This window comes from Lasioglossum baleicum, chromosome 3 (assembly GCF_051020765.1).
Source record: "Lasioglossum baleicum chromosome 3, iyLasBale1, whole genome shotgun sequence".
NCBI classification, from domain to species: domain Eukaryota; kingdom Metazoa; phylum Arthropoda; class Insecta; order Hymenoptera; family Halictidae; genus Lasioglossum; species Lasioglossum baleicum.
The window spans coordinates 6,585,659-7,500,709 of NC_134931.1; the positions used below are offsets into that span (position 1 = coordinate 6,585,659).

The window sequence follows — 915,051 nt, forward strand, 5'->3', positions numbered from 1 at the left end:
AGGCGGATGCCGCTGGAGAAAAAGGTCCCGCCCCGGGCGTGGGTGGAAAGTGTCGCAATATCGCGCGCGCAATTTCCTTGTTTAGGTGACAATCTTGTTTATCAGCGCGGTATTAACGGTTATTATTTAAGGGCCGCATTGGATTCGCTGACACACGGGCCGTGTCGGAAGAACTTTCGGGAAAAAATTGTCTTTGGAGATTGAGGAATTTAAGCAGAGCCGATTTCACCATGAATAGCGATTCCCTTTTTATCCGCCTCGGCGCGGCGCCAAAGAAAGCCATGGAAGTTTGTTGAGTTACTCGTTACTCCACTCGCAAGAATCCGAAAAGTTACGGGGAAAATAACTTGAAATTCTTTACGCTGATTATACGAAGGCCATTTATATTACAGGTGGGATCGACATCGTGGTAGCATCAATTTTTAACCGCAGCTAAAAACAGTTACCAGCATTTCGGATTTCTGTAATTATATTATTTGCTCGCTATTCCGTTGGCTAAAAAGTGTCAGTGCATTTATTTATTCATGGATCTTAGAACGGCCACCTAGAAATGGTAATGCAGATCGATGTCGGGTCATTTATTGACCCATTTCACTATTTTTACTGTAATTACATTGAATGTAACTGTACGAGAAAAATATATTATTTAACGGCACTGGTATAATTATGTTGCAAATATGTGTGCTTTCATAATATTCCCCGATGTAAAAATTACAATAAGGGAAGGACCTTTTTAAAGTTGTGGAAAAATTTTGGAAAAATCGGATGCTTGTTACTAAATAGTGTTTGTCGATGCGGAAAGAAAATTATTTATTTTCTGTTTGATGTTCCAAATAAATCAGATGTATGTAGTCTTACATATGTGACCGCCTGTACAGGGTGTATAAAATGTAATGGTCATCCGTCCTAGAGGTGAATTCACCCGTAGGCGGATGACCATTACTTTTTATACATGCTGTACAGTATCAGTATACCTCATTCGCTGGAGAAATTACGTCTCCTATAATCATATTTCCTCGAGGGTAGGAAACATCGTGCAAGAGTCAGTCGGAAGCACATGACCGTTCTCTACAGTCGACATTGCTCTCAACGCAGATCCTTCTGTTATGCGAAGTATATTACCGAATCATTTATCCGGTACACAGAGAAAAATGCTCCGGGCGTGCGGGCGCTCACATTCGCCACATCATTATTCCTTCCGGTTGTTATTCCGGCTCGGCAGCCGCGTTTATTGCGCATCGATCCCGCATTGTTTCCGCACACGAAGCGGGAGACAGCATTGTGGAACGCGCGTGATCCTCTTCCCAAAATCCGTCTCACACACGTTAGTCAAATCACAAGAGAAGTACCTGTTGAAGATCGGTCCGCCATTCAATGGGCCCCGTAAAACGTGCGCGGCGTTCCATTGTTCGATCGCTTATGTCACCGGGTAAATGGTACGCGAGTAATCGGGATTGGGAAGCCGAAACGCTAAAGAAGAGCCGATTGCAAAAGATCGAAACGATTCCCTCGAAAGAGACAATACGCCCGCAAAAATAGAATGAACCACGGGTTCACGGTCTTCGCCTCAAACTATTGTTTCTCGTGCATTCGTCTTCTTAGCTCCCAGGCTGGTAAAAATGGTAACGGGACGACAGAATAACGGAACCAGGTCCTGGGACAGATCGATCGACCCTCTCTACCCTGTTCCAGGCGTCCTCGATCACGAACGAGAGACCGAAAGCGATAGCTGCGGAGGTGTCGGATCTCGAGGACGCTACCTACAAAACCGGAAGTACTTCGGACCGATCACCGAATGCCTCCAGGCGGGCACCGATCACTAGGATCTCGCGTTTCGCGCGCGATCTCGATCGCTCTTCCACAGTTGATTGTACCCGTGAGATATAGCTTGATAGTCGACTATCGCTTCCGATTCAGAAGCTTCGCAGCCGCGGAAGTCGCTGCGAGATTCCAAAGAATCCAGCAGACAGATTTCTTATCGGTAAGATTTAGGAAATTTCGTCCTATTTGGAAAAAGTTTTACCTCGCATGATTTTTTCTGAAAACTACCACCGGTTTCAGATTTGTTAGTACACAATTATTGAAAGTATAAACATGCTTTCGTCGGTATGGCTGAGAATTGTTTAATAATCCCTTCAACGCCAATAGCAATTTGGATCGCGAACCAACAACTTACCTTCAATTACATAAACCAGTAATTTCGTTTCGGATTGTTATATGAACAATGCGGTACGGTAAAACATTGTTTATCTGTAGTTTATGTATCTAAAGAACAATGTGTTCGCGCGCGCGTGATTTCATATATGTATATTATGAATTTAACGAAAGTGGCAAGTATTGGTCGACAACAGAATGAAAATGCGCCTATTATATTATTTACCCAGTTATCGGAAGCACTTCCACATAAACAGGGTCCTACTTCAACTCAGAATGAACTCGCTTGAACAGCATAGTAAATATTTTAGCTCAGAATGAGGGATTTTATAGTGGCACGGATTAAAAACCATTGTTTATATTTATTCTGTTGCTTTCCTTTCCGACTGACAGTAGTGGGATTTATTTACGATGCGTTACTGCAGGTTTATCTGTTGGCTTTACTATAAATTCTCTTCGAAATTTAATCTTCTAATTTATATTCGTAGAACAAATGAATAACGACTGAGCCTTTTAATCATACTTATCACAATCCCAGATAAAAGAATAGTACATATGTGTACACTATTTTCAATTTTTCAAAGATGACTTAGTATCTTTAATTACAACAAACAACACATAGGCATTCTGACACAGAAATAAGGAAAATTTGCTATTCTGTGTATATACTCCAAGATCAAAAATACCCTAGTAATTTTTAAACATATTTAAATCGATAGTCTGTTCTTCGGAAGAATTTATTTCATTCCTATATTGCAAGTCTGATGTAACCCGAGTGGTATGAACAGTTATTATGTGAATAGAAGTATCATATTTCAAGCATTTTCTTTTAAAAACGAGAACGTAGAGAGTATGCACGGTGTGGCAGAACGGTTGATATACCACGTACGTTCTATTGCAAAGTTTATTTAATTTTAGTTCAATGAACCGTAGAACCACCGTGTCGTGAATGAATTTAATCTGCCTCTGGTTATATGCTCTGGATATTTATAATTTGTTCTTCTGCTAAATACAAGCAACTTTTGTTATTCATTTCCCGATAAATGAACATCCATATGCACATCCATTTTATATTTGTTCCAGCTAAAATCATTAAGCGACGACCGTCCATCTGCCATTGGGTTTTTACGTTCTTGCTTCACGGAAATCATGATGGTAGTAAGGAAAACCATCATAGCTATCTCAATTAAATCTCTTTTCATTGTTACACATAACCTTTTTACGAGTATTTTTAAAATGTATCTGTTGCTTAGCAAATTATGAACGTTATTCTGTATGTTGTTTTATTACCGGAAATCTGTGCTACTTGCGGTAATTTTGTATTATTTCGAAATTTTAAAAATAGTTCAATATTATTGCAATTTTTGAACTTAATAATTTTTTCAATCTTCGTTAGAGTAAGTAGTTTGATGAAGAAAAATAATTTTCTGTATTATAGTGTTTAATCATCGAGCTAAAATGCTTCGATTCCAAGAAATAAAAAAATTAATTTTTGAAAAACTTTTTTAGTACAATTTACAGCCAAGTTTAATTAATATATGTCCCAAACAATTATTGTGAGACTCTTGGCTACAGAAATGGTAGGCGCACTTTGTTTGTACATTCTGCGCATAAATGTTCCAAAACGGAGAGTCGAGAGAAATCGTATCACTTTATGGATTAAAATCGACCAAAACAACTAAAAATTATGTTTGCGATCTCTATCATCCATTAATTTGGACAGGTTTCCACAAATCTAATACTGATCGCGTTAAAACTGAAAATCTGGGTTATTATTTCCATAGCCAAAGGAAGCAAGTTTACTATTAATCGAGTAAGCAATCTGGTGACGTTCTGAAATATCATAATGTCAATAAACAAAACTAGTTAGTAGCGGTTGCTGTTGGTTTTTTAAATCGTAAGGCGTTGGTATGAATGAGTTTGATTGGAGCGAACAGTGTGAGGTGTGTTATGTTCGCATGGTGTTAAATTTATACTTAAATAAGTATTATATAAATAGTGCGTTTCACAATTAAATGGGTATCTGAAAGAAGGGCGTATGTCAGACTTTTTAAATTTCATTATTTTGCTTTAACATTGATAAAATAAACTGACAAAAAAGTCTTTCAGTGTTCAGTCTTTTTCTAATGGAAGATGGGCCTATGTCATTACCAGCTGATTTTTGTTATTGTAATTCTATAAAATCAAAAAAGAGAAAGAAACCTGACATAGGCCCTTCTTCCAGACACCCATTCAATAATTGAACTCATCTCCTACAGTTGTTCCTAAATTTTCGCAACTGTGTCGAAGTCGGAGATCGCAATCGAGTGATATTAACGCGTTGTTGTTCGGCGAACGGTTCTTTCGAGCAAAAAATTAATCCACGTCGGGTGCAAAGATCGCTGGTTTGTTCTTCCAAGGAGTCGAAGAAAGTTGCGTGAACGGAACGGATAAGCAAATGATTTCACCGCGTAGCGGCCGGTGCCCGTGGAGTTAGCAGTTTACAAGAATCAGCCAGGGCCGGTGGATTTCCAAGGGTAGTTACTCGTAACAGGGGGTCTATTAACGAGGGAAAAAATGGTCTCCATGGTTCGCGGCGTGGAAACGAGGGTACTCGGTGGACGACGGTGTCCCGATGCCTCGTAAAACGCGATTTTATTCGAGGTTGAACAAATTGAAACATAAGCCGCTCGTAAGTCTGTCCCTATCTACAACAGCGGCGGAAACCGGGGCTGCTCTCTGCTGGAGCCGTTCGCGTCGCTATACGCGCGCCTATTCGTCTTTCTCCGTGAATTCCGTCGGATCTTTTATTACGGGCCGCGAACACGGACAAGGACAAGGTTGTGGCATTTACGTCGGGTTATCCGTATCGCGTACATCCTAGCCCGGTGATACCGATGCCGTCGAGCTGAATTTATCTCCCGCGGGTCGAGCTATCTTGTTGCATAAAAATTTTACTCTCCCCTACCCCGAGGGAATATAATATCACTGAAAATTGTATTCCGTGACACGCACCGTACCCCAGTTTATTGTTCGGGGCTGGTCGCCCTCCGTCGCGGAACGTATCGAACCGTTCTATCAACCGGAATTAAAAACGCAAACGGAAGAGACTGTCGCACGCGCGCGTGGCCGTTTGTCGACCGGCAACCGAAAATGCGAGAAAAACAGAAGAAACCGGAGCAGCTACGGAATGAAAACGCAAAGGGCGCGCGGAGTGTGAGAGAGAAAGAGAGAGAGAGAGAGAGGAACGGAACCGTAGAAAATTCCCAGGGTCCGGGTAAAATAGAAAATTTTCAGATGAAAAACTACGGAAGCAGCTGCCGCCGGGAAGAAAGAAACTTCAAAACATAGAATTAGAGGAGCCGGCGGAGGCGCGGCGCGGCTGCGATGGCGGTGGCGGCGGCGGTGGCGGTAGCGGTGGCTCACAATTAAGAAGAGACAGACCTGTCCTTGTGAATTAAAAGCGTCAGCCCGCTAAAAGATCAAGAATTCCCTTGAGTTTCCTAGCCCGTTGTTATTTCTATCTGTTCCCCTCCTTTGCTCTCCGCACCCTTCCCTCCCGTCTCTCTTTCTTTTGCGTTCGACCTTCGTGCGGTTTCTTCGAGTAATGCCATAACCTGTGCCACCCCCGTAACCGAGGCGAAAGCTTGAGTTGGTAAAAGAGGAGAAAAGAATCGGTAGACACGAAGGGGTGAGCGAGAAAGAGAAAGTAACACGAAGGAAAGAGGAAGAAAGTGCGACCCGGTTAGAATGTGGAAAGACGAAGGGAAGAAATCGGTGACTCGTGAAAAGGGGATAGAAGGACGAAGGGAATTCTCATTCCGATTCTCCCTTTCCTCCTCTCGTCCTGGATTGAAGAGGCCTTTATGATGGGATACCGCTTTATGGCGCAGCTTCGCTGCTATTATGCGTGCATCGGCCGGCCGAGACGTCGATACGCGATGAGGAAAGAGGAAAGAGGAGAGAAGAGAGAGTAGAAGAGGGTAGAAGATGCCGGAGATACGCGGTGGTGGCTGTATGGTTTTCGGTGCTCGAGGGGCGAGAGCCGAGAGGTAGTGGCAGCACAGACGGGAAAAGGGGGCAGGAAAGCTACTGGTACGAGTCGGAAAGAGGCTACGGAGAGTTGCGCTTTGGACCGCGGCCTCGACCATTGTCAGGATAATGAAGCCAAGGCGAGATTTCTCCCCTTTCAGCGCCGTGGCCAAACGATATCTCGAATGACTGATTGTGAGACTCCTTTGGGGCTGAAAGCACGTACGAGGCTAGCAGCGAGCGAGCGCGAGCCCCGTTTACATAGGTAGAACCCGTACCATGAAAACGCGCGAAATCCTTTCGAAACGATCGACCCAGATAGTCGTGATATTGAATCACCGGCAATTGTAATTAATATTAAACGGCAATAACGTATGATCACGAGGATCGAATATTAATTCGGAAAATACAGCCCGGACAGGGACACGCCGAGCGAAACACCCTGTGAACACACGCGCTCCGTTAACCTGTTGATCGTTTATAAAATTTGAAAATGCGCGTTTCGAGTGTCGTGCCTACGTACTACAGGATCGCAGCGGTGCACAGACTTCCGTGACCGGAACGTTTCATACTGATTAACCAGTCGATCTTAATTATCGGCGCGCTGGCAGCCCGATCGTCGATCAACTAAAAACTATCGACAACGTTCTGCGCGATCGTTCTGCAGATATTGTCGGACGTAATCGGACAGGACATAGTGATTATTCTCTGAATGTCAATTTTGGCTATTAAACTACAGCAATAAATGTTGGTCGAAGGTTTGCTACAAAATACTCAGAGCCATCGTTCATTTGTGAACAGGGTAGGGCTGATTTTTAAATAGCATAGTTCCAATAACTTGATGATGCAACCAAGTTTGTTTTTCATTCTTTTAAACTTTTATTATGTATGAATTGTAACAAGCCTGTATATTCAATTGAATAAAAAGGCGTATAGTTCAAAGTAAAATCAAATGCGCCCAATCGAGTTTTAATCGTGGAACCGCTTGAAACGCCCTCTTTCTTTGTAGTTCTGAATTTATTAAATTTTTCCGTCTCACGCGAGGTTGTCACGTTTTCAATCTAACCGGGGAAAAATATTGCAAAATATTCCCGTAGTTGCAGAATTCAGCGTTTAATTTATTAATCGTTTGTTCTGAACTGTCAGTGAACTCGTGGCGAGAGAACATTCGTTGGCACGACGAAGAAAAAGACCGGCTGAAACACCGACCGACTTATTATGCCTGTTGCGAGCTAGAGTTTCACCTATCGCCAGCCGTACACTCTCGCATATTTTAAGCCGGCCATTTTTCAGCATTTACGCTATACGTCTACGTCGAATTTGCATGAACCACCGATTTCAGTCTTGTTCCCAGAAACTTTTGCTGTTTCTATGTGGCGTCGCGCAAAAGTCACTCGAGTGCTCGCCGTCTCTGTATCTCCGTTCCGCAACTCTATCTTCATGATTGACCGTCTCGTGGCTGGATCATAATCTCTATAATACCACGCCCTGTCCATACTGACTGCGCAAACTACGGAAACTAACTCGGACCGTTGACTTAAAGTGATCAAATATGAAATGAGAGGATATTGACGTATTTAGTCAATTCGAACTACCGAAGCAAACAGCACAAAAATGAAGATATTGACGTTTGTAATCTATTCGGACACTGTCAACCCGAAGTTTCAGATGATTCATAGAAGAGGAATTTGAACGTTTTGGTTGAGCCAGACTATTACATACATGGTACAGAATGATAATTAAATGCATGATCGAACATGATGCAGCCGAAACTCTAGAACAGACATGAACGCAAATTGTCCCATGGGACACTACTCAGACTCCATTGAAATCGATAGCAACGAAACCATACCTACTTAGGCCACTCCACACGGAGAAACCAAGATAGATTGTCGGCTGTCGCTATCAATGTTGATCTCGCAAGATCGAGGACCACTTTCCATTGTGACGACATTTGCTCCGAAACATTGCCCCCTGGGCAATGTAGAACATACCCAAAGCGCAAGATGTTTGGTGCCCGTGTCTACTTCAGGAGGAGGAGAGCTTCTAATATGATAAAGGTAGACCAATCCCATCAAAAACCGGGAGTTTGAACTTAAGAAGAGACAGTACAAGCTACTCTTGCAAAATCAACTGAAATTCTCCTTCAAGCATTCAATTAACTACACCCTGCGTAGAATTACTGTTAAGCTCTCGTTTTTCTTCCGCTATTAAAACATTTGTTCCACTTAAGGGGATATTCTGGTTTTCATTTTGAAAAATTGATTGTTTGTTTTTTGTATTTTGTTTAAGTATAAGTGTTATAGAACACTTTTAACATGCAAGACCCATTTCTCGGTGCACATGCAGAAAGAGATTAGCCGCGAAGAGATATTAGATTGTTGTCAAAGTGCGATAATAATAGATCACAGCAAGCCAAACTTCAGAAGAGGAAATTAAATTTGCGCCAAATGTTAGGCTACGGAAGTTCCTGTATCGAAGTTTGATGGCGTGCTCGCAAATTCTGGGAATCGGAATGTAACCGATCGGGCGATGAGAGACACTGGTCTAATCCTAATACGTGTCGTCTTATTTATGCAGCAGCCCCATTTCGCGGCGCAACGCTGAAGACCTTAACGGCTTTCAATTTCCGTTGGCCATCAATATTATTTAGTTTAGTTTGGGCCACCTTCTCGCGCTCAACCCATCCCTTCGGCATGCTTCTCACGCCTCCGCCAAGGAAATTACTTGTCCTCTCCTGCCCTCCTACCAATCCAACGCTTACTGCTCCCTTCGCGCTTCTACACCCCTCCAGTTACGAAGATACTTCCTTTAAGGGCGTTTGTCTCCCTGCGATTTTTTCCTACTCCAACACCCCTCTGGCAATGCACGATCAAAGATTTCCAACGAGCTATCTGTACCTTTCAGTAGTAAAAACTTTCTCACTTAAAGCTTCTTGACATTGTGTAACGGTAGACAGCAGACTATTAACCAGGGCTTCGGAGTTGGTAGAAAAAATTCTTAACTCCAACTCCGACTCCAACTCCTCTTCTTTTTTACCTACGACTCCGAATCCGACTCCGACTCCGACTTTCCAAATTGAAAAAATATGTATACTCAAAATAATTAAGAGTTGTAATAAAACTGAATAAATAGTTGAAATATTGTAATAAATTCTAAGAATATGGAACAGATAACTCTGATTCAACACAACACGACTGCTACTTTCTCACTTTGAGACAATAGTTAGAAAATACTACTACCATAACTTTAACTGTTTCTCCTCTACATAGTGCCGAGGTATATGTATACATATACAATACGTCTATACTGTAGATCGAATATTAGCAATTTATCTATGTATACATAAATCTATTAATGATTTATAAACAAAAGAGCCAGAGTTGGAGTCGGAGTCGATATATTCTTTTTCGACTCTGACTCCGACTCCGGGAGTCGATGTATAGCTTTTTCTTACTCTGGCTCCGACTCCAGTGATCAGCAATTACTCCCAAACTCCGACTCCGACTCCGAAGCCCTGCTATTAACACTATGAGTATATTTGTAATCTTTCACGTTCTGGCTATCGGTTCGGTGTTCTTCTTCTACCGAACGTGTTCGTAATTTTCCTTATGAATTATGTGTATCACTGTAGTCCTTATTTTTCTTGAAACGTCGATATTTATGAAATTTTCAGTTTTTTATACATAAAATTCTTGCATTACTGTGTCATTCCATGCCAAATCGATTACTTTTTGACGTCATCATCGTCGATTTTGTTCTAAATGAAATATGCTGCAGCCTGCAGCCCATGTGAAATCAAAAGGGGAGGGGGTTAAGTCATCATTTCGCCGGTTTAGAATTTGTTTAGAAATTACAGGCCTTCGGAGTTCGCAATTTTTGCTCATTTTGGCGTAAACGAGCTGCATTGCGAATTTTTATCTCAGGAACTGTTTGCCGATTGAGCTACATTTTTTTTGTTCTATTCAGAAAGGATTGAGCTTTTATGAAATAATTTTTTCAATCTCGATAATTAACTTCATAATGTCAAAAAATGTAAACAAAGTCTTCTTTGCGTTTTCTTTTATAATTTCACATGGACTACTGCATATTCCATTTAGAATAAAATCGTCGATGGTGATGTCAAAAAGTGATCGATTTGGCATGCAATGACGCTACTACAATAACTAAAATGTGGATCTTTGTGCAAAATTTTTCAACTTTGTACTTTCTTATATCATTATAAGCATATCACTTTACTTTGAATTTGACAGAATATTCGGAAAGACTTCTCGGCCAATTTAATACTCAACCACGAGCCGAACAACGCCGCGTACGCAAACGATACCGTTGCCGAAGAAGCCAGGCGCCGGTCTGTAAGTGGAAATCCTCTAAACAGAAATAGAGCTTCGAATTTCCTATAGAGATAGGATTTACTACCAACCATGTTCGCATTCCCATTAACCAAGGAAGAACAGTATCCGTGTACGCTTTAGTTAATCTCACGCGAACTCGGAACAACAGAATGAAGTAAATGGGAACGGTCGAACGATCGTTTGGAGTTCAACAGTTTCCGTTATTATATCGCGGAGCCTCTCAATTCTTGAACAAACTCCAACAATGAATATCACTCGATCGTCCCATTTCAATTCTAATAAAACTCTGCAGAATTTCAAAAGGGAAAAACAAGGAACGCATTTTCGTATCAGCGGAAATTCTATAAACAGCCTTTGCGTGCGAGCAAAACGGTATCGTTGCATACTATCCTGCTCACAATATATTACATGTGCATTAATGATTACATTTTTAACGAAAACTTTTTATCAACATATTTCTAACATTTTTCAGACTAAAATGAGACCTAACACATCCTGCACGAATCATACAATAATTTAAATAATGAATATCCTCCTTAGGTATACTCCTTCCATTTCTAACCTTGTACGACCTTGGAGGTCATTGCGTCATACGCGAATGAATATGTATTGACATATGCTTTCATATAATATAAATATAGCATTTCATTAAAGAAATTGAAGGTCACCTTCACTTCTAAAAAAGTCATGCAAACATAAAAAAAAATTATGTACGCCACTACGTTACTTGCTAAAAACAGTGTTGCTTTCCCTCTCTTCCATTTTTCCTAATATTTATCATTAGAAGAGAACGCTGGCTAGAAATAGCATGAACACCCCGTATGGGTGTGATGATGCGTGTAAATTTTCAGAGTGTAGTTTTACCCTTTCAAATTAAATCTCCCTCAATAAGATGATATTGGCAACGTGTCTCTTACGTTTGGCTTTTGTACATAAATTTCCACCAAAATCGGAGAAGACTTGCTTACCGTTCCTCGTTAAGTCTAAAATCCTGAACAGCTCCTAACAGCAGACATCGCCGGCTGGCCGGAGCATTCTCGCGACCGCATGAATCGTTCTACTACCGCGAACGAAATGAAATTACAAACCGATTCGCCGAGCCTGTGTCCACACCGGAGCCGAGCGTTTCACAAGTTTCCCCAGGTAGCAGCGATCGTTCGCCGCTCCCGTCGCTCCCGACAGTGCCCGTTTCCCTCTGTCCCGTCCACCTTTTATCCACGTTTACGTTTTACGTCACGTATGTTCCTCTATTTGCTGTACGATTTACGTTCTCGATTTTGCGTCCGTTGATTTTACACGCGAAACTCGAGCGGCCAGAAGGGTGGGGAAGAGGGGTGGGGGTGGGGGTGGTCGCGTTGGGAATCGGCATTCATGACACGCGCTCGATCGAAAAACGGACACGGCCGGTCGTTGTCGTCGCCGATCCCGTGGACGAGGACGAGGCTGCGGGCGCGGAACGCGGACGAGAGTCGTTCCATGTCGAAACGAGGAAATTTAATGAAACGACCGTGAGAACAACGATTCCCCCCAACCCCCGTTTATGTTTGATCTAGCCGGATTACTGGTGGTAACCGCCGCAGCCGCCGCAACCGCAAGGAAACAGGTGCATCCTCGGCGATGAGCCAACCGGTTTCCCAGACGGATTTTTCTACAATCTGCTCGAACCGGACCAGCGCATAGAGAGATGCCTGCGCCCGCCCGTTCCTGAGATACTTTCTCAGACCGATACTAGGAAGACAATGGCGTACTTTGTGGCGCCGTGATTAAAACAAGAGGCCGAGCCGAACGGGAGAACGAGAGGCTGCTGCTGGAGAGCCAGGCACTGCCGCTTCTCTTCTCCTACCCCTTGGCTAGCCTCAGGATAATGGGCGAGCAAGAGGATACGAAACGGCGGGATAGAGAAAGCGAGAGGCTACTAGTTACGGAAACATTGGTAGGGAGGAATCGGAGGCGGTGTAGGGGATGGGAGAGCCGAGAACGAGAAAGGGTGAAGCACACAGAGACAGAGTTTGGAGTTCTTTTCATTACCAGCGAGCTCACCTCAACAACAATGCGAACCCCCGTTCCTGTATACCGCTATTTTAGCCTCTCTCGGTGTTTAATACGCGCGCGCGTACGTGCAGTCTAGGGACGCACGGATATACGCGTGTACCCCGAAACCCGGTTTCCACCCTGTGTACATATTTCTCCGAAAAGTTTCGGTCTGACACGGGAAGCGCAACTGATCAGAACTTCGGGAATCGTGACCACGCTCGCGATTCCGGGCGAAATCAAAGTTGACCCTCCGAAGTCGAATCGAAACCCTCTCGTCTCGTCATAGGAAATGTTGTGCTGGCCCCGGTCACCGAAGAAATGAACGCGATCCACGCCCGTATAAAGGGCTTCTTTGAAAGAACGGCGGCGATGATCAAAGTTACGCTAATTCGGAGCAACAAGGAAACAACGAATGAACAGCCGGATCGTTAAGTGATTAACACCGGCGACCCTCGCCCCTTCCAGCGGAGTCTATCCTCTTTATTACATCGTCGGGTCTGTTGATACTGTACGAAATGCAGCACGATCAAATCGGTGATCGACGCGGTCACGATAACGCAGTGAATGGCCTGAATAATGATCAAATGGTGATTATGCACTATCCATTAACTCGGTTCAGGCTGAATCCATCAGAACGTGCGCGACGAATGACGCTCGTCGTTCGTTACGTTCGCACATGAAACACACGCGCTGGCATTTGTAACGTGCCAATTCGATTCCGCATAAAAGTTTATCGCGTCAGGAGTCTGCGCAATCATGCGCGAACTTCGTCATTCTTGTTTGCAGATTTATAAAGTTTATCGAAACGAGAAATATCTGGACATTTATAAAGTATGATGTTGCCCGAGAAGTACCTACCGAAGAATTTCGCGAACTTTTCAGGAGTACGAACGTTCCGAAAAGTTCTGGACTCGAAGAGTTTTAGGAGTTCTCCATGCTGGTTTTGAGAATGCCTAGAGGTTCCGAGGATTTCAGGGCTGTTCGAAGACCCTGGCAGTACGATGGTGCACGAAGGTCTCCCGAGGATCTGTGGTCTCCATGGAACCCAAAAATCTTAGTGCCTCTGCAACTCCCAAGATCTTCGCAACCCGGTGAGACCTCCGAACCCTCTGAAACTCTCGAAGACTTCCAGACCCTTTGGAACATTGATCACCCACAACTTTCATGCCATCCACTAGATCCACGGAGTATCTTGGTATCTACTGAATTCACTGGAACCCTTGAGATCCTCAAAAACGCCCTGGACTATTGGGGTCCTTGATTTCACCTGTTTCCGAAACTCTTTTTTATTATAAAAATAACAAGATTAAATTTGTTTAAATTTTGTGCAACTTTTATTATAACATATACTGGAATAAAAAAATGAAAACGCTTTTATAATTTCAATAATTGCAAAATAATATAGTGTTAAACTTCATAACATGGTGCGAGGATTACTATCGAAAAATAAATTGACTACATTATATATTATTATAATTAAATAACAATTATATTATAATTAAATTCTTATTAAGAATATATAGATTATAATTAGATTATAGTATATTATATTGGCTGACACTAATAGCACACTGTATTTGTTGCTGCAAATTAGTAGTGTACTTTTACATGCATTTTTGCAAACTTCTACAAATACAAGGACATTATGTTATATTTTCATTTATTATATTATGACCTATCTTTACGCATAGTCAGCCAGCCATTTTATTTCGGGTATTACGATAACGTTGTTTGGAAACGTGCGAGCGAGACGACCAAACATTAATCCTAATAACTTGAACAAACGCAGAAAACATTTTCAGGCTCAAGAGAGCACGCGAAGGGATACTGTTTGTAAAAAAGAAATCAGCGGTAGTTGGTCGCCGGTCCATAGCAGTTCCCTACGGCGAGGGTGCAAGTTGTCCCGCGAAAGTAGCGGAAGAGAGGTTTAAGTCCGACTTACACGATATCTACTCCGCACACTCACCGGGCACTCTATTTCGCGACGTGATACTGTCCCCGTGGTTCAGAGTCTGTATTAAAATTGCCACAACGGCGGACTGTCTCTCGCAGCATGTCGGCGAAACGGGCACAAAAAGGCATTCACACGGCCGCGATTAGATTATATTGCGCATTCTGGGGATTCGTGTAAGAAGCTTGTAGGACGGAGATGTAATCGGCGGGAAAATATCGATGGTGCTTCCAGCGCGAGAAAACTGTTCGCATCGGGTGTACCGAAATTGCGTTACAACAACGCGTTACAGTAAATTTTCGATAGACGCGAAAATATTTTCACGATAGATGCGAAAAAAATATCCCCTCGAACTTAATACACTGATCTCGGCTCGGTATATCGGTGTGAACCACTACTAACGCGACGCGGAGAGTCGCAGTCGTCGGCACAGTTCAAATGCCCGTGAGTCATCATAACGTTACACCAACAGTCTATCTTCTTCATTTTCCATGATTCTGTTATGGGACTTTCACTACCTTATTTTTGGCATTTTTTTGATTAAAATGATACCAAACACGATATAATTTAAACAGAATTTAGTGGTTTAATTGACGATGAAAGTTTCAGGCGCAAAGAAGGACAGCATATAGAAAAGAAAGAGACGCGGAGTGTCGCAGTCGCCGGCACAGTTCAAAGGCCCGCGCGTGGTCTCGCTTTACACGCGTTGTCCTTCTCTACGTTCGGCTCGGTCTTTGAAGCATTGAAGCTCGAAAAAAGTAGGACCACGATCGTAAGATGCGAAGAAATCCCCCCGATGCGTTCGCATCTATAGAAAGTTTACTGTATCTCGAAAAGTTTCCAAATGAAAACGGAGGCGAAAAATTAGCAATAGAAAAATAATGGAAAATATACTACCAACCGGCGAAAAGTGTTACTCTCGTAGAAAAATGATTCTCTTCGTTCCTCTACGAAGCAAATCATATTATTTTTTACATTAACAACCGGTTTTTTTATCTTCCCGTTCTCCGCGGCCATCTCTCAAACAGCGTTCGTTAGCCGCGCGTTGTGTTTCACGTATAGGGCGATAAAACCGCATTAAAACATTTCGAGGCATCGTCTTTCGCATCGAAGTAAATTCATTCTGCGGTAACAAATGTACGATGGACTGCGTGTGCGGACGGCTACATGCGTCAAATTAGCTCGGCCGCCTCGTCCATTAGCCGGTCGTAGTATTATGTAGTTCGTTGGTGGATTTATCGCAAATCCATCGTGAATTACGCGTTCCCATCGGTTTTTCAATGTCCGTGGACCTGGCTCCACCGGCTCCCCTATCCCCAAGAGCTACGTCAACTTCCAAATTTCCGGACGGCGGTGTATGCAGCGCAGACTATTTGTGATCTACGAGGAATTGGACCTTTCTGGCTCAGGGCTATGTTCACGCTGGACAGCTATTTCCGATGTTGATAAACGCCCAAGACAGACGCACTCTAACTACGTCGTTTAATACGACCAAGCGGTTCGACGCGGGTTCGCGTTGCGTTATCCGACGTCCCACCGGATGACAGTTTTTCCATCGACATTTCCATTCTTTCGAACAAATGGAAAAATTATTTTCACACATCGAGCGCTATGTTTGCGCGACAGGTGACCGGCAAAATTAGAGACAGGAAACAAGGAGACCGCCGCGCCGCGTCGGGAAGAAGAAGGAATCGATGTTTCATTCCGTCGGCGCGGTATTAAAACCGAGCGTTTCTCGTGTTTCGACGCGCGCTATTATTAATTCTTTGCTGCTCCCGTTCCAGAAGCAAGCGCGAACGTCCAGGTCACGTCCCTTTTGCGTCGTAAGTAAACGAAAAAAAACCAGAGAAAGAGAGAGAGAGAGGTGGGTAGAGAGAGAGAGAGAGAGCGAGAGAGAGAAAAGAGGAAGAACGAGCGGAATCCATTGTGGGGAGGAATTCCATCGGTGTCGCGATCGAATCGTCCCCGCAAACGGAGTCGCCGTAATATTTGGTCCCCCCAGATCGACTCCCGTCCCTTCGCTGTTCCGGGAATCGATTTACGCGAGAAACCGACATGCATCTTGCACCTTCGACGCAGTGACAATCAATTTAGAGCATACGCGGGCCATCCGAGTCGCAGGCCAGACGCAGCGGTTCTCATTTCTACGGATGCCGTACGGCCACCACTGTTAAGACACACCTGGATACCCAGGTCCCGGAAATTGAAAGTCGGTGACGTGACATCCGGCGGAGCCTCGGTCGCTTCCTTCCAGAAATTTCGCGTTAACGAGTCGAGCAAAAAGTCCTGAGGGCATCGCAACGCCCCCATAGACACCGCCAGTTTTTCTCGCCCGGTCGCTTCCCCATTTTCTTCCCTATACCGTCGCATCGCGTCGGTCCTGCCTCCTCCCCCGGCCGCCTAACTCGACCGTTTTTCCCATCGAGCCCTCGGCTCTTATCGCAGGAACGCGACTTCGCGAACTATCAACGATAAACGAAGCCACCACCATCGTCGACGACGTCGCCGCCGCGCTGTCATCGCGACGCGACGTTGCGCGGAGCGACGAGTTTTCCATTAAATTCCCCTTGTCGATTCGTGCTATCTCCAGCCGACGATCCGACCGTTATAATCGATTCGGCCTGATTTCGGTTAACTGCCGTCATCCAAAGTTTACCGGCGCATTCCCGGACGGCGAGCAAGCCGTACCCTATTTGCGTCAAACATCAACTCGTTTCGGGCCAGCAAAACAGCATAAATCGTCGCCCGGCGGAACGTTCCGCTCAGCCAGACTCGCACCGAAAATTCTCCCCGAACACAAAGGCTCCGCGTACTGTCAAACGAAATTTCATTGCCTGACGCTGCTGTCCCACTCTTCACCGAAATCAACGATACCTACTCCCTTTGAAACGGACACGTTCCAACTTCTTTCGTCGCAGCCGGGGCGCTGACGCGGACACCCCCGAGTTGCGATCCCCACGTCTCGAGCGCGGATTTCCACGTAACACGATTTTCTTAGTTTCCAGTTAAACGAAGCCCCGAACCATCATCTGGAGAAAAAGTGCGAACGAAGGCAATGGGAAAATTTCGTGAAAAATCGACCCGCCGATTGCACCGAGAGCTGTTTCTAGCGCTCTCTCTCTCTCTCTCTCTCTCTCTCTCTCTCTCTCTCTCTCTCTATCTATCTATCTATCTATCTCTTTCTATCTCTGCAGCGAAAATCTTTTGCGGTTTTGCTGACCGTACTTTAATTATTTGATCGGGAACTGCTAATTAAACATTTTAATGGACAGGAATGCCCGTCAACTGTGTCCTTTGCACGCAGTCGACGCGGTGACGAAGCTGCTTATTCGATCTGTATGTATGGAATACTATTTACTATACTATATTACTTTTTTGTTGTTATCGTATATTCATTGTTATAATATTTTAAGAATTAATTTAATATAAACGTATAGTAAATGAGTCGGTAATTATTTAGAAAGTGATTCGGTTTTCCGATTTTGCTCAAATTTAAACACGTTATAGATCTCGACATTTTAAGTCACTATTTCCTATACATATAATGGACCGTCTCCGTAATTTTTAAAAGAATTGATTTGTCTGACGATTGACGAATGACCTCGAATTACCTTCGAAGACCAACATATCGTAGGTCAATGAATTCGTCACGGAACGGGCTACGCACTTATCCGAATAAACACATGTAATTCCATATAAAAAATAAAGGTCGTCTCAAAATCTTTGAAGCACGTCCACCTAAGGAAGACTTGTGACCACTGTAAGACGTTGGGAATCAATGGAAAGTAATTGTGTGGGAAAATTGAAACGGGACACCCAGTACAGTGTTAAAGGCAAAAGAGGTTTCTGGCCAGGTGACTCTTTTCGCGTTGGTCCCAGCATATAACGGGTGTCCCGTGGCGGGCAACTAAGATACGTCGAGAACGGAACATGAGAGTAGCTTGTGGAAGCACTGCGGAACGTGTGTTGGAGGCTGATTGCGTCCGGCCGAGATGATTGCTTTTCCCGTGACTATGGCAGCGTACGCTCACACAGAGGCGCCGGGAACGTTGACGCGCTCGGCTACACGGCCGTTTGCGCACGTGCACGTTTATCCACCGACGATTACCGCACCCGTACAGAGGACCGATGTTTCAATATTCCGATAGTTTATTCGTCTGGATCGGTGGACGCCCCCTACCGGCGCAAAATCACTTCGATTTTAGTTAACGCGGCCGTTGCACGCGTTTCGTACCAAATGACAAACAACATGCCCTTCTGCCATTGCTGCGCAGAAGCGATTTCTTCTGGCCACGGATTTTTCATTCAAACGGTGTATCGAACTGGCCGGGGAAAAAACCAGCCTCGCACCGACTTCTACCTACTGCACCATTGAAAAATTAATCGTTTAACGGTCTGACGGATAGTTAACCGTGAACGTCGCGTGTTGCCAACGACACCCATTAAAACGCGTCCTTCAGAGTCTGCGCGATCATTACCGAAGAAACATACAAACCGAGGATATAGAATACAATCAATTAAACGATTTACGATCCTACGTTTCGTACTATATCACCGAATTCAAAGACGTTTTCTATGTGCAACGTGTTTTAAATTCAATTCTACATTCGAATCTTGTTTTCCACGTAAATACTGTAGGGTTTCTGGAAAGTGTTGTCGGGACCGTAACTCCAGATTGACTATGTATTCTGTATTCTATGTAAAGCTGAACCGTGTCTAACCCTCTCGGTTGCTTAAATATTAAAGCAGATGGGATTTCTGCTTCCCTTAATACAGAGCATGATTTCACACTTCTACACGGGAACGCGGCATTTCGAATTCTCCGCGCCACCTTGCCTCAGTCTGTAAACCGATCTATTTTGACCATTACAAACAAGGAGATTAAATCAACAATGGACTCTCAGGTTTACCTGCATTCATTTAAGCAATTCTAACAGAAACGTGAGATGAATATTCATCGTCTGTAAATCATGAAAATTTCTCGGAACATCAAGAGAACATCTCGGAGATCAAACCATTGTGGATTATATTACAGGTACCAAGTGATTCCATCTCAACCGTGGTTTTCTTTCGTCTTAGACCAATCCGAACGATTTAAGACTGTAGTAGTGTTTGTCGCATGGAGCGTGGCTGCGTTTAAAACGAAAGCGGCGCGTGAGAATGAATTCGGCGTCATCCAGGGGTAGGGGGGTAGTGCATATCCCTGAACTACTCGAAATTGATCCTAATCCGTAATCCGGCTTGTTCAGCCTCCTCCGTCTGTTCTCTCCCAAGGTACTTAGCACCCGGGACGACGAGTCGGTAGAAACAGAGGAGGAAACACCGGGTTCCAGGACGACTGGAAAGCTTGCGTTTCAAACGGGAGCCACTTATATTCGGAAGGCCAGCCGGCGCGCGATGTTCCGTGCATTATGCATGATACGATGGTGCTTAACGTTCGTCCAAGTTGTAGCCTGTCGATCTAAAATTTCGTCGTGGCACGGACACGTTGCGGCGCCCCGCCGTGGAAATGCTAATCGGGACGTTAATTAACGCGCGATACTTTACGGTACGCCGCGATTTACCTTTCTTAACGAGCAACTCTTCGCTCCAACACTCGGTTACTGCCGAGTTACAGTAATGCCACGATGTATATGAAAGAGACGTGCATGATATTTGTGACAGATTTATCCCCACTACCGAATGATGTACTCCTCCAGGACCCAAAAGATCGATAAAACAAATTAATGATTAATAGTTTTCCGCCAAAATAGCTACGTTAATGCGGAACTAAAATATATAATATAAAGTATATAAAATATTTTGTACTTCAGATTCTTTGGATTAAACAATGTGTGTGAGCCTTTGTAAAAAGTTCTTACAAAATATAATATTTTGAAAATATTACAAAATTGCTTTTATTAATTTATGTTAGATCAAAGTAAACTGCAAAGTCGCAATTTTATGGAAAGGTGATCACTAGACTGCCGATTTTTACGTAAAATAAAAAATGTTTGCATTGATTGCAAGGCACAGGAGCGAAATAAAAATTTCTAATTGTTGGTGTCTTTAACTCTTTTGAATATCACTACTGCTTTAAATTGTACTTGCCCATTTTTGTAATAAATGCATAAAATCCGCAATCTAGTGATCACGCACTTTTGAATTATGAGATTTACTTAATATGGCGTAATAAACTCGAATAGAATTCATATTTGAGTGAGACTTTTTAATATAAAATCACATACACGCATTCACACAACAAAAGGTATCTCATTTTATATAAGATTTTCGATATTTGATTATAGAAATGTATGTTCTCATACATGTCGATATTCTACTCGTTCCATTTTCTTGATCTGCAGCTGGTGCCCCGAATGGTACTGCATATATTCAGATTGGTTTGATCAGTTCGACCATAAATTTCTTTCTTAAGTTGAATTTTAAGTTGGAATCTCTTCTTTCGATAGTCCGTAAAACTGATTTTATGTAAGTTGTATCATCTTCCTTACCTCCTATGAATTTTCTGCTCGGTGGACTTTTATGTTCCAAAAAGTCCATGTTCCAAATGTGAACGTTTTTCTCTCATTTATTAACGTATTATCTGCCACGACAGTATCCACAAAAATCACATAAAGTCAGAAAACCTTATTTCATAATATAAGAATAGAAAATATCAAATTCCTTGTAATAATTACCTTTGTAATCTTTTTACATCTCAAGAATCCTAAACAAATTTACCTTACTCAATCGATTCAAATAAGAATCGATTTTCAATTTTCATAGAAAGATTGTGTCACGCACATATGATAACTTGTTCGATAAATGAACGTTGAACAGGTCACCGTATATAGTTAGGGGCTATTTTATGTAACGATTAGAACACTACGTCAACGATTCGAATCGAGAAGTCTGTAATCCAGACATTAACGACTCGGTCAACGAAAGTATAAAAACTTTAATCTGGATTTGTTCGTGGTTTCCTAGCGTTTTTTATGACGCTGGTAGACCGGTCGCTTTTATCTTCCCAGCGAATTGCCGTTTATCACCGGGACCATATTGGATTCTCCGATCGGCGCGTCGCGTCGCCGTGTCCGATGGAACAAGAGAAACAAGGGACCCCGTCAAGTAGGGATAATTAATCGCGCAATTCGCCGCGAAGACGCGTCGGAATTATTCGTCGATTAATCGCGATCGTTAGCGAGCCGGTTTACAACACCAATACGTTCACGAAGGTGTGTGGAGATGGGTGCGGGTGGAAGGGTGAACGGGGGGTTGCGGGTGGGTGGGGCCGTTGGAACTTTCGGAAAGTCCTTGCAAAATTCCATCCGCGTTTTCGCCGGCGAGCAACTCGGGGAGCCAACAGACGAACGGCCTTAATTAATCCAGACTTCCCAATTGCTCCTCGCGCAACGTTTAACCGCTCGAATCTATCGTTCGCTCGACAAATTATTTGCCGGAAAGTCGAACGTAACTCTTGCCTTCCCGCTCTCCCGAGTCATCGGCACTCGGCAAGTTACGTCCCGGTGCGGCCCGGCCCGGCCAGGGCCACAGCCCGGCGCGGCGCGTTCTCCACCGATGAACAAGTTGTTTGGGATCAGCTACTAAACAGAACGAGAAACAAATTAATTATTCATGGCGTCTGACGTCCGACGGCAAACACAGGGTCCGCCGTCACTTTGTGACGCCCCCGCGCACAGGCGGAACGTGTTGTTTAGCATGACTGTAGGTGGTGGCCACGGACTTCGTTACCATGCGTAAATAAGGGTCGATCCAATTGTATCTCTCTGGATACACATTCTCTGTACGCCTCTTTGCTACACGTACCTAACAGACATAATTATCGTCCTGCAAGGAGCTATCGAGGAGCTTCGTGTTTGGTCTAGGCTGTGTCTCCTTCCGCCTTTACCGTGTACTCGAGCTTGCAGCAGTTCCAACATTAAGGATTTGCCTTCGCAGATAGAATGGAAATTCTGTTATCGCTCACAGATTGTGGTTGAAAGAGACCGTTACGGATCTATTGCTAATATTTACATATAGCTGTATTTACTATTTACATGCAGCAATCACATTGTCCGCCTTGCATATTTCCGTTACTTGTAATAATATGAAAAAATTATATATGCAAAAGTTCCATGTCATACAGGTGGGAATATTGTGATGTAAACATTTTTTATGTGCGTAACCGCGTTTCGAAGATTTCAAGATTACCCTGATTTCTTTAAATAGAAAAACCTACCTTTTTTATCATGAATCGATAGAGTATCAAAGTCTGCGTAAAAATGTATTGGTCTTTGCGATATTATGAGCTTTGTGTGTGTGAGAACTCGCGTATGTGTGTGAAGTTGGTTGTGGTTGAGCGGCGTAACGACACGTATTAAAAGCTAACGTACGTTACTTACACGTGTAAGTGGTTAAATAAATTGAAACACTTTCTTTTATCGATGAAATCGGCATGAACTTTTTAGGTCGCCTAATAGAACGGACCCGATGACAAACAATTAATGGAAAATGCATACGAACTAAAAATGTTTCAATACACTCGTGTGATACAAAAAGACGGGCGAGGAAACATATATTTGGTAGCAATACCTGTGGAACAGCGTTAAATGAACCTTCATCAAGCTGAGGTTAACTTACGGCGTGGATTTAGTTGAAAGCAACAATTTGTCGGGAAGTTTGCAGCTAGAAAGGCGGAAAGTTAAGCGATAAACGGTGAGGGAGGCTGGGAATCGTTTAGTAATCTCGCGGTATATTCTTCTTAAGCGCCGCCCACAGGGAATCGAGGCAACAATGAAATTAGTTTTATCTGTTTTATACTAAGTTCTACGTTGCATAACGTATTTACAAGTTCGTTTGGCGAGTTGGTTTCGCCGGGTTCATTCGCTTTGTCAATATTTTGGGAAGCAAGGGACACATCTGTAATAAACTGTTCGGATCTCTCTTATCTCATCTGTACAAGCCTATCGATCATCCCAGGCGACCCCAATTACCTCGAGCTACAAATCGCATTAGCTAGATTTATTTCAACTACGGGATCGAGTCGAATCCTCTGTCCTTCGTAATTATAGAAGACATTCAGGCGATCGAGTCCCCCTCTTAATTGCGAGTGATCTTCATCGCGGTTAATGTCGGCGGACTTTAATCGTGAATCATGAATTGGAGGAAGCTCGTCGAAAGATTTCCATGCCTCCGTATTCAGAACCGAACAAGAATAGCATTCCATTGACAGTAGAAGACACACGAGCACCATTCCACACACGTTCACGCGCATTCAAAAATCAAATTAAACGATCGCATGAATGCCGCCGCGTTCTTTGTCAACGATAAATGAACTCCACGCCGTAATAAAACGTGCTCTACGAGACACTGAATATTGAAATCGAAAAAATAATTTCCCCGCGAAGCTCCCTCGATGTTAGTCCACGCTCGGACATTCTTCTTATCCTCTAAATACTTCACTGTTCATATGTACGCGCACAGTAGCCGATACCTTTCGTGGTGCTGCAATTTTGTCCACGTAATGGGAAAAAGTTCAGGATATCAAGTATGTGATTTTATTATTTACTGTTTAGTGTTTCCGTTTTGTGTATCCTTTCTCATAATTATTTTAGCGTTACCCTAAAGAGATTAAAAACATTTTTAAAATATGTAACCTGAGTTGTGATCATCGCATATATATGTGCAAGGCTGGAAACGAACGTGTTAGAACAAGTGTAATAAGCAGTGACACCTTTTCATGCTGAAAAAAGGGATTCGTCTTAATTTCAAGCAGAGTATGCAATCCACCGGCCTAGCCGAACCAGGCTGCTGATACAATTTCGATATTCCGTAAATAACGGTAGCCTGATAACAGACCGGTAGCTAGGAGTTCCACGGAGCTATGTAGTATTATTCGCAGGAGCACGGAAGGAACGGAGGATTGCGATCGAGTTGAAATACGGACGAAAGCAGCAGCAGGAGGAAAAGCAGAAGGAGGTGTTAGAGGATCCTTATCCCTCTTATCCGTGCGCTCGCACTGTTTCCATTCCGAATCCACGAGCAGGGATTACTTAACTGGAGAGATTCATCCGAGCGAAAAGAGACTGCTGTCCTTCTTCGGCGTCGGCGCTGGTTCTATGAACCGATCGACGCCGCGCCGCACCGCGCCACGCCTGGCCGCGGAACGAAAGTCTGCCGGCACTTGAAAAACGGAAGAATCATTATTTTCCGAAGAAACGAGGAATTCGCGACGTGCACCGGCTCCATGAGCCAACAGTTTCTTTTCCGTCATTATACTCCTCTTCTAGTTTCCCCTTGAACTCTCTCCTTTCTATTCTTCCGCGGAACAGAATCGTCCCAAGATTCAACTCCTCGGGTGCTGCACGCATCTAGCGAGTTAGCCCCCCAGGAACGTTTTCTGGTTGCAGTGTCTGCATTTATCTTGTCCACGTGGGAGACAGAGGGTCAGTTCGATTTCGCGAACAATTCTGACGAATTCTCGTATAACAAGTCATGCGCGACCGTAGAGAGATAGCTGACGGCATAGCAGAGCAAGCGGAGGCGGACGCGGAGCAGGAACAAAAGAAGGAGGGCAACGAAAATGTTTCGAGTGGGAAAAGAAACGTAGACGGAGCATGTCAAAGAGTTATTGGTAATTGCGTCGGCCTTTTCGGACCATTGGTTTTGATAGCTTCATACTTTACGGAATCGAATGGGAGACCGCATTCGTGTCTAGCCCCTCTTATATACTGCCCCACTAAAATCTTGGCCCGGACAATAGATAATAGAAGGAATACCGTACCGGCCGGCTCCAGAGAAGGATCGTCTGTCGTGATATTTAGGCGGTGGCCACGCTTCCACGGACCTTCACTTCCAAACCTGCCCTCCATAAATCACTGGGAAACGGCCGGCAGATCACGTTCCGAGACAATCTTGTTCGTCCAGGAGAAACTGACGATCTCGCGGTAACCGCTCTGATGTTTTCAAGTCAATACCATCGGTGAAGAAAATGTTACTTGTTTTAGACCCGGCTGTCAGTTCTGTGCTGCCGAAACAGCCGTTGAAGCGCCGGTTCCCCGAGGAACATCGAACAAGATGAACCGAATCGATAAACAAGCGTCGATCGGGACAATTCATTCAGCACAAGATTTAAATGAAGCTGAAGTTATTGGTGTATATGAGCGGTTGTTTCATGCGAAGTGTCCCATTTTTAACAGTAATGCCAAAAAGGCATAACTTCGAATAAAGAAAATTTATTGATTCAGATAAGCACCGTTCAAATCAACATATTTTGTCCAAGAATTTGTAGTTTTTTAATTATATTGCGGTAGAAAGTAGAAAGTGAACTTTTAGATTAGCGGACAACTAAAAGTGACTATGTTACAATATTTTATAAGAATAACAAGAATGTATTTATTCAGATATTTAGCAAGTTGCATTGTATATTTAAAGAAATTAATTTATTGAATAAATCCTCACAAAGTCATCTTTATGATTTCAATAATCGTGAATTAAAAAACTTGGAACTCGTCATATTGTCGACTCCCCTGGTATTAATAACTGTACACACAAGTATTATCAAATAGTTCAGAAAGGCATTAATACGAAATCCGCAGCACATTGATTTGAATATCGAAATGATCGTTCGCTTTGCACTCTGACGACGTATAGCATGCTAAAGCAAGCAGACACATTTTTGCAGAAGCATATGGCGTTTGCAATATATTCAGCACGCAGTTTGCCAGACGCACAATTTTGCGGAGCCGGGCTATAAACTTTCCTTAATCCGTCCTTTTTTCTTCAAGATAGAGGCGAGCAGCCAGCGAGATACTAAATAATTAGTGAACGGTGCAGGTTTCGAGGCGGCAGTTAAGCAGGTCGGTAGGTTACACAGTAGCTAAGCAGAGGGTTGATGGAAGCAGGGAGCACTAAGCGCATCGCTATGTAAGAACCGCCTTGCCTCTCTCCACTAAGTAGATGCTTGTCAGCGGAAACTTAATTAAATATCCAAAGTGGATGCCGGGAATTACTACAATTAGTATGACGGCTCTCCTAGCCCAGCCTTATTACCCGGCTAGTCCCGTCCGACCCATTCGCGGGTATTACTACTTAATGTCTAATAAATGTCACACCGGCCTGAATGTCGTACGTTATTTCTTTCCTCCTTTTCTCTCTCTCTTTCTCTCTTTCTCTCTCCCTCTCCTCCTCTTTGCCGTTCTCTCTCGTCAGCTATGCGAAGGAATTTCGTGACCCTAACGGATGGAGATCGTGCACAGGGGGATGAGTAACGAACAACGAATGCAAAAGTTAGCCTACAGTTGTCGACACCCTTACTCTCGAATTTTTCGACCCTCCGAACTCATTCCCTCTCTCGCACGCTCTCTCTCTCTCTCTCTCTCTCTCTCTCTCTCTCTCTCTCTCTCTCTCTCTCTCTCTCGTCGTGCTCAAAAGGTGAAGGGGCGCGAAGGAAAATTAGCTGAAACGTTTGGAACTTTCCACGGAAGTTACTGCAGCGATAGCATCTTTGAATGAAATTTTAATTAATTATCCGGGTAACCGGAAGTTGTCGAATTGTTTGATTAATCTACAGACTGGCCGGGCTCGCCGGTTACGGCTCGCCCGGTTGAAAAAATCGAAGTTGCCCATCGGTCGAACGAAGATCCATTGTAGATGGATTCGCTGGTGTACTCGAGATGACTCAGAGACATTTGATCGGTCGATGGTGTTACAAGCGCGAGCGAGGTACTTTGCTGAACTGGCACGTAAATACGAGCCCGGAGGACTTTCTTTCTCGTTCCCAAGTGGTCCTCCATCATCCGCTCGGCGATAGAGAAGGGACCGACGAGGAGAGCAAATTACAAAGAAGGAATGTAGAAGCCGGACGCCTTTTGTCTCGCCCGAGATTTTTCCTGCGATTTAATTGCGGGGAAAGAATCGACGGCGAAGGGGCGCGATGCGGAATGGCCGAGGAAGAGAAGAGCGCAGAGGGATGGATAGTTGAACGAACAACGAAGAGAGATGTCCAGCCGTTTATTGCAAATCGAAGGAGAATCGTCGTACCGATGAATGGTCCTCGAGACACTCGGAACGATCTTGACAAACGGATGAAATTACGACCGAACAATTTATAATCGAGTGTCTGCCCAACGAGGACGAAAACAGAAAATGAAACGCGCAGTAAATCGATCTCGAAAAATTTTTGCGCGTTTCAACGAACGATACCCGTCTCCCTCGATCCTCGAGTTCTTGTCATCTTACCGTTTGTAATCCGGGCAAATTGCGCGGCGGTTTCAGTGTGCAATCTAATTCACGGTTTCTTTAACGACGCTTTGTTTCACGCGAATTGGATCCCGGAACTGGAACAACAGAGACGAAGACCGAAGAGAAAATGGAGAGAGGAAGGACGTGCGTGCTGTTCTCGCTATAGGTATAACGATATCTATTGGCGCCGGAAAAGAACGGTTTACAACAGAATATTGTCCCGTCTAAGCCGTTCTCCAATATTTCATCAACTTTCTTATTCCTTCTTTTCGGCCGCCTTACGCCGGTCCACGTTGCCTTTTCCCGGGCCCGATTCTTCTTGCTACATTGTTGCTCCTCCAGGAAGACAGTCTATATAGGTACCGGGGTGACGAGGGCGAAAACGAAGCGTGCCAAGCGTATCTAAAGTATTTTATCAAAAATTTAACAGCGTGGCCGCTGCTGCACCCTTCACCCTCGAATCTATGGAAATTACTCTTTCGTATTACACTACCGAGATTAATGGAGTGTAATAAAGGAAAATATTCGATAAAACGGTGAAAACATTCGAAGCTACTCAACAAAGTCGATACGTTGATATACAAATTGGATATGCCACAAACGCGCGCATATATAATTATTTAAACTTTTAGGGCGTAAAAGGAAAAAGAACACTGAGCTTAGAAAAATTCTTAACGTTACCACAAATTTTGAAATACATCAAGATGAAATAATCGTAACAGTCAGTTACAAAATTGATTAATTTAGGCAGGAATTAATTTAAGCATTCAAATCATTCTTTTAAATGGAAGGTAAAGAAGTTTCAGTTAATTTCAGCTGTGACGAAAATCGTACGGCAAGGGGTTAACACATTTTTCTGTGACTGTTCCAAATGGAATATGTATAAACACTGTGCACATTCGTGCGGACACAGAGTGGAGATTACACCGCGCATCCCCTAAACAAATGAACAAAAGTAATCGTGTGAAATATTGTAAACCACCGCGCCAATCCCATTGACGCTGAACTAAAATTTCAGCGCGCTGTAGGTAAACCAATTTCGATATTGCAACATTTTCCAGCGCCCAAGGAAAGCTGGGGAATTAAAAAGGCTTGATGAAACAAATGAAATGACATTTTCACACGGCACCATAGAACCATTTAGCTTCTTCGAAACGAATTCGATAATAAAATATTATATTAGTAAGGGATCTCGAGCACGTCTCCCTTGTTTTCCGATTGTTCCGCAACCCCTCGTACGTGGCGAAAGCTATTTGTAATGCGGGAAAGGAGCAAAGGAATCCGGGCAACAACCAAATCGTCGGGAAATTAAATGTTGTCGTCTGTTCGTCGGAGAATTTCGCGTGTCTCCCACAAACAGAGCACGTCGATTCGTTACCAGGCATTCGCAAGACAAATGTTTCGAGTGAATGCGCTCGGAGATGGTCATGTTACGGGATAGAATGGAAAAACCGTTCTGTTACTCCTCTCTTGCGCTCTTACCCTTGTCGGTACTCGTTCCGCGTAACTTCGTCGGGAACAATAAAATTTTTAGTGCAGCTGGCCGGGTTATTGTATGGACAGCGAACGGTCTACTTGCCGACGAAACAGCTGTGTTACGAAAGTGCGGACGGGAAAAAAATTTCCCCGGTGTAATTTCGGTGGTGCGGTGCGCGCGTAAATATACATCATCTCGTCGCGGCTGAAGTAACAACGCACGCGCGTACACGCTCGTGTTCTCTCTTTCTCATTTCCTCTCGCTGCGTGCTCAAAATATTCCGTAACAAATCCCTCGTGGTATCGCGTAAGTTCCGCGCGAAATCGCTCGATACACAAGCTCTTTCGCGAGGAGATAGTGCAAAGAGAACGGGACATGAAGAGCGAGCAAGACACCCGTTGGATTACGCGGCACGAGAGCGGTTAGCGCGAGCGCGGAGTAAAAAACCTTCAGCGCCACAGGGCCGATATTAAAGGCCGCTTTTAGCGGGAGTAATGAATTTTAACGGTGGATGAGCCCCCATAGCTGTTCAGGCAACGGTGTGCCGCATACCCGACGTAAGAAATTGCCCACGCGAAATTATTTCCTTTATAAATCAGCGGTCATACGTTTCGAGGTCGTATCACCTCTTCAGCCGCATACCGCGCTCCCCCTTGGTGAACGCGACGTCGCCATCCGCCGAACCTGGCCGTAGAGAGAAATGGTCAGGGTTTATTAACAATACGTTATCGGTTGAAAAATTCGCGGTCGCTCCGCGAGAAATTGCGTCGGATACTGGAGAGCGGCAAACCGGTGGTAATCTGCAACGACCAAGAAAAAGACAAGGAGAAGGATTACAACTGCTCCATTGTTGCTGGGAATCCTGTTTTTCCGTCTCGTTGAGACCAGCCGGGATAGCCGCTTTGTTCGGCAACCGAGCTGGAGCAACGGAACTGTGCCTGCTGGAAACGGTTCGCGATGTACATACATATTAGCAACAAGCGAACCTTGGTATCGCGTCGAGCGGAAAATAAGAAAATTGCCCCATTCCCCTCCCCTCCTTTAGCGGCGCGAGAGGCTTACCGCCGTTAGTAAAATCGCTCGGCGGTATAAAAAGTGCTTTGAGCGAATGAGCCACGATTGTTTGACATCTTCGTCGCCTCTCGTCAGCGAGATAGGTACCAACACCTCAAAGGGCGAATCTTTCGCTGGAGTGCAGAGGACACCAAGAGACATAATGTCCAGTATAGAGCTTGGTAGCACCAACTTGTTTTAACCAACGGGTTACTTTTCTTTAAATGTTGTTTTTCTCGTAGTGTTCAAGGCCATCGAGTCGATGTATTTTTTACGTGTTAAATGCGTTTGTAAGGTGAGAAGGCTTTGCAAACACGAAGAATAAATTGAGATGGATCGATCATGAAATTTTCAATGACTTATGTACTTTTATCTACTGTATCTTTGTGTTCATTCCTTTTAGTGCTCCGTGAATCTAATGTTACGCGTCGAGTGACTTACGCAGTATAATGAAAGGGAAGTGTCCGTGTAGCGCTAGCGCAGGGATGATGCAGACGTAGCTGGCAGTGTATGTGTCTGTTGGTCTTTGTTTGCTGAATCGAACGCCACGGAAACTTGCTCAGGCAAAGTTCAGTCGATTCCAGAAAGAGTAGCAAGTTGCGATTACGAAGTTCCTCGTAACTCGAACCTCTTGCCGTGCAGAGATCGCGAGTTACCGTACACCTACAAACTGTATGAATGTATTATTGTAAACAGTCAAATAGGTGATGACATAAACTGTACTGTTATAAACAATCTAGTTGGTAAGGCTCCTTGAAGGGGATTAGGTAGAGATACCAGCCTAGTCGTCTCGTCCCTATGTGCTGTTCAGTATGTAGATGCTCGGTGACTTATGATCTCAGTGTCCATCTCTGTGATCTCAATCTCATCTCCATTTTCGTGTGTTCGATGAAAGGCACCGTGAAGGTACAACGTTCCGTAACGCATGCCCTTTTGTATTGTCATTGTTATTTGGCTCACCTCGATACAGTTTAATATACGAACAACTAGGATGGAAACGATCGGCGGCGGAATAAGCTGCGATTGTGTGACATCTTCGTCGCCTCTTGGCTGCTCTTCGCGCGCAAGAGTATCGGAGGAGTGAATCTTTTGCTTGCCGGAGAGCAGAGGACACGAAGAGACATGGGCGTCCGGTATGGAGCTTGATTTGGTACCAGGACGCCGGTGGTGGGGATGTAGTAATTTGTCGGCTTGGGAAGGCGGCTGGCTCGAAGCTGATAACAGGGGGTGGTCCATTCTCCTCTGATTCTGCCACCCCGTTTCTCCTCGTCCTCCGGTTCAAACCCACCCTCTTCTCACCCCCTCTCGGTCCTGTCTGTTCCACTTGCGAGTATGCCAACCCATGGATCCGCGTAAGACGTCCGGTCTCTCGCTATGTCTCGGATGTGTACGAGGACAGGCGGATGAGAAGCTTGGCTAGAAGGGAGAGGGGAATGTCGAGAGGGGGTGTCGGAGGAGGTGGAGGAGAATGGCATGGGGGTGAGGCGGTAAAGACGACAATATCAGAGGCGAGGAACGAGACACCAGGGGATTTTCCATAATCGAGCGACGTACTCTTCCTCGTTTATGACTCGCGCCAACTTCCAACCGAGATCTTGCCTAGCTTTCGTACGGACGGCGGGCACGATAAAAGTAATTTCTGCCGGGATCCTATAATAACGTCGTGGTTCGTCGATACGATAGTTCCTTCGTCGGACATTCGCTGAGGAAACGTGAAAACCGAGAAAAGCTGCACCGCTCCGCGCCGCATCTCGCTTCGCGCTGGGTACGGTGGAAAGAGGAAGAAAGCGGCTGAGTAATTCCGCGGAGCCCGGAGCGGAATCGTAATTCGGTAAAACGGTTTAAGGGTGGCGTCAGGCATAACGAACGCTGTGTAAACAGGCCGAAACAAATCGAAGCGGCCGGGCCGCCCCTCCTCGCTCATTCGATTCACCTTCGCGGCGAATTATTTCGATCGAGATAAACGGAGCGTGTAACAAGAGCTGCCTGAATTCGGCAGGAATCCACTTCAACGGAGTTGAAATTCTTGAACCAGCTGATTGGCGAACAAAGTTACCTTTCTAATCTCGTTCCGCCGCGCCGGTGCGGTGCGATGCGGTGCGGTGCGATGCTGCGCAGCTTGTTCCCAAATTTATTCCGCGACGCTGTGCACCTCGCCGCACACGGACCACCTGGCCCAATCGGTTCGGCATTAGCGCGGAAAAGTTCTAATTACCGGATGTGCCGCGAATAATTATTGGATCAACGCGTTTAACCACTCTCCCACGTACATTCTCGAACGCGATAGAACCGGATTACAGGCGCGGCGGTAGGAACGCCGTGGAAACGCTCGCTCGCTCGCACGCTCGTGAGAACACCTCTTTCGAGGTGGCGCGGTGGAATTTTATTCGATTGTCAGTCACCGTGTCAGATGTAAACGATCCTCCGCAACGAATGGACGAGATTTCCTACTTCGTGCAGCCCGGCGTTACGCAGCAGAGACTGCTCTTTATTTCTCTAATGGACTGACACAATTGCGTCTTCCTCTTTTAAAATTCTGCGGCGTCCGACAAGGGGATGTTCTCAGGTGAAATGGTGGCCAATGTAAAATTTCATAAGGCGCCTCGAGGAGCCAGTTTCAAGGAGCTACGGACCGGTTAGCACGGATGAGGCGCCGCGAGTGTGAGAGTTAGTATCTTTAATATGTCTGACGTATGCAGCAGTTAAATTAAAGCTTCCACGGAGTCCCGAAAGCACTCGGCTTGTTTCAGCGCCGCACGTTAACTTGGCGCCCATGGTAATATCGCATACCAAAGTCTCGGCTTGCTTCACTTTTCCCGTTGTTTTATTCGGACTAACTACTTCAGCCGAGTTTCCGAACGCAACAAAATAGTCGTTCTCCTTTTTTTCGTCGGCTTCTCCTTTTCTTTTCAACGACGATCACCTGTCCGCAATAAATTATGCGCGGTAAGTCGCGTAACTACCACCGTAAATTACTCGTAAACCGTTCATTATACGGGAAAATGTTTCAAATATAAGTCAGACGATATCGGAAGGAGCTCAGAGTGGAATGATTAGCTTTTTATTAATCTGTTTCTTTATTGAATTATAAAAGCCACCTTGACCTTCTTAAATGTAATGTGTAGTGTCACGTCCGGTGGTTCAGCCATCATTAATAATTGATATAATCAATGATGTATAACATATACCCTTTTTAAATTTCTTACTATGCTTAAACTAATAATGTTGTACGAGAAACTAAATATTAAACACTATCGTTAATAATCAATGTCAAACTATCATATATTATACCACATTGCGTGCGATAGAATTAGGAAAACTCATTCTTCATTTGAATCTTTATTAAACGAAAGAACTGCGTAGCGAAACCATTTCACTAAATGATCAAATCGCTTTCAAATATAAATCGTGACCTAATATTCACTGAAGACTGTCCATCAAGAATCGATGAGCAATAAATTGTTCATCACCCCACGTGTGACGTAGATGTAATACGATCTAGCTACGAGAGTGACAGAGAGGAAAGCAGCTAAGAAGAAATTGATCTAGGACAGTGGTCCCCAAACCCCGAACCAGTACCGGTCCGTGGGACCGGTCCGCGGCGATAAAAAGGTTGGGGAGCACTGATCTAGGAGATGCGCAGGTAATATGATCTAGCTAAAAGGAGGATGGGGAATTCAATGGAAGAAAGTGACACAATAATCACCTGACGAAATTAATAACAAAGGATTGATGAATCTATTAAATGACTCCTCATTAGGAGCTCATTACCAGTTTGTCTCTCAGGCTTAGTCTACTTAATCTGGTCACGATTTATATTTGAAAGTGATTTGATCATTTAGTGAAATGGTTTCGCTACGCTGTTCTTTCGTTTAATAAAGATTCAAATGAAGAATGAGTTTTCCTAATTCTATCGCACGCAATGTGGTATAATATATGATAGTTTGACATTGATTATTAACGATAGTGTTTAATATTTAGTTTCTCGTACAAAATTATTAGTTTAAGCATAGTAAGAAATTCAAAAAGGGTATATGTTGTACATCATTGATTATATCAATTATTAATGATGGCTGAACCACCGGACGTGACAGTAGTAGCATTTAGTCCTATCATTCAAAATATTGTTGACAAATGTTAAATAATGCTTTAAATGTTGTTTACTGCAATCAGTAGTACCACGCAATCCAACAATACGCCCAAGTATTTTTAGATTTATCATCTTACGCGCTGTAACGATCTCTCGTAATGCTGATATGTAATTTTATTTTTCGAACAGTATTTCGAGTAACAAGTTGCGGTTACAAAGTTCTCCTCGTAACTCGAACCTTTTACTTCGTTACGTCTGATAGCGATAGGTGCCGTGAAGAGATGTCGTTCTATCACACGTGCTCTTTCGTATTGTCATTGTCATCTGGCTCACCGATCTGCATCAGCGCGATATTATTCGAGGTTCGAATAACTCGGATCTAATATCGGTCATGATACTCGACGCTGCTTAGACATTCATTGTTCAAATATTCCTGAGGCCACGATTGCTGTTTCCGCTGCGCTCGAGAGCTCACAGATGAGGCGGAGTGCAAGCTTATATGTGTGCTTACAGTATTAATTCACTTGTAATAGTTTTCCTCGAAAGCGAACGGCTCTTTTAAGGATGTTCTGGAGGTACAATGAGAGACAAAAGTACAACAAAGTCGAAATCCATCAATATATTGGTAATGAAAGCCATTCGTGAGTATATTTTTGTTTTCGAGTGTATTTTTTTTTGCAGTTTCTAGTTGCGTTTTTTCAAGGTTTACATAGGGTTTGAAGTGAAAATTTATGAATTCTCCATAAAAAGACGTGTTAAAATGTGCAAACTTTAAGTTGCAATTTAGTTACAGTTACAATCAATGTATCTAAGTTGTTTCCGTTTCGAAAGTGAATTGTAATCGATGCATCCCCAATAGACGATCTTCCTGTGCCACAAGCGTTATTCTGTAATTAATAATACGCTGATTTCGATGAGGTGCGAGTGCATTAGTTTAATCATCGTTTGATTATTCCATACCGAATATATCTGTTAATTAATTACATAGGTCGAGCAATTACGTTAACCACGTTACACGAAATTACATTGAGTAGGGGCATTAATTGCCACGAAGTTTTTGTACATGCGTGAACAGCATCTCTTAAATGGAAATGTTCGGTTCATTAATAAACCAGTATTTCGAGTTCAGAGAGACGGGAAACTTCTTCAATTCATCTGTACATCCCTGATATCCTCGATACACGAAATTTGTCTACTGTAAGTAATTAATTTCTCAAATTTTGAATAAATTATGGCGGAAGGAATTGGAACTTTTTTGTGATCAATTTACCTAATTTTAAATTCACCTTTGACAGATATACGTTATTCATTACGATCCGTTACTTCGGAAGCGTAAGGAGTGATGCATAATTAAAAACTAAGTAGTGCAAAATACAAACAAAAGTACGACTGACAGTTTCATGTTAAGCTAGGCTGTCGAAACGAATATGTACCTATGGAGCTCGAACTCTAGTTTCTCAAACAAAAACAGTTCCAAGATAGGGTAGAGGGAGATTACGTGAAGCGGACGAGTTACCGCTTGTGGCAATAGTTATTCAAGAAATTAACTTTGAACACATTAAGTATTTTCTACCCGTGTGCGATTTCTTTGATTTACCTTTCATTCGTTTCTACTTCGATATGTTTATCCTCGTAATGCACACCTTCGATGCATATGCCTGTCGTTAAACTTCCTTTCCCTCTTCGGTGGTAAACAGTACGATAAGTTAAAATAGTTAGACGATTAATTGCAAGAGAAATTAAAAACATAAGCGAAGATCAATGACTACAACCTTGGTTGTACTTTTTAAAAGTATTTGCAGGTACATAAAAAAATGTGCATAGTATGCATCTTTTAGAGTTAAAAATTCTCTGTCAACTTGAAGAGAATGTTTCTTCTTCGAATGTACTCCAGGGATGTTAAAATTGCAACTATTGGTTTCTTACGGTTTCCACTTCGTCAACATACATCGAATAGCCAGAGTGAACTAATCGGTTAGCTGAACAATGAAAAGTCTGTGTTTTGATTGGCAAGCAAAGAACCGAAACATGAGCTAGCTCTACTATATTAGTGGAGCACCACAAAGGACGCACGCCGATATCAATGCATCTTCTGACCCCTGATGAAGCTAGCTGCAATCCTTGCAAAACGTTGGAAATACAATTCCAGCAGTACACGGCCTGATTCCGGACTGTGAAAGCCTCAAATCCCTGACTAACCATAAATTATTACTCAGTTTACGTACCTCTTGTATCTGAAACTCCAAGCCCACCAAGAGTACACTAGAGCAGACTAAAAATGTATCGAAGCAATTATCAAGCTGCCGATTGCGAACGAATCGAATGAAAGCGTTGAAAGTAAAGTAACTAGGAATCGTTGGATTTCGCGCATTAATGGGCTCCTTGTGGTCGACGCTCGCGATCTATGTGAACACAGCATTAGATGGGGGTTGCTGGAATCGGACGCCGCACAGAAAGCACACGGACACGACATGGCGCACCGATACACCGGCATAACGCATTCTCCTGACTGCCAACCACCTCCTGCGGGCACAGAGAGCTTTTTAGCGAACTGTCAAACTCCGCTGAACCACGAATTACTCATTCCAGTACGTATCCCGATGCAGTCCCGCAGTGCGCACCGATGTGGATCAAAGACCCACCCGGACGAGGATATACCGCGGACGAGAATTTGGAAATATCGATCTTGGTCAGCGACACGTTCGAGAATTGCCGAACCACGTGAATGAACGAGTGAATGGAGAAGATTGATTGACCGATAGATGAGGCCGCGTTAGAATACCGATCTCGGGCAAATTCGCGACCCGCCCGCAGGAATATGTTTTGTCGGATAGGTTTCGCGACTGTGTTGGGATTTGTTTGCGGTCTCTATCAACCATTTCCCTTCTTCTGCTATTAAAAAAGTAACCACAACGATGACACGGGACAAATGAATATACGAGCACAATTGTAATCAGATCCTTTGATTGTTCAATGAGAAGTCCTTAGTTAGAAATGACTAAAAGACTCATAATGTATCGCATAATTCCGAGTAGTTCCAGAAACTCCTAATGTAGTGTTTATCTAAGCTATTAAATTAACAAACGTAACTCCATTTCCATCAATTCACAGAGAGATTCCTAGCTTTCTGCCGGCAGTATAATATATATGTATGTATCTAAATAATGAATCAATTTCTCGGCCATAATAGATAAACATAACATTGACGGAACATAAATAAACGATGAGACAAGTCACCGCTATTATTCACGTACCATCTATGTACAAGATATTTTTACCGTGATAAATTACTATGCTCTAAAGATTCTATTCCTTCAATGGAAACGTTTGAAAGACCTACAAACGCATACATACGTATGTATACATATGCATCATTCGATGCGAAAATTTCAAACAAAATCTACTGGACATGAATGTTATGCCTTTCTTTCACGACAGGATAAAATTCTACTCTTTTGTAATCAATATTTTAATATTATAGGGTTAAAGTACGAATGATGTATGTGTGTATTGTATGTATGTACGTGTGTGTATTAACAGACAACCCTATGTATAGGTAAATTTATAAAATAGAGAATCGCAAAGAACAGAAGAATTGTAAAATTACAATTGCCAACGAATTGTAAAAAGAAGGCAGATCCAAACGAGCGCCCGCGACGAACACGTCTGTCAACGATTGGTTATCCGTGCGTCTTACGGTTTTACAAATAAATACGGCTTATTCCTTACAATATTAATGTAAATAAATATAAATGTATAATAAATATAAGTGTTCTTTTTCCTCTTCTGTAAGATTATTAAGAATTAAGAAGTTCTAATTATTGTAAGCCTGATGAAAATCGTACGGCAACGTATTAATTTTGATTTAATGTTTGCTGTGAAATACTACGTTCCACACCGCAAGAAGTCGACTCGGCCGGACATGGTAGCAGCTGAGACGCCGGAAGCAAGATAGTAACAATGCCACCTTGCTTCCATGTGACCCACCATTGGCTAGTGTCCGACTGGGGTAGCACGTTGCTTACCGAAATTTCTGTATCGTTTCGAAGTATTTATACGTGTCACGCATCGTGTAGTGTACATACCTTTACTGTCACGTGTCCCGTGTCCCAGGATGGGCAGGCGTCCAAAATGTTGGAATTCTACGGAGTCCGAAACAACGACGACCGCAACTACGACGTTTCCATTTACACGGAATGGCGAACAGTACGTGACACATGGTCCGTGTAAAATACACCGTAATTTTCGAGTCGGTTCACGTTTCAACGTGTCCTTGATAAATTATGAAAATACGTATTACACTTTCACTGTATCGCGTCCCCGTTAAATATGCACGTTGAAAGACACATACCTCGCGCACGAGCGGCCGTTAGAAATTTCAAATATGGAGGGATAACTCCCCATGCTATCGCGGTTAATTTCCTAGAAATGTCCACGGAATGAAACGCCACCGTGCACAGTAATGCACACGTGAAACATTAACTGTATAATAGAGAGTAATCATCACGGAGTCACAACACGTGTCACAAACTCATTACTAGACTATGAATTTTCCGCATTTATATTATATGTATAAGAGTTTATAAAATTCATGGTGACTCACCTGTTATCCGATTGATTGTTACCCAATAAAAACTGACGTGCAGCCGATCGAAAAAGATTTCCGTAAACTATAATAGATCTATGTATTTACACACAAATATTTATGCTTACATTAACATAACTAATATAAATATTGTATAATAAATGAACGAAATTATAAAGAATGATACTACATTCTAAAATTCTCTCTCTCTCTCTCTCTCTCTCTCTCTCCCTTTCGCACGGACGCACACACGTGTTACATAGTCACACAATGATGGAAATCATTTATTATGCACTGATGAACGAGTGTCACATTAATTACTATTCCGTAATATCGCATATTTATAGTCTCATGAAGAGATCTGAAATACACCATAATTCTTGTTTAAACATTAATTTTACTTGGAAACCGTCCAGTTAGCACTTTGATTTCTACAAATACACACTCTAATAAGTTGATAGCTACACTATTATATTTTACTTATGAGATTTCGCAAGTAATATTTATGGAAGATAGATTTGAGACAACGAAAATAGTAGTACATATACAGTGTGATTCATTAAATAAATGTCAAATGACCGGATCAGTACAAACATTGAATGCAATGCATTTTTCTTATTATGAAATGAAACGATCAGCTAGTGAACTACATGAGGTACCAACACAAAAGGTGTGTGGCTGAGGGAGCTGGATTTTACAGCGTTGTCAGTGTCTCTGAGACAGTCAACGTTCTTGTTATAAATGTTTAGAATGTAAGTTATATACATGTACAATTCAAACATTTATTGAGCCACCGATTATTCCCGAACGTCCGACTCGTCGTAGAGTTATACTACTGCATTCTGCAAAAACACACGCCCGTCTAACTTGTCATTGAGTTATTGTACTGGTATGGAATTGCAAAAACAGCGAAACTTTGAAAAACAAAGTTTTGGATGTCTGACTTGCCCTTGCGTTGGACCACTCAATTTTTGTGCCACATCTTTCGCTTTCATATTCTTCGGCAGCTCTTTACTTTACCAGACTCAAAATTTGTGCCTTTCTTCTATAAATTATGATGTATTTGGTATGTAATCCAATAGATTTGCACCCAGGGCGGCTGCAGATCGAAGTTTCGATCCTGCAGGATCAATGGTTCAGGAGTTATGCTTGCTTAAAGTTGAGCAATCTGTAGTGTTTTTGACAGGTAAGGGCGTCGCCATATTGGTTTGTAGTGACGGTCGCGCGACTTTTTTTGAGTCCGGTATTAATTTTCATATGTATAAAAATGGATATAAGGTATTCTTTCAGTAGTAGGCTTTTGTCTATACGTATAATTCCACACAATCAAATTTTGCAAGAACTTAAACAGCTTATATCTCAATAACTAGTTGTTTTCAACATGTGGTTCTTTTCAAACTTTTTCTCTTCTCGATAAGTAAAAGGTATTGATGTAAAAACAATCTTTAACAACAATTTTCTTTGTTATAAAGAATTTTGCGGCAAGATTCTCTTACAAATGTCGACCGATCCCGAGGTGTAGATTCACCCCTAGAACGGATGACCATTACTTTTTATACAGCCTGCACAGGATGGAGAAAAAAGTATACATTAACTGTTGTAACTAATATTCTATATTTTTCACCCAAGAGATTACAATATTAAATGTGTTTCGTAGTCAGATGAGAAGAAAATCCCTGGCGCAGCCGATCAGATCTTCTCATGTTACCACGAAACATATACTATATATAATAATAGTATTCAGTTTTTACTAATACCATCGGGGGTCTTTTCCAGCAGACGACGCTCGCGCGTGAACACTCACACACCGCTAGGGTACACTCACACACCGCTAGACCACGCATACGTATGCAAGAATTGCAAGCGTCCAGGATTCCACTTCTGATTTCTTGATAATTTAAAGACGGAGTTTTTAGTAGTCAAAATCGCCAGATGAAAGATCAATCTAGGGCGCTGTTTGCCTCAAAAGTCCTTCTTTTACGTTTCCGAGAAATGGTTTTGCAATATTTGGCTGCATGTTGTCCGTCGGAGAGACAAGTACGCCGGCGTACATGCAGCCAAATATTGCAAAACCATTTCTCGGAAACGTAAAAGAAGGACTTTTGAGGCAAACAGCGCCCTAGATTGATCTTTCATCTAGCGATTTTGACTACTAAAAATTCCGTCTTTGAATTATCGAGAAATCAGAAGTGGAATCCTGGACCCTTGCAATCCTCGCATACGTATGCGTGGTCTAGCGGTGTGTGAGTGTACCACATAAGGGGCCCTTATGGGAGTTCGTGTCAACCGAATATTTCGGTGTTCTCTTACGCCCTCTAGGATATATTCTGGCTCCATCGAGAGAAACAGAAGGCCACCGACGGCATTTCGTCGGTGAAGAAAACCACTGAGGAGATTCTAGTCCCGACACATCGGTGAGAAGGCGAATTATCACGGAACCATATCGATTATTATTAAATGTTACATTCTCCGCCATATTTCAGACGACGTTTTGGCACTATTTTGGCACTATTTAGAACTTTTAGCGATTTGGTATTTCAGATCACTGTAAGTTCCACGGTCGCGCCCGCATATTGGCACCGACGAGATATAGGAATAGACCTGACACCCAATGCATTTTGGTGTCCGTCGGTATTGGGTCGCCAGCACCCCATTTCCGTCGGTATCGGTGTGCTAACGCCCCGTTACCATTCAGTGTCAACACCCAATGTTACCGATAAAACACAATTTTGGAGCATTTATTAGCACGAATAAAACATTTTATACTCCATTCGCATTACGTGAATTTAATATGATTCTTAAACTGAAAAATTTAATTTTTTACGCCTTCCTAATGTGTTCGTTTTTATAGTTTTCTTATTACATTTCGATATACAGTAGTGAACAAAAATTTAAAGACACTCTAAAAAAGACGATAACTGTTTCAATATTGTACTATACGATTTGAAAATTTTTGTGAAAGCTAGAACAATTGGTTTACTATAGGTTGTGAAAAGAAATTTTTCAGAAATTGCAATGGAGCGGAATTGTTGAAAATAATAAATGTTGCATTTTCAACTTTTTTATGTGGACCTATATTGAAAATTTAAAAAACACGTTCTGTAGATCTGCGTGTCTTTTTTTTTCTACGGGCCCCGCGCTGGATTAATCCGGCACTGGCTGTAGAAGTTTTACCAGTCGAACCCGATTCGTATTGGTTCTAGTTTTCGAATTCACCGTTCTCAAAGTGCTTATGGGAATTCGTGTCGCTCGAATATGTCGGTATTTCTTACGTTCTCTAGGATATATTCTGGCTCCATCAGTGAAGAAGACCACTGAGGAGATTCTTGTCGCGATGCATCGGTGAGAATGCGAATTATCACGAAACCATATCGATTATTATTAAATGTTACATTTTCCGCCATATATCAGACGATGTTTTGGCATTATTGTGGCACTATTTAGAACTTTTAGCGATGTGGTATATCAGATCACTGTAACTTTCACGTTATCCCCGCGCCCGTCGCGCCCGGTTACTGTCCTGCTGAATAACACAAGGGCTGGCAGTCTTTAATAGTATCTCGTCGGTGCTGGCAGTCTTTAATAGTATCTCGTCGGTGTCGTCGGTGACACCAACTCCCGTAAGGCTGGCAGTCTCGTCGGTGGCACAGACTTAAATCTTAAGTCTGTGTCGGTGGCTACCGACGACCGACCGTTATTCGCTCGATATTATCCACTACAATGTATCCACTACAACGAATGCAACATTCCTTCTGGCTCGTTTTCTTACAACGACGGACTTATACCACCGACGAGATACAACGTAGCAAATGTTATGTCGGTTAGGGAGAAAATGACACTAAAATGATAAGAAATTTTTTTTTGAGTCGCTAAAAATCTCTTTGGGAAACATGTTTTTAATTCAAAATGAACCTATGTGGAAAATTTTAGCTCAATCCGATGTGGCCAATTTTCGGAAGTTTACCCTTTTCTGTAGTGAGTAACATAGAACATGACTTTTCTAATCGTTCTAACAATCATACGATGATAATGCGTCGCACACAATATGCGATATTTGTTGTAACGCCAGATGGCAGACTCAAGTCGTGTTAAATAGTAAATAAACGTTTGACGGCAAAATACACACGAGCAAAGATCGTGGAAACGAAAATCTATCGAGTGGAGAAGTGTATTGAATTAAATCTGTTACATGTAGAATAAATTACATTTCTCTGACACGTTATAATCGTAGTGGATTAATATCGCGATTGATTTCAAATGGATCGGGGCTAATACGTAATAAATATACGAACGATTTCAACTATTACGCATTATGACAGCGACAAGTAATACGTTCGACGCACGAGCTACGCGTACAATAAATCTTATGTCGTTGTTTGTTTTTATACAAGTTCGGCGCAGAGATACCGGTTGATTGACTTTCTCTGATCGATGGTCATCGCAGATTTATTGCATACCAGTAGGGAACTCGTTAAAATTCCCCCTATGTGATAAATGCTCTCCGCGTATGAATTCTGCAGAAAAGCGACGGACGTTACTGACGGACGCATCTGAAAATTTCGATCGGAAATATAATTTATTGGAATCTATTACGCGGCGCAATCGTCGCTGTTTGACAAAGAAATTATGTCTTCATGCTCCTCTCGGCAATATTAATAAATACATTTCAATATATAGGGTGTGCCGGACGGGTGGTACAACCGAGCTAGCAACTTTTTAACCGACTTCGAAAAAGGAGGAGGTTACTCAATTCGATCTGTATGTGCCTTTTTTTCGCTTTTTTTTCTATGTATGTTCACCGATAACGCCGAGATGGACCGACCAATCGGAACGAAACCTTTTGCATCTTGCAGAGTATGTCCCCGAGGTGGTCCCATGAAAAAATTTGCATTTTTTATTCCTTACAACTTTATTTGCGAAAAATGAATTATTTCATGTATGTTCACCGATTACTCCGAGATGGATGGACCAATCAAGGCGAAACCTTAGTTCTGCATTTTGTAGGGTATGTTTCCCGATTATTACCTTGAAAATAAATTTTACATGTTTTCATTATTTGCGGTTTTTATTGCAAATAACCAATAAGACCAAAAAAACATCCAACAAATTCTGCTCGTTCCACTAAAAAGTGTGAAACAAAAAAATTTTATAAAAAAAAATGAACCGACTTCGAAAAAACGCACTAACAAGTATAAAATAATTTCCATTTAATTTATGTGAATACACACGAACTGAAATACAATACAATCTTTTTGTGAGGCGGTGCAAAATTGAAAATTTTCCAAATGACAGATGTTGCTGATTATGATTTCATTGGAATATGGTGGACTGGGAAATCTTTAGGCCGGAAGAGAAGATACATTAATATGTGGAAGCATGTAGAAGAATTTAAGGATTTTCGTAATTTCCAGTGTCGAAAATTTTCAATTTTGCGCCGCCTCCGAAAAGATTGTATTGTATTTAAGTTCGTGTGTATTCACATAAATTAAATGGAAATTATTTCATACTTTTTAGTGCATTTTTTTAATCGTTTTAATTTATTTTTATAAAATTTTTTAACTCGTTTAAAATGTCTTGAACGATGCAAAGACCAATGAAAAAATGTATAGTATACAGGGTGTGGCCGGACTGGAGGTACAACCGAGCAGTGGGTGATACTACATGTAAGAATAAGTCGAAAAAAAGGAATAACATTTTTTTGTTTGACGCTTCGTTTTCGAGAAAATCGAGTTTGAAATGCAGCGAGTAAACGTGCTATTACATAGGACTCGTCTGACGCGTCTGACCATGATCAACCAATTCTACTTTGTGCATATACTAAGCACGCGAACCTGCCGGAACTTCAAACTCTTATTCCTTTTTTCCGACTTATTTTTACATGTACTATCATCCCCTGCTCGGTTGTACCACCTGTTCGACCACACCCTGTATACTATACATTTTTTCATTGGTCTTTGGAACGTTCAAGACATTTTGAACGAGTTAAAAGTTGCTAGCTGATACTCTACTTTTGACGCGAAAGTTAAACTTCGACTTATTAGGTTGTTATCTACGAAATGTACGATTTTTAACAGTAACCTTCAACGAGTATCCTAAATTATCTTATTGTACTGCTATCTGTACTAGCAGGGTTTATGTTTCACAAAATAATGCTGCAATTCGCACTATCAAAAAAGTTGAAAATCACTTTTCACCTCTTAATATTTCACTTCTCAATTGATCAATATGGTCTTTGGGATTTAGATATTATTGAGAAGAATATACACAATTCCAAAATATCAGTGAAATAAAAAATTCGTTAAAGAAGAATGAGGTAACTTATTCATTGTTATTATTAATAATCTACTATTATTAACAGCAATACAATTTAACTTTTTCTATTTAACAAGAAGAATACTTTATCCTATGAAAGGGCAGGGTAAACCAAATGAAAAGGTTATACTTGGTGTGCGTATTGAAGTTATTATTTATTAATCATCATTTACCAATTTTACGAGAAGTTACTTACTCACGGGGGGTTAATAGACAAATCAACAATAAACTTCAACTTCAAGAAGTCAATTTCGGACAATTTTGAATCTACCTCTATGAATCTAGTGATTAGACTACGGATTTTAATACAAAATAAAAGGTGTCTGCATTAATCTCAAGATACAGAAACTACATATATAAACATTCACTTCTTTTCTCAATAATTTTAATAAATTGGGGATAATACACACAACAATATTTTTAAATCCTTTAAATGTTGTTTAAATGTACTGTCTTCCATATGACAAACTCGTTCTTGTCATAAATCGATAAAATCTAGAGTCTACTAATACTAGAACACTAGGTTGATCACACGATAAAGTTTTTGATCAATGGACGAAAATGACATAGTATTGCACCAATCACGAAAAAAGGCGAACTGCTCCAGGTGTAACATTTCGATCACCAAAATCCTGGGCAGACGTTCGAACACCGGTGGACACGAGCGAAATACGAATTACACAGTCTCGGACTGTCGAGATTCGACCATAAACTATTCCAGACAAATTGGTAGCTCGAGGAGTCCGCGATTCACCTGCGACGTAGGTAGCAATAAGCCTCGTGTCAAACGGGACGAATTATTGACTTTATCTGTCCCTGTTGTGACCCCTTTGATAGCGAGTGGAAGCAAATTCGTGACAGCTTTTTCCCATTTTTCTGTTTCCTTTTCTGTTTTCTATCAAGTATGGCAAACTTAGCTGGACAATAAATCGCCTTAACCTGACCCACGTGATTCCTTTATTGTCGGCCCTTCAGAACGAAGGGAGCTAGCACACGGCTCACTCTTTCGTGCTTCTCCGTGCAAATAAATTTGCACGATCGTTCCGCCCTGCACGCGGCGAATTCTGCCAGGGGCGAACGTAATTTATTTTCGCCCGTCCGCACCGAAGGCAATTGCATCATTTATATACAAGCGCGACCGGTTACCCCGAGGTGCCCCGAGGATGGAAATTTCGAAATTAAAACTTGCGTTCCTCCGCTGAAAAAATCCGTTACACGCCGCTCTCTCTCTCTCTCTCTCTCTCTCTGCTCTCCCTTCCGATCTCAAATTACTCTGTTGTATCCGTGGTATATGCGAGTAATTGTCGACGAACGATTAGGTCAGTAGGGATAATAAAGCTATTTGGTCACGAGTCGATCGATCAGTGTGGTTCCGTGGCTGGATGAAATCGATTAGTTTCATTGTTCTACGAGTTAGGCACGATTCGATTAGGTTGGCGAAATTGTCCTCTTGCTGTTCTTTCCGATTGCATCGTGACGCATAAATAAATATTGTGCGTGGATATTTATCTTGAAAATAGTAGAACTTATTTTTGGTTCATTTTAAAGAAATTCTCTAATTATATTAGAATGATTAAAATGGTATTGATGATAGTAGTTTTATGGTTTATTTATGAGATACTTAACTGTGGTGAGAGGGAGAGAGAGATTACTATTTTCTTGTTCTATTTATATTTTAACCCTTAGCAGTCGAGGGGTGACTCACACAGAGAGAGTCACCACTAAAAATTGCTGTATCAATATTTAAATATGTTGGTATCTAACCAATTACTACACATTTAAGTATTGTGTGAGGTATTGTACTAAAATAAAATCTGAATTAGGGTTGTGTGTGCAAATTGCTATTTCTGTGGTCAGTTGTTTCGAAATTTTGGTCAAGGGGATTTATATTGAAAGATTTGATTTCAAAATGAAATTAGAATTGGTTAACATACACCTAATACTACTGACTCGTGTCACAAAGTTCATCAAAACTACGGAACCATTGACAGGAAGATTGAAAGTCTATTCACGGATAAAAGCGATATATCGTAAGGTTCAAGAGTATGGTGCCTATAAAAATCTTTTCGTCTGCCGTGTACTTTTCCGTCGATGCATAAAGATCGTAATACCTCCGGCAGGTTCTGCAAGAGCAGTTCCATTGAACGCAACAACAACACCTTTCCGTTTTCCTTTCATGAATAAATATGTCTCGTCCCTGCGGGGTTACGTCTGCTACTGTCGCGTTTATTAATTCAATTCGACAGTAAAGAAAACGAGCTCGGCGTTCGGTCGCGAGACGGCAAAACGGGAGAAGCATGAATGAAAAACACGTAAATTCCGTGCGTACATCGCGCGACGATAATGCGGACCGTACGGAAATTCATGTTTTATCCCGCGGATTTTTCGAAACTGATATTTGCCGGACAGTCACGCCACGCGTAGTATTTACCCGTTCGAAAAATTATTATTTTGGCGTGTAATGTTAACGAGTCAAACCACGCGGATTCAGCAGCGCGCAGAAAAACGATAAATTTTAGAACTACATACGTCGGAACGAGAGCGTGAGAGAGGGGGAGAGAGAGAGAGCCTTGCGTGTACTCAGTTAACATTTCATTTGCCGGGAGGCGAAAATTATTATTTTCGAGCGAGATTGGAATTATTTACAAAACAATCTGCCGCCGCCCTGGTATTGTATCGCGACTTTGTTTCCCGGTTCTCGTTTAAATATCAGGCGATTAAATAAAACATGGATTACACGGGAACGATGGAACACTGACAGCAAACAAATGTTTAACGAAACCGTTCATCGTACTTTTGTTTCGCTTCCCCGAAAATATGCCGGATAAAGGATTAGCGAAGCGTTGGGGGAGACAAGCAAGCGAAAGTGATTTACTTTTTGCAAATATCCACCGTGCGCGTATCGATTTCAGATCCGATTCGCTTCACCGTCTTTGTATTACAATAAAAAAACGCACTAAAAAGTATAAAATAATTTCCATTTAATTCATGTGAATACACACGAACTTAAATACAATACAATCTTTTCGGAGGCGGCGCAAAAATTAAAAATTTTCCAAATGACAGATGTTGCGGATTTCGTAATTTCCAGTGTCGAAAATTTTCAATTTTGCGCCGCCTCCGAAAAGATTGTATTGTATTTAAGTTTGTGTGTATTCACATAAATTAAATGGAAATTATTTTATACTTTTTAGTGCGTTTTTTCGAAGTTGGTTTAATTTTTTTTATAAAATTTTTTTATTCCACACTTTTTTCACACTTTTTATCTCTGTCAGCCGTCACATTCCAAATCGTAATTTATAAATATCTGAAAGCCGCAATCCTAATATCTAACATTCAGCGGAGTTCACAACGGTATCACCACCGTACATTTTCGGAAATAAAATCGTAATTAATAAAAAAATGTAAAATTTTTTTGCACGGGACCATCCCAGGAACATACTCTACAAGATGCAAAAGGTTTCGTTCCGATTGGTCCATCCATCTCGGCGTAATCGGTGAACATACATAGAAAAAAAGCGAAAAAAAGGCACATACAGATCGAATTGAGTAACCTCCTCCTTTTTTGAAGTCGGTTAAAAATTTCTGTGAGCTCTTGTTCTCGTCATGCAAATGTTCGTTATTTTCGTTAATGGTAACGCATTATCTACCGTCAACTGTCTCATAATTTTTGAAAGTCTATGATCCATGGTTACGGATTTTTTAACCATCTAGGCACCATTAGTAACGTAGTCTGATCATTTTATTTCTTAAGTACCATAATTTCTATTTCAATTTTGACAATAGCAGATTATCAAGAAAGATATGTTCGTAATGCATATTAATATTGTTCAAATACGCTTGGAATTTTTTAATTAGATCTTCATTAAATACTGTTATGTGTCTGATAACGCAAAAAATATTACTGGATTGTGATATCTTGTATAGTAGTTGTGTTGAGTACGAATGTCTACATATAGTACTTAAGGATTAAACTTCCGTCTGGTACCGCCCAATTATTCTAAATCCTATTAATAGGTTTCAGCTAGACACAGTGTTAATTTTCGAAATGAGTTGATCGCACAGTGTTTATGCCAATACGAATTCGTACTCGAGGTTCGCACTTTGAAACGATTCGACCCGCAATTTTTTCTTACACGTATTTCACCGGCATATTCTCCGAAGATGAAAAGAGTTTCTCAGAACGTTTTTTCCTCTGTCCAAAGGAAATGAGAAACAATACTTTTCGTCGCCTTTGAGGTTTTACGCGACGATCCTTGGTAACTGTTTTTATCTTTCTGCAATGCTTTGAGCAAAGATAGACTGCCTCCATTGTTTTAAGGGGCTTGGTAACTTATTTACTTTTCATCGATCCGTTTGGCTATCTATGTACTTCTGTGGGAGCGACAAATATTTAACCCATTTTATATCGTTTATTTCATTAACTATATTTTTCAACGAAACACTAAGAGTCGGCAATTTATAATTACAAGTTCTAGTCAACGATTGGTGATCTAAAATTGATATCTAAAACTAATAATTGACGCCTTCTTTTCGAGAAAATCAAGTACATATCTGTTCATGACTTACCTCTATTCTACTTCATGTAACTAGTAACTACATATGTATGTACGCATGCAAGCCAGACGAACATCAAAACTCGATTTTTCTAAAATCCAGGCCTGAAACAAAAAAATATTATTCCCTTTTTTCTACCTATTGTTTAATGTAGAATCACTCGTCCGGTCACGCTCTGTATATTCAACACAATAATATCAATTATTTATGTTCCACAAACCCAACGATTATTACTTATTCGATATAATTTCCAACTGCAGCGATATTATAAATACTCTCGATAATGTACTGTGTAATGTAGTGATTTAAAGAAATCACTGTAATTACAATTTTTATATTATTATTATGTTAATGATTTCCATGAAATTTTCCATAATACAATCATGTAAAATACTACATGAGACTAATTCATGGTCAAGGTCATACAAGGTTATTTCCGGGACTTCATTGACTCCCGTACTCCAGGTTTCAACAGTAACATGATAGACAAGAACAGGCGTGGGCTTAGCTCGTACGTCAAACGGCCCGGCCGGGAGAAATGCGAACAGTGAGGCCCCGGTCGCTCCACATAGGAGCCTACAGGTATGGGAGGAAAGGGCACAAGTCCTGGGTGACGGTTTTTTTAGCGGGTAGTGGGGGATCCATCCGATCCCCTGAGCCCCACACTACCCCCTTCAGGGGTGTGCGCAAATGCACTTTTTCCATCACCCTTAACAAAAGATAAAAAAAAGGTTTCAACAGTAACAGCGTAGACAAATTACCGTTAAAATGAGAAAAGTGTATAGATAATATGGATGTATACTTCGATAAAAAATGAATAATTTTTATTTGCTAGAAATATAAGTTTGTCTGTCATTTTGTCAAGTTTTATACTTAACAATCTGATATTGGGCAGTCTCCTTCTTGAAGACACCCAACGGCAAGCTGGATTTGATTATTCTGCCATACGCATCGGGCAAGGTTCGATGATATCAGGGCCGACCGCTGCCGAGCGCCGGTAGTCACCGCAGCACCAACAACATAAGTTTCTCGTTAAAAAACGTCTTCGGAACAGTTCGACAGATGCGGAGCTTTGCTCGTAGCCGCAACTCGAATCAAATGCGTCCAATCCGGGGAGGAACTTCGTACCCAGCGGAATAATGTTACTGTCATTTCGTTGTGGCGCAAATGAGGTGACAACCAACTTTGTCGGGCAACTGGAGGAAACAGAGACTCGGCTGGGCTAGGTTTGCAGCCTGTTAACTAGAGGACGAAGTTAATCTCGGGCTCGTCAACCGCATGAGATTAGCATATAAATTTGTCAAAATGTTGTGTCTGTGTGTGAACACACGCCTGGGTTTCGGCCTATATCGCGACCGTTTTATTATGTCGTTGCACCCGGTGCCCGATTATTTTCTCTTTGTTGATTCGTTACGTTTGCCAGTTCGCTCTGTAGAAATTCGTTTCCGTTAGAATTGCCTGGTGCATCGGTCCTCTTCACCCAGACCAGACACATACAAAGAAACTTTGCGCATGCATAGAAACAAGCATGCTGATGACTAATACGCCGAGTCCTCTGTTCCGATAAAATGCGGACGAGCGGATAGCATCGCGGCCTGTGCCGTAATAACAGGAAGTTACATGTCGTTCGAATGTATTCCGCGAATTCCCCGTGAGTCGAGTATGTTTCCGGCAAATGAAATGCTAATCACCTCGCCTGTGTTCGCTGACTGGCATAAGGTTCTTCCGAAAAACAAGAGCTGTAGTACACGGTAGAGTCCACACATGAAATTGTGATGAAACTTGGAGGAGTTCTAGGGGATGGGTAGAGAACCCCGAATATAAAATTGCTACTCAGTGTATAGATTATTCGACTATGAACTCGTCCTCATCTCTCCGATAACTTACAGATCGTTGTCATCGATAGAGGAATTGTTGATGTTGTATAAGCTACTTAATACCTCGTTACCAACTTGCTGAGAATTTCGTTACAGCAGGTGGCAGACATACTGGAATCCTTAGTTTACACGTAGACGCGCCGGATTGAATTATTTAACCACGGCTCCCGCGACCAGCCGCAAGCCTAATTACGAATAGAGGCGAGTTTAGAAACTGCGAGACGGCTGTAAGTGCAATTAAATTGTTATTCGTCTCTCTCGGTCTCGGAACACTCCCGATGCGACGTCACCTTTCAAGATTTCCAACCGGGACGGGCATCGATTCCAACCCTATCGGTGCGTGGGTTGCGCAGCCGAATGATTAATCAACGGGCAGAATGCTCTGATTAACTATTAAAGTCGATTCAAGTTTCTAAACGTTGTTTCAGGATGATAGATATTCAATGTGATTTCCACTCCTTCCGCCCAGAATGACGCGTACTTCACGCTGCGATCATAGTGGCCGTGTTCTCTGACAGATACATCAGGGCAATCAAATAAATTAACTCGTATGCGAATTGCATAAGTTTCGAGAAACGTATGAATTATACAATATGTTGGAGCTTTATATACGGCTATACTTAGTGAACAGGTGGACACCATTAAATAGATACAGTGCGTGCTCTGTATGTAACGGCATTATCGAGAATATTGCTTGAATACTTTTATACATAGATAGATAGATAGACTAGGCTGCGTGTCAACAGTAAACACGGGAGGTTAGACAAAGCGGGATTGCTCGTGTTTACTCGGGTTCGCTCGGGTTCGCTCGTGTTCGCTTGTTTTGATGCACACTCGTTCCAGCACGATAAATAATACAACGAAAATTGAACTAAAAACAGAACTCCCAAATATTTATATTTCTAAAATTTCTAGTCCTGTTGTTTTCACTGGCGTTACAGGGCGATAGCAAATGCTATTTCACGGTCGCAGCCGGTGTTGGAAAGGAGTGGAAATTAATGGAAAAAACATTGCTCTCACGAGGCAAAGAAATACAGGGGATTAAGGCTCGGCGCCAAGACGGGTGCGGCTCGGGTATGGTAGATAGAATCAGTTTCCTCGCTGGGTCTGTTTAGTTTTGCGAAGGATCTCTAAATCGCCGGTGTTTGTTCCGCAAGCGGAGAGGCGCCGACATGCATCGCAAAATACTTGATAGGGTGGTACGAGGGGCGGTGGACGATGTCTAATATACCGAGGAATCCTTTTTCGAGTTGATCGTGACCCGTCGGAGTCGATGTTGATCCATTGCGTTTCCCGGCTAAAAGCTTCCCGACGAATCGTCGACGGAGCGAAACAGAACAAGGAAGGGCAGTAGGGGGAATCGAACGAGCCCGAAAGATACTTCAAACCCTGCGAACGGGGGTCGTAGAAATTGTTTGCTTGGGCCGCGGTAAATTTTCACAGAAAGTACAAGAACTTCGCCGGCGAAAAAGATGAGTGTCTGAGCGTTTTAAAAATTTCGTGATGCACAGCCTCGTAAATAATTGCACGGGCTAAACCGATGGTTCTCAGGTGTTGTCACCGTAATCGTCGCGAGCACGATGCATGGAACTGCGTTTCTCAGGATCCACGGTACCTTTTACATCGGCTTATACCAACGTGCACTGTCGCTCAAAAATACCTGGACACTTTCGTAACTGCGATCGCTTGAAAATCTCTGAAGCAAGTTTTTAACTATTCTTATTGTAATTAGATTACTGATTTTATCCATCTGTGGAACAAATAGGGAGGTGCATTTAAAACACTCAAGAGTGTTTTATAAAATTTTCAAATAAAAGAATAAATTAGTATTTGGCGCTTCTCTGATTTACAATTAACGAATAACATTTTTATTTTACATAAAGATCCGCAGTCTAGTTATGTATAATTCACAAAACGCTAGTTCCAAGAGAAATAATGTGTTTCTACCACGTTGTTATCGAAGGTAGATATAGTCATGGTTCATAGTGATAATTTTATACTTTCAAGTATATGCATTTAAATTTATTTAATGGCGTTGTATGGAAGATTACCGAACATTTTTCGCGGCGGATTGGTTTATGCTTAACGTATCGGTCTAAGTTCGTTAAAACGGACTATTTCTTGTACAAACCATGTTTAATCGTCTATTTATCTTTGATTGCAGAACGTATACAAATTTAGAACGCGTAAAACATCCAGGTTTTTTCATAAGAATTTATGAGGCATTCTTGAGACCGTAGGGGTGAAAATGGAGCGGAGGAAATCAATTTTCTGGGTCATCACGACCGGAAAATCTCCTTAACGCTCGTTGAGATATTTTTGGGATCGAAGAAAGAGGGTCGGTCGAGGGATTTACGTAAGCGGCGTCGAATTTTAATTGATGAAGTTTCATTTCGAAATCGGCGCACGGAACAGAAATGGACGAGAAAAAGGAATAATCCAGGCGGATTTCGAAAGTTCAATTTTCCAGTGGGAACGCCACGTGTAACGGCGAATCCGCTCTTTTTGTTTCGATGCGCCGCGGGAACTTCAATTCCCCCGTCGCTGAATATTCATGTGATTTTATAAACCACGTTTCGAACATCCCTACCACCCCCGCCCACGCGATGTTCTTTATTTCCTTAGACTTATGATTTCGATTCCAACGGCGACCGCAAACGGAGCAAATTAAATTTCGAAAATTTTGCCTTCGTTTTTCGACCAGGATCGTTCTCGTTACAAAGCAATGGACGGTGTTCGTTAGCGGTGTTACATGAGATTGATGGGGGTGGCTTACCAATGCGTGCATATTGGAACACGAGGGTTTCGATGGTGCATCTACAGTTACAGAACTAGGAGCGCCGAATCTCCTGCCGTCATTGACATCGACCTAGATCGGATGAAATTTAATTGTTCTCAGATTTCGCAAGACTCCACGTAATTATTCCGTCGGATATCTGCTAATGTGTGATTCAATCACACAACGCTCGTCAGGTTAAAAATTATACGCGGTGTCGACGCCGCGCAAATTACTATAGAAGCGTTTATTTCCAAATTGCAGCTGAAATCAGCTTTCGACCTACTACTGTCACGGTATATTTTCGCTTTAAGTTGGCGGTCAATTACGAACGTTTAAATTTTAAAGTAAATGGATTCGTCACCTAGTAATTTCGATAGTAATTTTATTAACATATGTAATATGCATGCCTTGGTTAGGACATGAAGTCTAAGTACGTGAAAATTTTTAAATCGGATGGGAATGTGGAACGTGGATTTTATGACAAAAATGGAATTTGTGGAAAATATTAAAGAATTTTGAGATTAATGTTTCCACTGTTTGAAATTATTACAGAAGAAAAACGATTTTCATTTAACTTCTGTTCCTTCAGCTGAGGAAACCAGAAATTTGTAACATTTTTTTATATAATCCTGTAGGTGTTAGCGAGAAAATACCGAAAATCCAAGATTTAATCTTAGGAATCTACTGGTTTAATAATGATGTGCATTTAAAGTTCTGCGATTTTCACCGTTTTTGAAAGGTCAAGGCGCCGTAACCGTATTGGTTCACTATCTATGCAATTCCTAAAATCAAAACAATAAACTAGTTGAAACAAATTTACTACTTCAAATAGTTTTATTTAATTCCAAAAATATGTGTTTGAGCCCACCCTTTTGTATGTAATAAACAATACTGTTTTCACCAGCAGATGATAATAACAGTACCTACAAATAATAGAAATTATTATCAAGTAAATTACAAGATGAAAGTGAATTTGTTACAATGTTGAGATGAAGTTATGATGAAAATAGCTTTTCGGTAACAATGCGCGCGAATAACACTGGAAAACATGTATTATGGTAATTGTTTGAAAGGAATGCAAATATGTAACAACAAATACAAAACATTTTGATATTTTTCAGTAGATTATTTATTACAAATATAATTGTTCAATATTGTAATGAGTCGATAGACTTTAGCTTAGACAGAAATAGGTTACAGGCCCCCACTTATCATTCGAAGATATAAACTGAGATACAATTTTTATCATGAAGCTAATTAGCTCGACGATAATTAGTCGCTGTTATATAAATCATGTCTGGTACGCGCTGGCTGGCCGAGCTATTTACGGACTTAATAATTCACAATGCGAAGTTCACGTACACGGTGTTTGTACAATTTCCCTGCTGGGCCGGCTATATATTTTTTAAACATTGACTATATGCCTCTACTTGCTAACCGGGTAAAATAAAACGGAAGATAAGGTTATATAATACACGATATTATTGCTTGTTCCATGTATGCATTGTTTCAGTGTGAATATAATAGAACTGAATGCAATGAGAAGTCATAAAAAGCTGTTTTGGTAAAAGCACTCAATGTCAGATTTTTTGACGTTAATTATTATGTGTTTGAGAAACGAAAATGTAGATATTATACGTCTTAAACCATAATTCATAATTCAAAGCAGAAACATTTTATTCTTATATAAACTAATAATACGAACAAAGAAATTAGTTAAGGGTATTAAAAAAGTTCAGATTCTTTTCAAACAATATTTTCTTAATAAATACTTGCAACATGTTGAAGAAATATGAAATGAATGTCTAATACGTAATTACTTGTTACATGCTTTCCATTTATACAGAAAGAAAAATTCACCACGTTTACAATTAGATATGTACGTGCGTTAAGACTGTCGTTTATTACTTTTTCAATGAAACGGTGAAATTTTTCAGTTGCTGTCGAGTCCTTAAATTCGATGGAAATCTCTGGGATTCGCAAGGGCCCAGAATCTTCAAAGCTAAAGATTCGATAGAACTCACTTGACTAACCTCGACCTCTTTTTTCTCATAGGAGTAGAGCATCTCGTAAGAAGATTTTCCAAGCTCTAGGTTCTTTGAAGAGATCTATCCAAGGGCCTGTGGTGTTCCTTGAGACAATTCTTCTACTGACGTTTCTAGGGTCCTTTGAGTAGAAACCGACAAGTGCGTCTGAGGTTTTTGGAATAGTCCTCTCAAGATTCTATGGATTTTCTTGGGACGCTCCCTATGGTGACTTTTAAGGTCCTTTACGAAAGTTCTTCGAGGACTTCCGAGGCTTTTTGGAGAAGTCTCCCTCAGGCTTCCTAGGGTATATTAGAATGGTTATTCCATTCAATAATCCTTCTGATATCCTTAGGACGCATAAAAAATCACTAACCTAATCTAGGTATAACGTCCTTGTTTTAGCAACAGTTGCATCGTTTTACTCTATCCATTATAAACTGGGTAAAAAATTTTGTTGAAAAATTCATGTTTTTCGAGATGCTCCTTTCCGCAGTTTAGTAGACGCAATAGAAATATTTCACGGTAAAGAAATTTCGGAATTTTTCAAGGAGTAATTCCAGTACTTAAAAGCGAATTATGGCAGCAACAAAAAGTTGGGTTATATTATGGGCGACACGCTTTACTCGAACGCACAGTTTCAAAACTTTTTGAATTTCCGGGTTGTCCAACTTTCCTTGTCAGTGAAGCAGTCTACAAATATGAGGAGCAATATGAAAGCGTTCAAGAATTAAAAAAGCTTTCGAATAAGTCAAGAAACAAGTAAACTATAAAAATGATAGAGATGATTGAAAACAAAGGAGGATCTACTCGTTATTGAATAAGTGTTACTTTATGAGTGTGCTAACATTAGACTGCGGAAAAATAAGTGGGTGCACTTTAAAACTGTAGAAAGGTTACAATGATTTGAGAGTGCTAGTCTATTTTTTCAGCTGGTTAAAATGATTAAAGTAAGAATTAACTGTTTATGTAGCTCCAGTCACTCGCAATTGGTACAAGAAACTTTTATTTTATCTTGCACGTGGATACATCAGTTTGCTTCTGTTCTACAGAAAACCTAGAAATATCGCAATTATTTTCCAGTGATTTACGAATTCTGAGCTGGCAGTATTATTTATTATAAACGCAAAATTGTTCGCGTATCGCTGCGAAATTAAAGTTAGCAGATCTGAATTAGATTTTCAGTTCTGAGTGTATATTACCGTCGTTGTTTCTTCAATTCCAATGCGATTCGTTCCGCTTGATCTATTCCATTGACACCTTTCCCACACCGAATGGAAAAGTTTTCCTCGAGTCAGTTGCGAATGCGTATTAGGACGCATTTATCATTTGGAATAGCTGTAGCCTCCGACCTGAGAACAATTTATCAGTCCATGAAGCGGAGTGCCTTCGCGAGGTTCTGGTTACTTATTTGCACGTTTTCGCAGTTTACATCGCTTTGGAACCTTCCGATGGCTGGATCCACGCCTTTCCATGGCCAGTTCCCCGCGATTCACGGGAATGAATTGGCAATACAGGCCGGAACACTTTTACTTTGTTCGGAGCTCGCACCTCTGCAATAACGGTTGTATTAGTTTCGAATGAGAATAGACTCGAAACCGAGGGGTTAGAAAAGCAAAAGAGGAAATATATCGTATCCTCCGTTGCTCTCTTTGCAAACTTGCCGAGCCTGGTATTAAACATTGGAGCTGTATATCGAACCTCAGGGACCGCTTATTTTCGAAGGAATACATTAGTACACGTATAGAAGGATTAATGCTTCGCACATTTATTTTCTGGTTTGCACGGGACCATAAGTCCTTGTAGCGTCTCTGAGATAGATGGTTATTAATAGACTGCGGATCTTCGTATACTAAATAAGCATTTTCTGCATTAATTAGGAGATACAGAAGCCATGTAGAGATTCTTTCTTCATTTAATCATTTCAGTAAGAACGTTAAAAACAATATATTGATTTCTTTACGTTCCTTTAATCTTTCTACCATTGTAAATTGGACTTACATGCAATAATGCATAAAATGATTTTTTTAATTGAAATCTCATCAGAAGACTGCGGATCTTTATGAGTTCTGAAAATTTTCGAGAAATACAGTGTAAAATTTGGCTGAATCTAATACGATTTTTACTTGTTTCAGACCTGCAAAGGCTACACTGAGAAAAAAATCCTGTCGAAACAAAAAAATATATATATTGATTCAATAAGATGTACTATTGAATAGTGCCAATATCATATGAACTTATTTTAATATTTAATACTATTGAATTTCAATAGCAAAACTCATTTCCGCCAATCATATAAGCGAATAGCTTGACATCAATGTTTTCAAAAAAATAAGATATGGCCTCAAACCAATTCCAGTATAAATCAATACCTTTCTCAAATTTTTTTAACAACATATCTGATTGAAGTAAAAAGAGAAATATTACGAATAATAATGTACGGTATTGAATCGAATAATATTTTCAATCATTTCATGATAGACAATTCAAATACATCACGATTTGCTTCTAAATTTCATATTATTGAAAAGAATACATTGATATTCATCGAAGTAAAAAAATTACATTAACACGCGTGTTATTGAAGTAACTACTTTTTTTCTTAGTGTACTACCTCTGGAAATCAGATTTTATTTGATTCCACTCTCTCTTAAAATTCGTCTATAAAAATTTAAAATTGCATAAACATCCGCAGTCTACTCATCAGTTAACAGATGCAGGAACGATTACACATATAAAGATTCTTCATTTATTTTCTAACTAGTGTAGTTATTTTGTGAGAACGATACTCATTCAGAAGAGACTATTTAAAATATTCTGAAGGCTGTACTTATTCTTTTCTCTCAACTCCCATTGTTATACATGCATTGTTATACTGCTTTCGCTGTTGGCTTCCATATCCTCGGCGAAATTAACATTAAGGTAGAGAATTTCTGATTGTAGTTAAATATCGTGCGCCAGGTACATGCTCGACTAAATTAATGTTTGTATCCCCTTAATAAACAAGACAGTGTAATCAACAGATTCGCGTGCGGTGTATCTTACATATGTGCAATTAACAGAGCTGCGGAGAAGATCGCGAATTTCTGGAAGCGGAGGGTTTTCTCTACGCTCGCAAATGGAAACGGCAATATGAATTAAAAATTCTATAGACGGCGTTGAAATGTTCAATAATATCAGACGCAAACCGAACCGGAAGCGCGTAAATGGGACACGGTTCATTTACCCGATTTTTGAACAATAGGAGCATTGGCAAATATATCAAATATTTATGTGCGCGACAGTTCCAATACGTTTAATCAATGTCGATACCACAAAAGAGAAAAATTTTTTGAATTGTCTGGCGTAATTTTTTTTTTTTGTTTTCGAACACGTGCATATGTGTCTGTAACGAAGACTTGAATTGTCACTGAAAATTTCGTTCGATTTAATCATTCAGGACCATTTTTTTAAAACTTTTGATCCCGTCACGTGAAAAATTAACTCGACAGTGACAAGTTCCCCATTTAATCTACACCGAAGCATACGTTTTATCTGTGCTCACCTTCATTTTGTACAACCACCGTTCGTTCGGTGATATATGTATTTGTTTGTGTATAGATTCGCCCATCCTTTCACTAGTAGTCAAACAACACGAACAAACTCCGCATGCTCATATATTAATTATACTCGGTCATCAATAGCTCATTAACAATCGGTTTCACCTGGCACGCGAAAAACTCCTGGTTTGTCTAACTGAATTTTTAATTAAATTACTCCTGCCATATTCTCCCCTCGGAAAGCCTGATATACAATATATATTAATTCCACTGGAAATTCATTAATGATAGAACTAAATTAATAAATACTATATGTAGAACAAATTCCAAATATACAGTGTCCCGGATTAATGTTCGGACGCTCTAAAAGAGACGATAACTTTTTTAATATTCTACTATACGATTTGAACTTCTTTGGGAAGCTAGAGCAATTAGTTTGCTACAGGATGTGAAACAAAATTTTTTCAAAAATTGCAATTGATCGGAATTGTAGAAGAAATACTAAAAGCGGCATTGTACAATTTTTATGTGGGCCTATATTGAAAATTAAAAAAGTAGGTTTTGTATATTTGTCACATATTTGTCAATTTGCACTGTGACAGTTTCATCGAAATTGGTTGATGCGGAAAAGAACGACAGGCATTGAAAGATGTAAGAATTAAGAATCCTTAGATTTACACTGCAGTTATAGGCCGAAAATCTGTAGGCCTGAAACTGTAATGTTTACCATTTTTGAACGTTTGTAGCACATTGCAACGTCGATCGATTTTGACGAAATTTTCAGAATCTGTTTAATCGATGCAAATATACAAAATGTATTTTTTAAATTTTCAATATAGGCCCACACAAAAAGGTTGTAAAATGCAACTTTTAGTATTTTTTCTACAATTCCGATCAATTGCAATTTTTGAAAAAATTTCTTTTCACGTCCTGTAGTAAACTAATTGCTCTAGCTTCCGAAAAAAGTTCAAATCGTACAGTACAATATTAAAAAAGCTATTGTCTTTTTCAGAGCGTCCGAATGTTTATTCGAGTCACTGTACGTATTATTGCTACAGTGGAAATAATTATTGGTATTACTGATAAGCTCAAGAATAAGCACGTCATTTTTGTTAACAGCATAAAACTTTAATAATTTCGCCTTTTTACTTTCGTATATAAATTACGAAAACAATTCGTTAACAATTTATTACAATTCTATTCCAAGCTTTAATAATTGCGATTTCTGGTGTTTGTAAATTTCTATTAGTAAAAGTCCGTCAAACTAACATTTCCGATAATTTGTCTATGAATTCAAATTAGTAAAGCTTTTTAAAATCCAGAATAAACTGTGGATTGCTTTATGAACAGTATTGTCTTGTATTAAGAATTACAATTAGAATTTTTTCTATACGCTAAGAAACACTTTTCAATCATAACCGATCTGCTATAAAAATTACATTTACCTTCTCCCAGTTTCAATTCAGTCATTTTTATTATTGTTGCTCTCACAATGCGGCGCGATATTAAAACACACCGATTGTACTTTTTAATATATTTACCTGACATTCCTTTGTTATTTCAATTAATTGTTAGAAGAACTAAAAGTAGCGCGAAGTGTTTTGTTCATTTCTTTCAGTCTTTGTTACATTTCAAACAGCTCGTCCATCGATCTGAATGTTTCTTTTCAGCGTGATTCCGTCTTTTGGCAACGTAGCCTGCAATTGCGCTTTTCAAACGAACCATTTTTTCGCAGTGTAGGTGTAGTCTCTACCTTGAACACGAAAGGCATCTATCATTGCCCCTCCTCTGTAGAAAAGTTCTTTCCCTCGTGGTAGTTTTCTTGATAGCTTTCCTGAAAGACACAAGAAAATAACGGATACATAAAAGAGTAAAAAATTATATTGTTGATAATATGTTAAAATGAAGTTTCTTTTCTTCAAGAAATTCTTAAAAAGACAAAGAAGCTCTAAGAAACTCTAATCATTATATCGACGAACAAAATTGTACAGTAAGGGGTTGAGTAAATTGCGAGATTGTAGACGTTACATATCTGTTATAATGCTAGCAAACATGTTAAACAATATTTAAGTGAATATGAACAATGAACGTTCTAACATGAAGACTCAATTTTAAAGGTAATACATATAAAACATTCTAATGATGGAAATTACTAAACATTATAAAATAACTCATTTCTATATTATTTTTGTGGTATACAGATTTCAAAATATCTTCCACAAGAACGCTTTCAGAAGAAGTTCTTGAAAGCAACACTTTCCTTATTTCTACAGGAACATCATAAAACGAAGAGTAGAAGTTCGAGCAGAATTTTGAAAAACCGAAAGATAAATGTTTATGCTTGTCCTCGCTTTCGACACTTATCGACCGACTCCGGTATGATAGTGGTAGTTTGAGAGAATAACTTTTTTAGTTGTTTGACCCGAATAGAGTCGGAGTTACCTATCCACGATCGAAGAGACTCGAAACGTTTTCATTGGTCGAGCGTTTACTCGCCACCGATTCTGAAGTGTATGAGATAGGTAGGGTAGGGGGGTGGGGGCGAAGGACAATGAGATCGTGGAAGTTGGGGTAAGTAGTTTTTCCGTCTGGCCGGTTTCGCAATCTAGAGTTTTTGAGCGATGAGTTAACTGCTGGTTGTCCCCGGCGATGCTTAACCCGCTGGGGTATTGTAGAATGAACCGAATTCCATGTCGACGCCGATTCTTCTCTTTTTATCTCATAACACGGTGGCGGCCGCAGGAATGCGGCTCCGACACCAAGAAAATTCCGTACTTTCCAATATTTCTAATGAACGTTCGACAGGAACTCCTTGGATCGTGGCCGCCGCCGCCGCGCCGGGCGCGGAGAGAGGGTGGGGGGAGTGATAGGGAGAGAGTGAAAAGAGGGGCAACAGTATTTCACGAGAAGAAGAAGAGGAAATAGGAAAGAAACGACCGGGTCGGAATTTCGCAAGGTTGTCTCAAAAATGATATCGTTCGTTTTACTTAGGCAAGGTCGGGGAAACGGGGCAACCGAGAAGAGATCGGAAAGTTCGCGAAAGTAGATATTCCGTTTTCGTCGTTCGCGAAGCGAAGCTTTGAGCGCGCCGCGCCGGGTTAAACTGGCCTGGCCGAGTTCCGGAACGACGATGTCCGCTGTGCACGCGGTACTTAACCCTCGGGGCATTGTAGTCAAAGCGGAATTTCGTGCAGACACCAATTTCTCCGTTTCCACAGTGCCAAGCCTGATCCCTCGGAATCCAACGAGACTCCGTTTCCAATAGCGCCTGATAACTGTGCAAACTTGTTCCCGATGAATCATACTTGCTGGAGTGACTCGGCCTAAACCCTTTTTTTATTTCTCATTTTTCAGTTTTTCGGGAACGATCGATTCGTCGACTCTACTAGGAACATATCAACAATTTCAGTGTCACGTTCCTCATACAGAGTGGACCACGAAGCGTGATCAGCTTAGATTATTCTGCTGTTAGTGGTTCGATCGGAAGTTTTATTAGCTCAGATAACATGATTCAAGTAGAGCTTTAACACTTAACCTATCACGGTCAAATGACCGGTTTTATGTTTTCCAATTATCGAAATTATAAAAATCCATTTATGGAAAATAATGGAATAAATCTCCTTGTCCAAGCATCTATTATATTGCAAAATCACAGACGATCTTAATAAATTTAGCGTCTCCATTTTTATAAGGCAATATTTACCAGATACTTTTAATCTTGGTAGGTTTAGTTTTAAAATGATTGTTCCAAATTTTTTCTCAATCCTTTTTCCCCAGAGTTATCAAGGTCACCTTCAGTTTTTTTATACATAAACCTACAATTTGTATGCATTCATTTTTAATAGTTCTTTTAATTTTTGTTACTAGATAGGGATTGAATCCAATCATTAAATTTATACTAAATGTAAATAGGAAGCATTTATAGAGTGTGTTGGCAGTCTTCAATTCTTTCAATCTTTCTGACGTTTCAAGTTGATTTTTATGGGCGTGGTTGGTTACTCAACATATTAATTATACAGTTAGGAACGTTGGCATTTTCATTTTAAATCGCACCGCGCCGCGCTGGGCCCACGAGCATATTGTAGTACAACAAATCTTCATGAATGAAGCTAATGTTCGGCCAATTCAGTAGACATTTTATGTTTCTTTGGAATCATATTTCCGGAAGAAAAATGTTACATAAAATGAAAAGGAATTATTTATATTTCCTGTGGATTTTACTTGCTTTATTTCATTTTTATTTTAATCTTTTATGTGTTATCATTATATTTTATAATTCTATAAAGATTAAATAACCTGAATAATTGTACGCATTTTAGTTTTGTTACCTTATTCACTTTTATACAGAGTATATTTTATTTTGTTACATTTAATAGTTGCGTAAAGAATAGATAACCCGGAAAATAGAGCATACATTTCGGTTCTTTTAATTTAACCATTTTTGTGAACAGTACATCTGATTCTGTTCGTATTTTTGTAGTTTCATATATTGTAGAATATACACAAACTAAAAATTTGTGAAATTTTGTAGCTGCTTCAATTATATTTTTGGAAACACTGAAATTCGAGAACCGCTTTTGTTCGAAATCCAGTTTTTGTATAAATCCTAGCGTAAAGCTAACATACGTTGACGTATTTTTTATTTCGATTATATGAATTTTTAATTTCGCAAAAAAAGTACTTTCCGTACAATTTTACCCAGGAATTGAGATGCATTTAACGATATGATTATCGATAGAATATCGATAAACTATATTTATCAATATCGTATACAATTGTTATCGCCAATATCTATACATATATCAATAATATCAATAACAGTTTGTTTAGAATTCTGTCGGGCAAGCTACGTGCTCGGTATAAATGTTAGTAGAGACTGCTCTTTCAGCTCTCATTTGTGTTTATAAACATGAATAACGTCGGTATTTCTCTGTCCCATTAGTCTCCTTGGATCCAGCATAACAACAACACTCAAATACTCTCATAAAATATTTGTCAATTCCTGGGACATCTGTTCCAAGTGAACGAATATTTTCAGATACAGGAGAGGTACTGTCAGATCGCAGAACTAGATTGCATCCGAATCATGTAAATGCGTTAACTGTAATCTGTATGAATAATAACAAATAAAGACGTTTATAGCCGAAAATGTATTCTACAATTTATTAATTGGCAACGTATCATTAATTTAAAAAATTTTTGTTTCCGATATTTTATCAATATATCGATAAATGCTTTGTTGGTAAACAAAATTAGCAATAACATATCCATAATCGATATGCTCATCACTACCAAGGATTGGAAGGATTCACGTTGTAGCACAATTCCTTTAATATTTACTTCCGGTCTCCTTTACCCCTATATCTTCGCTTTATTACGGCCCAGATAAAAAGCTCATCGTCGCAAAATCTACCGTTCCCGCGACGAGATTGTTAAAACGACAATCTCGGGATAGATAACCGGCAATTATTTAAAGCGAATGGTTATTACAGTTTTCCGGTGGTTGTGTTTGAAAACGAAGGAAGCTGCGAGTCCGAGATTCCACGATCCACGATGTGTATCTTGAGGAACGTTTCTCCCCCGATTTCCATACGAAGGACAGAGCCAGGCTCTGGACGAGGTAAAAACCGTAAACGAGAAAGCGATGGTTTAGGGGGATAGGGGGAGGGGTCGCGGGGGTGGACGCGGCCGAATATGGGTTAATGAGGGAACCGATATACGGACGGTTGCAACCGTTTATGGATTATCGATCGAAGTTTCGGGTCCCAGCCCGGCACGAGGGAAATTTTTCTCTTATACGCTCCGGCTATGGCCGAGTCGTTGTCGCGAAGACGATATAAATAATCCCCGGTGTGTCGCGACGAAATTTCATCGTGCCGTCGACGCTCGTATGGGCAAAATTTTTCCGATCTGCACGACAATTCGATTTCAGAAGCGACAGAGAAGCGGATGCACTTGACTGTTCGGCAAAGTTTTCGAATGTACGAGTTCCGAATCGGCCACCGCGAATATATTCCGTGACGTTTCGCCGGAATATCGTGTTTGTCCGAAGTTGTAAATCTTCCGGGCCAACCAAATATTGTTCTTTTACCGGCATACTTTCCGCTGCGTTCCCCACGGCACCCCGCGACGCAGCAGAACCTACCCGCTAAATGAATACATCTTCGAGCATGTTTCACTTCAATGAGATACTTATGTGTAGCTTGATTGACTTCACGTTTTCACCGTCGCGCGCTTTTCCTCGCGTTTCACCTGTTTCATAAAATCCACAGTCTACTGATATTCAGTAGCATTCTTTTTATGACAATCAGTTTGAAGTAATTCTATAGAGCCACGCTTATTTCGATAGTACAGAATATTAAGATCGAAATGCGTACTTTCAATTTATATCATCCTCTTTACTAAATAATCTGATTAATGTGAAGTACGCTGCCACACGTTATTATTCGGTCATCTTAAAACATTTAGGGATAAAATGTTGTACTCTAGCAGTACAACCACTTCAGATAGCTAACTCAGAATTCACACGTCTTCGACAGTCTTCTTGAGCGTTAGTATAATACCATTTTGTTCAAAACATATTTACCAATTTTCATCTAAATGATGTTTATCAGTTAATTGACGGCGTGTCTGTTTCAAAAAATTCGTAAAATAAAACCGTATGTTTCGAGCATTGTTCTGTCCAAGATTGCCGCAGGTTCAGGGGCAATTGCCGCTCTAGTTCTTAAACAGTAGTTCGTGTAATTTACATTCGTAAAACACACTTATTGTTCATAATGGTATAACTTTCAGTGCACATTAACGATTCGAAGTTCAAGTTCACACAAGTTCCAAATTCAAATTCAAAGTTCAAGTTCAATTACAAAGTTTGATTTCAAAGTTCAAGTTCATTCTCCACACAATTTTAGACATCGTATTTCACAAGTTCATAGACATAATTAACATATACCCACTACATATTTTTGCATGTGCAATCAAAACAATATATGCAAAACATGAAGTATGCAAAATATGCAAAACACAAAATTATATTTGGAATCGTCCAATGACAAATAAAAAATTCTATCCATGACCCATTTCAGCACACCCAAAAATGGTGCAAAAAATATGTTACCTCTATGGAAAAATGAAGAATTGGTTCCAGATCTAAAAGATCAGCAAAAATAATAGAATGAACCACATGCAAGTTCACGTTAGAATCTTATTATTTTTACGTGCTTGCAAATGTAATAAAAGTGTATTACATCCGAAACAAATTTTATTTTCATAATGTTTGAAAAGTTCTAAAATTCAATATAATTTACTGTTTCTTGACACACACACACTTTCGATAAAATTAATAAATTCGTACTGCGATAATCATCAAACATCAAATAAATACTTTTCACTTTCAACACCAAACTCAAAATACTTAATTATTAATGATTCTGGAATCGACACAAAGAGGAATGGCAAATGTAACGACCACAGATAGATAAAATTCGGATCAACTGTGAAATTTTTAGAATATGTATAATTGACACAGATTTACTGTATAGATTTTCAATATAGGCCCACATAAAGAAATTGTAAAATACAACTTTTAGTATTTTCTTCAACATTTTTTCATATAACATAGTAAACGATTAAAAATAGTTATCGTCCTTTGAAAAGTGTCCGAATATTACTGTGATTCACTGTGATACTTCGAAAGAAAATATGCATTTACATAAAGATTTACAGATAATCAGTATTTGATGCGGCAGAACGAACGCGAACACAGAAATACAGCCGTTTTGGTGCAAGTGTGCATAGTGACGGGCACCAATGATGCTACGTAAACGTTTATTACGTTTCAGTCGATCGGCGCGCTGTCACATGGGACACGGAAAAATTCAGGGAAAGCAGAATCCTTTTTGGATGCGCGGTTTCAGTGGCAGCCGGGAAAATTGGTTATTGATCGAGCCGGTGGTCAAGGCAGTTCGCCGACGAAACATCCGGGGAATTAATAGAACGGACAGTAATGTTAATGAAACCGTTTAACAAAATTTCATTTATTTCGGTGGCCCGGACTTGTTTCGCCGTGTCCGTCGCGGCTTCCGACGCGGCAGGACGCGATGACAATTTCGCGAGGGGGGCTACTTCATCGGTCAAAAGCTGAAGGCGGAAGCGTTCTATCACAGCCCTCGACTTGTTGATGGCTATGTAAACTTAGGGATTACGATACGTCAAACCGTAAATTCATTTACGATCCTTGTAACCGCGGATATTGAAAACGAACCAGGCGACTGCATTATCCGGTCGGTTTTATGACGGAACAAGCACGGCGACGCAGAGGCTTTTGTTGCGTGATTAAAACGCACTCGCAGTCATCAGCCGCGAGAATTTTATTAAGACTCGTCCTTTTTTCACTTGCCTTGTCACCTCTTGCTCCGTCTCACAGACCCACACTGTTACTTTATTGTACGAGATCATGTCGTCGGGCACCCGTATCGACGCACTCAAGACGAACATCGCGGAATCGTCGCTGTAACGAGCCTGTCGAGTGAATCGGCCGACTGATTTCAACACATTAACGCGATTACAAGTATCTCACTTTTTCACGGATGTGTAAGCATTCATAGTGAATTTATATTTTTCATCCTTTTTCACGTTTCCGACCTTGAATGACGTTGAATCACTATATAGTGACTCACCCTGTATTGTGCACGTAGCTGTAAATATCTGTACGGAAAGATTGAACCAACCGCGTTAATATCTCTTGAAACCTTGGAGGCTTACTTGACTATGTACAGGGTGTTCATTTGAAATGACCTTGATCTTCGAAAACTAAAGTTTTACCTTCAGATCAAGGTCCAGGTCATGTTATTATACATATCTGAATGTATTTTTCAATCAATTATATCCTTGATCGATTTCGATGAAACTTTGTACAAGTATACATATTACTATAACTTACTTAGACCTACCAAAGGCGCCTTCTAAATTTTCATTACAGGTACAGATAAAAAATTTAAAAATCGTGACCTTTACTATTTCCTTCACAATTGCGACCAATAACAATTCTTTTTAAATTATTTACACATTAGCTGATAAACTAATCCTTCTAACGTCTGAAAAGAAACTCAAGCTGTTGGGTCCAATTTTGAAAAGGTAATTAGTTTTTTTAATGTGTACGTATACTTTGTACACCGATTGTACGTCTCCAACGTATCTCGCGACGTGCGAGAAGAAAGCAAAGGAATGCTCGACGGTGTTTCTAGTTAATTGAAGACCTCGGTAATAAATACGAACATGGGTACAGCAATTCGCGCCTCCATCGGACACGGAATCACAAGTACCACGTTACAGAATAAACCCGCAACAACTCCGGGAAACGGTAAACAGGGAAGCTTGACGCTTGGCATGCTCGCGAATGGTAAATGGCAGGTTGTAAGAAAATTTCTTTCATTCCCGCGGCGTATACCGCTTGTTTACGGGATTGCTAACGTGAAACTTACGTATTCGCGGCGCAGGCAGAATTAAGGGAGACAGGGATTCCGAGGGGGGTTGAGATGAACCCACCAGGGACCCCGAACACCCCATCGCGTTACCCTCGAAAAAAACGCGAAAATACGTAGCCAACGAATTGCTGCGTTCCCCGAGAATCGCACAAATTACCTTTGGATTGCGGATTTCACACTCCTGGATAAACTGATAGTATATGCGTGCTGTCTGTGATTTCTTGAAAACTACATAGAATTATTGAATGAAAGTTGAGTTGTCATGCAATCAACAATTACAACAGTCTGAATATTATCGTAAACTGATGAAAATGATTAAAGGAAGGGGAACACGTTTTTATTTGGTTTTTATTACCTTTCAGTTACTGCAGAAAATTTTTAGTTCGCATGAAAATACGCACTCTAATTATGTTATACCTACGCAGCCGAATGCGGAGGCGAAGCGTGTTTGCAAATTCTTCGGTAAAATTTCATGGACAGGATCGTTATTTCATCCGTAAATACGGGGAATTCATCAGTCGAACAAATACAAAGGTTTCAGGTATGCGTGATGAGTTGCCGCGCTTTTAAGGAAAAAATTGAAGTTCATTTATATTCTGCAGATAAATGGAGAAATATTGTGCTTTTTAAATAGTATTACCATTTTTTATGATTGCATAAATCAATAATGTAACTGTCATGCATTATTTTAATTGCTTGATTAGAAAACGCACATTTCATTTACATGTCTGATGTGCAATAGTACAATTCTCGAGTTGGTCGCTTATAGATAACGCCAACACATTGTGATCAACGGTGCAGGCAAACAAATGGGTTTTTTTACCACTATCTCTTATTATATCGGTGAGCAACTTAGAAGGTCACATCTCAGATTACCTTGGCTTATTTTATAAATTGCCGTACAATTTACTTTCGTATGCTGCTCATGAAATGAGATCTAACCTGCCTAATATCAGACGAATGCATTTCTCATTAACAGTGTCACGGCGCGGCGTATGAAGGTATTAGGTCAATATAAGAAGAATTGCGTCTTTCGTCGGTTTAACCTTTAGCGCCTATTTTAAGATAGGTAACTTGTTATACATATGTTGTGCGTTATACCATCGTACAGTGCACGGTTCATTTTATTGATTTGTGCAAATAGTTTCTGCTTTCATTGTTTCGCGATGTCCATTTGGCACTGACGAAATAGAGATCTAAGAATCGAGTGATTTAAGCATTAAACATTAAACAAAGATGAAAGAATATATCTTAATATAAACAATTTTCAACGAAACACCGTGAATTATCCTGTTATCAGAGTCTTTCCGAGCCGATCAGTGTATTGTCGACAAAATCCTTTACCGATCAGTATTGAAAATGGATTCGAGTATCCGTGGACCGTCCGTGTCCATCTCATAATCACAAAAGGGTACGTAAATCTTTAAAGAAAATATGGTAGGTGACCCTCGCGGCGCAAGCTTAGGCGGTTCCTCTGTACGCATACTTGTCGTGCGCGTATCTGGATGATATCCTTAGCAGCAGATAGAATTCACGAGATGTTAAACATTATTGGTTCCGAGCGATGCGACAGAGCGCTCCAGCGAGACTGAACTTCATTTCACATTCAGGGGGGAAGGTAAGCCGGTTCTGAAGCGTGGGTGACAATCGTCTCAGTACACGGGACGTTCTGCTTCAAACCCGAATCTCCGGCTCCCTGGCCGGTTCTCAGAGCCTTTGATGCGCGTGGCGGCTGGGGATCTTCGTTCGAAATTGTCGCACCAACTCGGCTCGCACATATGTATTTTCACTGGAGAAGTTAGGGGGACCGTAACACTTTATTTTATATCTGCAGTAACGCGGAACTTTATGAAATATTTCCAGCGATAATCGCGATGAACTACGCCGCTAGTCAAAATCGGATCGTCTTTTATACCGGCCATTTCCGAATCGAGCAATCGTACTTATTGTTAGCACACACGAAATCACTAATTCTAATAAATTTGCATGAGCTTGTGGAACACGATCACAAAGCGACTTTTCATTCCTTGGTATTGCTCCAACTTTCTTAATCACAAAGGCCGAAAGTTTAGTGTTAACTATTATTTCGGAGAATGATAATTACAACTTTATATCGAAAGAGTTATGGACGTGTTTTGTTAAAATATAAAAAAACAGTGGGAACCACTGAACTTTAAACACGCCTAACTTCTGAACCAGTGGATTCCTAAGACTAAAACTTGGATTTTCGGAATTTTCTCGTCAAAATCTACAGGATAATATAAAAAAAAGTTTGAAATTTTTGGTTTCCTCAGGTGAAGTTCAGTCGCAGTGTTCTCAAAAATATGTTTGCAAACTGAATGATTGACAGAACAAGGCAATTTCTACTGGCACTTCTTTCTTAAAATTGATTTATATATAATTTTTATTTTGTATAGAGATCTCTGCAGTCTACTCGTAACTCAGATTATTTAAGCAATATCCAGGAATTAAATAGCGCTTTGCAATCGATGCATGGAGATTTACAAGCTTAAGCAATTTGACGAAAATCAGTGATTTCGAGCGCACAAAGAGCGATTACTTTGCACAGAGCGGCCCTTATGCAAAGAGTCGTCGCTCGAAGGGACCCTGTTCATTAACCTTGTGTTTATATGAAACTGATCCTCCATTTTCCGTGTACCTCGGACAAAATGACATTTTTAATACGGCTTCATTTACCTCGTTTGCAGGGTCGAGAATAATCCGCACGCTCCTTTATACATATTATATAATGTCCGATTCAGTTACGCCGCGTTTACGCCCGGGCAATATTTCAGCGATCGTCGGAGCTAAAGATACGAATCCAAATTAACCGATCCGGAATGTCGAGATTATACAAGTAGAAGTCAATGCCCTATTGATCGAAGGGTTTAATTACGCTGAAAATACATCTTACAATCAAATGGTTATGGAAATGCGAATCCAATAAAGAATGACCAAAAAATTCGCCTCTTTTGGGTTTCTTGATTTTGGAACTTCGTTTTGTTCCTCATTAATCGTCAAAGTTCAGTATTATCACTGTTCTGCACCATGTTCGCAACACTGAATATCAAGATCAATGAATATGCCAGTCATGGTGAAAGCGAGGGAAACGAATCGAAATTAGCCAGTCGGGATTGTAGGTCCGAGAGAGGACGTTCCCCTTGATAGAAGGTTGCACTGGAAGTGGAATAACGTCACGCGATTAAATATATCATGGATAAGGATCTAGAAAGCGTCGTGAGAAAAAAGGAAATCCCTGAAAGACGGCGACTCATGGGTCTAACCAGGGTGGCAATGCGAATAAATCAAGGGGGAAACCTGTGTAAACATCACAGATGCGGTTCTTAATGTACATACAAGGACTAGAATTCGTCCGGAAAATTATGACTTCCTTGACAAAGGGTTTCGTAAAAAATGTCTCTGTATGCGGAGCCAAAAATGTTGCGCAGGAAAGTTCTGCTATACTTCCGCGGGCAACGTTATTTTCGTTTAACTCGCGCAATAGCGGCGGCATTACGAGCTGTTAAACCACTATTACGGCATTTAACACGATGCATCCGTGGACGAGGCCTGCATTATGATCTAATTTGCACACTCTACTAGCATGTATCTTGATGTCTACGTTCTCGGGAACGCAACACGGTTTCGTCATTCTGGAATGATTCAACACGCGAACGTCACAAAACGTAAACGGACAGGCCTCGTAATTGCGTCTATAGAGGCTGCTACAATAAAGGTTTACAACAATTTCCAAGCTTATAGTACATATTCAGACGGTAAGTACTTAATTTGATTCTTGGATTCAGTTTTTAGTGATTTTCTGGGGTTTGTGATAGTACGAAAGGAAATTAAAACGCTACGAACTGCATAATTCCATGATTATAGTAAAAATATTTTTAAAACTTGACAATCTCAAGTACAGTGTTGTCTACATAACAGGTTGATAATATGGGACACCTCGTTTCAAAAGTTTACCATAAGTAAAGGAATTGGTTAAACTGTAACTTGGTTAACCAGAAATTTCTGCCTTTTTCCTATGTAATCCAGTGGATTTGTGCGAGAAAATCAATGGTTCAAAAGATACCAGTGTTCAAAGTTGAACGATTTTCAAGCATTTTCTCATCCAAATCTACTGGATTACATAGGAACAAGGCAACAATTTCTGGTTAGCCAAGTCACAGAGCAGTCGAGGAATTAATTTTTTTTACATGACTGTGGGTTTTTATGCTAAATAAGAAGTGTGTGCATTCATTTCAAGTCATAGGTTATATATAGACATTTACTTGTCTGATCACGACCTGGATGTTCTACTTCCTGTAGGCTAATGCTTCGAAATAGATAAATTGTTCTGCAAATGGCAGAGAAATATCATCCTTTACTTGAAAAATGTGTGAAATTGAGAGAAGGCACGGGTGAAGGTTAAACAATAAGCATGGAGAACATCGTACATAGCGTGTTAGGATGCATGCAATCCACGCAGCTGTTCCACGAACTAGAGAAAATGTGAGAATGGTCTGGCGAGGTCTGGCATTGTAACTGGCCTTGATTAGAAGCGGCGTTACTGTCGAAACCGGATTAAAAATAAGATAAAAATAAGAAAATTACCATTTGTCTTCATCAACTTACAACTATGTTCTTGTCCGTCGCAGTGGCAAGAGCCCCTTAATCGATCGCAGGGACATCCGTCGAGCGAGTCCTTCCATCCAACCATCCATCTATCCATCCGTCTGTCCGTCCGGCCATGAAACTAACGCACCGTGGAACGGGATGCAAGAACCGTCCATTATCACTGTACAGTTTTTTGTGGCTTACGCGACAGCCGGACTTTTTCAATACCTTTAATTCGTTGAAATGAAATTCCGCCATCTGCTCGTTGCTAAGCATTCAAGGCACGCCCCCACCTCGAATTCTGCGAGGGCCCTGAGCGTTCTCGCACGCTTAACGATCCCCCGACGATGAATTAATCGAGACCGACTGAATGGAAAAAGGAGACTGAACCTGTTTAAATAGAAATTAGGGACAGGTGACTGGCTACTCGCCGTACATCCGACACTACACAGCTCCCCGAACGAAAAAAGCTTGAATTTTAATCTCCTGCTGTGAACCAAGTAATAGCTTTCGTTCCTCGACCGGTCGAAATCCGCGCATTACGGTCAACGATTATCTACAAATCAGTAGTCTCTTCTGTTCTTGAAACAAAGCCCGCATTCGTCGTGGCTGTTGTTACCAGGATCTCATGCGACTATGAAAAAGTTAACAATAGGCAGACTTCGTAGTAGATCGGTGACGATGAACGCGATTGCCGGTATCAATGGCCCGTGTTAACTCATTCGACGATACTAACAATTTCAGCGCTTGGGAACATTTCCAAAAGCGATAACACCTGTTTCTTTTATCGTTAGTCTTAGTATGATCTTGGTCTACTTTGACCCTGACTCGGCTTCCGGATATTAATTTATCTATAGCGTAGAACGATTAGAATTGGTCAAATGAGGGGATTGATTTTTAGAGTATAAGCTATGGTCGCGCAAGAAAGCTGTATTTCAAAAGTCAAAAACTAACGTTACAGGTACAGCAAACGCGTATAATTCGAGAGTAAGTTCGATTAATCAGCTTCATTTAAGTATTTAAGGCAGCAGCGCGGGGTGTAGATAATGCGGAACATATACAATGGCGGCTAGATAGATTTAAAGGCCTGTTTTCATTGCTATTCCGAATAGTGTGGGCTTCCGCACGGCTTCTGTCGTCCTGTACGAAGGCATCGGACTGATTGGTAAATCTACGGCTGCTCAATGATGCGTTTATTTGCCGGAGAATTAGGGTAGGAAGCGAGACAGAACGACGAAGATGGCTACAGACAGAGCTTGGGGAACGGTTAGAATGGGGAACGGTGAAAGGTAGAGAGAGGAAGGAATGGAATGGGAGTTAGGAAATGGAAGAGAGCGGCCACTAGAGAGGGGACCTAGAAAGGTAGGTCCACCCTTCTCTAGAGGACCGACGCGACGTACTCCACCGCAATCAGTAAACCTGTAAAACATTGGATTAGGTGGCCCAACTCGACCTTACCCCGGCTCCAGCTCTACCGAGAGCGAACTTCCAATTTCCAGTTACGGCTCGCCTATACAGTCTTTGTTTCAGCGCGACGCGATACGTTATCCAATTGTGTCCGAATTATTCGGCTTTTATTTCCTCGATTGGCACCGCGTTCCCTAGAAACCTTCCCCAACATTACCGGAGTCGTCGCTACCACACTGGCGGTATTCGTTTATTCATTCGGTTCGGCTACACGGTAAAAGACTAGTTTTCCCCTGATTAAATATACAGAGTGTCCCGTAGCTTCCGGGGAGCAGCCACGCCGGTGGATTCCGTACACGGAAACAATACAAAAAGTTTCTATAAACGTATGCCCTATTTGACCCTGTTCTCGAGTTTCAGCGAGCTTCGTGTGAAACAGGGGCAACTCACCGTAACACACACACATTCTTTACATTTTTTTTACTAATCACTTCTGGTACAGTTCCAAAAAAATTTTTATTCTTTAACAGGATGATCCTAATGATATATTCCGGTTTTTTTGTCATTTGTATGCCGCGGCTGCTCTGTGACTGTATGCTTTGTTTCGCGGTGGAAGCAGCGTCATAAACAGAAAAATATTTTAGTTTTTAATAAATGCGACATCAAAATACAGCGAAAATGTTATACGTACTTTGCACAGAATTAATAGGGAAATATCTTCTCAACATTGGAGATGCTCGTTTGTCATTATTTTATTATTCAGCCAACATTATAATGATCGGTATTTCTTCAGAATAAAACTAATGAGTCTATAAGTCGCAAAATTTCAACGTTACAAACATTTATTAAGTTATTCCAAATCTCCTGTATGCAAAATGCTAACGATGGACACCGATAGAATGATTTATTCTATCCCTACTCTAAATGGTAGCTTCACCGCATCGACTGAATTGTACAATATTAATGGAGAATGTCAAATTAATCGGTCATTACAATATGTTATTTTATCTCTCGGCCAAATTGAACTGAATTGTACAAATATAACGAAAATGGCACAGAACGGTTGAAATTTATTAAATTAGGTGATTGAATTTTAGCGAACACTTTAAACTATGAATATCAGAACGTTCTATTTTAAGAATCCAGAGGGAAGATGTGAAGCTTAATTGACACCACGGGCGTAATAAAATGTAGTACTCTAGAGCAAACTCAATCAACCTTTATTCAAGAATTCACCCAAAATGAATTATTCTTCAAAGCAGGACTTCAGTCCTCTGAAAATCAGGCAGGAACTTTTGCAATCATCCAATAGAAGTTAAATTTGTAGAAATCATGAACTGAACAGATGCAACTCCAAACTCAGGAGAAAAAAAGTTGTCTAGATTTCGACAATGTCCGTAACAAATTTTACCGGATTTATCATGAGGCGAGCGTATAGAAATTAACCGATCCTCGCGGCTGTCAGTTACTGTTATTTTGTTTTATTACACACGGTTATTCACTGTTTGCCCAGCCTTTGTTTGACGATGTTCCGGAAGTCAATGCCTCCCATATTTGTTGCCGAAGCTGTGCTGGGTCTGCGTTTTGCATGCTGTTTGTATTTAATATTTCCGAACGTAGCTTGATATTTTCAGAGAAAATAACGCGTTATCGCTAAACACCCAAACGGATAATAGCCGTACGCAAAAGTCAGAAGGTTTACATTTCGCGACTAGTTAGACGAGAGGACCTAACCCAGATTTACTCGCGTCGACGCGACAAAAATTTTTTACGTTCCAAATAATACGGCTATGCGTTTGATATAATTACTTTTGATCAACTGCTGTGAAAATTTAACGATCTTCAACAATGAAAAATCCGTTCCGTGACGGCGCGCGCTCTTTGCCCACGAAAAATTCGCCTTTGTATACTATACCATGCACCGGCGTGTTCGCTCCACGTGTAACCCGTGTACCTTTCAAAGGATCGTCTGGTAATTTTTTAACGTCAGAACATGGGCTCCCCGTAGTCCGGCCCGAACAATTCTCGTCGTTAAAACGTGCCGAAAAGCAAAAAGAACGCGGAAGTCGGGAGGCTACGCCCGAAGAATAGGTGCAATAGTACTCTTAAATTTCGCAATTAACACTAAAACAACTATTTTTAACTTTTCATGAAGGTACTTCAATTACTGCAATTATAAAGGTGCTTTTATGTGAAATTATCAAATAAATCTATACATATGTATTGCAATAAATGCTGCGTCGGATATCAACAAATAGATCTCAGTAATTTTTATGGAAAGTTAAGAACCTGTCTCTTTCACTTCTTTTGTAAAATTGTGTTGTAGAAATTTTCTTCGTACGAAAGATTATGTACGTATAACAGAAAGCAACATTTGCATTAAACAAAAACGGTTCCAATCCCATTTGTATCAGATTTGCGAATCTTTTTGGTCCTCCTCCTCAACAATCATAAGAAATGTTAATTCAAATCTAAATTGTATTTTCGGTAACACGTTTTATATTTTTTAAAAATGTTTACAATCGCCAATAGTAACTCTCTCTTTCATCAATTTTCATTGTCAAGAAATATATTAAATGCTTTTTGCAATATAAAATTAGATTTGATATTTTAGATTGTCGAAAGAAACTTTTTATTTGCCAAGTTCCACTTCTAATTTAAAACACCATTTCATATATTGTAAAAAATATTTTTCCTAAAATTTTCACTGCATTTAGTCAATTGTGCGAGCCACTATACACACCAGCGCACAGTAGTGGTAGTAGAAAAAGCGAAATTCAAATAATTCATATTGTTTTTGTGTTTCTGTCACTCATTTCATTTATAGAATGTGCAGAAAAATGGGCCACGGTGCGTACCAACCATAAAGCAAAAAACAATTGTCGCGTGCATATGATGCAACTTCTTTTATTTTCTTCTAAATATGTCGCCTCTATTGTCATCATCAGAATGCGGATTTTATGCAAAACAATAAAATTATTATAAGAATTTCAAAATACTGTTGCATTCATTTGAGCTCCCTAAAATGATTAAAAAGAGAAATCAACGTTTACGCAGATCCCAGTCTCTTGCAACTGAAGCAGACAATTTTTATTTTGCAGTGATCATGTCCTTTATGTATGATAAAAATTGTCTGCATTTCTTATAAACAAACTGCGGATCTTTATGCATTTAAGATTTATGAATATTTTCAAAAGATTTTAGTACAATTTTTATTTATTTTGGATCGATACAAAGGCATTAAAAATAGGATTTTATCTGATGCCACTTTCTTGAAAGAACTCCGCACTAGACCATGTGAAATGGGTCCTCGGCGAAAATGGCTGAATTTGAAATATGTTGTACCTTTTGGGTCACTAAACAAATGTACGTCAGGCAAAATGTCAAAAAATGGACAGTTTCGTTGTTTCAACCCTTCAAATGCCTGAGGTCAGACCAGCAAAGATATCACTTTCGGATCAATGCGGTTACCATTATAAGGAAACAATATGAATTTTTAGTGAACAAAATAGCTAAAGAATAATTGTTTATGATTAAAACAATTATTATTATTATTGTTTATTTTTTTTTGCTATCCGTTATGATTTTTCCCACTTTGAATCATGAATCAGTTCTTGCAAATAATGACATTTTCAAATTGTTTAAACAATATTGTCATAAACAATTATTCTTTAACTATTTTGTTCACTAAAAATTCATATTGTTCCCTTATAATGGTAACCGCATTGATCCGAAAGTGATATCTTTGCTGGTCTGACCTCAGGCTTTTGAAGGGTTGAAACAACGAAACTGTCCATTTTTTGACATTTTGCCTGACGTACATTTGTTCAGTGACCCAAAAGGTACAACATATTTCAAATTCAGCCATTTTCGCCGAGAACCCATTTCACGTGGTTTAGTGCGGGTCCTTTGTCTATAAAAATGGAAAATTGCATAAACATCCGTTGTCTAGCTGTAAGATATAGGAGCAACTTAAGAAATATCCATTTCTGATATAAATGCATAAAATCCGCAGTGCAATAATCAAGTACTAAAAATGGTTTAGTCCATGGTGGCGTTTTGAAATACCGAGAGGATTTGAAAGGTTAACGAATTGTTTATTTCTATATCGGCGGCGGTGCTATCGAACTGAATATGTCGTCGTTGAAAGAGGATCCGACAAGTGCATTCGTAACGGCATCGTGTTGGCACACGCGGAATGATTCGCAATCCCTCCGTATAAATCGAGAATGTAATGTGTATTTGGAAACTTACGATTCCAATTTCGGTCTACAAACACTTCGGCGCTCGCAGACCATTCTCTTCGAATCGATTTGAAATTTTTATCACGGGAAGGTACGCAAAGGTACGTGATTCTTATCTCGCGTTCGAAATGGGACTGTTGCCGCTTAATAATCGCAACAATGCGTAATTGAAAAACAGTTTGGGAAACGTTCCGATTCGCAAATACGCGTTGTTTAACACGGACGGGCAAATCGACGATCGAGAGAAAGCTCGCTGGAGGCTACAATACGCGGGATTACTTAAGAATTAGTTAAGACGGTGAAGTCCGAGAAAGTTCGTGACGGGGAGCTGAAAAACTGCACGGCGACGTAATTTAATCGTGTGTTTCAGACCCGTTTGAATTTGTTTAAGTTGTAGGGGTAACGTTTAAGAGGGACACGGTGGCGAACAATTGCGCGGAAAGAATTAAAAGGAAACAACGCTCGTTAAGAATTATGTCAATCGTATTGATTGCGAACAACGTGTTTGGATGGAATTTTATCGTTTAAACGACGTCCTCTACTTTTTACGCTTGACAATCCCTCCGAGCAAACACTTCGTCCAATTAAGACGAATTAAAACCAAATTACGCGAACGAGTATTCGAATCTGTTATTATTTCAGCAGCTAGAAAAGAAGAGGTTTTTTTTAAAAAAAGTCGCAGTTGTCTTGAAGAAACTTTTGAACTGCCACGCGTGTAGTGAGATCGGGTCAGCCATTAAAGCAGTCGTTCGACAAATTAAGCGAAAGAAGCAAACGAAGAAAGACTGAAAATTTACCAAGTAAAGAAGATACACATCTAATTTTTGTCACAAAAATGAAATTGCGAGCTGAGGGGATGCGAGAAAAGTAACTCGTTCTCCGAAGCGAGCAATTAAATATAAACGAGCATATACATATATGTATGTATGTATACAATATTATATCGCTGCTCCGGAAGTATATAATTGAAGATTCGGTTTAATTTTTCTATGAGAGTAGTTTATAGACATTGTGGGTTATTATTGCAACTTTTAAGTTATTTCAATTTATAAAATAATAAATACCAGCCTCGATTTACATTATGTCGATTTACAAACATCTAGTAAATGCATTTTTGAGCCCGCCAACACAATAAAGTCAATTTCACAAAATTTTGCAGTTGCGTCATTATACTTCCGGAGCAGCGATATTATGTATTACCTATACATCATACATTATATTATATTATTTATATTATAGTAATTCAAAAATAATACTTTCAATAAAAAATTTTAGTTTTTATTTGTTTATAACTATTTTTTTAAAGATAAAATACTATAAATAAGTTATTAGGTACATTTTAAACGCGTTAAGCAAAAATAATCATTTTGGTCAGCTAGTTTGATCAAATACCGCACTGTTCGACGGTTGCGTGGTACACTCTGTATGTATTACTGAATGGTTCGAGTAACCGTATTCCAACAAATGTGATTGCAGAATATTTTTTTCGTGAAAAATCATTTTAATTTTTAACAATAAAAGAGACGTTGATTAATAATTGCTGTAATATTGAAGTACTGCAATGGACATCGCAGTGATTGTTTGTACGAGTTGTTGAAATTAATTTGTTGATATTCTGTTGGAACAATTAACAATTAACTGTTTATAAAATCAGAGAGAGTGTAAACTTAGTTATACCCTCTCGAAATTTTATCTCGTATGTATTCTTCTCATATTTCAATTAGCAGGTCGGGGGTTGATTCTGCGTGGAACAATAAGTCGTAAAGAAAGAATAACGTTCTTTTAGTTTGAGACCTCGTTTTCGAGAAAATTACTTTGCCCACCAACCACCGGTGCTACTTCTCCTGAATACAAATGCATGCGACTCTGACGAATTTTCAATCCTGGTTTTCTGTAAAACCGAGGCATCATAGAAAACTTTGTACTGTTTCTTTTCAACTTATTTTTACGTATAGAATCGTCCCTTGGCCGGTTATATCACGATTTGCAAAACAATCTATCTTTCCCATTTAGATTTCGAGTTCGATACATTGTCGCAAAATGTGAATAGAGAGACAAGTAAATAAATCTTAAGGGCTAGATAAGAGTCAAACAACAGTCATTAATAAGGGTCTAAGCAGCCTGTTCAATATTTGTGCAAATCTAATGAGAAGTAACCTCACCAGAGTATTCAGTTTCACACCATAAATCAACACCGGATCTCACCCAATAATTAAATATTCGGTTTCACCCCAAATTGGGGGATTTACTGAACAGTAAATGTTTCCAGTTTAAGATGTGATACAAAATTTGTTAGAACGTCAAAATACTTTCAGTACTTAACTGTGGCCACTTAATAGCACATATAAAATAACAACTGTGTATGAGAAAAGAAGTTACAAGGCAAATCTAAGAATCGTTATTTGTTTAATTATACCAGAAGGAAATAAGTTATAAATAATTGTCACATGTTATTATTTTTAACTGGTTACTTACTAGTACCTTATTTTAAACAGTCACCGAATTCATTTCGGCCCAGATCGCTCAGGTTGATCATCCTCGAAAGAAAATCCAATGTTTCCGAGCAACTCGTTCGAAACGGCGCGGCGCGGCGGTCTCCTCGACTGTCGGCCGAGATAACCGCATTTCCTGCTCCACGCGTGGCTTCATTCGCTTTTGCACGCTAGGATCGCAGGGATTTGTGAAGGGCGCACGCGGTCTTCTTCGGAACACTCTCCGGATCCTCGAGACTCGGATCTCCAGCAACCACTCGACAATGTTTTCGTCCGAAATCGTCATGCAGCGTGGTTGTAATCCGGTATGTGCGCGAGCGCAGGAGAGGGTTGCTTCTAGCTGTGGGGTGTCTAAGAGGGCGAAGGGAAAGAAGCAGGTTCGAAAGTAAAAAGGAAGAGGAGGAAGGGTGAAAGGAAGAGGGCCCGAAGAAAAACCGTGGAAGGGCGGTAGAGGGAGATGAAAGGGAAGGGAAGGGAAGAAGGGGGATAAAATCGAGAAACTGGTGGTGGGCCACGGAGGCTGAAGAGAGAGTGAGAAAGTGAGAGAAAGAGATAGAACGCGGAGAGGGGGTTGCGAGCGGTACCTGGTGCGCTCGCGCATACCGGCGACGTGGAGGCAGATAGTAGCGTGCGCGCAAAGTTCGCCGCTGGAGAACCGAAGGGTGGTTCTGGTGTGGGTGCCAGGCGTCCTGCACACATTCTGACGCGTTCATAGTCCGTCGGAGGTGAACCGGTGGTGGTAGCGACGAAGGTGGTGGTGATGTGGTGGTGGTAGCGGTGCTGCTGGAGGTGGTGGATACGAAGGTGGGGGTAGGATGTTGGAGGGTTGCTGAAGTTTCTCTAACGCTCGATGGCGTACCAGTGCGGATCGTGATTCTGTGGGACGTGCAGCGTCGCGACGTTCAGAGGACCGATCGTCGAGGCGCTCACGAGACGGGACGGGACGGGACGGCACGAGACGGCATGGGGACGGGATCAGGATATTAGGCTCGCGACGTAACACCCGACTCTGGGAGTAGGATTTCGTTGGGATAGAGAGGATCGTGATCGATCACCGTGACGATCGCAACGGGTCATCGACGACGACCGTCGTCGGCGTGTCGCGTGATACTACATCGGCTCCGCGCACGTAGAAAGAGACCGAGGAAGAAAGCTCCGAGAATCCCCCGCGCCTGGCAGCCACAGCGCGCGTGTTTAGCGATCGTCAAACTTTGTCTGTTCGTTACCCTGTACTTGTCAGTCTTCGCGCCGGAAAACGGACGGGGAAGGGAAGGTATGAGACCGTAGACACCATCGGGGAAAAACAATTTTTCCGGGGGATGGGCAGAAAGTTTCTCCGGCTGGATCGTTCGCGAGATCGTCCTCGTGCTTTCCGCCCGGAGATCTTCGCTCCCTCAACTCATAGATGTAATATATACACGAGTATATGTCGCAAGAGGGCATTGCTTAATAGCAAGTAGAACGAGCCCTTTGACTTCTGTGCCATCCTTGGTTCTACCCCCAACTCCTCCTTGATAAATGTATATCGTAGAAATCAATCGTATTCTCACAGTATAAAAGTGTAAATGCTCGACTCGCGTCATTCGACCTGGCACTTGCTAAATAAATCATTTGACTGTCCCATCGCACGATCCGTCACCATTTAAGCTTTCGGAACTGTTGCACGAAACGCTGGCAGCCGATCGGTCGTTGCTTTCAATCGGCGAATCGAATTCCACGAGTTTCGCTTAGGACGACAAACGTTTACTGAATCGAACCGAGCCACTTGTCGCGGTTTCGGGACAAGGTGTGTCCCGGCGAACAATAGAATTGAGAAAATAAAATATTCCTCGTCGGTAGCGCGCGTTTTTCAAAGATCTCCCATCGGGGCGGAAGCGGAGGCGGGTTATTAATCGCGCGGCGGGACACGTTTATTAATCAGTCGGCGATAGTTGCTAGCGGAACATCAATAATGCTCGCATTGCTTACGCGGCGACTGTTAATTGAGGTCGGACTGCAATATTTCGCGACGAGTGCAGCCACCGAAACGAACCGGAATCGAAAAAAAAAGAAATGGAAAATTTATGCGTCCACAGTGCCATTTTGAATCGAAAATTGCACTGCGAACGTTCTCCGCGCCGAACAGTTTCGATTGTTCGTCCCGCGGCAAGTCCTCCCGGGAAAAATGTAAACGGGGAACTGGTACTTGTTCAGTTAGCCTTGTAAAAAATGTATCCGTCGTAGCCGATCGATCATAGCGAGCCTCTACCAGGAATCGAATCTAGTCGCGATCCCTTCGCCGATTTGCCTTCGGTTCACGGTGTCGCGCAATCGTCTGCCGACTAAAAGGTTGGTCCCCGTGACCTCGTAAAATTTTTAAAACTCCCGGGAACGATCGTTCTTGACAGGCGTTACTGGCTCGCGCGGCATCCCAGGTATCGTCTGTGATCTTCGACCTTAGCCAGCCAGCCACCCACGCTCTCTCTCTCTCTCTCTCTTACGCCTTTATCAATTTTCATCGGGACGCTGTTCGAGCGTTATCTTTATCGTTCGACTCGCGTGGGCCAACGACACTCGCCGGTGTGCACCGGGTCGAGGAGGCAGGAGAGGTATCTTCTCCTCTCGTTCGTGACCTTGAGCACTAAGGAGGAACGATTACGTGTCGTGGTGGTCATTCCTCTGCAGCGAGACCGATAAAATGCTCGATCGGCTGGTCGGCAACGGTGTAACTGGTTCCGCGGTCTTGGTCTTATCCGGATCTAGACCCGGCAAGAGCAGACTCTCAATCGTCAGGTTAGCGCCGGGAAGATCGTAAAGAGGCCGACGGTGGACTCATTGTCAGTGGTATTTCCAATTGGCCTGTTGCGATCTCTTGCGTGGAAACCGGTTCGACGACCGGCTCGCTCGCTGACTTTCGCTACCTCTCTTTCCCTCTCTCTCCCACTCTTCCTTTCTCCCTTTCTCTTTCTGCTCTCTCGGTCCCTTGCCCACGATGATTCCAGTCGCGAGCTGCCTCGCAGTGTCCCTTCCTCCTCGGATTGGCGTCGCGGGCTCGTTCTCCCTTATCCTCCCCTCTTTTGGCGAACCTCTCCGCGGCGGCCCGCCTCCTTCGCGCCGGCTACTAGTCTCTACCTTGGGTTTCAGTGGATACGTGCGGGACGTGGATACGTGGCTGCTCCGACCGAAGAAAGACCATCTCAGCTCCGTTCGGGACACGAGGGCTCGTCCAGGGTAGCACCAGGTGCGATAGAGGACCTTTGATTCCGCACGGACCGCGACGAGCTCGAAGATCGTCCGAGCTACGTCGCAAGAAACATCCGGCCAGATCTCGCGCTCAAGTTCGGACAGTCCTCTTCACGTGGAGAAGGTACGAGCGACAGCGTTGAGGTGTGCCAGCCGGGGCTCTCCGTCCGTGGGGTCTCCTAGGATGTCCTCCAGTTGAAACGAACCGGAACGAAACGGAGCGTGTCGGTCCGCGAAAAACCACTCCGTGGAAAACTTCTTCAGCTTGCGGCCGGCGTGGCGTGCAAACTTTTCCTCGGAGAGGGAAGAGGGCGCATCTGTTTCTTCCTTTGTTTCGCGTTTCTTCCCGCACCGTCTGCGAAATTGGAGAACCACCACCGTTCAGAGAATAACTACGTTCTCCACGACCCACGCCAAAACTACATAATAGGAATGCTACTCTCGTGTGAACTATACTCGTCCAAATAGTTTAATCCAAGTTATCAATGTTCGTGTTATGTGTGATTGCATGTGATCGTTATAAGCTAATTATCTTCGGTGTCGCTGTTTAAAACAAAGTCTAAGTGTGTAACCTATTCGCAGAGGAAACCTATCAGAACTGAAAACAGACTAACCGTTTGGTTATCTATAAAACATTCGGAGAACCTCGTCGAAGTCGAAGGAAGCTACCCAGGAATCGGCTCAATTCCGTGGATCGTGGCGGATGGGCCAGGTCGCAAGAAACCGCTTAAAAGCTTGATTAATTGGCCACGAAGGCGGCCCGTTGACCGAAGGCGCACGCCAGCCATGCATCGCTCGGCTCGCTCCAGAAATAGCCCGACGGACGTAGTTTCCTGTAAAGGAGCCGGTTTTCATCTACAGGAGCAGGTCGCGCCGATAAGCCATCGGGGACGCAGGCATTAGAGCATTAGAATCCCGATTATCCAGTGAAACGAAAACGCGGGAGTCACAGAGCACGCGGGATCGTCCGACCGAGGGTGCTCGGCGGAGAGAAAAACACAGGGTGGTGGTTCGGTGCGTGGGTGGAGGAACCGACAGAGGGAGGGTAGAATGGCTGAGAAAGCTGGCGCGTCGTCAGTGTTTGAGCTGTCGTGATTCGGACAACACGTACGTACGCGAGTGCCGCGACCGGCAAGTGTCGAGGCTAGAGGATCCGGTCTTTTCTTCGGAAGACTTTTCGGCTCGGGACCTCTACTCTCGCTCTACTCCAAGGAAAGATTTTTTTTGGAGGGAAGGGTCAGGTTGCGTGGGTGATCTCGTGCGTGAATCCGTGCTTCGTTTACGTCGTTGTCGCAGCACGTTTCGCCGTACAGTGTGACAAAACTCTCGCTGTGGTGAATCGACGTGATCGTGCGTAACACGCGTGGAAAAACGCTCCGCGATCGCATTGATCTTGTTCATCTGGTTCATCTCGTTGAGTTAGTTCATCTCATTTGTTTCGCTTTACGTGGATCCCAATGGACGATCTCACGAGTGAACCGTATAAGGGTATGACCGTCAGTGCATCGAGATAAATCGTCGCGATCTCGATGATCCTGAACGGACCTTCTAGCTGTGGTGAACAGAGAGACGCGTCCATCTTCCCGCCGATCGACGCCGAAAGGACCGACAAGTGAACCGCTTCGATTTATCGCATGACCTGCGTCAAGGCTGATCGAGTTTGATTAGGGTCGAGTAGAAGGCCGCCCGCATAGGGCGGATGAAGCTTATGCACACCATGGATTGGTGGACGCAGGTGCGGATTATCTACACCTATCTGTTGTGGGGCGTCTTCAAAGTGGCGGCTGCCGGTGGATTTCTCGAACCTGGTGAGTGCAACAATACTTTCTAGATTCGTGGAAAAATTCCGTGTGAATCCCAAGTGCGAAATTCTGTATGTTCTTCGGACACGATCGTTACACTGCGGATTTTGTGCGTTCGGTGCGTAAACGTAAACCAGTGTCGTACACCGTTTAAAGCATAACTTTTTAAAAGTTGGTTCAAATGAGTTTCTTTAAATGTTAGAAGGATTATTTTCAAAACAATTGCATTCAGTCGGAACTGCGAAGAAACAGGTTGCTTCTTACAGGTTTTCTTATCTGTGTCTTACCGACATTTACAATCGGTATATTTTCAATTCCCATAAGAGGCTCGGATAAAAAAAGCGGTGGAAAGCAATTATTACTTCGCGATTCGCACCAACTTCAATTTTCTCAAAATCTTTTACACGTCATGTAATAAACTAATCCTTCCACGGAAGTTCTTGAAAAACTCGAGTCGTTTGGTCGACTTTAAAAAAAAGGTTACCGCATTTCAAAGGGTGCTCGGAGAAAGAGAGATTTACGTGTTAACGTTTATATTTTCTCACATCATTTATTCGAAGTTTATTCATCATTTTATTTTTCACAAACATTTACTGTACATTTCGTTCTAATTCCTATCTGTAATACCGTAATCTCCTCTGTTGTGACGTCAGAATCTTCCAAAGGCTGATTATCAATCAATTCTGTTCTAACAAACGTGTGTGCAAATAATCCTGCTAGCGTTCGAGCACTTACTAATCAGTGAAGCTGGTCGTTGTTGTCCAGAAGAAACCTTCCTGTTAACAACTACAGTAACAACATTTTCTGAAAACCCATCGAGAAAAAGTCGCTTTCTTGCATTGAATACCTCCATCAAATCTGCATATTTTCCGGACGAGTTACAATCCGTATGCTCGCACAATTCCTCGTCTTTAATTAAATAGACGTATTGAATATGATTCGTCTTCCACCAATTCATTGCTTCACTTAATTCGATCAGGAAAGGGTTCCTGGCAAATGCGCTTTACTGGATGTTGAACTCTCAACTTTAAATTTATCGAGAAGGAAACGTTGCACAGATGACAGCAGCGAGATCTGGCTCAAAAGCGCATACCAAGTCAATATGTACATTAAACTGGCATTAAATTTGCGGACTGCAACAAGAAATTTGGATTTAAATTTATCTTCAAAGGGGAAAGGATCCAACTTTTTCATGCACCTAATCCTCACAGCAGAATCGTACTTTATTCTGGTTACCTGTATTTCACAGGTTTTGCTCAGCGTTAATACCTCATTATCTGATACACCCTTGTCGGGTAGGAGATTGCATTATGTTTGAGATACTTTGTGCCGGCTATTCTCGGCACGGTGCACCGTAAATACCGCGTTTTCCCGTTCTCACGGAAAGATCGCGGTGTTTACAGTTCAACTAACACAGTCTCTGTTTTCTCACCGGCCCCTAGATCGTCGAGAACGTTTAATTGCATTTTGCTGAATTTTTACTCTTTCGCGGGCGGGCTCTTTTTTGCGACCAGTGTAAACAAAGAGAGGAAGAAAAAAGTAGAACGCGAGTGCGAGATAAAATAAGAGAGAACTGAACACGGGGTAACGTTAAAATTAATCTTAACGCCGGTGCGCGCGCGCGTGTGTTTTGTATTTTATTTATCCGTTGGATCGTTGCTGGCGCGAGGCAGCGGAGAAATAAATTTGCAACAATGGAATCGTGATTTGGAGCGCGGAGAACGCCGGAAATTAGTGTTTTCGAAACGATCATACTAGTATTACGCGTCCGATTGGCAGGAACTTGAGCCGCGGTGCACGGAAGCTTTCCCGATAATTGAAAAGCGCACGCTGCAAACTAGAGGAAAATGCTCGTCGGCATTTTTTCGCAGTGATAAACAAGAGGCTAGCGAAACGCGATACGGAATTGCCTTAACCTTTTCATTGCTGCGAACGAGAGATCACAAAAGATCGTACTGGGTCAACGACTTCGGTAATGCGTGCGCCCACGGTTACGGTTAAATGGAACGGCTAGCATTTTTTCATCGATTACTTCCGGCACATTCTTCAGCCCCCGAAACCAGGAGCATCGTGACCGAGCCCGTATAACTCCACGTTAACCGGTCCCGACGCCGCGCCGTCGAAAATAAGCCAGTTTTACTGTAAATAAAAGCGTACGCAGATATTCCTGAAATCGGTCAAGGGAAACGTCAACGCCCGCGAAATTTAGAGTGACTCATCGCGAGATTTTATTCACGTTCGGAAAACAACGGATGAAAAGGATTGCCCCGGTAGTTGTTCAACTTCCGTTCTCATTGCGCGTAAATCTATTTCTAATTACGTCGTAGATTTTACAAACTTTGAATTAGAAAAACTTGTTTGCTTACACACCGTGCCCGAGATTAAAGGATTCTTTGGAACATTTTTACTTGAACTTGTCCGCATCCTGGGAACAGTTTGAAACATTCGTTAGTCTGGTTTTGTTGTACGTAGTGTAGCTCCCGTTATTCTATAAAACATAGCTTTTTAAAAACTTTCTGCAAACATTTATGTACAGAATTTTCGTAGATTATTTTGAATAATAAAGGCTTTCAAATCCATAATCTAATAATACGAGACCATTGAATGCACGGTGCAAACAGGATCGAGATAACATTAAGCGACGCAAGTTAGTCGCTATCAAAGCCAAATTAATCGGCGGCTTAATCTTAAGTTTCTCACTATAAATAGACAATGAACATTGACTATTCAATTGCTAGGCTGCCATGTACTATGCAGCACAGAGTGGCCGTAGATATGTATGTATGTACAACGTAAATTGAGCCGAGATAGACGGTTTCAAAGATTGAACAAAGATCGCCCGCTTTTCAGTTGTAATTTAGTGCTCTCTTAATTTTGCACGCAAATTAATTAGGTGCTCGTTTGAATATATAAAAACAAAGAATATTTTATTGAAAGTACTTTCATAATTTGAAATAAATCAATTTTATACTATTGCACATAAAATGCATTCACTGTACATTTACAGGCCGTTCTCCTGCATGCATTCCCGTAAGCCGGAGAACAAAACAGGTCGATGCGATGTGTAGTTCTTCGAATGACGGTCGTATCGATTGCCGGATTTAAACGTGCATCCTGGTCGTCCCTCGTGCTCATTTTCTATTCGGGACCGTGATCTCCTAAAGACATAGACGTATGCACAGCACGCGATGCCGTATTTTTTTTTCTTCTCCGGTTATACGGAAACAGTGTGTCACGGAAACACGCATTTCGTCCTCGCGATGCGATACTATTGAAAATCATTTATCCGGCATCTGTGATCGATCACGGCATCGAATTTCCACGTCATCGGAGTACCTCGGGGGTTGCTCGCCGGTTGGGAGATGGGGTTTAACCACCACCATAAAATCGGAGGCTTGTCGATAGAGAAGTTCATTTACTCAATGAAATAATATTTCCATTGATCTCGCGTGCAAGCGCTGATAGAATTTAATTTATGAAAATTCGGTCGATGGAACAGAGAAAGCGAACTTCAGATGGCGAGCAATCCCCATCGATCGAATTGGGAAATTTTCGAAATTTAATAACAGCGGTAATAAACGCGACCCGGTCAATTTGTTCCCGCTCGGCGATATATCACTGCGGATTCCTTCGATTAAATCATTATGCACTCTTCGCGGGTTTGTCGCCGAAAGCGGGCAATTGGTCGCTGTCAATAATATTGTAGAAATTTCGAAGCTATTATTTCATTGACTACAGTCGACGCGCGATTCCACTTACGTCAAAAAAAAAAGATAACACACGTGTACTGTCATTTTTCGATGACAATGCTTCTCATACTCTCCTACTCGCTGTAAGCATATAATAAATGTCGATGATTTATCGTATTACACTGTTGTCGACTTATTAACCCTTAGCAGTCGAGGGGTGACTCAGAGTCACCAGTAAAAATTAGCTGCACCATTATTCAAAATATTGTTTGCATTATTAAAGAGAGTGGGTGTACAAAGTATTCGTACACCGTTTAGAAATGAATAACTTTTTCGAAATTGGACCCAACAGCTTCAGTTTTTGTGAGACGTTGGAAGATTAGTTTTCTAGCTAACAACAATAACAATAACCAATAAGTCAATAACAATTTTTTAAAAAATGAATTACACATTAGTTAGTGAACTAATTGTTCTAACGTCTCAAAAAAACTCCAGCTACTGGGTGTAATTTTGAAAAAGTGATTCGTTTTTACAAGTATCGTATTACACTATTGTCGATTTATTAAAATCATCAAAAGAAGAAATACATTTCCATTGAACTTGTGTTTTCTGCAATCGATGTTGCAGGGGTGGGCAAGTAGGTTGTTCATAAAGACATGAAAAATTGATTTTGCATAAAGATCCGCAGTCTCGCAATACCTGCCGCAATGGGAATGAGACGCGGTGCTTTCCCCGTCAATATCGTTTTGCAATAAGTCGTAATTCGCATCGCGAAGCCACGCGTAAATGCCGGGCCGTTCCCCTCGTCTGCGGAGAGGTGAAATTTGAAGACACATTTCGATTAAAGCACAATTAAGCCGGGATTCAAAGAGCGGAAAATTAAATTAACATAAATTAGCATCGAGAGCGCGCGCGTGCGCATCTCGCGCCGTTTATGCGTATTAAATTTTATTTAAGCGCGAGATGCGGAAATAATGTATACGGAGGTTACAATTAATGCACGTAATATAGCGTTGGCCCGATTGTTCCCCAGTGCGCTCATATCCGGCTTGTACGGTGTTCAGTATTTTTATCGGTGCGCGCGCGCGCACGTTCGAGCTCAATAATCGCGTTTCCCAAAGACAGGTCCCACGGATTGTCAGTCATGATTTAACTCGGTGAAAAACCAAAATCAATATTAACTTGAAAATACACGCTCGGATTTCACGGCTCCGCCGCGGAATAATATTGAAACATACTCGGAAGAGTAACGCCGACAATGCCCATCGAATTACACTTCCGGAATCGATAAAGTACACCTTGCGCTAATCTACATGAGCCGATATCTATATATTTCTGTTTCTCTGTTTCGCGCGGACTCGGCTCTTTCGCAGTTTAAACGGTACCAGGAATTTCCATATTATCCGTTTCATTCCTCCGCGGTATCTATTACGGACACAGACAGATTGATTTTCCCTTTCGAGCGAGGATGACAACGTCGTGCGACCGCGACGTGCTGTTAATTGTTTTAGCGTCCCTACATCGACAGTCCCTAGTTTGATGTTAAAAGATACCGGGTGCCAGCAGCACCGCACCGCTCCGCCACGAGTTCTCTCTCTTCCTTTTTTCCTCCTATGAATAAAGAATTTTCAATTTGTGCGCGCGAGAAGGGAATTGCTGAACTTAGGCGGCGGTCGAATATTTTACACGATAATAAAAGCATGAATAGCACGGGGGAAGAGAGGGTACCTACCCGGCGAAAGTGAAATTGGATGAAGAAGTCGCGGGGCACCCGAATCGATAATCGGGGCTACCCGTTCTTCATCCCGGCGCATTAATCTTCGTGGAACAGCTCGAATCGAGCAGGTGAACCGGGTTATTAAAATGCAGTAACTTTTTGCCGATGTCGGGTCACCGGGTGAAATCGTCTACACAGATAAGCCGTGACCAATCGACGACTGAAACTGTCGATGTGCTTTAATATTCGCAAATCTGCAGAATGATTATTGCGTCCCCGCGGCGCGGCGCGGCGCGGCGCACGCCTCTTGCATCGCTGGTTACGAACAAAGCGGAACACGCAACATGAAAACGGTCCTTCCGTCGTATTTGATTTGCTCGCATTATGCGGGCCGGTTGCATATCGCCGAGCGTCTACTCTCCATGTATGTACATATTTTAACTTGCAGGCACACGCCACGCCGGCGGAACGGAAAATTATGAACAAGGTATCCTTCGCTTCCTCGTAATGACGGATGCCAGAAAAAACCATAAAGCGAGTCCGTTTGACGGATATACGCGATTCTACATTATTCAACAGCGATGGCAACTTTTTGTCATTAACGGAAACCAATGATCCACCCTTTGGAACATAATCATAATCTTTTTTCCGGGATTATTTTCTGAACGAACATTTTCGAATCCTTTCTATACAGGGTATTTCACCTAACTGGACTCATTCCATTTAAAAAAAAAATGAAGGTGACCTTCATATCTCTAAAAAAAGTTACATAAAAACATAAATTTGTTTGGTATCGTATGAGCCCCATTTTACCATTCAACTTTGTCCTTCAGACATTTAACGTATCTTTAAAAACAACAAAGATATTCAAGGTGGTCAAGTTAGGTGAAATACCCTAAATAAGTGTATCGCCGTCATAGGGAATCATACTAACAGGTTTGGGGTTAGCTTGTTAAATTTCGAAGAAGTTCATGTCCGGCCCACCGAAGCCTGAAAGATCTCCTAATGGTTGTTGATACGCAGTATTGCGTTTGATAGTGACATTTAATGAGCATGATGGACGAAATAGCGGATTTTCGAGTAGGGCACCACACCGTTTAGTGTTTATCATGGGTCAGTGATACACGGACAAAGTCCGCGCAGTGTGTTGCGGTAGATCGGCCGTCGGAACTGGCAATAGGCATTTAGAAGCATACGAAACGCGGTGTACCACGGTTACTAATTAATTTCGGGCGGTAAGCTGGCGATTAACTCAGCGGTAATATGATCTCGTGGGTTGCACACCGCGAACACCTACGGATTGACAAATATGCGCAATCAGGTGAACGTGACGGGGGTCTGGGTTAGGCGAAAAGTTAAGCGGCAGTATGCTGCCCTCTCGGCTGGACCCAGGCATGCACCGAAGCTACGCGATAATAGATTATCGTGCCAGAGATTCGACGAGAGCTTCACGCTGCCCTTCCCTACTTCGGTAACAATTTCAATAGTTTCGTCGCGGTGCGAGGCGGTGCAAACTCCATTACCGTCGGCTAATTCGGGAAACCTCTTATTCAGGATGAAAATACGGACATGTGATTAGTATAATTGAGGATCGCCGAATCAAGACCTAACCCAGACTCTGCGGTAATACTTTTAAACAAGCGCAAGCACGGTGCTTACTACTAGATTCTGGAATTTCCTGCATTTCCGTGCATACGGAAATCCAGGATTCACTTCCGTTTTAACATATTATCATTGTTTAAACCGTGCGTGGAGGACATTTTACCCCATGCTAGGTTCTTTAACCCATTCGCTACAATGGACGAGATATCTCGTTTCCACGATGTCGAAGAAACGATGTTATGGACGACATATCTCGTTACCATGATTTCGTCGTACAATGCTATATGGCCGAAACATCTCGTGAGTCTTTATTACTGATATGAAGTGTTTTATTTGAAAATTTGACACACGTAATCGATTTTTAAGACATGTCACCGTCGGTGGAAGGTGCTTAAAGATGATATATATATAAAATACTCCATATTTTACACAATTAGAGTTTTATTGCTTATTCTGTATGGAATGCAGAGGGATAATTGTAATCGATGTAGGAGATCTAATATACAAAAATACAACCCACAGAAAAAGATCTCGTCCAACAATGGAACGTGTAGTTCGAAAAAAATGGCCAACGGAAGGAAACAATTGTGTCAAAAATATAAATAGAGTATTTTATATTTATCATCTTCAAGCACTTTCCACCAACGATGCGATTCCTTCGAAATTGAAATTGTGTCAAATTTACAAAGAAAACACTTCATATCAATAATAGAGATACGCGAGATATCTCTTCCGTAGCATCGTTTCTTCGACATTGTGGAACGAGATATCTTGTCCACGTTAGCGAAAGGATTAAACATCTCCACATAATGCTAAAATCTACAACCTATTTTAACTCTAAATAGTCAATAGTCCGTAAAACAACGATCGTTTCGAATAACCTTCAACAATTTTATCAAGTGGCTGCTATCAGCAATCAGATGACTGTTCACCTTGTCGCCAACGAGCTATTCTTCCGTATAAGATGCGGTTCATCTGGAATTTCAAAGTGTGTACACAGACGTATCCTGTGATTTACCGTAGATTAATGAGTAATTCATAGATCTGAATACAGCTGGTTGTATTCTATCCGCATTAGGCCATTGCCATTTGGGAGTAGAAACTAATCGTTATTGATTGCGTCGACGGGAGATGTTGTCGACCCGCTCGCGTCGAGACTACGCGATTTGGTGTAGTTTTGTCAAACAATGCCATCCCTCTCAACTTTTTACCTAATCGTTCCTGCATTTCCGCGACTACAAGGGCAAACAGTTTTTGCTTGGTTACGATTAATGTTCTACGTTGAGCGCTTTGCGTGATTACCTGTGAATATTCATAAGACAAGCTCGAATATCGATAGTAGAATTATCATATTTACCGTTAAATATTTATTAGCGATTGCACGGTTTAATTAACAATTTACCGGTGTGACTTTTCGCTATGCAATGGCTAGAATAACTATAGCGTTAAGATATGCATTGGTCGTTGCGATACTTGAAACGTCAACACACAGGTTTCAAGAATTTTTACGTAGGAGGAAATCTCCTGTCGGTTTCATTGATTCTACGTAGGAAGGACGAAAATTAATTCGCCGATCAGGTTCCTAGTTTCCTGTTTTTTGCACCACTTGTCTTTCATAACAACTTGTCGGATACCGGATATTATCCTGTAATAAAATGATGTAATCTGTCGCGCGGTTATTTCATCGAAACTAAATTCGAGACTATCTCTCTCTATTGCAAACTGTCTGTCCTTATTTTCTCGTATCATTAAGAACAACGGAGATATTTTAAGTTGAAATGTTATAGGTGACTTACACTGTGTATAATTAACCACAACCATTTCATCATCGATATCTGTTTGATGAAATAACCAGGCTCTCTCTCCTTTGTGTTCAGTGATAATATGATCTTCCTCGTTCTCGAAGAGGAACTTGCCAGTTTTCTTTCGCACACCCTCCAGGCATGGTTGCCTTGGAAATTGGCGAACCCTGCGACGGCATTTATTTACGTTTGCTATTATATTTGTGTTTCGACGGGGACAGTCTTCCTTGCTGCCGGAAGGCTCGCGTAGCCTATTAACCCTTTGACTGCGAAAAGCGTACACGTATGTATACCCCTTTAGAAAGTTTCGTCGACCTCGTCTGACGAAAGGCGCAAATACATTAATGTACACGGTGCGGTGTCTCAAAATGTTTACTTACTTCAGTATTGCTTCAGCATTACCGCGTAGTGGTTGTTTCATTGATGAAAAGTAAAGTTTTTCCTATGAATCTTTATTAGTTCTAAGCTAAGTTGATAAATTATTTAATACTTTCAATCAGGCTCAAGCAACTTCTTCCCCGCTGTCGCCTCACGACTCCCACTACTCATGTATTAATTCCCCTACTATCAACCATTTTGTATCTCCCATATCGTGACGGAAATGCTCACTTTGATTTTCCATATTTGATGTGATGAAAAAAATTGCTTGAAAGGTTGTGAAGCATGAAATTACGTCCGAAATGTCAGCTGTCAAGATATGTAATGATTTTGAGACTTAGGATAAGGTTAAGTAATAACTAGACTGCGGACTTGATGCATTTCTAATAACATTGGGTATGTGCAATTTAAAGTAGAAAATCGATTAACAGAATTTAGGAATATCAATATACAGGGTGTTCGGTAACTGATGGTACAAGCGAAAAGGGGGTGATACTACATGAAAAAATAAGTCGAAAAAAGGAAGAACATTTTTTCGTTTGGCAACTCGTTTTCGAGAAAATTGGATTTCAAAATGCAGCGAATACACGTGCTATTGCATAGGAATCGTCTGACGCGTTTGACCATGATCAACCAATTCTAGTCTCTGCATATACTGAAGCACGTACCCGGCGAAAATTCGAAGTCGATTTTCTCGAAAACAAAGCCTCACATGAAAAAATTTTGTTCTATATTTTCGACTTATTTTTTCATGTAGAATCACCCCCTCTTCGCTTGTACCACCAGTTACCAAACACCCTGTATTATTTTTAACTTAGAATGTGTGATTAAAAAAAGAAATACCCTTATATTTGGCTCCTGCGTCTTGCAATTGATACAGATAATAACAAAAAAACGGAAGCAATGCCATCTCTACACTAAAACGAAATTACTTTCCGGATATCCTATTTAAACATTCATGAAACGTACGGTCTCTGTCATCTATTGATGGGAGTCTAATGCTTTTCTCGTTCAAATAAAAAAAAACTGAAAGATCTTTAAAAATCTGTTCGAAATATTTAAATTCTGACAACACGGCATTTTTGCTATGAAAAATCAGTGAAGTTCATACCTACGTTTATCCAAAGCGGATATACGAATATCCGTCGAACTCTAGAACAGGTTCGGCGGCTATGGTCGCCGTCGGTTCCCGTATTAATTATCGGCGAGATTCGTGCGGCTAGTGTAACCAGTACTCCTCGAACAGATATCTCATTAACCCTCCTAATGTCATTTTAATTATTCGTCGCCTACCTCCTTTCTGTGGCACGTTCGGTCGATTGCTGGGTCGCTCGTTCAATACCCGTGCCAAGTGAGAATATGAGAGAGAGAGAGAGAGAGAGACTTAAGTACAACGCGTGATGGATAACTCAATTAAGCTACCTGGCCGAGCTCATAAAACGTAGAGATCTGGAACAATGTCGATCTCGTGAGATTCTAGAGCGAGAGCTCTATATGTTGGCGGAATTTTGTGCGCGTTACAAATTCGACTCAAGTGGCTTGGTTCTAACGACGCTGGATACCGATCAATTGTCGAACGTCGTGGACCCGTGAAACGTACTTTATCCGCGGCCCCGAACCCGAAAACCGCCTCGGAAATATGTCCCCTGAAAAATGGCACACCGGCAGGTGGACGGTCGACCTCCTTGCTCTCTCTCTCTCTCTCTCTCTCTCTCTCTCTCTGCCTCTTCTCTCTCTGCCTCTTCTCTCTCTGTCTCTTCTCTCTTCGAACAACCCCCGCATATATAAGTCTATCCCTATTATTAACACTCGCACCAGAACGCCCGGGTTTAATGAACACTTACCAGTGAATATCGCGTTGAATGTAACGCCCTCGCGATTCGGTACCTACGAATGGGGTAAATGAACCGTAGGGGAAGAAAGGTCGCGTTCCGGAGATAGCGGTACGCGCCCTCTGAATTAGACTTAAGGTATGCGCGTATAAACGCGTGCAGATGTACTTCTCGGCTATCTATGTGCAAACCTGTACAGAGCGTAGCTCGAATTAACCGAGCAACTTTCGCAGCGTGCTTGGGTATTTTCAATCTAACAATTAGCAGTCGTATTCTCTGCGGACTTGATTCATTATTGGGGTTGATCTAGTTATCTACAAGCTCCGATAAATGTTTCGTGATTTCACCATTTTCTCGTCAGCCCTAGACAGTTCTTAACCTACAATAGAGGATCAGTATAGAGTATAATCACTCAGCTGCGCTTGAGTGATCGTGGAAGACAAAAGTGTTATAGGTCAGTGAATTCGTCCTAAGAACGTTGTTTTCAATCTAAGAATTGGAAGTCGTACAGGTACACTATGGACTTTGCTCAGACTGTTCATTTTTGTTGTTTTATTTTGTTTCTGTAAGTTTCGCAAAAATATCTTGTAGTCGCTTCTCGTAAAGGCATATTCTATGGAATATCTGATTCCAAAAGAAGAAAAATTGGTTTTCTCAAAAGTTTTGTCACGTTTTATAAATCTTTTTAAGTAAATAGAAAAATTGTATTATAATTCTGCCTGATCAACAACAATTCGTTGAAACTAACAACATATTTGTGCCATGAATGGGTCAAAGTATTTATGCTCTTCGGTGGTAATTATGCACTTCATCGTTCAGTGCAAATGTACGTCCTGTGCAGAAGTAACAAGTTGACTAATAGTAATCTGGTTTATAGATGTGGCCATTTCGTCCAATAACGAAAATGTATGCGACAGGAGGCAGGACTATTAGACTCTACATAGTAGAGGGGTCATTAAACGTCAATCAGACTCGCATTCCTTTGCCTAGGCAACACGTCATCACCGCATAGTATGTACAATGTACATCATCCGAAGTTCATGTCGAATAATGTCGATTGTATTGATTAATACCGATCCAGTTCAATGAAACTCCGTGTCGGTGGTATCAGCACGGTCCATCAAGGAGAACCCTTTGTAATGATAAGAAGCAATTTTATAATCCTAAGATACTGTGCCATTCTTATACAGGGTATCTCAAAATTCCTTCAACATCCGGAAATGGGAGGTTCCTGAGATCATTCGAAGCAACATTCTATTTTGTAAAAATGGCGTCCGCAGCTTTGTAAAGGAGTTATTAACGAAAAACACGGACCAATCAGAGCGCGACCCAGACGCGTGTTGGCACAGTCGGCCAATTGACAGTTGGCGCGACGCCGACGGGCCGACTGTGCCAACACGCGTCTAGGTCGCGCTCTGATTGGTCCGTGGTTTTTCGTTAATAACTCCTGAACAAAGCCGCGGACGCCATTTTTGCAAAGGAAAATATTGCTTCAAATGATCTCGGGAATCTCTCATTTCCAAATGTTGAAGGAACTTTGAGACACACTGTAGACACTTTATTGTCGATTACAGGAGACATTAGTCGAAGACGATGGGTATAAGAGTAATTTTGCCTTATTCTTCGTTACAAATACAGCATCGTACACATATCACTGAGAAAGTGTTGTATATATAACAGTTTAATAATGTAATTACATATAGAGAGTACATAAAATAAATAGAAATATGATACTTGATTGAGACACGTCTTACTATGTTAATGATTACGGAGCGACTGACGAAATCGTGACGGGTGACGACACCGCTTTCGCCACTCTGCTCTCTATGGAAGTTTCACACACTACCATTACATTTATACTTATATGTGTAATTGTCTACAGAAATGAAAAATAGCATATGCCTAGGGGTGTAACCTATTTTTCTTTTTCGCCTGCTATCTCCCATCCCTCTCCCCCATACTTTCTCTTTCTCTTCCTCATAGTTTCACTTTTGCAACAATGGCGAAGGTGTCAGGAATCACAGGTAGATAACCGCGGTCGTTCTTGAAACGAGTCTAACCTAATCGAGCAGCGGAGGTGTAATTACGTACGTGCTTGCCTGATACTCGCGTTAATACCCACTCCGCACCGGCATGCACACGCGCTAAGCCTGACACGAACCAAACAGATCTTGGCAAGTGCCTAACACTGGTAAGTACTTATCGAGCCAAAGGGGGCGGTCGAAAACGGATAGAAACGGAAATGCAGCGACGTATGTATCGCGGACCCAGAAAAGATTCGCACGTTGCGTCTCGTGTGTGTTCCAACATAGATCGAAACGATCAGTTCTCGCTCGAGTTCCCGTCAAACGTAATTATCGGCAGATTCCGCATCGGAATGCCGCCGTTGTGTAATCTTGTCTGCTCGGAACGGATTCGATTCCACGCAGGTGGAAGTAGTGGTGGAGGAGGCGCCCCGCCGCCCCGAATCCAGGCCAAATATCGCGAAACTAATTATTATTCTAATTACGCCGCTACTTCTTACCAGCCGACCTACAAACTGGCTTTAAGTTCGCCGGCTGGAGTTGGACAGTCGAGGAGCAAACTTGTCGACCGAGATTTCCTGGCATTCCTTCGCAGGCTAACGAGTTCAGTGTCGCGAGACCAACTGTCGAGAAAATTTTGATCAATTTTTCCGGAACCTGTCGAGCACGCTCCAATTGGAAAGCGTAGCCAGAAGGGAAATGACGTTAGTGACATCGAGCAGATGCTTCCTTTTGGTCGTTCACGTCGCACTCTTCGCGATGCTTCTACTAGATGTGTGCAAAAGTTTTAGCGACATTTTGGTACAAAAAATTGTTACTGCGATATTTGATTAACAATTTTGTTTTTTTTAATGATATAATTAAACAAATTTCGACAGCGTTTTGTTACACGAATACATCGGCTCTATCTGTAGGTTTTAGCAAGAAAGTGGAATGATGTAAGTAAAGCTGTGAGTTAAGTATGAACTTTGAAATTTCGAACTTCGAACTGTAAATATATTTAAACAATTTATTTACTGTCTCGAAGGCACAGTCTTTGCATGACGAACGTCATAAATATTAACAATTTTAGATTCTATAAAACGTATTGCATAGTACCCTTCAGATAAAATAAAAAAGATTACATACATTAACGAAATGAACTGTACTGCTTTTGTGAGAATTTTACGGTTGCTAATTCGTTACTTAACGAAGTAGAAGCACGTCATGTAAAATTGAAAATTCGAACTGTGCAACTCGATCGGTTTGAACATTAAGGTTCTTATTTCTCTAGCTCGAGAAATGGAAATGAGAATTAGCTACATTCTCCTCGATCGGATGCTGGTGCGTTTGTGGGAAGAGAACGAAGGAGAGGGAGAGAGAAGGAGAGTTAGGCTAGACATCGGCATCGTCGAAATTGAATTTCTTAGCGGTGATTAGACGCGGTCGAGTATGCGCAGTATAATGTTAGTGGATAGGTCAAAGAGGATACACGAGGAAAGAGTGGGATAACGGAGCAAAACCAACCGTATCTATATTTTAACTTCCTTTCGCGGAATTACTGGATTTGCAGCAATTGCGGCGAGAATAACGATTCTAGGTTTGTCAGATTGTAAAATAGTTTTAATTGCATTCGAAAGTTCGTCAAGCAAGCGTAAGATTTGTCTCGCGCTTGTTCGCGCTGCATCGTGTGTCGGTGCCGACGCTGTCGCAAACCCTATTAGTAGACGAAAGCTCTTTCAGCCCTCGTGTAACCGAGACACAGGTAAAATGTAACAAGGGTTAAACATGAGCACACCACTCCAGAAATTCTGACACTAAGATCGTAGCAGGATATCCTGACGACGCTTCTTAACGAGACAACGAAAGAGTACGTCATAGTGTTGAGAAAGTTCGTAGAATTATTTTTTCACTGACATCGCAGCAATGCTATGCTCAGAAAAGCATAGTGCGTTTATAGAGATTTCGTCCAGTGTACATTCAGAAGGGGATTCTGACTCGCCGACTCGAGAGAAAATTGAAACACCGTCTTCGACAGTGTGGTGCACGTAAAAGTATGCGTACAGAAGAAGAAACATCCGTGTACACGAACGTGTACAAACAGGTGCGCTCGGGGACGGATAAAGAGCTAATCGACATCACCGAGGATACAGGCGAGAGCGGGTCGTGCAACGGTCGAAACATGTAGCTTCGTGACAGCGAGGTATCGATTTGCGGTCATCTCGCATCGACGTCGGGTATATTGATCCGCAGTCGCGCCGCGAGAACGGTCAGCTTTTTAGTGGATGCGCGCGTGGGGCTCGGTATCACGTGCCCCCTCTGATATGTTCGCGTTTACATGAACACGCGGCTAGGGCACGGGGGGGGGGGGCGCACCTTTAGGAGCTTCCCAGCCCCAGCATTTACACACAGGAAAATCGAGCCGGTGCAACGCGTTGCATCCGCGACGTCCATGTTCCCATTGTGATCCTATTGTGATCATTTGATCAATAGATGCCAGCTCCGTTGCGTCGTTTTACAAGGCGTCGCTGCTATCGACAGAACGGGATATCGTTCCTGATCCCACAATGTATGGGACAGGTATTTTTTCTGGATAAATGGACGGAACATTGTCCAGACCCGCAGACCGTTAAACTACTAATAAAAAACACTTCATGCTGCAGGGGCTATCACTCGAACCAGACGGAACGACAGACAGAGAACATTATGTTTTCGGGCACAATATCCTTTCGTTTGCATCTAAACGTTAGAGACGGATCTTTTGGTAGCGTGCACAGTTTTATGCCAGCTAACTCGAGAAGAACGCGAAAAAAACTCGAATAATAATCGAAGCAGACACTTTCTTCGAAAATCTGAAACTACTCATATCATTTGACAGACTCGGCAAATTGAAACGTGCTCGGTTTACTGAGGTTGTGCCGCCTGATACTCCTTCAGTGTCGCTTTTTCTAACCCACTAACCTCCCACAACAGTTTTATTGAAATTGACTTGTAGAACTTGATTATGTTCTCTTCGAGTCCATTAACGGTTTATAGAGTTTATAGAGTCACGCAAACAGAGCTCCGTAAATAATAATTTTCGAAATGGAATCGAAGAAAAAGGAGACTGGTGGTCTTTTTATTTCAGCAAACGAAGCTTTCACACCCGCGAATGAATCCAGTTGAGCGGATTAGCCGCATCAATCGTCGGTTTCCCCGTAAATTCGGCGTATTTGTACTCGTTCCCATATCATTACCCGTCGAACCTGGCGTTACTTTTCGCCGGTCGTATTTGTCAAGAAGAAGTTTCTTGGCGCCCTTCTCCGCCGATGATTTCCACAGTTTACAAACGTCTGCGGCCGACCCGGGCTAATTTACATTCACAACGGCTCCGTACTTGTCGAATCCCTATTAACACCGACGGGGTTTTCACGCGGTTACGCGCCCCTGCGAAAACGTGTATTCCCTGTGCGAGCGGCTGGCAATTTATGCGCGGTCGGTAACTAATACCGTCGATTAGGTCGCGATACTCGCAGGATTCGCGCCTCCCCCCCCCCCTCCCCTGAACCCCTGGTTAATGGAATAAGTTTAATCGACGCTTTTCCGAAACTCATCACGGCCGACGGACACTTCGCGAATATTAAAGTTGGACGGAATGCTCGGCTGATGAAACTTATTTTCGCGATCCTATGCGAGACGAGATATCCGGATTCCAATCTCGGTCCCAGCAATCTAATTCTTTCTCCTCTTCCCGATACAATTTACTTTCTTAATCTTGTTTACTTGTTCATTTATTCTTAATCACATTCACAATAAACCGTTATCACGTCACACCTTTCAATCATTTAATAAGACATAGCGGAATCGTGTTTGGAAACATACTGTTACATAGTAAACAAATTGCAACGTAATCGGCTATAGGCTAGAGATAAACGATTTTGATGATAAACGTATTTTGCTTTCATATTTTAAGCCGTATACGTTTACCCCATCTGTGATCTTGAATGACCTTGAATAATTATAGTCACTGAATTCGTAATGTCGTAATGATGTTCGTAATGATTAACATTGTAGATGTTTAAAAAGGGTGGTTCTATTTAAACAAATGAAAGTAACCTTGATATCTAAACAAAATGACATAAAAACAAAAATTTTCTTTAGTATCCTGGAAACACACCCCATTTTTTTACCATTCAACTTTGTCCTCAAGACATTTAATGTATATCTTTGAAAACAACAAGGACGTTCGAGGTACAAACATTAAGTGATTCACCCTGTATACAGACTATGAGTCTTACCCAGTCAACGGTCGTTTCAATAAATAAATTACTTTCATTTCGTAGAGTTCGCACGACTGCTGTTTCAGCAATTAGCGTGTTAACGAAGGAACGGGTCTGGCCCGGAATTCCTCCGGCACTCAGGAAGTCCACTCTTCATTAGCTTCGTTCGTTAATCGGTTACACGTTTCCCGCGCCGATTTACACGCGATTCGAAGCAGTGGATGGGGGAGAAAGAACAAAGCGGGAAATGGATGTACATTCCGTAGCTGACAGTCGTTTCGGCAACATTCGACTCGCAGCGACGAGCACCGTTCGTACAAATCATCGCTCCACAGCGTGGAATTTGGGACGCGCCTTTCTGATTTACAGGTACGCCGTGTTCTCGCCGCCCCTTTTCTCCCGTTTCGCTGCGGACGTGATCGTCGATTATTGGAAGTTTATTGAAACGTGCAGTTCGCTTGTTAGGCGACCGATTTTTCGAGGAAAATCGGGGATCTTTCAAAATCGGCATTGTTGCCCTCCGCAGTGGCTCCCAAGAACATGACCAAAAACAAAGGTACTTGAATAACTTTGGGACAAAAAGATAGCACGCCATCAAATTTACATAATTTTAATCTGTTTTCACGTTCCAACTGGAATTTGTTTCTATACACTTTGTCAGGATACTTCGAATAACATATAAGTAGCATCACATTGGATTTCATTTGACAAAAACAACATTTTTGCCAAAACTAATTATAGGACACTAAATGATAGCACACGTGTAGATAAACTTAAAATATTCACTTTTTGAATGATATTTTGAATTTAATATTTAAAACTCGTTTTTCCATAATTTTTCTGAATCTTTCAATAAATCCAGTGTAACTTTTCCAGAAATGGTGACTACATATAGAGCCGCATTGGAACCTCTCCGTGATGGGCTCTGGAAACTCTTAGATACTGTAAGAAAACTATAGGCGTGTATAATAGAAAATTTTATAGAAATCTTAGTGAATATGTGATTCTGAAATTTTATTGTTCAAAAATGAATTCAATAAAATATTGAATTTTGGCCAGTTTTTGGGAGCTCCTGGCCCTCCGTGTATTCGCCGTTATTTCCTCTGAACGATGGCAGCTCGTAACTCTGTAATTAACACACAGTGGCTATTGTAGGTTACACGGTGGAATGTGCTGCTCCTGATGAGGAACAGCGATAGCGGCCCCGTATTATTTATAGCGTGAAAGACCGTGTTTCATCGTGTTTCCCTTTAAAAGCTATAATTCAGTTGACCACGGCTACGCGGTCTCGCTGTTAGCTTATCAACGTTCATCGTTCCTTTCACGACGTTGCCCACTGGTCAGACGGCTGGGGAACGCGAATCAACCGCGCTAATTTTTCCGAACGCTCTACAAACGAGAATATGAGAAACGCGAATTCCATGTGGCTTGAATTCGCAGATCGATCGGACGCTAAAAAGTTAATTCAAACTCTGGTCTGTCAACTCTGCTGCGGGTGATCGTTATTTTTTACCCGTCCACCACTTTTTTCCTATCGGTATCGGTCGTCCAGCGAAAAAGAATTACCAAATCCCCGGGAACCGTACCGTTGAATTTGCGGAAAAGTATTGCGTTTCTGGAACTCGAATAGTAACACTCAATTGGTATCTGCAGATTGCGAGACTTGAAATCATAGTGGATGGGAAGCTTGGTTCTGTGAGATCAATAGGTCATGGTTTCCGTGATGTAATTACTACACAGCGGATTTTATGCACTTACGACAAAAATGAGTAGGTGTAATTTAAAACAGTAATAACAATAAGAGAATTTAGAAATACTGTTATATTATTTTCAACCTAATACGTATGTATATTAAAAAATGAAATAAATATCTATTTCACTGCAGTTTGTTGCAATTCGGTTAGAATATTTCTAGTAAAATTCTAGTAATTAACACAAAGCACAACAAAATGAATTTTTTATTGTTGAACGGTATCCATATATACTATCATGAACACAGTAACCTCTCTAGTATACATATATGTATATACAAAAATATACATAGCCACATAAAACTGTTCGTATAGCCTAATGAAATGTATTCGATTTTATATCATTGACATTTCTACATGTCGATGCAAAGTTACTATGTGATAGTGAAGTTTTCAATCAACGAAATTCGATGATGTAGAAGTTTATAAAAAACCGAATAATTTTAATTGTGTATAAACATTTTCGTGAATTTTTATCTATGAAATTTTACTTTTCCGTTTTTAATAAATTGATATTCGATATTTTGAAGTGAAGGCAACATTCAATATCATAACGACTCCACTACAATTGATACATACAGGATGTTTCCGAAATCGTGAACCTATTAAATGGTACGTATAATAAACGCGTAATAGTACATATGTATCACCAGCCGGCTACTTGTACCACGATTTCGGGAACACCCTGTATAATAGGTTACAATATTGTGATGAAATAATGAAATTAATATAAAGTGTACGTACTTAAATAATTCCATTTATTTATAGAAGCTTATTACCCTTCCTATGTGATTTGTCGTTCATACAAAACATTCTTGTAAAAAGTGTTCCATCAGTATGTCATTAATGCGTCCTACATTTCAAGATCAATCCGTTTTAATTATCACATACTGATGAGTAAACTGCGAATATGTATAATATTAAGATATTGTTACGAATATATTGGTACAAGGTATCGATATACATATGTATATTAGTACCGAGGATAGTATCGAGGGAAGGTATCGAAGAATATCGATACATCGAGTGGCCCTGTTTGCAGCGTCGTTTTGAAAACAACGATGTAACAAGGACGGGAGAGAGTCGGTTGACAGGCGTCGCAGAGAACGAGCGAAAAAGATAAGTCCTCATCCTCTGTTAATAAAGCCACTCCGTTTTCTATAACAAAGCCTTCTTCCACGTTACGATATGGTGAAATATACAAGCAGTGTTGCCAGATGAGGGGAGTCACGGTGAGATGATGTACCCCCTCTCTGGTCACCAGAGAGGGGGTACTTGTATTCCCCTCGAGTGCTGGTATAATTAATATATATCGTATTATTTAATCGAAATTTTTCATATGAAATATACAATGTAATTATAGTAAATACAGTGAACCACCGTAATATTCTGACACTTTTAAACGGACGATAACTTTTCAAATATCGGACAATACGACTTGGATTTGTTTGAGAAGTTAGAACAATTAATTTACTACGTGACGTGAAAAAGAAATTCTGTAAAAATTGGAATTGGTCGAAATTACAAAGAAAATATTAAAAGTTGTTGTTTGTAACTTTTTTATTGTAAATCTGTGTCAATTATACATGTTACGAAAATTTGCAAAAATTTGTGAAAAACTGCAATTTTCACCATCTTTAAATGTTCGTAGCTTATTGCAACGTTGGCCGATTTTGATGAAATTGTCAGAATATGAATAGTTGACACAGATTTATAAAATGTATATTTTAAATTTTCAATATAGGACCCCGTAAAAAGGTTGTAAACAACTTCTAGCATGTTCTCTGTAATTCTGACCAATTGGGATTGTTTCAAAAATTTTTTCACGTCTAATCTCTGTATAAATGCTCTAACTTCTCAAAAAATATTCAAGTCGTATGATCTGATATTGTTCCGTCGCGCAGGAACAGTATTCGTAGGTTTCCTTCGGACAGGATTTATGGTACGTTCGTGTCTAAATCTTATGTTATAGGATTAAACAAACTAGGGTCATTCGGCGACCAGTCAAGGCATCTGTTTAACGTTCAGTTTTTATACACCCTCGAAATTACAAGTCCCTCCGAAGGACCATCCGCGACCGTTACGCAGGGTGTCGAATTTACCTGGACCCGTCGCGTCGTCGACCGAGTAAGATCTCGCCCCACTCCTCCTTCCCAGGGCCTCATTCAGAGCTACGGGAAGGAGGTCCTAGAAGTCAAAAGTATACTGATTGGGAAATGCAACTATCTGCAGGAACCAATCAGTGCATCTTATTTCTTATTCGAGAATCCAACGAGCATCGCGTTAGGACTGGAAGACGAAGTCGCTCAGTTGAGTTTTACGCTCTAACGTCGTGACATTCTCCAGTCCTCGGGTAGACAAGTACAACGCACGAGCCGTTGCGTTGTCTTGTCAATCATAGGTGTGAGGTTAGCATCACGGTAGTTCGTTGTCTAGTGGTCAGGACACCCGACAAACCGGGATCGCGTCGGTCGAAATCTCTCGCGATCCAGATCACATCAATCGAGATTCCTCGCGTGCGTTCGAATCATCAACGCGAAACATTATCATCATCTGCGCGCGTATAAGGCAGGACCTGCTAGATCAGCCTTACTGACGAGTCCACTAGCAGGTCCGGGACGAAACGCTTCCATTAACGTATTCATGCGTATTTCAATTCATGCGAATTAATTATTGTCTTTTGCGATCATTCTATCATTGAACTAGCTGCCCAAGATTAACTTGGCGGGCAATGATCCGAAACATACGCGAACCTACAGTTCCGCGACAAAACAGATATTAAACAATTTATCGTCCTATTAAAAGTATCCGAATATTACAGTGGTTAGATGTATGTACATAGCACAAAAGGGTTACTCCCGCTTCATACCGGTCCAGTAAAAAATCTGAAGTAACGAAATTAATCAAACGATTATTTTAGTCCGTTTTCAGCGAACTTGAACGGCCGAAGCCCATTAATCATAGCAAATTAAAATAGGTGGCCGACGTGAATTTGAAAGTACAGAGTCTTTGCATTAGGTATGCTGTTGAGGAAGTTTCTGTACAAGCAACGCCTCCTCGGTGAAACGCATTCCGCACCCTCTCGTTGTCTAATCTCTCATGAAAAGTACAACGGGCGGCGCACCCTCGCAAGCTTTTCGCAATCATAGTGGCATGGAGTGGTCTTGTAACGCAGGCTGGCGAATCCGCGACACCGAACAAGCTTGCGGTCACAATAGGAACTTTGCCTATCCGTGGACACGGTATCGGAACGCGTACGTGAGAACACCGGAGTCGTACGAGCCTTTCTGGAAAATTGAGGGCCGCGCCCAGTCGTTGAAACTGTTCTTCGGCAAATCTCTGCCATTTCAGCCACGGAATACCAAGTATTTTCATTTCGATATGCTACGTGCTGGAACTAACAGTTCGGTCTCCCGATATCGAGCTCCCCTGTTTGCAATTAACGCGAATTTGCGCAAAGATTTAATGTTAACGAACTTGCCTGGCCTGGTTTCGAAATCGCCGCGAAAGAACTTTTTGCGTTTATAATGAGTCTATACAGGGTTGCATCGATTCTGGTCATATTGGAATTCGAGCCAGATATTTCATGTTTTAGTATTCGAAGATTTACGTTAAATAATTGTACGGCGTAGATTTAGAATGTATTGATTATCAGAAAATGATTATTTCGAATATCATTCGTGGCAATATATAATACATATATAAAATGTTCTAGTAGTCGAAGTACCTATGTAAGTACAATCAGTTCTACATTCATGGAATTTGCAATTCGACGTTTTGTCTTTTGTAAATTAGTTTTAGATGCTCGTCGTGTATAGACACACGAAAATTACAAACTCATTATTCTGGAGGACGAAATCTCATACTATAACTGGAATCATTCACTGATCACAACTGATTGCAAATTGTTCAATTAATTTTATGAATAATGCACGAGAACGGTCATCGAACAGTATAACTATCATTAATTTATCACGATTTTTATCGGATCGGTGAACATCAATGTTTTTGCTCGGGACATCAAGAAACGGCCTGTCATTAATTTTTTCCACGAAAAATCATTAAACTCGGTCTTCGCCGTTAACGAACGTTAAGCTTTCCTCGCGTCTGTGACCATAATTATCGGGAAACTGTCGTGAAGGTGCTATTAGTTACCTTTTATCAAGCAATTTCCACGTAAGCTAAATCTTCCCGATAAATCAGATGCTACTTCGTGATCTTTAAAACGATCTTGCCAGGTCGATCGACGAGCGAGCACTGATCACGTTTTTTCTAGTTCTACGTTTTACTATAGTACGTGGATGAACACGTTCATTTAGGCAGCGACAGCGATCACAATGAATGCGACCAATGTCGTCAGAAACCGGCACCAGAGGGGGTACATCATCTCACCGTGATTCCCCTCATCAGGCGGCACTGAATGTGACTTCGTCCAACGTCCGACTTCGGAAAACACGCACGAGCATTTCGAGCACCTCGGGAGGCATGTCTTGGTGTCGGCATGGCCGAATTCGTCGGGCAGTGTGCTCACAGTGGCCCGATATCGGACGAATTGAATTATCATAGCACCAGAAAATTGAAAAATTAAAAAAAATTATTATTATTATTATTATTATTATTATTTATTATTATGAACGGACCGAGGTCCATTTACACAAATGTTTACAATAGAACAAAGACTTAACTACTAAGAAATTATTAACTACTTAAATTACTAAGAAAGGACATGCATAAAAAAAAACTGTTGGTATAAAGGTACTGATATTATAAGTTAATCCTGCGTAATTTTTTTTTTAAAGTGTGTAACGACCCATTAAAATAATCAATACTATTATAGTATAGAGTGTTGGAGAGAGTTCGCAATAATTCGATTTATAGGATTTATTAATCCATATGTGGGTTTGCATTTAAGTGTTTGAAAACCTGCTCAAGATCTCAAAGCACGTTCAGGTGCGTAAAAATTGATTTGCATAAGGAGAGAGGGACAATCTATATGGTTATTAATTAAATTAAAAATAAAGCTCTGGTCGGATACTCTTCTGCGAGCAGACAATGTTTCCAGGTTGACTATGTTTAATATCGTGGAGTAATCGTGATCAAAGATTGACATAGGATTATTAATCTTATAAGAACAAAACCTAAGAAATGCTGCACTCTCTCTAGCATGATTTCGTAATTTAAGCTATTCGGAGACCATATAACTGAAGCAAATTCCAACTGGGGACGGACAAGGGTAATATACAAGCAATCTAATTGTGTGTATTGAGAGTGTTCTTGAGGCGGAATTAACAATGTTATGAATATGTTTGGGAAAGTTCAAGGTTGAGGAGAAATAAATACCTAAGTTCTTTACCTCACTTATTCAGGAGAGAATACAGTCATTGAGACGGTAAGGATATGTGAATGGTACAGAGCGACGGGAAGACCGCATAACATGGCATTTTTCAATATTGAGTTCTATACCATTCCATACCAAAAATGTAGCTCCATAAAAACAGTTATGATATCGGTTTCGGTCTTTGAAACAGTTATGAAGGACCGAAATTTTGGTTGATATCGGTTTCGATTACTAGTCCTAGGATAACGGTCTATGTAGGACCGTTATTTTTTCGGTCCTATACCGGTCCTCATATCGGTTTTAAGTTCTAAGTTTCAAGTTATAGCAATCAGGGCTTGGAACGGTCCGAAAATAACTACTAAAATTGAAAACTGCTATATTTTGGTCATAATTGAAAGTTGTTTTATTATAACAATAGATATGTGAGTACACACATTATTGACTATATTACATTTACTTTTTTATTGCAATTTTAATTTTTATTATGTAGCTTAGGCATGTTTAAACAAATTAATAATATATCACTTATAATATTTGATGACATACTCGATCAATGTGCAGATAAATTGAATTTTAGTACGAATCTTTCCAAAATTACACAGCTCACCTTATATATAATAATTTAGGTAGATTATTTTTCTTTCCTTCCCAATACTGGATAATACATATACATCGTACTCTGTACTCGAGGTTCTTGACAATACTCATTAATTTCATTTTCGATTGTTAAACATTGCAAATGTTTAAATTTTTTTTAATAGGACCGAAAAAATAACGGTCTCTGTATATAATAATTTAATAATAACTGATATCCATGTACGAAGGACTGTAATCGAAACCGATATCAACCAAAATTTCGGTCGTTGACAACAGTTATTTACAATATCGGCCCTTCAAAACTGTTTCAATCAAGCCCGACATGAAACAGTTTGAAACAGTTATTTCCGGGCCCGTTTCAAGCCCTGGCTCCAAGTGTCCTCTTTACGGACGTTTTTTAAAATACGGGTACTTTAAAAAGTTGGGGACATGAAAATTATTTGAACTGAACGTTGCGCCGAAATACAAACATATACAAGTATTGTGCGTCGGCCGACACTAGGAAGGTCTCACACACAGGCCTATCCACACATTTAAAATGTCGGACCGACGCTACGCGACGCGTCGGCTGAATCGTCCGACATCGGATCTATTACGATCGCAGCCTATTCTTCTCTGTTGGATCTCAGAATAAAAGTAACGATCGAGAGCACCGTTGATACTGCCTGAGATAGAAATGACAGTTATCACAAAGGACACCTCAATGGAGAAGAGCCCTAACGTCGTGTAACGTCGCTTCCGCGGATTCAGTATGGTAAGACAGATCAGCTTATACATAGAATTCGAATACTTACAGACAACGAGAGAAATAAACGTGAAATTAGATACTGTGTTGGCGTTATATTGTGTCATTTACATAGTAGGAAAAATATAGAGCCGTTTTAAATACTAACAAAACGGTCAAAAGGAATTTAATTATTTCTATCGATGCAAATGGTTTTTAATTAGTGCCGGCCGAACAGCTGACCGGTGAATTTTTACGTCGGATAAGAGAATATTTGAAGAATCGCAATTAATCGCGATAGGTCACGTTTCATTTAGTTGGCTCGAACGGCGCGGCAGTGTCGTGTCACGCCCGCGCCCTCCCCCGGGTAAAAAGGGTTGATGCCTAGACCTCCAATGAAACGATCGCGCAATATATTGCAATTGTTGCCGTTATTTAAATTCCAAATGCGCCATCCTCTCGTGAACTCTACCTGCACGTAATACTTTATTGTGTGCCACCGACAGCCTATTTGCTCGGGACGGGGGTGAATTCAATATTTTTCACCGAGCTCAAGCTACGGCTTATTGAATTGTTATTTCGATCGCTCTGATTGACAATATTTACCCAATCTACGCGCGCAAGGATTCGTAATTAAGCTCACTCGCGCTAATTAATGTTGAACCGGCGCGGCGGGGCAGTGCTCGATAATTAATCGGTCGGTGCGATGTAACTTGTTACTCTCGCGATCTTCGCTGCAAAATGATTTGTCACGTGCCAATTGGAACGCTGATCCAGAAATAAATTTAAAAAATAAATGCTTTCCCCCGGTGGATTGTTTTCACCATCGGTGTTCGCTGCCGTTCGCCAATAATTTAATTGCGAATTCGATTTTTGTTGATCAACAACGCGATCGTGTATGAAATGTTACGAATGATTAACCTTTTAACTTCTGCCGTGTACTCGTAATACTTGTCCCCCGACTCTGGAAAAGAAAATATAGTCAACATCTGGTAAAAGGCTTTCATCGCCGATTTCAACATTCGTAAAATACATTTCTTATCGTCATTATGAGAAGAAATTAATGTCTACGTAGCTTCTGTATCTTGCAATCAATACATAGAATTTTTAATCTGCATTATAATGCAGAAAGACAGAAAGCAATTAAGTACACATGTAGACAATATAAAATTATCGCTATTCACTATGTCCATCATAAATATTAATTCTACGCCGATACAGTCGGCTTCCCGAAAATTTACGTTTCGTCATCCACCGACGTCAACCATAATTAAAAGGTTTGTCTGTATATTTCGAATATCAATCAGTTATTTAATTTTCAGAAATATTGTCGCCGCCATTCGTACTTGGCAGGGACGCAAAGATATTTAAATACATCCGATTCCATTTATATTTACCAGTCTCCGAACTGTAAATTGATATTATATGTGTTATGTTTTTCATTCGAATTATTAAATCGTAGCGTCCCCGTGTATAATCAACGTTCGTGTTCCAGAGCATAAACAAATACTTTCGCACGAGGCGCGAATCGAATTAACATGGGACGTTTAAATATTGATCGTGATCTGTCAGTTCGCTCAATATTGCGGGACCTTTAAAGAAATTAATAATGAAATGTTTCCTGTCCGCCGCACAGTGCGCTGTCCAATGCACAAAAATTAAAAATCAACATTACTCCCAGCATGCATAACTAACCTACCAGTGCCGGTCAAATGGCCGGTTTTATATTTTTCATCTTACTATTATTGAAATTATGAAGTTGCTGACATGGAAATTGATTCAATAAATTTCTTTATCCAAACACATATTGTAATAAAAATTGCACAAAATCTAAATAATTAGAGCCTTGTAATTTTTGTAAGCCAAAACATTTTAATCGCTTTTAGTGCTCGGTAGGTTTACTGTTAAGTAATAAGAAATGATAAAATTTTTCGTTTTAGTCAGTTAGATCCGATGTTTGGCCGAGTATGCACCGTGCCGTCGCGCTCTGCCCCTCGCGACACTTAACGTTTCACAATTGATTTATAAAATCTCATTATGGACCGGTAGTGAAAGCCCGGTTATCAATCCGAGCCCGTTCTACCCGGTGAACGGGTCCAGACCAACCCTTAACCCAGATCTGGACACGTTCCCGTTTTCCAGCACGGCAACGATGTATTGCGATGTTTATTTTAATCTCTCAATTTCCTCGGAACCTTTCGCCTCATTCGCTTCAGGACATGATATCGCGATAACGGCGCTCCGCTCCGCGCCGTTACCCTTTGTCGAGACATTCGAGAGAAGGCGAGAAAACCGTGCGAAAAAAGGACCGGCGGAACCGATAGCTCTAGACAGGTAGAAAGAGCGTACGCCGCTAATTGGTTTCGAGTCTCGTAATAACGCGAACCGCATTCTCGGCACAGAGCCACTTTCCGTTCCCGTGGGAAATACTTGGGCACATTATAACTCGACCGGTTCGAGGTCTCATTTAGCCACTCTTAATTTGCCACTATCAGAATGTTAATTCAACGCTACCCACGTGATTGTTTCGCGTAGTTACGCGCCTGTTACGCGATTTTCCGACGCGCAACAACGGAACATTTTCTTCGCTTGAAACGTTGATACGGGCTTTGGAACGGTCCTGAAAATAATTGTAAAATGAAACTGTGACAGAACAGTATTTCAAATCGTATCGAATTAAATACAATTAAATTATAATAAATATTAATGAGATATTAACACTAAACCTACCGACCATCAAAAGTGACTGATGTGTATAGTATTATAAAAACAACATGATTAAATTTATTTATATTTTGTGCGATTTTTACTATAATATATACTGAATTCAAAAAATATGTTCAATAAATTCCCATGAAAACACCTTTACAATTTCAATAATTGTCAAATAAAAAATCTAAAATGGGTCATTTGACCCTTCGTGGTAGGTTCATTGTTAATTATTGTTATCATGACTGTGTTAAAAAACTCCAAATATTCAGTAATCTGCATCAGAGATAATTAGTGATTCCATTACCGATAAGTCGATACAACAACATTTTGATGCCCATATGGAATCGAAATATAGTTATCAGAAAGTAAGTCAGATAGTAATCAGAAAGTAATTCGACATTTCGATTCTTCATCAGAGCTGTTCTGAGTGGAAGTTCTTTAAAACTGTTTCATGAACCGAAATCGATATTATAACGGTTTTAAAGTTCTAATTTGTCTTCTCAAATTCTAAAACTATCTCCAAAGATTACCACGCTTCGACTTTCGACAACTGTACTTTGAACCAGCCGTTCGCAGCCAAAATACGGGGTAGTAGTAATATAAGTATTATAATAAATAAAATTTAACAAACCATCAAAATAATGGAACTTCCAGCTATACATTTCTCTACACAATAGAAAACACAAGAACTAACAAGCCGTTATTCATTCACCCTCCACTTGCCAAGGCATCGAGCGCAATACAGTTGAAACTGAACTCAATTCAATTTCGAGGAATGTTTTCGCCCGGCAATCGAACCGAATACCGATAAAAACTTGCGTGCCAAATATATTCGTGCGAGCCATCTTCAACTGCAAGCTTTATTAAAATCGTCAATGCGCGTGGCGTTCGGTATGTATCCTCGTTACAAAATTTAGGCATTCGTCAAACATTAAATGTCAATATTCAATTTGAATATCAGCTCGCTACGAGTACATATTCGCCGGCAATTAATTTCACGTGTGAATCGATCATAGTCGGAGCGTTAGTTTACAAAGTTACAATGGAATGGCACGTTTAAAGCAGGGGTCTTAACCAGAGTTGGGGAAAAAATTTATCTGGATAAAAATTTCTACAAAAGTGGGTTTTTTCCAAGTGGGTTTTAAACCCACTTCATTCGAAATTTTTAAACAAATAAAATTTTTGCCCAACTCTGATTTCAACCAACGCCTAACCCGAACCGTAACTTGGGTTACCAAGCACAGTTACTGTAACCCGCAGTAGCCCTAGAGGAACGGTTCCCAAGTAAAAAACCTGTTACAAGAAGTGGGTTACTACGTGACCAAATTAAATATTGTTGAAATGTTATAAAGTACTTACTGTTAATTTTATGTTGCATCCGTTAATAAGGCACGTGAACTTGTTTCCGTCTAGGTTAAATAAAAAGTACTCACGGGTTACACGAACCGAACCTGGTTATGGTTACGATTAGAATTTCCTGGCTTATAGACTGCTCGCGCGTAAATAACAGTCGAGGAGCGGAAGCGGAACGAGAGGGACAGTGGACGTTGTGGATAATAAAATTTTGCGGAGGGGTACCGAGCGGGGACGTATCTATTATGCGAGGGGGCACGCGATGTGACGTGACCCGGCGGATGGACAAGAGTTTTCTTGCCTTGTATCGCTTCCCAGCGGCTTATCTTGCGAACGTATCGCGTCCCCGTGCACACCGTCGTCGTTCGGGATCATCGTGACCGAGGATCGAAGCACCGAGGAACGCGGAGGTGCTCGAAACAAGGGAAAACATCGTGTAAATAAATGCCGCATGTTCCTATCGTGTCGATGTAATCGCCGGTACGCCGCGCCGCGCCGGCTCTTAACGTGAACAGCCTGATCGTTAATCGCGTCGAGCAATTCGCTGACCGCGTGCTTACACCAAGCTTGTAACTGGAATGTAGAAAACTGTACAAGCTGTTCCTGAACAGCTAACATCTCGAACCTGCTAATAGAAAACGGTTCTCTTCATTTTGCAGCTACAGTGGCCAAAGTTATTACGTTATCTAGTGTCGGGGATAAACTGATAGTATTACTTTCTGATACACGCAATATAAAGGGTGGGGCGTTATAAAAAGGTCACCTGAATAACTCGCTTGCTTTTGGAGATAGGAGAAAATGCATCAGACCAAACTTATACTGCGTATAATATAATATAAAATATTAAAAAATTAGTAACACCAGATTATGAGCGCCTCGATACCAAGTAAATTCTTCCAGCTTCAAAAGCAAGCAAGTTATTCAGGTAATCTGTTTATAACGCCCCACCTTGTATATAAATACATATATGTATATTTAGGTTAGTATTAATTATTTATTTATATGTACAACCAACTCTGGCTTACAAAACCAAAGCACATCATAATACACATGTATGGGCGCATCGAGCGGGGACTAGCGCAAACCCTTTAATCTAGTACTGCAGAGTACCCCACATAATTTAACTACTACATCGTCGGACGACCTTTTCTTCTTCATAAAAATTCATTTTGAAAGGCACTTGAAATTAATAGAAAACATAGAAAGCAATTTGGTTTTTGTAAATCTTTAAATTTTGTGATACTAAAATAATATTATGTTTCAAAATTACCGTGTAAGATAATGAGGTCATGGCGATATAATGAGATTCGTGTTTTAACAGCGTTCCTATTAATCCTGTGGTGGTTGCGTTTCTAAAAATTTAATAAGAGGTACAATAAATTTATATCTGTGTTGCAGTACCAATTATCTTTAAACGATTGCAGAAGGGCAGAAGCATAGGTAAAACAAAAATTGTATAATAATAAATATAATAATTTAATTGCTTCGCTGAAATCACTGCGTAATTACTTTCTGAATATTATTTTTTTTACCGTAACAGCGCCTGAGGTAATGGTGTAGTTAGTAATTTTTTAATAACATAGTTTTTCCATTCGTATGCTTAACGATTAATAAAGTTTCAAAATAGATTTATGCGTTTATGACAGGAATAAAAAAAGTAGGTGTAATATATTATTATCAAAATAATGTATTTAGCACCGACATACATGTCATAAAATTCGGCCCTACATCATAACATATACTTATGCTTTTCATCAGAACACTTGCCTAAATTCGATTCATTTCGAAGCTGGGCAGTGTCGGGAAGCGGTCGCAACAAAGACTATACATACGCGTTCCGATATACATTATCACCGTTCCCGCGGCTCCACTTGTCGTTGAAACTTGCGTTGACAACGACAATTAATAACAGTCGACCGCGGACGAGTGAAAGCGAAACAAATTTTTACCGCGGAGGTTTCCAGCTGTTCTTCGGCGAGGACGGAACGACTGTTCCGCGACAGTTGTTGAATGCACGACTCGACTGGGCACCGGCCAGGTCACTCGTAAATAGATCGCGAACAGTTTACGAACTCGCAGCGGTGGTGGTTCGCGACCGTAAAATTTACTTATACACGTGCATAACATGATGCCGCGGCAGCCGGACCGCGTAACGCAGCACGTTGCCTTGCGTTGCCTCGGTCTCGAGGTTCCCGCGAGGCGAGCGCGCAAACGAGCGAGGTCGAGTTTTACGAGACTGTTAAATTTTCAAGAGCAGCGATATGCCGTCTCTGCACGGAATCGGAATGTGTTTCGGTCGTATCGGTGGCAGGAATGGAACGGCCGAGATTGAGGCTAGCTGCGTCCGTCGGTTAGGGGGTGGCTGATACACGCGAAAGAGTGAGAGAAAGGTAGGAGGGAGGAGAGATGGAGCGCGTCACAGCCGGTCCGCCAATTGCAATACGGCTGGGCTCGTTCAATAAAAGTGCGGGAAAAAAGCGTTTTGACAGACGTGTTTGCCAAGTTCTCGCGCCGCATATGACTGTAATCCTGACGAATACGAGGTGCACAAAGCCGCGTGTTCGACGACTCACTGCGACGAATCTCTTTTTAATCAAACGGTCGTTGTACCCTGAACAATGCCGCAACAAAGCTCTCACGCAGACAAGCCGCGCGGTTGAGCGATTTTCGTATCGCTTAAGAAAAAACCATATATCGTTCGACCGCACGCGCGGTTATGTATCGCGAGCCAGAAAACAGCCGATAACACCGCGCCTGCGGTAGTCCCTGTCGCCCTGTAGCACCTGTCCTCCACCTCTCACAATCGGCATGTGTCCCGTTCACGTCTGACTCGAGCGTTTTTTCCGCTTGTTTAACCCTTTCCGACCCTGATGGGACGATGGGACCTATACGTCCAGTCCATTCGATGTTTCTGATCCTCTGTGGGACAATATCTGTCACGCATACATATATGCGTTATTTTGGTACTCTGTTTATTTGTTCGACTAGCTCCTACTATGTTTCATTAATAACTATGACCATAAACAACTGGTAAGGTTGTAAGAATCTTTATTTAAACCGTGCGACTTTTACAAATGCCGTTTGCACGAACTTATAGACATACCCAATATGTTATATTTTACTATTTATTCTGGAATATTCCAGTATTCTAAATTATATTTTAATATATTCCTGTATTCTCTAAAGTATATTCTAGTATATTCCTAAATTCTAAACTACATACATGTATAATCTAATATATTCCTGTATTCTAAACTACATGTATAATCTATATGCAGGGTGAGGCACCTAACGTTGCCACCTCAAATATCTTTGTTGTTTTTAAAGATACATCAAATGTCTGAACAGAAAGTTGAATGGTTCAGTGGGGCTCACATGACACCAAAAATATTTTTGATTTTATATGATTTTTTTTAGAGATATCAAGGTCACCTTCATTTTTTTTAAATGGAATGAAGTATTTTTTATTTTAATACATCAATCGATGCAACTGGACATTCGTTATAAAAAAGTACTGACCTATGTATGTCGAAAAGTTAATAGTTCAGGAGATATTTCAATTTAAATAACTTTATAATACCATTACTGTCGTACTAAGACGTTAGTGTTTACTTACTAGTGTAACGTCTTAGTACGACAGTAATGGTGTTTTAGAATTATTTAAATTGAAATATCTCCTGAACTACTAACTTTTCGAAATACGTAGGTTAGTACTTTTTTATTATTATTTATATTTTTAGTACATTTAAAAAAATCACATAGAAACAAAAATATTTTTGACATTTGACGTATCTTTAAAAACAACAAAGATATTTGAGGTGGCAACGTTAGGTGACTCACCCTGTATATTGAATTAAATAACCTAAATTATATTCTAGTATATTGTACCGTATTCCAATATTGTATGTATTACGATATATATTAACGTACTATATTACATTCTAATTCTAGTATATTGCGCCGATTTCTAGTATGTTATTTAATATTAACCGAACTTATATATTGGCGTCACGACCCACCAGATCTAATAAATGTATCAATGTATCACACTTCATGGAAAAAATGTCGAAAATTGAGATTTCTAGATACCTGAGACAGAAAAATTCATAAATTACGATCCGAGTGGATGAAAGCACTATCGTCAACGAAATCATCGGAAACCGTCTTCAAAGTTAATAATGATTCTGTATTCCATCTGATGGTCTCCGTTCGCCCGGGAATTTGCATAAACGACAAAAGAAAAATGTCTCGCGTAGTCAAGACGAGAACCGCGTTCGGGTTTTGCGTCTCGTGGAGGGTTCTCCGAAGAAAGAAATCCCGGTGGCTAAATTGCTTCTTGAGGCCGCGGGATTCACCGCGATTGCCTTGCAATTTTCGGAGTTGCCGTAGAGAGCGCTACTTAATGATGTAGAAACCGGCCGACCGGCAAACTCGAGTGTTTCTATTCATCGGTCATGTTGCAGCGCGCGGATTGTCGGTGCATTGATGGGCGCCGCTGTTCAGCCCCGAATCGCGTAAATGTAAATTCGCGGTCGAACTGAACACCGTCGGTTGCTCGTAAAACGCAACGGTCAATCATCCGCGACAGCTCTTTTCACGGGGAAAAGATACCATGGCGCCGATTGACAGGAACGATTAAACCGATTCGTAAGCGTGAACATATTTACGATGCGCCAGCGATTGCAATTCTCTCTCTCTCTCTCTCTCTCTCTGTCTCGCGCGCGCGCGCGCGCGCTCTCTGTAATTCGATTATCACGAACGACTTATTTCGACGGACCAATCGGACCGAGAAAAAATTGGTACCCGATGGAATAGTTAATTTATGCATGCATGCGACGCGGACCGACGACCACCGCTCGGGCCATTACATTGGCCGTTTAATCATTTACCGACGCATGGTCTCCTGTTTTTGATTTTACGCGGACACAACGCGAGTTTAACGGACGAAGAAGCGTCGCCAGAAAAAGCACGATACGCTGGAATATTTTTTTGCGGCACATGTCGCGGGGAAATATTAGGTGGACCGTGATGTTTTTGAAATTTTCATGGAGCGAACGCCGCGTCGGACCAACGCAAACACGGACCAACGATGTAGCCAGAAACGTTTCTTGGTGTATCGTGCCCGACTCTCCATAGGAGCGACGTTTTTTCCCCCGAGCACTTTTGTCGTTACCATAGATTTTTTATGATTACTCGCGACTTGCCAATTGAATCGCGACCGAATTTTTTTTTGATAATCTAGCACGCAATGTTTTAATGGGCGGACCGTGCGGTCTTGAAATTCCGCCGGAATTGCTCGGGAGTTCCGTTGTAACGGCTTTGAATAGGACAGTACATTGGCTGATCCAAATATTAGATGCGTAAGCTCACGATTTTATATTAAAACAATCCATTTTTATATAAAATTCTAGCCACACTGAACTGTTATCGTTTTTGTATGGATTGGTGTGTGCTAATCACAAATACATTACAAAGAGGCGCGTTATGTGTAATGACCGATTCCTTTCCGTTGAATGATCGAACGCGAACTGGAAAGACAATTAAGAGTATGGGAGTCATCGGGGCGTTGGATCTCACGATTTTGATTGCTATTCGTACGGTTACCGATCGCCGTCCGGGATTCCCGGTTACAATGAACCCGGTAATCGTTGCCCCGTCTGGGCAATTAACGATCTAATTTCGGATAAACGGCCGGGGCGACGGCTGCTTCTTAATCGCATCGCGTGCGGACGTCGCTTCCCGGAAGTCCTTTAGATGTTCGCGCTTTCTTCAACGAACTAGATCGGCGCACTTAGGAAATTATCAACGATGATCAATCAGCTTTCTACGATTTGTCCAAAGCGTCCCTCCGGTACGAGTATCGAGCAGAAAAGGCTCCTGTAATTCGAATTTTTAGAGGACTCGGTACGTTTTTCAGTTTCCTTCGGGAGTTTCGTTACGCGATTGATCGGGACCCATTCAGTATGAGATAATAAAAGGGAGAAGAAAACCGAGAAAGGGAGAAAAAGGAATAACAGGCAAGAATAATCGGAGTCCCCTTTCGCTGACGCATGACGATGTGTCGCATAATCCTGTTAGATCAGCCTGTCTCCCTTGCCCTCGTCGCTTAACGCTGTCATTAATATTCACACGATTTCGAATGCATTTGATATGACCGGTGGCGAACGATATAGGCCAATAATTTAATATCCCGTAACAATAACTCGACAGGGTCGAGTCAGCGAGTCGACGCGTTTTGGGGTTGAAGAAGGGCGAGCACAAGGGGAGCTGTATCTACGCGCCGCGATTGAACCCGCAGGCATTAAGAGATTAGTCGCGTCCACTGGTACAATAACTCCGGACAAACGGCTCCAAAGGTTCCGTATAAATTTCCTCTTTGATCTTCGCGGTCGACTTCCTTTAGCATTTGCATTTACCACTTTATTTTCTGTTATCTGTAAAACTGTAGCAAGTTAAGTACTACATTTTGTATAGACATAGAAGATAAAATTGTTTTCATCACTACAAGACCCCCTACAATAGCGTTGCTCTCTCTCGGAGAGTTTTTTCGTGCAACCATGAATAACGAAAATGTCTTTGTTTTACTGGGGTTATTGAGCCCGTACATCCCACTGGGATAGATTGGTTTGAAAATGGAGAATTTCAAGTTGCTGATGGTTTCAGTTACCGTAGCGATTCGCGCCGACATTGAGGAATCAGTACAACGTGCTGCGTTCGCAGTCGCAGCAACGATATTGATAAAATCGACGCCATTATTCTCTCTTTATGCCGCGTGTAAAACCACGTACCGTTCGTCTGCGTACATTTCCCTTTTCATTCGCGCGAAACATCGTCAAAGTGTTTTCTGGGGGCAAATTACATTCTAGCGGCGACAAAAGAACGCTGTAACAAAACAATGAAACGCCCGGCTGACGAATCGGATTCGCGTGTATCGTCGCAAAACCGGGACGCGAATCGTCGATGCGACGATAAAAACATGAAGATACGACGCCGGCCAAGCAGGTGTACGTTATACGAAACGCGACACGCTATAGTCATGGCAAATACGCGAGCATCCATCTTGGGGACACGTTGAAGCGCGAAACGTCGGGGTGCATAACTTATTTCGTTTATACATCGTGCCCGGTACAGATAGCACCCGGTTTTGCCACGTCAAACGTGGTCCAGCGCCATATTTATTCAGAAAGTCCGTGTGCCACCGACCGGCCCCGGAAAATGATCGGGAAGTCGGCAATTGATTTTCCATAGTGTACACTGCCGATGATCTTCCGCGCTATTTCCGATACGACCCGCACCGCCGATAGAATCGATTTGTTACAGATACTGGCCGATGCTTGCGAAATTGACTTACGACGCGACAGGATGCCTCCAAGGCGTCCGTCTTTTCCATTCCGATGATCGGACGCAACTTCCTGCCCCAACATTCTAACATATCCCCTGCTAACATGCACGGCTAAAGGTATTTCCGACGTTTTGGCGCGAGCCACAAACTGATCATACCGGGTGGTCCGTTTAATACTTGGCGCGCGATTGTTTGCCGAAGTGATCGCTCTAAAATTGTTTCAAACAAAGCTTAATCGCTGATGTCCTCCACACGTTTGCACATTCTTCGTCAACAGTCTACGGTAGTGCATCCAGGACATTATCAACGATGATCAATAAACTATTAATTTTACGTATTACCATATAAACTTATTACCATTATCACTAGACGAAATATCAAACTGTGAAAAGATTACAAACATTTAACAGTCGATTAAAACAAAAACGAATTTCAGAGTACGGTTACATTCTCTAAATACGTTTAAATAGAATTTCCATTTGTTACATTTGAAAATTTTTATCTTGTATAAAAAATAAAACTCCACAGCCCAATAATCAACTAGCTGTTTTGTATTCTTCGCACGAATTGATTTCCACTGGTTTCTGCATTTAAGTACAATATTATTTCCTTTAATAAATTAAGCAACGCGAAAAGAAAAACATCGCGTAACTAAATGTTATAGTACACTTTTGTACTTCCAGTTTAACGCAAAAACATTCGTACAATTTCATTTCATTTTGTAACTTTATATGTTTGATATCAACCGCGCATATTGCCTGTGACGAGCAGATTTCATATTTGCGTAACGAATGTCAGATTAATTTCACGGACGCTGTTACACCAAGTCTTAACTACTCTTTGTGAATTTGATGTATGTGCTGAATTTATCAATGTGGAAAACACAATGGAATGAATAATTTTAGTTTTATGGTTTGTTACCGTGATAACGAAATTTCAAAATGAAAAAGCTGACTTAAAGTAATTTTTAATTTTTGTAAATTAGTTTGGAAATGTAATATTCGCAATGCATATAATATTTCACGGGGGCCAATTTCATTATAAAATACCTACTACTGTTGCGAATGTTGGCATTCTCAAAATACCCTTTTGTAACTACCAGAATCGTTTCTTTCGACAAATAAACCATATAATACGTGATTCTACTCTAACAGTATCCTATAAAATATACCATCGCAAGTTCCTAGCGTTTACTTCGAAATAAAATTTTTTACGATTCCATTGCGTTCATGATACACGTTACGTCATACATTGTAAAGCGGGTAGGTGTACAGATCGTTTCGTTTACCGTCCTCTTAAAAATCTATTATTTGTAAAATATTAAAAAGAACATTGCAAATCCATCACATAACAGAATCCACGATTCTATCAAAGCAAAGTTAGCGGTAGAGCACCAAACGTCATACATCCATTTCATATTTCGGGACATATCCTTTCCGGATCAAAGGTGATCACGATGCACCGTCAATCTTTAAAGCATGAAGTCGCAAAACCCACTGCAAGCTTCAGCATACATTCGCACTGGGCGCCATGGTACCATCCATCGACCGTGACACGAGTGGATATCGAACATCGATCGAGGCTCATTTCCTCGTCGCGGGGCGCAATTTCGCGACGCTAATCGATATCTTATTTCCGATAGCCGGTGCTGGTATTACATCGCATGGAATTCCCGCACTGCCGAACACCTCAATTCCACGGGGAAACGAAGAAATCGGCTTCTGCAGTTTCGTGATGGTTCCTCGTAACTGATCATGACGTTGTCATCAGCGCATTTGCAATAACTCACTGACGTATTTGTTTGCACACCCTTTAAATCAGAATAATCTATTGAAAATTTTGAAGACATTGTATTGTGCATTTCATACGCATTGTAATGTTGTATTGCATCATTAATTACCTTCTGTTAGATTATTGTAAAAGTTCATTATTCCATATACAGAGTGGAGCGTTACAAACAGGTCACCTGAATATCTTGTTTGCTTTTGAAGCTAGAAGAAACTGCACCAGAGATATCATGATATCATACTCATGATCTGATGTTACCAATTTTTTTATAAATGTAGACGTCAACGAGATATGAAGATCAACTCTGTTTTTTTATTTTATTTGCATTCTGGTACAGTGTTTCAAGACCAATACAACGTTCTATTATTGAGGCCATTCAAGGTCATTCAAGGTCAACTGCAATAGAAAATAAATTGCATCATTGTATTCGTCTTGAAACACTATACCAGAAGATAATTTAAAAAACCCATACTGTTCCATTTAAAAGAACAGAGTTGGCTTTCATGTCTCCTTCACGTCTGCACCTATAAGGACATTAGTAAAATCAAATTATCGATACCAATATTCGATACCAACCAAGTTCGGTCAGATGCATTTTATTCTAGCTTCAAAAGCAAGCGAGTTATCCAGATGATCTGTTTACAACGCCCCACCCTGTATTTGTGGATTACGATATACAGGGTGTCTCATAAATATAACTCGTTGTGAAAAATATTCAAAATAAAACTTAGCCTGAATCTAGGGTGTCATCTTATGCTGGTCACAAATCTTTTATAGGTGGAGGCGTTTCAATCTAGATTAGCTAAATTTTGAACGACATTAAAAGACTTTGAATGACCTTGGAAGGTGAAGGTGTTACAGGTCAGTGGTCTCGGAAGGGTTAACTCAAAAATGGTAAAAATGCATGTAAATTGATTTCGCCAAACCAATCGTGGTTTGGAGATTCGCAAAGTGGGGGGGTGAGGGTCCGTTTTCACGAGAACTAGGACGACTGAGACTCCGATCGTTCTCTCTCGTAAAATCTACAGAAATCGTGGGGTTTGGAGGCTGCCTGTGTACGGCGATTCGGCGTTTATGGGCCGGCGGAGCCCTAGGGAAGCGGTGCATATCCGCGAACCGATGCGAAATTGAAGAGGGAACCACCGTGTATATCTGCTGTGTGCCGTTGCGCGCGTAACTCCGTGCCGGAGTGTTTACATTCGTATTACAGAACATTCTGTTAATTGCTGGCCGCAACCTCGCTCCTCGAAATAAACAACCGGTCTCGGCAGCGGCCGACAAATCCGCTTTAACCGGAAGATACGACTCGAACAATACTCTCTCCGCGATTCCTGCCCATTCACGATTTTCACTCTGTTCTGTCGAGGCGCAGGGGTTAGAGAGTGTGCGATTTTTGCAAGACCGATCTTCACCCGTGCCAGTTCCTCTCCGATTACATATTGGTTCCGCAACAGTGCAGAGGAACTGTGCCGGAATCTTCGCGATCGTTGTTAAATCATCGATAGAATAGGGAATCGGAATCCGAACCTTTCAGTTCTGAAAGACTATTTATTCGGAAACGCCGCGTTTTTGAAATCCCCCGGTTTCGATTGGAAACGCGAGATCTGTACTGCGGATAGTTTGGAACATTTGATGTTCAAATAGCATAGGGTATTGGTTTGGACATGAACGGATTTATCGTATTTATTAAATGCCCGGTAACCGACGGAATTGTATCATCCGATTGAAACTTTTGCAGCAGTCAGTCGTTTCCAGGTGTATGTGAATTAGTTATACATAGACAGATATTAAAGTTAATGATATCAACCAAACTACATTATTCAAGCACATATTATAACGAAAACAATCGACTCTGACGTCATAAAAGTGATTATTTTACGTTACTTTATACAAGAGAAGAAGCACGTGTTTATTCAGACATTTAGTGATATCTACGAAAAAAATATATGTTCAGATTTTATTGAATCGTTCACTTGTGTAGAATATTTGGAAATTTGACGTTCTTGGGAATATTAAAAATACCTTGCGAAACGCAAGAATATGCATCAGCTAAGAAAAAAAAAGACAGTTACCGCGCGCATATGAGAAATTTCCGCGTTTTACACCTACACATGATATCTCTTCGTGTTGGCAACATTTCGTAGCATCTGGGAAGGCTCCAAAGTAGTAGCAGTTGTAAGTGCTAGTGAGATCTACTTTCTGGTCCATGATAGCGTGGTACTACAAAAAGGTGAATGAAAAACAATTTAGCAAATGAATAGGCGAATACAACATACTGGCATACTTGAGATTGACAATGTTTACATTAACGGGCACGTAAACACTTTAACACGGTAACTAACAGATGACAGACACAGCAATTAGTTTCTAGTTAATAATTTTGATTAACTACTAACAGGTAGCGATCAAATTAATATACCTACGAGCAATTATCGCTGTATCGATTCTCCTATTACAGAATTCAAATAATTCGGAAGTAAGTGTCAATCACTGATATGTAAATACTATTTCACGTGCATTAAGTATGCGCTATTCAAATTTAGAATGATCTCGAGAGCAGCTTATTCCTGAATCTTATCCATTCCCTACGATGATTGATTATCCAGAGATTTGTGCACGTATATTTGTTGAGAAGATGAAACCTGTCGATTTATTAATTAATTGGATGTGAGGAAAAATTAATAGGAGGAGAAATTGATAGGATACTAATTCTAAATACCGTATATAGCATATATAATAATATTTAATTCAAAAATACTTTGTCCAGCACTTGGAGAAATTCTCGTACTTCTAATAACAAGAAAAAAGTCAGAGACAGAAAGGGCGGGACATTCCCTGAGAGCAACACGAAACAAGGTTGGCGTGACGCCTTTAATCAGACCGATCTGGCTGATTCTTAATTAGTTGCAGTCCGGCGTTACCGTTGGTTCTGCCAATAAAAGTGTTGGAAGTTCCCTTTAAGTATAACGCAAAATTTACTTCGGAAGTTGCTCTCCGTGTCGCGGAGCAGCACAACCGGAGATGCGCTGCCGTTCCCGAACTTCGACGGTTCAAAGTTGAGGTAAACGAGCAGAGATAGCTATAAGACGTACGAGGGGCGGATGAGAATATACTTCGGATTAAACGATTTCAATTTCCCTGGCCCGATCCCCGCCCTACGCCGCCCCTGCCCTCTTCCAAGCCACCGACTCAAATTCGTCTCCCGACTAGAGCTGGTAAGGTAAATTGATCATTAGTGACGGAGATATGGTACGGCAAGATTGCCGCGCGCCTGTACGTTTTATCGATATAAAGCGACGATCGACCAGACTGTTTCAATCTAAACTCGTTGAACAGCCGTGTGCGCGCACATAGGAGATTGAACAACCAGTTTCCCAGATACCCCGAGCCGATTGTGTGCCTCCTTTCCAACGAACACGAGCAATCTTCTTTGAAACGCAGTCACGTGAAGTTCGTTCGAATATTCATAATTGTAATGCAGCCGTCGTTCCTCGAAGTTTCACCGGTCCCACGAACAAGCTGAATATTGATCCCCGTATCGATAACGCGACGATCAATTGGCGCAAGAGTAAAAAGAAAAAAAATAGCACGAAGTAGCTACTTTGCTTGCGACAGCGCCTGGAAGAGCGCTAAACGCTGGACCGCGCGAGTTTAACGAGAGTTTCGCGGCTTAACGGCGACTTGGTGCTTGGAATTATCGATCGTCGCAAGTTCAGCTTGCAAAAACTTACAAGGAAACAGAAAATTTACGTTGAAAAAAGTACCTGCGAGAGTCTAGGCCACCAATCACATGCTTGAAGCGTATCAGAACCTTCCCTCTTGAAACTTCTTACCCCTATCTCGCTCCAATTCCAGTTCCACCGGGTAGCCCAACGGTTTACCTCTCGTGAAAGTATGCTGGCCAGAGGGAAGGCTATAATATTAGTTTCGACCAACTGGAAGGTGGAATAGGAAGCAGACAGAAAGAGAGAGAGAGAGGGAGAGAGAGAGAGAGAGAGAATGGCAGTAAGAGAAAAGAAATAGACCGAGGGTTAGAATTGTCGGCTAGAACGGGAGCTAGGAAAACGAGGTACGAGCCTGGTCGAGGAAAGATGGTCGTAAGTGAGAAAGAAGGAAGGGTTGAAGGGGTGGTTGGAAGGAAAAGAGGCGGCAAGAAAGGGTGGTTGAACGGAAAAGGGTGGGCGGACGGGGAGAGAGGCTAGAAGGAAGCAAAAGAGGAGGTTCCGTACGTGACGGCGTAGCTCGCAGTAAGGTGTCTCAGAAGTCGCAGATGTCTCTTGATTTATTGGTGCGACAGCTTCCGGAGACGAGAGGCATTCCGAAAATGGCGTCGGTACGACAAGCACACCCCCACACCCTCTTCCGTGGCAAACTTCCGCGTTACCTGCACGAGGAGCCCGGGCTCGGTCCGAGAACTGTGCCGGTAATTTTCATTTCTGATCGTCCTTCCCCGGTCTAGAGGGGCGGAGTCACGCCACGAATTAAGTCCAGGATAATTGACGAAGGGAACGACTCGTTAGTTACGGCACGTCAGCTTCGCCTCTCGAATTGTATCCGCCAAACACGCTAATTAGAGTGATTCACGAGGCCTGCAACCCTCCCCCCCTCTCTCTCTCTCCCTCTCGCTCTCTCGCACGCGCGAGCGCACGAGCGCCGCGGCGAATAAATAGACGTCTTTAACGAAAGGCGGCCCCGGATTATCTCAAATCTGATGGTATCCGTCATGACAGCGCCGAGACAACAAAGATTTGCTCGGGGAATTTGACCCTTTCTTTAGCCGTCGACGCCATCAAAGTGACGCAGCGCGGAATCCTTGATGATAGACGTCCTCGGAAATTCGAATTAGGCGAACAATCGTTTTAATCGAGTAATAGTAATCACTCTCTGACATCCTCGTCTGACTAATAGAGCAAAAAATTCTGTGGCGTTTACCCGAGATCAGGGAACTTTCTAAATGAACGATGTAATTTCAATTGACGTTGATGTCGTACCTTAACTTTCTGTAAGAAGAAAAAATGTAATTTCCGGTTGTAGAATCTTTAATTTTTCTATAATTTTCATATTCTGAATAAAGTACCGCAAAGGAATATTTAAAGTTCATTAGAAGTTTATACAAGTGGTGCGCATTGAGTTATTTTGACACACAGAAAGGCAAAAGACAATCTAGTTCTCGGAACATTGACTCTCTCTCTCTCTCTGAAGACTCGTTCAGGGTTTCGACAATTCCCTCATTCGCGGCGATCGCGCGCGTTGCATTTCTTGCCACGATCCTGGTGTCTTAATCTCGGTCAGAGGCGTCGGCAGCGTCGGCCAGTGTTACCGCTGTTCATTTCCCTGCAATTTCGATTTCACGACCGAGTCAATTGCGTCATTCATTCCTCCCGGACTGGCCCTCTGTTCCTCATGGCATTACCTCCCCGGTTTGTTTCGTAGAACGAAAGGACGTATAAATACGTGTACGCGTTCTTTGTGTTTGTTCATCTCCGTGTACCGATGCGTTCAATCGAAAGGGAAGGCCGCGCGAAGGGAGGCCGAGTGAACGAGTGAACTCGTTTCACGGTCGCGCGAACATTATTGAGAGAGCGGTTAAGAGACTAGCTCCCGAACCCACACGATACTCCCTCGCCCACTCACGTCTATTTCCTCGTTTCCTTTTTTTTTTGTTTTTGGTTCAGCCGACTTTTCTTTTTCACTTTTTGCCCTTTTCGGTACGCCGCGCCACTAAAACGTGAGCGGAATGTTCGCTTTTTCACTTACGAAGGGATTGATTCGCCCGACTTTCACGTCCGTTCACCGTGAAAACATCGCGCTCTGCGTTTGTCAGCCGCGTGACACGCGTAATCCTTTTTCTCTCGCGACGAGCAAGATCTGTTCGCTCTGCCGCCCAGTGTTTACAGGCTTGTCAACCCCTCTTCACGGAAAACCGACAACAAGCGAGCATCAGCTAATCAGCTGCAAACTTTGAATAATTTCGCGACGTGAGGGTGTGGGCGCGATGCGGAAAGGTCTCGGAGGGAAAACATTTATACTGGGTGTTTGCGATCTGGTGATGCAGCTAACAGGGGCATGATTCTACAAGAAGTGAATCAATATTATACAGGGCGTCCCGAAAGTGTTGTACTTCCTTGAAAGGTTGACTGTGAAAATATCCAAAATAACTTTTTCTTTTGCGAAAATGTTCTCCGCTGCTTTATTAAGGGGTTATTAACGAAATATCAGTGCGCGGCTGCAGTGAACGGATTCCGGCTGTGAAACTTGTCCAATATTGGGAAACTTTCTTAAAATTAGTTGACCAGATATTTATAGCACGCAGGGAAAAGTCCTCGATTTTTAATTTTCGTTGGTTTACTCAAATTACCCGAGAGTAGATCGGCCTCATTGCAGCAGCCATTTCAATTCTAATCTAGCAACGCGCGACGTTTAATTTATTAAGCTCGCTGCGAGGTGTCCCCTTACTTCGGATCAATTTGAATAATTGATTCCTAAGAATAACGCGATCTCGAGAGTTGGGCCCTTCCCAGCTCACGCCTGCGACCAAGTTCACCGTCGAGTTCCCGCTGTGATTTCCACAAACATTCGATAGCGCGGAAGAACCGCGCACACACCGCGGAATTTTCGACTACTCGGATGTGCAGCTGGTTGGGTTCACGACAGTAGTTGCAGTTTCCGAGAATCCGATGTTCCTCTACTTTCCAGTTAAGATCCGAGCCGTTGAAGAGTTCTGTAAGGCAAAGACGGTAGACACGGTAAGCCAAAGCACGGTAATCGGTCGTATTATGAAAATTGACAGAAAATTAATAACTTCTAAACTAAACTAAAATCCGTTTTCGACCTAAGACCCCTAATATTTTTTTAAAGCGGTGCATCGATTAATGAAAATAACACTGGTAATTGTACAGAAAAGGGTAGGCCTCACCGATTTTGATGGAACTAGATATGTTGTAGAATTAATTCTAAGCAACCTTTTCCTGTGCGTGTTGCCGCCGCTCGATCTTTGTTTTCCAGATATTTGTTAAAATAGTTTCCGTGCTCTTTCATTTGATTTGAGTTAGGTTTAGGTTAGGTTTGGGTTTATTTTCGTCCTATTTATCATGGTATAATGCCTATACATAGATGTCTCACGTTTCAGTGTGTAAACACGGAGAGACAAAAACAAATACAACTTACAATTACCTTAGCTATTCCAGAACTTATATTTCAGTAAACGACAAATCTCTGTTCTGTCCATTTAGCGAAAAGACTATAAGGTAGAGTGGGGTAAGTGCGTCAATGGGGCAAGTGCGTTAATTCGTTATTTTCATTATATAATAACATGAACGAAATTTCTGTAGCTCGTATTTAGTAATGTAGTATAAGTTAGTATGAACTGTTCGACATACATGTTGCCCAAGAATAAAGGTGTTTTTCTCGCTTAAATCAAACAATGCCAAACAGTCACGTGCGAGGTATTTACACGTACAACTTTGAGGTTACCCTGAACGTGCAATAGTTTACAAGTTATTAATAGATTCTGTGTTGTTATTTTAGGTAAGTACAACAAATATTGATGTAGGTTTACATTAAATAAACCGTTTTTATTGTATTTTTTTAAATTTATTGAGAAAAACACTAAGATGATCTTGCCCCGTAAATATTACTACACGGGGCAAGTTCGTACTATCACGGTGCTGTAACTCCGTACTGTATGGATAACCATAAAACTAAACAATATATTTAATGCAATAAAAAATTCTTGTCCTGTAGCACTTGAAACAAGATTTGAAAGCATTTTTAACTCTCAGAGACGCTCTTGCCCCATTTTCGGGGCAAGTGCGTAGTAGTCGACATTTTGTACAATGTCCTATCAAACTGATAATTTTCAAACAAAATTAGCATCCTACATAATACTAATTCGTCAGTAATAACTGTGGCAAGAGTTTGATACCAAGAGCGTTAAGTTTTTACATACCAGACTGAAAATACATCAGTTTAAATTCTAACTTTGCAAAAGATTTTTAAAATATGTGCAATAATTACAACGAACTTATCGATTTCCTAAGTAATCAAAAAGTGATTCATGGTAATAACCCTTTTTTTTAAGGTGTGGGAAATGCTAAATGTGTCTGGGTTTTAAACGGAAAAGTCCGGGTTTCTATGCCGTTCATCCTGGGTTCGCGATTTTATAGATGGCAACCCTAGTCAGGAAAACAGAAACGCCTCTTTCTCCATAACAAGATGTACGGACCAGAGGTATCTGCGGTGACGAATGTCATCGTATCAAGGCATTGCCGTTCTTGATTCGAAGGCTAGTCAGACCGCGGAGTTCGAGAAAACATCGTCGCGCGTCGCAGGGAAACTGACAGAATCACGTTTCTTTTGCACACAGCTCGAATCTGCCTTCGATTTCCCTGACAAAATAAGCTGTCGCTAACGTGTATATTACGCGGAGGCGAGGGTACGAATGCGGCGAACGAGCTCGGACTGTAGCTAACAAGGCCTAGGTCTTCGGGAAGATCGATTCGAAGAGTTCAGTTAGAGTCGTTACAGTCCGGGGGAATTACAGTTTATATCGGGAGCTATGGGCCAGGTCTGGGTTCAACCTTGAAGCAGCGAGTGGCCGTTCGTCGAAAGGAACGGAGCTTCCAGACGATAGATTGGCGTGGAATTGCGAGCGATCCGGGGCCGAGCGTAGGTGGCGGGATGGATGTTCGGGGGAAAAACGGGACGGAGAAAGCGCAGGAAGCCGAGGTAGCTTATCAAACGAGTTTTCAAATTACAGAAGTGATCCTCTTCGTAATAGACTCTCCTATTGCGACTTATAGGATCTCGCTTGGCTCGAGTTGAGGGAAGAAAATTATAAAAGAGAGAAGGGGTCTCGAAGAGGAGGCGGAAGAAATGAGAATGGAGTACGCCCCGGGATCGAGCAGTGCCGACCAACAGAAAGAAGGGAGGCAACCTGCGCCCGGGTAAACGGGATGAAGGTAGATGAACGATTAGACGGGTCACAGTAAAGTGAAAGGTTCATCTTCCTATCGTTAAACGATCGCCATCCGATCCTCCGCATTGGATAGTTAAATGGATAGCTTGTTATTGCGTAAGTCGAATCACGAAACACGAACGTATCGCAGTCTGCATACAATCATTTAATAAGGATATAAATAGATCACTGAGTATTGAATTACATGTTCCATTTTTTTTTTAAATACACTTTCATAGACCTCATTTGAGGACGTATATATTGGAAAACGCAGAAATGAAATTGAATTTTGGGACAGTTTTAGGTTGAGGATGTATATGTCATTTTCGGGATGAATTGATCTCGAAGTACACGAGTGGCTTTTAATTACCCATGAAAGCTCGCAATTCAACCACGAGAACGCAACGGTGTTCACGAATCTGGAAACAGATTTGCTTGCTGATTCATTTGCAACAATATCCCGTCGAGGACGCATTAAAACGTCATTAACGCTTGGACTATGGATGGATGGTGAATATACAAATATGTATAATTATAAGTACTATACAAATATTTTGTAAGAACAACATGTGAAAAGCATGCATTGTGAATAAGACGAATTGAATCATTATATACAGCGCGTTCAAATTAATATTATTATTTTTTCTTTATACCGATATTCCTGAAAGCACTTGAAAGCATCATAATTTGCAATCCAGTGGAAAATATAATTTGTTAAATAACAACAATTGTTATATTGTAATTTATTGGAGCGTTGGTAAAGATTCCTATAAAAGTAGCCTCCTCTTAATGATATTGAAAATGCAGAAATATAAAACCGTAAAAACATTTGAAGACTTTTTCAATGTCTATATTATTTTCAACTAGTTGAGATTCAAAACTCCGCTGTCTAGTGGTCACTTCGGAGAGTGTTATTGAATAGACCGCGGATCTTTATGAATTCGTGGCGCGTGCAAGTTTGGAAAATGCAATTAATACAAACTAATTGTGTTATTTATTTTCGGTAGCTTGCAAACACTTCCAATTCACGATCGTATTCAGCAAAGCTCATTCCGAAAAAGGAGTGGGATTCTCGTATCAAAATGTTTGTCTCCGCAGACAAATTGTATTCAGCTTGTGCATTTGTCCCTCTGTTCGACCGATAACAGTCTCAATTTTCCACGAAGCGGAAAAGTAAGCCGCCGTTGTAGCGAGGGCAACGCGTGGAAGGTAATTTTTCGGAGCAATAGAACGCCCGACTGCGTGCTCGTGAGAGCAGCGCCCCGAGTATTTGTGAATTCTAAGGAGCTCGGGTGGAGGAAATTACTCGGGTTTAATATTGCGAAAGAAAGAAATTCAAGTGGACGGTTGGAGCACGTAGAAACTAGAATTAATATCGTACACAAGTAGTATAATTAATAAAGTTTGAGCAACTCGTAGAGAATCTAGCGTACTCGTCAGTCGTTGTGTTCGCGAAAGTATAATACTTTGCAAGGACGCGCATTTTAAACGCTGTTTCCATATTATACAAATTAAACCGATTAAATTTGTGTAATATTAATATTTTACACACATTACTGCTTTTTTCCAAATAAAATATGTGCATACAATACGCTTCTGTTCCTACGTATTATACGGGCCATCCTTTAAGAGATGTTAGGATCATTGACTATTAGTAACATCATTTCTATTTTTCTACGATGGATCCACGTGGACTATACATATTTCTGTCGGTAGATCTTCATTTACCAGGTTGCTTCGTTAAATCAATTAAAAACAATCCACGATTCTTCGATCGCTCGAATTAATTCACGTTCACGAATTAATTCAGTTCAGTGTATTCTGCTGATGATATTCCGGAGATATGTTTGCGATAACTTCGTCGGGGTACTTTTCGCGTACCTCGATACCCAACGTTTGACGAGGAACGAACGCGTTGTTCGGTTCGAGTTGATTAAGTTGACAATAACACACAGTAAAATATGTGTCCTTTATAATACGCTATATCGAAAAATATTTGCATTCAAGCTTTATAAGTACATTATATTTATTATCGAAAGGCAAACGCAGCCCTTTGATTACGAACTCGATTAAAAGGTTTGCGTATCGAAACAATTGCAATCAGCCTGTCGAACCGAATTCCGAATAATCGAGAGGTCGGTATTATTTCGGATTTTCGACTCGGTTGTAAAAGTTGTTTAACGCCAAAGTGTGACTGAGAGACGCAGCACTGATTGCTTCGAAACCTGACGAACTTATTCCTGGAACATGCAAATTAATTTTTGATTCATTTAATGTTGAATGAAACCAGTTTTTCCGTGCTATTTGTTGCGGTAGGCAAGGAAAGTCATTCACAAAAAAATATGTAATCTTACTAACTTCTATTATTCTTATAATTGAAAGTATAATTCAATTTTTCACTTTTTCGACATTTTTGTACATTTTCTATTTGTTTAAAACATATTAAACAGATTATTTGGCTCATGAGACAATCTTAGTGTTAGTATACATCAAGAGTTGTAAAAAAGTAAATATAAAATTAAAAGCATCATGATATCAAATTTAAAATATTCTAAGTAGAAATAAGATAAAATAAAAAGAGTAAAGTAAAAAGGCAAAAGTCGATGTTCGGCTAATTAACAACTACACTCATGAAATCCAGCCATTATAGAATGTAGATTAAGTCGTAACAGGAATAAGGTAATTGAAGTAAGAACAGTAGTTCTAAACAAACATGCACAGCCCCGATGATCAATTACCCTGTATTTTACAGGAGCTCTGAAGTTTTTCTGTTCCTATCTAGCATTGTATCAGCCAAAAGACGTAGTGTTTCATTAATAATACGGAACAGACCTTAATACACCATTAAAGAACACAAATAAACTCGCCGTTGTTAGACTTTAGGTATAATTACTTACTATTTAGTTAACCGCGACACAGCAACCATTAATCACTTAAGGATCTAGTCGACTCCAAAGTCATAGTATACAGCGATATTAATGGTCGCCGAATTAGAGAAAGCTTCAAAAGAAATCCTCCGATGATAAATTGCAACAGGAAAATACACGTATACAAAAATTCGCTCGTAGTTGCAACTAATTGAAGAGCACGTTACAAAACCATCCGGAGCTTGCAAAAAACCGTTGCATTTGCAAAGCAAACGCAGTGTTCGTAATTTACTTCATTTATCAGAGAAATTGTCCTGTGCAGTATCATTCCGCGTAAATAAAAATTGTTACAGAAATTCTGGCAGCCATCTAAATGATGACGCGCATGACTCGATCGCTTGGGTTCGCATTGCGTTCGTGGAGGAATTTCAAGAATGCTGCACTTTCTTGAAAGGACTAATTTCAAGTAACTTTTTTCTTCGAGAAAGTGTTCTCCGTGGTTTTGTTAAGAAGTTATTGAGGAAAAACGTGGATCAATCAAAGCGCGGCTACAGCGGACGGACTCCGCCTCAGCGACAGGTCCCACTGAGCGTTGCGTTGGCATTGGATGAGGAGAAGTGTGTCCGAGGTCGTCACGTTCTGATTGGTCCGTGTTTTTCCTTAATAACTTCCTAACGAAGTCGCGGAGAACGTTTTCGCAACGGTAAAAGTTACTTGGAGTGACCTCGGGAATCTGTCCTTTCAAGAAAGTACAACATTTTTGGGATACCCTGTAAAATGCAAAATAACCAATGCGGTAATAAAATTGCGGGAAATAGTGCACGCAGCGGCCGATAAAGCCTAATCATTACCCTTTAGTCGCGTCGAATAGCACGCGCCGGTTTATTTATTCATTTTTCCGAGCAGTTCTGATGTTCCTTCTGGGCGCTGCGGCGTTCTTCTTGTGCATAATTAATTGTACGTTAAAACAACGGCATAGAATTATATTCCGGGAGAAATTTACGGTGCTCTTTCGGTTCATTAATGATTCATCGGGTTTCCAGGATAAGAGAGTGGGAGAGCGAGAGGAAAGAAGAAGTGTGAGAGAAAGGAAGTTCGCCCGTCTTTTCTGCGGAAAAAAAGAACGTGTTGTCGGGCTTTTTAATATTCCGCTTTCCATGCGAGCGTTCGTATAATTCGTCGATGGTAAACGAACGCGAACAAGAAGCCACCGCGGTGCTGCTCCGGGGAAAGTAGCTGCTCTGACAAATTGATCTTTTAAGTAGTTGGATATTCAAGACGCGAGGAGTTAGTTGGTATCGCCGACTTCTTGCCGCAAGAAATTCTGGCCAAGTTATGGCTTGTTACGGTGTCTTGTGAATTTGTTGCTTACAGTCGACAAATAGCTTCCAGCGGTCCACACTGCTTCCTAAATATTGCGCGAAACTACGCGCAATCATGTTTTCGCAATTGCTTTTACTCGATCAACTTTCCTACGTACAAATGTTTTCATCTATTCGACACGTGTACGCCTTTTTCTTTTAACTAAACTCTCTACACATTTATAAGGAAGCTTGATATTTTTTAGCTCACATTCTTCTTCTTTCAACAAAAAAAGATAATGTTTACACCATTATATCCTTTATTTTTGTTCACAATATTTTTATAAAATCACTTCAGCATCGGATTGTCAATTTCTTAAGCTGTTAATTTTTTGTTGTTCATCGTGGTTTCTGCTATTTCAATAGCTACTTTTTTTATTTTGCTTTCTGCAATTTTATGTTTACAAATGAATATTAGAATTTCCGTATTCAATTCTTGTTTCCTCCACTAGGGATCATTGTTAATGAGGACTTAAAAAATTAATTTAGCTTGACAGTAAAAAAGATAAAAATTTAATTTGTGTACATCTACTTTAGTCTGCGAATGTGAAGACTGCAATTTTGTGTAAGACTGAAATAAAGTAATATAATAATAATAATAATAATAATAATAATAATAATAATAATAATAATAATAATTCCTACAATAGACCTTAGAATGTCAGTTTCGTTGAATTAAATGAATTACTTTTTGTTAACAGAGTTTACTTACCGAACGATGCGCGAGGATTCAGATTTTTGTCATAAATTTCATATTCTACCTTTGTTATATGGTTCCATTTAACGTTGATGCGTTTTAACAATTACAAACGCCACGCCACGCCCAAAGTATTCAGAGTGATGATCATTCAGGATATTCGGGAGCTCGGACCGAAACCAATTTACTTCGTGCGGAAAATTTTACATTGAAATTTACAATTGGACACTGATACAAAACATGTGAATGCAAACAATAATATTCCAACTACGTAGATTGAATAGTTATTCCAATATCTATTTAATACATACAAAATAACGATCAGTATGTAAAACGTGCGCGCGCATGATTCTATATTGAATCCTCCATGGATGTTATTGTAAACAAACATTGTTTACGGTTGCCTGCATTCATTTGAGCACGAGCAAAAATTTGCATTTCCTCGATACAAAAAAATCGATGCGGAACCACCATTCTTGGATATCCAAATACGGTAAAGTCGCGATCTAAGCCAATTCCCAGTTCTCTGCTGTGACATAGATAGTGAGGGGATACTATTTTTTGTCGAAGCATCGACCGCGCCGAACGCAGAAAAGGACCGTCTGAAAACTGGCTGTATACCGTCAATTAAATCACTAAATACAGTTGAAATTATTATATTTTAAGTTGGTGAAAGCTCCATAAAAAAAAATGAAACATAAAGAAGTTTTGTTATTTGACTAGTACTTAGTAGTTCACTGGCCCCTCGCGGGGTATGCCTCCCAGTGGAAGACCACCTCCGCTTAGATCGCGACTGTACTGCATTTTGTCGGTCTGCCCATTTTTATATAGTTCTATCACAAATAGAATCAGGGAATAGTGTTAAATCATTGATTAAAAAATTAGTCTCTCTGTCTCTTTCGAAACATCAGACGAGCTCGCGTCGCATAATTACTATAAGTACACCGGAGTTCGCGATTAGGGCACCGGTTGGATCGATCATGGTTGCCTCGGATGAGTCAATCGCATCGTAAGTCATGTAGATCAATCTCGTGGCGGATGCTGGGCCTCTATCTGGCTTTTTGGGGGCGGAGGGATGGGCGCGTGTCTCCGTACGTCGTGATCACGTTATCGCAAGTTTTTCAATTCTCGGATAAAATATCGTCCTGGCGGCAATATCGGAAGTAAATCACGGGGACCGTGGAGGTTCCGGGCGATGAGAAAAAGAGGGGAAAAACCGCTTGCCTCGCGGTTTAATCGAGTTAAGTGAAATTGTGCGACTCATGCAGCATCGGGAAAGGAGGCGAGACGGCATGAGACGAAACGATTGCCGTTCGAGGGATATCTCGTTTCCCTGCGCGATCGCAACCCGCACTCCGCACAAATTGCACCCAATTTCACGCGATACCGATGAGACGCGGACCCGGAAAACCTAACTGGAAAGGGAACGCGGCGCCCTTTCACGTTCTTCTTCTTCTTTCGTCAGCGTATTCCTCTTCCTCGTGAATATTTCTTCAAATCCGGTCACCCCACAATGCGTTCAAAAGCTAGTTTTCTGGACAATAAAATGTTGTACATAGATCAAAGGTGTAGGATTAGAGTGGGTGTTATTTTCGACTTCTGGATTTTTTTTACGACACATTACGACATAATTGTCAGCATAATTCATTGGAGAACGCGAAGAGAATATCGACGAAGTTGTCACTGAAGGAGGTTCACGAGGTTGTTCTTTCCATTCTCCGGCTAGTTAAATTCGATTAGCATTAGCAGGCTGAAAGGAGTTCTCGATTAAATCAGAGTTTGATAAATTGCTCAACGCCGCGGAGAACCGTTGGAAAATATTATTTGCATAATATCGGCGAGAATAACACGACAAACGCGAAAACTGGTCGGGGCGACGCGGAGGCGGGGGACAATCTAGAATAAATTTCTCGCTTGAAATGCGACGCGATATCGCGTTATCGTCAGCGTTCCGTGATTCTCAGCCGCGGAACAACTTATCTATTTCATCGCTGTTGTGACGGTCTACGGGCCCATAATTTATATAAACTCGCCAATTTGATATTTCTGGAAAACCTTGATCATCTTAACATCGTTGGGAGGTGTTTGTGCTATCAAGGAGGATAACGAAATTAAAAATGCGGTGATTCTACATTCTATAATACATGCGTAAACATATGTAAAAATAAGTGAATAACATTCTTTTCTGTTGACGTTTGAAATATGACTAATGAAATTGGTGAAACCTTGACATTAAATTATAAGGAAAATGATTAAGATGGTAAAGTATTGAGGTCGAAACGTAGTTATTCTAACACCACGAATTTACTAAAATCCAGATAGAAGCTAGTCAGTCTTATTGCTGGTCACGCGCGATACAGTCCCTTTGGCTCGGTTTTGCGGTGTGTCCGACCGATAATCGTCACTCGGCGACAACGCGTCGACTGACCGACAGCGTAACGTAGCGGACAACGCACGGTAGGTACATATTTCGGATCTGACAGAAATAATAACCACGCTGGCTTTTAGCCAAATAGAAGACGGCCGAGGTTGGAGATGGGACCAGGACGAGAGGGGTCGCAGGACAGGATAGCTGTACGTCGTTCTCCGGTTCTGACTGATGGATTTGTTTGTCCCGTCGATTCAGCGACGCAAGTTTACCAGCAAGGTGAGGGGCAAAGCCGGGGCTCCTCGTTAGTAACATCGTTGGTGTACACGCGCGAAAGCATGTTCGGTACGTGTGCTCGCGTATGACAGGCCGAAATACAGTGTCAATAACCACAGAGCTAAATGCACGGGACGGGCTGCGGCGATACCCATCGAGGAGGGGCGCCGATGCGGTTTCAGCCCTATTATGTCTACAATAATTCAACGTTAGGTATAGGAAGCAGCGGGGAAGCTCGTAAGCTCGAGGACGACAACGCCGACCCGATGTCGACGCGGATCCCACGCCGGTCATCATCGTGGGCGGTATCTTTCCTTTCTGCTCCTCTACTTTCCCCTTTGCCACGACCTTCGAACCCTTTTTCACCCTCTTCCGGGTGCAATCGCTCGCGGTCGACAGCCCCGGCGTTTTGTCCCTGTATCACTGACCGCAATCTACATCAATCTCTGCGCCGACGGAACCGGGGAGTTCCCTTAATTGGATAACCGTCCCGTTTTTCAATTTTATCGTGGCCAAAAGCGAGATCCTTTTGACAAGGGTCCACCCCCGGCGATCGTTCGACACGATTCCAATCAAACGGGAGATAAAAGCAACACCCACACCGCGTTGTGTCTTTTGTCTTGCTACTTCTCGCTCGCCGCTGCTGCTATTTCCCCGTGCAAGCACACCGGTCGGGCCGGGCCGCAGCCAGATGAGCAGCCCGCTGGCGCGTGACTGTTTCCTTTTGTGGACCAGCCAGTCGCCACACAACGCATCAAATATGCAACACGAGTGACCACGCCGCGGCACAACACTCGTTGCATTTTTTAAAGTGTTAATTGAAGCGCCGGCTAAAAGGATCAGCGACTGCTGCTGCTATTCCTACGCTAACGAGTTACACGCTTCTAAAACTTTCACGGAAATCTCTTTTTAATTAAGACAAGTTTCGCCCTTTTGATAGTTCATTTAGGAAGCTCTTTGATAGGTATGTTCTTTTTTTTATTATACGCAATTTTGTGCATATTAGAGTGCAGCTTTGTTTGACATCAGATTTGTCAGATACATATCGAATACAATTAGATTTTTAGTTTAGTCGAGTATTGGCAAAACAGTCTTAATAGATGAAATAATTTGTACTTGATTGCAATTTCTGAAACGCAATTTCCGAATGTTTATACATATTCGCACAAATATCCGCAAAGGATTTTAATTAAATAATCAATTGAAATATTTGAAACGTTGTGTGCAAATCGTTATTAATAACCATCGAATTAAAATTAAATTTTATGCGTATCACGGCTTGGTGTCAGAGAAGTTAAGGGGCATTATTCACTTTCATCTACTGTAATAGCGAAAATGGGAGAATGCATTACAGTATATCAGTTTTATACTATTCTTGATTCTGTTATATTAAAAGACGGTTTGATAAATGAATGATAGGTTACGAAAGTAGAGGCTTCATCTTTAAATCGAGCTCAGGTTTACCATGCACATATTTATCAACTTATTGCAGTTTAAATGTCGACAATTTTTCGAGAATTGGAAATTTTGTGTTGAAGTACACTTTGGATCCCCTTAACGTTCAAGTGTGTTACGTTCCTGAGCTTAAACACGTGGAAGCACGACGTTACATCACTACTCTGCAACAGTATACGTGTACGCGTTCTCCCAGAAGAGGGTGAAACGTGAAACGACAACACCCCTTGTCCAAGGTCAGGCACGCTTGGTACGAGACGGAGTCAGCACTCTTTTCCCCTGTTTACTACCAGCGTGTTACGCGCCGCATTTCGCTTCCACGAAACTCAGCATTACAGTTCCATTCATAAATACGGCGCTTTTACCGTGTAACTTGTTAATTGCTTCCGTCTTCTATATGTATACATTAGTTAGACATTTCGTCTCGACAGCGATTGACCTCGAAACATTCGAATTCATATTTACGCTGATTCCCAATTAAACGGTTATAGGAGAAGGGCAATTTACAAATTCGACGAAGTAACAGAACAGGCTGCCTTTCAGCGCAGAGTAGCAGCAATTAACCTACTATTACCGCGTTGAAATGAAACTTCACAAAAAATATGATAAGTTTGTGCTTTTTCCTGGTTGGACGCAGCAAATATTTTACTTTCCGAGCAGTTGCACGAATTCATCTTTATAAAAATTATATAATAAAAGCAAATAAATGAAAAACATTCTAAAATTCGTGCTATTTCAGAAAGTTCTATAGCAACAGATATTTTGATAAACGAAACATGAATTCAAACAGAATTTTTTGGAAAATAAAACGGAGGGTAATTGCTTATTTCGAGCTCTGATAAGCAATTACGAGGGAAATGACGAAGCAGGGGAAAAAGATATAATATCTGACTGCCATTTCATATTGACAAAGGGGTAGCGACGCGTTCCTAGAGTTAAACATCTCCCACGCAAACACTCCCCCGATTCGATTCGACCTTTCATCCATTCAATATGTGTCGACACGGCCGTCGATTTCCATTCAACTTTTCCAGGTGTCATTTTTCTCACCCATCAAATATTTCGTATGCGTAGCCGCGCGAATTCACTGGCCGAGCCGTCACGTACGAGCTCCGATGTTTCCGAGCTGATTCCGAGCCCTCGAAAATCGGGCAGCGTCGTTCCCACGGATACGTCATTGAAATAAAGGCAACATTCGCGCGTTATTAACGTTATCGTTCGCATCGGTGGCGGAATTATGGCCAACCGAATGCGTCAGGTCGCTTCGCATCGCGTCGTATTAATCCGGAATATGATGCGCATTAACGGCGGGCCATACTGCTGCGGCGCGTCGGTTAATTTTAAGCAGCACTAATGGCCAACGCATCGTACAGCCATCCAAAATCGCCAAAAATCACCAAAATCTCAATTATTATATCAATAATAATCAAAATATATAATATTGTTGACGACACCAAAACAAAATTGCGAGTTACATCGCATAAAGCATGGGAATAATTAAGAATAGTGAATAAAGTCATTCAGAATTAGGATTACAGTGAGCAAATTCACTTTAGATTAAGAAATCACAATCACAGCTTGATTAAAGTTACAATAACGATCGAGATCGTGACCGTGATTCTGTGGTCACTGAGATAAATCACTAGTTAAAATGTTTTAATGAAAGATAGGAGCTGACTGGAATCTTCTGTTGCGTTCAGTCAAAAAACAGCTTTTCTCTCGAGCTTTTGAGAATCGACCGATCCTGGAACGGACCTGGAACTACCCCCTCGATCCGTCACGCGTTAGAAACAACCCCCTAGGCAGGGGTGCGTTTACCCAGGAAGGGTGGATCCGCGGTGACGCCCCCGTCGCCGCTATTTCAAACTATGCGCGAGTGTGTCCTCACATCAGCTTCCAGGACTTCTGCCCTGCCCGCTCGAAATATCCGCCCCGGATCGCACGCGACACTGTCACGGAGATTTGTCGCAGTCCGATGTGTCTGCCCGTGGCTCTGCCCAATCGATTCGTTTCACAACGAACGAGAGAATAAGGGAAAGGATAGAGAGGGAGCCGAGGCGAGTCCTCGTGTGACGGACACGCGTGTTCCACGCGAACTCTCGATCTCGATCGCGATGTTTTAACGAGATGAATGTTGCCCTACTACGATAGAATCGCCGTGATCGATTTTAGGATCCGTTTATGTCGCGCGCCCGGCGATAAACGAGCCGAAGCGACGCTGAGAGCGACGCGTAGAAATGCATTCTATTGTTTTATACTGGAGGTGTTTACAGCGGAGCACCGAGCAAGCTGCGCTCGGGCTTTGTGCCGTTATGGGGAAAATGAGTAGGTGAAATGTAAAACGGTAGAAGGATTTCACGAATTTTACATTTATGTCAATATGTAAGAGTAGCTGTATATCACCTACGGATTTGTTTATAAAATTGTGCGAACATTCTTGTTGGCAAACACGCACACACAGCAATATTTTTATATTTAACTTTGTTAGATAATTATTAGACTGCGGATTTTATGCATTTATGATAAAACTGAATAGGTTACGGACAAGTCCGACGTAACATCAGAAGAATTTAATAGTACCGGTATTTTATTTACTACCTACTAAAATGAATAAGGGAAGAAATCAATTTCTATGTAACTCCCAGTTCTTGCAACTGATGCAGACAATTTTTATTTCGCATAAAGATCCGCAATCTAGTAATTATAAATAAATTTACATTTCAGGCACAAAAAGCTCGAGATAATAAAATTGTGTCAGCCATACATCACCAACGCAGCACTCTAAAAGTAAAATGCTGCATACGAGAAAGAACGTACTCCTATATTTAAATATAGGAAATCTGTTTACATAGATTTCTCTAACTTTAGTCATGATTCTAAATAAAAGATTTTGGGATTTCCACTCCAATTTCGGTATGTCTGGCGTGTTAATAGATTTCGGGCGATTATGGTCACAGAGATAGACGTATCACCTCTTCCTTTCCCAATCTCAATAATCCGGTAACGTAACATGAAATCTGCCTTCGGTATTAGCCGGATTTCAACGTGGTCCGTTTTCCGTTCCGATTTTTCGGCTGGATGAAAAATTCGTCGGTGCCGTTTCGTGAGCTCCCGTTCATCGTTATTGTCACTTAATTCGCCTGGGAACCTTCCTCTCTCGGCCTTCCGTACCAACCAAAATCGTCGTGATTCCCGAAACGCACGGCACAGATAAATAGCACGATTTTTTTCTCCGGCCGTTTTGTTTATAACCGACCCCGTTTCTGCCCGAGGAGCCAGCATTTATAAATGGAGATTTTATGCGCATAAATTTACCGAACAGAACAGAAGGGCCTGTGTATTCCGAGAGAGAACCTGCCGAGTGGCGATACTATACTTTTCGTTCAACTATGGATAACTATTCTCTCGATATTGTTTAAACTGCGCGCTCAATAATCTCGAATCGTCCTCAATATCACGCCGAAAATCTGTCTTGGCTTTCACAGATTATTCTATACTCACGACCACAGGCAAATTTTTACAGTCGATTTTAAAACGTCTCGCTTAATTTTTATAATAGGAAAAATGACAAATGCCTGTTGTTATATTTTCCTTCATGTATGTAAATAGAATTGTAGGTATAACATTTCTAAATTAAATGAATTGAAAAAGAATGTATGTGCTGTATAGGCTGCATACGCACCTGATGGAAATGATTTTTTATTTGGGCCCATCACATCTAAAATTTTATATCCACGCCATGCAGTAGACTAATTGTTCCAACTTCCTGAAAAATCTAAATGATGTAGTTCAGTATTAAAAAATACAAAAGAAAAATTTTTAAAACCACGCTTGTATTAAAATACACTAAAAAGGAGAAAATAATTTTTTTAGGCATTAGTGACAATAAAAGCGTGGCAATAAATACGTGTGGAGCGCTAAACTATATTAACGTAATCTTCGTGGGCGCTCGACGCTTTTATTTATAGTCACTAATGCCTAAAAAAATTATTTTGTTCTTTTTAGTGCATTTTAATATAAGCGTGGTTTAAAAAAATTTCTTTTTATATATATTCGTATTTCTTACTTGTTAGTCTTTTTAAATGGAATGCAAGATATAGTAACTGGTACGAAATAATTAGATACACAGAAACGCAAGATATGGAAATACGCGGATAGAATGAGGGGATGACTCCATGAGACGACGTCTCTTGATGGAGTCCGAAATTGTCCGAAATGGAACTGAATGAACGGAACACCACACTGACTGAGCTCCTTCGGTGCGAAGTGGGAACACGTAGTGGAGTAGGGAGCGCTGGCGGGCGGAGTGGGGATCGCTGAACGTGATGACGTACTACCGAGCGTCGCACGGCGAGGTGTAACGGTTAACATTTAAATATTTCTTTTCTCCTAGACACAGTTTTTTTAAAAATTTGTTTTTTAATATTGCATTGTCATCCAGCTCTGAGCTATGTTTGAAGTTTCAAGTCTCTACCTCTCATCGGGAAGAGATTTAAAATTCGATTACAAGATTTTACGCATACAACGACAACGACAACATCGACAACTCGGCAAGCTAATATAAGCGTGGTAAAAAAAGGTCGTCTTTTTAAAAATGTCCGAAAATTATTGAGAATGAGGGCAAGTGACTTCGGTCCTGCACTGTTCTCATACATATCGCTATCACCGTTCACTACAAATTTGAAAATGAAGCTTTTCTGAAGCATATAAGCCACGACACAACATTTCTTCGCATTCCGTACGCTTCCAACGGATTTTTCAGAAAGCTTTGTGGGCTTCATTCAGCAACGGAGGTCCCGATCGGATCTCTGGACGATTAATATATGTCGAAGTTCGACGAAGGGTTGAAAGGTTCTAGTCACGACGCGCGCACGACCCTAAATGATCCGGGCTGCGGCGGATCGGCGAACGCGATTCCCGTAAACGACTTCATTGCGTGTTCCACGCAGAAAACGGCTGTATCTTTGAAAGCGTTCGAGGTACAGGGACCCCGCGAACGGTCGAACTTTCTTTTCCGTCATCAGCGAACGATACGTAATTACTGTATCGCGTGATCGATCGATCAGTCACGAAAAGTATAATTGCCGGCGAGAATAAAGGGAGCCTCTCTCTCTCTCGGCGGGACGACGCTCGTTTATGACGCGATAAATGACGGAGTTATCGATCATCGAGCGACATGGCCGCGCGCCGATAACCGTCGCACCGCGTTAACGCGAAACAATCGAAGAGCAGTGCACTGTATGTTGTCGTGTTTTTTATTTTTTTTTTTTCGTATCCTCTTTTTGCCGCGATCTACGGCTATCGGGAAATGAGTTAAACAGGCTTTCGATAGAGCAACGCGCCGACCTTTCGGCATTGTTAACAGTGAGTAATGCCGCTTTGGAGGAGGGGCACGCGGAAAGAAAGTTTGGACGTGTTTGACTCGCCTCGAGCAAAATATCGTAAGCATTCAAGCCGACTTCGCAACTGCAGTTAATTCCGCATCAATCAAACGTTCGGCAGCAAAGAAGCAGTTCGTGCTGGATATTCTGCAAATTCTGAAGGGATCGCGGTGGGAAATGCTGTGGCACTCTTGTCAGATCGCGAAGGTTCATAAAATCGATGATAGTTGGAAACATTAAGGGTAGGAATTAATTCGGTGCCTTCTCGTTATTATGTTGAGTCCCACGTGGACCACCGATGACACTCGCGTACGAAACATTTTATGGTACGTTTAACACTGATCGTGTCACACATCTCTGATAGCCATGATTTTGATGAGATATAAACGACTAAAACTGGTGAAAATTACAGTTTTCCACGATTTCTCTCCTATAACTGTGATTATCAGCAGTTTTAATCGTTTATAGCCTATAAGAGAGTTGTGTGTGGTCAGTGATGCAAGTCACTCGATCGGCGTAAAAATTTTGTACGATTTTATCGTCGATCGAATAGCGTTCCGTGCTGGTGAAAATTTATGTGTAAGGTTACGTACTGTGAAATCGGTGTTTGCTGCGAGTGATTTTAATAACCTGTAACGTAAACGAGTTCACACTCGTTAGCCAGGCGCGCGTTCTAGGTTCGCGCGGTCCCACGGATCGGATGGCCAGGTGTAGAAAATTTACAGCGAACGCATAATTGCGTGCGCACAAACCCAGCGGATACGTTCGTGGTATCCTAGCCCGTTACCGCCACGAACTTGATGGTCTAATTCGATTTGTCTAATTCGGCTAGTTGGCCCAACTGTTCCCTGCCGACTTTCGAGACAGTCGCTGTCCAATTTAAGCCAATTATCCGGGGAACGACAACTGGACTCGGCCAATCAGGAATTTGTATTTCCTTTGGGGCCGGGGTAGTCGGCGGAGACGGACCGTAATCTTGAAAAGAAAGTTGGACGTTCACCGAAGCTGCTGGTGGATGCGGAGAGCCCGGCGAAGGACGCGGGAAAAGTTACATCGTCCTTTGCCGATGTCTCGGCGACCTCCGAGCTAATCTCTTGGATCTGAGGAGAAACTAACGAGCGGTACCAAAGAGCTCGTTAACGATTCGTGAATTATGGATCGATGCGATAGTACCTAGCGTTGAACTTTCACTCGAACCGGCTGGATAGACGGTAATTCACGCGTGTACCCCCTAAGCGGGATAGTGTTGTAGTACCAACTTCTCGCGCGGAAACGTGTCCAGAGGAACGCTGCTATTGGATTCCGTAACGCACAGATTCCACGGGAAACGAAAGCGCCAGGGTTTTGCGTTCACTATGCAAAATATTATATAAATTGTTCAGATCGACTACAATGAACAGGAGCCAAACAGAAATGTATTACTTTTACATTCACAATTAATAGGATTTTATTAATTTTTAACAATTCTGAGAATTTCAATAATTATAAATTTTTCGTGAAAGTTGATATCTAAATAAACAAATATAATTCGGACAAGCTGACACTGACACATCGATTTTTTAAATCTATCTCCTGTGTGCTTTAAATTACACCTACTAATTATTACTATAAATGCATAAAGTCCGGTAAATTTAGTAATCACTCTGCCCTGCGGATTTTTCTGTAAAATAATAATTTCATTTTATTCTCAACGTAACGCAGCAAATCGTTATTTAAAAATTTTTGTTTTTCAGGTAAGTCTTGTGAACGAAGGAGCTGTAAAGCATTGGAACAACTATCGGCTTTTAGCCACCTATTGTTTGAGGTAACGTACGTGCTAGTTCAATCAGTTCAAGGATGTTAATTGGCTTAAGAATTTGTTTTTAAGCCTACCCTAAGTATTCTAGGTATTCTATTACACTCATTCCTCGATTTACGAGGTACTTTCCGCAGGCGGTTTTCCTTTTACGCGTATTTTTTATGGGCAGTCTCATTTTACGCGGTCAGAGAATACAGCGTTACACCGTATCCGAGTTAATAAAGAAAGAAGAATGTTCGGATACTGGAACAATTATTTTTCCGGTATTAAATTTCATTTAGTTGAGCCGAAATTGGAAAGCCTTACGGATTGTTCGTATATTTATGGATTCAATAAGAATTGATTTCTGAATTTCATGAATTTCTTTCATAATTTATTCGTTTTGTGGGCTTTCACATTTCAACTTAATTGTTACGATGGAAATTTATTTGATTCACTTGTTCAAAGCTTAAGGAATATTTTATTCGAATATTTTACTTATTCTGAACGCCTCAAATCTCTGAACTTTTTTTATACAAATTGTAATTTGCGTAAATATCCATATTTCCCTCAACATTGAAAAACCCGATAATTGAACTGAATTCACTTCCTGTTTATACAACTAGAATGCGGTGGTTATGCAGGTATAATATGCCGCAAATATGCAAAATATGTGTAAATTAAATGCACACCAAATACAGAAAATACACACTTCAAAAAGGGCGAAAACACGCCGAATCATGCATACTATAAATCACAGAAGATAAAATATAAATTTCGAGTTATAAAATTGCAATCTATATAAAATTATAAAATAGTTTTTTTAATTTTTATAATTTCTACATATTATATTGAATCTATCAAAAATCGTGTAGCAATCAGAAAGAAGCGGCCCTTGAATTAAAAAACAACTCGCTCTAGGGATTAAAGGATTTTTCGGAAACTGAGGGGTTTAATAATGAAATTATATCTCTCCTGTAATCTCTTGTCACTTGATGCTCGAAGTTTCCTTCACTTGATCCGGCTTGACAGCTTCTTCGGCGCTGGTGAACAGAATCCCCCAAATAATTTCTGCTCCCAATAACCCGTGGCCCACACTCGAGTACTCAACTCTGAAAACCGTCTGAATTCTTCATGAAACGATCCAAGTTCAGTTCGAGTTATCTTAACGAAGACCAGCCACCGTGTTGTTCCCTAACACGAGAGGACGAACAAGAACAGCATATTGCATTAAAGAACAATTGCAATTTTTGTTACTCTTACACTCTTGTTAGTGTCTGCTTCTGAACAATTTGCTGATAAAGTAAATCCACGTAGTATACTATTTTAAAGCTCAAAATTAAGGCGAGAAAAAACAAATTCAAAAGTAAATAATCATTGTATTTAAAACATATCTGTGTATGTCTATTGGATTCTCAAAAATGTGTCAAATACGAAGCATACTACATTTCCTCGAGGACCAAAGGTGGTACAATATAATTTTCCTCTAGAAGTACCTTCAGACGAGGTTGTGTAATCAAATTCGGGACGCAATGCATCGACAACACACACACACACCAAACTGTGATTATTTTCGCAGAAATCTAAATAATATTCTCCGGAACGAAACGACTCCGTGAAAATCATACAGAGCCAGTTCCATGATTTATTAGGTCGACGCGGCGCGGGAATGTAACGCGAACCGATTGAAAAAGGGATCGTGTGCGCGAGCAAATATCGCGAGGGACGCGACGGTGTAGGAGCGTTGAACACGGTGCTGGGGAAATTCCAATCTCGAATTATCCGCGGACATATTGCGTTCCATCAAGGCGCAAGAAAGTTGAAGGCTGCTTCAGGAATATTTTCAATCGCTGTGTGTGAAACCGGACGCTCCGCGGCGCAGCGCGTCGCGCGATGCGGGCCATCTCGAAGCGGAGCGTGTGAAATTCCGCGAAAGAATTTGAATTAAATCGGCAAATCGGATTCCTGATACCTAACTGCGACTGTGCGTCAGTGTGCGGATGTCATCGCCGACTCATCTTCTCTTTGTTTCGGAAGGAAATGGAAAATCGAGGAGCGCGATCTGAGCCCAGCTCTTCGGACTTCCTCTTCGCAGTCGTTCACGCAGTTGTCACGATTACTTAGATTCATCTGAAAGAAATGCATAAAATTCAACGTTTGTCTACCTCTTTTCTCTCTCTTTTACTCATCTCCTGCAATCCTTTTTTGTAGCCATCATCCGTCCCTCGTGTTGATTTGACTCGTTTCTCGCTGATTCTGAACAGGGTCATTTCAAGGCAGATGCACCATATTTCGTTTTCTGTGTATAAAAATTTTATTGGATATAAAATTGAAAGTATAGGCGGGCGTACTTCAATTCTTTATTTCAATCTCTTTAATAAAATGTAATGTTAAATGAGTAAAACTAATAAATAAGTAGTGACATTTCTGGTACTTACTAACTTCTAAAAATACTTCATCAGGAGTTCGGGGCACTGAGAAATTTTTATACTTCTGTTACACGTAAATAACTTAATACACGTTTTCTTCGAAATGAGGTTATTTGGATAGGTTAAAATACGGAGCTCCAATATGTGGCTCGTGAACCATACGCGGTTTCGTCTCCGCTTAGGTACAGTGCAGAGCACGAGAGAAAACTTGCGGGAAGGGAACGGGGAAAGAAGCCTGACCATTCAGGCTGCCTTTGCGTTCCTCTTGCCCCATTCCCCTCCCGCTAGTTTTCTCTCGTGCTCCACACTGTACTTCCCCTACTTTTAGGTTTAATCGTTGCCGTAGAACTCGTCCCTATTCCTGTGCCGCTACTGCCGATCCACTAATTCTATGGTTGTACATAAATACGTAGTAGTGTAAGTACGTACTAATGGTGGGGACTTTGCAGTTCGGAGGGGAACAAGTTGGAACTCCCTGGGTTAAAACGTTGTAAATGACAACCGAAAAACAGTTGAGAATCTTCTAGTATTGCCACAATAAAAACTGGCGCATCTCACCCAATGGTGCTTTAGTCCCAAAATTATCCTAAATAAGAGAGACTGGGGCTAGTTGACAAACTTTTAATGTATTAAAGTTTTTACCGAACTATTAGTATCTCTCTCAAGGAATCTGTAAATAATCGACAGAAAAATAATTGGTATTCTAGTCGATAATTGGCTAAACGTTATAACTTACCGCAATTAAACTTCAGATTGTTTAAACACGGAACTTAAGGTGTACAGCATCAGAAACGGCGGCGCGGCATCGCGTTATTTAAGACTGTATCGGGTGCAGGAACTCGATAATACTAGTTTGCCGGTAATTAACCGAGTTTCGTTGTAGTTGTCGAACAAAGAATGCTGAAACTCTGGCAACGAAATCCGGAACAAAAGGAAGTCGTCATCGATAAAAAGAACCAAGTAATTGCTGCCCGAATACGTAAGCAAGTTTCGGTCATTATATTTCGAAAACACTTCGCGAACTCGCTTGAACACGCCGGAATATTACATGGCGAAATTTGAAATGCAGATCCGTGCCACGCTCGTTACTTTATAAATGTATTGTAATCAATTACACGGATATTTGCGGAAACGACCGGAGGAAGTATCAGAACTCATTTTCCATATTCATATGCCGTTCAAGCGTGACACGATGCTGAGTTTTCAGATTCTGCAATATATATATATATACGGGGCGACGGTATTTTTTTAGAGAATCGCAGAAACTACAAATAATTTCAAGACTTTCAGGGTCTTAAGGATTTCTCGAGGACTTCGATTACGACTTCTAAGTGTTCCACTTTTACTTTCTCCGATACTTTCTTGATCGATTTTAGTAGAGATACTTTACTTACTTATATTCGTCTAACCAATGTTTCAAACATACTGTCGTGCTACAATCTTTGTAAAACTGTTAACATCATTTTCCTAATTTACGATTATGCGGTTTTAAAGACAGGAAATTGTTCAATGCTTCTTTGGATATAATTTATTAGTTTAACAATCGTGCAAGATAGGAGTTGCCAGATTAGGACTTGTGTACCCACTTCACCTTCCCCTTCTACGACGCTATTCTCCCATACTTCCGCCATGGCCCGGTCACATGACTCATCCGGTACTGGCAGAGAGAGAGGGTAACTTTTTCCCCTCAATACGAGTAAATACTGAGTTGGCACAAATTTTGCTAGTGGGGTGCAGGGGGATCTGTGGGACCCCGCTCCTGACGTTCGGCTGCGGACCCCACTCTTGCGCTTAGGTTCTGGCGGGAACTGTCGTCGTAGGAGCTCGGCGTCACCGTCGCCACATTGTTCTATTGCAGTCGCGCTCAAGACGCTCGTTTGCTGTCTTCGTCGAGCGATTCGGCCAATCGCGGACGATGTGTAGCGCAGTGTAGTGATACCACGTGGTACGTACGAGTTTCTCTGTGCCAACTCTCGTTGGACGGACAGTACTAGACATCGCGAGCCACACGAACTCATTTAAAACTATTTAGAAGGATCTTGTACGAAAATACGAGATGTGGACTTGCTTGTTATATTCGCAACTCTATGGCTATTTCATCGAGTGATATTTATAAAGAATAGTCTAATCCATCATCAAATAAACTTTCTTGACCGTACTATCCACAGCTCATATGCAGTGACAATTTTAGAATCTCCGTGTGCTGAATGTATCACGATTTACTGAAAAGACAATGAAATCACATCAAGTTTCTCGCGTAACTCGGAAAAAACGGTGCAGAAATGGTTGAAATCTTGAAAATGAGACTTTCTTCTTTCTATAATACAAGTTCATAGCGGTACAAAAAGATGATGCAACAAGAAATAATAGGATCGCTGAATAGCACTTCAAACAAGAAAGTGCAGCACTGTTTTACACAATAGAAACGAAGTTGGATTAAATCTGTAGGGACTATAGAGAATTATGTCACCTTTGCAGTCACCTTTGGCAATGCAGATTTTGTGTCACGAATTAAATTGCACGAATTACAGGTGACCCACGTAGCAGTCAATGTGTGAATTATTTCGACGAGCTTTTTGCTCATGCTTGTAACTAAGAAAATGGAAAACAAATATTCAAGAGCGAGAAATATAAAAGAGCTTTCCCGTTATGCGAACGAAAGGCTCGCATCGTCTACAGTCTACAGGAATTGCCGTAAAGGCGGTAGACGACTTTTGTTCCGGCCCATGAAACGAAAAGCACCGCAAAAACGTTAATTAACCGGACCGTTCGGATACACGCGCGAAAGACGCTCAGGCTGGCAGATTACAAGAAACCGCAGAAAAGCGTTTCGCGATCAGAGTATCGTTTCGGAAGGGAAATCTTTTCGCCCTCGCGTTCTCTCTCCCTCTCTCTCCCTCTTTCGTTCGGCGGTTCTGCATCGGAAATGATTTTACGGTAAATGGACCTTTAAGCGACTATCGCTTCACTAGCGATTATCCGGTTTCGCGTTATGGAAGTTCATGGAAAATTTCCACTCGGAATGGCTGCACTCTCGACTACGGATCTCGGTCGTCGAATAAGCACTCGATGTGGATGCACGAGCGGAACTTTTCTCTTTTTTCCTGTAAACGGGCTTTATGCCGTAAACAGATGAGAGGGGAAACGGAAGGAGAACGAGTGGGGGTGGTGACCAGCCACCCACTACATTTCGAATATATAATTTGAAACGTGCAGACCCCCTCTCATTCGCGGTGTTTTCTCATTTGGTCGCACTCCGGCCAATTGAAAGAGCCGCCCGAGGAAATCGATCGTAACGCGTGCTCCGTCGAACGAAAATAAATGGAAAAGTTTTATCGAAACTTTCATTCCCGAAGGAAGATTAACAACCTTGTATATTGCTAGTGAGAGAGATATTTGGCTGGCGAGGGTACACGCGGCGATTTCCAAGTGTGGGCTGCGAGCCGGGCTGATCAATTTACATTTTCAACTCTTACAATTCATGAAAATACGGCGTATTTTACTTACCTCAGATTAATTCAGCTTTTTTGAAACATTATAGCGGACAGAAACCAATAATTTTTCAAAAATGAGACATTTAATGTGCCGGTACTTTTTGGTGTTGTATACCCGATAACTTATGTAAAAAGTTGACTATTTTCAAAATGAATTTACGACCATTGTGAACTTTATTTTTTATTATTATTGTTTTCTTATTCGTATTATTATTGTTTTCGTTGTAAATTTCATTTCTGAAAATTATACTTCTGTAAAAAAAGAATTTTACACAAGTTTCTCTTCCCACTCGTTGTAAATTAAAACTGGTATTCTAAATTGAAATAGGTTGCTTTATCTCTGCGCTATTTCAAACAAAACAAAATATTTCAATAAACTTACGGAACTCTATTAGCTTTCTTTATATTTACTTAATGTGTATAGAGTATAGAATACATGTAACACAGAATTATCGATTATAATTATTAGTAGCGTTTAAAATTTTACACTCCTAAATCGGCCATTTCCCCACTGTGCGTCGCTGAAAGATTTATCGGCGCTAAAAACTTTATCGAACTAAATGCAGGTGCTGCAGAAATTTTTCGCCGAACCAATTTCTGGGGAATCAGTGCTTTCCTCGTAGCCGGTGTCTCCCGCGCTGGAATTAATGGAGTCCGGTGACCTTAAATTGCAATTACCTTTCGTTTACTGTATCTGTCGGGAGGCAATCAGCCGGTTTCCTTCCCGGTGTCCGTGAAACACCGTGGATCAAAGTAACGACCTGCTCTTAGTCACTGGAAATGCACTGTTAAGGAACATAATCTACGATCCCGGACAGCTATGCGGTACTGAGAATTCGACGACGGGGCTCGGTCAACGGAGGAATTCAAGTTGAACACAATATCAATATAAATGGTTCATACCCGAGGAATTCTGAACGGAATGTCAGTGTCCCATTTCACCGTCAGTCGAATAGCAAAGGTGGAAAGTTCTCGGATCCGGTCTACCGCCTGTATCGTTCGAAGAGTATAATTATTTTCTTGCGGCCCGTGTGCCGTCGATAACGCCGATTTCACACGCTTTCCAAGATCGTACACCCCAGCGAATTATTAATGGCGTGTGCTGTTCGCGTTTTAACGCACGATTTGCTAGAAATTAGAACCGGATCCGACCAGCACCGATCCAATTTAACACAACAGAGTTCATCGAATAGATCCCCCTTCCTGTGAAAAATGAAAAATTCACTTCACGAGACTGGTGTTGGATTGTCAGTAACAATGCGTCAGAGCCAAAAGGCAAAAATGAATTTAGTTACGTGTGAGAATTACTGGTTTTGACAATAAACCAGATGTCAGCGGACCCATGGGCCTGTGAGTGTTTCGTATACCTAACAGCCGGGGTAAGAAACAGAACGCAGCCCTGGTCCTTTATCTCAGTCTCAAGTGGAGAACGGACTTTTCCACGTTGCCTTTTCGTTTTCTCTTCACTTCGAGTATAGCCTTCAACGCGACACGACGTCCTTCCAAGGTCAGTCAAATAAACTAGAGTTTATAAAGAATATACTGTTTGCAGATTGCTGTACTTGTAACCTATTTCTAGTGGAATATCTGAATCATTTTTAATCGAAGTCACTCGGCGCATTAAAAATACTGCAAGAATTAGACAGATTGTGGGAATCGTTTCTTCTTATTCCATTATTATAAGGCAGAATTTGATACTATGTCCGATAGATTGATGTAAATGTGCCCCAGTCCCTCCGTTTTCATTGGCCGAAACAAAGTATGGCCGCCAGACAGGGTCGTTAAGGGGCTGCGAGATGTCAATTAGGTAACCATGCAACGACAAGTTCTCGAAAGATCGTTTCAACCGTTTCGCGAGTAACGACATCCCTTTCTGGGAACGAAGTTGCATTTCAACTGTGAATGCAAGACAAACATCGTTGTCGCAAAGCACCAGTGCTTGGCGATGGTTACCATTATGTGTTGCCGTTTAAACGCGACACGTCCTTAACGATATTCAAAAAGTAATTCGATCATGACACAACTTCCATTCGAGTCTCACTAAAACTGTAGGCTGTTGCCCCGTTCATGTCAACACGTAGAACATTTATCCACCAAATTCCTATACCCACTGCTAAGTTCGCTTTAAGAAGTTTCTAATGGCTTGGCTCGCGATTAGGATGTCCGGTGAGGTTTGTCCTTTACTGGCGATGGCCAAACGTTCGTTAATGACTTAACACATTTGTTACCAGCGTCACAGGTGCGTAACGTCTACTACTTTGTATTTATCGTGAAAATTCATATGATTTTAGTGTGCTTTGTTACTTCAATTTATAATGCATAATTATTTACATTGCTAACTTTCTTATACAATATTTTTTTGTTTCTTACTTGACGATAAGTTCCATTTAGTAAAATCTTATGAATATAAAGTTTCATGATGTGTGAACGCGTTAATCTACTACAAAATGAAAAATCATCAATGGAATACTAATCAATGTGTGTGAAGTAATTTACAATTTTTTCCCTCCAATGCTTCAATGCTTACAATAGATAAAATACATAATTCCATAATCCATTCTATGACGACCTTTCTGTGCTATAAATGTATAAAATTCCGTAGTCTGGCTATAAATGACGAGAGAGACATTAATTTATTGAGGAATCTGTTGTATTTTAATTTCGATATCCAACCGGATTCGGAGATCATTCGGAGATCTTATCGAACCAATAAATGTTTTAAAAATGTGCCGTAAATGAATATTAGTTGGAAAATGCTATCAATATAAGAGCGACCCTTAAAGGAAATTATTATTATCATTCTTATTTACAAACCGGATGAGTTAGTACATAATACAATCTCGTATAGGAAGTGTTCTTGTTCGTCCAAGGATAAGTGGCCATTGTACGCTCGTCGTTTTCAACGGACGTACGAGACGGCAAAAAATTTGATCAAACGACGATTCGGATCCGCGGATCTATGATAATTTCTTAACTAATAGAATTAGCAATATTGATTAGCAAACAGCTTTCTACACAGACAGATAACCGCGGGAGCCGCAGACGCCGCAAATGCATCAAACAAGCGCGCGTATTAATCGCGTTGATAGACGCACCGAGTGTGTACAACAGACTGGAATATTTCCATCAAAGCGACGGCTTCCGTGGCGAGAGCGGACTAATAACGCATCTACACAGTGAACTCTAATTTCCATCGGCAATCAAGTCTAGTACCAATCGCTTCTCAACACAGCTTCATCAGCAATCAATGACCGTATCAATTACTTTCAATCAATTTTTGCGTGACCTAACCTCGTAAAACAATCATTTTGATGGTGCAGTCGACACTAATCTTCGGACGTTTGCTCTACTCAATGATCTCCATTCAATAATCTTGGTGTATCTTGTCGAACTCATTATTATCAATAACTTCTTCTCATTCAAGGGAAAATATATGTATATTTAATGCTATACAGGGTGTCCCAAAATTCCTTCAACAGCCGGAAATGGGAGGTTCCTGAGATCATTTGAAGCAACATTTTCCTTTGCAAAAATGTTATCCGCGGCTTTGTTTAGGAGTTATTAACGAAAAACACTGACCAATCAGAGCGCGACCTAGACGCGAGTTGGCACAGTCGGCCCGGCGCGCCAACTGTCTATTGGCCGACTGTGCCAACTCGCGTCTAGGTCGCGCTCTGATTGGTCAGTGTTTTTCGTTAATAACTCCTAAACAAAGCCGCGAATAACATTTTTGCAAAGGAAAATGTTGCTTCAAATGATCTCAGGAACCTTCCATTTCCGGCTGTTGAAGGAATTTTGGGACACCCTATATACAGGGAGTATACGAATTATACGTTACGACCATCACGAGATCTGTTAAGAAAATAGATTGCAAACTTGACATGAATAAACAGCTCTCTTTGTTTGCACATTACTACTACTAACTACTACTATACGCTTTTCATTAATCAGTACCCATTAGTAACTAAATCATTCTTTTTCCAATCACTTCGTCCGTTTAATATGCATATGTTTCACAAGCGGAACTGATCGAATAATCTGTCGAGCCGTTATTTTCGAGTATTTACCGTTTAATTTATTATTCATCGTCGGATGAGTGACAGTTCACGCTGCGTTAAACACTATGATCGATCCGGTTTTATAAAATGTCCCGCGTCCATTGTTGAAACCTTTCATTAAATTATCGGTGAATTTCAATCCTGTCGGCGGTCGGGAGGTTATATCGTGAATTTTCAACTATTTCTACGGTCGGGGAACTCGGCCGGCTATGTCGTTCATTCCATTCCGACGAAACACTTTCCCTTCAACATTTTTTCACTTTTTGTTTACGGAGCAAAAACTGCGAAACTCGCACGGTTCATCCTCGATAACGACGGATTTTTCCGTTCGTTATGAGGACGCAACGGTGTCTCGAAGTTTTCCGCGGGGGTGAGCCCCCTAATTTAATTCGGCGTGGCACGCACAACGGATGATCCTTCTTCAGTTATTTTAGCACCTAATCGATCTTATCTTGCCAGGGACACCTGCACCAACGAACTTTCCGACGTAGTTATTGTACACTGAACTCATAAGCCACGTTAACGAACCACCGGGATGCGTCACGTCGCGACGTTTCAAAGCCGCGCCCGCGCGTCGTAAACTAGCCAATTAGTCACCCCCACCTGCCAAGATTATCGGCGCGATGCATAAACGTCTCATATCTAGTTATACAGGGTGTCCCAAAATTCCTTCAACAGCCGGAAATGGGAGGTTCCTGAGATCATTTGAAGCAATATTTTCCGTCGGCCCAGCGCGCCAACTGTCTATTGACTCCTGTTTACAGGATGTTTTTGTTGGGATCTAAATATCGCTACACCGAATGATTTGTCGAAACGTGTTCGCAAACCTTGAGAAAGTATTCTGGTTTTGAGTCTTCAAACATTTAATCATTTTGCGTTTTTTTTAGGGGAATGACGATGGAGAGAGATAGAAGCTAACCAAAAATGCACAAAAATTGATGATTATAAAATATAAGTTAATATTTCATTCATATGCAATCGAACTGAATTTTTTATTATTATTATTATGTGGATGCGCATCCTCCAGGAACTCGGGTAACGGGCTCGCTTAAGAATCGATACAAGCAGAGGCAGCACGTACGTTTCGTATTTCACTGGGAAGAATTTTTATTAAACTCGGAGATTGAGCTACTTTTCTATCCTGCGGATTCCATAGTGTGGCGATTGAATATGGTTGGCCGCGATGCTTATCCCCGTCGCTTAAATTAGAGCGAAGTATGCTTGAAGAACGTAGATCGCGCCTTAACTCTCTAGAGATATGTATCCTGGGCTCGCTGATACGCGGATAGCTTTGAAATCGTTCTCAGTGCTTTTTCCATGGCAGATTTACGAGCCTCTCTTTGCGCTAAATCGTTGGCTCTTTGCGGCTTGAAAAAATAAATTTATCAAATGATTAAGACTACGTTTATCTTCGTATGGAGCTCCGAATTAGTAATCATACAACATTTTTTATCTGCTTCGCGAGTTTATTTGATGATTTCCACGGTCAGTTGTTCTACCAACACTCTGAACCTTCGACAACAATATCTTTAACTTTTTTAGGAACCTGAACTTTCTTTGTACCTTTTGCCTAGGATTTGGCATTGAAGCTTGTACGTTCTTATTTTTATTAAATCTACTATTTTTAAAGCGTTTCATTAAAAACCAGTAGCATTATCCAACGCTCGAAACATAAAGCGTACCTGTCATTTAGAAATATTACAATATTATACGATAATTATAATAGACTATATTATAAAAATAACACCATAAAAGTGCTTTAGTACTAACGATTTACCGGGTCGTTATCTATTATTACAATATTTTTTAGCATAACATGGTTCATGAATCTTTCCGAGCCTCTAATCAGTAATGTGTAATCAAACAAGATGTTGTTCACGTCCCAGGAAATTGTATAGTTGCATGACCAGCTCCGAGGGTAACGAAGGGTTGAATTTCGTGGGAAGTGACTGTATCGCAGCCTGCATACATAGATGTTGCTTAAAATAAGCAGCTAGTCAATGAACACCACGCCGCGGCAGTGCCGGTTCGGACTATTATGGATGACCAATGATCAAGCCGTAAAATCAGCTTTATATTGTACGTGTTGCCGGAAACAATTTTAGTAACGAGGAGGTGTATTTCCATCGGATATCGAGCCTGGTACGAATCGATAGGGCATCGTATTCGCAACATAGGCGCATTTTGCTCGGGAAAAGAACCTCGTCCTATGTGAGGTTCAATGTCTCTGCACATTGACATAGAGGAACAGCGGTATCCATGTGGTATCGGTTATACACATAGTCTCCTCGTATCCATCTATACATAGATAAACATAAAGTGCACATGTACACTACATAGAGTGGACCTTATTTAGCTCTTAGCGAAAAAAATTTTCGAATTTTTTTCAGGTCTCCCCCTAGGATTGTGATGGCGACTAAAAAAATAATCTATGCAAAGTTTATTTAGATCGATCAAACAACGGGAAAACGTGCATCGATCTTGAAAATTGTTTATTTTTGAAACTTGTTTTCCCGTTGTTCGATCGACCTAAAATTTTGCACAGATTATTTTTTTAACCAGTGCCTATAGGGGGTGTCCCCTATATGTAAGGTCCACCCTAATGTACACTGCCGCTCAAAAGTCTGCGTTTGTTAGGAAAAACGCCGGATGTCACAATTTCAAAATATTTGGGTTTATGTATTAATTGAGCTTTAGAGACTGCTCTCTGCTAAAAATATAATATAATATGATATAATTCTTAAATACATAATATGCTAATGTAATTATTAAATACACATACCAGAATTTAAAAATAAACATCGTCGAATAAAATAAATTTATATCATCGATTCTCAAGAAATCACGATTCTCAAGAAATCACGATTCTCCATGTACTGTCCAGAGCACGAGAGAAAACTAGCGGGACGGGAACGGGGCAAGAGGGGAATTCCGCATTCTCCGCCCGATCCCCACTTTTCGACTCACGCGTAGCTCCCGTGTTCATAGAAGTAGGTACAGATATTGCTACTATGTATTTCTACGCCGACTACGCCACTGGATTGCCGTTCACCCCGTCGCTCGCTGTGTCTCGTTTGTTTGTATACATCTGACTCGCTTTCCGCGTCACGCGACCGATTATGTAGTGTGTGTGTCAGTTTCAGCAAATAGTGTGTTGGGGCCAAGAATGCGTGTGAGAATAGGCGTCTACGTTATAGTCTGACCACTCAGGTGTTCTTTGCGTCCCTCTTGCCCCGTTCCCGTCCCGCTAGTTTTCTCTCGTGCTCTGGACAGTACTTATTAGCGACAGTGTACATGCATATACACGCGAGACATAATGTATTACCTCTGTCGTTGGGCTGTCGATGTTGCTCCGTTTGACAGGTTATACTCCCGCGTGGCGAGTGTTTGCGTATTCTTTGCCAGCCGTTACGCAAATGTTGTTTATTATGTTCATAGTTTGAGTCTTCGTGTAAGCAAATTCTTTGCTAATCTGGAATGCACGAATTCGCGACTGTTCCCCATGCTAATAGATACCTGCAATAATGATACACGTAACTTAATCGTGTTTGAACAGGGAACACTCTGCCAATGAATTACACGGAAGCACATGGAAATGCCACGGACTTAATCGTTCGTTCAATCGTGATATGATTCCCAGATTTCCGCTTCCTCCTCGAGCAGATTATTCCTAAGGATCTGGAAGAATGTAGTACGGTTGCAAAAACTATCGGGACATGGTTCGTTCCACACATTATTAAGTGAACAGGGAACTTCAATCTTGAACTCGGAAGAGCTCTAGAATTTTTTAACAGGTTCTATTTCAAGCATGAAACGTGGAAAATTTTTGTAAAAGCATTCTAGGATCAGACATGTTGAGCAGATTTGATAAAGATTTTTTTTAGATACAGAAAATGATTTTTTTACATCTATCTCTGGTTTTGGCCGATCTTTTATCATTTCTACTCACGTTATGTTGAGTATCGGTTCAGATTAAGGCTTGTCTCCTCCACTCTAACTTCCCCTTCCACGACGCTACTCCCCACGCTTCCGCCACGGCCCTGTCACGTGACGCGTTTCGTCTCTGTCTTACATGTGTCACAATCTCGCGTAACTAATCCGGTATGGCGCAGAGAGCGTAACTTTTTCGCCTCGATTCGAGTCATCTCCCCTGATTTGGCGACTCTGGTTCTGACCATTTCTTTTGTTATGGACACCAATATGAGAGGGCGCCAATACACGTCTTATGTTTTATTTGTTCAAATCCTCGAATAAGTTTGTAAGCACATAAGTAAAGTTGAACAAAAGTACTTTCCGACCAATCTAATAATTTTATACGACTTTAGCAACTCGTGCTACGAAGTTTTGTTAAAGGCTCTTGTCTTTTGTCGATTTCAGTCCTGATCAAAGTTCACGAGTTTTCGATACAACGGAAAGTATTTTAAGTAAAGGATAAAGACAGGAAAGGGAAATATATAGATGTTTTATCTTCGAAACTATAATAACTTTTCACCAGTACTATTACAGACACCTTGAATCTTTCTCGGAAGACAAGATATCGTGTAGGAATCGGTGGACATTTTATTTAAAATTAGACAGGCTCTTGAAAATGCCGATGTTTTTACTACATTTATTTACCAGAATATTTGAAGCAACTAATTGTAAGAATATAAAGATACGGAATTCCTGAAGAAACGAGGACATATCACCACTTGAAAAATTAAACATTAAAATACCACGTCGAAAATACTCTTTGCATAAAGTATTGAAATTCGGAAAGTGTATGCAAACTTCGGTGACTGACTATGTAGGTACCCACTTCCAGTTCCTCGCTGTTCAGTACTCCATCCCATGATTGCCGCGAGCTCAAACATATCGTTCGGCCAAGGAGGAAAGACTCAATTTCGGGCGAACTTTCGAATTCCTTTCGTTTGCGAAACCATTGCGGCGACCAATCCCCCGGTTCCTTGATTCAATTTCATAGGACAGGTCCGGAGCACGAGTCGGACTCTGTCTCTTGTTCCCGTGCGAGTCCGGGTTGCTAGCATTCCGTGATGAAGGACAACACTCGGCATCGGAATAGCCTTCTGAACGACGAACGTTGAAAGAAAGAGGAAACTCCTAGTATAGGTTGGCCAAAAAGTTCGTGCTATTGAAAGGAATTAATTTTATTCTATAACATATTGTCCCATTGTTAACCCTTTGCGGATAGATGCCGCCATTTTGTCGGCTGCAGGCCGATATATCTGAATTCTGAAGCTGCTAACAAATCAATAAATAAGAAAGAACCAGTGTCTTGTTCCCGTTTTTCATCAGTCTGTTAGACTTTAGTTTTTTGGGGGTTAAAATAAGGGTTACAATAAAAATGCTCCATTGACATGTCCATCTGTAATGTCGCGTAAAATGTACCAATCAAAATAATTTTTCGCGAAATTTGCCTGAAATGTAAGGTTAATCGTTAACCGAATGGATGTCTGGAAGAAACGTCTATGTCAGGTTTTTTTTCAAATTTAATAGGAGCGCAATTTTGAACTCGAACGTGAATTGCAATAATAAAAATCAGCTGAAAATGATATAGGTCCTTCTTCCATTGGAAAAATACTGAAAACCAAAAAACATTTTTTAGGATTTGTTTTATTAAATGGTAAAGCAAAACAAGTTCCCAAATGCGCTTCTATAAAATTTATAAAACCTGACATAGGCCCCTCATCCGAACACCCATTCAACTATCTAGCCATCTTTTGCTTTGAACAGTCGGTTTGAAGTTAGCTGCATTTAAAAGTGCAGAAGTGACGCAGATTGTTGAGAACGTCATGAATATTTTGGCCAACCTAATAGGAACGGGAAGAATTCGTGGCAGATGAACCGAAGAACTGAGAACGAATGCGAGAGGATGCCAAAAAGGAGGAGCTTAATAATTTCTACGGGTCAATTCGCAATAGAAATGGTTCCCCAGGGACAGACCGGGAGACATACGTATGTATTGAGCGGACGCGAATCGCCTCGCCGCGCCCTTGCCTTGTTCTCCGAAAAATCCTGCGAGCGAATTCTGTTTTAGGGAATAGTTTGCGTGACTCGCTGCATAGGTACGTCGCCCGCGAACAGAGTTATGCCCGTCGTCAGCACGTAAACCACTCGAGAAAGTCCGAGTTGATAATTTCGCGTTTCTATTTGCAGCAAAGCGTAATTACTCCGCGAACAGCGTGAAACGGCGTGCGTTACACTCGCGACAAGAAGGAACGTCGAAACGAATTTTTTTTCATTTTTTTTTTCATTTCCCTATTTTTCTCTCTGGCATCGACTTTTAGTCAGCGCTGCTTCACTCATGTTAGAAAATCATTTAAATAATCGGTACAACGTGTATATCATGTGAGACTTATTTATCTAAAATGTGATGTCATAAATGAAACATAATTTGTTGACATAAAGTGTAGAACAAAATCCTAGTCACTTTTATGCAACTATTTTGGAGGGGAGTATGAGTGTAAATAATGTTAGGAAGTTGAAACAAGTGTATTGATACTCGTTTTTTTTTTTAAATCTTTTGACTGTTCTATATTTTATATACATGCTGACATCTCTTACAAACACATAACATTCGTAGTCTAATTATGATGTGTGCTCTATGAACTATGTCCTGTATGTCTCGTTTTGTGATCGGAAACAATGTGGAAACGTCTGTCGTTTTGTGTATTGATTTCATGTCATCGCTGTTAATCTTTGTTCTATTAACTCTCCAGTGCACGGATTGAGTTTGTGAGATCCGTGAATTGAATTTGAAATATTTTAATCTATTGTTGCTTGCAGTACGTAAAGAAAGCTCTGAGTTTTTCGAAAGAATGTTAACGAAAAAATGGAAACCTTTGACCGAAGCACTGGAGGGTTAAAATTAATTTATAAACTTTACTGTTCAATCGAAATCCTTATCAACTTCGATGTATGAAAATTACCATCTAATAGCTTCACCCCGTTTCTTCGAGAACGACGAAATAAAGTTCACCGACAGTTGACGTTTTGGCAACGAACCATGGCGTTCTCGTTTCTTTTTTCTGCCTTAATCATGTTCCCGTCAACTGTCGATCAAAAGTGTTTGATTGCTTGCACCAGTTCCGAAAGGGAAATGAAAAACGCTGCAAAGAGTGCATTTATATTTGCTTATTATTTTTCTATATAATCGCAGAGCGTTGAGAAACGCTTCTCGTAACCGGAAATCAATTTACGGATTGCGGTTGCAAGATATTTAATAACTAAATAAACTTTTGAAATGGAATTTGGAGAAGGAAAGGGTTACTTATTTATTGATGAACTGCCAATTTGTTTGAATCTTTCAGATTCAGAACACTACGTATAGATTGGATTTTATGCATTTATAGCGTGTGTAGCTTGTGCAAGATTTAATGGAAATGGCAGGCTCCAATTAAGTCTTAAAACTTCGTTCGAAAGAAATACCAGTGCACATAAATATTTAGAAGAACATATTCATTAAGAGATAACAACAAACGAAATTAATGAATGTACAGAAAAAATGGAACTAAACCGCTATGATTAAAATAAACTGATATGAGAAAATTGGACTAATTGGTTTAGTAATCAAACAACTAATCAAGGATTTTTAAACGATATTATGTGCGAGTAAAGTAGATTTTTAATGATTTTGGAGAACATTGTGTTTTTCGTTCCTTGGTATGTCCAGCATGTACCATATCTATTCCCCTTTAATGATCGGGTTTGACAGAAGCAACCGAGAGATTGACTATTTGCATTCCTTTTATGAAAGATGAATGCATCAAGAGGCTGCAAAAGCATCAATCGTGTCCTCGACAATACGACGACCCTATTATATGCAATTCCATCGTAAATTTTTCATAAAAGGAAACACTTAATTTATTTATACCTACTTTGTATTTAAAAATCGAAATCTAATAATTGTGGAACTATCTAGAACGTACTCCCAGTTTGATTTCTTCATATTTTTCAGTCGTTGAATATCTTTAAATTCACACACACGCACTCACAAAAATAGTTTTCATGCGTTAAGAATTATGTCCAACAAACTTTGTAATATGAAGGTTTGAAGATTCGTAGAGCTCTCAGTATTTGGAATTTTCTGTATATTCTGAAAAAGCATATGTGGTCCAACCAGAGTAATTACCCTCGAAATAAAGGATCCGTGCTGAGGCATGAATGTGCGACCAGCGAAATATTTTCATTCAAATACCTACAGCCCGAATGGTTTATTAACACGGATTCCCGGGAAACTATTAATGGCAAAAGAATTCAACAAACTAAATTTTCGTTTTGAAAGATTCGCATTAATTAATACAAAGTATCCCGTGTTTACACCGTTCGTTTGGTATTGGCGCAGCGAGGTGGATGGTCAGAAATTTTTCCTCTGCCTCCAGGTATTACGAAAATCTCGCTCGCGTATCGGTTTTAACGAGTGGAACACACTAACAAACGAACGTCTGCTGATTTTTTACGAGACAGCGAAGCATGTTCGATCGCCGCGAAAGGCGAAAAACTTGCTGTTTTGAATCGGACGAGCGCAGAGCATTTGTCCTTTTTTCGAAGTGGCCAAGTGTGCGCAATAACACAACAAATAAGTTGACTAGCACGGCGGCGCGGCGTCCGGCTATGATTTCCCGACAAAACATCGTTCCTTCTACTCTGATTTCCCGAGTTATATGACTTCTTGCGGGTATCGATATATTTTTAAATGGAATGAGGTATTTTTTAATACATCAATCGATGCAGCTGGACATTCGTTATAAAGGGTACTAACCTGTGTATGTTGAAAAGTTAGTAGTTCACGAGATATTTCGATTTAAATAACTCTAAAACACCATCGGATACCCCAAGTCTATAAACTTTCGGGATCCCGACCCGACCCGATCCCAAAATTTTGGGTACCCGCACACCCATAGCGATTAACGTTACAACTAAAAGTTGACCCAGTTGAATTTTTTGTTTCGCAATTATTAAAATAGTAAGTCGTTGTTGTAAGAAATTATTAAGTAAAAGCAGTTATTTGTGAGATTATTGTATCGAGTACACTACAGATCATAATCGAAAATGAACATTCTCTGTAGCATTTGCAGGGACGAGAGCCAACTAGATAACTGAATAATTTAAACAATTTCTTACCATTTCGTATTTTAACTAATCATTTTAGGCAGAATTAGTAAACTGAGGCTTTTCATACCTACTCATTTTTATCATACATACATAAAATTCGCAGTCTGGTAATCAGTATTTTGGATAATTTATTAAAACGTTCGTATTTTACAAAGCTTCCTTTATCGTATCTTAGTATCGCAGTAATTTTTCTGGTTAACGATTTTCAATTTTATCATTGTTGTTATTTTCGGCATTCCTCATTATTCAAAAGGTGCGTCTGCATAAAAATGTAATCTGGTTCTACAGTTTCATAAAAACCCGTGGTTTCGTGTGTGTAGAGTATAATTAATCACTTGGCACATGGAATAGCCCGTAGTATTGTATATTATATATACATATACATATACGTACATGGTAGTGTTATCGATAAACTAGTATAGGTTTCTGACTTTTTGCTACCTTTATATAATATCCGACAGTTTCAAGGGCCTAATAAAAATTAATATCAATTTTTTTTAATTTGCATCAGCCTCACAAGGGTCATTAACAACTACAGGTTTATACACGAGTGGCCGTTTTCACAATTTCATTGATTAATTTTGTATGTTTCAATAAATTATAATGTTTCAAGAATAATATCAATATTGTTCGTATATATCAATTGAGTTTGCTGCAGCCGAGAAATATTCGTATCAATCGACGAGAGGTTCAAGATACACCAATTCCGGATTGTATTTCTCCCTCTGTTTTTCCGGACAATTTCGACAGTGGCCAAACCTATTTTTCTATCGTTCGATTCGCTCGTTTGTTTGCCTGACCGTCGAGCACCGATAAATTTCGATAGCCAGCTAATGGAAATCAAGCTTATGGTAAACACGTTTGAAAGCCGGACACCATCGACGTTCAGACAGCCCAAAGGTAAATCAATCACATAAATTGCTGGTAGACAGACGAATGTAAGTTCACGTACCATTGCGATACCGTAGCTTTCAATGTTACGCTGATCGATAACTAAAAATATATTACCGAGAGCGTTAGCCGGACAAAGGTACATCGTCGTATCGTGCGGCTGAAACTTTCAACGCGAATCGTTGACATTCTATTACACTTTGATACACGGAAACATGCTACGCTCTGTTGAGTAAACTGTAACTTCCAATGCACTTATCTACTGAAATATATGAATAGTATTGCTGTTTTATGTTTATCGCAAGACACTCCCAATAAATAAGACATATTTTCCCCTTGCTTCATCTTTATTTTTATAAGAATAAAAATCTTATTTTATATCATATTATATGTATACTCGTCGTCGTAATAATATTTTTTTAAAATAGCCTTGCGGAAAAGGGAAATTTAGTTAATTTTTAATAGACTTTAAGATTTACAAACTTCAGGGATGTACAAATTCTAGAATATTAATCCTTGAGTTTAACTATTATACACTGCTCAAAAATATAGTTGCATAAAAGATACTTCGTTGATATTCATCAAGTTCTATTTTACACTTTGATTCGACCAGTTATGTTTTATTCGTAGTTTCATACTTTAAATAAATACATTACATGACTCATAATTTCATATTTTAAATAAATGCATCTATTGCGAAGGCACTATACGGATTGCTTGACGCGCGAATTCCTTTTCACACAAACTGCATGATCGCATTTTTTAAATAAAACATTATAACAAAAAATACGTGGAGAGAGAAGCTGTAATTCCTGCTTGTTGTTGCAAACTCATCAATTCCATGGAACGATTTTGTTTCAATGCCGGTCAAAGGTTCAAGTTTCGTGTGTTACGCCGATACTGCGCGAATTATGTAGAAAGCAGGACAATTAGTGATATTCCCCGTACAATCAGTTGGTTTAATGCTATCTAAAGCTTGGTTATGTTCATGTATACAACGGCGGAAGTGTTGATCGAAACCGACGATGGCTGTACATGGTGCATTAATCCCTGTGTGATTTGCAGTTCGAGATACCATCTTTCCGAAGGATAGGTTAAGCACACCCTTCAAACTGTTCGAAAAATTTATCGGAAAGAAACAATATACGCAGAACGGAAGTGCGGGAATGTATTGTATAAAGAAATAGAAATGAAGACTGAAAGGTTTTAATAAGATACGACAATATGTTTGAAGAGCTATTAACTTGCTTTCTGAAAGCGTTCGTACGCGTCATCGTTGCATTCTATCAAATAGAGTAATGGCTTACGATCGCAGAGGGGATAAATAATTTTTGTGCCTAAAAGTATACTCTTAGTACTTCTTTCTAACGTCGAATTCTGTCGGCGTTCATTTTCTCCGTTTTCCTTCTTCTGAAAAATACAATCTAGTCTTCGTGGAGTGACAGAGACGAAAATGGCACTCTACTTCGGAACAGTAGCAGGAGTTGGTCTAATGCTGAACACATAATCTTTTATTTATTTCATTCCGCATTGATTGCGAGCCATCAATAATAGCAATCATAGTAAAGATGCAATATGACCGATATGTTCCAAATATTCCAATTAAATCAGTAATATACAACAGAGTATTCAGAAATATCGGCATATGGTTCACGAGTGATTTTATTCGAACTGAGGTTTGTTATGAACTAATTAAATCTGTTTCTAGTATGGTTTCTACAAACTGTATCCATACTAACAGCAGATTTATATGGTCCACTAATGATTATTGTATGCAGTGAATAAATCGACGTGAGACTACATCAGTTATTAGAGGTCGGATAGCGCGTAGCCGTTTAAGGGACGAAAATAAAGTTAACCAGAACGTATTCGCATGGTAACGGAGAATATTGCTTATCAGGTTTCCACGAATATACTGTTTCACGCGCTCTGTTTCGTGAATATTCAGCCGATTGATCATTGCTCGCAATGAAACGCGTAATGGCCTTCGATACGAGTCGACGTTAATCTTCGTGTAGCGATCCGTGCGATGGACCGACGCGCCCATAAAATTGTTAATCGTCTCACTTAATGAAATTTGCGGCGAACGAGAAGTTGCGTGATAATAGCTCTCACGGAGCTTTTTAACAAATTAACTCTCGAAATCGGAAGTATTTCAGGTCAGTGACGCGTCATACCAGAATCAAATAATCCTCTCGCGCTGACCTCGACGACGCAACGACGAACCAAGCGCTCATGTTCTGATGTTACTAACGTTTTTATAGGTGAAGACGTCAAGGAGATATGAAGGTCAACTCTGTTTTTTTTTTTAATGGAACGGTATGGTTTTCTATTTATTTACGTTCTGATAGTGTGTTTAAAGATGAATACAATGACCCATTATGGAGGTCGTTCAAGGTCACTCAGGATCAACTGCAACAGAAAATAAACTGTCTTAATATTAAAAAAAATTTGCAGAGATGACCTTACTTTAAAACATCTGAATCGCTTTCCCTTAAGTGCGATCTCCGTTGTTGAACACGAAATGAAATGGTGGAATGTAACTTTTTGGTCGCGTAGAACTCGTTACAGCAATTTCAACGGGATAACGAGACGCACGCAACCGGCAGCTGCGTGTCCACCGACCGGGTGACCGTGATTTTTAATTAAATCACAGGAGAGAGAGAGAGAGAGAGAGAGAGAGAGAGAGAGAGAGAGAGAGAGAGAGAGAGAGAGAGAGAGAGAGAGAGAGAGAGAGAGAGCGAGAGAGCCGGGTTCTACAGCAAGTAGAAGTCTCGCTGCTACGGAAATTTACGCAAACAGACAATGGTTGGGTTGCAGAGGGAGCGAGGCGGACAGAGAGGCGTCAGGGGGATCGTGAGAAAGGGTTGATAGGAGAGAGAGAGGGGGGAAAGAGGTGAACGTCGAATATAATTGCGAGCAAATATCGCTGGTATTTCCGGCCGATGATCGATTTCCGATCTTTGATTTAGGTCTCGACTGAGAGTTGCTGCCGGAGGAGATTACTCTACAGCAAATATTCGACGCTCGATCGGGCGACGCGTACACATATCGGAGACGCGATGATATTACCGGCGACTGATCGATTAGGAGAATCATCCGTACAATTCATCGGGAAGCGCGCGTTCACGCGAGTGCTTTCGTCCGGTATCGTCGCCGATTATCGCGTTAAGGATGCGCGTCTGGCCACGTGGAAACCCAAGCTTCGATTTTTTCGGTCGTTGTCTGGTCCCTCGTCCTCGTTCGTGGACACAGTTCCCGTCTTATTATGGCATAACCCTTTCAATGAAAGATATTATAATGATGAGACAAATGATCCTGATGGTGAGTTGACTCGGCTTCGTATATTGAGCTGCTTATTTGATAAAAATAGTGAACATTCATTTTTAAAGTTTCTTTCAATGTGTCGATACAAAGAGTTAAAAAGTTAACAAACCTAGGTACAATTGAATTTACTACTGTTTGCGCTACATAGCATTTTAATTAATTTTAATTAATTTCCGTGTTCGTTAATTACATTTATGAAATTTTATTTTTACACTAACCTATTCATTACTTCGCGATTATTTGAGCTTGAACTTGGAATCCAACATCGCACATGAAGATCTCATTATCCACAGTTCCCATAGATAGATAGGGCGAGCAATAGCTGCAGATGAAATGATAATTCTCATGAAAAAGAGAACAGTATACGTTTCTGTGGCGATTTGCATCAGCTGAAGTGGGAAATGCGAGTGGTACTTGATTTCTGACGAAGTAGCGGAGTGAGTGTTCATTCTATGAGTGGTTGAACGAGGATCACGAGTCGCGAAAGAACAATTTTAATCAATTTCGAAGTAGAAAGCCGAGTCGAGAGGAACAATATTTATAACTGGAATTGAGCGACTGGATATTAAATCCTTCTTCCCCCTGGAAATTCCTTTGGTTCGCATTCTTGCGCATTATTCGTTTACAGAGTCGTTCTATGTTCATCCAATTCGCAGATGAGTCGGTTGCCGTACCCGCAGGTTTCCAACTTTATTTTAACTTTACATACAAGATCATTCAACGTATTCTTGTTTAAATATTCGCGTGGTATCCATATCGATACTACTACGTGCTCAACCAAATTTTCTTTTTATTCAGCTCAGTTTTTTCCGGGAACGAGGCCTTATATACGAAACAATTTAATTTTTGTTGCAGATTTTTATACAAAATACAGATTGTTTGTATTAATTCCAAGATACAGGACCTACATATATACATAAAAATTTTTCTCCTCAACAAGCTGAATTTGTTGGAAACAGTATTTATCAATCCTCTAAATGTTTGCAATGTTCTGCATTTAATCTGCGCAGTTTTGTCGCAAATACAAATGTAGTCTAATTATTACTTGTTCTGATATAGAGTATTTTTGTGTGGCGATGGCTCGTCACGGAACAGAAAAACAACAAATTATCAAATGAGTCACGGTAAAGTAGAGGAGACTATAGAAGAAAGAAGATAACTCGTAGGCTGAGAGAGCGCGAGTAGAGGAAACCGTCGGCGTGTTCTACAAAATATCGATTAGTGTGTTCAAGATGTTACACGGTACACCGGGCTTAACTTGCAGCATGTAAAGTCTCTTTGAGCACACGCATAAACGTATCGGCATCTGGAGCGGAAAAATTCTGGCGGATATTTGAATAACCCGATTATAAGTAGGTGTGTACCGTGACCTTATTTCGGCGGCGGGTGTTGTCGATGCTTCGCTATCGACAGTTTCTATTCGGCAGACGTGACTACCTCGTTCATTGTTCTTTCATAAATCGTCCGCTCCGACCTGGTGTCTTTCCAGGTCTGAAATTACTCGTACTAACGCGTTCCGCGAATTCACGTGCACAATGCACGCCCCGCTCGCATTATAAGAGCTATACATATAATACGCATTATACTCACCATTATAGTCACCACTAAAAATTGCTATACCATTATTCACAGTACTGTTTACATTATTAAATATGTTGGTATTTAATCAATTACTATACATTTATTTATTAAATAAAATGAAAAAATCATATATAATGGAATTATTCTAGGTCGGAACAATGTTTAATTTTCAAGTTAAAATAGCTTCGACTGCAGAAGGTTAAGACTTGTCTCCCCACATTACCTTCCCCTCCTACACAATGTCACTTGACTAATCCGGTACTGGCAGAGAGAGGGTAACTTTTTCCCTTTAATATGCAAAATAAGCATTTATGACGAAAATGAGTTAATACAATGCAAAAAAGTAAATACATTCACAGAAATTAAAAATACAGTTGTGTCATTTTCAACTGACCAAAATTATACAGAAATGAATGTATATGTAGCTTCTTCACTTTTATTTTATGCAAAATAGAAGTCCGTTTACTTATGAATCGGCTGAAATTTTGGCGTTCGTTCAGCTATCAAAAAGTTGTTCTTAGCCCAGAACAGACGTTCCGAAGTAATTCAGATAAGAAGATCGATATCGCATAATTATAAAATTGACGTTACGAGGCGAAGAAATGGTTACTTAGTTTTAAGCGAGGAGAAATGAACTACTTTGCGAATAGAGTGTTTCCCGAAAAATTGTATATTATCGGCAGACCGGTCGATTACGAGATGGATGAAGTAATCTGCAGCTAATTGAATAGCCATAACCACAGGCTACAGTAGTCTAGGCGGCACAGTCTGTCGATAGAGTGATGTAGTTCCAGCTAACTATACCGTGCGGTCGATCTTTTTCCTTGTTGCGCGTTCTACGAGGGAACGTTGCTTCGTCGAAACTTATTACTTCTCGGTGTGCATTATTCAGTAGATCGGGGGCCGCATCAGAGCTACTTTAATATCGGCAGGCATGCTTGCATATTATTTCCGGGGGATGGATTGCGCAAGCCAGAGCCGTAGGTCTGTGACTGGTCGGTTGTACGCGCGGCAAATTGCGAAGTCGATTTTTCCAAGTCGGCGACGCCGCCCAATTGAATTCCACGAGACCCGGTCGCCGCGCCGGTCGGCGCAATATCCAGAGCCAATATCTGTGTTCGATTAAGACGTTCTGTGGTGTCGTTGATGATGGCACAACCGTGAAACAAATCGTTGCGAAACGAACGGAGGAATAAGAGGAAAACACAGAAAACAATAGTATCCGATCTCACCGGGCACGACGGAGACCATTGTACAATTCAAGGCTCACTTTTATTTAATCTTTCGATAATATTTGTGTCGTTGATTTATTAAATGTTTCTCGAATCGGCACCGAAAATAACCATTTCCAGTACAATAACGAGTCAGACTCGTGACGAAGATTTCAAACAGAATCTACCTACTACATATGGATGTTATTCCTTTCGTTTAATTCGAAATATAATTCTATCCTTTCGTAGTCCATATTCAAGCATTCAAGTAAATGTAAATTTTCCGTTTTTCAGCAAATTATGAACAGCTAAGAAGTTCTGATTATTGTAGCTGCGGTGATACTAGTAGAGCAAGGTCTCAATGAAATGAAAATTGAGAAATTAAGATTTATTTAGACTTGCTCGTTTCGGACCATAGCTAATGTTATTACTGCCAGTACATCGGGACAGTTAAAGACTAAACTGAATCTCGTCGTCGTTGGAGCAGAGGCGTACTAAGAAAATAGTTTCCATTGATGCATAAAATTAGACACTTTGATTAATAAAAAATATTGGCGTTGCATTATGCGGTTTGAAAGAATACTTTTGGTGTGTAATGCTTTCCTTTTCACTTTTTAGACGAAGGATGTTAGTTGATGTGTTAAAAATAGATCATTTCATTGATCAATCATTCAATTAAGGAGGTTTAGTGAAAAAAGGGACGTACGTTGTTATAAAAAGACGTGGAACGAAAAACGAAAAACCTGTCCAAGAATCCATAAACTTTTCAAAAGGTACAGAAGATGGTCTTCGTGTCTCCGAGGAGATTTTCTAATGAAAATGGTTTGCACACCGAACCCCTCGATTACTCGGTACGTAAATAATGAAAGAAGGATTGTTGTCGTCTGGGGCACGGCGAATAAAAGGAGAAATGGTGGATGGGCTCCGGGCAAGGGGTCGAAGCAACGGAAGGAGTGGCGAGCACGCCACCCTTGTGCCTCGAGGCAAAAATGAAAATTGACTTTGAATGCGATGCATGGGATCGGAGCGGGGCCTGGCAGACCCGCGGAAGGAGCAATTAATTTCCCTCGTGCTCGATGATACTCTATAAAATCGTAGCCTAACGGCGAGTGCGCTTTCGTCGAATCGGACTTTCGGAAAATCCAATAACGCGGCCGACGAAAGTTCGAGTTCGCGTTTGAGTCGTTTTCGATCTCGTAAATTTCCGATTTCGAGCGACTTTTTCGCCGCAAGTGAAAATCACTCCGATTGCGAATAGCGTCGTGTATCGATCGATCAATCGGCGAATAAATTGATATCTCCGGTATGGGCTGCAGCATGCCGTGCCGAAACCGTCGGGCATTTTTGCCCGCAACTAAATATATCGCTCGATAATTTAAATTTACTTTCGTGCTTGCTTTCAGTCCGCTTCTTATAATCATGGCTCTTTTTCCACTACCCACTGTGCTTTTAAATGGCTCATAGATCTTCAGACCCGCTTATCGATCATACTTGATTTTCCAAGAGTAATTGTTGTCCTTCAGAGAAATTCCAAGATAAATATAAAGATAAAGAGCATGGTTAAAAAATGAAAGAAAAAGAATAAAATAGAAAGTTTCATCATTTCAAGCTAAATTTTCTGAAGTATCAAGTTTGAAAATTCATTAAAATGTGTATGCACAATTTACCATTTCTTCTTGTGCTATATGTTGTAGAAAATTAAGAAAATTTAGCATCCGACAAAAGTTTTGTTCTGTACTTTTTATTTAATTTCCTTAAAGCTGCGTGTTCGAAATGCTCTCAGATCTCAGTCATTTCTCGCAGGATGAACACAATATTCGTTAAAGTCTCATCCTCTTCCTAAGCCTCAGCTATGCATTTTAACTCTCTTCTCGCTCATATTTGCAATTTCCATCCGTTTTACCGCTTCAAACGTGCCGTGAAATAATTTTTTTTTCAACTAGACTAACTTAACTAATTTAACCTAACTTTAATTCAGTACCTGATTCAGAAACAGCCTCTGGCTGCATAGCGTTCTTATTCAGTTTGCACGTTAACGAAATTACATAAAAGCTATTTTAAAATTTATGTGTTATAAGTAGGATAGGTGTAACCAAAACGATATGTGAATGTAATGCTAAATAAATAAGAGCATTTTATTATTAAAATTATGTTTCTACGGGTTTGTAATGAATACTTGTCAAAACTAAAATTACCTGTTCCAAAGTGAATCCGCTGTGACTCAATAACAATGTAAGGGTGGATTTATAGTGGAGCAGCGAGGTGAGCTGTGCGGTGAAAAGAAAAGAAAAACAAAGAAAATACATATGTACTTTTTCATTAGTATGTGTCGAAATGTTGTCACGAATGTTGGTTTGTTCTCACCGCGCCGTTATCATCGATGCTCGCAGCTCCACTATAAATCCACACTTAGATTTTGATACGCAACTTGTTAATTTTCACCCTGATCTCCCAAGGTATTCCTATTTCGTATTTCTGTATCTGATATCGGAACGATTTGCAAAAGACTCCCTTTTTTAGTGACAGGTATATATCTATTACATTCTTTGAGATAGTTCCCGCAGGCTATGGAAATGGGACACCCGGTGCACTGTTAATATACACATATAAAGTATTACGCTAGCTGCGTCGTTCGACCCCACTCGACTACGGATCGTATTGTCAGCAATTGCCAGTTTTGTCTGCACAGTTTTCGGTTCACCCTCGAGAACATATGTAGTTGTAATTCGTAACGCTCGATAGTCTACATGTTACACCTACATGTCAGACCAATCCATCCACTGGTGTTCGCATCACTGAATAACAATTAGACAAACAAATTCGTTGACAACGTTTTGCTTTTACATGGTAGCACATATATTATCGAGTAAATCACGGACATTTACTCGGATACAGATGTTAGTAGACAGATTTCGAGTACATGTAGTTAACGCAAATATCAGTTTCCTGTTAAACACTATACTGTTATTAAATATTCTAAGGAGATAAATATTCTGAAAAGAGTGGAGAATCGTGAATATTCCAAATTCATAAAATTCGCAGTTCGATTATTAATTTGGAGCGCGTTCATCAACTTTCCAATATCGAAAATGATGAAAATTTTGTGCGGAAAGAGAAGAGAATTTCAAGAGAAATGAAAATATGTACATGATTAAAATTGATTTGTTATACAAAAATAGGATACAATTGATACTAACATACATTTGCAGGATATAGCACAGTGCTACCACAGATGAGGTATAGGAGTAGACCAAGCACTCAGTGTATTTTTTTGTCTCACGTCCGCGGGGTTCTAGAGCTCCTTTACCATTTCTGTATCACATTTTACCGTATCAGTCGGAACTAGTGTCACAGACGAGTTATTGGATTAGACCAGACACCTTATACTGTTTCGTGTCGCATCTGAAATGCCGACTCCATCCAAATAGAATATCCAACTCTTTAGAACGGTGGTCGGAAAGTTTTGCACTTTTCAGCAGTTTTTCGAGGGCTACGCCCCCTTTTACCGGCCGCGCGTTTCGCTCCCGTGACGGCCCTAGTTCTCGAGCCAGCTCAGGCGCGTACCGTATGAACTGCGTGTGGCACATTAGGGCGACACCCGTATCAATAGGTTTCCACATTACCGAGGAGGTACTACTGTCAATGCGCTTTTTTTGTCAGTGAAATCCTATTGATACGGACCTCGCGCTAATGCGCCACGCGCAGTTCATACGGTACGCGCCTGAGCTGGCTCGAGAACTGGGGCCGTCACAGGGAGCGATACGCGCGGATAGAAAAGGGGGCGCAGCCCTCAAGAAACGGCCGAAAATTGGAAAACTTGCCGGCAACTGGTTTAGAATATAAGTTCTGTACATGTAAAATACAAAAATTTTATGTATGAATCTTCAACGAATAAGTAAATAATGTATCTGCGTATATATTTATTAACCCTTTGCGGTCCGCGCGGAATTCGCAATTTCGTACCAGCCGGTCCGCACAGATTTCGCCCCAGTCGCTTATTCACTTGGTACCGTTTTCTTTGAAAAACATTTATAATGATAATATTAGACGAAAATGAAAAATAAAAAAAAAATAAAAAAAAATTTTCCGCGTCGAGTGACACTCGACATAGGACGCGCCAGAACGAAAACCGATGTCGAGTCACACTCGACATAGGACGTGCCAGAACGAAATGCGATGTCGAGTCACACTCGACATAGGACCGCAAAGGGTTAAACTACCAATTTTTACCAAACATCTGACTTGTCGTACAGTTATACTACTGTTTTTTCGCACAGGTGTACGTGCGGCTAATTTTGCATTGAATTGCACTACTGATTTGGAATTGCAAAAATAGTGAAACCTTGAAGGACAAAAATTTTCGGATGTCTGACTTGTTGTTGACATCTACTATTGAATTCCCGTGCCATTTTTTCCGCTATTATGTTCTGCTAATATGTACAAAAGTCGATTTTGGAGGTATACGAAAAATTTTCGGTCGCCTGACTTGTCGTTGAGTTGTACTACTGAATTTTCGTGCCATCTCTTCCACTGTCATATTCTTCTAATACAAAAGTCGATTTTCAAGGTTTTCGAAAAAATTTCGGTTGCCTGGCTTGTCGTTGACTTGTACCACGTAATTTTAGTGCCACCTCCATCGCTATCATATTCGCCTAATACAAAATTCGATTTGCGAAATTTTCGAAATATGTCTGTTTCAATTACTCTACCTCCGAGAGTTTATAATTTTTGGCTAAAACCGCTGGACGACAGTAAATGACTAGATTTGCATGTTGTATTTCGTCAGGGCCGATCGACGAACAATGTCGCGGAAGATACTGAGAACGAAAGCTATTAAACGGCCACGGCAATTATGGTAATTCCTGCTTATTTCGTGGCGCTGGTAGCTCCCGGCGACCGAAGCGGTACGTTTCATTGAAATATTAACAGATCAAGTACACGCGACCAAAAATTTACCGACTTTGGCGTGTTTCGCGCCGTGTTCCAGTGATCCGCCGTTTCTGTGTTTACGATGGATATATCCAGGATGGTGCGGCAGCATGCGTAACCACCGTCGCCCGACCGACTTTCTCGAAATTATTCCGGCAGCGTCGTTGTGAACGCGTATCGCGAAGCGTTACCGTCGCTCTTTGATTAAAATACGAGATCGTCTCGTCGGCAAACTTCCATGCTCGACGAATTTCGGTGTGACTCGCTGCAACCGTGTCGCATCCATCCCCGCGTCGTTCCGAGTCTATAAACACGTTTTCGATCGAATCGTTCCCCGTTTAATTCCACGATCTTGAATATTTCACTGCGACGAGAGTGCATGTAAACGTCCGCGGAGCCATTATCAGTCGCCTGACAATTCTTTCGATGTCGCCGCCGAACCTCGCTGCTGTCTACAACAGTTACACACACCTCGGGTCGAGCAGACACTTTTTGCTGCAGTTCTCTCACTCAACGCTCAAATGGAACCCGTCGATCCAACAGATTTTAGGTTTCGTGTTCATACAGTTACACGCATGTTACTATTTTAGATATTTCCAGCAGAATACGATCGGTCCTGTACTCTCTTTAAAGCCAAATAATTAGTTTATATGGAATTTATTTTAAAGCGTCTTGTAAGAATCTACGAATCTTTGAAATCTTTTATTATAGATTATCGCGAGTCCTCCTATTTTTGGCACACCCTGTAAGACTCTCTTGTATTAATAACAAATTCTAGAATTTATTCAACAGAATTGTGAATTAGATAAGGAGGCATTAGTTTATTGAACGAGGAGTGTTGCTATACATATTTACATATATGTATACAGACATATACTGTACACATCGTCCAGTAGTATTTGTCTGTCGAAAATCCGACGCAGTGGAATCGGCAGCGACTGGTCAGACAGCGCACACTGGGGAAAAGTGACCTAACTCGATTCAAAAAGAAATAATTTTCGATAGAAATGAGGTAGAGCGATGAAGTGATACCTTATTCTTATTTTTATCACCAGAAGTTAAAGAATTTGTTGATGAGAAGTAAGTTAAAAAGATTAAATACTTACCTTACTTACTGTGTACATGAAAATATAATCATGGAAAATAGATATCTAATTTAAATTACATTACACTCATACATAGCCTACAAGGAGTGCCAGCGGCAATCGCAGCGATACGGAGAAACCACATTTTCTTGAAATTGTGAAAGTTTAACAAATTTTCTCAAGGTTAAAAACCATTCGTACCGTAATCTCCCAATTTTTCCCATATTCTGCAAAGTTTCAGCTTTAATTTAAAAAAAAATTCATCGGTCTACCTCATTTCTATCGAAAGTTATTTATTTTTTAATCGAGTTAGGTCACTTTTCCCCACTGTGCGGCGCTTTGATATATCAGTTTGATGGCAGGGACAGGTGTTAATTGATTTTTCGAATGCTCCAGGCAAACTAATGTGAACTGCGAGCTTGTTTTATCTTTTTTACTGGGAACCAATACAGACATATTGGATACTTTTTTTTATGTAACAAATTTTCACAGCTCAAATACCTGAAATAGACAAGAGCACGTATCAGTTCCGGCCAAATTTTTACGAAAATATTTGATAGGTATGTTTTTTATTAGCAATTGTTAATGTCGAAATGGTGAATAAAATCCTCAAAATACATCGAAACATCACTGAATTTCGTGTTCACCTGGAATGCACAAGAATCTACCGACTGCTTTCAGATAATAGCGTACGCCAAACTGCCTGGTTTATCTTCGAGCATTTCGGTCGACGATCGTGCATTCCAATTTTGGGCGGGCGTGTGCCGGTGCTTGACAAGCGTTTTAAGCAGGAAGACGATCATTCCGCGTGTATACATATTCCTCGTCATAATTACATGGCCATGCAAACACGGAATTCCTCGAAACCCGGCTTGGCCACGGTCGAACGAATGTAATAACAGTAAGCCCGAGCGAATACGTCAGCAACGGCGGTCGCGATAACGCGAGCCGCGCATAACCCATTAATCTCGATTTTATTCCGCGAATAACACAGAGTTGCGTATCAAACGGGTCTCAACGGGTCAACTGTTCACGCGACGGGACGCGACGCGTTTCGGTTTTGATCGTATCCGGGATTCGAGGCGAATCCATCTGTGCCCGGCGTTAATAACTCTTCCGCGATGACGGCGCAGCTGCGCTCGGCCCTGTGGCCTATTCTTGCATCGGGTCTGCGAACAAAAGCAAGTCCGGCGAACTTGAACAAAAGCGCAACGCTCTCTCTCTCACGCGAGCTGCCGAGGCTCCCGCGAAAACAATGCGAGCCCGCTTTTAGATGCTCCGGGTAATTTGTAATGATTTTTGAGCGGGCTCGACCGACGCGGTTACACGCCGCAAAGAAGAGGGACGGTTTGCCGCTGACACTCGGTTAAGACGTACGACTCGCTCGTCGGGTAATGCACCCTGGCGCGGTGTCTATCTAATTTAAATTGCATCCGGCCGGCCGCAGTGCAGGCCGAAAGCGTGCACGCGCGCGCCCACGCACGCGAACTCCGTCGATTTTCGCGTGTGCAACAGCCACTACGCCATACAGTCCGGTATTTGGCCCGAAAACCCGAGAAGAGGCAATTTTATACTGGGTGAGTCACCTAAGACAAGCCATCTGAATAACTTCTACATTTTTGGAGATAGGAAGAAATGTTTCAGACACGAGATTTGAAGATCGAACTAGTTTGTATAAAAATGGAACCACATTTTAGTTCTTCAGTAGTTCTTCTACAAACTAAAAAACTAGCTTGACCTCCAAATCCCCTAAGCACCTTTCGCTTAAAAAAGGCTATATGTATATAGGGTAAGGTTGCTCAAGTCGTACTCCTTAAGAAAAAAACCGTATAAAACTTAGTATTTATCAAATAAATAGAAATTAAATGTGTTATTCAAAACTTGTGTTAATATTTTTTAAAAAATTTATTTATTTAATGTGTTGAATTGTTGTTATTTATTATAATGGGTAAAATAAACTAAATCTTTAAAAACTTACATCGGTATGTACGACTAAAGGAACCGGTTTCCTAAGTCGTACCACCTATAGCCTAAGTCGTACCTAAGAATTCAATTAAGCAATAATAATAATTAAAACGTATTTTAAATTAATCTGTTTACATGACACATAGGTATACAGTCAGTACAAACATCACATACAAATTTTTTTGTTTTTTTGTCAAGTCCAGCGCATACATCGTGCATGATTCAAGTATTGAATCATGTTTTCCTCCCGATCTTCTCCGCAAATAAAACAAAACCAATCGCTTTTCTTCTTCTTAATTGTTAATGCCAATTCCTTTTTATTAATTACTGCGTTTCTTTTATTTGCCGCGTTTTTTATGTTTTCTTTATTTTGCGTTGACGTTATTTCCACTGACGAGGTAGTACGACTTAGGAATCTCATATGGGTACGACTTAAGACACGGCACAAGTTAAATTTAAAAAGTAAACATAACCTAACTGAATAAAATTAATACGATTTCGTTTCGACCAAACGATTATGGAAATTCTACTGAATTTATATTTAATACGGAACATAATTTTATCAATAATTTACTTGCAAGATTCAGTACCAAACATATGCAGAAAACTATAAGAAAATTGAAATAAACTTACTTGATGACAGGATTTATAATGAGGCTGGTTTATGGCAGATGTATATTTGGTTGCCGTTGTATGTGCTCTTGTCGCCGTAGTTCGTTCTCTCAAAATTCAAATGGTACGACTTAAGCACTGGTACGACTTGAGCAACCTTACCCTACCACATACTGGGCTCCTCGAAACCAAACAACTTTTGTTTCAAACATTTCTTCCTATCTGAAAAAATTTATAGGATATTCAGGTGGCTTGTCTTAGGTAACTCACCCTGTATACATAAGACGAATTCGGTTGTTGTACACGAAATGTCCGTTTTTAAAATGCAAATGTTAGTACGAGCTTACGAAAGGACCTTATTTTGACCAGTTTCATGATATGAATACTTTTTAATTAATTTAACCCATTTGATAGAAACAGCCCATCGCGTCGATGTTCGACGGACTGCGTCCATCTGGCTTGGTCAATAGTCAATCCCTCCCGTATCCCGTTGTGCGCCGTTAAAACCACCCTTTTGCAAACTTCCGGTGCTGCATGTAATACGTAAACCGTGCCGCGTTCCAATCCGCGTTTTCAGTTCCGCATCGAAGGTCATGATATGCACGACCGGCTACGGAATGCAACGGCCTTCGACGATTTTCAGGGTAACAGTCCGCCGAGAAATTCCAAACAGCTCGATTAAATAGTTTCTACCGATTAGCCGGGACGCTTTGTGTGCGCGGCCCGACGAGCGTGTGTTTTACAGCAGCAGCCGGAAATGTAAATCGGGGTTTAGGAATCGAAGCTCGTTGCTCTTTGCGCCACTCCACGGTGCACTTAACTCTCTGCAGTCGGAGTACAGTGGATCTCTGACCTGTGAAAGTGATTGGAATGAAATTGAATATCTTTCGTAGGTACGCTGTAACAGTACAGGAAAAACTAGATCGATGAAATATGAATTGCACTGACAATGAGATTCATTATACTGTTTGTCATTCGGTCACAGTTGTAAATATCGAATGCAACACTTGAATACTATCCTTATGTATGTGATCGCGTACACACTAGGAATAAAATTTCAGACGTGTTTAACATTTATGAGATCTCATGCAACGAGTAACGCACTTGAAAATGATATACAGCAAAGAACAACGTAATTTATGGCAACATAGATGAATATAAAAATAAATGTGGCCGAAGAAAAGACTATTTATGGAGAACCGGATAAAGTCAGCTCGGTTAAGAGAATTTCAAGCAGCTAAACGTGATAAAACTAAACCAATGATTGAGAAAGACATGGTAAAATGTCAAGAGTGAAGTATGCAAAGCTAAGGAATATAAAACACAGTAGTAAACATAAGTACAATAAGAATGGAAGTTGGAGAATTTAGAGATGGAAGAAAAAAGTAGCGATCACGGATTAATCGCGAAGGAAAGCTGGAATGACGTTCAGGAGGGAAATCGATACTGCGAAAAAAGCTAGGAGAAGAGAAAGAGAACTGCATGCCTACTATGTAACACAGAAAAAGTGTCACTAAAACATGCAATGCAAGAATGTGATAAAATAAATGCTAACGACTGAAGAGGGAATGAAATATAGAAAGGAAGTATTAAATATCTTTTTCGTAATGCACAATGTACGAAAATCGTAAGGTATTTAACTCACTGAATGATGTTTTACAAGCGAAGAAGTAAACGAGTGCTTCGTCTCGATTTCCAACCGAAGTCATGGCACTCGGATCGCCATATGAATGACACTTGAAAAAAAGGAGAGGGGAACGCAACGCGGTGTAATTACAATTTAAGGCGACGCTCTCTATAAGTCGATCGATATTTCAAGCTCCCTCTCGTTTTGTATCGTACATTACGAGGACCGAACGAGGCAACCTCGTATCTCGAGTAGTTTATCAACAGCACGTAATTAACGTTCACCGTGTTCCCGGAGTTACTTACGTGCCGGAGAAAAGTTTCTCCTTATTGTTGCTCGTCGTTCGGCTAGTCGAAATTAATCCGATCACAGGGAATTGTTGCTCCGTGTATCGGGTGTTTTTGTCTCCCTTTTTTCTTGGGTACGGCGACTTCGTTGGTACGTTCAATGTAATTTGTAACCGTGCCCCGAAGCCCGTGAATTCGTTACCTATGATGCAAAATTTTTATTAAAAAATCGCAAACTACATACTTTTATTTTCGTGTTTCATCGTTATTTCCTTTTTCGAAATTTGCTTCAACATTTACCCTCTTTGCCCTTCTATTTTCTGGTATATTCTGTGAAATTTCGATGTTAGACTAATTAATTATAAATATAAAAATACTTTCTGTCTTTTCCGACGATATCCAACATTCCATTAGAAATATTTTTAATTGAAGTCTTTAAAATCGGCGAGGAGGAACGAGAGCTGGATGAGTCCCCTTCTCCAGATATTTACCAAATATTGGATCGTTAGAATCACCATGGCGGAATGTTCTATAATCGCAACGGAAACTAAATGATGGCGGAAACCTTCAAAAAAAAATAAACAAGAACAAGGAGATAAAAACAATTCTGCATTACTATGAGCAGACGGGGGATGTTATATGCTATTTCCAACAAACTCGAATAAAATTTCAAACCGTAGAGAGACTAATAGAATTACATTTGTCTTTTCTCCGTGGTAACCGAAGCACGGAATGATTATTTTGCATAATGTTCCGGTCTACTCATGCAGAAGTAATATGTCCGGTGCAAATGACCGCTTTAAAACCTTACGTCCCCGATTGAGAATGCATTTCCTGCTCGGGGGGAGACGTGTATTCACAATTCCGCTGGCGAGCGCTCGTTAATATTATTCAGACGGATAATTAATAATTTATACGGCACGTTATGCATGTTTCATGAAGCTGGTGGTGCATAAACCGCGAAACGCGACAGCTGGAAATATTAAAGATCGCGTTTAAAAACCACGTGGCTGGACTGTCATTTGATCGGCGCGACAGTGGCTCGTGGCTCGTCATGGCGAACCAATCGTCGAGAGTAAACGATATTATTTGACTGATCAAGAATTAGACGGAACATTTGTGATCGCGACGAAATGTTTGCGCACCCGAATCGGCTGAAATTAACAGCAAACGTAGGCAGGATAAACACGATTAATAGTGTATTCTAGTTGATTTCCATCGCTGAAATTTGGTCGGACAGGTTGTTCGTAATCAGCCGCGTGTATTCTGGGCACGAGGGGACCACGAAGAAGAAGCTCACGTGCGCACACCGGCCAACGAACCTGCAACGGGACACGTACGCGCCATCTTGATCTTGTCCCTGCAAAGGCTTCTGCGAGACACGCTCGAAAATCCGCTCCGTTTTCCTGGTAATCGCTTCTCGCTTCGTTCGCGGCGTAAAAACCGCTGAAAAATTCAGGGTTCATGATTTGACGAGTGAAATGCATCGAATCGGGTAACGGAAGCAGCCCTACTAGACTCACTATGGCTCCGTAAAGCTTCCTTCCAAACTTTATATTCCATTCCACTATTCTGAAATTTGCTAATCAACAGTCTTTGAGGTTGCTAATAACTAGACTGCGGATTTTATGCATTTATCGCTCGACTGCAGATTGTTGTGCGAAAAGACAATTTTGGTGTGTCAAATATAAGAAATTATATACTCTAAAGAGTTATTATTAGACTGAAGATTTTTATATGCATAATAAAAATGATGTACGCCGATTATAAGAAATAGGAGCCACGAAAAAAATACTTTCTTCCTTGAATAATTTTAGTAAGTTGAAGATAATACATTCGTGTTTCTAACTGGCTAACCCATTTCTGTTATAAATGTATAAAATCCGTAGTCTAGTTATTATTTTACATTACAGAAAATTGAAAATTGGAAAGTTATCCACAAAAATTAGCTCTTTTCAAACAACTGCGCCTAAGAAGTTCTAAGCCATCAAATGAGATTCGTTCTCAGCGCTACAAAATTAATAATGCCGGAATATTATCGTCGCTTTGTTTCACGAGTTTATTGTGTAACATAAATCGAATTCACTCGAGCAGTTTTCACGAATGCAGTCCGATTCTACGCGCCTCGAAATTGTTCCATTAATTCCGTTTGATGATCGATCAATTTGCAAGTAATTGCGAATTATAAATCATAATGAAACCGGTTGGAAACGCTGCCGTTCGAGAAACACACGCTTTCCATCGACGCGTTCTTGATAGTTTCAGCTGGAATGGAAAAGCAGTAATTACTTCAGCAAATAAAGTGTCACGGCACACGTGACACGCGTATCGCGACACGCAAGGAGGTGTAAGTAATACAAAATGTCGGAACACAATGTTGACTGCAGTTGTTGATTCGTGACTTATTCCGCGGTATCAGTCAACTAGACTACGAACCGTGGCAAAAAGTTTCCGATCGGAGGCATTGATATGGATTTTACAGAAAACATTCATGGTTTAGAAGAATAAATTTTGCTTTATGGAGTTAAAAATTATTGGAAATTAAAAGGGGCTTATTAAAGAATGACAAACAACAAAATAATATAAGCTTTCATTTACTATGCCAAAGAAACGAGAAAATGAACAAAATGTTGCACGGAAAAAAGTTCCCGATTAATAGAACTGCTGGAAGAATGTTTCCGATTCGACTTACGCTGACCAACACCAAATTTGTTCAACAATTACTGTTGGATGATTCTCATAGAGTTTTATGCCCTAGTTCTGAATCTGCCTTTAATTTTTCCCCTAGACGTACAGTTTTTGAGAAACATGATTTTGAAAGAAAAACACATTTTTCAACTTTAAACAAATATTGTGATGTTATGATAAAAGATATTGAATTTCTTTACAACATAAGATTCTGTAGACTTTCTCAAATACAGTGATATCCAGTGTTAATACTAATATTGATAATATTAAAGACGGAGAGACACCACTTTCGCACCAATTTCTGTGGATATTTTTGAATTTATCTCAAAAAATAAGAGTTTAGCGAAAAATCGAACTATAGCACGCAATAGAGCAGACTTTTATCTTGAGAAACCACCCTTTCAAGTTTGCAACGTCGACGTTTTCTTCGAACCAGAAAGCAAAATATCTCATTAAATTAAAATATAAATTAAATTAAATTTCAAGAAAATTTCGGTTTTTCCAATACCACGCGCGGGAAAGTTTTTTTAACATGCTATACATCATTTCCAGTAGATTTTCTTCACCTTGATTGGTCTGACAAATATAACAATTCGTTTTCAACCGGGATCGCTACGGTAATTCCGTTGTTAAAAATTGGGCGTACTCGGCGCGGCGCGGCGGCGGTCGGGAAAAATTGGCGGTGACATTCATTGTTGAACGGTGAAATATACTTATACACTTCCTTTTTTTTTTGTTCCTCGTTTAGTTTAATGGAATCGTTTGTATCTGTGCAAAAGTAACAACTTAAACAACGAGGTTTAGCGTCGAAACTTCCGCTAAAATGACGGGCTTCCTGCTTTCAAACGCTTCATAATTTCATCAAGTCGTCGTTCGATAGAGTTTAGACTTAAAGGAGTTAGTTCGACGAAAAAGAGTTCGAAGAGGGAAAACAATTCAATTAACCTGTGCAGATTGAGTTTGGCATGAGCCATCACCGAGGTCGGACGTCGGACGTATTTATAATTTCGTGCTCGCGTGTATGGGAAATCTTCCCCTGCGTGCGTCCATCTACGCGAACTACTGAAAAACTGTCACGCTTCGCAACATCGCCGTGTTTCGAACCCTGTGTCCGCCTGGAGAAAATAGTCTTTCCTCATTGGACTGTGGATCTTCATGCAAAATAAAAATGTGTTGAATTTATTATAAGGGGTAAAGATTGAATCAAAATGTAAATGTTCTGTTAATAATTCTAATAAATTGAATATATGTAGTATCACAACATTCTAGAATTTTTCTAATATCGATAGTGCTTTGTGTATTCCATTTTCCACACACAGAAATAATTTTGTATAGATTCACAACTATTGCTTGGAGCTCGTTTGCAATGAAACAATTTATTTGTCTATTCTCTGGCAAGCAGAAGGAATAACGGCGAGCAATGGAGGCCGCATAGCTCAGCGATCCAGCCGTAAATTATTAACCGAGTGAATAACGGGGCAAAGCAGCAGCTGATACCTATTTACTTAGTCCGCGGTGCTTTATCAACAAAATGAAAACTATGTGGAAAGTTAACGGAAGTTTACGTCTACGAGCTAAACTAGAATGTAAATTCTCTGGTTCCGGATGGTGCGCGGGTAATTCAGATTTGATTCACTAGCTGTAGCGAGTTGAACAGCTTACGCCCGGATGAATTTCGCGGTGGCGACAGTCATTAACACTCTCGGGAATCAATTACAAAGATTCGTTTACACCAGGAACACCTGTTTCGTTCTTAGATCGCGCGATAAGAACCGGCTGTAACAAGTAATGTCTGGCACGCGAAGCTTTCGAACCGTCCTCAACGACAACGAAGACGACGAGGTTCGGCTCGTTAGAAGCAGCATAGCGTTGTTCCCTTTTCAAGATCGGTTCTCGAAGAACCAGCCGGTGTTGCATTTCAATGAGAGCCCCAACGGACCGGCTTGCAACAATGCATCGCCCCCACTCTCAAACGCAGCTCCCTATTACCTTTCTCGCGATTCCCAACACGAACAGGGTCACATACCTACCTGTACAGGCGAGCACGCGACCAATAAACCCGCGCAAAACATGTACGCACCGGGGTAGAAGGAACCCCGTGAACCTAGGGGAACAGCTAAGCGTTGGCGGAGCAGAGGAGAAACAGGAGGTGTGGGTGGAAAAGGTGGGCGATGAGGCGACGCTTCCAGTGAAAGAGGGAGACGTTTGTTCGAGGAAGGAGGTGTCTCACGCGTTAGTGGAATACGTACGTGCATTGCACGTGGGAGCACTGGGAGCACCGCCACATTGAATATAAATAAGCTGAATTTGTTGGATTACAAAGACAGGAACGGCGTTCTCGTCCTCCTCGCAGTGTTCGGCGCGCGAAAGGTGGCTACAGACGAGGAAGAATACGCCAGAAAAGGAAGCGTGGAGGGCGGAAGAAAGGAGAACAGCCCCTCTCCCCAACCGCCCCCGAACCGTCGACGCCTCGAGCCTTCAAGGCTTTGTATACTTTCGACGCTTTGTACGTGTCGCGAAGTGGGTGGGACTGATCGCTTTAAACTGAGAAGGGTTCCTCCGCTACGATGCGAAGTGTGACGCGTCCCTCCGTAGCGTCTCTCCCGCGTCGCTTCTCTCTGTAGGTGCATAGGATATTGCGGGCAGAGCCGGTTTTCACCCTTCCTTTCTATCCCCTGGCGACCTCTCCTTCGTCGCACCCTCTCCTCAGTCCCGACATCCATGTCCCGTGCGTATGAGAGGCAGCTGACGGGACGCCACGGAACGCCACGCGACGCGGATCACTTTCTTCATCGGATCGTTGAAATCGGGAGTTCACGGATCCGTTGAAGGGATTCAAAGAAGCTGCTACTTTAGAAAGCTTTCAGGGAAACATAGGAGGATATTCCGGAGCTCTCCCCCGGGGACACTGTGATCGTACACAAGTACCGCGGGCGGATCGCACGATCGACGATGTTGACTAATCTGCGCGCTCGTGTCTGGCGATCTGGATAGTGATTCCGGTAGAATGCTATGACAGGATTGTTTTCTGTTACTGCACCGTGTTCGTCGCTATTTAGATCGTTGGTTCCTGTTCGTGGGATGATTGTTTAATTTATTTAGGCATCAATAGACCGAGGGCCATTATGCAAACTACAAATTGGCTGTATCAATGACAACATGAAAATGGCACGTCGATGTTACGGTTGTTACAGTTTTATCACAGACACGTTTCATTGTTGTCATTGTACATTAACGTATGTCAGCTGAAAGAAGATGTAAGTTATGGACATCAACTACCCACGCTCTGTAACTTTATACATGAAAAGTTCCGGTACATTAGAGACTGTCAGAAGTTTCCAGTGAACCTGATACATCATGGATCTTAAAAAATTAAAAGGGTCACACTAGACATTTTTCACAAAGAGAAACGCGTTGCTCGCATGACTGAAAACATTAACATGTTAGTTACCAGCTTCATACATACGTGATGACCATGCTGTCGCATATATAACCTAAAGAAAATCAAATTTAATTCACCCACGTTATTAGTTTGAACCGTGACACGCGGCACAACGTTGACGCGATCTATTGATTCATGAATATTCATCAATCAATTTTCTTCCTCTCTCTTAAACAATTTACGTTCAAGTTATTGCATACAATGACTGTCCACGAAACAAATCAACAATTATTTAATGTCACAACGATAAGAATCATGTCACAACTCCTGCCTCTTTTTTTGTTTTGTACCACATGAAATTACACAAAATATCATTTATATATTTGAAAAGAAACGTCACAACTGTTACTTTTTTAGAATTTTTGAATATAATTATTAGGCTTTATTTTCGTTTTTTTTTTTACAGCAACAGCTAATTAAACTATCAAAGGACTTTGAAACGCTCTTCTGTAAAATTTGTATTTATTTTATTTGTACGTTTTTCTTATGCATGAGCGATGTATATTAAAATATAAATCTACTTGTCGAATGCCTTCCTGATATCTATATTTAAGGATATATTATAATCAATAAATTCAGTATTGCCATTTTTACACATACCAGTCACTGCTAGTGTTTAGTATATTAAGTTTACGACTTTGTTTAGTGGATTTTGTTTAAAATCACGAGATTCGAAAGCGACGAAGCCTTGTGAACCGACCTATCATAATACACGCCCGGAAAGATTGTCACGCGGTTGTCTTCGGATGGACGGAGCGAGTCGAGGCATTGCTGGTATACTGTATGAAAGTATTTACCGACCCGCGGCCCGATGTTTTGATAGAGAAGCTTACGGGGTAGGTCTTAAACGTCGCCGGCGCTATTTCTCGAACGGAACCGTTGTTCCCGTGATAGACCGGGCCGAGGGGAGTTTGAACTCGGTGAACAAATAAATCCCAACAATCGGCTGGGCAGGCGGAAACACGAGCAACGAGTCTAAGAGCACTTGGTTGTGGCGGAGAGCTAAGAGAAATCATATAATATCGGGGTCTCTCGAGTATCCGATGATATAAAAGGAGACAAAACACACACGGGCCACGGCGTGTATAAGGATACGGGTCCCGCGGAAGAATGAGAAGAGTTTCCTCAACACCGGGGAATCGCTTCACCTTCTCCTCCTATTTTTCCTCTGAATGTCTCAGCTTTCTTTCGCGGTCGCACCCCCGGCCCCCGGTGGCCGAGGAATGTCCGTCTTCCGGCTAATCGTGGTCTCTCGATGTCGAACACGCTCCAAATAATATGAACAATGTCCCCCCTTCAGTCTTTTGCCCTTATTAACGCCGGTAAAGAAGAACGGTGAAAAATGTCGAAGGGAGGAGCGAGAGAGAGTGAGGAGCACACACACGGATCACAGACTCTTCGAAATCACTCGAGAGATTCTACGGTACATTTCCGGACTTGGTCATATCATTATAGGTGCATATTTCATTCGGTGGATAATTGAATTCATTCAGTTTAACCTGAAACGTTGTCCAACGTATGCAAAATTAATGACGACGTTAAGCACCGGCGCTTTTGTCGAACCCGGCTACCCCCCCCCCCCCCACGTCTCGCGGTATCGTTTATCTAACCTGTTCAACCCCTTTACAGGACGGAAATGGATCTTTCGTAAACACTCCGATGTCGTGTCCCCTAATAATTTATGTTCGGAAATTTGGCGGACAAGCGACAATACATCGCCTCGCCATTCCCATGAAAAATGCAGCCGGGCTGTTTGCGATACGCTTAGGTGCGGACGTCGCACAGTGGGGTATTTGGCCTGTTTAGCGCGCCAATACTATTGCGACGTTATTAATAGTGTGAAGGTCATACTATTATATATCGTTGAATTCGTCTTAACACCAGCTACAACACTATCAAATCAAAAATACAACTTAATGTTTAAAAAATCGAAGCGACCTTGTTTTTTTGTTTTAAACAAAATTTTTTCGAAGTTTTATATATTGAAGTTTATATTGAGGTTAATACTGTTAAACTTTTGTTTCAAACATTTTTTCGTCAGATTAAGAGAAATTGCTATTGCAACGTTACTAATAGTGTAAAAACTATTGCAACGTTGTTAACAACGTTATTAATAGTGTGAAGGTCATACTATTATATATCGTTGAATTCGTCTTAACATCAGCTACAACACTATCAAATCAAAAATACAACTTAATGTTTAAAAAATCGAAGCGACCTTGTTTTTTTATTTTAAACAAAATTTTTTCGAAGTTTTATATATTGAAGTTTATATTGAGGTTAATACTGTTAAACTTTTGTTTCAAACATTTTTTCGTAAAAAAAAAAAATATATTATAAATATTAATTAATTTTTATTAATTTTTTTTTATAATATAAATTAATATTCTAGCAATAATGACTTTCATTTTCCTTCATTTACTTCCAAGTATCTATCACCTACAGCTCAGTTATTTCATCATTATCAGTCATATGATATACGGTCGGTTCATGCCATACTGATCTAAATCGCATAAAAAGGTATGTTATAGCAAGAGACCGCATATAAACTTTTCAGGATTGTATAAAGCAATGTCTAATGATTAACCCCTAAAAAGATTAAAGAGGTGTTATGCGGAGAAAAAAAGTTATTACATGATACATATTAATTTTCTGAAAAATAATTATATCACTTTTAATTGTTTATTCTATCAAAACCACCGAAGAGTATAAAACAAAAAGCAGTAAAATTACTCTATAAACCTTCCTTTACATCCTAGGTATGCTTTTATCTCGATTTGATACACTAAACTTGTGAGAAAGATCATTTCTTTAACACAAGTTTTTCCATGCTTCTCTCGGTCACGAGAATATGTTACTTTCAAGTATCTATAGGTTACTAAATAGTACCGTTTATGGAAAAATATTATTGTAGATTACTTGCATATATATTCAGGTACATGGGTAAAAAGTTTTAGTCATTTTGAACAAAGTAAAAATTTCGACTTTTGGCGCGCTAAACAGGCCAAATACCCCACTGTGCGTCGTTTGCTGGAATTGTTGTTTCAATGTCCGAGTAGGACGTTGCTGAAGAATTTTCGGTTACTATTACCGCGTTCTCTTGCGATATGCTGTGCATTGTGTTGTTCATGACTGTCGCGATTATGGGTTGTGGGTAACGTATATGTTGACAATTAATGTTGAAGTGATGAGAATATTGGAGCCGCGTCTAAATCGGAAGTTTCAAAAATACGAAACTACATTTACGAAATAAATCACGCATATAACAAAATCTTTAAAAACCGGATTTGCGAGAGCGTTTGTAGGAGAAGTATAAACACGTATGATGTTCGACAGCATACATACATGGTAATGTAACATTAACAACTTAACAGCGAAAGTAAATATAATTCGATTCGCTTGAGTATTTGGTTAAACACGGATTAAAGATCCGACCTTGATAAAAGGGAGAATCAAACGGGTTGCACGTTTACCGTAAGCCACAAAACCGTATCCAATCTGCTTTTGAAAGCCGTACTCAATCTGCATTCCATTTTTACAACCCGCGGCGGATAACAACGTGTGCGGGAAAAGGATTCTCAGGGGCTTTTGTTCTATTTCTAACAAGTGTACCGCTGTACTAATTTTTTTTACAGGGTCAGTCCGGCATAAAATTTCCAGCGAAACCCTTCGCCCTCATCCCGTTGCGTGTAACGTTGAAACAAAGGTACGACAGCCGCGCGCGAGTTAACCGGACCAACTACGCGCGGAAACTTTCTCGATAAAAATTCCATCGAGGGGTTTACTGGCAGCGTCCGCTTTTAAGGGTTAATTTTACAATGCCCCGCGGAACTGTGCAAATCAAGGATAGCATACGTTGTAACAGTTTTACGATGGTTTCATGGCTGGCGTGCAATAGCCGGCAGCCTGTAACTGGCTATAGTTATCACGATTGAAAACTCTGACTCGCGGAGTCCTGAGTTTTGAGCGTGTACTCCGTATGCTGTTTAACAGTATTCAGTCAAGACTCTGGTTGTGGGATTGAAATACGTCATTGGGGAATACTCGGTCTCTTATGGCGTAGCTCACCGTCGGGATATCTGTCGCGTTTTGTCCCCTACTCGACAGTGAAATGCTCGTCGATAACTTAAGGGGGGCATTCAGGTTTGGAACTTCGTAAAAGTATATCTGTTATTCCACTTTCTTATGGCATATGCCTTCGGATATATGTCTACGAAGGGATTTATTTCAATTCGTAAAAATAACGAAGTCGTAGATGTCTCATGTACCTATGCATATTTCCGTACGACTGGCAGGAAATACTTGGAACCCGTTTTTCTCGAAACCTTATTTCCTGGTATGACTGATATGATGTCTCTACATCTCACTGTAAAATGTTGAATTCTCAATTATAAGTTAATGAGAATTTAATTCTGAATTTGTAAATGTTTTAATTAACTATGTGCCACTTTTTTATTTATGACAAAAATGGGCACGAACTATTTGAAGCAGTAGACATGTTAAAAATATGTAAGGACATCAATGTATTAGTTTCAGCTTAATAGGATAATTAAAAGAAGAATGCTAATTGTTCATGGCTTCTTCGCGCTTTAGTTAAATAAATGAAGCAGAACTTGCTGTCTTATTTCTTGAAACTCTAATTTGGATGACAATCATGGAAAGTTAACGTGTAAGAAGAAAGATCTATTTCTCGTTCTCGAATTGGACGGACAGCATTTTCAAACTTCAATTACACGCCATAGCTTCCACTAGAATAACTGCTTCATTACAGTTGCTAAACTTGCACACACATTGAAAGTTTGAAACTTTCCATATCAATTGTACTTCATAGTCGATATAACGAGTAATCAGAATCGTTTCAGAGCAAATGAGTTGTTTACATGGATATCAAAGATTCATTAAGAAAATTTCGTTATTTGTACACATGGATATTTTAAGTAGATTTGACCGGAATTGTCTGATTATTCGAGGAATTCCAGCTCTCGAGAGATCGTTGCACCGAGAACTACGTCTACCGGTCTCCTTACTAACGTGGAGAATTCGTATCGATGAAATCGTTACGTAATCAATCGATAAGAAACGCAGAAGTGTCCAATCTCTCGGAACTGTGCCCGTTTTCAGACTGGATTCGATAATAAGTGCATCGATATCCAATGCGACTGATTACGCAGTTCACTGGGCACCGTGACTGACGTCGTCGAGATAATCGAATGCACAGGAGCTCGGCGCAAGGAATCGGGACAAAGGACGTCTCCGTGAAACAATCCTCTCACCGCGCCGCGCCGTGGATACCAACATTTTCCGAACCGAGACATTACTTTCGACGAACATTGCGAGTGACCCCTCGAGTTTCTCGGTTATCCTGACTGCCTGATTAATTGTCGAAAAATTTAATTAATCTGCACGGTTGATCGATCATTCAATAGTGTGTCGTACAATCCTTGTTAGCAAATACATGGCGTAATACTGACAGGATATTTCGCTGAACAAGGATTTTTCAAGATACTTCATGCACGAATGAAAAGATAAGTGTGTTCAAAGCTAAGTGAGTCTAAAAACTTGGGGACCGAAAAATAACGTGTACACAGACACTATTCCTTAATCTATCGCTGTTAGCGTTGATATTCATTTAATTATAACACATTTAACCCTTAGCAGTGGAGGGGTGACTCAGAGAGTCACCACTAAAAATTGCTGTACCATTATTCATAATATTGTTTACATTATTAAATATGTTGGTATCTAATTGATTACTATACATTTAACTAGTGTATGAGGTATTATGTCAATTTCATATCCATAAAATGAAAAAAATTATTTAAAATGAAATTATTCTAGGTCGGAAGAAATGTTTAATTTCCAAATTAAAATAGTTTCGACTGCACAAGGGGCTAATTTTTAAAATTTCCTTGCAAAATAATGAAAATCAAAATAGTTTTAAATTGTTTGATTCGATGAGAGACATAACACGAATAATTTCTTCTCCTGGTCATGTTTTTTAAGTTCTAGATGTTTTCGTAGTTTCTTAAAGTGATATATATTACAATTTACATATTTATAGAATTCGAAAAACAACTGGCTATTTGTAGTTTGTATACAGGGTGTCCCAAAATTCCTGAACTTCCCGGAAATGGGAGGTTCCTGAGACCATTTGAAGCGATATTTTCCTTTGCAAAAATGTTATCCGCGGCTTTGTTTAGGAGTTATTATTATCGGCGCGCAGCGCCGGGCCGACTGTGCCAACTCGCGTCTAGGTCGCGCTCTGATTGGTCCGCGTTTTTTGTTAATAACTCCTAAACAAAGCCGCGGATAACATTTTTGCAAAGGAAAATATCGCTTCAAATGGTCTCGGGAACCTCCCATTTCCGGGAAGTTCAGGAATTTTGGGACACCCTGTATACATATTTTGTATGTATATGCCGGAGCTGTGTGCATAAATTGTCGTATATTAAAGAGAGATTGCCTGAAGCGAGAGATGAATACCAGTCGACGACTGTGTCATCATAAGCATGTGTGCATTTATTAAAATATTAAGTAGAGAAGTTAACGAGTCTGTGCTGCTGTAAACTTAACAACTTAAATAATAATTTAAGTTAATAACTGTTTAGAACTATGCACAAATTATGTCACGTATTTAGTAACGTAGATGTAACTCGCAATTAATATACATTTATCGTACAATTTATATATTTCTAATAAAAAACCGACACTGGAGCAGTTAATGTTTAACAAATTCGCAATAAACTATTCCTCGTCAATGATATCAATAACGATAAAAATATGATCGATTTATATAAAATACATAAATGATGAAGGATTGTACAGGTTGTAAGTGCATAAAATTGCACATTCAAGCTACGAAAGTACTTTCCGACAGGCAATAGATACCTGATAGACTCTCTTGTTTTCTATCTGCATCGGATTCATTGCAACCACATCAATTAATAGTCAATCATAATTCAATCGTAAATTACGTAGTAAAAGCATCTGGCGGGGCTTCTGCGAGAACATTGCCCCCGAAACTTCATTCAGAACCGCATTAGAAGTTAACACCCCGCAGTGGCAGCTGCAATACGACCGTTCAAACTTCCCCGTCCCATGATTTCTCTTCAACTCGATTTCCTCCCCGAGAATCTGCACGGCAAAAAGAACCCGCTCGAAATCTTGCGTGAAAACTCGTCGATGCTCTCGAAGTTGTCGAGTGCGAGGCGAAAGAGAGGAGGACCGAGTTCATCTTCACCTTGCAAATAAATTCTCCTTGCCCCCTTGCCTCGGTCGGGGGCTTTAAAAAGAAGGACCGAAGACACGAGCATAGAGGCACACAGACATACTCACAGTGACACAGGAAAGTGGCAGGGAAGGAAGCGTAGGTGAAAAAGATCGAGGGATGTGACGATTGAAAGAGACGGAGCTTTTCAGCTTCGGCTACTCGAGCCAATGAGTTCAGTATACCTCATTGAGATGCGCCGTGTAGTGTATCGATGACACAGTATGACGTCGTTGGCCGTGTACTATACGTGGATCTACGCGCGGACGCAACCTTCGTACACACTCGACGTGTCCCGGACAGGTTCGATCCGTGCGTACCATGCAGGTGCAGTACGTATAGAGATGCAACCGGAAGCCTCTAGACTCGCAGCCGGCCGAGTATATATCGTTTAGGACGTGTCTGGATTAACGAATGAGTAATAACTGGAATGGTTGCTCCGCTAGCATTCCCATCCACCTGGCTAGATAGACCACGGGAAAGAGAAAGAGAACCTGAGGTTCGGCTACGAACAACCAGGAAGACGGGGGAAGCCTACTAGACACCCTACTGGAAACTTTACCAGTGGCAACTCCCGGCACGCAGATATCGTCGTTGCAGGAACCACCGTGGTCATGTCCCTGCAATTAATATGCGGATTATGAGCTATCCTTTAAATGGGCCCGGCAGAGTTCGCGTAAACGACCAACCTCTGATCTATCTCTTGGTATTCTTGGTTCTATGGTGGTGTACGACGGCTACGGGAACTCGAGATACGAACGCTCGTATCCGCCGCGTCTGACCATGCACAGTCCTACTCTACTTGGTACCTGTCTTCCGGCGCGGAGAAGTGTTCACAACAGGCCGGGGCGGTGTTAAACCACTTTGATGAGCTATTAGGTTGTTGTACATGAAATATTAGCACCACTGTAACCAGCGTACTCTGTTGATGGGTTTCAAATTTTGTTTAGTCGCGCACTTGTCCAATTGGCACTTTCGACACTGAAGCTAACAGAGTCGATGAAACAAGATGTATACAACTTGATTGCTTGAGCGTAGATACTTGACTAACTCTTCTAGCTAGACTCCGTTTGCAGCTAAACTCGCTGTGGATGAGGTGCAAGAATCTCTGTCTCCTAATTGGTTGACTTAGGCTTGTCTTCACCAGCGAACTCACCTCCTTGGGTATGGGCAAGATTCCGAGATGACCGCGTAATCCCTCATTCGGTAGCCCCGTTGAGGCGTTGTAGACCTGGGCTAGGTAAGGTGTTATAAACCTTGGACTGTGTGGGTCGCTACCTTCATTGCTAGAGCAATTAAAAAAGTGGGAGACTCAGGGTAGACAAAAGTCTGCCATCCAAATGTTTGCATACACTATAGTGAAACATCTGTTTCGTCTTGAAACGGAACAAGTTTCCTGATTGTAATACGGTGTTCTTCAGTTTCAAGATGTCATCTCCATTTCGCAGTTTCCTTTACCATCAACGAATGGTACGTCGATTAATCGCCACATTTTAACTAAAATTCGCATGTTGTTTTCCCACGCATATAAGAAGAATGCGGGACAATCTCATTGATTGAAAGGCCAGAAATAGGGGGGGGGGGAGGGAGATGAATAACGTGGGCCGAGAGATTTGTGTTCCCGTTCTAGCTCGCGGTGGTCTTTCAACAATCGCGGCCGCATGTCTAGCTCTTTGGATCCGGTGTTGGTCGATTCGTTTTCGTCCCCGAAAACAGATTCTTTCTCGGGGACAGGGCCTGTTAGCGTCACCGATCCGGGTGTCAGGAAGCCGGGTCCTCAGTAATGGTAACAACGGATGCAGGTATAATGCTGTGACCCCGCGGAGACCTAAATCTGGACCAGGCTAGGGCACGACCGGAACTGTCTCGCGAACTCTCGAGGCGGTTAAATCCCAGGGCGCAAGAACGAACCGGGCCGTGAAGTTCGATAAGCGTGCACAGACACTAACCGGGCTGCCGGCGGGGATGGGAAAAACTCTAGAAACTTGGCTCTGCCAGAGATCAAAAGAACACAAAGTTCTGGTCCGCTTAATAGTTTCCGGACGAGAGGCTCGATACCAGATAATAATAAATAGCGCCTAAAGGGAGGGGGGGTGGCTGTGTGGGGGCGGTGCGAGGCGAACGCGCGAGGACAATGGGCGGCCACAAATAATTTCCAAACTCGAGAAGAGCAGCGGTAGGGTTCGGTTAAGTTCTCTCTGTCGTGCGCTCCCGGATGAAAGGAAAGGGAAGCGACGGGAGAAGATAGCGAAGCGGAATCGGGCGAAGAAGGGAGCTCGGATATCTGGCCTGGTGGGGGACGGACATAAATTCAAGCATTTTTCGCGAAGTTTTGGCCCCCGGGACACAGTAATGGCGTGCAGCGAGCCGAGCACCACCGTTTCTGTCGGGATATGAGGGAGGGCCGTGAGAAACAGGTGGGGAGTCTCGAATGGGGCACAGTCGGAAAGATGGCCAGAAACGAGCGAACGTCTATCTAGGCCGTGGTAAGGTTAGTTCTTTGTCCCTAGCGGTATTACGGAAATCCCTCGCGGCATCGGAATCCAGTTTCATCCAGCCTGGATCGCGTGACAAGGATTTATTTGATCGGTTACATGGTCTCATCGTTTTTATGATCGACAGCGACGAATCTGGGGGATGCACCGATGACGTCGTTGACATTGCACCCTTGATTGCCCCTTAGTTACTGACTCCATACCGAAGATCGAAGTTGTTACGTTCGTTCAGCAGCTATGTTTCATAAAACTTACGTTCCATGTATGTCTGATAAGGTGGAGTGGGGTAAGTGCGCCCTAGTTTTTGGCTAGTTTTTTTTAAATTGGACTTTAAACTGATGTATTTTCAGTCTGGTATGTAAAAACTTAACGCTCTTGGTATCAAACTCTTGCCACAGTTATTACTGATGAATTAGTATTATGTAGGATTCTAATTTTGCTTGAAAATTATCATTTTGATAGGATATTGTACAAAGTGTCAACTACTACGCACTTGCCCCGTTGACACACTTACCCCACTCCACCTTGTAAATAGAATTTATTTCGATCATTTTCGTGATGTTGTATAACTTTGTTCACTACTTTTAGCAGTGGTCACCATACATCGGAGAAAACACAATTATGAAAAATAATACGTCCGTCCGGGAACAGCATCTTGGATGCAAGTAATCCGCGAGCTAAACACGGGGATACAAGTTGCAATGAGATCAAGTCACTGATCTCTCCGGAAACTAATGGAAAAATAAGAGGTTATTACGGAAGTTTACGAGCGATACGAAAATCTGCAGCCTCGCGGAATGTACTCGCGACGACTCGTAGCTCTGGATAGCATCGGGAGGATGAAAATGGTCGGAAACGAGCTGGGAATAACACACGTACTTCCACAATCACCTATTAAACCCGAATTTGATTAGGTGAAGCTCGAATGACGAGCGCCCATGTTTGAAAATGTCAGCTCTTATCGGGTAATTGTCCGCATTGGACACTGTTCTTAAGAACTTTTTAATTTTACCTATGGCTGAATTTCACCTCCGGAAACCAAAAATTTTTCACTTTTTTATGTAATCCTATAGACTATAGCGAGGAAATGCCGAGACTCCAAGTTTTAATGTTAGGAATTCACTAACAAACGTTATGCGTTTAACCATTTTTAAAATATTTTTTTTTGTATTTCTCTACCATTGAAATATCTGAATTATTCTGTTGTTATTGTTGTACTATTGTTGTATATGGTTCATTATTTGTGCAGTTTCTAACATCCAGTCGCTTAAGGAATTGTCAAGAGCGTACAGCCGGAGGCAGCTTCGAAACCAGAGCCGGAATTAAACTAAGACTGTTTACTTGGAAAGTTCTTAATTCAATTTAAAAGACTCACAAGTCTCGAACGCGGAATTATCCATGGTGAAAAAATTGTATAGATTACATTTGGCGAATAGTTCGCATGCCCATACCGTAAATGAGAATTCAACTCCTGAAGTTCGTCGAAGACCATCGAGATTTAATTTCGAAATAGCAAGCAGTCTCGTTCGGAAAAGTTGCAGGCGAGTCGTTCGCAAAGCAAAAGAGAGTCAATCTTTAAGTCACTCACGAAGTAAGAGTGAACCTCCTTATCGCAACGCCGGTGTCCTGAAACTTCCACGATGCGAGTCTAGCACAACAAAGTGGTGGCGGCGGGCGTCTCTCCCACGAAACCGTGATGCATCGTTTCCTCGGATTCCCCCGATGAAAATGTACGAGGCCTCGGAAGTCGCTTTCACGCGTACTATTCGCGTAGACCCATTGATTTCCTCGCAGGCCACGATACCGTCCGTTAATGTTCCCCTGGCTCGGCCCCCGTACAGCTTTACGATTTTCACCGAGCCGATAAATACTTCGCGCGAAATAAACCTGGCGCCAGCTGTTCGCGCCCAGTGATTACAAAAAATCGCGGAGCTGCTCATACATCGACCTGCGGAGTGGAAATTACGCGTGGCTGGAACCACCTTCGCCTTTACCCGGCTCATAATTAATCCTCATTTACTTAGCCCGCCGTGCAATTTACGGTGCCCTAATTTCTTTCGTTAAACAGCAACATGTTCACACGATCAGCCAAAATGTCTTCGTATCTTCGTACACACTTTAGAACGCAATAACTTTTATAAATGAGCTTAAACCAGATGTTTAATCGCACAGTTACTTTTCAAATGCTTTTGAAAAAAGTCATTCAGTGAAAATTAATATAATAAAATTTTCGAAAAAGTAGAATGATTAAAAAATATTAATTTTTAATATTTTGATTACGAACAACGAGATTACGAGTAACTAATATGTGTCACTGAAATTTTTAATGGTTACTGGTAGCCAAAATAATTTTTGTTAGCGGATTTTCAAGCAATTTGTTTCCAGTAAGTATTGCCCCTGGGCAGAGGCCAAAGTAAGGCGCATTTACGCGATCGCTAAAATTTATCAGAACTGCACCTCGTTTCACTATTGCTTGTAAACCGGAAGATAAATATTGAGCGAATCCAGGGCGTGAGTGTTGCAGTGAGCAACAGTATTTTATGAAATAACAAAGACTGCGTTTACGGAAGGGATGAAATATCGGCGGTCTGCACCGAGATACATACTAAGCGCGGATCGTACAATGCCGTAGATCGAAAGTTTAGGAATGCATCGGCGTTGATCGAAGCCGTTTGCCTAAACAGCGTTCCCGAAGGGAGCCGGTTGTTTGAGCGAGCATCGGCCACACCGGCATCAGTCAGGTTCTTTCTGTAAGAACTCCGCTGGCGATGCGGAATTCTCGTCACGGAGCTGGATGTCGAAGGAATCAGTGCACCGTTGAACGAAAACGAAGGCCGGATACGACGCAGACAACGACGAGACACGCCGCGCGCGGTCTCCCTTTTACAAACCAACCCTCCAATTTTGTCCTGTTCTCTCCCTCTTCGAGGCTCGCTGCTCTGCACCACATTCTTTTCACTCAGCAACCGTGTTTCTTTCTTTTTAAACCGGTCCTCTCGCGCACCGAAACAAGAAACAGGGATTCATGCCGGCGCGGTGCGGCGCGGCGCGGCTCGCCTACGGAACGATCGTACATCCCCGCCGCCATTCTACGGGCACTAATTCTTGCTCGCTTAATATTAAATTAACATCCCGGATAGAGGAGACGGTGTTTCTCCTTTTTTGCCGGCGGCTTCCAAGTACCTTGGCCAAGGGAAATTTTCGTGGCCCGGTCGACAGGGTACTTTATGGACGTCGTTATTTAAAATAATAGATGTACGTATATAACGGAAAACTGGCCCGCCTCGAGGCTCCCGACATTTTTCAATGGGGGGTACTTTGCGCCCCCCATTGTTTCCAGTTCTTCCGGGCGCGGGTGCGCGCGCGCTCGATGAACGCTGCGTTTCTTTGGTGGATCGCGAGCAATTTTCCGGACGGTTTTAAGCTTTATAGGCGGTAATGAAACGTACGTTTTATTATGCCATTAAGCGCAGGTGACGTTATGAAGAGGAACGATGCTTGAAGATGAAAAACGTATTAACGAGGACGCTGACAACCGGACCTTTCGACGCGTATCGACGAATCTGTGATTTCCTTTATTACTTTTTAGTTGTTATCGTTTAACTCTTATCAATCCTATTAATCCATCTTGCATAAGGGATTGTCATAAAGGGTGGGGTACCGTATAGGTTGGGACAGTGCCGTTTTCTACATTATCGCACTGCAAACACCAATGTCATGGTTGTCAACTTTATTTCTGTTTATAAACAAACTTTTCATGAGATATATAAGTTTGGGGACACAGATTTTCCTCGTCTGGCATGTAGACGTCATTTCTATGAATGAAAACCATCTTCCAAGTGTTTTCGTGTAAAATACTCAAATTTTTAAGCCAAGGACTGTATCGAGAAGGCCAAAAAGTCCAAGCGTGGACGACAGCCGATGAAAACCGCTATTTTGACTTTGTTAGATAATCTCTCGATATTAAGAGAGAAACAAGCAAAAAGCGCAGCTACGAAGGATATAGTCGCCGCTAAAGAGAAAAATAGCGACACCGGAAAAAAACACCATCCAGAAAATCAATACCGTCAGCAGCAAAACGAGCGAAGCGGGAATTGTCATTTGCATCAGATTCTTCGGGTCATCTACTCCAGAAGGTATACATTTTTGTATTGTCTATTGCATTGAATAGAATGCGTTTGGACTTCATCTCAACGCTAACTTCTCAGATTTTTTGGGGTGTCCCAACTTATACGGCAACATTTTTTTTACCAAAAATATTGTCTTCAGAAAATTAGCTACAACTTTTTATCCGTCGACGCTGTTATTATACTTTCTACAGCAAAAATGTAACTGGCAACTATATGTTTACAACGCTATACATTCTTTTGCGTATTTCTCATCCCATGAAATTTTATAGGTAAAGAACGGAACGTGTCCCAACCTTTACGACAGTCCCTTATTTGTTTATTTTAAAAGTAGAATTCCAGGAATTAAATATCAACAAAGGGTTGACACGTAATCGCATGCAATCGCATTGCAATCGTTTAGTAACTTACGTTGGGCACAGTACTCTCTGATGTATGATTGTTCAATTTCGTCTCGAGGAAGAAAAGTCGCCTCGTAGCTTTGTATTCTAAAGAGCAAGCGCGAGGTATCTGATTGTCGAAAATAAGAATCTAGAGACGGAGGAAATGTGTAACGATTGTACGTTTGATAGCGAGACGCTGGTAGCCAGGCGGTGGCCGGGTTTCTAACGGCACGGCTCGGATTGGAATTCTGTGAAGTGAGTTACCGGTTATTGGAATTTTCCAGCTTTTAAAGCGACACAATAAAAAGAAATCGTGACCAATACCTCGCCGGTCCCGACTGTGTATCTGCTATTTTATGTGGACAAGAAAATGGATATCGTGAAGTGACTGTTTGCGTTAATAACGTTCGTATCGAGTTGTGATCTGTGCGTCGTCTCACTGAACCCCGAGCATCGTTTATAGATTGATGAATCTTACATAGCCGGGAAAATATCGTAGACGATATTACGAATTTGCTCGATTCAACTGCGCGTGTTTATTAAACAGTTAATACAACAACGGGGCTTGTAAACAGGAGCGGCTATGAAAATCAATAAGTCTTTATTTCATGCCCGTCATTGTAATGTTGACGTTAAAAGAATTTTTGACGAGCCAAAGCCAAAGGGGATTATTAAATTCGTGTTGATTATTAAATTCGCGTTTAATCATGTTTCATCGACACTTTGTTTGCATTTTTATTCTCCTCCGATACGAACGGTATGAATACGAAACGTTCAGAAACAATCGATTTATGAAACGCTTAAAAATACGTCACTTTTCTTGTTGCTGTTTTTATTATAAATTAAGCTTGTCGAATGGGGTTTGCATATGTGCCTTTACTATCATTGGAAATGAACACTGATTTGCGAGCAGGTTATAAATCTGGAATGTAATGTATAATGAGAAATACTTGATGATAATTTTTACACACAGAAAACTCCATCTTCGATTGTTTAATTTCAGATGTATAAAAATGAACTTTGAAAAACCTTTGTTTTACTCTTATTATGCACGCGCAGTCTTTCGCTGTTCAATCACGACTCGACTACTTTTTCATTCCGTTTCTAACAATAGTTATGATTTTGTTCATTCATAAGTATTAGATTGTACTCGTTCGGATGCGTGATACAAATTCATTCTTCTCACGCCAATGTTATACTCATTCATACTCGTGCTATTTTTATGCGCATGCATGTTACACACTTTATTTCCTTCAATGCGGGCTTTTAAAATCATATGATAATTTTTATTGACATTCCCTACAAATATTACGATAAAAATTTCATTAATAAGGGAAGATGCAATCGTAAGTACCTAACCGATATCAAGTAAGAATGAATCCAGTATTCAAACGATTCACCTTCTTTCTGTGTACTGCTATTCTAATGTCTTCTGTGTATAGGAGTGTAATTAGACTCCGTACATTTTCGTAAGGAAAAATTTGACTCTAAAAGTATTTGTGAAATTTTATTGAGTTTTAAAAGATAAATATACAATTGTTTAAAAATTTGAAACATACTTTGGAAATACTTTACAAATTTTTGGAAATTTTCCATACGTCAATTTTTCATTTCCGTGTTTATCAGCCTGGGGTGCATTTGCTCCCCATATACAAAGAGCAGAGTTGTACAGAATTACAATTGAATTACTCCAGGAATTATAATTACCAAGTAATTGAATTAATTGAAAGATTTGAATTATGTAATTCAGTTACGACGTAATTTAATAACTATATATAATTGAAATACAATGTAATTCAATGGCGTAATTGAATTACAATGTAATTGAATTGCGTAATTGAATTACAATGTAATTGAATTGCGTAATTGAATTACAATGTAATTGATTTAGCACAACTCTGACAAAGAGAAGGTTAGGAATGGAGACTGGTCTAGGATTGAAACCGGCAGGGTAAGATTAAAATGATCCCATCAAAAATGAAGACTACAACGTTCTACACAGCATGGCCCTCCGTGCACGCGTACGAACTTTAATTGCAACGGTTCGACGGAACAAAGCGTCGATCCTTACCGGGTCGTTCCTCGCAGCGTAACGACGCAAATCAAACGCAGCTTTTCATCTGAATCGGATGTACGTGAGGCCGCGGTTACAGCAACAGACGACTTGATGAAAACCGATTTTCACTATGCTGAGGTACAGCTCGGTGGTCGGGTACGAGGCGAGGTTTTGGTTTCTCGGGATATTTCCCGCTCGGCGGGACCCATTGCTCCAGAAAGTAACTAAAGCCGTGTTTAGACCAATTGTATCGCTCGTTTGCTCCTTCACTTTGACAGAATTCAAGCCGAACTGACATTTGTCCATGCTTCAACGACTCCTCAAAGATCACATGATTTCAGAACCAAACGCCGAATGTGTGACTCTACACTGGCTTCGAAAAGTATTAGTACGCAACAGTGAGTGATCAAATTTATTAAACGTGGTATACATTTATGTCTTTACATTGTAACAATCAATTTTTCAGTAAACCCCCAGCTACTCTATCTCTTTTTTTGTGGAATACTCGCGTTTAAAAATTGAAAATATATTTACATTTGAAAACGTTGTAGACACACAGTATTGGCACATTAGAGTGGGTGATCAAATTACTAGAGACACTCGTGTAAATTGGCGTTTAAACAATAAATTTTCAAATGAAACGCAAGCCATATTGAACATTTTCATTTTCTATGAAACATTCGTGTTTGCAAAGTGAAAATATACATTTTGGAACACTATAGACACACAGTACTAGGACACTAGAATGGATGATGAAATTACTATTTTCAAATAAATCCTTGCGCTATCGAATGTTTTTTATCTAATATATAAACCATTCACGTGTGGAAATGGAATACATATATTTGGGAACTCTATCATCCTGAGGATAAATATATTTTTCACATTGTGATAAATGATGAGATTGTTGCACTTCTATTTTCTTCTAAAAATATTCATTCCTCGTTGGACGCACTTTCTTTATCACACTATTATGAAAATATATATTTTTATGACGTATGCCGCAATTACTATTACACTGCAAATTTATATACATTTATAGCAGATAACAAGAAATAAAGTACAGCAAAATAAAAGTTTAACGAGACTGATCCAAGGTTTAATATTCTTCTTTATCTTGAAAAACCGTTTATTGAGGCACTAACTTTCTATATAATACTTGATTTTATCGATCAGACCTTAAAAATGCAAATTTGCTTGAAGGTCTATGTTTATATTGTATAATATTTCAAGTAACGAGGATGATAACTTCGTACCGTTTAACGTAAAAGGTATAAACTACGTCCTGGAATCTTCGTTAATACTGTTTTTGAGTAGACATGTAAAATAATTACTTTTACACAATGCATATATTATTATATACCTTTCCTCTGATGTATTTTGCGGAGAAATTTTGAAATAATTCTTCGCAAGTATATACGCAAATTTATCTGTCCAAACTATTGATTTTATTGATCAAACATTCCTAGATTAACGATACCTCACGCTTAAAACTGTTACCCTCTCCTGTGAACGCGTTTTACAAATTGATATTTTATATTAGAATGGATTTTCGACCCCACTGTACAATTTTATTATGGAATACTAAAGTTCTGCAGCGATATTTTCGAAATTCATTCCGGTTTGCTTCCCGGGACGATTCCTGGGATATTATACTGGATATTCTCTGTTGGAAGCTTAGCCATGAACTGGTCGGACCATACTGGAGATAATCCATGCGTGAGTAGAATGCAAAGAGACCAAAGAGATGCGGTACACTGGATGAGAAACTAGCCGGAATGTCGATAGAGAACCCGGAATTTTGCGTACAAAGTGTGGTCAGATGTGAAGGGTTGGAGAAGTTGGGGTTCACATGCTACGGGGATACTAACTAAGAATTACTTATTAACCTTGTTTCCCTTCGGGCGTGAATAACGAGAAATTGTTCAAGTCGTCTCTGTGCCGTGTTAAAAGTTCTTCACAGCTGTCTGAACTGTGCCAGTAGGTGCAAGACTGGCAATTAATTTCGAATTTGGAACATTCTAATAGATGATCTTGTTTAAAGTTAGCGCTGAGTCGCAATTAATTGTGGGCTTCCATTAAAAGCAAGTGATATCACAACAAAACTAAATAAATAATTTCTAGTACAATTAAATGAGAATGAACGTTTAGCGATTATTAGTCACACGATCGCGTGAATATATCCAAGAGATTCCAGATGTGAACCTTCTCGAAACCGCGCAACGTTTCACAGTACATTTAAACTAGAACATATTCCCCAGGATTCTTTGAAACATCACGCCGCGCTGCGGCAAACGAAGACATTTTTCACTGGAACGAATGAAAAGCAGCATTGTGGAACCTGGTTCTGGGGGGTTAGAAGAAAAACGGGAGGCCGTGAAGGGTCTGTCGCGAGATCAAGTTTTAAAATAGAAGGATGTCGCTGTCAGAGGAATTTCCGGAAACGCATAAGCAAATTACTGAACCGAATGCACCGTGCCCGACCTTAAGCTCGCTTGTCACGGTAAGCTGCATCCCTGACACCGATTTCCTGGCCGTTCTTCCCGTCCGAGAAGCTTCTTGCCGCGCCGGAACGCGGACTCACAAAGGACGTCTTCCTCGTCCCGAACTTTTTTCGACTGCCTTCCTCCTCCTCTTCGAAGTCATCTTTACGAGCCCGTTGGCCTCTGGCTCGTGGACCGATTTTAATTAATTCGGCAGGAAAAAGGAGTTTCACAAGAAGCTCTTCTTCCCAGGGCTCGCAAAATTGTTCCCTCGCGTCAAGCGTTTCGTTTAGATCTTTTTTTTCGTCGACGTAGCGCGTGCGCGCTATCTCTTCTTTTCTTTTCTTTCCGGTTTTATTCGTCCCGCCGTCAGCTTCTTCCTGTGTGCCCTCCTCTGCCATTTCCTGTTTCCTCCTTGTCGTCTCCGTCCTTTTTTTTGGCACGGTCGTTACGCTTCGGCGTGACTGTAATTGTAATTAGACATATCGTCCAATCAACAAACCCCTAGCTTCCCCTTTGATCGCGTTCCTCGAGAACATTTCCTAGCTCATCGACGGGGGCAACATTGAGTTACACCCGGTGTATTGATTGGTCCCACAATAACGCTGTTCAACCGAAAAGTGTCTCGTTTCTTTGTCGCGTCGCAAGATCGGTAATTATTTCACCCGCTCTTGAGTCGAAGAGAATCTCGTAAACGTCACCGGGAAACGTCTGAATAATTTCTTTTCTCGCTTTTCGAGGGCCACCTCCTGTTTAGTTGCTTCGTTGGATCCACCGTTCACGCGAAGAGAAAAACTTCCATCGAACCTAATCACAACCGCTAAGTCGCGCGAATATATTAGCTATCATCTAGTGTGCACATTAATATGTTATACTTCCCCCGGGTCTCCGAGTTGTGCAAGTTATAACACCGACAAGTTACTAATTCCTAGCGACACCCCTGCCGCGGGTGTCACGATAATTGATTTTCATACCGCGTTGAAACTTATCAATTTTAGCAATCGCGAGAGTATTACCCGCCTTAAGTAGTTGCACACGTTCCCCGGCCCGGCTCTATTTCGGCGCGACGTCGGCGAAATGATAACGAAGACGGGCGCGACGAATACCGTCGACGAACACTGTGTTATTACCGTAATTTGGCGAGGAACTTTGAGCCGCGCAGGAAAATAAAGTAACTCGTGGCTGCTTTGAGGAGTTTGCACTACCGCGGCGAGGTGTTCCGTGCATTTTTCGAAACAACAGCTTCTCCAGAATATTTTCTTAGAAGTAACACAGATGCACATAGAAAGTTAATACACCGTTTTGTTTTCAAAAATTGAGGAATGCAAGTTCAGACATATAGTAGTTGTAATTATAATTATATTGTACAATCTAATAATTTTCCAACCCACCTTAGTGCTTCAGACAAAAAAGACAGAGTGTATAAACATTAATTTCATATATGAAAATTGAGGTGACTTTGGAAACTTTGAAACACTTTTGGGAAAAAATACAGCATCAGCATGATAATAGAAAAATTGTCTGAGGAAAACATGACGAGACTTGAAAGTGCAAAAAAAGTTCACAAGGTCTCGAGATTTCTAGCTTATTGATGTTTCTTCAATGGTCTGGTATTCATATAAATTCAACGAGCTATCATGACCTTCACGTGACCTTGAGTTGGAAAAATTTTTATCACAAAAATCAATGTTCACTAACTTTGGCATTTTAGGTCACACGAAGGTCACAATATTGTAATTATCGATGAGCTTAAAATCGTGAAAAATGATGTGTTACCACACATTCACTTCCTCGAACCTAATCATATTTGCTCCGATGTGTTTGCTATCATCAATAATAAATGAGATATTTGAGGTGCTCAAATTAGGTATATACATTTTCGGCGTACAGCTGGTGAGAATGTACTTATACCATATACGAACCTAGGAGAAATACATTATACGTGAACCGAGCAAGTTACTCAGCGGCTAGCGAAGGTTCTCAGGATAAACCGGAGTATCAACGTCGAAACACGAGCATTCCGAGCGTTTATGAATAGCATTGGGGCGTACTCTCCTCTCCGAGCAACTTTGATGAATTACGGTCAGGGTCCCGTGGCACGGCGATGAGCTTACGGCGACGGTGCTTTGAGCAAATTAAAACGCGCTTGCTTGAAACACCTGACCCATGATTCGGTTAGAACAATATCCTTCGCCGGCGCTTTCATCGGTCCTATCCTTGTGAATCCTATCGCTTGTTCTCTCTCTTCGGCATCGATCTGTTCATAGGATCGAGCATAGGATAGAGAACGAAATGGACACCCGGCAGAAAATGAAAGAGAAAGAAAGCGAGAGGACGGAAGAAAAGAAGACAATAACCGAGTAAAAATGACAGATTGAATAATAGAAGAGGAGCCTATAGAAAGAGCGAAGTGGTGTGGCAGCAAATGCGAGAGAATGAGAGTAAGAGTGTGACAAAAAGAAAATAGACAGGGAAGAGGGAACGGCCGAGAGAGCAAAAGAAACAGCGGGTCAAAGAAGCTGCAAGAGCGAAAATAAGAGAGGAAAAGCGACAAAGAGGGAAAGAGTGGGAAAAGAAACGAAATAGAAGGACGCGGGGAAATGGTGCGAAAGCGTCTGTGACTGTATACACGCTTGCACACATATATGCACATCCTAAACGGTGCTAAAAAGAATTTAGTGTCGCACGTGAACCGGTAAATGACATATTTTGTGGCAGCGTGTACCCTTTTTTCAGCTTTCTTCGTCCATTACCCCACTGTCTTTCCCCGTGGAAATTTACTGGACTGCACTGTCCCCGAAAACACTGTCCGCTAACGGACGGAGAAGTTGAAATGCTGTGAATGACAGTACCCATCACGCGCTTCTGTTATCCGTAGGTGATTCGAGTTTACGTATCGGCGGCGCGGCTAGTATATCGAGAAGACACTCGTAGTGAACAAAGGACTGCGTCGATCGTGTTGAAGTTGAAACCCGATGTTCACCTACCGTCCATGACCATCAAACGCGACACGGTATTTTTGAAAGCGTACTCCAACGGTTCTTCGCGAGTTTCTCCTAGTGCGTTTCGTTTGGCATTCATGGTGTTAGTATGCCGCTTGAAAAATTCCTATGAACTAGCGTTTCATTGTAAGTGGTGGAGTGTGTGAAAAATTTAGACGACCAGATAGTTCCAGAGTATTTTTTTTTTATAGTGGATTCGTTTTTAGGAAACGATATATTCATATTTTTTTACTTTTTTCATATGAAACGTTACGAGATATACAGGGTGTCCCACGTAACACTTTTCACGATTTTTCAATTCCGTGCTTGCTATAATCTGGCAAAAAATATTTTAAACAAAAGTCGATCAGTTTTCGATTGACTATACATTGCAATAAAAAAAGTTCGAAAATTTTCTTTTTAATTATTGCCAAGACCACCTTCATTTTTTAAAATGGTACTTCAAGGTCATCCGAAGGTCATGGTCGTTGAACTATGGTCGTTGAATTCGTCTTTATACGGGCTATAACACTGTTAACCCTCATCCGTCCCTCGTGTCAATTTGACACAGTTTTCCCGAAATAAGTTAAACTTGGTGACTTTTACTTTTTTTAATGCGAAACATATATCCGCAAAAACCTAAGATGTAAATGTTAACTCATCAATTTGAATGAAAAAAACATCGTAAAGTAACTGTTTACATACCTTGTTATTTTATCGATTTTTTATCACTGTGTCAATTTGACACCGAGGGACCGATTCAGTTCTTGAAATGAGGGACGGATGAGGGTTAAATAAAAAATACAAAGTGCCATTTTAAGAAATGAAGGTGGCTTTGACAATACAAAAAAAAAATTCGAACTTCTTTTTATTGAAATGTATAGCCAATCGAAAACTGATCAACTTTTGTTAAAAATATTTTTTTGTCAGATTATCACAAGTACGTGAAAAATCGTGAAAAGTGTTACGTGAGATACCCAGCATAATGCAGCACAATGTTTTCTGCGTAACGTAATTATCGCCGATGTTAAATAATATTAACAGGTAGTATGGATTGCTTGCGCAACCATCCCGGCTAACCATTTGTATTATTCCGCTGTTAATTAGTATGCTTTAGTCGAGGATCAGGTAAGAATAGAACCCCGTTACCCAACAAATTCCAAACACCCGCTGTTGCGTTGGCAGCAGATGTTGCAAATTCAATCTACGTTCGTGCGTGGTTCAAGTATGCAGTACTTTTTGTTCTGTATTTCTTCGCGACTGGAAAGCATCAGCTAACTTTTTTGGGAGTGCTGATCATGCTGTTTTTATTGTAGGTGACCCTTTTCGTTATACGTCGTGAAGAAAGAGCACACTACAATTTCTTATATGTAAAGGACCCATTTATTTAGTGACCTAGTTATTATGTAGTTGTGATTTTCTGTTAAAAATATTTTTGTTTACCAAAACGTAAATAATGAGGTACTTTATTATAGTTCTAATTATTAAGGGATCTTATATATACAAAGGTTACAACTTTTAATTGTGAGAAATGTAACAATAAATCATTTAATAAATAAGAGTATATATTATTTACCAGTAATTTTACACGTTTTTTCAAAATGTGAACTTTACGCTCCGTTCTCCCTTATGCGGAGAATTTCTAACTTTTCCGTGATAATATTTTGTTACACTATACGAAAACGTGTTAAACATATTCAGAAGTAGTTTCTCGCATCTCCAGGAAAGTATGCTTTTTCAAATTATGTCGTTGTCGTTGTATGTGTGCGATCCAAGTTGCGTAGAAGCAGCGATAATAAGCTCCGCGACACGAGCCCTCGAAAACTTTGGTAGAAAAGTGGAGAGTCTACTGATCAGCTTCTGGATATTTCTCCGGCCCCTATCTTGGCACCACGAATGGTTTTCGCCCTATTTCCGCAACCGTCAGAAGTTCAATATCCTTCGGTGAGTTGTTCCTGACAAAGACGGAATTGACGCGTATATGGTAGGGCGGCAGGTCCCATGACACGCGGACATGAACGTTCGGAACAGTCAACAACGTGTCTGTGAGGTGCACCGAACGATCTATCCTGGATCCTTTGTAGTCAAAGCGATCGCTCCATTATCTGTCCAGAAATACCGTCGCGAAGCGGAAGTAATTACAGCTCGACAATTCGTTCTGCTGTAGGTAAGGTGAAATGCCCTAAACTTGGACAGCATTTTTTGCTACCTTTAACTTTATCAGTTTAGATAGGCAAACATAATTTTTTAAAGAGTTTTAACATAAAATTCAGATTTTGTAAAGTAATTTAAAATCCCAAAATCATTGTTTAGATTAATATTTTAATTGTATTAACAAGAAAAATTCTAACCTATAGTTGGACATATTAAATCCAATCTAAGATAGTACCTGGACAGAGAAGTAAGGCCTATACCGGGACAAATTGAATTTACATATAATTATACCTATAACATCGAACTTTATTAAATTAATGATTTACATATTAAAATATTATTATTTATATTAAATTTTATCCTGTTTGATTTTCAGTTTTTGTTGTAAAACAAGCATTTCAAGAGACAATACTTCTTTCTTCACATTTTCTAATTGAGTGCATCATTTCGCTTTCTCTACTTTAATTTCATTTTTATTTTCAGTAGTCGCTTCAGACCTTATTTTTTTACATTTATCATTGATCTTTAACGCAATATCTTTAATTTGTTGTGTAATTATCTTTTGTTCCGTGTAAATTTTTATTGATTCCTTGATCTTTTTCTTTTTAAATTTTGTTTCTCTCTTTTTCCTGCTTGTTTGACAAATGTTCTTATACGAGCTAATAGAAGTACGTACATTTAGTTAAATAATTTGCCATTTAGGTGTAAAAGCAGCGAGTTGATTTAAGGCATATGTACATCGAGTATAAGCTTATTATGTAGGTGGACAGCTACTGCCATCGCATCCCAATAGGAGTACTTACATATATTTCAAAACAGTTCTAAACTTGAACAACCTAATATTTGAATTAATAATTATTATTTATGTTACGTCTGATTGCCAATTTGTTTTGAAATATCAATATTATTATGCGGGATAATTATTTTTTGCCTAATTGGGGCTTAAATTATATCTTTTTTATAATAAAAGTTCAAACTAGAAATGCACATGATTTGCATGAAAATAGACTATTGTGTATACTGTTTTCAGATAAACTTTGAATTTATTTTTAAACTTCAATCGATGTCTTAATCAAATAATCTCTTAATTATTGGGGGGTTTTACTATAAAAACTCGATTGTCCAGATTTAGACATCACTTTTGACTTGTCCACACTTAGGGCATTTCACCTTACTCTTATTTTGTCCTCTTTGTTCTCGAACATCAACCTCCTCTCACCAACCAATAACCAGTGAAATTTCGAAGAATTACTTCAGACTTTGCTTAGACTTTGACGTCTCGTTCCTCTTTCAGCGATAATTATGTTCATCACGATAAGTTTGTAAGCTAGACTTGTTGTTAGATTTTTCGATATTTAGGCAAAACAGACATTGTCTGCGTCAGCTACGAGAAACAGAGGCGCAGAAATTGTAAAATGCGAGCATTCGTGGAATTTGTTGCAGCGTTATTTCATATTCAATTTAATAAAAGCTTTCGTAAAAGGAAGGAGATTTCTTTTATTTTAATTTCGATTTTTTTAAATTTACGTATGTATGTAACATAAAAATTATGAAATGACATACAATTGGAATGTGGAGTAATTCAATATGAGGTTGCAGTGAAATATTTTTTCGTTATTAATAATTATTGTTTTATCAGTTTTTTATATCAAATTATTGATGACAAAGTGTCTCTGATGATCAAAATTGCGATAGAAATTAAAAGCGACGGGGTTAATAGAACGGGCGCGCTATATGGAATACACCCTTCGTAAATGAGCAACCCCTTTTGAAGGGTGTATAGAATACATCCTTCATAAACGAGGATCCACTTGTTCGTAATATATGTATAGGTATGAATACATGTACACATATATACACCATTTATAAATGATTATACCTTTTATAGTAGAAACCAGTCGTTCTTAAAAGCCTCCTTTATAATTGAAGAAGTACTTGAAGTACTTCAAATGATAGTATGAACATTCGTAATATTCCAAGCTATAGTACGAATATTGTTCAACAATATGAGTGTGATTTGAATATGCTGTTATCGGACTGTGTAAATATCAAATAAATGTATGAGGAATAGAAAAGAAAATGTAAAATATAAACACATTGTTCTTACTCTAATATTAGAGGATGGACAAACATTGTTCATGAATATACTATATTCAATTACCATATTATGTAAGGACCACGTTGTAGAAACAAAACGGTATTCCATATTTAGCAATGTTCTACGGAGTTCTAGAGGTTCTAGGAGTTCTAAACGAGAACATTCAGGATAAAGAAATTGTAATCATTGTGTCTGTTAGAAAAATAATACGACAAGGGATTAAGATTGATTTTGCAAGGAGCATATTCGAAAAAGAAAATGGTGTTTCATGTTCAGCCACTTCGCTCGAGTTACATGAATCCTATCAACACGATCATTCGGAAAATCCCACGTCAGTCGAACATTACTCATCCACTCTTTGCACAGGTCACGATGATGTTAGGACGACGTCCCCTTGGCACAGCTACCGTAGGAAGCCAGATGTTCGGTCGTAATTTTTACGATAAAGCTGCGCGTTTATTTAACTGATCTGAGAGCTGGGAACCAGTTCTCGAGCCCCGTTGAAGAGGAGGTGGTGCCCGATGGTCCGATTCGGTTCTCATTCTAGCTCTAGTCGTTACCCTGGTCGTTGCCGGTGTCGGCTGTTGGTAGACGACAGCGTTGAACGGCGAATCAAGGGAATAAAAGCATTTTGGCCGGTAAGTGACTCTCTCGCGAAACAGTTAGGCGCGAATGGACCATTCGGCCTGACGAAGAACGAGAGCTAGATAGGATATATCGGGACTCCGGCCAGGGTCGTCGAAAAACCCGAGTCGTTCGCACTTCCGGTGTTAGAGTTTCTATATCTCATCCTCTCCCTGTCACCTTATGTCCGCTTCCGGCTCGCGCTCTTCCGCTCACTCTGCCTCTATGTCGAACATCAGCAAACGAGAGGCCAGCTTCGGCTCGATTTACGGTACGGTAGTGCTCATTTAAAGGGATAAGGATTGCAAGGGCGCGAGATGCGCCTTCTCATTTCTCGATAATGCAAAGGTGGTTTCAGTAGTCATAAGTGCTTGATATAATAGCAACTATTTTTCTACGTAATTAGTTCAACAATCATTTAAAAACTTAAATTTTGAGGGATTATCTTTCAGCCTAAAAGCATTGTTTTGCACATGATGTCAATACAAATTGTCGTGGGGGCCGCAGAACCACGCTTATCCTGCTATGTAACAACTATTTCTTAAATCTAATAGCTAGGAACTAAAATAAAAAATAGACTTCAGTTTCTATATCTCGCCAACTTCTTGTCACCTTATATCGCGATCCTGTTAGCTTCCCGCTCGATGTCGAGTGCGAAACAGCTTCGGATCGATGCGTCTTCGTCGACGTAATCGGAGAACGCACCATTTCCGAGTACGTGACCCTGGACCATGATAGAAACTAATCGAGTTAGTCGTTACTCATACTTTACGAGCTCTTCCGGCAAATTGAAAACGGAGGACTGTCACCCCGCGTCAACGATCAACCAACTGTCTCAGCGTGCTCGTCGATTCCATCCCCTACTACCGACACATTTGGCAGCAACTTCGCTCCACCGTCCTCGAGATTTGTGAGTTTGGAGGTTGCTGATTAGACCCTCGTGGCAAATTAGCTTTCCCGAAGATCACTCAAACTGCAAGGAAGTGTACCGTGTGTTCAAATGGTACGACAATTGTGCTTGACGAATGAATTTATGATGTCCTAGACTCTAGACACACGGAATAAATAAGTATGAAATTGAAAAGACTAGTAATTGTATGAACTTCAGTACATAGTTTGCAAAATGTACACACATGAATTACCTATTGATTAGATTTCTTGATATCTCTCAGAACATTTTAAAAAATCAATACTACGTAAAAAATGTGTAAAATGAAATAAATTACTGTAATACAAATATTGTAACAAAAAATTGATCACTTTTTTCCAACCACTTTTCATATATGGGTCCGTTGGACCCTACCGGTTTTTTACGTTGCTTTTTTGTGGTTGGTTGAGGGTTAATTTGTCGCGAAGCGTGAATACAAAGCGGCCATACATGGCCAATATGTTCCCATCGGTGGCCGTAGCCTGGAGCGTGTGATCGCCGGGGCCGGCCTCGAAATTTCGAGCCGAATCGAATTTCGTGATGGTAATCGGTAATCGCGGTTCGTCGATTCGCGAGGAGCCAGATTGGCGAACACGACGCGATGCGAAGCCCGCAACACGCACACCTGTAGCTTTTAATCACCGTCAGAAAAGGAGTTCGGAAAGTCACCGGTCGTCTGCCGGCTTGATCAAACTTCCGTGCGTAATTGCTTAATTTCCGTCACAGCGAAAGGGTTGCGTCGGAGCCGAGCATATTAGTTTTCCGTTTTGTCCGACGAGCCTCGTTTGTTTGCCGGTTGTCCAAGCAGGATTAGACGACCCTGTCAGACAATAACCGGCTCCTTGCGACACAGTAACGTGGTTATCGATAGTTATTGGCGTGCAATTTCGAATTGCATGGCCGCCACCGCTCGCTGAGCCCGAGGTATTCTCGTGGAATAAATCGACCATTTGTCAAAGCTCTTCCGAGGGAGCTTTCGGCAGCAAGTAAGCTCGCTTGATTGAGTAAATCACAGCCATTTCCACCATCTCTCGCGGCGCTTCTCCATCCTCTTTCGTCCCTATCCTCTCTTTCTTATATCTTGCTCGGATATTTCTCCCTCCCTTTCTCTCTTCTTCCTTTTCTGCTTTTCTGTCTTCCTCTTGGCAGAGAGTGGCACACACGTCTCTATCAGAAGAATCTCTCCACCCCTTGTCTCGCCGTTGCATCGGACCCGACTCACCCCCTTTTCCACAGCTGTCCAACCCCGTCGGCGCTGATTGAAATTCAGCATACGTTTTCGCAGGTAGCCGGCCCGTCAATGTGAATCCACGCGCCACGGATTCTCGCGGAACTGACCAAATCGCCGGCGCCACATTTATTCGACCGCCCTCACGATCCGCACACGAACACCGACTGGAAATAGGCTCTAACGATTCCTTCCAGTACCTCTTTTCGACCAGCACGTGATCAAGTCAGACGTGTACTTTTTCCGAATGATCTTCGACGGGATTCCTGTCCCGATTCACCGTCTTCCTCAGCTAGGATAGACTAATTCCTCGGCAATTGATTGGCGCTTTAGCTTGAAAGACGACGTGATGATTAGCATTATATACGGGATAAGTTTTCAGTTATTCTGCTTTCACTACGGTCAAGTTTTACACGTATTATCTAGACGGAAAATCTTTGTGGTAACTTGAAAAGGAATCTCTCTTTCAGTAGCCGCAACTTCCGAACTTATATCGTTTTCGAAGGAGCTAGTTTGGGTGCAAATGTACCAAGAAATTTCATAATCTTCCGTCTCTATTATGAGGTTGAAAGAAATCTGCATCTTGGCTCTTGCATCGGTAAACGAATTTTAAACACCGAAGACTATCTTGATTATATCATTCTACACATTATACAAAATTTTTTGTTTAATATTGGCAGCCAATATTACCAGCAATGTCTATTGTCATCCCAGAAATATAAGTCTTTTGAATTTGTACGAGACTTCATTGTTAAGTTTCAACGAATAATACATTCAATGATAAATTACATCTTTGGCCATGCCGAATTTTCTTTAATTCGTATGTCCAGGGATTTAGTAAATTATGCGAGAAATTCCGCATAATAATTACCATTATCAACAATTCCGCACGTACAGCACTGTGTACCGTTGAAAGAATGAAAGATTAATGGTTCTAAATAGTTTTGAACGATGGAACAATGGATACAAAGAGAGAACCGATCGAAATTAATGCGAAAAGTTATTCAGGTTTCCGGCACTCTCAACAAGTACCTACCGTGTTTGGAGAACGGCCAAGCTTTGATGGAACAAACGACGCCAGAAAACTCGATAAATGAAGCAACAACGCGAAACTGAGAATCCTCTGGTCGAGATTGATTTACACGGCTAAAGTAACAGCTGCCAATGTATCCGCTGTGACAACTATTGCGGTATGATTAATTCCTGCGTCGTTGAATGCCGATACGCATGTCGGTTCGATCAAACGGAACATACATAAGTTGAATAACCCCATTACCGACCACATTAGAATGCAATTGTGTTGTACTATACGTCGTTCACTTCGAAATGAAATATTTTTATCCTTTAACGATTACGAATATCGTTCTTCACTTTCTTAGTTCAGCCAGTTTTTACAGTAAACGATATTTTTAAGCTGAATTAAAAAAAAATACAAATACGATGAGAATGGTGAGCAAATTGTAACATCGTAATGTTATATAAAAGAATGTTGCTATACACATGTTACTTTAATATTTATATACATTAAACAAACTATGGTTAAATCACTCTAATAAATAGCTTATCTCTAACTTTATAATGATACCCTCACACGTGGTTATTCTTAAATATTTCTATGTTCTCTACACGTCGACCACACCGGCACACGATTCAAACCAGAAGAGACCGAGTCACACGCTCTACCCGCCTCTTTCACACACCACACATTCATACCAACCTTCTCCCATACCGCACACTCGCACCAACTGCCTCACAATAATTATTATCAACAAAGAATAACAATTCTCTGTTTGAATGATAACAGAACATTCCCTAGTTTCATCATCATCTTGTTGGTGTACAATAAATACACACAGAGCATAGATCTGACGTTAAGGACATTGAGCTAATGTAACATTTTATTGGTAGCAACGATGGTGCCGCGAGGTTGCAGAAGATATGGCAGAAATATATGAGGCCGCGGCTCGAATAAATAATTTATCGTGGGGACTTCGCAGAACTGCAGAGGTCGGAGGATGCTTTTGGTTCGCGAGATTCGCGATTGAATTGGCGTGAGGGACGAACCCGCCGTTGGAAAACGCTTCCATGGATTTCTTCGAGGTTTCTTTCCGCGCCGGATGGAAGAAGTTGTGGCTATACCGCGGGGAATCCGATCCCAAATGACTTTTTACAAATGTAAATTCCTTATCAAACTCCAAGTCGGATTACAAATTCGGAACGGGACGAAGTTTTCCCGCCGCGGTGTCGTTTCCCCTCTTAAGAGGACTGCTTTACGAGTGCTGGAAGAAGAACGACGATTTCGGGGGGCGGGGGGGTTATGGAGACGGAATGAAAGGGTCGATTGGGAAGAAGAGATGAGGAGAGAGAGAGAGAGAGAGAGGGAGAGAGAGAGAGAGAGCTAAAGAGAGGGAAAGAGAGAGAGAGGGTTGGTGGGTGGGCCGAAGACGAGCCATCCAGGGGGTAACCGAAGAACTTATGAGAGGAGAATTACGACCGCAGTGCTACCTAATATGCATAATAACGTCTGATTCGGAATTTGCATTCATACCTGGGCTCCGGCGAATCGCGATGCTCGACGCGGAGTCAAGTTGATTGCACGCCGTCGCGTATAAAACCGCGACTGGCATCGCGCAACTTCGTTTTTGTCGAGTTACGCACCGTGCCGCTCTAACGAGTTCCGAAAATTCTAAAGCTGGAAACATTGCGCGGCAGCACCGGGAACAAATTGACCGTGTAAACGCGCTGGTTGAGTGAAAAATTAAATTTCTGAATTAGAAGTGCCCGGACCTTACTACTCGTTCGCCGACGTAAATCCTTGCCCCCGTTTGAAAAACAGACGGGAACATTTCGTTTGAATGCGCGGCTATCTCCGGTAACGGTCCAAGAAAGCGACAGCTCCAAGGAACAGCAATTACAAGTCTTTTAAAAGAAAAATTGAAAGAGCACTATTTTATTATGTTTTTTACTATGTTACTATGTTTTTATTAGCTCGGTTTCTTGTCTGTCTGTCTGTCTGTTCGGTACAAAATTTGCAATTGATTTTAAACTAACTTCCCGATGAGCTAGAGACTTGACATTTTAAACGTAGCTCAGAACTGGGTGACAATGCAATATTTTAAAAAAAATTTTGAAAAAGCCTATGCGTTTAGAAGATGTAAACTATTAAATTTAACCCTTACACCTCCGCGCGCAAGTAGTCTGTAATCTAGTGCAAGTATCGTTTCGTTGAGCTAGACAACGAGATCTAATTGCGCGAGTAGGGCTGCTTGGTCTAAATTCAATTTAATAAGGAACACGCGCACGTACGATTTAGCCGTGGGATTCGAGGACGATCCACGCGGCTGGTCATTTTGGCAACTTTCCGTGGTGGTCACACTTTCCACCTTCGCAGGCGCATGGACGGGTTCCGCGTCGCAATTATGCAGCGGCTGAATAAAGGGATGCACTCATATCCAGTTATAGAACGAAATGGCGGGCGGGTCCGACGGCGGAGTTTCTGTCGCGAGTTCTGGCGTCGTTGCCCTTCTTCCGTCTCTGCTTTTCGATTCTGCTCCCCGTATACAGAGTGATACGAGCGAAACGACCGGCGTAAATGTTCTGCGGAATTGTGGGTACCGCGAGCATAACCTCCATCCGGTGATGAGCTTTCTGTAGGGGAAGGAGTTAATGCTTCGTACGCGCGGTCTTAGAATTTAGAGTACGGAACTTACGTTATTAGATAACGCGATTAAGGATACGGTCACACACACACACACAAACACGCGCGCACACACAGTTGCATACGCTCGCTGCTCGAAGTCAGGCGAGGATAGGAAATGAAACGAGTTCCGGGTTCCGATTCGAGAGATTTCAGATCGTGTACGAACTGCGGCGAACGATAACGCATTTGAAAAATGCAGGTTGCACTTTAACTATGCAGAATGAAGTCAGATATCCGTACTAAGAAGTGGACTCCAGATATTAGTACATTTATAATATACATTTTACTTGACAAATAAAATAAGCGTTGTGATTGTTGACAGGCGGGGTAAGTCACGGAACGTGATCAGCTTTTGTTAAATCCAGTATAACATGCGTCAAAGAGAGATCTTTAAAATGATTTTCTTCACTGGTTTTTTCGGATCACCTTCATTTTTTTTTGTAGATGATGCTACAATTTCTTTACAGCTATCTTTCAGTGTATGTTGAGCGTATTCGATAAGTGTTCGAAAAAACAAATTACAAAATTTACTTTACTCACCTTCGAATGAGGATGTGACGGATGAGACTTAAAGCAATCGCAAATTCGAATAAACAAATCGAATAAAATCACGACAAAATGGCATTGTGTTGTTTCACTCTCAAGTCGCCCAGGCGAATCTGATTTGCAAAACGGTGAATGTGGATTGGAAAACCTGCATCGACAATTTCAGTTGGAGCACCCGGTAGATAGTTATCTGGCACGGCTCTTCCGACTTCCCTTTTGCCTCGTACACGCCAGCAGCCCTCTACCTTGAACGTTCGAGTTGGGTGGTTGTGGTCTTGGGCGCTCGCACGCCTCGACTAAAATTGACAACAAGCAGTCGGTCGCCGACAGTTAAGCCACTCCGTCTGATAACGAAGCGGGACCGCCCGTCTCGTTATTTATTGAAATTCATGCGTGCGAGTAAAGTGGCGCAATTGCATTCCCGCACAGAGATATAGAGAGGGAGAGAGAGCGCCGAGCCGCATGGAAGCCGCACGACGCGTAGTATACTGGCGGAACGATTTATTTGAGAGTACCGCCTAATGGCAGCCCGTCGTTTGATTTTGATTGCGCTTTAAGCGCGCCACCGGTAATTAAGATACGCGGACGCTTCGCATATTGAATAAATAAACAAACAAGCGACCTGCTTGTCGCGATGCGGCGTCGCGGCGCGTCGTACAGCTTCATGGCCACCGCCGACAGTGACGTTGACGTTCACAGTCGACGGGGTTTCTGTGAAACGTCAAATCGATGCTCGGCAATCCCTTCTTTTTTTCATAGACGCGTCACGTTGTTACCCTTTGTGATAGTGAAACAAAGGACCGGGCACCCGATACCGAAATAAAGCGAGGGTCCGTTTATAGAAATTACCACGTATCGAATATAATGTATGCCGTTGACACGTGTCACGTGTGCTGCAATGAAATTCCATTACGAGCTGCTCGCAGCTTTCAGTTCTACAACATAGCATGGGCGACGTGAAATGAGTCCAGACCCGCTGCGCCATGAAAGACAAAGGATTAGCCTCGAATTCGCGAAATCGTGGCTACGATGCGATGCCCAGAAATGAGTGAAAATTCTAGATTACTTTTGCAGGCGGCGTCGACGTTTGGCCGCGCCGCGCCGCGTGGCCAGTCCCGACATTTCCTTTATTCGTCCCCGGCTGTGTACGCCCACGTTCAATTAACTCCTGTCAAAACTGCAGACGGCTGTAATAACAGCGGACACGGGGTAAGGTATCCCGCCGCAATCGGGAAGACCAATGGAAATTGACTAGTGTCTTCCGTGGAACCGGCCCGGTCATTACGTGGCTATTGTTCCCGGGAATAATGCCTCATATTGAAACCAAGCCGTGTTCCACATGTCCTCGGAACACCAGTCGATAACTCGCGACGGCGACGCCGACCCGGTAATTTCTCGTGTCATTTCTCGCGGGTCAGTAGCGTTTCCGGGAATCGATGTATCGGCCTCGAATACGAGCACGCGCCTCACTCGCGAAAACAACCGCGTGTAAGTGGCATTAGGTACGTGTGTGCAAGTTTAATGAGCTATAGCTTGTCGTCCAGACAGCTATACAGACGCCGCTGGATATACGCGCACGCACGGAACAATGAATTATGAACGCGTTGAAGGTTAATCACAGAAACAACCTGCCGTACCGAGAAATTGCTCGGGTTCGATAATAGCTTTGTTTTCATCTGTTACAGCATTTCTGCAGTTGTACTGGTTTTCGACTGTGATAAAAATTACTCGATTATGTTAGTCGGCTATGCACTAATCGCAGATTACACGCGCACGCAGGGAACGATGAATTATGAACGTGTTGAAGTAATCACAGAAACGTGCTGACGTACTGAGATATTACTAGACTGCGGATCGTTATGCAAGATAAAAATTGTTCGTATCGATTGTATGAAACACAAATCAAATAAAATGATCATTCTTCCTTTAATAATCTCACGAAGGTAACAATAATACATAAACATTCTTATATTCATTTAATTCTTTTATCGGTTTAAATTGCATCTACCCATTTTTGTAATAAATGCATAAAACGTGCAGTCTAGATATTACTTTGGCTCGATAAAAGCTTCGTTTTTTCATTGATGCAGCATTTGTGAAGTTGCATTGGCAAAAATTATTCGATTAAGTTACTCGGCTACGCAGTAATCGCGAATTACACGCGCACGCAGGGAACAATGAATTATGAACACGTTGAAGGTTAATCACAGATACGCGCTAGCGTACCGAGAATATACGTAGGTTCGGAAAAAGCTTCATTTTAAATTTTTACGGCATTTGTGCAGTTGGGCTGTTGTTGCACTGACAAAATATACTCGATCAAATACTTATACACTTATCTGCTGTTTGGTTTTGACGCAGAAAACCAAATGAAGCTTCATTTTCTTCGCTGGTGGGCAACGGTTAGGCAACACACACACGCACACAGATTACCCTATTCTCCCCTAATTACTTAATATTAGTGGTCGAGGAGTGCCTCAGAGGCACCACTAAAAATTGCTGTACCATTATTCACAATATTGTTTACATTATTAAATAAGTCTAATCAATTACTACACATTTAAGTATTGTGTTAGGTATTACATCGATTTCATATCCATGAAATGAACAAATCATGTACAATGGAATTATTCTAGGTCGGAAATATAATTAAAATAGCTCCGACTGCAAAGGGTTAAACCTCTCTGAACATAGCAGAGCAAAGCTGCGTTTATAAGTATTTCGATTCAGTAGGATGTTTCGACCAGTGGTCAGCCGCTATACATATCATCCGAACGTGCGGTTGGCTCTCTTCTATCGTTCAAATCTGCCGGCACGTGCACAGTCGTCGAAATGGTGACACGTGTCGGCGAGATGAACAGTATAAAAGAAGAATATTAAAATAAAATTTTTTACTGTCCCCGTAGAACCAGTTCGCGTACCCTTTATTAGTTGAAGAAACTACTGATTAACGTTGAACACGGCGTAAGGACGCGCGGCTGCGGCAATATAGTTGTCCGGGATTACTTAGGAACCTTTTAAATATCGTGTGCCGTCCTTTTATGTACCGTAAAACTGAGTCGTAAAGAATGTACTGTGTTTTTGTTGCAGGTAAGCGGCCCATAAACGAGTCCCATCTTAGAGCGATGATTCAATTACTCCTCGGCGTCCGGTAATGCGTAAGTTTTAAAAGTGCACGATTATCGCGCGGAGCCTCTGCTCGGCTGGAATTGCAAGTCAGCCTGCGGAAGAACAGTTCCATCATAAAGCCTGCTGCCCGGAACGATGAATCGTTAAAAGCCGAGCTGCATTTACCGAATTGAACATCGTACTACGTTCACTGCCTCTACAGAGGCGGATCGAGTTGTGGAATAAGTCGTTCCGAAAAGCATAGGGGGTGCAAGGCTCCTACGATCGGGTAAACTTTCGTCGCGATTCCGAAAACAAAAATTCGGAAATAAATAAAGGGAACATTGGTCGACACAATGTTTCTGGGAATTTTGCAAGCAAACTTTCGATCGGCGACACTCGTAAACAAAAATCTCGTCGATGCGGAAGAGAGGATATTGGTGACGTGTGATCCGATCCGAAACCGGAAGTTTTTAGTCCATGTTCACAGAGAGAGGGTGGAGGAGAGCTGTGGAGGCGTAGCCGACCAATAACTCGGCGAACATTCGCAACTGATTCTGCATTTTGATGAAGTTGCTTGTGACGGCGAATACTGCATTCGAAGTCGCCGGACTGTCGGAAGAAAGGGGAAAGAGAGACGAGGAAAGGGGAACACAGGAACAAGGATTCGTTTGGGCGCCATGGGGGATGGGTATCCGGGCCGAAGGGGTTGAAAGGGGCCTATGTACTTCAGGGACGACCACTGGTTGAGTTTCCCCAGACGGCTCAAACGAAACTTACTTGGCAAGTTTCCACGACGCGGCCCGCGGAATAACAATCAATTAAATTTCCGGAAATTCGCTCGACGCGGCCGCATCCTGACGCGACGCGACGTGTCTGCGCCGCCTCGCCTATCGGTCGGCTCTGATTCAACCGCGGATCTAGAAACGAGGCTGTCGCGTTTCTGTCGATGCTCGTTTGGTTTCGCGACACGCGATTCTTCTCCGCCGCGTCGCGCCGCTAGTCTGAGTACCTTTCTCTCCTCAGCACATTGTCACTGTATTTTCCGTTCTCGTCGAACAGAGTTGCGGACGGGACGCTCTGTTCGCTCTTTTTCTCTGGCGCTGCAGCCGCTATTTAAGTCAAATGATCTGGTACGAGTTTGTTACTCCTTAGTGATAGGAATTAATAAGGGACGACCGGAACCAATCTGTATTCATCTAAAATGTAATGGAAAAGTTTAACAACGCGTAAAACGCAGTGCCAGTTATTGGGACCTACGGTATTGAATTTGCAAATTAATATACAGGGTGTTCTCGCTATTACTAGCTAGAGTCTTTCTTGCAAATAATAGATCTTGGGAAAAGTAACATTGCTTTTTGCAAGCAACATGATGGCGTATGTAATTATTTGTATTTGCATTCCTAATCCTATTAAACACTGTCTTCCATGAATCCGAATTTCGCGCTGAAGGTACTGAACCGACAGCAATTTTCCGTCCAGTGGGTAGGTTAATGTTTAGTCAGACACCGCCGCGTCACCATACCGGAAGAAACGACAAAAGCAGGCAGGGCAGGTGGTCGCAAGAAAACCGTGGCTGCTTGCAGCTATTGATAACGCGCTGTGGATGGATAACGAGCGGCTGACAAGCTTGCCAAGAAATCGTGTAATTCACGAGGAAAGTGGAACGGGACGAGAAAAGAACAGACTTCGCTCGGTAAACGACATCGACTTGCCTCGCCGCTGTTGTCCTTTTCGATTGTGTCTCCGGCTTGGCACGTTCCACTTTTTTGTTCTGTAAACTCGAATTGATCGTGTCGCGCTCAGGTGGAGTACTGTCATGCTGCCCGGTAGAAATAATATAAAATTAAATGGCTAGTAATCGAACGGTACGCGGGCGCGTTGAAACTTCGCTGGAAGTCGTTTTATTGTCACCGAGAGTATCGAAGTTCGCCGTGCGCAGACTTCTTTGGAGGCTGCTAGCGTGAAGCACCATAACACACGACTACCGGAAGACAGATGACGAAGGAAAGCTCTCTGGAGAGAAGGAAAGATACAAGACGCGATAGTGTACAAGTTTTCGCAAGATCGTATAAAAGGAACTAGCGAGGTAGAAAGGAACCTACGAGATTTGGTCCGCAAAGATGGCCGGGAGAGAGCGGTGCCAGAGAAGCGAGAAGTGCGGAGCAGAAAATTGAGCGAAGAAAAGACAGAGTCACCGTGTAGCAAATTCCGAGGACCGACTATCATACGAGCGTGTGTGCGATATGGTTAATACGTACATACACTCCTGAAAAGAGTGATAGCACATGCGTGCGTTCTTTAATTCCTGAAAAACTACATTGTAGAATTTCTGAATGAAACACACAATATCACAATTGAAATTCTTTCTCACCACACATATCCACGCATATACAGGATGGGCCGGAAATCGTTGCACAACCGGGCACAGGGGGTGATTCTATATACAAAAATAAGTCGAAAAAAAGTTTGAAAATGCAGCGAATACGCGTGCTATTGCATTGGAATCGTCTGACGCATCTGACCATGATCAACCAATTCTACTTTCTGCATATACTAAAGCACGCGAACCTGGCGGAACTTTAAACTTGATTTTCTCGAAAACGAGCTGCCAAACGAAAAAATGTTATTCCTTTTTTCCGACTTATTTTTGCACGTAGAATCACCCCCTGCCCAGTTGTACTCCGATTTCCGGCCCACCCTGTATAACAGGAGAAATAATAAACAAACGAAATCACAGTACTTGTGTATACGATCTTTTCAGTTTGTTTTGATGTGCTGATGTACGTCTCACGTGTAGGTTTGTCATGGTTCTTGGTTTTCTGGAAGATTAATTGTCTGCGAGTGGAACTAATAAGCAAATGCGTGGGATCTATAGAGCCAAGGATTTCGGATAGCCTTGGTAGACGCTGTTTATACCTGGAAATTACTGCGCGTCACGCGTAAACAATATCGGTGTCGTCTAAGAGGGATTAGGCTGTCTAGTCGAGCGACGGAGTTTCTTGTCTCGCAACCAGCTCACGCGAGTAATTACCTTGACAAAGTTCCCTTCGTCTCGAGGCTACTTACAATTAGTTTCGTAAACGACACATTTGTAGAACAATATTTAATGATCCGAATACGACGGCGATCGATCCAGTATTCAGAACGCAATGAGGAACGTGTTGTCGACCCTGCCGCGGAAGTGTTCCGGCATTGATATTGATTTCATTGGCCGTCCTATTGATATAGTCTAATTAACCAGTTATGGAGGCAGCTCGCGAGCCGTATGCGTGCCAGTAGTTGTCGCTGGTAGCTAGGGTTTGCGAAGAAGAGATTGCCCGACATTATCTCTGTGTATCACGTGGCGAATAATTCCATGAAATCAGTATGTGCGTCTGAGCATGAAATTAACTTCGTGTACCTGAACTACATCATTCACGACTCGCCGTAATCAGAGACCCACACCAATATCGATTCCCAGTTGCGAAATTCACCTCGTTCACTATTCACTCATTGACAGTGTGTACAGTCAGTTCATTGATTTCCAACCCTTCATTGATTTTCAAATTATCCCATCCCGATCTGAGATTTCGAACGTTTCCGTTATGTGTGCGATCCAAAACAGAACAGCGGACGTATCAATAATTCATTGCTTTCTTAATCAGACGCCAGTGTGATTTTCTTTTTATAGGTTTCGCGGTTGCCGCGCTTGGTCGATATGATCATCGAAATTATAACGGAGAATAAATTCAATTGATAGATGTTGATTAATATTAGTATCCATTAGTAATTATGTATGAGTATGACGATTTAATGGAAAACTGTTGTCACACTGATCCAATTTTTGACATTATAAAAAATCGTTCACACTTATCCGGGTGTATCTCATATTGAAACCGACCTGCGCGGCTAATTAAAGTTTCGTTAAATACTTAATCTATTTATGGTGACGAAACAAAGTGCGATGACAAGACCGCGCATTTTATACATTAATGACAAACATAGAATGATTAAATACATTTTCTATTTATTGAAATTATTAAAAGAGAATGTTTCTCTAACATGCTTGTTTATTTACTTACACCCTCCGAATAAAAACAATACAATAATTTGATTTCGTTTATCATATTTATTTGTCTATACATCACCAATCCTTAAGTTACTTTCCTGCTCGACTGTATGAAGAATTGAACAAAAATGATGGTCACCCTATCTTCTTGTTTGAGACAGTACTACAGTTAGAAAAGTGAAATTTCCGCATGCGATGCTAATTCATCGTTCAGCATTTACTCGAGTAGTGTTTTCCTTTGTGAACGAACGATTCGCTGAAATATGCATGGCATAGAGAGGTAATAGCAGTGAGCGGGTCCTATGATAAAGCAGATGGATGGGTGCTGGGATCGAAGTATAATCCGCATGTCCTTAATGCGAGTCAATAATTCGAATCCTCGCGAGTGGGCTTATCTGCTGCGGCTGGCTCGATCGACGAGTAGGAACGCGCAATTCACGGCGAAAATACAGAGAGGGAAAGCAGAAAAAATAATGCGGAGTCACGCGAATAAATAGTCGGAACCGGCTGAGCGAACGCGTGTTCACTGATAAGCGGAATGACGGTCGATGGTCGATTGCCGGCCGATATGCATTTTTAATTTATCCCGTACAGGGCTAGGAGGAAAATAACCCTAGAAACGCCCGCTGCAAACGAGCCGGTGAAAAACACCGAGACGTTAGCAGGGCCTCGGATACATAAGCCGGAAAGTTAGGGAGGCCAGCTCGTTCGTTTCCCGTTATCCGGCGAGTCTGTTTCGCGTAATTGTTTCGAAAAGTTGCGTGTTAATCATCGCTCCCTCCTCCCTTCGCCTCCCCCTAGCATCCCTCCAGCATCGACTAATATTACACGTAGGTATAAGATTCCGCATAATTCTTCGCGGAGCACGGCGTATCCGCTCGGAAAGCTCCCTAACCCACGGGCTGCATTTGCATGCTCGTAACTTCGGCCGCGTGGCCACGATAACGTACTTAGACGCTGATGCCGGGAACACGCGTCCAACCCGATGATAATAGTTATAAACGTTACCCAGCCGACGGAAAATAAACCGTGCCACGTCGCCGCGCCGCGGTACTTCCACGATCCGATCGTTTGAATTCCAAAGCGGAAGATCGGCCGGTCGACCAGCGGCACCAGTCCGATAACTGGTCCGGGAATCACACACGCTTCAAAAATGATTGTCGATATCGGATAATTCCTCGTCAGACCATACCGCAAATACTTTCTGTAAATTCCCCTCTCAAATAGAACGGCGTAATTTCTCACGCCTTCCCGCGACAACGAATCGGGTCAATGGTTTTCAAGGTTACCCGGATATCCGATTCTACGATTGTCGAAGACGCAACTATGCTTCTGTGGAGATTTATCTCGCGGGTTCATTCGTTTCATAAAAGTTCATTCAAATTTAAATGAATTCGTTTTTCGAAACTATCCAGTCAGATTTTCGATATTTCTCATTTCTTTTTTACTATGACTTGTGTGTGTGTGTGTGTGTGGTATTCATACTATTATACATTTTAGTACTACAATATGTGGAATTAAAAACTAATATTTACCAAAATTTGTGAATATATGTATTAAGCAGAAATAAGAGCTAATACTAGGTTCCTCATGAATTATTTTTTATCGGTACTACATAGTAAAATTGAGTAAATACTCTATCGTTTATCCATCCAAAACTAAATATGTGTTACTTAAAAGATCACTACTAAAACCTTCTACTTTCTTCCATGCACACAGCCTAATATCCTAATGATTCGATTCGATAATGTTTGGTTTTAGTCGGCACGATTAGTCGGCGAAGTCGATTGTTGATCCAAGCCGAAGACTGGTCAGGGTAAAATGAAACTCCCCGGGCTAACTCCGGCCAACAGATAATTTCAGCTAAAACCAGCTCGTTAACGACAAGAAAGGCGGATGGCCACTGAAATAATGGGAAACTTTGGGGAGGCGGAGGGTTCCGGGTCTTCTTACTTCGTCCCTGTTAAATCGAGTTCCCCGGGAAGCTTCGGAAAAATATTGAATGCCCCAGCCGTCCACTCTGCACGAGTTTTAATGGATCGAGGGCCCGGCCAGGGAAAACGTTCCGAGAGAAACGCGCGCGAGTCTAAGTCTCGGGGAAGGACATTGGGCGTGGGTGGAGAGAAGACGAGCCGAAACTCACTGAGGAATTGAGCAAAGACGGCCAGTCGGATCGTAAAAGGGAGGCCGCGCGAGAATAAAAGTTCCATCGTCCTGGATTCCGGCGTTAGTCGCGAACATTTTTCTCATTAAATCGTCCCGGGTGACACGCGTGCCACACTCTCCTCGGCCTGCCTGACTCTTTCGATCTTATATCACTGCCCCTTTGCTCCTCGCTCGTCGTCTTCCATCCGTCCCGAGCCACTTGATTTTGCACCGGCGACTTTCAACCTTTCGAATAAATCGATGGAAATATGAATTGAAAGAAGTCGAGCTGGTTTGTTCCTTGATTTAATCGCAATCGTCTCAGTTTACCGACACGTTTGTTACCACTGTTCGCGAGCAAAACAAACTTCGAAATTACAATACTTTATTAAATACTGTCCGACATCAATTTCTGTGAACTGGGAAAAAGACGTTATTGTAATAAGACGGGACCGTTTTATCATTTCCTTGTTCAGTTAACGGTTGACCTAATCTACTTAATTCGGTGTCTATTTTACCACGTTTTTTGTAATCCGTAGGCAACATCAATTTCTAGTCCCATTTTTCTATAAAGTGGTTCACGAAAGTACTCCAACGCCCTTAAAACAGTGTAACTTTTTAAAATCAAACCAGATGAGCTGGCCTTTTTTATCAGTTCGCTAAATGACGTGCAAAACGGAATTCGGAACAAATTACAGGTTACATGGAGAAGTAAAAACGGCACTTTTTAAAACTTTTCTTTTGAGCCCATAATGAAAATTTAATTCAGCACATGCTGAAAATTTCATGAGTCAATATATTAGAAAGTATGACAGTACGTACATATCTAATAATAAATGTTGTTTCCACATTCGAAAAATAATAAAAAAATGTTATGGACTGAAATAAATCATCGTAGGCCTGATAGGGTCAAAAGACCGCCCATAAAGATTGCATAAACTGAGTGAGCGAATAAAACCGAAAGTTTCCAAGTTCGAAGACACATCTTAGCAGCTCGCCTATTGAATCAATTCCATAAGGTCTCCTTTGAGTTTCCTTGGAGCTTCTTGGACAAAAATATTTGTCAGTTCCGGGTCGCGATACCTTCATCCATCATCCGATAGCCAGAGTCCGGTAGAATGAAGTCGGTTTCTTCCTTCGAGCCTCCTGCAATTTACGTAATCCGTCGTGGCACAACGCAGTCCCTCGATCGTCTTCCTTCCCGTTTTCCGCTGTTCATCCTCTTTTCCGGTTGATCGAGCCACTCCCACCTCGTCCACGAGGATGGATGAAAAACTTTTTCCCGTCCTGGTGTTGGACGCCCTTCGGAATCCCTTCGAACGATCGCCGTGGCCATCGTAAAACCATTTCGTCGGCGTCGTTTCGGCGAGATACGCACGTTTCGCAGTCCCGGGGATGAAAAAAGGAAACCCAAAATCTACTTTCTTTGTTCGCGAATACCTTGGCGCTAATGAATCTCATTGTCAGACGGCTGTGTTGGCGACTAATTAAGAATTATTCGCTGCAATCCGACCCGTCACTGATACTCTTTTGTCTACGCCGCGCCGATGGGAAAAGGTTTGCGCGCCGGTTCAGAGTAATGAAATTATTGGCGGGTCCCGATCCGTGGAATGTTCAGTGCGAATCGTGTAAATAGTTTCGACGATTCGAGGGTTATTGGACGACCAACCTTTACGTACATCTCTGTGGTCGAAATCCGACAAGATAATCGACTCTTTTTTGCGAAGTCACGCGTGAATCCATTCGTCTAAACCTAAGTGAATGCGTTTACGCCATTTCCTCTATAACGAAATCAAATTAGCTGTCGAGCGATAAATTTTCATAAAGCTTTCGCAAAAATGATATCGCCTAAATCGACCGTAACGTAACCGAGACTCAAATTAGTTTTAGCAACGCAACAGGTTATTTGCAGTGTATAGCATACTCGACTAAAAATTAAATAAACAGTGTGCGTGCGAGAAAAGTGTCAGACTCATGCACAATTTCTATTTGATTTCAGATCTTTTTCATTAGACGCATCACTGTATTCAGCTGAATATTCGCAGTGTAATAATAGCACATCAAAAAGCTCTATAATCTATTGAATAAATTATAGTCTTTTTTTCAGGTAAATGTACTTATTATAATAAAAATGGATTCTTTGCTTTTATTAATTTTATCCAATGCTTTTCGTTTAATTCGTGTGTCATAATGTTTCAATTATTTAATAAAATGCTAGTATCGGGCGTTAGGCGACTTACCCGAAATATTACCGTATGTTTAGCAAAATTCAATGATCATAAGATCGATTGTTGCCGTGGATTTACTATCGATACAGTTAGAACGCGCAGCAAATAATAATGGGTCGGAATTCGGCGAACCCGGTCCCAGTTGATGCTTTCGATCGTTCCCATGGCGGTGGATATATCGAGGCTGGGATGTTACGTAAAAAGAAGAAGTCCGGATCGATGCGAGCCGTGTATCCCAACGCGATTAAGAACAGGTGTGTTCAATTAGAGCAAATGCGCGTAACTGGATCGCGAATAACGCCAATATCGTTACAGGGCTCGCGATCACTGTAAAATCGGAACGAATTGATTCGATTCGTTTACCGGTATAAAGGGTCCCGTTTCCATTGCTCCGGTAATCGAACCATAACGATCGCCTGTGTTTTAGAGACTTCGAGCTCCACTCGCGTTTAAATCATGAATATCATTACTTAAGAGAAAAACATCGTGCACACTCGGATCCGATTTCGTGTACAGGAAGAAGCTTTGCTAGTGGCTCGAAGCGGTTTCGAATGATTTTTCAAAAGGAATCGAGGAGAAAGCCGGGGTCGAAAGATTTCAATTTTCTTGGGGACAGTCGGAAATGCCTTAGGCATATTCGCTCGAGCGGAGGAAGCTCAAGCGAATGGAACACTCGCTTGCTGGGAAACGAGACGATTCCGAGAAAGACCGGACGATTCGGGTCACGGGTTTTCGATAGCGGTTAATGTTATATTACCGAAAGACTTACCATTCTCCCGTTCGGAAACTGGAAAGGGGCAAACGGAAGGTGGCCGCGGGAGGACTTCGGGCGGACTGTAATTCGTTTCACCCTTTTCCCTCTCGCGTGGTTCTTATTTACTCTTACTTCTTCGCTGTCCTCGTTCATTCAAGTAGAAACCACTCCCATAGAAGCGGCTTGAATGGCCCGCTTATGTTCTTATAGTCTTCAAGGAAATAGGTGAGCTCGCTCATTCTTACCCAGCGTCGACGTGACAGTTAGTTAACTCCCTCAATACCGAAGGAAAATACGTTTCAATTTCGTTTTCCCATCTTTATTTCCCACGATGTACGTCGTGCTCGGTTATCTGATTAATACTATAAGGTAAACGTAATTCTAAATGAAATATGTAACGCTGAAATGTGTAAAGAATTTGGAGACTTTGGTGTACAAGCCAGGTTTTAAAAATGATTTAATTTTCACTTCCAACAATCAGTTTCTTACTTCAAAAATATGTAGAACTTCGAGAAGTATAATTTTACAGTAAAATCGACTTACCCGATTTTTATACCAAAGACTTTATTTGATTAAAAGAAGTTTATTCGTACAAATATTTTTATCTTTGAGTATGAAGCCTTCCAATACTTATTAATCACCCATCTTACTCATTATTTACTTAAACAATAATTAATTATTTTACGTTTACGTTGATGTAGGCACAGGGTATTTTCATCATCCGATTTTCATAATCTGATTTTAATTAAATATGACAGTTCAATGGCATTACATTATTACGTGACTGATTCGTAAACGGAATACGTTTAATAACATTTCATAAATTCAGACCACGTAATGAACGGATTTCATATTAGTGGAATTCTCTCAAAAAAGTCCTTCAAATGACACTTGAAACAATTATAAAATCTCAAAGTAGTACGTAAATACTTTCGCTTATTTTTCAGACATTGATTCATTTCTTACCATATTATTGACCAGAAAAGTAGTTTCTCAACAAATCGATAGTGAACAGACACATTTCTAACTACGACATTTTCGTACTCCCTCTATTATTCGCGAACTGTAGATTACTAACGTTGCTAATTAAGAATATCCTATCTCTGTTCGAATAAATAGTATAATAATAGTATAATCGAATAATAATAATAGTATAATAAAACCAATGTTGATCCAAAGATACTTGTTGGATCCATTTTCGGATGTCTGTCGAAATAAAATATACATGGAAATAAATGTTTCGGTCGCAACAGTCGCTTCGTCAACGATTCACACGCCTTCAGTTGGACTTCCTTTATAATCTCAGTGGACATTCGCGGGCCGTAGAAACCGGGCGAATCCAGCACTTCCGTTTCACCGAAGAATTAAATTCTAATTGAATTAGCGTCGCTCCCCGTATTAACGGAAGCGAACTTATTACCAAGTTCGAAAGGAGGACACTCTGTCTAACCGGCGAGCGGCGGCGGCGTACCGGATAAGCCCTATGAATTTCATCGGCAGACGTAGCACGCGTTCGTTATCGAAGCTGAGCGGTTATTTAAATGAATGAAAGAAATCGCGATTACATACGGCGGCATACGGCAATACGCAGCAGCAGCAGCGTGAACCGGAGAAAATCGAATATTTTTCGAGTGCTTACGGGCTCCGACAATCTAGCGGAATATTACATAAAACCGTGGGCCGCCGAGGATGGACATAGTGTCGACGTCGTCCTGCGGGAATAAATCTTCCCTCGTTTTATTTTCATTCCTCGATATGCAAATATACCGGGACGGTCGAGAACGGTCCCTTTCATCGCGTCCGGGATGACTATCATTTCAATATACCACCGGCGGTGTTATATTCTCTTTTCGGCTGGAAAGAGAGAGGCGAATCCGGAGTCAACGAAAATGGAAAATCAACCTGCTGTGGAGTAATCGGATAACGCCTTTCCGGCGGGCTTTCGAAGCGCGCGTGACATCGCAATAATGACACATTTCGCTGCATTACAATTGTTAAAAGGTGCTCGCGTCAAAGCAACGGCAAAAACGGAAACACGGCAACGACGGCAGGAAATTGTTTTATCTATTTTCGCCAAGATGACATTAATAAAACACCACGTCCGGTTTGCACAGACATTGTCGTCGCTTTCCTGTGAGCGCGAAATTAGAATTCATAACAGTCGAAACAGCGGCACCCGGAGAAAATATGTCTTATTTTCGCGCAGACCCGACGTCGCAACAGTGCGCGCGTTTCCTCCCAATTCGAGAAGGACTGCAAAAGTACAAAAGATCCATCCCCGAACTCGCGAAATTGAATCAAAAATATAATTTTCGCCTCTGTTCGGCCCGGCGCGGCGCGGCAGCGCGCACGTCGACACGATTCTCCTGTGTTTGTTTTTCGCAAATATTTTCCACCAACCGGATTTCCTAGTGACCTAAACAAATAGACCCTCCTCATACCAGCGTAGACAACACGTTCTGCCGCCGGTCCATCAAGGGAACTCGCGCTTTGTTTCGTCCGTACCGCGCACAAGAGGATAAAATTACAACAAAAAGGGAGCGCAGTTATGCACGAGCCCTGATAGAAAATGTGCATAGTCGGAGCAAAAGTTTTCTATGCGTTCACGATGAAATTCGTGGCTTGATTGCGTTGTCACACTCGCACATAGGAAAATGTACTATTGAAAACACAGTTTCAGAAAGAACGACATTATTAATACGTCTCTGTTATGTATTATGTAGTACAGAATTATGTTCAATCATTTGTGTGATTTCCGACTGAAATTGGCTTCTTTCGAAAATGCGTACAACTGCGAAAGTGCAACTTCGTAGAAGAAAAAGAAAATTTCGTAATTATACAGAAAAGGGTATCTCACCGATTTTTATGAAACTCAAGTATGTTGTAGAATTCATCATTCTAGGCAACTTTTTCCTGTACGTGTTACCGCCGCGCTTTTCCTCCGCTCTACTTCTACCGCTCGGTCTTTGCTTCCGAGATATTTATAAAAATAGTTCTCGTGCTTTTTCGTTTGGTTTGAGTTAGAGTTGTGCTAATTCAATTACATTGTAATTCAATTACACAATTGAATTACAGTGCATTTCAATTACATATATAGTAATTCAACTACGTCGTAACTGAATTACATAATTCAAACCTTTCAATGAATTCAAGTACTAAGTACTTTAGTCAGATGTGTAATTGAACTGCAATATAATTAAAATACAGCTCTCCAAATTATAGCCCAGAACTTTGAAGAAGTGCGATATATTTTTATGTTTTTCTTTCATATACTTGTTTGTTGTCTATGCGCCGTGATTTCTATTCCTCGACCTCGTTCATAATACGTAACGCTACTTTATAATTGTACTCAAATTGCAATTACGAATTACATTGTAATTTGATTGAATCAAGATCTGAATTATAAATGACAATATGACTGAATTACATTGTAATTTAATTGAATGAAGATCTGAATTATAAATTACAATATGACACTGAATTACAATGTAATTCAATTACTTTGAAATAGTAATATTTTTCGCGGCGCTACGGTTCGATCAATTTCTACAATGAATATAGCTATGGTTGTAAGACATTTGAACCAATAACGTTTGATGTCTTACAACCATAGATATTCATTGTAGAAATTGATCAAACCGTAGCGCCGCGAAAAATATTACTATTTCAAATTGAAAAAAGTACGATTGATAAAAATCCCTCCTTTAATTCAATTACATTGTAATTATAATTCCTGGAGTAATTCAATTGTAATTCTGCACAACTCTGGTCCGAGTTAGATGTGGGATTCGTCTGGGATTATTTTCGCCGTATCATGGTAGAATGCCCTTAGCAATAGGTTAAGATATGCAAGAAGTTAAACGCACCAATCAATTTGATGAAAGCGTTCTTTGACAGTGAACGTAGCCGAAAAAGGTTTCTATTACATTTGCATAAAAGTGTTCGGCGAACGAGTTTGCGTTTCGAATGTCGGCGTTTGAGCGATGCGAGACATTGATACGGCGAATCGAGGAGAGAACGATGATCGGCGAGATACTGAATCGCGCCAGTTGCGAAACGGGCGAGCAGGGGCGGGAATCATCTTGCGATGTCTCAAAGATCACGGAATAAAATAGAGATACACTTTGTCAGAATCTGACACGAATAGCTGCGAGTGTTTTCCATCGGAATGCAAGGGGGCGGCTTTATCCGACCGATATCCGTCGCACGCGTGTCTACGTGCGCGTACACAAACGTTCATCCCTCCTATCTCGAACCCGAAGTAAAACACTTTTAAGTCCGACCACTTTTCGAACATAAATTCTGGTAATGTAGAAATAATGTGCCCGAACGAAACGTTCCTATTCGCGAAACAGCGATACATTAAAGGTCGAGCGACGCCTGGAAAACCCAACCACGAACGTGTTTTTTAGATTACGATTTGTACGGGCAACGCCGTATCTCTGAGTCTGACGGTTCGTCAATAATTGCGGATACGGTTCAAATGAATCCATCGCTCGATAGCTCTCCTCCGTTATTCGCTTAAATATTCTTGTAATCTGTGGATGCTTCTTTTATCTTCATCGATTTTCAAGCTGCGGAGATTTTCAACCAGTTTCTCAATTCGGAATTTGTAATGCAATTATTTGTACGTCTAATGATTACATATCGTTCGGCTTGTAAAAATTCGGTAACCGAAATTTTTGGAGATGCTGCATGTGAGCACGGTTTTTCTGCGAATTTAAACTTAAATAATAGCGATACGGTTTTCGGTGGGTCGAGTTGAGAAAAAGGAGGAGAATTAACGAATCTCCGTGCGAATCACAGCGCGAGTTCGCCCTAAGGGCGACATTTACCAGAGACTCGCCGGCACTGGTAGGAACAACGGCCGGCGCGCCGAGCCGCCGGGGATGGTAACACGGAATAAATTGAAAGTTCACCGGGAATATCAGGCACGATGGGCGAAAATGTCGGCGATAACTTTTCTCCGCAATTTTCCCCGAGCAGTTCGTCCTTTGTTCCGCGGCCACCTTCCGGTGTCATTAGTTTCGCAGTTGCGAAAATTCGGCCGATTCGTTCGCTCGCAGCGAGCGAACGCAACTTTAACGATCGTTGTAGTAGCCCGTTCCAGCACAGCGCAACGCCATCGACGCCGAAGATGCATTAAAATATTTTTCCATCCGTTCCCCACGTTTCCGTCGAGCTCTGCCCGTTGCGATTCCGCGTCTCTATCGTCGCCGACGACGGTTCTTGCAATTTTTTCTCCGTGTTTTTTTCGCCGGCACTGTCGCGACAGATGCATCGACACGCATCCGAACTCTCCGCCGACTGTCACGGAAACGCAGCGGGCATAATCTCGATCGATCGATCACACGCCTCCGCTCTCTTATCGCGCATATTCTCACGCGAATGAAACTACATTTTCCGATGACATATTACGCCTCCGAGCCGTACGAATATTAAAACCGCGGGAATGTGTGTGTGCCCGCGCCATCCCACGTTGCTAGGTGTATCGGTGTGCATGCGCGCGTATATGTGTTTGCGAAGAAGAGAGAAAGAAAGCGGCAAGGGGGCCGCAATATTGCGAAAAACGTGTTTTGTCGTAAAACTGAAACGGGTCGGCAAATCGCGTCCACTTTGTGGCCGGTCGCAAAAACCGAGCAAACCGAACGTTTTTATCGACTCGAATTTTCGCCCGAACGATTCCCCGCTGTTGCAATATCGAATTTCTTCGACAACAATGGTTTCCTTCACCGCGCATCTGCATGCGTGATTCGAAGCAGGCGAACCGTGATTTGTGAACACGTCGATATTGCTCTTTTCAATTTTATGCTAAAAACCGGATGGCGGAGCTCGAATCTGTTTTGTTACGCGATTAGAATCGTTCCATGGAAATTCAGATTTTCGAGCAACCGGTTTGAATTATTGGTTGTTTGTGTGCGGTATATTTGGTAGATCCGGAAATATGTAGTAGAGAATTGAGATGTAAAGTTTGAATGGATTTAGTCATGACTGGCGTCATGTATGTGCGTGTGAGCCTCGCATATGGGTGAAGTTGGTTGTGGCTGAGCGGCGTAACGACACGTGTTGAGATGTTGAGATGCGACTTTAAATAAACGAACTTTTAAAAAGATAACTTGTAAGTCGTTAAATAAAGACAACCTAATCAGTAACAGCAGATCTTGATGTAAAATAAAAATGTTTTAACTGATTTATTAGATATTAACGCGCGGTTGAACTTCGTATTTTATTGTCTTCCGACATTTTTTATGATAGTCTAGTAAAAAGTAAATTGTTAAAATTTTTTCATTTTTCATTATGTTCCGTCACGCAAAACGCAATAAAATGAATAATCAGGTTAACTTTTATAAATCTCGTTATTTTATCACGTGTATGGAAACTTTCTATTATTTAAAAGAATTTCTGTTGAGAATGTTGAACACACTGGAAATTTGCCGATGAATACTGTAGATTGTACAAACTTTAGATCTCTGTTACTTTCACACGATATATTGCCGAAAGAGACTTCATACTATTCGTATATGTACAGTGTACAGTTACTCGAATTAATATTCGAACGCTCTAAAAGAGACGATAACTATTTTAATATTGTACTATACGATTTGAACTTTTTTTAGAAGCTAGAGCAATTAGTTTATTACAGGATGTGAAAAATTGTTTTTTCAAAAATTGCAATTGATCGGAATTGTAGAAAAAAAATAAAAATTGCATTTTACAACGTTTTTATGTGGGACTAGATATCGAAAATTTAAAATGTACGTTTTGTAGGTCTGTGTCAATTGTATGCACTGTGAAAGTTTAATCGAAATCGGTGGATGCGATAAAAAACGACAGTCACTGAAAAATGTAAGAATTCTTAGAATTATTGCAGTTGGAGGCCGAAAATCGTGAAAATCTGCAATTTCTGCCATCTTTAAACATTTGTAGCTCATTGCAACGTCGACTGATTTTGACGAAATTTTCAGAATATGTTTAATTCACACAGATCTACAAAACCTATTTTAAAAATTTTCAATATAGGTTCACATAAAAAAGTTGTAAAATGAAACTTTTAGTATTTTTTCTACAATTTCGATCAATTGGAATTTTTGCAAAAATTTCATTTCACATCCCGTAGTATACAAATTGCTGTAGCTTCCCAAAAAAGTTCAAATCATATAGTACAATATTAAAAAAGTTATTGTCTTGTTTACAGCGTCCGAATATTACTTCCCTGTAATTGTATCTATAGGGAACTCAATTACTGTACAGCAATATTGGACAGATCAAATCGTTGGTCTTTTGAGGTAGATACCTATGATACGGTTTGATGTCTCTATACATATACTTTTTACAATTAATTATAGATATATTTGCGAATAATTTTTAGAAAAATTGTTTTGAAAATGTTGGAAATTGTAAAGTTGTGAAGCGATAAAGCAATAAAGCATTACGAACTGCGCAGCTGTAGCCGATGTGCATAGTTTTACGAGAACCAATCATCTGAAAGCAAAATGCTTCAGGATGAGTAATCTCTATATCCAGAGCTAGAGAGCTGGAACTCGTTGAGTGAATTCAGTTGAAAATGTGATAGTTTTATACAAAATAAATTTTTTTCATATTTTCGAGAAAGATTCGACATTGATGTCCAATGTCCAAGTTACATTTTACATAGAATGTAGTTCGAGAGTTGTAACGAATACGGTTCTTAAGAACATTGTTCCGATATTAACAGCTTGTTTATCAATATTTGAAGTGATCTTTCCTGTGACGTATGACAAAAAATTTCAACGCGACTTTTATATGATCGTCAGTTTATTGTTGATGCATTGTGACGTAGATGGCTGTGAGAAATGTCGAAAAATCTAAATCATCAACTGAAAGAAACTGACGATTAAAATGAATTCTTTCTTTTAATAATTTCAGTGAGTCTAAAATATATATATATATATATAATGCATCGATATTTTAAAATTCATCTAATGTCTTCACAATTTCGTATTTTACTTATTCAGTTTTGTCGTAAGCGCATAAAATCCGTAGTCGGTTTATAACTAAACGTTTTGTAATAGAAGAAGTCTCGGGTACAGTGTCCGACAAAACCAAGAGACCACTGGTTGCTTTCCACGTTTCTTCCGCGAAAAACAATGAAAAAGTAAGAAACTATGGGGCTCCCTCGACAGTTTAGCACGTCTTCTAACGCGTCCAAGGCGCCAGTACTCGTCGTTAGGTATCGCGATGATAAGCTTCCTAACTCCAATAAAAGACATAGTTGTAAGCGGCGTCCCCAGTTACGTTTCGTTTAGTTGCGGAAACGCGAACGCGGTGCAGCTGCGCCGAAACTTTTGAGCAATAGCATGTACGGCTCTGTTTGCGATTGGTGGGCGCAGGTGACACACAGGATACAGCGTGCCGAGCCACAAATCACCGTGCATTTCAAGTCGTCGGATAGAGCACCGAACTTCGTACGTCATGGGAACGGGCGCACGTAGTCGCGCGGACGTCAACTGAAATATTATGAGATTACGTATAACGAATACTCGTGGCCTGCCTGCAGCAATCCACTCGAGGTGGCCCGCGTTTCCGGCGCAGCCAAGACACACGTTTCACCCCCTTTTGCCACCTACATACCCACCCACTCAACCCCCCTTTCACAAAACAACGACGCATCTCGCAGAACGCCCCGCATCGCGCTTCGCGAGATTTACGAGGCCCGATGTTTTCTTCGGCCGCCGGAATTAAAACGGCATGCCCGGTTTATGATTTTCAATTTACCGGACGGTGGTCACGCTTTTAAGCTGCCACCGGAAAATTTAATCGCCCGCCGTTTTCAACCCGACACCCCGTACAGATTACGGCCAGTTTAGCCACGCTTGGGAACATCCGGCGAAATTCATCCGCGAACCACCGGAAAAATCGAGCTGGTCAGGTGGCATGAGCTTCCTCGAATTCTATAAGTATCGCTCGTCACTGTTCTGCGGATCTTTATGCAAAATAAGGAGAAAAATAAAAATTGATTTCATTCCTTAAAGATTTTATTAACACTATAATATTTTTAAATTTTTCGTATCTTTCACTGTTTTATATTTCACCTAAACAATTTTTTCATAAATGCATGAAAATCCACAGTAGTCACTAGTGATTTTGATGCAAACCAAAATTTCATCATCCAAGTTCTGGCTGCAGAGTTAATGATTTCATATTCTTGCAAATATTTACAATTTAGCATAAAAACGCTTACGCCTAATCGTGTGTCTAAAGATTCGCATTTCCAGGAAAAGATTAAACTTATCTATCGACTGTAAAATTAGAGAACGAATTTCTCGTAACGCAATAATGATATTTATAAAAATCTAAGATTACGGTTCTTATCAATCATAAATTAATTTAATCATTTTTGGCAGTTCAAGTCCGCTGAATAAATTAACGTGATTCTGTTTCTATCAATTGCCGAAGTGATCCGTATTTCTGTCAAAGTTCCTCACATCTTGTGAATTCAATTCTGAATGAAAAAGAATTTTTGGAACTCGTAATACTTCTAATGAAATATCCAAAATCTTGTAAAATATACATTTTAGTAAATCATAACATTATTTCATCTCATTTTACAATATTGAGAATACTAATCGAAGTAAAAGTGATTCTACTCGAACGTTGTTTTTTCAAATTGTTCTATAATATGGTAAACAAATCGTCAAAGCGACTTTATATGCTTCATAAATGATCAAATACGAGCTAACAGAGAATATTAATGGTTAGTACACACATGCTATTTCTATAAATGTTTCCCCTAATCGGATTTATACATTATAACAAAATGATGATTCTATATTTACGCGTTTAATTTGCATTTCAAAGTAATAAACTTTAATGCGCCGTCCAGTAGGTAATTAACTTGTCATAATGGATGCGCATTTAAATTATAGCTAATATAGACAAAACGAATGCCATCAGTGGGATTACATGACGTTGATTACGTGTTCAGTTTGTCATATTATTCAGTTGATTAATATAAGTATGCGACACCTGTTCAAAGCGTAATAAAGTATTAATTAAGTTATAAAACTCCAAATATTTTCTACAATGATACGTCGATGGAGTATAGAAATTTTTATCTGAGAACATTCGACACTCACATGGGTCACTAACAAACCATTATTCTTCTACCATAAGTTACAGCAAAAAGTTACAGAATTTTCCCGGAGAAGTCAAGAGTAGACTTTTAAGAATGAAATCACTTTTACCCAAGGAAGTTCTTGACAGAATCGACCATATCAGCTGCAGTCGACCACGTTGCCAAGAAAACCATTCGAACCTTTGCACTTTCATGTCCCAAGGTAGTAGTAAAGCTCCCCTGCATTCTTGATTCTCTTGTAATTCAATAACTTTACGGTCCCGTTTACTGATAATAACAATACGAACCAGAACTTCTTTTTATAACACGTTGATCTTAATCCTATTTCCCTTATAAGGAATTTTTCACGGTGTTTGAAGTATACGTTCAATTTGTTATCGTGTCATCATTATTAGGTTGTAAAAATGAAATTTTCGTACGGGTCATTGACGGAGCTACGCTCAATTTATAGAAGGACGTTGCCAATATGGAATCACTTAAGAACTTTTGAGTCCTCGGGGAAAAGTGTACGTTGAAAAAAGACTATTGGAGTGTAGCCTTTGGACTAGAGCATATATTAAACCTAATTCACGACTAAACTAGATTTAATCATCATTGTGATGATTAAATGAAAATGTATGTTTCTTCAATTTTTTAATTTCTTATTCAAACTTTCATTCATACACAGGGTGGGGCGTTATAAACAGGTCACCTGAAGAACTCGCTTGCTTTTGAAGATATACTCTGTATAAAATTAATTTTTATTTAAATTGTAATATAAAGTAGCCAAGGGTGCACATTTTTCGTTGTGCTAGTGACAGGAAATGCGACTCGGACTCTTTTGAAATCTACAGGAACTGAACCGCGTTTACTTATGGTTTATAGCAATCTACAGAGATACAACACGATAGACCGCAGTCTTCTGTTGTAGTCGATGCCAAACTTGCAAGACCTCAACATTCCACTCCTCTGTGTGTTTCTGACATCACTTGCTCTGAACCTTTTACTCTGACAATGAGGAAACCGCGGAGAGGGAACTAACACTCCCGGAGAAGAAAGCGGCTGTTGTCCAAGTCTGTACTAAAGGTGGATGGTCGTATTGACGCCTTTAACACGTCCACTGTCAATGTTTATGGAAAAAGATGTTCAACATGGACAAAGCTTCTCATAATTCTACGTAATTCGACGTATTCTCTCACACGTACAACCGGCTATAAAACTAGATCTCACATGCGTGACGCTCTGTATTGAATGATTTCTTATTACAAAACAATCGACAGAATGTTACCAAAGTACTGGTCGTCTAAATCATTTACTATAGATTAGTATTCTATCTTTTGGTATCAATAACACCGTGGAATCGTGGGTAATTCGAAATAAAGTCTGAATTTTTAAATTGTTACACAGTTATATAATATTGTTATAAAGTTGTTGGGGAAGAATTATCAAAGAAACTATTAAAGTCGTCGAGATGGAATCCAATCAGCATAATCGTCACCTTATTTCCTCACCAGTGTCCTTTACGATCCTTCATCTGAGTCACCCGTGCGTAAAGTTCACGCGTGACAGGAAAGATTTGCAATAAATCTTTCGCGAGTGTCTATAACACGCTGAGCGTGCTAGGGCGGTTGCCATTTTTCATTTGGCCCCGCGCAAACGGACCGGAACCAAGGAAAGGTTACTTTGGCAAAGTATTTACGTTCTTTCGAAAGGGAAACGGTGGTGTGACGTTAGCCGAGTCAATTCAGGGATGTGGCAACGTAAATTCACCGAAATTTATTCGCGGCTGAGGCGGTGCATTTTTCATGGTCCGCAGGTACATATAAATTCGCGAGTTAGCGAGCTGGCTGGGGTAGTGATGTGAGTGATCCAACTGTTCTCACAATTTTCAAGGAAGTTGGTTCTCGATATAACGATTAACAATGATAGTTTCTGACAACTCTTCAACTGTGTGACATGCATCATCATCGACATACACCTAATCAGTGGTTCAAAAGTTATAAATGTTTAAAGTTGAGCGATTTTCAGTGTTTTTGACAGGTAAGAGTGCCGCCATGTTGGTATTTAAGCTCCTAATCTGCCTGGATTACATACGACAAAGACAAAAATTACTGGTTACGCAAGAAAAAGAGCAGTCACATGCGAAAATGTTCAAAAATATTTAACAGATCGAACATCCAGATACATATACTGTAATTAATTCAGATTTTGAAGTAGAACATACTGGTTATAAAAAAAATCGGAAACCTCAAAAAAGAAAAAAAGAAATCGAGAGAATGCAGATTTCGCGTTGAAGTTTAAAAGCGAAGTTATTTATATTGTATTTTTACAGTATCAGTGTGTAGGTGTAAGTATTGTTCATGAATTTTTTCAGATTTTTTCATGAGGTGCGGCGTAGTGAAAAAAAAATAAAAATCGCTTTTTCGATGTTTTTTCCTCGAAAAATCCATAGATTTTGTTAGATAAAAAATTGTGATGCCCATCAACAGGCCGGAGCCGATTGGTTTGGATTTTGCGTCGGTCCGCGAGAACAACGAGTTTCGAGGCAACGCAACATGGGTGGGAATGCTCGAAGAGGCGATAAGGGAATAAGGGACCCCTGATCTCTTTAATTCATTCCTTTTCGAACGTGCGGCGAACTACGCACGAGTAAACATCGCGACGAGTGGTCCCGCGGGTGAAGGAAGGATATTCAAACCTACGCGACGACGCCGATGCATTCGTACCCCGGCCTAAACGTCCTTTCAATATGCCCGTGAAATATTTCCTGTTTCTCCCGCCCGCAACTTATTTTTACGGTTGGAAAGTAGCCGCTTTTCGGCTGATCGCGATGCGACGTTTACTCAACCAACCGCTGCCGCGAAATTACTTTACACGTGAACTCGAGAACGGCGTAATTGCATGCGTAATTAGCCCTTTTATGATACAATCTGTTGCTTCTTTCGAGCGCTGCCGGAAATTGAATTAACAGGAACGGTAATATGCGGACTCCGAATGCTCTCCGTTGCCGGATGAATTAAGAATTTGCTGCGCCCCAGAGATTCGCGAATGGCCGGCCGGTTCGAGTTTGCTTACGAATTCAGAGCAAAGGAAACTGTTCGCTGTTGATCGTTTATTGTGGTTTTTATTATCTGATGGAATTCTAGATTGTTTAGCTAGTTTACTCGGAAGAATTACCATGTTGCTGTGGTTCTCGAGTTAGGACGAAAATCTTCTCCCACTCCTTCATTCCGCTAAGGTGGGAGATGACGTTCTCCCACTATTTGACACGGTCGACGTACTTTAATTTCTGCTATGAAATTTGTTTGGTTGATCTGGGCCCCAAGCAACTTGAAAATTTTTAAAACTAGGTATATTTGGGCCCGATGATTTTTCTAATTTCTCATCATATGTATACACTTCGTAATATAAATTCGTATACAGGGTGTGGCCGGACGGGTGTTACAACCGAGCAGGGGGTGATACCACATGTAAAAACATGTCAAAAAAAGGAATAACATTTTTTCGTATGACGCTTCGTTTTCGATAAAATCGAGTTTAAAGTTCCACCATGTCGCGTGCTGCAGTATATGAAAAAAAGTAGAATTGGTTGATCATGATCGGACGCGTCAGACGATTCCTATGCGATAGCACGTGTATTCGCTGCATTTTCAATCTCGATTTTCTCGAAAACGCGCGCGCGCGAAGCGTCAAACAAAAAAATGTTATTCCTTTTTTCGACTTATTTTTACATGTAATATCACTCCCTGCTCGGTCACCCGTCCGGCCACACCATGTAGTATGATGCCGACAAGGAAAATATATGAAATCTCTTTCAAATATCTGTTCCAAAAGGACACATGTACCTTGGAAACGTCCTATATTTGATGAAATTGTGTCACAACATAGTGACTTTTTCACAATTGTCACAATTCTGGGGAGTGAGACTAAAAATATAATTTGGTAAAAAAATAAGGTCGATCCTACTGTACACCTTGTATGAAAGAGCCAATTGATGTACTTGTGATTTAGCTTTAAGTTAACCGTCCCCATTTAACATGAATGTACAGAAACCGATAAGAACAGGAGTTGAAGTGCAAGAATATGAGATGTTGGAAGGATCAGAAGCGAAACGAATTTGAGATACCGATGGGATTAGTTATACTGGCCATGATAATCCATCATGTTCGCTCGCCGGTCACCACGTTCCTTCGATCCCTCTCGAGGAGAAATCATCCCTGCGATTTAGCAAACTGCGAAGCGATACTTTGCCCCTTTTATGGGTGATATTGATGGACTGATGTGAAAAATTCCCTCCCGAGGCTCATGGGGAAATATAAATTTATTCGGGTATAGGCCATTGAGTAATTTTGTAAATGACAACGATCGCTATAAATTATTATTTCAACACTACTAATCACACAATATTAAAACTGTATCTTCGAAGAGGTTATGTACAGGGTGTATAAAAAGTAATGGTCATCCTTTCAAACTTTTTCTATGCTCGATAAGTAGAAGGTGTTCATGTAAAAACAAATTTTACCAACCATTTTCTTTGGTGTAAACAATTTTGCGGCAAGTTTCTTTTAGTAATATCCACCAATCCAAAAGTGTAGATTCACCCCTATGACGGACGACCATTACTTTTTATACACCCTGTACAATCAGATTTTATGCAAATGAGTTACAGATAAAAATTTGATCTTAGCCCTTCATACCTTAATTATTGAAGCTGTTATTTTAACATGTAACCGCTTGTTTTATTTTTAAATCGGACACGAATTTTTAAAATCACCTTGTATTATTACAGTGAACATATAAACCATAGGTCTCCTTTGTGAGGTGCACACTTTAAGAGTCCATACAGCAACGGTATTCATTTACATCGTAAATCGTTGCAAACGTAATCCAGAGCCTTACAATGTTATAGTCATGTAAATAACAGTCTGCGTTGGCTAAAATGGTCTGTTGGACGCTGGGTAAAAAGAACGTACTATGAAATTGAATAAAAGTCTGCGAAAGAAGCGGTATATATCCACTTCTCGGTGTATCCAGAGAGAAAGATGGCACGACCAGTGCAGTTTCACGCTGAGTGTTTACATACACTTTCTAAAACTGAAAGTTGCAGCAATAGTAATCCGGAGTTAGCAGTCGCTACAGCTAGCGAACTTCAACTTCGAAACATTTTCTTGCGATGTCATTATGTTTGCAGATGTTATTATAAATTAACTGTTGGCTAGTGAATTTTTCGATTTGTTGGAAAATAGTTTGGACCGAACTAATTCCGTATAATTAAATCTTTTCATATTGCCAACGGAAATTATACGCAGAATTTTCTCCAGGACTTTTTCTGAAAAAGTCAAATGGCACGAATGAAAATGAATAAGTCTTTCCGTTTTAAGAGTGTGTTTACGCTTGCACTTCGGAGGTAATAAGCTTAAGTGGGCCAAATACAGTTCCGGAGGGCTTCGAGTTTCGTGTTTTATATTACATTTCTGCGATGGCTTGGTCAACGTTTTCTACAACGTATCAAGATTATTTTTCCCTCTTTTAAACACTGGTACACATGCTCCTACTCAATAACGTCGAGGGGAGACCGAAGGTTAACGCGATACTCTTGGGGATAAACAATATTCATAGAAAGTGAAGTTGATGGAGGTTGTGCAAATCTTGAAAAACAAGAATCCCTAAATATTTACTATAATGAATGTCGAGTTTTATAAACCATTGTAGAGATTAAACAGTTTTCTTATAAATGCAAACAAATGTTAGTAAATAAAGAAATAAAGAAATAATGAGAAAATATCGAATATTATTATATTCAGCTCAAAGGACTGTTTTAGAATGTAGCAATAATTCATTTTGAACGAGTGAGTCATATGCGGCTTGGTTAAACATTTTACCTAATAAACGTATTCGAAGTACTCATTTTGAAATCCTTTTTCCTATTTCATACCCGCCATTACATAATTTCCCTTTATTAAAATTCGCATGATTCTTTATTTTCATCCAACATTACCACCATCATAAATTCAGTTCATAGTTTCAGCAAATTTCTCATAGCTACGTATACTTCATAGCTCGTAATGGCGTTCATTCTTTTCATAGCTATTGTTCGTACAATTGCTATTTTATGACACATGCCCTGTTATATAATTGTTCTCGTGTTATATCTTTTATATGTATAAGATTTTACCAGCGTGCTCTTTAATTGTGGGCTGTTCCCGCAACAGACTTTAATTAATTTAATTCTCTTCTGGTCGGGAAGTTGATGGTGCGCCTTAATTTTCGTTTCTTAGATAATAAAGTAACACCGGCGTTGAATTAAAACGAATCCCAGAAACGTAAAAAATGCTCCTTTTATCCCACAAAATATACACATCCATACTAAGGTGGCTGTTATTTACTCTTGACGACAATTTTTTTCAAAATTTATTTTACGGCGATTTTAATTAAATATTTTAATGCTCCAGAGTCTTGGGGCGCGTTTTACTGTTATTCGATAGAGCTCAAACTTTGCACAGATTATTTTTATTAAAAAAAAATCTGAAAAAATTCAAAAGTCGAAAATACGAGCCACCCCAAATACATACACATTAAAGTAGTGTGCCTTGTGCTTAAAATACATAAAATGCATAAAATCCGTAGTATTTGAATGACCTGGATCGACGGGACATAAAGACAAAATTAAAAAGAGGAACTACTGAGAACAGTATTGTTTCGAACCATGAGAGAATGAACTGAAATAAAGTGTGCAGATAGAAGAAGTTGATACAGCGGGGATCAGCAGCAGATAAAGAAAATTGATAACCCAGCGAACTGGTGGTGGAGGGGTCAACTAATACACGAGTGGAAATTGCGAAAGTAAACAGCGGTGCTCGTCGGAAGTTCGGAAAAAAGTAGTGGAGTACACGGAAGTTGAGTCCGGAAGTGGTATAGGTAGCCGATTGACGCGACACCGACGCTGACCAAGACACAACTGGGACTAATCCCCCGGAAACTGGAGCTCGACGTGCCGGCCAGCAAACGCTTCTTGCGTTCGTGAAAACGGTTCTTCGTCGCTTAAACATGTCGGCCAAGTGGAGCAGTGGGATCTCGCAGTTTCCGTGAGAGGGGGGGGGGGAGCGAAGAAAGCGATCGATTTCGGCGTCTTTGGGACACGTAATGCGGCTCTGCACTTTTTACACGGTCACGATAATATTGAGGAGGTCACGTACCGTCGAGGATTGGGATCCCTTTCAATTTCATTACCACAGCCGGTTCGAGACCCCTTCTTTCCCCTTCCTCTCTTCCACCACGTCTCCGACGAAGCTGCTGGCATGCTTCGGGGTATTGTTACAACCGGAGCAGGACCAACAGCACACAAACGTTCCGTGAAACGTTACGAGCGCTACCGTTTCGAATTTATTCTAACAAGCCGCGTTTCTATGCACATATGTTCACATAAATATCGCGGGCTACGCGCCGGTTCGTTTAAGCGAGTAAATCGGAAGGGCGGAGTCGGCTATCCCTTCTCGGGGCGCATGCGAGAGGATATTCAAATGGGGAACGGGGAACACTCTCTGAGGACATCATAATCAAGTAATAAGAATATCTCGGGGTTGTTCCCACTCCCTATGAAAACTATACGGATCTTCCTATCTTATAGTCGGGGAAAAAAGATAGAACACTCTGTGTATCTTTGTTTTTCCATATGACATCGAACGAAACTGTACATTTTAGTAAATGCTGTCGATGCTTTATAAACATTTTTAATGTGCAGCGTAGAAATTTTATTGTTTTAGAAATCGTTGGAAATGTTCCCATCGTGTGCAATTGTGTCCTTTTTGGTAAGTCCGTATGGCCAGCATACAAAGTGTTCTGGTGCTTTATTGCAAAAACAATCCATTTTTTTAAATTGGTCAATACTCTTGGCGTCATCTCCGTACACGAAAGGATGTAAAATGACCGCATAAATCTAACACAACAGTTTACAGTTTACAGGTTATGAGAATGAATTTAATGAAGCATTGTGTATTCTTCTCAATAAATTTTGCGTCAGTATCATACGAAATGGATATTCGCAGAATGTAATACAACAGAATACAAGAACGCATTCGATGAAGCATTTTATATGCTTCTCAATAAATTTTGCGTTAGTGTCGTACGAAATGGACACACATAGAACGTAATGCAACAGTCTACAGGTTACCAACATTGCATTCAATGATCTACGATTCATTTTTTCGCCGTATTTTCCCAAAGAATGAAAGACTTTTCTTACCCGACCTGACGTACCACAACCTTCTGTTGAGCGAGGCAGTTTTATTATTTATCCCAGATGGGAGATAGTCGCTTGAGGCAGACAATACGTTTCAGTGCGCCGTTATTGGACACCGTTGTTCTTTCCTGTCCGATAAAGCATCGACATAAAAATCCAGAACCATGCTTGACAAACAATTGCAAAAGAAAGGAAAACAGCGGAACTTTCTTTTTCATCAACACCACTTTATATTCCGAATAATAGAACATAGCGTTACACGGTTCCCTCTGAAACGTCGATATTTCGCTTATGATGTAGGGGGACATTTATTTTGAGTCAGCTTGTACAAAAATGCTTCGGCGGCTGGCGTCGTCGGTTCCCGAATTTTCATTTTTCCGCCGAAGAGCCGAACTTTCCCCATCAGAATTCAAGATCACCGTAACTTTCGCGGTCCCTGGAGGAAAGATCCAGAGGCAGCGAAAAAATAATGGTATCGCAGAAGGTGCGAAGGGAAGTGTTGTGTCGTGTCGGTACACTGGGGGACTTGGATCACTACGTATTGGAATACGAAGACTAGAGAAGCTTACTCCGCGGAACAAGTTTCGTTTATTTTAAATTACAAGTCTTGGTATGCGCCTCAAAGACAGACTCGGTTGTTCTTAGAGTAGTTGATTGTTAGGAACTGCAAAAAAAAAGAAAAAAAAACTTCTGATCTGGTGGTGTCGTATAATGTTTTAGGGAAACTGGAATGTATGTGTGGCCTAACTAAATTGTTGAAAAATCGTTTTTCGTTCCCGCATGATACAAACTTACCGCTCGGGCTGTATCAGCTAATTTATAACGTTAAAGTTACGAGGCCATTACTAACATATCGTAGGAATTACCCGATCTTGTATCAGGAATCCAGAACTGTTTTTCAATCTATGCCGCTTCCTGACTTCGTATCAGGTTCGTCGCATCATACAGCATCCCGATTTCACATCGGGTTCCTCTGTACTTTTTATCCAACCTCCCAGCAGCTTACCAATTTTGCATCTTGTTCGTTCACGAAGCCTCTCGTACATCCTAGCAACTCCCCGACTTCGCATCAGGTTCGTTCGCGCATCTCACAAACAATTGAAAAATATGTTATTCAGGTGGCTTGTTTTAGGTGCCTCACCCTGTACACCTTCAATTTCGTTAATTTTGAACAAAGTTAAAATATTTTTAGGATTTTCGACCACTGTGCGTTGCCAGGTCATTTACCCTGACCTCTGTCACGCACTTCCCCCTCTTTGGAAGGAGTATTTCAAGAGGGAATAGGTAGGGGAGATGCGGATCGAGACACTGAAGGATGCAGCCCTTTTCCAGAAGAAAGATCGATGCGCACTCACCTCTGGCTTACGTATGACGCCAAGGCTTTTGACGTCTGCATCTTCTCGGCGTGCATCGAGGCGAGTTGCATCCCCCGGAAAAATCGATGGGGCCTCCGCTCGACAAGAATTTCGCTCTGCAATCAGGCCAACACCCTCGCCAAGCCGGGAGAAAGCTTTTTTCCCGGCGATAGCTTCCTCCCGGCATCCCGCGACGAAATTAAATATTCTCGAGGCTATTTGCGGTGGTGTGCTCCGTAATCGAGGACGGCACTTAGCGCCTTTTATCGATACATAGCAGAAATTAGGGGTGGAAATAGGCTCTTTATATTCATATTACTTCACACCGTGGGCCAAAGGGATCGCGGTGCCGGTAAGTACATTCAATTTGACTGATCGCGTCTACCGCGAGACGGACAGAGAGGAGAATGCCATCCTTAGAAGTGTTTATGCAGGATGACGCAAGCGATTCACGTAACTAATCAACTCCCATAACAATTAAATGACATTTAATTTGGTCACAGGTGCTGTCTCCTTTTCACTGTATCATTTGTCCAAGATTTATCTTTTAACTGGGGACGATGAGTTAACTTGTTTTAAGATCGCTGCTATTAGGGATCCCTTTCTATAATCTTTCATGGAAAAGACAGCATTTTTTCATCTTCAAGGTTGTGTTAAAATCGAAATCAGATGGAACTTTAAAGAAAAAGCTTATTCTCAGAAAAAGTAATTTTACAAATCGAAGTAAGAAAAGATTCCTTTCTTATTCTGAAGCGTTAAATCCATCATAAATGAAGGGAAATTTTTTCATAAAGACAGCACGAAAGAAGTCGCTCGGATGACGGTGTGATGGACGTGAAAAATACCCTCTCTTATTTCTCGAACGAGTGACCTTTGAAAGTGAGCCTCATTAGCGCCGCGCCGCGCCGTCCTATGCTTCTGTCCCCCCCCCCTATCCAGTACCTTCGTTTTCTTAATACCTTGATTTAGGTGGACTGGTTTGACTACGCAGCTCTAATCAGAGGGTCGGGGATTAACCACGTGGTAATTAACATAAAAGTTTATTTATAAAAGTTTTTCCCACGTCTTATCGTTACTCTTGCAGCTGTGGTCATCAAATCGTTAATGATTTCCTACGGGGAATTGGAACTTTATGTTCATCGTAATTCTACATATATTAGATTGCGGATCTTTATGGAGGTATAAATTTTATGAACTAACTCTTATAGAAATTAGAATCGGAAAACGATTTTTACTTTATTACCGAGTATATTACGTTTCGAACACGATAAAAATCCCATTGCTTTTTTATAAACATTTTACTGTGCTGACTTTCAGAAGATCGGAAATGCCATAAATCTGTATACCAGTCTGAGCTTACAGATGAATCTCAATGATATTCGCTCTTGTCAAAGTCTTTAAAGTCAAAGCTTTATACAGTAACTCATCAAACGTCCTCCTGTTATTCACCATATGAATACTGAGTAGTTCGTTTAAAAAATTAGTAGTAAAGTCAGATTTTTGTATTGTACGAATAGAATTCAATAATCCTTCACACGTAACAAATAAGAATGAAAGAAGATTTTCATCTCTTACGAATAAAGTTCAGAAATCGTTCACACTTAAAAAATGAGAATACAATGGGTTGACGAGTCTGTTAAAAATGGAAACATTAATTCCATAAATGTTCTCTTCTATTGTCATAAGACAGAGAACTATTGTATTTTTGTGATATACGCTAGTTCGCCAATTCCGTTACGATGCACGCTTAATTAGAATAGACAAAGGCAAAGGGTCGTGCGCGTTAAAGAAAAACTCGATTTTCAAGAGCTCTATTTACCGAGCTAGCGTATTAACATACTTCGGCGAGTCCGCGGCTCTTCCGCAGCGGAAGATCTTTTCTTGATTTCGCCGTTTACAAATATCGCTGGCGGAGGTCGGCCACGCACGACACAGATTACAGAGGCAGAAAACAAAGTGCACAGAGATGTTTCAGGGTCTCGTTGAAGCTGCCGCGAACTCGGCGCTTGAAGTGGCTCCACTCTCAGCGATCCTTCCACCCCCGCGGGGCATCATCTTTATTTTTTCCCTCTTCTTCTCGTCACTTGGCCCCGCCACTCTTACGCCGACCTGGCCAATTACCGAGGCACCGGAACAACCAGACACTGCAAATTCTGATTAATTATAACGGCACCGCGCGCCGACTCTACGTAATTAATAAAGGGTGGTAATGCCGAGTCACGTCCACTGAAACGTGGACGATGCGCGTTCCTGCTCGTCCACCAATTGCTCGATCTTCATTTAAACGTTTCGATAAGACCTCGATGGCAAATCGAGTACAAAAACCATCGACCTAGTCTACAAGCTCTATCGATCAATTCAAAGGGATTCCCCGGATTGACAATTTGCGAAAAACATTACATTTTGTTTCGCTTTTTCTTACTATTTAACACCTCCGGAGAAAGCGTGAAGCAAGAAAATGAACGAATTTTTATGAATTTATTTTAATCCTGGTACCCATTTAATTCATTTCTTTCAACAACTTGTTAATGATCCTTTAAAAATATTATAAAATTTCTCTGAATGTCCATTTTTTGCTCGCTAATATATTCATTTATAGTTTTAAAATAAGAATTTGTCCAAATATGTTGAATACAAAAGTCCTTTACTCTTGTCATATCTCAGATATGCAATATTGCGTTTGTCGGATGACCAGAAAGCTCAATTAATGATATACAGGGTGTCCTAAAATTCCTTCAACAGCCGGAAATGGGAGGTACCTGAGATCATTTGAAGCAACATTTTCCTTTGCAAAAATGTTATCCGCGGCTTTGTTTAGGAGTTATTAATGAAAAACACGGACCAATTAGAGCGCGACCTAGACGCGAGTTGGCACAGTCGGTCAATAGACAGTTGGCGCGCCGGGTCGACTGTGCCAACTCGCGCTCTGATTGGTCCGTGTTTTTCATTAATAACTCCTAAACAAAGCCGCGGATAACATTTTTGCAGAGGAAAATGTTGCTACAAATGATCTCAGGTACCTCCCATTTCCGGCTGTTGAAGGAATTTTGGGACACCCTGTAGAATCCAAGCGCAAAGGGCCGCGGACAAGAGTAAAGTGCCCTTGATATCGTTATGCTGGGAAAATTGGCAGTTGCGCTGACTTGTGCTAGTCTAGTACACCTCAGATATGCAATTATTATAGTATACATATGCTATTAGGATAATTGAGACTATCTTAAACGTTACTTGCATGTCCAAAACTATTATTGACCATAACTTTGTTCTTTGTTATTTTTTTAAAGTAATACTTTAGCACACAATGTTAGCACAACTTAGCAAAACTTAGCACAACAGAAAAAGTTGGAAAAAATAAAAATTGTCGGGGTACTCTAAAAATCAGTTTCTTTATTCTCTATTGCATTTTTTATTTTAACACAATTTGATGTAACACAATTCGGCACAACTGTTGAAATTACGTAATTCTTGAAATAGGGATCTATCTTGTATGGGGTAACAATGTCGCTTCACAGAGATTATTTGGAACCGGAGAATCCAGTAATACCATTACAATATTTGCAGAATTAGGTTCGGTAATAGTGTAATATTATCTGCCCTATCGGGTCCTTTGTGATACTAATTACTAATAACGGTGTCTGTTTCTCTCCTGTAGCTTTGTTGCGGATCATACGCGCCATAAAGACGAACTGTCATCACTGAACATAGGATTGATTACCGCAAATACAGTGAAAATATGTATGCAGATATGCAACAAGCAATATCCATTCGTATTCGTGTTATTCTCCGTAGACCGGTACACAAAGAGTACACTTTGAGATCGTTCTATTTTAGACTGTCGTTCCGGGAGGATAATTGAAAAACCCGACAATATCGAAGTTCATCGAGGATTGTATTACACGAAGTCGGAAGTATCGATTAGACGGAAGCCCGGCAAACTTCAAACAACCTGCGGGAACGTGAACGAGAAATCACGTCGATCGCAGATAATGAGTGCCATGGAACATGGCAATGACAGTGCGTTATCGGATGCGTCAGAGGGCAATCTCCATCGGAACCATGCTTGCAACAACACTCTTTGTTACCGTTGACAATTTTTGTCACGGCTAGCGACGAGGCTATCGCTTATGGCTGCTCCCATCTGCACCCGGGGAATATATTGAAACAACATTTCACAGACTTCTAACCCTGCCGCTACGCTGCTCGCCTTTACGGGTTGATGCATGCGACTTTTCAATCGGCTCGATGACGCCAGTATCAAATGGAACCGTAGATCGTGGGCGGAAGGACAGGTCAATTACTAATAGAAATTGGCAAAGTAGACCTTTCACATTTCCAACCAAGGGGTCAATCAATTTCGTTTACGGTATTATGGAATATTAAAATACCCTCTGGTCCCAGGCGAACTTCAAAGGGCTGGTTGCCTAGAAGGTCGCGCCGCGAAAAATCGCTGCCGATATAAAATGCGTCCCTTTGAGCGCCTGTATTCCCAACGTGAAACTTTCAGGACTTGGCTTTCCATAAAAACAGGGCTCATTTGCTACAAGCGATTGATATCAAAACCGGCAGTTGACGTCTTTTCTATCCGAACCCGATCGACAGCGAAAAGCGAGAGCCGTTTGATCAAAAATTTAATACCAAGCTAATTAATACATCACGACTCGAGCTTGATTTTTCCTTTGTTCGCGGAACAGGGATTTTAATTAACCCGTTTCACGGCTCGGGTGTGTTTAGCGGATCCAAAGGTTCCCTCTTGTGTACAGTAAATAAATCGCACTTAGTAGCCTTCTAATTTCTTCAATGACCATCTAATTTCGAAGCGGTGGAAAGTGACGGAGGATTTATAGTAATATGTACGAGTATTTGTCCAATATTTCATATTTTTCTGCAGGGGGATGATGTCCAACAACAAAATAGTTACTGAATTGCCATCGGCCAGTTTGTATACTACCATACATAGAATAGCAAAGATTAGATTTCCAGTCAAAATGTTAACGTTGTTAATTGAAACATTAATTTTTGTTTTGTAACTAATAGTAACCTACTTCCAAATTTCAAACCCGGCTTTTAAGAATCAACAGACTCTCTACATATACAGGGTGAGGCGCCAGAAACAGACCACCTGAATAACTCGGCTGCTATTGGTGTTAGGAAGAAATGCATCAGATGGAACTTGCTTGGTTTCGAGGGGGTATTAATCTGATGTTAGTAGCTTTTTTGTGTAGGTGGACGCGTAAAGGACATATGAAGGTCAATTTCATTTTTTTAAATGGAATGAGGTATTTTTTATTACATCATTCGATGTAGCTGGACATTCATTATAAAAAAGTACTAACCTATGTATGTCGAAAAATTAGTAGTTCAGGAGATATTTCAATTTGAATAACTTTAAAATACCATTACTGTCGTGTGTGTACTAAGACGTTAGTTTATAATAAAGGAGGGATTTTTATCGATCGCAATTTTTCAGTTTGAAATTGTAATATTTTTCGCGGCGCTACGGTTCGATCAAATTCTACACTGAATATAGCTATGTTTGTAAGGCATGAAACGTTTCGATTCGGATTGGAACCTGTGATGCCTTACCATAGACATATAGAGATAGACTGCGCGGCCTGTACGAAGCGCTGAAACCCACAATGGCGGCAAAAAACAAAAATAAAACATCAATAAATACATCAATTAGAAAGAGAGCGCTATGGACCCCGGCTAATGCTCTCTCTCTCTCACTCTTTGTACCGCGCGCCGCCATTGTGGGCTTCAACTCGCCCATAAGACGGCGCAGTCTATCTCTATATGTCTATGTGCCTTACAAACATAGCTATATTCAGTGTAGAATTTGATCGAACCGTAGCGCCGCGAAAAATATTACTATTTCAAACTAAGACGTTAGTGTTTACTTACCTATGGAACGACTTAGTACGACAGTAATGGTATTTTAGAGTTATTTAAATTGAAATATCTCCTGAACCACTAACTTTTCAACATACATAGGTTAGTACTTTTTTTAATAACGAATGTCGAGCTGCATCGATTGATGTATTAAAAAATACCTCATTCCATTAAAAAAAATGAAGTTGACCTTCATATGTCCTCTTTTCGCGTCCACCTAGAAAAAAGCTACCAACATCAGATTAATGCCCCCTCGAAACCGACCAAGTTCCATCTGATGCATTTTTTCCTAACACCAATAGCAGCCGAGTTATTTAGTTGGCCTGTTTCTGGCGCCTCACCCTGTATAGTAAATTTTGTGAGCGATGCTAATGTACACCACTATTAGTTTTCGCAGTGCAATTATTATACATATACATGGAATGTATAGTTTGATCATATATGACTAGACTGTGGAAGTTTATGCTGGTATAATGTGCACTGAATATGCAAAGTGCATCAGAATATGCAAAATATGCATATGTACAACAAATACAAAACATACACACTTCGTTGAAAAAGAAATTCGTTCAGTTGTATTTAAGTAGTGTATTGAACAGTATAATTTTTCTTTATACATATGTGAATTATATAATAAGTATTTACGTTGCAAAAATAACAAAATATAAATCTTAGATTTTGATTGATAATACATTTAAAAATTTTCTAAACTACGAACTGTTACATTGACTATTGCACCATGTTGATACCTAACGGTTTGAAATCCCGATCAGTTTCAATTTATCTATCAGTGTATCGACTTACTGTTTGAAATGAATTACTCAATGCAAGAGCAAATTGACATAGTATTCGTTTACGGTAAAGTTAATCGTTGTTTAAGGTTAATTTTAATTTTAATTTTCGAAGATCAAGGTCATTTCAAGGATATGTTATTATGCATATCTAAATGTATTTTTCGATCAGTTTTACGATGCAATAAAAAAAAATGTAGGTACGCGTCAAACAACAACGATGACCTTGATAACTCCGAAAAAATTACCTCCGGAAAAAAATATTCTTGGCAGATATTTGGTCCATTGACACCATACACATTAGGTAACAAATATTTTTTGCATCATAATAACCTGAAGAGATATTTAGGTGGTCTTACTTAAAGGGACCACCTTGTATTGTATACATATTTTAATATGTGGGGTACACCCATTAAAAAAACTAATAACTTTTAAAAAATTACATCAAACGTCTTCAGTTCTTTCTTGAGATGTTAGAACGAATAGTTTACTGGATAATGTATAAAAAAACTTTAATTTTTCTTTCACAATTTCGACCCATAGTAGTTTTTATTTAAGTTAAAAATCGTGACCACCAATTTTTTTCTTCGAAATTTCGAGCAATAGCTTTGATTTCAACGAATTTTGTTTTTACACATTACCTAGTAAAATAATCCTTTTTTATTTGGTCCAATTTTTAAAAAGTTGTTAGTTTTCAAAGAGAATCCGCTTCATTTTGTCTCCAACGCTGTAAAGCCAAGCGTTCTGCAACATGCCGGAGAAACTGTGTGCTTGATGACAGCGGGAAACAACGGGGAGGCTTTTCGAGATACTTGAACCCGGCGTTATGTAAATCGATGCTGATTCGAATCCCCGAGAACTGGGGAAGAGTCCAGAAGCGAAACGACGGGCCACGTTCACGGAAGAAAAGCTTCTCACCGGTCGAACTTTTTCCAGCTGAAACGCCAGACTCGCGGCGAAGATTCGATCGCTGGATACGACGGTAAAAAGAGAGTATAGGACGGACAGGAAGCGCGCGCGTCGCAAACCGAGGAAAAACCAGCTCCCAGTGTAGTCACTTTTTCGTATGGAAACTTGGTAAATGAAGTCTGGCCCCGTGATCGGGTGAGAATTGAAGGGGGGTAGAATCTTGAGTTACTTCCGGATGACCGGCCTGGGACCAAGGTTTGCTCAGAGATACCTGATCTAGGACAAACTTTGTAGAGAATTTATCTAAAAAAAACTAACTGGCGCTCGTTGCGAATTTGTTAATACAATTATTAGGGAAAGTCACCTAACGCTGAATAATATTTGACCTTTATCAGTCGAGGGGTGACTCAGAGTGACCAATAAAAATTGCTGTACCATTATTCACAATATTGGTTACATTATTAAATATGTTAGTATCTAATCAATTACTACACATTTAAGTATTGTACGAGGTATTATGTCAATTGCATACCCATAAAATGACAAAAATCATACATACAGTAGGTTGTCCGAAAAGTTTGTTTCGTTCTCGATTAATGTGCTCAGTGCAAATTCAGAGTAGTTTTTAAGAAAACCAATGGCATGGTTAAGAAAGGGGAAGCTTAAGGAATAATAAAACATTAACGAACAGAAGATTGTGTTGTTTGTATATGCTGATGATATCTAACAATATGGAATGTGCACGTAGTGAAAGAAATTTTTAGGACAACCTAATACATTGGAATTATTCTATTGGAAGCAATGTATCATTTTCAAATAAAAATAGCTCCGACTGCATAGGGCTAGGTACATTTTATTAAATAGTTGAAACATCAGGAAAATATTGATTATATTATATTACTCTTTGCTTCTCTTCGCTTGTTAATTCATTGAATTTGCAGATTATTTGGACTGGAAAAAATTTGACGTTAATTATTTCGTATATAACTGTACTTAATTGCTACATTATATTGTACAATAAATTGGAGTAGAAGAATAATGGACATGTTTAAAAACTTGCTTTTTCATTCAAGATTCTCAATAGCTACAAGCAATTACAAGCATTGAAAAGCCAAGCATAAAACCTATTAATAACACGGTCAAACAAATTTCAACCTTTTTTTAGGATTTTGATTCTCACTATGCAATACTTATAGAGTTTTTTGACGCACAGTTTTTGAGAAATTTGAGTTTGAAAAAATGACATATTTTTCAACTTTGAACAAATATTGTGATGTTATTATAAAAGATATTGAATTGATCTTCACAGCGAAAGATTCCTTAGACTTTCCCGAATACAGTGATATCCAATATTAAACATGTTTAAACAATCATAATGTATTAATATTGAATATCACTGTATTCGGGAAAGTGTAAGGAATCTTTTGCTGTAAAGATCAATTCAATATCTTTTATAATAACATCACAATATTTGTTCAAAGTTGAAAAATATGTCATTTTTTCAAACTCAAATTTCTCAAAAAACTGTGCGTCTAGGAGAAAAATTACAGACAGATTCGGAATCAGCTCAGAAAACTCTATAATAATTGCATGGTGAGAATCGAAATCCTTTTTGGCTGTTGAACAATGTAATCAGCTACGCGATATTAATTTAGAAATGATCATTTGGCTATCGCGAGCGAGCAAACAATGCAGCACAAACATTCCCATCACGTCACTATAATGCTGGAGAAGAGAATAGTGACATAATAGCACAATATTCTCGCGCAATTTTACTCGTTAATAGACAACCGCGTGGTCGATATTTAACCGCGCGTGTTAATTAATGAGTAAACGTGGGTGGAATGCGTTTAGTTAGTTTAGAGTGAATGTCATGAGTACTGATGGATACTATGGGACTGACTCTATGGGAAAAGATTGCTGCCGAAATTCCTCCGTGAAATGGCGCGGGCAAGACGCGTAAAATCAACCTGTAAAAATTACTACCGGACGAAAAAAGTGGCCGGACACGCGAGCATTTCTCATTAACGCGTCATTAACGTTGAAGAGGCGGCTGTCCGGGAAACAAAGCGAAGTGCTGGGCGAGCGACAGTATCCGGTGAATTATTGTAAATTGACAAAGACGCGGGTAATCGCGGCACCGCGCGTTCGCATATTCGCAAAGCAATCTGCGCTTCGCGTCACTGTAGCGAATTTTTCAGTGTTTTTACAGCTTTGATGGAAAAAAGCTTGCGCGAAAGAGATAGCGATGCGAAAATTCGGACTTAATCCTGCCGTCATTTTCTATTTCCGGTCTGTAGAAAACCCTATAAGGACAGTGTCGGAAATTCCATTGTATCTGGGAAACGGATAATTAGCTTTTTATGAAAATAAGTAGGTTATTTCGAAGGTGGTTTTGATAATATCAGAAATTTCTTCGACTATTCCCTGAGATTACTACTTATTTTAATAGTTAAGATTATAGCATTTTGTATGTTTAGCCAAATCTTGATAGGAATTAATGGAAAAGAAACTGATAAGACCAGAAGGAAACCATAGCGTACGATCATTAAATTTGTGAAATACAGTGATTTTCATTAGGAAAATAAACTGATCCTTTATTCTGGTATTCGTAGAATAATTCTATGTTAATGGCAATTTGTGTAACAATATTTAGCTATTGATATTGGCAACACACATCGGTTGAATTGCGTTACATCGCACGTGTGTTGAACTGAATTGTAAAATTAAATTTTTTTGAAAAAGTGAAAAAATTGGGGAAATTGCATACCACGCGCACGAGTTATTTTTACGCGATTCGTCTGTTTTTTTTTCTACAGCATAGCAATATTACAATATTTTCCGTATATTGCAGTGAACGTAAGAACGATTGTTTCCGTTGAGCCCTCTCGCGATTCCATTACTCATCGATTATCGTTCGATTATCCTCAAACGTGTTTGGAGGCTGCAATCATATTGAATCGTCGACGAGTTTCGAGTTACTCCATGTATATATGTACATAATATTGTCCTGTCGCGTCGCGGAACATGCTTCGATGTCCACTGAAAAAATGTATCGTAGAGAAATATGGTGGGAGACAATTCCATTGTGGCCGTTCTTCGACAAGCTTAACGATAAATGACGCGTGACGGGGATCTGACGAAGTATTAACTCATTTGTCATGGCACCGGCGATGCAATTGTGTGCCGGCTTTATGAAGACAACTTAATTAGTAGCAAATTAATTAGTTTCCATACGCTCGGTTGGTATAATGCGAGTTTCATGCGGCACGCGACGGGCACCGCGTGCATTTTGCGCGGTTCTTTGGTGGAATATATTAATCTCATCCGCATAGACTGGAACGACGAACGCGTGTGTCATGGAACACGGCGAACCGGAAGTCGCGGAACACGAAATATCGTATCCCATTCATTATCTACGAAGCGTATTATCAGAAGCATTCCAATGCGTATCAAATCGCGTGTCACAGTTTCGTACTATTGTACATTCGTCCAGTTCTTCGCGATACATACCTTTGAACAGTTGACGAATAAAAAATTCAACAAATCTTTTTCAATATAAAATAATGCTTCTTTAAAAAATCAGATTATACACCCCATTATGTTTACGTAGTATCTGCTGAAAAATTGAACCACACATCTTAATCTAAAATTCCCGACCCGGTCTTAAGGGGGCCGTCTCCTAGCAGATGACGGTCGCGCGTGAACACTCACACACCGCTAGAGTACACTCATACACCGCTAGACCACGTATACGTACGCGAGAATTGCTAGGATCAGGGAAATGCGTTCTGATTTCTCGATAATGCAAAGACGGGGGTTTTTATTAGTCAAAATCGCTAGATAAAAGATCAATCTAGTGCGCTGTTTGCTTCAAAAGTCGTTCTTTTACGTTTCCGAGCAATGATTTTGCAATATTCGGCTGCATGTTGCCCGTCGCATGTTGCCCGTTAGATGGCGCTGCAGTCACGCCGGCGTACTAGCCTCTCCGACGGGCAACATGCAGCCGAATATTGCAAAATCATTGCTCGGAAACGTAAAAGAACGACTTTTGAAGCAAACAGCGCACTAGATTGATCTTTTATCTAGCGATTTTGACTAATAAAAACCCCCGTCTTTGCATTATCGAGAAATCAGAACGCATTTCCCTGATCCTAGCAATTCTCGCGTACGTATACGTGGTCTAGCGGTGTGTGAGTGTACTCTAGCGGTGTGTGAGTGTTCACGCGCGACCGTCATCTGCTAGGAGACGGCCCCCTTAAAAATATGGGCTGTGTTTCCGTTTACGTCCGTGCTCAGAATTAGATGAAATTTTGGGAATAGGTTCCTTCTTTACTAAAATAAATTGCTGGAAGGATTTTTGGCGACTCAAAGAAAAATTTTTTACTATTTCAATGTCAGTCTCTACCTATAACTGAGAAAATTTTTTTACTATTTTAATGTCACTCTACAGTCTAAGTAGAGGTGGCATTAAGAATGATTCAATTATAGATCACATGTGTGAATTTTTATGGCGCTATGAGGTCAATAAAGCTGGTGATCATCCATTTTTGCAATTTATTAAAGATATTAAATATGTACATTCTGGAAATTAATATAAAATGTTTTCAAAATTCCAATTGTTAAACCAATTAATTGAATATCTACAATGGAAAGATTATGCGATCAGAATTAGTTAGGATTAGGGGGGGGGGTGGAGAGGGCCCGCCGTCAGGCCGTTCCGTCCACGTATGCGAAAATACAGGAGCGGTGTCGGTAAGGTAGGGAGTGACATTGATATGGTAAAAAATTTTTCTCAAGTCGCCAAAAATCCTTCTGACAATCATCATTTTAGTCAAAAAAGAACCTATTCCCAAAATTTCATCCAATTCTGAGCACCGACGTAAACGCAAAATGCGCCAAAATAGTTTTAACAAATATTTTCAAAAACGCATAATCGAAAAGAGGAGCTTGTTGTATAGATATGTGTGGTGAGTGAGAGGCAAAAATGTATGAAGTGAACTTGGGAGTGTGAAATAAAGAAAGGAGCGTGCATGAAGGAGCGTTCGTTTGAAAATTTGTCAGTCGTTGATTGAACATCGTTTGTGTTACACGTAATATGTTTTGTTAAATACATAGTTCGTTTATAAACATTGACGATCCCATCCACTTCTTGCACACTTGTAATGTCCTAAAAATGTCGATCGGTACGATAAACCTGGTAAAGTGTGATTATAAATGTCCGACTTGGTAATAACTTTACACGCGAAATGATATTCCAGTAATCGTCGAAGCTCAGTTTCCTGGAAATGTTGACAACTTGTTAAACTCGAAGCCGTTAATTCTTCCAAATCGCGAGGGTGTAACACGGGCGTCCAGGTCGAAGTAGGAACTTACAGATACGCGAGTAATATCCACGCAACAGTTAACGAGGCAGTAATTACGACGGGTAAAGTGTATTTATAGTTCCGCGAATGTTATTTCTTGTCAAATTCTAAGAGCTTGAAGATTTCTCTATCAACCGACATCCAAGTTGAGGAGTTCGGTACAGAGAATATTATTTCCGAGACACGTAAACTTGCTTCAAGACAAATAATTGTTCCCCGAAGTTCTCATTGCCCCCGAATAACGCGACGGACCCTCCACGTGTTCCAGGGGCTTCATTGATCGTGATTACGCGGCCACTTCATTTGCCGCGTACCTCATCGCAAATTCATTCGCATTCCGGCTCGCAGGAGATAGCACCCTTCATCCGAGCATTACTCCCTCGATCGAGGAGGAAGAACGGGGCTTTACATTTGAATACGAGTAGGCGGAGGAGTCCTGTAATATTAAGGGTACCGTAAAACCCATCTTTGAAAATTAACATGCGCCCCACCCTCCCCCTTTCTGGGCGTGAAACGCGATGAGTTCTGACAATAGCTACCCTGCAGAAAAAGAACTGATACACGGTTCTGAAATTTTCTTTTCTCTCGCGATTTAAACAGTGATGTCACGTTCTGCAATTGTCGGCTGTATGATGACTGAGAATAAAGAGATTAAGCCACTAAAGTGGCCCCTACACGATCAATAATATTGTCAGAATTCGCGTCAATATTAACGGAGGATCATATTGATGGAAATATTGATCATCTAGGAGCGTATTGAAGCGTCCTATCAATATTGACGGATATTGATAGAAAATTATATTTTCTGTCAATATTGAAGAACCGTTTGAACGTTCAGGAGGTTTATTGTCAATATCTCTTTCAATACCAGTTGCTTGTGAGTACGTGACGACGCAACGTCAGGACGACGGCGAAGTTCTCAGCTCCGTGAATCTACAATACTACATACTCTATGGAATACTTGAATATTGCATCTCAGTGCTTGTGTTAATGCTTCGCAGGTTTCTATGATGTTTTCCAATGTCTAAGGGGCGATTGCACATATAAACATCATGTCTTCCAAATCCATTCCAGACGCTAAGTATCTCAATGTCATAGAAAGTCTTTGGTTTGCAGGGATAGCTTCGCGCATAACAGTGTCTTTTTTCTGGATGTTGGGCCTAACTAGCTCTAATAAATTTTGAAAGCCTTCTTCGTCCATTCGAAGAAAATTTTTGTAGTCGTCCGGTTCTGTAGAACGCAAAAAACTCAGCAAATGTTCGTGTGTAAAGCGACTTCTCAGCTTGTACCACTCTTTGGACCAGCGTCTATTTCTCTTGCTCTTTGATTTCTTGTTCGCACAGTGAAAGAGTCAATGCTAGAAAACCCAAATACGAACTGGAAAACATTTCGAAATTCGCAACAAAAACCACTGAAACAGCCCCGTCCATGCAGCACGAATATTTTTGCCAGAATGAGTATTGGTGAGAATATTGATGCGTTTATATTGAAACATATTGATGCGCGCTTTAGTATAAAGCGTCAATATTGACGCGAATATTGACAATATTATTGATCGTGTAGGGGCCACTTAAGAAAAAGTTACTTTAGGGTATCGAACAGTCATTTTGGTCAGTATATACGTGAATTGCATGCTTACATGATTAAAATAACAATGTATACATTGGAACGGTAGTGTTGCACAATATATCCGAAATTTGCGATGATAACAGATTTATTCATAATATTACTTTCACTCTCTGTTTCTTTCGACCTCGGTCTCCCCCATCTACTGAAATGATTTCAAAAAGCAAGCCATTAAACACAGACAAATTCGGTAATGGAAAAATTGTTTCATGGGTACAATAATGTCGCAATTCGACCACGAAGTCAAATATTTCATCAGAGCAAGTTCCAGCAGATCATTGCTTCTCTGATAAAATCATAGTCGACAAATATGCATAGAAATTGGTAAGAATGGTCCGGTATGAAAAACTCTGGGAACATATTCCGTTGGGAATGTTCCGGAACAAAGCTGTAACTAATTTCACGCGATCTTCAGAGAGCAGTGTGGTTACAGCTTCCGTCGTTCCAAAAATCGAACTGCAGAGCTGACTGCTTCTCCTCGAGGAATCGTTGCATCATAGTACAACAGCCCCTTACTCGAATGGGTGCTCGACATGCAGCGCGTACAAGTACACATGTACGTTGTGGCTTATGCTCGCATACACATGTACAGAACGGAACAGAAAGCAGCAACGCGAAGAATAGAATTTCCTTGCCCGGTTGGTGAAAGAAGGCTGACATTATGTACAAATATCGTACGAGATCAAAGCTATGTTGAAGGACGTCCTATTATTACTCAAGCGGGTTCGTTAACGAGTAAAAAATAAAAAAAGAACACCAGTTTCTTTCTCGCGGAAATGCTCGCGTATCCGTGCTATTTGTACCGTGGTTCTTTTTTTCTTTATTTTTTTCGACCCATTTGTGTTACGCTCGTGGACGGATACAGATCCGTTGACGGATTTTGCCTCGTTACCGTGTAACATAACCATAACGATCGGGAAAAAGAGAAGTTCTGTTTAGCTATGGCGCCTATTCACTTTGGGAACCATTCGATCATCTGCGCAGAGAAAATGCAATAATAATCGATCTACCGCAATGGAGCTTGAATGTTTAACTCGTAGGTGATGGATCATGTAAACGTCAACTATACTGTGAATCGGGGTCCATTTAACGCTTTGCAGTCGGAGCTATTTGAACTTGAAAATGAAACATTTCTTCCAACCTAGATAATAATTCCATCGTATACGATATTTTCATTTTGTGGATATGTGGAAATTGTAGTAATTGATTACCCACCTATTAAATAATTTAAACAATATTTTAAATAATGGTATAGCAATTTTTAATAGTGATTCTTAGTCACCCCTTGATTGGTTAAACTTGTGACTGCACTGCACTGCGCACGCCTTTATGGCAGGCTCAGTCCTTAGAACTTGGCGTAGAAAAATGTGCAAGAATGTTTGGATTAAGATAATCCATTTTGGATTAAACTCGATAGAGTTTCGAAATTTTACGAAGGCATACACATCAGCGATTTAATTACGAGAACCAAGGACCGGCCGTCGAAACTTCCATTATTATTCGTCAACTGTTAAACAAGTTCGCTTCTCGCTCGGAGGCGCGGCGGCGCGGCGCAGCGTACAAACTCCAGATTCAGCTTCCGATGCCTATCCGCGTTATCGAGCGAAGATTTGATAAGTACCGGGCGCCTGTCTGATCCTCCTAAATCTGTAAACATCTGCGCGCGTTCTTAAAGCCGGAATTTGTTCACCGATTGTGCCCGTTGGTGCACTGTTCAGCGCAACGTTGTAAAGCGTGCACGTTCTCCCGAGTGGCGGAGACTATTTGCGTTCTGCGAGGAACCGAGGCAGCAGTTTATTCCGCGGCTACGACGGCACTGACGTCTTCACAGAGAGATATATCCACGGGGCGTGCTTTAATAACGCAGATGAGACGGCTTATTATGTAACCCGGCGCCGTTAACTTTTAATATCCCGCGTCTTTATCCGGCATCAAGCGTGCCTGCGTCTTCCCGGCTCCTCCATTCTCCTCGAGGGTCGTTAACGATCAAGTGGACCAGGCAGCTACGCCCTCCTACTATTACACTCGCGGTTTTAACCCCTCCTTCCTGCACCTTCCTACCATGAAATCATCGAGCTACAGCGCGACAAATCTGGTCTCTAACCGGCTCGGTTCAATTATTCAAACTTACGAACTGTGATAAAAAAGGCAGGGTCACGTGACCGATCCGTGGTGAAAGCGTGGGTGAATAGCGTCGTAGAAGGGAAAGGTAGAGTGGGGTCACAAGTCTTAATTTGGCGATTCTGCTGTGGTAGATCTTTGCAATTTGACAAACGATTTCACATCCACCCTTTGCATTTTGAAGATGACAAATCAGAGAGCTACACGTGCACGACTGAACTAAATTGTTTATAACACATACCGTGACATTCACAGCTCCATGAAATTTCACAAACTGATACACAAAAGGGTAAAGAGAAGCGATCAGCGAAACCATTTTTAAACTTTATCTTACACATTCGCGCGGAAACTGGCTGAGTTCGGTTTCTTTTTAACCACGCCTTGTATTCCACGACATGAAATTTCGAGGTAAACGCGCAATCGTTAAGGGAACGCGAAGATTTACGACGTAAGAGACTCCGCTCGCTCTTGTCTCCGGGGATTTCGAAAAGGAAAACCTACGAACCGCATCGCTGGTATAATCTTCATTTATTATTCATCCCCGCGACTGGATCGTGTCAACCTAAGCGGAGGCTAAACCTTGTCGGTTCTTTTCGGCTCGGAAACCAACCGGAAAATTGTCTCAGATTTAATTGCCCGCCGCATACTCCGTCGACTATCAGACGATCCAGCGAAAGATAACAGTATTGTTTTAAATACGAGTGCCCGTACTCCGGTTGCTGCTTTGCCCCAGGTTAATTGAGCATGGGCAATCTAGCTAAGCAATTTTGAAGCGGGATCCTGGAAAATCGTCACGGCTACCCACGCTTGTGATTTATAACGTGACGGATCTATGAAGCTCCTCGGAGTCTAGATTGGACAGCTCGAAGGAATTAAATTTCTCTTGTGTTTTGTTAAACCTTCGGCGATGACGTTAGATTTCTGATTTTTTCAATGTTCAGACTTGTTTTGTAAAGGAAATTCGTACACTGAGGTTATTAATAAAGTCCGTGCATAAAGGGTTAAAGGACATTAAGTCATAAGATGTTGTTATATTGTTCACTTTACTCTGTCAAATTTCAATGTACTGTATATTCCTGTATACAATACCATTATCTATATTATCTAGAAGCGTTCTGCCAGCGTGTAATATAATTATTGTATTTTTTCTTGTCCAGATTATCATTAACAGACTGCCAAGAAAAAGGAGGAGTGCTCGAGACCGAGTCACTTCGGAGGAGTACGCGAAAGTTTAACATTTTCGTAATTGGCCGCCGTGATGTCTCAAAAACTCCTCATTGGTTTATTTCAAACTTGGCAGACGTGCTCGGTATACATATGTTCCGTCGGAAGTAGAATCTCGGCGAGAACGAATCTTTCGCGAGCACAAAACTCGAGATCCTTTAGACAGTATTCGTTTCGCGTATCTTTCGCGTTGGATACTACATTGTAACGACAGAAACTCGAAAATATTGAAACCCATCTTAAAATCCAATCGCGAAACGTCGGGCGACTCGTGGAAAATACAACTCGGTCTCGGTTGCACACACCGGTCTGGGCGAGCCGGGGAGTCTTTCTCCTCGAAAATTGACTCTCCTAAAATCGCGGGCGAACTTCCGGGACGTTGGACCGAAAATTCGGAAACTTAAGAGGCACGGTGGTGCGTGCGGAAGAGGGCGAATTATCGAGTCGATTTCCCACGAAGTTGCACGGTTGCTGGAGCGAACAGATAAAACGCCGACATATCTCGTCTTCTCTGGGCGGGCACGCGTTAAGTTTGCCTTTTTCGCAGCCATTTTCTTTCGAGCCCCTGGCAGCTCCTCGTCCATCTTCCAGCCCCTTTCCGTTCGCTTAGCCACGGTTCCTTTTCCCTCCCCCTCCCCGACTACCGCCTCCTTGCCTTCTCTATTGTTCCGCAGAAGCTGCATCGAGTGCCGATCCAACTGGCTTTCGCACGAAAACGCTCGCTTTATCCGCGAAGTGGTCGCCATTTCGGGCCCACGTTCACCGGCTGTTTCTCAAAACGTTGACGACCCTTACCAACCAGCTTCGAAGCGTAACACGCCCCGCATTCTCTTCGCCATTCTTCCTTCCTTCCTTCCTTCCTTTCACACGGTGAAAGAAGTCTTTGCGACTACGTGTTTCAACGTAGCTCCATTGCCTCGCTTTCATACGTTCAACTTTATTACTGTTGCGGCTCGAGGGTTCTACGCTGAAGCCAATAGAAAAAAAAAGGGAGTTGAGTCGACGATGAAGGCACCAGTCTCGCCCTACACCTATCTGTAGATTCGCCGTGATCGAGCGCGAGCAATAGCAATCGCGATTCGGGCAATTCCTTTTTGGGAATCCGCTGCGAAGGACATTTATTCCCCTGTTTTACGGTGCGCGGACTTGCTGCAAAGAGATAAACGTCGAAATCGTTCATGATTTTAAATCGTGGAGGATATATTGACACAGATTGTTACAACTGTGTTAAATGCTTATTCAACTAGCCTATCCATTACCAATTTAATTTTATCTCAACTTGCAACTACACATATGGTAAAGGGTAAAAGTTATGACACTGATGCGGATTTATCTTTTAGGTCTGTCGAACCGGTCGACAGTTGGCATGTGGATTTCCGGGTTATCCTGCAGCACGTTTTAAGGGTTTTTTCGGGTATTTTCGACGTGTCATAAACCGTAGCCTCGATGAGTAATTTCTAGGAAGAAGGTAACGGTTTACAGACACCGACGAAGCTTCGATCTGGAGTCATCCGGCACGGTTGCCTTTGCCATCCATCTCGTGTGGAAAAGAGGACTTTGTTCCCACATCGGTGTGGGTGGTCCTCCGAACAAACACTCGGCGCATATCACCTGCTTTACACAGCGGAGGTTATCGCGAAACGGTCGCGACGTACTCCGCAATATTCTAAGAATTGGGAAAAATTCAAGGAAATCCAGACGACCAATGTGGTTAATTTTGAAAGTGCGTAATGGTTCGAGTTTTCCTGTGGTACTGCAGCGATTGCGTGGATTAGCCGATTTAATAGAGTGACGGGCTAAAAATAAATTGCCCTTCTACTGAAATAAGATTTCCCCCGCGACGAGGAGCGTTCCGCAGACTGCGGCCAGACAGGGGTTCACCTCGGCGAGGGGTTGAAGGGACGGCTGCGTCTCCTTTACTATAAGGATCCTGGGGAAAGGGAAATTGTTTACGCTTTTAAGAGGTCGCGATGTTTCAGCGACGCCAGTATCTTTTAAACAGGATTTCAAAGCTACCAGCCACTTTATCGATCTCGCCTTGAAATCGAGTGCAAGACCACTGAACGGCTGCCGCGCGTTTTAGTTCAGCAACTCTTCCGAAACGATCAGAAATCGAGCGTGAGAGGAACAGGCAGACACAGAACATTCACTTCGGCGAATACCAAGAACGTTTTCATCCGGGGAATTGAAAATTATGGGACGATTGGTTCAAAAAATTTAACATACTTACATAGAACGACTGTCTATGTACACAATAACGAGCCTCGGCTCCATGAATATCATTTAACAGTAGACCGGTAAATTTTTCACGAGCTACTTTTCGTTTCTATTAGGCGAGGAATTCTCGATATCCGAAAATTTCTTGAGATTTTTTCTTCTTCGAACCCTCGACAATGATGTGTAGCCTCAATTTTCGATATTGTCACGAGAGTAGTTAGGTATATAATATTACTAGTAACAGACTAGTTATATAATAATATTTCGGTTCATTATAAATGTTTCAGTCCGGACAGGGTGAATCACCTAACGTCTGTACCTCAAATATCTTTGTTGTTTTCAAAGATAAATTAAATGTCTTGAGGACAAAGTTGAATGGTAAAATAGAGCTCATACGATACCAAAACAATTTTTGTTTCTATGCCATTTTTTTAGAGATATCAAGGTCACCTTTATCTTTTTTTAATGGAATCATTCTTTTTTAAACATCTACAATGACAGTCCCTTTCATTACGTATTCCGTGACTATAATTATTCAAGGTCATTCAAGATCACAAAACGTATACGGCTTAAAATATGAAAGCAGAATACGTTTATCATTAGTGAGACCTGTAGTAAACATACTAAGCTCCTTCAATGTTATTGAATGTTTTCAAACATCCTCTAGCCGCGATTTACTTACTAACAGTATGCTTCCAAACGATTCCGTTATTATACATATTTGATATTTCAGATACGTGGTATTTGCGTGAACCTGCTACGTACGATTTTGTTTATAACATTGGTTTGTCTGCTAATTCCCGCGAGATAAGTGCACTCGTCAAATAGATTCGGACGGAGGAAAGATTAACGCAGCCCGGTTGTCATTCGCGGGAGCTCCTCCGTCGTCATTCGCAATCTCTTTCTCGACGGATCCAGTCTCCGAAGATTCAGCTCGGTGAGCACGACTCTATCTTCTCTGTAATTACTTTCTGACTCGTTCGCGCTTTTCACGAGCCAACACTCCCACCGCCTTTTTTCTCCTCGAATGATCATTCTGTGCTCCGCGTCGAACAAAGCCGTGGACCCGTCGTGTCGCCCAGGGAGCTGAATTCGGTGCACTACTCCCGGCAAGGCGACGAGTTTAGTATCCAGTTTGCCCTCCAACGCGTTCCATTCGTCCCCGCTGACAATTAACTCGCCCTCGACAACCTCCGTTTATCGTTTATTTCTGTCTAATTGGATCGTTTAAGCGCGGTTGCTGTTGCTGCGCCCCTTAATAACGAATATTGTTTTCTTTTGTCGCTTCGCTCTTTATTCCTCCTGAAAGAATCCGCCTTTACCTCTCGTTTCATCTCACGGCGAACGAAACAGGCCGAGGTTTTAATTCCTGCTGAAATTACGCTACTGGAAACGTTCATTGTGCCACGAAAATCCAGGTGTTGTTAGCCATCATAATTTTACTTTGCTATTAGATCTACTAATATTTCATGGGCAAGGTATTGGTCTCAAGCATGTTGCAGTATTGTTGCTTTACGATATAATTTTCTAAACAAGCGATCGATGAGGCAAATTTCTAATATTTTATTCGTTAAAGTTTCACTTGCCTGATGTTATCGTTGTTAATAACTAGACTGCGGATATTATACATTTATGACAAAATGGGTAATAAGTAATAACAAAATATTTAAGGACATCAACGTAATGTTTCAGCTTAAGAGGAAAATTGAAAGGAAAATACAATTTTTATTTGGCTCCTGTGTCCTGCAATCAATGCGAACATTTTTTATTTTCCATAAAGATGCACAGTCTAATAACTCTCAGTCTAATAAGTATTGGCATTATTTTGAATACATTATTATCCCCAACCGAGCAGAATTTCTTCAGTGGAAGGGAATTCGTAAATTCTTGCTATGAAGCTATACTTGTTGAAGTACTACCGGTTAAGAATTTAATGTTACGAATGACCTGGTCCGTTAACGACAGTCTGACAAATACCGCAGCTTTGTTGAGCGTCGAGGCTGGACCGCCAATCGATGTGCACACCGCTTCCACGGAGATTCTGTACGTCACCGTAATAGGAAAAGGCTATTCAATGCTTATTCCTGTTTTCAAGTATTTGCAGCTGGCTGGCCCGAGCAAATAGTTCGCTTTGAACTTTATAATCGGAATGCTACAACGAGACAATGTCGCTAATTGACACCACTTTGTTAAATTACCATCCAAAATACCACAATAGAGAAATTTTTGAATTACAACGGGGTAGTGAAACAAGCAAATATTACGATAAATTCCGACGATAAAATGCACTAAGAGATACTAATAGAAACATGCAAATAACAAACGACATCAAAGTAACACACAGTTAAAGACGGTCAATGTGCACGTTGAAAACAGCAAACTTCAAGAACAGCATATTGCTATGAAAAAGCGGTTGTAGTGGAGAAACAACGGACTGTAGATATTCATCTCTAGATATTGCATACAATAAATAGCAATGTATTAATTCACTGGGAACGATTTAGGTAACCAGCGCAACAAAACCAGGAAGATGACCAGAAACAACGGGGATGTTACGAATCCCATTGCACCGTAAATGAAGGCAAACGTTCATTCTCATTAGCGTGGCTTTCATAATGCTGTTCCGCGATGTTCCTCTACCGGAGTCTACCATGATCTTTTGCTCTCTCTCTCTCTCTCTCTCTCTCTCTCTCTCGCTCTCTCTTCATATACCTTCGTATCTTGTTGTTTCGTAATTATTTGTTTACCGGGGAATAGCGACGCATTAAAAATAAGTCTGCGAAAGGATTTCTTTAAATTCATAAGGATTATTATATTATTACGAGGTTATGTACTTTACACTGTATATGTACTTATTTTAGCAATAACATAAAAATTTGGTTACAGGTGAAATTATTGATATATGACGTCATTTATCTGTTCCTAGAACTATTGTATACATATACATTCGAGGAACCATATCTTCGGGTGTCGGCATATGACGTCATGATACAGAAATGAATACTGTTCCGAGAACCATTGTTTTAAACATTCCAGGGACCATCTCTGCCGGTCCTGTTACATTAATCTCTGCGATATCTTAGGTTTGTAAACAAAGATAGAGCGGCGGCCCTTTGAGTCCGCATGCCGACATGACTCACGTTTTTGGTATAAAATGTACCGGCAAGCTCCGGACCATCATCAGTCTAAACCTAACTTCTGAAGAGAGAGTATCTACATAAATATCATTTAAAAAGATATCTGTCTGTTTTCTTTATTACAAAATTACCTTGCTTCCCAAAAACCAACAGAAATTGTTTTAAATATTCGATCTAATCTGTATACAATAGAGGAAATAATTTTACTTTTACTGTGCTATTGTCGAAGCAGATCCCTGTACAGTACAAGAGAACTAAAAGTTGATCTTACGACAGTCATTTGACATTTCACTCAATCCGCAAGTAAAGCAAGATATACATATGTATACATATATGTACACTATAATATTCAAGAAAAAACTGCAATTATTGTGCACCAGGCCAATATAACTCCTTTGTTTTTAGTCATTTCACACTTCAAGAATGATATTGAAACCTTAATACAAAGCAGTTGTCTGATTTCTTTACAATAATTTCCAAACAAGGCGTACAGAATGACACTCTAAACCGGCAAAACCCCTTAAATCGCAGCGTGATATAGTATTATCTGGGAAGTATGAAATCGTTTGTCGGGTTTTTGGGGTGGAACAAAAGGTCGATTGTCGCCGGGAAAATTATTGAGTTGACCAACAAAGAGAGAGAGAGAGGAGGAGGAAAGGCAGGAGAGAAAAAGTGAGAAAGAGAGGGGGGGAATGCAAAGAGGGTTTCCAGGTTCACAGGACAGCGGCTCTAAAAGGGGGACGAGCCGACACGATAATGCCGAACAAGCTTTTAATTGTTGGCTAAATTGTTTTCTGTGTCCGCACCGGCTGTCCTGCAACGGCTCGGGAATTCCATCGGACGACAATTATGCTGGATTTCGGGGATCAAACGACATTCGCCAAATGGTCCTGGGTATCCAGCAACTATTTTCGTGCCATAAAGCGGAACAGGTTGGCTTGGCAGGGGGAGTACCCAATTACCTGCGTCTCAGGGATCTCTTGACAACAACTACAAACGGGAGATTCTTCGTTTACCGAAGTCAAGCCTTCGTTAATAGCACCCCCGATTTTCTGCTACACTACGAGATTCGCATCGCTTCAAAGTAACGGAGTTATTAGTCGCGTCAAGGCGAAGAACATGTCGAAATAGTGTTTTCTCGAATTGCTATTCGCTCGGTTCTGCAGGTAAAAATCCTGCAAACAATTATCGTTGTCGGAGGTTGTGATCGAAGCATTAGTCGAATGATTTGCTGCAGCCATTATTTGGGAAAGAAGCGTACAATGATATGTATACATTTATGTTTTGTATCTTATTTGTTACTTATTTATTAATGATTAAATGTTATTTTGAAATTTGTCTGCTTAATATAATGAAATAAAAATGGTTATTAGGGTATAATTATTTTTCAAGTGGACTAATAATATTTTCTTTGCCATGAATAAAATAAATATGATACCTTAGTAAAACCTACAACATTGGAATGGCAGTAAATGCGTTCAAAATGAACGAATAGGATAAGCTACTTACACTGTGCTACATTTTATAATCCGATTCGTTCAACTAAAATACTGAAGATCACTCGATCCTTCCAGCTAGTGATGGAACTTCGATATCGATACATATCCCGAGTGGCATGATGTAATATCAAACAGGTATCGAAATACCATTGGTATCAGTTAAATCAATTTGTTATTATCTCTTGTAGTATCGATGCAATACGATTACGAGATAGCCTTATCGATATTGGCAAGGCAAAATACAGTGTAAGCTACTGACGAACGAAGGCGTACAAGAATGTTCTAACAATAATAAAAATAATATTTCGGAGCGTGTGTATTTTTACACAAATGAAAAGTTCATTACCATTAATGGTATCAAATAAATTAGTCTCATCCCTTATCCTGGGGCCTCAAGGAATTTTATCTTATTATTGTTCATTTCTAGTTTAAGGAAGTACACCATCATATAAGATTAAAAATTCATAAATTCAACAATCTTTTCTTGGATAATCGTTAAGTAAAATAGCGAAATAGAGTCTTTTACATAGATGAATGATGGCAATCCACAGAACACGCCCACAAGCAATGTGTCCCATCGGTAACACATCAGCCGCTGACGAATGAAATAGTTACAATTATTGTGGCTACCGCAATTTGCGGACGAAAATGGTGCTTTCTAATCAAAGTTCAACCGTTCAATCGACAAGAGCAATCGATAACGTCGGAATCTACAATTAACGAGGCCACTTAACATTCTCTGACAGTGTAGCAAGAGCTGGAATGTTCTCTTTACTCGTCATGCTATCATATAAATGAATTACTTTTTTATCAAATAATCGTATGGACATGCTGAAAGGGCGTTGTGCTTTACCATTGAGTATTAAAAAAAAAATGGAAATACATAGTTGTACGTTCACAGATGTCTTTAATCCTAACTTTGAAAGTGTCCTCACCGACGCGACGAAAGGGAGCAAAACGATCATTTCGGGTCTCATCGACCCGCCATGGTGTTCGCTATCGAGGCATCCGTCATTCCTGGATTAATCTCGCTGGCGGGAACGACCGTTTCGGGAATTCCGATATTCTCGAGGCGGAATTTAAATCGGTGCCTTGTGACGCGCGGACGGCAACAGGCTGCGGGTTCTGTAGAATCCCGTCAGGCTCCAAAGAGGATCGCTTGGCGGGAAAAATCCGATTTGCTACTGGGGCATGGGTCGAAGACGTTCGCAGCGATGTAATAACGCGGAGCATTTGTGGAACGCCGTGTCGAGATCGATATATTCCACTCGCGGGGCTGATTGTCTTAAACGTGCTCATACCGCGTGCGTGGAATGTGCGTACGGTGCGTGCGTTTGTATGCGGAATGGATACGGGGTAATCTCGGTAGACCAGCTACGCCCCCGGGCCATCCACGCCTGGGAAGATACTCGAGAGTATCTGAATAGAGCCATCAAATATAGATCACGAACACGATATGTGCGAAAGCATTATCTATATGGCGATAGCCTTGCCTTACTTCGCCCGAGCCCGAGCTCGAGCTCAGACGGGTCGTATTGCCCGCCGCAAAATTATGACTAGATCAGGCCCTCCGTGTTCTCGGATATCGTCCGACGTCTCCGCTTCTGATACACGCAGCTGCACTCTCGTCGTTGCGCTCCGGGCGGCCGCGATTTCGTTCGGAGATTGCTAAAACGTTCGCGATTTTCTTGTTATACCGCGAGCGTTATTATCGCAAACGCGTAATCCAACGTTATTTTACTTCTTCCGTTTACTGTGGGTCGTTTATGGTCTCGACAGCATTCGAACAGCAGCTGCAGACGGACGTATGTTACGTCTCAGAATATTTGCGGGAACATGTGCTAATAATTTGTGGCTACGAAAAATACACTACCGGCCATTAGTATTTGCACGTTTTGCTGAAAATTCACTTTGGTTTTACTTGTTTCGTACTTATTTCGTAAGGCTTTTTAACGGTTTCAGTACACTACATTTGATCTATCGACTTTTGTCGTTAATGTTAAAAAAATTTCAATTTTATGATCATATAGGGCGGATATTACAATTATTTGAGTTTACAAGCGAATAAAAATAGTACTTACGTTTTACTGGGCTTTATTCAATTTCTCAATTGCATCCAGATTTTCCAAGCTAAACATTTTCATTGTAACGCGCCGTCTACGTCTAAGCTACGGAAACTGAAGTTTTAACGCGTTTAGAATAGATACTATTCATTGCATAAAGTCGTGTGTGTATTTAATGAATATGGAAATTATAATTGTCTATACCTACGTTCAGCAAGAGAATACGAAATCCTCGTACGGCTGAACATTATTTTGTTCTATTTACGTCAGTGTTGATAACGGAGTCTTCGGCAATTCTATTCTGATCTCATGGGGTATGAAGAGGAATTGCGTATATTTATAGGCTTCCTCTTCCTCATCCGCATCCCGTCCGCTGACGTACGAGGAATTGTAAATTATATTTATCCGCCGATGACACCTATTGCATAATGTATAAATTAGCAACTTATAATTAGAACCTAAAATACTGCACCTGGAGACCATCGTGTTATATAAATAAATCTGTTCACATTCAAGACACAGAATGGGATTTATTCGTCGAGCAGGATGAGCAAGGACCAGTGGCCCTACGATGATTTTTATTGATATCGTGTGCAAAACAATGCTTTCAGGTTGAGAGATAATCTCCAAAATTTTAAATTGCTAACCCCTTATTTAGGGATACAATGAGGGTAAACACCGTAAACTTTATCTTTTTTTTCTCGGTTGTTAATTACGATATTAAGATGCATTTCATATATTTTGTCACAATTGTGAGCAAATTATGAAGGATAGAAAAAATGTTATTGTTTTAGGGTTGGGGGTTGCGAACAACCCCTTGAGTGACACCTACCAAAACAATCATGAATAATATTCTGTTACCTATCTTATACAGGGTTGTCTCAGCTGAGACACCCTGTATATCTGAATGCTAGATGGTCGAATTGGTGGAACACATTATTTAAATAATTGAAAAACAAATGGAATTACGCCATTATAATATTATAATACATATATGTATTGTGCAGTGTTTCTTACAACCGAAATAATCTCTATTTAAATAGAGTCATCGCCCGTCTATAATCAGAATGAGCCAGTCAGAACGAGTCAGAACTTCATTGTGTCCGCCAAGATGTACGGTTGCGTAGACCGAGTTTCGTTTCCATTAAAAGGCTACAACCGAAGACTTGAACAATCCATTCGAAATTCCCCGTGCCGAGAAGTTCAGCGCCGAAAATTTACTGTATCCCCTTCATCTCAGTCAGCCCCAATATTCTCGCTGGGGAGCCCTCCAAAGGATTTCCATCGACACCGGTCGCCCTCGAGTTTCCTTTAAAGGGCTAATAAAACGGGGGACTTTGTGGAACGACGCGGAATTCCATGGCCGTGCGAGAACAATCTTATCGCGTCGTTACAATTGAAAACGGCGGGGAAGCTGGCAGCGGAGTTCCGTGCCGGTACAATCCTCGTACGTATCGCGAAATTTTGCGAGCGACCTTCGGACAACCTCGAGACGATCGTCCGCTCCTCCGTTCCGTGGAGGTTCGAAAATTTCACTGGCTGAGGGTGGTATGTGCTCTGTTGGATCTCCGGTGACTTTATCCCGCCGGAGATCTCGCCGGAATACTCGTGGCGATTCTTACTCCGCGGATTGTCTTTCCACCCTCTCGAGGAACGGCGATACGTGCGCCCGCGCCACGGATAAATCCCGGTAATAATGGCGATTTCGAAGTTTCGCACGGTTTATTCTGGTCGGCTGTTCTCCGAGCGACTTTTCGACAAAGTTTCGCCGTTTGGTCTAGCTTTCGGAAAAGTAGGCTCGCTCTATGGGCGCAACTTTGCCCGAAATCGAGAACAAAATTAATACAGTCAACCTTCTTATAACACAGTAGGTATACAGTGTCAACCACGAAGCGTGATCAGCTTAGATCACTCTGCTGATAGCAGTTCGATCGTAAATTTTTTTAGCTAAAATAACATAGTTCAAGGTGAGCTTTAAGATGATTGCGCCAAATTATTTGTCAACCCTTTCTTTCCCGAGATATCATGGTTACCTTCAGTTTTTTGTAGGTAAACCTACAACTTCTTTAAAAAGTAATTCTTCTAAATCCAAACCAAAGAAACACTGAGAAATATCATTTACTTTAATTGAATTGTAGGTATACAAAAAAATTGTAGGTTTCCTACAAAATACCTGAAGGTGACCTTGATAACTCTGGAAAAGAGGGGTTGACAAGAAATTTGGTACAATCATCTTACAGTTCTCCTGGAACGGCTGGAACCATGTTATTTTTAGTTATGTTAAAAAAAGTTCCGATCGAACCGCTAACAGCAGAATAATCTAACCTGATCATGTCACTGGATATTATCACCTCGATTTACGCCATTATTATTAATCGCAGCGAGAAGTGTTTCCATGGTGGAGATTAAATGGTTTGAAGAGATGTACATACTGGTCAAATATAGGTACACACATTAAAGTAAAATAATGTGTTCTTTGTCCTAACAGATAGGAGCATGGCCACCGTGTACAATAGCGGGTCAATTCCGGATTTGTTAAGTGCGTCCCCATGTTCGTCGCAGCTTCCGTCTCGCTTTATAAAGAATGAACACCACTTTTGCTCGGGAAACGTTATCGTTGACTCGTTTATCCCCACAGCCTCGGAGAGAAGAAAAAATAGGAACGATACGCCGCTTAAGAGTAGCGGGCTGAAACAGAACAACGCGAAAAAAGAAGATCAAGCAGAGAGAGAGAGAAAGGGGGGGAGGGTGAGAAAGAGAGAGTGAGAGAGTGAGAAAGCGGGTTGGGGAGCGAAAAGAATGGGCGAAGAAGAAAATTACATGCTACGTGTAACGTTTGCGAACGACTCGTATCTAAAGTGCGCCACTTTACGTCTGGAGCGGTCGACGCGCAGAAATGTATTCTATAAACACATCCGACCTGCCTCATTCGTGCACGGAATCCACTTCATTTGCGATGGAGTAGTTGTTTCCTCGTGTCACTTCCGCGAAGAGAATAAGGCTGGTGCACAGTAACGAACGCATCGCGAGGAAGGGCTCTTTATCATCGTTGTTGAGCTCTCGGTGACCTTGAACAGTACCTGTTATAGGGTAACTCACGGTGCGTGCAGTGCCTTCCTCGCGGTAGCTGAATTCTCGTTAATGAATTCTTCTCTCGTTATAAAATCTCGTTATTGAATCGACTAATGGTTGGTATCTAATTGGTTTAACCACTTGTTAACAAGAATTAATAGCGAAAAAGTAATTGTGCTAATTATTTATTAAACATCAGGTAGGTTGAAATTTTAACAAATCCACAAATATACTCGTATAACAATGATTCGATGTATTAAACATGAATGGTATTCCTTTCCTTCAAGGTTTAAATAAAGGTCTATTCTTTTGTAATCAATATACAATGCGGTTAAATTATAATAACATATATAAATTATTTCGTTCCCTTAGAGAATGATTATAAACGAAGTTCTAATTATAGTGAAGAGAAAATGGTGCAGGAAGCGGTTAAATAAAATTACAATGAATAAAATATTTCTATGCTGACGATCTAAAGTATAAAATATTAACTATCATTTGTTCAATGCACATAATTGTATAGGCAATTTTTAATTTACAGTGGCAATGCCTCTTATACATATACAATGCTGTCTAAACGAGAGTCAATTGCATTCGTTCAAATTAAAGACACATTAAAGTATTCTTGTTACTATTGGGTTGGCAAGAAAGTAATTTCGATATATTAAGGTGAAATAAAACCCAACTTTTTTATTCAAGCAATGAACTTTCACTGATGATGATGACCTGAAATCGCACGGATCAGTTTTTTGTCGATAAGGGCCAGAAGTTTTATGAGCGAGAAATTATGAAGAACAGAACATAGAACACAAAAAATAGGTTTTATTTCACCCGTAAAATACTGAAATTTCTTTCTTGCCAACCTAATACAATGCGATGTTGCCTGATATACAATGAATGCAACGTTAAAACCTTATCCCGGTAATTTTCAGAAAATTGTATAATTTTATTCAGCATTGTGTATTTCGGTTCTCACGGCTATTACAAAGCATAATGCCGCGCCGCGCTGGCGTTAACTCCGTTTCGTTCTTATGTTTCCACGCGGTCTTTCGCCGGAAGTACCTCGCTACCAAAACAATCCATAACTCGGGGGCTAGGTCGAATGTTTAGATGAACTTTCCATGGTTTTTAACGCTGATTCGAGCAAAGCGGATCTAACCCGATAAAGCAGTATAGCATGCGAAAAGTCGAAAATCGCGAACCTCGCGAGGCGAAGCTAAACGCTAGAACGTTTCTGGCGCAGGTCACGCGGGAATACCGTGGTTTCAAGCCGAAGACAAAGCGGTTTCGTCGCGTTATTGGAAAAACTGGATTTCCCGAGGTCTGCGAGTCGTATTTCATGTCGACTAAGCGGTCGCGCGCGCCCCGCAACAGATAAATTCGTAGAATGACGCCCCCGCCTCGGGCCGCAACGCCGGGGAACAATAAATGGCCGCTAGGCTCGAATAAACAACGGCACGTGGAGAGCTTATTTACATTCTATATGAGTTTCCGGTTAATCGATATTCCTGACCAAGTGGCGGCGTGATAATTCAAACGGATGGTATTTCGATAATCTCGGCCCTCCCCCAGTTCGGTAATTGACGTTTCTATCTTTCGCTGCCCCGCGCCGCGCTGCGCGCCACTTTGCCACCCATGCGACGCCGTCCGCGACTTTTCCATTTACATCGGTGATTTTAATCGTTCCACCGCTATCCGTATGAATTAACGAACGGGAATGGACAGAGAATATTCCGACTGAAAGCAAACTCAGGTTGAATATATCGAAAGTGTATTTAATAAACGTTATAGTCGATCAAATTTGTGGCTCGACGTGCAAATTTCCGTGTTCCTTTCGGTTTAACACTTTATACGTTTTGTTATTTCCAGTATACACGTCGTTTTTTCTATGTTACTTGTCAGTTTTCATTTTTTTTTTTTAGTTTTCCTTTCTTTTCGGATAATATTTCATCTTATTGCGTTGCGTCACCTACTTTGTAGAACTATTTCACACGTTAATATAATTCTCAAATTAAAATAAGTAAATGAGATTTTATTATCATTTATTATTATTAGACAGTGGATCTTTATGCAAAATACAAATGTTTTAGCTGAATTATAACAAACCAGAGTGAAACAGAAATTTATTTTCTTTGTCAATCTGGATAAAAGGTTGAAAATAATATAACAGAATTCCTAAATTCTTCTAATGTTTTCACTCTTAAATTTCACCTACTCATTTTTCTTATAAATGCATAAAGATCCGCAGTCTAATTATATTATACATTATTACTTGACTGTGGCTCTTCATGCAAAATGAAAATTGTCTTTTCTTAATATCTCCACGGAATTGAAAATTATTGTATAAGAGTATTTCCAAATTTTTAAAATGTGCTTTAACTGTTTTACATTTGGTCTATTAATTCCTTTAGGTAAATGCATAAAATCCACTAGCAAGCTTAATAATCAATTTGAAAAGAGTTTATCACGTTTCAACATAAGAATTTGTTACTAAAGCGGCCGTCGACCAACTCAAGAGACGAAATGCCTCCAGCAAGAGTAACTCTGAATATATAAATAGATCGCCGGTAGCCTAATTTCCACGAGAAAACTGCGAGACGATTAACTCGCAGAGCGTAGCCTCAAAGTTAAACGCTTTTACTTTACTGTGCCAGACGTCGCGCCATGAAAGGGAGAGCGAAAGGAAAAGGCAGCGAGTGGAGAGAAAGCGGAGACTGCCAGAGGAAGACGGCTCCTAAATCCTGTAAAAGATGTCGGCGTATTTTCATCGCAGTCTTAATCCCTACAAAGGCTCCAGCCGTTCCTCCGGAAACGTAATTTCGTGAAGTCGCGAAACGATCGGTAAAATCAGAGCACGGCGCGGCGCGGCGCTTCAACGAACCGTCGCGGCACAGTGACAAGATTCGAGAGTTGTTCCGTGTCTGCCGAGTATGGCAGTCATTCATTTCATCTACTCATCTGTCGAATTTGTCACAAATTTTATCGGATACCGTCGCAAGGGAACAGACAGTGTCCGGTCCCTTTTTAATCACACCTCGTATATACCGTCGATTTCCTATATGATGTCGTGTCGATCCCGGAAGGAAGTCGGGTCACGGCTGGATTAACGGCAAATGATTGTCAAACTCCGGAGAACACGCTTCTTTGGTATACAAGGTGCAAGACTTGGCTTGCTATCTTCAAGTCAGACTCGGTTGTACTTCGAGTTGGTTGTGGCTCGGCAGTCGAAACAGTTCTGGTCTTGTTGTAATTGCATCGAAATTAGGAAAGCTCGAAGGTAGATATGGTCTTGGAAAATTGTATGTGGTTGGTTGGACGATGTGTTTTAAAAGGTGATGGAAGTACTGAAAATTAGAAAGAGAGTAGGACTACTAACGGCTAAAAGGGTTCAGCATGTATTCGTCAGCTGCATGCCCTTCGCTATAGTAGATTCGCTATTTTTTGGGCGTGCCTTCCGTCCACTGTGGCGTTCGCGGTCGTTATGCCGCCAGTAGGTAGTCTAGCTGGCCTTCACGGTCGCCCGTTTGTCCGTTCGCAGAGGATTTTACGACGGAACATCCTGAAAAAACAAACCTTCGTGGACGAATCCGAGGAAAGTTACCCGAATAATGGCTCTCGGCGTGACTTCCAGTTTGGGGATGAAGTTGTTTAGCGAAGCCCGCGACGAACACCGGTATTGCGGTTAATAATTTGCGGAAGCACGAATCTACGGAAGCCGCAATGGTAACTATAATACCGCGGCGGCCGATCCGGCACGTTCAGGGTTCGCGTGAGACGCCTTAGAAATGAATTAAGTTCCGAACTTTGCATACCTTCCGCCCCGCTCCCTGCTATATATTCCTCCGCCACCTGGCCCGTCGACTTGTCGTCGTAGCACGAGTCCCCCGGCTTCTTCCATGCTTTTTTCCTGATTTTTGTTTTCGTCGGAGTCCTATTCTCATCCTCCTCCACTTTCTGCTGCAATATCTCCATTTTTCTGACCAGAGCCGTACCTCCTCTCCCCACTATCGGTGTTCTTTCACCCCATCCCGGTTCATTCGACTTTCTTCCTAGTTTAATCTTCTCCTGTCCAGAACCAGAGAGCCTCGCTGCCTTTCCACAGGAAAAGCGGGACAGCTCGGAACATTCCTCGGGCAGCTTCGCTCTAGCGAACTTATCTCTAAAATATTCCAGCCACGGGCGCAAGCATTGTCCTCCGGCTGGCATACAGCTAGCCAAAGAACGTCAACGTTCGTTCCTCTCTGACACGTTATTAAAACGGGCGTTACACTGCTGTCGCCTGGATCTGTTGGGGGGCAGCCAACCTAATGGCAGGCCTTCGACCTAAGTGGTCATCTAGCAAGCTATACCCTCGCACCAAGGAACCATCGACAGTCTATTGGACGATCCTTGGACCGTAAATCTCAGTTTATTTGAAAGTGACTAGGCTCGTGATTCCCTAAAACGGCTTTGGAAGTAAGTGCTCGTATTTAGACGGGGAAAGTTGCCAAACGCTTCACCTAAATTAAATCGCCCGCAAATTAAATCGTTAATGTTTATTATACGACACATTTAGAGATAAATGGATTGTATGCAGTTCGTTATCTCACCGTCTACATATTTTATAAAATAAATACACTGTAAACATTTAGCTTGTTTTACAGTGTGTGCTTTATTAATTTCTCATTGGCTCGTTTGGTTTATTTTAGCATTTTTGGTGTCGCTTTCAACAGAAATATAACATCATGGACGTGTTTCAGAGATATGATTAGTATTATTTTTGCGTACGATTTTATTTCTCTAGTGACAGCAACAGCTTTGTGTTAGAATGTCTCGTCCTCGACGGCGGAAGTTTAACTATTGAAAACATTCGGTGTCAAATGGTGATGCGACAAGGCGATTCTTCAGTAATTTAAAAATCCGTGGCACGTCGAATACACGAGATGTCCATTAATATCGAAACGGAAGAAAATAGATTTATAATAACGCATGCTGACCAGTATAGCGAGCTTGCGGTGCTTTATCCGTCAAATGAATGCATCACCGTTGAAACGTTCATAGAGCCACCGAAATTCGGGTGACACTGCAATTCTTTGAAACATTCGAACTATAGCGTTCCAGGAGGCAATGTTTTCGGGACATTATGATCCGTGGGACGTCCAGTAATAGCCGAGCAAATCCGATTTGAATAACGTCCGCGTGGTCTTTTGTAATTCCTGTGTCGTGTGACGTCTCTTTAGAGGAATCTGTGCGTGCGTTTGAAAGTGACTATCGGCAGAAAGCCAAGATATCGAACGCTGACACCAAAATATGCACCTATTTTTCTCGGGTCCGCTATCAAACGGTAATTATCGCGTTGCTGGGGCCAACACGACGGTGACGCGACCTTTCTCGGCTATTTTCCATAATTTACTCGCGGCTCGCGTACAATGTATCGCGGCCATCTCAAAAATTCATTAAACCGAGCGAATGAGTGACACTCAAAAGGATGCTCGCGCGTTTTCCGAAATTCCGAACGCGTCCCGGTGACAATTGACTCCGTTGCTCCCTTACCGGGTTCGGGACAATACTGCGGCGAGCGTGACGTACCGATTTCCCCAACAAAGCGGCACAGGAATGAAAAGTGGAAGTGCTGTGCGTGGCATCCGAAGGTTGCCCGCGCCAAACAAAAAACTGCGGAAAATGCACGGTCGCGCATAATCAGCTTGAATTAAATTCCGGATATTGTGAAAGTCGCGGCGACAAAACGTTGCGCGTCCCGTGACTCTAATTCAAATTGTTATAATCATTAATTGTGTTCGGTCGACCTTCTCCAATACTCGAATGCCTCTGATAGTTACGAACAGAGGTGTGCAACGTAAATCTCGTTCTCTACTCAATTTGGCACGTTTTTCACTGATCCTGGAAGATGTCTTACAGGGTAATATATTTGTTGTGAAAGATTACAGGAACCTTATTTTAATCTTCTATTATGTAGAATGTTTTGCTTTTAAAGAAGATATTAATTAATTTAATTGTTTTTCTTTCAATAGAAATTTTGGAGGCGACCTAACAGCATCGGCTAGCCATAGGAGTGTTAAAAAATTGTCGATTCAACCCATGAATTCTGTATCAGAGGAGCGATTTGTCCCGCGTGGAATTCTATAATTGGCGACTGGAGATAGCGTCCCCAATTGCGACGGAGATAAAGAAACGATCTCAGATATTTCATTATCTCCCGAATCGCGTTATCTTCGATTGCGCCTGTCCTCCATCGATGCTCTGTATCAGCTGGCTGTCCCCTTCTCTCCGAGGGCGATTCTGCTAACCCTCGAGACACCGATAAGTCCTCGAGGCTTTCCCTCAAAGGTCAACCATTCGTTAAAGAAATGGCGAACGAACGGGATCGTTTCCTCGAGCGAGAATCGTTCACGATCACTAAAGACGGATTTACGTCAGAGGAAGAAATCAACCCAGGGAGCGTCGAGTGAATAACTAAAAACGTTTAACATAATATCTGATCCCGCGTAAAGCTCCCGGGGGCGCCCTTTCGCACAGTGCCGTATCTTTCTCGGCGCCCAAAGGCTGCCGGGGACAAATGCAATTTTTCTAGGAGCGTGGAATCAAATGAAAGATCCAACCGCCGTCGGTAACTACCCTCATTTTTATTCCAGTTCCCGACGTCCCTCCTCGCTGCACGCCCCTCTGTTATCTTTCCTTTTTCCCTCTCTTTCTTTATCGTTCCAGCATTTTTAACCCGGCTTTTTTCTCTCCTTCCAACCAAGTCTGTTCTCATTTCTTCTATCGTCCAGGAATCGCTGTTCTGTGAGCCAAACTTACTAAAGGTTTCTCTTTCTCTCTGCCTTTTTCTTCACAGAATCTGTCGCACTTGTTAACGCCGCCCTGTTTCAAGTAAAGTCGAGGGCCGATGCCGAGGCGAACTTTAGGAGGGATTCATGACAGGTCTTGGATGGGGTGATCGAGACTACACAAAACTGTCGTCGATTGATGGTGGATGGATGCACTAGATAAATGTTCAAATATGGATGTAGTACTTCTAACTTATTGAAGTGGTTAGAGAAAGAAGCAAATTTCTATGTACTTCGTTCCTGTTTCTTCAAATAGATGTAAATCATTTTTATTTTGCATCAAGATCCGCTGTGAGAGCACTGGGTTCGACTGCTCAGCAGTTACTCCATAACCATAGAAGGAAATTGCAATTAGACCACGAAAAATGTTTAATGCACTCGGTGTATCGACAGTATCGACAGCGACTCCTTGGACATATCACTGCTCATTATTTAAGCCAGTAAATTCGCACGTGACACACCGTAGATTACCTGGCCAAGCTGGACGCCGACCAGTGAATCCTAGCCGCATCCTGCGGTTTTCGACCACCTATCCTGACTCCCTTAAACCGTGGAGACGTCCTCGAACGAACTGAACCGCAGGACCACGTGGCGACGGGAAATGGACCGAGTTAACGAGTCGATTTCCTTGGTCAACTTGTCCATGTATTCTTCGACTGGCTGTTACTGATCCAGGAATTTTGATGGAAACCACCCATTACTCTACGTGCTACCACTTATTTAACACTGCACTACCTACAATGGGGCGGAATGCTTCCATACAAACACAAGGCTCTTATTCGATCGATGGTTAGAGGAAGTGTAGCATATTTGGAATACTGTTGGTAGTTTAGAATACCGAAATATCCCAAAGAATTACACCGCAAATAATAGGAGCCATTCACCTGTTAATTAATATTTTTTTTTACGACGAACTTTTACATGCAGCGTCATACAGAATCGTAATAATCATGGTATTGTGCGTCTCATTCAGTAATTCTACATAGTTTTCGAGAAATTAAAGATACATACACACACACACACACACACGTGCTATTATTTTGTCCATGAGTGTAGGGGCAGCAGGAATGCTCCGAAACAAATATACGCAAAAAACTGTATCGTGTGCCTTCCAGTTCAGCGTTAAATCGAGGCTCGCCCCAAAAAACCGTCGGCCGTGCCTTAATCGCGACAGAGATGCAGCTTGGATAGCTTTTTTTCTTTCTGTTCTTTTCTGCCGCTGTTGCGTCGCTGCTTTAAAAGTACCACGCTTCCGTGGGGAAGACAAGGGAATCGTTTGCACGGTTCACGGGGTATTTTCGGTTGGATCCGTACGAAGCAGCTGGTTACATGTCTGAGGCTACAGTAGGCTTTGTTCCGCTTTGAGAATGGAACAAACGCATAAAAGATTTTTAATATTTATATATACCCGATTTTGTCGAACATTCGACCAATCGAATTCCTAACGAAGCTTCAATTACTGACTCGGAATTACTTCTTGTTCTACAATCAAAGTTTACTTTCCTTTACAAAATGTTGAAGCGCGAGTATCTTTTACTTAAATGAATAATCCTATACTAGAATATTGGAGTTTTCGAATTTTATTTATCTCTTTCCTGTCTTTTCTCTAACATTTACGCACAGAGAACGACAAATTTTGTTGAAATCGATGTTGCTCGAAATTTTGAAGAAAAAGTGAAGGTCACTTTTTTCAGGTTTTGAAGATTTTTAACTTTTCTGTAATTAATTTCTTGTACATTACCTAGTAACACACTCAAATTTTATAGAAGTGTTTAAATGGTGTTCACTTAATTTTGTCCCCGACTGTATACGAAAAAATTCTCTGTATTCTATGTATTCTTCGAGAAATTAAAGATAGCACACATGTGCTACCATTTTGTACAGGAGTGCAGACTTGTTTGTTCCACTCTTCCGACATCTGCCGGATCAGCGGGAGATGCGTCGAATTCGTGGTCCTTCTTGCAATTTAACGCAGTCTGTCGACGGTGAGGGAGTTTCAAGTCCGAGATCAATGGGAGAAGTCGGATGGTAAGCAGGATGGAAGTTCTGGATGCCGGACGCATGCTCGATTTTTCACGATCAGCCAGGAAAATTTGTTTCGGGGTGAACGACGCGACGCGACGCAAGGCAGAAATAAAAACTAATGGCGGCATAAAAACACGGAATGCACGGGTCTGTGGGAATGAATAGCGAAATATAAGGGGAGACTAAGATGAAATTCGAACCCGAGTCCTTTCTGAAAACTGTTGGCGGGAATTTTAAAGTGTTTAGTAGAATTGACTACAGTTATCCTACCGATGTGTGGACTGTTTGCTTAGTAATAATTCATCTACGGACGTTTTCGTAGTTTCAGTGAACTGTGTACGCTCATACTAACCACTTGGTATATTTTCGGAATGGGTGAAGTAGGTGTGACAAAATCGTGAGGAATGAAGTCGAATATGGGATACGGTGATACCCGGATAGATGCATCGGGGAAACGGAGCACAGGGAAAGGAAATACGAGACAGTTGCGCGATATTGAGGGAAATAAGGTGGAAAGGAACGAGCTTGACGACACGCGTGCTAGCCCGGGAAAGAGATTCCTATGACGGTTTGATATCGAGTATTCTACCGGATGAAGTGGATGAAGGAAGACGGCGAGAGAGTGCTGCTCGATGCTAGGAGTTCATTTAAAAACGATTCTTCCGCCGCGGAAAAATATCAGCGTTGTGCGGCGATGCCCGTGACGACGAAAGTGTCACCAGCAAAGTCCGAAGGATTAACAGGATACGGATGCAACTTGCAGCAATGATAGTCCGGAGCCAGCGTTCGTATACGTTACCGTGGAACCCTATGCAAATTGCCTTTCCAAACTGGCATTAACGGATTTAAAAGCGATATACGGTTCGCGTTCGGGCTTCCGCCTACGACGTAGCATTAGGCGGTACATCGTTCAACTTACGACGCGATGGATTTACCAATAAAATGCGAGCGCTGACGGAAAGTTCGCTGGACACCGATAGGAGAGCTGCTAGATCGGATTCATGGATGTTTGGACGCCCGAAGGGGATTAGCTGACTTGTTGCCAGATAGTGTTGAATTGTTTAATTCTTTAGCCAGGTATCTGCAAGTACCCATGGATAAGCTAATAGCATATCAGATTGTTATTCTACTGCTGAATGAAAATGAAGTGAAGCTAAACATCTAAGAATATCAGGTCCGAAAACGATTAGTTGACTTGTGGCCAGACAGTGTTGAATTGTTTTATTCTTCAGCCAGTTGTCTGCAAGTACCCATGAAGATGGTAATAGCATATCAGGTTATTATTAGCATTTTCATAGGTACTTGCAGATGCCTGGCTCAAGAGTGAAACAATTCAACACTGTCTGGCCACGAATCATCTAATCCCCTTCGGATGTAATATGCTTAGATGTCTAGCTTCACTTGAATTTCATATAGCATCACTAGACGTACCAAAGGTAGTGGTGTATTGTTGCTTTATAAACACGAGAAGTTTCAATTTATTTAGATCTTCTGCGAATTTTATAATATTTATTACCCGCTTGAATAATGAAGTGTATTCAATCATTTCCCATGGAAACGGCATTATAATTTCAATACCCGTAAAGTATAAATTTGGCCGTTACACTGTGGTAGGTATTCAATCTTGAAACAACAATACTCGCACATTCTTCGATTCTTGCAAACGATACCAGCGAAATTCAATAAGGTATGTTTATTTCCGCGTGTAATATTAGGTACAGGTATAACCCAATAATTAACAATGCGTAACATGTTTGTCGTGGCCAGAATGATTCTGAGTAACCGTGAATGGATGCTCGAAATGTTTTCAGTTAAAACATTCACACGTGGTTATGTTTGTTAATGGAATTCAGATAGCAAAAAACACTGCAAGCCAACAACAATTGATATGTTAGTCTCGCTAGTAGCTTTCATTATAATGATAAATGCGCTATTCAAGTCTCGGTGAGTGGATTATTACAGCAACTATGGTACAATGTACAATAAAATAATAGATGGCCAGGTAGCAGAGGCACGTGCGGCCTACGCGATAGAATTTCGAGCGAAAAAAACAATTTGCGTGTTAATAAGCATTTGAGAGAGTGCTGTGCATGTGGATATGCACTATTGCGGGATTTTACGGCACTACCGGAATAGTCTGTATCAAGATTTTCCAGGCTCGAGGCCTACCTCGTCGCGTTAATTGCGATCTAATAATAGCTAATCGCATCGAAGTTCTTGATATCTGGAACAGATCCTCAGTTCCTGCGTTCCAGTTCACAATATCTCTTGATGGATGATATTTTCGTGTATAAAGAATAGTATTCTTATTTTTCACGCTTTTTTCCCTTAATTTGCCCGTTTAGTACATGAACATTTTTTGCTGACTGTAATACTTTCTCTAATCTAAATTTGCTTCCTGGAAGAGAGTACAATTTTTTTCGAAAAGTAATTATCTAATTAGTTTAAATGACGTCTGGGCAGATAAAAATGATTTGACTTTAGTAATAATAGTGAGCATACACGAATGAATTTATTTTAATTGCGGAAGAAGAGAAGAAATACGCAAAGTGAGAGAAACTTAATTAATATAAGTTGAGAATGTATTTACACTGCAGAAGTTTAATATATAATATAATATAATAGAAGTTTAATTTATGGAATCCAATTTTATACGAATTTTAAAATCAATTCGCGTGTGAAAAGACGTTTCTTTCGATAAAAAGTACAATTTAACACAAAAACTGTTTTAGTAATGATAAAGGTATTTCCTCGATATTTCGTTCACAAAAAAATTATCTATTTCGATTTTTGTTTCCTGTAAAACAATTCAAAATACAATATAGAAGTTATAGTGGCCACTATATTTGATATACAAACGCATCGATCGAGTAGGATTCAATTACGTTCAAATCCTCGAAAACAGACATTTTCATCTGACTATAGCGTGGTAGACATCGCGTTTTTCAATAGTATTGTGATTCCGGTTATGCTCTATATTCTACATATATCGCACAGTTCTCTGTCATTTTCTCATGGGATGAACTCTTTTCGCGTCAGTTTAGTGGCAGTTATTTTATATGATCCAGTAAACGGGGAAATTAACCTGAACGCGGAAATCGATATCGGAATAATATTTTACTGCATACCTCACTGAATATGACCCTTTAAGGAATATTTTTCATTTTCAGATTTTCATACAGATAAACTCTTGGTTTACATTAGAACGCAATGACAGGCATATAAATTCTTCAATCCAAACTTCCACAAAAATGCGACAGTTAGTGATTATTTCATAAAAGAAATAAAGTATATTCGTTGTAGCCAAAGTTTTATGTCACAAAAACACTCCATACATCTTTCAAAAATCGTGCTCAATTTCCTGATCGAAACATTTTGAAGTGGAGCGACAGTGGCAACTTCAGCTAAACCTTTCTCTTGGAATGAAGCTTCCAGAAATTAGGAACTCGTTCAGAACAAGCGGCTCCTCGACAGCACCCTATATACTGCTAATCAAAGATAAAAGCGTGATCGTTAGTTATCATTAACGCAGCAGATCGTTAGCTGGAGTGTGGTGGTTGCGCAGCGTGAATACGCCGCAGGCTTCGAATAATTGGGAGCACGTGATCGAGACGAAAAGGGGTAGAATGATTAAGTGACAGTCGCGTACAGGGACGGTAGTCCGTTTGTGTACCTTAAGGTGAACGGAATTAGGAAGCCACAATGACGTACCTGAAATTCTGTTGACCTCGCCGGCGCCCGGCACAGAAATTGAATTATTCGTGTTTACCTGCGGACTCCTTAACAGACTGAGCCACTTAGACTCTTCTCGTCGAACGTCGTTGGTTATGTCAGAGATGAGGTGCTCGATGGAGATCGCTTCGCTTGCCAAAGGACCCTGGTTAGGGGGATATACACAGGGGGTAGAACGGACCGAGCACAGAGGAGGCACAGAGGAGTCGAAATGGTGATAATTTGATTAATTCGAGCCAACCGAATTAGGATTTGTCCGTAACCGGGAGGGCTTGAAGTAAACGTTAAAGTACTCGAGACCAGGAATGGCGGACGGGTTTCCCTTTTGTTCCCTTCGTGAAACACGGCTGCCAGGTTTCAACGTTCTCGACCGGATGGAGTGTTTCGTCGGACGCTGCACAGGGCGTCTGTCGGTGATAAATGCGCGCGGTTCGCCGCTTCGAAGAACCGCCGGCGAAGAAGGCGCTCTTAAAACTTGCCCATTCAGGCCCGCCTCATTGTCTGTTTTAATTACATTGCTGTAGAACGTGCGCCGTCTTCGTCCGGTCTCGCGGAACTTCTAAAGTTTCCGGATGAGAGCGTTTGCGCCGTCGGAACCGCCACTGCTCGGACAAGCGTGCATTTTTAACCTCCACTCTGTTGTTGTTGTGGACCTCGCGCATCGCTGTCTTGTCCTTTCACAAACGCTTCTATGTATGCAACGATTACGGACACTTCTTACACGGGACTCTGATTGCATTTGATGCGCGCCTGTCGTACGCACAAATATGATATGTAACTCTCGTTCGGTTTCATTCGTACGCGACACTCCGGTCAAACGCGACCAAAAGATAGTTTGATAAGACTGAACGTACAGCACACACAAATTGGAACAAACGACTTGACCTTCTTTGCGCAATTAGGTATTTAGGATTTACTGAAGGACCTGCGAAAAAATTTCGAGAAAATAGCAATTGGTAGGTTTTACATGAAAAGAAATAAAAAAGGCACGTTTCAAAATTTTTTTATTTGAGCCCGTAATGGAAATATAAAATGTGTTCTGTAAAAAATACAAAATTGTAACGAAATTGGAATATTTTAAGATTGTTACATTATATTGGACTTATGAGTGAAATACATTTTTACTCAACTTCTGCTTCCCACAACTATAACTTGGAAAATTTTTATTCCGCGTAAAGATCCACAGTCAGATAATGATTGACATCAGATGGAAGAAAGGGACTGCTGTTTACAACAATACAAGACAAAAGTAAGCAATAATAGACTCGCGATTTTGTTACGAACCGCGACTGCCTGGTTTCGTAGCCCGCCGCGTTAATTTGTCAGAAATCAACGATCACGGGGCTCATTAATAGGGGGATCTGTATGAATGGGCGTTTTTAATCGGTTCCACAGATGTCGTAATAACGGGCGCGGTCGCGTTACTCATAAATCGTAATGGATTCACTAAAATCGTATAAATTTAACAATTCAATAAATTGCGGTAACTGAATCAGGCGTGAACAGTAATAGGATTGCAAATAACATTTTAGTGCGATCCGACCACGCTTCTTGAATTATTTCCCCGGGCCGTCCGATCGCGCTCGGTGGCTAGATGAAGCATTAATTCGCTGAACTCCCGAGCGTAAGCGGGAGCATGAGCGCGAGGGAATCGTGTTTTCAAAAAATCGATCATTGCGGTAACCGGGTTCACAGTCTATGCTGTTTCGACGGTGTAATTGCTCCGTAAGCGATATTCACGGTGGGAACTCGGAGCTCCCGCTACAATTCGACGGATAATTTTCCATCGATAAGCCAGCACAGCTAGCGAACCAACCAGCCCAGTCGACGAGACACGGAAATTTGACTTCAGAACGCGTTGCTAGGCCCGCGAATTAATGGTATTCGATAAATTTGTAAATTATATCCGGCCCGGTCTCAGCGGGCGCATTTCCTTTCATTAGATCCCCTCGCGACGCTTGATTAAGTAGTCTTAATAGCTTCGCAAATTCTACCGGATTCGTGACCAACAATTTCCTCCACGCATATGGCCTTACAACCACGCATGTAGAAACATTTCCGTTGCTTACGAAGATGTTGAACCGTTATGATTCGCACTTGAGAATTTCTGGAAAAATTATTTCACAGCAAGGGTGACTTTGGTGATGAACCAACAAGAATCATTCCCAGGAATCATTGAGAATCATATTAATTGGCTTCCGATAAGTAATGTGTTACTACATCGGCTGGCGTCGGTTGTACATACATATATGTATTTTTAGTAAGTTATTGCATACGGAATAAAGTAACTTTTTTTTATAAGTAAAACTTATAAAGTGAATGTTTTGGTAGTTTACGTTCTCCTACTGCGTTCCATTTACTATCGTCTTTAACCAAACGAAAGAAATCCACGAAAAAAGACATTTAAGCAGAATCCACAAATCTGTAAGTGTTTAGATCCTTATGAACGGAGAATGTAATATAAGCGATAGAGAATAATGTCTCCGTACTCTGCTGTTAAAAACATTAATCGCGATTCAATAAATCGTTAGCGAAAGAAAATGGAAAATCGCTGACCATTAAGCTCCATCATCCGCAGGGCCGATATTCCGAAACTGCCGATACTAAAATTCCAAGCGTGACGTCCTGTATTATCTACCCGATAATAGCGAAACGGGTCTGACAAATTAATAACGACAAATGAGGGAAGTGGGGGTACATTAACCGGCACTTGAAGTTTCCCGAAAATTTTATTGATCCTCTAACACGCAGGCGAACGAGAGGAGATCGGTCAATCGGTAGTCGAGTCCGTCAACGGTGCGGAAATTTCATGTCGCTTCTATTAAGCACGTCAGCTCCTCACCTCGATACGTTATATCCTCGGCGTGTGTAATCGCCCAGGTATCGATTAGTGCTCCATTGCATTATGCCGCGTAATTACATTAAACACAGTCATTGGACGGGGAAAAACCATGATCGGTAGGATGTATACGAATCCTCAATGAAGTTCAGTCTCGATCGCTCTGCACACATCCCCTTATCCACCTGAGATTTGATTCCACACCCTCTAACGTCTGAACCCACCCCCTGCCCCGTCCATTTGCAATTCATTCATTCATTCAACGGTATGATGCGATTGTGCATTGCGTTTTGTGCTCTCAACCTATTACCATTTCCTTGTTCTACATATAGTTAATATAGTTGGATTCCAATCACTTTTAAAAATAATTCTTATTGTAAAATATTTATAGAAATCAAATTCCATTAGGATTTGCATGATCCTCTATTATCAACGTATAAAAGTAGTATTAAATTTCAACTTTTCGTTTACTGTTGCATTATCCCTCAACTTTTCTGTAAATTTGACACAGTTTTCAGAAATATCGAATAAATATGCAGTATGCTAACATCAAGAGATAGATTGGGCTGTAAAAATTAAAATTGACAAAAATACTTTGACCTCTTGGGATTCTTTGGAGCAGTAACTCAACATTCAACGTGTTGATAATTTGGAATCCGTGTAGGTTTATATACAGTGATTCCCACTAATATTCGGACGCTCTCAAAATACCGATACCTTTTTTAATATTGGACTTACGATTTGAACTTTTTGAGAAGCTAGAGCAATTAGTTTTACTATAGGATGTATAAAGAAATTTTTCGAAAATTGTAATTGGTCGAAATTGTAGAGGAAATATTAAAAGTTGCATTTTACAACTATTTCATGTGGGCCTGTATTGAAAATTTAAAGAATACGTTTTGTAGATCTGTATCAATTAAACGTATCCTGAAAATTTCGTCAAAAGCGGTCGACGTTGCAATGAGCTACAAACAAAAAAAAAGAAAAACAAAGAAAATACATATGTACTTTTTCATTAGTATGTGTCGAAATTTTGTCACGAATGTTGGTTTGTTTTCACCGCGCCGCTATCATCGATGCTCGCAGCTCCACTATAAATCCACCCTAAGAATTCTTACATCTCTTAATGTCTGTCGTTTTCTTCTGTATGAACCGATTTCAATAAAAATTTCAAGATGCATATAGTTGACACAGGTCTACAAAACGTATTTTTTAAGTTTTCAATATAGACCCACGTAAAAAGGTTATAGAATGCAACTTTTAGTATTTTCTCTGCAATTCCGACCAATTGCAATTTTTGGAAATATTTCTTTCTTCTCAAAAAAGTTCAAATCGTACAGTCCAATGTTAAAAAAAGGATCGGTATTTTGAGAGCGTCCGAATATTAGCGGGAGTCAGTGTACGTATAAAGTTCTAATTCTAAACTGTCATATCGTTTAAGTTATGTGTTCCGGTCGTCTCCCGCAATCCTCCTATACATGGCAGTTTTCTCTAAGCCGGATTGGCATGACGTCTCGTCTGTTAGGATCGTTTAGGAATAATCCGGTATCGAAAATAACCCCGCTCAAAGTTTGATGCGCCGGTATCGGCCGACGGTTTTCGCAGCTGCGAAATTACATTACCGACGCCTCTCAACTAGGGTGAATTTTCGTGGTGTCCCGGCATAGGTTCGATCCCCTAATTGAACGCTGCGAGCGTTCTCCGGATACTCTTGTTAAGAGCATATTGCGACAACGGAATTTTCGGAATCGATCGTGACACCGCATTCCTATTACAATAGCTGTTCGATAACTACTCACTTCCGGGGCTCTGGGGGCGGGCAATACCGGAGATGGTTACAGAGTGGCCAATCACACGTTTACCTTCTCGTTGTATCCTTACACATGTGTACGCGATAGCTTACAATTACTTCTATTTATTGCTAAATTCTTCATAGTCACAGGAATGTGATCTTAGATGACAATAAATGCGATAAGAATCAAAATAAACGTTTAGATCAAACGCGAAAGAGTAAAAACATTTGAAGAAGTTAAATATACAGTTGTATCACCTCTAACTCATTGAAATTATTAAAAAAAAAAAATTTATGCAGAGAATCTTTATTTGCATAAAAATACACAATCTCTCCATTACTGTTGTCTCGATTAATAAAATATAACAACATTGAAACATATTGATAAAATATTGTATTAATTTAAGAATATTTGAGGATTCAACGTGTTCCTGTTAAATTCCTGGTAAACAGCAACGTAGGGAGCATGGTCGTCTGGGAATAATGCGTGTTACGTTGTTAACAGGTACTTACGTGCTGAGAACTTGTCAATTGTTCTAAATCGCTTCGGAGACGACTGTTCTTTCCCCTGATCCGGATTCTTGTTACTTTCAATCGCGAGACGAAGCCCGATTCGAAGTTCCGGAAGCTGGAAGCTGTAAATGGGACACCGGAAAAGTTTCTTGATTTATGTCAGGTGTAAAGTATATGCATGTAGAAACTGAGCTATTGTAGAACGTACCGAAAAGTAGACGGTAAGTAGAATACGCCGGTGAACGTCAGACACGCTTCTTAAAAGCTTCCTATGCCGAGACGAAGTTTCCGAACTTCGGGATTTCTATAGCAAACTCGGCAGCGCAAATTACTAATGTAACGAAAAAGCGGGTAGTCCTTTGTTCTTAATTGCATTGTTATCTTTTTGGAATTTTATAAGAGGATCGCGGGATCTCTGCAATTCACTCGTGGACGAAGAGATAGCATATGTGTGCTATTATTACTAGACCGCGAATTTTATGCATTTACAACAAAAATGAATGGGTGTAATTTCAAACAATAAAAAGATTACAAGAATGTAAGAGTATCAATACATTTCTTACAAATTAATGAAACCATTAAAGAGAGAAATAAATTCCTACTTCGTTCCTATCTTATCTTATCTTGCATAAAGATCCGCAGTCTAATTATTATACACTTCCTAATTTGTTCTTGCAGATATTATATTATGATAAGAGTCATAAGTCATAAGTAATAACGGAAGAAGTAAGTTAAGAATGTATTTAGCAGAAGACTAATATATTTTATGAAATCTAATTTTATACGAATTTTAAAACGAATTCATTTTACATCCATTTTGAATGAATTAAATTCCAATTGACTTTCCTTCTTAAAGAATCATACACGTACTTCTGTGCCAGTATTTAGAAATAAATTCCTACTTGGTTTGTATGTCTTGCAATCAATGCATACAATTTTTATTTTGCATAAAGATTCGCAGTCTAGTTATTACACAGTTCCTGATTTGTTCTTGTAGGTATCATATTATGACAAGTAATTCCATTTCCAATACAGTAGAATCTCCGAACACCTAATGATAACATAATATATGTATGTGCTATCTTTTCGTTGAATAATGCAATTGTGCTAGCAGCTCTTTGTGCAAGAATACGGAAAGAGTACAAGCTCCGACGATCGGAGAACATTGTTCGAAAGCCAATTAGTTTTTACTACGTTCGTTGATTCAACCAAATTACACGTTCCTCCACTTCCGGCACTTGGACTCCCCCGCTTTCATTGTCGTTTGACGACCCAGTGAAAAATGCATAGGTGACACACTTGTACGACACATTCGTGTCACTGTTCCACTGTACTTAATCCTCGATGCGTATCAGAATCCACTTGCATTGCGAATCGATGCCTCATTTCAACTGCGACACAGCGATGTCTTCATTAACCCGAAAATGTTTCCCCCACCGTTGACTCTATTGGCATTCGCTTTATTCGAGTCAAATGGGTCTATTTTATAGCGAATTGCTGGTTTTGAGCACGCTTCAACTTGGTAGACTGACGTCCTTATTCTTTAGATAGTGTCGCTCGACCCAAATGCATCAGATTCGAGCATTAAAAACCTTTCAATCTGAATGTACAATGAATCATATTTTGGCGGCTGTAAAGATGTGTCGTTGCGAAGGAAAAGGAAGGAGAGCGTAACGTCCTAGACCCGCTAGATGACTCATCGGTAAAGGCTATCTAGCGGGCCCTGCCTTAGACGCTGGGATATCGGAAGGCGATTGAGGACGGTATACAGAATATTTCATCTAACTTGACCACCTTGAATATCTTTGTTGTTTTTAAAGATACGTCAAATTTCTGAAGGACAAAATTGAATGAAAAATGGGGCTCATACGATACCAAAAAAATTTTTGTTTTTATGTAATTGTTTTTAGAAATATGACGGTCACCTTCATTTTTTTAAATGGAATGAGGTATTTTTTAATACATCAATCGATGCAGCTGGACATTCGTTATAAAAAAGTACGAAGTTATGTATGTCGAGAAGTTAGTAGTTCAGGAGATATTTCAATTTAAATAACTCTGAAACAACATTACTGTAGTACTAAGACGTTAGCGTTTACTTACTAGTGTAACGTCTTATTGTTAGTACGACAGTAATGGTGTTTTAGAGTTATCTAAATTGAAATATCTCCTGAACTACTAACTTCTCGACATTGTACATAGCTTCGTACTTTTTTATAACGAATGTCCAGCTGCATCGATTGATGTATTAAAATATATCTCATTCCATTTAAAAAAATGATGGTGACCTTCATATCTCTAAACAAAATGACATAAAAACAAAAACTTTTTGGTATCGTATGAGCCCCAGTTTACCATTCAAATAAAAACAACAAAGATATTCAAGGTGGTCAAGTTAGGTGAAATACCCTGTACATATATAGAGATTGATGACGGATCCGGTAGTAGCGGGAAAGGTCTTCGACTATCTGTCTATCTTGTGGAGGGTGTAGGAAGTTAGCCGCCACAATATTTTCAAATCTGATTGAGGATTCAATCATTTGACAATATGATCTACATTACAGGCAAAAAGTGTGGAATCACATGCTTGATTTTTGTAAATAATCCAGCGTTATTAAATAATTTACTTTGTTAAAAATAATGGCGATTTTTTAATGAAAGAGCAATTTGAAGAAAATTCGTCGATAAAAAGAAAATAATACAAAATGTAAAACATACTACCCGTAAGGTTTTTGACAAATAAATCTTCCTTGGTTGCTCTGAAGGCACTCAGGCTTTCTTATAAGTATCCTGTTTCTCTCAATTTACACAGTGATCCAAAACTTTCGGCAGGTAGCGAATATACCAACACGTGTGACCAACTGGTAACAAAGATCATAGTTTGAAATAATGATTATTCGCGTGTAAAAGTATAGGGACCATGATCGAAAACGATAGAACATTAATTCAAATTATCGTGGCCCTGCCACGCAGAGACAAGTTACGCGGCTACATAGCTAATACACCGGAAGATCTAATTCAAAACCAGCAGGCACGCACTGAATCAACCTCGCTCCACCACAAATCATTTCGCCATGAAAATTTTTCATTCCCGCCTGGCATTTTCAGTGCAAGTCGTTTCTCCCGTTATCAACGAGGGAAAAAAAACGTATGAAAAATATTGCTACACGGTGTACGACCGATACATTCGATGCGAGAGTGTCGTATAAATCCATTAGAGTGGGCGCGTGTCAACGAAGTAGAGCAGAAAAAGGGGAGAATGGAGAAAAAACACGCGTGTCCCGTTTGTGTGTCGTTTTTCAGGCGGCTACCAGTAGAATTCCAGCAATTGTCGTGTTGGTTAGCCGAGGCTGTCATCGGAGGAGACTTGGATCTCCATAAACAATGCGCAATGAAGTCGGCCACGAACCCATCCAAACTAAGATCTAAAACTGTCTTTAAAAAAAATGATTGCGTTGACAGTTGACATGTCAGAGATGAACAAATCAACCAATTAGCGGGACAGTAAGTGTGGATTTATAGTGGAGCTGCGAGCATCGATGATAGCGGCGCGGTGAAGACAAACTAACATTCGTAACAACATTTCGACACATACTAATGAAAAAGTACGTATGTATTTTCTTTGTTTTTCTTTTTTTTACCGCACAGCTCACCTCGCTGCTCCACTATAAATCCACCCTAAGGTCGACGACACGTGTGATTAAAAAATGAAACTGACATTTGCTGAATCTCGGAGATAACTCACAAGGAGATGTCACAGTGGTGGGGTCGTCGATTTTAATGAAGCTATTTCTGGTGAATCTAGAGCAAAAGAGAGCGTTTTTGACAATACTCATTATTTATGAAGGTAATTAACATTTAATTTTATAATATCCAGAAAATATCTTTGGTCATCCTCCTTGCTATTTTTGTGTTGTTCAAATATGAATTGTAGTTTAAAAAGATTTATTGAGAAAGTAGAGCTGTCAATTTTCACTTAAGAACAAGTAAATGTAATGATTGTATGTATATTTATCGTTTATCTGCAGATTTAAATTCGTCATCGGCCATGCGATCAACGATGATTCATTTCGACACAATCTAAAAGTAGGATCTGCTTTGTCGAACGACGTTGAGTCAACACTCTCTTCTTTATTAATCACGATTGTTGGTCAGGCCTGTTTACACGGGATTGGGTATGCTCGTAGCGTCTCGATAAACAAGTATTCCAAAAACGGCATTCCCTTATCCCTTAGGTTAATGTGCACCCATGTATGTACATTCCGCCGCGCACGCAAGCCGTAATTATAATAGCCGCACGGATTCAATTTATATTGTCGACGTAAAAGATCGCAATGAAACGGTGAATAATTATCAGTGCCACGATGTTTTCCTTTTTTGTTTCATTTAAATCTGTCTTAATACATTTAATTCTTTGAAGCTTACTGGAACAATCCTGCTTCTCGTCGAAAGACATATTTCAACATTTATATAAAATACCGAAATATTTGTTCAATTAGCAGTTTGAATAATATTTATTTACTTAATACGTTGACTGAAGCAACAACACAGAATTGATTTAATCAAATATGAATTGATAAACAAAATTATAATTGTTATAATTAGCAAGGCCGATTAGGCAGTGGCGATTTCAATTTCAATACGTTAACACTGATTGTTAGTTGAATAGGTTACTGTTGGCTAATTATTCTTTTAATCTTCTTACGTTTCAAAAGTCCTAACAAATATTTGTTTTCTCCAAATATTAATCGAATCAAGTGAGAAACATTAACAGCACTTTCACTTTAATTTCACCGTGAGGACTCTTGTAGCCGTGAGCGTAAAAATAAATTTTCGCCGTGTTGCGTTTGTTTTTTCTTAAATCTGTGAAAATAGGATTTTATATAAAGCTGGAGAGTTTAGATATTACCGCACAATGCGGCTCGACGAATCAGTTGAAAAATTCGAAACACGAAATTTATTCGCGTGGCTTCCACTGAAATACTATTTGTTTGCGCGTTATAAATGTTTGATATGAACGGGAAACAAATGGTCGGGGAGAGCAATCGGCGAATGAAGCATTTTTCTGACAAAAAAGAAATGAAGAAAAACGACAATGAGTAGCACCCGCAGCCATTTTGCGAGCGTGATACATGCCGCAATTTCCTAAGTCGAGATAATAGTTCCGCGTAAAATTGCTCACTGAAAGCCGCGTGACCGGCTCCCAAGACAAATCTAAGAGACGGTTAAACACGAAGCCATCGGGGCAGACCTCCATTTGTACGAAACGAAGAGGGGTGGAGCCATTTGTTTTGTCTTGGCCAAATGATCCATTAGCGGAAACGTTAGCCATCGGAATCTCACGAACGGTATCTCACGATCCCAGTTTCGTTTTTTCTGAATAACTGGGATACAGGTAGACACGTGAAAAGAAACCGTTCTTCCTTTCAACTTTAGTTCAGAGCGATTATTCGAGCATATTATTATCAGAGCATATTCGACATCGGCAGATTTTGGAAAACTGACTCTAGTAACCGATCATATTTTAATCGTTCTAACTACAATATTTAAACTCCGACTCAATTTTTGTATCAACTCGACTATTTTAAAATGGCCTTTTAACCTCTTAAAAATTAACGTTCACTCTTCCATATAGAAATTACAATTTTAATTAGTCTAGTGACTTTTGGGCCACCCTGTAAAATGTTGAAAGACACTTCTAGAAAATCGTGGTGACTATATAAAATTTTAAAATCATTGTTTGTTATTTCTAAGTGGGACACGAAGTTTTGCAATCACGTGATACTTTTTTCACCGAGATGTGGGAAACGGAAAGAGAAAAATTGGCGGATTTTAGTTTGACCAATTACTGTGGTCTTCTGAGTATTCTACCAGCAGAGCCAAGTAGATTTATCAGTGCAGTTTCGCAACGAAGTCCTTGGTTATTTAAAGAGTAGAACCGCTTTGAATCCAATTCCGGCTGTAGAAAACGCAATATATCCACGGGCCCTAAAACAACACGCTAATAGAGTCAACGGCGAGTCTTGTCTCCGTTCGTTCCTCACGAGAAACGCGGAGCCAGGAACGTATCGAATCGCTGGAGCATCTAAAGTCAGTGATTTACATCGCTCGCGAGGGTGGCCCTGGCTACACTCTAAGAGGGTAAGCGCTAATTAAATGGGAGGTAATTAACGAGGCAGCCTGACCGAGCGGCCAATTAAACCAGGAGAAGTTTACGTATTGCCGGCGCGGACGATTCTGGAATCGCTCATAGATCTAAGGAGAGTCCCTCTACACGCCCACGCACGCGCAAATTCGTGCACCTTCCAAGAACGGCGCGTGCCCTCGTGACTACCGATACGAATCTGTCCGTGATTGATGGGCTGGTTCACTTACGGGTCAACATCTGTCAGGAATGTTCGATTCGTACACTTATTGGGCTTAGATCGTTTCCTCGATCATAATATTCCTCCGTGTAGAAAGCAATTGCCCGTCCTGTTGACATTGCTTTGTCCATGAAACACGTTGTGATACCATCGTCACCCTTTTATAGACCTGTCTGTCTCTTGTTCGTTTCTTGCTATTGCTACATAATGCGAGTCATTGTTCGTAATGACTACTGAACTTTCAGACCGCTCAAAGACTGTTCAACGATCATAAACTCGGATTGATTGACGAGACGTTTAACGAGTAACATTTAATTTGGTTGGCCCTTCCGTTTCCGAGAAAATCGAGGTTGAAAATACGACGATTATTGGCAATAGCGGAGAGAGTCCGGCTCGGCGGTAGATTTCGCTGAGCGTAGGGTTGGTTTCACACTACGGTGAAGTAGTGAACAAGAGAAGGACTAGAAATCGGTTGCATCTTATTTAGCCGTAAATGAGAGGGACCGCTGTAGGCTAGAATTTGTCTGTAAGTCACGTCCGTATCGTAAACCTTAATGAAATTGGTTTAATCTTAACGGAGCGTTAGGCTCACAATTTTTTCTAGATAAGTCGAAGTGCGAAGATGGATGGCTAAATGTACGGCGAGAAAAGAGTAAAAGAACCAAGTGGATTCAAGGCCAGAAATGGAAGGCTAGGAAAATGTCTGTGTCCAATTTTGCGGTTACGCCGCTACAAATACATGCCAGAGCGTAGAACGTGGCTGCGCGCTGCACCGGCATAACGAAAAAAAGCAGGACAAGAGAATGGAAAGGAATAAAGGGGTTGAATGCTTCTCTGAATATCATAGGCCACGCTCGCGACAACTTTAACGAATTCCGGCCGCGGCGCGACGGGCAGAGAATTTTTATAAAATCGCTCCTTTGGAAAAAGGGGCCTCGCGTTCATGGGTTCGTTCTCCGAGCGAGTTTCGAGTAAACACTTCAACGATGAAGAAGGCCGGAGACTCGAGCTACGGGTAACAACGCTTTCCCTGAAATAATGACATTCTGGAAGCTGCCGCTCAAGCCCAGCATACTCGGTTGCAGTCACGAAATCGCTTTAGACACAGTCAGACCCGGTCGCTGAACGATCTAAACACGGATAAGATGTAGAGACCCAACTCGTGCCGTTTCTTTTGCTTTCTCGCAACACGGATTCGCGTTTCTCCACCGGGAATTGGGTTGAATTACATTTTCCGCGGACGGGACGGTTTCTCAAAATGTGCTTCGTAGGGTGTTTCGTTTGGACCAATCCGAGCAATTGTCTTCCAAAGTGTTCGTTGTTCGAGGAAAATCGATGGATTTTGGAGAACCATTTATTTACATTCATCGTGTAGAGTGTGGATCTTTATGCACAACGAAAGTTGTATGCATTAATTACATGAAAATGAAGTTAAATAAAAAAAGCGTTTCTTTTACTGGTGTACCTGGTCCCTTTGACACTTTGTATTCCCATGATACGTAGAATACAATACAATAAAAAAATTTTATCTCGAAATTAAAAGTCAAGGACAATTTTGTGGCAACCTCTTTTTTTACAGATCTTCATCGATCCGAAGATGTAGAACATGCCTATGGCAGTCAAGAACATTTCTTTATACCCTGTACATAACATACTATTTCGCAAGAAACCAAGGAAATTGTGTGAAATTAACAGACGAGGATTAAATAACTGTGTAAACGATTCTAACAAGACGAATGCATTGGTTCGGTACTGGATCTTGTTATCATTTGAGATTATTCCTGATCGATTAATTGCCAGGATTGATAGAAGCGTAACAGATATTTTTGTTTAATTGGTTTTCGAGCGAAGTAGGACTTGGCGCAACCGTGTGCAACCACGTATCCCATAGACTGTAGCAATTGTTAGATTTCCTGGAACAATACCATGCCTCGTAGCTCGGATTTCTCCTCATAACAACGCAGTAATCTCATGGTCGCACCTTCTGCAACGGTAGTCTCTCCGATGCAATATTCTTTTCCCTGGCGTGTCGGCCGTGTCTCCGACAATTACCGATCGTATAGACTCTATCGCGGCTCGGTGTCGCATTCAACGAATTTTTCTAAGCGGAATAACGAGGAGCCAGGCCGACGCAATGGCGGCTAACAGCGTGAAAATTGGCGGAACGGGTCGTTTCGTTCGAAATTCCCACGAGAGGATTGTCACGCAGCCGCGTCGCACGAACGATCCGGGATTATCGCCGGCTGCCAGAGACAACGAGGGAGAAAGCGTCACGTTGAAACGCGGAAAACCGAGGCTGGGGAAGTTGGTGGTACCGCGAGTGAGCGAACGAACGAACGAACCAACCAACGAAACAAAGAAAGAAAGAAAGCAAACGAAGCATAAACGACATGGGTGGCGAGGCAAAAAAAGAATATCGCGGGCCAGCGAGCCCAAACGAAGCTGTAAGAGAGAGAGAGTGCGAGAGAGAGGGGAGGGCAGAGGGCGGGAGCGGAATAAAAAAGATACCTAAAAGGAAAAGACGTTCAAGATCGGTTGGACGGAAGAAATCGGAGCTGGATCTAAAAACGAGCCGTGGCGAGGGGTGGCGGAGAGTTGGGGCCGTATCCAGCGCCAGAAAAGCGAAAGCAATTAAGATAGTTACTTGGTTATGAGACAAAAAAGCCAGGCAGAACGAAGGTAGGAAGGTAATTACCGTGGTAACGGCCTCGCAGCGACTGTATCCCACGGAGCGTGCTGGCTTCTGGGGAAATTAGTGTTGGAAGAATTCATACCCGCGGAAGATTTGCGTAAATTAATTTACGACGACGAAACCGCTTGAAATCCAATTTCTCGATGGGTCTAGGCCTCGTGTTGGCCGAGAATGACCTAGAGAGGCGATCGGCAAGCCTGCAGAGTTCATTTGCGTGGAGCAGCTCCGTAGTGTTCACTCGATCTTGCCGCGAACTTCCGTCCTCGAACGGGATGAAATAAAAAAGCGAGGGGACGTGGTTCCGGCGATGTTGCTGGATCGCGAAATTTCCCCGTGAAATCGAGCGTATAATCGCCTGGAAAGTTCGATACGAGAAGCGTTATAGAATCGGGCTCGTAGATGCAATTACATCGAAACCGGATTAGTCGTGCGACAGAGGGAAAGAAACACCGTTGCGTCGACTCTCTTCCTCTTTCTCGTCCCTGGCCTTTTTGCCGTTCACCGCAGGCTGAGCAGTCCTCTTCGGGGCTCTCGTGTTGCTCTCGTCGCTTTTCTTCCCATTTATTTGCGTCACCGGAAAAGTCGATGTAAACACCGTGATCCGACGCGGCACCTAATGCCTTAAAACTTCGGTGTGAGGCAGTTCGTCGGTTTCACCCGTTGGTTTCTCGTTTTTTGCGAAAGCACTGCGCCCTGCATGCGACTCTATGGTGCTCACGACCCCGTGAACGAGGAGTTACGACGAACCCTCGGTATCTTCAGAATGACAGGTTTAATTGCGTTTAATTACGCCGACCACTCGCGCTCGTTTTTTCGCGAACGACCGTGATCCAACTGTTCGCGCTTTCGCTACGGTTAAATTTCAATCTGACGCGATCCCGTGGCTTAAAAATACCGACTCCTGCTATTTAATTAAATCACGAGCTTGTTAAAGGCCTGACGCTTCTTCTTTGGGCCGCATTTGCATCACGCCCCTATTCCCCTGCCCTCGAGATTATACGAGCTATCGTTTGACTCTGCGAACGCGATGTAATTATTCGGCGAAAATACCGGCCGACCCATCGATTGAAATTTTTGGAAGCATCATTCAAGGGAGAGAAGTGGGTAATGGTGTGATCTCTTAAACTGTAATTCTAATAAAAAGTACGTGATGTTAGTAGAATATTATTATAAAATAGCAAAAAGCTGCCATTATTTAATAGTTTTTTTCTGAAAAAATGGAATGTAAAGTCAAAATCTCGCTGTAAAAATATCACTGTAAAAAACCGGAATTTTGAATTTGTTGTTTATCCGTAATCCCCCTTAATCTACGGAAATGGGTTCGTTTTGTGGAGTAGAGTATTGATAAGATTCACTGTAACAATTTTTCAATAGAACGGATTCTGTGAATCTCGACAAGCAGTATCCAGTAAACGTGAAAGCCATCGGATACGCCACGGATCGATACTTGAAAAAACTAGACACGTTCAAAATGACGAGCTTGTGAAGCCGAGATTCTTCGGTAGCCCGGAGTAGAGGATGCAGCCTAATAACGCGGCGTCAGTGGCTTGAAAACGGCCGAACGAACGTTTTACGGCACACTTCCGAGCAAGTTCAAAGAGTAACAAGCGGTGTTAACGTTCGGCTCGGTTACAGGGCAGTTCATAAAGCGTTGGCGTTTCTTTGCTGCGACGCGACGGTGTACCGCGTGCAGATTGCCGTTTCCCTCGACGAATAATCGAGGATCGCGCACGGCCACACGAGTACGTTTTCACGCGCCGAGCCGAGTGTCAAGCTGCACGCTCGTGTTATCAACTGCCGGTACGAAACTTTTTACATTATGTTAACTTGCGCGCGAAATGGCCTGCCGCGGACCGTGAACTAGATGAACGTCAGCCTGACAGAAACTTTCCTTCACCCTCTTCGGAAGACGTGATCCTTCGGAAGAAGCTGTTCCTTGTTTATTCCTGCTCCGGCCTCTCAAACTAATACATCTTCGCAACGAAACTGTCTCCCATGAAATAAGGCGCTCGTTGTGTCCCCTTTTGTATTCTCGAAATTGTTTCGGGATTAGGGGGCCTTACGATACATATGATTTAAGCAGCCTTCACGCCTTTATTTTGTTGTTTAATAGCAAAGATGTGTACTGAACAACATGCGTATCTTATGAACTTTGAAGCTGGCTGTTTTAGAGCTGGCATTCTTTAGAGTACATATAGAGCAAGTAACTCAAACTCCTACAATAGAAACATGATCTGAGAAGGCAACGAAGTGGTAAATCTGTGGGTAAAGACACTGTAGGTTGTGAAAAAGTACCTGTTTCAGCACCGCTCCATTCTCGAAACTTCGAAACTAGTTTGAAGCTACGCGACACTTCGAAAATCGATTATTCCCTTCGCATGCGTCTCTCTTGCCAGAACGTACAGGCTCGCTACGCCGAAGCGTTTCCTATTCAATAAGCAGCGGCCCGATGCCGTTTTTCGAAACAAGCTCCCACTGGACGGCTATATGTATTCCGCTCGTTTTACGATCAGCAGAACTAGGAAGCTGATGGGTTTGCCAAAGTTATAATGCAAGCGATGAAATTATGGTAAGGTCCTGCTGAAATTTCCATCGTAACTTCCAGCCCGAATACGGAATCGATGCAGAATGTAGGATGATCAAAGTTCGAGGCCGTAGAAGCGTGGATGGTCACTGATCGACGCTGGGCTAACGAAAATCAGTCCGCATCGTTGAGAAAGCGAATTGGGCGGATGCATGATGGTCGAGTGACAGGGGGGACACGAGTACCACAGCGAAAGCTGTCTAGACGGAGAGAGAGAGAGAGGGAGAGAGAGAGAGAGAGAGAGAAAGTGTAGCGAACTTGCGCTTTATGCACGTATGTATGAATGCGTACACGTGAACTGAATGCTCATTGTGAATTGAATTACTTCGTGAATTACGCCACAACGACCTTTCGTTTTGAAGAATAGGATTTCCTGTGATCGAACCAATCACCGCTGCTCGGTGAATCGGATTCTCCTTCGTTACCACCGTTCTCTTTTTTCTATGGAGAACCGCTGTCAGTCTGTTGAATGGAGCTCGCTAACACCCTGACACCAGAGCGAAGCATTCTTCAAAAATATGTCGAGCCAACACAGGAAACGTAGACAAACTGTATTCCCTCTACTAATTCTATTCGATGCAAATAAAATATCGATCACGATATTTGTTGATCCAGAATGGTAACTACGTATATGGTAACCTCTAGTGATTCAAAATATTTAGGAACCGATTTGTATTTTCGCGATTCTTCTAAAAAAAAAACATAGAATATTTATACTTATTTTATTATACTTGCGATTGTCATAGAAATAATCTTAAAGAAACGAGAACGAAAGAAATACCTACAAAGGATTTTGTAGATTTTTTTTTATACATTTATGGATCAAAATTGCAAACACAGTTTGAGTCTATTTTTGAAGCAGACGGTCGTGAAACGTGTGCGCGCAACATTTGAAAATTGTTCATAGAAAAACAAAAAGCTTGTTGCTTATTGTACCAGTATGAATCCCACCTTTCGCTATCCATTCGACGACTGACTGGTCAAAAAACGAACATCGATGGCTCGATGCATCGATGGCTATGTTAGAATTTCATTGGTCGGTTTGTAGAAGGACCTCCACGATCGTGAAGGCTCTCCAAAGCCGTTTTTCACAACAATGTATCGAATCGCGTATGGTTTCGCTCGATAAAATATCGTATTGCCGACAGATCGTTCAAATCGGTGTTCCACAACTTGTGAAGTATGAGAAGCGCGCACGGGATTCAATAATTGTAGGTTTCTTATCAAAATGGCAGCGACCCGAACCCGAGAAACCACGACAGAAATAATAGACCGACACCTCGTCGTTGTTGCAACAGTTAATTGAACCGAATCCATGTTTTGGAGGATGCTTACCTAGAATGAGCTGCCCGGGGTCGGCAAGAAACCATCCGTGATGTTAGAAACATCGAAACAAGAAACCCCAATTCGACGCATTAATTCAACTATGATATTACTAACACTCGGCAGTATTTTATATATTATGTTGCTTTCGTAATGTGCACGCTTAATATTGTTAAGCAACACGAGCAAGTGTAAACAACACGATTATCTGTTCGCCAATGTTTCATTATTTCCTTAGCTTCTTGTTATTTATATACGCTATTTGGATCTGGGGGTTTTATGTATGTATTGATAAAATTGAGTAGATCACATTTAAGACAATGGTTAATAGATGATATTAATTTCAATCTATTAAAATTATTAAGACAAGAACGAGTTTTCTAGTTGGTCTTTTTATTTCGTAGTAAGATCTGCAGTCTAGTAATGATCTATGAAATTATTAACACATCTATATTTACAAAATTGTAATAGATAATTATACAAAAATTTATGTACATGCACACGCTTTCGTGTACAAGTTGCATGTTGTTAGACTCTTCACGAGTTGATAAATTTTAGCCGTTACTATCTACAGTAATTATACCGATTAGTGAACAAAAAATGAGGAGCAACTTCGAGCAATTTGTTTACGATGTTCCGCCGTCTCTCTTAACTAGCTGAAAATTGGTATCGCAATTGGTAGTCCTTAGCCGAGGCCGACAAGCCGTTCCAGAAAGTCATGCTTGACAATGCAGTTAGTTCAACGACCTGCTCGTAGCACCCTTTCCTCGAGAGTTTCATTCAAAATTACCCCGTAATGCGAGACTCCGAGTGGAAGCGCACTAGAACTGGTGCAACCCAAGAAACTGCCGTCATCGTCGTTTGATCCGACCCATTGCATCTAATCACCCCGAGTGTCCCTGGTTGCACGGTGACTCCAACAAAATGTCCGTTGAATCGTGACACGGGAACTAGAAAATGTCCGGCGGACGCCGAGGAGATCGCGAAAACTGCCATATCGTATTTCCGCGATCACACGTCGCGGAGCGAGCGAGGTTCGCGGATACGAGGGCCCGTTAATCAATAAACCAGCCGATTCCGCGAATCCCGCGAAGCCGGGACGGGACAGGACACGGTGTAACGTGGCGGTCGTAAGAGGATCGTTGAACCAACCGGAAAACCGTGGAGCTCGTTTTATCTAGCCCCGGAGCGGAATGGTCCTGACGCAGGCAGATCGTGCGGATTCTCCGTGTCCACGGCGAGAGCCCGCTCTACGGTTTTTTTTTATTTCCGCGATAACGGTCGCCACGTGACGAATGGAAACGGCTAGCACGCGGTGTGCGTTTCTCACTCCGACTTTGTTTCCAGATCCTACTGTGAGGGAGATGGTGGTCGACGCCGGCAAGAACGTCACATTGCCTTGTCCCGGGGTGACGAACGGCTCGATGATATCGATGCTCGAATGGCAGGCGAACGGCAAACGTATACTCGAGTGGAGTAACAGCGCCACCACTATGTGGGACCATCAGAGCAGAGTCTCCGCGGCCAGCAATTACGCGCTAACCTTTCATCCGGTCAGCAAGGAAGATACTGGAGATTACGGTTGTTTTGTCAACAATCGTAAGCCGGCGCGGATCATCAAGCTCCTCGTGCAAGGTATGTAATCTTCGACCAGTGATCCTTTGATTCTATGGAACCCCGACAGTCATGTCTCGATATATGTACATACGTGAAAACTTTCAGACCGAAATGTCACTTACAGTGAACCACAGTAATATTCGGACACTGTTAACACTAGAACAGTTTAACATGTCTAACACTTTTTATGTGAAATTTTTTTATTGAACTTCTCTATTGAAGTACATATTTAAACAAAACTGGTACGAAATCTAAATAAATGCAATTTGATCATTATTATAAGGCAGACATGTCAAACTCTTTTACCACCAAGGGCCTCATTAAGTATTATAAATTAATTCGAGGGAAATAAAAACATATCTACTTGTTTAATACAGAATACAGTACAACCTCGATTTTCGAACAAATTGGTACAACATGCGTGTTCCTATAATAGAACAGTTACGAAGTTACAATGTTGGATAAAATCTTTACTGATTTGTGCAATCAATCGTGTTGTATGTCGATTCCATTCGGTTGTACTGTTTAATGTAAACACGTATTCAGATATGATCGATTCAGATAAACAAGGTGTACAATACCTACTGTACAATAGTTTTAGAATCGGCGTTCACATTGTCGTCGATGGACGGTCACCCCCGCCGCTATCTACAAATGTTTATGACGTGCTTGGATCAATGCTAAAGGACGCATAGATTCTGGTCACATACAATGTGTGAGAATAAATTGCTATAACTGAACTACTGGAATCCAATTATTCTGTGCCACGTGGAAACGTTGAGTCACCGAATTTCATACGTGAGGACACAATACAACCCAAGACGAAAATTTTATAGACAAGGTTCTACCGAAACGTTAATTAAGCAAGTAAAGACGATTCAAATGGTATCGCGGTTGGTCTCATTTTACTCATAAAAGTATAATACTTTAATTACTCAGAAAATATAATAATTCGAATAAATATGTATCTAAACAGAAGCAATTAAATATAATGCATAATGGTTTACCCTTTACCACTTTCTCGTTGGAAATTCGCCTACTATCCTTTTTTAGACACCGCAAAATATTTATTTTCACTCTAATTGGGGTACAATTATGCATATTCGTTTATACCATGGAAGTACGAAGATACCACAATTTGTTAAATTAAAGTGAAACTGGATGAAGTATCACTTGAAAGTTTTTCGTGGAAATATTTTTGCGGGGGCATAAAAGCAGGACGTAAACAATGATTCCTGCTTGTGGAGTAGCATAATTATTATACAATAACGAAAGGGGTCGGTCTGCGATTCCTCGGGATTGGGACTGTCACGTAACGTCATTTCCCCCATGAGACGACCGGTGCGATTCAAATGGAAATTATGGATAATTGGCCGAATTGGTACGATAAAATAATCACGTAAAAATAATGATGGTCAATATGGACGCACCTCGTGATTTCTCGACGGGGTTGTCCGAGTCGGGTCGACATCGCGGGGGAATTAAAAATTAACCCCGCCCCAGTTGGCACGGCTCCAACTGCCTAAAGAGGTTAGATGTATTTGCGTTTCCAACCTGACGATCCATAACTCTTTCAATGAACGTAAAACGGTAGAGGTATATTCGTTATACATTAATGGCGCCATAATTAATTCTAAATTAATTATTGAACGGCAAAAATGTTCTACATATTTTCTGGTTCCGGTTGCGCTCATCGGGTCCATCGACCGACCGGGAACCGCTCTCGGAAATATTGCACTGAAGCTACTATAATAAGCTGGTATATGTATTTTAGGTAGATATACCGCAAGTTCGCGAATTTTTATCATATTTTAAATTTACTTGCCAAGAAAATGAAAATTCGTGAGATTTCTATTTTTATTCACTTAATTTAATTATACTCATTTTAATTTTTATGTGGCGTGACGTTTTACTTCATTTATAAAATCGTTACATGTGGGTTTAACGAATATTCATATCTGTGTGATATAAAGTTGTACAAAATATTGCAATAAATCAATTATAATAAAAATGGCTAGATGACATATGTATGAACCTGAAGAAAGACATTATAAGAATGTAAAAATATTGTTACATTTTCGCTTCAAATGATTACAGTTCCTAAAAGAAGAAATACATTTTTATTTAACTTGTGTTTCGTATAATTGATTTAAGAAACTCTATTATTTTGTGTTATGTAACGTCATAGAATAAGAGCGAAGATTATACCTAATTGTAAGAGTTTTGTAGAGCTCTGTGTGAGGAAAAGAAATGATGTGACTCACGGGATTATGTATGACATATTGAGACCTGATTATGCAGGCGATTGAAAGGAGTCATGCGAAGAATTTTCCCCGTCTTATTATTTTAAATAGGGCTCCGAAGAGTACTCGCACAACTAACGAAGGCAATTTCCGAGTCTTCCTATAGCATGGTCCAACCATGTGGCAACTGAGCTGTTCGCAACTTCGATCCCTCGCCGCTTCAACGATATTGGATAAACTTGCGATCCGCGAGGGGCTAAATTTCGCCTGCCTAATGCCGAAGTAGTTTACGTCGGTCGCACGATGGTCAAGCGTCGACGTTTCAGGTTTCTCGATCGAGTCGTTGACGTTCGACAACTGTGCGCCTATTCGCTTCAATCTAGATTCACACATAATCGTGCAACTTTGAATTACTACATACAGTGACACATATATCATCACCGAGTACCATTTAGACCAGAATAACTTTCGAAAAGTTTAACTAAAAACGACCTTTTCTTGAAAAGCAATAAGAATCAATTTACAAAAAATTTATCATGTAAAGAAAATTTTGAACAAATTCCAAAGTTTAATTAATATGTCTCGTAGATTGAGATGAGTTAATATATGTTGGGAATTGCATCGAAATCGTTGTTACGAGTTGCAGACAATTAAACCTCAGTTTTTCAATGAGCAATGAAATCAATAGCAATTAAATTCCAATATGATGAATTATAGCAGGTGTTATGTTGAACCGCAAGAAATTGATGAAAAATTCTATACCGCTTTGCCTGATAACTTCTCTCCATACACAATTTTAAATTCACACGCGCACCCCGATTCTGTCCAGATGTCAGTCAAACTGTCACAAATTTCGGATATGCTGTTTAAACAATACGGTGTTATTAAATTTTTGGCCACTGGGAATGCTTCCCTCATATGTATACACTTTATCGCTACACATAAAACATAGACTGCCACTCCGAAATGTTTTATCACTCCCGGTAACTGCACAAAGACAAAATCTACACAAATGTTTGAAGTGAAAGATAACAGAAGCTGCGGCGTTTTATGTTTATTATTTAAACATTATTTTGAAATGGGTAAGAGGACATCGTCTGCCACTTTGTTTCGTTAACTACCTTTCCTGTAACGTTTTTCTGTTGTCAGAATAATTGATAATCATTTTTATTTTTGCTTTAGTTTTCCATTTTCAGAAGAGATCTTCCTGAAGTCGATTATGTATTTATTTTGCTAACATACTGTAATAATTTGGCACCAAAGAACAAATGAACCCTTTGCAGTCGCAGCTGTTTTAACTTGAAAATTAAACATTTCTTCCGACCTAGAACAATTCCATTGTATATGATTTTTTTCATTTTATGAATATGAAATTGATATAAAGCTCATACAATACTTAAATGTGTAGTAATTGATTAGATACCAACATACTTAATAATGTAAACAATATTGTGAATAATGGTACAGCAATTTTTAATGGTGCCTCTCGGAGTCACCCCTCGAATACAGTTAAGTTGGAAAAACAGGGGGAATCACATGAAAGCTAATTAGTTAGGAAATTTTATAAAAAAAATTAAACCGACTTTGAAAAAACGCACTAAAAAGTATAAAATAATTTCCATTTAATTTATGTGAATACACACGAACTGAAATACAATACAATCTTTTGTGAGGCGGTGCAAAATTGAAAATTTTCCAAATGACAGGTGTTGCTGATTATGATTTCATTGGAATATGGTGGACTTGGAAATCAGTATGTGGGAAGAGAAGATACATTAATATGTGAAAGCATGTAGAAGAATTTTTACGGGACCACCCCGAGGACATACTCTACAAGATACAAAAGGTTTCGTTCCGATTGGTCCATCCATCTCGGCGTAATCGGTGAACAACATAGAAAAAAAGCGAAAAAAAGGCACATACAGATTGAATGGAGTAACCTCCTCCTTTTTCAAAGTCGGTTAAAAAAGTAATTTCACCAAATTGCAGATGAAGGTTTCAGGTGTATTTATTTCACTTTCATAAAAGTTGGATTTATCTTGTTCCTTTAGTTTTCAATCGGAGACGAAACTCTGAAGTTCTTTTTCGTCCGAGGCAATACGGCCGCAAGCGTGTTAATCATAACCGCATGCAACGGATTTCGCCGATCGATTTCCATTATAACTACTTGATGAGAAATGTTCGAAACGACAAAGATCATCTCGAGCAAACGTGCAACTTCCCACCAGGATACACTTTTCTCGTCGGTCGGCTCGGTGTTCGGTGTCGGAGACGTTGAAGTTCGGATGCGTTTCTTCTGTTCGTCGTTCGCTGTTAAAAATGAAGCAAACTTTTCCGGTGCACTTACATTGCTTTCAGCTGGCCACCGGAGTGCAACGGAGACCGAGGACCGCAGGGAATTTGTTGCAAGTTGTAAGCATTGACTGTGTTCTCTGCTTTGAGCCACCGCGCGACAAAACTAAATCTCTCTCTCTCTCTCTCTCTTTCTCTCTCTAATCGTACGCGTTTTAAAGGATCCAGTGGACAACGCATTCTCAGCAGTATAGGGCACCAGGTACGTTCGCAGGAGCGCCATTTACCCCATTTACCTCAATACCAAATGAAACTACTTCATTCGTGTATTCTGCATTTTTATAAGGTTTATAAATTTATCTCGAAAAAGTGATGTCCTAGAAAACATAAGAAATCAAAACGTATTTATTTAATCAAACATTTTTTCATGAATTGTAAAACCTCGGATAACGGAGGTTTTTATTATAATTGAAAATGCTTAGGACGGTTCCCAACTCTAATTAATAAGTTTTGAAAATTTACTTTTCATGATATTTCGTGTAGACACATTAGTCTTTCCGATATCCTCAATGCAACAGCTATTCATTTAGTTTAATTGCTGCAAATTGAGTACTTAAATGACAATTTGGATGTTCCGGGTCAAAATAGACCCAGGCACAGCCGTCGGAGGGTCAAACAATAAGAGTAATTATATTCATAAGAATTATTTATATCTAATTATAATACTGCAGGGTTAAAAAACTAGTTTCAAGACAAACAGTTTTAAGGTAGGTAATAGATGTCCTATGTTTTAATTGCGTTCAGTCCTATATCCCATAACAAAAAAATTAGGGAAAGAATAGGGCTTCCAAAATCAATAATAAAAAGAATCGATCGATCGAAGTTTCAATATCACAGTGGCTCCGTCATCTACTCGATCTTCAAGACAAATAAATTATCACCTGAGGAACGGATAGTGTGGAAGGTTAATGTCTCGGCGTTCGTTGTTCCCAAGTTTAAGCCGAAGAAAAATTAGCCGATCCATTTCATCGAAGCCATGCGTAATGGCCGTCCGCTCGCCCATTCGGCAAGCTTCCGCAATTTGTGTTCATCGAACCGGTTCACCATAAAAGTTGCGCGAGTTTGTACTAGCTGGCGAGGATCGAACTTCGAGCTGCGAATGAGAGAGAAAGAGTGGGAGAGAGAGAGAGAGAAGAGAAGGGAAGAGAAGAGAAGAGAACGCGACATCAGCTAGAAAGGGATCGGCCCTTGGTAACTAGCACGTTGTCCCTTGGTACTCTAATGCTTTACTTTACAGCCGAGTTTCTCTGTTCCCTCTCACCGGGCTTTTGTTTGTTCTAAGTATTTACGGCTGATTTGAATTCGTCACGTGCAACCCGCCGCCGCGTCAAAAGCTAACTTTTCCGAGCGTCCCATAGGCGCCAGAATCCTGGGAGTTCTCGTTAAAACTTCACCCCCGTAACTTGCCCCGAAGTTCCGCTCTCTCTTACTCCCTCTGCCTCCATACTATATTCGTCTTTCTCCCTCGTTCTTTTCGCTTTTCTGTCGGGTATATGTTTGTGTGTGTGCATACGTGCGAGAGAGCAAGTGAGCGCATTAATGCTTGCCAAAGAAAGACAGAGACAGAGAGGAACCGAACCCCCTATCGCGTTGTGTCGCCGGTCATTTGCATTCAATGCACGATCCGCGACTCAATTTGAATAAGAAGTTTCCCGCGGCTGAAACGAACTGCTTCCTAAAAATAAATTTAATATTTTCTCCGGGATTCTCTCTCTCGTTCTATCGGTCGAATGCGAGTAACAAACGACGGTTTCGTGGACGATTAGGAACGGCTGAGTCCGTGGTAACAGAAAACTTCGTCCAATCGATTCACTTCAAACGTCTTTCATCTCTGATCCGTTTTCCCGAACATTTCTACTTATATTTCGTCTGGCCCAACGCCATGAGAAATGTTTGTTATGCATTTGTGGGGGTGACATACCGCTCAGTAACTCTTACAGTTTATTTCATTTGAACTATTTTGTGTTTTGTTGAGATTTAATGTTGTATCGACGTGTAGGTGATTAGCGATGTGATCTGTTGTTTAATCATTAATGCTCTGGATTAACCCACTGCTCTGTATTATATCCACTCAGATTTGCGATGAAGATTTCGAGCATAATCTACTAAATGTGTGTGTCATTAATTTCATTTAAACCGAAATAAAATTATATTTACATTTTGTCGATATTTAGCTATTTGAGAATATATATGTACATGTGTATAATAAATACAAACTCTAATATAAGTCTTTACAATTTTGAATGACTACACTTTGGAAGACATCATTTAAAATTTTTAATACTTCAGATAGCATTCTTCGGATGAATTTCTTAAGGTTTGAAAAATAAAATATCGCAAGTATAAAATAAAGTACGCAAGGAAATTTGATTCAGAAAAATTTTAAAAGAAAAAGATCTTCACGGTTCCATTGAAAGAAAATATGGATAGCGTCCCTTTGCTAGTAACGATTCTGCCTGGAACAAGACAACGTCAACTTAACGATATTCCTTGGAAACCTACATGTGAAAATCACTTGAAAATACTACCTAAAATTTCTCTTACACAAGCATTTTTCACTCGACTGAAACGCAAGCGCGTATTTCTTTAATAAAGCGAAAAGTCTAGAAATAGTTGGCACGGTTTTTCATGTGGAAACAGTAATCCCACTTGTAATAATGATTGCACGCCTTTTCCAACATTGTTTAAAAGAACAAGAGAATTAGGCAGACAAGCGTGCAAACATTTTAATGAAACATTTAGAACGATTACCATTATTTCAAATCGTATCTGTGTATGTGTGACAAAATGAGTACAGAAATTAATTCGTTAGAATACATTTTTTATAACAAATCTAATAACCTACTGATTCGTATGTATTAAGAACGTTTTATGAGTAGGATACGTATTCAATCACGAGTTCATCCTGTTCGCAGAAGATTAAGATAATTTAGAAAATACAACGCAGAAACTTTTCTACTAAAAATCGTGTCTGTGACGTTCTCTGCTCTGCGATTGATCCACTGTCACGAGTTCCATTCGAATGTGATACCATACCCCGGCATTGTATCACAGATTTTCAGAAAAACAATACATGGTTATGATCCACATTCTGCTTGAAGAACATGGTCGTAGATGTTGCATTGGACGGGTTAATCGGTCAGTGCTTCCTACACTTCAAAGGTGAGGTCATCGAGGGAATTCATGGGAGTCGTTCGTGTTCACGCGATCCTAGTTTCGAATGGCGAGACGCAGACCGTTTCTTATATTGTGTATTCCGTGTGGCGTTTGATAACGTCTGGAATTCTGGTCACGTAGTGTTTCAGCGGTAACCAATATCCGCGTTATATCAACCATTAAAATGAATATTTCTCGAATCTATGGCGAGCGTAAGATTTCGCTTCGCATGGAGTACGCTATTCACCGGGAAACCACCCCCGGACTCAGGTTTTTGCCCGAAGTTCGCGCGCGTATTTTTCACGCGACATAGATTTTCGTTCAATTTCCCTGTCTCTTCGGAATCCCGACAAGTAAATCCGACGATTTTGCGCGCGCGTTTTTTCGAAGAATCCTCTAATCACGGCCGAGTGATTAAGTTTAACGCGCGCTGAACGGGTCTCCACATCTGTCCCATTATCTCTCGCTTTCTCTTTATCTCACTCGTTCGGGATAACCTGGTTCGATTAGTAGGACAATCATTTGGAAAGTGCCGGTGAGGAATCAGAACTTTGAAGCGATGTAAAACGAAACGTGCTCCCCTATGATCCCTCAAGCAGATTCCCGCGGAATTAAATCAAACCGTGATTATGGTAGACAGTAGGGATTTCTCTGGTTTGATATTCCTTCGCGCATAATGTGTTTCTTTTGCCCTATTATTCATTTCATCGTCATTCGGTCGCTTGGTGTACGTGGAACATGTGATAATGAGGTTTATTTGAGAAAGGTCTTGGTTAGGACTGATCATGATTTCTTATGCATTATGCAAAAAAGCAGTATTTTCGCTACTCTTTATTTCTCACTTTCGGTATTGAAATGTTTTACTAAATGCGACGTACTACCTTTATGAAATACCAAAACTATCTAGTCAAAAAAAGTCACGAGCTCTAAATATTATATCGTGTACTACGATTTAAAACAGCATAGTAAAAATAAAATGAATTTGTCTCTTTATCGTTTTATTTAATGAGCTGTATCGTGTGTTATGATACGATAGGTCCCAATGAGTTAACTTTTTTATTTGGAACATGCAATTGTCTAATAACAGACGCTGATAAAAACTGCGTGGTTCCTAAGAAAGCAATAATATTACATAATTATTGTAAAATACCACATGACGAAGCATTTGAATTCGAAGATAATTGAAGGTGAAAATAATTGTAAAAGATTTTTCTTAACGCGTTTTCAACGACTGGACAGTGTGGAATCATTTGTAAACGCTAAAAAATGACATTTCCTTATCTTTTTGTCCATGCTACCCGATTTCGTGGCCACGTTACGGAAACTGGTGGCGGCCACTAAACTATTCATCTACTTGCTAAGAGAACCGAATATCTAGATAACTTCTTGTGTTTACATAACCAAGCGCTGCCGATACTTTCCAATGTACATCGAAAAGATCCAATCTAACTTCCAGCCAGCAAGAAATTCCCGTTCATAAATACTGAAACAATGATAACACCGTGCTATTTTCATTCCTGATCGATCCGGACGATGCAACCCTTCCTCAGCCAGCAAAAACACAAACATCACGCGCAACCGACAATGGGAACGAGGAGTTTGGTTGCCGTTGTTGGTCCTCGCGATTCGTTTCCCGCAAAAATTAACGACGAGAATGCCGTTCGCGTCAAAGAGAAGAAAAAGGAGCGAGGAAAACACGTTTGCTTTCAAAATATACACTGATGGTTCCCATTATGATACAGACGATAAATGCGCGATCATATTGCAAAACAAAACCTTCAACATTCATTCCTCAGAAATAGTCGCATAAAACATCCTAATATTCTATTTCAACCATTTTGCTTCACACTCTAAATCAACAAATTATGCTACAACGTTGCATTGTGAAGAAACACAGTAAAGCCTCTACGTTTCATGTAAATCATCGTATGTTAAAATAGTAAATGATTCAATTTTTTCCCTGAAGAACGTATTGTGGAGCTAAATATACAGCCTAGATGACACATATTCCATTTTTTTTTTAGAAAAGTAGGAACAGATTGTGGCTAAACAAAGGTCTTTTATTTACCAAAAGAACCGCAGAAACTTATTCAAGCACCTAATATTTCCCCCCTTCCTCTCAGCTTTTATTTCTCTGAATAGCACGGTGCCCTCATCGACAGGAAAGATAATTACGTTTTCCAGGAGAATAACTCGAATTCGGTCGGACGTGGTCTCGCAGCACGAGCAGCGCCAGAAAAGAAAGGAAGTCCGATAGAATATGGAAGGGGTCTTATATGCCAGGGTCTCGTTAATCTTCAAAGGGCCAGGCGAACGTGGTCTTGCGTCGGAATTGAATAAATGTTTTCGCCTTTTGTCGATGCTTTGGGAGACAGACGCACGCCCTTCGAGTTGTTGACGAGCAACCTCTGAGCAACGAGGGTTGAAAGCTCATCCGATTTCGTTTCTCTTCTTAAAGCAGACAATAGCGGTCCCCACGAATCCACGACGGCACTTTGAAGTTTACTAAGTTTTGTCCGAACGAAAATCTGTAACAGCAATACCCGCTTAAGTGAGGTCTGAAATTCGATTACAGCAGACGTCCAGGCCAGGAGAATGCAAGATCGTTTATCTACGCAAAGATACAGTCTGTCGAAAAATGTCTCCGCGCATGCTTTAAAATGGTATCACCTTTTTCAGATGTGTACAAACGACTTATTTTTCAAACGTTATTTGAAAAAGACTGGATTACTAGCTGTCAAAATATTTTTGAAAAGTTGTATTTGTTGACACAGTGGTAAAACATCAAATAAAATTTTTATTCAGAATTGAATGAGGATTGAACAAATGTTTAAAAGTGCTTGCATGTATACGAAATACATAGAATACATGTACATACAATGACACGTGAGCAGATTTGAAATTTGAAATTCGAAACTTGTTCGAATCATACGTGAAACATATCACAGATAGCATTCCTAGAAAATATTTTCCATTCGTTAATCTTTTATTTCCGTTTTTATCAGCCTAGGGTGCGCTTGCACCCCATATACAGAGTGAAGGTTAAATGCCAAGTCGAACTGAACCAGTAAAAGGACAACGGGGAAGTAAAAAATTCTTGGACTTTGCGAGTGTCACCGAAGCACCGTCACGTACAACTGAGGATGGAACTCGACTGAAAGTGGCACGCCTGTTCTCTTCCCTATTTATCGCTTTTTACGGCCCCGCGTACGCGCGACCCGATTCGATGCACTTTGTTTCTACGTTTACGACTCCCAACAGTGGCAGCAACGATGTACGACAATGGGAGAAAAACGGGCCTCGGACAAGGAGCATCGTCGGTCGCGTACCATGTATCCTCGCGGTTTGAAATTCGACCTCTCACACCCTCACACCCTTTCTCTCTCTATCTCTCTCTCTCTCTCTTTCTCTATTTTCCATCCACGGCTTTCTATCCGCCGTTTTACCCATGTGCTCTCTCTCTCGGTCTCCGGTCTCTCGTTGCGCTTTTTTCCGAGCTGCACGCCGCGACGATGAGAATTCCATTAAATCAACCGAAACGACGGTATCGATGCGCGGTGCTCGTAAATCACGCCCGCCCGAGAATCGGCCTCGTGATTGAGAGTGTGATAAAGGAGCGAGGCATCGGCGGAATATCGAATTTGACGGTCGAAAACGTCACCGTAATGAAGTTATCGAGGGGTTCCTCGGTTCTCGGCTGAAACGATCTATTTTTCCCATCGACCCGCTTTCCGGAAAAAATAGAACGAATGACTTTTGCTTATTTTCAAGGTCTCTTTCGTTCATTGCGTATCCCAGCGCGCAGTGCTCGCGTTCGATTTCTGTAGGAAAGAAGTATTATGAAAGGGGCAATGCCTTTCAGTGCTCACTTTTCAAGAGATATTCGAACACATCGAGTACCACACAATTGCTCATAAGTGTTAATCGTACAGAAGTTGATTACATTATTAGAACCACTTGCGTAAGTTAACAATTCTACATTGGATTAATCCATTTTTAAATGAATACCTGGTCACGCCGAACTCTTTTGTATCTTTTTATGAAGTATTGCTGTCGCCCTAAAAAGCGTTGAAAAATTTCGAATAGAATTTCGTTTTCAGGGAAATGGAATTTGGAAATGGATTGAGAGCGCGCGCTATTCAATGCGGATTGGTCGACGTGTCTGTTAATGGCTGATCGGCTCTACTTCTTGTACGTGCGAATGCACACAGTCCTGACGAATTTTCGAATTTGATTATTATGAAAATAAAGCCTCGAATAAAACATTTTTCATTCCAAACATTGTTTTCGATGGGTTCATAATTTTTAATACAATCTGCATTATTTTTTATTCAATATTATTCTATTCAAATTAATCTATTGTCTGCCAACTTTTTATCGATCAATTTTATACAATAATGATTTGTATTCAGTTCATTCTCATCGTCGATCGGAAGTCTTGTTATCTCCAAAAATGCTGTAAACACAGAAAGTTAGACATCTTACCACGTTATTTATAAACACTGACAACTCTCTCTCTCGACGTTGAAATCTCGAATGCTTTAGCCGTTTATCGACCTTGTTGTGACACCAACGGTCGATATCGTCTGTGTCATCGGCGATATTTGTTTAAAAGGTAAGAAACCCTTCTAACAGTTCACTGAGGACGACACAGAGGCGGTATCGGTTGATGCCCCAACAATGTCGATCGGCGGCTCTCGCTTTTGAGACCTCTAACCTACTAATGCTAAAAAGAGGAGCTGCTCTACAAACGTGTTGCCTCGTCACGTCACCATCTTTTTGTCAGCGGTGAGCCAAAGGAACAAACGAGATCATCCGACCCTTGACAGCTATCTTCCCTTTAGATCAGTTCTTAGCATATACAGTGGCCCACTAAAGTTTTCGAACGTCCTTTGAATCACAATAACTTCTTTAAAGTTGGACCAAACATCTTGACTCTTTTTGTAACAACTAGAAGCATTTATTCACTAAATTTTTTACCTTTTACCTAGTTTCACCTGCTTACCTTATTAACCTATTTCAAAAATTTTCAATATGAAAGTACATAAAAAAGTTGTGAGAAGCGACTTTTAGCATTTTTCAGCAATTCCGACCAATTGTAATTTTTCCAAAATTTCCTTTGTACGTCATCTAGCGTTAATCGTTCCAACTTCTAAAAAAAAATACAAATCAATTCAATATTAGATTAGACTTTCAATATTAGACTTTAATATTACAAAGACGTTAATATTACACTTAGCAATCGACGGGTGACTCAGAGAGAGGCACCACTAAAAATTGCTGTACCATTATTCACAATATTGTTCACATTCTTAAATATGTTGATATCTAATCAATTACTACACAATTAAATATCGTATTATATCAATTTTATGTCCATAAAATGAAAAAAAGATCATATGCAATGGTATTATTCTAGGTCGGAAGTCATTTTCATGTAAAATTGTTCCGATTGTAAAGCGTTAAAAAAGTTATCGTCCTTTTAAGAGTGTCTGAATATTATTTCGGTTGACTGTATCTTGTCATTCGCAATTCTTTGTCCCCAATGAATGCACGCGCACGTTCAGCGTTCAGGTTCCGTCTACAGTGTTAAAAAAAATTGCAGATTCACTTGAGCAAAGCGGTTGTCGCAGGCGGTGTGTTAGAATAGGTGACAGTGCAGATTGATACAAACAATACTGTTGGCCCGTTCGGCATGCAAAGGTGGTCGTTATCCGGGGAATAATCGTGGCTCGTTAGGGTTGCCGAGATTTCGCGGCGCTTCTTTCCCCGCACCCGGTCGCCCCCTCTCTTTGTCCTTTGTTTTCAGCCGTCTGTCTCTATTACTCTCGTCGCCACTCCTTGCATATTCCGTCATGCATATGAATGAAATGATTTCGCCACGAGAGTTGAAGAAAAACCCGAGGAACCGGCTCTCGCTGTTAAACGACTCCACGCTTATTCATGGCGCGGGACGGCGAATACCGGATTCTGATGCAGTAAACCGCCGCGCCGGTATGATAATTCCGGCCCCGTGTCCGCCGCTTTGCTTCGCGCATTCGCGACAAGATTCCGGGAAGGATGGATATCCACGAGTGCTCCGGATATCTTTGCTGTCTTTCTTCCGCGAAAACGGTTCGCCGATCATTCGTGAAGTTCGCACCCCTCTTACCAATGCGTGAAAAGCGTCGGGCGATTTCGTGAACCGTTTAATGAGCGGGTGGGTGGATTAAATGTGTTAAAGAGAAAGAGAAAGAGAAAGAGAAAGAGAAAGAGAGAGAGAGAGAGAGAGAGAGAGAGAGAGAGAGAGAACGAATGTAACTCTAGATTCTGCGCACCCTGTGATGCCTGAATGTTGATGCAAATTCTTTTTTACACGAGCGCTCCGGCGACATCTAAAGCTCCGGTCTTGGAGGATGACTGAAGAGCACCATTCAAAGTTGCGGTGCTATCTGAAAGAATGCTTGCATTAAATTTGTTTGTATTTAAGAAATTACTGAATATTTAGGTCAGTTAACACGTTGAGTGCCATGCCAGCAATCCTGCAAAGTCTCACAAAATCATAAAAATTTATTTAACAGGATTTAACATAAGGTTCGTTCCACGCGTAATCGGACACTTTTTGGAGGACTGTTTCGGATTTCTATGAACGAATCTCAAATCTTAAGAATTGTTAATTTTACAGAGGTGCAGAAGAAAGTTTCAAATGCAATGTTTTCATAGTAGGGAACTTTTCAATAATTTGAGAAAAATGAGGATATAGCTCTAAGTGTTCCCTTTATGGACATATTTCTAAAAAGATGGGCATTTGAAAAAATTGACGAAATTAAAATTATTTGAAGTACTCTGTGTGATAGTTACCTCTCGGGTTCGTTGCATTAAATTTAGTACTAAAATTGCAAATGCAAATGTAAACAATGTTACTTTAAATGACGAACGGCAGAGGACCGAACCGCAACAGAGACACAATACAGTGACCCGAATTAATATTCGGACGCTCTAAAAAAGACGATAACTTTTTTAATATTGTATACAATATTAAAGTACGTACTATACGATTTGAACTTTTTCGGAAGCTAGAGCAATTAGTTTACTACAGGATGTGAAAAGAATTTTTTCAAAAAATGCAATAGATCGGAATTGTAGAAAAAATACTAAAAGTTAAAAAATATGTTTTTTAGATCTGTGCGAATTAAACATATTCTGAAAATTTCGTTAAAATCGATCGGCGTTGCAATGAGCTATAAACGTGTAAAGATGGTAAAAATTTTCACGATTTTCGGCGTCTAACTGCAATAAATCTAAGAATTCTTACATCTTTTAATGTCTGTCGCGTTTTCCCGCATCAACCGATTTTGAAGAAATTTTCAAAATATTTTTAATTGACACAGATCTACAAAACGTATTTTTTTAAATTTCAATATAGGCAGGCGTAAAATAGTTGTAAAATGCAACTTTTAGTATTTTTCTACAATTCCGATCAACTGCAATTTTTGAAAAAATTTCTTTTCACATCCTGTAGTAAACTAATTGCTCTAGCTTCCGAAAAAAGTTCAAATCGTATAGTACAATATTCAAAAAGTTATCGTCTCAGTTAAAGCGTCCGAATATTGATTCGGTTCACTGTATGATGAAAATTGGGCAGAATATCGATAACGTGGGTTCTTAGTTGCAATGTAGAGATCCGTCCGCGTGGATTCGAGTGAAACGTGAGACCTCGTTTGCAGACATTGCTCTAAGGATCGTATATCGATACGGTAACGTGAAGAGAAGGATTCCGTATCTGCGCTAATAGGATCAAACAGTAGACGAAGGGTTAGGTAGTGGGTACGCAAACAATTAGTTCGCGAGTTCTTCCTTGTCGCGTTGGTTCCAGTTTGAGAATCGCAGTGATGTGATTAGAGACTAAGCAAAGAAATCATTCGGGAATACCTCAGGATCGTGTATCCCAGAAAGGAGGCGGAGAATCTGATCGGTGTAAACGGAAGAATGAAAAGATGGGATGGATTCTGCGAGTCGGTCTCGAAGTGGAACCGCGTTGCGGTCTACAGAGAAAAGGGAAACTTTTCGAGGAGGCAGTCGACGACAGGACACGGACGCCATGACGAGAAAGAGAGATTGCATCCTTCCGCGTCGAGGCAAATAAAATGTCTCTTTGTATCTTGCCAGAAAAGGCTTTTTCCGAGACCCCATCCCTTTCTTCACTTTCTTTTTTCCTTCGTCATCGCGGTCTTTGCGACCGTCAACCAATCGAGTTGCACTTGACACGCTTCCGAGGCCCGTTAGGGCGGAATTGCACGGTGACATTGTAATCAAAACGATCGACTTTTAGGCGATCGAGGTAATGACATGCACACCGTATGTGTAAGCTCTTCGGGGTAGGGATTATCGTTGACTTCATCTACTGTCGCACATTAACGAGACTTTAATCACGTGAACGACGGCTGAGCAGCTGCGTGCCTCAAAACGCGTCCAGGTATTCTGTGTTCTATTTTTATCGTTCATTATTACGATCGATAGAAGCTTTTCATGCAGGAGATTAGGGAACACGCCCGATAAAGGTTCTTCAGTTTTTCGAATCAACATTCCCGTTACTCTCCGAGACATCTTAGCGCACGTAAATTGTTTCGATATATTTGTAGGAGAGGATCTGGGTTAGGTGAGTCTGGCGACTAGTTTGCAATGAATGAAGGTAGAAGTGGCTCTCGGCACCGACGCAAATAAAATTTCTCTTCCTCGAGATCACTCTACTGCTTGTACACCGAACGTTATTGTCGCAAGTAGAGTCGACTTACCTTTACTCTCATCCCCTTTTGTAGAGATTCCTTACTCTGGAAACGAATAACTGTTAATTATACTGCGAAACTTTATATTCACTACTGCTTTCAGTCTATGTTTCAACAAATCGACTGGTATTTCGACTTTAGCGAAACTATAGATGAAGTGTATGGAAACGATATTAGTATCGAAATCAGCGTTTGCTGCTTTCCACTATATATTTTATCACACTTATAGTATCTGTATTTGTAAGGAAAAACGCCGCATGTGTCACAATTTCAAAATTTTGAGTTTATGTATTAATTGAGCTTTAGAGTATAGGATTTAGTTAAATGTGTGATAGAAGATTCTATGATTCAACCTAGGGTACGTTAAGTTAGGTTAAGTCTCCACAACACAACCTGTATCTTCTAAGTACTTTTGTGCCTTGCTCGTAAACGCGCTAGTATCGGATTTACTTATTTACCAGAAAAAAGTCATGAAAACAAATTCGGAAGGCTCAAAAGATAATGCAATTTTACCGATGTCCGGTGTGAAGAATTAGTGAGAAAAACATGCGGCATTTTCTTCCGTACAATCGCGAATCTTCCTTACAGATGCGAGTTGATTTTCAGTTTCGATTTTCATCTCGGCAGAAATTTGGTCGATCTTGATTATTTAGCGAGAAGCTCCGAGACTTCGAGGAAATTAAACTCTCCAAGTCCACAGTCGATTGCATCTGGTCAGCGCGGAATCGGTTCATTCTTCGCAGTCGACGATCATCTTATGTTAGCCGGTATCATTCATCCAGGACGATAAAGCAAGTGCAAACATGCATCGCGGCAGTTCGCAATCGTAGCAAATCTCACGGCCACAGGATCGCGGCTATCGAATTTCGATAATTCGGCGCCACGCAAGCATTTCCAGCCGCAGGCAGTAAAGATCGCAAGAGCTATTTGTAAATTTTCTCATGTAGATTCAGCGTACTACGTGTAGGGTCGCTCTAACAATCCAAGACACATTTCTGGAGATGTGTGCATTAATATTGGAACTATCGAACAGTCGAGGCAACTTCTTTCAAATCTCTTATAAAAATTGCATCGGTACACTTGTTAAAATTTTCGAAAAAGAGTAGCGAATTTATTTAATAATTTTACACAAAAGTACCTCTGCGGTATCAGTAACAGAATTAGATACAGAAAAATATTGATGTACCTAACTGTTTTATCGAATATATGTGTATTTACATAAAAATGTCACTTTTCTACATAACCAGTGTGTGTAGAAAATGATGTAGAGCATTAGTCGACCACTTGAAAGTACATATGATTCAAAAATATGCCACATGAAATGATTCATACGGTGGTCTAGGTGCATGGAAGCTCACGAAAATGCATCTGTGCGCAGAGCCCGAGGGACCAATTGGATTCAACCCTGAAAAGGATGTTACTGCTAGCATGACGACAGACATTAGGGTGTGTGTGTAATGCGAGGACGGGAGCGCGCGTCTGTGTGCGATAGGAAATTCATAGGAACGATGTACAGGTTGGCCCATGTGAATGTATCCTCTCGCATCAATTGCTTGTTTCTCTTAATAGACTGCCGCATGCCGCTGCACTACCGTCTGCAATTTCTCAAGCTGTATTTGCACTTTTAAACATTGTCAAAAATACAAGGAATATACAATGACACCCTAGAATTATGATGAACTTCTAATGAAGTTTTCGAACAGAATTTATAAATATTTGAGTGGCCACTCCGCAGTTTTGTACAAATTTTATTTCAAATAATAAATAAACGTGTGATTTTAATAAATTATTATTTCTTATTATTTGAATTGAGGTGGAAATGAAATAAATAGTTTTTGGTGTTCTCTTATTTCTTGTATTTTGTATTGTATACAATGAACACGTGCGCGTTTTTGTCTGCTATAGCAAACTTTTCAGGTATACCGCCAGTGGTCGAAAATAAAAATTAATTAAAAGTAAATAAAATTTAATTTATTATTTGTCAATACAAATAATAATTGAAATTGTATGCGTAAATAACAGTTAACTTTATTATTTTAAAATAATTCATTTAGACCTGCTCAAACAATAAATAACTTGTTATTTAAATTTTTATTTATTTAAATAATTATTTATTTAAATAGATTTATTTATTGCCCAACACTATCACTTAGTAGTTTAAAAAATTCCATGAAATCAAATTGGCATTAGAAGTCGTAATCTCTGTAACCGTAAAGTAGATCATAGCGCAAAGGTTGAAGAGTATCGAGTAATACAAATGACTCGTTGAACCTTGTTTATTTGTTTATTTCTTGACTGAATGCTGGTTTTCGCCGTACCTCTTAAACCCGTTTAAACGACAGGCGTTCTGTATGAATTACGTTCCCCTCATTCATCGTTTCCTTGCATCGACGCTGAAGCGATCTTAAAAAGTGAAATACATAGTATGTAATACGTTCGCAATTCTACGCGAAACTCCACAACACGGGGGATCGAGGTAACAGGCTTTCACGTGTTTCGCTGGTTTCTCCGCGATTCAGCACTTAAAGCGACACTTGCCTTGAAGCAGCCAGTACACTCTCAACCGTGGACTCCCGGGTCGTACAAACGCGAATGTATTCGCACACCGATAGCGACACACATACATACATAAAGACGTGCGTGCAGGTTTCTCGCAGCGTGAGGTTGAAGTGCGCCCAGAATTCGTCTAGCCGGTGGTAGAACGAAGAAAATGGAATCACGAATAGCGAGGCCGAAGCCAGCTGAAATTTCAGCGTAGGTGAAACCGACGCTAGCCGGGAATCCCATTTTGACTGTATAACTGTCGTCTGCACGCTCGCGACCGAATAAACTTCAGCCTCGGCGAGAATGAAGCTGTTCAGACTTCCATCTTGTTTATTGAATCGATATAAATAACAACGATCGGTTGATCAGTCGCCATTCTTAATTGACAGCTTCCGCTAATACTTTATCGCAGTCTACTATTACTCCTCAAAATGCAGAAGTCTTATGCAAATTTGTTTTTCTATTCACTGTTGAATTGAAATTTTATGCAAAATTTGTATCGACCTTTTAATAAATCGTACTAACTTTATGATTATAGTTTGTGATTATAGATTGAATTGTATAGAGGACGTATCGAGCTTATGTATTTTCCAATTAGTCTATTTTGGGGAAGGTAATTATTATTTTAATTATTTTTATGAACGTTCATAATTGTTACTAAATATTTATAGACAATGCATTTTATTTATTAGAAAATCGCAGAGGATTATATTCGATGTACAGAATGCAATGTAGTAAACTACTCTGTAGGCTGTTATTTAAAATGAGTTTGCCTTCTAAGAGCTAAATTAGAAATCTACGAATGACGATTGTTTCACGGTTTATGGAGTTTCTCTTTCATAACCACCGCATGTGTTTTAGGATCATGAAATACACCGCGTTATCCCGAGGACAAGTTTTGCAAGACAGACCGAAACAGCATTACGGAACTTTAATATTACCCGAATGAACGTAGCCGAGACATGTCACTGCGCGTTGTCCGCCTGGAGCCTAGCCAAGGCATCTTCCGTGTATTTAGACTTTCGCATTATTACTTCTACAAAGGCGACTATATCTTCTACGGGCAAAAAATAGAGAACTGGACTATTCTATCCGTCCAACACATACTGTCGTCCATGGCAATACAATAAATCTGGGAAATGGTTCCGGATTAATCGAAACATTGAGACATTAGTCTTGTTGGACTGTCAAGAATTTGTGTTCAGCTACCAAATATAATATGTACCCAAGTGAATGTTTACTGCAAGTTTTAGATTTACGCGTTTGATTTCATCAATAAAGCAATTGTACAAATGGTGTTCCAGAGAGCGTTTACTCCAACGTACGTATAAATAAAGAACCCAAGTACAATAGTTCGCAAGTAGACGGTCTTTAAGTTCGAAGTAATTAAAACTCTACGGGGACTTCCGACGAACTCCTGCTGGAAGTATATGGTAGGGAGCATCTAGTTGACGTAGCTAAGTCACGGTCTGATTCTGTAAACATTTTCGTCTTACCTTCGAGCCGTTCATTGAGGCAAGCTTCGGTTCACCATCTCTTTAAGGCAGTGGGGAAACAATTAATTAAATTTTGAATTCGGTCGAGCTCTTAACTCTCTTTCTCTCTCTCTGTCTCTCCCTCTCTCTCTCTCTCTTTAGACGAACAGTTTTAATAATTTCATAGCAGCTGTAGCTAAATCCATTCAAATTCTTAAGCACCAGTTTGTAGAGATTTCTTGAGAACAAGTTAGTGGTGTTATTATATATACTCCGTACAAATAATTTATGTTTACTTGTAATTAGCAGACTGTGGATGTTTATACAATTTGCAATTTTTGTAAACGAATTATAACAAAGTGTAATCAAATAAAATGGCATTTTCAGTAGTAGCAGCCTTTGTAGATCTGAAATAAATGAAAATCGTATTCAATTCTGTCGAATTTTATATTTTAGCATTGCTTGAACATTTTCAAAAGCCATAACTGACTATTGGACAATTAGGATTCAGGTGGGACATTTCTAGCTCTGGATTAAAATACTCTTTTCCTCTGAAGTCCGACGTGTGAATTAATTTACGATTATCCAGAAAAGTAGACATCTACAGCAATTTTATTACTTGTCAACACGAACATTAAATATATTAGAAATAGATACGCAGGTACTCGAGTATTGAGATACGGGTTAATGAAACAGTTAATGTGTTTAGGTAGTGATTAAAATTTCTTGTGCGTATACAGATGCCTTTCGCAGTCAAAGGACTAAGCAACTTTCTCCTATGGAAGATCCGCATTCTCTACCGTCGTCGATGTATCTGGGCAAACAAATAGCGCAAGCAGAAAATTCGAAATACCAAACTGAGAGGGCGAACCACCCAAAAAACCGCGTACCTCTTCGAAAGTTTTCCGCGAATTCGGCGGAGCCGCTGTGCAAATCGAGGTCGGATTAGCATACGGTTCGTTACTTACCGGATCCGGGGAATAATCTAACGGCCGCGGAGGCGGCGAATTTTTTTCCGCGTGCACGCACGCGAATTTCGTGACACAGGGCCGTTACGTTTGTCGCGTTCTGCTTCTTTTCTATCTGCAAGCGTGGGGGACGAAAATATTTTCCCCGGAAAACCAATTACCTGACTTGGCCGGCACGTTGGTTCTGTATGCGAGCGCGTGTTCGCGATATCGCAGTAATACACGGACCGTATCGCAGCGGTCGGATCTTTCTTCGTTTCGTTAGCTCGGCAATCGGGCCCGGTTTCCCGAATGGTTCCACCTCGGTGAGCCTCCTCTCTCCCCTCTCTTTCGCTCTCTCCCTTCTCTATCTCTCCCTCTCTCTCTCTCTGTCGCTCGCAAAGCCACCCGTGCCGGTTTCACTGAAAATCGAGTTACGCGCGGAATTTTTTCCACCGCCGCGATATTTGACAAAGGCCCCGCCGCGATCCGGCTTCGCGTAATCACGGAACCGAATTGCATTTCCGGTCTAGCCCCGGTTACGGTAGCGCGCGCCGGGAATACATGAATTCTTGCAAACCCCCGCGAAGAACGAAATTATCGGTGGAAAACTGGCAACGGTCGAACGAGCCGGGCGAATCAACCCCAACGAACGAACGAACGAACCCGAACGTTTCAAGTGACCCAGTTGTCGGACATACGGTATTCGTTCGATGGCCGGACGCGAAATTAAAAGTGTCGTCTGCGTTCGCCGGGAACAATCAACGGGAAAATCGGATGATCAGATAGCGCAGAGAATTCCGGCTATTGAGCGGCCCGGGCAGTGCGGATGCATGCAAATGAGCACCACCGAAGGAGCCATCGAGTGAATCGGCTAGTGGATTACTGGCTGGGCGTTCAGCCATACGAATAAGAAATAAATGCCGACCGGAAGTTGATCCTCCGACTAATCGAATCTTGTTGTGCTGATACGGAGACAGATACACTCCTAGGCAAAAAGATGGCGCATATGTGCCATCATATTCGCAGGTATACATATAAAAATCCGTAAAATGTATCGAACGGTACATGAACATTATTGTAAAAAACCGATAGAAATTGAGGAAAAAATGTGTTAACGCAATTTCTTCGAAATTCCAAGCAATAGCAATTTTTTTAAAACTTGTTTACACACATTACCTAGTAAACCAATACTTCTAACATTTCAAGAGAACCCATGTCGTTCGGTCCAATTTTAAAAAAAGTGATTGAAAAGTTTTTGGAAGATGTCCACTTAATTTTGTTTCCAACTGTACATCACTATTGGCTAAAGCTTACGTGTCATTCAACACACTTGATGAGTTTCATATGTATCCCTGAGAAGATAACGGTAGCGGATGTGAGCTATCTTTTTGTCCAGGAGTGTACGTAGATGTAGCACGTAGAGGAAAGTCGATGGAAACGGCCGCAGACTCAGTTCTTTTTCCGATCGGTGTCTCCCGCCCCTCTTTTCCCGCTGGCTGCGTTTCTACCCCCTTTAATTGAGACATTAACCAGGCGACGGCAATTTATTCCAATCGATCAGCAATTAACTACCTTCCGTGGGGCAGGGACACGGGCGTACAAATGCTCACGGCAGCCACGCCACGCCACGCCAGTCTCGATCGTGCCACCTTACTTTACCCTCCGGATCGTACCGGGGCCAACGTGACGTTGCAAACAAACTAATCCGACCGGGCCGAAGCGGGTTCTTCCGTACCCGGAGCCGTTCATGTTCGTTATTGGCCGGTTGATCGACGTTCACCTGTTACACACCGACGCTCGACCACGCGAGCCTCTGCCGGCCTAGATCGTAATAAGTCATCGGTTGCGCCGCGGCTTCAGACTAATTTCTGAACTTCCCTTGTAATTTATACCCGACGGGAGGGCACGTACGGCTGGAATCATTATTTTCAGAACTATGCCCATTACGCGTCACCGGCACCGCGCTACCGTGTAATTTAGTTTCGATCCTGCGAACGCCCAACCGGCGGAATCTGGCAAACTGCGAACTGCGATTTAACGCTGCGGATTGCTCCACTGTTCCCGATTTCTGATGGAACGCTGGAACGAATTTTTGTACCGTGACTGTCTCCGTCACGCCGCGGCTTGATAAATATGGTACGGTGGGGATGAATTTCCTATTTTTCGTATAAATGTAAAGGACTGTCGTAAAGGTTGGGGCACGTCTTAAAAATTTATACCGAGCGAAAGGTATAGTTGCCAGCTACATTTTTGCTGTAGAAAGTATAATGATAGCGTTAACGGTGTTACGAGCCAGGGCCGCGAGCAGTATTAGTGGCCGGCGAAGGGTTGTTACTCCAAGAATACGATTGCAATTTGTTAGATAAGGTACGCGAACGAACCTAATGCGAAATCAGGCTTTAATTATTCCTTATGGAGAAATGATTATTTATTGATCGACAATCGTTACGACATTCGTCGTGTCATGGTATAATGCTTTGCAAATGACATTCAAACCAAACAAAAGAGCACGAAAAGTATTTGTATAAATGCCTGAAAGACAAAGATCGAGAAGCGGTAACACGTACAGGAAAACGCTGATTAAAATTATGAATTCTACAACATGTTTGAGTTTCATCAAAATCAGCGAGGTGTACCCTTTTCTGTATAATTGCTGCAATTTTTCGGCTGCTAAGGGTTAAGAGGTTAACAGAAACTATGTGAAAAGTCGCTGTCGGCTAACGAGCGATCGGTCGCACGGCAAAAACGCAACAAAGTTCCATGTTTTCTTTAAGCAGATTTATTGCAGAAGCCCATGTATGAAACGGAACTGTGTCGGAAGCACGATCGCTGAAAGTAAAGCGCGATTAGTTAAGTAATCGTCCGAGCGAGCAGAGCCGGCCTGGATTCCGCGCGGCTCTAAACCGCCGCTCGATTTCACGAGACAAACTACGACGACTCACGTGCCGGCCGGTGAATAAAAGGAGCGATTTAACATGTGAGCACCAAGCATGCTACGATATAAATGCACCCTCTCGGGCGGAAAGTGCTTCGGTTACCGAGATAATGAATCGTTGGTTGAAGAATAGCGACTTTTCACAAATAAGCCGCTAAACCGCACGCTCTTTCGCGGTCCCCATTAAATTTTCGACATTATACGCCGAAGCTTCTGCTTACATCTTTCAACGAGCATGCAGCATTCAAGCAGTCCCGCCGAATCTCCGGTATCCCGCGATCATCCGACGATTAAGTCATATTTTGAATGCAAGACTTGCAATGCGGCATAAGTGCCGCGGCTATTTTCATTTGCAGCCAGTGCTTAACTCCTCGTTCCTTCGTCAGAATGTGATCGTGTCGAAAGATGATTTTGGTTCTTCACAGGAATTTCACGTGAGCAGTGTCAATTTGTAATCAGAATATCAGAATATTTTAAGTGATGCATTAGTAGAACTTCCAATTCATTTTGAAAGTCACAAACGTGTTCGAATTGCAACCGACACACAAAGGGCGTTATTTTTAGGACATCGTGCATAAACTGATTTAATCTTTGCCGCATTAGATTGTAAGTACAATATATTCTGCCTTTTCATTATTTTATTATTTGGAGCTATTTACTTCACCCGTCATAATAAATCCATTTTTTTTAAACATTGTGAATTGATCGCCCATTTGTATGTTGTATGTTAATTTGTGTAAATAATACTCGGATTAAAGAGGATTAATAATGATACTAAAAAACGTTTACAAAAAATCACACAGTAAATAAAGTCATACAGAATTCGTGAAACTGATAGTATAAATATGTTGGAAGATTGTACACTTGAAAACAAAAAATATTTTTTGGAGGTTGGAAAGGAATAAAAGCTTTTCGGCTGTAAGGATGCATAAATAATAGAGAGCTCTCCATAGAAAATGGAAAGTACGATCCTGGCAATTCTGGACACGTACTATTCTAATGCGCTGTGTGTCAGGAAATTTCTGTAACGGTCCCTTTTGGCCATCATGTTTCGTTGCGAAAGTGGCGTAATTGAAAGTACGTGGTCTATGGTTGAGCCGCGTACTAATTACGGTCGAAGAATACTTGTCGCTTTATTTCAATTTTATCCTGAGTACAGATTTAGCAAAGCGCAATGGACGATCGTCTTAAAGTGAACTCTTCCGGCAGCATCGTATAATCCATGGCCGTATAATCCTGGCCTGAAACGAGAGACGTTTTACTAAAGTAATAAATTCAAGATACACATGCAAGAGGAAAGGTAGACTATACGAATGATACAAATCGCATACATAACACGTACTTATATACTGGTATTAACTCAATAACAATAATAACCCTTGGAAAACATGCCTCTGCAAAAAATAGTGGACTAATCAAAATGCAATGAAAACTTTGACAGCATATTACAATATCACAAAATTTTTTGTCCCTAAAGTAAATAATGACCTAAAAATTCAATTATAAGCAAAGACGATGACTAAGATAAAATGTATCAGCATGTTTTATATAAAAAAAAGTGTGCCAAAGTAATATATTTCCCTGTTACACACAAACACAAATATAAAAAAAATTTATCTTTGTCTGATATATCATATTTGTCTCCTGTACTTTTTATTTTACATGTTCCAATAAGTATCTTGTATCTGTTTGCTAAACAAGTTGATATATCATAACATTTACGCCATGTGGTATGGAAAAGGAGGCGCTCCACCCTTCCGATTAAAACGTGTCGCTCTGTTAACATTTGTTCACTGGCAAATGTACTATTCGCGCGGTTTTTACAAAAATTTAATAGTCAAACAGCGGGAATAAGTCGAAAGAATCTCCGGATCTGTGGAAACGACGGGAATATCGCGTCGCGGGTTCAACTGTTTATTCACGCAGCGAAAGTATTTCACCAGCGATGTAACCCTATAAAATATAAACGCGAATTTCTCTTCTGAGCTTCTCTGATAATCCATTATTTATGCGCCCTTTACCAGGTTCACCGTAGACATCCGAACTCCGACCACTTCTGGCACTCTGGATCCTGAATATTCATGAACGAGTACGGCCGCGTAAACGATATACACTTCCATCGTTGTTATCGTCAAACGCTACACCTTCGAAAAGCAACAATAACAAAAGGAAAACGATTATCGAAAGAAATCCGCGGGCCAGTACACTTCAAAGTTTGTTGGGAAAAATAACGCGGCGGTGTCCGACGTTTTCGTCTTTTGATAGAATTTCGCGCGAACTTGTCGCGACTTGCAGAGTTCTGGGCGAATTTCAATAGCAGATAACCGCTATCGGCGGACGTCCCACCGCGGATCCCTCTCTACTCTCTGCTAATAAAATAATGAACCAGGCGTTTCAAAAGCGTCGCTCTGGCCAACGACGACGAGCCAAAAACTTCGATAAACTACGCAGTCGGACGTCGCGACGTTCCTATCCAGCCAAGAATTCAGTTAATTTGCTCGTTCATAAATTAATTAACTCCCTTGCGCCTCCTATTTTGTCTAAATCCGGTATCTCCGTTTTTATCAGTATAAGAACGGCATTCAACTATTCTCTCGGCCAATTAAAACTTTCAGCGAAAAGTTTGCTTAGATCAACGCGGAGGACAATAAAGAAGATGATATCTGTAGGAAAATGCATAAAAGCAAATCCAACAGTGTTAGAAATTGGCTTCTTTATTTCTACTTACAAATCTATTGGAGATTTATTTAAACATGATAAATAATTGGACAATTAAATTCGTAATGCAAAATACAGTAATGAATTAATTTTCTTTCTTTTTTTTCGTGAAGGAAATCGCAATTCTTTCTTTTCCGTAGTGTGTAGTTACAATTATTATACATCAACAGGCTACAATGAGATGATCATTAAATACAGATTAGACTACTAAGAGAAAAATAATTCACTTTCCATATTCCATATCTATTTTCGAGATATTTTAATCTGGATAATGATCTTATATTGAAAATGTAGAGATTAATGGGAATTTTCATCTTTTGTAACGCTTGCCGCTATCGCAACATGATTCAAGGCGCTAGTAAGTCTCTTTAATGGTTTCCGGACTGGTAAACCCGATCCGTAGCTACTGAACTCATTTGAATTTAGTCTTGAAATTAAACAAACGCGGAACTTCTCCGAGAGTCCCTAATTGAACATTCTTTTTCCGCATTTCGTTTAGTCGTCGAGCTTCGTAGTTTGAGTTAAGGTAAGTGTTCCGATTCATGGTTAAGTTCCCGTAAATGAACAGTTGCTTCTTCTGTGCTGTTCGAAATTAAACACAAACTTTTAAGATTAAAGTACATACATTATATTTAATAGCGATTAATTAGCGATTTAATTAGCGAACTCGTACTATAAAACTGTTTTCTAAACAAGTTCAATGGTTCATGTTTCAAATAGAACATATTAAAAACCCCAGAACTCTCTCAACCTCTTATATTTTAAGAGATATATACGTACAAAAAATTGAGAGTGCCCACTCTAGCTTCAATGTGGTTTCCACATCGTTAATGGTAGATTGGGCACGAGTACAAGAATTACTTCACAAACCCACAATGTTTCATTGAAATGAGTAAGCGAGGCTATTCGGTATTCCCTTGTTAGTGAATTTACTTTTATCCTAATTTTGCAACCCGTGTCAGTAAGTAAATTTTTCTTACACCAGGGCTGGGCATGTTTGTCTAAATTGAGACAAAACCGTTCCCACCATAGCGCCCACTGTCTCCTTCCTGTCGCGAGTAGCTAAGAAGGTAGATACGGTGGGGCAACGGAAACACGAGGCACGTAGGGGAAGGAAGCGTTTGAAGGGCCCCAACCAGGCCCAACACTGCCTTATACCATTGAACAGAAGTTGTTGGGATTGGGCAAGGTCTCATTGCGGGAGGATCCCCGAATTCTATAGATTCAGACCTCGAGATCTTTGCTGGTAGCTCGTGGCTAAGAAAACGTGTGGCTTGAACGAGAGATAGGAAAAAGGAAACGTGGCCATCGAAAATTTCGATGCAAATTCAGTAGGGCCCGGACACGGCAACACCACAAGCCGATCCGCAAACGATGCAACTTTACGGGAGCCGATTGAACGTCCCGACGAGGAAATCGCTTGAATTGGATGACACCACGAGCACCGGAGAGCTTCCCCATTGACACGCGTGTTCCATTTCGATGCGATGAGCAACCCTGTACGACCTCTTGAGCGACAACGAATCGTCCGCGTGACTATGCGGCAATTCAATCTGGTAGTTGGCCGTTGCATAGAAAATTTGTGGATACAGTTCGACGGCGAACAAGTTCAAGTTGCGGCTCGTTAGACGTGAATGCCGAAGCGGTTCGACGGCTGCCGCGTCCGAAGTTACAAAACGACTGTAATAACGGGAATCTCCGTTTCCTCCGGCCCGATCTTTTCAACTTGGTTAAGTGAGAACGACTGTGACGATCGATGCGGAACCGTTTCTATAAGAGCTCATTATCGGAAAACGTTTCTGACTTTCATGAACGGTTCATATCTGACCTGACGGAGTGTCCGCTGCGCTGCTAAGCTCGAATTTTCAGCCATCTTTAAGCAAACCCGAGCAGGCGTGGACCACGGAAGACAAAACGATGTTACAGCGAATGATATATATAACTCGTGGTATCATTTCGAACGGGTATGTGCAACGTTGTTTTCAGCGATCTCGCCGGAAATTTACGAACACATGCTCGGTCTGCTCAGGCATTCGCGAGTTCATGTTATATGCGATAAGCCAGTACACTATTGCAATTTCTAACAGTTGCGGATAATGATTCGGGAATGCCTGGCGAGGCTCGTGCTACAAATGGGATTTAGGTTTCTTTAAGACGCCACAGTGGAGTCGTGGCCTCGAAAGTCTGGCAGATACTCGAAATAGGAGAATGCAAGAATTCATGATTATCTGTGTGTGTCAGTAAATAATAGTTAAGAATATTCTCTTGCAGAATCAGTAAAAAATAACGATGTTGAAAAGCTTAGTTCGGTGTCATTTGTGTTCAAAATTTGTAATTGCTATTGAGTTTAGATATAGAGTGAAAGATAGATGTTCTAATTAGTATATTTTTATAAATACGGGACAACATTTACCAACCAAATTAATATGGTTTATTTGTGTAGTAGTAAATGAACATATCGCGTTATTTACAGTGAACTTTTTTGTTACCTCGAAAAAATAATAAAACTTTTATACATTCCTAAGGATAAACAATATAACTAAATTGTTGTGTAATATAACTAAATAAGGATAGACAATTTTTTGTCAAATGTCGAGAATACATTCGCGGATATCGATTCGGCGAAACGAAGCAGCGCTTGTGTTCTCGTAGACGAAGGAATGAGAAGATGATTTAGGTTGCTTCAAGACGATTCGTGAATAATTGCTGACAATTTTCGCAAACTGGACGACTAGGTTCAGTTAAAAAGACGATACCAAGAAGGCCGGGAGCTTTTAACCGAAGGGATACGTCGCTCACGAAACTACCGGAAGCCTTTTTGCATCGTTTCCGTGATTACCGCCTCCATTTCAGCGGAACGACGATTAGTCTGTATTAGGGCTTCATATTACGAGCCAGACGCATGCGATCTCTGCGTTGGAATAATTAAAAGGGCGTTCACAAAACGAGCGTTCCGTACGCTCCTTTCCAATTGAAATACGGAAGGGTGTGCCATCGTTATGATGCGAAAATTTCACACTTTGATGCATAATGGACAAAAACGTCTCATTACAAAGATACTAATACAAAAAATTCGAAAATCTTTATATTGAATTATGCACGAAAGCGTATTGAAACGTCTGTACAGTACTGCAAAATAATCGCTTCCTCGAGATTCAGATTGCATTAATAAAAAAAATTGTGAAAGGGTTGTACATACCTCGAACGACTTCAACACACAGTTCAAACTAAATTCAACACATAGAAATGTATACTGTACATGAAACTTATAACTAGCTGTGTCATTCGTGTCAACTCTGTCAGGGAAAAATGTCAGGTTTACCATTGTAGTAGTTTTTTCTGCATAGTTTTTGGAGTATCCCCGAGGAACGGTACTGAAATTCGGAATGCTTGACATCGCATATGTAACATACGCGCAAAAACTCAGCTCGTTAACTAGTGCTTGTAGCATCGAGTAACAAACAAATTGGCAGACAGCATTTTATACTTTCGTACCTAGGAAAATATATTTGTGTCCTTCCATAAGCAGCCGCATTACTGGATGATACAGTGTATTAAAGCATGTAGAACTTCACTTTTTTGTTATGATAATACTTACAGTGACTCCCACTAATATTCGGACACTCTTAAAAACACCATAACTTTTTAAATATTGGGCTATGCGATTTGAACTTTTTTGGGGAGCTAGAGCAATTAGTTTACTACAGGATGTGAAAAGAAATTTTTTCAAAAATTGCGTTTGGTCGGAATTGTAGAGAAAATACTAAAAGTTGCATTTTACAACTTTTTTACGCCGGCCTATATTGAAATTTTAAAAAATACGCTTTGTAGATCTGTGTCAATTATATGCACTGTGAAAGTTTCATAGAAATCGGTTGATGCGGGAAAAAAACGACAGGCATTGAAAGATGTAGGAATCCTTAGAATTACTGCAATATCGTGAAAAACTGCAGTTTTTACCATCTTTAAACGATTGTAGCTCATTACAACGTCGACCGATTTCGATGAAATTTTCAGAATATGTTTAATTGATCCAGATCTACGAAACGTGTTTTCTAAATTTTCCATACAAGCCCACATAAAAAAGTTGAAAAATACAATTTTTGGTGTTTTCTCTGCAATTCCGACAAACCTGCAGTTTTTTTCACAAATTTTTGTCACCTTATGTAGCAAACCAATTGTTCTAACTTCACCAAAAAAGTTCAGGTCGTATATTCCAATATTAAAAAAGTTATGGTGTTTTTAAGAGTGTGTGAATATTAGTGGGGGTCACTGTATGTATATGTAGTTCGTATTTGATGACCCTTTAGATTCTGCTCGAAATAAGAATGAAATTATTATTTGGCTCCTGTGTCTTTCAATCAATGCAAACACTTTTTATTTTGCATAAAGATTCGCAGTCTAGTGATTACAATAATTAACACAAATTACAATTAACTAGTAAATTGTTATTTTCGTTTCTTATAATTAATATTATGTTTCTCGCACTTTTTAAAATAAAATAATTATAATATTTTTATAATATGGCACTAATTGTGTGATATAATTTCAATTGTGCTATAATAAAATACATTACTTCAACAATGGTGGATTATTGTGATAATCTGAGAAAAAAATGTTTTAAACAAAACTTAATCGACACATTCAGCGGTCTACAAATTTCAATCAAAAAATTGAAAGAAAATTTTTAATGCATAAAAAATTAAAGTCACCTTAAGTTTTTAAAAGTCAATATGTATTTTTGACTTCATAATATCGTAGCTGATATTAAAACGAATCCATCGATCTAAATTACTATAACCTTAAACTTTCAGATAGTGCTAAAATATTAATGATCATCAAGATGGGGCGAGTGGACCAGTGCAGTGTGCGTTGGGATGGGAATTGGAAAGGTTAGAGCGTAGGTGTAACATTTGCCTTGCGGGCCACGCATCTTGACATTTCGCTGTGAACGTTATCACTCTGGTGACGAATCAGCGCAACATGCAATGTGGTTCTCGGCCACATAGATATCTCTCTATCGTGAAAGCAGGGGAGGCTCGATGTTTTGATGAAACCGCTGCTCCACAAAGGGGACTTTCATTTCCTTTGTGTGTGGAACGTCAACCACGCCCACGCAACGGCCCAGGCCGGGACTGCAATGATGACGGTCGCATCTCCGTGTTTCGGTGACGGCTAATTGCGAATCGGCTATCGATCTAGCACCATCGAGACTCGCATTCATTTTACGGGGCAGCTGGCAGGGCCGGTAACGCGATCGAGGGACGGGCCAGCGAAATTCCGGCGTCCTCGAACGATCACGAAATTGCATCGCGTAACCGGCCGCATCCACGGATTCGTTGCGGCTCGGTGTCGTAGCGTGTCCTCTTTGCGAACACCCGGCCGCTGTCATCGGCAAAATCACCACGAAACAGCCTCGATGACTCTCGTTTCCTTTGTGCGTGGGAAGTCACCTCGCCACGCCTCTCTTGCACGCAGCTTATACTAGTCGATATAGTATACATATATGTATACACATGTATATCGAAAGAGGCGATCGTGTTCATGTGGACACCACCGAAACAATCATCGACCAACCTGCTTCTGTTATATTCGATCCTCGTGTACCCACTGTTTGCGTATAGCACGGTCGTGCCAACGACCCATTTGCACCTTCGATCACATAAAGGATGCGGATCGCGTCTACGTTATGCGATGCGTAAAGCGCGATCATGTCTCCACGTCGCACGTTCGTCCAAAAATGATCGACTCACTTCTGTTGCCTAGCGAGAATTTGTTTTTATTTTAATCCTTAGAACTAGACTGCGGATCTTTATGCATCTATGAATAAGTTAGCTGGATGAAAAATAAAACAGTAAAAGATTAGAAAAATCTAAGAATACTGTTATGATGTTTTCAATATAAAAATCTATTAAGGGATGAAGTGAATTTTTATTTAACTTCTGCTGCTTGCAATCGTTGCAAAATATGTTTATTTTACATAAAGATCCGCTGTCTAGATAAATTAGCATATACATATGTATTAATACATTCACAGCTCAACTATCGAAATTCGAATACAGGGTATGTAAGAATGGTAATTATTTTCACGGCGCTCAGGTTCGATCAATTTCTACACTAAATGAATATAGCTGAGAGAGGCATGAAACGTTGTGGTTCGGGTTTGTAACAGGGTAACTTCAAAGTTGAATAGCGTTCAAGAGACTTAGTAAGTATAAACAGTACCAACTTTATAACGATTCATCTTGGTTAGTTATGAAAGGACTGCATTTGGTGATACATTATTTATTATGATTCAGACAGACCCGTTTTTAATTTAATACACTTTCACGGATGATGTAATGCAATTTAATTGGAGATATGTCTTTTAATGAGAAAATTTTCAAAAACAGGGGGTTTCAAAGTAGATAATAAATAGATTCTTTTCATACTATTTTTTAACATTTTTATTTTGATTGTGTATTATAAAATTGCGAGTTTACATTGCATTGTTAGGAAATGTAAGGTCCACTAATTGGATCAAGAAGGAAATTGCTTGTGGAAAGGTATTATTTCATTGTCTGCTGTTAGCTGAAAAAAATTTTCCTGTGTAATTATCCATTGAGTCTTCAAAATGCATCGAATATGAAATTAAATGAAAAATTTCATATGTATCAACGAAATATTGTACGCACTAATTATAGACTAATTATTGTAAAAAGTATACATCAATACTGTTAAAACGTTTATAATAAAATACTGACTTATATTTCGGAATACTTACAAACATCCATTGTTAATTTCATAAACAGCAAATGCAACCCAGAGCGATAAAAAATGGAACGAGTTAATACATTCTATGAAAAAAAACTCCTTTTTTCACTTCGCCTGGTTTGAAACTAATAGCACCTACGTCACTCTCCAACTTCTACAATTTAATTACAAGATTAGTTGCTTTCATTTCCTTACTTCCCTCAGTTTCCCTCCTAGAGTCCTATCCCTTTAAAAAAATCCTGTTTCACTCTGGTCCAAGTTATCGCTTTCAGGAAGCTATTCCGTGATCTCAGCGACCGCAAGCCTCGGTAGCCGGCGTTCACCTCGAACTAATTGCAACTGACAAGTGACCAATGGGAAGGTGGTTTCGATGATGTCCAGGACGGGGTCGTGGTATCGATACCGATTGGCACGAAAACCTCGCACTGTTGATTCGAGACACCGCGTGGCTTTGCGGGTTGCGAGGAGCAGAGTTGCACGTTGAGCCGGCGGTTGCACAGATGAATAATGCAACGCATCGCGTCAACCGGTGCACGCCGCTGCAAATCTCATCCTCCGAGCGATACTGGGGCCGGTTCTCCGTGGACCAGCTCGGAACTCATTCGTTGTCCTCCGCTCATCTCCTCCCGGTGCTTATTTTCTGGCTTCTCTTCTTGCCCTCTCGGTGCTTCCGGTACCTTCGTCATTTCCTTTCCACCGTTTTTTCCTTGTATCTTCTTGCATTATCTTCTTTCGAGGCCAACCTCGCGCCATTCACGCCGCGATTCTATTCTGTATCTTGGCGCCGGCTCTTCGTCCTCTCCCGTTCTTCTTCTACAAACCGGAAGCACGACTTCGTTTTTTCGTCATTCGCTGAAACCCGGACGCTGTTCCGATGGCATTATCCGTGCAACTGCACTCAGACCCCGCGCCTTCATACATGGCATCCGTTAATTGGTTTACAACCGTTCCGAGTATTAATAGCCGCCTCGTTATCGCGTGTTTGGTCGAGCCTGAAATGAACTCCGATATTGAATAACGAGGATGGCGGACCAGAGTTTCTAGATCTGTGCTCGGAGAAGCACAGTTCTAGAAGCACAGTTATTTCAAACAGATACTTACGAGCGTAAGTACGGGTCATTTCATGCCAAATCGACCACTTTTTGAAATGAAATATGCTGTAATCTATGTAAAATTAGGGGAGGTTCAAGTCATCATTTTATTTAGAAATTACAGGCCATTTGACGAAATTGGCGAAAACGGGCCTCACTTACGAATTTTTATTTCAACAACTGTTTGTCCGATTGAACTACATTTGTTTTGTTTTATTCAGAAAGGATTGGGCTGTTATAAAATAATTTTTTCAACCTCTATAATTATCTTTATGATGTCAAAAATTTACACTGCTTACCAAGATCCAAGAAAATTCTGTCAAATTCATAAACATGTAGGAATCAAACCCATACAACTTCAACGAATTTACTCGAATAAAGGAAGTAGTTTTTTTTAAATATTATGGAGTAATCGCCGATAAGTATAGTGTTGAAATGTAATTATTTTCAACGGGACAGCAATTTTTGCAATCATTGAACATTTCCAAGACAATGTCGAGATCTATAGTCGACTATTTCGAAGTTCCTAAGTCGAAGCCCCTGAATAGTCGACCCGCAGCCGTAAAACGGAACAAATTATTTCGTAGCCCCACTGCATCCTTGGTTTACCGCCGGCAATGAATTCTCGGGACCGCTGTCACCAAGAAATTCGGGTCATCCCTCTCGGGCTGCTGCCGCCGCCGCCGCCGACCGAAAATGACGCTGAGAACTGCAAGCATCTGTTACTGTAAAGATTCATATTCCTCGTTGCATGGTTATTAACCCGGCGAAGAACAAATAACGTTTCGCGGATTGATCGATATGCCGCGCTGTGGAACATACTCGGCAGCGATTACTCCATTTACGTGATTGTTTCGCATCAGGCTCGTGCCGTTGTTCACCGAGATAGCTAACACTGCGTTAGTCTACCGTACAGCAACGAGGGACGTTAAGTCAACGTCACATCACTCCTCATCTGCAGTTGGCATCGCATCTGATTTCGAATCCAATTATTCTCCTTGACTATGAGTCCAGCAGGTCATCCGCGTCGTTAGCTTTTCCACGAGAAAATTTCGCGGTGAGTTGTTGAAATTTTACGATTCTCGTGAACCTGCTATTCAACGTTCGCTATCCTCCTGCGTCGGTTGAATCCAGTGTTCCTGATTTCTGAGTCGTCGTCGATCTTCTGGCTAAAAGATAAAATTTCGGAGATCACGTTGGGCAAGCATAATTAACCTGTTAACTGCTACATCGTGACACAATCCCTCGTCTGTCATTAAACATAAATTTTTCTCATAACAATGGAGTTTCTTAAACCGAAGTTCATTAGTATCAGCACCATATAAAGGAGAAGCAATTACTCAGCAATCAAATCGAATTGATTTTGCAGGATGTTTGGGGATGGTTTTTGGCAATGATTGCGTTAACTGGTTCCAGCTATGTTTCTACAGTTTCTAGTATGTTTAGAATTATCTCCCGAAGATTTTTAATCAGCGACTCTGGACTTTAATTCACGACGATTTCCCCCAAGGCATCTTCTCAAAAATCATATATAATTCAGCAAGTGAAATATTCTTAAAAAACTTTGCTCTCCTCATTCATGATCTCTCTGAATACGTAGTCTCGCGAGTATTTCTATTCCGCTTTCCTCTATTCGATCTATTCGCGAGCGTAAGATCTTCTCGGACAGTATTCCGGTTCCGTCTTGAATTTGCGAGTTGCGCGCGGGTTTGTTTAGCAGAACGTTCACATAATCTCGGTTCTCGAGTCTGCTTTGATACGCGCGTGCATCGCAGTCAATAGAACGATTCTTCCCGACACAGGAGCATTTACCGCGTGCTTTTCAATCCGACGAATAGTCGCGTTAAGGAAAGCGGCCTCGTGTTTTCGAATAAGCAGGCGTGTCAAGTCGAACAGCTTGGGTGAAAGAGGATCACACGGCTCGGCAGCGAGGCGTGTTCCTATATCTATTGCGACGCATTCACGCGCGGGTAAAGCGACGTGTAACGAGGTTGAAATGCTTCCGGCCCAGCTGAGATCGTTTTTCAACGAGATTTCCCCGTGGCTCCTTAATTACCGCGGGAGATGGCCGTACTACGCGCGTGACCGCGGCCTTTTCATTTGTGAGAACGAGAAAACCAGGCGCCCGATGAAAATTCCACTCGGCTAAATTACACCGTGACGCGAATACACCTAATCGACCCTGCTACGCGCCGCGATGGAAAACGTCTTCCGAAATACGGTCCTCCCGTCGTCCTCCTACGTTTCCTTTTCGGTTTCGTCGCAGCAGAGTCTTCCGTCTCTCTCTCTCTCTTTCTCTCTCTCTCTCTCTCTCTCTCTTGCTCTTCTCGCGAAACCCGCGGAATGCCTTTGGGAAACGCTTGAGAATACGGCGAACGAAAACTCGCTGAAGGGGACTGTAAACGAAAGCCGGGTAGAAGGTCGTTTCTATGGCCGTAACATCGAGTGCTCCTCGAGAGCATATAATTTCCTAAAAGGCCAAAATCGGATCTTACTTCGCTGGAAAATGGTGGCCCATAGAGGACCCTGAAGACCGTACCAACTTTTTCCATTATGAAATTACTTCCCCGTGGAAAACCTCAGCAGCCGCAATCTGCACCGGGAATCAGACGTACCCTTCGGTCGCCGATAGTCGATTCATCTTTCCTTTGTTTCTATCTAGGCTGTTCTGTATTAAGGGGACCGGCGCGGCCGTGCAAGAGTGTGTGGGCACACGCACGCATCGCTAAATTCGCATATACGTATATGCAATTACAAGGTTTACGATTTTTCGAAATTACGCTTCAGCATTGCAATGAGTACTTCAGAAGTGGTTAATTGTGATTCCTAAAATCCAATCTATGTCTGCCCGGTGCCCAAAATGCATATTGTTACGTTATCGAGGAATAATTTATAATATTCGGCAGATACTGCCTGTACAACACCACTGGTGTTGGCCTGTCACGAGGCATCCGTCAGAAGATAGCCACTTCGCGTACCAGTGTTTGCGATCAATAAATTTAGTGTTTGCGATTAATAAATTTAGTGTTTGCGATCAATAAATTTAGTATTTGCATGGACGATGGACACTGTATTATCGATGGACAATATAATATCGACCTGCATTATCAACCGTATTCTATTGGAACATTTGTAACGTCCAACCGTCAAACTTAGGAACGAGATTGTCATGCTACTTGCGCAAAATTTCGAAACCTCGAGGTGCTGTATTGTTGTTTGTGACAGGCCGAATTGTTATTTGTGTCTCCGCCGAATATTACAAATTATTCCTCTATAACGTAAAAATATGCATTTTGGGCACCGTAGCCGCGCCTGTATCTGACTTTTAGGAATCATAATTGACCACTTCTGAACTACTCATTGCAATGCTGAAGCGTAATTTCGAATAATCGTAAACCTTGTAATTTGTATATGCGTATATGCGAATTTAGCGATGTGTGCGTGTGCCCACACACTCTTGCACGGCCGCGCCGGCCCCCGAGCTAGTATAGTCGACCGTCCTATAACACAGTTCATTCCTACGATCAATGCACAGAACATTTTTATTTTGCACGAAGATCTGCAGCCTAGTATAAGGAATATATTAAATATTACAGGAGCGGGGATTGAAACGAGATGTATCGAGAGTGCCATGTTATAAGAGGGTTGACTGTGCTACTGTGTTCAGAACTCGATGGGATACTATCGATTTTGAAGAAAACTGAAACACCGAATTTTAAAAAAATTTATTTATTTATACAGGTCGCATCAACATCTAGGTCATTAGCGACCACTAGAATTTATGCCACTGGCGGAATCGGTGAAGATTATAAAATTGAAGTCTTGAGCATAGATAATGGATTGAACAACCCAGAAGATAGTATAGGCTTCACAGAAGAAACTAGAGCAGAAGTCTTGAAAGTTGAATAGTTTACGACTATTACGGAATACAACAGCACATCCACAACTCCTATTAGAGTTGGAGCCATCACTGAAAACTTGAGTATGTTCGGGGTCCTCTTGAGTAACCTCGTTAAAATATTTTGGAAAATAATGGCATGAGTGAGATCTCTCAAGCATTCGTATAAAGTAGAATCAACGGATCACAACTAAGGGAACGATAGGAAATAAAAGAGGGAAAATTTAATAGAACACCGAATTGTGTTGTGATGTGATCTTACGAACTTTTTGAACGGCGCGTAGCATACCGGGAACGGAAAGTGATTGTAACATGGATTAAGGTTTGAAACTATAATCTCATACCGTTGGAACTTTTAGTGCGATCTTGTCACGTTTAATACTTTTGTCTCATGAAATATCTACTTCGTCGGAATTGTCGGTGGTAATTTCTGGAATATCGGTATACTCTCATTTCGTCGAGTAATTGTAATGTCTTGGCAGAAAGGATAATAGATTTGTTGAAGAATTAGATTAATAACTTTACCCTTCGAAATTCTTTATCAGTGAAAATGGAGACTTATGAGTAGATTACAGATTTGATGCGTTCATAATATTTTCGAACCTGTAAAATTCAGTGTAGTACAATATTAAGAAAGTTATATGCTAATAGTTTCTATAAATTATTCCATTAAAGTTTATGTCTACATAATAGCTCAGAATCCACTTAGTATTATAACTTCTACACCGTGTTTCATATTTATAAGGCCGTGATACCTAAATTATTAATATCAAACGTCTCAAGAATAAAATGTCTTTCTAAAATTGAATACTACATGTACGGATGTCTATATCTTTTCATAATGTAGTATGAAAATCCCTTAAATCTTGGCAAGTGTATTCAATAAATCATCCATTTTTGTCTGAAACCAATTTCAGATGATATTTAACAAATTCGATTAATGCAACTTAAAAAGCCAACAAAATATTTTCAGAAATAAGTTTTTATATTTTTTTTAGATCTTAACTTCCCTTAATAAATATCAAATGACCTTTAAACATACAAATTGTGAAAATATTTTGGCGAAGATTTCCGACATTAAATATTAATCTATCAGATGGACTCTCATCTACATAATTACCACTTTTCTTCTTAATAATTTTTTAATGAACCACAATTATCAAGTGAAACCTCCGCAACCGCGACACTACACAGAGTGTTCACCCTGAAAATATATTAAAAAATTAGCGAGATCGGAGGTAAGACGTCTAAAGTGGGGAGATCGTGTAAATTCTTAAACTGCGACAAATGTTCCATGACTTACATTGTCTTCGGAGGAGTTGTTTGACGGGAGTGAAACGACGGCGCGAACCGTCGCCTCGCGTCGGAGAAAGCTGTCAAGATCCAGCATAGCCAGAGCACAGTTTAAAAATATAATTACACCGACCGCCGTCGGGCTTATCGCGACAATGAAGTAAATGACCATCGTGTTAATGCTTGGACCACTCGGGGATGGGGAACCAAATCTGCGGTGCCGAGGGGACGAAACGCAGGAGGGTTAATTTCAAAGGCGAGAGACAAAAGTTCCGCGCGATGGCGAACTTTTAAAGCATTTGACATAAAGAGAGGAGATACGTCCTTTACTCGTGACGTTGGCCACGTTGTGGGAGGAACAGAGACGAACAAAGAGACCGGTGGAACGAGTAGATTGGCCCGAAGGTAGTTCGGAACTTCTAAAAGAAAAATTGTAGGAACGACCGCCACGGGAAAAAGGAAATTTCCATATAATAATTAGATCGGCAAATTGCTCTAATAAAAGAGTATGATTAACTCGGATATCTGGCTACCTTCCTTTCCCGCCTATGTCCTGTCCGTTTTACATTTTCGGTTGCGGTTCCACAGAACGCCGCCCAGCTGAGCAGCCGCCAGTATTTTATGGGTATTTTGGTATACTTAAGTGGCATGGCAACATCGTAATAACTTTGAATGAATTAGCGACGCTGCACTACGCTGAAATAATTGATACACCGTACCGAATCGTAATGAATGAGTGAGCCGCGTTTTAAATCGTCGAATGTAGTACATCAGAATAAAAAACGAGAACGTGGGTGCACGTCTGTGACGTTCATACTTTATTTAACGACACTGGGATGGGGCTAATGATATACGATAATTGAGACGACGCCATTACTGTCCGGATCGTCAACATAATTCAGCGAGCTAGTGAAAAAAGCTCGACGAAATTATTCGACGGTCGCGTTTCCGTGTTTAATTGATATCCATCAGGCGAATAATCACCCAAATCAGTATAATACACTCGACGTACACCATCGTCCGATTTCCACTAAGAACTCGTTAAACCGTTTCGCGGAATACGGAGTACGTTTGCGAAAATACACCGTGTAGTTTCAGTCGCGTGAGCACGACCATCGAGCATATCCCAGCTCGACAGGAATAAAATTCCAGTTGAACGAATATTATTTTTCCTAGAGATTAGCGTCGCACTACCCAACGACCAGCTGGCATTTGTAATTTATCAACACGCTCGTCGTCTGTTTTAATGTCTGTCTTTAGAGTTGCTTCCGTCGGGCGAGACTATACAAATTGATAGTCGGATGATTCTGTTTTACATATTCGATGTGTTTGACGTTGTATTATTATTAGTCTGCGGATCTTTATGCGAAATAAAAATTTTCTTCGTCAATTACAAGACACAGGAACCGTATAAAAAATTCTTCCTATCTTTAAGAATTTTAGTAAATTGAAAATAACATATGGACGCTCTTAACTCGTTTAAATATATTAACTGTTTTAAATTACATCCGCCCATTTTTGTCATAAATGCATAAAATCCGCAGTCTAATTTTATTATTGGCATTACTGCAACGCCCAATCCTATATTTTTTTCTATAATTAAACTTCATTGTTTACAATATGTATATGTGATTTGTAAGGCGAAAAGAGACTGTGACCCATTGAGTCCCTTTTCACATGATTCACATGTTCATTAAATCACCTATGTACATTTAATGAACATTTATGGATATGTAACACTTCCTATGGTCGTCTCAAAGACGTCTTTGTGCTATCTGGGTGGTATATCTAATATAATCCCTACTGAATTAGAATAGCAACCAGTTTAGAAAGGAAAGGAATTTCAAAGCGTTAATTGAAAAAGCTAATAGTAATTGTTACTTTATTATCATTATATAATGTTCTTGATTTCCATTAACATTGAAATTGTTTTTCTGTGTTGCACTTTGTGTGATGCTCTGTACTGTATTCTATAACAGCAAAGTGCCCTCTTGAAAAATATATGAAAAATTCAACAATGACAACTTGGAGATCCTTTGAATAGTTATAATTTTAATACTGGTCTGAAAAAAATTAATTTGGTTTTGCATATGCAGAGACTGTAGTCTTTGTGCATACAAAAGCGGTGGTAGAGACTGCGGTGATGCTTTGAGTCTATGTTTTTAGTATAAAATTTAATCATGATTGAACCGTCTGCGTTGTTTGGACTTTCTACTATATGCATCGCCCGAATGAATGTCTTTGTTTCCTATAAATTTATAAAACTGATGACAACGTGTATTTATTATAACTGATTCATGTCATGGGTCGATTTGACCCAGCAAAATTTACAATTTCCATCAATTGTTTTCCGTACGTTTTAACGTTGTAGTGATCGGATTGCTTAATTCTTTTGACAAACGCTAAACCATATGCTCCAACATTGAGGAAATTCTTTCAGCGGAATACAAAAATGGAGTGCTCTTTACGCACGCTTGCTCCATGTTTCTCGGCAGCTATTTTTTCAGTCTCGTGCGAGTCGTCACGAGTCGAGATAATTGGCCGGTATTTTTGCGCAACAACCCGGATTATGTCGGTTCAAACACTGGTCCCATTACTGAAGTTAAAGCATCCCGCGCGGGCTACAGAATGCTCAAACTCGAACAATGCTACATTCTCAGCGTGTAATTAAAAACTGCGAAACACACGAGCTCCTTGCGTTGAACGTCCGCTATTAAACCAGAATGATCAGATCTGCAGAAATTAAACTGACAAAATGATAAAAAGCTACAATAAAAAGGTAACAGAGATCTCAGAAAATAGTATACGATAATAATATCGGTTAATTATATGCGCCCAAAGAATTTGTTCCACTACGTCGTGAACTTGGAAAATCGCACTTTCCTATGAATAAAATTAACATTTGTCTTCTTATGAAATTCATATGCTCTCCACATGCAGGATTTAATCCTGAAATCAGCTCGTAAAAAATCAAAACAGGTCTAACAGTGACTTCCGTCTAAATGTCTAAATAATGACTACTCTCTAATTATAATAAAATTTATAAAATATACACGTAATATATATAATAATGTTATTACATAATTCTTTTAACGTATCAAAATTTAATCAATCATTCACATCAGGGACTATAAATTATTATACAGAAAAAAATTGGAAAAGAATTTTTAAAATAGGAGTTCAAAACAAATGCGATGTGGGAAAAACATGTGAAACCCTTTTTATCAATTTTATTTTCATGAGAAATGTTGATTTTATATTTATGTATGCGAATTATTACCAATGCGCTAAACATGAATAAACTAAAAAGTTTTATTTGAAAGGTATTGCATGTGCTACATATTCATATTATACATTTGATAACACCAATTTGCAAATCCGAAGCTGCTATGAATTTTTATATTTCAAAAGATTTACATTGCACATCTGTTTCGATATATTCGCAGAAGATGCAACATTTTTACATGTATGCATATTTTAGATAAAACAATTTGTTAAAAATCTGCTTACATCTGCGAATTTCGCCTGAAAAAACACAGTTTCCGGATGGATAAATATTATTTCTACAATCAACAGTTTCTAAAATAAATGGCTAGTAAAATGGATAAAGCTATACATTTAACAGATGCCATCGAGACACTGTCAAAAGATTTTCATTATGTTGAAAGAAAAATTAATTTCAGCAAGCAAAAACCAAATTGGAGCGACGACAACCAAAATTATTTTTACCTCAACCTAATACATAAATTATTTTCTTCGAATATTAGAAGAGAAGATATCCTATCTTTTGACCTGCTATTTTTAAAAAACATACCAAATTTCACCGAGGCCAAACTTCTTAACGAAGATGCTCCTGTGAATGTTGCAAAATTTAACAATTCTCTCAAGAATTTTTTTACCGAGTACAGCGAGTTCATCCATCGCACCATCTAACAGAAAATCCATATCATTCTCGATAGTATGAATTTTTACTTCCTATTTAAATCACGGGAGGAGTACGTTAGTATAAATTTTGGACAATATAACGTTTATAACATTTTGTATAAGTTGGAGTGGGATAATTCCGCCCTAGTGTGTGCAAAGTTGGACTTTAAACTGATGTATTTTCAGTTTGGTATATAAAAACTTAACGTCCTTGGTATCAAATTCTTGCCACAGTTATTACTGATCAATTAGTATTATGTAGGATTATAATTTTTCTTGAAAATTATCATTTTGATAGGATGTTGTACAAAGTGTCAACTTAACTCTGAGAGTTAAAAATGCTTTCGAACCTTGTTTCAAGTGCTACGGGGCAAGAAAAGAATTATTATCAAACCTGCTACAAAATGCTTTTTATTGCATTAAATATATTGTTTAGTTTTATAGTTACCCATACAGTACGGAACTTACCCCACCGTGATAGTACGCACTGGCCCTGTGTAGTAATATTTACGGGGCAAGTGCATCTTAGTGTTTTTCTCAATAAATTTTACAAAATACAATAAAAACGGTTTATTTAATGTAAACCTACATCAATATTTGTCGCACTTACCTAAAATAACAACACAGAATATATTAATAACTTGTGAACTATTGCACGTTCAGGGTAACCTCAACGTTGTACGTGTACCTCGCACGTGACTGTTTGGCATTGGTTGATTGAAGCGAGGAAAACTCCTTTCTTCTTGGACCACATCTATGTCTAATAATTCATGCTAACTTATACTACATTAATAAATACAAGCTAGAGAAATTTCGTTTATATTATAATAAAAATAACCAATTAACGCACTTGCCCCGTTGACGCACTTACCCCACTCCACCTTGATATGTTTTCTAAATATGGTTGTGGTTTTGTTATTGGAATTGCAGGCGTTTATAATTTTTGTTAGAGAATATTAGAGATGTTCACACACAAAGTGATATCCGTAGCAGAAGGAAACTGCCTCGCCGACGTGGTGACTAACAAATCGTTCGATGGATGCCACATGAATACACACGTTTCATTAACACGCTTTTTAAATAGACCAGATCGCGAAGAGCTCGCTCTCTTCTGTGCCCATTCACCGCTCTGCAAACATCTCTGTATTCTGTCGCGTCATAAGTACAAGTGTATCGTCGCCAGTTCGTGTGCGAATAATTTATTACATTCCCAAAAATGTTTAAAAACACAATGAAAAGTCAATTTTCCTTTACACGATCGCGATCTAAAAAGAGTCATTTAACGTCCGTAGCCAGAAGTCTTCTCAGATACCATTTGTTTAGGGATTATAAAAATCCTTTACTAGTGAATTTCGTCCAGAAGCGTCTCGTCGCTCGCTTTTATCGTCCTGCGAGCCACCGATGGCCCTTTTAGTGTGAACGGGAAGTCACGCAAGAATGCCTGCGCGAGAAACGCATTAAGAGAAAAGTTGAACGAGGGAGGAACAGAAATCCCGCACCTAGGAAGCAAAGTGACGCGAGCGACAGAGGAGCCGTATAAGAAATAATAAATGCCACTGGCTGAATAATGCATCCTTCCGAGGACGTTCCACTTCATACCATAACGTTTCCGCCTCAAACGTTTCCCTGCTGAGTGCAATGGGACGGTTAACGTACTTTGTATCTGGGTAAAGGTGCAGGATCTCCCTCTCTCCGAGTAGGAAAAGTACGATTCTTCGTTCTTTGACGGCGCCACGTGTTTGTCAAGGTTTGATGGATCGAATCATGCGAAGCACACGAAGGTATTCGCGGCAAAGATCGAAACCTGCTAGAAATAAAGGAACCAGGGAACGGAAGTTCTGTAGAACGGTCGTTCGATTTCCGAAACGCATGACTCGAAACGGGATGGGAATCGCGGTATTTGCTCCGAACTTCCGAGGAGAACGTCGCGCGTAATGGAGCCGAATGGGAGCAGATGTTTTTTCCGCCGTTCCCACGATTCGAAAAGTTCCGACGTTCGCGCGGCCGCGTTCCAGCGGTTTTCGCTCCGCGTCGCGGCGTTTCCTCTCGATTTACGATCAATGGGTTACGTTGAGATATGAAGGGAATTATTCTTCGTGGTATCTTGATAGCAGATTCCGCGGGGACCACTATTTCTTCGAAACCGCCTTTCTTCTTCGTCCCGACCGGCGTTCCTGGAGAAAGGAGTGGGAGAATGCGGTCGGAGTTCCCTAATAAAAATTAACCGCGTGCGTTCGCATACTAATCGCTTTAATGGCCGAAACGAGTGGCTACATCATCACAAGTAAACTGTAGATTTGTCAAATGTATTATATCGTTTACTTTATTTTAAGAAACAATCATTTCCAGAAAACCAAACTTTTTCTAGTGATGTGTTTCTTCAATCGTTTTATGTTGTAGTTTCTTTATATGAATTCATTCAACAAGATATGCAACAATCTTTTTGGTTAAAATACATCTGTTATTTAAAATTGAAAAAAAACATAGAGATCTGCTATATGCCACAAGAAAATACACTTTCTGATATTATGAGATATTATAAACATACATACCCGTATTTCAAAAATACTATTTTCGATATAATCTATCTGCTATTTGCAAGTCTAGTTTCTTTTCATATTGTAAGACACATTTCATATTCGGCACGTAACATTATTTTCAACTAATTGTGTATTTAATTATATGTCGAAGTTGTTGCATTTTAGTTATATGAAACCTTAGGAAGACAGTAAGTGTAATACTGAAATATAAATTATTGAAACACTAAGGAGAGAGAGAGAGAGAGAGAGAGAGAGAGAGAGAGAGAGAGAGAGAGAGAGAGAGACCACGAAAAGTATACAATTTCCAGAACTGCTAGAAGTACACGAAATATAATATCACAAAAGTTTCTAAACAGCTAAAATATTTTCACTCACCTCTTATAACCATGGATATACGAGGATCGATCGAAAAGTTAGATTCACTCGTAATAAGAATAATGAAGAGTTTAGTTCTTCATTTCAACTTGTTATTAACTTGATAATAAAATATCCGCTATTTTTCGACGTACTACAATTTACATAGTACATAGTACAACTTGTCATAGCCATTTTTTAATAGGAGTATAAGACATTTCGGGATGATATGGTGCAAACCTTCATGCAAAATTCTCAAGTTACCTGCAATTTCATTTACAGTAACTCACCTGTTTGGCTGATTCAATTGCCATTCGTTGATGCAATTAACGGCTTTCCATTTCGGGAGTCATTTTCAATATTCGTACGCTCATTCTCGTATAAAATGCACCACTGCCGAATAGCTTGACGAGATATCTAATTGGAATCACAAATGTCACAGAACTGACGAAAAATTCCAATACGAAAACAATTCTCTGCCCATGCAAAACGAATTACTGCACAGGTCTTTAATTTGGACGCAACTTCCGGCATTCAGCTAAGAGTGCGTTCCATTTCACGCATAATGCGCATACACTGTATAGTGTAGTATAAGAGTCTCTATGCATACACTATACAGTGTATGCGCTTGAAGCGTGAAACGGAACGCACCCTATAACATTTAATGATTGATAATAAATGAAAAGCGACTGCAACGTCGAAGTATTAAACATTGTTTCCATCAAGTCTGATCAAGATATCTTTAACATAGAAAAGTTCCAGTCGAGTGAAACTAACTTTATGATTGCTCCTCATACTTGCCAGGTTCGTCAAGCTATCAAAACCCGATCATCAAAAATTATATAAGTTCTTACGGTACACTAAACTCGTGTTCAGAGGTGAATAGAGGGAACGCTGAAAATTGCTCTATTCTAGCCTCGTCCCGCGGACCACCGAACAAGAAATTTCTTGATACTGCGATCGTAACCGTGTCTCAGACAAGCAGGCTCTCAGCCTCGTGCTGCGCCCTGATGCTCTGCAACGCCAAAATTAGCTGTCGTTCACACGTACGATGTTCATGCCGACATTTGAACTGTTATGCTCTGTTTTTCCAGAGCGGAAACTTGAAATACGCAGACAGTCTCGATAGCTGCACTCCTAAATGTCATCAATCTGGTGTGATTGCGAAGGGGTGGACAGCTATTGCGACCAACTGTATATGACTACGAATCTTCGAAGATCGATAAAATACGAAACAATATCTACCTATATTAATACAGATTAAGTTCGTATGTGTTCTATTTTCACCATAAATGTTCCAAGTAGACCATACAAATTTTTCCCCCAATCTCGTTCTCATCAATAAAAATAATTAAATATTTTTAAGCTACGAATTTATTTCTTCAAAAATATAGATACTAATTTTTGTAGGAAATGCAGGAAATCCGCGGTTATACACATTTATAATTTATACATTTGCTACTTATTTTCTCTTTTTCGCTTTCTTCAGCCAATCCTCTGCTTCTCCAAGTACTTTTGCGGTTCGAAAAGGAAGAGAAATTTAATTCTTCCGGGCAGAGGGATGCTTTCTCTCGGAGCACTTGATGGCTGTATGTGAAAATTGAAAACTCTACTATCGGGACTGCGTTCGGGGATACTATAGCAATGTCCCAGTTTTCGGTCGTTTCATCAGTTGGCGAAGAAATCTGGTCTATCCGGCGGATCGAAGATTCGTCGAAGGCCGTATCGCACGCCGAGCGAAAGTCAACCGTCGATAAGACAAGCTACCCGCTTAAACTCCCGAGCAATTGCTCGGAGCATTGATCCGAAGTTTAAGCCGAGTTCCTTACGAACAGAGAAGCTCACAGTTCACGCTAGCTCTATCCCTGACTCGAACGGAAAAGGGCCTGGGCACAGAAGAGAAAGCCGTTCACCGTCCGTCTACTTCCCCAATCCCCTGGCCTTTCACCGGCGAGACCCATACTCCCTGTCGATTCCGCCCGTTGCAAAACGATCGCGTGTGAATATCTGGACCGTTCCCGCCTTTGCAACCTGGCAATGCTCCAGCCAGTTCTCTTTGCTCGGGGTTCGACTGTCCGCCGTTTTTCGACCGATCGAAAATTCGAGCCAACATCGAGCTTCTTCCAGATTGTGTTCACTCACCTCAAAAATAATCGGCCTAACGCTCCAGCATTGTTTATACTCGCCATGGGTACTCCTACGTTCGAACCTCTCGACCGACTTTCGAATTTCCTCGAATTCCACGCGTTCCACAGTGGGCGAAAATGCCAATTTAGCGGGTCAAAACTATTTCAGCATTATTTTAAGACTTAAAGCTATAGTAAAGTAGGTCGTTGGATTCGTTTTGACGTTAGCTTCAACAATGTATAATAAAAAAATACATAGTGGCATTGAAAAAACCGTTGTTCGGCGGCCGCCCTCGACAATCGCAACAAAACAAAAGAAACACAATCGATCTCATAATATGTCAAAAATGCTCTTTAGCGTTTCGTATCGCTTATGATTCCAGCATTCAACTGAGATAAAAATTAACAGTGTATAAAGTGGTATATGTTAACTATATTATAGAGGTTTAAAAGATTAATGAAGCACCGTGTCGTCAGTTGAGGCTGAATCGAGTCTCAAGTACTCTCCTCCTTTTCCCCTTCCACTATCCAATTCCAGCACCACGCGCACACTCCAACGTCCCCCACTAAGACCGTAGACCACGGTGCCCGTGCCGTAGACTGGACTGGTCATCAGAGAGGGGGGAACTTCTTCTCGATTGCTGGTGACCTGGCGACACTGATGAAGCATAATGTCGGCGAAAGAAATTTGCAAATGTATCTTCCAATAGTGGAAAATAACAATACATATTTTATAATACAGAACCACAAGAGTAATCACAGTGAACTACATTTTTACATATTTTTCAATAATTTTTATATCTCTTGGCTAAATGGACATTCTACTATCGAATTCTAAATCTGGATCATTATCAAAATTAAATTTTGTCCAGCTAGATCGTGAAAATAGCCCACTATGCGTTCCTCATTCGATCGTTCGGTCACTTCTTGTTATTAATATTTTGAGCACCATGCCGGTCATATCTAACGAACACAATCTTCTTACCAAACTTGTAAAAAATGTACAATTGCTAATTTTTATATAAAAGTACGTGAATAGTACTTATTAAAAATATTCTGTCTACCCATTTGCAACTGTTGTTACATCATATCTCTGTTACAATACGAGTTGCATTCAAGTGTAGTCGAGCTCACATATCCAGTTGAATTTTGTTCGCTAAAAGCTTTAATGTTCACCAAACACAGGAGAATACACGTATATATGAGAGATAATGTAAATTTTAAATCAAATGTCCGAGATTCAATTAAATGCACACATGTCCAAATTCTACATAAATATTATCTTTGCATCGAGTACGGATAACAGTGCTATAAATAATTCGAAGAGAAACAATAACAGAAGTTTACTAAAATTTCAAAGATAACGCATCGTAAAAGACGGACGCAAACGCTTGTAATATTTTCTCAAGCCACAGCATAGACGCGTATGAAATAAAGTCTTTGTTACGCTCGCAGCACTTTGTTCTTCGCGAGTCGGTTCATGTTGTACGATGCTAGTGTCAATAAGTTTCCCTCTTTCCGCCTCAAGAACAGGAGGAGAGCTCCTGCCAGTCGGGCAAATAATTTCACAAAGAATGGGAGAAAATGGACAAATAAATGAGGCCTCTTAAAAATACAATTTGCAAGGCAGAAACTGCTTGCCCGTTCCGACGGACTGCATTAGGACCTCAGCCGTAACTGCCAAACTCAATCTACGTCTGTATTTTAAGCTGCGTTGGCACTGGAATGTTCGAGGGCGGTGCTGGTTACTGCAAAGTAGAGAACCGTGTAAGCAGAACTATTTCGTTATTTAAATCTATTCTTCTAATAGTCTGACGATAATGCGCTGAATTAATCATAAGGACTACCGTCGTGCATCTCATTTAGCCATCCTTGGCAAGAAACGAACGAACGATTAAAGTTTTGCAGGCACTTCGCTCTGCCTCGATGAAGTTCGTACCCGCAGTTTCGAACTTCGTTGACAGTTGTCCCTTCGTCGACCAAATATTCTCGTCGATGAACTTCAACAGATGTTGCACAGCGATATTGAATAAGCTTAGTCTTAATGTAGACTCTATCAAAAGGTTGTAGAATATTTTCTTATTTAGCCTTCTCATGCTAACAACCAAATGTGTAAATAATTTCGAAGCTTCGCTATGTAAGATTCTTTTCGTTAGTGTTTATCACTAAACGAGAAATTGATGTAATAGTGTCCACAGAATGGGTGTTCAACGTGGTTTCAAAATAGTTTCACAGCATAAAAAAGTGTTCAAGGAATTTTTTAATCAAACAACTTGAGTTCTTCCTTATTCTGATTTGCCTAAAATAAACCACAATGTTACCTTCATATTTAACCGTAAAAGCTATGTTAATGCACAAGTGTCACGTAAGCGGTAGTGCAAACAGTAGCGAGTCATTCTGTGATCTTTCCCATCATTTTATTTGCCGAAAAGCTATTTCACCAAATCATGTCTCCCTTCATATAACTTTTATAACAAAGCTTCTTCAATGTTTTCAATACCTTTCAGATATTTCAAGACGATGCGCATGACAGTTAAAGATTCAGAACAGTGTACTTACTGTTAGCAGAGCCACTTAGCTCCTTGTCGAGGACTGCAACGAAACTAATTGAAACCATACAGACAGCACTTCCGCGAAGATCAATCACCGTAGTTTACCCGTAATCTCCGAATGACTCTGGGAAGCTGCGCGCCGACGAACGCTACTTTAAACAATGCTAATACTGTTGCCGATCAAGTTAGCGAACAGATTTTACCCTGATCCGATATCCTGACCGTGACGAAGTTTCCTGACTGGGTAAGAACGGCCATGAATATTGCATCAGGAGAAAAATAGCCTGGAGGTATTGTTCGTGTTTGATCCAGGTGGTTCGCGGATCGATTGCCTACCGGTTGCATAATCGATAAAAATGAACGGGAGAAGGAAGAAGGCCGTGGTTCCTTTCGGGACGTGTCTCGCATTTTCAAGAATGCTATATGTACCCATTATTACGCGGCAGTATGATCGTATGCATATATGTGTGTGTGGAGCGGTGTTAACACAACCAGCCTTGTATCTCTGTACATATACATATATTTTATAGTCCTATTACTCGACTGTCTCAGAAATATTCCGCGTTCCCCTTATTTCCATGTTCTCAAACATTCTACGTTCCCATTTCTATAATATTATTCTCTACCTGGCCCGTGTTTCTCAAATATTCGCCGCGGCAGTTCGTGCTTCCCCGACCATTTATCCGACAGCTCCGTTTCCCAACGAGACTCAGATATCAAATAGTTGCTTAACAAACGTCGACGCAGTTACCGCCAACATTATAGTATAATCTTTTCAGGGATACCACTGCCGTCTCCGTGCGAAATGCGATTTCTAACCGAACCAAACCTAACATCGAAATTGTTTAACTCTCCATCTAGAAGTATCTCGGTACGGCACAGGCAGAGTTGCCAGATCAAGGCAATTAACTCGAACTGAGGGGAAAAAGATACCCCCTCTCTGCCAATGTCGGATTAGTCACGTGACATTGTGACACATGCACGACAGAGAGGAATCGCATCATGTGACCGGGCCGCGACTGAAGCGTCGTAGAAAGGGAAGGTGAAGTGGGGAGAAAAGTTTTAATCTATCGACCCTGGGCCCAGGGGCTAAGAGGTCCCACGCTCGCCCCGCCTTTTCCCACTGTTGACACACCCATAGGTCCAATGTTTAGGCTTTGACATCACACGCTACATAAAGTATATCCCACGAGAGAGTAACCCCGCGGAAAGACCAGTTTTCGTTCGTCTTTGCGCATCTTCGCCCTAATTGGTTCAAGAAAGTGGGGAGTGGGCAGTGGAGTGAGAGATTATAGGCTCGCTGCGCCCCTACCATCTTCTAAGTAGTTCTAAGCTGCGTGAAACGGGGTTACTCTCTCGTGGAATATACTTATGCTTGAACATGCTTGAAAATGCGTCCGAATTGCTCCCTTGTCAAATATTTTTCGACAACCTCCACCCTGCATAAATTTCATTAAAATCGGCGTGTTACACCTGAGTGGCGTTTTCTGTAAGTCCTCGTAGGAACTCAAGTCGGGTCGCTTTTGAAACAGTTGTTGAGAAGTGCTTAGTGTGTGGCCAACTCGAGTGTCAATCTGGGTATATGCTGTGTTCGATTTTAAATGATGCCATTCTTGAGAGGCCTTTTCGTATCTCTTTGATGAATTTATTGGTTCGTGCCCCGAGTACGACCGGAAGGTGTTAGTTGATATTCTTGGGAAAGTCGCTCTGGCCGTACAAACATATGTAGTGCCTGTGTCCATGAAATGTTTCTATCACGCGTTTCTGTAATTTCGTCTATGGGCGTTGTCCTCATTAATACCCTACTTTCTCACTCCCATGAGATTTCCTTATTCATGGACCTTCGAAGGAAGGCCAGTCGCAACTTAGAAACTCAAACAATCAAGTCAATTTTAACATAGCTCTCTATCTTCATATATACCGTTTTCCACTTTTTTTATTAAAGTTATTGTTATCCGAAAGTTTGACTGTTCCCTTATTTCTTTCATTACCTCTCCATGAGGCGTGTATTCCAGCGGCTCGCTAATCGCAGTTGAGCATTAACAAGACACAACAACGGTGTATGGAGAATTTCTTCGGCTAACTGTAGATTTGTTTGAACCAATAAGCTCGTTTTTTCAGCGAACTGTGAACCGCCTGATCTAACTCCGACTTCGCCTTTTCTGTTTCAGGTATGTAACCGGCCGACGAACGATGAGCGAATCCCCCTCCCAGGGGGTTAACGCTAATCGCGACCTAATTGAAGCCATTATCGTCGATCAAGAATGTAACTCGATTAGTGAGCCAGGTCAGTCTGAAATATTCTAATTTCGTCGCTCTTCGATTATCCTCCAGCCGATTATCATTTTTTAATTCGTTTCGATGTACTCCCTCGCGCGAACGAACGCACCCTCTCGGCGATACCGTAATGACTAGTTGAACTCGTTACTCGAAACGAGCGGAACGGACGGAGAAAATTGCGATCAAATGGGTCGACTCGCGGTTATTGTACTAATCGTAACGAAGAGCCGAGGGAAATTGAAGGAGGGAGCCTGCTATCTCTGATGCTACAGAGAAATCGCTAATGAGCGTATGATTACTGGACCGCAGATTTTATGGGCTCATAACGGACACAGTTGTTTAAGATTTTGTGTGATAAAAGCTTGGTACGGTATTGGAAACAGTTATTGCATCATTAACTACCGATTATGCTGTGTCTGATACTCTGGTACTGCAAAGATTGAACATGGAACATCTGATTTCAAACGCTTGCCAAAAGTAGAGGAAGTTGTTCTTTCTACATTATTCCTGGGTGAGCCGAGAGTTTATGGGTCCTTTTATATTTATTATATGTCAAACTTTTCTCACACAAAAATTATAACCCGCTACATACGCTAAAATTCGGAACGATTTAATATTATAACAGAGTTAATATCACAGAAGCAAAAATCCCATTTGGTGTCACTGAAATCCGATTAAAAATCAAGGGATCTCGGCTTCGCCTTAACGTTTATTTGAACAAGGAAATGAAAACTCGAGCTAATTGCCGTGGAATGTTAAAAGTCCGCTCGTATCTCCTCGAAGGGAAATGAAAGGACGAACCGATGTCTCGTCTTCGCGGGGCACCTATAAATATCGATTTTCTATCTCCCGCGAGCGGTGGCAGTAACATGGATTGCGTTCTTGCTCTCGTCTAGTATTAGGGCGAACGTAAATTCGTTCAGATTACTAGAACTACTCGTTCCTCGAATGTTCTCTAATCTTCGGTAACGCTGCAGCCGGGCTCGCAAAACCTCCGCGATAAGTCGGAACTCCATAATAATCCTCGATAAGTCGGACTTGGAATCGCCCCTGCCAGTGTTTATACCGTTCATTTCCGGCCGTGGTAAATAGATTTTTGCCCCGTCGTTTTCCATCTGCAAACTCTCGAGTTTCCTCCGGCATTAACATTTTCAATTTCCACCTAACTTAAACATCGTCAAGCTTTTCTTTTCACCCTAGTAGCACTTGTGGTTCGCATTTTGTTGGGCCTTGGTTGCAATATTGGTTGGCCAACTGTTAGAAATGTTGTCTTTTTATGCAGGTGGGCCAACGGTCATTGCCAACGAAGGGCCAATGTCATTATGATATGAATGGCCAACTGGGCCCGCTAACATATTATTCTGAACTTCTCTGAATAATTTAAAAAAGAAACTTACTTTAAAGGGGCCTATTCACGATCAATCATGTTGCGCAATAGGCATTCAGACGAGTCTCATAACTACGGAGTGAAAAACTGAACGATTGCTCAAATTATGTATCAACGTGAATACAATTTGGATTTGCGTAACATCAAGCTGCACAACAATTGTTGCGCAACATGCTTGATCGTGAATACTTAACTCGAATCATTCACCACATGTCTAGATACATTATTTTATCTCTGTAACTCAAATGTAAAGTTAAAAAATAGAGATTTTTAAAATGCCGCGCCGTTACAAGCAAAGAATGGAATACCGGATGCCGATTGCGAGTTCCATTGATTAAAGGATCAGTGGAGTATCGTACGTGTCCTTTAAAATCTGTGCGCGTACATCAGCATCCAGTAGGTGTTGGGGCACGCGTACGTTACATCAGGATTGTAATATATGCGAAAACTGCATTCGGTATTCGTCGGTGGCTGCGTCGTGGCGTCCTATCGTTACTTGGCATTCACCTGCCACTGGTGGAAGGATTAAATAGGCAGCCTCGTCAAAATTCAACACTCCAGCCTTCTAATTGTGAGCTCTCTGACGAGCTTTTAAGGGTTAGTTCTCGTATAATGATGATTTACGCTGTGATCCTGCCGGGACCCAGGTGCAGCCATCGCCACGGTGTCCTTTATGACTGGGAAGCCCGTTCTTTGTCGTCATCCCGTTAGTCTACCAAGCACGGATATCAGAAGCTTTCCCGTCTATTGTTCTGGCGTGGAACGGTCGCACAAAAGCGTTTCGTCGCGTGTGCTAGCTCGCGTGCACGCACCTTCCGTGCGAATGCATTATCTGGAACGACTGTTTCTATCTCGCGCCGCGAGGAGATCCACGCCGCACGAGAAATTGCTTGGTAACGTGATCGCAATTTGTTACGGGGCACCGCGGAGAGACCGGGATTCCGAAATCTGACAGTTGCCGCTGGCTTATCCTTGCGGTTCGATAGGCTCGTGGAACGATCCTTCTTCCTCTGAATTACGTGGAAACAACAGACTAATTATCAACGGAAACACGTGACACTATTTTGGGACACAATCTTCGGAGGATGCTATTGAAATTGGATATTTGATGCCTGGGGGATAAAGCCTGACTGAGGTGTTCCATCAAGGAACACTAGGAGCTGCGAACTAACCCCCGTCCTCTGAAACCAGGTCTCTGCGAAGACGTTATGAGTGTCGAGTGTCGAAAGAGGTAGTGTTAACAGTCTTTGATATACAGTGCGTAACGAAAGTATTCGAACGCCCTTTAAAACAAAATAACTTTTTTATGATTGCACTAAACGACCTGATTTTTTATAATCAATTAGAAGCATTGGTTTATGAAATGATGTGCAGAAAAGATTTTCCACAAATTATAATTTACAAGGTTACATGCAAAAATAAAAAAGACATTTTTTAAAACTTTCTTATTTGGGCACTTAATAAAAATTTAAAATATATATTTTGTAGATCTATGGTAGCTATACACATGCTGAAAATTTTATCGAAATCGGTTGACGCAGGAAAAAACGACACGCATCGAAAGATATACGATTCTGTGAATTTTAAGCAGAAATTGATCAAAAGTCGTGTAAAGCTATGATTGTCACCATTTCTAATCGCTTGTAGCTCGTGTGTATGTTAATCGATTTCGATAAAATTTTCAGCATGTGTATATACTAACATAGATCTACAAAACACATAGTTTAAATTTTCCTTAAGGGCCCTAATAAAAAAGTTTTAAAAAATGCCTTTTTTATTTTTGCATGTAACCTTGTAAATTATAATTTTTGGAAAATCTATTTTGCACATCATTTCATAAACCAATACTTCTAATTGATTATAAAAGATCAGGTCGTTTGGTACAATTATAAAAAAATTATTTTGTTTTAAACGGCGTTCGAATACTTTCGTTACCCACTGTATGTAGAATTTTTAGTTCTTCTCTCTCTCGGAAAATTGACCTAACCCAGACCTCTTTTTTAAAATAAGTAGTTTATTAATTGGGCGGCTGCAAAAGTTTGTGATTGGTTTTCACAGACTATCTGTGCGTAAAACGTTCATAGAATAAGAAATCTGTTATTTTTCAATGTAACTGCTTGTATCTTTGCAATCATCTAATACTAATCTAAACATATTAAATTAATTTATTAACTGTAAAACAATGCAAATTATTTTATTTTCCACCGGTTTGTATACATGGTTGTAAATTCTGCACAAAAGGAGATCCATGAGTCCATAAAGAAAATTATTATCCTTTTCATTCCGCTTACCTCCTGCGGCTATTTTTGTAGCCTGTTTCACTGCTCTAGGAAATTCAGAATAGTCATAATCAAATATGAACAGCGAAAGATGTATTTACCGTGTGCATTTATTATAATCCAGTAATGGATTTTTTTTTACGGCAAAGAGGCTTCTTCTTTGAGATATGTTTATTGAGAAACGAAGCAATAAGCGGCAAGAATGGTAATCAAACGGACGAAGAGAATCTTAACTCGCCCTCTATTTCTACAATTTCACGACGTAGATTTTCTTTAAACTTCCTTATGATCACTGAGAGTAATCTTATGCCGTGCTTGAAGAACGCTTCTCTTTCTCATCATTGAATATGTACGTACAGTGGCTCACGAAAGTATTCGAACGCCCTTTAAAACAGAATAACTTTTTTATAATTGTGACAAACGACCTGATTTTTTATAATCAATTAGAAGCACTGGTTTATGAAATGATATGCAAAAAAGATTTTCCAAAAAATTATAATTTACAAAGTTACATGCAAAAATAAAAAAGTCATTTTTTTAACTTTTTTATTAGGGCCCTTAAAGAAAATTTAAAATATATGTTTTGTAGATCTATGTTAGTTATACACATGCTGAAAATTTCATCGAATAAAAAAGTTATTCTGTTTTAAAGGGCGTTCGAATACTTTCGTGAGCCACTGTATGTATGATGTGAAACGTTACACGATCCTATCTTACAATCCAAACGACCGGTACACCTCGTTATGGTTGTTAGAAGTGTTTGTTCGAATCTATCTCATCTGCATATAGAAGCACCAAATAGACGCTAAATGATTTACATAGCTGGAATTCATAAGTTAATTTAGAAGTTGTGTTCGGTCTCAAGCAGACCGAACGTGAGAATTAGGCACGGTCGGCTGCAATAGCTCGAGACACTCGACGCGACGCAACGGTCTCAGAATTATTTGGGTATCATCGGAACCACTTCGAGACCTCCGTGAGCAAAACCCTTGACAGGGCAATCTTAGCCAAACACGCACTTGTAATTTCCCATATGTTTCTCACCTAATTCATCCTAGCCAAAACATAGTGTTACTAAAGCACGCTCCCATTCCGAACACCAAAATGCACCAGCCACACACCAATTAGAATTCATTTAGAAATTTTATTATCAACCAATAGAAAAGGATCCAAGCCGACGCGACGTAATACGCGACACGATATTGTAGACAGTTAGATCTCAAAAACATCTCGAACCGTTCTCGAACCGTTCACTAGCTAGCACATTACCATTCTCGACCGATACTTAAGAACGTTGTATGCAGGATGTTTCGTAACTGGTGGTACAACCGACAGGGGGTGATACTACATGTAAAAATAAATCGAAAAAAAGGAATAACATTTTTTCGTTTGACGTTTCGTTTTGCAATAGCACGTGTATTCGCTGCATTTTCAAACTCGATTTTCTCGAAAACGAAGCGCGAAACAACAACAAAATTTTATTCCTCTTTTTCGACTTATGTTTACGTGTAGTATCACCTCTTGCTCGGTTGTACCACCCGTCCGGCCACACCCTGTATATTGTTCAGTTTAAAATATATTCAAAAGTTTTACCTTCCACAATTCGAACTTTATATCAACTTGGCGTTGTTACTCTGTAACCTCGCCAAAGTCCCCAGTATTGTTGCGAACGAGCGAAATGGGATTTACGATCCCGCGAAATTCGGTATACGGATTTCTGGTATTTCGGACGCTGCAAGTTGTTTGAACGCTTTATAAAATACTCCTCATTAGACTACAAAGTTTTATCCAGAAACAAATCGGTATGTATAAATTTATCGAAACTACAGGCGAGAAAACTTTTTCTCTACGCTACTAGAAGTTCTATAATATTCCAAACAAGATGAAAATTTCATTGAACTTCGTTATACATTTCATTAGAAGAGTTTTAGAAAATTAAAAATTCTATGAATACATGGAACCTGCAGTTTACTTGTTACGAATTTGCATCTGATATTCTTTAATAGACAAAAACAAGACAATTGTACTAACTGGTCAAAAACTGAAACTCCGCTTAAAAATAAAATGAAAATTTACCGAAATTCATTTAGTGTTACAGGTAAAAGTAAAAGAGATATAATACAAGAGACAGACATATACAAAGGATTTCCACACCTTAACACGTTGCTTACCACTACTTGCTTCATTTCTTACCCGCATTGTTAAAATAATTTATTAAATGCTATGCATCTCTTTTACGAAATATTAAAGCAATTTAACAGAAGGAAGTCATGGAATCTTTGAATGTTCTGCTGTATTACAACCTTAAATAGCAAAATGTAAATTAATTCAAATATCTTTGAACATTAAACCATGCTATTCGTCAATGACAAGTATGATAAACAAATTTTACAAATAAATTGAAAGCGAGTACATGGGTACCCAGGTATTGACATATGGGTTAAGAAGTTCCATAACTGTTTCAACCCCCAGTTTTTAACCCTGAAAAATGAAGAATCGATTTCACCCCCTCAACGTGGACGATGGCTGATAAGAAAAACATTTGTCGAACATGCTTCCACGAATTATCTCACGTAACTTCCATCAAAATCGTTTTGTACCACTTGTACATGTATATATCCTTTGTAAATGAATGTTGCCTGCACTTAAAACCAGTGTTATCAGCAGCGGCGTATGTCGTTTACCGTCAGCCAGAAATGCATGCATTTCATTTAATGAAAACGACACGATCATCCGGCACGTTTCGCAGCAGGAATTCGCCGGATTCCGGCCGGTAAACGGTGAGGTATGAAAGGTCCGATGAAAACGTCGCTTGTGATCGCGATCGCGATCGCACGAGCCGCCGTTCGCCTATTAATTATAATTCAACCTGAAAGCGGTCGGTTTCACCGTGCGTGTTCAGATATCGCTGCAGCCCTGCGCCTACGATTAACACATCAGAGTTACTGAAAAGTTTCATCGACTTCGTGATCGTAATTAGCCGCGGGGACAACGGCGTAAAGGTTACACGTACACCCCGCGACGAAACTATAAGACATATAAAGAAATTATATAACATAGGTAATACATAAATACAATACAAATGATATAATACAAATAATATATTATTGTATATAATATATTATATAATATAGGGTCAAATAAAATGTATGATTTGATGTTTTCTAAAAGTTTTGTCGCAAAAATACATGACCGTATTTTACACTTATTATTGAATTTATTTGAACTGTAATTTTAAGCTTTACTCTGCATTTAGCGGTGTAACTACACCCCAGGCCCCAGACTAATAAAGAATGTACATGAAAAGTTGCCCAATGGAACATTTACAAAGTTCTCTTCGGAATGCTATTTGCGGAATAGTTCATAAAAAATTGAAATGATTAATTTTATTATTTTTATTCGTAGAGAATTTTTATACAGTCAGGGACAATTTAAAGTGGACACCCTTAAAAATCGTATAAGTTTTTAGAAATTGGTCCACAGGACTTGAATTTTTTTAAGATGTTAGACCGGCTAGTTCGCTAGAGAATAAGTAAACAAAAATTTAATACGATTGCAATTGGTAGGAATTATACAAAATTTTTAAAAATGATGTTTTGTCAACTTTTTTATCTGGGCCTGTAACGATAATTTAAAAAATGCGTTTTATAGATTTCGGTAACTTATATGCATACCGAAAATTTCATCGAAATCGGTCAACATTGCAATGAGCTACATACGTTTAAAGATGAGAGCTTAAGGGTGAAAGTCGCAGATTTTCAGCCTTGCCAGGGCATTTCGCCCTCACTAAAAAGTTATGCGTTTTTTAAGGGTGTCCACTTTAAATTGTCCCTGACTGTATATTCAATTAAATGTTTTAATCTTTTCATACCTACCGTCATGAAAATCAATAAAATTTCAGAAATACTCACGCAGTCAGTGTTTTTTCTTTACATTTTGCAGTGAAAACATGCAGAGAGTGTGATTACATCCCAGCACAGGATTAACATTAGAATGCATGTACGCAGAGTGAAGGTTAATCAAAGGAGATCTGGGTAACTTGCAGCTCACGAGCCACAGACGACTCCTCTCCCTACTCCTGGGTAGTCCCCACCAAACTCTTCTGGAGTGTAGGTGGAGATTGGGGATACTATAGGAGTATATGTATGTATACGTAGCAGGCGCCGTATCCTCGCAGTCACGCGAGGCAAATCACGGTAGGGGAAATATGAAATAGTTGATACAGTAAAGTCACGTTTACTGTCCGCGATCGGATACGCGATCCTGTGTTGTGCCTACCTACTCCACTATCATGTTATCCTTCCCTACGTTCGGCTTTCTTTTGAACTCTCGGGGCGGTATGCGACCACTGTCCGTGCAGAACACAGGCTGTTGGACAGTAAACGCGACTTTACTGTAGTGGCGGAATTCAAACACTGTTAGTTGGAGTCGCGACGCAATAGCGGGGAAGAAGTTGTCCGTGCCTGATGGAGAGTGTTACTACGCAATGTAAACAATAACATTCGAAATGAAGGAAGAAGAAAATTCTTAGTACAATACACTATTCTTCATGTTTTTTCATACGTCTTATAGTTTTGTCGCGGGATGTAGGATAGTGACATGTTTAGCCTCGCGATGTTTTTGTTTATCGGCCGCGGAATGCGTCAGTGCCTTGTTTACCTCGGTTCCGAAGAGTAATAGGCGTTTCTCGTGTCATAAGAGCACGATTCGGCGTGGGGTTCGAGTAAATCGCAGTGATCAATCGCTGCCCGTTAAATTGCCGGGTAATTAATTGGCACGCACGCGGGACACTTCGCGGTTAATCGATAGGCTACTCGGCAAACATCGACGTGGGTATATGTAATTTCTGTTCTTCTAATGCTATGAGAACCTGCTCAGCCGATCCGAATGGCATTATTACAAGAATTGATAGCAGTTTCTCTACGTATTGCGCCCTACCCTGCGTAATCACTGGGCTGGGAAGTGTTTAGAAGGCTGTTGAGTTTGTAGGCTGCTTAAAGCAAAGTGTACCTTTGCACTAAGAACTCGATCTTTTACCCAGCACATCTCAACATTCGTTGGGAAACGTTTCCTCCTTGCAACGAGTCAAAATTAACGCATTATTTCTACAGGAAAACCTATTAACATTAAACCTACCACGGTCAAACTACCGGTTTCGTGTTTTCCAATTATCGAAATTATAAGAATCCATTTATGGAAAATAATGGAATAAATTTCCTTGTTCAAGCATTTATTATATCGCAACTATATTGATCTTTTATCTAGCGATTGTGACTACGTAGGGGCCCCAAATGTGCATTACCGAGACGTGGTTTGTTAAATGCCGGACCTTAATAATTGCCGGATTCCTAAATAAATAAGTACTAAAGTAAAGGGTCCTCCAAACGGTGCTGAATTTCTTTCAGGCATTGCTCAATGTACGTTATATTTTTTATCGTCCTCTCAATGTTTACAATTCAACTACCATTCTCCGGAAAGAGAAACTGATCAATTAATTGAATAATTCGTCCGATAAGGCGACAGTTCAATAATCTACATTTTATTTGAATAGAACCAATGTGCTGTCCGAATTCATATCTACCATTGACATCTACTTTCTAGAAAAACTGTAATTTCTGAAAAACTGGTTTCTTAAATAAATCAGAGTTCCCCTGCAACATTCGTTACAAAGTATTTTTAATTGCTCGCGGAGAACGTGCTCCGTCCCTGGACAGTGCAATTAACAAGCGAACGAAGATTCTATCGAAGTCATTATAAATTTTCAATGAACACAGAACGTCGATATAGCGTCAACGCAACTAATGCCGAATGCTGAGCGCGTCTTAAAATCTGAGTGAAACTTCGTCGGGTACGATGCTTATAACATCCAGATTGAAACACTCGTCCTCGAATGGTGTTGCTGTTAAATTTTGATCTAATTCTGACACGCAGATTGACCTTCTGGTTGTGTTTGTCCGCGGGGTTAGTCGTGCTTTGTCCCGCGTTTCACTAACATCGTCCAGCCCCGAGTTGACGTGCTCTGTATACTAAAGCGGCTTCGTGTCAGGTTGAATCCGACGGTGTCGTCGACGCGAAGTCCGTCGGGTGTCGCACGCTAGTGAAACTATCGTAGTTCGGTTGCAGTTTGTCGAAAAAGTGTCCGCTACACTCTCAGGCTTCAAGAAACTTCGTCAACTCGCTTGTAGTTTATATTATTTCAACTTGAACTACAATTCTTCCAACTTACAGGCGGAAACCTTTATCGATAAACCTACTAGACGGGCCAAATTGTTGCTGATTTATTAACATTAAACCTACCAACCATTAAAAGTGATTGATGTGTATAGTATTATAAAAATACCAAGATTAAATTAATTTATATTTTGTGCGATTTTTACTATAATATATTCTGCAGTCAAAAATTATATTCAACAAATTCCCATGAAAACACCTTTACAATTCCAATAATTGTCAAATAAAAAATGTAAAATGAGTCATTCGACCCTTCGTGGTAGGTTTAGTGTTAATATTACAAAATTAATTAAATAAAAAAAAAATTTTTGAAAATACTGCGTTTTTAAAACGGACTAAAAAGAATAAAATAATGTTTCCTAGCTCCATACAGATTCCTACCCCCGTACAGATAGTCCTGAAAATTTGTGATTGTGAATTTTTAATAGCTATGAAAATACTCGTTTCTTCTCTGTTGTGCATGTGTCACAATGTCACGTGACTGATCCGGTACTGGCAAAGGGAGGGTAAATAACTTTCTCCCCTCGATTCGAGTAAATTTCCCTGATCTGGCGACTCTGGCTAGGACACTAGAACCCGACATTTTTGTTATTCGTTTCTTTTTGCTTACTTTTGCAGATAGAATCGTCTGAGACACACTCTGTATAGCCATACAATAAATACTTCCTTCTTCTTTCAAGAAACATGAACGACAGACAAGTTCCAATCGCTGTAACCCTAAAACGAATTCCAGTGCAAAGGGCAAGAATCATCGAAATCAGGTGTGGCTCCCTTTTCGTGAAAACATACCTGGTCCAGGCGTGTACGGGAACATCTCGTACGCGCAGCTGTTTACCAAAGAAACGAGGGAAAAAATGTAATTTTGTCGTTGTCTTCGGAATTCCTTATATCGTCCAGAACCCCGAGGGATCCCTCTATTCATACGGTCTTATCGTCTACTCGCTGGTGAACAATTCCTGGTCAGAGCCGGGCGTCGCGACGCTCGGCACGTTTCGCCAGCTCGCAAGTTCGTTACATTTGGTTTATATTGCGGCTTTTGTTTGGCGCGCGACGACAGCACACGTCCCGTTCTCTCCGCGTTGTGTTTCGCCCGCGGATCTCTTGCGGCCGGAGAAAGTCTTCGCAGAATTCAGCCACCTCGTTCAATTGAAAGCTCGAAAAGGGCACAAAGTGACCGGTAATAATACGCTCCGACGGAGAAACATCAATGCGATAACAAGTTTATCGGGCGGGAGCCTTTGTGTCTGGCACGACACAATTTGCGCGAATGCCGTTCTATCGGTGCGACGGTGATGGCCATTTTTCAAAGCCGACATTTCGTTAGTGAGTTGTTTGCAAACGGAATAAAATCCATAACCGGAAACAAAGAGCGTCACCTTTGCAAAGTTCGGCTCGATCTTTTCCGACGGCGAATGCTATTCAACTAGTCAAAACATACGCATGTGTATGTCACAAAGAGACTATGAAAATCTACAGCAAAAATGTTACCAGATACTGACCTTGACGAGATCAACATGGAATAACATAAGAAGAAGAACGATTCAGATGCATTTTACCACGTTTTTATTAGTTCGCTTTCTTGTCTATCTGTCTGTTTATTTGTTTGTTCGGTACAAATTCGTGATCTTGACAAATACTTTATTATCAGTTTAATAGTGTTGCTCAACAATGGATGCGAGACTCGAAAGTAATTTTTCGGCGGAATCATTTTTCGAAAGAGCTCGGGGACAGACCAGTTTGCGAGTAGACGTCGAAAGGTCCTGAAAGTTACCGACAATAAATCATGAATATTAAAGGGGAGAAGACGCTACGAAATCTCCGACTCGTTCCCGATGATAAGATTATATTCAAAGGCAAAAACGTCGCGGAACCCGGAGAACGGATTCAGACTGCGGATAAATTAAAACCCGTCTACGTAGGTAGACGACCTATAATTTAAATGCAAATCAGTTTTTAGTCAATCGGCGAGGTACCGTTCGTTTAGCGAGCCGCGCGTCCCGCCGAGACGATTCTTTCGAGACTTGAAGACGGAGACCGTCTTTAGCCTTATTGAAAAGAACGTAAGTCCCCCGTCTAGCTGAGATTTGCATATTACACTTTCAATCGCGGTCGCGTGGAGAATAATTGCAATTGGAGCTGTGATCGAGGCAGCTTGACCGGAGGTGGAAACTCTGCTAGCTTCGAGATAATTAATTACGTTATGCAAGGTGCCTGGTAAGTTCCTGTAAAACTTTGATGGTGTGTTATATGCATAAAAAGAAGTGATACAGCATTTTAATTTTATAGAGACTTATATTTCCTTCTGTTATTCATATGTTATATATAATATATACATATTACGGGTCTCGACCGTCAAACTTTAATTATTTTTAACATTCCATAACGAATGTTAAGGCAACCTAACCATACTACATTGATTTTAAAGCTATAAAAATTATTTTATTTTCCATCGATGTATATTTACACAGCATCAGGCAAAATGAAATAGTACATATTACATATTCTTATATACATATACATATTCTTTTTATTTTTACGTACTGACACCACCAGTTTATGTTTTTAATCATTTAATTCCATTTGAAGAGTCCCTTTTCTGCATACAAAGCGTCCGCTCTTTCGCGCAAGAAGACGAGCATCGATCGATTCGAGTTTAATATTCGCCAAGAAATTCTTCCATATCCGTGTCAGGAAAGTTAGCATGTTCCCCATTTATCGAGCTGCGAATCTCGTCCGCTGGTTTCAAGGTATGGTAGTCTGGTTCGATCCTTCCGCTGCGAACTGCTTATTTCACTTGAACCTCGATCCACGGATCGTTTCATGCACTAAGAAAGCTGCTGGCACGTGGCTTGTCGAGATTCACGAAATCGATAAAGAAAAGGGACTTGAAAGGGCTGGGTACATGGAAGAGGAGAAAAAGAGAGAGAGAGAGAGAACGAAATCTCGGCGTCCAGCGAATTTCCAGACAGCTCGCAATCTTCCGAGATACAGAACACAGGGGGCCGGGAATCAAAACGAGTCCTAGGGAGGCGGTCGTCCCGGGTCTCACAACGGTTCTACGGAAATTCTGACGAAACGAGAAAAGGGTGGACGGGCCGACGGAAAAATGGGGATCGCTGGAAAATGGGATTCGGAAAATCGAATTGATTGCAAAGCATGCAACCTGTCGCACGCCTTCCCGTTCTTTATCTTACCGATCCTTTTTTCGCCACCGTTTGCTATTCCATTTCAGCTTCTTCCTCGAAGGTTCTCTGTCTTGGTTTGGCTTCTACCTCGATTAGCAAGCCGCGGCAGCTCCTTGTTGGTGGAAGTAGGAACGATTAAGCAAAACGTCGAGTGTACACGCACATAAGTGACATACAGCCGCCGTGGCTGGTCAATAGCGTTGTCTGTCTTTGCATGCGAAACGAGATAGTTTGCTGTGAACAGACCCGGCAGAGTCACCTCGGGGGCGTTCACTGTGTCGTGTTTAGACGCGATGCACGCTACTTTGGTGTCTCTATCGCGAGTGTTTCTGCTTAATTAAATCGAAGCCGCCGGCAGAAGTCAACCAAGGATATCGGATAAGTGTCGATCATGTTCGCCTTCCAGACATCGATCTTACCACACCTCCGGCTCTTAGCGCCTTGTACTCTAGAAATGTGTCGGCTCATTTACCGCAAAGTCAGCATTCGTAAAACTCGCTGGAAATCTAAGCGGTTTATTAACGGGGTATTGTGATTCTGAATGCCTTTTGATTACCAACTTTTAGAAAGCTTTTTCAGAAAAAAAACTTTTTGCATTTGAGTTACATCAATTATTTCTTTTTAGTAAAAACAAGAAAAATTACACGAGTTATAGATTTTGCAATGAATCATGCTTCGTATGTATTCCATTATTAAACTAAACGACAACAGCTGTATTCATCGTTAAATACCGTGCAATAACAACTTATTTTTCATTGATCACACAGAAAGTCGTGCAAGTTCCCAATGAGAACGCAGAAATGTAATTTACCTGTTGCTGACAGTCAAACCAACCGCGTGCACATTCGAATTTGCTTGTCAGTATAAAGGGTACCGAAAAGTTTAACAATTTGATTGGAACAAAAACGAAGCAGCGTAACGACCTGTTAGGAAACGACAAAATAGTGGCAATTGAAACGACGCAACAATTCCCTCGTTAGTCGCTGTCTTGCCGCGCCGATTCCATCCAATGAATTTAATTCGCCTCCGAAAAATAAATTTCGCAACGTAATGTGGGGTGCAAAAATGATACCGAAATTGTCGCTAAAATTTTGTTCGACTAGATACCAATCGCCGTTTATCATACGTCGCACACGCATATTTAATTCGTTGACTGATTATTACATGTCGGATCTGCATCAATGATTTAATAGGACGTGCTGCAATTCGATAATTTCGGTGCATAAATCGCTTCCGATTGATTTTGCACGGTTTGGTCGCATTTATTTGCTGATCTAAGACCGAATTTACTGCACCTAAACTGTATAACGAGCGGCCATAAAAATTCGACAAAATTTTATTCGTATTCGATTTCGGAAAAGCTATTTACTGAACCAACCACTAGCTAAAACTATTAATTGAAAAAACAAATGTAGGAAAAATGTTCATCAATATAGGAATGTACGAAAAATGATTTTTCTTTGTCGTTTAAAAGTAAACAGAATTTTTATATGATTATGAAAATTAGGTTAATATTGTTACCGTTCTGAAATTCTGAAATGCATGCGACACGGTTTACTTTCCTCACGACAATATTCCGTGGAGAACAAAACTGCGATCCTAGCTTGTACAAATTGAAGGAAACGAAGTGGCCCGTCGAATTGTGTATATTCGCCATTGTGTCCAGTCGAGAATCTAATATTACAGACATTCCTCAGCTCGTTGCAATTTCTGTGTCATAAGATGTGGAATGAGGAGCTCGTGCTGCCTCAAAGAGTCTTGAGGCTTTGATTCGGGAAAAGTTACATTGTCGCGACATTGCCAACGAAAAGTATTAACATTCTGCAGTCACGTCGCGTTGGTTTAAAATGAAAGGTCGAACCTTTCTATTCCCATGCACAGCTTATACATCGAGACTGCGCAGGACTTTCAATTCCACGAACACCAGGCGATTCCCTGGCAAAGGAGACGACAGGAAATTGAAGGGGAGAAGCGAGCTCTAATACTTAAATTTATCCCTCCCACGTAATAACCCTGTTTACACAAGACCCGTCTCAATCTTTTAACAAGTTTTTCAATTCCGCTGCCACGGGAACCCGCCACTTTCGGGCTAATGCAACGGAGGGAACGCGAAGACAACGAGCAGAACTTCGGTTACAAGCCGATACTTAACTCTAATTCTTTTGACCCGCAGGTTACAAGCAAGCACCGACGAAATTTCGGAAAAGCTTTCTACCAGTGCAGGGAATTCCATGATTCTGGCTTGTGCGGCGTTCAATTATATCGCGCTGTATTTCCTCTGCTTTAAGCCAACTGTCCAAATTTTTACCTCGCTCGTTTCTATTTAAATCAACGATAAAATTAAATATTCATGTGTATGGAATTAATCTCATTATGTGCATGCATAATGTATATATGTACTTCACGCACAAAAAATTTATTTGACGTTCCCGACAGCGCAGATCTGCAGAAGATGCGTCTTCAAAATTATCATGATAATTAAAACAAATTTAATGTTCCCTTTAGTAAGGAGTTGTATGTTTCAAGAATTTTCGGTAAAATGCTGATAAGTTTCGTAAATAGAACCGTACCATTACATACTATTTTCTTTTTAATATAGAATATGAAACGTTGTCTATAAAAATAATTACTATACTGCGGTATTTTATGCAAAATAAAAATGTTTTGCATTGTTTGTGGGGAAGCAGGAATAACATAAAAATTTATTGCATCCCTTAATGACTTTGCTATCTTAAAAGTAACATTACTGAATTTTTTAAATCTTTTACTGTTTCATATTTCGCCTATCCAATTTCTTCATAAATGCATAAAGATCTGCAGTCTAGTAATTACTATACAATATGGAACAAGCAACACTCACATCATTTAAAGTTTTTCTAAATACCCGATTGCAGATCCGTTTTCGCGGTCGCATCAACAGCATCGATTCTCGATTAGCTTTGCGTCATGATTTCCATGGGTATGCATTTGCAGTTTTTATTGCACCTATACTTGGACAATAGACCACATGATATCTGTGGTACGGCCACGATTGATAGGTTCAAACGAATCGGCATAGGAAAGCATCACGTTGCCCAGGAAAAGTCGAATATTCTGGTGTTGGGCTTGAATTCGCAAGCGTGCATTCCTTCAAACACATTTCGGAACGTGTCGAAATGGTTCGATGTTCGTTGGTTCGTTTGTATTTCCCGTTTATCGATTTTCGTGTCGGTGTATCTCTTTGCCGGACTGAAATTGCATTTCACAAAACCAAATTACTTCCAAAATTCATGGGAACAAGTCGCTCGTGTCAGACTGATTACACAAAGAAAGCGTATGAGAAATTTTAACAAGACGCACAACGGTGTACTGGGACATGAAATTATTGAAATAAAAATAAATTTTTTAAAAATACCACTAAAAAGTATAAAATAATTTTCCCCGTAAATTTTTTTACGGGGTTATTTTTAAATTATTTTATACTTTTTAGTCCGTTTTAAAAACGTGGTATTTTAAAAAAATTAATTTTTATTTAAATAATTATTTTCTGCTTTTTAGTCTTGTGTGTGTGAAATTTTTGAATCGATTTTAAACATTTTGATGAGATTATAACAGAGCCATGTAGTAAATTTCAGACGGTATTGCGACCGCGTCCTATCGAAAACAAACGCCGTGGTAAAATGTCAAAGATAAAGGTTCAACGGAGAATTTCGGTGCAACTGTTCTTTCGCTTGGTAAACAAACATTATAGTATAATAATACATACGTAGTAACTTTGTAAACACCGCACGGAGCTCGAACGAACACTGAGCTCCTTCGGTGCGAAGCGGGTCAGTGGAGTGGGGATGAGTCAGAGTGGGAATCGAGTGGGTACTACCGAGCGTCGCGCCGGGAGGTGTAACGGTCAAATTTTTAATTGTTTATATCTCCTAAACGCATAGGCTTTTTAAAAAAATTTTTTAAATATTGCATTGTCATCCAGTTCTGAGCTATGTTTAAAATTTCAAGTCTCTAGCTCATCGGGAAGGTAGTTTAAATTCAATTGCAAAATTTGTTCCGAACAGACATACAGACAGACAAGAAAGCAAGCTAATAAAAACGTAGTAAAAAGTGTTAATACATGTTCAATTGACATGGACACTAACTTATTTCAAGTTGTTTAGAACAGCGGCTATTAGCAGCTAATCTTTGTTTCCAATTATAATTATGGCTTTGCCATCGCAACCACAATGAACACACAAGTCTAAATTTTTGTAAAAGTAAACATTGAACATAACAAATGTAGAATGAAATATAATTATGGAAATACACGAGAGATATCAAAATGAAATTCGATAGAATTTATATAAATGCGCAAATAGTACATTTAATCCCATCACAAGTGAGTTAAATGAAACGAACAACAGAATTGTAAATAATAATTTCGGTTCTCTGGTATTTCGGGATGGTCCATTTCCAAGCTGTGCAGCGACGTTCAATATTAATGAAAATTAACAGAAAACGTACTATGTTATGCTATAAATATTTAATCAACTACCTGGAGAAAGAGTTGTCAGTGTTGGAACATTTTGAAGAATAAACTTTTTACAGCTTTCTAAAATTAAATACTTCACTGTACGATGGAAGGTCTAGTTACGTGCAAATCTATTTTTAATGTTTAACGAAATTATACTGTTTCTACACTCACACGAATCCTCGTTCATTTTAGTCGGTTGTTAGATCAATTATTATTACTGTTATAACGTAAATAGAATTCAGACGTAAAAATTTACATTTGTATCTCTTGATAACGACACACAAGAATTTAAAAAATAGAAACTCATGCTCGGTTTATTAAGATTCATTAGAACTTCTTGCACCTTACAATTAGCCTTACAAAAAGTTCTAACTTATGCGCTGCAGCTAGGATCCCTGCAACCTTAATTATTAATGTTATACAGCAATAAGATAAACGATTTCCGAGGATTAAACAGTCACTCATCATTAACTTACGGTTAAAATCCAGCTAGCTAAATGCAGCCCTCTCGAAGTGACTGCCACTGGGATTTCCTTCGCAGAATTTTTCGTTGGAAAACCAAAAGAATTCTCTGCTGGTCACACGGCGTTCTCATTCCCTGTCCATTATCTTCTTCGTGTTCTTGCGAATCTGTTTCTCTTTCTTGCGGTCCGCGAGAGAGCAGAAATATGGTGAGATGAGCTATTATTGCCACTCGGCGATAAGTTTCGTTTTCCCCGAGAGTGGAGCGCGATATTGCTTCACCTGGATCGTTCTGCAGATCCCCGCAAAAATGTGTCCCCGTCGTTTCAAACCACGTCGTCGACTTGACTGACGATAACAGGGGCCGCGGGAGGATCCTACGGGACATCGAGCAGCTATTTCGAGAGTGCAAAACTTTGTAGAGTTCCTGTTCCGGTTACCCCTCGCCGAGGGCTTTTTCCCTCGCGTTTGTCCATCGACCACCAGGACAGGTTCTAAGCTTTCCCGGGCGGTCAAAACCCGCCAGCAGAGAAATATCTGATCAACTTTGTGCCCTTCCCTTTTTCCACGAGAACCACCGCGACGAAAAGTATGGAGTTTAATTAGCTCGCATCGGGCCGCCTACCTTGTTCAAACTGTTTAACGAGAAAAGCGAACAGCATGTGCAGAGTGTCCGCTGAATGTTGGTCGGATGTAGCAGAAACTAGGTTACCAGAAGTTGATTGATCCTTCGGGAACCAGCCTCATGGCTTCGTGGACCTCGCTGAGCCTTGGGGAGGCTATTACCGAGCACTCAGTCGTCTTTGAGTTGACCACACGAGGACTTAATTTTCTCGCGGCAGGCTCGATGTGTTTAGCAAGTGCCATTGGTATTATTCGATCTTACCTGTAGATTTTATAATTATTAGTTTATGTTTTAGCTCCCACAAGAATTCACGAAATTGAACAATTTTTAGTAGCACAGAAATGACACAAAGTAGGGGAAAGGAAGTATGATGGGGAAGCTAAGTAAAATTTATTTATGCTTTAATTAATATTTGAATAAAAATTTGGGATTGTTAAACTTGAAAAAGAGCTTCTATGTAGTTACTTACCCACCCAATTTGCTTTTGTGAAAAGCTACTCTGAATCTACATTGTGTAACCTAGACTTGTCTGCTTATATCTGACCGGATCTACTTACTAAATGCAAACGCATATTCGGAATAACCTAATACTTTCATTCCAGCTAGTTTCCACTGGCCTGTGTTTCTTGATGATGCGTTGAAGATTGATGTTAAGGATGATGCAATGCAATTAGAACAACTTAAAGTCACTGACCATTGACATTTGCCTGTCAGTACAGACCTAAGTCTTCGCGTCATATTTATTGGGTAAAAATGGGTAAAATGATTCACTGTTCCATCCTGAAGAGTCTCAGAATGTTTTGAACGTCGCTGTTATTCTTCGGAGAACAACGTGTTTTCGTCTTTTCAGTGGACTTCATAATTTCCGCGAAAGTTTGCACAAAGGACTGTAATAATTTTCTCCGAACAACGTATAAAGAGATACAGGTATAAATTCTGGAGATTGTAAAGGGCTCGGCTACAACGGACCCAAGTGTGCAATATATTTAGCTACCATGTGGAAGAATTGTGATGAAAATCAAAGAAAAGTCGTTTGGAATGTGTCTCCCTTGCATTCAGTTTCGTGAATTTTCGAAATTGCATAACTTTAACGTCATAGTCTGGTTTGCTGGTGGTATGTTTCTTCTGTGTTCAACCTGTTCCTTGGATATATTCTCATTACTGGTATTAATAATAACAACATAATAAAATTAGAAGACGAGGTCAAATACGTGGACACGGGTGATACAGAAGTAATTTTATTGAACATCTACACTTTGTTTCGCAGTGCGCTTTTATTTTCAACATTGATTCGCATCATTGCATCATCAAATTCAATAAAACCGTTAATTTTGAGTCGAGATCCGTCGTTTCTGACTGGATTTTGAATCGCCGAACAAGTGTTCGTATCCTGGAACAACTGGATTGCGACGGTGATTCACGAGGAGGTATTTATTAAAATGAATAGTCGGCGGGACAGTTGAATGCTTATCGGCGTGAGCGCGACAGCAGTGGTTCGTGTGCATGAGAAATCAACGGTGGGACCGGAAATCGCGCCTCGGCTCTTGACCCAGATACGTTCGCATAAGCGTCCCAGCTGGACGTAAGTGTCGGCTGAGCTGGGTTGCCGAGCTTCCCAACCGGTTCCTGGAACGTGTTCGCGCGACGTTAATTTTCTGTCCGCGGAGAGCTACGTTACAACGGGGAGCGCGAAGAACGTGGCGCAAGAAAGAAAATATGAAGCTCGGAACGCCGCGCCGTTCCTGGGCTGAAATTGATGAAACCGCGTTGCCAGCCTGCTGAAAAAGATAGCTCGCGCGAACCTGACCCTTGTTCTACTCTTTGTCCACCATCGGATCACTTATCTCCACCGCCGCAACCAATGAGGTCGTCGTCGCGTCGTCTCAATCTACCGAGAAGATGAAGGATTACGACCCCGGGAAGAAAAGTATTTCTATTATCTCGCGGCCAGCTTCTTTTACGGCGATGTGCTCTCCCTGTATCAGAGACAATCATCGTGCACGCTCGCTGTCTGGTGTTCCGGACCGGTGCTCGCGAAAACTCGCGACAAGTTACCCCCGGCTGTTGCGCGCTTATGTCTTCGGGTAAACTTACTCGGAGTTTCCAAAGTGGGTTTTAAGAACGGATACGTGGCACGTGGGTTCCGATGGAACGACACTGTACTGAATAGATCGCACGGTATTATCATTTTCATTTACCTTGGTCTCATTACCTGCAGAAACAAAGGGACAGATTTAAAACCGGCGTTGCGGGGACGCGTTGAGTCCTACCCATTTGCGACTGTTTTAGTCCGATTATTTTCGGTGAACGTGGAATGTAGCCAGACTGTTGTTGGTACTATTGTTAACGGATTCGTTTGCGCGTATTTATTTTCTACTAGCTGTACCCGGCCACGCGTTGCTGCGGCTCAGTCTGGTTGAATGGAAAAGAAAGAAAAGAGATAGCGCAACAGACATACCTTTCTACTTTATTGTATATTAGATTCACGTATCTCTCTCTCTCTCTCTCTCCCTCACCCTCAACCTCAACCTCAATCTCTCCCACTCCCACTCCCTCTCTCTCTCTCTCTCCCTCTCCCAATGAGAACCTCAAATTGAATATAGATGCTACCAGTCAAAAGTTATAAGCAGAAACGTGCCCAGAAGAGGGTGAAAAAGTCGACTCTGGTCACTAATGACGCTACAACTTTTGAACGAATGGACTTTTTCGAATGCGGATTGTCCTAAAACCTTCCCGAAGAAGCACTGCGTCTAATGGCTCAGACCCCAGCTTTCTACGTTCAGCCGTTTCGGAGATCTTAGATCACGAGCAAACAAACATTTACATTTTTATTTATATAGATTGTAGTTGACCTTGACTGACCTTGAATGACCACCATAATAGATCATTGTATGTATTCGTCTTGAAATACTGTACCAGCATGTACATAAAAAACCAAACTGTTCCATTCAAAAAAACGGACTTGACCTTTATATCTCCTTGACGCCTCCACCTATGAAAAAATTAGTAACATCAGATTATGAGCGCCTCGATACCAAGTAAGTTTGGTCTGATGCATTTTCTTCTATATTCAAAATCAAGCAAGCTATTCAGGTGACCTGTTCACAACGTCCAACACTGTGTATGTAGGTATATGAAAAGCATGCGTTACAAAAAATCAAACAATATTGATTTTGCATAAAAATCTAGAGTCTACATATAATTGTTTGTTCGATGTAGAAAATTGTAAGCTGAATATTTTGCGACGTCTACATCAGATAACGGAAAGTGTTGGATCGTCCGCAGGATCGGTTAGACGTCCTGTTACACTCGGTTGAGTCAGATCCCCCTTATTGCCGGTTATATTAATGATTCCTCCAGGATGTGCATACATTAGCTTCTCACGACACCGTGTCACTTGCTTTAAATGCAAGAAGGTTTGTTAGCCACGATCCGCGGGCGATACGCGGTCCCCGTCGGCCGCTTAAGCTGCCGCTCGCATTATGCCGTCACGTTTCCAGCGGAAACCAGAATTTGATTTTCGTGATATTTTGTAAGGCGCGGAGTCGCCGCTCGTCACGTAACCGGATTAAAAAGTGTACCTGAAGGGGCGGAATTGAATTACGAAACGCGTTAATTCGAAATGGAACGCTGAAAATAGAGGCTGAAGGGAACACAGACTATTCAATTAGCGAAGTTATGGTGCGTCCACGCGGTGAACCTTTGTCGCGACGAATATTGTCGATGAACGATGTTTTATCGTGACTAGGACAGCTCTATTCTAGACGTGTCCCTGCGAAACCCAGCAAACGTCAAAAGGAGGGATTCGACTGAACTTTTTCACGGGACCGAGCTTAATATTTAACAAGCGGAAATGAAATTATCGTGCACCACAATTTTATGCAGTAAAATTCATTTTCTCCCCCGCTTCTTTTTCCTTCTTCGTTCTCGCAATAAAGGAAAACATTATTTTGCGTATAGAATCAGTCATATTAAATATAGTATGAAAATTTTAAACCCCTTGATATATGAATTAAATGAAATTCTATTCATTATTTAAACCTTTCCGGCTGAAGTCCCGGAATCTCCCGCCGAAATCACCTCTATAATGTTAAGCGCTCTATGACCAGTAAAACGGTTAAATTATTTTTCGTATAAATTTAGAGATACGTTCCTTTGAAAAAAGCTAAAATTCTTGATGCTGTAAATATTACGATCGCAGCGAGTTATTTACGCTACGTCCGTTTAACAACGTAATTCTGCACATTAATAGGCGGCCAGACGTTTCGGTTAACATTCGTAGGTAAAAAGGGAAATTATTCCGAGTCCTCGCTAGAAAAAAAGAGAGTGGTAGAGCGACGAGAACTCTCGCACACTCTGCGAGGAACCACGCGTTACGTATTTGCACGAAGATAGGGCGAAACGGCATAATTAATCGCGGCAGAATGTAAGAAACGTTCGAGGATCTGTTGCACCCAGATGGAAAATTCAACAGGACAAAAATTCAGTTGCTTCCAATTAACAGTTGGCTTTACGCACTTCTTGCATTATTCATCGGTCCCGACGTCCGATCGGTTTAGCAAGGTTAGTTACATTTCAACTTAAAAAACATTCTAGAAAGCTGTTTCAGGCGCACAGGGAGACTAAACGGTCTGGTGGGAATCGAAAATCGTTTTTCGTAACATCGTAAATTAGGAAAAAATTGGTGTTACTGGAGAGAGAATTAATCGTATTATAATACTAGCTATACCCGCGTTTTTGTCCAAGTTAAATAACAAATCCAAAAATTATAAGCAGAAACGTGCCCAAAAGAGTGCGAAAAAGTCGTCTTTGGTCACTAATGACGACACGACTTTTGAACGAATTTACTTTTTCAAATGCGGATTTCTCCTAAACCTACCCGAAGAAACGCTGCGTCTAATGGCTCAAACCCCAGCTTTCTACGTTCAGCCGTTCTCAGTTGATGTCGTCACAAACAGACAACAGACACGATTTTATTATACGGGGTGAGTCACCTAAGGTTGCCACCTCAAATATCTTTCTTGTTTTTAAAGCCTAAGTATGAAGTCTGTAGGACAAAGTTGAATGGTTCAGTGGGGCTCACATCAAACTAAAAATATTTTTGCTTTTTTGTGATTTTTTTTTAGAGATATGAAGGTCGCCTGCATATTTTTAAATGTTTTTTATACCATAGATCGATAGAGTATCAAATTCTGAGTATAAAAGTGTTGACCTTCATATGTCCTAAACGTGATAATTAACGAGATATTATCCAAAGAGAAAAGAAAATTGTTTCGATAATATCTCGTTAACTACTAGATTTAGGATATATGGTGGTCAATAGTGATCAAATCAGTAAACTCCATTTTCTAGTATTTGCTTTCGTTTTCCGCTACGTAAAGCAGACTTTAGCTGCAGAAAATCACAGCTGACGCCAAGAGGTCTTACGATTCCATAAGTTTACTTCATGGTTCTGAGAATTCTTTGGAAGATGTAGCTTAAATTAGTTATATTCTTTAATCAGTCTTTAATAATAGTGTTTAAGTCAAGGGAGTTACGTGTTAACAGAAGCTTCAACTTCATCTAAACTTTTAAAGAGTCCCTACCCTACCAATCAACTCTTGTCTGTTAAAAACGAAAAGAATTGAGTGGAACATCGCACTAGTTTTTTTAGAACGATGACAGTTGAAGTAAACTTTCGCAGTCTGGTGTGTCGTATACGTCACTCACTCATACGTGCATGTACCTTATTCTCCATCCTATTCGACGGCAGAGAAATAAAACACTATCGTGGAAATATCCTATAGAGATGTTTAGAGCTGTAAAGTCGTTTCGTTCCGCTGTGCGACGTCTCTGATCGAATTGACGCAAAGGTGGCACGAATGTAATCGACATATCGCAAACTATTCCTGAAGGTACCGGTGCGTTGTATAGATTAATGATGGTATTTTCCGCGAATAATACGACGTATTGTTGAACAAATTCCAAACCGTTTAGGAAGATGGATTCCGTTTGTATTTCGCCGTCCATAGCATCGTATTGTGCCGAGGAAACTCTTGTGCTTCAGAAACGCGTATATTAAAATCAAGGAACAGAATACGTACATATACGGCGCGACCTATTCCTTTGTGTCTAAATACGATTGACGGAAGAAATTGATGCATAAGGAAAATTAAGCATGACAGGGTGCTCTACCAATTAATAAATCCGATCCGAAAGCCGTTCTACCGATAAAATGTGAAAATCAGAGCTGACTTGATATATGTAAGGGACTGTCATAGAGGTTGGGACACCGTATAAATTGGAACAGTGCCTTTTTCCACATTAACGCACTGGAAACACCAATGCTTGTCAACTTTACTTCTGTTCATAAACAATCTTTTCATGAGCATTAGAAGCAACAAGCCGTGTTCAGTGTAACTGTGCTAAGTAAAGGCTAAAAATATGTCCTAAAAAGTTTTATTGTGTTTGTTATGGATTCGTTTTCAACGGAAAAATTTTCAAGCCTGATTCCTTAGGGCGATAGACTCGTTTCCAGGATTCCAAGGGTGCGGGATTCGCGTTCTCATTTCTCGATAATACAAAAATGGGGGTTTTCAGTAGACAAAAACGCTAGATAGAAGATCGAGCTAGGGCGCTATCGCCCTCAAAAGTCCTATTTTTACGTTTACGAGACATAACTTCCATTATTCGACAGCGTAGTTTGCTTTATTCAGAAGCATACAGTTGCCCATGTAACTATTTTCATAAAGCTGCGACAGCTACATGCTGCCGAATAATGAAAATTTCGCCGCGTAAACGTGAAAATAGGACTTTTGAGGGCGATCGCGGTCCCGATTGATCTTTTATCTAGCACTTTTGACTACTGAAAAGCCCCATCTTTGCATTATTGCGAAATGAGAACGCGCATCCTGCACACTTGCAATCATGGGAACGAGTCTACCCCCTTACATATATCTAATTTGTTGGGAATTTAATGTAGTTTAAGTGTACAAAAGGAATTGCGCACTTATCAAAATGTTAAATCGAAATGTTAATCGAACACCGAGTGGAGCCACCGTACATCCAAATTCATTTTGTTGATATTTTTTTCCGTTTGGATGTTTCACCGTTGGTACTTTTGCACGATAGGATCAGTATTCCGATAATCCAGGAAACTTTGAAAGCAGCGTGTATCAGTGTTTAGAAGCGGAACTTAAACAATCCCCCGTTAACGATACAGGCTTTCGCGATCGCCGTTAGTTCTATGCAAGATTCGACAAAGACAATACCTGTTGCGAAAAGAGGAAACAGAAAAACGAGAGAACGAGAAAAGAAGAAAAGGGAAAAGAAGAGGAAGGGAAACCGTCTATCGGTGATGCGTCAGCGATTAAGGGAACGTTAATGTCCCTCGGGCTCGCTCTTATTTATCGATCCCATTGAATCCGTGTCCCGTTTAATTCCGGTCGAACGGCCGCCCGATCGCCGGGCACCGCTCACCGGAAAGTATTATGCAAATGCTCAGAAGAGTCTCCGCGAAAATTACAAAGATCAGGCCAGACGACCGCGTATTATTTCGTACCGCGGTATCTTCTCGCCGAACTAATTAAATTACCGTTCGCGCGTACGAAAGAGGAACAAAGTGCGCCGAGCAACACGAAGGTAAGGGGTAGAAGGGAAGGGACGAAAATGTGCCGTCGAAGGGTGCACGATCCTTTTAATCGATCCTGAGACAGTCTTGTGAACCTCTGCCGTGTCTAACCGCGGAATACTGAAGCTCGCCGGAGAGAAAAATGGGGTTGGACTGATCACACTGCGACATTATCGTGTACTCTTGCCGAGCCCTCTTCCGTAAATTGAATCTTTTAAGGTCGAATCTCTTATGATTGTCTGGTGCCCTCTATTATGGTGTGCTGCTTCGTGATCGGGAGACTGTGGATCTTTGTGCAAAACGAAATTGTCTACCTCGATTTCTTGAAACGTAAATTGAATAGGAATTCGTTTGTTCCTTTAATCATTTTAAAAAGTTGGAAATAATGTCAAAGTTCTCTGACACTCTTCTGTGCTCACTGCTTTGAGCGAAATATAACCTTTTGACATAAATGTAGAAAATTCGCAATTTAGAGGTCAATAGACTGCAGAGACGATGAAACTGACGAAGTTAAAGCGAGTATTGAAAAAATTGCAAGTTCAGATATTATTTAAAGACGCGGATAAAATTAAACGAAGATAAAAGGAAAACGCGTCGGTATTAGTAACAGTTGTAACGAAGCTTCGATTTTTCCTTCTCAAAGGCTCCGTACAATTTCTGTCTTACTTGTACCTCCTCATTGCAAACTTTTGTTATTTTAATTATACAAGCTCCTGTGTAATTGAGACCCTTTAACCTGATCACGGATCAGGGAAAGCATACATAGCGAGGAAGCGAGTTGCAAACTTGGATAATCTGTGAAAATCTTCTCGGAGCTACCAATAATGTAATACCTAATGTATTGTCGGATCGTGAAAATCGATGGCGCGATTAACGAGCAGTAATAGGCGTTCATTTATAATCATGTTGAAGAACGGATGAGTGTTGAAAACGCGTTACGATACTTTGAAGGCAGGTATACGAGGGCTGATGAACTGTTTAGTGTGTGCCATAAAAGAGATACTAAAAATATTTATCAAAGGTATTTATTATTATATCAAAATTATTTTCACTGTAAAAGTGAAAATTCAAGTTTTACAAGACAGCGTACGAAAAAAATATTAATATTATTCTTATTTCTGTTTGATGAGTGAATTTGATATTGACAGATTCAATTTCTTCACGTTTTTCGTCGTATTTATTACCATGAACTTAAATTAACCATCCTTGTGTACGCTTAAACGAAACTTGTTTCTATGAGGAACACATTTAAAGTTCCCTCCGCCAAGAGGATATGATTCGATCTCACCTAAAAAGAATGCACCTGTAATTCATGAGCTTTTAATCGTACAAACAAAATTACATGTACCAACTACAAACGATGATAACTACAAAATGAAAATAAATTTTTAAAAAATACCACGTTTTTAAAACGAACTAAAAAGTATAAAATAATGTTTCCTTGCCCCATACAGGTTCGTAACTCCGTACAGATAGTCCTGAAAATTTGTGATTGTGAATTTTTAATAGCTATGAAAATACTTGTAAGATTTAAAACGAAAAACGTGGGGCACAAGATAATACATAGTAAGGAGTGTAGAGAGTAGCTGCCGCGTTGAGAAAACTAGCACAACAGTTCATATCATTTGCAGTGGAATAAAATTGTTAGTGATGTAGGTGAACTATTCATGCATCAATTATCTATTGCATGCGCCTCATGTTTTTCGTTTTAAATCTTACAAGTATTTTCATGGCTATTAAAAATTCATAATCATAAATTTTCGGGACTATCTGTACGGGGTTAGGAATCTGTATGTGGCTAGGAAATACTATTTTATACTTTTTAGTCCGTTTTAAAAACGTGGTATTTTTAAAAAATTTATTTTTATTTAAATGATTATTTTCTGCTTTTTAGTCTTGTGTGTGTGAAATTTTTCAAACGATTTTAAACATTTTGATGAGATTATAACAGAGAGATGTAGAGAAATTTCAGACGGTACTGCGACCGCGTCATATCGAAAACAAACGCCGTGGTAAAATAAAGGTTCGTCGGAGAATCTCGGTGTAAATGTTCTTTCACTTAATACGTAGTAACTTATTAACGCACACTGAGCTTCTTCGGTGCGAAGCGGGTCAGTGGAGTGGGGATGAGTCAGAGTGGGAAAGCGTAGTGGAGTAGGGGCGCTGTCGCGCGAAGTGGGGATCGCTGAACGTGATCACGTACTACCGAGCGTCGCGTGGGGACGTGTAACGGTTCAATTTAATAGTTTATATCTCCTATATAAACGCATAGGCTTTTAAAAAATTATTTTTTAAATATTGCATTGTCATCCAGTTCTGAGCTAGTTTTAAATTTTCAAGTCTCTAGCTCATTGGGAAGGTAGTTTAAATTCAATTGCAAAATTTGTACCGAACAGACAGACAAACAGACAAACAAACTGTCAGACAAGAAAGCGAGCTAATAAAAACGTGATAAAAATGTATAAACTAAAAGTACACAGCAAGCGCCATTTTGTGAGATGTTGAGCGTTGTCTTCGTGGACAGAAACTCTTAGCGATTTTTCTAGGTTCTATTGCCTCCATTATCCTCCACACCAGGACTCGTTAAATAATTTACATTTAGTTGGGGCACTATGTGTGTATGGTCCACCGTGCATCTTCTAATACGGTTTTACATAATATAATATGCAGTGTGCAGGCTTGTCTCGTTAAAATGCATAAGTAAATAAGTCCCGTTGCCAGGACAGACGAAGCGTCCCCGGGCCAAAGGAAGTTCCGGTCGGCCGTAACTTTGGTCTGCCGTCAAATTGGGTCAACGAGAGAAGAGAGCTAGACGGGCCAGCGAGCGAGTGAGCGAGCAAGTGTGTACAGAGGCTTGCTCCGCTACCCGCTTTTCTTTGCCGCGATTTCCCGGCGTGTTTCGATCCCTTCGTGGCCGGCCGTTATTGCGTTGATTAGCGCGCCGCTGTAGCTCTGCCGCCGAGTTTCGAATCGCGCGTAATTAACTACAGGTTACACTGTAATTAATAGTCGCAACCTTGTTCTACTAGATTCGGATGCGCGTCAGTCCCAACAGTTCCCGGAGCGCCTGCTTAAATCTGGCTGTAACAATTAAAACTCGAGAGAACTGGATACTCCATCGGCTACAGAAATCACGTCTAAACGAACGAAATAAGAACAAAATAAAAAGACGACTCGTTAAACAAGAATCTTCAGGATGCGGTATAAGGATAAGGTATCCGACACTGGAGTTGCTAAATGATGGAATGTGCCAATAATACATGGATTTAATTTTCCGTGCAGGTAATATAGCACTGTGTTCTCTCTATGTGTCGGCATAATTATAGCGTGATTCGATTATGATGACAGAGGAGAATGGAGTTAATTAATATTAAGTAGTACAACTTGAATGATGTATGGGAGATGATTGTTAAGAGGGGGGAGTATTCATTTCAATTTTCAAACTTGTCTAGAGTCGGTTGGTGACACCTTATGCTCTAAAACAAAATTGCAATTTGTCAATCAGTGAATTAACATTAATAATGCTAAGTTTAAAGTATCAATGTCATTAAAATTATTTTACTGAACTTACTCAACTGTACTGGCCACAAGTACATAAAGACCCATCAGTCTAGTCATAATGACATTATAGTGTATCGAGTATCTATCATACACAGGAGAGAATTTAGCAACTAACAAACTATTTCAAAACAATTTACTCAGCTATCATATCTAAATCGCTCATTGAACAGAGTGTCAGCTATAATGACGCCATTAATCAACAAGTTCTCGTTAATGTTTGAAACGTGCTATATACATATGATATAAAGTGCTATTTCATTTTGTCTGGCTCTCTAAATACACATCCATGGGAAATAAAATAATTGGTGTTGCTATAAAATCAGTGTAAAATGGTTAACTTGTGAGCACATATATTAATTTATGATGGATAGGTACAAATAATCAAGTATGGCATTTGAATCTCACGATATTTCTAAGATGTCATTATCCTACAACTTTCGTCTGAAACATTTTCTCATATCATCTATAACGAGTGATGGAATTTTATCCAGGTGACAGGCTTTTCAACGCACTATGCGACGGTCTGACTGGACAGTTTTCCGACGCGACTGTAATGGAGGCAAACTCACGAGACATCGTGTGTCAAAGGGAAGCAGGATTCGGTCATTAGCGCTAGTCAAGAGACAAGAGCAACATAGACGGAATCGCGAAAAACGGGCGTAGTCGATGAAGACGCGATGAAAACAACGAGACACAAGGGTGAATCGTGATGGAAAGAATGTACGGGGGAAAAGGGAAGGGGAAGGTAGAGAGAAGAAAGGAAGACATTACGAGATTCGTAGCAAAAAGGCGAATCAAACAGGCCGTGATGATAGCAGGGCTGGTCTAATCGCATTAAATGGACCCCAACGATTCTCGATGCAAGAGCGCGGAGTCCCCTTTTTCCGGGTGGTGCGCCCACTCGAAATGTCTGTAAACGAACGAGCACCGGGCAAATTGTGGGAAACCCGACAGGTGCGTGGATACCCTCCCCGAACAGTCAACAAACCCCCATAAGCGCTATCTTCATCGGCGCATCAAGCCGGCAGTTAACGTTACCAAAAGTAATTTAACCTGGCCGGGCTTTCATAATCACCTTAGCGCCATCGTTGCGAACAAAAAGAACACCAATGAAAGTAGGAGGGATAGATGAATGGCGGCGAGACGAGAAAAGGTGAAAACGCACCTGGTTGCGCGAGCATATCGTTGGGTATTCGGTCAAGAGGTATAAGCGTTTCCGTGTCATCTTTCCACCTCTATCTTCTATTAATCTGTCAAGTGAGGATGACGAATTAACTTGTCCGTTCTCTGCTTTCTCTGGTCTCTTCCTCTCTAATGGAAAAAGTGTCTGGCTCTGGAGTTGCTAAATGATGGAATGCGTCAATGATACACGGATTTAATTTTTCGTGCCGGTAATATAGCACTGTGGTTACTCTATGCGACGATATAATTATAGCGTGATGAATTAATATTAAGGCAGATTGATAAGAAAAGACTTTTTAGATCATACGTTATGCGTACTTGAATGATGTATACGGTATGTTAGCTGAGAAGGAAATATTCATTTCAATTTTCAAAGTTGTCTAGAGCCGTCAGATAGACACCTTGCGCTCTAAAACAAAATTGCAATTTGTCAATTACTAAATTAATATGATTTACAAGTTATATGTTTAACCAACGCGTAAAGAAATTGACAAAAATTGAAGACTCGAAAGCATATTGAATTATCTTACTCCTTTATGTGAATATTAATCCGGAATTCTTTTGTCTAGTAGAACGAATATCACAAGAAGGCGGCGAAAATTTGCTTAAATTTTCATGTTTTAGAACAATTTGACTGATATAGAAACTGGATTGTATTTCGCTGCCCCGAAAAATATTCTTGCTAACTCGCTTCTGCTAACTGAGAATATCAAACGTATGAATGTGATTAAAATTTGTATTTTACTGGACTCATTCAGCTGCACTTATCACGAGCGCATAGATATCCTTAGTTTGGTCTCAATCACATGACAGTGCATCTGGTTACTAGCAGACTATCTCAAAACAATTTACTTAGCTATCATATAGGAATCGCTCATTGGACACTGTCGGCTGTAATAACGCTATTAATCAACGAGTTCTCGGTAATGATTGATTTTGGGTAGAACGCAATTTACACCGGAGCGAGATGCTCAGATGTGAACGGGTTAATTACAAAAGAAGTACAATAGCGGTCCGATGAACCTGCATGGGGGCCTCGGATCCACCGAGAATCTGTGTGTTATCGGCTCGTCTACAGTTTGCATTTGTACCAGCCTGTAAATTAACCAAAATTGTTGATATATATTACATATATGTTTGTATATATACTTTATATGTAGACTATACACATATATGTATGTATATCAAAGATTGACCGGATAAACCGAGCGGATCGTTCCTGTTCGGTTCCATGCGCAATGTGCAATTAGTTAAAAACAATTAATGCGTCCCCGGAGTATTTTTATAATAGCGTCCGGCAATTAGGCCACTCATAATCGATACGCGGACAGTGTGCAGCCGGCAATTCCCAAAGCGATCGAGAGTGCTCGCGCGGGGGCAAAAAGAAGCGAACTGTGCAAATCGCGGGAAATTGCGGCGCTATCTCTTTCTCCTCATTATTTACATTGGAACATCTAATTAGGCGATCGATCGTATTTAATTACGCGTCGCGGGAGATGTAGGTCATCGTTTCATAACAAGTAATCCTGAAATTATGCATGTCAATGTAGAAATTCGCTCGAACAACGTTATTTCTTCTTGTGTCATTTATCGAATGAATGCATTCGTTTCGTTTGAAGTTCGATCGAAGTAGACGTTGCTTTACATCGCTCGTAAATACTCGAAATGAAATTAGTGTTACCGTGGATGATGCTATATCGATTCCGGTACGGTGAAAAATTCGGTAACTGCGACCTTATTGGTTTTCTGATTACTTCATCCACTAGAGTGCCCGGACAAAGACATCAAGACCAAGATAAAATCAATATAATCTCTTCGATATATATGATGATCAAACAAGCTACAGTATCTTGTTTTCACATTTTACGAAGTACTGTGTATATCCTTTTCATCCGTCCCAGATACGTGAATCATCGTCCCAGCTACATGCTCTTGAAAAATATTTAGAAAGTACACTGATAGATCCTCACGATTTATAATTTATGTTGGATTTCAGCGATACCATAGCCAGAGGTGGGTAAAAATTTTTATTTCAGTAAAATTTTTGCCCAATTCTGACCATAGCGTCTTAAGTATAAGGGTTTCGGTTAAGGAGCGGTTTTTCTCAAGGACGAAAGGGCCCAGACGGTGGCATAAAGTCAAGAATCTGGCATCAGTCTGGTAGAAGTAGTTAGTCTGAGCCCTGAGCAGATCGCAGCATTGTACAGCTTTCACTTTTACTATTTACACATAGATTAATTAGAGCAACACCTTCATAATACTAACAAAGTAATAATAATATAATAATAAAAGTAATAAAATACGGTAAAAAGTAATACAAAGTATACAATATATGTATATACGGTATAAACTGAGAGATACTTCAAAAGAATAAGTAGGCGCAAAGATGCAATGCGCCACTTGTAATCATCCAATGCTCCACGTTTGGCGAATGCGCCACAGGTTGGCCACCCCTGATATAAAGTGTAGTTTATTAGAATAACGTATCCACATAAACCCACTATCCTTGTATCTTTAGAAACAAATCTCCAAACATATCTGTGAATATTTCACGAAGTTTGTACCACCCAATTCGAAGATCGGAATCTATTTCCACCATTTACATATTTAAGTGCGAAATCGACAGGTACACGTGAGATATACATATGCAAAGCACCGCAGACACACAACACTCGAGATTCACAAGCAACGTCACAGATTCATCAAATTTTCAAGCGATTCGTACTTATCCTGCAAACACTGCAATACAAGCATCGTATTCTAATTATTCATTTATTGCTTTAAACCGAATAAGGTACAAGCAACGCATTCATATTGACAGATATACGTTCTGCCAGCTCAACATTCGATAAACTTTGCGTTGCAAAAAATATCGTTCAATGTTTCATCATTTTCAATGACCATGAGAGATAGTGCAATGTGATCAAAGATTGCACTACAAAGTACTACTCAATATAAGTCTTTTCAGAAAATATTTGATCAACGATAAATATGTAACCGGTTCGAGTATGATACAATAAATTTCTCGTAGTATAGTGACCGGTTTAGCATTTTACAATTATTGGAGTGATAGAAACGAAAAATTCGCGGTTATACAGCGTGTAGTTGGCGAAAGTCTGCGCGGTCGGCAATGCGTTAACACGGACAAATGGTCCGCGGGAATAACTTCGTGTCGAGAATGCTTTATTTGGGCAGCAGACTAAACAATGGCTCATCAGCGCGTGAGAACGTAGTTTCGCAGGCTTTCATGTTGATAAGCGTCGCAGGGTGCTTGGGCAACGTTATCGCTTCGTAATTACCAGCGAACTAATCAGAAATTAGTGCTACCGCCCGAGCTCACCTAACTATTTCTACAGTATTATTTCATCGCTGTAATTGCCTTCAAAGCAATAAATGGAATCACGTTTCGCGTTCATTTACCGTATAGACAATTAATTATTGCCAGTAACTTAATTCGCCGCGGATAATACTAATTCGGCCGAGCGATGCGATCGCTGTTTATCGATCCCCTTCGCGAGTCACGTTCGCGGACTGCTCAGCTTCCAGGGCGTAGATTTCCTTGCCAAAAAATTGTTGTTCGCGCGGAATGTCCGCCGAAAAAGTACCGCCGGCTATTCTTTAAATCGTCCCCATTCGAGAATATTGGGTCAAACGGCAACCCGACGTTTCGCCAACTCCGCTTTGTGAAACTTCCGCGCAGAATATATTCATGATGGCCGTTCGACTTAGCGGAGGGGAAAGTTTAATGCATCCCTTAAGAGAAAGCGTGTGTGAAAGTTCGGAATTTCAGAAGGAATAATAGAAGACGGACGAGGGGAGTGGTCGAGAAAGAGAACACACTTTAAAGAACTAATACTGTGCAAATTCGAAGTAATTTCTTACACAAACGCAAAAGAATATGCTAATTCCGGGGGCTATCTAACACGGAATTTACCATTGCTGCACAAATTGTCTTTTTTAGGTTTTCTGTTTTACGATTAGTGACAGTGACAAGATTTGAAGAAATATTTATTCTGTATTTTCGACTTTTTCGAGCCCTCCAGGGTTGTACCATCACTACCGGCACACCCAGTATAGTATTGAATTCAGTGAAATATGCATTTATGGATCAGGCTCGTGCGCGTGTATGTTTACGCCAATGTGATCGCCAGTCACCGACAAATATGATTTTCTGGTTTAGGAAGTTTTCAACGCGGCGTTTAAAAAATCATAACAATGTGGAGCCGCGCTGTGGGTTCGGAAAAGAAGTTTGCTGTGGTAAATCGCTGATATACCCGGTATGTGGCCACGGACAATGATCTCAAATAACTTGAACCCGCAGCGAACTTTGAAATGGCAAGCGAATTGCCGTCCCTTTTTATCAGGCCGGAGCCCCGAGTTCTTTCAATGTACCAGCGAACCGAAGTGCGCGATAAGAAAAGTCTTGCCACAATATGGCGCGGCGCATTCCACTTAAATCCTCGCGATTCTTGCTGCCGCACCGTGTTCGTTCGTTCGTTCGCTCGTTCCCTTGACGGTGGCCGCATGAATTCTTTGTCGAAGCCTTTGATCCTCGTTGGCTTATTTATTCGATGTTATTTAGGAACGAACTTTCTTTGCCTGCTTTCTTTCGCTAAATTGCATTGCCGCGATTCAAAATTTCACCCCGGGCGGCCACCTTTTCTTCCTGGACTGTGCTTGCTCCATTTTATCGCAACCCCGCTACCCACCAAATTTCAAAATTCCTGGGACAAGCTTCCACCTTGCAAAATGACAACATGGAATGCTGTCTTTTGAATTTCCTATTTTGGAAATTGTTCTGTCACTGAAATATTTATTTTGTTGCCTTTGGGGAATTCTTCAAACATTAATACGTATTATACATCTTGTTGTATGATGCTTCAGTAGTATTTCCTGAACATTTGCGCTAGATATCTTAAACCAGAAGGACGTAGCAACCATTTTCCCAAAGTTAAAATACGGGGAATTTTTTAAAACATTAACGTGTACATACTAGTATGTGGTGTTTAAGTGGTATTTGATAATAAATTGCATCGTGATACTAGATTCCATTCTGAGATTCGGCTGAAACAAAAGTAGTTTATTATGGTCTCACAAATTCCTCAATTTTTACTTTCAAAATTCTCTAGAATCCAGGAGAAAGAAGAAATTTTCTAGCATGCTTTATATTCGTCGCAGATACACTTCGTTCTAATAAATATTTTTCATACAGAACTCATCTTAATAACGTCTCCTTAATAAATCTCTGTAGCAGTTTTGCTATTGTTTCGAGTAAATTAGTTCTGTTATGCTCCACCATTAATTTTAGTTTCTGAATCAGGTTTTAAACAGTCACTGCCTCCTGTTCGTCCTCGTGCAAGATTGTATGCACTTTGTATTTGTAATGAGTCTGTCCAACTTTTGCACAATAAAGAACAAGGTAATAATAATAATTTAGTAGAATACGCGAGATCTTCTTCTTCGTCATGTGCAGCAACTGAGCAAACTTCGTCCATGTGACGTGTTCGTTTGTACTAATAAACTTGATGTAATTAAAAGTTACTCTTCCGCTACAAAGCATGATTACAGTCACCCAACATCAAAGATTCGCTGTGTACAAAAGACGACTACAATTTGTCGTAAAAGAGTTATATCGTTTCATCTGTTGACTGATAGTTAAGTCATATAATCTTTTCGTCCACTTGCATTTCAATCTAACTTTGAATTTTCTAATTTAATTGCAAATTCCATTTCTAGTTTAAATAATTTAACAGGCTCTCGTATTAATTTATACTGTATCAGCAAAAGCGTAAATTATATTATAATTGTATTCACTTGCGGGATATATCGCTTGAGATTGTTATCATTCATCACCCAGTTAACAGTTTAACAATTCCAGTTGAGCTTCGTATTATAATTTAATTATACTGATATGTTTCTACTTATAATTTATCCTATATTCATTTCAGATATCTTTAATGAAAAGCCAATAATTAGTCGAATACGGGCAGATATCAAAGGTTACATTTTATGACAAACTCTAAAATGAACTTAACCCTCTTCTACAAAAATAGCATATGAACGGAAGATATACTTCCACGACTTTTAATATTCTAGCCTGTACGCACTGAAAAATTGAGATGGTTCAGAAATATTTGCAGCTTTACAGCACTCTATATTTAGTGTCTTTTCTAGAATAAATTTGCATTTATATACCGCTCTCGGACCATCTATAGCCGTGAGCTATCTATACCGAAATGTTGCTTATAAATAGATACATGTGTGTATACCAATGCAGAGCGCTACCGCTATACATTTAATAATCTACAGCTGGTTTTTTTAGATCGCGCATATACACGAATATTAACAATAAATTCTGTACAGAGATAGACTTAGGATTAATCATTCTTGGAAGGAATACTTCCACGGATTTTCTTCCGATATCACATGGAAACATACACGTAAAGAAACGTAGGTTGTCCTATATTCTGTCCCTGACTGCATATGATTAATAGACTGGGGATTTTTATGCAAAATAGAAATTACACTGTCCAACAAATTTCAACGTTTTTTATGTTTTCAATGTACTGTTGGGTAGATCTTATAGAGTTTTTCGCGCTGATTCCGAATCTGCCCTTAATTTTTCTCCTACACGCACAGTTGTTGAGAAACATGGCTTTGAAAAAGAACGTATTTTTCAACTTTAAACAAATATTGCGATGTTATTATAAAAGATAGTGAATTGTTCTTTACAGCAAAAGATTCTACAGACTTTTCCGAATCGAGTGATACCCAATACTAATATATTATGATTGTTTAAACGTGTTTAAACAACTATATTTGTCAATTTATCTCAAAAAATAAGGGTGTAGCGGAAAATCGAACTATACTACGCGATAGAGCAGACATTTTATCTTGAGAAACCACCCTTTCAAGTTTGTATGGTCGACGTTTTTTTCGAACCAGAAAGCAAAATATCTTCGCCTGACATGAGTTGCCGCCAGTGGCGCTTACCGCTAGAACAGGCGTTCCACGGGATACGGCGCGGCGAACGCCCGTTGTAGTGGTGAGCGCCACTGGCGGCAACTCATGTCCGGCGAAGATATTTTGCATTCTGGTTCGAAAAAAACGTCGACCATGCAAACTTAAAAGGGTGGTTTCTCAAGGTACAAGTTTGCTCTATATCGCGTGGTATAGTTCACGACTACATCACAATATTTGTTTAAAGTTGAAAAATACGTTTTTTTTTTAAGTCATGTTTCTCAAAAACTGTGCGTGTGGGAGAAAAAGTAAGGGCAGATTCGGAATCAGCGCGAAAAACTCTATAAGATCCACCCAACAGTATATTGGAAACAATTTTGGTGTTGGACAGTGTTGTCTGCATTCATTACAGGATACAGAAGCTACATATACATTTATTTCTTTTTTCAATTATTTTAATACGTCCAACATAATACAACAGTATTTTTAATTTTTTGACTGAAACTACCCGTACAAATTGGATAATCTCAAAGCGAACGATTTAAAAGGCAACGCCCGCTGTCGAATTACAAAACGTCTGGTCTGTGAGGTTGCGAGAAGCGAAATAGGATGCGGAAGGAGGAGGGTGGATACTGCATGCGAAATTACTCCAGCAAGCCTGCCGTCGAACAGGTTCCAATAAACGCACGTACCTCGTTCACCCGGTCGGACGAATTAACTCGTTTCTCGAGAGAATCGACTGGCTTCGACCGCCGGTTGTGGTTTCGAGGCGCTTTGTATGGTAGCAATGGTAGCAGGTAACCGTATTCTGGCGTTGCTCCTTCGCGTCTGGCTGTTAGTCTCTCTAGATCGTCTATGGTTCTGTTAACCATGGCCTAGGCAACAGTGCCTTCGCTCGTCTTTATACTGGGAGGCATCGCGACGCCGGACGTGGGGCTCGCAACTTTAGGCCAACTTCGCTAATATGCGAAACAGACATGCTCCCAGGGCAATATGACGAGACACGTGGCTGCTCCACAGGATACCCAGGTCTGATGAGCCAGCGTTCCAAAAAACAAAAAGCATCTAGAGACGAAGAAGATACACTCGCAGACTACACATTGTTTGTCGTCGAGATGGTGACAGAGTAAGTGCGTAATAGCTCGGCATGTCGTCTACTCGTCTCGGCTTAGCGCCTCGTTTATCGTCGCTTCTGTTCATCTCCTAACTACGGAAAGGAACCACCAGACACTTTTGTGCGACTCGCACAAAAGAACACCCGCCGCTGCGATACGCGCCGACCCTCGCAGGAACGGAATGCAGATGATCAGCGAGCGACACCCTCGAAAATTCTTGGTGTCTGCTGACTTTGCTCTACGACTTGTCCTCTAGCACGTGGAGTTTTAATGGACCACCCTCGAGACGCAGGAGAAGTAGAATACCGATCAACCTAGGAAATTAAGAAACAGCATCATCGTCTGTGTAGAGTACTCTAGAGGCTTGCGTTGGGCCTTTTTATGGCAGGGACAATGCTATTGTAAATTGGGCCCAGTACGTGACATTTTGTAGTTTCGCTAAGGCGTTGGGCATGTCATAGCCACTTAGTTTTTTTTTTGCTTATTTTACGTCGCTTTGTGGACTCCTTCAGGAATTATTTCGCGACGGGACCTACAGTTTTTATAAGGTGGGTTTCGAACCACCTTGGACACCACAGTTTACAGAGCACATGGAGTATATCCAGAGCGCCATTTAGTTTAATGGCATTTTCGTCCTTACATGGGTACCTTCCATGTAGTCCCATAAAACGCATAAAATTGTCGTCTCTTGGGTTCAGCGCGGCTGGGTGCTTGAAGCTACAGCACGTATGGTTTCCAGATGTTTGGAAAAATCCAAGGTTCGGTCGTCAAGCATGTGCGGCTTTGGCGAATCCTTGGGCCCGCTTCAAGCACCTAGTTTTAGTTCCGCTCACCCTCAAATCACCGAAAGTAGGGATGAAATCCTGAAGAGGTACTGTCCAGTGAAAGAGTGTAACCTAGCGGGACGGGAACGGGGCAAGAAGGGCATTGCAGACGCTCCGCCCGATCCCCACTTTTCGACTCACGCGTAGCTCTCGCCGTTCATAGGCGTAGGAACAGATATTGCTACTATGCATTTCTACTATGATAATTTGTGAATAACTAATAACGCGCGTGCGGTTTTATTCCGTGGCCAGTTATTCGTCAGGTATATATACCTGCCAGGTATAGCCGGATAAGATGGTCAAAAGTGCCCTTGAGCCAAATTATATCGACGATGGGTCATTCGATAGGGCATCAAGAAAAAATATACTCAGTAAAATTTCAACCCTGTATCTCGATCGGGAGGGTAGTTATGAGGTAAAATAGAAAACCAGTTTTTGGCCAATTCCGCCCTGTTCCCGTCCCGCTTGTTTACACTGTTTCACTGGACAGTAGGGAGGGGGGGGGGCGAGATGTTGAGCTTGCGAACTCGCGGTCCTCCGGTTAGAGTGCACCTAAACTTATCTAGACTACAACTAGAGCGTTATTAGAAGTGTCTCAGCGCACACCTAGACCTCCTACTACACTCGTCTGAATAGTTCTTGTGGTTTTTTGTTTCCTTCCGAGTTGAGAAGTTGATCCTTCGGGTTGAACTTTTGTCGGCACACCCGGTGCAAAAGCAGTCAAGGTCTGAAAGATCATCGGATTTACCGCGGGCAATTAACACTATGCATAACAGGTGGTGCAGAACTCATTTATCCCCTATTCCTACCTTTCGATAACGCAATGAAGAACTTTCTTTGATAAGAGATCTCTGATAAGAACTCGCCAGAAGTATGTGCCGGAGATCCAAGATTAAGGCCAATCCTCGGAAAGCGATGGAACTGCAGCTAACACACTGCGTTTCGAGATACTCCTCGTGTGTAGGCTTCGAGCTGATTGGCCCGATCCGATCGGTCGCGATAGACAAAACTCCGAGAAGAAGTTTTCGAAGTCCCGCGTCCGAAGTACGAACGAGAACCTGGGATTGCTCGGCGATATTCGCGAGTCGAGTTACAAAAGTGTATACCCAGCAAGAATCAGAGCTATCCTCGCAGGTCGAAAGCGAGACGCAATGAAACTATTCGACCGGGTGCAGTCAGAAACTCGAACCTCGAAGAGATCTCGGGACTGCAGTTATCAAACCGAAGCTCCGGTTGGTACGGTCATGGAAGGTGTATTTGCTCATCCGGCATCGTCAATCAGCGCCGCTCCGCTCTATCTTTATTATTATACAAATTTTACTTGGGAACTTTGTCCTGCGCGCGGTCTTGATCGATGAATCGCCCCGCGTATCCACATCCACAGCATTTCAGATTGAATCTACTCCGAAGTTCCGGAAGCAAATTCGAATCGGGAGAACGTAATTTTCTGTAATTTAATTCATCGAGGCTTGCTCATATATCCTCTGCAGTCTATTATTTCATATCTTATTACGCTCGCTTCTTGGGACATTAATTTTACTCTCATCATTTGTACGTATACTGCGCGAATCTCTGCAAAACTTTGTGCCCGGAGTTAAGCGTTAGCTAGCATTTTTAGTATGTCGCGGATTATTTGAATCGGTTGTATGAAATCATACAAGTTACTGTTTAACAGTAACATGTAACTTTATTAAACATGTAGAAGTTTCGATGATCGTAAACTAAATGAAACCGAGTGACGTATTGTCTGCACCCGGCAGAAGGCTTTTGTACAGAGTGGCTTAGTTGTGCGCACAGGCAATGGTTCGTCGTCACTAATCGTGAGTGAAAGACGGCATATATTCAGATTTTTTCCAGGTTGCGCACCAATTACAGTTGATGCTTTGGTGGAGGTTTCGTAATTCGCAGGGTGCGTCCGAGAGAGAAAGAGAGAGAGAGAGAGAGAGAGAGAGAGAGAGAGAGAGAGAGAGAGAGAGCGATGGTTCGGGTGGTTTCTTGCCTTGCAGCCCCAATATCTGGTTCGGCTTAGAGAAATGTCGTATTACCTGCTTTAGGCGAGTTGTGTTGGCTATTTCTAGAATAAAAATCGAAAGAAAAGTTTCGTTCCAGGAAGGAATAGTTTATAAACAACTAAAATCTCATTCTACCCTCCAAAATAGTTAGTGGTCGATTAAATTGTTTAGGGAACTGGGTTTTGCAATAAGGACATAACAACTTTAAGTTTAAATAAAACACAGAAAAATTGAAATATCGGGCTGAAATTTATTAGAGTTGTAGTACACATGTTACAATTATGTGTGGAATTCGATGTCGTTCATATGACCTCCACGGGCACGACGGCAGCAATCGATTCTTTGAATCCAATTTTCAACTACTCTCCCACACATCAGCCGGAATGTTGGTAATTTCGTGTTTAATATCGTTCCTGAGATCGTCTAACGTCGTTGGATTTTTTCTTGTGTGGTTACCTTAAGTCGAAAGTTTACACCAACCATCCAACGACGTTAGACGATCTCAGGAACAATATGGAACACGAAATTTTCAACATTCCGGCTGATGTGTGAGAGAGTAGTTGAAAATTGGATTCAAAGAATCGATTGCTGCCGTCGTGCCCGTGGAGGTCATATGAACGACATCGAATTCCACACATAATTGTAACATGTGTACTACAACTCTAATAAATTTCACCCCGATATTTCAATTTTTCTGTGTTTTATTTAAACTTAAAGTTGTTATGTCCTTATTGAAAACCCCTATATATACATAAGAACGATAGTAAATTTGAGGCAGAAGAAACGATTAAGCAAAAGAATACTCAATCATTACGTGAACTAATAAGATTGAATCTTCGGTGGTCACTTTAGTGGTGCCTGTGATAATATTGAAGTGCACAATTACATGTGGGGGAAGTGAATCAAAGCGACCTCGATTACGAAGTAGAGAGTGCGGGCTACGCATCGACCCTGCTGGGGGAGGGGGGATCAATCTCTTTGAATGGCGATGTTCATCGCACGCGTCCTAGGCAGCTGCCATCCGAGAATAGGCGCGATGCCAGAATTCGACAGCGTGTCCATTGCCCGAGGTTTACTTGATTACGTCCTCGTTGATTCATCCGCGTGTATACAACGAACGTCATCACTAGTTACGTGAGACTTGGCACATGAATGGAATCGTGACCGAGTGTCCCGAGCATCAGGAAGCCTGATCGGCTCCGGCCAATCCCGATTCAAGCGTCTCCCGCTGCACCCGGATCGGAATTACCTGAAGACGTCAGATTCACAATTGCTTCATTGTCCCCGGGAGTCTCGTGTGTTTGATAGATTCCTTGCTGCTCTCTCGAAGTGACAAAGACGCGAGCCAAAGTTCTTTGTCCATTTGTGTAAATATTAAGCTGACAGAAAATTCGGTACGATTCGCAGATACCATTGAACGGTACGGCGCGGCGTTGCTTTCCTGCCAGTTCTGTTGTCCGCGAATAATCAGTTTGGGGACTATTTTGGCTCTGATCGGAGGAGACTCGCTCCGATCAATATGCTATTGTTTTCTTTGGAGGACGAATAGCGAGGCATCTAATTGGAGAAACAGCAAAAATATTTAAAATGATAAATGACAGTTGGTATTATGTCGAAAGATAGAATGAAACTATTAAATCGGTAAAATAAGTCAACTGGTGCAAAGTTAACGTCGACTTCGCCTCTACACAGACCCAGAAAGAATCAACGAGCTCGCCTTATTAGAAGTGCTCAATTAATCAGCGCCAATGCCGATGGTAATTATTAACTAAACACCAATCACAGAAGTTAAATGGTTGGAATGATGGAAATCACGATAGGAAGGCAGCTGAATCCTCGGTTCGGGTGAATTACAACCCAAAGGAATAGCTAAGTATCCGGGTCAACGCGATAAACTGATTTACTGCAAAACCGGGGCATTATCGTCGGCGACGTGGCGGAAGTTGAACGCCCCCCCCCTGCTGTCTCTATTCAATGAGCAATGGGGGTATTTTTCGAGGAGGGAGCTCCCTAAAGTCCTGTCGTATCGGTGCGAAACTTGCAGAGCCGAGGAACTAGGAGGAGTGCCACTATCTCTCTCTCTCTCGTAGCTAGGATTTAAAATTATTCAGAACGGAACGGAAAACACCTTGACGTCGGATCTGGACGTCGTATGTTTTTGACTTCCGCATAAGAAACAGGCCGGGTTCGGATCCGGGCCAGAGTCGGGCTAGAGTAGAGCCGAGTCGAGCCGAGTCGGGCCGAAATGGAACAGAACGGGCCGGGCCGGCACGGGATGCGGTGGAACTACTGACATTTTTATACGATCGAGCACCGGGAATCGCGTCGACATGCAACGTAGATCCATTATGCATGCCTTCCCCGAATTCGCCTTTGCTCTTTCGTCCGATTTCTTCCCATGGCTCGAGTGCGCCATGTCCGATGCCGCTATTCTTAAGGCGGTCGCGTAACCCAAAATCGAGGAAAAAGCGTGCAGCCCTCCCCTCCTTCTATCTCTGTTCCTTTTGCCGGGGAGATGGGGGCGCATAAAATTTTGAACAGTTTGATGTACAGGATATATTGGAATATTTGATCCCAGCCTTATCGATGAACCCGGAATACTGAGGCACTAAAAGTGGATCGTATCGGAACGTCTTACTCGGGAGTTTCTTCTCTTACTTCACTGTTTTTTTTTTGCTTCGTTCTTTCATTCAGTATAGGTTTCGGATATACATTCGTATCGTTTTAGTCTAACTGTTTGCATATAGACGGCCGTGTCTGCTGTTCGACTACGATAAAATGTTAGGAACGTGATCGATGAATCGAGTGTTCGGGGAAACCCGAGACGGTATGGGTATTTCTGGTATTTTTTAGATTCTATCTGTGTAGCGTTATGGGGAATTTGTTACCTGTTTGCAAACTGGGTTCCCAGTTTCGAAAAATTATTTACTAATACATATTGACATTTTATTGTTAAAATTCCCGTGATATCAAAATAATTTAAGTAATGAAACCGAAACTAGAATATTAAAATTTATCATAGTTAGTACTTACTACTTGAACCCTTTTGCATTCTAAAAATTCTAAGAAACGTCGGTTTGTTCGGACGTATCACAATAAAAATGAATCTTTAGACCTGGTCAAAAATGATTGCCACCCATTTATGACCGCGATGTGACAGAACGGCCTATCAGAAAGAGGACGCTTTTCGGTTGCTTGAAAACCAGCTCGATCCCGGTTTTACGATAGCGTAAAGTCACGGCGGGGCTTTGGAAACGCGGCGAAAGATCTGCGTCCGTGCACTTGGCTTATCTGCACCATAAACCTCCACGCAATCGATACGATCGAACGGCTTACGCTTTGCACTCGCGAAATAATTGGGAATTACCCGCTCATCCCCACGCCACCCCTTCAATCCCTGTTCCGGTCCAATTGGGGTCGAGGGAAAAGAGTCGATTCTATTCAGCTGAACTGTGCCTCTGATCACCGCGTTAAAATTACTTGGTTTTTTACTAGGTACTCCACGGAAAATGTGCTCGAAATGGTAATATAATTGAAATTGAAGATACGCTCTGGAATGAAAGCGAGCACGTGTCATTGTTCACGAAATGACATGGCTTCGTAAGTGTCCTTTCATTCGTTCCATTTTCTTTCGCAACGGGAAGATTTTCATACACTTTTTAGTATTTCTAATTTATCTTGGTGTAAATTACTCAAGTAAGTTATGAAGAAAATATAGGTTTTCCAATTTTATTTTGCCACGTGAGAGGTTTGTGTTCGGGTAACAGAACAATCACTTTTATGATGGTAAATCTCTTACTTAAATGCTAACAGAATATTAAAATACTTTTGTACTTCTGTTTTAAATCATTCATGTATCACAAGAAACTGCATAAAGTTTCTCCTTAAATTGTAATCAGAATCGATCCGATTAACCCATTTATTTTTAGAAAATATTCCATTTGCGGATATTGGATATTCAAGAAATAAATGTTCGAATGTAGAAGGCTCTGTTTTAATCTTTGATGAATAGAAATGAAAAGAATGATTGTATGTATAGTTTGCTCTAATTTAAATGGAATTGTGTTAAAATATTTCTGTTAGAATGCCGTGCTGTTGCATGCCACGTTACAAAGGTGTCTGATTAATGATCGTTCTTTCTACTTCCTGTGTAGATCAGCATATTGAACTCGAGGCCGATGTATTTACATACATATGTATCGATCCCTTAACAACTTTTTAATAAATCAATGGTTAATAAATGAATGAAGCATCAAATAAATAGTGAATTTAACTTATTTTTAGAATGATACTAGGAAAAAAACAGTTAAAGAAACTGACTTGGAATATTAATAATTCGTCTACGCTGAACGCGTTAAGGTTCATATTATATTGTGTGCTTCACAAAACTGTTTCCTAATTTCAAACTCGAATGCAGTTACTGTTGAGACTGGATTACGAGAAAGTAATCAATTATAAACACTATTCTGTAGTGAGCAAATGTGACAGACCAGAGAATTTTCAAGTGAATTCAGTCTACATGTAAATTGACCAGTAATTTACTATGTCTTTCTATGATACGGTCGAGAATGGAAAATCAGGGAACTATAGGTTAAACTATAGGTCGGTAATGGGTTTTTTGTTGACGTAATAAGCAGTGGTATTGTCACGTTAGCTACAACATCGCGCGACGTCCTCGCAGGACTTCTTTTCGGTGTTTTTCGTGAGATGCCGAGGAAGTCGGAAAACTGCGGCATATTAAAATTGGGGCGAATGAAAAATTCATCTGTGACCGCGATGCATTTTGACTTTCCACGCGACCGGCTTACCCGTCAAGATACGGAAGCCATTTGATTTCCCGAAGGCGCGCGAATTTAAAATTAATGATCGACAGGAACTGCGTGGAGCTTTCCGCGAACTACCAGCGGAATATGACTGATACGGCAGGGGAATCTTTAGACCAATCTTTAATAGCGGACAGGCAATGCGATCGCTTTATCTCGCCAGGCAAAATGCTTTGGGAATACGCGGCAGGATTTCTACATCGTTGTATCCCGGTCGACTGAAAGAATTCTCCCCCGGGACTCGGGATATAAAGAGGCACTGGATTTTAAGGAAGATCTCCAGGGAATCGGGCGTGCCGTGAAACTATAATAAATAAAGAGAGTTGGGAAGCATTCTTGGTAAAATGGGCCGAATTTCCGGATCGTGGATGATCGAGAGGAAAATTGAAATATTGTGGATAATGCTCGAGTCAGAAGTGGATTGCGAATTTTGTTTACTGTAAAAATTATACGTTGTTAAGTTTGAAATATGTATATGTATACAAAGTACGTATTGACTCAACCAATCATTTAATTCATTTCTACCAGGCGTTATTGTTAACATTAACTCTGCCAGTGCTCTTCAGTATCGTTGTTAGCAAGCGAGACTATACAGGGTGGACTTGTTATTCTGCTGTTAGTGGTTCGATCGGAAACTTTGTTAGTAAGTGGTAAGTACAAATGTTATTACGTTCTTATTGTATCGTTTTAACTGTCAGTATCGACTTAAATAGTGACAATGGTTTCTCCTTTACGATTTTTCATCGTGCTTTGACAAAATTTCTTGTACTGGTTCTTGTTTTTGTATAGGTGCGTCTCTCCCTGAATTTAGGGATAGACGCACTAGTAATTTACGTAAGTATACTAGGCAGTCGTTTTCGTCAGGAGCATCCCTTTTTCAATTAATTACAAAGCGATAAATTAAAACTGATTGTGAGACTTATTGATTGTAAAACTATTTCGGCTAAGATAGAAATTAATGAAGAAGACTCAAACATAAAACCAAAAGAGAAGATCATAAACAATCCTGACGATTCTGATAATCATTGTGTCGAATGTGTTTGGGAGACTATTATTCAATTTACAACTAAAGAAGATTGGATTTGTCGTTCCGAGTGCCTCAAATGAGTCCATGAAACATGTACAATGTACACTAAATGTAACATGTGTGATAGAGAAAAAAAGAATAGAAGTAGGGAGAAGAGGCTATCCCCAATTAGGAGTGCATCTAACCCCAAGGGAGAAATTTACTTTTTCGATCTTTTTTAAACAGTATATTCAGATATTAATATAAAAGTTTTACTCATTTAACGTTATATTTTATTAAAGAGATTTAACTAAACAATTCAACTATGCCTGTCTACACTTTCAATTCTTTTCCATAAAATTTTTATAAACAGAAAACAGAATGTGGTGCATCTATCCCGAAATTAGCCTAATCTAAGATGATCATGCTTCGTGACTTATCCCGTACTTCCAAAATATATAAAATAATCGCCTATATTCGCGTAATAAATTTTGAAATTCGCATTAGACTCAGTATGGGCAGATCTGATCCCTCGTTTCTGAAGGGTAAACCACAAACGGCGTCGCGAGTTTCGGTGAAATCGGAAGTGTCAGGGCAAGATTACGAGCACCAGCTGCGAATAGGTGCTCGGAAGTGGGTGGCCGAGCTAAGGCGATGCTTTATTGTCGACGTCCACCGTCGTAGGTTCTATAAGGTCTCAAAAGAAGCGGAGGGCCGGAGCACATCGCGTAACCGCCATGGGTGGAAAGATGGTATCGGGTTGACCTGGCAATGTTTACCCGTAAGCGGACTAAGGACGAGGCGGTGCCTGGACCTTTTCACCGAGATTATCAGCCATTTGCATCGCGGTCGTAACAAGAACGTTTTCCCTCAACGGGGTCCACGCACCCAGTCATTGACACCGACTGATACGTTTTCACCTTCTCTTATCGAGTGATATCTAGAGCCGCGACCCCGGCGAGGCTCGTTCTTGTCAGAGCAGAGCAGAGCCGAGGTAAAAACGCCAGGTGAATGGCTGAGATTTTCCGGATTACACGGACGATAATTATTTTTTTCGACTCGGCGCAGAGCGGCACGGTAGCCTGCACGTTAGCCGCGGAATTTAAAACCGCAAACCATTGAATAATATTTAATATTCATCAAGACGTGAAATGAAATGAATATGCAGGCGACTGAACTGGCTGGAAATGGGGGATATTACAGTTGAAAAAAGAGCAGGTGTATCGGGGTCACGGACACTCCGTCGTCGCACCGTTACGACTTAAAGATAAATCTCCAACCCTTTGCCGGGCGAGTTTGCCTCTGAGGCGTGCAGAAACGTCGAGCAGTCTCCTCTTTGTCCAAACATTTTTTCCCCCTGCCATGTCGTTCCGCAGCTCACTGTCAAATAGCACACGTGCGCGCGGACGTCCTCCGCCTCTTACCATTTCCCACCCTGCTTTTCATTCCAAAGCTATTTCATTACACACGGTACGTGTCCTGATGAACAAGAAATGAAAAAAAAACCCGGCTCACGTTGATTGCGGAAAGGGCGAAGAAACCTGTACTGGCTCATTGAAACGGGACTCGTTCGTGCATTTTAATAGAAGCTAGATCAACCGGACCGGCGAATAGAGAGCCGAGAGACCGACGAATGAAAATAGAGTCCCGGACCGATTCAGGACCCCGTACTTAAGGGATTTAATGCACGAGAGACACGTGTCTCGGAAATAGTAAACTCTGTAGAATGTTTCTTGACCGCGATTCACCCCGATTCCGAGCACCGATGGGTTCCAGGAGCGCGGGACGTTAAATTGTCGTTGGAACTATCAGACACCCTCGGCAGAAAGAACGTCGGAACCCGGTGACACGCTTCCTCTAATAAATTACAGGCCATATAAGCTACGACTACGATACAGGGCATTCGCGATAATACGGCTCTTTCTGTCTGACCTCCCTTATTACTGACCTAAAATCTCGACCGTGCGCTAGCCCCTTCCACCATTACGGTTGCTCTCCTTCCAAGGTGATATTGCTGTTCGTGGCTCTTTTCGCCTCGTTTCTTTCTCGGTTCCTGACCACTCGGTTCGACTACTCCGATCTGTCCGCCGGTTTACGGTTCCATTTCGAAAAAAGGACGCCAGCTTCCAGTGGAAAGCTGTCTGCAGGTGTCCTCTTGCGCCAACAACGCTATAAAGAGAACGTGATGGGATACACGCGGTTCAAGGCAGCTGGAATTACGCGGGCAGCTTTGTCGCGGCTGTGTAACCGGTTGAAGGGGAATTAATTACATCGCGTGATGATCGAAATCTCCGGGCAACCGTGTTATTATTTATTCCCCGCTGGTCGCCGGCGAGGTCTTATCTGCCGGACAAGGGACGCGCGATACCGAAATCCGTGATAATTGCGAAGTCCTTCGCGGGGGTGGATGACCATCGTGCATCGTGGTAGAAGGAAAGGGGAAAGTCGGCTTCCTTACATGGAAGTCAAACAAATAAATGTTCTGACGGGCGAACATAAAACTCATAATATATGAGATAGAGAAAATACCAACGATCTCTCACGTGAATCCTCACGTACTACTCCCATACATCATCCCCCGACCACCGGCCAAGACCCTCTCGGCCTCCACAAACTCAACAACTTTTCCAACACCGTTTCCATTTACATGTACACGGTTCCGTCGGGTCGATGCGCGTTGCATTTCATATTCGAACACACGGCCGCCGGATATGTCGGGTTTTTATCCCGACGAGAACGCTCGCAGAGGCGTCCCTTAAAACCTCATAATTCTTAATTTGCCTTTCGAACGACGACCGGGATACGCTGGCTGATTTAAAACGGGATTTCGCTCCTCGCGCCTTGTTATATCGGAAACGAGATCCATTTCCTGGGTTGGTTGCTGTCCTATCTTTCATTTTGTTCAAATAGAAATCAATTTTCAACACGCGTTAACCCTTGTATCGTTATTTAGTACGAAACCTATTCGGGTTAATACAATATTGTTCGAAATTAGACAAAACAATTTTACAAAATTTTGGCATCCGATCTTTTTGAGGAGAATAAAGATTTTGCTAAACCAACGATAAGCATGTACAGCATCCGCGCGTCTAAAGGCGCGAGGATCGGTGCTGTTCGTGAGAAATAGTACCGACGAAGCAGCGTAAATTGAAATCCCGAGGGGTGTCCCATTCCACGATAAAAACAGTAACGTCGTCTCATTATAACGCCTTGGGACAGTGACGAGGATTTTTGCCTCGTCGTTCCGTTCCGGCGCGGTGCATTTGGTTCACCCGACCCTTAAGCAACCTGTGCAGCGTCACCGTCGCCGTTCCATCCCTAATTCAAGCTCTCGGGCTTAATCCTCCGTTGCCACTGGACGCGATCATATTTCGCGGATCCCGTGATACGGAAGCAGCCCGGTGGAAGGCTTATCTCGGGGGTCGAATGCGCCAGGGTGGCAGCGCGTTATGAGTTAAGACGGGGAACGGGTTGCATAAAACAGTTTTAGCCAACGTAGTGTTGGTACGGGAATAGGAGGGGGGGCGGTGCGGTGGTTCGCACAACACGCTGCTGGTCGCGGCAGGTAGTTTCGAAGGTGCGAGCACACCGAGTAGACGGGAAAGGAGATGGCTAAAGTGTGCCAAGAAGGGAGAAAATAAAGGCAAGAAGCTTTAGGGAGAAATAGATTAAAGGAAAGAAAGTGGTGGCTGCGCGCGGAGGGGGAAGAAAGGGTCTTGGTGCGACGCAGACAGCGACTTTGGGGGCAATAGAACCATGAAAAAGATAAGGAGAGGAGAAACTTGAAAACTTCTGGGGTCTCAACAGCAATTAAAGTAAAATTATACAAAAGTGCATGCAGAGTGGCGCGTCTCGCGCGCGTCAGGCAGCCGAGAAACAACTGCAAGGGACCTACACTGTTCCCAACCCTCTCCTGGTTTGTTGCGCTATCCACCCTCCACCCTCTTCCTTCTCGTATGCCTTCTTCGCCCACTATCCTGCCTCCCTCGTTTCATTTTTTCCCCTCTCTTTTTTTTCGCCACGTGTAGCAGCCCTCGACTGGAGTCTCGGCAACGAGATCTCTCATATTTAATGACCCAGTTGGACTGCCTCCGGCGACGAGCTGAACCCGCTGAATTTTAACACCATTCCCGTGGCTGCTACGAGGAAAAAGGACTCCGGAATCCTCGTATAACGAACTCGTCGACTTTGAACTTGATTCCATCCTACTCTCGCTACAGCTTCCGCTCGCTGCGACCTCGTAAGGGGACTATGCCGGATCAGAAAAGTATTTGCTCATTCAGTTTTCCTGGGGAAAACAGTCTATAAAAAAAGCTACACGTTAATGTAATGCATGCTATTGTTATGCCCCGTTGTTCACGGAAATGATATGCGAGAAACATTCATAATGTGCCGTTAGAGAATAATGTGCTCTTATTGTTCTCCGTGTCGCAGTATTCTTATTTTTAACACGTTCGCGTCAGGTCATTTCTGACGTAGTTTTTGAGAGAGTTCTCAAGACGAAGTTACATTATTTTAAATATACTTTTACGACTTTTTAACCAATTACTACATCCAACTTTTAAAACATTTATTATAAGATATCTGAAAATACGTTGAACCATTTCTAACCTTTTATCGATTTCTTTCAAGACAGAGGTTTGAAGAATATAGAAAAAATTTTATAAAAAAAGATTAAACCGATTTCGAGAAAACGCACTTAAAAAATGCACCAAAGATTATGAAATAATTTCCATTTAATTTATGTGAATACACACGAACTTAAATACAATACAATCTTTTCGGAGGCGGCGCAAAAATTAAAAATTTTCCAATATGATGGACTTGGAAATCAGTAGATGGGAATAGAAAATACATTAATATGTAAAAGCATGTAGAAAATTTCAGAATTTTCGTAATTTCCAGTGTCGAAAATTTTCAATTTTGCGCCGCATCCGAAAAGATTGTATTGTATTTAAGTTCGTGTGTATTCACATAAATTAAATGGAAATTATTTCATACTTCTTAGTGCATTTTTCTAGTGCGTTTTTTCGAAGTCGGTTTAATTTTTTTTATAAACTTTTTTTATTTCACACTTTTTAGTGGAACGAGCAGAATTTGTAGAACACCGTAGGATGGTTTTTCGGTCTTATTGGTTATTTGCAATAAAACCCGCAAAGAATGAAAATATGCAAGATTTGTTTTCAAGGGACCAATCGGAAGACGTACCCTACAAAATGAAGAAGGTTTCGTCCTGATTGGTCCATCCATCTCGGAGTAATCGATGAACATACATGAAATAATTCATTTTTCGCAATTAAAATCTTAAGGAATAAAAAAATGCAGAATTTTTTTCACGCGACCCACCCCGGGGACATACTCTACAATCTACAAGATGCAAAAGGTTTCGTTCCGATTGGTCTATCCATTTCGGCGTAATCGGCGAACCTACATAGAAAAAAAGCCCAAAAAAAGGCACATACGGATCGAATTGAGTAACCTCCTCCTTTTTTGAAAAGTCGGTTGAAAATTCATATTTCTTGTGGTTTCTTGTAGTTCATAATCTAATAATTATACTTATAACGAAGGCTCCATAAAATTGTGACTGAATTGATTTACATGAGGGTTAACATTGATTAACAATTGGGTCTAAATGAAATAAGAGAGACAGGTTAATTTCCACTTAAGAATGTACACTCTCACGAAGATCCGAGTAAAGATCGTATTCGTTAACAGCCGAACGCTCGAGACTTCCCGGATTCTCCGTCTCGTTACCATTCGTCGACCATTTACTCCGAACGATTCGTCTGTTAGCGTAGAATCTCGAGTGCAGCTGTCGCCTCGAAATGGCCCGTAGAAAGGATGGGACAAGCTTAAAAGAAAGAATCGAGGTGTTTTTCACTGCGTATCGCGACTCTTTCCACGGCGCGGCGCGGCGGCCGTCTCCATTTAGACGGCGGATCGAGTGGACGCATAAAAATCCGTTAAGTGGATGCAACGTCGCGATGCGGCCGGGGAGACTTTAAGACACTCGACTCGATTTTATTTACGCACCGACACGAACTGGGAAAAATTGTGTGGCGTCTATGGAATCGACGCCCGAAACCGGGCAAGAGAATTCGTGCCCGGAGACTGAGCGTCGCGCGAATAAAAATTCTATTAGCGCGAATGTAATCAATTTACCGCTTTATGGATAGCGGATGCACTAAATCTCGCGGAATTGGCAAAGATTTTAGACCACGCCGCGCCGCTCGCGCTTATACTATATCTCCAACGGTCCGCCTGGGGAAAATGAAAAACTGGAGGCACGTCCGACGACAAACCCTCCTCGCATTGTCGCTCGTATCGCTCCGCTGACTTTTTACATCCCTCCTACCACATTCCTGGATTTTTATCATGCCAGTGTTGATTACGTAGGACGTTGGGTAATCAGGACTCGTTCCAGATTCCGTGTAATATCTCGGTTGTTTTTGACGTTCAATCATCGCAACGTATTTACTGACTATTCTCATTTCGAGTGGTCACAGAATCGATTTTTTTCATTACATTTCTTTAGAACACACACCGAGGTCAGCGATGGACAAATGAAAAACGATTCTGATCAAAGAACACGGATTTTTAAATTTCTCACCATTTTTCAGCGATTATCCCATGTTGCGCGATTTTCTTCACAGTTACGATAATTAAAACTTCCTTATCTTTAACCCTTAGCAGTCGAGGGGTGACTCGGAGTCACTACTAAAAATTACTGTACCATTATTCACGATATTGTTTACATTATTATAAATGTTGGTATCTAATTACTTCACACTTAAGTATTGTATGAGGTATTATATCAATTTCATATCCATAAAATGAAGAAAAAATTATATTCAATGGAATTATTCTAGGTTGGAATAAATGTTTCATTTCCAAAAAGAAAATATATGATAAATCAATATTTCTTCTTGACGCGACCATTTTGTTCACGTACTTTTTGTGCAATCTTATTATGGATGATGATTAAATTGCGCTTGCACTACGGCTGAATGAATAATGTAGTTAATATGGACATAACTGCATAATAATGTTTGGGAATCCTTTAAAATCATTCTCAGATGATATATTTATCGGAGTTCTTTCCTGGCCAGTAAATTGCGAGCCGTTCCGCTAGGCTGAAACATTTATCGTTCGAACGATATTCTTTAGCCGATAAATGCTCTTATTAAGCTGTGCTTTTAAATCCGGCGATTTCACCGGCGCTGTGTAAACGATTCAAATTCACCAAAACGGGGATTTCAGGATTTATCTGGAAAATCATAAATTCGAGAATGTCGGGTAAGCGAATTGGATTGGTTATTTATTGAAATTTTAACCCGAAACGCGACAGTAGTGGAGTGTAGTGATTCTTTCTGAATTGAAACGCTATCTGCAAGGAGGACTTTTGCACAAACATGCTAGTTATGAGAGAACAACGTGCAAGGAATGATATAACAAGATTATGACACTGAGATATTGTAGCATTGTGTATCGATTTCGAATCCGATTTATGCGCAACCATTTTCTTTTTAACCTACTGATTTCAAAAATTATGCACCTTGTAAACGTACCATTTATTTGCAGCGATATCATGAATAACTGAAGAATTAACGAATTTCTTCATTAGCGAGTCTAGAAACGAGTATCATAGTAAAGCATTGTATTATCTTGCTGTAAATCTATGCATAGTTTCACACTTATAGTATATGGGTGCAGGGTATTTCTACAGAAAGAAGTAAGCTGAAAATATACAGTAAAATCGTTACAAAAATTTTATTTTCGGATTAGGAAATTTAAAATGTTTGTAAATTTATTTTTGTTGATTTGTTTTATTGTAATAAAGACAAGAATCATATTGCTGCTTTTACTATGAGGAAGCTGATAATGACTGTTTCCCCATCGCAACGCGCAACGGTGCGAATTGAGTGTGAAAGGTTAATAAGTAAACTATTTTTTGGACAGATCCGCAATTTAGAGACTAATACCACGTTAGAGAATAAATATATAAAAATGAGACTATAAATTCCCGTTAGCTAGAGGCTGTAAAATTAGATAGAGGGTTAACAGCGTCGTTCAGAGGAAACATCAGTTTCCCCTGTCTACGGAAAACTCAGTGGCACAGTTTATGTTGTGAAAACCGGCGACACGGTATCCCCTCGGAAAACAGGTATTACACAAACTAAAGAAAAGCGATCGTCCATTAAACGGCGGGTAGGTCGCGCACGGCCGCGGTGGCTGGCCAAAATTCACCGGGGCGGATCCCCGGCGTCGAGTGGTAAATTCACAATAAATTCCGCGTATTTGTAGAGCAATTATCGTCTAGCGAAGGGTGCACTTAATCACTCGGATTTCCGGAGCCGGTGCTGGCGGTGGCGCGGCGCCCGCAGATTTCATCCCTCGCCGGGCACAATTCCTATAACAAATAAGGCGCATTATTTATTTGGACACTCGAGGTGTCAGCGGTAAAGTTGAAGCCCGCTGGTGTCCTCGGTCCCCAGCACCACCACCAAGCGTTGCTGGGGTAGCAGCCTGGGCTCTTCGCAAGCCGGGCTTCGCTTCGGGGCTGAAACGCGAAACAAGGGGGTGGAAACCTCCTTGCCGGATAATATATCTCTTCCCCCGGCATCTTCCCTCCGTGTACCGAATGTACACCGTGTGTCCCGCGAAAAGGACAAACCGGCCCGCGATGCTCGTCACGTTCCGAAGGTAAATTTCGCGCACGCCAGGGGGACAGGGGAAAAAATGCAGCCATTTAATCCCGCGACCGAGCCCCTTGAAAAATGTAGGGCGCTTGATTCCCGTGCAGGACCCCCCTCCCACGATCCTTGCGTTACGATACCGTGTTTCGACCTCACGGAATGGATCCCGACAATACCTCTTTTTTATCGATCCGAACCGAACGGCGAATCACATTTTTACGAACGCCTTGTTGAATAGAAATTGCACCGTGCGCCCTATAAATTCTGTGCGAACCAGACGGCTTCGCTCACCAGATTCACTGATCCCGCAAAACACAAGCTCGAGCAATATGTATTTCAAAATATAAAGTGTACTTACATCTTTCTCGTTTCTGGCACTCATCTTCGATTGCTTAATCGTCGAACATAAGTTTGGTAGTTTGATGTGCGCAGAACAATTCACAAAACTTTTTCTGTAAAGTTAAGACATTGAAAGACACATTTATATTGTAAAATAATGGAATATTATATATGTACTAAATAATAATAATAAATTAATAATAACTATACAATAAATTTTGAAACACAGACTTCTTCATACGGAACTATATGTATCAGAGGGTTAAATAATCTCATAAAACCAAAACGGTTAGGATTTTATTCAATTAGTTTATAGATACACGTTCCATCGTTTCACTTCAGTTAAATAATGATTCAATAAAGATAAATATTTTAATAGATTTTATATATATGAAGATTTTATATAGATAGTACGTCCCATCGTTTCATGTCAGTTAAATAATGCTTCGATAACGATAAATATTTTAAAAGATTTTATGATGGTCAACGAAATGATCTATGTCTAGCATAAGTGATAATCCACCGCAGTGCGTTATACTTTATTTACAATTGCTATCGCGTTTATTAACGGGCCGAAGTTGAAGAATTAGGGGGGTGTGGCAAACACAAGAATCAAATTTTCACATTGATTGGTGTTCCGTCCACGGAGGAACAAATGAAAGATTCGCGGTCAGACGAATCAATTTATGCCCGTCGTACGTCGTACTTCGACGAGAGTGCTTTAAATATGAGGACGCCATGTGCCGAGACACATCGAAAAGACAACTGTCGGGTTATAAATCACGACATTGGCAACGCGAAACAATAGAATAAATTTTTTACTAACAAATTCACACTCGATCAGTCAAGACTCTTACCAGCACAACCATAAATCAATAAGAAAATTCGACAACCACCGCTCAGTCGCTCCCACAGCCTATCATGGAAAAACTAAACCGATGACAGACGCGACGAAACTAGAATTCAACAGAATGCACGAAAACGGGCCAGCACATATCACGATGATGTATTGTAAATCAACATGTAACATATTCAAACAAGAAATCTATTTTTTTTAATGTGTTAAGTTTAAAAACATATACAGCGAATTACAGAAATATTCGGACACTTTTGAAAGGACGATAACGTTTTCAACATCGGTCCATATGACTTGAATTTTTTTTTATTCGATTTCACGAAAAATAAGAGCATCCCCGCTGTTTCAATGGAACGCACGATCCCGAATTCACTTCCGGTCAACTGTTTCATTGGTCTGGGACCCAACATACTGTGAGAATGAGATAAATAGAGACATTTTGCAAACGGATTGTCATGCCGCGGTCTGCGAGCTGACACACAACTACTCAAAATCGAGTTACAAATTACACTGAAAACAAAGCACTATTTTTAAATTTTCCTGTTCGATTTTAACAATAAAGAATATTTTAAGGCTTAATTCTTGTATTATCGTTTTGGTAGAACTTTCCTAAAAAATTAATAGAAGACAAGATGCATTTGACAAAATTATTCACACTCGGACTCCTAACGACAACTATGCCTTATTTTCTTGAAGAAAATAGTTGTACAAATCAATTTATTCCTTCTGTTATCAAAATAAAGGAAGAATGAAGTTATATGTACTATGTACATTATTTGAAACTGATGTTATCCGAAATCGTGATTTTTGTACTTTTAGGAATATTATTTGAAAATACAAACAATACGAAATATCATTTCAAAAGGCATGATTTTTTATTTTCATTACAAATATCTGTGCAGATCTGCGATGACAAAATTTTCTTTTGTTTTCAGGTAAATCATTATTTTGGGGATTTTTATACGTGTCTGGCGAACGTTCGAACGTGATAAGAGCCTAATCGATCAACTCTACTTTGTAAGGTATTACAATTGTAATATTTTTCACATAGTGCTTGAACACTCCTTGCATGCAGTAATATAATCTGTGTTTTTTGATGAAATTAGAATTCAGTTTCTGAAACTGAAACGGAACTCAAATAGTATAAAGGTGTATCAGAATATGTGAGCACAATTTTAGTGTTGAATTCAGCACACTCAAGTGAAAGAGAGAATCGTATAAATATATATCTGACGCAATCGCGTTTCCGGGAAACAGCTGCTTCTGTTTTCCAATAATTCTTTTGAGAAGGTGGGCTCTTTGATTTATGACGCAGCAATAGATAACATTGGCATGAGTGGATAAGAAAGTCGATAGCAAGACGTCTAGACGCTAGACACTATACAGACTTACATTCGAGCGGAAGGAGGTCATCTTAAACGATTTCTGTGAAGGCAGGTGAACAACCGGTGCAATATAAAATTTACATACGTTTGTATCTATTTTTCATGTGCTGAATTCGTCACGGAAATCACGCTTGCATATTGTAGCGTATTCTGTAAAACAGAACATCAATAGAACCGATCGAATCTGTACAGCGCAGTAATTCATCCATATTAAATTGAGATCACAAAATCTTCTTTTCCTGTAATGTTAAACGTTTCAACTTCCGTAGTATGTATTAAAAAGGTTCCATTATAGTCCTTCATCTCCAATAGATAAAAATTTCAGAGATTTTGAAATTTATTGAAGAACTTGTTCGCGATGTGCCAATTTAATGCGATGCAATATATTCCAAGTTCCTTGGGATCAACGAGGAATCCAAACGTTGAAATAATTACCCTAAGACTGTGTGGCTTATTATTGAGAACGCGCGGCTCGAAATGCGGAGACGATATAATTAATCCCGTTAAACGTCTCGGAGCGTACAACGAAACCGCGCGCCGTTCAACGCTACATAATAACATAATTATACGATCGCAAAAGCTGTCGACACGAGAGTGCCCAAAAACAATATAATTAATCGACAATTGTTCCGGGCCTTGCAAAACGTACTCGGACAGCGGGCGCGCTCATCAACGGTCCCGACACAACAGTCCAGGCAAATCACAAACAGGACGCTAGAGAATCGGGGAAAGAGAAAGAGAGAGAGAGAGAGTGCGTGTGTGTGTGTGTGGATGTGTGTGGGCGAAAGAGAAAGGGGTAGGTAGCGTGGATTCAGCAAAACTCGCGGTGAGTTATTATCTCTCGTCGCAAGTAAACTCGGTGAAGCGTTCCTGTTGGCTGGCGGACCGCTGACAAAACAGATTAAATTACCTCGTTAAGTTAGCGTGTTTTTTTCCCGGGGCTAGCGTACGCATTCGCACGCTCGTTTCCGTTCTTCCCTCTGCTCCGTCTCTTCCGTCCCAGACCGCGTTACATTTGTTACGTCTAACGACGCGTGCGGGCCGATTTCTCGCGACGAACGCGCCACCCTAAAGTTAAAGGTTGATCTACACCAGGGAGTTCCTACTTGTAGCTCGCAAGTCGTACGCGACATCTTCCACACTTAGATTCTTCCCCTCCTCCTAAAATGTATTGTTATATACATATATGTATTGGGTTGGCAAATAAGTTCGTTCGGTTTTTGTGATGTATTCCACTCTAAAAAACAGAACGAACTTATTTTCCAACCCAATATAGCAGAACACGCATATGTATATTGTAACCGTCGAACTTCGTCCCTGCTTCCTCCCGCGCCACCACTGCCACCGCTGCACCGGCACGAAAGTGTACATCTGTTTGGGCAACAAACCGTCATTTGACGTAAAACTGAGTTGGGCAAAAATTTATCAACGATTATCAACGATTGACAACTAAATTTCTACTTCAATCGTTAATCGCAATTAATAATTAATCTCCTAGTTTAGTCGTTAAAATTGCGGTTAACGATTAAATACTTATTAATAGTTAATTGCGATAGACGAATATTAATCGTCAATCGGAAAATTGATTAATGATTAACTGCTGAAATTTCGAAAAGAAATACGGAATCAAAACTGTATAAATACTGAAAAAAATGTAAACTGAATTTAGGTGTATTGTCATTTGGTCTATATGTATACATATAATACAAACTCAGTTTACGTGCTTTTATGTTTTTTTTCGGTGATTTCTTTTTTAATCAACGATTTACCGTTAACTTCAGCAATCGATTGAAGTAATCGTCAATTTTTGAACGGATAGCGACGAGGAACTGGCACTATTTACCATACATTTAAACAAAGAGGAAGTTGAAGCTAAAATAGTGAAGAAACGAGGTAGCATTTGGTGCATACAATTTTGAAGAAGAGAAAAGTCGATGGTGAACATCGACTTTTCGATTCCCCCCCGCCGCCTAACCCTAACTAATTCTGATTGCATAATCTTTTCATTCTATATAGCCGTCATACAGAATTTGAACCAGTAATGGAAAAATCATGAGATCAGAATTAGTTAGTGTTAGGTGGCGGGGGGCGGAGAGGGCCGGCCCGACCACGCATACGAAAATCCAGAAGCACCCTATATATGTATGACTAGAATGACACGTGTTTTCTTTCTCATTTCCACAGCGTGTTTAGAAGCAAAATGTAAACAAACGCCGTGCCGGGACAGGCTTACGTTGCTGCGGAGCGTGCAATACGAAAAATCCAATACTGTATAAGCGATAGTTTTTTGCGAATATCTCGAAAACTAAAATCGAGCGGCGGTAACATGTATAGGAAAAATTGTTCAAAACGTAGAAATCTATAACATATTTAAATTTCATCAAAATCTGAGATGAGACCCTCTTTCTAAACAATTACCAAGACATATTGTAGTATGACAGATAGAAGTATACAAGAGATATTTGTAATAATACAATATATTCATGACACAATATTATTCATTTTCATTTCCATCTTGTTTCTATATCATGTTATACATATAAAACATAGGGGCGAATACACACCTTTAGCATTAGCATTTCGCTAACAGCGAGGATAATTTAGTTCCCGAATCAAATAATTTCTAAGCAGCTGGCCGAGATGTTTATGTCCTGAGCTACACAGTTCGCAGACTTTGCTTCTCTTGTTGAAGATACTTTATGCATCAAAATACTTGGCTATCAAGGTTTACGAACCTGGAGGTTCTAGAAGGGCACAGGCTTCGTCTTTTTTACAACCCTGTTATCATCCCACTGGCAGCATAGTGTTGGAGCCCCTTAAAACAACCCGAACCAAGCACCGTATTATGGAAACAGCGTCGCCATCTTTGTCCTATCTTGAACTAAATAGTTCCAAAGATATTAACACATTTAAACATAAAAGTACGTTTGTTTAAAAATGGATAACTATAAAACTAAACAATATAATTTAAGCAATAAGAGCATTTTATAACAGGCTTGTTAATCATTCTCTCCTTGCCCCGTAGCACTTGAAATAAGGTTCGAAAGCATTTTTAACCTTCAGAGACGCACTCGCCCCATTTTCGGGGCAAAATTAGAATCCTACATAATATTAATTCATCATTAATAACTATGGCAAGAGTTTGATACCAAGAGCGTTAAGTTTTCACATACCAGACTGTCACATCTCATCGACCGATTCTCTTATGAATACATTACGTTTCAATTTGATTACACCTGCTCACGATCGCTTCCACAAAATCAAAATCAACCCGATGGAAAATATTATATATTGAAGGGTTATTTCCACATTCGCCATAATCGAAATACCATTTCTCCGTGGATCTCATACATCTTGAAGATCTAAAGCAGAACTGCGAGTTCGAGACTCGCAAACTGCTATCCATCTCTGTTCCCTCGAAAGTATGTCCTCCGGATCGACAGTCGCGAAAATTCAACGGGCAAGTAGACTGGCATAGGCGACGTATAGTCTTGGAGCATCGGTCTCGTTGTGGAGACAGGATGTTTCGATTTTTGAGACTCGGATAAGAGACTCGTTGCGAACCTATGTGACTGATCTAGCCGCGTCTCGGGCAGCCAGCAACGCAAAACGCCGTTACCGTTTGCGAAAGCGCCGCGGCGTTTCGCGTAAAAGCGCCGGCGAACAGTCTCCTTTATCACGGCTGTCTCGCCGCGCGGGGAAGGCAAACGGCGATGAAAAGAGTTTCGCGGGCGGTTCCGATGAAAAATTGTCGGTTCTCGTGCCTGAAGACACTTACTCCTCTATCCGGCTGGAATCGTTGCGCCGCGCTATCCTGCAACGCGCCGCGGCGCGACGCTGGGACAGAATGATCGATTTAATAAACACCGAGGTCGTTACGTTCGTTAGAACGCCTCCCGGCGATACCTCGACGCTGCCAGATCCGAGTATTCCTTTTTTCACTTCTGTCAACGACTCCAGAATCTACGCTGTACACCATTGTAAAGGTGGGATCTCCTTTACGCGTCTGGATGCAGCGTTTTGTTATCCATACTCCATTCGTTGTAGCTCTCTGCTGTGAAATTTCTAACCAGACATCGGTGATTTAAATTATCTAAAAAACTACTAAATAAGTAACAAATGAACAATTTTTTATTTTATTTTAAGACAATAAAATTTAAAGAATTAATTAAAAAATGATTACAAAAAATATATTTATTACGATAATTATCAGTAGGAGGTAGGAATAATTTTTTAATGAATTTTAGTGGAAATTTCATCCCGATATCTGTTATGGTTGATGAGTTATAGTAAAATGTTACGATCCAGCCCACACTGTGTTCTTCGGCCGTCCGAGATTGTATATCGCGCTGCAGCGTTCACTTCAAATAATTTTAATTTCGTCAATTTTCAAATGTCCATCTTTTTAAAAGATGTCCGTAAAAAAAGGGGGGACACTTGGGGCTATATGCCCATTTTTTTCAATTTTGTAAAAGTGGCCCACTATGGAAACACGGCATTTCTTTAATACAATTGCAAAATAAATGGTGAAAAAAACATTTTTTTCAAATGACAACATTTTGAGTGGATACTCTTATGTTTTCACTATAAGCTCCTAAAAACTCATTTCTATCGGTTTGTCAGTTCTAGTCTTACAATTTAATGGAAAAAGGTTGACACGTTTTTTTACATCTCTGCAAAACCAACAATTTCTAAGATGTCAAAAACTCCTTTGGGATTTGTTCATAGGTCACTAAAGACTACAACATATTTAAATTTATTACCCTTACTATTGTAAGGGATTTGCGTCACCCGGTACACACTTGCTTGAACGCGTATACACATGTGTCGGTAAATTGCAACATTTGGAAAGCCACGATTGACAAGAATATTCTAGAATATTCCTCGAAGGGATAATGAGATATTGTTTCTTGGCGTAGACGCACGCGTCTGGACGCAGTTCTGATGAAGTATAACGAATGAAGTATAAAAGACGCTGGGATAACAAAACGCTGCGTCCAGACGCGCAAAGAAGATCCCACCTTAAGATGCCTTTGAATACGAGCGGGATATGTAAGAGCTTCGTCACGGCTTTGTATGGCCGAAATAGATGACTCGTTGGTAAGATTGGTCAAACTGTTTTGTGATAACTAGACTGAGGATTATATGCATTCATAACAAAAATGTGTAGATCTAATGCAAAACAGTAAAAATACGTATTGTTAGAGAAATTAAAAATAGAGTTGCGTTATTTTCAACTTACTAAAATTCAAGAAAGGAATAAATGTCTATATGGGTAGCCCTCGTATCTTGCAATCGATGCAGACAATTTTGATTTTCCAAATGTGAATTTACAACCAACAGGGAATGTAATTTTGTAACCACCATAAATATTTATCGAAGAATCGTGTCATTTCTATGTACCTTCCAAGCGAAATTCTATTCCTCTACACGTCGCAACAGCTACTCAGAAGTGCAGACCGCGTGGAATATCGAAAATTACTTCGTGCACCATGCCGTATGTTTTTCGAATCCTGCAAGATGGAGTGGATGGTGGGAATGGGATCAATATCGCACCGAAACGTCGTAAATACCATTTATCCGGGAAGGTATTTTTCAAAACCTGTTTGTCGTTTCTGGTTTGAATTTCTTGTGCGTTTTTAGTTGGACAAGGACGAACGAACACTCTCCGAGAGTGAAGCGCAATCGATCGCAAAGAAACACAAATCCTATTACAAAATGGAAAGAGCAAAGTAAACTTCGACGCTTAAGGGTGCTGTCTTATGTAAACATTGAACAATCGATCAATTTTCATGAATGGTTTCCAAAGTGATGGTACGTCTTACGTTAGAATTTTTATTGTAATTGATGTTGTTATTATTTCGTTATATAGAACAATTTTTTATGTAGTTCTAATCACTTGTAGTTTGACTAAGAAACATCAATCATAAATCAACAACTCGTCCTCAATAATGTAGTCCAATATTTTCGATTGTGTTTATCGTATAGAAGAAGATTTTTATGTTTCCATTTGGTACAGCACAATTATTGAAAAGTCAAGTCGTTGTTGTGTTCAGTTTTAAATGATGCCATACCGCTCTCAGTGGTACTTGACGCAGTGTGGGCCCAAACATAGCGACAAGGGCTTGTGTCCCTAAGCTAATTTATGGAATTAATTTTCATCCCCACGAGGTTTCCTTGTTCATGGACCTTTGAAGGAGGGTCTAGACTCTAGAGTCTCAGCCAATCAAGTCAATTTTAACACAGCTCTCTATGTCTTGTATACCATTGCTCACTCCTTTTATTAAAATTATTGTTATTCGAAAATTCAACTATTCCCTCATTTCTTTCATTACCACTCCATGAGACGTGTTTCCCAGCGGCTCGCTAATCGCAATTGACTAGTAACAAACTGTTGGGTATAGCACAATTATTGAGAAGCCTATTAATAGATAAAGTGCTATGTAATAGCATTCCCGAGAATTCAGAACACTCGTACCACGTATTTATCATGCAAGGGCTAATTTACCCGCGACAAAGACGCAAACGCGTATCGTCGGAAAATTGTACAAGAGCCAGGCAACAGCGGGACCGCAGTATGGTTTCGCAAAACCGTGACGCGTTACGTTCCATTTAAACTAGCCAGGGACCGAATTTATCTTGACAAAAGATCGTGCAACATCCATTTGCAACTCTGTGCGCCCACCGGGTTACAAAACTCCGCGATAGAGGCTCGCGTCTCCACTCTAATTTCCCCGGGTGTCGAGAATTCCACCGCAACGGTGGTTCATTAAAAATCTGAGCTTTCCCTCGTCGACTGCGCGCCGCCGTACCGCGCCGTTCAACAAAGATAATCAGATTGCGACTAATTCTCCGGCGCGGTGCCCATTAAAAATAATTCCGGTTCGAGTATCTCGGCTGGCATCACAGGGCCGCCAGCTTGAAAATTTACCACGGGGCAACGTTTATCGCCCGGCGACACGTGCTCCAGCCGCCTCTCTCAGATATCCTTCTTTCGTTCCCCTGGAACCAGATGAGCCGATCTGGCCACCCACACCATCGGCCCCGACCCGGCGAAACTCGCGAGCATACGATTATCTGTCAGCCGTGTAATTTATGATACGCGGGTACAAGGTGTTTCGGGCAGTCGGAGTGGTCGCGGGGTACGGGGTTACGGTGGGGTTAACAACGGGCAGGGGGATTTTCGGCGGTTTCAGGTGGGAGGGTGTGCGCGACGGTAGACAGAGAGAGGACTAGACAACTCATTACCGAGGCTGGCAAACAGAAAACTAGGTTATGCAAGCTCATACGTCATCGGAATTAGAACCGTAGTCCGCCGGCTGTATCTCAAATGTACACTATCGCGTGAAACATGCGCCACGCATCCCTCCACCAAACTATCTAGGGGGGTAGTTAGGGGACTTATCCTCTGTCGCGGATACGTTCTTTCTCGCTTTATCTTGTGGCCATTGCTACGTGTCGGTATCAAGGCTGGGACTTAAAAGCGATATGATTCTGATACTGGTATTGCACAAATGAGGCTGTACCGAATCCGATATAATACCGAAATTGTCACAGTACTGAAATACACTACCAAAACCGAACGAAATAGTGATACATTTTCGATATTCCTGTGTTGCTTCCAAACCGTAGGCAAGGAATTATTGATATTAATCAAAACTGGTGCACTCTTTTTGTACATTCTATTCTTTAAACACACGTCCTATAATTCTTTCGCGTTAATTTGTCTGGATAATTTATATTTTTATAGATAAATTCATGTGGAGCAACAAAATTTTATATAGTATACATATATACATGCAATCCCATCTGTTTGTCACTGACTCTAGAGTAACAATATCTATAATAAGAACTAAGGAATAACGTTCTTAAGTTTCGAAATGCAAGTGCGTCAACTTACATACCGACGCGACGCGAGCGAACAGTAGGGATAGAACAAGAGGTGACACTCCAGGTGGCCTCTTTGATGCCGCTCGTTCGATTGTCCCTCGAAATTGGTTGTATCGGCAAGCGGGAAGTCTAAATCCACAAGATGTAATGTTCTTGTTTCGTGTCAGTGTCTAAAAATCTATTTATTTTAATTTAGAATGTCCTATTTTAAGTTTGTTAAGTTTAACTATTTAAGTCCTATGTTAAAGTTTAACTATAGAAAATATATTTTAAGAATATGATTTACGATGATATTACAAAAATGATTATTACAAATAAGTTACAAACAAATATGTTACAAATAAATCATCGTAGCATACATTGAAAACATATTATTTACAAACAATATAAATATATCCATGTGTGTACACACATATTTATAATTTTAATTTAACTATATTATTGCTTACAATTAAATCGATTTGTAATTAATAATATAAGTATACATAAGTACATAATGTAACTTTGCTTATAATAATTTAAATATGTTACTATGTACAGGCTGAGTTTTGTTTTTAAAGATACGTCAAATGTCTGAAGGACAAAGTTGAATGATTCACTGGAGCTCACATGATACCAAAAATATTTTTGTTTTTATGCGATTTGTTTTAGAGATATCAAGGTCACCTTCATTTTTTAAAATGGAAGCACCTTTTTTTAAACACCTGCAATGATAGTTCCTTTCATTAGGAATTCAGTTACTGTAATTACCCATGCACATATAAACTTTCTAAGTAGCTCCTAGTCCATATAACAGACACAGAACATTATTATTTTGCATTAACCATTAAAAATTCGCAGTCTACTCGTTAATCACTCACTAATTTTCAAAAGCCCCTTATTTGTAGACTTCATACTTAGGTTTTAAAAACAACAAAGATATTTGATGTGGCAACGTTAGGTGACTCACCCTGTATATTATAATAGGTAAGTAAGATTCTTACCGAATGGAGCTTTGATTTGGTAGTATAGGTCTCCCTCTAAAAAGTCGTTTTCTTTCTAAGTGTCACCTCTTATTGTATCTCTACTCTTTGACGCGAGCGTAGATTCCGAGGAAAACGCGGAGTATTGGATGTGCAATGTGCAACTGGGCTGGTGCACGTGGTCGGCGCGGCGCGGCGCGAAGATAATTCGAGGAATCCCGGCCGCAATCGATATGTTGCGGAAATTTTCGCTCTGTCCTTGCCAGACACCGGCTTAGTCCCATGCCGCACCCGGCGGCGATAGTCGCAGCTGGACTTCGCCAGGCGTGTTCCTTCGAAGGCTGTTGCTGGAACACAGGATTCCGAGTAGTTTAATGTTGCCGCGCGCCGGGAACTACCCTTCTCGAGGCAATTACGAGTGCACGGGGTCGGGGATCAGTTCTATGGGTTCTGGTCGGGGAAAACATTCGGAGATAGTGCGATTGTTTTTCTTTTTCCGAGGCGGGGCGCTACCGTTTTATGACGGGGAACTCGCTCCACGATGCTCTTTATAGCGAGAGATAATAGAAAGATCCCAGTTCAGGCTGTCCCGTGGAATATCATTTGGCAACGGAGATGGAAGGAAAATATGTACTAACAGTGTTATGCTTTGGTTTCTTTGAATCTTATAACGCTCCTATGGGAGCTTGGTCGTTGAAACTAAAGATGGTTATAAGTAAATATTCACAAAAAGAGAGAATTATGATGATTCTTTTAACACTGCCAAACAAGTAAACTGAAAAATTCCATAGGATCCAAATAGTTTATTTAATGAAATAATAATTGTAAAGTTAAAATGTATGATAATTCAGGTCAGATCTACATCTGACCAAAAGTGAATAATTCTATAACCCAGAATTAGATTCAGCTGAGAATCTAGTTCTTTCGTGAACATTTATCTGATGCGAAAAGTATGCGTTTATTCGCCTAATCAAGCTTGTACGGGTTGGTTTATCCAGGTATTGATAAACGAGGACGAGGACATGAAATAAATAATAAACAAGATAAAGATGATTGTATAGTAGTTGGCACAAGGCCAGTGTGACGGTCACTGTATGAAATTGATATTGTTGTGTATATACAAATATTCATCGTTCCCAATTCGGGATACTGTCAAGTTCTTTAAAAGTAGTCGTATTATGGACCTGTTGCTCGATAAGAGAAAGAGAAAAATAAATGGAACGTAGTATGAAGTAACTAGAGGAGGAGAAGGAATAACGGGAAAAATAAAGAGTAGAAGGAAGGAGAAAGAGGAACAGAGAACAGAGAATAACAGAACAAAATATAAATATGATAATTAAATGGAAATTAAAATTCATTTTCGAATCAATGGAGCACCCCTACTAAATGTTATTTAATTATGCACTTGATTTTCAACAGGCAGGTATTGCCTTGCAAGCAGAGGTGGGCATTATTTGGCGAAAAAAATATTTGAAATACTATTTGATATTTTAGATTTCATTTTGCTTAAAGAACATAGTATTTTATTTGAACAATCTGAACCTCGAAATAAAATATTTCTATTTGAACAATCTGAACCCCAAAAATAAAATACTTCTATGTATTTGAACAATCTGAACCTCAAAAGAAATAATATTTTAACAATTTCATCCACAAAATAAAATATTTCTATTTTAATAATCTGAAATACAAAGTAAAATATTCCTATTTTAATAATCTGAAACACAAAATAAAAAATTTTATTTTTTGCATCGTTATACTTAATACTTTCAGAAATCGCATTACTTATTTAATGTTTCTTATTTGAGCTATAATTTAAAGAAGAAATGGTACTTGATATAAGAAATTATATCATTTGCCACATTTTCGATTTATTTTTTTATTTGATTGCTGCTATTACATACTGCGTGTATCCACTTCAGTTCACAGCATGTGCCTACTGATGTTTGTTGATAAACATACAGTGTATCTTATCACTAGAAAACTATTTATACTCAGAAATCTATTGAATGCGAAAATTTTATTATTTTGAGCAATAATATTTAAAATTGAAATTGAACATAAAGACAAAATCCAAATATTTTCAATATTCTTAAAATAAAATACTATTTTCAGATACTATTTTAAAAAATTAATGCAACAAATGAAATATTTTACTTTCAAAAATGACTGCATCAAATAAAATATTTAATTTTCAAAAATTACTTCATCAAATAAAGTATTTTATTTTCAAAGTTATACAGACACTGTAAAATAGATGGGATTATTTACTATTTACTATTTAAAATACTATTTTCCCCAGCTCTGTGTGTGCTTGCAAGCTCTCTGCGAACAAATACAAGAGGTTCGGCTATCACAAGAGACTTGAAGACGTTCAAGAGCCACTTACACAGAAACATGTGACCTCATAATACCGATAAATTGAAACGTAAATCGACCAATATTATGATCAATTTACAATTATAATAAGATACAAGTTCTAATAAATTTACACTCTAATAAATTTGTACTGTACCTTTCAAACATTTGAGAAATTAAGAATGCACAACACAATCTTGAATAATACATTCTTTAATATGTTATAGTCTTTCATGTGTATATTCTTGAATATAACATTAATATATGCTATTTATATCAACACTCTAATGTAATAAGAATTTATCTGTCTATAAAACCAAATGTTGCACGTCATTGGAACACACCAGTATCATTTTCGCAGTTCTTGCGTTCTTCCTGGACGAGCTTCGCAGATATTGGAAGAGTATCTTTTGTCGATCACAAAACGGGACAAAATTAAAATAATACAATAACTTCTCGTTGCGCGTAGCCTAATACTCCGTACACTGGCAACGAACAAGAGGCACGTGTAACACATGGTAGAAGATATGTCTATAGTATGTCATGAATATGAATGAAAGGAACGCGCGTGAACGAGAATTTAAATGATCAGCGTGCGAACATTGTTCGAAGCACAAAGGGCAAACCTTCCCGTTGATTACGTACATAAAGTACTGTTCTTCGGATACGTCAAGTATGTTGCTGTGATAAAAACTCGTTTCACGCGTTTCAAATGAAATTCTGCCTGGAACAGCAGTTGAGACGTTGCTGCTGATGATTCACGAGGATCTGCGAACGCTAATTGTGTTTCATTAACAATCAAACTTGAGAAAAGGATCGCGAAATGACAGGCGCTTCGTCGGACGACATTCAGGTCAGTAGTCTTTTTCGCACAAAGGAACCACTTAGCGTAAACTTGGTGACGTTATCGACAATGTCTTGTTTATCCTTTGTGCAGCTAGACGAGGGAGAACGGGCCGAGGGCACTGCTCTGAAATTTATTCGACAAAACGGACATGTTCCAATAATAGGTTGTCGCGCGCATGGTTGACACGTTCCACTGAATTCGTCGAGGAGAAAACCGAGGGACTAGGGTAGACGGCAATTTGCGAGCCCTTTGTGCGAATTCACGCGACTCGCGATAACGAGATGAATTTCCCGGTACTAAAATGCAATTGTCATGTCATAGCGTAGCAGATAATGAGCGTAAGAGTACGAATTCGGCGTGGAGACCTTTCCCCGTCGCCGGGAGACATCGCTGAGCGACGACAACGCTATATTAAAGCGCGATGTTCTCCGTTGCCTTCGGAGAAATATACGAGTTCCTTAAAAGCGTTCTGCGAGACAGGTAAATAAGTGGAGCCTCGGAGGGAAACGAGGCTGACTGCCGACAAGGCTTTCCGAAACAGTCGGCTCAAAGCCCCTAATAGGACGCCCGCGTGGCGTTTGATTCATAAAGCAAGGCGGGAAACCTCCAAGCATATATTTTTACTAGCTAATACATCATACAGTGGTCCGGGCAGCCGATCTAGCAGTTCAATAAGATTTTAGCACTAATTGGAAGTTTCGGGGTGTAACAATGTAGGTCGTTGGATGCGTTTTGCAAGTCCAGAATATACAATGATTTTTGAAAATTTAAGTTAATTTTTAACTAAGAAAGAAGCTACATTTTTGTGTTGAAATTTGTAGACCGCTAAATGTTGATTAACTGTTGTTTAAAACATTTTCTTTTTCTCATTATCGGAACTGCCTGAAAAATCATGTTCAGTTTTAAAATAAACAATAATCCATATATGGTGTTCTTTCTAAACGTTTAGAAAGTAATGTCGATGCATAAAATACCGATATGAGCCCGGATCACTGTGCATGTTGTCCCAGTAACTAGCGAACACATCTTCGGTTCTTCATGTAACCGAAGCAAAGTTTTCACCGTAACCATGTTTAACAAAAAGCTGTAACAGATAAAGTGAAACGGTTATGCAGATCTTCTCGCTGAACGTTGCTCCAAAGTGATCAAGTGACGTCGCGAGTTTTAAGGCTACGTAAGATTCAGGTCTGTTAGACATCTTTCTTTTGATGTTGCTGTAAAAATTGGAGAATCACTTACTCGATAAACATCTTTGAAGAGTATACTTTATAACCGGTGATGGAAGACAGTGATGATTCTTCATGGTGTATCGTAAGAACAAGTTTTTATAACAGATTCTGGTTTCAGCGGAGACGGTTCCCACTTGTTCTCGAGGAAGGGAAAATTTTATTTTTTTAAATCTTGGTTCATGCCGCGAGACAAAATGAAGCTCTATTAAGCCTTGTCATTGAGCTTCGTATTTTATAAACTTTTGATGATATGCATACGCGATAAGTGGATAAAAACTTGCTTAACGCGTGTACACGTAAAAATACATAATACAATGAAAAACTTCATAGAATTGAATGTATCTTCAGTTTTGTTATTTTTAATTTACCTTGGGAAGAGCCTTGAGAGAAGATGTCTACCAACCTAAACGTTTTCAAGTTTGTCTGCAAGTGCACACTCGATAAAAATTAAATTACAATCATTGTTATGAGAAAATCAAACTCCGTGGATTTCTTCTTGTGGAAAGAATATACGGGTGTAGAGAACGGGTATATTCTTCAGGATCCCACCTCTCGCGAACGATAACGACAGGATCAAGAGGTATCTTAAAAGTTTCCAAGTCGAATTTATCAAGACAACATCGTGGTGCAGGTCGTGCAGGCTAATTCACTGTCGACATTCTCTCTCTCTCTCTCTCTCGCACTTTCTTTCGTTCTTTCTCTGTGCCCCAGTCTGCCGCCAACACGTTGAAAATTGAAAATCAATGGATCGGTCGTTAGGTATGCTTTATATCCGTCCACGATTTTCTTCCTGGCTGCGCGTCAGCCGGGCCAGACTTTCTTCCCGGCTCATGAAAGTCCGCTTTAACATTCTTGGAACGACGATCGGATTGCCGCGCTCAGCCTGAATGGAAAACTCGTTTCTTTCGGGCACCGATCTTGTCGAGGTCGATCCACACGATGGCAACTGTCACTACGCCTGAGACAAATGAGCGTCGCTATTGAAAATCTATCTGCGCGCGAAATCCAGAGTTCATCTCCAAACGGTGTCGAAATTAGAAGCTGGATCTCCTTCAGACAGCCATCTACGACGAATTTCCCTCGATCATTCGACAGTCGTCAAGCTAAGATCCAAGACTTGCACTTCCCCGTTTTCGATGCATTCACTGTTAGGCGTTGAGTGAATTTGGATTTAGTGGTTCCAGTCTTCTTTCACTTCCTCTCTATTCGTTGTTTGAATACGCAATTCAATTCGTCAACTAGAGGAGATCAAGAAAAGTTCATATGTACAGGTTAATACAACGCAATTAGAGTGTATATGTAGCAGAGTTGGGCAAAATGTAATTTTAATTACAATTACAATTACTTACCAATTACAATTACTTGGAAATTGCAGAAATAAAATTACAATTACATGTAATTGTAATTGGTAATTGCAATTACTTTGGCTCAACCAGTAATTGTAATTACAGTAATTGTGAAAGGAGTAATTGCAATTACTTAACACGATTACAGTAATTGTAATTGAGTCTAACAATTACTTTAGTCTAATTGTTCTTTTAAACCACTAATTTTTATGTTTTGGACCATTTAACCATTTTCTTATTTTAATTATAGTCCACTTTTGCATATGTGATTGAAGATGTAATTAAATACTCATGTAATTAATTACTGTCCAACTCTGACAGGTAGCACAATTACGGCTAGATCTTCGAGGTTTGTTAATCTTTCAAAATTACATGTCATAACCACTCTAGATTGGTAGATATTAAAGTAGAGATTAAAGAAATTTATAGTGTTAAAGAAATGGACCGCAAAATTGACCTTGACCCTTTCTTCAAGGTCAAAAATTTTTTATTGCAGTTTGTAGTACTCGTCGCGAAGAATAAAAGTTTCAAAGGAACTATAAGTCTGAAGTCAATCGTTCATGTAAACAACAACTTTGACGAGATCGGAGTAGTCGATTGTTTAAAACATGTTTAGGATAGATTGCGAGTCGGTATTGCAGGAGCAAGTGTTTCGCGTGAACAGGTTCTGAGATGTGCAACACTCGAACTAACCCAGACTCTTGGAAGTGTCGGGGACACCTCGGGGTAGCTAACCAGCTCATTGAACGGGACGCGAAACACCAAATTCCTGAAATAACGATCGCCTGATGAGGATATCGTCCGTTGAAAATTGTTCCGATGGGTGACTCTGTACGCTCTGCATACTCCTTTCGACCGCAAACCAATTGTACCGTTTTATCTTAATAACGGATAGATTCACCGTGCCGTGGAAAACATTTTTTAATATTCTACTTCATTCTTGAGAGAATATGTTTAAACCCGGTTCAAACGAATTTATGGACTTTGTTGCACCTCGTTAAGCCGATCTCGCTCGAGCGATTCATCTTTATGGCGAATATAACCGCGTATTTTCTGCGGATGAGAAGTATCTAAAACGCTAATTGAAATGCACGTCAAGCATTAGCCGACTTAATCCTAAGAGCATTTCGGTTTCCCTGATGGACAAGCATTGAGATCTGTGTTCCCCGAAAATATTTTACAGTCGCTTACTCTGGAATGAATTGATACTTCCTTTTTTTGGATTTTCAAAGTCGCATTAACTAATTAGATTTTAAATATGCTAATCTTACCCGTAATTTTCTTTCCATTAAGAGTTTTATGAAGTTTTCTATTTGCTCTTCTTTGAGGCAATTTACTCTACAACTGTGTATTCTACTACTTGTCGTAGCATTTGTTCCTTTTCGTTTACATTGAAGCATACACGTGTATTTATGTTCCATAAGAAAGTCTTGAAAGAAGTTCCCATAAAAACGTTGAGTACGTCTCAAATATTTGAACATTTTTCTTGAAAAAAACAGATAATCTTGATCAAAGTTACGTGGCCCCTTAATGAATTGGCGAAACGATGTTTCTAATCTAATGAATGGTTAACTTCGCCACAATTCATATATTTTCCAGACAGTTAACGATGCCGCGAGTACACGTTGGTCGGCGAGTTACACGAATTCGCCGGTTTACGAAATCATTTCACTCGCTCGGTTTACTAATTTCGCCGGTGTTCCGGGTCCCCGCGCGTCGTCCAATTTGTCACGTTCAAACAGTAAAACATTTCGTCAAATTCATTGCTCGCATAATTATCGAGAGCGGAAAAGTAAGTTCGGCGTTTCCTTCGTCGACGGGCGTTCGATGGAACAACTCAATAATAATACTTGCCATGGAAACTCAAGTTGCTCGATTCTCCGTGGCTTTTAAAGCGTCCAATTACGGCAGCGAAATTTGCTCTCCGCGCTGTATGAAATAATTTCGCATACACAGCCCCGCGAATAGCGCATTCGAGTGTACCCGTCCATATTTCTATGGAGTCCCTCTCAAAAGGCAGCGGAACAGGAAAATGGAAAGGAGGAGGACGGTCGCGGCCGTTCTTATTAAAAAAAAAAAGATAGGAAGGAAGGAAATAAAACTCTGACGTTCCACGCGCGTTAACGTCCACAAAAAATGTGCTTCGGTGTCGTAGCCAGGGGAGTGTTTGGTGCTGGAACGGTTGCGATCACGTTTATTCGCCGCGAAGCGACACATATATGAAAACGCCGCTCTTCCGGACCTTGGCCGCACGTAATTGTTAAATCGTCCGACGCTACTATTCAAATATTTGTCCCATCCTGCTTTTCCTTGTCGCGAACAACGACACACGTCATCCGGCCGCACGATACAATGAAACACGAAGGGACTCGCAATTGTTGCCGCTGCCGCGATATTAATATTGACATAACTCCGTTACTAGTTACGTAATGGAGGCGAAATCGTAAAGGCTCGCAGTCCAATAAATCACAGCTGCCACTGTCACTGGTCTGTACGATGTTATTGCCTTTGTTACAGCTTCTTTATCGGCACGAGTCCCTACTCTATCCGACGACACGAGCGACGCTTAAACCTCTGAGATAATATTTAAGGTACGGTAAAAAAGACCGTCGGCATAAAGATTGTAAAGATTTTATTCTTCACGATTTCTCTATGACACTTGTCGTTCTCTTTTATCGAGCACTTTCTCTGCGATGGATCCTGTATGTCTTCAGTTCAGAGTATCTGTGTAAATATAATAATTTCGATAAATTTTTTCTGGTATGTATAATGTTTTTTGCAAAAATAAGATACGAGTTCATAAAGTGTGTGAAACGAGTCTATAAAATTGTATAGTTAGTTACAAAACTGTGCAATTACCTTCAAAATGTCGAATATTTCAAACACGGAGGCGAAGATGCACAGGATATTGTATAATATTAACTCTTTACATTCGAAGCGTTTTAACTCCAGAATCCAGAAAATTTGTCCGATTCAGAACAATTTTACAAACACAGAGTTTATAAACAAGAAAATGTAAAACTGAGAACACTAACTCGTGGCATAATTAAACTTCCAGCAGTTTATTAAACAGCAATGAGTTTATTAACGTGAATATTGTTTCAACTTTCGTGTTTGCAATGTTTGGCGGTGTTTTAGAATCGCCGTTTGATTGCAAAGAATCAATTTTATCGATTACAGTTTTAACTCCACCAATAAATGGGCGATATTTTCATCATTAACAAAGAAAGAATATGAATAATACAAGTACAATTTGTTTACAACAAAATCAATTATGTGTTCTGCAAACACATAGCTATTGACAGTACCTCAATCATGTCAAAATATATTTTTCGTAATTTTTTCAGCCTTGTAAAATGAAGTAAAACCAAGAAACTTTATATTCATCATGCCACCGTTTTACTGATTTTCAATATTTTCCATTCTTTTCGAGAACTAATTGGTCTTTTTCATTTCAAACAAGGAAGACGGGTCAAAGTGTACACAAGTTTGGCGTGAAACAACGAAACTGAAAAAATTTGTAATTACCATTAAAAAACAAACAAATACATAGCACTATAGCTTCTATGTATAGTTTTCTTCTGTTAATAGTTTTTACAGACCTCTAAAAATTATAAGAATTTTACATAAAGCACCTGTCAGACCAGAATATCCTCTAAAAACCCGTGACATTTTGCGGAAATTTACAACTGAACGAAAGCAGTCATTAATGGCAAGGTCGCAGCGTTTAATGAGTATAATACCTGAACGAATCACTGCTATTGGACCAATATATCAGGCCTGTGAACCAAGACTGTCTCCTGACGAACGAACGGGACAGAATAAAAACCGAATCTCGTGAAAAAGCACCCCGGGGAAAGTTTCGTCGAATCGACAAAATCATTCGACCGGCTCGTTCACCCTCGTCTTTCTCCTCGCCCCTTGTCAGTCGAGAGCCGAGGATCAGCCGGTTTTTTCGACTCCGGATAAGTGGATCTCAGTTTATTTTAAGTCGGAGTTTAACTCACGTCGGAACGAAGGAATGCATCGATTGGTCGGACAGGATCCCGTATTTTCTGTAAAAGCAGGAATTCTTGAACATTCTGCCGTACAATTTTAGTGGAGGTATTTATATTCTCTTCGGACCGTGAACTATATTGTAGATATCTGTTCCATGAACAGAACGTGCAACGCATAGATTGCGGCGATTTTAAGACATTGTTATTTCAGTCGTATAAGCAGTTCAACTCGGTTTCTATATTATATGAGCTACGAATTAGATCGTACGGTGAAAATCATCTGTTTGTACTGGCTCATTCTATGTATAGTTGAAACGAAAATTATTCTTACAGTCATAATTAACTTATTCCCCTCCATATATGTTAGCTTTTCTCAGTTATTCTCTATTTTTGTAGAACAAGAGAGAAAGTTCATAACGTGTTCAGGGGCTGTTCAAAATCTTGATTAGGACCTTTAACTTTCTCTCCCTGTATGAAAAATTTTCAAACATTTTCTCGGAATGCTATCTGTAGTATGTTTAAAATTTTTATACTATTGTATCTTTTAAAAATCAATAAAATTTCACAAATTCCTATGCAATACAATTATCCCCCTGTACACCGTTAACATTAGAATAGCAATATACAGAAAGAAGGTTCATACTGCTCGAAATAGTTTTCAATGCACGAGTACTGATTACCTCAACCTAGGATTACTATCAACTTATTGTTAGAGTAGAATATCCGAGTAATATGATTCCCATGGTTAAAGATTATCTGGTTTTACTGGGTGGAAACGTTTGGCCACTTGGTGACAAAATGGTGATATTAACAAATAATCCTGTAGAAGAAGAAAATAATTTGAAGTAAGAACGTATCACACACGTCCCGACTGATTTGGTAGACTGATCCCGCTGCAGTATTGTTTCGCCACATAGAATCACGTCTCGAGCTCGATTTCCATCGAGGTTTGTGGGCGTAGGCTTACAAGCTTGCTTCCGCTTGAAAAGTTATCTAAGTTCTCAGCTCGAATGTCTAATTGCACAAGTTCCCGGGCATGGAGTAGCGAAATATGCGACCAGAAGTTCTGAGGAAAATTAAGTACCCTGCTCCAGGGGTTCGCTTAACACATGAATGACGTGTGGTCGCGTTTCAGGGCCAAGAATATCGATCCCCTAAATAGTTTGCCGGTCCATGGCAGCAACTTTTGTAGCGGAACTGCCGGAACACCTGGATATTCAAATTTAATTGCTCGTAATCTCGCAGTCCCCGGGTATCAATTAGTGCGAAGGAACGCGTGTACCATACTACTCATCCGACCGCAAAACCCGGTTACGAGGAACGAATCTGGATGAAAGAAAAATTGGAACTGGGTTAGACGAGGCAGCGAACGTTCGAAGATAATTAATGCCCCGGCGAATTCCAGTCGATTAAGCTGTTTTAATCTCCACGAATGTCCTAAAATTCGTGAGATTATAGTAGTACGGTGATCCAGCCTGCTGTCCAAAATAAAAAAGGCGAACGACACATCGAAACGTGATCGTCGAAACTTAAAATCCAAACGTGCTGACTGCACGGTACGTGGTTGCCTCGCAGAACCGACACAGGAGCTGACCGTTCAATTACACCGTTGCCGCACGTGACCAAGACTCTAATTATGTATTTAGTCTTAATTAGACGGGCGTTAGGTTAGACCGGCGTATAGGGAAGAGAGCCGTTGGCTCCGGTGCAAAAGTCCAAAGTCCCCTCTCGCTCACCGTCGAACAGTTCAGTTTGTCGTGCCGGCTGACGCTCTAAAATTTCTGCCAGCGATACTTTCGCCGGCAGCCCGAAAAATTTACGACACCTCCACATGGAACAGATTAATACAAGCCGGCTGAGAAAATTGGTAAAGAAAATTAGGAATTGGCTGGTGTGTCTGATCATTGTCAACCCATTCTACTTACTGTGAAGTCACAGGATAAAATGAACGATTGCGAAATGAATGACGGTAAAAGCTGAAGCTTCAAGCTTTAAAATGTGTGCAGGTTTATTATTGTACTTCGTTGAGCTCTTTTTTGAGCCATTAACTGTAGGAGCCACTGAACATTTTTGAAACAATGTTTTGCTTTCTGGTTGAATTCGATGGAATTATGTCGGAATTCGGAACGCTAATTGTAAGAACGATAAGTCAGATGGTGCACTATTCACGAAACACGGCCACAGGGCTTGGGCCGATCAATATCAATTAATCTGCCTCGAGCGTGGACAGGAATCTTCACGGGAACTGTTGAACGTGCTCTGTCCAGATGAGTGGCTACACGTTCACCTGCTAAATGAATCCTGTATTATTGTTATTTATCTGATTCGAGGTTACATGGAAGAGAAACGCGTGTCAATGAGACCTGTGTTTATTGCGCGATCGAATAAATTGTTCGATAATTCTATAAAATACCACTGTAAAATATGAAGGAATAAAGTTCTGAAATAAAAAATTTATCATTTTGGTATTTCAGTTACGAGTAGATTCTTTACGTATGATTGTCAAATAATTCGCACATTGTCTTGTTACTGTTACACAAGTTTCTTAATGGGATGCTGGTGAATGGTGCGGAGTGAAGAATAAACTGAACGTTCTTTCCAACGTGATAGCAATGCGAAACATTGTTATGTGACGTGTATTTGAAGGGCGTACTGCTTCATTCCGCAATTGCAAAGAAAGAAATTCTGAGATAGAAAGTGGCTCTTAAAATATTAAACGAAATGCATATATGTTGAAGAGAGTTTATTATATCCTTCCCGACCCGACGAAATTTTTAAGGGAAAGAATGAATATCTAGTCGACTTAATTACTTAAATTACTTACTTAAATTATTAAGCTACTGGCGGATAATGAATAATTATATCGTATCACTTTTTAATTAGATTTTTCGCATAGGTAAATGCAATACAGAAGAGCTCGCATGAAACTGATAAAAAATTACGTATTATGCATTTCAGCATATTTTTCAATATTATCATTCTGGTACAATTTCTCATGAAAACACTCATAATTTCAGTAATTGTGATAGAAAAAATTAGAAACCAGCTATTTTGACCTGTAACATCTATATCAGTATAAATTACATCCTAATAATGTTGATTGCGGCAAAATTTTTAAAACTCATGTAAAATACAATTTTTATAAATCTCAATAGAAGAGCTTCGTGCGCAGGCACACAATTCCGATGATGATTTGGTCTGACAGCGGTTTCCCGAGAGCAACTAGTCCTCCGCAGGTTGGCGACCGTCAACAAAACGTTCGGGTAGCAGTAATTTGACTCAAAGTGAATTTACATCGCGGCGTTTAGCGGCAGGGTCGCATTGAATTTCGCGGGAGCGATCAGTTCCTAGAGAGGCTAAAGGGAACTGGTTGTCGACGCGAAGACACCAAGGAATTCGCTTAAAGGCTGAGCTCGTGGCTACACTCCGTTCGTATATATTTGAAACTATCCACCGACTGTGTACTTGGAACCACGTTTATGCTCCTTGAGTTATGTGGTTCGCATGTTACCGAGCCGCCTTTCGTCTAATTTGCGTTTCCGCGAATTCCACGAATACCTCGCCAATGACGCGCTCTCGTGAATTCTTCGATTAAGTCGTAACGGTGCCAGCGTTTCCGATGAAATTTATCTAACAACCCTGTACAAACACCTCCGAGGTGATACAATAATGACGCTCGAACTCTCGAGTACTATAGAACCATGATTCACTTGGGGGTACCCATAGCGAAGACCAGCGTCCGCAACAGAATTGGATCTTCCTTACAATTTTGAACTCGGATAGCATTGAACTGCGGATTTTTATGCAGAATTTTCCGCATCGCTTTCAAGAAACATGAATTACATCAAAATTGATTTTTACTCTCAATTAATTCTAGAAGTTATACGTTAGATAACAATATGATATGTATTTCTACTATTTTCTATTTCACCTGACAAATTTTATTATAAATACATGAGATCTTCAGTGTACTTATAATCGACAGTATCCTTAATGATTAGAAGATGAAGACTCTTTTTGAATATTAATGACATCTGATAAGTAACTCCTTATCAGCAAAGTAAATCTATATTTCTGATTTTTATCAAATAATGTTTAAAAACAGGACTCGTAAGAAAGATTCGTAGTCCATGAGTCTGCTGGATATCAGTACGAATGTACGATCTGCAAAATTATATTCCGAAAGTGTGAAATCCATTTTCAATGGCTCCAGTTGTTAATGAAAGCTTGTGGAGGTTCATAAAGACATTATAATTTTCGGCTACATGTGATTTCCATAAATCAGCGGCATAACATGCACAGAACATCATAACAACTCAATCGCTCCAGAATTTAACGCTAATTTGCGGAATCATTCTTAATTAATCGGTGTCTGATCGATCTCACTCGGAATTCGGCAATAATCACTCATCGGTGAATTCCGCACACTTCGATCTTCGACGAGTTCTAGATAGCAGCAGAAATTTAATGTAGATTAGCTCCTTTATGCGTTAAAAGATATTTCCAAATAGTATTAGCGAATTATAACGAAATCAACAATATTTGCAATTTATGGACTTTTATCTCTGGATTTGAATATTCTTTTCTTATCCTACGTATAATCAATTTCTTGGTTGGTGTACATTCTTCTCAAAAATAGCACCTTGCAGTACAGATCTACTCCCAGAGTGATCACAAAGTCATTACATTGAAATTTTATAAATGAATTTGAACTAAATACTTTCATCTGTAAATACCAGATGTTCCAAAAAAGCGTGGTTCTCAATACATTCAAAAAAGGTGAAGGTTCATTTTCGGATCGAATTAATATTCGAAGGCTCTGTCACCTATCGAAGATAGCTTCTCGAATGATCGGTTGTCTTCCCTCAAGCACATTAAATTTTAATTATCTACGGATCTAGAACATGTCGTTATATAATGTACCGATTCCAGACGAATAGCTTCTTCATTGGGCTGATTTAATGCTTTAAATGGAACTCACTAAACGGATCTAATACAGCTGCAGCTCCGGATGCGCGGAGTGCCCCGTTTAGGAACCAACTCACTTAGTATAATTACCGCTACCGGTCATCGGCCGCGGGGACATGTATGCACGCGCTGTAACCGCAAATTAATTACGCGCGAAACGTGCGACGAGAACGACGAGGCGACCCCCACAATTAAGCACACTTTTCGCCGAGAACGTGAACGATTCCACCGGGTGTCCATTCCCGCGATCGATCGAGAACACAGGCTTGCGTCGCCAAGTACGATCCTGCATCTTTTGCCATTACTTGTGCCACGTGGTGGCATGCGAGAACCGGTGTTACTCTGACCGCAGGCTAACCATCACGTTCCAGATTATCAATCTGTTAATCCCGATGTTAACTGAAACGTCTCAATGTTAGCTGACGTCAATATCCCGGCTATCTGGGTAATTCGTGCGACTCAACTTCTTCGGTATGTTCTTCATACAGACAATACAATAATCTATATCTTCTGAAGTAGATAAATCCGAAATATCAGATGAAAATGACAATTCCCGCTTCGCTCGTTTTGCTGCTGATGGTGTTTATTTTCGGTGTCGCTTTCTCATCTGTGGTCGAAGTCAAAATAGCGCTCTTCACCGGCTGTCGTCCACGATTGGACTTTTAGGTCGTCTTGGCACACTCCTTGCCTTAACAATTTGATTGTTTTACATAAAAACACTTAAAGCATGGTTTCTACTCATAGAAATGACGTGTATGTATATGCGAAACAAAAAAAAAATGTGTCCCTACTTATACGGTGTCCTAACCATTACGACAGTCCTTTACTAACGATTCGAACTAAGCAAAAATTGTCAATCTACAAAACAATTTCTATTCCATTTCGTATGTGTATCGCATACCGTGCTCCGTGGCCAAGGCAACGACAAATGTCATAGCCGCCGGCGTAGCAGCCAAAGGGAAGTTGCAACGGCACTAAATAACGATAATGTAACTTCGCAACAGTTTATAACCAGTTTAGATGCGGAGATCTGGCGACTGCCACCGGTGAAAACGGAGGAGAAAAAAAATAACGTAACCGTCGGTCCCAGTGGTGGAAGCAGAGAGTACACGATAACCTCCTCCGCAGTCGCGCGCCTACTTCGATCTACATATACAACGTCGGCTGTAATGAGGTGTATTGTTAAGTGTGTTCAGGAGGGCATTTTCGCAGAGAGTTCCGCGACAACTGTTGCGTAAACTGCCGCTGGTCCGCGATACGATCGGCGCTTCGTACGCGCGAGTTTCGCAAACCAAAAGTTAGGATAGTGGGATGTTTACGAAAAAAAATGTCAGAAACATTGGAGATAACGAAATACTCTAACAATATTAATAGGAATACGGGCCATTCCATGTTTGGAACCCCCCCCCGGTAATAGTAAACTGTTTTTGTACTCTGTGCGATAAAGACAACCCTACTGAACCTTTCGTATGTGCCTGATAATTATGATAATTAAAGGCTTTTAATAAATCACACATTAAAAACGTAAATATGCAGTTTATTTTAAGGTCTATTGTGTATGGTGTAAAGAAATGTGCTTGGTCTTGAATTTCAAAGTCAAATTTTTTTATTGCTTTGTATTCTACACATCAAATGGCTGAAGTTTATTAAACTGATGACGACCACAATTTTTTTTTTGCACCAAGCTAATAAATAGTTTTAAGAAAGTTCTTGATTATTACTGTAAACACTGGGAACAATCCAGTGAATGGGGTACAACAACAATATTAAATATTTATTATAACCATGTCACTGAACTGTCATATGAACATGTCACTTATTTATCATATTTACGTAGACAATTTACAGTTCTTTTTAATGGTACCTTTTATGATAATTGTTCCAAAATACCTCGTCATCGTGGAACATTTATTATAGAAATTCTGAAACATTTATTTCATGGGAACAACTTTTAAAGGAGCTCCTAAGGGCAACACTTCTTTCCATAAAAATTCCATAGCAATAAATTAAGTGTGTTCCGTAGGGCATTTTCGCAGGGAGTTCCGCGACAACTGTTGCGTAAACTGCCGCTGGTTCGCGATACGATCGGCGCTTGGTACGCGCGAGTTTCGCGAACGCGACGCGCCAACCTGAAGTTATCGGCAAAATTTAGAGCTCGTGACGCGCGACGATGCAACACGCGAAACCTAAACACAGACGGAGGGTGAAAAAAAGTCCGCAAAGAGGCGGGAATAAATTAATGGGGAATACGGCGGATCCAATTCCATTGTGTAACCTCGTTTTTGAATTGAATGCATTGGATTTCGCCGATGAACGATAACCGCGAAAATTCTCGGTGAATGCTCCGCTTTGTTGAAAGTTTGATCGAGAGGCGGATAGATGTCTCGGAGCGAGGGAAATGTGATCAGATTTAAACCGGTGAATCACGAACAGAAAATACAATTTGTAAAGAGAGCTTTCGAAACTTTTCATCCACTCCTCCGCATCCCTCCTAGATTAATTGGTTTTTGAACGCATCCGGACCGTCTGCGATTTATAGATGACAGACTGAAACTGCGTGCAAGCAATTCATCCATAATATTTTCGCTCGGAAAAAGCGAAAAAATCTGTTCACAATTTTAACGATGGAGAGCTTTTACGGGATCGATTAACCCCCAGCCATAGATTATCGTTGAATTCAGTGCTACGTGAAATAGGGTAGAATTGATCTTTCGAAATTTAATTGTGACATTCAAAGGTGATTGAAATATGTATACAAAATATACAAAACTTACAAATATGCAAACTTTATCGTTTATTGCAAACTTATTTCCAAAATAAATCTTCAAATTCCTCAGAATATCGCTGCAACATAAATAAATGTTTATGCGATAAAATTCAACCTTAATTCAACATGAGTATTTGCTAGTGTAATTGACATCTTGGCGAAGTTTCCGATTACGTCCATGCTCAGAATTGGATGAAAGGACCCCACACTAAACTACGTGAAATGGGTCCTCGGCGAAAATGGCTGAATTTGAAATATGTTGTACGTTTTGGGTCACTGAACAAATGTATGTCAGGCAAAATGTCAAAAAATGGACAGTTTCGTTGTTTCAACCCTTCAAAAGCCTGAGGACAGACCAGCAAAGATATCATTATCTCTGTTTCATAGTACTTGTTTTTTCACAATTAAGGGTCAGTCAACTGGAATAGGTTTCACTATCAGTTATTTGTTTATTGCTTATTTTAAGACAAATAATGTGTTAGGAAAGCGCTATCCGTTATGATTTTTCCCAGTTTAAATCATCAATCAGTTCTTGCAAATAACGACATTTTCAAATTGTTTAAACAATACTGTCATAAAAAATTATTCTTTAACTATTTTGTTCACTAAAAATTCATATTGTTCCCTTATAATGGTAACTGCATTGATCCGAATCTTTGCTGGTCTGACCTCAGGCTTTTGAAGGGTTGAAACAACGAAACTGTCCATTTTTTGACATTTTGCCTGACATATATTTGTTCAGTGACCCAAAAGGTACAGCATATTTCAAATTCAGCCATTTTCGCCGAGGACTCATTTCACGTGGTTTAGTGCGGGGTCCTTTTGGAAATAGGTTCTCCTTTTGACTCAAAAACAAATTTTTTACCATTTCCTTCTCTTTTACTTTTACCTTCTATTACCAAATCCTTCTGACAATCATCATTTTAATCAAAAAGGAACCTATTTCCAAAATTTCATCCAATTCTGAGCATGGACGTAATCGGAAATACAGCCGACATCTTTGTTTATGCTTGAAACACTAAATTAAAGTTATGAGATTGTAAATACTATATGCGAGTCACATTATAAGTTAATAAAGTGAACGCAAGTATTTACACAGGTGTATATATTGTATGTGATGTAATGAAACCTACGCAGGCACGAGACATAAAGCCAATTTAACATCATCGGGATTCTCGACTCTTTCGACAAAGCATTTATTTTTCTCTAGAACAGTCGATCGCACTTGCGAATTTCCAACTGCGATTCGCGGGCGCAACCGTGTGCAAACTCTCTCGGTACAATATATGAATAGCTCTAACAGAGGAACGAATCAATCTGCACAACTGATCGGAAATTATAAATCGAGGAACAATTGACTTCGGCCAGTCAGTGATCGAATCGAGCGTGAAGGGGAGCCGTCCGATGCAAAGAGGCCATCGACGCGGTCCGCGATAGAATGGAATACGCCAGGAGTAATCAAATTGGTCGCAGAGGTTTCGACTGGGCGCATATTGCCCCTAAAGCCCGGCAGTCGCACTTATCCGCCAGAGCATACACCCACGCTTCGATATCTCGAAAATCACCTCCCCACACCGCGCGCTACAAACTCGCTGTTTTTAACGATTCGACAGCCGTCCCTTTCCTTCTCCTATCAGGCCCCGTCAGTCGCCTTTTTCTCATTGCATTTATCTCTCCTCATCGATAGATTTAAATTCTCGTTCATCGCCGAAAGTCCTTCCGATCCCTTTTCCACCGCGATTTCTCTCCCACGCTCCTCCGCGTTCGATCGATTAATCCGATTAAGGTCTTTTAAAACGTCGACGGCCAAATTGCTCGGCGAACTTTCGACGACGATGAATCCACCGCACACCAATTCTCGGATCGTGTACCTACGAATGATTAGCGCGCTAAGATAACCTCCAAAATGTTCGATTTCACCTGAACTAGGGCCGCTAATGGTGGATTCGCCGATGTCTATTGTCTGAGGTGACTTGGGGGAGATATGCTTCCGTAATTTCCAGGTGACGTTTGTTTTCTTATCTCGAGACGAATTCACTGACCACTAAGTGAACTAAGTGGTTAAAAATGAAATGATTCCTTCTTCTTGTTTGACAAAATTATAGACCAGCCAAATAGAATTCGCTTGCTCTATGACGAGAAGGTATTCGACCAATGTCGCAATGATAGCGATAACGAAGTTGTATAAAAAGCTCCGTGCTTTCGAGTGGTTACGGGGAGTAAGGGGAACAATGGGAAGTGGTTTCAATGTAGAACGCAAAGACAGGATGACTTCGTGCCAAAATACCGAGACACCGATACACGGTCGTTTAATTCCTGGTCAAAGCCGCATCCGCACCGGCCGACACTTGGGATCCTTCCAGCCGATTCCTCGTTTCCCGCGGTTGCGCCGTTCAATTGCGTTTCACCTGATTGCATGACCCGAATTCGACAAGATAAAACAGACCCACGGTCTGGGTCATGGCGATTCGCTTTTCAGCGGCCGTGTTCGTCAAACTTTCGCCACCTCGAGTTTAAATATTGCCCGACTAACCGGTCGCAATTAAAACATCAATTACACTGATCAGATCACGGGAACAATAAGCGTTGTATGAGGTATAAGACCACACCTTCCGATTAACCTCAAACGCAATATCTTTTACTGTCAATGTTCGCTATCGTTCTCCAAATAATAAAGATAGAAACAAAGAAAACATCTATGTGGAGAAAGTATAATAGTAGACTGTGGATTTTATGAATTTATAGTAAAAACGAGCTGGCGCCATTTAAAAGTCTATACATTATTCTCGAATTATTAAAGTTGTTAGAGAAAGGAAAGACTTTCTATTTGGCTCCCACTTCTAACAATCGATGAAGAGAGTTTTGATTTTGCATATAATAGATCCGCAGGCTACTTATGACGATTCTTTCCAAAGATATTTAAATTTTCTTTCTTTTTAATCTTGCTTCGAGAAATGGAATAGAAAGAGACTGCGAGGTTAATAAAAGTTGGAGAATTTAAAAAAAGTAACAGTTGGAGTTTATGCAAATTAGATTGTCACAAGCAGGTTCGAAAAAGCTGATATTAAATTGAATTCCAGTTCTTCCGTGAATAGTTGCGTTGCAAGTCAAAAGCAAAACGAAGCTATTCCCAATTTTACATAATTTTAAGTCGTTTCTTCATTCATTTATAATTTTAATTGTGTACATATTTTCTTCCTCAATAAATCGCGAATTTTACTAAACAAAAATGACTCGAACGTTTTGATTCGCTTTTTCACGCCATGAACACTGGAACCGTTTCCCCTCTAGTAGTTATCTCTATAAATATTGCAGGTTTGGTTATCGCTTCTGAGAAGCTAATATACAGAATTACCTTTAGACGTTCGTTATTTTCCTTATCGAGATTTTCTGACGGGCTGTATACGCGCTGTACCGTGTTGTCTGCCTTCATCCTGTTAATAATAATAATAGCAATAATTTAATTTCGTTCGGCATCGTCGCAGCGATCCATGAAACGTATTATTAACATTTTCCTCTAAGTAGCGACACTCGAGTTGCTCATCGCTTTTTAATCCGTCATAACAAAATCAATTTCAATCGAAGCGATGGCGAATCGCTATATTCTGTTTTGAATGGAATTTCACATCACTAACGATGCCTTTGCAGCTTATCTTCCCAGTTCAATCGGTCCGCCTCGGTAACAGGTATTCCAGACATTTTTCTCTTCGTTTTTACTCATTAGCGACGCCGCGACGCCGGCAATTTTATCTGCCACGACGACGCGATGCGTATAAATATTTCTTCCGGGATGCTGCAGGTCGATTCCTTCCGCTGCAATGAGCTCACACTTTCGCTGTCACGAGCTTTCCTCTCGCTCATCTTCCTCTTCTCCTATTTTTTTCTCATCTCCCTCGCCTGACGACATAACTGAACACAACGTCGGGCTGATTTGCAATACGCTCGAACGAGCCGCATTAGCTAGCTTTCGCATTTTCCACTCGAGAATGTAATGCCGTATAATTTGCGTATCATTCGACTCGGAACCCGAAACCGTGTCGGATGCCGGAGAAACCATCCAAACGAAAGCTCTGATTCAGAGGCGAGAGAAGTTGTGCGAGCCTTTGAGTTACAGTCGGTCACAAGTCACAAGGGTGCCCGTCCACCGTGTACCGACGAAATTTTGCTTGGAAAGTAAATGTTATTTCAGAAGCGATTTTCAAGCGGTGTATTCCGAGTCCAGCGTGAAACTGTTTTCATCATACGCCGTCCATACTATTACACTATTCATGCAATAGTTCCCGGGCCAATCCTTTGATACGCAAACCTTGCAATCTTTTTGCAGTCTGAATCCTTCAACGTGTGCACTGAAATAAAAACGAACATTCTACAAAGTAATTAGAAGTAACGACGACAATGAAAAATATAATTGACAAAAACTTTCTCTATGAAATAATAAAAATAGTTTACCTTATTAAGAAATAGGACGAAGGAAATGCAAACCTTATACATACATACATATATTAGGCTATGAATGTATTATATATATAATATAGTTAGTGAAATGAAGCATTACGCTCGCGCGCACACTCACGCGGACATATTATACAATGGTACTTCTTTTTTTAATCATTCTAAGGAGTTGAAAATAATATATTAATATTCCTTAATTCTGTTGTTATAAATGCATAAAATCCGCGGTTTATTTATTATAGTCATCTTCAGATTCTATAATCACATCTAATAATCAGATCTTGTGTAATGATATTCTTGACATTAGAGGTTGAAATATTAGAATTGAAAATAAAGTTACACTTGGCTAACTGTCACAGCCACGAATTGATTTATATACCTAATAATTTCTAAAGTGGGATAAACAATTGTGGCTACATTTAAAATAAATTTTTACCTCGTACACTTGTTAACCTGGCAAAGGCAGACGTTTCAGCAGTGGTGTAAATTGTACTCGACGTACTCATTATGGAACAACACATTATATAAAATTTTAATCTCGTTATCTTTGGTAAAAATAAAATATGTAAAATAATTTCCTCCTCTGAAAGCACATGTTTCATTATTGTGCCTCATTACCAGCTGTACATGAAGTATTGTGTTTTTCATAATTTTTTTGTCCACAATGTTTTTCACAATTAGAATTAAATTATACAAGTAGCATGATTATTAGTTATAATTATGTCGTTTCCATTACACAATCATTAAAAGAATGTGTAATGAAATGAGTAACGGAATTTTGCCCAGCAAACTGGCTTTTGAACCCATACTATAGTGGGCTATTTCCACAATCTACCTGGACAAAAATTGGATCTTTATGCAGTAATGGCTCCTGAAAATTTTCAAAAAATGCTAAAATATAAAATTCGACAGAGTTTAGTGCGATTTTTATTTATTTCTGGTCTGCAAAGGCTACTATCACTGAAACAAGATTTTATTTCATACCACATTCTTAAAAGTAATTAATATATATTAATAATGATAAAATATTGTAACATAGTATCTAAAAATGTAGTTTACCTCCTTTACTCTTGTGGTCCTGTATTATGACTTTCAAGTTCTCTTTAATTTGGTTGTACTGTATCTAACAATGCTATTTAAAAAATATGTATTGTTATCTTCCACTATTGAAGATACATTTGCAAATTTCTTTTGCCCATATTATGTTTCATTAACCTTTTAAACCTCCATAATAGTTACATGTAATGGTATCTCTATTCTGAACTTCAACTAGACTTTTAACACATTATACCACTTTATACACTACTAATTTTTATCTCAATTGTAAGCTGAAATCATAAGCTATACAAAACTCTAAAGAGCTTTTTTGACGAATTTTGAAATCCATTGTTTTTCCCTTGTTTTTCCCGCTATATATATTTTATTACGTACTATTGTAGCGAATGTCAAAACGAATCCAATGACCTACTCTACTATGACTTTAAATCTTAAAATAATGCTGAAATAGTTTCGACCAGCTAGATTGGCATTTTCGCCCACTGTGCCACGGTGCGCTGCACAGTGGTCCAGATCGCCGCGCTAGCTGTTCACGCCTATTTCACCATTATTTCAAAACATAAAAACCACATTAAAGGTCGTTGGATTCGTCTTGGCGTCAGCTATAACATTATTGAATAAAAAATATATAGTTATGAATAAAAAATGAAGGTGGCCACAATTTTTTATTACAAAAAAATTGTTTTTGAAATTTTTTGTATTCAGATTTGTAAAAGACTGTGTACTGATTACTTTTTGTAGGAAACATTTTCTTGTCACACCACCGGAAATGTCTGAAATATCGTGTGAATATTGAATAATAATTGAATTTTTCATTCAATTTTTGAATGAATGAAGTTTATTACATTTAATGAAATAACAAAAATGTGTTATTACTGTCTTATTTAAAGAATCACAAACATTCAAACAAGATTGAGTATTATATTTTACAAAATTACTGACTACAATCAATTGATCATACGTATTTTCTGCTTATGACTGTATTTATCTATTAATAAACAAAAATGTATACTATACTCTTAACAAAGGTAAAATACAGGTTTTAAATATGGAAAAACTGCTGTGATGCTATACTACGATGCTATTACTATGATCTCTCAAATACAAATGATTCAACTAAACTAGCAAGAAGTTCGAATGTTTATCAATGGTCGTATAATCTAAAAAATTCATAAGATAGGTCTGGGTTAGGTCTTTACACTCTTAAGAACCGCTGAGTGGTCGTCAATGCCTCTCGTGCAACGCGACTCGCCGCGGAATTGCGTGTCACGCGACGCTTTAAACCATCATAATTTCCAAGCCGGAGTGAGTCGGGATGAGATCTAAGCAGGATCTTTTAGAGGAGACTGCTGAAAATGTTCCACTTTGTTAGAGCATCCAATTTTTTTAACTTTTTAACTTATCCCTTGTCAAAGGTGAAAAACTTTGACGATTTTCCTTGGTTGACTAAGTATTTTTTTATAACAAACAATGAACAATAATATTTAGTTCCTGGTGCGTTCTCAATATAGATATACATTCTTCATATAAAAAAAATTGAGCACTTAATCTTCGGTAGGTTTTCCAGGACAACATTATGAATAAAAGGAATTTTTTCGGTGATAAATCGCATCTGAAAAAGTTTGATCTTTGAACGCTAATTGTAACGAGAGTTTTTAATAACTTTAATTAATATTATCGTTTTTGAATGTAATGGACATTTAAGAAACATTGTACATTCGTTAAACATCGATATGAGGACTTTGATTTTTGAGCTCATGAACAGCTAGCGCGTCGATGTGGCCCACTGTGCGCTGCAATCAACGCTAAAGAACCGTGTACTAAAATCTCATCTCGAGAATCAGCAAACAACTCATGTCGTGTACCCAACTGGTGTCTTTAACAATCAGTCTGGTATTTTTATTTTCGGTGGGCTAAGGCTTCGAGATCGGAAGGTTCGTCCGAACGGTTAGTAAATTTATCGGTCGCGTTACTCCTGGGTCTATTTCGTATCACGGAGAACAGATGCCGGGCGAACGAGTGTAACGGCGTAGTAGCCGGCGTTTGAAGCTTTAGATCTATCGACCGGTCCACTCTAGGGGATGCTAACCTGTCCAAGGGATGCTCTTCCCTTGTAGCAACATCCACAGGGGCTAGGATACCAGCGCACACCCCTTGCGCCTTGTTGTCTTCCTTTTTCTCCGCAGTTACGTATCGGATTATATCTCTTCTTCGACGAAGTGCACGTCGGCCCGAGAAGATACTACCTATCCCAAACTCCATTGCAGCAGCTCCCAATACCATTGGGAATTCCGAGAGTGGTACCGGGGACGGGTTCAAATTAGACTACATTTTTTAGATTCTCAGATAGTTGTTTTGAAGACGGGCCCCTCGGTTCCCGACACCGGCCTAAAGGAAACGTTTTTCCCACGGGAATCCTTACAATTTTGTCCCAGCACGGAGGAGCTATATGGAACTCGGACTGCTCCCACGCCGTTCGCATTCCCTGCCGGTTTTCCGAGACATCTCCGGATATCGGGATTATATCTTTCCTCCGAGGGATGAAGCTCGATAGGGGAAATACGTCGAGGTTATGGTCGATCGCAATTTAATCGTCTTTCGGGAATTTTAGGAGCACGCGATCCCGGAGAGGGACGGAAACCGAATTTTCACCTGGTGAACGCCTGCCTCAATTTTGACGCTTGCACAATGGATACTCGGCTCGAGAAACCGGAACAATCTATTTTAGTGTTATTAATTATTTCAAGGTCATGATATAGTAGCCGTTGAATTTGTCTCAATGTCAGCTGCTGAAGTTTGTACAGGATTATCAATATAGGACTGTAGATGTTTCACATCTTCTTGTTCCTTCTTTCCAGGGTGTACGATCCGGGGCGGGGCGTCTCTCCGCTGATTGTATTCGCTCGGGACCTTGCGATTACAGTCGCTGATTCGTCGCGGCATGACAGGACGTTTCTCGACGATATCGCGTGCCCGTCGGTACACTTTGATCTCGGATAAAAGAAACTTCCCCCTGATGGAGGGGCGAGCACTTTTCGCGAAATTGCACGATAAGAAAATCAATCGGCACCTGTCGCGGTCCGTTACCGCGCTCTATCCTGCCGGTGCATTGCTCCTAGGGCGGCGGTGCATCGGCGCGCCAGTAACCCACTTCTCTACTTGACAAAGCGGATATAATGTAACGATAGGAAGAGGAACGAAGGCTGAACCCTCCACCAGAGCCCCATCCATTTCCGCGGAACTGACATTTCTATCGGAACGTAGTTTCTTCTTAAAAACTTCCTCGAAGAATACGGAGAGCCATATAGAGTTTTAGTTTTTCCCCTTTTCGCCCCCCTTCGTTCCCTCCACCTCCGTCAGACTGCTTGTTCGGTGCGGGTATAACCATACCGCGCGTATTTCTCTATTTATGTTTCGCAATTTACGAGGGAAGGGCAAATATTCAGCCGAGCGAGCGTGGCCTCCGTTCTTCCTCTTTACCGCCCCTCCCCGCCACCTCGTTCTCTATCCGGGGATCCGCGTTCCTCCCAGCGTCTAGTGCCCCCTGCCCCCCAATCTGCCCCGCTTTTGTGTACGTGTTTTGTGTACACGGCTGTTGCATCTTTATTGAGATCCAACCCGGATTCATCCCCGAAGCGAATACACTCGAGGGCACTCTTCTCTAGCGCTTGCCTATTTGAAGGTCTGAATTATCCTCCCTCGCCGTCTCGAAGCACGGTCGAGCTTATTAATTTGCACGGTTGCCGCATGTTCTGCTGTAACAGCGGGCTCTTGGTCCGCTAGCCATGACCCCTCGATATTTGCTAACGTTCCTCGTTTCGTTCTGGTTCGCGTTCACGCTGGATTTTTCCAGTTTCCAGTGTCCCTATTTGTAGGTCTGAAATATACTCTCGTGTCGTCTCGAAGTACGATTGAGCTTGTTAATTTGCACGGTTTCCGCGTGTTACACCGTTAACAGTAGCTTCTTGCAGTAGCCCCGACCCACAGTGGTCCGGCCGATCGATCTAGCAGTTCATTTCGTAAAAAATGACTTGTCTCATATCGGTATACAATTTAATGCATCTACATTACTCTCTAAATGTTTGGCAATCTCGAAAATGTTGATACTAATAAAATTTAATAAAAATTATAACTAGAACAAGCATTTAAAAAACATTTTGTGTGAACCCTGCCGAACCTATTTAATATTTCTAAAAAGTTGTATTGAATCATTTTTCCACAAGAATCATTTCCACCTTCGTCCTTATTGAGATATTATTATTGCGTAAAGTATCACAGATACTTCAGTGGATATTGATGTTTATCGAATCTATATTGCTTTCTAAATGACCATCATGTTGCATTTTGCTCGAGAATTTTCTAGCTTCCGGTGTTACTTCGTCTGGCCTCGTTTCGACTCCGAAGCGTTTCAATTCCGCGGGAAAGCAAAAATCATCGGACGAAGTGCCATTTACACAAGCCTCCCTGCATTTCTGTTGTTCCTGCTTTCTTATCACAGCTGACGTGAAAATTCTTATTTCGACAACCATCACGCGCGCCGACGCCCGCCCATACTCAGCCGCCCCGTACTCCCTCGCCGTTCGCCGTTGCATTTCATTTACTCCAGCCAAGATTTTTGCCTTTTTCGTACGCGCTGCGCGTGTCATTGAAGGCTGTTGACGGGCGAGTGCGCGAGTCGCGGAAAAAATATCTCGAACGTCTCGAATCAATGAGGGAAGTCTACGTTCGCGCAAAGTGTCGCACTGTGACGGAATTCGCCGAAATCCTCGCCAAAGTCAATATCCATCATTTAAGAATTCTACACAATCTCAAAACGTTATCAAATTCGAATAAAGTCAAACCTGTTTTTGTGCGGTAGATAGGGACCGCAGAAAAAAACCGTGGAAAAAAGTATTCTCAAATTTCATAAATTTTTCACAACATATTAAAGAAAATTCTTTTTATGCGGTGGAGAGGGACCGTATAAAAAAGTCTCATTTAGAAAATATGCCAAAGCTTTACGAAATAGCGAGAGTGTTCCCAAACAAAATAAATAATTAAAAAATTACACATGGAAACATTTAAAAAAATTTTAATTTCTCATTTTAAACATGTAGAAATTTTCAAAATGTACATAATTCAATACAAATACAGTGTCCTGCTAAAACGAGATCAGCAGGATATCTCGTTAGAAAAAAAGTGTTCCTACAAAAGTTGTTTGGTATGACGGGCTACATTTCAAGGTCACCTTGATTTTTTTTAATGGAATGTCCTATTTTTTATACCATATATTGATAGAGTATCAAATTCTAAGTATAAAAGTGTTGACCTTCATATGACCTAAACCTAATAGTTAACGAGGTATTATCCAAAGAAGAAAGAAAATTATTTCGATAATATCTCGTTAACTATTAGGTTTAGGACATATGAAGGTGCACACTCTTATACTCAGAATTTGATATTCTATCGATCTATGGTATAAAAAATAGGACATTCCATATAAAAAAATCAAGGTGACGTTCAAATGTCCTCCACCACTCCACCCACGAGAAAACAATTAATACTACGTAATGTCGACCGTCATACCAAACAACTTTTGTAGGAACACTTTTTTGATAACGGCAACGTCTTCCGAGATATCCTGCTAATCTGATCTGATATTCATATACCGCATAAAAAAACATCTCACAAAACAAATCGCACAAAAAAAAATCGCATAGAAAAAGACCGCACAAAAACAGGTTTGACTGCACTTCATTTTCAAGTATTCCATCATCCGATAGTTTATTTCAGAACCTAAAGAACTATTTTCATGACTACAGTGAACTTTACAATTTGTTTTAAGGATTTTATTATAGTATTTGCGCTCATAATAGTTCTATTTGTTTTTTTTTAGATAATGGATCTAATAGGATAAATATGATCCAGCGGCCTCCACAATTTTTATTGATACCGTGTGCAAAACAATGCTTTTAGGTTGAAAGATTAGAACGTTTTCGAGGTTTGAAAATCAGGCACGGATTTTTGCAATCATCCGATAATTTTCGAAAGTGCCAGCAGTCGATATGAAGCTCCGAGAGTCTGCCGAGCACAATAGCGATTTACGAACAACAATGGAATATTTATCGCGGCTATTCGAAGCGAAGTGATAAACGATCCATCTCCGTAATGATCATCCATAGGGTACTATATTAGATTACACGCTGTGCTATACTGTCCGCTCGAATCAAGCCTAATAATCTTTCAAAGTTCGACAGAAGAATGATGATCGCCCGGGGATGTTAAAGCGGGCGCGCGATGTTAAGTGAAAAATTGCACACCGTGCAACGGCCCGATCGCCGCGCCGTGGCAGAAATCTTTTCGCGTAGGCATTTCGCAAGTGTTAAATATCCTCCCAACGTCGACGATATCCAGAAATGTAATGGGGAATGTTTCACGTTCGCCGGGTACACGTGATCGCATTTACGGCCGCTTTATCAGGCTCAACCTGTCCGCGGAACTTTACGTCCGGTCGATGTTACTGCGCCACTTTACTGCACATGAACGTTCTTCGATCTTAACTTCGGAAGATGTGGGAGCCAATTACCAGGTACCCGTGGAATTGCAAGATCTAGGGGCCGAAGGAATGTTTAATCCTTCGGCGAAGATAAATACGATCGTTCTTTGTCGTGATATTCGACGGTCACTTGTTGCACGGGTGCTTTCGTGTTTGCTGAAACTGGGCTAACATTTGATACTTCCCATGCAAACTGCCTTATTGTACAAGCTGATATTTTAGTTCACAATTTTATGGGACGATCAAAACAAACAGCTCCGTATAACTTTATTTTCTTCGCTATTGATTTTACCGAATTAACCCGCTTCGCATAAAAGGGGTTCCGAATACGTAATGTATTTCTTATGATATTGTACACATCGAAGTAAAATACTGTTTACTATCGACAGCGAATAAAAAAAATTAGTTTACTATTAGTTTACCCAGTCTTTAATTGTATGAGTCTGCGGTTCAGACAAATTCTACGGTCCTTCCTGAAAAGGAGTACCAAGAAGATGATAAAGCTAGTGAAATGGTGGTAGCAAATTCGGAGAAGCACCAAACATTTTTCAACATCGATTGAGATGGAGTCCCGTGCCGGGTCAATAACGACCGCGGCCAAGCTATCAGTCATACTGCAATGGATAACGGAGCTTAAACACAATATTCAAAGCTACGTGCATTTTCAGTTCCCTCCATTCATCTTTGCCGGGTATAAATTCAATAAAGCAGGTGGCGTAAATAGAACCAGTGCGTCCCGAGCTAATTGACGACTTTGATGAAGAGCGTGGGCAACATTGTCCTGCGCGAACCGCTATTCTCTATTCCATGCCGTTGTCACACCCACACTTTGTCTAAGTTACTTCGAGGAAGTTTCACAAAGGTCAAAGAACACAGTTCTGAGTGAATGGAATTGTACTGAAGCAAATCGATGGAGTGTTGGGATCGGAAATAGAATCGTAATCGCATTCCTTTTTGATCACAGCTTTCAACGTTTAACTATTCAGCCAGATCGAATTCCAAGTGTAATCGCCGAACAGCCGATGTTTACTCGGCGTTTTGTTTTCGACATAAATTTTCGAATATCAGCATTGAACAAGAAACTGTTGTGAATTAAATATGTTTAAAGACCTTTGAAAAGATTTTAAAAAATTTTTCTTTATAAAAATGGATACTGCTCAACATTACTTGCTCTACAATTTATAATAAAGTTCAATGTAAGATCCGACACTAGATTTTTGGCATAAAAGCTGATAATGATAACATGTTTCGTCCTATTAGACTTACAACAAATACATCATGTTCAATTTCAAAACATTCTTCTTGATTTCAAAATCGTGGTTTCGAATTATTTAATTTGTATTCCAATTAATTCTGAATCAGAGCAACCAATTTTTAAGAACGGCATTTGAAATGTAAAATAGTATTCTATGTTTGGCTACTCCATTTGCTATTAATTCCCAAAATTTGGATAGTTTCAATAAATCAGCAGATTTTGTTATAGAAGAGGTCTTTTCACAAAATTGAAGTGCGCTTGAATCATTTGAATGACAGATTCCGATGTTCAGATATTTGAGTCTGAGTACTTAAATAGTAAACGCGCTGACCCAAAAAGAGAGATCAACGACCGAATAAACTTTCCTTGAAGAATGGGGTAAATGTAGGTCATACTCGAAACGTAATATGAAACATCGTAAAATCTCGATAAAGAAGTAGCCTTAAAAGTGGTTGGCATAAAACTTTCAGTAAAAGTGAATCAAATAATTAAACGTTGTACCAAACGTAACTTAAGAAACATACTTTTATACGATTTACCATTAGACCTGTTGGTCCTGGTCTGTTAAAAGATAATTTACCAGATACTTTGTGCTAGTAAATTTTATAACTTCTTATCGAAGCGTGTGTGTATATGTACAACGTGCCCAAACAGTGAAAATAAAAATTTAGAGCGATAACGTTTTCATAATAAAGCTCTAAAAGAAGAAAAAATTGAGTTTTTAACCATTGTAATTGTAAATCATTATGCATGAACGATTGAAAAGGATAAACATTTTTGCATGCATCTAATGTAATTAATAAAACAGATCCCTTTACTATGGAAATTAGGTGTTACGCATTCTCACCGTTTACCTTACATATGAATTTTCCGAGCGTGTCCCAACTTGTTCGACGATGTTTTCGTTAGCTGGGGAAGCGTTGGAAATAATCTTTGTCTGAATTATAGCCGGGGCGAACTATTTTCGGACTTCCTCGCTTATCATTAATTAACCAGGACGAACGGTCTTAATAACTCAGAAACGGCGACTTGGTTTCCACGAGTTAAATCTCCTCGCGAAGTCGATAACCACGCGGGGGTAGGAACCGCCACCCCTTTCCCCTATCCAGCCAGGGATTCCATTATGATCCCCCGTGCTTCCGGGCAGACGATGGTCGGGAATGGAAAAGAAACAAATGGCAAATTTACTCAGCATAAATGGCCGTGAGTCCTGGAAATGGCGGGAAATTTACTTAGTTCCCGCTTGCCAGCCGATCCAATTGCATAATTCTCGAGAACGAACCGGAACGGCCTTTGGTATGTCAGAAGTACAAACAATCGGAGTATACTTTTCCCGCTATTCCGTTGTTCTTTTCGCCGACTTTCCACCCTGTGTGTTTTCTCTCATTCAGCCCGTTTCGTTCTCACCTTCGTTGCTTTCCTCTCGCGTTCTCTTTCGTTCCCTGGATTCTCTCTCGCCTCACATTCCAAATTGCGACACCTAATCTAGATCCCAGGCTTCAGCCCGTCACAGAAATGGAACCGAATGCATATTTAATTGTTATCCATGTGCTTAACCCTGTTTTAACACGGTGGAATGCCAAGAATTATAAGCATGGTCCAGCGGCCCCCACGACAATTTTACAAGTAGACAAAAACTACATTTTTTCTGCCCTTTTCACAATTTGCTCACAATTGTGAAAAAAATGTGTTACGAGCCAGGGACGCGAAGGGTTGTTACCCTGGGAATATGGTCTCAATTTGTTAGTTAAGGTACGCGGACGAACCCAATGCGAGATTGGGGAGCCGCTAGGATTATAGACAGCGAGGGCGTACCTGACTCGAAGTCAGGGAGCCTTTAGGAATGGAGTCAAACGCAGACGAACCTGATGCGTAATCAAGGAGCTGCTACGAAGGTGAAACTCCGTGAACGAACCCAATGCGAAATTGGGGAGTCACTAGAGATTGGGGAGCTGCTAGCAGGTTGTAGAACAACGCGGACAGACCTAATGCGAGATTGGGGAACCGCTGGGAGGTTGGATGAGAGCACAGACGAACCTGATGCGAAATCAGGGAGCTGTTAGGATGCGGACGACCCTATCATGTGGGGACGTTCAATTATTTGATTAGGATTTTGGACCAATAATAATGGGTTAAGTGATTTGCACGAATTTACCAATAAACACAAATATATTCTGATTATGAGAGAATATGTTACAATTGTGTAATTGTCGCGACTGAATAAGATGGAATGGAAAGGAAGTACACTCCGCGACAAAACGATAAGACACCTCTTGATTTCTAATGTTCCTCAATACCAATGATGTTTACAAAGATTTTGTATATAGATCTGTATATGTATATAGAGTATCCTCTGTCATTTACGTTGTGTTAACTCCTAAGGAGTTATATCAGTTCACATGAAAAAAACGGTGCGTCAAAACGATAAGACATGGTGACGAAGAACAGTAATTTAATTACACTGTTCAACACCTTTGTTCCACAATTACTGTTGGGTGATTCTTATAGAGTTTTTTGCGCTGATTCCGAATCTGCCCTGAATTTTTTTCCTAGATGCACAGGTTTTCAGAAACATGACAAGTACTAGCCCCCGAGAGTAAAAATCTAAGGGTTTATATACCCCTACAATAAATGAGATGAGGCCAGACTCTCATTTTTTGTCAATTTCAATTAAACCGGGTCAGAGCTCGGTCTTCGTTAAAAGGTTCAACTTATGATACGAAAGGTTATCTAGGACGCTTCCTAGACGATCTTGAAGAGATTCCCGTGAGAAAGTCGCACGGAATCTGTTCTCTATCCGTAACAAATGTATGAAATGCACGAGAGTATTTTCGTTTTTTTTCATCGCAATATATTTATTAACGACCGAGAAGAAAAAGATAAAGTTTGGGGTGTTTACCATCATATTACCTTAAATGAGGGGTTAGCGACTTAAAATTTTTGGGAATTAACTTTCAACCTAAAAGCATTTGTTGTCGTGGGGGCCGCTGGACCATCCTTATCCTGCTAGATCGTGGCTGTCGATCATGGAATTTGGCGGGTAATGTAAAATCAAAGTCCAATTCGCATGCTCGAAGTTAGGAGCGTACCGCTTAAATCGACTGTGCAATTTGAGACTATGAGGAAAATTGACACGGTCTGTGCCATCTCACTTCTCCCCAATCGAATCAATCACGGGGAATAATTGTTAACTAAAAGGAAAAATGCCCAGAATCAATACGCCGATATTAATCCCTTCCCAATTAATGGGTCGTTTCTGTGGGAGCTATATGTAGACAATTAATCGCGATTGTTCGCGCCCACGAACGCCTGCAAACGATGCAGCAAACAAACGAGGTTATCGAGCATTAATTTTATGCAACTTTCCATTGCAATCAGTTTGTTAAATCGGTCTGGGTTAGAATCAATTAATATTTGTAAATATACATCGGGCGTCGGAAACAACTTTATACGCGTCTGTTCGCTATTTGCCAATTTAATGCGGACTTTTATATGTTCATAAAAGATTAAGGTAGATAGATCTTTGCAGAATTTAACGCAGTTTTCATAATTCTTTATCTGCAAGACAATTATCACTAGACTACTGTGGATAACAGTGAACAAAATGATAGCGTTTTAGTTTCATCAATATTCGTTGTTCATACCCAGAAATGTTCAATGTCTTTCGAGCCATTGATTATATTGATACATCGTAGCTGTTTCGTCGGAAGAATGAAGAAATCAAAGCAGAATATTTCGGAATCTCGGAACAATTGAGCGATCGTGACAAAAATTCATTCATGATGACCGATTCTCCCATTTTCCCCGGTGACAATCGTTTGACGGCAGATATGCTGGATGATCGACGTCGCATTGCCAGAATCTCCTTGAATGATTGGATGTAGTATAAGTGACGGGATCCAAGGGCGTTCTCGTTTCGCGAAATGACAAATGCCTTTGATTCTTCCGAGACGTTTTCCTCTTGCTGGTACGTGCCAAACGATTGAAATTTCCAGTGCCTTGGTTTCAGCGAGCAACGAATTTCCTTGTTGATTATATTGTCTAGAAGACGGGTATCCGCTCGATATATTTCGTTCTTATTGCGTGACCTGATTGAACCGACCTTTATTCGGGACAATAGATGAATGTACCGAGCGAACACTGAAAACGCTATTCGATTGAAGCATATTGAGTTCGTTGAGACAAAGCCGCTCGTTCTCTGATTCATCGTGAATAAACACGCGAAGAACGAATCTACGTATCTCAAGCGAATCCAGTGTAATCAGTGCATCTGGAATCCGGATGCTGGATGGGCCAATCTTGGAGATGCATCTGATCGAACCGCGTTCCTGATGCTCCCGAACTTCAGCATTAGAATGTAACAGGTATACTCGATGACCTAGTTCGCTCGAGAGAATTGTCTAAACATCCTGATGCCGGAACGATTAATACCAATTAGGAGTGTCCGTTAAATTCCAAATATTCGAATTTAGAAGATACTAGTCTTACAAGGGACATTACCCAAGTGTAACACGCCGATCTTAATTTATACAGGATACATTAATGTGTGTGTTTTCGATCAAGCTAAAGAAATACGTGTCAAATATTTTTCAACAAACTATGTACATACTGTATAAATTTCTGTAAAATCGGCGTGTTATACCTGAGTAATGTCCCTTGTTAGAACTCGTAGTGTCGCATCGGCCCACGAAATACGGGACTTGTTTCGTTGTGTACAATTACTTCAAGAAATTAATTTTTAAAAAATGTGTTTTCAGAGAGGGTATTTTCTGAGCCGGTAGTCTATGTTCCACGAACCATTGTGTGTGGGTAAGAAAATTAGTTGATCGAATCGGAGATCACAGGTAACGCGCGCGCGGGGATGGTGCGAACCGGTGATAATTCAATGTACCGGGGAACAGCGTCTGTCCTCGGAATGCAAAGCTATCGTACGTATTGCCTATCATGATTGGACAGGCAGATTTCTCGCATGCGTGTGCACACATACACGCGTGCGGCGGCAACTCGAGAAGCGGAGTTAAGCCGAGGGGATGAAATCCGTTCGAATCGGTTGGTTTCGCCTCCGTTTGAACGCATCACGGATGCCGAGATGTCCCTCGGAATATACGCTGGTACGGATACATGTCGCGACTATCGCAGCTTTCTAAACAGACGCCTCTTTACCAAACCGGCGGATTCGATCGCGGAAACATTGTGCAGTGGTTTTGTTTGATCCGGTGAACGGAAGATCGTATCGCGAGTGAGAGGGAGGAAGCTCTGCCCCCTGATAACTCGGCCATCCGAGTAATTATGCAGCTCTAAGCTGTCGCACGTACCCGTACCCGCGAATTGGACACGACGGATCTCACGATTGCGAATTGCGGTACCGCGTCCCACCAGACGAAATCCCCAGCTGGAAACTGATTCACCCGCAGGTACATCATTGTCTTAGGATACACCGTGCACCGAACCCGCTAATCGAAACGGTCGTATTGTCCCTGAAAGATTGCCCACGAACCTAGATCCACGGTCGGCTACTTGCGTCGCGCGATAAGCATGCTGTCAATGGATTATCACGCAGTCCGGTGCTCTTCGATGCAGGATGTCCGCATCGGATCGTCGAGCCGGCGCATTGAAACTCGATCGCGTCGATGCGCATGTGAAAAGAAGGGGTTTGGAATACAGGGGCAGGTTATGTGGGCGTTAATCCGGTATAAAGTTGCCCGTTCAACGACAATCAATCACCTTCTCCATCCTGGTCAGGAATAGACCTTGTGTATCCGCTCCACCACTGGTTCATTCGATTTCACTTGAATCGCAAGAATTCAATCTTTTGTCCGATTAAGCGCTGATCTGCTCCACTGTACGCGCTCGCACGAGGACTTCATTTTCCTTCACCTCCAGGCGGCCTGCTTTGAATAATTTCCACATAATCGGTATCTACGGCACTGACTGGTGCTGCGTGAGACCCGGTTCGTTACATTAGGTTGTTGCATATGAAGTGTTCGACTCATGGCAAAAACTTTAAACGAACATAACTTTTCCCTAAATAAAGTTTTTTGATTAACCCCTAAGCAATCAGAGAAATTTTGTAATATTTGTAGAGGAATATTAACAAATTGTTGAAGTAACGGTTTGCTAAACAAAGGGTTAAAGTAACCACTATTGTAATCGTCATATTCTGTCCAAAATTAATAAATATCTTAATTTAACCTTTGAATTTTAATTTGAAAGCGCTACTGGAACTTTCGTTTCAACCCCCCATTTCTTAATTAAACACATCATAACATATTGAATTCTAAAATCGGACATTTCATATGCAACGACCTAATATGATAAGTACATTATTAGACAAAATTGTCGTGCTAAATGAAAATTTTGTAGGGAGAAACAGGAGATAATTGGGATTTTCAAATTAAAAGAACTAGACGACATCGACGTACAAGACTCGGTTTACTAAAATTGTGAAATTAAGAATTAAACTACTATTGTATTTGGCTCCTATTCCTTGCAGCTGGTATAAACAATTTTTATTTTGCATAAATGTTCGCAGTCTGCTAATTACCTTTAAAATCACTCGTCGAGTAAAAATGTACAATATCGAGTATAGGGCACTAAGCAGTAACATCGTCGACTGTCTGACCATTGAAAACTCATGTCACTTAAATCTCGTTCGATCAATCTCTCTTTACGCTTCAGTTTTATCTTTATACCATATTTACTCTTCAGAATTCATCGCTTACAGGTATCAAACTATCGACCTACTATTCGCCCCATTAATTCCAGACAATTAGTGTTCTATTATATTTGACAAACTAGCTCAATTTCAACTAATTTAACCAAAACTATGTCAAACCTTTGTATCCACCCATAGTTCCAGCGAGCTGTTTGAGTTTGAGTATCCCACTTAACATTACTCATTACACTAACGCTCTATGAGAGTTCTTAACACCGTGACGACGAGAACCCGAACGTCCTCGCCGATAAATTAATCCTGGTCTTCATCAACCCTCCACGCAGCCACCACGGTCTCAAGCGTTGCAGCGGGGGATGAAAAGAAATTTGTATCGTTGTCTTTGGCTCGAAAGTCGGGGATTTTTGCCGCTTATATAATAAATTTCTGGTCGGACGATACTCCGGTGACAAAGCTCGAGTAATATTTCACGATGTCGGAGGATAACGCGTGAGCACGAGGAACAGAAACGTCTCTTGTCTCTCGTCTCTTCGTTTCATTATACCCTAAGCGAAGGAACGGTGCGAGTTCGTGGTGTGATCCCAACAACGGATAAAACTGGCAGACACGGATTACAAGTCGTGCAAAAACGATGATTCGTCATATCTCAGAGTCTCGGGCGGCGCATTCGTCTTTGGTAAATCGAGTGTCTCCTTGTTACTCGCATCCATTTGGTCGAATAATGCATCCGGATGCAACATCGCGGTATCTGATTTTGGCAAGGCTCGCGATACTGCGGCTGGCAGCCTGCCATCGTTCTATCATCGTAATTATTTTTATGCTCCGCACAACGGCCACCCCTACGATTCTCTTTCTCTCTCTCTCTTTCGCATTCTCTTTTACTACTTGTCCCTTCGCAGCGGCACTGTCACCGAAAGCTACTCCAGGCATATCAATATTTTACTTTGACGGCCTTCTTGACCTATCCTCTTCACCATCCAGACCCTATTTGACTTCCAAGTTGCAAGATAACCCGCGCTACTGAATATCCCGACAGAGCTGAATCCGGACTGGTTGCTTGTATTCATTTGTCTGTGGACAGCGTAACATTTGCTGATCACGCGCGCACGCACACCGATTTACTAGATTCAGGGCGACCCGTTCGGTTTGAAAACATAATTCGTATTAAAAAATGACATTTACGATGCCCTCGTCATGTTGAAATGTATATGGTAATTCCACTGTCTCTTTACACTGTTATCATTGTTAAATAAATTAATGTAGTGTCGAATAGATCACAAAAAATAAAATCTCTTTAACTAGACATCTGTGAACTTATAATGGAATTACCATATAAATTTCAACATGACGAGGGCATCGTAAATGTCATTTTTTATTACGAATTATGTACGTACACCAAACGGGTTGCACTGTTATCATTGTTAAATTAGTAGTTTTACGAAAAAAAAACTATTTTACGACATGATGCAAGAGAAGAGCAATAGGAGAGGGACTGACATACATACATAAACATAATATAAACCAATAAGTGATTCGCGGAGGAAAGGAGTATCAACCTAAACAGAGTGTTAATCACTTAACAATATTTTATAATAATTTAATAAAAATCTTTTTAAAAGCCACTTAAACAGACTTATTTCGTGCAAAGAAGCTCGGGAAGATGATAGAGATAACCGCCGGATTATTTATAAGACGAAGGCCACGATATTTAGGAAGGGACGACTACTCCATTACTTCACTGCGTATTTAAGTATTTTTGGTAACAGACGAATTTAAGGTATATTTTCATTATTAAGAAATATTTAGCTGATCGAAATCAGGGGGGATTAAAAGATTTCTTAACTCTTTCATGCGATTGTCACGACATTGTAGAAGCCATCGAGCTAAAAATAATTCTTTTACTTTCTGTTTCTGTTAAAAAAACGCTGTCTTACCAGACCGTCTTTTCTTCTGTGATTTTTCCTGGAATAATCATAAAACTACCACTTTACGTCACTATGCTTGTGAAAAATTAATCCGATTCGGAGTTACTGACTGCAATTAAACTTTTCTCAGGAAAAGTCAACTTTAATCAATATCTTTAAGGTCGAAACTTATTCGTCATAAAAAGCTTCATTGTCCTTGTTCAATTCTATAATTTCTACGATTTCGTTACAAAAGTGACCAAGTGTTTTCACTGTGCGTCATTCTAGAGAATAATCGCGTGTGTGCGTCTGCTATTATTGAAAACAAGCTGGAATTGTGTCGTATATGGGAGAAGAACAAAATCTATCGATCGATATTCACCTAGTCTTGCTTGGCCTGACACCTCCCCCGAATTTTGAAAGTTTGAAGGTTGGAAAACAAATTATTCGAGGTTTTTAAGACCCTCCACCAAATTCGATACCCTTATACATTTGGGTATGTCGGTTTTGCCGCTTTAATTTTTTAAGCAGATAACTGCTCCGCAAAAAAAAATAGATGGCTCAATAATTTATTTTCGAGAAATTATGCTTCCCTAAAATATTTGTCATAAATATCAATGACATTGTGATCCTTTAATCTCTGCCAGATTATCCACCAATAGAATCACAATGAAACACGAAAAATAAATTGTACGCGAAAATATAATTCATTTTTTATGTAGTTATTCAAAATTAATTGTCGAGCAACGAATTATAAAGGAATCGACAGCACGTTAAATGCAGAGTAAAATTATTTATACAATATGAATACAGTTTTCCAATAATTTTGATTTCGTATCTACAAACATTACGTTTCTTTGTTTTTACAATGAACTTTGACAAAAATTTAAATAACGCTGCAAATATTCATCCGGTGAAACCAGAAATAACTACCACCTAAAATAATCTGTCAGCTATTGGTTTTATCGAAGAAGTGTTTCAAACGAAATTTATTTTATTAAGCGGTTTGATCGCATGACGACATTTTGATTGATTGACGCTTTATATTTTCAAAAATATCGTTGTTTAAAATGATTAATTAGAGCTGTGAACGGTCCTAAGTATTGATAATTATATAGCTATAACAATTGTCCGTTGTCCGAGGATTAAATAAGAACAGATCATTTTTACAGGAGAGTTGTACGAGTAATTCGGTGGAAAGAAAAATTGCATTGGCTGTTCGCAGTAATGGTGGGCAATCAATTGAAATCGTGATTAAACTGTGATATCAAGCGATCTGCAATCGCAGGTGGCATAATGATCGGACGAACAAAAATGAATCGGTAATGGAACCAGGCGGATCGAGGGTGTTTCCGAAAAAAGGCGTATCCGATCAGCCCTGCGTATTTCTCGGTCATCAGCGGGCAGCTGCCAATGATTAATTGCTGGTAATTAGTCGGTTCGGTCGTCGATAAGCGTCGACGTGGCACTCTGGACCGTGGCCGGCTACTTTTGCCGAGCAATTTATCAACGATTTATCCTACTTTCGCCGATGACTGGGACGACGCCTTGGTATATCAGCCGTAAGAAAGATACACGGAGGTGGCCGGGAATATCGCGTGCGTAAATGCACCGGAGTATAAATTGTGAATAATTGCGAACGGTGTCTAGGGTAGCGACGGGCTTGGTGTCGACCACGCCAAGTGAATAGTTTCGTTAGGGATCATAATGAATTGTTACCGGCGGCAGCCCATGGCGTGGCGTGGCTCCGTCTATCATATTAATTCTCCCGCGCCCTACGAATATCTTGAAAATTGTCGCCGAGAACCGGTCGGAAACGGAAGTCGTGGGTGGGATTAGGTTTCACTGCAGACGTGTTTCATCTGCCTACCCGATTCTTCCGACGCGAGGGCGCGAGGGCGCGCGGCTGACAAGACGGGCCGGAGAACGGGACGAAAAGTAAGCGATATCCCTAGAAAATTGGACGGAGATGGCGTTATGAATACGGAATTATACGACGCAGCTGACGCGTGCCACTGTCAAAAACCTGTCCCCGGAAAACAAGACGGTGACAATAAGGGGCGGAATGAAACGCGTGCGTGCTTCCCGGGGACCGGTGATGTTTCACTTAAACACGAGACTTGCTCCGGTCGAGCCTCGATACGTTCTTCAGCGTAAAAAGGCTGATATCATGTTTTCTCACATGAAAAATACTATTCAATATGAAAATATAATATTTCTGGGGGCGGTTTTGAAACTTCGAAAAATCGATTTCCATTTAACATTGGAACTAAGATAGGAACTAGATAAAGTTAAGATGCTTCCACACTTTCTTTAGAAAACATTTTATAAAAAAAATATGACTCTTGCAATTTTGAATATTTTTACTTACAAAGTTATTCTATTTTAAATAATCGTAAATATATGTGTAAAGACCAAATGCCAGAAGAGTTAATTATTCTTCTGGAAAAAGTTGTTGAAAATTGTTAAAAACAGGCATTTGAAATTTGAATACCACTCTAATATCTCGTTGGTATTGACGTTCATGATTCATAGAGATAATTACTCTGTGTTAGTCATAATAACTGAACATGAATAAAATTGGGAGAGATCGTGACTAATCCTCTAGTATCCTTTATCATTATATTATATGTACTGCATAGAGTTAATGGTGCTTTCATTTGCAATATTGAAACACATGAATGACTAGTTCGCCATTAAATATTTATGTTAGCATGTCTGATGCTCGCATGTTACGTATGCAGAATATCCTATTAATTATTAAAAGTATTTAATAGTACTGTTTTAAACAAGGTTTCATTGTGCATTAATAATCGGAAAAAACAAATTTACAACTTCATAGAAAATCTTCAGAATCATAATGAAATTAACGGAAAGTTTGTTCTCTGTACAAGTACGTAGGATCAAACGAAAAAGAAGAGTTATCAATTGATGTATGCAAAGGTTTTTCTAAAATTTGAAACTTCAATTTGAGCCACGAGAGAAAGAGGTTTGCAGCCCACTGTGCGACGTGCTAACAACTCTCTCACTAGCAGCGCTCTCCCAAAATACGCAATTAGGATGTATAATGTGCAATGGAGCATCAATAGCAATGGAAGTTTGACTGGTCAATAGCGCCGCAATTTGGAATTTCTCATTACTACCTGCTCGAAAATAATTTTTCCCGCCAGAGGAATTATCGACAAATCCCGTGATTCAATAGGCTAATACGAGCTTGCCGGCGATCTGCTCGCCTAATGAATATCAAATTAGCGTCGAAGCCTCGCTCGGGTCCAGGGCCAGGAGTGTCGTGTGGGATGCATCGAAAAGTTTTTGGGCGCGCGGTAGAGCTGGCCACCGGTGGCGGACGTGGACAAATTTCCTGGAGTCAAGCAAGTTGAATGCGCTGGGTAGCTTAATAGAGAAACTTCGGGTTCGGGACGCGGCGCCGAGTGCTTTGATCTACGCGACGAGAGCAGAATATAATGTATCAGGATCAGCAATTGGATTTTCTGATCAATTAGCAGTTAAAGCCAAACTAAGTGTCTGTCGCGGCGGTTTAAAGTTTCCAGCGACAAAGTTACGCCGATCGCGATTAGTTAAGCCACGCCATCGATATCGTATGGAGTGCGAGCCTTCTCTCGCACTCTGGGTTTCGTTTCATTTCCGAGGTTCTTCAGCAACATCTAAAACGGGCAGACGTCTTAACCCTTGGCATATTCGGGGACCCCAATACATTTATTTCATATCATTCAGGATAAGAATTATTCTTCCGATTAGAATGTTTCTGATTATAAATAATAATTATAACTCAGAGGAGATTCACGCAGAACAAAAATGATTTGCATCAATTATGACCCAATAGAAAACAAATAGAGAATTCCTTCTTGCTTGAATAATTTTAAAAGAATAAAAATTTCAAACAAAGGAGATATTACCATAATCGTCGCCAAAGTCCACTGGACTAATGATCTTTTTTACCTTATTATAACTGGATTTTAAATTAGCAGAATCCAAGCAATATATTTTAATCGAAAAAAATATTTTCGGTGTATTAATTTGGTGAAACTTCGATGATACATATTTCCACTGTATGTCTTGGGGTCTCCGAGTGACCTCACTTCGTATGCTAATGAAGTAATTTTACAGTAGTTTAAAATCGTCTCTTCATTTCATCTGTTCTGTTTATGTACCGTTCGTGATTCGACGAGACTGTACCGGTAACTCGAGAGAGCCTTGTACGATGTACTATTATACTTCACTTATAGTTAAATCAAACCTGGGAATTGTCTGTAGTGGGCGCGTTAGCTTATTTAAGTCCTCACTTATTATCCGCTAAGCTAAGATTTACTCTAGCGAGTAATGAAGATTCGGTGCGCCTTTTGAGAATACTGCGGGACTAAGTACAGGTAGTATGGAATTTCTTCTGTTATGAAGTAACTTAATCTGTTATAAAAATGTTAAATGGATTGTTATAATGGTTGTGATATATGCGTACAGTGTGTTCGACTACATGTCAATGTAGATATGAATAATAACCTAAATATGAATAATAACAGATCAAAAGGAGCACGTGACAAATATTTTTCAGAAAACAACATCATTCATAGGTTTTATTAAAATTGATTAACTATACTTACGCGATGTCTCTTCTGAATTCAGTTAATAACTAACAAAGCCTGATTGAGACATACACTTCGTAGGTACTATGTCTACGAGAGAGCCCGTACGGGTTGTCCGGGGATTGTCGGCCTTGTCACGAACTATGTACTACTGCGAACTATAGCTCGATAGTACAGGTATGATAGTTACCTGCTGGGAATACGTTAGTTTGTCTTTTGCGACTCTTCGTCATTTCGTACATTGATGCATTATCTACAATTATCTTACTGTCTTCAATGAACACGACTACTAAAGTTCTTAAACCTCAGTGAAAACGAATAACGGTAATTGTACAGAAAAGGGTACACCTCACCGATTTTTATGACGGTTGTCGCTTCGTGTAAAAATAGTCGCGTCAGACAATTCCTTTTCAACATCGATTTTTTCCATTCGGTAGATCTAGCGTTATCATGGAAAACAACGTTACAGCAGTCGAGTAGTAAGCTCCGATACAGAGCACGTTCATTTGCCTCGTCCTGTATACTAACGCCGATAAATACCGTCGCAGTTGGGTGGGTGGCAGTACCATTTAAATTGAAAATCATATCAAGGACGACGTCCCTGTATTCTATCCAGCCGAGGCAGGACACGGAAACGGGGCGAACGTGGATTCCGTAGCAGATACGCGAACAGAATATCGAGAATGCCACGGTGACAGTGCCACTGTCTACCCGTGCGGATAGTATTTTGTTCCTCGATCTTTTTTCCAATAGATTTATAGTGTCAAGCGAGTATGCCGCGTCGGTATACGTTTATGTCGGATCCGCGATACACTAGCTACGTCCTAATTGAATGTTGCACAGAGATAAAATCGTTGTTTGTCCTGCCGACCGACTAACAGAATAAGAAACAGATAAAGCACGTCGTGTATGGTAGCGACCGAATTGCACGCGATGCGGCAACTTCGGAGTCATAAGAACGATTTTGTTGCTGTGCAACATTCAATTAGAACGTAGCCTCCGGGCGACGATGAGAGAGAAGCGTAGATATACATGCTATTGTTTTATAATGGAAGTGTTTACTTTGGAGCAATGAGCTGGGATACAGATACTAGATGACCAACGTGACGGTGCGACCATCGAGAACCGTTTTTCTTCGTTATTTACGTTGTTGTCATTGCCTATGGGCGACCTTATTGACAACAAGTATGGGCGAATGAATAAGCGGAGTGATTATTTGATTTCTTTTACGAGATCGGAAAAATGCAAATTACTATAAAACATTTGCTTAGGTTGCCAATTAACCGGCATATTTGCAAGCGGGTTGCGATTTAAATAGGTTTTAAATGAATCCGGAACGTTCCGTCCAGTTCGACTTCAAGCATTTCACAGAAAAATGTTCTAATTAACGCTTGTAGACTGCCGGGACAAAATTGTAGTTGTTCCGGCAAACCGGTGCGCATCCGATCCGCTTTACCGACTTCGCGTGGCCACTATCGGGTGACGTCACGTCGCGCGTCGTGTCGCGACACCCCCCACTTTGCGTCCGCGGAACGCGTGATTTTCGGCACGCACCGGCGGATCAAGAGATCTATTCGCACTGAAAACGACGACTGCTAAGTCAACACGCGCGTTCTACACACTTCGTCTATACGATACACGTTTCGTCGCCTCGCGTTTATGGTTCCACTCCGCGTTCTCCACTATCGTGGGCCATCGCATTCATTTTGCGACATACTCAATTATATGTACAATTTGTTATCGTGTCTTAGTAAAGTGTTTGTTAACCCAAGTGCAACTACTTCATCGTTCACCCACGACGATCTCCGATTTCCCATATCCGATCTGCAAACAGTAGTCTACTTAATGTTTGTCTATTTCTGAAAGTATATATACGAAAATGCTTAACTTTTGTACGTCTTTTATAGAGGGTGGCGATAAAAATAACTTTGGCCACCTTAAATATTTCCGTTGCTTGTAATAATACGAAAACATGATATATCTGTGGTTGCAAGGAAAACCGCCGCATGTCACAATTTCAAAAAATTTGAGTTTGTGCATTCATTGAGCTTCGTAGTATAGGATTGGTGTTATATTTACCAGAAAAAAGTCATGAAAACAAATTCGAAAGGCTCGAAAAAATAATACAATTTAACGGATGCCCTATGTCGAAGTGATCAAAACTTTAAACGGCTATATCTCGAAAGTAAAAGTGTGTGACATGCGGCGTTCTCCCTGACAATCACAGAAAGGCCTACCTTTTGTATCATGTTTCGATAGAGTAGACCTGGTGACCTTCGTATGTCCTAAACCTAATAGTGAACAAGATATTATCGAAATAATTTGCAATACATATGTACATTTGTGCACCTACAACCTGGAAGGTAGTGGGTGCTCGACTGATGTCTCTCAACTAGAATATGGTGTCCCTGACTATAACCTCTATCGCAACTAGAACATGAACGTAGCTTAACTCCAGGCGGCTTCGGAAGATGGACACGCGGAAGCTTCTGAAAAACGGGATGAACGTCATATCGTTATTTATGATTTTGTTGACACGGAAACGCGCCGAGAGGACGAACCGTGCGAGAACCGCGCATCGGCTCGCACGCGGATGGTATAATGCGCGGCACAATGGCGCGGCGTGTGCGGTCGGCCGTGGCTCAGCTCTCGCGTTTTGCGGCCCGTAATGCCTCCGGCCGGCTCTGGCGAACCGTGATTGCTCGCTGGACATAGAAAATACGCAAAACGGTCCGATTGATCCTGGTACCATGTCGCGGTCACTACCCGATAGAATTCAATATTATTTTATTATGTCCGCCCGCATTATGAATAATTCACGTGCTGCCAATTACGACCGGGTCGATTGGGCGCCGCGGCGTTGTCGTGACCGAGGATTCGGTTTCCTTGGTCCTCTGGATCGGTCGAGAACATCATACCGGAGACTGCCGTGCACACCCACGGGTCCCGTCGACGCGTTCCGACGAATAAAATTCCGTTTGATTAGATGCCTGCAGCTCCATTCGATGACGAACGAGATCATCGCGGACAACGAGATCTGGTAGCCGATTTAGCAGTCCATTTAGTAAAAAATGACTTGTCTCATATCGATATCTCGTGCATCTACATTACTTTTAAAATGCATGACAATCCCGAAAATATCGATGCTAATGAAATTTAATCAAAATTATAATTAGAACAAGCATTTAAAAACGATATTTTCTCAATACGATTTTCGATCGAGAAAATTAATAATTTTGTTTGGGGAAACCTGCCGAACCTACTTAATATTTGTAAAAGAATTTTTTTTTAATGAAGAGCATTCTTTTACCTTCAAAACGCATACCTCAAAGGAACTACAGTTTGTCATGTGTTAAATAAACAATTCTTAATAGGCTAATGAGAGAGAGGGAGAGAGAAAGTTGTCAAAGTTATTTGACATGGAACATGTTTTGAGTTCCAAATAGTTCCGCATCTTTTCAAATTGCTACCATTGTTGTCAAATACTTTTGACTACATAATATTGTAGCTGATGTCAAAACGAATCCAACCCAGACCTACATGGTTATACGTTATACCCATAAACTTTCAAATAGTGTTAAAATCTAATGAACTGCTAGATCGGCCGCTCGGACCACTGTGTGACAGCCCGGACTACTGTGCCCGGCCGTTGCTTTGTCGCACACTTGCCAAACTGTTCTTGGTAGCGCAGCATGTACGAAAGCCACTCTTCCACGCATCAACTTACACCTTCCGGGACACCGGTGTTTGTGCCGCTATGAAATTCGGAAATTAGCCGATGGGCCCTGGAATACCGGTTATTCGTTTCTCGATTGGTTATCCCAGCGAAGTGGCGAGTGAAATCGAGTCAAGAAGTTTTGCCCCGGTTGTTGCTCTTCCATTTGGGCGTTTAATAATGAAGGGCTTCTCCGGTCCGACTGGAAGATGGAATTAGCAAATGCAAACTATCGATTCCAGGCCGGGAACACCATGGGAGCTGGCTAACAAAAATAACGGGACGGTAGCGAGGCGACCGAGGGAAATTGAAAGCCTGGTTTCTGCATACGCCGCACTCCGCGAGCTCTTGATTTACTTTGGCCCTGGGAAAATATTTGAAAATTTACGATCACGGACCGCCGTCACTGCGCAGATGGCCGCGCGAAATCCTCCCCGTGCCACCACTCCTTTCCTTTCTCCCTTGCCGACGAGCACCACTTTTTTTCTCCTTGTCTGTCGTATCTGCTGAATCGACTAGAACAACTCGGCAATTACTCTTCGAGGATCGTTACACCTTCGGAAACAATCCTTCCAGCTTGTACGACAGAAACTCGCCGCCGCGCCGCGCCTGTTAGAAACCGTTCTAGATGGAATCGGAATCGATTGAATGCAAGTCCCGTGTTACGGTGTTTCCGTAGAAAAGTGCTCCGTAGAAATTACTGGATTGGGGATTTTATGCGATTAGGGTAAACGTTGGTGGTGAATAAATGAAGATAAAATAGAAAGATGATATAAGAAGATGGTCTATATAAAGATAATTTACTTTTGATGATATATTTAGAACACATAGATTCGTGGTTACCAATCGCATATGGTTTTCAAAATCTTTGCACTTTGTGTCTTAACCCTTAGCACTCAGCATTATTACTAATAATGTTTAAATTGTTAAATATGTTGGTATCTACTGAATTACTACACATTTAAGTATTATACGAGGTATTATGTCAATTTTTGTTAGACACGTCAACGGTCGTTCGAATATTCGGCGCCGAGCGAAACCCCCCTCGTCGTCCCGAAAGTAACGCGGCGAGTAGATACCACGACGCGAGCTCCCATGTATGTATGTACGGTGGGGGTACCCACCGATTCCTGTAAATAGGACCCCCAGCCGTAATTTAAAACGTTCCGTTGTAACCTCCTCTGCGAGCACACGCGAATATTCTATACACTATCTAGCGCTTTTCGAATCTTTAATCCGGCAAACATAGTCTTCCCTGCGAGATAACCACGGGTTTCGATAAAGAATCTCTCCACCGCGAGAGTAATTCGGGACGCAACCAGTACCACGCGCACGTTGTACATAAAAATAAAGACAATTAGTGAAACCGTCAAATACAATAAAGACTCAGTTTGGTGATTTACAATGTTTTACACCTGATTCCCGAGCGTTCCCTTGATCCACTTTCCGCACTCGATCGACCCGACAAGGGTCGGTGAAACAATTTTATATCCATAAAATGGAAAAAATCGTATACAATGAAATTATTCTAGGTCGAAAGAAATGTTTAATTTTCAAGTTAAAATAGTTCCGACTGCAATGGATTAATTGAATAAACTCGGTAATAAATAAAGCAGAAGCAAGAAATCATAAAATATGCAACCTCTTAACATCCACAAGAATTTCAGATTACGAAGAAATTGTTTGTTCCAGATCCTACTATTCTATCTACACAATAATAGCTAATTGTCTTTTTTCCTCGGCTCTCTTTCTGGGTTATGCGTCCAGCAGTAAATCCGTGTAAAAATAAAACTAGATCTTTTTCCCTGAGCTTGAATGGGATAGTTCTTGAAGATTAATCGCGATGTTTCTTCTCCAAAGCAGTCTTCCTACAATTTTCGTAATGAAACAACGTTTCGCGGAAAAAGTCCGCGAGCCGATGTTGCTATTTTAAGAAAATTGTGCTCGCCTCGCTAGTTATTAATATTCCCGGATCGAACCGGCCGGGATATCGAATTTGCTTTTTAAGTGGGAAACGTGCAATATATTTTCTACGGGTGGCCGCCGTGTGCTAGCGCTCGCGAGCGCACTTCGTGTTATCCGGAGCATACTGCGGGATATACGTGACGGTGCAGAAAACATCTCTCGGCGATATTTGAAAGGCGGGCGACGCAGTATCTCGCCAGAATTCAGGGGGACTCCTATTGAACCATACATCGGGTACGATCTCCGAATTTTGACGCACACGCCGGCTCCTGAAGGGAATTTGAATTCGCGCTATCGACAGCCGCGCCGTTTCGGGTGCTTCCTCAGACGCCCGTTTACATTCACGATGCCCCTCCCACAGTTTTCCATATCAACGTCACCCACCGAAACTCGTAACACGTTCAAAATAAGGCTGCGTTTACCGTTTAAACCAATTCGGATGCGAACCTATTGTTTCGTGCAGCGCGAAATTCGAAAACCCTGAACTAGATCGATCTTTGTATTGATCATAGTGGCGACGTTTAGCTTATCATTGAGTCATACTACTGAAAGTTTCATAGAACGTGCATAATAGCCATGCTATTTCCCTAAATTACATAAGTTAACGAAGAACAATGGAAGTTAATGAATTTTTGCAACCTTTATACACTCTATAGAGTCTCTCACATAAATATAATTAATTCACTTGAATCTAATTTTAAAGATCTTTGTTACCAGTTTCTCAAGTTAATCAGAATAACAGGATCAGAATTTGAAGTTTTCCCGTTGGACTGTAATTATCTGCTCACTTTTTGTCAAGAAAATTAATAAATCGATCTGTAACGCAATTCTTCTTCGACCTGAACCGCATATTTCCATCATATACATAGTACACATTGAAATATTACATTGTAACGTGAATACGTTCGAGTATAAACGAGTTCTAATTGTAACGATTTAGCTGTGACATGTATGTATTTCTATGTACATATGAGAAAACGTATTTATGTTACAACCTGATAAACTTACTTTACATAGTTTCATATGTGAAATATGAACAACATATGCTAACCATACGTCAATGCACGTCGATGTAACAAAAGCGACACAATTAGCGTGACCAAGAGGGGATCCACGCATCTCTACTTACAAATCTGTCCTCAATTATTCGGGTAACAGGGTGGCTAACAATAATCCACGAGAATAACGGGAGAAGCTGATGTTCTTTGTATACGCAGATCGAATTGTCCGGTGCGTTGATTGCAATAGACCGGGATATGCATATGCACTTGGAACGTCTACGCATCCGGATCGCAATTCGAAATCCAATATCACGAGAGCACCGTTACAATCGAGTCGTATAACCGATAGCAACGATGGGCCAATAACGAGCCAATAACCCTCTAGGTTACCATCCGCGAAACGCTATGAAATTAGCATAGATTCTCGTGCCGCGAAGATCAGCTGCATGTGCACCACGTGTTCCTCCTAATGCAGCCAAGGAAAATCCGACTCCAGTGTTCGCCGACGCGTAAACGCGCGTTTGTAGCAATGTAACAACTGTTCGCATATTCCTAGGATTTACCGATGATCATCGGAAATACCAAAACGGTTGCAATACCGAAAGCGCATTCGCCTAGACGTCGCATTGCACATTTTCCTCCTTTTCCCCCTATTTCTTTCTTGTACCTACTAAAACCACCTCGAGAAAACACGAGTTTTTGGATAATAAATACCAACAGTTGTTATCAACGGAAAATCTCCAATACTGGACCACTTAACCCTTTGCCAATCATTTTATCAACAATATAATTTGCCAATTCACAGGTTCTTCACTTTTTCATATAATAAATAATAACGAAATAAATTTTTTTAATGCATGATAACATTATTTTTATATTATTTGCAAGTAATAAGAGGTAAACAAGATTTATTTATTCCTCTTATTTTAATAAATTGACGGTAATGTACAAGTATTGATAAATACTTGTAGTGTTTCTGGTGTTTCGTTACAGAAAGTTTTCTGTTTGATTCGCTTAATTTTGTCAGAAATATATAATAAAATCGGCAATCCAGTTGTTGTACGTGTAATACGTTTTCTATACGGTATTTCCGGTGTTTGATTAAAACGATTCAAGTATTTCGTACACGTCTCAAGACGAATGAGAGGGTCTACTACCGGTGTTCCCGGCACGTTCGTCCTCTGGAACGCAGACAAGTTTAAATGGACATGAAAAATTTCGAGATGTTTGAGGAAAACGAAATAACGTCGGACAACACGTCCGTCCGCAATTTATTGAAACTATCTTATTATTGCGAGACAGATCGGGGTTTCGAATGTTTCCGAAACTTCCCTCTTACTGTCCGGAAGTTCTTGAAAAATTGAGTGCAAGAGAGATCGGAATGATTTCGAGGGAATAAGATTGCACAATAAAGTAATTCTGTATTACTTACTCGTTACATGTTCATTCCACCCAAAACTATTTCATACGAAACATAATGAGTGCAATTTGATTTCTTTGATTCACACTTTAAAATTGTTTATACAAATGCCTGTTATAGCGACGTATTCATACGGCCGCGCCTCGGCACTCTACTATGGCCGTGTACAACTATATCTACACTAGTATCGCCAGGATCAACCAAAACGGGTCGATTTTTCCTCTCCTCTTTTTCCCCTTCCACTATCACATTCCAGCACTATTAGCATACTCCAACATCCCCCACTAAGTCCGTAGACTGGTCACGCATTAATCTGGTCATCAGAGAGGGGGTAAATTGAATTCCCCTCGATTTCCTCGATCTGGCAACACTCACCAGGTGGCGCATTAAGCGCTCTCACCGATCACGCGGGTCCCATGGAAATCACCGACACAGATTTCTCCGACACGGTTTTCGCCGACAACATTTCTCCGACTCCAGATTTGTCCGACAATAGCTTTGGCCGACAACGCCTTTAACCGACAACGTGTTTGACCGACAACGAATTCGATCCACAACGACTTAAGACGACAACAGTATGCATTATCATACAGTATTATCATACAGTATCATCATACAATATTATCATACTGTGTTTCAAGTCGTTGTGGATCAAATTCGTTGTCGGTCAAAATCGTTGTCGATCAAACTCGTTGTCGGTTAAAGGCGTTGTCTGCCAAAGCTATTGTCGGACAAATCTGGAGTCGGAGAAATGTTGTCGGCGAAAACCGTGTCGGAGAAATCTGTGTCGGTGATTTCCATGGGACCCGATCACGCTAGCTAAGTAGCCGAACTATGCGAACCGGTACCGGTACAACGACAACGCGACGCGACGACGCTACGGTCGGATTTACGAGAGACTCTTCTTGCACGAGTTTTCCTACACGAACGGTCGAAGTAAGCGGTGCGCGATTTAATTACGAAGTGCAAACCTGCGTAGTGAATAAGTGTGACGAGCATTTATATTCGGGACTTCGGAGTTGAAGTCGGAGTCGGAGTCGGAGGTAAAAAAAGGAGGAGTTGGAGTTAAGAATTTTGTTTACCGACTCCGAAGTCCTGTTTATATTATACATCCATCTATTTTTGACCCACAGTATGTCTTTTTAAAACATAACAATGCCAAACTGTAAATGATTGCAACATTGGATCGTAACAAGTAAGTAACCCATACAGTTGGTCTTAAGATGTACTCTCATAGTTCAGACGTTGAAAGCCAACTCAAGGTCCACTTAAGATCAACTCATTAAAATTACATACATAGTATGTACATAATATTTATGTATTACTACATATGCAAGTTTATGCTGAGAAGTTAAATATAATAAAAATTAATGTATTTTAAGACAAGGAATTTGTGGTAGATAAGTGAGATGATGCAGTGAGATTTGTATACAGGGTGGGGCACTATAAACAGTTTACCTGAATAACTGCATTTTTTCCTAGCACCAATAGTAGCCGAATTATTCAGGTAACCTGTTTATAGTTCCCCACCCTGTATAATATAACTTTTAATGAACACAACTTACATTAATAAACATAATTAAACTCTCGTTGTAACACGTGGCGTGCACACATCTCTCTATGAACATAACCTCTCTACAACAGTCACCATTCATTACCATTCATTCTAAACTCTCACATGCAATATAAACAATCACACGCAAAGATTAAAGAAGGTTAAGTTATGAACAGTAGTGTGCAAGTCCCATCAGACCCGAGAAAATTAAGAACAAGTAAAAGTCACATGCATCAATTCTTGCATCGAATCGTTCAATTTCCAATTAGCCAGATCGCCATCGATTCGACCTTGCGTTGGTTCCAGAGCATTTATCAAACTGTCGAAGCGATTGCCTGGATAAACCGTCGTTTAAGTTGGGATTCGCTCTGTTCAAGCAATCAGCGACGTCGAAAACGTCCCTTGACGGTTCGCGCTGTCGCGGTGCTGTCTCACGCGTGTCGGTGCAGGTGTCGTCACGGTAATGCGGCGCGACGTCGACGCACCGTCCGTCGTGTGACGTCGTGAATTCGTCAGAAGTTTCACGGTCCGCGGGTACAGTAAATGTTAATCGAGGCTTGCCGGCCTTCCTCGTCTGTATCCCGCTCACGCTCGCGCTCTCGTGTCCCAGTGGGTCGTTCGTTGCGCCCGGAAGTTGTTCCTCGGACGCGGTCATTTTCGTTGTGGCCACTGGCGTAATGGATACGGAAAGGCAAACTCACAAACGACAGGAGTAAAGTTGTCCCCCCGGCGAATCCCGTCGGACTGGTACGCCAATAAATTCGAAACGCTGATATTAGACCCCGTTATGCGTCCCGCGGACGTGAGTTAGCACGCACGGATTCCCGAAACTCTGAATTTAATCGTCTGATGGATAGAAACTTTACACTCAAACAGTTACCGAGGCGATTCCCGATGGCTGTACCACCGGCCGCGGCTATCGGTACGTTATATGTAGTTGCTGGTTTAAACGCGCAAAGTAACAGCTATGAGAATTTCACGATTACGCCGAGTTATCGGTATCGGCAAATCCACTTGGGACCATTTTGGACAGTTGTCTATGCAGTGGTCTCTATAACACATTTGGGGTCTGGAGACGAGCAGACTTCTGTAAATCGTAATTGATTTGCAATTTGATTAACAGACACGCCGGAAACGTATACGTCCAATTCTACGAATGAATGTCTATAAACCTGATTAAATCGGAATCATTCTCATTCTCGTTTTGAAGCTTCGTCCTTGAGTTTATGTCATTTCGAAAACCTTCAATTTTCTCGTGCGGAAAAAAAGGATGCTGAATACCCAAAGAGCTCGTACTTAATACAATTGTAATAATTCGCTTTAATTTTTATTATTGCTATTATACACATTATTTATTACGATCATACATTCTAAAATTTAAATAACATGTTACCGTTTCATCAGAACTATTACATCGTTCACTTTCGGTCAGCATAATCGCAACATTTCACGTGCAATTATGCAGCTATTGAGCGATAATTGTCCAGGATCGGCAAGCAGCATGACTACTAATTAGTCGGTAGTGTGGCGAGGAAAGTTAGAGATCCTTAACGCGACCGGTTTCTCTGAATCTGAATTTTCGAGTGTGCTATGGTCAGAGGCCATAGTCGCAATACGCTAATGGATTTCATTCCATTATTGACCAGTTGATAAGCTTCGTAATTAAAAGGCGGGTCAATCGGTACATCAATGGATGGACAAAAGCGAGGAAGTTACCTAGGTAAAGGGAGACGGAACGATCCGAGTCCGGCCAGATAGAGAGGTGCACGATTGCCGAGATGCACTGATGCGGCGCACGCAATAGAACAGATAGAATGCATCTCATTAACGTTGCACCGCAATAGCAGCTGCTCGCAGCTGATAAGTTCGTATGTGTTCATCCGCGGGTCTCTGCTACACGCTCCTCTTCATCCGCTCCGCGTCCCTTCAATCTTGTCTTCTTTGATTGTAGGGATAGGCTTTGATACCCTTTATCTCTGCCGTGTTCGCGTTCCCATTAAAATCATAATTCGTTACGCTTCCGTGAACCATTGTTTGCCCTGCTTTGATACCTGAAATCGTTTCGTTCAGTTTGTCGATCACGTCCTTTGAGAATCTCCAAGTCTAGATTGGACTAATGATAACTATTGTTGTCATTAATTAATAGACCGTGAAAAATGTTTTAATATAGGTATTTTTCTGCTGATACACTTCGATTTACACGAAATTTACGTGCAGTATCAAATATTGAAAAAAACCTTGAAAGTTGGCATTGCACCTTTATTTCGAAGCTACAGCGGACATTTCTGGACTCACAACTACTGCGAACTTATCATACATGCACATTGTTGTTCAAAGTCATAGCGCACAGCGTAATATTCGGAGAATCCATGACTTCCTGCTAAATTATTTTAGTGTTTCACGAGTCATGCAGTGCGCTGCATTTAATAAAACAATTTAGCAAGGAAACGGCGGAACAACTGCTCGCAGCGAACATATTCTTATGAGCATAATTATACATGAAGAATTATAATAATTGCCATGGCAATTTCACAATCACAGAGAAAAATCACGTTGAAACCGCAAAAGCTGGCAGAGTCCACCGTTCGGTCCCCGTGGTCGCAAATCTGACTGTCCGTTTCAAATGAATCTCTGATTTCTGCTTAAGTGTCCGTCCACGTCCGAGACTTAGATAATCCGCAAATTCCCGGGCGTAATTGGCCAGTGGAAACCTTAATAACAGTAATTGCACGAAGTTAAGTCTCCGACGTGACGGATGTCCGACGTTCGACGAGATTCAGCGGTTGTCGGTGGCAGAGCAGAGAGCAGAGCGGAGCAGAGCAAAGCAAAGCAGCTGAGAAGCGGGAGCGGCGATCACGCGGGCTGTCTCGTGTGTCTACAATTAGCCGATGTGCATCTGGCAGCCTCCTAATCTAAACATGAAAACCCATGGTCCGGCAGACAACGCGAATCGAGGGGAAGCTCGTTGTCAGCCAGCCACCACGTTGCGCGTCGTGTTCTCCCGGCGCGGCGGTGCACGCGTGGCATTTGCACAGTGTACATAATGCAGCGAGGGGTCAGGTACGGTGCGATATTATTAATTCGCAGGTATCGGCCGAGATCAGCCTGGGGACAGTCATTGACGTCGCAACCCCCGATTAAATCACGATTCATTGCTCTAGGTCGCTAGAGAAACTGGCCGTACCAGCCGGCCAGACACTCGGAAGAGTTTACCGGATCCGAAGTAGATAATTAACAGATTGAATGATCACGTTGACGAGCAGATTTCGAGCGTGGCTGGCTCCCTCGACCAGTTTCACGCGCGGATAACTGGCACGTCACGTCTATGAAACTAATGGCCGCCGATTAAAGCCGGACAATAATCGCGGATTCGAACGCTTCGCGCGTTCCTCCGTGTCGCGCTTCTCTCGATAACGAATATTGTGACGTTAATTAGAGCGACAGCCTGTTCACGGCAATTCGGCTGGTTAGCGGTCAAAACATACGATCAACGGTGATCGTTGAGTTCATCGCTAGCTGCGCTTCCCCCCCCCCCTCCCACCATCAAAATGTAGTCGACAATTTAATTGATCGTTGCGGCTTGCGCTGCGGAGGGAACTTCAAAGAACGCATAGAGCGTGTTGTTGCGCTGCCATAATCGTGTCCCTTGAGACAGTCAATTTAACGCGTTCCGTTCTATTTGATGTATTAATTGCTGATATATTATCGCAAACTATTTCACTGTACATATTATCGATCGATGAGCAAATTTCTTTTACGTAATGCGGTATACTTGTTTGTTTATTGTTGCTTTAGAACGATTGGTTTATTTAGCAAGGTAAATTAAATTAAAAACGATAGACTTCTAAAAAACTAAGGCCGAGCGGTGGTAACATGCGTTGCGAAAAGTTTTTCAGAATGATGACCTTGACAACATATTTCAAGGTCATCAGAATTGGTGAGGCATACCCCCCCCCCCTTTGTGTATAATATGTATAATTACCCTTATATCCACATCTAACGCAATCATAATTAGTGTCTGATTTTTCTGTTTCAGGTATGAAGATTCTTGTAGACCAGCGCAGAAGGTTTGGGTGAGTGATAGTGGGATCAAGGTGGGTCACAGTAAGTCCATGGAACGCGTTGAAACTAGTACAAAGCTACTCCATAATCAGAATCATCCTCGGAGCTGTCGAATCTGTTAACGAAGGATGCGAGACAAAGGGAAGGCGCGAAGCAAAGAGGACGAACAGTAGGTGTAGCGTCGGGGGTGTGGGTACGGAAATCTCAGGGATAGGTTGCAACTTGGCCTGCGCGATATTCATTCAATTAGGCAGACGCAGACCGTGTGCTCAGGAGTTCCGGTGCCCGTTGAAATATTCCGGGCTTCTTTGCCGTACCACATATCACACAGCCGTTCGCCGCGTCGCACGTAACACGGCGTAACACATATTACGCCGCGGCGAGTTATAAATTGGATCGCGGCGTTGCATTATTCATGGTTCCGAAGGGCGTCAAAGCTCTTTGATTCATTTCGTATCCAGCCGCTAGACAGGTGAACGAACACCACGCCTTCCAAGATCCGTTGCTGACAGACGTGCCGTCTCCATCGACGCGGTTTCCATTCGCTAAGCCTGTCCTTACGTCCTCTGTGCTCGATTCTGCCTTCAGTAATATTAACCTCTTGCCTTATAACATTCCGCTTGTCGTTTACAGCGCAAACACAAACGCCAGAACAGTTCTTTTTATACTTTTTGGAATGAATGCACGGAGTCTGCCGAATAGGATATTTAGCTTGCGGATGTTTATGCGAAATAAAAATTGTCTAACTTGATTACAAGGAACACACAGATGTGCTTCTTCTCGAAATAATAGAACTATATCGTTAGATTCTTCAAAAGACCTTATTCCATTTCACCTATTGATTTCGGTCATAAATTCATAAAATCCACTGTCTTCTTTTTTAACTAAATGAGCCAAGGGAGCTTATCTTTTGGGAAAAACAAGTTTGGGAAAAATCACATTTTTTTAATGTAAGATGATACTAATTGTTTCATATTGCGATAGCCCCCATCGAACTAAGCAATATTTATTTGAATAATTTTTTTTATCGCTCCTTGAACATGAATGGGGAAAGGCGTCGGTGTATATGTAGAATAACCCACAGAATACTCACTGTAGTCTGCGAGACGTATCGTCGTCGGCTCTTTTCGTTTCACGGACGCGGACGCGATCGAGCGCGAATCGTTACTTAAGCGGTCCGGAAAAATCGTTGGAACGCTCGATCGGCTCCGCAAACATCGTTATCACGAAACCGCGTTTCAGATTTATGCGAAGCTTCGATCTAGGTCAGATTTGTTTCGCGAGACCAGCCAGCCGCGACTAATCTGTCCAAGTTTTGCGAACCTCTTGAATCGTAATTATTCGATTTATGATCTTTTCTCGTTTTAACTGTGTTTTAAACGATCTTTTATTTAAGCGCCAGTTTCTATTAATATTTATCAGTTGACTGCGGAGTTTATGCACTTACGTGAAGGTGTTGGAAGAGTTTCAGAATGTCAATACGTCATGTTCGATTTATAATTATTCTGCATTAAAATCCACAGTCTATTTATCAATAAAATTCAGAACATTTTTTGGTGAAAATGCTGTTTACAGAAAAATGCTGATTACTAGAAAACTTATTTTGGCTTTTACGAACTAAAAATGAGAACATTAGGATAAAATACGTACAGGACGAACCAAACACATTCTTTTCTAACCGTGAACCATTAGAGTACTAATTGGACGTGTGCACACATACAAATAGTCGTTAATCAAGTTGTGCAAAACCCAGTTTTCCTACGATAAATAGTAAACGACCACGAGAAAACTCTATCTTCGCAAAAAGGCATTGACTTTCTGTGAAGGAACGTATAGTTAAATAAGGGATAACGTGATTAATCAGACCGGCCAGACTTATGTCTCTAATATGTTCATAATAAAGTCAGCAAAAATGCAACGTAGACATTAGGTTTGTTGCATATGAAAATGTTCGATTTTTAAGAATAACGTTAAAAACACCGAATTTTCGTCGAAATAAAACTTATTGTTCAAATTGTCTATATATTTTGACAGCGAAAGGTTTCGGTCTGTAGTTTCCTTCCGAAAGCTTTTTACAGATTTCTGGATTGTGTTACGATGGGAATTGAATACTTCGGTTGTGCGTGTTCATAACATTTTCAACCTATAATTAATTATTTCATATGGAACATTCAAATTCATAATACCAGGATGGGTAGAGTGAATAAATTGATTAAAGAATAGTTTCGTTCGAAATAGTGACACCAATACGATAAATTAAGTTTTCGACTGGACATTGTTGGATTTTCAATTTGCTCCCGTCGCGGCCGAAAAATCGCTATCATTACTTTTGGTATTCGCTCGAGAAATTCATTTGGCAATAAAAAGTTGGAAGTGGTTGGATTCACCGCGGCCTCTTCATATTAGATTCGAGCGGAAAGGAACAGAAAAGTCTTCCGTGTCTGAGTTCAAGGATCAATAACTCGGCCAGAAAATGAAGTTTGCTTGGCTGATGCATTCCCTTCGCTCCCCTAAGTTATTTCCTTCTGTGGGTGTATAACGGCAAACCTTCCGCGGCGTGTGATAGCTCTATGAGAGAGAGCCGGGAAAGTTTTAACGCTCGATCAATCAGCTGATCAATTAGACAACGGGGTCAGGCCGACAGGGCAGCGGGCGATCGGAGAGAAAAGTTAAAAATCCCGCTTTTGCGTTGTTTTCGAGGGACAGGGCGGAAAACAGAGACGCTCCGTAAATTTTGCTTGACAGAGGCTCTGTAGAAGAGGAGCCTGTTATCGTATTGACCCGGTACACGGACACGATTAGTCGGTTCTTCTTCGCTGAGACAGAGATTAATGGACACCGGTGCATAAAGGTGACGGTGACACTTGCATTGCACACGCGCCCGCCGCATATTTTGACCGTGGCATCCGGTGGAATGCGTACCAAACGCTGATCATAATTTCGCGGCGCGGCGGTCGCGCCAAAACTTTCTCTAATGAGGGGACACGCTCGAATGCGAAATAACTTGAGGGAATCGCGCCTTTCTCGTTCCGATCGGGTTCTCGCGCAAGTGTTTAACGTTCCGTTCGAACGGATGTGATGGGCTAACTTTCTAGATTAATTTCGGCTCTTTTTTCACCGAACGTGAAACGATGGATCGCCGCCCTGCGCGCCGACCAGCGAGTCGAGTCAAGGCAACCGGCCACCGACGATTTCATCCGTGCTTGCATGCAGCTCGTTGCCGGAATTTATTGCCCCGACAAAATTGAGCACGCTCTATAGACAACCACGTAACACTGTTTTCGGCCGGAACGCAATTATGCTCGGTGTTTTTTGTTTTCGCTTTTTGGGATCGGGTCCGCAGGGGCCTTGCACAATGCGCTTTGTCGGCGATCCTCGGTCGAGCTTTAGCCTTGTTTTCGGAAGAGAGAGGTACGAACACACACACCGTCCAATGCTCTGTCTCGTTACAGAAAGGTGTTCGAAGTTATTTACATTGAACGCAGATATTTAACAGGTATATAGTGAATCGCACTAATATCCGGAAACTTTTAAAAGGAAGATCCCTTCTTAATATCCGTCCATACGACCTGGATTTTTTCGAGAAGTTGGAACAATTAGTTTACTAGCTGACGTAAAAAGAAATTTGAAAAAAATAAGTTTTGAATAGTCATTGTAAAGGGGGGGGGGGGAGAGATTCAATCTTCAGATCTGTGATAGATTCATTAAGAAAAATAATTTTTTATGTTTTTCAGAATTCAATGTGATATATCAACTAATATCAAGCATAAATATGCATAATGATAAACTATATTTTATCGAAATTATCATAGTTCAAATATTGCGAGTTTTTAGAGGACCGGAAATTTAGTGTTCCAATACTTTTTGGATCGACTGTATGTATTTGATAGAAACAATGTAGCAATCAGCCAGTACGATGATTCCATTTTCAGATTAATCAAATGTGAATCTCCGCGTTCGCACAATTGCAGGTGGAAGAGCAGTCGGATTCGTTTTCTGGCTACAAAACACATTAGTGAGTGCGATCGAGCGTAGCTAGAAGGATTTTCTTGAAATTATCTGGCGTATAAAGGATCACGGGGTAGCTAGGAGATCCATAATTCGTTTCGTCTGGCTCGTCGCGCGATTTTCATCCGTTCACGACTCCGGATGGCCTCTTAAAGTCCCATGGAAGAATAGACAGATCGAGGTAGGGCCAGCTGACAGAAAAATTGTCTGCGGGACAGCAATCGGTGCTCGATAAAAGTTGGAAATCCCGGCCGATTCGCTGCGCAGGACGTGGAACTTTTCGACGTTCTCTTGGCTGGCTGACGCTGGAAAACTCATCCCTGTTTCCAACTATAAGCTTACGCATTCCTGGAATTCAATCTCGGTGACCTTATCGATATCGCTTTTCCCTTGGAAATTCGGATTGCGTCGGTCGCGGTTTCCTCGGATCAGACGTTTCTATATTTTACTGGAAACTTCGACCAGCGTTTCGTTAATCTATTCTTACCTCTGGCTCCAGGATATAGGCAAAGTATCTTTACCGATTCAGAATGTATGTATTTCTACTTTGTATTCTACCAGAGCAAAATAATTTTCTACGATAACTAGATCCTCCAAAATTCGCCAGGATGTATTAAAGCGTAAGTCATTAATTCAAAAATAGATCTAAAGCAGCAGTCGGTCATGCATGTAATACAGCTGAGTACGTTTCGAACAAATTGTTGGTTTAATCAACATCGCTTGCGCTTCCGTGAGCGGATTAACGAAGAGATTAATTGCTTCGACTAGATACCGAAGAAACTATCCATTCTGCTCCACGAAGTTAAAACTTAATGAGCGGTAGTCGTCTAATTTTATGAATTATATTTAAATATTCGCAAAGAACGTTAATCCAGAGATATTTATTTGCTTGTGACAAAATGCGTCGCCACTATAACTGTGAACTATTTCTAAACATAAACACTTTAATATAATATAATTATTAAATTATCCACAACCTTCTTAATATTCTTTCTATAAATGGAATAAATCTTCACATATTATTTGATAGACTTGAAAAATTACATGCACAATTAAAAATAGACACATAGATCGAAACGTCGAAAATTTAATTCAAGTTGCAAAATTGCTTTGATGTAAAATTAGATAGGACCAGTGCGCCGTGAACATTTAGTAAATCTTTTATTAACAATTATACGATCGATATAAAAAAGAACATTTCAAAATAGACTATTTATGATCTATTTTACACAATATTTGCGCAATAAGTACATGATATGCATATTTTAGAGAAATGTTGAAATATTTACGTAGAGAAAAGTATTACCGAATTTATGAGCAGCTGGTCCGTCGTTCAGAATTTATGACTCGTGCAGGAAGACGGCCATTTAGCCGGCACAGAAAGGTGCGAGAATATTAATGCGCATTAATTATGTTCCTCTCTTGCAACGTTGCAACAGCTAACGGAGACGTCGCACGTTATCCGGTTCGTTTCCGCAATTCTGAACTCACGTTTTCGTGCTACTTTCTCTATTCCCCCGAGGACATGTTTTTTTTTTTTTTAATATCTCGCGGCGGGTCCACCAAAGTAGCTCGTCATGTGCAATTTGTTCAATATCCCCGCAGCAGCGGATTATACATATGAAACTGATTGCAATCAAATGAACGATTTTCGGAACGACTCTGCTTGCGAATGGTAATGAGAAACTGGGCCGCGCTCGCGGGAATAATTTTATTGGTAATATCGTTATTCCCCGTTCTTTGTACTCGTTAAAACGGGGCGCAGCAAATTATTAACGCTCCTGTCCGCACCAAAACTGCCTGTTTGTTTGAAATTGAACATTAACACTACTATGTATAGAATGGAGAACCATTGAAATGTAACACAAGCCGAATCGTTGTGTAAAACAAATTTCGATGTGTGCCACCACACGATTGTTTTATCCCGACAAAGATTGAATAGGTATACTTTAAGGTTTCGGTTACCGGTACTTGTTTTACTATTATCACCTATGGGTGTATAAAAAGTAATGGTCATCCGTTCTACGGGTGAATCTACACCTCTGAATCGGTGGACATTTGTAAGTGAAACTTGCCGCAAAATTGTTTATAACAAAGAAAATTGTATTTTACATCAACACCTTCCACTCATTCAAAAAAGAAAAAGTTTGAAAGATGCCACATTTCGCAAACAAATAGTTATTGAGGTCTAAGCTGTTAAAGTTTTTGCAAAATTTGATTGTGTGGAGAGTTATACGTATAGACAAAAGCCTACAATTACAGTCCACCCGACCGTGTCGATGAGACAGGAACAAATTTCAATTTTTTAAAACTATTTTTTGAGTTGCCACTAGTGGCGTTCATTACTGGCGGCAACTCATGTCGGGCGAAGATATTTTGCTTTCTGGTTCGATAAAAACGTCGACGTTGCAAACTTCAAAGGGAGGTTCCTCAACATAAAAGTCTGCTCTATCGTGTGATATAGTTCGATTTTACACTGGACTTTTATTCTTTAAGATAAACTGAAAAATATCCTCAGAAATTGGTGCAAAAGTGTTGTCTCTCCATCTTTAATCATTGTTTAAACATGTTTAAACATGCCTAATGTATCAATATTGGATATCACTGTATTCGGAAAAGTCTACAGAATCTTTTGCTGGAAAGAACAATTCAATATCTTTTATAATAACATCGCAATATTTGTTCAAAATTAAAAAATATATCTTATTTTCAAAACCAAATTTCTCAAAAACTTTGGAAATTTGGATTCAGAACCAACGCAAAAAAACTCTATAAGAATTGCATAGTGCAAATCGAAACGGTTTTTGGCTATTTGACAGTGTTATTTATACATATATGTATACATACATACGGACGGGAACGGGGAAAGAAGCCCGACCATTCAGATTGCCTTTGCGTTCTCCTAGTTCCCGTCCCGCTAGTTTACACTCTTTCTCTGGACGTACATCATGTAAGTTGTAACGGTGATAAGATAAAGTATACTTTAAGGATGCGAAAAGTGGGACCGTCAGAACAGTCGTGGTATAGAATTCCTATTTATTTTCCAAAAATAAAATTAATTTTAACTAATTGTGAGCGAGGAAGTTGGGCGAATGGCTTTCTCTCGTCGCTTTGATAACTGTATACTGGTTTACTGATATTCGTAGCATTCGGTTTCTTTTGAGGTATTAGGATAACTACCAAAAAAGCCGGTATTTTACCGTATTTGTAATTTCCGATACAGTTTCCGGATTAATCTTTCAACGGAGGATTGTTTCGGACGTATTTTTTGGCAGTCCCGGCGGGTCAGCAGTGCGTTGACACAAATGCGGATATTTATAACCAGGAATTACGGGACCGAAGTAAAATAAAATTCTTTTTTCACTATACACGATTCCAGGAAGAAAAAAGTAATGTAAATTCGTTGTCAAAATCAGTCGCATGGATAATGACAAGCAGGATGTCTCAAAAATGTTTGAGTTCCTTGAAACGGCGATTCCTCAGGTCATATCGGTCAACCAATAACCAAAATAATTGGGGGGGGGGTGGGTTTATGTGTTTGTGGCCCACTCAGTATATTTTGTTCTCGCTGCTACGTATTCCCTTGTTATTTCTGTTTATTTATTCTTCTGCCATAACGAAAAGCTCCGTACCGATTTGAACGCACGTTCCCATAAAATAGTTGTCTGATTCAGTTTCTAAATTTCGGAAACAACTGTCCGGGTTGGATATTCACGTTGCAACAGTAACAGAATTGTTGCTCGATCGTGACCCCGTGAAACGCGTTCGTTTTCCGCGGAAAAGTTATCTCCTCGCGGGCAGCAACGTCGGTAACGTTTTTTCACGGAGCCACCGGAGCATCGTAACGGTCGCCGTTGTCAAATATTTGTGCGGAGATCGAGCTAGAACGGTAACGAATTGCCAGGTCGCGTGCGCCATTCAAAGCAACGCTCGTTTCGGTCGCGCGCGTTAAAATAAAAATGACAGGTGCGCGGTGACGACTAATTTTTACGTTGTCATGCCGCGTTCAATTACGAGGAATATCGACTAGCCATTCGGAACGCTGTTTCCCCGGCCGCGAATTGTCACGGAAATACGAAACGAGCTTCCAGAAAATCGAGAACCGCCGAAATTATTTTCCCGTGAAATCAGTGTCATATCTCATTTCCCCGTTCCGCGAAAAGGACTCCCCCCCCCCACCCGAAAAAATACATTTCGCGGTGGACGCGGAGAATCAAAACAGTGCGTTGCGGTCGATCGTAGTGTGCGCCTAGTTTGCTTGCCCTCAAATGGTCCGGAACAACGCGAAACAATATGTGCTACTGCCGACGATGAAACCAAACGCTAGCTTTGTTTCGGCGTTTCGAAGTGCTATCGTTCCGGAGACGCTCGTGAAACAGACCGTGTTGCGACTGGAGTTACACGCGGCCAACTTGTATCGAGATGTGCACGGGCTATGTGGTCGATAACTGGCGCGTTAAACGACGACGTGTCAAGTTACCGGCACCTGACTCTGTTGCTTATGGAAATCGGCGAACTCGATCACTGCAGACTCTGTAACCGGACTATTGTCCGGCAGGCGCGTCTACTACACCAAAATTCCGTTAAATCCAAACTGCAACGTGAATCCCGTGTCCTTGCATCCATTCCGAACACTCCCCGTTCTAATTTCTTCAGCTATCGTTTCAGCAACTCGTTAAGTATTAACCCTTCACGGACAAACTCAGTGAATTATTACTAGACCGCGGATTTTATGCATTTATTTGCAAAAAGGTATACATAGGCGCCATTTACAACAGTAGAATGGTTAAAGTGAATTAAGAATGGCAATATATTATTCTGAGCTTGTTGAAATTATTAAAGTAAGAATGAACTGTTTATGTATCTGGCTCTTGTCCCTTACAATTGCTCCCGATAACTTTATTTTGCATAAAAATCCACGGTCTAATTATTACTGACTGTAACGAGTCTTTAGAAATTGCTTACACGAGGCTAGATTGTTTCCAATCTTCGTCTAATTGATCAACACAATAATATGGTAAAGTTGGTCAAGTTGACAATGTTAATTATTTGTGTCCCCATCTATTTTTCACCATTCTGTCAATTTAGCTCGAAATTTTCAATCATTATTTAAAAGATAATATAAAAGTACTTTATGTCAATCAATAAAAAAATAACTTCTACTTTTATGTCTAGAGCGAGAGATTGACTTATTTATCCCTCGCATATTCTTTTAATTATTTTTACACAGTATTATCATTTTTGGATTATTTTTCTCAATTTTCCTTTGGTGAAATAAGAATGAAAAGAATAATACTGCTAATAGAAAACAATATTACTTGTCTTAATAATTACCGCGTATCATTTCCAGGTTCAAATTCCCGTATAGCAATCAATAAGCGTGAGGCATTATTTATTCGATCTGTCATACCTGATGGTATCATATTCTAATAACTCGAAAGCTGAGCATAGTTTATGAGCTACCATATATGTCTTTGCGTCATCCGCGTATCGGGTTTACCAGTTTCTAAATGTCCATCGCAACGTATGCAAATTCCTGTCCGAAAAGGGTTGGTAGCGTGATGCATTAAAACTAAAACCGTGGAACCGTCACGAGCAGTACAAATAATACCTGAGTCGATTCCGATTGGACTGCACTAAGGAATGATGTCGTTGTTGAAGTTATTTCGGGAGCAGGACGGAAACCTCGATGTAGGAAAACCGGGAGCGTAGCGTGATCGCATCAGAAATCGGTGGTAATTTCGTTAAAACCAACATGGTTGCTCTTTGGTGCCTCGGTCGGTGACGATTAATCGGTTGAACCAACGTGGCCGTAAACGGAGGCAACGCTTTGATACCATAAATCGTGGTTTGTAGCGACGTGACCGGTGAATCCGCATCGCGTAAGTAGATTATTCGATATGAAACAGATTATGAAAGTCCGCTGGTTGGTGGTGCTCCTTCCCTCGCGGGTTAATCCGAATGATCGATGTTGCGTTTTGGCGTTTATGCGTTGCGTTCGACTAGCTCGCTGCAGGCGTTATCATTTATCTTCAACTTGCAAACACCTCGATGCACGGGACACGACGGATACGCGCGAATACCTGGAAGAATCCTTGCCACTCGTTTATTGACTAAAGTCGACTTAAAATTAGCTTCATTTTCGTATCTAACGAGCAGAAACTGTCTCTTACACATGTGACGAAACGTTACTGAAATTGTTGTTTATTCGGAGAAGTATACTTCAGGTTATCTCAAACGTTTCACAGAATCAAACGTATCTGCAATTATTCCTTGAATAATTTTAATTAGTTGAAAATAATATATTGACACTGCTAAATTCTTTTGAGCTTTCTACTGTTTTAAATTCCACCTACTCATTTCTCTCATTATATTTATTCGTCTAAATTTGAGCTATCCTGTTCAATGCAATTCCTCCGTGGATATAATACATATACTTTTGCCGACGTTCCTTTCAATGAAACCATTTCTGGAATGCACTTTCTTGTATGATGTATAGCTAGCTCAGCAATTTTCGTTTTATATCTTCAATATGTTTAAAACGCTGTCCTTTCATAGTCCATTTCATTTTTCAATACCGAGTATTTTCGACGAGAAATTCTTGAATCAGTAATGATGCGTAGTCGAGGTGTTATTAGATGGTATTCGATGAACTTCATTAGTAAATTTTCAATGGAAAACCAGATCAAACTGTTGTAAAAATAACACTATATTGACATGGTAACATGTGAACGCTTATCCAAGTAATCACTATAGCAAGAATTAGTATTTTAATAATATTATTTTATTGTAGAAATGTCAAAGAAAAATTACATTTTACGTCACACGCCTTAAACCGACACTTATGTTAGTTTCACTGAATGTGAGACCTTTAAATAAGCATGCTCGACAACTCGCGTCACGGGGTCGCCAGCCCATCTGAACTCGAATCAGTAATTTTAAAAATTCAATGTGTAATTAACACTGGACTATGTGCGCAGTTCCATCACTGAAACTTTCATGAAGTTGTACCGGGAGTTGTTCGTGCGTAATTCAAAACTGAAATTGAATATTTTCACTGTGCCACTCTGCAGACGTACTAGTATCTGTCAACTGATCATGTACACGGTAACCAGGCCGCCTACGAGTATCCTGAGATGCAACGGCCTGCAGTTTCCCTTTTCGAAAGCGTCGCGTCGGGCCGAGCCGGGCCGGTCTATGAGGACCCCTAGAAATTATTCAAGCTCTCGCGGAAGAAAGTTTCGCGGAAGTGCAGTCGGCATTGTTCGGTGCCTGCAGCCGCTTTAATAAGATCAATTCAGCAGGGAGAGACTCAAATTCGAGGGGCTGATTCCCTTTCTATTCTTCTCGCTCTCTCTTCTTCGTCGTCTGCGAGCAATTTCACTCGCGGCCCGTTTATGAGGAAAATTGAAACAGAGATGAGGCGTTCGAGCGTCAAGACCGGGGCTGAAAGTGGTCAGCCGTGCCATTCCTGCCCGCTCCAGGAGAAAATGTATCCCCCTTTTTTTCCTCCTGGAGAGGAGAGAACCGAAGAGCTGAAAGCTTTAGATTACCTCGCGGTGACGATTCATCGGCGGAAGGCCATTACTTTCCATCGGCGTCGTTTAAGACACTGCTCCGCGGTAGTGGATATTTACGCGCGGATGATGAGTGGGGGAAGGATGGTGTTAAACCAGGCTCTTATTGCGTCTCTATTAGATTATCATGTCTATTCGTAGGAGATCAGAGTGAAAGAGGGAGAGAGCGAGAGAGAGAGAGAGAGAGAGAGAGAGAGAGAGAGAGAGAGAGAGAGAGAGAGAGAAAGCGAGAGCAGAGAAACTGAAAGCTCTCTTTGTGTCCTCGACCATTCTCCGGGAACAGAATGCAATTCTGTTGACGGCGTTTTTACTTCTGGTCCGTTTGACGCGCGGAAAACCTTGACGCCAGCGAAATGCATCGGAGGTCCCACCCACGCCTCTCCCGTTCGCCTGCAGCTATAACCTACATTCCTCCTGCGACCTCCCTGCATTATTGAATTTCGAAGCGCAGCCAAATTCCTATGCGCCGGTGAAATTTACATTTAATTCCGGCCGCATGAACCGGCTAAATGAATAAATAACTGTCAATGCAGCCGAAACACGCTCCGCCCGTCGTCCTAATGAGTTTCCGGGAAGCTTTGATCGGCCATCGGCGAACCATTTTTTTCTCTCTACCTCTACAGCCTGTTCAATGTTATTTTATTAATATCCCATCGTTCGCGCAGGCTACTGATATATTCAAGCTGCCGCGCGACGAGCCGCGATTTCAGCATTTATGCCGTACGTATCAGTGCTTGAAAGCGATTTAATTAAATCGTCATCTACATATACATATACATATGTATCTTATCCAATTTTCGTTTAGTTTCATGCGTACGTACTTTCAGTATGGGCAACGATTATATTCATGAAATAAATGAAGTGCACGGTCACTGCAGCTGTTGATTTATGAGATAACCGAGGATCTCGATCCACGGAGATGGAACATTGTATTTGCTATTATATCGGAAATACGTTTTATGAACCGAGATAAAAGTCGAGTAGATCTACAGAATGTACCTTCTGCGGGATCGTTATTTGCTACCGATTGATCGTCGTTTTAACGTTATAAAAATTGATAAGTGAATATTAAAAATAAAAATATCTTAGAATTAATCGCGCGTCAATTTGCTTATACCTAATTGATCCTTACATTCAACAACGCGTAACGTATATCAATGCTTTTGAAGTTTTTTTTACACTTTTCATTGTTTTAAATTGCACCTACTAATTTTTGTCATAAATTGTAGTGTACGAATCACGACTGTAACAATTCCCGAAATTTCTGTATATCGGCACACATACACTCTGTTTTCTCAGGTATTATGTTTTTCTCTCACAACTATTATTGTACACACAGACGCTCCGGTGCACAAATGCATATGAAGTTCCGTGCTAATATATTCACAATTCATGTATCTAAGCTAACAGTGACTTGCGTCAATTGTGTTCTCTCCGGTATACGGGTGAACAGAACTTCAGCAAACACACGGGTCGAATCCAAGCGATTCGATTTGGTCTGTAAGACACATAACGAGAATTGTTATTGAATTACCAACATGTTTGTTGATAAATACAATGCAAGAGAATTACAAAGGTCTCTATTGCTCGCGCAGCTCATGAAAAAATATATTCGAGAGGTCAGACTTACGTTAATTACTGTATGTACTTGAATTAATGAATCTATGGAATTAATTCCCAAACGCAACCTCATAAAATAAATAATCGTGGAATAAACAATCTAAGACCGGTCATTTAACGTGGCAGGTTTAGCATTAACCCTTTGCATGCAGAGCTATTTTAACTCAAAAATTAAACATTTCTTCCGGCCTAGAATAATTCCATTGTATATGATTTTTTTCATTTTATGATTTCACTTCGCTCACCGACAAATAAATGAAAAAATATAAAAAACCTATATTAGAATATTTTAATTTTAAGGTTAGAATTTTAAAATATAATAAATTTAACAATAAATTACTCTTTAAAAATTAGAATATCTATACTATTTTTACGTCATTTCATATGTTTCTTCAAAATCGGAACTTATAGCCCCGGTCTACCCTACAGCAATTTTTAGTGGTGTCTCTCTGAGTCACCCCTCGACCGCTAAGGTTAATGTTTTTAAAAACATCCGTCTTCCAGCGGTTAAAGGTTTACATATTCCACAGATCACCGTCACGGGTCTCGTTCCAAAGAAAATACATTCATCAGCGTGCGCCTATAAAGATACCGTGTTCAACAACCATTGACGCGATATCTCACAGGGAGTATGGCCTAGTTGCAGAAAATCCAGGATATGCTGTGGAGCGTATTGAAAAAGGGTCTCTCTTTATTCCGACGTGTTCCAGGGTGTGGTTAGATGCTTGAACAGGGAGAGCTCGTGGCGAAGGTACTGCTCCGGATACGTATACGCGGCATAAGACAGAGGAAGGGCGAAGGTAGTTGATCGATCGAACGCGGAGATACACACCCTCACCGACACGGGCCCGGTCTTGTACATGCAGAATTCGCGTTGTGCAGAACGCGCGCGAACCGCGCTTACATGGCCACGCCGCCCTAAGATCGTGTATTTTGACACGCGACCATAAATTCGGGTCGCATCTCGCCCGCTGTATCTGCACGCGTGCACGCGGACGCTTATGTATATGAGCGTGTACGTATCGGCCGCGTCTATGAATATATGCATGCACGCCGTAGCCACGTGGCTGTATTGAATTCGACGGGGTGGAAGAGCGCGAGCAAATGTCATCCGACGCGACGTATTCGACTCGAATCCCGAATGCACTCTGTCCTCTGTTGGAACCGTTTGTTCCATCGTTCACGACCTGCATTCGGTTATGGTTCACCACTTTTCACTTCATTCGACGCTGACAATCGAAACCACACTTCGTGGTAAACAGGTCTTTTCTTTTTCAAAAATTCTGTTTGGATTTCTCTGGTTTTCGTGAGAGACTGTTAACAAAAAGAACCATGTAAAAGCGAATCTGTTAGGTGCACAAATTAATTCGTGGCTCTCACAATCAACCAATTGTAATTTCAATCCGTCTCTTTAATTCGCCATGTCATGGATTGAGCAAGAGACTGTAAATTTTGTGCACTTATAATACGTATATAACAAAGTAGGTGAAATTGAGAACAGCGAAAAAGTTGAAAACAGACCAATACTCTGCGCATAAAACCGCACGAAGTGAGAACTAAACTCGGCTCCCCAGAGTTTACCCAAATAGCATTTCACCTCGGAGCGTGACGGATCAAACTTATTCACTGCCGAGCAATTGTGTACACGGTCGCCTAAAAAAGTTTTCACTTCAAAAAATCTAAGATATCGATAAACTCGTTAAAGAAATTTCTATTTGGCTCTTGTTTCACACAACTGACGCTGACAATTTTTATTGACAATTTATACTTTATATAGAGTGAACGCATAGAATGGAGAGTAGAGTGTGTTGTTGAAGGTGTAAGAGAGAGGAGAGAGAGGAGAGAGAGTTATGTCACAAATAAAAAGTTACGGATTATATCAATGTTTAAAAACGAACCATATATTTAACAAAACGTCCGCACACTATTTTGTACACTTATTTGTCATGAATTGTGCATAAATGCGGAAAGTTCGCAGTGCATTGATAGGCAATGTTGAAACAGAGGAAAGTTTCGAACGTATCGTATAACCCGTGGCCGGAGATTCCAACTTTGTATACGGGAAAAGAGGCCCCGACCTCCAAAGAAGAAGCAGCAACAACAGCTACAAGCGGATCGTGAAGCATAGTCCCCGTATTTACGGTGCAACGCATGGTTGCGCGGGCAAAGTCGTTGCATCGTAAATACAAACGGCCGTGATCTGCCTGTTGTTGGCGTCGCTGCATCTTCCCTTCGAGTGTCCCACTCTTCCGAGGCTTTTAAACGGAGGGCGGATTGCATTCTGCGCTGCACAACAACATGCGTAAAGACGGCCTTTGTAGCTTGACCGTGTAATAGCAGATACCTTTGATGCGGCAACGGTGTATCTTCTACCAGAGGCCAGTATACATATATCATTTATTGGCTGTTCTCGTCCCCCATATTCCAACCCGCTAACCACTTGTTCCAGTTGGCACAAACAATGTTCCGGTTTAATAATTTATTGGCGACTCTCTCGGTTTTTCTCGAACAGTCCACTTCGTTGAAATCATGTTTCCTCGCACGCGATAAAGAAACCCGGTTCCATTAACATGTCCGATATGTGTTTCACACTCCTCACACCTCCCTCTATCGCCTTAATCGTTAGTACGTACAGGGATACATTAGAATAGAAATTGGAACACGAATCTTCGATCATGCTTGACCACATTGCTATCGATTCCACGATGTTCCGACACTCAGACGTGGTACGGCATCGATCGGACTCCTGATATCGCAGTTGTTACTAATTCGTCAGTTGATCGGAATCAACCTTTTAACGGCGGAGTTTTGTATCGAGCGTGTCTGCTTGCGCAATTAAAAACAAGCTAATTAAAGTCGTGCAGGATAAGCACGGCAATTAAAATTTTCAAAGAGTGCACTCGTCATGTTACGTACACGCAGAGCAAATGTATAGGATGTATGCATTATAAATTAGAACTAATTGCAACGAGGTGGAAATTAGATCCTGCGAATTAGATTTTTTGAAAAAACTACTATTAAATTGTTTAAAAACTCATCGATGTGAAAAATTGTTAATGCAATTTCAGTTAGTGCAATTTAATACTTGATGTATAATCTGACCTTAAGAAATTATAGCTTTGTTAAATAATTATTAGTTGGACCGTGTGTAAAAAATTAAACACATTTTTCACGTGGAATAATCATTATGCCAATGCATGGATTTGTTCAAATTTACGCAAATTCTGTTCGACTACAATAATGGATTATACATATTTTCTGATTCGAGAGCATCATTTGTTGCATAGGTTCGATAGTAATCCCATCGGCAAATGTACTTCTTAATATACTATGACTTAGGGTAGAAGCATGCCAAGCTTTGAGTATATGGATAGAGACGTTTGATGTTAGAACAAAGGGCCCATATGGTGGTGAAGGGATCAATGGCTATTCGGTGATCCATTTGCCCACCACAGAGTTTCTGACTAATGTAATTAACCAAGATTGAACTGACCCATCATACCCATTTATCTTGTTCCAGATCATATTAGGACGAATGCATCTGCAGAATTCTTAATATTTACTGGCATGGTTCTTTGATAACACTGTTCTACATGTAATTGTTCTACTGGTAAACCTCGGCGAGTTGGATGCAAATTCTAGTTAGTAACAGAAATAGTTACATGTTTTGTTACTATGGAATCCTTCGTAATGAATGTAGAGGAATTAATTGATAAGGTATTTGTTAAATCCGTTACAGCGGATCAAAGACATCAACATCGCCATAACAGATTTTGTGAGACAACATATGGAATGAAGTAGCTGATAAATTAGATAGAGTTCGTAAATATAAATATTCGTGTATTGCATTAACTCACTAATGTTGATCATTATATATGATAGGGTTCTGACATATGTCAGAGATTTTAAATAAATCTCATAACATTAATAGCTCAGCGCTCCTTTAATTTTGTGTGGTACAAGCAACGTCATTTTAACCCTTTGCATTCGAAGCTATTTTAAATTGAAAATTAAACATTTCTTCCGATCTAGAATTATATTATTCTGAATTGATATATAATACCTCATATGTGCAATACTCACATCTTTAGTAAATGATTAAATACCAACATAATTAATAATGTAAACAATATTTTGGATACATAATGGTACAGCAGTTTTTAGTGGTGATTCTGGATCATCACTCGAGTGCTAAGCGTTAAAAAATCCCTTAATTGTATTTCTGTAGAGGAAGAGTGAGTCGGGACGGTCCGGCCTGGCGGAAACTGAATTTTCGTCTCACTATAAATAAATTTCGTCGCGATGAGACAGGTGATCGTTTCCCGCAGAGGACGATACTGCGTCGGGGTAGACGTGCACGCGAATCGTATGCTCTCGTTTCAACGCGCATAAACGTCTTACGATGATTTAATGGCGCGTGGCGCTCGCTCACTCGCCTATCCGAATACTCGCACCGATGAATTATGCTCCCGAAACAACCGTGCCCGCTTCGGAACAGTTCCTGAAGCAGCAGCGGAGACATTTCTGGTGCGGTTTACACTCATGGGGAATCACGGATTGTTTTTGAATAGAGCGGGCCGGTTCTTCTTGGTTCGCGCCTGCGTCGGGATTTGACGCCGAGGAATGGTGATTCAAGATACGATTCAGTGTCTAATTCTATTCTATTCGTACTGTGGTCGATGATGAATACCGTTTGAAGTGTGTCATGGGTTCGTTCAATCTGAGGAGAGTGAACGAATCAAAGGGAGCGAGGTGAATTAATTGAATAAGTACTGAAGTGGATGTTTTACAAGTGAAGAGATCTTGAAATTGATTTGCTGTTGATACGTAGAAAACGCAGTCTTTAATACTAACTGTACCGAGCACAAAATGTAACTGGTATACGTTGTATTAGAAAAATTAATATTTCAATTTTTGGAAGTTTTACACCTAAACACTTCAATATGTGTTGGTACAAAATCCTGTATCAGTATACCTCTTTCTAAGCATCGCCCAACCACTAGTATAAAATTTCCTGTTGGAGAGTAATTAGGAGCAACTCTTATTTACCTTTTTACATACTTATTTATTTATATATAGATAATAAACACTTACAAAATAAGAAAGAAAAATTACATGTTTGTTCTATATATCGATACATTCTATGTTCAATATTACCAACCGCATATAAATAAAATCTCCCAATAACGTGTGCGATCAGGAACACCAACATTTCCAAAATTAATTTTCCAGAGATATACTTATCTCCATCAATCATAATTAGACCGCGGATCTTTATACATTTTTAAAATTCAAGAAAACATTTATGGTAAGAAACATTAATGACATGTTTGCTGTATTCTTACTATAAGCAATTTTCTAGTTGATAAGTTAAACTTGTTCTTCATCCTGGTTTTTATGAAGCAATCCATACAAGTTGGAATTTGCATAAACAATCGATATTTAACCGGGCTGCAGTCCTCAAGCTCCAACAAAACCTTCTACATATACAGCCGCTTTCCATAAAACCTCCTTTGAACACAGGATTGGAATTAAAATCGGGCAATTTTAAATTTTCAAGAAGCCTGGAGTAACGACGCGACACCGTTCAATTACGTGTACAATCTTTTGTAGAAACTATTACGTTTGCAAATAAAGCACTTCGAGAAATAAATCGAAGTTGTATCGTGGATGCGACACTCTGAAACGAGGAGACTGGCCCATGGAAAAGATAAACGAAACAATTCTACGGAGGAACGTTTGTCCCAGCTCGATCCGCTCGGATCGTCGAACGCTGGAGGACCCGGCGTGACGTTTCTCCTGTCCATTGTTGTTTCATAATGCTTATTGTCTGTCAGAATGCGCGACAACGAGGATAATGAACGTGAGATTGTATCTGCGCCAGTAACGCACACATCCGTCTCCGTCGTCGTGCGTGTACGCCCAAAGACAAGATAATTAACGTGTCCCAACTGCGGTCCTGGATGCAATTCAAAGCGAACGGACGTTGAAAATTGAATCGTGTTTTCGTCTTTCCTCTATTCTATCCGATACGCATGTAGACTTTAAACAGCATCAGAAAGTTCGGGAAACGGAATTACATTTCCAAGCGATTGTTAGTGCGTGCACATTCGTTAAAACTAAGACGACATTCTGACAGTTAAAACTAAGGGACATTCGTCGCTAGGCCACGTATAACGTCGTCACCTCTCTGCCCATTCGGATCATAAATTTGAAATAGCAAGATAACTATTTTTTACTATATATAAAAATAAGTCGAAAAAAGGAATAACATTTATTCGTTTGACGCTTCGTTTTCGAGAAAATCGAGGTTATAGTTCCGCTAGGTTCGCGTGCTTTAGTATACATATGTATGCACAAAATAGAATTGGTTGATCGTGGTTAGATGCGTCAGACGATTCCTATGCAATTAACATGTGTATTCGCATTTTCACACTCCATTTTCTCGAAAACGTAGCGTCAAACAAAAAAATGTTATTCCTTTTTTTCCGAGTTATTTTTACATGTAGTATCACCTCCTGCTCGGTTGTATCACCCGTCCGGCCACACCCTGTATATTGATTACAGTAAAAAATATATATAAAAAAAACTTTTTAAAAACCACGCTTATATTAAAATGCACTAAAATGGAGAAAATAATGTTTTTAGACATTAGTGACTATAAATAAAAGCTTGGAGCGCTGAACTATATTGACGCAATCTCCGTGGGCGCTGCACGCTTTTATTTACAGTCACTAATATCTAAAAAAATCATTTTCTCCTTTTTAGTGCATTTTAATATAACCGTGATTTTTAAAAAGTTTTTTTCATATTCTACTTCTTAGTCTTTTTTTAATGGAACGCAAAATATAGTAATACTGGTATGAAATAGTAAGATAAATATATGTATAGAAACGCGCAAGATATGGAGATACGCGAGATAGAATGAGGGGATGACTCCGCGGGACGCCGCGCCGCGCCATCTCTTGATGAAGTCCGAAATTGTCCGAAATGGAACTGAATGAACGGAACACCACACTGACCAAGCTCCTTCGGTGCGAAATGGGTTAGTGGAATGGGGATGAGTCGCAGTGGGAATGCGTAGTGGAGTAGGGAGCGCTGGCGCGCGGAGTGGGGATCGCTGAACGCAATGACGTACTACTAATAAGTATCGCGTGACGAGGTGTGACGGTTAATATTAAAAATTTTTTTTCTCCTGACCGCAGATTTTTAAAAAACTTTGTTTTCTAATATTGCATTGTCATCCAGTTCTGAGCTATGTTTAAAGTTTCAAGTCTCTAGCTTATCGGGAAATGGTTTAAAATTCGATTGCAATATTTGACGCATACAACGACGACATCGACAACTCGGCAAGCTAATATAAGCGTGATAAAAAAGGAATTGATTTTTTAAGGTTGATAGACCGAACTCTCAAATATTCGTGAGGCAAGCTGTCTTTGGCTCGGCTACGACTGTATCAACTTTAAAAACAACAATAGATTGAACAGTTCAGAGGACAAGGGTGGCAAGGCCCATGGAACTGCAAGAATTTCGCAAACGAATCCCCGTTGTAATCACGACGCCACTTCTGAAGGGATTGAGCGTCGATTACGGCGGCTCCTTTGTGTAGAATACATGGGTCAACGGTGGTCGCTCGAACATTTTACGTTCGCTGTAAAGAATCGACGCACATGGAACTATAAAGCGTTATTGTATAGCTGTCGACATCGAACAACTGCTACGCGGAAGCGTTTTGGTCTTGTGTTCTGTTTTTTCGTATCCCGTTTCCACGGTTAAACCGCAAATTTTTGATGGGATTCCGCATAATCCGCTTGCTCAAAGAAGTTTACCGGTACGACTGTTCTATACACACTGTTGCACGTTGGTAGCTTCATGGTCGGCGTTGTTTGAACGATACCTTCCGCTTTAGCTAGCAGTCTGCAGCGCTGAACTTCCCCGGAAAATTTGTTTGCGTAGCGGCTAGAAATACATTTGATTTTTACGCGTATATACTTACCACGATGAACGGAGTCCTTGAACAAAGCTAACCAATCAATTTCGGTAACTCAAAAGTTTTTTGAAACGTTGCAAGTCCAACGAGAGTATCTCGCGAGAACTATCAGACAATTTTCTTTACTGGCCCCTTCTCGATTCTTCGTTATATCCCTCTCGATACATGTACATATGTTGTTTAAATAAAACATTTCTCATCGTTAGGCAGCGGATTTTATGCATTTCTTGACAAAAAATGAGTAGGTGAAATTTAAAAGAGTAAAAACATTGGAAAAATTTAAAACATTGTTATATTATTTGCGGCCTATTAAACACATTAAGAAAGACAAACAATTCAGGTAGAAAATATTTATTTTGCGTAAAGAACGGCTGTCATCATTATTGGAAACAATGTTTAATTTTCTGTCACGTTTAAACATATGAGAAAGAGACATAGAGAAATGAATATTTTACTTATTTATTCATTCGAGCTCGTTTTCGTCAAATTTAATGAAACTACGTGGATTTTCTCTTTTGAATCCATATAATTTTCGTTCTATTGTACCACAGAGCGCGTACGATAAATGGACCGTCGCGTCGCTGCATAATTTACCTCGTTTCCCTGAAATTACGTTCGTTTTCGTTGTCATGTGAATATTGTAAAGTGTTCTTTTAATTCCGGGCCCGCGTGCGCGGAAACCCTGATGTTTTTTTCCCGGGGCGAACTTGTCACGCCGAAGGATCCATGTATTTTATTTAAACCGTCAAATTAATGGCTCGCGGCGCCGCAATGAGAAAATTAACTAACGACACGCCACCATTTTTTCACCTGAAATAATCGGAAAGAGGGACGCGCGCCCGGAGAGAAATTTACCCGCCGAAAATATTGTTCCGTTCCGAGGCGAGCGGAGCTTTATCGGGACGATCGCAGCGCGTTTTATCCGGCTCGGACTCGCGGGTGCTTTATACAATGAAAACTGCGACACAAAATTTCCGATCCTCTTCAGATACGTTACGGAATTAAGGCAATGGTCGATCGATAGAGATTAACGCGGAATCGCTTTAGTGGCGAGATTTTTTTGCACGGAAAACCACTCGAGGTTATTAAGTGGGGTGTTATTCCGATGCAAGATAAATTGATGCTCGATGATCCGTGGTCGGATCAAAGCGTCTCGGTTTCGGATTGTTACATACGTATTATTACAGAACAGCCAATCTTTTGTTTTTCCATCTTTTGTCATAGTAAATAAAAACATTGTATAAAAAAAATAAACCGACTTCGAAAGAACGCATTAAAAAAATTCACTAAAAAGTATGAAATAATTTCCATTTAATTTATGTGAATACACACGAACTTAAATACAATACAATCTTTTCGGATGCGGCGCAAAATTGAAAATTTTCGACACTGGAAATTACGAAAATCCTTAAATTCTTCTACATGCTTTCACATATTAATGTATCTTCAATTCCGATCTAAAGATTTCCCAGTCCACCACATTCCAATGAAATCATAATCAGCAACATCTGTCATTTGGAAAATTTTCAATTTTGCGCCGCCTCCGAAAAGATTGTATTGTATTTAAGTTCGTGTGTATTCACATAAATTAAATGGAAATTATTTCATACTTTTTAGTGCATTTTTTAATGCGTTTTTTCGAAGTCGTTTTAATTTTTTTTATACAATCTTTTTATTTCACACTTTTTAGTGGATCGAGCAGAATTTGTAGAACATCGTAGGATGGTTTTTCGGTCTTATCGGTTATTTGCAATAAAAACTGCAAAGAATGAAAAAATGCAAAATTTGTTTTCAAGGGACCACCCCGGGAACGTACTCTACAAGATGCAAAAGGTTTCGTTCCGATTGGTCCATCTATCTGGACGTAATCGGTGAACATACATAGAAAAAAAGTGGAAAAAAGGTACATACAGATCCAATTGAGTAACCTCCTCCTTTTTCGAAGTCAATTAATTAACAATATATGTAGAATAGAATTTTTCACATGAATCTCCGTTTTCTAGAGAATCCAATGTGAAAGTTTATAAGGCACACGTGCTGTTGAGTAGGTGACAGCTGACGTGTCCGTGCATGACTTACCATTTTTGCTACATCTATATACCGATGCACGCGTGCTCGACGAATTTTCAAGCTCGATTTCCTGACGGATTTTATTCTATAATTCACTTTTTCGTGTAATATATTCACGTATATTTACAATGTACCATGAATATACACTGTGTACGATACGAAGAATTTCCTTTCGTTACTAACTGAAGGCATTATAATAAAACATTGTTAATGTATATAAAGTATTGTAGTCCGTGCAAAAAGTGATTAGTTCCAGAAACGAATCCCATGTATAGTTTAATGACTTTAATTACATTACCATTCATACAATACAACAGAAACCATCAATTCCCGTTTGTAAAAGTAAACAATACTATGTTTAATGCGATGCTTGTCGAATACCATCGCGTAATATTTATGTTTTTCCAGATAATTTCATCTGTTTAACAAGATACGTAGACTGTTACAAATGTTTAAATAAGAGACTAATTAAAATAGCACCGAATTAATTCCAGCACCTAACTGCTGCGGTACATTGGATGCAAATGAATAATAATTAAATTGAAAAGCCAGATTTAATTAAATAAAAGCAAATTTTAAATTATAAATAATTCATACTTGTAGATAGAAACTGTTGGTTTTAAAACACACCTGAACCATCGCTGGCAAAAGTGGATTTTTCATTTGCACAGCAAATGTTCCAATGCATGCCAATAAGTAATATTTTAATAATGGTGAAATAAATTCTCTGAAATATTTATTTCCGATACATGCGGTCCTGTTTATCGTACGCGTACAAAAAGTGAGTTTGAATTAATAAAATGTCTCCACCGCTTTCTAACCACCGTATTGACATCGACAGCAGGAATCCCGTTTAAAAATTGCTACGCTGTGGATAAAATTGAACCGACTGTCGTATAGAGGTTAATATATCAATATATTTACTCTACATGAGGGCCCCCATCGTATGGGGGGGCGGCCGATTTCTTTAGTTGAACATCGATCATTCACGTAGAAAGTGCACTGAATTCCGAGCGAGTCGCGCTGCAGCGTCGAATTCGAGTATCGGACAGATGCTATTCTCGAATGCACGTCTGAATATAAGAATTCCTGCTCGTTCGACACGGCACGCGGCTTTCGGAATTCTTATTTTCACAATTTCCCGTCCTCGATGGGTGAGAAAACGGCCGGGGACAACCGTGTAACCGGCCGTGAAAGAGGAATCGCTCTCAAACGTGCTCGCTGTTCAAGACATTGATCGACCGGTCTTTATTTCGTCGTAGTTGCGAGATATCGTTTCACCCGCTCATTACCGTGGTAATTAACTTGTCGGATGCAATTACGAACTTTCGTGGTCAAAATGTGCACGGCTCGTTTTAACCACGGCCACCGCCCGTTAAACGCGTTGCCAGAGCGGAATTCCATCAATTTACGGTAATTAACGTTCGGATGCGGCAATAATTTCATTTGTACGCGATAATTATAACCACTGTGACGGTCGATCCAATGGATTCCATTATAAACGATGTGAAACCTATTCCAATCTTTCCGGGACCTCTTCACCCCCCGACACTTGTCATTTGATGCCGTGATTCTGTTAACTTGCGTCACGATGCATTCGTCGATGTACTAACGTTCTTCTGGGTCATATACAGTAATAGTATTCGACAATATTATAAGATTTTACTGTCGCCCTAATTACAACATATGTATGGATCGGTAAATTATTTCTCTGGATATACGGAGAAAGATCATATTATTGGGGTCATTTGTATAAGTTGATAATTTTACGTTATAACAATGAATTTTTAAGCGACGGCCCATTTGTACTACATTTTTATTCATTTTTTTTTAAGGAAAATTGATTTGAGTTTGCAAATAAACCAGGTCTGAAAAACTAGTGCTCCGAGGGTCGATGACGTAGATCAGGCTATCCCCACTATCGCGCTCCGGTATCCTTTCCTTCCCGGACCTGCCGCGACAGGCCGGCTCGCGCTGGCCGGCAACCCGACCCCGTATCGGATGATGCGACATGTTCACACTTTACACTGCTCGGCGATCGAGGCAGTTCGAGCTTCTGGGCCCCTCGCGGAGTACGTCCTCTTGTGGGATTGGGGAGGGGGAATACACGAACTTACCAAGATCGCACACCTCTGTCTGTACCTATGAATTCGAACACTCAAGACAAAAGGTCCGGATTCACAATTTTATCCTTTACCAGCTTTGATATTTTCGTACCTTTCTGTAAACCTTCAATGCGTTGAACAATTAATATAAAATTTCAAGATGTCTTATTGCCACTTTCGAGTATTCCAACAATAATTCAAAATTAAGTTTTGAACATGCATAAAGCATGATACCAAAAAGAGTGGAATGCGAAAAAATTGCTTACACGTTGCTTTGAGGCATTTCCCGCGCAATTCTCTGCACATTTGTTTGTTACCTCCCGGAATAAACTTCAACTTTCATCTTTTCACACGCGAACGAAGATTACATTATTGTCTAACCCACTGGCGCTCGAATCGTTTGTTCTGAAGACTGTCGAGTATTTCCCTTCGAAATACGTTCGATCTAATAAAGATCCCGTTTCCACGCAGCTTACGGAACTCCGATTTCAAAGAGTATATTTTACTGGAAATAGTGGGACGTTCCGTAACATATTTAAGCGAAAGAAAACTGGCGGAGCTCGCGTTAATTTATTTCTTCCGCTATACTCGCTTTAACCATTCCGATATAATGCTTTTCACTTTATTTCCCGACCGCTTTTATCGCCGCGATCCTTATGAATATGAATAAGCCGCGTACAATGTAAACGTTCGATGAAAGAATCACGTTACGATGAATCGGGCAAACAATCATGCTCGAAGACGTACCGGGGATTCCCGCCGAACGGACACACGGAGACTCATTTAATTAAGTTTCCGGAAGCTTAGATAGTCAAAGGTTAAGCAAGAGGGACGATGCGTCGTTAGGTACGAAGTCTGGAGGTTCCTTTCTTATGGTATTAGACGAGTGAGAGGGAGAGAGAGAGAGAGAGAGAGAGAGAGAGAGAGAGAGAGAGAGAGAGAGAGAGAGAGGGAAAGAGAATAGCATTCACGGTAAATCCGCGATTACCATTCAGGGATGGGAAGTTAGTCGCTTCACCTTCGCCGGTAGACTATGGCTCTGTCTGAAAACCGAAATTGTCGGTGTCGAAAGAGGATACATGGCCCGCGCGAAAATTGGATCGCGGTTAGGGTCAACCGATGATCTTCTTCCAATATCGGAGTAATTGGATGCACGAAACTGCTTTATTCAGCAACACTTCCGAAACTAGAAAAGTTAAATTCACAAACAGAAAATATTCTAGTTGTTACCCTTTTTAATGCCGTTAGAAACGTTAAATTCGAGGAACGACTGATGACAAGGAGGGGTCATAGTGGCGAGGTCGTAAATTTTAATAAAACTTTTTCTGGTGAATCCAGAGCAAAAATAAGTAGACCCATGTCCGAGCGTTTTCGATAATACTCTATATGTATAAAGATAATTACATTCAATTTTATAGTATTCAGAAAATATCTTGATATACTTCATTTCTTAATCATATCTTAATTACTTCGGGCTTGGTCCGAGTTCTGACAGATTTATTTTTGTCGACGTCCAGCAAGTTTGCTTTCCGAATATTAGAACAGCAATGTGCCTATGTGATTTATCAGCATTCATAAAATATTCATGCTTCCGAAAATATTTGTTTCAAATGTTTTTACAAAGCATACGACTCTACGGTCTGTCCATTTCCTACACAAAATATATAACTAATTGCACTATTGACAACCGCACCAATAGATAAATAGCAATTGAAAGTAGAAAAAAGACAGAAATAAAAAAACCCATACAAATATAAACAAAAATTACTAATCATCAGAGGAATTTGAACACACGTAACATCTATCACCCTCGCTGCCATAGCTGTTGTGATATGATTAAGAAATGAAGTATATCAATATATCAATATATCAAGGGATTTTCTAGATATCATAAAATTAAATGTTGATTATCTTGATGAATAATGAGTATCCTCAAAAACACTCGAACTTGGGAGTTCTTGTTTTTGCTCTAGATTCACCCGAAAAGTTTAATTAAAATCGACGACTGTGACTTCTCCTTAGGAGCGTTTGTAGTACTGACGAGGCCTCCATAAATCAGAACGAGATATCGATCCTAGTATTATTAGTAATCTATAAATTAGAATAGAAAAATCATTCTTCAGTAAATCGTTTGGCACTAGAAAAGTTAACCAATTTTTCGTATGTAACTATGTTGCCCAAATAACTTCTTATCTGTGAGTAAGACGGTAGTGTATATAGATGAACATGGCAGGGGTAACGCAATGTGTCGAAGTGAGAGAATTACCCGCTAAACGTCTCTTGGGGATGAAATGCTCTAGTAGACACAAGTTAATTCTCCAGTGCCTTGCATCTCAATAACGACCGCAATTATAATCCATCGAGAGTTAAATTCGCAAGAGTTAGTCGCTATGGAGACTCACGCACGAGACCATGTTTCGATTAAAGTTTCAGCCGCGAAAGAGGACGGCAAATGGAAAAGAAAGAGAGGCAGTGAGTATAGAATCAAACCACAACCAATCACCAAAACTAAACCGTTGTCCTCCCGAAGCATTTATCTCTTACAATATTTTTATAATCTTCATAATAAAAGATAAAGTTTATTTTTCCCTTTACAAATCTGTATATGAAATTATAATTGCTTGGCGAAACGAGCATGTCTCGTCAGTTGCCTGGTCAGAGCTCAAACTTACTATTGATGGCATCATAAAGAAAAGGAATTGCAAGGAAGAGGGCGCAGCCGATTTTGCACATCGGTGAATTACATGACAAGCTTACATTCTAACACAGGCATAGGCAGAAATAGCACGCGTGCTATTTAGGGAATCTCAAGGAATACCCGTGGAATACCCCCACTTCTCCCGGCCGCGCGTCTCGCTCCCTGTGGCGGCCTTAATGCTCGGAGCAACTATGACCGCCAAGGGGATTGAGACGCGCGGCCGGGAGAAGTGGGGGTATTCCTTGAGATTCCCTAGCACGCGTGCTATTTCTGCCCATGCCTGTTCTAACATATAAAAAGAACCACGCTTTTCCTCGAGAACCCAATTTTTTAAACAATTCCGTTTCATAATTAGACATAAGGATGGTATAAGTGAGGTGTCAACAACTCTCGCTTTGCAAGTAAAATCAAAGCACACGAACACTCGACCAGATAGGAACCAGCTGAGCAAAAGTTTTCCCATTTGTTCACATTTTCCGGCGAAATATGCTACTGTGAAACCCCGGTCGTCGACTTTGACGCAGCAAACCGTAGCGCCGCTGTCGAAAAGATCGAGTGGAACGGCTAAAGATCAATACCGCTGACATTTCGCAGCGATGCACGCATCTCTCAGCTACAGAAGCGGCTCTAACGAAAAGGTCGATCGCACAGAAGTCGACTTTGCCAGTCGATCGATTTCCCGGTGTCACCGTGCCGCGCCGAGAGCAAAGAAATCATTAATTATGAAGAAAACGAGCGACTGAGAACAGTTTCCGTCGGGGGCAGCTTTGGAAAATGGCACGATGCCGCGAAGAAACGAGATGGAGCCGGGAGTTCTCGAGTTGAAGGATCGAGACGGGTACTTAAAGCGAACCCCGTCTTTCGTATTAGGGACGTAATTATAGTAGAAGCCCAGGGATATTTTCAAAGTCAACGCCGTGTTGGTTCTCCTACTTAGACAGCCAAACGTTTACTTAGTCTCCCACTTTTGGCAGTTCACCCTACTACATATCTGACTTGCAAACGGACAAGGGCATTGAAGCAAGAGACATCTTCCGCTGAAAAGAAAGTATTCGGCCCATCGGCTGCCTGGTTTGTCAAGATACTCGAGTTTCTCAATTTGGCTTCCTCCAATATCAATCTTTATACTTTCTTGCCCTCGCTTTGGTCTGGTTTGCATAGAAAAAGATCTGAATTGCATCGTTGGGTGTAATGGTTTTCGTTGGCAAATTAATTGGTCAGTTTATTTCCTGTATATTCGACTCCACAAGCATTTGTGGAAATTAACAGAATTAGTAGTACGCAGATTCTAATATCGTAGGTTCTCGATTATCCGAATTAATCGAGCGGATATAGACGGTCGGATAATAGAACTGTTAATATATAGAATACTGAATTTTTAATATACAAATAGTTCTATTACAACCTTCAGTTATAACATTGCCACGAGACATGGTGTAGGTCCTCAGGGCCGATATGCTTTATGTCAGATCCAACATTCAGGCGTGTTTGCGTATTTTTACTTTTTTGAAAGAATACAAGCTGCCCATGTAACCAGAGGTATGCTAAACAATAATGTCATTCAAACCGTATCCTGTAACACAATGCAAATTACGTCCAGCTGTATAGACCCAACTTAGAGGTCTGGGTAAGCTTAAATAAAAAAACCTTCAGTTATTTTTTGCACATTCTTGCTTTTCGTAAAATTTACAAACATGGAGTCTGTACCAGCACATTTTCTTCGAACTCGGACTCCGACTTCAGTGATTCGAAACTCCGACTACAACTCCACATTTCACACAGCCTTGCCCGGTGCTCTCAAATGTCGCAAAAGCGAGGAACAGTTGAAAGTCGACCGCCCGACCAGATCGAGACTCGCCCCGAGTACGGACATACAGAACCGATGGAAGAAGGTCCACTGGTAAATTGGATTAATCGATAAATCTGATTAAACGCGATAAAGTAGTCTAGCAAAGAGTGAATGGGGGGAGGGGGGTATGGGCAAGTGGGTGAAGGGGAGGGAACGGGTACAGGATAGCCAGTTTGAAAAATCGAAACAGGATCGCATTAATTTCCCCGGTCGACGTCCCGCCGCGCGAGTCCTCTTTTTCGTTTGCCGCCACCCTCGGCCCGCTCTACTCGGCCCACAGGGGAAAATGGATTAGACGCTCGGCAGACTAGCCCGGTGTATTAAGCGGCGGGAAGTTGGGAAAATTCGGTTAAACTCGATACCCGATACTCTATAGAAGGAAGATTAACGACTTGAACCGAGAAGAGAAGCTCAACGGATGCGCGGGCAGGCGCGAGTGAGCGCAAGCGAGCGCATCGTGTGTATTCGTTAACGTAACGGACGCGTCCGCGCTAGGATAGTTCGCGCCGGAACTGCTGAAACGTTAATAAGAAATTCAGGATCTGGCGGGAGACTTTGTCCGACGGAATTCGGCCGATCTTAACTTCCGTTGTGGAAGGGGACACGCTAGAAACTTTGTCCGGTCGCTGCGCTGGACGAGAGCACAACTTTGGACACGCATTAGGAAAGGTAACCGTGTAACGGACCGCGCCAGCTCGCCAGCCTCGTTTCGCTCTCTCGGAACTTTCTCATTTGTCGAAGCGGCCAGTTGGACCAGTACACGAAACCTCCGGTAATTTGTCGTTAATGTTGCAGACGCTACTCTTCGCTCTCAGATCCCGCCAGAGATTGATAGAGACGCCGGGAAAGAAATTGACCGGATTAGGTACGACTGCATGCGAACCGGCTCAGAACTCGATTCCAAGCCGTTCAGAGAATAACGTTGCCGATAGGGAGCGGATGGCGCATCGATCGCCTTCAGGCCGGTTCATTACGCGACCAGTTAATTGTTAATCCCTTGCTTCTCTCCGGTAACTATTACCCGAGATAACGGCCGCCGCCGAAGAACAACTATTTCTTCTTGTCCTTCGTCCTTGTGGAGAACCGCTACACTGACTCACAGTGTTATTCGAAAACTTATATAAGGACGATAACTTTTTCAAGACCGAACCATGCGACTTGGATTTTTTGGGGAAGTTCCATCAATTAGTTTACTACCTGAAGAGAAGAAATTTTTTTTAAAAATTACTACTGGTCTCAATTGCAGAGACAATATTATCATTTATCTTTACAACATTTTATGTGGGTCTATATGGAAAATTTAAAAAGTCCCTTTTGTAGATTTTACATAGAATTTCGCAGCTGAGTGTACAGTACCGTCTCGATTCGTGATAGAGATGTGCACTACTGCTAGGTGTACCCTCTGAAGCTCGATCGTCGAGAAGTGTAAAGTGATACGGGATTATATGTATATGTATATCGGTGAGGCGATACTAATATAATGATAGAACTATTTGGTTTTGAATTATTTCTTTATGGAACTTTGACTTACATGTTCGTGACATTTTTCTGTTTAAAATGAGCTCAAACATGCGTAATTCAGTGCACAAGTGTCCTACTCGGTCCCGAAGTTTTCACGTATGCCTTAATTTAATGATACTCAGCCTGTGATTTCAAGGAACTTTCTCGAAAGTTCGAGGATTAACGAAATAAGACGGATTATGTGTTAGACTGGATCAAAAATACATTTTCGTTCGATGCCCTAATGACCGGATCAAAATCCCAACGTTCCGCGATAGTGCCTTCAGGTTGCGGATTGAATCTGCAACCTGAAGGCATCATCGCGCAACGTTAAGATTTTAATTCTGTCAGTAGGACGTCGAACCACAACTGTTGCCGCGTGGGCCGTTTTCGATTTCGAAAAAAATGTTTTTTCGATCCGGTCTATTAAGAATACCCTTCTGTCGCGTACGACATTTTTGCAATGCTCGGGTAGAATATTCTTCGGCGAAGTAAACGAAAATGGGGACGTTTATTCCGGCCAGGATCGCCATTGAATTTCAAGATCGAAAGATAGCGAACGTGGCGAGGATGGCAGACGTAGCCACGAGGGGAAACAGATTGTCAGAGCCGTCACAAGACGGCGTGCGTGAATAATTTGCTGACTCGATTCCGTCGTCGTTATGACGGTCGGACAGACACGAATCACGCCCGCGTGAATTTATTGTCGCTCGCGATTGCCGCTCCCTCGAGAAAAACTGATTCCCATTCGAGGAAAACCGGCGGAAACACTTGCGGTAATCCGGCGAAGGGATTATCAGGAGGAATCCGTGAATAGGAAATTATCGCGCATTAGCGGAACCGTGAGCACTAGATTTTATGCAAATTCCCATTTCCATAAATTAATTGCCCAAGAAGCGGAGCCAGGGGAAATTTCATTCAGCTGTAGCAAAAGTTTGATACAGTAAAGATATAGTAAGATACCATTGATTAATTGTTTCTATATACGTTTCAGATAATGTTAGCAGCTTAATGTAATCTCAAATGACGCGGAGCACAATTGCATGATGTATTGGCCATAGAAAAAGTACTACTACTACTACTACTACTACTACTGGACAAAGGATTTAATGAAAATTTCCCAAAGGACGTACAAAAGATCAGCCATCGTTATTTGATCCCCGAAAAGCAATCTATGTATATTTGCAGCGAAGTCGATAATTAAAACTACGGGTTCAGAGATGAAAATATAAACTCATATTGAAAGGAACTTGAAGGACTACATTTTCAAATAATTAACTAGTTTAAATTTACAGTCGAATATTTGCATGTTCAATTATTCCCTTAGTAATTACATTTTAAATATTAATTTCAAATTGTATATTACGTTACGATGATTTTATGTATTTCCGTCGAAAAATAAAATATACAGTTCTTAAACAATTAATGGTTGATTTTAAAAACACTATTAATGTGCATACATTTCTCATTGTGGGAATTCACCCATTTTCTATGTATGTATAAGTATGCGAGTCGAAGTAATAACTCGATTGTTAAAAATAATCTTCGAAACATGTTTGCCGTCAATATAAAGTTTGAATTGCGAAACTTTTAGCGTACGGAGATGCTTGTCGAGAACTCTTTTGTCCCCTCGCAAGGAGGAGCGTAGTTTCTCTGTAATCAATCCTGAAACTCGCTATCATCGTTGGTTAGGGGTAAGTGGGCGGTTCGGGAAGCAGAATCGAGGAATCGACGAATCCATTAGAGCTGATTCGAAATTAGTCGGAAATTATGTGGCACCGAGATACTGTGAAATACGGTATCGCGTGGACAAGCGGTGTGCAGCGACAACACGGACACATGGAAAGCATGGAATAATCGGGAAATCAAATGAGGAAGTAACATTTCGAAGCGGGATCGACTGGTGTGCCAATAGTCTGACAAACAGCGTTGCATTGTTGTTGAAGAGTAACGCAAATTTGCACAGTGTATGCAAAACACGAAGAATGAAATGAGTTTGTTGCGTAAAGTGACGCATGGGTTCGCCAAACGTCACGTTCCACCGGATCATAGCTGTGTAGTTCTGTTCGTGCTCGATGCAAAAAATACGACAAAAACGAATGTGCGAACCTTTTTTTTAATTAACGCGTCACAATTTACACCACGTGTCCGTGTGTAAATTCGCGTGTCACTCACCGTTATGTCATTTCTGATTAAGCGTTAATACGACCAAGCGAAGTGCCTAACCTAATGGAAGCTGCAATGAGTATTGATATGGAAAGTGATATAGCGTTATCACGGATAAATGCATTCGCATTACTGGATCAGATCGGATGACTTCTTCGCATCACACCGATATACCGAGAAATTCAACGCACCTACACTATAGCGAACAATAAATTTTGCATCATTCCGCTTACGTAAAAGAGGCCGACATGCGTTGTAGTATAAGAAATAAGCGTGGTAATAATATAAAATTTTCGACCAGAAATAATCCAGGTCATTTAAAGAGTGTTCGAAAACTTTCGTGAGGCACTGTACCTTTCGAAAAATTTTGCCATTCACACTGTAGGTCGCGGTCGAATTTTAACCGTCTGCCGCTCGCGGTATGTATCAAAATTCGCCGTAGCGAAAGGATTAAATGCGGCAGCACGGTCAGCGATGATACGATACGGGCTCGAAATTCAAGTCCGAGAGCTCATGCAACGGGTGTAAATTTGAAATAACACCGACCAGTATCGGGCCGGGAATAAATTAGCGCGGTCGCCAGAAAAGCCTTGGCGTCCGGTAAGAAGTTCCAGCACAGACAAATGAGAACGCAGTAATGCGCCGGCCGGCCGCGATTTATGGTTTCGCCCGGGGTGGATCGCGAAACACTTGTGGGATCCAAGTTTCTAAACCGACTTCGCAGTTGCTTCGGTAGGAGTGCAACAACAACGGCTCCCAAATGGCGTAGGTAACCTACGTCCCTCTCAAGGTAGCCACGGGCTGCTTAAATCGCGTGCACGGACCCACCGTAGATAAGTCGGTGATCCAACAACCCCGTTAAGCGCAAAACTGAGGATCACGCTAATTCCGTGTACGGATTTGCCTTCATTCAGATAGAGCGTTTTGTTTCAACCCCATTTTTTCTGCCAACGCTGACCATGCTCGGATTATCCGGTATTTGTCACCCCCACAATAGTTTCTCTAGCTCTTAGGGTTCTACTTCAACCGATTGTATTTCTTATCCCTAAATTTTTAACTGGATGGCTTTTCGATTCTGAACATTCGCGAAGACGTGACGAAAGACAAGTAGGTCAAATTAACCCTTGAGTGATGTCGTGTGTACTCACACTACGAAGTATCATACTAAGGGTATTCCTAAAATTCGTCACTAGACTGCGGATCTTTATGCAAAATAAAAAATGTTCGCATTTGTTGCAGGACATAGGAGCCAAATAAAAATTATATTCTTTTCTTAATTATCCTATTAAGCTGAAACTAATACCTTGATGTCCTTAAATATTTTTGCCCATTTTTGTCATAAATGCATACAATTTGCAGTCTAGTGTGAATTTTTATTTCAAAAGGTATTTGTTGAAATGATTGCTTGCTGGATCTGGAAAGTTCGGCTTAAGAATAATATAAAGTTGAACCATCGATAAAAGATATAATCAGTAGCAATGAAAGGCAGATCAGTACAGGGATTTTTCTGAAGGGTGTCGATACCGATGTAAACACAAACGTCCTGGGACATCTAGTTCCGAAAATACATCGTACTAGGGAATTAGTCGTGTCTGTCTTCCGAATTCGAAGGAATCGCTTAACAATCTGAATTGGTCGTTTCATGTTGCACTAGGGCGTTCGCAACCCAGTGAAGGTGGCTCCAGGGAACAGAGAAATTTAGCTCCCCCAGTGGAACGGGATTAGTGGAAGCTGGCTCTCTACAAAAGGGAACAATTCAGAGTTTACTCCATGCGCTTCCTCAACATTCTAAGGAATGGATCCCAGACCTGAAACTTGATTTCACCAATATTTTAGGTTCGATGAGAGTTAGTTCTCAATTACTTCTCTCCGGTCTGACTGATTAATGGGGTGAGTGTAAGATTTAAAACGTTATTCCGCAGCGATAACGAATGCACGGTTCTGGGATAATGTTGGGGAGTTAACGAAAGTCGATCGGTGAATGCTGCGTGTTCGGTATATCGATTTTCTTGCACGTTCCTCGAATATTGTTCTTCTTTTACGACGCCACCGTCGCGTTCCATTTCAATCTCAGCCGGCTATTGTGGTGCCCTCTATAATATGCCATTACTGTTTTCAGCTGCTGGCATTATTCCTAGTTCCTAAGCTTTACGATTGGCCGTAACAAGCCCCAGGTAATTTGGAAATTCGCCGTCACGCTTGAACGGCCGCGACGGGAACGTCATTCACGTCATACAATACATACAATTTGTTTCTTCCATGAACGCCCGGAAAACCGACCGTTCATCTACACCGTAATAATTAAAATTCAGTCGCAAACGAATTCAATGATTCATTCATGCTTCGAATATTTTTTCGCCATTATAATCAACATATTCTGTCGACGAATTACAAGTTCAGTCAAAATGCAATTTTTAGATTTTTCATTAAATTTCTTTTACCATCATCTTTTGACATGAAAAGAAGACACTGCAATCACATTAATTGACATGGAAATAATATCTGAAGTCGGACATTTCATATGTAACAACCTAATAGCATTAGGTACACGGATATGTTAGATAACCGAAGGAATAAAAATCAAGTCGCGGAAAGGTGACAGTTAATTGAATGCGCTTGTAAATGTTTGCACAGCGTATTACTGGGGTATTGGAAAAGACCCTGGGGAGTCATATACATACAGCGAGTTTGACATATAGTTGGGTTAATCGATAGCAATTGTCGCGAAGCCACGTACACCTTGCAGACGCATCCGTTTTCCAAGTAACCCGCGCACCGAAATTCCACGTAGATGCACCTCTGACCCGAGGCATGGCTTCGAATTATTTCCTTTGTACGTGGCTGGCCCGGAGATACGGACAATTCGATTACGTTTCGCCTGCATTTCTTCTCCCGTCTTTAAATTATTCCCGTCGACGTGGAACTCTCAATCCGGAACAATTGCTCCAGCGTTGTAGCAATTAAACGATTTCGCCGAAATCATAATCACTCAGGACGCGCGTCGTTCATAATTAGGTCGAACGCGTTTCGTCACCGTTCGTTTTATTATTTACGAAGAGACGGACGTTCCCGGTAGCTAACGGCTCATCAATTTTACTGCCACCACAAACCGCTCTGTCTTTATCGGTGTTTTCGACTTCAATTATAAATGTTTACCGGCTGTTGAAGCGAAAGACGCTTCTCAGCACCGTATTTTCGCTGGATATTGCATTGGCTCTCCTGCGATTCATTGAATTAACGCAGAAGTTTTCGAAACAGTGTTTCCTGCAATTTATTCTGTATAATTAGAAAGCACTGTAAATATTCTTCAACAAGTTTCATATAAATATTTGCATAATTACAAAAGTTATAGGACTAGTTTCAAACTTTAAAATCGTTTATCTCAAAGGTAGAATTTTGAGCACAGTTTACGTCGCGCGTCGTGACCGTAGAACGATTGAATATTTCGGTAAAATATGATAAAGGATTGTCTTTTATTTCAGTTCTACGAATTATGTTTCAGTGCTGTGCTGTACTTATCGTTCTATAACTTTCAGAATGTTCAATATTTTGACGATTATATTTTTTATAATTTACTCGTAGATGTATCCAGAATTTACCGTGAAAAGTATGAATACATTCATGAAACTGTATCAAAATGAGGCAAGGAAGAAGATACCATTGATTTTAGCTATCCAATACTGCTGCACCCCCTTAAGTGATACGCCTCAGAGAAGCATCATAAGCAACTAGGGAACAAAATAACCAACAAAATTTATAAAGGATACGGGGAAGCGAGGTAAGAATAACCGAGTTTAAATGGAGACTGAGACAAACCAGATACCTACTACAAAAGCACGCCGGCGATACTAGCCTCCGAGGAACGATTATGAGATTCAGTAACTCGACCCGCATTGTTTCATCGCATTTTTGTGCTCGCCAGAGCTTGTTGAATGCGTCGGGCTTTCAATAAAATCTTCCACTGAACAATAACCTTGTTCGGGGACGTTCGTGACCCAAAGAATCGTATCGCTGCGCGCTAACTTTCGCACGATGGTAACAATAAGAAAACTACATTATAAGATAGATATTTTGATTAGCTGATGTTGTTTAATAGTTTAATCATACACGTTTCTTGTTCAGAAAGTCGATTCGAATAGGGCTGAATCGGCTGCTAATTTTACTAGAGCGCGAAGAGAATCCATTTAGTTCAGAATATTAATTTTTGATGAGAGGTTTCAGAGAATGGATTAGTTGAAAGTTGAAACTTGATATTTTCTGGAAATTTCAGAATCAGGTATTTTATCACGTTTGTATGAGCTCGCTTTCTTGTCTGTCTGTTTGTTTGTCTGTTTGTCTGTCTGTTCAGTACAAATTTTGTAATTGATTTTAAACCACCTCCCCGATGAACTAGAGACTTGAAATATTAAAAATAGATCAGAACTGGATGATAGCGTTCAGCGATCCCCACTCCGCGCGACAGTGATCCTTACTGCACTACGCGTTCTCACTCTGACTCATCTCCACTCGACTGATCGGCTTTGCACTGAAGGAGCTCAGTGTGCGTTCGAGCTCCGTGAAGTGTTTACAAAGTTACTACGTATTATTATACTATAATGCTCGTTTACCAAGCGAAAGAACAGTTACACCGATATTCTCCGACGAACCTTTATCTTTGACATTTTACCGCGGCGTTTGTTTTCGATATGACGCGGTCGCAATACCGTCTGAAATTTACTACATGCCCCTGTTACAATCTAAATGTTTAAAATCGATTGAAAAATTTCACACACACAAGACTAAAAAGCAGAAAATAATTATTTAAGTAAAAATAAATTTTTAAAAATACCACGTTTTAACTAACCCCGTACAGATAGTCCTGAAACTCTGGGATTGTGAATTTTTGATAGCTATGAAAATACTTGTAAGATTTAAAACGAAAAAACGTTTTGTATTCCTTAATTACGTCACTAGTTAAATTATTTTATATCTTAAGACGTTCGTGATTACAGGTAATCGTACAATGCATATTGTTCAAAATTGTCAATTTCTATAGGTATAAGTAAACTTTGTTAAAGTTCGTGTAAGCCCAAAGATACTCAAATGAAATTGTATTTCATGTATTAACGGTTCCTTAATTTGTAAATGATGTAATATGTCGAGCATAAGACTATGGTTTTAATATACATTAAATAGTACTTTAATCGAACTACGGTCTGATCTGATCTAAACCATAAGCGAAGAAACTTAAATTAGGTTCTTAACGAGATATCTTTCCTTCTTCTGCTTTTGTACTTCATCGTTCGGTAATTGGCTGCATCTATATGTGTGCAAGTTTGCTCATCAAACCTTTTTAATAGGTATCGATTATCCTCGCAATCTTAGCGTTTGTTCTCGATATATTAATGACTTTAGTGGTTCTCGTTGATTTTATAAACTATACATCACGAATACATTTAGAAATTTTTATAAATTTGTAACTTCTATATTAGAGATTAACAACATACAAATCACAATTGAACATTAAACTTTTAACGTGTTGGTTTTATTAACATAGTGTGTAAATTTTGGCCACTTTAAGAAAGTGTCTTTACAAAAGATTTTTGAAAATTCTTTGGCGTCGAACAATTCTGCGTGCTGTTCATGCATTAGATAACCTCTTCGAAAGATGAACATTTCTGTAGAGGTCTGCAGTCTAGCACAATTTAATGACAAGCTTAATAAAGGGGACCTGTTGTCGTCTACCTAAATAATTCAAATTTGCTAAAAATTCATTCGAAAGACAGAAATTGTGCGACCAGATGCAGTTTTCCCGAGTTTCCAAAAGACTGTTCGGCGTCAAACGATTCTGCTTGGCCCGCTGCTTCTTTACGTGGTCTCGGTGGCAATAGTAGTTTGTAGGGTAGACGAAGGGATCGGTAATCCCACGGGTTTCACGATCGTGCTCGCGTTTTGGAACCAGGAGCCTTGTGTACAGCGAGCGTATCTGACGAAAGGAGACTTCGTCGTCGAGGCTGGCGACTGATCGTAACGCGGGTGCGCGTAGTTTGAAGTTCTTCGAACCGGGAGTGTTCCGCTGGAACAATCTCCTTCTCTGCACGTGTATGTGTATAGGGATTTCTTTCGCAAAACTTTGCGCCGTTCCGCATCATCCGCGCGAGGATGCTACTCGCTTCGAAGAACCTGCGCGCAGGTACTCGCTGTGCGCCACGATTCTGAAGAAACGAAAGGATTTATTGCCCCAAACGTTCCACGATTTACGTAACAATCATCGAGCTCTCGAGCGGAACCCCTTTTTCTTTCTACTGGAGAAGAATTCAGGGAGAAGGAAACGTCTGCACGGTTCGTTGGACCAGAATTGAAGCCCGGAACGTGTTTCGTTTGACGGACCACTGATTTAGCCGATTGCGGCCGCCGCCGCTGACGACCGTTTGAAAGAGTGCGAAGGGATCGAGTAACTTTGCTGCAAACTTGGATCCGGTTCAACTCAGATCCCCTCGATACGCCGAGATTTTCAGTCACCTGAATTTTTTCTTGGCCGAGAAACGCCCCCCGATTTCGGCCGAGCTTGTTCTGCTGCACTGGAATCTGACTAACAACGATTCAATATTTAAAAAATTGGTTCGTACTCTAGCACTTTCTTTTCCAGAAATAACAAAACATATATTTTCGGTCGCTTCTATCCCGGAAATAGAAGTATACGTTTTTATTGATCCATTGTATACTGAGTGATTCTGGGAACTGGACAAGTTAATGCTCTTTCTTAAGTAAAAATTTTAAAAAAATGATAGAGCAAAAAATCATATGTCATAATAGTAATATAATAATAAAACTAATAAGAATGAATTTTCTTCATGTTCTAATTAAAATTAGAGTTTGGAAGGTACTGGAAGTATTATAATTAAGTACAGGTTCGACGAATTTAAGAATTTTTATGAACCGATTAAGCTGTATTCCATCACTGAATATATTATCCAATATACTATGCTGTAGAGCGTAGGTAAGATCGAAGATATGTACAAGAATGAAAATTGGTCACTGTTTGTTGGTCACAGAACGAGAATTACTAGTATATAATGAACTGTACTTATCCTACGGTGTGCTTGCAAGAAATATATGACTTCTTTTCCTGCCGTGAAGTGAACCAGTGACGGAATAAAATTGTACAACCCAGGATAAAAGACTAACTCGCTAGTATATTTGTTACCTCGGGAAATTTCCGTGCAGCACGGGCTACTCAACACCCACTATCATTAGTTTAAATATAGTCTGAAGGTTGGCGCACGCGAAATCCTTCCCGAGTCGTAAACGGTGAACATTTTCATACTGCCGCGGTTCGCGTTGGCAAACCCGCGGAACGATAACTTCATAGTTTCGCCAGTAATGGATTTCAAGGTGGCCAAATGGTTATGTCGACGAGCTCCTTTCTGTCCCCTCTCGCTTACAACCCTTCGATTCCCTCCACGTCTACCGAATAAATAGCAATTTCACGGTTCGGAATGCTCTGGAAGAACCCGTATGACATATTATACGTGGAGTTCCATCTTCGTGACAATGCTAGGAGCAAAAGAAACGTAGTACATTCATCGTGCTCCCGTTCGGCAGATAATATTCAATATTTTCTATGTATTTCCCTCCGACGGTAGAAGCTTTTCTCATTCGGTGTACGCGACCTTCCTCCGCGAGATTTGTCGAAGGTAAAAACGTTTTGCTCTATCCGACTCACTGATTGCATGTACGAACCCCTAAACTAAAAATCTGCACACTTCCCCAAAGAAATTATCAAGTAATTATTAGTACAATCGCACAGTGGGGCATTTGGTCCGAAAAGTTGGAACAAAACTATTTTAGCGTTATAGGGTGTAGCCGCACGGGTGGTACAACCGAGCAGGGGGTGATACTACATGTAAAAATTAGTCGAAAAAAAGGAATAACATTTTTTCGTTTGATGCTTCGTTTTCGAGAAAATCGAGTTTAAAGTTCCGCCAGGTTCGCGTCCTTTAGTATATGCACAAAGTAGAATTGGTTGAGCATGGTCAGACGCATCATACGATTTCTTTGCAATACATGTGTATTCGCTGCATTTTCAAACTCGATTCTCTCGAAAACGAAGCGTCAAACAAAAAAATGTTATTCCTTTTTTTCGACTTATTTTTACATATAGTATCACCCCCTGCTCGGTTGTACCACCAGTCCGGCCACACCCTGTATATGGGCTCAAGATCATAATATAGTAGGTCGTTGAATTATAATATTATTAAACCAAAAATACATTTTAATATTTAAAAAATCAAATGGTCTTTATTTTTTGTCGGAAAGAAATTTTTTCGAAATTTTATATTTAAACTGTACTTTGAAGACAGTTTCTTGACTTCTAATAATTTGATACAATCTTTTTTACTAGTTATTGTACCTAGTTGATTGGTACTACTTTAACCCTTCGCTGCATAGTGTATCATATCTGATACAGTTAACAAATCTGGTATATAGTAAACTAAGAATGTGTTTCTTACTATTCTACACATTTTATCTTATCCGATAAAATGTTGTTTTAATTTTTAAAAATATATTTTTCCCTTAAATAAAACACAAAAACTGACCTTCTTTCAATTTTTTCATCCCAATTAAAGAAATCATGCAGTGAAAGGTTAATTAGTTATATAACTAGTAAAAAAGATTCTATCAAATTAGTACCAATCAAGGAACTGTCTTTGAAGTACATTCTAAACGAAACTATTAAAACGACGAAAAGTTGTTGGGAACAAAATTGGGAAGAATTCAGAGTACAAAGTATCAATGTATAATTGGAATGGAAAACATATTGCATTTAATTGGACATTAGATTTTATTACATCTCTGATATTTGTAGTTTATGTAACTTCACAAAATTCGCTAGTGTAATCGTCACCAACTTGGGCATTCATAACGGAGATTTACTGTTCTTTACCATTTCACATTTTTCGCGTTACTATTCGCGATTATCCTTAAAATCCGCAGCTGTTCCGCCGTAAAATATAGCCAGTATGCACACTTGTCGGACCCTTGATTGATAGAACGTTTTGAGAGACACGTACAAATGTTGCACGGCGGTACTATCTTCTGAAAAAAATTTGACTGTACGATGCGCAATTCCATCGAATTCGTTCAGCGACGAGGACAATCCGTAGCGATGAAAATACCGGCTCCATGCAGTTGTTTCCTTCGTAATTGGAACCGTGTCTCACGTGATCCGGCTTCTAAAAACCGTAACAAATGTCACAGCTGTCCATGACTGTCCGTGGAGATCGACCCGTTGCTCGAACCGCAAAAAGAAAACGAAACGCGGCAGAGAAAAACGATCCACTGATCGACAGTGCTATCTCTATTAAAACGAGAAAACGTCACGTGGCGACCCCAACGGAAACTGAACCTTTAAGCCGAGGATTTATCCAGTTTTAGTCGCGACTACGCGCCGCGAAAAATTAATAACATATGGAAGACGTATAAAATCACTTGCGAAATATATGCGGCCGTCGTTCAATAACTATTACTATATAACTACTACCGGTTTCATATTTTATTTTACAATTATTGGGATTATAAAGGTGCTTGCCTGGTGAACGATTTAATACATTTTTTTATCTAAGCTAATTGATAAAGATAGTTGATAGTTTTAGTGTTCAGGTATTGATATAAGTAACAGGTAATTTGCCGCTATCGTTTTCATTGTTGCAAAGTAGATAATTATAGTAGCTTTCAGCATAGTTTGGTATTTCAAGCTGCCAACAGTATTACAAATATGCTGCACTTGATCGGAATTTTTATGAATTAATTACCATAAATCGATACTGTAGTATGAAGTAGAACGACGAAATAGAATAGAACGAGAATATCGAAAAGTGAATAAAAAAGACATGAAAGGTCTAACGTCCGCTTTGTTTCAATAGTTATTACAGCCGCCAGTTGTGCCAAGTTTTTCGAAGCTTGTATTATGTTTTTGGAACCTTTGAGCACACACACACGTATCATGAACAATCAGTTCGATAGCCTCAATAATTTCGCTCGCATCACACCTCTCTTATACATTTGCAGGAATAATATTGATTTACTTAATTTCCTAAAATTAATTTGGCCGTTATTGTTGACTATAATTACAATTCAGACAATTACAGAAGTTGGCACAAGGCATTATTAAACTCTTGTTTGGTTTAACGAGTCGCTAATTATAAATACTGTTGTGATAATATGTTATTTCAAAACACACAATTGCCGTTATATGCTATTGTATTATTATTTCCGCACGTGTAATATCATTTCGCACATATAATACTATCCACAATTGCAATGAAGAAGTATTGGATATTTTCACATATTAAATATCAAATTATACTGGGCGCTCGGTAACAAGTGGGAGAAAATTTAATTAAGAAATGATCCTTCAGGACAATATGTATAGGAAAATGCCCCGCGATATCATCAACATATTCAACCATAATTACTCTATTCTCACCCTTTTTGAAAACGTAAACACGCGGATCAACTTCTGTACGATGTGCACCCTTTGTTGCGACAGAGCTTTCTACTTGCTTATACCATTGAGGGTATAACCTGCGGCTTGTTTTACCCAGGTCTATACTCTTCAGATGTACAGGATGAGGATGAACAATGCATTATATGTATACAGGGTGTGTCCGTTAAGTTATGTCACCATTTTTTAGGCATTTCCATTAGTGCAATTAAAAAATGTTTTAGACAAAAGTTTCTCAGTACTTGGTAATATACATGTTCGCATATTCTTAAATATAAAAAAATTCTTTTTACGAAAAAAAGTAAAGGTCACCTTGGCTTTTCTAAATGGCACCATAATGTTTCGGACATCATAGGATTATTTCTGACGTCGAGATGAATTTAACAGTGTACTATACTATGACCTTGAAATGACCTAAACTTGAAAATTTTGTGCAAACGTAATTTTAATGAAAAATTATTTCTTACAATATAAATCAAGTTACATCAGATGTTCGAACTGCGATCCACTTTCTATGATACAGAACTCCGCTCTTTGTATTAGATTTTTAAACGGAACGTTTCTCTAGAAGGACAAATCCTATTTGGAAACCATTCTTTGTACAATCTTTCCGCCGTGCGTGCAGTTTTTCCACATTCATTAAAAACAGATAACATATCACATCTTTCTGCATTTGAAAACTTACTCATTCTGAAAGATCAAATCGTGATACACTGAAGGAATACTGTCTACAAGCTGATTATATCGATGACACGATGACATACTGATGATTCTGAACCGTAAGTGATAAATAGAAACATAATATGGTAAGCGACGAGAATAAACATAAACTGAGACGCCCTAATTATGACAACAACGAAAAATCTAATACAAAGAGCGGAGCTCTGTATCGCAGAAGATGGATCGCAGTTCGAACATCTGATGTAACTTGATTTATATTATAAGAAATAATTTTTCATTAAAATTACGTTTGCACAAAATTTTCAGGTTTGAAGTTATTTCAAGGGCATAGTGTAATACACTGTTAAATTCGTCTCGACGTCAGAAACAATCCTGTGATGTCCAAAACATATGGTGCCACTTAAAAAAGTCAAGGTTACCTTTACTTTTTTACGTAAAAAGCATTTTTTCAGAGTTAAGAATATGCGAACACGTAGCTCACCAAGTACTGAGAGACTTTTGTCTAAAACATTTTTTAATTATACTACCGGAGAACCTGTATATGGGGGTGTTACCGCGGTGGACCCACGAATACCGTGGGGCTGAAGAAGTCACAATGTGTGAGAAACGACAGAAAAACTAAAACATACTGGATCTTACAATGCAAGCCATTTTTGTTTTTATTTCGATATTAAGAAACCAAATCATTTTCACTTTTTCCAATAGGTTTCAAAAGAATACATAGTGTACCATTAAAACACGTATTCAATTTTAATAAACCTTCTGTCTGTGTACTGCTATTCAATTACAGGAGGGTAACTGGACCTCATACATTTGTTGAGCAAAATGAAAGTAAAGATTTGTCTAAAAGGTAAGAGTATACAATACGTAAAAATGTTGGAACATATCACAGATAATATTCTTTGGAAATTTTCCATTCGTCAACATTTTATTTCCATTTTTGTCAGTCTGGCGTGTATTTGAATTCCAAACACGGAGAGAAGGTTAATCGAGAGAGCTATGTTTTTGCGATTGCAGTTCCCAACAAAAGTAATCTACTACGCCAGAATCAATTGTTCTGCGTTTCCTAGGTCTTGTTCGCGAGAAAGTTTCGTGTTTATTGAATTCATAGTTGTCCCGTATTTTCATAGCTGTTTCTTCGCTGGATTCGGTGTGCACATGGATCTCGATATTCTATACTAATGCCTGAAACCATAGTTGACCCAGGTTCTGCTGGAACTAGTAGTTTGGCCGGTGTTGGCGCCTCCACGCTTGAAAACACTTTACTCTGTTCACCGCGGGGTTGGCCGGAGACGCATCAATCAAGATCGCGAACTCTGCAAATGGCTTCAGAAGCTTCCACCTCTTTCCCGTTTTCTGTGCGTCCTGTGTTGATACAGCGTTTACTACACTCCGCAAGTGGCTCGAAAATCGACAATGCCTTCGATATCGCGGTGGATTTATGCAGCACGGTCCCCGGGATATTTGCTACTTTTGCTGCCGAGATGTCCGACCCTCCGGTAACGTCACCGAATTTCTCTGCAGATTTCACGTTGAATTTTAATTCAAATGAAATTCGAAGTTTTTCACGGTTTGGTTAGAAGGTGAAACTTTCGACTCGCGAAAATGAACGTATCTTTCTGAATGACTTTTTCCGAAGTACATACTAATCTCGCTCACTTTTCGCCCGGCGTGGACACACGTGTTCTTTATGAAACTAGATGGGTATCCTTAGAACTAACTAGACACGCAAAAGTTTGAAGTAAAGGGATACTAGAAAATGAGCTCGTTCCCACGGAAACTCGTTTAGAATAACCTTGCTGGGTTCGTTGATGTTCGATTACTGTTTGAAAGTAGTTCGCGGATATGCTCGCTACGTACATGTTGCTTGCTATGTACAATCAACCGCCAAAAATTGAAATGCTTACATCATACGAACCAGGAGAGAGGTTTGGAAATAACTGTTTAAAGCTGTTGTACGAAGGCTTTGATTAAAACGGTTATGAACAAGTCATTCAGACTTGTTATTCAGACAGTTATTCAAACTGTTACGAAGATAATTTCCAATTATCTGTTTTGGTTATGGTTCCCATTTCGGTTTCCATAACCGTTTCTTTCGATTTAATATCCGAAACGATTCCATTTTCTGCATATTCTTGTGTCTGATATCGTAAGTAACATTTTTACTGATTCGTTTAAATGTAGAACATTTTCTCAATTTAATTTGTCTCTTTATGTCGAATATTAAGTAATGCATAAGTAGGGGAGACATAGAAAAACAATTAGTTAAACTCCGTAGAGTCGTTCGAATTCGTACAAATTCATTAAAATAGTTTTATTTAAAAAAAATACAAACGTGAACATGTGTTCGTCATAAGAACTCCCTGAAGCACAATAGATTATATTTCGAACATTTTTTCGAGTAATACATACCATTTATAAAAGATGCTTGCGCGATAAAGTATGTGTCGCAGAGTGATCTCAGAGGAGTTTGGTAGCATTGAAATGAATGTCCAGATGTGTCCATCGTCTTGAGACATTCTGAGAATCCCGACAGAACCTCCCAATTAGATCCGTGCACAGTTATCCTCATTCAATTCCCAAAGAGATGTCCATTACCCTAATTAATACCGCTCAGTACTGTATTAACCTAATGCTATGTGGTAATCGCGACTTCAAACGCGCGTTTTAGCCTCCGTGGTAACGAACAATTAGTTCAGGAAGCGTTGTAGTTTGAAAATGTTGCTCCCCGAGTGTGACACTGTGTCCTCTCCTCCTTGTTCCCCTAACCGTTGATCCGCAACTTTCGCAATAAATTTTTTGTATATGCGGAGAGCCCGATATGCATTCGCGTTGTTTCAAAGTGGGCGATGCGACAGCATTATCGCGATAATCTAATTGTCTTTAATGCGCGCATGTAACACGATACCGGCTGCGGTCAGTAAACTTGATACCTTGTTACCAAATGCACGTTGCAGAAGTTTTACCGACTGCGAAATTAAGTTTGGACCAATGTCGGGCACTCCGATGAACCGTGACCTCCGGGACCACGGAAAATTTTAAACTTGCATTAAACCATGACCGGATAATTATATTCTAGACAAACTACTCTGTAACCGAGTTTAACAACGATTCTCGGAATACCAGAGATCGGGTTTAATCTACTTAGACCCGCGGAATTGACGACATGTGCCGTGGCCTGCCCTGCTAGGGCACCGATGCATAACGTAACAGCGAATCCGAGAAACTTCATCGCCTGGGATCGTCTACCCGCCAAATAGGTTATACAGATTACTAACCCGGTTTCATCTTTGATTTTCCTCGAATAGATTGAAACCGTCCACGGACGAAACGCAATGACATTCGTAATGTTTAACCTCTTGCCGTACGATTTTGTCCATGTCTACAATAACTAGAACATCGTGTGTTTAACCATTTTTAAGCGTCCTCGAATATCGCAATTCGTGTACCGAATTTCGTGAGCTAATTTGCGATGATACTGAGCGACCCTGACGAAGTCGAGGTCAAACGTATTCGTGATATTTCGTGTTCCCGATCGTGTTTTCTGTATCGTGATTTAACGTGTTCTATGTGTCAGGATGTTTCGAGTTCTTTCCATCGTGATTTTTTTTCGAAGTTTTTTTTGACACTTCAAAGAACATTATTATGCATATTGTAATGAAATTCCCCATCACTAACACACGGTATTTTTACTGCAGATTCAAAGTACGTACATACAAATGTGGTACCAATAAATTGCAATGACGTGTACATTTCGCCAATTACCTCAGCTACAGACCAACAGCTCATATCATGATGAGAATAAAATAAAGGGTTCTTAAGCGGGCTCATCGCTATATGCGGAGCAATTCAGCAAGGGCGTAAAAGTTTCATTAGTGTAAACCGTCCTGACTTGTTCCTCGTTTTTCAGCTGCCCAATCGACTAGCTCGATAATGGCTTTATTGTTAAGGCACAATTAGTAGTCGCAGTCGGGTGCCTTGCAAATCGAGAAAAAGCCCGCCGAAGAAACAAGAGAGACGCTAGACGCCGGTGAATCCGGTTTATCTACCACGCAATTTCCACTAGCAATTGTCGCAAGAAAAAGGACCCAACAGCAATGAAATCCTGCACTGCGGGTACCCATCTGGTGCAATTTAAATTGCTCCACGGAGTCTCCTGGGTAGCTATTCGATTTATCTCTCGCTCCCTCTTGTTTTACCGTGTATCTGGTCCCCCGATTCGCGTATCCACATTTTCGCCATTCCAATGAGTGACCACTCTAGAGTCTCGTTACTCTCATTAGTCGTCGAGTAGTCTCGAACGATAATAGCTTCCGGTCATTCCCACCCGGAACTTTGTTCCATTCGACGATCATTATGAAACTCTAAAGTCGCGTAGTCGCGCAATTCACATATTACCTCTCGGCGACATTTTTTCCTGCTCTTCTTCCGATTCTCGGAAGTCGCGCGTTCTAATTAATCGTTTCTCGAACGAACATTTTCTTCGCAAAACGTGTCCGTTCTATCTCAAATATTTGCTCACTACTAAACTTTGGAGTGTATGCATTCATAGCGAACACGACTAGGTAAAATTTCAAACAGCGGAAAGAGTGACAGAATTCAAGAGCATTAACGCATTATTCTCGATTTTTTGAAATTATTAAAATCCATGATCAGCTTAGACCATTATGCTGTTAGTGGTTCGATCGAGAGATTTTTTCGAGAAAATAACATGGTTCAGGGAGAGCTTCAAGATAATTGTACCAAATTTGTTGTCGACGGTTCTCGATCAGTTTTCTACAGGTAAACCTACGATTATTTTACACCCATATTTTAGAGGATACTGCGACGAATTCAGCATGCATCATAACAAATATTTTTATCTGAATCTAAAAAGGTGAAAAATGTAATTTCTCTTATGCGGGCGCACCTATAAAAAACTGACGGTGACCCTGAACGCTCTGGAAAAAAAGGGGTAGAAAAAAAATTTGTTATAATTAAGGTGGAGTGGGGTAAGTGCGTAAACGGGGCAAGTGCGTTAATTGGTTATTTTCATTATAATATGAGCGAAATTTTTCTAGCTTGTATTTATTAATGTAGTATAAAGGTGTTTCCCTCGCTCAAATCAATCAATGCCAAAAAGTCACGTGCGAGGTACACGTACAACTTCGAGGGTACCCTGAACGTGCAATAGTTTACAAGTTATTAATATATTCTGTGTTCTTATTTTAGGTAAGTACAACAAATATTGATGTAGGTTTACATTAAATAAACCGTTTTTATTGTATTTTTTAAAATTTATTGAGAGAAACAGTAAGACGCACTTGCCTCGTGTAGTAATATTCACGGTGGGGTAAGTGCATACTGTATGGGTAACTATAAAACTAAACAATATAATTTAATGCCATAAGAAGCATTTTATAGCAGGCTTGTTAATCATTCTTTTCTTGGCCCGTAGCACTTGAAACAAGGTTTGAAAGCATTTTTAACTCTCAGACACGCTCTTGCCCCATTTTCGGGGCAAAACATAATATTAATTCATCAGTAATAACTGTGGCAAGAGTTTGATACCAGGAGCATTAAGTTTTTACATACCAGACTGAAAATACATCAGTTTAAAGTCCAACTTTGCAAAAACTAGTGCGTACTTACCCCACTCCACCTTACCTTGAAGCTCTCCTTGATCCATGTTATTTTAGCTAAAAACATTTCCGATCGAACCTCTAACAATATAATAATCTAAGCTGATCGTGCTTCGTGTTCCATCCTGTATTTATGGCTACTATATATCACAGCGACACAGTTAACGTCTGTTAATTCGAAAATGAATTTTGTCCAGTTAATTGTGGCATTCGAGCCACGCACTGTGGCGACCGTTTCAAAACTAACTTCTACGGTAAGCTGTTCCCTGATCCACCCCGCGGAGCCCTTGGTCCGATGGTCCGCGCGAATCCACGGGATTCCCAGTTCAGTGAACTGTTCGCTAAATCGACAAGCCGGCAAAAAAGGACTGGCTCGGCGTACCGCTACGAAACCGAAATTCGTGCTCACGATCGCGTGCACGGAAGAAGCTGGGGGAAAAATATGGGCATGATGCCGCTTGTCGTGCCAGTCTGAAAGGACAGTTTTTCACCGGACAGTGTTCGCCGGAAGCCCTGGGCGCGGCCCGTTGCTTCGTCCAACAGGTAATCGGATTCGAGCTATCTTCGTCGGCAGGTTCCCCGCTCGAGAGGATTCTGGTCTGCGGTCTCTTCCGCGTGTCTGGGCTCGTTTCCGGTCCACGTGTCGGTGAACGCGTCGCTTGTGTTCGCGCTCGCGAAACTGGTGGCGCGACGCAACCCGCCGGGAACGCTTGCATTGCGAACAAACATGCCGGCTGCAGCGTTCGCCGCGAGACGTCTCGCAACCAATGTGCCAATCCTTGGCTAGGAATTCAGGTTTGCCCAGATAGGCACGGGTTGAACGATGCTCGACTGGGCGAGACTCGCGAGCGAATGGTCACGGGATCACAAGCTGCCTCCGATTCCATTCAATCGTTGACGTTCGACGGCGTCAGAAAACAGGACTCGTGGTCCGACGCTGATCGATCGGTGCAAATTGAATTAGTCAACTCCGCAGGATACTTCCACAGCGACGTTCAACGATGCGACAAACCTCTGTCTAACGATCGATATCACATGCCGGGTAAAGTGTCCGGGGCAACGTCTTGATGACGGAACGTGTACCGGATGTATCGCCAATTGCTATTTCCTATTAGATCTTCTTCAACTCTTTAAGATGTGTTTTGCCTCTATCAAGAACATATGAATAGCCTTAGAAAATATCTAAAAAAAGACATTTCCAGAAAATTACTACGGATAAAGTAGCGTAAGACAGTATGATGTTTGTGAAATTAATGACTCCATGTTAATTGCTTTTGTCATGTTGCGTTTCGTTTGAAAACAGGGCTAACAGCCCCGAGTGTGATCATTCCCATAGTTATGTACATACAGCCTACCGGCAAGGAACAATTATTAAGGGAAACCTGCTTGAAGATAAGATAGAGGTTCAGAATTCTGGAATAGGAACCGAGTTAAGAGGGAACGTATGCAACTCGCCTGACGAGGAACGACATCATCACGAGAGGAGCTCGGACGCCGAGAATTCCTTGCGGGCACGCTTGCCTAATTCTTCGTCTCCAAGGCATCCACATGAATTTCATTCATACGGGAGTCGATATGCGAACGGATTCTCCTACCGTTGAATATACTAACACAGATGCTAACATCGACTGCCAGAAATGAGAACCGAGTTTTCTAACATTTTACACTAAGGAATCGTTCCCGAATCACGCGATTCGAGTGAATTTCAAATGCTCGACGAGCACGGAGATGGCGAAATCCAACATCCGACGATACATACGGTGCACTTGTACCTCGGAATTATTTATTAGCACTCTCGAGATCGCAGAATCAACATAATACGACGAAATGTAACACTACCCGGATTGATAGCACTTCGTTCTTCCGTGAATTGGTACGCTCTGTGTTTTAGCATGAGAAATCATTCTGAGGGAAGAAATGTAGATATTTCGTAAGTACTTCTTACGTTATACTCAGAAATTTGTTAATACTTTACTGTGCCAACATGGGCAAACTATACTCATTTTAAATGATATTAATGGTATTCAAACTAACAAATTAATTAGCAAAGATTTATTTCTGATATACGCTGTACGCCGAAGTTTTCTTGGAGTTACAAAAGCTGATCAAGTTTGCAAATTATTTGCGTGGAATAACTGATCAAAATTGGCTCTGTAACTTATTTGTAAGTTAGTCATTTTTATCGTAATTATGAGAATTGTAGATCCAGTTAATAGGACAGTGTTTTGAGTAAATTTACATATGTTTGATGCCCACTTCGACACGGACAATCGTTAATTAGTATACTTCTCGCCCAACTCTGAAGCAATAACAATTTCAAAAAATTTGTTTACACCTTACTCTAACATCTTAAACAAAGTCACGTTGTTTGGTCCAATTTAAAAAAAGTTATTAGTTTCTGAAAGGTGTCCACTAAGATGGCTCTTATTTTCGAGTTTTGAATTTGTTTCTCTCAGGGATGCCGTAACAGAAATTTTGACAAAAACTTTTGGCAAGAGTAGTGTCCAGTTAATATCTGACAGTGTGTATTTGCATAAAAATTGCGCAATTATTATTACGTCAGACCGTGGCATGGAAAGCGAACAGTTCGCAGAGTCTATTCCCGTATCGAGCCGAGACAGACCTTTAAGGGATACGATCCTTTCTGTTCGGAACGATCAGCCGGTCGCGCAGAAAAAGATTGTCGGTTTCCTTCCGGGAATAGGCCAAAGTTGAACGCGCTCCGATGCAATCGAAACCGTCGCGTGGAGCAGATGGAGGCAGAATGGTCTGGTTCCTCCTCCGTTTTCATTCGGAGTACTGCGAAGGACGTAAGCCAAGTTCCATCGAAGTTTTAGTTGTCCGGTCTCGATCTGTTGCGATCGACTTCTGGGCAACCGTGGCACCCAGTCTGGTAAGAGGGGGTGAAGAGGGTTAGAGAGCGGCGGAACGAATGAAACTCGAGTGTCAGAGGCATTCTCCGCGTCTTCTTGGCAACTTAACCTCGAAGCCCGCCGCAGTTGGGGGCGAGCACTTCGAACCCCGACGGGTTATGGTTGAAGCGTGGGGTGCTCCTCGACGTCTGAATCGATGCTTTACATCGTTCCAACCCCTGGCAACTTATATAAATGGATGTAGAACGTGGAGTCGGGCCGAAAACGACTCCGCGGAGCGTGTTATTATTGTGACCATTTGAATTGTCTCGAAACATTCTGTTTTTCCCATAATTTCTCCGTGCGTTTTTCGGTTGCTGCCCCCTGCGTTCCATGGGGTTCTTGCAACCATGATTCTCGACACCAGCAAAACAACCGAGAGCAAAAGGATCCTGGAGATAAAGCCGACGGGATGCGGTTAACCGAGTTATGAGATTCACGGCGTTCAAGATGTCTTTAATTCTGCTGGGAAATCGAGTCACATTCGCGTCTTCTGAAATATCGTCACGTGCCGCGCGTTCAGCTGGTCGACGTACGTTCGCATCGGTATTTAAGTTGAGACTTATATCACTTTAGTAAAATTATGATAAAAGGACATAGTAAAAATACGCAAAGAATGGAATGTTTACGTTAATATCTCAATAAACAATATAGGAACAACGCAGTTACATTGCCAGATCGCGAAATAGAAATGCGTCAATTAAAATATCGACGAGCGTCTAACTTACACGGTTCCGTTCTAATTTTTCGCGAACCTCGACTCGCGAGTCTGGCCAAGCCGTTATCGTTCGGGAAAGAGGCAGCGTGGAAGAGGTAGAAACGGTAGCGGATAACACGATGTCTTTTTACGACTTCACTGGGGGTAGGTGGTAGGAGTCGGCGAGGGGCGACCATAAATTATTCTAATGTACTCCCAGAGCAGGTCACCGATTACACTGATTTACAGGTGCCGCCCTCCTTTTTTGACGATACCTCATCCGCAGCCCTGGGGATGCATACAAGACGTGGCCTGACGCTTTAATGCCCGCCTTTTCACTAACACCACCGCCAACTTAAACTGCTGCCCCTTCATCTCCCTCCTCGGATCCTTCGTTCTCTTCTACCAGCGGGCTCTCGCCATCTTCGTCCCCCATATTTTTCTCTTCTTCCCTCTGTCACCCATTTTGTTTTATCTCCCTTTTGCTATTCTGTACCCTCTTCATACTGCCTGCCTCGCTCCCGCTCCCTACCCCGTCGATTTCCTTTCGCTCTTTTCATCCCTTCCCTTCCCAAGGTTCCGTTCTTCTCTCCATTTTTCTACCCCCAGCATCTCTTCTCGACACCCCCCGCCCTTACGCACGCACACAGCACCCTGCTATCCGCTAGCTACGACCATCTTTCCTACGAACCTCCGCAGGAACGACGTACCACCGCTCCTGCGGGAAAAGTTACGTTCGCCTGAGTTATAACGGACAATTAAAGCGAGCCGGTATCTGCCTGGAGCATTAATGGACCACCTAGCTGCGGGATGTAACGAGCGAGGTACGCGTGAAAGATCAACGGAACAAAGGGACCCGTTCCTCCGGTGGAACATTTAAAAAGATGGTAAACGCAAGGGCCGATGATATTCCTCTGGAATTATACATCGTCCCATTATCCGCTGGATGGAATCCTCCCGCTAGGACAGATACCCTAGGACCATCCTATAGTCCGCCAGGAATAACTGGCCAGTTAGGGTCGCTCCGACTACTCCCGGTCAGATTATGGACGTGCGGCTCTTTATTTCGAAAAGATAACACACGGGTCGTTTAATATGACGCATTGTATATTCTTCATTGTTCTGGAGTTAAATCAGGTTTTTTCGAAGAAGCATCGTGTCGGTTCAGGAGTTTGTTCGTATGGAACGTTCTAAAGATTGTTTTCTTGATCCGACGTGGATAACAGTCAACGAAAAACTGAACCGTGAAGTGTATGTACAGGGTGTATAACACAAGTAACGGTCATCCGTCCTAGGGATGAATCTAGTAGGACGGTGGAGACATTTGTAAAACAAACTTGCAGCAAAATTGTTGTTAAATCGACATTTACTCAGATTGAGGTACGAGGCTGAACCATACAACCACATTTATACAAAAGCCTAGGCTATTCTAGTGGTTGATACGACGACCACTACTATACAGCAAAATCTACCGATACGAAATTTCAGGAGGAAAAAATTGAAAACCTAATATTAAGGTTCACATTTTCTCGATAAATCCACGGTTTTGGTGTTCGATTCCCCGAGCGCGCATAATTTCGGTAACCCGATCGACTGATCGTCCGAAAGGAGGAGCCTCGTATTCGCTAAAACTGTAAAATATTACCGGACCAATTAATTCGGATGAAACTTCCTCTTACCCCGGAAACTGGTTATCATGAAACCCGACCCGATATTAAAATTCCGCTCGTCATGAAAGCACGGTCTGTTCATTCGACGAACCGCTGGATCGGATGAAACCGCGTTCTCATCATCCCTCTGTGCCCGACGCATCTGGTTTCGTATTGCGATCCATTTCGAGCGTTATGCTAGACTGGTCATCGAAAAACAAAATTAAATTGTTACGGGGTTGTCCGCTTAAAACAAAAGGGAATGCGAAAATGATGCCTGGGCACTGGTACCTAGTAAATTACCTTTCGACTGCCGAATAAAAATCGAGGAAATTATACGATCTCCATGATGTTTTGAATGGGGGAGGGGGTGAGCGGCGAAGGGGTAAAGGGGTTGAAGCGGTTGAGGGATGCGACGGATTGACGTGCATCCTCGGAACAATGAATCCGGCGCACCGGTATTAATTAACGAGCAAACCAATTACGCCATTACCAAACGGTATTTGCGCACTCGCGCGATCGTATCAGAAAACATGCCTCAATTTTTCCCCTCCGCGCAGTTTTTTTCCGATCGAGATTCGTACCCGGGAATGAACACGCGAAACGGGTTGCATATTTGCCCGGAATTATCACCATGCATTGCGTGGACTGACCTCTGCGCGCGCAATAAAGAGAAAAGGGATGCCGAACACAGCTCTAGAAAGAGAGCTGGGTTTTCCATTTAAATCTCGGAAACAGTGGTCTAAATCGGCCGCGCAGGGGTGGAATTAAATTAGTCAGTTACTTCGGAATATAAAAAATAACACGGAAGAGGTCATATATTTCTTGTTTCGAGATGTATTTGAAGGAGAAGGATATTAACACTAAATGAATTCCATTTTGACATAACAAGCACTATCTAACGGTGCATTTTTAACAATATCGTAAAAATTACATTGAATTCATATAGTTTAAAATAATGTGATGTGAAATAACATATAAATTTTCTTTTCTTTAAATTTTGACTTAGACCACTTTCATAATTGTGGGCACATATCTTCGTAGGTTAAAATCAGAATGATGGAAAGAGGCCCGGAATGCCGAACGAAAACGTCGGTGGACAGACGGAAATACTAGAAACGGAGTGAACAAGAATTAAGCCGTTAATATTTTTCTTTCGATATTCATTACCGCGATACACAAAACAGTAATTAATATCATATTTCTGCCATAGAAATGATATGTGGGCGAAAAATCAAGCTGCGTTGGTAGTTCTGAAAAAAATTATCGTGAATGACGTCAATGGTAAATGATATGGTTTTTGCTCTCTGAAATAAATTTTGTGCTGTCCTAATAGTGTCTGATCCACACTATATCACAACTGTAAAGACAAATAGATTGTCATCGTTAATACGCGGAGAATGTAGTGGGGTCGACGCTCTTCCTAATGCATTTTGTCCCAAATTGATATCTCTTCATGCAATAATGTCCTACTCTCCAGACCTACGGTGAAGATGTGTAAACTGACCTACTCGTATCTGAACGACCGTGAGTTAAAGATTTAAGAAAAGAGCACATCGTTAAACTGCTTGTGTAGTAGACATACGGTTGTTAATAATTTGTATTGTATTATATAAAGTATTATAATGCATAATGTATTATAATGTCTCTGTACAGTACTGCAGTACTGTAATAATCAATCCCTGGTATTCAAATTGCTTTACTAAAAAAAATTTATATTTCACTTCGTTCTCGGGATATAAGCGACCAAAGTTTTCATGTAAGACGAATGGAGTAGGGAGCTCGTAATAGTAAAAACTATCCTGCCTCAACAGGCGGCACGTAGGGGTGGGTCAGAGAGAGATAGAGAGAGTACATATAGTACATACTGTGCCTTATCGCACTAGTGCTATTTTGGTACCAACACAATATGTATATCCATATTTGTCACACAATTGCACAGAAAAGCGCTGTTCGAATAATCTTATCTATAGAAGTTTTAAAATATTGGGTTGGAATGTGAAATTTCGCAGTGTTTGTAAATTAACATTGAAAGCTAAAATTCAGATATTTATTCATAGATTTATTCAATAACATATGTATTTCTCATTCTGTTCTATTACTTTTTACCATTTTCGAGGTAACTTCACGTGTTATGGAACTTTCTTTCCAACCCAATACTATATTATAGATTATTATACAATTATGAGAGATCCTCTTTCTTTCGTTCAGCGTTCTAACCATCCTTCTTCATATTCTCAGCTCCCATCTTAATTTACCATCGAAGATAGCAAAGGCGAGTCATTAAACCTCCAGCAGTTCCATAGTATCATCACTATCCCGCCTCGTGCCGGCGAATTTTTTCGTTCCTTAACGACAGTAATAGCGAAAAGAAGATAATGAACAGCCCAGGAACTATCCACGGACTGCTCGATCGCCGAGAACTAATTCGATTTCGTTCGCGTGGAAATTACGATCGAATTTACAGTTCGTACGGTGACGAGCGATAAGACTCCACCCTCGTGGCACTTTCACTCGATTCGCTTTCTCCAACGCCGTGGTAATTCAGACCGAAGGATCTGGTGACACAGTTTTTGTCAAAATATCAAGCTTATAATTATATATATTTTATAAAATGTCTAAATCTTCGAAACGGAGCACTGCGACGACACGTTTAAATGATTACAATTATTAGGATGTACCGATTACTGCGGCATCATGTTTTGATCGTACTTTATTTTAATATTATTTTTTACTATTAAAATACAGAATTGATTCCAGATATTAATATTTTATTTTCGAGTATCCTGCATTAAAACTTGCAGAATGAACTGTACATACACGTAATCTCGATTTATTTAAAGTTTTTCTTGCAACAATCTCAGAATCTAAGATCGAGCGGCGCGATGGATATATGTATAGGAAGAAGTTATTCAGAATGTTGACCTTGACAACATATTTACTTTTTATGAATAATGTTTTTTCAAATCCTGAGATTATAAAAATATGAGAAGGATTGACAATTGTGTTTGTTTCGTCAACGATAATACAATCTCATTGAATTTTACAAATTTATTCCGGGCAAAATATTTATTTTTACGTATTTTAATTTCATCGGGAAAAAATTCCGCAGCAAAACGTACACCCGCAGTAATAGCTACATTTACCCTGTCAGCATAGTGCCTTCGAAAAGATTCGAAAATTTAAAAAAATATATAAAGAAAAACTTTTAAAACCACGCTTATATTAAAATGTACTATAAAAGAGAAAATAATTTTTTTCCTGCTTCTCCCAAAAATTTAATATGAATTTAAATAAAATCATGACATTAGTGACTATAAAAATAAAAGCGTGGAGCGCCCACGAAGATTACGTCAATATAGTTTAGCACTCCACGCTTTTGTTTTTGTCACTAATGTCATGATTTTATTTAAATTCATATTAAATTTTTGGGAGAACCAGGAAAAAAATTATTTTCTCTTTTTTAGTGCATTTTAAAATAAGCCTGGTTTTTAAAAAGTTATTTTTTATATATTTTTTTATTTTCTACTTTTTAGTTTTTTTTTAAGGAACGCGAGATATGGAAATACGCGAGATAGAATGAGGGGATGACTCCGAGAGATGACGTCTCTTGATGGAGTCCGAAATTGTACTTCGGAGCGAAGTGGGCCAGTGGAGTGGGGATGAGTCGGAGTGGAAACGCGTAGTGGGCTAGGAACAGCGATGACGTACTTCCGAGCGTCGTGCGGCGAAGTATGATGGTTAATGTACAAATTTTTTTTCTCCTGGACGCACAGTTTTTTTAAAAATTTGTTTTTTAATATTGCATTGTCATCTAGTTCTGAGCTATGTTTAAAGTTTCAAGTCTCTAGCTCATCGGGAAGTTGTTTAAAATTTGATTACAAGATTTGACGCATACAACAACAACAACTTGGCAAGCTAATATAAACGTGGTGAAAAGGGGCCGCGAATAAGACGAATTGAGAAAAAAGGTCGAGCGTGTGCGTCATAATTACGAAAATCGGTCGACCGACGGACACGCAAGAAGTCACATCCACCGTGAAATTGGATGATCGCGGGACTGGCCGTAAACCTTTTTCAAAACGCACGTTACGAATAAATTATAAAATAGTCAAAATAAATCGATCGTCGTGGGTGCTCGGTTCCTCGTGCGTGCGGATCCGCCTTGTCCGCTATTCAATCTGCTGTCTTCACTCGGTTTAGGTCGTATCCGCCTTTTGTGGATTTCGTCGCTGCGCGGAAACTCAATTTGGTCGTGCCTCAAAAGACAAGCCTTTGATACCGGCGACGGATGATGAAAAATTGTGGCGCGAGATAGAATCGCGCGACGATAAAACGCGTACAGGTCCCCCATTTGATTGTCGACGGAGCAAGGAAATGGTGTGACGCGTTTAGGCGACACTGGCATGTACGTGTGCACACACGTACGAATATTAGGGCACTCGCCGTGCATGATGGATCTACAATATTCTATGAAACTCGTATATCTCGCGCCGGGTTTTAAATTATTCTCATACTATTAGCTCGTAAATTGCCTCCGTGATTTTCACTTGCGCTCGTCGCGTCGCTATGGAAAGATTGTACAATGCAATTTCCGCCTTTGAATCTAACGAATCTTAGAAAAAAGGTTAAATATCCAAAATGTATCATCTTGAAAATCGGCTGAATAATTAGGATGCAGCTCTTCCGAAAGATAAATTTCTTGAATGCATTAGGTTGTTGCATATGAAACGTCCGACTCGTAAAAGTGACTTAAACTCGTAACTCGTAAAACAAACATACTTTTTCTCGAAACAAAACGATTAAAGTAAGCACCATTGTAATCATTATATTCTGCCAACAATTGACGAGTTTTTCAGTAAAAATTACATTTTTATCAATGCCTTTTCGATCGGAAACATTCTGCCAAGGGTTGTATATCACTAGAACCAAATGTTCCAATCGCCATTTTTATGAAAAGTTAGTTATTCGGATTTGATGTGAAATTTTTCTATTTTAATCAGACTTCGATCAAATTAAACTGAGTACGTCATCCATATGTACGAACAGTTTTGTGCTACTGTCCGCGTTCACTGCCTTCATTTGCTTCGATAACTTCAGAATTTCTTTTCGAGTGAACTCTGCATTTCATAAATGTTCTAACATTAATCATGAGATAGAATGTTCCATCAGAGACTGAGGACTTGGTCCACGCACATGGACAGTCAAGTTATAGTGGCGTCGAGCCAAATAGCGTGTATGCAAGAATGTGACATCCTTATCACAAGGGAAACGTGATAGTGAAACTTCAACATGCAAAACACGAAATATTTCTGATTTAAATTAAAGTCAGGCGATATGTGTTTCTCTGATGAGAGTCTGAAGTTGCTTTTATTTTTGGAGGAATAATATAATGAAATATTTCACGATCCTCACTTGCCAGTCTTCCCCGCAAAAGATTAGTTTTCATCGTGTTTCGACCATTTTTGCGAATAACAACCGCAATCCAGGCGTCGGTACTCATTTTGATATTCCCGGAGCAGTACGCTGTAATAAATTTGAAACACAAGCGTGGTCTATTAAAAAAGTCCAAGTTTCGTGAAACTTCATTAAGGTTGCGATTTTATAAAATTTCCTTGGAATTGCCGTATACTCTACACGACTTCACCGCAGCGCAGCGTTTCGAATAATTAAAACGGAAACAACGAGTACAAAAACGCAACTGTGCCAACAAATCTTGACGAATACAATTTGCAAACTTAAATAATTACAAACGCGCGCGTTTTCCCCACAATGCACGATGTCTTATATTCAAAAGACGTGGAATAACTTTTTTTTTTTATGGCGTACAACCTGAGAAAGTTGTGTGGAGCCATCAAGGAACGTCTCATATCTTTTCATATACGGTATTTACCAGAGATATTCGCGTCGTATTCACCTCGTCGAAAAAACTTACACATTGAAGTGGAACTGCGAAACACGATGAGGGCTTTATTAAATCTTGGATATCAAAATAAGTATGTACTTCTGGAAAAAAAGAACGGCGAATACCAGTAACGACGTCACTGCAATAGCGTTCACTGCAAAGTTTTATCAAAGTTACGGGACCCGCGATGTATGACGTTGTCGGAAATGTTGAATCGACAACTCTCGAATCCGAAAGTCTTGCGCCTTCGGCCACACGGTCCATGTTTACAGTCGCTGTCCTTTTGTACGTTCGGCACGGTCGGCAAGAGGTCACAAAGAATGAGTATCACCTCACGATCTAAGAAAGAGCACAGACCCGAGCGTTTCTTTTAGATCGAGGAGATTTACCACATTGTCTATCATCCTCAGAGTAAACACGCAAATTGAGAGATTTCGAATATTAATCATTTCTCAAGCTAAAATAAATGTAAATTTGTGTGCTTCTTGAGACTTGGGATTATGTCTTATTAAAAATGCGAACAATTACACTACATAAATATGTAGATTTGTCGGATTGCACGTTTCTGTCATGTGACCAGCACGTTCGGTTTAATTCAGTATTAAGGGAGAACGTTCGAGGTGTTTCGCGCAGCGCGAGGCGCTTATTATCAAAATTTAATTTTGCGTGGTCGAGGGTGGTCACATGGCGCACGTGTGCGTATATATATTGAAAGAGAGGGAGTTGCCGAGGTTGGTAGAAGGAACCAAAGGTACTTACCTACATGTATACGTACGCGGAGGACATGTATGTAATTCGTACAAGGGCAAAAGGTTCAGAACGATAACAAGCTTGGATAAAGGAGGGTGAGCACTGTTCATGGCGATCCAAGCTGTGACCCCGCCATAAATTTCCCGGAAAGTCTGACGCCTGAAAATTCCAGGCGTAAGAACGGGCCGCTGCCGAGGCTTTAGGTCCTCCGATGTCGTTCTCCTTTCTCTACGGGCTGTAATCCCGGCCGAAGACTATCATCGATCCGAAAAGGGGCTCATTTGCTCCCGGTGACGCTATTTTGTCACCGCCGACAACCCCGGGCGCAATATCCAGCCGGCTTAACAGTCACGTACCTTCTACCCGACAAATTTTTACTCGATGACTGGAGAACTGTCGCCGCGCACTGTCGTCTATCGACAACCATCGCTTCCTTTATTCCTACTGCAGCGACTCTATTAAACACCGCGCCGTGTCCAACTGGAAATTGATAGTCACGACGCACAGTGGTCCGGGTAGCCGATCTAGCAGTTCATTTGGTAAAAAATGGCATATCTCATATCGGTATTTGTTGCATCCAATGCATCTCCGAAAATGTCGATATTAATAAGATTTAATAAATATTATAATTAAAACAAGCATTTATGAAAATGAACATTTTGTGAATATGATTTTCGATCGAAAAAATTACTAATTTTCGGTAATTATTTAGAAGAAGGGTTTCCTCTCAGATTTTGATGATCTTGAAATATGTGATCAACTTTTTCCTATACATGTTACCGCCGCTCGATTTTAGTTTCCGAGATATTCGCAAAAAACTGTCGCTAATAATGTATTTAATTTTTCGTATTCCTGCACGCTCTGCGGCAACGTAAGCCTGTCCAATCAGAGCTTCGATTGAGCCCAACTTTTTCTCACGCATGCGCGACAATTTCAGCCTCAGTAACGTGAGCTTCTCGATAAAATGAGGTTCCTTGAGCATACCTCAGAATTTTAAAAAATTTCTATGATTTGATTCTAAAAAATGAATGTATAACAAGTGTATTTGTGTATATTTTGTAACTCGTAGGACACGTCCTGGAGTTTTTTTTGCGCGGTAAGATTATTTCGGTACATTCCCGCCAATATAACTGCCTCAGGGCTCTGGCCGCTCCACTATCCAATAGTAGATACGTTACTGTTTTCTCGCGCCTGCGCGAGAAAATTTGGGCACAATCGAAGCACTGGTCCCGATGCGGTGTTTGTTTACATTTTGCTTCTATAAAGACGCTGCGGAGATGAGAGAGAAAACAGGGTCTCACTCTGATCATACATATACAGGGTGTCCCAAACTAAGTGTAAGTCCCGGAAATGGGAGGTTCCTGAGACCATTCTAAGAGACATTTTCCTTTGCACCAATGTCAACTGCGGCTTTGTTTAGGAGTTATTAACAAAAAACACGGACCAATCAGAGCGCGCCCTGGGCCGCCGCGCCGTCACGATGCGATGTCACGGCGTACCGCGACACTCGCTTGCCGGCGCGGCTTGGCGCGCCGGGCCAGGGCGCGCTCTGATTGGTCCGTGTTTTTCGTTAATAACTCCTAAACAAAGCCGCAGTTGACATTGGTGCAAAGGAAAATGTCTCTTAGAATGGTCTCAGGAACCTCCCATTTCCAGGACTTACACTTAGTTTGGGACACCCTGTATAAGGTGAGCTTTCAATTTTGAAAGACTACTACTGGATTTTTGTATGCGTTGTCGGGCCGGCCCTCTCTGCCCCCACTACTTAACCCTAACTAATTCTGATGAATTCTGAATGAAATATTCCGCATTTTATTTTATATCGTATTGTAAGTATCATTTGAAACATGGGGGTTGAAGGGGAGGTTTAATATTGGAAGTAAGAGTGCATAATATTTGTTAATGCACGTTGTCGTTTAATGGACTGGAATGGAATTATAGTGTACACAATTCTTGAACAAATTATAATATGCAGCGTATAGAATGCGTTGTACTTTCAGTTTATTCTTTACTTACCAAAAATGTTCACTAAAGAAGGAACATTTTTTCGTACAGTTTATTTGTAAGGTTAGGTTAGTCTTGCCATAAAGTTATCAAGCAATGAAAAAGAAGAAATAAGAGAATATAAATAAATTATATTTTTATAATATAAGTCAAAGGGCATGTTTTAGAATGAATTATGTGTTTACTTCTATGACTGAATAAAAAGGATAGCTAAAGTAAAAATAATATAATAAAACGTTGATTTTTCGAAAATATCGCTGTATGTAGGACACATGAAATAGATACGCGCGTGTAATGCATGCATGAGTTGTTCTGATCTGACATTATTGTCACAACGCGCGTATTGATGTTCATTTTCCATGCCGAATTCAGAGACAATTATACTTTCCATTTTCACTATGAAAAACACTATCGTTTGATCCACATACTTTCTCAACGAAGTTCACCACATTTTTCAGAGGATTCAAAATTACTTAATTGGTACGATACTGGCAACATTTCAGCCAGATAACGAGCTATTTCTGCTGTAATTCGTTAAATGAAAGACACAACATGAAAAAGGTATTGCCGCGCTGAATTGTTGGATCGTTGGTCTGTCTGGTTTTTCCTAAGACCAATTAAAAAGGGTAATTGAAGTGAAAATAATATGTAAACGCATTGATTTGTCGAAAATATGGTTGTATGGAGGACACATGGAGTAGATACGGGCGTGTAAAATATGCATGAGTTGTTCTGATCTGACAATATTGTGTTTCAGCGTGCGTATTGACGTTCGTTTTCCATGATGCACTGTCGAATTGGGAGAAAATCATGCTTTCCATTTTCCCTAGATAAAGCCAAACGTTTTAATCATAAATCCTGTTATGAAACAACAAAGCGTCGCGTCGCCCTGAAATTCGTAGAATTTGCAGGCTCTCTTGTCACCAATACTCTGACCGAGAGAAAATACAAAGATTGAATTTGTCTGGTTTTCAATTGTGGATCGACTGGCACGCCGCCGCACCACACCGCGCCGCGCCCGTTGCATTTCCCCGGATGTTTCACGTGAATTTCGACGAGAATAACGTTCATGCCAGTCGCTCGCGCGCGGACTTATCCCGAGCGAAAATAAGAGAAACTCGTCGTCAGGAGAACGTCAGCGGATGCCAGCTACGCTCTCGACGGATCATTCCAAGCGGCTAATTAAATCCTCCGACGGAAAAGGCGTGCTCGGGCGGGCGTCATGTCGCCAAAAAAAAATATCTGCACTTAAGCGCTTAATCACGAGTTGCTGATTGCCGCGGCTGCGCTCGCTAAACCGCCGGCCCGTCAAATGCCACCTTTTAATTTCGCGCCTAAACGAGGGCCGCGAACAAGACGCGGAATTCTCGTTTACGCCCTGAAAGAAACATGCAAACGTCTACCCGTAGTGCAACATAGCATACTTGCACAGAGAAATTTTCTCGCGCCACCGGCGACCTCCCAATATGTCAAGCGTACAAACTCTATATCAATTATCACCGAGACTGTCATAATAGCGTCCATAAACGTCGCACGAGATCGAAACAATTTATTGGATCGTCCGGACAGTTTCTGCCGCTTTTTAAAGAAAATCCAAAGACACGCATTCCTTTCCCGTGTTGCCTGAAGCTACGTTTGCCTACAAAGGTGCGCTTTCATATGCCAGTAAGCTGTGACGTTTATTGTCATAATAGTAAATTTTACTATTATGACTTACTCAGCTGATCTTTATGCAAAATGAAAATTGTCTGAGATAGTTGTAAGTAACAGAATCCAAATGAAAATATATATTTCCTCCTTCAAACATGTCAATACTTCGAAAAAAGAATATAATGAATAAATAACATTATAATTCAGAAACATTTCCTTAAAAATCCGAGAGTAATTTTTATGTCGCTTCCGATTGTGGAACCACAACCTCAGCATTTGCTTGTATTCACGATAAATGTAACAGATTAATTACGAGCATTATACTGTCATATAATATCACAGTACCAACAGTTACGGCGTTTATTGTCAAGTCAAAATACGACTACAGGACGCAAAGAACATCGTGAGCGTTGTAAATGCAGCTTTCAGAGGATCAAGTATCAGGAAGTTAAGCTTTAACTGAATTAAGAATTGGTTGATCACCTGTTTAGCTATCGGCAGTCCACGTGATCGGATTTAAATCGTTTTGAAGCTCGGCGGATGCCATTGACGAGGATTTCGCGCGTTAAATTTTGCCTCGCATCGAGCGTGTAGCCGCCGCCACGCCGTCGCGTCCGCGCCGCGGTAATTTCGATTCGGTCTAAGCGTTCATCTCTGCCATTTGCCGAATAATTGTGGGCCGAGGCAGGGTTCGTTACTTCCTTGGCGGTATATGCACGGACTTGGTGCGTTCATTAGTTGCTGGGCCAGCAACACGGACACGCGTGACGGCGTTTTGCATAGAGGGAATTCACTAGCCTACCGGCTGTTGTAATTGGCAAAGTAGCAATGCCGGTTAATTGGCAAAGTAGATGTGTTTGCGCGACGAAACGGTTTATTGGGATGGTCTGATTACCTACGGCATGAAACGAGTTGTTATTGGACTGGCCGGACTGAACGGACTGGACAGAACGTGTTGGGTGGAAACAAAATTTATTGTCCATCCATAACAGTTTCTTATATTTCGAAATTCCTAATTGTATAATTTGCTTTTTGTGTGCCCTGTGTGTTCTACGCACCTGTAAAACTATGCAGTATAGAGTAATGTATCGATATACAGGATGAGTCACGAAAAACTGAACATGTGAATTTCTCTAATGATATGAAGGGTAAACAAAAGTTCTAACGTTTTTCGGTGTTTTTTAAAATGGCACCGTATACATATTTTAACTTCATTGTGTTGTAGCCGATGTAAAAAAACACAGACAAATTCAAGTGTTCTATTTTTCTTGACTTACCCTGTATGTGAAATATTCAGGACTCGAATGTCATTTGTACCGTGTAAAGAGATTATTCATTCGAATAATTCAGTCGAATAAACATGGACGCCATTTCAATGATAGAACAGTTTTGTTACTGACGATTTTTTGCATGAAACTTTTACCAACATATTCGTGACTTTTTCTGCTTAAAATGAGTCCTAACACGATACAATTGGATCATATTTACTCGTTTAATTCACGGTGCCTCGATTATCCGTTACTTTTTACATATCTTTTGACGCACAGACACTTCTACAGAAAATTGTACAAAATACTTCGTTAGTAGTATGGTAGGAGGAATGTCTATTCACAAAACTTGGCATTACCTTGCAGAAAATCGAAATAGGGTCCTGCATGCTTCTACCTCGTGGTATTATTGTAATATTAATTTGCTTGATGACTAACCATGCAAAAGTTATTTCAATCTGTTAACGATTTGGTCGTCGCACAGTAGAACTTGAATATACCTGTAATAGCAATCTTCATAATTGATAATTAGAAGCAAACCTCGTTTGTATCCCGTTATTACACGACAGAGACATTACAACAGGATACAGTACAAACAAATAAAACGAATAATACCAGCTGGACCGTGGGCTTTAATCCTATTGTAATCAACATAAAGACCGCATTTGGTCTACAACAATGACTGTGCAGCAGATCACGAGCACCTTTACCTAACATTATTTACGTAAGTTAACTAAATAAAAATTTCCTGTTCAGTTGGAAGTAATTCCCTGAAACATAAAATTCTGAAGTGAGGAACGGTTCTATAAATTTCCAGAGACTTCTGCATAAATAATCGTTACTGTGAACAGTATGTAAATATTCCTTGTATATGTATAATAATTGGACTGTACATTTCTGTACTACATTTTAGAGAAATAACTATTGGAAACTGAATTGTATAGAAAGTTGGTGAATCTCTTAATGAACAGTTTTGCTTGATGAAAATTCTGTAAATTAATACTAAAATTATGACTTTTAAACCAATGAAAATGCCTAACTCCTAACACGTCTCTAGAGAAATTGACCCCATTATAACGCTGTATAAATTTATTTTCAGTCATTAGTGTGAAGAATCTGAATGTTAATTATTAATAATAAATATTCAATCCCCAAGTAGGGCGACTATCGGCGTTCTACGACGGAGCAACAAAGAATTACTAAAATCATTGAAACGAAAGCGCATCGCAGAAGAATTCCGGAGTTCTCGGCAGAACACACGAGCCGTTCCACAAAAGCACAGACACAACGGTCCACCTTCTTTCCCTGCTAGCTCCAAATTGCACGTATCCCTTGGTCCGCGGTGCGCCGAAGGAAAACTACCTGATTGTGTTCTCGAGAATTCGATAATAAAACGAGGGCCGATCGAAGGCGGATGCCCAATAGGTTAGTGCGGGGACTGTGGTCGCGGGAACATCCAATTTCGAGAGGAAGCGGGTCGGATGTAGCAAGAATTGTCCGAGAATAATGGTTTCCCGGCATCGGGTTTCTTTTGTGAAACAGCATAGCGACATTTTTCTGCCGGCATGGATATTGAGTTTCCCCCTCATTCGCCGCGAGTGACGTCACGGGCTTTTGTGCGATCGCAAGGGTCGATCGTTACCGCGCGATGTATCACGTCCGTTGACACGTTGATTTTCGCTGATAATTTATGTCCGAATCGGACGTCGTCGTCGCTGTCCTCCTTAAGGACGATCATTGAGGCTCCCGCAGCCCTAGGACACATCACGAATAACGAATCGACGTCTTGGAATCGTGGGGTTTCTCTATTTTTTTTTATACAAGATTTTGGGGGTGGGTCGCCCCCAACGACAGGCGATGAGATATACAGAAGATTGAAATTCTTCCATAAATTATTGATATTCAGTAATATTCACTTGTAATTTATGTTGAAATCGACAGCCGTCGTCCTCCTTGAGGACAATCATTGTGCGTTCTGGAGAAGGGACATCGCCGTTCGCTAAAAATCGACATCTCGGGATCGACGGGGCGTAAGCGTCCTACGTTTTCTTTCCACAGGAGGACTTTGGGATGGAACGCGCGATACGACAGCCTATGAGATATACGGAAGAGTGAAATTCCCCCATAAATCGCGACGAAGGTGGCCCGTCAGATGGGATTCGCGCGTCTGCCGCGCCGCCCTGAACCATCCTCGAACAGCATTACGGAACAGCAGCGTTGTGGAACGCGCTGGAACAATCCGGTGCACACCACCAGGAGATGTTTGTGTATCCACAACTTCCGCGGGCCGGCATAAATCAACCGCGGGACATTCTTTAGCCGTCCGAGCTCCGACACCAGAAATAAGCCACTTCTGTCCGCGCGTGTACGCCAGCGCTGCAAAACGCCTCGATATATATTATCTTTCGTATAAATTCTACGCGCCGTTTCGCTTTTCTGGCCGTTCTTTCTACAAGCGGCTTCCCCCGGCACCTTTCGGTTACATTGAAACGAGCTCCGCCGAGTGAATCGAAGGCGCTCGCGTTCGCATTCCTCGTCGACGTCCGTCTGGAAGAACGCAAAGTGCTTTTGTGCGGACGCAGCCGGTCCGTTGCGCGCCGCTGTATTTCCTGTCAAAGTGAAAACCCCGCCCCCGCGAACGTAAATCTGTCTCTCGAATCGTCGGATCCAACTGATCGCGCTTAAAGGAGAATATTATGCCCGCAATACCCGCCAGCGATGCATGCCTCAACCAGTGCTTCTCGTATCGTTCTGTTAACCATCACAATCTTGCTTTTGACAGTTTTGACTATTTCGTGGCAGTCGTAACCAGACCTATTCAAACACTTGCGACTCACAAGGGACATATCAAAGTGTAACACACCGATTTTAATTAAAATACAGGATATAGTTTGTTAAATAATATTTGACACGTATTTTTTTGCTGCTAACATTCATGTTAAGAGGGTGAAAATAGTCTTCAAAGTTGGGGGTGAAAGCCCTCTTTCTGTTAATATCTCGGGAAGTAGAAGGTCTAGGATAATGAAGTTTGTTTAATTTGTGTGTTTACGTATGTTGGTGTTCGAGAACAAATAGAAAACGACTTTAACTGGCTCTTCGAAAAATAGAGATTATACATATGTAATGCTTGTAACTTTGTGTTAAAATGGATCCCATATCATGAATTGCAATAACAGATGTTTTAGGGGTTAGGGGTACAGGGCTAGGAAAAATTATTTTATACTTTTTAGTCCGTTTTAAAAACGTGGTATTTTTAAAAAATTTATTTTTATTTATTTATTTATAATTTTTCAGTTTTTCCAGAGAATTCAAAATTACTTAATTGGTACAACATTGGCAACATTCCAGCCAGGTAACGAGCTATTTCTGCTGTAATTCGTCAAGTGAAAAATACAATATGAAAAAAGTGTTACCAAACTGAATTGTTGGATCGTTGGTCTGTCTGGTTTTTCCATTCACCAGCTAAGCTCGACTATTTCTATTGACCGCACGTATTAGGTAGACGCGGCCATGAAACAGCGATTTTAAAAGTACCTCGGCTCTCGCCGAGATTATTAGCTCGCTGGAGCGTCGTAAAAGGTTTATGGATTGTTAATGATCCCAACTTTTCGCGGTAATGGAAATTGTATAACTGTCGTGCTCGTGGACAGTTAAATGGTAATGCGTTACATTATCACGAATGACTATTGTTCGCTCGGGCGGTCACCCCCGTTCTCTTTTACTCCTTCACCCTTTCTTTGTTTCGCTCTTTTTTGGCCACTTCCTTTTTTTGCCATTCAGCTCTTATTTTTTCATTACCCGTCCGAGCCGCCACGGTGAAATTGAAGTTTCTGCCCGCAGACATTCATTTCGAAATTTCGGTGGAAATCGCGTGTCGGATTACTGAGCGCGCGCATGATATTACGTTGCCGGGGCACAAATCAAAATTGATTGCGCTGTTATCGCCGTTGCACTGCACGCGACACGCTCTCGCTTTCACACCGATGCCACTGAGAAAGATGCGGCCCGTTATTGCACCGCCGGAAAATAGGACGCGCCGCGAATTTTCCAGCGACAAACATCGTTCATTAGCATACCATTAATTATTTTCTCTGACGAGGTGAAAATGGATCCTCCTTCGGAGCGCTTTACATTCGGTTTTCCATCACATTTCAAAATTTTATCGCGCCCGCTTTGAAAGTAATTAAATGCATATTGAAATTGTGCTAAGCGACGGTGTAATTGCAAGGGACAAGCTGAATAACACTGGCTCATAGATAATTGCTGACATTGTTATTACTATTACGCTTGTATTTATAGGTCAGTGGAACTCTATATTTATTGTTAATATACTAAATATTGCAAAGAATATGCCAGAATATGATCAGTCACGTATATTTACGTCTATTAAATTTCAGAAATTACAAAGTCGCGATTTAAATTCAGAAAAATTACAATATTTCGTACATGATCACATCGATGAGAGTCGATTGGTTACTGTTCGAAAAAGTCTGTTCGTTTCCTTAGCAAGAAGTAGAAATCTCAGGTACGACATTTTTGCAAATGACAATGTCGCTTCAAATGACCTCAGGAACCATCCCTTTCAAGGAACTCGAACATTTTTGGGACACCCCGTGTAAAAGTTTAAAGTAAAACGACAGAAAAATTATATAATAAGAGTTACTAATACTTATTAGGTACAACATATATTCAAAATTTATTGTGAAAAGAACTTGCGGAACCAGCTCTATACATCAATATCGGAGACCAAATGTTTCTGATTACGATATAGCAAACGAAGCACACTGAAAGAAACGTCGAAGTGCGTCGAATCGGTTTTGACTCTTCCTATTTTCAATTTTCCAGTAAATAAATTCCAGTGATAATGAGGGCCGCGATAGTCTCGTGAACCAAAGAGTTTCACCCCACGGATTGATCGGGAAGTGTTTCGGACGCTAAGAGTGGGACAAATAACACCCGAGCCGGAGAGCAGCGCAGTAACAGACTTGACACTTGTGGCAAATTTCCACGGTGGGCTACGCGTTATCTTTTGTCTCGGAGTAATTGTTTCCCCGCTGGCGGGGATGCGACGACAGCAACGACGAAGACTACGTTGTCGTCGTCGGGGTCGCGGCAGGAAACACGCTGCAAGACTATCTCAGATATGGACGCGGACATTTATGTCGTAATGAAACGTCAGCCAGTTCCGCCCAACCGAATTTTGGGAACTCTCTTGTCCCCGCTTGTAGATGCTAATTCGTATCCGCCCGTACTTCCAACTGGATTCCACGCCACATCGTATTTCCTGGCAAATTTCTACGTGCCCCCGCCCATCGTTATCGCTCATTTGGTTAACAGAAGATTTCTCGTGTCATTGATTTGTTCGCCGGGCGCGCTTTCCACTGGTATCAAGCTTTCATTCAGAAATCGATGAATTTGAAAGTTTGACATTGGCATGACTGATGATGAGTGCTTATCGTGCTCACTAGTTACAAAATATTCTACATTTGCGGGCAAAACCACAGAACATTTATCTATTGCTAGACTGAGGATTTTTATGCAAAATAAATATTTCGTACATTTTTGTATTCTGATGAAATTTCCAAAATATGTATAGCTGATACAGATCTACAAAATGTACTTTCTAAATATTTTATCTTGGCACACATGAACAAGTTGTCACATAAAAAGAACTTTTTAGTATTTTCTCTGCAATTCTCTCTCCTACCAATTTCAATTTTTCCGGAATTTTTTTTCACGTTATGTAGTTAAAAAAGATATCGTACTTTTAAGAACGTCAGAATATTCAGATGGAGTGGGGTAAGTCCGCCCTAGTTTTTGCAAAGTTGGACTTTAAACTGATGTATTTTCAGTCTGGTATGCAACAACTTAACGTTCTTGGTATCAATCTCTTGCCAAGTTATTACTGATGAATTAGTATTATGTAGGATTCTAATTTTGCCCCGAAAATGGGGCAAGTCCGTCTCTGAGAGTTAAAAATGCTTCCGAACCTTGTTTCAAGTGCTATGGAGCAAGAAAAGAAGTATTATCAAGTCTGCTACAAAATGCCTCTTATCGCATTAAATTATATTGTTTAGTTTTATAGTTGTCCATTTTTAAACAAACAAGTACTTTTATCCTGAAATATGAAAGGGGATACAGTGATATTAAAACAAAATTTAAAAATGCTTTCGAACCTTGTTTCAACTAGTTTCAAGTGCTACGGGGCAAGAAAAGAATTATTATCAAGCCTGCTACAAAATGCTTTTTATTGCATTCAATATATTGTTTAGTTTTATAGTTACCCATACAGTACGGACTTACCCCACCGTGATAGCACGGACTTACCCCGTGTAGTAATATTTACGGGGCAAGATCATTTTACAGAGTTTTTCTCGATAAATTAAAAAAAATACAATAAAAACGGTTTATTTAATGTAAATCTACATCAATATTTGTTGTACTTACCTAAAATAACAACACAGAATATATTAATAACTTGTGAACTATTGCACGTTCAGGGTAACCTCAAAGTTATACATATGTGTACCTCGCACGTGACTGTTTTGCATTGGTTGATTTAAGCGGGGAAAACACCTTTATTCTTGGGCGACATCTACGTAGAATAGTACATACTAACTTATACTAAATTAATATATACAAGCTAGAGAAATTTCGTTCATATTATAATAAAAATAACCAATTAACGGACTTGCCCCGTAGACGGACTTCGTAGATACTTCCGTAGATACGGAATCAAACAGTACACGATGAAACCTTTTAGTTGTTCGAACGGTATAAATGCAATAAACTGTAATTCTTTATTTTTATATTCTATATTCCACTTCGCGTTTCCTGAATAAAATGAACAAACCAGAAATATACAGAATATTTGGGAATAGTAACCAGTGGAAAGAGGATTACATCGCAGCGCGCACAAATTCCCAATAAACTCCATCACGGAGCTGATTCGAACGGGCTGCGAATTCGCAGCGGAAAGCGATGATAGAGAACGCGATTTACACCAAAAGAAGACAGAAATATACGTGTCTGTACATAATAGTCGAACTCATTATCTTCGTTTAAAGTTTAAAGTGACAAATCTCGTAGCAAGTTGTGAAACAAGGGATATCGACGGGTGAAAACGGATTTTAAAGTAACAGCGTATCATGGAAAATGTTTCGAAAGTTCACAAAGGACTTTACGTTTATTAAATTTGATGACATGTCGGGTGATAATTAATTACCTCGATAAATATCGTGCAAAGCTCGCAGATTGATCGCGAATCTCGCGTTACGGACAAAAACGTTCGCAACCGATTAGTCATCGCTAGACAGCGGGATTTTATGCAAATTTATACATATACGTATACGATTGTAGAGGGATTGAAGGGGAATAACAGATGAAATAGCGGTTTTTGGTAAATATTCACACAATACATAAATAGCCACCGCTGATTGTTATAATTTTTTAATGTGTTGCAATGATTTTCACTCTGAGTCGTAAAGGTTTCGCATAAGAATCGTCGTTTATTAATTTCCATACGTATGGACAAATTGATATAAAAATATATATCCACATCGGAAACCGGTCTCTTTATCATAATTTTTCATTAGAAAATCACGGGGTAGTTTGAAGAAAACGGAGTAGATGAATGTGTTTTGAATCCTGTTAACAAATTGTTATATTATAAAATATCCTGTACAGTTATCGAAGAATTTTATGCGTCGTAAATGTAAGGCGAATCACCATCGGTGATTAACTGTGCAGTTATCGCGAAGAACGAATAGAAAATCGGCTCCGCAACGAGCGATTAAAAATTACATTTTTTCGGGCGATATTGCGGGTCGTGGCTATCGAAAAATATATGGTAAATAACTTCTGCAACGCGGCGGCGGATAACTATAGAACAGTGACGCGGTATCGCGCGAGCTTTTTAGCCGTAACATTGATTTCGAGTTTGTTACCAACCAGTATTTAAAACCGCGGAAAATCGTGTGGCAAACGTTTCGACGTATCGCGAACCGGAGGCAAGCCGGAAAAACAATGACGGTTAGGTGAACGAGAGGGATGAGCCTGATAAGGAGCATACAGTGGGAAGAAAGGGATTTCGAATCAAAGAGGAGCAACGGTGGGAAAACGTTTTGTGGTAATGTCAACAATTACCACGTCGCCATTAAAATCCTTTCGCTGTTTCAGCGTACGTCCCGCTCCTTCTTGTTTCAACTCTAATTAACCCCTTTCGTCAGGATGGTTTCATTCCGCGGGTCCTTTGTGATCTCTCCGTCCCGCGCTGACAGTATCACATTTCAGTTAACGACAGACTAACCGGGTCGACCAGCTCGAAAAACTGTAACCCAGAATGTTTTTCGAACAATCTGCTGGATGTTTGGATTGTCCTGGATGCGAAAGATTTCATTTTAAACGCGAAACGTCATGTCGGCGGGTACTCGTTCCCGAATGACCGTTATTGTGGTCTGTAGATAGAGTTCAAGTTGTAACAGAGACATTGCACCGTCATTTGCTCCGTAGAAAGTCTCTCTACTAATAATCAGGGACAGAAATTTGGTGTTCATTAGGTAATACGACACATCTCGTTAAAAAAGGAGCTGATTTGTCTGTGTGGCGGTCTTTTAATCTGTTATATATTATTTGTGGTTTTTCACTTGAGAAAACTAGAAATGTTTAACTTTCTTTTATACATATAATCCTGTAGACCTCGGCGAGGAGATGCAGAAAATCCAAGTTTTAACCTTAGGAATCCTCTGGTTCAAAAGTTATGCATGTGTAAAGTTCAGCGATGTCGAAAATCGCGGAACTTTAAACACGCATAACTTTTGAACAAGTGGATTTCTAAGATTAAAACTTAGATTTTCAGCATTTTCGTCAAAATCTGCAGGATTATACAACAAAAGTTAAACATTTCTGGTTTCTTCCGGTGAAGTTCGCCTAAAAAAGGCTGAGAAATACTAATTCACTGTGAATGCGTACGTAATGCTGATAAAATATTCAGTTATCTGGACGTTTTGTATCAAATATTCGAAGTTCGGGTCATGTTTGTAAACTTTTGTGACTCCGCACAAGTCTCGTGCATCAAGCAACGTAATTTTAATCACAATTTCGACGTTCCATTCAAAGACCGAACTACCACGGACCTAATTTCCTGAAAGATGGAGGTTTCAACCGAAAAACAGTGTCCGGACGTGTTCTGTCTGGTCGCGTGTTCCGCGGACAGCAACATGAAAAAAGTTAATGTCATGTATCGCGATACTCGTCGCCGTGCATTCTTCCGGTGGCAAAAACGGCAACTTGCGCAGAAATCACATTAGAGAACGGACGAGGGAACAAGTCGTGGAGGATTCTCGACGGCAGACTTGGGAAAACGTTCGTCGGGGAACGGTACTGCAAAATTTCGCTGCTCGCTTGCGACTTTTTATCAGCACCGCGACGGATCGAGGTTTAACATAAGCTTCATTTACGGAAGCCCGAAACAGATGTGGACGTCGCTGTTTGCTGTGCGGATCCGAAGATAAATGGCGGGGCTCGAGCTTTCTTTCCTCGTTAAAATCAACGTGGACGGAATGAACGTTACAAAGGTGTTGGAATAGCGGTGAGTCTTCAATCGTATTTGCCCCGACTCCTCGTTCCGGTGACGGAGTGGCGTTTCGATTGAAAACTTAAACTTGTTTACCAGTGACATCGGTTCGTTATACCATCCACAACATTTTTATCGTGTTCATTTGTAGTTTGTACCTCTATGTATCTTAATTTCACAATATTCCATGACAGAGTATGTTAGCGAATATACAGGGACGACCACGAAGCATGATCAGCTTAGATTATTCAGCTTCCAGTCTATAATCTGTGTGACCAGCACCAATTCGCGTGTAAAAATTCATGTTCCTGCTAAACACTCGTAAGACCTCTTGCAATCCCCATATGCTTTGAATAATTTCACATTGATTTCATAGAAAACTTCAAACGTAATCAGTTTTCTTTATTCTATAATATATCTACGAATCTAATTATAAGAAGAATTTCATAAAAATAATTATACTAAAATAAATTTCATCCGAGGCCGAAACTTGTTGAACTTAAGACGTAAAATTCAACTTTTGTAACAGTAGAACATTGCCTGTACTTCTCAACTTCGGTGAGTTCTTACCTCTGAAATCCAGCAGGAAATTGTATCGATGAATGGAATGCAAATGAACAAACTTCTACTGCACAATTGTCCGTAAAGAAAGACTTGGACGACGAACCCGAACGAAGACAATAACATCGGAAACGTCCGCTTCTTCTTAATTCCATTGATTTGTTTCATGCGTCGCTAATGAATTTATAGTTAATGCGACCACATTAACATAAACTATAAATAAGTAAAATAAGCTTTTACTGAAGAATAATTTTTAAGCAACTTTATAAAAGGCAGTGGACAGTTTAGTAACACGGAATGGAAAATTTTAATTCCAGGAGATTCGTCAAGGTGTTGGGCGTTTAATCTGCTCTAAAGCGCCCGCTATGTCGCGGGCCTATCCATTTTTCCATGGATGTGGAATGGTCCGTGACTCGCGTTCTGTGATGTTCCAGGGAAAACAAAGCCGGTTGCACTATTTACAATCAAGCAGCTTCTGAAACAATCCGAAATTCACATGCACAATTTCTCGCGGGCAAGTTTGCCGGTTCTTCCTGGTTCACCGACCGCCATTATTTCGTCGAAGCTTTTTTGTTCGTTGCCCGCAAGTATTACGTCGCTCACAAACAAATGGCTTATTCGCTCCGACATTTGTCTTTGTACTTCAGCCGGCGTACTTAAAGCATCCGAGACGCAAGTAAAATATTTGTGCGCATACTACCCTCTCTCCCCTCTCTTTCTCTTTCTTTCTCTCTCTTTCTCCCTCTCCTGCGCCATTTTGCTCCATCCCTGTTGGCCAGGATTTTACTTTTTTGCTGGCCACCCTCGTTGACTGTACCCGTCTTATTCCACCCTCGACCACGGTAAACTTACTAACGTGTATTTTCACCGTGAGGGGGCTAGTGGGGAGTGAAAATCCTATCGGTAATTCTGTCTTAAACTATTTGCGGAGAAAATGTCCGGAAAGCCGCGCAAACAAGCAATTCGTACAACAAACGACCATGCTTGTTCCCTTCTTATTTCGCGGCGTGCTTGAATTAATCCGACGTTATGGAAACGGAACTGTTACCGAATAATTTATGATTACCGCGGACTTGTTTCCGTCTTCTCGAGAGATCCGTCGTTTGTTGTTCTTCAAACATTAGGTGGCTCGTCGTGTTCTACTGAAAATTATCTAGTATTCATTCATCCTATATCCACTGTTTAACTTCGGAGTCATGTTTTAACGTTGAGACAGTCGCACACTTCTTCTGCATAATTCCTCGCACGTAGTCTCATGTGACACTGACATAATTCCTTTATTTATGGTACAAAATTACTACTCTAATTTCAAATAAATGTTTATTAATGTAAGCGAGACCTTTGTTTATGACTTGTAACACTTTTGAAACTGGATTGTAGACGCAAAGAAGATTAGTTTCTTTTTATAAATAATCATAGAGTCAAGTACATTCCCACATGAATATAATTGTACAGGATGTCTTCGAAATCATGTACAGGAAGTCGGAAAGAAGAAAATATGTAGAATCACCACTCGCGCGGACGCTAGTACCATGATTTCGCAGACACTTTTTTATCATCTACAATATTATGAATCGATGAAGCCCGATTTAACCCGACCCCATTCAAAATGTAACTATATCACGAACAGATGAAACAGAATGACTTAGTAAAAAGCTATCACCATCAGTAAAATTGCTGACAAAGTTAATCGACGGTTTTCTCGCGGTTCGATTTGCGTCGGTGGAAACATGAATGGGACGGGCGCGTACTTCGATCGGATTAAAGCAAGCCGACAGGTTCTATCGAAAATTAATCGTGTACAGTCGGAACTGCGATTCAAAATTCACCGGGCAGCTAGACAATGAAATATTCAGGATCGACCGTGGCCGGGTCCGGCCGGATTTTTCGAAGCTTCTAATGCAGTGTTTTATATTCGATTAATTCCGTTCAGTTTCACGCGGGATCTACGCTCTTCTGCAGGGAAAGGCTCCGCTCGAAAAATTTCGAATTCAGATCGAGTCGGAAGTCCTCGCCGAGCTCGGTTCCACCCCCGCAGGTCTCCGCCAGCATCGGCCGGCCGTCCTCAGTCGAGAAAACCGTTCCTTTCCGACGATTTTTTCGGCGAAATCCTCGTTCCCGGGCCCATCCACGTAAATGGAACATCAACACCGGCGGAGACGAGACGGCGAGCACGATCAAGCGACGTGCGACATCGTAAATAGACCGTCAAAATCATGCACGCGGCAAACATGCCACGCGAACGCGACATTGCCTCTCGCCGGTAGACTCAACGGACAGGTGAACAAATATTACGTGTGTACGCGATCGCGCTTGTCAATGTGTCACCGAACGGCTGCGAACATAGCTGAAACATTGGGGACGCACAAGGAACTTTTTTGTTGAGTCTGTATTTCAACTTTCCTAGGAGCACCGTCTAGTTAGATTTTCCTTCGGCTGCTGGCGTTCTTTGGGGCGACCCGACCTGACGAGACGCACCTTTTCTGTTTTGCGAGCGTTCTAGGTCTAGTACTTCGGATCCTTGGAAGATGTTTCGCTATACTCGAATCCGATATTGTCGGAAACTGAACAAAATTATACAAGGTGAGTCACGAAATACGGAACACCAGAATTTCTCCGTTGGTATGAAGGATAAACGAAAGTTTCAAAAGTGAAATGAATCCGTTCAAAAGGGGTAATGTGATGATATCAACAGATCTTGTGAATAATGTTTTTCTTCGTCATTTCAAGATGATTCGTGTTTTTTAAATGGCACCATATAATTTTAACTTCATAGCGTTGTAGCTGATGTCAAGACGAGTTCAATGATGTGGTACACTGCAGATATGTTTAAAAGATATTTCTTTAAATATTCGCCGAGCAATGTGTGGTACCAACACGATGGCTGTGCCGCTCATTCTTCCATACAGTGGTACACGCCCCGTCGTGAACGTGTTAAGGAAGGTGTTATAGCAGGTGATCAAATTAAATATTAAAGCCACAGCTGAAAAATTCATTTTTTGAGGAATAAAAAATGAAAAATTTAAGTGGTTCTAATATTTTGATCAACCACTGTCACAGATGATTTCGATGGAAATATTTGCAAGTGTACTAATCTGCTGCAGCTGCATGATTTATCATTCCATCGTACAGCAAATCTAAAGCGATTGCTACAATGTCTCGCGCGTCCTCTTTTGTTAGATAGTCGGTTTGCTTTTCTATGCTCTGTCGAGTTTGCGCATCGCTTTGAGGCATCCGTCGGAAACTCTCAGAAGGTTCGGAGCCTTCACACTCCACCCACATCGACCGATTTCACCTCTTGTCCTGTGACACCTTTTATGATCGCTGCATCAATATTATATCCCTTTATATCTATCTTCGCGTGGAGCGGATATTTGCCCGCCGTTACAAGGACATTCCATTCTTTGCGACAGATTCGAAACTCGACCCTGCGATTTAATCTTTCACATGATGTGAAAAAGAGACATTACTGCTTCAGCGAGGACGCAGCTCGACGTTTCACGAATTCAAGGCGTGCTCGGATTTACTTACTCGCGACGGCCGAGTTTCGAAGGCAACGCCGCACAGTGGGCCCGATTGGAGAAGCACGCGACATTTTTTGAATGTCCCTTAAACCACTGAAGATATTGCAATGAAATTTGAACTGAATATATAAAAAAATAATTCCTTCTCAATGATTTGTAACTTGATATATTTCACATTTGTTTAACCGTTTTTATTAATTTCTTTAATTGAATTGTTCTAAAAACAGTTCTATAAATTATTTATTCTGTAATGTATTTAATATTTTCGCTATTTAATGCAAATAGATATTATAAATAAATTATAATAAATTGTTATAATAAATTAGTCATCAGGACACTTTAAGAATGAACACAAAAATTCTGTTGGGAAAATCTATATTCCTAAATTGTCTAACTTCATGTGTGTATCACAACTGGAACCGCTATTGTATTTGATCAATTTTATCATTTTTGTGGTCGGTGGACATTTAGAAATCGATATCAAATTGAAAAAATATCAAAATTAGAAAATTAACTTTTTCGCCAAATGTCACGTGTTTCTTCAATCGAGCCCACTGTGCGCCGCCTTGATCCGGCCGCGCATCTCGCTCCCCGTGGCGGCCCTAGTTCTCTTGTGCGCCTGTATGGAACGCGCCTGAGGAGCTCCGAGTTCCGAGCGAGACGCGCGGCCAAATCGAGGGGGTGTAGCCTTCGAAACTCGGCCGTCGCGAGTAAGTAAATCCGAGCGCTGGCGTAGACAATAGTTGAGCCATCTAGAGTGCATCCTCTATTCCTCCTCGGATCGCTTCTCTTTCTCGTTATGGAACCCGTCGAAATCAGCGGTACAAAGGCAACACCAAAGAACACGCGGACGAAAAAATCTCGCATGCGTTCACGTGAGAATAGAATCGAGATAAAGTCACGCGCTGTGTTTTAGATAGCAAGTATTCCACGTCCCAGGCTTGAAAACCATTGTACGGACAGCAGAGCTCAGCCTTCTCTGTTTTATGTTTTATTTGGTTGCACTCGCGTCCGGGGAGCTGGAGTGGTCGTGGGTAGCCAGTTAAGAGAATCCGCGAAGAGAGCTCGTATTTCCGCGTTGCGATCCGCTTGCCGCAAAAATTCGAACAGAAAACTACCCCCGAGTCTCACCCAGGGGACCAACGACCCTTCTCGTCGTTTCTCTTCGGAGGATTTCTGATGTAAAATATAGCCGCCCTTGGCCAGGCGAATTCGAGGAATATTTCAGTAATATCGCGGTCACTACCGGACCGGAGCAGTCGGCCAGGAACAATCCCCGTTCTTCCGTCTGGGAATCATTCCCTAATCGGAATACTAAATCGTTCAGGTATCTTTTCTAGGGTTGGGCGGGTACCCGGAAATTCGGGTTCGGGTCGGGACCTGACAATCTATGACATTCGGGTCCTACCGCTCCGTTTAAAAAAACAGAGTTGACAATACATGTTCATGGAAAAACTGACAAGTGCTACTTTCTAATGTATTTTTCAAATCAATTCAAATATTTAATGAATTATTTTCTAACAGTTTTCTAACAACTGCTCTTACAGTTTAAAATACGCGTCTAAACGTTGCATCACCGATACGAGCGGTTGTAGTATTGTTAAATGCATATTTCTTGAAAATTTGAAACTGTTTCAGAGGAATCCCAAGTGATGTTTTCATAATTGTAGGTGTAGAAGGGTTTCCGAACAAACGCTACAAATAATCACGCAGCAATTATCCGATCATTGTATGTTTGTAATTAAGGTAATGCGTGTGTGTAACGTGATCTTTTGGTCGATCGCACACAATATTATTGGTATCCGAGCGTGAAAACGTATACACTCGTGTTCAATCCGGTCAGACAACGCTGTTTTCTCTATCAAAATCTCAAAAACATTCGTACATGCGATTCGTAATATTATACTCGGACCGCATATTATGCTCCATCGATGCGTGTGTATGAAAATAAACAAATTACTAGAAAGAAAATAATACACGCGGAGTGAACGGCAACGATGGACGACAGAATTTTGTTTCAAAGGTACGTGATTCGGACTGTATTTGTGGAATACCGTGGACCGGATGTAATTGTAATATAGTGAGTTAACAATTGTAAGCGACACGATATTTCGACCAGTGGCGACATTCTGTTCTCTGCATATTACGGCTTTCGAGAACCATTCGTCAGCGAGCGTCGCATTGTGCGTCGAACAAAGGACGTTTAAAGACAAAAAGTTTCAAGTTTTCATAACTCACTCTTATACAGGGTGTCCCGTAACTGGTGGTACAACCGAGTAGGGGGTGATTCTACGTGAAAAATTGAATCGAAAATGTAGAATGAAATTTTTTCATATGACGCTTTATTTACGAAAAAAATAAGTAAAAATTTGTCGAATACGCGTGCACTTGGACCAGCTTCAGCTCGATAGATTTCATTGTAGATCACCTTCATTCTTGTTCGTAAGCGTTGTCAATGGATCGATGGACAGATTTTCTATTTAAACTATTTACAGACAGATTTAATTAAATTTTCAAACTTATTTTTTTCGAAAATAAAGCGTCATATAAAAAAATTTTATTCTACATTTCCGATTCAATTTTTCACGTAGAATCACCCCCTACACGGTTGTACCACCAGTCATGGGACACCCTGTATATTTGCACAATATGTATAGATTGGCGCATACTAGACCGCAACGCGGCGCACAGTGGTCGGAAATCGCCAAAACGTGCCCAAAATAGGAGAGAGTACTCCAATTTAGTTCAAAATTGATACTCATAGGTTTTTAGGGTCGCTGATTATAAATCTGATGTCAAAATTACAAAAAACAAAATGGCGGATTCAATATGGCGGATGCGTAACCCAAAAAATTATTGGATTCTCTTGAAAATTAGTATTTCCATATTTCTCGTGCCGGCGCATACCCCTGGAATACCCCCACTTCTCCCGGCCGCGCGTCTCGCTCCTCGTGGCGGCCATAGTGCTCACAGCAACTACGGCCGCCAAGAGGATTGAATACGGACATTTGTAATACGGACAGACACTCCGTATTACAAAAATAGTCATAATATCTAAAGTGGCACCTAGGGGTGTCCAATCTTTGTTGATTCTACTAGATGATACTACAATCTAAAAGTGTGTACAAGTCCCATGCTCACAATCCCTCACAATCGTAACTATTTCCCTAGTTTTTTAAAATTTTTGTATGAAATTTTTAAACATCCCGTATAATGATTATCCATAATTATTTGCACCTTATACAATACATAAGTATAATTTACTTACCTCGAGGGGTACCCTCCATATTATAGAATGAAAATTAGCACAATATAATACAAATGTAGCGAGTTATGCACACTTTGCTGACGCGATAATTCGCAGTACGTAGCTGCGCTCTCAAAGAATGTCACTTTCATACTGAATTTCCCGATCTGGTAGAAGGGCCAGACACTTTTTTCTATAACCATAAAACAGCCCAAACATAAGTACAAGCAACCCAAGGATCCAAAACTCTCGATTTGAAAATTCATTTTTTCGATTTTTGGGCACGTTTTCGAGCAAATCGACCACTGTGCGGCGGCACGCTGACCGCCCGCTTCCGCTGTTTTGACTTTCTTCTATGTAGTTCTATGTTTTACATCACGCATGGGCAAATTTTTGCTCGATCGGAGGCATTTTCAAGGGATACCCCCACTTCTCCCGGCCGCGCGTCTCGCTCCCCGTGGCGGCCGTAGTGCCGTATTCCTTGAAAATGCCTCCGATCGGGCAAAAATTTGCCCATGCGTGATGTAAAACATAGAACTATGAACTACATAGAAGAAAGTCAAAACAGCGGAAGCGGGTGGTCGGCGTACCGCCGCGCCGCGGTGCGGTCTAGTATGCGCCTACCTTTAAAAACTAATAAATAAAGTGATTTGCCAGAATATCATATCCAGAAACTAAATTCGCGATCATTCCGTTTTTTTTTTAAACTTGTCTAAAAAAAACTTTTGCATATGTCAACAAATAGAAAAAATGTACGTTTATCTCTTTAGTTATTATTGATTTCTACTTGATTTTATCATGAATGCATAATACCCGCAGCACAATTATCTTAACCCTTTGCAGTCGGAGCTATAGTTTAACTTGAAAGTTAAACATTTCTTCCGACCTAAAATAGACTAATTCCATTGTGTATGATTTTTTTTGTCTTATCGATATGAAATTGATATAATACTTCATAGGATATTTAAATGTGTAGTAATTGATTAGATACCAAATAAGTTAATAATGTAAACAATATTGTGAATAATGATACAGAAATTTTTAGTGGATTCTGATTCACCCTTCAACTGCTAAGGCTTAATTTTGTCTTTGAATTTTAAAAATACTACGAATTTTCGTTCTAACCCAATACAATCATTTGAAAAAAAATCTTCGGATATGAGGGACATGCGAATCGCCTAAAAATTAGAAAATGATGGTAGGATAAACGAGATGTTGGAGGTGAGACGCGGATCGATAGAAACATTTCACCTTCGAAGCGTTTCTGAACGCACTGGCTGAAAACTATCTTCTGTTACCATTGGCCGCTTGACACCTGGGTTTCAGCTCGTGGATCCATGCAAATCCTTGCGAATCGAATCGATGTCCCGACGGAAACACCGGCCAAGAATGGACCACGGGCCAATTTCCCTGGGACGTTTTGTGATTTTTCACTTTGTACGTCCGCCTGCGTAATCCCGTCCCCTGGTAACGATAGCCATGGGGCCGCGTAAAGGAAAAATGTCAGCTTATATCCACGACAGAAAGAAAATACCGTCGTTGCGAATGTCCACGTCCACGGGCAAACGATATAAAACAAACGGGGAGGACGGTTGTATTTGCCAATTGACGATATTGTCGCATGGATGAACATTTATCGCTCGTATGTCCAGTTTTCCTTGCTTATTCGAGATATCGTTCGGGAGTCATGTGTTATCTGATTGTTGTGTATTATCCATTGCCTGAATAATGTACGAGATTTCAAACGGACGTTAATTGAATCATAAATATAATCGAAATAAGAATTTATATCATCAATTCATTCGTTCATCACGCAGAGTAGCCACTTTTGAAATAATTAATACAGTAGAGGTACCTACACCGAAAAGTAATTGAGAACCACTGACCCAAAGCATATCAGTATAAGAACTCTGCACCTAACGAAGCAATAACGGATAAACCGAGAAAAAGTCTGAACACAGTATGTTCATTAAGATTTATTGAAAACTGGTGTAATTGATTGAAACTAAATTCCATCGACGATCGCCTCTCGACCTAATTTCACGATCCAATTTAATATCACCAGTTGAGCGACACGCATTACACGATAATTGGATCGAGCCCGACGAGTGTCATTAATAAATTCATGTATTTATTCCATTACACCCGCAAGGGCAATCATATAGACTTTGCGACGAAAGAATGGTACATCTCGCATTTTTTACAGTTATGTGATAGATTATACAATCTGCGGTTTTTAGTTTGTATATAATACTTAATAAAATGAATAATAACATTTTGTAATTTACATTTGTTGAAAACGACAATAGACTAATAAAAATGGGGCGTGGAAAGTAACTAATAAGTGCTCGTGAAACGTATAGCACAGTAACATAACAGTTGCACACACAAATCATAATTTGATTTTACTTAGAAATGTTATTGAACGTATCCCGTAATATAAAAACATTTTTCAGTTCCAATGTGTAAATAAATTAAAATCATCAATATATCTTAATATACGATGTCATTTTGTCACACAGTGTAGTTCGCGATGAACGCTGTAATATTTATTGCAGAGCGTAATCGCCGGCGAACACCTTATTATTTCGCGTTCGGGGACCGGATGCTCTTTATTCGAAACGGCCATTTGAATCTCCGATATTTCCGAATGCGTTATCGGATGGGACGGAACCGCAGGAGACAGTTTATCCTTTAAAGTTTATTCCCGCTGCGCCTTTGAATGAAGAATGATAGCTCTCCTTCAATTCTTCTTTCCCCTGCAGATGCGTGGAATCGAATTGAAACACATGCCCGTGACGCTTTCTATGGCCGATTACGGTCTCGAGGCATCGCAACTCGAGCACGGCTTTTGAACAACGACGAGCTTATGAGAGAAAGAGAGAGGAATAGTGAGAGTCACGCGATTCGGAACAAGAAAAACGGGCGAAATAATTGAGACGAAGGTTTCCCGCGATTTCGAAGCGGACACGGACGCGGACGCGCTGGAAACGTTCGCGGTTTCAAAGCCGCTGGCAACTGTAATTTACCGGTATTACACCGGCTAATGCCTGGCGTTATTGCGACGCTTAAATAAACGAAAACGTTACGGGAAACCTTGGCGCGCTGAAGAACGCTTTCGGCGTGTCGGGGGATGAACGGTTGGAACGGGCAAACAATTCTCAACGAATATGTCGCGCGGAAGCGCAGAATAAAAAGAGGCTCAGATGTTACGGCGTTTTCAATAATGCTCGATTGAATGCTCGCGGTACACTTCACTACTTTATCCGATCAAGTATTTACTTGAGAAGACTGTCGCGTGTTCGAAATAAGGAAAACTAACGCCGGGGGGATGCGACACCGGGAGAAAGATACTCACGACCGGGTCCGGATTCACGTTCGTGAGATCCAATATTGGAAGAGACACTCCGGCAGACGTGTTCGCTTGAAAACGTTTACCCGCGACTCTGGTTCATACCTGCTTCTGATTGTCGTTGACCTTAATTGGGAACTGAAATTGGAGAGTTGTGGCGCAAGATTCTTTTAATAGTCGCTGTAAACAATGTTGGTTGTTTCTCCGCTCGGTGGTTTGTACGTGTAACTAAATGGTCCGAAAGTGCTGCGCGAATTTCGTGCGTTTCGAACGAGAGCCGCTTGTTTCTCCCGTAAACTTAGTGCCAGTAATGACGATTATTAATGAGTAGACGGTATATGCAGTCGTTATAAAAATGAGTATGTACCTGCAATTTGAAACAATAGAATGATTCGGGGAATCATAAAGTGTCGGTATATTGCTTTCGACCAACCAAAGTTATTAAAGAATAAGAAAATATATAATATAATACAAAAAAACTTTTTAAAAACCACGCTTATATTAAAATGCACTAAAAAGGAGAAAATAATTTTTTTAGACATTAGTCACTATAAATAAAAGCGGGGAGCGGTAAACTATATTGACGTAATCTTCGTGGGCGCTCCACGCTTTTATTTATAGTGACTAATGTCTAAAAAAATTATTTTCTCCTTTTTAGTGCATTTTAATATAAGCGTGGTTTTTAAAAAGTTTTTTTTATATATCTTTTTATTTTCTACTTTTTAGTCTTTTTTTAAATGGAACGCAAGATATGGAAATACGCGAGATAAAATGAGGGGATGACTCCGAGGGACGACGTCTCCTGATGGAGTCCGAAATTGTCTGAAATGGAACTGAATGAACGGTACACCACACTGACTGAGCTCCTTCGGTGCGAAATGGGTTAGTGGTTGTACATCAGAATCTTTAATTTTCAGATCTCTGAAAATTTGTTTAGGCTCTACATGCATCAAGGTGCGCGGAGTAGTCGTTAAATTAGTGGCTGTGTATTAATTGTATGTTGGCCCCTATTGATTTTACATTAGGTTTACGGTAATGTCATCTGGTCCACAGGGGATAACAATTATTGTTATTTTTCTTGTGTACTGCGTTGATGATGAAGTAGATCGTCCAATTTTGGACGAGTATTAATAACGATTACATTTTATTCGATTTGATAGAACGGTGTACAACTGTTGTTGTCAGCGTTGGATTTAATTTTGAAAAATGCTTTTTAATTCAGAGGAATTTAATTCCAGGAATAACAGTTTGCCAATAACACTCATCGTAAATCTGTTTAAAAAGTTACATACAATACATTTACGCTCATTAAATGTGCATAAAAATCTCTTTTTGTTGGTTGAATCCACTTATATATTTCCATACTTCAACGAAAAATAAAACTGAACCAAAGAGGTACTTAAACATTCTTCTGAAATACATATGAGAAAAATTATTCTTTGACGTGTTGTTGCAGAAATAATCACCATCTCAATGCCACAGAAGCGTCATTGAGCGGTATTCCTGTAGTGTTGTTAATATTCGGTTATTAAACCAGATTAGATAAAATTAATAATCCCGAACAAAACAAAATGAACGGCCGAGGTCCTATGGTGGAAGATTTATCATCCGGCCAGAATTAATTCTAATCTCGGTCCGTTTTAATTGCAACACTGCGTCTCGTGGCTCGTGAACGAAAACACGGTTTCGTTCGGCCGTGAACGCTCGAGATTTTACCATCATTTTTCTCAATTACAGTCGACCGCGATACCGGAACTCGGTTACGAAACGCGTCTTCCACTCGGGTAACGAGTATCGTGGATGCCTGATACCGGAAGTTATATAGGCCACGCCGGCATACCGACCTAACTGCACACAGAAGGACCGCGCTGTACCAGTGCTGCTGCTGCTGCTACTGCACCGTCCTTTACTAGACGCGGAATATAAATTCCAGAGAGGCAGTTTACCAAAATTTATGAGCGTCATTTTAAGAACTGTTTTGCCTTGCTCAACCATATGGCTCCCACGTAAATATCTCTCACTCCGTTTTGTCATTAGAGCTTAGCGTTTAACCGTTAACCCTGCCCTTTACGTTCCTTCGCGTCCTCTCTCCTCAGGCATCTTTCACACTTGCTATTTTATTTTTCCTAACCCTTCTCGACTGTCACTCTAATATCTTTCGGAGCGGTTGAATGCTTTTGTTACACCCAAATAGTGAATTATAAGTGTAGCAACGTCAAAGAATAATTTTTATTGTTTCTCAAGAGAAGAATATTTAAATACCCCTGCATCTCTCTCAATTACTATGTTTTACTTCGAGGTACGGACAGGTATACAAATGATTTCTCATAATGTTTATTTGACATGTCTGACGCGAGGGACAGATGAAGATTAACCAAGGTTAAATGAGATTCTACTTCACTGGGTCGAATAGAAGGTGGTTGTTAGGTTGTCGCACATTCTCTAAGCTGGCGAAGCACTACTCAGGAAATTAAATAACGATTTACGAACACTAATTTCAGGAGACATGCAGTTTATGTGTTCATTGAGTCTTACGGAACATCAATGAACATAAATAAAATCTGGCGGTAAATAGGACAAACATTTTAAGTGATACTCTTGGTGGCTTGAGATAATGCAGATGACCTCGGAGCGCCAGCAGGAAGCGATGAATTCCAGCAACGTTTCCAACTGTCGTAGACAAGTTTAATGAAACTTCAAGGATCGCCGGGATGTCAGCGGCGCCGATGGCGTCGCGTTGGTTCAAGAATAATTCGCGGGGATCGTGCATCGAACTTTCCCCTTTAAACCGCCAATTAAAGCATTTCACCGTGAGGTGTAAAGAGGGCAACCTTCAAAGAAGTTTCCCCGACATAAACACCGGTCACGCCCGTTGCCGCGGCTACATCGGATAAGAGTCGACCGTTTAATATGCGCCGCCATGCAACCGTGGAGATATAACATTGCGCGCACGTTGCATAAGATCATAAATGAGAACAGGGACCTGCAACCCCCGTGGATGGAGTCGTCATCCTTCTCTGACCTCAGCCCGCCATATCGCAGCTTTCCCGGTTGTTCCCGGTCTACAACCACACCACCACCCACGAACACCATCCCACGACGGCGTCGTAACATTTTGCAGAGATCCTTCCCGACGCTGGTAGAAGCTGGTCACAGTTACCACCGAGCAATTAATCGTCCATTGTAAGCGCAGCCTGTTGCGACAACCTCCGCCGTTTCCTACTCTCACGCTCTAACCTCTGCAACCTTTTAATTCGACGCATCGTTTACACCCATCTAATTAAGATCTGAGGATACTGGCTACTTGAATACAAGCCGTGGTCGAAAATTTCGATGACTTTGAAACACAGAAGCGACATAAAAATGTATTTCGGTTAAACTTCACCTGAAGAAACTAGAAATTTTTATCTTTTTTTATACAATCCTGTAGATTTTGACGAGAAAATACCGAAAATCCATGTTTTAATCTTAGGTACGCACTGGTTCAAAAGTTATACGTGTTTAAAGTCCAGCTATTTCCTACGTTTTTGACAAGTAAGGGCGCCACCTTGTTGGTATGTAGTGAGTGTCGCGCGTCGTCTAACGAGCGCAGAGGCTAGGTGGCACCACAAGCACGCGTTGATGTCGATAACGTAGATTTCTCTCCGCCTCCAGCAATGTAACCATCAATCAACTTGCACTGTACCTTCTCTTTGAGATCCTCTATATGATTCCGTATATGTATTTTAATTACTGTTCAATGAGAGCTTGTCCCAGTAATATAGTAATATGTATATACGTATATAATTATATATTATTATTATTATTATTATTATTATTATTACACTGTTAACCACTGAACGGCGCTTCTCATTATTTACGGACCCATAGATAGCGAAGGTGGTGGCACGAAAAATTCAGTAGTACAACTCAATGACTTGACAGGCGGTCGGAAATTTTCGGAACCTCGAAGTCGACTTTTGTATAAGGAGAACATGATAGCGGAAGAGGGAGCACGAAAATTCAGTAGTACTCCTCAATGACAAGTCAGACACCCGAAAATTTTGTTTCTCAAGGTTTCGCTATTTTTGGAATTCCAAATCTGTAGGAATTTGTGAGTGATCAGTGTTGCCGTGCTTTTTAGTAAATTACCATCCTCTAACTTTAATTTGAGACCGCAAAACGTTCCAAAATTTCTGCAGGAATACATTTTAAGGTCGACTCAGAAGTTCCTCCTCTAATTTCTAGTTCCCTGAAACGTGAGACGCAGAGCTTCTTCCAAATACACATAAAGTGATTTTGATATCCTTCTCAGGAGGCTATTTCATTTCATCTAGTCATCGATAGCGAACAGTGCCGACACGAACTCGCCGCGCAAATATAAGAGCAGCATGAATCGGGAAGACAAAGAAAAAGCAGGAGTTCGCGCCCTATCGTTACTCTTTCACTGAGGTATCTCGCGGGAAATCAATAAAAATGTCATTAAATTATCCCGCCGACACCAGGTAGACTTTTTCTTTTCGATCCACTCCAGCCATTTGATCCACTCGAAGTCTTCTTAGACGATTTAATAAACTACCCTGGCTATTCGGGAATTTTCTTGCGACAATCACTTTGCAATACGAAGCCTCACAAATAAACGCTATAGTTTATTTATTAGTCGATCTGTTTGTTTCTCGTCGAGCAATTAAATTGAATCCAGAGAAGGAAGAAATTAAATTTAGCAAAAGAGAAAAGGGAATGACTGTGTTACGGTACGCTCGCTTCGTTAATTCCGCAGGCTGGTTAAACGCAACTTTACATCGGACCCGCCTCGAATTTCCATTTTCTCATTAATAATTCATGTTACCACGGTTCGAGAGGTCAACAGCTGGCATTTCTTCAAGCGCAAACGACTGCGAGCAGACAAGGAAACCGAACAATAAACCCCGTTGTCGCCGTTTAACGAATTTTCCTGGAAGAGAAGCGATCGAATGCCCTCTCACGATGCAATGATATATCTGAAACAAAGAAACGATGTGGGTTCGTTTACGCAAGCTTATCGAACTGCGTGAGCACGTGGGAAAGCTTATCGAATCTACTCAGATTCATTGGTGAGCATTTGCCATCCTGTCAAGTCACACTTCGCAACAACCTTTAGCAGAATCCCGACCTTTCAGTCTATTCTAATTCGAAATAAAAATGTGCAATATGATTGAAAGAACAAATTCAATTACATTGATTGCACTTGTGACATCGTGCAGATTGAAACTATAATGAGACGTAATTTTCTAGCCATATTAAATACTTCACTAGAACTGTGTCTAAAATAGTACATACAGTGGGTGTACGAATACTTCGTACACCTTTTAAAAACGAATAACTTTTTCAAAATTGTACCCAACAGCTTGAGTATTTTTGAGACGTTAGAAGGGTCAGTTTACTAGCTAATGTATCAATAATTTTTTAGAAATTGTTATTGGTCGCAATTGCGAAGGAAAAAGGGAAGAACAAGATTTTTGAATTTTTTATCTGTGCTTGTAATGCTTTGAAAGAATTTCACAGCCGTTGTTACCAAACGTTGATTTCACTGTTTCCTGAATTGACTACACTGCTCCGGAATAAAAAGTCTTCATTCTCTACGCCAATCGCTTATCCAAAGCAAGAAAATTTCCGCGAAAACTCGTTGTTTTAATGTAACGTGGGATAATCTGCACACGGGAGAGAATTTCATGACATAAAGATGTACATCAGGACGCAGAATGTCGATATGTTTTAAGAGAATGAATGTAGATTCCCGTATATGAAGAGAGAATTAATGCATGATCGCGGATTTCAAGTTATGACGGCGTTCATATGAAATATGTTCCTGCAGGATATATTGAAGTGTCGCGCTGTCGTCACGCATATTGGAGACGTTAGCTCGTATTTTTTAATAAAACGGCATTCTCATAGCGTTGTTAATATCCGGATATTAACTTAAATCAAACGAAATTAAATGTCTTCAACGAATGAATGAACGGACATAAAAGTGTCTCAAACTATCATGTCCATTGCAAAAATTCGAAAAATAATAACATGTACTTATCTTTCAAGAACAAGTACGAACCCATAAAACAATTGTAATCAATAAGATAACCTTTACTAAAAATAAACATGTTTTAAGCCAATTATAAGAAACAGGGGTTAACCGAAAATGTACTTCTTTTTAACCGACTTCGAAAAAGGAGGAGGCTACTCAATTCGATCTGTATGTGCCTTCTTCTCTTTTCGCTTTTTTTATGTATGTTCACCGATTACGACGAGATGGATGGACCAATTGGAACGACACCTTTTGCATTTTGTAGAGTATGTCCCCGAGGTGGTCCCCGTGAAATCAAATTTTGCATTTATTCATTCTTTGCGGTTTTTATTGCAAATAACCAATAAGACCGAAAAACCATCCTACGGTGTTCTACAAATTCTGTTCGTTCCACTAAAAAGCGCGAAATAAAAAAATTTTATAAAAAAAAAAATTAAACCGACTTCGAAAAAACGCACTAAAAAGTATGAAATAATTTCCATTTAATTTATGTGAATATACACGAACTTAAATACAATACAATCTTTTTGGAGGATTCGGAAAATTGAAAATTTTCCATTTGACAGATGTTGCTGATTATGATTTCATTGGAATATTGTGCACTTAGAAATCAGTAGGTGGGAAGAGAAGATACATTAATATGTGAAAGCATGTAGTAGAATTTAAGGATTTTCGTAATTTCCAGTGTCGAAAATTTTCAATTTTGCGCCGCATCCGAAAAGACTGTATTGTATTTAAGTTCGTGTGTATTCACATAAATTAAATGGAAATTATTTCATACTTTTTAGTGCATTTTTTTAATAATTTCAATAAGTCGAAAACAATGTTCCGTTTCGAACAATCGACGGCTACGGTATTTCATGAAAACAAACGCATGTTAGTTAAACTTGTCCCGAGTGTTGCATTGAACTTTGAAAATTTGTTTTCAGACGTGCCCGATCCACCGCAGCAGCCTATGATAATAGGATTTTCGTCGAGACATGTGAATCTGACCTGGGAACAGAACATTAATTCTTCTCATTACAACCCGAGCAAGCACTACGTCATCGAAACTCGGTAAGTCCTTTAAATATTGATTTTACCCGTTCCACTTGATGTAAGCCCGGTTTCCAATTAGACTCTTGCTTTGTGATGAAAATTCGACTCGGGTGCCTGGGTTGGAGAAGCCCCCGCAGGAATTAATCTGGCTTGATCGAAGAGGATTAAAACATTCGTTTCCGATCTCACGAGTTCCTCTCTCCCGAACCCTCACCTGTCAACGTGTTGAAAATTTTCTTTTGTCCCGGGATACGCGCCGATAATATTTCCGGTTTCTTAATTTGACGAAACCGGAAACAGAAACGAAGGGGCCAGGAGGGGGAGGTCGAAAATAGCCGTCTGCGTTCGAGTACGTCTCGGTCTGATTATCTTTCAGATACAAGGTACGAGTCGAGGCTTTAGCCCCGAAGCTCCGGGAACGGAAACGGATAAAATAAAAGGAGTTACTAGGGATAAGAACTGCGGTGTCGATAAGCACCCTTTGTTCTCCCTCGTTTCTCTGGGACCTGTTATCTCCTCCCGTTCTTCCTCCCGGTTCTGTTTCTTTTTCTGTTCTTTACCTTTCTCGATCCTCCCGCTCCACCTTCGTAAACCCACCGATCTCATCCCCCTCCTCCTCCTCCCTCGTTCCCGATGGAAAGCAACCCCTGTGCTCGCACTTATCCCTGGTTCTCTCGTTCCACCGATTTTCCACGAAGAAATTCGCTATCGACATTTCCGAGTGGCACGTATATCGAATGACCACTCGCGAAGGTTGCGGAGATGCAGGAAAATGTGCAAAAGGAAGCCGGGGCAAGAAACGGTAGGGAAACGGTGGGGAAAAGGCGCGGAAAAGTCTCACGCTTTTCTCCGCACCACCCTTCGGCCGTCGCGCCTTTACCGTCCGCACTAACTCATTCGGTTTTGTCGATAGCTTTTGTCGTGCCAACTGCGAGAAACGGACCCCCCGGTCGTTACCATAACTTTTATCGAACCGCAAATAAATCGCGACGACTCGGGACGCATTGTAAATAACGCCGGTTTAATTCAATTTGCCGAACCCGGCTTTAGCCAGTCCCTATTGTCCGGCCGTGAGCTGGCTAGTTTGAGATGACCCACATCTTTCGCCCGACAAATCCCCTGCCGGGCGACAACGACGATACCAAAGACCCCGCCGTTTAGGAATTTTTTTCGGCGAATTGTTCCCCGCAAACACCAACAGTGTCTCAGATTGGCGTTGCTTGTTGGAGTGTGATAACTAGACTGCGGATTTTATGTATTTACGATAAAAATGGGCACGTACCATTTAAAACAGTGGACATATTAAACAGATTTAAGGACATCCGTGTATAAGTATCAGATTAATAAGATAATGAAAGAAGAAAAAATTTTTTATTTTGCTCCTGTCACTTTTAATCAACAGAAACATTTTTTATTTTCCATAAAGATCCGCAGTATAGTGATAACCACGTAGTAAAAATGAATTTCAAATTATTTCTATAGATGCTAAATGGTATCGGAGGGGGCGGGATGGGGGAGGCAAGATGTGGTATACATGACTTCTTTATAAGTGGAGGCGTTTTGAAGATTTAAAGGGCACCGTCGGTTTTTTTAAATGGAACCGTATATTTTTTATGCACCGATAGATGCAGTTTTCTATTCTCTATAAGAAAATATTAACCCATTTATGTCGAAAAAATTATTAATTTAGCAGATATTTTAATTTAAATATTGCTAAGTTTATTGTATTGCATAGCTTTGTAAAAAAATTAATTAAAAAAATACCTCATCCCATTTAAAAAAATGAAGTTGATCTTGGAATGACCTTGAAAACATGATGAAAATTTAAAATCGATATGACTGCTGCATCAGTCCCTCCTTGCCTTAAACTTTTTATTTGAAATATTTTTTTCTCTGGAATTTAGATTCCGAGATATTCCAGGTGGCCAGGATAAATGCCCCACCCTGTATATTGAAAAGATAATTCTAACATTAGAAACCGAGAAAACGAAGAATGTCAAACAGAAATTGTATAGAAGCGGATGACTGTGTCACCGACGAGATACTATTAAAGACTGCCAGCCTTATGGGAGTTGGTGTCTCTCGAATATGTCGGTATTTCTTACGCCCTCTAGGATATATTCTGGCTCCATCCAGAGAAACAGAAGGCCATCGACGGCATTTTGTCGGTGAAGAAGACCATTGAGGAGATTCTCGTCGCGATGTATCGGTGAGAATGCGAATTATCACAAATGTTACATTCTCCGCCATATTTCAGACGATGTTTTGGCATTATTGTGGCACTATTTCGAATTTTTAGAGATGTGGTATATCAGATCACTGTAACTTTTACGTTATCCCCGCGCCCGTCGCGCCCGGTTACCCGTCCCCCTGAATAACACAGGGGCTGGCAGTCTTTAATAGTATCTCGTCGGTGACTGTGTGATTCAATTTTTGCGTGTAACGATTTATCTGTCGGTACAGCATCGATTGTCTCGGTCCAGGAGAGAAGGGTCTCGATATCATGGTGTGAAACGGAAGGCGGATTCAGCCCGGGAATCTTATTAGAGTGATTTACGGGCCGGTATAATTTAAAACTATTTACGCAGCGTTGCTCGACGGGCGTTACGTCGGCGCCGGGCCGCTGTGAAGAAGAAACCGGGGGATGAAAATTGAGGATCTACTTACTGCGCCTCGCGGAAGCCACCATTGTCTTTCTTGCTCGAGGACGCAAACTAATTTTCTTCCCCTTCGACCATCCACAAGCGCGTCATCCCCTTCACGGCGGTCTCACGTCTCGCCCCGGCCTGTTCCCTCCTCTCCGACTCCGTTTCTTTCGCTTCAATTCACCGGCTTCATTTCGCCACACGGCGCGCACAATATAAAACGCGGTTGAACCCGCAATCCGCTCGAAATAGGGCCACCCTAATAACCGGGGGAGGGAGTGGGTGGCAGCAGCGAAATGCGTCGCAACGAATCCTGGTAATCGCGTCTTGTTCGCTCGCGCGAAAAATCTATAAGTACACCGGCAAGGGCTCGATTGACTCCTCGCGTCCCACGGAGATTATTTTCTGTTATTTCCCAAGGCCAACCGACGCCGTCGCCGCGCGCCTAGTCGAAGGAAGCTTCCAGAGGCTGCCTCCGCGCGAAATACTGCCGGGATGTTCAGCGGGCGGCAGATTCGAGGAAAGCTCTTTAATAGAACGGCACCGTATTTAACTTAAAACGGTGTAATAAAGTCTTCACTTTAATCTTCCATGAAACTCGTTTCTGGATCGTCGCTTGCCTGTCGACTTCGTGCAATTTTCTTGCTTCATTTTTAAGCTGTTGGCCGCGTCCGGAATCGTACCAGTATTCTCGTAGTGCAACTTTGGATACGGGCACTACACGTTGGCCCATAGGTGCTAATTCATTTACAGCGAACGGAACGAGAACGCGGCTCATTTAGTAGCACAGTAGCGGGATATTATCCAATAGATTAAACGAATGTGTAACTCCGCGCGGACTTGCACGCCGGCTTTGCCTGTCGCGGGGCACAATGCTTCCAAATCGCGAAATAGCGAGGGTCGCTGATTGATAATCTGAAAATTTTGAAAACAACATCACTAATTTCGCCGTCACTCGCAGAGTCCGTGGATCATTTTTTGAACGATACTTCTGCATCCTGCAGGCGATTCCATTATCTGCATAACGGTGTGAAAACCAAAATACATTATGGAACGATTGATATCGATTTCGGGGAGCCTACGTTCCGTTGTAGGAAGGATGGCCGATGCTCCCCGAACCGATTGCGATTTTAATTATCAATAGTTCGAATCAAGGAGGCCCGCGCGTCTCACGTACGACGACGATTCATTTTCCGTGGAACTTAAATGGGCGTCGCGTCGATGGCAGCAGGAGGACGGCGAAGAAGAAGAATAAGGGAACTGGAGCGGGTGGAGGAGCCGGAATTCTTAATCAAGTTTCGTTTTCGATCTTCTTATTCTCGTTCCGCCGGCCAGACAAAGCCGTAAGGCGGAGAGAAGTTATAGGAAATAATATATCAGCCGGTGTCGTTATGGTCGCCGAATATTGAAGTTTCGTCCGCCAACCATTTCGCCTAACCGGTCTACTGGCAGACCCTTTCAGAAAACTATCGTAATACCTCATAGAACTTGGAAAATATTAGTTTTATAATAAAGTTCCGACAAACTTCCATCTCTCTCCGTTCCCGTTCTGTGGCCGCCCCCTCTCTCTCTCTCTTTCTCTCTCTCGCGGACTCGGAATCGTGTTTCCACGCTTTTCCAAGTCATTCTCATCCGAGGATTATTAATCATAGCGGTAATCGAGTGATCGTTTTGACGAGGAGTTCCTCACAATGCCGCGTCCCGGCGAATCCGTGAACCACGCTACGCCGAAACTTCCACGAACGATAAACGACCGGTTCCCTTCCGGTCCCGATGGTTCTAATTAAAAATTCCGCGGCTCCTTGCTCTAGAAGATTACGGGCCAGCTATCAAACGGAGAAACTAGAAGAAAGTCTGTTCCCGAAAGTAGAGGTAACCGTGTTTGAGACAGGCGACGCGCAAAGTCACAGTTTGCTCTCCGAGTCTCTCCGCTCGAGAACGTCGCTAAGTTCGACCATCTTTGCCTACCAAGAAAATACGCCGTTTCATTTTAATTAATTAAACTTCGGAACAAAGAGACCATCGGATTACTTTGATTTCAGTTTGAATTTTGAGTTTAGAATAATCGCCGGACCCCGTTTCTCGCTTCTTCTCGTGCGTAATCTTTTCATAGCTGCACTGTCTGATCGATGAAGAGAAACTACGAAATTGACAATTAATTCAAAATTCAACGTCAAAGTTTGTTGATTATATGTATAGCCAGAAATTAAGAATGACAATTTTTCGCCTGTTACGTGGATATTGTTTCCGATAACGTTAGAATTTACTACTAGACATTTAGACATTAAATTGAACCTCATTCGCAACATATATTATGACAACAAACTGAATCGAATATTTCTATAAAATTTGTTTACAATAAAAATATTCTTGCGATGTATAATATATTATCATATTATGCAATTTTGTGAAAAGGAAATTCATTTCGGGGTAAATTTTTAAGGAATGCTGTATAATAGGTGAAAATTTTCGAAACAGTTGTTAAAAAGGTTCGACTCGAGATGGATCACTTATTTGACTTGCTCTTATTGTGAGCGATCCAGTATGAAGTGAGAAATGTGACGAAAGAAAGTAATTTAAATTCTGTGAAGAGCCTGGATGAATTTAGCAGAGTGCAGCTAGAAAAGTACCCACTAGCCACCGTACCTGCGGCAGACTAGACAGCCTATCGATCTTCCTGTTTCTACAAGGGTCCAATCAATTTTCGTCACACAAAACGTCCCCGCCTCATCAGCGTGACCCACCTGACCCCGTTACATGTAGGGGAAGATGAAGACACTGTGAAAACAATTTTCTAGAATATTATATTCATTGGCATATTAAGGGAATTTGTAAAACTCGACGCAAAGGGTACGAATAAATCAGTTGAAATATTTTAAAAGTACAATGATCACAGAAATTTCCTGTTATTGTTTCTCTGTCAATTCAATTTTTCAAAATGAAATTGCCAATTAAACGGGCTGTAAAAGTTATCGGAACGGAAAGGAATCTGTTTATGCGTGTATGTTTCCATCCGTTCTCGAAAATGACGTATTTATGCTGTTCATCACACACACACACACGCACGCACAATATGAAGGAATGCATCAATGAACACGCGTTACGCGTAATTCAGCGTAATCTTTCAAAAATATTTTTCGGACGTGACACGTACCGATTAGACCTCGAATTAGCAAGTAAATTGTTGTAGGGTAATGGAATAAAATAAATCTTCAACAAGAAGAAACTCACTGAAACGTAGACTTGCCCGGTTTTTGGATGAAAATATTCGTTATATTGTATTTTCGGAAAGATTCGGATGCCGATTTATATATTTAAAGGTCAGTGTGTTTGTGTAGGTTGTAGATTGTGGAACAGGGCTACCAACCAGACGGAAGTAACCCGTTCGATAGGAAGGCTTTGATTAAAGTTAAGGTCGTTCGAGGCGAAACAACGCTTTGCGATATTCGATTACCGGGGACATCTGTCGTGCTCTTTTGTGTCCGCGACCGAACTACCGCGAGTTTGTTTTCACTCGGTACACGGAGCGTTTAAGCCCGATCGAATTGTTCTGGCGATGGGATCGTGTTATCAGGCTGCCTTGGCTGAATCTCACCAAAAGGCTACTCTTCGAACGATAATTACCTTTGTTTGTTGGGGCGACGCTAATACACTTACACGTTTACTTATCTCCGGGTACCACTGATATCCATTACTTCAGATCATTAAAAGATCATTAAATTCTGCCAGGAAAATCGTCGGGCATTCTGTCTAGGCTTATGATATATTAAAGCGTGAATGTCCTACTTTCGGCTACTCGGCCAATTTCTGTTAGGCTTTTCGGAAAGTAATTTCGTTTCTCCCGTAGAAATAGCAGCATTCAACTTCGCTCTAAATCGCATTATCATTTTACGCGAGGAAAAAAATGATGTGCTGCTTATGGGGACAAAAATGGATCGTTTACAATAATATTAAACACAAACGATCATGGTGTAGGCAGAAGAGAACCCAGACAATTAATTCGACCATTTTTTGTCGTCAGCTGAATTAATTGAATGCTGCCATCATGCAGAAACAGCTAGAATTGGTGAACAAGAAGGGTGTCATATTCCTTCATGATATTGCAGGACAAGTTTGGTCACTCGTCAGAAGATTTAAGAGCTTGGATGGAATTTGCTACCGCACCCGCCACAGTCACCTGATCTCGCACCATCAGATTTTCATTTGTTTAGATCTTTACAATGTTCTTTAAGGGAACTAAGGACTCGTTTTTCCAGGATTGCAAGGGTGCGTAATGCGCGTTATAATTTTTCGATAATACAAAGATGGGGTTTTACAGTAGTCAAAAACTCTAGATAAAAAATGAGCAGCGTAATTTACATTATTCGCAAGCATACACCTGCGCATGTAGCTATTTTCATAAAGCTGTGACAACTACAATGCTGCCGAATAATACAAATTACGCATCGTAAACGTAAAAATAGAACTTTTGAGGGCGATCGCGGCCTAGATTGATCTTTTGTCTAGCGCTTTTGACTACTGAAAATCCCATCTTTGCATTATCGAGAAATAAGAAGGCGCATCCCGCGCCCTTGCGATCCTGGAAACGAGTCTACCCCCTTAAGTAGTGTAAACTTCAATTCAGATGAAGGTATCAAAAATCATTTGCTTCAGTTTTTTGTCAATAAATGGTTGGATTTCTGGGATCTCACAGTTGCTACAAAGATGACGAGGTATTGTGCTACGTATTAAAAAGTTGTCTTCCATTTTCCCTTAAAAAACGAAATTACTTTCCGAACTAATTAATATGTGAGGATTTTTCGACAGGTCGGGAAGATTACATTTTCACCGTGTGGCAAATTGATTCCGCAGCCTATGAAGAAGACTGGAACCGATCGCGGGGGTGTGCGCTTTAAACACTGTGGGCCGGGCTGGGTTGAGCCGGGCCGAGCCGGGCCGGCCGTGTCGATAAAGTAGGCATTTAAACGCGTCAAATAAATCGTGCTCGGCTCAATAAATCTTCCGACGTCAGGCGGGCCGATCGGTCCACGTTTCCGGGCTATCCTCGAGCTGCGTCGGCTTTCAAGTCTACCCCCACGTTCCTCCCCGAGCATCACTGCTAAAACCGCCCTGCTACCTTTTCCCCGGATTCGCGAATATATTCCGGGCCCCTCGTCTTCGCGTCTTCGCTTCGGCTCTGTTCGCTCCTTTTTCTCTTATTCCCGTCGACCGTGAAATTGCTTGTCCCACGCCAGCACGCTCGCCCTCTCAACGGCTTCCATCCCTCTTTTCTTCGCGTCCCTGCCGCTCTTTTAAATCATCTCCGAAGGCGTCGGGACGCGTGCAAGAGCCGGGACAGCGTGCGTAATTAAAAGTTCTGGTTTACTCAACAGCTCGGGAACAGGAGAGAGAAAGAGAGAGTGGAGGAGGAGGAGGAGGAGTGCTGCGGCAGATAGAGGGTTCGAGGGAAGCCAGACTGCCGGGGATGGAATATGAATCTCGTATTAACAAATTTATGAAATACCACGATGATTTGTGCGATTCCTGACGATCCGAGAACAATAGGACGTCTTCTTATGCAGATTTCTCGCGCCTCCTTTCTCTTCTTCTTTCTCGCCGAAGTTGCCTTTTGCGAGCTTTCCAATTACATCGTTAACTGTAGGGCAGTTAATCCTCTTATTGTATTGTGAATATACGGGGGGACAGGATGGCGGGATCTATCTCCTTTGTCTTATTTTTGTTTTCAATAGGTTTGCTATCGATTCTGCAACACTGCCTTATATTTTCTCATCGATACACAAGTCGTTGTGCTCTTTCATTGATTTTGTGAAATCGGGGGAAAATCGTCTATTGAAAGAGCAATTTTTAAATCATTTCAAATTATAAATAAAAAATTGTTACTTTAATCGACTTATTTGTGCAGTTTACTAAAACAATATTTATATATTAGCGTTTCAGCTAGGCATCAAAGAGAAGATGGGAAACAATACTGCAAAAATACATGGTTAACGTAATAAAACTCCGATCGAATTAGTTTCAGGCCTAACTCGTAAAGAAATGTTCGTTCTTTCGATTCGTTCCCTGATAAAGAGAAGAAAAGTTTCTGGCTCTCAGTCCTGCGTTGTTTTTAGAATTTGATAATTCCAGTTGAATTCGCTGTCGAAAGTTTGTGAAACGGTAGCGAGGTTGAGTGGACGAGCGAGCCGAGAAGGGTCATTCGACGCACATTGGGATGCGCAAGTCGGCCAGAAGCTTCTGGAAAGATACATGGCAGCGTCCGTATGCAATTCCAGAACTTGTTAGCGCGAAGATGGCCAAGCGGAATAGGTCTGTCTTTCCGGCGGCAGTCGGCCTCCAGAGAATCCAGCCAATCAGGATCTTTATAATTAAGTTTTCTGTCTAATCTTCCCGATTGCCGATTAACCGGCATCGCTTCAACGGCCGCGTGGCTCCCATAAACATGGCAATAGTACAATTTCTGGAATTAAGCTCTACGCTGACCCGGCCAGGTATCCCTGATGGCAAGGGCTCGCTGATGGAACCGGCAAATCTCTCAGGGATTCTCCCGACAAGCATCAGAACGTTCGTCTGTTTCCCTTTCCTCTTCCACTTGGTTCTCCTTTTTTTTTTGCTTTTGCATCCCTCTTTATCCGCGCTTTTCTTTACCGTCCGACATGTCTCTCTTCTTCGAAAGGGAATCCCTCTCTCGAAAGCACCGTGTATCCTCGATAATCACTGTGTTTCCCCGTCCTTCGAGAACGGTGTCGTCCGTCGGAATTGCTTTTGCTTCGCCGATCCTTGGATCCACTACATCTCCGCAATGGCGTCCGTGGCATCGCCGATCGGGTTGAAAGTAATTACGAAAACCCTCCAGCAAATGGGCCATGTGCAAACAAATTTTCCTTGCTTAATCCGATGCTCGTTTCCATTAAATTTTCAGAACGGGTGTAACTAACAGAAATCTTGGCAACGTGTTTTCAAAACTTTCAATACAAGTATTAGATAGAATCATGCGGCAAAAAGTAGAAAATAAAAAATGTATATAAAAAAACCACGCTTATATTAAAATGCACTAAAAAGAAGAAAATCATTTTTTTTAGACAATCCTGACCATAAATAAAAGCATGAAGCGCTAAACTATTATATTGACGTAATCTTCGTGGGCACTCCACGCTTTTATTTATAGTGACTTATGTCTAAAAAAATTATTTTCTCCTTTTTAGTGCATTTTTAGAGCATTTTTATTAAAAAGTTTTTTTTTATATATTTTTTTATTTTCTACTTTTTAGTCTTTTCTAAAGGGAACGTATGAATAAATAATCTATAACCTAAATAAGAACAAATTTTTATTCATATTCAATGACGACAAAATAAAAGAAATACAAAACATAGGTATGTGTTAAAATAATATAATAAAAACATAAAGTAGTTCAGCATATTTTATAAAGTAATTTTTCTCGCTTTTTCATTCGCAAACACATCTATTATATCGTCATAATTTTTGGCAACATCTTTTTCAATTGATATTATAGACATGTTTGTTAATCGCTCTTGTCCAATAGAAGAACGAAGGTACGATTTTACAATTTTTAATTTGCTAAACGAACGTTTGCAGGAAGCTGTTGTTACAGGCATTGTTATGAAAATCCTTAATGCTATGTCTAAATTTGAATACGTGTTTTGTAATGAGAGAGTTCGTAATTTTTTTGCAAGATTTGAAAAGCGTCCAAGCGATCCTCAACCGGGTCGGTATCCTTTGTTTTGCGTCCCAAACCCAGTTGCGCCCGTGGTGGGCGCCTTTTTCGCCCTGGTTACAGCACTGTACGTAAGATAGAATGAGGGATGACTCCTAGAGACGACGTCTCTTGATGGAGTCCGAAATGGAACTGAATGCACGGAACACCACACTGACTGAACTCCTTCGGTACGAAATGGATCGGTGGAGTGGGGATGAGTCGGAGTGTCTCCATTTGACTGCAACCAGGACGCCGCGCCGATATGCGTACGAAAATCGTATTCGAATGAACCGGCAGAAACGAAAGTCGGTTTTCCAGCGTCGAGATCTTCTGACTTTACTGCCAACAACCGGCGCTAAACACGTGCCGAAAATCGATAAGCCTTTGATAAGCGGGCCGCAAGCTCGTTTGCATACTGCATTACGGCACGGTAACGCGTCCGCTCGCGGCAAGCCTTTATGGATAGATTAATCCTCGGCTTAACGACACTTTCCCAGATTCGAGGTTTTAAATCCGACCGGCCGTCTCCTTCACGACCCTTTCTCTCTCGCAGTCAACCCTCCACCCTTTTATCGTCGCCATCACCCCTGCCGGTAGCGGCGGTACCATGGGAGCTTTCTGCTTTAAAGGGGTCTTCTGGTCGGCAACCTTGAAAAAATCGATTCTTCTTTGTTGCATTTTCTTAAAGCAAATGTTTCAGAACCCGATTAGAGATTAAACGTTTGATTCCTATGCAAAAGTTTCAGAAGACGATCTTTACGTTATGAAAACCTTGCTCACCCGAGTGAGATCATCCTTCTAACACGCGAAATTTTGACGCAACGATACGTGCCCCAAAATAGGGGGCAGACGCTTCAGAGTGTCTGGCTATTGTAATTTACCGATTTGTAGCGGGAACGTATTTGAAATCCTGCTTTCCGCCAGCATTATCGCCCTGCTAGGGTAATTATGGGTTTTCGATGAATCGCTAATTCGTCGGCTTTCTACGCGAAATCCAGTTATTAGTGGCCCGCTCGGACGCCGGGTAACTAATTATCGGCAATCGAATTATATCTTTATGTCGCAGGGTGCAGACGGGATTGAGCGCCTGCGCATATTGAAAAGTGTCGATAAGCCGTTGATTGGGGGGTCGTGTTACTCTGTCCACCTTGCGGACACGTTAACCGGTCCGTCGTGCCTGCGGTTATGCTCAAAACCACCAGATTCCGAAAATCACCGACGCGTAGATCGGATGCGAAAGTTATTTCGAGAAAAAAATCCGGTTGGAAACGCGGTTCGAACTCGGTTAGTATCTACTGTTACGGACCAATCTTTGTTTCTCCTGTAAACCACCGTACAATGTAATTGAGACTCTGTTTAAAAAGGCTCTATATATATACAGGGTGGTTCACGCAACTTGCACACCTATATAACTTCCAAAGTATGCGTTGCACGAAAAAGTTTTGTATACAGAAGTTGCATGGTCTGAAGGGGTACATTATGTTATGTATTTATTTTTTTACAGGTGGAAGCGTTTCGGAGACTTAAAGGTACTTTGTTTTTTTAAATGGAATACCATATTTTTAATACCAAAATATGGAAGAATTGATTAGAATGGCCTTCATTAGCCCCAAACCTAATAATTAACGAGTAAAATTTTCAGGAAATAAAGTGAAGTTACTCGTTAATTATTAGGTTTAGGTCTAATGAAGGTCAATATTTTTTTACTAAGAATTCGACATTCTTCCATATTTTGGTATAAAAAATATAGTATTTTATTTAAAAAAACAAAGTCGACCTTCAAATCTCCGGAACGCTTCCACCTGTAAAAAAAATAAATACAATACGTAATGTACCCTTTCAGACTATGCAACTTCTGTCTACAAAACTTTTTCGTACAACGCATATTTTGGAAGTTATATAAAAAAAGAAAGAATTCGTTTTAGTGGTAACGAACTTATCCAATTACCTTTTCGGTTAATTGCACGTCATAGGAGAGCTGAGAAGAAATTTCGATTAAGTTCGTAAAAATTCTTCCTAAGTTTTTCATTATTTTTCCCGTTACATATACGTCAGGAGAAAATATTTTCAAAAATTTCGTACTAATCCATGAGGAAGTATGTTTTTGACAGTTTCATTAAGAGGTTTCAGCTCCGGAACTTTAATGTATGATATTATATGGCGGACGTATAGAAATGTGTTTTTGTAAGAGACCTAACTTTTTCCTAAGCGAATCTTCAGTAATAAAGTATGTTCAATCTCTAGATCATAAAGTCATTTTGGTAATTATTAACAAAGCGGCACTCCTCTCTGATTTTGATGAAATTTAACAACTTTTTCCTGTTCCAATATAGGGGGGTCGCTTTTAGTTTTTGAGATATTCGCAAGAAACTATTGCTAATACTGTATTGAATTTTCCGTATTCTTCCACGCTCCGCGGCGTCTGTTTACTTTCTTTTATAAACACGATGTGTATATGAAAGAGAAAACAGGGTCTCACTCTGGTCATACATATAAGGTGAGCTTTCAATTTTGAAAGACTACTCCTGAATTTGCGTATGCGTGGTCGGGTCGCCCTAACGGCCTGCCCATTCCACCACAACTCATTCTATTCGCATAATCTTTGCATTGTATTGTCATCCAGAATTTGAACCAGTAATGGAATAATCATGCGAATAGAATGAGTTGTAGTTAGGTGGTGATACGGCTCATACGAAAATTCAGAAGTGGTCTTTCAAAACTGAAAGCTCAACTTATATATGTATGACCAGAGTGAGACCCTGTTTTCTCTCTCATATCCACAGCGTGTTTATAAAAGAAAGTAAACAGACGCCGCGCAGCCCGGAAGAATACGGAAAATTCAATACAGTAATGTGTACAGTAACAATAGGGACCCCCCTATATTGGAAAAGGAAAAAGTTGTTCAAAATGTGTAGCTGCGTAACATATTTAAATTTCATCAAAATCGGAGAGCAGTGCCTCTTTGTAAATAATTACCGTCAATTTCACTTCGATATTTTAGCATTTTCTATAAAAAGTACAAATGAAATTAATTTTTCCAAAACGTTGTGTATGTTTTTATTATACTCTTATCTATTCTCAAACCGATTTATTTAAAAATAGAATTTGTGTTGTCCGTGGACTAGGACACTGCGAAATTGCTTCACTGACGGTTGACATGATGTGTGTCCTCCAGTTTATCTGACCTGAAAAAATTCCATTTAGATTTTATTTTATACATTTATAGTTGTCATTTCACCTATATATACAATCACAAATATGTAAATATTTCTACGAGAACGGTATGATAATATATATGTACAATTTGTGCGCGAAACATTACATATAATATGTAAGACATTTTACAGAGAAAAACATATATCTCTATAATTAACAGTGAAATATTTATACTCCTTTAGCTTGCCTTAATCTTTTACAAAAAAATTGAACTTTTATTACTGCGGGACACATTCTTGTCCATAAAACCTTTTCTGTGCAATCATATTGAGGAACATGGCCAAGTTAAAGTAAAAAAAAATCAATTTTACGATGTCGGAAAATGGGGGAACCTCCTCAATAATTGTAGCCAATCAAATGCCCCATTAACATAATGGGAAAAGTAAGATTCGATTAACGAGTTAACCCAAGAATACTGATACAGGGTGGGCCACAAGTTGTGAAGGAATTTCAATCATCCTATCAGTTTGTGTTCATTATTCCGTCATTGATTTTTCCTCAATAACTCTGAGGTTCTGGGTTAGGTCGATAATCTGGCAAAAAAGTATTCAGTCATCTATAAATCCCAATAAAAAAATTAAAACATTTCTTTTTTATAAAAAATTATGTCCAACTTAATTTTTTAAATGCCACTATGTATTTTTTCTTACATATTGTTGTAGCTGACATCGAAACGAATTCGATGACTCACTACACTATGCATGTAACTCTTAGAATAATGCTAAAATAGTTTTGGCCAAGTTTTACGGGGCCTTTGCGACGTTTGGGTAACGGTGAATTTTTGGAGTAGATCGATCTCTGTAGCCGCTGGTGTATTTACTGGGAGATGGATCGTTAGATCGCGTCGGTGACTTGAATTTTTGGGGCTAGAAATCTCGCAGAAATTCGCCCCCGGCTCGCGGATTCTAATCTCTCGACGCGGCGCAGCGGTGCGGTTAGGGAGGAAATGGAAAAGGGAGAACGGAAAAAGCCGCTGAACTCTGCTCGTCGAGGACTCCCCGGTAAGCGTCTGACGAATCTTTATTGCGGCCTCGTTGAAATTCGAGACGATCGTCGGCGTCGATACCGTTTTACGTGGATATAGAGGTGCCTCAAGGTGATTATCCCTGACTGCCTAAGCTTGGTGGCAGGAGCCTCTCCAGGGGATTATCTCTCTGTCTCGACCTCTATACACCCTTCAGCCGCTGTCGATATTTCAAAGGTCTTATCTTCTCCTTCGGGAGATCCATTGGAATCGCGAACGGTCCCATGCACCATCGGTTATCTATTGTCGGCTTAATTAGGTTACATTACACCGGTGGACATCGTCGACGCTTTTGCCCATTGTCTAGCAAGTGTTTAATGAAATGGGTCTACGCGATCGGCCCGCTTAATTGTTTGCCGTAATGACCAACCGGTTTATACTAGCACGTGAAATATTTATCCGAAGCCCGCCGAACCGCTGCAATCCGGTCACCGAAATCTAATTCGCTAATTCCTGGATTAGTATTAGTACAACCTGAAAATGGTTGAAACTACACAAAATCGTGAATATAGAAAATGTCGAATGAACATTTTTATAACTCTGTTCATATTCAAAACAAATTTATTTCAATTCTGACTAACCACACGTTATTCGATATATGATGCTCGAAAAATTCGGTTGCTAGTTAAATTTAGTTTTTACGATTTTTCATTTCCGAGGTGGCCGAAAGTATAAATGTAAAACCGATAATTTTACTTGTGAACTCGGATAACTGAAGTTTAATATTTTTCACATTTAATGTGTAATTAGCGAATGCACACGAAGCTTTGAAACTTCCATAAAGTTCTCCGGAGTAGTACGCGCGAAATTCAAAACTGAAGTTTAATGTTTTCATTGTAACTCGTTATGTAACTCGGGCATCATTTCAGATTGCAGACTGACTTTACCGAGTACGTGACATGGAAATTTGTTATATCAATTTGTACTGAATTTTACTAGCTGGTCTTAACTGCTAGACGTCGTCAAAGTTTGTATTAATTTCCTACACTTGTCATGAAACATTCATGGTATAACGTAGAATTAATGGATATCCCTTACTGTATAATGTGTACACGGGAAACCATGATACAAGTCGAAATGGCGTGATTCTTTGTACGAAATTGATTAAATTGTTCTATTAAAGAAACAATGCTTCGTATTCGATAAAATCCACTGTAACTAATTATCAATACACCTTGTATAAGGAAGTTTAAAATTCTAATAGATATTAACCAATTGCAGTCGGAGCTACTTTAACTTAAAAAATAAACATTTCTTCCGATCACGATAATTCCATTGTATATGATTCTTTTAATTTTATGAATATGGAATTGATATTACAATACTGAAACGTGTAGTAATTGATTGGATACCAACATATTTAATAATTTAGACAATATTATATATGATGGTACAGCAATTTTTAATAGTGACTCTCTGAGTTAATACATTCTCATATAACGAGTCAAACTCACAATGAACATTACATTACAAAGAATCTATATCCAAGACCGCTACGACATAAGCCACGACAGTCGTTTGAATCAGAGATAAAATAAAAAAACGATGGCAACTAAAAAACAAAATATCCAATGCTCTTAGAACATCTACGAAAGACGTTTTATTTCAAAGCCTGCGGAGTTTTCAATTTTACGAATGAATTCTTCGGGATTATTAAATCATAGCCTTAAAATTCTCGCAGTATAGAGACTCTTTAAACGAATCATTGTATTGGCAACCAAAAATATCGGAGTGGTCCGGCATCGACGCGTCTCTAAAATTGTAAATTTGAAAACGTTTACACAATCCATCCGTATTTAACAAGAATTCGGATATCCGATCGTTGGACCGGGTTCGTGAGATTTATCGAGCGTGAGGAAAACTGCACCATCAAACAGCAGGCGGTCCCACGCACACTTGCGCGATAGTGCGTGAATTAAGCAAACAACAGTGGAGAATTGAGTAATATTATTTCATCTCACTGCAACCACAGAAAGTACAATAAATCTCGAGGCAGCGCGCCGGAATTTCGGTTGGCGCGTACCGACCGTAAAACGTTCGGCCGGAACCCATTGAACGGTGCTGCTGTATATTCGCGAACGATTCCGCTTAGGCGAACGATAGTGTGTCGTGCACCGAAGTCCTCTCGAGGCCGTGGAACAATGAAAAAGCCGGCCTTTCGCGAATGGAAGAGCCACACTGTTCAACCAGCCACCGGTGTATAAATAATGTAATTATCTGGGGGAACCGCGGCGGTCAGACAGCGGCGCATGTCCGGCCCTGATAATAATTGTCATTAACTTGAAAATATGTGCTGGAAGTAACCCGTGGAATTGTGGCCGACCGACTAGCCTCTATCCCCCCCTCTCCCCCCGTCCACGATCTCTCTTTCCCCTGTTACACCTTCCATTTTCTAGTTTTCAACCGACATCGACTTTTGCCTCTCCCATCTCTCCTCTCTTTTTTGTCTCCCTCGTCGTTTCCTTTGCGCCGAGCTCTCTCCCAATCTCTCTTACCGATGCGCCTACTGAATTCACGCTCCTTGCCTTCCCTCTCGCAGACTTATGCGTTTTTAACGAGGTGCCGACGACCACGATCTCCGCTCTTTGATCTAACAGATCGATAGTCCGCGGCCCCGTGAATAGATTAAAAGCCCGGGCTCGAAGATCGGTCAACGGCACGAATTTGAGACGTGGAGAATGTATCAGCGATTGAAACCGGTTTCGTTACTGATCGTTACTCCGGCGATAAAATAATTGTGATACTAATTCTGGCTGCTCCGAAAGCACTTACCTAATGGATTTTTTTTATTTTACATTTTATCTACCGGTAGCTTCGTACGAATTTCAGTGATTGTGTTCTACCAAAAAGATATTTTCCACATGGAAAATATTGATCAAATAATTTTTGTCAGGGGTAGTAGTCGATCTGAGAAAGGTCTCCGAATGTAAAGAGTCAAATTAAAAAGTCCTTGAACTCTTTCGTTGCCATATGTTCCGTAAACAGCTCTCGTACGGCACGGTTGGATTGTACGTGTATACAATAGCGGTGAAATCTCCGAAACGCGGATTGGTTTCAATCACTCGAACAAAATCGCAGCCACAAGTTTGGGGTGACTCTAGAGGAGAGCGATAGAAAGTTTTGGGGACTGGGGTTTCCGGCGAACGGCAACCGATACGTCAGGTGTCGCGGCGTTCGCCGGATATTCATTCTTCAGCTTCTTCCCGCGGCTGGGTCATCGATCGTGAGGTTGAAGTAGCAAAAACACAGCGACCGGAAACGTGTGAACCGTTTAATCATCTGGACGAAGGGGAGGAGTGGGCGAGTTAGCCGGTCAGATTAGACGGTTCTGAATTAGAGTGACCTCTTAGACAGTTTCAGACCCCGGAAGACTACGAGCCAGGGATTTCCCGTTGGTCCAGCTTGTTGCCTAGCAACCGGAAACGGTCCTCCGGTCGTCCTCCGCGATTAATTCATTCGAGACGCAGATTAAACCGTCGGGTTACTTTCCATTGTTCGACTGCGCGATTAATTGTCAACGTCGCGGTGTCCTCCGAAGGCGAAGATAAACCGCGCGAGGTCTCCATTCACCGACCGATCAGAATGCGCGAGTATATCTGGCTGTGCCGGACAGATCCTGGCGAAATTAATCCCTTTCTACCGCGCTCGAGTCGGTTTCGAACTGATCGCCGAGGAGATGAATGTTTCTTTAATGGATTCACTGTATTTAGCGTCTGCTGTTTCTGGTTTGGTAAATTGAACGGATACGAGAACGTCGGGAAATAAAATTAGCACGTCACGCCATCGATATACCAGCACTCTAATATCCGAACATTCCACCGTCGAAAAAGTCTGTTATACAAATAGAATACCTCTCAGCGAGTTGTGCAGAATTACTCCAGGAATTATAATTACAAAGTAATTGAATTACATCGCAATCCAGTTATATTGTAATGTATAATTCAGATCTTCATTCAATTAAATTATAATGTAATTCGTAATTGCAACTAGAGTACAATTATAAAATCCATTGTAATCCAATTACAATGTAATTCGTAATTGCAATTAGAGTACAATTATAAAACACTTTGTAATTAAATTAGATTAATTACGACTTACGATGTAATTAAATTAGAATTAAAAATTAAAGAATAATAAAGTAATAGGTAAGAGAGGTTGAAAAATCCATGTGAAGGTTTCAAACAGAAGAAATTATTATTTATAAAATAATATCTGAACAGAAATAACTTCTGCGTTACACATTTTTTAAATTTCAACCATAAACATGAAATGGCGTTACGTATCATGAACAAGGAAGAGGAATAGAAAGTACGCCGCACAGACAGCAAACAAGTATATGAAAGAAAAACGTAAAAATATATTGCACTTCTTCAAAGTTCTGGGCTATAATTTGGAGAGCTGTATTTTAATTATATTGTATTTCAATTACACATCTGATTAAAATACTTGGTAATTGAATTAATTGAAAGTTTTGAATTATGTAATTCAGTTACGACGTAGATGAATTATTATGGTATGCAATTGAAATCCAATGTAATTCAATTGCGTAATTGAATTTGCACAACTCTGATTAGCACAACGGCTTGTAATTAGTGAGAATTTCTGTGGGTACGGTTACAGGTGTCGACAAATTTTAAACTTATCATAATACATTATACTCATATTATAACAGTACAGGTGATCAAATTATTAGAGCCACTTGCACAATGTGACGTCGAGACATTAAAACAATCAATTTACAATTGCAGGCAATATTGTCCGTTACGGCCACAATGTACGTAGTGTATAATTTTGTACGGATTCCACGATTTATGCTGTATTCATCCGAAAAAGAAAAATAAAAAATAATCTTCATCTTTACGCGTATGGTTCTTTAGTATTTTTTGTACTAAAATGAAACCCGAAAAATGAGTATTTCTTTATTTTTATATTTCGAGTATTCAGTTGTTCATTTCACGTATTCATTGACTGTTTGTAAGTATGAAGACTTCTGTATATAAGTTCTTGTTTTTAAATACTGCTTACTGTTTACTGTTTGATTAAGTGTCTCGGTATAGTTATCGTTTGTTGCTATCAGGAAAGGGATTTAATAACGTACGAAGCTAGCGGCTATAACAAAGTGCCTGATAGGGTGAGGGTCGAAAGCGTTTGAGACTGATAAGATAAACAGAATATATTAGTTTATCCTTTGTACCCCGCCAGTGATTATTAAAATATATTCAAGTCTTCGTAATATAAAATTCTAATGAAGTTATAAGAGAAATATGTACGTGTAGGAGTAATTGAATAAAGAATATTGAGAATATAATACCATAGTGACTTGGAGAGACAGTAACAATGCAGCACTATAGAGTTACGAACGTAATATATTAAGGTTCTTTCGTTTCAAAGTTTCTATTAAAAGCAAATTTGCTCGGCAACAATCTCGGAAGTCAACAACTTCGGTAACTTAATTGTCGAACTTATACCGGCTACCAGCTTTTACACTGTATTAAAAAAAAAGCAGTTACTAAAACATGATTTCTGAACATCGCTACTCCGCTTTTGAAAATGGAATATGTTTGGTATAATCTCGACGTATAAATGAATGTAAATATCGTTTATTTATGGCAATAAATAGTAATTTAATTATGAAGAGATAGCAAATTCGTGTTCATCCATACAGCAGGAGGAAATGTACGAAATTAGTGAAAATTTAATAGAATTTCTCGTTTAAACCTAATTCAGTAAAATATTAAATAACGGATATGTATTTTTGTCTTTTATAACTTTCTACATCATGCGATTTTTCTATAAACGTTTGCAGTGTGTTTGTAGACAAACAAAGTGAACATTTGAAATTATTTCACAAATGCGTCAATTTCGATTATTATTTTTTGGAAACAATCTTGTCCACATATTATCTGCATCCCATTAGTGACATATACAGTTACTTAATAATATGGTAAGAACAAAAATTGGTTGGCTTGGCTGAACCATTTTGTTTTAAATGAAGATAGAAAAATAATTAATGAATATCATTTGTGTACAGTTCTGTGAGTGTGTGTGTTGTATGAATTTTATAAAGAGAAAAACATTCAAAATATTGCTAGACATTTATGAAAAAATTTCCAATTTACTGAATGCTTAAAAAACCGGATATGGGGGTCCAAGTACTTCCATAAAAATGGAAAAGTGACCTTCAATCAGCAAGAAAGATTATTTTGCAACACATGGTTTCCGAAATCCATATTATTTATTCAAATGCCACCGTGTGCTATTGGCTACTGAAATAAGTATTAAAGACATTTTACGGAACCACATATATAGATTTTTTAAATTTCGTCCTGAATCCACATTTGAATAACGCAGTGCGGGGTGGCTTTAATAATTTAATCACCAAGATGGCTCTTACTTACTCTTGTCGAAAATTTTTTTCAAAATTTCTTTTTGTAACGGTTCATTGTATAGGGTTTTTCGAAACGCAGTTCTCTTTACAAGACCTTCGCTCTGGATAATGTGGAACCAAACAATTTTTTTTGACGCTAAATGAAAAATATATAAGACGCTAATATATTACGCTGATGTTTATTGGTAAAAGTAAAAATTATTGATAATGTTTATTGATAAATTTTTCTGAATTTTTTCGAAAAGCTTTTGTTTTATGAAAAGAAGTAATGGAATATAGAAGACGCAGCCTGTACAGATCTATAGGTTTTGTTTAACATATTTTTGACGCGGTAAATATTTTGGAAGATATTCGAGTAAAACGATTTTATAAGCATTAAATAATTATTTATAATGTTGAAGGGCCTTGAGGCACGTTTCTCCGTTATCCGATCGAGCTCAAACATTACATAGATATTTTTTAAATTATTTGGAACAACCCTGGGAAGTGCCGTATAAGAAATTTTGGCAAACATTTTGACAAGAGTAAATAAGCGCCATCACCCTATATTAGTCACTCATTTTGGATCTCTAGAAGTTAGTTTTGCACTTCGATATTTGAACAAAACCTTAGTGGCAATTTCGAGACGTCGCCTCGGGGCGTAGAAAATGGAATCTCGACAGTGAAGAGTCTGCTGGCCAAACTATTCGCTTTTATTGTTGACTAACTACCGTTGTCGCCGAATTCTGCTTCAGAGGCGAAGATAATCCGGCCGGAGGTCTGGGATTTAGGCAAGCGACGATCAGAATGCGAGAGGATATCAGACATCGGTGAAATCCTGGTGAAATTAATCTCGCTCTCGGTGGAGCGGGTGGCGGGGGCGGTCACGGCGAAGATTTTCGCGGTTTCTTCGGGATTTTGCAATATTCCGGGAAGTAGCCCGTGGCCCCGCAGCGCCTCCAGGATCGATGAAATGCCGGGCTGGCTGGTCTACGGTGGTGCATCAACCGTAATTAAAAAAATACCGTGCGCTGCTTAAGTATTCCCGGCGTAATCAGCACAAGATGGAATTAAAAGTAATGAAAGACGCCCGGCGAATATGTCAACCGGGCGCTAAAGCTTTCCGTCGTGGAAATCGTCACGCTCGCTCGACAACGTTATTCGACGCCGAAAATTCTCGTCTGGTCGTACGAACCTTCCTCTCGTCGCGAAACGCTTTTTGAAGAAATTCTACGAAAATTAAGACAGGCTAGAAAATATTCTTGCCTCTTAGCTTCCTCTCTGATATGCTAGCGTTGAACAAACTATTAACTTTGTCTTAAAATCACTTGCAGACTTATGCGGTCAAAAATACACAGTGCCATTTAACACTTTGAATACGATATCTTTTGCGGTTACAGTGATTAGAAAATTTATACTTATCATATGTCGACGTATTCTCCAATAGTTATTATACCGACAACAATAAAGTAGAATTTTGTTTCGGTTTAGAGATTTTGATCGAAATCTTCATTACGAGTCTGACTCGATCTGTGAAACTTTTTCCCAAATTCAATTCGAAGCATTTTCTTATCAGATTTTCTTATCAGATTATAGAAGGGGCCCCAAAAATCGCGGATATTTTACGTCACTCTGTAAATAAGAATTGAAGACATAACCTCACAAGTGAGCATTGCACCTTGAAATGTATTCTCATCAATGATCATGCAAAAAAATAATATGCAATATACAGGGTGTCCTATTATTTTGTGCAGGATTGTGGCTTCCTTTCAGACTTGGTACATACAGATGGAACAACTAAGAACAGGAGTACACGTTACACGATGTGGAGAAGTTTGGTCGCTTTTCTTTCGCCATCTCCTTTTTGCAGGAAAATTAAAAATCAAAGGAAACTTTAAACGCTACGAAATGAAAGTTTTGCGCGGTGAAAAGGACGAGCGAGATAGAAATGCTGTTTCTATTTTTGGAGATGCTTAGTTGGCTAAATGTATTGTTATGTACCTTCATCCTTCCTTTGAAAACAGAGCTGGAACAATAAGCGTCGTGAAAGTTTTTCGCGACGCTGTGTGTCATGCTCGGAAGAAAAGAGAGCCGCTTGGTTCCTCGGGACAGTTCAACAACGGCAAACAATGGGAACAAACACTTGCTACCTGCTGCGTTATCTTGTTCGTTTCTGGCTCGGTGTTGTCTTTGAATATTTGGAAAGAGGAAACAAAATTTGTATATTCAGTAATAGCATAGAGGTAATCGAATTAGGTATGTACAACCTACACATACACAACTTTCAAACATATGTTAAGGTACATTAAATCTGGTTACGTTTATTACGTTCGCTACTTTCATTTGTTTTACTATCTATCTTCGTCGTTAGTGTTTTATTAAATGCGATGCACCTCTATCACCGTCGTACACATGGAGCTTTCAAAATCAAAAATCAAAACAACTTGTAAAAATGATTCTTATGATAAACTTTGTTTTCTCTATTCTTGTATTATGAAATAACATTCTCACACCTTGTATATTTTAATAAAATTTGGTTTACTTATTAGTCGATTCTAGTACACATTGATTTTCAAGTGTAGTAAAAAGATTCTGTCGGTCATACATAACATGAAATTGGTGAAGAAAGAAGAAAAAAGATAAGAGATATGAAGCTCTCAACGAAACCTCAAACCTTTTAATGACAAATACGAATGAGAGGCCAGGCATTATTATTATTTCTTCGCGCGCAACCAACCGAACAGTGGACGATGGAAACGTGGCATGTGGTCTCAGCGAGCATCGACTGAAAGTTTTAATCGTGATAGATGCAGCTCGCAGGCAGGACTCTTTTTCCATGAGATTCCTTTATCAATCTCCGACTGAACAGACCCGATTGCCCGGTTCGCTGGCAGCCATCTAGTCCTCGCGCGTACCTATATAATATATACACGTATATGTCGATTATAGGCTGAAGGGTCCAGCTGGGCGGCGCGGTTATTTCTCGTCGAATTTGAATTTCAAGCTTCACTGCGCAAATAGATTCAATTTTTAACGAGCCGCGTTGTCCGTCGCGCGCTTTCTACCCGGCTGAATAATGTTACAGCTCGCGGGCCCGCGTGTCCCCCATAAATATAAATGGCCGCCGCTGGCCACCGAGGATTTATCGATCGCGGTCACGGATTAGAGCGGAAGATCCTCGAAAACGATCCTGCGACGTAACGTGGACCGAACCGAACCGAGTCGAACGAAAAAAAAAGAGAAATAAAAAGGAGGCCGGAAATCGAATGGTAAATCGGCCAGGAAAATTGCCGCGATCGACGAGAGACGATTTGGAGGGGGGGAGGGGGCAAGGGGGTTCCGGCCAGGGTGTCTGCGGACAGTGACAATGTATGCGTGATTTTTGATCGATCGGAGAAAAATTCCCTCGGATTTCGTTTTCCGCTTGCGAAATCGTTCGCATGCAATCGTCGCGGTCCGATACCCGCGCCGCATCGTTTTCGTCCATTTTATTCCGCGAATAAAAGGCATCGGCGAAAAGGTTGCGTCGACCGACAGATAAAAGAGGAAGACAAAACGGGTCGCGTATCTCGGTGGTGGCGGGGGCGACAATAAACGGGTGCGCCCACAACGAATCGTACCACGAGGTAGGTACATGTATACTACAAGAAATCGGCGCGCTGTACACAGCTGCGTAATGTAACTCTGTTTGAATTATTGTGCGAGATCGATAGCGCCCGGCGGTCACGTTAAATTCTATTGTTAGCCGGGAAGGGATTTAATGCGAAACGGAAATGAAAAACGTGTGCAGCGGCCAGAGTGAAGGGGGTGCAGAGGGCAACTAAAGAATAGGGAGACGGAGGGTGAGACGGAAAAAGCCGGGGGCGCGGGTGGAAATGGAAAAATGCCGGCGGAATTCGAGGGAGCGAAATGAGCACTCCGGGTTAGAATTAAGGTAAAAGAAAGGCGGGAACATTATCGAGCGGGTCCATAAATTCTAGAAGATTAGTCCATAGCGAATCTTCCCAGTCCCGGTCCCCGCTCGGTGTCGACCGGTATTATAAGCCTTTGGATACTTAAAACCTTTTAAACCGCGGAGTATAATGGCGACCGGTAGGAAACCCTTCGATTTAGATTTTATTTTCCGTGCGGCCGGCGAACCCTCATTTTTCGTTTTTCCATCGACGATACGCCCCCCCCCCCCCACCCGTCCCGTCACTACTTTTTTCCTTGTATCTCACGCGCAGGCCACGATAGCGAATAGCGCGCTCAAGGGAACCGACGTAAGTTAATTAAAACGCAGCCCCCTGGATATTACTCGGCTGGCGTATATCTAAGGCACGTAACCCGGCTGGAAATTAATTAGCTATTAATCCCGCGTAAATATCGTTCTCTCATAACGATAGCCACCGGGTAAGAGGAATCAACGATTGAACAATGCAACAAGGCCACCGGACATTATCGAAGTGGGTTAATTTTTTAATCAGTTCTCCGTCCTATCCGACAACGGGGGAACACGGTAATAGGATTTACCATAGCACCGGTATCAACTTTCGCCCGGTTAAACCGGCCGCATTCTTATTAATTATTATTAACGCCCTTAAGCAGGCCGGCGCAGGCCGCTGGTAATTTCAACCGCTATTAACCCAGCTACTTTTCGCGCCATGTAATCTGCTCGTTTATTCCGCGTAAATGTTGCCCGGGATATTTACGGAACAAAAATATACTTGTGTTAAAAACTTAGGGTATCATTAATACACAGCAGGCAAGATGTATACGCTCGCGGACGTTTTTATTGTTTCATCCTCGTTGCAAAAGTTCCTGCTCGATTCGAAAATGAAACATAACCGGTTGTACTGTACAAGCTGATGGATTATTTTTTCGTGGGAACTGCGCGAATTTTCTTCAAATAAGGTCGTAGCTTATTCTTTCCTATTAAAGAATGCGGTACCCACGTATCGAGCTTGGAAGGGAATTTGTGTTTCTTTAAATGGCGAAATGCAGATTAATTGTCTATGATCAGCCTTTCAACGAGGCACGCCGAATGTTATCATCAACATATTGTGCTAACATCTGTGAAACTAAGAATCGTCTTACCTGAGGAGTTAAGATAACAACTCTAAAAGTCGGGAACGAGCATTTGCAATCATCCGCTAATTCAGGGAAGTAATTCTTTGAACGAAAGTCGAACGTAGGCGAATAGTGACTAAACTATCGGGAGTAATTCGATCGAAAATCCCCGTGGAACCGCACACCATCCCGTCGGGCCGTATAAACCATTAATCGGCAAGGACGAGGAACAGAGAGATACAGGAAGGAGCAGACTCGGAGAAGGGAATCGAGAAAGAGAGAGGCTGGTAGAACGAGTAGATAACCAGATAATCCACCGAATCAGCAATTAGCGCGCATTGGAATAATTGATGGCTACGATCTACCAATAAACCTGGGCGACGCAACTTCGCAACGCGCTTCTCGAACATGCAGTGCGACTGTTTGCACCGATCGACACTTGACGTACGTGTGTGTTCCGATTTGAGAAAAAGAAATCATCATAGTCAGACATAACCTACCTGTGACTGTATAATCAGATTATCTCGGAACTTAACGATAATCACAGTCGTTTAAATGAAACCACGAATCGCCGATAACGTGGCTAACCTACGATTAATTTAATAACTTTCCAGTTTTGGTTCCATGAATGAAATTATTTTGACGTTATGGGACAAACATTAATCACTGTCGAATGTCGAGCGAAGATTTGTAACTGTAATAAATGTCAACTTTCCAGTTTCGGTTTCCACAAATTGAACTATTTCGATTTCGCGGGACTCTGTGGGAGTCCATATTTCCCGTCGATCGTGTTAAACGTTGAACAATCGCTGTCAAAGGTTAAGCAAGGAATTTGTAGATGTTCGAATCAAAGAAACCAGTTGATTTTATCGTCGGCGTGCTTTGCGAGCGTCGAGAATACGGTTTGAAAAGTTCTCGGTGGAGCACGCGACGGCACTCGTCGTCAGACGACCATTCTTTCGGTCACGGCTCATTCCTTTGCCGATAGCCCGACACGTTGCTGGCATTGTTTGGTGAACAGCCATTTATTAGTAAATGCTCGGCGTACATAGACGAACCTGGAGCTCGCTCGGTACTCCGCGATTGGATCGCTCGTAACCCGTTCAAGAACCGCTCGTTGATCCCCCCCCTTGGATTTCACATTATGAAAGTTCAAGCGCAACTTCCTCGACACGGCGCGCCTCGCGAGCACACAGTCGTTGCTTTTAACGGTATATCGAGTACACTTAACCCTTCCGGATTACGCACTTTTATCCGCTCCACTGTCCCGTCTCCAGCAAACGTGATTGCAAAAGTCGTAACGAATGGCTGCGATCAAAGGAATACTTCGCCTGATCCGGCGAAATGGTTTCTGCAAAGTGTTCGCGCGCCTGTCTATATCGGTTGTTGAAATAAATTCTTCCCGATTTTTGGGTAAAAGCTTAAATAGTAAGGGACTGTCGTACAGGTTGGGACACCGTGTACAGTACTTGTAAGTAAGGACAGTACTTTTTTCACATTAACGCACTTGAAACACCAATGTCATGGTTGTCAACTTTATTTCTGTTCATAAAAAAACCTTTCATGACTATTAGAAGCAACAAATCGTGTTCAGCTGTGCCAAGCAAAGGGTAAAAATATGTCCTAAAAAGTTTTATTGTGTGAGTGTGTGTGCTTCTAACTGATTCGTCTTCAACTGAAAAATTTTTCTTATTTAATGCAATTTAAATATGCAAAAAGAATGAATAAAATAGAGTGAACTTGTTTTTTTTGTGTGTTTCGAAATGGTGTTTTTCGAAAAGATTGCTTACGTTCAATGGCCCCTAACAAAAGATTACAAGAGCGACATTTCTTTCGAATCAGTATTTTCGTACGATGTACCTTCTTTTATCTTCTACAAAAGAGCATAAATGAATAATTATGATATGTTTATAACAACATGGAATCGATTTCAGATCAAACAGTGGCGCCACATTCAGTCAGACGAGTAGAATAGACCTCCGACTGGTCAGACAAGTAAAATACGACGCGACGCGACGTGACGGTACGTGCTTGGATCGGATAAACGAGTAGAATCAGTTGGTGCCTGTCCGTGCCAGTAGAATAGATCAATGTCTATTGAAGCGAATGGTACGATATCGGCAATTGGAGCTAATTAATGCGACGTAGAGCATATGAAGTTAATTAAATAGAAATATGTCGTGAGAATGATATTTGCTAAACGATTCACAGTTACAAGAAAAAGTTTGTAACGTCCAGTCTGCGAAATAATTCAATTACATCGTATTTTAAAGTCGAAACTGCCTTCGCCCCGACCATCGTTCTTGTTTTTACCAGCTAATAGGCATTAGCTTATGACCGCGCCTCGTAATTTTCGACTTACTGTCGGGATTCTTTCACGTTTCTTCTGGCTGGCTGTTGGCCAGATCTGCTTCCACCAAGTTACCGGAGCTACGAGACTCCGCGAGGTTCCCTTCATTACGCTGAAATTAGCTGGAGCCAATTAATGCGAATACATCATCCCGCTGAATTAACGCTAATGTCCGGCCGCTTTCTTCTCCGCGATAACGCTAATTCCGCAAGAGTGGCTCGAAACGTCTCTTTCTTACGAGTTCCTTACTAGAAGGGCCTGCAGAAACTCTCTATACTACCGATGATGTGTAGTAAATGAATCTTGCACAATTATTGTACTGTATATCGTTATTCGTATTCGTTATCGCTTCTTGTTTCAGCTACACGCTTATAATTACACGGAAATAGGTGATAATGCAATGTCAAAATTGTTTGCTTGGAACAATGGGACAGTGTATATCAACGTCACAAATACAGTTCCATTCTTATTAATTCCCAGAGTAATTCCAAACTGTTGGGCCGATGAAGAATTATGCATACCTCATCGTGGTCCATTGTGAAATCTGAATTTTTAATTAAAATTATTTTTAATAAATTTTATGTAGAAATTTTATATAGAATCTAATATTGTTTTAAAATAGCATTAAATTATTATGAAATTTTATATAGAATTTAATATTGTTTTAAAATAGCATTAAATTATTGTGCAATTTTATACAGTTAATATTATTTGAGGGGGTAATATTATTTATAGAAATTTTATATAGAATCTAATATTGTTTTAAAATAGCATTAAATTATTATGAAATTTTATATATCAAATCCGCAAACTAATAGGCATGAAAAATGTAAATGCCCAGTAAAAAGTTTTCAATGAAAGTCATGTAAATGTGAAAGAGATTTGAAAGCTCTCGTGACGTTTTTACGGTCTTCATGAATTATCAAAGATACTACCAGCAGCTACGAAGGACAATGAGGACACTTAAATAGCCTCAATTGACCACAGAGGCCCAGCAAGGATTACTTACAGCTTCCGAGTCCGACAAGGCTCTCCAAATAGCCACGAGGTCATTCAAGACCTTCGGAATCCCATCAGAGCCCTTCAGTGACTCCTGCAAGACCTGGATGGCCCGGAATTTGGTTAAATATGGATTAAATATAAGTTACATTCTACTGACTTTTGCTTCATGTATTGCAAGCTCTCATTCACGGGAAATCTCGACAAGACTCTGCCAATCTTTCATCAGGAATGCTTGCTTAAGTAAATCTTAATTGATGGACTAGATTCTACTAATCCTTCCCTTCCTCTCGAAAGTTCCTGCTCGACTAGATTTGAGATAATACTCTAGATCTCTTATGTCTCTTGCCATTAAGCTGTGTTTGCTATGTTTCATGCATCAACTCTTCTCTTTTATGAAGCTACGTCAGATTTAATCTGCTGTCTCGCTAATTACTAGGTCTAATCTGCGCTTTTAAAAATTGAATGGGTATCTAATGAAAGGACGTATGTTACATTCTGCAATATAAGGAGATGTAAAATCAATTCGTTGCTACATACAGCAATGAAAGCTTGTGTATCATTTTGTAATGTAGAACTTCATGTGCCACTGTCGAGTACTAAAAGCTTTGCCAAAGTAATTTCTGCATCACATTGGTACATATAGCATGGAAAAGTCCATTAAAAAAATGTTGTAACATACGTCTTTGTTCCTGACATTTATCCAATTGTACTCCGAATTCTTATGCAAATCCACATTTTTGGGAATCATCTGCTAGGTCACGATAAATGCATATTTCGTTTTAATCTCGATTCAGTTTTAATCAAGAACAGGGAATAAAAATATTCAATAATAAACAGACTAAAATGAAATTCATAAACGATGGATGGTCGACAATATTCAAGTGTTTTTCTATATGTTATTAGAGGACTAAAAGTATCTATGTCAACCACAGCATAATGAAATAGTACGATCGATGTGTGCTTTATAACATGTTCCATTGAGCGTAGGTCTGTTTCGGTGACCAATCACACTGGATAGAAGTGAAAAAAGATCAATGCATACAATGAATCAATCAGCGTATTTCTTTTAACGAAAATTGCATACAATGCCCGTATCTCGTTGAAGCGACGAGAGTTCAGTTTTTAATCGAATACGTAATCACATGCAAATCTCGGGCCGGCGTGTGTTTGTTCTTCCACGCTGTTTGATGCAATTTTTCCAATACGGTTTGGACATCATGCACCAGTTAATATCCGTTAATGCAATTACAGCCCACGTTCCGTGCGTCGAATGCAAGCGCGGTGCCCGCCTCGATTTTACTGCGGATGGAAACTTTATTTTTTCATGTGGCAACGATACTTTTGACGTACAATATGACACGAGACATGATTAAGAAGCATCGAAATACTCATTAGTTTAACACCAGAACTGCCGACTACTAGACATTAATAATACAAGGGAGAACGAAAGGAAAGAGAAATGGAAGAATATACGGTACTAAAACGAAACAATAAATAATTTAAAGGTAGATATTCGATTCATATAAAAAGAACGTGGTAAGAATACTGAGAATACGGAAAACACGTACCAGATAGAAAAGAAATGGAAAAATAAAAATATGCTCTATTGACAAATTCGAACATAAATCAAGAAAATGATTAATTTAAAGATGGCACTTAGCCATAATACTGAGTATATAGAAAACTCGTACGAAAAAAATAAGAAAGCGAAACATATGAATTACAGTACTGAAAAATACGCAAATGAAGTAATATACGGAGAAGTGCAAAGAATTTATGGAACCAAGTAGCATTAAAAATGAAATGAAGGGCCACCACAGCCAGTTTAAAAGGTAGAATAATCCCCAAGATAAACATAGCAAGAAAATAATAACGAAAATATACGAGGTCTGTACACACAGCATTATGAATTTATTACCAAATTAAATCCCATGATAAATGAAACCGTTTGGTTTAATGAATCGAAGCAAGAAGAACCCAGTAATGTTCTATGAGATTAATAATGGAATAGAGTTTCGATTATACAAACCTTCGATATTAGAATTCGTTACTGCCTGAATACATGCCACATGTTTAGCATAAACCAATTCATATTTAACACGATTTATTATGCAAGTGAATAAAGATTTAATCTAGCACTGTAACTATATAAGTAACTGGTACATTACCCGAACACACCTCCTGATTAATTCGGATAACCGAGATTTTGTCTTATGTTAGTCCTGTACGCTCCTCGAAAATTGATTCGATTAATTGTGTTTTAATCATATTCATATTTTAAAAAGTAACAAATTGTACAGTGTCTCAAATAGAAAATGGACGAATTTTCACTCCAGGAACATATTATAAGGGTAAATTTATGTTATTTTAAAAACTGGTAACTTTTAACTAGCTATAGTAATATTATTTATTGTGCGTATATAATTTCGGAAACTTTCATTATTTGCCCTACCAATCAGAGCGAGGCGAACCACTAGCCAGGAACAAACTTGGAAGCTTCGAAGAGTAAATACATAGATTATGCGGATAGACAAATTTCGGGTGTAAAAGAATTTTAATTAAAAATTATAAATCCAAGGGATTCTCTCCCTAAGAACGAATTGTTTTTCCACAATTGCACACAAGAACTTTATATTTGCTGCTTAGACTAGTTCCCAAAACATTCGGAAAGTTTGGCGAAGATAGCTCTGCGAAAGAACCAGAAGAAATCTTAGGAGTGCTGGACGCTGTTCGATGCGTTTCCCAAAAGGAAGCTCAACTGAGAACTCGGCTGTAGGTCGTGTCCTGAGGAACACGAACTCCCAATATTTCCCTTCCGCTCCTATCCCCTGTATACATTTGCATTAGTTTAATTAACCTCTTCCCTCGCAAGCTTTTTCCGGTGTTAACGATCTAAAAGTTGGAGGATCCATCCAAGAGAAGCTGAACGCGTTTTCCTACCTGATCTCCTTAATGAAATGAGTTTGAAATTGATCAAGCACTAGAGGAACATCCAGTTTAAGACTGACGCGAGACGGAAGGATTCGCTATCAAAGAAATTAGCAATTTCATAATTGTTGACCGGCGAACACTAGCAGGGCAAGAATTTTGGCGGAGAACGCGAATTAGAGGTTCCTCTTTAAAACACTGTCCCTCTCTTAGCGTCGTTCTTTTTCGCGTCGCGTCCCCTCTTCCACCCCCCCCCGCCATCTCTCTCTCGCTCTCGGTCTTGCTCTCTTCTCGGGCTACCCTTTTGTGGCTCGACCTCATTTTCAAATTCCGCGTCATCGTGCAACAACGCGTAGTAGGTCTTTTAGCGGTGGCCCGTGCGCCGACAGTGCAGTCGGATTCCTTTCAAACGCGAACAATCGCATCTACCAGCAAGACCCTCGGAAATCCGCCGCTCAGAAATTTTTCTATTCTTCTGAACCGCGTCAAATGCGATTAGTCCCCTTCACTGTCGTGGTACGAGAGACTTGCGACCTCGAATTGTATGATCATAAGCGCAGCAGCGCAGCGCAGCACACGCAATGCCGCGTGTCACCGTGAAAGCCGAATCGTTTGTTTATTCCGACTGGAAAGTAATTAGCCTACGCCACCCGCTGTTCAGTCGTCGCTGATCAAAAATTCCTATCTTTTATATATATATTCGTCGAATTATTATTAGAATTACTCCACGGACTTTCGAACACAATGTCATTCATGCGCTTTGGAAGAATGCTGAAATTGGAATGCTGTCATGATTCGTTGAAAATCAATCTTTGCCGGCTCTTGTCCGAACTAGAGCTGACGAGGAATTTGTAAAATTCAATTTCGACGTTTCAGAACACCGGTGATTTTTTTATAGACAAATTTTTACTTAGGAAACCTAGCTATTCGTTAGTATTTTATGTTTATTCTAATCTGGACAATGATTATCAGACTGCAAATTTCATGCATTTATGATAAAAATGGCACGTACATTTTAAAGCAGTAAATATGTTAGAAATATTTAAGGACATCAAGGTAGTTTAATGGGATAATTGATAGAAGAATACAATTTTTTCGTTTGGCTCCTGTGTCCTGCAATCAATGTGAACATTTTTTATTTTGCATAAAAATCCGCAGTCTAATAATTATATTTATTCGAAGGAAAAGTTTTCTGATTTTTCTATGTCAGACATTTACAACAGCTGGTATTATTATAACATTGGATAAAATCATTGTTTCTAAATCCGAACAAATAGTTCTGTTCCTTATTTCTTAGAGAAGTGGCACCCGAAGTGTTAAAAGATTTTACGATGGCTAACAAAATAACTTTCGTCCAGGCAGATCGGGCCAACGCTATCAAACTGATTTCGCAACGCGATCGATAGTGTCGGGATACGTGACTGACTGTCTGCGTACCTTTTCGCTTCCGCGAGAGGTGCTCAGGGATTAATCCGTCGATGAAATTTTCTGTCCCGCAGACGTCGAGGAATTACTCGATCCGAGCGGGATCTTTCAAGCTGACAAGCGTACGTAGCGCTGTCAGTGTGTGTTAACCAGCCATCGGTTGTCAGACTCAACTTGTCCGCCGCAAGGAGCGTTCTACTTTTCAGGTTGTTCAAATTAGTTCGTGCAATCAAATTTATTTAGTATCGATCAATCAAAACATATAGCATCTCTGTTTAGTTAATTTACATTTAAGGCTGTCGCCCACTTAACAGCACCGCACACGAACGACACCAGGGACGACATCAGGTACTAACAAGGGACATTAGTATGTAATAGGGATGGGATCAAGTACCTCGCAAACAGGTTCGAACCTTGATTGATGGAATTCGAACTCTCTATAAGTACTTCGAAAAAAAATAGTACTCCCAAGTATACTCGAACAGTTTCAGTCAGACAGTTTCGAAACCTTTACAGGTACTGTGGTAAACGTAAATAATACTTGCAAGTATACTCGAATCTTGATCGAACAGTTTCGAAACTTTCGAAATTTTTATGAATATCGTTACGAATTTCCGTATTCTTGCACGCTCCGTGGCAACGTAAGGCTGTTCCGACGCGGCGTCTGTTTACTTCTTTTTTGTAAACACGCTGTGGAGATGAGAGAGAAAACGGGGTCTCATAATTTTAATGCTTCTACCGATGATTGTAGTTTGGAATGTACTTTGCGACAAAAACTCTCTCTCTCTCTTCTCTCTGATATATCATATCGAACATTATCTAGGTGATGTCGAGAATAATCATTTGTATATGTTAACTGCATTATTGGATCCACGATTCAAAACATTAGCTTTTTCTAAAGATGAGTCTATCCCTCAAGCATGGGATGCCTTGACTGATATAGCCACTAATTATATTAATAACGATAATTCATCTACAACATGTGATAGTTCACAGACGCAGATGTCCGAAAATCGGTACAATAGCGAATTATCAATTTAGTCGTCCTTTGACAATGAAATAGCAATTACAAATAATACGATATCTATCTCATCGTCTTCTGTGTTAGAAGTGGAGAATTATCTAAAATCACAATATTTAGAACGCAAAGAAGACCCGTTATTATTTTGGCGTAAAAATTCAATCAAGTACCCCATTTTATCAAAAATTGCACGTGACTATCTTTGTATAATGGCCACTTCTGTACCTTCAGAAAGAGCTTTTTCAAAAGCAGGAAATATCATGGATAAAGAAAGAAATAGGATAAAACTAAGTATTGTAAATGAAATATTATTCTTAAATAGTTACGAATGTAATAAAGAAAGTGCTTAAAACCTACTATGCAGTTTAGATTTCCAAGATTCGAGTACTACTTGTGAAAGTTTAGATTACTTTCTACATCGAAGTACTTTTCAAGTATAATCATTGAAACTTTTATTGCTTTTAAGTAGAAATCGAAACCCATGAAATGAAACGTGTTATTGAATTTGACTCAGATTCGTGAGTACATATTGAACTTGATCCCATCCTTAGACATTACCTAGGTGTAACACACCGAATTTAATGTGGTTTGTTGGAAAATATTTGACACCTACATTTTTTAGCTGCTCACATTCATGTTAAGGGGGTACAAATATCCCTCAAAGTTGGGGGTGAAAACCCTATTTTTGAGAGTCTAGGATAACGATTTTTTTTGATCGAGGAATGTAGTTGTAGAAAAAGATTTCAGAAAAATTTCTTGTTCAATCAATATTTAAAAAATTCATATTATATATTTAATGATTATTGTGAACTGAGAAATTCCAGAAACACGTATCCCCTATTTTGGTCCATAGATAACATACACGAAGTTACATAAATATCGATAAACAATTAATAAGAAATATTGCAAAGAAAAGATGAATTTTTGAAACATTGATTTAACCAATAGTTTTGATATGTTGTACTTGTTATTGTAGATTATGCCCATCTATACTATGACAACCTAGTATCGTTCATGTGCGGCGTTGTTGAGTGCCCGATAGCCTTTATTTGATTATTTGTTCATTTATCGCCGACGTTATCATTACATGAATACGTCTGTAGCATGAATTAGCCATGTAGCAACGTTAATCTAGATTACAAATAAATAGTTAATACATTATTCAAACATTAATGTACCTATCCCATTAACGGAGCTGGCGACAATCCACGCGAATTGCATATAATTATCAACGGTATTCAAATCGATGCGTTCTGCCGAACTATAATCGATCGCCTGTCTTTCAGAAAAAGCATAACGAACGGATGAAGAGCGTAATCACTCTTCAGCAAGTAACAAACCGACGTGTAACAATTAAGCAATGAGATATCGGCGAACGATGATGGCGATTGTTCACCGATAACAATCAAATAATCTGCAAATCGACAGAAAACGCGGGCCGATCCATTGAAAACGTCAATATTGTGTCTCATTCTCGCGATCATAAAGCATCAAAATCGCAGACCGTGTGACGGCAATTTTATCAATTAACTTTTACGACACGTCCAAACGTGAAATTGTAGCGTAACGTTCGAGCTCGCCTCTCAAAGCTGATGTTACCTTTTGTAATTCGATTACTGTTTGCACACTTCGACAACGTTTCGGGTTCCGTTCTCGCATTCTACGGTTTCTATTGTACAATGGGACAAAACCGAATAACGTGACGATACGAGGAATTTGAAAAAAAGGAATATCGGAGAAAGAAGCACAAAGTTTCACGAACCGGTGTTACAAATGCCGATGCATCGATACCAATGACACAGTTTGAGGATTCGACTTAGTCAACGGTGATATTGGGAATGTTATGGCATTATTGTACAGATATTCTGTAGCTTATGCTTCTCAAACTAATTTTTCCTTATTTATAAAAGAACTAAATGTACGCAAATGTTTAGTGTCCCTGAATAAGTTCGTATAGTTACTGTACGAAATATTTAGTATTTAGAAATTATAAACGAACTATATATAAATCTCACTAGAAGATAAGCTTAAATTTTAAAAAATGATTTTGGATTATGAAAATATTCTTGGTTTAATTTAAGAATGAATTTCTGTATTCAAATATTTAAAAATGGCCATAAAATAATATTTGCATGAGTTTAGAATTAGAGGTTAGAGGTTAGAATTTATAAAATACGCAGGGTGTTCCAAAAATGTTCGAATTCCTTGAAAGGGTCGGGTCCTGAGGTCATTTGAAGTGACATTTTCCTTTGCACAAATGTGCGCCTCAGCTTTGTTAAAATGTTATTGAACAACAAAAAACACGGACCAATCAGAGTGGTGGCAGGTTTCACTGCGCATAGCGATGGCGTCGCGCCGCGGTGAAGCAGTGAACAAGAGAAAGAGCAGAAATTAATTTAATTACAGCTCACTTATTCAGCCGTAAATGAAGCTGCTTCGAAATGTATCACTGGGCCATTCGGAGACTTCAGGAAAATACAAGGGATATACAAGTCAACGAACTGCACAGCTAGTGGTAGATAACTTTTTACATTCCACCACCAGCTGGTGGTAGATAACTTTTTACGACATTTCAGGTGTTTTAAAATACATATCAATCAACAGAGGTTAAAGAGAACGGAGCAGGGTATAATCTGAACGATTTAGATAGACTACATAATCGTTTAACAGAGAGTGACGAGTTAATTCGTTGTTTTGAATATTGAGAGTCCCAAAGCTTAATGTGACGAGTAATACATTTGAAGTTACAATCGACTAATTGTGAGAGCTACGAATTCGTTTGTACAGAAAGTATACCGATTGTCCGAAATTTCGAAACTTCGAAATTTCGAACGAGCAATTTGCCTTTTGAAATGTGTTTAGGATTGCGACAATATTACAGAACATCCCCGATGTTATTAAGGGTCGGGATTCGTTTATTGGTAGCGGCTGGAAACGCGGTAAAAATAAACTCGTAAAAAGATTTCGGGATCGGAAAACTTTTATTCGTTTTCCAAACCGCGGTCTCTAACGCCTCGTCTCTCTGTCGACTATTCTCACCCCTTTCTCCCCTCCCTCTCACCAAATTGCAGCACTCCGCGTATAACATCTCTCTTCCTTTTTCGCGGTCAATCTCACGAATCCCAATTTTCATTCACCGGAATATCATATCTGATACTGGCAAATTGAGAATCGGCTTCTTTTAACCTAGCACTGATTCATTTCACCCGGCGAAGAAAACGAGAGATCTATGTACACATGCGATGCGAGCTGTTCTCGAGGAACGGAAAATTCAATTATCGAAGACGATCGCTATAGATAGTTCACACGAGCAACAATGTCGAATAGGTGATCGTATTTTATCGTAGCTAATCTCGTTCACGCCATATAAATTGGAAATTGTCAAACTGTCTCGAATGAATCGAGGTTCCCATCAGGACTCAAAATAACTTGCTGTTTCTAATCCTTTTCCTCTTTACTCTTTTCCGTTCACCATAATTGTAGTATTTCAACAACGTTTGCTGAACGTGTCTTATATGTACCGCAGTATTACTAGAAACCATACAACACAATTTACGTAAGTTAGGAATTTGAGTGTATTGCTTTTTCAAACGTCACTTATGGCCTGAAATGTAAAATTCACTTTTCGTGATAGAAGTAAAATATCCTCTTCTTGTGCATATTTCAATCTGTTGTTTGGGTTGACTGAAAAAATTACTAATCATTGGAGGAAAATGAGTAAATTAAATGTAAAAGAGTAAAGATATTTAAAAGATTTAAAAATATTATTGTATCTTTCTTGCTGTGTGTATAAAAATGTACGGTCTACTGATAATCTACTTGAAACAGATAGAACATAGCTTAACCAGGGTTCACTTATAAAAATTCGAGTGAACCTAATTTTGTTAGAATATATCAGATTCGATGATGTTAAGGCATGAGTAAGAGATGTGTTGCATTCACCTGGAAAGTTGAGTCTTAATGGATTAACCTGAATAATAAATCTGTGTAAGTGAATCTTTTCGTAGAAATTGACATGTTAATTGTTCCTTGCTCCTATTAATCGACGCGATTGATACGCGAGCTCACGACAAATGGAATTTCTACATTGGGAACAAAAATCGTCGGTAGAGTGGGGAGGGGTCAATTTCGCTTTGAACGTTCTCATAGTCAATTTGCACGGTCGGCTTTGACTTTCTCGCGGATCATTTTGGATAGCCGGTAGAGGGAGTTCGATCAACTTCCTCGGGGGTCCTTAATATATCTCGGGAAGAGGTACTTCCACTCCTGGAAGCCACTCCGAATTGAATCGGCTACATTCTGCAGTTGGGACGCGGGTGGCCCGGGACGACGGGAAAACGGCGGAGCCGTGAAATGGGAAGAAAGAAAGATATAGAGTCGGCGATTCGCGAGGAAATGACGCCGATTTATTCAGACACGGGCCATGGGATTGAATAAGAGCCGAATAATAGGCTCGTGACCAAATTGTCCACCGAGACACACCTGACACCTTCGCCGAACGATTTCACGGGAGAATTGAAACGCGCCACTTTTTTCCGACGCGAATGCACCGAAAAACACAGATAACTTGCCTACAAAACCGTTCAAATTTAATCATTATTCTTCGTTTCATCTTACAAAAACACTTCTGTTAACTAAACATACAAATTATTTTTAAAGTTGGTTGATTTGATATAGACTTTGATATAGAATGAGGCCACAATATTTCATTTTTCAGCCTTCTTCCCGATTTTTAAGTATAAAAGCGTCCCTTAAATGAGTATTATTTTATTTTATTGTGTATCTCTGAAACTATAGTAGTCATGAAAAATGATTATAATAAATATTGAAGAGCCTTTGGTGCTTTACAAAACAGTATCAGTTAAAATTATTTAATTGTCATATTATCTATATATGTTTTGACGTGATAGAAAACTGAAAATTTTTCAGAAATTTTTACATAGCTTTAATACAACGACAGGGCCCTGCACGAAAGGAATGAGTATAAGAAAAAGTTATAAATTAGGAATAAAATTTGTCGTAACGATGTGGGAGTTGAAATTTCACTGCAGACTTCACTTTTATGAAATTGCTATGACGACGGCCATATCCCGAGTTCTTTGAATCAGAAGAAAGACAATGGCCGATGTATTCTATGCCGTTGACATAACGTTTGAACGTTAAACAACGGTATAGCAATCAATGGCAGTAGCTTGTAAGGTAAATACGTGTTATTCCCCCAATTTCAGTCCTTTAGATTTTGTCCATGGACGTATAATAAACACGGACATGTTTACTCCCAGGGACCATGCATTATATTAAATAGTCAGTTTCAGCTCTGGTACACCGTATTCCAACGCAACAAAAGCCATGTTACTACCAACACTAAACATACATACGCATCGCGTTTCAATGGCATTTCAACGTTTCCTTTCAGCGTAAGACGAATTCATCAAAAGTACCGTGATTGGTTTTACAGAACGAGAGATTCGGTATTGATGTGCGCTTAATGATTTGCGAAGGTTGATTGAACAGTGCAATTACTCTGTACTTTAATCCTTTAAATCGACCGAGCAACAAAAGGTTATGTATCCTGCCGTATATTTAATCTTCTTCTCTTGCTTCATCTTGAAGTTGAATCATTCTGTTTTCAATCATGAAAGAAAGTTAACGTTTACATATAAAATAAATTGTCTTATTCAATATTTTTTCTTGGATATCTACGAATATAATATGGCTTTTATTGATGTGAATACACATAAAATTAGTAACGGTCAGGATTTTTGACTTTTTTATCTGCGCCTATAATGAAAATTGAAAATATGCTTTTTCTAGATCCAAGTAAACTCCCCCGCACAACTATGCCCATTTTGAAAATATCTGAAATCGACATGAGATATTTTATTCTGTAATTATTGAAACTGTGAAGACAGTTTCGTGAAACCTTATAAAACTTAATATAATCCTGCGTCCGTTGCAATAAAAATCACGATAAGCTTCGATGGACGCAGCGTTCAAAGGAAAATGGATGGGAAGCGGGTTCAGAAAATTCGATGTGACGAACGTGTGCTCTCGTCGTATCATCGCTGTCGTTCGGTGACATATTGCTGCGGGCTAGGTGTAAATCATATCGTAACCCATCCGGACACGCGTACGAGCGAGTAAATAGGCGAGAACAAGAATAGACTTACGTATACACGGACGCGCCCGACTCTATCACTTGGTTGTACGTTATTAGAGCAGATGGGAAACGGGGGTTCTGATACCGCCAAGCCGAGACCTCTGCGTTTGAACTAGTTATGGTACGCGTCTGGACCGGATTTGATATGGCGTTGTGCTCTAGGTCGACCAAGAACAACGTTCAACGCGTCAGGACGCGTACACGAGGTAACGAGGCGTGCGTAATCGTTGCACGTGGCCGGAATAGAATCCGCTGGTCACACAAAATCGTTTCGGTCACTTTTCCCGCCAGTTGTTTGCTTCCTACAATTTGTCATTCCTCTATACCTGCGTTTCCCAATCTGTGCTACACGTACCACTAATGGGACTGCGTTATTTTAGGTAGTACAATTTTTACACAAAATTACGTGTTCATTCTTTGATTATAAACACTCTATTTGAGGCGCATTGATTTTTAAACTGTAAATGCTTTTATAGTGGTACATATATTTTTCGATTCTTATTTATATTTCTGGATTATCCGATTTCATTTGTTCGGTTGTTCATGTTTTTTACGTGTTGTTAATGCCAACCAGCGCTACTTACATATTAATGAATAATAACGATCAAATCTATAATACTATCACCATCTCCTTTTTTATAGTAATCCCTTTTATAATTAGGGGACTTGGTAATTGGTTAGAACCACTTAACAATTTGTGCCCCTGGTATAACATTCCCACGAAAAAATAATATAAGATTCTGATTATTAGCTCCATCGTTATTTATACTTTTAATAAGACTTACGTTGGATGAAGTCAATAATGAATATAATGTAAAAAAAGTAAATATTGTATTAGAAAAGGTACAATTTTCTTCCGACATAATTGAATAACATATTCGATTGGTTGATACTCTCCAAAACGTACGAATTAATATGCAACGTGCAATTGAACAAACTCCAATATGGAAATTCGACAACTATTAATTAACTATCGGAGAATTTGTGAAAACATAATTTACCCATCAAACATGCATATTAGGCAGTGGTGAATTATTGTTATTTTCATTTGGTATAGTATTCTGTTTGTCAATCGATGTTGACCATGTATGCAAGCTACAGTAAGGAGCATAACTGATTCCACACACTTTAAATCAGAATAACTTTTATATGAATGGACCAAACGACTTCAATTTCTCTGTAAGGCTAGAAGAAATAGTTTAGTAAATGATGTGTAAAAAATATGTTGAAAAAATGCATTTGGTCGGAATTGTGAAAAACAATACTAAAAATGGATTTTCACAACTTTTTTTCCTGGCCCAATGACGAAAATTTAAAAAATGTGTTTTGTCAACTGGTATAAATTATATACGCTCTGAAAATTTCATTGAAATTGTTTAATTGGTTTACGAATTATAAACGATCAAAAGTGGTAAAAAGGCTGAAAATCTTGAAAAATTGCAATTTTTACCACTTTTGATCGTTAATAATTCACAAACCAATTAACTAATTTCAATGAAATTATCAGAGCGTATATAATTTATACCAGTTGACCAGACACATCTTTTGAATTTTCGTTATTGGCCGAGTTAAAAAAATGGTAAGAATCAATTTTTAGTATTGTTTTTCATAATTCCAACATATTTGTTACACATGATTTACTAAACTAATTCTTCTAGCCTTACAGAGAAATTGAAGTCGTTTGGTCCATTCATAAAAAATTTGTTCTGATTTAAAGTGTGTGGAATCAGTTATGTTCCTTACTGTATGTCTGCACAATTGAAAATCTAGAAGAGCACTGAGAAACCTGAAAACATTTAAGACTTTATTTCACATACTTCCTTGATTACTAGACGAACCTACATATTGTACTAGTGGCATGATTTCCCGTAAGGCTGGCAGTCGTTAACCCTTTCGCTACAATGGACAAGATATCGTGTTTCCACGATATCGAAGAAACGATGTATGGACGAGACATCTCGTCCCCATGATGTCGTACGTACGATGCTATGGACGAAATATCTCATGTTAACTGAAAATCGCTCATAACATTTGAACACATAGAAATACATAGGAGAAAGGGTAAAATTTCTGGTTACGCAAGGAAAAGTGCAGCCAAATTGTGTATTGGTTTATCGTGGTCTCACAGAAGCTCGGTGCTTGTAGGCAGGTGCCCATTGGATTGTTCGAATTCACTGCCGAGAAACGAGCACGGTGCTATGACTGATCTAGCGTGCGAGTTTATTCCGCACGAATCCATAGCTTTCCATTATCTTTTTCGCATCGGTGGCATTTATTGATACACAGCGTAGAGACAAATACCCGTGAAATTTTAACAACGTTCACGCCAGGTTGGGGAAAGCGTTCGTTTTAATCGAGGGGTTCGCACGTTCGTGCACCTTTCCGGGAAAGTAATTCATTATTCGACCGTAAACATTGTAAATGCCGGCACACCGGCTAGAACAAAGTTAGCCCAAGGAAACCGTATTGTACAATATCACAATATGCATACGAATTATTCAAATTATTCGAGGGACCGGGGTATCCCGTATATTCCGGAAATAAATTCTGCCGAAATTTTCCTAGACGAAGCTGCATAATAGTTCGCCGCGGATACCGTTCGTTGAATGTAACGATTATCCACTCTGTATGATTACGTGTTAATAATACAATAAGCTACCACATTTCCATCGCTTAACGCGAGCTTTATGATTTTAACACAATTAATGGTATACATTTAAAACATTCCGTGGACGGTACGTGCACACATTCGAAGCAAATTATTGTACACAATGGAAACAGTTTTACCACTTCATTCTATTTTAACTTTCTGTTTTACGCAACTGTCCAATTATACCTCCTTTGAGGTTTATCGGATAAATGAGCCGCGGATTTTCATGCAAAATAAAAATAGTCTGCATTAATTGTCAGATACGGGGAGTTGCACAGAAATCTATGTATTTTGTTTTTTAAAAATTTTAATGACTTCGAAATAATGCATTAGTATATTCAAATTCTTTATAATTCTTTATGAATTCTGATAAAGTCAGCCGACGGATCCATTAATATTTCTTTAAGTAACATAGCACTAACTTCAATGAAGCTATACGCTCTTCTGTTTATTAATCGTTGTACAATATGGTTTTAGGATAGGCGAATCTACATATTTTTAACTGGGAATGGACCATTATCTCTCAAAATATTGTAGGTACGGAAAAGCGTATATTTGAAAGTTACGTGATACAAGTAATCACATTTTAGAGATTACAGTAATACGATCCTGCGTACAGTCGGCTACTCCGTCAGGTGGCAGTTTGGATTTCCCACGCGAATCCGCAAGCTAGGATTTCGTACAGTAGATGCTAGAAGAAACAGTGCCGTTTTATGTTGTCTGCATTTTATAATATTTTGATCACCGTTTTGATAGCGACGTTAAAGTTTAACGCGTATCACACACTATAAGAGTTACTAGCGATCTATGTACACATATAGGTACTGTACTGCAACAGTTTTAAAGATGGTTCTTTGCTCTAGAAATGAAGCTATAACACCATTTAATAGTATTAGATCATTACATGTGAAATATTTGATCTTTGATTGTAACATTACACAAACATAATTTTGTTTTAAACAAAGTTATTAATCAAAGTAAGCACCAATAACATATTCTGTCAACAAAATATATGTACGGTGGAACCTTGATTATCCGGTGGGTCTCGATTTATCCGGCCTCTCTCGATCCTACTGTATACGAAATATGGTTTTTGTGGCTATAATAATTTCATCACTCACAGCTTATCGCAAATATATAAAAACCTGCACTCAATTCGCGATGCTCCATTGACAATTCATGACAATAGCCACTATACGTTTTTGTCGCAAGAAACAAAAGTCGTTAATATCCACAAACAATAATTATTGAATAGGTATGAAGCTCGTTCATTTCACGACTTAATCTGGATCCGCGGACATCATTTATTTCTGTAATAGTCTCCGCAACAAAAAATCTTTGTTGAGAGTTTATCGTTGCATGAAGCCAACGAACGGAGTAATGGGCGTGGGATAAATTCATCGGTGTCCTACGTGATTATTGTTGCAGCGACGCAGTTTTATTTCTCGTGGTGGAACAGAAAAATGTAGGTTCCACGATGGAAAATAACATTAATGTGCGTTTAGAGTTATGAATTATGTAACGAATTATGTGTACGACGAATTCGAGCTATCCTTGTTTTTCATTTAAATCGACCATCGGCAAATGTACTCTTGTGAGATCAGGACCCACAAAACCAAATACGTATGGAGATTAGGAACAGTCGGAGGATTCCGTGGGTGTGCTCAGGAGCTGATCAGCTACGAATCACATTTCCCTATTTTTCGTAAAATGTGTTTCCTAATTAAGCGTTTCTTCATAAAACCGAGTGACCTTTGAGCATTTTTTGATATATTCGACGATTTCTGATTATGGACTAATTTTTACCTTAAATTGTCGAAATGCAGCAATCGTTCGGTTGGCCTAAGCGTACCTTTAAGCGTTTCCCGTTTGCTGCGTTCGAAAACCATCGACCCGCGATAGCCACCATTGAACGATCTGACAGAGGCGTGCTTTTTCCCGGTATTCGTCGGAGCTGAGAGAACTGCGGAGCAACAACTTGTTGTTTTGTGGGGTCTGCTGTTTGGGTACACTCTGCATCGGGATGCCCCGTACCTCTAACAAATTCAAATTTCCCGCGCTCATTCAGCCGACATACAAAAAAAAGGGGGAGCCACCGATGCAGAGTCCTTGTAGATCCAGTAGTTTTATTTTTCCTCTCTTCCTCTCGCAATCCGGTTATTCCAGGGTTTTGTCTCGCCGCCCGGTACGCGGCACCGATTGATTCTTTTCATGAGCCGGCCGTTGCGATCACGATAATTGTCCGTGTCCATGGCTGCGTTGAGTTGTTGAACCAAATGTTTTGTTTCTGGCTGCCGCATGCCAGCTCGCCACGTTTCGAAACCATTCACGCCCGCAGAACGGGGCTTCCCTGTAATGCAGCAAAGCTGGCCCGGGGTCGGGGGAAAAATCCGACGAAAAATCACCAGAAAAATCCAATCGAAACCCATATGCGATCGTGTGCGCGCACGGTGTATCTGTGCGCGTAGAACGCCGTGCCGCGCCGGCTGTGGTGTTTCGCGTTAAGTAAACTGCGCGTTGCTCTGTCGGTCGCCATGGAATTCGTTAACAGGGATCGCTGCGGATAACCGATGCCTTCGTTTCGGTCGTCAGTCGTCCCAACGGGGTATACGCGACCCGTCGAGTCGCGGACGTTGTTTCGTCAAGTGTTCCCGTCGTGCAAAAATATTGTCAACGCTCGCAGCGAAATTGCCGTTTTTCGACCATTTTTCCCCGATCTGTTCGTTTCACTTCAGCCTATCCCCCAACACACCGGTAATTTTACGATCGAGAAAATATTACTCTAATATTTTCATAAAAATCAACGAACAAACTGATGTAGGACAATCAAATTTGACTAATTTTAGAGGTATTCCGAGTATTTCAACGACCATCGTTTTTTTATCTCGTGCCACTCATAAAGTTTTCAGTCACTCGAAAAGTTCCAGCAGCGCTGAAATTAAATCTACGGACGCGATCCGTGCACACCGCTGAGAACTATAAAACGAGATTGAAAAATTATACCGTATGCAATTCGATCGGGGTGATGCGTGGGTTGTGTATACGCGGGTTTATAGATCACGGCGCGAGGACTCGGTGACCGATTATAATTTGCAAATCGCGTTCGCTCGCGGTGCACCGGCCGATTTCACCGTCGGCGGGATCGATAAGCTCGCCGACAGTTTATCGGGGACGTATCTGACGCGTTGATTTATACGATCTATCGAGGCTGAAAGAAGGAGAGGATAGAGAGCAGAAGCAAGAGAGGGGAAACAGGAGTCGGGAACGCAGAGAGTTACATTATTTTTAATTCAAACCGTTCGGGGGTTGTCGGTCTCCGCATGATTCGTGGCGGCGCACCGGATCTGGCCGCGAAATTTATGATGATGGTCGTCCGAGGGGCGAAAAAACGAGACATAAATCCGCGACTCTTCGATGTTTCCGCACCGTTGGTCCCCGCTGAACAAATCACTTTCGATAAACCCTGTAACCTCTTTCCGAGGCCGACCATCGCCGCGCAGTATTATTTCTCTCTCTTCTTCCTTCTATTTCTCTCTCTCTCTCCCTCTCACGACGAAGTCGTTCAAACCAAGCGTGAGGTTTCCGTTTGTTATTCAAGGGAAAACGGGAGGCTAAGGAGGAGTGCAAATGTCATTCCGAAACAACAGGAGAGGAAATTGTTCGGAGGCAATTGCGAGGCACCGAGAGCAGATTCGGCTCTGCCGGGGAGAGACAAGCTACAAACGGGGCGGCGTTCATCACTCAAAATTAGAACGTGCCCGCAGGATTATCATTGACATTTGGCCGATTCGTTTGTGGCGGACGACGGGCGATACACGAGCACACTGGCCAGATAATACCGGGCAATTTACTATTCGGAGCGAGGCATAAACAGAACGGGGAACAGCCGGACGTATCTATGTATGCACGTTCGCCACGTACGTCCGACAAGATCCACGAATCCCTGACTGGCATTGGTGACCAGCCGGATCGAACTCGTACGGAGATCTCGACGCGACGTTAGCCTAGCGGCTACGCGGATAATTCTTGCGAGGTGGTCGACGTGCGCTGCAGATCATGGTTTCGAACGCGCATTAAAAACAGCCATGTATTTCATGTACATGTACGTGACGTACGTCGGTACGTTTCATTTTATTTGCACGGGTAGGCGTGTACTGTTTCAAGACCATTCGAATACACATGCACAGTAACGTCTGGATATTGTGGAGAGAGAGAAAGAGAGAAGTTCTATCAACTATATTTATATCTCATATGTATGAATTGGTAGACGTAATTTAAACCAGTAAAAGGATTAAATGAATATAAGAATGTTTATGTATTACTTTTGCCTTGTTGAATTTATTAAAGGAAGAACGACCATTTCCTTTGACTTATGTTTTATACAATCGATACGAACAATTTTTATTTTCAATAAAGATCCGCAGTCTAATTACGAAAGTTCTACCAACATACAACGGCGTACAATAGATCCCGGCCAGATGGTTTTTGCGATTTTTCTTCCAAAAGAATAGCGTTAAGGAATTTTAATTAGTATCATATATAAGGGCATGTTACGTGAAAGGATACTACAAGAAGAATCAATACTATTTATTTTTCTTATGTATTTATTTGCAGAATAAGTAAATTAACGTGTTCGAAAGTTCGCGGCCAGTGTGTTTAACAAAAAAATTATGTTTGTTTTTGATTGTGTATAACAATTTTGCAGTACATTATTTAACATATTATAATTAATATTTTGTAGCCATGTCTTTTGCAGCAATAACAGCAGCACAGCGACGAGGCATGGATTCAATTAACCGAGTAATGTAGTCGTGTGGTATTTTATTCCATTCTTCTATTAAATTTTGAAAAAACTCTGTCCTATTAGAACTGCTATGATTTTTCATTCGATGTTTCATCTCTCCCCGCAGGTGCTTGATTGGATTTAAGTCGGCAGATTGAGAAGACCAGTCTGAAACCTGTACTCTATTTGTGGACAACCACGTTTTTACTATTCTCGATGCACGTTTGGAATCGTTATCATGCTCAAAGTACCAATTTTCTGGCATTTTTCTTTCAGCGTATGGTAGCATACGAGTTTCTAAAATTTCTCTATACATGACACCATTCATGATACCCTCAATTTTTATAAAAGGACCAACTCCTTGAGCGGAGAGAGCTCCCCATACCATAATGCTTAACCACTTCGTTCCCCTGGACGTGTTACGACGTCGACATAATTAGCGTTGATTTTTTTTTGTAGTATCCTTTCAAGTGATATGCCCTAATAAATGATACTAATAAAAATTTCTTAACGCTTTTCTTATGGAAGAAAAATCGCAAAAACCATCTGGCCGGGAACTTTTGCACGTGTTCCGTGAGCTTTTTGAAAGTGTTCCGCGAAAAATTCCTAATAATATATTTTCTAAGATATATTTATTTCGATGGGGGATGTTTTTGTTTGTCTTTTGGATCATTAATTTTGGTGTTTCACAAATTTTTCATATAATAAAAAGTGTTCCCTGACTTCAAAAAGGTTAAGAATCACTGATCTAAAGGCTCCGTTCGTTAGACGACGCGCAACGCTCACTACATACCAACATGGCGGCGCACGGACATGGCAAAAACGATGAAAATCGCTGAACTTGAAACACGCACCACTTTTGAACCAGTGGATTCCTAAGATTAAAACTTGGACTTTCGGCATTTCTCGTCAACAATCTACAGGATTGTATAAAAAAAAAGTTAAAAATTTCTGGTTTCCTCAGGTGAAGTCATTAGCTATTACCTCGATATTATCCACTACTGGTAGGAAACTATACTACAAGTTGCAGTAACAACAATTACAGAGTAGTGATAATTATAAAGTAATAACAATTCAAAAACATAATTGGCCAGATTACGTAGGCATATTGAGAAATTAGTCTACATTAGTAAAGTTGAAAAGTTTGTACCTTACAAAGCAGTTTGCAACCAGCAAAATAATGACCACCCTCTTCATATTTAATCTATGTACAAAATTCGTGACATCGACCACAAGAAGTAATCGATTTGGTATATGGTGTCTCTAGTGTAAACAACGTTCTGCATGTCGAGGAGAGCGACACGCCGCCAAAGGGCAAAGTGCCGCCGAAAAACGTCACTTGTTACCAGGGTATTAAGGTGAAACGTATTTAATTAGCAAGGAGGCACGAAGCAACGGCTGACCATGGTCCAAAAACCGCATAGTGGGGCAGGATGATTCCCTTGTTCTTTCCCTCTCGTTTTGTCCGTCCTCGTTATACGACGGGGAAAAAGCCAAGCGCATTTTCGGACCGTGACGCTTGAACCCTGTTTCGTGAACGGTCCCAGTTTTCATACAACACGTGCTATGTAATTAATGAGATGTCACGTTTTTGAATGCCATCCCCGTGTTACGCAAAAATAATTATTCGACGCGGTGTACAGCGAGGTGGTCGGTGCGTGCAGCTGGCCGCCGCGCCGCGCCGTAAAACGTCCCGAGAAAAAATAAAAGCGGACGCGTCTGGCGAAAACACAGCCCCTGTTCCCGGCATTCGATTATCCAGCGGCTGATTTAATAAAGCGTTATTAATCGAGGCCCAGCCGTTACGTCGAAAGCATTTCAGCGAATCGCGTGTGAAAGCCAAACACGACACTTTTGGACGCGACAGAAATCGGGTTATAGATCGACGCGGTATCAAAACATCGGCTCCGCGAGCAGTGTCCCAGTTTAATCTTAACGCACGTCAAGACTGTCGAGCCAGCCCGTAATTTGTTTATGCGTATTTTGTCACTGTGGATTCCACTCGGTCGTGACACACTTGATACGCTGGGTAACATTCATAATAGTTAAGTATTGGAGACGTACATGAGTGCCATGAGCACTTATCACATATTATAGGCGCACAGTGGTAAAATGTCTAATTCTAGCTGGACAAAAATAATTTTTCTCAATTATTGAAAAACATATTTAATTGAGAAAATATATTATTAGACATACTGAATCAAATAATTCTAACAATTATATCTCATCATTTCCATTTTTATCCATTAACGACTAGTTGAATGTTCCCAAACTGCGGTGAATTTTTGTATTCTGTATTGAAAAATGGAAAGTAAGTACATATTCAACTAATTTATATTTTCTCGTTTTAGTTTAAAACTGAAAGGAGGAAGTAAATAAACTGAACATAATCAAAAGCGTTTTTTTAATGAATGAGTTAATAAACTAAGGTTATACTAGGACTCAAGTGTACTCAAGCTGCAATATTTTTGTATATTTTATCTACATGAATTACTTAACAAATTTTCAGTGACATTTTTGTCAATACCATTCTTAATTTCCGTACTTTGATTTTTTAACGCCTCTTCTGAGTCATGTATTTGGGAATCGTTTTCCGATTTCTGCCCATAAATGCTCAATAGTCCTCCGCTCTCATGTAATGTCCTACTTTCCAAACCTACGGTGGAGATATGCAAACTAACCTACTCGTTTCTGAATGACTGTGAGTTCAAGATTCAAGAAAAGAGTACGACTTTAAACTGTATATGTAGTAGGCATACGACAGTGTATAATTTGTATGGTATTATATAAAGCATTATAATGCATTGAAAGGTCTCTGTACAGTCCTGCGAAAAATAATCTCTTCCTTGAGATTCAAATTGCATAAATAAAAAGAGAAAGAAATACTCAATAGAATTGAGATCTGAACTTTGGGTAGGTATTTCCGGCATGTGACATGCAAAAATAAACGAATATTTTCCCCGTTGACCTTTTATTTCTGAGATGATCGAGTTTGGAAATTCGGTGAGTATTCGTGGTGTTGAACAGGAGCCGGCTGACGCGTCTGATCACGGCGAACCAATTCTACTTACTGCAAATGCTAGGGCGCGCAAACGCGGATAATTATCGCATCCGATTTTATCCAAAATGATACTTCAACCAAGAAAATGTTATTTATTCCAGTAGACATATTTTTATACGTAGGATCACCTTACGCCTGCTTTTTTACCCAGTGAACTCTAGTAAACTTTTAATTACGAACCAGAACGACATCATCCGTCCGTCCGTTCTGCTCAAAGCATCCGTCAGTCCGATGTACAAAGGATTACATCTCGAAAGAGTTGTATTATTAAAATCTCCGGGACAACGTGTCAAAACTGGTAAGTCATGAATGCAAGAAGGAAGAACTTTAATCATCAAAATGCACTTCGTCGTGATTTATAGTCAGCCGTCATCTTTCCGCGGGCGATGTTTGGGAACAAAAAATGGGAAAGAAAGTGACTAACGACGCGCAATGTTTCTCCGGGAGGGTTCTAGTGTTTTGTGCACTCGGAGACGGAGCGTTTCTTAATCGAGCGACTCGGTAGCTACACTCTTTTAAGCCGCGGCTGCGAACTCGAGGCTTGAAGCCCGCGAAAATTTCGAGGAAAGAGCTCGTGGAGATTTCAAAGGATGGAAACAGTGGCTGTTTCAGCGATTCCCTCGGGAAACGGAACGAGGGATCAACAGGGAGCAAGAAGAAGATGAAGAAGAAGGGAGCGCCGTTGATCGGCGGTTAATATGCACCCTTGGCAAAAGGATCTTCCTGTGGTGTTCAGCGCAGGAAACATTCAAACGATGCCGGAAATATAGTCGGACAGGTAGAAAGCTCCCGTTCCCCGGTTAACTGAGAATGTAATTGAGATCATTTAGGCGGCTCTCTATCTCTCAGACGACCTAGTTTGCTGGTGCGGTTTCTTTGTTTCAAGGAGTCTCTGGATACCGTAGTTAGGAGGGATGAGGGCTTCAAGCCCCGGCAGAGGAACTCGGAAATAAGTGCGCCGGAGAAATTTGGTGTAGCACGGTGGAGCGGGCCAATCAAAGAGATAACTAGATCCCCATTAAACCGCTTGTAACTTAATTAATTGCGGGCGCGGGCTAATGTAGCACGGCTAACGCCGTAGATGGCGTTCTGAGAACGCGATATCACGTGTAACGTGATTTGCTCGTTAACCGAAGTTAGGCAAGTCGAATACGTTCACCGCTCGATTAAGGGTCAGCCGGGCAAGCGGCGACCTTGAATTTTTTGCGAATTTTGCTGCGATCTAGTCTACAATTTCGTTCTAGTATTAATAGTAATAATTGTCCTCCCTTGCGCATTGCTTATCCTCACTTAACCTTTTGCGATCTAACGTGTCGTCTATTTTTTACTTCAGGATGTACTGCAAAATGATATGTAATAGTTCAATTGTACTTACAGTGACTCCCACTAATATTCGTATTTTCGGCCTTCAACTGCAGTAATTCTAAGGATTCTTACATCTTACAATACCTGTCGTTTTTTCCCGCATCAACCGATTTCTATGAAACTTTCACAATGCACATAATTGACACAGATCTACAAAACGTATTTTTTAAAATTTCAATATAGGCCCGCATAGAAAAGTTGTAGAATGCAATTTTTAGTATTTTCTCTACAATTCTGACCAAATACAATTTCTGAAAAAATTTCTTTTCACATTCTGTAGTAAACTAATTGCTGTAGCTTCCCAAAAAAGTTCAAATTGCATAGTCCAATATTAAAAAAGGTATGGTGTTTTCAAGAGTGTCCGAATATTAGTGGGAGTCGCTGTATGTAAGTGGCCTACGAAGATATTCTAACATCCTTTACATCAGGATAACTTTTATTAGATTAAAATTACTTGTTTTTTTAGCAATTATATGCATTAATTTACTAAATGACGTGCACAAAAGATTTTGAAAAAATTGTAATAATTGGTAAGAGTTACATGGAAAAATAAAACAGGCACTTTCTAAAATTCTTTTATTTGAACCCGTAATGAAAATTTAAAGTATGTGTCTTGTAGACATTTTATATTACAGTAACATAAGGAATTAATACGTGTTTTTTAATGTTAATATTTCTGAAGATGTGCGATAGCAAATAGATTTACCAATGTAAGTTTCCTGTAACTTATGAACAGAAAAGTACATACTATATCGAAGTTCAAGTAAGAGTAAATATGTAAAGACTACTTTACCGGTTGGAAGTTTAGAACTACTTCCCACATTAATGTAAATATTGTAAAATACACGCTTCCCGAGGCGAAAAAACTTAAGTAGGGTAAACTGTAAAATGATGGCACCTTAAGCCAAAATCGTAGTAAAAATCTGTTTTTTTATAAATGTTTAAACGAGCTTAACTTACTATTATTATAAGCTAATAGAGATATTTCTGCAAAATCAAACAGTTTTACGAGTCACAAATCTTTTATCATAAAATATATTCAGTGAATAACAATCATAAGACAAACAGTGAGTCATTGGCACAGTAAAAAGTAAACGTTAACAGGCTATTTGTGTTATAATTAAACTTATACACAGCTATTACATTTGTAGTACAGTCCGAAATTAAGTTAAAAAGCGATAAAGTATACTTACTCGTAACGAAAATTTTAATAAAACACTATTTACACTGTGGTCATCTGTCGGTCTTACTGGATGTACCAGCGTTGTTGACAGTCATATGTGGAACTCTGTTATGAAAACTTCCAACGATGCTTTGAAATATAAATAAGAAGCAATAAAAAACGATTTTCTATACCAGGAATTCTTAATATTTGCCGTTTAAATAACAAGTACCCAATAACTAGTGCAATGCCAGCAATAGTACAGTTTACCCTAATTACGAATAGTATTATAGCTTCCACTTATGGGAGGCTAAAACTCGGAGCTCAGTAATTTTACATATAATTTTACAGAAACTCGACAAACAGTTATTACAAATAATATAATAAATATTACATTGACCTGCAATCCACATTGAATTAATTTAAATACTAAACAGGCTAAACCAAAAATACACAAAACTCTGCAGTCTAGTACATAGTTCCATATAAGAATTTTCGATCATGTAAAAGAAGGATATTTGAAAATCGTCGCAGAATCATCAATTTTGATTGATCAATGAAACATTGATATTTTATAATCGGGTAATATTGGAATGCAAATCTCTTGCATAATAACAGCAAAAATTCTCAGCTCAATAAATAATCTTATAATTCGCTACGCGTGATATGTGAACGATGAAATTGAAACAAGATTACAGATTTAAACGAGGAAAACTGACAATAACGATATAAAATTTAAATTTCAAATGGACGAGTCGACCGTGTGAATGGATCGCTGGTTGAATTACAAGCGGCGAACCACGGGACCAGTTTATTTTTATAAGACGGTTGTCAATGATGATATAGTGCTCGTATATGCGACCTGTTATAACTCGATATCGGGCTTTATTTTTATGGATCGTTTCGTTTTCCAGATGATTTAATAACGACGCGTATTATTACACCAAGCTCCCGAAGGCTACGACGAAACTGTTAATCAATGATTTCAATTTGAAACGCTGAGTCATATACAATATACAATACTTGATTAGCTACTAAAAAGCACCACTAGCGACTTTATTAGTTCCGTTGTTTTCTATTGCTTACTCATACATCTGTGCTTTTTCTATCCCGCGGAGATGAAACACTCGTATTTATAAACCAAATATTTGGTTTACAAAGAACAATGCTGTGGAATAATTGGAAAACTGAGGAAAACCAGTTAGTGGAACCGTTTGATTTCTACTAATAAACAGTTGCAAACTTTCGCGATTCTTTATTTGAACTTCGCTCCCTCTATCGTTTACAAAACTTTGAAGAATAATATTTCTTAAATTCCTGATCGTAGATAATAAAAATCCTATAGTGATGGCGCTGGAAGTACACAGCATGCTTTTCGTGCTACGTTTCCAATCACACTGTTCAATACATGTTTTGATTTGTAACTCTGAGCAAACAAAAATTCCATGCATATAATACACATCTAATTTCGCACGGCAGTGTATCACATTAAGTGTAACCTAGAAATCGGTTTAAATTAGGCTACGTACCCCCGTTTCAACAGGGAATCAAGCGATACTTACACAGGGTTAGTTACCTAAGACAAGCCATCTGAATAACTTGTACATTTTTTAGATAGGAAGAAATGCGTCAGACTGCTTTTCAGATGGAGGTGCTTAGGAGATTTAAAGGTCAACTTAGTTTTTTAATATGGAACCACATATTTTTGAATTTCTGCTGTAGCCCTTCTCGAGACAATTTCAATCATGATATAAATTCACTGCGAATGCTTACGTAATGGGATATTCTAAGATCTATTAATGAAATCGCACTTTAATAAACAAACTTAGCCAAAACGCTGAAGACTAAATTTCTGTAACTTCGTAAGCATTTATGATGAATTTCTGTGTTTCATTCATTTTTACGTTTATGACTTTAAATGACCTTGAATGACCTTGAATGATTATATCGTTGAAATTGTCTCGAGAAGAACTGCACGTACACCACGTAATGGGCCTCTTAAAATCAAACAACGTATGTCCGAACCATTTTTTCCTATTTCAAGATATGTAGAAGTTATCCAGGTTGCTTGTCTTGGGTGACTCGCCTCCTGTAGTTTCGCTGGCAATAGTCTGCCGGTAGAACGGAATCAAACAGGTTGTAAAGGCTATCGTTATGGTAATCACGGTCGAAGCCCGGTCACGGCATTAGTTTCGCTTGTTCGAGGGGTTGGCCCGGGGTTGCATAAAATGCTTGCACACGGAACGAATCGCTTCAAGAATAAACAGTTGGCGTGTGGATAATGCGACCAGTTATGTGAAACTGTCTCGAAGGTCGACAAGCAAAAAACCTGGAGTTACGCTGGCTAGGAGAAATCATGCAATATCGATCGAATCGATTCACTGTCCCATCGCGGATATCTAGATACTCGCGAGATAATTCAGACGAACTAGGACGACACAGTTCTATTTCCACCGAAATAAATCAAAGGCTCTCGAAATGAACAGGAAGAACCGTCCGACAAAAAAGAAAAAAGAATGGGCGGAGAAAGAAGGGGAACGTCCGATCGGATTTTGGGCGAAATTCGCGGACGCTGTGAACGTTCGGGGCAATTTCGGGAACGGACGTTGTAATACGATACTTTCCACTTGGTCCTCTGAACGTTTCTACCCTCATCAAGACTAACCCATTCGCCCAGCAGGTTTTTACAGTTTTTACCGACTAGAAGTGGCGAACACTTTTATCTGGATAAAGAAAAACGAATCTCCCGTAATGAACGGAAGATGGAATAATTTTTATTCGTCATATCTAGGTGCGGTGACGAGAATTCCGACGATACAAATGGCATGGAGAATTCTGATTCTAGGAATCATCGAACAGTATAAATGTTACTGACTATAGCTATATTTTTTAGCATTTGAGGTAATAACACAGTCGCTTCTTTCCTTAAGAATAGTAGTTGAAGCTTTTGGTCCGTGTGACCTAGCATGACCTTGGATGACCCTGTGCTGTGGTTAACAAATTCGTCGTACAAGACACTATCGACCTATAGATTAATTTGATCTTGAGATCACCTAGGCCCCTCCACCTAGAGCGCCAATGTATACATCAGAATATGTCCCCTCCGAAGAGAACATTTAACGCTGAGCTGTATACAACGCTCTTGTGATCAGCAGACTGCAGATTTTATGCATTTACAACAAAAATTAGTAGACCAAATAGATTCATAAGAAAAGGAACAAATGTCTATGTTGGTCTTATATGTTGCAACTAATGCAGACAGTGTCCATTTCCCATGCAAATTCGTAGTCTGGGGACCAGGAATGTATACGCTAATAATGCAAACGGATTAATGACTGCGTTAAAACATATCTGATATTGACTCGGAGAGACTAATTCAGTCGAGTTCCCTTTGTATCTCACCTCGTACACAGAAATGTGCACTGAAAAGCCACAGTAGATGAACAGATAAAGTTACACGCGCCGTAGATCGAATATTTATCAAATACAGATAAAAATACAGATAGTTCCATAGATATGGTAGCAAATAAAGAAGAGGGTTAACGCGTATACCCATGGTGCGTAAAACAGGGTTGACAGTACTTTCTACTACTAACAGTTCGAGTACCGTCGACAAAGAGTAATTGCCACCTTTTACGTCGAAACTGCTCCCAAAGGATAGGGCTCGATCAGTAAAGGGAGCACACGCGTGAACAACCGGGTGACGAAGGGTGAATCAACCAAATGCAAACTGTGGCAATTACCGGAACCGCAGCTGCGCGAGAACTTTCCGTAACGGATCGCGACCGCGATTAATAACCTATATTAATTAGGGCGGAACGAGTACCGTATAATTTGCGAGATGGTAAAATCACGGTCGCAACCACGCTGCGTCTTCGACCACTCATTATTTCACGTCGAACTACGCCGTTTCCGTCTGTGGTACTTGCAATTAGACTTGTTTCCTGTAAAATGGCATTGTTGCGCGGGACGAGAGGGTCGTTCTCGCATAATTAATCAATCGCGTCCGATCCGCGGTACGTCGCATTCACTCATCGGTGATTCTCCGGTGCTATTAATGTCTAAGCACAGTCGTCCGTTGCTTATTGACAAGCTATTGTTACCGATACCAATCAACCACGGAACCCACACTTCCACGGTGTTGCATTATTTCTTTGCGGGCACGAGCGCGCTTCGAGAGTGCTCGATAATCGGTTCGCCAATAGCTTCTCCTCTTACGAAACTGCAACTGAAAGTCCTATTGCAAATAACACCTATTTTCATTCGATATTGTCTTTCGATTCGTACGATTTGCAATTTGAGATGCTGCAGTTACCTCCAGAGGAAACCAAGATTCCTTTTAACTGTTCAGGGAAAGAAGAATGATTGCTGTTTCGATACGAGAACACATATAGACCGGCAGGGTGCGAGATATTGTTTAATGGGCTACAAGTAAATATTTAATATGGAGTATTCATAAGAGATTGCAGTAGAAGAGAAGTTCGATTGTGTGGATTCATTTTCCTAACGTCATCTGACGTTAAATATTTCGTGTAGTTCTTTCTTTGGAAACAATGTTTAATTAACATTGATGCAATAACAAAAAAGTAAGATAATAACCTTGATAATGACCTTGATTCCTTTTTTATCACAATACGTTGATTTTCATTACTCATTGCACATTTTTCAGTATTGCTAACAATCTTCCGTGATCGTCGATTATGCAGATAATAGTTTCTACATCCAAGAACGAACCCACACCCTTAAAATATTTGCTTTCTAAATTTGAAATTTGTTTTAGTAGAGACTTTGAAAGAGTTTCATTACATTCCAAATTCTCATCCCTGTACAATAGTTAATACACGACTAGGTTTCATCAAAACTTTTCCAATCTATGATTTTCAAACTTCTTTGCTTGTATAATGATTACCTGCTGCTACTGAAAGAGCGAACAGGTGTTCAAACAATCGATCGATCGATAATCGCAACAGTTGCCAGATTTTCGTTTATCACTAGAGTACCTTCCCAGAACAAACGCAAATCTCACAGAAACTGAAATATTTGTTCGCAATATCTCTATTAAAGAGTGCGTATTCCGAGTAAATTCGAATTATTCCAAGATCTGTTCAATTTTCACCGGATTTGAATTCTACCTAGAAAAATCCAGATTTACTTAATCCCGTAGATCACGCCGCCATTTTTCGAAGGAGCGGATCGATCGTTCACACCCTCCCTCGCAGAGTCAATCATACAGGCTCTGCCATTCGACGAAAAGTTTCGACCTCTGTGGAATAAGAGGGGCCGAGGTTGAACGAGGGCGCCGTATGAGAAATTTTGATTCGCAATGTTTCCCCGTCTCCGTTCAAATAAATCGTCGACCCTAACTTTTCGATCAACGAGCGTCGCCCGTAAGAAAACTGTCACCGTAGGTGACGCAGAGCATTCGTCTTCCGAAAGAAGATCCAGGCCGATGGAAACGCGTCAAACACCCTGCTCGTTCAACCATGGCTGGACGAATTAAGTTGGAAATATTCGGTCGAACTCGATTTAATAAATCCTTGCTACGTGGCGTTTATTTCGGAATAATTTCAACAACATTTTGTTGCGGTACATGTTATATCAACTAATTGGCCGACTAAAAAATCAGTAATTATTTGGAAGTTGGTCTTCCTCTCAGATTTTGATAAAATTTAAATATGTTATAGATGGCCCGACCACGCATACGTAAATGCAGGAGTAGTTTTTCAAAATTGAAAGCTCACTCTATATGTATATGTATGACTAGAATGACACTGTGTTTTCTTTCTCATCTTCACAGCGTGTTTAGAAACAAAAAGTAAACAAACGCCGCGCCGGGACAGGCTTACGTTGCCACAGAGCGTGTAAGAATACGGTTTTTTGCAAATATCTCGGAAACTAAAATCGAGCGGCGGTAACGTGTATATGGAAAAGTTTTTCAGAATGATGACCTTGACAACATATTTCAAGGTCATCAAAATCGGAGAGGAAGACCAACTTCTAAATAATTACCAAAAAATCGACATGTACCGACCGAGGTTGAGGTTGAGTGACGTGATCAGCGTTACCGCAAAAAGTCTCTCAGAGGAATCACATGACGTTACACTCCGCGAATTGTCCTACCAAGGTATACCAATAGTGGGGGTGCCTAGTGACATCATGATCGCTACTTTGGGATCGTGATAGATCCCCACCCTAAGCACGATTGGCTACGTTCACTGTCTGGGTTAGACTAAACTATAACTTTATGACATCTCAGGTTCTGACTACAACATTTCTCCCACTATTTATCGCAGAAATTCCTCTATCTGGTAGCGCTGGGCATGATCTACAAACAAGAATCGGCAGATGTTTCATGTTCGATGATCATTAAATAACTTATCCTCCTGAAGCGTTTCCCCTTACAAAGCTCCATAATTTTGCATTAGGTTCGTCCGTATCCTATAGCAGCCTGATTTCGCATCAGGTTCGTTTGTATCCTACGGCTCCCTAATTTCGCATCAGGTTTGTCTGTACGTTATCCAACCTTCTGGCAGCTGCTAGAGTTCGCAATGATTACGCCTCCGTTTCTGCTTCAAGCTCGCAGGCAGTTCTGTGACTTCGCATCAAGATCGTTCGCGTTTCTCTCGTCTCTAGCGACTCCCCAATTTCACATCGGGTTCCTCTATGCTGTCTCTCGATATCCTAACGGCAACCTGACTTCGCGTTAGGTTTGTCTCTGTACTCCCACTAACATATCCACTATCATTCTCGTTATAGGTAAACCTTGTCGACCATATACGCTGTTCGTGGCCCTGGGCTCGTAGCAATATGTGCAACGAACTTCTGTTGCATTCTAGCTCCTGCAATCTCGCCCGTAATACATTTTATTTGTGTACTGGTCTGCAGTCTCGTTGTTTGTATACACCGCTTACAAGGGTCATCATTCAAATGAGACCGATCTCACCAAAATATTTGACACCTACACTGAGTAATTGAATTGTTAGAGCCGTTTGCATAGGTTAACGACTTCACATTGAAACCGACAATTGTTAACCCTCATCCGTCCCTCATTTCACGAACTGAATCTGTCCCTCGTTGTCAAATTGATATATGTAGTGGTAAAAGATCGATGAAATAACAAGGTAAACAATTATTTTTCGATGTTTTTTTTTATTCAAATTGATCAGTTAACATCTTAGGTTTTTGAGCTATGTGTTTCGCATTAAAAATATAAAAGTCAGGAAGTTTTGGGCAAAACCTACGAATAACAGAACAGTATAACTTATTACGCGAAAACTGTGTCAAATTGACACGAGGGACGGGTGAGGGTTAAATGAAAATCTTGCTACTTCGAATTCCGATTGTTCTTTTATGAGGTATTGATGCTTGTGAGTTGCGAATAAATATTTAGCAACTATTCGCGCTTTAGAATAATAAGATTACCAACGGTTCATTATTTATTTAACAACTGTGTAAATTCTACATTAAGCCGATGAAACTATGCGCACTCCATTAGAAATATTATATGTAGTTTATTATTGATATGAAATTGCATTTCAATTCGTTGAATGCTGAAGTACGATTTTGAAACCCAGTAGATTTTGAAACTTTATTGCAGACCTTCTCCGGTGGTAGTATTATCGATAAATATTATTTCTTGTGTGCACTATTCGAGACTTGTCAAGCGAAACTGGAAATTGAAATTGATTCGGATTCGTGAGTACATATTGAACTTGATCTCGTGTCCAAAAATAGTGAACTCTCTTCCTCTCTCTCTTTCGCTCTCTCTTTTGACGAACAGCTTCAGTGATAAATTCTACAGCAAGAATGTATTGTTATCTCCACATTCGTTATCTTGTGTACTAAAATAAAACAAAAGAACGTGTTTTGACAATATGGTAACCGTGTAAAGTAAAACGTTACAATATAACAAATATGTACTTATTATACACGTCGCTGAAGCACGAAGTCTCTATCATTTTAAAAAATTTGCTTATTTACATATCATAAAGATAACTTGGAGCAGCAATGATGTTTAAAGTTTCGCCTTTGTCTATTCTTCCTAGTGCTCCTAATTGTTTTTTCACAGAGACAACCATTTTCTTCTTTTTCGATGCCATTTTTTACGGTGAATATCTCACAAAAGAAGAAACATGACTGAGGTGGTACAAACACTACGTAGAACACGTAGTAGCTATAAGGACTCGAACGCATTGCCACAGACGTAGACTCAGAATATTAATTAATTAGCAGATAGAAAAGAAGACGGAGGTTATGCTCGACGATCCGGATAAACTGGAAATCCAGATTAACAGGATCCAGCTAAACGGAGTTGTACGTTGTATAGTTGAACATGTTACATAAAGCGACCATTTTAAGCTTCCAATTAGGTAAATTGTGTCCTTTCGTAATATTATGCCAATGTCCCACTAATATTGCTAACGTAGTTCAACTTGAGGAAAAATTTATATAATTTAGTTTCGAAAGAATATATAGAACCTTTAAAAAGATATAGAAATATTTGTATCATGTCGTATACATATATGTATATTAATGCTTTGGTATCGTTTATAATTGATGTTGATTATAATGCAAACAATTGTATTTGCCTATTATTTCGAAGAGTGGAAGTTTTACTGCATTAATTACTCGTTTGTTAGATACAAACGTTGCCCGAGAATATATTCACATTTAACAACACGTGCCTTAAATTATTAATGCGATTATCCTAATGTGGGTCTTTATGCATTTATGACAATTCCATGTTTATATGAGACGAAATATTAATGTTATCAGTAATATTTTTATTGTTCGTTTCTACCATAAACAATTTTATATGCAATAGTTGCTAACTTCAATTATTGTCTGGTTTCACAAAGTAATCTCTAAAATACTATCACTCGTTAATTCTTAACCAAATCCAAATGATCATGTACCGAACAATCAAAGTTTGCCAACATTCCCATTGCTAAACAAGATCCATAAACAATCTAACAGAGCACACTCCATTCGCGAACGAACGCCGCACCGATAAATCGTAAACGAACCGAAGCGTTTACGGAGTCCCCGTAAAAAATAGTCAAGCGATCCAATCATTACACTCAAGAAAAATAGCCGACACTTTTCCCGTACGTTGCAGGCAAATTGTTTAAATGGCCCGCGGCGAATAACTGTTTTCCCAGCAGATTTAATAACAATGCATTCAGCTATCTGTTACGCGCAAACCCCTGTTTCCCGATACAATGGCCGACGCGGTGCGGCGCGAGAACGGGGCTATACGGTGTGTATTTTTTTAATTCCCTTTCCCCTCTTTCTCGTCGTTCCTACAATGTCGGCCGAAAGTGTCGGGGGTCGACGGAACAACGTAGTGGGCTTGGCGCAACGAAAAATCGCACGGCATAAAAATTATTTTCGACATGGACGATATCGGACTCGGGCCGGGCCGAGTCCGAGTCGGCACAATCCCAGTGGGATACGCGGTAAAAATAAAGCCGATAACTCGTTTCCAATTAACGTCGCTCACCTGCCGTTTACCCGGCTCTTCGATTTGCTTATCGTTTGTACAAGTAGATCATTTCAATTTTGGTCACGCTTCGGGCACAGTCATTCGCTGGCTTTTCCAACGCACCGCGAAATCGATATCGTTGTTCGCGTCGTTCTAAATTCACCCACGCCCCGACACTGTTTTCGCGATCCGCCGCGATCGTTATTAGATCCCCAGTTACAGGCCGAACTGCATCGCTTCCGAATCTATTATTGTCCCGTTCACCCAATGAGAAATCGGTTCGATGGTACAGCGTGTCCGCGGAGTAACGCAATCTACTCGTACACAGTAGAATTCAATGGAACGAAAAGCACATTTTTTATAAGAGACGCATACTGAATTTCCGAAGCGACCGTGTGCCGCTCGCGACGCGGGTGCTTTTCACAAATTTTCGAAACACGTTCCATATTTGTATCGCGCCAGTTTTATGCAAATACAGGTTTTGGTACATTAACTCTTACGCCCGCGATGTCGCGTACGTGTGACACACGCGATATCGTATTTTGGCTGAAAAAATCGAATTATTTGCATGCACGTTGTCATGCGACAGTGGAAGCATCGAAACTGTTGGCTGGTTTGTCACATGTTACGCAAAATTATGTAGGTTTTTATGCAATATACTCTATCATTACGGGGGAAATGCCGATATCAATTTCAGATGTGAAAGACAGTTCTGTTTCAATTGCTTTACTTTTACATTACTAATGGAAGCATCATGGGATGATGATACCGTTAACAGGGCAAAAGTAATGTGATGATACTCTTAGATTCTTTTAATGTTTATGCTGTTTAAAATTGTGGCTGCTCATTTTTGTCATAAATGCATAAAATCCGCAGTCTAATAATTATTAATTACAATAGCTAGTAGAAACAAGTTTTCATCAGAACTCATTCAATCTATGGGTTTATACTCTTTTGCTTTCACAATTTGTGTCCAAGCATTCGTTCAATCGACAACCGTATCAATTTTCAAGTTACTGTTTACAGCTACTCTATTTTCCCAATACAACCACAAATCCCACAAAAAGTTTCACCAGAAAAAGTTTCACTATAATCGACAACCACCACTGTGACCTCTCCTTGTGAGTATATCTCAAGTGTTTGAAGATCCATTTAACACTAAACCTACCGAGCCTTAAAAGTAACTGGTACATGTTCCCTTATAAAAATGACAAGATTGATTTTATTTAGGCTTCGTGCAACTCCTATTGTAATATGCGCTCCACTAAAGATATCTATACAATCATTTCTTATGAATTTATTTTTATTATATCAATAATCGTAAAATACAAAATCTGGAACCGGTAATTTTGACTAGCTTTAGTCTAGTTCTAGTTTAAGTAAATCTGGAAACATCCAGATTTACTTAATTCTGTAGCTTACAGTGCTATTTTTTCCACGAAGGGAAACTTAAAAACTGACATTGAAAACCGGAGTACCCCGTTAAATGGCTGTATACGTTCCTTAACTGCTTGCCGAACGAAAACGGTAACGCGTTCGAAGCATTTAAGATTATTTCTTCGAATCCTTTCCCATCAAGGTTTACGGTTTGCAAGTTCTGTACTAACGACGACACAACTGTTTCCAGGATCGGCGAGAACGGGCCATGGAACGCAACAAAGGAGATCGAAACGCCGAACAACCATACCTCCTATACTGTCGAGAACTTGCTGCCGTTCACCGTCTACAGCTTCCGTGTGTCGGCCGTCAATGCGATAGGACGTAGCCGGCCCAGCGTCACGTCCTATTACCTCGTGACTCTCCGTGAAGGTATGTTTTTCCAATTGTAATTACCGACATTCCTTATACTGGGGTTGGTTTTCGATCGGTTACGAGTCTCACTGGCGATAGCATGATTCTATTCGAAGTGTCTGTCCTCAACTTTTATACGAGCACTGTTCTCCACGGTCTTACACAGTGGCGAAAAGTCGTCACAACGCGTGAAAAATCCATAGCATTGTTATTTATGCATTACCCGTTATTAAAGAAGCGGTTTTTCTAGGTCGCAGTATTTTCCTCTGTATTCAGAGCTTCCTCAAAAATGTCTATGGTAACTTAGAATGTAATATCTTAATGTATCTGTACCATAAAATACATTATTTTCGAACGAAGTTGAAAATCTAACTATTTCTGCGTTTTAACAATTTTTAACCACTGTGTTAGAGAGGTTAGAGGTTTCGCGCAAGAAAGGGTTGCACTACAGAAAAGGGGAGAGACAATGTGCAAATAATTAATTAATACTGGAGAAACCGAGAGAACAGCGGAAACGTGAAACTTCAGACCCAAATTATTTGCCTTTCGAATTCAATCGACGAACGCGCAACGCTCGATACCCGATGTTTCTACAGTTTTAACAAGTGGTATCCGTAAAAAGTTTTTGTAGATTGTATTCAACTTCGCGGCGGGATTATGGTTCGACGCACAGAATAACGATTCTTTGCGGTAGAAGAGCGCTACTCGATGGAAAAAGCGTTTGCAAGAATATTGCAAGACCTATTATTAGGGCGAAATTGATAAAAACTGGCTCGGAAACTTGGAATTTTTATTTGAAGGACCCACTTACTCGAGTGAAAGGAATATTCTCCGGCGTCATGGAGAATGTATTTTTGCACAGAGTGATGGGTGGTACAACTGGAAATGGGGTGATTCCACATACAAAACTGACAAGGAGAGGTCACAATGGTGGGGCCGTCGATTTTATTTAAACTTTTTCTGGTGAATCTAGATAAAAAATAAGCTGACCCATGTCAGAGCGTTATTGACAATACTCATTATTTATCAAGATATTTAACATTTAATTTTATAGTGTCCAGTCGGAGATGTAGCATAAAACCTTTTCCTCCAATTCTACTTTATCTTCAGCAATAACTGTGTTATAATATAATTTGATCCAGATACTAGATTGAAATTTGTAAACTGTGGATCAAAACGGACCTACGTCCCGCCACCGGAGGGTTGGCAAGCGGGCTGGCCATACGTATGCAGTATGCAGTGACAGCTCGCAGAACACTTTGGGGAATGATAATAGGTGTGAAATCGGGTCAGGAATATCCATGGGAACGAGCGCCTCGGGGGCAATCTTCGAGCCTGCAAAAACAAACGGTCGGAATTCCGGGGCGGATAAGCTGAAACGCCAGCGTCGATGGGGTTGAAGCGGGATGGTGTTGAAGGGTTAGGGGGTCCAAGGGCGAGAAGAATGGTTAGCAGAGGCCAGGTTCTCCGCGGCCGGGATGGAGCGTTGCAAGAGAGCGTAGGCAACTAAAGAGGCGCTAATTGCAGCACAGGAAGAAGCAATGTACAGCCGCGCTTAACTCGAGCGGTCCGGCTCGCGTTTCTCCGTTGCCGCTTCAAGCCTCCGTTTGTCTTTCTAGCTCGGCCAGCCGGGAAAATAGGTTGAGCAGCGCATGCTGAGCCCTATAAATTCTGTCAACGCCGCCGGGATTGGCCGACGACGGCCGGTGTATACCTACGACGCTCAACAAACTTTGTGCCCGACACGATGACGATGACAAAGACGCTCTCACTACCAACACACACCCTCTCGCAGCCTAGCCGGTTTCGTCCGGACTGCCGATCGTTGCGAACCTGCCCGACCTGGATTCCCAAGCGTATCGTGCTAACAATTAGCACGTTACTCGCTGACGACCGCCGGATTACCAAGCTGCCCGAGATTTTCGGCAGTGAATAATTCACCGGGCCAAGAACGCCTGCCTCTTGAATAGATATTTATAGTACTGCTCACTTAAATTTCACTCAATCGGTGGCGCTTAACCATTTGCAGTCGGAACTATTTTAACTTGGAAATTAAACATTTCTTCCGACCACAATAATTCTATTCTATATGATCTTGTAAACAATACTTTGAACCACTCAAGTGCTAAGGGTTAAATTTGCACGACTCACACCCTGTCTTTCTCAACCACTTATCCGGCGAGAAGTATTCTTATACCCATTGCAACAATTTTTAACCATTCCGAATGAAAATATCGAAGAAATCTTTTAGCTAATTAATTATCAGCGCCGCACAGTGGGCGAATACCGGACAAAAATCAATTTTTAACTTTTGTTTAAATAACCGAAATAAATTATTTTACGTCTTTAACAATACCCTAAAATTTATGAAAAACAAGTAAAATGAGTTAAAAGTAATTAAGTATAAGTTGATATTTATATTTACGTATTGTCATTAACGCTCATCCCTTTAATTTCATAGTATTTTTTTCTGATCAAACTCCTCGTACAAACCTAGAGTTGCATGTAAAATTATAAAAAAATTTGCTTATATAGCTCTTTATACATTGTATCGATAAAAAATGTTTAATATCTTTTTGAAATATGTTTAATAATTATTTTCAAGCTTATGAAGTGACCAGCGTATTAACTCGATTTTAACTAAAAAAAGTAAATTTCCGATGCGCAATTTTATAAGTTTGCCTCATTCATTATGCCTGAACAAAACTAGGATAAATCTTTTTCTTAAAGTATCCTTAAAGTTGTGAAACAAACCCCGTTTGCCTGTTTTTGCCTATTGAAAAGTATAGAAAAGTATATAAAAGAATACTATATGTATTTTCATGCAGACAGTTAAGTGCAAATACCCAGAATCAAGAAAGGCTATTTATGTGAATCTGTTGTAAAAAAATAGCTTGAATTAAGTTTATTCCATGTGTTAATAACATTTTAATGTTAATAACAAGTTGTTATTAACAAATAAATATATTTAAAAATAATCTGGTACCTTGTAGCGGTGAAAAGGCTTATAATTGCATACATTTGCAAATATAATTAAAATAGCAATTAAAACAAATTCAGTCACTATTTAATCTGAAGATAATGTTTAACATATATATATGAAATGTCTTCCATACTAGATTCACCATTGTTAATTTTACAATTTTAATTTGATATTCGAAATAAGCGACCCCAAAAACACACATTGGACTAGCAATATTCAAATAATTTCATTCAGTATTCAATGAATTATCGATTTTTGTACACATTTTCCGGATTCCGCCAGGTTGCATCAGCGATTTTGAATTCCATAATTTCGAATACAAATTCAAAATCAGCATCTCCAATAACTCGTATATATCAATTTTCAAAAAAATCCATTCAGTTTTGATTTTTCGGTCCGCCATATTGAATCGTCCATTTTGAATTTGATCATTTTTATTAATTTGAAATCTACTTCCAAAACAACCTAGAGATACCAATTTTCTAAAAACTTAGTGCAGAATTCACTGAGTTATCGAATTTTGTCTATTTCATCCGGATTTCGCTCACTGTGCGCCGCGTTTCGCAGAAAATGCCGAAGGATTTAACATCTTACATAATTTATTTTTTCACAGAATAAAAAGTCAGAACTTCTAGAATTAATGAATTGCAAATTTTGTAAAATTGTTCTTTTTCCTATGAAACAAAATGAAATGCAAATAAAACTTGCATTGTCGGAGTTTGTCCAACTAACATGTACTGTCCGAACTACTATCACTATTTTCTAGTAGATCAATCGCGCCGAACAAATTCCAAATCCAAGAAAACTCTAGTAATACTCCCTCGAATTCGTGACGCAGCCAAGCCGCGTAAATATCGCGTTACCCGCGAGCTTTGGAATTAGTGATTGATATCATACAGCTCAATTAATCAGCGCAATACGCATGATAATGACGAAACTGTAAAAATATAATCATGGAACGTTATATTATGTTTCATTCGTGAAGCAGTTAGATTACATTTATTATAGAAACACAGGCCACTGAAAGCGGAGACTTTAGTATTTTAAACTCGCGTATCGATTGATAAAACGTTTTTATACAATAAATATTTGGCAAATATCGCTGAAATGAAATTCGTTGATATTTTGTTACAGCAGAACTTGAACATGGAATATTGTTATCACACTGTTAAAACAGAACAGTTTTAAAACCTTTGGCATATTATACAGAGTGATCGAAAACTACTGGAGACTACCCGAAAAGGTGGTGATTCTATATTAAAAAGATAAGTCGAAAATATAAACTAAAATTTGATCATATGAAGCGTTGCTTTCGGCAAAATCAGCTTTGAAAATCCGTCAAGTTCGTGTGCTTAGCATTTGTAAGAAATAGGACGACTAGGTTATCATAAACGCGTCAGGCGTTCGAGAATTTTCAATCTCGATTTTCTCGAAAACAAAGCGTAGTATGAAGAAATTCTTGTCAAAACTTTTTGTCAAAATTTCTTTCAGAGCAGCCCCCAGAGTTGTTCCAAATAATTTTAAAAAATTTGTGCAAAGTTTTTGAGCTCTATCGAATAACGGGAAAGCGTATCCCAAATTTCTTACACATTACAATACTTAATTTAATGCCTATAAAATCGTTCTTCTCGAATATCTTCTAAAGTATTTGACGCGTCGAAAGATATGTAAGACAATACCTATAGGTCTGGACCAAAGGTGTCGGACCAAAATCCAAAAACTTTTTCTCAAATTTGAAAACTGAGGTGTGATCTTATTATCGTTTATCAAATAAACATTAGCGAAAAATGTATATTTCTTTATAACTTGTGAAACTTATTTTTCTTTTTATATTTTATTTCTTTTATTAATTGCATATTACTTTGCAATAAATTGCATATATGTATATTTTTTATTAAAAGTCATATAAATTTTTTAGTTCCACTCTATACAAGGTCAAGATCTTATAAAGACAACTGCGTTTCGAAAAATCCTCTACAATGAACAGTTAAATATATATGAGCAATTTCCCGTTATCCCAGGGTGCTCAAACTTTACAGAGATTTTTATTAATTAATTAGAATAATCCTGATGGTGCCGTAAAAGAAATTCAAAAATCGAAAATAAGAGTTCCCTTAATGTACATATGTATATGTGCAGTTTACATGAATCTACAAAACACCTTTAACAAAGTTTGCGATGTTGGCTTTTAATAGATATTTGCTTTAAACGATTTACAATGTTATTCTCGAACAAAGTACTTCCGATAACGGAGCGAGGGTGTGATGGGAGCAAGCCAAATTAATTAGAAGCGTACCACAAAACTGGAGGATAAAAATCGAGCGGACATTTGACACGCAGCCAAATGCGGGCACAAATAGACACGATCAGAAATCTCTGTAGTATTTGACGGGGTTGCGGGATTCGAACAAGATCCAATAGCACAGGGATCATTCGCGAATCGAGCAACGCGAAATCGGTGCTATTAAATGCATAAACTAAGGTCTGTAGCGGGTTGATTATGGTATTACGTGAGATAGGAGCAATTATCTAGTTATCAAGACTGGCCCGCATTTGGAAATGATTGCGCGTGGGATCGGGGACCAGAGCTAGTGTCAATAACTAATTTAAATACCGGCGATCGTCAGCTGTGCAATCAACGGGCTCGTGAACAAGCGAGAGCAAGAGACCCGGATGAAAGGAGAAAAGAGAAAAGCAAACGGTTGCGACCGCGAGTCGTTAAGCCGAGCTCGATTATAATCGTTTCGCGGATATTGCTTCCCGAAGACTCGCTTTTTTCCCATCCGCCTTTCCCTATTCTGTTTTCCCGATACACGGGAGACCGGATGCGCCGTTTAAACATCGTATTTATGAAAACCGTCGATAACAACAACACCGTGCAATCCAGCAAAACATTGACGTTCTCGAAATTCCCTCGATCAGACAAAATGTTGCGTTTAAAAAAGACGGAACTCCTTCGCCACGGGTTCCGAGTAATAAACTTAGAATCGCGGTCACAGAAATTCAATGTTATTAATCTTATCGAGCAGAAATTGAGACGGTGCGCTGCTTCTTTTGTCTATACTGATAGACTGCGGATTTTATACATTTATGATAAAAATTAATAGGTGAGATTTAAAACAGTGAAGAAATTCTAACAAAATTGGTATAAATGCTGCTGGAGAGTCTACATTCGATATCTTGAATGTAGTTTTGACAATTTGATATTTGTGGCATTCGAAAAGACTTGACCCCTAAATTGAACACACAATTCATTTATATTATTCACTAGCTAAATAATTGTTTGTTTGTTGTGATAGATTTTTACAAATAACATTCAAAAAATAGAATTCGAAAAACAACAATTTTAAAGGATGTGCTTCGCTACTAAATTTTGTTTTTTAGTTATGATTGTTATCAAGGTATTGTTACACTCGAATAATTCAAAAATTATCGATCGCGTCTTTTCTGTAGTCTAATCGAATCCCGCGGGATTGACATGACATCCTATCGCGAAGATCGATGAAGTCTGTCTGAGTCACGAGTAAACTCTCACTTGAAACGAGACGAGAAACCTTTGCCCGATAGCGAGCGACAAGTAATACGTCAACTGTGACAGCGCGCGTTCCTACTGACGGGCACGAATGAATTTTTCCAAAAATGGGTCGCCGAAACAAAAAAAAAATATTTACGATACTGTGCTCGCAGCAACGCCGTGGAATTTATGATGCGATGTCGATCACGATGAATGTGTAAAGCAGTAAACGACTGTAGTAATATTTGATGCTGGAATTGTACCTTGTCAATTTTTGCAGTGACCACTTCGTTAATCAACAATTGGTACAATAATCGCACCGTTTGAAACGGTACAAGAATTCTTTTGTGTTGACAAATACATGTTTCATATTTTCAATAATTTACATCCCACACTTCATTTAACCCTTTGAAATATAATGTCTCGTGACGAAGATTTCACACAACAAAATCTGTTAGGAATAAAAGTTGCACCTTTCATTTCAATATTCAAGTATTAATATGTAATAATTGTGTATATAAATATATATATATATATATATAAATATACAGGGTGATACTACATGAAAAAATAAGTGCAAAAAAAGGAACAACATTTTTTCGTTTGGCAACTCGTTTTCGAGAGAATCGAGTTTGAAAATTCAGCGAAAACACGTGCTATTGCATAGAAATCGTCTGACGCATATGACCATGATCAACCAATTCTACTTTCTGCATATACTAAAGCACGTACCCGGCGAAAATCCGAAGTCGATTTTCTCGAAAACAAAGCCTCACATGAAAAATTTTGTTGTATATTTTCGACTTATTTTTTCATGTAGAATCACCCCCTTTTCGCTTGTACCACCAGTTACCGAACACCCTGTATAATTAATAAATATACAGTAAATATCAATCGTCTTCCCCTCCTAAGAAATAATTGGAGTTAAACTTCACCTGAAGAAACCAGAAATTTTTTACTTTTTTTATATAATCCTGTAGATTTTTGTTAGAAAATTACGAAAATCCAAGTTTTAATTTTAGGGATCTACTGGTTCAAAAGTTAGGTATATTTAAAGTTCAACATTTTTCTATGAAGTTGGATAAAAATGTATTTCTTTTTTCCGCACTCTCAGTAAATTCAAAAGAAGGTATTGCAATAATATTCTTCACTGATACATGTTTGCCATAAATGCATAACATCCACAGTCTAGAGACGAGTATGATAATTTACCAGATCGAAGCTGAAGCAGCTACTTTTCGCCGAATCATCATCTATTCGAAGCATGCAGGTCGTTGACAGATTCCATCCCCTAGTCCTAACATTGCAAATTGGTTACCGGCTGTGGCATTCAGACTGGAATCGAATTAATTTCAAGAAATTAGTTACTATAATATAAGGGATGGCGAGAGATTATACGTCACGTTGACACACGGGGAGCGTCTTCAATCGCGGCAAATAGATTTGGTACACTGTGCCTGGAATTCAAAGGCAACGCAAAGATCCCTTGTCCGACGAAGATAATCTTGCCGTGATAACCTGATAATGGCAGCTGTCAGAGTAATCAACAAGCAATTAATGGACACGTGTATGTTTAATGTTGCCAGTAGGAGTCGCGTAACTTTCAGTGAACGCCGAGCGGCGAATACAAAGAACAGATTAACCTAAGACGTTCACATATACACCATCGAGATTAATTTGTTGACCTAATTTTTCACTGGTGTACTTAACCAGCGTGTCCGTATTGGTCTTCAATATTTTTTTATTAAATCTCTCGTGAGCTTCTTTAAAGTTTCCTTTGATCATCGCCGGGGTTAGCAAGCTTCAATCTCTCCTCGCAAATAGATACATCTTAAGAGAATAATTAATACTGCAGGTCGGTAAACGTTACGTTGCCTTTAGCAACTCGTTAACGAGACGAAACTTTCTTCACCCGTTAACTTGACGCGTAATATTCGGACACGGATTCGTTTAATCAGATCACGGAGATCCGTGATGTTTTTTTATCAAATATTAAACGTTTCGGCTCATATTTTTTGACACTTGTTGGCGCTACCGCCGAGAAAAAAGACTTGCCAAACGTTAACGAACTATTTACACACCACTGTACCCTTAGAGCATAATACTTGTAACATTTGATGTTCAAAGGAACTTGAAGATGTGTTCTGTATGATGGTATAAGAGTGACTTTGATGGCGACAAAAATGATCTTCGATGATTAGACATACTCTCTTGTTCTGACACTAATGTAAGCGGTGTTGAGCGGACATCTTCAAACGAAGGAGAGAGGATAGAGATTTTCTTGTTGCGAGAAAAAATCTGAAAAACTGTATTCTCAACTCGCACTCAATTATTCAAATTTCGTATGACTATTTGGGGTTGATCGACGCTCAACGTGTTAAACGTGTTCCATGGGTGTCTAGCGTAAATAAACCTCAGCTGCAAACCCAGCCTAGACCTAATTCACCGAATAAACGGAATTGACTGCGATCTGCTGCAGGATTACGTTAGATAATGCGTCAACCATCGAGCCCAATCGCAGTGCAGTTACATTGTCGCCAGATTCGAAATCGCTACACTAATTCACGGATATTGTGCGAGGTGGTCGAGTAAATATGAAGGGGGATAGGTGATAAGTCCTGGTCTAGCGTACAGGACTTGAGGGTGGCTTACAAAACGTTGTCCTTAATACTTCAAGCATCCGATTTGGTAAGGATTTATAAGATGTTTGAATTGTATTCTGCGATAAATGGTTCCATTCTATCATAACAGCTTGTTTTAATTGTTGAATATCATCATACTGCTTTTTATTCGTATATATATAATTTGAGGTAGCTGTTATGTCCATTTCTAACAAAAAGGTTATAACCAATTCTACTTCCTCCATATACTGCAGCACGTGAACCCGCCGGATCTTTGAACTTGTTTTTTCTCGAAAACGGGGCTTCAAACGAAGAAATGTTATTGCTTTGTTCCGATTTATTTTTACATGTATAATCATCACACTGTATTTATATTCGTTTACCGGTCATGTGTTTTCACCTTCACATATTGTTCGACAATTTTAGCTTTAGCTTGTGTGCTATCATTTGATACGGGAGTGTATATTTTTGTTCCGGTGTGTACCACTTCGGCCTGGAGCAATACGCAGACCGACTCTCATTCCCGTTTTCGGAGATCGCTCGCATGTCCTCTCGCAAATATATGGCGTAACAGAGCCACCAATTAGCCATCGGGACAGCCGTGTCGACGTTCACGCGAGCACCAAGAGGATGAAAACGAGGGGTGGCATGACCGCGGTGTTCGCCTAAGTTCGCCGGTCCAGGCTTTGCCGCGAAAATTGGAGGATTCCATGACTCGTCGCAGCGCTAATTTCGACTACATCGCTGCCACCACGATCCAGTAATCACGCTAAGTTACCAAGAAGTAGAACGACGACGCGACGCCCGGCACCGTTGGGATCTCGTGGAACGTCTCCGATCTCGAGTTTTTATTTTCCTTTGGAGATGATAAGGGATGAAGGAAATTTCTGCCGGTGCCTTCGTCCCTCTAGGCCCCGCTGTCTTGGGATACAGCGGCGGCAGGATCTGGCCTTGATAGCCAGGGGATTCGCAATCACTTGGTAAAGATTGAAAGAGTAGCTTTATAGAGCGCTATTTATATCTGAATTGCAGATTAGGAAAAGAGGAACTACTACGTTTAACTTCATAGAGATGGAGAACTGATTTAGCCTTTCTGGTTCTTTTATGCGGTGTAAATAAACGCGTATCGGGTTAATCCGTTTTGAGATGAATACTGCGATTTAGACACAAATTAATGTTGAGTACAGTGTTTCTTTTTCTATTGGAATTGATTTTGCTTTTCCATGTGTTATATATGTATGTTACGGTAAATGTGATTAATCCGGTGATTATGCATAATAAGCGGATATATACATAATTACCTCTAAGTTTGCCGGTTATTATACCGGGTATTTCACCTAACTTGACCACCTTGAATATCTTTGTTGTTTTTAAAGATACGTCAAATGTCTGAAGGACAAAGTAGAATGGTAAAACGGGGCTCATACGATACCAAAAATTTTTTGTTTTTACGTAATTTTTTTAGAGATCTCAAGGTCACCTTCATTTTTTTTAATGAACGTATCATTAAAAACAACAAAGATATTTAAGGTGTTCAAGTTAGGTGAAATACCCGGTACATAATCACCAATTTATCACATTTACCGTAACATACACTGCCAGTTGAAAGTATAAGATCAAGCGTAACTTGATAGAAGTTGAAAGAATAGTTTTATATAGGGCACTATTTAGAAAATCTGAACTGCAAATTAGGAAAAGATTAACTACTAAAGGTTGATTCAACCTCTGTTTCTTATTGCAGTCTTACCAATAATCGATAGGATTCCGAACCACCATCATTGTTTCCAAAACTAATAGGATTAATTAACGTATATTCTATTTTTCTTTCATGTAGTTAGGCAGGGAGAGAAGTGACAAAGAAGAGGGAGAGAAAGAGAGCGGAATTCGTTACACAGTGATGTTTTTACTGCATTGATATAATTTTTACGATTCCGGGGGCATTAAATTACTTTGCGTCCCTTTCACTCATATGAAAGCTTAAGTTGACCGAGTGAGAATGATGGTATATAAAAGGATCGAGCGGCTCGATTGAATTACCGTCGCGCTTCCGGAAGTAATCGGTGTTTCGTAATTTCATCGCGTAGGTGTAAAAGTGGACCAGCGGCCACCATAAACGCGGGCTCAGCAGGATCGTAATAACTTAACGCAGATTTAGCGTCGGTAAAAAAGCACGGCTCGCATTTATTACCCCGCTAAATTGCCCAGCGGAGTAGCTGGCCGGGATCGCGCGAAAGACTTATCGCCGACCGCGTACGCTCGTAATGCCTGACCTACCACAATGTCTTCAACCGCGTGTTAATAATACCGGTTGTTTCGTTAATTGACTGCCATGGCGTAGTGAATGATGATGCCAACCAAAACTAAAAACAAATTGAGCGGCTAACAAAATATTGGGGGTAGGCGGGTACCCGGAAATTCGAATTCGGGTCTATAATCCTAGCGGCTCCTCGCTGTCTATAATCCTAGCGGTTACCCAATTTCGCATTGGGTTCGTCTGCGTACCTCAAGTAACAAATTGAGACCATATTCCTAGGGTAACAACGCTTCGCCGGCCACTCGCCAGCCTGCTCGCGGCTCGGGCTCGTAACGCGACCTAGAATAATTCCATTGTACAGTAATTCCTCTATAAACGCAAAAAAGCCGTACACGATGAACTTAAAAATATCCCCTCCACTGTAGTAATCTGATCTCGGCTCGGGTATGTATATCGATGTGAACCACTACTAATGCGATGCGGAGAGTCGCATTCGTCGACACAGTTCAAAGTTCAAAGGCCCGTGCGTCCTCACAATGTAATCTTTATCTGTAGTCTATCTCTATCTCTATTCTCTATACAGGGTGTCCCAAAATTCGTGAAAATCCCGAAAGGGGATGAAGGAAGTGACATTTTCCTTTGCAAAAATGTTATCCGCGGCTTTGTTTAAGAGTTCTTAACGAAAAACGCGGACCAATCAGACCGCGACCTAGACGCGAGTTGCCACAGTCGGCCAATAGACAGTTGGCGCGCCGGGCGATTTTGAATGATTCGACATTGTCGTTATTTAAAAACACTGAACAATTTATTTTCTCTATTGCAAGGTTTCAATAACACCGTACAGTGATTAAACACGTTGTAACATTTCAGATGCACGTAACCACAACCCTCGTGTCAGAATTAGAAAATTTCTGCTGCTATTAATTACGGTGCCTAACGCTCTTAATCTTAACAACTGTGCTCTCGTGTGTAATGTCCATGGCCGTTAACACAACTTCATTTAAGATAGGTTACCCTTAATCTTTTGAGCCTCTGTGCACTGAATATTCATACCGCTAAGAAAATAAAAGACTGCGGCGTCACAGCCGGGATCTTTATCTTTGAAGGAAAGAATATAAGAAATATTAAACGCAGTGAACATAAATATTTTCGATCATATTTACAATACACAACATCGTATTTGGCTGCAAACAATTTCTGCACATTGATGCTGACAATTTCTATGTTGCATAAAGAATCTCAACTAATTGATTAAAAGGTAATAGAAAGGCGTTTGAGCATTTCCGTTAATAAATATATTTTTTCAAAACATCTCGCGATCTCATTTTTCGACCATCTGACCCTAACACTTTTTTTAAAGGTTTCTATTTTTAACTCTTTGCAGTCAGAGCTATTTTAATTCGAAAATTAAACATTTCTTCCGACCTACAATAATTCCATTGTATACGATTTTTTTAATTTTATGGATATGCAATTGACATAACACCTCATACAATATTTAAATGTTAAGTAATTGGTTAGATACCTACATATTTAATAATGTAATCAATATTTCGAATAATGGTATAGCAATTTTTAGTGGCGCCTCGACTGCTCAGGGTTAAAAAAGCAACTGCAACATGCAGATGGTTATTAGAGTAGCGTGAATCACCCAGTGTACCTACGCAAGTGGATTATTGTTATCTTCTCCTGTTCTTGCATAGGTGAATTTTTTAAACAATTTTCAGCGTTGCTGCAAAGGCGCAGGGAATAAGATTCGCGGAACAGAATCAGACGTTTAATGCACGTGAATTATTTATGGCCGGCCACGAGGTGTTAATTGCGGTACGAAGATAACAAAGGGCCCCGGTAAAAATTAACAACCGCGAACAGAAGTTAACGGGCTTGTAATTAATATCCGCACGAGACGCTGAAACGGAACATTGTCCGGAGGCTTATGAATAATAGCGCAGCAGAGGGACATCGGGATAAAGCCGGGCAGCGGCTTCTGTAACCGGAAAAATTACTCGGACTCTTCTGGCGAGCTCGCGTGTTAAACAGTAAAGTAAGCCGTTCGCGCTTTAGAAAGTTTGTTCACCGGCCAAATTAAGTGGCGGAAAATAATCGTAAAGTTCACGTGCTCCGACGCGAGTCACCTAGTCCCAGGATCCAATTCAACAGTTGCTTCGCCGAGCAACGCCTCCGCGATACAGCGCGGTTTTGATGCTGGAACGATGCGTCGACCTCATTAATTACTGTTACCAACTCGAAATTACAATGTGATGCAACTTTTTCTATCAAACTCTATTGAAACGACGAACGGTCGATCGAACGACGCAGCGCGCGTCTAACTGTCCGACGAAACCGGACAGGTTCCTGCTCGCAATTCATTTTCGTGGCACGATTAGGCCCGAGCGGCTCTTTACAGCGAATTAATGTCGACGACGTGCACTTCGGGATTTTCGCCCTTAAAATCGAGGCCGATCACTGCAATGAGTGTGATCACTAGACAGCATTTTATGCAATTTTGACGAAAGCAAGTCGGCGAAATCTAAAATTTTATTATTGTCTGTCAGATTAATAAAATAAATTATTTCGTTCTTTATCACTACAAGTCTCATACAGGAATTATTCTGAAATATTTATCTCGCCAAATATTGCCCACCTCTGATAGAAACACTGTTGGAGCACGTGTATACGAGATGTGGCTGGAAGGGTGGTATGACCGAGCAGGGGATTCGACATGAAAAAATAAATTGAAAAAAGGAACAACATGTTTTTCTTTGGTGCCACGTTTTCGAAAAAATCGAGTTTAAAGCAGGGGATCGAAGCGATTATAATATCGGTTTCGGTTCTCAAAACAGTTATAAGAATTATAAACGTATTAGGGGAACCGATATGTTAAAACTGTTATTTCCACAACGTTTTTAATCATCGGTTTAAACATCCGTCGGCTTGAGTAAATTCAGGAAGTAGAATTGTTCGGTTATGATCAGACTCATCAGGTTCATCACCGTTCATCACGTCAGCAGACTCCTATTCAATAGTATTCGCTGCATCTTCAAAAACGATTTTCTCGAAAATGAAGTGTCAAATGAAAAAATGTTACTCCATTCTTTCGACTTATCTTTGCATGTAAAATCATCCAGTTGTACCGACCAGCTCTGTATATTCAGATGGGGACTATTTTGAAGGAGATACCGCATCGGCTTGGAAGACAATCGAAACACCGAATTTTGTTTTCGCGATTCTGTGAACTTTTTGAATACTAATTGCCCGGCTAGCCCTCAACTTGCAGTTACCCAGCTAGACGATCGCTCGGTGTTTCACTGAGGTTACACTGAACATTAATTACCTAAAGACTTTCATTCGCGGCACCGTTCCGTCCGTGTTCGAATGGTTTATTTTCGCCGGCCGATCACCCCTTAGCCAAGTGGCCACCGGAAGTTCACGTGAGCTGCGACGTCGGATGACGCGGCGCGGCGCGCGCATTAAACGACGCGAAATTATTTCGGAGATAATTCCCTCGTTCCTCGGCCGGCTGGCTGTGCGGAATTCGCAAAGTTTCGCTGCGAATATTGCCGCATGATAAAGCATAGTTATTCAGGCCTCGTTGGTTATTCAGGACTGACTGAGACCCTGACGCGTCCTCAGTCTTCGTTGCTTGGGCCAAGGGAACGCGAAACGGGTTCTATGTAACATAATCTATCTAAATATAATACATAATGTTTACTGAAAATTTCGAGTGAATACTACCGTTTCCTAAAGTCCGCTAATCGCACATCTTAATTTCTCCTGAGTCGTAATCATGGCGTTGTTTCTAAAAAATGTCATTTTTTAAGCTAGTAATATGTATTGTGTATTGTGTATAATATTGTATATATGTATACTGAATTAACAAAGTAGGTTAACAAACGTAAAACCACGATTGAAAGTAGTCTGTGAATTATTCGGGACAATTTAGAGTTACGAATGGAAACTTAAGCATCAATTAAATTTTCATTCCGACCACATTGAACATACTGGAAATACCATTATAATTAGAATTTGCCAAGTAAAAACTCCTTTAGAGATTTAACGAGGTTCTGGAGAGTTTAATTTCGCCAAAAAGAATATAAGTTTCCCTCACGCGGTAAGTAGAGCAGTTAATCCCCAAGAGCTTCGATTCCAGAAACTGAATCATCTTTACGCTTTCTTGATTTACTGCCATCGTTTCTTTATCCCACGAAATTAAATTCAGACTGAATGAGGAAAAGATTTATAAATACCGAGCGGTATTAAAGAAAATATAATAAAGGAATCGTCGACCTTGCATGAAAGGGAACGCTTTCAACAAGTTAACAAACGAACGTGAAAGAGTGCAACATCATCGACGGATTATTTTAACGAACAGTGGAAAACTCGTTACACTTTGAACGGAATTTTCCTGGACTTGTAAAGTCAAACACCGTGTAATAATACGGGAGCATAATGAAATTCCCAAAGGAACGCACAAATCCGTGAATCTTACAATTAGATGCTATCAGGAATAAAATTCATAAGAAGAGGGTGTTGAGAACAAAAAAGAAAGTCGGAAGCTGAATGACCTTCGTGATTATAAACTTTATGTCCAACAAATTGAACTGTTCAATGCATATTTTGATTTATAAATGAGCGTTTCTTTTAGAGTTTTGTCAGTTAAACACGTATCAGTTTTTTGTTTCTAATAAATTAATAATTTTTTGGAAATGCGTTCCAGTAATATGAATATGTTTGTAGCCAATATAAATAGAATTCTTCAATAACACTCTAGTAGATTATTTCAAGATTTCCTTGAACGACGTAAAAAATTAAGAAATTTTTGCAATGTTTTTTGAAGAAATTCTGATACGGTTCTTTTTAAAATATTTCTATCTCGTAGTCAAGAAATATATTCCAATTTTTTCGTTGGAAAATATGTGGTAGATAATAAATATATATTCGGACGTTTATACATATAGAGACTCAGAAACAAAACAAAAACGAATGACATTCGTAATTCTTATATCCTAGTACTAACGATGAACCTTACAAACTCGAAAAATGTACAAAATTGACAAATTGGTGTGACTTCGAATGAGAATTTATGGTTGTAGCCAGAAATTTTCCTGTTGTATGTGTGAAAGAAATTGTTTGATTTATTTTTTGTGCATGTTGTAGATTCATCGAGAGTTGACTATATAAATTTTTATAATTTCTGCCCGGTCTTTATGGATATGTGTGTTACTATTTTTTAGGACGAGTAAGTCGATTCTTGGACATTATCTTGTAAAAATCAATAAAATTCTAGAAATACTTATACAGGCAAATTTTGCTTTCATTTTGTTCCAAATATGTATGGGGTCCAAATAACCCTCTATACACGGTTAACATTAGAATAGCAGTACACAGAGAGAAAGTTAACCCGATAGTAGTAACAGTATCAACGAAAAAGTATTCGCGTAACATCAATGACCTATTGTCCGATTTGAAACCGGGGAGAGGTAAAGATATAAATTTGCTTCAGCGAACCAACAATAAAATACGTATTAATGAAAAACCTTGTACGATAAACATTCAATAGTAACTCGCAATGTTTGCACAATATCCTATGAAACGACGATACGATCTCGAAAGCTCTCGGCAAATGTGTTTACTTCGAAATGCGCCGATATGACTGTGTATTCTGCTTTTTTACAGAGCCAGAGGGGGTGCCCGTAATTACCAGCGCTTACAATACCTCATCCACATCGATTTATCTGTCATGGAAACCGCCCAGCGAGAACACCATTCATGGACAGTTCCTGGGCTATGAGATCGGCTATCGTCTGCGGGATAAAAAGGATGAAAAAGAACAAGTCATATACATACGTAACCCGGACATTCACGTAAGTTACGTAAGAGTGTGTTTCAATCCACTTCTTCATCAGTGTTGTGTATTAGTATTGCTCCGCCAATTCGCCCTTAAACGCCGTTTCTCTAATTGTTACAGAATCACAGTATATACAATTTGGAGACTTACACACAATACCTGGTATCCCTGCGAGTATTCAATCCGGCCGGACATGGACCACAGACGACAGTTTCCGTCATGACCGACGAAGGCGGTAAGTTAAGCGACAGAGAATTCAAACGCGTGCGGACGAATCGCAAATCTCGTCCCTCTTCGCTTCCGCTATCGATAAAACAGGGACCTGATCAAGTTTTACTGTATCTCCGGTTGATAATGACCTAATCACCCCCATATCAGGGATCTACTTTAACGAATCTCGATAAGGAAGATCCCGTCACGCTGGCAAAGTTAGCGATGATCGATTATAAGATAGAAACAATTTATCTTTAGGGATAATACAATAAAACATAAAATACCTCGTATCTTTAACACTTTGGCTAAACTTCCAAAGAATAGGTTCCTTTTTAACTAAAATGATAATTGTCAGAAGGATTTTTGGCAAATGGAAAAAAATTTTCACCATTTCAATGTCACTCTCTACCTTACCGACAAAATTGTAGGCGGCTCACATGGTTTCATGTTTCTATAACTAATTCAATTAATTCGTTTCGCGCACAAATTTCTAGCCAGACCTAACCCAGACCTTTTTTTCAAAACATTTCCCACGGTTTATTAATAAACTAATTCGACTTCCAGATTAACAACTTCAGTTATCTAGCCAAACCTAACTCAGACTAATGTCATTTCCGCTTCCTCTTAAAATAAACTTTTCGAGTTATCCACAGTCGTTAGCCGTTTCTTCTCAGAAACACTGGCTGGGTGTCTGGTGTCGCCCAGACCTTTTTTTTTTACTACCGACTAAAAAACGGTCCTCACCCGGGACGATCAATAGATCGCCCCTCTACTATTCGACTTATGTTCGGGTTCGCATTACGCTTGATTCCTCTCTTCCCGAACCCGTGGCCACACTTGTTCTTGCCCGTCTGGTGTCGTCCAGACCTAATCCAGCCTAACCCTACAGAAAAATTTTGTCGCTAAGGTAGAGAGTGACATTAAAATGGTAAAAAATCTTTTTTCAAGTCGCCAAAAAACCTTCTGACAATCATCATTTTAGTCAAAACGGAACCTATTCCCAAAATTTGGGAACACAGCCAACACTTTTCCTATATATTATTAGATTGCGTCACTAAGAGTGTGTTATTGGTTCATGATAGAAGTTGCTATTGTTGTTGATGGATCTATTACATCCTTATCCCTGGACCATAGGCCATACATCCATAGACATTCATATCCATAGATGAAAATACCTCTATAAGATAGTATATATCAGTCGGACCAGTATCGGTGAAAGATAAATTAGGAACTGCGAGGTCAAAGGTCTCGTTGAGTTTGGTCGATCCTTCATTATCTCTTGGCATGTGGTATTTCTAAAGATCGTATCAGGATCACATTTTTGTATCTTCGTCACGAGAAAGGTGAGATTTACTCGGACCGAGTAGAAGGTTTCTTCTGACGAAACCATTTACAGGCCGATCTGCATCAAGGTCTGAATTAATTTAATTATACGCTTCAACAGTGCGCGCTTAACTTAATCGTCTCTATCAGTCGAAATACGCTGATTACAAATACAGATAACGAATGTAGCGTAACGTCCATGAGACGGCTACACGATCTTTTCTTTAGTGGCGCAGTCAATGATGTCATTTAAATTCGTCGGACGTCAACTACGGTGCTCCATTCGCGGGACACAATAAAAGCTACACTTCAGATATTTTATGCAAACCTCTTCTATTCCGGTCACGGTTCTTTTTCGCCTTTTCATATCGTCCATGTGTCCCTGATGCCTATAAGGACTTACGCATTAACCGTTCCGACTCGTCTGTTTCGAAACGTCAGAGTGTTGCTGTGCAACGCTACTATGAATTTGCACCAGAACCTTTTCAAGCAATTATTTAGTAATAGAAAGTTATGGATACAAAAGCAATGTTAAAATTTGATATACAGTGAAACGGTGATTACTCTTATCAAATCATTCTTTTACCCTTAACCCCTTGCCGCATCATTTTCTTTACAGTTACAGTGATTAAAACGTCTTTATCCTACAAACGTCTTTATGGCTACATTTATTTTCAGATCTTTAACACGAGTGTGTCTCGTTAAAATACGACAGGAAATTAATTATGCTCTGACTTGCGATGATAGTCAACATGACAGACAAAGAAGAATTTCCCGATGCTTGCAAAGTCATCCAACGTTCCCGCAACAGTGTGCTTTCGTCGGATGAACGAGACCGAAAAATGTCATGTCTCCAACGCAAGCGGGCGTCTTGAGATGGAAAATTTATCCAGTGATACGTAATTACCGAACACCCTATCACGATTCTGCCGAGCGTCAACGTCGTTTTGCTTCTCGGTGTCGTCCATTGTTCGCGGGACCGACGCGACGTGAGAACACGGAACAGACTCAGGAAGCGACCATCCACCCTCCGGCAGTCTCGTAAAATTCGATCGGCTGAAAGTTCGCGGATGTGAAATCCGTCTCTCTCTCTCTCTTTCTCTCGCCGTCTCTATATTTCTATGTCACCTATACGGAGAAAAATCGCAAGGGGAAATCTGTATGACAGCGACATCTGCTCCGAAATCCGCGAAAGCGACGGTAGCGCCCGATGACGGTCTAATGACACCCTTTCATATCTCCGGTCGATTCTTATCGGCCGCTGAAAGATCACCAGTGATCTGTACACGAATCACGTCCTCGGTGATGACAGTTAGGGTCACGTGGTACGAGGATCGACTCCTACGTCCCTGAGGCGGCCGGTCGACCAGCAGGTTTCCAGCTGCTCTTCTCTCCATTGTCCGTGAACGGCCTCCGACACTTGTGCGTCTGTCGTTGTCGTTCCGTTTTCCAGCAGGGCAGGGCAGGGCAGGCTCACAGATTTTTATGGTCAACGTTCTTCAACGACTCATCATCGTTCTTTCATGAGTCAACGAAGTCGGTTATCGTTATCATCGATCCTCGTCCCCGCGTTCGCTCGGATTCCGTTCCGTTCGGCGATCGCCAAATAATCGTCCGAATTTTCCCTACCACGGACTGCCTGAAAATCCATACATTGGCACAGGGCAGGGAGTGTAGTGAACAGAGACGGAGAATCGAGTAACCGACGAGGATCGAACAGACAGCAACCGTGTAATGTAAACGGAGAGGCCGTTGCTGGTTAGATAGAGAAGGGAGAGCAGAAGGAGAGAAGAGACCGAGAGGAAGACGAAGAGAACGACACGGGGAGAGAAAGAGAGAGAGAGAGAGTGGGACGGAGAGAAACGTGGGTGGATAAACGGTAAAAGAAGAGGACAGAGGATGAAAGAGAGACGAGGGTATATGTACAGAAGTGCACAAAGGAGGACAAAGACGGGGAACAGAGTAACGGAGCGGTGCGGGAGGGTCTGAACAGAGGAGAACGGGAAGGGGACAGAGCCACGCCGTTTCGGTCGTCGCCACCGGCGCGCCTCTTCGTTCTACGATCGATTTTCCACGATTTTTCACTCCGGCGTGCGCTCCTCGAGAAGAGTGGTCCGGTACGTGGTGAATGCGACACGGCAAAGTCTCTCTCGGTTCTCGGCGCGAAGAAGACGCGATAAGCGGGGAGCCGCCGAGGGAAACGCGCGTTACAAACACACACAGAGAGAATTCGAACGAGCGCACACGTTCGGAGCAGCTTTGTGTGTTGCGTTTTACTATTACGTACACAGACTCCCCTCTCTGCCTCACCAGAGGATTCCCCCCCTTTTATTCGGCTTTTTTTCTCTCACGCACATTTTGCGAGAGCGCACGTGTATACGCCGGCTTGTCAGAGGCCTAGCCTCCGTTGTGCGTGTTGGCGAGCGCTCGTGCTGGCATAACGCGTGTGTATGCCAACGTGCACGTCGGTGAACAAGCTGACGCGCTTGTGTGTACAGGCACACACCCTGACTGCAGCTCCATCCATCCCCCTTCCCGTGTAGTATACGTGAAGACAGAGAGAGAGAGAGAGAGAGAGCCGGCGCTCCTCGAGCGTGTGGCAGCGTGAGTTTCTCTCCCTCTCTCTGCACTCGCTCGTCCGTTTGTCCGTCTGTTCTCGTCCCTAGTCCCTACTGGAGACGAGTCGGAGAAGCGAGCGTAGCGTGTACAGCCGGGCCGAACGGAGCCGAAGTCACGGTTTTACTGTGCGCGCGAGAACGTTGCGAGAGATCGTCGTCTGTGTGTGCCGATCGTGGGAGCGGATCGTGTGCGTGCTCAGTGTTCGTGTTCGCTCTCGCAGCAAGCGGATCCAGTGCACGTTGTGTCGCTCTTGTAGGATCGCGACGCTCCTTAACGTAGGGACGAGATCGCGACCAGATCTCTCTCTCTCTCTCTCTCCCGTCCCGGGGGGTTCCCTGGATCATCTTCCGCGAATCGAAAATATGGCGTTTGATTCGCCGCGCGTGCGACGCCTTCGCGACCGTGCCGAATCACGTCTGCAGTGAGAAAGTTTTGAGTGAGCTTGCGTCCCAGGATTACGCTACACTCTTTCTATCCTTGTCACTCTCCCTCTCTCTCTTTCGTTCTTCTCCTGCACATTTAATCGGACTCAAGACCGACGCAACAAGGCCAAAGGAGTCACCTGGTAATGATCGGGGGCCGGTACGTGGTCCCGGTACGCGTTCAACGTGGGCGGAATCGCGGCTCTGGGTTGAAGGGTCGATATGGCGTGAAGGGCTCACTTCGCACTTTGCCGAGATGATGCTGCATTTGACGGTGGAGTCAATCGGCCCTGCGAACACGATCGCTAGGCAATGTGATTCTACCTGACCGAACCATCAGCGACGTCCCCAGTCCCCAGTCGTCGCCTTTTGAATCTCGCTCCGATTTTCGCAGCGTCCTCCTGCTTTCCTTAAAGTGCATCGACACCAGCCGCACCGTTCTTACGCAAGCTGAAGCGCGACCGAATCTACTGTTCCCATACTGAGGATAATTAGTTAATGTTAACGATAACGCTTCTACGTGTTTCCCGAGTGTCCTCCATTTGTTATTGGTCATAGATTTGTTTATTTTCATTTAACGTCGCACCAACGGTCCATAATTTACTCTAGAACTGACGAACCGGTTGAAATAAACAGTTTGATCCACGTCGGTTATGCGTATATGACAAAGCAAACCAGACGTTTCAGTGCTAATTATTGGCAAATAGTCATTGCACGACCCTCGGTACAGAGCATCGACTCTCAGAAAGAAGATAACCTTGCTGTCTGTTGTTTATCATGGGGACTTCCGTTGACAGTTCTCTTAATTGGTGATTTGGAGCGGTACTCTATAAAGCTGCGGTCCCATTTGTAAATACTGGTTAGAGATTATATAGAAACGCGATACAATATGACAACGGTGTCGATACCGTTTGCCCCGTTGGTTGGTCCTGAACGAGTTAATTCAAAACTCGTTGCAATGTCGGCTGCGGCCAGTTAACAAATGACAATCGACGGTAAAGGGCAACACCCCTCACCGTCGAAGGAGCGACGTCTCGCAGAACAAATCGATTGGTCTTCTGTACGTCGGTCGACGCGATCCCACGCGACGACACGGTGTCATCGGTGCGCACGACCTATGCAAATACACCGATGCGGAGTACGAAGTCGGTTCGAACCGAGTTCTCCACGCTTTTCATCGTCGAGGAATTGGATATTCCTCGTCGAGAAGGATATTGGAATCGGAAGCGTCTTCCCCCCCATCTATCGTTCTCTCCCCCCCCCCGTCTCTCTCTTTTGTCTCTCTTTACTGGTCCCGTTTAACGTCCTCGGGAAATGGAAGTCGCCAGGAAATCATCGATAGGTCGTTAGTTGACGCGTGAGAAGTAACATTTAACTTGCTTCGAATGGGCGTTTATTGTACATGCATCTACCGGGTGCGTATCGTAATACATGAGTAACGTCTCGAGATGAAAGTTTCAGGAACATGTTCCCAGGACAAGTGTGTTCTGCTCGATCCTGTTCGTTTCCGATCGATCGTGCTTGCTAATTAGACACGGTACATATACCGACGACGACGACCTTGACGACTAGTCTATAAACATTATTTGAACGTTAGCATAGGTCAGTTCTAGTTGGTATGCGAATGACAGGCGACTATTTGGAACAGAATAAAACTGAATATAAACGAGTTTAACGGTCGTTTTACTGTTGGTCGATTCAGCGCGTGTAAAACGCGTTCGTACTCTGATTTGATCGCTGTACTCGAGAATGGCAAACAGAAGTATGCATAGAAGGAGTTAGGCGAAAATGATTGGAAAATTCATTCGAGTGTGGAGTGTGTATAGTTATGCTATCCAAATAATATTTGGTTGAAGCCAACATTCACAGTTCAGAGAAAAGTAAACAACATATAACAATACAGAGTAACTCTTTCTAATTGTAGTTTAGTTATTTTTTGTGCAACAGTAGCATTCCTTGTGCTCCGTTATTCGTGTTCGATTTAAACAATCTCATTTTCCATTTTTGCTAAAATAGTTGCAGATCAGTATTGCGTATTTTAAGACGAACGTGTACATATTTAAAGAATGGGAGACGGTGAGGGTTAACAAGACATTTTACATGTAGTTTTTGCAGAGCTTTCGCAAGACAGTGCACTCAAGTCTGCATCTGCATGAGCATCCGCAGCCTAGTCGATCACGTTGTACGTAGAAAGTTACCAGTCGACGCACCGAATGGCCATTTAAGAATAAAAGCAAGCGAACGAACGAACAAACGTTAGCGGGGATCCACGTTAAACCAGTGTTTGCCCAATACTTTCGCAAGCACAACTGTGCATCCGCCTCTATTCCCACGATTCTCTGAACCGAGTCTGGTAACAGCGATGCGTCGCTTGTATATTACGAGATGTACACCCTATACATACATACATATAGGTGCACGCGTCGAAGCATCGCACGTGAGTGAGTCATCCTTTTATTGCGGAACTGAAATTTTCATCTCTGATCGGCGGAAGCGCGTTTTTCTCGGTTCGTCCTCAGCACGATCACGGTTGACGAAACGTGGTCTCGTCCAGTCTCGTCTCGACACGACGGACGACGTGTTTTACTCTCCCCACCGTGTATGCAGAGCTTTCTGGGTAACTAGGATGAACACGAAGAGCCCACCGGAGAGAATTTCTCTGTGACGTATAAATGTCAAGGCTCGCGGTTGCCGAGGAACAGCACGTGTGCAGCAGCGTCGCTGCGGCCGATTCTCGGTTAACTTGCGGTTAATATCGCAATCATTCAGACGTAATTGCGACTCGTCCATTTGCTCGCGCTGTCTGCTGATATACTACGACAAACAATTCGTCTTTGTTCCGTGCCCACCGCTTTTCCCAGGGGAAATCGCCCGGCTGGAAAAAGAGGAAGGGGGATTCGGTTGATCTTTCACACGGTCTCATTCTTTCACTTTTACACGATAATCCACCATTGTGGCAACACGAGACGGATTAACATGCGGCGATAGAGAGCTCGGTAGCACCGATGTAAAGAGAGAGCTATCTAATCTTTGATCGGTACGGGTACTTTTCTATTAGATATGAAGACGTCTGTTCCACCGGCGAAGAAACTCCCAGGGAAATATTCTTTCTTATGTATTCGCTTCCTCCGCTTCAAGCATTCAATAAGGAGGGAGAAATGATTACGTTCTCGTATCGACGATCGGTCTCCCAGGACCGATGTTCCTCGTCAGACTTTCTTGTCCAGCATCAACCGCGATGAGGATTCGCCCGCAACTCTCGATCGTTCTCTAACGGTCCTTGGATTGCAGATCAACTGTCCTTCCGGAAATTGTCATAGGCAGACTGGCATCATTCTGGGGATGATTAAGCGTTTAGTCAGTTTAGTGTCGTTTCGGGTTAAATGGAAAATTCACGTTCCGAGGAGTGAGTTATACTCGGTTGGAGATTTTGAGAAACTTGATGTTTGGATTTCGGCATCTCTCAAAATAGATGGTCAAAATATAGACTCAATGTGAAGAGTAGAAGCTAGAGACTGAATTGTAATTAATTGGCGAAAATCAAAATTCTATTTTACTTTCAATTTCCGTCATTGTAGATTCGCAGTTTGGTCCATAGTGGGACGTGCCGACGCGATGACTCGGCAAGTCGAGCGAAGTTTTCGACAGCTCACCGTCGTCGGGTTCCGAAGGCCTCTGTGGCCGGCCATGTGTATCCCCTCGGTCTTGACGCACTAAAAATATAAGGGGAAGCCGCTTTAAAACGTTCGAGAGGGGTCGTGTAATTATTGCTGCGCGGCTGGCAAACCTGATGCGTTTGTCGCTGCCGGCTGGTCGCGTCTCCGTTGTTGCTACCGGCGCGGCGCTGTTGCTGCGTGGCTCTCGGGGCCAGTATATGCCCGACGAGAAACAATCGAGGCCATAATTCCGACTAATTGAGCTGGTCGACGATGCAATTACAACAACGCGCGAGCGAGAGAACTGTTGCCCGGTGGGTGAGAACCGAGTCGAATTCTGTTTTCTCCCGGTTTTCATTCGCGGTTAGGAAAACAAAGTGTAATCAACGGTGTTCGGAGCTGGAGGCAGCGCTTTCGAATTGAGGAAGCGAGATGAGGCTGGCGAAAGGGGATAAGAGGAGGAGGAGGAGGAGGAGATTATTTATCGACGGCAGGAGGAGACCAAATTGGGCTGGTCGAGTTCGATCTCGAGCCACGTTAATATTCCGCTCGCGTTGCCCGTACGTGTACACGCCGCTCTACGAGGCAAATGTATCGGGTCGCGAGGATGCACACAGCGCGAATGTAATCGCCGCTTCGTTAGTTTGATCCTCGTGACCCGACGTGCCTCCACCACAATTTCGATATTCCTTCAGGCTACCGCAGAATATGTCCGTCGAACGATCTATTCCCTCGTAACTACCGATGCCCGGTCGCAGCTTAGTGTGATCATTCGATGAAATGATGGTTCGCTGGTGAATCCTTCGACCGAACGACCTCCTACGATCGACGATCTAGAAAACGGTGATCACACAGGGGACCCTTGGGATCGTTGCGTCTCGGGGTGCCATGAGACAATGCGAATCCTAGTCCCCCATGGTGTACCGGGTCGCGATGTAACGCGTGCTAAACGGCACGAACATTCGCGAAGACTCAAGCCGCACGGCGGACCGTTCTGTCTTGTAACCGTGCATACGGGGGTGAAACGACCGCGATGAAAATCTCCGCGTCGCCGCGAACGACGAGGATGGACGAATTTGTGAAGTAGCCCGGTGGAGAAGAGCCACGCCGAGCCACGCCTCACAGCTGCAGCTGCAAAACGAAAATGTCGTGGGCCAGGATAGTCAGTGCCGCTCAACTCGCAGCCGCAGTGGCTGTCATCCTGAGGATTCTATTCGCGTCCGCGGATCCGATCGCGTACACCGACGAACAGACCTACGAGCAGACCACTTACACGGTGCCAGTCTCCTCCACGGAGAACGACAGCGACATTTATCCAGGTAAATCGGATCTATGCTCCCGTGGCACCGTTTGTCACGGACGTTTTCCTGTTCACCGAACGATCCAAAGAGAAAGGTGTCTATTGTATGGTTTTTTTCGGTCCGGGCGGACCAAACGGTTTACACCGAACGATGTTGTTTCATGCCAATTTTATGTAGCCGGCAGGTTTGTTGCCCGACGTGGAAATGAAAGTACGAGATTTCTCGAGGCTGCTGTCTCGTTAGATTATTGCTGCAATTACGTGACCAGTCGTACGAGGAAACACTGCGGGACTTCCTTTCAGCGTGTTTTTGTTTCTGGTCTGGTGTTATTACGCCCTAGCGGACGAAAACTCTTCGGTACGCGCCACTGTGAAAGATAAATATGGCTGTACCTATAACAGTAATCCGTTTTGAACGATTATCGAAATATATACACGTATATACAAAACGAATATACGAAACGTATACATATACAAAAACATATCTTATTATTTGTTTAGTCGACGCTAAACTTAGTTTTTTTTTCAAAAGAAAACGTAAGAAAAAAGATTTCGTAAATAAGACAATGTTTTTGAGCGTTAATGTATGCAATTTTATCATTTCCTCGAAATTTGTAAGTAGTAAAAATTGCAGTTACAAAATTTTTGGGGTACTTTTCAGCAATCAATTATTGCAAGTGTTCCGCATCAAAAAGATGTTGCGATACCATAAGACTGTAGTCTCGTATGTCGTTGTTTCCATTTTCACAATTTTTTGGGGAGCCACGCAACAAGCAAAGTCCAATGCTTTCGCGTTTACTGCATGGAAGGAGCACTTGTGAAATCATTCGGCCCCTGCGCGATGAAGAGACAATAGATGGTGCGTGAAATATATCTGATTAATCGTCGGTATATCTGATCCAACAACATTCCGCGAGCACCGATAAATAAACGAGACCGAAGTAATGCCGGAACGAATATGACGTTTCCACAGGACATTCCAATATGTGTGACCTTTGAAAGGACCTTTTCTACTCCTCTTCTCCGAATTCTTTGTCTCTAGGACCGTATTTTATTAGAAATTGCTACCACCGAGAAAAGTCAGATTCTTCCACACTAAGTAGATTGCTGGGCTGTCTATCAATTAAAGTGGTTGTTTTGGCAAGTTGTTAAATGATATTAATTATTAAATTGCAAACATACGTTCACATTTGTATAATTTATCAGATAGGAGATATAATTCATTTAATAGGTTCAATATGAATTGCATTTCACAGCTTCAAAATGTTACAACGAAATTCGCGCGACCGCGACGATTCACATTATTATTAGCTTCTGTTTGCGGATAAATATGTTTCGTTAATTGTTGTTATTCGATAAGTGGCAAGGTTTTCAAACGTGTCATTAGCGTAACAAAGTAGCGACCGAACAATCAGTTCCTAATTGGTTAATCGAATGTTGAGTAACTGACAGAAACAATTGAACTAAAGTGTTCGACTGAAATGATGTGTTGTTCAAGAAACGAATAATGGATTTACAGTCCATAAATTAGAACAGGACGGAACCTCGTTTTCACGTGAAATTAACTTTTATGTCAGAGTCCCGCCGTCAAATGTAATTTTCCGAGCCACTCGAATCAAAATTGGCCAACCGCATTGTTATGGCGACAATTCATTCCAAATGTAATAAGAGCCGTACTCCCGGTCATAATTACGTGAACAATGTACGAGACAGTCAGAATATTAAATACTCGGTAAATGCAGCGCATCCCATACACTTTCTGAGGAGGCCTTAATCGCGAAGCACGCGTAGCATCAGCGTGAATTTTTCTGAATTGGGTGCTCAAGAAAATTCGTCGGAAGCATTCGTTAAGCGATACGAAGCTGCAACATCCAATTCGCATTCCGGTCCACCGAAAATAGATCCTCGAGAAAATTTTTCCGGAGCCGTTGCGCCCGTAATCGCATCACGAGATTTTCCACTCGCGTGCAGCGCAGCCGGTTTATTTCCTTGTTCGTCTCGATTTCGAAGAATGAGGTGTAGCTCGCATATGAGTATAGTTCTGTGTCTCTCTCCTTCTCTCTCCCTACTTTCTTTCTCCCTCTTCGTCTATTTGCTCTCGATCCTCCAGCTCCTAGCCTCTAAAACGCACCTTGCCGTGAGCGTTACGTAAGTGTTTCGAGTACGGAATCACGGGTGCGCAGGTTGTCATAAAGCCATGAAAACACTGCATTACGTTCCGTCTTCAATGCTCTGCGATCCAGTTCCGATGCCTGGCCACGAAACTGGTTCCCCGACAAGAGAGGAAGCGCCCTCGAGCGTTACTTGATCCTGCTTCCAACGAGCGAATCTCGTTTCCGGCCGGCCGAACCAGCCGCGCACGTTCCACCCTCCCGTTTCGGTCCAGTTTCCTTAACGGTCCAGTACTCTGCAGAAGTTTCGGCAATCGTTGCCCGATTAACCGGCCATTGATTAACAGAAACGATCCGGTTACCAATTCAGGACGAGCTCAATCTAACGGGACGAAAAAATCGATTTATTTCATTGAATGATTCGATAGCACAATCCTTCAAAAATATTCTCCTGAAAGCGTTCAATGAAATTTGGAAAACTGAAGCGTCTTCTAGTAAAAGTAAAAGAATATACGCGATTTCTGAGAATAGAACGAATTGTAGCAAGTGCTTCTTACATCGTAATTCTTTTATGGTGTATTGCCACATATGTGTTACTACTTCCTTGGACAATCATAAATTAAACGTAAATTTTTTTAATGCATGAAAATATGTGCTGTACCTACGGAGTCTAACAACTATAACAATGTTATTGAATATCGTAGAAAATTCCACGTACTGACTCGGGGGTTAAAAAAGTTATTTCGTTTCAAAGGCTGTACAGAGTTTCGACTGGCTGTAGATCAGCGGTTTCCAACCTGGGTGGCGCGGACTATTGCCAGGGAAGGCGCCAAAATTTTTAATGAAAAATTAACTTGTAGTTCTCACTTTTTTGTAACAAAGTTTTTATTATTTAGCACGCATCTATATTATTATATCTATTCAAAACATAAAAAGTAGGGAGGCGCGGGAAAAAATATTTTTTCGGGGAGGCGTTGTAGCATAAAGGTTGGAAACTTCTGCTGTAGATACAAACGCGCAATATTTGCTGGAATATCCGAACACAGAATAGAGAGGAAGAGAAAGATAGGAAAAGACAAAGAGAGACTGGAACGTTCAAGGCTGTTTGCGCCCCAGTGTGACTCTATTGAACGCCCTCCAGCGATATTTAATCACGGTCCCTTCACGAGAAAATCACGTTTCTGGCTATGCAAACCAGCAACGGACTTCGTCCCGATTTGGTCCACTTTTCGCAATGGTCTTCGGGTCTTGATTCGCGGGACGCGTGATCCGCATGTGGAAGGTCTCTCCACCTCTTTACATCATCGGTTGCAACCAGTGTCGCCAGGTCGCCAGCAATCGAGGGGAATCAAGTATCCCCCCTCTGATGACCAGTCCAGTCTATGGCACGGGTACCGTGGTCTACGGTCTTAGTGGGGGACGTTGGAGTGTACGGGTGGTGCTGGAATGGGATAGAGGAAGGGGAAAAGGAGGAGAGTAATTGAGACTCGATTCAGCCTCAACTGGCGACACTGGTTGCAACAATCGTACGGTGGGCGGTGCCTGTTGACCTCACCGGCGGCGTTCTCTCTCGGGCCAGGTATAAAATTATGGAAATACTCGTCGCGTTTATGCCCGGTTTCTTTTCATTTCGTTTTTTTTTTTTTTTAAGTCAAAGCACGTTATCTTTCGCGAGCCATCCAGACGTGCTATTTTTACGTGCCGAAGGAGCGCGCGAGCGCGATGGACGACAGGCCCCAAGGTCGCGATTCTAATTCGCATGCTCCGAAATGTCTAGCTACTTTTTTGTACAGTTCGCTAATGTCCATCGCGGAGGACGCACTCCTTGAATTAATGGGACAACGCCCCGCGAAACCCTATCGCCTTTTTCGGTCAGCTGCCCCGCTTAATCTTTTGCAAACGAACACTGCTGGCAATTATAGTTGAACGACAACGTCTTTGTATGGCTATTGAATTCTATCCGATAGGGGATTGGGCAACCCGTGCTGGCGGAGAATCAATGATTTTGCCGGTTGATCGTCGTGCTAGTTCAAGACATTCTTTTTCTTTTTAACCGACTTCGAAAAAGGAGGAGGTTACTCAATTCGATCTGTATGTGCCTTTTTTTTCGCTTTTTTTTCTATGTATGTTCACCGATTACGTCGAGATGGATGGACCAATCGGAACGAAACCTTTTGCATCTTGTAGAGTATGTTCCCGGGATGGTCCCGTGCAAAAAAATTTTACATTTCTTTATTAATTACGATTTTATTTGCGAAAATGTAGGGTGGTGATACCGTCGTGAACCGTTATCGATTGCCGCTTTCAGATATTTATAAATTACGATTTGGAATGTGACGGCTGACAGAGATAAAAAAGTGTGAAATAAAAAAAACTTAAAAAAAAAAATTAAACCGACTTCGAAAAAACGCACTAAAAAGTATGAAATAATTTCCATTTAATTTATGTGAATACACACGAACTTAAATACAATACAATCTTTTCGGAGGCGGCGCAAATATATTATTTAAATATAAATATATTAGTATTTAGAAGAATTTAAGGATTTTCGTAATTTCCAGTGTCGAAAATTTTCAATTTTGCGCCGCCTCCGAAAAGATTGTATTGTATTTAAGTTCGTGTGTATTCACATAAATTAAATGGAAATTATTTCATACTTTTTAGTGCGTTTTTTCGAAGTCGGTTTTCAACGCATTCTCGCAAATGACGTCTGCAACTGTCAAATTTTCGGTGATGCGATCGCAAATAATGACAATTGCTTCTTTTTATGATAAAGAATATAATAGACATTTTCTAAACGACTAATAGAAGTATAATTGATTCTTGTAAGCAGTCTGCGAATCTTGTACAAAATTTAAATTATTTGCAGCGGTTGCAAGGTTCTAGAACCAAATCGAAATTCATTTTTGTCTTTAACGGTTTTAGTATGATATCTAGCCTTCGCCAAGTTACTGATTTATAACACTAGAACTGTCAAATTAATATCGTCTTTTGACTTATACGACTCACTTTTGTCGGTGATCAACATACCTAATAATTTTATTATTACGATTTCAACATTTTGTGCATCGAGCATAACGAAAATACACACGTCCTGAACATAGTACATGATTTAATACGCTACGCAAAAAAGGCAAACTGCAACTAGGACGCTGTTACAAAATCCAATCCAGTGATTAACAAAGCAGAATAAAGAAAAGGAAAGCATCATTGACTAAACTCAAACCATAAACAAAGATAAGGCATAGAGACCATTTCAGTAGAGTCGCCAGGGAAAATAGAAAGTGGAGCAGGGAAATGGGAAGTCGAGAAAAGTACCAAGTAACGAATAATTTAAGAACACGTTTGTAGTCGGCTCGACGAATAACTATTCAGTTGTCAAACTAGCTGCAATGTTTCTTGTCTCAGAAGTGATGGTTACACAAGAAGTTTTTACTAATAGCTTGATTTCGTCTAACACTGGTTGAATTTGTAGTTATTACCTTCTCTCGATAATTAGTATTTATGGAGAATTAATGGGGGAGACTTTATATAGCTATCACTGGATTTGTCAATTGGATAAACAGGTTCCGAATTATGTCATGCCTTGCCTAATTTTAAACAGGAATATGTAATAAATATGTTAGCAAAACATTCATAAGAAAGATAATGGATATCGAGACGGTACAATATATTGTTTGCATGAACGGAAGAGATTGGTTTCTGAGTCTAATATTTAACGGGAAGAATGGTCAGGATTGCGAACGTGGCAGTGATCTGTGCAGGGTGAAATCGCGACGACAATCCACACGGTGTGTTTGAAATTCATAAATTCCGTCCAGGAAATTGCGGACAGGGCGACCGGAGAAACAGGTAGTCAGCGGTTGTTCGTTTTCTTATCAACGGTTCCTTTCACTGGCACGTCGCTACTCATACCGAGCCTATCCTAATAAAGCCACTTTCGCCTATTTCTCGTATCCTCGTGGAACGCCCCTCCTATGCATCCCCGGAGAGTCGGTTTTCTTCCGATCATTTAGATAATTGCGGTCAGGAATTCTATACCGGGTGATCAGTTTCAACGCGCGCACTCGATAGACCGTGAACGGTACATACAATCAATCGAGAAGAAACTGAAAGTGTGAGTGTTGAAAGAGGTCGAGGAGGACATTAGAATTTCATATGATGAGCTGCTTGTAGGCAGGGCCAAGGACGCTCCAAGGTCGGCTGCATTTGTTTCTTTAATGAAGCTTGTGAAGACTTGAGAGAAAGTTGCCAAACGCGTCCTGCTCGACTAAATCGTTCTCCACAGATCGAATCGCTATTTTTATTATTAGACTGCGACTTTTTATGCACAATACGAAATTGTCATTCACTTCTATTGATATTTCCACTGTTCTAAATTTTACCTACCCAATTTCGGAAATTGTTCACCATTGAGAATATTCGAATATTCTTATAATATAACTGGAGTGTTTAGGGAACAAGTTTTATTGCACTTTTTTCGTCTGATCATGCCACGACATCGTCGATAGCGTGATCCGGACTCACCTGTCGATTTGCGAGGTCTGAGCCGAGTCATTAACCAAAGTGTTGCCTGAGTGCCGGCAATTTCGCTTCCACAATGTATTAAAATTTTCCGGTTGCTGCGTTTCTTTCTGGCGATAATTTGAGCGGCCGATAGCATCAGGTTGTGTGCGCAGCAACGCTAGGAAAATATGAAAGCAGCGCCGTGTTATTTCCGAGAAGAATCGATCCGTAACTCGAATTGTATGGTATTTATGAAGACACTTCGACCTCCGTTGAATTAGAATTCCACATAAAAGCCTCGTAGATGGATAGACGGTTTTGTTTCGGTGCGGAAGATTAGTCACCCGCGGAGAACGTAGCGTACCGGTTCGCGGCAACACTCTGACGAACAATTACCGATCCTTTCATTTGCAACGACATTGAAATTCAATCTATCGATCCAGTCGACTGTAAAAGTAATAACTAAACCGCGGATTTCTGTGCAAAATAAAGATTGTCAATAGGCCGGAGTCAAGGAGAAATTTCTTTCCACTTTTAATCATTTTGGTAAGCTTAATTAATACATGTAATTTTTTCTTAAATTCCATTAATATATTACCTGCTCTTTAGCCATCAATTACTCGCATTTCATTATCTGCATAATCGCACGCTTGAAATTCGATATGAACCTGGCGTAAATAAATTTTTATTCTATGAAATGGCTAATATTTGAATGCCACATAAATATTTAAAAAATGAATGTTTACTAACGTAGACGAGACTTTCGTTTTTGCTTGAAATAATGAATTTGTTGTTTTGGGATTATCAGTACATACTACATGTGAGCAATTGAAAGTTAAAATGACGTTTAAATAATATATTTCATAGTTCGATTGAAATATTAAAAGTATATTTCAGCCATTTATTCGTTTCCTATGAATAAATAACTTAATAAGGTTCTTCAATCTTTCGTCTTCTATCGTCGGAGGTTAAAAAAATTTCTCTTCAGACTTCAACAGAATCTTTGAAATGGGTAATCAAGCAAGAGACAAGAGGCAATTGTGTTCAACAGAGTTACTTTATCTTTAATGGCTTGCTACGAGGAAAAGGGATTCTGTAACCGTTACTCTAAAGTTACGTTTTGCTTGTAAACCTACATTTACTCTGACTCAGAATCACCACGAAAAATTGATGTGCCATTATTGACAATATTGTTTACATTCTTAAATTATATTGGTATCTAATCAAGTACTACATATTTAAGTATTGTACGAGGTATTATATCAATTTCATATCCATAAAATGAGAAAAACATGCACAATGGAATTATTCTAGGTCAGAAGAAAAGTTTAATTTTCAAGTTAAAATAGATCCGACTGCAAAGGGTTAATTTAAACAATTATATCAACAACTTGTCGAAAATCAGATTGTTACTGCTCTAGATTTTGGGACCATTGTACGTCATTTTAATAATTACTGTAAATATTCTAGGTAAACAGAACAGCAAAACAGACAGTACGAAATTCGAAGGTATTGTATTCAGTCGTAATACAAGGAACGTGAATGAAATGTCGTGTGCATTTTAAAAAAAAATTCGGTTTGAATGGATCGAGGACAAAAGTTACTGTCGAAGGCGAGGAGAAAAGGTTGGCAGATTCGCGTTTTCCCTCGACCCGGAAAAGTCGTCGGGAAAAATGCTGCGAGTCCGCGACGTAATCAGCAGGACTGGGTTCTGCCTTTCTCTTCCTTTTTTCCGTGACTGTTTTGCCGGGACGTCGAACGGGTTGCTCGACCTTGCCTATTCACCGCGTAATCGTATTCATTTTTCAGCTCGTGCGTGCACGTACTCGATACAACACCATCGTTCGGCCGCGAATTCTAAAGCCTACCTCTAATCGTCGTGACTCGCCTCTTCATTTCCATCCTTAATGCGCGGTGAATACGAAACGGAGTAACGCGGGTTCTTCCGTTGTCCGAGCTAAAACAAACGATTTCGACAGTTGGTGATATTGCGAGAGGCCATCGCTTTCCGGGCAAACCTGCGTGGAAAACCATCGCGGAAATGGAACAGTAACAGAAGGGGTGAATACGAAATGTGGGAACGTGGATGGATACTTTTGCGGTCGACTTCGGTTCCGAGGTGTATCACCGTGTTCTGCATGCTTCGAGGGGCGATTCTTCGTGAAGCGAGCTCAAGAAATCTAGCCTGTAGTACAATATTTCATAAATATTAAGTCGTTCGGAAAGTAATTTCCGGTTTCATGTAGAGATGGCATTGCTTTCATCTGTTTTTACTTAACCTTATTTTAAATCGCAAAATCGTGGTATACCTTGCCAGCTCACATTTCGGACATCAGTTCTTTGTCCATCAAAGAATTTCGGGCATCAATCATTTTTTTGTCATCGCGTCAATGCCAAAATCAAAGTATTACTGCAAGGGTAAAAGCGCAGTGCACGTACCAAAAGGTTGTGTGCTGTTTACGGAAAAAATGTACCATCAGATTACCATTTTTTTCGATTTTTTCAACATTCCTTAAGCAAATTTCATTTCCAATAAATAATCATATAACTCAATTTTTTGCCAATAAAGACAGAAATTCTACGAGCATGGGATCCGTAAGTTGCCTGAAAAATCGCAGAGGATCATAGAATAAAATGTTATAAAACTTCCTCTAAATAGTAAAAAATTGACTTTCCCTTTTTATAATAAAACGAAATGACTTGTCGAACGACCTAATATACTCTCAAGGTTTGCAGAAAAATTTGCGAATGTAACAGATAACGTGAAGGAGCAAAGACAAGTATGTAGATTCGCCCGACTCGTCTATTCTCTCGAATCGCCAAATAAAGCGTTTGTTTCATGTGTTTCCACTTTCAGCGTCGAAACTCGTTGCATCACGTTCGAACGTGGGCAAATACTCCGAACGCAATTTGTCGCCCGATCGTATCGATATCGAACTGCAATCCGCGCAACAAGAATTTTCACGCGTAAACTTTTTTATCTGGACCCGAATGAATTTTCACGACCAATTACTATTTGACGCTCGCATTCTGCGTTGTATATTGAACCGTTACTGTACAATAATTTTCAGGACCATTTGATACATTTCGCTCAGAATTGTATTTTTGTTCAATTGAATATTAACTGAATTGCCCCTAGCATATTTGACAGCTTATAGTATTCTTGGTTCACTGAAGAATATCATCACTAGACTGCGGATCTTTATGCAAAATAAAAACTGTCTGTATCGATTGCAAGAAATAGAAACTAAATTGAATATTACTTCTTCCCTTAATGATTTTAATAGAGGAGAAATCATATATTGACATTTTGTGAAAACGTGATGTTTTTAAAATTATAACTGCATAAAGATCCGCAGTTTAATCATCGCTTACACATTACGGTTGCTTCGATTATACAAAGCTGATCCTTCCCATTCGCACAAAGTAAATCAGGTTCCTAAGCAAAAAAAGGGACATCGTGGCCAGGTGAAAATTGGATCTATCATCGCGTTTTCTACCATGCACGATTCGCCACCCCAGCGATCGTTCATCCATATTCAAAGTTGGAACCAGGGCCATGCTCAGCGTTTCACACCGTTTGCAGAAGTATGTATTGTGTTACGCAGAAGCACTAGGGGTATAGCGTGCGTTATTGAAGTCCGTTTGGTGTTCAGAGAGTATCGTTTTCCACGAGGTATCGTTTCGAATCGAAAACACGGCCAGCTGCTCCGGCTGTGAATTTCGATAAGTACCTACCGAAGGTTTTGGTTGCGGCGCGTGCAGAATCTGATTACGAGCTTCGAGTTTGGTACGTTCGCGTGGCAAGCAATGTTGCTCGAAATCCTCGTGAACCATCCCCGATGCTGTTTCGTTGCTGAAACTCCGCGAAATTCAATCGTGAAGCCGTACGATAGAATGTTTTCCGCTTGTCCGTTCTTTTGTTTCTTCTGCTAATCAACTTTCGGTAGGAACGACTCCATCCAACCGCTGTTAGGGTTCGCAGTTGTGGTTTCTGGGCTTTTAGAGACTTTGATGGGCTTGAAAAATGGCTTTCGGGACGGAATTTAGTGTGTAGAATACCGCTGATAAATTTTGTTAATAAATACTTCTCGTCTAGATACAAGTATTAAGGGACTACAGATCTTTATGCGAGATGAACAATTGTTAGCATGAATTGCAGGAAACAGTAGATATATAGCACTTTCTTTTTCGCTTGAATTCTACTATTTGTAATCGCATCAACTCGATTTTCACATAAATGCATAAAATCAGTCTAGTTATTAACTCTTCGCAGTCGGATCTATTTCAACTCGAAAATTAAACATTTCTTCTGACCTGGAATAATTCCATTCTACGTATTTGATTTTCTTTCATTTTATGGATATTAAATTCATATAATACCTTACACAATACTTAAATGTTTAGTAATTGATTAGATACCAACATATTTAGTAATGTAAACAATATTGTGAATAATGGTACAGCAATGAGTGCTAAGGGCCCTCACAATACTATGTATATCGAGTCAGATACTATATCGAATTTCGTATAAGGTGGACTTAAACATTTAAGTACTCTAGCTCTAGCTCTATTTGTAATGCTCGGTCGCTATCGGAGTAAACTTTCACTCGCATCTGCTCGAGCATCGTTAATCCACGTTGAACTTAAGAGGCAAGCCTTCTGAAGTGTTATAAGAGAACGACGCGTACTTAAAGATGTATGATGTATAATCCTCGCTTTTGCCGAACTAGTAGAACCTGCGACGAGGACGTATTTATGTCTCAGCAGGCACTTCGAAAGGGAAACAGTGTCATCTGGAAGGGACAACTCGTTTACACAACGATGTTCCCGCTCTTCGCTGCTCCCGGTGTTATTTATGATGTCCTGACCATCCTCGAAGTATCAGGGTGGCATATTGACTTTAGGGGTGTTCCCCTAGTCAGCGTTGACAATGGCTCGCTTCCACGAGCATCTTTTTCTTTCACACGATCGTCTCGGGGCGATGTTAAATCATTTGGGTACGGCGCAACGTAATTATTTTTCTCCCGTTACGCGTCGAAAAGCGCAATTAAAAGTCCTGTGCTTCAATTCTACCGCAGGATCATTATTTACACCGCTGACTTATTATTCAATATCTTAGACCTCGGCGTTAATACAATCAAACCAAATCTCATTTTGAGAAACAATTTTCCGCCGCATGATGGGTAGCATCATTATTCTAATATTATGTAAAATATAATATCAGATAGTGAACAGTAAATAGAGCTATTTTTTATAAATAGAACATGTACCTATTCTACTTGCAGGACATTGAAAGTAGTTCAGTTTTAATTTGGCATGCTTTTAGTAATGGTGAGAAGTAACGTAAGATTTCTAGTAAAATCTTCAATATAATGTTGCAAATCTGGACGTATCCGGTTTTTAAGCCGAGGTTTTCAACTTTGAAGAACCAGTAAATATTTCTATAAAAGGTGCAGTCTTGCGAGGGTACAAAAGAAGCGTGATGTCGACGCTCGTGGCTCTTCGACTGGATTTCCGGAATGAGCCGGCTCCTCTCAAACAGTTAAGCCCGGTTGTCCCGCGACTTATTCGCGAAAGGGAGTGTCTTTAGACGCGTCGAAGAGGACGCAGTCTCGATCTTAGACACGGTGGTCGGTCGTACGAAAACGTGAGAACGCCGGCTATATGCAGTATAACTCGGCGACGCGAGGGGTCTGAGAAGATACTCGAGGCGAAATTAATTATTCAGACTTCGGTCGACGCGAGCCGGCTCTCGTCTTTGTGCGCGGGAAATTGGAAAGCCACCTTGGAAGATGACGAGCCCGCCGAAAAGAAGCGAAGGAGGGCGAAAAGGGGAGAAAGAGCCGCGCCGCCAAGTGCATCGACCGAAAAATAGTTTACGGAAAATTGTCCTCCCATGCAATCCTCTCCAGGATATCTCGTTCGAGGTCTCGGAACTCGCGACAAATTGAAAGCACGGCAAACCTTGGAATTTCCAATCAAATGGAAGGGAACAAGTTGTTAGGCTACGACAACTAAACCCTATCAAAAACTTGCGTGTTATGGCAAAGGAAAGTGTAAAAGATCATGAACCAAAAAATCTAAATAATCTTTACTCTACAATAAAAACTGCTCTGAATAATATTTTTGTCGTTGAATGTAAAAAAATAAGTAGATTCTAAGGAACAGTCTCACACTTAATCACGTTTAAATCTGTACAACAGCTAATTTAATGTTAGGACCGAGAATTCATTTGTACACTTAATAATTCGTCCTGTGAATTCTGCTTGCAGCGCCAACAAAACCACTGAAACTTTCGTCTCATGGCATCAACTCCACCACCATCGAATTGTCATGGTCCGAGCCTGAGAGCGCCAATGGGATCATATCCGGTTATCGCATCTATTACATGCATGCCAACTACACCGATGTTCAGATGTACAAAACCGACAACTACGATGGGTCGATTATCGAATTCGTCTTGAAAAAACTGAGTAAGTGTCCATTGGAAAAAATTCTTTCGCTTCTGCACCCCATCCTCATTCGTCAAAACATGAAACATGGACATTTTGGAAACATTTTGGGAAATTCTTTCATGTTTTTTTCCTTTTTTTTTTACACCCTGAGAACTCTCTAGCGTGTGGTATTGTCTTATTTGAGAAGCACAGAACTCTAAACCAAGAACAAGTCACCAGCGGACAGAGAATTATCGTTCAGGTAATGGAACGCGGGACGTCTGCACACCTGGGGCATCGATAAGCTCTTATCGGCATATTTGAGCTGGATGGCTGCAGATTAATGCATCGCTAGATAACGTGTCGAAACCGGGAATTCGGCTAACTCACTCGATCCTCATTTCTGGACGCGTGCTGCTTTCGCATTCAGATTTGTCCAATCTAGAACCGTTTAATACTTCCACTGCCAACTCAACAACCTCCATGGTTCCATAAAATCAGATTAATTTGATTAAATAAAAATTGAGTAATTAAGATGTCTGAATTGAGTACCCTTACTTGCATTCTACAGACCTAATCGGTACACTGAATATATTAGGTTAAAAGTTCATTTTTGAACAACTAATAATTCCATCTTTCATCTCCGTTTCTCCTAAAATTTCGTGCAAAAACGGCCTTGAAAACCAGGATAACCACTTAAGAATGACAATAGTTCCCAGGAAATTAAATAACGATTTGCGAGTACAGTGTTCCCGCGATTGCTGTGAGAACCTCGGGGGTATCGAGTCTCAGGAAACGAAATGGTACTACGTTTTTTTACGTGTGTGTGCCGAATATAGATTTCTTGGATAACTTTTCCAAGTGTAAACGACGATCCTGGGTAAACAACGGTGCTAAGCGGGAAATTGTTGTATTGTACTAATGCTATGCCATACCTGAGAATGATACATCGAGTATCATAAAACCTGAATTTAAACACCGTAATACCTTAATAAAGGGGGAACCCCCTAGTAGTGGGGATAAAAAAGTCACATCATCCGCATGCCCGAAAGTCACATCAATCGTGCGAATACTGTACTAATTTCAACAGACATGCAGTTTAACACTAAACCTACCGAGCCATAAAAGTAACTGCTACTAGTAACTGTTATTTATACTTTATGCGACTCCTATTGTAATACGTGCATTACTAAAGATATCTATACAATCGTTTCTTATGAAATCAGTTTTATTATTTTTCCAATTGTACACTGAGAAAAAAAAGTAGTTACTTCAATAACACGCGTGTTATTGTAATTTTTTTACTTCGATGAATATCAATGTATTCTTTTCAATAGTATGAAATTTAGAAGCAAATCGTGAAGTATTTGAATTGTCTATCATGAAATGATTGAAAATATTATTCGATTCAATACCGTACATTATTATTCGTAATATTCCTTTCTTTCCTTCAATCAGATATGTTGTTAAAAAAATTTGAGAAATGTATTGATTTATACTGGAATTGGTTTGAGGCCATATCTTATTTTTTTGAAAACATTGATGGTCAAGCTATTCGCTTATATGATTGGCGGAAATGAGTTTTGCTATTGAAATTCAATAGTATTAAATATTAAAATAAGTTCATATGATATTGGCACTATTCAATAGTACATCTTATTAAATCAACATATATTTTTTTTGTTTCGACAGGATTTTTTTCTCAGTGTAAATTAAGTTTAGTATTAAGTGTTCGTTCACAGATCACCCTATACCGTCTCTTACGCCAGATAACAGTCTTTCTCTCCTGTACAGTACTGCGTGAGGCCTCTTTTTTGTGAATAACAGGCTATAGCGCAATAATACACTTCTGGACTAATTTTATGAGCCCTTACCGTCATTGTTCCAGAGCCAAAACATTCGAGCTCTTCTTGGGGGGGGGGGTCTCCGACCAAACAGACGAGCCGCTAAGACACAAGTAGATATTCCCATTATAATTAAAGAACGTCTTCCTTCCAGAGCCCAACACCGAGTACAAAATATGGGTAAAGGCGTACACATGGAAAAACGAGGGCGAGCCTTCGGATCACATCATTCGGCAGACAGACGTCGCTGGACCAGGAGCACCGATGATTTTGAACTTGACCTGCCACACCCACGACTCTATCTACATCCAATGGGCCAGACCAAACATTTTTTGGGGCCCGATCGATTACTATTTCATCAAATACCGAATCGAGAATGACAACCGTTACGAGGAGATCGAAGTCTTCACCGAGAAGGACCAAATTGAGACCGCTGTACGTTACCATCGCTCGCTTTCCCACTTTTTCCCCGGAGAACTCTCCCTTGAATCTACCGGGTGTCCCAGACCACACGTACCACCCATTTATAATCTATAAAATAGGTCATTTTCAAAAATTCAGTGTTTCTTTTATAAATTAGATGCGTTCTATCAAATGGTGATATTTTTAACTTCCGGTTTCGGCCGAAAATAGGTGATTGAGACCGGAAGTTACATTTTTCAAATGGAACATGGTATTTTTATCACGGATTCTGATTCTATGCGAAAAAACAAGAAACTTTTGTCTGAAACATTTTTTCAAAAAATGTCATTTTATGTCCTTTAAGTAACCTTCAAAATGAATCCTTGCGAAATAATGTTTTCACTATCTGCTCTTGGCATAACCCATAAAGATGCCAGAAAGATGGCAAAAGATCATCGAACAAAGTGGAAAATATTTTATTGATTAAAGTTGATTGCTTGAATAAAAAAATTGGGCTATATTACACAGATAGTGAAAACATTATTTCGCAAGGACTCATTTTGAAGGTTACTTAAAGGATATAAAATGACATTTTTTGAAAAAATGTTTCAGACAAAAGTTTCTTGTTTTTTCGCATAGAATCCAAATCCGTAATAAAAAATACCATGTTCCATTTTGAAAAATGTAACTTCCGGTCTCAATCACCTATTTCCGGCCGAAACCGGAAGTTAAAAATATCACAATTTGATAGAGCGCGTATGATTTATAAGAGAAACACTTTGAATTTTCGAAAATAACCTATTTTATAGATTATAAATGGGTGGTACGGGTGGTCTGGGACACCCTGTATAATATTATGGGGTTCCATTGATTCCTGCCAGTTTTTAATTAAGAATATTTATTGTTTTCCTAATATGTTGTAATTGGACGAAAAAATTGTTAAAAAAATCGGCACTTTCATTTAAGAAGATTTCTGCGTTCGTGAAAAGAATCGGCAACAAGGTTTACTGGACCGGAACTCGATCGAACATCCTCGACCGTAGGCGTAGATTCCCACTCTCCAATCATGTATCGAGATACCGACTGTTATTATTGTGGAAAATGATTGTGACGGAGTCGTCGGTGACGTTACACTATCTGCCGATGACTAATTGCAAGAGCCGGCTCTAAGCGTAACCAGAAGCGTTTGGAATTGGAAATTATTTTGTCCGTAATCTCGAAACACGTTGAAAACAGGGATCGAAAGAGGTCTGGAATTGTTCAATAAATTCTAGTTAAAACTCGTTCCAGTGTTAATTGCGCGGCAGGAATTTTGTTGTTAGATGAGAATGAGGATGTGCTAGATGAAAGCTAGGATGAGAACCAATACTTACGTTGAGAAATGTTGTTTGTTCGCAGACGATCATACCGAACCTGACGATGAACACGGTTTACGAGATCGTGGTACGCGGAGGCACGCGAAGCGCCATCAACAATCGGCTAATCATACACGGAGAAGGTTCTACCCCACAGAAGGTGCTCGCGACACGCGATTGCGACAAAGGTCCACCATTGTTGCCTTATAGCACCAGAAGGTTCAGCAGCGGAGTGATTGCCGGAATGATTTGCGCCTGTCTCGCGGTGATGCTGATGATTACATCCTTCGTCTTGTGGAAGTGAGGATCAACTTTCTCTCTTTCTCTTTGTCTTCCAGTGTTTAGTCCCTGCATGTCCCCTAGAGTGGTCCTTGGCTGTGCAGTTCAACGACTGTTTTGACGATTTTTCTCGTCCCACAGTAGAGTACAGTAAAGTCCGTTCGGTTCGTGTTTACATGCGCTATCCTTTCCTACGTTTGTCGCAATACGCAGTCACAAAAGAATAGTAGCCACACGCGATCTACGTTCGAGACGGAACCGAGGATCGGGCTTATAGTCAAGACTTTACTCTAATTGGACAACGGCAGATCGTGTCGCATTTGCGTTAAAAATATAATTCACAGTTTCCGTTGTCCTATTACTTTCTGGCATACATCATTCCCTCAGCAAGTGTCACAATTTAGAGGAGTAAGGCAAGAAAATATCGAAAGTTGAAAGACAAGGACCACCCTAATCTATCCACGTGTGTTCCACACTAATGTTCCGATCGAAATCCCGCTTACCCATATCGATGCAACTACTACAAGGTACTTGATAACAATCGGCGCCGAAAGATTGCACGTTGCCATTGGCATTTTATTATCGCGATTGGAGAGTTATCGCGACTCGTATCGCAGTTTTTCATTCGTTTATCTGACCCTTGCCACTCGGAGCTGTAGCTTAATGCTTGCGTCAGTGATCGTTTTGTCATACTCGATGATGCATCGGGTAGGACGATGGATAAGGCGGTTAATAAGGCTAGGAATGTGCTTTCATCGATAAGGTAATTTTCTAGCAATCTATTTTTCGTCAATAAATTCTTGGTAGCTTCAACGCTAGCTAGATCTGCCTCTCGTAGCTTTCTATGGGAAGCTTATAGATAATTTTCGACTGTTAATTAGAGTTCACTGTATGTTCTTCGAAACAAGAACAATTTTTCTAAACAATTCATTGCACTTTGTTTTCAACCTACCAATTATAGGGTGTCAAAAAACAGGTTTTAATAATGGTTAATTCAGTTTCAAGCATTTTATAATCCCTACGCGAATAGTTCAAACGCGGACGGCAAATACATGTAGGTTTTCAGAGTTCCTTGGTCGATCTTCTTTCCTCTGTGGACACATTTCTGCCCATCGATCTTTCTCTTTCTGATTCATCGGTTAACCGCTTATCAGTTGCGATAACAACCAGCGCCAGCGTCGAAGTACGGTTTCTTGCCCGAGAGAGCGACAGTATTTTGCCAAGCAGATCTCGAGCTGCATGCATCGTACATAGTTCGGGAGTGCGGAGCGCGTATTGTCAGACGCGATATCGGATTTTCCCATTGATCGAGTCATCGAAGATGTTGAAAACAGAAATGTGGGCCACGATTGGGAGCCACTCCGTCTCGCAAACTTCTGAGTCACTGGTAGTCCGTTCGTGCTAACATTTCCCGTTTCGTTCCTCGGTTGCGGACGTTGAAACACATTTAAGATGGAGAGCGGAAGTCGCGCGACGACGATCATGAAGAAATACCTTGAGTTGTGAGTTGAAGAAAGTCCGGGAAGTTTGTTGTTGCTTACCATCTGGGAAATCGTGAATGAGTTCCTTCGTAAGACGCACCTCGAGCAGGCTAGTTGGTGCACCTTAAAATTTGTTTATAACGCTGAACTTGTTTCGCGACCGATGAAGAGACGCGGCGCGACACTGATAACGCCATATCGTTCCACCACGCGATAAACTGCTCTCCCCCCCCCGTTGCCTCTCGATCTCCCTGCCTCTCTTTTTTCACGTTCTCCTTATGTCTCTTTTTTTTCGTTCGAATGCATGCTTACGGTGAAACTCATCAGGCCTTGCCTGAGGCCAATTTTCAGGAAATGTTTCCACACCGCTTACTACTTCCTCGGCTATCCGCCCCGGAGCGTGCCCATGCTTCAGGAATGGGAGAACACCGAACAGGACGGCGAACGGACCGCGGTTGTTATACAGAAGTTCGTGCAGCATGTTGCCAAACTCCACGCGGACAGCGACATCGGGTTCAGCAAGGAGTTCGAGTTCATTGAATCGGAGACCGACGAGTTCCCGGCGAAGAACTCCCAGTACGTCGAAAACCAACCGAAGAACCGATACGTGAACATCTTTGCCTGTGAGTCTCATTCTCCATTGGTTACGAATCTTTTCATCTATGCACTAGGTACAGTAGACACTCGAAAGGTTCGAACGGTTCCAAATATCATTACAAAGATGTCTGCTCCTAAACTCGAACGGTTATAAGGAAGAAAATTTATACGTCAATATGAGTAGGTGTAATTTCAATCAGTAAGAATATTGAAAGAATTTTAAAATGCTGTTCTTTTAGTTTTACCTTATTAAACATATTAAGAAATAAACTAAACTTACAGTTCAGTCTACATCGTATTAAAAAATTCAACGACGGTTTAACGCACACAGATTTTAAGAGGATTTTTATATGTGCCTTTTATGAAAAAAAAGAATAAAGTGCTAACAACTGATAAAACAAAGGTGCGAATCGTTTAAATTCAGCACTGTGAAACATGCTGGAAATTCAACAATATTGACGTGTCAAAATCTGCGAGCGACAGAGAGAGCCGCACCGTAGAGATTGTGGAACACGGATTTCCTGGAAATATTTATTTCGATCTTTTACACACACGGTTTTGACAGGTTCTCGTTACCGCTTCCGTTGTTTTTTTTCTGCCGTTTCCCGCGGTCGCGTCGGTGTATTCTACTTTAGAACGGCACGAGTTTTTCTACCAGCCTCGCGATACATCGGCCCGTTTAATTTTACTCCGGCTGTTACGAGCTGTTGCGGATGCCCCGCACGATTATCTCTTCTCTGTATCCTCGAGCGAATCTGTCTTCAAATCGATTAACACGGTGGAATGATTAACGGGTCTTTTTTCCATTTCGTTTCGCATCAACTAGACCGTCGCGCGTTTTGCCTTTCCTTCGGCTTGCCGTCCATGCGGATTGGCTCGACGCGACGCGACGTGACGCGCGTTTCACCTTCATCGGAACACGGAGACCGATACCCTGTCACAATGCGACAATTGCAATCGTGCGTATCGGAAGTCTGCAATCGTTACAGCGTTGGCCGACCTCGCGTGGAAACGACCTCCAATGGAGCTGAAATTGTTTCCCATCTCGTTTTCTAACTCCGCAGAGAGCCGCCTTTCGTCCGATCCGCGAAACTTGCTTGGCTCGCAAGAAATCTTTGTAAATTGTCAGAGCGATAATGGATTAATTATGGAAAACCAGTGCACAGCGGGGCTGTGTTTCCGTTTACGTCCATCGTCAGAATTGGATGATATTTTACAAATAGGTTCTTTTTTTACTAGAATGATGATTGTCAGAAAGATTTTTGGCGACTCGGTAAGGTAGTGACATTGAAATGGTAAAAATTTTTTTTTTCGAGTCGCCAAAAATCCTTCTGACAATCATCATTTTAGTAAAAAAAGGACCTATTCCCAAAATTTCATCCAATTCTGAGGTTGGAATTAAACGGAAACTTCGCCCACAACGAGGCACTTTGGACCCGAAGAGTCGGAAAAAACTGTTACATAGAATTATTTATTTAGTTATTATTATTTAGTTATTATTATTATAGTTATTATTTAGAATTTGTCTTAACGTCAGCTATAATACGAAATCAAAAATGCAATTTACTATTTAAAACATCAAAATGATCGTTATTTCCTGTAGAAAAAATTCATGTACTTGGCGTCGAGACGCTACCGCGTCTCTAGATATTTTTTTCGAAATTTGTGTAGATGTGTAAGTACTGTTCACGTTTTGTCCGTAACATTTTTTCCTCAGATTATCGAGAACCCTTGAAAAATCGTAATAATGGAGTGGTTCCACCGAAAAGCTGGAAAAAATTGTTTTTGCATATAAATTATGTTGAAAGAATATAATTTATTTTCTTAATACTAAATGTGTTGATCACGAAACTCTTTTAGAAGTAAATATTAATACAAATATTAATTTTCATCACGGAACACAGTGCATCGCGATGGTATACTGCACATAAGAAAATGGAATTTCAATGTGTATCAATTTTTAAGAATCCGGATCTGACAATTCCTGAATTCGATGAATCTCGTTGGAACCATTTTAGTTCGCTTCAATTGTTGCGTGAATCGCGTTAAAGTGTTTCGTGTTCGTGTTCGATTGACCAATGAATCGATTAAAACATACAAAGGAGTTCTTATGTTCTGAAGCACCAGAACGTCGAAGTACACATCTATCCACTCACATTGATGGTGTCGAAGCACTATAGTATCCGGTGTACAGGGTGTTAACGTATTACATGACTGGAAGTTTTCTGTCTAATTGTTTCACGAAAAGTAAAATCAGACGACGCTTGCTATGTACGAACATACTGCTTGAAATTTTCTAAAATCAATGAGATTAGCATACCACAATTATTGGTTCTTAGGAAGATCTTGTGAATAATAAAAGTATGGTCAAATGATCGGTTTTTTTCCTCAACAAGTATAGAAACTATAAAAATACATTCATCCAAATAAATTCTATGTTCATTTATATTTATAAAGCAACTTGTACGAGTTGCGTTTGGTACTCGGTACGTTTAGCATTAAAATCGGTGTGCCCAGGTTCGGGACGCTCATTTTTTAGTAAGAGAAACGCGACAAGAAGTTCCTTCGCTATTTCCCAACGATAAGATACCGCGATCTGTCCCGATAAGAAGAGCTTTAGACCGAGGCTCTGTACAAGCCGTGGACGGGCTCCAAGGCAACTCGAAATTCGCGGTGCAACGTGCCTCGCTCCTTTGCACTGTTATCGGATTAACGAACAGCTCTCTGTTCGCTTCTAATGCGAGTGACCGGCAGCACTCGACAATGAGGTCGCAGATGCTCCACGGTACTATGCCTATCAGCCAGAAGAGCAGTTGGAGACGAAGTGGCAGATGCGTGATCGCTTAATCGATCAAAATCTGCGACGACGAATACCGGACTTTCTGAATTTAATTAACCCCTTCACCTCGGAACCGCGTTCTTTAGACGATCTGGCACTCTTGGCGATTATGAGGCAACGAGTAGCGCTCTTGTTGTGTTAATGGAGCCGACGCACCAGTGCAATATGTGAGCATTGAATCACTCTGTGAATTGATGGACGTAGAGATACAGCTACTTGTTAAGTCAACAAACTTAAGTAACCATACGTGATTGTATTAATTTCAATATGATGAGAATTGAGAATTTCACCAGTCATATTCCTGAAGTAACTACCTTCGTTTAAGTTTGAACCTATTGTTATAACGTAAGATATATAGAAAGATAACTTCGCACATTCTGCTGTAGAATTATTGTTTGTTCTTTTTCCCTCGGTTTTAATTATATTCGTATCTAATAAGGAAGTAGAAGAATTCATAGGATAAGTTAGAGTTACACGTGAAAATTAAGTGGCCTTTTATCGGTTAGAAAGGAAGAGAACATGGCAAATGTTTAGACAGTGGATCTTTATGCAAAATAAAAATTTTCCGCCTGGATTTCAACAACCTGGAGTGAAATGGAAATTTATTTTCTTTCGTAATATGTTTAATAAGTTGAAAATAATATAACAGTATTTCGAAATTCTTCTAATATTTTTACTGTATCAAAATGTACCTACTCATTTTTGTCATAAATGCATCAAATCCGCTGTCTAGTTATATGTAAATTACCATTATAAATTATCAGATACATGAAAGAATGAACTAGACTAAAATTTTTGTATATATCCAATATAATGCAATGTTGCTTTGCAGACGATCACACTAGAGTGCAATTGCTATCATGCGACGGAGGTCCACCCAAGAAAGGTCACGATTATGTGAATGCGAATTACATCGATGGCTGGCAACGTGCACACGCTTATATCGGTACACAGGGTCCATTACCGTCAACATTCGATGGATTCTGGCGTATGGTGTGGGAGCAGAGGGTGTCAATTATTGTGATGATTACCAATCTCGTCGAACGTGGACGTGTGAGTATCTATACGTGACCTAAAATTGTTCACCAAGAACTTAACTGAATACTACAAAATTATTAGTAGTTTATCTAAGCAAAGAACAATTCACTATCGATAATTGCAATGATTGAACGAATGACAGTAAATCGTCCATATCCCGTCAAATGGAAAAAGAGTGGTCGTTTAACAAAATTGGAAACATTAATCGGGAATTATATAACACATACTTATTTACTACGTTGTGCTACTTTTCACAATGCAAATCTTTTTGTGATCCGCAGAAAAAATGTGATATGTACTGGCCTAAGAAGGGATCCGAGACGTACGGTTACATTCAAGTGACTTTGCTGCGGGAGGACGTGATGGCTACCTACACCATCCGTACTCTCCAAGTCCGTCACCTAAAGGTTGGTTTCCACGTAATAGCGCATGAGTTGTAGGCGAGAAAATTTTTATTCAATTTTCCAAGTAGCCTATGCCACAGGTGAAGAAGAAGAAGAACGGTGTGAACATGGGTGAGCGTATCATCTGGCAGTACCATTACACTGGTTGGCCAGACCATGGTGTACCAGAGCATCCCCTTCCGGTACTGAGCTTTATTCGGAAATCTTCCAACGCCAATCCTCCTGAAGCTGGACCGATCGTCGTCCACTGCAGGTACAGTTTGTGAAATGCACGAAGTATATTTGGTAAGTGTAACGTGCACATTGACTAAAGAATCTCATTCTGTATCCCTCAGTGCCGGAGTTGGACGCACTGGTACCTACATCGTTATAGACGCCATGCTGAAGCAGGCAAAGTGCAAGAACGAAGTGAACGTATTTGGATTCTTGAAGCACATCCGCACCCAGCGAAAATTCCTGGTCCAGACCGAGCAGCAGTACGTGTTCATCCATCATGCTCTACAGGAGGCAATGGAGAGTGGCGAGACCAACATCGATACGAACAATCTGATGCAATACGTTCAGGACATGTTGAACCCGAACAACACCAACACCGAAGCATGGAATAACATGGAGGCGCAATACAAAGTACTATTATATCCTGCTTCTTTCAAGGCTGAACGATCCTCTAAGAACTCGCTGGCTAAACAGTGACTCATTGTTTCCAGTTGGTTACTTCTTGGAAACCAAAGGAGGAAAATCTAGAGTCAGCTCTCAAACCATACAATTTCCACAAGAATCGCAATCAGGAAATCGTCTCTATCGAAACGGCTCGAGTTCACTTAACACCGAAACCAGGAGTCGACGGTAGCGATTACATCAACGCAACGTGGATCGCTGGTAAATCTTCGCGTTCATCTGATTTGGCCTGTGGATGTCTTCGATGATGACAGGCATTAAGTTCGATCGTTTTTTTCAGGTTTCCACCGCAATCGAGAATTCATTATCACTCAACATCCTATGGAGAACACTATTATGGAGTTTTGGCAGATCATGTGGGACTACAACGCGCAAACTGTTGTCATGTTAACCGAATGTAACGAGGTGAATGATATGATGTTACTTACAAAGAGAGGACACCACGTGGAGTCGTCGATTTGAATGAAACTTTGTTTGGCAAATCTAGAGCAAAATTAATATACAAGATAGTTTCTGGATATAATAAAATTATATGTTAACTATCTTTATAAATAATGAGTATTGTCAAAAATATTATTTTTTAAAATATTATTTTTGCTCTAGATTCATCAGAAAAAGTTTCATTCAAATCGACGAACTCACCACTGTGACCTGTCCTTGTTAGATTTTCTGGCATAGAACTATCTTCAATGTTATCATCATTTACAATAAATAGGATTATTTATTGTTTATGTATATGGATCCGTTTAGATTAATGAGATATGAAGCATGCTCCGAATTATGTCATGCTTGGTCGCGTTTTAATCAGAAAAATGTGACAAATATGTTGGCAAAAGTTTCATGAAGAAATAATTCAAAACCAAAATGTTTTGTCACTGAACAGGAGAATGTTAAGAGGGAAATAGAGGATTCTAAGCGTGACCGTATCACTTTCAGGAATACCCGGAATTCTGGCCAACCGAAGGGAATGATCTGGAGTCTGAGACCTTCCGCGTCCGATTCTGCGGTATTAAAGAAACCGCGGGCGGAATGATCCTCCGCGAGGTCGCAGTCCGATCTCTACAAGATGATTACGAACTGAGTGCCAAAATCGTTCAAGGACCGCGATCTAATCCCTGCTTCTGGCCGCACAATACGAATCCACAACCTCTCGTCACTTTGATCCACGACTTGCACCGGGACTATCAAAACGGTCCTATCGTTGTGATGGATAGGTAAGGTTATCAATTGCCCAAAGCTGTTGCGTCTCTTCAAATCAGGGATAACGTTTATTTTCTCTTGCTGCAGGTATGGCGGTGTCGAGGCTGCTGTCTTCATCCTCCTTATAACTTTGAACAAGCAGCTGGAGTTCGAGAAGAGTGCTGATATCTATATGTTTGCAAAGTTGCTGTACATGAAGAGACCTGGTGTCTTCCGATCAAAGGTATGATTCAGGTTCAACTGTTGGAATACTGCTTAAGATACGGTGGTTTCTTCAGTGAACGATATTAAACTACAAACAGTAAACGTGCAGAGTTACGAAATAAAATTTTCACTGATGTCCAAGAAAATAAACGTATAGAAAATAAAATAATTCGTACGACTATGGACCGGTGCTCGTGAGGGGATCATTCTAGGACTATCTTGAGACTATCTTTCACAGAGTTGGTAGGACAAGCAACCACCAGACCTAACTATCCCACCGACAGCGGACTTTCTTCTGAAAATCCTCTTCTTCGGTTCGCACGACTTTGACCCAGCCGACCCAGTCCCCTGATAATAATACGAACATCGCTAAATCGATTACCAGAGATCGGCCGCGATCAAAGTCGTGCACGAATGAAAATTCTTAACGAGTCGAACATAATCAAATAAATTGCCAACTATTCCACCGACAGCGGACTTTCTTCCGCAAATCCTCTTTTTCCATCAATCTAACGCGTTTTGATGTCTTAACAGGAGGATTATATGCTGCTGTACCAATGCCTAGAGCACACATTGTCATCGAAGGGCCACGATGAGCCGGATCTGTACAGCATGGCGAACGGCCACGTATCCACCATGGCGGATCCGGCTGACGTGCCGACCCTGTCTATGCAGCACATGCAAATAGATTACTCACCGAAACCGACGATGATCCGCGAGTACGCAACAGTCGAAGTAAACACTATGACCGATTATACGGTACCGATCCGAGTGGAACACTCGATGGAGCCATGTAGTAGCAGAAGCAGCGAGAGCTGTCTGTCGACGCATGCCGGCAACGAGCCCGAGAAAAGCATCGTGATGACCCACCGGAACGTCAGTTATCACAATCATCCGGGAAGCATCTCTGTGATCGTTGACGCTAATGGGTACGTCACCAACGGTAGCATGCGTGTGCCGCCAGAAGGTATGGAGACGAGCTGCAAGACGTTGCCTCAATGATGCCTGCCGATCTTCGGTTGCAGTGTCTCCTCGACCCGGTCCGAGCCGCTGTAGCCGATCGAGCTCCACACTGTCCGAAGTATAATCCTGATTCTGTGAGTACTCGTCGTCGTCGTCCTAATCGTTTCCGCATCTCTCATCATCAGAGTAAAGCAAATTGATCAGAGGCTTTCGAATCGGGGAAATCTTTTGAACCTCGGTTCTCGTTCAAGCTCAATCGACATGTTCAGTGTCGATTGACTTTACTACGATTTTTTCCCTATAATGCATGGAGAATGACAAGCTGCGATTCGATTTGAAAAAATCTTTGATCGACTCAACTCTACTGAACTAAACTACAGTGTGTGGGAATAATGATAAATAGGAACAGTTTTTATTTATTAACAAAAATACTTCATCTTCCAAAGAAATAGAATAAATTAATTTGTTAATTGAAGCATTTGGCGGATCATGTAATGTCACAAAATTCAAATGTTCCGAAAAATTCTTTTTACATCAATATTTGCTCCTTGTCTTAGAACTAACAAAGTCAAGGTAAATCGTTCCCTAAATGCTCCTACTGAGCATTCTTGACCGAACATCTTTTCCGTATACAATTTCACCTACCGTTGCAACCTAAACTGTTTTAAGTAAATACTCGAACCTGGTACACTTTGGAAATCTGTATTTACGACACTCGAGCCAGCACTTGTGGCTACCAACACGAAACACAAACACTCGATGTCGAGAGGGCTAGCGGCTACTCGTCCGAAGTGATCAAAGAACCGAAAGCTTGTTCAATGTAGGGGAACTAGACAGTTTACCCAAAATGCTAAATATATCTTTCAACCATTATTAAGAACTCAAGTATAGCGACGTCTACAATATCGTTTTCTTTTATCGGAGTCAATTTCAAAATCATGGCATTAAATCATTTATGAAAACATTACTTGTCTCAAATTAATTCAAACTTGCCGATTTGCTTCTATATTTAAGAAAGCACGTTTGCACTCGCAATTTTTTAATTTATGTTCGCACTTCAACCCTGCTGTTTGCTTTTGTGCGGATGAAAAGAATGCGCTTATGCATTGATCGACCTTTTTCGTTGCCACATCAGTAATTTGACAAATTTCAACATTCATTCAACTTCAAACATAAAAGTTCCGGTAATAATACAGAAAAGGGTACACCTCACCGATTTAGATCAAACTCTAATATAATATGTTGTAGAATTCATAATTCTAAGCTACCTTTTCCTGTACGTTAGGTTTGGGTTTATTTTCGACGTATCATGCCTTTAGATGTCTCACCTTCCAATTTGTAAACACGGAGAGGCAGAAAATATAGAACTTACAATCACCTTAGCTATTCCAGACCGAATACATACTTCAGTAAGTGACAAACCTCTGTGTTCTGTCCATTTAGCAAAAACAGTATACACATGTATATCACACAATGAAATTATACGAATTTTTAAAAGTACGCAATAGTTACAACGAACTAATCGCTTTCCTAATTGATCGCAAAGTGATCCATGCCAATAACCTAACCCAGACCTAACCCAAACCATTCTAGTAACAGCAACCGTTTTTTGAGAATATCTCAGAGCCTAAAACCGAGCGGCGGCAACATATATAGGAAAAGGTTGTTCACAGAATTATGACCGTGACAACATATTTCAAGGTCATCAAAATTGGTGAGGTGTACCCTTTCCTGTATAATTACTAATGTTCCTTTGAATAAAATTGATGTCGGCTCACTCAATATAGGGGTTAAGATATCATCACCACCATCATCATCACCATCGCATCGTGAGCATAACCAGACAAAGTATTCATATACGTATGTTCTTATTTTTTAACACAGGGCCCATCGGATGGAGTTCCAGGTTGGACACGTCTTCGCACAAAATAGAAGGACGGCGACTCGATTTTAGCATTTTCCTGGAAAGTGTTCGAGCACGTCCCATGTAAATATCCTAATCAGTCGCGTCAGTAGGTGCACGCGTACACTCGCGGGAACACATGAAGAATGAAGGGGCTGCGCGTGCACGCACCATAGAATAAAAATACCGTAAAAATAACGGCGGCAATGGGGGGAGTATTTTCCGGTAGCGCGCTGGGTGCCAAAAAAGAAAAAAGAAACCACTTTTCGTCGAGAACGTGCCCGCCGGTCGCCCCCCGCCGCGCCGCCGTCGATCGTTGTTTCATCGTGTAACTGTACACACTGCTCGTATCTGTATATACACACGCGGCCATACACATACAAATATACACACGCGCACGGCCATAAATGCGTATAGATGTGTACGTTTATATAAGTTGGATTATTCGACCATTTTACCAAAGAATCGCTTGTATTCGCTCTCGTTTCGTTTTAAGTCTTTCTCCGTGGTTTTCTCTACTAGTCGAGGATCGATCGATCGCAACATATTTCCGAAATCTACGATCCATGTACTCAGGCATCGAAGACACCGAATACGTCCTTGTTGCGTTGATTCGAGGAGACTATCGTATGGAAAAAAGTAGTCAGCTAGTCCAGCGTCTTTTTGTGTCTCTTTCTCGATTTCCACCGCTTCGAAACATGCGATGTCACAAGGAATTGAGGATCCAAATGGCCGAATTGAGCGGCCAGCTCTGCTCGCACGACTTTGGACCAACCGATCCAGCCTACCGATAAAATGAACATCGCTAAATCGATTGCGAGGGATCGGCCGCAATCAAAGTCGTGCACGAACGCAAATGCTTAACGAGTCAAACGTAATCGGATAAATCGCTATCTAAACGAATCGCAAAGCTCGATCGCTATGACTTAAAAAAACTCTGTGAAGAAATCTAAATAATCGATCTAGGTGTAACGTATACGTAATAATCCGTGTATGGTTGTCCTTTGCATCCAAGAGACAGAGAGAGAGAGAGAGACAGAGAGAGAGAGAGAGAGAGAGAGAGAGAGAGTGCGAGGGCGAGAATGCGAGGTGAAAGTGCGAGTGACTGATCTCCCTCCATTTAAAGAATTAGTAACCGTCTAATTCTTACGAAGAGCAACTAATGAAATGCACTGAACACCGGTCGGACGTAACTTCTAGATTTCTCCGCGACCGATTCGATCATCGAGACGCGCGATTAACGCGGAGGAAACCTACAGCGACGACAATCTTAAGCGTTTGATAATTAATGATTCTCCGACCGTGTCAGTATAGTCGTGTCCGGTGATGCTCGGGTGCCGGTAACGATTTTTTCCCCGATCACGCGACCCGCTCGTGTGCTCATTGTGATAACGCGGATCCTTCTAGCCACGAGTTCTTTTGCCGCGCAATCATTTTCTATCGACATTAACCGAAGACTGTTATCGATCTAGGATTCTTACGATATACACGTACGATAAGTTAACGAACCACGTGATAACGGAAACGAAAACTGCCTGCGATTACGATACCCTTTTACCGACACTCCCGTTTTTTACTAAGTATTTCGACAAAGCAAATCGAACTCGACCGTGGAGACGGCGCGGCGGTGTGTCACGCAAACTCTATTGCCAATTATCGTTGACAGGAACCAGGAAAATCTCAGAAAATTGACAAAAAAAGTGAAAAATAATATGTGTGTGCATGTATGTGTCCGTGTTAATAAGACGTGTGTAACGATCGGCGATTTTTAACTCGTTGTCAGTTTTAACTCAGTATTCAATTAACGTTAACGTGATCGCGCGTCCTCTTCTGGTTTGATCGACGCGAGGTTCGAAGGGACAAGGTAATGATAATCGATCTCTCGACACCATGCTTCTGTAACGGACACCGAAACGTCGGTCTACTTTCGCAAGAGCCCAGCGAAACCACCCGAGGAGGACTCGCCTAACGCTTAAGACATAGGTATAGTCCGCGTGTCTGAAAGATAGGAGGCGAATACTTCGGCGAGATCGTCGACCGTATTGCTTGTTACCTTTCAGACCCGTCGGCGAAGCTAAGAAACATAACGACGGGCGAAGAAAGGAGAAAGAGGTCATAGAAGGCTGCATTGGTGGAAAGAGAATGAGAATTTAGAAAGATCGAAAGCTCCGATATAGTTTCCGCGTTCGCTAGGATCAAACCGCAAGGCACGTTAATAGACTGTTTCAACAAAATTAAGTTAGGAGTGCTTTCGGAGATATGAGAATAAAAATAGTCTGAACGTTGTGTGTCTCGATGAAACGGAGACCATAGCTATGATTAAAGCTTCGATCGATCGAACCCGGCTGATTCGCACATTCGACCAAACCTTCTAGTTTCTTTGTATACAGTCGATTTATCCGAGACGTTTCGAATGAATCCATTAACAAAGCGAACCGCTTGGAGCCGCTTGCAAAGGCTCCCAGCGAATCAGAGAAACCGAGCCGACGTCCGGCGCCGGGCGAAGCGTCCATCGGAATCGGTGCACGCGATCGAGCCGTCCTTGCCGATCATTTCGTCGTTCTACTCATTATTCGCCCTCACTTTACGAACGTCGTCGTGACAAAAATAAAACAAGGACGGTGGTAACAGCTGACACAACGATCACCTTCTCGATCGCGGATGCCTTAACTTTAACTAGTTGCCGATGACACTACGAGAACTCGTGCCGGACAGAAACGAGACGATGCTGTATGTCCTCGCTAGAGGACCAGTCATCGCGAAAGTAGATAATTCCTCTGGACCGATTTAATCCAGTGAATCCCTCCCTGCAAGGCATGACAGAGTCGATAATGGTGTTCTGTAATACGTACGATAATATTGTGCGTGTATTGTCGGTTTGATGTAATTAGGAGTAATTAGACGCGAGTCGGCGACCAGAGAAATCCGGCCGTTCGCAACGGTCGTCTCGCGCCAGCACACGTTCGCTACACACAATTACAAACACCTACATACCCACATGCATACACATACATAAAGTCATACATCATACATAAATAACTTAAACAACGGCATACAGACATTCAGAAGTAACACAAGCCCGGCATAAATAGACACGTAAATAACACATACGCCAGGATACAGATGTACATAAGTAACGTGAACACCAGCATACATCCACATATACAAATCCGCTCACATATCCCACATGCACACATACATAGACCCACAGATATAAAAAATTGAGCGTGTAGATTCTGATAGAAATGCAGTTTGATCGGCGAACGAACTGACTATTGTTAATGCTTAAGGCGATCACGTGGCAAAAGGAGAAACGATCACGCGAGAGAATGCATCGTATACATAAAGAGCAGCAAAGATTATATAAATATAAAGATATATATATATAAAAGTATATATATATATATACATATATGAATGAATATAAAGAAAAAAATTGAATGAAAATACAGATATACATATATTATATTCAGATATTTATAATCTGAGACGGTCGAGGCGATGTTGAAACCGCGAGAAGAGGTAGAGATGTGTTAATCGCGTTTTTCGTGACCGGCATGAGTTTGCAAACCGCTCATCGGACAGTGAGCGGTTTCCCGTGGATAGACATCGTGTGATAGTTTGACGGTGGTCCTTCGGGCGATCACTGTCATTCCAGTCCCTCCTAATCGCGTCGTTCGAGGACTCGCTGATTTGACAAAGCGAGACGCGCAATTAGAACCCGGGGAGAGGATTTGCGACGCTCCTCCCCCGGGTTACCGACGCAACGGCTCGTTGTGCGACGAACGCGAATCTGTACTGTATTTTACAAATAAGAGAGAAACACCGTAAACTCTGAATGTACCTATACGGATTTAAAAATGGAAAAGCGAAAAAAATACCTATTCATTATGAGAGGGGCGTACGACGAGAGGGCGCACCCAAACACCGAGCGATTCCCGCGGCTCGACTCTTCACCCGGGAATCGATCGGCCCATCGTTTATATATATACATATATATACACATATATATACAAATATATAATGTATATATACATATATATATACAATATAAATATTATACATAATTAAACACGAGAGGATAACGATAGGTGTGTATAGAATGATAATTTAGAGTCTAGTCAACATAACACAATCGTAACCGAGGACGCACACGTTTCTCGTTTCGTTCTCCATGTAAGTACGTTTACTTTGCCTTTTCTTTTTCGTTACGCTCGCGGACGGGGTCAACGACCGCGTACCCCGTCGAAACTGTTCGTCATCTCGTTGTTTCCCTGTACTCGAGGCGTTCGGGTTTTCCTGGAGGTGTGTCAGAATCCGAAAATTTCGAGAATTTTCATTGCGATCGAATCGGGGTCTTGAAAGTATATACCTGGCGATTCGTTACATCCGGCAAGATTCTCGTGTTCCTCGCGTTGCTCGGGATTGTGAAAGTTAAACTATAACGAAAAGACTAATATGTTGTACGATCAAAATTCGACTTTGTTGTATTGTTCTGCTTGAACTGTAAATGTAGACTTCGTTTCAAATATGTCGTTGTGCGCGTTGGAAATTGTTAGCTGTCATTCTTCCACTGATTTTTCTATGCAGGCTGTCTAACTCGAACATGTTATACATCTCTGTTGTTTCTAACGATATAGAAAATATCAGGGGGAATAGGATTCAGTTCCAAAGGCCAAGTATTGCAGTAAGCAAACAATTTTTCTCAGGGTTACAGAGTTCGATACATGCACAATTCTACAGACAGAATTAAGATGTTCTCAATGTTAATCCTTTTATTACGCTGAGGAATATGATTTTAAACAACGAAGTGTATGAAATTGATTTGACTGTCTTGAAGTAAACTGAGAGATTATGGACGACACATTGTTAATACACAGTGTTTAGAATATTGTTACATTATTTTCGATTCACTAAAATTATTGAGAGGAGAAATACATTCTCGTCTAGCTTCTATGTATTCCTTACGATCTTAAGAAATTTTTATTTTTTTATGACAATCTGTAGTCTAGTCATTGTATTGATCTCGATTAGACTATTAGAACTATTAGAAAAGACATCGAGGACTTTGACATTTCGAGTGTATAACTTCAGGCTCCTGATAGATTTGAGTCGTCAGGCACCTTCGAGATGCTAATTCAACCATGATCGAAATTTCGCGATCTCGCACACCTCTAGTTTTTGCACACGCTGATACGAATGGACGCATGGCTGCGTCTACGGTTGTTTGTCGTCTGCACGGAGATGAAAGTGTATTCCGAATATCTTTCGTTGAAGCGGTTGCTAAATAAAATCAATGGTGACAACTGGTAACACTACGTCACAGAGAAAGAGACAGAGCGATTCCTCGTGCGATAGCGACAAGAAATTGGATGCTTCTGTATTTTTTATTTACAAACTCTATTGTTTTTCCTGAATTTATGTCGATTATTTGTCATAAATTTCAGAACACAGGAGTGTTTTAACCGTGCTAACATTCCAATTGCTTCTCACTAAAAAAAAAGACTTTTGTACGATTGTATGATACGAATAACCTAACCGCTTCGTTTATGTTAAGACTCTTTTTACGACGAGATTAAACTTTTTATTTATTCCCGCACGAGGAGTGTGATTTCCGTTCCTCATTTCGTCTTTCAAACTGATTTCGAGGATTCGAGTTGCGTTGCAATTGACCCTATTAACTTGATCTTTCGAATAGAATAGTGACCGCGGATGAAGGGAGTTGCAATTGAAGTATAGTGGGCGATACGATGAACGGACTGCAGACGCGGCCATCCTGACTTTCGCTGGCGAATAAAATGCTCGATGATGTAACCGACCGTGTATCAAAGATCTAAACGAAGAAGTGGTGTGTCATCGGGATTATCGAATACGCGGGCTTGTGACCGATCGATTAGCGAAGTCTTTCAATTCGGGTCGGCGAGAAGGAAGTGACAAAGATCACAAAGAAAAAGAGAGCAGGAATAGAAACGTAACCATCGAACGCATGTTCGTACAGCCGACCGAAAAGATGTCATTAGAGAAATTAGCGGGACGAAAAATATCATTGGGAAAATTCGGCTAGAGCGTGTAGCGCAAATAACATACATTTCGGGGTCGAACGGTGATTGTAGTAATCGTTGAACCGTATGCGGGGAATTTGTCGTACCTAAAAGTCGCCACCCTGAAGTTGAGATTTCCTGAACACGTCACGCCGCGTTTAGGAAATCCCAGCTTTAGACTCCAAAAAGAGGACAAAAGGAAGCAAACGAACAGTAAACAGAATTAAATGATTACAAAGGAGAAATTACGATTCACGAGTAAATAGAAAGATGAACACGACGAAACGATGTTTTTTACGATCATAAATAAATAAATAAATAAATAAATAAATATATATATATATATTAATAATAAATATTTATATATATATATTATAAATATATATAAATATATAGAAAATATAAATATATACACGTACATATTATGAATATATTTCGTTCACGTGGTCGTGTTCGAGTTTCCTTTTCGAGGTGTGATCGGTTTTATTCCGTGTTTTGCGTCGAGCCGAACCGGGCGCAACATTCAAATGCAAGTATTCGCACAGGCCTACGATAAGAGAAGTGTTTATATAAGTATCCATGATGTTTCATGTGTGTATGACTAATTAACGTGTTAATTGTCATTTTGAGCTAATTGAATTCAGCCGACCGTGTAGCGTTCTAGAGGACGGCGTATCTCGATGAGATACAACCGGAAATAAGCTTCAACGCCCCCTCTCCGATCGGCGGAAGAACTCTCCTTGACGCGTTTCGTCCCTGCAATTGGCCTAATCGACGGACCCCGCGGCGTCTCTGAACCTACATATGTCCCATCAAACCGTCACAACTTTCAACGATACTTCCACTGGCGACATAGTAATGAAACTGCATCGCGTTGCACGGGAACACAGACGATGATGCGACACTGCATGGATAACTGTCTCGGTGAGATACGTTTAGAGCCCTTAGACACTGCCGACTAGGTCATTAGCCATCACTAGGTTTAAAGGATCATATGAGATGCTGTGCACTTGGTCGCACTTGAAAACATGAGCAACACACGTGCAACTTTCTCGCAGAGTAGACGCAATACGTTACTTTAAAGTAAGGAATATATTCTTCTGGAAAGTAGTTTCACAATTACAGTAGGTACTCGCTTGTTGCACGAAAATAGGACTGGAATTTCAGCAAACATCAGTCGCATAAGATTTCGCACCTGTAACTCGCCCATTATTAAATCATAGCCGCGACCAATGTGTACGTATAACAATATAAAAGAAATTACCATTTCCAGTAAGCTACATTTCCTATTTTGCAACGAACAAGATTCGTTGATCGGAAGTGCAATGAGTGAAAACCTACTGTACCAAAAGTCGTCGAGTTCGGTAGTCAACTTTTTGATTCCCTCATCGACCAGGTCGTCAGCGACTGGTCGACAATGCCTAAGAGCTCTTATAGTGACAGGTATCTAAAATACTTTTGAGATAGAATAACCCTGGCGTCCGAACGATTTGGAAAGCAGTTTAGGAAACGTCTGTTTGGTACAAGCCTACCTGCCCTAAGAAGTGGCGGGGGTAGAGAGTGACAGTTATCCGTGCGGTGCGGTACTGAGAAACGAAATGAGAAGTCTTCCGTTGGCTGTTGAACTTAGTATGTTCAAAAAGATTTATGTACATCGATATGGTCGGAATGAAATCAAATGATATCTCGAAGACACTTCACAAGATTGCCCCGTTTGATACAGAGATGCAGGAGGGTGTGGTGGAGTCAGCAATGGGAATTGTGATCTAGACCGTCAATTAGTTTCGTTCTGACAGTGTTGTTGAAAGGGACACAGTGAATTCATCAATTCGATTTGACAATGCAGGAGAGTATTGAGTCTAGCAAAATATTTTGTCGAGTTTCGATAATCAGTGAATTTAATCCCTTGCACTATCTTCCTGAACTTATCCGTCGCTACTAATTTTATACAAGGAAAAGAGCATTCATATTTATTGCATGCCAACATTTACTTCAAGTGATAAACTGAAAATTATAATTAAATTTCATTTCGATTTAAAAGGAATTGATGACATGTAGCAGTTTCGATTCTAAATTTTCTGACATGATGTTATAAGGCAAGGGATTATTAATTGAATGCAGTGATGTTAGCTGTTGTGACTGTTCGAATATGCAATCTGAGGAGTTCACTGTACGTTTCCTATCGAATGTAAAAGTATGCCTAATAAAACGTATTCGTAATGTTACTACAATTTGATGCGTTGGCGAACATCGAGCGATTTCGATTTTGTCGCTGGCTCCCTTTTTACAAGTTGATGTACTCCGGAGTGGCTAATGTTTCGAGTAGCAGTCCTGAGAGATCAGTAACGTTTTTTCTAATTTCAAAGTAAGACCCCCAAGACTTGGATGGAATTCAATGGCCAGTTCGATATGTTTGAAGAAGCTCGCGGGCGAAGCAGTGAAAGAAAATTGCCATGGCAGTTGCATCACATTTAACGTGTAATCTTGAAATTCGAGACAAGTACAAAAAGAATATTCAACGGGTCGTTGGAAGAACGTAAAGAAACAGAGAACAGCCAGAACATCGAGCAGAGAGTTTCAAGATTTTCGTTGGTTCGTTCGTTCGTTCGTTTCGGACTGAATCGCGACGGATCGTTCGAAATGATCGTTCGACTGTGTGGCGTCACGAGGGGTCCCGAAGTAAACCAAGAAAGCACACAAAATACGTATGTCCTTTACCGTTACAGTATCTTGACCAATTAAATACTAAGCTAGCATGGATGTATACACACTGAGATAAATGTTAACCAGTTACCTGCGTAATACTCAATGTTAAGTGTCGGTCTGATGTACGTTCAGACTTCTTGACGATTTGTCCTCGCTCATGATCTTCACGGTTTTACTTTCTTCCAATTGCGCAAGGGAAACACTGCCAATGACCGTCTGCCAATCGTTCACGCGAAATCTTTCATTTCAGATGGAACACGAAACAAAAGGCGAAATACAGAAAACGAGAGAAATAGGAAAAATCAAAACAACTAACTGATAGAAGATGCTACGATAACAATTCAAAGAACGATTCAATGCAGAAAGAAAAAGGAAACATAAAGAAGCAAACCGAAAAAAAGTTCGAAGACATTCCATTCCCTTGTTTCTCATTGTTAGACGATCAACGAAACGGTTGTTTGATTTGATTCCTATACGACATACGCTGTCTTACGATAATTTTGTACATGTGAAAACGGGGCGCCGTTCGACGACACCGCGATTCGCTGGAATATAGTTTCCGTTCTTCTTTTTCGAAACGAATCTTTGTAATTCTATCCTGATAATGCGACTACACGACACGTATTGATATGCGAACAAATTATTGTCACAGCTAAATATGTGTGTGTTCTTTCTTTGTTATATACGTATCCGCCGTGTAGAAAAGTAGCTAAACCTCTGTTCCCCATCCATTCACCTTCACGTTCCTGCCACCAAACCCAAAATCCATCTACCAAACCCTCACCCTCCCATTTTACCAATGCGATTATTGTTGCAATCAATATCCCACAAGTATGTTGTAGTAATATACACTTCTTACTATCGAAAAACCACAGTGAGTTTTCATTGACCGATCATATACGGGTCTATTGCGTTACAAGTAGAAGAGTTATTCACTTTTTCATATCCTTTTTTATTTTTCATCATCGTTACTGTCATCACGACAGTTTGGATCCAAAGGTAGGTGCCATAGTGGTTTTTAAGTCCTTGTCATTCAGAAGCAGTTTAAACTGTTCTTGAGCTAGGGTAACCCGCGAGAAAAGCTTGCGTTTCATCTTGATTTTCATTAAATTGGTATGTATTGTAATTAGTGAAGTTATATACCACATTTCCTTTCTTGATTGTCGTCGGTAGCTGGTAAATTAGTTTGTTAGAAGTTTGTTGAGTAAACTTTATAGCAGTATCGATCATGAATAAAGGGTAGCAATATATGTATGGACAATATAAATCGTAAAGCAACTTTTATAAAAAACTATTATAAAATTAAGTGACGGATTCAAGGTCGTTACAGATGTTGCATACAATCGCAAATGAGATTTATAAACAGACGTAACATTAAATGTTTTTTCGTTTTCATGAGAGCTCCATTGCCATAGTATACATCGTGTCACGTACGATATTACCGATAACTCGGGAATTTAGGTTAGGTTAGTATGAATCGAGTATTCTGTATACTTCGTTTCTACTACGGTTTTATATGTCTACAAATTTAAAATTAATATCCCTGTGAAATGGAAACTCAGAAATGAAAACTGAATATCACAAATGGACACAAGAAATAATATCTCGCAGCCTAACATCTGCTCATCATAGCGATGTTAAACTTCCCCCGCGCGTGCAAACCTAACACCGATTCACGAGAATGATTCTAAACACTGTACATGAATGGGACCTTAAAACCTATACAATCTATATAAATAAAAATCAAATGCTGTTCGTTGGTCACGACATCACGGGAGAACGGCTGGACCGATTTGGCTAATTTTTTTTTAAATGTTCGTTGTAGTCCGAATCAGGTTTTTAGATTTAAAAAAATTGAAAAATTTGCCCGGAAACATGAAACTTCGGGAAAAACTAACAGTGCTTTTAGAATCATATTTCAATACAACAAAAAAACGAACGTCGTAGCTTTTAATCAATATTTCAATAGAACGTCGCAGCTTTTAATCAATATTTCAATAGAAATTTACATTATCGACGTCTGTTTGCATTATCGACATTATAAACATTCGCCAGTTAGTTAATTTCGAAAAATGCGTACCACACTAACCCTCTCGCGAGCTCGTAAAGCGAGCGAGCTACAACAACCCTACTTGCGAAGCGAGCGAGCAACAACTCCCCCCTAGTCTGATATAAAAACTATGATTTTAGATTAACAGCTGGTAAAGAAACAGCATCGTAGTAATTAAAAAATGTTACCAATGATCACATTCGCCTATCTAGGAAACTTGGTGAATATTAAGTACTGAAAGGAAAATGTTTTAAAATGTAGATGTAGATCTAGCCAAAGGCAGCTGCAAACAGTTTTGAGTGATGCCTGTTTCATCCAAAGCCAGTCCAGGGTTGGCGAAGATAGCTTGGGATGACACCTGGTACACTTCATCCTAGCTCAAAATGGACCAAGGTACCTCTAGTAGACTCTTGATCCAACTTAAGCCAGCCCAGGGTAGACCAATGACTCTTGAAGATTGCTGGTCCACTCTCATGTGGATGAATATAGACTAACGTAGCTTTGGAGGACACCTGGTCTACCCTCAGGTTGGGCAAAATAGCTCTGAAGGACCCTCGGCCATCCTCATGGCAGTCCAAGATGGATCTTCTGGTTCTGGAGGCTACCTACTCCTGTTCGAGACTCCGTTCAGAATGACTCTCTGACTGTGCTCGGCGCGTTTATAGTTTATATATAAAACGAAGCGCAACATGTGCAGCACCTGGAGAACGGGAGGTCTCCTGCCTAAACTAATTTTATCGGATCTCTATCCCTACCATAAATCGATTACTTCTAGGTGTTTAATTGTTATTCCAATTCCTTTTAGAAACAATGTCATCAAACATTCTTTCGGATTCATTATCATCTAACTTTCCAAACAAAGTAATTAGTATACCACGGGGTACTGAGTAACTCTTAAAGCATGACTGTAACGAGGATTTTTCACTTCGAACAAGTTTCATTAATAAATTTATTGTTTCTAACCAGTAGAATCAATCTGCTCGATTTTGGACTGGCATCTGCGTCCGCAGAAGTATCGCTTTATGCTGGCAGAAAGAGCCGGCATCTGGCCGGTACAAGCTGAGGGCAGAACAAAGGCAGATCGGTCCTGAATTCTGCCTTCGTTTAAGAGGGCAGCACGGTCGCACGAATGTGGCGAATGCCGTTATACAGGGCAGGTCGCCTGTGTATTTACTATATTTGTCGTCTGCATATTCGCCCGTATTTTCGCGAATTATTCGTATTTATGCATTTATTGAACCACCAATTTTTCCCGAACGTCCAACTTGTCGTAGAGTTATACTACTGATTTGGGCAATAACGTACGCCCGCCTAACTTGTCATTGAGTTACTGTACTGATTTGGAATTGCAAAAAACTTCGATAAACAAAAATTTTCGGATGTCCGGCTTGTCGTTGCGTTGTACTACTGAATTTTCGTGCCACCTCCTTTGCTGTCAGTCTCCTAATACAAAACTCTATTTTCGAGGTTTACGAAATTTTCGGCCGTGTGGCTTGTCGTTGAGTCACACTACTTAATTTTACAAATTTTTCGGGCGCCTGGCTTGGCATTGAGCTTTACTACTAAAATTTCGTGCCACGTCCTTCGCGATCATATTTACCTAGTACAGAATTCAATTTAGGAGAGTCTTGGAAATTTTCGTGTTTCTAATAGGAACACATGACAGTAAAGGAGGTGCCATTGAATTTTCGTGCCACCTCTTTCGCTTAATATACTATTCAATTTTCTACGGCTTTCATGATAGAGAAAGAGGTGGCGCCAAATTTTCCTGACACCTCTTTTCCTATGATATTCTCCTAATGCAAAATTTTTGTGTGATTAGAAAAATCTTTTTCTGTCCAAAATTTTCGGAGATGTTATCCTATTTCTACCATCGAATATTCATATACAGGGTGGGTAAAAAGAACACATTAACTGTTGTAACTAATATTCTTTATTTTTTACCAAAGGAATTACGATATTAAACGTGTATCGTGTTCAGATGAGAAGGTCCCCAGCAGGAATGCAGTGACGTAGGTACGAGTGAGCAGCCGGTTGAATCAGAGTGATATGGGGATGTCTCGCTCCACACGCATTTTCGTCTCTAAGTAAGGGAAATATTGGCTAGAGCGGTCACACATACTATGTAGCGTGTGACGTCAAACATAACATTGGGACTACAGGAGCGTTAAAGGTACGGACAGGCGGACCTAATGATGGACTCCTCTTGCCCCTGTCCCGTTGCGGGGTTAACAACGCGGAACAAAATGGAATCTTAGACAATATAGAGTAATAATTTCTTGCTAATACGCCTAAATCCGTTAACTATCGGTAACATGGCCATGAGATACAATGTCTGTACTGATCTTAAGTCTGCGCCTATGATCAGTTTACTCTTATAAAACCCTTTTTTGCTTTGAAGTTTCTTGTTGACTTTCTCAAACAATTGTTTTACCGACTAAAAAATTCAACGTTTCTTATATCGCTTTCTTCTGATGGATGGCAAATACATACTTAATGTTGAGAGCTGCGCGAATTCTTGAAAAAAGCTTGATAAAGTGCGTGCGAAAAATAATTTTGTAAAGTGCATCACGTCTGCAACGATTTGCATTCTGAAAACGAAACATGATTTGTAACTTTTATAAACGCCATCCATAAGCCAAGGGTACGTCCTATCTCTCTCTCTCTCTCGCTTGAAGTAATTATTTACGTTTGTAATGTAAATAACATGTTTCAACACAAGTTGCAAGTTTGTTAAAATTTATTTTCTTGAAAACTAGACATGAGATTTAAAAAAGAATGTACAGCCTCACATCTGAACATGATGCAAACTGATTTACTAAAACCTATTGGCAGCATTTACTCGAAGCCGCTAATCCAAATATGTGTTTTACAGAGCTATTGGTTATTCGTACAATATAATTGAAATACGAACTATAGTAATTTTGAATTTTCCTTTATGTCGATCGTAGATAGTGCAAATAAACAATTTTATTCGGATGGATACAACTCTATAGTGGGTCACAGGTGATACATTTCCTAGAGGAGAGTAGCAAACTCGACGAAAATCATCGTATATGACAGGATCGTCCCGTGCACACACCCCACTGAAAATGTTCGTAACCGCACGCAATATTCGTTGCTATAATAACCTTCTCGATGGTGGCGGAAGTTCGTCTTAACTTCCGCCCGACCGGAAACTCAATCCTTTGAATTGATTCAAAAGCTTGATTAGCACGTTGATTGCTGTCGGAAAACACATGCACGTGTGATCCTGCATACATGCACGCGTCTTTCACTGAGAAACACAAGACACCAGCTCGGCCTCCTCGCTATTGAAGACATACGTGCGATCGTATCCAATCGACAAATTGCTTTCCTTACGAATCGATGACACCGCGATATACCAATTCGATTCGAATTCGAAACGTTGGACCAATTCATTTGCGCGTTTGTGTAGCACCAGGCCGCAGTAGTTGCCGCTTTCCGGTAGAGTTGTCCGAATCAAATATTTTTTAAATTTAAATGAGAACTGTCCGTGGCGGTGCGGATATGTATACCATATGAAACCGATGCGCCTCGCTAGAATTTCAGAATAAGCATCGAGTAAACGTGTAAACGAATAACATTTTTCGAGAAACACACGTTGAGGAGTTATTAGACATAAATTAGTAAAATCGGTCTTCGAGATATCCACAGTTGAAACATGAAACTCTTTTGAGCTTGCAAAATCATGATATTATGAAAAACCTATAAATCGTATAAAAAATTGTTAACCTCCGAAGGCTAAATCATTTAAAATGATTAATTAGAGCTGTGTGAATGGTCCTAAGCGTCGTCAATTATACAGTTACAAAAATCGCCTGTCTAAAATCGAGCGGCGGTAACATGAATAGGGAAAAGTTGTTCAGAATGATGATCCTGACAACATATTTCAAGGTCATCAAAATCAGAGAGGAGGACCTACTTCTATATAATTACCGACGATTATTTTAGTCCCAGTAAAGAACGGTGAAGTTTTCAAAAATGATGTTGAATTCTATTGACCACGTGTATTCTATTTTTCTGTTATACAAAAGATATTTATGTAGGATCCTTGTTGCTACGAGAAGCTTAGTCAACGATGTAAGTTTTCAGGGCTCAGGTGTTCCATACCCCTCTACTGCAATTAAAAAGAAAATTAACGTCGCGTCCGAGTCGCAATTATACAAAACGCAATGATATTCAGCAGTCTTTCCTCGCTAAAACTTCCGTGTAACGCTCGTATTTTTCGTCGCAACTTTAAATTGTGTTATTCCAGGTTCTGACTAAACTCGCGATTGTTTCGTTTTTATTTTTCAACCGTGTAACTTGCAATGCGTGTTTATTTTTTAAATTACTCGGTTTGCGAATCTGGCGTTATTTACCGTGATTACTGCTAGCGTAACCGTATTTTCAGTAAAATCGACCACAATTTATCTGACCAAAACACTGTCTTAATTGAATCTCTGCATTTCATCCCCATATCAATCAGACTTTAGATTTTACGCATGCACAGCTGGCTTGAATATATAAAACGCATTGACGTACAAATTGCATGCAGTGCTGTTATAAGTTTTGCACCTAAACCGATGTGATTTTTAGCACCAGAAACATTTATACCATTGACTACGTGTTAACGAAATTTGTAAGAGGGAATGTAAAATTCAATGAAAATAATAATCACTCGAGCTTTTAACTACTGCACTTGGTTGAATGGAAATCGTTAAAAATTTGTTGTGGTATCAATGAACAGCTGAAAAGGGTCTTCAATGTTTCATAAAAATTTTTATATTTAATATTCGTAAAACGATATATGAATGAACAGAAACAATAAGTCTGCTAGCGGGCTACAGCGTATACAAATTTTTACTTGAACGAAACGTAAGCTCAATCTTGCACAATGTATTTGTTTACATCACATTAAACTTTTATTTATTCAGGTCCGGTTGATTAAACGATCGAAAACTTCCGTGCGGAAGTGTAATTACAAAGTTCGTTCGAGATTCCTCCGAGGTGCATCGGAATGAATAAATAAATAAATAAACGATAATGTGACGAGACGTTGGAACTCGTAAGTTTCTTTAATAAAAACTGACGAAGACCATGCTTTTAATTCTGTTTATTCACAAAGTTTAAACGATTTTTCAATTACAGTTCTCGAGTCTGTCGCGTCGCGTCGCCAGGATTGATATCGTTGTTTACAAGAAAAATATAGTAGAATTTAAGAAGTAAAAGAATATATATAAAAGATTCATGTGTGTGTATAACAGATGAAACATGTTTGCTCGAGTTTAAACGTTTAAACTTTTTCTCTGCATCAACTGCAAAGTGTCTTAATTGTTGAGCTATATTAACGTTTCAGAAAAAAGCATTACATTGGAAGGATTTGTGGCATTGTTCATTGAAATGAATATCGTTATTAGTATATGCATAATCCGCGCATTAATTTTAATTGAATTGCCGCTTGATAATGTATGCATAAAATTGTCTATCGGTAAATTCATGTGAATGGTAACTACGTATAATTGCTCGCGAAATTTACACTGTAAATACATGTACGGTAGCTTTCAGTCCGGAAAGTAACATTATGATAAATATACAAAATTTGCATGAACTGAATGATGTTTCAAAAAGTTACGAAACATTTATTGAATGCATGAAACAAAAAAATACGTTCTGATCGAATATACGCTATTTAGTGTGACATAAAAAATTCAACTTTATTTAAATTATATACGACATATAAATATGCAGCGAATGTCATGACAATCGAAAGAAAAATACAAAATAAAATTTTATACAGGTAGAATGTATCACACCATTTCATTAAGAAATATATACAAGATATCTCAAAAATGTTCGAGTTCCTCGAAAGAAACGGTTCCTGAGGTCATTTGAAGCGACATTTTCATTTGCAACAATGTCCATCTCGGTTTTGTCAAAGAGTTATTAAGGAAAAACACGGACCAATCAGAGCGCCGTCTCGGCGCGCGATCGGAGTGCTGTCGATCCGTTCGGGTTTCTCCGGCGATCGTCGGAAAGGTGGCGGACCGTTTGGGACTGCATGCGGAAAGGCGCGGCGTGTGTATGCGTGGGTCGAGCAGTATCGGCCTCAGTCGGTTGTTTAACTCGTCCGAACACCGGTTAAACCAAGAAATAATGACAAATCTTTTGTTCGCTTTTACTTTATGCACAACCTCATCAGAAGGTCATTTGGACAGAGTCGAGTAGATTAATAATAGAAGAAATATGTAAAAATATGATTAACGATCCAAAAAATATGAACCCGAGCCGTTCCATTTCTGCAATTACGGTTTCAAGTAATCGTTCCCAAGACGAGGAACTCTATAACTATACAGTGCTGTGGCGGGTCGATTAATCACTACAGTTCCTTGACATTAATTTACCGCAAAACGTTGGTCCACGAGGTTCGAGTCCAGAGAGTGGAGCAGGCACGCGCACCCTCCTTGCGATCCGGTCGCCAACAAATAATCGCAGAAACAAGGCAATCGTGGTGTGAGGCCAGCCGCAAATGATCCCTGGATATGTGTGTTCTTGTTGCGGGCCGTAGCTCCGAACAATTTGCATGGCTGGCTGTGTCTCGAGCTGCGACAATGGATTTCGCTCGGCAAAAACCTGGCCGGACGTATCAGTTTCCAATAAAACCAACCCTTCGAATTTATCTGAATACAGAATCGAGCTATTATACTGCCGATTGATGGCTGCTTTTTGGCGCCGACACGGAAACGATCTTTTTTAAAGTTATTCCGGGTAAAGTAAATTGTAGCACCGAACACTGAACAGGAGGGACTTTACTTTCGAGCGTAAATGTTCAGATCATTAGAGAGTTTCATTCATAGGAAAAGTACACACTGCCTAGTTCTTTGAAGATGGAAGCTCATGACTCGCGCAGTCGGTATTTGGGCCGAAAAAAAAATCGGAGAAACTATTTTAGCATTATTTATGGGCTCAAGGTTATAGTATAGTAGGTTGTTGAATTCGCAATATTCTGAAACCAAAAGTGCATTTTAACATTTAAAAGATCAAGATTATTTTTATTTTTTGTTGAAAAAAATTTTTTACGAAATATTGGGTCTGGGAAAAAGTTCGTGGCGTTTTTTTAATAAAATTCAACTGGTTTTCTTATAGTGTGAAAATGAATTTATTTAAACCAAATATGCTCCATTATTATCGGCAATGTTTCGCCATCTTTCGGGTAGAGCCATGATGCCATCTACCCGATGGGTAGATGGGTGAAGAACTTCTATGGTTTCTGGTTGATAAACTGAATCCAATGGTTTTCACAAGGTTCTTTTGAAAGCAGCTTAATTCCATTGAGAGAGTTCTGCAGAAATCGAAACAAGTGATAGTCAGAGGGTGCTATGTTTGGACTATACGGTGGATGCAACAAAACTTCCCAACCAAGTTCTCGCAATTTTTGACGGGTCGCCAAAGATGTCGATCCATTAAAATTTTCAATGTTAACTCACGAGGCACCCATACATCGAGCTTCTTTTTGTAGCCAGATTTGTGTTGTAAATGGTTCAAAACAGTTTTGTGGTCAATGCCTTGCTCCATACCAATATCGACACTGCTGATATGCTTATCTTGCTGGACTTTTTCAAGAATTTCATCAGCTTTTTTCGGTGATTGGACGACCAGAGCGTGACTCATTTTTCACATCAAAATTACCAAAACGAAAGCGAGCGAACCATTTCCGCGCGTAGATTTTGATAAAGTACCTTTACCGTACACAGCACAAATTTTTTCACAAGTCTGCGCAGCGTTCTTCCCTTTGTCGTAATAATATTGCAAAATATAGCGCAATTTTTCATTACTTTTCTCCATTTTCAAACTCAAACAACTTTCCAAGCACTGCACCAATTTCAATGTTTATACACTCAAAGTAACGCTCGAAGTGCCACCTTTCCAACGAGCGTTTAGTGGTATCTCTGCGATCTGTGTTTCCTGAGTTATCTGCAATTGACGTCATCTATCGGGAAAAACGCCACGAACTTTTTCCCAAACCCAATATTATACAATAGAAGTTTGTAGATGTTTAAATACTGTTAGATTTTTTGTTTCAAACATTTTTTCCTCATATTATTGGGAACTCTGGAAAACCGTGATAATGGAGCACTTCCACTGAAATGTGAGAAAAAATTATTTTTTAATAATCACAAACCTTTATCGACTGTAATGATACCAGAAAGAGCACCGGATATTACACAATAAGTATAACAGAATCATCAATGAAATGTTACATTCGTAAAAAAACTTATACAATGACTGATTATGTTCAAATATTAATAACTATGCGCATGGTGTGTGTTATCGATCTGAAGCGTTTTTCTTTCGATATGTTACTCTTTGTTGAAGGTCCTCTAATAAATTCATTCATCAAATGAACAAATTTAAGTTTCTTTTTTATTTTCAATTGAGTTTAGTTTTGAATTTCAGCATTGTTCCGCTACAATTTTTGCTTGAAACATAAATCAAATTTTTGCGAATTATTGGCTGATGGAAAATAGTTATTCTGTTATAGATTACCATGATTGTTTAAACTATCTGAAATGATTAGAATTAGTTAGCTATTAATATCACAGACTATATAGCACGTAAATTGTGTATTATTAAAGAAATAACAATTACTAATTATATTTGATAAGGAGAACATAGATGGTATTTATGAGAAGAGGTAGAATTTGCATAACAATCAGCGTATTAATTGTTGTTAGAAGACTTGAGGTACAAAGTAATTCTTTACGGTTCGCTATTTCTCTGATCTTTTATTCAAAGCTTCGTTTATTATTCTGTAAACGTTAACGGTATATTATGCAGTTCAAAACCGCAGAACATCACTAAAAAACAGAGTACGAAGTAGTTAAATAAATGCTGCTCGTTATGTGTGCGTTCTTTTGTGTATTAAAATATAATAGCCCTTTAATACCACGCTTTAATATAATCTCTCCTGCCTTTTGTTTCGTAAATTAAAAACGAGACACGGTTTGCCGAGTTTACTTCACATTTAATAAATATATAGTACTTATATTTTCCATTCGTTATAATGACCAACAATGTTCGCCATTAGCTTCGTAATCTTTGTTCTCGAGAAGCACACTGTGTTGTTTTGCACATTTTAATTTTCACAACTATAGTTGTACAACAATAGTGTTTGTTTTATACATCAGTGTGTACTAAACAATGGATTGGTCTTGTTTTGACATCTCTTTTTGTATACTTCCTCAAGCCAGAGCTAAAAATATTAATATTACATGAGAAAATGTTTAATACTAGGCGAATCCTAGTCTCACACAGTAGTATTACAATTTCTTAAGAAATGTAATAAAATATGGAGAAAAGAAATCTTCCAAGAATGACAACCAATTGCTAATGACATAAATTTTCAGAATTGCAACAAATCCTACTGTTATTAAAAATACTGGAAATACTAGAATTTGCAGCAGAGAAACTGGAGTAAATAATAAAATACTAAAATAATGTACAATATCAAAAATATATTATTTAATTGGTACAGTCTATCCTTTTGCGACGGAGTGTACGCAGTTTTTCTGTCGGCAGCCGGTGCGCAGTGGATGATTCCTGTTCGCAATAAGGGCAATTTTCCGGCTTTCCAAACTTCATCATTCGTTTCCCATGGTGTAACTGGATTGCCTTAGCCCGATAGCGTCGCTAGTTTGCGGGCGAACGTCAAAAGTCAAACGCCGGTAAGTTAATCGTGTAGCGAGGGATGTCGCTTGTGCTGCCGCACGTCAAAGGATTTGCGGAACCGGAACGCCGAAAAGAGGAGTTAATCTGCCGCATGTTCTATGGCTATTTAATCGTCTCGCCGTGTCAAGTTCCGTCACTCCTTGTGCACATATGCCTTCGCTACCTTCTATTAAAGACCATCTCCGGGATTTCGTGACCTCGCTGTCACGTGCATTAAAGGATGACAACTTCGAAGTTCCTGTATTGTCTACGCTGCTTTAGATAAACGCACGATACACGAAAAGTTCACGCGTAACTTTCTTCTCCTTTCCAAACAATCTGCCTAGCCATTTAGAGGTAACCCAAAAATCTTGAAACATTTACCGGTTTTTTGTATTACGCGCATTTTCCTTCTCACATTTGTCTATGTAACAGTAAATTGTATGTTTGTTCGGAACTCGCAGTTTATTTAATTGGAAGGCACACGAAATTCGTTTTACATTAACAAAAATACTTATTTAAATCAATGATAATCAAATCAAGAATTAAATTAGATAAGAAAAGTACATTTCAAATATGTCGGAATCTAACCAATTACTAAACATTGAAGTATTGTATGAGGTATTATATCAATTTCATATCCATGAAAAGGAAAAAATCATATATAGTGGAATTATTCTAGGTCGGAAGAAATGTTTAATTTGTGAGTTAAAATAGCTCCGACTGCAAAGGGTTAACTTGTTTGAATTATACAATTTCTTACAACTGAGCAACTGAACATTTTTATTTCGCATAAAAATTGAGTTTATTATGCACGTACAACTAAGGAGACAGTAGCTAGTAAAAGAGTGTAACCATGACAGTGAATAAAAGAATATGGATGCAGCGGAAACACATGTATAAATAAATATAGTTGCAAGACATATTTTACTATATTTCACTGCAGAAAACAGGAAGGCATCAACTAATTTGATTTGATATATAATTTACCTCTCGCAGAAACCGGCTTGTTATGTGTCTGTTCCAAATATGTACTATTATTTATTGATTATAATAATTATCGTGCGTTGCACAATAAAGATATACAACAGTAATAATAATACTGGGATGGATCTGCATACGATGTGTATGGTGAGCTATAATTATGTGAGATATTTGTTTAATATCGAACAAAGTAAGTTCCAATGTATTTCAATAGTAATGCGTAAAATAGAATGTTGGAATTAATTAACTTTAATTTCACAGATTTCCAAATTCGTACTTATACACGTATATGTGTAGTAATGTATACCTTAAACATAGAATTATGAAATTAATTATCATTAATTTGACGGGTTTCAAAATTCATGTTTAATATATATATATATGTCACAGAAATTTTAAATTATTCTTTATTGAAACTCTAATTCTTGATTTCCCTTTCAATTACTATTACGTCATTTAATGAACCACACGATTGGCTGTTTGACTCTTACCTCATCAAATTAGCATCGAACGTGAATGTATTAATTTACTTTTCTAACGTGGCGAAACCGAAGCTTTATTATAAGACCACACAATGAATAAAAATGAAAATAAAAGTATTTCAACACTACATTTCCGATTTAAAAAAAAATTGTGATATAATAATTATTATAAATTCGTAAAATAAAATTGAACAATATTAAAATTGGTCTTGTTTCGAAGCTTCAAGCCTCATAGTTTCATAATCCATCGGCCATTTTCAACTGAAATGTTCTGCGTGATACAGAGGATGGGAAACCGGAGATACGTTTTCCCCGAAAATTATACGAAATTGAAATGTCCCTAAAAACATTGGGAAATTTTGTTCGTCAATGAGTATACAATAGTTTGAAAAACTAAAAATTTCAATATTCACGGCGTCTTTTTAAAGCTCGATATATGACCCTATTTTTGGTGGTTTTATTGAACCAACTTCATAATAGCAGTATAGTGTGCAGTGTACTCGGACACCATGAGGATTTTACAAAAAACAGCCGAAACCAAAAAATCGTACATCAAGTTCTAGAGGGTTGTTATGAAGGGGTAGCTTCTATCTTAAAATTGATGACAGATTATAGACAAAGTAAAATTCTGCAATATATTTAGAGATGTTTCGATTTATAACATTTTCGAGAAAGATTGTGTCTTCAGCTTCTCACTAGCGATATTATGAAACACATTTTAGATCAAAATGGACCATGGAGTGCAGGGAATTGGAAAGGCAAAGGATTCAAATTAACAAAATGAAAATATTGATCGTTTGTTAAGTTCAGTTGAACATAAAATCACGTGTTCCTTGATGTTTTATGACTTCGTTTTAATAGACATCTGATTTTCTGGAAAAAATGGTTTCATTGGATTAATTTTGTTCCTCGAAGTAATTGAGAGGCAGGAAGGAATCGGCCGTGTAGATGACCAATGCTAGTCGATGGTGAGCTGCTCTATCGCTATTTAATTTTGCGCCTACGGCCGCGCCATCAGCGCGTTGCAACGGGCATCAGGGCGCACTTTGATGGCGGACAGGGTCACTTGTTGTCGATTATCGGCCTCAGCTTCGCCTCTGACGTTTGAAAACCCCCGGGCTGAAATCCTGGAAAATAATTCCCTCGCGTACAATCGAATTTCCATCTCGATTTAACGTATCTCTGTTTCCCATGTCCCTCTCTCTCTCTCTCTCTACCAGCCCTCACCCCCATCTCTTTCTCTCTCCATCAATCGGAACGGCAGGTGGCGAAGCGCTGAAACGCAATGCTGCGCTTTCACTAACCGACGATTATCAATACGGTTATAATATTTCCCGATTATAACGTGCTGGAATTAATAAGAAGTGTTTATACAATGCGGGAATGCAATGTATGTATTTTAATTAAAGGGCGAAGGGTATGGGAAAGCGAATTTGTTATTCGATCCAATTTTACGGCCGCATCGTATATACCGGGTCCGCGACCGGTTTCCTCTTCATTAAAAGATCGGCCCGATGAAAACCCCGGGAAAATGTGAATAATTTTTCAGCGATCCACTCAGGGCGGACATCGCCGTTTCTCTCATTCCCCTCTGCTTTCCAGCGCAACACCAGCACACGATCAAGTATTACTCGAATCTCTCGTTTTAATCTGCCTCAGCAGTGTGCTCCGGCCTGCCTCCATTTGTCCCGTATGCGGTTATAGAACGATCAAAACAAAACTAGTTCTCCACCAGCGATTATATCAAGTAGAACGAGCTTTTCGACGCCCGTGGTAGATACCAGCAAGCGGCGCGGTGTTTCGAATGGCCTTGCCCCCTGTATTTTAATAGTAATCGTCTGCTAAAACGTGGCTGTAAGTACTATCTCCGTTTCGTGATGTACAGGCCGCTTGTATTTACCGCGTGCGATTTATTTGAACACTTTTTACACGTTGCATCAGCGTACGAAGGCATACAGACAGAAGATCTAGATAGAACTTTGGTATCGTTTTTAAAGAATCTTGTGGACCATTTAAGTTCGTACTATCTGTGCCCTTTACATCCTTTTATTCTCTTCTTCTTTGTAATTGATAACAAAAAGTAGAGATGATAAAAGAAATAAGAGACTCGGGTTCTAATGTGCAGCACAGATAATAGCGACAAGTATGTCACGTACAGCATCTTCTCAACAATGGAGAAAATGTTTTCAGAAAAATAGTTTGTTTTAATAGAAATAAAGTCCTCACTCGTTTCTTTCAGATAAATACCTCCCGATGGATAAAAGCTTCTATTTATTCCGAGTACAACGGCGATATTCCATAAAATACAGGGTGGTCCACGCAACTTGCACACCTATAATAACTTCCAAAGTATGCGTTGCACGAAAAAGTTTTGTATACAGAAGTTGCATGGTCTGATGGGATACATTGTATAGTGTATTTATTTTTTTTACAGGTGGACGCGTAAAGGACATATGAAGGTCAACTTCATTTTTTAAAATGGAATGAGGTATTTTTTAATACATCAATCGATGCAGCTGGACATTCGTTATAAAAAAGGACTAACCTATGTATGTCAATAATAGAGAATAAATACACTAAATAATGTACCCTATCAGACCATGCAACTTCTGTATACAAAACTTTTTCGTGCAACGCATACTTTGGAAGTTATTATAGGTGTGCAAGTTGCGTGGACCACCCTGTATATGAAATAAACGAATATTATCGTATAAATGTTACATATTTATATTTCAGTACAGGAATATGTAATATTGGAAGATAATTTTATAAACAATAATTATATTACTCATAATTGGAGATTGAACGGAATGAAGCTTTAATTAAATCGATATAATGTTCAAGAAAAATTCCACAATTCTATGGTAACTGAAATGTAATGATAATGAAATCTGCGAAAAAATCGGTGATTTGTGTACACAATGTACTGTATAATACATACATGATTCCGCTTCTACCATTTTGTCATATGAAGAGTATGTGAAATCCCAGTCATGGGATCAAATCTGTTGGTAGAATAAAAAGAAATATGGTTATTGCGTGATAGGAAAATTTCTTGGAAATTGCTAATACATAACAGCTTTGTATTATATTATGCTTAACATCTTGTTTCTCTTGACAACGAAAATGGATTAGAGGACGATCGATTTACTCGGGTGTAAATTTCGGACAGCGCTGACCTAGATAGCATGAATATCAGCTCTGAATCGTTAACCTCTTTAAGATTACTAGCATATTGTTGCACGTTTAGCTCCAGTTTGTTGTGAACATTAAAAAGGTTAAACTTTGAATACAAGAAAAATTATTTCATGCATCGTTACTCACTTTTTCTGATTTCTAGGCGAGATAATATCATTTCTAAACTAAAATTGCTGCCAAATACTGCCAATGTAATATAAAAATACAATACTAATTATTGTAAAGTGTTCGCTCTTTAATGTCACTCATTTAATGCCACTATAATGACTTAAAGTCACTTCTTTAATTGGCAAGTAAGTACGTTTTATACTTAAGACAGTGGTATTATATTTTCGTCGGTAGTTTCATCTATTATTGAAACATTACGTAACTTTTTTAAGGACCTTCCACGACGAAAAAATGTTTTCTTCCCGACAGAAATGAATAACATTCATGATAAAGTTACATAACAAGTAGAATTAGTAATACTAGCACAATTAGTCAAATATAGTAATATCTACTTCAAGACTATCAGTTAAATGTACCCCACTGAATTACTTGGGTCAGCCAACCTCGCAGCATCAATAGTCTCCCGGTAAGTAACGCGTTAAAACTATACCACCATCGAACCATTACATCCAGTTAGAAATCGAGCACAAACGCTTTAATTAAACATTAGCAAGCCAGCAAAGGCAACAGCTCCAAAACTCCGATCGGACACAGGGTCCGCTAAAAACACATTGAACTCCAACCTAGAGACTGTTCCTCGTTCCTCCAGTTCCTCCCAATCCAGCGACCCACGAATTAGTCGAAAATACACGCAACGGAATATTAAAGGGATTTTGTTTCCAACCGAACGGCTAATCTACTGCTGAAAGGCGGAGGCAAGACCCAAAACACGAGAAACAGAACCGACCAAACAGAAGAACCAGAACAAAAAAGAGAGAAAGCTAGAAAATATAAAAAAGGTAGGAAAAGCGGGGCAAGTAATAATTTGAATACGGCGGTTGGTAAAGGTGGTCCGCGGAAGGGTGGCTAATCGACGCCGTAACCCCGGCGTGCTATTTAATTTGCGTTCCCGTGACGGTGGCGTAAGGTTACACCGGGTTCTCTTGCTCTTTGAGGTCGTCGGTTGATGGTTGCCCGGTTCGGCGGACGACGATGGGTGGGGGGTCGGGTGATTCCGACGGTGTACGCGGTGGATATTGCAACGGAACATGGACCGTCGGCCGAGGCTGAGGCGGGTGACCGGTGGGGTGGCCGAGGACGCGAAGAGGGAGGAGTTGTACCTGGCTAACGGGCGGGTAGGGGGTCTGCAGGGGTGGTGGTGGCCAGAGAGAGAGAAAGAGAGAGAGAGGGGGGTGGGAGGATGTCGGTTCCCTGGTGGCCTCGGCCTGAGCTGCGGTCGGAGAGGTTCTTCGCAACCCCGCGGATACCCGTATTTAGAGGGGCACCTACCAACCTCGCGTGTAGGTGCACGTCGTGTAGCTGGTGTCCGTGGGCTACCCCACGGGGATCGTGAGGCAGCGCAGGATGTCTGAGCGGGTACAAGCCGGGGATAGCCGAGGCTGGTCGAGGGCGGCCGGTTGCGCACGAGCCGCGAACCCGTCGCGGAAACCTGTCGCGCGCCACCGAAGTTGAACAGTCTCTCACTGGCGCCCGACGCGGTGTGTGCCCGAGAGACTTGGTCGAACTCGTTGTTGGCCAGGTGTGTGATTGTTCGTCGAGGAAACGCACAAGGCACACGGATTCGCGTGCAGAGGTAGCTCGGATCAGGCTGGCCCTGCGAGGGGCTCGGACGGTGACTGGTGTTCCGCAAACCTGGACGACTCATCCAGGCGCGACACCATGAGCGGAGAACGCCTGGACAGTGGATGGTGCGTGCGGATCCGCCACGTGACACCAGGATTCGTGCCCCTCTGGACCGTCGCTGCTGTAGCCGCGCTGATCATCGTACACGGTGAGCCAAGGATTTATTTTCTCGTCGCTTCCTTTCCTTCGGCAGCAAAAAGAAAATGATACTTCCCGACTTGGAGGTTCCTAAGTCGGTACCTTGAAGGAGCAATTTTTCCCAGAATTTCTCGAGTCATTCTACGCGATTCGAGGCTGACTATTTATCGAGGCTACTCGCGTCTCTGCACCCCAGAGAGACGGGGTGGAGGGTCTTGCTGCAAGAGTAGACGCGTGACGAGTAAGAGCGATCAGGTGAAACGTCTTCGAAGATACCTTCGCTTCGATTCGCTGATGCCACTCGTGTCCTGGCGTACTTCTTGAATTAGCACAATTGCGAACCTGGCTTCGCAGAGATCCTTCTTCCGCTGATTGTGCTTTTCCAAGTTTCGCTGCTGTAACGAGGATGCTGCTACTGCTTTACAGCACCCGGTCACGGAATCTAATCGCTTTTATTGTAGACGAAGGTAGTTCTCCTTTTTCTAATTCCTTTGAGATTTAGCTACCTCGTGAGAGAATTCCACTGCACTCGAAATGAAGATCCAGATTCCTTTGTCCCTTTTCGCTGCGATTCGAAACGTTACTCGGTCGAAACTATTATCTTTAATTCTGCTACAGTGGCTTTATCAAACCGATCAGATTCTCCGTTCTTCACTTTTTTACTAATCTTTATGTTGGAGAAAAGTTTGCGTATATCCTTATAACTGAATTAAATATATTTTTCGGTGTAAAGGCTATACTACCAAGAATAATGAATTAATGAGTGCAAAGCATTTACACGTGCTTGAACAATATAAACTTCATTTTTTCCATAAATGCATACAATCCGCTGTCTACTAATAACATTTAACTAACTATCCTTTACGATAGTCGATCTATGAGACCGCTTTAAATATTCATCCATTTCTATTTTCTATCCAGCACACCTTTCAATTAGAGTGCAATGTTAAATTCGTGAAATGATTGACGATCTATATTTAGGTCTAATTTAATCATTTTCGTCAGCGGTGTAAAAGGCTGCCTATAACATTTAGTTAATTACTAGTAGATAAGATTATTATTAGTTGATTAAGGTTAGTGAAGCTATATGGAAAATGTGTTATGAATAGGCGTATCCGTATTACAACTGTTGGTTATTGGGAAGTGAAATATAGATATCTTAAGATATACAGGGTATCCCGTAACTGGTAGTACAATAGTAGAAAATGTAGAATAAAATTTTTTCATATGATAAAATATTTCATATTTTTTCATTTTCGAAAAAAATAAGTTTGAAAATTTGTCGATATCATCATGTTAACAATGTTTGTAAACATTGCAAGAAGCACGGAAGTACTCTCCTACTGGGAACAGTAAGATAGTAAAATCCGTCGAGCTGAAGCTGGTCCAAGTGCATGCGTACTCGACAAATTCAAACTTATTTTTTTCGAAAATAAAGCGTCATATGAAAAAATTTTATTCTACATTTTCGATTCAATTTTTCACGCAGAATCACCCCCTACTCGGTTGTACCACCAGTTACGGGACATCCTGTATATACTTTATAATATTTCATGTACCCTTTAATACAAATCGTGAATAACGTAACTGTAGCTAGTCTCGGAGTGAAGACCCTTGGTCTCTAGCGGGTGCCTTTATACGATACTTCGGGAGAGCCTGCAATACAAATACAGGCAAAGAGAAAGAACTCTGCGTACACACACTTACAATTGTGCTGCCCGTGTAGCTCCTAACGCATATCGTCGGTGTACATCACAATAACAGAGTCGATTGTGGTTGCATAGACATTTGCAGTCTATTTAAAACTGAATCGAATAACGTGTTTTTCCTCTTTCCTTGTTATTTCAACCGTTCCGTCCAATTAAAGGCCGTAGCCAAAACAAAGTTAAACTACCCCGGAACTTTTGCCTCTATCGAATTCCCATGCTTCGAACTGAAAGGCAGCGTATTATACATAGTATGCTAATCCTGTACGTGTTCCGTAAGGTCTGTTCTTTGGACCGTATTTCGAGCGTCCGGACCGTTTTATCAAATCGTTGGATTAAACAGAAGGCGAAGGGTGCAAACTTTCCGCGGGACTTTGTAACTGGCAAACGAATCCGCCTTTGCTGCTGATGGGGTAAAACGACGCAAAAAGCTGACGAACTCGACCAGGAAGTCCGTGACTCGGATCCGAATTGCTTCTAGTAACTTCATGGGACCCGTTGAAGGGAGTTGGACGTGCGTTCCCGGTAGCGTTGCTATTTTTGCGGCTCGTTACACAGTCTTCTGTGCAAACGGAACGGGATTACATCCAGAAATGCAGCGTATCTCTTAGTTTCGCCAAACGAAACAAAGATCGATCGAACGTTATTCCGGAAATTTTTTAAAACGCTCGGAAAATAAGTGAATAATCGTATCATCTCGGTAGAAAGCTTTTTCCGTGGTCTCTTTAAAATCTCCCTGTTGAAGCAAAATGTAGAAACATGACCGTCCTTGAAAAATAAATATTTGAAGGGATACGTTGCGTTGTTTGAAAGGGAATACAGAATTTCTGTACATCAGAAATGCACAGTATTCAGGCGCTTTATTCCGACATTTAAATACTCCAATCGAAGAAGACATTATTTTTTCCCAGAAATTACAGGCGAATCTGTGTAACGACCTCTGACAAATTCGTCGGGAAATTGAACACTGTATCCTTGCGTGTAGCAAATGTGCCCCGATTTTGAACTTCTAATACAACTTGCCGAAGTAATCCCGTTACACGCTACCTCACACGAAAAAGAGCATCAAGAGCACAGCGCCAGTGCTTTCGGAGAAGGAGAACCGTGAAACGAAATTTTGCAGACAACGATAGAACGATACTTGATACTTGTGATTCAAATTAGAATTGTGACTATTTCTAATACAGATACCACAAATTTTTTCGGAAATAACTACCCCACGTTTATGAATAAGTGGAGGAGATGTTTCCGATATCAATTAGTCGAGTAAAATTGTTTAATTGCCCCATCGCTGTAACGGAACATTGTAAACAGGGATCGTTAGCATCGAAACGGTCTGTTGTTCGGCGCGACATCAACCAAACCACCGGTTGCCCATTAAAAAAATAATTATTGGGAACAATAGGTTAGCGCGGGTGGCCGCGAACCACGTTGAAAAATATCGGCGATAAACCAGGGCCCGGCTATATTTCCTTTCGGCGTGTTACGCGCGTTGGAACGCACGATACCGCTGACGTGGTTTATCGCGTTCTCCTCTAAAATTTAAACTGCCTCCGTCCGCACTGAATCGCTGCCGGATTTATGGCACGGTGTGCAACTTCTACGTAGCAGGCTGCGCCCGGAGGACTCCGGAGGACAGGGGGACACATGGACCACGGGGAAAGAACAGAAAACGCGTCCTTCGCGCCGATTTAACGGCCGATCACTAATGAAAATCCTTCCGGCTCGATCGCAGGCCGTTCCAGCCACCGCTGATCCGCTCTGCTCCTTTCGTTGCGACGGTTTTCGTTTTCACGGGCCGTGTTTATGTCGTTCCCGCTGGCTTGTAAAGCGACTACCCCGTGTCCACCAGCTGCGATAAATTCGTCGCGAGCCTCCGGTCCAACCGGGGGAAAAATTGTTTATAAAGGAACGGGATTCCCTGTCGGTGTTGATGGCGAGCACTGGACACGCGTTGTAAAAGTTAGTACGCGAGGGATTGGTTTAAGAAGCTGGATTTCGTTTTGTGACCCTTCGAATGGCTCGATATGTAGCCTGTCGCGGAATAAAAGCAATAATGATAAAAAAGTTTATGCTGCGTATCGTCGTGAAATAGGAGAGTAGATATAAACGATGTTCTGTGTCTTAGTTGCACAATAGACTACGTGTTGCTTACCTGATTTTTAGGTAATTGAGCCTGATAAGGAAATATGTGTTAGATGATGTGTTGTGTCGTTAGGAAATTGATCAATATCAGTGAATTTGTATCGTTATCATTAGACAGCGGATCTTTATGCAAAATAAAAATTTTCCACCCAAATTGCAACAAACTGGAGTGAAATAGAAATTTATTTTCTTTCTTAATATGGTCGAAAGGTTGAAAATAACGTAACAGTGTTTTGAAATTCTTCTAATGTGCTTACTGTTTTAAAGTAGACCTACTCATTTCTGTCATAAAATGCATAAAATCCGCGCTGTCTAGTTATCATTAACCGTAGGGTGTGACCTGTAGTAACATTCACGTGGATTTGTTATCTTTACGTAAAGCATATTTACAACCACAAACGGATAGGTTTGAGAAAAGTAAGAAACTTTCTGACATTAATATCAGTGAATTGTGTTTAATAATTATATATTCCATTACGTGTGTTTCATCTACTCGTTTTTCTCATATTTCTATAAAATCTGCAACCTAGTCATAATTGATACATATGGGCGTGTGCAATAGACATATTGTACATTGAATACAACCGAACAAGTATCAAATTTTTAATCAGTTCGGTGGAAGGGTTCAGGGCAATCTGGTTGTAATGGACAAGCCTGCGGCACCTCCGGTTGTTGCAAATTCATTTAGACGTACACCAGAATCTCGGACCACCGTCGGATTAGCTGGCAGGGTTTGTATAGTCTTGTGGAGATCGGGTGCATCGGGTGGTGCATCGAACGTAGCGTCACGTGAAACACGTTCGACAGGGTGAGACCGATAACGTTCGTTGGCCCCGTAATCGCGTGATAAAATGGGCGTGGACGGTTTGCGAGACTCTTGAACATCCGAAATTGTCGGGATGAATTCTGTCAACGTTCCCACATACGGGAGCCACCTTAGAGTTCGCTGCACGCGAGCCACGGAATCCGCACGCGTATTTCGCAACCGTCGCGAAATTAGTCCGCAGTCGGAGGAGAAGCGGGACCCTCGAGTGTAAAGTTAACTTCCGGCCTGAACTTTCGAATAGTAAGAATCGGGTCACGACTCTGTCAGACGGCGACCGCGAACGTCGGTGGGGCGGGAAGACGAGAAGCAGAGGAACGGGACGAGTTAACCCTAGCACTCCTCCGGGAGGGTTCGCTGAACCCGCAAGTCAGAAAACATTGAATAAGAGCCAGTTTTCTTGCGTTCGAAGGCCTCCGGACAATTATTTATTTTTCTCTTCAACAATCGGAAAACCTCGGATCCTCCCTTCACGAGAATATAAGGAGAGTGAAGCAGCGTCGGTCTAGCTTCGTTTTTTCCATAATCTTAGATACAATTTAGTAATAATTAGACTGCGGATTTTATGCATGTACGACAAAAATGGATAGCTGTAATTTAAAATGGCAAAAATATCAGAACAATTTACACATACTATTATATTATTCTCAATCTGCTAAACATAATAAAGAAGAACATTTCTAGTTCACTCTAATACGTTGCAATTCAAGTAAGAGATTTTTATTTTGCATAAAGTTCCGCAGTCTAGTAATAAGAATCTGGAGATATACTCTTCCATTTTGTATGAATTATTGGGTTATTCTGTAAGTAATGCAAATTTTTCTTCATATTTTAGTAGTTTTTTTGTATACAGAACCATACAATTACCACTGATATTGGACCATGTAACATTTTTTTGAGAAGTTAGAAGAATTAGTTTACTATATGACGTGGAACGGAAATTTGGAAAAATTAAAAATGTTATTCTTTCTTTTCGACTCACGTTTGGATGTACACTCCTCAAAAGAATTAAGGGATCACCTCTGCGAACCCGAAAAATTGCTACTAGTTTACACGATCACAACTCTGGCCAAAATTGCTGTATCAATATCGTTAAACAATGGTTTGAAAGCGTGACAACACACAATAACACACAATTGTATCAAAATTGTTAAGTAAGTAGTCAGTGTCACACACACACTGACATAACGTGTGTTACCACCTCGTTTATGAATAACACACAATTTTATTAAAATTGTTAATTAAGTAGTCAGTGTCACACACACATACACGAAAGAGGCGCAAATACGGCCGGGCAACCTCCACGCGGTATGTCTTGGGTATTTTCTGCGAATCACTAACTTCAAATACAGCTGCCATAGGTAAAAAATTGTCGCAGCGAGTTCATTCACTCAATCGAATCGGCAGAATCTCTGCTTTAATTTGACTTTCGGATCATGGTATTGCGATCATTTCTTGCCGAGATATAGCCAGTTAAAGGGAAAATGGAAATTGTGCATATTTTCAGAAACAGCTGGTATATCGAAATGTTAATGAAATTGAAAAAACAAAAGAAGTACCTCGAAGAGAAAGAAACGCTCTTTCTAATATTTTTTTGCACAAGATTCTACGATAATTTTTTCGCTTTCTGGAAGCAGTTAAAGTTGAAAAGCCAATATTTACTTCAATGTTGAATAACTCGAATAAAAAAAATCGCACAATAATCAATAACCACACATTTTACACAGGAAAGACAGCCCTTCCAAATAATATTAACGCGATTTATCAAAAAAATTTGTTTCTCCCGGTGTGATGTCACAAAGTTGCACAAAATTTTTGTTAACCGTCAATGTTGTCTTTATATCGATATAACTTTGTAAAAAACCAACATACCAACAATTTAAAACAGAGTATTCGAAACTAGAGGTTTCACGCTTCCAAACCATTGTTTAACGATAGCGATAAAGCAATTTTGGCCAGATTTATGATCATGTAAACTAGTAGCAATTTTTCGGGTTCGCAGAGGTGATCCCTTAATTCTTTTGAGGAGTGTAGAATTACTTCAGAACCGATTGTCCACGATATGTGAGACACCCTGTATGACTGTAATCGGATGATATTTCTTAGGTAGAATTTCCTGAACAGATCGACGCACCCACATTTCAGGTGTCCTAGAGTTTAATACCCATCGGGATGTTCTCTTTTTCCAGGCTGAGAGCCAGGTCGACCGGGTTTACGTTTTAACGTGGGAACCGACCAGCCCTGTCCCTCTAATTTATCTTGTTATTTACATTAACGAATCCGGTCAGCGGAACGTTTGCGAACGCCGGAACCGATCCGTGTACCGACAGATTTTTCTCGATCGATGGATTTCGAGGAATGTTTGTTTACTGACAGGGGATAGGGGATGGTAGGCTAAACACGAGATGTTATTCTACAATATAGCGACAATGTTTGACGTCGATTTAAGATACGGCAAACTGCACAAGTACTCGTAGATTCTATGGAATTAATCCGGGATTATACAGTGATGTAATGTGTAATATGTCTCATTTAATTATTCTGCGCTCCGTTAACAGGGTTATATGCAATTTTAATAAGCAATGTGGCTAACCGGACATCTGGGTATCCATTTCTATAATTTCGTTATTAATTTTTTTCTGTTTCTGTCAGAATCCCGTTGTATTTTCGTATGTCAACTAACGTATGAAAAGCTTTAATCATTGAAGCTTTAAACTCATAATAAAAGCTTTAAACTCATTTCTATATTTTAATTGCCTGCGCAAGGAATAAACGCTGCGCGGGTTAAATATTATTCTACGTAGCTTCATAATTCATTTTAGCTGCGACTAACTGGAAAATTCCTGCAGCCTGTGAGAAAACTCGCAATTTTCTTTTTAATTCTTAAAAGCCAATTGTCTCTCTAGACACATTCTAATAGCCAACAGCTGGGCTCATTTGAATCTCCACAGGTAATATTTTCCTAAATTTTCTGAATATAGGACAGGTCGCTTTTCATGTTGGTAATTTTCATATAAAACAAGTAAATTTCTTTTGAAGGAATTATCTCTAGATTGTAAATCCTTATACAAACTTCTATCTCTATAGATTATTCTATAATATAACCAGAATAAGGGAAATACGTGTGACATTTGCAAATTTAGGTAAATGTACCTGTTTTTATATTTTATCAATACCTGTTGAATTTAGGTTTCTCTACTCTAGCACGTCCAAATTACCATTTAACGGTGTTTCATGTTTCTCTCGCAACAAGCAGAAGGTTTGCGTTCATAACATTCTTTCCTTCGGCTGATCCACCGAACTGTACGAGTATATCACAATGCTGGATACTTGCTTGTCTTATTTACCCGAGGAACTGTAAAGATTTCCACGTATTATACCAGATATATCCTGTAATATATGATATTATATATATATACCTATATATAAACATACATCCAGTAAAGAATTTTTCCTGTTTCCGTTCGACGCAGCATTTTTCAGAAATCATATTGCAGAAATCCCTTCGGTTTGAAAGCGATGTCTTGTCCCCGTCTCGAGCAATATTTCTCTCACTTCGTTCACGCCGTCGTTCCCGAACCGAGTTAAATCTCTCCGAACGGATACGTCGCAGAAATACGTTCGGATATCCCGACTCTAATATCACGCATTCCGCGGGGAACATTTTCGACAACGATTATTAATCCTTTTGCTTCGTCGTACAATGCTATGGACGAGGTATATCTTTATTATCGATATGAAGTGTTTTCCTTGTAAATTTGACACAAGTAATCGAATGTTTCAAAGTATGCTAAATGTGGCGGAATGATTTTTGCAGAAATATCTGGTTCCCTTCCGTTGGCCATTTTTTTTGTTGTGGACTAGACATTCTATTGGTGGACGACATCTTTCTCTGTGGGTTGTATTTTTTTATATCAGATCTTCTACATCGATTGCAATTATCCCTCTGCATTCTACCTGGTATTTCACCTAACTTGACCACCTTCAATATCTTTGTTGTTTTTAAAGATATGTCAAATGTCTGAAGGACAAAGTTGAATGGTAAAATGGGGCTCATACGATACCAAAAAAATTACATAAAAACAAAAATTTGTTTGGTATCCTATTTTATATTCATCATTTGTAAGCACCTTTCACCAACGATGACATGTCTTAAAAATCGATTACGTATGTCAAATTTTTAAATAAAACACTTCGTATCAATAATAAAGATACATGAGATATCTCATCGTCCATAGCATGGTACGACGAAATCATGGTGACGAGAAGATATCACGTCCATTGCATCGTACAAGCGACATTATGGTGACGAGATATGTCGTCCATTGTAGCGAAAGGGTTAAAGTATCGTCTCGTCGGTTCCCGTTTAGGAGAGCACGATTTGCGATGCGCCGGTGTCGGGTAATCCACTTCCGCGGGAAGTTAACGCGCCGAAAACAGGGAACGGTGGCCGGTGATGGGTCAAATTTCCCATTAAAATGAAATAGAAGGACCTCGTTAATAACGCCGCCTGGCAACTTGACCGTCTATTATCGCGAGTTCGGGCCTTGTTGGGAAATTCGGAAACCGGGGTCGCTAATTGGCCGGCCGAAAATTGAGGAACGCGCCACGCAGAGACGGTGAATGCCGGATAAAGGACTATGCTCATAGAGCGGGTATGACGCTACCATTGCAGTTTCTATGATATCCACGGCGCGTCGCGCTATGATCAAGGAAACCTTACTATTTTCAATTTGCTAAACCGGTGATGATCGTCACGAAAGGTGGCATTTAACTGTCCAGCTGGTGTGCTTGACTTTTGACGCATCTCTTACTGACGTTTGTGTACAGCTACATAGCCCATTGAAAGCTAGATGGTTTCAAGGTACGCGAAGTGAATGCCCCTATTCGTGGCCATGTATCTGTTGATAACCGGTTGCTCGATTCACGTTATTGAAATCTGCAGCAGATCATCTTTCAGAACACTATAATTTATAATGCATAGGACCATTCATAGCAATCTGTCTCAACATATTTATGGAGGTATTTATTGTTAGTTGTACTGAATACCTACATATATTCTTTAAAAAATCATAACTTCAAGTACGAAGACCATATTCATGCTTACCGTACTCTACTACATACAGGTGTAATATTTCCTTCTAGAATCTGTTTCATAACTTACATTTATTTGAATTTTGGCTTAAAATAGTAGATAAACTAATGAGGCTACATATCAAATAAAACTTACCCTGTTTCGGGGAGATATCTTATTGTGGTCACAAGTTCTCTCTAGGTAGACGTGTTAAGTTAGCTGGGCTAAATTTTGAACGACACTATATAAATGATCTTGAATGGCCTTGGACTAAGAAAGTGTTGTAGGTCAGTGAATTCGTCTTGGGATAGGATACACGTTTACCTAAATAAAAACATACAGTTATGTATAAACGAAAACAGAGGTCATATATTTCATATGATGAAAAAATGCATCTGGTGGGAATTGTGAAAAACAATACTAAAAATTGAATTTTACGACTCTTTTAGTTGGGCCAATAACGAAAATTTCAAAGATGTATTTGGTCAACTCATAGAAATTATATACGCTCCGAAAATTTCATTGAAATTGGTTAATAGGTTTACGAGTTATAAACGATCAAACGTGGTAAAAAAGCCGAAGATCTTGAAAAATTGTAATTTTTACCACTTTTATTCGTTTATAACTAGTAAACTAATTAACCAAGTTCAATGAAATTTTCGGAACGTATATACATAAAAGTCGTAAAAATCAATTTTTACTATTGTTTTTCACAATTCCGACCAAATGGTTTTTTTCAACATATCTTTTAGACGTCATTTACTAAACTAATTGTTCTAGCCTTACAGAAAAATTGAAGTCGTTTGGTCCATTCATGAAGAAGTTATTCTGATTTAAAGTGTGTGTGCGATCAGTTTTGCTCTTAACTGTAGAGAAGATTTTTGACCGCGATAAGATGTCTGCCTCTCCGCATAGTAAGTTTTAATTGAAATATTTTTTATAACGAGCTAAAGTGTAATACCCTTTTGAAGATTAGAAAGGTTTCCCCAGAAGAGATCGAGAAGCGTGAGATGAAGATATGCTTTATTACTATTCTCTGTCGAGTGCGAACACTGACTGCTCTTCAAAACGGTTTAATTTGAAAGGTTATCTTGTTGGCAAGCTGTTTGTCCTGTGACGTCGATATGGGACGACGACCGCACTTCATAATATTGTTCGAGGAACGATATTTTTTCCTTGCGTAACGGACATACATGGATACATAACAGCGAACGATTTTTCTTTTACATTGTATATGTATACTATTTTCGCAAAGCGTAGCGTTCATGACCGTGACATAGTAAGACCGATTTGCCTTCAAAGACGATTAGAGAAGAAAGTTAGGTGCCGTGTGAAGGGGCGTTTCTCGAGTGCATCCGCTGCCAGGCTGCCTAATGTCACTAATGGAGAGAGTGCAGCCACGTTGTCAGTAAAGGAATAATTGTCTAGGTGAATTAGCCTGTTAGACGTATCGGTTTCGCGGATGCTCCCTGCCAGGAACGGCGTGTATATCAGACACAAGAGGTATTCGAACAGGAAGCGAGTGGACACTTAGCATTTATATTCTTTTCGTCGACTACAGAAACGAAACAACTGATGCTGCTTTGAACGGCTTCTTATAGCTCTCGGCTCCGAAGGATTCCGAGGCGCCTTTTCTGATTTCAATTCAAGTGCGTTCGAACACCGAACGTCGCTTTCACCGTTATTGGATTAAAGTATTAGCCCCTGGATGTACGAGGAATTATAAAGTCATCGGGTGCCTTTCAGACTCGACAGCTCGGTATATTCCGTCGGCCGATAAATCGCGACTCCTTTAATCTATCGCGGAGATGGACGAAACTTTTGTCTCGTTGAAAGCTTTTTCGAATAACGAATAAAAGTTCGCTGAGTCTTCCCTTCCGTGATTTATTGAGTCAGAAGTAAAAGAAAATTTCTGCAACGGAGCGATATTTTAATGTAAAAGCTTCTATAGGACGCGACTGCTTAAAATAACAGAGGTCGCGAATAGAAGTTCATACGCTGTCACTATAGCGAGCAACAGTTACTCGTTTTGAAAGAAATATTCTACAATATTTTGAAGTAAATCATGTTTTTTTAATCCTTTCATACTCTGTGTTGAGGAAGGCATATTTTTCTTACCATCGTACGCCCATATACACGTACTCTGTGTAGAATGAAATTGCAAAAATATCGTGCACCGCAAAGGATTAATTTCCTTCGTACGGTATGTGGTAATTAAGCTACGCAGTTCGCGCAGGGTCTTTATGTGGATGTTTATGAAACGGAATTCTTGAAACGCTGGATGTTCTATGTGTGCACGGACTTAACCGTGAGTAATACTAACCGGCAGACGTTACAAAGTGGTTACCGAGAATCCCAGAAGGCTAAACTTTATGATGAAAATTAGAAACGTCCTTTCCCCACAGGAACCCGGCCGGTCTTGTCGCGCTTACCAAGGCGAATTTTCCAGTTAGTTTTTTTCACTGCGTTTTTTGATTCTTTAACGTTTCTTAAGAGAATCTTAGGGAATTAGTACGTTCCAGAATAATTATGAAATGTCTCGGGATCAAGTTTTCATTTTCATTCTCTGGGCGTTAAGCTAAAATTATTGTCTTCGCAATATCAGCTTGCTAACAGCTAAGTCTCTCGACTATAATTTCATATTATTGTAGTACAAGGAGAAATATGGGTACTATGGAAAACAATGTCGACCTGTGAAGATTTACCTTTTGTTTAAACCTACCGGTTTTTTACTTTATATATACTCAGCTTCTGCTTTACATTGTCTTCTGGTAGAAATGAATTATTTCGAGAAATAAATTAAGAAAATAAGGCAGTATTACTGATGGGAAGCATTAATAATATCAGTGATAATCGGTGAGGAGTTGCCTACAAGTTAAATACTCATTGTTCTGTGCAGCAATTAATAAAGTTCGATTTCACTTGTTTATATGCTAGTCAGACGTTCCCAATACGAAATGCTTACCGTTTTCAATAGAAATAATACGGAAATCAGAAGACACTGGAGGAATACAATTGGCAAATTCAATTAGCTGGTTAATATACGTGGTTGTAAAAGAAAACGCTGCATGTTACACTCTTTTAATTCCGTAACATTATCGTTTGAAGCGTGTAAGCATTACTGGCAATGCTTCCTCGTTTTCCTTTTATGATGCAAATGCATGTTTCCTTTATTTTGTGGAATATCCTTTGTTCGTGTAATTAACTTGAATAATAACGAACCGGATAACAGTACTTTAAGGACATTTTGGATAAAATGACTGTTGTGACGTGCTTGGTGTGTGACTAACGCGAGTGTCAATTTGGGTCTTTGGGGAAATCGCCCTGGCCGTACCGTTCTCAATGGTACTTGAAGCAGTGTGGGCCCCAACTAGCGCCGTGGGCCTGTGTCCCTAAGGCTAATGTATGGGTTCCAAAGAGTGCGAGGAACTAAAATGTTTATATCTCGCGTTTCTGTAATTTCTTCTATGGGCGTCGTCCTCATTAAGAAATCTCGTACGTTGCTATTGACTACGGCCCTACTTTTCGATATTTCGTGGAGGGAATTTCCAACCCCACAAGGTTTCCTTATTCATGGATCTTCGAAGGAAGGTCAGTCGCAACTTAGAGTCTCAGTTAATCAAGTCAACTTTAACACAGCTCTCTACCTTTGTATATACCGTTGTTCACTCGTTTTATTAAAGTTATTGTTATCCGAAAATTCAACAATTCCCTTATTTTTTTTTATTACCTCTTCATGAGACGTGTATCCCAGCGGCTCGCTAATCGCAGTTGAGCACTGACAAGACACAACAATGACGCTTTTGATAAACCTTATACATATTCTGCAATCCAGTTGACCACAAGTTCGACTCTTTACAACTCGTGACGTTCTACCTTACAGTCGCGGACAATAGGAGAAGATGAAACGTTTGCTATGATGCTGGTTGCTATGATATTCCTTCCTGATATGCTCTTGCGCAATAACGTTATTTTATCGGGATGTTTCCGCACATCCTGGCCGTATTCTTCCGCTTATTGGGGGTAGGATCCTCGTTATCAACTGATTAGGTATACTTCCCTCTGAAAAGGGAGAAACAAGCAGCCATAACGAGCGACTCGTTCCGTGAAATACATTGCAAGGGATTACGATCATTCGTAGGGCCACGTTATCGCCAACGACGGGGGCTAATTGATGAAACACAGCGGTGCTACAACGGGGATCGTTGATCTCGCGGAAGTCGTTCGCGCGGCCGTCAGTCGTGAACTTTAATTTCCTGCGTGACGAGCTCTGAATGCGTTCCACAACCACGCAAACTGGACAGGGTTCAGCCACCGGCGTGCAACCTAACGATTTACTGAACTCCATCGAGGCCGGCTCGTCGACGTCAGAAATTTTTTATGAATGGCTTTGTTGCTAGTTTGCAGAAATTTATTTGTTAGGTACACCCGGAGTGTCCTGTTGCACATCGATCCATATTTTCCAGGCTAACTAGAGAACTTTTATGATTAATGTGTCCCACAATATCGCAAAGGCTGGGATCGAAGTGTTTCCTCGCGAAATAAATGACTGACGAAGCCAGATGCATTTTTCTATCGAATCTTGCACATATGTTATTAAGGGTACCGGCGCGCCCGTGCAAGAGTGTGGTGGCACACGCACACATCGCTAGATCTGCATATACGTATACGAAATTACAAGGTTTACGAGAACACAAAATGACGCTTCAACATTGCAATGAGAAGTTCAGAAGCGGTCAATTATGATTTCTAAAAGTCAAATCTATGTCTGCCCGGTGCCCAAAAAGCATATTTTTACGTTATCGAGGAATAATTTGTAATATTCGGCAGATATCGCCTGTCACGAGGCATCTGAAGCAAGCATGATATCACAAGATGGCCGCCACTGACAGATTTTCGTAAATATTTAGAGATTTATCGTTCGAATAAAAAAAATCGCACTGCATCGACATAGCCAGGACATGTACAATGGCGGTGGTGTGTATTTTTAGTTGATTAATTAATTATTTAAACAATGGCGTATTTCGTATAGGGGAAGCAGAATAAGATTGTCTAACCTTTATAGGTTGGAGAAGAAAAACATTAAAATTTATGATCTGAAAATGGGTAGCTGAACTACGGTGCAAGAGCAAAGCTATCTGGTTAAATGGCGTTGGAGTATTGCTAAAGTTCAGGAAAAATCACGAAACGTTAGAGACTGAAAGTCGAAAACATTGTTCCCGAGCAACAGCAGCAGCGAAAATTCTATCCGAGGCGTATTTTGCAGCCGCAGTTATTTGCCCAGGATTGGGTGTACCACACTCTTTTTTTTTACTGTGTTTACGCATCGAGATGATTTGATGGAACGAAAGAGAAATGTTTGTCCGCTGCATGGCTAGGGAAACGGTGATCGTTATACGAACGGCGTGTTGCCGTGCAAACAATGTCGAAATGACGCAATTGTAGTCGATACACTTGGTTGCTGTTTATACAATCGTTAGTATTGGTCCGACTTTTTTTCCCAGTCCTGTATTGCTTCGATGGGAAAGCAATTAATTTAATTATAATAGAAAAACAATGACGTTCCGCGCCGAATGGACTGGCACGAATACTCGCGCTTGCCCGTTAGCGTTCGAATTGCGAAATCACGATCTGCGTGAATCTGCACTACGTTCGTTTTCCTGGTGCTTGCCATAATGATCTTTCTAATGACGGCATTGGCTGTATAAATTAATTCATTATATCAATCTGATAACAGTATTGAATGTATATATTAATTCGGGGACCTTTTTTTCGTAAAATTATTATTTAGTTACGTAAAATGGTTTTTGATCTTTCTTGATCGGAAAATCCAAAATTTTTACTCTGAAACCTTTGGCACCATTTTGTACATATTGTTTAAAGCCAAATTTTTCGCCACCTGCAAAGACCAACACAGTGAACAAAAGATTTGATTATAAAATAAAATTACGACTAATCAACCGCGAAAGCTATGAATTAATTTGTACACCTAACACGCGTACTTCTTTATCACTAAGATTGTTCGTATTACAACTGCTGCAAATGAGATGGGAATACGCAATGCTCTTGTGTGTATATTTCAAGTCTTTGATCCACTTCTGACGTCACAACACCCTAAGCTGGCAAAACAAGAATAGATTACATCACAGATAAATAACAACAAATTGTGAATCTTATTATTCCGCATAGAGTTACCATTTTCATTTTACATTGAATAGTTGCAATTTATAGAATAAGTTTTAAAAGAACGAATACACGAGGAAACGAGTCTTTTTGTATTTCTATTCTCTTTCCGCTCATATATCTGCTTATTATAACTAAATGTATTGTATTTTTCGATTTTACGCTTATACAGTTAAATAAAAAGGGGTTAAAGTTACAGGATTATTATTGTCTTTGAACAATGAATGTGTTAAATGTTACAGCATAATAGTGGCATCTTAATTAAACCCCGTATAAAGTAAAACTGTAGACTAAAGTTTTCAAATTGCCTGTGTAATGTGCACACTGAAGGTACATTTTCGACCGACATTAAAAGTCACAACTAGGTCATGAATATTTATGAATTTTCAAAGTAGAATAAAATGAATATTCTGGCAAAATCTTACCCTTTTGTACGTTGCTTATAAAATAAAGTAGTAGTACGAGGAGTGATATTCTATTTTAGCTCAGTTCCACGATAATTAACGATGAAAATATAAATTTACCTAACATTCGCAATTTAGTCATGCCCTCTTATGCCATAACCGTAAAATTCGCTATAATATGAAATTTACTGTCACGAGGGGACATAACGTAACCGCTATATGCCACGCTCACGGACTAAATTCTCAACCGGTAAAATGCGACATTTTTGCTCGAGTTTTTCGGGATCTCGTGCTACAGTTGTTTCATCAACGTGTTAATCGATCGTGTTGCGGTTTGATGGAATTTATGCGACCACCGGCTGGCAATCGGTGCTTCCTAAAACCTCGGCACGTTGAAACAAAAATTCAGCTGCCCCGCGGGCTAATTTTTTTATTGAATTCCAGACGCAACGAACAAGCAAATTAAATAGCTATTTTATTCATTACACTTCTCAGCAGACATAATTCACTCTGGCCGACTGACACGATGTATGCACATATGCGATGCGTGTACTTGACAGTGGCGGACAGCAAGGGCTTCCTCCTTTCTGCGAATTTTGAATCGCTCGTTCTGTCGCCGAGGTCACGATTTCGAAGAATATTATTCGTTCTTTCTTGTTAATCAAGTCTACGCCATTTTCAGATCATTCAAATTGCTCTCCACCACAATTCGCTATTTCGAAATAGCAACAAGACGAAAAGTATATTTTGGTATTTTTGGAAATTGGATAATTGTATATAAATAAATTACATAGTATAAATAGAATAAACATACAAATATACTCCATTCATAGCTATCTATTCTACATGGATTCATAATTTATTTATTTTTAACAAATTTATAATTCATAGATAAGAACAGTGGATGTATTGTTCGAATATATATTATTCCTTAGTGTTGTATTTCTTTCTGAACATTTGCAATAAACGGAAAAATGTACATGTATAATAAATATTACAATAGATATGGAAGTTGTCGAAGTTATTTTTCATTAAATTGCGGAAATCGTGGAAGTATAAATTTTTCCCGACATTTAAAAAGAAGAGTTTATATGAAAATTAGAGTCGCCGATTAAAAAGCAGCGTTAAATTGAACGCAAAATACGAATTTTATTGGTAATAAATAATATCACCGATAACACTGTCCAACACAAATTTGGTCTACCGTATCCACTGTCTGCAATATCTCGATATTGGAGATCGTAAAAAAGGTTCGAATTTGTTGTACAGTGTTATCTTTTATTTGCTTGAGAGTGCCACCAATGCTTTAATCCTCTGCCTGAATTAATACGAGTCGATATATTAGTGTACGTTACTTAAAAATGGTGATATCGAATCGTTTGTAATATAGAAATAACAGACTGTATTTGTTTCTGTTAGTTAAAAGTGGATAAATGGGTTTATGAATGTAATAGTAATATCATACATGTTTGACTACAATAGACAAACTAGTAATATTAAAATTAACCAGTCTAATTAATTCAAGTTCGATGATTACGCAAGGCGAACCTGGCAGATTTAATAAAAATTCGATCAATCACGGGAAAATGATCTCCCGGGAAAGTTGCTGCACGCAGGAAGTAGATAAGCTCTACTTATGTCAGGCATCCAGTCGAGCGGCAGATAAGGTCGCCTCGAGTCAGACACCCGTCAGACTAATAACGGCTTCAGCTACTTTGCCCCGGGAGTTAAACGGCTAGTATTATACGTGATTAACGTTAAAGGGAAGGGTAAGAAGGATACGTTGAACTCATCAATTGTTCTACAACTAAAAAGTAACAATTCCTTGACAATTGGTAATTTTTAACTGACTTTACAGACGATTAATCTAACCGGAACTATTTGGAACTCAACAGATGTTCCATGTCGAAGGGAAATAACATCGACAACTTTCGTTAGTCTATTAATATTTATTTAATAAATGACGAACTGTAATTCTAAATTTGAGGTATGGATTTTGAAGGTAGCAGAATAATATGCATTAAAAAAAATTTTTTCAGCGGTTAACTCCGGACCGCATTGGCCTAATAAAAATCTTAAATGAATCTGGTATCTACAGGCAACGAAAGGTCCGAGCCCGTGCAATATTGCGCGTCCGATATGAAGGGGGAAGTATTCGAGGCAGTGGTTGCCGGATAAAATAAACGAAAGGGGGATTGAAAATCGACTACGAGGTTACGGAGACCGGAGGGATCGATCGTACAGCGGATTCCACGGCGTCACGTACCATAGAGATCCGCCGGCCTTAAATTTTTGTATTTACGTGGACGGGCGCGTGCTCGTGTCCCGTCGAAAATTTGAATATTCATTATCGGCGGCGCGGCGTATCCAGCGGTCGCCGGCTAGGCGGAATGGAAAAATACAAAGGGAGAGGGTGGAGAAGGGAACGGATAAAAACGCGGCAGATAGAAGGCGTCGTTCCGGTAGGAGGCGAATAATAAAACGGAAATGAAAGCACGAAGAAACAGACGGATACATTAATCAATATAGCGGCTAGCAAAAAGATGGTGGAAAAAAAGAGGAACTAGGATAGAAGGCTAATGCGGGATGATAAAAATTCAATATCGGTGGACACCGGAAGAGCGAACAGGAATTGTTCAAGAGGATTAAGCGAATAAAAAGGGGAAACTAGCCGAGCAGCATCGGGAGCGAAAAATAAAGTGGCCGAGGAGAAATTCTCCGGCGGTGGAGAGAGGCAACGATGTTGAAATTGAAAATTCGTTTTGCTGTTCTTAATTTTGCGTTTCCTTCGCAATTTTAAGCCGACGAAAGAGCGTGAAGCCGGGGGAAAGTCACCGCTGAGAGCGTTAGACGGAATATATTTACAAAGTGTTATTTTAGGCTCGAAGGATTCCGCGTCTGTGAGGCTGGAGGGTCAGGATGTTGTGATACGTCTGTGTGTGTGCCTGTGATCAAGCGAGAGCGGGAGAATTTCTGACGGCCAACGGCAAGTCGCTTTTCAGCTGTTGGCTCCGGGAAAGTCGTTAAACAGCGCCAGCCTGTGCCATTTATGGACTTCTGTTTTCCGGCGCAAGGGTTAGATGCTCGTTGGCCGTGTGTGTACCATTCCGACTCGGCGAAACCGCAAGGTAATCGTGTTTATGAGATACGATATATCAAGGAATTGAATGAAACTGTGTTGCGCTACGCGGACCGAGACCGGCTATCTGCAAACACTGTAACGTTCGCTTCAAGAACCATGTTTTCTCCAGGAAAACCAAGACTTTATCGCACATAGCTACCGCGGGTTCTCAGCTTGTCGCTTATGTGTTACTTTTCAAAGTTGCTCGAGATCCTTCGTTGGAAAAACGAGTAAGTCAGTTATCCCGGATGAAATGAGTGGAAATCTCAAATGAGGGTTGCATATGCGACTGTCCGAAATAACACGGTTTAAAGTAGCGAGGGTCAGTCACTACACTGGAACTTTCTGTGTATTAACCCTCGGACAGCGGATCATTTTTATAATGAGATCATTGATGATGTTTAAGTCACCGGACTGCATTATTTATAAATTTTTTTAAACACGTTTTTAAAGGCACTTCGTGTAGACACGTCAATCTTATTATCGTTGGTAATGCAGCAGGTATACATTTAATTAATTTACCAAAAACTGAGTAATTGAATGACACTTTTGATACCCTGCGACAAAATAGACCCATGCTCTGCTGTGGTAGGGTTAACTTTATAACTGGGGATGACGAGTTAATTCGTCATTCGAGCTATCACCCTACAGAAACTTTTCAATTTTCCTTTCCCCTACATAAAATCACGAACGATAAAGTTCTAATGACTATAATAATAAAATAAATCACGAAGCAAAGGGTTAAGGGTTAAAGACATTAAACAAATAAAGCGAGCGATTGTCTCGCGTTTGTTAACCTCGCCTAGGATAAGATCTTCAACGCAGGTTTAGTCTGCTATTAGGTTGATAACAGAACGCTCCATTCAATTCCGCTCTATCTTTTCCACATTTCTCTCCGTCACGCTTCGTTCAGATGGATTGAAGAAAACTGTTTAAACCACGCGAATAAATGTCTTAATTCGTGTGCGTAATCCCAAACGCGTATCTCGTCCGGTGAATGGGGAACGCGCGCGTTTATCGTGGCGGACTTTTTATTCGCTGAAAAGAATTGGTTTAACCTGGTGTAATTTTCATAATCTCTTCAACAATTCCTTGGCTACAGCGACAGAGTTGCTAAAATATTTCACACACTATTCCCTTCTCAGAAAGCAGCGGGCTTAGAAATTAATTTCATTAATGGAGAAATGTAGAGTATATCTGGGTCATAGCGAGCATTATTGTTGTTCTAAAATCAGAACTGCGATGTGCAGCCAACAATTGAAATCGATCGTAGACATTCGTAGAGAAGAAAATGTTGTAGTTTTTCATCCAGTGGAGGTTAAGAAAATTTTGTTAAATTTTTCCGCTCACTGGAAGTGTCATTTCAGGATCATAGTTTTCCACAATATCGAGACATTACAGTAATCAACGAAAGATCGCCGACTGGATCCTCGATCGGAGGCCAGACATGTTGCGGGACGTTTTCCTCCGGTACTGCGTCGGCGTTTGTTGGATATCCGTTGTCTGGATGCACGGGCGTGCTGTTGGGAACGGAACCGTGTAATAACCACGTACACGAACCACGATACACTATTGAGGTTCGGGGGCGAGACGGGGACGACGAGCAAGAGAGATAATTCAGCGAGCGTGTACAGGGTGTACATAGCGTGGTGGGGTTGGTGCGCGGTGCAGCAACGGATTCGGTGCGGGGAGAGGCAAAGAATGGGATAAACACGAGCAGACGAAGACAAAGAGACGGGGCAAGATACACAGAGAGCTGTAACGGAGAGACGGAGAAGAGGCAGACAGGGAAATTTACAGGAGTAGCGTCCGGGTGGGTTGAGGCGCGGGTGGGTTGTCGGGGTTGTATGCGTCGAGTGCACCGATGCAGTTCCTCCTGCTGCTGCCCTCTCTTCTGCCCCGTGTGCCGGCACCGGGGGTCGGTTTATCCTTATCGGGGGGTACCGTGGCACATAAATCAAAGTGTTTACTCAGCAAGCGGGACGGCGGAGAGGATGGAAACGGCGCAAACTCACGGCTAATAATGAGTACCGACGCTTCGCTCTGACTCGTTCAGGATCCATCCATTCAGCCAAACCGGCTACCCTGCCTCCACGACCTTTCCGTATCCATTCACCGAACTCGGTGGAAAAGCGGAACGGCTGACCGCATCCTTCCCCGCCGTCGGGTACGTCGTTTTTCTTTGATGCCTACCCCAGGACCATATTAGACCGAGGGTTCGCACTTTGAAAAGCTTCGCTGCCGGGCCTCGTTCCTGTTCGCACGTGCACGGGTATTTACATCGGTCCAACTTCTGCTAAAGGTAACAACGTAGATGAGACTCGCTGCAATGGATTTCTTTTATACGACAAGGTATTTACCATTGTCTTCACTATCTCAAGTAATTCAATTGAAACCTTTAGCATCGTTCTCTCACCGGGACCCCTGTTCCTCCTTCGAGAAGTTCAGAATAGGGGTTGCGTACTGTCTTGAAGAGATCAGGCATTCGACTCGTAGAATGACAGTTTCTTATGGCATTAAACCTTTAAGGATGGCGTACATACACCGTACTGACTCCAGCGAATGTTTCAAAGTTGATTACACGTAGTTAGAGCATTAGATATAATACGGCTTGATCCATTGTTGCTTGCTATCTAGAATTTGAAGACAGCTATGAAAAACATTTATGGGAGCACCTACAACGTTATAAATGGTTTTCAATCTCATATGAAAGCGTGGGTCAAGAAGAACTCGGTTATGTGTAACAAAATCCCTACCAAGATCATACACGGTCACAAATAAGAGAAATGTATAGATTGAATAAGTCTGAATAACCATCACTGTTTGCGTGCCCTTGTGTTATGTACAAGAAGTAGAACTGGTCAGTCATTGATCAGACGCATCAGCCACGAAAGAAATCGTACTGAATCATCTGACCTTGTATAATATATGTATTTCGAGTTACTGAAATGTATAGCGACGTGGTCGCTGAAGGGTCGACGTAGCTAATCTCTTTTCACCGGGTCCCTGAAACAACACAATCTCGAGACAATCAGCATTGCCGAGTTATCGGAGTTCCGATGGCTCCTCGTTAGTTCAGCGCTTGTAATCCATTCGGGCAGCACCCATTAACGATTCTGCATACACGTTAACGCGATCAGAAAACCACGACCCACGGAACAATGTTGTAATTCGCACGTCGTCGTAGCATCTCCTCTAACGATCGATCCGGGCCGTTTAAAAGGCTCAAAGCGCGTGCGGTTCGCGACCGCATCCGGGACTCGCGTGTCTTTGAAGAGCATCGTGTCTCTCCGCCCTCTCTCTCTCTCTCTTTCTCGCGCGACGCTTTGTCCCGTTGCACAACAGGAGAATACTTCGGGCGACGTAAAATCCATAATGAGCTGCACCCGGGGAATTGGACGCGGAAGTCGAACGCCTCTTAACGAGCGACTGTACGTATTGCTGTTACGGAACTGTGTTAAATTGATACACCGCAGACTTCCTCTATCTATCCCGGGCCGCCCCGGTTTCCCGTCCTGTTCCGCCGCGCCAAGCCGCACCGTTCTTCCCGCGTTGCTCCGAATTCCTTCTCACGGGGGCTTTAGCAAACAAAGTTTAAGCCGCGCGGCTGATGCGGGAGAGCGCGCGTTGTTTGCTGAGTAGACAGACTTCCGGCATTGACGAGCGTTAAACGAGTTTCTTGGTCGAAAGAACCGCCGCGCAATTATCGCTGGACCCGAGGACGCGCGGCGCCTTGTTATTGGGACGAAAGATTACCGGGGAACGGTGCTTAATTACCTTTCCCGGTTAATACCGAGAACAGACTACCGCAGACTGGATCGACCGAACAGCCGTCCATTGAACTACTCGGTAATCCTAGGGGCCACAATGGATCTACGACACGGAATGCACTAAACCATAGCCTACACGGCCCCGATCTATCGCCTCCGCCACGGATGGATGGCTAGAACACGCCTTTCGAGATGCCGTTTCCGCGTATTCCTGATTCCCGACATTCCCGGACGATACCCGCTCCGGTAACTCTAACTCTTGCACACACACACATGTAGCTAACCTCCTACCATTCCACCCTACGGTTCGCTCCCTCGAGTCAGGAAAAACATTCGACACCGCTTGCTTGGCTTCAAGCTGCTCGCTAGATTTTCTGCTGCGTTGTTTGAAAGAATAATATACTGTGAAAGCACCTGTGGGAAGTACATATATTCGGGCTCGGTGGACAGGGAAGATTGGAGACCATAATGTCGGCTGGCTTCGGTTTCTGTTACGTTCGCCGGTAGTTTCGGGATTTTGGACAGTGGGAATGGTATAATTCGGTGTCGGGATAATAACCTGACCCGTCGGCGATTATGTGACCACATATAGTGGTCGTGGTTCAGCTACGAGAATGGAAGGAAAGGCGACATAGTGGTTTGTGAGCATTGTCTTGCAATTCCTCTTTGTTTAAGTGGAACTGCTTCAAATGTTTGGTGTAGACACGAGGTCATTTCAATTCATTTTGCATAATTCATAGAGATATGCATAGTAAAATATTACTTAATACTAAAATCCCTCGATGTGACGTTATAATAGCATGGCACACAATCTAAATCATTCTAAGGCCATATAAATGGTGTGCGAAGGTAATAGTGGAACTGTGATTGTCACTTTGTGCATATGACACGCCACCATCTAATTATACTTTATCTGACACTGAATTTATCTCATCATTGGTTTTTTAAATTATTATTCTTAATTTACTGAGACTATATACTTTAACGATTTGCAAAAATGTCCGTAGTCCCATCCTTGATTACTTTCATAACAAGTATATATGTAGATCTACAGTCACATAAGTATGTCATTGATATTCAGTATAGAATGGTTCCAGGAAGGGAGTTATTCACTTTTATTAGACAATAATAACGCCTGCCAACATACAGTTTCAAGTAAATCTCTATCAGTCCAATTTGTGAAAAAACGCTTCATTTTTTTCAGTTTAATCTGCTCTCCATTAATTCTGCTTTTTTTCCTCCCATGCGACTGTACAACATGGAGAACTCGTACATACATAATATACCAGAGTTTATATAAGCCTGAAATCGATCACAATAATCATCGAACACGGATGTCTTTATTACTTGCTCACACGGGTTGCAATTGTGTGCTGGCTTTTACGAAACAACAATTGCATCAAAATGGATTGAGTCAGTTCATCGATATAATACCTAGAACGGCCAGGTCGTATAACAGCATTAATTAGTAAATTGATAATAGTGTTATACAATCTCCGGCGTATTGTTAAGAGCTGTTCTCTGGGATATTGACATGCATCGTAATTCAACCTGGCTAATAAGTTTCGTAATCTAGATCCATTGTAATGTTAACTTGTCGCTATCGATAAAACAAGTGTCGAAAGGCGAAAAGTTATAGTGGTTCGCTTAACGCCGGACAGCAGCTATATCTTCAACAATTGGAATGTTATCGAATCGTTCTCCACGTAAACTATAGACAGATAAAAACAAACAATAATGTTGTTTTATCACATTCTGATCGTGTGTGCACGGCTAAGGAGATCGGTCGATTGTTGCCGCTGGCGAGAATCGGTTGTATCTTACCAATTATAAACTATTATACATATTATATAGATTTTGTCAGTAAAATGTAGTAATTTTCATAAAACAACTTTTCTTGGATAAATAGAACTTACTGTAGTATTCGCGTCGAGGATGACCAAATGTTAGACTACATTATTCGTAGTTTATCGGACGTAGAGAAGAATACCGAGAGTGAAAACGAAAGAGGACCTGCGGCTCGGAGCAGCTAGCACAGTCTAAAACGCATATCGATTACAATTGCACTGCAAATAGAAAATGTTCTTATTTCTGATTTCTTTTCTATGAAACGTGAACCAACGTATTTAGGATATTTCTCTAATTAAAACGAGTTCAAACATGACATAATTTTGTTCCCATTTACTTACTTAATGAGTGATACTAACTCCTTGTGATACAATTGGATATAATCAATCGACTTCACGTACAAAACGTTTGTCTCGCAATCAGTTAACCAGAAAAATCTCAAATGTATTAATGACCGTTCCAGAAGGAAAGAATTTAAATTATTAATTCTTTGTACTTGGAAACGGAAATGAAATGTTGATTATCTTATCAATTATATTGCTAGGACTACGTCCTTGATTGATATGTTTGTATATAAACCCACTATTTCTGCTTGTGTGCCAATAGAGTTGATTAATCAGTTAACTGTGGCGACCTCTTTCCAAAGCGCGCATCTGTATGTGTCGCGAAAATCTAGCAATGACGCCAGTGCATACGGGGATGCATGAATCCATCTCAAATTATTTATACTTTTTATTTGTTCGTTTTAATTCGTCTTGACCTCCAAGTATTCAGAACATAGTCAAATATACGAATGTATATTACTTTACGCTAAAATTACAATTTAAATTGCCAATGGTAACTAAATTTTACACGAGACGAGTATACTCGTCATGACACAAAATACTGCAATTTCTCCATGACAAATATACTCATCAATCACAGCTAACTGGTTAAGCAACAATTTCCGTTTTCATTAAATAAAAATTGTAAGCGATAGTCAGACTCCTCCAGTGAGCGTATGTATATTGTACAACAAACCAGTACCAAACAAATGCATCAAACAAACCAATATTGTACAACAAACAAACAAAAAATATTGTACTATGATAATTGCAAAATTTAGAATATAGAAAATTTTATTAAAAATGAATAATTTAGGGATATATTAATTAATTTATATAAAATTTTATAATGTAACGTAAATGTTAAAACATGTCTACTTTCGCTTTTTATTGACTTCCATGTGCATCTGTAATATTTAACAGTTTGTGGTATTTCAGAGGCAGTGCATTTGTTGAAGTAGCGTATGTCATTTTCATATGTGACAATGATGACAATGTGACAAAAAGCTGGGATTCGCGATGAGTAGGCGTACGCATTTTTATCTATTCACACTGGCATACAGATCCTTTTTAATTGCTCTGCTATAATGTCTACTTTCAATTCCCTGAATGATCTTTAACACTAAACCTACCTCTGCCGGTGAAATGACCGATTGCATATTTTTTATTTAATCGCTATTAAAATTATACAGCTACTCCCATGGGAAATGTGTCAATAAATTTCTTCATTCCAGCACATGCTATAATAAAAATTGTACACAATCTAAGTAAATACAGTGTTGTCATTTTTGCAAGGTAAAACATTTAAATCAATTTTAGTGCTTGGCAGGTTTAGTGTTAACTGATCTTGAGGCATAAGAATATGCACTAAAACTATGAAATCTGACGATTACAGTCTTGCTAAACGCCATAGAAAATTGTGGGTATTAACATACTATAATTTAAATCATGGATTATTGTATGAACATACATATTTATCATTTAAATCGATGAACAGTTTAACTAAATGAACACATTGAGAAACAGCGAATGATACACAATTTAATAATACATCTCCTCGTGAACATGGAGAAGGCATTTTGATAAGCCTCTTGATAACTCACCGACGCAAACGGTTCACGCTACGCGGAACACACTGGAACAACAAACCGGCGAATCGATCGAACATTAACCCCTCATTTTCGCTGGCGCCGTTGCTCAGACCTCAGCATTTCACGAGGTTTCTCTTACGCTCGGATTGGAACCGCGGGATACGAGGCCTTGTTAACGGGGGCAAATAACGTGTATGATAACTCGCGGCGGATAATGAGACTCTGCAATCTGAGTCGTGCTCATTTACCTCTTGATCAGAGCCACCCCTCGATGCTTTCCTTCGCGTTCCTCCCGCTTCGGCTATGTGCTTGCTCATTCATCTGGCCATTGCACAGTCCAGCCATTACGGAAGCACGTTGTAAAATGCGGCCAGATTTTCTTCGCCTGTACGCGAACGTGGTTGACCAAAGAGAGGCTTTTCAAATGCAGTCCCACCAAGTAACACGTTCCTTCCTTAAATTCGCGGACTAATAACTGCGCGACGCGACACCCTCTGAAAGCGTGAAAGGAAAAGCCGTAAAGTCACCGCCCCCAAGTATAATTCTGTTTAAAGATATCAAGAATCCACGGTTACCGGCGACATTATTGCGAAAAGGCTAGAATCCAAGCTATGGCGGGAATGAGTTCCATTGACGCCTGTCTTTCATAAATTTCCATACAATTTGCCGTCTTCTATCCAGCGCGCCGAAGCTACTCAGAAGACTTGATTTTGAGAAAAGATTCTCGTGAAAATTCTTGGATGGGAACAAGAGCAGAATATTTGAATAATGTTTCAATGCCCGAAAAATCGTTGGGAAGTTGTTAAACCTGTGATCCGGGTTAATGTAATCGTTCCAACAAAGAGGTTACTACTAGCCTGACACATCCTTTATCTATATATATCTCCGTCGTGAAAATTTTATCAGCTGCATGGCAGAATGAGGTAGTCAAGCAGCTGGAATAAAAACGATTCTACTGTGTTTTATCGTTTCTCAGCGATTTTCATTTTATTGGCCTGATTCAGATTTCATTATACCAACTATGGCTCACCGGGGATATATTGAACTCTATCCTACGGATTACTGTGTTTATCGCGGGCAGATTGCGTGGACTATTTGATTGCGTTTTCGACTTTATTGCATATCAGCGCGTCTACCATTTTCTAATACAACGGTTGATACACTACACTATTTTTAAATTCTTTTAATCTGCCCACTGCTTTCACTTGCGCTTACTCATTTTTATGAACAATGCATCAACTCCGCAGTCTATTAATAACAGAAATAAAATTGCGTTATTAACAACGATGATAAGTCGTAGAATCACTCACACCTTCGCTCTGTTTTCTCATTCGACTTGCTCCTACTCGAATAACAATTATGCACGCGAGATAATAGAGAACTGTCGCTCGATCTCCGGATTGAAATTTCCCTTATTCCTACTTCCGGTAGAAACCCGCCGAAGCCTTTAATCGACAGAAACTCGATAAATTAATTCCGGCTGAGACGCCCTTTCAGAAAAGATCGCGCTATCGTGGGGCGGGAGAGCAAGAGAGAGAGAGAGAGAGAGAGAAAGGGGTAGGGGGTTATTACAACCGGAGGCTCGCCGACGCTGACCATTATGGCTGAATTAGCGAAGAGAATTCCGCACTCGCGACTCCGATCCGTGCCTGTGATATTTGCCGTGGCACGTTTAAACTAAGAAAAACCGATAGAGTACTCGGGGTCATGATGGAAGGAGGGTGGGAGAAAGTTTCGTTCACACACACACAACCGCCGGCACCCGGTTTTATGCAGTTCCATTGCAGTCGAGTTGGGAAACTCGTCGAGAAAAGGGGTTGGATCGTCTGAGTGCGCACCAGGCCGCCATTCTCCTTATTAAACGGCGATTTTTGAAATGCTTCGAGTTCATTCCAGGAGAAATGGCGGTGGCTGTATGATTTTTAACGAAAAGTTCACGATATTAACACGGTCTTTATCGATTACGTAATTTCGCGTCTTCTAACCAATTTTGCGGTTTCCTGCAAGAGGAAGCTGTGCCACGACAGTAGTTTTGTGGAATATTAAGACTTCTATGAAAAGTACTGTTTCAATATCAATATTATGAGTAAGACTACAATTATTTATTCAAACTTATAAAATAGTTTCCGAGACAAAAATTTATACACATGATGTTCAATGTGAACCATATAAAATGAATAAAAATAATGAGAAAATAAAAATGCAGTTTTTAACCAACGAGATTACTCTATCGCTTGCTCAGAGTCATTTTATCATACTACAACTGAATAATTTACTTTAATATTACCACTGTGTTAGGATCGCTTACGATGCTGGTCTTTCGTTTTGAAAAATAATATAAACTCCCTAGTCCGTTGCAGCTCGGTGAAATATGATTATCCGGATTCCGCCTCATTAACGATCGAGCAAAGCACGCAGGCCTGGCGGCGATCAATTGTGATTTACCTTGAATCGGCCGGTCGATGCCTAACAGAATAGCCGATTCGTTTCCGCAGGGTCTAGTCGGCTTCATCCGACAATTTATGGCTCGAAAACAAAGATACCGATCCGCTCGATCACCGTACCCTCGCTACTAGCACGTCGACGCATCCCCGCGACGGAATTTTAATCGAGATAGATATCCGATCCGTTCGATCAACGTTTCACCCGCTTTCTGACGTTCGCTCGGACACCGACGGCGGATCCTATCGGATAGGGCAAACAACTTGTAACGTCCCGGCTGTTGTTGGTTAGTAATTTACTGAATTATTATACCGTCAATTTTCATTATCGTTCAGTTTACACGGCGATACATTATTTCGGGGGAATATAATGGCATAAATTTCTGCTGAGCCATCAATAATAGGAGTCCCGGTTGATTGTGGCTCGCTGCGCTTTGCCACGCGCTTCTATGCGATCATTATGTCATCCGGGTACCGGTGCTCTTTTTGTTTGTGAAATATTACGTGTATAAATAACTTATAATCTCTTTTTCGAATGCCTTCTTACTTATTGGATAACTGTATTTAATACTTTGCGATCGCTATGACAATGAATATTTATGTAAGTACAAAAGATACATATAAACAAATATCTTCGTATTGTAAAGATGTAAAATTTCTACCGTGATTTAAAGGTTGTTTTGATATACACGATATAGAAGTATTTATCGAACGTCATGGACTATAAACTTCCAAGAAACATGAAACAATGTCCGATAGATAACCTGTTAATAATCGGATTCTTACCTTCACTGCGACAATAATATAATTGTAAATTATTTCAGCTAGGCGGAGCACCGATTGGCATGCAAATGCTACGTAACGAAACGGTTACGGCTTTAAGCCAAGAGAGCACTACACGTTAAAGGGTGTACATTTTCGACTGTATTAAACGTCTATAAACAGGGCGAACAGTGGATATTGAAAAATCCGTGCGTCCCAACGGAATAGATTAAATCAAATCTTTTAATCTGTGCACGCAACGAGTAAATTCAAAATTAATTCAAAGACAGTCGGGCAGGGGTGTCGAAAGCGTAACGAGCTGAAAGGGTAGAGGTTCGCGCAGTTTGGCGATATTAAATAAAACGTGGTTGCGGCGTGGGTGGAGTCGCGGGTGTGAGCGCGTGTGTGATGTGGAGGAGGACTGGTTGAATGGAGAACGCATCGCGGCGTGTGCCATTCGTGCGGCTTTTAATCGGAAAAGTGCGGGGAGGGGTGGCCCCGGCCGCCTGTTGATTTTCTCGCGATATATCTGTCAATACACGAGGAGAATTGGCGGCGTTAGAGGGGACACGCGCGATTACGAATCGCAAAATCGACGCGTGCGCATGCCAAAATCGACCGATCGAGCCTCGAAAACGGAGCGGCATCTAATCACGTGGCAATTATGAGGATGGCTCGTGTCGAATCCGCTCGGGGGACCTAAAACAGAGGACTGCGTGCTACCCCTTGTCCAGCCGGTGTTATTGTTATACGCCGGTGACGCTTAAATTATATCTTCGTCCCGTTAAAAGCGTTTATGCACGCTCGTCACGCGCGTGACACGTGTTGATAAACCGCGTACCACGCTGCGAGTGGCTTCCGGTTTGATTGAATTATCGATCGACGATTAAACGAGACAGCTCTAGGGTCACTGGGCAGAAAAACAGAGAGCCGGAGTACAGGTGCGTTCACCGCCGGCAATTTTCTATCTCGGTTCTCGGATGAACTCGTGCCCTCTATCCCTTAACCCCGCGTCCCACGGATGCGATCCGAGATTTATGTCGGGCTTGTGCTCTGATTAAATTACCGAGTAACTGCGAGGATACGCTGAACCGGCAGCAATGGAAAAAGTTCCTGAAATAAGAGGATTCCGTCCCTCCCCCTCCCCCTTCACTCCGATGTCGAATTCCTTTAAAGACCGGCCCTAGCCACCGGCTTCTTCCTTCTTCGACTATCGACGCACGTTACAACTTCACCACGATTGGGTTCACGTCACGGCAGTCGCCGCAAACTCTGCTTTAACTCCGCAAGTAAGGAGATCCCGTGACCATGAATCGATTAGTCTCGAGTGGTTTATGATTGCTGAAACTTGTCGTCCCGTCGCGTACCTTAACGAGTCCGTTAAGTAATCGCGAGTGCGATTGACATGTAGTAAACCGACCGTGGGGATAATACTCTTGGGAATTCTGGTACTTGAGTGGCTCGGTGTTGTTTCCAGATGAAATTATTAGGTGTATGTATATGTTACGGTAAATGTAATAAATTGGTGATTATGTATAATGATCGGCAAACATAGTGGTGATTATATATAATGACCGGTTATTATGCATAATCACCGGATTAATCACATTTACCGTAACATGTATAATAGGAAACGAAATGATAATAATTTATGTGTAATGAGGAGCAAATACTCCGTGTGCGGAAACTGAAATTGAATTCTTTTTTTAAGTCTGGCGGCGGAATCCGAATTTTTCTTACGAACCAAGACACGACTTTTAACCGCGAATAATCGTACGATCAAGCAACGAGTCGTGTTACGAGCATCGGTTTTCGGTGGCAAGAGGGTGTCGCGTTTTCGCGGTGTCGGACTACAATTTCGACGGTCGCGGACGACTCTGAGCGTGCATAAATTTCCTCGCCGTGACACTTGTAACCCGTCCCGACGCGTAATATGACAAGAATCATGAGCGGTAAGCGCACATTGTTCTGTTTCGAGTTTTAGAGAGTCGCCGGACGGTGCACCGCGCCTCGCGGAGACTTTTCCGCGCGGCGGAAAGACGCGGCGTTGTCGTCGGCGATACTCCGCGCCGCAACAATGCTATTCATGCCACTTCTGGGAATAGTTTGGTCGCTGGTCTGCCAGGTATTGTTCAGTGTTCTTTCGTTTCCGAGCCCCGTTCCTCTCGGCCGTGTCGCATAACTTCGGGCCCGACCTGTGGCACAGAACGTTAACCTGTCTGGATAGTCCACTCACGCACGGCCTGACAAACGCCTGATATAATTTAGGAGTAAAAAGCGCTGTCTTTTGTAGCGCGAACTTCCTGGGATTACGTTAGAGCGCGTGTTACACGGAGCAAAATGCAGATTCCGTTGCGAATATAAATGCGAGCGGTTGCGAACTTCGCGATTTATGCGCTCGCTTTCTACGGTCTAGAGGATCGTGCAAAAATAACGTTCCTCAATTTGCAAGACTCTTCTTCGTTTTGATAAATTAACTTGAATAAATTAACATGACGCGGACCGGACGCTTTATCGCTAATCGTGCCCGATCATAATTTTAGTAAATTAAACGTTTTTTCAATTGCAGTAAAATCAAGTGCTAAATGTACTTTTCCAGCTCGCAAAAAATCGGATGTTAAAAAAGGCTTTGGTCACCCAGCCTTTGATTTTAATTGGACCTCACAGAATGAGAAAGTAAGAGTACTCCTTTGAAAACATGACTTAACTCGTACGGTAACTGTGCTTTCGGTCTTTTTCGTATTATAATCGTGTGATTATTCTTTACGAAATTGTAACAAATTTTGAAATATTTTTTTTGGATCACTATATAGGGTACCCTTAAAATGTAGCACTTCAGTACAAAAGTTGAAGTACAACAATATTGGGACACCCTGTAGTGTATACATACGTGGTCCCCAAAGGGTTAGAACAGCTAATTCCTTTTTATCTGTTTATCTGGTCAGAGATGACGCAAATTGTTCAATAATAAGGACATTCTATTATACGGTGAGGTTCCAAGTGTACAGCCACTAAAACTTCATAAAATATACTAATATCTCTTCGTAAATCATAGTGTTCTTATAAAGGTGTAGTCCACTGCAGAAACTAGCAGCACGTTCCATAACTTTCTCGATCCTTTGCGCAAAACGATCCCTGCCTCCGTTCATAAAGTGAACTGATTATTCCTCGCACATTACTCAGAGTTATATAAAGATCAACGAGGATATACGAGAACCCTCGCTAGATTCTTTTCCGTCGCCCGGTAAAACAGCGGCCGTGCGCACCAATTTTCGGCCATATTGGCTCTCAATTGCGTAGCTTAAGTATGCTCTAAGATCCTTTTAATGGAGCATAAAATTCAATTTAGCCCGGGTAAGAAAGAACAGAGGAAATCGAGGTGGACGCGGAATACCTTCCGCCTTCCATATTATTTCACATATTTCCGATCTGAAACAGATGCGGGCGCTCGGCAGCCGTGGTCTCGTGCCTTGGGAAAATGTATTTCCATTACCGTGGGAAAGAAGCTTGCCTCTCGGTGGACGGGCCATCGACATGAAATCTTCAAGCAATTCTATCAGCATCGATCTCGACGAACCTCCCCCGTAACTTTTGCGAACCCGGTTAGGGAATTGGAAAATACGCTTGCAGAGGAGCGTGTCTTAGAACGAGCGTACCCCGAACTCTCCGGCTACGCCAAACTAGGAAGTTAGCCGCAGCGAGGACGCAACGATACACGCGGAGTAAGTTGTAAATACAATTTAAGGCGTTTCGCCCCGGGTCAAACGAACGCTCGAAAGAAACAGGGCTCCCTCGTGCACAGACTACATCCTTAAAATTTGTCGAACGCGATTAACATCAACCAGACCAGCGAGACCCCTTATCGAATACCAAGAAGCGCGCGGCAGAAGTAGCAGAGAGTGGCGCGGAATTCGAAATTAGATTACCTTCGAACCTTTCGTATCGTGCAAGTCTTTATTACCCGGACTGTGGAAGACACGGATCACTATAAATCGTTACGCTCGCTCTTTCACGAGATACGGACCCCGGGATCACTTTTTCACGTCCACCTTTGGCAAGGGCGGTTTCGATATATCTGCTTGTTTAGGTGTCATCATACGCGTTCAGAGAGTAAATATCGCTCTCAAACGTTACGAATGTGAAAAATAAAAACAGAAAAGTTTAAACGATCTGCTTTTAACTCTCTTCAAATAATATGTGTTAATCTTCTATAATCAAATAAAACCCAAATGTTTATCGTTAGTTTGTATTCTGTTACTCATGTCACTTACATAAAATGTATGATAGGATTACCATCGATCTGGAAACGCGACAAGTGTAAATTTAATTTATAATTACTAGACTGCGGATCTTTATGCAAAATAAAAGTTCTCTGCATCTGTTACAACAAAGATCTGTTCAAGAGCCACTTGAGAGTTTCTTTACTTCTTGTATACTATAATATTAACAGGTCAGAAATTCATTTTTGTCATATATGCATAAAATCCGCAATTGCCCACGAAAGCAGAAACCTGTAACAATTTTGTCATTTGTCAATGAAGCCACAGTAAGAATTAGAGACTATTTTGAACACCTACATACAGAGAACGGTTACTGAGAAGATACTTAATATTTTTCGTGGCTCTATTATCTATATTGGTTTTCTGAAAATTGGACAGGTTTATTTGAACAGCGCCGAACAGGGAGGTGTGGGCGTTATTAACATCGATTTGGAAACGTGACTTCGCTGATCAAGTTTACCGTTCAGCAGCCCGGCAAAATACACGGTACAATGGATATAACGTTTCATGCTATAAAGGTCCATTCATCTTGGCCCATTCCAGCCGGCGCTGCAGCTTTTTCGTTGTTCCATTAACTCTTATTTTTCCCCGGACCCGCCCACAAGCTATCCCGTGCCAGCGGAGCCGGCACGAAGAAAACCAAGAACTTTAACCCCCGGGCACCGTATCAAGGCATTTCCTTCTCTTTCTCTTCTCTGCCAGACTTTTACTCCCCGCCGGCTCCTTCCGTAGCAGCCATCAAAAGACAGTTCTTTCACCTGCAACGGGCATTGTGCGCCGGATGCTACCACGGCTTATCCCTCTCTCTCCATCTCTCCCACTCCCCTCCCCCACTCTTTCTTGGCCTCTTGCTCTCTCCCTTCTTTCCCCACTTTCCGCCCCTTAAACCTCATCTGCAGAAGAGGATTGGGAATTTAACAGATCGTGAATATGCTCGGTATAATTAATTTTCATTCGTAAGAGTGCGGGCCTCGGAACGATGAAACAGCGAGCCGGTGAAAGAGATTGTGCTAGAACCAACAACGGAATTTGTAAGTAATGACACCGGACGGCCGGTTTGTAATTTATGTAAGCTCGATGTGCAATTGCAGAGTTTCGCGGGGAGAGAGGGTGAAGAAAGAAAAGTGAGCGGGATTATTTTATGAAAAATTGATAGCGCACAAGATGGCTTCATAACGAGATTCCGCTGCATCTCGTCTTCGCGCCCCCATTCCGCAATTCTTTTTACTTTAGTAATTTTTGTGCTGTAGTTATACAGTAAATAGGCATTATTATTGTAGTTCCTCCATCTTCGTTGCGATCCGAAAATTGAGGCAATGTCCTACGATGCTGCCACTGCAGCTACAATATCTGCCTCAATGCCCAGCCATTTTAAAACAGATAGCAATTTTAAAATGAAGTTTTAATGTGTACTAAAACTTCGATTTAATGTTCGTTTTATATACGTTTTATATACGATTTCATAATTCGAATATTACAATTTCAAGCGATGTGAATTTTTTAAATGGTTTTACTCTAGTTGTAATACGCGTTTGTACGGTCTGACTTTAAAACGCTCGTTTAAATTCATTATTTCTGTAATACGTAAACTATTACTGTATCAAAAAATAATTAATAGACAAATAAATGTCCACATTTAAAAATCCACAGCCTAATAATAATAACTAATGAATGTTTTATGTATGTTGAACATTTATGGTACTGTCAGCCTTAAACAACTTTCATAACAAATATTGCTCCTTGAAAACAACATTTTTCGATTACTGTCGAATAACTCAATTTTACTTCTCTGGCAAACACTTCAGCTACTAGTAAAATGAACACATATGATACTGAAATGGTTAAATATATTTTACTTTGATGTGGGACTGTCCAGCTCTTAAAACCTTTATTAAAAAGTGGTTAATTCATCTGTCCCGGTTTCAAACATATTGTTTCAAATGCTATTTACAGTATCATAGGTACGTTCAAACATAATTTGCGTTAGCGATCTATAATCGGCGCGATCGTCGAGAATCGATTTTTCAATTTATCATAAAGCTTCCCCGGAGTTCAGTTGTGTTAATGGGAGGTGCACATTTCGTTTGATGAACAATTAATTAATATGGCAATGCGACGCGTTGATGTCGAAACATTACTGAAATTTACTAAATCCGACCGTTTCGATCCTCGCAAACGTACCTCGCGCTAATTACGAATGTATCTTCCCCTTCCGGTCATGGGTTGAATAATTTTCATTAAATGTGATTTTCCGGAGTTAATAATCAGATCTGCCTGGGGACTTTGCCACGAGGTTTATACCTTTGGAAACTGAATTCAGTGAACGGATTTTTGTTAAATCTTTTGGAATGTGTTTTCGACATCATATACTGAAATTACCCATTAATTTTTTCCGTTTATTGTGATTCAGTTATTTGGATAAATAATCATTATTTATTCTATATATGTATTGATCTTTCACTGAAAAGTTAATATTTTAGAAGTCTGGGTCAAAAAGCTAGAACATTATGCGTTTCTTCGTGTTTCAATTAATCAATTAGATTGTACAGTATGTATACAATGGTCAATGTAATGTAATGGTCATCCGTCTTAGGGGTGAATCTACGATATCAAACTTTTTATCTTCTCAATGAGTAGTGTGTGTTGATGTAAAAACCATTTTAACAACAATTTTCTTTGTCATAAACAATTTTGCGGCAAGTTCCTTTTACAAATGTCCACCGATTCAGAGATGTGATTCACCCCGAGGATAGATGACCATTACATTTTATACACCATTACACGTAGCTGTACATTATTATAGAGGGTGTCCCAAAAATGTCGTCCAACCTTGTCAATTATTTGTACATAAAATATACTCTTTTACTTTTGGGGAGTGTAGCTTTGAAATGATTAATTATTCTATGTTTTTTATTTATTTATTTTGTGGTAAGCAAATATAAGGGAAATTTGTCCAGGATCTCTCATTTTGATAAACGAACGTATAAATATTCATGAACCGTTAAAACCTTCGCCGATTTTACATAATTGTAACTTAACTGATATATGCAAAATATAAATTCAGCAGTGAAGAATATGCGAAGAACAATGCACAATACAGTAAAATTGAATCTAATATACTTTTTACTTGATTGTTATCGTATTGAAATTACTAACCGAAGGAAGACACTACTGTTTAAGTTTTCATTAATTAGACCATAAAAACATTATATTTCATGACGATTCGCAACCTAATTACGAATACATTCGGAAAGTGATAGAGAATATTCGAATTATTTATGAGTACCTCGACTGTTTTCATTTCCCAAGCACTCACTCGCCGTATTAAATACATGCATGTGTACACACATAATTTATGCGCATACATTTTACTTGCGTACGCTTCGATGAACATGTAAGTGTAGTCTTCAACCATGTATACTGTATACATTCTCTACGAACATAGAGAACAGCTGAGTGATATAGACTACTTGATAAATGGTTCATATGGTTTCTAGTTCATTACTATTAATCGGTTATATATCGATCGTTACTGTATTCACAATAATAAAACCATATTGAAAAGCACAGACATATTTTTTGTTTCATTCTTTACAGGGGAATGCAATTTAAACACAAAAAACATATAACATTGTAGTATTAAATAATCCTTTATAATTTATACATCATTAATTCTTCGTAGTTCAAGAATATCATAAATAAAATATATTGTGCCATTTAATGTAACTATATGATTCACGTTCCCTACGAAAAAGAAATATTTTTAAAAAATTTGCTCTTTTAACCTAATTTATGGAACTATTATAAAACTTCAAATATCGTGGTGACTGATTCATGATCCACCATAAATATAAATTAATTTAATATTGGCGTAGAAACATTAATTAAAATAAATTATTTAATAAATTGATTGTGTGCTAATATTCATCGTTTGATAATGCATGACATGATGTAATGAAGTTATGCTACCAGCTACCAGCATTATTGTTGCTAATTACCATGTTGGTACTTTAATTTCAATCAATTAATTTTCCGCCTTGCGTAGAATTTACCGGGATCTGTGCAGAGCATCATTCACATTCGATGCGTCTTTCGAAACAAGTTCAAGAAGACTATACAATTAGCAGTGACATTCACTAGCAAGAAGATGTCTGACCGTAAGCCGGGCTATACTACTGCGTGACGCGGAAAACCATGCTCAACGCAAACGAGCGTCCATTCGATCGTCTTCTTTTCGTCTATTCAGTGACATCGAAGCGATAATGATTCGTACCAGTCATATCATCGGTTTTTTCGGCTGATAAAGGCAGCGATCCTGACAGCCGGAAATTTGTACCGTACTGACGTTCGAATCGAGTAATTAATCCCCTTTGGCTCGCGGCTGAATGAGCGTTGCATTTTGTGACTCTTCTACGGTATTGAGTGACGGACAGTTCGTTTTTTACGTTCTTTGCGTGTCTTTTGAGTTTCTCTCGAATCGACTGTTTTAATATCGAAAGTATCGTATTAATTCCACGGAAACTTTATACTCCGTTAACGACCTCGCGTTCAATTTGAATATCGGCGCAGACACAATAACCGTATCAAAGATAACAGAAAGCTGTAATAACTATTCTGTCATTGACGATGATTGGAACGAAACTGCATTTGATATAGATCGGCGTGGAAAGTCCTCGTGATTATATAATCTCACATAAAACGATACACACAAAATGAAACTTTCAATTTCTTATTAGTTGTGCATTCTTAAGTACATTGTTTCCTAATTATTAAAATTAAGAGTTTTGAATACCAGTGTAATTGATATAATTTTATTACTTCTATTAGAAAGGGGTATTTTACCGTTCTCTGTAGAGTTCATGTACGGACTTCAAAAATTTCTCTGTTTAAAAATTCACAGCTCGCATGTAACAGAAGAACAAAAAATTTCATAGTTATCACTAAAATTCTAGAAGCACGGTTGATCTCCGTATTTATATGTGTGATATTGAGTGTTTGTTGGGAGAAAAGTAAAAGCGTGTGAGGTAGGACGCGAATACGTCACCATAAATAGTATGAGCAAGAGAAATGTGGAGATTTGCGAAAATACGGTGACAAACTACGGAGCACGGAATTCACGGTTCAAAGTGCACAATTCTGAATATAAGAGCAAAAATCATAGTTTCTGGAGTAATTCAATGCATTCGCGCGCAGTTTATACAGCCTGTGTAATTTGTGGCGCGGCCATAAATAAAGCTCATTCAGCATGCGAGAAAACGAAGTAAAAATACGAAACAAAATTTCAGGCGAAGAACTTCGTTTTCAAGAAAATCATGATGGAAACTTTCTTGAGGGCGCATGCTGTTGAAAACAATATGCTAATGTGTTTGCTCGGCACCGAGCATCTCCGCTTCTTGTAATAGACATTGACGATGGTAATCTATTGTTTCTATTCTGTTCATCTCGTTGTTTTCTATCGCATAAATTTTCATTAGTTGTGGATACATGGTGGGTAAATGTGGATACTAGCAGAATATTATCCAATTATGAAATATCAAACTGAGAATATTTTAAAATTAACCCTTTGCAGTCGGAGCTATTTTAACTCGAAAATTAAACATTTCTTCCGACCTAGAATAATTCCATTGTATAGTACATGATTTTTTTTCATTCAATGGATATGAAATGGATATAATTCCTCATACAATACTTAAATGTGTAGTAATTGATTAGATACCAACATATTGAGTAATGTAAACAATAATGTGAAAAATGATACCAGTGGCGCACCCAAAATGCAATCTTGGGGCCGAGTTGAACCCAGCCCTAGGTTTTACGTGATGACCTTTTTTCTAAGCCAACATATCTGTCAAGGGCTATTCTGCGATTTTAATTTTGGAAGCTAAACATTTCTTTCTTGCTGGAGGGGTAGGCTTGGCCCTCTGCCCCCCTCCTGGATGCGCCACTGAATGGTACATCACTTTTTAGTGGTGGCTCTGAATCACCGCTGATCACTGCTACGGGTTAATGTTTTAGAAATCAACGAGCCATTAAAAAGTGTATTCTACTTTTCTATTCTACTAAGAAAAATTGTTCAATATAATAATATATAAAAATTAATTTCATCCAAACAAACAAAAAGTTTCATTCTCCTCGTCTTGAAAGCATTGAATTTTTGTCTGAAACAGTTTCTAGTATCATCAGCAGTTTCGAAGGCGATCAAGTGAATCGATTTAAATGGATAGCTCTACGTAGGATAGCACGACAATAAAATAAAACTTTCGTCGAAGAGCATGTAAACATTTTTGTATAAACCGGCGTTGGTACGAAGTGGGGATTTTACTGGCGGAAATAAAACCGGCAAACCGTTTCGAGGTTTGATGTTTCAGACTGACAAGGTTCGCTAAGACGACGATCGATCGATCGTTAACCAATTATACGTCTCTGTATTCGTTAGCGCGATAATCATGGGTCCGAGGGGAAAAAATCAATTTGCAGATTTGCTCGGGCGACCGATCAAAGATCCTACCGTAATTGCCTTCAGTACTATCGGGAACCAATAGCTCTCTATGCGGCAATATCATTTCCACGGTACGACGGCGTTACAGGAATCGTGGTTGCGCCACGCTCGGCGCGGCGTGACGTAATATTACCAAGATCCCCGGGTCCATTTTACCAGAGATAAACGGTAAAACCGAGTGCATGCCTCTGACAGCGTTTAGTTAAAGCGACGAGGTATCCAGCGACGTCTTTAGAACCTAGGGACGCAACGGAACGCAAAGAAAAACACCCTCAGAGACAAGGGGGTGAAAGAAGCCTGGGCAGAAGAGGCTCCGGAGAAGAATTAGTACTTCTGTGCAGCGGGATAACTGCTTGATAACAGAAATTCGTTTGTGTTGGCTTTGAACGAGACTCTGGTTCCCTTGGCACATTCTGCTAATATTGTTAGAGAAACGATGTAGTGTTTGTCCATTGTTAAATTAATTAACATTCTATCGATCGCACCGCGAGAATACATGTGAAACGAATTATCGCGTTGATGGCAAATAACAGTAACATTGAAACATTTTATTGTTCTCTTACTTAATACATCTATTATTCCCGGATACGATCGCTGGTTGAAAATGAACTTTGTGGATTCGGATTGAGATTCAAAGAATAATAATGTTGTATTTTATTTGAGCCTAATAGCCCTTTAAAAACTAATCGGAAAGTCAATATCATAGGTTGACGTTAACACAGAACGTTTCTACAAAAGTTGTATGGTGTGTGAGGAGATAACAGATGATACAAATTTTTCTGCAAGTTCGTTAATAGGAGAGATATTGAAATCAAATCAATTTATTTCAATAAAACTCCGCAGTTTTTATTCATTATACAATATCATTATGCCAACGCAGATCGATAGCTGTGCGCTACTAGGCTGCATCGGATGATGCCAATTAGGCTATACACTAGAAGTAAAGAATAAGCATCTTATTTTTCTGCTCATGTGTATCTTTAGTATCGTTAGTATAGTATTGTTTCGTGTTGTGACAATTTCCTTCAATCCAATGTGCTCTGTCATATTGAGATTTTAGGCTTTGTAAAACGTTGAGCTTGTACAGATGTCTATCACGTTAATGTAAAAGCGGAATAATGAAATTGTGGAATCATTTCACAATAGAGAACAACTATTGGAGAGAGAATATCTATTGTCCTTTGTTTATAGTACATAACCTAATTGGGCATTAATCGATACAGCTAGACAATGAAGCCACGCAGGATTCAGCTACCGATTTGCGTTGGAAATTGAGTCTAATTTATGAAAATATAAATACATTCTACTGCTACAGAATCTATGCATGTTCTTGTGTACAGAATTATATCATATGTAAGTCGTTGTGTGTGTGTATACATTTCAACAAACATTATCATACTGTGAATAAAAAATGTGGGATTCCATTTAAACTTGCAAAAAATTTATTCATGTAATCTGATGAAGCACACCATGCAACTTTCGTAAAAATATGTGTTACATAGGCATTCCATTTAAAACACAGGAGGTCACCTTCGTTTCTCGGAAAATAAAGTAAACATATAAAATGGACATAGATTATCGTAAAATGTACTATAAGCTCATCCACTTCTGCTTGAAATACTTACTGTTTACGAGAAAAATGCTGGTCCAATTTACCGCGGAAACCCAGTAGACATTATTGTATTTCTCTTTATCATCTGAATAAATTCCAATATCGAACAGTAAAGAGCAGCAGTATTCTTATGCACCGGGGATAGCATCAGTAAATTGGGTCTCTGAACCGAACTTAGCAGGTTCATACGCGATGACGGACGCGGCAATAATTGGGTAGCGTCCAAGAAATCCGTGAGGACGTCGTCGATCGTGAGTACCCGGAGGTTTGGGGTGGAATGTACGCTTGTCTCGAGTGGGATTCTCCGTAGTCTGGACGCAGGAGAAGAGAATTTGTAGAACCGTTGGAACGGACAATCAACAGCGTAGCAGCAATTACGGGATCCAGAGCGACGCGCATTGTCGGTTTCTCTGGCCAACAATCTTTATGCAATCGCGGTCTATCGGTGGTGGGCGCAGTTCGTACAATATTGGAGATAGAGCGACGGGGCGGGGAGTAAAGAGAAAGCTAGAGAGAGAGAGAGAGAGAGAGAGAGAGAGAGAGAGAGAGAGAGTTCCTCGTTTATTCTTTCGCGTACGATAGGAGAAGCCGGGCAGCTGTCAGTGGCAGCATTTAGTTAAAGGGGCGGGACAGGGACTTTGAGTTGAAGCGGGATGAAATAGATAGAAGAAAGGCGAAAGAGGGGAAAGAGGATTCGTCCGGCGACCGTGAGAGAGAAGAGAAAACGGAACAGGAAGGAGAATGAAGGGAGTTGAGCATGGGAGGAGAAGGTGGGGAGATGGTAGAAGGAACGCGAGCTTAGAGGAGCTTGCAAACGCTCCACGGGTCACCGCCGTCACACAACAATACAACCCCATCACCCTTAGCTGCAGCCACCCTCTCCTCTTGCCGGCAACGTTCTTCCTACTACCCACGCCTTCACCACTGCTCGTTTCCACGCTCGTTTCCACCGAGCATCCCATCCTACCATCTTTTCTCCAGCTGCGCGGCCTACAACTCACCACCGGGAACCCTATCCAAGGTGAAACTCACCCCTTTTTTCTTTCACCCCCCACCGCCCCTGGACCACCCCATCACGGATTTCTCCGGTGCTCCTTAGCGCCCAGTCGTTTCTCTCCCTCCCCTTGGTTCGCTTTCCTTTCACTTCTTTCTCTTTGTACTTCGCGTTTCGCGCGCACGCCACCCCCCACGCACCCCTCTATTTTCCTCGGGGTTGCTGGTTTCGCAGCATTCTCGCAGTCGTCGTCACGGGTGTTCCCGCGCCCCGCAGTCTCGCCGCCGCGGAAATAAATGAGAAGCACACGTCAAAGTGAAAAAGGAAACCCTTTTTCTCGACTAGACGCGGAGAGAACGCCGCTCAATGTTCACCATCTTGCCGATGCGACCTGCACGAATGCGGAGGCGGACGCGTTTTCACGCGGCAACAAGCGATCGCACGCTTCTCTGAGCACTTTCTGACGTTCGAACCGATAACAGCGAACCCCGAGACCAACGTGAGCAAACTGCTGCCTCGCGACGTTAAATTGGCGGTCGGCGAACGCAGCGGGAAATTCGTTTGGCACCTGGTACGCTTTGTAATTCGTCTAGGGCTCTCGCTACAATCATTACCGGCGGCAGCCGGTAGTATGCCATTACAGGCATGTTCCGCTACGCGTCTACCCGCGTCTTAAGCCAACTCCTGCCCGTTGCACGCCGTCACTACGATTTTCTTCTTTTTCTCTGTCCCCCCCTCTCTCTCTCTCTCTCTCTCTCTCTCTCTGTATTTCCTTTTTTAGCTTGTTGCTTCCTCGCTCTCCGCCACTGGCGCCGCTAATGATTGCCGAGATTCGCTCTCGAGCCCGCTGCCGTTTGTCAAGTAGTTGGCACACACGCCTAAACGCGCCACCGCGGTCGGACCTTACGCGGCCAAGAAGAGTTTTTCAAGAGGACTGACGCGGTGCAGGGCGGTGCGAATCTAGCTTTCAGCGTCGTGGCCTTCGAGACGGTCGTTGTTCCGAGGACGAATTTTTCTTCGCCCCGTTTTTTCGACCGTATTACGCCGAGCAACATTCCCTGAAAGCTCCTTTGCACGAGAAACTTTTAACGTGCTCCGCCGCGCGAATATACAAATTGGGGCGGCCAAGGCGCGGAACGAGAAAAGATTCCGTTAGTTTTTGGCAAGATAGTATTTCGGCTTGCGCGTGTGATACGGCGTTTTCCTGTGTGGCCGGCATTATGAAGTTTCGGAACTTTCTTTTAATTTCGCTGGGAATTACTTCGATGGCAAGTTTGGTACTTTGGGAGCTGCCGGTGTTATTGTTAGAGCGTTGCTTCTTCAAACTAAATTGTGTTGGAAAAATAATGGCATCATACATGTCGTTATGACCGCCTCGCTCGTTTATTATAATCGATGAGAGTTTGACACTTTGACGTTCTGACGTTGTACGTGTGAGATAAAGTTGTATGTTATGCTATAGTTTGTTCTACTACGTCTGATTAAATAATATTATTGCAATTAGACTAAGGATTTTTATGGAAAATTAAAATTCTTGCATTATGAAATTTCTTTCTTTCTTTAATTATTTTAATAGGTCAAGAGTAATGTACTCCTGTTTTACGATTCTTTTAATCTTCTCGTCGATTAAAACGAAAACTTAAAATTTTAATATTTCCATTATAAATGCATAAAATCCGCATTATAATTATTCAGAAATTTGTTCAGTCACTTCCCATTGAATGGATCTTTATATAATACTTTCAACGATTAAACGATTAAAATGAATATCTAAGACTGGTCATTTGGCAGGTACTTTCTAATTTTAACATAAAGTGATGTTTGAAGTGGGGCACAGGAAAAAAACGGAGACTGTGGATGCCAAAGTTTCTATTAAGAAAATGCGGGATAACAAGAACCGTCGCCATCGAAATAATAGTTCCTTCTCGAGTTGACATGCAACTGCATATGATGCTTTTAGATCGGTACAAAAATAATTGAGGTTTTTATTGTTGTAACCTTTCGCATATACTTTAAGATATATTATTATTTGAGCATGTTTATGTGACGTACTATCGTGAAGCGTACAATTCATACTTCCTCTGTTAAAATATAAGTTCAATTTATTGGGAGCATTCTAAAAAATTTGTGTAGATGCAACATCAAATGAATTTAATATTTATTAAGAATCCATCAAAACTATTAAGAGAAGAAATCCATTTTTTTGTAACTCCATTTCCTCGTAATTGGTGCAGACAATTTTTATCTTGCATAAAGATCCACAGTCTATTTATTATTTAACGCATACCACTTTACACGTTAACGTCCCGGCCACGGTCAGTCCCGAACAAAGAGTCGCGATCACTCCCTTTGTCAACCATTTCTACAGTAATTTCTGAAATCTTGCTTCCAAGCTAACGTTTATGAATGTGATATTAAAACTAGTGCAGTCTTCCATGAGATACGAATACGCACGGTAATAATAAACGTAGTCATTTTATTCTCGTCTCAAAGGAGAGCGGTAGTCAGCCGGAAACAGGCTTGTTTGATCTTCCATTTGTAGCAACCGAGGCACGTAACGCAATACGAACAAATTAAATCGAGAAAGTAAAAATAATTATATTTGATATATGGTTAGGTAGGCTACCTGCAGAGAGACAGAGACAGAGACAGAGAGAGGGAGAGAGGGACAGAGGGAGGATGTCGAGGAATATTTCATCGATAGTCACCGTTCACGATTTCTAGCTAAATCGACACTTTTTATCATATCTAAACTAGTTGCAATACCAGTAAGAAAAACGCCTAAACGAAAATCTGGCACTATCACTTTCGAATTATTATTTGGATATAGACAACAGATTTTTTGGTTCAAGAAACATTGGCAGAAAATCGTTCAAAAAATAAAATTGTAACCAAATTCTTGAATGTTTTCGATAAAACCATTTTTGAAATACAATACGAATCAGAATTAATTGATAAAAACACGTAAATGTATAAATTAATTAAATTTCTCAGGTTGGCGATATGAGGGGCACTTTCTCAAAAGGTCAATGTTTGTCTTTCATTTTCTTAATGTTAATTAAAAACCTTTACGTTTCAACTGTTTGAACCTGGTGTACATTAAACGGAGATAATGTGTCTTTCGTTTGAGATTTAAAATTTTAAATTTAATAGGTGATATTAGGTGCACTCAGCGACTTAGCCTATATTTGATATCTAGCTATGTCCTCCGCGCAGACTGTCGGGCAATATTTCATGAAAGCTCACCGTCCACGATTTCCATCGTAGGAAACGTGCGAGACGCGATCGTTAGACATAAAATTGTTCATTCCCTTGGCACGCGTTCGTGCCGCACTAGACGCACGTGTTCTTTCAGTAGTTCGAGCCGATAATATGGCCGGACGTGGCGCTGATTCAGCGTCGAATTCGCGCTGAGACGCTTGGAGAGCTGCCGTCGCGTCGTTCGCTTTAACAACCAAGAAATGGTATTAACCGGGCCCGGCTGACTGCTGACTGCGAAAACGCGGCAAATTTTAGCGCTATGGCACAATTCAACACACTGCGGATGTCTTTCCGTCTATTTCCGTCGGCTACCAATTGTCAGAAACTATTGCGGTTTTATATCCGACCGCGAAGGAAACCGAGAAATTCGCGCTCGGACAGGGTAATTCAGGAAATAATGGCCTTCGTTTTCAAAGAAACGTCAGTAAATTGTATGTTTGATCGTATATTTGATTGTATGTTTACATTAACAAAGATACTTATTTAAATCAATGAATATTTCGTAGTCATGCGGTAAGTCAATCTATTCATTTCGTGACGGCCCAAGCAATTTTGAAGAAACTACGAAAGAAAATACAACAATTGTAATTTTAATGTGTCCTTGAAAGATGTTAAAATTGCAGCAATTTATTCCTTGTTTTTTCTTGAATTGTATTCCTTGTTAATTCCATTAAATTTTATTGATATCGACATTTTCGGTATTGTTAAACATTTAGAAAGCAATGCAGATGCATTAACTACCGATATGAGACAAGTCATTTTTTACCCGGATTGTTTGCCCAAACCACTGTGCGACGCGGCCATTACACGCAAACTGATCGATTACGGTACAACTCTGCGACCAGAAGCTGGCGTTCTCCAATTTTCCGCAGCGACATGGGTTTCGAAAAAACCACGAAATCATACCTACCGTCAGCTCGCCGCGAATCCAAGTAAGAAGTCTATGAACTCATGTGGCGATCGATAGACACACGGTCGCAGTGCAAAGTCCCCGAAATAAAGTTATTTCAATCCGTTCCCGTCGAGAATGGAATTACTGGAAGTACGCGAGAAGGAAAGGCCGTGATTCAAAGGTTATCGATTCTGTGGTCGATTCCCTCGGGAGGTCTCCTCCACTAATCACGTTCACCGTTTTGCTCTTGCCCTCCTCGTTCGGAAACCCGTCCCGCGGGTTCTTAAAGTGACTGTAGAGCCGCGGCTAGAAATGCATAGCGCATTCGCGGGGATAAATAAATTCCGGTCATGGACAGCGTAATTCGTGTCGGGGCGCGAGCAAGTCTAAATCACTGTGAAAAGCCTGCCAGACGTTGAACACGGAGGGATGCGCGCGATTCGCTCCGAGAAAATGGCTCAACCACAACCGAACCCTGGGAACACGCTCAAACGATACCGAACAATACTTCGCAACTAATGTGGAACGTTTGCCAAATGAAAGCTCAGCACAGATCGCGAGAGACCCAGCACACCCAGGATCTCGAGATCTCACTAATCACGCAGCTGCACGTGCCTGCCTACCCTCTACTCGGCTTCCCCAAGTGTGACATGCGAGGAAGATGTTGCGGACGGAAGGGTTGGACGAAATTAGGCAGTGTTCGAACGTGTGCCGAGCATAGCGACAGGTATTAATAAACAAGCTCGTACGTGGTTTCGTGGGAACGGTGTGGAGTGTAATAAAACCGCACATGAAGAATTCAGTTACTTTCGTCAATTTGTCTAGACACATTGAGTCTGGGTTTACGCAACGAGCGTGTGGTTCGAGTGCTGGGTCCTATAATTTCTTGAATGGCTTGGGTACAGTTAGAAGATAGGGTATCTGTTTTGAAAAGGAAGAACAGGACAGAGATTTTTAAACAAGAGAACATGAAACTTTCACACATTTCAGATCAACAACGTTTGGGATGAATGAAGACCAGTGTACAAAGACCAACTGTACTACAGCTTGAGCATGCTTCCTTTCTATTGAATCAGGGTAAATTAATAACTTATATATGGTCGTCGGGAACGAATTAATAATAGAACTTGATTCGGATCTGTGTTCCTCAGTTCCTCGATTTTCATCACGTTTCTCGTACAGCATAGTTCAGCTCGCCAAAGACCCGATCTCGGCCGATTAAAAGCCTCCTGCGCTTTTAATTCTGCGTTCCCGCAAACAGCGTGCACCGGTTTCATAAAAATCCCCGGCGGAACGCTAACTTGAACGCAAATAGCTCGCGAAGTTTGCCGATCGGTTTTCCACCGCGAACTATCAAACAGGGAGGATCGAATACGCTGCTCTCGGCTAATCGGTTCGTCGTGCGGCCGGGTATCATCCCTCGATGAAAAAGATAGAGAGGGAGAGATAGCGAGAGAAGGATAGAGAGAGAGAGAGAGAGCGAGAAAGCGAAAGCTTAGCGAAAAAGCAACGGGTTCTTTGTGCTGGTGCAGTGGTGGCTGTGGATAAATGAGTTCCGGACATAAGCGCGCTAATACGAATCGCTGTGGGGGCTAAATCGTCTCGAAGAGACAACGCGTAGGAAGGCGGGTAGCGTGGCAGATAGCGACGATAGTGAGAGAGGAAGACGAGAGGGGAGAACAGAGGAGAGACGAGGGGTTGCACACGGCAAGGCACGTACTTTGGGGGAAGAAGAAACGATGCTCTGTGGCAGGCAGCCGTAATAGAGACAGAACGTGGAGAGGAGCGTTGTCGAACAATAAGGAGAGCCCGAAGGTAGCGGCGGGGTGTTTGCCAAGTAAAACTCGACGGAGCACGACGAAAAATAGGAAGAGTGAAGGCCGCCGCCCCGTATCCACCGCGTCAGCCCCTTAATCTCTGGCGGCGTGATAACGTCGACGCAGCATTTTGCATGCTAGACTGCCGGGCTGCTACATCCATTCCTGTCCTCTCCTCTCCTGCACCACCTCACCATGTTCCGACCTCATCGGTGCTGTCCCACCGCTTCCTCGTCGCACCCCTTAGGCATCCATCCACCGATTCCACCTAAACCCACTCCCGCGCTCGCTCGTCCTTGTCGTTCTCCCGTCACGGTGCTCGCTCCGATGCTGTGACTACGGACACAACGTGGCAGCCACGTAATCTACCTTCTCCGAGTACCATCTTACTCTATTCCTCCCTCCCCCCCCCCATATCGGCGTGGGTAGCTCGGTTGCTTCGGCTAACCCACCCTCCGGCAGTCTCGTCGCTGCTGCCACACCCCCGCGAGCGATGGAAGTCTCATCAATTACCCAACTCCGGCGTCAGGAATACGTCCTGATCCACCAGAAATAGGTCTATCTCTGCCAGCCGGAATTTCGACCTCGCAGACGCGTAATCGGTTATCGAGGTACTTGTTCCGACAGCCTAGAGTCCTAGAGTCTGGCCGGGCCACGCCACGCCGCGCTAGGCCGGGCCGAGTCGGGCCGGGACGGAGGCCATGAATTACATCAGGGAGAAGAGGACTAGGCCGCTTTGATTGGCTTCGAATAATGCTCTCGGGCTGTTTAACGCGTTTACGTGGAACGCGTTTAATGGGTCACGAGGACAATGGGGATCCGACTGTCGCGCACTACGAGATCCTCACGAGGTGAACATGACGTAGCGTAGGTTTCTTCGGTCCCGCCAGCCCCCAGCACCAGCGGTTTTTATTGTTCGATTATCGATCGACCGGCTTATGGAGTTCTGCCTTTGAAATTGTAGGGTCGGTGGTTTGTCAATCAAACGTTGTGAGAACCTTTGTAGGGACGACGAAGTTTAATTGCTTCCACGATGATCACGGCAGTTAAACGATACTCTCATTTATGGATATATGTATCTATAGCATAAATAATATTCCGGGTGGAAGATTGAGGACACCTCCTTTCTTGAAAATGCTACAGACTCAAACGTCACTCGGAATATTTGAAAGTTTTATTTCTGGCTGAATCTATCATAAATTTGAAGACTGAAGTTTCTCCTTTACTAAATATTTACGTGCGATCTTAATTACATCAACAGGGGCTTGCTATTGTAAAATTCATTAAAGGTTATAGTACTTTAATGTAACAATAAAACCTGTAGCGTCTTCTGCTTCGCAGTTGAGATTAAATTATCTTAATAAACCGATGTCGTTTCATTTAAAAGCGACATTAAAGAAAAATATAATATTTCATTAATTGGCATCTTCTTTTATATAATTTGGAATAATAGTATTTCGTCCACGGTGCATTATACAGGTGTGCCGACTGCCCTCAGAAAACTGTGATAGATGGGTAGTAATTCTCTGGCCGCCGCCAGACGGCGCATGGTCGTAGGTACCGTACGTGTGCGAATGATTTTGTGTGTATTCAGCAGCGCGCTCGAATACACACAAAATCATTCGCACACGTATGGTACCTAGGACCCATGCGCCGTCTGGCGGCGGCCAGAGAATTACTACCCATCTATCACAAAACGTCAACGTTACTGAGATGCTAAGTCGGCACACCTGTATAATGCACCGTGATTTCGTCTGTATTGACCGCGTTGAATAAAGCATTTGAGAGGAACGAATGAATCCACATTTAATAATGATGTTAATGAAGTTGCAGTGTGGTTTACAACTACAGCGTGCCTTTTATGTAGAGAACGTACATAGTTGTTCAATATTAATAACGCGCGCTACCTATGTTTAGAACATATCGGTACGTAATTGTAGAAGGAAATTGCTACAGATACAATTTGGAAATTATTATATTGTGGAAATGTATCGACAAAATTTGTACACCTAAAACCAAAATATATACTGGGTATCCCAAAAAATGTATACACAGTTTAAACCTAAAAGTTAACTAGTCGGTTAAACGTGAACATTTTTATTGTTATAGGCAGTAAGAAAATCTGAAAAATGACGATATACTTATTAAAGCTTTAAATTTAATGTATAAGTGGTTGTTGAACGAAATGTTTCATCAATTTTACAATGAGGATCAAAATTCGAAGGAGAAATGTATCAAATTATCGCCTGGCCCTAAACGACATGTAGTACCAATACAAGATTAAGTAAGTTATCAGCTGTTAATGTGTGTATACATTTTGGGGGATACGTGTAGAATGCTAGCTGTTTTTTAAATCGTCGGTAACAACGTAGCGTCTTTTTCTTCAAGAACAGAAGTATCTTCTTCCTTTCAAAGAACAAATAGTATACCAGAAAACGTGATTGTGCTGTGCGAATCGTTTCTCGACTCATTCCGGCAATGAACTCGAAGAAAATAACGTTGGAACAGTTATTTGACCAGAAGGATCAGTTGAACCATAAATTGGGTGTTCCTGGAACAATTATCCGGCCTCATCGGTGCGCTGCCGTTCCTCTGAAGCTGGCAGCAATTAATTTTTCTTCGTATTTACGTCGCTCGTATAGAGGACCGGTTTAGCGAGCTTGTACCCATGTCGGACGGAGTAAAAATAATTTCCTTCCGCGCTGCCGGCGTGGAAATAGGTGACAATTACCGGTAACAGTTTTCCGACTCGGCTGACCGACGATTCAACGGCGGGCAGGGCTAATGGTTTTTAACGTCACGCAGCTTTTAATTGGCACGGGGTCGTTACGATAAGAATGGAAGATTAAGATGGCCCGCGAACGCAACGCGCGGGCTCACGTTTAATTTATAGCCGCCGTTTATACGTCCTTCCCAGGGTTGGCCGTGCTCCTGACTCCCATAATCCTCTCGGCCACGTATTTCATTGCACTCTCCTCCTACAGTTTCTTCCGTGACCGTCTTCTACGAGGACATAAAAAGAACTCGAGGACCATGGTGGTGGAAACGTTGGCCAGGGGAAGAAGGGAACGTCAGGAGCGACGCGAAAGCCTTTGCGAAAATAATGACGCTTTTCGCGAAGAGATTACACATAAATCACTCTGGAAACTTATTACTTTCGAGAGCCTCGCGGCACTGTCCTTTTTTCAGTATACGCGTTATTGCTCGTCGATGAGTATATTTATCGAATCATATATCACGACGAGGGGACGCGCCGACGGCACCAACCCTGCCAGGGTGGTTCGATTTATTTATTTTTAATCCTGGAAGGTCTAAGCCTCAGGATTAAAATAGTTCACTGAATGAGAGACAGATTAAAGAAACACTGAATTTTATAAACGAAAATTATCGATTTATAAACTCCTGTCGTTTCGTGTGGCAAAATCATAACATTTTCTAGCTGCGCTTATTTTAAAGGGTGAATTCTCTACTTTCACGGCCCTTAACTTAGTTTTTCCAGTAACTTTTTTTTATGAAACGGAGTGAGAAACTGCAGTTGTTTTTTCTCCTTAAAATTTTTACAAACTCAAACGACTCTGCAGGATTTAAACAATTTTTAATATTGCAATTTAAATTTTTAAATGAAGAAAAACAACCGTTTTTCGGGTTGATAAAAAAAGAGGCATTGAAAAAGGGACTTCAGGATTGTGAAAGTAAAGAGTTCCCCCTTTAAATAAGGTACGGAAGTTCGGAGATTAACGATTTTTTATTTGTAATTCAGTGTTCTTCAATATTCAGCATAAAGACATAAGCCAGGGATTAATACTATTTGGAAATATTTTTAATATTTTGTAGCTAGTGGACTTGAGAAGCCCTAGCGCCTAATCTCTTTAGACTTAAGGCTGTTTGCTAATAGTGCTTCTTAATCTTCGTACTCGTTATATGCTGTGATTCTATAGTCTTCGTCGCGATGCTTGCTCTTTCAATAATCATTAAACATTTTTTGTTTTGTGTAGCATTAAATCACTTCGATCAAATACTATCAATTGTATTTAATTAATTGTACGAAATAATAAAATATATCAATCGTCCTATCATTTTGAAGAACTACGACTATGAAACATTGTTAACCAGGAACATCCAGTTTTCAAACATTAATTTTGAATTAGATATCTAATCCCCTATCATATATTACATTTCTCGACGATCTAGCTTCTGGGGTACACACCTTGTGGTAGTAGGGATAAAATTTTCACAAATATCGTGTTCAAGGTTTCTTTTGTACAAGCAGTGGATGTGATTATAATATGTTAATAAACGAACCAACGAACCATGTATTTAACGTGACATGTCACATACAACGCAAACGATGATCAAACAACGACTGACAAATGTTCAAACAGACGCTCCTTATGCACACTCATTTCTTTATATTTCACAGTACCAAATTCACTTACCACACATTTTTGCCTCTCCCTCATTATGTTTTTTTCTCATTCTCACCACACATATCCACACATCTTTCACATGCATATGGATGTTGAGACATTAATGTTTACAAACACACTGTTAGCTGCAGAGGGAAAATTGAGGCGGTGCCGCGAATGAGACACTTGTAGTCGGAATGAGATTCGAATATGGACAATTCCTCGCGGTAATGCGGCGATGGAAAGCGTGTTAACGGCTTGCGGATGTAGCGGTGGTGCGAGGAGTCCATAGTCACGCATTAGGAAGTTGCTCTCTGTTCCGTGGCCCCTCTAGGCTCGTACGTTTCAATTTGTCGCTGGCCTCTGATGTAACCGCGCGGTCTCATTAGTCGAGGGGTGAAGGAACGACAACCCTTCTCCGTTCCGTGGCGCGTAGCTACCACCACCGCCGCCACCATCACCACCTTGCTTGGGTCTCTGTCTCTCTTTACAATCAACCTTACTGCCGCTCCACTACCCTCGACCTAACCACCCGCTTCGTCGCCGCTCTCTCGCCATCACAACTACCAACGAAACCAGGCACGGTATCGCGGCGCAAGAGAATCTGCTGGCGTCTTCTTCTATCTCTTGTTAGTGTAAGGTACGAACAAACAATTACTGGCTCCACCCGGGCAATTGGTATGCCGGCAGTGAAGCTTCCATCCATCTGTCGGCCGGTTCCTTTAAGACTTTTCTAGAGAAACTTGAACTTTTCGAAGCGAAACCGGGGAGGGCTGCACGGAAACTAGAAAGAGAGGCTAAAGAAGCAAGAGAAAAGGACAGAGAGAAAGAGAGAGAGATTGGAAGAGAAGGAAAGAGAACAGAGTTCTCCGAGAATCGGAATTACGCTCAGTTCGAACGATGCTAGGTCCTTTTTCTTCGCCCCCGTTTTTCATTTTTCCCAAGTGCCAGGTCTGGATAGAGATGAGGGAAGAGGTCTGAACCGAGTGAAAACGGGACGTAGCGAACGGTAGTGAAGTCGTGCCGGGGGAAATAGGAAATCCCTGGTACGGTTTGATCGCGATCGAATCGCGGTGTTCCGTTGCTATTGTGTGGCCGCGCTCCCGAGGTCTCCGCGATCATGGTGGAACTTTTCTGTCGATGGAAGAATTCGTTTGCTGAGATGAGACTTAATCGGAACCGAAGGAAATTCGCCGAGACTCTTGTACCCCAGTTGCTAGGTAATCAGAGAAGGTAGCGCCAGGTCGTCCTACAAATCCATGCCGAATTCTTTTTCAATACTTAACGGAATATTTCGAACTTCCAACGAAATCAACTTTTTCTATTTTTCTAAGTACACTTTTTGAATGTGTGCGCAAGAGGATTTGTTTCGATTTGTACAATTAATTTAGATATAAACGTTTGAGGAATGAAACTACCAGTTATAACGTGTAATCAAAAATATAATTTTTTTCCGAAACTGAGGAGTTTGTAGGACTTAACTTCCTCCAAAAAATATATTCACATTTTTACATTTTAATTACGTTAAAATTAACCAAATTTTAGAAGAAGCACAAATAAATCAAAAACACAAGATTATAAAATTTGTAGATTCAAGTACTATAAGAGCTTAACGAGACAGAGCCTCCCAATGCAAATATCAATATCGACCAATCGGATTACGAGAATTAGATTCGAGGAAAAAATGAGTCCGTCGACGAAGGAGCTTGATAGAGATTGCTATGCAAACTGCGTTAGTTCCCGTTAAATTTATTGTTCCATCGTGTTTGACAATGTCTTATGTCGGTTTACGGTCCCGTCATTGCGAAAGACAAAACTTTTTAACGACGTTAACAAATTCGCATAATGGAGAGACGACGGGGGCCACGCGCGAAGATCTAATGCTCGAAACGTTCGCGTTTGGAACGTGCGTTGTGTGCAGATGTTTATGGCACTATGCGATCGTTGTTCCACGGTAATTAAGTCAAGTATAATTGTTGTTCGAAATTCTGAATGTTTGCATTGTTTGCACGGGGGAGGGCCGACGTGCGAAGTTGCAAGCACGGAGCGAGAAGTTAATAGAAGCGAGACGTTGATGGATATCAGCGAATAGAAGCCGGAAGCCTTCTGTTGCTTTTCGTCTCCGAGGTGTTCCCGTGGAATTTATCATTCTGCCTATCCGATCCTATCATCGTAAAATCAGCATTCGAGCTTCCGTGACTCTGATGTTGGTGCTCTACCGGGTGTCGTAGCCGAGGAGTTGATCGTTCCTTACCTCTCTAGAAAATAATCCAAAAGCTGCCGCTTGACGGATTCAATTTTGGCGAAATTGCTAGCGAGGCTGCAGAAGGCACGAGTTATATTTACGTATTAGACACTTAAATAACTCACCTTGGAAACTTCGAGGATCTGAAGAATTTCACTTCTTGTTAGCAACTTGTAAAAGCTTACTCTCTTTTATGCATTTATGGCGAAAATAAGTGGTACAATTTAAAAAAAAAAACTAGACAGATTAATTCTTCTACGATCCTTAATTGGATGTACATTTGAAATAATATTAATATTGCATCTACCGTATAGTCCTGATATTGCACCATCGGACTACCATTTGTTTTGGTCTCTACAGAACTCTCTTAATGGTGTAGAGTTGACTTCAATAGAGGCCTGTGAAAATCACGTGTCGCAGTTTTTCGCCCAGAAATCACGGAAGTTCTACAGTGTGGGGATTATGGTTTTACCTCAAAAATGGCAAAAGGTGGTCGATCAAAACGGCACATACTTGATTTAATAAACTTCATTTAAAATATGGAAAAAGCTTGACTCATTTCTGCATTAAAATACGAAGGAACTTCTTCCTCAACCTATGATTAGCAAAAAGGAAGACGTCAATCATTTTTTAAGGAAGGTGGTACGATTTAGTAATTTTTTGAAAATTTATCGCATCGAATGCGCTGAACGAATCGTTAAAAAATTTTAGAGCTATTTTGTTACACTACTCAAGTAACCAAAAATAATTTTTTAGCCAAAAACAGTAACACGTAAAGAAATTATAATAGCTTATGTGAAGTCCGTCGTTGAAGAAGGAGTTTCACGCAATGCAGCAAGGAGTTGCAATGCAGCACCTGCTGTATTCATCCTGTTCTCAAAAACCGAATATATTCCTTTACTGTATACATGTATGTATGTACATATGGTTTCAGCATGAATCTCTTTTTACGTCAAAAAATGAAAAATTCAAGAAATGGTGCAAATAAAAGGAAAAATTCATATTTTGCGAAAAGTTTTGCTATATACAGGGTGTCCCAAAATTCGTGCAAATCCCCAAAGGGGGTGGTTTCTGAGACCATTTCAAGCGACATTTTCCTTTGCAAAAATGTTATCCGCGGCTTTGTTTAGGAGTTATTAAAGAAAAACACGGACCAATCAGAGCGCGACCTAGACGCGAGTTGCCACAGTCGGCCCGGCGCGCCAACTGTCTATCTATAACTCCTAAACAAAGCCGCGGATAACATTTTTGCAAAGGAAAATGTCGCTCGAAATGGTCTCAGGAACCACCCCCTTTCGGGAAGTTCACGAATTTTGGGACACCCTGTAGAAAACATTAACACATGAAAAATTCAAATCAACGGTGTGAATAATTTTTGAATAACATTGGCCGTGTTTTACAAGCACATTTATGGTCGGTAACAAAAATGGATAAAGACGTCAGATTTTTTTAGAACTTCATTAAATGCTTTAAGGCGAATATTTTCTAAAGATTACACCAGCGACTTAGCAAAAAATCGAGTGTTTCGACTTGTTGCTAGCCGTTTAAGTGACGTCCCTGCAAATTATCCTTGTCCACCTTCCTCTTCTCTAATCCGTGCGGTCAGCTTCTTTGACTCGTGCTCTCGAACTCCGTATCGATTTTGAAACGTTTCCGTGCCGTCACGCCATCGACTATAACTTTCAGGGAACTATTTCGGCCTGTGTTCACCCTCTCTGCAATTTTATGCCATACTCCAGGGCTGTTTCGCCGGAACTATCAACAACGCGCCGCGACTTATTTCGTTTGATCAAGCTTAAGAGAGGTTTACCATCCCCGCTGAGAAACCGCGGGGACACGATTCCTCTTTGTGTTTACCCAGCCTTCCAGAGGGAACTGAACGTTGCCGTGGACGCGACGCGCGTGCAACTCGCTGCAGACTGCTTAAGGCGATACATGATAACGGCGTAATGAGTAATTATACATTTTACTGCGGTGTCTTGAGCAGCTCAACCATTGCCCGAGGCGATTCTCGATTCGCTGCAACGCAACAAGAAGAACAGTAGCTTTGATGGCAACTTGCTTTCCTAATGTTTTGTCGCTTGTGTTTATTCCGCAAGTGGCTGGCATAATGACACAATTGTAACGCTTTTACGTCGACCGATTTCGATGAAATTTTGTGCATATATAAGTTACTTAGATGCACAAAAGAGATATTATTTTAAATTCTCATTACAGACACAGATGGAAAAGTTAAAAATCATGGCCTTCACTTTTGTCTTCGCAATTTGGAGCAATAGAGATTTAACAAAATTTTGTTTACCCATGAACATATAAAGATTACACAAGAAAATCTAAAGATGTTTTGTTCAACTTTAAAAAAGTAATTAGTTTTTAGAGGGCCTTCATTTAACTGTGTAGTGAAATAGTTCATGATAATATAATATATCCGTGTTAAGTTGAAACGTCAAATATTGCGAATTAAAAGTCGAGTAAACATAAATATCTGTGTTTTATTGATAATCTAAAAAGATCAGTAAAATTTAAACATTCGATACATCTCAACGAAACTAGCGTTTTCAATCTCTTATAAAAGTAACGAGAGCGAATGTCTAGATTTATTCCGATGTTTATTCTATCAACATAAATAGATGAGTTTATTTAAATTATGTCATGTTGACCCGTCTGGCAATTTCAGAGTAAAAGAGGAACCGTGAGACGAGACTCGAAAGTCGTCGAAATAGACGACGACCGGAAACGGATGATACGCCGATTTCCAACGTTCCGCTTAACTTGCGAAAACTTATTTCCGGCTGGATACGGAACAGACGTTATTCGGATTAAATCGCCGGTACCGTCCGCCAGGAAACGAGTCGTTCTACACGAGCGAAGACAAGACACGGGGCTGCGTCTTCGGAACGATCGCCAATTCATTGGTGAGAAATGAGGCAATCACCGGGAAAGGGGGATAAACGTGACGCTGCGCTGTTCGATTTCAAGCAACGGACAAACCGATCGCATTATCCGCGATCGATGCTCAAACGCCGGATGAAGAGCGAGCATTAATTAATATCGCGAGTTACACCACGTATGTAATTACCGTCTCTTTTTTCCTTTTTTTATCGTGTCGGATATACAGAATGATGAACATCGACGCGATATCCGACGTAATTTCCCCGGCCGTTTTCACGTTAAGCTTTCTCTTTCTGATCGAACGATCAGTCAAATACGGCCCGAGCATTTCGAATGGTCGAACGGAACGCGTATTACAAAATTAATAATCAGGCACATAGTTCTACAGTGCAGGCCGTCGCGTCGACGCTATTGTTAACTGCCGTGCCGTGACTTTATTAGCTAAAAATGCTGAAATGCTGACCGTGTCTTCCATCTTTCGCGCAAATATTCGCATCAGCCGTCTCCGAGTCGTAATCGATTTCGTTTCGGTTCAATGAGATTTTAATTAAACGCGGAAGAGAGTCCACCCTATTTCGAATTTTGCGGAGCTCGTTTCGCGGCACTCAACGTCATGAAAACGTGTAATTCGTCGGGCGCAGGCAGTACGTTCCTTCTAACATCCTGTTCGCTATGGCGAACGATGATTGTGTTTCGCCATCTTTGATCAAGTCATTACTATACAATAGTATACAAAGTCGTACATACTAGTCGTGGCTGGAACCATCCAAATCTTTCTCGTACATTCAAGCACATTAAAAAATATATGATTTTATTTACATAAAACGAAAATGACCTTTACATGACCTTTACGCATCCATCTACCAACAAAAAATATTTTGCTACATATAATAGTAACGCAAACCAAATGTTAAATTTTCTATGTGGACTCTATTGCTTGCAATAATTCCGACAATTTTTATTTTGCACAGAGTTCCGCAGTTTAATGATTGTATTCTAGTGATTTAGTTATTTAGAACAGTGGCGTAGTAGATATTCTATGCTAACGTTGATATCACAGTGATCGAAAAATTTTTAATAAGCCAGTTGTGTGTAGTGTTTCCGCGTTCTAAATAATAAGAACGGTTAACAAATCTTACAACGCGTGTTAAAGACATAATTGTAGATGACCGAGCAGAACAACCAAAGAGAAGCGGTGAATGCTGCGGCGAAAATGAATCCTCCACCGGCAAAGGGGCTAATCAGAGATGACAGTTACGTCATCGTACCTATTGGATCTTTGCAATAGGGCCAATTACGTGCGTAATTATACGAAACCGCACTCACCTGCGAGCCGCGACCCCACAAATTCATTCGACGCGGACCGCAAAGCAAATCACTGTCATCCATTGCACCGAGCCGGCGAGCTAGCTTGTCAACCATCATTGAAAACTATGCTGCCACGCACGGTGATTGCGATCGCTATGCGGGCGAGGCGCCGAATGTCTACCGTTTCTGCGCTCTCTGTACGATTCGGTCGTTGATCTGTGCTATTAGCCAGACATCTAAAGCCAAACTACGCTAGAAATGAAATGCGTAATACTTCCAGTAATTAGCCGATATTGCTCGAGCGTGCTAATGTGATTTTCTAGTCATTGATCCGTTAACTCGTGTCAACATCGTTTCATTCAGCTATATGTACCTTGCTGCGCTGGTATAACAATACATTTAGAGCGCTTCGGAAAGGAGAAAGTTGTCTTTACACGACATACATTAAAGTGAACAGTTAACAGAATTATATCCGATACTGATTCATCGGGACCGAGCGAGCCTGGATACATCGAGAACCACCAGATAGTCTAGACTCGGGGAGAAAACATCGAAAACGTAATTTTTGATAATAAGTATCATTTTTTGTATAATATATACATTTATTTCTTCTCATTTTGTTAAATATGTATTAATAAGTGTTTTTTCAACGATTCATTATCAATCAAGTTCCTTTCAGTGTGTCGTCAAATTACGATGTCACTACATCTTACTACACGACACTAAACGTCGACTGAAATTTGTTGCTTACTCGTACACTCTCCTTGACTCACAAGAAGTCCGCGTGGAAGGAATGCGGAGCTGATTGGCTACAGTGGAAGGGGCACGTCTAATTTTACACGCTTTTTCGACATGGATCACCCTCGTTCGGTCTGACGTCAGAGTTTAAACGTTGGGACTACGGGAGCGTCAACGGTGCGGTGGGGATAGGCAGAGTGAACGAGGACCCCTTTGTCTTTGAGTTATCCCGCGAATCTTCTTACGTGGCACGGACAGTATTTGGCATGGAAACAAAATAAATAGTTGGGGATAGCCTATCCGTAACGAAACACTACATCTATATCTTATCAATAAAGATACGTTGAATTTATGCGTGCTTAGAAGAAATCGGCGATGCTAAATTTTAAGACTTGGCTGTAACCACACTTCGTCAAGATTTCAGATGTAAGGAATTCATTCCGTGGAGGATAGGTATTCCGCTGTCCGTCATATAATCCTATATTCCACGATTTCCTTGCGACGAATAGTCACTTTGACCCAGTTCTTCATCATTCGGGAAATCCCGGCTTCTCACATTTTCAACAGGATAAATGGTGAAACGTATCCGCACGTACTGGGATCACAACGTCAACGGTTGTTCGGAATTTCGAGGCCGCAAAAGAATCAGTCACGCGGTGGTCGCTTCGGTTGCGGATGCGGTACGCGCAATTTATTTCGAAGCACTCCGAACCGATTGAAACAACCACGAAACGGCTGTTTGTTTTATGTTCGCCATGGCAATCACACAGTCTGTACTATGGATTCACGTGGCGGATCGGTCCTTTCTTTTACATACTTGCCTTCTCATGAACCATGGCACATTTCGTTTTAATTTATGAACTTTCTATTTCTCATTTAAGAACATTCTACAATGAAACTGTATAGTATGCTATTATATTAAATGACTCCTACATGATCAATGATATTGATCAACAATTCAATTTATACCAAAATTTGTGTTATAAGGGTTGCAGAGCTTGTACGAAGCAAAAATACTCATTAAAATATAATATAACAATGCCCAACAAAAGACGTTAGAAGTAGAGAAAAAATATATTTCAATAAACACTTATCACAATATAATTCTGATTTCATAATATTTTAGTATAATGTCTGGATGAACTGAATTGTTAAATATTTCCTATAGACATAATGAAAAATAATCTACAATATAATATGTGGACGACCATGGTTCTCTACTTTGCTTCTCTGGACTTTACTCCGCCTTAGAAACTGTATTTTAGAACACGCTTCGTTAACTTTGTAGCAACATGAAATCCGTGAACTTGAAAACTATAAAAGGAAAAGCGTACTTCATCTCGGGTGGTAACCTAACCTAAACGCTTGGAGGAAATTTCTTTGTTTTATCTCACGGGGTTCATTGTAAATAATGTCATGTTCCTGGGAAATTCAACGTCCTCTTACCAAAAATCCTTAACTTTCTTCACGAAGTTATTTACATGAACTAAAAGAAAAAGCATTACATAGCATGCAAGGCGTTACACAAGTTTCTTGATAAACTTTGTAAACAGATCCTGCAGTAGAAAATAAGATTGAAATATCGTGTAACATGTTCAACGATACTTCACCAAAATGTTTCAACAGAAATATGAAGCGTACAGTTATACATATTCGGTGTAAAAATTAATTCATGACCCCCACAATTAATCAATTGAAAATTATTGCGAATGTTGTCAAGAATAAAATACGTTTCCATTGTTTGTAACAACCAAACTTATGTTTATACGAATTATTTGTACGACAAAATGTGTCACCTTCAGTTTTTAAATGAAATGTCTAATATTTATTGCTCACAAATTCGGATAAATTATGTAATTCTGCATACAACGAATAACTTACGAATTATTTGAGATCGTCACGTTACGAGACTCGCCCTGTATTTCAAAATAGCTAACGACGAAATCAGCTAATATTTGAAATTTAATATCATAGTTATTTTCTATGAATGCATCTTTATAATCTCAATAAATTGTAAAATAAAAAAATTGGAACTGCTCGTTTGACCCGTGGTGGTAGGTTAGTGTCGAAAGAGTATCTACACATGAGTAGGGTTCGCTGTGTAATCTCGCTGGGTGTAGCAGTCGTCTATGGCTAGCCATTTTTTTCGCAAGAAAATGATTCGAGGGAAGCGTGGATCGACTAAATAGAAACCAGACGCCGCGCCGCTTACCTTACGGAATGGAATTTATCCGTGAGTAGGTTGTGTGTAGTGTTCGGACGGTTTTGAACGAGACGAGCGAGTGAATTTATATTTCTTGAATCAGCCCGAAAGACGAGATCGTAATTTCCCCGTGTGTGCGCACACACTTGTGCTCCTTGCTGTTTTCATTCCGCTCGTCGCGCGGAAGCCTGCCACCGGCTCGCCCGCCTGTGCATTCTCACGGTGTGCACGCTGCACTTCTCTGCACATTGCAACCTGCACTCTGTACGAGTTGCACGGTGTGCAAGGGGCCCGTGTGTTCCGACAGGTGTGCGAGTGCGCACACGGTAAACTGATTTCTGTGTCAAGCACCGGCGCAGATAAACTACTTTGAAAAATTAAACGCATCGCGTGTTTACACGGCTACAACGCGGCCGCGCTTTTCAAACGGCGTTTCGATGGTGCTCGAACCGGGAATTTCCATTCGCCACGAGTTTTTTGTTATTTACACTGCGCGGAAGAAGCCGAGAAGCACGACGAATAACGACGGAAACTGCGTTATCATGAATCGTTTCACCGCGAACGCCAACTCCTAATCCGCGCGTGCTCTGATTGTAAATTCATCGTAGAAACCGTGTCCCGTTTTTACGTTTCATGTCCTATCCTGATCCTGGGACGTTTATTTTATATATTTAAATTGTAGCTTTGCGCGGGGATGTCTTGTGTGGATTTCTGGACGTACCCGAAAAATCTTGTGCAGAATCACCAGCAATTTTATAAAATTACGCGTGGACATGAGACAATTGCATTTTTTCTTTCCAACATTGCCAGTAGAAGACAGTTTTCGGGTCCACTAGTTACAATATACGAAAAAAAATAAATTTTTTAAAAATACCACGTTTTTAAAGTGGACTAAAAAGTATAAAATAATTTTTCCTAGCCCCGTACAGATTCCTAACCACGTACAGATAATCCTGAAAATTTGTGATTGTGAATTTTTAACAGCTACGCAAATACTTGTAAGATTTAAAACGAAAAACGTGGGGCGCAAGATAATAGTAAGGAGTGTAGAGAGTAGCAGCCGTTGAGAAATCTCACACAACAGTTCATATCATTTGCGAAGCAATAAAATTTTTAGTAATTTAGGTGAACTATTCATGCATCAATTATATCTATTATCTTGCGCCCCAAGTTTTTCGTTTTAATCTTACAAGTATTTGCGTAACTGTTAAAAATTCACAATCACAAATTTTCAGGATTATCTGTACGTGGTTAGGAATCTGTACGGGGCAAGGAAAAATTATTTTATACTTTTTAGTCCATTTTAAAAATGTAGTATTTTTTACAAATTTAATTTTATTTAAATAATTATTTTCTGCTTTTTAGTCTTGTGTGTGTGAAATTTTTGAATCGATTTTAAACATTTTGATGAGATTATAACAGAGACATGTAGTAAATTTCAGACGGGGTATTGCAACCGCGTCCTATCGAAAACAAACGCCGCGCCGTGGTAAAATGTCAAAGATAAATGTTCGACGTTCAGTGGAGTGGGGATGAGTCAGAGTGGGAACGCGTAGTAGAGTAGGGAGCGCTGTCGCGCGGCGTGGCGATCGCTGAACGCGATGACGTAGGTTTCGCGGGGAGGTAAACAAGTAAATATTTAATTGTTATTTCTCCGAAACGGATAGACTTTTTAAAAAATTTTTTTTGAATGATGCATTGTCATCCAGTTCTGAGCTATGTTTAAAATTTCAAGCCTCTAGCTCATCGGGAAGTTAGTCTAAAATCAATTGCAAAATTTGCCACCGAACAAACAGACAAACAGACAAACAAACAAACAAGAAAGCGAGCTAATAAAAACGTGGTAAAAAACGTGGTAAAGTAGGTCGTTTTGCTTGGCGAGAATATTGCAAATAAATGTAGCGATTGTTTCGAAGTCACTAATTTGAGAGATTTGTGAAGTGTTCGTGTTACGATTTATACTTACAAGGGAAACTTTCCATAAAAATTGGTCAAGTCAACCGTAACTTCAACGGCACTCTACTCATCGTTTCTAAAGTTTCGTGACTTCTCTGGTTACAACGTTAGAATGTCAAGTAGCAAGTGTAAAACTTTTCGTAATTTCTGATTGAACATGACTTCTTAATGGGACAATTAAACGAATCATAGACGACTCCAGTCCAAATGGTCTTGTGATTACAACCATTTTCGGTCGCCCGGGCATAGTAAAGATTACTGTGGCTTAATGGTGTTTCTAGGGTTCAGTGAAATTCACCTACCTTGAGATCCCTTCATCCAAGGTTGGAACTTCTCCAATTGAGTCTACTCCTATGTTTTCTTAGATAGTTTCTCTTTGTGTCTTCTGTGATCTCTGGGAAGGTTCATCCCAAGACATTCCGGGGCTCAGAGAAAAATTACTTCTAGAGATCTACTGAGTTTATTTAGCGGTTCGTTCAAGCGCATGATTAAGTCGGACAATATTCTTCCGTAACCATCTGAATGCTTGCCAACAAAGTTTAGGGGAAACTGCCGTATTTATTAAAATTATTTCCGTTTTCAGTGATTCTTATTGAGATATGTATCTTTCGTTTATCCTTCATACCAACAGAGAAATTCAGGTTTTCTGTTTTTCGTGACTCGCCTTTTATACATATAGGGTGTTTCCTACTTTTCCGGCAAGATTGTAGGAGCATGCTTTACAAGTGAAAATACGAAAAAAATGTTATATGAAGTTTGTTTATAAAAACGATGTTAAGTTTGTATCGATGCAGAAGGTGGCCATTTTGAAATGATGATTTAAAAATTTTTAACGATCCTCGTACATTAAGAAATATCTCGTAAATACAGACAAAGTAAACACAATCGACCTTCCGTATTATTCAGCTTTAAATCTGCTGTTCCGCACATATTTGCTACATTCAATATTTGCCTATAATATTGTAATAACGCGTTTATAAATAAACTTGATATAACATTTTTTCGTATTTTCACTTGTAGATCATGCTCCTACAATCTTGCCGAAAAAGTAGGAAACACCCTGTATACACATATAAGATAGAGCCGCGGCCCTTTGGGTCTGCATGCCGACTCGACTTCGAATGTTTCGATGAGCTACCAAACTTAGTCAGTCGAAGGGTGGCTCTGCCTTTTTAAATTAGAAAATTTCCTTGTATCCCTAAAACTGACAATTCTATTCTTGCCAATGTGGCGCGAGGTATAAGTGCCGCTATTACATCCAAATGTTATTGTCGCGTGCAAGCTTCTTCATTAGTATTTGTTAATGTCTAATTTTCGAGGATTTTTCTCCATTCTAAATTGCAGTGTAACGTGAAAAGCGCAGGAGAACGTCGGAGGCGGAAGGTACGCGGGAAAAATAGAGTTTCAGTAAATAGACTTTTCTGTTTGCTAGAGGAGCGCGTCTACTCGTGATAGACAAGAATACCGTCATTATGACGACGGCGCAGCGAAGCTGGCCCCGGTAGCAGATGCGTAAACGAGATAGAAGCTCACAAAAGGCAAGCTGCGGATACTATGGCAGGCTCGCGGCTGCCCGCTCGGTCTTTTTCCCTTCTTCTGTAACCCCATGTTTCGCCTGGCGAACTTTAAAGAGTAATTGAACGTCAACGAAGCCCGACGCATTTTAAAATCCACGCTCTCTCCGCCTTTCGTGAGCGCCTCTTTTTCCACTGCCGTCTGCTATTCAAGTTATTTAGATCATGAATATGTTCAATTAATTAATATGTTCGCGTTATTTGTTTAAATTATTACCTCACCTGTTTACCTCGCTCGCGCTTCGCTAGAATTACCTTCGCCGGCTCTCGCGCAAGCTTTAAATTCTTTGACTGTACGAATTACGCGTACAGGCACGAACCGGCAAGCGAGTACATCTGGAAAGAGAACGGAAAGATGATTAAATGCACGGGAAATTCAAGTAATCGAGGAGACCGTGCTACACCAATCATTTTCTATCCAATCTCTCTGTAAACTGTGCTTCGCTGACTGTTTCGCAGTTTGGAAAATAACGCAGAGATATACTTGTAGATGTTAATATCGTATTTTATATAAGAAATTGAAATAATTAAAATAATTCATAAATGCAAGCCTCACGATTTTTAAAATCATACAATGTCTTCACAGTTTTACATTTCTCTTGTTCATTTTTATCAGAAATCGATATTATATTTTTAACATCTCAAAAGACATTCTCAAATACTATGTATCACGAAATTTCGTTTAATACAATATATTGATATAGTTACGTTCATAATGAACAAACCTAGATTGTAAAGAATTGAAGATTGTTTCACAAAAATACCTGCTTATTTCACAAGTCGTAGGGATCTGATTCTGCAAGTTGGTCCTGCGCGTGTGTTTATGTGTACTCTTTTGTCTCGTTGGACGGACTATGGTTTAAATTAGGAGCGGCGTTTTTTTCTGCTTACGAAGAACCGTAGAGATCATTAAGCGTTCGTTTGCGTTCGCGATTCCGCTGGTCCTGCGGAGAAAAGCGCCGGTCAAATTACGGAGCACGCTGTAGCATATATCGACGTGCAGGATCTCGCCACGATACAGCGAATCGCGTAACATCCTCGTTGAATTATTCATGAGAAATATGAGAGGATACTTAATCGATCACGAAACACACTGCGAGTTCCTAGGGTGGTCGGCAATTAAATGTAAATTACCCTCGACAAACGTTCTGGAGCATGAGAGCGAGTTCGTTTCGGACAGACGAACGCGTCCTCGGTGTTTTCAGGAAAAACAAGCGTCATGGTTCGTAACCTACGAGAAGGTGATACGCAAAAATGATTCGGACTTGTCTGTTGTTCAAACTTGAGTTGGATCAAAGGTCGGGCAAAGGATGGCGGATCGGTGAATTCAGTGCTGCAGCGTGTGGTCTCGTGCGCAAACCAACCCGGCCAAAAATCGGGGGCCGCACGATGATTGTACACATACAGTTACATACAGTAAAAGCCTTACTTGTTCAATGATCAAAAAGAAGCAATTTTTCGCTGATAACATTTTTGTACCATTTGAGATAATAACAATTAACAATGGTACTCGTATAGTTGGTTACAATTTTCTGCACGATTGAATGCCATCTACCCATTACCTTTCCAATTTCACTCTAGGATTTATCCTGACAAAACAACTCTGTCACTAATTTTATTATGAAAAGATGGATTTATTGGTTCAATTTTGTTCCTCACTGAACATGGAAAATAAATTGATGTGAGTAATTATTTGAATAGTGCCAATACTTTTGTGCACCACTTTACAGACAGACGGGAGGCCGTTGGCAGAAACGGGCACGGAGCGACGCTCCACGGCGCGGCGCGGCGCGGCGGCGTGGTTGAGGGTCGATTTTACACGGACACCGTACAATCTCTATGCATGAGGCTCGCTGGCGCTACAGCTTCCTAAGTACACAGAATACGTATTTGCATTTCGGTCCTTTATACCGGTGTGTCCCTGTTAGTGTTCCGCCCGTCTTCGTCCCACCTCCGTGGTTTCTCCGTTTCGATCGTTGCTTCTCTGTGTGGGTCTCTCTCTCTCCTCATCTGCTCTGTCTCTATCCCTCTTCATGAAACCGTCGCAGACCTCTTCCGGTCCTCCTCCACGACACGTTGCCCTCCATCTCACCATTCCGCGCTCGCGTCTCCGTCTCGGTGTTTCTATATTCCCCTGTAGCCACACTCATCGGAGTTTCAACGTTGACCCGAGTCCTATACAGACCTACCATAGGATCCGCTTGCATCCTGTTAACCGCACTGAGGTCTCTCTCTAAGTCCTCGAACTATCCTGCAAGTCAGTATTTATAAACTTCGAATTAAATCATCGTTAAGGTATCCAGACCCTCCGAAATCTCGCCGAGATCCGACTGAGCAGTGCTCTCTAATGCCGACAATGCTCGCTTCTACGGTAGAACCCCGATAGCCGCAATATCAAGGCGCGGCGCGCCGGTAGAACTCTGGTTAGGCGGACTAATTCAGAGACGAACGGTATGAACGGGTTGGCTCTGATCGGATAATCGAGGCTCGAGACATTATTGGCTGCGTACTAGAAAAATTGATTGCGTTTTGAATATAGGCTCATGTAATTATTTCTTGTTACAACTTCGTTACCAATACAATTATAGAAAAATGTCGAACCACGAAGATGAATAATGCAAATAATACAATAGTCAATTCCACCATTTTTATAATTATTGATATTTATACGTTTATACTTAGTAAATATTTTTAGTTACCTCTAAAATACGAGGTTCTAATAAATATGCATTATATTTTTACCTTACAGTCGCAATTCGTGTAGTACAACCCCATGGGGAACGTTGCTACGCAAAGGTTTACCGTACTTGTCTAAAGTGTAATCTGAATTCCATTCCACTAGCTGCCGGATCTTCGAGACTAAACTTCTTTCGTTGAAGCAGCTGGTTCCGAGGGCTTCCTGGTATTTTACGCGGACAGATATTCCGCGTGGTTGTTATTATACGGTCGTGTTTCCAAGACTGCACTGCGGGTCCGTCTTTAAGCCCCTGAGGACCTACTCACGAAAGTTCAAGAACATCAGGGATTAAGACGTTAATCGTGTTCCTCCGGCACGTTTGGTTAGAATTATTGTTACCAAACTGCTTGAATTGGTTCCTTGCTACGCACGGTCGAGGCGAAAATAGCTGGCTAAACGGTTGGATCGCGGTGAAAATTTTATCTCGTTGAGCGTACCGATTCCCAGCTCCACTGACTGCTGTTTTCCAGGGAACTGATATTTTCCACGTTGTGACCACTGGCACCTTTCAATTTCTTCAAACCTTTAAAGCAACTTAAAAAAAAACATGAAAATTTTCTGGAAGGATAACAAACTCGGCGGCTTTCCAATTGAAAGGTTAACATACAACCTTTTATACCATGAATGTATGTATACAGTTTAAGATGCGTACAGGAGGTAGTAAAATTTTCAAACTATTGGATCACTATTATTTAAATTAAATACATATTAATTGACATAGGGTAAGCTGTACTATTGCTCGCACTGCATTTGTTATTAGCACTTTTGATTTAAACGGCAAATATTAAGAATTCCTGGTATAAAAAACCATTTTATATTGTTTGTCATTTTTATTTCAAAGCAACGTTGTAAGTTTTCGTAACAGAGTTACACATATGACTGTTAGCAACGCTGGTACATCTAGTAAGACCGACGGATGACCACAGTGCAATGTAAATAGTGTTTTATTAAAATTTTCGTTACGAGTAAGTACAGTTTGTCGCTTCATAACTTAATTTCGGATTGTACTACAGATGTAATAAGTGCGTACATGTTTAATTATAAAACAAATAGCCTGTTTAACGTTTACTTCTTACTGTGCCAATGACTATTATTTGTCTTACGATTTTTATTCACTAAATATATCTTATAATAAAAGATTTATGACTCCTAAAACTGTTTGATTTTGCTGAAAAATCTGCTTATGATAATAGCAAGTTAAGCTTGTTTAAACATTTCAAAAAAAGATAAAAAGATGTTTTACTACGATTTTGGTTTAGGGTGCCAATCATTGTACAGTTTCCCCTACTACTGTTTGAAATACTTTTATCTCATACCTCATTTTAAAATAATATTTGTACGATTCATTAGAGAAATAGATATCTGAAATCTCGAAGAAATAATATTTTATCAGAAAAATTCTGTATCACCCGAGAGAATGAAAATATTTATTTCCAGTTACCCCTTAAAGAAATATTTGCCCAGTCGTGATTTTAGGGTTCTGGTTACAGAGAGGTATCATTTTTACCATTATCACAGACACGCGTTACTGTCAGGCGCGGTTGTTCATTTCCATATGCCGAGCCGTAGAGAACTTTTCACATACTTTTTCATTAGCCTAATGTACAGGATCGATCCCCGAAAAAAGCCGGCCGCGTCTTTAACGTGGTCGGCTTATTCCGAGATCGTGGACGCGTAAATCTGAGATTCGCCGTCGTTTCGGGTTCGGCCCGACCAAAAATGCGGCTCGATACAGTTTTCGTCGACTAGTCGGTCGGCTTCTCCGTCTCCCCTGTCATTTATTCCTCGGCCTGCCTGGGACTCTATCGGAGTACGAGTTCTGGCACTGGGTTGACGTCGTTCGGTCCACCTGCGCCTCATAAATTCGCCGAGCGTTCATTTTCCCGCAGCCGAACTTCGCCTCCGACGTAATCGAAACAGAGGCTCGAGAAAGAGGAGAGAGAGAGAGAGAGAGAGCTGGGAAATTTCTCGGTTCTCGCCTCGCCCGGCCTTGCTTGTCGGCGAGAAAAATATTGAATTTCAGGAAATTAAACGCCTTGAACTGCCGAGGCGTTTTCGATGATCCGGGGGGGGGGGGGGGGGGGGGGGAGTCCGCCCCGGCGGCGGCGAGGGCTGCTGTTCCGTTGAAACTTGATGATCCTGTTTGGTGATTTTTCACCTTTCCGAGAATCCCGCTGAATATACTTTTCCCGAGTTGCAGAGCTGTCTCCTCGTTATCGAGTATCTCGGGATATTACTGGGTTTGGTCTCGGTGCGGCCCCATCTATCGCGATAATCCGAGCCTCAAAGACCCCCGTAGACGTTTCATAATGGACTTTCTATCCCATTAGCATCGACGGACGGGTCCGGTGATTCCTTGGATCGTTTCTTTTGCCAGATCGTCGGGCGCGGAATTTCTGTATTTCGCACGCGGTGCTATCCTAAATCATCGTTAAAGCACTCGAGTTCAGGACTTACGACGTTCCGAGCAGTTTTCCGCCGCTCGCGCGGAGTCTGCTAAATTAATCACCAAACTGGCGCCGAAATACTCGCGAGGATTCCCTTTTCCCGGGGAAACTGCCGCGGCGAAACTTTTAGATTGAACAGCTTTTATCTATTCCCTCTTTTCAGGTCCTGCAAAATGGCCCCGTAATTTCGAGGAGATTTTTCACTCGGTCCGCCTCGCGGCAGACAAGTCTTGTCCACCCCCGTGTCGTCGTCTATCCTCTTTCGCCCATCAGAGCCGCCGCTTATCCATCGTCGCTGGATCTACGCGGACCATCAGGCACACTCTTATTTGGCGCAGCGAAACTTTGGATTAAATCATCCTTTAAGCAAACCCCGGAGTTTACGATCCCCGAGCTGTTCCGAGTAGTTTCGAAAGCAGTTAACCAACTTCGCCTTGTCATAAACCTGCATCGATTTCTTAGCCGACGGACCCTGAATGCCAAAATTGCCTGTCCGCGAGAACACCGACAGTTTTTCCGTGGCGACCTCTCCGCGATCCGCTCGATCCACTCAATTATAATTGGTTTACCGCCCCCGCGGCACCGGAACGACCGATGGATAAGGCGCAGATTGAAATTATTCTGGCTAGTGCTTCTCTCTCTCTTTCTCTCTCTCTCTCTCTCTCTCTCTCTCTCTCTCTCTCTCTCTCTGTCTCTCCCTCTTTCCGCTCCTTTTTCCCCGGAAGAACGTTTGAAACCGGCACGGCCGCAGTTCAACGGCGGCGAGCAATTCTTTCCGGGCGGTTATTCTTGAATTAATAAGAGAAACGGCTGGAATTTTCAAGGGACCACTTCTCCGTGACAAAGGAACGCGCCGGGTAGCTTTCAAAGAAACATTTTTATACCCGTTAATCAGCCGGCCCGAATTTTATGAGATAATTTCGTTGGGCACCGCCGGTGCGCCGGTTTAAACGGCGAATTCACGGCGAAACCGCTCATTTCATGGTCACGGCACCCTTCTGGAGATGGTCTTTATGATTTTTTCAACGACCGTGGATACGGGACCCGTTACGCACCGCACTCGCTGTTCAACCCGCCGATTGTCTGCTGCAGGCTGGCATATTCTACTACTTCTGGGGATAGCTTAATTTTCTTATTAATCCGTATACGACCTCTATTTCTGCTCTGTTCTATCGCTTATGTTTTAATAAATCATAATTATATTATTTTTTTATGTCCGTCGATTATTGAATTCAAGTCCTCTTTTAATATATTTCTATTTGAATGACATGCCAATGTTGTTGTGGAGAAGAATACAAATTTACGAATGCTGGAGGCACTTACCACTAAAGTCGACGAATCTGATAACATTGAAACCGACGAATCATGTAAGAAATATGAAATAACTCGTGAAGACTTAAAAAACTATGCTGGTAAAGGAATTGAACATTTTATTTCCCACAAAACACTACGATTTTTTGAAAGATTTTCAATTCCTATAGAATTTTTTAAAAAAGATCCCGATTCATGGGAAGATGACGAGGATTTTGGACTAAACATTGTACAAAACTTAAAAGTTGTTACTGACACTGCTGAGCGCGGTATTAAGCTTATTCAAGACTATAATCAGTTATTATCATAAAATGAAGAGGAGAAACAATATATTTTACAAATTATTTCCGAAAATAGGAAACAATATCCAGATGTATCAAAAAAGTCATTATGAGATGAATAAATTATTTTATGTATAATGTATATTTATCACAATTCTTCCAGTGTCCCGAAAAAAATTCGACAAAATAATTTTCACCAAGTATAACTAAGGTCCACCCTAATATTTATACATACATACATAAAAACAATACAAAACAAATGATAACATTAGAAAGACTTATTAAACTAATAGTTCCATCCATTGGTATAAAAATAAATCTCATATGGAGAGTCTCTTAGGTATGAACGATATCCGGTTTCATTGCCGCGATTGTCAGGCATCGACACCAATAATGTGTCTTTGAATTCAAGCAGTTATTAACCGTCGCGCCCCCGCGCCGCGCCGTTCACGCGGCCCGCGAATTGCGTCGACAATCAATGGCGCATGGCGTGAAATTATGCGGGACATGTATGACCGTAATCGCATTACTTTCTATCGCATTACAACGCGCCGCGTTAAATCGCGTTGTAATTCTTCGATTTAACGATTTCTGTGTTTCGCGCTCGTGTTTTTAGTGAATGCATTTTGATCGATCCGTTTTATCGTTTCATCTGTGTTACCGTATACAAAGCAAACAGATCGCGTTCTCGTCGAGTGAATAATAGCCACAAAGAATGGAAAAATCATACGATTACGGGATCAGGAAACGAATTGCTCAGTGCTAGTGTAGAACCCTGTTATCCGGCTCAAAAGGGACCGAGCACGATCGGGATGACCGGAAATCCGGAAAATTAACAACATAAATAACAGACACATTTTATGTATTTTCATTATTGCGCATTCTAGATGTGCAGTGACTCCCACTAATATTCGGACATTCTTAAAAAGACGATATCTTTTTTAATATTGGACCATACGATTGAACAACCGTATGAAAGAATACATACATACACTATGAGTTCAAAATTTAATTGGGAAGTTTTAAAACCGTCACGCGAGTTCAGTCGCTTTTGAGCAGTGTTGGGCAAATTTTATTTTAAATAAGAAATAATTAAATAATAAATGAACGTGTGATTTTAATTGCAAATAATAACTAAACTTTAATAAACTTTAATAAAAGTAATTTAAATAATTTCAAAAGTGATCTATTTATTAAAATTCTTATTTTCAAATAAAAGATTATTTATTATTTGGATTGAGGTGGAAATCAAATAAATAGTTTTTGGTCTTATCTTGTTTCTTGTATTTTGTATATATGTATAATGAACACGTACGCGTTTTTTGTGTGCTATAGCAACCTTTTCAGGTATACCGCCAGTAGTCGGGCCCGTTCAGAGGTTTGTATTATTTGTCAATACAAATAATAATTGAAATTGTATTTGTAAATAACAATTAACTTTATTATTTTAAATAATTCTATCTAGACTTGCTCAAACAATAAATAATTATTTTTGCTTTTTATTTGAATATCCAAATAACAAATAACTTGTTATTTAAATTTTTATTTAAATAAATTTATTTACTGCCCAACACTGCTTTTGAGTCAGTTTACTGTCTTAATCCTCTGACGCCTGAACTTCTGGCCCTGTGCCAGAGTTATCTCTGACCCATACCCATATACATATCACTAATACATATTGACGGTCGGTCAAACTTATCCTTACCGCTACCGCGGCAGGTTACAAATGACTCCGGCTTAGCATACGGAGGGTTTAGTATATTCACATATTTTCGAGCATCGTTATCGCTTTGTGGTGACTAAAACAAGGGTTTGGTTCTGTAGATACTAGCTACTTCGTCATCAGAATTATCATCAATCACCACATTGTCATCAGTTGAACAAGTCGCAATTATGTCTTCATCGGTTAATTGAAAGTGTCCATCAATGTCACGTTGCAACCAAGATTTGACGTCATCGATGTCTAGATCTGCACACCCCTCTACACATATACTTCTGAACATCATCGTCAGTATCAACCACTTCCTCGGACAATTGTTTAGTTTCAGGCCAGACATTTTCTCATCACTTTAAAATATTGTAGATTTACTCACTTGATCCCAGTCTCCTATTTTAGAAAATGATGTTTTCTGTATGTACTTTTCTATTTCTTCAGCTTCAGCACAATAAATACAAAAATATGTATATTTGATAAGTAAATGTAATTGATATCCTTTGACATCCTACAAAATGTACTCTGAGCCCCCCCCCTTTCAACTTTCAATTAGAAAATTAAACATTTATTCCAACCTAGAATAATTTGATTGCATACGATTATTTTTATTTTATGGATATTGATATAACACCTCATGCATTTCTCGCGAGATCGGGACGGAATCCCGAGTCTTTCGGAATCCTGAAAATTCTCAGGAATCCCGGATATTCTCGGGAATCCCGAAAATATGTATGATTTCCGACATTTTGTTGAAGTTTTTCCATACTTCCAATAATTACAAGAATCTGAAAGCCATTGTGTTCTCGAAGATTACATATCTTATTAGTCGGGAATGTTTATGTTAGTAATATTGTAGAAAGTAATTGCGAATAACGATACTTTCGGAAATCCCAAATATTATTCTATATCCCGTACATTGTCGGGAATCCCAAAAATTCTCGGGGATCCCGTATATTCTCGGGAATCCCGGATCATCTTGGGATCCCGTATATTTTCGGGAATCTCGCACACCCCTAGTAGTAATTGATTAGATACTAACGCATTTAATAATGTAAACAATATTGTGAATAATGGTGAAGCAAATTTTAGTGCTCGACTGCCAAGGGTTAAATGAATTTTACGAGGGAATACATAACGAAAATAGAATCTTATATTCAACCAAAAGTGGAGCAAAGAGAAAAATCGAACATTTCGCAGTATCTATAAAAAAGTAGTTCGATTTTCATCATGAAGTAGGTATATACGAGGATTAATAAAAGTCGTTGATCCTGGGAGATTTGAATAATTTAGTCTATGTATAGTCTGGCCGTCTGGTAGCTTCGAGCATCATTAATGAATTTGTTACCGAATCCAGGGGATTATCGATCGGGCGAGCGGGATATTAGAAATTTTCAACGGAGAGTTTCGCATCTCATTTTGATGGTGTGACGAGGTATACGCGCTGTTGCTAGCACGTGTACCCGGTGCAAACGGCGTTTATCGTAAGCGTTCCACGTTTCTTCGTCGAAAGCGGCGAACGACCCTTTAAAATCAATTCGGGGAAAAGTTACGGTATCACCGATGGCGTTACCTTATCGCGAGGAAACTCAACGCTTTTTGTATTCGAGTGCAGCACGATGCAGTTTCAAAGGAACTCGAACCGTGGGCGTATACTGTACTGAAACTGTGCACGTGGAAAGAAGAGCGGTAAGGTATATGTTTATGACCCGGCAATTTCCTCATTTCTCCGCCGAAATTAATTGAAACGGTTTCAACTTTCTATACGCTCGTTTCACATTACTATCAACAATGGACAGTGGAATGATGCAATGAGAACGATTAGCTACGAATGGCGTTTTTAGCTTGCGATGAAATCTAGACTTTCGTATTACTGTGAAATTTTAGGAAACGATATAACATGTAGAGAAAAGATAAATTACCATTCCGGCGATTGCATGTGTAGCCTAAAAGTCTCACAATATCACAAGAAGCAATAAAAGTAAAATTAATCCTTCTCGAAAATGTCACAATAAATATTAAGAAGTTATAATATTTTTCATAGTCTTGCAAACGTGGATGATTTAAAGCGAAGCTTTTTATTTGAATTTTCAGAGCGAACATCGTAGAGAGTTTTGGCTTTTGCCGTGACGTATATGCATGAGCATCCCCATGGAATTTTGTAAAAACGTCTCCGAAGTACGAAGCTTTCAAAATCGATTTTTTTAAATTTCAATAGCGTAGAACGGTTTTAAGCGCGCAGTGCTCGAATGATATCGTTCGCGAGATCCTGAATAGGTGGTCGTTCTTCAGGTCCGGTGATGGAGGACACGTTATGGGGATGAATGCGGCGTTCGTGGTCGAGTAGACGAATTAGTTTGAGCGGGTTTTCCGCGAGCGTGAGCTTCATCGTGCGCCGTAACGAGTGGATTTAAGCCGGCTCCGGCTGTAGAAAGTTCGCGGCCATGTTCCCGCCCTTTTCCCACCGCAGCGAAAGGGTTGGTGGAGTGTGTCCAGGGAATCAGTCCTGCAAGAGGCCGGGTTTTTATGTCAGTGGTGTTCGTTTAAATATTCGAGAGCAGCTCGTCGCGCGTGGTTTTTTCTCAGTGCCAGCTCTCTCGGTCAGGACGTCGTTTAACTCTGATACAAGTGTGCGTAGCAAGTAAAAAATTGGCTGCGCAAGGATGGCTTTCGTGTGCGCGAGAACGACCACTATATGAAAAGCATCGAACCCCAAAGCGAAAAACTTTTCGCCGCGGCGCAGGGAGGATTAACGTTCCAAACGAATATCCGTGCCTGTATTGTTGGCGACTGGATAGAAGAGACTCGGGACAGAGGCGAAAGAGGCTTCTCGCTCTACCTAATCCCCACCTTAAACACTCATGTGGCCTTCCGATATGGCTCAAGTCGACAAGTTTTACGGCAAATTCATAATTCTTTCCTACTTGAGGACTGCAATGTTTGCATCTTTTTTCATAACATTTCTCAAGGCAGGACTTCGGTCTACCCTGAGTCTGCCGCTTTTCTAATTGCACTATGTAGCAATTAAGATGGCGACCAACATGGGGGCACTCTTACCTGTCAAGAACACTGAAAATCGCTCAACTTTAAACATTCATAACTTTTGAACCACTGATCACTAGACTGCGGACCTTTATGCAATTATGGCAATTTTGAAATTTTCAATTTTGACAATTTTCAAAAAATGCTAGAATATAAAATATGATAGAATTTAGTACGATTTGAATTTATTTCAGATCTAAAAAGGTTACTACCACGGAAAATAAGATTCTATTTTATTCCACTTTCTTAAAATTTGTCTAAAAAAATTGAAAATTGCATAAACGTCCGCAGTCTACTGATCAGCAGGATTAGGATTGAAACTTGGATTTTTGACATTTTCTCGCCTAAATCTACATAAGAAAGGATTACATTAGAAAACGGCAAAAATTTCTGATTACGCAAGGTAAAGTTTAACCGTAGAAAGAGCAAACCAATACGCATAAGAGTATCCTTTGCACAAGCTGCGCTAGTTCAGCCAATTGGATATGTGCATGACTAAACAGAGATCTACAGCTACATGTACAATATAAATGCTACATGTTTGTCGTAGCGTTGCGATATTTGTCGTGTGGAGGCTCAACGACGTTCCAAAACGTTTTGAAGATGTGCGTCGTTTCTTTCTGCGTCACGCAATTCTACTGACCCGAAGCAGTAGTTGTAACCTACTCAGCTAATAACGAGAATACGTGTGATTCAGACTGTACAAGTGTGCTTGCCTAGGCTGGCCTGACTCCTAAATAGCTTCCAGCTAATAGTTCAGTTTTTCCTTCGGTTCACCCGACGGACATAAACGTCACCATGTCCGGACCCATTTGCAGTTTGATCCTTCGTGACTTCGTCGTTTGATTGCCGGCCTTCCAATTAAAATCCAGAAATCCGACGATTTTGCGCGGGCCCGAGCACTACCGACCACCGCCCGCGCCGCAAATGTCATTTCGCTTGCGGTCAACGAACCCGTGACCGAGGAAACCCGACGGTATGTGGTTTTTACGGGAGAATAATGATGCTCTTAAGCGTTCGTTGCGCAGTTGTTACGGTTTTAATCGAATACTTTTGCAACGCTCGCGTCGTTTATGATTCCTTGCCTCCGGTTGAATCTATGAGGTTGCGGACCATTAAGGATTACGCTGGAAACTTTTCTCGTTGGGCCGCGGCTACTTAAATTATTTTATAATGTATCTGATGTTTGGAAATTTTCCTGTGTCTTTTTAGCGGAGGGTAGCGAAGCATTAACTCGTTATTATTAAACCAGTGTTAACTAAATAGTGTGCTCCACAAATTATTAACCTTCTCTCCTACAGAGTCAACTGATGTGCAAGATTTTGAGAAAAAGTACAAGAAAACAAAAGAAGAAAGTGGTGTTGTAGCTTTTGTTATACTTGCGTGGTTTCGAGAATGACATAATTCCATGTTAATAGATTTTTGGTAGGTGGAAGCGTAGAGGGCATGAAAGTCAACTCTGTTTTTTAAATTAGAATGATATACTTTTCTGTGGACTATCTAATAAGGCGTTTTAAGACTCGTTAAGTTGTGTACTACTCAAGGTCATTCAAGGTCGTTGAAGGTCAACCTCGATGGAAACTATTCTGCTTTGAAGAATTTATCGAACGTTCTCGCGGATGTCGCGTCACTCTTGTAATCTCTTATTAGGGACCATTGAATGTCCGCAAACCCATTCCCACTACTGATAAATGCAAACATATTCGATGCGCATATTAGAAACTGTGAATCGATCCGCTCGAAGTATCCACTGCATTATTGAGCATACGGGGAGCAGTAAACAGTGTTTCCAGGCCGTATCCTCCTTCAGTCATGAATAGCCGCAGTATCATCCTTTCTAATCGAGCCAATATCGTAAACAGATTCGGCCCGCGATCACGCGAAAGCACACCGATAAGCCAGCCAGCTAGAAATCATGCTGATCGCGTACGAAATAATTAGTGGTGGATCGTGGGGCTTTGGGGGTAGATGGGAATCGCTGACACGTTCATGTTACATATGTACATCCTACAAGTTCACGAATTCAAAAGTTTACGGCTTAATCGTTCGCCGATAACCCTGACCAATTCTAAATTTGTACAGTATCTCACAGCGAAATACTTTGTTCATTGATTCGACCGAATGTCTTATTTATGTACAGTAAAAATGATTATTATTTACTTAGTGTATAAATAACTCACCGTTTCTCTTCTGATTGCTCGCAATCATATCTGGCAAAGACATTACCCACTTCACCCGATTTTTCTTCCGCTAGAAAGAGATTCTGTATTTAGTATATTAATTTCTTGCCGGATAATAACGAGTCAAACTCGTGATGAAGACTTTAAACAGAATTTACCAAATATGGATATTACGACGTTCTTTTAGGATGAAATAAAACTTTACTCTTTTCTAACCAAAGTTTAAACATTAAAGTGAATGTAGGCATACAATAAATCATTGTAGCACGTATGGATGATATTAAATTTTTATTTGGTTTAGAAATTGATTTTCATTGTGATCAGTTCGAATTAACCGCGTTTTAATGGAATTTTTAGAATACAGGTAGGTTGAAATAATATCTGTGATAAATTTAACTTTCTCGTTTGATTTTCGTTAATTAAATTACTTCGACTTTCTGAAAATTTTTGGAAATGATATTCCGCGCTTAACGCGGTGAGGTACAATTACAAATGTAATTCACAGCATGGGAGAAAATAGAAACGGTAGGGATTTCGTAATTTTGGATTTCCACCACGTACAGAATATTATTTCTGCGATGCCGAGTGCAAGCATGAATGCGAGCATGAATGCGAAAGATACAATAGCTCATTCTCGATATTTTGTATGTTATTAATATTCATTCGAGGGTTTCTTGAAAATTCGCGAACGATCCAGTTATTTCATTAAATATTTCACAACATTTAACAACGCGTTTATAGAATTCATATTATGGACGATTTCCACCGGCCCGCGGCGCTGTTTCGACTATATTTTCCATTTGCAACGGTAAGTCGATCCAGTGGTGCGTTCAGTTCGATTTATTATGCAGTCTGAATTTTTTGCCAGCGCACAAAAGCGTGCCGGTGAACGAGAACGGGTCGAATTGAACGCGCCGCGAAACAGCATTAACTGGAATCGATGATTTCGCCTTTCAATTACTTGCCTTCTTTAGGCTGGCGCGGCGCGGCGTTGCCTCTGAATAGTCTCGCTCGTTGGACTCGAAAACTCTCACGTGCGTTGGCTCCATGGAAAACTGTTCGACGATTAATTTACGCTCCCCCTTCAAAGACTTGTTGGACGCAAGCAATTAAATTCGATCTATGAATCGCCATAGATCGCTCGAAATCCAGGGGAATACTCCTCTCTCTAAAAGAAGAACAATACTAGACAATATGCCCTTTCTTGTACTAAATGCTGCACTGAATGACGCTTAATGCGAAAATTTATTGTGTCTGGTGTATGAAATCGCACGAATGAGATGTTTTAGACAAGTATTGTTTAATACTTCAGAACTTTTAATACTTGCATAGAATAATGGAAAGAATGTAGTCAGAATATCATAGAAGTGTATGCTGCAGCTATGTCTTCTGGATGAACGTCACTTGGCTATAAATTTTGTACGATCATGGCATTTTTGAGCTTTTGAAACTCCACACTGTAAAATATTTGGGAGGTCTTCTCATTGAGCGATGTCGATACGAATTTGTTTATGTTGTTACGAATTAAGGGTTTTGATGTCTTTTTTATATGTCCGTATATTTTAGGAAAATGCGTTATAACTAGACTCTAGTTATCTATTTCGATGATCCTAACATTTTGATAAAATACTTATACCTTTAAAAAATGCAACAAAAAAATTAATTTCTTGACACTTCAAGCGGGAATATTTAAAGGAACTTAATGAAATTTTCATTTCTTTCGGAATATGATACAATCTTGAATGTACACATTTTTTTATAGAGACCGTCTGTAAAAGATTCTTGTTACAATTGTCGTACGGACATGCATTGCCTCTATTTATTTCTCATATTTTTCTAACGATGGGTACTTGTCTGAATACTTATTGTCTGAAGTGTCTACCCCGAGAGGAGAGAGGAATTTATGTTTTCTTTGTATAAATGTATTTTTAACGTAGTTCTAATAAAAGTGCACTGAATGATTGTACGAATTACACTGCGAAGGTACGATATAAAAATCCGGTTTTCCTTGACCTTTCTAACAGCGGCGGATTACGAAGTACTTACAATTGTCCACTGGTTCTTTCACCGGTTTTAAATCCCTTTTATCAGTTCCCACGTTAAAAATTCCCGTTCTACGTGTATATATCATACGGGAACGAAACGGATTTCCACCGGACAGTTCTTGTTTTCTCTCTCTCGTCCAAGTTCTATAGAGCTGTCCTCCACCGTGGACGATGCTTATCTCGTTGATCCGATATATACATAGTGTTTGCCCGCTTCAAACGAGAGGAACAATGAATATTTTCAGCGTTCCTCGGGCTCCCTTGTCCCTCATTGTTTCGCCGATGGATAAACAACGGGTCCCGCCGGAATGGCCGTCGCGGCAAGTACAGTTTTAATTCAATCCTGAACAAAGGGGAAAGAACTCGGCCACTTCGAGTAGCTCGGTAAAACAGAAGATCAAGACTCTCCCTCATGGCTATCGTTTTTCAACAAGTTGACGAGACCGTTGCGCGCCGCGTTGAAGTCGAATCATCGTCTATTGTGGTCGTTTTATGGGTACGAAGCTGATAATTCAAGTTTGTATGAGCAAATATATTTATACAGTAATTATCAGTTAATTGAAGAGACCAAGTCAAATCATTCAGGCTGCTACTCAAGTGATAGAATTCCTTGAATTTGTAAATTATCAATGGACTGCGGATTTTATGCATTTATGATTTGTCATAATTTAATAAGAATTTGAATAAAATGAAATATCAAAAGCATAATTAAATAGAGCGTACACCAAGCTTTAAAATGACATATAACTCATTAAATTAAGGTAAATATTTTTTCTTTCTTTAGAACCTAATATTTTGCATAAAGATCCACAGTCTAATTATCAATTTTGGTCCAGTTCTGCATACAAAAAAGGTTATTTTGAACCCTCATGTCGAGTATCACTTTCAATTTCATCTTAAAACTTCTTTAATATTTCTGTTGGGAAATAGTAACATTATTGTAGATTTTTATATTCTTTTTGGACGATCACAGATTAATTTGCAATATCATTGAATACTAAGGATTAAAACGAGCACAGGTAGACCATTTAAAGATCTTTTGACACGGTACAACTTACTCGATTTCAAAAATCAACAATTTTTCGGTTCCAATTCCTTCAATTGTGCGAAGCAGCGTATTTTCCCAATAAAGTCTAACGCACACCGAGCGACCAAATGAAATCCATTATTGAGAAATATCTTTGCAGAGGGGGGTTCGTCGAGGAAAATATCGATAGCATTTAGCCGGCAGCGGAAATACTCTGTAGTCAACGCGCGGCGGCATGTTCCGTTCCCTCGGTGCGCGGCTAAACCTTGCCGCGGCGAGGTACAAGTATCGTTAACGGTTTTTGCTCGTGGGACGATCGAAATCGATTCCCGTCGGCAAAACAATGGGACCGCAAACACATCGTCGGCCGATACACATTCATGTGTTTCGTCGTCCGTCGCGCAACATGCTGTCACGAATCCCCGAACGGCCGGACGGATTCCCGTGCACCGCGTTCCTGTAATTTCATTAGCAATTGAAATTCCTTCACAGGCAGACCGGGCAACGAGTTGCGTGCGGCCGATGTGTAGCGTCGGTTATACGTCGCCGTGATTCTATTCGGCCGATCCACCATTTCGAATACTTACTGTCTTTCGGGTAGTCCCGGCTCGTTAAGATGATAATGCGCCGAGATGGCCGACGGAGGAGTGATTGTATTTTCGACCACCGGCACAGATTGCCCGACAGACTGGAACATGCCAGTTCTGTAACCGCCGCTTCCATGGATATTAATGTAGCCGGAACTTGATACAGTTTGTGTTATTGAGCTGTTGGTGAACAACTCCGCCGTCTCTGCGACACAGACACGCCACGATCTTCAATCGGCTGGGGTTCGGTTTCAGGTTAACATCCTGACTCGATTGGGCTACAAAGTAGGTTATTTCTGTAGTCTGTCTCGTGTAATGACACCGAGGCCGCCACTTCCTACTCAAACCACTTCCGTTAAGTTTACGAGACAATTTTCCGGAATCGTCCGCGGCCGCATCACTTCGCGCACAAAATACAGATGTGAATGCACTTTTCATTTACATATACGTATGAAGGACTCGTATACAGTCAGTGAAATTTCCATAGATTCACTAAAGCTTTAATATATTTCTAATTGAATTCGATTGAATTTTTAGTTGTTACCGACTGGGATATTTAGATGTGTTTTTGTTTCTTTGATTTCAATTGTTTTCTTCAGTAGTATTTCTACTTGTTGCGTGCAATTTTGATTATTACAATAATTGTTAACATTGCATCGCAAATATTTCTATAGTTTCTATAGAATTTTTGAAGGTATTGTATAACGTGTGAATATTTTCTCTTTTGTTTCGTGAAGGTTATATATTTTGAGATTTTAAGGTCGTCTTCATTGTAAATGATATAATATTCAAGTATTCTATTACAATTGTTCATATGCACTGTGAAATCGTGGAGGAGAAGTGTAATTCGGTCCTATTCTACTGTCCGAACAATAGCGTTATATCGTCCGTAGTATTAGTACCTATAAGTCAGATGTAGTCGTTTATGTTCGAGAGACTTAATGGACAAAGGGTTACTCAGGAATATGACACTACATACATGATATACTAAATGATCATGTCCAATCGATATTTAATTAATACGTAATAAAATTTTGGACGATTTGCTCTTCTATCAACTACAATATTATTATGAAAATTTATCACTCTATCTAAGAGAACCATAAAAAATTCATAACTCGCGCTGGATCCCAATTTTACGCACAGCGCTCTCAATTATTTAACAAACTTAGTACTTAACCTACCGAAATCTTTTTAATTAAAAGGATTATTCATGGCTGTGTTATATAAAAAAGGAGCTTAACAATCTTCTTTCAAACATCGATTTATAGAGAGAGAGAGTAGGCCCAGTGTTAAATTACTTATGTTAGCACAATTGAAAATCTGCGCCATTCTGCACCACCCGAGCCCGGAATCTCCACTTTTAAACAGCCTACGTATACAATAAATAGCGGAGGTACTTCATGTTGCGATCGAAATGGAAAGTTCGAGTATCGGGACAATTCCCGGTGGAATCAGGAGCGTGGGAAAAATCGGGGCAACGATGGACCGCGTTTAATTGCAGTCCAGATTTTATTATTCCGTCGGACAAGTAATTGCAATAAAATTAATTCGTATATCCATTGGATTGCTGAACGACGCGCAGACCATTAAACACGAGGCCGTCCGCCGGGCAAAGCGAAATAGAGAGACAGAGAGAGAGAGAGAGAGAGAGAGAGAGAGAGAGAGAGAGAGAGAGAGAGAGAGAGAGAGCGGCGAAGTGCAGGAAAGAGCAAGAGAGAGAGAGAGAGATAAAGAGAGAGAGATAAAGAGGTAGAGGTAGAGAATGAAACGTCCCGAAGCTGGTTTCGGTGTCGGTGTCGGCGTCGGCGTCGCGTCGGCGCGCAGGACGAGTCACTCGTTCATCCTGGCCGTGGATACCGTCGCTAATGGAGTACAACGAATTACTACTAATTAACGGCGGGCCGCGTGCCACCGCGTGACTCTGCGTCACGCGACAAATCCCGGGATTTCCCTTCGACGCTACAACACCAAGAAGTCCTGCCAGCATAATTAGAGTAATGTAGTCGTTCCCGTTGATGGGATTGGGCATTAAATGCCCGTAACGCCCAGTTGTGCACTTATCACGCACGCTGCACGCGATGCAGCTTGATTAAGTCCGCCTGCGGAATGGACTCGGCCGCAATGTAATCCCAGGTACCCTCCTGGAACTCGAAACGACCAGGAATTTTAATCCCGCGGAAATGAAAAGAAGCTGTTAAGGTTCTTGAATTTCCGGGCATTATTACACGTCCAGTTAAGCGTACGGTTGTTGTAACTCGCTGATGGGACAATAGTATTAACCTATCCTAGAAAATGTACAGTTTCTTTATGCCAATTATTTTCCAGTCACACGACGTTTCTTGTTTACGGATGTTTCTTCTCGACACAGTTGAGCATTTTTAATTGCATCTTCCTGTTCTCAATTCTAATTGTAAGATATAAAAAAATTTATAAAAAAAAATTAAACCGACTTCGAAAAAACGCACTAAAAAGTATAAAATAATTTCCATTTAATTTATGTGAATACACACGAACTTAAATACAATACAATCTTTTCGGAGGCGGCGCAAAATTGAAAATTTTCGACACTGGAAATTACGAAAATCCTTAAATTCTTCTACATGCTTTCACATATTAATGTATCTTCTCTTCCCACCTACTGATTTCCAAGCCCACCATATTCCAATGAAATCATAATCAGCAACATCTGTCATTTGGAAAATTTTTAATTTTTGCGCCGCCTCCAAAAAGATTGTATTGTATTTAAGTTCGTGTGTACCCACATAAATTAAATGGAAATTATTTTATACTTTTTAGTGCGTTTTTTCGAAGTCGGTTTAATTTTTTTTTATAAAATTTTTTTTATTTCACACTTTTTATCTGTGTCAGCCGTCACATTCCAAATCGTAATTTATAAATATCTGAAAGCCGCAATCAGTAACGCGGTAACGACGTCGCGTCGTTACTGTTCCTAATATCTAACATTCAGCGGAGTTCACAAGGGTATCACCACCCTACATGTTCGCAAATAAAATCGTAATTAATAAAAAAATGTAAATTTTTTTGCACGGGACCATCCCGGGAACATACTCTACAAGATGCAAAAGGTTTCGTTCCGATTGGTCCATCTATCTCGGCGCAATCGGTGAACATACATAGAAAAAAAAGCGAAAAAAAAGGCACATACAGATCGAATTGAGTAACCTCCTCCTTTTTCGAAGTCGGCTAAAAATATATTTCATGTTCTAGTCAGTTTACGAAACCTCGAAATTCAATATGGAACTTCTAAAGCTTTAGAATTAGAGATTTAGAATTAAAAACAGTATCCAGAAGTACACTACATCAAAATCAAGGAACGTTTAACAATTATTTGCGATTCGCTGTAACAAACATGCTACCATTGTGTCGGCAACTGTACACCACAATCACGTATTCCGTACAGTAGGTGCAATCAACTCGAAAGTGCACACTCGTAAACCTGCGGCTCCGTATCGTTTAAGAGTACTTTGATTTTTTTCGTTGCCGCAAGGCAAGCTCGAAGTACTTAATCCACGTGTAAGACAACAATCTACTCCACGAAGTATCTTCCCATTTACCTTACTCCCGCTCTTCGACGAATGTTTACATCCGTGGTTGAGATAGTCTTGGCTTTTTCCGAGCAATAAACTTGCGCCGCTAAGACCAGTTGTTTCGCGGAACACCGTCGTAAGGGACGGTCCGGGTTCCGGAGCAAAAGGTTTTTTTAAGTCTCTTTTTAAAATATCAAATTGGTTCTAAAGTATAATCTAGATAGCGGAGAGAACGCCACAAAGAAGAGAGGCACGCGAGAACCAACCAGCCTCTTGAAATCTCGCTGGTTCGCGAAGAGAGGAACTTATAAGCGCCCTTTATCTCTCGCAAAGGAACACACACACACACACACAAATTACTCGGCATTATCGTTTTTCGATCCGCATCTCGGGGCTTTTTGGTCCGATTTTGCATTAGAAAATGTGCAACTGGGCTAAATATTTCGACAAGAAACTTCGCGAGGACCTTGCACTCGGGGCGGAAAGAGGCGAAACTTGCCTCTTGCCTCTTGGCTGCATCAGCTACATAGTTGTAGCGCCGGGTCGTTTCTGAAATTGTTCGTAATCTTCGAAGGGCTGGTTGCGGGGGAGGATGGTGCATCCTCGGCGTTCATGACGCAGGGGGTTGGAGGCGGGTATAGCGAAAGTTTCGCGATGACGATCGGCGCTGGAAAGGAGAGAGGCCGCGTTCCAGGTTCCACCCCATCCCCTTTACCACCGGCTACAACCCTCGTAGCCAGCACGGTCGAACAATGGAAACAATACATTGAAATGAGAAAGTTGGTTTGCATTGTCGGGCAAGCGGGCGAGCGAGATGCAGCTTCCTCTCTATCTCTTTCTCGCTTTCAGCCCCGTGGCCGCGCGAGCTGGATGATTCGCGCGTCTGTCTATCTGTTTTCGTCCCGGCCTGTTCTCTTTCCCACACGGCAGTTTTTCCCTTGCTGTCCCACCGCCTTTTACTCTTTGTGTGTCTCTGTGAGGTACACGTACACTCGCCGCCGAAAGTACACCGGTGTCGGTACTTAAGGGGGTCTTCTAGTCTATAGCGTCATTTTGTAGGCCTCGCGTGGACATTTTTATAAAGAAATCGTTAATGGACAGAGGAACATTACAATTACCATTGTTAGAAAACATTGAAAATATGCCAGTCGAGGAAAACGATGATAGTTTTCAACAAGATTGAGATCCGACGCCCACAACAAAGATAGAGCAAGAATGATTAAGTTGTCAGCTATGCAAAGTGCTAGAGTGGTTATCTCTATGGGTAAGATCTTGGAAAAAAATTTGATTAACACCTTCGAACCTCCTGAATTGAGACAAGTACAAGACATGTGATCCACGCTTCTCAAATTCGTTTGGACGAAAACAATGGTTCACGGCGTGGCGAAAGGGTTAATGTAATGTCATATTCTCGTTGAGTTCCTTGTGTTCCTGTTTTAACACAATGAATAGGCTTTTCAATAATTGTTTGTACCACATGGGAGCTTAAAAATCTTCCTTTAAACAATAATCCTAAAGGAATCTCTTAGATCATATCATTGAAGGTGAGTGTCTGTTGGTGTTGAAAAGTCTGGTACAAAATCCTCAGGCATGGAACACTAAAAAATTATGGGACAATTGCCGGTAGAGAATGTGGTAACGTACACATAGTATGATTTCCGACAAAATGGTTTCATTGGCTCAATTTTGCTGCTCACTGTACTTTCCGCGGCGAGTGTACGTATGCCTGATTCCGTCCTCCTTCGTTTTCTCCCATTCCAGCCGGTCCCCTCATCCTCCACGGCTTTTTCCTCTTACGAAGAGACGCTCCCCGCCTCGTTCCCCATCGCCCGGCTGAAAGAAAGGATTGTAAACCGCCGGATGAGCCGCGGATTCCGGAATGGGGACTGCTCCATTCGTCGCTTTTCTCTTGGATTCGCGCGATCGAGCGACCGAGCGGGCAGCAGCAGCGCGCGCGTCGGCAATTAGTCGAAGAGATACCTGTCCCCACGACGCTTTTTAATAAGTTAATCGGTTTAATAAGTTAATCTGTCCCCTCGTCGTCGTCGATCCACTCGCGCTGCCAGCATGCCAACCTGCGAGGGAACGAGATTTTTTCAGGGTGTCTTCTGGCCTAGAACGCCAGTTGTTGTTTGAACATTTTTGTAATGAAATCACATGAGTAAAAAAAGAAGTTCATTTTCTTAGGGGGAGGGTTTACAAGCAACCCTTTGAGTGTATGTCTATTATAGTGGCCTAATTTCATTTGTTTCTCGATTATTTACCTACGTTCCATTCATATGATATTAAATATCAAAAAGTTTAAATCTCCAGCAAATTACAGCAATGTATGTAGAGATGTTATAGAAGTTCTTTAGAGAGCAAAATGCGGAAAAAGTAAAATCGATTTTTTCAAGGTTATAGACCAGAAGACCACGTTAAGATGCTGTCCCGCTATCGGTGGAACTCGAGTGGAAATACGGATTCAGACAATGCCCCCGGGAGACAATACCGGGCGATACAATAACCGTGTGTATCATTTTCCCCGTTTTCCACGGTGAATGAACACTCGCGGTTTTCGAGTGCGCTATTCACCGGCCCCAACCGTTTGTTAAGTTAACGACACGGCCCGGACATTATGCGGGATCGTCCGGGACGGTTCGTCTCGCCGACCTCGGGAAATTATGCGCGTGTTGTGATGTGTACGCATCGCGCGGCGCAGATAAAATAATGCCGGTATTTTAAATCATCCGTTGAATTATGTGTCCATTTCATGGACTGGTTGTTCAGTCGGGTTGATAAGGGTGAAATGTTTTTTTCTCCGGCAAAATTGTGCGGCCGGTTAGTTTTTTTTATCACTTCGGACCGGGCAGATAAAAAAGTTCTACCCCTGACTTTTTACGATTTACTGTACGGTCAGGCCTGGTTACCGAAAAACTGGAGATTAGCGCGCGCGGATTCGAATTTTTCTGCTCTTTTTACCCCCGAAGTGTGTAATAAGTAGACTGCGGATGTTCATACAATTTGCAAATTTTGTAGAAGAATTTTAAGAAAGTGGAATAACAAATAAAATCTTGTTTTCAGTGGTAGTAGCCTTTGTTTTGATCTGAAACAAATAAAAATCATACTGAATTCGGTAGAATTTTATATGCTAGCATTTTTTGAAAATTTTCAGGAGCCATAAAGGCATAAAGATCCGCAGTCGAGTAATAAGACTGCTTTGTGAAATTATTTCTTCGTCCGTTCTACGAAAGTTTCGCTACGACGCTCATCGTCATCCTTCATTTATAATATAAGAAACGAAGTCCACGTAATTATAACTATTTTTATCCGTTGCTAATTTTTGGTAGAAAGAAAATGTGTGTTTCGAGAGAACTTGAATTTTTCTGGAATAAAGCATACGCTAGCAATAGTATGAACGATGAATATTTTTTAACAAATAAGGAATTTGTGTAAACTATATAAGACTCGTTTACTCCCAATGATACACCAGGACAATCATAATGAGTATCGTATTCGTCGCTCCCGTTTTTACGTAATTAGTGAAGGTTAATTTTCCAGGTCTGCTCTATTATACTCGAACAATAGTATTCTAAAGCAAGAAGGGAGAGCCCAGAGCAAGGTAACTATGCAGTGTGTTTGGAAAGCGGGCGATTCTATGTGTTAGTGCAAAGCAGAAATGTAAAATACAATTTTTTCAACCTACAGCCGTGCTCACAAGTCTTTAAACAAATGATTTCAAACAAAAAATATGCTTCCCTATAGTTAGCTATTTTTACATGAAATAAACTCTAACAATAACACGGAATTGTTTCTCTGTCATCGACGTTGTTATCTGCGTTTGTGAAAATGTTTAACAAAAACTGAATAACACCATAACATTACACTATTTGCAAACAATTTCACACAATGATCGCTGCACGGGCAAACAAAACTGTACTGGAGCGCATAATGATACCTGCAGAAAAAATTGAATTCCCATTTGCCATTTCTTCCCTGAAAAAACACCGCCATTCTTCCAGTTATACTGCATACATTGTACGCCGTTGTGTATATTACACGGTTTAGTGATTGTTCCGTCCCTTTAACTTTTATGAACAAACATGTCCGATATGCGAATATTATGATGATATAAACCACGCTCATAAATCTGCAGGAAGAGAATTCAGATTGTAAAGCCGTCTGTATACCGGACGCATTACCCTCAGCCGCATCAAAATGTTTAAAAGGTCGGGCAATCGATCTGGCGAGGAAGATTACATTCGGCATTCAGTTTCGACGAGCCAGTCTTGCTGAACGTGTCCCGGAAAACACTAGGCGGTCCGCCAACTTCGTCCAAAATTTACGAGCTTGAATTTTCGCGAAATCATTCTTCGCACGTAGCTAAACGACACTGCGATTATATACAGGGTGACTCTCGAAAAACACAAAAATTTCCATTGATCAAACAGAGTAGTGAAACTATACCTATTAATGAATTCGAGGTCATTTGCAGGTCATAGTGTACCACATCATTGAACTCGTTCTGACATCAGTTACAACACTATGAAGTTAAAAATATATCCTACCGTCTCAAAAAACACCGATGACCTTGAAATGAAGGAAAGAGAAACTTTAGTCACAACAAAATCTGTTGTGTCATCATATTACCATTTTGAACGGTTTTCTTTCACTTTTGAAACTTTCGTTTATCCTTCAAACCTACTACCTTCTGTTTTTCGTTACCTACCCTGTATATTCGCGCAGGGCTAAGATAACAACGCTGCGGAAAAAAGCACCCATACATACACACGAAGGAACAAACAAAAACAACAAGTCACTGTGGACGATCCTAGTAATCATTCATATTTCATTGGGTACCGTTCGAATTTTTCATGTTGTTCGAATGAATGGTTAATTTTTAAATTCATCGTAACAGAAGGGAAAAACCAGCTCAATTTACTGACCGAGGGGATGAAGATATGTAGACCAACAATTCCGTTTTTTTAATCATGCATCGACGTTTAATAGATAGGTAATAAATTGTAGACAATTAATAAAATGCCGCGAGTGCTTGTTAGAAAGATTGAAACTAGCGCAACAGGTATATTGACATTGTCTTTTAACCTGCAACGAGGGCACAGTGATTCATAAAATTATTAGAGTAATCATATTTACTAGAGGTGTGCGGGACTGGGACGAGATTCCCGAAAATGTTCAGGTTTTCCCGAATATATTCCCGATATTTATATACCCGAACATTTTTGGGAGTCCCGTCCCGCGGTTCCGCACACCTCTAATATTTACACAGAATAATAAATTGTGGCTTTATTATGAATTTAAATATTTCGATCGTCTATCTAATTGTGAGAGGACGTGGGATTCTAACGTAAGCGCGCCAATTTGTCCAGATAGTTCTAATAATTTGATCACCCATACATTACAGCGAGATGATTATCGGCGACCATGAACTTTTGAACAATGTACAATGTAATTAGACGATAATTACGAGTGACCGCCAGTGTGAAAAATGCATTATTAATAAGATTATGATCATACTTAATCATATTACGCAATAATTTATCAGTACATTATTAAATTATGGGATTTCGATAATGGCGACCTGTGTATAGCACGCAAAATTGCTACTGCAGTTGACGTAATCAATATAGTACATATGCATAACATATACATATGTATACATATTCTCTCCATCAACTACAAGACACAGGAGCCAAATATAATTTTCTTTCTTGCTATAATAATTTTAATAAATTGAAATCAGTACGAAATCAGTCCAACATTCTCAGTTTCTTTTAACCTGTACACTGTTTTAAATTTCACCCGCCAATCTTCGTCATAACTGCATAATATCCGCAGTTCAATTATAATACAATTACTTAAATACGCTCTCAAGAAGCACCAATATTTCACTAATTCACAATATTACGGAAATCGATGTTTGATCGCCGTCAGATCAAGGAACTAGCGAGATACGAAGGTGTGGGAAGTTGAAAGTAGCGCGAAGGTACAAGCGGGACGGAGAAAGAAGAAGGAAGAAGTAAAAGAAGCGGCAGAAGCATGTCCGGGAGAAAGAGAGTGGCACGAAAACTTTGATCACAAGCCATTAATAACACGACTCTCGCTTGGAATCGTAGCCAGACCTAAAAGGTCGGAAGCGGAGTGGTCATTCGAGCACGCTTAAAGAAGAATCGTGAAGAAGAGGCCGGTCGTTAGAGGCTGGGAACGGGGAGTGTAGCAGGAGGAGGATGCTGGGGGTTGAGTATCCAAGGGATGTTGACGCAAAGCATTACGCAGATGGTCGATGGACGGCTGTGTCTCGCGTCTCTCGAACAGCTAACAGAGAAACAGAAGTGTACAGCTTCAGGGGTTCTCCCGATGACGTCGAGGGTTGACTAAGGTTAGGCCACTCAGTGTATCACGTAGAACTCGCCGTGGAAGGGGCGAGCGCGAACACAGTCGCGCAAACATCGGTGTGCACGCGTGCCGGTTTAGTATTCGACGACCACGGTCGTCTGCATAGAGAGAGAGAGAGAGAGAGCTGGTTCTCTCCTCCTTTTCCCTCTTTCCCCGGGCCCTTTTCCACTGTTACAGCGGCATCGCCGAGTACATTCAAAGAGGGAGAGTCGTCGAGTACCTCCGTCAGAGGGTAGCGTGGGGCCGAACCCCGTAAGGGGTGGTCACGGGGGTGAGGGGCCAACTAGGAGAGACTCTCCTCTCGTTCATTCTGTCCTCCTCCAGCTGGCGTCTATTGTTTAGTTATTCTGATGAGCCAGTGCATTTCAAATACACTCGAGCGGGCCATTATATCGAGGAACACATCACTTCCTTTCGCGGGATCGGTTGTGTGCCCGCGCGGGAGCACGTGCTCTCTCTCTCTCTCCCTCCGTATCGCATCGTTCCGCACGTGGTTTTGCTGTCCTCCGCGACGAGCATGCCAGCGATTCCTGGCATTTTGATAGGGCGCACTGTCGTTAATTGGACGCAACCGTCGAGACAAATCGGTAGCGCGTGTCTGTCGCTCATAGCACGTTTCACAGAGACCAGTCTTCCACTTGAGCGGAAGAGCCCGTTGATACTCCGGCGTAAACGATTCTTGACGACATGACAAAGGAAATATATAAAATTCGAGGCACACCGGTGTGCGGAAATAATGAGAACAAAGTAAAAGGTCGCTCACTCTTTCTCTCTGTACCCTCGGCTCACCGTACGACGCGAACGTTCCGTTCAACCGCGAAAATAACGCAGTCGATGAACGAACGCGTAGGCTCCCGTTTTTTCTCTCTGTCTGCACTTCTCTCCTCTTCTTGTACCCGTCCACTCATTTGAGCGAGGCAGGTGCTTTTTTGTTTCCACACCGATAAAAGCTGGACCCGATGAATGGATGTATGGAGGAAGCGCGTTTTATTCGATCAAAAGCATGTTTTTGCTCGTTAGCGTCCGATTATCCGCGATTCAGAATTAAAGCTGTCGGCCAGGGCGTGCGGCGTGGCGCGCCGCGTCGCAGAGTGCCGATTTTCTTTCAACGGGGTGTGTACTGCATTCCCGGCAAATATGGAGTTATTGCAATACTCTATTTTTACGATGATAATCCGGATTGCGTTCTGCGTTTGCTGAAAAAACGAACGCGAAGGTAATAGGAAAATCCCTTGTAATCTGGGACCAACGAGCTCTCGAACCGGACCAGCTTTTCCGAGTTTCCGTCTTGGAATCTCGAGTAACAGTTTTTTCGGATGTAACTTCGGGTGTTGCAGTTCTCATTGTCAGTGAATGCGTCATGTCAGAACTTTGTGTTTCTCCAGGGTTGATCAAAGAAAATATTATGTAAAGAAATTCACACAATTTGCACTGTTTTAACTCTCTCCCTTTCCCTCTCCCTCTCTCTCTCTCTCTCTCTCTCTCTCTCTTTCGCTTTCTCTCTCTCCCTCTCTCCCTCTGTATTATTTTGCAAATGGATAGCAATGATAACCTGGAAAATTTTTAAACCTCCACAAGAAAAACTGATTCACCATCATATGCTCAATTTTTCAGACGTTTCAGGACTCACCCTCTGTTTTACCTCAAACACTTGTTGATAAGACACTATGTAACAAGTTATTTGAAGTGTTAGTTTTCACTGTCTCGTCCTGCATAATTTTAAGTAGGACAACTACTTACCGGAAATCTATTACTACGATTCCCAATAACTGTCCTAAATCGAAGACGAATTTAAAAATCTTCTGTCTAAAAATCTATGAAATAGTGAGTAATGTGCTAAAAGAGATAAGATGTCACACATTTGTTCGACGATTAAAATGTTTGTGTTCAAGCCTAATCGTTCAGCGCATCGAAGAAAGATGACGAAGGATGGAGCAACAGAAAGAGACGTGCGTCCATCATTCTAGGAAATTGATTTGCCATTCCGGAAAATCTAGAATTATGTTTATGACGAGATACGGCGCGCTTTGCTCTTTGCTCGGTAGAAAAATTGTTGCGGGGATGGGGTAACAAGAGGCGCAATGGGGTGGGAATGTAGGTCATGAAGTATTACCTGCTACGTGGAACGAGCTATTCCTTGGATAAAGGAGCGGTGAAGGATAGAGAAATCTCGGAAGAGAATGCGGCTGGTCGAATCTTCTTTGGAATAATACAGTCGCCCCGGAAGATGCTAGAATTCCTCTCTCTCACTGAGGGGTTACGTAGGCACGCGATCACATTCGAGAACCCGGTGCGAGTCACGGTTCTAAGTGCATCTTGGAAACAATCCTGCCAACAAAGAGGGAATTCCCGGCATTCGGTGGGCTCTCGTGGAAATTCTTCGTTACTTCCGCGACAAGTCCACACGCGAGACTTCCGCGGATAAGAATTCCCGGCGAAAAAGAAAGAGTGACAACAACGTCGTCGTCCATAGTGTCCGAACTCGATTGGAAAAGTTAATTAACGACGACTTCGTTCGCGTGAGACTACCGAGATGTATTGAGAATACGGACGACACCGGAATCCTAAAAGCAACGTCCCCGTTGCCGTGATTTACTCGCGATCGACCCGCTAGTCGGTAACTTGATTCGTCTTCCCAGGAAAATTCAGCTTTCTCCAGGAACCGGATATCTCCCCCAGGCTGGTAAACGCTATTGGCTCGTTTTACGCCGAATCGATCACTTTTGGTAGTCTATTTCAAGAGTTCCCTGCAAAATCAAGTACGATATTAAATCGTCATTTTAATGGTTTCGGAATTATTTCTAACATACATTTTTTGTCGAAATCTTCTCGACTTCGATAACGAAAGTTTAACGTAATGTACCCATACGTTTCTCATTGAAAACTTAGTTTTCCGGTATTGAAAATTTAAAATCAATTCTTGATAACTTATGACGATGATGACACGATGAATTAAACTCTCCCAGAATCACGCGTTTCACATCATACCCGATTTTGATCACAATCTTGGCATCGATCGTAAAGATTCATCGACTTGACGTGCAGTAGTGCTGCTTTAATATTTAGCGCGCCCGTAACCGTTCGAATTGGAATGATTCCCTACCGCACGTCTTCCGACCGCTTCTCGCACTCGCTGCACATACTTCGAAGGAACCAGCAGAGAGACCTAGGTCCCGTTTATCACAGATTATTTACTAAAACGTTCGTGGCACACGCGAGGAAGTAGCTCGTGCGCGCATATTCGTCGCACGTTCCTTCGGGATTCTGTGTGCTCCGTCGTTGGACCGGCTTCCAGATGGGCAATGTTGGACGGAATGTTGAATACATCCGTGCGGACCGGCATTCCTACTTAAATCAACATAACTCGGGTGATGAATGGTTAACAGGGTTCGCGGGGGACGCAATGCGCTCCATTTATGGAAGCTATTACGGCCGAATTTCAGCGTTAAATGTGTGATTTATGGCCGGCCGTATTATCTTCGTTCATGTCCCGTTGGCGATACACTCATTGCTCCCCCTGTACCCCACGATCCCCTGTACCCCCTGTCCCTCACATTTCCCTCTGAACCACCCTCCTGCGATAGAACCCTCCGTACGTTCCTCGTGCGTCGACGGTGCGCGCAACCAGCCATCAGGGCTCCTATTTCTGAAAATTACTTTGAATTCGCCAAGCCGGTCGAAAAAATTCATCAACCCGACGCCCACGCGCTGCGACCATGATTAATGTCTTTCTAACTGCCGATTGAAACAGTAAGGAAAATTGATTTCTCCCTGATCGAACGCGACCCGATGGAGAACACGGCCCGCGTCACACCGGATTCACCGAACTGGCTGCTGATCGCGATTCATTAAAAGTTATCGAAACGACAACTACTGGGTGTTTCCTATTTGTTTGGTAGGATTCTGGGGACATAATCTACGAGTGGAAATAAGAAAAATATTGTTGGATTTTAAATAATCTTACGGAACGCTAACTATTGTAAATATCTATCACTTATTCTCACGCCACAAAACAAGATACTTGACCTTGTTAATTATTACTAGACTGCAGATCATCACGCAAAATAAAAGTTTTATACATCAATTGGAAGATACGGGAGCTAAATAAAGATGTTTTTCTTTCGTTGATAATGTTACTGTGTTGATAATGATATATAATATTAATGTCCTTCAATTCTTTTGATCTATCTACTGTTTGAAGTTTCACCTCTTATTATTTTCATAAATGCATAAAATCCGCGGTCTAATTATTACACAAACTTCAATTGTATACCGGCACCAATATCATACCGTTTTAAGTCGCTGTGTTTTAAATAAAATCTAACAGCTCGAACAGAATTCTTAGAACTGGTTCTTCCGATCCCTGCTCTAAGCGAGTAGCAATTTCTGAGCGATTCGAGCGTCAAAGCGCAAGTACAAAGATCGCGGTCCATGCTCTGTGCAAGGCATAGAGGCGCGGCGACGTGCTAAATAACCGGGGATTACAATGGCGCACCGCGGAAATTCCAAATATTCGTGGCATTAGGATCCCGAGCCTATTATAACGATATCTGTCCCGTGTGTTTCAGGCAGCGACGCCTCGTACGAGATGCAGGGGCCGAGCTTCGTGTCGGAGCCACCGTCGCGTGTGGAGTTCACGAACGTGAACGGCGGCAGGGTTGACTGTATAGTCAGAGGAAATCCGGCGCCCACCGTCGACTGGATGGTAGCGGACGGCGGCAGCATAACGAGTATCCCTGGAATCAGGCACGTCCTTGGCAACGGGACGATCTACTTTCCTGGCTTCGAGGCCGAAGTGTTCCGGCAGGACGTCCACTGGGCCATTTATAAGTGTTCCGCCGTCAACAGCGTTGGCGCCATCGTTAGCAGAGACGTCACTGTCAGAGCAGGCACGCCAACGCGAAACTTCTTGCTCGTTATCTACATTATGTTGTCTCCTCGCTCTCTGCACACCTTTTCCCTCATTTTCGCCGACAAGCGAGACCTCACTCCACCGAGTCCAACGTTCTCCGCGACCTCTAGCTCGCTGGAAGACAGAAAATCACGGTAGACGGCTGACGTATTGTTTTGATCGATGGTCGGTCTCGATATGGAAATGTTTGTCGTTCCCCGGGTCGTTTGCATCGAGGCCACAGGTCGCGTTTAGACGACGAGTTCGACGGTCTGCCGGAAGGATCTTGCTCGGAGGGTTTCCATTAAACATCGCCAGCCATGACAGCACGAGCAGCCGCCAGCGGCTTTTTCTTAGACGGAATAATTCAACCCCTCCACCGATCGGCAGAGATAGTACGTCTTCGACGACGGGACGATATGAAATATTTATTCCCGCCGAGTCCGTGATTTGGTTCGCGTTGTCTGCGCGCTCTCGGCGCACCTGGTCGCCCTCGATCTCCGTGCGGACACGTCTCCGCCGACGGGCATGTAATTCATAGTTTGCCGATAGTTTGTCGGCGAGACTGGTTTGATGGCCGAAAGGGAGCCGTCACAAGGAGAAATTCTTTCTTTTCCGCGTCGCGGGACTGTCTTCGGTGGCCGTCCGAGATCGATCGGCGGAATTATTCAAATCCTTTCCATTGAACGCGGGGCAGCGACGAAGGGAGATGTCGTCTTATCGGGGCGCTCGTTTCCGAGGGGGTCCACGGGGCTGGAACAGATGAGCTCGTTCGGCTCGGTGCGGAGCGAAAAGAGCGTTTACGGTCGCGTTGTTTCTGGGTGCTGTTTTATCGGCGTCGCTCTTCTCAAAAAACCGGGCTCCGTGACAAGATCCATGGAAACATGGGGGTGGCTGGGGCCGCGGCAGACCAAGATATCGAAGCCCGCCCCAGCGATAGATGGGGGCAAAAGCTCCCCGGTGTCTCCGCGAGGCGCCTTAAAAATAGAGCTTCCTCCGGGTCAACGAACCGGAAGATATCTTATCGACCTAATATGCCCGTAAATCATCGTCGCGTGAACGCAGCCCATACCGTTTCAGATTCATGCTCGCTACCACCTCTGCCGCGTCAGCTTCTACCCGCCGCGCCGCGCCGCGCCGCTTCGCTCGCGTTGGTTTTCGCGTCTTCCTGACGCGATACCCGTGATCTCTCTCCTTTTTGCTCGAGCCGTCTGGCTGGCGACCCCTTCCGAACGACCAGCATCGCTGATTCCGTCGTTTCCCGGCCGAGAAAAGTGTCTCCTCTCGAACCTGTACGTGTATTCGGCTGCGCAAAACGGATATGATTACGCGCCAGCGCTGCCGCCCTTAGGCTTACGTATGCATCCTAGCGGATCCTCCTCGTGGATCATGCTGACTACGTTCGATATGCGATTCGAATAGCAACAATGGTTTCCCGGTCCCGATTCGCAGGTTCCTTACGACAGCAATTTCGACGCGGTGATCGAAAACACGTACGCCTCGGCCATTCGTCGGACGTGTCGCCGCTGGGTTCTTTTTCTCTGTCTATCTAGGTGTCCTCTTTTCAGCTATTCAGCTATCTACAACTCTAAATCCTCGCGAGCAGATTTTATGCAGAGCTCAGGCTCTGATCGTGCCACGCTCGTTGGACCGTTGCTTCCGCATTCTACGTTGTCGGGTACCCGGCCCATCGCAACTCTCAGGAAATAAGGGTAACTGGGCTGATAAAGGGGATCGCGTCCGGAGGGTGGCTGTGTTTAACGATTACCCTTTGCGAGTGTTTCGAGTGTATTACCGGGAGGGGAGATGATTGGCTGGGGTGCGTAATTAAAGTGTTAATTTTGAGGAAATTGTGACTTTTCAGTACATCTGAAAGGGTTTAAATTGTGGCGTTCAGGATTGTGTAATCGCGGTTGTTGACTAAACTCTTCAATGGAAACAAATATCGGCGATTACACTTCAGAAATTGAGGTCGAATACCGCAATCATTCTCGTATAATACAGTACTGCTGTTGTACAGTTTTTAGTAACATTTCTTTGGCTGTAATTAATGATAATGTTCATGTTCTTTTTTTGTATTTCACTGATTTGCCGTCAATCTGCTGTGTTTCTTCTCCGGTTTTTCTTCTAATAGATCTTGCAGATCTTTATGCCAAATAGAGATATGATGCATCAATTTCAAGAAACAAGAGTCAAGGAGGAATTTGTTTATTCTTTAAATAATTTCAATGAGTCGGCATCGTACAATAATACAATACATCATAAATTAATAAATAGGAGTTTAATCCTATCGTTATTACGGGTGACTATAGTTACCCGATAAAATGTTAAATTGATTCATACCTACGTTATTTCCATGGTTACCGATTTCTTTCGTTTCGTGATTGTTTTGTACCATTTGTATAGCATGACAAAGTATTAAATGCTCACGCCAGCGGTTAAATAAAAGAGATTTTTTCATGGGCAATAAATTTTGGGATTTTATACAATAGCGGAAAAATATTACATGGCGGCTTAAAAGAAATTTTATGTATCAATTTTATTTTCATATTACTTATCTATATAATCTACATGGGATAACTATGATAGATTAGAGAAAATTAAATTACGATCGATGGATACCAAAGGGCTCAAGGAACTCATTCACTACGATAAATTTTATCCTTCTAATTTCGGATTAGTTAAATGAATGACTTTGATTTCATTGGATTTTTCGAGTGTTGTAATTCGGCAATCAACGCGTAAAAAGTTTTATCGATATTTTCCGGTTTCTCAGAGTTAAATATTCTCTTTGTAGGATACAGTATTTCGGTCGATACGCGAAGCCACAGGAGCTTCAATCGTATTTTCCTCAGCCACGCGCGATTTTCACGGTTCGCGTGTTCATCCGTAACCCCCTTTCTTTGCTGCCTTAATCCGGTCGAGGCGCGTTCAGTTTCATTCCCTTGTAACGAACTATTTAAAGTACGTCCACTCCGTGGCGAAAGAAGTAAATTAAGGTCCTCGAAGAAGGAAATTGCATCTCTAGCAAAGAAGCACCGGCGGAGAATGAAATAAAAATTACGTTCGTGTTCTTTCTAGCGGTCCAGTAGCATTTTCTAGACATCGACACAAACGACCACGTTGTTCCTCCACTGGCAATGACAGTCTCTTTCTTACGACGCCGGGCGAAAGACAACCGAATATTGTCGCACAAAAAGCTGCGCTGGTTCATTGACGAGCGGTCCAGGTTCTTGTTAACGAAACGAATCGTTTAATACAAGAAATTTTCTGTGGAGAATACGCCCTCGCAGAGACCGTCGGGAGTTTAACGACGTGCGACGTTTGTGCAAAAGCAACCGGGCTGCCTTATTGTGTCCGCTTTCAGCGCGAGACTTGCAAAGCCTCGCGAGCTGGCTGCGATACGCTCTGCCCGATCTTACTAAGACGTTCGTTTTCTTCCATTTACCTGGCACAATGTAGCCCGGGACTTATTATTCCTGTATATTTCGTAGTTTCGGTTTAATTTCGTGCCGCCATCGTCGCCGACGCAGTAATGAGGAATCTTAACGACCGTTGCGAGCCCTCGCGTAAATCACACGCAGCGCCCTGCCGTTGAATGTTCCATTGTGTCGATCGCGCGCCCGTTCACTGTTGATTCGATCGATCTTTCATTCCTTTTTCGTTCCAACACTTTCCCTTAACCTTTTAACTACAGTGACTCGATTTATATTCTGACACTCGTAAGAAGACGATAACTTTTTTAATATTGAACTATACGACTGCGAGTTTGTTTGGGAAGTTAGAACAATTACTTTACTACATGACGTTAAAAAGAAATCTATAAAAGAATTGCATTTGATTGGAATTACAAAGAAAATACTAAATGTTGTTGATTACAACTTTTTATGTGGGCCTATATTGAAAATTTAAAAAATACATTTTGTATATCTGTATCAATTATACATATTATACAGGGTGTTTCATTTCATTTCATTCATTTTTTCACATGAAAAAATAAGTCGAAAATATAGAATAAAATTTTTTCATGTGAGGCTTTGTTTTAGAGAAAATCGACTTTGAATTTTCGCCGGGTACGTGCTTTAGTATATGCAGAAAGTAGAATTGGTTAATCATGGTCAGACGCATCACACGATTCCTATGCAATAGCACGTGTATTCGCTGCATTTTCAAACTCGATTTCCTCGAAAACGAGTTGCCAAACGAAAAAATGTTATTCCTTTTTTTCGACTTATTTTTTCATGTAGTATCACCACCTTTTCGCTTGTACCACCAATTACGAAACACCCTGTATATTGGTTTGGCAAGAAAATGATTTCGGTATTTTAAGATCAAATAAAACCGAATTTCTTTATTCAAGCGATGAACTTTAATCAATAAAATATTTTTTTATTTATTCTTTTTAGTAAAAGAACATTGAACAAAAGAGAAAATATCTTATTCATTAAAGTTCATTGCATGAATAAAAAAATTCGGCTTTATTACACTTTAATGTAATACATGTATAATACATATATATAATAAATTTAATGTAATACAAATAATATAATACCTATTCTGAAATTTTTATAAAAATCGGTTGATGTGGAAAAAAACTGCAGGCATAAAAAACTGCAAGAGGTTTGTTACAAATATAGGCTGAAAATTGTGAAAAACTGCAATTTTCACCATCTTTACACGTTTGTAGCTCATTGCAACGTTGACCGATGTTGATAAAAATTTCAAAATATGTATACATAAAATGTTGTAAACAACAACTTCTAGTGTTTACTCTGCAATTCCAACCAATTGCAATTTTTTTTAAAGATTTCATTTCACGTCATGTAGTAAACTGATTGTTCTAACTCCTCAAACAGACTCCCAGTTGTATGGTCCAATATTAAAAAAGTTATCGTCTTCTTACGAGGAAGTTTCTACTGTACATCAACAACATAATTAACCAGCAAGCACTTGTTTACATAGGTCGTTCATCATTCTAGAAGGTTAAATATTTTCCCGAATTATTTTCCCATTTTTATACATACACATTTCCAAGCGTTTTATCTTGTTAATCCCATTAGATAATTGTACACTCCCGTTCATAAATCATCGGACACCAGCTGTAGCCATTAAGAAAATCTTGATCGCGATGTAGTTCTTGCATTTTGCAGTATACTTGCGTGTACTTATACATTAAAAACATGGAAACATTAATCATACGAAAAAGTGGAACATGTACGTCGTAAATCAAGATACAACGCTTGGAAAGAATCGCAAAAAAGTTTCGAGAAGAATTAATCAAGAAACATTGGAAAAGTTCACCATCAGAATACTTAACGTGAGCTCGCTTATTTTCAAAACATAATGGAGATGTATTAATGAAACTTTTATAATTACTTGCACTATGAAACAAAGTTTTCAGACAATTAGCATCTAGTTTTAAAAATGCCACCACAAATAAAATTTCATAACATAAATTCTATATTCTCTTTCGAGAATATTATATTTATATTTTCATTCGAGAATTAACATTGTCGGTGAAATCAGCATCAGACCATTATACCGTACGCTTTCGCAAATACTCCAGTTTTCCTTTGGAGACCACGCTCTCAGTTATTAAACAATGAAACGTGCAAATAATACTAATACCGCAGAGAAACCGTGTGACACTAGCAATTGCGTTAATTGTCTCGAAGCGATGCGACCGAATGTTTCATAGAACTGAAAGGAATAGTAGTAGGGATCTCTTCATGCATAACACTCAACGATCTGTCGGATATTTTTGCAAGAACATGCCGTACGCCATTCCCGCGCTTCAATTATGCTATTACGCGTAGGCTCCGTTGATCCGACGACATGCCACGATTGACTATTGAAATGAATATTCCCCGAAGCAAGGACCACTGGACCTGAGATCGAATCACTTGAATATACATGTCGGGAGCCGATGGATCGCGAATTCATACAGCTCGAGCGACAGAAAGATGTTCCTGTTTTGCTGGTTTGCAAATATGTATAGGCGACGTCGGACGCGAAGCATCTGAAGAATTTCCATTTTACCGCTCGCAGACGCGCTTGAAATGCTACTCTACAGGTTTAAAGAAAATCGCGTCTTTTCCGCGTATTCATAAAGAATTACGCTTAAAAGATGTGCTTTAAAATGGTACGCTTAAATTCCCAAAATTGATCAAAAGAAAATGGTAAAAACCGGCCAATCTCAGGCATTAGTGCGGCTGAGTTGATGCAATTTACGACAGGAAGATGATTAAATTAATTCAAGAATGTGAATATGTTATTTTCAACTTATTATTAAACAAATGAACAATCCTTTATAGGGTTAGTGTTTGTGGCAATTGATGCTGACAATTTTTGTTTTGCATGAAGATCCACAGTTTAGTTACGAGTAAATTATTAACATTTAAAATGACACCATTTCATTAAACCTTTAGTTTCAGTTCTGTAAAAAAGTAATTCAATTACATAGTCCCTTCTGTTTATGATTAGGAAATGATAGCACCACAATACTTAGCAAAAATCAATTTTGATTGTTTGTTTGTTTGAACTATTGGTAGGTTTGCTAAAGTACAAGTGGAAATATACACAACAGTTTTTATAGTGTCGCTGTGCAAAAAAATCAGAAAGTCGTTTGAAAATATCGTGTTCAACACTAGAATAATCTTTTAAACTAATCCTATTAACAATTACGCGCGGCGTGGTAACAATACCGTTCCGACAAAAAATGGACTTTGGGTGCAACACAATTTTTCGTTGCTGCCCTATGGCGCGAAAGGTACAATTATTTTTAATTGACGGTAAATCTGCAGTCCTTTGCTTGATCTTCTTTCGGAGCTCGTTGTCGAGTTTACAACGGACGCGAACGATTCGTGGGGTTTTTTCCCGTAGTTGAAGCGTTTTTGAAACTCTCGTTCGTTGAAATCGAAATTCACGAAAAATTCCGGGGAAATAGTTATTCTGCGCAAACGGCTCACTTGCGTTATAATCAGGATGGAGATTGAAGTTTGAAAAAGGGTGAAAAAATGGTGCAATTAATAATTGCACTTACTTGCATTTGACGCTTCTATGTGATAAGGTTTTTTCTTTCCATTATTTATTGACTAATGGTCTCCATACTATCTAATATATCAGACTGTTAACAATGAACATAACGGAGTACGAAACAATAGTACAGTTAATAATTTCATTCCTCCGTAAGTTACAGACATTTTTTATGGTTTTTTAAAGTTGTACGAACTTTCTGGCATGGAAATAAATCATTACTAGTGTAGAGTAAAATATTGCACCAAGGTATTAAATAAATTGGTATTTATACTTGTTATAGCTTACCACAACTGAAATTTTTCATTCTTGTTTAAAAAATGGAAAAATGAGTTTGCAGATCCATCGTGTTCGTGAACCATAATATCTGTTTGCAGGTCAATCATGAACAGACGCATCAGCCAATTCCTATCTAATACATAGTTCGCGTATTCACTGAATTTTCAAACTCGATATTCTCGAATATGAGGTGTCAAACATATGTTATTCCTCTTATTCGATTTGTTGCTGCGTATAGAATCACGAGCCGGCCATTTATACCATAATGTCAGAAACACTGTACAATTGCAATAGAGCTCGATACTATTATAACCTATATTTCTGGTTAGTTTTGAGGGCTCTCTATGAATAGCTCCAACTATGAATCTAGTTGCGATATTTGAAAAACTAGTGCGTCTTAGGTATCTCACCCTGGCAACATTTTTCTTAGAGTATGAACAGTAATAGTGTAAATAATGATTTCCTACCTTAGTCCGTCCGACCATTTTGCCCCACCTCCTCCGAATGAGATGTTCCCGAAAATGTCGTCGCAATAAAATGGAGTTCGGGCGTATGTCGAAAACGCGCGTCTTGGCGCCGGTGTTGCTGGAAACGGGTTTCGGCTTGAGTCCGCGTAAAATTCGAGCCGCCGAGAAAGGACGCATATTTCGAGCAGAATGGAGTTCTCTTTCCGGCAGGTGGCTACGGATGGGGTGGGTCAGAGGGCTAGGATTGGGACGAGTCGTGCAGCCTCTCTCATCCCGTAGGTTTCATGGTTTGTAAATATTACCTGCCACGATACGTCTGCCGAGTTTATGCTTGGCTTGGTTGCCGCGTAACCGAGAGCCGTGTGATACGGGGGTGGTAGTAGAGAAGCGAAGGCAAGGGGGATGCAGCAGAGGCGAACTCACCGAGTTTTTACCCCATTCTGGAGTCTGAGTGCCTCGCTCCGCTGACTCTCGAAACGGGTTCCAGACCCGGGCCCTACACACCACCACATTCTCCTTTACCCAGCGCCTCCACCACCGTCGACCATCGCCTCTCTCTCACTCTCTCTCCCCCCCCCCCTCTCTCTCTCTCTCTCTCTTCCTGCATCGCGATTTCTCGTTCTGCATCCTTGCCTCGTCCTCCTTCATCTGGGCCTGCTCTTTCGCCGACCTTTCAACCCAGGACCATCAACTTACGCGGAATGCCAGTTCATGGCCGGATTGCGACAGCCTCAAGATTTTGGATAAGATACCGCGAACCCTTCGCCAACTCCCATACTCTATCAACCATCCCCCATTCGGCTGCATCGAGACCCGGAGATTTTTCCTGCGTCGTTTAACCCGATCATGCGGGTGCCGCGTGAAGAGGGCTCGAGTGGTATCGACGCACGAGGGTGGTCTTTGGTCGATGGGGGTGCAATTACAGATTTAAATGGTGGGATCGAGTGATAAGAGTCCGGGGAGTTTAAAAGATGTTAATTGAGCTGTATTAACAGAACGGATAGTAGCGGAGGGAAAGGGAACTTATTGGCCCGTTGCTTAAAATTCCTTGATACTGATTGACCCTTGAAATATTCATCAGGAAGTTTAATCCCCTGTTCAGGAATGAAAAAGAATCCCGGGGAGTTGATTTAATATTTGATTAATCAACGGTTCTTCGCTTATGAATCTTGCGTGCGATACATGTACAATTCGATTTACATCTGTTTCTAATACGTACGCCTAGTTACGATGATTCTACGACAAGAAACAAGTTAGGTATTCGGAGTCATCGGTAAAGAGTCATCCACGTTAAAATTAACATGTAGATATCTATTATTGAAAAGCTAGATGAAATGCGAATTTCCTATTCCTCGAGTAATGAACACTTTATTAAATGAATATGTTTAAAGTGTACCATACACTAACAATACACATATAAAAATTATAAGTTTCGTTAAATTTTGCAATATTCGACCTGCAATTGTGAATTTCCGACATTACTTACGTATTGCTGTTTACCGTGGCTCGGTTACCAAATAAGCGACAGTAAAATAAGCTAAAAGGTAAATAACCTAAACTAACCACGTCTTCTACTTTAAAGTTGGCTTAAAAAATTGCGTTTTGCTCAACGAATGTTTATTTTCCTGGAAACAGGTAGCGCAGCAGAAACATTTCTTATGTTTGAAAAATTCTCCGCGAAATAGAGAACATCCGCGCGGATTTCCTTTCCGCAGCCATCTGTGTTGCATTCGGAAACTGCTTTCCTCTTGCCATGTAAATACTTCGCGGTTACCTTATCTATTTTGGTTCCCTTCGTTGTCAATTATGAACTTTCCCAACTACAGTTGGATGCTGAATGATGAAACGGCACCGGGGCGCGAATTATCGAGATATTTTCAATTAATGGCCCCGTCTCGCTTCAGTTTGAGCGGCAACCATTACAGTTGATTTGGTTGGAGACGATGTTAACATCTTGTAGGTGTAGTGACACAAAGCCTGCTCGGCTGAATTTAATCCCATGGTCTCGCGGCGGCGCCCTCCATTTTGCTTTACACCCTCGCCGCACTACTTGACAACTTTTTTCTCGCCTTCGCCCGTGTCCTTACCGACCTTTTCCACTGGCGAGACAATTAAGTCGTGCAGACTGACGCCAGGAACGGATTCGAGGATTTACACTTGGACTGACAGCTTCGAAAATTCCATAAAGTCAGAACAATCATTCCAGAAATCAAATTTATTTCTCACGTTCACTGTCACACCAATGCCCACAAAGTTGCACAAGATCAGAACAATGTCTTTACAAAAATACAAATCATACAAGAATAGAAAAAGCAAATTTTATTACTGGGTAGATGCATATGAAATGTTTGATTCTTAACATAACTTTTTTGTACACTCATTTTACTAGCCACAAATTATGGATCAAAAATATTCAATATAAATTCTCTCCTTTGCTGTCTACTACATATTATTAACTGATCTTATCAACTGCGGAAAATCAGAGAATTGTACATGACACTCCAGACTAATTAATAGAGTGCTTAATCATCATACAGCATGGCCAATCATTGATGTATAAATAATACCATAGCAGTGTATCATGAACAGAACTAACAATAATAATACAGTACTACAAACGGCGATTAATTATTGGTTCCCCACAATCTTATTAAACACGGCCATGATGGAGCATATGTACATATATTCATTCGTATTGGCGTACTTCTATGACAGACAATTAGTCCAATTTGAACGTTATTGAAAATGTTTTTTACACTGGATTTTTGATAAAATAATATAGAATTTATTTTTTAAATGTTCAATATAGGCCCGTATAAAAAAGGTTGTAAACAACAACTTTTAGTATTTTCTGATTCATTTCGACCAGGTGCAATTTTAAAAAAATATTTTTTCCACGTAATGTAGTAAACTAATTGTTCTAATTTTTTAAAAATCCAAGTCGTATGGTCCTATAAAACGTGTGTGCAATATTATTTTGATTCACATTAATTCATCCAAAGCGGACATCCTTAGCGCGTACCCACCGCATCGCAAATAATTTCGAAGCCAGAGAACATGGTGTATCGACTGCTCGAAATAATTCGATTCCCGTCGCTAAATGCATATATACAGTTCAACGGTCCAGCAGTGGATCAATAAAATCCTCGATTCCTCGCGGCACGTTTCCCAAGATCGTCGTGTGTTTCGACCCGCGACACACTCGGCACACGGCAGCGAAATTTTCTCTAAATTTCCCGGCATTCCGGGAACGATATCGCGAAATTGGGCATAGCTAGCGGAGCTATAATTGATACCTCGTGAATTCCGCGTATCGGAGCGCAAAGCCGCGAACCTGTGAACCCCGGTTAACGAAGCCGTGGTTTAACGTCATTACGTTTATCCAAGTTGGGTTATTAACGTTGCGTATATCGCGCCGCCTCGAATAATGTCGGAACAAAACGGCCGGCAATTAAATGCCAAACACGATGCCGATAAATCTGTCCCTGTAAACCGAAGTCCATTGAAATTTCCGACGACCGCGTGATAGACGATAGTTTCGTCATAATTTTCGGTGGTCGACCGTGATCGCAGGCCTCGTCTCAAAGTGATCGGAATTATCTGAATGCATTAGCATTTACCGAAATTCTCAAATCTTATTGACGTGGTGACTGCACGCTTATTGTTATACCTAGACTGCGGATGTTTATGGAAAGTAAAAATCGTGTACTCTAATTGCAAGACATAGAAACCAAATAGGAATTTATTTCTTCCCCTAAATTCAACCCCTAAGGGGGTGAAAAGGGGTTTCGAAATCTAAGATGGCGACATGACATAAAATTAGAACTCTATAGGGGTGAATGGGCGGTTAAAAAAGGTTTTATGGAGAAACAATATCAATTTCCGAGGCCATTAAACGGTTTCCTACGCGAGCGAAGCCGTGGGCAAAAGCTAGTATAATTATAAGAATGGCCTGCTGTCCGAGGGTTAAATTTCATTAATTTTGAATGCGGTTGGAAATTTAACATTTTTCTGCGTTTCACCGATTCTGGACCCCTGTGCGTCTGGAGTGGCAAGGTAGATGGAGGAAGAAGGACGAGGGGGGCGCTGGAGGTTTGGAGGTTACCGAAAACGAGGAAAACGAGTTCCCACAGCCGTCATTAGCATACGAAATTTTCCGAGTTTGTTCTCGCGCGGCGAGCTCGAGTTTTTTTCTGGACCGTCGAATCCGAGTCTGGGCTCGGTTGCCGACTAAGGGACAGAGGGGGTGTGCAAGGGGAACAAGGGGTTGGTTGTACTTTAGCCTCGCATTCGAGCGGCTCCTTTGTTTGTGTGTTGCAGTGGTGAGCCAGCGTTACGATCCGGAAGTGCAATGTCCCGGCGGTTTCCTCGGCAACAACGTACTTATGCGATGCAACGTTCCCAGTTTCGTTCGCGACCACGTCACCATTACGTCTTGGCTTCAGGAGCCGTCGTTCAACATCTATCCGTCCACGATGGGAGGTGAGTGAGCCTTGGATATCGCTTAATGACGCGCCCGCGACCGCTCATAAATACGAATGAGCCGGCAAAGGAACGTTGGGTCCTCTCGCCGCCATGCCGCACCAAGGAGCATTTCCGTCACGATTTCCTGCGCCCCATCCACTGTCCCGTTACTCTTAACTCCCTCAATTTATTTACCGTCCAGACCTCGACTCTCTTCTGTCTATGGAGGATCAGCAGTAAATGGGCTGGCCGTTGTCCCGAGGAAAGTTTCATTCATAATTATCCTCCTTCTCCTCCTCCTCCGTTCCTTCTCCTCGTCATCCCCGCGCTGAGTACTCGCCGATGAAAGGATCGTTGCGATCATGATTCGTAGACGTAAATTGAATGAAACCGAACGAGCTGGCTCTTAGTTTTGCATAGTGTTACGAATCGACAATCTACAGTGGGTGGTCAAATTAGTATAGTCATTTGCATAAACTGACTAATTGAATATCAACCCCCAAGATTCCTAGAAAATCAAAGTAATTTAATTAATAATTATTCTAAATATAATAAGTATTCTAAATATCGTGGTAACGATGAATTTCTAAACCTGATCAAAGGTATGTGTCACATATATGTGACCTATACGGCAGTTGTGAAACATGAAACAGTAAAAGGATAAGAAGGATTCAAGAGTATCAGTATATTATCAACTACATAAATGGAATTATTAAAAGAAGAAAATCTATTTTTATAATTGCTTCTTTTATTGCATATAGATCCGCAGTTAGTGTTCCTTCTCGAGAATTCCTTCTCGAGAAATTTTATAGTTGGTTATTTCTCATTTCTCGAAAAATTTAAATCTAGGAAAATTCTTGTGAATCTCACTTATTTTCTAACATATTTTCGGAAATGAACAAATACATATGTCCTACTATCAGTCAAAATCTGCTACATTTTAATGTAGGTATTTAAAATATCTATATTCCTTGTGATTATACGAAAAAATGTCAGAGGAGAAATTTTCACTGTTCAATGACAAAATAAAAGAATTTTTTGGAAACCATATTTCGAAATTTCAAGGTCATCGATATTTTTATTTAAAGGAGGTCATATAATTATGCTATATTCCTATTCAGAAAAAAAGACAAATCCAACGATGTGCCATGTTACATAGTTAAGGTGAATTCCACAATTTTCAAAATTTTCAATTTAAGTGCGCCACGACATCCTTTTATCCAATCGATCTCAAACTTTGCACACATTTTTTTCTCACCTAAAGGCACAATACTGGATGGTTGTGCGTACATTTTATCTCAATAATATATTATAATAATTTTTCTCCAAGTATAGCTTAGGTCCACCCTAATGTACATACTGGACAGGAATAAACATTGAGTTAATGTTTTTTGCGCTTTCGATAAATATTGTCAACGATATTCCAAGGATCATAAGTTTTCCAATATTTTTTTATTTTATTAAACATTATAGAGAATTCTCGAGAGTTCTCGAGAAATACAGTCTTATTTCTCATTTCTCGAGAAATGAAAAATGTTGAGAAATCAGGAACACTATCCGCAGCCTAGTTAGATAATTGTCTAGTTATAACTTTTAAAATTGAAATTGAGTAATAATTGCGAAATTGAAATTTATTCAGAATGTCCGTTTGAAAATTCAATTTTACTTTCGAACTTGTTAATCTGATATTTAAATCCATGGACGATAAATATAATGGTAGGTGTTGTAGCTAATAGAAAAATGCGCGATGGTTCGCCGATAGACGTATTGTAGTCTCTTCTATCGGCTGGAACGCACAAAGTTTCCTCCTGGAGTCGTTAACGAGGTAAACTTCATTAATTATAGAGGAGTTCGATTACGGTACCTATGCGGAGCCGGTTTGAATGTGCCCACTAATAATCCAGACGGATTTGTTAATATACTCGACGATTGGAGGAAGACGATCGATAGTCGGCAAAACTTTTACCATTGCGTGCCGCCAAGTTGAACAAACTGGGACCAAACGAAAGGGCGAGCCGGTTAAATTCAACTTGGCTCTTCAGTATTTATTATCGTACTTTACTTTCGAGATTCTTACCTCCGAAGAGAAGGTAGTAATTGTTAAATCGTTACAAACTCGATAATTGTAATAAGAGATCAAATTCATTGTAAAAGCGAATAGACTTTTATTGAATCAATTTTCATTATTAATTTTTGGAAAAATGTACACATGTTTGGTACAAAATATTATTTCATTTAATTCTTGTGTTAGTCGTTCATTTAAATCTTCAATTTGTTTGTTTCGTGGGAATTACGAAATACTCGTTAATGATTTTTTAATTATCGAGAACATGCACGCGTAATAAGAATCCATTCCCGTAAGATAAAATGAAAATAAGTTTATTTTATATTTTCAGGCTATATACTAAATCAGAGAAATGTATGTCCGAAACGCAGACAGACATTATTACAATCTTTAAAACTTATTGTATTCCTTCACTAATGATCTCGTATTTATTTAGCAACACATAAAAAGCTTTTCATTTCTATCCTTCATTTCTCATTATTCATTTAAAGAGATAATGCATTTCTCGGCTTCCTCGACGTTGAAGAATCATTCGATCTGTTTATTAGTACGGTCTCCGTGTCAGTCCACATTCAATACAGAAGTTACGATTACACTGCGCTGGCCACCGATGACCGATATGTAAAGTTTTGCACGATTTAAATTTACTTGAGTGTACAGTTTCCATTTTGTACACAACAGTTGCGTACAGTGCCTCTTGAATCAGACGTCATAACGGAGAAGTTACTATTGCATATTTAGATCGTGTTTAAATCTTCAGGGGAAGAATGTTGTATTATCAATAAGTTACAAGCACAATTAACTGATTGTTCGCTGTCAAAAATGAGTCAATCGTATTAATAAACAGAGATTACGAACTACCGATGAAACGATCTTAGAAACATTCCTAAACAGAGATTTCGAATGTATCCCATATGAAACTTTGTTTCAAGAGACGGACTCTGGTTTCCTTTCGAGGTTCCAACGGTTTTCCTTTTGGGATCAGTCACAGCTAACAATTAGTAGAGTAAAGAGCTTCCTCTCGCGCCGTATAATAAAGAACAGCTCAATATTGAAAGTGCCAGTGTACATTTTTTAACACCCATTTCCAATAAAGAACTTGCGAACCCAATCAAATTTTCCAACTCGATCCAATTTTCATTCGACTTATGTTGGACAAATGAAACCGAAGAATGTTACAATAGTGCTTCGGTGAGATTGAAATCCGATGTGTATGTTCTCAGATGGCAAGTATCACATGCTATCGAGCGGCGAGTTGATGATACTGAATATCACACGGGAGGACGCGAAACAGACTTATCGGTGCAGGACGCATCATCGTCTGACGCAGGAAACGGTCGTCAGCAGCAACGCCGGGAGGCTACAATTGACTGGTGAGTGCATTAAAATCCATTTCACGTTCCCGCAGAAAAGATAACACGTACCCAGCTCGATACGCGATGCTCCGATTTAATTGAAAATTCATACCGCCACTGAAGTGTACATACTTGTCCAGCTTTGCAAAATAACACCGTTCTACAAAGGGGGTGGTAGGGATTCGACGATTTTCAGCTTGGAACGAAACATTTTAACAGGATTGTTCCTGTACCTTTTAAACAGTACAAAATGCACAATAAAAGTCAGATATACGTAACGCAGGTGTTGCGTTGTTTCTAAAAAAATTTATCCCCTCTGCTGTTGAATGCAAATCTTGAAGGATTAATTATTTCTATATGAAACTGTTGCCAACGTATGCGTGGCAATTTTCTTATTAAAATGAGACCAAACATGGCATAATTCGGAGCATATTTGCTTGTTTCATTGTCAGTAGAAACTCGATCATCCAAACAGCTGATATCTGATTTCCCATTTATCCGATTACATGTTTCACCAATCTAACACGATCCGTGTACAACACGATTTATTGAACAAATCCATGATGATTGAATCTAGTATTGCAGTTAGGATAATGTTCTATTACCTCAACATTCATGTTCCACTGATTAGTTCGGATAATCAAGATTCAACTAAAATATGATCGAAATTCAGTCGTGTTCACGTATTCTTACACACTCGCTTGGTTTTGTATACAAAGTGATTCATGTAAAGACATAATTTCAACTTACAACAGATTTATATCATCAGATGTTATCATTTTATTGTACCAATTTCCAGACTCTCCGTATATTTCATTTTCGTATTAAGGAAAGAACTTTTAGCAAAGAATACTTCCAAGAAACAATTGAAGAAAGTGGAAGAAATATTATGACATTCTTTACACAGACCTAAGTTATACAAGCTATCCCGAGACTCAAGGTTGAAATTGACTGTTTTTCTGCCTTTTTGTACTTGCTGCGGAATCGCGTTTAAAAGTTGTAAGATATTTCGCATGGTGGCAGTAATGGCAGAAAGTTTGTACAATCCAAAAGGAGATAAAGTCCACCGAAGAATAAAGTTGTTCGCTTGTATGTTTAGAACTATCGAGACATCTCGACTTGTTCCGAGGAACATCGCTGTATGTATACATATTTTTAATGGGTCAACTCCTACCCGTATTGTTCATTCTTTCTTTTATGCCATTACCTTTTTGTGTGAGAAGCACACAGTATATATTTTGGGTGCATTCCGATTCACGCATGATGCGCATACACTGTATAGTGTATGCATAGAGACTCCTATACTACACTATACAGTGTATGCGCATCATGCGTGAATCGGAATGGACCCTTACTGATCAATTACCAACTCCTTTTTCTCTGTTTTCGGTAAATGTAGCTTTGAGAGGACCCATCTCGGATTAACCTTCACCTTGACATATGTTGTCAAGGACACCGTTCTGAACAACTTTTCTTTATAAATTATCCGTCGCTCGGCCTTAGTTCCCGAGATATTCGCGAAAATAGAGTGATTGGAGTACAGATACAGTAGAGGTACGCTGGTGTGTGTAGCGCGCGGGCGCGTTGGAAAGGAACGTAGGGGCTGTCACGGCCCAATAAGACCAAGATGCCAACCCTCGCAACACGTCACCAGGGCCAAGTTCATCAGTGACTCAGCGGCCCAATACTTTGTGCCATAGAATAATCTCAAAACCTTGCACCCTCAAAGATTATCCATTATATCCATAAGATTATACATTAGTATATAAGACACTCTAAATTCTTGTATCGAGTTAGTCGACTGTTACCCCTGCTACGGCACGTCAAGCCGATTCAACCTTTAAATAAAGTCATTTTGTGTTCCTGAAACGTCTGAGTAGTGATTCGCGAAAGTGAAATACGTCGATCTTCACGAAGTATCCTATTTCACCGTAACAGGGCAATAGTAGGCTATAGTGGGGGTATGGTTTAGTACCACAGTACCACGGTTCTGGCATCACTGGTCCGGAGATCGCCGGTACATTTTATACCAAAAGGGCCGCCGCTCTATCTTTGTTTATAAACCTGAGATATCGAGAAGTTTAATGTAACAGGACCGGCAGATATGGTCCCTGGAATGTTTAAAACAATAGTTCTCGGAACAGTATTAATTTCTGTATCATGACGTCATATATCAACACCCGCAGATATGGTTCCTCGAATGTATATGTATACAATAGTTCTCGGAACTGTATAAATGGCGTCATATATCAACAGCGTTGAGTAGAGTTGTCACTCTTCGACACGCGGTTAGTAAAATTGTAGACATGGTAAAAAAGTTGTAAAGTGTAAATAATTTTCAATTGTAGGAAAAAGAGCGTTTTTTATCATTTAAAATAACACTTTTTAGTGGAAGTCCCTGTTTAAAAATTACAGAAGCAATTATTGTGTTACTATGTATTTCCTGCCAATTCGAGCACACTGTAAGTTTACAGACTTTCACGACAAATTAATCTAGTTCACAAAGTTCACAACGTTGCACCTGCATTTGTTCACAAAAACATCATATGGAATGAAATATTCGGGAAAAGCGGGTTGAAACGCGAACAATGGTTCGGCAGGAACCTTGTTCGCCACGAAGCAAGCGGAATCAGTGTCCGCAACATCTGACGCTGTTATCGGAAAGTAGCTTGCTCATAAGTATTCAACGGTGCTCCAAAGAAATTTGTAAATATCGCATCGGTGCGTAATAAGCAGACAGCGGATCTTTATGCAAAATAAAATATTTATCCATAATTTTCAGGGAAATTATATATATATATATGGAGCTAAATAAAAATTTATTTCTTATGTATATAATTTTAATTGTTTGAAAATAATGTAGCCATATTCTATATTTTTCGACTTTTTCTTATTGCTTTAAGTTTCATCTACTCATTTTTATCGTAAATGTATAAAATCCGCTGGCTAATAATGAGTTTCCGTTCGCGCGCGAGAGCACCACTCTCGTCGTACTCTTGAGATCCGACGTACAAAAAGGGAAGCAAATCTATTTGTTCCCGTGGAGCTTCCGTTTGAATACGGTCACCTTTATTTCACAGATATTCTTATTAACACCGTCGTACGCTTTCTACCGGAATTCTTCGCGTCTCGTATCCTAACTTTATTAGCTGGATTTCAGGAAAGGGAGTTTTAAAAGGAGGTATTTGGCTCTCTTTGAAATAGAATCGACACAACCTCCTTTCTTCTTCGAAAGACGGTATTCTGAATGAGAAAGAGGAAAGAAAATCTCCTTTATGGATCCGCATTTATTCCTGCTCTTTTCTTTATGTTTGAGTGCAAAGCATATCCCTTCGAGACGTAACGGGTATAACTGGAAAGGAAAAGCAAGCAAGCTAGTGGCGGATTGAAAAAAGTTTCAGATATTTGTCCAAAATTTTTAACTGGGGAGCTGAGTCCCTAAAAGTCTAAAGTTAGAAACTTTTCATTCGTTTGGACTTTAAGCTCAGCATTTGATCTCATCGTTTTCTAACTTTTCGTTTTAAGGATCACATCGAATAATCTTTCTGTTTGATCTTGATAGTGGAGAATTATACAGTAATGATGAAGAGCTCTTAACCAAATTTCAGTTCAGTGTTCTAAGCTGTTATTTGGCGAGCCATTATTCAAGAACCAGAGTATCAGAGGAAGTCAATTCATGAACGTCCTTCCACGCTGTGGTTTTCTTTTGTCCGCGTCTCTCATGCGGCACAGCGTAGTTATTAAATTTGTTCACTAACAAACGTTTGAAAAAAGAAAAGAATGAAACAATATCTGCGAGCGCCGGGGGATATTCGATTGACCTTCGCTCGCTCAGAATGGAAGCAGATTCTGTTTGGATAGCAGTTTGACGTACAACCCTCGGGCACGTTCGATTTCAATTAAATGTTCGTTTCGTGCCCATAGGCGAATCTGCAAACAATCCTGTCAATTACTATATTATCATGCTTCCGTGCGGAGAAGGTCGTAGCAGGTTCCCTGCGGGAAAGGAATATTTCGACTGTTTTTGCTAGAAGAAAATTGTTTTGATATCTCACTGAAGCTTTGCTAGAAACACCACTGTATTTTTCATCTTTTAATGTTGGAAAATACAAGTCAGAAAGTTCTACTCGAACCCTTCTAACACAATGATTGGACAATTACGGAAAGTTGTTCACAATTTGAAAGTAGAGCACATGCGGTTACATTTTACGTAAACAGTTTTATTAATCAATTAGACAGTGTGTCGCCGTGCGTATGGTACAACCGGAAAGGGGATGATTGTACATATCAAAATAAGTCGGAAAGAAGGAATATCATTTTTACCACGTTTTTATTAGCTCGCATTCTTGTCTGTCTGTTTGTCTGGTTGTCTGTTCGGTACAAATTTTGCAATTGATTTTAAACTAACTTCCCGATGAGCTAGAGATTTGAAATTTTAAACATAGCTCAGAACTGGATGACAATGCAATATTTAGAAAAGAAATGTTTAAAAAAGCCTTTTTTAAGAAAGAGGTTACATCTCTTCGCGGTACGCTCGGTAGTACTTACGTGATCGCGTTCAGCGATCCCCACTCCGCGCGACAGCGCTCCCTACTCCACTACGCGTTCCCACTCTGACTTATCCCCACTCCACTGACCCGCTTCGCAACGAAGGAGCTTAAGTGTGCGTTCGAGCTCCGTGCAGTGTTTACAAAGTTACTACGTACTATTATACTATAATGTTTGTTCACCAAGCGAAAGAACAGTTACACCGAGATTCTCCGTCGAACCTTTATCTTTGACATTTTACCACGGCGTTTGTTTTCGATACGACGCGGTCGCAATACGGTCTGAAAATGTCTCTGTTATAATCTCATCAAAATGTTCAAAATCGATTGAAAAATTTTACACACACAAACTGAAAATCAGAAAATAACTATTAAAATAAAAATTAATTTTTTAAAAATACCACGTTTTTAAAACGAACTAAAAAGTATAAAATAAATTTTTTAAAAATACCACGTTTAAAAAACGAGCTAAAAAGTATAAAATAATTGAAATAAAAATAGATTTATAAAAAAATATCATGTTTAAATAGCGGACTAAAAAGTATAAAATAATTTTTCCTAGCCCCATACAGATAGTCCTGAAAATTTGTGATTGTGAATTTTTAATAGCTATGGAAATACTTGTACGATTTAAAACGAAACACGTGCGGCGCATGCAATAGATAATTGATGCATGAATAGTTCACCTAAGTCACTAACAATTTTATTGCACTGCAAATGATATGAGCTGTTGTGTGAGTTTTCTTAACGGCAGCTACTCTCTACACTCCTTACTATTATCTTGCGCCCCACGTTTTTCGTTTTAAATCTTACAAGTTTTTCCATAGCAATTAAAAATTCACAATCACAACTTTTCAGGACTATCTGTATAGGGGTTAGGAATCTGTACAGGGTTAGAAACCTGTACGGGGCTAGGAAAAATTATTTTATACTTTTTAGTCCGTTTCTTAAACGTGGTATTTAAAAAAAATTTATTTTATACTTTTTAGTCCGTTTTAAAACGTGGTATTTTTAACAAATTTGTTTTTATTTAAATAGTTTATTTAAATAGTTTCGTCTGACGCCTCGTTTTCGAGAAAATCGAGTTTGAATATCAATTCTATTTCCTGTCGGATTTTTAAACTTGATTTTCTGAAAAACGAGATGTCAAACGAAGAAATGTTATTTCTTCTTTTTCGACTTACTTTTACGTGTACAATCATCCGTTGCACGGTTGTACCAACAGTCTGGCCACACCCTGTATAGTCGGCACCAATTTCTAACATTGCCTCGCAATGTTTTATAAATTGGTGAAGGTATAGAAAAATTGTAGGACCAGAACATAGATCTTAGGGCTCAATGAAAAATCGAGGGGTCTCAGAAAAAAATCGTAGGGATTAAAGAAAAATTCTAGGGTCCGAAGAAAAATAGTAAGACTGGAGGAAAAATCAAGGGATCTTATGAACTGACACAAGGGTTAGAAATGTGTCATGTCTGAGATTTTAATGCTTGCTGTCCTAGGTCAACGATCTCACAGACGGCAGCATGATGTCCGCTGCATCGCAAGCAACGCTCGAGAGTATGCTTGGCTCGTAGTATGTATTCCGCAAACGGGTCTGGTTTGCACACTGATAAGGGGTCGGTGTCTTCAATGTTTCGACGCAGCGAAACAATGTTTGGGGTTTTCGAGCGGCGCGTTTCCTCGGAAAAGTGCACGCGTCATGTTGGCTGTGAACAAACAGCGCGGTACATATTACGAGGCCATGTGGGAATCTGCGATAAACTCACTATGCCGTTTGTGTATGGCCATATGCGATTCGATATTACGCGTAGCTCTAGGCCGCGGATGACGATGTCAATCGATCGATGCTGCTGGCGAGCATACATGCACGTTCAATAGAGAAAAGAGAGAGAAAAGAAGAATTGGATTTCCGCTGGCGAGCGAAGTTCAGCACGGGTTCATTAACAAACGCGATGCAATTAGAGGCCTTATTTCACGCGGTCAGGCCACTTACCGCTGATAACACGGCGTTTTTTTACCTCTTTTCTCGGATTTTTTTCGGAAATCGCACTCGTTGAATCACCGATAGTGAGAGAGCTGGTTTCTTAATAGGTTCTACGGTTCTACATGGTTATTCTTTTGTACGTCGTCGTATATCCATGAGCAGAGGCTGATTTATCACGTTCTTTGCTCGTTCTTACGCTTTATCGATTCCACGCTTTCCAATAAAGCGATTTTTTCGACGCATATTCTTGTAACATTTGCTTGAGTAATCGTGCGAGTGCAGTTTCATTACACCCTTCATACGAATGTAAAGAAAACAACTGATTGTTATCGAGCAGAATTGCATTCGTTTAGAGAAAACTATCGATTTCCATAGTTTTAAGCACCTCGTCTATGTTTAAATTCGATTGATCCCCTCCAATTTCTGGCATACCATCGAGATACATTAATTTTCTCGGTAAATAATCGCATTTTTATATATCGTTGAATACTGGATGGGTTGGAGATCGTACCACAACCGGACTGGGAGTGTGATTCTACATGTAAAAATAAATCGAAAAAAAGATAAATATAAAAAACTTTTTAAAAACCACCTAAAAAATTATTTTCTTCTTTTTAGTGCATTTTAATATAAGCATGTTTTTTAAAAAGTTTTTTTTTATATATTTTTTTATTTTCTATGTTTTAGTTTTTTTTAAATGAAACGCAGAATATAGTAATACTGGTATGAAATAGTAAGATATAGAAACGCAAGATATGGAAATACGCGAGATAGATCGAGGGGATGACTCCGAGAGACGACGCGACGTCACTTTATGTAGTCCGAAATTGTCTGAAATGGAACAGAATGAACGGAACACCACACTGACTGAGCTCCTTCGGTGCGAAATGGATTAGTGGAGTTGGGATGAGTGGGAGTGGGAACGCGTGGTGGAGTAGGGAGCGCTGGCGCGCGGAGTGGGGATCGCTGAACGCGATGACGTACTACTTAATATTAAAACTTTTTTCTCCTGAACGCACAGTTTTTTGTTTTAAATTTGTGTTTAATATTGCATTGTCATCCAGTTCTGAGCTATGTATAAAGTTTCAAGTCTCTAGCTCATCGGGAAGTGGTTTAAAATTCGATTGCAAGATTTGACGCATACAACAACAACTCGGCAAGTTAATTATAAGCGTGGTGAAAAGGAATAGAACTATTTCGTCTGACGCCTCGTTTTAGAGAAAATCGAATTTAAAGATCAGTCGGGATCGCGTGTAGTAGTTCACGCAGGAAGTAGAATTGGTTGGTCATGATCAGACACATATTCTCTGCATTTTGAAATTCGATTTTTTCGAAAACGAAACTTCGGATGAAAAAAATGTTATACCTAATTTTTTTCTTATTTTTCATGTGGAATCATCCCCTACACGTTTGTATTACGATTTCCGCCCCACCCTGTATATCTATGCGGTACAAGACCAGAGGCGTGTCTAGAATAGTATTAAAAAGTCTTTATCAGACTATTAAGAAGACGTCGCAGGTCACATACGCCGACCATTAATTTTTGTAGAAGTCCACCAAAATTCCTAATTAATATACGAACACGAGACCATGCATTAAACTTCAAGCTTGTGACACAGAAGCTTCGTCGGCGTACTTTGATACAGTTTCTTCCGTGGATGCTTTTAATCACATTTATAAGCGTCTTTGTCACGTCTGAAGGGATTAATCGAGTTAGACAGCACGACGGAGTTGTTTTTAACAGAGATTACAAGTTGGCGCAAGTATTAAGGCGTGAGTTATGCTTTGTACATCTTCGCTCATTTTTGGAATCGAAATAGTTTTGCAGGTAAGATGACGCGATGAGTGAGAGTCAACCGCGTTCTGATTGGTTTGTGTTTTTTGTTAATAACTCGAAAACAAAATGTTTCGGCGCGAATGGGCAAGGGAAAATGGTGCTTAGAATCACTACAGGAATTCCGAGAAGGATATCTCAGTAATCACTAGCTTTCGACTTCACATGCCGTAGTAATTTTTTAGTTATAATTGGCATTCAATATATTCTATTACTGTACACTGCGATACAAAAATTCAGAGTCGTCGTTCCATCTCATTAAAAAGGCGTAGCGTAAAAAGGACTAATTACCACATCGTACACACCTTTCAATATCAAACGGCTCTTGTTTGAAACACTTTCCTACACGACAAGCAGTTAATGGGTAAATTCAGGTGGCACAGTCAAGTGACTCGACCTGTGTACCACTTACCGAACAATGCTGAAAAGTGCAACAATGGACACGAGACGGTTTTCTCTCGCAAACTGTAGGGCCAGGAAAATCGTGGGGTCACTCGAACTAATTAAATCTGCACGGATATACATGCTCGCCTGATTTACCTGTGACGCGGGAATTCGCAAGTGGCGTAAAAACCGTGCGGGCGTTAACGAGCCTGCGGATGATCGGCGCAGGGATCAAAGTAAAAATTCCGTGTGCTCGGTAATTGCCAGACTCCGTCGACGAGATCCGTGATCGAGAGACCGTCTGAAAAGGTTTCCCTGTCGTTTTACTTGGTTGGCATCACTCGTTACCGGCGCGATGCGAAACGTCTGCTTTGGGGTTAGGCTCGCGCGAGGAAACCCTGTGTATGTGTGCGACGTAAAGGAGAGGGGACGGAACGGAACGGAATGGTACGGAAAAGGGAAAATATATACACACGCGGGAAGACGGATGGAAGACGAGCAGGAAAATAGAGAAGACGAAGAAGGAGGAGACGGAGAAGAGCAGAGGAAAGGGGAGAAATCTCTACTCGAGCTCGGCTAACTAATGATGCTTCTCTTCACGTGCCACACCTACCCTCCAGATTCAGGCTGAGGCCTCAGACGTGCCCATGCGATGCGTACGAAAGAGAGAAGAAAAAAAACAGTTCGAAGACGGTCTGCACGTTCCTCAGCTTGGCACTTCTGCCCCGCGTTAATCCGCCACGTAGTCTAGTGTCATAATTCATCCGCTCTTATCCATATTTTTCTCGGTTTTGCGCTCCTTTCTCTTTTTATTTTCTGGTAACTCCACCCGCACCTCCCAGCATCGCGCTCCGGTATAGCCTGTCAACTAGTCGATAAGCCTCCGTCAGGGAATAATTAATACACCACCGCGCCGGCTTAGTCGTAAACCGCGGATGCAATCCGGTAACGGTCTCGTAATCACGGCGAAGGTAAACGAAACCGCGTTAAATACATGATTCCCACGGGGTTTCGACCCCCTTAAGGCGGTTTTCTGATTTCAATTACCCGAAGATTAATCTGTCTTTTATTGTGAGCCTTGCAGTCCTGCAATTAGGAATGGTGCACCATTTTTGGAGGAAAAATCCGAAACTGGCTAAATTACTTTATATCACAGGAATCGAAATAATTATAGAACTTTCCAGTAGGTTCCATTTATCTGCGATGTGAATTGTGGAAGTTTCTTAACCCTTAGCAATCGAATGGTGATCCAGAGTCACCACTAAAAATTGCTGTACCATTATTCACAATATTGTTTATATTATTAAATATGTTGGTATCTAATCAATAACTACACATTTATATATTGCGTGAGGTATTATATCAATTTCATATCCATGAATTGAAATAAATCATATACAATGGAATTATTCTAGGTCGGAAGCAATGTTTAATTTTCGAGTTAAAATAACTCCGACTGCGAAGGGTTAATAAATGTTTTCAGATTATATGGATCCAGCAAATCACAGTAAATAGATCCCGGCAGTGCACGTTCCAAGATAAGAAGATAAAATCCCTTAGCTGCAGCACCTCTATTGCCCGACGAACCAGAACAACCTAGATTTTACATATTTAATCACAGCTGCATTGCACGCCGGAATTATTATTTAAGTTTAATCAGCGGCCTCGTGGTTATTTCCCGCGCTGCCACGGGAAACACTAACATAGTCAAATGCTATTTGATATTTACATTAAACTAGACGCGTTATTTCAGCCTCGTATGATGAACCTTACTGACAACTACATAGTTGACGCTCAAGATCTACCATTTTGAATTACCTTGAGATGTTAGCTGTGGGCACCAGATACTCCGTTATCTTGGAACCTATGCCGGCTCTATAAGTATATGTACAGTTACTCGAATTAATATTCGGAGGCTCAAAAAAAGACGATAACTTTTTGAAATGTATTGTACTATACGATTTGAACTTTTTTGGGAAGCTAGAGTAATTAGTTTACTACAGGATGTGAAAAGAAATTTTTTCAATAATTGCAATTGATCGGAATTGTAGAGAAAACACTAAAAGTTGCATTTTACAACTTTTTTATGTGTGAATTAAACATATTCTGAAAATTTCGTAAAAATCAGTCGACGTTCCAATGAGCTACTAACGTTTAAAGATGGTAAAAATATGCAGATTTTCACGATTTTCTGCATATATCTAAGAATTCTTACATCTTTCAATGCCTGTCGTTTTTCCCCGCATCAAACGATTTCGATGAAACTTTCACAGTGCATATAATTGACACGGACCTAGAAAACGTACATTTTAAATTTTCAATATGGCCCACATAAAAAAATTGTAAAATGCAACTTTTAGTATTTTTTCTACAATTCCGATCAATTGCTATTTTTGAAAAAAATTTTTTCACATCCTGTAGTAAACTAATTGCTCTAGCTTCCCAAAAAAGTTCAAATCGTATAGTACAATAATAAAAACAGTTATCGTCTTTTTTTGAGCCTCCGAATATTAATTCGAGTAACTGTATATGGTCTAAGTGCACGACAGATACGAAACGTGTCACATGATTGGGTCGCGGCAGCAGCGTGGGGAATAGCATCGTATCGAAACAATGATTTGGTAGGGTCCAGCGCCGAATGTCTCTTTATAAACAATTTTGCGGCAAGATTCTTTTACAAATGTAGAACGAAAGACCATTACTTTTTAGATACCCTGTACCGTAGCATGTGTCTCGCGACACGTGACAATTTGAACGGTTATTCGTGTCCCGGCAGGGCGAAACTGTTTGCACGCGCGACGCGACGGCCGGAACAGAGATTCGGTTTTAATGGGATACAGATTCGAAGGTAATCGTTTATACGGCGAATGCACGGGATCGTTAATGTTTGCTCGACGAATTTGAAATAGAAAACGATCAGGCACGCTGTTCACCCACTATACCCACTCCCCCGCTCCCGGATATTCAGGTTGTAGAAATTGCTTAGAATTGCTACGTATTCCAGCCGGGTAAACAGTTGGTTTACTGGCACAGTTGTTATCTAAATACAGATTACCTCTAACAGGATTGCAAATTATTATTGGCTCGTGCGCAGCGCATGATTTTCGGGTACTATGCCACGAATGCAAGCATAGCCACAGTTGCCGGCCTTACGCACACTCGCTCAATATTTGTTTACAGCAACCAGTTTATTTTAGTTTGCAATTTCCGCTCGACATAACAGTGAAACTTTCGATCTGAAAACCAGGACAAAACCCTAATTCAAAACTGTTGCGTAAGTCCTGAAAAAATCGAAACATGATACATTTACCAACATAGTTGTGACATTAAAAACGTTAAAAGAATTTATAAATACTGTTATATTATTTTCAACCTATTAAACATATTAACAAAGAAAATCAATGTCTATATCACTTCAGTTTTTGTTGCTATTCAGGTAGAAAAATTATAGTTTGCATAAAGATCCGCCGTCTAGTCATAATATAAGTAACATCTCAGTCTAGAACTTTTTGCATACATCATGATATTACTGTGTTTACATAAACATCAGACGATTTCTAATGAACTTTACATTTTTCACTTCTAATTACACTATAATTTCACTGTAATATTTGATGCAAAGTATACTTCCGCGGCGGTTGTAATTTTCGTAAGAGTATGATACAAGCAGGCTGCCTGACCCGACGAACATTTTTCACTTCCACCGGGAACTCGGGATCCGTTAATTTCGAGGCTTCGCCACTAATCCCGCGAACCCTTCGTCCCGCCCGCTCTCAATCTTACCTCCTGCTTGTATCAAGTTTTGCTCATCTAACGTTGCTATAAACATGGCAAGCCAAATATCCGTCTTGCAGCGCGCATGATTGAACCACTTAACTAGAACTCTTAACGAAAACAGGGCGAAACTGGGTTGCCTAGCAGATGCCTAGACTATCTCAAAGTGTTGGCGGCCTTACTTCAGAATAATCCACTTGGAAAACATATTTCATCCCGTCCATAACATCTGAACATTTTCCTTCGCACCCGTAGCATTTTCATCTTTTGCACCGTGGAATAAAACCGCCGAATAAAACAGCGAACACAACACATTTAAGATTCATAAGTTTTCGCGACGTCCCAGCGTGCGACGCAAGCACATTTTCAATTTAAAACATTTATACCGAATATAGAGTATCAAACGACGAGAATAACATGATTTCTTAAAAAAATTCCGGAAAAAGATTTTGTATTAGATAAAAAGGTTCTTTCCGGTTCTTTTTCTTGCAATTTGTTGTAACGCGATTACTGGCTAACATCCGTTTGGAATCATTTTTAACTTGGTTGTCTGAAATGTTTTTTACTATATATCTTCTAAATCAATTTTATGATTACATATTATTTATATCTTTTATTATTACACATCATTTAACACTGAACGTTTTAATAATGATTTCGACTATTTTTCACATGTCGTACAACTTCGAACAGATTTTAACTTGGATATGAAGTTTAATATACTCCCAATTAATGTTCAAAAAATGATAGAGTAACTTGTACTATAATTAAAACTCAAGATAAAATTGACAGCATGTCAACCAGAAAAAAATAGTATACATTATTAATATTATAGAAAAATTATTCTGTAACTTCGAAGGTCTTATAATGCTAACTGACTGTATAGTGACAAATACCATGTGATTAAAAATGGAATAAAATTTAACAAATTGTGGAGTAAGTTGGAAAACTTATAGAAATCAAATCTATATCCATTCATTAGAATTTTAAGAAACAGCAGGCTATGTATTAAAACTTAGTTTCTTTATCTAGAGATAAATAAATTGAAAGGTTAAGATAATAAAGACTACTAGTTCATTGAATTTTTATTTCCCGTCATAGAGTCCTACAAATTCGTGGAGAAAATTACGGTTTACTTTATGCATTGCATAGTTAAGTGATCCATAAAAGTTGTGCACTTTCCAGCTCCAATAAGTGTTCAGAGAAATCCATAAACGTAGATGCAAATACACATTGTACCTGTAGCAATGATGAAAAGTGTATTATCTTTTTTATCGCAACTCATTTCACTTTAGTAAGATCAATCACTTTAGCTCGGGCCATCGCGGCTTGTCTACAAATTTATGCTAACAGTAAGTGCACTCATACACTTTTTTACTTAATAGCGGAACTCGCATGCTCGGAGAGTCTTCCGCCCATCTCCGCGTAGGACACAACAAATTATCTGAAAGCTCGATGTACACGGAGGTTTTCGCGAGTAACGAGCAAACTTTTCACAATTATCCGTCACTCGGTTGTTTCGAAAATGTTCCAATCGGTGTGAAGTTCACTTTTATTGTTCGAGCTGGCGTACGGTGAACGTGTTTATGCGTTCGACAATGATTTTGTTGGTTGCGATGTAACGCTGGATTATACCAAGTTGATCCAAAAGTATTGACAATACTAGAGTTTCGTTATTAAAACTCGGTGTCTGTTAAACATATTAGTTTGTTGGCAAATGGTGTTGTCATCATTATTATAACCAATGTTAACTTTATTAAGGAAATTCGGAAATTATGTCATTCGTGAATTTTTTAAAACATGCATAATTTTTTAACCCGTGGATTCCTAAGATTAACACTCCGATTTTCGACATTCTCTCGTCAAAATCTACAGGAATATATTTAAAAAAGTATAAAATGTCTGGTTTCCTCAGGTGAAGTTTGACTACTTCATTTTAATTTTTTCGTTACTTTACAAAAGATGTACGAAGGATGTACGACGCTAGTTACACAGCAGCACGGTTAGAATGTACCTATAAAACAAATCTAATGGATAATCGAGTGCAAATTGAAATAGTTTCTTAATTTCCGTTTTATATTTCTGGAAAGCATATTTAATTACAATTTTAGTTGCAGTTGCTAAAGCACTGGTTCTTAACCGGTGTTCCGCGAAAAAAATTCCGCGAAATATATTAAATATATTTAATAATATATTTTCTGTAATATATTTATTTCTACGCGGGATGTGTTCCGCAAATTTTTCATATAATCACAAGTGTTCCCTGACTTCAAAAAGGTTAAGAACCACTGTGCTAAAGTATAATTGTATCTGCCAGATGTTACTGCGTTATACTGCACCTGTCTTCAATTAGTCGCGCGATATTCATTTAGCAAGTGGTTCTTATGTAGCATTAGTGAAGGATTAATTAATCATCTTGATCATGGGTTGAGTTGTATATAGCATAGAGTCAAGGGGCATTTTCATGAGTGGTATTGCTTATTATTATACTATGGATCTTTATACAAGTTTTCATTCTTGTACGTAACTCTATGAAAAATAGAATGAGATAACAATTTATTTCGCTCAGCAGAAAATTTCTTGGGGTCAAAATGAAGTAAAAGTATATTTAATTTCACACACACACAGTTAAACTTCTACATTTACACTTCATTTTTGTTTAAATTTCAGACATTTAATGTATCTTCGAAAACAACAAAAATATTTGAGGTAGCCCTTCTAATAATTTTTAATAAAACAACATCCTAATCAACAGCCTCAATTGCAACAGATTGTAATCGGTCACATAGACCGTTCCGACCCCGTCGCCCGAACAAAGAGCTCGGAATCACGTCTGATTTAAGAACGAAATTGCGGGATGGAGTAGCGGGGCTATTTACGTTCTTTTTGTCGAAACAAATTCTTTCTCCGCTGGAATCGTTGCTCCCTTCCGCGACGTCGCGTCGTCTCACTTCCCTCAATACAAGGGCAAGTTTCGCTTTAAATTTTCAACGAACGCGCGACCCCTGTGGGAACTTCCCTCGAGACCGCCAGCTGGATTCTTTGGTAACTTTGCAATCTATGTTTCTCTTTTTCCGATGTCCGATGTAAATTAAGCGCAAAACGGCCTTGACTGTGTGGGAAGGTCCACAGTCGCCGGAAGTTGTGAAACGATGTTCTTTGGATTTTTCACGACGACGACCCACGAGCGATCGTTAATCCTTCACACGATCTTGCGACCAGGTTCGAGATTCCGCGTGTCATATATGAATGGAAATTAGTGCCTTCCCTTAAGTGCAAATCGATATCACGTGCAAATCCCATGTCCGTAGATATATCGATGAACTTCGGACAATCGATTCTCTGTTTGTAATGAAACATTAATCAGATACGACGGAACACGACAGATCTAGCTTACAATAGTGTTCTGGCCTGGGTTTGACAGTGCAGGACATTACCGTAGAAAGTCTTCACATAGCATAATTTACTGTTTAGTTTGTGTTGAAGCCATAATACATATGATCTTCTTAATCGTTGACCATCAAATTATCATCGAAAAATATGACAAACAAAGTTCGAGTAATTCAGTTAATGAAAACGGTCAAGGAGGAAGGGGTTTGAATGCTTTTTTACTTTAAATCTCTCATTCAATATTAATGCACTTTGAAAATGTTTGAAAAATTTTTTTTTTTTTTTAAATTGTTAGAAACAGTTCAAATATTGTGGCGGACTATTCGTAGACTACCCCGTATACTTGGAAATAGGTCACCTGTAACCTAAAAAATTTATAGTGATGTATAAGAAGTTGGACAGTCAGTGGGAGATCCTCATACTGTAGTAGACAGCCTCCATTTCGCATGAGTCGGTGCTACAGACTGCAGCAAAATATTTAATACTTTATAAACTATTCCAGCCGTAAGACTGCAATTTTCTGGAAGAAGTTTTTTAATATTGCTAAGAGCTATTCAGGGCTACGGAACCTTTCTCAAAAAGTGGAGGACCCATTAAATAATCCTCGGTTGAATGATTCAGCCATGGTCAGTTGTGGCTAAAATAGGGTTATATTCTGTCTTCGTTACTCTTCCTTTTAAAGAAAAATTCTCTGTAATTTGAAAGATATAGTGACACAAAGTAACATTCATAGAAAAAGAATTTCATTTCATTTGGAAGTCTTCTAGATCGAGTAGTAAAATACGTTGGTGTTAGCTAAAGTTTTGAAATTGAAACAGATTTCGGCGGAAATTTTTCGGGAATGGAGATTTAGCTTTTACACACATTTTTAGGTTTTGAAAATGTAAGATTTACTTTACCAATTGTGGAGCTATTTTAAATTAAATGATCCTTATGCATCTATCATATTAAACTACACATCACCGCGTATTGATTTTTTGAGTTGTATTGAAAAATTAATAAAATTAGTCCCAATTGTCCAAATTTGTATTGTAAAATTCATCAGTTCCTCGCTAAAAAATTTAGAACCCGTCTTTTAGACTGAAGACCCAGTGAAGGTTCGTCATTGAGCTCTCGTAGGTTTTAACTCTTCCAGCGCAGATTGTTGACCGCGCCGTGAGCGTATAAAACCGGCGCGGCGTGCGCATAATTCGTCGCAGCCATCTAACACTCTCTGCGTACACAACAGCCGCAAGTTCCGTTACAGGGGAACGCGGGAATCTTGTTAGCGAAGACTGCATATAAACGTCAGCCGCATATCTTGAGCCACTCTGGGGCTGAATGCGCCTCGCGGTACGAATCCGGTGCATCGTGGCGTGTCGCATTCGCGGATCTGTGCGCGACAGCCACGGCATTTCCGTGGCACGCGTTCTTTCGTTGCACATACTCTCTCTCTCTGTTTCTATCTCTCTCTGGCGTGCGAGGAGGCGTTTCACGTTCGCGTCGACGATTAGAAGGGATGCAGCGAGTGTCTTCTTTCCGGGGGGCGGAGGGAACAAGAGGGTTTCACCTATGTGAGAATACACCACGTATTCGGTAATACAACGCTGAGTATTAAATTCGCTTGTTGAAACAACGCGGCACGCGTATTTTGCGTTCGCGCGTGCCCCGCCGGGTGCTCGAGGGATTGACAAGCCGAATCGAATGAAATTCGGCGGATCGATGACCGGTACGAAAATAAAAAACAACTGTAATTATCCGCGGCATACCGTTCTCATTACGTGCATTCGGCTCTTTTGTTACAATATTGGTTACAGCATTATTATACAATATCCGGTGCCGTATTACATACCACGGGCCGGATTATTTCGAGCACCGCTAATTTTGCGTATATCCGTTAAATGAAATCTTAATGAAGCAAACGTAGCGATCGTGATCCCATTGGTGGTCGCAGTAAATCTGAACGAGTCGATCGATGTTTTCTATACAGTGGATGTTGTTTCTCTAAAAATGTGTTCAATAAAAATGTGTGCCCCAATTTCATCCTTTATCTTTCTGTTGTACTTGTTCACTTCGCTTCTGTTAAGATCAACACACAACGATCTTCTATTATAGATAGTAATATATGTATTCATAATATGTATAACAAAAATAATATGGTTTACATACTGTACGCATTACAAGCGTACTTCTCTCTCTCTTTCTTATCCAACAATTTCTTTAAATATTCGTGAATTATTGTATGGGTACCGTTGAAGATTCGAAGCTTGATGACACAGATTCTTCCATAATGCCATTTTAGTGCACGCGTAGTTTCTGGTGTATATACAACTAGTAAAACTTCATAAAATACACTAATATTTCTCCGTAAATCAGTGTCGTTATAGAAATTTCGTCCACCATATCCGCGAAGGGTTGAGCGGCAAGGTTCCCTTGAGCGTTGGGATAGAAGAGCTGGGCGGCGCTTGGGTCAATTTCAAACCATATTAAAGTTTCCTTTAGCGCGCTTCAACGTGCCTTTGATATCGGAATATAGACGATTATGCTTGCAAATTCTTTTTTGGAATGGAACTAATAAACTTTGTATATTAATAGTGTGTGTTCGTAAATAGCCTGCGCCGACAATACCGCTGTATTCTCAGCACGTTGTGAAGGCATGCTTGGAAATTATCATATACATAATATCCTTCGCTGCCTTTGACCATCCGCCAACCCGTCTGATTAACAATTTCTATTTTGTAAATAAGACTTGTTATATTCGTATAGTCGCTTGTGAGTATTTAATTAATATCGAGCTTTAAAAATCACCTGGAGAATGTGATAACTATTCAAGAACTATGATGTTTGACATGAAGTCTTATGGCATTTTACATGCACATTGAAGTAAGAGGCTGAACTTCATCTGAGGAAACGAGAAACATTAAACTTTTTTTATATAGTCCTGTAGATTTTGAAGAGAAAATTCCGAAAATCCAAGCTTTAATCTGAGGAATCCACTGGTTCAAAAGTTATGCGTGTTTAAAAATCAGCGATTTTCATTGTATTTGAGAGGTAAGGACGCCGTCATGTTGGTATGTAGTGAGCGTCGCGCGTCGTCTGACGAGCGGAGCATTTGATTTTAAAAAATGCATCGTCTTTATAATAATTCTAAAAGATAAGCAACTTCTATAAAATCATTCACCACAAATAAGCAACCGAAACGTAGAAAATTCAACGGGTGAAACAGAATCGTTTCCTAAGTTCCTTGTATAGACCATTTCATCGATCAATTGATTTCAAGGATGATTAGACAACAACGACTTCCCCTATACTCCGAACATCAGTGTTCGCGGCAAAATCACCGAGTGGAATTCGGTCGAAGAGTGATCCAAGCTGGGTCGAACGAGGGTTAAGGACGGTTTCCAATGTTCGTGGAGCATCAACGAGATACCGGGTGGTTATCTGCCCCTTTATGGCAGGCCACGTCGCGCGTCGTGAGACGCGGCCGCTATCTGCGGCCATAATTTCCCATTAAACGTCGGGGCTGATGCGTGCACCGGCACGGATCCTGTTTCTCTCTCACTCGTTACCTTGATCCTTCTATCCGGCTCTTCTTTTCCGTCGCTTCTCGGGGCTGCGGGAAACCGTTGTTCCTGTTCCTTTTTCAGCCGGCGGCTATTTATGACGCGCCGTGGAAAACATTTCCCGTATATCATGGAACAAACTTACATGAACTCGTCCTGAGGGAAGAAGAGGGTGCGTCGGAGCTGCAAAGTAACCCCCAACCCCCGTTCTTCCAGGGGTCTACGTGTCCTGGCTGGTTCTCGCTCGCGTTTCTCGTATCTGTTTCACCTTACGTGGGGAAGAAAAAGAACCAAGGGGTCAGGATGTATGTCCTCCTCGGTTTCCTATCTTCTCTCCTTCGCGCCTCCTCGTCCTCCCAATATCGCCTTTGTTAAATCTGCGGCTATATTGTCACTATCAATTTTCCGAACAATGTACCTAATCCAATACCGTTTTCCCCGGTGTTTCCGTTATTTCTCCAACAGCGTTTCGTGCGAGTCTCGCGTACCCGGCAAGGACGATCAGCACACGCCGAATTTCATTTTGTAATTTACAACGGACAGTTTTTAATCCCACGCCTGTTTTATTAAAACTATCCCCTCGGCAGTCCGCCGGCTGCTTCCTCCGTTCCGGCTCTATTTCGCGGAATATATTTCGCGCGCATCGCGGCCCGAACCTTACCGGAATTCATCTCCGCGCAAGATGTTCCGGGGGCGACATATTAAAGGGAGAGATTTTCGTTTTCATTCCCAAGCCCACCCCGTTGTCCTAAAAATTTCGTGTGAGTTTCCCTGCAACCCGGAAACTTTCCCCATGGAGGGAAAGATTTCTTTATTATTTCACGCACAATCCCCTCCGGGTCTATTGCTTCCCCCCTGGCTCCAGATGTATTGTCGTTAGAGGATTTACGAGAGATCCCGTCGTTTTTTCTGCTTGCAGAGATACGGAGCACCATGCCGCCGATGATAAATGAGAAGGTGGTCTACATGTCGGCGAGGCTGAAAGACACCATTGTGATACCATGCGTCGCGTACGGAAATCCAACACCAACCAACAGGTAAGAACGCCGCGAGGCAGGATACCTGCGAGTTTTTATGCCCCGCGGTGCTATAATAATTCGTAGCTGACGGGAAATTCCGACGATGCCGTCCATCGTTCGTGACAGAATAATCGATTCGGAAAATTTTCGGGATAGGTAAATGCCCTTAATCTCGGTCACGGTACCTTGTCCGCGGGGTATTAAAAACTACAAATCAACTTTGAAGGATCCTGTATCCTGGGCTAGGTCAGATATCTAATACTACCGGAAATCAGTATACGACAGTATCAAAGCAGTCTTTTAGTAAAGAATATATTTTTTAAAAATTTATTTATTTTAGACTGTCATTAACATGGACATGTTTAGAATGTCCATCGATCCAGAGGTGTAGATTTACTCTTAAATTATCCTGACACGTAACAATTATACGATTTGATACTTTATACAAAGCTTCTATAGCTGGTTCCACACACTCAAAGTAATTACGTTCAACCAGCATCGACCAAACACATATTCGAATCGTGTTGCGTGAAAAAAGACGATATTAAGCCCCATAACATAGTCAACCAGTTTCACTTTTCCAATTTACAAAAGCCCTAGTGTGCACCAACTCGTTTAATCCACTTAGTGCGCGTTTTTATGAAACAGTACTCTAACCGATGACTGCGCACAATGCATCGACCAGTTATTCGCAACATATCGCACGAGGGTGCGAACGATCGCATGTATTTCTTCGGAAACAAATGCATCCGTGGAATAGCCTGGAACACCGTTAAAGTTTTATTCGCCGCTCCATAAAGCATACGAACGAGAGAAGGGAAGAAAAGGAGGTGAAAGTAGCAGAGAAAGAGAGACTCTCCGTAAACCTTGGTAATTGCCAACTTTTGAAAAACGGTCCTCGAGTACGGTTCGCTTACTTGCCAAACAGTTTTCCGATACAACGGGACGATGTATTGACGATGTTTAATTTAATTGGCTAGGTCGCGGCAGCAGGACCGCACACGGCCTCTTCTTGCGTGCGGAAATATATTTCGATGAAAACCGAGCGGTGAAGGTCTCTGAGCCCTTACTTTACGCATTATCGAGGACCTCACGCGCCACTGATCCACTGTCGATTATGCTACAGAAGCTTCCAATACTGTAACTCTCTTAACACATTTGCTTCATCGGTAGAATGGGAATTTCTATGCAAAATAAAAATTGTTTAAAACAATTTTAAGAAACAAAAGTTAAACGATCTATGTCCTATTTTAATAATTTTAATAAGTAGCGCATAATATGGTTCAGACCAACACTTTACTTGCAAGTAGCAAAAGAATACGGAATTTCAGCGCGATCGATTGAATGGTTACTGAGAAAAAGGAACACGAAGTTGGTTTATTTTCTATGCACCGAAGAAGATGTTCACTCTCTTTAAATCGAAATGAATGGAAATAACCCGGAACCACGGTGCATTATACAGGTGTATCGACTTCACTCAGAAAATTGTGATAGATGGGTAGTAATTCTCTTGCCGCCGCCAGACGGCGCATGCGTCGTAGGTACCGTACGTGTGCGAATGAGATTGTGTGTACTCGGGCGCGCTGCTGAATACACAAAATCATTCGCACCTACGACCCATGCGCCGTCAGGCGGCGGCCAGAGAATTACTACCCATCTATCACAAAACGTCAACGTTACAGAGATGCTAAGTCGGCACACCTGTATAATGCACCGTGCTCGGAACATTGCCGAAAGGTGAAATCATAATCTATTAAAAAATTCGAGAATAAACAACAAGATAAACAGTGAACAATATGGCGGTAGGGTACGTGTTAAAATTTGTTGGACAGTGCTGTTAGTAATTCAAGTGGTAGGTGAAAAGCGTCAAAATACGAGATGATTTTTGCGCACGTTGATCGTTGTTTTTTCTTAGTGGCACGGAAGCTTTGGCGTCGCTCGTTTCCTATTCAACTCTGTTAACCGCGCCAGCGTTCCGGCACACGATTAAACATTAAGCATCCATTTACTTTTCGGCATGTCCCAGTAATCCATCGTCGACGTAGTAGGTAGCGGCTGTGAATCAAAGGGAGGGCGAAGAGAGACAGAGAGAGAGAGATTAATAAGACATCAAGTCTCATCCTGGAATTAACGTTGAATCTCCGACCCGGCACCCACGCTTGAACCAGAAACTTCGGTTAAATCATTGACGATAATCCTCAGCAACAACTGGCCGCTCCTACGCGCTCCAATCGAATGGTACGGCCGCTCTCGTCCGCCACGGGATTATATCGAACGCGTTATTGAAATGTAAAAATTTCAATTTCGCACGATTTTTTTTCGCCGCGATTCGCACCGTTCTTCTTTTCCGATCTTTCCCCGGCCTGATTTTCCCGTTCTTCTCTTAAAATATGAAACGCCATCCCGGAACCAATGTTATCTCTAGAAGATCCTCGCCTTCCGGTTGGCTACTCCCCCCGTAATTTAACTCCGAGCAAGGTCTACGTACGCTGCTGCTACCTCTCGAAATGTACGTGTTCTTCTATTTTTCTTAGCCAACGGCGGCTTCCATTTTCGGAACGTGATTTCGTTTGGACAAAACCGGGGAATGGGAATGGGTTAGTGAATGATAACAATGACCGGGGAAATGAGATCTTTCTGTTCGGCCGTTTCTGCCCGTCGAGTAATACATGTTCGTGGACGCACGACCTCTTTGTTCCCCTTTTTTTATATTAATGCTAATTTCAAACATGGCTTCGGCAAAGGTGCTACGCGTGACGTTGTATTTTCGTGGAGAAAGTTCGCGAGTTTATGGGTGCGTGGGTATACATTATACTGGGAGAGAGGAGAAACATTTGTTCGCCCTGTTTGAAAATTGTTATTAGTAGGCAGCGCATGTTTATACAAAATTAACATTTTCTACCTGTATTGCACCAACCTGGAGTGAAATAGAAATTTATTTTTCCTCTTATATTCTAATTTGTTTACAGTTCTATATATATATTAGGCCTGTCCATTTTTGTTCAGATGTATAACATCCGCTGTCTAGTTATTAGATCCTTCGCTCTGTTAAGACAGACTCTTCCTCACCATTGCCCATATTAAAGTTGCCATTTGTCCAGATTGCAATTTGATAAAATATTATATTATTTAGTCAAGATTGCTTCTGTAACAATATTGTGCATTACGAATCTCTCCTAGATAGGTGATACAATCCGAATTATTTCCTTCTGTTCTTTTTTTTTATTTTTAGGTGATTTTAATTGTTTGAATTAATTTGTTGTGAATTTAATTGTTGTGAATTGTTTCCATGTTTCTGCAATTTTTAATAAGGATTTTCAAAATTCACATAGACCGATATCCGTATTTTTATGAAACATTCATTATAGCTATTCGGAACGTACATTCCTTGTCACATTGTTCTTAAATCAGATAACTGACTATGCAACATTACATTGCACAGTAAACTGCACCACTCCTCGAAAAATTCTAGTTATTTCTTTTTGAGCAAATATTCTTGTTTGAACTGTATTTGAATAGCCGTGCAGCCTTATACGCAACAACCTGTATTTAGCTTTTTCCCTTTTCGTAAGTAACGCGAATGTTATTACTCTTTGAAAACGCAACGTACTGTTTATTTAAACATCAGTCAAACGATGGATGAGTTCGTGAATTTTTCATTGCAGAAACAAGTTCGTATTTTTCTTTTCAAGCATTGTCTGCGTACACAATGGAATTCCGTGTTAAAAAAGCAGTGAATCCGTCATGTGTTCCGCGCGGCTCGCGGTGAATAGAATCAAGCAAGGGTTGAAAAAACTGTAACGACTGAGTTTGAGAAATCATAATACAGGAACCGAGAGAACACGAACTATAAGGATTTGAAAATTTCGTTCTACGTGGTTCATTCCCTTTTCGAAAATAAAAGCGGACACGAGATATCCTGCATGGATAATGGACAAAGGGCACGATTATTTTCAATTCACTATTCGTGAGACTTACAAGGAGAGTCTGTTGGATCTCAGGAGAGTTTCTGGTGGATCTACAGCAAAAATAAGCAGGTCCATGTCCAAGCGTTTAATAACGCTTAATAACGTTTAAATAAACATTCAATTTTTTGATATCTACAAAATATCTTAATATACTTTAGTTCTTAATCTCTTATCGCAGCAGCTATGGTAGCGAAAGTGGTACAGGTTACGTGTTCAAATCCCTCTTACGATTAGTAATTTTGTTTTTATTTTTATGTCTCTTCGTGGCTTTTTTTTACTTTTAATTTCTTATTTTTATTTGGAGTTTTAAGTCCCCTTTTCTTTAATAATGTTTCCTTTTTCGTTCTTTCTAATCATGCTATTTATTTATTGGTGGGCTTGTCAATAGTGCAACTAGTTATATATTTTGTGCAGGAAGTGGAATGTGCGGAGGGTGGTATGCTTCATAAAAACATTAGAAACATACACATCTTAGGCAGTATGAACATTTTATGAATGTTAATGAATTACATAGGCATTTTGCTGTTCTGATATCATTCGGAAAGCAAACCAGGTTCACGTTGGAAAAAATAGATCTGTCAAATATCAATTTTGTTGCGTACCAAGAACACTGAAATCACAGATAAAGCTTGGAAAAGTTAAGATATGATTAAGAAATTATGTATATCAAGATGTTCTCTGGATATTACAAAATTAAATAATAATTATTTTTATGAATAATGAGTACTGTCAAAAACGCTCGGACATGGGCCTGCTTATTTTTTCTATAGATTAACCAGAGAAAAAGTTTCATTAAAATCGACGACCCCATCACTGACTCTCCTTGTTAGTCATTTAATGCTACGTGTACTACCTCAGAATTTATTTATGTAACGATATATATTTAATCTCGATCGAAGTCCGCGACATCCACTGTAAAGATTTGACCGATCCGGCGTCGAATTTCCCGAAGACGACCACGGTTTCCGTTCGGACGACCAGATGTCCCGAACGAAACGAAATTATAGCGTCGCTTACTCGGTCGAGGGCTCGCGCGGCTCGTCGAGCCGGAATCCTGAGGATCCTCGTGGATCACCGTCGATCGAGTTTACACGGGATCGCGACTCGTATTCCCATTAAAATCTCCCGACGACGTTAACGACCATAGACGGCCGTATTCCGTGGCAGATATCGGCCCCTGTTGCGAGGGTATCAAAATTTTAACGACGCTCGACGCGAGGCGCGGATAATTCGATACGCGTGCGCCGCTTTATTAACAATTCCCTGTCGCCGATGTTTGACAGCTGTAATTAATTTCGTCGGTTCGAGCGACGCCCTGGGTTCATCTCCCCGATCGATCGACATCGTGTCGGCGAATAAACGCCGCGATAAGCGAACGAGGTGAGTGGATGTGCGCGGAGAGGTGTCGATGGTTCCGTAGTTCCTTAGGATTCACTGGTCGGCCGGATCAATGACGGAAAAATCATGGGGAAAGGACGCGTGAGCCGGTCCTAACAGACGCGAATTCGTTTGTGCACCCACGATGCTAACCCGGCGGGGACGAACGAAGGTGGCTGCGAGCTATATAGGTAGACACGGGGGTGTATGGGTAACGCAAACAAACCGACCGCTGATTACAGAGACTGCTTCTGACAGCCCATCAAATATTCCGCATTTACGTGTACGTCGACGTCACTGAGTATTCCGTGGCTGTGCTTTGCGTCGCCCTCTCGCTAACGCGACTCTCTCCGTCCGTATTTCTCTCTCTCTCTCTCTCTCTCTCTCTCTCTTTCCATCCAGCCCTCTCGTTGCTTCCTCTGCCTCTTCCGTGGCTTCACCGAGTTGACGGAGCCGAGCAAAGCGAGGGAACAGCCGCGAACGACGGAGAAAGATTCGACCAGAGGATAAGTTTAACAGAGAGGAAGAGGAAAGCGAGAGGGCGAAGTAAGGATGAGAGGACGGGAAAGGGAGAGTCTGAGGGTTTGCCAACGTGGCAGGGCTTCCATCTCCAAGCTCGCTCCCGCTTCGTCCCTATCCCATCTCCTTCCCACACCAATTTCCCTCCGTAAATTCGATTATCTATAGGTATACTCCTCGTCGACGTTTTCTGTGCACACTCTCTCTCTCTCCTTCTCTCTCTCCCTCTCTCTCCCTCTGGTCGATTCCCGGCAAGTATCCTACGACTCTTCACTCTCATCGGCCTGGTTTCACCGCACCTTCCACCATGCTGCCAGCCTCTGCGAGCCAACTAAAGCAGAGACTGTCACGCTTTTCGAAACTGCCGCGCCGGGTTCGGGGTCAATCACCGTTAGCACGACACGGGCCGCGGATAACCCAGGCACAGACAGGACCGGTATAATTTTTGAACGAAGTTAGAGGAGCTGCGACTGCTCCAGGTCCCCAGGGACCTCGCCTTAGCCTCGAGATTGCAGCCCAGGAAGTATTCCAAGCTGGAGACCGACCCTGGTCCATGAGAGACCACGGCCTAGATCGCAGAGAGCGTTCCACCCTCGGACGCTTTCTCGAAAAAGGGTGGATTCTCGACTTTGCGCGGTCACGTTCATCTTCAGCCCTCGGCCTGCAAGCACAACCAGCGTGCGGAAGATTCAACGGCGAGCTCTTTCATCCCTTTCCGTCGATTGTACATTGTCCGCGACGGCGGAAAGGAAATAGGATTTGATGGATAGACCATCTACGTGGCTGAAATCAATGAACGTTGTGACTTGAATTCGCTATTCTGGAAATTCTGCGGATTGTTTGCTGTTCACTTAAACATTGCGCAGAAGTTCAGGATGAAAAGAATGAGACCGATGACAACACCGTTTGCGTCGTTTGTAGAGTGCTCCTGCGAAAATGACCTTGTGAAAATGTTGATTGGAAAACTATAGGCAATTAGAGAGCATGTGCAAGAAGAAAGATACTTCTTATAACATTAAAAAATTAATATTAAAACCAATCATCGGTTAGGTTAAAATCAATTTATAATTCTGTATTTTATGATTAGACTGCATAAGTTTCTGCAAAATAAAAATAGTTTGCATCAACTGCAAGACGCAGAAGCAAAATCAAAATTTCTTTAAATTCTTTTAATCTGTCCACAGCTTTAAATTCCATCTACCCATTTTTGTCATAAATACATAAAGTCCGCAGTCTAGTTATAATTAATATACTTCTGATGTTGCAATTGACAAGTATTACCAAATTTTAGTAAATGTACTTGTTCCTCGTCTTGTGGGAAACGAAAAATGAATTGGTACGATTGGAAGTTTTACTATTAACATATAAAGACGATGATGGTGTATGCTAAAGTCGGTATATATCGGAGACATCAGCGAAAGCTTTACGAGTTAAGAACTAAAAACAATTTTGTTACGAACTGAAGGACCCACTAGAAAAAGTGGAGAAAATGGAGAAAAACGATGGGTTCGCAGTAAAACTACCGCACTGTAATGGCTTACACAAGTTGGTCATTAGAGTGTACCTATTACATTGGCAACGAACTTCTTCCCCACTCAGTAGACCGTACAATTTTATTCCATCGTCAATGATACTTACATAAATTATACCGAATTCATTCGATCGATAGATTAATGTCGTTGAAACGGAACGAAATTTTCTTGTTAACCTAGTCTTAGGAGTTACATTTTAATTATCTTATTTACACTAATTTCTGAATATAAATATTGCTTTTATTCAATGCTTGACAAATTACGATCACATCTTTCTTATCGAAAGGTATTGAATTGCAAGGTTCGATTGATCTTGATTATTGCTGTGCTATGTAGTGACTTGATCGATGAACTTCCTGACCGTATTCGCGTTAATTATGACAGCCTTCTGCACAGTCGCTAATTGCACAGTGCTAATTGTATCGCATCTTAATGTCTTCGACGTATTATTATAATCATCATTAGTCTTTTGTCTCTCGATTAGCATTCTTGTTACTAGTTTAGTATTATGCACTATTACACGAATTTAATGCAACGATAACAGTGATAATAAAGTTATTATTATTAATATAATTACTAACCACTGAAAAGACCATAGAGAAAGGTAGGTACAATGTAAAATATATACGACTAATATACAGAAGCAATAGAACATGCAACAAAAGAATGCAAACCATCAACTGGATTATACCATACGAATTAATGCAATTCAGCAACAAAGATCATGCATCCGGAATTCGCAGTTCAAAATCAACCTGTACAAGCAAAAACACTCGAAATTCAAAACTCGGATAAAATGTACACGCAGATAAAACAATCGTAAATAATAGATCAAACATCACGCTTGTCAACAAGAGTGGAAAAACAAACCCATTAGATAGACATTGCAATACCTAATGAGGCAAACATCGCACAAAAAAAACGATATAAAAATGCACACCTCTGGCAAACGAATAAACAGAGCATCGAGACCAGCCAAACAATGGCAATGGTACCAATAATCGAGACTGGCAGAGATTGTAAAAAACAAATTCATCGACCATACCGTACCACTAGATACAAGTGAAGACACACAGACATACGCAACATACAGAAAGCTGCCATACTCAAGACAACTACAGTAGGAAAAATATGATTAGAACAATAGGAAAAAATATGTGATTCTAAACTATAGCTACTGAGTATTTTGTCAATTGACTTTCTAAAAGAGGAGGCTAAACCTTATACAACAGATTTAAGTGTATTTTTTCTTCATTTGTATTTTTGTACCCTGGAAACCATTATTGCTGTCATAAATATTTCATGTAGAGCAGATAGGCAAGACATCGAAAGATTCTTTTCCTTTCCATAAATATTAATTGCGCTATCTGGGGTTACGTACGATCGTTAGAAATGAAGGGACCGAATTGGTTTCCGAAATGGTTCAGTTTCTGTGTGGCGGGTTCGGTCGGACGAGGTCAAAGGTCGCGCGTGCCCGTGAGAGATCGATTCGATTATCCCGTCTACCGAGACGCTTTAAATACAGGGGGCCGAGAGCGTTTCGGTGACGAAACGCGCGCGTTTCCACGTTTTCGAACGGGCATATCGATCCTGTTGTAGACGGGGGACGGAGTCAGGGACGGGCGAATAATTTCCGGCGAACGGACCCGATCCGGTCGCGCTGGCTTGCTCTCGCTCGCTTCTTATTTAGAGATCCGCCGAGTATTAACGATTTTCGTCTGTAACCCATGCACGCCACAGCCGCGGTTTATCCGGCTGCTTGTTCAACTGGGAGTGTTTTGAAAGCGTGCCAGTACATCTAGCGTTCCATGCACGCATACTGTGCAGTTCTGAACCGGGAAAAAGATGGTTTGGTGTGGGGGCTATCGGTGGGGCACCCAGAGAAAGAGAGAAAGAGAGAGAGAGCGCGAGCGGAACGTATGGGTAACGTAGCACAATTCACGGCCGTGCTGTGTATTCAGACTTCCCAATGAAACAGTTGTTATTTTGTGGTTGCCGAGTGCACTAGAGAGATACACTGCTGGAATGGAAAGGCTTGCTCGGATAGCAAAGCAGCAATATCGCCCTGTGTCCGACGCCAGCGGTATGCGAGCATTTTCGCTCAGTCAGTGGTGAATCTTGAACACTGATCGGACATAATGCAACTCCGTGTATCACGAGAAGCGCAGTGATGCGACCGCGCAATTTATCGGACGCTACCAGCCAGCGGAGCAGCCGTACGTTTCGGCTGACAGTAGTATATCCATGCGCCTTGTCAGACACCGCCGAAAGAACATCAGACCGGCTGGCTCCTGTTCTTTCCGAACCTATTGTGTTCATAACGGAGATTCAAAGAGTTCGGGAACTTTCTAACATGTTCTGGTTGAAACATTGAGCTGATCTGGTTGAAACTTTTTTAGAAAACATTTTCACCGTTCTTAGTATAATTGCATGTTGGAAGATAAATATACATAACACGTCATTTATCGATAATTATTTCACGATATTTAAATAGTCAATAATTCGTAGCTGAAAATACCCCACAATGAATTTTTTAATAACAGTGACCAGACACAGTAATAACCTCATAAATAGTTCATTTAGGATTTAGAGATGGTACAAATAAATTATTATTGAAAGAAGTTAGAATAATGGAAATTTTATAAAAATAAAATTATTAGATTGTATACGAGTTTCAATTTATGGTAAAACATTTAGTTATTCCTTATATTGTTATCAACATTCTTATTTTGTTTACTTATCTCTAACAAGTCTTTGAAAACACATTTTATATAAAGTCATTCTTTAACTTCTTCAATGTTTGTATAATTAACGAGACTAGTTCGCACTTTCTAATTAATAAATAACAATTTCGCATGTATCTGCAACTCTTTCGTTTGCTTCGTTAAATGAGCCTGAACAACTTCCACGATTTCCAACAAGAAGCATGATGTCCGCTATTTGACGAGTTCCATCGTTAATTACCACGTTTGCAAACACTTCAGGCATTCGGCGCTCAAAGACTGAAGAATTTATCGATTCGACGACGACGGCGAGCCCTTTAAAACTCAGAAAACAGAAGCTCTTAAATTCTTAGCGACCCCATTAATTCGAATTCCATCGGGAATTAGCTTTATTGAATGTAACGCGTCGTATCGTCGGAATTTCCATTTTACCTCGGTCCAGGGGCCAAATATAAACGAGTTTTGAAGTAGAATTTCTGATAGTCTAGTGTCGTCACGCGACTCTTGCTGCTTTAAGACCGATGTGAATAATCGTGTTACTTTCGCAAGATTTGTTAAGCACATTGAATTTTCGTGGGAGCTTGGTGATGAAACAACTGCTTAGATTCTCTCTTATTTTCGAAGTCGCACAGGGTGAGTGACCTAACGTTTGCACCTCAAATATCTTTGTTGTTTTTAAAGATACACGAAATGTCTTGAGGACAAAATTGAATGGTAAATATCAAGGTCACCTTCATTTTAAAAAAATGGAGAACCACCCTTTTTTAAACACCTACAATGATCGTCCCTTTAATTACTAATTCAGTGCCTATAATTATTCAAGGTAACTCCATTTTACCATTCAACTTTGTCCTCAAGCCATTTTTTAAAAATGGAGAACTATCCTTTTTTAAACATCTACAATGATCTCCCTTCATTACGGATTCAGTGCCTATAATTATTCAAGGTCATTCAAGGTCAGTCCATTTAACCATTCAACTTTATCCTCAAGACATTTAATGTATCTTTGAAAATAGCAAAGATATTTGACATACAAACGTTAGGTGTATCACCCTGTCTGTATAAACTTAGATTAAACAAATTGTGTAATACAGTGTTCTCGCGATTGTTGTGAAAACCTCGGGGGTATCGAGTCTCAGGAAACGAAATGGTACAACGTTTTTACGTGTGCCGAACATAGATTTCTGAGATAACTTTTCCAAGTGTAAACGACGATCCTGGGTAAACAATGGTGCCAAGCGGGAAATTGTTGTATTATATAATACTAATTCTATTCCATACCTGTGAATGATACATCAAGTATCATAAAACCCCATTTTAAACACCCTAATAGCTTAATTTCTTTGTAGCGCGATCGACCGCCCAAGGGGGAACCCCCTACTAGTGGGGATAAAAAAGTCACATCATCCGCAAACCCGAAAGTCACATCAATCGCGGGAACACTGTATTAAGATAGTAATTTGAAAACGGCAAATCTATATTTGTTCCTGTTGTCTCTCTGCCGTAGGTGGTATTACAACCGGAACCAGAGGGAGGAGCCAATCGAAGATGCGTCAGGACATTACGTGGTACGAGACGGTTCACTGATCATACAAGGTGTTCAGGACAATGATACCGGTTCCTATATGTGCACCGCCAGTAATGTGGAGGGCAACGAATCCATGGAAGTGAGGTTAACGGTGTCTGCGCCATTGAGCGTGCACGTACAACCGTCGATTCAGACCGTCGATCTCGGCAAGGCCGCTCATTTGGTAATTGACGATTTTCACGGTTGCCTGCGTTTGATACGGTCGAGTTTTATAACAGTAATTAATACGGGATCCTAGCCATTTGTGTCGACTGTTTTACCATTACGTCAGCTACCGAGCATCTATCATTATTTACTCTGCGTTGTAACTACATCGTGTTATCGCGATTATCTTTGTTGTGCGAGACAAACCATAACAATCAATACTGCTATAAATATGCTATAAATGCCAAAAGTTCGTTTTCAATGCTGGGCAAATAATTTCAGAGTCATTAGATATGAAGACTTTTCTTCCCCACTCTACCTTCCCCTTATACGACACTGTTCCCTCAAGCTTCCGCCACGACCCTGTTGATCCGATACTGGCAGAAAGAGGGCAACTTTGTCCCCTCAGTTCGAGTCAATTCGCCTGGTCTGGCGACTCTGATTGACATGCTATATAGTATATACGAGATCTATACTAGATATGCAAAGTGTCTTACTATTTTGTCTAGCATTCTATTCACAACCTGTTGACAGACGCGAATAATCACGATAGAAAGAAAGCGCGATAGCCGGGCGATTTACGGGGCGGGGGGAGTGGGAAGGGGTACCGGGTTAATTCACCGGCGAATTTCTCGGTCATTCCAGAAGCATTTCGCTCCGGGGTAATCCGATTTTTACGAGAACACGAAAAGTTGGAGGTGACCCCGAGACCGTCGGAGTTCTTGCTCGCGTTCGCCTACGCTGAAAGAAGCTCGACCCGGTAGCGCCATTCGACGCGGGGCAATCTTATTTTTGAAGGGGACGTGAGATTCAAGGATATTCTGTTAGAGGGGGTAGGCGGGCACGCCCGGAAACTTGGTCGGTTCTCATCAGTCCTTTTTCTCTAAACTGCTTTCCAGACGTGCAGCGCAAGTGGATTTCCGCAGGCGGCGCTCTACTGGCTGAAGGACGGTCAGCCATTGAGAACGAGCTCTCGCGTGAGGGCGGTTGCCACGGAGCGTATTTCCGTGATGTCGGTTGCACGGGAGGATCGCGGGATGTACCAGTGCTTCGTCAGGAACGAGTACGAAATGGCACAAGGAATCGCGGAATTGCGGCTGGGCGGTGAGTCTTCGTTTGTTTAGGCGTTTATGTCCTGGCCTCTGTGCCCCTCGACCGCAGCCGCCTGAACGCGATCTCGGTACGAAACGTGGGAAAATACTTCCATCCATATGAACGCTCCCACTCAACAAAATAGCATATGTGTGCCAGAAATTTTACGTCGATGGCATTGCGAACTGATGCAAACTATTGTGGGCTAATAAAATCTTTATCCGTCTATGTATGTCAACAATTTTTTTCAAAATTTCTTTTACTTTTTTTTTGTTAAGGGTGAGGGGGAAATGTCTTTTTACGCACACCCAAGAAGGGGGTAGTGTGGGACTCAGGCCGCAGATGTTCGACGTACCCATACCTACTAAAACGTAAACCTTACCCGGGACCAGGGTTACCATATTCTAGTCTCGCCAGGCCCCTTACCATTCAGCCCCTAGCCCAGCTGTGCTGCGAAGCCCGCCTTTGGTTCCCCTACTCTTCCCACTAATGCGTACGGTACGCGTCAGCGTTAGTGGGAAGAGTGGGGGAAGCAAAGGCGGGCTCGCAACACAGCTGGGCGAGGGGCAGAATGGTAAGGGGCCTGGCGAGACTTTCATATGGCAACCCTGCCCGGGACGGTCAATAGATTGCCTCTCTACTAATCTGTCCCAATTATCACTGAGGTGCATGGTCCCGTTATCTACATTTCTCGTGCACCTCTAAAATTGGGTCGTATCCACACATGTTGAAGAACATCTGTGTAAACTTTGAGCTCCCACGGAAAACGGGAAAACGTGTCTCAAGGCCCTTAAACATGAAAATAATTAATTAAATGCTCATAAAATCGTTCTCTCAAATATCTTATAAATTGTTGACTGCATCGAAAAATATGTTAAAGAAAACCTGCAGATCTGGACAGGCTTCGTCTCTTATGTTGTACGCTCATTCCCTTCGTAACACAGAATAGGATCGCCTCGTTAAATCGTCGTCGTTGACGCGCGTCATTACAAGAACATTTGAGATTGCCCGTCTAATTCAGTTGCCCGGCTACATAATAGTAATCGTCTTTTTTTGTCACTTGCAAAGACTCGACCCACCTGTTCTGCCTCGTGTAATATCCATTATTCCGTTTAAACGATTTTAAGGAAGACTACCTCTGTCTCATTCCAACCGGTGCGGGGGCAGTAACTCGCGGCGGCGGTTAACGAACCTACCGCGGTATGAAACGTTTAAGACACTTCGTCGCGGCGTTTAATGACATTTGGCCGCGGACGACGGTTTCAATTACGTCTGGCACACCATCTTCTACACCGACGGACCCGCTTACAGTAAGATTCTGGACAGTTTAACCGGTGTATAACGTACTGTTAACAACGATGCTCGGTTCAAGTCCCGAGGGACTTGTAGGCAACAGGCTCGGGCGAAATGTAATCTGATTATGTATTAAGAATGTCCATTAAAACGTAATCGACTATTCAATTACGGGTTGTCTCTAATAATAGTCGGAATTACTGCAATTAATTATAATGCTGTCAAGTGATTGATTCATCAGGAAAAAATTGAGATAGGTGGTTTCTATCATATTCATTTCGATAGACATATCACTTTCATTATCGATCGTTTTCGAGGACTGAAAATATACAAAAATAATTCGATGGAGAACACAGATAATCTAATTCCCAGTAAGCTCCACTGTTCATTTAATCATTACATTAACCTTTTGTAAATTAATTTGAGATTAAGTTGAAAATCAATATTATCTCTACCTCGATCGAACTACATGGAAATTGTTGGTACGAAATTAATTTATATGCTTCCACAATGAAAATATGATTATAACCACAGGTTTACTTTTGTCTCTAACTGCCGCGAAATATGCAGGATGGTTAACAAAATTTATTTAAATTTTCAGCAGGATACAAACACGACTAAGTAAGCCGTTCACCACATCGCGTGCATCCATTTAAATAGTAATTACATTATGCAAAATGGAACATTGTCTGCCGTAGCTGTAACCAACAGATGCTAAATAGAAAAATTTTCCTGAAGTCCATACTTGATCGTATGGGAATATAATTGAATTCTGCGATGTTGTAGATATTTTCGAGAGAACACAGAATCACCCATTTCACACATTCCTACAGATTTCCACGCGCAAACACCGAAAGCACAGCACTCTATCGATCACCATCGGTAAGGTTAAACGCGTGAAATGCTCGCGACGAATGAGACGAGCGCCGGCTGGCTGGCTCTTCAGACCTAATTGAATCGGCCTGGAGGAAAAAGAATTGGAAAACTCGCCGGGCCGAGTTTCCCCTCGTTTCCCGGCAGGTGTGTTCTCTTTTTCCCGGCGTCTTGGGCTCTCGAGGCTCCTTGGTCGATGATGGAAACTCGGCCTCGGTGTGTTCGGAAGACAGACCCGTTGGATGGCGGTGCTCGGCGAAAAGGTGCGGAGGTGGCGAGAGGCGGGCCTGTTTGTCGAGCGAATGGTTCCGCGGTGATAGGTTGCTGGGTGGTTAATGCAGTGGAACTCTTCCCCATACGATCCATTCCGGGTTTGCGTGCCACTCCATCGTAACGCGTTTTCCATCACGGAGCCCGGCGCGCGCGGCCGCTTTCCTCCGAGGAAGGTACGTGCCATTTTCGCGCGAAAATGCCCGCATCGTTCTGCAACCCCCTAACCGTGATCCATCCCCCGTGTTCCGCCACCCACGCCCCTCTCCGTTCGTGCCATCATCCCGCGAAAATCGCTGTTTGCCGCCCGATAATCGCCATCCTTTCGATCCACCGGCGCTTTTAATTATGGAACCTCTCGCGCCCCGTCGGTGTTGATCACGTACTTTTCACCGTCGATGGTTTTAGTCCCGGCTCTGCTCTGCTGGTTATAGATCCCGCGGATTGCTTTCAATTCGAGCGCGTTCGATCCCCCACTGTTTTCTTTTCTTTACTCCCCATGCTATGGCTTCTTTTTCCGTTCTTTTTTTGGACGACGTCGTACATACCATTAACAGGCGAGCCTCTCACGGGGATGGTTAAGCCGTTTCTGCTACGTTGATGAGGTAATTTTTTTGCGAACACAAGAAGCTTTGGCGGGAATATTGCCTTTGCCTTGCAACTACTTGCTGTTGCGGTACATTAACTTCATTGTTTGCGTCTTCTTTCGCGCGACGAGCGCTTCCAACCGCTTTGCTTGGCTACGGGTAGAACGGAGTTTGTACGCGACAGTGGAATAATGGTGGCGATATGTTAGGAATTAATACCTTGCCTTATAAGATTCTTCGTTACTAGGGTTGTCATCCATAAAATTTCGAACCCACGACGAACGGCATAAAACCCCCAGACTTCTCCGTCTGACGCCCGGACACTTTTAACTACTTTTTAAAAGTTTCGAACGGGAAATTCGGGCAAAAAATTTCATCCCAATCTTTTATGGTTCGAGAGTTATAGTTAAATGTCGACACAGTTCTCAACCTAGCCCACTGTGTGCAGCCGTCCGAGGCTGTATATCGCTGTGCAGCGTTCATTTCAAATAATTTTAATTTCTTCAATTTTGAAGTGTTCGCTTTATTAAAAACAGGTCTCTAAAGGGAACACTTGGGGCTATATCCTCCTTTTTTAATATTTTTAAACAACTCTCTGCTATGAAAACATAGAATCTGTTTAAAATAATTGCAAAATTAATAGCGAAAAAAACATTTTTTCAAATGAAAAAAGGCACTTTTTAAAACCTTTTTATTTGAGCCCGTAATGAACATTTCAGATATGCGGATGCTAAAATTTCATCGAAATCGGCATGTGTATAACTAACATTCACTCCATAGCATATTAAATGTTACGAGCGTTCAAAATCGAAAAAAAATCGTCCAACAGAATTATTGTGGTGCTTCAGAATTGCGGACTAACTCTGTAGGTCAATTTTGCAGCTGCCTTAAGACTTTATTAAAAACTTGTAACACGTTCCTCGGTAGGTAATATAAAAGTAATTGACCAATCAATTTCGAACAAAGCGTAGTCGAGTCTTTCTAGGTACTGTACCAGCGATATTAATATTATGTTTGGTTTGGAAAATTGTTTTTAACCATATAAATTCATCTCGTGAAAAAGGGTCATTGTTCTCATAAAGTTGAGAACTTTCCATTTTCTTGAATAAATTGGTTTCGCTCCAACCATATCTATTCAACTGTAAGAGAATTATTATAAAAGAGAACGATTTCTTGCAGGGTGTCTATAAATTCTAAAGGGTGTATTTATTTTATGAATATTTTCATATCGAGAACATTATAAACTTTGTATTACGTTCAAACAGTCAGTTGAAATATATTCTCAAGCTCATCATTCTGAACTTTTCCCTACACATGTTACCGCCGCTCGACCTTACTTTTTTAGATATTCACAAAAAGGAACGGACATGTGTTTTTCAGCCGTGTGCTCGAGTATGTCTCAAAGCCTTCCGCAACTGTGTAATCTTTAAATGTTGTGCATTTCTCCAACATTTGAATCTTCCACACACGCCCGTCACTTCTTCGTGTAACAGTAAAATTCGGCTGGCTGACAGAATGGCCTCGAGTTTATCGGTTTCCCGGCACCGTTTCCGCGAATCCTCCTATCTGTTGCTCGTGTGTCATATTTCGACCGGGTAACCGACTTCGATGCTTTTTCCATTAACCGGACAACACAGCTCGCCGATCGATGGTTTCGAGTTATGGCCACGAAGATTTCAATTAAAATACTGTTACCGAGCCAGATTGGCCGCGTGTCCGGTCTACGGTAACAAAACCGAAGTATGTATCCAGTGAACGATTTTGCGCACGAGAGACTCAATCGAGCATCTACAGGTTCCGGGTTTCCTGTTCCGAGAGTATATGTGTATTCCCTGTTCTCTCTGTTCTCTGTTCTCGGTTCTCAATTTTCGGTTCTCGGGCCGAAACACTCGCTGCGTACGGGCACGGTGCACGCTTCGCTCCCTCGTAATGTATTTTCCATCACGAAGTCGTTTCGCCCTGGGCGGCGTACTATTTTTGCTCGAAAATGGCCTCGTTTGCTCTACGCTCGGCCCGCCTCTGCTCGCGACCAGCGGCGGCGTTGCGTAGCATCGCTCGATCGAAAACCACGCGATACGCGAGCTCCCCCCCGAAATATAATAAAGACCATTCGGTTCGCGTGCTTTTCTACGAACACAGAGACAAAGAGATACATACCTGCAAACGAGGTGCTTCGAATCAGGCTTTGAGCGACCCGTCCGTAGCAATTCTCAAATTACTTAACCATAACATGTTATCCCAGTTTACGCGCCCGTGGTTGTGTTACTGGTCTCATCTGCTGATAGAAATTTCGTCCGTTGATTAACAGATTTCGGGCATTTGTCCGCTTTACGTTATAGAATATCCTTTGTTTCTCCCGTGGTATAAACTTCCTAGATTTGAACAATGCGCTGACCGGCAAATGTTGATGACACCTAAATCGCTGATTACACGAAAAATATGAATGTTTTTAAGCATCGTCACTCGTGTAGCACGAAATTATGCCATATTTACATTCACCATGAATTCACCATCGATTTATAGGAAATGTAAACGCGAGCTTGAACTTAAGACACGTACTGAAGAAGCTTCACGGCGACGTTATAAACATTTTACCGAGAATGGTTCAGTCAGGAATCGAAAGACACGTTGAAATTTTGATTGAACGGATGGCAGGAATCGATGCGGCCGCGCATTGCATTCGAGCCATCATTAATTCTCTTTCGAAGTTCCTTGGCGCGGGACGCTCCGTTTATATTCCGTCAAATTGCAACAGGGTGTCTGTTTCATCGTAACTACTTACACTGGTCAGGCAAAGCGACATACTCGGTTCGACGGAAGGGTACGAAAGTCAATCAAACCCTTCGTTACGGGGGTAGTTAATTATTCTCTCTTCCACCCATCTCATTAATCCCCGCAAGCTCCCCGGACAGCAAGGACGGCGTGTGCTAGCGAAGCACTCTGAATCGATTCTATACGTCTCCCCGTGCCGGTGCTTTCTCGGCCGTTAGCCACGCGGTGCGGCAAGCTCGATGATAGTCGGAACTTGAAATTTTCTTTCGGAATCGTCTACTCCGCCTCTTCGTCACTATTCAACCGATATTCTCCCAATATCTGTTTGAGACAAGCTGTTACACTTGGACAGTAAGATCAGATCTTATTTGGCTTATAAATAAGAATTTTCTAAATAGGATGTCTAATTTCAATAATAAAATATTTTTATTTCGACAATCTATAAACCACAAAATACAATATTTTCATTTCAAGAATTTGAATCACAAAATAAAATATATATTTCATTTCAAGACGAGATGCAAATATTTTTAACATTCTTCAAATGAAATTGTTCGGTTTCAAGCAGACCGAACGTGAGAATTAGACACGGTCGGCTGTAATAGCTCGATACACTTGACGCGACGCGACGAGCGACGGTCTCAGAAATATTTGACTGTGTCATCGGACACCATTTCCCACATCTTTCTCACCTACTTGATAGCTAAAACATAATTTTACTAAAGCACATTCCTATTTCAACGATCAAAGCGCACCACCCACTCACCAATTGGAATTCATTTAGTCACCCCAAACAGTTTACAGCCAACCAATAGAAACGGATCCGAGTCGCCGTAATACGCGACACGATACAGAAAATTAGAACTCAAATACATCTCGTACCGTTCAGAACTTGCTACATAGTTACCTTATTAGTTTTGCGGTATTTTGGACGCTTCAGAAATATTATTTTTAGAAAATAGTACAGAAAAAATTTTTTTTTCGTAGTTCTACGCATACTTTGGAATAAACAGGATTATTTACTATTTGAAATATTACTTAACCCAGTACAATACTACTTTACCACTCTGGTCGTTAACCCAAGCCGCGCGGCAAATTGGATGATAGTGGGAACTTGAAATTTTCTTTCGGAATCGTTTACCGATCGGTCTCATTTGACGGTGTGCAACCGGGTAAAGTCGGATACAATCGGTCCGGAACCAGTTCTTCGACGCTGTACACGCTTCGCTCACCCGCTGCCGTTATCAGAAGGTGAAACTGTGTTTCCACCCTTTCGCCACAGCCACCCCCAACTCCCGGGTGCCAAGAGTAATTGAAGACCCGAAGGAAAGAAGGCACTTAGTTGGCTGGGTCGCGGCGATAGAAACAAGAACACCAGCAAACAACGGTAATGGATTCAACCTTTGAACGCTTTACCCGCAATTGCATCGGGCCGCAATAACTCGCCGCAGTCCGGAGTTAGCCGCAGTAAGCGATTTTTCATTAGGTTTAAACGGGACGATGATTGCGCGCTATTTCGCCCTGCCCCTCCGGCTCTTTCAACCGCATTTGAGCTCGGCCGAGCGAGACGCTACCGAGCTGGCTCATTTTTCTATTCGATGGAAACCGTTCCAACAGTATTCTTCGCGATTCTGAAGTCCCCTTTGCTGCGAGCGAAGTTTCGGGGCCAGGATGAATTTTCGTTACGCTACGTTGCCATAAACCGATCGGGCAATTTTTCTGCATGAGGAAGTACTCTGTCGCTCACAAATATTTGATAACTTGTTCGATGGAAGGGCTTTACTCCGTTCTCGATAGCGGAAGAATTGGAATTATTGCTTTATGTTTGAAGTTCACCAGTGTAGCTGGAAATAATAATATTACAGGGTGCTCAATTTCAGTGTTCTAAACATCTCACTGATTATTGACAATGGAACAAATTATCGCCGTGAAACACGACCAAGTTCAACCGAGCGAATATTAGGAATAAAGTGGACACACACACACACACACACACACACAATTTTATAAATTATAAATTATTATGAATGTGCTACCAACTTTCAGAAATCGGTTATTTCCTTCTTCGTTCAAGGTATACTTAATTCAACAAGTATTAATTAAACAGTCAATTAATTTTGCATTTTTTTTTGCACTAGGACATTGAACTCGTCTTGAAGATTTCTTTTTCGAATTTTGTTTCCATTGCATTTTGTAACCGACTAAAAACTAATTAATTTTGTTCCAAACATATTCCCAACAGTAAATTAATCATGGCCATACAATAAATATAGATTTTCATCTTCTTCTAGGATATTACGGACGATATAGAATTTCTATCCACTGTAACAAATAAATCGTAGTGCAAGGGATGAACAAAAATGTGGTTAGATTTCGCAGAATGTCTTTCTCCGCAAACCAGTTCGAAAACATTTCGAGATCTATTTCCTAAATTCCGGAGGTTCTGTTAAACCAGATCAGACAGAAATATTGGTTGTTTCGCGGGAGAACGGAGGCCAATAGGATTTCGTTATTTCTAGCGGTGGAGCGGCTCGAAACGTACTTTATTCCGGATCGATCCCCTAATCGGGAGCATGAGTTTCATCGATGGTCAGCTAGTCGGTCAGACCATTCGATTTTCGCTGGATGATCGAGTTAGGCGTCCCTGTTACTCTATCATTAGGATTTTTCTCGACTGCATGATTTCTAAGCTGCGGGGCATACAGTGTACATTAGGTAGGGATTGCCCGCAGCACGATGGGATAGTTAGTACCGCCACCTTGGATTTGCATACGCTAACGAGATTCCTGCGGTTTTGCCGATGCTTTGCATGCCGGCCGAGCACGATCTCGTCCCAGTCTGCACCTCCAGCTACGTCTATTTATTATGCGTCATAGATACGTCAGGCAAGGTGGCTCGTCAGCCACCAGAGAGTAACAGAGAAGGATAGCAGAGCCAAATAACCAGAGGTAGAAAGCGAGATGGCAAACAGGAAGCTTAAGTTTAACTGACACAACGCGACGTACAGAACCACCGAACAATACCCGTTTAGCGTTTTTCATTCTGTCTCGAAATATTTCCTTCGATTTTCCCACGAAACTTACGTTCGTCGCTGTTTCCCTGTCATTGGGTTGTCATTTAATAAATGCGAGATTGGAAATAACAAATGGCGGTGTGACGAATAATAAATATGTAAGATTTTCCATTAAGAAGTGTCAAAAATCTCTATTTATCTTTAATTTTTTCAGTTTTACTAACCACGCGTCGAAGAGTGACAACTCTAATGTTCACAAATAAAATATGGCGCGAAATTTAACATGATACCTCTTAATGGAACACCCTTTATTAACGGGGACTGATCATTTTAGCATTTAGCAGAGACATTCAACATCACAACTAGACTAAGCATTTCAGTAATTTTTTAATCACTCATCCACTCGGTTCTCCACTAAAACCGACGTAAGGTTGAATTAGCAAATATATGAGGAAATCTTCAACCCGCTAATGAAACCAATACATTCGATTAAGTGAACGCTGAATAAATGTTTAAATATCGAATCGCAATGGAAAGTGGAGGTAGTTTGGATTTTTTGACGGATTCGTTTCATCCTGTACCAGTTCATTAATGTCATCCGTATCGGACCAACACGGATACGTCAAAAAAATTGATGTGGATCACTACCTATCCGATCAGCAAACTCGTTTCGTGAGCATAACTGGATCGGCGTATTTGGGAGACATGCAATTAAGCGGCCGGAATGAAATTTGTTTAATGGTCGACGGACGCGTCTTGTCCTCGTATCGATTAGGATAGGGTCGGTTCGTGCAACGATGCTGGCTCGAAATTAGAGAGCAAATAGTGTCTTTAGCAGGCACACTTAAAAAATTTGTGTCCCTCTAACACTTGGAATTAAGTTTCCCGAGACCAGACCGCCTCAGGCCGTCTCCAGTTCCGCAGATTTTTAATTTAAATTGCAGCCGTCTCGCTGAGAGGTAGACGTCTGCGAGTACTGTATATATTTAACGACAGACTGAACTATTATTTAGACGAGACATTGTGTTCCTCGTCATGGTATTATTGAACAACCGTTGCTTCAACCATTTTTCGTCAGGTACGTTTTCTTTACTCATCCTTTTATGGTATAACTAGCTTTTTCCCGCGGCTTCGCTCGCACAGAAAACCGTTTAATGCCCTTGGAAATTAATATTGTTTCTCTATAAAACCTTTTAACCCCCCATTCACCCCTATAGAGTTTTAATTTTATGTCATGCCGCCATCTTAGATTTCAAAACCCCTTTTCACCCTCTTAGGGGATCAATTTTTAAAAATGCCGAAACAGGTGTTTGATTATTTGTATCAAAGAGCATTGAGACCAATTATGAAGTAAATCCGACTACGTACAAAGTATTCCTCATACAAAGGTTGCAACCCCTTTTCACCCTCTCCGGGGGTTGAATTTTTTGAAATGCCGAAACAGGTGTTTGATTAATTATATCAAAGAGCATTAAGACCACGTATGAAGTAAATCCGACTACGAACAAAATATTCCTCATACAAACGTTGCAACCCCTTTTCACCCTCTTAGGGGATCAATTTTTTAAAATGCCGAAACAGGTGTTTGATTAATTATATCAAAGAGCATTTGGACCAAGTTTCAAGCAAATCCGACCACGAACAAAATATTCCTCATACAAACGTTGCAACCCCTTTTCACCCCCTTAGAGGTCGAATTTTTAAAAATGCCGAAACAGGTGTTTGATTATTTGTATCAAAGAGCATTGAGACCAATTATGAAGTAAATCCGACTACGTACAAAGAATTCCTCATACAAACGTTGCAACCCCTTTTCACCCTCTCCGGGGGTTGAATTTTTTGAAATGCCGAAACAGGTGTTTGATTAATTATATCAAAGAGCATTAAGACCACGTATGAAGTAAATCCGACTACGAACAAAATATTCCTCATACAAACGTTGCAACCCCTTTTCACCCTCTCCGGGGGTTGAATTTTTTGAAATGCCGAAACAGGTGTTTGATTAATTATATCAAAGAGCATTAAGACCACGTATGAAGTAAATCCGACTACGAACAAAATATTCCTCATACAAACGTTGCAACCCCTTTTCACCCTCTTAGGGGATCAATTTTTTAAAATGCCGAAACAGGTGTTTGATTAATTATATCAAAGAGCATTTGGACCAAGTTTCAAGCAAATCCGACCACGAACAAAATATTCCTCATACAAACGTTGCAACCCCTTTTCACCCCCTTGGGGATTGAATTTCAAAATATCCTTTCTTATCCCTTGTATAGATCATAAGGGAAACCTCTGTGCAAAATTTCAGCTTTCTAAGTCCAAGGGTTTAGCCTGGGCGTTGATAGGTGAGTCAGGACTTCGCTTTTATATATATAGATAATTCGCATCTATAATAATCGTCCATGCATAACGACTAGACTGCGAATTTGTATGCAAAATGAAAATTTATGCATTAAATACAAGATACAGAAGCTACGTGAACGTATATTTCATTCTTTAATCGTTTTAATAAATTGGAAATAATGCAATAATGCAAATTAAAAAATATTGAGACTAATTTTGAAGCTTTCCAATGTATTCAACTTTTTTTTAAAACTATAAAGATATTGCAAAATTTACTCTGTACAAAACTAAATGTATAATTCTGGTTCTAATCTAATATTTATAGAGTTATAAAAAGATGACAAAATTAGATAATACACGATAAAAGAAAAAATTTAAAAACTGACGAACTGCAGTCATTGGCTACGTGAGATGGACGCGTTCGCCAAAATGTTTTTGACAGTAGGAACATATATCTTTTATCTTTTATTTGCTGGAGTCGCCATTGGACCGACTAGCGTGTTGAAGAATTTATTAACCGTGGATCGATTTCTCTGGGGCGTGTTCAAGCACCCAACCGCGCGAAAATCACGATATGCATGCGAAAAGTTGTAGAATGTTATTTCGTAGTCGGCGTGCCCGCGCTTATGAACTTCATGAATTCATTACCGGCAGGACTCGTTACGTGGAGCTGCGGGTTCATTTAGAGCCCTCCTGGAACTGGAACGCATGCCCGTGAAAGCACCGTGATTATTTTCAATGTTTCTTCGTTAGGCCACGGCGCACTTAATCCCCAGGATCCATTAATCGTCAGGCCAATTATTTAGTACAAAGTCCCTTTGGTCATTAAAGTCCACTTAATGAAAAGGGATATCGCGTAATTCGACGACAGCAGGTTTATCTTTGCTGCTCCATCATCGCGGAACGTTTTACCCATAATCGTATTGCAGATTATGAAAAAATCTACTCGGTAATTCGGCAAAGATACGATTAAAGCAAACGTTTCTCGAGTAAAAGGTACAAGCAGTCCAAGCAGTCTCTGCACACCCTTTATAGAGAAGAAAGTTTTAAAAAATCACACCAGACCCCATAACTTTTTCAAGAACTCGGAAGGATTAGTTCATTACATGATGTATAAAAAGATTTTTGAGGAAATCGTGCGATCGTGGAAAAATTCGAGAAATATCATTTGTAGACACGAGTTATGAACAGTTTAAAATAGCGAAAAAATACAACTGCAATAAATTTCAATTGTTCTTAGGACAGTCAGTGTATATGACTGTCAGTACTTATGTAACTGACATATATAAATCTAGAAAGTATATATTATTTCAATATTCTTCAAGGGCACAGATAAGGTAGTACAATTTTTTTTCAAGGATTTTGTACAGCAAGTGAAACTCCTTGAACAAACTCAAATACTTCGAACGCATTTTTAGAAAGGATGTTTCAAAGGACGTACAAATCCTTTCTTAGCTGGTTGTGTATCTTGTAAGGTAAAATAAATTCGTAGGATTTAGAAGTATTAATATTATGAGCCACCCACGGTTCTAAATAAACCGATTCGTTGAAAGATTTCCACTCTTCCCAAGCCATTAATCTTGATCCTGCCTGCGTCCTCTTCTAAAGGGATTTACATCGCGAACCACTGGTACTTTTAACTAACTCCCCACGTTTTACGATTAAGTGAGACCGTCTATTTTACGATTTTGATAGGTCGCATGAAGCTTTTACGGCACGTAGTTGCACACGGAATTTCAATTATGCTCCGGGATTCGTAAGAACTTTTATGAATCCTGAACGAAGCAGAGCTGTGTATTCTGTCGAGGAAATGCAACGAGATTATTGACACGGTTGAGCGTGGAAAATGCTGGAGTGTCAGTGACGAACGGATCAAGTCCCAATGACAAACTAGATCTACATTTTGGACATCGTGCGACGCGTTATGAATGCAGAGTGAGTCTCTATGACCAGGAACACGTTTAGTATTTCGCACTCTAAGGGTGGATTTATAGTGGAACTGCGAGCATCGATGATAGCGGCGCGGGGTGAAAAGAAACCAACATTCGTGACAACATTTCGACACATACTAATGAAAAAGTACATATGTATTTTCTTTGTTTTTCTTTTTTTTCACCGCACAGCTCACCTCGCTGCTCCACTATAAATCCACCCTACGGGTCGTACTTCTAGCAGCATTCGACTACTTTACCGTGTCCCCGCATAGAGTCTAAATACTGTTGATAGTTGACGAAGTTGAACCCGAGGACAGTTTTCATCATGTGTATAATCTACGTTCCAAAATAGAGGAAGTTTTTCTTTCTTCTTGGTCAGCAATAATTATTGTTATGTATATTATTATGTACATAATATTCTCCTACCTTATGCGAAAAGAAATTGTCTTCAATAACATGGAAATACCTCACAAGAATCTCCATAATCTTTATTTCCAAGTTGCAGAAAATAACTTCTAAAATTGATTCTATTTTATGTATAAATGTTTTGAAGATTTTTATAAAATATAATTAACATTCACAATATATATACATATTACCATTATTTAGTAGGATGAGTAATTGAAATTTATGATAGTGGAAACAAAACAAATTGAAAGAGGAAGTAGTCTGCCTCAAGGGAACAAGTCCGTAATATGTCGGCCACGTTGCCTCGAGGATAAATAGTGTGGTGAGAGGAAGAGAATGTGTTTCACTAGCAATTATCTATTCTAATTAAATTCAATAGAGTCGACAGTGTTAATTAACGAAACAAAAATCTCTAAACAGAACGAATTAAATGAAATTAATTGACTATACAACATATTTCACATTAGATCTACCGAACACATCTAGGTCGGACACGTCTTATAATAAAAACCACTAGAAATCTAAATAAATAAATCTATTGAATACATATCTCATAAATGCTTGTTTATAATCTCGATAATCGTGAATTAAAACATATTGAATTCGTCACTTTGACGATCCCCATAATTCTTTTGTTGGTAATATCTGAGTATAACTCCATTAGCTTTGAATGTGTAGAACATGATCGTGTATGTATATGTATGTTTTAATATATATAATTAATTTACTATAAAACATGATATTATTTATATGTATTTTTTTCGAACTGCAGTTGTTTGAACTCGTCGACTTACAGCGCGACAGTAGGCAACGCTAACACACTCCAGGAACATCTGGAAGAAAGTTTCCAGAGAATTCAAACTGAAGTAGGTGAACCTGGCACGTGTTCGACACGATAGTGCCCACTTTTTAACAATTTCTGTGAAAACAGGAGAACAAGTAATACAACACGAGAGCCTCTACCACACTCGGTTGACATGTGTTTACGCGAACTTTATTTCTTACTTTTATGCACTGAATGCATCAGTGCAGTTATTCGCCTGTGCTATAGGACTTTCTGTAAGTCACATACGATCTCCAATTTAAAAAAAAAAAGAAATTGTTTAATCGAAAGAGAAAGACGCTGGTTTCATAAACGATTTTATATTTCGAACGAAGATTTTATTAATGTCCTTCATAATTATCGTATACTAAAGTTTGGTAAAATTGAAGCCAACTATTACTTAAACATATTTGATTTGAAGAGAGTTTACTATTCTATAACACCAAGATTTTCCGATATTTTGGGGACACACTGTACTCCGAGCAATGTAAATTGGCTGTCAATAGTACAAGGTGATCAAAGTACAAGGAAAACAAAGTTTGTAAGCGCGCCTTCGGGTTATAAATAAAGGTCAACAGTAACACAAAGGTTAAAGGTTGCTTCAGCCCAAGGCGAGTACGAAGGAATCCTGGTTCAGCGGGAGTAGGTGTACTATTGCAATGATTTCAGGTAAGAGTAATCATATAATTTCTGTTAACAGAGATCGCGCCGCAGCTGGTCTACAGGTTTATCGAACAGACAATGCAAATCGGTCCATCGGTTTCCCTGAAATGCAGCGCCGCGGGTAATCCCACGCCGCAAATTTCCTGGTTGCTAGATGGATTTCCGCTTCCGCAAAACGACAGGCTGCTGATTGGCCAGTACGTGACGGTATACGGGGACGTAATATCGCACGTTAACATCTCGTCGGTGAAGTCTGAAGATGGGGGCGAGTACGAGTGCATCGCCAGCAGCCGGGCGGGCGAGGCGCACCACTCGGCGAGGCTCAATATTTACGGTGAGTCCCGGGGAGAGACTGTTAAGGAGAAGAATCGCCGACCGGTGTCGATTGAAATTGACTGGAAACCCGGGGGAATATTACGTTTACCACGGGATCGATCGCCCGGAATAACGGCTTGATGGGGCCCCCTTTGTCATTAACGCCGCTCTGATTCCGTACCTCGCCGGACTGGGGTGGTTTCTATTAATTAAAAACCGCCCCCTTCGACGAGTCGACGAACTTGATGCAATTGTTGCGCGGTCTGCGAAGAATCCCGGGGACGATATCTCCTGAGCTACCTCGGCTTTAAGGGAGTAGGCATTCCACGAGGTCAACAAAATTCGATATTTAATAATATTTAATTTTCACTTGATATAAATATAGAGGTTGGGTTACCTATCGTTTTTACCTCAAATATCTTTGTTGATTTGAAAGATACATTAAATGTCTTGTGGACAAAGTTGAATTGCACAATGGGACTCCCACATCATGAAAAATCTTCATTTTTTTAAATGAACCGACCCTTTTTAAACACCTACAATGATCGTCCCTTTCATTATGAATTCAGTGACTCTATAGTCACCAAGGTCATTCAAGATCACGGACAGAGAAAACGTATAAGACTTAAAATGAAGGTAACGTTGATAGCTCTAAAGAATGACATGAAACAAACTTTTTTTGGTATCATGCGAGCCCCATTTTAGCACTCAACTTTGTCCTCAAAAAATTTAATGTATGTATGAAAACAACGGAGACAAGTGACCTGTATAGTTACCCTGTATCATTTTACACTAACCACTGAATTTGCTACATAAACCGATAAATAATAATCATAGCACGAATACGACGACAAAACACTGCAAAACACTAAAATTTTTTAATATCAAGGCTGTTTTTAATGTATCTGTTTTTACCTAATAAAATTTTAACGTTTTAAATCTTTGTTTCTCTCTACACTATTATTCCAATTATGAACGTAATTAAAAGTAGCGGAAACATAATTGATTAATTGTGCAAGTTTATTCATTGCAACGGTAAAAAAACGGAATTTCTGTGAAAGTAATAAAATTCAATACGATCTATACAAACAAGTGCAAAACTGTTATCACGAAGTATAGGTAGCCTTCATCAAATTTTCCATTTTCACGGTAAATTGGTTTTTAAAAAACTGTATAACAAGACGATGGAAAATGCGCGAAAAATTTAAGTGAAGGGTTGACGATATGAAAACACGGTGGAAACAAAAAGTTATCATAGGAAACATGCAAATCACTAAACAAAGTTTAACTTAATTTCAACGGAATAAACATTAAGTGTTGCTTCAAGTATTATAATGTTTTGATGCGAAAGAAAAATTGCTTTTTATTCTATTCAACCATTTCATTTTGAATTTGTGTGAAAGAAAGTCGTTGAAATACAGAATTAGATGTTTTGGTTGCACTAAAATTGAACTTATAAGAAACATCAATCGTTAGACTGCGGATTTTATGCATTATGACAAAAATGGGAAAGCACAATTTAGAGCAGTGGACATATTAAAAAGAGTTAAAGACATCAGCGTATTGGTTAGAGCTTAATCAGGTAATTAAAAGAAGAAGGAAATTTTTATTTCACTTCTGTGTTTTGCAATCAATGCAAATATTTTTTATTTCGCATAAAGATCCGTAGTCTATTTATCATTAATTTGGGAAAACAACTTAAGCCAGACATTTCAAGCTTCACAGTTGCGGATTAATGATCGTGCCTAGGATTGGAATTACTTTGAATTCAGTTGGAGAATAACAGAGACAACATGGGTTTATCCCGCTTATCTTAAACTCTAAAAGATATTATCAGTTAATTGAAACGTAACGCTTATATAATCCCAGGATATGTCAAAATCTATTTCCACTTTAAATGTGTTTTTATCCACCGGCAGACTGAACGAAGTAAACACGTACTATTTCGCTAAAGGAACATCGTTCTCTAGTGTAAATGGATTCGAATGAAATTAGTAATGCTTTCATCCGGCGTGGTTCGGCGCCATAAACTTCCGTATAAACTCTCAGAGCATCAGCCAGGTGGTTCTTATTTTCCCCGGGAGCAGCAAATTGGAACGAAGAGAAGATAGAAGGCGGTGTTCGTTCTCGTTCCTTCGTAGCTACCGAATCGATTGCACCTGGGCAACAGATAAAAATACGGAAACGAGTTAACTTTGCGCGGGGTCGCCGAGTGAATTATTTGGAATACACGTATGTATTATTTGCTTGTCAATCGCAGGCCCACCATACGTCAGACCCATGTCCACGGTTTCGGCGGTCGCTTGGAAACAGTTTCACATCAAATGCCCAGTCGCTGGATATCCTATTGAATCGATAATTTGGGAGAAAGGTGAGTAAACGGGCTTTAGTTTCATCATGCATATGACATTACTTCAGTCACGTTTGAGTGATCCCGTCAAATCATTAATGGTACGATCCCTTTAATCGACAATTATAGTATCTACTACAATTATCACGGCTCATCTATTCGTTCTGATATTCACTTCTTACCCGTCAATCTTGTACTGTCAGATTCTGTATCGTCATTCAAAAATATCAACATCTACATTTCATTCGAAATTATTGGGTTTTTACAGTAATTCAATCAGTTGTAAATATAAATTGTCCTAATTCTAACGATTTTGTTGTGACTATACATCAGAGTTGGGCAAAATGTAATTTCAATTACAATTACAATTACTTACCAATTACAAGTAATTGTAATTGAGGAGTTGCAATTATTTAACGCCAAAATTGCTCTAAAAAAAGTCATTAGATACCTACTCAATGGAAATGCCTAAAAAGAACAAACATAAAGCATATGTTAGGAAATATTTATTATTCATTAAATATTTATTTGTAGCTAATTATTTGATATTTCACAAAAACGATTACCATTACTTTTGAAAATGACCCTCATGTCAAAGTTGGAGTCGGATAATATATAACATATGCTTTTTGTTTATTTTTTAGACATTTCCATTGAGTAGGTATCTACTTACTTTTTTTTAGTGCCATTTTGGTATTAAGTAATTGCAACTACCAATTACAATTACTTGTAATTGCATTAAAACTACTTGAAATTTCAGAAATAAAATTACAATTACATGTAATTGTAATTGGTAATTGCAATTACTTTGACTCAACCAGTAATTGTAATTGCGGACCACAATTACAATCACAGTAATTGTGAAAGAAGTATTGCAATTACTTAACACGATTACAGTAATTGTAATTGAGTCTAACAATTACTCCAGTGTAATTATTCTTTAAAACCACTAATTTTTATGTTTTGGACCATTTAACCGTTTTCTTATTGTAATTATAGTCCACTTTTGCACATGTAATTGAAGATGTAATTAAATACTCATGTAATTAATTACTGCCCAACTCTGCTGTACATGTACATATCTATGACTGAACTGCACTAGTAATAAATAAACAGAGGCATTGAACATAACTAAACGTATTTATGTTACGACTCAGTAACACAATTTTAACTAAAATTCAGTTAAAATGGTGTAGTACTTCTTGGAAAAAGTAGGAAGCCATGCCTAGTTAACAATCTGGATAACACAGAACTTCAGGAATTTTCTGTAAAAAATGAATGGATATTTTCGTTAAAAATTACCTCATTTAAAAATACACATATTGTACACAACTTCTAGTAATTATTTCATTTATATATATGTATTAAGGATATTATGTATTACATATAAGAAGATATATAAAATATAGTCTAGAGAAGATAGGATAAAGTATATACTTCTTTGAGAAAGCATTCGAAATTTGCCAAAGGATCCAAAATTCCTTAAGTAGCATGATACCGACAACTTTCGTCTAATAAGCTTTCGCTCGGCAAAATAGATTTCACTTGGAAAAGTAGATTTCGCACAGGAAGGATTCTATACGAGGCACTCGAAGCTCGATAAAGTAAAACCTCTATTAAAGTTTAACGATCTATCAAAGCTAATGAAACTTTCGCCGCGTTTTCCGTCGAATAGAGCTTATGGCGAGGAGGCTGGCTTTATCCCCGACTCTAGGAATTAACGTAGCTTCCGTATTAACGTTGGTTCGTCAGGAAATTAGTAACGGGAAGCTTCTGTTCCGCTCGAATACCGAACGGCCCTTATTTTCCCAGCAATTTAGATCGATCGCGACCACACTGCGTTCCCCATATGCTAAAGCATTATTGTTGTTGTTGTCAGATGGAGTGAAATTGCCTACCAACATGAGACAGAGAGTGGCGAACGGCAGTCTGTCTATCGATAACGTGCAATCAGAGGCTGATCAGGGCACGTACACGTGTACCGCCAGGGACAAGCATAACATCACCTCCCAACGGTCGGTCGAAGTGCGGGTTCTAGGTGAGTGACCAGAAGACAAATATTTTCCGATACAGGTATTTTGCAGGCTTTGCGGACCACGCCGATCAAATTTGTCGAGTCCACCGGAGACTCTGTCGCTCACGTATAACTCTAACCTTGGATACTTATTTTCCTCTATGCTCGGCAAATTGTGCCCGGAAAGTTTCGAAACTGGCAAAGACCCACCCAACACGGGTCTTACGATGACTGTCAATAATGCTCTGGAACATACTATCTTACCAACGCGTCGCAACGTCTGATCGAAAGTGTCCGCAAACCTAATCCTCTGGGTGACTGGAGTTTCGCATCAGCTGCCAGAGTGCAACACTTATTCCAGGGAATAATATTTTCTACTTTGCTGTATCTCTTGCTCTGATTCCTCATTCCAAATGATTATTCAGTTGACGTTGTCAATTTCGGATTCGTCTCCAAATTCTTAACACGTTAGTATCGTGTTTCGAGCTTACTGATTCGACTATTGAAGTCAAGACTCACGCTGCAGTCATGAAATTAGTATTGAAGATACAATTTTTCAACTTTCGATAATACAATTTTTCTATGAGCTAGTTCGATTTATCTACAATTTCAAGAAAGATATAAGTTGTTACTCGTGACACAATGTGTTTACGGGATGAGTCACGTAACTCTTCCACTGTGAACTGTTTTCCTTTAAATAAATTACTTCGATTTTGTGGCATTCTTATGGTTATCGATTCGATATCAAATCTATTAAACATGAGCCAGATTTCGTTTCTTTGAAATTAATGGGGGCAGAACATTGTGAGATCTTTGTACACGAAGTTGCAGGAATTCGGAAATCACAGTTTTTCTGTAATAATTCAGTGTTCCTTTAATTTTATGGAGCAGTGTATTGATTCCGCATGTCTTCTATCGAGAAACAGAGAGCACACTAAAAGTAATTCAAGAGGGTAGAGTTAGGCGACTCGCCCCGTAATCGAATTCCGTCTGCTCGAAGCACAAAAGTATTTCAGTTGGTTAAAGGTGATGTGCGAACGATCCTGGTCATCTCCGACAGATCCAGAATGACCCACAGTATGTTTCTCGAGTGCAGTCATAAAACTTTCCAGACACAGTCTGCAAGAATGATTCGAACCACCGCCGGAGAGATAAGAGAATAGTCTCGAAGCAGCGCCGATCTAGAGATCGAAGAACGCTCGACGACGACGCTGACGAACGTGATGTCAGGATCCCCCTGGTCCTATCCGTGATTCCCATTGTCCCACCCCCAAGTAATCGTATACCTATCTAATAACGATTCGTGTGTGCACACTGTCCCCGCGTGTTTGACGCGTGCCGCTAAATTTACCTTCACGCAGAATATTTCAGCGTTAGGTTTGCGAAGCAAGTTTCGTGTACATTGCGTTGTGTACCGCAGAAACAGGACCTGTGAACGCAAGGCCGCGGCCGTACCGCTTCATGTTTTCGCATCCTCCCTGGTCCCCAGCGACAGGGCTTCAAAACTGTAATAATAGACACTTGGAAAACGGTTATAACGACATTTTATCACAAATCAATTAATTACCGAGAACCAAAGTTGGTAATTACACAGGAAAGGGTGCACCTCACCGATTTCGATGACCTAGAAATATATTATCAAGGTCATCATTCTGAACAACTATTTCCTACACATGGTACCATCCATCGGCCTTAGTTTTTTAGATATTCATCTATGCAGAAAAATTGTTTGGAATCACACTCTACATAATATATTCGGTAGGTAACTCCGTTTCTAGATTGTTATCCCACAGAGAGTTAGATTTGTATAGCTTTCAAATGAATTTTGGAGCCCCTGAACCGCCCTAAAGGGAGAACTCGGTCATAGGGAAAAGGCGGAGTTCAGTATAGTCATTCTATCAGCATTTTATGAATATCTAAAAAAGTGAGGCCGCGAGCGGCGGTAACATGTATAAGGAAAAGTTGTTGAGAATGGTGACCTTGTTATCAAAATCGGTGAGGTGTACCGTTTCCTGTATTACCGCAAAGTTTCCCAGTGTTATCTGTTAGTGTTAGCGTTATTGTGCGGCTCCACAACATATACGAGCGAGCACGAGATGATTCCCTATGACAAAATAAGAAAAAAATATAGGGTTAAACTTCACTTGAGGAAACCAGAATTTTCAACTCTTTCTTATATAATCCTGTAGATTTTTACGAGAAAATGCCGGATATCCAAGTTTCAATCTTAGGGATCCACTGATTTAAAAGTGACGTATGTTTAATGTTCAGGGATTTTCACCGTTTTCCATCGATTTTTTAATGAATGTTTTAACGACATGTTTGTGACATTTTTCTATTGAAATGATACCAACCACGGTACCATGGATCATATTGACTCGTACAATTCACGATAAAATAACGCCTACAACAAGAACAGTAACCGCAACCGATAATAGGTGGAAATGTCGGTTCGTCACAAAAAGTTCTTCATAACTGTTTTTAATCAGGAGCTTTACATGACAGTTTCAAACAGTTATTTCCAGAACCGTTTGAAACCCTGTCGCGCGAGCACGCGAAGGTCCAGTGACCGCGCTCAACAAACGTTTACACTCTCGAACAAAAAGATAGCGCGGGTGTGTTATCATCAGGTCCTTAATGAAACATCCAGAATATTCCCATCGCGGCGAATGGCATACAAAGTGGAGCAGATCAAATGTTACAAGCTGTTTCCTCCGAAGCTATTGCAGACATCAACTTGAAATTTTGTGGTGTAACATGATGCAAAGGGATCGATAATTTTGAATGTAAAATACCGTAGTGATGAATTTCTCAACCTTTCGACATATAAGACGTCTCAGATACGTCATTGTTCAGCTTACACAAATGATAAGTTATATCTTTAATAATAGTATCTTTAAGACAAGTTAAATAGTACCTTTAATCACATTAAATTTAATTTATTTTAAGGAGCCTTATTTTAAGGGTTCAATGATGTTTATAAATAGTTATATAGTCCCAAACCCGCTTTTAAAATGGAATAGTGCCGCGATAATTTTTAGGTATTCACAATGAAATTATCAAACCTAACAACTTTTATCTAATTGTAAAGTAAACGTTATATATTGCACTTTTCCTGGATAATAGGCAAATTCACAGTAAACTTGAACTTTTTATGTTAATTATTATGTTGTATCATTCATGAAATTTGGATATTCATATCGACAATTTTGGATCTATTTTTGGGAATCTAACGATAACACGGCGCATACTATCGTTTTAAGAATGCATCGTATGAAACTCGACTTTGTTCGTAGTTATTTGTCCGCGTGCATAACTCATGCCGTAACGTAGCAATCGTTTCAATCGACCATGGAAGCAACTCGAATTGCACACAGTCACAAACAAACGTGTTAAACGTCGCCATCGTTTCAGCAACTCGATTAATATAGAAGCACGACTAGACAGGTTGCAAAAGAATGTTGAAACTTCGCGAACTGGTTCGGTACAGCGCGAACGTCAGTTTAATCGACGTAGCAACGCAAGGAATCCAACCCCCCGATGCTAGCGTAGAGAAAGCGTAGCAGAACTTCGGAAAATTCGACAAGTTACCATAAATGGTCACAAAGGATCCATCCGCGGATTTTCCAGTGGCGTAGGAACAGTCAAATCGAGGAAAAACCTGCGTAGCATAAAACGAACTGCCGGTAAAATCCTACGGTGACTGAAATACCTATAAAATCAAATAAGGTGTGAATATACACGAAAAATAGCATGAAAAACATAGATAATCGAATTCAAAGTTTTACCCAATATATCCATAACCGAGAATTTTTTCTCAGAAACTATAAGACTTTATTGAACAAATGGTTCTGTAATTAAAATGGTTTATTAATTGCAGAGTTATGATTATTCTCCTAGAGGACCTGTCCAAAAAGGGACAAGGATTGTTAATACTGGTTCATTTGAAATGTGATGCTATTTGTGTAATATAATGTATTATCTCGTCTATAAACGTAGGTTTTTTTGTTTTCAACAGGATCTCTGAAAGATCAGCTATTTTTTTATAATTAATATAAATATATGAATAAAAAAATCGTGAGGCCTCAATAAAATAACCTTCTTGAATGCAGAAACGCTTTGCTTAATAAAGTTTTCTAGTTCTCGAGAAGAATATACTGCCTCAGCCTAAGCATGGCCGCGTGATATTCGCAGCAAGTAGAAACGGTCGGTTACTGTCAGACAGACTGGCACTTCCACAAAGCGCGTTGGCAAGGAGGACTTCGAGCTGAATTGTCTTGTAAAGGAAGCATGTTACGAGAAATCTGTATCCAATGTCTTCCACTACGTTTTTCGTGTACATTCACATGGCATCGTTTCGCAGTAGCCATTCGCCGTCGGACGGAAGAAAAAGCCTCGCATTTCGGTGATATTCGCGGCAGCAATTTTCCTTAGCTCGTCGACAAGACCGTTCTCGTAACGGAAAATCGACGAGCGAAACAATAAGGGTGGGTGGCTGGGAATTCTGCTCGAGAAAATGGCGACAGTCGACGATCGGAAGCGATCGGAAG

The 915,051-nt window shown here is 40.6% G+C and overlaps 2 protein-coding genes and 2 long non-coding RNA genes across 18 annotated transcripts in view; 2 read left to right on the forward strand and 2 right to left on the reverse strand.

Moving 5' to 3' along the window:
- Nucleotides 1-55,589: 55,589 nt before the first annotated feature.
- Nucleotides 55,590-76,589, reverse strand: LOC143206984 (uncharacterized). The gene is made up of 9 exons (XR_013008591.1): nucleotides 74,338-76,589; nucleotides 74,128-74,248; nucleotides 61,561-61,853; nucleotides 60,025-60,263; nucleotides 57,913-58,033; nucleotides 57,683-57,832; nucleotides 57,443-57,537; nucleotides 56,857-57,173; nucleotides 55,590-56,782 (listed from the first exon to the last, which is right to left on the reverse strand). It is a non-coding gene; the product is annotated as an uncharacterized LOC143206984 (long non-coding RNA).
- Nucleotides 76,590-83,095: 6,506 nt separating this feature from the next.
- Nucleotides 83,096-724,985, forward strand: LOC143206983 (putative receptor-type tyrosine-protein phosphatase mosPTP-1). Of its 7 annotated transcripts, XM_076419923.1 has the most exons (22): nucleotides 83,096-83,525; nucleotides 85,376-87,282; nucleotides 321,038-321,325; nucleotides 595,281-595,407; nucleotides 660,424-660,605; nucleotides 677,636-677,823; nucleotides 677,928-678,042; nucleotides 700,233-700,433; nucleotides 702,393-702,673; nucleotides 704,039-704,295; nucleotides 706,083-706,378; nucleotides 710,024-710,244; nucleotides 710,511-710,636; nucleotides 710,702-710,886; nucleotides 710,969-711,260; nucleotides 711,341-711,512; nucleotides 711,592-711,716; nucleotides 712,248-712,525; nucleotides 712,599-712,734; nucleotides 713,250-713,644; nucleotides 713,741-713,812; nucleotides 715,563-724,985. In XM_076419923.1, exons 2-21 carry the CDS (start codon nucleotides 87,174-87,176, stop codon nucleotides 713,769-713,771), a joined length of 4,005 nt encoding a protein of 1,334 aa, XP_076276038.1. In that variant the 5' UTR covers nucleotides 83,096-83,525; nucleotides 85,376-87,173; the 3' UTR covers nucleotides 713,772-713,812; nucleotides 715,563-724,985. The 7 variants fall into 7 exon arrangements, 1 of the variants encoding a protein (XP_076276038.1); XR_013008585.1 differs by having other exon boundaries at nucleotides 713,250-713,812; XR_013008586.1 differs by having other exon boundaries at nucleotides 710,714-710,886; nucleotides 713,250-713,812.
- Nucleotides 685,581-704,149, reverse strand: LOC143206985 (uncharacterized). 2 transcript variants are annotated; one of them, XR_013008593.1, is made up of 4 exons: nucleotides 704,014-704,149; nucleotides 686,172-689,833; nucleotides 685,942-686,097; nucleotides 685,581-685,720 (listed from the first exon to the last, which is right to left on the reverse strand). It is a non-coding gene; the product is annotated as an uncharacterized LOC143206985 (long non-coding RNA). The 2 variants fall into 2 exon arrangements; XR_013008592.1 differs by having other exon boundaries at nucleotides 686,172-702,340; nucleotides 704,014-704,145.
- Nucleotides 724,986-742,189: 17,204 nt separating the features above from the next.
- LOC143207109 (cell adhesion molecule Dscam2) overlaps nucleotides 742,190-915,051 on the forward strand; it is a 252,777-nt gene continuing 79,915 nt past the window's right edge. For 4 of the 8 annotated variants that reach the window (XM_076420195.1, XM_076420198.1, XM_076420199.1 and 1 more), the window contains exons 1-10: nucleotides 742,190-742,692; nucleotides 841,435-841,755; nucleotides 853,859-854,020; nucleotides 857,291-857,440; nucleotides 877,798-877,915; nucleotides 889,524-889,767; nucleotides 890,648-890,852; nucleotides 905,860-906,156; nucleotides 908,398-908,508; nucleotides 910,367-910,525. In XM_076420195.1, coding sequence (XP_076276310.1) covers nucleotides 742,581-742,692; nucleotides 841,435-841,755; nucleotides 853,859-854,020; nucleotides 857,291-857,440; nucleotides 877,798-877,915; nucleotides 889,524-889,767; nucleotides 890,648-890,852; nucleotides 905,860-906,156; nucleotides 908,398-908,508; nucleotides 910,367-910,525 — 1,879 coding nt within the window. In that variant the 5' untranslated portion in view covers nucleotides 742,190-742,580. The remainder of the gene's footprint in view (nucleotides 742,693-841,434; nucleotides 841,756-853,858; nucleotides 854,021-857,290; nucleotides 857,441-877,797; nucleotides 877,916-889,523; nucleotides 889,768-890,647; nucleotides 890,853-905,859; nucleotides 906,157-908,397; nucleotides 908,509-910,366; nucleotides 910,526-915,051) is intronic. The other 4 variants (XM_076420196.1, XM_076420197.1, XM_076420201.1 and 1 more) reach the window with 2 other exon arrangements.

What these genes read in the sequence shown, in the direction of transcription:
- LOC143206983 (XM_076419923.1), top strand. Translation starts at nt 87,174, where the DNA reads ATGAAGCTTATGCACACCATGGATTGGTGGACGCAGGTGCGGATTATC. An exon ending in CCTCGTGACTCTCCGTGAAG is followed by an intron (nt 660,606 to 677,635) that starts GTATGTTTTTCC and finishes GCTTTTTTACAG; the next exon opens with AGCCAGAGGGGGTGCCCGTA. An exon ending in CAACGCAACGTGGATCGCTG is followed by an intron (nt 711,513 to 711,591) that starts GTAAATCTTCGC and finishes CGTTTTTTTCAG; the next exon opens with GTTTCCACCGCAATCGAGAA.